Raw genomic sequence first — 958,514 nt, forward strand, 5'->3', positions numbered from 1 at the left:
AGTCACGGTGTTAATCTGTTTTGCTCTAATGAATCTTATCTTCTTATTATGGAGATGTTTTTCAGTGTGGTGATAATTGCCTAGTTGATTGATAGTGATTTATTTGTACTCATCTCTTCATTCAATAACGCTTTATCAAGTTTCAGGTATGCATCAGACACTGTGCCAGAGGAAATGAGTTTCAAATGTGTCCCATAACCTAGAATGTAAGCTGCATAGGAGCCCATGACTCAGAGCCTGGTGCCTAGCAGACATTCAGTATTAGATCATACTATCAGAAATCCATACATATGGATGTGGAGTGTATTTCTGTATTAATTTAACAATGGTAGCTTCTGGCAAGCTATGCTTGGCCTTCAAATATTTCCTGTGACTCAGATATGAATTAAAGGCTTGAGCCTCTGTACTTCTTTTCCTTATTACAGTTACTCCTCATAAGCCCAGGTTTAATGACACATTTTTAGAAGTTCACAATAAAATCATTAATATGCTTAGTATCAGTACAATTTTGAATAGTGGTCCTGGAATGGCACCCTGATTCCACAGTAGGCAATGATTTTGGCCCCTATTAGTTTACTAGCTTTAGTGGGTTGAATGGTGGCTTCTTCCCAAAATATCTCCACATCCTAAACTCTAGAATCTGTGAATGTGACCTTATTTGGAAAAGGGGTCTTTGCAGATTTAATTAGTAAGGATTTCGAGCTGAGATCACCCTGGATTACCTGGATGGTTTCCAATTCCAATGACAAATGTCTTTAAAGGAGACAGAAGAGAAGAAGACACAGACACAGAGAGGAAGGCCATGTGAAGATGGAGGCAGAGGTTGGAGAGATTTAGCCATAAGCCGATGGAGTCCTGGAGCCGCCAGAAGCTGAATGAGGCAAGGAAGGATTGTCTCCTAGGCCTTGGGGAAGTCTATGGACCTGACGACATCTCGCCTTTGGACTTCTGGCCTCCAGAATAGTGAACAAATATATTTCTCTTGTATTAATTGTTGAGCCTGTGGTCATTTGTTAAGGCAACCCTAGAAAACTCATACGCTAGTTCATAGCAACTATCTAATTAAGGATTCTCTTGGGTTGTTTTATTTCACAATAATTTGAGGAAGTCAGTATTTCTACTCCAATTCTTATTTTCATCCAGTGAAGACATTTGTCTCCATTAAAGTGACACTGACCCTGGGACAATATTCCTCTGGGGGAAAAGTTCCGTTTACAAAGCTCCACAGGTTGGCCAAGTGTCTGGGTCAGGGAGCAGGGAGACATTGCTTCTGGCTCTACCCATCTCTGGGCTAAGTTCTTTCTGTGTCTCTGATGCTTCTTCCTATGAGGATGCTAGGCGAGTTCCGTTGAAAATTAACCATCCACCCAATCCAGAGTACTCTACTCCCCTTTATTCTTTCTTCCTCACTCTGTTGGTTTCTTTCATATCATCCATCACAACTGGTAATTATATGAATACTTGCTTGTCATAACTCCAAGTTCAAGGCACATAATAATTGCAACCTAGCCTATTGTGTGGCACTCAGTAGGGCCTCAACAAAAATGTATTAATGAATAAATCAGTGAGTGAACATTTTGAGTGGAGAGCAAGAAAATGATTATTACTTTGGGGTCAGAATCAGACTGTTCAAGGACGGATTTTTTTTTTTTTTAACTTACTACGTCAAACGCCATTGAATTTCAAGATTGAGAAGAATCATGACTTCCTGACAAATACGACCAAAATGCTTGGCTGAAACATTCTCGGTGACAGGAAACTCACTACCTCACTACTTCTGGTCTTTTCCATTTCGCTTTCCTTTCCCACTCCTCCCGCTTTTTACAATCTTTATTGCAGCATTTTGCACACCTGATGCACAGAGGCCTGTTAGTCTGTAAGTGGGAGGGACAGAGGGAACCCCAGGGCCCAGTCCAGGGCCTGAGACCCCCGGGCTCAGAGTGGGCGCGCGGTAGCTGACAGTTGGGTAAGGTAGCGGCGCCACCTTTCTGCCGAGTTCGCCTCGAGTCTCGGCTTCCCTGCGGGCAGAGGGTCCTTCTCTCCGGACTCCTCGCTTTTCCTCCCCCAGGCCCGGCGCCACGCGCAGCCGCATCCCCGCCGCCGCCCCCGTCACCTGCGCGCCAGCCCTGACGGCTCGGGGGCCACTCCTGCCGCCCCGGGAGCGGTGGCGGAGGGCGCGGGGCGCGCGGGCGGCGACCCGACCTTTCCTCCCTTCTCTCCCCCAACTCCCGCCTCTCCCTCCGCTCCCCCTCAGCTCCTCCTTCCACACTCCGCTGCCTCCTCTCTCTTGACAGCTGCCCGGCACCTTCGGCAGGGAGTTTGGAGCCGCCCCACCGCAGAGCCTACAGCCGGCCGAGCCCCCGCGCCGCCGCCATCTCTGCCTCCGCCTGGGTGGGACCTGGGCCTCGAGGTGGGACCCAACTCTCTCTCTCTCCTCTACCCGCTTCTGCCACCTCTTCCGTCTCCCGGCCACGCGAGGAGCCGGGCGCCGGGGCGCGCGTGGCTGGCCGGAGCCCGCTGGCCAAGTGGGGACCGGGAGGCCGGGGCGGGTCAGCCGGCGCCACCGGAGGGGCCCGCGCCATGGGGGAGGGGCGGCGGGGGCTCTCGTTCCCCCGGGGCAAGGCGCATCGGGGCGCGCGCCCGAGGGCAGCCAGCCCAGCCTGGGCGCGCACCTGCCGGGCGCCTCAGAAAGGACGTGCCACCTGGCCAACTTCTTTTCCAGGTCTCCTTCCTACTTTGGAAACTGAAGGGACTGCGACGGAAACCAGTAAGCCCTGGGGCCCGGAGGAAGGATTTGTTGGTTTGGATGACAAAAGGAAAAAAAATGTGCTCTAGGAATGGTTTAGCCCGGAGCTTCTGTTTCCACCATCTCCGGCTTTCCCCAAGCAAATTAATAAAACAAAACAAAAACAACAAAACCCAATCCCAACCAAAGCACTTATTTAAAGGGACTTGTAGGGATGTGAAAAAGAGACCCAACCGAGGAATCATTTTGGAAACCCCAGGTAGGATGAGGCCATTTGAGAAAGTGGGAATTTGGGGGTGTTATTTCTAGGACTTGGGTTTGCAAGCAGAAGAGGAGACTGGCTCTTGTAAGCCTGAGGGAGTTCCTTATATTGAGGGACTGCCTGGAGTGTCCTCTGTTAACTTTCATTTCCTTAAGTATTAAAGTATGTTGAAACAAATAGCTCTTTCAGAGCTCTGGACTTGGAGTCAGAACATCTGGCTTTTGGTATGATTTGCCATTTATGGTGACAGCTGTGGTTAGTTTAATTTCTTTGGGCCTCAGTTTCCTCATCTGTCAAGTTCTGAGGGCCTTTTAATAATATCTAAGATGTTTCCCAACTTAAAAATTTATAATTCTTTAACTTTTTAACATGTTACAAACATTGCTAGATTCATAATTTCATGAAATTTTAAAAATCTATACTGATCTTGGGATTTTTGTTCATATGCATTTAAGACTTATGATTTTAGGGTTTTCCAACCAAAACTTAAAGAGAAAAACACTTATAAAAGAGCTCAGAAATATGTAGTTTATATGTAAATATTTAGATCATCTCTGAGTCTAGCTTGAAGAATCATGTTCAACTTGAAGTTAATATTTGCAACACTGCAACAAAAACATGTGGCTTTAGTATAAGTACTTATGCACTTTCAGTATTGTATGTTTGGAGGAAATAAAAATTGTTTTGGAGGAAAACAAAAATTGCACCTTTCCTATCAATTTCTGCTCTTGAACAGTGTTACTTTTTAGCATGAAGTTGTGTGCAGGATATTAAAAAAATGGTTTCAGACCACTTTAGAGCCTCTCTGAAATTAAGTTCAGTAGCAGAGGTGCCAATTTTAGTAATGCATTTTAGTTGTCTTGGGATGAATCCTAGAAAAATAGCAGAGTTAACTAAACAGATAAACCAGAAATTAGGAATTGACACACAGACACACACAAAGTTGTACAAGAAGTGTGTACTGTAAAGTGTCAGCGAGATTTTTATTTCCTTTTGATAAAAAACAACAAACAACTGTTGACTTGTTTTAGCAGACAGAATGTTAGAATAGCTTTTGTTGTTCCTTGTAATTCAAAATTATTTGAGACTTAGTCATCAGTAGGTTGGGATAGGTTTAGAAGTGTCTCTGGCTCTTTTTGGTGGCTTTGATCTGAAATAAAACAATGTGTTCCCACCTAGCATGTGCTTTGTATTCCATCTGGAAGAGTGATATAGATTTGAAGTACTCTTTTATGAACACATTTAAATTTATTTTCATTGCCTTTTCACCTTTGGACTGGAAGTGTCATCAGTTATTCAGGCATTTGTCTTCCATGATAGCCTCTGGTGACGTAGATGATCATCTCCTTTGAAAGAGATGCCCAGAATGTTAAAGAAATTGGTTGTTGAATGAACAGAGAGTAGTAGAACTCAAATATCCCGGCTTCTAGTCGCTTGTTGGAAAACAACTGAAAACAGTGGATGGATCTGCGCATGGTCCAACTCATTCATGGCTTGGGAGAGCCATCATGGTTGGCAGAAGCTCTGTTCCTCTTTTGTAATGAACTTACCGAGAAAAAAACAGTGTGTCTTCGCAGTTAGATCACTATTATATAACGAAAAGGTTTGTGTTTGTGAAGTGCAGTATCCCAAGGGGGTCTTAGAAATAAAACTTAAAAAATATCCAGAAAAAGAAAAGAATTGCCTTGGCAGATATTGCACTGCATTTTTCCTGCTGAGAGCCAAACACATACTAAAAAACATGTCCTGTGGAGCTAAAAATGAAGAAAAGGGCTTACAGTCTGCCCTAATTCTTTTGAGATTTTTATGTGATTTACAAATTCCACTTTTAATTAAATCAGAAAGGCACAAGTGTTCGCCTCCTGGCCAGACCTAGTACATATAAACTTTTGGAGTTTCAGTTCAAATTTGGTCTGCTTATAATTTGAAATATTCCTCCTCAAATATTTTTTAAAACTTCTGTTAACTCCGTAGTGATATTACCTGTTGTCTTTTCATACACATCATCTTATTAATCTTTAAATTTTTTGAACTATGACATATACAGGGAGAAGAGTACATAAAACAAATGTACTGGTTGACAAATAATATAGCAAATCATTATAACAGATAATTACAAGGCAAATACCCATTATTTACCATACAAGTAAGAGAACATGCCAATACCCAGAAACCTCTTGCTTGTTCCTTCCTAATCACAATTTTCCTTTTACTTAAAAAAATTATACGAATATAGGAGGCACTCTTTCATAGATTCTTTTGCTTAACATTATGCTTATGAGACTAAGCCATATCCTCTCCATTTGAAAGCATAAACTTTTAAAAAGAGATGTCTATATTCCCTATCATTGATTCATTTCTTCACATTCTCTCTTAAACCTATTTCTATCACTCTTCTGTTTTCAGTACTCTGCCAAAACTATTCCTGTCACTGTCACTGGTGACATCACCTCTCCCAAATCCAGTAGTCAGTTGTCACCTTTGATCTTACTTCACCTGTTGGTAGCATTGTCACAGTTATCACTCTCTGCTCCTTGTAATATTTCTTTGTTGACCTCCAGGACACCATGTACTCTTTTTGATTTTTCCTTCTTCTTCACTAGCCATTGCTTTCTGTCCCCTTTGCTGATCTCTCTTCTGCTCTCAGAGGTTTTAACCTTAGAATATCTTAAGCTGTGGTCCTTGCGAGCTCATTCCTTTCTACGCTCTTTGATGATTTCACGCAATCTCTACATTTGTACACTGATGCCTCCAAAATGATAGCTCAAGCTTTGAGTTATCTCCTTGAACTTCAGACCTCTATGTCCACCTGCCTGCTCAACATTTCCATTTGAATGTCCAGTAGATATCTCCAGTTCAGCATGCTCCAAATGGAATCTTCATCTTGCCCAAGCCCACTCTATCTGCAGCCTTCCCTACCTTCATCCTTCACGTTGCTCATGCCCCAAAACTTGGAGTCATCTTTGATATCTCCCATTCCCTCATACCTTAGATGTCATGTGTCAGGAAGTCCTCTTTGCTCTATCTTCAAAATAATTCCTGAATATAATTACTTTCATCACCTGCATGGCTGCCATCCTAGTCTGAGCTGACACCATCTCCCACGTGGATTATTGCAAGAACCTCCTAACTGGTCTCCCCATTTTCATTCTTTTCCCTCCATAATCCAGTCTCAAAATTGCAATTAGAGCTCTTTTCTTGCAACATATGTCAGATCATGTCACTGTTTTCCTCCAAAATCTCCAGTGCCTTTCCAGTTCATACAGAGTAAAGTCTTAAAGGACCCAAATCCTTAGAATTACCTATAAGGTGCTACGTGTTTTTTTCTCTCCCATTTACCTATCTGATCTCATTTCTTGCTGTTTTTCTCATTCACTCAGTTCCAGCTACACTGGTCTCCTTGGTATTCTTTGAGTATATCGGGGACCATCTTTGCTCTGGCTGGAACGCTCTTCTCCCAGATACCACAGGACTTACTCTGTTACTTTCACTTCTTTTAAATCTTTGTTCAGTTGTCTCCTTTTCAATGAAGGCTACTCTGATTATCACATTTAAAATTGTACATCTTACCTTGCAAAACACTTTCCCCTTTCCTTTGCTTTTCCGCATGTACTTACTACCTTTAAAAATACTGTATGACTTAATCATTTTTCCTGTCTCATTTCTATTAGAATGCAAACTCCATGAGGGTGGATTTTTTTTTCCTGTTTTGCTCCAAAATAGGGCCTAGTACCTGAAATAGAGCCAAGCGTATAAGGGGAGCTCAGTAATTTTTTTTGATGATTGAATGCTGTTGCTGACAGTGGATGTTGTTTGTTTGTTTTCATTACTGGATATATTTTATTATATGAATATAATACCTTTATTTTTTACTCATTCTGTTTCAGGATATTTGGGTCATTTCTGTCCTTCTCTCCTTCCCTCCCTCCCTTTTTCCTTTCTTCCTTCTTCTTCCCTCCCTCCCTTCCTTCCTCCCTCCCTCCTTCTGTCCCTTTCTTTCTTTCACTACCATAAATAAACCACCTATGATTCTTCTTCTACAAATGCCTTGGTGCTTAGATGCAGGAGTTTCTTTAGAGTATAAAACTGCTAGTCAAATTACTAGAACACAGGGCTTGCAGATATCAGCTTTATTAGATAATGCCACACTTTTCCAGCATGGTTCCACCAATTTATATTCCTACTTTCATTCCTCTACATCCCTGCCAAAATTTAGTATTATCATGACCTTTAATTTTTGCCCATCTGGTAGGTATGTATTATATCATTACTGTTTGTTTCCTCAATTACTAGTGAGATCGAGCCTAGTATCTGTAAAAATAGGCTAGGTTATGCTGCGGTAACAGATTATCCCCAAATCTCATTGACTTAATGCAATAAAGGTTTATTTTTCATTCAAGAAAAGTTTCCTCTGGATTAAGGCAACTTTCCAGGGCAACTATTGTCAGGTCTAAATTCAGGGAACCTCCGTCATTCTGTAGCTGTACAATCTGGAACACAGGACTTTCCCAGTTGGTATAGTATGGGAAAAGAAAGTGGGGGTAATCATGAACTAGCTTTAAATGCCTCCATCTGGAAGTGACATGAATGATTTACACTCATACTTTAGACGCAAAAGAAGTCATATGGTATGCCTAACTTCAAGGAGGTGGGGAAGGTTAACCTCTGTTCTAAAAGAAAAAATAAATCTGAGAATACTGGTGAGCAGCAATGTATTAGTTACCCATTTCTGTGTAACAAGTTACCCCCAAATTTAGTGGCTTAAAACAACAAATACTTACTGTTTTCAAATATCAAGAGTTGATAATATGTTGGGTCTGTTTTTGGGCTCTGTATTTGTTCCTTTGACCTCTTTCTGTAATTACTACAGGTTTAAATTGTCTTGCTATCTGGTAGGTAGGGGAGTAAATCCTCCCACTTGGTGCAATTTTTTCAGGAGTGCTATAGCATTCCTTGGCCCTTTACCTTTCCATATACATTTTTTCAATCAGTTTGTCAAGTTCTAAAAAATTGGTTAGGAATTTAATGGAGATTCTATTGAGATTGTTTTGAGTCTATAAACAATTAAAAGGAAATTGATACCTTGTAAATATTCAGTTCTAGAATCCATGACTGTCTCTCAATATATTTAGGTCTTCTCTAATATGATAAATGTAAACATAGTCTCATTTTTCCCTTAGGAGTCCTTGAACATCTTCTTGTTTGATTTATTCACAGAAACTGCATATTTTTGAAGTTATTTTAAATGAATCTTTTCAAAAAATTCATTGTGTTTCTGTTACTGCCATAGAGAGATAAACTTGACCTTTAAAAGTATTTTAAAAATAATAGCTTTATTGGACTATAATTCACATATCATAAAATTCATCCTTTTATAGTGTACAAATCACTGGTTTTCAGTACGTTAACAGAGTTATATAACCATCACCACTATCTAATTTTAGAGCATTTTTGTCACTCCCAAAAGAAACCCCATACCCCTTAGCATTCACTCCCCATGCCCCCTCTTCTGATCCCTGGAAACCACTGATGTACTTTCTGTGTCTAAGGATTTGCCTATTCTGGACATTCTGGACGAATAAAATCATGGGGACTTTAGTGAACAGATTCTTTCACTTAGCATGTTTTTAAGGTTTATCCATGCTGTATCATGGATCAGTACTTCATTCTTTTTATGGCCAAATAATATTCCATTATATGGATATATCACATTTTGTTCATTCATTCGTTAGTTGATGGACATTTGGGTAGTTTTCACTTTTTGGCTATTATGAATAGTGCTGCTACTAACATTTGCATACAAGTTTTTGTGTGAATGTATGTTTTCATCTCTTTTGGGTATATACCTGGGAGTAGAATTGTTCAGTCATATGTAACATTATGTTTAACATTTGAAAATCTGCCAAACTATTTTCCAAAGCAGTTTTCATCATTTTACATTCCCACCAGCAAGGTACAAGGGTTCCAATTTCTCCACCTCCTTGTCAACATTTGTTACAGTTCAGAACCTTGATTAAGCTATCATAGTGGATGTGAAGTGATACTCATTATGGTTTTGATTTGCATTTTCTGATGACTGATGATATTGAGCACCTTTTCATGTGCTTATTGACCATTTATATATCTTTTTTTTGAGAAATGTTCTTTGCTTATTTTTAATTGGATTGTTTGTCTTTTTATTGTTGTGTTGTGAGAGTTCTTCATATAGTGTACAATCGCTTTTAAGATACAGGATTTCAAATATTTTCTCCCATTCTGTGAGTTTTCTCACTGTTTTGATGGTATCCTTTGAAGCCCAAGGGTTTTAACTTTGTCTAGTTTATCTATTTTTATACTTAATTTCAGTCTAAGAAGCCATTACCTAATTCAGGGTTGCAGAGCTTCATTTCTGTGTTTTACTTATAAGAATATTAGAGTTTTAGCTTTTATGTTTAGGTTTTTGATTACTTTGAATATATGGAATGAAGGAAAGGACCAATTTCATTCTTTCACATTTGGGTATCTACTTGTCCCACCACCATTTGTTGAAAAGACCATTCTTTCCCCATATCTAAGTGTCTTGTCAAAAATCATTTTGCCAAAAATGTAAAGGTTTACTTCTGGAATCTCAACTCTGTTCCAATGACCTATACTTCTATCTTTATACCAGGTACCACACTGTCTTGATTACTGTAGCTTTGAAGCAAGTTTTGAAATCAGAAGTGAATCCTCCAAATTTGTTCTTCTTTTTCAGTATTGTTTTAGCTATTCCCTTGCATATATCAATACATATGAATTTTAGAATCAGCTTGTCAATATATATACAAAATGTAGCTATAAACTTGAAGGGATTGCATTGAATCAATTTGGGAAATATTACAATCTTAATAAAATTGTTTTTCAGTCTATGAACGTGGGATGTTTTTCCATTTATTTAGGTATTCTTTAATTTCTTTCAGTGATGTTTTATAGCATTCAGTGTACAAATAATTGCATTTCTTTTGTTGAAAATATTCCTGAGTATTTTATTATTTCTGATGCTATAGGAAATGGAATTATGTTTTAATTGTATTTCAGATTGTTCATTGCTCATGCACAGAAATAGAAGTGATTTGTGTACATTGATCTTGTATTCTGCAACCTTGCAGAACTTACTTATTAGGTGCAATATAGTTTTTGTGAATTCCTTATTATTTTCTACATACAAGATCATGTAGTCTGAGAATAGAGATAGTTTTACTTCTTTGTTTCTAATCTGGATGCCTTCTATTTCTTTTTCTTGCTCAATTGCCCTGGCTAAAACCTCTAGTTGAATAGAAAGTGCAGGTGAATAACTTTGTCTTGTTCCTGATCTTAGCAGGGAAGCAGCCAGTCTTTCACCATTAAGTATGATGTTAGCTATGGGTTATTCATATGCTATTCCTAGTTGAATGTTTTTGTCGTGAAATGGCATTGGAATTTGTCAAACCCTTTTTCTATGGACATGTCATGTCTTTTATTCTATTATTATGATTGATTGATTTTCACATTTTAAATCAAACTTGCATTCCTGAGGTAAATCATATTTGGTCATAGTGTATAATCCTTTTTATACATTGCTGGATTTGGTTTGCTAGTATTTTTGCATCTATATTCATAAAGGATTTTGGTCAGTAGTTTTCTTTTATTGTGATGTCTTTGTCTGGTTTTGGTATCAGAGTAATACTGGCTTCATATAATAAGTTGGGAAGGGTTTAAAATGCTTGGTTTTAGGTAGTTCTATTTTCCACCAGCAATCTTGCTAAGTTTTGTAATTAAGTTAAACAGCTTACATATAGATACTTCGGGATTTTCCACTTTTCTTGTCATTCATGAATAATGACAGTTTTGTTTCTTCCTTTATATTCCTTAAACCTTTTCCACTTCTCTTTCTGCCTTGCCTAGGACCTCAGGTATAATGTTGATTTGAAGTGCTCACAGGTGAAGTCATGTCACATTAAGAATGATGTTTCTTTCTTTGAATTTCCTCTCAGTACTGCTTTATCTGCATGAAATAATTTAAGTTTTGAGATGCTTTTTTCACTATCATCAGTTTAAAATATATTATATCTTTTTTGCCCAGTGGCTTACTTTTTTTCTTAATGTCCTAGTATATGGCATTTGTGTAGTTATATTTTTGCTATTTTTTCTGTTTTAAAAACACCGTGGACAGAGAACGTGGTCTGTATGATTTTAGTCCTTTGGATTTGTTTGTAACTTACCTTATGGCTTTGTACGTGGTCAGTTTTTGTAAATGCCCCATTGGTGATTAAAAATAATATGCAGTCTACAGTTTGGGGGAGCAGAGTTCAATCTATGTCAAATTTGTTAATGTTTTTGTTCCAGTATCATTTGTTAGTATTATTTCAATCTCATATATCCTCATGTATTTGTGTCTGCTGTGCTATTCATTCTTTAGGAGAGTGTATTAAAATTTTCTACCATATATGTGGATATCTGTCTTTTTCCTTGTGGTACGCTGAATTTTCACCATATACATTTCAAGGCTACATTATAATAAATATATGTTATTTTGAGGTTATACTACATGTACACATTTAAAATTATTATGTATTCCTGCTGAATGGATGCTTTCATTAATTTGGAGTGATTCTCGAGTTATATTTCTGTTTTTGTAGGGTTTATTAAAGGGATACTACTTTAAAATATGTATTTATATGTTTAACAACCTTTTTCAGTAGCTCTGACTTATGATTATCCTCATGCTTCCTGTTGGCTTTAAAATGAAAACCAGAAATATCCACTCTTGTAACCCTTCAATCCACATTGCTGATGTGCCAAGCTTCAAGATGTGATTAATGCCATTGTAATATTTTTAAGTGAGATTCAGTAGATGTTTATAAGAAATATCAGACACAGAAATACTGGTTATGTAGTAAAACATCCCTGTCAAATTTAAGTGCCATCAACTTGGAAGTTTAAAATCTTTTTTTTAAAAAAAATATTTATTTATTTATTTGGCTGCATCAGGTCTTTGTTGCGGCATGCGGGATCTTCACTGCAGCATGCGGGATCTTTCGTTGCGGTGCGTGGGCTTCTCTAGTTGCGGTGCGTGGGCTTCTCTCTAGTTGTGGTGCCCAGGCTCCAGAGCACTTGGGCTCAGTAGTTGCAGCACACAGGCTTAGTTGCCCCGTGGCATGTGGGATCCTAGTTCCCCGACCAGGGATTGAACCTGCGTCCCCTGCACTGGAAGGCAGATCCTTAACCACTGGGCCACAAGGGAAGTCCCTAAAATCTTTTCCAGAATGTGAACACTGAATATGTCTAAGGTAGGCTGTGTGAAATTTTTGTGGATATTGATTCTCACTGAATGAAAGTCAGCAAGTCTCTTATTCTTCCATAGAATTGATAGGCTAGATTCTTCCCACTTATACAATTTTATCGTACCAATAAAGTGTCCTCCAAAGTGAATACAGCCCACTTTCAATTTTGCCTGGCATCAGCATCTTTAAGTGGTCCAGTCGGCTGGGTTAAAGCTGTGGCTTTGCTGAGCGTAGATGGAGACTCGCTGAGGAGAGAACAGAGCTGTGGGAACCATTGTCTGTGGATGGTCTTAAAGGAGAGAGTCACGCATATGAGAACTATTTTAATGAAATTTTCTGGTACCCTGTGGACCTACTTAAATCAGACTAGAGTACTATGGACTAGCAAATAAAAATGACCCAAATGGAGACACCCTAAAGGGGCATTGTGATGTTGATATTAATTTTTAAGTCTTTGCCAATTAGAGAGAAAATTCAGAAACAGTACAGACTTACAAATCTGTATATATATATGTGTGTATAACAGTGAATGAGAAAGATAAAGAGAGAAGGAGGAAGGGAGGGAATGGGGGGAAGAGAGAGAGACAGACAGATTGACGGACTGACTGACCGACTCTACTCTTGGGCTAATAATTTCTATAATGTTTATGGAAATGTATAAATGTTTTATCTAGTTGTACTAGATAATAGCTAAAGATGTGAGCCAAGTAAGGATTCTCAGCGGCGTCTATAATGGTATTATAATAGGCTTTAAAATGTATTATAATGGTATTATATAATGGTATTATATAATGGTATTATATAATGGTATTATATAATGGTATTATATAATGGTATTATATATTATATATAATGGTATTATATATTATATAATATAATGGTATTATAATAGGCTTTAAAATGTGAAAATGTTAAGAACAGCTGTTACCAAATAGCTGTTTGGTGAAGGCATAGGACAACTTAGTTTTTCTCAGAATTATATTTTCTCATTTTACTTTAACTAGCACGTGTTATTTGGGTGTCTAAACCTATGAGATAATCAAATAATTAGACTTCTGTATGCACCAACAAAGTTTCTGAACCAAACTGGTCAGTGTGTAGGAGATGAAAGAGAAAATAAATTATACACACACATATATGTGTGTGTGTATATGTGTTTATGCATAAACAGAGAGAAAACATACTGGCACATATATAATAAGCACCTGATAATTGTAGTTGCTGTTATATTATGAAGATGTTATCTGTTAGGATCATGACCTACCCAGGAGGTAGCTGAGTATTTCTCTAGTGACCTGGGTGTCTTGCAGTAACACTGCTGGTTACAGGTCTGATCTGAGAGAACAAAAAGTTCTATAAGAAAACCTTTTAAAATAATACTTACGATATGCTTCACATTCCTCCCCATTCTTCAAGAGGCAGTTAAATCCTCACTCCTCTCTGAAATCTGTTATGATTTATCCAAATTAAAAATAATCTCTGATTCCTCCTAGTTACCGCTCTTTCTAGTTAGTTGTAATTCTTTAAGACATTGTGGATTTTTAAGATACACGACTGCTTTTGCACTGCTAAGAAAGAAAAAGCTCTGCCTGTTTATTGTACAATGCTTTCTCATTGTTTAGAATTTTTGTTTTATGTCTACTGAAAGGGCTCTTTTAGAATTACTTAGGTAAAGATTTTTGTTTAAATCATATCACTCTCATGAGGAAAGTAAAAGTCAAAGAAATCCATTAAGGAATTCGTTTTCTTATTCAGAATCCGGTTTTTCTGAATCATTTTTCAACTCAGTGTTGTTGATGTCAGTATTTTCCCAAATGGTATCATACTCTGGGTTATCAAGACTATTTGTTATATAGCACTTCAAAAAAGAATGCTTCACTATGGTTTCTGAGATTTTCTTTTTTTTTTCTTTTCTATCTGTTCCCTTGGGAGAGGGGGACTGTGGCCCAGGGGAATGCTGTTTGTGGGCTCTTATTTTTTTTTTTGAATTTTGTTTTATTTATTTTTTTATACAGCAGGTTCTTATTAGTCATCCATTTTATACACATCAGTCTATACATGTCAATCCAAATCTCCCAATTCATCCCACCCCCACCCCCACCCCCCACCGCTTTCCCCCCTTGGTGTCCATACATTTGTGCTGTACATCTGTGTCTCAATTTCTGCCCTATAAACCGGTTCGTCTGTACCATTTTTCTAGGTTCCATATATATGCATTAATATATGATATTTGTTTTTCTCTTTCTGACTTACTTCACTCTGTATGACAGTCTCTAGATCCATCCACGTCTCTACAAATGACCCAATTACGTTCCTTTTTATGGCTGAGTAATATTCCAGTGTATGTATGTACCACATCTTCTTTATCCATTCATCTGTTGACAGACACTTAGGTTGCTTCCATGTCCTGGAGATTGTAAATAGTGCTGCATTGAACACTGTGATATATGACTCTTTTTGAATTATGGTTTTCTCAGGATATATGCCCAGTAGTGGGATTGCTGGGTCATATGGTAGTTCTATTTTTAGTTTTTTAAGGAACCTCCATACTGTTCTCCATAGTGGCTGTATCAATTTATATTCCCACCTACAGTGCAAGAGGGTTCCCTTTTCTCCACACCCTCTCCAGCATTTCTTGTTTGTAGATTTTTTGATGATGGCCACTCTGACTGGTGTGAGGTGATACCTCATTGTAGTTTTGATTTGCATTTCTCTCATGATTAGTGATGCTGAGCATTCTTTCATGTGTTTTTTGGCTATCTGTATATCTTCTTTGGAAATGACTATTTAGGTGTTCTGTCCATTTTTGGATTGGGTTGTTTGTTTTTTTGATATTGAGTTGCATGAGCTGCTTGTAAATTTTGGAGGTGAATCCTTTGTCCGTTGATTCATTTGCAAATATTTTCTCCCATTCTGAGGGTTGTCTTTTCATCTTGTTTATGGTTTCCTTTGCTGTGCAAAAGCTTTTAAGTTTCATTAGGTCCCATTTGTTTATTTTTGGTTTTTTTTCCATTACTGTAGGAGGTGGGACAAAAAAGATCTTGCTGTGATTTATGTCAAAGCTTGTTCTTCCTGTTTTCCATTAAAAGTTTTATAGTGTCTGGTCTTACATTTAGGTCTCTAATCCATTTTGAATTTATTTTTGTGTATGGTGTTAGGAGTGTTCTAATTTCATTTTTTTTTGTGTGGTACGCGGGCCTCTCACTGCTGTGGTCTCTCCCGTTGCAGAGCACAGGCTCCAGATGCGCAGGCCCAGCGGCCATGGCTCACGGGCCCAGCTGCTCTATGGCACGTGGGATCCTCCCAGACTGGGGCACGAACCTGCGTCCCCTGCATCAGCAGGCAGACTCCCAACCACTGTGCCACCAGGGAAGCCCTCATTCTTTTACATGTAGCTGTCCAGTTTTCCCAACAGCACTTATTGAAGAGACTGTCTTTTCTCCATTGTGTATCCTTGCCTCCTTTGTCATCGACTAGTTGACTGCAGGTGTGTGGATTTATCTCTGGGCTTTCTATCTTGTTCCATTGATCTATATTTTGTGCCAGTACCATATTGTCTTGGTGATTGTAACTTTGTAGTATAGTCTGAAGTCAGGGAGTCTGATTGCTCCAGCTCTGTTTTTTTCCCTCAAGACTGCTTTGGCTATTCGGGGTCTTTTAGGTCTCCATACAAATTTTAAGATTTTTTTGTTCTAGTTCTGTAAAAAATGCCATTGGTAATTTGATAGGGATTGCATTGAATCTGTAGATTGCTTTGGGTACTATAGTCATTTTCACAATGTTGATTCTTCCAGTCCAAGAACTTGGTATATCTCTCCCTCTGTTGGTATCATCTTTAATTTCTTTCATCAGTGTCTTGTAGTTTTCTGCATATAGGTCTTTTGTCTCCCTAGGTAGGTTTATTCCTAGGTATTTTATTCTTTTTGTTGCAGCAGTAAATGGGAGTGTTTCCTTAATTTCTCTTTCAGATTTTTCCTCATTAGTATATAGGAATGCAAGATATTTCTGTGCATTAATTTTGTATCCTGAAACTTTACCAAATTCATTGATTAGCTTTAGTAGTTTTCTGGTGGCATCTTTAGGATTCTCTATGTATAGTATCATGTCAAATGCCAACAGTGACAGTTTTACCTCTTCTTTTCCAATTTGTATTCCTTTTATTTCTTTTTCTTCTCTGATTGCCGTGGCTAGGACTTCCAAAACTATGTTGAATAATAGTGGTGAGAGTGGACATCCTTGTCTTGTTCCTGAACTTAGAGGAATTGCTTACAGTTTTTTACTATTGAGAATGATGTTTGCTGTGGGTTTGTCATATATGCCCTTTGTTATGTTGAGGTAGGTTCCCTCTATGCCTACTTTCTGGAGAGTTTTTATCACAAGTGGGTGTTGAATTTTGTCAAAAGCTTTTTTGCATCTATTGAGAGGATCATATGGTTTTTCATCTTCAATTTGTTAATATGGTGTATCACATTGGTTGATTTGTGTATATTGAAGAATACTTGCATCCCTGGGTTAAGTCCCACTTGATCATGATGTATGATCCTTTTAATATGTTGTTGGATTCTGTTTGCTAGTATTTTGTTGAGGATTTTTGCATGTATATTCATCAGTGATATTGGTCTGTAATTTTCTTTTTTTGTAGTATCTTTGTTTGTTTTTGGTATCAGGGTGATGGTGGCCTCATACAATGAGTTTGGGAGTGTTCCTTCCTCTGCAATTTTTGGAAGAGTTTGAGAAGGATGGGTGTTAGCTCTTCTCTAAATGTTTGATAGCATTCACTTGTGAAGCCCTCTGTTCCTGGACTTTTGTTTGTTGGAATATTTTTAATCACAGTTTCAATTTCATTACTTGTGATTGGTCTGTTCATATTTTCTACTTCTTCCTGGTTCAGTCTTGGAAGGTTATACCTTTCTAAGAATTTGTCCAGTTCTTCCAGGTTGTCCAGTTTATTGGCATAGAGTTGCTTGTAGTAGTCTCTTGAGATGCTTTGTATTTCTGTGGTGTCCGTTGTAACGTCTCCTTTTTTTTTCACTTTATTTTTTTTTTGTGGTACGCAGGCCTCTCACTGTTGTGGCCTCTCCCGTTGCGGAGCACAGGCTCTGGACGTGCAGGCTCAAGCGGCCATGGCTCACGGGCCCAGCCACTCCGCGGCACGTGGGATCTTCCCGGACCGGGGCACGAACCCATGTCCCCTGCATCGGTAGGCGGACTCTCAACCACTGCGCCACCAGGGAAGCCCTGTAACTTCTCCTTTTTTATTTCTAATTTTATTGATTTGAGTCCTCTCCCTATTTTTCTTGATGAGTCTTGCTAATGGTTTTTCAATTTTGTTTATCTTCTCAAAGAACCAGTTTTTAGTTTTATTCATCTTTGCTATTGTTTTCTTTGTTTCTATTTCATTTATTTCTGCTCTGATCTTTATGATTTCTTTCCTTCTGCTAACTTAGGGTTTTGTTTGTTCTTTCTCTAGTTCCTTTAGATGTAAGGTTAGATTGTTTATTTGAGAGATTTTTCTTGTTTCTTGAGGTAGGCTTGTATAGCTATAAACTTCGCTCTTAGAACTTCTTTTGTTGCATTCCATAGGTTTTGGATCATCGTGTTTTCCTTGTCATTTGTCTCTAGGTATTTTTTGATATCCTTTTTGATTTCTTCAGTGATCTCTTGGTTATTTAGTAATGTGTTGTTTAGCCTCCATGTGTTTGTGTTTTTTACGTTTTTTTCCCTGTAATTCATTTCTAATCTCATAGCATTGTGGTCAGAAAAGATGCTTGATATAATTTCAATTTTCTTAAATTTACTGAGGCTTCTTTGTGACCCAAGATGTGATCTATCCTGGAGAATGTTCCGTGCGCACTTGAGAAGAAAGTGTAATCTGCTGTTTTTGGATGGAATGTCCTATAAATATCAATTATATCTCTCTGGTCTATTGTGTCATTTAAGGCTTGTGTTTCCTTATTAATTTTCTGTTTGGATGATCTGTCCGTTGGTGTAAGTGAGATGTTAAATTCCCCCACTATTATTGTGTTAGTGTCGATTTCCTCTTTTATAGCTGTTAGCAGTTGCTTTATGTATTGATGTGCTCCTATGTTGGGTGCATATATATTTATAATTGTTATATCTTCTTCTTGGATTGATCCCTTGATCATTATGTAGCGTCCTTCCTTGTCTCTGTTAATAGTCTTTGTTTTAAAGTCTATTTTGTGTGATATGAGAATTGCTACTCCAGCTTTATTTTGATTTCCATTTGCATGGAATATCTTTTTTATCCCTTCACTTTCAGTCTGTATGTTTCCCTAGGTCTGAAGTGGGTCTCTTGTAGAGCGTAGCATATATATGAGTCTTGTTTTTGTATCCATTCAGCCAGCCTGTGCCTTTTGGTTGGAGCATTTAATCCATTCACGTTTAATTATCAAAATGTATGTTCCTATGACCATTTCGTTAATTGTTTTGGGTTTGTTTTTGTAGGTCCTTTTCTTCTCTTGTGTTTCCCATTTAGAGAAGTTCCTTTAGCATTTGTTGTAGAGCTGGTTTGGTGGTGCTGAATTCTTTTAGCTTTTGCATGTCTGTAAAGCCTTTGACTTCTTCATTGAATCTGAATGAGATCCTTGCCGGGTAGAGTAACCTTGGTTGTAGGTTCTTCCCTTTCATCACTTTAAGTATATCATGCTACTCCCTTCTGGCTTGTAGAGTTTCTGCTGAGAAATCAGCTATTAACCTCATGGGAGTTCCCTTGTATGTTATTTGTCGTTTTTTCCTTGTTGCTTTCAATAATTTTTCTTTGGCTTTAATTTTTGCCAATTTGATTACTGTGTGTCTCGGCTTGCTTCTCCTTGGGCTTATCCTGTATGGGACTCTCTGCACTTCCTGGACTTGGGTGGCTATTTCCTTTTGCATGTTAGGGAAGTTTTTGACTATAATCTCTTTAAATATTTTCTCCGGTCCTTTCTCTCTCTCTTCTCCTTCTGGGACCCCTATAATGTGAATGTTGTTGCATTTAATGTTATCCCAGAGGTCTCTTAGGCTGTCTTCATTTCTTTTCATTCCTTTTTCTTTATTCTGTTCCGCAGCGGTGAATTCCACCATTCTGTCCTCCAGGTCACTTATCCATTCTTCTGCCTCAGTTTTTCTACTATTGATTCCTTCTAGTGTAGTTTTCATTTCAGTTATTGTGTTGTTCATCTCTGTTTGTTTGTTACCTTAATTCTTGTAGATCTTTGTTAAACATTTCTTGCATCTTCTTGATCTTTGCCTCCATTCTGTTTCTGAGGTCCTGGATCATCTTCACTATCATTATTCTGAATTCTTTTTCTGGAAGGTTGCCTGTCTCCACTTCATTTAGTTGTTTTTCTGGGGTTTTATCTTGTTCCTCCATCTGTTACATAGCCCTCTGCCTTTTCATCTTGTCTATCTTTCTGTGAATGTGGTTTTTGTTCCACAGGCTGCATGATTGTAGTTCTTCTTGCTTCTGCTGTCTGCCCTCTGGCGGATGAGGCTATATACGGGGCTTGTGCAAGTTTCCTGATGGGAGGGAGTGGTGCTGGCTACAGCTAGCTGTTGCTCTGGTGAGCAGAGCTCAGTAAAACTTTAATCCACTTGACTGCTGATGGGTGGGGCTGGGTTCCCTCCCTGTTGGTTGTTTGGCCTGAGGAGACCCAACACTGTAGCCTACCCAGGCTCTTTGGTGGGGCTAATTGCTGCCTCTGAGAGGGCTCCCGCCAAGGAGGACTTCCCAGAACTTCTGCTGCCAGTGTCCTTGTCCTCACGATGAGACAGAGCCACCCCCTGCCTCTGCAGGAGACCCTCCAACACTAGCAGGTAGGTCTGTTTTGGTCTCCTATGGGGTCACTGATCCTTCCCCTGGGTCCTGATGTGCACACTACTTTGTGTGTGCCCTCCAAGAGTGGAGTCTCTGTTTCCCCCAGTCCTGTTGAAGTCCTGCAATCAAATCCCACTAGCCTTCAAAGTCTGATTCTCTTGGAATTCCCCCTCCGTTGCCGGACCCCCAGGTTCGGAGGCCTGACGTGAGGCTCAGATCCTTCACTCCAGTGGGTGGACTTCTGTGGTATAAGTGTTCTCCAGTTTGTGAATCACCCACCCAGCAGTTATGAGATTTGATTTTATTGTGATTGTGCCCCTCCTACTGTCTCATTATGGCTTCTCCTTTGTCTTTGGATGTGGGGTATCTTTTTTGGTGAGTTCCAGTGTCTTCCTGTTGATGATTTTCAGCAGTTAGTTGTGATTCTGGTGTTCTCGCAGGAGGGAGTGAGAGCACACCCTTCTACTCCGCCATCTTGAACCAATCTCCGAAATTTTCTTTTAAGTTGGTTCATTTTGCAAATTTTATGCTGGCTCTATATTGATCTTAGCAAAAGATGTCCACAGAAGGTTTTCAGATAGCACACAGGGCTCATATTCCTTCCTTCCTCAAATGGTCTTTCAATAGTTTGTTAACTGAAATATTGATGGATTAAAATTGTCCTGTCTGTCATTAGAAAAGCACCCCAGGTTTCTGTGTATGCAATCAATGACAACGAGATCACAGCTGCTACCAGGCCATCAGTGGTTGTAAGATGACATCGGTTTTAACAAGGATCCTGGTGTCAGAGGTGTTAAAATATTGTGAATCTTAGAATAGAGGAAATACAATACTACTCTCTCCCTTTGTATTGTATTTCTTGGAGTTCAACTAATATGTCATTTCTGTGAACTTTTAATTAGCTCCTAGGACTTTGTTAGTAGCTACTTTCTTTGAAATCCATTAGCACTTAATTTAATTAAAAGGACAAAATAATAATTCTGCATGAAAAGAATCCATGCACATGGTTACAAAAACCTACTGTAATAAAACACAGTGGTTCCGTTGCCCCACTCCCTTCACTTTTTTATTCCTGACTTTGAGAACAACTAACTTTAATCATTTCTGGGTTTGTTTCCTCCATTGGCTACCTCTGTAGGGCTAAATAATATGCTTATATTGACTTTTTTTCCTTTTATTTTCATTTATCAACTTTAAACAGGTACCATAGTAGGAAAGAATTTAGCTTACTAATTTCACCTTCTTTCTCTGACCCTCTTCTACATATAACTATATTAATTTTCTGACCTCTTTTATTGGTTCCGTTTATAATTCCATGACCATTTCTTGTTCCATTCAGTACAGATGGTTTCTCTTGACTCCCTACTTTATGAGGTTGGGATATTTCACCCTTTGCCTTCTCACCATCTCTCCTTTTATAATTATACTACTCCAATTTTGACAGCTGTACAGTGAAAATATTGATAATATTTTATGCTAAATATTTGCAATTAAATTTTTCATTTTTGTCTATTGGTTAGGCCAAAAAGTTGAAAAATAAATAAATAGCAACATTAATGTTATTGTGACTTTTTAAGTATTACTCATTGCAGAACTAGGAAGAGTTCTAGGATTATTTCATTCAATGTGACTTCTCAGCCACCCAAAGGAGAATGTTCCTAGAATCAAGGTTAAGGGGATTCTTTCTTCTTTCAAATGGATTTTTTAATTTCAGCATTTGCTCAAAATTGTGCCATATTTTATTTCAATTCGTATTTAGATCAGGACTTTTTAATAAGGCTTTTTCCATTAAGCTGAATTTTTTCTTATTGTGAGAAGATATGTGAGCCTTGTTCATTATGTCTTTAATTTTAAGTTTTTTCCTCATTCCCTTTATTTTTTGGAATCCATTTCATTCTTCTTTTTGAAACTTATTGAATGCATATTCTTATTTGGACTAGTGGCTTCAATTTTGAACTAAGGCTTCCTTTTTTCCCTCATGTTATTCTGGTTTTTTGTTTGTTTTATTTTCAAATTTTTGCAGCTTCAGAATCATATTATGCATTAAGTTGCCTTCTGTCCTCACCTTTTTCTGGGCCATTTCCTTTCAGTGGTCATCTGTACCCCATCTACTATCTGGACAGTTCATTCTCAAGCCTGCAGAGTCATCAACTGAGTCGTAGTCAAGCTTTCCTGTATCCTGAGTCCCTGAATCCCTCTTTGTTGGTTTATTCCTCATTTTGCTGGAATACGTCATAAAATTACCTCTGAGAAAGAGATTCACGGGATATAAATTTTCTAAATCATTGCATTATTGAAAATGTATTTGTTTTGCTCTGATACTTGCTTGATTGGCTAATAGAATTTTAAACTATAATTTTCCATCAGCCATTACTGGATTGTTTTCTAGAATTCAGTGTTTTGAGATGAAACATTTGTTTTAATTCTGTTTACCGTTCCTTTAGTGATTTTTTTCTCTCTGGAAACTCTTCCTATCTTCTCTTCTTCTTTGCTCTTCTGCAATTTCTTAATGATATGCTTAGGAATGTATTTTTTTTTCCATTCCTCTTTCTTGGAAGTTGGTAGAATTTTTTTTTTTTTTTTTTTTTTTTTTTAGTTTGAAGACTTATGTCTCTTATCAGCCCTGGGAAATTTTCTTATATTATTTCGCCGATCATTTTCTCTTTATTCTTTTTTTCTGTAAATGCTATTGGTTGGATATGAATCACTTGACTTTATTCCCCTCCCCCCACCTTGGGGAGGAATTAATTATGCAAATATGTTTTCTAATCTTTCCATTGGAAAAACTTTTTCGCAACTCTTCCCTTTTTTTTTCCCAAAGCTCTTTCTTCCTCTGATATTCCTTTGTCAGAACAATCTTTGAGTTTATGGGTGCAAAGTCTTTTGACACGTCCTCTTTAGCATTTGTTAAAGCTACTTTTTTTCCTCTGATTTATCTCTGTGTCCCCTGTGGTAGGTTTTCTTTTTTCTGTCTTTCTTTATTCAAAATTTTTCCATTATACTGAAGACTTTCTTCATGTCTTAGCTCATGTCTCCATTCAGGGTGGCTTTACGTGAAGAAATAAGAATGTGAATTCTGTGTGTATGGGCATTGTTTGCCATCTGACAGGCTTCATTTTAGGCCCTTGAGTAAGGAGCTGCCATTTATGCTGAAGGCTTATCCCCTTAAGTATCAGGATGTGTAAGGTCTTTATCATGTTGGTGCCAAGCCTATACTAGAAGCCCAAGTTCTCCTCAGATAACTTGTATTTCCCCCCCTTTATCATATAGGAGTATAAAGGACAATTATTTATTTTCTTTGGCCATTTGACACCTTTGAATATTTTGCTTGTCTTTGGGAATTCCCCACATTATAGATCCATATTTTACCAAGTTTTCTGGCTGTCTGAAGGTAGATTGTGAATTAGGTTTTACCACTTAGAAGCATTCATGCCAGATTTTAGTTGAGAAGTGTGGGACATGAAGGGGCACATGAGCTCAGAAGAACTCAGAGGTAGTAGGCACTATGGTTTCAGTCATAACATACAGTGTCCTGTTGTGGTGTCAGGGCTGTCTTTTCTAGAGCAATTCTACATTAGATGTTGGGTATGGTTCTTGACTGTGTGCTGTACTGGCTGGGTTCTCTGGTCCTCGCTGAGGTTCTGTGAGGTACCCAGTAATCTTTAGTAAGTTCCTTTTCTACTGTTGACTAAAAAAAATGCACAATGTGAGAGTTGTAAGTTAAGTTTTATTTGGGGCAAAATGAGGACTATAGCCCGGGAGAGAGCCTCTCAGACAGCTCTAAGAAACTGCTCTGAAGAGGTGTGGGGGGCAGTATATATGTGATTTTGGTGAAGGGGGTACATGCAATCAAGCACACATTTTGGCAGAGGGTAGCTGCTAGTCACGAGGATCAGATGTCTCTGTTAGTGACTGTGCTTTTCTAGATGTGAGAAGATGCAAGAAATTGGGCTCATAAAGTCTTCTGAAAATATCTAACTATCTGAAGGCCTGTTCTGCCAGGTTTTCCCAGAGCACAGAGTGCCTCATTCCTGATCTCCACCCTGAACTCGCTTCAGGGTGTGTTGAAGGTCAGCGACTACAGTGGCTAATGACTTCATTCCAGATGGCAAGTGACAATTTTCAGTTGGCACTACTTAAACTAGGCAGAGTTGATTTTGGTTATTTGTAAACCACTCCACTGACAGTTACAGAGAGCTAGATTTTGCTGTTTATGAGGGGATAAAAAAGTCAAACATTACATATAGAGACCAAACGATCCAACATCCAGGGTTCTCCCAAGCAAGTTTGTTTCCTCATTGATGACAGAGCCTTCCCCAAATGTCCTAGGTAGTTCCTTCCTTCATTCTACTTTGTTAGTCTTTGTTTCATCTTCCAGAAGTTTGTTTAAATCTCTTTTTTGCTGCTGGTCCCGTCATTCTCTCGTTCTAAGTGGATTGACTTTACTATAATTCTAAAAGCATCTCAGGAGGAAAAGAAGATCAATTTGTTTAGTTTGCCATCTTGAATCTGAAGTCCCATGGCACTTTATTCATACTGGAATTATAGTACTTTGACATGTAAAATAATAAAATAATGTCAGTATAAAATAAAAATTAAAAAATAATATTATTTCTTAAAGTAAATGATGATTTCTTCTTAATTTCTGTATATGTAGTACCCCATGTAATAACTTAAATTTTACCAAGTATTCAACTAGTATTTAAATGAGTTGATTTATGTACAGATTTTAAGTTACTTCGTATATTGGTAAGGTGCCTATTTTGACTCAGCTGTGTTGACTTTGGTACCTAGGTTAATAAATCATAGCTTATTAGTCTAATTTCAAGGAATCAATTTGCAACAAGAACACACAGTTAGAGTCATATCAGGAATTAAACTCGAAATTATGTTTTCAAAGGGACAAATGCTTATACCAGGATGAAGGAAGAAATTTATTGTTTAATAAAAAAACTAATTTAAGTCTATAACAGCTACTTAATGGGAATAACATGACCAATTTCCTTCCTACGTGAAGAAATAAAAGTAAACATACTTAAAATAATGAGGTTAATAGAAATAGACCAGAGTATATTTGCTAAATTTTGACACTCTAAGAGTGTTTTTCATTTATATTTAAATAAAATGCTTAAATGTTGTTATTTAGGTGAAAGATACATGGCTGCTTCTCTAGCAGAAAGTAAAAGCAAAAATTAGTGGCAGATGGAGCTCATTGAGTTTGTTCATCAAAACAACAGTATTGCCAGAATTGCTTTTCTTACTTGTAAAATTTTCTACAAATCTAGAGACTTTTTGAGATCATTGGAGAAAGTTGTAGTTAATTTCTTTTCTGCCCAGAGATTCATTCAAACACTAATTGAGACTATTCTGTTTATATATAAGTAGAATTTGATACATAAAAATAACACAAAAATTCTCTACAATAGATATTAAAGTCTGATAAAATAATTTATGTAGAGTACAGATTTTAATTTTTCCTTTTGTTTTAAGTTTAGTAATAACTGAAGAGTTAGTGATATGTTTAATATGCTTTACTATGTTTGGTATATTATGCAAATTGAATTAGTGCCTGTACATCCAGATATAATGGATGTGTCATTTAGATCAGACTATGGGTGAATCTTTGTATAGTTTACTAAAGATTTCTTCAGATATTTCAGATAAGACACATTACTCCTTTTAACTATCAACGTAGAATGATTACATTCCAGGAGAAATGCTAGGCCGTATCATCTCAAGCTCCTCATAACTTGATGTCTATCAATGACTCAATTCATGGAGCTATAATTATAGAGGGATGTGCACTTCATTTACCTACATTAGGAATTCTTAATCTGGGAGCTTTGGATAAATTTCAGAGAGTTTATTAACCCCTTGAAATTATAGCCCTAATTTTAGGTATATGTGCCTCCTCCTGCCAGTTGGTACATTGCTCTCACCAAATTCTCAACAAGGTCAATGATCCAGAAGTAGTTAGGAATCACCATTCTGAAATTCTCTCTTATATTACGACAGTTTCTCAAAGAGCTGTATCTGGATGATTTAGAATGCCTCTTTTAAAGATTGCTTTTATTCAATTTTGTCTTGGTGTGATACCACCAGCCTGTTTCGAAGGCTATTTCAAGAAAGAGTCTTATCTTGACACTCATTTATTTATTTCTTCACTCATTCATTCAGTTACTACATATGGAGCACCTTCTGTATGAGAGGCAGGCTTCTGTGTGGGAAGGATATCATGAAAAGGACACAGTCAAAAAATCCCTTGGTCTAGAGGAGTTTACATTCTAGCAGGAAGAGTTAGAAAATAAGCAAGAAAAATAATGAACCATATTCATGTTAGATAGTGTTAAGTAATAAGGAGAAAAAAAGTAAACAGAACAGCAGATATGACATGATGGGGTGGGGAAGGTGTTGGAATTTTAGGTAGGCTGTTCAGGGAAGGCTCCTCGGAGAAGGTGACTCGAGCAAAGGGGAGAGCAGCAGTTGATGAGATCAGAGGGGCACTAGAGATCCAGGACCTTGTAGTGTTGCACAGGACTGGGACTTTTACTCTGAGTGAAAAGGTGAGCACTGCAGTGTTTTGTAAAAGAGACATGGGCTGACCCATATGTTACCAAGACCATTCTGGCTGCTGCATTGGAAACAGACTTAATTGGGGAGCAAGGGCTGCAGCCAGCAGACCAGTTAGGAGGCCCTTCTCAAGAGACAATCGTGGCCTGGAGCAGGGTTTTGGCAGTGGAGGGAGTGAGAAATGATTGAATTTTGAACTTCCCGTGAAACTAGGTGCTGTTAGGATACCTATGAGGATGTTACTTGTTATCTTATGAAGTTACTCAGGCAAAATTTCTTTCTGTTCTTAGTGTTAGACTATTTTCCTAGATTATTCGTACTTTCCCCCTAAACTGTTGGTTTCACTTTTTCTCTGAATTTAAAAAAAACTTAAAACAAATTAAAAGCTCATCTGTAGGAAGTGAATTTCAATTAATGGCGTTTTGTATATTATACTCATTTTGGTCACCTTACCATTAATTTTTCCCTTTGCTTGATTTTTTTCCTCACAGTTTTGAGATATGTCATTTTTTCCCTATTATTTACGTTTTTATAAACCTCCTCGTATATTCCTTTCTGGTACAATTTAGGGTGGATATAAATATTTCTTTCTTTGTGTCTATGTAAATATCACCTTTCACAGTCTCTTCAATGTTACGGCTATGCCCTCTTGACGCTTGTGATTGTTACTCTGTTATAGAAGAGTGAAACCTGATTGCAGGAATTCAAACCTAAGAGTAGTTTGTGTTTCGCCTGGAACGTTAAATAAAAGAATGATTGCAGGAATTCAAACCTAAGAGTAGTTTGTGTTTCGCCTGGAACGTTAAATAAAAGAATGGTTGTCTTATGTAAGGAAGAACAATATGATGTATTGTTGATCCACTTGACTCAGTAGAACAGTTGAGTTAACAGTGAGTCAAATCAGTTGTTGGACTGAATTACTTAGTCATTAGTCACTTCAGTCGAAACACTTAGTCTAGTGATATGTTGCATTTATGACACATCCTGATTATGCAATTGACCTTGGGTTTGTTTATGAGACAATGTTGTATCAGAAACAGATAGCATAAAAAACCTGGGAGAACTTTGCACACATTTAATACCATTAGATAATTAAGATTGCACACTGAACTGATTTCTAGAAACCGTAAAGATACATTCTGATGTCAAGTGTGTAAAGAACCAAAATCCTGGTGAAAAACTCAGTCTGACAAACAAATTTACGAGACTACAAAATGGTCGTACTCATCCATCTTTTTCCTAAGAGTCATGTAAGTTGTGAACTAAACAAACACGTTTTTCTGTTTGCTCATCACATGCTACCAGTTCTCAAATATGACTTATGAGACATGTTTCTCACTCAATACTTTATAATATTCTTTGTGCTCAAGCTGTGATTACTGTTTTAAACCAAAGTCTCCCCAGAATCATAGGCAGCTCTGAAAGGGATTGTAGAGATCGTCCTTCAGTCTGATTTGTAGATGAGGAACCTGAGGTCTAGAGTGGTGACGTCCCAAGTCCTATAGCTGACTAGTCAAAGAGCCTTGATTGACACCCAACATTCCTGACGCTTAATTCAGGGTGTTTTACCTCAGATTAATTTTCATATAGTGAACTGAATTCCAAATATGAGATAATGAAAAAGACTCGGACATCAAAAGCCTTTAGTGTTTCCTTACAAATCTAAGTCCAATATGTTAACATAGTAGTACAAATAATCTTATTCATAATATATTCAAATTGAATAGAACTCATGGGAAAGTTTGTCTCTGAAGTCATCCCTATCATCTGCATATATGAAGCCATCAGACTTTCCTTCAACTACTGATAACTCGCCAATGTGAATGAATATTACCTCATTTACAAATGAACGGGGGTTTCTAAAAGCATATGGGAAAATGTCCTCATCTTTATTGGAAATAAATGTGCAGTGCATTACCTATGCTATAATCATTTGGCTTTGTAGTATCATAGTGAAGATAAAGGCTTTAGGAAATAAGAGAAATTTAAGAACTGAGCACACACAGAAAATGAAGAGTGTGATACTTATAATGTTAGATCAGCTGTACATATTTAATTAACATTGTGAGCACTTTTCTTTAGTTAAAAATTCAATCTCATCTGTGATACCTGTCCTGGTTTGTCATGTCATAAAGGAACATTGCCATTTTTTTTATTAAGCCATGTGTGAATGTATCGCTTATATTTTAACTAGGTAAAATAGCATGTGCGTAGGAATGAATCTATAACTTACAGTTTTACGTTAATGTTAAACACTGATACTGATCCAGAGTATTGTAGAGGATTACAATTTAAAGAATTCTTAATTATAATCCTTTTCCTTTTATATTTTTCCACAGACGGCTTGTGTATATGTCAGTTTTTTTATGTGCGTGTGTATTTGTTTTAGATTTACTGTTTTTCAGGCGCACTTCTCTGGAGTAAGATGAGTTGTCAAAAATTCTGTGTGGCTTTTTTACATTGGGGTAAGTTATTTGCTTTTTAAATATCCATATATGAGGTAGAGATTTTGCCCTTAGAGATGCTGTTTCCTTTAATGGCTAATCAAATTTCCCGTTTCCAGTTAGGAATTCTCTTGCTCATGGTTAAAAATGCAAACCAAACAAACGTATAAGTGTGAAAATGAGAACTCTTCCCAACCTCCTGGAAACAATGTGATGTGTATCCTCCCAGGAACATAACACACACACACACACACACACACACACACACACACACACACATTCATATCTCTAGTTGCAAAAATAGAACTGGTCTATACATTCTGCATTTTTCTTTCTTCCACTTAACAGCTTTTCAATTTATCATGACAACTATTTTGCCAGTGTTTACTGATTTACTTATTTGTTTAATGGTTGCATGACAATGAACTGTATGAATGTACCTTAAATTATAAATTTATTTGAACAACTCCCATTGATAGACAATTCTTTTTCCATAACAGATAATGCTACATTGAAATTCGTATACATATATCTTTGTGTATTTAGAAGAGTATTTCTATAGATTAATTCCTAACGAGGAATTTCTGTGTTGAGTAGTAAGCACATGTTTGAATTTGATAGATACTGTGAAATCTTCTCCACAAAGCTCTGTGCCTTTTGCAGTCCCAACATGAGTATATGAGTGGTATTCCATTGTATTCCTGCCAAAGATGCATGTTATCATTCTTTTACCTTTTTGCCCTGTCAAAGCAAAATACAACATCTCACTTTAATTTTATTTATTTGGTTATTTGTGAGATTGAGTACTGTTTAGTGACCATTTCTATTTTTTTATGTGATTTTCTAATTCACATACTTTGACTATTTTGTTGTTGGATTTTATTTGTCTCAATTGATTTTTAGAAATTTCTAAAATGCAGATATTTAGCTCTGTATTAGTCAAGGTTCTCCAGAGAAGCAGGACTAATAGGATTTATATATATCTAGGATGAGGTTTATTATAAGGAATTGGCTCGCATGATTATGGAGGCTGAGAAGTCCCAAGATTTGCAGTTGGCAAACTGGAGACCCAGGAGAGCTGATGGTGTAAGTTCCTGTCCAAACAATGGCAGGTTTGGGACCCAGGAAGAGTAAAGCTTCAGTTTGAGTCCAAAGGAAGGAAAAGACTGACGTCCCAGTTCACCTGTCAAACAGGAGGAGTTCCCTCTTACCCAGTCATTTTTGTTCTATTTAGGTCTTCAATTGATTGGATGAGGCCCACCCACATCAGGGATGGCATCTGCTTTACTCAGTCTACTGGTTCATCCAGGAACAGCCTCACAGACACACTCAGATTAACGTTTGACCAAATGTCTGAGCACCCCATGGGCCTAGTGAAGTTGACACATAGCATTAAACATCACAAGCCCTAAGAATTTATTATGTTTTGCAAATTTTTTTTCCTTGCCCATCATTTATTTTCTAACTTGGTTTTCTTTTACAGTTCAGAATATTTATACATACACATTAACAGCCTTATACATACTTGGAAACAAGATATCATGCCATTTAAATATTTTAATTTTATTTAGCAAATGCAGCATTATTAAATTATGAATACATATATCAGATGATAGTCAAAACTTTAATTGTCTGTATCCAGGAGCAGTTTACTTGGTGATAATATTTAAAATAAATGGCTACCATACAGAATAACAGATTTGTTCTAAAATGGAAAGGAAATGTCATTTTAAATGGTATTCCCCATTATGACTAGTAAACAATGACAAGATAATGTTATAAGGGGATATTATCAAGGGATGGTGTATACCTTGGGAATTCCCACCTTGACTATCACCAGAAGAATGCTTTCAAAAATTAAATGTATACTAGTCTTCCTCCTACCTATTCCTATCTCTCGAATATCCTCGAGAGAAAGCTTAATAGACATTTTTTTAGAATCTTGTGTTTTAAATTTCTGTGAAGCATAGCAGGCTTCTGTTGGAAAGTAGTCACACAATGCCAGTGACTTTTGAGTATATAGTTGACCCTCGAAGAGCATGGGTTTTCGCAGGTCCACTTATACTCAGATTTTTTTCAATAGTAAATACTGCAGTACTGCACGATCCAAGGTTAGTTGAATCTGCAGATGCAGAAGAACTGTGTATACAGAGGAACCGTGTATAGGGAGGGCCAACTATAAGTTATATGCAAATTTTCCACTGCTCAGAGGGTCAGTGCCCTTAACCTCCGCATTGTACTATTCTCAGTTGTTTCTTACAGCATTCTAGAGATATTTTGATTTTTTTTAACTCAACTCATTTATTTAGACTGTGTTCCAAGTTTTTGAAATTAAAGTCAAGCCATCTTTAACAAAACCTGTTTTCTCTGGCAACGATTACCTGTGTGTCAGCTAGTTCTGGGCATCTTTTTGGCTACTCTAATCTTTTTTTTTTTAATTTTTATTTTATATTGGAGTATAGTTTATTAACAATGATGTGTTAGTTTCAGGTGTACAGCAAAGAGATTCAGTTATACATATACATGTATCTATTCTTTTTCAAATTCTTTTTCCATTTAGATTATTTCAGAGTATTGAGCAGAGTTCCCTGTGCTGTACAGTAGGTCCTTGTTGGTTATCTGTTTTAAATATAGCAGTGTGTACATGTCAATCCCAAACTTCCAATCTTTAAAAGTGCTCTTGGAGCTTTCCTTGTTATATATACTGTTCTTTGTCATTTTAGCCGTATATATATTTACTGAAAATATCCAGGATAATTCCACTGTTACAAATTTCAGAAAAACTAGACCACAGGGGGCTATCAAAGAGTGGTAACATTCTCTCTTACATTCTCTATCTAATTTTTATTAGGCTCCATGCTAATGTTTCACATTGGCTTTCCAAAAGGTTTGTGGTTTTGTCAAGCTTTGTGAATTGGAAGAGGTCTGGGGCCTTGTATAACACATGATAGGATGATAACAGGTGTCATATGATAACATGATAACATAAGCCTCCAGGTGAATATATATTTCCCTCTTTGGAGGGAAAGAAATATCATTTGCAAAGGAAGCATGTAAACAAAATAGAATCATCTTTTAATTAAACTGATTCAGTAGTTACTATGTCTAAGACATTCATTATTACATTTTAAGTTTTAAATAGTTCTTTGAGGATTTTAGGCTAATTTCAATTCAGCCAACCAAATCTTCCATGTGCAGCTATAAAATATAATGCTTTTAATTAGTACCAATACATATTCTTGGTTTTGTAAAATGGAAGAAATACCCAGTTCTCTTTTTAGTGAGTTCTAATTTCAGAAATAAATGTTAGAAGGATTGAAGTCCAAAGGAACATAGTTGCAGTGAGGATTCACTTTTGGTGATGTTATAATACCTAATTGTTATCAGTGTGGGAAAAATAATGCTAGTCGTGTTAATCATTTTTGCCTTAAATTTTGCATCTGATACATGTTTATATTAATTAACATTAATAGAAAGTTCTAGAAGCCAAATTGTTAACAGTCATTGTGTATTTGAATATTTTTACATGTATTACTTTTGTAATTTAGAACAATACTTTTGTGAATTTTAAAAAAAATTTCTATTTTCTTACATTTTTATGTTTACCATAATCCTTCAAAAGTCTCATTCTATACAAAACCATGAAAAATTCTTAGAATTTTCATTCTTCATTACTTTGTATATGAGGAAACACAGCTGTTGGATCGTTAGGGTAACTTATAAAAGAAAGAATTATGGAGAATTCATTATTTTATTATCAAACAACTACTCATTAAAATACAAGTATCACTTCTGAGGATTTTTGCGGGGGGTACAGGATTATAAAATTGTTCTTAATTTTATGTGTCTAAAAAGTGATAAATTGTCTTTAATCAGCAGTGGACGTTTCCTGTAAGAAGTCTGTCATTGTGCATCAATTATTGGAGAATGCATTAAGGACATGTCTTATATGATGTCATATATCTGGAGAACCATGGGCAGATTCAGGAAATCATCCAGCTGTCCTGATGTTGAAGACAAACCCTTTCTAAAAGCACTCAGTGAAAGTAGTGTTAACATTTTGGTGTTATTCTCATTAAGAAATATTAAAACAGCACGTTAATGTTTGCTTATATAATTGCACATCCAGATACTTACCATTTATGCTGGAAGTTCATTAGAATAATTTATTTTTTACAAAAGGAAATTGGAATATTTAGCTATAATTTCCTATCATTAAAATATAATTATGAGATGTTAGATTAATGAGGAAAATGAATTGTGAATTTCCAAAAAAGGGGTGCTAAGGAGTGAAGTTACCTCTATAAATAAATGCACCCTCTTAAGTGTAACACTTTGTTCAGTGGAAGCACAGAGCTATGCATTAGGCACTGATTGAGCACTTAGAAAGTTAAGTAATTACTGTTGAGCACTACGTGGCTTAATCTTAGATACTTCCTATTTATGTCTAGTCAAAATGATTAATTGCTTTTCTGTGTGTCTTTTAAATGTCCTAACAGAATTTATTTATGTGATAACTGCATTTAACTTGGCATATCCAATTACTCCCTGGAAATTTAAGTTGTCTTGCATGCCACGAAATACAACATATGACTTCCTCTTGCCTGCTGGAATCTCAAAGAACACTTCAAATTTGAGTGGACATTATGAGGCACTTGTTGAAACTAAACTTAATTCAAGTGGTACCTACTTATCTAACTTATCATCCAGAACAACTTTCCACTGTTGCTTTTGGAGCGAGGAAGATAAAAACTGCTCTGTACATGCAGACAACATTGAAGGGAAGGCATTTGTTTCAACAGTAAATTCTTTAGTTTTTCAACAAACAGGTAAGTATTTTAATGTTCCAAACATTACCTCTTACTTAACTGTATTGAACAAAATGGTTCTGTTCTCTGAAACCTGTGTGAAATAGATGTATTATGGATGTGATTCTGAGCACACATTATTATTTTATATTAGTAATAAAATTAGGACCAAACTAATAAGTCCCCAATTATTTTCTATCCCCTAAAAATAAAATAAAAATGTAATGAGGGAACTTTTTAACCTTAACATACATTTCTTGTAGTCTTCTAAATTGGCTTTAAAATAGAAAAAGTACAACTTATTTTTGTTAAGTAGATAAAATATCAAATGGCAGATAATACTGTTGAGCTAGTTAAAGCAAGCAAGGAATCTCTCCGTAACCAAGGAGAGATCAAAAAAACCAAATCAAGGTTTTTTTTGTTGTTTAAGTATAATGCATACTAAGTATAGCTCATGTTGTTAATAATTCTGCGTGTGGAAATCTAAACAACAAAATTATCTCCAAGCCTCTGGAAAAGCTAAATAGAGCAGAGACAATTGACTTAACATTGTAGAGACCTACAGTATGAAAATAAAGACGTACGTAATATAACACTCCTATGTAGGGTTAGTCAGAATTTCTCAACCTCAAAATTATTGACGTTGTGGGCCAGATAATTCTTGGTTATGGGGGACTGTTCTGTGCATCGTGGGATGTTCGAAGCATCCCCGCCTTCTGCCCACTTAATGTCTGTTAACACTCACTCCCCAGTTGTGACAATCAAAACATATCTCTAGACTTTGCCAGATGTCCCTTGGAGGGCCAAAGCACCACTGATTAGATGGAAGAAACACTCAGTTTGTTGAAATCAGGTTAGGAGTAAGGATAAAGCATAATTGTGCAATAAAATCAGAGGTTTTTTTTGTTTGTTTTGTTTTTTGCGGTACGCGGGCCTCTCACTGTTGTGGCCCCTCTTGCTGCGGAGCACAGGCTCCGGATGCGCAGGCCCAGCGGCCATGGCTCATGGGCCCAGCCGCTCCGCGGCATGTGGGATCCTCCCGGATCGGGACACGAACACGTGTCCCCTGCATCGGTAGGTGGACTGTCAACCACTGCGCCACCAGGGAAGCCCTTAAAATCAGAGTTTTAAAACAAGTTAGAAATAATAACTCCCAGTGTCTCCAACTGACTCTATAAGCATTTAAGTTAATTTTAAATGACACAGTTCTTTAATTTGTAAGGGAACTTAACTTAGCCATTCCAATGATTATTAAATATATTAAGAATGAACTTAAAATGTTAGGGTCCCTGTGATGAGCTGTAAAATGATCAAAAAATGTTAGCACTTTTTTCGATTATCAAGTGAAATGATTTTGATGCAGATTTTAATTTTACGTATATATATAAAGGCTAATAATTCATTATTTTTAAATGAGTTTAAGTTTTTGTAACTAAAATTACTAGGTTAAGTGGTGGTTATTCAGGATTTCCATTTAATATTCTGCCATATGGGCTGTTTGCGTAGGGCTCAACCTATGCAAAGTCCCTACTAGCTAGAAATCCTTCAAATGGGGAAATATGTTAGTGGTGCTTAAAGATAAGTATTAGTGTTGTCTTAAGTTAGTCATGATTTTCAACTATTGCTATTCTTGCTCTCTAAATTACAAATCACTAATAGTTTATCATTGTCAGGTGAGTTTTTCAGTGTACAGTGAAATATACTCATATAAGTTGTATGTGGGGTCTATAATATTACAATAACAAGAATTTGAGGGCTTCCCTGGTGGCGCAGTGGTTGAGAGTCCGCCTGCCGATGCAGGGGACACGGGTTCGTGCCCCGGTCCGGGAAGATCCCACATGCCGTGGAGCGGCTGGGCCCGTGAGCCATGGCTGCTGAGCCTGCGCGTCTGGAGCCTGTGCTCCGCAACGGGAGAGGCCACAACAGTGAGAGGCCCGGGTACCGAAAAAAAAAAAAAAAATTTAAGATGTGCATCTTAGTTCCAATGTGAATCACCATGCTTTATTGCTAAAGCAGACACTTAAATACTGCCCCAAATGTGCTTGTACCTTGATATTTCATGTTCTCTCGTCTCTTGGAAAGTGAGGATGAACTGAGCTAGGTGAGTTTTGGGGTCTTCTGTCCTACTTAAGTGGTTCAGGATTTTAAAAATGTTTGAGAAACAATAATTGAATTTAATTATCTTACTTTCTGAAAAAGGAAACTGAAGGCCAAAGGGACTAAATGGGCAAACACACACGATCAGTTAGAGCCTGTTCTTTTTCTTTCAGAATGGGCAGTGAAAGTTGTATTGGAACACTGGTAAATTTAATTTAGCTCTTCTCTTTCACTGAGTTGTTCAGAATGTTTTTCTCGGGTTTCATTTAGTTTATTTTTAATTCAGGTGCAAACTGGAACATACAGTGCTGGATGAAAGAGGACTTGAAATTATTCATCTGTTATATGGAGTCATTATTTAAGAGTCCTTTCAAGAATTATGACCTTAAGGTCCATCTTTTATATCTTCTGTAAGTACCAAATAAATAAATTTGGACATTTCCATGACACAAGTTTTTTTGAAATGCAAGAGTTTCCATATACAGAAGTAGATTATGAAAGCTCTTCTATCTCTGCATTTCCTTTTATATCAATGTACATTTCTGTACTTTTTATACAACCTTCTTCTCCATTAGGTTTCCTCTTTTCTCCTCATGTTGGTTCAGGTAGCAAAGCATTGCAGATGTGGATGGGCATATATTCTCAAAGAAGCGTGAACTCAATTCAGTAGTGTTCGATATTTGAGTGGAGAAGGGGAAATAGTTTATATTTATTTTTCTGGTGGATTTTTCTCTCATATTTGATCTTTTTATTATCTTAAAATGTTAGTGCTTTTTATTTATTTGTGCTCGGTAGAGAGCCATGATGGTGGTTTCAAACAGCCATACACTTATGATTCTAACAGCTAATATGTCATTCAAGTTTTCTAATAATTCCAGTGATAATACATACCATTTCTATTTGAATTTTAACTCTTTAAAATTCATTCTCATTTGTTCTTTTATCTGATGCTTGAGAAGAATGTCACTCACCTCCCTCAGTTCTGCAGTTATTGAGGTCATATAATTAAGGGGCAGTGTGCTAGAAACTGTCCATATAAAGATGAATAGAGACAGAAAGTAGAATGATGGCTACCAGGGACTAGGGGAGGGGTAATGAAGAGTTCTTGTTTAAATGGGTTCAGAGTTTCAGTTTGGGGAGATGAAAAAAGTTCTGAAGTTGAATGGTAGGGATTGTTACCCAACAATGTGAATGTACTTAATATCATGAACTGTACACTTAAAATGGTAAATGTTATGTTATGTATATTTTACCACAGTAAAAAAATTTTAAAGAAACAAAGATGTCAAGAAAAAGATGTATTCATAGACTTTACTAAATGTGTATTTTTTTAATCAATTTATTTATTTATTTTTGGCTGTGTTGGGTCTTCGTTTCTGTGCGAGGACTTTCTCTAGTTGTGGCGAGCAGGGGCCACTCTTCATCGCGGTGCACGGACCTCTCACTGTCGCTGCCTCTCTTGTTGCGGAGCATAGGCTCCAGACGCGCAGGCTCAGTAATTGTGGCTCACAGGCCCAGTTGCTCCGCAGTATGTGGGATCCTCCCAGACCAGGGCTCGAACCCGTGTCTCCTGCATTGGCAGGCAGATTCTCAACCACTGCGCCACCAGGGAAGCCCCACTAGATGTGTATTTTACATCAACTTTTTAAAATAACTGCAATGATTGATTTATGTATTTATTCTCACTGTTTTGCTGTATGTTGTTCTATGTATTTTTAGACTATATTGTTGGGTGGATCTATGTTCTTAGTTGTTACATCTTCTTGATGTATTTTCCCATTAACCTTTATACAACATTCTTCTTTGTTTTGTATCTTGCCTTTAGTTTTAAAAATATATTTTGTCTTATATATATTTTTAAAATTATTTTTGTTTATTTATTTATTTATTTTTTGGTACGCGGGCCTCTCACTGTTGTGGCCTCTCCCATTGCAGAGCAACAGGCTCCGGACGCACAGGCTCAGCGGCCATGGCCCACGGGCCCAGCCGCTCTGTGGCATGTGGGATCTTCCCGGACCGGGGCACGAACTCGTGTCCCCTGCATCGGCAGGTGGACTCTCAACTGCTGCGCCACCAGGGAAGCCCATCTTATATTTTTTTAAAAAAAGAATAGTTATGATCTCTGCTCTTGAGCCACTCACAGCCTAGTGGTTGGGACAGATATGTACAAATATGTATCAAAATAGGGCTTCAGTTTTAGTGGTTACTGATGTGCACTTGGTAGGCACATGAAGGTGTGGGAGCACAAGACTGGTGTGAGAGCCTTATGTGGGGATGTCTAGAGCACTGGTGGCAAGAGGAGTGAAGGTTTCCCAAGGAAGGAGATAGCTAAGTTGAAACTTCAGGAATGAATAAGAGCTAATAACAAAAATATGTGGGCAGGCAGCATTGAGAAAGAAGCATATCAACATCACCTGGAAATATTTTAGAAATTTAAATTTGATAACTCTGTCCCAGAACTAGAATCAGAAATTTTGGGGGTGAGGCCCATCAATCTGTATTTTATCAAACCCTTTAGATGAATCTGATAGAACTAAAATTTGAAAATTTCTGGTGTAAAGGTAAATAAGACAAATTTTAGAAGAAAATTTGCATAGCTGCTACCATCCTCATTATGTACTGATTATCAGACTGTAGTTAATATTTATAACTTACGTTAGACTGCTGGACTAATTTTTTTTTTGGCCTCGCTGCAAGGCTTGTGGAATCTTAGTTCCCCACCAAGGTATTGAACCCGGGCCTCCAGCAGTGAAAGTGCTGAGTCCTAACCATTGGACCTCCAGGAAATTCCCTGGACTAATTCTTAAAGTCACCCTACAGGAGTAGCCCAGATAGGGTGCCCCTGCTGTCACATCTGGTCATTGAGTGTCTCTGTGATGATTTCCACCTCTAATGCTGGTCACTAGATGAATCTAGAAGCCCCTGCTAGCTCCTGCTGCTTTAATGAGTGCAGTTCTCATTAGGGCCAGTGTCTTGAATGGGAGTATCCAATTGGTGAGAATGTGCCGTAGCTGCTAGTGTTTCAGCCTAACAGAAGAGTAGATTTCCCAGGCAGATGCTGGGCAGCCAGGTGGATAAATGTTCACAACAGAATGACTGGGCTATAAATCTCTAGAGGCCCAAGAAGCCTGCTGAAGTAGTAAAGTGAGAAGGTAGAGGAGTAATGGGCAAATGCACAGCCAAAGGTGAACATGTAAAGGATGGGAAAGAATGAGCTCGTTTCTAGTCTATAGAAAGTGACCCAGCAGGGAGAGAAAAATTGAAGATGTGGTAGAAGGGGACCCATTGAAGATACATGACAGAGAGTGAATGGTTCAATAGGCAAGTTCCAGAAAAAGAGCACAGATGAAGGGTTGGTCTTAAAACGTATTGAGAGAAGAAAGGAAGCACTGTGGTGGATGAGGATATATTTGACGTCTGGGCAGAAAGTTTCCTGCTTTATTAACCAAGACAGATTTTAGCTCAGAGAAAAGAATTCCTTTGCGATGTAGTACATTTTTGTGATGACCTGAATACTTTGGGTGATGATTAAAATCTCACTAGGTGCCTATTCAAGAGAATTTCAAATATTATCAGTGGGCTAGGGTAATGTGCTCAGTTTTAAAGCTCTGTGACTATGTGTAAGGATTTATATTTTATAATTTTTATAATGTATAGGCCATAGTTATGTCTGAGGTCTGCATTTTCTGAAAAAGATATTATATATGAATATGTCAGAACATTACAAAATTGCCTAGTAAGTTAGCTACAGCTGCGAATTTGAACTTCAGTCAGCTAAGTAGCCATTGGTCTGTTCATCTAAATGGTAAGACCCAGAAAAATGAGAAAATTATGATAAACTAAATAGATTTTTCAACTTGCTCATATGATGAATTTAGTAGATTCTTTTAACCTGCTTTTATTTGAACTGAGGTTTCTGAAAAATATTAATACAGGAAAACCTAATTGCATGCAATTTGAGAAGCATTTTCTTTTCTTTTCTTTTTTTCTTGCCACTTTAATTGTTCTCTCCATTGTATGATTTGGTTAGTTTTACCAATTGTCACATACTATTTCCACCTTGAATTCTATTTGTGTGTGCATCTTTGGGCAATATATCTCCAAAAATTTAAATAAGACTCTTCAGATCAGGAGGAAGAGCTGGCCCATATAACAAATGAAACCTCTGTGGAAGAGGAAATCCATAAGGATGGTTACTATAGAAAAGTTTTCATCAAAATCACCTCCCCAAGACATTAGAGAATTCATGAGAGAAGTCTTTCAAATGCTTCCATGTGTAAATAAGTATGTATTTAAAAGGAACTAAAACCTAATGTTTATAAGGGACTTAAAGCCCTATAAATATGTCCCTTAAGGGAAAGCATTGTTTAAGGTCAGATATTAATGTTTGTCCGAGAAACTGAAGGAGAGATACCATACAAATGTGTTATTTTTGAATTTTCTCTTAGACCTAGGAAGGAAATCCTCTTCTTCCTTTGTGAGGTGCCTATGTGTACATCAGACACTGAGCTGAGTGTAGGGAACAGTGTTAAACAGCTCAGACTCAACCCTTGCCTTCTTGGAGCTGACAGTAAAGACAAAGAACATAATAAAGTTTGAAAATGCTGTGATGTAATAAATATGGGGACTTTGAGAAACATATGCTAGAAGTATCTGCCTAGGGGGGATATAAGGGGGCAGAGAAGAATGAGCTAGAGAGAGTGAAGAGCATTTGCAAAGGAACACAGTCACATATAGACATTTGAGGACTTGAAAAGTTCTGTGGTTGGGAAGCTGGGGAATGATGAGAAATCAAGGTGGATGAATAAGCAAGGGTTGTCCAGGGAGTTTGGACTTTTGTAACTGCTAATACCTAGTTTACTTTGTCTCTTCACTGTAACTCTTGTCAGCATTCTTGGTGATTTCAGCATCAATCTGGATGATCTTCAATTTCTTGAAAGCTTTACTTTTACTCTTCTCTTCTTCATCCAACCTAGCTTACCCATTCTCATGGATCTTGTCATTAGCTGATAAGCTTGCTCTTTCTCTAATCTCAGTTTCAAGGATCCCACTCTTTGATCATCTCTCCCCCTACCCATCATGTCAGGCCTAGTCCCTCTGTCACCTCAGCCTCAGGAGTAAATCTCCATGCCCCTTGGCTCTGCTCTCTGGGCCCTTGGTTCTGCCCTCTGATTCGCCTTCCATTTTTTTAATGAAAAGTTACACATCTCTGCAGCTGAGTAGTTTTCTCAGCATGCTTCCGGTTGGCACAATTTTGGGAATCCAGTGGCTTTGTTTCATTTTGTACTCCTTCAGTCTAAGCTAGCAGTGTTTCTGCTACTGTAATTCTCTCACAAGATCGCACAGCCTCCTGGGAATCTTACTGGGGTTCACTCCATTAGATAAAAGCCCGCAGGTCTCTTAGAAATAAGCTCTTCTCTTTGCTTAGAAGCCATTTCAAACATCCTTAGCCATCTGGAGAGGCTGGGAATTTTACAACTTTCAAGTCCTACTTCCTTTGTTTAACAGCCCTTTTGTCAATGAATATCTCTCCTCTTGAAACAGTAAGGAACCAAGAGGCATTTTCAGCACTTGTTTGGAAGTCTCCTGAAATAGATCACCAGATCAGTAGGCACATTCTACACTGTCCACAGAACTGCCGATGTGTTACTTAGCTTTCGACCACTATGTAAGAAAGATTCTCTTTCCTCCAGTTTCCAATATCATGTTCCTCACTTCTTTTTGTGTCCTCGCTGGCAGTGTCCTCAAACTGTAGACTTCTACTGACAGTCTGTTCAAGGTGTTTTAGGCTTTCTCCATCATGCCTCTTCAAATACTTCCAGCCTGTGTCCATCACCTAGCTCCAAAGCCACACCCACATTTTTAGGTATTTGTTATGGCAGCATCCCACTTCCAGGTACCAATATCTTTCTTCCTTGGCTATCTATGCCATATGATAAATTACCCAAAATTTAGTGGCTTAAAACAACAGTTATTCATCATTTCACAGTTTCTGTGGGTCAGGAATCTAGGTGCAGCTTAGCTGGGACATCTGCCTTAAGGTCTTTCACGAGGTTGCATTGCAGATGTCAGGTAGGAGTGCAGTTATTTCAAGGTTCAACTTCAGGAGGATCTGTTTCCAAGCTCACTCCCTAGGCTTCCAAATTCCTCATGGGCCACTAGACAGAAAGCCTTAGTTCCTCCCAGGCTGTGACTGGAGACCTTCTTCAGTTCTTTGTCCTGTGTATTCTCCATAGAGCATCTTACAACATGGCAGCTGGCTTCCCTTAGAGAGAGCCAGAGAGACCTGCTGATGACCTTGTTTTTGATTTTCACTGGGAAAGCAGGAGGTGGAGGGGGCGGGTTCAAGTTTTTGCTTTTCTCACCAAAATCTACCAGCCTGCTCATGTCAGTGCCTATGCAGTTTCCTTGTTTTCTTTAGTTGCTGATGAATTCTCTGGGTTCCAATAGAAAATGAACCCTTTCTTCTGTGTTTTGAGTCCCATCCCCTGTTGTCACTCAAGGACTTTGTTCTGGCAATTATCCCCTCTCTCTCCTGCATCATCAAGTTTTCCTCTCAGCCGATACACATGCTGCAGTAACTCCCACTTAAAACATAGATTTCCTTGATCACACATTTCCATCAAGTCATCACCCCATTTCACTACTCCCTTTAAAGAAAACCAAGTTTTGAACTATGTGAATACATATCTTCAGAAGTTAATATAAAAAGTCAGCAAAAGTGACTTCTGGCCATGAGGGAATAATAAGTTCTAGGATTACTCTTCTGTCATAAACAACTAGAAAAGTCGATAAAAGTAGAAAACATCTATTTTCAGATATTGGACAAAGGCAGAAAAGAACGTGATTCCTGAGAGGAGGAAACAAAGTAAGTTCTATTTTACTCAGGTTTTCCGGGCTGGAGGCAATTTCCAGGACATGGCACAAGGCTGGGGAACTCAAGCAGAGCCCAGCAATATTGCTGAATTGAGGAGACAGAGAGAAGAGTTCAGAGGGTAAAAGGGGGCTTGATTCATAGGGCAGGGTACCTGAAGCAGGGAGGTACACAGGAGTTAGCACTGGGGTCCCCTTGATTCTTTGGCTGAATACCCGTCTGTCTATGATCTTGGGCAAGAAAACTTCTAGGAAGAGAACAACTACCAGGAGCTGTAATCTAAGCAATTCCCAGAGGTCACACAGGGCCAGGAATAATGAAAGTTTCCAACAGGGAGACTTGGAGAGACCTTGTTGAATATCACTGACATTCAGTAGAAACCCCATAATAGCCACACTTTAAAAGTGGGGCCAGATTAGCCCTACAGTCAAGGCTATTCTATACACCCCCCAAAAAAGCTTAAAAGAAGCTTAAAAGGTTCACACTTAAGTCACCCAAGTAACTTAGCTGATTGCCAGAACAAAATCCAACATTCTTTAAGGCAAAACAACATAATCCAACACTCAATTGTAATATTCACAATGTCTGGCATCCAGTAAAAAATGGTACATATATGAAGGAAGAGGAAAATATAACCCCAAAAGAAAAAATAGACAATAGAAGCAGACCCAGAAATGGCAGAGATAATAGAATTAGCAGACAGTTAGTTTTAGCATGCTCCACATGCTCAAGGATATAAAGGAAAACATGAACATAATGAGGAGAGAAATTGACAATATAAAAAAGAACAACTAAAATTTTTAGAGAAGAAAGATGCATTATTTATAAACAAATGTGCTCAATGTTAATTGGGACATTTTAGGCATAGTGTTATTTAATTAAGAAACAGTGTGTGCAGGCCACAGTGCTAGTCTCTGTGAGAAGTACACTTTCCATTCTTTCTCTCTTACCTTTTTTCTTTCCTTCCCCCTCCTTTTTTCCTCCTCCCTCGCTCCCTCCCTTCCTTCCTTCCTTTCTTCCTTCCTATCAAGATGGACTCATGGATTATTATTTTATTTTGTGAGCTATATTTAGTTACTATCATTATTCATTTTATTGCTCACACTGTCCCATATTTGGCAGTGGGTGCTTATGTAAACTGGCCTCTGTGTCCTTTTGATGTGTTAGATCTTTTTTTTTTTTTTTAAATAGGACTCCTTACTTTCTAGCACTACAAGATGTTTCAGGTTGATTTTATACTTTTCCTGCTCTGACACTGGTATCAGCCATTTTTCCAAGGAGCCCTGATTCCTTTCTGTTGGAGAATGATGTTTACAAAGTGGTATCGGGGGGCTAGATGCTCACTGTTACTTGGGTGGTATTGTTTCTAGGCCCACTCAGCTACATAGTTATATGTATACATACACACAGTACACACATAATGTGTATATATAATACTCACAAGTCTATATTTTTATATCTCTCTGTATATACACATATTAAAAGCATATTAAAACCCAAAGAATGTTGGATTTTGTTCTGGCAATACTAATGTCTCTTGTTCTAGTTCAAAACCACAGGATCTATCCTAGCCTTTCTTTTCTTTCTTTCTTTTTTTGTAACTCCTTTTTCTAGCAGTGAGAAATCTTGCTTCCCTTTCCAACAATATATTACCTAGTTGCTCAGTCCTAGAATACACACAAAGTAGTTTTGGAATAGCTAAGCCATACCACCATAGAAAACAAATAGGGTAACTAGAGTGCAATGTTTGTTTAGACTCATTTTGCCTTTGCTAAAATTCTGTGTTCTGAAGTTAATTAGGATATCCCCTCCCCTTCTGCCTCAGGTGGTTGTATTGTTAACTTGATGTACATTTAGGTCTATTTGTTTTCGTTTGCATTCCTTTTTTATTTTCTTTCTTTTTTCTTCCTCCCTCTCATCCTTGTTGATTTTCCATTTGTTTGGTGATGTTGTACATCTGATGAGTACTTTGTGTTTTACAGAATGCTTCTTAAATTTGTCTCCTTGATGAAATACATCTAAGTCAACTTCTTACCTGGGCCTAATTCATGAGGGCTGGACAGGATTTGCATTTCTATCAATTTCCAGATGATGCTGATGTTACTGGCTTGGGGACCATACTTTGAGAACCGCTGGTCTATGACACTTATTAAAAACAGATTCCTTGGCCCCAGACCTACTGAATTCTCCATGGAGGGTCCAGGAATCTATTATGATGAGACTAGTCTGGGACACTAACCTGTTCTTTGAAATTACTTGGGATTGGTAAACTAGATTTTGGGGAGTAACATTTGTATAGGTTACCAGTCTGAGATTTAAAATGTGACTTGATTAAATTATACACAAAGCTAATGCTAAATTTTCCAATTCATGTTTATTGGTTTGCCCACTATGTTTTGCTCTCAGTTTATGTCACAATCAAGAACACTCATTTGGTGTTATTCCTATAATAATTTAGTATAGATCTTTGCTTAGAGAAACATTAATATATTCATAGAAAAATTTGAGGGGAACAAGTAATTTGATCAAAGGTCAGATGATAGAATGTGCTTTCTATAAACCATTTGTGGCTAAAAGATGAAATTTCAGTACTAATTATATATCTAATTTTTGAGTAGAAATATTGCCAAAATTGTGAAATTTGCAAAGAAGCCAAATTTAAAATTTATTTGACCATTTTTTTCACTATTTTCACTTGCAAGTAAAGTTTACTCACATATAGAGAAATTAAATAAATAGTGACACTGAATTTGTGTGTGTGTGTGTTGGCAATGCATAAAATATTTTGCTGCATAAACATTTTTCAAGAATTTCAGAAATTCTTAAGTTTTGGTTATTTTAAGCCAGTGTATCTCTTTCTTATTTTAAAAATTTGATCACCATTTTAACTTATACTACTTTAAAATTTTGATGGTTTAAAAATAGCATTATCAAAATTTTAAAGTATCATTTGATGTTCATGAATACTTAAAACTTTTTTTTTTTTTGCGGTACATGGGCCTCTCACTGTTGTGGCCTCTCCCGTTGCGGAGCACAGGCTCTGGATGCGCAGGCTCAGCGGCCATGGCTCACGGGGCCCAGCCGCTCCACGGCATGTGGGATCTTACCGGACCGGGGCATGAACCCGTGTCCCCTGCATTGGCAGGTGGACTCTCAACCACTGCACCACCAGGGAAGCCCCTGATGTTCATAAATACTTAAAACTTTAAAAAATCTTTTGGAAGGTAATAGAAGTTCTTATGCTGACTTTGGCAAGTAACAAGGCTGGTGTATTACAGGTTTCACACAAACTTGGAAAAACTTCTGCTGTCATGAGAAATATCTAATGTTTTCCTCAAGGAAAAAATAATTTGAAATAATTCTGTAATTCTCTAATATTCTGATTTATAGAAATATTAACATAATTCAGATTATAATTATTCTTTAGTTGTGGCCATTAAAGTTTTTATCAATCCCCTAAATAAAATGACAATGGTAAAAGTGAAAGTTATCTTGTAATGATAAGACAGCTTGTAATGATAAGACAGCTTGGGTGTGATGAAACAAGCACTGAACGTGGAAGTATGAGACTTAAGATGAATTCCAGGTCTACGTTCTCTTTGAGCTCAGTTTTTTACTTGTAAAGTAGGTGTTATTAGTTCCCTCATAAGGGAACTAATAAGGTGGCTTGAAAAATTGAATTAGTGATCCTCAAGGTGTTTCGTGTACATTGCAAATATGTTATATAATGAAATTTGATGATATATTTAATGTGGTTTCCTTATTTTTGTGTCTTTTGCCCATCAAATACCCACCTGTAGGGAGTACAAAATGTTTTTGGCCTATAGCTGGGATTAAAAATTTTTTTCTTAAAAGTCTAGAGAGTAAATATTTTAGACTTTGCCCACCATACTGTCTCTATCACAACCTTGTAGTCACAATTAATATGTAAATGAATGAGCACGGCTGTGTTTATGGACGCTGAAATTTGAATTTCATATAATTTACGTGAATCATGGTATATTCTTCCTCTTTTCTTTGTATTGTTTTAAACCATTGGTTAATGTAAGAAGTCCTTCTAAAAATGGGTGTTATTTGGGCTGCAGGTTTCTCACCCCTGTTTAGAGCATTTGAAAACTAGGTTTAGGTTCATTCTTAGACTTTCATGATGGGGTTATCTGTTGGAGTGGTTTGGGAAATTACTGAATGGAGTTTGTTTTTTTTTAAAAAAACACAAATTATGAAATACTACAATATATGTTGTATATATACATACTATATAATATATAATCATTGTATATAGTCATTATTATGAATATATATATTTGCATATATTTAAATTGTAAAGAAAATGAAAATAGATTGATTAAATAGAACACAACAGTGAAGTGGTAGAGAAACCACAGAGTTAATTTCATTGGTAATCAGCCGTATTCTACAAATGTCCACTGTATTTAGAAAAAGATGGCATTGGTGAGACCGTGTAAAGTAAGACAGTGTGATTCTAACTTTTCTTTTTGTTTTAAAAAAGAAAAATATCACCAGAATTTCCTATCCTTTAAAAAATATTACTGAAGTGTATGTGTCTTGTTTTCTGTTCAGTTCTATTTGTGGCTTAAAATTTGGGAGTTCTTCAGTCAAAGCATAATACAAGCTGCAAGCATATTTCTGACATAAATAACCACAATTCATTTAATTTGTTCCATACTCTTCTGATAAAAGCTTTTATTTTAATATTTGAAAAACACATAAAAGCCATGGTGTGATATTTTTAAAAATAACATTTCATTGGATTTGTTTAAAGATTTAGATAAAGTTGAAAGTGCTAAGTCATTCCACCTCCAATTCAAAATGGAATTTCATGGGTGTATAGCCCTTTAAAGTTTTTAAAAATACTTTTATGGGGCTTCCCTGGTGGTGCAGTGGTTTAGAGTCCGCCTGCCGATGCGGGGGAAGCAGGTTCATGCCCGGGTCTGGGAGGATCCCACGTGCCGCCGAGAGGCTGGGCCCGTGGGCCATGGCCGCTGAGCCTGCGCGTCCGGAGCCTGTGCTCCGCAAAGGGAGAGGCCACAACAGTGAGAGGCCCGCGTACTGCAAAAAAAAAAAAAAAACTTTTATGTAATTGTCTTTTATATTCACAAAAACTTAATAAAGACAGATGGTTCAGGCATTTTCTCTGTTTTACTGTTTAAGGAGACCAAGGCTCACAAAGATGAACTTACTTGTCTATGGTCTTATGGTTCATAAGCAAACAGAAAAACCTGATTTAGGTCTCAATGTTAATTTAGTGTGCTTCTTACAATAACAGTATCCCTTCCACAGTGCCCAGGATATTGCTTTGCACATTAAAATGTCTTGTAAATGTTGTTTCCTGATTGATGTTTTTTCTTTAGGACTAAAGGAATACTAAAGTCTAGCTCAGGAAACTTGAAAACATCTATCATAATTCAAAACACTTAATAATTCGTGGGGTGTGTTTGGAAAGGTTAGGATCCGTTTCTCTCATGTGTTTATATCTGAATCCTCATGTATAGGCTAGTTAGCACAGTTTCTAAAGCAACACTTTCTCCACGTTGAATTTTTAGTTAGTATATTTATCTCTTACAGCTTTTTCCTCCAAAAGAACTGAGGTCTTTTCTGAAGGCAGTGATCATGCCTAAATATTAATACTCTCTCCCTGTCCCCAGGTTCTTTAAAAAGCGTGCAGTGGCTTGGATACGAGGCAGCAGGTGTTTATGGACAGAATGGGGGTAGCTCAAGCAAGACAGGGAATATGAGGCATGGATACTCCCCGCCCCTGCCATGAACTTCCACCCTAAAGACTTCTCGTTTATACCAAGGCTTAGACTCTCCATGGGATGAGGCAGATTAAAAAAACAAACATGAAAAAATCAGAAATAACAACTGTCTGTGTCTTGGTTGCAGGCTGTTATTCTCTATGCCTTGAGTTGGGTAACACTATAAGATAATTACAGTTATTTTTTAAAGTTAACCCATTCATTTGTAGGTTTACAGTGATAGGCAAAGTATTGCTTAAAAACTTTTCCCTAGATTTCCTTTTTTTTGTAAACAGCTTTTTTGCCATATAAGAATATAAAATAAACTGTACATATTTAGTGTAGACTTATAAGTTTTGATATATGAAACCACTCATAAAGTCTTCACCATAATAAAGAAAATGAATCTATTGTCAATCACAAAATTTCTTCTTGCCCCTTTGTAATCCCACCCTCTACTCCTACCTGTGGTACCCTACCACCAGCCCCACCTCCCATCCTCCACTGTCCCCAGACAATGACTGATCTGACCCTTTCTGTAACCAAAGGTTTCTTTGCATTTTCTAGAATTTTATATAAATGCATTCCTACAGAACTTTTGTCTTGCTTTCACATGGCATGATTATTTTGAGATTCATTAATGCTGTGTGAATCTACTGGCAGTCCATTCCTTTTCAGTGCTGAGTAGCATTCCATTATATGAATATACCACAGTTTGTTTGTCTACTCACCTATTGATTGATAAATGAGTTGTTTACAGGTTTTGGCTCTTACAAAGAAAGCTGCTACAATTCTCTGTACTTGTTTGTGTACATATCTCTGTAAGGATATATGCTTTTACTTCTCCTGGATGAATACCTGGGAATGGAATATGTAAATTATATAGTAGGTGTATGTTTAACAACTTAAGAAATTGCAAAACTGTTTTCCAAAGTTGTATCATTTTACATTCCTACCAGCAGTGTATTAGAGTTCCAGTTCCTGCATACCTCTTCAATATGTGATATGATGAATCTTTTCAATTTTGACCATTCTAATATGTGGATAGTAGTATTGGGGTTTTAATTTGCATTTCCTGAATAACTAGTGATTTGGGGCTTCTTTTCACATGTTTCTTTTCATTCTATGTATTCTGTGGAGAAGTGACTATTGACATTTTGGCCTATTTTTAATTGGATTTTTTAATATTATTATTGAGTTATGAAAGTTCTTTATATCTTCTGGATTCAAGTCCTTTATTAGAGAGATGACTGGCAAATGTATTCTCTCAGTCTGTGACTTGTCTTTTGTTATTTTTTATCTTTCACAGTGTCTTTTGAAGAACAGAAGTTTTCAATCTTGATAGAAGTCCAATTATCAATTTGTTCTTTTTCTTTTTTAACATCTTTATTGGAGTATAATTGCTTTACAGTGGTGTGTTAGTTTCTACTTTGTAACAATATCAATTTGTTCTTTATGGATCATGCTTTTGTGTTTCATCTAAGAAATTCTTATCCAAACCAAGGCCACAAAAATTTTTTCCCTTATTTTCTTCTAAAAGATTCATAGCTTTAGACTTGACATTTGGATTGATGATCCATTTTGAATTAATTTTTAGGTCTGGTGGGGGGTATGGATTAAAGTTGCTTTTTGGGGTGGGGAGCATGTAGATATCCCACTGTTCCAGCACAATTTATTGAAAAGATTACTTTTTCTCCACAGAACTGCTTGTACCTTTGTAGAAAATTGATTGTACATATAGGTGCTGGTGCCTCTTCTGTTCCATTAATCTATTTTCCTATCTTTACACTCATACTCCAATGGCTGATTATCGTAGCTTATTAGCTGTAACTTCTTGTTTTATGACTTTAGTGGTGGCTTTAGGATTTAGAATATAGGTCTTTGACTTATTATAGTCGAACTGATATTATACCTCTAGCTGCTATGACACCACTTTGTGTATAGTAGAAGAACATTACAACTGTGTACTTACAGATCTCCCCCTTCCCCAAGTTTGGTACTAATGTCATACAGTTTACTTCTACCTATGTTATAAACCCAACACTACACGGTTATTATTTTTGCTTTAATCAGTCAATAAAGATCTACCCTTTTAGTTAAATTTCATTTCTTTGTGTGGAACCAGACTTCTATCTACTATCATTTTCTTTTTGCCTGAAGGACTTCCTTTAGCATTTTTTATAATGCAGGTCTGATGATAATGAGTTATTTCCATTTTGGCGTGTCTGAAAAAGCCTTTATTGCATGTTTATTTTGAAAGATATTTTTACTGCATATAGGGTTTAGGATCACAATTTTTCTTTCCTTTCAGTACTTCACTGTCTTCTTGTTTATATTATTTTTTCTTTTTTTTTCTTTTTTTTTTTTTTTTTTTTTGCGGTACGTGGGCCTCTCAACTGTTGTGGCCTCTCCCGCTGCGGAGCACAGGCTTCGGACGCGCAGGCCCAGAGGCCATGGCTCACGGGCCCAGCCGCTCTGCGGGATGTGGGATCCTCCCAGACCGGGGCACAAACCCGTGTCCCCTGCATCGGCAGGCGGACTCTCAACCACTGCGCCGCCAGGGAAGCCCATTGTTTATATTATTTCTGATAGCTAACCTGCTTTAACCCTTGTCTTTGTATCCTTGTTATAATGTATCTTTTTTCCCCAGATGCTCTTTAAGCTGAGTGTGCAGAATAGCTGCCCTCAATTTGGATATTGTGTCCTACATTTTAAATATATCCAGTGCTTTCACATCTGTGTTAATATTTAGCTCTTCTTTTTCCATATAGGCTTGAAGTATTAGAAGAGTCACCTCTGCTCCCTCAGAAAAGCAGTTTTCAGATTGTTCAGTGCAACTGCAGTGTTCATGAATGTTGTGAATGTCATGTGCCTGTGCCAACAGTCAAAATCAATTACACCCTTCTTATGTATTTGAAAATCACATCTGGTGGAGTAATTTTTCACTCACCTCCAATGTCAGTTCAGCCCATTAATGTTGGTAAGTTGTGCATAAAAAAGATAATAGATATCAACATCAGTCATACAAACAGGTTGAAGATTGCTTACAAAATTTTTCACTAGCTTATCTTGCTTTGACCAACACTCTAAAGATGGTAAGTGTAGTTCTAGGGAGTATTAAAAGCAGCTTCTGGAATGATTTAACAGCAGTATAGATATCTCTGCAATTGTAACTTAAATTCTTTTTGAAAACAGTTTGATTTCTTTAAATCCTGGATCCATCTAATGGATATTTATTGCTTGGTTATTACTTTTTCACATCTTGGATAACTATTTCTGAAAATAATTGAAAGCTTGTTATTATCTGAATTTATGCCTTCAGTAAGCATTTCTTAGAGGCTCATGCGTGTCAGCCACTGACCTAGGAGCTGGGGAAACAATGGTGAATGCCTCACAGAACAGGGGCAGACGGCAGAGAGAAACAGTAAAAACATAAATAATTTGCTGTACAAATCTGACCTTAAGAAAAACTCAAATAATAGGCAAAGGCCCATATTTTCAGTGCAAAGATTCTCTAAATTTATTTGATCAACTGGAATGTATAATTACATATATTCAGTGTATTCAGTTATTCAGTGTGAATAATATAGGCAAACGTTAACAAACTATTTAATTTATTAACTCAGTTTTGTATGTGTATGTTAAATTATATATTACATATGATACATAATTTAATGGTGTTACTATTTTACATTTACATTTCCTGAAACGATTGTATACAAACTCTTTTTTTTTTTTTGCGTTACACGGGCCTCTCACTGTTGTGGCCTCTCCCGTTGCGGAGCACAGGCTCCAGACACGCTGGCTCAGCGGCCATGGCTCACGGGCCCAGCCGCTCCGCGGCACATGGGATCCTCCCGGACCAGGGCACGAACCCGTGTCCCCTGCATCGGCAGGCGGACTCTCAACCACTGCGCCACCAGGGAAGCCCTTAAATTCTTGTTATTGTAATATTATAGACCTGTATACAAACTCTTTATATGCATCTCTGCATCATTGATTTTGACATCACTAGAGCCACTTTTCCAAGTATCTGACACACTTTCCCACACAGCTTTACCTTCACTTCTAAGTTACTGAGGAAATAGCACTTTTTGAATCTGCATATGACATCATATTTAACATTAGGACTTTAAAATAACTTGTCCTCTAGGGATATATTTGTGATCTCCACAATGTAATTACAATTATATCCAAGGAATTCACTCAAGACGTTATACCACAGGGAAAAATACAAAATCTATAAAGTATCATCATTTTCTCTTTTTAAAACCAGTTCTATCAGGTGATTTTTAGAAATATTTAGAGCCAGCATTGAATTAAATTGTTTTTAAAAGTAAAGTAGTTAAGAGAAGTTGCTGCGATAGACTTTATAAGAACCTTAAAAATGATTTTGTCTTATTTCGATAATTTTGGGGAAAATATCTTTCCTTGTATTGGGATATAAGTGATAATATTTTTTAAAGTGCTATGAAAGAAATAAGAGAAGTTGTGTGATGGAGAATGTCAGGTGTAGGGGCTATTATCTCAGTTATAGATGTCCTCTTTTAGAAGATAGCATTTAAGCTGAAAGAAAAGAGATAGCCATGCGAAAACAAAAGGTGCTCCAAGCAGGAAGAATAGCACTCATAAAATTCCTGGGATGGAATGAGCTTGGAAGTTGGAAGAACCAAATACAAGACTCTTTTGCATGGAATGAATGAAGTAGGAGAATATTTAGAGATGTGGTTAGAGAGTCATCTGGGTCCAGGTCATACCATAAACCAGGGTTACAACTTTTGGATTTTATTCTAATTGCAGTGGAGGCATTTGAACCAGGAGAGTGATATGATCAAGGGTGTGTGTGAGTGTGTGTGTGCATGTGTGCGTGTGTAAGCATGCATATGTTTAAAATTTATGCTGCATGTGAAGAAGGAAATTGATGAGGAAGGAAGGAAGGATAGTTGCAAGAGTAGAAGCAGAGGAATCAGATAGGAAGCTGTTGGAATTGTCGCATTGGCTTAGGGTTGTTGCAGTGGAGAAGTAAAGAAATGATCAGGCTTGGGATCTATTTAGGAGATGGTGCTGCCTGAACGTTCTAGTGGATTGGGTATGGAGTGTGAAGGACAGAGAGGAATCAAGGATAATAGTTAGGCTTGGACCTGGGTGGTACCAGAATAGTGGTACCAGATGCTGAGATGGGGATATTAGAGAGGATTAGGTGTGTGACATATTATGGTTGAGATGCTTATTAGAAACCGAAGAGATATTGAGTATGTAGTTGGATATATGAGCCTGGAGTTCAGGGGAGATATATATTTGGGAGTCTGTAGCATACAGATGTTTATGGGATTGTATGAGATCACATATTTAGAGTTCAGTGAGAGAAAGACTGAGGGATGATCAGAGAGAAAAGAGGAGTAAAGGAGGGTGGTGGCCTGGAAGCCAAGTGAAAAAAGTATTTCAGCTACTCACGGAACAAGCAGTAGGAATACTGCTGAGAGATGGAGTAAAATGAATCAGACAGTTGACATTGGATTTGGCAAAGTGTAGTGACCTTGGTAAGAGTAGTTTCAGTGGACTAGTGAGAAGAAAGACCTGATCAGAATAGGTTGCTCAGGAAAATGGGATGCAAAGTGGAGAAAGTGAGTATGCCAGCTCTTTGGAGGAATTTTCCTCTGAAAGAAGCAGGTAGATGAGGTCTGGGACTGAGTACATAGGGGGTCCAGGGAAAGATTTATTTTTAGATTTCTAATATGAAGACATATATGTATGCAAATAGGAAGTGTAAAATAGTTTATAATTTTGTGATTTCATGTCTGTTTGGTGTCTTTGTTTTCTGTCTTATTGGTCACGAGAACTCAGTGAATTTCACCTGTTGTTTCTGGACTTTACGGTTTAGATATACCTGCTTTAAAGTAACTAAAATTTGTAATATGTCACAGAAAGTAAAAACTTCATTAATTTTGACTCAAGGAAAGAAAAAAAACTATGACTAAATTCATGAAAATATGGAATGTGTAAAGAATGTGGCATTTTTTTTCTTGAAAATAAAAGTCAGTAAATATTCCAATGTAATGGTGATTTCTGTGTTCATGAATAATTCCTGTTAATCACAAAAATCTTGAAAGCATAGAGATGCACAAAGAAGAAAAATTATTTTATTCATTTATTATCTACTATTTTGGCATTTATTTCTATTTTACAAATATCCTTTAATTTGTAAATTTTAATAAATCAGGAATCCAACTATAGATGTTGTTTAATAAACTTTTAAAACTAACAGTATTAAACATTTTCAATATTATTCTCTAATATGATTTTTAAAGGCTGTATAGATTTCCCTTAAAGGGATGAATCATTATTTATTCAATCAATCCTTTATTGTAAGATGTTTGCTTTGTTTCTACAAATGATTTAAAGGTTATATTCTATGTTTAAAGCCACACACACACAAATCTCCATGTATTAATATACACAAATGCATAGGTGTACATAAAAACACATATACACATGAACTCAGAAATTATAAACTGAGTTAAATACCCCATTAGGATAAGAAACTCCATCCCCATTTCTGGTGACAAGCCAGGGCCTGCTAATGCTGTGTTTACTGCGTGTAAACTGTGCATGGTTTGGGCTATTTGAATGGGTATATCTGGATTTGTTGTATTTTAAAAGTAATAAATATACTGAATTTGCATGCATATTTACATGAATTTGCATGAATATGTGCATTGATTTTTGCATGCAAAATTTATATGCATTTTCCAAATAGTGCTCTGTAATATACTTTTCCACTTGTCATTTGCTAAAACAGTGGGTTTTGTCAGGGGAGGATTCAAATAAGCATAGCAAAAGCTAGGTTAAATAAAGTAAGGCAGGCTTTTTTGCAGCAGGAATTCACATTTATCAAATAACATCATTTACTGATTTATAGTTTTTACCATGTAGGAAAAAGGAAATGAAGATACATGGATTGCTATAGTAAGGTACAGGAGTAGAACCAATATTTTGGTTCTGTAAGTAGCCTTTGAATAAAGACACTTTAGTTGAAAGAATAGGATATGCTAAAAACTCATTTTGACTTCACTTTATGATTATCATGAAAATGACATGACTTAAAAGTGTTCTTTTTTTTTTCTTAAGTGAAGCCTGATCCACCATTAGGTTTGTGTATGAAAATCACAGATACTGGTAATTTAAAGATTTCTTGGTCCAGCCCAACCTTGGTACCGTTTCAACTTCAATATCAAGTGAAATATTCAGAGAATTCTACAAAAAATATGAGAAAAGTAAGTATATTTTAGTAAATAAAATGAAAAGTTGAGAAGCAATTAAGGAAAGATGAGATCCCCTTCAAATCCCATACAGAACACCTCTGCATACCAAATGTGCATACTGCTTCTGGAGCAGAATCAGTCATAATTTAATGTCATACCATTGGCTTTCATTCAGGAGCAGCGTAAGAAATGAGCATATATACAGCATTTCTGCATCTTCCATAAAATGATTTTAGAAAAATTGTTTGATGTTACTCAATATGTCTTACATGTAGATCCATGTTATATTTTGAGGAGCATGACAAATTCCTCCCAGAATTTACTGCGAGGAAAAGTTTCTTTTCCAAAAGTTTATGTATATTAGATTAATTCTCTGTCTCTCTCTCTTTCTCTTCTTCACACCCTTCCTCTCACTCTCCTTCTCCCTCTCCCTCTCATTAACACCACACACACACACCACACACACACACACACACACACACACACACGCACAACTAATGGCTACAAGAAGTCCAGATACAGAATTATTGAATTCATAACTATAATATTTTCACCTAAAGACCTTCTCTGGTTTCTGATTTTATATGTCATCCTTATTTTTTCTTATTGCTCAATATATTTGTTTACATGCAGTACAAACATGTATAGTGTGTCAAATCCTTTTTTCGTTCTTTCAGTAAGTATTGAGCGCCTACTACGTGCCAAGAACTCAGGATCCATTGTGTAGTAGAACAGGATGAGGGGAGCTTGGGAATGCTAGCGGGAGAGGGTGGGTTGAAATATTAAATGGAGGTAGGGGAAGCTCTCCTTGAGAAGGTGATATTTGAGCAGGGATTTGAAGGAAGTGGTGATGTAGATATCTGGGAGAATTGGAGTCTAAATAGGGAAAATAGCAATTCAGAGGCCCTAAGCTGGATGAGAAGCTGGAGGCCAGGGTGGTGAGTGAGGGCAATAGTATTAGTGGATGGTCAAAGAGGGGGAGCGGAGGAGGAGGTCATAAAGAGCCTTGTGGGCCATGCAAAGACTTCGGCACTATAATTTGTGAAACTAATTGTTATCTAATTTAGAGGTAAAGACCTGTCTTTTTAGATCTGGGCTAATTTTTTAAGACTTTACATTCATAAAGAACAGAATGAGAATCCAGTGTCATGTATGGAAAAAGCAGTTGAGGCTTCTCTGGGCTTTAGCTTTCTCATCTGTAAAATGGAGATAATAGGATTTTAACTACAGGTGATCTGAAATTGTTTAATGCATTTCTGATGCTTTTCGCCATTTTTAGTCTGCGGTGCTCCACAGTCTTAATGAGCCAGGGAGTTCAATATCTCTGGAGTACATCATTGGTTGTTTCATGCAGTTAGGTCTCTTCGATATTTTGATTCACTATAGCTGATCATCAGCCTTGGGTCCTTAAAATTATTCATGCCCTCCTTCTGGGACACTTTGCTCTAGGAATGCTTATAGTTCTCTGTTCACCCCTGTGCGTCATCTTCTACCATGTGTGTTACAGATGTCAGCAGAGGCTTGAAGCTTCCCACTGACTTTAGCTGTATCTCTCAAATTCTGAGAGGTCAGCATTCGTTATCATTCAGTTAAATGCTGATTATCATTGTGATTTTTTTCCTTGGACTTGCAGGCTATTTAAAATTTTATTGACTATTGTCAGTCAAACATTTGTTATTGGGTTATTGATCTCTTTTAAATTCCACTGTGGCCAGCTAACTACTCTGTAAGATTTTAATTCTGTGAGATTAGTTGAGACCTGCTTGTGATCAATTTTGGTGAAGGTTTCACACCGACCTGATGCTCTGATGTTTTCAAATAATATTTAACAGGCTGATGAGATTGTCTCAGCTACATCTCTGCTAGTAGACAGTGTGCTTCCTGGGTCTTCATATGAGGTTCAGGTGAGGAGCAAGAGACTGGATGGCCCAGGAATCTGGAGTGACTGGAGCACCCCCCTTACCTTTACCACACAAGGTAGGTTTTATAAGAGTCACTTCTACTGACAGGGGAATATGGTTCTTGAATTTGCCTTTGGCATATTATATGCATCTTAAATTTTGTGGCAGTAAACCTAAAGGAGGAACACCATATTAACTTTTAATTTAAATTTTGAACAATTTAAATTTTTAACCTGTTAATGAAAACTTGTGTGAGAGCTCCCACATTTATGTGCACCCATAGCAGTATCTTGCTGAATTACTCTTTCTTACCCAAAAGATAGAGTTAATATAATAGTTCCAAATTTACAAATTCAGAACACTACTTGTATTGACAGCTCCTGAATTTACACTTGAAAATCAGGTATATTTATTTGGCAGAGATTTTTAAGTATTAAAATTTTATTTGAGTATTATATATATAATTAAGCAATTCTTTTCACTCCAGATGCTTGCTTTTCAGAGTTTTTACTTTCAATTTTCTTCTCTTTTTTTTTTTTGTGGTACGCGGGCCTGTCACTGTTGTGGCCTCTCCCGTTGCGGAGCACAGGCTCCGGACGCACAGGCTCAGCGGCCATGGCTCACGGGCCCAGCCGCTCCGCGGCATGTGGGATCTTCCCGGACCGGGGCATAAACCCGTGTCCCCTGCATCGGCAGGCGGACTCTCACCACTGCGCCACCAAGAAAGTCCCAGTTTTCATATTTTTAAAGGTATCTTTAACATCAGAAAAACTGCAATTTATTCACAGCTCCCTCGTGGAGTTGAGGTGCAATATTTTACATAGAGGTCCAGGAGTCTAATGGTGCTAGCCCTGGCACAAACCAGGTTGTGACTATAGGAAGGCAGTTCATGGTCCTTTGACTAGTTGTCTGATGTGTCAAATGTGCAAAAATTGTTCCTACTCAAACTCACTCAGGTTGATTATGGATATATGGAGATAGCAAGTACCATGTAAAACACTCAGCAGATATTCAACACGTTTAACTTGTGCAATATCCAACAATATTACCATTAACAGCTAGCCTTTTACTTATTCAACACAGGTGTGTCCCTCTAGTGACTGTAGACATCCCAAACAGAAAAACCGGAAAATAAGTGAGAAATAAATCCAGACAGTGAGCAAACGGCTGCTCCAAAGGGCAGAATTTGTTGATTTAGCAGTGAGCGTAAAGTTAAGCTTACTAATTTAACAAACTTGGATAGCTCCTATGCCACTAAGTGGTACCATGCGATTATTAAGGGAAAGACAGAAACTTGCCAAATAGAAAGTAGACTAGGACACCAAGAGTGGGGAGAAAATCTTATACATTTTAGTATCTCCCAAGCACATTTCTCTATCACAGTATTGTCTACTGTAATGATGTAATGCGTATTGAATCACAAATAAAAGGTAGAAGTAGATTGATAATTCCTTATTGATTAATAATAATAGTATTGACAATTATAGGGTGCCTCCTGTGTTTAGGCACTGTTCTAAGTGCTTTGCACGTACTATCATTTTATCCTTTCAACAACCCTGTGAGATAGGTACTGTTATTCCTGTTTCATAGACAAAGAAATTGAGAGTTAGATAGGGTTAAATAACTTGTAAAAGTTAATGCAGTTAGAAAGTAGCCTAATTCCAAAGTTCACGTTTGTAACCACTAGTAAAACAGTTAAGTGCATAAATGTATAATTATGCAAGATTTCTGGTGGCACTAAAAATTGATTCTTAGGGCTTCCCTGGTGGCGCAGTGGTTGAGAGTCCGCCTGCCGATGCAGGGGACACGGGTTCGTGCCCCAGTCCGGGAGGATCCCACATGCCACGGAGCTGCTGGGCCCGTGAGCCATGGCCGCTGAGCTTGCACGTCCGGAGCCTGTGCTCCGCAACGGGAGAGGCCACAACAGTGAGAGGCCCGCGTACCGCAAAAAAATAAATAAATAAAAAATAAAATTGATTCTTAAAGCTAGTAAGCAGTAAGCTTAATTACATAGAGCATTTTAGTGGAACACCTCATTTCCTTCATGATTCCTGGTAAATGAGGTTTTAGTGCTGCTTAGGTTTTTTAGGTTTAGGTTTGCTGAGTTACGTTGGCTGCAATGTCTGCACTTCACAGTGCTGACCACACTTGAGGTTTATTCCCTGAAAGGTGTGCAACAGCAAAGTATGTCTCCAAACTCGGGGACTTCCTGTTCTTGTGTAAAGGAATTTGAATCCTTGTCCTTTAAGTCTAGTTACCTAATATTATTAGATTCACCTCCATTGTTCACTAATAGGTGCTGTAACGGCATCCACCAAACAGAAACATTCTGTAAGATTGAGGTGTTAATTTGTTTAGAATGAATTAGCACACCCACCTTATCATTTTCAAACAGTTTGGGTTTGTTTTTTTTAAAAAAAACAGAGGTTACTTGATGTATTACTGCAGACAGAATGCTAATTCTCAGTACCTTTGTAACTACTACTTTTTATTCATTAATATATTAAAAGTGAACCTACCAAGTTCACAGTTAATGAAGCATTGACTATTCCTAGTCAAGGAATTATTATGGATTCTTTTATTTATTTTTAAATGGGGTATGAATCCCTTTATTTCTAATTTTGTAGGTCTTATGTCTTTTTTAAAAAAAATTAGTTTGTGTTTTTGGTCACCCGCCATGTGGGACCTTAGTTCCCCAACCAGGGATGGAACCCGCGCCCCCAGCATTGGAAATGTGGAATCTTAACCACTGGACCGCCAGGGAAGTTGCATCTTATGGATTCTTTTAAAATGAATTGGATAGGTTCTTTCTCTATAGCTGTTGGGAGATCTTGGGCTTTTAGAGGAAAACTCAGGACCTTCCCAGAACTTATAAAGTACAAGAATATTGCAATTTACATACTAAAAACAACTTTAGAATTGCTGAATTCTTGTAGTACCTTTATTAACTGCATTCTTGTTGCTGTGAAAGAAGAGGAGAAACAGATATTAGATAATTTCTACACTTCCTGTGCAGCTCTTATACCAGGTTAAAGAAAATATTTTGTCCTTAAAGAAAGATAGGTAATCTTCTCCAAGAATTAAAAAAAAAGCTATTTTCTGGAGCTATGATAACACATTTTAAAATAACTTATCTAAAATGTTTTGATCCATGATTTATGTTCTTTTGAGTAATTCACTAATATTTATCAATAGAATTTCCTTTTTTAATAAAATTTATTAATGTAGATCCTGTAAAGGTATTGATACTTGGTCATGAGAAGAAAATCATTATTGTTTCCTTATTTTACAATAAAGAAATAAATTTTTTCCTGTTTATGCTTGACTGTAGACATACAAGATGCCAATATCTTATATGGATTATAAATATAAAGGCATTGGAGTTTAGCATGCTATTACTGAAAAGAGAAAAATAATAAAAACTAGTCAAGGCTTTTTTGGACTTGTTTTGAGGGTAATCCAAATATGTATGAAAACAGATATTCATATTATATCAGCAGAAAATAGCTTACCTTAAATTGTACAACTGAAATACCCTGTCTTTGTAATACACTATGGCAGAAATAATTCCGTCCTATGTAAACATTCATTTATTTTTATTGTTTCTAATAAAACATAGAGACAAACTATGTTTCCAACAATAGGAGACTGAAAGAGTAGTATGGAATAGTGTATAGGCATTAAAAATGATATTTTAGAAAAATACGGATTCCCCTTGTCCTCAACCACAGGGTACTGGCACTAAATAACTTAAAATGATACGACAGAACAGTATTTACAGTTTTGCCTGCTTTGTTTACTGGTGCATCATTGATTTTACATTTCCTAACAAGTTTTCTTATTTAAAGCTTACTTCTCTACCTGCTTACTTGAAATTTTCATGTATCCAAACGAGACAGTGGCTATCACCATTTATTCTTCAGGATTTTGTTTTGTAGGGATTTGACTTAAGAACTTGCGCTAAGGTTCACTGATTCTGAAAGCAGAGTCTGATGGAAGACATACCATTGTGGAATTAGACTACATTTCATTTTCATTAATTTCCTGCCTATCAGTTAGCAAGTGACAATTACTGTCTAAAACATATTTTATAATGCATAAGTCTCTGTGTTTAGAAAATACTGAGGACATTTATGGAGGCTCAAGTCACTTGGGAATGGGAGTACTTGGGACACTTACTAACTGTACACGAACAGGCAGCTACAGTTCTGCAGTCTCTCAGCGCACTCATTTTATTTTGGGCAGTATAATCCTGAATGCCTTGTGAATCTTTTTTACATGGTATCAATTGCTTACGTGATGTTTTCTGTCTTCATCTAACATCCTACCTTTGTTTTCCCCATTACAGATGTCATATACTTTCCACCTAAAATTCTGACAACCGTTGGGTCTAACGTTTCTTTTCACTGTATCTATAAAAATGAAAACAAGATAATTTCCTCAAAAAAGATTGTTTGGTGGATGAATTTAGCTGAGAAAATTCCCCAAAGCCAGTATGATGTTGTGGGTGACCATGTTAGCAAAGTTACTTTTCCTAATTTGAATGCAACCAAACCCCGAGGAAAGTTCACCTATGACGCAGTGTACTGCTGCAATGAGCATGAGTGCCACCATCGCTATGCTGAGTTATATGTGATTGGTAAGAATCCCGGGATTTTCTTCATTTTATTCCATGAGATACATTTTTATTATGGGCTCTATCTTAGAGTCCCATTGAAGATGTTAAGGAAATTTTATTTTCATTAAAAATGTTTTGGTGCTTTTGCTTTATAGTAATATTTTAATGTGTTTTAAATAGATGTCAATATCAATATATCATGTGAAACTGATGGGTACTTAACTAAAATGACTTGCAGATGGTCACCCAGTGCAATCCAATCACTTGTGGGAAGCACTTTGCAGTTGAGGTATCAGAGGTATGTATATTTTTGCTGTTTTATTTTTCTGTGGATATGGTGAGATAAACATCTCCTGTAGAATATCACCATAGCAGTAGTCTTGTAGATTTATTCCCAAAAGAGGAAGGTAGAATATTCTTAATTAGGAAATTTTTAGAGGGTTAAATAAATTGGTGATTCTTGAAAAAATTCACACACAAAAAGATTGTAATTTGTTTTTGCTTCAGATTATTTTTTTCTGATGATCAGTTAATTCTCCACAGTTGCATTTTAGTTAGTAAATGAAATCCAAAAAATTAATGTCTATACATTTTAATTTGACTTGGAGAATTGGCTAGAGGAGAATATCAAGGATTATAGAAGCCTTGTATCATTTGCTGAAGATTAATGTTTTAGAAAAAGGTTGGAGGTAGTGGTACAGATATTGTAAGAGATAATATGAATGGTCTTTAGAAATAGGTAAGATTATTATTATTTTTTAATTGAAATATAGTTGATTTACAATGTTCAGGTGTACAGCAAAGTGATTCAGTTATATATATATATGTATATATATATGTATCTATTCTTTTTCAAATTCTTTTCATTATAGGTTATTATAAGATACTGAATATAATTCTCTGTGCTATATAGTAAATCCTTGTTGTTTATCTATTATATATATAATACTGGGTATCTGTTAATCCCAAACTCCTAAATTATCCCTCCCTCCCCGCCCTTTCCCCTTTGGTAACTATAACTTTGTTTACTTAATAAGGATTAAACAATTCTAGTAAAGAGTAATTTGCGTGGCTTTTTTTTTTTTTTACCATTCTCTGATTTGAAAAGAATTAAAGTCATCGTCTTCCTATAGTATTCTTCTCTCTACAGAGACCTTTATCTAAAATAATAACACTCTTGATTAGGACAATTTTTATAACATTCTTTAGTAGTTTTCAAGTGTGTGTACTACTCTTAAACACCCTGTCTCAGTTTGTACTGGGACTTTCAATTTGTATAGCTTGTGCTCATTTATTCTTAAAATCTAAAATTTCTGCTTGAAAAACAAATCCATTTCCTCAAATACTGTGTTCTGATTCCTATTGCTAATGCTCCCAGTCTATTCTTAAGTAATATTAGAAAAAAATGAGGCAATTTCTTTGTTTCTCACGTGGGAATCATAGCTGTCTTCATCTTACCTGATATGAGAACTTTAAAATCAATAGAATATTCATGGCATACCATTTTACTTTTGTAATCTGTCTTTACTTTCTTTCCATGGCATTTTCACATTAAAAATGGTGTTTGTGGACAACTATTCCATAAGCATTTGGACTCATTTATCTTCCTAATATTTATAGAAGAACCATGAAACTAGCTGAATATATGTGTTCAAGTTTTTTTAATCTCTCTAAGGCCTCAATTTCCTTGTCTGTAAAATGGAATGAATAATAGGACTTGCAGAGTTTCTGTGAGAATTAATGACATTTTATTTAATTATAGTTAAGTGATATGATTTCTGCTGGTAAACATTCAATAAATGGTTATATCTGTCGTGACGATAATGATGCTAACCTTTGGATTCCAAGTGGACTATTAGTGTGTTTCTGTACAAGGTCATGGTTCTTATTTTTTATGCACAGATGACTCTTCATCCCTCTTTCTCATTTAACCCCACCCACCACACTGATTCTCACACACACACACACACACACATACACACAAACACTTGTAATTTTGAGGAAATAGGAAGAAAAAGGAGTCACAAAAAATGGAAAATGAAAGACAGAAAAATATAGATTTTTCATTTTCTTGTAACCTCCTTACTCCCATTCTTATGGAAACAGTAACTGCTACTTTAGCCACTTAAATACCATATTTAAAGCAAATAATGGCAGAAGGGCTATTGCAAAGAAGAGGAGAAATGCTTTGTATTCTCTGAGGTGGAGTGTTGATTGGGATGTAGTGATAAAAAAATATTTTCTTAATTTTCTTCTCTGAGAAAATAAGTGATATACCTGACTATATGATCCGTATAGAAGTCAATAATTAATATTATTTTAATTATATTGCTTTGAGCTAGAAAAGATTAGGACAATGTCAAGTAAGCTACAATCTACTATCATTATGTTTTCAATTTGTTTTGTGGAATTTAAAGTGCAAGGAATTTATCTTCCTTTCCATATCAGGAATTCCCCATTACCACTTGTGATCTTTATTTTAAAAATTCGATCACTTCGGTATATTAGCGTAGCTTCCAAAGTGTTGTAAGTTCTATCTCCAATTGGATCCCTACCTCCCCGTTAGAACATTGCCATTTATTTCATTTGCGTACCCACTTACTGTCTAGTGATATATTTAAGAAGGGTTATTTTCTCTTTTCATGGAAAGATTGTGATATAGCTGAGAATTCAAAAATGCCTTTCTAATAAGAACAACTACTTTTAGATGGAGCAAAAACTGTCTATTTTAAACAACAAAGCAGAATTCTCAAATATTGCTTTCATCAGTGTTGTATATTTATTGATTGTTTTTGTATCTTTTAAGGAGCAGCCTTTACTGTTCTGATGTTCCATCTATCCATCCCATATCTGAACCCAAAGATTGCCACTTGCAGAGAGATGGTTTTTATGAATGCCTATTTCAGCCAATCTTTCTATTATCCGGCTATACAATGTGGATTAGAATTAATCACTCCTTGGGTTCACTGGACTCTCCACCAACATGTGTCATTCCTGACTCCGTGGGTATGTCAAAAACTATATGTATGTCTTCATTTTTATTAGCATATTTGGATTCAGGTTGGTTCAGGGTAACTGTTGAATTTTCTGATCACACTAGATTAAAAAATTTTTTTTCCTACTTACAGTGGAATTGAAAAGACAGTTAGCCTTAGAAAGTTTTATACTTTTGGCTTTATTTTAAATCAATAATAGGAAGATTTTCAGCATATAATTTGATGAATTATATTGATCACTGGGTATAAATTTAGTAGTAATATTATTCTAAATAATGCACTATTTTATGTTTTTTTCCCAATGTACTTATGAAAATATTTGATGCTTTTAATCTAAAAGTTTAATTTGGATATTCTGACGGCTTTTGTAATCTGAGTAGTCATAGCTCAAGGCTTTAATTTGTAAGGCTGGGTAGGAAGCAGAAGGATTCACAATAACTCAAGTGAAATAAAGAGAAAATAGACAAGGATGATGACATCCATTATAACATTTTAAACATTCTTTTAAAAGGATATTTTGATTTCAAAGGAATAAGAGACCCCTTGGAGATTTTGATATGCTACTCTAAGTATCACTGTGAAATCCTTTTTTTTTTTTCGGTACGCGGGCCTCTCACTGTTGTGGCCTCTCCCGTTGCGGAGCACAGGCTCCGGATGCGCAGGCTCAGCGGCCATGGCTCACTGGGCTCAGCTGCTCTGCAGCATGTGGGATCTTCCCGGACCGGGGCACGAACCCGTGTCCCCTGCATCGGCAGGCGGACTCTCAACCACTGCGCCACCAGGGAAGCCCCACTGTGAAATCTTTGGGAAATGATCCATTTATGATTTTGCAGCAAATGTAGAAGAGTATCTTTTGATGCTATATAATATTTTGTTGGCGAATTGTACCAGAAATTAACATTTGATCCATTGTATTTTCAAATAATTAGTACACATCTGAATTCAAATCTACATTTTGTTAAATATAGCATAAAGTTGTCATAATTAAAAAAAGTTTTTCAATATGAAGTCCCAGTTAATTGATCTGCCCTCTCACTGCCCCTTCCTGTTTAGTTTCGTTCCATTTTAAATGAGTTTACTGTAAGCAATACTTCTCTGGTACTAAATATCCTAAGATAGCAAGGAACTGTCCTACTTCCCTACCCTACAGACATGCACAGATATACCCTCACATGTATTATACGACAACTGCAACATGGATTCAGTTCGATATCTGAACAATTTTTGATGTTATTCTTTTCAGTACTAACATAAGGCATTTAAATTGCACTTATATTGCCTACCGAGTACTAGAAAACAATGTGAAAATTCAACTTTGGAATCCAAATGCCAGCTCCACTTATTACTAGCTTTGTAAACGTGGGCTGGTCACTTAAGTGCTCCGTGACTATTTTGTCACCTATAGAATGTGGAAAGCTCCTTTTACCTCCCTAATGTGGGTATTGTGGGGATCACATAAACCATTGTACTTCAAAGCATTCTTTCTATAAACTAGATATTCATGGAATATATACATGTGATAGCCATATGATTCCGTCAAGTGCAATCACAGCTTTAATGTGTTTGGGTCTCTTGAATGCTCATACTTCCTTTCCTGAAGAGGAATTATCTTTTCAAGAGATGAAATATATGTCATCTTACTGGTTGGTGAAGAACGTCTTCTTGGCACATGAGGAATTGAATAAGCATGAGATACTGTATAGTAATTAAAAAGTTTAGGTGTTTTGGCCATCAGTAGTCTAAGGAAGTATTGTTGATGAAGTCTGTAGCTTCAGAGGTTCACACTGTTGTGCTTGAGCTGTGAGATGTTAGTTCCCAAATACGTTGAGTTTGTATGTTGCCTTTTATTATTTTTTAAAGCCCTTGCTGTTCTGTTCATCTTTGCCTCTATTTCTACCCTTTAAAAAGCTTATTTTCCTCAGATTGTAGAGAACCAAGGCTTTACTCTGGAAGACTTCCTCTGACCTTGACCTAGAAATACCTAACAACAGACAGTAGAAGATTTTGAAAATCACACATGTGGAAATGAATGTGGTGTATAGTTTTTTGCTTTTAATGAAAGCTCTATATAGAACAGAGTTTGCTACTGATATTCCTCATATGATCAGTATGGTATCTTTTGCATGCAGAGCCAATGGTTCCATTTCTAATCGGGTCTTACAGTTAACGTGCAGAGTGACGTGGACGATGCATTGATCTTTTTTCAATCAACCTCTCTATTTTCAAAATAGAGATAATCCCTTTCTTATGTATCACATAAAGTTGTAGGGGATCAAATGAGATAATGAAGGAGAAGGTTTTGAGAAAGAGATGTTACTTTACAAATAGAAGATATGGAATATTATAACATCATAATAACATTTTAAAAGTATTGTTACTGTTTAAATTACTGTTATATAATACTTTAAAAAAATTTTCTAGTGAAACCACTGCCTCCATCTAGTGTGAAAGCAGAAATTACTGTAAAAATTGGATTATTGAAAATATCTTGGGAGAAGCCAGTCTTTCCAGAGAATAATCTTCAGTTCCAGATTCGCTATGGTTTAAGTGGAAAAAAAGTACAATGGAAGGTACCTTTTACCTGGAAATTTCTTCAGCTTGCCTCACTAAATATTATTTCTTATAACTGTTTAAGAATTTTATTGCATAAGGTTTATTTTATTGGCATAAAAGTACATCCTCCTGTATTCCATAGCTCTTTTTATTAAATAGATTGATCTAATTCTAACCCTTTTAAGAAATGAACTTTCCTGCTATTTATCATTTCCCAAAATGTGTTTTATAGTACATTGGTCCCATACAATGTTTCTTGAAGAAAGATCACATGGCTTAATAAAGTTTAAGAAACCCTGAATCACCATATGTCCCTAGTGTAGAATCATGGTATATTACATATTAAAGGTTTAGAGAAGTCCTGAATTTAAGAAACATTTGTAACTTTATTTCATCCTATGTTTCTCAAACTCATTTTACCAAGGAATCTTTTTCCCTTTAACAATGTTCTTTAGTACACGCATGTTCAGTGGGACACATTTTGGAAGAAGCTGCTTTTATCAAACAACCAGAATCACACCCATAGTGGCAAGTGTGCATATGATGCCTTCCTGTGTCAGTTTTCTGATGGCAGCCTGCAAAGACCTAGACATAGCAGGAACCCTAGAATAGAATTAGATCACAATGAGTTCAGCTGTAATAAATGTGACAGTTTACTTGCTTATTGAGGAGACTGGATATCAAAGATTCTCTGCAGCAGGCCCTTTCTAACCACTAGGTTAAAATTCTTAAAAGTCTTTGTGTATAGAGGATTAGTGGACAGAGATTAGTAATAGGGTAAAAGAGTGATTGGGAAGTGAGGTTGCAAGTGGGCCAGTCCAGATCTTGTCACGAGATGGAAATAACAAGATGACTGAGGCAATCCTTAACTTGAAGGAGCTCATGATTCAAGCCTAATAAGAGTATTTATAAAGCCAGAAAACACAGTCAGTTCTCTCTTAATTTTGGAATAGTGTTAGGGTTTAAAATAAAATGCACTTCAGGGCCCTTTAGCTACATATGTGTTAGTAATGATCAATCTAATAGTTTGACTTATTTTATAGGTATTTGAGGTGTATGATGCAAAATTAAAATCTGCCAGTTTCCCGGTGCCAGACCTGTGTGCAGTCTATGCTGTCCAGGTGCGCTGTAAGAGGCTAGATGGACTGGGATATTGGAGTAATTGGAGTACTCCAGCCTACACAATTGTCACGGATATAAAAGGTTTGCAAAGATTTTGTGAACGTGTCTTAAAAATGCACAAGTATGTGCTTCCAATGTGACTGAAAAGTAATCCTTCCAAGAACACATATACAACTTGGGCTCCTTGTTATTTTGCAGTTCCTATCAGAGGACCTGAATTTTGGAGAATAATTAATGAAGACAACACTAAGAAAGAGAGAAATGTCACTTTGCTTTGGAAGGTATTCCTGATTTTTATGTTATTCTTAAATTTTACTTCTATACTCTTGAAAGATTTGTTTCATTGTAAAAAAGACTTCATTGTAAAAAAGACTTACTTAATAATTCTATCATTTTTGGTCTCTGCAATCCCAAGTTTATTTCAATTTGGAGAAGTGAGCCAAGGTGTAGAATGGAGGGAGCACTGGCCTGGAGTTTGGAGACTTTAATTCTATTCTTGGCTTGACATAGTATAATTAATCAGTGCTATTTTGACAAGGTCACTTAGACCCTTCAACCTCAGTTTCCTCATCTGTGTCAACATAAGATTGGACTGGATGATATCTAGTGTTCCTTCAAGTCCAAAAATTCCATTTGTATTTAATTCTAAACAGAGTAAACGTGGCCTTCCCTACATATCTCAAGGGCATTTAGATTATTCTTTTTTTTTTTTTTTTTTTTTGCTACACGGGCCTCTCACTGTTGTGGACTCTCCCGTTGCGGAGCATAGGCTCCAGACGCGCAGGCTCAGTGGCCACGGCTCACAGGCCCAGCTGCTCCGCGGCATGTGGGATCCTCCCGGACCGGGGCACGAACCCGTGTCCCCTGCATCAGCAGGCAGACTCTCAACCACTGCACCACCAGGGAAGCCCGATTATTCTTTTTGTATGATGGCAAATACACAATGGATATTTCCAAGAACAATGAGTATACAGCTTAGAAATTTTCAAAGTGTTCTCTCCCCCAAATGAATTGATTTCTATCCCAAGTGAATGTATTTTTTTTTTGGTCCGAATTTTAGGGAGACACAAACATTCAATCCATAGCAAACATCATTTGTCATTAGGGAAATACATATGAGAACAACAATGAGATACCACTACACACTTATTAGAATGGTTAAAATCCAAAAAAACTGACAAATTGCTGGCTAGCATGCAAAGCAACAGGAACTTTTATTCTCTGCTGGTGGGAATGGAAAATGGTATAGCCACTTTTGAATATAGTTTGGTAGCTTCTTACAAAAAACTTTGGTACTTTCATACAATGGAATATTATTCAGCGATAAAAAGAAACTGCTCTAAAGCCACAAAAAGATATGGATGACTCTTAAATGAATGTTGTTAAGAGCTAGAAGGCTGCCTAAAGGGCTACATTATGATTCCATTTACAGGACATTCAAGAAAAGGCATAACTGTAGAGATGGCAAAAAGATCAGTGGTTTCCAGGGGTTTGGTTGATGGGGAAAGGTTTGAATGGGTGAAGAACAGGGGATTTTTTATGATGGTGAATCTATTCTGTATAATATTGTCCTGGTGAGTACATAGCATTATGCATTTGCCAAAACTCATAAAACCTTATACCACAAAGAAAACACCTTAGTGTATACAAATTAAAGATAAATCGTTAAGAGGTTGGAGAATCCCAGGATGGAATCCAGACTGCAGTAAGAGAAACTAACTGTATTACAAGTGTATGGAACAGTCTTACTGAAGGAGTTGGGAGAAAAAGGTTCAGGCCTAGGTAACCTTGTTAATGAGTAGATTCTTAAGACTAAAGGCAAAAGAAACTGTACCTAACCACCGTGTCCTAGCTGATAAAGTCATTTCTCTCACAAGGTATGGGTTAACTGTTCTTGTATCATTAGATATGCAAACTGGAATTGAACAATTAAGCATAGGATGATGGATGGTAGGAAGGACCCAGGTTTCTCACTGTTGAATTGGTTACAGACAAGCAAGGAGAAGATCGGAATGATCCGTGTGGTAATGGATTAGGGTTGGAGACATCAGTATGAACTCATGTTTAGCTTAATATGGATACAGATGGATTCATTTAGAAATTTTCATAGATATGTGTGTATACAGATGTAGTATACACAGACGTATTTCCTTGATCTGTAAGCTGAGAAATCCATATTCTGGTAGTAAGGAGTATTCCCAGATTTGTTTCTAATACTATTCTCCAATGAAAGGAACTAGGGCTCTGTGAAAAAATGCTGGGTTATAGGGCTGGGGCAGGAAATAACACAAGATGAGCCTAGAGCAGCTTGTAGGACTAGAAAGTAAGGACTTTATCATCAATTTTACTTGATGGTTACGAAAGTAAATATTTGTATATGAAAACTGACATAGATTTTTTAAAAAAACAAAATGTAAAATTTGCATGAGTTTTCGGACATTTATTTGTTGCAGAGGCTGCTAAAATCTTACCACCTACCCAGGTTCTTCCACGCCCTGCAGGGACATATTTATGTTTCTCAATTTCTGACTTAGAAGAATCTCAATGACAAAAATTGGGAAGCACTGTTCTAGTCTATTGTATAGAGTTAAGCTTTCTAAGGGTTTACAAGGGATTGGTAGCACTTAAATCTTACCTGAAACAGGTGAAGGTGATGGGGGAAGTGGGACATATTGTTATATTCTGTAGAACAGATGAATACAATTGGACTAATTATATATTTTACACTGAATCATCAGTGACCTGGTATGATATTTTTTTAACTAAAGACACAAATTCTGGGGTTCCATGTACACTGTCCTGATAGCCTCTGTTACTGGAAGGGGCAGCATATCAAGGGAAGAAAAAAAATGAGTGACCAGTCTCACCAGGATTAATAGAAGTGATGATTAATATCTTTTCAACTCTCTCTAGTTATTGCTTTATGAAAACAGAGGGTTATTCCTTTTTTGCTTTTTAGATGAAGAAACTCTCAACTCTCTTTCAGTCTTTCTTTTCTCTAGAATTAGAGTGAAACTTTCAGGTGGAAAAGTGTCCTATTTGTATCCATACTTCATTATCTTCAATTGATTTAGTCTTTGAGTCTTAAAAAAAAAAAACCAAAAGGGGGGAGATAAGTTTCCCATGCTCCATAGCCACCCAGACGGCTTCAGGGAGACTGTGGTCAGAGCCCCATACCTCAGCCTTGAATTCAGCAGTGCTTGCTCTGGCCCGGCCCCTGCTTACCAATGGGAAATGTTTAATAGGAGTTCCGTGAGCTCAGTCAGTATAAAAAGCACTGTAGCCCTTGAGCTAATCAATTTTTATGTTTACCGCAGCCCCTGATGAAAAATGACTCATTGTGCAGTGTGAGAAGATATGTGGTGAAACATCATACTTCCCGCAATGGAACATGGTCAGAAGATGTAGGAAATCACACTAAATTCACTTTCCTTTGGACAGAGCAAGCACACTCTGTTACCGTTCTGGCCGTCAATTCAATTGGTGCTTCTTCTGCAAATTTTAATCTAACATTCTCATGGCCTATGAGCAAAGGTAAGAAAAGGTACACCTCACTTTGCATTCACAGAGCCCAATAGATGAGACAAACATTAATCAAATAATCATGCAAGTTAATGCCTATTTACAAACTGAGAAGAGTGTTCCCAGGAAAAGAGTATAATTTTATAAAAGAAAAGAAAAGAAGAGCCTAACCTGGTATTGAGTGTCAGAGAAGCTTTCTTGAGGATACAGTAGAGGAATTAAACTTCCCCAGAAGGTCGGGGGAAGTGCTCCCGCGAGAGGAAAAATCTGACCAAAAGTCCTGTAGTCCAGGAGAGGATATGAAGGAAGACCTGGTTGGCGCTGGTGCAAAAAAAGTCCAGAAAGGCCGACAGAGGCTCTGAGGCATGGCCCTCAGGGAATTGTAGGCATGATAGGAATTTTGTTCTCACGTGCGGAAGTCTGGAGGCTTTTAAGTGGGACTCTGAGGAGAGTGTGTTAAAATGATCAGATTTGTGCTTTGAAAGCACTGACTCCATCAGCGGGAGAGAAGATTTGGAGGGAATTAGAATGATTCATAGGCTTGTACAGTATTACAGAGAGAACACCTTTTTACCATATCCAAAAATCTCTTTTTTGGATTTTAGGTAGAATCTTATTTCTCCTCATAGCGTATATTCCCACATCTCTCTGCTTATATGACTCTTGTGATACAAAAATAATTGCCATGTATAAATGTCTGCTTTCTCTTCCTTCTCCCCTTTTCAGTAGGTTATATGTTCCTAAAGGCAATTAGGAGATCTTCATTGATTTTGAATTTAAAAATAAATTTCCTTGTTTTCCCCACAGTAAATATCGTGCAGTCACTCAGTGCATATCCTTTAAACAGCAGTTGTGTAATTCTTTCCTGGATGCTATCACCCAGTGATTACAATCTGATGTATTTTATTCTTGAGTGGAAAATTCTTCATGAAGACAATGAAATTAAATGGCTTAGAATCCCTTCCTCTGTTAAGAAGTATTATGTCCACGGTAAGCTTACTGTACTTTAATTAAGTTTCTCCTATGGATTAGTATGACGCTACAGATTATTAATTCAAATAAGATAGTTGATGAAAACTTCAAAAATATAGATGATATATCTTGCTGCCTAAATTGTCATCCTATTACAAACATTTAATTCTATTTCATTTGATCCTTTTCCATTTAAATATTTTATGTAGTTGTAATCATATCATCTACCACTTTTCTTATAGTTTGTTCCTTTGATATATCACAAGCATGTTTCTATTTTGTTCACAATCCTTATAACTATTTTTTAAATGATTGTATAGCATTTTATTCCAGAATCTACATAAACCATTTATTTATTTGAGAATATTTATGTTGCTTCCAGCTTAACGTTTTTTTAAAACCATTTTAATGGCTTTTAATAGCTACTGACAAATTGTTTTCGCAAATTGTGTACCAACTTATGATGCCACTAGCAATGAGTGAGAGGGCCAGGCTGAAGGTCTGAGGATCATAAGCCAGCATAATATTCCCAAAGAAGACCAGTTACCCCACAAGGTGATTAAAATACAAAATATTAGTGCACAATACAGAGTCTCCAAGTGTGAGTAAGGTTTAAGCAGGGAAGCTAAGGATTGACATGTTCTTATTTACAACATCATCCCAAAGGCACATACTTCTATTTCATTGCAAAGACCCTAGAATTTAGCATCAAGGTAGATAGAAACAAATTATTGATAGAGAACTAAATCCAGTTCATTACTATACTGTTGTCTAGGTGGTTGCTCTCTGTGCTTCAAAGAGATTTATCTCTTGTGGAATAATATTTATATCTTATTAGCATTTGTAAAAATGATAGATCACTGATAGATCCATTTTGAACTTTGCTATGAAGGTGATCATCCTTCGTAGATCTAGATGCCTGGATATATAAGGTAATTCCTGGTCCCCACTCCCATCTTCTCTGCATGGGATTTCATGAGACTTTAGTCTCCCAGCTGCCTTGAATGGGGAGGCTAAGTAAACTAAATTCTTATGAAAAGGGAATATTGCTGGCTTTGGTCTTAGGAGGTAGAGTGTATTGTCCTGGAAAGGGAAATAAAACAACTCCTACACCCTGAACTTGAACAAACTGGCTATCACTGGAACATGCCTTTGAAAAATTGCAATCTTCTATCTTTGGGTAAGATTTTAAAACATTATTTGTGAAATTATTGTCATTACGGTAGAATTGGTAGTGCTTAGATTGTCTTTGAAACTCCCTAATTATCAGTTTCAATCCATAGGTAACAATCATCAGTTTTTTTAATCCATCAGTTTCAACCTGTAAGTCATCAGTTTTACATCCATGGAAATATGAGAGAGTCACTTAACATTTTTTTTACATAGATTTCACTCATTTATATTAATTCAGTGGGAATGACTCTTTAAAATATTTTTTCTCCTCAGATCATTTTATCCCCATTGAGAAGTATCAGTTCAGTCTTTACCCAATATTTATGGAGGGAGTGGGGAAACCGAAGATAATTGATAGTTTCACCCAAGGTAAAAATGTTTACTTTTAGTTTCTTTTTACACAGATTTGTGGTTTCCTCCTTAGCTAGCAGTAATGCTGCCATCTGATTATTTTCTTTCTGATGGAATCATGGAATAGCCCAGAGTCTTATGTAGATGCCTCATGGGTGACTGCAGTAAGGGTACATGGTTCCATGGTGGTGGTAAGAAGAATAATCAGGCGTGGTATTGTATTCTTGTATTGGTAAGTAAAAATTTCAGTCTAAAAGTTGATGGAAACAAAATAAAGGGAAGTATCCAGCTATACAATAAAATACATCATCATAAAGATTAATTGGAAAAATATTAATTTTCTGTATAATTAATATGAATACACCTACCCCAAACAATATGTTTTGACTCATATTTATGGCTCTTTAAATTTTAATCATCTTCTAAAGGAAATCTTTTTCTAAAAATAAAACTGTAGCAATATTATAGAAAAAAGTTCACAGGGTGTCTTATATTTCTGATTCACCTTGCTGTACTTGAAGTGGGAACATTTTGATTTTGCTATTACTTTTCAGATTGTCTTCAAGTCCAAGCAACCCAATAATGAAGTTTCAAGAGAGAAACATTTCACCTGGTTTTAGAATTAAAATAATTATAAAGCTTCATCCATGTATTGTTCAACAAATATACACTGAACACTGTTCTAAGCACTGGGGATTGAACAGTGAACATAAGTCTGTGCCCTAAATGGAGCTTAAACTCCAGTACTCTAATAAGAATGACAGACAATAAACAAATCATGTATAATATAATGTCAGATAGAAATAAGTGCATGAAGCAAAATAAAATGAAGGGATGGAGTTAAAATGTGGTGCTTTAGTAAGGATGGCCCCAAACGGTCTTTTTCTCTGTGAAGGTGATATTTGGGTAAAGCCCTGCAAGAACAAAGGGGAAGAGCATTTCAGCAAGGGGATAGCAAGTGCAAAGGCCCTGAAGAGTGAGCGTGCTTTGTGGTTCAAGAAACAGTAAGGAGGTCAATGTGTCTGGAGTGAGCAAGATAGAGGTTGGTGGGTGTTGTAGGTTGCCTTCTCTAAAAGCAGATGCTGAAACAAAGAGTCATCATAACAACTTTTATTGACACTTGGACTCATATAATCTAAAAGTGACCAGATGGAGAGAGCTGGCAAATAAATAATTTTGAAAAAATGTTTTGCTAAATTACAAGAAGCATAATTCTGACCAAAATAATAATTTTATTAATGTGATCAAAGCTATACTTTTATCTTCCTCTTTCTGATTTTTATATCTTTAAAGGTCATTCAGATTTATGTTGAAATCAGAAAAAAAGTCTATTATAATTTCTGATTCAGAAAGATGTTATTTCCTCAAACTTCAGAGTTGTGTGAATTTTTTCTTTTTCAGATGATGAAAAACACCAGCATGATGCAGGTCTATATGTAATTGTGCCAATAATTATTTCCTCTTCCATCTTATTGCTTGGAACACTGTTAATATCACACCAAAGGTATTGTACTTGGTGTCAAAATCTTGAACATATTTAAACCTAGATTTTAGATCCAAATCAGAAACACTGAAGTGTTCTAAATATTTTTATATGTATTTGATGGCAATGAGATGGCGTAAAAAGAAAAAACCTGATTTCAGGAAACCACACTCGGTTTTGCTAGTACACATAAGCCTCAGGAAAGAAATTAGTTTTTTTGTTTTTTGTTTTTTTTTTACTGTATATACATTCATGAAATAACAAGCTTATAATAGGAAATCCTAGGCGGTATGTTCTTAGAGGTGAGAAGAATGGCTTTCAAAGTTGTACAATCTAGGTTGAGAACCTTTATTGGTGAAGATTTATCTGAAGCCATCAGTTCACTTATGGTCAGTAGGCATTCTGCTTTTTAAACGTCAGCGCTGAATGGCTCCATTCTGTTTGGTTTGGCAAATGGCCTTGAATTTCTTGGATGGTTCTTTGGGTGCCCCATTACTCTGTGCTGAGAGGTCCGGACCATTGAGGTTATTTCACACATGCCAAATCTCTACAGAAAATTTTGTCTTCTAGCAGTGAAGAGGGAAAAGTGATTTTACAATCTGAATTTACCTTTCAGTCAAGTGAGCTGATCGGGCCATATCCAGTAGAATTGTTTCTGACACTCAATTGATGGCCATATTTAATATTTAATTTTCTCTGAGAAAAACCTGTGCAAAGCATTTAGCACAGTGCCTGGTAAACAGTTTTTAATAAGAGTTGGCTATGTTTATTATAGTGATCATTAACTTTGGTCTAGACAGAAAGTTGGTGGAGATCTTCATGGTAGAGCATGTGAAAGTGAATCTGATCCTACTGAGGCATAACCAGTCTGGTAGATAAATTTCTAGTTTGTACATTTATTAACTGTTAACATTTTCAATGTGAATGTTTTTCGTTACTTCTAATGCCTTGTTTATCTTTTGTAGGATGAAAAAGCTGTTTTGGGAAGATGTTCCAAACCCCAAGAATTGTTCCTGGGCACAAGGACTTAATTTTCAGAAGGTCCCTTTTTCAGTTTTTAAACCCCAGAATATATAAGATCACATTTTAGATGCTATATGCCTTCTAGAGCTTCAAACATTTTTAAGGTTTAAAACATTTTAAGGATAAGGTTTAAATCTTATTTTATTCAATTCATCTTAATATGAGTCTATTTAATCTGTTATTTGTTTTCAAGAATAGCAAGATGCAGGAATTTGAAACCAGGACAAAAAAAATTCAATAGGTAGTTTATCATCTGAGTTAACAAATACATATCTTTCTTCTGTGTCACAGTATATAATAAAATAAATATTAGAATATTAGAGTCAAATCTGGTGGAGAACAAATATTTGTATATACTTTTTTGGTATAAATTGATTGTCCTTAGGAAAAGGCTGGAATCAATATTTTTTAACCCTTGTAATTATCTCCATAATTACTTAAATCAGTTAAAAACTATATAAATAATCCTTTCCTCAAATACTGCAATCTGAAAAATGCAATTATCATAATAAAACTTACATTTATGAAGATAGTTCCTTTCAAGCTACTTTATGAAACAATTAGTCAACTCTAATAAAATAATTTGCACTTTATAATAGAATTTCTCAGAAAACTCTAGAGTTTAACAAATGTATCATTAATTCCCATAATTTCCCTTGAAGCAAGGTTGGTTTTCCACCCATAAAATTGGGAAAATAGAATTCAATTTTCATGGCAAAGTATCTTCACGCTGTTTTGAACAATAATCATATGGAGGTTATGATGCAGTCTCAGTAATTGTGTCATCATTAGTCACTGTTACAAGTCTTCAGTGGTTTTCTTTTAGTTACAAGATCAAGTACTCAATGACTTCTCTCTACAATCTGTTATCAACCTACAGATTCATTTTTTCTGTCCGTGGGCCTTAGTCATGCCTATGCTATTCTCCTCATCTCTACAGACCCTTCCACGTCAATGAAGACCTTGCTCTAAGCTCTTCTTTCCCCAAGGCTTTTGTGAACAAATGTAGTTCAGAAGAATTTCTGCCCCCTTTAAGTTCCTGGAGCATTTTATTTTTTATTGTGAAGAGTGTTCCGAGTTCAAGGGCTGTGTTTTACCAATCACAACTATTGTTGAGCTTCTCCTGCTAAAGGCAAAGTACTAGGGTCAGGATTTATTAATGACTTGCTGCTATCTTATAATAATGTCCATTTATTTATGTGCAAATGACTGAGATATATATTCTTACACTCATTAAGATTTTTACTTCAATTCTCAGTATCTCTGTTTCCTCTCCTGTAAAATGAGGTTTAATAGAACTTACCTCATTGGGTTGTTTGGGGGACTAAAGAAGATAGTACTTCTAACATAGTATTGTCTCAACAAATATTAGTTATCATTATTTTACATATTTACATGTTTTATGTTATTCTTTCAGTTACCCTGTGGGATAAGTATTATAATCTCCATTTTATAGAAGAAAAAACCTAAAGCTTATAATGGTTAGGTAACTTGTTTTAGAGTCTGGCTTAGTTTTCTAATTTGTCTGACTTTGGAGCCTGTTCTATTAGTAAGTGTTCTCTCTGGCTTTCGATTTTTTTTTTTTTTTTTGACCATGATCCACAGTGAGAAAAATGCTTTACCTTGCAACCTAGTAAATGAGTAGATGTAGATAATATGCAAAACTGAAACAAAAGATGCTCAAAACAGTTTTACTATTTGCAACACCCTCTGTTTTCAAAATTCTGTTTCATTTCAAAAATACTGGTTACAACCCTCTACATTCATTCACATACTAACAGATATGATTTGCGGTTAGAAAACACTGCTCTACAGTTTACCGATGAATGAATTAGTGAACAGATATGTAATAATGTGGGCAAAATAATGCAGACATTTAAATTGTAATCTTTCAGTGGAAGAGACAGTGCCATATCTTCAGACATGGTAGCAGCGTAGTTTTACATATGGTCATTCTCGTTATAGAAACTTCACTTAGCCTGAACCTAACCAGCCCCACACCCATACACTTCTCAGCTATGCCCTTACTCACTGTAAGACACGGAGTCTCCTTTCATTAAAGCAGAGCTGATGGTTTTTTCAATTAGTAAAGTATTTATTCCTCTTCTTTCTCTTCCGTTATGAATTCTTACAGTGACGTTTATTGTAGTGATAGTGATATTTCAGCCATATGTATTTGTTTGTCATTCATTCAGCAAGCACAAAATGAGAATAAGTATTTACATGTAAGTCTAGGATGTTGCTAGGCTCTGGGAAAACAATTTGTAAGAGATTTTCCTTACCATCTAGGCAGTAAGACAGTGAGGTCATAGAGGAGTGACTTGGTTAAAAGCAGAATAGGAAGAACTTTTCTTTTCTCTCTCTAAAATGTTTTATTTTAAAATTCATTACTTCATTCCATCCATTCATTCAAGGGGTATTTATTGAATAGTTATCCTATGCCAGTCACTATGCTAGGCCTTAGGGTTAAAATGGTCAGAAAACAGGAACTCTTGGAGTGTGCAGTCTATGGGGAAGATAAGCATTAATCAATTTATAACTGAAATAACAAATAATATACATTATATATGTTATATGTAATATATATTATGATAATATTACAGACACTAATAATGATAAACTACGTGTTGTGAAAGAAAGGGCCCAGTGTGCTGAGTGTCGTGTGTGGGATGGGGGTGAGCTGAGATCTGGAAAATGAGCAGTCATTAACTAAGATTTGTGGTGGAGGGTAGAGCCCAGCAAGTCCGCTGGTGAATACAAAGCCCTGCGGTAGGAAGTACCTTAGCACATTTGCAAGCTGAAAGCAGGGAGATTAAAAGACAAAGAGTAAGGAGATTATTTTTCTTAAATATTGGGGTTTTTTCATCTTTTAATGTGAGAGGGGTTTTGTCTAAAAAATCTAAATACCTATCTAAATAAAGAATTAAAAGCTTCACCATGTCAGTACATATAAATGTAGGGAATAACCATCTTACTGTCTCTTTCAGAGAAGCTCAAACACTCTGTCTTCAATATGTTAAGCTCTGAAATCTCCTCTATGAACCACCGGGAAAATGGTTTCTAAGTGTTTACCAGGGCAGGGAAATGATTAGGCCCACCTAAGCAAAATGCAGTTTGAACCTGCACCAAATGGCTTTTCCCTTTTCCAGAAAATGCCCGACACAAAGGAACCACTTGGTGGATGTAGGTTCAGTCAGTGACTGTTTTTAGCCTATGCGCTACCCCGCTGAGCTCCCTGAGGAGGAGTGTAATGCCACAGCAGATCATCTGGCAGACATATACAATAGACGGAAATATCATCACATTTCCCCAGGTTCTGGTAAACTGAGGAAGTGTGAAGAATTTTTTAAGTACAGTAGGTGTGAATGTCCTTATTTGTAAGACTGATTTTTTTTTTTTTTTTTACTTTTGCCAGTGTTAGACTTCATAATCTTGTTAAGATATTCTTTAAGCATAACTAGCCCTCAAGATGCTTAGTTTATTACTAGGGTTTAACAGGTACACAATTAGGAATAAATCAGTTTTGGGGATATTTGAAGAGTAAAGAAGAATATAATTTCAAAGGTTTTACTAATGATAAAAATCTAATCTTCTAAAATTAAATAACTTCTTAAAATTTCATCTTCTACTTTAATCTCCTAAATAACTAAAATATATTTTTTTAGGGAAAAATAATATAATATAATTCACATTATATTTCTAAAGAGGACAAGACAAATTTACTATCTGCTCCGTACTTTCATATTCATATTATTTTATTTAATTATCTCATAGACCTAATAGCCTTATATTTTCTGATGACAAAACTGAGGCACAGAGTGGTTCTGTAGCTTGTCTTGATCATCCAGGCTGTAGGTGTGAAAATCTTGGTTAACCTCAGGTCCATTGGACTCACATTGATACCCTAGCCATCGATTCCATATTAACAATGTATTGCTTAATGTACTAATGCCCCTAAATTGTACACTTAAAAATAGTTGAAATGGTAAATTTTATGTTACGCATATCAACACGCAAAAAAATTGGCAAAGGAGCTGAATAGACATTTCTGCAAAGAAGATGTACCAATAGCCATAAGCACAAATGAATATATATGTGCTCAACATCATTAGCGATTAGGGGAATGCAAACCAAAAACACAAGGTAGCACTTTACACTAGCTAGGATGGCTATAATTAAAATGACAGATAATAAGTGTTGGTGAGAATGTGGAGAAATTGTAACTCTCCTACACTGCTGATGGGAATGTGAAAATGGTGCAGCGCTTTTGGAAAATAGTCTGACAGTTCTCCAACAGTTAAACATAGAATTACCATATGACCCAACAATCCACTGCTAGGTATATATCCAATGGAAATGAAGTCATATATCTACACAGAAGCTTGTATATGAATGTTCATAGCAACAGTGTTCATAATGGTCAAAACATGGAAACAACCCAAATAGCCATCAAATGATGAAATGGATAAGCAAAATTTGAGATTTCCAATTCTAAAACAAAAGGAAACACAAAAAACCTACAACGCATTGCAAAGCAAACAGACTATGGGAGCCCATTGTTTTTAAAAACAATTCAAATACAGTATTGTTTAAAAGGAGGTAATAATTTTTGTATAAACTATTTCCCTTAATTTGTTCTTCAAATTCGGATCTTTTTGAACATTGATTTTTATCTATACCTGTAATTTCTAGACAATAAACCCTGATTTCTAAAATGTCCCCTAAAATTAATTAATTAATTTCTTCCACTTTTTAAGCTATCATTCTCCTTCCCTTTATAGTAAATCAAAATCCATACTAAACCTGTAAGTATTCAAATCAAAGATGAAAAAAACCAGTATTCTGAGGTATTTCCCAAAAAACCCACATTTGTTTAAAACAACGTCAGTATAGGATGATACCATATGTGATGAAAATTCTCTCACATAATTTCCCCTTGATTTTCTTTCTTTTGTATGTTCCGTTTCCTTTTACCCTTTAAAATTATTTTAAGACAATATAAGTACATAAAATGGAGTAATATAAAAACGTCTGTGTACTAACACAATATCTTAAAATTTTCTCATATTTGCCTCATATATTTTTATTAATAAAAATTATAGATGAAGTTTGTCCTGCTTGTTGCCCTTACTAGTTTTAGTCTCTCCTTCCCTTCCTAGGGCACCCACTTTCAAGAATATAGTATGTATTTGTCTAGTTCATGCTTTTATACAACACCTTTTTTCTTACATCTGCATGTATGTATCCATGACCAATGAACAATAATACATTTGGTTATTGTTAATATTAATCTCCCATATCATTCAAAAATTATTATTTTCTCAGCATTCTTTTTTTTTCAGCATTCTTTTTGAGATATCTTCATGTTGATATATTTCATTTCGTTTAATAATTTGATCCATAATATTTCATCCTATGAATATATACCACAATTCATATATCCATTCCCCTGCTGATGGATAGAAAACTATTTTCTATTTATTATAAACAATGCTACAGGACACATGGTTGTATATGCCTCTTTGTTCTCTGGGAGTATACGCCTTGATATGTCCCATTATTTTAAAAAATCATTTTGCATTACGGTATGCCTAGTGTGCATGGTTTAATAGTGAAATAGTATGGAAAAACATTTATTGGACAGTATAGTCTCTTCTGCACCCTTCTCTACCTTTAGTCTTGCTTCCCAAGTGCCATTACTTTAAACTGGTTTGCTTTTAATTTTTCTGGCAGGTCACCTTTATATTTCTAAAAATAATATGCTTATGGCATTATGAAATGTAGACATTATTTACTGATCTCTGGCTATAATGAGGATTTACTTATACATATACTTTTTCTCCCCTTCTTTCCCCATGCTCCTACCATATATAGTTTGTCACTTTTTTCAGTTCCTTCAGTAATCACTCTGCAACCTCAGAAGAATCTTCTTAAACTCCATTTCTTGTTCAACGAAATAGAGGCTGTTTCTTGGAGCTCCCCTTCCCCCATTTTTTCTTTTTAATAAAATAAAGACATTAGCACTCTTACCCTTCCCTCCATTTCTCCCTCCACTTCCCAATCTCTGTCAACTGTAACTTTACACTTTTACTTAAGTCAGGGTTGATATGTTCTGTGCTATAATTTGTCTATGGGTTCATTTTAAAAAATAAAAAACCCAGTAAACTGCATTTGCATTTTTATGAGTATGTAAGTATTGTTCCTTGCAGAAGCAAGTAATATGTGATTATATTACCACACTTTTTGGTGGTTCCAGTGTCACAGGAGAATGTTTTTCAAAAAAATTTTAGAAACATTCCGCCCTGTTGATTTAAATTGTGCCAAATTTTACTTGGCTTCATTTTTAGTTTTTATGTTTTGTTTTGTGTTTGTTTTGCTTTTTCTGGAGTTTCTAATTGCTTCTTTTAAAAAAAAATTTTTTTAACCTTCTGTGTGCTGCTATTATATAAGCTTCTTCACTGAGACCTGTTCCCAGGGCACCCTGTCTAGGAAACCCTTTATCCTCCTGCTGCAATCTGGATTAGGCCTTTTCTAAAATTGCTGCAAACCATCACTCTGAATTTTCCCTTAACTGGTTTCTAACGGATACTGTTTTCTAGATATTTTTCCCTTCCTCCTTATTGATTAACTAATTCCTTATATGACCTGCCAGGAAATATTGTGTAAGTCGGAATCTGTGCATGCCTGAAATTCTTTTTATTGTGCATTCCTCGCTTGATCGTTTGGTGGAATATCAATTTCCAGGTCGACGAGCCTTTCCAATAAAACTTTGAGACAATTCCTGCCTTATCATTTAGCATCAGTATCACTTCTGAGAAGTCAGATGCCATTCTGATTTTTACTCCTCACTGGTTACTTGCAGATTTCTGACTTTTAAAATATCCTCCCCATTATTGATGTTCTAAAATTTTAGAGATAGGTCTAAATCTATTTAGGGGGGTTCTTTTTCATGTAACTTTGTCCTCATTTGAAGACACTTTTGATTCCATGTCTCCTGTCAACTCTAAGCAATTATATTATTTCTTTGATAACTTCCTCTCCTCTTATTTTTTTGGATCTCTTTCTAGAATCCGTATTAGATGGATGTTGAACCCTCTGCATAGATCTTCTATATTTCTTATCACTTCACTAATATGTTTGTTTTACGTTTGAGACCTTGCCGTACCCTGTTTTTTCAGTGCTTCTATTAAACATTTATTTGCTATTTATATTTGTAAATTTCCAAATATTCATTTTCATTGTATTCTGTTCTGGTTTTATGCATGCAATATTTTCTTAAGTCTTACTAGAAATACAAATTTAGAGGATCATTGTTTGTTTTAGAAATTCTCTTTTCTTTTATTCCCTGAATTCTCTGTTTCTGCTAGGATCATGTTCTCCTCCTATTTATCTTGGCTTTATTTTTTTTTAATCTCACAATTTCCCCATATATCTAGAAACCCTTTGTTTTTCTTTCATGTTTAAGAATAAAATAATAGACAAGCTGACTGGGAAAGCATGATGCACATAAGCAGGGATTGTTGGCCTAAATGGGTGGACAGGGCTCTGGCTAGATGAGGAGAGATATGGTCATAGATACCAGTTCCTCACAGCTGCTAGATTCCTCCCCAGATAATGTCCTTTTTTTTTTTTGTATTTATTTATTTAACATCTTTATTGGAGTATAATTGTTTTAAAATGGTGTTCTAGTTTCTGCCTTACAGCAAAGTGAATCAGCTATACATACACACACATCCCCACATCTCCCCCTTCATGTGTCTCCCCCCAACGCTCCCTATCCCACCCCTCCAGGCAGTCACAAAGCACCAAGGTGATCTCGCTGTGCCATGCGGCCGCCTCCCACTCGCTGTCTATTTTACATTTCGTAGTGTATATATGTCCATGCCAATCTCTGACTTTGTCCCAGCTTATCCTTCCCCCTCCCTGTGTCCTCAAGTCCATTCTCTACATCTGGGTCATTATGCTTGTCCTGCCCCTAGGTTCTTCAGAACCTTATTTATTTTTTATTTAATTCCATATATATTGTTAGCATACGGTATTTGTTTATCTCTTTCTGACTTACTTCACTGTATATGACAGACTATAGGTCCGTCCACTTCACTACAAATAAATCAATTTTGTTTCTTTTTATGGCTGAGTAATATTCCATTGTATATATGTGCCACATCTTCTTTATCCATTCATCTGTAAATGGACACTTAGGTTGCTTCCATGTCCTGGCTATTGTGAATAGAGCTGCAATGAACATTGTGGTACATGACTCTTTTTGAATTATGGTTTTCGCAGGTTATATGCCCAGTAGTGGGATTGCTGGGTCATATGGTAGTTCTATTTGTAGTTTTTTAAGGAACCTCCATACTATTCTCCATAGTGGCTGTACCAATTCACATTCCCACCAGCAGTGCAGGAGTGTTCCATTTTCTCCACACCCTCTCCAGTATTTATTGTTTGCAGATTTTTTGATGATGGCCATTCTGACTGGTGTGAGATGATATCTCATTGTAGTTTTGATTTGCATTTCCCTAATGATTAGTGATGTTGAGCATTCTTTCATGTGTTTGTTGGCAGTCTGTATATCTTCTTTGCAGAAATGTCTATTTAGGTCTTCTGCCCAGCTTTGGATTGGGTTGTTTGTTTTTTTGATATTGAGCTGCATGAGCTGCTTGTAAATTTTGGAAATTAATCCTTTGTCAGTTGCTTCATTTGCAAATATTTTCTCCCATTCTGAGGGTTGTCTTTTGGTCTTATTTATGGTTTCCTTTGCTGTGCAAAAGCTTTGAAGTTTCATTAGGTCCCATTGGTTTTTGTTTTTATTTCCATTTCTCTAGGAGGTTGGTCAAAAAGGATCTTGCTGTGATTTGTCATAGAGTGTTCTGCCTATGTTTTCTTCTAAGAGTTTGATCGTTTCTGGCCTTACATTTAGGTCTTTAATCCATTTTCAGCTTATTTTTGTGTACAGTGTTAGGGAGTGATCTAATCTCATACTTTTACATGTACCTGTCCAGTTTTCCAGGCACCAGTTATTAAAGAGGCTGTCCTTTCTCCACTGTACATTCCTGCCTCCTTTATCAAAGATAAGGTGACCATATGTGCATGGGTTTATCTCTGGAATTTCTATCCTGTTCCATTGATCTATCTTTCTGTTTTTGTGCCAGTACCATATTGTCTTGATTACTGTAGCTTTGTAGTATAGTCTGAAGTCAGGGAGCCTGATTCCTCCAGCTCCGTTTTTCTTTCTCAAGATTGCTTTGGCTATTCGGGGTCTTTTGTGTTTCCATACAAATTGTGAAATTTTTTTGTTCTAGTTCATTGAAAAATACCAGTGGTAGTTTGATAGGGATTGCATTGAATCTGTAGATTGCTTTGGGTAGTAGAGTCATTTTCACAATGTTGATTCTTCCAATCCAAGAACATGGTATATCTCTCCATCTATTTGTATCAGCTTTAATTTCTTTCATCAGTGTCTTATAATTTTCTGCATACAAGTCTTTTGTCTCCTTAGGTAGGTTTATTCCTAGATATTTTATTCTTTTTGTTGCAGTGGTAAATGGGAGTCTTTTCTTGTTTTCACTTTCAGATTTTTCATCATTAGTATATAGGAATGCAAGAGATTTCTGAGCATTAATTTTGTATCCTGCAACTTTACCAGATTCATTGATTAGATCTAGTAATTTACTGGTAACATCTTTAGGATTCTCTATGTATAGTATCATGTTATCTGCAAACAGTGACAGCTTTACTTCTTCTTTTCCAATTTGGATTCCTTTTATTTCCTTTTCTTCTCTGATTGCTGTGGCTAAAACTTCCAAAACTATATTGAATAAGAGTGGTGAGAGTGGGCAACCTTGTCTTGTTACTGATCTTAGTGGAAATGCTTTCAGTTTTTCACCATTGAGGATGATGTTGGCTGTGGGTTTGTCATATATGGCCTTTATTATGTTGAGGAAAGTTCCCTCTATGCCTACTTTCTGGAGGGTTTTTATCATAAATGCGTGTTGAATTTTGTCAAAAGCTTTCTCTGCATCTATTGGTTTTTCTCCTTCAATTTGTTAATATGGTTTATCACATTGATTGATTTGTGTATATTGAAGAATCCTTGCATTGCTGGCATAAACCCCACTTGGTCATGGTGTATGATCCTTTTAATGTGCTGTTGGATTCTGTTTGCTAATATTTTGTTGAGGATTTTTGCATCTATGTTCATCAGTGATATTGGCCTGTAGTTTTCTTTCTTTGTGACATTCTTGTCTGGTTTTGGTATCAAGGTGATGATGGCCTCGTAGAATGAATTTGGGAGTGTTATTCCCTCTGCTATATTTTGGAAGAGTTTGAGAAGGATAGGTGTTAGCTCTTCTCTAAATGTTTGATAGAATTTGCTTGTGAAGCCATCTAGTCCTGGGTTTTTGTTTGTTGGAATATTTTTAATCACAGTTTCAATTTCAGTGCTTGTGATTGGTCTGTTCATATTTTTTATTTCTTCCTGATTCAGTCTTGGCAGGTTGTGCATTTCTAAGAATTTGTCCATATCTTCCCAGTTGTCCATTTTATTGGCATAGAGTTGCTTGTAGTAATCTCTTATGATCTTTTGTATTTCTGCAGTGTCAGTTGTTACTTCTCCTTTTCCATTTCTAATTGTATTGATTTGAGTCTTCTCCCTTTTTTTCTTGATGAGTCTGGCTAATGGTTTATCTATTTTGTTTATCTTCTCAAAGAACCAGCTTTTAGTTTTATTGATCTTTGCTATTGTTTCCTTCATTTCTTTTTCATTTATTTCTGATCTGATTTTTATGATTTCTTTCCTTCTGCTAACTTTGGGGGTTTTTTGTTCTTTCTCTAATTGCTTTAGGTGCAAGGTTAGGTTGTTTATTCGAGATGTTTCCTGTTTCTTAAGGTGGGCTTGTATTGCTATAAACTTCCCTCTTAGAACTGCTTTTGCTGCATCCCATAGGTTTTGGGTCGTTGTGTCTCCATTGTCATTTGTTTCTAGGTATTTTTTTATTTCCTCTTTGATTTCTGCAGTGATCACTTCGTTATTAAGTAGTGTATTGTTTAGCCTCCATGTGTTTGTATTTTTTACACATCTTTTCCTGTAATTGATATCTAGTCTTATGGTGTTGTGGTCAGAAAAGATACTTGATACAATTTAAGTTTTCTTATTTTTGCCAAGGCTTGATTTGTGACCCAAGATATCATCTATCCTGGAGAATGTTCCATGAGCACTTGAGAAGAAAGTGTATTCTGTTGTTTTGGGATGGAATGTCCTATAAATATCAATTAAGTCCATCTTGTTTAATGTATCATTTAAAGCTCATGTTTCCTTATTTATTTTCATTTTGGATGATCTGTCCATGGGTGAAAGTGGGGTGTTAAAGTCTCCTACTATGAATGTGTTACTGTTGATTTCCCCTTTTATGGCTGTTAGTATTTGCCTTATGTATTGAGGTGCTCCTATGTTGGGTGCATAAATATTTACAATTGTTATATCTTCTTCTTGGATCGATCCCTTGATCATTATGTAGTGTCCTTCTTTGTCTCTTCTAATAGTCTTTATTTTAAAGTATGTTTTGTCAGATATGAGAATTGCTACTCCAGCTTTCTTTTGGTTTCCATTTGCATGGAATATCTTTTTCCATCCCCTTACTTTCAGTCTGTATGTGTCCTTAGTTCTGAAGTGGGTCTCTTGTAGACAGCATATATATGGGTCTTGTTTTTGTATCCATTCAGCCAATCTGTGTCTTTTGGTGGGAGCATTTAGTCCATTTACATTTAAGGTAATTATCGATATGTATGTTCCTATTCCCATTTTCTAAATTGTTTTGAGTTTGTTACTGTAGGTCTTTTCCTTCTCTTGTGTTTCTTGCCTAGAGTAGTTCCTTTAGCATTTGTTGTAAAGCTGGTTTGGTGGTGCTGAACTCTCTCAGCTTTTGCTTGTCTGTAAAGTTTTTAATTTCTCTATCAAATCTGAGATGAGATGAGATCCTTGCTGGGTAGAGTAATCTTGGTTGCAGGTTTTTCTCCTTCATCACTTTCAGTATGTCCCGCCACTCCCTTCTGGCTTGCAGAGTTTCTGCTGAGAGATCAGCTGTTAACCTTATGGGGATTCCCTTGTGTGTTATTTGTTGTTTTCCCTTGCTGCTTTTAATATGCTTTCTTTGTATTTAATTTTTGACAGTTTGATTAGTATGTGTCTTGGTGCATTTCTCCTTGGATTTATCCTGTATGGGATTCTCTGTGCTTCCTGGACTTGATTAACTATTTCCTTTCCCAGATTAGGGAAGTTTTCAACTATAATCTCTTCAAATATTTTCTCAGTTCCTTTCTTTTTCTCTTCTTCTTCTGGAACCCCTATAATTTGAATGTTCGTGCGTTTAATGTTGTCCCAGAGGTCTCTGAGACTGTCCTCAGTTCTTTTCATTCTTTTTTCTTTATTCTGCTCTGCAGTAGTTATTTCCACTATTTTATCTTCCAGGTCACTTATCCGTTCTTGTGCCTCAGTTATTCTGCTATTGATCCCATCTAGAGTATTTTTCATTTCATTTATTCTGTTGTTCATCATTGTTTGTTTGCTCTTTAGTTCTTCTAGGTCCTTGTTAAATGTTTCTTGCATTTTGTCTATTCTATTTCCAAGATTTTGGATCATCTTAGTATCATTATTCTGAATTCTTTTTCAGGTAGACTGCCTATTTCCTCTTCATGTGTTAGGTCTGGTGGGTTTTTATCTTGCTCCTTCATCTGCTGTGTGTTTTTCTGTCTTCTCATTTTGCTTATCTTACTGTTTTTGGGGTCTCCTTTTTGCAGGCTGCAGGTTCGTAGTTCCCGTTGTTTTTGGTGTCTGCCCCCAGTGGCTAAGGTTGGTTCAGTGGGTTGTGTAGGCTTCCTGGTGGAGGGGACTAGTGCCTGTGTTCTGGTGGATGAGTCTGGATCTTGTCTCTCTGGTGGGCAGGTCCATGTCTGGTGGTGTGTTTTGGGGTGTCTGTGGACTTATTATGATTTTAGGCAGCCTCTCTGCTAATGGGTGGGGTTGTGTTCCTGTTTTGCTGGTTGTTTGGCATATGGTGTCCAGCACTGTAGCTTGCTGGTCATTGAGTGAAGCTGGGTGCTGGTGTTGAGATAGAGATCTCTGGGAGATTTTCGCCTTTTGATATTATGTGGAGCTGGGAGGTCTCTTTTTCACCAGTGTCCTGAAGTTGGCTCTCCCGCCTCAGAGGCACAGCACTGACTCCTGGCTGCAGCACCAAGAGCCTTTCATCCACACAGCTCAGAATAAAAGGGAGAAAAAGTAGAGAGAAAGAATTAGTAGAAGTAGGAAGAAAGAAAGAGAGGAGGGAAGGAAGGAGGGAAGGAAAGAAGGAGGGAAAAAAGAAAGGAAGAAAGAAAAAAGGAAAGAAAGAAAAAGGAGGGAGAGAAGGATGGTGGGAGAAAGGAAGGAAGGAGGGAAGGAAGGAGGGAAGGAAGGAAAAAAGAGAGAAATAAGATAAAGTAAAATAAAATAAAGTAAAATATAATAAAGTTATTAAATTAAAAAATAATTAGTAAAAAAAATAAAAATAAAAAAAACGGACAGATAGAACCTTAGGACAAATGGTGGAATCAAAGCTATACAGACAAAATCTCACAGAGAAGCATATACATACACACTCACAAAAAGAAAAAGGGGAAAAAAATCATAAATCTTGCTCTCAAAGTCCACCTCCTGGAGGGAAGGGAGGAAAGAGAGAGACAGAGAAAGAAAGAAGATAAGGTAAAATTAAAGTTATTAAAATTAATTATTAAGAAAAAATAAATTAAGAAAAAACAAACAAAAAAAACAGATGGATATAACCCTAGGACAAATGGTGGAAGCAAAGCTATACAGACAAAATCTCACACAGAAGCATACACATACACACTCATAATAAGAGGAAAAGGGGAAAATATCATAGATCTTGCTCTCGAAGCCCACCTCCTCAATTTGGAATGACTCGTTGTCTATTCATGTATTCCACAGATGCAGGGTACATCAAGTTGATTGTGGAGCTTTAATCCGCTGCTTCTGAGGCTGCTGGGAGATATTTCCCTTTCTCTTCTTTGTTCTCACAGCTCCCAGGGGCTCAGCTTTGGATTTGGCCCCGCCTCTGTGTGTAGGTCGCTGGAGGGCATCTGTTTTTTGTTCAGACAGGACGGGGTTAAAGGAGCCACTGATTCGGGGCTCTGGCTCACTCAGGCCAGGGGGAAGGGAGGGGCACGGAGTGATGGGCGAGCCTGTGGCGGCAGAGGCCGGCATGACGTTGCACCAGCCTGAGTCCCGCCATGCGTTCTCCCGGGGAAGTTGTCCTTGGATCCCGGGAACCTGGCAGTGGCGGGCTGCACTGGCTCCCCTGAAGAGGGGTGTGGATAGTGACCTGTGCTTGCACACAGGCCCCTTGGTGGCGGCAGCAGCAGCCTTAGCGTCTCCCACCCGTCTCTGGGGTCCGTGGTTTTAGCCGCGGCTCGTGCCCGTCTCTGTAGCTCCTTTTCTCCCATTCTGAGGGTTGTCTTTTGGTCTTGTTTATGGTGTGCTTTGCTGTGTGAAAGCTTTTAAGTTTCATTAGGTCCCATTTGGGTTTTTTTGTTTCTATTTCCATTACACTAGGAGGTGGGTCAAAAAGGATCTTGCTATGATTTATGTCATAGAGTGTTCTGCCTGTGTTTTCCTCTAAGAGTTTGATAGTGTCTGGCCTTACATTTAGGTCTTTAATCCATTTTGCGTTGATTTTGTGTACGGTGTTAGAGAGTGTTCTAATTTCATTCTTTTACATGTAGCTGTCCAGTTTTCCCAGCACCACTTATTGAAGAGGCTGTCCTTTCTCCACTGTACATTCCTGCCTCCTTTATCAAAGATAAGGTGACCATATGTGCGTGGGTTTATCTATGGGCTTTCTATCCTGTTCCATTGATCTATCTTTATGTTTTTGTGTCAGTACCATACGGTCTTGATTACTGTAGCTTTGTAGTACAGTCTGAAGTCAGGGAGCCTGATTCCTCCAGCTCCGTTTTTCTTTCTCAAGATTGCTTTGGCTATTCGGGGTCTTTTGTGTTTCCAAACAAATTGTGAAATTTTTTGTTCTAGTTCATTGAAAAATGCCATTGGTAGTTTGATAAGGAATGCATTGAATCTGTAGATTGCTTTGGTTAGTAGAGTCATTTTCACAATGTTGATTCTTCCAATCCAAGAACATGGTATATCTCTCCATCTGTTTGTATCATCTTTAATTTCTTTCATCAGTGTCTTAGAGTTTTCTACATACTGGTCTTTTGTCTCCTTAGGTAAGTTTATTCCTAGGTATTTTGTTCTTTTTGTAGCAATGGTAAATGTGAGTGTTTGCTTAATTTCTGTTTCAGATTTTTCATAATTAGTGTATAGGAATGCCAGAGATTTCTGTGCATTAATTTTGTATCCTGCTACTTTACCAAATTCACTGATTAGCTTTAGTAGTTTTCTGATAGCATCTTTAGGATTCTCTATGTATAGTATCATGTTATCTGCAAACAGTGACTGTTTTACTTCTTCTTTTCCGATTTGGATTCCTTTATTTCTTTTTCTTGTCTGATTACTGTAGCTAAAACTTCCAAAACTATGTTGAATAATAGTGGTGACAGTGGACAGCCTTGTCTTGTTCCTAATCTTAGAGGAAATGGTTTCAGTTTTTCACCATTGAGAACGATGTTGGCTGTGGGTTTGTCATATATGGCCTTTATTATGTTGAGGTAAGTTCCCTGCATGCCTACTTTCTGGAGAGTTTTTATTATAAATGGGTGTTGAATTTTGTCGAAAGCTTTCTCTGCATCTATTGAGATGATCATATGGTTTTTCTCCTTCAATTTGTTAATATGGTTTATCGCATTGATTGATTTGCATATATTGAAGAATCCTTGCATTCCTTGGATAAACCCCACTTGATCATGGTGTATGATCCTTTTAATGTGCTGTTGGATTCTCTTTACTAGTATTTTGTTGAGGATTTTGCATCTATGTTCAACAGTGATATTGGCCTGTAGTTTTCTTTCTTTGTGACATCTTTGTCTGGTTTTGGTGTCAGGGTGATGGTGGCCTTGTCGAATGAGTTTTGGATTGTTCCTCCCTCTGCTCTATTTCGGAAGAGTTTGAGAAGGATTAGTGTTGGCTCTTCTCCAAATGTTTGATAGAATTCACCTGTGAAGCCATCTGGTCCTGGGCTTTTGTTTGTTGGAAGATTTTTAATCACAATCTCAATTTCAGTGCTTGTGATTGGTCTGTTTATGTTTTCGATTTCTTCCTTCCTGATTCAGTCTCGGAAGGTTGTGCTTTTCTAAGAATTTGTCCATTTCTTCCAGGTTGTCCATTTTATTGGCATATAGTTGCTTGTAGTAATCTCTCATAATCCTTTGTGTTTCTGCAGTGTTGGTTGTTATTTCTCCTTTTTCATTTCTAATTCTGTTGACTTGAGTCTTCTCCGTTTTTTTCTCGATGCATCTGGCTAATGGTTTATCAATTTTGTTTATCTTCTCAAAGAACCAGCTTTTAGTTTCATTGATCTTTGCTGTCGTTTCCTTCATTTCTTTATCATTTATTTCAGATCTGATCTTTATGATGATTTCTTTCCTTCTGCTAACTTTGGGGGTGTTTTTTTCTTCTTTCTCTTAGGTGTAGGGTTAGGTTGTTTATTTGAGATGTTTGTTGTTTCTTGAGGTAGGGTTGTATTGCTACAAACTTCCCTGTTAGAACTGTTTTTGCTGCATCACATAGGTTTTGGGTCATCCTGTTTTCATTGTCATCTGTTTCTAGGTATTTTTTGATTTTCTCTTTGATTTCTTCAGTGATCTCTTGGTTATTTAGTAGTGTATTGTTTAGCCTCCATGTTTTTGTATTTTGTATGGATTTTTTTCCTGTAATTGATATCTAGTCTCATAGCATTGTGGTTGGAAAAGATACTTGATATGATTTCAATTTTCTTAAATTTACCAAGGCTTGATTTATGACCCAAATATCATCTATCCTGGAGAATGTTCCATGAGCGCTTGAGAAGAAAGTGTATTCTGTTGTTTTGGGATGGAATGTCCTATAAATATCAATTAAGTCCATCTTGTTTAATGTATCATTTAAAGCTCATATTTCCTTATTTATTTTCATTTTGGATGATGTGTCCATGGGTGAAAGTGGGGTGTTAAAGTCCCCTACTATGAATGTGTTACTGTCGATTTCCCCTTTTATGGCTGTTAGTATTTGCCTTATGTATTGAGGTGCTCCTATTTGGGTGCATAAATATTTACAATTGTTATATCTTCTTCTTGGATCAATCCCTTGATCGTTATGTGGTGTCCTTCTTTGTCTCTTGTAATAGTCTTTCTTTTAAAGTCTATGTTTTTGATATGCGAATTGCTACTCCAGCTTTCTTTTGATTTCCATTTGCATGGAATATCTTTTTCCATCCCCTCACTTTCAGTCTGTATGTGTCCTTAGGCCTGCAGTGGGTCTCTTTTAGACAGCATATATATGGGTCCTGTTTCTGTATCTATTCAGCCAGTCTGTGTCTTTTGGTGGGAGCATTTAATCCATTTACATTTAAGGTAACTATCAATATGTATGTTCCTATTACCATTTTATTAATTGTTTGGGGTTTGTTTTTGTAGATCTTTTCCTTCTCTTGTGTTTCCTGCCCAGAGAAGTTCCTTTAGCATTTGTTGTAAAGCTGGTTTGGTGGTGCTGAATTCTCTTAGCTTTTGCTTGTCTGTAAAGGTTTTAATTTCTCTGCTGTATCTGAATGAGATCCTTGCTGGGTAGAGTAATCTTGGTTGTAGGTTTTTCCCTTTCATCATTTTAAATATGTCCTACCACTCCCTTCTGGCTTGCAGAGTTTCTGCTGAAATTTCAGTTGTTAGCCTTATGGGGATTCCCTTGTATGTTATTTGTTGTTTTTCCCTTGCTGCTTTTAATATTTTTCTTTGTATTTAATTTTTGAAGTTTGATTAATAAGTGTCTTGGTGTTTTTCTCCTTGCATTTATCCTGTATGGGACTCGCTGTGCTTCCTGTACAGGATTAACTATTTCCTTTCCCATATTAGGGAAGTTTTCAACTATAATCTCTTCAAATATTTTCTCAGTCCCTTTCTTTTTCTCTTCTTCTTCTGGCACCCCTATAATTTGAATATTGGTGCATTTAATGTTGTCCCAGAGGTCTCTAAGACTGTCCTCAATTCTTTTCATTCTGTTTTCTTTATTCTGCTCTGCAGTAGCTATTTCCACTATTTTATCTTCCAGGTCACTTATCCGTTCTTTTGCCTCAGTTATTCTGCTATTGATTCCTTCTAGAGAATTTTATTTTCATTTTTTGTGTTGTTCATCATTGTTTGTTTGCTCTTTAGTTCTTCTAGGTCCTTGTTAAATGTTTCTTGTATTTTCTCTATTCTATTTCCAAGATTTTGGTTCATCTTTACTATCATTACTCTGAATTATTTTTCAGGTAGACTGCCTATTTCCTCTTCATTTGTTAGGTCTGGTGGGTTTTTACCTTGCTCCTTCATCTGCTGTGTATTTCTCTGTCTTCTCATTTTGCTTTACTTACTGTGTTTGGCATCTCCTTTTCACAGGCTGCAGGTTTGTAGTTCCCGTTGTTTTTGGTGTCTGCCCCCAGTGGCTAAGGCTGGTTCAGTGGGTTGTGTAGGCTTCCTGGTGGAGGGGAGTAGTGCCTGTGTTCTGGTGGATGAGGCTGTATCTTGTCTTTCTGGTGGGCAGTTCCGTGTCTAGTGGTGTGTTTTGGGGTGTCTGTGACCTTATTATTATTTTAGGCAGCCTCTCTGATAATGGGTGGGATTGTGTTCCTGTCTTGCTAGTTGTTTGGCATATGGTGTCCAGCACTGTAGCTTGCTGGTCGTTGAGTGGGGCTGGGTCTTAACGTTTAGATAGAGATCTCTGGGAGAGCTTTCGCCATTTGATATTACGTGGAGCCAGGAGGTCTCTGGTGGACCCATGTCCTGAGCTCGTCTCTCCCACCTCAGAGGCACAGGCCTGTCCCCCGGCCAGAGCACCAAGACCCTGTCAGCCTCATGGCTCAGAAGAAAAGGAAGAAAAAAAGAAAGAAAATAAAGTTATTAAAATAAAAAATAATTATTAAAATAAAAAAATTAAAAAGTAATTTAAAAAAGAGAAAAAAAAAAAAGAGAAGAGAGCAACCAAACCAAAAAACCAATCCACCAATTATAACAAGTGCTAAAATCTATACTTAAAAAAAAAAAAAAACCAAAAACGGGCCGAACACTAGGACAAATGGTAAAAGCAAAGATATACAGACAAAATCACACAAAGAAGCATACACATACACAGTCACAAACAGAGAAAAAGGAAAAAATATATATAAACTATATTTAAAAAAAAGGAGGGAGAGAGCAACCAAATCAATAAAGAAATCTACCAATGATAATAAATTCGAAATACTACACCAAGTTAAATATAAAACCAGAAACACATTAGATGCAGAAAGCAAACCCCAAATCTACAGTTGCTCCCAAAGTCCACTGCCTCAATTTTGGAGTGATTCATTGTCTATTCAGGTATTCCACAGATGCAGGGTACATCAAGTTGATTGTGGAGATTGAATCCACTACTCCTGAGGCTGGGGAGAGATTTCCCTTTCTGTTTTTTGTTCGCACAGCACCCATGGGCTCAGCTTTAGATTTGGCCTCGCCTCTGCATGTAGGTCGCCTGAGGGCGTGTGTTCTTCGCTCAGACAGGACGGGGTTGAAGGAGCAGCTGATTCGAGGGCTCTGGCTCACTCAGGATTAGGGGAGGGAGAGGTACGGAATGCGGGGCAAGCCTGCGGCCGCAGAGACTGACATAACATTGCCCTAGCCTGAGGCGTGCCGTGTGTTCTGCCGGGGAAGTTGTGACTGGATCACGGGACCCTGGCAGTAGCGGGCTGCACAGGCTCCCCGGAGGGGAGGTGTGGATAGTGACCTGTGCTTGCACACAGGCTTCTTGGTGGCTGCAGCAGCAGCCTTATCATCTCATGCCCGTCTCTGGGGTCTGCGCTGATAGCCGCAGCTCGAGCCCGTCTCTGGAGCTCGTTTAGGCGGTCCTCTGAATCCCCTCTCCTCGTGCACCCTGAAACTATTGTCTCTTGCCTCTTCGGCAGGTCCAGACTTTTTCCTGTACTTCCTCCCAGCTAGCTGTGGCGCACTAGCCCCCTTCAGGCTGTGTTCACGCCGCCAACCCCAGTCCTTTCCCTGGGATCCGACCTCCGAAGCCAGAGCCTAACCTTCCAGCCCCCATCCGCCCTGGCGGGTGAGCAGACAAGCCTCTCGGGCTGGTGAGTGCTGGTCGGCACCGATCCTCTGTGCGGGAATCTCTCCGCTTTGCCCTCTGCATCCCTGTTGCTGCGCTCTCCTCCATGGCTCTGAAGCTTCCCCCCGCCCCCCTCCCCCCCCCCCCCCCGCCCCCGTCTCCGCCAGTGAAGGGGCTTCTAGTGTGTGGAAAACTTTCCCCCTTCACAGCTCCCTCCCACTGGTGCAGGTCCCATCCCTATCCTTTTGTCTGCTTTTTTCTTTTTTGTTTTGCCCTATCCCGGTACGTGGGGAGTTTCTTGCCTTTTGGGAAGTCTGAGGTCTTCTGCCAGCGTTCAATAGGTGTTCTGTAGGAGTTGTTCCACATGTAGATGTATTTCTGATGTATTTGTGGGGAGGAAGGTGATCTCCACATCTTACTCTTCTGCTATCTTGAAGGTCTCCTCCCCAGATAATTTCTTAATTACTTTTGAGAATAAAACCTCAATTTGGGTGTGGCTCTTCCCTGTGCAGTAGAGTTAGAAGAGCCCCATTCATATGCAGAGTTTCCAGTTTTCAGCCAAAGGTCTCATTTCTTCCTGTGTTTTTACCTTCCATTTTTTCACCCCCCCCCCCCCCCACTGCCCTCCCTCCCATCTCCACTGTATTCAACAGGGCAAACTGTCTTTTTCAGCTATAGCCCACTCTGGAGATATTCTGCTCTGCAGCTTCCTTTGTTCATCTCCTTCGGTTTTCCATCTTTTAGAAATTCAAAATCTCATAACCTCTTAACCTTCTCAGACTATCTTCTTTGTTGTGGGTATATATTTGATTTATTCATGTACTTTCATCCTAACAGAGTCTCTACAGAGATAAGAGAGAAATATATATGCTCAAACTGCCAGCTTGAGCCAGAATACTTCTCTACACCATTTCTCATGATACTTTAGAAATCAGAATCTTTAAGAACATTGTAAATCAATTATACTTCAATAAAATAAATGAAAAAATCAGAATCTCTTAAAAAGTTTTTAAAGAGGATAAAAATAAAAATTTTAAACAAAGGTTGAATTCTTGTGGTAGGAAAATGTATTGCAGTGAGTCAATAACCTTGCTTTTCTTCTAATTCATATTTCACAGTGTTTAAAAGACTGTAGCCAATTTGTTTTTGTTTTACCTTTTTCTTTAGCATTTTTGCCTAAAATATTACTTTCTTCCTCTAAATCCAAGCCATCTATATTTGAGGTGGGGGGAGTCTATCCCTGCTCCTTTGTTGTCTACATTTATGACTATTTCCATAAGAGTGTACTCCACTTAACACCCTACTTTAGAGTGTTAAATCTAAAAACAAATGGATATTTTTTTTGTGGTTCAAAGACCATCCTAGATTCCTCAGCCTGTTCTAGCTCTCCAAATAAGAAGCTCAGCAACCCACAAGCTCCCAGAACACCATTCTCATGGATCTGAGGCAGAGCATCCCTGAAATTGCTAGAATGGCTTTACAGAAGTGTAGAAGAGCTGGTGCAGCTTTGAGTAAGAAGTTCTTTCTAGAAGGGCACATGACTGGGCTTAGAAGTATATATTTCACTTCCCTAAAATATGACTTCAGTTTTCTCTATTTTCTTGTTCTTCTTAATATCTATATATATGCCCTTGGGTTATAAGGAACCAGAAGAGAGGATGAATTTAATCAGCTCAAATCTATGACAACAAATAGAAAAAGCAAAACAACATGTTCTCCTCCCTACTTGTGTTTGGAATATCTTTTCATCTTCCATTGTATTATAGAAAGCTTGTTGGAGTAGAAAAAAAGTCAGGGGCCTCACTCTGCTATAATTAGCTGTGCAACTTTAAGCCTTGATTGCTTTGTCTATAAAAAGGGAGAAATGTGGACCAGATGATTTCTTAGAACATTTCTCTAGATTTAAAAAATCATGATAATGATTCTGTCATTCTATTCTTCTTCACTATTTCAACTCTTCTTTCTTTTAATGTTTAAATATTTGTTTTCAGAGATACACTCTTTTACTCTTTCTTCTTCCAAACTCTTTAATAGTGCTGTTCCTCTACTTCCTTTTTATTTTTCCAGCTCTTTGTTTTTCCTCATTCTACTTATTCTGTTATTCCTCTATAGTTTTTCCTTTTCTGGGATCATTAAGGCTGTCCTTAGAGTGTGATATTAGGGCATGCATTAAGAAAACGCAAGAGGCCACCTTAATTCAGAATTTTATCTTTTCCTAAAAACATGCATTACTGTAGTATAACACAAGAATTTATAATCCAGAACTCATGCTTGACAGAACATCTTTTTGAAATCTTTTATCTTTTGCTTTCTGAGTGATTTTTTTATTTTTCTTTCTTATTTTGTTTTATTTTATCTGAACAGAGAATGGACATTCTTTGAAGTCTAATCATGATCACTACAGATGAACCCAATCTACCAACTTCCCAACATTCTATAGAGTATTAGAAGATTTTTACATTTTGAAGAAGGGGAGACAATCTAAAAAATTTTGGTGGAACTATTGAGAACTAAAATATGGTGGATTATGTTGATTTAGAACTTAAAATAGATGGGTAAATTTGGGGTCAAGGTATACGTCTGAGTCTAATTCAGTTTGGATGTATGATTACTTTTCAAGTCATCTAAAGTTTAACAAGTAATATTTATGATATCTAGCTTTTGATTTGTCATTTGGTCATAAAACATTAAAGAATTATGACTGTTGCTCTTACCACAGATTTATTAGACATCATCAAATATATAGTAGACTATGCTGTGACTAGGTGAAAACTGCAACTTCTGACACATAGCTTTGCAAATACAATGGCTCTAAATATAGAATGCAGTCAAAATATTTAGTTCATATTTTATGTCCAAAATTTTCCATTTTATATTCTTTTAGACACTTCAGCCTATAAACTGACCCATTTGGGTATTCTTTTGAATGTCTTATATTGATAGCTTTTATGTATATCTAACTTTGATCAATATGGGAATTTTCATTTTCAATAGCCTTAAAAATGGCTTAAGTGCTAACTTCCATTTCAGTTCAAAGAAAGACAGTTTGTTCTGGTCAAAGGCCAGTAGAAGTTACAGTTTGTACCAGGATGACCTGACATATCCAGGTCAGACTGACCAGATCAGAAAACACATCAGCCTCCAATTCAACCTCCTCATGAAATTCTTTACTAAATTTAATTTATTTGCACTGAACCACCCAAAGCTTCTGGCAGTCAGGTAAGTGGGCAGTGATGCAAAAAAAGAGACTCTCTGGAGTTTTTAGAACTAGTCCAAGGCAAACATAGGACTTTTCTACCTGAAAAAAAGACCACCTGCTATTTCTATGAATTTAACTTGTGTGGTATATTGCTCACATTCAGAATAAACCAAAGCCTCTGTTTGATGAACCCAAATAACTCAGATTTAGGCTACATATATATTACTTACATTTAGATTTCATTCATAGTTTGATTTGAATCTAAAAAAAAAACCCCAAAAATCAGGAAGAATGTGTCCTTTCCCCCTTCACTGACTTTTAATAGACATCATTGTAATGTAAAATTGAAGTGTGAAAATATGAAAGGATATTCTTTAATTCTTACCAGCTGAATACATATTCAATATGCTTCCAGACTGTTCTAAAATCTTGAAAAGTTAGATGCATATGGTGATTGAAATGATTTTTTAATAAGCATACTTTTAATAAATGTTTGTGACCCATTTATAAAATATACTTTAATAATATATGGATATGTGATTTCTTAATTATTAGTGAAATCTTTCATCAAATGCATTTGAAGACATGTAAATTATTTGACATAATAATTAGTTACCAATTATGAAGTTTTAGAGGGCATGAAATATGCCAAACACGTCATTTGAAGAACAGCTGTGAGTTTGACTGTATGCTATGTGCTATTTGTATTTTTTGTTTTCATGTTGATAGCATGACATTCCTTTATTTGGAGATCTTAATTTCTAGGTTACTTTAAATTTTAAGAAATTCTCTACATATGTAGTCATAACCTTAAGAAACACAAAATAAGCAAGAAAATATTTGAAGGAAATTATAAATCTAATAGATTTCTGTCAGAAAGAAAATAGGCACAGGAGCAGTTTTCTCTTCACATACTATGTTCATAGAATAAGAGAAAAGGTTGTGTTAATATAGTATTTGTTATTATGCAGTATTTTAATATCTGTATAAGTCTATTCCATTATATTTGGTGTTTCATATATTTATTCCTTTATGGCTATAATCACCAATATATTTCATTTAAGAGTTCAAAACTATGTTAAATGAGTTGTGTTTTTATATGGAATATATTTGCCATTATGAAGAATAGTTGGTTATATTATTTCAAGCAATAAATCTGAATTCATTCTATTAGTTTAAAAATTGTAAAATTCAAAAGTTTAATTATATGTGTAACAAAACTTGAGCACATTTTCTATAGCACTTCATTTAGTTGTGTTAATTTTTTAATGTGATGTGTCTACAGTATTTTTTAGTTTGCATTTATTTTTTCAACGTGTTTACATTGTATGAGTTGAGCTTTTTTTATGCACAGATTCTCGCTTGTAGCTGCTTGGCAGAATTTTTTGTTGTGATGTAACCACTGTTCTTATAAAAAATATGATGTGCATTTGTTTTGCATCTTTGTCTTCATTCCACATGTCCTATAGTTTGTATTTTTATATGAAGTTATTTATAAGGAATGGTAATTTAAAAGGCTATGATCATCTCTTTCACCTTCATTGTTTTCACAAACAGATATTCTTAGTTCTTACTTTCTGATAGTCATAAACAGATTTTTAGTATGATGTAAGGCAGATAAGGCCACATATAGTTTACCTTCATATCATATCTTATGTCATGGAGTACTTATTTTAGCTATCTTTAGACAAGTTGTTTTGCTCATTCAATTTTATATCAATTTACTTTTTAAACTTGGGTTAAATTTTCTAGTTCATGGAAGTGTAATTTGCTATAAAATATTAGGAATTCTTCTGAAGATAGCACTTTCTAATTACAGTAACCAATCTTTATTGAGAGCTAAGCACTTTCAGACACTATCTAATTTATTCCTTGCACAACACCATGAAGTAAATATTGAACACAATTTTACAGATGAGGAAACTGAAAGGCAGAGAGGTTGATGTACTTGTCCGTGGTCATAGAAACAGAATGACTCACGTCTGTCTCATCCCACTTTTAAACACTATCTTATACTGCCTCTCCCTTATGATTTTTGATCTGTTTATTTCAGACCAAAACCAGTTAATTTGTGCTTGACTTATATCCTTTAGTATTAACCTTTCACACTTCTATTTCTTCCATGATATCACAGTGAAGCAAAAAGAAAAAAAATGAACACAATTGAGTATTAAAATATGTCTTTTCTTTTAGCCAGAAACATTTGAGCATCTTTTTATCAAGCATACAGAATCAGTGACATTTGGTCCTCTTCTTTTGGAGCCTGAAACCATTTCAGAAGATATCAGTGTTGATACATCATGGAAAAATAAAGATGAGATGGTACCACCAACTACAGTCTCTCTACTTTTGATGACTCGGGATCTTGAAAAGGGTTCTATTTGTATTAGTGACCAATGCAACAGTGCTCACTTCTCTGAGGTTGAGAGCACAGAGATAACCTGTGAGGAGGAAAGTAGGAGACAACCCTCTGTTAAATATGCCACCCTGCTCAGCAACTCTAAATCAGGTGAAACTGAGGAAGAGCAAAGGCTTGTAAATAGCGCAGTCAGCAAATGCTTCTCTAGCAACAATTCTCTACCTAAGGATTCTTTCTCTAATAACTCATGGGAGATAGAAACCCAGGCATTTTTTATATTATCAGATCAGCATCCCAATATAATTTCACCACACCTTCCATTCTCAGGAGGATTGGATGAACTTTTGAAACTCGAGGGAAATTTCCCTGAAGAAAATCATGACGAAAGGTCTGTCTATTATTTAGGAGTCACTTCAATCAAAAAGAGAGAGAGTGATGTGCTTTTGACTGATGAGTCAAGAGTGTTGTCCCCATTTCCATCCCACTGTTTATTCACCGACATCAGAATCCTCCAGGACAGTTGCTCACACCTTGTAGAAAATAACTTCAATTTAGGAACTTCTGATCAGAAGACTTTTGTATCTTACATACCTCAATTTCAGACTTGTTCTACTCGGACTCAGAAAATAGTAGAAAACAAGATGTGTGACCTAACTGTCTAATTTCATTCCAGACACATCTCAGATTTATGATGTAATGAGTCATATGAAGGGTAATATATTCCACTATAGTGTTGGTTAGGGGAGAGAAAAGAAAACTGTCAGAGGCAAATTTGAAAATGATTGTTTCAAAACTAATGGTATCTGTTTGTCCTCACTCAGTAATATAGACAAAAAATGTGAGAAAGCCTTCAAGAGCCTAGCAGTGTAGACCGACTCTTATAATGATTAATCAGCACCTTGGGAAAGTCTCCAGTGGCTTGTGTCTAGCTAGCCGTAAACCCAACAGTACTATTTTCTTTGAACATTGAACCCATGTGGAAACAGCTAGTCATCTGAATTACACTCACATCTGAAAGAACACTTCACACTAACACTTGTGAAATGTAACTGTATTTTCAAGGGTGTGGTTATTTTACCTTGAGTTGTCTTTTCTGTGCACTAATTTACACATACACACAATTATACCTAATAGGCATCCTTGTGCATTTTAAAAGTGTGCAATGTATTTGTATTTTGTGCTACTAGACTGTGTGATTTGAAGATGTTTCGATTTCACATATTTTCCCTGAGTACTTACTCTGTGGTAGGCACTCAACTGAATGTTGCAGATAGATGATTTAGCCCTGGTCTAGGGGATATACTTGTGAAGATATACAAGAAACAAATGTTTATGTATCAAATCTAAGATCTGTACCATAGAATGAAACTACCTGTTAGAATGGTGATACCCACAACAAGTATTTTGATGAGAACACAAGCCCTTGTGAAAACATGATGTCTGCTTCACCTCTTCTCTATAAAAGATGTTGAAATGCTCACTTTCTGCTACAGTTAGACTGCTAAATGTTACTGTGTATCACTCTGGAATCATCTTCCCCATTCCCACTTGCATGTACATTGTTTTTTTCCTCACTGAGCATTCTTCCTGTATATAAATCAACCACTGTGCTAATATTTTCCATACTTTAGCTCAATTAATTATTGAAATAATTGTATGAGACATGTACTACTATTACATTCCTTTTAAAGATTAGAAGATTAAGTAATTTGCCCAAGGTCACAGAGTTAGCGGAATCCATATATAAACCCGGATCTTTTGAATGCTAGTGATTATGTTTTTAACCCATACCTTACATTATCATCCATTAAAAAAAACTGACTTGTAATCAAATAAAATTTATTAAGTAGAAATATAACACTGGATGAAAATTAAGTGAGAATTACACAGATGTTGTCTTTGCCTTTAGAGACTTTATTGTTTATTTCAGTTCTTGGTACGGCAAGAAAACCCAGACAGCATATTGAACAACAAACTAAATTAAGAAACCTGCAGAGATAGTTGCTCAATGGCAATAAGAATTGCAAGATTATCGGTATCGTCAAAATAAATACTTCAGTCCTCAAAAATATTCCTATGAGTTGTTAAACATCACTAGTTTCATACTTAGACTGAGAGAGGATTCCACTGATTTACTATTACCATAAACAAAATCCTCCCCCTTTCTCTATTCCAGTTGTGACCATATGAAATGAGCTGTTCAGACCCCAACTGATAGATATTTTTTCACACCTTTCATGATCATTTGCCAACTAGAAATCAATAAAGCTGTTTCATGACACAAGTATTGTTGAGGTATCTCAGGATCTCACACACTCAACCAGTGACTCTCTTACAAGAGAAAGGTAGAGGACCCATATCAACTCACTGAATAATTCTATACAAAGAGAAAAAATTTTTTTCAATGATTTTTCAGTGATTTATAGTTTCAGAAACAGAATTATTACATGTATTGAAATTTTAGTAAAATTGACCATTATTTTTAATACTGCTCACAGAATATACATAGATAGAAAATTACATTTTGCCCCATTCTGCATATAATTAGAGATTAAACACTCAGCAAGTCCTCTGAGATATGACATCCTCCCATTCTCCTGTGGTGTGGGACCCAGAACAACAGGGAAGAGAAACTGATAAATGTTCCAGTCAGCCCAAGGTTTTGCCATGCTCTGTGTACTCTGTAGTGAATTCAGACATCCCAGGACCACCGTAGTGCTGCAGGTCTGAGTTAAAGGAATTTTGTGACAGCACCTTAAACCTGAGATCACTGATACCATTCTGGTGCAGCTTCAGTTACCAAAACAAACAAAAACATTTCAGAAACTGAAATTCCAAGGGACTTTCTTTTCATAGAGCAGGTTGAAGTGGTGCAGTCTGGCCTATTGGTATATATAAATTTAGATCATATTTACTGTCAGTGTGCTAGGGCTCTGATTTTCACTTTCAAAAGTTCATTTCACTGTATGTATTACTGTATATTATTGGGTCTTTATGAAAATTACCATTTAGATGAAAATTTAGAATATTTTGTACTTCAGTTTGGTTAGATATTCTCCATTTCTTTGCAGAGATTCTGTAAAAAAAAAATTTTAAGGGAGAGAGGAGCTGAAATATAGGTTTGGACTTTTAAACTTAGGATAAATCTGGAATTTTGAGTATTTCATTTAAAGGCCTAAAATTGCAACACAAGCTGTGAATCAGTCTCTCTAAATCTGAGCTTCATGAAAATCAACTCAGAAATTAATAATTTGAGCTATGGCTTCAAGTTTAAACAGATTGTTTGAAGATAAATCATTTGTCAGGGTTAATGAGATTATAGATGTCCTAGGTTAAAGCCCCCAAGAACAAAGAAGAAGAAAGAAGACGAGATACACATCAGTATGAATAGGGGCCTCCTATTGGAGCCCTGTGTTCCCATTTAGAGATGAGCTACATAGTGACAAGAGGAATAGGAACAGATAGTCTTTTATTTTTAAACCTAGTCTCGAGTAGTAAAAAGACCTGGATGAAAGTCCCAAACCAGTGGGTGATCCTGGACCTATAATAAGGTTTTATGACCCTAAGCATGACATTCTTCTACCTCCTCTCATCCATTTCCAATGAAACCAACTCCCTCTTTCCATATATCAAACATATGGTCATATTCTCTTAGGAATATCCATTTTAACTACTCATAAGTTGACAGAAGATAAACTTCCTCCACAAATTGATACCAGATTCCAAAGCTACTTTCGTTGGCACAATATAAAGATTAGGCTGTAAGAGTTGTGCCCACGGGTCTCCCGTGGGCTTGGACGACGTGCTAAATGAATCAAGACATACTGCAACCATATGTCACGTAGACTTGCCTGAAAAAAAACCTCTCTCTAAATTATTTCCTGTAGTTTTTAAAAGAAATGTGTTCTACTTTTCATCTTCCAAGGGTCATCTTGATAGTTACAGACTCTTCTAAAGTGTTTACTATTGAGAAAACACATTCTCAAATTTTAAAACACAAAATTAAAATTGTCCACTCTATTATGATTAAAAGAAGCCACATTTGAGAAAAAAATTTAAACATAGTTACCAAAAATGTGAAGAACTGTTTATAAAAAGAAACTGGGTAAGTGAGTAGTTTTACTCCTTCTTGAACAATTGTTTAAAGCTGGAAAGTGTTCCTGTACCTCATCATGATGTTGGGAGAGCAGCTTAGAATACAACAGACTGCTTTAGAACTGAAATATTGTTACTTGCATTTGTATGAACATTAAGAAATTGTTTTCATGGGTTTTTATATTGAATGAAATATTTTTATACAAAGTTTATCAATCAATATTTATTGTGGAAAGTTGCTGTCTATTTTTCAAAATTAATTATACGTAAAATGTATGGCATCAACTTCAATTTTGTAAGGATCTTTGACAGGATATTTTAAATAACATGTCCACTCAAAAAGTCTGAACTGAGAATAAAATTGGAAGATATTTAATTTTGTAGTGAAATACTTATATTGTAGATATTGTACTTTTTAAACTTGTCATTAAGTATTTAGCATGCAGATAACACTTTCTCTTTAGTCACAATTGGTATGTTAATAAACGTTATAAACATAAGTGCTGAGACATGCATCACTAATTGTTTTATAAAGTTTAATTAGCCTAATTCTCCTTTTTTGTCCCTAAAGTCATAAAGAAAGATGTGTAAATTATGACTATGAAATTTTTATCATTATAAATCATAAGCAATGTTGGAATTGATATGAGATCAAATATGAGAAATGGAAAGTCCAAGTAAAATTTTTATGAGTTTAAGTTATTTTAGGATTATTTTATGTTTGTATGATTACTACTTTCAGCAAAGATTTGGAAAATATGAAGTAATCCTTGTATTTTATGTGAATAGTTACTATATTATTTTTACCCATTGTTAGCATTTGTGTTTTTAAAATTGTTACAAACATGCCTTGCCTTTGGAAGGGATTTGTAAACATTTTAGATGCAGCTGTCTCTCTTTACTGTTATTCTCTCTGAATTCTCAATATATCACCCACACCAAATACTTGCTGGCATTACAGCCACTTGCAATGAAAAATTACTCATTTTAAACATCAAGAGCTCTGTAGTTTGATTCTTTACTTCCTTTAGAAATCTTGATTTACAGTCATTTGTGAACATTTGTTTCATCACTTAATTTTCTAGCAATTTGAGTTTGGGGGCTAGTATTTGGGCTAGGATTCAGATATGTTCTCCTTGCTTAGTTTTAAAATGTAAGTGAAATGAACATAAAAAATTTCAAATAGTACATGGAAATATAAAATAAAAATTGTTGTCTCCCTCCATTCTCAATCTTTAGTTCCTGTTCCCTAAAAATAACCTGTTATTATTATACCACATACATTTTAAGTTTTTATATAGTTGGGATCATATTCTGCTTGATGTTATAAAATTACCCTTTTCCCTTAATATATCTTAGTGATATTTCCATAGAAACTCAAATATACCTACTTTATTATTTTAATGGTTACATAGTTATTCCACTATATCAAAGTACAATGATTTATGTAAATGATTCAAACTTGGTGAACATTTAGGTTGTTTCTAATCTTTTATTTTTATGGACAATACTGAAGTGAGCATTCTCATACATAATTATGTCTTGGCATACTTTTACAAATCTACTTGTCAGGACTCTTGTGTAAGAAAGTGTAAGAAACTTACAAGTGTAAGAAACCAACTGAAATTGTCTAAAGTATCTTTTTGCTATTTTAATTTTAACTTGATGAATGAAGTTGAGCATATTTTCATGTTTATAAGCCATTTGTTTTTCTCTACCTTCCTATTCTTTGCCTAATTTTCTACTGGGCTATTATAATTTTATTGCTTTCTTATCATTATTTTTCATATATGTGATCTAAGTTTTCTTAATTAAGATATGACTTATGGGGCTTCCCTGGTGGCGCTGTGGTTGAGAGTCTGCCTACCGATGCAGGGGACGTGGGTTCGTGCCCCGGTCCGGGAGGATCCCACATGCCGCGGAGCGACTGGGCCAGTGAGCCGTGGCCGCTGAGCCTGCGCGTCCGGAGCCTGTGCTCCGCAGCGGGAGAGGCCACAGCGGTGAGAGGCCCGCGTACCGCAAAAAAAAAAAAAAAAAAAAAAAAAAAAAGATATGACTTATGTACTGTAATGTACACAAGTCTTCAGTGTAAGCTTAATGAATTTTTACATACTTCATATCTGAGTAAAATCACTGAATCACAGGATAGGTTTTAGTTTAGCTTTAATAGATACATACTGCCAAATACATATGTAAATACATACTAATTTACACTGCTGTCAGTAAGGTAGAAGAGTTCTGTTGCTTTATATACCAATTCCTAATCAACATTGATACTGTCAGCCTTTTGAATTTTAGTCAGTCTGATGGTGTGTAAGGGTTTCTTAGAGTTTATTTTGCACTTCTCTAATATGTAATAATTTTGAGAGACACTTAACGAATCCCTCTCCTATTTCTGTGTATTTCATAAACATCTAAAATATTGTTACATTGCTGCTTTAGGCAGTACCGAGTCTTTCAAATTTCCCTTTTGTACTGTTTGTTTATTACTTCTTGCATCTTTGTGCTTCCATCTGGGATAATTTCCCTTCATCCAAAAGAACTTTCTTGTACTGTGGATCAGCTGTGACAAATTCTTTCAGGCTTTGTTTGGGAACATCTATATTTTATCTTCAATTTTGATAGATATTTTTGCTCAATATTGAATTCTAAGTTTGCAGTTATTTTCCATCTTTGTAAGTTGTCTTTTTATTGTCTTCCAGTGTCTGGTATCCATTGTTACTGTTGAGAAGTTAGCCATCATTTTAATTGTTGTTTCCTTAAGGTAATTTCTCCTTGTTTATTTGTTTTTAAGATTTTTCTCTTTATCTTTTGTTTTTAGTTGTTTGACTATTATAAGTCTAGGTGTGCTTTCTTTTTTACTTGTCCAGATTGGTATTCATTGAGCTTCTTTTATTTGACCACCAATAGGTTTTATTAGACTTGAAAATTCTCAGCCATTATTTCTTCACATGTCAATGTCGTCCCATTTTATTTATCCTTCCCTTGTGAAACTTGTTTTTTAACATCTTTATTGGAGTATAATTGCTTTATAATGTTGTGTTAGTTTCTGTATAACAAAATGAATCAGCTATATGCATATGTATATCCCCATATCCCCTCCCTCTTGTGTCTCCCTCCAACACCCCTAATCCCACCCCTCTAGGTGGTCGCAAAGCTCCGAGCTGATCTCCCTGTGCTATGCAGCTGCTACCCACTAGCTATCTATTTTACATTTCGTAGTGTATATATGTCAATGTTACTCTCTCACTTTGTCCCAGTTTACCCTTCCAACTCCCTGCATCCTCAAGTCCATTCTCTATGTCTGCGGCTTTATTCCTGTCGTGGCCCTAGGTTCATCAGAACAATTTTGTTTTTAGATTCCATATATATGTGTTAACATATAGTATTTGTTTTTCTCTTTCTGACTTACTTTACTCTGTAAGACAGCCTCTAAATCCATCCACCTCACTACAAATAACTCAATTTCGTTTCTTTTTATGGCTGAGTAATATTCCATTGTATATATGTGCCACATCTTCCTTATCCATTCATCTATTGACGGACACTTAGGTTGCTTCCATGTCCTGGCAATTGTAAATAGTGCTGCAGTGAACACTGTGGTACATGACTCTTTTTGAATTATGGTTTTCTCAGGGTATATGCCCAGTAGTGGGATTGCTGGATCGTATGGTAGTTCTATTTTTAGTTTTTAAGGAACCTCCATACTGTTCTTCATAGTGGCTGTATCAATTTATATTCCCACCAACAGTGCAAGAGGGTTCCCTTTTCTCTACACCCTCTCCAGCATTTATTGTTTGTAGATTATTTGATGATGGCCATTCTGAAAGGTGTGAGGTGATACCTCATTGTAGTTTTGATTTGCATTTCTCTCATGATTAGTGATGTTGAGCAACTTTTCACGTGTTTGTTGGCAGTCTGTATAGCTTCTTAGGAGAAATGTCTGTTTAGGTCTTCTGCCCAGTTTTGGATTGGGTTATTTGTTTTTTTGACACTGAGCTTCATGAGCTGCTTGTATATGTTGGTGATTAATCCTTTGTCAGTGTCTTCATTTGCAAACATTTTCTCCCATTCTGAGGGTTGTCTTTTCATCTTGCTTATGGTTTCCTTTGCTGTGCAAAAGCTTTTAAGTTTCACTAGGTCCCATTTGTTTATTTTTGTTTTTATTTCCATTTATTTCCATTTCTCTAGGAGGTGGGTCAAAAAGGATCTTGCTGTTATTTATGTCATAGAGAGTTCTGCCTATGTTTTCCTCTAAGAGTTTCATACTGTCTGGCCTTACATTTAGGTCTTTAATCCATTTTGAGTTTATTTCTGTGTATGGTGTTAGGAAGTGTTCTGATTTCATTCTTTTACGTATAGCTGTCCAGTTTTCCCAGCACCACTTATTGAAGAGGGTGTCTTTTCTCCATTGTATACTTTTTGCCTCCTTTATCAAAAAATAAGGTGACCGTATGTGCATGGGTTTATCTCTGGACTTTCTATCCTGTTCCATTGATCTATATTTCTTGTTTTGTGCCAGTACCATACTGTCCTGATTACTGTAGTATTGTAGTATAGTCTGAAGCCAGGGAGCCTGATTCGTCCAGCTCCATTTTTACTTCGCAAGATTGTTTTGGCTGTTTGGGGTCTTTGGGGTTTCCATACAAATTGTGCAATTTTTTGTTCTAGTTCTGTGAAAAATGCCATTGGTAGTTTGATAGGGATTGTATTGAATCTGTAGATTGCTTTAGGTAGTATAGTCATTTGTACAATATTGATTTTTCCAATCCAAGAACATGGTATATCTCCCCATCTGTTCGTATCATCTTTAATTTCTTTCATTGGTGTCCTATAGTTTTCTGCATACAGGTCTTTTTTCTCCATAGGTAGGTTTATTCCTAGGTATTTTATTCTTTTGTTGCAATGGCAAATGTGAGTGTTTCCTTAATTTCTCTTTCAGATTTTTCATCATTAGTGTATAGGAATGCAAGAGATTTCTGTGCATTAATTTTATATCCTGCTAGTCTACCAAATTCACTGATTAGCTCTAGTAGTTTTCTGGTAGCATCATTAGGGTTCTCTATGTATAGTATCTTGTCATCTGCAAACAGTGACAGCTTTACTTCTTCTTTTCTGATTTGGATTCCTTTGATTTCTTTTACTTGTCTGATTGCTATGGCCAAAACTTCCAAAACTATGTTGAATGATAGTGGTGAGAGTGGGTAACCTTTTCTTGTTCCTGATCTTAGAGGAAATGGTTTCAGTTTTTCACCTTTAAGGATGATGTTGGCTGTGGGTTTGTCATATATGGCCTTTATTATGCTGAGGTAGGTTCCCTCTCTGCCTGCTTTCTGGAAAGTTTTTATCATAAATGGGTGTTGAATTTTGTCAAAAGCTTTTTCTGCATCTATTGAGATGATCATATGGTTTTTCTCCTTCAGTTTGTTAATATGGTGTATCACATTGATTCCTTTGCATATATTGAAGAATCCTTGCATTCCTGGGATAAACCCCACTTGATCATGGTGTATGATCCTGTTAATGTGCTGTTGGATTCTGTTTGCTAGTATTTTCTTGAGGATTTTTGCATCTATGTTCATCAGAGATATTGGCCTATAGTTTTCTTTTTTTGTGACATCTTTGTTTGGTTTTAGATGGTGGCCTCGCAGAATGACTTTGGGAGTGTTCCTCCCTCTGCTATATTTTGGAAGAGTATGAGAAGTTAGCCCTTCTCTAAATGCTTGATCGACTTTGCCTGTGAAGCCATCTGGTCCTGGGCTTTTGTTTTTTGGAAGATTTTTAATCACAGGTTCAATTTCAGTGCCTGTGATTGGTTTGTTTATATTTTCTATTTCTTCCTGGTTCAGTCTTGGAAGCTTGTCCTTTTCTAAGAATTTGTCCATTTCTTCTAGGATGTCCATTTTATTGGCATATAGTTGCTTGTAGTAATCTCTCATGATCCTTTGTATTTCTGCAGTCAATTGTTACTCCTTTTTCATTTTTAGTTCTGTTGATTTGAGTCTTCTCCCTTTTTTTCTTGATGAGTCTGGCTAGTGGTTTATCAATTTTGTTTATCTTCTCAAAGGAGCAGCTTTTAGTTTTATTGATCTTTGATGTTGTTTCCGTCATTTCTTTTTCATTTATTTCTGATCAGAACTTTATGATTTCTTTCCTTCTGCTATCTTTGGGGTTTTTTTGTTCTTTTTATAATTGCTTTAGGTGTAAGGTTAGGTTGTTTGAGATTTTTCTTTTTTCTTGAGGTAGGATTATAATGCTATAAACTTCTGTCTTAAAACTGCTTTTGCTGCATCCCATAGGTTTTGAGTCGTCATGTTTTCATTGTCATTTTTTTCAGGTATTTTTTTATTTCCTCTTTGATTTCTTCCATGATCTTGGTTATTTAGTAACGTATTGTTTAGCTGCCACGTGTTTGTATTTTTTACAGTTCTTTTCCTGTAATTGATATCTAGTCTCGTAGCATTGTGGTCAGAAAAGATATTTGATATGATTTCAATTTTCTTAAATTTACCAAAGCTTGATTTCTGACCCAGGTGTGGTCTATCCTGGAGAATGTTACATGAGCACTTGAGCAGAAAGTGTATTCTGTTGTTTTTGGATGAAATGTCCTATAAATATCATTCAAATCCATCTTGTTTAATGTATCATTTAAAGCTTGTGTTTCCTTATTTATTTTCATCTTGGGTGATCTGTCCATTGGTGAAAGTTGGGTGTTAAAGTCCCTTAGTATTATTGTGTTACTGTTGATTTCCCCTTTTGTGGCTGTCAGCATTTGCCTTATGTATTGAGGTGCTCCTATGTGGGGTGCATAAATATTTACAATTGTTATATCTTCTTCTTGGATTGATCCCTTGATTGTTATGTAGTGTCCTTCTCTGTCTCTTGTAATACTCTTTGTTTTGAAGTCTATTTTGTCTGATATGAGAATTGCTACTCCAGCTTTCTTTTGATTTCCATTTGCATGGAATATCTTTTTCCATCCCCTCACTTTCAGTCTGTATGTGTCCCTAAGTCTGAAGTGGGTCTCTTGTAGATAACATATATATGGGTCTTGTTTTTGTATCCATTCAGCCAGTCTACATGTCTTTTGGTTGGAGCATTTAATCCATTTACATTTAAGGTAATTATCAATATGTATGTTCCTATTACCATTTTCTTAATTGTTTGGGGTTTGTTTTTGTAGGTCTTTTCCTTCTCTTGTGTTTCCTGCCCAGAGAAGTTCCTTTAGCATTTGTTGTAAAGCTGGTTTGGTGGTGCTGAATTCTCTTAACTTTTGCTTGTCTGTAAAGGTTTTAATTTCTCCATCGAATCTGTATGAGATCCTTGCTGGGTAGAGTAGTCTTGGTTGTAGATTTTTCCCTTTCATCACTTTAAATATATCCTGCTACTCCCCTCTGGCTTGCAGAGTTTCTACTGAAAGATCAGCTGCTAACCTTAAGGGGATTCCTTGTATGTTATTTGTTGCTTTTCCTTGCTGCTTTTAATATTTTTTCTTTGTATTTAATTTTTGATAGTTTGATTAATATGTGTCTTGGCCTGTTTCTCTTTGGGTTTTTCCTGAATGGTACTCTCTGTGCTTCCTGGACTTGATCGACTATATCCTTTCCCGTGTTAGGGAAGTTTTTGACTATAATCTATTCAAATATTTTCTCACACCCTTTCTTTTTCTCTTCTTCTTCTGGGACCCCTATAATTCAAATATTGGTGCATTTAATGTTGTCCCAGAGGTCTCTAAGACTGTCCTCAATTCTTTTCATTCTGTTTTCTTCATTCTGCTCTGCAGTAGTTATTTCCACCATTTTATCTTCCAACTCACTTATCCATTCTTCTGCCTCAGTTATTCTGCTATTGATTCCTTCTAGAGTATTTTTAATTTCAGTAATTGTGTTGTTCATCTGTTTGTTTGCTCTTTAGTTCTTCTAGATACTTGTTAAATGTTGCTTGTATTTCCTCCGTTCTGTTTCTGAGATTTTGGATCATCTTTACTGTCATTACTCTGAATTCTTTTTCAGGTAGGTTGCCTATTTTGTCTTCATTTATTTGGTCTTGTAGGTTTTTATGTTGCTCCTTCATCTGTAACATATTTTTTGCCATTTATTTATTTATTTATTTATTTTGATGGGTGGTGCTATATTCTTATCTTAGTGGTTGTTTGGGCTGAGACGTCCAGCACTGGAGTTTGAATGCAGTTGCATACAGCCAGGTGAGGACCTCCAGGAGGCCTCACTTCAATTAATATTCCCTGGGGTCTGAGGTTCTCTGTTAGTCAGGTGGTTTGGATTTGGAGCTCCCACCACAGGAGCTCGGGCCCAACCTCCAGCCTGGGAACCAATATCCCACAAGCTTTGTGGCACGGTAAAAAAGAAAGAAAGAAAAAAAGGAGCAGTACAATATCAAAGAATAAAAAACAAAATAAAATTAGAAAGATTAAAAAAAATTAGGTAAAATAAAACTATAAATTGAAACAACTGCAACAAGGTCAAATAAAACCACAACAGAAAAAAGAAAAAAGGAAAAAAATAAAAGGAGGGGGGGTAACAAGCCAAAAGGAGAGAACAATAACAAAGTATTAAGAATAAAATAAAATTAGAAAAATAAAGATTTATTAGGAAAAATAACCATATAAAAGAATCAACAACAATGAATCAACAAGGTAAAACAGAACCCCAATCTAAAAGAGGAAGAAAGAAAGAAAAAAAAGCCTTGTCTATGGTGGCAGAGTTTAGGCAGGTGTGGGACTTAGGTGGGGCAGGGTTTAGGGTGGGAAGGGGCCTAGGTGGGTGGAAGGGTGACGTTTGAGCTTGAGGCGGGGCCTAGGCAGGGTGATGTTCAAGTGTGGGGTGGGGCCTCTACTTAGGACCTGCACGGAAGGGGAGATGCAGCATGTAGAAAGGAGGGCCTCCGGAGTGTGAAGTTCCTGAGTTTGGAGGTAGGGCCCTGAGTGAGGGTGTGTGGTTGGGATTTAGGCCCAGCACACTGAAGGGGGTCTCCGAGTGTAGAGATAGGGCTCTGGGTGGGGGTGTAGGGGTGGGGCTTGGGTTCTGCACAGCAGGAGGGAGACTCCGAGGGCAGAGGATTAGGCCCAGGAGCCCAACAGCCTCCCCAGTGCTTAAGTGGACAGGGAAAGCACTGGCCGCGTTCCCTTCGCACCACTCCCCCACCGTCTCCCCGAGGGTCTCCCCCATCGCTGCTGGACCCCAAACTGTGGGTGCATCCCACTGGGTGTAGGAACTCCTCCCCGCCCCCAGCCACCCCTCAGGGGTGTCAGTCCCAGAGGTCCGGCCTTTACTTTTGCTCCCCCTTCCCTCCCTCCCACTCCCTCAGGATGCACGTGGCTGGAGCAGGTCTTGGTGGGCAGAGGATCAGGCCTGGCATCTCAGCAGGTTTCTGGGGGCCCAAGTGGGCAGGGGAGACTTGGCCACACTCCCTTTTGATCCTCTACCCTCCCAATGGTTCCCCAATTTCCCCCTTCAGGTGTGGGATCCCTTCCCCTCCCCCAGCCGCCCCTCAGGGGCACCAGCCCCATCCCCCCTCCACTTCTCTGCTCCCTTCACTCCTCCCATGCCCCACGTCCTACCTGGTCACTGGGGGTTCCTCCCGTCCCATTAGGTGTCTGTGGTCCCCCCACTGGTGCCTGGTAGGTGCCTTAGTTGTGCCCCCTTCTGAAACTCTTGAGTCACATGTTAGTTATTCTGGTCTAGGTCCACATGTCTATTTCTTTCCCAATCTTTTTTTGTCCTTATTCTTAGTTTTGTTTATTTTTTCTTGATCTGTCTTTGAGGTCACTAGTTAATGTCATTTCTATGAACACTGTGTAGTTAAAACTATCCAATGTGTTCTAGTTCTTTTAATTCTTTTTTATAGCTTTTAATAGTCTCTTGAAATGTTACGCTTTTCCTCTACTTTGTCCAGATTTTCTTCTATTTCCTTTTTGTTAATTATAATTATTTTAACATGTTTCTCTAACTTCAATGTGTGAATTTCTGAGCCTGCTTCCATTAATTGGTTTATCTCCTGATTTCCTGTTTTTTTTCACATATGTAGTAATTTTTGCTTGTATGCTGGATATTATGAATAATATGCTGTAGGGGCTCTGGATTGTGTTATCTTTTCCCTCCAAATGTTGAGTTTCATTCTTTTTAGCAGTTAAAGAATTTATGGATCACTTGGATCTTATTTACATTTGTTTTAGGCTACTTGAGGAGGGTCTATTTCAGTTTTGTCCCATCCTAGGTTTTAGTCTTTACTATTATTCCTAGGTATGACCTTTCTAGAGTTACAACTAAATCTCCTGGGTGTTGTTCAGTGTCTTTTCATTATGGCTGGGATGAAATTCTAAACTTTCCCCAATATTGTGCTATTATTACTAATCAGCTCTTAATTCACAGGCAGCTCTTTTCTACTAGGGATATTAGAGTTTCACCCCGTAAATATACAGCTTAGAATTTGGCCAAGGACCCAAGGAACTGCACCTCATGTGGAGTTTTGAAGATTCTTAACAACTTGTTCCTATTGAGTATCTTGCCCTCTAAATACCAACTGCCTTACCACTCAAACTTTGACACTCCCAGAAACACTGATGCTCTCTTCTGGGCTTAATTTTCTTGTGCTTAGAGAACAAGGGAGAAAGCTATGTTAAATATGGGGTTTCTCCACGTGCTTCCTTCCCTCATCTCCTTGTGATAGCTTCTGTCTAATGCCAGAAAGCAGTTGTGTTAAGTTTTATAGTTGTTTATGGGAGAGTAAATCTGATAAGACTCTGCCATGGCTACTACTAGAAGTATGCAATAATTCTTTTATTAAAAAGCTGTTCCTTTTCTTGAAACATTTGTTACAGTTTTTCACTTGTATTTTGACTTTGTAGTATTATTCCATTCATACATTTTGCATCCTTACATTTTTCAACTTTTCCTTCATTCCTTCTGGGTTTTGCATTATACTTAGAAAAATATACCAAATTCTAACACTTCATTGATAATTAATTTGTCTTATATTTATGCTGCTATTTGGGGGTTAATATTTTTCATTTATTTGGAATTAATTTTGACATAAGGAGTGGAATAATAAGGAGTGGAATAATGATTTAGCTTTTATGTTTTCCAAGTGGCTAATCAGTTGTCCCAACACAATTTGTTTCTGGGAAAAAAAACTTTTTTTCACTCACATAAAATGCCACATTTATCACCTACTAATCCTCAAGTATATTTTTATTTCCGGGCTCTCTATTCTTTTTTTTTTTTTTTTTTTTTTGCGGTACGCGGGCCTCTCACTGTTGTGGCCTCTCCCATTGCGCAGCACAGGCTCCGGACGCGCAGGCTCAGCGGCCATGGCTCACGGGCCCAGCCGCTCCGCGGCATGTGAGATCTTCCCGGACCGGGGCACGAACCCATGTCCCCTGCATCGGCAGGCGGACTCTCAACCACTGCGCCACCAGGGAAGCCCTCTATTCTTTTTTATTGATTGTTCAATCTATTTTCCTCTACTACTAAATTTATTAATTATCACCAGCTACTCAATATTTTAATATCTGGATGGTTGGATCCCTCAGCTCTGCTCATTATACCTCACTGATATCTTTCTAGACCAACTGTAGTTTAATTAAATTTTTGTAAAAAAAAATTCTTTTGGTATTTCATTCAGAGTTAAGATAAAAATACTGAAAAATGTCATCACTGCAGTATTTAGTTGCCCAAGATTATCTGTCAATTTTTAAATGTTGAGAGCAAAATATTACTTTTATCTTCCTAAATAATAAAGACAAATAATTCATATCTATAATATTAAACTCTTCCCAAAATTCACCTTTGATACTAGAGAATAGAAATGTGATAGGTGCTCTAAACTTTGTGCTTTAGATGTGGAGTTATAAATAAGGTGATTATCCATCTCACTGTGTCTGGCCTACTCTCCCTTTATGTATATATGAGATGCCTTTCAAGCTTATGAGTGTTTCAGTTTCGACAACAGAGTATATGTTCATACTGTAAAGAACTAGCCTTGTTGACAATAATTGTTACCATTGCTTTTTTTCTCTTCTATCTCAGTTTTTATCAAATTTTTTCAGGTGTAGAACATTCGGAAATCATGGAACACTTTAAAGAACATCAAGATATTGCTTTAATTTTCTTGTTTTATCACCTGGAAACAACTGTCTATTAGCAAATTACTATTATTTGTATACATGTATCTCCTTCTCAAAAATAACATAAAAGCTCTCTTTATTCATCAATACAGTAAACTAGATGTTCAGAGAAATCTCTCCCAATATATAGCATAGCTAAGAAAAAATGCTAGATTAAAACATCATTTTAGGGCTTCCCTGGTGGTGCAGTGGTTGAGAGTCTGCCTGCCCATGCAGGGAACACGGGTTCGTGCCCCGGTCCGGGAAAATTCCACGTGCTGCGGAGCGGCTGGGCCCGTGAGCCATGGCCGCTGAGCCTGCGCGTCCGGAGCCTGTGCTCCGCAACGGGAGAGGCCACAACAGTGAGAGGCCCGCGTATCGCAACAAAGCAAAACAAAACAAAACAAACAAACAAAACAAACAAACAAAAAACCCCGTCATTTTAATGTATGGTTACACTGAAGAGAAAGTAAGAAAACCCCAGAGGAGTATGCTAACTTTGGAGTCAACTGATTTCCATGACCTTTAACCTAGTTTTGAGAGGGCGACATCTAGGGAGAGAAAGAGTGGGGAGACCTTCCCATGAGTTGAGGACCTCAGAGGTGAACAGGATAAAATCGTGCTCAGCAGAGAAAAATGGTGGGGTTTACGTTTTTATCTCAGCCATTGCTCAGGACTGAGTCGAAAAAAGAAAAGGAAAAAGAAAAGCTGCTCTGAGTATTCCTACCTCAGGTTTCCGTCCCCCTCAGATTTCTGTCCTCAGATTTCCCATCACATGGATTTGGGGTCAAAATTCATACTACTTGTGTGGCCCAGCAAAACATAAGCAGAATATTTAGTCTTAAGTGTCTCAGATTGGTTGAGAATTGCTTGCAATTTCACACAGACTATTTTGGCAACACATTGGGGTACATGACAGAGAGAAATATGTGTGTGTGTGTGTGTGTGTGTGTGTGTGTATAAATAGAGGTAGTTTTGTATGTATATATTTTAAAGCAAAATGATATACTTATAAAACAAGACACCAGAGTACATTAAATGAATATTGATGGCCTATCTTTATGAAAATCTCTTTACTAAATATTTTGTCTACAGCCTCAAAGTCTGATATTTCAAGACACTGTGAATTCATGGGAAGGCTATCAGGGAATATTTTTGAATCTGTAATGGTTTTCAAGTCCCTCTACCACCATTCTAATCCAGGCTTCCATGATATCTCATTACATGATGGCAATTGTCTGTTTATTTCAGGTATCTGGGTGAATGTGTAATAGTATGGTAGACCAATGTTTTGCATTTCTCTGATGAGAAATGAGATTAAGCATCGTTTCTTATATGTTTTGGTCATTCAGATAATCTTCTTTTTAAAAGTATTTGACTAAGTCTTCTGCCTATTCTACTTGGTCATTTGCTTTTGTTTTCAATTGATTTGTAAAATTTTTAAAATATATTCTGGATGTGAATCTTTTGTCACATATGTGAATTTGCAAACATAATCGTAATATAGTATAGTTTATTATTTTTCTCAATAGTTAGCATTTTTGGAGTTCTGTTTAAGAACTTTTAACCTATCCTAGGGTCATCAATATATTCTTCTACTTATTTCCACAATCCATCTAGAGTTAGTTTTTTTGTGTTTGTTTGTTTTTCTTGTTTGTTTTTTTTTTGTATGGTATCAGTTAAGATTCTCTGTATTAGTTTTTTATTTCTGTGTACAAATCACCATAAATATAGTAGCTTAAAACAACACATATTTTATTATCTCATAGTTTCCATGAGTCAGCAGTTCTTGAAATTGCTTAGCTGGGTCTTCCACTCAGAAAGCTACAATCAAGGTGTAAACTGGGCTAGGGGCTCATCTGAGGTTCGACGTCCTCTTCCAAGCTAATACGACAGCAGCATTAATTTTCTTGCAGCTTTGAATCATGGCAGCTTGTTTCTTCAAAGTCAGCTAAGGAGAGGGGGATATTTGGCTTGTTTGGGTTGTTCACCCCTAGATCCTATTGTAAAGGGCTCTCTTGGTTAGGTGAGGCCCACTCAGGATTATCTGCCCTTTGGTTAATTTAAAGTCCACTGATTAGAGAACTTAATAACCTCAAAAAAAAATCCCTTAACCTTTGCCATATTCTATTGATTAAAAGCAAGTTACAGGTCCTGCCAACAGTCAAGGGGAAGGGAATTTACAAAGGCATGGATACCAGGGGGTAGAAATCATGGGAGACCATTCTTAGTACTCTGCTTACCACAACTCTCTATTTTTTTCCCATGGTATAATAGACTCAGGTCCATTTATTGAAGAAACTATCATCTCCCTCACTGAATTATAGTATCACTTTGTCTTAAACATACTATGTGTGGGCTTGTATCTGGACACCATTCTGTTCCATTATTTTCTGTCTGCCCTTGTGCCAGTATCCATATTGTTTCATGACTGTAGCTTTACCATAAATCTTGATATCTGATAATATAAGTCCCTCAGCTTTGTTCTTTCTCAGATTGCATTGACTGATCTTGGTCCTTTATATTTCCATACAAATCCTATACAGTAGGTCCCCTACCTACGAATCTTCAAGTTGTGAACTTTCAAAGATGTGAACATGCGTCCCATCAACATCAGGCATGAGTGAACTTGAAGTTTGCCCTCCATCTCCTATTGCTGATGATCCTTCAGCTCCACCATCTCCCACCTCCTCTTCCTCCTCCAGTCAGTAACTCTTCTTGCCTGTTCACTCGATGCCAGCCCCTGTATGCCGGCTGTTGTACTGTACTACTGTGCTTTTCAAGGTGCTGTACTGTAAGATTAAAAATGTTTTATTTTTTGTGTTTGTTTGTTTTTTATGTATTATTTGTGTGGAAAGTATTATAAACCTATTACAGTACAGTACAATATAGTTGACTGTGTTAGTTGGGTACCTAGGTTAACTTTGTTGGACTAATGAACAAATTGGACTTACAAATGTACTCTTGGAATGGAACTGGTTCATATGTAGGGGACTTACTGTAATCAACTGGTTAATTTCCCAAATCAGTGTGTCAAAAATTTTGAGGGGAATTTCCTTGACTTTATATTTCAAAAGTATTAGATATTCAGGGCTTCCCTGGTGGCGCAGTGGTTGAGAGTCTGCCTGCCGATGCAAGGGACACGGGTTCATGCCCCGGTCTGGGAAGATCCCACATGCCGCGGAGCAGCTAGGCCCGTGAGCCATGGCCGCTGAGCCTGCGCGTCCGGAGCCTGTGCTCCGCAATGGGAGAGGCCACAACAGTGAGAGGCCCGCGTACTGCAAAAAAAAAAAAAAGTATCAGATATTCCAATGCATGAACATGGTATAGCTCTTCATTCATTTAGATTTCCTGTAATTTGACTCAATAATTTATTTTTTCAGTGTGGAGGTTCATATATAATTTTCTTAGATTTATTACTAGATATTTGATGGTTTTTTGATGCTATTTATTGTAAGTGATATAATTTAAAAATATTTATTTCCTATTAGTATTGTCAGTATATAGGAATACATTTGGCTTTGTATACAAACCTTATAGTGTTTATAAATATATTGATTAATTCTAATTAATAAAAGATCTGTAGATCCTTTTGGATTTTCTACATCCACAATGACTTAATTTGTGAATAGTGACAGTTTTATTTGTTCTCATACATTCTTTTTTTAAATTTTATTTATTTATTTTTGGCTGTGTTGGGTCTTCATTGCTGCATGTGGGCTTTCCCTATTTGCAGTGAGTGGGGGCTACTCTTTGTTGTGGTGCAGAGGCTTCTCATTGCAGTGGCTTCTCTTGTTGTGGAGCGTGGGCTCTAGGTGTGTTGGCTTCAGTAGATGTGGCACGTAGGCTCTGCAGTTGTGGTTTGTGGGCTCTAGAGTGCAGGCTCAGTAGTTGTGGAGCACGGGCTTAGTTGCTCTGCAGCATGTGGGATCTTCCTGGACCAGGGCTCGAACCTATGTCTCCTGCATTGGCAGGTGGATTCTTAACCACTGCACCACCAGGGAAACCCTGTTCTCATACATTCTTAATCCATTTATTTCTTTTTCTTGTTTTATCTCACTGGCTAGCTCCTCCATTACAATGTTGAATAGAAGTGGTGAGAAGAAGCATCTTTATCTCATTACCAATACCGGGGGGATCTTTCAACAATTTACTGTTAAATATAATATTTTCAGTAGGTTTCTTCTGGCAGTTTCTTTTATCAAGATGAAATATGTAAGAGCTACACCTGATCATAGCAACCTATTTTAAACATAAAGACACAAATAAGCTAAAAGTAAAATGATGAAACAAGTTATATGACGCTAACACTAATTAAAAGAAAGCTGAAGTGCCTAAAATAATATCAGACACAGTAGATTTTAAGGCAAAAAAGTAATAAAGACCTAAGCAGAAAACAATGATTATAAACATTCTTTTCTCAGTAAAATCAGTACCTAGATGACATGGAAAAATTCCTTGAATGACCCAAACTACCAAAGATCCCTCAAGTAGAAGTAGATAATTTAAACATCGTAATAACTATTAAAGAAATTAAATTTGTAGTTAAAAATCTTCACACAAAGAGAATTCCTGGCCCACTTAACTTCACCAGTGAATCCTACTAAATATTTAAGGAATAAATAGTACTAATTCTACAGAAATTCCTCAGGAAAAATGAAAGTAGAGGGACTTTTTCCCTACTCACACAAGAAATAAAACCAGTTTTTCCTGATGCCAAAATCAAGAAAAAGACCTTACGACTAAATAAAACTACAGAATAACATCCTCCTGAATGTAAATTCAAAAATTTCTAATAAAATTTTACCTAGTTATTTCAACAATATATAAAGGAATTATATATCATATCCAAGTGAGATTTATTCCAAACCTGCAAGGTTGCTTTAACATTCTTAAAATGTTATATACACCTCACAAATGATCCAGCCATTTCACCCAGAGAAATAAAAGCACATGTTCATACAAAGATTTGTGCACCAACGTTTTTAGTATATACCAACGTCTGTAATATATACAGTAACATGGATATATCTTTTTTTATTGAAGTATAGTTGATTTACAATATTGTGTTAATTTCTGCTGTACAGCAAAGTGATTCAGTTATATATATATATATATATATATATATATATATACACATTTTTAAAATATTCTTTTCCATTATGATTTGTCATAGGATACTGAATATAGTTCCCTGTGCTATACAGTAGGACCTTGCTGTTTATCCATTCCATACATAACAGCTTATATCTGCTAACCCCAACATCCCATTCCATCCCTCCCCCAACTCCCTCCCCCTTTGCAACCACAAGTCTGTTCTCTATATCTGTGATTCTATTTCTGTTTTGTAGATAGGTTCTTTTGTGTCATGTTTTAGGTTCCACATATAAGTGTATCATATGGTATTTGTCTTTCTCTTTCTGACTTACTTCACTTCGTATGATGATCTCTATTCGCATCCTAACATGGATGAATCTTAACATAATTTTATTGAGTGAAAAAAACCAGACCCCACCACCACCACCACCACCACCAAAACAAAAAAGGGTATATATCATATAATTTTATTTATTTAAAATTCTGGAAAATTCAAAGTAATTTATGGTTACAGAAAGTAGGACAACGTATGCCTGGGGTCAGTGGGTTGGGGAGGGGTGAGAGGAGGAATTACCAAGGAGCACACTTAGGTCTAAGTTCTTGTCAATAAAACATGAACAGAATAGAAGTATACCACTTCCAGGATGGAAATGTAAGGCCTATTCATAACTCCTCCATTCTCTCTTCTCCCTTCTAGCTATCTGGAACCCATGACAACTCACTACCCCATCTATAGATGAAAACAGGGACCTGGAGGATAGTGTATCCCTGAATGGCCAAATGAAATAGAGGCTCAACGTTTACCTTGAACACTCCCTCAGACTATTATGTGGGAGGAAAGTAAACTTTAGTCTCCTTTATGGCACTGAATTATTGTTGGATCTTTTTGTTAGAGTAGCCTAGCCTTATTGTATCAAATATTTATTGAATTTTAAATTTCAATGACATTAGTTTTTAACTTGAGGAATCCTTTTTCAAATCTTCTAGGCATTTTTATTGTATCTTGTTTTATGCTTATTTTAAAAATCTCAATATCTATTTTTAACATAGCTTATTAGTAATTACCTTATATTAGGTAGCTGATGATGTCAATATTTGGAGTCCTAGGTCATCTAAATCTATTGTTATTTCTGTTAACTCTAACTCATAGTGGCTTGTTTACTGTTGCATGTTTTTTAAAATTGTGGAATCTTTTTTCTTTTTCTTTTTTTTTTTTTTTGCGGTACGCGGGCCTCTCACCACTGTGGCCTCTCCCATTGCAGAGTACAGGCTCCGGACGCGCAAGCCCAGCAGCCATGGCTCACGGGCCCAGCCGCTCCGTGGCACGTGGGATCCTCCCGGACCGGGGCACGAACCCGTGTCCCCTGCATCGGCAGGCGGACTCTCAACAACTACGCCACCAGGAAAGCCCTGTGGAATCATTTTTGATTGAACTTCATTTTTGGAAACGATAAGAGATCTGAGTTAAACATGCTTTCCCTCAGAGTGAATTTGCATCGTCTTCTGAGTCAGGGGCTCTACCAAGCTTTTAGAACTTTAATTTCACCCACCAAACTGTAAATACAAATTGAATTCCAGTCCATGTTCTCATGGGGAGACTTACTAGGGTTATGTTTTTTTTTTTTTTCTAATCAGAGATATAGGAGAGACAGACATATTTCCCTATTGGTTCCCTTGGACAGAAAGAGAGTCCTAGCTTTGTGTGAAGCTCCCAGGTTTAGCCCCCACTGTTTGCAAATACAAAGCCTAAGCCCAGTAACATATAAGCAGTAACCATTTGGTCCTGGGACAGTGTTGTCAGACAAAATACAGGTCACTCGGTTATATACGAATTTAGGATGAACAATGGGTAATTTTTTAGTACAAGCATGTCCCATAAAATAATTTTTTTTCACCTAAAATTCAAATTTAACTGGATGTTCTATATTTTTATTTGCTAAATTTAATACCTGAAGTTTGATTTTCTTATCTTTCTTGTTTCAGCTCCCTCGTCAAGTTTTTAGACCTTGAGGATTTCATTAACTTTTTGTCCAGCATTAAGTGTTTTGCAGTGGGATGTCTATTTGTTTGAGAATCTCTAGTCTACACTCCTCTTTAAAGCAGAATCCCCACTTCTGCTTTATGTAATACTTTATTTAGTCTTGGACCTTACCTAATTACTTTAAGGTGTTATATATCTCTGAGTGAGATAAGCTCTTTGATTTCAAAGAATAGTTAGGAGAATTTAAGGAAATAAGTGTTTATTTTTAGGAAATAACCTTAGCCAGATAGATCTTCTATGGTATGTTTCCCAATTATTCTGGGAATAATGGAGCTACAAAAGAATCACTTTATCAACCTTACTATTTCAGACCTAATGTAAATCTCCCAAACTCAAGAAGTTTTTATATGCAAGAATCTTTCCTACTTACTACTTTAGTTGGCTCCAACTGTATGTAAAATCTTTCATCTTTGCAGAACTGATATTATTTGAATGAATGGAGATACTTTAGATTTAATTTTGAAAAATTACATTCTTAGTGACCTTAGTACTGAGCCCCTGGGCTCTTAGTCTGCCCCTTTTGATTTCCCTGTGATGATCCATGACCACCCACCTATCCGGCCAACTACTTCAGATTAAGATTGGAGCTGGCACTGGAACCAGAACTGGAAGCTTGTCAGCGACTGAGGCAGCTCCAGGAGATGCTAATTTCATGATCTCTGTCCCAACTCCAGGGCAGGTTGTCTTTCAGGCATCTCTTTTTCTGAATATGTGTAGATTCAAGGTCTTCTCTGTATTCTACTCTCTGAATAACAGAGGGAGATAGTTTGATTGGTTTCACTAATTTCCAGCACTCCTATTAGGCAGTTCTATCTGCTTGGATGCATGTCGCCTTTAGTCATGCACCCACCACTGATACAGTCGTTGGGTATCACTGTGGAAAGAATTACCTGTTGTTTCTTCCCTGGGGTAGGGTTGGGAGGAAGCTTAAAAGTAGAAGGTCACTTTGAGTGCTGTGTGCTCTAAGGCCCTCTGTGCCACATAGAATTATCACATTTTTATGCTTCCTAATATCATCAAAACATCAGAGGAAAGGCTGATTGTATCTAACAAATGAGGTCATTTAAATAGGAAAATGCCGAAAGGAAATGAAAGCCTGGTGAAGTGGATGAGAGGTGCACAGGAGGCAGCTATACTTTCTCAGCTCTGAGGTACTGGATCTGCAGTAGAGGGCACTTGAAGTGAGAAGTGTTCATCATTTTCTCCAGGGCAACTGACCCATTAGAGTCCTTGTAGCAAATTGCCTGCCTCAAATTCCCCTTTCAGTAACTTCAGCAATATGTTCTCAGCATTTTCTGGTACAAGCCTATATGCCCTGCGTGCTCTGGTCATGAAGACTGAGCACAGAAACTGCTCCCAGCTGAGATTTGCAGATAGATTCAATAGCTCCACCAGATGTGTAGGCCAAGCCTGCTGGCGAGTAAGGGGATTAACAGGTGTTTTGGCCATGGAGAGTATAGCATAGCACAAGAGAGAGAATATTTAGAGAGAAAAACCAGACTGGGAAGGAGGAGATTCATGCTGTGTAGTACCTGAAAGTATAGAAATGCAGGTCAGCCATATCAGGCTTAACTTCATCAGAAATACGCACACTTACAGCTAAAAATAAAAATTCCTTACAGACATGTAATGTTAATCCTATATTAAATAGCTAACATATTATGATCATTACTTTTGAAATCTTACCCAGTTAAAGACTAGCATCTCAAGCACTGGGAGGCATATGCCAGGGAATTTAAAAATTGAAAAATGAAGCCATTGGCTTTATAGTCATGGCAAAATGTTAACTGGAGCTGAACTGTAGCTCTGAATGGCTTGATGTGAATCAGGCCAAGATGGTGTTTTTGTATATTTGTGTTGTCTGCTTTATTACAGCTAGGGTATACATCAGCTTTCTAGACCAACTCACTTATACCACCTGTGGCTACCTTAGGAGCTGGCTAGCTAGGTGCACATTCATGAATCATGGCTGGGAAACAAAGAGAGGCAGACTCAGGGCTCACGCCCTCAGTCCTAAGGTGACTATCACAGGTAGTTTTTGAAAGCCTAAATCGAAAGTATAACTATTCATTTTCTGTAATAATATCAATTCTGCAAGGATTAAAAAGTTCATGTGCAGTTGGAACCAACTAACATTCTAAATAGGAAACATTATAGCATATAAAAATTTGTTGAGTTTGGGAGATTTATATTAGATCTGAAAAACTGAGGTTGATCAAGTGACTCTTGCAGCTCCAATATCCTCACATACTGGAAAATGAAGAATATTTATTTAGATTATATCCTTCTTTTCAAGGGCTTTTTGTACAAATAATGAAATAACCATCCCCTTCTTCCAAAGCTTTGTCATACTAAAAACATCCAATATCAACCAAGAGTGTTCTCTTTATCTAAAACTGCTAAGCTTGTGGGGAAATCTATAATACACACTTGGACATTTACAAATGGACTGGAAATTAGATGGTATCTGGGAGTTATTGTTCAACGTTCTTAGGTTATGTAGGAAAATGTCTTTATTCTTAGGTGAGGTACAAAATGTCTACAACTTACTTTCAAATGATTGTATATAAGTATACATACAAATACATACATATATAATCTCTTTATGCATACATATCATTTAAAATGTAGAAAAATGTAAACAATTATTGAATCCAGGTGGTAGATTTGTAGGTGTGCATTATATCATTCTTTTAACTTTCTATTTGAAATTTTTATAATAAAATGTTGAAAGAAAGAGAACCATATTTAAAAAAGAAGATACTGGAAAAGATAAGCCTTATTAGCCAGTATATTGTGAACTATTACCTGACATACTTTTTCTTCCCAGTAATCTCCTGACTTCCTTATTCCACAGCCATGTTCCTATTAACACTAAGTCATGGGCTAAAGTTCATTAGTCCAGGGAGTGGGGAAGATATATACAGCTCAAAGAGGTCACTTTTCAGCTTTGACTTTACAAATAAAATTTTTAAGACTGTGGCCAAAATAATAGTCTTTTAAGACTATGGACAAAACAAGAGTCTGGAAAGCCAGAACTTCATTTAAAAGAGCCATGCTTTGCTGGTGGTGATAAAGTGTCGTGTACAAAGAGCCATAGCTTAGAGGGTTAATATTAGAATTATATTCTAAATAATGCAGAAGGAGGTCTCTTCACCCAGCATTAGAGTAGGTTAAATAAGTTAAACATTCTTCTTATTAAAAAAACTAGAAATACTCATTAATTATGATAAATATCTTTTTAAATGCTTAGATAATCCCACAGAAATGAAGATATATTTTTGTGGGCTTAAAACAAATAGGAACTGAAAACCAGAACCGTAAGCACCTGAACTTCTGCTGCTGATTCTCTGCACTGTTTGCTGGTCTAACACAGGAGTTTGATGTTTTAGTAGCATCTTAGGGGCAAATGAGATGTCAAGTCTTTGGGAGACATAGATTTAGAACTAAGATCAGGTTCCTTGAAGAACTCCACCACCAGTGAAAATATTAGATAAAATTTTGCTATTAGCAAGGGGGAATAACAGTAACCTTGTCTATTTTGTCCTGGGATATGAGTAGGAAAAAAATCTTCCCAGAGAATTTATAACCAGAGTTCTGTCCTGGCACAAGTTTGGGAAATAAATTTACACCCTTTGCAAGGTCTATAACCAACAAGTCAAGATGTTAATATACATGTGGTCCTGTGTAATATCCTTACAGCTTTTGCCAAAAGCAAATTCAAAACTACTCTAGAGGGATATATCTTCAATCCAGACTCCACAGGATTACATAGATTCAAACCAGCCAAACATGAACTCACAGTCCAAGATTATGAAACACATGAGGACACAACCATCCATGAATAAGAGAGAGAAGAAAAACATCACAATTAGACCCTTCAAGAATTTAAGAAATTGGAATTATCAGACTCTAAGATGAATGAGAGTAACTTAATTGAAGTAACAAAGGAATAAAATATATGAGATAAGAAAGAGATATTAACAAAGATCAGGCAGATCTGAAGAACACACAAGTACAACTTACAGAAATAAAATATATAGTTATTGAAATTAAAAAGTAGTGACTGCCACTGGTAAATCTAAGGTACACAGCAGGAGCAATTGCCTTCAACTGAGCTACACCTGATTCCCACAGATAACTTTCACTAAAGAGAAGCTCACAATCAAAAGAATAAACCATGCACTATGGGAATAAGTTATCATACCCAATGAAAACCAGGTGAGATACATAAGAACTTTAAAATTAGCGTGCTGATGATAACTAAAGATATAAAATAAAAAATGGAAAGTGACACAGAAAATCATTATTACTAATCAAACACGTGGATTCTAAAAAGAACCAAATTAACTTCCAGAAAGTAAAACAATAGTCATTACAATTTTAAAAGTAATGGAAAATTCAACAACAGAATAAACACAATCAAAGAGAGATTTAGTGAGCTAGGAGAGAAAGCTCATGCATTTACCCAGAACGCTGCCCCTAAAAACAAAGAAAAAGAATATATGAAAGAGGAGTTAAAAGATATGGAGGTGAAGAGAAAAGGTGTGTAATAGGAATTCTAGGAAGAGATAATGAAGAGAATAAAAGAACAGTACTATTCAAAGAGTTGTCTGACAGACAATGGCTCAGAATTAGAGAAAAACATGAATCTTAAAACCCAGGAATCACAAGGCCAAATTGTAAATAAAACTATATCCATACCCAGACATATGATGAAACTTCCAAACCATGAACACAAAGAAAAGATACGAAAAGAAACTGGAGAAAAAATGACAATCTATGAAGGAAGAACAATTAAACTTTAAATAGACTTCTCAAAAGCAACAGTGGGAACCAAAATAGAATAATATCTGTGAAGTCATGAGAGAAAAGAACAGAGCACCTAGAGTTTACCACTGACAGATCTTTGCTAAAAGAGCCACCCAGTAACATTGATAAGAAAGAAATGGGGCTACCCTGGTGGCGCAGTGGTTGGGAGTCTGCCTGCCAACGCAGGGGACGTGGGTTCGAGCCCTGGTCGGGGAAGATCCCACATGCCGTGGAGCAACTAAGCCCGTGTGCCACAACTGCTGAGCCTGCTGTCTAGAGCTCGCAAGCCACAACTACTGAACCCGCAAGCCACAATTACTGAAGCCCGTGTGACTAGAGCCTGTGCTCCTCAACAGGGGAAGCCACCGCAATGAGAAGCCCGTGCACCGCAACGAAGAGCACCCCCCGCTCACGGCAACTGGAGAAAGCCTGTGCGCACCAACGAACACCCAACGCAGCTAAAAATAAATAAATAAATAAATAAATGTATATGAAAAAAAAAAAGAAAGAAATGGAATCCAGAAGGACAGAGTGAGATACAAGATGTATTCTTCAGCAAACAAATTGGTAAGCATATGGGTAAACTGACTGAATTAAACAATAATACAAATGCTGACTAACTCCCAAGGAGAAATTTCTGCATATAATATTAGAGCATTACCTTGCAAATTTTTTATATCCATAGGCACTGCAATGTAAACCTTAAACCTTACCACAAATTCCCAAGCTCTTCCTTGAAATCAACAAACTCAAATGGTGGGTATCCCTAACAAACCTCAGATATTTCTCATGTTCAAAACCATGACTGGGTTTACCTTCAGACTTTTAACCAAAGAACATTCTTTCCTCTTCTGTGATGTCAGACCTACTAATTTGATAGGGAAAGCAGAATTGCAGGATTGTTTTAACCACGAGGATCTGTGGTGATGGCTGATAACAGTCGCTAGAAATGAAATGGATGGGCAGCCTAGTAAGCTGTTGCTTGACATATATAGGATGAAACTTTGGGGGTTTGCTGAGAAGACATGGGGACCCATAGTGGAGATTCACGACTTCTTACCAGAATTAAGCCAGTTTATAGAACCAAAGACCATTGACAAAGAGAAGCTGCAGCCATGTACTAAGTTAACGGTGCACTGCAGACAGGTAAATACCCAGATCTTCCAAATGTTATTAGATACTCTCTGTAAATTTCCACTGATTCCCAGAGATCAGAAACATCACCGTGTTCCATGATTAGAGTTTATGGAGATCAGTGATGGGGGAGTCTTGGCCTGAGCCTCAGATTCACGTTATTTCTTTTCCCGGTCCCAGATTATGGAGTGGGCATAGACTTTCTTTGTAACTGTCAGAATCACCATGTTTGTTCTCCGACCCAAGGAGTGAGAGCTATTATGGTGGGAAAGGCCAAGTGGAAGGCCTTGGAGCTGCTCCACCCAGGAGGACAATTGTAGAGCTAACTGCCACCATGACAGCTGCAACTGTGGTGCTTCCTACCAGACCTCAAGCTGGGGATTCTTGGGAATCTTCTGGAAACCTATGGTCTCCTTTAAGATGACAGGTCTCACCCTAGACCCTCAAACCTTCAAACATGCAGATGACTGCATGAAATATATAAATCTTTTTCTCCAGATTCAATGAACAAGACATAGATTGTCATGCTTAAATCTTCATTCTTTTGTTCTTTATTTTCCTAGCTATCTTCTTTCTTCATTTTCTAGTTTAGGGCTACTGTTAAATACTCGGATTAACTCTCTGTCCGGTGGCTTACAGTAGCATTTGTGCCACTTTATTGTTTTTCTTTTTTTTTTTTTGCGGTACGCGGGCCTCTCACTGTTGTGGCCTCTCCCATTGCAGAGCACAGGCTCCGGACACGCAGGCTCAGTGGCCATGGCTCACGGGCCCAGCCGCTTCGCGGCATGTGGGATCTTCCCAGACCGGGGCACGAACCTGTCTCCCTTGCATCGGGCAGGTGGACTCTCAACCACTGAGCCACCAGGGAAGCCTTGCTTTTCTTAAGTGCCATCTCCTGGCCTCTACCACACCCATATCTATTTTTCCCATTGAAGCCAGGAACCCAATTCCACAGCATCATACGGCATGGTCATTTCCAGTCCCAGAGGAGTCACCACCGAGCTCTTCAAGGATGCAGGTGCCTCTTCACAAGGACTTGGTTAGTGAAGGGAGGGTCCTCAAGTCCTCTGAGGAGGGTGTGATAAGAGATCCTGAGCAGGTTGCCCATCATATTATCAATTCCAACCCACCTATTTCTCTAAGACTTTGGTCTCCTTTTTCAAAAGGATGCCATGAAAATAACAAAACTGTTACTGTCCTGCGTCCCAAGAGATGAGGGCATGGAGCTCCCACCCCAGAACATGAGAGAGAGGGACAGAGAGAGAAAGAACCAGCCACATTGAGAGGAGCAGTGGGGTTGGCTGAGGGACACAGAAAACTGGAGGCCTTGCAGCTCCCCTCAGTGAGAGATCCAGGGAATAACCACGTCAACACCGCTCTCCTCACCTCCCTCCAGTTTCCTCTCAGAGCTTCAACCAGCCAAATCCAACCTGAGAAAGAGGGCTTGGAGCCCTGTTGCTGCAGTTCATCAGGTCAGCCTTCTGGGGCAAAGAGAAGTGTGGAAAAGAGGGGCACAAGGCAAAAGAAAGGCAGAGAAATGTTTGTATCCTCTCAGAAGAAAAGAAATGGAAATTCATAAGTTAGTGTCTTTGTAGAAAGAAAAACGTTACATTTCTTCCAACATGGCAGTAATGTATGTTAAAATGGGCTGCATGCGTATTTTTCTGCTCTTCCTAAAGAAAGCTAAAGAAAAACACAAATAAGGAGGACCCACAAAGGTCCTTGTCAAGAGGTCAGATAAATTAACCTGGATAAGGACATATTGAGAGTCAGACTGTCAGAACACTGACACCCTGGTTCTCACTTAGGACCTGTGAACCCGAAATGCTCCAATCTGTTTGTGGGTCACTGCCTCAATTCAGGCAGATCTCTGCTCAAGTTGATTGCCTCACTTCAGAGAGACCATCCAAAACCAAACTAGCTAAGGTGTGCCTTTTCAAGTCATTCTTCTTCTTTTTTTAAAAAATAAAACCATTCTTTAAAGTTATATTAACTTATTTTTTATAGCCTGTATATTTCATTAAAATGTAATCTTATAAGTTTCAAAGGGCATGGGATTGTTTTTTCAATTTTATATCCTTAATGCCTAGAACAGTGCCTGAAATAAAGTACACCCATCATTTTTTTCCCCCCAAATAAATACATATTGAGCTGCCAGAAGCCCAACCATAATCTCAGCGTCACGGGGCTCCTCACCACATTTCAAGCCAGGCGCTTTTCAAAGTCAGTCTTTTTCTAGGTGTTATTTTCTGCCCATTGTGCTCTCTGTTTAATAGCTCAGAGTGACACAACTCAATAAAAATTTAGAGAGTACAACAACTTACATAAACTTTACCAATTCCTTGAAAAACACAAACTACTAAAGCTTAGTCGAAAAGGAATAGTTAACCTGATCAGTTCTATATCTATTAAAGACATTGAATTTGTTGTTAAAAATTTTCCCACAGGGCTTCCCTGGTGGCGCAGTGGTTGAGAGTCCGCCTGCCAATGCAGGGGACACGGGTTGGTGCCCCGGTCCGGGAGGATCCCACATGCCGCGGAGCGGCTGGGCCCGTGAGCCATGGCCACTGAACCTGCACGTCCGGAGCCTGTGCTCCGCAACGGGAGAGGCCACAACAGTGAGAGGCCCGCGTACCGAAAAAAAAAAAAAAAAAAAAGTTATACATGAGGTGAAAAGAGCATCCATCAATTAAAAAAAAAAAAAAAAAATCATGATGGTTTCAACTTCTCTTTCCCAGATCTTGCCCACAGCCCTCCTGATTTGAGTTGTGCTCTGCTACCACCTGCTGGTCATCTATGGGAAGCATGTGAAGCTGTCATTACCAGTCCAGCCCTACAGAGTGACTACAGCGTCACCTGCAGTTGTTCTTAAGGGGCTGGTTTTGAAATCCTTGGCTTGTCTCTATTTTTCAGGTGTTTCTGAAAAATTCAGAGTGAAGGACTTCTCCCCAGAGTCTGACGTTCCGGCCGGCCTTCAAAAGCAGGATGCCGACGGAGGCCTCTCCACTGCGTCCCCCGAACCTTTGATATAAATAATGGTTCACTCAGCAGTGCCTGACTGGCGCATAGTGGGCGTTTTCCAAATGAGAGTTCTTCATTCTTCTCTCCGTCCTCCCCAACTATCCCCCGCTCCAAAGGAAATGCTTGGCCCTTGTCGTCCTCCCATTTGGAGCACGCTTAAAGCCTGAAATAGTCCCAAGAATTTGGAGACTTCTTGCTGGCATTTAGGATTCCCTAGCTGAAAAAATCTGTCATGGACTTATGCAAGAGAGACCCTCCTCATTTGGGGTGTGTGCACCACTGCAGAGTTTGCAGGCAGCTGACCTGGTTATGCCAGGGCTTTAGCTAGGTGGGCTTTTGAGGTCAGCAGGGGACTCAGACTCCAGATTGTGCGGTAGGACTGAAAAACATCCATTAGTGACTTCAGAAGACTGACCATTATTTTTTTCCACCTAAAATCTGGGAGAAACATTAAGAAATAATGTGTGAATGCATATATTCACATATATACAAATAATATAAATTTCTGATAAAAGACAAAATATCAACAGTACTTATCTGAGAAGACAGGTGATGAGATTATTATTTTCCCTTCCTGCATTTTCTAGGTGTTTTTTTTTTCTTTCCCCCTAAAGTGAACATTTATTACTGGTGAAACATTTTTTAACCTAAAAAAAAACCCAATATTTCTTAATCAGAGACCTGGCACTTGGGAATTTTTGCTGTGGGTAGGATGGATACAGGTCTCCCAGGCTGGAGATGGGAAAGCAGAAAAGGGAATTCTGGGGAGTTCCCTGGTGGCCTAGTGGTTAGGATTCCAGGCTTACACTGCTGTGGCCTGGGTTCAATTCCTGGTCCAGGAACGGAGATGCCACAAGCTGCACGGAGGCCAAAAGAAAAAAAGAAAAGAAAAGAAAAGGCAATTCTATTTCATGATTGCAGCTCACTCACATCAGCAATTTGAAGATGGTAGACAGTTATGCAGCCTCTTTTATGCCACCACTAGCTTGTCTTGGATGGCATGCTGCTGGCCCTGGAGTCCAGAGACCTGGCACTGCCTTGTGTCCCCACCTGTTTTCATTCCTGCTTCACCCATGATCTCCTGCCACTTCCTCTGTCCCTAACCCTCCCTGCTAATGGTAATCGTCCCGTCCTCACTATGACATCTCTTTCCATCGCCTGGGGAAATGTTCACAAACAAGTGGCTAGAGACAGACATTGATCATTCAGTATTAAGTCAAGGGAGAGAGGGAGGGAACCACAAGGACTTTTTTTACCATTGGAGATGTTTGTAAATATCAAAGTCTAAGACTTATGAACCTATACAATTTAGCATGAGCTGAGAGAGGCTAAAATCGAGGGTCTCCCCATTAGCAACTGAAATACCATGAGTGAAATTGGACCCAGCTTCTCCTCACTCCCAATGAACTCGTTTTTTCTCCTCTTCGCCTTTCTGAAAATGGGGCCATCACCCTTCAAGAAACCTACGCATAAAGTCTGGGAGTTAGTTTTGCCTCTTCTCCCCAACTAAACAAGTATTCAGCGTTGAAGATTCTGTCTCCAGGATATTTGTATCTTCTCTCCTTCCCACTGTGCTTTCCTTCCTCCATTCCATTGCCTCTGCTCACCCCATACCACTGGTTTCCTAAGAGGTTTCATGCTCCCAGTCTGCCTTGGTCCAGTCCGTCTAACTACGAGGAGGGTCAGTTTTCACCATGCTGTCAAAAACATTCGCAAGTTACCCAGTGTGGACTAAGAATGTCGCCTGCCATATCAGTAAAGAAAAGGATGTTGCGGCCATCAAGCCATCAGCCATGGCAGCTGCCCCAGACTGTGCACTCTGAGGGGATTCAGGATGAAGGAAAGCAGGATACTGGCCCAGCAGTTAAGGTGCAGATCAAAGGAATGATTTCAGTGAGCCCAGGCTTTTGCATCCTCCCATACATAGAAAAGCGCTAAATTCATTAACTTGAGATGTTTTATTTAATTATCGGTAGTCTTTTTTTTTTTGAATCTTATTATTATTTTTTTATACAGCATGTTCTCATTAGTTATCTAGTTTATACATATTAGTGTATACATGTCAATCCCAGTCTCCCAGTTCATCCCACCACCACCACCACACCCCCATCAGTAGTCTTTTACGTTCCTTTTTTTTTTTTTTTTTTGCAGAAGCTCCTATATATCCTGGCTCCTCTCTTACCTCTTTAGGGCAGTCCCTTAGAACTATCTGAGAAGCTTCCAGGCTTAAGTCCTCAGCAAGTCCGCCAAAGAAAATATAATTCTCAACTTTTAGGTTGTGTATTTTTTTTCAGTCGCCACCCAGTACTGACCAAATAAAATCTGAATTCCACAGCTGGACATATAAGTCCTTCCACAATCCAGTCTCAGGCTTATCATCTCTACTCCCCTCCTTGTAACTTCTTAGTCAACAGCCAGATTTGACGATTATGTTCCGGGCATGCTAATGGCCCCTGGGGCTGTGGACACAGGTGAGACACAGTGCATGCCCACCAGCAGCCCCAAGTTCTGTTAGAGAAGCAGCCACAGTGTAATAAGGGATGCCCAAGGCTCTTCAGGAGTCCAAGCTGGAGAGTGTCAGGCTGGGGACAGGTAAGGAATGGGAATTAGCTCACCGACTTGGAGTAGATAAAGGGGCTGGGGAATCGGTGGACATTTCAGGCAGAGGCAACAGACGCACAGATGCGTGGAATTGGAAGAGTACATGGCGAGTACATGGCAGGTTTAGCATGGCTAAAGCAGTTTAGGATGCCAGCTGCTTCTCTATTCGGTTTTGCCAATAGGAGGCACTAGAAAGCGCTGGAGAACGAAAGAAGGAGAAAGTTGACTTCTCCTGTTGTCCATGTTTCTCGAGAGTCATGGACAGTTGGCTCCAGCCTTTCCAAGGCCCCTTGGGTGCCAGCAGCTGCTGGGTTGTAACCCCTTTGACAATCAGTGAGCCAGCCCCGCTGGTCCTTCACCAGATAAGCCTTAAAATTCCTTGATAATTAATCGAAGCCTCTGCTGGATTCTCCTTCCTCGGTGGTCTGAGTACCAGCTTTGCAGAGCTTCCTCCAAGAAGTCTAAATTCCAGGCTCTCAGAACTCCTCCTTTAAGTTCTCTGGTTCTGGAAACATCATCTTTCCCTTTAGGTTCCCCGTTCTGAGGAGGAGCTCTTGCTTCCTGCAGTTCTCACTCTCCAGGTTATCGTCCTGTTCCCCTTTACACTCTCAGCCTGCCAGCACTTGAGTGACCAACTCCTGATCCTAAGTGCCTCTGTTTAAAAAACTTCATGTGTCCTGAGCAGATCCCAATTATTACATCATGTTCATGACTATTTCTCTGTAGGGAAAAGTGAATTTTTGAAGACATTTAGGCAGAAAAGTGACTCCTCGCCGCAGACCTTATTTTATTTCATCTTTTGGCAGCATTTGACTCTGTGGGTAACTTTTCCTTCCTTTAAATATTACATCATCTTGGCTTCTATAATGTCATACTCTCATAGTTCCTCAATAGCTTGACTAGATGGATCAGGAGGCAATGCATGGAACTAGGTTTGACTTTGTTACTTCCAGTGACTCAGGTAGGGTACGGTGCTTTCTGTCCTCACAACCTTCAGTTCTGCTATGTGAGAGGTCCTGATTCCCAGGGGAGTGGGAGAGGCCCCCCCCCCCCCTTTCAGGACAGGCCTCTGCACAGTTTCCTGAACTGGAAGCAGTGACAGCCACCTGGCCACATTGGGCGCCTCATGCATGTAAGCCGTCCAGTAAGTAAAGGAATTACTATATTGATTGTCACAGTGGACCCTGATTACCATGAGGGGCTAGTATTGCTGCTACACAATGGGGAGGGTTAGGAAGGAGTATGTTTGAAACTCAGAGAATTCATTGAATTTATTCAAGCCTCTAGATTAGCAATTGGCAAACGTTTTCTTGAAGGGCCAGAGAGTAAATATTTTCAGCGTTTCAGGCAATACAATCTCTGTCATAACTATTTAACTCTACTGATGTAGTAGTCATAGACAAGACGTAAACAAACGAGCATGGCCGTGTTCCAAAAACAGTTATTTACAAAAACAGGTAGCTGGCCTATAGTTTTGGCCTATGGTTTGCTGACTTCTCCTCTAGATTTAACCTCAAGTAACCAAGAATTACAGAGCATAGAGGAAGATGTCAAATGATACCATGAAGTTGCCATCAGCCAAATCCAGAATGTGAGAAATTCCACAAAACAAATGACTTGTTTTCTTCAACAGATACGTGATATGAAAACAAAGGAGGAAGAGCTTCTATCTATTGAAATATACCTAAGAAACATATTAATAAAATTCAATATGTGGACCTTCAATTATAAAAAAATATCTTTATATTATCAGGAAAAATCAAACACAGGTTGGGAATTACATGATTTTGAAGAATTGAAAAAAATTTTATTAGATGTTATATTGATATTGTGGTTATGTTCATGTCATATATAGCATATATGCAAATATATATACAGAGAAAGAATGCAATATCTGGGATTTGTTTTAATATAGTCCAGCCAAAGGAAAAAAAATTGTGTTTGTGTGTGTGTGGGTAGGTATCAGTGAAATAATAATAATGGCAAAATATTGATATTAGTTGAAACTGGTTGATGGACACTTCATTATACTATTCTCTCTGCTTTTGTGAATGTGTGAAAAATTCCATAATAAAGACTTTAAAGAACAGCGAAAATGATTTAAATTGAAGGAAAATGTTGAAGATGTTGCCATGCCAAATTTCCGATCACTTTGCTCATTTATTATTTAGGTACACACCGACCGAAAAAAATGTTGGATGCTCAATTCTTTAGGTGCACATCTTTCTCAGTTTTTCCTGTTGTAGTTGGGTTTCTGATCTAAACCTTTGGGTAAATAACTTATTCTACTAAATTGTAATTTCCACAAGGAATTCTTTAATCTTTTTATGAAGCTAAAGTATGTCTGCTGAATATGTACAAAAGGACATGAGAGATAACATCCTCTCCCTTCCTTGAGTCTCTCAGTGAAAAATTTAGGGAAAGAAAATGTTCATTCACTTGCTTTTTTCCATTTGAACCTTGGGCACATACACTCCCTGTGCTACACACTCCACATGTCCAGTTATTTTATAACTGGCCGTTTCCAACATTAACCTTACCATCCTGGCCCCTAAAGACATTTGAGCTTGGACCCCTCTGTGCTACCACCTTTGATACCTAGAAGGTATCTGTCCCTGCCAGGCTGGCATGTGCTCTAACGTTCAATCTCTTTTATAATGCCATTTTTAGATTAGGGAGACTCTTCATCTTTAGCTTCCCTCCCCCATCTTTTTAGTGATTTGTATTGACTCAAGCTTTCAACACCCATGATGAAGGTAATGAACCCCCAAGCCCAAGGATCTTTCAAGTACATATCTTGGGAAAAGTTCAGCCTTAGAGGTTTCAACCTTCATCTTTATTGAAAGCCAGAAAAGATAGAGAATAAAGGCTATTAATTAGAAAGTGAGTGGTGGGCTAAGGAATTTAGCCCCCCTGAATATGATTTGGAGGGACTGCCTGATGAAGGGCAGGGGGAATCCAGGAGAGAAGCCCAGACCTCTCAACCTTGAGCCTTTAAACTCACCCCACACAGAACCTCAGACCCAACCTCAGTCCTCCATGGCTTAGGAAGGCAGCTTCTTAGCTCTGACGCCCCTCCGCCTACCTTCCATCACATGCTGAATCCTAACTGGAAGTACAAAGGCCTTGAATTTAACCCAAGAAGGGTGAGCATTTTTAAAAATTCAATTGCCTAGAGGGAGGCACCTTTGTTCAATTTTGTAGGACAGCCCTAAAGCCAAAATCTCTAGGTCCAACTTGCCGAGAGCTTATGAAAATATTCAAGGCCTGAAGAACAAAACACATTGGCCTCAAAACACACACACACAAAACTGCAAAATTGAAATGAATAAATGAGTAATTACATGTCTTTCCCGGAAAAGTTTGCCACTCAACTGAAACATATTGCACTTGCATTAAATGTAATATGGGATGTGGGTGCTTGTAATATGCTTGGTATTTGAAGGGTGGGCTCTTCAAAAGTAAGAGAGCTCAGGCCTCTAAAGACTAGAAAACAACCCCACAGGACACAACAACACTGGGGTCCCACTTCTTCTCTGGAGTCAACATAGATTCCATTATAGCCCTTCAGGAATCAGAACACTGAGTGTCTCACGCCAGGCTCAAAGTGAGAATTTTACTCTGCCCTGGAGTTTTGTCATCTTCCACTCTCAGTGTGGCCCTGGCTTCGTGTATTCCCCTTTCTGAGTTTCCATTTCCTTCAAGGAAGTAGACTAGGTTCAGAAGGAAGCCTGGGTGTGGGTTCAGGAAGAAGAATTGTTTTTTGTTTTGTTTTGTTTTTTAACATCTTTATTGGAGTATAATTGCTTTACAATGGTGTGTTAGTTTCTGCTTTATAACAAAGTGGATCAGTTAAACATATACACATGTTCCCATATCTCTTCCCTCTTGCGTCTCCCTCCCTCCCACACTCCCTATCCCACCCCTCTAGGTGGTCACAAATCACCGAGCTGATCTCCTTGTGCTACACTGCTGCTTCCCACTAGCTATCTATTTTATGTTTGGTAGTGTATATGTGCCCATGCCGCTCTCTCACTTTGTCACAGCTTACCCTTCCCCCTCGCCGTGTCCTCAAGTCCATGCTCTAGTAGGTCTGTGTCTTTATTCCCATCTTACCCCTAGGTTCTTCATGACCTTTTTTTTTTTCTTAGATTCCATACATATGTGTTAGCATATGGTATTTGTTTTACTCTTTCTGACTTACTTCGCTCTGTATGACAGACTCTAGGTCCATCCACCTCACTACAAATAACTCAATTTCGTTTCTTTTTATGGCTAAGTAATATTCCATTGTATATATGTGCCACATCTTCTTTATCCATTCATTTGTCAATGGACACTTAGGTTGCTTCCATGTCCTGGCTATTGTAAATAGAGCTGCAGTGAACATTTTGGTACATGACCCTTTTTGAATTATGGTTTTCTCAAGAATAGTTTGAAGGTCAGAGCTGAACGCAGCTCTCCAGCCAGTAGAGGTAATCTGGAGCAGAAGGCTCCTCCCACTCCCACAAGGAGTGTCAAGAAGCGAATCTCCTTCTCACACCTCCTAATCTTAACATCCACTTCACCTCCACCACACACACTCCAAGAAGTCTGTTCAACTCTGGGTTTCTAGTGCAAATGAAGTGTCTTGGCTGAAATTGATCTGAAGTTTTGCACAGGACTCTAGCCAGGAGCCTTGAAACCAAGACCTGAACCCCAATCCCAAAGTGATATTCTGATTTCATTTGTCATCTCAGTGAGTGGCTACCTGGTGGTATCTTGGCAAAAGAAAAGAATAAAGTGGCATCTGAAAACAGCCTGTACTTTTAAATGTCTCATTTAACAAACAAATAGTAGCCAAACACCTACTCTGTGCCAGGTTCTTGGCTGCCCATGTCCCCTGTCTTTCCCAAGGCACCAAACCACTCCTTCCTCAGCCCTTTATTTACTTATTTATTTTAATTAATTAATTAATTTTTGGCTGCGTTGCATCTTCGTTGGCTATGCGCAGGCTTTCTCTAGTTGCGGCAAGTAGGGGTTACTCTTCGGTGTGGTGCCCGGGTTTCTCATTGCAGTGGCTTCTCTCATTGCAGAGCACGGGGTCTAGGCATGCAGGCTCAGTAGTTGTGGCACGCAGGCTCAGTAGTTGTGGCATGTGGGCTTCAGTAGTTGTGGCATGCGGGCTCAGCCGTTGTGGCACGCAGGCTCTAGAGTGCAGGCTCAGTACTTGTGGCGCATGGGCTTCGTTGCTCCCCGGCATGTGAGATCTTCCCAGACCAGGGCTAGAATCCGTGTCCCCTGCATTGGCAGGTGGATTCCCAACCACTGTGCCACCAGGGAAGCCCCAGCCCTTTATATTTTAATTTAAGTGTTTAGCACATCAATCCAGATGGTACCCAAAGGAGCAAAGGAAAAAGACTGGAGAGCCTGATAGAATATGCCTGTGTGGAGTTCGCATTTGTGGGCGCCTCCATTTCAAGGAGGTGGTGGGAGCAGGAGGGAGCTTGGAATTCAGCAGGTTGTGGGTGGAGCCCCTGCTTTGCAAGTTATCTGCAGCAGGGTCACATAGGTCACTTAATCTTCTTGAGTTCCAATTACATCCTTTAAAAATAGCAATGACTATAATAACTATCTAGACAGTAATTGAGGGATTAAATTATATATGTAGGCAAATTGCTGGGCCGTAGTAGATGCTTAACAAATATTAGATCCTTCCCACCCTTCCAACCTCCAGCATGGTCTCACTGAATATTTACCGTGCACCACAAAAGTGCTTTTTATTGAAAAGTTTAAACTGACCCTTCCGATGTCACCGAACTCAGGTTCGGCAGCTTGCTGCTTGAAAGCCAATTCTTGAGAGCCAAGTGTTAGTTGGAAAGGAAAGTTTGCTTTGTTCCGCAGCCCAGCAACCTGGGGAGAAGGTGGACTCATGTCCAGGAACCAACTCCCAAGATTCTGCTCGACCATGAAAGTTTTTAAAGGGAGAATCATTTGGGGAGTGGGGTCAGAGTCTTCGTTATCTTCCATCATGTGCAAACTTTCTTCTGATTGGTTGGTGGTGAGGTAACAGGGTGGTGGTCCAGGACTCTTGTGTTCAGCCTGAAGTCACCATCCTCCACCTGGTTGGGCCTTAGTTCCTGCAGAAAGACTCAAAGACAGTGTCCTGCTTGGTTTCACCAAGAGCTACCTAACAGCAAAGGTGGAAATTCACTTTCATACACACACTCCCAGTGAAGTGACAAGTGAACAGGACTAGGCAGAAAGTATTGTAGTCACTAATGGGAATGGACTAGAGGTGATACAAATTAATTGACCAAATACAAGGAATGTCATTTTATGAAAGAAATACATGACCAGAAATGCCACTGAACATTTGTGTCATTTTCCTCACCTCTTGGCTTTTATCTTTTCTTCTAGACATGGGATAAATTTTGCTGTGTCCCCAGTTAGGTATGCATTCAGGTTTCACCCACAAATTGTCCTTACTCTTGGACAGATGCGTAACCTCCAGCAAGTGCCTGCATTATTGTGATGAAAAATGACACCCAGTGAGTTCTCTATTTATAATACAAACTTTCTGAAGAGTATCTTTGAAACCAAGCAGGACCCTCGCAGGGGTCCTCCTGGGTACAAATCCTTTCTGGGTCTCCCACTTCCTGTTTGCCGGAAAAAAGCTTCCGCCTCCTAGACCTTCCCTGAGTTCCAAAGGGCCGATTCAAATAGTGGCTAATCAGAAAGGTGAGGGAATGCAGAAACAAAGGAGGAACAATCAAGAAACAATAATGCAGTGATAAAGCAGGGTCCTGGTTTCTCCTCAAGGGATACACATAACAATACCTTTGAGTTCTTCTGCAGGAACTAAGTCCCCCACAGAGGTAGAGGAGCCCAAGAGTCCTGGAGCACCGCACTCTTACCTCACCGCCAGCCAAACAGAAGAAAGTCTACACAGGGTGGGAAGACAACGAAGACTCTGACCCCCTCCCCAAACGATTAACTGTGATCAACTTCCCCTTTCTCCCTTTAAAAACTTTCATGGTCAAGTAGACTCTTTGGAGTTAGTTCCTGGACATGAGTCCATTTTCTCCCCAGGTTTCTGGCCTCCTGAACGACAAAGAAACCTTTCCTTTCCAACCAACACTTGTTACACGAATTCGGTTACACCTTGACTGTACATATACATCGAAAGCCTTAAAATGGATATACTCCTTAACTTGGCAATTCTAATTCTAGGAAATCATTCAAAGGAAATAATAAAAATGTGCTAAAAATGTATAAACAGCATGCTATTTATAAATTAACATGGGATGTTATGTAGCTGTTAAAAATGTGCTGTGGAAGAATAATGACATGGGGAAATATTCATAATGAACTTCTATTCTGAAAAGCAATTAGGCCTTATGAAGTCTAGAAAGAAATAGGCAAATTATTTAGTGATTATTTCTGGATAATAAAAATGTCAGGGAGAAAAATTTTCCTCTGTCCTCCTAGGTTCTGGCTTGTCTAAGAATTAAATTGATGTGAGACAAACAGGAGAAAAACAAAAGTTTAGTAACATTTATACATGGGAGAGTAGGGGAGTAGAGTTTGCCACCCTAAAATATGTGTCTTTGGCATACTCATTGTTTTAGTGTGGTTATTTTTTGAGAAACAGCAGACATGGGAAGGGCTCTGAAAACCAACTAGAAGTTGCCCTTTTTTAAGAAACACATCTGTAAAGGAAACCTCCACTTAAGTGTGTCTCCCTCTCTGTACCTGGAAGAGGATGATGACCAAATCTCTAGAAACTCTTATCACAAAGAAGGCTACAACTTAAATCTGCATCACAATCACCCTTGTTTACTGTGCTTCTCCTAGAAACCTCCCATAACTGACTCTCTCCACCCTCAACATTCTCTTCTGTCTTTAAGTACAGAATGAATATTTATTATGATAGAGAAGAAGTAGAAGGAAGGGGAGAAGAAGGAGAAAGAGGAAAGAGAAGGGGAAGAAACAAAGAGGCAGAACAGGAAAAATAGGATTGCAGAGAGAATAAAAAGTATGTGAAGCTTTGGGATCACACAACTGACAACCCACTCACCTCTGCTTTGCAGAAATCCTCATTCAGTGATTTAAAACAATTTTTTTAAAGCTTCAGACTTTTTTTTTTTCATCAAGTGACATGTTGTACTGAACACTAACATATAAAATGGATGAGACTGGGATGGAACTTGCTGTACTCATCCAGGTAATTCCTAGCCTGCCCTGGCCCTCCTCCAGCTCTGAGACACCTCTGAAGAATTGTTAGGATCTGAGAAAAATTGGAAAGCCACTGACTTAATTCATTTCTAGGTGATGGTCACAGGAGTGCCTTTGTGAGTAGAACCCTTATCTCCTATAGGATCAATGTTAAAATTTGTGATCTGTTTCTGAGACCCCATTTCAAACCATACTAAATCTAAGATCAGTCATTAAAATAAGGGTAAAGAAAAATGAAAGTTATGAACATGGAATTCACATTAAAAATGTTCCCTTTGGAAGACTTTTTCCTACATGAGTTTTATTGGCTGAAGAATTTATTTAACTTGAACCTGATAAACATTTCTACACCAAGTATAGGTCGTCTCATTGCTCCAAGGATTTTCAAACTGTTTTCAATATTAGTATTATTTATCCAGAAATTTTTTATGGTTAATTGATATGCATGAATGCCTCAGAAAACATTTGAATGAAATAAGAGAAGGTGAGGGAGATTTTCCAAGGTCACTTTACCTTCTTCATTGATTCCTTGCTCAAAACATAGAGTGTATCTGACTTCAACCAGGTAATCTATTTATTGCCAAGCAGGATCCATGATAGAATTGCCCAAAGTCATTAGCATTTATACATAAAAGTGCTGATCATTACAATGGGGTTTTATTTATGGTAAGGAAGATTACGGAAGCAAGATTTTTTGGGTCGAATTAATATACTGGCTTTATCCTGTACATTAGTCTATAGCTACTGAGTGAAGCAGATGTAATTTTATTTCAGCCATAACACGCATGGGGAGGTCTTGAGAATGGTATTTATAGATGATGTGGAGGAGATATTTATGTAACATAGGTTATGTTGCAAATGTCTTCTATACCAGTTTACACATCTGGGACATAATGTGTGAAGTATAATATAGCTTCCTTGATAGTAGGCTAGCTTGTGGTAAATTCACATCATTAACTAGAAAGGACTCTCCAAATATCTACCTTATAATCATGTATCCTTTAAATAAGCACTGCATTTGCAAATTAACTTTGATGTATCTTTGATATTTCAATTGTTTTATGAATCAGGAAAATAGCTGCCATTTATTACTTTCTAAATGCAATCATCGTATCATTAATTTGACATGCGTCATCTGATTTTTATCCTCAAGACAACTCTATGAGTAGGTACCATTAATGTCCATTTATAAAAATGGCTCATAGTCTTTGACTTGCCCAAGGTGACACAGGTGGTAAGAAGGGTAGGGGTGGAAAAATTTTCCCTTCTTCCCTTCTGGGTTCTTTGGCTGGTCTGATAATTAAATTGACATAAGACAGAGTAACAGAAGAAAAACAGATTTAATTTTGTATATACTGGAGTCCCAAAGATATGAGACCCAAGGGCAAGTTGAGACTTATATGCCATCCTGGGATAGGGGCCTGGGGCTTCAAAGGGGAGGAGAAAACTTCACAGAACAATAAAAAGAGCAGATGTTTGGTAATTAGATGTTTACCCTGCCATTTCAGATAAGAAAGTTATCTCTGGTATTAGCTCTCTTTCCGGGTCAGGCCCACTATATAAATTCTTTTCTTTTTTTTTTTTTTTTTTTTTGCGGTACGCGGGCCTCTCACCTCAGCAGCCATGGCTCACGGGCCTAGCCGCTCCGCGGCATGTGGTATCTTCCCGGACTGGGGCACAAACCCGTGTCCCCTGCATCAGCAGGAGGACTCTAAACCACTGCACCACCAGGGAAGCCCAAGTCTGCTGAATCTTGATTGCCTTTGGTTCAAAACAATCCACATGCCAAAGTGACATATTTTGGGGTCACATATTCTGCTCCCCATTAGAAGCATGGTTAGAAATCAAACCAGTCCATCTGACTCTTATACCCACCCTCTTGACTGCTCTGCAAAATGGATGCTTGCAATGTTTTCCAGTTAGAACTGTATCTTTATTCATTGTACTTATTCTTCCACAGTCTAGCACATATGCATTTAAGAAATATTTGTTTAGTGAATTAATGAATAAAAATGATGATTTGAATTGTGAATAACCAAAATAATATACCAATTACTTCTTAAATACATCTAGGCTCTATTTACTTTTTTCCATTTGTATTGTCAACATTAGCCCAAGCCCCCATCCGTTTTGCCTAGACTTCTTCAAACTTGGCTTCCTCCAATCTATTCTCACTGTAGCAACCAGAAAGTACATTCCAAAATGCAAAACCTTTCCCTCTTTGATGCAGAAAAGAGAGTGGGGTGCGACAGGATGGTCCCAGGTCACGTCCTAGTCCTTGGGATGGCCGCCAAGTGTGGGTTCTTGGCTTTGCACAGGAAAGAATTCAAGAATGAGCCATAGTAAAATGAAAGAAGGTTTATTCATGGAGATGCACACTCCATAGACAGAGTGTGGGCCATCTCGGAAGGTGAGAGTGACACCAGGGTATGGGGGTTGTCAGTTTTTATGGGGGTGGGTAATTTCATAGGCTAATGAGTGGATGGAGTATTCCAGCCGTTTTGAGGAAGGGGGGTGGACTTCCAGGAATTGGGCCACCACCTATTTTTGACCTTTATGGGCAGCCTTGGAACTGTCATGGCCCCTGTGGGTATGTCACTTAGCATGCTGATGTGTTACAAAGAGCATATACTGGGGCTCAAGGTCTAGGGGAAGTCAACCCATCTTGGACCTTCTTGGTTCCAATCAGTTTATGTCATGTCCTTGGGCTATGTCATTCTTTTAAAGGTTGTGCCCTGCCCCCTTCCTGTCTCACCTTCACCCTCAGAAAAAATCTTAAATGGTTTTCCCTTGCCTCTAGGATCAAGTCCCAAATCCTTAACACAGGATACAAATGCCTTTCAGCCTCATCTCATACTGTGTCCCCCATGGCTCTCATAATCCCCCTGTTTGGGCCTTCAGTCCTCACGGTGCTGTTTCTGACCTCAGGAATTTGCCCATGCTCTTCCATGTGTTGGAAATATACTTTCCTCTTCCTTCCATCCTCCACCTCTAATAATTCTTCTTCATCTTTTAGATCTCAGGTCAATTGTCCTTGCTCAGAAAAGACCTCCTAGACCCCTTAGTCTAGATCAAATTCTTCTAAAATTCCCCCTTTTGGCACCTTGAACTTCTCCTTGTTAGCACTGATCACTATTACAAATTCACACTCATTTGACTTATTTTCCCCCATTTAAATGCAACTTCCAAGGGGCAGGGCTATGACCATTTTTATTCACTTTTATGAAGACCATCAGTGTCTGTCCCATAGTAATCACTCAATAGCTACTTAACATTCAAAGATTTGTTTGTTTGTTTGTTTTCTGCTGCACGCGGGCCTCTCACTGCTGTGGCCTCTCCCGTTGTGGAGCACAGGCTCTGGACGTGCAGGCTCAGGGGCCATGGCTCACGGGCCCAGCCGCTCCGCAGCATGTGGGATCTTCCCAGACCGGGGCACGAACCCGTGTCCCCTGCATCGGCAGGCGGACTCTCAACCACTGCGCCACCAGGGAAGCCCCAAAGATTTGTTTGAATGTAAGAATACAATCAAGATATTGTGAGCTTAGGTTTTCTCATGTTCCCATCCTCCACCCTTATGATCATGATCGAACACTTCTGGAGCAACTATTTTGCTCAGGGCACAGCGATGTTTAGAGCGGATTTTAAAACTATCAGCACATCTGCTGCCAGGGCTCAATGCTAGGGAAGCTCACAGAGTTAGGAATAGAAAAAGCAAAGCACTTGTGTGATAGGCAGGTCATAAAGGGAGGCAACGGTCCCAGCATGGCTGGGTCACTGACCACCTGTGAGCTGCCTTCACTTTCTTCTCATTACCACCCTCTATTTTCCTTCAAGTGGGAGGAAAGGCAAGTACAGAATGCACGCTGCCTGCTGGCCTGGGTGCTGCTGAGAGCCACTGATTAAAGCGGGGGAGGAAACTCTTTTTCTCAGTTTCATCTTCTTGATCCTCATACCAGCTGTGTTTCAAGCTGAGCTACCACACACCTGCTGGAAGCCGTTTGCTACCTGATGTTCTGAAAAGGATGACATTTAGTCCTTCAAGTGAGAGAGATGATCAGCTCATTAGGAGGCCAGAGGAAGAAAAAAATTTTAAATTTGGTGTGCGTCTTTCACCCTGTGACCAGTTGAAGGGTTAAGAACAAAAGCACAAGTGTGTGTGTGCGTGTGCGTGTGTGTGTGTGAGAAGCAGTGTTGATGTGAGGTTCTCTATTTCCAAAGCATCTATCACTGTGGGCAAATTTAATTTCATGAAATTGAAATGGTGGGTATCGTGCTGGCTCTTGAAAGCGCCGCTGGCCTGAAGCTCTGGAGTCCTTCCTATGCTTTGTCTCTGACACCTCTGGCTCCACTTGTAGAACTAGAATCTAAAGAGGCAGAGTGTTCGCACCCTCCTTGACTACATTATCAAAAAGCATGATTACTTACCAAAAAGGAACAGAGAGAAGCCAAAGAGAAGAACAAAGCTTTTCTCTACTGGGCACAGCATGTTTTCTAAGACCTTTTAGAACTCACCCTAGAGAAAAGAAAGAATTCAATATGCAGTTATCTTTCTAAGGGAAAAAATGAACTGTGCTAAGATGGATATTTCTATTCAAATTTGCACATCATATCTGCCCTGAATGATTAGCGCTCTCAAGGAGTATGAATTTTCTTATTTTTACTTTTTTTGTTTTTGTTTTTGCAGTATGTGGGCCTCTCACTGTTGTGGCCTCTCCCGTTGCAGAGCACAGGCTCCGGACGCGCAGGCTCAGCGGCCATGGCTCACGGGCCCAGCCGCTCCGTGGCATGTGGGATCTTCCCGGACCGGGGCATGAACCTGTGTCCCCTGCATCGGCAGGCGGACTCTCAACCACTGCGCCACCAGGGAAGCCCTTATTTTTACTTTTTTAAAAAAGCTTCTTTTAAGATTTGAATTTAGAAGTGTTAGATTAGGTGCTGCCTAGGGTTGAGAGCTTTGGGGTCAGATCGTGAAATTTATAACCTAAATATTTCCCACCCTGATTTCTAGGATACCAGCCAAACAAATTTGTGGAAGTTAGCAGCTCCCTTTCAAAGTAAAGAGCATTTACCTTTCTACATGGTCACTACAAGTTTTTAAGGGTGGTAAATTTGGAATATTGCGTAGTTTTCATCTGGACCTGCTAGACCATGTCTGTCTTGGTCTCTATTGCATTCCCATTGTAAAGCATAGTGCTTAGGTCACACGAAACCCTCAAGAAAATGTTCTGATGGGATGAATAATTAAATGATTATTTCATCATCGTGATCATCATCAACACTATCCTCTTGAGCACCCAAATTTTGTAGGGAACCCAGGAAGGTCCTTGTTCCTTCCGCTCTGCTTAGCTATAGACATCAATGATCATCATCCCATAGATCAGTACCCTACTCCATCCCTGAGTTTGTGTTAGGAGACTTTGCCATATATCACTTCCTTACCAGGGGGTGGATTCTGGAGTAAATCTCGTTGCCGTAAGCCCAGCATCTGTTGTATCTGGATGAAACCTCAGAGTGAGATGCCTGGAGGTGCTTGACCTCCCAGTCTCGTTTCTGTGCTTGGGAGTATGTCCCTCTTTTACTGTCTAGCAGGGGTTTTGCTGCAACAATGGCTAACTAATAAACAGCCTTAGAAAATCTGACTGCAAGTTCCACCTCTGCCTGGTGCCTCCTACCAGGCTACGTGCACAGACTTGGCCTTGTAACTCAGAGAAATTAACAAACATAACCAATACTTACCGAGCATTTATATACTTGGTATAATTCTAAATGTGCTGTCTATTCTAGCATATTTAATCTTCTCAACAACACTGTGAAGAAAACACTATTTTTATACACCCTTTAAAGATAAGGAGATTGAGTACAAAGAAAATTTTTCTATGGTTAAACAGCCACATGATTCAATGCAGTTTATTTAATTGAAGAGCTCATATTCCTATATTTATGCCATAACTAGTATCCCCTTAGGCAGAGAGAATATTCAGCCATTACATGCAGCCATTATAGCTGGTGTCCATTCTGATTGTTTGGGAGTCCATTCTGCTTCAGTATTTTGAGTATCAGCTCTTCTCCTTGTGAGGGAGATTCTTGGCCATCTTTCAGAACCTGCTGTGTAGCTAAGCTCCATGATGCCACTCCAGCCGGGTATTGATTTCATTCCTTCTCAACTCATTCCACACTGAGAGTATGTGGCTATAGGACAAATGGAGAGGAATGAGGCAAGGTCCTTGATCTCAGTGCTGTTAAGACAGGTCTTGAATATCAAATAATAGATAATGCTTGGTTAGGGGTAGCTACAAGTCACAAGACACCAGCTCAGAGGTATAGACAAGGCCACACAGAATTTCAGAGAGGGAGTTATCACTGAGACTTCTCACAAAGGAGGTGGACTTGAGCTGAGTGTTGGGGGAAAATTTGGGCCAATAGTATAGAGACTTGTATCTTTGGCATCAGCTATTTCTTAAGTAACTTTAATTCAAAATAATATGTTCCTGAGGTATATTTTGAGACTGCCTGCCCTGGGCTCCAACACTATCATTAAGTCTGCCATTGGGGCTTCCCTGCTGGCACAGTGGTTAAGAATCCGTCTGCCAATGCAGGAGACACGGGTTTGAGCCCTGGCCCGGGAAGATCCCACATGCCGCGGAGCAACTAAGCCTGTGAGTCACAACTACTGAGTTCCCGCATCACAACTACTAAAGCCCGCGCACCTAGAGCCAGTGCTCCGCAGCAAGAGAAGCCACTGCAATAAGCCCACACACCGCGACGAAGAGTAGTCTCCGCTCGCCACAACTAGAGAAAGCCTGCGCACAGCAACAAAGACCCAACGCAGCCAAAAATAAATAAATAGCGTTATATATTAAAAAAATAGTCCACCATTTTTCTCGTAAATATTTTTATTTTTTGGAGAGGAAATAGTGCCCTTTTCTTGGATAAAACTTTATTTCTGTCAGGTCCCAAGAGACAATTCTCATTAATTTTCAAATCAGTCTGGATCATAAGTTTAAAATATCCAGTCCAAAATATTGATTTTCCCTTATAGGTTAACTGAAAAGTTGGACTTCTTCTAGTTGGTGAGCCACCAGCTTCCAGGGCTTCTGCTCTCTGTTCACTTCCTGCTATTTCTGACCTTGGCCACATAGTTTCACAATCTTCAAGTGGACTCACTTTTTGGGGGGCTTTTGTGGCCTCAGTGCAGCTCCCTGATGCAGGCAATGCTTTGCCTTTCACTCTCCACCCAATGCCACCATGCCATGCCAGTTCCTAGTTTTCCAGCCCTCTCTCCAGCAGATTCTCCTTATTGGAGTTCTTCACCCTTCTAGATATTCCTCTAGAAGGGGCTTAGCATAGCTCCAGGCTGGCCTTCTCTCTTGTCTGGTTCATATCAGACCCACAAGGGACAGGCACTCATGGCTCACCCCGACAGTCTGGGAGTGTTGGGTCATAAGAAGGCAGCGACTTTTATCCTTTACCTGCAGGTCATGTTAATCTTTCTCATATGAGGGTTAAGGCAACATTCCTTAGTGTTCTTCAGCTTTAGAGAACAATTTAAAGTTCTTGCAGGACTTGCAAGTAGCTAAAGGGGACAGAGATGAACCCTTTTTTCATTTTGGGTGGAGTAGGTTGGGGTATCACAGAAAAGCCAAGCTCTTTCCAAAGAAAACTCTCTACAAGTCCTGTCTCTATATCCACACCTCACCCCCTTTATAGGCTGAACTTGTAGTCTGATACCTGCTATGTACCACATTAGTCAAAACTGAGATAAAGGGCTTCCCTGGAGGTCCAGTGGTTAAGACTCCGCGCTTCCACTGCAGGAAGCACAGGTTTGATCCCTGGTCAGGGAACTAAGATCCCACATGCCACATGGAGCAGCCAAAAAAACAAAAAACAAAACAAAACCCCCAAAAACCCCTGAGATAAAAAGATCTCATTTTAACGTTCTGTCATTATTATTTTTTTTAATCACAACTGAGAACAGGAAAACCTACAGAATTATATTTCTCCCTTCTGCCATATCAAGGACCTGGAGATTCAGCTGAAGAAAAATATCTGGTAATCTTTCCAGTTTGAAGAATACTGGTGAAGAATCACCTATATAGAAGCAGTTAGAAGTTAAAAAAAAAAAAAAAAACAACGCTGGGTCAAATCTCAGTCAGAAGATGGTAGAAGTCCCAAGACTTAAACTGGCAGCTCAATTTAAGCTTCTTTTCTATGTTGCTTATTTCCTTAAACCACTGGGAAAGGATGCCAATATTCAGCCTTACAGACTTGGTTAAAAGCTTTTTAGATTGATAATTGCAGGATCTTGAAATGAATAGTATTCTCAGGTTTAATAGTGGCTTTGCTGTAAACAAACAATTCTTAATACATTTCATTTAACTACAGGAATAATTAAGAATATGGATTTATATTACTATGAGTTAGAGATTGAGAGGGGGCTCCATGATGGTTCAGTAAATGGGGAACAACCAACAGACCTTTTGTAATTTTCAAAAATGATATGATCTTTCTTTCTTTGTTCTTTTAACCCATAGCAACCACTTTGATAATAAAAATATGCCCTTTAGGAGTGAATTAGCATAAGTATGTAAATACTTGGTATTGACGAAGTGTAGGTATATAGGAACTTTTACATAATACACGTGGAAGTGTAATTGTTACAACCTTTTGAAAGAATAATTTGACAAAATGCATCAACAGCCTTAAAAATTTCCTACTCTTAAACCCAGTAATTCTCTTCTAGAAATCTATCCTACAGAAAGAAAAAACATGCAGAGGTATTTTTTAAATGACATTTTTGTAAGTGAAGCAATCTTAGTGCTCAACAATAAAGGTTTTACTAAATTATCACATATATATATCATGAAATTTTATGGAATCCTATGAGTCTATATTTATCAATACAAAAAATGTTCAAATGAAAGCAGGTACAGAAGAATATGTAGAATCAAATATCATGTTTGTTTTACATATTGTATATTAATTCATGATACACAGGTCAGGAAGAACCAACATTTAAACAGGGGTTATCTCTGAGTAGTAGAATTTTGAATGGTTCACCTTTTCTGTCTACTGGTATTTTATAATTTTTCCATAACAGATATGAATTAAGAACACTTAAAAAGAAGAAAGTAATTAGAAGAGGTTTTATGTGGTCCAGAAGCAAGAAAAACAATCAAAAGATGAAAAAATACATCTACCTAACATTAAATAAGAGAAAAATATAGCTTAGTGCTCTGGAAAAAGCAAAACTGGCATCTTCTTCTCAATGAATGTTATTGATCACCTGTTAACTATATGGTTCTGTGCAGCAGAGAATCCCTGAGATACCTAAGGCAAAAAGGTGAGGTAAAAGGAGCTTTTATTTTTCTTAATAAGGACACATTTTATATTTGAATGAAGAGTTCAATTAAATTTCCTAGATTCTGTCCCCAATAATTCATCTACTAATGTCAATAGATTTTGAATTCTTACTTTTTTTTTAACTGAATTAGGAACATTGGTCTTTTATTTTTGCATGTTTCCCTTCTACAATAGAAGATATCAGTTATGTATAATTAACATAGGGTGCATGGTAGTTTCATTCCATCTGAGTTCAGCTAAAGCCTCCAGAATGACCCTTATACCAAACTCCCATCTACAATGCAAGTGTATTCTTCTGCAAGGCAAATATTTCTAAGGAAACTTTATGGAAATGGAAAAGCTCCAAACATACCATCTTATATCCAAAGGAGAAAATGACACACTCATTAATAACAAATGTGATTGTCTCAGGCTCAGTGAAGTAAGAATTTGTTGTTGCTGTTCAGCATGGAAACCAGTAATAAAAAGGGATTCCCTAGCTCTGTTTCTTATGCCAACGAGAGAAATGTGCTCCCATTAAATCTTATCTATAAATCATGAAAAGGAGAAAGTGTTTGTGGGAATAAATGGAAACCATTAGCAGGTTTCTGTTAAGAGGGCAAGGGAGCTAATGCATTAAGGCCAAACTGGCTTCTCAAAATATGTTTATCAGCTCTATCACCCTCTTCCATCAACCTTCTCACTCTCTTCGCTTTCTCTTTTCAGTTGATCTGAAGCCTCGGCCTGTAAGAGAAAGATGTTATTAATACCTAAATTCTATTGGTAAAATAGGTGAACCAACCCAGAATAGCCAATATGATATTGCAAGAGAAGAACAAAGTTGGAGAACTGACACTACCTAACATTAAGACTTATTATAAAGCCACAGTAATCAAGAAAAGTACAGTATAGGAATAGACCAAAAAAAAAAAAAAAAAGAATAGACTAAAATATCAATGGAACAGAGTAGAAAGCCCAGAAATAGACCTTCATAGATATAGCCAACTGATCCTTGACAAAGGAGCAAAGGCAATGCAATGAAGCAAAGACAATCTCTTCAACAAATGGTGCTAGTACAACTGGACATCCACATGCAAAAAAAAAAGAATCTAGACACAGACCTTACACTCTTCACAAAATTTAACTCAAAATGAATCATAGACCTAAATGCAAAGCACAAAAATATAAAACTCCTTTAAGATAACATAGAAAAAAACCTAGTTGACCTTGGTTATGGTGATGCCTTTTTATATACAACACCAAAGATATGATCCATAAAAGAAATCATTCAAAAGCTGGATTTTGTTAAAATTGAAAATGTCTGTTCTGCAAAATACAATGCCAAGGGAATGAGAAGACAAGCCATAGACTGGGAGAAAATATTTTCAAAGGCCATATCTGATAAAGGACTGTTATCCAAAGTATACAAAGAACTCTTAAAAGTTAACAGTAAGAAAATAACTTGATTAAAAAATAGGTCATGGACCTTAACAGATGCCTCCCCAAGGAAGATACATAAGTGGCAAATAAGCAAGTGAAAAGATGTCCCATCTCATATTTCATCAGGAAAATTAGGACAATGAGATACCACATCTATTAGAATGGCTAAAATATGGAACACTGACAACATTGAATGCTGGTGAGGATGTGGAGAAACAGGAAATCTCATACATTTTGGTAAAAATGTAAAATGATATAGCTACTTTGGAAGACAGTTTGGTAGTTTCTTACAAACTAAACATACTCTTATCATAAGATCTAGCAATTTCATTTCTTGGTATTTACCCAAAGAGGTTGAAAACTTATGTCTACACAAAAATCTGCATGAGGATGTTTATGGCTACTTTATTCATAATTGCCAAAACTTGGAAGCAACTGAGATGTCCTCCAGTAGGTAAATGGACAAATAAACTCTGGAACACCCAAACAATGGAATATTATTTAGTACTAAAAAGAAATAGTTATCAAGTCATGAAAAGACATGGAGGAACCTGAATTGCATATTGCTAAGTGAAAGAAGCCAATTTGAAAAGGCTATGGATGCATTGATTTCAACTATTTGATCTCTGGAAAAGGTAAAAATATAGATGGTGAAAAGATCAGTGGTTGCTAGGGCAGAAGGGATGAATTGGCAGAGCACAGAGGATTTTTAGGGCAGTGAAATACGCTATATGATATTATAATGATGGATACATGTTATTATATATTTGCCCAAACCCATAGAATGTACATCACCAAGAATGAACTCTAAGGTAAAATATGGACTTTGGGTGATTATGATGTATAAGATAGGTTCAACCTTGGTAACAAATGTACCACTCTTGAGTGGTGTTGATAATGGGGGAGGCTATGCTTGTGTAGGAGCAGGGAGTGTACATCTCTGTATCTTCTTTTCATTTTTGTTTTGAACCTAAAACTGCTCAAAAAAATTAAATTAAAAAAAAGAAAAAAGCTGAACCACACAGTCAGTTATCTACACACCTGTAACTAAAGTAGGAAGAGAAAAGAACCCTCTCCTGGTACTTACCTGGCAGTCCAGTGGTTAAGACTCTGCGTTCCCAATGCAGGGGACACTGGTTGATCCCTGGTCTGGGAACTAAGATCCCGCATGCCACAAGGTGCAGCCAAAAAAAAAAAAAAAACCCCTCTCCTTAGAATGGGCTTTATACAAAGTGATGTATTCTGAGATTAAAGGACGGAGAGACTGATCCGTGGTATGTGCACTATACAGGCGGTAACTGACAGATAATTTGGTCAGTTTTTAAGATAGATGACATTTAGTTATGGGACATAAAAGAATTTAAATCCATTTAGTGATGTATCTTGCTCCAAGATGGGAAGTTGCATTATTGTAAAAATGTTAACCATCCCCAGATCAATTTGACCCTTGATGGAATTCCAATGAAATTCCCCCACAGCAAAATGATTCTAATATATATTTAGAACAAGGGTCTGCAAGCTGAGGCCCAGGGATCAAACTTGGCCAGATATTACTTTTGTAAAAAAGTTTTATTGGAACACATTTATTTGTTTACGTATGCTCTATGGTGCCTGTTGCTCTACAAATGCAGAATTCAGTAGTGTGACAGAAACCATTAGGCCTGCAAAACCTAAAATATTCACTATTCATAGAAAATTACTACAGCTCACTGATCTACAAGGAAAAACAGGTAAAATAGATAAGAATACATTGAAATAAAAATGAGAGGGTGCATGTACTTCCACATTTTAATTCACAATAAACAGCTTTAAGATCCAAAGTTTCTTGTTTCCCATAAACACATATTTTCTCACCATTTTAATGTCCTGAAACTAATGTGAATGTTACAATAGATATCAAAATAAACTTGTCATTCACCAGATAGAATAAGTGCCACAGTTGTTACTGCCTATACTTGTATAAATTTGACATTCTGTAGAAAATCTTTCATCTTCTCCACCTTATAGAAGTTACGCATGTGGTTAACAGTAATACACTGTTCAGTTGTAAAAAATTTGAGATCACTTCTTTACATTAAAAACATAAACATTCTATAAATATGTCCTAAAGAAAAAATGACACAGGCATAAAGATGAATTTGTAAGGTTGATAATGAGGGAGCCTATGCATTTGTGAAGACAAGGGTACACGGGAAATACCTCCAATTTCCCCTCAGTTTTGCTGTGATCCAAAAATTGCTCTAAAAAGGTAAAGTATTAATTTTTAAAAAGTGAAAAAAAAGATGAATTTGTAAGGATAGTAGTGCAAATGTTGCAGACTACAAAACAGCAAATGTGATCCAGCTTTTATAAAATGATATATGTGTACCTGTTTGTACATACACATTTCTATATATCCATCTATCAAGGTTGGATGGATATACAACAAAATCATATCAGTTGTTGTCTCCAAACTGGGAAATTACTTGAGATATCTCACTCTTTTCTTATACTTTTAGTTATTTTCTGATTTAAAAAATGGTACATATATTTTAAAAGGAATAAAAGCTAAATATTTTCATTAAAAAGTAAAAGGCAAATGGAAAATTGAAATTTTTCGTAATGGATATAGCAAATTATTATCCTACTTTATCATGTGTTACAAATCAACATCAAAAGATGACTCTCCAAATAAACATAGTTAAAAGTCAGGAGGAGAAAATTCACAAAATAATAAAAAGTTCATCCTTCTAGTAACCAAAGTAATGCATTAAAATGACCCCCTTTTCTAAGTGTTCTCATCACAAGGAAAAAATGCATATATATATATTTTCTATTTCACTAATTTTGTATCTATATGAGATAATAGATATTCACTAAACCTACTGTCATCATCATTTCATGATGTATATAAGTCAAATCATTATGTTGAACACCTTAAACTTAGGCAGTGCCACATGTCAATTATATCTCAATAAAACTAGGAAAAGAGGAAATCGACAATAACACAATAATAGTGGGGGACTTTAACACCTCACTTACACCCATGGACAGATCATCCAGACAGAAAATTAGTAAGGAAACACAAGTTTTAAGTGACACAGTAGACCAGATTTAATTGATATCTATAAGACATTCCATCTGAAAACAGCAGATTACACTTTCTTCTCAAGTGCACATGGAACATTCTCTAGGATAGATCACATCTTGGGTCACAAATCAAGCCTCAGTAAATTTCAGAAAACTGAAATCATATCAAGCATCTTTTCGGACCACAACATTATGAGATTATAAATCAATTACAGGGAAAAAAATGTGAAAAACACAAACACATGGAGGCTAAACAATACGTTTCTAAATAACAAAGAGATCACTGAAGAAATCAAAGAGGAAATCAAAAAATACATAGTGACAAATGACAATGAAAACACGATGACCCAAAACCTATGGGGTGCAGCAAAAGCAGTTCTAAGAGGGAAATTTATAGCAATACAAACCTACCTCAAGGAACAAGAAAAATCTCAAATAAACAATCTAACCTCGCACCCAAAGGAATTAGAGAAAGAAGAACAAACAAAACCCAAGGTCAGTAGAATGAAAGAAATCATAAAGATCAGAGCAGAAATAAATGAAATAGAAACAAAGAAAACAACAGCAATAATACTAAAAGCTGGTCCTTTGAGAAGATAAACAAAATTAATAAACCTTTAGCTAGACTCACCAAGAAAGAGATGGAGAGAACTCAAATCAATAAAATTAGAAATGAAAATGGAGAAGTTACAATGGACAGCACAGGAATACAAAGTATCATAAGAGAATACTACAAGCAACTCTATGCCAATAAAATGGACAACCTGGAAGAAATGGACAAATTCTTAGAAAGGTATAAACTTCCAAAACTGAACCAGGAAGAAGTAGAAAATATGAACAGACCAATCACAAGTAATGAAATTGAGAGTGTGATTAAAAATCTTCCAACAAACAAAAGTCCAGGACTAGATGGCTTTACAGGTAAATTCTATCAAACATTTAGAGAAGAGATAACACCCATCCTTCTCAAACTCTTCCAAAAAATTGCAGAGAAGGAACACTCCCAAACTCATTCTATGAGGCCACCATCACCCTGATACTAAAACCAGACAGAGATACTACAAAAAAAGAAAAGACCAATATCACTGAAGAACAGAGATGCAAAAATCCTCTACAAAATACTAGCAAACAGAATCCAACAACACATTAAAAGGATCATACACCATGATCAAGTGGGATTTATTCCAGGGATGCACGGATTCTTCAACACATGCAAATCAATCAATGTGATACACCATATTAACAAACTCAAAGAATAAAAACCATATGATCATCTCAATAGATGCAGAAAAAGTTTTTGATAAAATTCAACACCTATTTATGATAAAAACTCTCCAGAAAGTGGGCACAGAGGGAATCTACCTCAACATAATAAAGGCCATGTATGACAAACCCACAGCAAACATCATTCTCAATGGTGAAAAATTGAAAGCATTTCCTCGAAGATCAGGAACAAGACAAGGATGTCCACTCTCACCACTATTATTCAACATAGTTTTGGAAGTCCTAACCATGGCAATCAGAGAAGAAAAAGAAATAAAAGGAATACAAATTAGAAAAGAAGCAGTAAAACTGTCACTGTTTGCAGATGACTGGATACTATACATAGAAAATCCTAAAGGTGCCACCCAAAAGCTACTAGAGCTAATCAATGAGTTTGGTAAATTTGCAGGATACAAAATAAATGCATAGAAATCTCTTGTATTCCTACTCACTAACAACGAAAGATCAGAAAGAGAAATTAAGGAAGCAATCCCATTCACCACTGCAACAAAAAGAATAAAATACCTAGGAATAAACCTACCTAAGGAAGTAAAAGACCTGTACTCAGAAAACTATAAGACACTGATGAAAGACATCAAAGGTGACACAAACAGATGTAGAGATATACCACGTTCTTGGATTGGAAGAATCAACATTGTGCAAATGACTATACTACCCAAAGCAATCTACAGATTCAATGCAATCCCTATCAAATTACCGCATTTTTTACAGAACTAGAGCAAAAAATCTTAAAATTTATATGGAGACACAAAAGACCCCAAATAGCCAAAGCAATCTTGAGGGGAAAGAACGGAGCTGGAGGAATCAGACTCCCTGACTTCAGACTATGCTACAGTAATCAAGACAATATGGTACTGGGACAAAAACAGAAATATAGGTCAATGGAACAGAATAGAAAGCCCAGAGATAAACCCATGTACCTATGGTCAATTAATGTATGACAAAGGAGGCAAGGATATACAATGGAGAAAAGACAGTCTCTTCAATAAGTGGTGCTGGAAAAACTGGACAGCTACATGTAAAAGGATGAAATTAGAATGCTCCTTAACACCATACACAAAAATAAACTCAGAATGAATTAAAGACCTAAATGTAAGGCCAGACACTGTAAAACTCTTAGAGGAAAACATAGGCAGAACACTCTATGACATAAATCACAGCAAGATCTTTTTTGACCCACCTCCTAGAGTAATGGAAATAAAAACAAAAATAAACAAATGGGACCTAATGAAACTTGAAAGCTTTTGCACAACAAAGGAAACTATAAACAGACAAAAAGAATGGGAGAAAAAATTTGCAAACGAATCAATGGACAAAAGGATTAATCTCCAAAATATATAAACAGCTCATGCAGCTCAATATTAAAAAAACAAACAACCCAATCCAAAAATGGGCAGAAGACCTAAATAGAGATTTCTCCAAAGAAGACATACAGATGGCCAAGAGGCACATGAAAAGGTACTCAACATCACTAATTAGTAGAGAAATGCAAATCAAAACTACAGTGAGGTCTCACCTCACACTAGTTAGAATGGGCATCATCAGAAAATCTACAAAAAACAAATGATGGAGAAGGTGTGGAGAAAAGGGAATCCTCTTGCACTGTTGGTGGGAATGTCAATTGATACAGCCACTATGGAGAACAGTATGGAGGTTCCTTAAAAAACTAACAATAGAATTACCATATGACCCAGCAACCCCACTACTGGGCATATACCCAGAGAAAACCATAATTCAAAAAGACACATGCACCCCAATGTTCATTGCAGCACTATTTACAATAGCCAGGTCATAGAAGCAACCTAAATGCCCATCGACAGACAAATGGATAAAGAAGATGTGGTACATATGTACAATGGAATATTACTCAGCCATAGAAAGGAACACGTCTTTGTAGAGACATGGGTGGACATAGAGTATGTCATACAGAGTGAAGTAAGTCAGAAAAAGAAAAACAAATATCGTATAGTAACACATATATGTGGAATCTAGAGAAATGGTATAGATGAACCAGTTTGCAAGTCAGAAATAGAGACACATCTATAGAGAACAAATGTATGGACATGAAGAGGGGAAAGCAGGGGATGGAATTGTGGTGGTGGTGGGATGAATTGGGAGATTGGGATTGACATATATACACTAATATACATAAAATAGTTAACTAATAATATGTATAAAATAGTTAACTAATAAGAAAAATAAAATAAAATTAATCCATACTATGGAAAGAAAACCAAAAAATAAGAAAGGAAGTAGAGGAATGGACAAAATATGTGTATACAAATGTTTAGCATAGTCTTATTTATGATAGCAAAAATTGTTACCAAGCAAAGGGCTCACTGTCGACACCCACAGAAGTCAATAGCATGGCACTGGCTTTTGAGAAAAGAAAGAGCTTTATTGCGAGGTCGACCAGCAAGGAGACAGGAGAAAGGACTTAAATCTCTCTCCCCATCTGGGGTTCAATGAAATTTTTATAAGTTAGGGGAGGATAGTTGATATATGAAGCGCTGGTGGACAGATTTTGGTTGAATGGTTTGGAACTTGGCAATTTATGGTAAGGTATGGTTAAGAGACTTCAGCACCTGATCTTCCAGATCTGCCTTTAGGTTCTGGTCATATCCTAGTCCTTTGGTTACGTGGTGGGGGTGGGAGGTGGGGAGAAAACTTTGATTCCCGTCATTATTCGAGGTCAAAATTTTCCTCTCTGCACATGCTTTTGCTGCATGACTTGTGGTTTTGTTCTGTTGTCTCTGAAAAACAACTCAGTATCTTGTTAGAAACAGGAAAGGACCAGTTTGGTCTGGTTCTGCTGTTACAAAATTGGAAAAAACAAATGACCAACTATGTAGGATAATTAAGAAAAATATATTTGTATATCATAAAAGGGTATTAAAAATCATGTTGTGGAAGAGTATTTTTGGTGGGGGAAACTGTTCACTATATATTGCTTTATTTTAAAAATGAGTTACAGAATGGTGCATGCAATATGATACCAACTTTGCAATGCATTTATAAATCTTATAAGCTTGAATTAAAAAATACTGGTGGGCTTCCCTGGTGGCGCAGTGGTTGAGAGTCTGCCTGCCGATGCAGGGGACATGGGTTCATGCCCCGTTCCGGGAAGATCCCACATGCTGCGGAGCGGCTGGGCCCGTGAGTCATGGCCAGTGAGCCTGCGCGTCTGGAGCCCGTGCTCCACAATGGGAGAGGCCACAACAGTGAGAGGCCTGTGTACCGCAAAAAAAACCAAAACCAAAAAAACCCAAAAAATACTGGTAGAACACATATGAAAATATTGATAGTAGTTACTTTTAGATTATAAGAGATAATTATTTCTCTTTTGATTTTCCAAGTTTTATAATGTATTAATAAGGTAATTAGAAAAATATTGCTCAAATATAATTGAATGTAGATATAGCAGATTAATAACCTTAATTTATTATTATATTTATAAAAGCTTTCTTTCCATAGAATACCAGTTAGTAATTATGTTCATGTTTAAAAGAATTTTTATATATAAGGAAGAAAAAATTCTAATTAAAATGACTGAATGTACCACAGATCAAAAAGAAGTGGGTTAATGTCCTGGCTTTGTTATTTGTATGAATTTATATCTTCTAAAGCTCAGGGGATTATAATACATACTTGCAGAACTGTGGAGGATGAAAGATCATTCATAAATCAGTGAGCCTGAGATGAAATATGATCTCAACAAATGGTTAACATATTATTATTAAAGCACAATGAAGGCATTTAGAAGAAAGGGGTGGCTTTCACCTGGGGTCTTTTTAAGAAAATGGAAATTCTTTTCCCATAAGTCTTCCGGCCAACTTCCTCTCATGTCTCATTTGCCAGAACAGATTTCCTTTTCTAAGCCTATGCTTAGAAAAAGGAATGAGGACTTCCCTGGCAGCACAGTGGTTAAGAATCCACCTGGCAATGCAGGGGACATGGGTTTGAGCCCTCTTCCGGGAAGATCCCACATGCTGAGGAGCAACTAAGCCCGTAGCGCCACAACTACTGAGCCTGTGCTCTAGAGCCCGTGAGCCACAACTACCGAGACTGCGTGCCACAACTACTGAAGCCCGTGTGCCTAGAGCCCATGCTCTGCAACAAGAGAAGCCACTGCAATGAAGAGTAGCCACCGCTTGCCTCAACTAGAGAAAGACCCCACGCAACAACGAAGACCCAACGCAGCCAAAAATAAATTAATTAATTAATTTAAAAAGAAAAAAGAAAAAGGAATGAGATGATTTTAGGTAGCTTACAGTACTTAGGAGTCACCCAAGGGGAGCTCATTTCTTCTGAAGCACATGGCTTTGTGGAGTAATGGTGGTTACTTGAACCAGATCAGAGTTGTTCTAGAAATAAAGAAAGTGAGAGTAATGGAGGTTGGGTAAGCAAGGAACTGTGTCTACGTCAGCTTCTATAGAGCTAAACACTAAGCTCTATAGGAACGAGGGAATACCCAGATGCTAGGGAAAAAGAGGAGAAGTTAGGAAAGAATGAGAGAAAAGGTGGAGTATTCCCAAAGAGAGAACACAGAAGGGAACTCACGGTACAAGAATGGTGTACCAAAAGTGTTTGCACAGAAGGTGTGAGCCCTGGTAAAAGTGGTTCTGAGAAGGCCCTCTGAAGAGGCAGCAGGATGCAGAGAACTCAAGATTTAGAGAGATACAGGGCACAGTTGGAAGAGTGTCTGAAGAGAGATAAGGAATAAAGTGACAGGTAAGAGAAAGGAAATAAAGGGATGAGAAGCCCTGCTGGCCTGTAATTAGTCAGGGGAAGGTGCTGTTGCTGGGATACCTGTTCAAGGGCTGCTGGGAATTACAGTTTCTGCCAGCTGGGTTCTGAAAAGAAGGAGTGGCTCTTAAATGGCTGGCATCCTTTGTGCCTCTGGTCATTAAAAACACCATTTAATAATGAGGAATTCAGCAGAGGTGTGATTCTGAGGCTATTACCTTGTGCTTACTGTCTGGTAAGAGAAGTTTCCCATTCTTCTGTTTTGCTCCTGGCTGAATTTAAAGCTGGAGCATTTGAGTGTGTGGGAGCTCAACACTGCAGTGAGTAGCATCTTAGTTTCTCCCCGAATTTTCCCAGAATGTCTATGTTACTAAACCATAAACCACCACTGTGTTCCTCTGGAACGCTTTCTGGGACTATCACTGTACAGATGGTTCCAAGGAACCTTCCAATCCTCAGACCTCTATCTCCTGTGATTTGTTATGTTGTATTTTAAGTTTAGGTCTATAGTACCTGACAGCATTAAGATCAGATATACAATGATCTGTGAATGCATATGTCAGCTTCATAGGTATCTTACGATCTAGGTATGATATCAAGTGTATAACAAGTGGCTATCTGGTGTTTGCATTTAAATGCAGCTGACTTGTCTAAGCATAAGGCTGCAAAAAGATGGAAAAAGCTAGCCTTAGAAAACAGCCCTTTTTCTGGTACCTGCTTAACCTATCATTGTTTGGCTCTTTGAGTCTCACATGTATATTCCAACTGCTATCTCCTGGCTGTGGTTTCATTTTCTGTAACCTGTTTAGATTCTGTAGATAGTCTTAATCTCTCAGTCCCATTCTCAACTTTCCATTCAAAATTTTCCTCTACTTCAAGCTCCCATGGGTTTCTATAAAAGAAATTTCCTGTAACAGCCCCGGCTATGACGGCCTTAGCTCCAGACCTTATAGAAGAAGGGTCAGATAGCTGGTATAAATGTTCCTGTTGGAAACATCTCTTTGCCTTTCAAGAGCCAAGCACTGAATGTATCCAGCAGATGTGTTAGGCTGATTGTTTTTAGGATGTATTTAAATTAGGATTGAACCACATGTACCACCTGTGATCTTGGGCGCAAAGCAGGGGAGAGACTAGTTTTTCTTTGGAAAGTCAAGATTCATTACCAGGAGAAGAAAACACAGATGCTGGGCGTCAAGATAATAGGTAACTACCGTAATCACCCACATAGAAGTTTCAGTAATTTAGTGGGTTATCAGCCCTAAGTGTTTACATTTCAAACCTGCAACTGGATTTTTGAATTTTGAAATAAAGTTCAGATCATGGGGTCTGAGAAACCCTAGATCCTTTATAACCAGTGGTCTCCAACCTTTTTTGGCACCAGGGACCAGTTTCATGGAAGACAATTTTAAAGCGGAGGCTGGGGACCCCTGCTTTATAAAATACATCTTGGAAACCTCACCTTTACTCTTGGTTTTATAAATTATGTATACAAAAAAGGCATTATATTTGACTGACTTACATTTTAAAAATAAAAAATCATGTTACATTCTTTGAGAGACGAATACGATTTTTTTCTTAGATTACGGAGTCAAGGAGAGCTTCTGCTACACCTCATTATGTTGTACAAATACATCGATTTCCACACTTGCTAAGTTGGAATAATTCCACAAAATATACGATACCATCAAAAGTGACAAAGCAAGTAGTTTAATATATATATTTAAACTTTACTGTACACGTATAAAGCAATCTGGAGTTTAATTTACATGTATAATGCAATCTTCTCAAGAGAAATGTGGAGCTCATTGCAACCTGTGATTTAGTTTCACTGTATAACAGAGTATAACAGACTACATTTATTGCAAAGAAATACCTTAACTAATAGTGGGGTGTTATTATGCAGAAATTTGTATTTCTGATTAGAGAACAAATACCAAGTGTTTACCTGCTCTACCGAGACATTCTAGTTTTTCATACTGGGCACATACCCGGCTACATGCATGGCAGCACTCAATCTGGAAAGCACTATGCTACTTGATAACATCCCCATATCTGCTCCATAACAACTGAAGAGATTGCCAATCACACTCAGTCTTGACAACGCTCTTTGCACAAGCAAGAATAAGAACTAATGGTCATATCATCTTTTCTTTGCGAAATACTCAGGGTAAACTAGGCTTTAGGGCATAACGAGGTCTGTAATCTCAACAGCTCCTCTTTCCTATCTCTGGATGTTTGCAGAGGCCAAAGGGACTCCTCTGAAAGCTGAAGAACCTGGAGATAAATAAAATTCAGAGATAACTACTTAGTTAATAAAGTAGAATTTCTTTGTTTTCTTGTTTTTGTAGAATCCACACATGGATGTCAATCTATATCAATTACTTTTTTTTTTTTTGGAAAGAAGATGTCAGGGGTAGGAGTTTATTAATTAATTAATTAATTTTTGCTGTGTTGGGTCTTCGTTTCTGTGCGAGGGCTTTCTCTAGTTGCGGCGAGCGGGGGCCACTCTTCATCGCGGTGCGCGGGCCTCTCACTGTCGCGGCTTCTCCTGTTGCGGAGCACAGGCTCCAAACACGCAGGCTCAGTAGTTGTGACTCACGGGCCTAGTTGCTCCAGGCATGTGGGATCCTCCCAGACTAGGGCTCGAACCCGCGTCCCCTGCATTAGCAGGCAGACTCTCAACCACTGCGCCACGAGGGAAGCCCGACAGTGTTTTTGAAGTAGAGAGTCCAACAGAGAGGCAGAAAAGATCTTCAAAAATGTTTTTGAAATGAAAGAACCAAATATGAAGATTGATAAGTAGGAAAATCTATGTATAATGAATGACACGGACTTTTTAAAATCCCTTGAATATTAAGAAAAAAAAAAAAGAAGTGAGAAGTTGAAACCAGAAACCCTTAGAAAGAGTCTCCATGTTTCTATAGGATATAGGAGTACTTCTCATGGATTGTTTTCAGCTTTGGGTCTTTGACTGAAATGTTGACAGACAAAAGCAAAAGTTCTGTTCTTTAATCTGTCCCCACACTTATGTACAAGAGGTATTGGCTATTACATTGTTCTCAATGGGTAGAGGAATGTGACTCAGATATTTTAAAAAATTCCATGTATTATTTATAATGAGCCTGTAAAATGTGTTACAAAATTAATTTGTCATTATTCTTAAAAAATGTCTACAGAATATATAAACAATTTTCCTAAAATTGTTTATGTACTTATATATAGAACAGTAGCTATTATTTACAATATCCTTCAAGGAGTCCTAGGAAAGACAAAAGAACTGAGCTCCAGTGTCTGCCTCTGCCAGCCTTCTGATAGTACCTTGGGCCAAGTCACTCACTCTTCCTGTTCTTCATTTTCTTTACCCGTCAAATGGGTAGGTATTACTATCCTCACTTTATAGAAGAGCAAACATGCTTAGAGAGACTGAATGACTTGTCCAAATGCAGACTAAACTTTCTGATTCAAGACATTGTGACTTATCCATTGTACTACGTGTACTACATTGTACTACGTGTTGAAATTAATGGTTTGAAAAGTGATTCTCAAAGGAAAACAATGTATGCAACGTTTATAGTATCAATTTTGTGGTGGCATTATAGTCAATGGAACTTAGAAGTAACGTCATGGTTTTTACCTTTTTATTTTATTATTATTATTTTTATAAATTTATTTTATTTTATTTATTTTTGGCTGCATTGGGTCTTTGTTGCTGCCCGCGGGCTTTCTCTAGTTGTGGCAAGCGGGAGCTACTCTTCTTTGTGGTGCGCAGGCTGCTCATTGCGGTGGCTTCTCTTGTTGTGGAGCACGGGCTCTAGGTGCATGGGCTTCAGTAGTCGTGGCACGCGGGCTCAGTAGTTGTGGCTCGCAGGCTTAGTTGCTCCATGGCATGTGGGATCTTCCTGGACCAGGGCTCGAACCTGTGTCCCATGCTTTGACAGGCAGATTCTTAACCACTGCATCACCAGGGAAGTCCCTATTTTATTATTTTTTTAAATATTAAAGTAAAGCCAAGTGCATGTTTCTATACCAATGTAAAAGAGAATATTTTCCTATTCATTTTATAGTGTTTTATGTTCTAAAAGAATTTTGGGAGCTGGACACTAGTAAGAAATACAGGTAAAAGATGATTTCCTTCTTATTTAAAACTGGTAAATAAAGAAGCATTGTATTTCTGTGAGGCTCATTTCTATTGGCTCCACTTACTCCCTAGACCCCAGCTTTAACCATGTAACAGAGGACACACTGTTATTTGTCCTCCTCTCCCTTTGTTTGTATGGAGCGATCTTCATTTATAATGATATCTGATCACAGAGAGCAGCAAAAATACATTCTCAGGCACGGGGGAAATGATGGCTCTTCCTGTTTCTTCTTTCCACTCCCAAACTGTAGCTACTTCACCCAATAGGAAGAAGGGAGATGGAGTTTACTAACACATCAATACATGGAATGGAAAAAAAATAAAAAAAAACCCACCAGGAAGAAGGCTTCCAGAAGCAACATTATGATAGCAACATTATGTACTTTTATTAAATAAAAGTACATTGAAACATATCTCATCCCTAAAAATCCAATTAAAACATACAGCCTTGATGAACTTGGTATTTCCGAACCAATTCTTGTCTTACTTTCTTGAAGCTATCCAGACAACACCAGTTTAGGATCATTGCAGTGTTGTAAACAAAACAAAACAAAACATCACTACTAACAAAATCCTGTGTTTTCTGTATACTGTTTAAAAAATGTTGTTCTTGAATCATTCATTCAATTAATTCATTAATTCATATTCAATTCAATTCATGAATCAATCATTAAGTTCCTACTGTGTGTCAGATACTAAATTAAATAAGAAAATGTTCATCGGCAGCAACATGGATGGACCTAGAGATTGTCATACTGAGTGAAGTAAGTCAGACAAAGACAAATATCATATGATATCACTTATATGTGGAATCTAATAAAAGGGTACAAATGAACTTATTTACAAAACAGAAATGGAGTCATAGGTGTAGAAAACAATCTTATGATTACCAAGGGGAAAAGAAGAGAGAGGGATAAATTGGGAGTTTGGGATTGACATATACACACTACTGTATATAAAATTGAAAACTAATTAGGACCTAATGTATAGCACAGGGAATTCCACACAGTACTGTGTAATGACCTATATGGGAAAAGAATCTAAAAAAGAGTGGATATATGTATCAATATATGTATAACTGATCCACTTTGCTGTACAGCAGAAACTAACACAACATTGTAAATCAGCTATACTCCAATAAAAATTTAAAACACACACACACATAAGAAAATGTTAATATATTCAACAAGGCACTCTGCCTGTTGCTAATGGGTGAGACTGATTAGTCTCATAGGGCTGATCAGTAGGGACTCTCTTGGCTCACCTACACCACAGAAGAGCCAAGCTGGCAGGAACTGTGTCCTGGCCTCAGGGGAGGCTGCATACAGGGACTTGACTGTTGTATTCCCTGTCTTTTTCCTCTCGCTTCCGTGCTCTCCCTCCTGTACTCCCTTTCTCCCTTTCCATCTAAAGATCTCCTATTTCTCTCTAGATGTTAACTTTGTTCTCCCAGGCTACCTAGTCCCATAAGCATACAACTACAGCCACAGGGAGTTCTGGATTTATATCTTTACAGGTTTGTTTCTGGAGAAGAAATTATACTTTTCCCAACCAGCTTTAGTTAAATAGAAGGTTCCTACATGACCTAAGGATGTGCCCAGCTTTTGACCGGTTGGTTGGGTACATTATTAGCCCACTCATTGTCATATGCTCACCTCCCTGGGGCCAGGAAGGTAGGGTCTGTTACCAGGCTATAAGGGTGGGGAGAGGAGGAAAAGGGTACAATGTTATGGAACAAATAGCCATCACAAAGACAACATTTCACTAGTGTTCTGTTCTAAGACATGCCATGAGAAAAACCATCTAAAATTATACATTGTCTGTTTAAAAGCAGATGCAAGTTTCAATTAAAAGTGTACAGAACACATGATCATGAAGTCTATAAATGAAGAAATAAAATTTCCAAAAACAATCTTAAAAATGTCTCACCAACTAACACTAATCACCAAGACTCAACTTAACACTTTAAGTATTCACTCCACACCCAAGACTGGATAGGTCTTCCTTGTTATCCTGGTACTCCCTTGCACTACCAGTACTTTTCTTCCCTCACTGTTGACACAATAGTAATTAATTAGTTATTTGTGTAAAGTCTTTCTCTGGTGAGATTATAACCTCCATAAAAGCAGGGACAAATCCAGAGTCTAACCTAATGCTGAACAGTAAGCACTCAATAGATGATAATTTAATGAATGAAATGAGATGAAAGCAACAGTTTGATATAATTCTTGCGTTCAAAATTTGCAAGGAGTTTTAAACTGATAATTTTCAGTGTTAGTGAAGTCATTAAAAAGGACATTCTTATACACTGCTGGTGAATTTGTAAATCGATGCCTCATCTCTAGAGGGTAATTTGACAATTGGATCTAGAGCTCAAAAACGTTCACAGCCTTTGAATTTTATTCAGAAATATAACTTAAGGAAATAATCAGAGTTACACAGAAGGCCATTCTTGCAAATGCAGTAACTTTCTCGCTGGTATCTTCTTAACCACCCCCATCCCCAGCTTTAAACATATTTAAGTAGAATATACCACCTGCTACCATTTCTTGTGCAATTTTTTAAAGATTGTGAATTATTCCCTCTCACTCAAAGATTTGATCTCCTGACTCACTACCAATATCTCAAGCACTGCTCCTGCATCAAATCTTAGTGACTTCAATATCTGTATCGACAATCCTTTCAAAACCCTGACCTCTTAGTTACTAAACCTCTCCTCTTCCAATGGTTTTTATCTCCATCCCACCTGAGATTTCCATTGCCATTGTTACCTCCTAGACTTTGTCATGCTGCCCAAGAGCATAGTCTCAGTTCTGAACATCCTAATTCTTTGAACACCACTTGTGTCTTTACAATTAATTCCCTCTAAGATAACTTTAGAAAGACTGTTAGCGTTAAGATAACCCAGTTCTAACAATTCATAAGCCCCTCCAACACCTACGACCTACCTTGTCCTTTTCATGTCCTAATTTCTTCCTCTCTCCGTTCAGTTCAATGTTCCTTCATTAGAGGCATTCTCCTGACTTTTTCTCCCTCTGCTGTACTCATGTGGCTCAAAGAGAATTCTGGTTGAAGCAACTTCTCCAGGTATTCCATCTTTGTATTCGAGCTGCTGAATTGGCTGGAGAAAAATGAGAAGTTTTGTGACTGCTCGCAGTTTAATTTTATGACCTGTAACCACAAGGGGGCTCATATTGCCTGGCAATTCTATTATTGTACACTCAGCTTTTTACTTTCCCATCAGCTTGCTAAATCTCTATCATCCTCTCCTTCCTCCTCTCTCACATTTGCAGCTCTTGCTTCCCATATCTGCTCTTGATTTCTCTCCAGGGAGCGTTCCTTTCCACCACTCCAGAGAAATAGCTTTTATAAAACCCATCAGTGACCACCTTGTTTCTAGAGCTAGAGATCAATTCTTAGTCTTCAGCTTATTTGACCCAGCAGTAAGCATTTGACATAGTTAATCATTCCTTTTTGAACCACTTTTTTTCACCTTAGCTTCAGGAATATTACTCTTTTGGTTTTCTTCCTTCTTCAATGGTCATGCATGTCTCTTTTTTTTTTTTTTAAGAAGATGTTGGGGGGTAGAAGTTTATTAATTAACTAATTTATTTTTGCTGTGTTAGGTCTTCGTTTCTGTGCGAGGGCTTTCTCTAGTTGTTGCAAGCGGGGACCACTCTTCATCGCGGTGCACGGGCCTCTCACTATCGTGGCCTCTCGTTGCGGAGCACAGGCTCCAGACGAGCAGGCTCAGTAGTTGTGGCTCACGGGCCTAGTTGCTCCACAGCATGTGGGATTCTCCCAGACAAGGGCTTGAACCCGTGTCCCCTGCATTAGCAGGCAGATTCTCAACCACTGTGCCGCCAGGGAAGCCCCTGCATTTCTCTTTTTCCTGGTTTCTCCTCATGTCCTGACTTCTAAATATTGGAATACCCTAGGACTCAGTCCTAACATATTTTCTCTCTGTGCTTCCTTCCAAGGTTATTTTATCCATCCTCATGGTTTTAAATATCATGTTAATGCTGATGACTTCTGAATTATTTCTTTATGCCAGACCAGTCCCTTGAACTCCAGGCTCAAATATCCATCTTCCTACTTGACCTCTCCACTTGGGGGATTAATTTGCATATCAATTTTATCTGAAGAAAACCTGCCCATATGATTGTCCCATCTTGCTCCTCCCAATCTCATTAAATGACAACTCGATTCTTCCAGCAGTCAAGGTCTAGACCTTAAATTTATCACTAACTTCTCTTTCTGTCAATATCCAGAATCTGACTCCTTCTCACTAGTTTCCCCACTATCTCTCTAGCTCCAACTATTTTCATCTCTTATCTAGACTACTGCACTCTTATCCCATTTTAGTTCACTCAGTACAGCATCCAGAGTGATCTTTTAAAAATGTAAGTCTGATCATATCTCTCCTCTGTGTTAAACTTTCTAAGTCTCCCCATCTCCCTCAGGTTGAAAGTCTTAGTTTTCACCAGTGCTCCCTATTATCTGGCCACTAACTCTCTGACCACTACACTTACCATTTACTTCTTGGTCCATTTATCATTTACTCTAGCCACACTGATCTCCTTGTTCTTTGAACACATAAGTAAAAGCCTATCTCAGGACATTTGCACTGGCACTGCTTGAAATGCTTTCCATCAGACATACATATAGCTCGCTCCTTAACTCTTAAAGTTCTCTGTTCAAACAGCACATCAGATGACACCTTACATTACCAGGCTATTTAAATTGTAACCCATTTTTCTAGAAATTCTTGTTCCTATTCCCTATCTTCCATCTTCTGTAATTCTTATATAACATATATTTTGCTTGTTTGTTATATATTTTACTAGAAATGTAAACTCCATGAGGCAGGAATTTTGTCTCTATCATCTACAATACTGCCTGTTGCATATTGGCACTCGATATATTTTTGTCAAATAAATGAATGAATACAACATCTTTAGAGAAGTTGAAGAGTTAGAGATATTTATTTATTCAATAATATGATAAGGACTAAATGAATCATGGCATAGCTAAATGATTAAACAAATACATTCATCAAAATTAACATTAAAAGAATATTTGGTGGGCTTCCCTGGTGGGGCAGTGGTTGAGAGTCCGCCTGCTGATGCAGGGGACACGGGTTCATGCCCCGGTCTGGGAGTATCCCACATGCCGCAGAGCGGCTGGGCCCGTTAGCCATGGCCGATGGGCCTGCGTGTCCGGAACCTGTGCTCCGCAACGGGAGAGGCCACAACAGTGAGAGGTCTGCGCACTGAAAGAAAAAAAAAAAAAAAAAAAAAAAAAAATATATATATATATATATATATATATATATATTTGGTGAAAGGGACATGCACTATCTGTAAACTGAAGGAAAATAAAATTCAAAAATTTCTGTAGAATAAAATTCTGTTAAAATGTGCAGACAAAATACTTTGTAAAATAATTTATAATATATAAATTTTATTATCTTTGCAAATACATAAGAACAAAAAGGTTGAAAAGAAGTACAGCGAAATAATAATAGTGACTACTAATTCTATTGTTTAATATTTCTGCAAAAGGATTAGTTAATGCAATTAGACAAGATAATTATATTAGCAATATAAATGAAGAAAAAGAGGAAGCAAAATTATCTTTATTTGCAAATGATATGATTATATGAAATAGAAAAACTAAGTATATCTGAAAAGCCATTAGAGGCAAACGGAATCAGTAAGGTGATGGACTGAAAACTTATTAAACAAAAATAAATAACTTCCCAGTATACGCCCCCCAAAAAAGCCCCTGTCAATAAGAAAATAGAATCAAAGAATAAATACCAAGCAGAAGAATGGATATCTAAAAGTAAATCTTATAAGGAATGTATAGGACTTGTATAAAGAAAATGTTTAAGCTCTCTGAGGGAGGTAAAAGAACACTTAAGTAAATGAAGAACAAAGACCATGCAATATAAATTCTAATACAACAACAACAAACCTGGAGAATGAAGAAAATAATACTAAAATTCATCTGGAAAAATAAACGTCCAAGAATATCCTGAAAAACCCTGGGGGGAGGGGGAAAGATTAATGAGGATGGCATTGACTTATTACTTAACAAAATATCAAAACAAATTAGGACACTACAAAAACAAAACCATTTCAGAATAAGAAATAGAAGTTTAATGGAATAGGGTCCAGATATAGACTCAGATATATATCAGAATTTAATTTATTTTAAATAAGTAATTTCAAATAAAGTGGAATAAATGGGTTTATTCAATTAATGGTGCAGGAGCAATTGATTAATAGTACTTTTTTTTTTTTTTTTTTTTTTTTTTGCGGTATGCGTTTCCTCTCACTGTTGTGGCCTCTCCTGTTGCGGAGCACAGGCTCCGGACACGCAGGCTCAGCGGCCATGGCTCAGGGGTCTAGCCGCTCCGTGGCATGTGGGATCTTCCCGGACCGGGGCACAAACTCATGTCTCCTGCATCGGCAGGCGGACTCTCAACCACTGCACCACCAGAGAAGCCCCAATAGTACATTTTTAAAAAGATCTATTTACATCCAAAACCCAAAGAAAATATCCACATCAAAAACATTTCAGATGAACTGTAATTTTTATGTGTACAAAATGATAAAGGTTTTTGGATAAATCATGGATAAATTTATTTTAATCTTGAAGTTGGGAAGGCTTTTCTAAAAGGCTATATAATAAAGAAACCATAAAAGATAGGACTGACACAGAAGGTTGACAAAGGGTTGACTCTTGGATTCACACATAGCACATCTAAATCAATAAGAAAAAATAAGAAATAGTTAACAGAAAATGTTAAGGGGGATAGCATGAAGAGAATGCTTATAGAAAAAATTAATGTCCAATGCACATACTGAAAAATGCTCATTCTCACTCATAATAAATCCAAGTCACAATAAATGTGACAATGAGATCATTTTTATTCACCTTTCTTAGTGGGATAAGTTACAGACTTTGATGAGACCCAGTGCTTGTGGTGACATGAAGAGTGCTGTCATAATTTTGGTGAGAATGGACATTATTGTAACTTATTTAAATTTAATAGTTCAAACTATTAAATTTATAGTTCAAACAAAATTTTATGTTGTTTTATAGTTCAAACAAAATTTTATTTAAATATGTCTTCTGAATCTGACTGCCAAGAATTTACTCAATGGATATATGCACAAAATTCAGTAAGATGCATAACAATATTTGTTAAAATATTATTAGTATTGATAAAATAAAATATAATTATAAATGTTCATCAGTGGGAAATTAGTTAAATAAAATGAACTTTCAAGTAATGGAATATAATGCTGCCAGGAAAAAAAGTAAGATGGCTCCTTCCATGTATTAGCATAAAAGGATCAGCAAAAAAGAAACATACAAGATATGTTTTTATTATTTTATAAATTTATGTGTATATATGACTATTTTGTACAAATAATGAAAAATATATATGGAAATATATATCCTGGTGTATACATAAAATTTTTCTGAAAATAAACAAAGAAGTATTCCAAAGCTTTTCTTGGGAGGAGCAGCTGTTGGGAAGTGTATGGGAGAACTTAAAATTTTCATTTTCCACCCTCTGGATTGTTTGAATATTAAAATAACTTTCATGTTTTATTTTAATTTTCTTAACAGTGTCATCATGTGTTTCCTACATGATGGAATAATGGTCTTCTTTTACTTTTGTTTCTTTATATATGTAAGAATTTTTAAAATAATGAATTCTACTCAGTTTTTTTATTTTTCTTTTAAATCCCAGTAGTATGGAGTCTGGATAATCCTACATCTTGTATACCCTTCAAGATAACTCTATAAGATGTGTATCTATGTTAATGAGTAGGGAAGTCTGTTCTAAAGAACTTTAGAAGACAAATACAAAAAGATTAATCTTTAGTTTGAGAATCGTTCATCTGTAGCTGTTGTCTCTGCAATAATCAGGTAATAGGAATAGCTGATGTAAAAGTCACTCCTAGATGATGGTATAAAATCATTTTCTCTGTGATAAAGTGATATGAATCTTATTGTCCTTTATAGTAAAAGAACATGCAATCATGTTATCCTAATAGACTCAAGTTCACTTAAGAACACTTAAAAGGTATAGAATTCCACATTAGAATGTTTTCACTGCCAATTTTTAACCTCTTTTATTGAAAATGGGCACTAAAGAAAAAAGTCTTCACTGATCTCATGTTCAAAAGCTAAAGAAAGCATATTTACCCAGTGTATTATTGTGGTTTCAAAAATAATATAGAAATAAAGATCTTTAGCATACACTAATTCATTTAGATTTTCAGAACAACCCTTTGAAATTGGTATTATTATTTTATTATCACATCCCTTTTATGGATGGCAACCTGGGGCTTGAAGGAAGTAAGCCTTAGGGGAAGGTTTCAGCACCAAGGACAGTACCTGGAAACCACAGCCAGCAGTAATATATTTAGTGAATGAATAACTTCCTATTATCATAGTGACAGTAAACCAAGGGCAGAGATAGGAAACATATAATGATCACTGATTATGCATTATTAACATACTAAGCCTTTTACATGTGATAAATCATTTAATCCTCACAACAACCCCATGAAGTAAACACCATCATTACCTGATTTGACAAACAGGGAAATAGAATCTGAGCAAGGTTAAGTAAGTTGTTCATGTTCTCACAGCATATATGGGCAGTAGTGGCATAGCCAGAAGCCTCAGGCAGACCAGTTCCTTACCTATTCTCCTCAACCCCATGTGCACATACACGGTGGGCCCCATGGAGCAGGCCATCCAGCAAACCAGCCACCTGACTTTTGTCTTGTGCAGCAGCCTAGACCCACTACAGCCCAAGCAATACACAGAAGTTCACTAGGCTTATGAAGGAGGTCTTTCCAGTTCCCAGTTCTAGAAGCACCCACAGTGGCACCTTACTCCCTCCGCATGCTTATTCATCAGCCTTGGATTTACTGCACCACTGGAAATTTGCTTTCCATGCCCTTCTGATGCAGACATCGTGTGCTTCAGGGCACACATGGACAGTAGTTCTTGTTTCCTTCTGAACTCACTCTGTCTGTGTATCTGCCTCCAATCTCAGCTTGCCTGCATCCCACTAGGTCATTTGTCCTTTCCTAGAGATTAGGGGCAGTGAAACTCAGGGAACCTCTCCACTATCCATTACTTTCTTCAGTAAGGTATGAATTGCCCTTCCAAGTTTGTTCTTCTTTGAGTATTCTCCCTCAGTCCTAAAGTATCCTTGAGAGTTCTCTTTCCAACCTTATACTTAATCTCATATGGTGGCTCAACAATTCTTTATATTAAAATGTCCCTGTTTAAATTACTCTAGTTTTTGTCTTCTGACTGAAATGTACCTATAGAGAGGGCTTGAAAGGACAGTAAAATCCTCATTGTTATGCTACAACACCCCAACCATTTTTCTAGACTCAAGCATTCATACCTGACTCATTGGTTATTGATCTTTAATATCTCTTTATTCCAACCAACTAAGGTAGAAACATATTGATAATTACAATTTACTTACTCCTTGCAAGATAATATACATGAAAATGATTGGGCAATAAATAAACCAGGCCTTTTAATCTTATTGCATACAAATTATGATTGTATTTCTTTAACAAACTTCAGGGCTATTTTGTGTTTATATTTAAGTCTCAGACATAATAATTAGATATGTTGGGCTTCCCTGATGACGCAGTGGTTGAGAATCTGCCTGCTAATGCAGGGGACACGGGTTCGAGCCCTGGTCTGGGAGGATTCCACATGCCACCGAGCAACTAGGCCTGTGAGCCACAACTACTGAGCCTGCACGTCTGGATCCTGTGCTCCGCAACAAGAGAGGCCGCGATAGTGAGAGGCCCACACAACGCAATGAAGAGTGGCTCCTGCTTGCCACAACTAGAGAAAGCCCTCACACAGAAACGAAGACCCAACACACCAAAAATAAATAAATTAATTAATAAACTCCTACCCCCAACATCTAAAAAAATAAAAAATAACTAGATATGTTTCTCAATAGTAAGTTCCTTTCCATGTAAATAGTGAGACAAGAGTTTGCAAATGGTATCCTAGTTGATCATTTCATTTTATTTCTGTTTTGACAGAATTAATGACATTTCTCGTTAGCCAAGGTTGCTGAACTGCAAGGCTGCTGAACTGCAGCTATGCTTAAGGGATCCCTAACAGTTTAATGTGGCTTGACTCTGATTAATCTAGCATAAAGTACAAGAGAGCTAAACAGCTTGATGTATTGTCAAAGAACACCTTTAGTATATTTAGGGTAGGATGTTTTGTTTACTATAGTTACACTCTGTAACTCCCCTTTATGTCAACATTTTTTGTTGACCTGTGCTGTCATCCACCAAAAGAAACCTCAAGACATTGGGAAAGACATACAAATAAGCAAGGCAACGTATATCCTCCATCTGTTGGAAAGTCCAGGCAATGAAGATCACTGAAAACACAGGATAGTCTAATACTATGTTAACATCTATGGGGCATGTGCTCTGTGCCAAGCACTGTGTTAGCTCTTACAGGAAATATATCTCATGGATTCCTGCAAAGCTCATTTATTGTACAAATATTTCTGAATTTCCATTACGTATAAGACACTACTGTTCTAGGTTCAGAAGATATAGCAGTGAATTAAATAGAGTTCTTGATGCTATGTTTGTGCCAAAGTCAACTAGTCTACTAAAGACTAAGACCCCCTTCAAGAAGGTAGCAATATTACTGAATGTTGAGAAGTGGTTATTGAGACAGGGAATATGTCTTCCAATTCTCCCTCCCCCTCCAACCAGGAGGGTTCATGTGACTCAGTCTTGCCAATAGAATGTGGATAGAAATATTGCATGTCCCTTCCAGGGCTAAGCCATAAAAACCTTCCATATATTCTCCAAGTGCGCTCTCTTTCCCAAGAGACTGGCTAGATATTGCAGCCTAGAGCAACCATTAAAGACTACGAAGGCTTCAATGACTGGGTTCTTTTTTTTTAACATCTTTATTGTAGTATAATTGCTTTACAATGGTGTCTTAGTTTCTGCTTTATAACAAAGTGAATCAGTTATACATATACATATGTTCCCATATCTCTTCCCTCTTCCATCTCCCTCCCTCTCACCCTCCCTATCCCACCCATATAGGTGGTCACAAAGCACCGAGCTGATCTCCCTGTGCTATGCAGCTGCTTCCCACTAGCTATCTATTTGACGTTTGGTAGTGTATATATGTCCATGCCACTCTCTCGCTTTGTCACAGCTTACCCTTCCCCCTCCCCATATCCTCAAGTCCATTCTCTAGTAGGTCTGTGTCTTTATTCCTGTCTTACCCCTAGGTTCTTCATGACATTTTTTTTTCTTAGATTCCATATATATGTGTTAGCATACAGTAACTGTCTTTCTCTTTCTGACTTACTTCACTCTGTATGACAGACTCTAGGTCCATCCACCTCACTACAAATAACTCAATTTCGTTTCTTTTTATGGCTGAGTAATATTCCATTGTATATATGTGCCACATCTTCTTTATCCATTCATCTGATGATGGACACTTAGGTTGTTTCCATCTCCTGGCTATTGGAAATAGAGCTGCAATGAACATTTTGGTACATGACTCTTTTTGAATTATGGTTTTCTCAGGGTATATGCCCAGTAGTGGGATTGCTGGGTCATATGGTAGTTCTATTTGTAGTTTTTAAGGAACCTCCATACTGTTCTCCATAGTGGCTGTACCAATTCACATTCCCACCAGCAGTGCAGGAGTGTTCCCTTTTCTCCACACCCTCTCCAGCATTTATTGTTTCTAGATTTTTTGATGATGGCTATTCTGACCGGTGTAAGATGATATCTCATTGTAGTTTTGATTTGCATTTCTCTAATGATCAGTGATGTTGAGCATCGTTTCATGTGTTTGTTGGCAATCTGTATATCTTCTTTGGAGAAATGTCTATTTAGGTCTGCCCACTTATGGATTGGGCTGTTTGTTTTTTTGTTATTGAGCTGCATGAGCTGCTTGTAAATTTTGGAGATCAATCCTTTGTCAGTTGATTCATTTGAAAATATATTCTCCCATTGTGAGGGTTGTCTATTGGTCTTGTTTATGGGTTCCTTTGCTGTGCAAAGGCTTTGAAGTTTCATTAGGTCCCAATTGTTTATTTTTATTTCCATTTCTCTAGGAGGTGGGTCAAAAAGGGTCTTGCTGTGATTTATGTCATAGAGTGTTCTGCCTATGTTTTCCTCTAAGAGTTTGATAGTTTCTGGCCTTACATGTAGGTCTTTAATCCATTTTGAGCTTATTTTTGTGTATGGTGTTAGGGAGTGTTCTAATCTCATACTTTTACATGTAGCTGTCCACGTTTCCCAGTACAACTTATTGAAGAGTCTGTCCTTTCTCCACTGTACATTCCTGCCTCCTTTATCAAAGATAAAGTGACCATATGTGCGTGGGTTTTTCTCTGGGCTTTCTATCCTGTTCCATTGATCTATATTCCTGTTTTTGTGCCAGTACCATACTGTCTTGATTACTGTAGCTTTGTAGTATAGTCTGAAGTCAGGGAGCCTGATTCCTCCAGCTCTGTTTTTCATTCTCAAGATTGCTTTGGCTATTCGGGGTCTTTTGTGCTTCCATACAAATTGTGAAATTTTTTGTTCTAGTTCTGTGAAAAATGCCAGTGGTAGTTTGATAGGGATTGCATTGAATCTGTAGATTGCTTTGGGTAATAAAGTCATTTTCACAATGTTGATTCTTCCAATCCAAGAACATGGTATATCTCTCCATCTATTTGTATCATCTTTAATTTCTTTCATCAGTGTCTTATAATTTTCAGCATACAGGTCTTTTGTCTCCTTAGGTAGGTTTATTCCTAGATATTTTATTCTTTTTGTTGCAATGGTAAATGGGAGTGTTTTCTTGATTTCACTTTTAGATTTTTCATCATTAGTGTATAGGAATGCCAGAGATTTCTGTGCATTAATTTTGTATCCTGCTACTTTACCAAATTCATTGTTTAGCTCTAGTAGTTTTCTGGTAGCATCTTTAGGTTCCTCTATGTATAGTATCATGTCATCTGCAAACAGTGACAGCTTTACTTCTTCTTTTCCGATTTGGATTCCTTTTATTTCCTTTTCTTCTCTGATTGCTGTGGCTAAAACTTCCAAAACTATATTGAATAAAAGTGGTGAGAGTGGGCAACCTTGTCTTGTTCCTGATCTTACTGGAAATGCTTTCAGTTTTTCACCATTGAGGACGATGTTGGCTGTGGGTTTGTCATATGTGGCCTTTATTATGTTGAGGAAAGTTCCCTCTATGCCTACTTCCTGGAGGGTTTTTATCAGAAATAGGTGTTGAATTTTATCAAAAGCTTTCTCTGTATCTATTGAGATGACCATATGGTTTTTCTCCTTCAGTTTGTTAATATGGTGTATCACATTGATTGATTTGCGTATATTGAAGAATCCTTGCATTCCTGGAATAAACCCCACTTGATCATGGTGTATGATCCTTTTAATGTGCTGTTGGATTCTGTTTGCTAGTATTTTGTTGAGGATTTTTGCAACTATGTTCATCAGTGATATTGGCCTGTAGTTTTCTTTCTTTGTGACATCCTTGTCTGGTTTTGGTATCAGGGTGATGGTGGACTCATAGAAGGAGTTTCAGAGTGTTCCTCCCTCTGCTATATTTTGGAGGAGTTTGAGAAGGATAGGTGTTATCTCTTCTCTAAATTTTTGATAGAATTCGCCTGTGAAGCCATCTGGTCCTGGGCTTTTGTTTGTTGGAAGATTTTTTTTTTTTTTAAGAAGATGTTGGGGGTAGGAGTTTATTAATTAATTAATTAATTAATTTTTGCTGTGTTGGGTCTTCGTTTCTGTGTGAGGGCTTTCTCTAGTTGTGGCAAGTGGGGGCCACTCTTCATCACAGTGTGCGGACTTCTCACTATCATGGCCCCTCTTGTTGCGGAGCACAGGCTCCAGACGCGCAGGCTCAGCAGTTGTGGCTCACGGGCCTAGTTGCTCCGCAGCATGTGGGTTCCTGCCAGACCAGGGCTTGAACCCGTGTCCCCTGCATTAGCAGGCAGATTCTCAACCACTGCGCCACCAGGGAAGGCCTGTTGGAAGATTTTTAATCACAGTTTCAATTTCAGTGCTTGTGATTGGTCTGTTCGTATTTTCTATTTCTTCCTGATTCAGTCTTGGCAGTTTGTGCATTTCTAAGAATTTGTCCATTTCTTCCAGGTTGTCCATTTTATTGGCCTAGAGTTGCTTGTAGTAATCTCTCATGATATTTTGTATTTCTGCAGTGTCAGTTGTTACTTCTCCTTTTTCATTTCCAAATCTATTGATTTGAGTCTTCTCCCTTTTTTTCTTTTTTTTCTGTATGCGGGCCTCTCGCTGTTGTGGCCTCTCCTGTTGTGGAGCACAGGCTCCGGACACACAGGTTCAGCGGCCATGGCTCACGGTCCCAGCCGCTCCACGGCATGTGGGATCTTCCCGGACTGGGGCACCAACCTGTGTCCCCTGCATCGGCAGGCAGACTCTCAACCACTGCGCCACCAGGGAAGCCCTTCCTTTTTTTTCTTGATGAGTCTGGCTAATGGTTTATCAATTTTGTTTATCTTCTCAAAGAACCATCCTTTAGTTTTATTGATCTTTGCTATCATTTCTTTCATTTCTTTTTTATTTATTTCTTATCTGATCTTTATGATTTCTTTCCTTCTGCTAACTTTGGGGTTTTTTTGTTCTTCTTTCTCTAATTGCTTTAGGTGCAAGGTTAGGTTGTTTATTCGAGATGTTTCCTGTTTCTTAAGATAGTATTGTATTGCTATAAACTTCCCTCTTAGAACTGCTTTTGCCGCATCCCATAGGTTTTGAGTCGTCGTGTTTCCATTGTCATTTGTTTCTAGGTATTTTTTTATTTTCTCTTTGATTTCTTCAGTGATCACTTCGTTATTAAGTAGTGTATTGTTTAGCCTCCATGTGTTTGTATTTTTTACAGATCTTTTCCTGTAATTGATATCTAGTCTCATAGCATTGTGGTTGGAAAAGATACTTGATACAATTTCAATTTTCTAAAATTTACCAAGGCTTGATTTGTGACCCAGGATATGTTCTATCCTGGAGAATGTTCCATGAGCACTTGAGAAAAATGTGTATTCTGTTGTTTTTGGATGGAATGTCCTATAAATATCAATTAAGTCCATCTTGTTTAATGTATCATTTAAAGCTTGTGTTTCCTTATTTATTTTCATTTTGGATGATCTGTCCATGGGTGAAAGTGGGGTGTTAAAGTCCCCTACTATGAATGTGTTATTGTCAATTTCCCCTTTTATGTCTGTTAGTATTTGCCTCATGTATTGAGGTGCTCCTATGTTGGGTGCATAAATATTTACAATTGTTATATCTTCTTCTTGCATCGATCCATTGATCATTATGTAATGTCCTTTGTCTCTTGTAATAGTCTTTATTTTTAAATCTATTTTGTCAGATATGAGAATTGCTACTCCAGCTTTCTTTTGGTTTCCATTTGCATGGAATATCTTTTTCCATCCCCTCACTTTCAGTTTGTATGTGTCTCTAGGTCTGAAGTGGGTCTCTTGTAGATAGCAAATATATGGGTCTTGTTTTGTATCCATTCAGCCAGTCCGTGTCTTTTGGTGGGAGCATTTAATCCATTTACATTTAAGGTAATTATCGATATGTATGTTCCTATTCCCATTTTCTTAAGTGTTTTGGGTTTGTTATTGTAGGTCTTTTCCTTCTCTTGTGTTTCTTGCCTAGAGAAGTTCCTTTAGCATTTGTTGTAAAGCTGGTTTGGTGGTGCTGAACTCTCTCAGCTTTTGCTTGTCTGTAAAGTTTTTAATTTCTCCATCAAATCTGAATGAGATCCTTACTGGGTAGAGTAATCCTGGTTGTAGTTTTTTCTCCCTCATCACTTTAAATATGTCCTGCCAGTCCCTTCTGGCTTGCAGAGTTTCTGCTGAAAGATCAGTTGTTTACCTCATGGGATTCCCTTGTGTGTTATTTTTGCCTTGCGCTTTTAATATGTTTTCTTTGTATTTAATTTTTGACAGTTTAATTAATATGTGTCTTGGCATGTTTCTCCTTGGATTTATTCTGTATGTGACTCTTTGTGCTTCCTGGACTTGATTAACTATTTCCTTTCCCATATTAGGGAAGTTTTCAACTATAATCTCTTCAAATATTTTCTCAGTCCCGTTCTTTTTCTCTTCTTCTTCTGGAACCCCTATAATTTGAATGTTTGTGCATTTAATGTTGTCCCAGTGGTCTCTGAGACTGTCCTCAGTTCTGTTCATTCTTTTTTCTTTATTCTGCTCTGCAGTAGTTATTTCCACTATTTTATCTTCCAGGTCACTTATCCATTCTTCTGCCTCAGTTATTCTGCTATTGATCCCTTCTAGAGTATTTTTAATTTCATTTATTGTGTTGTTCATCATTGCTTGTTTCATCTTTAGTTCTTCTAGGTCCTTGTTAAATGTACCTTGCATTTTGTCTATTCTGTTTCCAAGATTTTGGATCATCTTTACTATCATTATTCTGAAATCTTTTTCAGGTAGACTGCCTATTTCCTCTTCATTTGTTAGGTCTGGTGGGTTTTTATCTTGCTCCATCATCTGCTGTGTGTTTTTCTGTCTTCTCATTTTGTTTATCTTACTGTGTTTGGGGTCTCCTTTTTGCAGGCTGCAGGTTCGTAGTTCCTGTTGTTTTTGGTGTCTGTCCCCAGTGGCTAAAGTTGGTTCAGTGGGTTGTGTAGGTTTCCTGGTGGAGGGGAGTAGTGTCTGTGTACTGGTGGATGAGGCTGGATCTTGTCTCTCTGGTGGGCAGGTCCACGTCTGGTGGTGTGTTTTGGGGTGTCTGTGGACTTATTATGATTTTAGGCAGCCTCTCTGCTAATGGGTGGGGTTGTGTTCCTGTCTTGCTTGTTGTTTGGCACAGGGTGTCCAGCACTGTAGCTTCCTGGTCGTTGAGTGAAGCTGGATCCTGACATGGAGATGGAGCTCTCTGGGAGATTTTCACTGTTTGATATTACATGAAGCTGGGAGATCTCTTGTGGACCAGTGTCCTGAAGTTGGCTCTCCCACCTCAGAGGCACAGCACTGACTCCTGGCTGGAGCACCAAGATCCTTTCTTCCACACGGCTCAGAATAAAAGGGAGAAAAAGTAGAAAGAAAGAAAGAAAGAAAGAAGGAAGGAAAGAAAGAAAGAAAGAAAGAAAGAAAGAAAGAAAGAAAGAAAGGATAAAAGAAAATAAAATAAAGTAAGATAAAATAAAGTTATTAAAATAAAAATTAATTATTACGAAAAAAAATTTTTTTAAGTAAAAAAAACAAAAACGAACAGATAGAACCCTAGGACAAATGGTAAAAGCAAAGCTATACAGACAAAATCTCACACAGAAGCATAAACATACACACTCACAAAACAAGGAAAAGGGGAAAAAATAATAAATCTTGCTCTCAAAGTCCACCTCCTCTATTTTGGATGATTCGTTGTCTATTCAGGTATTCCACAGATGCAGGGTACATCAAGTTGACTGTGGAGATTTAATCCGCTGCTCCTGAGGCTGCTGGGAGAAATTTCCCTTTCTCTTCTTTTTTTGCACAGCTCCCATGGGCTCAGCTTTAATTTTGGCCCCACCTCTGCATGTAGGTCGCTGGAGGGCGTCTGTTCTTCGCCCAGACAGGACAGGGTTAAAGGAGCCGCTGATTAGTGGGCTGTGGCTCCCTCAGGCCGGGGGGAGGGAGGGAACGGAGTGCGCGGAGAGCCTGCGGCTGCAGAGACTGAGGCGCGCCGTGTGTTCCCCCCGGTGATGTTGTCCCTGGATCCCAGGACCCTGGCAGTGGCGGGCTGCACAGGCTCCCCTGAAGGGAGGTGTGGATAGTGACCTGTGCTCGCACACAGGCTTCTTGGTGGCGGCAGCAGCAGCCTTAGCGTCTCATGCCCGTCTCTGCGGTCTGTGCTCTTAGCCGCAGCTCACGCCCGTCTCTGGAGCTCCTTAAGCGGCGCTCTTAATCCCCTCTCCTTGCGCACCAGGAAGCAAAGAGGGAAGAAAATGTCTCTTGCCTCTTCGGCAGGTTCAGACTTTTCCCCGGACTCCCTCCCGGCTAGCCGTGGTGCACTAACCCCTTCAGGCTGTGTTCATGCAGCCAGTCCGCTGCCTGCGAAGCCTGAGCCTCACCTCGCAGCCCCGCCCTCCCCGGCGGGTGAGCAGACAAGCCTCTCGGGCTGGTGAGTGCTGGGTGGCACTGATCCTCTGTGTGGGAATCTCTCCGCTTTGCCCTCCGCACCCATGTTGCTGTGCTCTCCTCCGCGGCACCAAAGCTTCCCCCCTCCGCCCCCCGCAGTCTCCACCTGCGAAGGGGCTTCCTAGTGTGTGGAAACCTTTTCTCCTTCACAACTCCCTCCCACTGGTGCAGGTCCCGTCCCTATTCTTTTGTCTCTGTTTATTCTTTTTTCTTTTGTCCTACCCAGGTACGTGGGGACTTTCTTGCCTTTTGGGAGGTCTGAGGTCTTCTGCCAGCTTTCAGTGGGTGTTCTGTAGAAGCAGTTCCACGTGTAGATGTATTTCTGTTGCATCTGTGAGGAGGAAGGTGATCTCCGCGTCTTACTCTTCCGCCATCTTCAAAAGTCGGTTATGACTGGGTTCTTAAATAAATAATTGGCAGAAAGCCTTTATCTGTTGCAGTGTTATCTGACATATTTTATAATGTTTATCTGAGACTTCTACGGAGAAAAGAATTAAAGAGGTGAGGCTGAAAGCAGGGAGACCATGTAGAAGGCTATTGCAATAAAGTGACAAATGATGGTGGCTTGGTGCAGGAGGTAGTGGCAGAAGTGGTGGTAGTAGTGATGTCTTTTACTCTTAAGCCTGACCTATTAAACCCTTACATGAACTCTGCTTGCTATCTCCCTTCAGTCAGGTCTTTTGAAGGTAGACTTGACAGCTACCATCATTTTATAGACAAAGGTATATATACATGGTTACACAGTTGAGGAAGATGGGACTTGAACATAGGTCAGACTGTAGAGCCTGTGTATAATGAGTCACCTGAGTAAATCACTGTGGACATTTTAAAAGTAGCAGTTAAGTCTTGGCAAGAAAATGCTTATTTTGCTTCATTGTCAAATTGGGAACACTGCAGCAAGTGTAATTAATATACTCAGAGCATGACCTTGTTGCTCTTCAGCTTCTGGATCTGTCCATGTAGGCTGGCCAGAGAAACAATTGACTCTGACGTGATTCAACCCCTTAAAGCAGAGACTGTCATGAAGAAAGCAACACAAATCTTTAGTTGAGCATAGTTTCCAAATAGGCAACCAAGAGATGCACTTACTAATGTACTAGATGGACTACTGTTAATCTATGAAGCAAATAGGCTACGTTTCCAAAGGTTTTGAAGCAATTCAGGAAAGATAACACTGAAAAGTTATAATTGGGCTCTTTGAGAGATGTGTTTTGATCAAGGAATCTTTTGGTGCCCTCATACTTGTGATTTCTTACATTTACGTAGCAAATTAAAACTTGGTTCTTTATAGTTTACTTGTGTTACCACATGGGTTTTCTCTCTTGAGCTGTGAAAAAATGATGTGAAGTAGGCGGGAAGGTATTCCTCCATAGAAGAGGAAATTAAGTTTAAGATGAGTTACATATTTGGTCCAAAGAGACCAAATGGAAACAGTACTCATGTCTGTACATTTCTACCCATGAATTCTCTCCACTACACCACACTGTCTCTCAAATACTACCACCTGGGCATCAGCCTGGCTTTCTTTTTCTCTTATGTAGGAAACCAACCCTGATTGCCAGTATCAAGTCATCCCACAGAGAAGGATTTATTATTGCAGAGGGCAACATATGCTATAAAACTCAGAAAATGTGAAGAAAGCCCTGTGGATTAAAGAAGTGTTTCACCTTTTTATTGGTTTATTATTCATACTCAGAGGCTATGATCTGCTGGTGTGCTATACACGGTGTGAGCCACATTCCATGTGGCTATCTATCTTATTAATTTTGTACTCAGTCACTTTTTCTCTCTTTCACTGCATACAATAACATTCAGTACTGCACACTCAAAATTATTCTGCCACCATGCTGTGAAAGCTCACCCCTTTAAAAACATGTGGACATTAATATATTATTGTTTAAAAACTCTGAAGAAGTTTGGATAGTATATATATAAATCATCTAGGCATTCAACAGGAATTAATTGTTTTCAAATTCCAAGAATGCTCAATAAACAGCTGATGAAAGATAAAAGGGTATCTTAGCAGAGGTAAATTATCAGGAAAGTGGGATCTTACTGTGTGATTGGTCTGTTATGAAAGCATTAGTGAGCTGTTTAACTCTTTATAAGATCTGACTCCAAGGGAATAAGAAACATTAACCTTTTATTTTTTGAAAATAAGAATTCTTATAAAATAGATCCTGAAAGGAATAATTTAATCATCTTGCTTTTTTCACTGAGAAATCTGATACAGCATAAAGAATAAACACCAAACTTACCAATGTCTTTTCTTTAGAGCAGAGGTAAGACTACAAGCCTTGATTTCTAAACCTACCAGTCATCATTTTAACTTTCTTTTATTGGTCTATTGGTTACCTAAATTTCCAGAGTTGTTTTTTTTAATTAGTTTTTAAAGATCTACTCCTTAAGTATCACACCTAATTTATCTGTTCCATAGCCATCATTTCAAACACGTGGGTGTTCTCAACAGGAAACCATATAAGAACATCAGAATCACCTACGAAGCATTTCAAAACACACCTCTCTTTTCTTTTTCTCTTCTCTACCATGCTCTTACCCTACCCCTGAAGACCATTTCTGAAGTCACTTCTTATAAATGTCCTTGGAATAAATTAATGGAAACACCAGTTAGATCTTTCCCTACTAAGCCTTTTTGACTGCATAATCACCAAGAGAGCAAAAATTTTTACCGACTAGGAACAAAAGTCACACATCACCCAAGCATAGTGAAACACAGACTATAAACTAAGATAATAAAATATGAGAAGCAAATTATATTTTAATATTCTTTTCATGTTAATAATCTCTAAACTGTTACTGAAAATAGTTACAAAGAATTTTAAAATGTATTACCTCTGTACATTCATGCTCCAAACAGTTTACTATAATATTTTAATTTTGCAGAGTTTTTCTAATACATTCCTCCAAGATATCAATACTTTGCAGAATAACTAAGAGATAGTAAGTGCCTATTCCACATACTCTATGGTGTTCATCATTAAGCTCCGAATACCTAGACCTGGAGAGCTGAGCTCACTCACTATACTTAAAAATTAACTGGGTGGAAGAAAAAGTAAGTGTAAGTACCTTAGAGACAGCTTGGTGTTTCCCAGAAGAAAGGCCTTGAATTGGGTGTGGGCCAGGAAAAGTTAAGGAGGCAGGTTCAGGATATATGAGAAGAGTGAAAAGGAAGCAGAAAGAACTAGTGTCTGATGTTAGATACCCCTGACTTTGCTTATGGAGTGTCCTTTTTCTAAGTTGGAAATATCTGAAAAGTCCTGCCCTCTCTGAGGTCTTCTTCCCACAGGTGACTGATTCTCTTCTTGATGTATTATTACTACATATATTGAACACTGTACCTGCCCTACTCTATCTCCTTACTTAAGGAACACTCTCCACTCACTGCCATTGCTGTCCCCCTGCCTATAGCTAATTAGACCAGAAGAAGAAAACGGATCTAAAAGATTTCATCCGTAGCCTGGCCAAACCCCCTGACTTCGAGTGAAAGTATGGGCCAGGGATTTTGGGATGGAAATCAAGTTCCTGGAAAGAGAGAGCCAAGATGGAAAATCATGAAAACTCAAAGGCTGAGTCGAAATCAATAAAAGAAAAGACTGTATACTTACTAATTTTATGCAAGGTAAAAAGTGGTATTACAACAGAAAATAGGGAATCAGAAAAATTATCTAAAACATAGAAATGTTTTAGGAAAAAGAGATTTTTGGGCATTCCTTCAGGGTGCTACTGGCTGGGTTTTTATTGACTCGGGTGTTTTATAACTCAGTGGGAGCAGAAGTTAAGTTGTAGATTTTTGTATGGTATAGAGGCAAATAATTTCCATCCAATGGAACAGATACAGCAAAGCTTACAATTTGTTGCCCTGGAAGACTTTAACCACTCTTGTATCATATCCAGCTATCTTATCCTAACATTTTGGATTAAATTCCCTATGTATATATATTGTTATTAAAGTGTTCTTTGGGCCAGTTTTAATATCTTTAATAACCTTCTCATTAATTAATGAATTAAATAAAAAATATGACATGTGTTTGTCTTGTATTTGTATGAAATCATGATTTTTAATCTCTCAAGAATTAGACCTTGGGCTTCCCCGATGGCACAGTGGTTGGTTGAGAGTCCGCCTGCCAATGCAGGGGACACGGGTTCGTGCCCCGGTCCGGGAGGATCCCACGTGCCATGGAGCGGCTGGGCCCATGAGCCATGGCCACTGAGCCTGCGCGTCCGGAGCCTGTGCTCCGCAACAGGAGAGGCCACAACAGTGAGAGGCCCGCATAGCGCAAAAAAAAAAAAAAAAAAAATAGACCTTTAACAATTTTGGAGTTCATCCACCAAGGTGACCAATAAAACTCACCTGGCATAAACAAGTGAATTGTGTTGACAGAGATGTACACTTCATGGGCTACTAAGCCCACACACATCTTTTCTTGGCTCCTAGGGTGAATTTCAGTGACTTTGCCGAATCTCTCGGTGTTTTCCTCTCCAGTTTCATCCCCCACCTCCTCCCCTCACAGCCCCGCTTTGTCCTTTCCTGGCTGGTAAGTTATTCTTTGTGTGTAGCAGTTAAAATTGTGTATTTGGCTTTATGATCTGATCACTTGGAAAGTTGATGCAGATCTATTCTCTGCTGGGTGAGAGAAAACAGAATCCAGTTGGGTTGTGTTTTTTGTCTATTAGTGAGCTCAAATCAATTAAAAATTTCATGCACACTAGGAAGAAAAACAGTTGTTTGAGATCTAGACCAGTGAGGTTTTGTATTTTTACGTTGACATCTGACCTGTGACTGAGTTGTAAAACAAGCTAAAAACTCTCTGTTTCTGTGTGCCTGTGATCAGAAAAGTAGTTTCCTAACTGCAGAACGTGTTAATAGATTAGATAATTGTCTCTTAAAATATACGAACTTTGTTTGGATTCATTTGATGAGATAAATAAGTGCTTTATGAAATAAAATATTTACCAAATTCACAAATAAAAAGAAGCTCAATTTCTAATGACTGTAAATGTGCTAGACCGTTAAGGGAAAAAAAATTCTTCTTACATAAGCTGCTGGCTTAGGACAATGTTTGTAGAACTTAAGAACTTAAGTTTACTGGGACTTCCCTGGTGGTCCAGTGGGTAAGCCTCCATGCTTCCAATGCAGGGGCCCCGGGTTCGATCCCTGGTCGGGGAACTAGATCCCGCATGCCACAACTAAAAAAGATCCCGTATGCCGCAACTAAAGCATGCCACAACGAAGATCCTACATGCCACAGCTAAGACCTGTTGCAGCCTAAATAAATAAATATTTTTTAAATAAAAGAACTTAAGTTTACATAATTTTGATGAACATTTGAACAAATTAGACTGGTTTGGTGATTTTGGTTTTAAAAAACAATAATAGCTTTTTGCCTTTTCTTTAAATGAATCATTATGGAGTATGAAGTAAGCATACGTTAAAAAAAATAAGGTTTGGATTTGTTTTTCTCATGAAAAGACTAGTTAAGCTAAATATTTTAAACTTCATATATTGGTTTCTTGATCAAATAAGTTAACATTACTCCTACATACAGTTTAAGGTTATGAATAGGGCAAATTTGTGTTCAACTGAATTGAATAATAATTCCAACAAACATTTTAATAGCAATAACCATGTTTTGTAGTGTGCCAACTGAAAATTAAGTTCCAAGATCCTTAGATAACTTAAATATCTGTATTAATGTCAAGTTAAGTTATTTTTGAATAATCTTTGAATAGCTGGATAATTTGGAATACTGAAACATTGATTACTAAGCATAATTGTAAGTTTATAAACTTTTGCTTCTTATTTTTACATACTCTACAGAGTGGATATATATTTTAGGATTATATTAATGAAAATGTTTATTTTTGTTTCTTTAAGAGAACATCAAATGGATGAAAAAAAAGAGGCATTAAATTTATTGAATTATGTGTATTCATGAGATTTGCTGGTTGGCTAAAAGACTTGTGAATGATGGACTGTTACGAATTACCTACCTTTTGGTTTCTCTGTAAAATAAGAGTAGTTACTTTAATTAAAAGTTATAATCAATATGGGTGGTTGAGACTATCTTTGGAGACATACAACTGGGTATATGATTTTGTTTTTCAAGGAAAAGGAGAGTCCTTTTCTCCTAAAGTAAAAGCACATCCTGTTCCAGAACAAGAAAAAGCCTAGTAGAGGAGAAAACCTGGGGGAGTAGGTGAACATAGGTTTAAAAGTGATGAATCTATTTGCTTTGATTTATAATAGTACATAAATCTGTAAAGGACCTATGAAATGTGTTAAATTTGGCAAATTTTATATAATTTTGATGGGCATATTCACAAAGTTAAGGAAGAAAGAGAGCTGATGAAACCTTTATTACTAAATATATGCATATATATATGTATTCTACTGTCTCTGTGCCTTCTCTTAGCTCCCAGGCCAACAGTGGCCAAATCCTTAGTGATAGACAGTGATGTCTGCCCACATCCCAGCCTGGTACCTGGACCTTCACCAGGTGAAAAGATGTGTTCTTAGAGTTGTCCCAGGAGGCCTGGAGCCTTGACAGTCAGTCTTCTCCGTGCCTTGCCTCCTGATGTTTTCTTAGAGCAAAGTCACTTCTCCATCACAACCAGATTTGAGGTTGGCACTCAGTGGCTGGGCCCTTGGGCTCAGCCAGTCCTCCTCTCAGCCTCTGACTGTAGAAGGGACCATTGGCGGAACAGGCCCTGCTCCCTGCTGTTCCTGGTGGCTAGGCCTAGCAGGGGAACTTGCTCTTGAAGTTCAGGACTGGCCATTGACCAAGTGGGTCTATGCTCACTCCCACATGCTCCCATCCACTCAAGGCCACGGTTGCCCAAGGGATGCTCTTTTCCAGGACAGATGGGCCCCATGCCTTAGGGAGATAGCGGGGGCAGCTTTTAGAGGCAGCTCACTCCCACCTTCCCCAGTCATGCACTGGGATAAGATTTGGAGGGATGGGGAGGGTTTTAAGGATTAGGTATGTATCTTTTCTAAATGTTATTACTTGTAAATAAAGTCTATTTTTCTCCCTTGGGGGGAAAATGTTACTAAATACAAAACTAGAATTTGGCTATCTCTGTAAGATAATAAATTGGTGTTAGAGCTTTACTGTTCAGGTAATGCCCCCAAATAGCAGGAACTCTATATCTCACCAGAATAAGCTCTGCCTTGTCTTTGGTCGATTGTATCATATCCTTGTTTTGTTGCTGTTGCTATCTTTTATGGTTTCCTTTGCTGTGCCAAAGCTTTTAAGTTTCATTAGGTCCCATTTGCTATTGTTTTTAAGGAACAAAATTTCCTCACTTGTAAAAGAGCTGTTTCCACATTGTGCTTCTATATCTATTTGAAAATATTTTATTGTCAATTTGACTACCTAGGTAGCCAAGTGTTATTTCTCAGGGATCCAGGATGCAGTCTTTTTAAAACTGGGATATAATTGATGTAAAACCTTATATTAGTTTCAGGAGTACAATATAATGACTCAGTATTCACATATATTGTGAAATGCTCACCACAATAAGCCTAGTTAATGTCCATCACTGTATATAGTTACAAATATTTTTCTTGTGATGAGAACTTTTAAGACTTACTCTCTTAGCAGCTTTCAAATATGCAATACAGTATTAGTAATTATAGTCACCATGCAGTCCATGATATCCCCATGACTTAGTTTATAACTAGGAGTTTATATCTTTTCACCACCTTCACCATTTCATCCACCTCTGATTTGTCTTAATCAAACAACCACATTTTCTCATACTTTTGTTTTTCCTTTTTCATTCTCAAGACTAGATTCTAAATTTAAAAAAAAGAAAAAACAGAAAAAAATTTTCAGGATATTTTTCAAACCTGAAATTATTTTTGAGTTTTCTTAAAGCCCCTGGAATTTGCAAAAGTTAGTTATTGTGCTTTATAAAAATAGGAATGCTAAAAATAGGTTTGTTTGATTTGCTCCATATTTCTTAATTAGGTTAACACTATTGTAACTGCTTACTGGGAAGAATCCTCAAATTAGAAAAGATGCTCAATCTTTCCCACGTTAAGTTTATATAGAAAGCGTGCTATTCATAGAGACATTTCACAAAATTTACACTTCGTGGCAAGGCCCTGGAGATTTTTCGGTTTTCATAATCTATAATATGCTCTTACCCTTAAGGGGAATTTTGATTAACCTCCTGGAAAATAGTAATGTACTATCAATAGAAAATTTTACTTTCCTCCATTCTGAGATTACTGGTCACTGGATTAAAATAATCACAACCACTCAGTCTCATTCTCCAACAGGTTTTTGTGTCCCTCTCATACTGGCTTAAAGATCCTGCTATGTAAGCTTTAGTATAAAATTTATATCTTCAACATATATAGACACACATGGAACCTTGAAGAAAGTACTGTTCCAGGTTCTCTGAACAATTGATGCTTTGAAAAATAAAATCTTGGGTAAAGCCCTCTCAGCTGACATCACTTAGACAATTTTCAGACTGTATCAGTGTACTGAGTCAGCATTTTCAGGATTTTTTCCAGTCTAGAAGTAGATGTACTTCCCAAAAGCTGACTGCTTACACAAGATCTAGATCATAACAGGACTGAAGAGGGAAATTTAATTGGAGTTTGCTTGGATTATTGTTGTTGATATTACCTTTAATATCACTTACATTACCTATCATTCTCACCATAGCCTACATAGAAAGTATTTTCCCTGTTTTACTGGTAAGAAAATTGAGTCTCGGGGAAAATTGAGTCTCCAAGTTGTACAGCTTGTAAATGGCAAAACAGTTTTAATCCAAGTTTGTTTGATTAGAGAGCTAGTCTCTTCCTCTCTAATGATCGGTCTACTATGCTACTCACCCTCCATTATTCCAGTTCCTATTTTCAAGGTGCTCATCAAACTAAAAGGAAGAATTTTTTTTTTTTTCTTTTCGGTACGTGGGCCTCTCACTGTTGTGGCCTCTCCCGTTGCGGAGCACAGGTTCCGGATGCGCAGGCTCAGCAGCCATGGCTCAGGGGCCCAGCCGCTCCTTGGCATGTGGGATCTTCCCGGACCGGGGCACGGACTCGTGTCCCCTGCATCGGCAGGTGGACTCTCAACCACTGAGCCACCAGGGAAGCCCAAGAATTTTTTATGTGTGCAAAAATGTCTGCAATATCTACTTCTGGAATGATGGAATAAAGACCTCCAAATATCTATTCCTCCATAAAAGCAACAAGAACACTGGCAAAATCTGTCAAAATCAACCTTTTCAAACTCAGAAAATTAAAGATTTGTAACAATCCAAAGAGCGTTTATTCAAGAAAAATGGCTACATCTCAATAAAACTGAGCCTTTTAACTTGCACTAACCCCATATCCCTTTCCCCAGCTCCATGGTAGCCTTGAAAATAATCAACTCTGTGTGAAGAGAAAACAGCTATTTTGAGTTGCTACCTAGGCACTTTACAGTATGACAACCCTGCTCACACCAAGCATGGACATCTAGATAAGGACCTGAGTTTAGGATTCCTGCCACAAGTTCCTGCCTTGCTTTCCCCAGCGCATCTTTTAAAATAACTGGAGGTGAGCCCATGAAAAGTTAGTGACTGTCACCCCAACCACCTTGTAAGTAATAGGTGCTTGCTACTCTGCTCTCTTATCTCCAGCCCACTGGTGACCTGGGACAGAGGACTGCCCTTCCCCCTGCTCGTTGCACTCTCCCAACCCTACCCTCCCATGTCTAGAATTTGTAAGTAATAAATCTTGTGACTTTACTTCCTTTGTGTGGGTATAAAGAAACTTCACTTTCAATCAAAAAGGCCCTGAAGTTTCCATTTCCCTGAAGTGGGAGCTTGGGCGTTGAGGGACCTACCTGCTGACCCCACGTGGGTGGCTTGTACCTCCTCATTTTACAGGTCATAATCTGCGTAAGTTTAATTTAATGCACCAGCTACAAGCCCAACAACACACTCTGCAAATATAGTCTCTGTGAAACTAGCAACCTAGTAGCCAATGAAAGGTTCAGAACAGGTTTTGAGCTCTCTAAAAGTCCCATCTAAAGAGGATTGTTACTATTGACCTGTCTGGAAGTTCATTGAAAAACTCTGTTCTCCAGGTCTTTTACTTGGCCTGATTCAGAGCTCTGCTCTGTGCAAACAGCCTTCCCCACAGGCCATTTGTTGAATAGAATTAGCAGCAGTTATTTAGCATAACGACTGCCTGCAGTGGCATTACCAGTTGGGGCTAATAAGAAACTGACCAAAAATCTTTAAAGAAAACCTGGGGAAAAATAAGTCTATAAGAGTTTTGAAAAGCTCCAAATATTCCTGAGAATCTAGAAAATCACACTCATATACAGGGCTATGGACATGCAGCAGAAAAACTTGAGAAGGCCCTACACTCTCACATATAGTTGTCCTTGAGGCTTTGTGCAAGCAGGAAGTGAAGCTAAGGCAGAACATTAAACTGACTCTGGGGTGTTGAAGGCATGCCCCCATGCACATACAGAGTCCTTCAACAAAGGCTGGGAGACCGAATGAGTCAAGACATTAAAGAAATCCCTGTCCAGTAGTTACCTGACCACACTAAGATGACTGAGCAGAACGCAAAGTGGTTGTACATGATAAAGAATACAGATTTCATACCATTGGTCCAGGAAAGTCACGAAACTAACAAACAGAAAAGACAAAAACAACAAGCAGCAATAACAACAAACACTGAGGGGTGGGGGATCTGATTTCTCAGAATTAATACAATATATTATTTTAAACATCCAGTTTTCAACAAAAATTTATGATACATGCAAAGAAATGGGAATGTATGGGTCATATACAGGAAAATAAAAACATCAAATAGAAAGTATGCTGAGGAAGCCCCAATGTTGGACCTATCACACAAAGACTTTAAATGAGCTATTAATATCTCCAAAGAACTAAAGGAAATCATGTCTAGAGAATAAGAGGATAGTATGAAAAAAAGTACACGAATGATGTCTCACCAAATAGAGAAGATAAAGAGAACTATATAGGAGGACTTGGAGGCTTCAGGAGAGTGGCTTTCTCAGAGACAGCAAAGAAGCTCTGTGCCATTTCCCCAGACCTTGCCCTATGCATTGCTTCCATTTGGCTGTTCCTCTTTGTAACAAAAATAAGATTTCCAACTTGGGGAAAAAACCTGTTATCTTTCTGTGAAAATGGTTTAAAAAAACCAAATTTTGGAGAGATTGGCTCAAGATAGCAGAGTAGAAGGACGTGCGATCACTCCGTCTTGTGAGAGCACTGGAATCACAACTAACTGCTGAACAGTCATTGACAGGAAGACACTGGAACTCACAGAAAAAGATACCCCACATCCAAAGACAAAGGAGAAACCACAATGAGACGGTAAGAGGGGCACAATCACAGTAAAATCAAATCCCATAACTGCTGGGTGGATGACTCACAAACTGGAGAACACTTATACCACAGAAATCCACCCACTGGAGTGAAGGTTCTGAGCCCCACGTCAGGCTTCACAACCTGGGGGTCCCGCAATGGGAGGAGGAATTCCCAGAGAATCAGACTCTGAAGGCTAGTGAGATTTGATTGCAAGACTTTGACAAAACTGGGGTAAACAGAGACTCCAATCTTGGAGGGCACACACAAAGTGGTGTGCGCATCGGGACCCAGGGGAAGCAGTGACCCCATAGGAGACTGAACGAGACCTACCTGCTACTGTTGGAGGGTCACCTGCAGAGGTGGAGGGTGACCGTGGCTCACTATGAGGACAAGAACACTGGCAGCAGAAGTTCTGGGGAGTACTCCTTGGCATGAGCCTTCCTAGAGTCTGCCTTTAGCCCCACCAAAGAGCCAGGTAGGCTCCGGTGTTGGGTCGCCTCAGGCCAAACAACCAACAGGGAGGGAACCCAACCTCACTTATCAGAAGACAAGCGGATTAAAGTCTTACTGAGCTCTGCGCAACAGAGCAACAGCCAGCTCTACTCACCACCAGTTCCTCCCATCAGGAAGCTTGCACAAGCCTCTTAGATAGCCTCATCCAGCAGAGGGCAGACAGCAGAAGCAAGAAGAACTACAATCCTGCAGCCTGTGGAACAAACACCACATTCACAGAAAGATAGACAAGATGAAAAGGTAGAGGGCTATGTACCAGATGAAGGAACAAGATAAAACCCCAGAAAAACAACTAAACAAAGTGGAGATAGGAAACATTCCAGAAAAAGAATTCCGAATAATGATAGTGAAGATGATCCAGGACCTCGGAAAAGATGGAGGCAAAGATCGAGAAGATGCAAGAAATGTTTAACAAAGACCTAGAAGAATTAAAGAACAAACACAGGGAGGAATTAAAGAACAAACAAACAGAGACGAACAATACAATAACTGAAATGAAAACTACACTAGAAGTAATCCATAGCAGAATAACTGAGGCAGAAGAACGGATAAGTGACCTGGAAGACATAATGGTGGAATTCACTGCCACAGAACAGAATAAAGAAAAAAAATGAAAAGAAATTAAGACAGCCTAAGAGACCTCTGGGACAACATTAAACACAACAACATTCACAGTATAGGGGTCCCAGAGGGAGAAGAGAGAGAGAAAGGACCCGAGAAAATATTTGAAGAGATTATAGTTGAAAAATTCCCTAACATGAGAAAGGAAATAGCCACCCAAGTCCAGGAAGCGCAGAGAGTCCCAGGCAGAATAAACACAAGGAGAAACAAGCCAAGACACATAGTAATCAAACTGACAAAATAACATACAAGGGAACTCCCATAAGGTTAACAGCTGATTTCTCAGCAGAAACTCTACAAGTCAGAAGGGAGTGGCATGATATATTTAAAGTGATGAAAGGGAAGAACCTACAACCAAGATTACTCTAACTGGCAAGGATCTCATTCAGATTTGACGGAGAAATCAAAAGCTTTACAGACAAGCAAATGCTAAGAGAATTCAGCACCACCAAACCAGCTCTACAATAAATGTTAAAGGAACTTCTCTAAGTGGGAAACACAAGAGAAAAAAAGGACCTACAAAAACAAACCCATAACAATTAACAAAATGTTCATAGGAACATACATATCAATAATTACCTGAAATGTGAATGGATTAAATGCTCCAACCAAAAGACACAGGCTCGCTGAATGGATACAAAAACAAGACCCATATATATGCTGTCTACAAGAGACCCACTTCAGACCTAGGGAAACACACAGAGTGAAAGTGAGGGGATGGAAAAAGATATTCCATGCAAATGGAAATCAAAAGAAAGCTGGAGTAGCAATACTCCTATCAGATAAAACAGACTTTAAAATAAAGAATGTTACAAGAGACAAGGAAGGACAATACATAATTACCAAGGGATCAATCCAAGAAGAAGGTATAACAATTATAAATATATATGCACCAACATAGGAGCACCTCAATACATAAGGCAACTGCTAACAGCTATAAAAGAGGAAATCAACAGTAACAGAATAATAGTGGGGGACTTTAAAACTTCACTTACACCAATGGATGGATCATCCAAACAGAAAATTAATAAGGAAACACAAGCTTTAAATGACACAATAGACCAGATAGTTGTAATTGATATTTATAGGACATTCCATCCAAAAACAGCAGATTATACTTTCTTCTTAAGTGCACATGGAACATTCTCCAGGATAGGTCACATCTTGGGTCACAAATCAAGCCTCAGCAAATTTAAGAAAATTGAAATCATATCAAGCATCTTTTCTGACCACCATGATATGAGATTAGAAATCAATTACAGGGAAAAAAAACGTATAAAACACAAACATATATAGGCTAAGCAATATGTTACTAAATAACCAAGAGATCACTGAAGAAATCAAAGAGGAAATCAAAAAGTACCTAGAGACAAATGACAATGAAAACACGATGATCCAAAACCTATGGAATGCAGCAAAAGCAGTTTTAAGAGGGGAGTTTATAGCAATACAAGCCTACCTCAAGAAACAAGACACATCTCAAATAAACAATCTAACCTTACACCTAAAGGAACTAGAGAAAGAAGAACAAACAAAACCCAAAGTTAGTACAAGGAAAGAAATCATAACGATCAGAGCAGAAATAAATGAAATAGAAACAAAGAAAAAAATAGCAAAGATCAATAAAACTAAAACCTGGTTCTTTTTTTTTTTAAACATCTTTTTTTGGAGTATAATTGCTTTACAATGGTGTGATAGTTTCTGCTTTATAACAAAGTGAATCAGTTATACATATACATATGTCCCCATATCTCTTCCCTCTTGCGTCTCCCTCCCTCCCACCCTCCCTATCCCACCCCTCTAGGTGGTCACAAAGTACGGAGCTGATCTCCCTGTGCTATGCGGCTGCTTCCCACTAGCTATCTATTGGATGTTTGGTAGTGTATATATGTCCATGCCACTCTCACAAAAGCTGGTCCTTTGAGAAGATAAACAAAATTGATAAACCATTAGCCAGACTCATCAAGAAAAAAAGAGGGAGAGGACTCAAATCAATAAAATTAGAAATGAAAAAGGAGAATTTACACCAGACACTGCAGAAATACAAAGCACCCTAAGAGACTACTACAAACAGCTCTATGCCAATAAAATGGACAACCTGGAAGAAATGGACAAATTCTTAGAAAGATATAACCTTCAAAGACTGAACCAGGAAGAAATAGAAAATATGAACAGACCAATCACAAGTAATGAAATTGAAACTGTGATTAAAAATCTTCCAACAAACAGAAGTCCAGGAACAGAGGGATTCACAGGTGAATTCTATCAAACATTTAGAGAAGAGTTAACGCCATCCTTCTCAAACTCTTCCAAAATATAGCAGAGGGAGGAACACTCACAAACTCATTTTACAAGACCACCATTACCCTGACAACAAAACCAGACAGAGATACTACAAAAAAAGAAAATTACAGACCAGTATCACTAATGAATATAGATGCAAAAATCCCCAACAAAATACTAGCAATCAAAATCCAACAACACATTAAAAGGATCATACACCATGATCAAGTGGGATTTATTCCAGGGATGCAAGGATTCTTCAATATACACAAATCAATCAATGTGACACACCATAATAACAAATTGAAGAATAAAAACCATATGATCATCTCAATAGATGCAGAAGAAGGTTTTGACAAAATTTAACACCCATTTATGATAGAAACTCTCCAGAAATTGGGCATAGAGGGAACCTACCTTAACATAATAAAGGCCATATATGACAAACCCACAGGAAACATCATTCTCAACAGTGAAAAACTGAAAGCATTTCCTCTAAGATCAGGAACAAGACAAGGATGTCCATTCTCGCCACTATTATTAAACATAATTTTGGAAGTTTTAGCCACGGCAATCAGAGAAAAAAAAGAAATAAAAGGAATCCAAATCGGAAAAGAGGAAGTAAAACTGTCACTCTTTGCAGATGACATGATAATATACATAGAGAATCCTAAAGATGCCACCAGAAAACTACTAGAGCTAATCAATGAATTTGGTAAAATTGCAGGATACAAAATTAATGCACAGAAATCTCTTGCATTCCTATACACTAATGATGAAAATCTGAAACAGAAATTCAGGAAACACTCATATTTACCATTGCAACAAAAAGAATAAAATACCTAGGAATAAACCTACCTAGGGAGAAAAAGACCTGTATGCAGAAAACTATAAGACACTGATGAAAGAAATTAAAGATGATACAAACAGATGGAGAGATATACCATGTTCTTGGATTGTAAGAATCAATATTGTGAAAATGACTATATTACCCAAAGCAATCTACAGATTCAATGCAATCCCTATCCAACTACCAATGGCATTATATACAGAACTAGAACAAAAATCTTAAAATTTGTATGGAGACAAAAAGGCCCCAAATAGCCAAAGCAGTCTTGAGGGAAAAAAACAGAGCTGGAGGAATCAGACTCCCTGACTTCAGACTGTACTACAAAGCTACAGTAATCAAGATAAATGGTACTGGCACAAAAACAGAAATACGGATCAGTGGAACAGGATAGAAAGCCCAGAGGTAATGCCATCCACCTATGGTCAACTAATCTATGACAAAGGAGGCAAGGATATACAATGGAGAAAAGATAGTCTCTTCAATAATTGGTGCTGGGAAAACTGGACAGTGACATGTAAAAGAACGAAATTAGAACATTCCCAGACACTATACACAAAAATAAACTCAAAATTGATTAGAGACCTAAATGTAAGACTGGATACTATAAAACTCTTAGAGAAAACATAGGAAGAACATTCTTTGACATAAATCACAGCAAGATCTTTTTCGATCCACCTCCTAGAGTAATGGAAATAAAAACAAAAATAAAGGAGCTTCAAGATGGCAAAAGAGTAAGACGTGGAGATCACCTTCCTCCCCACAAATACATCAGAAATACATCTACATGCGGAGCAACTCCTACAGAACACCTACTGAACGCTGGCAGAAGGCCTCAGACCTCCCGAAAGGCAAGAAACTCCCCATGTACCTGGGTAGGGCAAAAGAAAAAAGAAAAAACAGAGACAAAAGAATAGGGATGGGATCTGCACCAGTGGGAAGGAGCTGTGAAGGAGGAAAGATTTCCACACACTAGGAAGCCCCTTCACGGGCAGATACTGCGGGTGGCGGAGGGGGGAAGCTTTGGAGCCACGGAGGAGAACGCAGCAACAGTGGTGCAGAGGGCAAAGCAGAGAGATTCCCACACAGAGGATCGGTGTCACCCAGCACTCACCAGCCCGAGAGGCTTGTCTGCTCACCCGCCGGGACGGGCGGGGGCTGGGAGCAGAGGCTCTGGCTTCTGTCGAATTCCAGGGAGAGGACTGGGGTTGGCTGTGTGAGCACAGTCTGAAGGGGGCTAGTGGGCCACAGCTAGACGGGAGGGAGTCCGGAAAAAGGTCTGGAACTGCCGAAGGGGCAAGAGACTTTTTCTTGTCTCTTTGTTTTCTGTTGGGCGAGGAGAGGGGATTCAGAGCGCCGCTTAAAGGAGCTCCAGAGACTGGCGCGAGCTGTGGTTAACAGCGTGGACCTCAGAGATGGGCATGAGATGCTAAGGCTGCTGCTGCCACCACCAAGAAGCCTGTGTGCGAGCACAGGTCACTCTCCACACCTCCCTTCCGGGAGCCTGTGCAGCCCACCACTGCCAGGGTCCCGTGATCCGGGGACAACTTCCTTGGGAAAACGCACGGCGCACCTCATGCTGGTGCAACATCACGCTGGCCTCTACCACTATAGGATCGCCCCCCACTCCATACCCCTGCCTCCTCCCCCCCCCCCCCCCCCCGGCCTGAGTGCGCCAGAGTCCCCTAATCAGCTGCTCCTTTAACCCCGTCCTATCTGGCCTCGAACAGATGCCTTCAGGCGACCTACAGGCAGAGGCAGACCCAAATCCAAAGCTGAATCCCAGGAGCTGTGCAAACAAAGAAGAGAGAGTGAAATCTCTCCCAGCAGCCTCAGGAGCAGCGGATTAAATCTCCACAGTGAACTTGATGTACCCTACATCTGTGGAATACCTGAATAGACAACCAATCATCCCAAAATTGAGGAGGTAGACTTTGGGAGCAATGATATATATATACTTTTCCTTTTTCTCTTTCTGTGAGTGTGTATGTGTATGCTTCTGTGTGTGATTTTGTCTGTATAGCTTTGCTTTTACCATTTGTCCTAGGGTTCTGTCTGTCCTTTTTTTTTTTTTTAGTATAGTTTTCAGCACTTCCTATCATTGGTGGAGTTTTTTTGGTTTGGTTGTTCTTTCTTTTTTTAAAAATTACTTAAAAAATTTTTTTAGTAATTATCTTTTGTTTTTTATTTTAATAACTTTTTATTTTATCTTATTTTATTTTATTTTATTTTATCTTTTTCTTTCTTTCTTTCTCGCTTTTATTCTGAGCCGTGTGGATGAAAGGCTCTTGGTTTTCCAGCCAGGCGTCAGGGCTGTGCCTCTGAGGTGAGAGAGCCAAGTTCAGAACATTGGTCCACCAGAGACCTCCCAGCTCCATGTAATATTAAACAGGGAAAATCTCCCAGAGATCTCCATCTCAACGCCAAGACCCAGCTCCACTCAACGACCAGCAAGCTACAGTGCTGGAAAGCCTATGTCAAACAACTAGCAAGACAGGAACACACCCCAACCATTAGCAGAGAGGATGCCTAAAATCATAATAAGGTCACAGACACCCCAAAACACACCACTGAGCGTGGTCTTGCCTACCAGAAAGACAAGATCCAGCCTCAACCACCAGAACAGAGGCACTAGTCCCCTCCAGCGGGAAGCCTACACAACCCACTGAACCAACATTAGTCACTGGGGGCAGACACCAAAAACAACGGGAACTATGAACCTGCAACCTGTGAAAAGGAGACCCCAAACACAGTAAGTTAAGCAAAATGAGAAGACAGAGAAACACACAGCAGATGAAGGAGCAAGGTAAAAACCAACCAGACCTAACAAATGAAGAGGAAAGAGGCAGTCTACCTGGAAATGAATTCAGAATAATGATAGTAGAGATGATCCAAAATCTTGGAAATAGAATAGAGAAAATACAAGAAACATTTAACAAGGACCTAGGAGAACTAAAGAGCAAACAAACAATCATGAACAACACAATAAATGAAAGTAAAAATTCTCTAGAAGGAATCAATAGCAGCATAACTGAGGCAGAAGAACGGATAACTGACCTGGAAGATAAAATAGTGGAAATAACTACTGCAGAGCAGAATAAAGAAAAAAGAATGAAAAGAAGTGAAGACAGTCTCAGAGACCTCTGGGAGAATAATAAATGCACCAACATTCGAATTGTAGGGGTCCCAGAAGAAGAAGAGAAAAAGAAAGGGACTGAGAAAATATTTGAAGAGATTATAGTTGAAAACTTCCCTAATATGGTTAAGGAAATAGTCAAATCCAGGAAACGCAGAGCGTCCCATACAGGATAAATTGAAGGAAAAACATGCCAAGACACATATTAATCAAACTATCAAAAATTAAATACAAAGAAAAAATACTAAAAGCAACAAGGGAAAAACAACAAATAACATAGAAGGGAATCCCTATAAGGTTAACAGCTGATCTTTCAGCAGAAACTCTGCAAGCCAGAAGGGACTGGCAGGACATATTTAAAGTGATAAAAGGGAAAAACCTACAACCAAGATTACTCTATCCAGCAAGGATCTCATTCAGATTTGAAAGAGAAATTAAAACCTTTACAGACAAGGAAAAGCTAAGAGACTTCAGCACCACCAAACCAGCTTTACAACAAATGCTAAAGGAACTTCTCTAGGCAAGAAACAAAAGAGAAGGAAAAGACCTACAATAACAAACCCAAAACACTTAAGAAAATGGTAATAGGAACATACACATTGATAATTACCTTAAATGTAAATGGATTAAGTTTAACTTTATTAAACTTAATAGCTTTTGCACAGCAAAGTAAACCATAAACTAGACAAAAAGACCACCCTCAGAGTGGGAGAAAATATTTTCAAATGAAACAACAGACAAAGGATTAATCTCCAAAATTTACAAGCAGCTCATGCAGTTCAATACCAAAACAACAGACAACCCAGTCCAAAAATGGGCAGAAGACCTAAATAGACATTTCTCCAAAGCTGATATACAGATTGCCAACAAACACATGAAAGAATGCTCAACATCATTAATCATTAGAGAAATGCAAATCAAAAGAAATGCAAATCATTAGAGAAATTCAAATCATCTCTCACTGGGCAGAATGGCCATCATCAAAAAATCTTCAAACAATAAATGCTGGAGAGGGTGTGGAGAAAAGGGAAGCCTCATACACTGTTGGTGGGAATGTCAATTGATACAGCCACTGTGGAGAACAGGATGGAGGTTCCTTAAAAAACTAAAAATAGAACTACCATACGACCAAGCAATCCCACTACTGGTCATATACCCTGAGAAAACCATAACTCAAAAACAGTCATGTACCACAATGTTCATTGCAGCTCTATTTACAATATCCAGGACATGGAAGCAACCTAAGTGTCCATCGACAGATGAATGGATAAAAAAGATGTGGCACATATATGCACTGGAATATTACTCAGCCATAAAAAGGAACAGAACTGAGTTATTTGTAGTGAGGTGGATGGACCTAGAGTCTGTCATACAGAATGAAGTAAGTCAGAAAGAGAAAAACAAATACCATATGCTAACACATGTATATGGAATCTTAAAAAAAAAAAAAAGTGTTCTGAAGAACCTAGGGGCAGGCCACGAATAAAAATGAAGACATAGAGAATGGACTTGAGGACTCGGGCAGGGGAAGGGTAAGCTCGGACGAGGTGAGAGAGTGGTATTGACAATATACACTACCAAATGTAAAATCGATAGCTAGTGGGAAGCAGCTGCATAGCACAGGGAGATCAGCTTGGTGCTTTATGACCACCTGGAGGGATGGGATGGGGAGGGTGTGAGGGAGACACAAGAAGAGGGGGATACGGTGATATATGTATACATATAGCTGATTCACTTTGTTATAAAGCAGAAACTAACACACCATTGTAAAGCAATTATACTCCAATAAAGATGTTAAAAGAAATTTTAAAAAAACCTGTGGAATGCCTTTTTATGTGTTCATACTTCTTCTGTGTCCTTCAGTAGTCTACCAAATTTTTCTATGTATAGATCTTATACATTTCCTGTTTATTGTATTCTTGGATATTTCAGCTTTTTTGTTGCTAATATAAATTAGATATTATATTCATTATATTGTCTAATTGTTATTTATATATGTAAAAATATTTTTATATTGATATACTGCTTATTATTTGTAATAGTTTTCAATTTAGTTGCTTTGGTTTTCCAGATATACTCTCATATTTTCTACAAATTGTGATGGTTTTGCACCCTTAATTGATTAAAATATATTAATATGGCCATATATTAAGCCATAAAAAAACTTCAATAAAATCTAAAAATAAGGAATTATGGACCCAATCTATGCTGAAAATGGAATAAAACTAGAAATCCATGGAAAATCAGAAAATCAAAAATCTTTCCACCTGGAAATTATTAAGAAATTCTCTTACATACTCATGAACAAAAATTGAAGGATTTTTAGAAAATAATGATAAAAGAAAACACTACCTAGCAGGATTCTGTGACACAGCATTAGCTAAATTAATTAAATAAGCATCAACTCAAAAACGTAGAAAAACACTACTAAGTAAAAAGAAGGAAAACAGAAACAAAGAACTAAGTCATTTAGAAGAAGAAAAGAAAGTGATTAGAATTAATACATAATTCTAAAAGCTGGGTTTTTATCATTATAAAAATATAACATCTAAAATACTGTTAAATTAATCAAGAAAAGAGATACAAACTACTATGTATAAAATAGATAAGCAACAAGGATCTATGGATCTATTGTACAGTACAGGGAAATATAGTCATTACTTTGCAGTAACTTTAAATAGAGTATAATCTATAAATGTACTGAATCACTATGTTGTACATCTGAAATCAATACAATATTGTAAATCAACTATACTTCAATTAAAAAAATAAAAAAGATATAAATACTAAGAATTAGAAATGATAAAGGGTTAAAGCACAGAAAGAGAATGCTAATATAATCCTAAGGATTACTCTAATCTACTATAATCTAATTGAATATAATGTGTCCCCATAATTTTTTTTCATTTTTGTCCCCCCAAGAGAAAATTTTAACTTAATTTCTCCCTAGCAAGAGAAATTAAATTGTAAGGAATAATATGCCTTGAGTTAACTATCATAAACCAACTTTCTTTAGTGCATGTTGTTTACTTTCAACATTTAGATTCAGGACTTTTTTTTTAATTTCAGGAAAATTCTTTCATAATTCTGTTTGAAAGTATTTGCTCTGTCCCACTGCTAAGGTTTTCTCCTTCAGAGACTCTGATTTTAGGTATGCTGGCTCTTCATTATATTTCTTCTATTGCTGTCATTTTCATGTAATACTTTAAAAATATATTTCTCATTATTTTCATTTAATGTTGGCCATTCTTCTTATACCTGTCTTCACTGTTACTTACTTATCCACAGTGCTTATTCCTCTCTGTTTCTTCCAATTTGTGTTGTCTTCATTTTTGTGATGGTTTTGTTCTTTTTCTTCTTCATACCTGATTTATATCAGCTCATTTCAACCTCGTCTCTTTTCTTTGTTTCTTCATTTATGCTGTTATCTTTCATAATAGACCATATTGCTTCGTTAACATAATGGTAAATATATTTCATTTAGGGAGGCAATATAGCTTAACAAATAAGTTTTACAGACACTGGAGAAAGAATGAGTGGGTTTCAATACTGGCTCCTCCTCTGACTAGCTGTGTGATCTTGAACAAGTTATTTAACTTTTAAGTACCTTAGTTCTTTTCATATACATAATAGGAAAAACAATCATGCCTAATTTACAGAGTTGTATTGAGAATCTATTGTGTTCATATCTGCAAAGTGGTTAGAATATTGCCTGGCAACAATAAATCCTATTCATGTTTTATCTATTGGATTCTTTTTCTTTGCAAAATACATAGTCACAATTTTCATTGGCTCTGTGGCAACTCTTTTTTCCTCATCTCTTCGTAAATTTTGATGCTTCTTTTTAAATGGTGTCTTTGTATCCTTTTATAGTATCTTTGTATCCTTTTTGTGCCAGTTTCTTCTTTATCACTCCTCACTACTGAATGAATTATATTTTTCTGGTCAGTCCTTATAGAAGGTTCCTGACATGGAGGCTTCAAGGTAGCTTTCCTGTTTTCTCAGTCAAAAAGCTCTTACTTTCTGTGGTAGATTGTTGTATTAAAGACCTGCAACAATGACACCGTTCCATATCCATGCCCTCCCACAATGACTCTATTCTTAGCTGTATGACTTGCTTTAGCCAATGACACATTAGCAAACATGACACATGCAGAATTCTGAAAGGGTGTGAACATTGGGACCTCCCTCTCTCTTGCTACTGGGAACTCTTTCACCTCCATGTGAAAAAGCCTGAACTAGCTTTCTGGAAAGAGTCTCCAGGTGTCCAAGCCTTTCCTCCTGAGGCCCAAATACATGAGACCTGCTGACTCCACATGGAGCAGAGACCAGCCATCCCAGTTGAGCCCACCCTGATTTGTCACCTCACTGAATTGTAGGCCAATAACTGGTAGCTTCTTAAACCATTGTTTTGGGTGGTTTGTCATGCAGCAGTACATTACAGATTCACTTTTATTGCTGCCTCAAAAACAGACTGCTTCCAGTAATGATGACTTCTCTGTAAACGTACTCCCTTTGAGTTCCTGAAGTAAATTTGGTTCAGGAGACCTTTTGCTAACAGCTCCGTGCTCCCCAGTTCTTGCAAACAAGGAATAGGGCTCCTACATCTCATAGCAACTACCTCATCTTCAAGGATTATAGTTTTGTTGACCCTGAGACCTGCTACTGGGTTCCCTGGAAACCCTCTGTGCCTCTTATCCCCTCCATGTGTGCCTCTTCTGCCTTATAGTTTAATCGATGACATCATCTTCATACTGGAGTCCATTTAATTCTTTTTTTGCAACAAGAACACTTTGGACATATTTTTCAGAAGACAATATAATAACCTAGAGTGCTTTAGTAATCGTTAATACTTTTCAAAGTTCTAATATTCAGAGAGGGGGAGCGTGCCACTCAGACTGGTTCTTTTTTTCTGAGAATGAATCACAGTTTAGGTTCCCATCCCACGCTCTGTTCGGGCAACGGTCTCTTTATATTTAATGAGTCTGACTAATTAATCATCACTGGATTTCAGGAAAAAGAGATTATATTGTCATCATTTTACAAAGACTGTGTCAGAACCATGACCGCGTTGCAGGATTTATTGGCTTCTCTCCAGATGCTCATTGCTTCCATATTATTAATTTTTGGCTTTGGGCTCAATTTCAAGCTAATAGGTAAGGTAGATGGTATAGGATGTAAAGCAACAGGTCCAAGAAGGCAGCATCTCAGCTGGGGAGGACCAGGTGTTCTATACTCCAAGGGCTAGTGTTTGGTAATGTTTCCTCCGAAACTGTAACTGGGAAACAGTGCAGGGCAGGAGTTCATTACTTATCTACATTAATAAGCTCTCAGGTGTGACTTTGAATGAGTGGGTATGTAAAGCTGGTTTGGATTAATTGCTGAATAATAGAAGGTTATTGCCACTTCTTTGGGACACTGCTATTTGCCCCTTAATGCACAGTTCAAAAGGAATCTAATTCCATGACCCATTCCCCTTCCAGCTAGAGAAAATTCCTCCCACTAATGTAATTGGTATGTGTTTCTGTAGTGTAATAGTTGTATCGTCAGTTCTGGGCTTTCATAGTTGCTTCTCCCACTAGGCTGTGAGCTCCTTGGGTTTAGGAACTGTGTCCTAATCATCTCTGTACCCCAGCATCTGGCACAGTATGTTGTGCTCACTGCAAATGGGTGTGCCCTAATATTTATTAGCATAAACTGAGAAATAAGCCAATTTTATCCATTAAGGTCTTTCTGGTCTCGAGCTTGTTGGAGCAGCTCAGTAGGCAGAGTTAACTGCATTCCTATCTTTCTCTTTTCCTTGCCAGCTTTCTTCTCTCTTTCCATGACTGCAAGGGTTGGACAACTGGGGAAAAGGAAGGCTGTGTTTCTCACATCGCCCCCCGCCCCCCAAGACCCCCATAGCTGGCAGGCCTCCACGCAGCTGCGTTCTTTCAAGGTGGGGCAGTCAGGCTCCCGGGTGCCTGTTGCTGGGTCACACAAATTCCCAAGTTTTGGGACCCACTCCCAGGGTATCTTGGTGGGGCACCTCCGCGGTTGTGATCTGACCGGTTGGCTCAGTAGCACTGCGCTGATCCACTCTTGGACCTCCTTTGTGCAACCAGAGAGCAGCGGGCTCTCACCCTCCCTCGGGCTCCTTCCAGGTAATTGCCCCACTCACTCCCTCGCCTCCCCGCACCCGAGCTCTGAGTGCCCTCCCTCCCCATCCCTCTTTGTGTCACCCTTGGCTGCGGAGCCTCGAGCACCGTATTCACGGCGAGTGACTGACACGTTCCAGGGACTGCCAATCGCGGCGAGCGCGGCCAGCGGGGGGAGGGTGCGTAGTGGCAGACGGCCGCTGGGATTATGAATGGGAGCGGGGGGGCCGGCGAGTGTGGGGTTCAAACCAGGCTTTTCGGCATCCGGCTTTGGCTAGGCATGCAGGACTGCGCGTAATCCTCCAGCCGGGGAGGGAAGGGAGATGCCGCGAGCTTCCAGCTGAGAGTGAGGGTTATTTTGCAAAACTCCCTTGGTCTAGTGCTGGTGGAGTACTGCGGGCGGTCGGCGAGGTAGGTGGGGGAGGAAAATAAGCGGGGTGGGGAATCGGGGAGAGGCCAGACGACTGGGGACCGTGTGCCTTGCTCCTTAGGATTGACAGGTGGCCGCCGCAGCAGTTACAACCTACTACACAGCATCTAGTCCGTGCAATAAGATCCAATTGTTATTCCCCGCGCCGGGCTGAAGAGCGCAGCGCGGCAGACCAAGTGCCGCCGGCGAGCTGTCTCTCCGGCGGAGCGGGGCAGTACAGAGCGGGAGTTTGGGGGGCCAGCTGAGGAGACAGGAGCTCGGGGCCGCGTCGCGGCCGTCCGTGTCGCCCCTGCGGGGTCCTCCACGCCGGCGGGTCCGCGCGCGCTCCGCAGCCGCCCCTGGTTTGTGCGCGCCTTTCCGGGGCTGCCGGCCCCGCTTCCGCGGTGGCTGCGGGCTGTGGATCGCCGGCCGAGCTGCACGCGAGCGGCGCACCAGCGTCTCGCCAGCGTCTCCCCGCTGCCTCTTGTGCCCCGCGCAGGGAAGCGCGGAGGGCTCGCTCGCCTCGCACGGACTAGCTGCGCCGGGCGGAGCCGCCGCCGGAGCCCGCACGTCCAGAGCGCGGCGGCCGCGGCAGTGCAGCGGCGGCGCGTCGAACAGGACGAGGGCGGCTTCCGCGAGGGTAGCCTGAGGTAAGGGCTGTCCCGTGGGCTGCGGGTTTGTTTCCCCCCGTCTCTTACTCGGTCACACAGCGAATCCGAAATGGAGAGTGTGGGTGCTGCGGCGCTGGTAGGGAGCGCGGGGGGAATATGGGGCCGCGCCAGGATGGTCGCCTTGACCGCAACGTTCCTACCCCTTGTGGTAAATCCGCCAGCCGGCCCTTACTCTTCGCTCGCTCCTCCTCAGCCTCTGCCTTCGGCCCTGAACTCTTTGGAAAGTCCCTGGGAAGGAGAGAGCCAAGGGGGGATGGGGAAAAGCAGAAGAATTCGCCCGGGAGTGGGCGAAGGGTTGGCGCGCTGTGCCGGGTGATTGACAGCGGGCACGTGAGGGAGCCTGAAGTACCCGAGAGTTTGCAGGGCTGCGGCCCCAGGATGGTCCTGCCTGCCCGGGGTTTGGGGCACAAGTGGGTGCACCCAGGCCACGGCTTAACGAAGGCTCCGCTAGGAACTTTTGGGAAGCGTTGTCTCATGTTTGGGGAGGGGTGCTGGGGTGTGTTTAGGGCCTGGCCCTTTCTAAGCTACGAGTGTGTGTGAGTGTGTGTGAGTGTGTGTGTGTGTGTGTGTGTAGTGTTTTTTCCCGCTTCCTTCCTGCCTTCCCTCCTCTTCCATCTTCCTCTTTTGCTTCCTTCCTTCCCTTTTTCACAGGCCACCCCCCTTCCAAGTGCTGTATTTCAAAATATTCTGAACCTACTGTAGTCAATGGCTTTTAAAGCAAGTATGAAGAAGAGAGCACAGAGGAATAGCTCTTAAATAGTGTGGTTCATTTTAAAGACAAATATATGTGTATACACATGCCTGGGATAAATTTAAAGAAATATTTTGAGGCTCCTGCCTAAAATTACATTACATTTACATTATGTTTACATCACATGTATATGATATTACTAAACAGAAATGATAAATGTGTGCATTTTGTCTCTTCGATCTGTATGAGATACAACTGTTATTTGAATCACATCCATCTTTTAAATTCAGAGGTTTCTGGCTACTTGAAAGCCCTGGGCTACAGTGTAAGAATAAAAGGCACATTAAATTTAAAAAAAGTACAGATGCTGGTTTCTTTTTAGTGGACCACCCACGTTCCCCATCTTCCTTTTACTAAAAGCTGGTTGTTATGCCAGTAATTTTCATAAAAGCAAGAATAATCTGGGGACTTTTACCTAGTGTTTTTACCTAAGCCTGAGGTGTAGGGAGGGGTCTGGAAGTTATCTGTGCATGAATTCCACATGAAGGTGGATAAGGTAAATGATTTCACTTCAGGTGAAAGGAAATTCAGCTGCACTTCCCTCTGAGGGTACCTCATTTACATTACAATGTGCCAAGAGAAATCCCCTTAATGTCAACATGTGTCTTCAGCATAACAATGGTCTATTCAACTCTTCAAACCTGTACTTGTAGGACGTGGCTAGTAACATATTTGCTGGCTGTTTGTGTTCTTTTTCAACAACAGAATCCCAATTACAAAAAATGAGTAAAGTTGAGTAGACTGGAATGGTTGAGAGGGCATGATTGTTACATTGAGGCCATCTGTCTGTATATCTATCGTCTCTCTGTATTTCTTATAACAGTTGTGAGGTAATCAATTTTGCAATACGTCTACTTGTATTTTTTTTCTCAGTCGATCTGCTTTTTAGTTTATTTCTGACTTGACATATTTTGCAAAGATAAATTATATTGAATTTCTCTAGAGGGTACCCACTTAAGCATGCTTGTTTCTTTTGGATAGAACTGGTTTTGATATGAGGAATGAGATATCAATCATATATGGTTTTCTGATCTTGGAGTCTTTTGCCTGTCTAGAGACAGGTATTTAATAATAGTACTGTGCCCGAGTAAGGATTTGTGTTTGATAAAAATATTAGACACAGAAATGGTATTTTCATGTTGTTTACAAACTGAAGCTTTAAAATTGTGAAGGAATAAAGAGTCCCAGGTTGCTCTTAATCTCTTATTTGGCTTACTTTGCTTAGGGAGCAAGAGGTACATGATGTAGTCTTGAGTTAGAAGGATTTGGGGGTTAGCAATTTGGAATTATCTTTTATTATTATGGCATAAAACGTCATTGCTCTTTCCAAGATAATTTGAGCAGCAGGCTTCAGAGAAAGTGTTGGGGATGTTGATCATGGGACAAATGGGTTCCTTTGAGTGCTGTTGTTTTGCAGTCACCTTGTGGTAATATGGCAGATGCTGTGATGTGCCAAACCCCCCTTCAAGGAGAGCTTGTTGCCCCAGCTTGTGGGAGTGCTATCAGCAGACGGTCTTTGAGGGCCAGTCCCTTTGAGGATTGCCTGAACTGTAGAAAGCCCCTTTGTCCAAGGTCACACCAGTTTCCAGGGCAGCTCACATCCAATGGCTGATCCATGTTAGAGTATAAAGGCTTGGCCATCTCAGTCCAGCTCCAGGTAACTCTGAAGGACCATTCTGGCTCTGGAAACCCCCATGGGGCTTGTGTTGCAGCACCAAGTCTCCCTTTGCCCATTTCTGCTTCCTTCCCCATTCTCAGATGTTGATAGCAAGGCAGTGCTTAATAAAATTGCATGCTCAACTTCATCTTGGAGTCGGCTGCCCTGGGGAAGCCTTCCTATAGCAACACCTCCTTCATGCACATTAGTTTTGCCTGTTTTAAAATATAGTGTCACTTCTCACTGGAGGACATTTCTATGTCCTTGATCCTCTTCTGTCCCTCCTTGTTATACCATTCTTTCCTTTTAGTGGACTTATACTTCTTTTACTCTCTTTTCGGTCTATTGATTTAAATATTGTATATATTTCTAATATTTTAGAAATATTTCTAATATATTTCTAATAGATATTTTTATGTTTTCAACATTCATGTTTTGTCTTAACAGATGATATTAATCAAAATAGCTACTCTCCTCTCGAATACTAAAAGGCTCTACAATGTTATAATTCTGATCATACTTCATGTTTCATAATATTGTATAGTGATATAGTTCTACTACATTTTTTACAGCCATTATGTCATTTTTAATATATTTAGTTTTTCCTTTTTTTTTGATTGTTTTCATAGTCAATGCTCATTTAAATTTACCCATGTTTTCTATGTTCGCTATTGCTTCTTGCATCCCTCTCTTTCCTTCTAGATTAAAATTCCTCTTTATTAGAAGTATGTAGCTATTTGGTAAGCATATACAGATAAAACTCTGAATCTTTTTACTGTTGTTGTTTGTTTGAAACTGTATTTCATCCTAACACTTGAATAACCGACTATCTGAGAGCAGGATTCTAACTTGACAATTATTTATCTCATCATTTTGAAGATATTGTCTCTCTTGTTGATGATGACTAGTTCCTTCATTGCTTTTAAGATTACTCTATAAATTAGAAGTTTGGGATTAACAGAGACACACTACTATATAGAAAACAGGTAAACAAGGCCCTACTGTATAGCACAGGGAACTATATTTAATATCTTGTAATAACCTATAATGGGAAAGAATCTGAAAAACTATACGTGTGTGTGTGTGTGTATATATATATATATATATATATATATATATGTATAACTGAACCACTTTGCTGTGCACCTGAGACTAACACAGCATTGTAAATCAACTATACTCCAATTTACAAAAAAGAGATTACTCTGTCTTTGGTGTTCTGCAGTTTTACTGAGGTATGCCCAGGTGTGGGTTTATTTTTACGTTTTCTTCATGGGATTTCTTATGCTTCTTTAATCAGATGACTCTTCTGTTTCTTGAATTATTAAAAATTCATAGCATATCTCATCATACATTATGTTGCCTTCATTGTCTCTTTTTATTTTTTGCGGTACACGGGGCTATCACTGTTGTGGACTCTCCCGTTGCGGAGCACAGGCTCCGGACGCGCAGGCTCAGCAGCCAGGCTCACGGGCCCAGCTGCTCCGTGGCATGTGGGATCTTCCCAGACCGGGGCACGAACCCGTGTCCCCTGCATCGGCAGGCAGACTCTCAACCACTGCGCCACCAGGGAAGCCCCATTGTCTCTATTTTTCCCACTGGAATTCTTAGATATATGTTGGACCTTCCTGTTTTATGTCTCGTGTCTGTTACCTCTGTATTATTTTCTATTAAGAAATATTTCAAAAAGGCATTTGGTTAATTATTCAGGACTATTTTCCAGCTAACTAATTCTTCATTGATATCTATTGCTTAAATTTCCATTGAGCTATGAATTATTTTTTTATTTCTAGGAGTGCTATTTGATGCCTTTTCATATCTTCCTGTTTTTTCCCTGAGTTTTTCTATCCTTTTATTTTGGATTCTATTCATATTTTCTCTTTAATAATTATACATGTACTTATTTTATAATAAGTATCAGATTGCTTTCTTACTGGAATTCTTCTGGGAGTTACTCGTCCCAGTGGTTGGGTCTACTGGTTCTTCCAGAACTATATATCCGCTTAAAGGAGGATCCTTTCCTCATGTGGTTTATTATTGGGATTATGGATTCATCTTCAGCTGGGTTTCTGCTTTTGGTTTTTCCCTGTGATAGCCATATTCTTCCTAGTTTTTGGAAGTTTCCCTGTAGAGTGATATTGTGTTTGCTTCTGTAGATTAACCTAGGGATTTTGCTGGTCTAGGATCTGTCAGATTTAAAAAATTATTAAGGTATAATTGACATGTAATATAATTGACATTTTATTAGTTTCAGGTGTACAGCATAACGATTTGCTATTTGTATGTATTGTGAAATGATCACCACGTTAAGTCTAGATCATCCGTAGAATTGGCTTTTTCATTAATTTCTTGGCTTGAGATTCCTATACCATGCAGGTGATGTAAATTCAAACTGTGTGGGGGGAGGTTGTTTAGGGATTTAATTCAAAGAATCCTTTTTCTTTTTCTTCTATCCAGAGCCCCAGGAAGAGACAAACCTTCTTGCTGCTTCCAGGCCAAACTTCTAATCCTTCTTAAACTAAATGGTCAATTCTTTCAGGGTTCTTAGGCAGAGGTCTCAGCTCCTTCTTTTCATGGGTCCCAAACTAAGTTTCCTGTCCCTAAACACATGTGAAATGTCCAGCCTCTTGGCATTTGTGCCTGAATTTAAGTTGTGTATAATTTTGGGTTGCTGTATTACCAATTTCTGTGCCTGCTATTACCATATCTGTTTCCTTTCTGTTCTGACAGCTACAGATTACCTTTCTTTTTTTTTTCTTCAGGCTTAACACTTTAACCTATTTCAATTTTTCCGGTCTGTTAAAAATCTAAGTATATATGTGTTTGTAGCGGAAGGGAATTTGGTTCACATGAGCTCAGTCTGCCTTGCTGGTGGCATAAGACGTCTTTCTGTGACTATATAACACTCTGAGAATCAACTCTTTTCAGTTATTGTCTTTTTTTTATGCTATCCTCACATTATTTTTAAAAGCTTAATTTATGCTAGTCCCCTTGTCTATTTTTTCTTTTTGTGACATTAATATTTATGTTGAGTCCAGGTCAGTTGACTTACAGAGTGTCTCTAAGTATGGATTCGTCTAATGGCTTACTCACTTGGTTAGGTTCAGGTTAAATATTTTCAGCAAGAATACTCCTAAATTGGTGATATGTACTTCCTATTGTATCACAACAGGAGAGTCTGTTTGTCCCATTACTGGTGACTAAGTCAGAGCACTTGAAAGACCGCTACCAAAAAGTCGCTACCAAATTGATCCTTTTATTTTCCTTTGAGGTTAATATAGACTCTGTACAGTGATACTTTGAGACTATGTGAAAGACCAGCTTCCCCACAACTTTCACCCAGTATTCTTTCTAATTAAATTTTTTATTTTGAGACAATTGTAGATTTACATGCAGTTGTGAGAAATAGTACAGACAGATCCAGTGTACCCCTCATTCAGTGTTCCCGAAGAGTAACATCTTGGAAAAGTATAACACAGTATCACAACCAGGAGACTGACACGATATAGTCTGCAGCTCTTATTCGGATTTACCAGTTTTACACTTATTTGTGTAAGTGTTTAGTTCTATGCAATTTTATCTCATATGTAGGTTCCTGTATTCACCACCACAGTCAAGATAACAGAATAGCTCCATCACCACAAGGAGCCCTGGTGCTGCCCTTTTTATGACTACACCCACCTCCCTCGCACTCCCTGTCCCATTCCTAACCTCTGACAACCACTAATCTGCTCTTTATCACTATAAATTTTTCATTTCCAAAGTGTTATATAAATGGAATCATAGGTTATATAATCTTTGAGGTTGTTTTTGTCCTCCACTCACCATAATTCCCCAGAGAATCATCCAAGATGTCATATGTGTCAATGGTTTGTTCATTTTTATTGCTGAGTACGGTCCCATTGTATGGGTGTACCCCAGCTTGTTTAGGCATTGAAGGACATTTGGGTTGTTTCCAGTTTTTGGCTATTATGATTAAAGCTGGTATGCACACGTGTGTACAGGTGTTTGTGTGGATATAAGTTTTCACTTCTCTGGGATAAATGCCCATGGGTGTGATTGTTGGGTCCTATGATAATTGCATGTTTAGTTTTATAAGAAACTGCCAAACCATTTTCCAGGGGGGCTGTATCTTTACATTCCGACCAGCAATGTATGAGCGATCCGATTTCTCTGCATTATGTTAGCGTTTAAGTCTGCCATTTTATTATGTTTTCTCTTTGTTTCCTCTGTTTCTTGTTCCTTTATTTCTCTTTTCTTCTCTTCCTGTGAGTTATTTGAACATTTTATAGGATTCCATTTTGATTTATTTCTAGTGTTTTTGAGTGTATCTCTTTGTACAGTTTTCTCAGTGGTTGCTCTGGCTATTACTATATGTATTTAGGTCTCTTCTCTTGGTTCTATTTAAATGCTGTTGTTCTGAGTGTAAGACAGTGTTATGTTTTTCATTTCACTCATTGAATATTATTTAAACAACTCATATTGGGAAAGAATTTGTGGTTGACAGTTCTTTTCTCTCAGCACTTGAAAAATGTGCCACTTCCTTTAGGCCCCTGTGGTTTCTGACGAGAAAATTGTTGTCATTTGAATTGATGCAATGCTAAAGGCAATGTGCCATTTCTCTCGGGCTAGTTTAAGATACTTTCATTGTCTTTAGTTTTTTAGAAGCTTAGTGATGTTGTGTATTGGTATAGATTTCTTTGGGTTTATTCTGTTTGAGATTTGATCAGCTTCTTAAATCTATAGGTTTGTGTCTTGCACCAAATTTTTCCTAGCATTATTTCATTATTTCTTCAAATACTCTTCAGCTCTACTGCCTTTCTCATGTCATTCTGGGAAGTGATGATATGAATACTGGATCTTTTGTTACTGTCCCACAGGACCCTGAGGCTCTGTTCTTCTTCTCCTTTTCCTTCTCCTCCTCCTTTTTTTTTTTGTCTAGTTTCTCTCTGTTGTTCAGATTGGATAAACTCTATTGATCTATTCTGAAGTTCACTGATTCTATCCTCTGTCATCTCCACTATTGAACCCATCCAGTGAGTGTTTTATTTTGGTTATCGTATTTTTTAGTTCTGTAATTGCCATTTGGCAATTAGAACTTATTAGAACGTATGCATCTTCGTGGAAATTTTCCATTCTTTTTTTTTTCTTCAGAGAATTTGAATTTGCTTGTTGAAGCACTTTTATAATGGCTGCTCTAAAATTCTTACTAAATAATTCCAAATTCTAACATCTGATTCACTTCAGTGTTGGTTTTAGTTGATTGTCTTTTCTCATTCCAGTTGTGATCATGTCTTGGGTATTTTGGCTACCATGTTAAAAGGGTCTGGGTCCTATTGAAATCTTATACTTTAGCAGACAGTCACCCTGTGTAGGTTTAGTACACATGTCCAGGATTACTTTGTGGGCTGTGGTTCCAATGACAATTTATTTTGCAGAAGCTTTATGGTGCTGCTTCGGTCTGCCTGGCTTGACTGGTGCTTCTGGAGCTCCCACTGAACCCTGCTGATGCCCCTGAAGGGGGCAGAAGGGGCCTGCCAAGGCCAGTCCCCCTGATGCCTGTAGGTGAGGGAAGGGATTTTTCAGCCTGCAGGAATAAGGAGCACTCCCGGGCCTGGAGCTTGTTATGGCAGGAATCCCCCTGCCAGTGCTGAGAGGCCATCTGGTGTTGTTGGCTGGATCGCAGTTAGACACAAGGGAGGAATGTAAGCTCACCTGTATCACCTACTGCTAGATTCGGGGGGTTGGGAGACCCTGGACCTGCATAACCTGCTATTGGGTAGGGGGTCATAAGGTACCTTCTGCTCTGTTGTTCCTCTAGTCCAAGGCCAGTAACCAGTCCACCTCCTTTTCACTGTTCTGAGTCCTCCTTTGGTTGTCTCTTTCCTTATTTTCAAGGTTTAGCGTTATATTAAGTGGGGAGGAGGAAAGTATATGCTGTCTTGTCTGCACTGGAAGTATATGCTTTTTAAAAAAACTCTTAACTCCTCAGCCACGTTATCTGTTAATATAGTAGAAAACACTAGTTTGACTTGTGTTCTCCTGTAATTTGCATTTGTTTTAGAGACACAGTATAACCTCAGTTTAAAAAATCAGTACATATCTTATTTACTTTAATAAATATTACTATAATTGAATAATTTAATGTTAAGTCACATCTTGCCAGTGGAATATAAGACAAAAAAATCTATGTATACTGTATTTTCTGTATTGAATATTTTTCTCTAAGTTGCCTTAAAGCATTTGAAAAATATTAATATATTTTATCTGTTGCCATCTCTGGGAATTGCTAAAAGAAGTCCTATATCAGATGGACTTTAAACAGTAGAGAAAATAAATGACATTATTTGCGCAAGCAACATACTGATATTTCGTGTAGATTAAGGAAAAGATAACAGGATTCTGTTTTTGGCTATCCTGGTTTATACCACAGTGCTGACTCATAGAATTACAGCCTTTCTAAACTGAAAGCGAACTTAGAGATCGCCTATTTCAATCCTATTGTTTTATAGTTAAGAACATTGATACCTTGAAAGGCCATAGGGAGCTTAATTTCCTTTCATTCAATAATGGCAGGGCTTGTTTATTATAAGTTCTTAGCATTTCTTAATTTTATGTTTTCTTTAAGAAATCAGAATCACTTTCTTTTGAGAAGACTTAAAATTTTATATTGAGGCATGGGTTTTCAGTACCCTTTTCTAAAGAGAAAATAATACTTTAATAAGTTGGGATGGCATGATGGTACTCTTTAAAAAATAAGTATGTTTGAAAATCTGATGAACATATGGACCAATTATCCTGCAAAATTAACATAAACTCAAAAGTTTGCATATAATCTTGGAGATTTATGAACTCCTGAGGAAGAGTCCTAGATTCTGTTTTTGTATTGTTTGTACCATGTGATGATATCTGTGGATGGTCTTTGCTGGGAAAGTGACTTAAATGTCTCATTTTATAGACAGACTTACCTTTAAAGGCTTGTGGGTTGTGGCACCATGCACTGGTGTGCTGAGGAATTTGTTTTCCTGCAGGTTCTAGAGAGCCAGTAGGTGAGAAGGATATAGCAAGACCAGCAGATGTTAAAACAGACTGTGGGAAATAAAAACAGGCAGCTCAGCCTACAATACTTGCTCCCGCCTCCTCCATACACACACATACACAGATCTCTAGATTCCTTGGAAAGATTCTTCCTCTGCTCCTGTCTCCTTTCACTCTCTCACTATAGAGAGAAACATTGCCCTTGGAGGCTATTCTCCCTTCCTCTAGTAAGGCTGCTCTGGTGGTCATTTTAACCTAATTTCACCCATATCAAATGTTATAGGTTGAAAGAAGAAAGCATAGAGTGGCATTTGATGTATTGACTGACTGGGGACTTTTTGAGAGTAAGAAGAAAATGACATCCATGGTTTTTCTGTATTATGGAGCATAATAATTTAAGAACACAGAATGATACATGTCTCTAAATTCAGAGATCAGGAAGTATTTGTTAGAGTAGTTGAAATTACTTTTAGGAAGCTACCTATATATCCTTAAAGGAAGCTACTCTGTACTTCTCTGTAACTAAGACCCTGGAATGACTTGCAGTGCCATGATGTATACTATGGTGAAAAACTCAATGCAGAAAAATGAGGCGGTTGTAGGGAAACAAATAATAGAATGACAGGTTTTTCTTCCTAGTGATTTTACATCTTTTAAAAGAGTGAAAGGGGGTTTGTTTTTAGGGTTGCTCTTTAATAACTGCATAAATGAGGACTTGGAATAAGAAGCCCTGAGTTTCTGTTCTGCTTTGCAACTAAGTGGGTAAATGACATCCCCTGGGTAAGGCTCAGGGTATAATTAAGACTTTGAATTACGATAATTTCTAAGATTCTTTCTAGCATTACGATTTGGTGAAACTTTAGATTAAAAGGTATTATTTGACACAAAATTAGTGGAATTTTTGGATAAGCCTCTGTAATTAAGCATAGTCAATATCCGTAGTTTCCCACACCCACCGTTGAATGAGGGCTGACCTACTACGTGGATGTGGAGTCTGTGGATACTGAAGTGCCACTGTACTATGCCATTATATATAAAGGACATGATCATTCACATATTTTGGTATCTGTGGGGGTCCTGAAGCCAATTTCCCCACCCTCTTCCATCCCCACAAACTGAGGGACCACTGTATTATTCATAAGAAAGCACTCCAGGGAATCAGATTTTTAGTTTGAAGTTATTATAATATAATACCTTGATTTGGTCCGAAATTTACAATAATTAGAGAGGTCATGGTTGGATGAGGACTACCCAACTGTATGGATACAACACAACACAATTTGGGGAACAACACTTTAATGCTGATGGTGATAATTACAATAGTGAGGATGCTGATGAGGATGGCTCTAGATTTAATTGGTCTGGGGGTGTAGCGATATTGTGGATCGCTCCTTTAGCATCCGTTCACCCTCTTTCTCTTTCATCTTGCTCTGCTATACAAGATGGAAAGGAAATTATTCAACTTCCCAGTCTCCCTCGAATCTCGGATTGGCCCACATTACAAAGATTAGATGGAGATTTCTGGGGACCACGTACATTTTTTTTTTTTTTTTTTTTTTTGCGGTACGCGGGCCTCTCACTGTTGTGACCTCTCCCGTTGCGGAGCACAGGCTCCAGACACACAGGCTCAGCGGCCATGGCTCATGGGCCCAGCCGCTCCGCGGCATGTGGGATCTTCCCGGACCGGGGCACGAACCCGTGTCCCCTGCATCGGCAGGCGGACTCCCAACCACTGCGCCACCAGGGAAGCCCCCACGTACATTTTTGAAAAGGCAAAATTTCTCAAGGAGAAGGCCCTTGCCCTTGACCCTTATCACATTTTTGCTTTGAGGTGAGCAGCTATCTTGCAAGCATGAGGAATAAAACCACAAACTGAGGATGATAAAACTCAGATTTTTGATGACATCTTAAAGTGGATATATCAGCTCTGCACTGCTTACCTCCAGTCTATTATTCCAAGAGAAAAAAATTAAAACTCCTGACTATTTCTTCCACTATTTATTAGGTTCTCTGTTACTCCCAGCCAAATACATTCCCAACTGAATACGTGAAGTGATTGTTATGACTTTGCATTTTACATTTTTGAAGGATAAAATTAGTGTTTACAGATCTTTGTAATTAACGATCTTGGACTGTGAAATTTAGGCTAGCTGGTATAAATATTATCATTATGAGGAATCTTGGGTGTGAAAATTTTGGATAATTTGTAAAATTTTTATTTTATTGTTCATAGCATGAAGAATAGCATAAGACTCCAAAAGTGTCTATTTTGTATTGCTCAGAGAATATTGCAGATTTTATTCAATGGGTGAAATTTATGTGAGGAAAACTATTTCTGTGAGTCACACCTCCTACTTATCTATAATCTTCAGTAAGATGGAGATACAGCTGGAGAATACCAATGAGTCTTGGAAAAAAATGTTTTCCTCATTTGGTTTATAGGCAAAAATGTATAGCAGAGTTGGTTACGCTCTTTGCTGTTTAGTCTAGGTTTGTTTCCTTCTGACTTCACACTTTCACATGAATGAGAAATACTTTAAAGCCGGACTTTAAAGGTTAAAGAAGGATGGCCATTCACAGTAAGTGAATATAAAAGATGGAAAATAATTTATTGTGTGACAGAGTATCTGCCCACTTTTCATTTGGATTTGCCTTTCCTAAGTGTAGGGGATTAATTTTTGCATTAAGCCATTTGATGAGAGGAAAGAAGAATTCAATTGGGATATATTTGTTATTTTATCAGGATTGTATTCATTTGAGAGTAAAATTTGACATGTAATAGTAACAAGGAAGGAGTTTATTTATTTTCAAAATTTTTAATTTTTAAATTTTATATTGGCATATAGTTGATTCACAATGTTGTGTTAGTTTCAGGTGTACAGCAAAGTGATTTAGTTATACATATTCATATATCTATTCTTTTTCTGATTCTTTTCCCGTACAGGTTATTACAGAGTATTGAGTATAGTTCCCTGTGCTATACAGTAGGTCCTTGTTGATTATCTATTTTACATATACTAGTGTGCATGTGCCAGTCCCAGCCTCCCAATTCATCCCTCCCCTTCATCTTTTCCCCTTGGCAATCACAAGTAAGGAGTTTATTATTGTTTTACATGCCATGAGATATCTGGAGGGAGAGAGTACAAGGCAGGAGCAACTGCACCATCCTTGAGGTAATCAAGAATTCAGGCTCCTTCTTGCTTTTGGCCCTACCACCGTTAGTGTATGGCTTTCCCTCTCTTGGTGGAAAGACAGTTAGTGAGCCTCCAAGCATGGCTTCTGTACTACAGGCAGGAAGAAGCGGCTGGACAAAAGGCGAGGCACACATCAGCTGATAGTCCTTTTAATAAGGAAAATGATAGCTCCCAGGAAGATGCATCTGGTAGACTTCCACTAATATCTTATTGACCAGAGCTATGCCAGTGCCCATCCTTAATGGCAGGGAGGTCTGAGAAATAGAAGGTTTAAAAAAAATTTTTTTTTTAATCTGGGGAAATCAGTACTTCCCCAACTGCCAGGATTCCATTATTATTAAGAAAGAAGGGGAGATTGGATATTGGGTAAGCAACCATCATTGTCATTGCATATGAAGAATATTTTTCAGCTTTAAAAACATTTGTTGTGTTGTATCAGTAATGTATAATCTGGAGATTTCTTAAAATATGACAGTTTTAAAATAGTTATTATTACTTGTCTTAAAGTCCTAGACGTTATAGTCCTTTAAAGTTTTGTATAAGTTGTCACTTTGTGTCAAGATAGCTGGCTGACGTATAAAACTCAAAGTATATATTAATAGAAATTAGTATTAAGCTAATGGTGGGTGGAAAAGGTCATAATTTCCTTCTGCAAAGACATCTGTAAGCGTGAAATTCTGACAAATCAGACAATGACAATATTATATACTATTCATTCGTGAACTACTGTGCTTTATTTTTTGTGTAAATTTGCATTTAGTTATTTTGGGCTATTTTGTTGTTCTAAAAATTTTAATGACATATATGAATAATATCCAAGAACAGATATTTATCTTAAAAAGAATAAAATTGGCTGAATTCCAGTATTTCTACTTTGCTACTCTCATTCAGGGTATTGACAGAAATATTCTGTAACTGAGGGTTTATTCTCTAATTGATGTAGGCACTCTACTTAGAAGCTGTTTATCCACATCAAGGATAATAGATCTTTTCTGGTTAAGTTTTTTTCCATTAAAACAGGGTGAGGCAACTGCTCTCACTACACTTCAGAGGGAGAGTACAAAGATAAATGAGATAATGGATGTGAAGTGCATTTTTCTTCCTCTGAAAGAAGGTGTTATATAAATTCTATTAATAGTATCAGTACTGTGTAAATAAGATAATGGGTGAGCACTTCCGAAAGTGAGTATCATAACCAGGAATTTTGAGTGCCGTCTTTAGTGTCTGTTTTTTTCAATGAAGAGCAATATAGCAACACACTCTTACATTCTTGCATTGAAATATCAAAGGTAAACATCATTGTGAGGGGAAGAGAATATATAGAAAGAGTTTCAAAGAGAGGGGTTTATTGAATAATGCAATATAGTAATAAGTTTTGTCCAGATATAAAAGGTCTTTGGTTCTCTTAAATGGTTGAAGAAATGGGGAAACTGTGATTAAAATGTGAATGTTGGTTACAACCTAGAATGCAACTTTCAATGGCTCTCTCTTGAAAACAATGAGGCTCTGCCTGACTCATAAAAATCTTCAAAAAAGGTTTTTGTAATATCTTCAGTAAAGGTTTTGTCATCTCCTTGGCCACAAGATTTTTTCCTTGAAAGAAAATTTGAGAAAGGCAGTTTTTTCCTTATTTCCAGCTTAACTGCCATGCTTTTTATGTGCTGATCCACAGTAAAGATGAATTGAATTGTATGGTGATAAGAACCCTTGACTTTGAGCCAGGGAGTAAGGTTCCTGTCTCAGGTTTGCTACTGATTTATCTTTGTAACTGGGAAAGATTTTCAATTGCTCTTTGTGAAGAAACACCTTCAGGCCATATCCTTCTCCTCTTCCGCCATTCTAGACTTAAGTTGCTAAAGTTGACCAATTGAGGTCACAGGAGAAAGTCATATTTCTGTGGGAAGAATGCTGGGCCTCTTTCATGTCAGTCTTTTGGGATGTGTGTTCAGTCGTGAAACTGGCCTGTGAAAGCTGGTCTGGAAATGGGTATGAGGAAGGAAGCTTTGCTTTTTTCTGTGTCTTATTCATTTGGGTGATTTGTGGAAGGTAAGTGTTTCATTTTGGGCTCATTGGTGGTATATACTAAACAGACAGTAGCTAAAATGGAACAAAGTTTGCAGGTTAAGGAAAGCATGTCCTACTTTGTAAAGATTATCCAGATTATTTTTTATCTATCTATCATCTATCTATCTATCTATCTATCTATCTTCCAAATCTGTAGAAAGTCTTGTTTAATTGTCTTATCTGTTTTATGAAAATTAAGAGGAATATCCAATCCGGCAATAGCTATAGGTGGGAAGAGTGCCCCCAGCCCAAACCAGTGTGGTAATAGCAGAGGAGATTATGGTGGAAATTGAGGAGATGTGGCTGCCAAACACTCGAGGTCTAGCTCCATTTTTCAAATGAAGGCTCTTCTTCCACTGCACTTTAAAAGCTTTACTTTTGTGGAAGACGGTAGCAGATTCCCAGAAGAGTTGCAGTTTTCTTATCTAGAAGATGAAAGGATCAGGCCTGGTTAGTTTCACAGCCATTTTTATTTCCCCCCTCTGACTCCCTTGTTTTGAAATATTTTATGTATCAAATTATTTCCATAATTATATCTTTTAAAAGTAATCAGCAGCATATAAAGCTGCCAATTAGAGCTTCCAATTAACATGAGAAAAGTAGTGTTACCTTTTGGAGAAGTTATAATTCAGCCTAAGGCAAACAAATTTGGTATTTTTGTTCAATCAAGAATGTAATACATGTTGGCACATTTATCAAATTGCAGGTTTACAGTTTGATATGTCATCGAAAGCAGTGGTTCCCATTGCCCTGTTGTACCCTTTTGCATCTCTGATTCTTACTTCCTAGAGGGATTATCTTCAAATAGTTTACTGTTTTTTCATGTTTGCCTCCATTTTGTGAAAACAAGATGCTTATGATGCTATTTCTTGGTTTTTTTAGTTTTCTTCTCTATGTAGTTATTTCCTGCTATGGAAGATGACACACATACGTTCACCTACTTTGCTTCCTCAATTTAATTTTTAAATTGCTCTGACTGTAACTATCACTCACAGCTGAATCCTTTGGCGTATTATGATATGATTACATTTCCTTTCTTATAAAAGTTTTTATTGGGTTAGCCGAAAGGTTCGTTCGGGTTTTTCTGTAACATCTTTCAGAAAAACCCAAACGAACCTTTCGGCCAACCCAATATTTTCCCCATATTTTATGACTGTTTTAATTATTTTATTTTGCTCAGTTTTGGAAGTCTCACTATTTTACCGTCAAAATTTCCATCTAAATTGTAAATCTCTTCTTAATATATTTAGTTTAATCAGACAACCTATACATTCGTCTTTTTCTTGGCCACATGCATCCTCAAGCTGTTCATACATTTGCTCATTGTTGTCATTTTGGAATCTTCCTTTTACATCTAAATTAGTTACGGTAATCTTAGGCTGAGGGAACAAGTAGTCCACAAATGGATAATGGTTCAAACACAACAGAAGTACACTTCGCACTCATGTAAAACTACTGAGCTCTTCTAGGTGAATAGGGTGGGGTGCTGCTTTGTTTCCTGCGGTCACTCAGGGACCCTGGTTAGAGGTACTACTATTTTCAGTACATGGATTCCACAGTTTTCATGGTCAACTCCGTTCAGTCAGGCATGGACATAGTCCTGGGAGTGGCTCACACTCCTCTCACTTGGATATCATTGTCTAGAACTCAGTCTTGTGGCCAAGTCTAATTTCAAGGGTGGCTGAGATAATGTCTAACTGTGTGTCCAGAGAAGAGGGAATGGGTTTTGGTGGAGAGCTAATAGTATCTGCAGTGCAATCATTCTGCAGATTTCTTTACCTCTTTTTTATGTTGGATCCCTTGTTTCCTGATTTCCATATCTTTTGCTTTTCCTTAATTTAGTCTCTTGTTTCGATGAATGAAGCGCATCCTCCAGTATCTTCCTAAGAAAGGATATGTTGAGGTGAAGTTTTTGAGACGTTTTATATCTGAGAATATTTTTATTCTGTTTTACACCTGATGGATAGTTTTTCTGGTTGTAGGATTCTTGTTGGAGGTCATTTTCCCTCAGCATTTTGATGGAGTATTTCATTGTCTTCTTGCTGCCATTTTTAGCTATAGAGAAGTCTGATGCTATTCTGAATCTTGAACATTTTTTTCCCCCAATTTGAAGCTTTTAGCATCATCTTATTATCTTTGGAATTTTGAAATTTCAAGATGATGTGCCTGGGTGTATGTCATTTTTAATTGATTGTGTGGGGGAAGGAATGGATCTTTTCCTTTTGGACGTATGCCTTTCAGTTCCGATATTTTTCTTGCATTACTGATTTGATCAGTTGTAAAGTCAACTTCCCCCTGCAATTTAACATCTCAAATCAGGATGCATATTAAATTGATGGTGTCTTATAATAGCCATCAGCCAGGTGGCAGTCATGACATGGCTGTGTAAAAAAACATTCTGTTGACACTTTCTTGTATGATAAGAAAAGGGCCAGCATCAAAGAATCTTAGGTTCCATGAAATAATGTAAATTCTTTCATTTGGTTTTCTTGGTTCCCTCTTTCTAGAACTTGTATTCCTATATTTCAATTAATCTACTATGCTTTCTGTTGTAAGATACACCATTATTTTATGTATCACTAAGAAAAACATACTTTCAATTAAACTATAGAAATGTTTTGTTATCGCTTAGAATGTTAATTTTATTCTGATTCAAAGCATATGTTTAAACTTAATTAAATATAAAATGTATCATATATTTCTCCTGTGGGTGCATAAAAAAGAACATGCACTAAAATAAATTGGATAAGTTATTCTAAAAACTTATTCATATTCAGAATTCATCTCTTCTGAATCCCTTTTGAATTCCTAGTCATGCATTTCTGTGCCCATTCATGCACTATCACTTTGTGTGCCAGGAATAGCGCTGGTCCTGAAAAGATGCTTAGCAATCATGTAGAGTGAGCTTGCTTTGTGATTCCTTCTACAAGAATGTTGTTAAAAATGCTTGATTCTCCACTCTTCCTTTTGCTTCCTCACAAGCATATGGTTTCTAGATGTTAAAACAGTGTTCCATTATTGTCTCTTGGGTTTTCTTGCAACCAAACTGACACTCATTCTGCAGGTTTTCATAAATGTGCAGGCCATGACAACTAGCTCATTACTGCTGCCTCTCTGAGAACAATTGTAAGATACTACCGATTGTGAGATGTATCTGATTTGAGGGCTATAATAATGTGGAAAATGTGCATGATATTTAGATGTTGAACCAGATGGGCGAATCCTCTAGAAATGTCTTATCTTTTAAAATTCAGTTTTCACATCTTACGTGTTGTTATAAATGACATTTTAGTATAGATAGACAGACACTCTCCTACTGTGTGCCTTAATTGTAAGGAAGAAGAACTTGAATTTTCTCAAGATGAAATGGTAAAGATCCTGGGGGTCCTTGACCTCTAAAAGCAGCACATGTGCCAGAAGACGCACCTGAACTTGGAGGTGATCAATACAAAAGAAGTACCACATTTATGGTTCAGGCATCCTTTTACAGGTGCATCAGGGAACCATGCCTAAAAGCAGTGGAAAACATTTTTCCAGCTGTCGCTCTGTATAGATTCACAATCATAGTGTATATGCTATAGTATAACTGGATCTATTCACCCAAAATTGAATGAAAAATATAGATTTCCTGCATCTTTATGAATGGCTGCGTAGTATTTTGTTGAATAAATGCATGGTGCTTTATTTAATCCTTTCTTTATTGTTGATCACTAAATTGCTTCCATTGTAATTTTTGCAATTAAACAATGCTTTGATAAACATCCTAATACAAATGTTTGTAGCTTGCTGAGTTAAAGGCTATACACATTTTAAAGGCTTTTTGCCACCAAATTGCCTTTCAGACTAGGTTACACCAATTTACATTTTCACAACTGTCCATCAACATGATCATTTCCCCAGATCCCAATAATGCTGAGTTTTGTCAGTCTTCTGTTAATGTGAGGAGAAAAAAATGATCTCCTTGCTGTTTTCAGTTTGTTTTCTTTGATTACTAGGGAGCCTGAAGAACGTTCTTATGTGCCATGGTGTCCTGTGAAAGAGTAGGAGGCTGCTTAAGCAGGTGGTTGGAGCAGGGCAGCTGGAGTGGCTTTTGGGTTGTTGTCAGTAGAAGGTATCTGGCAGGGAATGGGTAATTACTGCTTCGGAGACTTGGAAGGTCTGGGGAACTCTGTGGTTTAAACCCTGCAACCTTCACAGGGATCCTTTTCATTGACTTCCCTAAGTGCTGGATGCCTTCCAGATACCATAGGTTTTGTTACTTTGCCTGTGGTGTCTTTGAGGACGTAACTGCAACCTCCAGACTGTATTATCCTCACTGATCCCACAGACTGAGTGGCCTTGGGGCAATAAGTAGGGGAGGTGTAAGTGGGGCTTTGAGTCAATAGAGAGTAAAGGGAGGGTCTACCAAGTAGGTGAAGAGCACAAGCGTTTGAAAGCAGACAATATAACGCAGAGTGAGGGAAGTTTAACTCTAGACAATTGTCCACATAGGAAAGGAAGGGAGGATGTGTTTGAAAGGTGAAATGAGGTCACATTGTAAACTTGAGTGTGCCTTGAATGTGAGTCTATGGAGTATGTTATTTATCTTAAGGGCAGAGGGGGACTTATAAGATTTTTGGAGTCCTAGTATGGTAAGACCTGACAAATGTCATGATTTTGGAAAGTTAATAGCATTAGATCGCATTGGAAATGGATGCAGGCAATACAAAAGGTTGTATTCCTGGTTTCTACATGTATCTTACAGTTGATAAAGGCTAGAACCTTTCCTTTTGTTTTCTTTTCTTTAATTTTATTTTTTGGCCATGATGCATGGCATATGGGATCTTAGTTCCCCGACCAGCGATTGAACCTGTCCCCTGTACAGTGGAAGTGGGGAATCTTTTTTTTTTTTGCGCTACGTGGGCCTCTCACTGTTGTGGCCTCTCCCGTTGCGGAGCACAGGCTCTGGACGCGCAGGCTCAGCGGCCATGGCTCACAGGCCCAGCCGCTCCGCGGCATATGGGATCCTCCCGGACCGGGGCACGAACCGTGTCCCCTGCATCGGCAGGCGGACTCTCAACCACTGCGCCACCAGAGAAGCCCCGGAAGCGGGGAATCTTAACCACTGGACCTAGAACCTTTTCCATGTGGCTGATTTATGTTCAGAATGACATAGAATCACGTGAATGCGTCCAGTGCAGGGTTGTTATTCTCTATTTCCCAGAAAGGAAAGTAGGAAGTAGTTCATTTTTGACAGACAGGTGAGGCATTTAGAATATGTATAGGTTGTAACAGAAAGTAAAATTGGTTTTGAACGTGTCATGTGGTAGGTGGGTAGATATTGGGTGTATGAAAAGGCAAAATGAATTCAGAAACTGCGTCAGAGAATCATATAGACTTACCATAAGATCATCAACTTTGCCAAATGGCAGCTAATGTGTAATTTCAAATGGAAAATGCACTCATTAAGCCATTTAGACTGGCAAAGTTATATGTGTTATATTTTTTATTTCATTTGTATATGGACACATCTTTCATACTTGAAATACTAGAGTAAATGAGATCTAAACATTGTCTTCATTTGATTGGGAAATTATCTTAAGCACAATGGTACAGGATATTTAAAAAGGCCTTAACGTTAATAGCTTAGAATTGGATGGTTTATGATTATTTTCTTATTTTCATTGAAATTTAAACTGTGTTTTCTGAAATAGCATTTATTATACTCTTAGATATAGTCTGCCTTGGCAGTCAGTAACTGAATAGGTAATTTCATCTCTGGTATTACTGCCTGACAAACTGATTTTCAGAGATGGTCGTAAGCCTCATTAATGATTATTTTTTAGAGGAAGAATGGCAGATGTCTTCTAATCAATCGTGCGTTGTGCTTAGCTCATTTATGAAGAGTTATTGCTGTGGATCTTCTTGGTTCTCATAAAATGCAGTTACATTTGTAGTTGAAGAATTCAATTTCTGTTCTTCCAGTAAGTGCAGCCAAGGGCTGTGCTCTCTTTGGGCCTAGGTAAGTCACAGTGGCATTCCTAGGCCAGAAGAAGGATGCTTGTTGAAAGCTGAAGAGTGGTGTGAAGGAGATACGGTGTATGTGTAACTTCCCTTTCAAATGCAGAGGGCTTCTCCAAGGTGGACTGTTTGTAAATTATGGAGTATTCCCTGTCCTTCTCAGGCCAGACTTTCTGCTCTAGCAAAGGCAATTTTTATTATTTGTTTCAACCTTGGTACCTTTATAAAAACTTCTTTTTAACTCTTTGGGGAGAAGGTAACTAATATCTATCGAATACTGCCCCCCCCCATATGCCAGGCACCTTACTCAGTGCTTTAAAATGCTGATTCATTTAATTCTTAGTGTAACTTTGCAATAGAGGTATTTTATACACATTTTGAAGATACAAACCATAAGTCTCTACTAGATTAAGTACCTTGCTTAAGTTTATATAGAAATAAATGATTTATTTTTCCTTTCACTAATCCAAAGTACTTTTTCTAGGCCCTGCATAAGACTCAATATATTAAAAATACTTATTGAGAGTTTATTATGTTCCAGGTACATAAATTATCTCATTTAATCATCACCAAAACAAAGAGAAGTAGATACATTTATTTTCATTAGAAAGATGAAGAAACCAAGAGGTTCAAAGTCGGAGTAATTTGTTCAGCATCACACAGAGCTGGTATTCAAGGGTAGGTCCATCTGATTCCAAAGCCTATGCTCTTACCTACTACATTGCTGTGTGAAGTCTTTGTCTTTAAAAGTTATGTTTTAAAATGATTATTCCTTTTTCACCATTATTTTAAAATTATTAGTATTATTTTTCTGCTCAAGTACATACAGTGCCATCTTTTTATGTAAATGCAATAAGAGCTAGTATGAAGGTACTACATACCATTAGCACTCTGCTATGTGCTTTTTCTGCATTAGGGTTTCTTAACCTCCCCACTATTGACATTTAGGGCCAGCTGATTCCTTGTTGTTGGGGAGGAGTGGCCTGTCCTGTGCATTGTAAGGTGTTTAGCAGCATCCCTGGCCTCTTGCAATAGGACTCCTACCTTTCTTTCCAGTTGTGACAACTAAAAATGCCTCCAGACATTGCCAAATATCCTTTGATGGGGAGAAACCAGCTGAGGTTGAGAACCACTGGTCCGTATTTTCCCATCTTATCCTCAGAGGCGCCTGTGAAGCTCACACCCTTATGATCTCAGTTTCACACAGAAGGAATAACTTGCTCAGGGTCACATTGCTGGGCAGGGGCATCTCTAGGACTCAAACTCAAGGCTTACATGTCACATTGGTCTAATTTTCACCTTATTTCATGGATTCTGCCTTCAAACTTAACTTCAGAGTTCTAGAAGGCTTGGGCTGTATCGGATTTTTCTTTTTCTTTTGCCCCAGGGGTGCCTGGAAAAGTACTTAATATTGCAGTGCTTTGACAGCTGTTCATTAAACAAATGGCCCGTTTTATGTGGGTCATATTTAAACAAGAATCTTTTAAACAAAATTTAGCTTAGTGCGGTAATGAAGAACACAGGGTTTGGAATCAGACACGTCACAAATTTAAATCTCATTCCTGCCATCTATTAGTTCTAGGATCCAGGGAAAAGTTTTTGACCTCTTTTAGCTTTGGTTTCCTTGTCTGTTTTGGGACTAATAATTCCTCCTGTAGATATTGTGAGGAATAAATGTCACCTAGCACAGTACATGACATGAGGTTACAAAAAATTTAGTAAATGGTAGCTGCTAGTAATACAAATAATCATAATATTAATGATAAAAAATGTTTTGGATTTTCCCTTTATAATATGAGATCATTACATATACTTAATTTCAATCAAGTTAAAAAATATTTTCTTTTGTTTATGTGGAACAACTTGAAAGTTGCTTTTGCATTAACATTAAATAAAAATTACATAAAATAGAAAAGCATTCAGAAGAGAAATGAGGAAAGTAGGGGAGAAACATAGTAAAACCCAAAAACATAGCATCATTACACAGACTAAAATAATGTACTGAATTATTTAGGTTTTGACAAAGAATTAAGTTTAGTTCATTTCATTTCAGTAAAGAATGATTAACCCTCTTGGTGGCTCAAAGGAGAGCCCTCTTTTGACCTCAAGAACAGCTGACTTGACTCATCCCTGATCTCAGCCCACAGCCTTCTGCTGATTTGGCATCTCTTGCTTCCTTCCCCAAGGTCTGACCTTTTACATTTCCTCTGACTCATTTTTGGGTTCTGCTCCTGGCTTTCAGCTTCTGCTCTGAGGATTCCTTTTCTAGATTCCCAGGTCCTCCAGTTAGTTCCTGACTGGATTTAGTTTCTCCACTGGACTCCTTCCTTTGGTGAGGACACTCCAAGCCCCGCCATGCCTGAGCTGCACCGACTGCTCAGAGCTACCATTTCTCACCTTCTGCTGCTCCCCCCGCCGTAAACCAACTTTAACAAGTCCCTTCCGAGTGTAATTGGCCATAACCATTTAGGTTTTAGCTATAGGTTGGTGACATTGAATTCCCCAGACAGTAAAATGCCATGATGCAAATTCATTGTTTTTAGACTCTTGAGGGTTTTTTTGTGCTTGCAATGCCTCTCAATTTTTTTCATCTTTTGGCACACTTTGGAAATATTTTTTAAAATTAACTATTTTTTTTAAAACATTAAAAGAAATTTATTTATTTATTTATGGCTGCGTTGGGTCTTCGTTGCTGCACGCGGGCTTTCTCTAGTTGTGGCGAGTGGGGGCTACTCTTCTTTGTGGTGCGAGGGCTTCTCATTGTGGTGGCTTCTCTTGTTGGGGAGCATGGTCTGTAGGTGCACGGGCTTCAGTAGTTGTGGCATGTGGGCTCAGTAGTTGTGGCTCGTGGGCTTAGTTGCTCCGAGGCATGTGGGATCTTCCCAGACTGGGCTCGAATCCGTGTCCCCTGCATTGGCAGGTGGATTCTTAACCACTGCACCACCAGGGAAGTCCCCGCTTTGGGAATATTAATGTTTGTTGGGAATGCTGAGATACATAGATAAAGCTGTTTTTAGTTCCAGGACCTGCGTAGCTATCATGGGGGCATGACTATTTTAGCCTCCTGTATGAAACTATATGTGTCATACTAGAAAGCTTATTATTGTGAAGTTCCCCAGGAAAATGTAAATAATAGCACCGGATGTGGGGTGGGAGAGTGTAAACAGTGATTCTCTAGCCTCTTTATTTTCTATTTAATTATCAGATGCTTCCTAAAAGGTCCAGGCAACCCTGGATAAGTTGCCCTAAGGATAGAAAGACTTAAGAATGAGGATAAGGACACCAGTTTCTGTAGGGGGCCGGTGAGGGAAAAGCTAAATCCATGTTCATACATGGTGGGAGATGTTAGAACTGGAAAAGGTTGAGAACAGGGGGAGTGAGGAGGCTCCTGACGCAATCCCAGGGTGAGGTCTTGAGTATTGGCTACCAGACTGGAAAAGAATGAGTCACTTGCTTTATTCATACAGAAAAGACTCGAGTGTATATGATGGGCCATTTACCACCTTGGCGAATGAAGCTGTATTTACACCCTTGACCAATTTTGTCAGACTACCATCATTACTATTTAGATGTGAGGGGTGTGGGGAGAAAGGAGTTAACAATACTATTCAAGTTACTATTTTAAATAATAGGGAGGACGGTGTTGTGACTCACTTAAAAAAAAGGAGCAAGAAAAAGGTGCAATTTTGGGTGGGGAGATGGCACATTGAGTTTTGAACCTCCTGAGTTTGAGACATTTGTGCAGCGTAAAATAACAGCTGTCTGGAAAGTAGTTAGAAAGTGGTTCTGGAACTCTCAAGAAAGAGCCACATCACAGAATCCAGATTTTAGAAGTGAACAATATCGAGATCCATACATTTTTGGTTAGGGGTTGGGAGTGGGGAGTGGTCCATGAAAATGAAAAACTATATGAAAATGTTGTGTACCAGTGTGGTTTTTTGGAGGAGAGGGTCCACCATAGTTTCAAGGAATCACTGCCACAGACAGTAAATTAAGACCAGAAGACGAAAGTTGGCAGAAATTAGTATTTTAAAAGTAAAAGAGGTGAATGAATCAAAGATAACTTCAGCGTATTTTTTTTCTTTGGCAGTAATGCAAGATTATGAAAAGGAACTGGTTTGAGAAGATATATGATTAGAATATTTGAGTTGGAATGGAACTTTGGAAATTAGTGTGTCCAACAGGCCACAGGGGTTGAGGCAAAGGAAAGCCAGTGAGAGATCTGGAGTACAGATTTATTAGTCTTCAGCGTCACAGTGATGTTGGGAGCCGTAAGTGTATTCGAGCTCTAAGCAAAGGTTTCGAATAAAGACAGAACAGTGCAGAAGGCCAAGTTTTGAGCTCTGGGTAATACCCAGAGTAGAGAGCCAGGTGAACAGAAGGACTGGGGCACTCCGCACACTTGACAGAAAATTCAGTCCTGAATTGACTAAAGCACATTGCTTGCAAAGCCTTGCTTGAGACAGCTGCTGGTTGATAGAAACAGCTCAAGAGACATATCATCATTCTTTTCCTCCAGTTTTCTGGATTGGTAGTCTTTAAATCTTTTTGCTCCTTTATCCTTATAACAAAATCATGTAAAGCACACTATCCCAAACTCCTAATTTAGCTAAATAAAGAGTTTAGGATTAACAGGTACACACTACTGTATATAAAATGGATACGCAACAAGGACCTACTGTATTATCACAGGGAACCATATTCAGTATCTTGTAATAATCTATAATGGAAAAGAGTCTGAAAAAGAAGCAGTATGCTGTACACCTGAAACTAACACATTGTAAATCAGCTATACTTCAATAAAAAGAAAGTCATTTAAAAATTAAGAAGAGTTCATTTTTAAAAAAGCATACTATCATATATGTGTGTGTAATGTAGAGAAAACATGAAAACAAATTTATAATGGTGAAATAAATCGATAAAGAATGAGTTGTAAGGTATATCGCTATAACGAACAGATTATTTTGTGCACCTTATGCAATGTTTTGAAAGCAACTTTACTGAGGTATTTCTTATGTACAGTAAATTACACTCAGTTGAAGTCTACGATTTGGTGATGTTTTGGTATTAAATGCATTCATTCATGAAACCACCACAGCAACCACAGCCATCGAGATATTTCTATCAGCATCAAAAGTTTTCCTCCTTCTGCAGTCAGTTGTCCCTCTGCCTCAGCCCATGGCAATCACTGATCTCCTTTCTTTCACTGTAGCTTACTTTGTAGTTTTAGAATTTTATATAAGTAGATTACAGTATGTACTCTTTTTGTCTCTTTTTTCCTCAGTCAATGCCTTTCCTTTTATTTGCTGTATGGATATACCAAAATTTGTTTATCCATTAACCTACTGATTGGGATTTAGGTTGTTTCCAGCAATGGGCTATTACAAATACGCCAGCTACAAACTTTTTAAAAATTAAGTCTTTGTGTGCATATATGTTTTCATTTGTCATGGGTAAATACCTAGTTATGGAATAGCTTGGTTGTTCTAGGTTATCAAAAAGTATATGGCTATACTAAAATTATCACATTTTGCAGAAAAAATATTCATTCATTCTGCATTCAACACACAGTTTTGAGCAAACGCATTTTGTGCTTTGAGAGCCAAAGTTAAATATTGCATCTCTGCTTTTGTAGGAATTTAATTTAAGAAATACAAATTTGGAAGTTATTTATAAGATTAAGTTGGTGTTTGTAGTCACTGGAGAACACAGTAATTACTTGTCAAATGATTGGTCAATTTGAGAGAAGAAATTTAACATTCTTGGCTCTGTAAATTAAATAAAAAAGAAGTAAAACCAAAATTAAAAATCAAACTGAGATTAAATGCAATATGGTACCCTGGATTGGATCCTGGAACAGTAAAAGGACATTAGTGGGAAAATGGGTAGACTGTATATAGGAACTCTGTGAAATCTTTGCAAATTTTCTGTAAATTTAAACTTATTTAAATTTACAGAAACTTAAAAAAAAGTTTCATTGAGATACCAAATGCATAATTAAGAGTTTCTGCTCAATAAAATTATAAGCCAAGAAATAAAGTGAGAAAAACAGTTGATGTATATATGACAAAGATGCATCCTTATTTTTTTAAAAAAATCATTTATTTTATTTATTTTTGGCTGCGTTGGGTCTCGGTTGCTGCGCGTGGGCTTTCTCTAGCTGCGGCGAGCGGGGGCTACTCTTGGTTGCGGTGCGCGGGCTTCTCATTGCGGTGGCTTCTCTTGTTGCAGAGCACGGGCTCTAGGTGTGCGGGTCTCAGTAGTTGTGGCACACGGGTTTAGTTGCTCCACAGCATGTGGGATCTTCCCGGACCAGGGCTCGAACCTGTGTCCCCTGCATTGGCCACTGCACCACCAGGGAAGTCCCAAGATGAATCCTTATTAAATAAAATGCAGTTATAAGTCAATAATAAAAATACTAATCCCCTCTAAGAAAAATGGGCCAAGAACATAAAGGCAGTCAATAAAATAATTTGTACATATGGCTTATGTAAGGAATGGATCCTATTTCCTTGCCTCATGTTTCCACAGGAAGCCATCAGCCTTAGCCCATTTCCCCATTTCTCACTCTGTCTTACGTGAGGAGAATTTACTTATCTGGTTTTAAGGATTTAGGAGAAAAGAATCGCACATGCATGGCTCAGCTCTTTCTCTATTTTCTCTTTTCTTTGGATGCACCTCTGCTGCTCATATTTCAATGTTAGAAGAATCTTGGGACTCCCAATTGTTATCTAAAGTTACGTTTTCTTTTTTGATCAGACTAAACATTAAGAAGGTTATTTTTAGGTTAGTGTGATTCCTGCTTCAGTTTTTAGTGATTATTAATTTACTCTGTGTGTGTGTGTGTGTGTGTGTGTGTGTGTGTAGAGTGTTATTAATTATCCAAAACTCTGACAGCTAATAAACACTTGAAAATATTAATTCTCCATGGTAATCAAAGCAATGCAATTTAAAACAAGAGGGTACCATTTTTTTCTGCTACCAAACTGATAATTTACAAAAGCTTTCAGAAGGAAAGATAGCTAGTATTGAAGAAATTGTTATGAAAGGATCTTTTAAACTGTAGGTAGAAATAAAAATTGGTGTAGTTTTTCAAAAGACAAATAAGTCATCAGTTTGTATCAATAACCGTAAAAGGTTGATACTCATTTGCATTTTTAGGTAAAATCTAAGGTAGTAATCAAAGATATATAAACAAGAGTGTGAATCACAGCATTGTTTGTAATGGGCAAAAATGGGAAGCAACTTGTCTGTAATAAGAAAATATTGTACTACTTATGATTAAAGCCATAAAAAGCATTTTTTGAGGAGTATTTAAAGAACTGAGAAAATGCATACGATCAAGTACAAATTAAATAAAGTATGATGTAATACCATGTGTGTGATCCTACTTTTGTAAGCAGCCTTTCTCTATGAAATAAGTTCTGTAAAAAGCATTTTTCTAAAATTATAATTTGAAAAAGAATTTTGTAACAAAACAAAACTATTCATAAACATAGTCATGGAATAGAATATTAGGTGAGATTATTCTTGTTTTCTGGACTTGCAGCTGAGTTCCAAAGCTGAGAACAAAAGTTAATTACAATATACCCTGGAGAGATGGTTGTCTTTGGGGGGAGTACAGTGTTTGGGAAGAGAGGTCCAATGCAAGGGACATTATCAAGATGCCTGCTGCATGGAAGCCAGTGTGTCATTATTAATCAGAGAAGCAATAACCAGGAAAATAATGGGAGAATATGCTAGTCTCTCCCAGTAAAACTAGGAGAGATTTGCCCCTTTTACCCTCCCCTCCTTTGGAGGAGTTAGCCTTTAAGAGGAAGGAGGTGGGGTGTCAGGATGCCTCACTTCACTTTCACAGCTTTTAAGAGTCAACTCAAATCCAGCTTTCACTGGTGGCAGGGGAATAGAAGAGCTTTGAATTCAGTTTAAGGTTGAAATTTTAAAACAAAAGGACTGAGCCTTAAATATTAAAGCGAGACTGTTCTAATAATTGAAGGTTTATGTGTGTGTGTCAGTGGGCGTGTGGTTTATTGAGGAGTCTTAACTCATTGCAGTATACACAGGAATTGATTTTATTTCCTTCCAATCCCAATTGGAAAACTCTAGCCTTCCTTTTTTGTTATTGCAACTTATTATGTTGGCCAGATTCTACATAAAAAATTTACTTTAAGAAAAAAATAGAATTGTGTTTGTGTTTTGTATCTATATGAATGAGCAAAAAGGGCTAGAAGAATACACACTAAAATTAAAGATAGCTATCTGTTGGTAGTGGGATTATTTAGGCATTATATTCATATATTTAATCTTCCCTATCTTTTCAACAAACAATAAGTATAATTTATAATCTTACCATTATATATATTACAAGAATATGTCTTTTGAAAAATTGTAATTAAACATAATGTTCATTGTGTTACTTGGTTTGCATTTTAGAAGGATCCATATACTAGTGTCATTCTTCAAACATTAACACCTCAGGAAAATGTTTCTCCAGATAAACTTGTAAGTTTTCTTCTGTCAGACAAAAATATGGGGCCTCTTCTGCTGTATTTACCAGAACACAAAGCTAAAATTCATTGCTTAGCTGTCACTGACACTGATTTTGCTCTCACCACATCTCATCTAGAATGCCTTGGCTGCCTTCTAACTAGCCTCTGCTCCAGCCTCTTCTACCCTCAACACTGCCTTCTGAGGGATGTTTCTGGAATGCAAATCTGGCTGTGGTTATTTTCCTGTTGAAAGCCAAATCTGGGCCTGGCACACGGTGCCCTTCCCCCTTAGACTCCCCTTAAATGCCATCCCGGGCGTCTTGCTTCTTTCCATATTTGCATCCTATTCTTTAACTTTATTAAATTACTTGTAATTTTCCTAGAGTGCTGTGATCTTTTTTCATGCTTTTTCTTAGTTTCTCATGCTTTTTTTCTCTTCCCTCCTTTATTCTTGCTACTGTCTCTTTCTTTGGAGAAAACTTCTAATTTTCCTTTAATGAGCTTAGTTTTACCTGGCAGAATAATCTATTCCTACCTTGTGTTCCCAGCACCACGTATACAAAACTGCAGTTTTTTTTCCTTATTTGTGTGTCTTGCGTATAAATATGGGAAGTACTCAAAGTATTCAAACCATGTTTTCCTCAACTAGCTGAGGGCTTGTTTATGTGATGGATGTTTAATACTTACATGTATAAAAGTTAGGAACTTTATGTACATTGTCTTTTTTAATTCCCTGCAACACACCTAGGAGGTGGAAGCTTAGAGACACATTTATTGTGTTATTTGCTGACAGAACAGCCTTCATCTGGAGTGTTGCCAGTTGCAAGGAAGCAGAAGGAAAAGGGACATGGAACCACATGGTGGGTTTTGAATATTTGCCCGTTTTATTGACCAAAGCAAGTCACATGACCACTCCTAAGTACTGTACAACAGGATGGGTATATATAGTCCTTCTATGAGGATGGCACCCAAGAGAGGAAAAATGAAATATTTGGCAAACATTAGTATAATCTACCACAGGGAACTACTTTGTTTACCACTGCCTATTCAGCACTTATTACTATGCCTGTACGTTGAAGATCTCAGTATTTGGTGGCTGAATGACGGAATGTCACAAAGCTAGTAGGTGCGCCAGAGCTGTGATTTGGTTAGTCTAACAACAGAGCCCATTCTGAATGAGTTTGCTGTTTGTATTACTTAGTCTCAGATACTTACTAATATCTCTTTCTCTAATATCTCTCTGCTCATTCTCTCTTGTGTTTGCTTTTATTCTGTAAAGCGCAGGGAAATATCTGCAGTGATGATTAAAGAAGAGAAAGAATGACCTCAGAGGTAGAAAGAGGCCAGAAATGTATCATTTCAGAGAAATCAGGTTAAGGAAAAAAAATTCTGAAGGAAAAGAACAAGAGCAGTATCAAACATAGAAAGAGATTGATTAGGAAAAAAGACTGTAAGATTTGGTTAGAAAAGGTCTTTGCTGTCAGATACTTCCATGAGGCCAAGGGGGCAAATAAGTATTTTCAGATTTGATCAGACTTTAAAAGGCAGAAGTGATAGTGACAATATTTATCTTTCAGAGCATTTGGAGACTGAGATCAGGGGTGGGAGTGCTGTCAAGATTGTGTATCGGAGAGATACAGGTTTTTCTCTCTGCAGTATATTCAGGTGGTCTAAGTTCTTTATTTTCTCGGATACACAGAGGAAGTATCTTTAAAAATGCAGAATGGATTCTATCCCTGAATAACCACATTAATCTCCTTGAATGACTGCAGTTAGTCTCAGTAATTCTCTACAGAAAAAAAGTGGACCTTCAAATATTTAAGTTAGATAGGCACTTTTTGAAATTCTAGTAATCTTATTTTATGGGTAAGGTAAAGTATGAAATCATAAAGATTAATCGAATCATTGCTTTCTCACTTTTGAGATTAGACTGTGTGTGGTCAGAAATGTGTATTAATACAAGAGATTCAGTGGGGGCAATTAGAATTACTTGAAGAGGAGATCTAGAAGCAGAGGAACAGCACACGTTTTCAGTAAGATGGATCAAAAAATTTTTTTAACTTCTTGGATTTAGATTTTTAATTCAACCTGTACTCCTTGATAGCAGAGACTCTGGGAAAATTAATCTCTTTGATTCCTACTTTTTTCATCTACAAAGTAGGGATAGTAATGTTTATCTTGATGTTTTATTATAATAAATAATAATGTATGTGGAATATTGACAATCAGTGGTAGCTCCGACGATGTACTAATTGAAATAATTACAGTGATAATGACTCAGTCATCCACTTTTAGTTCTTAGGAACTTGCAGGATAAGAGAGGTTAGAAATAATTTGATCAGCACTGATTTACTTTTGGACACTTCCTGTATCCCTGTAAGATAAATCAGGGTTAATGGTGATGCATGGAGGTCCCCAGCAAGGGAAATTTCTTTCCCCAGAGCCTCAGAATCCATTTAACTACTTGAAAACTTAATTAAAAAATTTCCGGTACCCTGACCATAACTTGCAAACCCTACAGCTTGTGTGAATCCATTGAGGAGAGATGCGTGCAGAGCAGGAGACAGGGCACTCTGTCTCTAGTGATGACTCCAACTTGAACACAGCTTGGTCAGGCACAGGGAGCATAGCTCATGCTGCCCTTGGAAAGAATAAAGTGGTGTGTCATTTATAAACAGCAGCCTTTTTATTCTTAAGTTTGCAGGAGAGTAATTACCATAGCAACAGCTATCCCCTCCAATGCAGATAAGCACAAGAATATCCCTTATTAGAGAGACTGGCAATTTGGGAGGTTCTAATCCTGTTATGATTTATTTTAAAAACCCTTTAATTTTAAAGCAATTTAACAAGTCCTTTTGTCGTATTTTCCTGGGAAGTTGCATAAATTCCATATAATAGTTCTTGGGGCTGGAAGCTACCTCCTAAAGAAGTCTACTTTCTCCAGTCCTGGCCTTCAGACAGATAAAGTTTCTCCATTTAATGAAAATTAACTGAAAAATTAATTGCTTTAACCGGTTACCTTCAACAAATGGTCCTGGCCCTATTCGTACCTTAAATTTATCTTGATCATAGTTTTTCCTAATCCAGTTCTTCTTCTGAATTCCCTGTTTTGGTTAATGGTACCTGTTTCTCTCTCTAGAAATAAAAGTTCACAACTGAGTGTCATTTGATACTCCTATACTACAGCCTAAAATTGTTGACCTCCTGCCAAATTTGCTGTCCTAATACAGTGATTCCTAGCCTGTGTGAGAGTCACCTGTGGAGCCTTTTAAAAATACTGCTCCTAAAACCCATCCCTGGATATGTTGGGGTATAAGTATCTGTATTTTGAGTCATGAAGGTTTCATAGATATTGAAGAATAAATGCAATATAAAATACAAAAATAAAGTGTGGATATAATAAAATGATTTTTTAAAGCTACCATGCAGTTCAAAAAGATGGAACATTACCAGTAGAACTGAAGTCTCTTAAGTACTACTGGTCTACCATTTCTTTCTCCCTCTCTTCAAGGGAAATTTCTATTCTGAATGTTAACATTATTTTCCCCTTAGGTTTCATTGTAGTTTTCTTACAGATATGTGTCTTCCTAACCAACATATGGTCACATTTTGTTTGTTGAACCTTATGTCTATACTCTGTGACTTGCCTTTTTTATTCTCCATTATCATTTTGAGATTCGTCTGTGCTGGTGCCTACAGCTGTGGCTCATTTATTTAATATAGTACCCCACTTACCACTACAACCCAATTGATTCATCCACTGTCCCATGGATGGATATTTAGATTGTTTTTCTTTTTTTCCCCAGAGGCACATATTATACAACTTTTTTAGGGCGTACACCTAGGAGCAGAATTACTGGACTGCATCTTCACATTTACATTTTCAGCTTTCCAAAATAATGCCACTTTTTCCCCCCCATAGTGGTTATATCCATGTACTCCCAGCCGTACATGAGAATTTGTGTTGTTCCATATTTCTGTCTTCACTTGTCAATGCCCAACTTTTTGGTTTTGTTTTCATACTGGAGGATGTAAAGTAGAATCTCACAGTGATTTTAATTTGCCTTTTCTTGATAACTAATGAGGCTGAGCATCTTTTCTTTTGTGTCTTTACCATTCTTGTTTCCTCTTCTGCAGAATTCGTGTTCTCTTTTGCCATGCATCTGAAGTTTTAAAATTCCACAGGTAATTCTGAAAGCAGCCAGGAGTGAGAGGAACTGCCTCTGTGTCTGTCCCTTCCTCATTGTTCTTACTGTGTCTGCACATGTTCAGGCCCTCATCACCTCGGAACATCTCATCTATTTACAGTACTCCTCTCACTGGTCTCTGAGCATCTGGTCTCCCACCATTAATTCATCTAACCAGGTTCTTCTTCCTGGAACTTGGTTCTGACTGATTATCCAACTTCCTTGTAGAAAATGTTGCTGACTTCATATTGCCTGCAAATAAAGTCTGAACTTCTTGTACCTTTTTGATTAATACCTACCTACGTATTGGGTACCTCTAGTTTCATCATATACCTTTCACTTCTGTCGATCCTAATATCTTGTTAATAGCAACATGAGCACCACGATTTCTTCTTTCATGCCTGGTCACCCATGAGTTCCACTGCTGTAACATTTTGTAATTGTATATAGTTCCTTTATTCTACTTACCACTTTCTACCTGGTGTTATTGTTGCCTTTGCCAGGCAGTGAATCCATGAAGGTACAGTCCTTCATTTTCCCCACCCCCATCTCAGTGCCTTTTATATACTAGGTGATAGTAGTTTTTTGTGGATGAATGAAATTGTGGAGTGGAAATAGAACCCAACTTTTAGAATTTAGTCTTCTTTTTTTCTTTTTCCATTAAACCGATCAACTCCTCAGGGCCAAGAACTGAGTCTTATGAGTTGTGTCTATGATTTTTCCTAACTAGAGTATCTTTCACATGCTTGGTGTGAAGATGAAAGAAGGTCATGGGCTTTATTGTTGATTTGTTTTGACAAATGTTTTGAAAATTACACAAACTCTACCTTTAAGATGAAAGATACTTTGAAAAAAATTCTTAGTGATGAGAAATAGTAAATATTTTAATGTGAGTCTGCTTAAAGAAATCAGTTTAAATTTATTAGAAATTAAATCTGGTGATTAAGCTTTTTAAGTAACTGGGCAGTTTTACTTATAAAAAATATTGACAGGGCTCTGTATGCAAAAAATATTAAAGGATTAATTATGAAGAAATAGAAAGGAATAAGACTCAATTCCTTGTGTGACTTATAAATTGACCCTAAAGTCATTTCTACATGAATGTTCCAAAAAATATTTTTAGAGATGACATCATTGAAATATATATATAGTCTCCACCAAAATATTCCATATATATCCAATTTATTCACCAATAGATTCTCTTGTTTAAAACCTTTCTTGTCATTTTACAATCTCATCTTACAATAAAGTTTTCTTGGTAGATTTTTGTGCTGTTGATTCTGAATGCAACTTTGTTGCTGCTTCCTCAGGTCTCTGAGTTGGGCTGGTGTGCAAGCAATAAGGAGGACCAGGTTCAGAAGCCCAGATGAATCAGGCTCCTTAGTGATACCCCATATCATGAGAATGGTTACTTTGGATGATACCAAAGGTCCAGTAGACCTAGCCTATCTCTCAGAGTGAAAGTAGAAGAATGTGGATATTTCTTTAATGAAATTTCCCTATATCATTTAGATCAGTAGCAGACCTGCTTGGCTGGTAACTCCAAAGTATTTCTTACCCCTTTCTTCTTTTATGTCTTGTCCCCTTACACTAGAAGTTGAAAATCCAGATACTTGGATGTGACTCAAAGATACTTGGTGAAAGGCTATTGAGAACCTTTGAGAATGATAATTTTCTTCCCAATGAAAAGGATAGGCATATGAAGAGAGGTCATTGACATCATTCCTTCCCTTCTTTCTTGGGATGTTGTTGAGGTGATGACTATATATGAAACTGTAAAAGTCATTCTGTGACTACGAGGGCAAAAAGCCAGTGCACTGAGCTGAGGTATGGAACACAAGAATGGAAAGAGGCTGGTTCATGATGATCCTATTAAGCAACAGAATGAACCCTGGAAAAGCCACCTCCACACTTGGTAGAAGTGAAAAATAATTGTCTTATTGTTTACTGTTCATTGGGTTTTCTGTTATTTGAAGCTGAATACATCCTAAGTGATAGAATCACCCATCTGTAATTCTCTCTATAATCTTCTTGAAAATATCTATCTATCTATCTATAATTTTAACAACCTCTTGGTGAGTTTTTCTGCTATCTGTCCTGAAATGAGCTTCACAAGACTCTCCTTTAATTTCTTTTCCCAAGATTTTATAACAACTTCTTACTCATTCTTTTTATATACTACATCTTTCTGGCACTGGGTGTGAATACTCTTATGATGATGATATTATCATCATTATGGAAATCTGACTCATATTAAAATTTCATCATATTTTACATCTGTACTGCCCTAAAATGTCTGTGCTCATCTACATGTAGGAATGCTTGGTTTACAGAAGAATTGCTGATTTTGCCCCTTTACTGCATTTTAACAAACTCTTCACCTACAGGACAACTTTCCTTCCCAAAGTCCACATTTCCGAGAAATTCATGAGACTTCTTATTTTGGAAAAATTGCCTTATTGGAGCTAGGTTTACCCAGAAATCCTTGTAATGCTTCCTTGCAAAATAACTTTAGTAGATAAGTTGTTATTTATCTTTTTGTCCATGCTTCCTAACTTCCTGATGGAATTTAATGGAATCATTGAACTTCAACCATAGATTTCCAGCGAATATGGGGCTTTTTGTTCTAGAGTGGGTGTAGGCAGATTTTTCCTGAAACGGTCCAGAAAGTAAATGATTTAGGCTTTGCAGGCCATGCAGAAGGTCACTTTTGTTTTTATAACCCTTTCAAAATGCAAAAGCAATTTTTTTTTTTTTTGCGGTATGCGGGCCTCTCACTGTTGTGGCCTCTCCCTTTGCGGAGCACAGGCTCCGGACACGCAGGCTCAGCGGCCATGGCTCACGGGCCCAGCCGCTCCGCGGCATGTGGGATCTTCCCGGACCGGGGCATGAACCCGTGTCCCCTGCATCGGCAGGCGGACTCTCAACCACTGTGCCACCAGGGAAGCCCGCAAAAGCAATTCTTAATGGTTCATACAAAAACAAGGCATAGGTTGGATTCTGTCCATGGATTGTAGTTTACCAACCCTTTGTCTAGAGGGTTATTTTGCAATGTAAGCGTAAGAAGCTTCCACAACCCCCAAAATAGCTGAGAGTACTTAACAAAAGTCAAGAAAGGGAGAAGAGAAAGAAAAGAAAGTATTCTAGCATTTAGCATTTGTTGAATGTAATAAGCGAGAGTCCCTGAGTAGACTCAGGTACATATCTTTTGGAGTGGGTTATTTCTACTGAGAACTAATTTTGCCATTTGTGGTTTGTTTCTGAAGGTTTTGTTCTCAGATGGCAACATTAAGTTCCCTCATTGTAGTCACAGACAACCTCTTTGAAAGTGTTAAAAGTCAAAATCACAAGTGGTGGAACGATATGTTTTCTTCTTCTATCAGTGGTTTTCAATAGGGAATAAATAATAGGTTAAAGTAATGGTAAATGTCAGAATTTCACGTGTCACTTTTAAAGATCAAATTTTGTATAGTCCTGGTTAAAGTTATTAGGGGTATAAGTAGTATATAGTCCAGTGAGTGGAAGGGTGTACTAGGCATTAGTGCAGTTCAATACTGTTTTCAGTTCTGCTCCTCTGAGCATAGGAAGTATGCCCTTATCTGCTTCTTCCTTGAACATGTAACCTTGTCACTTTCTATGATGAGTGAAAGTGAGCAAAAGTAAGCAATGTCACATGGACTTGGAGAACATTTCATGAATGAGAAATAAACTTCTGTCATATTAAAGCACTTAGGGTCTTCCCTGGTGGCGCAGTGGTTAAGAATCTGCCTGCCAATGCAGGGGACACGGGTTCAATCCCTGGTCTGGGAAGATCCCACATGCCGTGGAGCAACTAAGCCCATGCGCCACAACTACTGAGCCTGCGCTCTAGAGCCTGCGAGCCACAACTACTGAGCCCACGTGCCACAGCTATTGAAGCCCGTGCGCCTAGAGCCTGTGCTCCGCAACAAGAGAAGCCACCGCAATGAGAAAACTGCGCACCGCAATGAAGAGTAGCCCCCACTCTCTGCGGCTAGAGAAAGCCCTCGCACAGCAATAAAGACCCAACACTGCCAAAAATAAAAATAAAAAAATAAATTAAAGCACTTAGACTTTGGGGATCATTTTGCTACTCTTGCATAATCTAGCCTGTCCTTACTGAGACAAAGATATATATCGTTGTGGAAATTTATAAATTGGTGGAAGTATATAATATACAAGTGTATATAATAAGTAATATATAAGTAATAAGTATATATAATTATAGAAGTTTTATTTTAAAAATAAAACTATTTTCTCAAATACAAGTTTAAGGAGATTTCTATTATATAAAGGTATAAATTGTGCAACTACTTAGAGCAGAAGCTGGAATGGCTCCTTCTAGCCAGCCTTCCCATCCCTCTCCTCACCAGACTTTGAGATCTCTGAGATCCTTGGGTCCCATTTATAGAACTCCTAAGTCTTAAACAAGCTCAATTTATAAACCACAACTACAAGAAGATAGATTTTAGTTCAATAAAGGGAAATACTTTCCCTCAGTCAGAAATATCCAAAGATGGAGTGGGGCACTAAAGTGGGAGCTGCTATCACAAGAAATGTTAAAGCACTGATTGATTATGCTGGGTATGTGGTAGAAGACATTCTCTCATTGGCTGGCCATTTCTAGACTCAGGGTTTCTGATTCTTAGATCTCTTTCAATGGATAACCTCCTCTATTATTCTTTATCTCTCCCCCACTTTTTTTTGGTCTAATCTATCACTTCCTTTTTCATTTTATTAAAAATCCATTTATCTATCAATCTATCTGTATCCAGTAGTGTGCTTGTACAAAGCCAAGATAACCAAATTTTAAATTTTCAGTAGTTTTTAGAGCTAGTTGTTAAGAACACAGACATTATTAAAAGTTCCATTATGTAAACTTACAATGAAATAATTTATGTTAAAAAACTAGGTAATAACACTAAAAACTCATCACTTCCTAATTACTTTGCTACATATTACTATTATTTATGCTCTTGTGATTATTTTCATCGATCACATCTGTATGGTGGAAACATACAATGGCATGCTACTGATGTCTCTCCCAACTTTGCCTTCAGTGATGTACATTGATAGCTTGAAATCAGCTATGGTGGGAGTATTTATAACAAATCATCAAACACTACAAGTCAGAGTCTTCTCCCTGGAGAACTGCTTGCTAAACATTTACCAGCACTCACCGCGTCCATCTATATCTCTCCCTGCCTCTAGAATTTAAGCTCCATGAGGATAGAGTCTATGTCCACTGTTGTTAGTGCTCAGTAAGTGTTTGTTTATTGAATAGATTAATGACAGGGCCAGCAGAGAGTTTAAAAGAAGCAAGATGAGAGAAACCAGGGAACATGGAGTGGGAAGGTTTTGATGAGGTTGAAATTGCTTTGTGTTCTTTTGGCTGTGCCTGCCTGGGCTGTATTACACAGACAGTGCATAGGAAATGGCACCTAACATCATTCAGTTTGCAGACAGGGATTATGCCTCCCAGTTCTCCAAGGAGATCTTTCCAAAGCAATCTCTGCATCATTCATAATTTCCTGAAGAAAATTTGACATCTTTTCTTTGCTTGTGGTGTCTAATGCAATTGCATTTGTAGGCAAGGCTGCTGATTTGGGGGGCAAAGAGATAAAATCTTGACTCAGAAAAACCTTAACCCCCAAAACTCACTCTCAGCAAAACCAAAGAAGATAAGGCTGTGAAGTGGATTGTCTGTCAGTCTAGAGAAGCCAGTACAATTAGGTGGCCATCAAGGAAAACTGAGAAGGGAAAATGAAGGCAAATTACACCAACCATCTTCAAGAGGTTTCACTGAAAAGTTCCCTAGCCTGAAATCTATTGGTTATCTTAATGAAGTAACTAGAGACACCAACTTTTGACCAGTTGATCACGTATAAAAAGGTTTTCAGGGCTTCCCTGGTGGCGCAGTGGTTGAGAGTCCGCCTGCCGATGCAGGGGACACGGTTTCGTGCCCCGGTCCGGGAAGATCCCACATGCCGCGGAGCGCCTGGGCCCGTGAGCCATGGCCGCTGAGCCTGTGCGTCCGGAGCCTGCGCTCCGCAATGGGAGAGCCCACAACAGTGAGAGGCCTGCGTACCGCAAAAAAAAAAAAAAAAAAAAAAAAGGTTTTGAGAGGGCATTTGAGCCGCTGTACACCAAGGTTCATGAGCTAGCAATCTGTAGGCAGTGTCTGGGCTACAGATATGTTAGGTCTATGTGGGAGTTAAGAAACTTGAATTAGTTTCTCACAATTAAATATCAGGGGATTTCCACTAAATATCTGGATTTCTGACTTCTCTTGAAAATTCAGTATATCCAGTAACAACAGACCTGTATTCCCACAAGGCGAAAATCCACTTGAGTCAAGTAGTTTTACCCTCTTTAGATGGGTCATAAACTCTACAGCTCATCACCTTCCCCACCATGTCCCAAGGTCCTGATGTCCATACCTGGTCTGCCCTGTTCCGTTAGGTTATTTGCCCGGTCCTTGTATTCTTTTGATATTGTTGGATAGCCATTTTCCTATGTAATATTGATAACATCTGACATTTGGGTGGCTAACAGGGGCTACATTCTGTTGTTTAGGAGCCAGTCATCCTTCCACTAGACAGTTAACCTCCCTGAGTCTCATTTTCTTAGGTGTAAGTGAAATGGTTACCCCACATGATCACTAAGGCTTCTTGCTACTCTGGTATTCTATGCTCGCACTGAATAACCTAAACACTTATACTGTTTTCTTACAGTTTTTGTTTCTAGCTCATATTTCTCTCTCTATGCTCTCTTTCTCCATCTCTATCACTATCATTACGCAAAATATTATTTTTCTCTTACTGTGTATTTTAGACCATGATGCCTAAAGGTTATCTGTGGTAAAGAGAAAGAGTGTGGGACTTGATGGAAGTAGAGAAGTGTGCCTAACTATCCAGTCTCTATTCTTTCTTCTTATAAGAGAGAACATTTGCTTTGTTTAGAGTCTCTATAGGGCTTGAAGCAGAAAGAAAATGGTGATTCTAAAAGAGGATTCTACAACTCAGGGAAAATACTTCTTTTTTTTTTTTTTTTAATTTCCACTGTATTTTCTGAGTATAATTTGCTTGAAATATCAAAGAGGTCAATTGCTGAAAATGTTCATTGTATACTTTTCTAAGCAGAATATAACAGCTGGCCAGGTCTTTGGCATTAAGCTACCATGGTGATAGATATCCTAGACTTACATATATAAAGGACAAAACAATTTATATTTTTCTTTGTAGTCTACATAAAATACCTATTTACATAAAGGATAAAGTGTTTACCACATCTAAATGTACAGCTTTTGGAACAGTATTTCTCAAACTTGGTTCACAGCCATAAAGATACTCTCTCTAGTATGCTAGCTTCTGTGGTAGCTTGAGGACCCGATATAAGGTAAAAGCTGATGGGCAGCCTTGTTGGGATATGGTTTTGTTTCAGGCACATCTAATGGATGGTACTTTCATGATGCTTTTTTTTTCTGTTTGGATATAAAACATCATTATAAAAATGAAATACTGTTTTTTTTTTTTTTTTTTTTTTTAGTTTCATCCCTGGATGAGATATGCATCGTTACTTGTGTGAAGAGTTTTTTTCTCTCAATTTTTCTGTTCAAATTAAGAATGTATCTCTAGCCAGTGAAGCCTCTGTATGTAATTTGTATTTAAAGGGCCTAAGAATTGACACTGTCTTTCTTAAGAGGAAAGGTATTTCACTGATACTTTTTGCTATTTTGTGTTCTAGATTATTAAATAAATGTGCAGAATGACAAGAAATTTAATTGGCTCCTGAGTGCAGAGGATAATATTAGAGTTTATGTGGAAATAAAGATGTTAAAAAAAAACCCCTATAGCAGAAACACATACTTTTAAGATTTAATAAGGTGTCTAATTTAGAAAATTTTGTTTGTACAATTTACAGTTTGGTCCCACTGATTCTTTCTTCTTCCTCTAGATCATTGCATTTTTTTTTTCTCTTCCATTTCTTTATTGCAGGAGCATATAGTGCTAGTGACTGATCTAGCCCTGGGAGATGACTTGAAAATACCATGGTACTCTAATTGCATTCATTCCTTTACTTTCTTTTTCTTTTAATAAAAAAGGCAGAAAAAAATTTCCTGTTTCTCCTTGGAGTTTTTTGGAAAAGCTCTTCTAATGTTAATCATTCCTACTGATTTATAAGTTCTTAGGTTTCTGTGGCTTAAAAATGACAAGTGCAAGTGAAGGTTTTTGTGCAACCAATAAAGACCTTGAAGCTAATAAATGCTTTGTATGATTTCACTGTGTTGAATGATGAGCTTAAAAAGATTGTACGAGGAAAAATAATTTATTTCTAAAACCAGTTGTAACTAGTGGCTTGTGCAGTAGGCATATGTAAGATATGAAATTTTGCTCTATCCTTTAGGATTTGGAAATAACTATAACAGCTGAAGTTAAAATCCCATACTTTTTACCTTCAGCTTTCCAAGATTAGGTCTGAGTTCTTTTGTTAGATGCATATTTTTCTGTGATTTTAAATATAGGAAAAAAAGAAATAAGCAAAATGAAGGTAGTGTATGTGTATGCTTCAAAACATGAAACAAAAAAAGGTGTTCATCAAAGTTAATAGAAAGCTAAACTGGGGAATTCCCTGGCGGTTCAGTAGTTAGGACTCGGCACTTTCACTGTCGTGGCCTGGGTTTGATCCCTGGTGGGATTGGGGAACTAAGATCCCACAAGCAGAGCTGCCAAAAAAAAGAAAGGAAGAAAGAAAGAAAGAAAGCTAAACTGTGAAATCTAACCATGTCCTTAAATTCAGTTAATAAATAGTCTAACAATCAGGAAAGAAGAAATAGAAGGCATCAGAATTGGAAAGAAAGAAATAAAATTGTCTCTATTTGCTGATGACGTGATTTTGTATATAGAAAATCTTAACAACTCTAACAAAAAACTGTTAGATCTAATCAATGAATTTAGTAAAGCTGCAGGGTACAAAATTAACATACAAAAATCAGCAGTGTGTCTATACACTAACAGCAAAATTATCTGAAAAAGAAAGAAAATGATCTCATTTACGAGAAAAAAGTAGTTCTATTAGTTATTATTCATCAACAAATGTGGTAAGGATTGTGGCTTAAATATATATAGTTACATTTATATATATATATATATATAAATGTATATACAAAACTATGGAAAGCATGAAGTTGTAATGGAAGTAAATGAATGTAAATTCCTCAAAATAAATGTAGATTAAACCAAGAAGCTATATTCAGTGTAGCATACTTTAAAATAATTTATTTAAAAGAATAAAAGTTTAAAAAGAGAAACATATAGTTATGCTTCTTAAACTTGATGCCAAAAATAATGACTAATTGAATTTTAATAGAATGATTTTCTTAGGACATTAAAAACATTATCCTGAATTTTTAAATGAATAGGTGTATTTTTATTATAACCTCTTAAAAGTTTAGTTGGTCTGTCTTTAGAATTTTTCGGTATTATGATTAGCACTAATGATACTAAAAATTTTTAAATGCAACACCTTGATGATTCAGTCTGGGAAAATAGAAATAACAATGAAAAAATTTTCAAGAAAATATGAGCTGTTTAAGGCCATGTACCACCTCTTATATTATTTTAAACAAAAAACTTAGGAGTGCTCATTAGTTACCAGGCCCTGTGCTGGGCACCGGATTAATTAGACATACTTCCTGTCTCCAAGAACAGATGAAGTGGCTAGATTTGTTCCTTGTATGTGTATTATTCATCTCTGTGCTTTCAGCATCTAGTGCAAAGCTCAACACATAAAAAGCAGTCAATATCTGCTAGATGCGTTGAATTAAATATTTGTTGCCAGAGTGAAAAACTAAGATTTTGCACTCACTAAGTTGAGTCATGTTTGGGCTTCTCAGAAAGTTTGTAAATGGAAGAAAACAGAGGTGTGGGACCTCTTGAACTTGCTAGGATGCAAATTATTTAACAGTATTCAAATAACAGCATTGCATTTAAGCATTTATAGTGTTAAACATTTCTATTTGTTGTAACACTTAGTATAGTGGAAAGAGCAGGAGTCTGGGGGTAAGATACCTGTGTGATTGTGGGCAAGTGCCTACTGTCTTTGAACTTGAGATTTTTCATCTTTAACACGAGGGCCAAAGAAAGTTTCTTAATCTGAAGTCACAAATGACCTTAATGGAGGCCTTGAATGACTTTATATGGTATTCAAAATGATGTGTGGATGTTTGAGAGTATATATTTTTACCTGGAGAAAAACTTCAATAGATTCTCAGGAGTCTACACTCAAATTTTCTTTCTGCCACCCAAGTTTAATTTCTGGTCTAAACTGTCTCTAAAGTTTATTTTACTTTAAAAAATAGTCTTTGGCATAACATGCAAAAATTTTGTTCGTAATTAAAGTTAGGAAATAAAACTTTCAGCTTGTTATTATATAAGAGAAATCCCATTTTGGGTCATTCTCTGTTTCCTACCTTAATCAGATAATTAACCTATCAATCAGCTAATGAACATCTATTGATAACTGTTATATATTTTGAACTGTCGTAACAAAGGGGAATAGTGAAGTGTATACCAATGTCTTCCTTCAAAGAACCCAGACTAAAACCCAAAGACTAAATCAAGCTAATCTTTCATTTCAGTGTAGTTGTAGAGATGAATCTTACACCATGGAAAATTAGAGGGAAGCTATATTTAAGACTATACTGGCTGTAAGTGAAACATATTATTCATTCTAACTGATGTATTTAGGAGATATTTCCAAAGTTTTGTGTTAATCCATGCAAGAGAAATTTATTGAGCACTGACTGTATGCCAGGCACAAAAATACACTAAAAAATAATACATGGTCTTTCAACATTAGGGACTGTCATAGTGTGGGAAATAGACACAAAAACAAATCATTATAGTGTTGTGATCCAGTATTATATTCAGATATGCAAAAAGTGCATGAGAAAACAGAAGAGTCACTCTAAGCTGACCCACAAAATGGCTCTCAGTGGTCTCAAGTCTAATTGAGTGGTACAATAAATAAACAACTAAAACACAGGACAAAATATATTGTAGCAAAATTTGCTATGAAGTTCCATGCTGCTTCTGAGGATGGAGAGTTCTCTATCATCTATGGGGAAGGGAGTTTGAGGGAACAATCTAAAAAATGCTTTGAGGGCTTCCCTGGTGGGGCAGTGGTTGAGGATCCTCCTGCCAATGCAGGGGACACGGGTTTGATCCCTGGTCCGGGAAGATCCCACATGCCGTGGAGCAACTAAGCCCGTGCACCACAACTACTGAGCCTGTGCTCGAGAGCCCGCGAGCCACAACTACTGAGCCTGTGTGCCACGACTACTGAAGCCCGTGCGCCTAGAGCCCATGCTCTGCAGCAAGAGTAGCCACTACAATGAGAAGCCCGCGCACCACACGAAGTGTAGCTCCCCGCTCTCTGCAACTAGAGAAAGCCTGCGTGCAGCAAGGAAGACTCAACACAGCCAAAAATAAATAAATAAATAAATTTATAAAAAATAAATATATTAAAAAAAAAGAGAAGGTTTCTCACCTTTGAGAAAGTTGTGGAACCATGATTGGGATTTTTTTTTTTTTTTTGCAGTATGCGGGCCTGTCACTGTTGCTCAGTGGCCATGGCTCATGGGCCCAGCCGCTCCGCGGCATGCGGGATCCTCCCGGACCAGGGCACGAACCCCTGTCCCCTGCATCGGCAGGCGGACTCCCAACCACTGCGCCACCAGGGATGCCCCATGATTGGGATTTAATAATAGTTCAGATGAGCAGAGAGGGAGCAGCAGAGCAAAAACATTGGCTATTGGCATATTCATGACACACATGTGTTTACCTGAAGTAAACCTCTAACGTTAGAAAAGTAAAGCGGGGTCGAGGGAGGAATCTGAACCTTATCTGTGAGGTAGTGAGGAAGTATTATTATGGATTTATGAGCAAAGGTAAAAATAAATAGAACTATAATAGAACTCTGAAGCTTACCCTGGAGTGAATTGAAATGGGGAGCGGGACAAAGAAAGAGAGCTGCTGTAGCAATAGACTGGAGAGAAGTCATGAGGGGCTGGATGGTAGTAAATGCACTGGGAACTAAAGGAAGAGAACAGGTTGCCGTGGCATTGCAGGGGTGGATGCGGAAGGATGCAACAGCTGCTGAGCGAAGGAAGAGGCAAAGATGAGTCAGGGATTTTGCACTGGGTCACAGGGAGGAGGCTGCTGTCGGCAGAAGTAAGAAAGTCAGAAGGGTGAATTGCATGAGGAAGGAAAGATGATGGTAGTGAGTTTAATTCTTATGGAGGTCAGGTCAGCATAGATGAGATTGGTTATGTAAAGCTTGGGAGCATGGAATATGAGCTGTATTTCGAAGGACAAACTGAATTTGGGTAAACGTGGAGGGAGGAGGGCGTTGGATATTCCAGGCACAAGGACCAGCATGCATGGCTGCTCATGAGTGGGAATATTTAAGCAAACCATAAGGAATATGATTTAATTCAGCAGATATTTATTGAAATTTACTGAAATGTAAGTTCCATAAAGTCAGAGGTCAAGTTCATCTGACTTGTCATTCTGAGATAGTGTGGTGCCTAGTACTTGGCATGTGATGAGTAAATGCTGAATAAATAAATGAAGACCCACTCCATGCCAAGCACTGTGCCAAATCCTGAGAATAGAGGCAGAGAAGAATAAATCTGTGCCTTCAAAGAGCTCGCAGTCAAAAGGTGTGTGTGTGTGTGTGTGCTCAGAAACATACTCATTACGTTAGGACAGTCCCAGGAAGATCCTTAAAGGAAGATACTTTAAAACATTAATATCCTGGCTTCTCCTCCATTATTTGACTTCAGTCTTTGGAGCTAGATACTCTAATTCCTACATGGGAACTTTTACCCATGTAGGAATTAGAGTTGTATGTAAAGTACCTGAGGTACGTTCAAGAAGGCTCCACACGGGCATCCTCAGAAAATGGGTGGCATCTAGCGGGATGCATGGGAGCTGTGCCAGACATCTAAGGAAGTAGAGGAAGGAGCTGCAGACAGGGGGTGGTGCATGTGCACAGGCATGGAGGTCTGAAAGTGTATGATTGTTGGGGAAATTACTAAATTCCTAAGATCCATACGGATAAGGGAGAGGGAGAAGATGAGACTGGAGATTTAGATGGAGGCCATTTCTTAAAGAAGCATACCTATCATGCTGAGGAACTGTGGATTTATTCTGAAGGCCCTGGGGGTACACTGAGGGATCATGAAGAGAACAGGTGATGTCAGAGTTACATTCTTAGGCACAGTTGCCAGAAAGAGTGAGGCTGAGAAGGCCTAACTTCCTAAACACTGGAAACGTAGTCAGACCCCTTAGGAAGGTCCCAGGAAAAATCCTAAGGAAGATACTTAAAAAGATTCCTTTGCTGGCTTCTCCTCCATTTGGCTTCACTCTAATTCCTGTATGGGAAACTTTGCCCTTTCATTCCCAAGGTACAGCTATTTAGAGAGCCCATGAAAATTTCCTACTACTAAAGCCATGCGTGGCCATGAGAGGCACCACATGTTAACAGTTAAAAATATGAAATATATTTTGGACTTTCAGCTTTTCCACTTCCTAGCTATCTGACTTGGCGTAAGTTTGGTCGTATATCTAAACTCGACTTTCTTCACCTGAAAAAATAAGGCTAAGATTTCATAAGAAAATACATTTAATCACTTTGTTAGATTATTTTTAAATCAGTACATGTTGAAAGATAGAATATATTTTTTCCAAGCAGCTTTTTTTGTTACATTTGCAAATAAGAAGTTTTGTACCTAAACATATCATTCTTCCAAATTTTTTAGGGATAAAGATAAATTTTTTAAAAGCTGTAATCTAAAATTTCCTTTCAGTTAAATATAATTATTCTAAAAATGGCATATCTCTACATATGCTTGCATGGTGAAGTTGAATATTACTTGCCTGTTTCTAGAGTGTGACGTAAGTGGGAATAAGACAATTATAGACAATTCTGGTAACGAAGTTGCCATATAAGGCTTATCTGAGTGGATGGCTTAGTTAGATTTGTTTGTCTGTTTCAGGTAGTTGAGTTTATTTTTTCCTGGTTTTTACTTTCTGTTTGATCTTGAGGGAAACAAACTACCATCTAACTGCATGTACCTCAAACATTTCTTATCCACGTCTTCAATATATAATCATAATGCTTGGTACATCTGAAGTGCCTGAGGTCTGACATTCACAAATTGCTTTATAAATGTGGATTTAGGCCTGTAGGCAAGATGGGAAAAGCAGCCAATAGCATAAGCGCATTTATTGGACGCTAATGATTGTACTGGTGCTGTAGGAGTGCTGTGGGAGCTAACAAAATTGAGAAAGAAAATTTTTTCTATGCTTTCGGGTAGCCTAATTTAGCCAGGCAGTCCAAACACAAATACTTTTTTGAAGAGGAATAATAGTAGTACACATGGGAGTGTTCAGGATTGCCTTGATGATGGGTCTAACGTTACTGAAGAAATGTGTTCTCAGAGCTGGAAACTTAGAGACCATTGTATTCTCTTAGACAAATGGAAGCTTTCCAGTTAAACTGGTTTACTCATTACTATTAACTTGGCAGCTGAAAATGGTTTATGAACTCATTTTGTGTTGGATTTGAAATTCAAAAAAATTGAAACAAAACAAAACAAAAACTAATTTGGGTTTCTTATAATCTCTTTTGTCACAGGAGTTTTGTTCCAAGACCGTTTAGTGACCAAAACCAAAAGGCTGCTTTCTTTAACATGTAGTTTATTTTCCACCTGACCATATTACTTGAAAGAACAGCAACTAAAAAGGGAGATAAAAAAGAAGCAGGGGGAAGACACAGGACATTCTATTTTGCTGCTTCTTGGCTCAAAAGTCAGAAAGAAGTTGTGGTATATATATATATATACAATGGAATATTACTCAGCCATAAAAAAGAATGAAATAATGCCATTTGCAGCAACATGGATGGACCTAGAGATTATCATACTAAGTCAAATAAGTCAGATAGAGAAAGACAAGTATCATATATCACTTATATGTGAAATCTAAAATATGATACAAATGAACTTGTTTACAAAACAAGAATAGAAAGCAAACTTATGGTTACCAAAGGGTAAAAGGGAGGGAGGGATAAATTGGGAATTTGGGTTTACAGATGCACACTACTATATATAAAATAGATAAACACCAAGGACCTACTCTGTAGTGCAGGGAACTATATTCAATATCTTTTCATAGCCTATCATGGAAAACAATCTGAAAAAGAATATATATATATATATTCTCTCTCTCTCTCTATATATATATCTATATCTATCTATCTCTATCTCTTTCTCTCTCTCTCTCTATATGTGACTGAATCACTTTGCTGTACACCTGAAACATTGTAAATCAACTATACTTCAGTAAAAAAATACTTTAGGGCTTCCCTGGTGGCGCAGTGGTTGAGAGTCCGCCTGCTGATGCAGGGGACGTGGGTTCGTGCCCCGGTCCGGGAAGATCCCACATGCCGCGGAGTGGCTGGGCCCGTGAGCCATGGCCGCTGAGCCTGCGCGTCCGGAGCCTGTGCTCTGCAACAGGAGAGGCCACAGCAGTGAGAGGCCCGCGTACTGCAAAAAAAAAAAAAATATATATATATATATATATATTTTATAAAAGATGGTGTGACCAGTTGGACAGCTTTCCAGAATCATAAGCAGAAGAATGGACCAGTTGTTTTCGTTATAGAATTGTTAAGGAATTATGAGGTGAAAGTGATTTGTAAAGCAACTCTGTTTTGGAGTAGTTGTTCTTAAGTTTGTATCACTTCAATGGACTGTAGTTTGACATCCGCAGTGATAACCATAGGCCCAGACAGTTCTAGCTGTTGAATTTGTAATTGCCATGGAGAATTCTGCTCACCCCCCCATCTGGCTAAGGCGCCCCTCCACCTATCATTTCTGTGTTCTGGGTTTCTATGACATGACAGACTCTTTAATTAGTATTGCAAACAATTTATCCTTCTCTGGATAATAAATATCTCAGCATCCAACAGAACCTCCAACATAGCATCTTTGGCAGTTTTCAGAGGTGAGTTTATATGACGTACTTCTTTCCACAGTTGTCAACACTTGTAAATGATTTGTTGAGGTATATACATTCATTACACTATAAATATGAAATACCTTTATTTTTTCAAGTCTAAATATTTAACTATGCTGTGTGAAACCCCTGTTAGCATCCCTTAACAATAACCTGGATAGATTCTATAACTTTTTAGTCATTTTCAGCTACTAAAACTTAGTTTAGTCTTGTTTAAGACTTCATTCTCATATCTGAATCAAGGCCCCCTCCTTCTATACTGTGGGCTAGAGCTGTAACCCTGACTTTATTGTAGGGGTGAGGCACATCTGCCTCAGAGATACCTTCACCACTTTATTCATCAAGGTTAAGCTCTTTTGGTTTGGGGAAAGGTGGGCAGAATGGAGGAAGACAGAGCTCTTGTAGTATAGCTGGTTTTATGTTGGTGATGCTGGAAAGTGCCTTTGCTGTCACTGTAGTCCATCTTGGATATGGCTGATCCTAGTGGCCTGTTAGTGTGCAGGGATGTCCACACAGATGCTGTGCCTATGGTCTTTTTTAGGTAATGGTTAGCTTTATGCCTGCTCCCTTTGTCCCCAGGGACCCCTTAGACTGGGGAAGTCAAATCTTTCTTGAGCTCTGCATCTCCCTTCTCTGGATGGGTGTGCCATTGGAAGAATTCACGAGAACCCTCAAGGTTCTCTTCTGTGCCTTCTGGTGGGCTTAGAATGTAAAGAAGAGAGTTCTCTTCTTGTTCTTCAAAATGCACTGTACTATAGTGTCTTTAAACCTTGCTGGCCTGGCTACTTCAGTGGGCTTTCTGGCTTCAGAAATCTCTTTTCCAGAAAAGGGCCTCAGGCTCTGTGGTCACCTATCCCTATAAATTTGGGGTCTTTGTTCTGCATTGTCTTGGCAACTCCATGATGGCACTCAAGCTGGCCTGCACGTTCTCTATCCAGCCAGGGTGGATGTTAGGACTTCTTAATCTGTATGAACAAGTCTCTGGGAGCCTCTCTTACTTAGTTCCAGAAAGAAAAAAGCACAAGATGAGGAGAGACTGGCCTCTTTCCATGAGCTCTGCACTCTTCAAAGCTTGTCAGGACTGACAACAGCATCAGGAGACTTGGTTGAATATTTAAAGATTTGATAAATTATATTTCAACAAATGGATATAGGGAAAGATCGTGAGATTTTAGAGAATGAACCTTGAGGTGAGGAACCATAGGACATGCTTGGACACAAAGAAATAGTCCAGTTTGGTTGTGGCATAGAGAGGTAAGCTGTAGAAAGGAGAAATATTTGGGATGCGCCGTGGAGGGCCCTGAATGCTGGGATGAAGAGCTTCAATTTAATTTAATTTAGGGAGAGTTATGAAGTCGTTAAGTGTTTTTAACCAGGAGAGGAATAAAATTATGATTTTGTTTAAAACTATTGTTTTGTCAACCATGGGTCTTTTCTTAGCCTTCCTCCTTACTGGATGTCTCTCAATCACTGTCTGACTGGAGCAGATTGGACGTCTCTAAAGTGTGGGGCCTTGGTGAGGTACCATGCTTTTCTACAGTCTCAGTAGCCTGTATGTGAGTGACACAGCTGCATTCACTGTCCCTGCTTTATTGTCATTCCCACCTTAAGGTAATCGGAGCACAGAGAGAACTCAGAAAGAGAGAGTATCAAGGGAAAGTCTAGCAAATGGAACTTCTTTAGTATAAAATCATCATGCAGTACCAAGTCCTTAGTTTTGAATATCTGGAAACTCAGTTTTGTCAGTATATTAAGAGTTGAGTAAGCTCAGGGGGACAACGTCACCAAAATTGAATGAACAGGGACTAATGTATTATTAATCAATTTGTGAACTCATTAATTTTTAAATCAACTATGAGGTATAATTTTTAAACAGTAAAATTGACTAGTTTTTAAGGTGCAGTGTGATGAATTTTACAAATGTATAGAACTGTGAAAAATCAACCACCGTTAACGTGTAGAACTTTCCATTATTCCTGAGTCCCTCATGCCAAGTTCCAGTCACTTCCCATGCCCTACTCTTAGCGTCAGGCAACCACTGACAGGCTTTCTCTCACCGTAGATTAAATTTTCTTTCTTAAGTTTCATATCAATGGGATCATGTAATATATACTCTTTTGTGGGTGGTTCTCTTGTTCAACAAAATATTTCTGAGATTCATTCATGTCATTTCACATATCATTAGTTCGTTCATTTTTATTGCTGACAGTATTTTATTGTATCGATATACTATAAATCGTTTAACCACTTCCCTGATGATGAATATTCGAGTTGTTTCCAACTCTTAGCTATCATAAATGAAGCTACTCTGAATATTTATGTACAAGTCTTTTTGTGGATGTAAGTTTTCGTTTGTCTTGGTATACTAGTCAGGGTTCAATCAAGAGATAGAAACCACACAGTAATTTGAACATGGAGAAATATTGTTAAAATCATAAAAATAGCAGGTAATTATTACTAGGAGATTTTATTAGAGGATTGGGGTAATGGGAACTTGGCTATTAAGAGGTAAAGAAAATTCTAAGGAATACAGGATTAGCATAATAGGGAGCAGCCATTGCCCCTAGGATTGAGACAGAGCACCCACGGAGGAGACCATTCCCCTTCCTGAGCTGAGATCCAGGGCTCATTTGAGAGGGCATGTTCGTGGCTCAACGGAAGGTGGAGACTATCCATGAGGTGCCTGATATCTGCCTTCAGGAGTGCTGGAGAGGGAGGGCAGTGTCCACAGGGAGATGCTGTACTCTGGAACTCCCTGCAAAGATACCCAAGGGGGGCTAGGAAGCTGTTCAAGGGCAGGTGCCTAGATGGCCACACTCAATGGGAAATCACTGTCTGGGGTATCAAGGGAAGAAGATGTTCACCAAGAGGGGCATGCAGTGGCACTCAACAGGGAAGCATCCTAAGGGGGTGCTGAGGGAAGCTGGTCAAGTGGAGTCGCCTTGCCAGTGATACTTTGTCTGCTGCCAGGGAAAGCTGTTCAAGGGAAGGTGCTTAGCAGGTGGCACTGCTAGGGAAGCAACTATATGGGTCCTGGGGGAATCTGTTCACAGTGAGGTGCCTTGACAGTGGCATTCTACTACAAAGTGCTACATGAAGCTGCTCACAAGAAGGTGCCATATGCTTTTGACCCCTGGGCACCTCAGGGAAGCATTGTGTGTACTTCAGGAGCCTGACGTGAGGAGTACACCAGCACCAGAAAGAGAAACCTCTTCTTTCTCCACTGTTTTTCCAGAACCCTGTACTACAAAGCCTTATGTTGTGCCCTCTGGCAGAGGAGAAATATTTACAGGGTTAAGCTCCATTATCACAGAGCAGACAATGAAATGTGAATATGGAGCTGGGAGTCGATAAACTGATAACTGGCACACTTGATAAATCCATAGAAGTGGAGTTGCTGAGTCCTATGTTACTACTGTATGTTTAACTATATAGGAAACCTCCGAACTGTTTTCCAAAGTGGTTTTAACATTTACATTCCCACCAACCAGTGGCATATGAGGGTTTCAGTTGCCCCACATCGTTACTAACACTTGGCATTATCAGTCTTTCTACTTTTAACTATTGCAGTGAATTTGGTATGGTATATCTTTTTGGTTTTAGTTAACATTTCCCTGATGGTGAAAGATAAGCTTTTGGTTTGCTTACTGGCCATTTGTGTATCTTTTTTTGATGTGTTGTTCAAGTATTTTGTTCATTTAAAAATGTAGGTTTTTGGGAATTCCCTGGTGGTCCAGTGGTTAGGACTTGGCGCTTTCACTGCCGACGGCCCTGGTTCAATCCCTGGTTAGGGAACTAAGATCCCACAAGCCGTGCAGCATGGCCAAAAAACCAAAACCAAACAAACAAACACCAAAGTAAAAAAGTAGGCTTTTTTTGTCTTCTTATAACTGAGTTGTAAGAGTGTGTGTAGGTATGTATGTCTGTACGTACATACATGTGGTATATATATATGTATGTGTATGTACATATATGTATATATATATATATTTGTTTTGTTTTGCTTTTTTTGGAAAAAGATCCATTGTCATATACATGTATTATAATGCTTTCTCCTAGTCTGTGTCTTGCCTTGGCATTTTGTTAATTATGTGTTTCAAAGAGAAGTACTTTTAAAATTTGGTGAAGTCCAATTTAACAGTTTTTCTTAAACAGTGATTTTCTGTTCAATCTAATAAATTTTTGCCCAGATAACAGATATTTTCTCCCATATTTTATTCTATAAGTTTTAGAGAGTTAGCTTTTACATTTGGGTCTGTGATCCATTTCAGGTTAATTTTTCTGTATAGGGTGAGATAAAGATTGAGGTTTATCTAGATATGAATATGAATCCACCCCTCCCCTCACATGTGGACACTGAATTGTTCTAGCACTACTAGTTGAAAAGACTTTCTTTGTTCCATTGAGTTACCTTGGGCATTTTGTTGAACATCAATAGACTATGTATGCCTTGTCTATTTAAGGAGTCTCTGATCTGTTCCATTAATCTATGTTTTATCCTTATGCCAGTACCACACTGTATTGACTACAGTAGTTCTATGGTAAAATTTGCAGTCCAACAGTATAATTCCTTCATATGTTTTTTTTTTCAAATTTATTTATTTTTTCCATTTTCATACATAGTCTAGCTTTTTTTTTTTGCATTTTCACACATATTTTAGAATCATATTGTCAAAGTCTGCAAAAGAGTTTGCTGAGATTTAAATTGTGATTGAGTTGAATCTGTAGGTCAATTTGGGAAGAACTTACATCTGAACAATTTTGGCCTTGTATTCCATTAACATAGTATGTTTTTGCACTTATTTAGGTCTTTTTAAATTTCTTCCCCCCAGTGCTTTGTAGCTTTCATTGTACAAGTCTACATATAAATTGTTCAATTTATCAATGAATAATTCATGGTTTTAGAGACTATTTTATTATTATTTTTCTTTTTTCCTTTTCTTTCTTCATATTTTAAAAAGCATTTCCAATTGTTTGTTGCTAGTATATAAAAATAAACTTGATGTTTAAATATTGGCTTTAAATCTTGAGATCTTATTAAACTTATTTGTTCTATAAGCATTTTTTTCTAACTTATTTAGGAATTTAATTATTTCTTTCTAGTCTGTATATCTTTTATTTCCTTTTCTCACCTGCTGCAATGGCTAGGATTACTATTATACTGTTGAATAGAAGTGGTGAGATTGGAATCCTTACTTACTTTACTGAATATTAAGGGGAAATTATTCACTCTTTCATTATTAGAAGGAGTTTTGATAAGTATGTCTTCTGTTGCTAGTTTTCTGATTGTTTTAAAACATTTTAAAATCAGGTATCCTTTTTACAGTGTCTATTGAGATGATAATATATATCTTATTTTATTAATGTGGTGAATTACATTGATTGATTTTTGAATGTGAAACTAACCTTGCATTTCTGGGATAAAACCTTTTTGGTTATGGTGTAGTACCCCTTTTTGTATATTGCTGGATTCTATTTCCAAAAATATCTTGAGTTTTTTGTATCTATATTCATGAAGGATATTGATCTGTAGTTTTCTTGTTTCTTTCTTTGTCTGGCTAAGGTATCCGAGTTATGCTGGACTCATAAAATGTGTTGGAAGTAGTCCCTCATCTTCACATATCTAAAAGAGTTTATGTCGCATTAGTATTATATTTTACATAAATATTTGATAGAAATCTTCAGTGAAGCCATCTGGGTTTGAAATTTTTGTAGTTACTAAGATTTTAATAATAAATTTATTTTGTTTAATTTATATAGGATAAACACAAGAAAAACACACACACACATCAAAATTAAATTGCCAAAGTCTAGCGATAAACATAAATACTTAAAAGCAGTCAGAGAATATGAGACATATTATATAGAGAGAAATGAATATGAGAATGATTTCAGACTTCTCAAGCGAGGGTGTAGATGGAACACCCTCTTGTAAAGTGATAGAAGATAAACTTTATTATGACTAAAATACTCACATTTGTTATCCTGGGTACTGTCTCCCTAATACCATCGGGTGGATTGCATTAACGATTGAAAGCTTTCCTGGTGAGCGTGGAATCAACACACAGGCAGATGGAGATTTTTAAGTGTTTGTTTGCCTCAGCCACAGAACAGTCTTGTGAACTCTTGTCAGTCTCACAAATATATTCTTTCCAAGTTGCCCCACCTCAGATAACTGCAGCCCTGCCTTGTCAGTGGATCATGCTAAATATCTTGGAGGCATCCTTGACGTCTCACTTTCTTTTGCATATCACCCAATCTCTCAGGAAATTCTGTCAGTTCGACCATCAAAATCATCCAACGTCTTGTCATCATTTCCACTGCCACCAGGCTTGTCACCATTAACGGTGCTTGTCATTATTATTTTGTGCCTGGAATATTGTAGCTCCCTATCTGTTTTCTCTGCTTTGTTCCTTACAACCTGCACACACTCCTCCCCCCAGTTTAATGTTGACGGAGTACCCATTGTAATGCTGTCAAAATGCAAGTCAGATCATATTAACCCTCTGCAGTGATTTTCCATTTGACCCTGAGTAAGAGCCAAACTCCTGAGGATAGTCTATAAGGGCCTACATAGACTAGCCTCAGTTGCTTCTTTTTTCCTGATGCAAGCATTCCAGACATAGTGGTGTCCTTGCTATTTCTCAAACACCCCAGGCATGCTTTTACCCCAATGCCTTAGCATTTCTGTTTTCTTCATTCTTTGTTTCTTGCAACTGGTATCCACATTGCTCCTCTTACCATCAGCAGGTTTAATTTTAAGTCACCTTCTCTGTTAGACCTATTTAGAATTCCCTAATCAACCTATTTAGAATTATACCCCTCTACCTCTTCGTTATTCTCCTTCTTTTCTCTATTTTTTCCCCAATAGGATTGCTCATCATCAAACATAGCCAAATATTTTCTTTTTTTTTGTTTTGTTTATTTTATTTCTATTCCACCTAGAACGTAATTGTTATCCCGTTTAATCACTAAACTGTCCCTGTTGCCTAAAACACCATTGAGAACATCATACACACTCAAGAGATATTTTTGGAGTAAATGAATATTTGAAGTCAGTTATTTTAGTGACCAGATATTTGTGCCTTGCAAACTGAGTATTTCTTTGCCATTGGTGGTGTTTTACAAAAACTTGCAGGGACCTGACCTATGACTACCCCTTTTTTTGAGACTTCACACAGACCGCATTCTCTTCCTGCAGGCAGTTTCATAATACCCGTATCTAGGGTAGAACTTTCTTTTGTTTTCAGACATATTTTCCTGGCTTTGTACATTAGTTATTTTGCTTAGACTTGAAAGTGTCCAAGTAGACTCAGGTATATACCTCTTGGAGTGTGTTATTTTTACTGAGAATTAATTTCGTTATTTCTGGTTTCTTTCTGAAGTTTCATTCTCAGATGGCAACTTTAAGTTTTAGGGCAACTCATTGGAATCACCGATAACCTCTTTGAATGTGTTAAAAATGAGTTCAGTCCAGCTGTGAACATTCAAATTCATATAATCTGTTTATCCCTTGCCACCTCCTTGTTATAAATGGTGGTTAGGTCCACAGAAGTCTCTTTTATCCACATGAAGTTGAACGGTAATTCTAATAATATCATTGTACCTACATGATTTATCAGCTTTTTTTATATGAGAAATTATATCTGAGTTCTAAGCAGCTGTGAGGGTTATCTGGCTACAAGTTCCAAGTAACTGATTTACAAACACTTTTGAAATATAGCTTGATGACATGTTGGGGATTACATTTACTTGGAAACATTTCATTATCTTGGATAAAATGTGACAATGTTGATTAAATGTAGTATAGAGGAATAAGAAGTTTAGAAGCATTGTTATAACATTTAGGCTTAATTTTGTAGTTTTTTTCATCCTTCTCTCATACAAACATGTGGCCCTTCTTACCAGCCTGTATACAGAGTTCTCTTCTTTTGGCCTATATCATCTGGTTAGCAAATCAGACTTCAGGACTGGCCATTTTAACATTTAAAAGACTAGCAATTTTGTTAACAGAAGGTCAGAGATTTTACCACAGAATGGCAATGGACCATTCCTGTGGCCCTGATTTTGTTTGCCAAACAACCTGTTAACAGAGGAAATGAGAGATAGGTGATGCAGTTAAGCTCTGGATTCTGGTCTGGAACATTTGTGAAGATAATCTATGTTCCTGCCATCATGATGCTGTAACTGTGGTCCCTTAGAATCACATAGTGACCTACAGACAAAAAGAGAGCAGTTCATCCTCGAGAAGACTGAACAAACTTCTCATCTCATGTTGAGATTAGACTGTGCAATGTCTCTGGGCTGATTCAGTAACTCTACAGTAGATTTTGTATATGTCCTTATCTTTGTTCTCTTCAGCCTCCCTTCCATTACTTAACAATTCCTATTCCGTAGTAGACCATTTTTGAACGGGATGGGAAGAGAGAGCCTTTTGCTCCCATTTTAGAGATGTTTGCCTTTGGTAGTATGTGAATTCTTAGTTTTCTTTGGATATGTTTGAATTTTATCACTTGCTGTATTACCGCATTTTGTCATCCATGTATTCAACCTCAGATATTTGTGTATTCCCCTTCTCTGCCCAGTACTTCTGAAACTGGCATCTACAGATACCTGGAACCTTGACAACTTAGTTTTCATTATCCATGAATATAAGGAGAATGTTTAGATTTTCTATTTGATGATGTAAAGTAATTGACATAAAATATTCTAGATTATCTGGATGCTGATTTTCTGTTGACTTTACATTTACATTGGAACAAAGTGATAGTCAACTGACATCACCATAATTAATGCAAAAGTTTTGCCCTAGTTTGAATTGAGAAGAGTTGCGAGAATTGAATCATCACAGGACACTGCTATAGGGATGTCAAATACAAAAGAATATGTACCATAGGATGTTTATCTTGCATATGAATGTGCTGGGAGATTGTGTGGATTCTATCTTTGTACTAATTGCAACATTTCTTTCTTTATGCTTTGCAGTTCAGTGAAGATATTTTCGTAAGCAATATTTAAGAAACATTGGTATTGCATTTTGGTATACTAATATGTTCTCTGTCACAGAAAGTGACCAATTGGTTGTCCAAAGGAGTTTGTCATTAAAAAGGGAAAATAATGAAAATTAATCAATGATCAAGATATGCTCAAAGCAATAATAATCAAGCCAGTAGCAACTGACATAAAACATATAAATACTGTAGACAAATACAGCTTTCTACTAGTTCACTCAGTTTTAGAAAAATATTATATATCACATTAACTTAATGTAGTTAAATTGATTGGTAATTGTTTTGTAATTTCAGTGAGAGGAAATTTCTCCCCCTCCCTATTTCTGTGTGGATATATGCCCATTAAAGAAACACTCCTGACATCTTGTTCCAACCCTCATTCTTGTCCACAGAAGTGGAGTGAATTACCTTGTTGAGGGATAATAAGCACTGATTCATTATAGGTTGTGGCTGCGCAGTAGACCCAAACTTTGTACAAGTATGTTGTCCCGAGGTTTGGACTTGGAAGGGCGAGGGCAAGGAATGCTTATCCTAACACTGAGCCGTGTTCTTTAGCTGCCTTATCAGTATGAAAGATGATGTTTTGATTTCCATCTGTCTGTCTCTTTCTCTTGATTGGTTTCCACTTTGGGAGGGAGAGAAATTAATCATTACTGAGCATTTTAAACCCTGACAATTTTCTTTTAATTTATTTTGTAAATTTGTTTTATTTTTAAGATTCTATGAGAGCGAAATTCAAAGGATTTCATTCCTGTTTAGTGTTACATAAATATAAGAAAAATTATGATGAAAATAGTTTGTCAACACCAAGAATCCCCGAGCATGCTTTTCCTTTAATATGCATCCATATGTCATGTAAGTTAGAGGAAATCTAAGATAAGAGAACTGTCATTAACATACTCAAACTCAAAATAAATACTAAAGCAATATCTCTTGAAACTTTAAAAAATAAAGTCAATTTTAAGAAATATTTTTAGAATGTGGTAATGATGATAGCTAGTTTAAAAATTTTCCTGAATTCACCATAAAAAACCAAAAAAGCAGCTAGGATAGCAAGACCCCAAACCTATAGAAAATACCTGTAACAAAACTAGCTGATGAAGTATGAATTCCAAAATATGACCAGGTTAGGTAAAACTACCAACAGCAATAACATGTACATCATAATGAGCTCTAGATGTGACTACTCATTTCCTGGAAATACAGCCTAGGAACATGTTGAATCCGGCTATAGGAATACAATCAGCATATTCTGGGTTATGGGGAGAAACCCTGCTAGAGAAAAGGTACCTTTAACAAAGAACTGAAAGAATAAAAAAAAAATAGACTAAAGAGACTTCAGAGACACATTAGTATACTAACCAGTTGCGATGTCTGGATTATGTTAGGATCTTGCTGCAAATTACAAAAATTATGAAAAATTTAGAAAATATGAATAGAACTGTCTGATGATATTAAGGAATTATCATAAATGATATTTTAAAAGATGTGATAATAGTATGTGGTCATTTTAAAAAGAATACCTAACTTTTAGAGAGGTATAATGCAGATAATACGATGTCTGAAAGGGAGGAAATAAAATGGTGGAGTAAGATTGGTCACGAGTTAATAATTTTTGAAGCTGGTGATTGAGGTTCATTATAGTAGTCTGTCTCTGTTGTGGAATATGTTTGAAATTTTCTGTAATGAAAAATTTTAAAACATCTACCAAGAGAACAAAGAATGGTACTGATGAACCTAGGGGCAGGGCAGGAATAAAGACGTAGACATAGAGGATGGACCTGAGGACACGGGGTGGGAGGGGGAAGCTGGGGCAAAGTGAGAGTAGCATCGACCTATATACATTACCGAATGTAAAATAGGTAATTAGTGGGAAGCAGCAGCATAGCACAGGGAGATCAGCTCGGTGCTTTGAGATGACCTAGAGGGGTGGGATAGGGAGGGTGGGAGGGAGGCTCTAGAGGAAGGGGATATGAGGACATATGTATGCATATGGCTGATTCACTTTGGTGTACAACAGAAACTAACACAGTCTTGTGAAGCAATTATACTCCAATAAAGATCTATTAAAGATCTATTAAATAGATCTATAAAGATCTATTAAAAAAAGAAGAGAGAACAAAGATGTTTAAATGAGACTCTAAGAACCAAAGTATGGGCCAGTAAGACTTTAGAGAACGTGGTTTTCAGAGTATAAAGTGAAGGAAGGCCAAAGAAGATTTAATAATCCTGGATAAAATCAATCCAGTTCTGTTCAAATATTGTGGTTCCCTGGCAGTCTATGATAGCAGTCCCCAACCTTTTTGGCACCAGGGACCCGTTTCATGGAAGACAGTTTTTCCACGGATGCGGGGGTGGGGTGGGGGGATGGTTCAGGCGGTAATGCGAACAATGGGGAGCGATGGGGAGCGGCAGATGAAGCTTTGCCATTCACCCGCTGCTCACCTCCTGCTCTGTGCTACCAGTCCGTGGCCCGGGCATTGGGGACCCCTGATCTACAATAACAGGTAAATGCAAAGTTCTTTTTTTTTTTTTTTTAACTTTGTAATATATTTGTGTCTTACACTTAAAAAGGCCTTTCTGACAGATTGGCCAGTTCCCCCAACTTTTTACCAAACCGGTGTTTCCCAGCTTGCATGATGAGCATGGATTACAGATTTGCTTTATCCATTGGGGTGCCTGGGATATATAATCTCCTGGGCTACGACTTTCAGTGTCCAGCTGTAAGTAACATTGTCTTTGGCCTTAATATATGATATAGAGATTATAATTTCTTATTTGTGTCATACTCTGAAAATGCTTGGGAAACACTAGACTAAATTATAAATCTGACTTGTTATCCCCTTTACTTAGGAACTGTTCTCTATGGCCTACATCATTGTTCAGAGTGGTCAGTGTCTTTTTTCAAACAGAGATGCACACTTCAGAGAGGAGCAGATGTAAATCTGTCAACCAACCCCTATTTATTGATTTTCTAGGCATAGTGGGTGAGGGAGAATACATACTTTGCCTCACCATTCTGTTCTTCATCAAAATCCATTTATTTATCCACTGACTCTGATATTGCAAATTCCACTGACACTGTTATTACAGAAGTCACCGGTGCACTCACTTGATGGTCATTTAATAAACATTTAATGAATGGCTAACAAATGCTGACTCAGGGCTGGGTCCTGGAGATAAGAGGTGAACATATGAGGCCCGGTTCTTGCTCCCGTTCTTTCTTTTCTTAGTGCTCAGTCTCTTTCTCTTCAGTGCTATATTTGACATTGATGTCCTCTGCTTTATAAAAACTTTCTAATTCTTAAGGTCCCAGATGGCTCCCTAGACTCCCTCTGGTCTAAGCTTATTCCATCTCTTGGACAATTTGCCAATTGCTGCTGCCTCTGATGAAATATAGGCATTTCTCTCATCGTTCCCCATTCATTTAACAGTAGTTGAGCATCCTACTACGTTCCAGGCCCTGGGAACACTGCTCTCTAGTGAGAGACAGAGATGGTTAAACACTCTGATGGTATAAAATGTACAAGGAACAGAGAAAATTCTGCATGACACTGCTTGGTGGCTAAGGAAGGGCTTCGCAGAGTGTGAAAATTAGTTTGGGTTTCAAAGGATGACATACACAATTGGGTTAACATTTTCTTTCCACTGCCCCTCTCTCCTCCATGTAGCTGGGGTTAGCCATAGAGCACTAATTTATTTATTGACTCACTGAACAAATATTTATCAAGTACCTACTATACGGCAGGGACTCTGCTAGGCACTGATTGAGCAGGTGAAAAGGGCACCAATCCAGAGACAATATGGGGAATACTGATAATCTGGGTCACGGATGGGCAGTGGAATAGGATCAGATGTTCACAGATCGAGTCCAGGTATGGGGAATGCCACACTCAGTCTGATTCTTGGCAGATGCTCTTGGATAGGCTCATAATCAGACAGCTTTGGAAGTGCAAGTAGATAAGGCAGGTAAATCATTTTCTATTTCAGGTATAATCAGTGTCATTTATGTGGATGCAAATTCCAAATGTGTTATCTTGTGCAAAGCTATTCATTCTGTGCCCTTGTTTCCATATTTGTAAAATGAAAATAATTATAGCCACCGTACAGATTCTTGGGAGTATTAAACATAACTTATGTAACTCAAGAATATTTGTCACTTGGAAGGTGTCCAATAAATATAATTGTTTAAAGTCTGGGGATTTTGAACCAGTGTTAGTTGCAACATTTCCAAAAGGATGAAACAGCAGGGGTCTGGGTTTGTGTGTGTGTGTGTGTGTGTGTGTGTGTGTGTGTGTGTATGTTGTAGGTACACAGAGTGCAGGAGCTTACAGAATGTTAAAGAATTAGTTTGTGAACCAGTGATAGTAACCAATCATTATCATGGAGTTAACCATCAGTGGTCAGTTTCCAATGTACAAATTACATCAAAGTGTGTTGGAGTTCCACCTTATTTTTCTGAGAAGGAGGCTACATGGTTCATGCACATTTTTCAATAGCTGAAATCTATTTAAATCCACTCTTTTAAATTTCTGAGGTGATATTAGTATTAGTTTATTTAACTTTTGGTAACCGAGTGCTTGAATAGAGCTGCACCTATTACCTGCCTTTATCACATTTTTTTAAAAAGTGGATTTTTGTGTCTTTTATATGAAAGACAAAATTCCAGTTTAAGGTATAACTCCTGATTTTTTTCATCATCTCATGAAAATGCTCCCATAAAGGCAATTAGAGTCTTTCATCGTTATCTCCAGAACTTTGACTGCTTTCATTAGAGATGAGAAAATGTGAGTATGATTGTGGGAAGGATTTGAGAACTGAGATAGCTCACATATGTCATAAGATTAATTTTAGACTAGGTATTTTTTCCATTCAGTGCTTGCTTACTTTCTCCATTTCTATAGTATCATGCTAAGATTTAAAATACCCAGGAAATTTTTGACCGGAGAGACAGAGAGAATTGTTTCCCAAGAGGATTGTTTTATTTTGCATTTATATCCTTCTCCAAGCTGAATAAATTTCAGAGCTAGGCCAAGAAATGTGTAAAAGGTTTGCATATTCTAACCATGTCTCTAGAACCATCATATTCATGCTCTTATGTGTTACTTTGTCTTCAGGTCATGCCCTGGAATGCTCACAATAGCGCATTCAGTTGCTTATTGAGCACAAAGTTATTTCATCAAAGGATATCATTTCTCAGTAGTCTTCCACCAACCCCTTTACCTCCCTTGCCACTAGCCAAAAACAATAACAACAAAAACAAACCAAAACAAAACTAAAAATGTAAAGAGTAGAGGGTTAAAAAATCCCTTTCTACTTAGAACACATTAAAATCATCCAGATCATATTTGGGTTTTAATTAAAAAATAAATTCTCATCTGAGTGCCTAGATGGCACTCCTTGGTAAATGTCTTTCAGACTAACAAGAAAATTAGCAAAATAGTTTCAATGCAGTAATTTATCTTTTAAACCACCAATAACTAAAGTTTATAGTGAGAGGAGAGGGACTGCATTTTCATTTTCCCCACATAGATCAGACCATTTAAATAAATTACCAACACTAAAACCAGTATCTTATTGTCACTAATGGGTGTGGCTAAGCCTGTCCTTGTTTAATTGAGAGCCATGAAAGATGATCAGAGAGCACAGTGATAGATAGCAATATACTGTGACCTAGGTAGGTCAAAGTATAAATAACTTTAATGGTCTAAAAGCCAAGTAGGTAAGAAAAAAGAGTATCCGGGTCAAGAGAGTTGGACCTATTAAATTAGAGATGGCACAATTAGAGGAAGGACCATGCCTTAAGCCTGATATCCAAGGGCAGCACTGCAGCCCTGGAATGTGATCAACATTGAGATCCTGGGCAGAATATTTTGACCAGCAACAAGGGGGCATAACAGGGACTTAGTTATCAGAACTGGGGTTCAAGGTAGAGATTTACTGCCAAGCACAAGATAGAAGCTTGGCTGTTAGGGTAAGACGTACAGTCAGGACCCTTCAAATGGCAGGGTAAATTGAGCTCTTTTGAGTATACTTTACATCTCCCCAAATTAAAGTCAGACTTGGTCCTGGACCTGGAGTGCTGAACCAGGGCTTGCAGATGAGAATTAAGATCTAAAATATTCACATTCATGATTCATCCCCTGGTGAAACACAGTTCCGCTTTGCTCTAATCTAAACCGATCTGTTAGTTTAACTGCTAACTAATGTATAGGATGATAGTTAAACACAGAAGTTCTGGTTTTAGACATACCTCTTCACTAGCTTTGGGACCCAGGACAAGTTATTTAACTTCTCAAAGCTTCTGTTTCTTTATCTATAATATGAGAATAAGTAAAATACTTCACAGCCTGATTGTTAGCATTGATGTAAAACCAGTTGGTATAATGCCAGACACAGAGGTCATTAGAATTTGCACTTTATTTTTATTTCTAACTAGTTTGGTTGAAGGGTTGATACTCAGACACACAACCTTCCGTCATCTGACCAGACATTCAGTGGGCTTCCCACTTCTACCTCTTCCCTTGTGCCTGTCAGCCTGGCTGAATCGTGTGGCAGTTCCATAATAAGTATCAATAAAAATACTGTAATATTTAATATATTAATCAATTTTAATATATTAATAGGTTTATATTAATTATAAATTAATATAAATTAATTAATATAATTAATTATATTAGTTTTATATTAATAAATTAATAGTTTTAATATATTAATACTGTAATATTTAATATATTAATCAATTTTGCCTAAGCTCTGAGTATGACTTTTCTCTTCTGAATACAGTATAATATGGAGAGTTTGTGTGTGTGTGTGTGTGTGTGTGTGTGTGTGTATGATTCTTTTGTGAAAATGTTGAGTATTGTACTAAGAATAAGATGCAAATATGCTTTTAAAAAAAGAGTAGATGAAATTAATAATTGTTTTCTTAATGGTTACCATTTTGGTTTCATGATAAATTTTATGGGAAAACCCTACATATGTACTGTGTAAGTTATCCAGTTTCTTCCTTTTCGCTTATCAGACTTATGTTTTTTTTTCAAATTTATAAGTGCCAGATTTAACCATATTTTAGAAAATGTAAATTTTTAAAATAATTACCACCTACACACCAAATTATTAAAAAAAATGGTTTCTGAAATCATTTTTAGAAAAATAGTTATGTTTATGAGTAATGACATAATGAAGGGTTATGTTTATGAGTAATGAAATAACGTGCAATTTATTGAATAATTGTTAGTAATTAATGACGAATAATGAAACACAGTCAAGGGATAGATTCTAGTCTTGAATAATGTACAGTCCTTAAAATGCAATCATGAGAGATACTTTTCAGTAAGGTTGGTGTTTCAGCTGACACTGGGTTCACTGTGAGAATGGGAAGTAAAGAAAGAACAGTGTACAGTTAAACCACTGTACTTTACTTAGTACTTAGATCAAAGAGTTACTAACAATTCAGAACCATAGCAGCCTTGTAATCCTTAGCCCTCAATGAATAGATTGCTGAAGTAAAGGTCAGGTTGCTTAATGTCTAGAGAAGAGAAAAAGGCAGCTATTCAGCCATCACAGTTTTCAAAGGGGGACAGAATGGCAGTGATAATGGACATGGATTTTTTCTCCGTCTTCAATCATTCAGCATGCTTCATTGAATACTTATTGCATGCAAAGCACTATGTGCAAAGTACTGTATATTAAGCATTGTGGAGGAATATAAAAAAGTATAATAAAAGCATTTGTGTAACACATTTCAAGTAAAGAAATTTCTTTCACATATATGACCTCATGGAATCTTGACAACATCCCTGTAAGGAAGAAATACAGATGTTATTATTTTTCCCACTTTAGAGGTAAGACAGTTTAAGGCCTTTTGAAATCAAATGATTTGTCCAATCCTCTGCAGAATTGGCATCTGGATCCACATCTTCATATACAAATATTCATTCATTTGAAAATATTTATTGTGGTCCTACTATGTGCCAAGCACCATACCAAGTACTGGTGCAATGATAGAAAGCCTTTGCTCTTCCAGAGCTCACAGTCCAGAAGGGGAGAGGGGAAAATAACAATCCTAAGTAGAAAATGCTAGGCTCTGGGTGGGTGGTACAGAGGCCAAGTGAAATCAACTGACAGTTTAGAGAGGGAAGTCCTTTTCACTCAGGCAAAAAAGGCAGGGCTTTGAAGTTGTGTGTGTGGGCGAGTGGGTGGGAGAGGGGGTCAGGAGCAACAAAATAGAACCCAGGAAGTGTGAGATAAGGAGTTTTTAAGCATTAGAATGATCTACAGAAAAATAATGAAGATAAATATGGTAGAGTGTGATGTGTGGATTATAAAGGGTGAGATAAGGTGCAAGAAACTAGTTTTTTTAATGATCAGTTTAAAGCATTTATCTTCTAAACCTGACTATGTTGTATGAAGCAATTAGTATAATAGTCATCATAAAACTTTCCTAAATTGTTCTTTTAAAAGACATTTTAAAATATTTTGGGAATTAATTAGGAATTTGATATAAAAGAACTCTTTTATTTATTTATTATTATTTCTTTTTCGGTACGCGGGCCTCTCACTGTTGTGGCCTCTCCCGTTGCAGAGCACAGGCTCCGGAGGCGCAGGCTCAGCAGCCATGGCTCACGGGCCCAGCCGCTTCGCGGCATGTGGGATCTTCCCCGACCAGGGCACGAACCGTGTCCCCTGCATCGGCAGGCGGACTCTCAACCACTGCGCCACCAGGGAAGCCCCCTAAAAGAACTCTTTTAATTGAATATATGAAAATGAACAATTATCTTTTGTTATCAAGATATTCTTTTTATCAGATCAGTGTTTTAAGACTTATTTTTGTAGAAGCATTGAGTTCTACATATACATACTGGGGCTTGACATGGTACTTCACAAATGGAGCTAGAGATTTTTGCCAAATTCTGATTTTCTTCTCCACAGTTTATTCAAGGGTATTCTCTGTAATTCTTTCTCATTTTTTCTTTTATTATATTCTGATCTTCATCCTATTGCAGCTCATTAATTTTCATGTACAAAGTAGTTCAAAAATTGATATAAGGGGGAGGGGCAGGATGAATTTCTCTGGATTTAAAGGCCAATATAGATAAAAAGTTTTATTACATATCTAAACCTCCAACTTTAACCTGAATCACTTATTGTTTTATTGTAGTTTTAACTTTAGATTTCCCCTTTATTAATCAGTAATACACAGTATTTTTTTATCAAAAACATTTTTTTATATAATTTAATGCTGTCCATCCTTACAAAAATTCAGTTAACTAAAGGATGCTCTCTAAAAGGTATTTGTTTAGGACCATAAAGCTTCTTATGAATATCATAGAACACAATGAAAAATACTTAGCATTTTGTCAAATGAGCAAAACAAATATAAACAGTTACATATATATTATATATATGTACATATATACATATATAATATGTGTGTAAAATTTTATTGTTGAGTTGAGATTGATTAAATTAGAAAAATAAAATGGATGTATATTTTATTTACTATTAAATCTTTCTTTATTAGTGTCAGTGCACAGGCCAAATTCTTTAGGGTCCTCTTCAGTAACTTATTTAAATTATTGGTGGTCGGTTCCCAAAATATATGATCTTAAAACTGTCGATTAATACATTTTTTATAATTTATCACACACTGTAGATATATAGACTTATTAATCACTGTTGTCTCTATTCATACAATTGGAAATATTTTCATGGTTGGGAATGATAGCCTGGAAGTATGTTTCTGTATAACATTTTCAAATTAATGCAATTAGCAGAGAAGTTTTCAAAGATTATAAAGTCATTATGAAAAATTTTAGAAAGTACTTAAATAATGAGAAAAACTAATTTGCTGAGGCATTATTATATGCCAGGTATTATTATATTACTTGAACTCTTTACACATTTATCTTTAAGTATACTCTATGAGATAACTATTATTCTCATTTGAGAAATGAAGAAATTGAGATGCAGAAAACGGATACCCTGGATTCTTTCTTCCTCTTGCCTTCCAATCTTCTATCAGTGTTTTTTTTTTTTTTTTTTCTTTTTAGGCAAGTCTTTATTGGGGCCCCTGCTGCAGCAGGGAGGAGCGAGAACAAACAGGTTCCGCTGCTTGCTTGCTCGCTAAGGGGGGGTGAGCTTGTTCCTTATATGGGGTGAGGGTAGGGGTGTGTCCAGGGGTCGGTCCAGAGGTGTAGCTTAGGTGGTTTGCCCACCCCTTAGGTGGTGGTGTGTGCAGGGGGCATGCTCAGTACCCTGCTTTTGCTCCCGACACCCTGTTTTTGCTGCCAGCTCTTCAGAAGTGGCAGTTGAGTTTTTTGTTTTCCGTGTCTTTAGTCCATAATTTTGTCCCAACTGCGCGTTATTTTTAGTCCCGTACAGTTTCTTTGCATTTTGTTGCTTAAGGAGAGGTGTGTCCAAGTGCAAGCATTGCAGCACTGCAGCAAAGGGTCCCAGGTCCCAGGCCTGTCTCATTCCCCCCTCAGAGACTCTACACCCTTATTCTTAAGGGGTAAGGGGCCGAAGCTGTCTTTTTCTGAAACTTCTTCCTGCTGGACAGGTGCCGCAGACCCTAGCCTACCCTAGAGGTGTAAAAGTCCCTCTCTGACTTTTCCAAGGACCTGTAGGGACCTGAGCCATTTTCCACTGGAATGGGCTAAATTCCTTGAGCCATTGTGAGCCTTACTTCAAACTGTTGAAGCCTAAAAGACACAAACTTAACCAAAAGGTTAAACAAACAAAGGCTAAAACGGAGAACAACAATAGCCATTAAGAGGCCCAAAAAGGGAAGGAACCTGGTTAACTCTGGGAGGGCTTCCTTAACTGTTGACCAGGCAGGGGAGGTGATGTCGTCCCTGCCAAGAAGCCTTTCTGCTTGGGTGTACATTTTTGTTAATCTCTGTACATTTTTGTTAATCTCTGGGTTAAAGTTTAACATGTTTCAACATTTTTAGAATGGAAGGTCTAGATCTGTTGGTCCCAGGGTCTCCTTCTTGGGCCGAAAAGTCTTAGTCACAAGTTTACAACAGTAGGGAAGACAACAGAGTAAGAGACGAAATATGACATAAATCAGTATGACTGAAAAGAGAAGGGTTATAAGAAAATGAAAACCTCCTGACAGAAATTGTTTTATACCTTGTGGAGAACCAGTTTTCAATTTCCCCGCCCATATTGAATAGCGAGGATTGGTGGTTAATTGTCTGCTGAAGCCCAGTGGCTTGTTGTTGATTTTTCTCAATATTGGTTTCTACCTGGTATGGGCATCAGGGCAGCTTTCTTTGCCTCCCAATCTGCCCTGTTGTTCCCTTGGGTAAATTGAGAATTTTCCTTTTAGTGCCCATGGCAGTGAATGACTGCTACTAGTTTTGGTTTTTGAGCCGCTTCTATGAGATGTAATATCTCAGCCCCATATTTTACAGGGGAATTTTTGCATTTAAAACTCCTTTTTTTTTTTTTTTTCCAGATAGCTGCATGGGCATGTAAAACAAGGAAGGCATATTTTGAGTTTGTATATATATTTATAATTTTTCCCTCCCCTAAGGTTAAAGCTTGAGTTAGGGCTATATTAGTTCAGCCCTTTAGGCTGAAGTGCTAGGTGACAAAGGTTTTGCTTTTATAACACTGTAAGTGCTCACAGTGGCATACCCTGCCCTCCTGACTCCATCTTTAATGAAACTACTGCCATCATTAAACCATTCTTCCTCCCAGTTTTCTGTGGCCTGGTCTGTTAGATCAGGCCTACAGGCGTAAAGCTGGTCAAGGTTTCAAGGCAGGAATGTGTTAGTTTTGGGCTTTCAATGGGCATGAGTACAGCCTGATTAAGGGTATGGCAAGTTTTGAGGGTTAGCTCTGGGGAGTCAAGGAGTAAAGCCTGGTATTTAGTAAGGTGGCCTCCAGTTAGCCAGTGGTGGCCTTTAATCTCCAGAATCCCTTGTACTTGATGGGGGTCTGGACTTCCAGTGGCTGTCCAGAGGTAAGCTTGTTAGCTTCTTCCACTAATAAAACAGTGGCAGCTACTACCTGGAGGCAGCCCGGCCAACCTTGGGCCATGGAATCTAGTTGTTTGGAAAAATAGCCTATAGGCTGAGGAACTTCTCCTAGCTTTTGTACAAGGACCCCCAGAGCTGTCCCCTGTTTTTCAGCTACGTACAAGATAAATGTTGTTTTTTTTTTTAAACTGGGGAGACCCGGAGCAGGAGCTCTGGTGAGGGCCTGTTTGATATTATTAAAAGCCTTTTCTTGTTCCCCAGTTCACAGTAATGGTTCTGTATCTGGGCCTTCATATAGAGGCTTAGCCATGAGTCCAAATCCTGGAATCCAAATGCTGCAAAATCGTGCCATGCCTAAGAAAGTACAAAGATTTTTTTTTTTTTTCCTTTGGGGTGCTTAGGCCTAATATAGCTTGTTTTCTATCTGGAGATAATGGTCTGCTTCCAAGGTTTATAATGTATGCCAGATATTTAACTTGTTGCTTTGAGATTTGTGCTTTTTCTTCTGGGAGATCCTGTACCCCTGGGCCCCAAGGAAATTAAAGACTTCAATGGTGTTCTGATCTGAGGCCTCCGTGGTGGGTCTACATATTAATATGTCTTTTACATACTGTAGAATGGCCCCTTCTTTTAGGTGTATTTCCCTTAGTTCTTTTTCTAGGGCCTAGGCAAACAAGTATGGACTGTCCCGAAAGCCCTGAGGCAATACTGTGCAGGTATATTGCTGCATTTTTGGCCCGAGTGAGGGTTAGTTCACTCGAAGACAAACAGATACTGAGATGAGGGATGAACTGGGATGCAAAAGAAGGCATCCTGAGGTCAAGCACAGTAAACCATTTGGCATCTCCAGGAATTTGGACTAATATCTTGTAAGGATTGTCCACAAGGGGTTGTATAGGGACCCCTGCATCGTTTACTGCTCTAAGGTCTTGTACCATTCGATATTCCCCATTTGACTTAACAACTGGTAGAATAGGGGTATTGCACGGAGACTGACAGTGCACTAAGAGGCCATGTTTTAAGAATTTATCTATGAGGGGGTGCAAACCTTTTCTGCTTTCAACGTTATGGGGTGCTGTCTCTTGTTACATTAAGCGACTTCTGGCTTAAGGCTAATTTTTACAGGTCGGGCATTTATAGCCTTCCCAGGGATTTCTTTGCCGGAAACTGCAGGGTTTACTGTGTGTAGAATATGGCTAGGAATAGGACCTTGCTCTTCCCACTGATTTGTCTTAGAGTCAAGAAAAGGGGCTGCTCAGGGCCTCCTAATTGTAATATGTCTCTGAGGGAGCCCAGAAAGTCTCTCCCCAGAAGTGGGGTAGGACACTCAGGCAAAACTAAAAAGCCATGTGAGGTCAAACACTGTTCAAATTGACAAGTAAGAGGCCCAGTGAAGAAACAGGTGTGAGACTTTCCATTAACACTAGTCACAGTACAGTTTTTGGAGGAAAGAGGCCCAGCATGAGAGATCAGGACAGAGTAAGTGGGTCCTGTATCAATTTAAAAACAGCCCACACGGGGCTTCTGGATGAAGATAGCCATCTCGCTGGGGGGAGCCGCCAGAATCCCCGGGGGCCACCTCAGTCATCCAGCATGGCCATCTTGGGAGAGGGAGCCCCCTTCCCCTTTGGGACTGAGGACAGTCCCACTTCCAATGACCTATTTGTTTGCACACTGGGCATAGACCAGGGGGTTCTTTTTGGCACTTTTGGGCCCAGTGGCTGGTTGACTTACATTTGAAGCATTCCCCCTTGCTGCATTTACCTCCAGGTGGATGATTAAACTTCCTTGGCTCCCTTGGGTTGTCCTGAGGTTGCAAGGCATGGCTGACAGCTATGGCCATCAGTTTAGCTTGAGCCCTGGCTTGCCTGTTTTCATGTCCAGTTCTCTCTTCCTCCTCAGCTTGATCTCGATTATTAAATACCCCAAAGGCCACCTCTAGGAGTTGGGGCATCGGGGTTTGTGGGCCTAATTGTAACTTTTGGAGTTTCTGCCTAATATCGGGGCAGACTGGCTGATACAATGTTGTCCCAGCAGGGGTTTACCCTCGGGAGTGGATGGATCAATGTTAGTAAGTTTTCTAAAAGCCTTCACAAGCCATCCCTGAAAGAGGGCTAGATTTTTTTCTTCTTGGGTCATTCCTTTAACCTTTTCATAGTTAACTTTTTGATATACTTTCTCATCCCTTCTAATACACATGGGATCATGTGCTTCCTAGCTTCTGTTCCCTCCTGGGAATTATAATAACAACAGGGCTTCTGGTTTGGGACAGTGTCTCCTCCATAACAAAACTTTCAGGTTGGTCCCTGCCTGGCAAGCTGGTCACCATGCCCCTGGGCTGCTGCCCAAATTCTCTGTTTTTCCTCAGGGGTACAGCAAGTAGATAGAACTATTTCGACATCCTTCCAAGTTAAATCAAAGGCCAGAGTTAGGGCCTGAAACCTTTCAACAAACTTACTAGGGTCTTCAGAAAATTGGCCCAGTCTCTGTTTGCATTGGGCTAGATCGGTTAAAAGGAAGGGCACATGTACTCTGATGGTCCCTTCACCATTTGCTACTTCCCTAAGAGGGCAATAGCTTCTGGAGGGATTAGTTTCTCCCTTCTGGGGTATCGGAGGGTATAAAGGGACATAGGGAGGCGGAGTTTGGGATTGGTCAGAGGGATCTGGGGAAGTAGGTGGCTCTGGAGAAGCAGGGGAAACTTGGTTTCCCCCCTGAGAATTGGGAAATGTTAAGAGATCATCTAAAATGTCGGGAGTGCTTTCTGATTCCCCAGGCTTTTGATTACAGGAGCCACATAGAGCGGGATTTTGGTAAAGGACCATAAAGGCTTGGACATATGGAATCTTAGTCCATTTCCCCATCTTGTGACAGTAAAGATCCAATTGCAAGATGGTATTGTAATTTAGAGACCCATTTTTCAGGCCATTTTTCTCCATCTCCCCAACTTATATAAAGGCCAGGCAGTGTTACAATAGAGGTTAAGTTTTTCCCTTTTCAGCCCATGTATTTTTAAAAATTTCCAATATTTAAGGATACATTCCAGAAGTGTTTCTTCTGGCTTAGAAGAGGAGCCTCCATGTTGAGTGACATGCAACCAAGAGCGCTCCTAGAAATGAAGTCTGGCATCCCGGAGACATTTACCAGCGGGCTTTTGTCGGAAGGGGGTCAGAGTGTCCTCCAGATTCCCTTCTTACCTAATGGGATTTTGAGTGTCCTCTATTCTCCCATCGATTCTTAACCAGACGTCTCTGGTCCCAGTCCCTCAGGCGAGGGGTCCCCGATAGGGGACCTTTGAACCAGTGCCAGTGCATTGCCAGGGCTCTCCTTGAGGGAGAGTCTGTTGTCTATAAAGCTTATGTCCTATAGTAAGTTTCCCTATGTTGGGGTGTATTCCTCGAGATCAAGCATCTGTAAAGCCTAGGATGTGGGCTGCTTGGAAGTGGCCAACCCAATAGGTAGTCTGTAACAGTGCATGGGATGCCAAGGCCTGGAGTGAAGGGGGTCCTAGAGGTGCAAAAAGGAACTCCTGGAGGAATTGGAGTTGGGCGCAATGCAAAATGCCATGGGGGTCAGGATCTGAGGGCCTAGAAGTGGGAGTATTCCCACAGAGGATTTTTTTTTTGGATATAAATTAAGGTGAGAGACTAGACAGGAGAAGAACCCCAAACCCTTTCCTCTATCTGTTTGGCGGCTACAATAAAATTGGGGAGAGCCTGATGATTCCATCTGACACAGGCAATAGCGAGTTTGGACAATGTTTCCCATGTAAATTAACATACCAAATGAACCCAATTAGTTTAGGATCTCTCTTTGGGAATGCTCCAAGGGCCCTTTGAAGGACCCCAAAGTTACTTGGAGGTCAAAAGAACTTTAGTTAGAATTTGATATTTGGGAAGTCTGTCAAAAATATTAAAAAATTTAAAAACGCCTGGTCAGATAGACCCATGAGTCACTGTGAAACAATTATTCCTTGAGCTAAGGTGAAAAAAGATTTCAAAAATAAATACAGATCACTTAAAGGCACAGAAACTCACACAATCTGATTTCAAAAGCAAGCATTCCAGGAAAACTTTGTTCTCTTATGAGAGAGAGAATCCAAGTCCAGCCTTACATCAGCCTACTCTTAATAAAATCCATTTACCTAATACAATTTAATTCAACCTTAGAAAATCCTGACCACATACAAAATTCTTTTCTCAATATTCCTCTTCTGCAAATATTCTGCTACTTTCTGTAGCCATACTTTGTCCCTTTTCTTTCCATTTAGAAATAACCAGCTTTAGAACAAAAATAAATCTTTTTCCTTTAACAAAATTCATTTCCATTCCTCATACCTTGTTTTCTGAAAACACACATCCTACTTTCCTCAAACAACCATGAACTGTCTTTTACATCATCGTTCTATAGATTGGTAGAGAACATCTCAAGGTGGCACCAAACATCTTTAGTTTCTCTCTCACAAGAAGACAAAAATAGGTAAATTTAGACCTGTTTATCAATTAACAATTAATTAGCAATTAATGTTTAGCAATTAATGTTCCCAATATTTTATCTTATTTGAAATGGCCTGGATACTCAATGAACTCCTATCATTTAACTTACTTTAAAGTTACCAAAATTTGGAGGGACTGTTTTAGATGGATGTTTCCAAAACATAATTATTCCTATAGAGTTTACCAAAAAGTTCTTATCCCAGTTACATTTACTTAAAAAAATTAATCACATCAGGTTATTTTCCCTGTTGACAAGTTTCATGACAAAAACAATATGCACATACTGACTTTCAGTAACCCTAGCTACAATGAAAGTATTATACTTAATGTTGATGATTCTAAAGATAGGTCTGTATTAATTAAACCCACAAGGTTAAGCTAGTTTTAATACCAGGTAATAATTTAATATTGAATATTTCCCAGATCACGTGAACCCAAAATGTATTCTGGTGAGCCTCGTTTATATTTCTGAGAATGTATATAAGTGCTCAGTTTCCTTTAAGCTAATTAAATACAGCTCATTTACAACTGAATTTTTACATAAAGACAGAACCAGAGATCTCATAGTTTTCCTGCTTGAATTTAAAATGGCCCCCCTTTTTTCCCTCAGTCTGGGGAACTACAGATGAATCAGGTAGTTCCTGAGAGCCCAGGCAGAATAGTTAGATTGCAAAGGCAGAGGAGAGAGATGCAAGCTCCTTGAGCTCAGGCAGAAAGAATAGTTACATTGCAAAAGCAGAGGAAGGAAAAATGCAAGCTCTTTTCTTTTCTTTTTGTCCTTTAAAATCCCACCAAGTAACCCAAGGCTGGAGTCTCAGGCAATGTAGGCTGCATTTGTATTTCAAGATTTAAACGCTCCACCGTGCCCATAATTTTGGTAGAGACGTGCAGGAGCAGTTGGACAGACAAAACTACATAAAACAAAGATACCAATGACAAAAACTTAAAGACACAAACAAGAAGTTTTCAGGATAAAAGGGACAGGAGTGCAGGTATAAGGATCAAGGGAGAGATAAAGGGAGGAGGGACAGAAAAGACTGAAATAGAGAAAGAGATAGCAGGAAAATAAAGGTGAGAATACTGGGAAGATAGGACTTCCAGCCGCTACATGGAATGAGGTTTAAACCTCTCTCACTCTCATAAATCTCCCATCAGGGAGAGCCTGATGGACCAGGGTCTGCATGGTGTGAGGCGAGCCTGTCACCCGTCAAGGTGAGCCATTGCCGGCCCAAGGGAGCATGGCCTCACAAGCTGAGAGGAGTGATGCTGTAGCTGCCTGACGTTCACTCTCTCGGAAGCATAGGACAGAAGTAAGAGAGGACAGAGAGAGGAGAACTAGAGAGATATCAGGAGAGAGAAAAGGGGAAGAGGAAAAGCATTGCCTGAATGAGGGTACTGAGGCCTCCAGGGGCCAAGAAAGCAGACTTAACAAATGTGGTAACACTGAAACAAGAGGTTCAGGTGGCCACTTGTCACCTACGGAGAAGCTGCGTTCAGTGGTCCCGGAGGTGCCCAGATCCTCTCCCTAGAAGAGGACAACTGCCCCACGTTGGGCATGATAAATCTGATACTGACCAGGGTTCTTGGGCTTCCCCAGTCAATAGAAATTGACTAGAGGCAAGACAAGAAATTCAGGCAAGGCTTTATTGGGGCCCCTGCTGCAGCAGTGGGGAGCGAGAACAAACAACATATTCCCTTGCGTTCTCGCTCCCTATGAGTCTTTCTAGTGTCTGAACCCAGCCATAAGCCATCCGTCAGGGCTTCCTGGGGAAATACAGTAGTCAAAGTTCAATACTCCTGAAATACACGCCAAACTGGGGAAGGGTGAAGAGTGGATCCCAGGACAAACAGGCCCAGAACTAACACATGCCTACTGTGTAGCAGGCACAGGTGTATGCTGTTTTTTGTCCCTGTTATTTCCAAGGTTTCACATGAAATATTACTTGGTCATTCATTTGTTTAACAGATGTTAAGTACCTGCTAGTGAATATGATGAAAAGGTATATAAAATAAACAGCTTAGTAGGGGAAGAGTCAAGCTCCCAAATAAACATAGGTAAAACATAAATAATATAAAGTAAATATGTATAAAAAGTGTTATGAAAGAACAGGTGAGAAAAGATTTAATTCAGACCAGAGGAAGCAAAAGTGTGAAAGGCTACAGAGAAAGAATGTGATTGGAGCGGGTTTTAAAAGAAGTAGGAGATTGGCTGGAACCCGGTTAGGTAGGCATTCAGGCACAGAAAAAGCATGAATAAAAGCATTGAAAGACTTAAAGGGTTTATCAAGTACAGTGACGAGGCCTTTATAGCTGGAGTACAAGGGATATGAAAGAAACTTGGAAAGAGAATGGTCAATTGCACTTTAACTCAAGGTCACTTATGCATTTGAAGAGTACTGATTCCTGACCAGACTTCAGGACTGTTTATTACCCTAGATTATTGAAGATTAGTTGCATCCGTCTTCTTTATCTTCTCATTGTTTGCATAGACAAGCATAGGTCTAATACTATTCTTGGTCTGAGTATCTTCCTTGCCTTATATAAGGACGCTGAAAAAGAATGACAAAAGGAGGAAGTGCAGCTGGCTTGCCTTTCCCACAACGTTAGTATTATGCTGCTTCCCCAAATATTCAATCATGATCAGTACAAGACAGCAGAAGGTGCCACAATGGCTAGATTTGAGATCTGACCAGAAAAGAAATAATCTGGACAATAGCTCCAGCTATGCTGCTTCAATTTCCCTTTAATACCTGGACAGAAGGAGTCTCCAATGATATCAGCCACTGAGAACACCTCTGCTGACTTTTGACTAGCAAGGACTCAGAATTTAAAGAAAAGTGAATCAGGTCAGGACTGAGTAGGTGGCCATCAACACAATGTAAATCTTCTGAGTAGCAAAATATTTCCCTGCCTAGGCTGGTCATTCTCTGTTTGTTCCTCCAAATCCATCCTCTGCTCTTCTCTCTTCTAGGAGACTGATCTCTAGTTCTACATTAATGGTATTCCTGTCCTTTGGAATCCTCTAGATTTTGGCCTCTGGGAAGCAGTAGAGGAAGAAGAAAGGGAAGATGAAGAGAGCTGAGGTGTTCGTTACTCCCAGACCATAGTGTTGGCAGCGGCTGTGTTCCTGTAGCTACTGTCAGATAGCCCCTCATTCCTGACTCCAGCCCTTATCAGGTTTCAGTGACACTGTACCCTTCCCTATCCCTTCAGATCGAGGGATGATAACAACTACCCACTGTTGCTAGTCTTTGGCTGCTTCACCATCTTTTGTCAGTGTCCTTAACCCTGCGTATACCTCTGTAAAATGTCCCTTAAATTAATGGATGCTGTGCTACACCAAGCAGACCCTCCATCAGGACTGATGAATGGTTCTCAGTTCTCTCAGGAATTACCCTCAGTCAGTTGCCCTCACCAAGGTTCTGTCCCCTTCCTGGAGCAGCCTGCATCCAAGGACTGATCAACGTCAAGTATAAAGGGTCCTTTGGACCCAGTGTAGGATTTTTCGAGACCTTTGTTGGGGATGCACTGAAGCTTGGCTTCTGCCCCTGCCAGACCTGCTTCCTTGTCCTCATTTTCACAAACCTGAATCCTGAGAGTGCTCCCTAATAATTACCTGGAATGTTGAGCTCAGACTCTGCATCTCCCTCGCAGGGAGCCCAATTTATAACACTCCCTCTTAAAAAGCATGTGAGCTGGCTAATTCCTCTAAAGAGTAATTGTCTTCTCTTGCCTGTAGTTACCAATAGGACCCACAATGGGCATAATTTTGTTTCTGTACCTTCCCAGTTCACTTCCCTAGGATCCTTTATGGTCTTCTCATACTCTTATGTCAATCTGTGCCCTTGAAAAATTCTCTAAAACTAGCATTAAAACTACCTTAAACTACCAATTTATGCCTACTAAGTCAGCAAATATTTAAAAATATAATAGCATCCAGTATTGTTGAAGTTGTTAGGGCACAGACGTATTTATACACTGCTGACAACATTGATAATCAAAATAACTCTGAGAAAAATGCATGACATTATATGTCATTGTGCTATTTTGCCTAATAGTCACTTTCCTGAGAATTTATTCTTAAACAATTAAAAGGAAGAACAAATCTGTATGCATAAATTATCATCTTTGTTGAGAGACGAGACCATCACTAAATATCTGAAACAAAATACTGAATTTCTTACTATTATAAGCATGGGAGAGCCTTGCATGTTAGGCATGGCCCTTTGTGAGCAAAGCATGAATCTGATTTTGTGAAATTTGGGGGAAGCATAGAGTTTAGGTATTTGGGGGCCTAAAACAACACAGAACTGCTTAGTGATTCGTTGACCGTTCGTTGTAGAAGCATAGTTACCAGTGTACGTCTGTTGTTGATTTTCTGACTTTGAAAAGTGTGATCACTGCCTTTCATAATCCTGAGGTGTCATTGATTGGCTGATTTTCAGAAACTTGGTTCTTGAGGTGAGTTGTCACTGACCAGTTAAATAAGTTTGAACCCCCACTGGGTAACTACATATTACCGTGGTAACTGAATAATCAGTCTTTTCCTAGAAGTATAGGCATTTGAAGATCAAAATGCCTTTAAGATACACATGAACTAATTTCAATTTAGGCCATAAGAGTAGAAAGAACACTGAACTTGGAACTGAGGTCTTAATTTGAATCCTTAATTTGTATCATATTACTAATTATGTGACTTTGGGCAAACCATTTGTCCTTTTTGAGCCTCATTTGCTCATCCGTAAAATGGGACTAGTAATTATATGTGTACCTTATGGGGTTAAGAGAATTAGACGAGACTCCTACGTGAAAGGGCTTTGTAAAAATGTACAATGTTATGCAAACTCTATTATTAATATCCTGCTTTTCACACCTTAATATTTACACTATGGGTAGCTCATAGCTAATAGCTAAAAATATAAAATAAAACTAAATCATACATTTTTTTTTTGACAAATAAAAGGCTCCATAAGGTCAAGTATGTTTAGAATTGAAGCCAAGGAAGGCACATGTTGCTGCTGAAAATATTTGTCCTTTTAATGAGGTGCCAGATAACTCAGCATCTGACTGAGAGGTGGCCAGGGAAAAGACAGGGACATCTTGCTAGTACTCTCTGGCAGGCCTCACACTGTGTGGTTGCTGCTCTAGTGGGGGCCCTAGAACAGGCACGTTGCATTAACATTATGGCTCCAGTGTTCCTCTGCTCAGAAGTTACCTTCAATTTGGGGTATTGTGTTCAGTAGACATCCTCGTAGAAAAGCTAAAATTCTATGTTATTATGTACTGAATACTACAGAGTACATAGTAACTATAGCTATGAACAATAAATGTAGCACATATTTCTTCCTGTTTTAGAGCCTTCACTGGATTCATAATCCTGCCAAAGGTTAAACATTCCCCAACTGAATCACGCCAAGTTTGAATAGCTGTTAATTTGGCTAACTCAATAGTTTTAAAGTTTAACTATCTTCAAATTAAATAGCTAATCCATAAATTTAAAAAAGTCTCATGGCTATCATCAAAAAGACCATAAATAATAAATGTTGGCAAGGATGTGGAGATATTGCTTATACACTGTTGGTGGTGATGTAAATTGGTGCAGCCACTATGGAAAACAATATGGAGGTTTCTGAAAAAAACTAAAAATAGAACTAGCATATGACCCAGCAATTTCACTCCTGGGTATTTTTCTGAAAAAAAATGAAAACACTAATTTGAAAAGATACGTGCACCCTGATATGCATAGCAACATTATTTACAATAGCCAAGATATGGAAGCAAACTAAGTATCCAACAAAAGGTGAATGGATAAAGAAGATGTGGTACACACACACACGCACACACACACACACACAGACAAACACACACACACAATGCAATAGTATACAGCCATAAAAAAGATTGAAGTTTTGCCATTTGCAACAACATGGTTGGACTTGGAAGGTATTATACTATGTGAAATAAGCCAGACATAGAAAGACAAATATTGTATGATATCACTTATATGTGGAATCTAAAAAATAATACAAACTAGTGAATATAGCAAAAAAGAAACAGTCTCATAGATATAGAGAGCAAACTAATGGCTACCAGTAGGGAGAGAGAAGGGGGGAGAGGCAGTATAGGGGTAGGGGATTAAGAGGTACAAACTACCATGTATACTTAAATAAACTACAAGGAAATATAGTACAACACAGGGAATATAGCCAATATTTAGAATAACTATAAATGGAGTATAACCTTAAAATTGCAAATCACTGTGTTGTAAAATTACAAATCACTTGAAATTTATACAATATTGTACATCAACTATACCTCAATTAAAAAAATTCTTAAAATCTTATTTGTACCATTGAGAATACAAGTGATTTCCACTTAAGATGATTTGACTTAACAAGTTTTCAACTTTACAATGTTGTGAAAGAGATATATGTTCAGTCAAAAGCTTAAGTTGAATATTTAATTTTGATCTTTTCCCAGGCTAGCTATATGCAGTAGGATACTCTCATATTGCTGGGTGGTGGCAGTGAGCTGCAGCTCTCACTCAGTCATGTGATCGTGAAGATAAACAACTGATACACTTACAACTATTCTATACCTAGACAACTATTTTCTTTTTCACTTTCAGTACAGTAGTCAATAAATTACATGAGTGGGACTTCTCTGGTGGCACAGTGGTCAAGAATCTGCCTGCCAATGCAGGGGACATGGGTTCAATCCCTGGCCTGGAAAGATCCCACATGCCACGGAGCAGCTAAGCCCATGCGCCACAACTACTGAAGCCTGTGCGCCTAGAGCCCATGCTCTGCAACAAGAGAAGCCACTGCAATGAGAAGCCCCTGCAATTCAATGAAGAGTAGCCCCCACTTGCCGCAAGTAGAGAAAGCCCGCACACAGCAACGAAGACCCAAAACAGCCAAAAAAAAAAAAAAAAAAAAAAATTACTTGAGTAATAAATTACACTTTATTTTAAAATAGGCTTTGTGTTAGATGATTTTGCCCAATGTAGGCTAATGTAAGTGTTCTGAGAAAGTTTAAGTTAGGCTAGGCTAAGTTATGATGTTTAGTAGGTTAGGTGTATTTTTTTTTAAAAAATTAATTAATTAATTAATTTTTTTTGGCTGTATTGGGTCTTCGTTTCTGTGTGAGGGCTTTCTCTGGTTGCGGCGAGCGGGGGCCACTCTTCATCGCGGTGCGCGGGCTTCTCACTGTCGCGACCTCTCTTGTTGTGGAGCACAAGCTCCAGACGCGCAGGCTCCGTAGTTGTGGCTCACGGGCCGCTCCGTGGCATGTGGGATCTTCCCAGACCAGGGCTCGAACCCGTGTCCCCTGCATGGGCAGGCAGATTCTCAACCACTGTGCCACCAGGGAAGCCCAGGTTAGGTGTATTAAATGCATTTTGACTTAAGATATTTTCAACTTACAATTGGTTTATCGGCACATAACCCCACTGTAAGTCGAAGAAGATCTGTATGAATGATTTAGAATTGCTGGAACTGTAAATCTTATAATGACTTGGGGAATTTCTGTAATTTAAAGCTTGATGAATTTGTTTTTCTCCTCTGTGGCAAAATCCAATATGATCTTTGCTTATTTTTCAAATTTGATTTCAATTCTTCTACTTAAATGAAACCAAAAGAATTATTTGCCTTATGTTGATTTGCATTTTCATGGAAAGGCTGTTTCTATGTCCAATCATATGTGGTTGTATGTGTGAATACATGAGTTTGAGTACATCAAGTTGTATGTTTATTTTAATACAGTTAAAATCTAAACATTATTTACCCTGGAAGCTAGAGAGTTCTGAAATTTATTATTTTTTTAAATTAATTTTTATTGGAGAGTAGCTGCTTTACAGTGTTGTATTAGTTTCTACTGTACAGCAAAGTGAATTGGCTATACGTATACATATATTCCCTCTTGTTTGGATTTCCTTGCCATCTAGGTCACCACAGAGAACTGAGTAGAGCTCCCTGTGCTATACGGTAGGTTCTCATTAGTTCTCTATTCTATACATAGTATCAATAGTGTATATATGTCAATCCCAATCTCCCAATTCATCCCAACCCCCCCTTCCCCCCTTGGTATCCATATACCATATGTTTGTTCTCTATGACTGTGTCTCTATTTCTGCTTTGCAAATAAGATCATCTATACCATTTTTCTAGATTCCACATATATGTGTTAATATACAATATTTGTTTTTCTCTTTCTGACTTACTTCACTATGATAGTTTCTAGGTTCATCCACATATCTACAAATGACCCCATTTCGTTTCTTTTTTATAGCTGAGTAATGTTCCATTGTATATATGTACCACATCTTCTTTATCCATTCCTCTGTTGATGGACATTTAGGTTGCTTCCATGTCCTGGCTATTGTAAATAGTGCTGCAATGAACATTGGGGTGCATGTGTCTTTTTGAATTATGGTTTTCTCTGAGTATATGCCCAGTAGTATGCTTGCTGGGTCATATGGTAGTTCTGTTTTTAGTTTTTTAAGGACCCTCCATACTGTTCTCCATAGTGGCTGTATCCCACCAACAATGCAAGAGGGTTCTCTTTTCACCACATCCTCTCCAGCATTTATTGTTTGTAGATTTTTTAATGATGCCCATTCTGATGGGTATGAGATGATACCTCATTGTACTGTTGACTTGCATTTCTCTAATAATTAGTGATCTTGAGCATCTTTTCATGTGTTTGTTGGCCATCTGTATGTCTTCTTTGGAGAAATGTCTATTTAGGTCTTCCACCCATTTTTTGATTAGGTTGTTTGCTTTTTTGATATTGAGCTGCAGGAGCTGTTTGTATATTTTGGAGATTAATCCTTTGTCTGTTGCTTTGTATGCAAATATTTTCTCCTGTTCTGAAGGTTATCTTTTTGCCTTGTTTATGGTTTTCTTTGCTGTGCAAAAGCTTTTAAGTTTCATTAGGTCCATTTGTTTATTTTTGTTTTTATTCTCATTACTCTAGGAGGTGGGTCAAAAAAGATCATGCTGCAATTTATGTCAAAGAGTGTTCTGCCTATGTTTTCCTCTAAGAGTTTTATAGTGTCTGGCCTTACATTTAGGTCTTTATGTAAGCTCCATTTGGAGCTTATTTTTGTGTATGGTGTTAGGGAGGGTTCTAATTTCATTCTTTTACATGTAGCTGTCCAGTTTTCCCAGGACAACTTATTGAAGAGGCTGTCTTTTCTCCATTGTATATTTTTGCCTTCTTTGTCATAGGTTAGGTGACCATAGTGGGTGGGTTTATCTCTGGGCTTTCTATCCTGTTCATTGGTCTGTATTTCTGTTTTTATGACAGTACCATACTGTCTTGATGACTGTAGCTTTGTAGTATAGTCTGAAGTTAGGGAGCCTGATTCCTCCAGCTCTGTTTTTATTTCTCAAGGTTGCTTTGGCTATTCAGGATCTTTTGTGTTTCCATACAAATTGTAAAATTTTCTGTTCTAGTTCTGTGAAAAATGCCATTGGTAATTTGATAGGGATTGCATTGAATCTATAGATTGCTTTAGGTAGTATAGTCATCTTCACATCATTATTGATTCTTCCAATGCAAGAATATGGTATACTCTCCATCTGTTTATGTCATCTTTGATTTCTTTAATCAGCATCTTATAGTTTTCTGCGTACAGGTCTTTTGCTTCCTTAGGTAGGTTTATTCCTAGGTAATTTATTCTTTTTGTTGCAATGGTAAAAGGGATTGTTTCCTTAATTTCTCTTTCTGATCTTTCGTTGTTAGTGTATAGGAATGCAAGATTAATTTTGTATCCTGTGACTTTACTAAAGTCATTGATTAGGTCTAGTAGTTTTCTGGTGGCATCTTTAGGATTTTCTATGTATAGTATCATGTCATCTGCAAACAGTGACAGTTTTACTTCTTTTCCAATTTGTATTCCTTTTATTTCTTTTTCTTCTCTGATTGCTGTGGCTAGGACTTCCAAGACTATGTTGAATAATAGTGGCAAGCGTGGACACCCTGATCTTCTTCCTGATCTTAGAGGAAATGCTTTCAGTTTTTCACCATTGAGAATAATGTTTGCTGTGGTTTGTCATATATGGACTTTATTATGTTGTGGTGGGTTCCCTCTATGCCCACTTTCTGGAGAGTTTTTATCATAAATGGGTGTTGAATTTTGTTGAAAGCTTTTTCTGCATCTATTGAGATGATCATATCGTTTTTATTCTTCAGTTTGTTAGTATGGTATATCACATTAATTGATTTGCATATATTGAAGAGTCTTTGCATCCCTTGGATAAATCCCACTTGATCATGGTGTATGATTCTTGTAATGTGTGAGTTCTGAAATTTAAATCATTGGATACATTAGACACCATAGCAAATGCAAATATTCATAGTCTCAGTATTGTTTTGTTTTTTTTTTTCCTGTGGTAACTCAAGTATCGAAACCAACTTAATCAATTAAAAAGCTAGATATTGTGACAGAGTGAAAAATATATGTTTTCATTATCAATGTGCCTACACTCTAGTTTGGAGTAATATTGAACAATTAAAGAATAATTGAAGTCTGCTGTAATCAGAGTTGAGAGGGGCATAGAGTCCCATGAGAGGCATGAGATTTAAGCTGATTTTAAAGAATTTGAATACATGGAGAAGAATGGAGAAGCAAAAGAAAGAAGTGTATGCAAACATCTTGAAGGGATTTCCATCCACCAATGGATGCCACTTAGATTATTTTTATAGCATATTGTACATAATGCTACAATGAATATGGGAGTGCATATATCTTTTGCAATTAGTGTTTTCATTTTCTGCAGATATTATAAACCATACCATTTGTATTACTATAGCTTTGTAGTATAGTTTGAAATCAGGGAGCATGAGTCCTCCAGCTCTGTTCTTCTTTCTCAAGATTACTTTGGCTATTCAGTGTCTTTTGTGGTTTCATACAAATTTTAAGATTGTTTGTTCTATTTCTATGAAGAATGCCATTAGAATTTTGGTAGGAATTGTATTGAATATGTAGATTGCTTTGGGTAGCATGGACGTTTTAACAATATTAATTCTTTTAATCCATGAACACAGAATACCTTCACATTTGTTTGTGTCTTCAATTTCTTTCATTGGTGTCTTATGGTTTTCAGTGTATAGTTCTTCCACCTCTTTGGTTAAATGTATTCCTATGTATTTTATTCTTTTTGATGTAATTGTAAATGGGATTTTTTTTGTTTAATTTTTTTTCTGATAGCTTGTTATTAGTGTATAAAACCCAACAGATTTTTGTATATTGATTTTGTATCCTGCAATTATACTGAATTTTTAAATTAGTTCTAACAGTTTTTTGATAGTCTTTAGGGTTTTCTATATATAATATCATGTCATCTGCAAATAGTGACAGTTTTCCTTTTTCCTTTACAATTTGGATGACTTTATTTATTTTTATTGCCTAACTGATCTGGCTAGGACTTCCAATAATATGTTGAGTAAACAATGGTGAGAATTGGCATTCTTGTCTTGTTCCTGATCTTAGAAGAAAAGCTTTCAGTTTTTCACTGTTGAGTATGATATTAGCTGCGGGCTTGTCATATATGACCTTTATTATATTGAGTTATGCTTCCTCTATACTGACTTCATTGAGAGTTTTTAGAATCATAAATGGATATTGAATTTTGTCAAATGCTTTTTCTCAATCTAGTGAGATGATCATATGATTTTTATTCTTCATTGTGTTAATGTGGTGTATCACCTTGATTGATTTGCTGATGTTGAACCATCCCTGCATCTTGGAATAAGTCTCACTTGATCAAGGTATATGATCCTTTTAATGTATTGTTGAATTCAGCTTGCTAACATTTTGTTGAGGATTTTTGCATCTATGTTCTTCTGATATTGGCCTGAAATTGTTTTTTTCTTGGGGTATCCTTGTCTGGTTTTGGTATTAGGGTAATCTTGACCTCGTAAAATGAGTTTTGAAGAGTTTCTTCTTCTTCTATTTTTTGGAAGAGTTTGAGAAGAATTGGTATTAATTCTTCTTTGAATGTTTGGTAGAATTCACCACTGAAGCTGTCTGATTATGGACTTTTGGTCATGGGGAAGTTTGTGATTACTGATTCAACCTCCTTACTAGTAATCAGTCTTCAGATTTTCTAATTTTTCATGATTCAATCTTGGAAGATCATATGTTTCTAGGCATTTATCCATATCTTCTAGATTGTCCAATTTGTTGGTGTATAGTTGTTCGTGGTAGTCTCTTATAATCTTTTGTATTTCTGTGCTATCAGTTGTGATGTCTCCTTTTTCATTTTCAACTTTATTTGAGCCCTCTCTCCTTTTTTCTTGGTTAGTTTAGCTGAAGGTTGGTCAACTTTGTTGGTCTTTTCAAAGAACCGCTTTAGTTTCATTGATCTTTCTATTGTCTTTGCAGTCTTTGTTTCATTTATTTCCACTCTGATCTTTGTTACTTCCTTTCTTCTACTAACTTTGGGCTTCTTTTTCTAGTTCTTTGAGGTGCAAAGTTAGGCTGTTTATTTGAAATGTCTTGTTTCTTGAGGTAAGCATGTATTGTTATGAACTTCTCACTTATATGCTTTTGCTGCATCCCATAAATTTTGGTATGTTGTATTTCCATTTTAACTAGTCTCAAGGTGTTATTTGACTTGTCTTTTGATTTCTTTGTTGACTTATTTGTTGTTTAGCAGCATTTGGTTTAATATCACATATTTGTGAATTTTCCAGTTTTCTTCTTTTAATTGATTTCTGTTTTCCTATCATTGTGGAAAAGATGCTTGATATGATTTCAGTATTGCTCAATTCATTGAGACCTATTTTGTGGCCTAACAGATCTATCCTGGAGAATGTTACCTCTGCACTTGAGAAGAATATGTAATCTGATACTTTTGTATCTGCTGCTTTTGAATGTTCTGTATATATCTGTTAAGATGATCTGACCTATGATGTTATTTAAGGCCAGTGTTTCCTTGTTGATTTTCTGACTGGATGATCTATCCATTGATGTAAACGGATATTAAAGTCCCCTAATATTATTGTGTTGCTGTCCATTTCTTCCTTTAGATATGTTAATATTCACTTTATATGTTTATGTGCTCCTATGTTGGGTGCATAAATATTTTCAAATGTTATATCCTTTGGTTGTATTGACCCCTTTATCATTATATAGTGCCCTTCTTTGATTGTTATTACAGTCTTTGCTTTAAAGTCTATTTTGTCTGATGTAATTATATAATTATAGCTAGTCAAGCTTTCTTTTGGTTTCCGTTTGTGTGGGACATCTTTTTCCATTCCTTCACTTTCAGTCTATGCATGTCCTTACATCTGAACTGAGTCTCATGTAAGCAGAATTAGATGTTCTGTTTTTTAAATTAATTCAGCCACTCTATGCTTTTTGTGTGTGTGTGTGGTACACGGGCTTCTCACTGTTGTGGCCTCTCCCATTGCGGAGCACAGGCTCCGGATACGCAGGCTCAGTGGCCATGGCTCATGGGCCCAGCCGCTCCGTGGCATCTGGGATCTTCCCGGACCGGGGCATGAACCTGTGTCCCCTGCATCAGCAGGCGGACTCTCAACCACTGTGCCACCAGGGAAGCCCCACTCTATGCTTTTTGATTGGAGAATTTAGTTCATTTACATTTAAGGTAATTATCGATAGATATGAACTTACTGCCATTTTGTTAATTGTTTTCTGGTAGTTCCTCTCTGTTTTTAAATTTTTCTCTTCCCCTCTTTCATTGTGGTTTGATGACTTTCTTTAGTGTTATTCTTAGAATGCTTTCTCATTATCTTTTGTGTATCTACTATAGGATTTTGCTTTGTGATTACTATGAGCCTTATATGAAACTATCTATATTTTATAACAGTCTATTTAAAGTTGGTAGCAACTTAAGTTTGAATGCATTCTACAGCTCTAAATTTTTACTCTCACCCCACACACAAATTTTATGTTTTTCATGTCCCATTTTATATCTTTATATCTTGTGTATCCCTTAAATAATTATTGCAATTATAATTATTTTTTTACCACTTTTGTCATTTAATCTTCATACTAGCTCTTTAAGTGATTAATCCACTATCTTTACCAGTGATAGGTATACTTTCATATGTTTTCTTGTTGCTAATTAGCACCATTTCTTTTCAGCTTAAAGTAGTCCTTTTAACATTTCTTGTAAGGCTGGATTAGTGGTAATGAACTTCTTTAGATTTTGCTTGTCTGGAAAATGCTATTGCTTCTTTAATTCTGAATGATAACTTTGCTGGAAAAAGTATTCTTGGTTGGTAGCTTTTTTCTTTCAGCACTTTGACTATATCATGTCACTCTCTTCTTGCCTGCAAAGTTGCTGCTGAAAGATCTGCTGATACCCTATGAGGGTTCCCTTGCATGTAACAAGTTGTTTTTCTCTTGCTGCTCTTAGGATTCTCTCTTTGTCTCTAACTTTTGACATTTTAATTATAATGTGTCTTGATGTGGGTATCTTTGAGTTCATCTCATTTGGAATTCCCTGAGCTTCCTGGCTCAGAATGTCTGTTTCCTTCCCCAAGTTAGGGAAGTTTTCAGCCATTATTTGTTCAAATAAGTTTTCTGCCACCTTCTCGCTTTTCTTTCTGGGACCCCTATAATGCGAATGTTAGTTTGCTTGATGTTGTCCCATACGTCCCTTAAGCTATCTTCACTTTTTTTTGATTCTTTATTCTTTTTGCTGCTCTGATTGGGTGAGTTCCACTCTACTGTTTGAGTTCACTGGTCCTTTCCTCTGGTTCATCTAGTCTGCTGTTGAACCCCTCTAGTATATGTTTTAGTTTTATTTTTGTATTCTTCAGCTCTGTGACCTCTATTTGGTACTTTCTTCTATTTTCTCTTTGTTGAAGTTCTCACTGTGTTCATCCATTCTTCTCCCAAGTTCAGTGAGCATCTTTGTGACCATTACTTTGAACTCTTTATCAGGTAAATTACTTATTTCCATTTCATTAAGTTTTTTACTGAGTTTTTATCTTGTTCTCTTGTTTGGAACATATTTCTCTGTTTTAGATGAAGAAACCACCTCTCCTAGTCTTGAAGGAGTGGCCTTGTGTAGGAGAAGAAACTTATCATTCAGCTGTGCCCTAGCCCTTGGTTGTCTCCCAAACCTTTGTGATTGTCTGAAAGCTTATTTTATTTTTAGTAGCTCCCAGTTTTTGAGGTTGTGCCTAGACTTTCCAGTGTGCCACAGTGGGGTATCTTGGTCAGCATCTAGATTTAGGCTGATTGGAAGCCAGACACTCAGTCAGCAGCTGTTAAAGTATGCGAAAGTATACTGTCCTGTGGGACCATAAGCATAAGCCCTGATGGCCAACCAGGCAGGTCATCTGGAGTTGTCCCCTGGACAAGAGTCATAAAAGTTGGGGCTCCAGATGAATGTATAAGTTTATTTCTGGGAGATACCGGGGCACTGTAGTGAGGCAGAGGGAGAGCACAAGGATGACATCCCCAGACTATTTTCCTGAGAGCCCCTTCGCAGACCTCTAGATGTGTGCCAAACCTGAATCCTGTCCCTCAGGCTGAAGCTCCAGAACAAGCAGATAGGCCTCTTTCACAAAAAGACTGGAGGTGTGTTTCAGTCTGCTGTCGGTCTTGTGCCTGGGGGTGATAGCCTGCCAAGGACTGTCTTTTCTATTGTTACAGTCCCATGGGACCCAGGAATCCCTGGACACAAGAGCCAGGCGTTCAAGGGGCATCCCATGGGCAGCAGCTGCAAAAACTGGGGCACCAGCTATAAATACTGAGGCACAAGATGTGAAAGAGCTTCCCTCCAAGAGATGCTGGCACTTTGGAGTGCAGCAGAGGGAGAGTACAAAGGTAGCGCCCACCTTCTGAGGTCTCTGGAAAGGTTTACAGTCAGCCTTTATATGTGTATTTAATTAGAGGCTTGCCCCTCGGGCTGCAGCTATGGTGATTAGCTAATAGGCCTCCTTCACAGAAAAACTGAGCTCCTGTGACTGTTGCTTCTTGCTGAGCCCTGATGATGGTAGCTATTTAAGAACTCTTTCTCTGTTGGTTACAGTCTTATGGGACCTGTGACTGTAAGCCCTGCTGGGCACCAGAGCAAAGCGATATAGAGGTGACCTCTGGAAGCAGCTACAAAAATCAGGATGTCAGACGAAGGTATAAATTTCTTTGGGAGATACGAGGGAGCTGGAGTGAGGTAGAGAAAGAGTGCAAAGATTGAATCCACCAGCCTTTGTTCCTTGAGAACAGGTCTGGAAGCCTCTGGAAGTGTGCCAGACCAGGGAGGCCTGCCCCTCAGGCAAAGCTGCTGGACAAGCAAATAGGCCTATTTCTCAGAAAGACTGGGGGTGTGTTTTAGTCTGCTGTCTGTTCAGTGCCTTGGGGCTGTAGTCTGCTAAGAACTCTCTCTCCCATTGTTACAGTCCCACAGGACCCATGAATGCAAGCCCACCTGGCCTCCAGAGTCATTCTTTGGGAGGAATATTCTTTCTGTGCCATTTTATCACCAATATTTGGATCTTTTAGGGGTTCATGGCTATCTTCCACTCTAACTTCACTTAGAAATAAAGCTATAGTAAGATTTTAAAATATTACTTAAATTTATATTGAAATATAAAGGTCTTTCGATAGCTAAACAATTTTGAAAAAGGAAAATAGAGTAAGAGGAGTTATACTAACTGATTTGAAGACAGTGTGATGTAGGGATAGACACTAAAGACCAGTGGAACATAGTGGAATCCATGCATATATGATTAAGTAATTTTTAGAGTACAGCACCTAAATAATTCAATGAGGGAAATGATAGTATTTTCAACTATTAGTGCTGGATGTTTTAACATGCATATGGGGAAAAATAAGCTGGATCATAACTCATGCCATATATTTAAAAAACTCAAATTGGAATTTAGACTTACACTGGAAGTTAAATATATATACAATTCCTAGTAGAAAATGTATGATAATCTATGTGACCATGGGTTAAACAAAGATTTCTTATAACACACAAAAAAAGCACACAATATAAAATAAATAAATAAATGGGAAAACATAAAACTTAAAAAAAATGCTTTATAAAAGACACTATCCAGAAAATAGAGCTACATGCCTTAGCTTTGGAGGAAATATTTACAAAATATATGTCTGGTATAAAATTTGTTTTTAGAATATATGAATAACTCCTACAAATCAGTAAAGAGAAGAACAACCAGATAAAATTATAGACAAAAGATTTGAGCACATAATTCGCAAAAGAAGATATATGAATGAATAGTAAACACATGAAAAGATGCTCAACGTTATTAGTAACTAGGGAAATGTAAATCCAAACATGTTAAGATACCATTACACTCCTCTTAGGATAGCTAAAATAAGAAAACAAAAAAATGCTGATAATAGCAAGTTTTGACAAGTATGCAGAACTTTTGGAAGTGTGATACACTGCTAAGGAGAATGCAAAATAGTTTAGACACTGGTAAACAGCTTGGTGGTTTTTTAACCAAGTTAAATACACACTTACCAAATGACTCAACTATCCTAGTCCTAGGTATTTACCCAAAATAAATGAAAACATACATTTTTTTTTTTTTTTTTTTTTTGCGGTACTCGGGCCTCTCACTGTTGTGGCCTCTCCCGTTGCGGAGCACAGGCTCCGGACGCGCAGGCTCAGCGGCCATGGCTCACGGGCCCAGCCGCTTTGCGGCATGTGGGATCTTCCCAGACCAGGGCACGAACCCGTGCCCCCTGCATCGGCAGGCGGACTCTCAACCACTGCGCCACCAGGGGAGCCCCATACATATTTTTTAACAAATGTTTTATTATATTTGAATGTTTACTGCAGCTTTTTTCGTGGTAACCCAAACCCCAAAACAACTCAAATGTGTATCAACTGGTTAATGGATAAACAAATTGTGGTATATCCATATCATGGACAATTATTCAGCAGTAACAATAAAACTATTGATACACATGACAACGTGGATTAATCTCAAAAGCATTATGCTGAGTGAAAGAAGCTACACATGAAAGATTACATGCTGTATTATTTTATTCATATTAAATTCTAGAAAAGGCAAACTTACAGAGACAAAAAATATATTGGTGGGTGCCAGGAGCTAGTTGTAGGAGAAGGGATTTATTGCAAATGGGCAAGAGAGAACTCTTTGGGATGAGGGAAATATTCTATATCTTGATTGTGTTGATGTTATAGAACTTTGTACATTAGTTAAATTAAAGTTAGTGAATTTTAACAGGTTATTTTTACTTCAGGTATGTTGATTCTTAAAACGGCACTTTAACAATTGGATAAATATTGGAACAACATGACCATTGGTCCTGTCTCCTACCTCAAACAGACATTAATTTCATATGGGCCATAGTATTTAACATAAAGAGTAAGATTATAAAACTTCTAGAAGAACAAATAGAAAAAGCTCTTTGTGCCTTTGGATAGCAAAGATCTTAGGAATATAAAATACACTAAATGTAAAAGAAAACAATGTATAATTTGAGTTCACTAATATTAAAAACTTCTCACTAATAAAACACTTTTATTACTGAATAGGCAAGCCACAAACTGAAGGAGATATATCTAGTAAAGGACTTGTATCAATATATAAGGAACGCCTATGAAAATTAATAATGAAAACACAAATAACTCAGTTAAAATAGTCAATGTATTTGATCAGACTCTTCATAAAAGATGATTTGCCAAAGGACAATAGCACATGACAAAGTTCTCAGCATTACTAATTATCAGGGAAATGCAAGTTAAAACCACAATTTGATACCACTTCAAACCTTGTAAAATGTCTAAAGTACAAAAACAAAAAACCAAAAAACCCCCAAAACTGATACTTCCAAATGCTGGTGAGAATTTGCAGCTACTGGAATTCTCATATATTGCTGGTTGTCATGTGAAATATTAAAATCATGGTGGAAAACTGCTTAGTAGTTTCTTTTTAAATTTAAGCATACTCTATGATTATATTCAGAAATTTCACACTTAGGTAATTCCTGAGAGAAATAAATATATGTGGACAAACAAAAACCTGTGCAAAACATTTTTAGCAGTTATATTCATAATATACTCCCGTTATATTCATAATACTCCCATAATACTCCCCAATACTCCTGTCAGTAGGAGTGTTATATTCATAATACTCCTACTGATAGACAACTCAATTGTCTATCAGAAGGAGAAAAGATAAACAAATTTTGATATATTTATAAAGTGGAGTACTTCTCAGCAATATACATTAAAAGAAAGAATGAACTGCTGGTAGATGTGACAAAACAGATGGAACTCAGTGACATTAAGTTGAACAGAAGAAACTGGACACAAGAGAACAGCCTGTATGATTGCTTATATGATACAGTGATAAAAATGTTTATTTTTAGAAATTTTATTAGTGGCTTAATTATTTTACTAGAATCTACATTTTTTTACTCAATTCTTTTTTCATTTTTGAATCTATTAACTTTACTAAGATATGATTGTTATTGGTCACTTTTTCCTGGACCATACTGTATATCTATTCATTCTTCTTCAATGTTCTTTTATTTCTAAAAAATTGTCTTAAATTATACCTTTAGATATTGTCTCATATTAATGCTTCCTTTTTTGGGGGTTCCTTTTTCAGAGATGCTAATTATGTGTTTCTTCTTTCCTTTATTTGTCATTATTTCTCTAATTCCTTTAAACTTTTTGCTTATTTCCAATTTACTTAGCCTACTTTGAGTCTGTTACCTAATATGTTTCTAACATCGCCAGTTCGGCTTTTTGCTGCTTCCAATCTGGCCTTTATTTTTATGTTGATTTTATTATGTACTTCACTTCTTCATTAAACTTTGCCAATTCATGTATTCATGTTTATCTTCTTTTGTTGTTTTACAGGTCATTCACTTGACAGATATTTATGGAATGTCTTCTACCATGTATTAGACACTTCTCTCAATTGTTGCATCTCTTCTATGTGATCTTATTTTATAGAAGTGATCTCTCTCTCTCTTGCTCTCTTTCAAGCACATGCTCTTTCTTTACACGCACATACACACAGACACAATTTAATAGCAATGTGCTTAATTAAAATTTTTATTTAGTCTCATGATAGTATTTTTCTAGTGGTATTCTTTCATTTACTTACCTCTTTATTCTTTTATTCATTCATTGGTTTGCTCCTTCATTCATTCATTTGCCTGCATAGATCTGTGTTCTTTCCTTTTTGATTCTCATTTATCTTTGAGTAAAATGAGTTCTTCTTGGCCAGTCATTTGTTGGAGGTTTGTATGAGGGTGGAGTCAGTACTTCGTTCTAGGAATAAAGAAATCCTCCTTTTGTCGTAGGGTTGAGTGTATGCCTGATTTATTTTAGACTTTTTTCTTCTCAGCTAACAGAAATTGGCTCTTCAGTGTTGTTTTTATTTTGAATCCCACATGCAGAGACACTCTAATCTTTTCAGTGCTCTGGGCTTCCAAAGATGTTAATCTCATCCTTTAGACACTCAAATCAAGCTTCTATCCCTCTCACTTTTTGAAGCCTCTTCTTTTCAAAGCTGGTTAATGACCAACTACTTTCTCTGTTTAGTAATTACTTCTCAGTTCTTATCTTGCTTGACCTTTCTGTGTCATAAGACCATGTCCATTGTGCCTCCTCCTTAAAGCTCCTTGGTTTCTGTCACTATTGACCCCTTGTTATCAGTCTTCTTACTATTCTTCTTTCAAAATTCTTCTCTTCAGCTTACTTTCTTCTTGCCATAAGAATACATTTTCTAGAGTGCAGAGCTGAACATTTCAATCCCCTATTTACATTCTTTCAAAACATTTCCCACCTCCATTTAAAGTCTTACCATTTAGCACTACTTTAAAGATTAACATGTTTTGTCTCTTCCACATTTCTTAAGTTGTGTTTTCTATTGCTTTTCATCCTTCAGATCCTATTCTTCAGAGCCATATAAACTGGATATACTTCACCAAACATACCATAATGTTGAACATCTCCGTGATGTGTCTTCCAGTTGGATTATTCTTCCAGCTCTTTTGCTCTGAGGAAATCCATTCATCCTTCAAAACCATGATCCTATAAATCTATAATACTCTTATTTACATTAATCAATCCTTTTCATGTGTTTCTTCTCTACATAATGAATAATAATGCTCATTATCGCCATTCAGCACTGCAGTGTCCTAGACTGTGAACTCTTTGACAGGCAAACTGGGGATCTTCTGCTGGTAGCAGTGCCTGTCAAATAGTAGACCTATGCTATTTATTTTCTTTAAGTAAATGAATAAAGATCTCATAAGATTTAGGCTTGAGACCATTGCCTCATTTCCTGTCTGGCACTTAAAAACATGGCTACTTGATAATGAAACAGGAGAACTCACAGACAGAAATTGTAGACTTTGAAGGTAATTTTCTCTCTATTCAGTATTACTTAATATAGTCCTAGATTTAACATGATTAATGAATGATAATGGTAGTTGTTTTATTATCATCTTGGCAAAGATAAAAAAGAAAATAACAATACTATCACAAATTATCTATAATTCCCTAAGAAGGAAGACCTGTGTAACCTTTGCATTCTGTCATTCTGTGTTAGAAGTTCATATTTTTACAAAAATTTGATCTGTATTTTCATTATACACACACACACACACACACACACACACACACACACACAGATACACACAAAACCTGTAAAACAGAGGGAAGGCCAAGAGACTTTTTGTGACCCAGATGATGTTGTTTAGCTTTATGATAGAAGAGAGAAATAGGTACTGCTTCTTATTCATTAAATACTGAGGAATAGTGTTCTATATTACATTCATGGTTGTATAATAATTTTTCAGTATTGTTATTTCCCACAATCATCTATGAATGGACTGTAGTTTAAAGGACTTGGGATTAATGCCATTTCAGACACTATATTATTTCCTCATCTTATGATTTGCCCTTTTGTAATGTTTGTAGTATTTACCTTGTCAGATTCATCTTGACTCTCTGCTCAGATCCCTGGAGACTGTCTTTCCCCTGTGAAGCAGTTGTTATATTCTCTTGATAATAAAATTCAGGCATAAATAGCTCTAAAGCACAGTTATATAAGGTCGTGTTATTTCAGTTGTGTTTTTTAAAAGGAAAGAAGTTGAAAGAGGGCATCTTTGTGGTGAGGTGTTAAGAGATAAGACTTAACTGAAATGTTTTGATGGGATTGTGATTCAGCAAGCCACTTAATGAGGACCTATTACATGCAAGACCCTGCTAGGCATTGCTTACTATTTCATTTAATCCTCACAATAACCCTGTGAGATAGGAGGCATTGTGCCTGTTTTTACAAGGAAGAACACAGTCTCAGAGAGGTCACTCAAATTGCTAATATCCCACAGTTAGCATCGAGTTGGAATCTCAACCTAGAATTGTCTGAATCCAGTTTCAGAGCGCTTTCCTTTATACAACTGCTGGCTTGCATTGAATGTCGTTTATATTGGAGAATCTACAAATGCCTATCACTAAAACCAGAAATCTTACTGCTTCTGTCATTCTAAAGCATGCAACATTTTAATCACATTTAATATTTGTTATATGATTGCAGCCATATCAAAAATAGACACAGCAAATTGTTTTTCACCAATAGAAGTACAGGATTAGAAAGATCAAATGACTTAATAAAGATTCCATAGTCACTAATTGGGCTCTTACTGGTAGCTAAAGATCAGTGAGAGGAAGTCTCGTTTTGTTTTGAATGAACTGCTGTCCTTCACCTTCCTGATAAAAGTTTACTTATCCTACAAGAGCATGGTTCAGATGTATCTTTGTGATTCCTTTCCTGGTCCTCTTAGGCAGTCTTATATAACCTTCCTGTATGCTGTTGCCACCCCTATAGTTACATCAATTGTCCATTTCCACTCTGCTACTCTACTTAGACTGTACAATCCTTGAAGACAGGGCTCATGCCTTTTCATCTATGTATTTTCAGGGCCTATACAGTACATGGCCCTCAGTAGTACTCAGTGAATGATTTTCAGATAAATGAATGAATAAAAGAGTACCTGAGTACATGCATATATGAATTCATAAATGAATTGCTTTGTGCTGAAGTCTCTTGTGTGTGTGCTTTAGCATGCTCTTTAATGTATAAAGTTTTTAAAACAAAAACAAACAAAAACAGACACAACCCTTTAATTTAGAGGTAGCAAGTGTAAGCACTGAAGTAGAACCAAATCCAGGTTACTGGAAGTTTTGTCCTCCTTGTGCCGTCATTAGGTGAATGACAAATCAGCTTTTATAGGGTCTATATTTCATCTGTAAAATGAGGGAATCCTATATGGCAAATGTTACAGAGATGGCACTCGAATAAATAAACTTTGAAAAACACTGCTCTAAGGGACTAATGGGGGAGGGGTGTTATAGGCAGTTCTGGTTTTCAAACTTTTCTAACTGGCAGAACTTCTTGTCAAATAAAATCTTCCATAGAGCCCCAGAATATAAAATAGGTAAAAATGGAGATTTTGTGGCTGCCAAGCATCTTTGTCTTCTAATACCTGCTCAGTCTGTTCACTCATCACTTCTATATCAGATGTATTAGGTACTTGTCAAATTCATGAGTGAGTCCATTCTTAGGGTGAGGTCTAATTTTGCATCTTTAAAAATAAACAAAGAAATTATAGTTTCTGAATATGAAGCTATTTAAAGACCAATAAAAGTATTTCCATATATTCCTTTATGCTCTATCAAAATAATGTTGCACAACATTCTGGTATTGCCGTATTAGTTTCAGCCTTCTGTTTTTGAGAGACTTCCTCTTTTTTTCATATGTTCACCTCAATCTGGACCCCCAAACTTTTAGTAGGGCTGGGATAGACTGTTTGGCCCAAAACTGGGTGTCTGCTTCTAAATAGGTGGTAGTCATTGCCAGAATTAATATCCCATTAATTCAGTTAAGCCAGTAAATGGCACACCATCAATTCATTTGAGGTCCTCAGAAGATTCCTCACATTTTTTGCATCTTTCTCATAGGAAGTCTGTAATGATGTAGTATTTATATTTCTGAGAAAGGAGCACACAGAAATTGTGTGTGCTTGCTTGCTTAAAATAATAATGAAGTTTGCTATTTCAGTCTTCTTCCCAAGAAAAGAAGACTTTTACACTGATGATGAGCATTTGGGGTTTTTGAGCCTAAGAAGACTTTGACCAAAATCTTATCTATCTCCCACATGTTTCATGAAACATGTTTGAAAAGCATTATACTGTTGGAAAATTTTAAAAAGCCTAAAGACATAGCACTTGTGAATGAACATTAAGAGTCTTCTGCATGAACTTAACATTATTTTAGGTATTGAAGCAGAGACCTAATTTAGAAGAAGAAAATACTTGTGAATTCTTGCTCAAGCATAGGAGAAAGCAGAGGCAAATTATTATGCCATTTTAGCTGTTTTAGATCTACAGTTGTTTCACAGTCCAGGTTTTTCAATTTGATGTAAATTTGTATGAGATTACATAATGGAGTAGCTTTTCATAGGCTCCATATGTTCTGCAAACTACAATGCAAAATTACGCATTCTTACAAATAAATATATAATTATGATGAATAGTATGAATAAGAAAAAAGTAATGATGTGATAAGGCCCCGTGACACGTAGGGGAAGTCAGTAAAGTATTTTTTGAAGAAATGACCCGTAAGCTGAAGGCTGAGGAATGAGTTCACCAGGCAATATGGAGAGATTCACCAGGCAAAATGGAGAGATTATTACAGCGCAGGAACAGTCCTGCGGCAAGGAAGCCATGTTGGGTAAACCCTAAATGCAGTTTGGTTAAAGATAAATGAGTTAAAGGGGACAGTGATGTGGAGTAAGGTGGGGAAGCGAGTAGGAGCCAACACAGGAAGTTGAGGCTGAAAAGGCAAGCTGGGACCGAATCTGTAGGGACTGGTATGTCACATGAAGGGTTTTGGCTTATCCTAAATGTAACAGGAAGCCATGAGGGATGTACAGAAGGGAAGTATATAAGGAACTTTGCATTTTCAAAAGATCATTCTGGAGAATAGATAGAGGGGGAGCAGAGGGCTTCTTTCTTTGTCCCTTAGTTACAGTACCTGTAAAAGGACTGGAACCTCTTCTGTGAAGCTTTCCTTGATGATTTTTACCCATAGAGGTGGCCTTCACTAATTTGTTCACCTAATGAACCCATTGTTGTTCCTGTCACAGTACTTATTACTCTGCTCTGTGAGCCTGATGTGTGCCAAGGAGGCATAAGTATTGCAGAATGAAAAACTGTTGATTCATCTCTCTGAAGACTAGACAGTGGACATTTTAAGGTTGAGGATTATGTCATATTCATCTTGTATTACTCACAGCATCTAGCAAGTCTCTGTCACACACTGGGTTCTCAATGGATTTTGTTGCTGCTCTTGGGAAACTGAAGAAAAAGAAGTGTCATTATTTATTTTGGGTGGAAATGGGAATTTTGGATCATAGATGCAATTTAATTTGTTATACTATCATTGAAATTTGGTAACATTAATTGGGGTCTTAGAGCAGCTGTAATAGGTTTGTGAAAGTTACTAAGTAGCTATGAAGGTAGAATTAAAATATTTCAATTTGAGCCTGAGCACATACCCCACAAATACTTAAGGGAACTGAAGATCCTTCATCCATACTGGCCCTTTACATTTGTTTGTAGACCTTCTATGGTTCACTTCAGGAGGTAGTAAAAATTCCTCATGCTTCCTAAATCTTCCTGATCACATCATCACTTTGGTACAATGATAACTCTGAGATGGAAACCCTCAGATGTTGAGAGAGCTTACAATATCAAATTGTTCATTGATCTGAATATACGGCTTGAATATGTCATTTGAACATAGGGCTTCTTTGTTCTTTCCCTCTTAGTTAAGAGGCTGAAAAAACAAAGCAGTTTATATAATGTCTTACGGCACTTTAAACTATAAAAAATTAATCAGTGTACCAGTTACTTTTTTTAGAGTAGGAAAAATAATTCAACACTTAAAAAAATTTCCATTTAGACTGTTTTTATTGGAGAGAAACTCATTAATAAACCCATTGAGGCATTACAGTATTTATACAAGTAGAAACATGGGAATAGTTTGTCACTTTCTCTCTGTTCTGTTGTTGTCAGGAATTGACATTCATCCAAACAAATTGTACAGTAAGAATTATTTCTTTCTTGTCAACATGTGTATTGATTTCAAGTTTGTGTTCTATTAGTAAGTTATAAGGAACACATTTTATAGTAGAAATTGGTTTTAAGTGGTTGTTTAGGAGACATGTTTTACTCAGAGCAGAATTTAGCCTAGCTACTTTGCAGTCTGACAACTATTAAAAGAATGCCATTATTTCTTTGTTACTTATAATTCTCTCAGGCTAAGCTAATGGTTTAAGTTCATATTAATTTTTAATACTTCTCAGTTCTTATCTCAAAAGCCCTTGATGCTTATTGCCTAATTAAACAAACATTTTTCTCTCCCAGAAATGCCATATCTAAATATTGGGTGCTTATAGTCTTAAGAAATTTTACATAAAACATGTCTTTTTGTATTACATACACTTTTTTTTTTTATCACTTGTTTTTTTGCTCTTCATTATTTGCATCCCATTACAAGAGTTTTTGGGAGGAAGCACATTTGTCTCTCCTTTTTATCTCTGCAACAGTCAAATCCAAAATCAGCTCTAACTGGGCACAGTAGCCCTGAGTTTCTGAAAGTGTGATGAGAGCAGTAGATATAAACTCCAGGGAGGACTTTATATTTTCTGTATTGACTTCTGGACATGTTTATCCATTTGCTGAGTCTAGAGAGTTGGTTTTATGGTTTGTGTTTACTTATGCTAGTTTCCTGGAATTTCATTAGATTCATAAAGTTTGTGGATAATTATACCACAACCCTTTTACAAGACCCAGAGCGAGGTTGATAGCTCTGCTAGGCAGCTGTGGGGCTGTGAATGCGGATAGCACGTCACACTCCTCTTTGGCCAGCATTTCTTCCTTCCAGTCATACTACATTAGATCCTAGCCCCAAACAGAAAACCCTTATCTTCTTCAACTAGACTTTATGCTATTTATTTTAAAAGGTTAATATCCACTGGTCTAGTAAAGAGGTTCTTAGACATTTGTACTTTCTGAATCAGTGAAATTTCCAGAGAACTAGAGGAATGACATAAAAATTGCCGATGTCTAATTTTCTCAATTGAGGCCATTAAGAAACGGAAGAAAGAACTGCTCATGCTGCATTACATTATCATCATCATCTCAAAAATGGACATTTTCACATCTGAAAGAATGATGAGTAGGACTTTTCCTGTTTAAAAAAATGGGGACTGTAACCCTAAACAGAGGACCAAGAGCCATCCAAATATCCCACATTCTCCAAGGAGAGCTGTATATAAAATGCTGGGGCAGCTCCCTCTGAGAGGGAGCCAGGTGGGTTCTGACACCAGTCATCACCCCAGCCACCTTCCAGTCCTCATATAAACTGACTCTGGGTGGGGGTAGGATGGTATGTGAAGAGGTGTTGGGGAGGTGAATTGTTGGCCTACTGAAGATGAAGAACCACTTCTAGAGATTGGGGGTGCCGCCAATAAAAAGAAGGTTAGATCCTATGTACTTTAGGGAAACAAAAGGGATGTAATATAATAAATTGATTACATAAATATGAATAATGAAAGTGAAAACAGGCCAGCCAGGTAACACAGAGATTAGTGAAGCAGCTACCACTCCTAGTGCTGAGGGAGAAAGGGAAGGTAGTACTATGAGAGTCTAGCAGTGGAAAGGAGGGGTCACCACCTTAGGAGCTGGAACCACCAAGGGGTGGCTCTGAAGCTAGTGAGCAGACATCTGATGGGGTATTTTATGGCTGCTTCTGGGTCTGCCTGGAGGGAGGGCCAGTGTTGTTTATGCTCCTGATAAAAGGAAGAGTCCCTTCTCTCCAACTCTCTTCTTCCACTTTCCTCCTCACGATTCCTGTTGTCAGCACCTAAAGGAAGCCAGCTGGGAAGAGAATTTGTGAAATACGGTTTGCAGTGTCTCAACCCCAGCGTCACAGAGCAGAGTAACTGAATGGTTGGCTTTGGTCTCAAAGACAATGATAAAACAACTGACACAGTGTCTCATTTCTCCATTGATCATTTATGCAGAAGAATTTCTGATTGGTTCTTTATGTCCCCTTGAGCAAGGGAAAGGGGAAATGGAGAGAGAGAGCAGGGCAGAGAGAAGAGATGGCAGCAAAGAAGCTTAACCTTTGCCACTTGGGGTAACAAGGATGCTTGAGCTTATTCCGGATAAGTACATTGTGGATTGAGCCATCTTGTCATTACTTTAATCAGAAGAACAGACTTGCTCAAGGGAACCTCACCAACAAGTTTCAGTGTGTACCAGTGGGGATGGGAGCTGAGGAGATGAGAAAAGTTATTTTTTTTTCCCCAGTGAAAGCTCCTACTTACCCCTAAGAAGAGAGCCAGCATTTGGACACCTGCCTTAGAGAGGGCATCAATATACAGTCTCTTTTTGTCAGAGAAGCAATGACACTTAACAGAGGACTGCAATTAAATGCCCAGTGACATAAGAAGACTTTCCTTTTCATTAATTCTTCCACTCTGCTGCAGTGTGGAAACAGCTAGAACCTAAATAAAAGAGGAGGGAGGCGGAATAAAAGAGTAGACTATTCCTTCTGGCCATTCCAAGTCCTACACACCGGCCACCAAGTGGCCCCACAGATCCTGGCCACTGAGCAGAGAAAAGGGAAGGAGATGGGATTTAAAGCAGTTATAAGTTATGGACTCAATTTGAGCTGCTGTTAAGGAAGAGGAAAGAGATTTAACATTGCAGATGGAAAACAGTTATTAGAGAAAACTTAAAACATGTGCAGAATGTTCAATAAATCAGTTATACAAAAAACAAAATGAAACTTTTTTGAACATCATCTCAGAATAAAGGGCAATCTTTAAACTGGAAAAAACAACTTTCTTAAAAACTCAGAGTATTACCCTTATTTTTTTTTATCTCTTCAGGGTTTGGTCATTTCATCATGGTTTATATCCATAATGTAGGATTTTAGAATGATTATCATTATTCATTGAACTTTCTGTCAATCAGGGATTACTAGTACTGATAACTGAAACCTGCCGAAGGAGAAATTTACTCTATAGCTATAGCAGTCAGTCAGGGTCTTTTTCCTCATTTTAGCTTTTATATCTCTGTGGAGAAAGAGGGAAATACATAATTATACGAAGAATACTGTAGTCTTAGAAAATAACAGAATGTTGTGAAAGATTAATATAAGTTTAGAAGCATCTTTTAAGTGGTGAAACATAAAACCACAGGAAAACTATTCATATATGCCAGAAATGGAATTTATAGTCATCATACTTACTCATAACTTTGAAATTCTTAGAAACACTTTGTTTTAATGAACCAAATGGCATTCTACATATTGAGAAGCAAATTTTGCTAATGGAAGAATAATCTCAAATTAAGAGAGCCTGACTTCTTCTCTTGTTCATATTTGCCTTAAATTTGAGGCGCTTAAAAACGTCAGTATCTTTTAAAAATTACTGCTTTTTGTCCTTACATGATTAGGGAGCATGATTCCAGAAAACGGATCAACTTAACTTGTGTTCCAGTATCAGAAAAATAAATAAAAATCACTTCGTTCACTTCTACCTTGAAAAGATGTGAATAAGACCCAATCAGCTGCATAGTGATTGGTTAAGAGACTTGGCCTTAGAAATAAAGTTCTAGTCTGAGCCAGCAGAGTGTGTGACTTTGTGCGTATTTTATTACTGTTCCGAGACTTGATTCCCTCACCTGTTGTGATAATTGTGCCCACTTTATTTGGTTGGCTGCTCTAATGAAACATAATTGAACTCTTATATGTATATTACAAACTGGTACAAGATAATTTTTCCATCCATGTTAGCCTAAATGAAAGGCAACTGACACTAGCAATCAGCAATAACATGGCATAGATAATCTCTATTCTTCTATTTCATAATATTATAACACAATATATTATAATGTTAAATTATATTGTATACTATTATATAACAATAGTATAATACAATAATATAACAATGTAATATTAAACATGTTATAACATTTCTCTGAACTCCCAAACAGAATCACCATTGCCACCCACGAGTGATGACATAAAACTATTTCTGCCTCACAAAAGCAATTTGAGATAATGCCTGCTGACCTTCTTTTCTAAAAGCCATAAAACCATTCTAGAACTCCAACTAGATTTTACTTATTCATTCTCTAACAGTTATTTATTGAGACCCTGCTTTGTGTCAGTCACTGTACGAGGCACTGAGGGAGGATATTTTAAAATTGCCCTCTGGCTTTGTAAAGTTTTTGGAGCAAATCTGTTATCAGTCAGGGTCCCAGCAGGAAACAGATTGCACTCCCACAGGGAGTGAAAGAGAATTTAATGTAGGTACTATTTACAAAAGGTGTGGACAGGGTTGAGGATAACCACAAAGGCATCATGCAGCACCATGAGGCTAGCAACAGTGGAAAGTTGCTACCAGCCTTATGTCTGAAGGGTCAAGTGGAGACAGTAGTTAATGGAACCCAGGGAAACCTATCTCCTTAGAGAGGGGTGACTGCAGGAGCTGTGATCTAGAGTAGAGGGCTTTTGCCACTATTACACTCTAGCCAGCAGAGAGGAACCTTTCTTTCCTCCTGTCTTCCTGCTGCACTTCCCAGGAGCCAGAGGGCTAGAGAGCCTATGGACTCAGTCTGTGAGGACCAGCCTCCTAGGGCACAGCCAGGATGGAGAAGGTGTTGGAGTGGATCTTGAGGGGCAAACGTAAACTATCTAGAAAACAATCTCTCCTCTCTTTTATTTGGTTTTATCGGTTTGGCCAAAAAGTTCGTTCGGGTTTTTCATACCATCTTACGGAAAATCCGAATGCACTTTTTTGCCAACCCAATATATAATGGATGCTGGGTTTTATTTCTGAATGTAAAAATAATATATTTTATTTTCTTTGGCGGTACGTGGGCCTGTCACTGTTGTGGCCTCTCCCATTGCGGAGCACAGGCTCCGGACGCGCAGGCTCAGCGGCCATGGCTCACGGGCCTAGCCGCTCAGCGGCATGTGGAATCTTCCCGGACCGGGGCACGAACCCGTGTCCTCTGCATCGGCAGGCGGACTCTCAACCACTGCGCCACCAGGGAAGCCCAAAGTAATATATTTTAAATGTAGAACATTTGGAAAACTTCCTTGTAACTTGAGATCTTGCTTTTTCCTAGCCAGGACGTGCTCCCAGTTGGAGGCACATGAATTTATCCAGTCATCTCTCACACTCAAAGTGTTTTAAAATATAAGTTTATTTTCATGGCTAAGACCTCACAAAAATACTGTTGCATGCCCCAAATCTACTGATGTTACCCTGGAACATGTCTTTCTGCCTGCCATAAATTTCCTTAGCATGGCATCTTCCTGCATGTGTCACACCCTTAGCACATTAAATTCTTTCCCATATTTTTGCACACCATATACTTTTCTATTATCTCCACTAAACAAATTCTACTTATTATTTAAGGCTAAAAAGAAACGTCATTTCCTTCCCAAAGTCTTCCCTGAAACCTAAGCATTTTAACATTTAATTATATTCTTTGATTCACTCATTTTACAAACATATTTGAGAACCTACTCTGTACCAAGTGCACATTTAATATATGTAAGTCTTCCCTGCCAGACTAGACCTAAAATTCTTGAGGGCTGGGTTTGCACTGAGCTTCATCTGGATCCTAGAATGCCTTGTTCACGTCTAAGAAGCTATAGCTAAGGTCTTACTCTTCATTTCTGCTGGGGAAACTTGATCCTTGTTTCTCCCTGCTGAAGACAGCCTAGAGATTTCTACTCCAGTTGTGTTGTTTTATCCTATTTTTAAGTGCATTTCCTGCCAAGCAAAATGGATCATTTTCTTGGCTCAGAAAAGAATACACCACAAAAATTTGGAAAATATGAAAAAGAAAGAAAAACCTCCAATAACTCTTATATAATGTTCACTGTTTTAATTTTACACAGCTTCTTTAGTAATTTTCTATGCTCATATTTTTACAGAATTATACTGATTGGGGATATCTAATCCTATATCCTGCATTTGAAACTTACATCTTTTAATCTTGCTTTTTCTTTGCTTAGGAGTATAAACATTTTTTTTCAGGTTTGGCCTTAGAGAGGCACTTAAGACTGAACATAACAGATAAAATGCCTGTTATTTGTTGACTTTTGTTAAGTTTCAAGCAGCCTTTGAGTAAAAAGCTCTAAAATTCTGCCTATTCCTCTTTGGTCAGTGTTAGAGGAGTTCAGTAATTGTAATCATTCCTTGGTGTATGCTGAGGAAATTCTTTTCCTTGGCATATTGAATTGAACACCTGAAAGGCCTGTGGGGTTCTCTCCCTAGAAGACTTATAAAGGCAAAGTTTCTCCCTCCCCCCACTCTCTTATCCACTCTGTCAGTTTCACTGCCAACTCCTGCATAATGTCATCAAATTATGTGTTAGAAATTCAACCCTGGTTTCCTGGGTGATGGGACAATGCCACTACTTAGTATTCCTAGTCACATAGCTACAATTCCATCACGCTCTTAATCTATATATATCTTCGTGTTCGAGAAGCAGACTTTTCAAATCAGGCCTGTATTAAGAATTTTAAATGTACAGAGTGAGAAAACATAGGAGCTTCTTGAGCTCAGCATCGATGCAGGCCATTTTTGATGTTAAGATCTTGAGAATCCGCCATGTGGACCAACGCTTCTTGGATTCAATGGTTTCTATACTGTACCTTTTCCAGTTCAATTCTGCAAACTCAGAATTCTTCATATTCTCTTTTAGACTACTGCATGTCTGAACTTTAAACTTGGGCCTGTTTCAATAGCCTGAGTTTTCATAAACCAGTGACTCTTTTTCCTCTGGAGCTGGCACAAGTGGGGTGCATCCTTAAATTTTGGTAACGTTTTTGAGGTTCTTTGTTGCTGTAGTGGCTTCCAGTGATCTACACGAAACAAATGTCATGAACTGCAGTGTCTCTGCTTCAGAATGGCCAAGTTTGTGTGATTTAAACCAGGGAATCCTAGCTCTTTCTAACTATTGGTTGCTAAAATTCTCTGTGATGAATACTTGCCTATACACTTATACGTGTAAGAGGTTTAAACTGATGGTACCATTGAAATTAAGATTTTTTTTTGGTCATGCATATTTTTGTATTGGTTTTCTTTCTTCTCCTGTTTTCCTTGACAATAGTATCAATGTATCATATTCATTAAATTCTAAACCTGCCATGTTTTAGCTCTGTTACCTTGGCCCAATTATTTTTCTGATCCTCTGTTCTCTCATTAGAAAAAATAGATGAAAATAATCTCACAGATTGTTATGGGGATCAAATGAAATATTATATGGGAAAGTACTTTGTAAGTTTGAAGCCTTTCACTAATACATATTATTTCTGTATTCTTAAGGATCATTGATTATTTGGGAGCCTAACTGTTATCCTCTATTCTTTTTCTCTCCTCTCAAATACCTTTGCACTGATGTCTTGGATTTTTGCATTTTGTGAACCTCTTTCCTCACGTGTTAGATTTAATTGGCTTGGTAAATTGTGGTATTTACTTATACACGTGCACTGTGCACATTCAAATATTAGTGTGGAGAATACAACTAAGCTACTTATTTGTATTTAAGGATACCGAACTGTTCTTTTTTGTGTGTGTCTTGTTTTCCCCTGCAGGTCTTAAAAATTGTCAGCAAAGCTGCACTGAATAACAGATGCCCTAAAAGGGGCTGCTGTTCCCCTTTATAATGAAGAAAAGCAGGAGTGTGATGACAGTGACGGCCGACGATGTAAGTTCCAAACATCAGAGTTGCCGATTCCACCCACTCTTTGCTCAATAAAGAAGTCACTCCATGATTCTGTTCCAAGGGCAGGCAAGGTTGTCTAATAGTACCACTCTGCCTCTAGGTGCTTCTGTGACCTGGACATTGCCAGCCCTTGGACCCAACACTCTGCATGCTAGGCAGCAGGCACACTGCCCTCTCTGCAGCTTGGAGATGGGCTCAGTTTGAGCTTTGTGATTTTCATTTACAAAACCACCAATCTGTGGAAATTTTTCTTTTCACCCTGTTTTCATTTCTTTTTTTTTTTTTTTTTTTTTCCTGCTACGCAGGCCTCTCACTGTTGTGGCCTCTCCCGTTGCGGAGCACAGGCTCCGGACGCGCAGGCTCAGTGGCCATGGCTCATGGGCCCAGCCGCTCCATGGCATGTGGGATCTTCCCGGACTGGGGCACGAACCCGTGTCCCCTGCATCGGCAGGCGGACTCTCAACCACTGCGCCACCAGGGAAGCCCCTGTTTGCATTTCTTGATGACTTTCTTGCACACTTTTATCCAAGTTCAGCTGATCCTTGAGTCATCTCCTATGGTGGGGTCTTTGACAGCTGTTTGAAACCCATCCTCTAGGACTTGGCTCAAGTGTGGGCCTCAGACCAGCAGCACTAGCGTCACCTGTGTATTTATTAGAAATGCAGAATTTCAGAACCATCCCTCAGACCTAAAGTTCAGAATTTATTCCCAGGGTGATTACATATGTACATTAGGTACATAGGTAAATTTCCATTATCTTCACTAAACGAATTCTACTTATTATTTAAGGCTAAAAAGAAACCGCATTTCCTTCCCAAGCTTTCCTTGAAAGCTAAGGATTTTAACATTTAATTATATTCTTTGATTTACTCATTTTACAAATATTTTTGAGGACCTACTATGTACCAAGTACATTTGTAATATACGTAAGTCCCAGGCTGACTACATATGTACATTATATTTGAGAAGCTCTGCTCTGGGTCATTTGAAGAAGTCTGTAGACTCATAATTTTTAATAGCTTTGCCTCTTGGTCAGCTGATATTATCTTTTTTGCTTTCAATTGACCAGTCCCCCATTAGTGTGTTTTTAATTGTCCAGTGTTTACTCAGCTTCTGTTTGTAATTGAGCCAAAAATTATATGCCACTAATCAGATGTGCAGAAGGAAGGAAGGGAGGGAGGAAGGAAAAAGAAGTCATTTTCCTTGCTGTCTGTAATAGCTCATCTTGTTAAACTTCTATTTCACAGATGGGGGAGGGGCTGGGAGGAACTTGAACTTGGTAATTAATAATGTAAACTGGTATCTTTTGAGTAAATGCCCAGTTTATGAGTATTTCTCCAAGTTCTTACTCCTTCCCTTCCATGTAGGCGTGGGAAAACAACATTAATTGACATTATAGTCACAGGTGTGTGGTATTGTCCTTGTCTTGTATTTCCACTGGTTCTTACTGTTGTCCTATTGAGGAATAGCTCATTTCCCCAGATATTTGGTTGTCAGTCTCTGCCCTTGATCCAGTGTGCTTAGGCACATGGTAGGTATAACAGGTGATGAGTTCTCTCAGCCTGAGCAGGGGACCTTCTCAGCTCGCTGTAAATTTGACATTCTCCCCTGCTGCCTGGGCTCTTCACCTAACCTTTCAGTGGAGCTCTGATTGTTTAAAAGACTCAGCTTTGCTTTCTGTGCAGCCCTTACCTTTGGGCTGCTCACCCCATGAACCCCTGGTCCCTTTACCTTATGCTGCAGAAAACCCCTTGAAGAGCAAGCTGAGGCTAATTCTCAGTTTCCTTCTCTCTGTCCCTATCTGGGTTTGTAAGAACTTCTAGGACCCGCAAATGCAGAGTGAGACTTAGTTGTGTCATGAGGCTCTTGCCCACCAAAGCACACTCCTTTGCCATTGCCTTTTCTACTCTTTTGTGTTGAGACACTTGGTTAGTGATCTAGTGCCATATTTCCTTTTCTTCTTTCCCCCTTCCCTGCTCCTTGACCACAAGGGAACTGCTCTTAAGTCATATTCTAAGTCCTCAGTACCAGTGGTAAAAAGCTGTGTTCAGACCTTCATGCTCTGGTTAGGATATCTAAGGGGAAACTTCTGGAATTTGGAAATTCTGTTTCTCTTAAAAAAAAAAAAAGCTTGGGGTTGTCCCATAATACTATTTGTATACTGTGTGCTCCAGATTCTATTTCTTTGGAAGAATAAAACTAAGCAATGCATCCTGTCTATAAAGGATGATCAATGATTTTTTTCCTTTTCATTCTGTCATTGCAGTAATAATCCTAATCCTCTCTAAGGTAATGGTTACCACAATCAAAAGACAGGGAAGGTTGCATAGAAGAATGTACAAAAAAGAAAAGCACATTTGAAGAATACTAACCCCACCTAGACTGGTGGGGTTAGTATTATTACCTAGATTTGCACTGTCCGACATGGTAGCCACTAGCCACACGTGACTATTAAGCACTAGTACGAATGGGGAGGTGCTGTAAATGTGAAATACATCTTGGATTTTGATTACATAATAGTAGAAATAAAAAAGAATATAAAATATGTTATTAATAATTTTTGATATAGATTACATGTTGAAATGACAATATTTTGGATATACTAAGCTAAGTAAAATATACTATTAAAAGTAATTTCACCTGTTTCCTTTTTTTTTACTTTTTTAATGTGACTACTAGAATATTTAAAATTATACATTTGGCTCCCATTTGTGGCTTATACTTTATTTCTTGTGGACAGTCATAACCTAAAACTTTTCACCATGCACCTCAACCTTTCCAGTATACTACAGAAGATCATATCAAATGTTACACACAGTATCTCTTCCCTTACAACAAAAGCAAATTGGCAGATATTATATTTTTTTATACCACACTCTGAAGAAAGGTTCACCCTTAAGTCAAGGATATTTTATTATATTCTCATTATTTCAGCTCAACAAACAGTTACTCAGTGATTTAAATATTCACCTAATATTAATTTAGCACCTATTATACACTCCACACTGGTTAGGTTCTAGGGATTAGAGTCCTTGTCCCTTTGTAGCTTATATTCTAGAGGGGAGGGTGTACATCAATCAATAAATTATAAAATAATCCCAGCTATGATAAGAGCTGTGGAGAAAAATGAAGTTGGTCAGGGGGCAAAAAATGGTTGGACGGTGACAATAGGTGTTCATAGAAGGATAACATGAAGAGAGGAAATATGGACAGTGAGGACATATAAGCATTGAGGGAGTGAGTCCTGTGAAGACCTGGGGGAAGAGAGTTTCTGGCAAAGGGAACAGTGTGATTTCCAAAAGTAACATTCAAATTAATGTTTTTTCCCCCAAATCTTTGATCTGATGTGTGGTGTAGTTGGCCAGTATCATGCTGATTAAAATAGGAAAATAAGTCCAAGATCACCAATTCAGTAGTTTAGAATTGACTGAATTAGATTTTGCCTTTGAGGATGTTAGCAAATTTGGGGCAGTAATTATGAGTATGAATTAGAAAGTTTGAGGTAATTATGAATAACTCAACTTAGGTTAATGTGTTTGCATAACAATGTTACTGTTTTTAGTATTTAACTTAATTTCTAAAAAGCTATTCCATTAAGCTCTTTTGTGGCAATGCATTTGCACATTAACTGAGGTCTTTTGAAACAAATTCTTCAAAGAATGTCTACAAATCTGTAAATTCAAGCTTGTTCACAAGTCAGTATGGGATATATTTTGTGATAGGTGTGACTTTGTTACTTTTCAAATAACAAGTACCAAATAAATACCCATTTAGTTTATTCACTGCAATTAAACCTGGTTGGTAATATTTTCATTTCTAAAAGAGGAAAAATATCCAATAACTTTATTATAAGACTATTGTGGTTGGTGGTTTAACTAAGTGACATCCTCATTTCTGTTCTTTGGTACAGTGTTTCTTGTATGGGTGGTAAAGTATATGCTTTACCACCCATACAAGAAACACTGCTTTGCTTTCCAGATAATCAGTGCTTTCTTTACATGCATATTTGGAACGAACTGAGTTATAAAAGTTCTGACTTTTAGTTTGTTCTTGAATCTCTTTAGGAAGACTTTGTCTCTCCTAAGACTTCCTGTCTCCTCAACTAGTCTCTAAGTCTTTTGAGAAAGAAACTTACATATACTATGCTTTCTCCTCAGCCTATTTCTAACACATACACATGCACGCGCGCGCACACACACACACACACACACACACACACACACACATAAGTGCTAGGCCTACAGTAGATTTAATATAACCAGTTAGTAAACAGTAAAACACTGGCCACATTCCAGAATATTTCAAACTCTGGAAAATTGTAAATTGTTTTGTCTCCTTCCTGTTACTGAATTGTGGTTCTACTGAATTTTAAATAAGTGGTATTCCAAAACCATAAGTCAAGCATAAAAAATATGATATCCCATTTCCAGGTGGAGAGAGTGGGGCCCCTGAAAATTGTCAGGCCTATTCATGCCCAGATTTTCATCATGAAAATGTGGTTTTGCATGGATGAGATAAGCATAATCACTAGAATACAGGTTCTGTCTCTTTTTGCTGTTGTATCCTTTCTTAAGTAGCACAGAGCAAGACTTTAATAGGTGTGCAGAAAATATTTGTTGAATGAACCCAGCTAGACCCTTAAACTTGAGTTAATTATCCTTGTATGAACTAGTATAGGGATGGGTGGAGGAGTGGTGGGCAGAGAACTTTAGTTTGTTTAAACCTAAGGCAGTCTAGTCCCAGGCTCTCCTAAGTCTATTCTGAAGGGCTAGTAGGAAGTACCTGTCTTTTTAGGGCTACAGAATGACTTCCAGGTGAGAGACCTTGGCCTGGTGTTAGGACTTCCATTATTGCTTAAGATATGAGTGGAGAGTGACAGTTACAACTTTTAAACTCCAAGTTGCTATCAGTGGCTACTTGCATTGCTGTAACATTTCTTGTCTTCAAGCCGGTATGAATGGTGATGCAGGCAGAGGTTCTTTTGGGGCTTCCACTCCCCACAGTACCAGGAACCAGAGTCACCAAGAGATATAGGAAGAATGAATAACTCTTATCATTGGTTATAATACAATGCCTCTATCTTCTCACAAGTATTTCATTCATGTCAGCATTAGGGCATATATTGAACACATGGCAGTTCAATTCGGGACCAGATAAAGTATATTCTTCTTTTTCTGAGCTCTTATATGTTTGACCAGAAAAAAAAACCCACCCCCAAATCCCCTCAACTCTGAGGAGACCTTTTATAAGAATAGGAAAAGTCAGTTACCCGGTTACCCACAATTATGAGTATCTTGCTGGCCTGAGATAGAAAATATATTTACTTTAAAACATTGAACAAGAAATGTTATAATTTAGCTAGTATAGCTTGTTCCCGTGTTGCAGAATGATGACCCTGATGTCCAAAATATATTTTCTATGAAAAGCTTTCGTTTTAGCAAGTGAAAAAAGAGAAAGAAAAAAAGAATAATTTAAAAAAAGAGAAAGAAGATAAAAAGCCCTGCAATCCACATGCTTCTAACGGGAAAATATTATCAACAGTCCTGAAGATCACCAAGACTATGCAACTAATGTGTCTAAAATTTGAGAATTAGCCCCTTGTGCCTACGTGTTTTCTCTTAAGCTTTTGACGTCAGTGTTCGATTCTGATTGTGAGATAATGAATCAGGACTTTATGAGTGACAGCTTGATCATTTAGCTTCTTATTTTACTCCATCGTGCATCATTTTAAACATTTGAATTTCATTTTCTTTTTCTCTTTTTTCTTTCCCTGTGGTTCCTCTAGAATGTTAAAGATTATTTTGAATGCAACTTGAGTAAATCCTACAGTTCTTCTAGTAACACACTTGGGATCGACCTCTGGAGAGGGAGAAGGTGTTGCTCAGGAAACTTGCAGTTGCCACCACTGTCCCAAAGACAGAGCGGAAGGGCAAGGACTCCTGAGGGAGATGGCATTTCCAGACCGACCACGCTTCCTTTGGTGACACTTCCAAGCATTGCTATTACAACTGTGAGCCAGGAGTGGTGAGTAGCCCCCAACTTAAATGTCAGTTCTAAGTTTTATTTTCCAGTTACTCCCGGTACAATTTCTTGTTATTAAAATGTTAGTTATCTGTGGAGTAACTAAGGCTTTTGACATTTTGAGAATTTGTTTCCCTTTGGGTAGCAAAATGAGGAGTGGAGGTATCTCCTACCTCTTAAGATTGGAAGGGGCCTATTGAGGAAGGAATGAGATGCATTTTTATTAATGACAAGGAAAGCAAAATTACTGCCTATGATCTTTTTTTTAAAAAAAAACTATTAGTGTATGTCAATATGATGTTTTAATTTAGAAAAGCAAAATTATATGAGTGCCTAAAGGAAGTAAAACATATATATTATATAGATGAATGACAGGAGATATTCTTATTACTGTACTCAAAATATAATTATTCTTAGCTTCTTTTTATTATAATCCCACTTTACTAATTTCAGTTTGTGGTTATCTAGAAAATAAAACACTTCATTATAAATCAAAAAAGGAATGAAGATTGTACTATGAGAGATGCTTGGACTGTTTTGCAGAGTCTATGTTTGTGAAACAGGCTATTTTAATCTAGTGTTGAAACGTTAATTGAATACGTATAATTTATAACTGTGGTTAAAATTGTGCCATGATATTTCTTCAAATACGTGTTTTTAATCACATATTTAGTTTTTAGCACTTTCTCTGGTTTTTCTTTTTGCTCTACATAATTTCCAAATATTTTCCAAGAATAGTCTGCTTACGTAACAGGGAGGCTTATTAAAAAGAAAAATATCTTCTCTATTTTTTATGTAATTTTAAATTATAATAATATGGTGCTTTAAAAATCACTTTTCATTTAACTCATTTGTTAAGGAGAAAAACTAAATATATTAAATCATTGTGCAATATTATCACAGTAAATCCTTAAAATATGAAGTTTTTCTGGTGTGCTGTATATCCTTGCCACATGCTGAGCTGTACAGTGCTGATGAGTAGTCCATTATGTGCTCATTGAATGATGCAGGAAATCTTTTAGTTGGTGGTTATCAAATACACTAAGAATTAGATCAGTGAGACTTCAGCTATCACAGTTATTAGCCTGAAATGGTTCATCATTCTGTATGTGATAGAGAAGCATGTGAACATGTTGTAGGGGGAATGGGTTAAAAATTTGAAAAGCACTGACTAACATCTGCTCCTCAGCTGAATTAACATTAGAATAGTCATAACCAATCATTGAGCACTAAAATGGGCATATTGCTTCTGCATTGCTTACTCAGTCACATAACTTATGTGTTTAGTCTTGGTTTGCTTCTGCATGATGGCAGATTTGGAGTTCAGAAGATTTCCACAGAGTTATTTTTCAGCAGGTTGGCACTGGTGCAGTATTACCAGTTGTTACAATATTGAAATGCTTCCATACCAGTTGGTAAATACGTGCTTTCTTGAGCTCTCTGATTGCCCTTATTACTATTCCAGACGCTTCCCCAGAAGCAAATTCCTTACAAACCAACAGCTAAAGAGGTGATGACTGGCACAGCAGGAGTCCAGTTTTGTTGGTCGTTGGTGTTTTATGTGTTAGAATAACACTCCAGATAAAATGTACCTTGCAATGTTAGAGTACCTTGCGATGCTGGAGTTCATTTTACTCAAAGACCTTTGGGAGTTGCAGAATTGTTCCTTCCTTAGAAGTATCGAATCTAGACTCTGACATGTGGGGCACACTTGTCTACCTTTCTAAATTGAATATATTCATCTGTACAAAGAGAGTAATTGTACTCACCTCATAGGCTATTGTAAGGATTAAATATGGTAATATCTCCAAAATACCTAGTTTAGTAAAAAGCACAAGGTAGGCAATCAACAAACATTAGTTTCTCTTCTCTTGATCATTATCCATTAAAGCCTTTTGGAAATTAGAAACCATGTTTCAAGTATCACTAGCCTCATGCTGAGTGAAATGGAAGATTTAGCCATTATCCAGTTTGTCATGAAGTCAGCCAACACCACATATTAGTAATTCATTCATAATATGTCCGTTGTTTTTCAGTTACCTGGATAGTTTTTAAAGTGTGAGAGTATTCAGTCATTGACTCCACATTTATTTTTAAGTATAAGCAGCTAAAAGCATATCAATGCATCCCTTAAAAATACTTCCTTTGCAATATTGATGAATACTGGTGGAATTGCTGGCAGAGGAATCTAATTGAAAAATCATTTGATTAGAAGTGAGGAAGTAGGGTTCCAGATACCATCATTGCCATCAACTTGATGAAAGGTCCTAGAGGTAAAGGGTGCAGCCTACAATCATGTGTGAGAAAGAATTATACTCACTACTTAGAACACGGAGAATGTGGAATCAGTCTCCAGGTCTAGACAAGGGGTCAATAAGCTTTTTCTGCCAGTTAGTAAATATTTTTGGCTTTGTGGGCTTTATAGTCTCTGTTGCCACTATTCAACACTGCCATTGTAGTGTGAACATGGCCGTAGACTGTACATAAATGAATGTGTAGCTCAGCTCCCATGAAACTTTACTTACATAAACAGGCAGCAAGCTAGATTTTGCCTGCCAGTCAGTTTGATGACTCCTATTCTAGACTAGTAAAAATCTCTAGGATATGACTCCTGCTCTGATAATTGCTTTGACAATTTTTTTGTAACTGGGTGAAACTAACCTTGAGTTCCTGGTTGGTGTTCTAAATATGTCAACAGTCTGGGAATATGTGCTACAGATCAAGTATTTAAAGCCAGTGAAGGAATTTGAGCAAGAACAAATGAAAGTTACTGCCCAAGGTATATAAAGTTAAATAGAAAAATATTGATATAAATTTAGCCCTTGTTTGGGGAGAGTATATTGGTGAAAGGAGGTGGCCATCACTGCAGGCAAAAGGCCTGGAATGGAAGGACAATGATTTGATTTACTATGGAGAAAGAAAGAGTGAGGACCTGAGTCCAGTTGGGTGGACTTCCATCTTGCTACCTTTGGATGAGTTTCTTTATCCTACAAAAACTCAAATGAATAAACAGTGGAGATGTTACAGCTTTTCAGAGTTGTGTGAGAAAGAAAATGTAATATATGTAGCACTTAGTGGTTATTTTGATGTTATTGTTATTATTGTTTTTTTATTGTTATACCTGGACTGAATAGCCAGAATTATGCATTTTCTATTATTGGGGGTTCTGGAGGAACTTCACCACTTGAGTTATTGGAACCATCTTGGAAATATGATGAAAGAAGAAGTCAGATATGAAAACAAGATGTTATTCTCATTACTGATAATGTTAATATTGGAATATGTACTCTGTGTCTGTGGGCAAGTAGGCTGCTAACGCTGTACACCGTAATCATACAGACTTACCACCCAGTAATAGGAGGTGCTGGGCCTGTGCAGGGAGCCCTCGTCCTCAGAGGGAGAATCTACCTCTATGAAATTTGAAAATGGTGGAGTTGTAGAATCATGCCCCGGTGAGACAGTACGAAGGAAGGACTGAGTTGTGCATGTCTACTTTCTCCTTCTGGAAAGACCAGTGCAGATTCAATTACTCCTTCTTTCCAGGGAAGACTGAGTAAAAAGGCAGAAGGAGGTTATGAATCTTAAGCTGGTGGCATCCCTGACACTTGGAAGACACATCAAAAAGTGGGAAAAATACATTCTTCCTGACATTCCCCAACTTTTTCCCCCCTCTTTTCACCTTTAGTCTGGGGTCATACTTGGGATGTGGCCAATGCCAAGCCTCTGGTGGTCTTCACTTTTTGAATAATTAAAGCAGTTTATTGATCTACCAAATTTATCAAAGCAATGTCACCACAACCAAATTAGGAAAATAAGCCAATACTCAGCCTTGAATGTCTACAGTTAATCTATAATTTTAACTTTCCTCCATGAGGATCTTTTAGCTCTTTAACCCCTTCTAACCCTTCCCTGTTTACAGTTTTTAATTATCTATATATTTTAACCCCCAAATACACTAGCTCTCTGTCTGGGATCACTTGCCTTTTTGCTTGAAGTAAGTCCTTTAGAATTTATTCTTATTTTTTGGTTTGTTTCTCTGAAAATGTCCTTATTTTGCTCTCATTCTTGAAAGTGTTTTCTTTTTCATTATGTAGCAGTTTCTTTATTTCAATACTTTACCCCTTACCTTTTGGCTTCCATTACTGTTGTTGGGAAAATGGCTGTAAGTCTAATTGTTTTTCTGTGTAAATAATCTGCATTTTTTTGGCGGGGTGGGCTCTTGATTTCTGAATTCCATCTTTGATGTAACTAGGGGTGGATTTCCTTTTATTTATCCTATATGAGATTTACTGGACTTCTCAAATATGTCAGTTGGTATCTTTCTCATCAGATCTGGAATATTCTTTGTTATTATCTCTTCAGATATTTTCTCTGCCAGTCTTTTGCTCCTCTGCTATTGGATTTATGATTAAATGTATTTTGAATCTACTTCTTTATCTTCCATTTCTTTTCATGTCTTTCATATATATGTAATTAGAAATTTTGTCTTTCTGGGCTGTATTCTGGTAATTGCTTTTGGTCTGCCTTCTGGTGTGCTAATTCTCTTTTCAACTACGTTAAATTTGCTGTTAAATCTATTATATTGAGTATTTCAATTTTGATGATTGTATTTTCTGTTTTTAAAGTTTGTATTTATTTAGTTTTTAAACATGTGAGGTAATTTTATGTAGTTTTCTTTTCCCTACATGTGTTAGTTATCTATTGCTGTATAATGAATAATCCCCAAATTTAATGGCTTAAAGTAACAAACATTTGTTATCTTATATTTTCTGTGGGTCAGGAATCTAGTTGTGGCCTAGCTGGGTGCCTCTGACTGGGTCCCTCACAAGGCCAAAGTCAAGTTATTAGCCAGTGTTACAATCATTTCAATGGTTGACTGGGTGGGAGGGATCTGCTTCCAAGCTCACTCACACAGTTTTTGACAGGTTCACCTCCTTACTGACTGATGACTGGAAACATCAGTTTTTTGCTATATGGGCCTCTCCATTGTGCTACTCATAACATGACAGTTTGCTTTTTATGGAGCAAGAGTTTTTGATAGAGAAAGACGGACCAGTAGAAGGTGAGCAAGAGAGAAGTCAAAATCTTTTTAGTGACATCCCATCACTTTTACAAATTCCGTTCATTAGATCTAGCCTACACCCAAGGGGAGGAACTGTGCAAGGGCCTGAATATGAGGAGGTGTACATCATTGGGGACAAATTTAGAGGTTGCCTGCCACATTGCAGATGTTTTCAAGCTTTTAAAATTTTCTTTAAATATAGCAAGAGTAAGGAGAAATAGACAAATCCACTATTATACTTGTAGACTTCAACACTGCAGAAAATTGATAGACCAAACAGGGAGAAATCATTACAGATATATTTGATGTGAACAGCACTATCAATCAACTTGATTTAATTGAAGTTTTTTAGAATACTTCATCCAACAACAACAGAGTATACATTCTTCTCAAGCTTGCATTGAATGTTCACCAAGATACATCTATCACACACACCTTAACAAATTTAAGAGTAAAAATCATATAAAGTATGTTCTCAGACCACAGTGGAATTAAATAAGAGTAACAGAAAGATAACTGGAAAGTCCCAACTATTCAGAGATTAAAAACCCAACTGTAAATAACAGACCAAATGGGCCAAAGAGAAATCTTAAGAGAAAATTAAAAATATTTTGAACTAAGTGAAAATAAAATTAAAATTTACTATTATTTATGGGATGCAGCAAAAGCAGTGCTTAGAGGGAAATATATATCTATACCTATATATATGTCTATATATCGATTTCTGTCTATCTCTATATAGAGATATATTTGACAAGAACAAAAAACTAAATCAGTACTTCTTCTATCTTAGAAAACCATAAAGAAAAGGAGTAATTTAAGACTCGAGCAAGCAGAAGAAAATCAATAATTAAATTAGAGCAAAAATCAGTGCAATTGAAAACAGGAAAACAGTAGAGAAAGTCAGTGGAACCAAAAGATGGTTCTTTGAAAAGATCAATACACTGATAAACCTCTGGCCAGGCTCACCAAGAAAAAGAAGAAAAGACATAAGTTACCACTTTAAGAAATGAGAGAACATCACTATTGATTCCCTCGAGATGAAAAGAATAATAAAGGACTACCCACATATTTGAAAATTTAGATGAAATGGACTAATTCCTTGAAAGACTCAAAAGGACCAAAACTCACAGAGGGGAAATAGATAACATGAAAGGTCTGTATCTATTAAAGACATTGAATAGAAAATTATTAACCTACCAAGAAAAAGAAAGCTCTAGGCCTAGATGGTTTTCTTACAAATTTTACCAAACACTTAAAACAGGAATGATACAATTTCTCCACAATCTGTTCCAGAAAACTGAAGTAGATGGAACACTTCCCAACTCATTCTATGAGGCCAGTGTTGCCCTAACACCCAAACCAGACAAAGACATTATAAGAAGGGAAAACTGCAATATCTCTCATGAGCATAATAGATACAAAAGTCCTCAAAAAATTTAGCAAATAAACTTCAACAATATATAAAAAAAATTATACCCTATGGCCAAGTGGGGTTTATTCCAGGTTCAACATTTTAAGGTCAGTCAATGCAATCTACCACACCAATAGATGAAGAACAATCATATAATCTTATCAGTTGATGCAGAGAAAGAATTTGGCAATATTCAGCACCCATTCATGGTAAAAACTCTCAGCAAACTAAAAATAAAGGAGAATTGCCTCAACTTGAAGACCTCTACAAAAAAAACCTATAGCTAACATACTTAATGGTCAGAAGCTAGATGCTTTCGTTTAAGATTGGGACCAAAGTAAGGGTGTTCTGTCTGACCAATCCTATTCAGCATTACACTGGCAGTCCTAGCTAGTGCAATAAGCAAAGGAAAGGAAATAAAAGACATACAATTTGGAAAGGAAGAAATAAAACAGTTTCTGTTTGCAGATGACATGAATGTCTATGCAGAAAATCCCAAAGAATTGGCAAATAAAACTTCTGAAACTAATAAATGAGTAGAGCAAGGTTGCAGATTACAAGGTTAATATATAAAATTCATTACTTCCCTATACATTGGAAATGAACAATTAGAATTTGAAATAAATATTATAATAATATTATTTATAACTGCATGAAAACAAAAAGAGGAGCATTTAGATATAAATTAAAAATATGTACAGGATATGTATTCAGAAAACTATGAAATTCTGATAAAAAACCAAAGGAATTCTAAATAAATAGATATATGATGGTCATGGATTAAAAGATTCAAAATTGTTAGGGTGTAATTCTTCCTAACTTGATCTATAGATTCAATGCAATTCCAGTCAAAATTCCAGCAAGCTATTTTGTAGATATTGAAAAACTGATCCTAAACTTTGTATAAAAGACAAAAGATCTGGAATAGCCAATACAATAAATACTGAAGAAGAAAAAAGATGGAAGAGTCACACTACCTGATTTTGACTTAATATAAAGCTACAGTAATCAAGATAGCTTTATATTGGCAAAAGAACAGTGGCATAGATGAATGGAACAAAATAGAGAGTTCAGAAGTAGACCAATAAAATACAGTCAACCGATCTCTGATAAAGGAGTAAAGGCATTTCAGTTGAGAAGACATAATCTTTCAACAAATTGTGTTGAAAAAATAGCCATTCATATCAAAAAATTAATAATAATCTAGACAGAAGCCTTACATATTTCACCAAAATTAACTCAAAATGATCATAGACCTGAATGTAAAATGCAAAACTGCACAACTCCTAGAAGATACCATAGAGAAAACCTAGGTGACCTTGGATTTGGCCATGAGTTTTTGATAAAACACCAAAAAAAAACCACCCCATGGTCTATGAAAGAAAAAATAATGATATGTTGGACTTCATTAAAATTAAAAATTTCTGCTCTGTGAAAGGCACTGTTAAAAGAATGAAAAGACAAGCCACAGATTGGGAGAAAAGATTTGCAAAACACATATCTGATAATAAACTTGTATCCAAAATATACAAGAAACATAAAAAATTCAACAATAAGAATACAAATAACCCCATTAGAAAATGGGCATATGATCTGAAGAGACAACAAATCAAAGAAAATCTACATATGGCAAACAAGCATTTGAAAAGATGTACCACATCATTTGCCATTAGAGAATTGTCAATTAAAACAATGAGATGCCATGACACAGTTATTAGAATGGCCAAAATCCAAAAAAAAAAAACCAGAAAACAATTGCTGGCAAGAATGTAGAGCAAGAGCTCTCATTCATTGCTGGTGGAAGTGCAAAATGGCACAGGCACTTTGGAATACAGTTGGGCAGTTTCTTACAAAGCTAAACATAGTGTTATCATATGATCTGGCAGTCATGCTCCTAGATATTTACTTAACTGATTTAAAAACTTACATTGTCACAGAAACCCGCACGAACATATTTATAACAACTTTATTAAAAATCACCAAAAGCTGGAAGCAATAAAGATACGCTTTAATAGGTGAATTGATAAATTGTGGTACATACATACAGTGCAACATTAATGATGAAAAGAAATAAGCTGTCAAACCACAAAAAGACATGGTTGGATCTTAAATGCATGTTGCTAAGTGAAAGAATCAAGTATGAAAAGGCAACATACTGTATGATTCCACTTATATGGCATTCTAGAAAAAAGCAAAACTAGAGAGATGGTACAAGATCAATGGTTGCCAGGGGCTCAGGAGAGAGTGTTGAAAAAAATGAATGAATCTTTAAAACCCACAGATGTAGTGAGAAATGTAGATGTAGACAAATTAATATAATACAGTATATTTAGTTCTAGAATAAGAATACAGGTGAGGAGCAATGAATTCTTCCTTGGAGGGGAGAAGCAACAGTGAAAGCTGTTATTTGTCCTTGACTTGAAGCTGAGCAAGCATATATCTGCTGGACAGAAGTAGAAGTAACATTTCAGATGCAGGAAATAGCATGGACAAGACCATGACTCCTTGAGACAAAGTGACATATTCAAGGAATGCAAGTATTCATAGGGCATGTAGGGTATGTGAGATGGTGTGGGTGGTGATATGGCTTAAGTAAAAGGTGGGAAATCTGAGTTTGAAAAGGTGGGTAGAGGTCAGAATGTGAAGGGTCTTACACTTTTGCCTTTATCCAAATTAATAAATTGAAGCCATTGGATTTTTTAAATAAATTGAATATAGATCTGTAAGGTAATAAGATAATGAGAGACAATGTAGAGGCTGTTTGGAAAGAGAAAGGTTGAAGGTTGAAAATCTAGAGAGGAAGATTTCAGAGCGAGGTGGGTGATGGATGCTGAGGGATTTGAACAGGCAGTAGGTGTGGGAATGAGAAGGAGGAGGAGAACTGAACAACACTGGGGTTGAATGGATGGGAAGTGGTGCGCAGTTGAATGTGGATTAGGAGCAAGGAGGAGAAGCCATGAACATGCGGCAGTTTCTTGTTCAGCTGGATGCATGGAAATGCCATGAACAAGGACAAAAAATGAGGGATTAAGGTATAAAGGGAAAGATGGTGGGTTTAGTTTTGAATAGTGTGAGTTTAAAGTACTACTTTAAACATGTTACTAAGTGGATATTGTCTGGGAGCTGTTAAATGTGTGTGTGTGTGTAAATATCATAGTTTGGGGATCATAGATGTACAGGTGGTAATGAGGTAATGGAATGAATGAGATTACCCAGACCAAGTATGCAGAGATTAGTCAATATCAATTTTGTCTTGAACTAAGGATATAGCCCTAAGGAATAATAATAACATGGGGTCAAATAAGGGGGAAAGAGGAGCAGGGAGAAGGCAGAACATGAACAGAGAAATAGGAGGAGAATTAGAATAGAGAATTATTATAAAAGGACAGAAGTTAGGCCATAGGGAAGGTTTGGTCAGCAAAAACAGAAGTTGCACAGAGTACAGGTAAGATGTGGATGGAGAAAAGGCCTTCGGATAATTCAATTTAGTGGACATTGGTAACACTAGTGGAAGTCTTAGTAGAATCATGGAATCAGAATGCATGGGATTAAGAGTGAACCAGGGAGGCAGAGGGATGCAGAGAAATGCACAGCAATGCATAGGTCCTGTGCTAGTTCTGTTGGGCAGGTACATATGTTCTTTTGTATATCGGATACTATATTAAAAGTGATACTGGAGGACAAAATGCAACTTTAAAGAAGCAAAAATTACAGCTGAGGATGAAAGGATAGCAATAAAATATTACTTGTTGAAGTCTTTTGTTAGTGAAAAGAGTAAGAATGGAAGCTGATTGGGGTAGACAAGATTACGGAAAAGTGTTATAATGTGGAGACATTTTTATCTATGCTGAACAGAAGGAACTGGTAGATGGGGAGAGATTGAAGCTAAGAGAGATGGGCAGTAATTAATATAGAATATAGTAGGAGTAGCACAAGGAAAGATAAACTTTAGACAAGATTAGAAATATCTTCTTTTGAGACATGTAAATCCAATGCAGAAAAGAATGAATATATTGGAAATGACAAGGAGAGAAATAGGAGAACCTTATTTCCAAAGGTAGAGATCAGTGGTCGTCAAATATTAGAGTGGTTCAGAATCACTTGGACAATTTATTGAAAAAGTTGGTTCAACTTATCGCTGAACCCCAACCCTAGAGGTGGGAGTCTGAGATAGGGCTGGGGATCTGTAGTTCTAATAAGTTCCTAGGTAAAACTTGTGGAACTGACCTGGGGACCACATTTTGAGGACTCTGGCCTAGACTTTCTCAGAAGTAGGAGGTTAAGTCATCTGCTGAGAATAAGGGGGTGCGGACCCTCCACTGTCCTTTCAACAAAAGGCATACATTGTTCCTGGTCACCAAGCATGCGTTTCTGTCTGGGGGCATTTCTTTTTTCTGTGCCATGCCAGCTGACCTGTGGTGGGACTGAACTCTCAGGTGTGAGATAACAGTACTGCTCTAAGAATGCTCACATCTTAACGATGCAATAGAACTATTGTCAGCTGCATTTTCAGTTGAATAGGAAGAGCTCATAGATAAAGTAGGCAGGGAATCTTGTTTCAGGGTTTTCCTAATAGTGCACTTTTTCATAAGAAACAGTTCTGGCTTCTCCTTTGTTATTCCCTCAAAGAAGATTATAAATGTCAGTTTGCTTGTCTCCCACCTCTTTCTGCCTGAGGGCTGCGCTTTGCTTCTCTAAATGTTTCAGTTGTGAACATGATGATTCTATTTGGGCATCTATTAACTTAGGTGTGATGTCCTTAAAGTTCGCTGTCCCAACTTTCACCTACACTGGGGAGAGTGGTGTCAGTTGCCCTGTTGCTGTCTGGAAGGCTGGGAGCAATTTCAACTGTTCTCATTATCACGGAAGGGAAATGCGGTCAGTCCGCTGAGGTGGTGGTTCAGAAACATGGGCTATGCTTTATTGCTCCCACAATCTGTAACAAGTTTACAGTCTGATGAAGTTTTCAATAAAAATATTTTATGCTTTGGGGTTGCCTCTCAACTACAGAGCCTAAGGCCCTGTTTTAAAGATCAAAATACCCACAAATGCTGTGCACAAATGCCATAGATTCAACCAAAGCTGGTGTGAAGATGGGAAATTGACGGCACATCTGTTTAGCTCCCACCAGGCTTTACCACCCACTGAAATCTTTTGGCTACAGAAACTGCATTTGTGACTTCTGCATCAGGCATTGCAATCTACAAGTCAGCAATTCACAAAGTTCCCCCTGGATTCCCCCTGTCAGGTATGTGAGATAATAGACAGTGGATATTTAAAACCATGCATCATCCACTCCATACCTTGTTGCTTATATATTCTCGATAAGGTCAAAATTGTATTAGAATTTTAGGATATATATTAGGATATATACTATATAGAAGGTACTTAGGATAGGATCTGGTCTATATGATTATAATAATTGGTATAATACTTTAATATTGGTATTAAATATAATACCAATAATATAATATTATACAATAATATAATAATATAATAGTGTAATGTTGGTGTAATATAGATAATATTCTCACTATAATACATTATAGTATATAAGGCCCTTTCCAACTCCTATTTTATTTAAATTTAACTCCCACAACAACCTTGCAAGGTGGGTACTTTTTCCTTAAGGTAAAACAAAAATAAAAATGACTTCAACCTAAGTATGATCATGGGCATGAAAGGTTTCATAATAGAGAAAGACTTCATTTTTGATGATTGGTGGCTGACAGCTTTCAACTCTCCGCCTCTCCCCTTTCCTCTTTGCCCCACATCTAGGAAGGATAAGTAAATCTGCACACTCCCTCCCTTGGTGCCTGTGAGAATTTCAAAAGATGCAAAACTCTGCTCTCTCTGGGAATCCTCATCCCGGCCCTACCCCCCACCCCTTAATCATAATAAAACCCTAAGCCACCTTCCACCTCCCTCTCAACTTTGTTTCACCTTAGGCGGAACCTGAGCCCTTCTCCTTGGGGAATCCTTTTGCTGTTTATCATATGAGTAGTAAACTAATTTCATATCTATTAGTCCTGTGTGTCGTTCATCCTGACATCCGTAAATTCCTGGGCAGGGGCTGCCCAGAATCCTGCAGGGGATGTTAGGTGCCCGGATAAAACAGGTTTCTTAGTTTTAAATAAGCTAATAGTGCTTTATTCCTTCAGATATGTGGTCATTTCAGACAACAAAAATAGTGAAAAAATATTGTGGTTAACTCAGGGCTAAGAACTGAAAGATGAACAGGACATGGTCTCTGTCCTTCTCGTCAGTAGTTGTAGTCTCATAGAAGAGGCAGACATGTAAATTAAAAAACTACAAAATTATGTCATATGTAGTATGTACAAGGTACTATGGGAATGCAGGAGAGTGAATGGCTGTGAATCTTCCTGGATTGAACAACACGTGTGTAAAGTCATAAAAGCATGAAAGAGGATGGAATGTTGAAGGAACTGTATTCATATTTATTTGGCTGTAGAACAGGGTGAGTGTGGTGAGATGCAGTTGGCAAGGGCCTTGAAGGCTCTGCTCGCATATTGAATCTTATCTTAAGGACATTGCTGAGCTACTGGAGGGCTTTAAGAAATGGAATCAAAGAAGAATGTTTTTATTTTAAATAGTTCACTTTGATGGTAGTGTGGAAGATAGATTGGTATTGAGACACAAAGATAATTTAGACTTGCTTTAGTCCAAGTGAGCAGTGATAATCGCTGCTGAGTCAGGACAAAGGCAAGGAAAATGGTCAGAGGAGGACATATTTGTGCCAGACACTGTTCTAGGAGCTGAGATACAATGGGATGTAATGGAGAAATCTGTTTTTTTGAAGTTTATGTTCTAAAGGGGTACATAGGAGAGAACCCCTAATGTCCACCCTTTCCTTCTCTCTAACAGTTAAAAAACTTTAGAATTGTAACTGAGTACAAGGCTCCCCAGAAAATAGATGGTTCTTTTTGGCCTTTCTTGCAGCTTCGTTTTAAGTCTAGCTAGAACCTAATTACACTAGATTCTGGCCAGGTCATGCCCTTGAAATCAAAGGGCATCCTTTTCCTTCCATTCTCCCCCTTTCTATGGGCAGGAATGAGTATGCAGCGGTGAGGCTGCTTGCACTTTGTGGCCAAGGTTAACACCACGGGCCTGATGGAGCAGCAAAACTGAAGGGCCCTGAGTATGTGACAACTTCATAGAGAGCCACCACACCACACTGGGTTTTAATGTGAAGTAAATACCGTTCTATTGTTGTTTTGTGCTTCTCTCTGACACGGCATCTGAACCTGTATCATAAATAATACTGGGAGAGACATACGATTGTAGTGGAGGTTTACATAAAGGGGATGCCCAGATCATGAATCTTACAAAGGCAGTCATCTAAAAGTATAACTAAGTTATATAAATATGTTGTATACAGTTGGATCTGTTATGCTTAATATATTATTCAAAATAACTACTAGCTGTAATTTGCATGCAAGGAAGAGGTTTACAGAATGCCCAAGCCAGTTAGTTGGTTGTTCTTCAGACAAGAAAGACCCACTTATACAAAGTACTTACATCTGAGTATGCCAGCCAATGTGATGAGAGCTGAATATCCCTTCATTATGTCTTCTTATTATCTGATGTACTTACTAATCCAATCTTAAGTAAAATGGTTAGTTAGTTGATAAAGGCATGAGTCTGTTCATTGAGGTGCAAGCTGATTACAATAGTGATTACAATAATTAATAGAAAACTATAGACTGAAATAATGTGATGAAGGAAATAACCAGGGTGATGTGATGGAGTAACTATGAGCTGAGCAAAGGAATGGTACTTAGATAAGGTAGCTATGAAAGACCTCTGAGAGGAGATGATATTTGATTGATACCTAAATGATAGAAAGCAGTTAATCTATTCAAAAAGTGGTGGTGAGGGGGCGCAGGCTCTTAATAGGCAGAGGGAATAGAAATATAAAAGCCCTGGGATGGGAAAGAGCCTAGTATATTTGAATAGGAGACCGGAGACCAGTGTGGCTGGAGCACAGAAAGCAAGGGGGAGGAAGGAAGTTGGGATTTGAGAGGCAGGGAGCAGTTAGATCACCTAGTTACTTGTAGGCTATAGTAAGGAGTTTTGTTTTGTTCTATAAGCAATGAGAAGCCATTACAATGTTTTAAAAACATGACAGGATCTGACTTTAAAAGAATAGTGTTTTGGGTACAGGTACAATGAATTGCAGGGTCAAAGTGGAAGCAGAGACTATTGCAGAAAAGTGATTTGAAACAGGATGATTCCAGAGGAGCTGGAGAGAAGTGAAAGGATTTTAATTGCTGTTTAGAAGTATATTGATAGGGCTTGCTAAAGGGAATGCATGTAGAAACCAATCCTATGCTTTTTGCTTGAGCAGCTGAGTTGATAGTGGTGCCATTTGTTGAAATTAGAAACACCTGGGGAAAGATTTTGGTGGCTATAAACCAAAAGACCCATTTTGGACAAGTCAAGTATGAAGGTGGCCATGGTTTGTGATGGCCATGGGCAGTTGGAGGTATATGGGTCTGGAGGAGAGTTAGAAATTTGATAAGTCATCAGAATAAATATAGCATTAATACTTTAAAAGTTCATTTGGTTTATAAGTACCTCAAATAAACTAAAAGTACAGAAAATAATTCAACAAATACTCACCATCTATTGCTATACCTGCTATCCAGATTTAACAAATGTTGACACTTTGCCTTTTGTTGCTTCAGTCCTTTTAAAAACATGATGTTGCAGATAAAGGAGTGAGAGCATTCTTAAAGATGGTGGGAAGACAGTGGCTTAAATGCATTTCAGTTCTCATTCACTCTGAGCTCTTCCTCTTCTGCCAGTAGACAGGTCCTGGAGGATAAGAAAGAAACCTCAGATTCTTTCACAACCTTGCCAAAGATAGGACAGGAATTTCTCCCTTCTGGCAAGGGGAGAGCCTGGAAATTGGCAGTGAAGAGTCCCAGAATGAGGATGAGCATGCCCGTATCCTGCGACAGCTTAGCCCTCAGAAACTCGTGATCTCACGCAAATTTACATGCATAGGAATATATCTAATACTCTACTTCTGGATTCCTAAACGCTGAGAAGTAACCTAACCAGTTGCTGGATCCTTTCTACCTTTTAGGTTGGGAGAGCATGAAGAGGCCAAAGCAAGAATATGAGAGAGGTTTCCTCCTGATGCCTCGACATGATACCAGTGAGGTACCAACCCCCACACTACTGAATTATAAGAACGGAGGTTGGCAAGACTGCTACTGCTTAATGAACCCCATCACCTTAAGCCCCCAGGAGAAGACCAGGCAAAATATCAATGCAACTAAGGGCATTAAGTTACCGGAGAAATGAAGAGCAAGGAGAAAACACAGAGGAAGTTCCTGTGAAGTGAAGACACTTGGGGAAGACAAAGACTTAAGGCAAAAACAAAGTACTTGACATTCAAGTATTGAACAAAGAAAGACTTTTTGAAACCAAAATCATTTAAAACATTCAGCAGATGAATCGAAACAGCATAAAATCTTTGAGATTAAAAATAGCACACACAGGGCTTCCCTGGTGGCTCAGTGGTTGAGAGTCCGCCTGCCGATTCAGGGGACACAGGTTCGTGCCCCGGTTTGGGAAGATACCACATGCCACGGAGCGGCTAGGCCCATGAGCCATGGCCGCTGAGCCTGCACGTCCAGAGCCTGTGCTCTGCAACAGGAGAGGCCCGTGTACCGCAAAAAAAAAAAAAAAAAAAATAACACACACACACAGACACATACAAACACACAACTTGCGTACACATACATAAACTAATGTTCTGAAAGATCAAGTGGTAGAAGTATCTCAAATGTCAGAGAAAAATACAAGGATGTAAAAAAATCTTTAAAGAAAAAAAATACTCGAAATTTGGTTCAATAAGCCCTAACGTGTAAATAATAAGCGTTCTGGAAGAAGAAAAAGACATAGATGAAAGATAAGCAATAGTTAAATAAATATCAGACAAGTATTTCCTAGAGTTTAAGAAAGACCTGAGTCTGAAAATTGAATGCGCTTACAATTCCAGGCAAGACTGATGACAACAGACTCACATCTAGATATACTCTAGCAAAGTGCTGGGATTTCAGGTACATATAAGAAAAATGTCTTTAGGCTTTCAGAAAGAAAGAACAATTCAGTTACAAGAAAAAAATGTAAAATGAAATTTAACTATTAATCTTCAACATGAGAAACTAAACTAAATAGAAGGGTACAACCTACAGACTACTAAGAAAAAAGGACTGCAACCCAAGAATCCTCTATTCAACCAAGATACCAAGATGTAATTCACAACTGTGTTAAGGAAAATGATGGGTTTGATTAATATGAAGGATCTTGAGATGGAAAGATTATCCTGAATTATCCTGGTGGACTCAATCTAATCACATATGTCCTTAAACGTAGAGAACATTTCCTAGTTGGAGAGAACCAGAGAAATGGTAGTGTGAGAAGGACTTGACCTGCTGTTGCTGGCTTTAGTGATGGAGGAAGGGGCCATGGACCACGGAATGTGGGTGGCCTCTAGAAGCTGAACAAGGCAAGGAAACAGATTTTCCTCTAGAGCCTCCAGAAAGGAACCCAGCCCTGATGACACCTTAATTTTAGCCTGGTGAGACCCATATCAGACCTCTGACCTACAGCACTGTAATGTCTTAGTCAGTTTGGGCTGCTATAACAAAGTACCTTACACTGGGTCACTTATAAACAACAGACATTTACTTCTGACAATTCTGGAGGCTGGAAGTCTGAGATAAAGGTGCCAGCATGGTCAGTTCTCGTAAGAGTCCTCTTCTGGGTGGCAGCCTGTGAACTTCTTGTATCCTCACAAGGCAGAAAGAGACCTAACTAGCTCTCTGGCCTCTTCTTATGAGGATACTAATTGCATTCATGAAGGCTTCACCCTCATGATCTAATTACCTTCCAAAGATCCAACCTCCAAAACACTGGGATTAGAGTTTCAACATATGAGTTTTGAGGGGACACAAACATTTAGTCCATTGAATATAAAATAATAAGTTTGTGTTGTTTTAAGCCACTACATTTGTGGTCATTTATTATGGAAAGAATAGAAAATGAATATAATCTCTCTTGGGAAAGAAAGGGTATTTGTAGAGATAGAATGGTTTAGAGCGTATATCATCTACATACCCAATCTGAGGAAAATACTTGATAAAGAACTTTAACAAGTAGCAGATTAAAACAGAAAACTCCACATAGTTGAAGACAAAGAGTAGAAACAATGATTAGAAATGAATCTTGCAATATGTAAAGTTAAAACTAAGTGAACAATTATGGACTATAAGGGAATATGTAGTACAGGGGATAAATAAGAATTACGGATGGGCAGCCACTATGAAAAACAGTATGGAAATTTCTCAAAAAACTAAAAATAGAACTACCGTATAACCCAGAAATTCTATTCCTAGGTACATATCCAGAAAAATGAAGACACTAATAAGAAAATATACATGCATGCCAATGATCATAGCAGCACTATTTACAAATAGCAAAGTTATGGAAGCAACCCAAGTGTCCATCAACAGATAAATAGATAAAGAAGATGTGGCATATATATATACAGTGGAATACTACTCAGCCATAAAAAGAATGAAATTCTGCCATATGAAACAACATGGATGGACCTGGAGGGTATTATGCTAAGTGAAATAAGTCAGACAAAGACAAATACTGTATGATATCACTTATATGTAGAATTTAAAAAATAATACAAATGGATGTATGTAGCAAAAGAGAAACAAACTCACAGATATAGAAAACAAACTAGTGGTTACCAGTGGGGAGATGGAAGAGAAGTGTATGGGATTAAGAGACATAAACTGCTATGTATAGAATAAATAAGCAGCAAGGATATATTGTGTATAGCACAGGGAATTATAGCCATTATCTTTTTTTTGAGTAACATTTTTTTAAAAAATATATCTTTATTGGAGTATAATCACTCACAATACTGTGTTATTTTCTGTTGTACACCAAAGTGAATCACCCATATGCATACATATGTCCCCACATCCCCTCTCTCTTGAGCCTCTCTCCCACCCTCCCTATCCCACCCCTCTAGGTCATCGCAAAGCACCGAGCTGATCTCCCTGTGCTATGCTGCTGCTTCCCACTAGCTAACTATTTTACATTTGGTAGTGTATATATGTCGATGCTACTCTCACTTCACCCCAACTTCCCCCTCCCACCCCGTGTCCTCACATCCATTCTATGTCTACGTCTTTATTCCTGCCCTGCAACTAGGTTCATCAGTACCATTTTTTTTTTATTTCATATATATGCGTTAGCATATGGTATTTGTTTTTCTCTTCCTGACTTACTTCACTCTGTATGACAGACTCTAGGTCCATCCACCTCACTACAAATAACTCAATTTCGTTTCTTTTTCTGGCTGAGTAATATTCCATTGTATATATGTACCACAACTTCTTTATCCATTCATCTGTCAGTGGACATTTAGGTTGGTTCCATGTCCTGGTTATTGTAAATAGAGCTGCAGTGAGCATTGTGGTACATAACACTTTTTGAATTATCGTTTTCTCAGGGTATGTGCCCAGTAGTGGGATTGCTGGGTTGTATGGTAGTTCAATTTTTAGTTTTTTAAGGAACCTCCATACTGTTTTCCATAGTGGTTGTATCAATTTACATTGCCACCAACAGTGCAGGAGTGTTCCCTTTTCACCACACCTTTTCCAGCATTTATTGTTTCTAGACTTTTTGATAATAGCCATTCTGACTCGTGTGAGGTGAAACCTCATTGTAGTTTTGATTTGCATTTCTCTAATAATTAGTGATGTTGAGCATCTCTTGGCCATCTGTATGTGCCTCTTGGCCATCTGTATGTCTTCTTTGGTGAAATGTCTATTTATGTCTTCTGGCCATTTTTAAATTGGATTGTTTGATTTTTTTGATATTGAGCTCCATGGTTTTTCTCTTTCATCACTTTAAGTATATCCTGCCACTCCCTTCTGGCCTGCAGAGTTTCTGCTGAAAAATCAGCTCATGACCTTATAGGGATTCCTTTGTATGTTATTTTTCATTTTTCCCTTGCTGCTTTTACTAATTTTTCATTGAGTTTAATTTTGTTAGTTTGATTAATATGTGTCTCGGTGTGTTTTTCCTAGGGTTTATACTGTATATTTTGGAGATTAATCCTTTGTCAGTTGCTTCGTTTACGAATATTTTCTCCCATTCTGAGGGTTGTCTTTTCGTCTTGTTTTCGGTTTCCTTTTCTGTGCAAAAGCTATTAAGTTTAATAAAGTCCCATTTGTTTATTTTTGTTTCTATCTCCATTACTTTAGGAGGTGGGTCAAAAAAGATCATGCTGTGGTTTATATCAAAGAGTGTTTTTCCTATGTTTTCCTCTAAGAGTTTCATACTGTCTGGTCTTACATTTAGGTCTTTAATCCATTTTGAGTTTATTTTTGTGTATGGTGTTAGGGAGCGTTCTAATTTCATTCTTTTACATGTAGCTGTCCAGTTTACCCAGCACCACTTATTGAAGAGGCTGTCTTTTCTCCATTGTGTGTTCTTGCCTCCTTTGTCGTAAATTAGGTGACCATATGTGTGTGGCTTTATCTCTGGGCCTTCTATCCTGTACCATTGATCTATATTTCTGTTTTTGTGCCAGTACCATACTCTTGATTACTGCAGCTTTGTGGTATAGTTTGAAGTCGGGGAGCCTGATTCCTCCAACTTCGTTTTTCTTTCTCAAGATTGCTTTAGCTATTCAGGGTCTTTTGTGTTTCCATACAAATTGTAAAGCTTTCTGTTCTAATTCTGTGAAGAATGCCATTGGTAGTTTGATAGGGATTGCACTGAATCTGTAGATTGCTTTGGGTAGTATAGTCATTTCACAATATTAAGTCTTCCAATCCAAGAACATGGTATATTTCTTCATCTGTTTATATCATCTTTGATTTCTTTCATCAGTGTTTTATAGTTTTCTGAGTACAAGACTTTCACTTCCTTAGGCAGGTTTATTCCTACGTATTTTATTCTTTTTGTTGCAGTGGTAAATGGGAGTGTTTCCTTAATTTCTCTTTCTGATTTTTCATTGTTAGTGTATAGGAATGCCAGAGACTTCTGTTCATTAATTTTGTATCCTGCAACCTTACCAAATTCATTAATTAGTTCTGGTAATTTTCTGGTGGCATCTTTAGGATTTTCTGTGTATAGTATCACGTCATCTGCAAACAATGACAGTTTTACTTCTTCTTTTCTAACTTGTGTTCCTTTTATTTCTTTTTCTTCCCTGATTGCTGTGGCTAGGACTTCCAAAAATATGTTGAATAAGAGTGGCGAGAGTGGACATCCTTGTCTTGTTCCTGATCATAGTGGAAATGCTTTCATTTTTTCACCATTGAGTATGGTGCTTGCTGTGGATTTGTCATATATGGCCATTATTATGTTGAGGGAGGTTCCCTCTATGCCCATTTACTGGAGAGTTCTTATCATAAATCAGTGTTGAATTTTGTCAAAAGCTTTTTCTGCATCTATTGAGATGATCATATGGTTTTTATTCCTTAATTTGTTTATGTGGTGCATCACATTGGTTGATTTGCGTATACTGAAGAATCTTTGCATCCCTGGGGTAAATCACACTTGATCATGGTGTATAATCCTTTTAATGTGTTGTTGGATTCTTTTTGCTAATATTTTGTTCAGGATTTTTGCATCTATGTTCATCAGTGATATTGATCTATAATCTTCTTTTTTTCTGATATCTTTTTCTGCTTTTGGTATCAGGGTGGTGGTGGCTTCATAGAATGAATTTGGGAGTGTTTCTCCCTCTGCAATTTTTTTGGAAGAGTTTGAGAAGGATCAGTGTTAGCTATTCTCTAAATGTTTGATAGAATTTGCCTGAGAAGCCATCTGGTCCTGGACTTTTGTTTGTTGGAAGATTTTTAATTATGCTTTCAATATCATTACTTGTGATAGGTCTGTTTATATTTTCTAATTCTTCCTGGTTCAGTCTTAGAAAATTGTACCTTTCCAAGAATTTGTCCCTTTCTTCATGGTTGTCCATTTTACTGGCATATAGTTGTTTGTAGTAGTCTCTTATAATCCTTTGTATTTCTGCGGTGTCAGTTGTGATTTCCCTTTTTTCATTTCTAATTTTATTGATTTGCGTCCTATCCCTTTTTTTCTTGATAAGTCTGGCTAAGGGTTTATCAATTTTGTTTATTTTCTCAAAGAACCAGCTTTTAGTTTTATTGATCTTTGCTATTGTTTTCTTCATTTCTATTTCATTTATTTCTGCTCTGATCTTTATGATTTCTTTCCTTCTATTGACTTCGGGTGTTCTTTTTTTCTTCTTTCTCTAGTTGTTTTAAGTGTAGGGTTAGATTGTTTATTTGAAAATTTTCTTGTTTCTTGAGGTGAGATTGAATTGCCATAAACTTCTCTCTTAGAACTGGTTTTGCTTCATCCCATAGGTTTTGGGTCATCGTGTTATTTGTTTCTATGTATTTTCTAATTTCTTCTTTGATTTCTTCAGTTATCTCTTGGTTATTTAGTAGTGCACTGTTTAGCCTCCATGTATTTGTGTTTTTGTTTTTTTTTTTTTGGTGGTACACGGGCCTCTTACTGTTGTGGCCTCTCCCGTTGTGGAGCACAGGCTCTGGATGCGCAGGCTCAGCGGCCATGTCTCATGGGCCCAGCAGCTCTGCGGCATGTGGGATCTTCCCGGACTGGGGCATGAACCCGTATCCCCTGCATCAGCAGGTGGACTCTCAACCACTGCGCCACCAGCGAAGCCCTGTATTTGTGTTTTTTAACAGTTTTTTTTTTTTTCCTGTAATAGATTTCCAATCTCATAGCATTGTGGTCAGAAAAGATGCTTGGTATGATTTCAATTTTCTTAAATTTTCTGAGTCTTGATTTGTGACCCAAGATGTGATCTATCCTGGAGAATGTTCTGTGTGCACTTGAGAAGAAAAGGTATTCTGCCACTTTTGGGTGAAATGTTCTATAGATATCAATTAAGTCTATCTGGTCTATTGTGTCATTTAAAGCTTGTGTTTCCTTATTTATTTTCTGTTTGGATGATCTGTCCATTGATGTAAGTGGGGTGTTAAAGTCCCCTACTATTACTGTGTTACTGTCGATTTCTCCTTTCATGGTTGTTAGTATTTGCCTTATGTATTGAGGTGCTCCTCTGTTGGGTGCATAAACAGTTATAATTGCTATATCTTCTTCTTGGATTGATCCTTTGATTGTTATGTAGTGTCCCTCCTTATCTCTTGTAACAGTCTTTATTTTATTTATTTATTTTTATTATTTATTTATTTATTTGTTTATTTTGCGGTACGTGGGCCTCTCACTGCTCTGGCCTCTCCCGTTGCGGAGCACAGGCTCCAGACGCGCAGGCTCAGCGGCCATGGCTCACGGGCCTAGCCACTCCACGGCATGTGGGGTCTTCCCGGACCGGGGCACGAACCCGCGTCCCCTGTATCGGCAGGCGGACTCTCAACCACTGCACCACCAGGGAAGCCCAACAGTCTTTATTTTAAAGTCTATTTCATCTGATATGAGTATTGCTACTCCAGCTTTCTTTTGATTTCCATTTCCATGGAATATCTTTTTCCATCCCTGCACTTTCAGTCTGTTTGTGTCCCTAGGTCTGAAGTGGGTCTCTTTTAGATAGCATATATATGGGTCTTGTTTTTGTATCCATGCAGCCAGTCTGTGTCTTTTGGTTGGGGCATTTAATCCATTTACATTCAAGGTTATTATTGGTATGTATGTTCCTATTACCGTTTTCTTAATTGTTTTGGGGTTTCTGTTGTGGGTCTTTTTCTTCTCTTGGGTTTCCTGCTTAGAGACGTTTCTTTAGCATTTATTATAAAGTTGGTTTTGTGGTGCTGAATTGTCTTAGCTTTTGCTTGTCTGAAAAGCTTTTGATTTCTCCGTCAAATCTGAATGAGATCCTTGCTGGGTAATCTTGGTTGTAGCTTTTTCTCTTTCATCACTTTAAGTATATCCTGCCACTCCCTTCTGGCCTGCAAAGTTTCCGCTGAAAAATCAGCTCATGACCTTATAGGGATTCCTTTGTATGTTATTTTTCATTTTTCCCTTGCTGCTTTTACTAATTTTTCGTTGAATTTAATTTTTGTTAGTTTGATTAATATGTGTCTTGGTGTGTTTTTCCTAGGGTTTATACTGTATGGGACTCTCTGTGTCTCCTGGACTTGGGTGACAATTTCCTTTCCCATGTTAAGGAAGTTTTCGACTATAACCTCCTCAAATATTTTCTCAGACCCTTTCTTTTTTGCTTCTTCTTCTGGGACCCCTATAATTCGAATGTTGTTGCGTTTAGTGTTGTCCCAGAAGTCTCTGAGATTGTCTTCAATTGTTTTCATTCTTTTTTCTTTATTCTGCTCTTCTGCAGTTATTTCCACCATTTTGCCTTCCAGCTCACTTATTTGTTCTTCTGCCTCAGTTATTCTGTTATTGATTCCTTCTAGTGTATTTTTCATTTCAGTTATTGTGCTGTTCATCTCTGTTTGTTTTTTCTTTAGTTCTTCTAGATCTTTGTTGAATATTTCTTGTATTTTCTCAGTCCATGCCTCCATTCTATTTCCAAGATTCTGGATCATCTTTACTATCATTACTCTGAATTATTTTTCAGGTAGATTGCCTATTTCCTCTTCATTTATTTGGTCCTGTGGGTTTTTACCTTGCTCCTTCATGTGTGACATATTTTTTTGCTGTCTCTCTCTCTCTGTTTTTCTTTTTTAATGAGTGGGATTGTGTTCCTATCTTACTGGTTATTTGGCCTGAGGCTTCCAACACTGGAGTTTGTAGGCTATTGGGGAGAGCTGGGTCTTGGTGCTGAGATGAAGACCTCCATGAGACCTCACTGCAATAATTATTCCTTGGTATCTGAGGTTCTGTATTAGTCCAGTGGTTTGGACTTGGAGCTTCTACTGCAGGAGCTTTGGCCAGACCCCAGCTCGTGAACCAAGATCCTTCAAGCTGTGTGGGGGTGGCAAAAAAAATAAAAAAGAGAGAATGGTAACAAAGTAAAAAATAAAATTCGACTAGGAAACTAACACATATGTTAGAAAGAATATAAAAATAAAAATATACATGAATCAACAACTGGAAGGTACAACGGTACCACAATAGTGAAAAAGAGGAGGAGGGAAAAGAAAAAAAAAAGAAAAACGGGGGAAAAGGCCTTGGCTGTGGAGGGCAGGGCCTAAGCAGGGGTGAGGTTTGGGCAGTGGGCGGGGCCTATGCTCAGGACCCACAGGGCTGGAAAATGCCCTGGAGGCTGTGGCGGGGTGGGGCTTAGGCTCAACGGAACAGAAGGGGCCCAGGTGTTCCCCTCATTCCTGGTCTCAGAGGGCAGGGGACCTCACATGGGAGCCCAGCAGGCTTCCTGGGCTTGAGTGTGTGGGGCAACCGCCCTCCTCTCCTCTCCTGCTCTGGTCCCGGAGGGCCACTCCCACCTACCTCTCCTGTTCTCCCCTCAGCCTCCTTCCTATGCCCTCAGGACCAATGTGGCCAAGGGGAGGGGGGGCCTTAGAGAGTGGGGGACCTCACCTGGGAGCTCAGCAGATTCCTGGGGCCCAAGTGGGCGGGGCAGTCGCCCTCCACTCCTTTTGTAGGGCCCCTCCTGCCTGTTTCTCCTTATCTCCCCCGCCTCGGGAGCTGATCCTGTCTGGCCTCCACTTCTTCTTCCCACTCAGTCCCACCACGTCCTATCGGTTCACTTGGGGGTTCCTCCTGTCTACTTGGGCATCAGAGTCCCCCACCAGTGGCTGGCAGGCACCCTAGTTGTGGGGAGACGCTAACTAGGCGTCCTCCCACACCGCCATCTTGACTCCGCCCCCTTGAGTCTATAGCCTTTGTCTTGCAGTAACTTTTAATGGAGTATAAACTGTAAAAATACTGAATCTCTAAATTGTATGCCTGAAACTAATATAATTACTGTAAATCAACTATACCTAAATAAAAATAAATCAACCAAGCAACCAACCAACCTGGCCTTAGAGCAAAGGCAAAAAAAAAAAAAAAATCTGGAATAAAAATGACATGATGAAAGGAAAACCTATAATAATCCAGAAATAAATATAATAACCATTTTAGCATAGCCTGGGACTTGGGGGTTTCAATGAAAGCCCTGCAAAATTTGCTTCTGAGTAGTTGAGGGGTAGGGAAAATATTATAAAAGACCAACTGTATTTGGGAGAAATGAGGGAAGAGCATATAATGGTAAAGGACATAACATATCTTGTGGTCACATAACAGTAGAGAAGCTGTTTTGATTATAAGCACTGGGAAAGGGAAAACAGCTATTAATGGAATACAAAAGTATAGTAGTCTTTTCAAATTAAAATGGGGCAAAAAAGAAATAAAAATCAATGTAATCAAACCAGAAAAAAGAAAAATACAAAGAGGGTACAACAAAGTGAAAAAAATGTCCTCTTGCTATTTAGCTTTATAAGGTTGGTAACTATAAGGAGAATTGGAAGTAAAATATACATGGTATAACACTAAATGTGAATAGACTGAATGATCTCACTGAAAGACAGAGCCTGTCAGATTGGATCATATGACCCCTGAGCCTCATGCTGTTTTTAAGAAACACAGTTAAAATAAAAGATTAAACAATCTTTGAAAATACATATATAGGGAGTTTTGATAAAATGTAAGTTCTGCTTGAAAAACACAGCAGTTGCAGATTACAGAAATTCTCTAGACCTGAAATGAAACAGAAAAACAAAACAGGGGAAGGTTGAAGCCATTGACTGGCTGGGCCCAAGGAGTGGAAACAGAAACTGAAGAAAACTGTTGAAGATGTTCATCCAGGGCCTTAGGTTTTCAGCCTAGTTCCAGAAATGGTGGAACCAGAAAGACTGGAGGACAAAAACAGTCTTACCTTTATAAGGTACACATACCATTTGGGAAGTGGTGAAAGTTATTACTAACTATGGTGTTAAACTTAAATCAAGAATGCCTTTGTAATTTCAGCAAAGATTATACAGTTTGGATAATCGAAATAACTCATAAGATTTCCTCATCCCATATTCATGGAAGCCTCTTAATAATGACAAAGTATAAGTGATTGCAGGAGAAAAAGTGCAGAAGACTTCCAAGAGGAGTCCCCAAGGTCCTTTCTTAGTTGTACAGAATGCACTTCATCTCTGGATCATGAGCCACCAAGATGCAAGTGAGGAATTTTTTTTTCAGGAGAGCTCTGGCAGAAGTTTCCAGGCAGATCTCTCTCCCATAGTCAAGTCAGTCTCTTTAATTGGTTACAGTAGTTGTAAACCATCAACAATCAAGCTGGCCCTGAGTGCCATCAGTGGTGTTAAACTTTAAACAGCACATTATACATTGTTAGTCTATTCATTGTTATCTTGACCAAAAATCAGCTCCTGATGTCCGGTTGTCCCTGGAGATAACCAAAAACTCTTCCAGTCCAGCTGCAATGTAACTGTATTTTGCAGTCCACCCACCTGACTTTTGGTCAAGCCTCTTAATTATAACTTGCTTGTTATTGTTCTTTTTTCATGCATCTTTTGCACCATTTATAGAACCCCCCCCAAAATAAGCAGAAATGCAAATAACAAAATACTAATTACTTGTTTCATCTAATAGAGTATAGGTATTGTTTTAAAGAAATATTTTGGTTTTCCAAATATCCAGCACAGGTTTATTTGTAATCTTGCACATGTTTGTCAACCCCTTTACCTCCTTTTATCACCAAAATATGACTTTTATGTAAGGCATTAATAGATTGATTTAATGTAAAGATTAATTGATTGCCAAGTAAATCTAGTTCCTCCTCTAGCCAATTAGCTTCCATTGGGAGAAAATTCTATAGGGATTTTAATTCAATTTCCTAATACATTTGATCATTGATATTAGTATTATGATAGGATTTTTAAAAAAATAAATCAAGTTATCCTTACCAATTTCCTCATTATTATGTAGTTACATTATGTATTAGACTACAATCATTACAAAATGTCAGTTAGAATTAACTTCCTAACAAGAGCAGCTCTTGTCCATATAATAGATGTTGTAATGGACTGGAGTATAAATTAAGTGCCAAATCTCAGTAAGTTCTGATTTTGGGTCTCTTATGGGTATAGCCATATACCCTGTTTCATACTACACGATCTCACTGATACAGATCCCCAGTGGACTTTAAGTGATACCCATCTTGCCGCATCTGTAAAATTATAGTCAATTGCAGTAGGTTTCCAATTCTGACACTCCTATTAGTATATGTTTAGTTTTTGTTATGTGTAGAGACTTGACAATTACAGAGCATTCTTCTCTATGAACTTCCATAGGCTAGGGCGCCATAAGTGTCCCCAAACTTTATTCCTTGTACTTTTACTACCAAGACCTCAGGCTAGGGCAGGGAATGTGAATTGAGTTTGACAATTTGGAGACCATTTATGACTTCACAGTCCCCCACTTTAGGCTCTGTGAGTCTAGTGGTGCTGGTTCCCAAGAGGGGCACTCGAAGCATGTTAAGAGTACTTAACATGTACAGTGCCCCATGCCATAAGGGTGTCTCCTTCAAGCTAGCACCTCGATAATGACTTTAAGTCCACTACATTCCATTCTAATGCTGGCAACTTCTAGATGGTATGGTGGTAGTAGGATTAGTGTACCCCTTGGCGTTTCCTCTCCACCATACCTCCTTTGCTGTAAAGTGATCCTTTGGCCCAAGTTGATAATATGTGGGATTCCAATTTGGTCATTATACAATTTGAGTCCTTGGCTAGTGGGCTGGCTGAGACACTGTTGGCAAGAAAGGCAAACTCAGACCAAGAATACATGTAAGTCCTAGCTTGATTAAACATAGATCAAACATTCACCCATTTTACTGCGTGAAAAGTATCTTATGTAATCAAATTGCTGCCAGGTGGCAGGTTGATCTCCTTGAGGGATGGTCTCTGCATTGCTCTCTGTTGCTGGCAGGCCCAACCTTAAGCAGCAGCAGTTACTAGATAAGCTTTGAAGAGGCGGAGCCCATGATATTAGGTCCATTCATATTCTCCATTGCTACCACTCTGGCTACTCTGTTCAGAAGACCATTGACCAGGCTTCAGGGTAGCCACGTGCAGAATCTGGCTGATACCTACTCTCTGATTCATCCTTGGTGTTCTTTTCTCTTCTTCTGCAATGGATTCTCTCTGGTAGGCATGAACATGTGCTCTAACAATCCCCATACTTTGTGCCCACCTTCATAGGTTCATCCATATGCCTCTTATCCTGACCTTCCTATACCCATCTTCCAAAGTTGCATATTCCAGGGTCCGGACCAGCCAGTCAGCTAAGTCCTTAGTTCATATATCCCAGTCTCAGTCCACTTCTCTTTTTCTTCCCTTAACTGCAATTTTCCAGGGCTGCTCTGTAGCACAATAGCAATTCATTTTTAGCTTACACCCACATACTGAGTTGACCTAGCCATGTACCCATCTTGGGCTTTTTCCTCCTCACCTCCTCACAGGAAGCCTTCCATGAGTTCATAGGTGTGAAATGAGGGAAAAGCATTGCTGTCACAGTGACAGATGACATGGGGGTTTGGGACATATATTTGTGCAGCTCCCTGCACAAATATATTTCTAGGCCTGCTCACATTTGATCCCAGATGTATCACATTCATGTTATGGTGGATTGCTGCTGGGGACGCACATGAACTGTCTCTAGCGTACCACTGCATACAGCGAGTGGTGGGCAATTCTGGCTATATGGTCCGCTTGATGTCACTTGAGATCCCATTGTTTGATGCTCGGTTTCTAATGGGGCCCCAAGACATTCCAGGTGTTGTTTATTAATAGTTCAGAGTTCTCTGCTATAGATGTCATAGCTTTTCTCTAGAAACCTAGGAGTTTGTACTGTACATCATGTATTTTGCTGCCACAAATATCAATAATTCCAGTACCATGGGTGATGTAGTCCAAGCAACCTTCCTAGACCTTATACAGAACCTTTCCTTGCCCTGAGCTCAACTCAATGGCTTTCTATATCATCTGAAAAATGGGTCATAGCAGTATTCTCAAGTGTATTATATGCTGCTTCTCAAAAGCAAAGATGCCCATCAAACATTATGATTCTTTTTTACTGCTAAGAGATGTAAAGTAATAACTTATCCTTTACTTTCAAGGGAATATCCCAGGATGCCTATAACACTGGACCCCTAGGGACTTTACCTGTGTGCAAACTTCTAAATCTTTCTGGGTTTTGTCTCCCTCTGGAGCACGTGTGTCTTTCTAAGGCATCCTTCTAAGGCATATGATTAACATGGCATCGTCAATATAGTGGACCAGTGTGATGATCTGCAGAACGTCCACAAGGCTCTTCTGGCAATATTATGACAAGAGGAAGGAGAATTAAAACAGCCCTGAGGCAAGACTGTGGATGTGCACTGTCGTCTGTCCATGTGAATGGGAACTTACTATTCTTCTTCCTGATAAGAATTAAAAAGAAAACATTTGTCAAGACTGTATTAATCTGCTTTGGGAGAGGCATGGACATATATACACTACCAAACGTAAGGTAGATAGCTAGTGGGAAGCAGCCGCATAGCACAGGGAGATCAGCTCGGTGCTTTGTGACCGCCTGGAGGGGTGGGATAGGAAGGGTGGGAGGGAGGGAGATGCAAGAGGGAAGAGATATGGGAACATATGTATATGTATAACTGATTCACTTTGTTATAAAGCAGAAACTAACACACCATTGTAAAGCAATTATACTCCAATAAAGATGTAAAAAAAAAAAATCTGCTTTGGTAAATATACCACATGTGGTACAGCAGCTGCAATTCAAGTGACTGCTTGATTAACTTGTGGTAGTCCATAAGCTTCTATGGTCTACCTAACTTTTGCAGGGGCCAGACTGGCGTATTAAATAGTGTTATGCTGGGGACTACCACTCCTATGTTCTTTAAGATTTTGAGGGTGGCACTGATTTCTGTCACCCCTTTTAGATGCTGTTATAGGTTGAAATGTATCCCCCCAAAGATATATTGAAGTCCTACCCTCTTGTACCTGTGAATATGACCTTATTTGGAAGTAGGGTCATCGTAGATGTAATTAGTTAAGATGTACCCATACTGGAGTAGGGTGGGCCCTTAATCTAGTGAGACAGGTGTCCTTATAAGAAGAGGGAAATTTAGACACAGATACAGATACAGAGGGAAGACGGCTAGAGAGAAGACAGAAGGAGGCAGATTGAAGTTGTACTACCACAAATCAAGGGATACCTGGGGGCTACCAAAGGCTGGAGAGGCAGGAAAGATCCTCCCTTAGAGGCTTTGGAAGGAGCATGGCCCTGCTAACACCTTGCTTTCAGACTTCCAGCCTTCAGAACTATGAGAGAATAAATTTCGGTTGTATAAAGCCATCCAGTTTATGGTACTTTGTTGTAATAGCCCTAAGAAATTTATATGGATGCAATATAAATATTAAAAAAATTATTATTCTCATGGAATGGTTGTAGGGGCACTTTTAGGATCTTCTCTTGGCTTTCCTACAAAACATCTCTAATTTTACAATTCAAGGAACAAAGTTAGGGTTCTGCCAATTGCTAAATATACTCGTTCCAATTATGCATTTGGAAACCAGGGAAATGACCACTGTGAGACAAACATGGTTAGGATACCATTTATCAGCTGACTTCCACACACGTCTGCTCTTAAAGGGAAGGCCATGATGGTATTTGGGATCTCTGGTTATCAGCATCAATCTGTGTTCAATAGCTTTGAAAGGTCTGCATAATCCACAGGGCTAGCTGTGGTGTTGCAGGGACTTCCCTTTAGATGATGTGTTCTGGGTCAGAGAACTGGGCATGTGAACATAACTTTTCATTGAGGGTGGCTGACCTCAAACTTTTTCTCATCAGTTCTTGATCTCTATTTTATATGTATGTGTCTATACCCTTTTTGGCTGCCCATCTATCTTGTTCCTAGGAATCCTGTGTTCTATGGGCCATTTCCATAAATTTTGTGGGTTAGGCCTTGCTGACTCATTCTGAACTTGCTACTGTTTATAGTAATTCTGTCCAACTCTCTTCTAATGGTTATGTGCTGCCACCTGGCATCTGCTATTCCCAGTCTATCATCCGTACCACTATTGGGGAACACAGTACTATCACAATATCTCCTGATGTTATTCCCAGCCTATTGAACCATGCAGTTGTCTCTCTAACATCATTGCCTTTATAAAGGGAGTGTCTTCTGGGCCTTCCTAAGGATAGCTTCAGGGTTTTCTGTCTAATAGAGGGCCTATACATGCTTCTGTCTGATTTTTAAACCCTTCTTCTACACTTTGCTACAGCAATTCTGGCATCTCTATTTTGTCTAATATAGGCCGTTGGTTTTTTCAAGCTTTTAAGAGCCTCTGCAGCACTCTGTTACAACTGCCACCAGGGTCCCTACTAGGACATTAAATCCTGTATCAGTGGAAAGTACTATCATATTGCAAAACTCTCCCCAATCCACCTTTATATTCTGTGCCCTCTTGATCTAGCCCATCAGGGACTGCTCCTAGTTCCTGATGGTAATGTGTTATCCAAGTCCTGAAGCTTTCTAGGCATATACTTTCTCTTCTGCCTTAGCTGGCCCAGCACTTCCTGAGTTAGGTTATGCTAACATTTGATTCATTTGATAACATTTGATTATGAGCCAACAGAGGAGGTAGGGCAAATCTTGAGAAGGATAAGGAATATCGGGACTTCCCTGGTGGCACAATGGTTAAGAATCTGCCTGCCGATGCAGGGGACACGGGTTCGATTCCTGGTCCGGGAAAATCGCACATGCTGCAGAGCAACTAAGCCTGTGCACCACAACTACTGAGCCTCAGCTCTAGAGCCTGTGAGCCACAACTACTGAGCCCGTGCGCCACAACTACTGAAGTCTGCACGCCTAGAACCCGTGCTCCGCAATAAGAGAAGCCACCACAATGAGAAGCATGCACACCGCAACGAAGAGTAGCTCCACTCACCACAGCTAGAGAAAGCCCACACGCAGCAATGAAGACCCAACGCAGCCAAAAATAAATAAATAAAATGAATATATTTTTTAAAAAAAGAAATATCGTCTGAGGCACTTGCCTCATTTGAGGCCTTTGTATAACTTCAGGTGTGTGTGTGTGTGTGTGTGTGTGTGTGTCTAGCTCTATCTTCTGATAAGGGGGAATTGGCTATTTCTTCAGGCCCATAGGGTTCAGAATAACCTCAGGATTTGAAGTTCTTAACTGTATCTTCACAGATATCTCCTTCCAAGTGTCAGGATGCCTCTCCTTCTCTGCAGGACCGAGTTTGTGTAAGAGACTTGCCTAGGCTGAGATTCAACCTTTTCTGAAGCTCTGCTAGCAATTAAGTTCTGTCCTTGTTTTACTATGACTGCCGTCCAGTTATACATATATGTATAACTGAAATTAACTTTGCTGTATAGCAGAAATTAACACAATATTGTAAATCAACTATACTTCAATTAAAAAAAAAGAATGTGGTCTCAGTAAAGACTGGCTTCAGTCTGATCCCACAAGATACTCTAGAGCATAAATGGCATGACAGAGCTAGTCTCACATTCAGGCAAGGGGGCTGACCTTCTCTATTTCACGCCAGCAGGTCACTGACGGAGTCAACCCTGGTGGAGAGTGGGGAGAGGTATAGCCTCCCAGGCAAGGTGCTTCCATTTGGTCCAGGGCAATTCTCTATATTGTTATCTCCAACAATTACAGCAAACAGGTTAGGGGTGCACCAGCCTGAGGAGGGGATCTGGGTGGACATAAACAGCATTCAGTACAACAGGGTAGAGCTATTCTGAACTCTACACTCTTTATGATCAGTAAACTCTTTCTATTCTGTATCCAAGGTAAGAAATATATTTCTTTGAACTATTTGGAAATCTTCTTTATGCTTGGGTAGGAAAGTTTTGTTTATCTTTCCTTCCTTTTAGCAAAATTACACTCAATCCCATTGACCATAAGTCCCAAATGCCTAATTCACCGTCTTTGAACTAGGGACCCTCATGAAAATGAGGTGTTCCCTCCTGGTCTGCTATCAACTCAGCATCCTCAAATTGAGAATGTTATTCCCCACTGTGACCCTTGGTTAATTTCATCGTTTCCCCCTCCTTCTTATCCTTACTTTTACTCTATAGTAGTTGGAGTGAGAGATTATGAGGACATTGTCCCATTTGGAATGGCATGATTGTACTGTGAACAATGCTTTACCCTTTTGCTTTCCATGTACAAGTGAAAATGTCTCTATACCAGTACACTATTTATGAAAAGGGGACAGAAAGTAAAAAAGGAAAGAGAATATAGAAGATCCAAAGGTAGTGTACAAATGGATGAGAGTGAGATTTTGATTTTCTGTTATTTCAGTTTGAGTTTGGGAATTTCTACTTTTTTGCCAGCAAAACAATGTATAACCTCGCTCAGGACTTCAGTCTTCTTGAAGGGTCTGGAAATAAGTCATTGTCTCCCAAGTTGACAAAAAGCAGTTTATGGTTAGGACCATCCTGTTCTTCACTCTACAAGCTTAGAGTACACTGCGGAATGAGTAGTCCCTGTGCCATAAACACTTGAAAAATGGTGATGCATGCTAACGTGCTTTGAAAACTGGAAAATCTACATTAAAAAAATAGGGTATTATGGTTTCTTTAAGCGAACCTCTCCAAAGTCTGCACTAAAGTTGTCTTTCAGCTTATATTCCATTTCCCCCATACATAAATCCCTTGTTCTAGCTTGTGATTTTTTCCTTCTACTTGCTGCAGAATCCCCTTTTCATCTTCTCCTTCCTAGCTGTCAAAATTCCACTTATAATTCTAAGCTTGGTTTGAATCTCTGCTCTGAGGAAACAAATCCTGATACTCCAAGATTTGGCAACAGAAGGTGAATCTCCCTGTGGGAAACCATGGCAGAAACCTGTGGTTCACTCTTATCTACTGAGATTCTCTTTCCTTAAGGGAACCCCTTTCCTTAAGATGATGTTCTCAAAGTGTGGTCTCCAAGCTAGAGTATTAGCACTGGAGAATTTGTTAAAATGAAAATTACTGGCTCCACCCCAGACCTATGAAACTAGAAACTCTAAGTGTACGGTCCACAATCTGTGTTTTAATAAACCTTCCAGGTGATTCTGAGGTCTGCTAAAGTTTGAGAATCACTGTCTGAGGGAGTCTTTTACTGATCACCTTTGATAACATCCTTCTGACCTCAGGGAGTACTTTCCCATGTGCCACTGAAGCCAAATAAACCCTTAATTGCCATGACACAATTGTAACATTTAAACAACTTTCCTAATGGCTTGTCCATAATGAAAAGAAAATGAACTTCCCCAGTAATATATAATTACATACAATGATTCATCAAATATAGAAATGCATTATAGTGGCTAAAAGCACCAGTTTTATAGTTAGACAAACTAGACTTTGAATCCAACTTGTCACTTAATCATGTTGATATTAAGGCTCTGCACCCGTAATAATAATACCTACCTTTTAAAGCTATTGTGAAAATTAGGTGAGATGATGAGAGTTAAGCAATTAGCAGAGCACCTGACTCATAGAGGGTGTTCACTAAAGGGTAATAAACTGAATTTTGCTTAGTCATCATCAGTGCATAGCCCCCTGTTGGCAGTGGATCTCAGCAACTAGCTCTCAGGCCACCTCCATGGGGCTTGGAACATTTTTCACCCTTGGAATTCCAAAGCACCCTCAACAATATTTAGGGTACTTGAAGTCTAGGCCAAAAGAAGTACAGGAATTCTCTCTTCAGCCCCAATACTAATTTATCAACTCAGTGCCTTCCTATTATATAGGCTGTCATTTTGGGGGAACATCAGGCCCACCCCCAACATTTACAGGGTTTGGAACAAGAGTATAAATTGGAGTCCCACACAACATACACTTACATTTATAATTTAACAGGGCAAGATTTAAACGAAGCTTTATCCTCTGTGTGGGCAGAATAACAGCCCCACAATCCCTGGAACCTGTGGATACATTACCTTATGTGATAAAGGGACTTTGTGGGTGTGATTAAAGACCTTGAGGTGGGGAGATTATCGGGAATAATCAGTCATGTAAGCACAAGGGTCCTTATAAGAGGGAGGCAGGTGAGTCAGAGAAGGACATGTGACAACAAGCAACAGTCATGGTTTGGTGCCCATGAGTGAGGAATGCAGGCAGCCTCTAGAAGATAGAAAAAGAGAGGAAATAGATTCTCCCCTAGAACCATCAGAGAGAACACAGCCCTGCTGACCAAGTTTGGATTTACGAACTTCAGAATTATTCAGTAACACATTTGTGTTATTTTAAGCGAATAAGTCTGTGATAATTTTTATAGCAGCATTAAGAAACTAATAGCTCTCCTACCTTCATAAGTATGAAATTAAAAGAAAATATATGTATATGTGCTTTTACAAGAGTACACATTAGCAAAATATCAATGGTGATTAAACTTAATGATTATTTTGCATAGTGAATGGTCTGTGAATGATCCAGTGATATTTGAATGAATAATACAATTAATGTATGTCATTAATTATTTTTATTCCATTCTATTTATTTTTCTTACCTTTATTTCAGCATAATTATCTGTTATATTGTTCAGAGAACTTGCTTTTAATAGAAAGTATTGCCAAATTAGATCACCTTTTTTGAGTTATTGTAGTTCTTAGATAATATTTTTTATTAATTACAACATTTGGCTCTGCGGAGGCAGTGGCAACTGAATTGTCATTAAAACTCTTAATGAATACTTAGATTAAAAAATAAACTATTAGTTTATATATCATGTTCACACATTTTAAGGGAATTACATACCATAAATTATCATGATCTTGGAAAAAAACCCCAAATATTTAACTTAAGGAAATAGTTTGCTGTCATATATAGCTGTGATTTTTCACATCTGTAAAGCAATATCTAGATGCATAGAACTTTTCTTAAATTCTTTTTTTTCTTATTTTTTAAAATACTGGGATATTAAGAGAAAATTTAAAAAAATAGAAATATAATGCTTAATTTGTTCAAGCCTCTCACCTCAGCTGAAACTACAGCAAGACCTAGAATGGCCAGAATGAGTCTCAAGTTTATTTGTATACACATCTTATCCTTCATGCAAGTTTTTCATTTTCTTTTTCCAGTTTCTTTATATTTTATTGGAATGTCACTTTGTTGCATATTTTACATGCAGTTTTTTTCAAGTTAGAAGTTTTTTTTCAAAAAATTTAAACATCCTTTTTATTCTTTTTAAAGTAAAGTAGCCAAACTCATGTCTGTTTGTGTTTTTGTTGAAAATACTGTACAATTTGTGAGTACCTCAAGAACCATGAGCAGGAACACAGATGTAAGATAATGCATGTTTGGCCCGCTGGAAAATGATATGTTATGAGAGAATCTATTGCATTCATTCTATAGGAGAAGATATATTTAAGTGATTTATGTTGTCTTTTCCTTAAATCCTTCCCCATACTCTGAAGCCATATCCGTCTCAATGTCAGTTATGGCACAGCCCGTAAACCTGGTATTAAGACACAGTGACTTTCTATTTTGAGGACTGGGACAAGAAATGTAGACAAGTGCTTCTCCAGGCCATGGACAGTTTATGAAATACCCTCTAAAGTCAAGCATGATATTGGGGGAACATCTACCCGTTTAGGGGATATTCTATTCTCTACCCACAGAAATGTGTCTTCCCCCATTGCCTAAAAAAAAAACGATGACAACAACAAAGGCATAATCCATTACTACAGTATAAGTGGCACATGTGTGCAAGCTAACACACACATACACATACACAAGTGAAGCATTTAAGTAAGTTGCTCAAGCTTGTATTAATAACAGTGAGACTTGTGATTCAAGCCCAGGTCTGCTTCACACAAAGCTCATTCTGGTACTCTAGGCTGTTTCCTGAAGAGTAGGGATTTATGCCTCTTTCTCTCAGTTCATTGTCTAGTATCTTAACCATAACCTTTGTCACTCAAATCCAGCTCACATTTTGCTTCTTTGGGGAATTCCTCCTGATCCCCTTTTGAATTTTGTAAACATAGTTCTGATGTTACAGGTAACACATCTGTTAATCACCTACTTCAAGACCGACTGTTACTGGCATAAGGATAGACATACAGATCAATGGAACAGAAGTGAGTCCAGAAATTCACCCGTGGTCGATTGATTTTGGGCAAGGGTGCCAAGACCATTCAGTTGAGAAAGAACACTGTTTTCAATAAATGGTGCGGGAACAACTGGATAGCCACATGCAAAAGAATGAAGTCGAAACCTTACTTTACACCATATACAAAAATCAACTCAAATGGATGAGAGCCCTAAGTGTAAACACTAAAACTATAAAACTCTTAGAAGAAAACACAGAGGTCAATTTCTGTGACCTTGGGTTTGGCAGTGGATTCTTAGATATGACATCAAAAGCACAAGCAATAGCAACGACAACAGCAGGATAAATTGGACTTTGTATAAATTTAAAACTTTTGTGCTTCAAAGAACACTATCAAGAAATTGAAAAGGGCTTCCCTGGTGGCGCAGTGGTTGAGAGTCCACCTGCCGATGCAGGGGACACGGGTTCGTGCCCCGTTCTGGGAAGATTCCCACATGCCGCGGAGCGGCTGGGCCCGTGAGCCATGGCCGCTGAGCCTGTGCGTCCGGAGCCTGTGCTCCGCAATAGGAGAGGCCACAACAGTGAGAGGCCCGCGTACCGCAAAAAAAAAAAAAAAAAAAGAAATTGAAAAGACAGCCATAGAATGGAAGAAAATATTTGCAGATCATATATCTGATAAGGGACTTATAGCAAGAGTATAAAGAACTCTTACAACTCAATAGTAAAAAGAAAAATAACCCAATTTTAAAATGGGCAAAGGGGAAGGGAATGATGGGAGGAAAGAAATAGGTGAGAGAGATTAAGAGGTATAAACTTCCAGTTGCAAAATAAATGAGTCATGGTTATGAAATGTACAGTGTGGGAGTATAGTCAATAAATATATAATATGTTTATATGGTAACATACAGTAACTAGACTCATGGTGATCATTTTGAAATATATAGAAGTATCAAATCACTATGTTGTATGATAGGAACTAACATAGTGTTGTAGGTCAATTATACTTCAAAAAAAAAAAACAGAAAAAGAGAACAGACTTGTGGTTACCAGAGGTGTGGGCGGGGGTGGGGGGAGAGGCAACTGGATGAAGGTGGTCAAATGGTACAAACTTCCAGTTATAAGGTAAATAAGTGCTAGGGATGTGATGTACAACATGAAAAATATAATTACCACGGCTGTATGTTATATATGAAAGCTGTTAAGAGAGTAAATCCTGAGAGTTCTCATCACATACAAAAATTTTCTATTTCTTTAATTTTGTATCTATATAAGATGATGGATGTTCACTAAACTTATTGTGATAATCATTTCATGATGTATGTAAGCCAAATTATTATGCTGTACACCTGAAACTTACACAGTGCTGTATGTCAACTGTATCTCAATAAAACTGGAAGAAAAACAATCACCTACTGTATTGCATGCTAGTCTATTGATCTCTGAGTTTCTTGAGGACAGGGTGTGTCTTATTCATTTCTGTATTTCTGAGACCTCACAGCATGCCTGGAATATATTAGGAACTGAACAAATATGTTTTAACTAAATTAAATGGAATAATAAGCAAGTTATTGATCTAGAAAAAGAAATCCATCTCATAATTCAGCAAATACAGAACCATAAGTATGTCATGGCATACAGAAGTCACTCAAATGTCTTTAGGTTCCAGACTGATTAGGTGGCCTCTCCCATTGCGGAGCACAGGCTCCGGACGCGCAGGCTCAGTGGCCATGGCTCACGGGCCCAGCCGCTCTGCGGCATGTGGGATCCTCCTGGACCAGGGCACGAACCTGTGTCCCCTGCATTGGCAGGCGGACTCTCAACCACTGCGCCACCAGGGAATCCGTAGCTCCTGGGATATTTTAAGAGGGATCCAGAGAAGATTCCACAGTTTTCTTCAAGGCTATTTCATGCTGTCAGCAAATTCTTCTTGATATTTAACCTGAAGCAGTGCTTTCTAAATGATGTGCTGAAACTCAGAGAGCTGCTATAATTGCCAAAGTTTCATTCTTACCACTGGGGCATATTTAAGATTTGAGAACGTCATAACTCAGCACATTTTAAAGAGCAGTATTTTTAGTTTCTTGGTTGAATGGTCCTGTTTTAATTCAGGAAACGAAAGGTGTTGGTTTTAGTAACAGTGATAGCATCTCATTGTTTCCTCTCTGAGGCCTTTCCATCAATTATTCTCCTTTCCAAGCATAATAGTTCACTCCTTCCTCCATGTTCTCAAAGCCACTTTATTTAAAACACACATACACACCTGCTGGCACATACATATGCACACAGAGTATTACATCGTGCATAGATGCTATTTTAGATGTAGATATACAAAGCGATATAGATATAGATTGTAGTTCCTTGATTTTCTGAGGGTTTTCTCCTTGTGCGGTTCTCCGGTGACTTTCCAGTGACTTTCAGTAAATGTTTGTGAAATACCTGAAATAATGAGTGAGATAAAGTAAGGTGGAGCTTGAAATAAACTTGTTACCTTTGTTTCTATTGTTGTGAATGTTATGTATACTTGTCTCCCTGGTACATTTGTGCAAGATTTTCTCTAAGAAATATGCACTGGTGACACTGCTGGCATAGAGGGTGTACACCCTGAACTTTACCAGGAAACACTGTTATTTTTCAAAGAGGTCGAAAATGTACATTCCTACCAGCAGTGTGTAAAAGTTCCTATTTATCTATTCACTATCTTACCCTTGATATTTTCAGACATCTTGTTTTTTGCCAATCTAGTCAGTATGTAACGATATCTCATTGTGGCTTTAATTTGTGTTACATAATTACTAATGAATTTCAGCAAATTTTCAAGGTTTATTTGCCATTTTTTGACTTTATTTTTTAGAGCAGTTTTAGGATTACAAGAAAGTTGAGAGGAAAGTACAGAGATTTCCCATACATCCTCTGCTCCCCGCCTCCACATGCAGTCTCCCTCATTATCAACCTCACTCTTCAGAATGGTACTTTTTCTTTTTTTTGCCAAGGATGAACCTACATTGACACATCATAATCACCCAAAGTCCACAGTTTCCTTTAGGGTTCACCTTTGGTGCTGTACGTTCTATGAATATATATTCATCTCTATAATATAATACGAAGTTTTTGTCCTAAAAATTCTCTGTGTTCCACCTATTCATCCCCCCCCCCAAAACCATTGATCTTTTTATTGTCTCTATAGTTCTGCATTTTCTAGAAGTCATATATTGGAATCATATGTACGTATCCTTTCAGATTGGCTTCTTTCACTTAGTTATATGCATTTAAAGTTCCATCATATCTTTTCATGGCTTGAAAGCACCTTTCATTTTAGTGTTGAATAATATTCCATTGTTTGTATGTCCATATTTATTTATCTGTTTATTTACTGGAGAGAATCTTGGTGCCTCCAAGTTTTGGCAATTATAAATAAACCTACTATAAACATCCCTGTGCAGGTTTTGAGTGGACATAAGTTTGCAGATCCTTTGGGTAGATATCAAGGAACATAATTGCTGGATTGTGTGGTAAGAGTATGTTTCATTTTGTCAGAAACTGCCAAACCATCTTTCGAAGTGGCTGTGCCAGTTTGCACTCCCACCAGCAATGCATGAGAGTTCCTGCTGCTCCACATCCTCACAAGCACTTGGTTTTGTCGGTGTTCTGGATTTTGGCCATTCTAATAGGTGTGTAATGGTATCTTGTTGTTTTAATTTGCATTTTCCCAGATGACATATGATCTTTTTTTTTTTTTTTTTTTTGTGGTATGCGGGCCTCTCACTGTTGTGGCCTCTCCCGTTACGGAGCACAGGCTCCGGACGCGCAGGCTCAGCGGCCATGGCTCACGGGCCCAGCCGCTCCACGGTATGTGGGCTCCTCCTGGACCGGGGCACGAACCTGCGTCCCCTGCATCGGCAGGCGGACTCTCAGCCACTGCGCCACCAGGGAAGCTCCATATGATCTTTTTATATGCTTATTTGCCATTGGTATATCTTCTTTGGTGCAGTGTCTGTTAAAGTATTTGGCCCATTTTAAAATTGGGTTTATTTTCTTATTGTTGAGTATTAAGAGTTCTTTGTATATCTTGGATAACAGTCCTTTATCAGATGTCTGTTGCAAATATTTTCTCCCAGTCTTTGGCCCATCTTCTAATTTTCTTGACATTATCTTCTGCAGAGCAGAAAATTTTAATTTTAATGATGTACAGCTTATCAGTTATTTCTTTCATGAACTGTGTTTTTGGTGTTGTATCAAAAAGCCATCATGCTCAAGTTCACCTAGATTTTCTCATATGTTATCTTTTAGGAGTTTTTTAGTTTTACATATTACACCTATGTCTTTGATCCATTTTGAGTTAATTTTTGTGAAGGGTATAGTCTGTGCCCAGATATTTTTTTTTTTTTTTTTTTGCATATCGATGTTCAGTTGTTCTAGTGTCATTTACTAAAGAGACTTTGCTCCATGTATTACCTTTGTTTCTCTGTCAAAGATGACTTGACTATGTTTATGGAGATCTATTTCTGGGCTCTATCTTCTATTCCATTGATCTAGTTGTCCCTTCTTTCATCAGTACCACACTGTCTTGAATACTGTAGCTTTGTAGTATGTCCTGAGATCAAGTAGTGTCAGTCCTCCAACTTTGTTCTTCTCGTTCAATAGTGCATGGCTATTGTCCATCTAAATTTTAGAACCAGTCTCTTGATATCCATAAAGTAGCTTGCTGGAAGTTTGATTGGGATTGTATTGAATCTGTAGATCATGTTGAGAAGAACTGACATCCTGACAATATTGAGTTTTCCTATCCATAAACATGGAATATCTTTCCATTTATTTAGTTCCTCTTTGGTTTCATTCATCAGAGTTTTGTAGTTTTCCCCCTATATATAGTGTACATATTTAATTAGATTTATACCTAAGCATTTTATTTTGGAGGAATGCTATTGTAAATGGTACTGCATTTTTAATTTCAAATTCTACTTGTTCAATGTTACTATATAGGAAAGCAATTGACTTTATATTAATCTTGTATCCTTCAACCTTGCCATATTTGCTCATTTGTTCCAGAAGGTTTTTGTTGTTGTTGTTGATTCTTTTGGATTTTCTACATAAATGATCATGTCATCTGTGAACAAAGACAGTTTTATGTCTTCTTTCCCAATCTATATACCTTTTATTTTCTTTTTTTGCCTTGTTGAATTAGCAAAGACTTCCAGTTCATTGTTGAAAAGGAGTGATGAGAGGGGACATCCTTACATTATACCTGATTCTTAGTGAGAAAGTTTCAAGTTTCTTATGCTTAAATATGATGTTAGCTGTAGGTTTTTATAGTTTATCAAGTTGAGAAAGTCTCCTCTATTTCTAGTTTACTGGGAGTTTTTATTATGAATAAGTGTTGGATTTTGTCAAATGCTTTTCTGCATCTATTGATATTATCATCTGATTTTGCTTTGGTCTGTTGATGTGATGGATCATTCTAATTGATTTTCGAATGTTGAACCAGCCTTGCGTACCATTTAATTCCATTTGGTTGTCATGTATAATTCTTTTTATACCTTTTGGATTCAATTTGCTAAAATTTTGTTGAGTATTTATGCATATATGCTTATGAGAGATATTGCTCTGTAGTTTTCTTTTCTTGGTATGTATTTGTCTGTTTTTGGTATGAGGGTAACACTGGCCTCATAGAATAAGTTAGGAAGTATTCCCTCTGCTTCTGTCCTCTAACAGAGATTGTGGAGAATTGGTATACTTTCTTCCTTCATGTTCAGTAGAATTCACCAGTGAACCCAGCTAGGCCTGGTGCTTTCTGTTTTGGAAGGTTATTAATTATTGATTTAATTTCTTTAATAGATATAGGCCTATTCAGATCATTTGTGTCTTCTTGTGTGAGTTTTGGCAGATTGTGTCGTTGAAGGAATTGGTCCATTTTATGTACATCAGTTTTGTGGGCATAGAGTTGCTTATTACCATTTTGTTTTTATTTCTGTGACATGCTTGTGTGTTTTATCCATTTTCTGTATTTTCTTCTCTATTAGTGATTTTCAGGCATTCTTTACATATTTTGAATACTTATGTTTTGTCAGTTATATGTGCTGCAAATACCTTTAGTATAATTTTATGTATTCTTGATGTAATAAACTTTCCATCTCCATATAGTGACTCACTTTAGTGCTAATAATGATAGATTTTAACTCTATTTTGTCTGATATTTTGTTTTTGTTTTTTTGTCCATCATGTATTTGTCTAGGGTGCCTTTTTACATGCATTTGTTTTCAAAATTTCCATGTCTTTTTGAGCTAGGAGTGTTTCTCATAAATAGTGTATATCTGGAATGGTTTTGTTTTGTTTTTCTTTCTGGTCTTATAATCTCTGTTTTTTAAAGGACAAATTTAAGCCTTTCATAGTCATTATGATTATTGGTACCACTGGGCTTGTTTCTATCATATTATTTTTGTTCTCTCTGCATTTTTCTCCTTTTTTTTTTTTTTTGGCCGTGCTGTGCAGATTGTGGGGTCTTAGTTCCCCAGCCAGGGATTGAACCTGGGCCCTTGGCAATGAAAGCGTGAAGTCCCAACCACTGGACTGTGAAGGAGTTCCCTCTAGGCATTTTTCTTCTTTTGATTTTTTTTGATTGATTGAAGTAGTTTTTTCACAATTTTATTCTTTTTTTCTACTATTCTTAGTGGTTACTCTTAAGCCACAACCCTCAAAAAAAAAGCCTCAAAATCTTCAAATATTTTCCTTATTTATCATGCTAATTTAGTTCTGCCCTATTTTTAAACAACTGCCACATATCTGATGTTCTTATCATATTTGTTTATTTGGATTAAGTAACACATCTTCCATTTTGTTTGCTCACCATTTGCTCTTTCCTCTTAGATCTGTTGCCCTGGGATCATTACTTCTTGAATTACATCCTTCAGAAGTTCCTTTAGTGAAGGTTTGGTGATGGTCTGAGTTTGCCTTTACTTTCTCTCTTTCTTAAAAGATTGCTTTGTTTGATTGAAAATACTAGTCTGATGGTCATTTTCTCTCAATGTTTCCACCTACTCGTTTCTGATTTTCATGTTGGTCAGAAGACTGCTGTCCTGTCTGACCAGCTGCCCTTTGTAGGTGATCTGTCTTTTTGCTGCAACTGATTTTTTTTTTCCTAATTAACCTTTCTATTTTGAGATAATTGTAGATTCATATGTAGCTGAGTACCCTTAACCTGGAATACTGTTTATCTAATTTCCCTTAACATCTTGCAAAACTACAGTGTAGTATCACTCTTCTTTGTAATTTTATTCTGCACTTATTTAAACATTTCAAACCTAGTAATTCTACATTCTGTACTGGACAATTCCAACATCTATAGTCCTTGAAGACCTCTGACTTTCACTCATTGCAGCTGACCCTAATGTGCTTTGGGACATTTTAATGTGAGCTCATTACTTAATCATATTATATGGGAATCCTGCGAGCCTAAGCTGGGGTGGCTTCTTCCAGAGATATTTGTGTCTGTTTTGGTGGTCTGTTTTTGATGCCACCGACCCAGGACTATTTTGAGACCCTTAGAGGCCTGGCTTGGTGAAGGAATAAGAGGCTTATTTCCTCCCATTCCGCATCCTTTGGCAGTCCTGTTGTGGTCCTTTGCCCTTGAGGCAACTCTGCCTCTCCTCGACTCTCACTGCTTACTGCATTCAGTGGCTGCCCTGCTTAAAGTTTATTTGTTTTTTAGTGGGGCTTGTGAGCACAGCAGTATATCACAAATTAGGTCCTATTGAAGATCCAGCTGCTTTGTTGCAGAAGATCAATAAAACTCTTAGCCTACCGTATTGCTGGAAGCAGAAGTTCTGGAGAAAAGGTGACAGTGGTTATTGACCTTTGGAATGAGTACTCAATAAAATTGTATTGTCTTTGTAGTGTTCGTCTTGGATTGTTGCCAGTATCCCCTCTTGACCCCACCACCCCGCCCTTACAGGACTGAAGCACTCATTTCCCTAGCTGCTGGGCACCACTATCCTCTCTGACTTGCCCTTGTCTGAAGAGGACTGTCATGCCCAAGGGTCAATCTGCATCCAGTGACTATTGATGTATCTGTGTATGCCCAGTTCAGGACACCTCTCAGGGACCATCCTAGCTGAGAGATCCCTGTGGAGATGGTTGAGACCTTTATCATGACTGTATCATGTTCTCTGCAAATCTTGCTTTTGTCACTTCCCCACAGGTATCGATGATCTTATGGGCACTGCCCCCCCAATAAACTTCTTGCATGCAAATCGGCCTCAGAGTCTGCTTTTCTGGAGGACATTGAGCTAAAACAGTCTCATTTTCAAAAATTTTTAAAACTTACATGGCCCTGTAGAGTACATACTTAAAATATCTATACTGTGTCATGAATTTTAGTCCTGGGAGACATTTAGAAATAATCTAGTTTTACATCATTCTAAAATAAAAAAATTGAGACCCAGAGTTGAAATTTCATAAAAGGTCATTAACTCACTTTGTGGTCTCCCGTTGTCTCCAAACAAAGGGGACTGAACTCTGATCTTTACTCTTTAAGTTCTATTATTCAAGTGATCTATGGTCTGAGCTTTGAGACCAAGACACTTACCAACCTTTAGTGTTGTGTTCCTTCTTTGCCTCTTTGTGTATTTTTTTGTTCTTTCCTTGGATACTCCTAGCAAATTTCTTCAAATAGCCTTGAACGTGGTCATAAAATAGAGTATAGAAAAGGTAGCCAAAGGTGTTATAACAAAGAAATTTGATCTATTTTGCTTGCTTGTATCCTGCAACACCCTCATAACTATTGGGCATGGATGTAGGTGCAGGGCCAGCTTCATGGGCATGTGACTGGTCCCAAATTCAGAGGGTCCCAGCTATTGATTTCATGCTTAGTGGATGCCTTGAAATTCATAATCATTTTTTAACCAGGAGTGCCACATTTTAATTTTTCAATGGGCCTCACAAATAATATAGCTGGTCCTGGGTAGACAATTTGGTATAGAAAGAGGAACATGGCCTTTAGATGTCTGAAAGGTATGGGATTGAATCATGCCTCTGTCCTCTATATTTTATGGCCTTGGGCAAAATTCTTAAACCCTCTGGACCTTTTTCCTCATTGAGAAAATATTGATGACAGGGCCTATAAGTATTTGAAATTTGCTAGTTAAAAAACTAATTAACAAACACTACTACAGTAGCTGTCATGTGAAAAAGTTAGAATTAGTGAAGTTAAGTCAGTGGGTTCTGGAGTCAGATTTCCTGGGTTCATATCTGAGTTTTGTGATTTACCAATGTTGATACCTTGGGTAAGTTCCCTAAACATTCTTTGTGTCCCATCTGAAAATCATAGGATATGTGTGAATGTTACATGAGTTAATTGTAACTTCTCCATGGCATGATACCTGGTATATGGTATTCATTCAAACGTTAACTGTTCTTGGTTTTAGAAAAGATACCCAAACGCTTCTAAAACATACATGCTATGAGAGAAAAATAATCAAAAGGGTCCTTTGTAGGGAAAAGTTTGGGAACACATGTTAACAACACTGTGAAGGACATGACAACTACAAACCACAGAGTAAAACGTTTGTCCTGGTCAGCACAGCAACTTCACTTAACATTCACCTCTGGATGGGTCAATGTGCCCTTGAGGAGAAGAGGTAATCTCTTGTCAATATGTTCTAAATAGTTAATTCTGGTGTACAGGTTTACACAATTTCACCTCTGAAACAGAAAACCTGGAGGCACAGAGTCCCCATGATGGTCGTATGCCCCTTGTCTTCAATTTTATATATAGTGCCTGTTTGGAGTACAGACTCCTTCTCTCATGATTTACCTCATTAGTCATCTCAAAGTGATGAACTCTGAGAGGGAAGTCCAAATTCTTACAAAATATCTCAGGATGTTCCCAAAGTATAGTGCAGTGAATATCTAAACTAAAGCAAATAAGGCTTCTCCCTCCCAAAAAAAAACAGGCATGGGCTTCCTCTAGATTACTCTATGCTTGCTGTGGACTGAACTGTGTACCCCAAATCCCTATGTTGAAACTGTAACCCCTATTGTGGTGGCATTTGGAGAAGGGGCCTTTGGGAGGTAATTAGGGTTAGACTAGGTTATGAGGATGGGGCCCTCATGATGGGATTAGTGGCTTTCTACAACAAGGAAGAGAGATATTTCTCTCTCCACACGCTGACACCAGGGAAAGACCATGTGAGGACACACAGAGAAGGCAGCCTTCTGCAAGCCAGAAAGAGAGTGCTCCCAAGAACATGACCATGCTGGCATTCTGATCGCAAACTCCCAGCCTCTAGAACTGTGAGAAAATAAATTTTTATTGTTTAAGCCACACAGCCTATGATATTTTGTTATGGCAGCCTGAGCTAAGATAATCCTTTTTGACAGTTTTCTTCTGTCATGTGTTCTTTCTCTTATCCTCCTTTGGATTGATGCTCTTTGATCACTAATAGATTAAGTTACCAGAAATATTTAGGTAAAAATTAATAAATTCTTCCCCATAAGAACATTGAGAGAATATTTAACTTGCTGTTGTGGGTTGAATTGTGACCCCCAAAAGGTATATTGCAGTCCTAACTCCCAGTATCCATGAATGTGATTTTATTTGAAAATAAGGTCTTTGCAGGTGTGATCAAGGTGAGGTCATACTGGAATAGGGTGGGACCCCTAATCCAATATAACTAGTTTCTTCATAAGAAGAGGAAAATGCCATGTGAAGACACAGACACACAGGAAGAAGGCCTTGTGATGATAGAGGCGGGTATTGGAGTGGATGCAGCTGAAGGTTATGGAATGCCAAGGACCTATGGCTACTATCAGAAGCCAGGAAGAGACAAGGAAGTATTCTACCCAGAATCTCAGAGGGAGCCTGGCTGTGCTGCCATCGTGATTTCAGACTTCTGGCCTCCTGAACTGTGGGAGAATATATTTTTAAATCACTCAGTTTGTGGTATGTTGTTATGGCAGCCCTAGGAAATGAATACACTTGCCTTCTTTCATTCAAGCAGTATTTATTCTTGCTTTTAGTCTCTTCTCTCAGTGATTGTCATCAGTACAATTGCCTTCAAAGCGGATGAACAAGATACACAGGTGTGAGGACCTTTTACATTCTAGTCATCTAGCTTTGTGGAATAAAAGATCTGAAAAAGAATAGATACATGTATATGTATAACTGAATCACTTTGCTGTACACCTGGAACTAACACAACATTGGTAATCAACTATACTCCAATATAAAATTAAAATTAAAAAAAATTTTACTTAAAAAATAAAAGAGTTGCAAGGGGGTATGGAATCCATGGCACAATACCACCCAATCCCCCAGGGCCCACACATTCTTTAGCCTGTTAAGTAAACCCAACCAGCCACTAATGAACAAAGTGTACATGCATATTCGATGGTGGATGGGAGGTAATTTCAGTCTAGTTCTTGCCAAGTTTGTGATGGATGAAAGGCCACAGCATGTTTGTCTCAGGTGTAGAGAGAGCTATATAAAATAGAAAGGGCAATAGATCTATGTAGTGAGTTGTATTACAGATGCCTTTTATTTATGGAATCTCACTTCCAATTGTGAACATGCTCTTTTAAAAATTCTTCTTGAAATATTTAAGTTTATAACTATGTATCATTCAGCCCCTCCCAGATAAGCAGAAATAACATATTTTCATTTGTTTTATTTTCCAACACAAGGGGGCAGCATTGTAGCACTGTTCATTTCCTGTAGGCCTAACATTGCTATACTTTGTGCAGGTTTAAATATAGTGCACCTTTTCCAAATGAATAATCATTTGAGAATTGCACAAAGGATGACCCAGACTATTTGGCCCTCACATGATATTCATTTTAATTCAAGCTTTGAAACAGTACCCTCTGATGAGCATTCATACAAATTGTATACATTTCATATTTGCTTCATTGTTTCTGATTCTATTATATAATAATCACCCAATTCTGAGAAGAAGACAAGGTACTGTTGTGTTTTGTAGTGTTTATGTTGGGTAATCTTCTAAAAATCTGAATTCATTTAAACGGGATTTTCAGTCACATTATTGGGAAGTACATAGGGTACCAGGAGATAGGCCTGTTTGACATAAAGGATGAGTAACCCTCCGAGCAGGTGAGCTTCCTGGCAGATGTGATGCAACAAGTCTGTGAGAGAGAGAAACCGGTGCCAGGGTTTCTGGCAGGTCCATACAAATGAATGGACTTGCAGATGGGGGTGGAGTGCAATAACAATAGTAATAATGATGATGGGAAGAAGAAGTACCATTCTTGGCTGCTCATTTTATCTTAGATCCTTATTATTTGCTTAACTATATTATTCTTAATATAATACTCTTGAAAAGTTACTCTCATTTTTTATAGGTGAGGAAGTAGAAGCTTGGTTAAGTGATTCAACCCTCAGTTCATGAAGCTCATAGGTGGCAGCACTGACTGCCAAACCCACGCTTCTCCCACCACTTCACACTGCTTCTCCATCCACAGTAAAAGAGATTGAATTCAGTGATTCACTGTAAAAATTTATTGGATTTGATATTCAAACTTCTTTATCCTTACCCCATCCAATTCATATATTTGATTTAGTCTAGGCTACTGTGATGGTTAATTTCATGTGTCACCTTGACTGGGCTAAGGGATGCCCAGATAGCTGGTAAAACATTATTGCTGGGTGTGTCTGTCAGGGTGTTTCTGGAAGAGATTAACATTTGAATCAGTAAAGAAGATGATCTTCACCAATGTAGATGGGCATCATCCAATCCCTTGAGGGCCTGAATAGGACAAAAAGGCAGAACAAGGGTGAATTTGCTCTTTGTTTAAGCTGGGACACCCATTTTCTCTGGCCCAGGGGCATCAGCATTCCTGGTTCTTGGGCCTTTGGACTCAGACCAAGACTTGGCTGCATTACACTACTGGCTTTCCTGGTTCTCCAGGTTGTAGACAGCAGATGTGGTATTTTTTGGCCTTCATAATAATGCGAGCCAATTTCTATAATAAATTTCCATTATGTATGTGTGTGTGTGTGTGTGTGTGTGTGTGTGTGTGTGTGTGTGTATTGCATTTATTATTTGTAGGTCTTTACATCTGAGAATTCATTGAATGCCTTATGTCTGAGAATCTTGATCTCAACAGAACTGTGGAGGAGATCCCAGAAGCATCCAGTCCCTTTAGAGTTGTGTTTCACTGTACTAGTGAATCAGTGACTAAGGAAGGGGTATTTGCTTTTGTATGGTAGCACAGTGGATTCACATCACACATTTTCCTTTGAGAAACCCAAGGCACAACAAAGGTGGTGGGTTACTACCTCCATTACCTACCAGTGGCAGATATGGAAGACAGCATCTCAACCTTTGAAAAAGAGAAACTGAGGCAAGAACAGATTGCTGAAGTAGATTGCCCGTGATTGCTAATTGAAATCTTTGAACCACCAGTCTTTGTTCCTGAACCAGGACTGCATCTTTTGAGTTTAACGTCACTTTAGGAGTCAGGCTTGAATTTTTGTCCCAGGTTTGCCTTTTGCTGGCTCTTGGCTTTGGGCAAGCTCCCTGAGCCTCAGATTCCTCATTTGTGAAAGAAAGATAAGAATAATATCAATTTCTTGGGATTATGAAATAAATATTTGTGTGTGTATATGTATATGTGTGTGTATGTATATATGTGTGTATATAAATATATACATTTTTTGGTATACACATACCCATTCAGTAAATAATGGCCAACCTTTTTAAAAAATTTCATTTTAATCTACTCTGCTCTGTGACAAGGGCACCAATCTCTGTAACTCAGAGCCACCTGCAGTTTCAAGCAGTGCCCATTGAGGCCACTGGGTGTCTATAGAAAGCTTGAATTTGAAGAGTAAGAAAAAAGATGCTTGTGAACATTTTTTATAAACTGTAAAGCTTTGTAAAAAAATAAGATCATAATGTTTCCTTCTCTGAACTCAATTTCTACTTGATACGTGCCTATATTTTTGCATTTATCTAGTTAGTTCAAATCAATAAACATTTATAGAGCACCTAATATATAGTAGGGAAATATTCATCCATTTTACAACATGCACTGTTCTAGGCACTGTATATTCAGCAATGAACAAAATGGGCTAATCTTCTTCCCCTGGAGCTTATATTTGTAAGGGTGACAGTAAGCAAACACATACACACATGTAGGACGGTAGAATGTTTGGTAATAATATGAAGAAAAATGAAGCCTGGTAAAGTGGAGAATGATGGTAGGTGCCATTTTAGGTAGTATGTCTTAGAAGCCTTCTCTGAGAGGGTTAAAACTGAGCAAAAACCTGAATTAAATAAAGGAATGAGCCACATATATATCCAGGAAAAGTGAGCTCTCATCAGAGAGAACAAAAAAGTAAAAGGCCTTGAAAGCAAGTTGTGTGATCGTTATGTTTGAGAAACAGCAAGGAGACCAGGGCAAACCGTGCAAGTTGATGGGTTTCCTGTGTAATTCATTGTCTCTTTGGGAGACAATATCTATTATGATATTATAACTTTATAGCTCCTCTATTATAAGTGTATTCACCTATAATATTATAATAAAAATAATGATAATAATTAGTACTTATTGAGTACTCACTGTATACTAGGTTAGTCCTTACAACCTGACCCTATTATTCAGAGAATCTAAAGAACCTTCTTAAGGTAACATATCCAGGAAGTGGGTGAGGCAACACTTTGTCTTGTTTGAAAGTGCAGGCTGCAGAGTAATTCAATGAGAAGACAGATAAGAGAAAAACAATAATGTGACAGGAGTTATGGAAAGCTACCAAGAGCAGGTGACATGTGACTTGTGCCTGAAGGATGAGCTTGGGTTCTTAAGGGAGGAGAAGTTGGGGATGGGAGTGGAGAGAGAATCTCCTGGCAGAAACAAAGCATTGGAGGCTTGGAAGAGCACCATTTATGCAGGAAATAGCACACAGTTAAGTGTAGCTGGAGAATCTGTAACACTAAACGTAATAGATACGTTCTTGTGCGTACAGGTGCCAGGATGAAGGTCTGCTACTGTGATATAGGACACCTCCCAGCTATGGCTGGGTGGAGATAGAGCCCTGACCCAAATGCAGCAGAGTCTATTGTCTTATTAGGGACATATGATCTGTGTCGCTTGGCTTTAACATACGAGTTGGCTGAATCAGATTCTCTCTTTCAAAATTTTGAAGCAAAGATACCAAGACTATTGCTAGTCTGTGGAGGGCCCTAAAATAGGGAGGTTATCCGATTTTGGGGGCTCAGGAAGTTATTTGAGGTCATGTGAAAACTGATTAGGAAACTGACTCTAGAAAGAGAAAAACACAGCAAGTGCAGAGATGAGCAAAGACGGAGCATCATGAGGTCTCTGAGGAAAAGAAATGGGGGCATCAGCTCTTTAGTTTCTGCTGCATTCACAGTTCCCAGTTGTTTAGGGCTCATGAAGCAGGTCTAGTTCCTGTCTTGGCTCCCAGAGATCTCTGTATCCTAAAATTAGGGGGATCATATAACTGTTATCGAAACTGACATACTTTTGAGAGTGAAAGTGGGTGCAGTTAATAATTACAAGCATAAAATGGACAAGGACAGATAAAAACTGGGATGTAGGTAATGGTGGGTGGAAGAACCACTTGCTCTCCAGAAAATAACAGTGATGATGATGAAAACAACAGAGCAAAATTTAATTTGTAGTGTTTGCCGATTTCTGTGGTATAAATACTCCCACCATGGCTGATTCTAAACTCCCAATGCAATATCAACTGGTGGCAAAATTCCTGAAAATTTAATAATCAACCTTCTCAAGCTATGACAAGTCAGCTCCAACATCCCACTGGATGTATATTGCCCTACCTAAAATACTCTCTCCTCGGGTCCACTCTCCCTCATTTTCACTTAGGTTTTTTAAGTGCATGTGATTCTTGAAACTCCAAAATCACTGATGAGAACAGTGCTGCCTTTGGGTCTGAAACTACAGGCAGTGGGAAGTCTGCCTCCCAGCCTCCCTTCCAGCTCCTTGAAGGGAGAGACTGCCTGCAGCCTCCTTTCCACTCCCAGGGTGCCCAGCACAGTGAGGAATATGCAGGAACTGTCAGTAAATAACTGCTGATTAGTGCTTCAGGGGTCACTCACTGGCTCCCCTAGAGTAAGGTTACTCAGCTGTGGTCTGCAATTTGCCTGTCAGCAGTGGGAGAGCACCTTTGTGACAGATTAGCAAACAGCAGCTTCTCAGGGCATTCTGAGACCTGGGCTCTGACATTCTCACCCAGATCTGATTGCTGTCAGCTCACCATCCCCTGTCAAACAGCAGCCTTCCGTGCGCAGAAGATGTAGTTTGTTCATTCAGTGGTAGGATGGTCTTCCCCTAGAGCCACGTGGGTACTAAGTGCCCGATCAGGGCTCCTCCTTGTCTTGTTCACATTGGCCTGAGGCAAGCGCTGACACACTCATTCCTTGGTCTTCATTCTTCAAATAACACAGTCTTTGCCTTCCAAAAAGCAGAATCTTCCAAACTGCTCTCGAAATAAACTGGTTACCTGAGGTTATTAGCTGAGCCTGGCTTTGTGCAGATACGTTCTTAATTGGCCTCTAGATTTTTCTTTTCTTTTCCCCCCTTTTTGTTCTTATTTCTACTTGCACGTAAAGATCTTTATCCCTTTCTGAAGATTAGTGAAATATTGGAAGAATTCAGTTTCTAACAGACTTCTTACAAGCAATTTTCCTTGTTTCCAAGAAGTGATAAGACTGGGAGACATTGCCTCTGGAAATCCTAAATATATTACTGTTCAATGGTTGATACTGTACTTTTGCTGGGACAGAATTTATTCCAAGTCAGACACGTGTGCTCATACACACACATGCTAACACACAGACACAGACACACACTTTCTGTTCCAGCAGTTCTCAGCTGAAAAGAAATCAAGTGAAATGACAGTTCTGTACTTGTACTACCACTGTGCTTTTTAAGTGAATTGCTTAAAGAGTTGTTTACTTAAAAAGTCTTCTCAGCTTATGTGCCAACCAATAAAATGATCATTTTCCAAGGTGAATTATTCCGAAGTACTATAAAAAATAAGGTACAAAATCACACCTGTAAACAAAGACTCTTAAGTCTCAGCTTTTAGTAGACATGCACCAGAATCAAGAAGGTCAGGATTCACTGTTCCTGGTACTTCTGGTCATAGCAAGAGTAGTTAACTTTCATAAACCATAGTGTGACAGTCAATTCACCACAAAATTCTATGTGCTTCCACTGTGTCCATTAATGTCTTTGATAATGTGAAATAATGATATAAATCTAAGTAACAGATATTCATAAAGTGGCATATATATGTGTGTGTATATATTAAAGCTGTTTGCTAAAGCATTGTTTAAAATTCTGTAGAAGGGTAAAAATTCTACAGTCTAATAAGTAAGCATGATTTAATTTGCAGCCACTTAATGGATTGCTATCAGATCATTTAAAACGATGTTGCAGAAGAATATTTGCTGCTGTGGAAAGATGTTCAGAATATATTACCAAGTGGTGAAAACAATCTACAAAACTTTATGACAACATTTTTACACATATGGGTGTGGTGTGTGTTGTGTGTGTGTGTTTCATAAGACTAGGAAAAATGTATACCATGTATAACATGATCTATTAACAGTGGTTATACCTGGATGGAATGATTAAAGTTAAATTGCTGTATTTCCTATTTACCTTGCTCACTGTGCTCTGTTTTTACTGCCCTGAGCATGCTCGACTATTTTGTTTAAAGGAAAAGTTATTCTCAATGAACTTACTGAATTTTGAAGGGAGTAGAGTCATACACAATTGACTATAAAGTGAGGCATATATATGTGCTAAACTTATGGAATGGGAACATGTGAGTAATTCATTAAACTCCTGTCCTTCTATTCAGGGATAAGCTTTAGAAAGGTGAGCAGGGTGACCTAGAGGAATGGGAACACCTTGGGCGACATGAATTGATGCCTGCTTAAAGAGTTAAGGCATCTATCTCATCCCCCCACAGAGCAAAGAGAACAAAGCTGTTACTGTACTATTAATTAGAATTCAGCTTTGCATAGTCTGTGGTTACAAACTTCAGTGAAATTGGTGCAGGATCCTATTCTCAAAGGGTTACAAAGCACATATTGTTGTCAAAGTAATTCTAGTACAGAAAGATGGCATCCTTGGAATAAAGATTAAATACATTTTATATGGAGCAAACCACATTAGACAATGTCATAGTTTTAAATGTTAAAGAGCAATGAACATTTCCAGGAATTTTGTTAGCTTTTTTACCTAAAAATAAATGCCTTTATTTCCCATAAATGCAAAACAACATATTTTAACAGTTTATCTGGTGGGAAAAAATTGAACTGAAATATAACATTGTTAACTGTGATGGTTCCCCATTAATGGGTAGGTAACCATGAATACATGTCTATAAACCAAACATCATATCTTATCACCTTCTCCCCAGGTGCTTGGCACAGTGCCTGACACATAATAGGCACTCACCAAAAGTATGCATACTTGATAGAGCTGGAAAATGTGCTTACCTGGACATCTCCAGTCTGTGCTTGCTGTTGAGTGGAATGGCATGATGGAAAGAATAATGGACGGAGAAACAAGTGACTTGAGTTCTAATCCCAGCTCTTCTATTAACTCAGTGTATGACTTCTCTTTGTGGCTCCATTTACCCATTTGCTAAAAAGGGGATTGGACTAGATTAACTCCAATGGGAGTTTGTTTCATATTTAAGTACCTAAGATTCTAAGGGGTCCCTCAGGGGTTTTTTCCTTTCTCTCCCTATTGCCCGAGCTCATGTATTTATTAATGTATTCCACAGATGCTTACTGAATGTCTTCTGTGTGTTAGGCATTGTGCTGTGTCATACAGAATAGGCCTGCAAACAAGGCACACACAGTCATTGGCCTTGGGGTCCCTTCCTCCAGTGAGAGAGTTGTGTGCCCTTCTACTCAACAGATTACATTTTGAAAATTTTTATTCATTTTTGAAAGTATGATCTTATAATAATGGGATGTTATTGGGGGGGTCGTTTGTCATCATAGAGCTCTCTTTGATAAGATAAATTAATTCAGAAAGCTTAAACTCATAATTTATATTTCCTTTTTAATTGTTTGGACCAGAACAGTGACAGATTTAGTATTTTCTAGCTTTTTGGTGACATAGTGAGTATACTTCACATTACAATGTAGATGTGTGTTTAAAATGCAGTTTATAAATTATATTTTATAAACTGTCATATTTTCATTGTACCAGAGCAAACTGATGATTAGAAGTAATATTTCAGTGACATAATGAGGGCATATTGTTGTGTAATTATGACCCAACCTACATATACTTTTCTATTACTTTAAGATTTTTCTTAATGCAAAGCATCTCTATACTTTAATAAAATGAATTATACTAAAATAATCATAGGCATAGTTTGGCACAGCATAGATCTTTTTATTACTTTGACCTATTAGATGATGTACTAAAATATTCCATCTAGTTTTACTTCAGAAACATCCTGCTTTCTCAGGGTAAGTCAGAATAAGCTGGTCATGCTGCTGTAACAAAAAAACCCCAAAACTCCCAGAGGCTTGAAACCGTATAGGTTTTCTTCTTGCTCATACTGCATATTCACCTTGGATATGGATGAGCTAGACTGATCATAATCCTTCTGAGATCCAGGGTGACAGTAGCCACCTCAAATATTTTCATAAGACGTGCAAGGGGACAAAGAGAGCTCTGGAGGGTCTCACGCTGGCAATAAATTATTTGGCTACATCCAGTTGCATATCATTGGTCAGAATTAGTCACATGCTCCATCATCTCCCAAGGGGGCCAGGAAGTGTTATCCTACCATCTGCCTGAAAGGAAGACAGCTGGGATATTTGATGAGTAACAGCAATTACTACCATACATGGTGTAAAAGACTTGTTTTCAGGCATTAGCTCTCTTAATTGGCTTGGGAATCAATTAACTGTTGGTTATCCTAGACACTTGTTTAGTTGAGAAACCATTTTTTAAAAATATCAAAGTACCATCTTTCTTGAAAATATCTACTGCATTATATATATTGCTGAAATTTCATCAGCATCTTCAAATTTTAGATTTATGACATTTGCTATGGTGTATATTTCTAAATCTTGCCCATGGACATTAATCAGCTTATTACTATGATTCTCAAAAGCATTAAAAAAGAAAAACTTTAGGTTATGGTGGAGGTTTTATTTCTTTAATGCTTCTTTTACCTTTTGTGTTTTCATTAGACCCTTTCCGTGTTTTGCTTTGCATTGCTATTTCAGTATTATCCTTTGACAGCACTCTACTAATGCTTGCTCATTTTCCATTGTAATGCAGTTCTGAGCCACAGTACATAGGAATTTGTCAGAAAACCATTTTATTTATTTGTTTTATTTATTTTTGGCTGTGTGGGGTCCTCGTTGCTGCGCGCAGCCTCCCTCAGTAGCAGCGAGTGGGGGCTGCTCTTCGCTGCGGTGCGCGGGCCTCTCACCGCGGTGGCCTCTCCCGTTGTGGAGCACGGGCTCTAGGCGCACGGGCTTCAATAGTTGTGGCACATGGGCTTAGCCGCTCCGCGGCATGTGGGATCTTCCCGGACCAGGGCTTGAACCCGTGTCCTCTGCGTTGGCAGGCAGGCTCCCAACCACTGCGCCACCAGGGAAGCCCAGAAAACCATTTTAGACTCACAATGCTTCTGAATATCAATCCGGAAGGTTCATTTTACTATTCAGCTTTCTTAGGTAAAATAGTAAACAGTGTATTAATGGCTTTTACTTTACATCCTCAAACTAATGCATTTTTATATGCATTACCAATTTTATTCATTTTTTTCATTTATTTACTTATTCAACAAATTTTTATTGCACTCCTAGTGTAGCAGGCACTCAAACTGATTTAATTATATGACTATTACTAAGAATTTCTGAGGAATCACAGGTAATTTTCTAAGTTAGTTACACTTTAAGAGTTGTAAAGATTCTATTCTTTTATATGAAACTGGCAATAGAAGCTTAACAATGGAACATGCACTCTGAAACACATGTCCAGAGGCAGGGGTAGATTACATTCTTTCCTGTGATCCTTTGCAGAAGAGTGATATACGCATTTGGAAGATTATTGACTGGAGGTACTGGTATGATATGTTGCCATTAAATATTCTGGAATACATACTTTATTCACTTAATTAGCCAAAAGTAACTATAGGTCTACAGTATGCCTTATTTACTCTTTGGTAGAAACTTAGAATATAAAGATCATTACAACGTAAACCATATTCTCATGTAGTTCACAGAAAACTGGGGGAAATAGATATGTTAATGTATAATTAACAGGTGTATAATGTAATAAGTTTTATGATAAATGTACCTACCAGATACAGTGGAAGTGCCAAGAGCTTGTGGAAAAGCAACCTGGAGGTGTTGGTGAGATCTAACAAGAGTGACGTAATCAGGTGACATAATGGGGTCTTGAGTGTAATTCACTGAGCAGGAGAGGAGGGAGAAGAACACTGCAACCATAGCAAGTGACATGAGTTATTAAATGCATGGACGTGTGAAAACATGCACAGCCCAAGGGCTGTGTACGTGGGTTTGGGGAGTGTTGGCAGGAGATGAGGCTGAAAGAAAGCCCTGAGCCAGACAGAACAGGGTCTTGGCTTGGGTTTGCCTCAGAAGAATATATTACTTTTTCAGGATAAAAAAAGAGAGGCATTAACTAAAGGGATTGTTGAAACTTACAAAGCAAGAGGATGACACAGTCAGGTTGATATATTTAGGAAGATAAGTAATCGTAGTGGGGGATGGAGAGGGAGAAGAAACTAGAAATAGACTGGGAGGCACACAAAACTTAAGTCTTGTTTTCATCAGCTTAATTCTCCAGCGACTAGCTTCTAGGCAATTGAGATAGGTGACTAATTCTTGTACTGTAACTTATAATATTATGACTGTGTGCTTTGAAAATGGCAGCTGGTCCTTTAATAACTTGACTGCTTTTTCTACATAAGACATCTCTATTAAATTTTCTTTCAAGTACCAATACACTTGTTAGAAAGCAGCATACGTGTTAACAGCAGTCATTGCCTTCCTCAGCTATGTAAATCTGCCTTGTACTAAGTACTGATTTAGACATTTCTATTAATAGATAGTAATAGGTATACTGGGGAGATTTCTCAGCGAATTATTTCATGAAGAGCCTCATGTGACTTAAATGCAAGAACCCATCAGTGAATAAAGGAAAGATGTCACATATGTAACCATCAGTAGTTTGAAGAATGATACATAGTCGAAGTGAAATGAAAGTGCTGAGAATGATATTTATTTCAACTATTTCAAAAGTAGAATATGATAGTCCCTTACAGTGTTTAGAGAGGTTGCTGTTATCAGCAGTATTAGCTATTTTTGACAAATCAAGAATAAAGACGAGGGAGAATGATTAGTGCCAAAACTGACTAATTCTAAATAATTATCTCTAGAATGCCTAAGTAGGTGTTTTGCTATAATCTTATATAACAATATATAATTTGAGAGATTTCAGAAATGAACATCATTATTAATGAAACAAAGTAGGTCATGATCTATTCTTCCTTTGGACTTTCAAATGCCATGTCTTGTATCTTATGAATATAAAAGCCATTATCTGTGTTACCAAGAAATATCCACTATTGTTGTGTCTCCCTGTTATGATATCATACTGTTCTTTCCAGCCAGAATGGGTAGAGACTATGGTATAAAAAAACTTTGTTAAAATGTTATTACTGTATATTTGTTGGATTTTCTTTTTCTTTTAAACTGATATATTTGATTTTTAAGTTTCTAAGCATTTAGATCCTTTGCACTTTCACATACAGGTGTGTTTTGATGCTTACATTTTGTGGTCAGATGGCCAATTGTTTTACAAATCAGCTTGCCATTTAGATGGTCAGTCTCCCAAAAAGCTAAGAGGTTATTCCTTCAAGTGGTCTGCTGGGTGTGTTTGTATAGTTCCCTAGAGGACCATATTATGCTATGTTACACAGAAGATTCTTTTGTCATTTGGATTATGTGTTTACAGATCTTGATATCTCAGGAAATCCATGAGATCAAAGTCCTTTTGAGTCTTAGGGTTTTTTTTTCTTCTTCCTAGAATACTTTCTAGGTCTCGATTGTTTGGGAAGAGGTGTGATAAAGCTGAATATTTTTCTGAAGAAGGGATAGTTTGTAATCTCCTAGATCAATCTTTCTGGGATCAAAGTAACTTAGGCCAAAGAATGATGATACTTTTCAATTGGTGAGTGTGGAATTGGATGAGACAGAGTCAACCTGAAGGTCTGTGAAATTTACCAAAAAGTAGTGGGAGTGGAAGATCAGATATAAGGGATTACATCCTATTTGATATACTCCAACTTGCTGTTTCTGCCTATTTCTGGACAGTATTTTCATTTTTCCCCTTATTTAGATGCAGTTATACTATAACTAATTAGTCTTACCTTTGCAGTGAAGAGAGGAGAAGATAACCCACTCTATTGTTTTTAGCTTCTCTAGGACCAAACGTTTACTGAATGCCTATTTTGTGGCATAAAGTTGATTGTGACAAACGGTTGCCCTAGAGAATTTCTAGTCTAGTGAATATTTTGTCTTGTACATTCTTTTGATTGCATTTAGGTAAAATTCTAGGAGCAAAGTGTTCTTTTGGCTGAAAATCTATCCCTTCTGTTTTTATCAGGAAACCCCAGGGCTAGCCAGCTTTGAGCATTAGCTAATTGACAATATTGGAAAAAATATCAGCTCCAGAACCAAGTCCCTTTTCTCATTGCTTGGAAACCACACAGAATTATTCCTTAATATAGTTCCATTTCCACAGAACTAAACTGAAGGTGAATGGATGACAAAGAAATGCTTTAATTCATAGATAATTATGAATGAATGTAGGTTTACTTATATAGGTATTCAAACTCAGTGACTATTTTATGTTTATCTGTAATAGATATTATAAAATAATAAATATATACTATATTTTATAGAGTAATTGATTATTAGAGAAGACACTCTAGTTGGAGAAAGAACTTTGGAGTGAGACAGCCAAGTTTGAATCAAGCCTTCAGGAATTACCAGGTTTCAGCTTCGAACCTTACCTTTCAGAACGTTTCTTTACGTGTACAATGGGAGATAAAAATATGTATCGTGCAAAGTTGTTTTAGTATCTGCAAAGCTACTAGAACACAGTGGACACTTCACAATTGGTAGCTATTTACCTTTTGTTGTTAACTTATTTTTAAATGAATATTGAAATGCTATTATGGGCAAAAGATTGCAGGAAGATATGGGAGGAACGCAAAGAGAAACAAAATAAGATCTGTGTCTTTGAAGGAGATTTCTACAGTTTGGATGGGGAGATAGACACATTCGTACATCAAATAATTCTGAAACAATCCAAATATAATACATGCAGAACAATGCAAAACCTCTATAGGGCAGAAATGTAGTTCTGAAATAATTTTTATGTCACAAGGGTGGAAATTCTATATTGTCATTGGCCTCTCTCCCAATCTGTATTTAGAAATCTCCTCCCTGGATGAAGCTGTAATAGAATACTTTGTTTTTTGAAGGAAGACTTTATTTTTTAGAGTAGTTTCAGGTTTACAAAAAAATCGAGAGGGAGGTACAAAGATTTCTCATACATCCACTGCCCCACACATAAATAGCCTCCCTCAGCATCAGTATCATTCACCAGAATGGTACATTTTTTTACCAAGGATGAACCTGCATTGACATTCATCATCACTCCCCAAAAGTCTATGGTTTACCTTAGGATTCACTCTTGGGGTTGTACATTCTGTGGGTTTGGACCTCTGTATAATGACATATATCCATACATATATACAGAAAATACTCTGTATAGTACCATACAGAGTATTTATACTGCCCTAAAAATCTGTGCTCTGCTTAATAATCTCTCCCACCCACTCCACCTCTGGCAACCACTGATCTTTTTATTATCTTGATAGTTTTGCCATTTCCAGAATGTTATATAGTTGGAATCACACAGTATATAGCCTTTTCAGGTTGGCTTCTTTCACTTAGTAATATATATTTGAGGTTCCAATAAAATACTTTTAATGAAGTCAAAGATGTTCTTGAGAATCATTATCAATAACTAGTGTTATCAATAACTGGTCCAACTGCAATAATAGGGCTGTGCTTGTTATTATCATGAATTGCTTCAACTCAACTCTGTATTATCTCCAGTAGGCCCCCAATCTCTGAAACTATATCTTTAAGCTGGCTCCTTATGTAGGAAGTCCTCAGATGTAGATGTAGTATGCCTACTCAGATGTAGGCATAATTAGAGGTACTCAGAGTTGATCACTGCGCTGCTTGGGTGCTTCAGTGTAGTGGGTGCCTTATCCCTGACCCATGGCAGACCTTACTGATTTTTTTTTTTTAATTTTTGGCCTCACTGCGGGGCATGTGGGATCTTAGTTCCCTGACTAGGGATCAAACCTGCACTCCCTGCATTGGAAGGTGGAGTCTTAACCCCTGGATCGCCGGGGAAGTCTTCAGACCTTACTAATTGATCACGGCATTCTTTCCCATTGAATGCAGCCTCACAACCTGGCCTCCACATTTCAGGCAGTCACAACAAACTGATTTGATTTGACACCTGTGATAACACCTGTGTGTCATCCTGACCTAAGCATTTCTTAGGAGTTTGAGAATGTCCCTGCTCACTCTCTTAAATGAAGGCAAATTTCTCTAGCCCAGTAAATCTGTAAATCTGTATTTAGGAAACTTGACCTATTATTTATTTCTGCATTTTTCCCCTTTTGATCTCATTATATGCTTGAATTCCATGAGATCAACTCCGAAAACATCATGGAATATCATGGTTCACAAACATTGGTGTGCATCATAATCTTCTGAAGACTGGTTACAGCACGTTGCAGGTCTCACCATCAGGGTTTCCGATTCGGTGTAGCAATCTTTAACAACAGGTCCAAAACACTCTTTAGGAAATACAACCACAAGAGGAAATATAACCTGGTGATGCAGGTTTACGCAACCACACTTGGAGAACCACTGGTGTAGTGAAAAGAACACAGAATTACAGACAGAAAAGCCCTGGGGCATCATTACTAGTGCTCTGACTTTGAATGTTTCCTAACCTATCTAGGCCTCAAATGTTTATCTATGAAATTTTCTATGTAATAAAACCTGTATCATGGAATTATGTTAAGCATTACATGAAATGATATTTCAAGCACTTAGTGGAAATAATCCCTCAACAAATGTTTATTCTCTTTGTGTACTTTTTTTGTACTTTGTAATCGAAAAAAAATCAGGTTGAGCATGTTTTTGGATACTGTAGAGAAACAGAGACAGAAACAGTCATGTATTGTTCTTGCTGTTTCTCTAAGAAATATTACAGATTCTAATCTTCACAAACTCATTCTATGGTATTTTAAAGATAGCTTCTCTTTGCTTTGAAAATCTTGCCTTAGGCCCTGAGGAGAAAGTTTTACTTTATTTAAATTTAGGAAAGTGGACAAATGGTAACTTAGTAGGGAACTGTGTATAAAAAAACAAGGAGCCACACTGAGGCTGGAATTTCCCTATTTACAGGGAATACTTAAAAATGAATGTGATTATGTCTGTTACACTTTTTAGATCCTCCAAGGGAGTGTACTATCTAAATATATGTACCAGATTGCATTGCAAGTGCAATGCCATTTACATTTTAAATTATAATTTGTTAATTTACATGAATTACCCTGCAAAATACTTGGTATGAACATTTACATCTTACAGGCGAGGAACTGAGAAACAGAAAGTTTGAAGGAATTGCCCAGTGATGATGAGGAAACTGGCTTATTTTAGATCTCAAAGCACAGACTCCTGATAAATAATTCATTCACTTAGGTCATTCTCCTAGTTGATTGCTCTTCAGTTTACCAGGGGTTTAATTTGTTTCCAATAAGTATTTTCACATACAGACTTTGTAAACATAGATTGCTATATTTTTGTGCTTAGTAATCTTAATAAAAAACATCAAGATTACTCTTTAGGAAATATAATGCTATCTATGGCAAAATAGTTCTTAATTTTCATGCAGTGCTTCTGGACGGTATAAATGATAGCCTAGAATGGAAAGGAGGATTACTATGCTTACCATAAATCTCCTTGACAACAAGCTCAATGCTTTGAATACTGAATCATTTAGAACTTTATGCAGATTTAAGGGTCTTTCACGTTAGCATCTCAATTTTTTATATATATCTGGGTTTTTCATAGGTAATTTTCAAAATCACATTAAGCATTATCCGTATATGTTTTTGTCACTAACTCAGTTATATTTGCACTGTTTCCCTAATTTTTATCATCATCATCATCACCACATTTCTCCAATATTTATTGAGCTGTGAAAAACTGAAAATCAAGTTCAAGAAACATTTTGATTAGTTTACCATAGTGAAGCTCCTTATTGGAACTCCACTCCAGAACAAAGGAGCGATTCACACATCTTGGGTCTTCCCACCTAAGGGACACGTATTTCTGCTTGCGTAGTTATCATCCCCCCAAATGCTTGTTTCTCATTTTGAAATGAAAAGAAAGCCCTCTCAGCATATAGTGTTCTGTACAGATTGCCTTCTTGCCTTTGGCGGAGCTCCTGTTTCTCCTGTGAATCATGCCTCCACACACACAGTGTTACCATTGTGCTATCTGAATCCTGCTGGGTGGTGGTGGCAGAGCTACTTCACTGGGAAGGTCACAAGTTCATGTCTGCTTTTCCTTCTGTCTAGCAAGAAGTGCTCCAGCTAAGCAATAGATAATTGCAGTATTCCTCTGCATATTGAAGGTTAGACTTTCAGTGGTGTCCTAGTAGTGGTGGCTAAAAGGCCATTAGAAGTGGTGAATTCAAGACAAGTCTTAATCCTCGCCTTTGCTCTGTTGTTCTGAAAATGTCTTTCAGCATCCTTTGTAGTGGCCTTATGAATGAATTTGCTTAAGGAACCTGATTGAGGTGACTGAGAAGGAGACAGATGGCGCTTAATTGGAGCACAGAGTAAATGCTCTTGCTGTTTAACTAAGTGACCTTTGTTTATTAAGTAGACAAGTATTAAACGCTTATTATATGTCAGGCACTATTTTGAGTGCCGGCATCAGTGTGGAAAGTAAAACTAAAGGAATCTGTCCTCATGGGACTTTTATTATAGTGGGAATGACAGACAATAACAAAGTCAAGAGAGCGATAGTTGCTGTTTAGCGAAGAAACTGAGTAAGGTGAGAGGAAGGATGGGGTTCTTTATAGAGGATAACTAGGGAAGACCGCTCTCAGGAGAGGATGTGTGAACAGGTCCCTGAAGGAAATAGAGACGGAACCATAGAAAGCTCTAGAGAAAGAGCTTTCCAAGCAGAGGTAAAAGCAAATAGCCTCTCAGGCGAGTGTGTGTAGGCATGTGACGAGCCACGTGTAAACAGCGTTTATTTGAAATAGGGATGTTTTGTTAATAAAGAGCATACACATATGTATAAAAGACATTAAAAAATATTACATCAAGAAAAAGAGCCATTGCCATTTTAAGGATGTGGTATAAGGAAGGCATAAAATAACGTTTTCTGTTATAGATCTTTTTCCCAGTGGGGCCATCACAGGGTTAAAATGGTATATTTCACACATAATGTACTGTAACTGCTTTTTTAACAACTGAAAATGTACAGAAAATGCTGTTTTGACTGTCTATCTTTAGTCTTCAGCTGTTGCTGTCACGATTCAGAAATTTGGATCCCTGCTTTAAAAGGCACACTTCCTTAGCTGTAAAAAATAATCTGATGGAATCTACAGCCGTAATCATAGGCTGTGATTTTAGAATACAAATCACCTGCTATAAAGGGGGTAGGGCATTTCTTTCCTTTTCATTTATGTTCTCAATATGCCTTACTTTGAGTTTGTTTATATTCTCATGATGTTGAAATTTTCTTTGGCTTCTGTGCTTGACAAGTGGTGCCCATTAATTTTAGTGGATACTGTACCAACTGAGTCCCAAAATGTGTCTGGAAATCCAGAAAACTGAACCAAGAAATGGTGATAGGCGCAGACTGGAAGGAGGAATTAAAGAATTCCTAGATTTTATTTTGGCAGCTGGTGTGAAGCGACACCTTCGAGGATCTTCTAAAAGTGGACCTGCTTTCCAAAAAAAGAGAAAAATTAGAAGAGATTAAACAAAAGCAGTATCATTAAGAATTTGGTCTCCCACTTCTAAAATTTCTAAATTACCAAAAATAAGATGAAAATATTGGTTATGGCTAATGTAGCACAAATGAAATGGTTTAAAATCTGCGTGTAGAATTTGCAAAACCAGTATAGATTTCATACCAAAACGCTGTTTGAAGTCATCTCAGCCAAGAGAATGAAGTTTCTAACCTGGGAGTCCCCAGAATGTAACTCTTGGGAGTGTCTTAGAAGCTAAAACAGGCTAGAAATAGAATCATAGGAGGATAGTTCTAGCTTTAATATTTAAGATCATAAAGAAAGGGAGGAATATAAGACAAAATTTTCTAGTTTTTAACTACACAGGAAGGTCAAACAAATTCTCATTTTGACTTGCAATGAATGAACACGCTAAGGTATGTTAAGCCAATATCTTCTCTTTCAAAACTGACTTAAAACTGATAAAGCTTCATTCAGACAAAATTATTTTAAAAAATAACTCATTAGTGAAATTTATGGCTGCCTGGGTGAAACTAATCGTTTTTGTTGCATATTCAAATTATTTTGTATTATATTGAAATATGACATTTATAGAGAAGCAGATCTAGTTTCAGGATATAACATAATTGGAGCTAACAGGTTTTTATACAGTTGATGATCTTTAGGGCATATCCTTATGCTTCTTTCTCATTTTTCCTTTGCAATGCTGTATAGTGGATTAAAGCATGAGTTTTGAGTTTGGTGACTTTGGGTACGAATCCTTACTGACTGGGTGATCTTGGGTAATTCATCCTATGTTTCTTTAATTCAGTTTCTTTATCTGTAAGGGGTATATTATATATTTCAAAGGGGTTTTGTGAGGTTTAAATGTGAAAATAATGTGTGCAAAAGTGCCTAATACATAATCCGCCCTCAATAAATGCTAGTGATGTCTTATTCTTCACCTTGCTCTCTCTTTCCCCTTCTACCTCCCACTTGAGAGAGGCCTGGAAAAGATCTTTTTCTCACAGCCCTCAGAAGGAACCAACTCTGCCAACACCTTGATTTTGGACTTCTAGCCTCTAAAACTTTGAGACAATAAATTTATGTTGTTTAACCATTCAGCCTGCGATACTTTCCTACAGCAGCCCTGACAAACTAATAGAGATTTTGGTACCAGAGAATGGGATGCTGCGGTAACAAGTACTTAAAATATGGAAGTGGCTTTGGAATTGAGTTGTGGATAGAGACTGGAAGAGACACTCGATGGAGGGAGGGAGACGCAAGAGGGAGGAGATATGGGTATATATGTATATGTATAGCTGATTCACTTTGTTATACATCAGAAACTAACACACCATTGTAAAGCAATTATACTCCAATAAAGTTGTTAAAAAAAAAAAAAGAAAAAGCCTAGATTGCCTTGAGGAGACTTGGTAGAAATTTGAATGTTAAAAGTACTTCTGTTGAGCAGATGGCAATGAGGAACATGTTCTTGGACACTGGAGGAAGGCGATCCTTGCTATAAAGCGGCAAAGAACTTGGCTGAAATGTGTTCTCATTTTTTTTGGATGGGAAGTAGAAATTATGAGTGATGAACTTGGGTTTGTAGCTGAGGAGGTTTCTAAGCAAAGTTTTGAAGGCACGACTTGGTTTCTTTTTTTTTTTTTGCTAATACTAAAACGCAAGAGTAGAGAGATAAATTGAAAAAGGAATTGTTAAACAAAAAGTAACCAGGACTTGAAGACTTGGAAAATTCTCAGCCTATTCCTATTGCAAAAAAATGAGAAAATATGTTCTAGAGAGAACATCAAGGGTGTAACTGGACTACTGTTTGCCAAGAAAATTAGGCATGTGACTCATGGATCCAATCAACTATCTTAGCAAAAGTCAGGAATAGAGATGTGGTTATGCAGGAAAGATCTGTTGGGGACTCCTGTCTGATAGTTTGGACTCCCATGAATTGCTCAGGAGGCCAACAAGATTTTTGAGAAATTTATATCAAAGGAAACATTGCCAGCTTTGACTGAAGGATAGACAGGATAAAATGAAGGAAGGCTCTCAGACTTCTGGGATACCATGGGCAGGAAACAGGCTGATATCTATCCAGCTGCAAACATGTGTCATCCTTCAAGGAAAGTGAAGACTGACCTTGAAGGCAATTCAGAGGCCAGCAGCTGTCCCCGACACCACAGGCCCACAGGACACAAGCCCCTGAATGTTGGGCAGCCTCCTCCTCAGTTTCAGAAGGTGGGGCCACCTTCTTAGTTTCCGAGAATGGAGCTACCTCCTTGGTTTCAGAGGGCAGAGCCCTCACTGCTCAGGGCTAAGTGGGTGGGACCACCACCCTGGTGAGCCCAGAGGATAGAGCATTGAGCCAAAGAGGATTATTATCAAGCCTCAAATTCTAATGGAATTTGTCCTAGTAGGTTTCAGACTTGATTGGGACCCTTTTCTTCCTTAAAATTTATCCCTTTTGGAGTGGGAATATCTATCCTATGTCTGTCCCATCATTGTTGTGGTCTGATTTTATAGGTTCACAGATAGAGAGGAACTTTGCTCCATGATGAATCTTCCCTTAAGTTTTACACATAACTGATTTGGATGGTTTAAATGATTTTGGACTTAGAGTTGATGACAGAATAAAGACTTTTGGAGACATTAAAATGGGTGAGTGTATTTTGCGTGTGAGGACATGAATTTTGAAGAGTCAGAGGGTGGAATGTTATGGGTTGAAATGTATCCCCCGAATTCCTATGTTGAAGTCCTAAATCCCATTACCTTAGAATGTGACCTTATTTGGAGATAGGATTGAAGAGAGGTAGATGTCCATGCAGTAACATACACAAATACAAACAAATACAAACAAACAAAAAAGTCTCATTTTAAGGTAACTTGATCACCTTTACAGAGGTAATCAAGTTAAAATGAGGTCATTAAGGTGGACTGTAATCCAGTAGTACTGGTGTTCCTATAAAAAGGGAAAATCTGGACACCAAGACATACATAAAGTGGAGATGATGTGAGGAGATATAGGGAGAAAATGGCTATCTACAAGCCAAGGAGAGTGGCCTAGAAGAGATCTTTCCTTCACAGCCCTCAGAAGACACTGACCCTGCCGACATCTTGACTTTGGGCTTCTGGCCTTCAGAACTGTAAGATAATAAATTTCTGTTGTTTAAACCACCCAGTCTGTGGTACTTCGTTATGGCAGCCCTAGCAAACTCATTAATATACCTCTCACAAAGTTTCAGTCTAAGTGTTATAAAAAAAAATCTAATATGTATTTCATAAGAAAAAGTTGAAGGAGTTGTAGTTATTTAGGAGGGAAAATAAATGTGTTAGAGGATACATCTTTGAAGGGTATTCAGTTGATTTATTCATTGTAATTCGAGGTGACAGAACTAAAATCAATAGGAGGACATTATTGAGAGTCAGACTTTGGTTCAATAGAAAGAAAAACTACTTGCCAGTTATTATTAAAATGGGACAGAAATCGCCTGTGTCCCAGTTGGAATTCACGGAGAGTTGAAACAAGAGGGTTTTTGTTTGTTTGTATTTGTTGGTGTGTATCACTGCATGGACATCTACCTCTCTTCAATATTAAAAAAAGCATAGGCTGAGTTAGGAGCAAGGAATAGGCACTGACAGGGTAAACTAAGGGGAAAAAACTTTCTGAAACTCTGTACAAAGAATGCGTCCATATTTCGTCTTGTAGGACAGTCAGGATAAGAATAATCCACTGTGAGACAAGGAGGACTCCAAGTACAGAGCGAAACAGAAGAGAACCTGGTTTTGACCTCCTTTAAAAGGAGATCAGGTGAATGAGGAGGCAAATTAGTTTTGAATATTGATTAGAATTAGGCTGTGATAGTTGTGCCATTAGACTTTAAGTACCATGAGGGCAGGCATACGTCTAGCTTATTCATTGAACTTTTCCTCAGACTAGCACAGTGCTTGACTCATAGCTGACATTTAACTAACACCAGTAAATGAATAGATAACTGTTGATTCATATTCCTGGGTTTTTAAACATTTGTTTAGCATGCACAAAACACTTTCTACACTACCAAATGTAAAATAGACAGCTAGTGGGAAGCAGCCGCATAGCACAGGGAGATCAGCTAGGTGCTTTGTGACCACCTAGAGGGGTGGGATAGGGAGGGTGGGAGGGAGGGAGACACAGGAGGGAAGAGATATGGGGATAGATGTATATGTATAGCTGATTCACTTTGTTATACAGCAGAAACAAACACACAATTGTAAAGCAATTATAGTCCAATAAAGATGTTTAAAAAAAAGGTAAATTTTAATTTAAAAAAAGTAACAGTAAAAAAAAACAAAACACTTTCTAGTTGTGTGCAAGAGGTTTAGATAAAGAAGCTAACACATAAAAAAATATATTCAGAGAAAACTCTAATTCAAAAAGGTACATGCACTCCAGTGTTCATAGCAGCACTGTTTACAATAGCCAAGACATGGAAGCAACCTAAATGTCCAGTGACAGATGAATAAAGATAATGTGGTACACACACACACACACACACACACACACACACTCACATACACACACACACTGGAATACTACTCAGCCATAAAAAAAAATGAAATAGTGCCGTTTGCAGCAACATGGATAGACCTAGAGATTATCATACTAAGTGAAGTAAGTCAGACAGAAAAAGACAAATATCATATGATATCACTTATTTGTGGAATCTAAAAAATATGATAAAAATGAACTTGCTTACAAAACAGAAACTGACTCAGACATATAAAACAAACTTATGGTTACCAAAGGGGATTGGAGGGGGAGATAAATTAGGAGTTTGGGATTAAAATATACACACTACTATGTTTAAAATAGATAAACAACAAGGGCCTACTGTATAGCACAGGGCTATACTCAATATCTTGTAATAACCTATACTGAAATGAACAAAAACAAACAAACAAAAAATAAATTATGGCCTTTACTCTCTAAGAGCATAAAATATTTTGTGTGGCACATACATACAAGAAAGGAATTGTAAGTCTGATGCTGAAGCTTTCTCAGAAAGTGTACTATCATGCCAGTGATGACTTACTATTATATGTATAGAAAAAAAGATTCTTCAAATGCAAAATAAATTTAAAAAGTTAATTAAAATAATTTAAAAACTGATTAAGGCAGATAAAATTAAAATTGCATGGAGTTTTTTAGAATTGTGATTATGTTAGATTATGTTAGTAACAAGTGTGCAAATTTCAAGCAATAACCCAGGCTTACCAAGGAAAATAGGCAATCATATTCTTAGCACATAGTACCTACTCAGTAAGTGTATCTTTGAAGAGTGTATGAATTAGTAGAAATAATAGAGAGAAGTAAAGAGAAGGAGCGAAAAGATCAGGTTTCTTTAAGAGGTATTCATGGTGCCACAGCTGGCAGTGGGAAAAGAAGATATAGATTGAGAGGCTAGGAGATGCAGAATGGGAGTCACCTAGAGTCCATTTCTAGAAGGGGTTCTTTCAATAGCCACAAAAAGCATGAAACCTTCTGCTGTGCCTTGATGATAGTTACTGCCCCCCGCCCCCCCCCCCACCGCCTTGCCCCAGTGGTGGCATGGAGGACTAATCACTGCAAGAGTGAGCTTTGAAGATGGGCCAAGCTGCAAGCCCCAAGAAGCAAAGAAACAGCAAAGTCAAGAATGTAAACATTGGGGGCTTTGGAAAGAGCACTGATTAATTAAAAGGGTTATAAACTATAAAATCAATTTGAAAATTTCAGATTTTGTAACTAATGTTACTGCTTGTACTACTGCTGATTTGTGGGTTCCACATCAACAGATGTAATCAACCACAGGTTGAAAATATTTGGAAAAAAATCAGAAAGTTACAGAAAGCAAAACTTGAATTTGCTGCATGCTACCAACGATTTACACTATTTACGCAGCATCTACATTGTATTTAAAACTATTTACGTAGTATTTACATTGTACTAGGTATCATAAGTAATCTAGAGATGATTTAAAGTATACAGGAGGATGTACATAGGTTATATGCAAATACTACAGCATTTTATATAAGGGACTTGAACATCTGCAGATTTTGGTATTGTGTGGGGTCCTGGAACCAATCCCCTGTGCATACTGAGGGACGACTGTGTTCTATTAAAGGTTCTGGTTCCAGGCGAGTTGGGAGTAATCACATTCCATTTTGTTTCAACCACTGAATACAGCTTTAAATCCTGGATAAAATGCGTGGATTGCTATTTGAGAACTCTGAAAAGTAAATACTAGTGAGCAGATTGGGGAAGAATACGCAATTGTTAAAAAAGAAACAACCTAACTAAAAAATGGGCAAGAATCTTGAACAGATACATTACCAAAAAGGATATATTGATGGCAGATAAGCACACAAAAAGATAATCACATTAACCATTAGGGAGATATAAAGTAAAATCAGCATGAGATACCACTACACATCTGTTAGAATGGCTAAAATAAAAAATAATGAAAAGAGGTGCTGGTGAGTCTGTGGAGCAACTGAGAACGCTCATAGAGTGCTGATGGAAATGCAAAATGAAGCAACCATTCTGGAAAACAGATTGACATTTTGTTGTAAAGATGAATGCACACTTTCGCATGAGCCTGCAATCCTACTCCTGGGTATTTACAATAGGGGAAGGACAGCATATATTTATAGAAAGACCTATACATGGACGTTTATAACAGGTCTATTCGTAATTGTCCCAAACTGGAAACAGCTCAGTGTTCTTCTATGGATGAACAAACTGTGGTACATCCATACAGCAGAATACTATTTGGCAGTAAAAAGGAATAAGCTATTAATAAATGTAACAAAATTATAGTGATGGAGAGTAGATTAGGGCTTGCCATCTTTTAGGAGTGGAGGAGAATATGACTATAAAGGTACAGCACAAGAGAGATTTTGGGGGGTGACAGAACTGTTCTGTATCTTGATTGTAGTAGTGGTTACATGAAGCTATACATGTGTTAAATTTCATAGAACAGTGCACCAAAAATGTTAATCATATTGTATGATACATTTTAAAATAAAGCAAAGGAAATAAAAGAGTAGCCAAGGGAACTTTACAAAATATATATATATATATATATATATATATATATATATATATTTGTGTGTGTGTGTGTGTGTGTGTGTGTCACGCGGGCCTCTCACTGTTGTGGCCCCTCCCATTGCGGAGTACAGGCTCTGGATGCGCAGGCTCAGCGGCCATGGCTCACGGGCCCAGCCGCTCCACAACATGTGGGATCCTCCCGGACCGGGGCACAAACCCGTGTCCCCTGCATTGGCAGGCGGACTCGCAACCACTGTGCCACCAGGGAAGCCCCCAAAATATATATTTTATTTAAAAGTGTTTGCTACAAAGCTCAGCATGCTTATATAAATATGTCTCCAGTCTTGAATTTTACATATGCTAATATTACAGTGTTAATGATATGAAATATTTATATGAAATTAAATTTGAGTTAATTCTTAACACTAGTCACTCTTGGTAGATAAAATTCTGTTTTCTTAATTTTGAGTCAAAAAGCCATCATTATTAATGTTACTGAATTTAAAAAATTTAATATGAATAGATTTAAAATTAACAAAATGTGTAATAAGTAAACAAATCTTGAAATTAAGTGAGCCAATCTTGATCTAACCCACTATTCTGGAAATATTTTCCATATTGATATGTATTCTGTACCCTTTTTAGACTCATGCAATTAAAATATTAATTTAGGAAAATTTTGTTTAGCTTGCAAATGTATACTTAAACAGAAAATGGATCCCTGAAAATTATTCTCTTTTTAAGAGCAGTGGAATGAATTTGACTTAATTTTCATGTGTGCTGTACTCTTTCTATGATCTCTGTAGTATCATAATTAATTGGTCTTACAGAGATAATTATTTACATTTAAAATTTTAAACTGTAGATTAATACTATACCATTTTTTCTTACATGTTTCATAGAAGACTGCTGACAGGGTGGAAAGTAACAAAAAGATGAAAGCTCATTTTAGAGAAAGAGGTTTTCCCAAATGTGCCTTTGTACTTAACATATATGTCCCTAATATCGTATTCATTTGAAATCACCCTTTAAGGTAATTTGCTGACAGGCTAGTATTATCTTTGGGAACTGGAGTACCCTCTTTTGATGCAGATTTTAAAACACCAAGGGAAGAGTTTCTCTCCTTGCATATAGGTATCTGACTCATCCTTGCTAATATATCTTGATGTTAACAATGACCTGAGAAACAAAGAGAGGAGCTCCCTTAGTTTTTTTTTGTCTCTGCAGTCTCCCTTCATAGAATGTGCCTTGTGAAAGACGCACCTAATTACTCTGCCAAAACCAGAAAGCAGTATGAAGAGAGGGCATAGCAAGTCTGTCCTGCCTGTATACCACCAAATGAACAGAGATTGCAATGCATAGGTATTCTGCTTTTGCATTGCAGTGAGGATATTAATAATAATATAATAATGATGATAATGATAATAATAATTTTTTAAAGAACAAAGAAATGCTAGTTAAAATGGCAAAACATAGCCAAATGGCTATGATTTAGGAAGTTCATTTTGAAATCCTGTGTAAGATCAAGTATAAGAAGTTAGGATATTGACTGGACTAGCTTTCAGGACAGAAAGAAAAATCTGAGACTAACAGGAGAACATGATTTGGGGCAGTACCTTAATTTTCTATTCATATTTCCATCAATAAATACTAATCAATCAAGATGCAATCTCAGGCTCTGGAGATACAAAGATAAGTAAAATATTGATAGCTTAGGTCCTTAGAGAGCTCATAGGTTAGTTCAGGAGACAAATGAAAATATGTACTATGGTATACTATGAAACATTCTGAGAGATGAATCCAGTGCTTGTGGAGTACATTAGGCCATTGTGTGGGCTTCTGCTTTTACTCTGAGTGTAATGTGGAGCTACTGGAGGGTTTTTGTTTCTTGAATAGGATAATCTCTGAGAACTTTATGATACCATGCTCAAGCATTTAGAGTACAGGCTTCCTACTTCCTCTCTAGGATTCAGGTGACACTGAAGGTGGTTAAGGCTAAAACTGATCTTTCTGGAACATCAGTTTACTAATGATGAGTAATTAATTGTATCATATGGATAAAAGTGAAGCTTTCATATCATCGTATAAAAATAACACGCCAGATAACTTCAGACTCAAAGCATTTAGTACTTGTGAACATATACTTCTAGTGACATGACTAGACCACCCTAGGAGCCTGCATTCCCTCTGCTGTCTCATTAGGTATCTTCTGTTATAAAAAGCTTGGTGTAGGGTCAACTCCTTAAATGCTATGCAATTTTGTGTCTTGATATTCTCATTGGAAAATGGGCAAAATAACGTGCATTCGGTCTACAAAATTTAGTGAGTATCCACTCTGTGCCAAACTCTGTTCCATGTTCTAGAAATGAACAAGACTCAATGAACAAGACTCAACCCAGCGGCCATGGCTCACGGGCCCAGCCGCTCTGCGGCATGTGGGATCTTCCTGGACCTGGGCACGAACCCGTGTCCCCTGCATCAGCAGGCAGACTCTCAACCACTGCTCCACCAGGGAAGCCCAGTCTGGTTATCTTTTAAGTTTTGTATTTCAATTAGCTGTCTTTGGTATTCCTAAATGTTATTTAGAGTAGGTAGAATTAACCGCCTTTACATATTTTTGAGAATTCTAATTCTTAGGATGATTCTTAAAATTTCTTTAACTGGGACATTGGCTGTCATAGTAGGCAAAGGGAGAATAATGTGAAGTGTCACATAATGTCACGTAAGTTGACAGTAAGAATTAGAAAGTAATTATAATAGTACCGCTATGCTGCTTTAGGTAAGTTTATGTCAACATTTCCTTATCTGAATCCCAGTTCACATACTAAATCTGGGTGGTGAAATTTGCCATAATTTTGAGAGCCATTATTTTTAAAAAGCCCTAAAATGCTTATTGTGTTTTGGCAGCCTTAAAAAGTGAATAAGACTTCAAATTGCTATTTCATTTTTTTGCAAATAAGTCACTCTGAATATTGGCAGGTTCACATATTCTCACATTCCAGTTTTATATCCCATTATTGTTGGAAGAAAGTCCTAGCTTTGTTTTCATAATGCAGTAAATAATAGATAGCTTTAACTATATTTTCTCTCATGACATTACTAACAATTTATTCTCAAATAGAGCAGTTAAAATATCTTCAAATATATAAAGTGCGTGTGCTAGGGCTTTGCTGGACAAAATGACTATGTTGACCTCTCTTATCGTATAACGTAAGAACATTCAACTGGGAATCAGAAGGCCTTGGTTTTAGCTTTTGCTCTAATGTCAACTACAAACAGGACTTTGGACAAGTCACTGAAGTTCTCTATGTCTGTTTCCTTGTCTTTAAAATCAGGAGCCAAACAAGGTGATTACTGGGATTCACTCAAACTTTAAAATTCCATGACTTTGCCTTTGTTCATAATATATTTTAGGGTACTGTTGCAATACTTATATCCTTCCAAGGCAGTACCTGTAAACTTGGAGTTTAAATCCTTCCTATTAAGTTTAAACCATTTCCCCCAAGGGCTAGAGTGGGGTTTATTTTTTCCTATACACAGGTCATTGTCTGCTCTTATTCAGCCCTTTAGATATTCAGCCAGAGTATATGACATATGTAAATGATTTTATAAAGGTGGAAGTTCTCACGCCTTAGAGGAAAAAATGAATTTCTTGCTTTTTCACTGAAGTCTTACTGTGAATCATTCCTGAACTGTCACTCACATTGACTAGCCCCAGTTCTGTTTTGCCAAATTTGTGTGAGATCAGGCTGGCCCTAGTAGTAGACATTGCAGGTACAGAATTTCACAGCATCTGTACACTTCGAGCACTAAAATATTCTTTTTACTTCTTTTAAAGTGTAGAAGCTGCATGCCAGTATATTTCTAAATGATATTTCAGGTTACAATGATCTGATTTGGAACTTGAGACATTTTTTTGGACTCCCCTGCCCATATGTCTCACTGGCATGCCCTTGTGAACCAAGTACACACGCACTAGCAAGTAAAGATACCCACACACAGACACTGTTGTGTACATCTACCTGCACGTGCATGCGTGCACACACGCATGAATGATGCTTGACTTTGGACCCTGCAGGTGTGACGGGGAGCATTCATCTCTCCTGGTTGTTACCTCCATTTCCATTCTAGGGAACTTTGACTTTCAGAAGTGACTTTACATCTAACAGAGAGTGGCTGCTGTGGGCACCTCAGGGACAATGAAGTTAAGCAGAAGAATGAGGGCAATTTTTATTGGATTAAAGATTAGTCTTTAAATTCCTTAGGGGAATGAACCAAATCTAATGTTTTCCAGTTAGCTGACACTTTCTATAGGGATGTGGTTTTGGATCTTTTGGAGGGGAGAGGGAAAAAAAAAAAAACTTCAGCGAATCAGCTCTTTCATTCAGGAATGGAATTTGGGGGGGCTGTTTTAGCTAGACTTTTTGACAATCCCTGATTTAATGTTTTCACTGATGATGAGCGTGGCTTCACAAATGTGAAAATCTGGGCAATGGAGGGTGTTGTTGAGGGGGAAACAGAGTGCAGTTGTTTAAATAGTCCTGGGCCAATAAGCATTTGGTAGGTGGAGTTACTGTCGTGTGCATTACAGAGAAAGATAATTCTGAATGAAGACTTTAAACATCGCACGTGCTGGATGGGCTCTGGTTCTGCTCTTTGTGCAAACAAAAATAGGTGACTGGGCTTTGCTTACTATCCATTAGTGGATGCAGCATGTTTGAAAAGATTTTTTTAAAAAATACATGCAAAGGATTTATCAGAAGCCCTCATGAATATTTCATGAGTTGATATATTCAGCTGAATGAATTCAGCGAGTGTCAGTGTGTAGCTTGCAGACAGACCTCATCCACAAGGAGGCTACTGACATAGGAAGCACTTTGGCGCATTTTCAGAGGCAAAGCCAGGCTGATAAAGCTCCTTGTGACAGGCTGACTTGCCATTCTTCGATTATGCAGTTCTTGCTCTAAGCAGCTCCTACACTGGAGCCACAGCTTCCTAAATTAAACTGAGAACAGTTTGCAGACTTACCAGCCTCCTAACCTGCAGCTGTGTCTCTGCTATGTTTGAGGTTTTTGTTTTGGATGGTGAAAGCCAGCACTCCATATAAGACATGACAGCAAAAGATTCTTCAAAAGAACTTACTGCTTTTGAATCTGAGGTTTACATAAAGACTTTCAAGGAGCAAATGCACTTAGAACTTGAGCTTCCGAGACTACCGGGAAACAGACCTACATCTCCTAAAATTTCTCCACGCAGTTCGCCAAGGAACTCACCATGCTTTTTCAGAAAGTTGCTGGTGAATAAAAGCATTCGGCAGCGTCGTCGCTTCACTGTGGCTCATACGTGGTAAGATGGGACTTGGAGGTGTCTGGAGTGCTTTTCATTAGCAACAGTGATTTAGAAATGTAGCAAATAGGACATTTGAATTTTGTTCATAATACAGAACACATGTGTGAGATGAATGGCGAGCAGGTCAGCTGAAGAATACATAGTCCTCTGTGCGTTAATATCACTGTGCCACTAGCTGTTTCCAGATAAAATGAGCCTCTCACTGTAGAGAGTCTTTAAAATTACTGCTTTAAAAAAAAACACCTAGCTAATTCTAGGGCAACCGAGTATTGAAGGAGTTATAAAAATTCAGTTTTTTTGTTTAATATCTGTTGAGGTGATTGCTGACTTTTTTGTGTGTATCTTGCGGTTGTTGTTGATGATGTTTTTTAATAGTATATTTTTGGTACAGGGATAAGTGATTCAATCTTAGTTTGGATTCATTTCTTGAGACAATGTATAAAGTCAAACTTAATTTACAGCATTGCCATTTTTTGTAGTATGTAAACTAGTGGTTTTGATTTATCGCCTCTATCTTTACAGTACTTAAGGCAAGGGAAAACTAAGTTCCCACTTCTGAAATTACATGGTTAATTAATTTTATTTATGATTCAAATTGCTATTATCTTTAAGAAATTCTTGTTGTAAAGAAGTGACATAAAATTTATAGATAATAATAAATAAATTCCCAATTTACTTGGGAATGCCCAAGTAAATTCCAGAACCCTCTGTAAAAACTGTATTGAGGCTGCCACCTTTAATATATATGTTATGTACAAGAGAGTAGCTTCCTTAAACCAGTATAATAACCGAATACAGGGAAAAGCACAAAAGAAATTTTAAAACTTTGGTAGGCCTTTTCAGATTTCTTTGAAGGTTATATTTTCTTTCAGATTAATATACCTTTCAAAATTGGGTACCTATAATTTTTATTTACCAGGGACCATAGCAGTGCAGGGAGCTATTACCTCTTAAAGACATTTCTAGCACAGGGATTTTGACTGCATACTAGATTGCCAACCAACATTATAAACTGAGGATATCTGGTTTTCAGAAATTAATATTTACTTGAATTCTGTGTTTTTATTCGTCTGAAATGTTTGTCTGCCTAATCTACTGCACAGTATATTGGCAAATTCAAGTTACCCCTGGAAATATGTAGCTTGCCTTTGATGGACACCACATGTTAAAGCCGGTACACATACTTTACCTAGCTAAAAATGATATGGTTATTTTTGTTTTCTGACAATGCACTGTTGTTCACATAATTGCTTTATTGGGGAACATTTTTTGGTCATCTTTTTGATGAGTTAAATCTTATTATTTAATTGTAATCTCATATTTGTAGAGTCCACGTGGTTAGTTTTTCAACACCTACCAGTGGTAGCATTTAATAAATAGAAGGTTTATATATAAGTATGTAGTGATTTGAGGAAGTCTTCTGTCTCATGATTTACCCCACCCCTAATGTGTGTGTATTTTCACATAGTTTGCTAAGTAGTGTAACTGAATAGGAGAAGGTATATAGGTATATTGTTAATTAGTTCTCATAAAAGGAATAAAGGTGAGAAAACTTATACTTAGATAATAGACTCATATGTTTTACTAGTTGGGTTAATAATTTGACAAGAAGGATACTTAATTTTAAATAACTGATTTTCAGATAGTGGTAAATCTTCATAAAACCTTGGTAATATTTCCTTATTGTAGAGTTCCTGAATATAATAACATGACCTTTCTTTTATTTAGAATAGATTTTTGATGTGCTAGGAAGGTAGAGCTATAAATACTGAATTTTTTCTTTTCAAAAGAACCCAAATTTTAAAATGACTAAAGAGCCAATTTCACCCCTGCATTATACAAGTTTTCTTGCAGCACATTACACAAAGAACAATTAAATGGTATTTGAGGTAACTTATGCTATTAAAGTGATCTTTTTCTAGCTAAGTTAAAAAAAATTTTCTGCAAATTGCTAAAAAACAAAACACATGACTTTAGTATGATGTACCATAATATAGGTTTAAAGAATCCACTAACCACCAAACTTATAAAATAACTTTAATTATGACCATGATTCATTTTCACCCGTTTTTACCTACCAACTCACACATTCTTCTTCTTCTGTTTCTTAGAAAAGTTGTATCACAGTTTGTTTTAACTCCTAAGTCTATATTTATATTTATTTCTGTTGTTTTATCTGAGTGCATGTTTAATATTTTTCAAATTTATTTTCATGAAACATTCAATGAAAATTTCTTTTCATAAAATACACACATATGTATTTGAATGACTTTTTCACTAATCCTAAAAATTATGTGCTCCTGTTTTTAAGCATCATATGTAATTTACACGAGGAAATAAGAGCATAAGTACTTTATTTTTGCCTCTTTGTCATGATGAAATGTAACCATTCTTTCACGATCAACAATTGGTATTTTCCAAACCTTGCATTTAAGTTAGAAATTCCAAGATATGCACTTAGAAGTCTCCAAAAACATGTTATTACTTTACAGTAGATATCTTTTAAGAAGACTGGATTGTTTTGATTCCAGCATTGAAATTAAAGTAATTTTCATGATGAAGCTAAACAATGCAGAGGATGCAGTTTATATCTAAACCCACTGAACATTTTTTTTTTTTATCTTCAGTTATTTGTAGATTTCATATGTTGGTCAGATGAATGTGTAGTTCTGGTTTTGAAAACCCAAGTTATGATGAAGTGTGGATTAATGGTAGAAGATTTAAGAAACACTTGTGAAATACTGACTCTGGGATTATTTTTAAAATATCTGACAAATAGTAAATATTCAATGTGTTGTCGCTAATCAGAGTATTTACGCAATCCTAAATCTGGAAGGAATTTGGGTGATTATCTCATTGCTTCCTTTTACCCTTGGGCAGGACCACAATTGCTCCATCTTTGACATATGGGAATCTGGCCTATTTTTAAGACTCTGGAGAAAGCAGTTCTATAACCTCACTTAGTACACAGTCTTACTACTTCATAGTCCAGGTATTGAATTATATATGTATTTTATATATATATATATATATATATATATATATATATATATATATATGTAATTTTTGGGGTCTTCAATGGATATAAAGAAAAAATTTATAAGAACTTGCATGAAAATAAAGATCATTATTAACCAGTCCCAGGATTTTTTTTTCACTCATCATGTATAATTGAGCACTGCTATGAGCAAGAAAAGTAAAAAATGCTGATACGATCAGCATGAATTCCAACATCTACTATATTTTAGGTTCTTTACTAGAATATTCACATGTATTATCTCATTTAAGTTTCATTTGGGGGATAAGAATACTCTAAATTTGTGTTCTTTTCAATGTTGCTTGCTGCAGATATAAAACTGTTCTGAGTTGCTTTAGCTTCTTCCAAGTATTTCTACTCCATTAATGATTATTTTGACTCTGTACCATTATCCCAAATTTCTAATTTCTTCTTTGAATTCTGAAACCAAGAAGTGGACACCAAACTCCACGTTAGCTGAAATGAGACAATATAGATAAAAAACATATCCTACACTGCAAAGTGTCAGTGGAATGTTGAGCTTTGATGAGTGGGGAAATTAATGCCAGAGTCCTTAAGGTCGACATATTATTGATCCCTAGCCCCAAATGAGGGGTGATGACTCCTGAGACATAACCTTATCTTCCTTGTCTTATGGGGCCTGCTTGTTCTTGACTGGCACTTACCACATGGTGTTCAGCCTTGTCAACCTTCTCTCCTTTGCTCACGTTCCAACCTCAGTCATCAGTTGTCCTCCATTATCAGCAAGCAGCATGATGCTCTGTGACGGAAGCTACTGGTGATGGTCCTGAGTACATCCCAGGCCTACCACACTGCTCTTTTTTTTTTTTTTTTTTTTTTGCGGTACGCGGGCCTCTCACTGTTGTGGCCTCTCCCATTGCGGAGCACGTTGAGCCGGACGTGCAGGTTCAACGGCCATGGCTCACGAGCCTAGCCGCTCCGCGGCATGCGGGATCCTCCCGGACCGGGGCACGAACCCGTGTCCCCTGCATCGGCAGGCGGACTCTCAACCACTGCGCCACCAGGGAAGCCCCCACACTGCTCTTGAAGAGCAGATGGATTGGTGAGCACCACTCTGTCTGTCTGTCCCTGCTTGCGCATGGTATATGCTTCACAGAGGACAATATACTTTCAGAGTTAGTATTAGAAAGACGACTTAGGTTTTTCTTCCTTTTCCCCATTTAGTTCTACCTGTACCTTGGAAATATTTCCTCATTTTATCAAAGGTTCATGAAATGTGCACTTTTGTGCCTCATATTTGACCACAAAAGTATTAAAAGGCATAGTTCATACTCTAAAGGAGCTTACCCCTGACAAGACAAAGCTAGAATAACTGGAGAAGAGTAAAATGAAAGTGATGAATAGTATATGCTTAACCTTTCTCTGAACCTTTAAGCACATTTACTGTCTTACACAATTTAGTCCTAGTTTGTTAGCTAAATCTACTAAATCTGTGCATTGTGTTATTCTTAAATTTCCTTGAATTATTTCCTGGCAGTATTGGACATTTTTTTATTTTATTTTATTTTTTTGCGGTACGCGGGCCTCTCACTGTTGTGGCCTCTCCCGTTGCGGAGCACAGGCTCCAGACACGCAGGCTCAGCGGCCATGGCTCACGGGCCCAGCCGCTGTGCGGCATGTGGGATCTTCCCAGACCGGGGCACGAACCCGTGTCCCCTGCATCGGCAGGCAGACTCTCAACCACTGCGCCACCAGGGAAGCCCTGGACATTTTTTTGAGAAATATGTGTCTTTAAATATTACTGATTCAACATTTGATTGAACGAAACATTTGTTGAGGGCCTACTATGCTCTGGGCCCTACTCTGGGAGATACAAAATGAGAAAGATAGAGCACTTGCCTTCAAAGAATGCATATACCCCCGGAAGACACACTTATGCATTAATAATTAATCAATAGTGTATAAATAATGCTGTTGAAGAATAACACTCAACTTGTCATAAGAGCAGCAGAAGAAATAAATACCACTAGAAAGTGAGTCAATGTGTTGGGGAAGGTTTGGAGAGGAGATGACATTTGTAGAATGAATAGGAGTTTTTGAAGAGTGGGCAGGAGGGCATTTTTTTTTTTTTTTTTTTTTTTTGCCAAGAAACAATAATAGGAAAATTCCATCAGCAAATAACAGTAATAATAGCTCACACTTATTTTGGCGCTAAAAATGCATCTGGCATTGTTTTAAATATATTCGCTTATTTTGTGCTATAAAAGGCCCATGAGTTATATACTGTTAGTTCCATTTTATCAGAAAATGAATGAAGCACAGGGACAACAAGTAATTTGCCCAGGATTACACGGCAAATAAGGGGCTGAGTTGGGATTTGACTCAGAGTGTGGGGGAAGGTGAGCAAAGTTCATTGGAGTTACAGCCTGAAGTGCAAGGTGGGAGAGATAGGAAGTCAAACTCTGCCTATAGATTGCAGCCATACCCTAGGGCTTCCAATGTCATGAACTTGGGGCTTTATTCCATCATCAGTGGGGAGCCACTGCAAGGTTGTGAGAAGGGGATTGCCATAAATAGCTTTTACTTTGGAACGATGTTTTGCACTCCATTGTGGAGAGCGGATTGGAAGATGAGAGGATTAGAAGGAGGGGGAAAAGGGAGAATGTGCATTTGAGAGATAATGACTTCTAATTATTGTGTATATCCCAAAACATTGAAAACTGCTTATGACATTCTTTATGACTTAAATTATGGTTTATGGAAACTGGGAGGGAAGTATGTAAATTTGGTACCCCTTGCATTTATCACCTCCAGCATGATGCTGTGCATAGTTCTAGTTGATGCACTACTTCCAAATGTATCAATCTTAGCGAAGGTGCTTGGGAGGATGGGTGCATCTGGGGAAAACCTAGTAGCTCAGTCTTCATTTACTAGGCGTGCTTTGTGTTGTGTTTTGTGTATAATCCTGGTGAGTTTTTTACAAAGATTATTTTAGTCCACAGTCTGAACTCAATGCCAGTGGAAATCTATGCCTCATAGCGTGATTCTACTGCTTTAATCAGAGCAAGCATTTTCTCAGTAATGCAAGTCTATAAATGGTATTTTCCTGGCCTTTTAGTGTCCGCAAGTCTTCAATATATTGGATTTTAAAAATACTTACTGGAAAAAGGGCTTTGTAAAGTAATGATAACAACCCCCCAGGACACACACCGGAAGGTGGCCCAGCAGGCATGCCTGCTGCCCAACTGCTAAAGTCTAAGCCCTTTTGTGAAATTCCATTTGCTTTCTTTTCCCATTCTTCCTTCTTTTGTTGTCTCCTAGTTTTTCTACTTGGATGTTTATGGTGCTTCCTTCTCTACCATCACTGTCAAGACGTCAGCAACATTATACTTGAGGCATTTAAATGATTCCCAGAAAAGAACCTGAAGTGCTTGCCATGATTTACAGGGCCCTACATTATCTGGCTCCATGCTACCTGTGACCTCATCTCCTATTCTCCAGCCACGTTAGCCTCCTTTCTGTTCAACAACCTTGCATGTTTCCACTTCCGGGACCTTACACTTAGTATTGCTTCTGCCTGGAAGTCTAGCTCCCTAGATGTTGACGTGGCTCACTCTCTCACTTCTATTCGGGCTTCTACTCAAATATCACTTGCTAGAGAGGCTTCTGCTGACCCCTCTGTCTAAAAAAGCACCTTTCCCTTTTTTGTCCCTTGTTCTGCTTTATTTATCTTCTTGGGTCTTATCATTACCTGGAAATACATTACTGGAAAAGACATGCTTCTTTGTTACGTTGTTTTTCTCTTCTATTGTATACCAACCCAGCAGAATTGCATGAGGGCAGGGATTCTGTCTTGTTTACTATATCCCAGGCACCTAAAGAAAGGCTGGCGCTTGGTAAATATTTGATAAAAAATAAAAGAAAAAATGAATATTGTTCCTATGTTCTGTTCCTTATTCTTATAGCACTTTCCTTTAGCCTGTTATGAAGGAGGAGAAAAGGAAGCTTAGTTGATACTCTACAAGCATCCTTACTTCATCCATCTCTTAATAGTTGTGTTCCCTTTCTGCCAGTAGGGCTACTCTAACTTGCTTTCTATTTTGTGTTCTATGATACTGTAGATACAGGTTTAATTACAATATCTCACTAGAGGCTAAGTGTTTTACATGGTAGCCTATTTAATTAAGCCACTGTGTACAACTCATATTACCTAGCCTGTAGTGCTGTAAATATTTGTCTGTAGTACTGTACAGTTATTTATTTCAGTGTTCTTCATGTATCAAACAGCGCAGCAGGTGTTTCAGCTCAGGGAAGCTCTACATATCTCTTAACTGTCTCAGTGGAAGTGTTGTACAGAGGAATATATTTGTTATTTGGCCTTTAACATATCTGCATATTATATATTAGAATGCTTAATTATCGATATTTTCCCACTGACGCAGCATCTAAAAAATATTGACACTGAGCTTTTGATAGAATTTCCCCGGGGAACTTGGAAGTAAGAGTCCATGACTTGCAGAGTGAGGAAATTGTGAATTAATAAACCTGTATTCTAGAAGAGACATCCTCAGGAGTGAAAATTTTCACTTGGTGCTGTCTCATTTTTTTCTGAATTGAGAGGTTGGGACCTCTGTCACTCCTAGTAATTTGTTTGACAGAGATATGTTTGAATCCCACTGTGTACTTTAAGTTAACAAAATAAAAGTAATTTGTTGACCTTCTCAGATTGCTTCTTGCTAGAACTTAGACATTTTCTCTTTGAGGGAGAATACGAATGACTACTTCTCTTGACCTTTTGTGGAAAAGAACACTTGTCACTCGGCATGCACCCCTGACAGGCCCGGCTTGCCCCCCTCCTCCTCCCTATACCCCTCACAACTCCAACTTCTGCAAATTACACAGATTGGAAATAAAGGGGTAGGAGTATTGTGGCTTTAAGGAAAACTGCTTTCAAACTGTATTTTGTGAAACACTAGTGTTCTTGGACCCATTTTTGGAATTCCTTGAAAAAATAAGATAGTGACGATCTTTTTCCTGGTCCCGGGTTCCAACAAAGAAACATGAATGAATCTAGGCTTGGAGAAATTTGGAGGAGTCACACACATAGATTCTGTAATCTCCAGACGCTTGAAAACCACCAATGTAAGAGATAAATGAGTAGATAGCGAAAAAGAATTCTGGGTAGCTGTGCTTGATAGAGTCATAGAAATTTCCAGACAATTTATAACATTAAGATTATATGCATCTAAGATGTCCAGGAATGGCAGCAGAATAAATGAGGAGGATAGACCTATCTGTGGGTCAAGGAGAGGTTACTGGTAGTGAAGATTTACAATTTCAGAAGGTTGAAAGAATAGTAGTACAATGAATACCCTCTACCTAGATTTACTGATTGTTAGTGTTTTTACATATTTACTCCATCTCTGTACCTCTCTCCATATATAAACTCTTATATATGTTTTCTTTAGTTTGAAGGCAGCACACTTAGATGGAAAGTATTAGTTTGGGATCAAAAAGAGCCTCATATTTTAAAAGTACAGAATTAATTATTTCCATTTCATCAACATGTTCTCATATAAAAATTTGAGTTTAATTCTTAATAGTTGACTAATATACTGACAAGTTATGAATAAGTTTGTGGGCCATTTTAAAAAGTAAACTATTGAAGCAGTTATAGTGGAGGGTTAGAGGTATCTATAATAGTTTATGACTTTTCCGGGTGATAAATTGTTGGTTTTAGGTACTTGAAACCATTTCTAAGAGGATAGATGTCTGTAGCATTCAATTTTTTCTTCCCCCCAAAAGAGATGTTATTTTTTTTCTAAAACTATAAAACTTGTATCATTAATATGGAATATTATATAATTTCTTAATATACTACACATGGGGTTCTATCATTATATAATTTAGTTGTTATCTTGAATTTTTTTTTACTGTTGATCTTTGTTTTATGTTACATTATCTGGAGTCAAGGAAGCTAGGTTGGGTTTCAGTATTTTCTCTTGACTTGCTGTTGAAATTTTAGACCAGTTACTTATCTGTCTTGGACCTCAATTCCTTCATTTTCAAAGTGGAGAAAATAGCCTTATGTTTAAATATTTTCAAATGTTAATTTAATTTAAAAAATGTATTTACTATCTATCCCATTATCTATCTCCTAAGAAAATGTATTAAAGTACTAGTGGAATACTTCATGCATTATAAGTCACATAATAGATGCTACTGTTTAATTATCTTACCAAATCTCTAAACACACACAAACATTCACATTATTGTCAACCATGGCTGGTAAAGCAGAAATTATTTTTCATTATTTGAAAAGCATCAGTGGGTATGAAATGTGCTAATTTGAAAGAGTCAAAGTGCACTTGCATTTGTAAATAAATAATTTTATAATATTCACAGTGTGACCCTTCTACATACTGAGGAAACAAAATATCATTCACTTATTATCATGTGATAATCACATTTTAATGAACCAAGCTAAATTATATTGAAATGCATATCAGAAGACCCAATGTGAATAGCTTACATCCCCAATAAGAAACTTTATAGCCTTGTTTGGCTGCTATCACCAACATATTTGAAAAAGCCATGTGTTATCATATACTGTGCGAAAGAGACAGGAAGAAAAGCACTTTGAATTCCATCCACTTGCACCAATAAGCTTGAGAGGAATAAAAAAAAAAAAAGCATAAGAAGATGCCTTGTCTATTTCAGGATCCTACATATAAAAAGCCAATATAAGATTCAGTGAACAAATGCCTTGGAAAAATTCCAGTGTCATCAAAAACTGATTTTTCTCAAAATGTCTCCTTGCTACCCTTTATATTTCTGCACAAATTAATAAGCACAGACTGTTTGTCACAGTGCAGAGAATCGGAAAATGCTTTTGTGGCTTATTTGGGCCACAATTACCTCAGCAGTTTACACAGGAAACCTGTCTCTCACCATCAGAACGATTTAGGCCTCCTGAAGAGCAGTTTAGAAAGGCAGGACAAAGAAACTCAGGGATCCAAGTCTCTCTTGCTGGTGTCTTAAGTGCCCCAGACTTCCTTCTGAGAGGTTACCATTGAAATCCACATGCAGATGTTAACTTCCTGGGGATAACCATGGCCTTTGTCCTTACCTATCAGCCTGCTCAGCCAGGACTGAGCTCACCCAGAAAACAGGGTTGTGTCTCTAACATGCTCAAATTTACCAAAACAACATGGGACTTTAGGAAGCTGGGCAGTGCAAAGAGCACAGCATTTGAATCCTAACTCCACCTTTTACCAGATACTAGGTTTTAGGCAAGCCATTTAACCTTAGTTCCTCTTTTCTCCATCTGCAAAATTAGAAAAATACTACTTGTATCTCATTAAGCCACTGTGAAGATCGAATGAAGTAATGTGTGTACAATGCTTAGCACAATCCTTGGCCAATGAGAGGTAACCAGCAGACATCAGTTCACAAATGTATCCAGAGCTTATGATTTCATATAACAATTTGTAATATATATATGTGGTAATATAAATTAAATATTTGATATGACATGGTTTAATTAAATAAGTTGTTATTGAGCAATGTTGTACATAATTAAATTCATTCTTTTTAGGCCACTTAGATATTCCTTAGTTTCATAGGCTAGTACATTATCTTAAAGCCCAAAATAAGTGTTCTTACAACAGTAAAATAAAATTTAAAAAGAAAAAGAAATCACTCTGCGTTATGGGGTTTAATCACTCTCATTTTTCACAGAGACAACTGCAAATGACTTTGGCCATAAAATGCTCTTTATTCTTTAAAATTCCAGTTACCTTCCTGAATTTGATACTTGTCTCCATTAGTGAAACTAGATGCTGATGAAACACTTTTTCTCTAAGTGAATTTAAATAAATTACTACTAAATTGAAAAAAATAATGTTCTTTTCGAAGTACCAGAATGTCCCTGTGTTGTTTTCCCTAGTCAGTAGAATCTAACCTCCTAGTGATTTGTTTATGTAAGAAAGTTTATTCAAGAGAGGCAATGGGAAAATAGCTTAGGACCTAGAGTCATAGACTCTAGACATGCATCCTGGCGCCACCACTTACAAACTGTTTTGCTTTGTTTTGTTTTGTTTTTTGAGCAGCGTAGGGATAGTCATTTAACCTTTTGGAATCTCAACTTCCTCATCAGTAAAGTATAGATAAAACAATTATTTCCCTATTCATATATGATATTTATAAAATTAAATAGAATTGTTGAAAAGCACAAAGAATTGGAACCTGTTTTCTGAAAGAAGAGGGAAGATAAGTTTATAGGACAGAAAGTAATGATAAACTATTGCTAATGAGTACAAAATGCTGCAGGTGTATTTGGGTTGTATGTAAAGAACATCATTTTAATAAACATGATTAAATACCATGAACACTGCCTCACAAACATTTTATTTTTCAGAAAGGGAGGAGTTTCTGCTCTATGGAACCACTTAAGGGAGAGACACTGTGTAGAAAGGGGCTAGACTAAATGGTACCTTTGGGTCTTACTACCCTCATGGGTCTTTACATCACTTTCATGCTTCCTGCAGAAGGATAACAGAAAGCTCAGATAACCAATGTTCAGTCCAGTGCAAGTTGTATTTCACCTTTATCCAGATGACTTTACAGCATTTAAGTCAAATTGCTCTGTATTTCTTGGTTGTTTCCAAGAGTATTTAAGGATGAAAACAGAAATAAAGGTTATGGCTTCTCTTTTGACAAAGACTTCCTTCTCACATTATCATTGATCAGGTTGATTCTGTCTCTGAGCAATTGAAAGGCAGTAAAAGGTTATATCTTTAAGACCAGGAGCTCTGTTCAAGTGAATTTGTACATCATTGAAAAATGGCTATCCATATAAACTCAAACCTTTGCGACAGTGCAATAAAGTAAAGTACTTTTGGGCTTCAAAAGAATTATGCCAAGTTTCTGATTCTGTCTATATTAATAAAAATAAGATTTTTAGGAACCTATCTGGTAACTGTAGATTAAATCAAGCAAATGCTTCATCTGAATAAAGCTTTGCAGAGTCTAATATTACGAAAGTGCTATCTTATTATGAAAGAGCTATCTTTATAAACACAGTACTTGCTCGGGATTCAAGGGATTTGGGTTTTAATGCCAGCTGCATCCAAAATGCCCAGTAAGCACATATGCATACATTTGTGGCCGGTAGCTTTTTTGTCAAAAGGGATTAATAATTACCTGCTCTACCATCCTTACTTTATGCATTATGGTATGAATATTGAATGCCAGTGTTTATAGAGTGCTTTGGTTTTCTGCAAAGTAACTTGGCAAAAACGTTCAGATGGAAAAAAAAGGCTTCTAAGAAGTTTTATACGTATCAGATTTTCAAAAATGTGACTCGGCTTTAAAATGTATTAATGAATTTTATATTTTACGTGAACCCTAAAAATGCTTTTGCCAAGTATTTAGTACTCTGGAAGTTTAGATGTTTATGTTTAGAGTTTCTTAAAGCATTACTATATTTGTGTATGTTAGTCCTTTTTCAGTGGCTGAAAACCAGATAGACATTGCTTAATGAATTAATTCTGATACGTGGCTTGCATTTTTACTTTTTATTGATTCCAGTCAACAAATGTGTATTGTGGAATGATGCAAACATGATATGCTTTGCCATTAAGGATCTTTTGTCTAACCAAGGAGTGTATATAATAATTTGGCATGTGAAATCATTTTATTTGATAGATTCTAGTGTTAAAAGTATACAAGTATAAAATATAGTGCTCTCTCATGACTACCAAGTGGTGTCAATCTGATTATGAAACTAAAGGTCTACAGAGCAACCGTGGTGCTCCCCTTTCCAAATGTCTGTGAGTCTTGAATCAGCATATGTTATGATGACTTATTTTCTTGAGCAGTTAATCAGTATTAAGTATAGTGAACTGTACTTGGGAATCTGATGTACCAGCAAGAGGTCGGGTATAAGTAGACTGCTGGTGTGAGCAAGCAGAAAATATGCTCCAGGAGAGGAAGGAACAAGACAGCAGTATTTTAATTTTTTAAATGAAAAATTGGGCAATAATAGAAAAGTGCTACCACATACACCTTATATCATTTAATCCTCACCTCTACTTACAGATGAGGAAACTGAGACTCAGGAAGGTCAACTGACTGATGCTGGGTAACCAAGCTACAAAGTGGTAAACCAAGAATTAGCCCATGTGTTCTGATTTAGAGTTACACATTGTACATATTGGCAAGGTCCACAGATTCAGCGGTGCTCCTTCACACAATCCACCCCACCCCCCTTCTTAACCCCCAACTCCCAACTCCTATGGGGAAACATCCAGAGTTATCATACTCTCATGTTCCCTTACTAAAAGCCTTCTCACAGTGAGGGCCTGACAAATTCATTCGCACTTAAGCATAATTGACTCACGGGATTTAATGTGTTATTCCATTTTAGCGAAATAAACATTAAACCAGACAAATTAATCTCTGAATTTGACACAATAGAAAGCAGAGGCAAAGGGAAGTATTTTGGAGGATGAAAGGGCATTTTCCAGTCCCCTCAAGGTCTGGGACACAGATGATGGGCTGAATGTCCCAGGCGTGTAGTTGTGTTTGCAAACCTCTCACTCATTCACTGAATTTACCACCTACCTGTTCCATGCCCATGTTTCCTGCCCTCCTTCCTATTTCTCTGTGTACCTGGTTAAGGCCAGCCTCTCCCCTCTCCCCCTCAATAGGCTTTGCTCTTGCACTTGTCCCTGCTGTCTTCTGCATCATCAGTTTTCCTTCCTATTTGATTATGTCTATCAGTCTATAGCTCTGTTCTTTCAAAGGGCCTCTTTGACCCCATGAACCCCTCCATCTATTACCCTATATCTGTTCCCCTTTATAGCAGAACTCTCCAGAATAATAGTCTATATGTCTCTCTACATTTACTCTCCTCCAGGCCTTCTTTGAAAACTTCTAATCAAGTTTTCCCCTCACAACTCCACTAAGAGTGTTCTTACTGAGGTTATGGCATCCATGTGCCAAATCTAAAGATCAATTAGCAATCCTCATCTTACTTAGCCCATCAGCAGCATATCATATAGTTGATTACTTCTTCTTTCTTGAAACGTTGCCTTCACTTGGCTTCCTGGATACTATAATCTCTCTCCTTCCTCAGAGGCTGTTCTTTCTCCATCTCCTCAGCTGGTTCTTCTCCCCAAATTCTAAACATTGGAATGTCCCCAGAGGAATGTGCCCTCTCTCTCTCTTTCTTTCTCTGTTTTGTCTACACCACTCCCTAGGCCAAGTATCTCAGACTCGTGACTTTAAATAATATCTGTACACTGATGTTTCCAATTTGTATCTTTAGCCAGAACTTCTGTGAACTCCAGACCTATGTATCTATCCAACAGCCTTCTTGACAGCTAAACCTGAGAATGTCCAAAACTGACGTCATAATTTTCATCCCCGACACCCCACCCTTGTTGCAATCTGTTTCCCAGTCTTCTCCATCTTGGTAAAATGCAATTCCATTTTTCTAATTGTTCACGCCAGAAATCTTGGAGTCTTCCATGGCACCTGCTTTTTTCTGGTATTTCACATTCCAAATGCATCAACAAATTCTGTCAGCTCTGCCTTCATAATGTCTCCAGAATCTGACCACTTCTCATCACCACCACTGCCGCCATTCTGATCCAGGTCGCCATTATCTCATACCTGGATTATTAAATTAACCTCTTACCTGACACTCCTGCTTTTCACCCTTTCCTCCTTACAATGTATTCCCCACGCAGCTGCCACAGTGATTCTTTATAACATGTGAGCGATTGTGCCACTCCTGTATTCAGAATCCTTCAAGAGCAGCCCATGTCACTCAGAGTGTGGATTGACTTGTATGTGCCATACCTGCAAGGCCCTATTGGTTTCAGCTGATTAACTTCTCAAACTCCTTTCTCTCCCCACACCATTCCAGACACACTGATCTACTTGCTGGTCCTCAAACAAACAGTCTAGGCAGCATCCCTTATCAAAGCCTCCGCCTTTTTCTGTTGTCAGAAAACAACATCCCCCAGATATCTGTATGGCCTTCTTCCTTTTTTCAGATCATTGCTTGAATTCATCTCATTGGAGAGGATCTTCCTGACCACCGAGATAAAAGCAATAGCCTTCCTCCTATCCTTAACTCTGTTTTGATTTCTTTACAGTACTTTTCCATACCTGATGTATAGCTCTACATCTTTGTCTGTATGTATATATCTACATGCACAACTATATTCATGTCCATATTTACATCATCTCTCTCTGCCTATCATCTATCTTACTGTCTGCCTTTTCCCACTAGAATATAAACTCCATAATGACAGAGACTTTGTCTATTTTGTTCACTGCTAAATCTCCTAAACCCATAACACAAGCTAGCACATAGTAGACAGTTAATACATATTTGTTGAATGAATGAATGAACGAATAAAAAATGAATTGGGCAGACTGTTTGCATACCTTCCAGGTTTAAGCACTGAGCCCCCAAGTTGATAGGAGAGAGAAATGTGAACAGATAATTTAAAGTACAATGAGAAATAATTACTAAATAATTATAGTGATAAATAAAATAGTAAAAGTAACTGCCCCTCAAAGAAGTAATTTTATGTGCAAATATACATTTTTAAAATTAAAAAAATATTAAAATTTCACAGTAGATAAGTATGAGAGAGAGGAGAGAGAGATGCACAGGCATAAGGAAAATATATCGAACTTACAATGAAAAAACTTTAATTCCTATTCTGATTATATTGTTTACTAGTTGTATGATCTTAGGCAAATAAATAATCTAGTCTGTTCCTCCCATTATACCCACTATGCCATCAACTTTATTTTTGTGAAGGTTGAGTCAAATAATATGATGCATAATAGGCACTGATTAGATATTATTTTTCTTTTTTCCTATATGCAGGACTTCAATTTACACTCAGAAATTAGCCCTCTACAATCTGTCTTACTCCTCCGCCACGTTTCAGTGACTTTCTAAATTTCTGCCCCATTGACTTTCTTCTGTTTTCTTCCTACAAGACTTCTTGGCATCATGTGATATTATAATCAACCTCACCAACCTGTCAAAGATTAATCAAACTTCTCTCCTTGCTTTAACATATATATATAAACTGGTGAGTCCTTTAGCTGTATTTCTAAGGGCAGAAAGTTGGATCAGTCTTCAGCATTATAGGACAGTAATACATGTATATTTCTTTAATTGGAAGTATATTTCTTTGACTCACACTAGAACAGTGGTTGTTCCCATGTCACTAATATGTCATGAATCAGCAAGAGTGAAAAGAGTATTCATAGAGTAAGTGCAGTGTGAATTGAACATAAGTTTAAATTACATGACCAGTTTTTCCCCCATGCTACAACCAGGCTATTAAAGCAACAACAGCAACATGAGTATTTTTAGGACAGAGTATCAGAATTATAAATGTCATTTGTAAGACACTATGTTGAAGAAAAAATATTAGAGGTCATTGTACTAGACTAAATTTTTAAAAATTTTTTATTTTATTTTGGAGTATAGTTGATTAACAATGTTGTGTTATTTCAGGTGTACGGCAGAGTCATTCAGTTATACATATATATGTATCTATTCTTTTTCAGATTTTGTTTTTTCCATTTAGGTTGTTACATAATATTGAGTAGAGTTCCCTGTGCTCTACGGTAGGTCCTTGTTTGTTGTCCATTTTAGGTATAGTAGTGTGTACATGTCAATCCTAAACTCCCTGACTATCCCTCCTCACCGACCCTTCCTCTCTGGTAACCATAAGTTGTTTAAGACTAATTTCTTCGAGGCCAGGTGCTATTTCTTTTTATTTTTTATTGGCAAAGGATTTTATTTTATTTTGTTTTCATTTCTAGTTTTATGGGTGTATAATTGACATAAAGCATTTATACAATGGTACAACATATGTACACATATTAAAGTGTACAACATGTTGATTCTATATATGTATATGTTTCAAAACGACCACCACAATAATTTAGTGTTATTTACCTTGCATGGTCTCTGGCAAGTAACTTTTGAACTGAATTTCTTAATTTTTTTTCTAAGATGTCTGTATTTCTCTTTTTTTTTTTTTTTTTTTTTTTTTTTTTTTGCGGTACAGGGCCTCTCACTGTTATGGCCTCTCCTGCCGCGTAGCACAGGCTCCGGACGCGCAGGCCCAGTGGCCACGGCCCACGGGCCCAGCCGTTCCGCGACAGGTGAGATCCTCTTGGACCGGGGCACGAACCCGCGTCCCCTGCATCGGCAGGTGGACTCCCAACCACTGTGCCACCAGGGAAGCCCCTGGGTGTCTGTATTTCTGTTGCATATGAGACACACTTAGTTTGGTCACTGTTCTACCACTGAGATATTGGCAAGGCAGAGGGTGATATAATAATGTAACATCCACAATTATAGGGTGTGAGGAAACCTGCACAGACACTATTTGTCGAACAATTAGAATATTTCTAAAACATGAATGGATGTATAAAATGAAAGAACCCATTTTTTGTTTTTGATATAAACACAGAGAATTTATATATGGTTTTCTAGGTTATGGTAGTTAAAACTTCTTCCTTCTAGGTACTCAAGAAACTTGTTAATTGAGACCTAGAATTTATAATTGTTTTCCTTTTTCTATTGTAATAATGACAAATATCAAGAGTTATGTCTTATCACTTTTTGCCCAGGTCCAAGTGCTGTTTCTTGAACTTCTATGCAAGATTTTTTATCCAAGTTTTTAGCAGTTGGGAGCTCTTAAGAGTTGTTTAATTTTCAACGAAAGACAACCTTTTAGGAGTTTATGTTCTAAATATTTTCTGGTTCTGCAGTAGCATACATCAGACATAGTTATTGTGTTTGGATTGGGATTTTCATTTTTAACATGTTCTCAATTCTCTAGGCATTTATTGTTTCCATCTGGTTCTCATAAAAGATTTCACATTTGTAATGCAGCTCAGGCGCTCGGAGAGCATCATTGTAATTCTATCCATGACTCTACTTTGATAGAGTAGATACGTTTTTAACTTTGCATTTTTTTGTTTTTCCTTTTATTTTCTTAAACAACATTTGATTTTAATGGTGCATTTCTCTTTGAAAACAATCATAGTTTGCACACCATGGCAATGTGCTTGCTCTCTACTTCCTTCTGTGCAGATCAAAGCTGTGAGGACAGGAGAAGTAACTACACTGTGAGTCCGGTACGAGGAAACTTAGCAGTCGTCACACCTCCTCTTCATTAAACAATCTGTTCTCAGTCATCACAGATGGAGGGGATATTTTCAAGGACTTGAACATTTTCTTGAAATAGCCCAACATCTAGGAATCCCCTTTCACTATGTTAAGTAGTAGGTTCTAGGGCACAGTTCAAGCAAATGTTCAAACTTCTAGCAGGGTCTTTTTTATTTAATTAGGTGCTCAGCACATGTTTGTGAATTTGTTTAATGAGTACTTATGTAGCCCTTATTACATGTCCGGTAATGTTCTAACAGCTTCAAAAATATTAAACCATTTAATCCTCATAGCAACTTTATGAATAAGGTATTATTAGTAAACCCAATTTAAGGATGAGGAAACAGGCAAAAAAGCAAAATGACCACTGCTAGCAAGTGGCAGAGCCAGAGTTCAAACCTAGGTGGTCAGGCCCGAGTCTGTGTTCTTAACTACTAAACTATGCTATGATTGTGTTCAGCTGCAGATTTCTAAAAATCAAATATTGCTTCCCCAGAATTGAATTACACACTCTTTCTCCCTCAGTGCTATGCTTGACTTATAATCAGCACTGGATGAATTTTATTTCATTAAGTGTTTAATTAAGAATGAGTGAAATAATGACTGAGTTTGACATACTTTGAAATACGCAGAACAAAAGGCAAATCACAATGGTACCCAGTGGAGAGGCTGCTCTTTTTTCAGAGATGCCGGTGGGTCCTAGTATCTAATAATAACCCATATTTAAGGCCCTGATACTCCTAGGATGATGCTTTGCATCTTGGATTTCCAAATCTGAGAGAATTTGTCTTTGTTACACTCATCGCTACTTACTGATACAATTTTTAAAAATTAATTGTGGTATGGGCTTCCCTGGTGGCGCAGTGGTTGAGAGTCCACCTGCCGAAGCAGGGGACACGGGTTCGTGCCCCGGTCTGGGAAGATCCCACATGCCACGGAGCGGCTGGGCCTGTGAGCCATGGCCGCTGAGCCTCCGCGTCCGGAGCCTGTGCTCCGCAACGGGAGAGGCCACAACAGTGAGAGGCCCGCGTACTGCAAAAAAAAAAAAAAAAAAAAATTAATTGTGGTAAAATACACATAACATAAAATTTACTGTCTAAAGTATTTCTAAGTATATAGTTCAGTAGTGTTAAGAACATTCATATTATTTTGCAACCAATTTCCAGAACACATTCATTTTGCAAAATTGAAACCTTATACCTATTAAACAACAACTCCCCATTCTCCCTTCTAGCCTTTGGAAACCACCGTATTTTATCTATTCATTCACCTATGAACCTTTTGGTCTCATACTTCCACTGATTGGCTATTGCGAATAATGCTGCTATGAACATGGGTATACAAATATCTCTTTGAGACCCTGCTTTCAATTCTTTGAGGTATATGCCCGGAAGTAGAATTGCTGGATCATATGCTAATTCCATTTTTAATTCTTTGAAGAAACATCATAGTGGTTGTTTTCCCTAATGGCTGCACCATTTTACATTCCCACCAACAATGTACAAGTGTTCCAGTTTTTCCACATCCTTGCCAACACTTGTTGTTTTCTGGGTTTTTTTTGACAGTAGTTGCCCTACTGAGTATAAGATGTATCTAATATCTCATTGTAGTTTTGATTTGCATTTACATAATAGTGACATTGAGCATCTTTTCATGTGTTTGTTGGCCATTTTTATATCTTCTTGGAGAAATGTATATTCAAGTCTTTTACCCATTTTTTTTTTAAATAGGGGCTAATTTTTAAAATTTTTATTTATTTATTTTTTGGATAAGTAAATAAATATTATTGGGTCTTCGTTGCTGCTTGCAGGCTTTCTCTAGTTGTGGCAAGTGGGGGGCTACTCTTTGTTGCAATGTGCGGGCTTCTCATTGCGGTGGCTTCTCTTGCTGCAGAGCAGGGCCTCTAGGTGCATGGGCTTCAGTAGTTGTGGTGCACAGGCTCAGTAGTCGTGGTGCACAGGCTCAGGAATTGTGGCACACGGGCTTAGATGCTCTGTGGCATGTCGGATCTTCCTGGACCAGGGCTTGAACCTGTGTCCCCAGCTTTGGCAGGTGGATTCTTAACCACTGTACCACCAGGGAGGTCCCTTTTACCCATTTTTTAATTGAGTTGTTTTTTTGTTGTTGTTGAACTCTTTCTATATTCTGGATATTAACTCCTTCTCTGATATAGGATTTGCAAATATTTTCTCCCATTTTATAGGTTGCCTTTTCACTCTGTTGGGTGTATCTTTTGATGCACAGAAGTTTTATTTTTTTAGGTAGTCTAATTTTACTTTTGTTGCCTGTGCTTTTGGTGTCATAGCTAAGAAATTATTGCCAAATCTAAAGTCATAAAGCTTTTCTCCTATGTTTCCTTCTAGGAGTTTTATAGTCATAGCACTTATGCTTAGGTCTTTGATTCACTTTGAGTTAACTTTTGTGTAGGGTGTAAGGTAAAGGTCCAACTTCATTCTTTTACATGTGAATGTTTAGTTTTCCCAGCATTGTTTGTCGAAAAGACTGTTACAAGTTTAAGTGAAATGCAAGCCACATAGTTGTAAACCTGTAGTTCTTCTCATACTTTGGTCCAAACTACAGTGGATTTAGAAGGAATTATTTCTAGAGTTCTCAACTGAGGCAATTTTATCCCCCTGGGGACATTTAGCAATGTCTGGAGATTTTTTTGGTCATCATATCTTGGTGTGGGAATGGGGGGTGGTTGCTAATTATATCTAGTGAGTGGCAGTCAGAGAAGCTGCTAAACATACTACAGTGCACAGAACACACTTCTACAACAAGGAATTATCGGGCCTCAAATGTCATTAGTGCTGAGGTTGAGACACCATGGCCTAGTGGATAGTGAGAAAGGGATCCAGAAAATTGGGTAATCCTCTTTTATGTCATTTGAAGGCTTGACAATGGTGATTGCAGAGGTGACTGCCTAGGGGACCAATTTTATGGCTCGGTGGTTTATAAAAAGACCTGAATTTCATATATATCTAGTTCGATTTTAACAATGGAATACTATTTTGCATTTTATTTTTTCCTTCAAGATTGTTCTTTGTCACTTTCTGTCACCATGACTTTGCTCATTCGTACATTAATTTTCCCTTTTCGGTCAGGAAGCAAATGAATATTTGTAGGGTTAATCATTAGAATTTGGGGTGCTATTCAATTGTATAATGGCCAAAGATTACAGGCGGGCCTACAGCTTGTTTTGGCCCAGCTACTCCTCTTACTTCTGAGTTACTTTTGGGAGAAAAATGCCCAAAGGACGATATAAGTTAGAAGTAAGTTACTTTATAATAACTAGGACTTGTATCTAAAATTCCACAGTTTATCTCCATGCCAAGCTGAACTGGAGCACATGGCTTCTGCCTAAGGTAATTTTATATTTGGTCAAGGAAACTTCATTGAGCAGATCATGACTGAGCTGAGATCTGACTGGCTAAAGGTCTCTACCCATGAGAAAATTTGGCAAAAGAGCATTTCCATCAGAAAGAACAGAAAAGGCTTTCAGGTGGGAACATGCTTGGCGCGTTTAAGAACTAGAAATAAGGCCAGTGAGGCTGATGATATAAGGAAGTGAGGATGACAGCAGTGTGATATAACAGAGATCAAATTAATATTTCCTCGTCCAGAGGCAAAGAGAGGAAAAGGTTGGGCAGAGCATCCCCTGTGATAGGGAAAATGGCTGGGAGCTCCTCTCAACTTTGGAGACCTGTAGTTTGGCAAGTATGTCAGGAATTGGTTTTATATTGTATGGTTGGTTCATATTATTCATTACTCTTAAGATATCCATGCATTCATTTATCAGAAATTACCAAGCACTTGCTATATTCCAGGTGCTGTTCTATAACTAGGCATTGGAGAAACTGAGATAAACAATACAAAATGCTTATGTTGAGGAGTTCTTGTCTGTTTGTGGGTGGGCAGTTTGTTGACTGATTGTTGACTGCGTGACCTGGGGTAGGTTAACTTCTCTGTGTCTGAGTATCTTTATCTATAAAATGAGGAGCTTATTGTAGCTACCCTGTGGAGCTGCTGTAAGGATGAAGTAAGTTAATACCTTGAAGGCATTTTAAATGATGTCTGACACAAAACAATCCCTCGGTACCTATTAACTACTATTATTGTTGTGATTATTTTACAGAACAGCAGAAAGGGATGAATTAATTCAGTTCCAAAGGTTAGGAAAGTTTAAAAGAAAAAGTGAAGTTTTATACTTTTATATTTATTTATCACTTTTATATTTATTTAATAAATATGTATTGAATACCTACTGTCCCCCAGACACTATTTTTCTGTTTTTCCACATACTCCTATTTTATTGCCTGTATTATCTTTGCCATCATTGTTCGACTGTCATACTTTAACATCTGCATCATCCTCTTCAATGTACCCTCCTTCAGTGGAGGGAAGAATATAGATATTAGAGACATAAATTACACAAATAATTTTTAGGTAAAATTGTGAACTGTGATATCAAGTGTAATGCAGTCAGTGAGAGGAAAAATGCCAAGAGAAACTAAAAGGAATAAAAGATGAAATGTCTTAGCTAAGTGACACAATACAAGAGAGATAAGAAATACAAGATAACATAAGAAGAAATGGAATAATCAAGCATATTCCACTATTTATTTATCCAGCCAATATCAATTGAGAGCCCACTGTGTGCTGAGGCAGAATACAAATATGTATGATAATAATGAAAATGTGATATAGATTGTGATCTAAGGATAAAATGGTATAAGATGTAACAGTTATATAATTTCATATTTGATAATGATGAAACTACCTATAAAATTGAAAACGCCATTTTTTTGTTGCTTTTGGGAGTAATTATATTCTTAAATTAATGGTAGGAGTTCTTACTTTCACATTCAGATGCATCCAGATGTGATGACATATAGTGTTGATGACCTGGTTAAAACTGGCAAAAACTTTCAGTGTCATTGATGGGGGCTAGTAGTTGCTGCACATTTTATTTTGATATTATTGAAGTGACAACTAAATGTATTAGTGCTTTTCCTAGCCTAGAAATCATTAATTAAGGAACTGAAGCCTAATTTATTTAAAAAGCAATTTTTAGAATAAGTTTATGGTTCACATAGAGTTATTTAAATGTCCCATGCAAATTTATGGGATGCTCCAGCAGCATACTTTAGAAATTATCCAGCAGCATTTTATTGCTCCAGCAATATTTTAGAAAATTATTTTCAATATATTGCATCCTTTGTGCAATCTTTTGCAAATCAGTAATGCATAGGAGTTTCTTTGCATCCAGAAACACAGTTAGATATTTACACATGTAACCATACTCTTTTGTTCTTTTATTCTACTATATAGCACTAACCTAAATCTAAGCTGGAAGTCTGTCCAGATCTGGTTTGGAGGGCTAGTTAGACAATACACTCAGAAAGTTGCAGAAGCTAAGTGTACTTCTCTGGTTCACTTGTAGGCATCACTCAAGCCCTGGGTTTGGCTTCTTAAGTTTAGGTCAGCCAAACAAGAATTCACTGTGTGGTCACTCATGACAGAGGCCTGTGCTAGACTGTATACATAGAAGTCAAAGAAAAATTAAGTATTCATTATCAACAAGAGCTATTGATACACAGAGGCACAATTTCTCTTTTAAGAGTTTTCATTAATGTTGGGAGACTAGATACATACATTTTTTAAATGTCCATTGGAAATTTGGTCAGGAAATTTTGCTGCTGGTCAACAGTGTAGATAGTCAGGCCAGTTGCAAAAACATGTCATAATTAAGTTAGGATAATAGGCGCATTATAGCATTTTGCTAGGTACAGTAGGATTCAGATTAAGGCAGGTGTCTGGCATTATAATAGTGGGAGTCACATAAATAAGTATATAAGTAAACAAGTAAGTAAGTAAATAAACAGTGTCACCTAAAGAACACAGAGAAGCAGAACTCTTACCATTGGGTGGGTAGACTGAGTAGCTCTAGTCCTTTGGTACCTTGGAGAGCTCTCGATAACCTGTAACTGATTTTGCTTAAGGTCCTACTGAGGCTTTTTGTCCTCCTAGGCTTTGGCCTACCTAAGGTTTATCATTGTGGTGGCACTGAAAGATAGTTACTACAGCTGTACTCCAGTTAGTTGCGATTAAACTGCATGGTGCCAGGATATCATCTTCAACCTGTTAAACCTTTTGGCCCTCTCACTAGACCTTGGGCAGTATTTTGGGGTTCCTCAAGGTTCCTATGTACTGAGGAGGACAAATAAGCTTATCATGGGTTCACAACGTTGGCATGCTTTCTCTCCAGGGGAAGGATCCTGTTTTTGGCTCAGACAGCAGAAGTGTTGCCAAGGACAAGGTGGCATATGCTCAGTTCCAATTAGCGGTGGAGACAATAAACACTCTACATAAGAGTTCAGAAAAGGAAGTTGTTACTAAGAGCTATAGAACCTTTGAAAGACTCCACACAATAACTGGCCCTGTAGTAATGAAAGAGTTCAGACATCTGGGAAAAGGGAGAGGGACTTCCAGGTGGAGAAAATGGTTAACATTAACATTCCATTGATTTCTGGGGAAGATAATTACAAGACAAAGTCTTTATCTTTAAATAGCCCACAATCCACCTGAGGAAGAAGAGAAACACGCAGGCCTGAACCAACATTAGAATAATTACCAGTTATGTAGTAAAAGAATAAAGAGGTAGAGTATAAACCTAATAATGATGCTTAAGAGATAAAGTCTTAAGAATAAAGGATCAGTGTGGAGAGGGCTAATTAGGTCAGTGTTATAGAGATTGGTCTTCTGAACTGAGGTACTATTTTCTGTTTCTTATATTAGTACTTCATAAAGTTATGTTTTGTTTATTTACCTGGAGAATTGACCTCAGGAAGAAATGCTTGTAAACTAAAGGAAAAAACTCTTGTATTCAGGAAGATCTCAGTTATATGTATTTGATCATTACTTCTGTGGGTTATTTAGGCCTGAGTTCGTTTTCTAGCTCTTGTACTGCTTCTCCACTAGTGCTTGTGCTTCTGTCTGCCTCTTGGCTCTTTAATTCTCCACTCTGAGAGACTCTCCGTGCAAGTCTCTTCCATTAACTTGGAGTAGAGCTGCTTGTCCTTACGAAGCATTCTAGAGACTAGAGAAATAATCATTAATAGGTACAAACAATAGAAAAACATTACTTTCAATAGTATTCTATTAGATCTTTTACCAAGGCATTTTCAGCATGTCTCTAGAAATTATAAGTCTAGCATCAATATACCTTGGAGTTGCAAGTACTTCAGAGGTTGCCTCATTTACTCCTTACCCAATCAAGTAGCCACTCAACCTGCATCACATCTCTGGCAGCTGGTCACCAGGCTCTGTGTGAATGTTTTCAAAGATGGGAGGCTCACTACCTAAGGAAGCCATTCCACTGTTGACTAACTTTAACACTTGGAAAGACCTTGCATTAAGCTAGCATCTGTATCGAAGACTTTAAGTCTATTTTTCCAATTCCTTTCTAGGGAAGCTACACCAAACTAGGTCAGTTCATACATTTATTCATCAAAATTTATCAGGCACATAATGTGTGCAAGGAATTCTCTAGACCCACAAATGTTAAAATTATGAATAAGGATATAATGTTTTTCCTGGTAAGAAGACAGATTTTTAATAAATGTTTCTTATATCAGTAGATGGATGGATAGATAAATAAATTATAATGATTTTTCTTTTTCACTATGAAATGATAAACTCTGTATGTAAAGTTGACCTATTTCTTGATAAATGAAGAATGTGAAATGGAGCATATTAATATCCTCTAGAAGGATATTATTATTTATGTATTTTTATTGCATAGTATAAAAAATTCAGGCAAATTCAATATATATGTATTTATTTTAATACATATAAAAATTATAAATATGAAATACCAGACTAAATTATTATGTATGTATACTAAATAGACATATTTTAAAATATTTTATACAAATATATATATATATATATATATATAAACAGTTTATTCCCATAGCTCAGTAAAATGACTTCCATGTTCCACTTTGAAGACCATGTGTGTGACAGAGAGTTAAGATTAATAGCCTTATTGGCTCTTCAAATTTGTAGCCTCTCAACCAGCATTTCAGTTGTCCATTACATCTTTATTCTTTTTAATAGGAGTCCAGTGATTGAAATATGGCAGCATTTAAGATTTGGTTCAAGGACATATTAGAACTTACTAAGTTTTAAAAAATTGGCTTTGAGAGAATATTAATAGAGTTAGGGTATTTTAAGGAAGGCTATGATAGAAGTAATGTCTGAAAAACAAACAATTTATAAGAAAGCTGCATACTTTTAATATAGAAGTAATACAGAAAAAACCCTACTATAGCAGTGCATAAAAAGGAGTAAAAGTTTGAAACAATGCCTGAGAAGCTAATATCTTGATTTCCTCAGGGGCCTAATAAACCATTTGGAGTACCACATATAGTAGAAATCTAGGATTTTATTAAAGATAGATATTTTCAAAGAACACAATTGTACCAAGATGAAATGTAAGTACAACGAAAGGGGAAAAAAAAGAGAAGAATACCTTTCTACCCTTCATCCCTACTATCTGCTATTCCAGCTTAACCTACCACACTACAAATTTAACAGGCTTGAAATAATTTGAACTAATTTCTTCCCAGACTGATGCTTTCATGAGTTTCCTAATTTGGTTTATGGTATCACACCCTCTAAATCTCCCAGGCTGCAAATTTTAAACTCAACCTCCTCTCCCCCATTTCACAACTAATTAGTTACCAAACTCTGGTTCTCTGTTTGCAAATCCAGCAAGCAAATTATTTTATCTCCTTAGGTACGGTAAACACTTAGATCTTTACCAACCATAGAAGTTTTATGCTTTTATTTTCGTTGTGAGTGCTGGAAAATTTCACAGTATTAAATGTCAAGCTTAGGATGGCAAATAGATTTAGACTAGCAATTTTATTCTTAGTTTCAGTTTTGAAGAATCTAGTTGAATATATGTTTCAGAATATAAACACTAATGATATACTTTTTTTTCTGGCTGATGAACTGTTTTATTGTTTTCACTGTCCTTTTTAGTTAGTTAGGGTTACAACCCTTAAAAAGAATTTTAAATATCAATAGCATTTGGTCATTATTGCTTTATAAGATAAGATGTGAATACAAGTTTAGTTTTTTACTTATACAAACCTAGAAAATGCCCTTGAAGTATCAGTGATAGGTTTTTTTTCTCAAGAGTTTAACCTGTACAGTAGAAAGGGCCATAGATATGATCAGAACTCATGGCTATACTTTCTGCTTTGCCCTAACTGGCTTTGGACCTTGGGTAAATAATTAGTCTCAGTCAGAATAGAGCTTGGGCTTGATGATGTCGATGATTCCTTTCTAGATCTAGATAACACTGTGTCTCATGTCCTCTATTATCCCCATGTCACCCTAATTAGTAGAGGTCTATAGGATGGCAGCATGGCTTCAAGATTAAGCTCTCAGGCTTTGGAGTCAGGAAGTTTGGGTATACATCCCAGTTCTGTTAGCTCTGATACCGGGGAAAAGGTACTTAATTTCTCTATGTCTTTGTTTCCTGCTCTGGAAAATGGGGTTAATAATAGCACTTAATTCATATGACTGTTGTGAGACTATCACAAGTGAATATATATTAAAAGTGCTTAGGACCCTGATTAGCAAATAAAAACTACTATTTGTTTGCTATTATTCCTATTTTTATAAGGCACTCAGCGTAGTTTTTGGCATGTAGTGGGTACTCAGTAAAGTGCTGGCTGTTATTCTTATTGCCAGAAACTCCATTCCAATTTCTGTAAGCAGTATGTCAGACTTTGGCCACACAGAAAAACAGATGAGAATATATCCTCTTAACACAAATATGCGTTCTTTACTTCAAAGAAACAAAATAAGCTGGGCAAATGGCCTTGTGAGGGAGGATGTACACCTCACCTTGTAATGCCATGACATATGCCTGGAAAGGACTACTATACAGTACATGACTGAGTAAACTTGCTCTTTCTCTTTCCCACTTGCAAACCAAGATTTGCTTTGAGTAATACTATCAGTTTGTTGCCCAGTGTTACTGTGAAAATGCATATCTATATTTGTGACCCTTATTTTACCTGTTATCTTTATGCACTTTTTTAAAGTATTGTAATCCAGTAAAATTTGAAACTGTATGACTATACAGGAAGATTGCTCTAAGCTGGTAGAATGTAATTTTATACTAGAGAGTTTGAGTAGAAACATTTTGAGATAAATATGATTTATATTACAAATATTTTAGAGCAAATATTTTTCCAATTTACCATTGTTAAAAATGTTTTAGATTAGAAGATAAAGAGTCTGTTGACTCTTCTTTCTTAAGCAGTGACAATCCCAATATCTATTTATATATGATATTTATGAATCATACTTTTACTTTTTAGGATAATTACAAGTCATGCTACTGTAATAGAACTGTGGACAAAATTTCTTCTTAATTGTAATCATCATAACATAATGAAATCATTTCCTTACATCTAGACATAAAATCATGAAATATTTTGACTCTTAAGTTTATGATATTTTTGTTTTATAATCTTAACTTTGAAATGACCAGTATTTAATTTTTCATCCAGCGTACATATGATAAATTATATTTGCTTGATGTACAAAAGTATTTTCAACTGGTATCCTGTTTTTTCTTTTTGCTCACCAGAAATTATTAATCCTAATTTCAGAAAATTCAGAGAAACTAAGTGACATAGTCAAATGTAGTGACAAAATTAGTATTTAAATCTGGGCTTCTGATAGCAAATACTGCATTTTGGGGTATTTAAATAAGTCAACTAAAATGGTTGATTAGAGAATCATAGATGAGGCTATAAACTCTTTTGCCATGGATTAATGCAATAGGAATTAATAACACTTCTTCTTTTATCTGGCATTCCTTTACAGAGAAGGACAATGGAAATGGGGATGGGGCAAGGAGACATGGTTAAAGAGGGAAATGGTTTCATGATCAATAAGTGTGGTTTAGCCAGGAGGAAAGCCATCCCCCACTGGTGAAAATTTGGTGCAGTACACCCAAAACAAAAAACAAATTCATATTTTTTTAAATGACAAAATTTTGGAATCGATAATGTAGAAGAAAAATAAAATATTTCAGTGACTCATATATTTACTTTTATGTGTGTGTCTGTGTCTGTGTGTGTGTTTGTGTGTTTGCCTATTATTCCAGAATTGGGCGCAGCCTGCAAGTAAATTAGAGAGCACTTGTTTTCATTTTTAATTATTGATCAGCTGCCTGTAAGATTCATTTTCTATTAATGCGGAGGTGGAATTGTGTTTTTCCTTTCTCTTTAGTTCTTGATGAACCCCATATGGTTCTGGCACTCACTGCTCTTCAATAATTCATGCTTATCATGGAAAAAAGTCAAGTTTAAAAAATCTAGATCAATGGTTCTCAAAGTTTTTCTTTGTTTCCTATTAGCAGTAAAAATAGTTCTTCAAGTTAAATTATAATGTGGACTCAAGCTTTTAAAACTTATTTAAGCAGAGTTGCTTGGTTTGCATTTGAGAAGGACTATTATTCTGTGGTCCCCTCAACTTTCTATCCGTCTGTGGTGGCCCCAGAGGTGGCTTCTTTAAAGCCTGGGGCTTCCCTTGAACAGAATTCGAAATTTATTGAAGTAGATGATAAAATGATTAGTTAGATAGAACGTAGCTCTGGCCCACGGCTGAGACAGACCAGATCTAAATGTAAACCATGACCATACCCCCAACTGGCCTTATTACTTGGGCAAGTAGTACAATTTTTCTAAATGTTGTTACCTCCTCAATAAAAATGGGAATAAAATGGTGACCACCTCATAAAACTGTTCTGAGAATTGAAGTAATACATATAAGATGCTTGGCACTTACTATTACTGATGTCAATATTTAATAATCTCTTCTAAGACATTCTGTACAGTGTTACAGTGTTGGCAGTATAATGAAGTGGTAGAGATAATACTGCTCACAGTAATTATGGCTTTCTTGACGAGAGACCTGAATCTTTCAATTACAATACTGAGACACTACAGTTTATGCTTTTTTTTTTCAACTCTAAGATTTGTGTAAAGACATATGTAAAATGCACCCACTTTGAATGATCAACTGTAAAGTATCCTTTAACATACTGAACTGGTGAAAATCCTTAGGATATGGTCTAATTTTCTTTGATGGTATGTACAAACAGTTAAAATAATTTCATAAGGGCAAGGTGGCATACCTCATCTTTCCATGTGCAAATAGACTCTCAGTTCCATTCAGGGTAGGGTCTCTAAAATAGAGGTTGATATGCTGTGGTATCATTATTCAGTTCTTAATAAGCAATCCATTTTGCTTTCTGCCGTCCCTCCCTCCCTTTCTTCTCCCCTTCCCTTACTTCTATTCTGTGCACACACTGTGTTTTAATTATGAAATAAAAAATAAAATGGGTGTCAGAACCTAAGAGGGTGGTGGCTGTCCAAAAATAAATGAGCCTTCTATTCCTAGATGTCACTATAATCTCAACACTATGCAACTGAAATTTTCAGCAAAAGCATCGGGTGAGAACTCTCTAGGAGAAGGCATCCTACAAGGCAATATAGGCAGAGTGGAGCAGTGAACACTTTGCACCCACTAGACCATCTTGCTTCCCATGGTTTCTACCACCCAGTACCTGACCCACGCTCTCCTTGCTCATCCTTCCTCACTGCTCACTGGCTTCTTTGAGAGGGGCACTTAGCTTCAAGAGAGTAGTGCCTATTCACCACGGAATACGAGGACTAATGCATACTATTCTCCAATTTACTGAATGCATTAAGAGGTCTCTTCTTTTAAAATATACAGTATACTACTCTGAGAAGTAGTATACAGGCATACCTTGGAGATATTGCAGGCTGGGTTCCAGACTACCACAACAAAGCAAATATGGCAATAAAGCTGGTCACAGGAACTTTCTGGTTTCTCAGTGCATATAAAAGTGATGTTTATATTTACTGTAGTCTATTAAGTGTGCAATAGCATTGCGTCTGAAGAACAATGTTTGTACCTTACTTAAAAATACTTTGTAGCTGAAAACTGCTAACCATCTTCTAAGCCTTCAGCGAGTCATGATCTTTTTGCCAGTGGAGGGTCTTGCCTCGATGTCGATGGCTGCTGACTGATCAGGGTGGTGGTTGCTGAAGATTGGGGTGGCCGTGACAATTTCTTAAGATAAGACACTGAAGTTTCCCACGTTGAGCGACTCTTCCTTTCAAGAAGTGATTTCTCAGTAGCATGCAATGCTTTTTGATAGCACTTTACCCACAGTAGAAATTTTTTCAAAATTGGGATCAACCCTCTCAGGCCCTGTGGTTGCTTAATCAATTAAGTGTATATAATATTCTGAATCATTTTTTTCCTCCAAATTCTCAGTACTTCTTCTACTGAAGTCCTGAACCTTTCAAAATCATACATGAGGGTTGGAATCAGCTTCTTCCAAACTCCTGTTAATGTTGATGTTTGACCTCTTTCCATGAATCATGAATGTTCCTAATGGCATCTAGAATGGTGAATTCTTTCCAGAAGCTTTTCAATTTACTTTGTCCTGATCCATCAGAGGAATCACTATCTTATGTAACTATGGCTTTACAAAATGTATTTCTTAAATAATAAGACTTGAAAATCAAAATTATTCCTTGATACATGGGCTACGGAACAGCACTTGCTGCTTCACCTTGAGCTTTTATATTATAGAGACAGTTCCTTTCCTTAAAACTCATGGACTAACCTCTGCTAGCTTCAAACTTTTCTTCTGTGGTTTCCTCACCTCTCTCAGCTTTCATAGAATTGAAGAGAGTTAGGGCCTTGCTTGGGTTAGGCTTTGACTTAAAAGGGAATGTTGTAGCTGGCTTGAACCAAACCACTGAAACTTCCTTCGTATCAGTAATAAGGCTGCTTAGCTTTCTTGTCATTTGTGTGTTCACTGGCTTAGCACTTTTAATCTCCATCAAGAACTTTTCCTTTGCACTCACAGCTTGGCTAACTGGTACAAGAGACCTAGATTTCAGCCTGTCAGCTTTGAACATGCCTTCCACACTCAGTTTGATCATTTCTAGTTTTTGATTTAAAGTAGGAGATGTTTGACTCTTTCTTTCACTTGAACACTTAGAGGTCATTGTAGGGTTATTAGTTGGCCTAATTACAATATTATTGTGTCTCTGGGAATAGGGAGGAGAGGGAGAGAGATGGGGGAACAGCCGGTCTTTGGAGTAGTCAGACGGAACACACATGTTTATCTATTATGTTCGCTGTCTTGTATGGGACTGGATCGTGGCTCCGCAAAACAATTATGATAGTAACATCAAGGATCACTGATCACAGATCACCATAATAAATAAAATAATAATGAACAAGTTTGAAATACTGCGAGAATAACCAAAATGTGACACAGAGACACGAATGGAGCAAATGCTGTTGAGAAATGGCACTGATAGACTTGCTCAAGGCAGGGTTGCCACAAACCTTCCACTTGTAAAAAGCACAATATCTGTGAAGCTCAATAAAAAGAAGTGCAATAAAACTAGGTGTACCTGTACTTGAGGGTACACTTTGATTTTTAGTTAGAACTTTAGGTGGAATATGTTAGCAGCCAGCTGAAAGCAAGACAAACCCAGGAAAGACGCCAGAAAGCCAGTAGATGTGCCAAACAGGAGAAGACAAAAGCACCAAACCTGAAAAAATGGGAGGGGCAGAAAAGGAGGCCGAAAGTAAATTTCCTTTTTTTTTTTTTTTTTTTGTAATTTTGCCTTAAGCTTTCCATTCAAATCATCTTGTGCTTCTTGGACTAGCTATTAATATTAGACTTTCAATTAGCATTTCAAAGAGATAGACAATGGATGATGATTCTGTGAATCACCGGCTTTGATGAATGACAGCTTGACTAACCCAGTGACACAGGTTCCAGCCCACCCCTACGCTGCACTTCTCAGAATTCTCTCCCCTAACCTTGATCTTTCTGTGCTTCTCTGTCATTGTATTTTATCGGACTTTTTGCCTCTTCTACTGAATCCTCTGTTTTCCTAATCTTTCTATCTCTTTGTTTCTATAGTTCTTCCCCACCATCTTTGTGAATTAGCTTTTTCTCTCCTCTTCCTTTTTTTCCCTTTAAGTGGTTTCCATACCCTTAACTCTTATGTGTATGTGGATGTTGAATTGTATGGTGAACATATTAACTGTAGTCACTTCGTAATGATTTACAACCTCGAGTTTTCTCCCTAAATAATGAGTTGAAAGCTTTAAATTTCATGTTTTAAAAGAGAGAAAAAGAGTTTTTTTGCTATGTAATCAACTCCTCCTTTGGACTCTAGGTCGGAATGTTTCAGTAGAAAAAGAGTCATCAGCCCTAATTTAAGCTATTATTTTAATGTTATTAGACAATAAATTTAATTTATACATGGTATCATGGAATATTGCTGGGTTGCCTGGTCGTCTAGTTATATCCCACATAGTTTTATGAATTGGCTTAACTACTGGAAATATTCTCTGAAATATATACCAAACATTAAAAAGCTATAAAAGGGGAGAAAGCATTCAGACACTGAACAGTTCTGTACAAACCTCTGCCTGTAAATCTGTTGAACTCACTCACCACCTTTGTTCTTTTTCCTTCTATGTTTTGAGAGACCCTTACTTTTCTGTTTAAACCCTTAGCGTTTCTAGGAACTCCTGCTGCATGTGCTGAATCTTAGAAGTAACCATATTTCCTTTTTATTTCTACCTCTATTCAGTTCCATCTGCTCTAGCTTTCCCCCTCTGGTCCTAAAGTTTTGATATTACTGTCCACTTTGTCGCAGAAGCCCCTCAACTGGACTGGCATTGTTATTTCTGTTTGCTAAAGCATTCACTCCCTCTACTTGATAGAATTGAGGTGGGGGATTACTTAAACCTTTTCACTTTCAGGTCACCATCCTACTTCTTCTCTGGTATCTTCTCTCTGCTGGAGAGGAGCTTCTCAATCTATCTGAGTCCTTTAGGGCCCTCTTTTCAGCTTAGTCTTCTAATACTTCCTTGTATTATACTGTTATTCTATGTAGTTTGGATCATTTCCTGGTGTCAATTGCAAAAATGGGCTAAACTATAATTCAAATTTTAGTTTGATTAAAGACTGTCATCATTTTCAACAATAAAAATATTTTTTTAAATTTTGGGTTACAGTAAAAATTATTTATGGAGGGTAATTTTATCATTGGGTGAAAGATTATGAATCAGAAAAATGTTACTGGAAAGAGAATAAGACATGTTGATGCTGCCTTATTCAACTTATGTCTAAGTTGTATGATAAATCAGAAACAGAAGAGATCAATAAAATCGAAGGCTTTATTAAGCTTTTTCTAGAAATTTGAAGGATTTACACAATTTGAATAGAGAAAAATTAGGGAGGATCTTTCAGGAGCTCAGAACCGCAAGAGTAACAGGGCTTTAGGTGGTGGAATAAAATTGGTACATATTGGTATGGTACACACCTAGAGCGAGCTGTGTACAGTGGGCAGGATTCATTGATTCAGTCAGTCACACATTTAAAATATTATCTAGTTGCTCTTACCTCGTGCCCCATCATTATACTAGGTTTTGGAGTTTCAGTGGTAATTAAAAACAGGTAACATAAAATATACTCCTATATAGGCATTAATTGAATAATTGCATAAGAATTTAATGGTAAACCATGTAGTATATGTTTTGCAGGGAAAGAACTTGAAGTCATAAAAGTATACAGCTGAGGGTCTTGATATCTAGAGTATGGGATCAGGGAATTCCATGATGAAGGGACATTGACTTAAGATTTAAAGTGGGGTGAAGAGAAAATTCTTTTTGTTTTGCTTTAAGATTGGCAACCCACTCTAGGGAGTGGTTGAAAATATGGAGGAAAGGAAGATGTCTGTGAAGTATCCAAAATGGTAAAAGTAGGATATGAAGTTGCAGGATTTTAGATGACATTTCACAATTTGGTGGTATTTTTAAAATGGGAAAAATAGTTGAGATTGTTTAGCAAATAGGCTCTTGAGCAGGGAGTGAACTGGTGAAGGCATTGCTTTAAGAATCTGGTGGCAGTAGATTGTTGAATGATTGGAGTAGGAAAAGGTCAGATGGAAGATTGCTGCATATGAGCAGGTACGGAGTAATAAGGTCATGAACCAAGAGAGCTAAATGTCCATGTGAAAAATATCCTGTATGTGTTTTCAGTTTTTGTGACATCTTTTCACTCCTATTTTTTAAAAAATGGAGTTGAGCATGTGTATCTCAAAAGTCATATATTTAGTAAAATCTCTCCCTATTCCCCCAGGAAGAGTTATAGCTACTCCCCAGAATCCCACAGAATTCTATTTCTACCTCTGTTAGCACACATTTTATGAAATAATTAATTATTTATGTTCTTGTTCTCTGAATAAAACTGTTAACTTCCCATGGGCCGAGAGAGTTGTTCTTTATTTTACATAGGGCACCTAAGGCAGAGTTTGGAAAGTAGTGAACACGCTGTGGCTATAGTTATTGATTGACTGAGCAACTAAATGAGTAGAATGAACATTTGCATTGTACTGCATTTGCATTATATTTTCCACATGTAGCCTGTCTTGTTGCCTAGCTTCTTAGTGTATCTTCAAGTAAAGGACTTTGTAATTTGGAAAGAGTACCTTTCTTGTTGAAATCAGTTGCATGCCCAAAGCAGAAAGATTCATTACTTTGCAAGACACAAAGAGTGAGTGGTAAATGATTTCTCTGAAAGTTTATTTAGGTTTCAGTATGCTACATACCAAAACATTTTTTTCCATTCTTGACCGATATCAGAGGTCACCAAAGACAGTATTCGCTCTCTCTCTCTTTCTCTCTCTCTGTCTGATCTATCTCTTTCTCTCTGTCTGTTTATCTATCTATCTACCTACCTATTGTCACATGTATACGTACTCTGAAGGCAGAAAAACATGGGTTTTAATCTTGGCTTCAGTCAGCTGTAACCCAGAAAAGCCATGTAGTCACGAGCTTCAGTTTCTGAATCTGAAAAAAGGTGAATAATTTCTTCTGTCTTGTGGAGTTTATGGCAGGATTAGAAAAAAATATCTATGAAGGATTTTATAATTGGTATGCAATACAGAGTGGATATTATTTTGTCATATTTTATGGTATTATTGTTTTGCAGTTGAAAATAGGCATACATGGCTATTGCTTTCCATAACTGACTTAATCAATGTTTTCTAATCAATTTTGGTGAGTATTTGAGAGGAAAGTCTGAGTTCAGCAGCTTCTTCTTCTTTTTTTTTTTTTTTTTTTGCTGTACGCGGGCCTCTCACTGCTGTGGCCTCTCCCGTTGCGGAGCACAGGCTCCAGACGCGCAGGCTCAGCGGCCATGGCTCACGGGCCCAGCCGCTCCGCGGCATGTGGGATCTTCCCGGACTGGGACATGAACCCGTGTCCCCTGCATCGGCAGGCAGACTCTCAACTACTGCGCCACCAGGGAAGCCCCAGCAGCTTCTTCTTTAAGAATGGAAGGTTGGGAAGATGCAGCTAGGGTTTGGCATTCCCCTCCCTCCATCAGCATCCAAACTGGAGCCTTCAGGATGGAGGATGAGAAGGGTCCTCCTGTCAGGGAAGGTAGTTGAACCATCTGAACACTGGCTGTCTCTAGGACTCTATGTTCATCTTTCAGCCTCTCAACTAGGAAGACTCTTATATTGGCAGGAAGAGGGATTCCTGATATTAGTTTTGTCTATGCCTAACTCCTAGCAAGTAAACCTTTTAGCAGGGGGCACCCAGGACACTCAGGTCCTCATTGTCATTGAATGGAGAAACAAGAATTCTCTTCTCTTTAGAGGAATCTTAGTCTGTTAAAGGGATACTTAATTCTTTTTTTTTTTTTTTTTTTTTTTGAGGTACGCGGGCCCCTCACCGCGTTGTGGCCTCTCCCGTTGCGGAGCACAGGCTCCAGACGAGCAGGCTCAGCGGCCATGGCTCACGGGCCCAGCCGCTCCACAGCATGTGGGATCTTCCTGGACTGGGGCACGAACCCGCGTCCCTTGCATCGGCAGGCGGACTCTCAACCACTGCGCCACCAGGGAAGCCCGGGATACTTAATTCTTTCCCCTTCCTTTGCCAGCAGGAAGAAGGGGGCTGGAGGCACAAATACATATTTCTTCTCATCCCCAAAGAGAAAGGCTACGGAGAGGGAGTAGGTTGGATGTTTGTTTAATTATTTAATTAATTATTTATTTTTAACATCTTTATTGGAGTATAATTGCTTTACAATGGTGTGTTAGTTTCTGCTTTATAACAAAGTGAATCAGTTATACATATACATATACATATGTCCCCATATCTCTTCCCTCTTGCGTCTCCCTCCCTCCCACCCTCCCTATCCCACCCCTCTAGGTGGTCACAAAGCACTGAGCTGATCTCCCTGTGCTATGTGGCTGCTTCCCACTAGCTATCTACCTTACGTTTGGTAGTGTATATATGTCCATGCCACTCTCTCACTTTGTCCCAGCTTACCCTTCCCCCTCCCCATATCCTCAAATCCATTCTCTAGTAGGTCTGTGTCTTTATTCCCATCTTACCCCTAGGTTCTTCATGACCTTTTTTTTTTTTTCTTAGATTCCATATATATGTGTTAGCATACGGTATTTGTTTTTCTCTTTCTGACTTACTTCACTCTGTATGACAGACTCTAGGTCCACCCACCTCACTACAAATAGTTCAATTTCATTTCTTTTTATGGCTGAGTAATATTCCACTGTGTATATGTGCCACATCTTCTGTTAACGTTCTTCGCTGCATTAGGAGATTAAAATGACAGGTGACACTTCTCTTGATAAGCCTGACACCTAGGGAGAAAAGTTGTTTGTTTGGGGTTGCCTGTTTAATAAGAAGAATATACTCAGGCACGGGATGTTAGAAAATAAAGAATAGGTAAAGGGTTTGATGAAATGACTGGGAATAAAAGCAAGTCCATTTCTCATGTGGCACACACAAAAAATGTAATCCTGAAATGTCTGAGACATTTTTGGACGCAGTTTTAAAGAAGTAACTTTACTCAGGAAATGAAATTTTTGATGAGAAAGAGCAAAGGTAAAGATGGGATTAACAGTTTGAGCCCATTTTAAGAAAAACCTCAGGTGCTGTCATGTAAGAGCCATTTGGGAGTTAGCCCTGAGTTCAGGGTATTGGGAAAGGGGAGGGAGAGGAAGGCTTATCAAAGGAAGTAGTAAAGACAAAACCACACCTCATTCACTTGATAATTTTGCTTAAAATGTGATGTGCCTGATCTTGGCTCCAACTTCTTTGAAATCTTTCAGCCCATCTTTTCTGGAATTGGTAAGATTGGAAGTGGGTGAGAGCTGGGAGAATCCTCAAATGATTTATTGTTGAATAGAATAATTCCTTCACTAAAACTGACCCATATTAACATTGTGTTGTAAACAGAAGTATTAAGGTCTTAGTAACTGCTTCTTGGGTAAACGTGCTAAGCAAAGTAGCTTAGAGAGCATGATGGCTCAAAGAAAAACTGCTGGCTTTTCTTTAGTGAAATATTGTTTAAAATGACTCACTTTTAGTAATTGGCTTCTCAGTTTTTTGGCCACTCAGTACTCACATATGTGCAAAAAGCTTCCAGCATTTTCCCAGTAGTCAAATGGGCACTATCTTTGTATTGACAATGCCCCTTTATATTGGTTTGTTTTGCATTTATGGTCCAAAGTCAGAAGTTGTTAATGTGACCTCAGATGCTTTTTGTCACTAGACCTTACCAACTTCTCTATTTTCCTTTTGTCTTTTTCTTCAAACTTAAGACCCAGATTCTATATAACTATTTGCAGATTCTACAACATGCTGTCTTTGACTATGCGATACCCAGTTTTGGGAACACTTTCACTTCCTTCTCCACTTGTCTCATTCTACTGAATCCTCAAAACAGGGCTCAATGTCCTATAGAAGCCTGACTGGTTGCAGAGGAAGTCAGAGTTAGCTGTCTCTCTTATGTGCTCCAGTTAAGTTTACTGTGCTTTATAATAACATTTAACACAACATAGAACATGTTGTTTTCCTGCCTCTCTCTTCCTGGGTCATGAGTAACTTGAGGAGAGAGATCGTGTTCTTGCTTATATAAATAGAGCGCCTAATGTATGGTTCGCTGTATGATTCTGACTTAGTAGGTAACCAGTAGATGGAAAGAATAAATGAATATATGAATTTCAAGTGCTTTACTTAATGGATATATATGATATGTTAATATTAAATAAATATTTTTAAAGGAGTTACTTTTCTTGGAGAAAACAAACCCCTCAATTTTATTTTTAATATAAAAGTTTAGAAAGATATATAGGGTTTGATTACCCATTTTCAAAGGAAATGTCATACATGGAGGTCACTAATCATGCAGTAGTTCCTTTTTAACCAACTTCTGTTTATTTTTTTTCCACATAGCTTCAAGTAAGTATTAAAATTACTTGTGTAGAAGTTGGAGTGATTCCTATAACTATTACATTTAAATAGCTTTTAAAATGATGTTTTAATATTTATATTCTCAAACCAAAAAATAGCATAAAGTATATTTTCTTCATGTGTTTTCCGGAAGAAGGAATTTATACTACTGCTACTTAATTCATGATGTATTTTTAATATTAATAGATGAAAAAAATAATAATGCATTTGTTTATTTATCTGAAGAAAGTATATGTTAGGGTATATATCTTAATATACTGGTTTATTACTAAATACATAATGGCAGTGATTCTTCTCATGTGTCTGAAGTACATTTGTGAATGAGAGATTTACTTACTGAATTTGAGGAAGAGAATAAATTAAAATGAAGTAGAAGTCATGGCCAGAGTTGGGAAAACAAAATTGTAGAGAACAACACAGTTCAAATTCGGAGTCCCTCACTTAATAGCCCTGAGAACTTAGTAAGTTACTTAATCTTCCTGAGCCCCCATTTCCTCATGTGGAACAGGTTGATAATGTTACCTAATTCACATTGTTAAGAAGTTTGAAAGAGATAATGCAGGGAAAGCAATCAGCCCTGTTCCCAGCACACAGCAGGTGCTCAATAAAGCAGCATTTCTCTTTTCTTTATATCTTCACTGTTCTTGAGGAAGTGTATCGCGGTGGTTTTTTTTGTCAGACAGTCCGTATTTAAGAAGGGACTTCACTGGCATTGAAAAGTTTTTGATCTGTTAAAGGAAGAAAATTTTTATTGAAAAGACTGATTATTTTGTATTATCAAAAGTAGATATAATTGTTAATATACAATAGATTGGATGGTGATTATAGTTAATGATATTTCTTATGTACTTGAAAGTTTCTAAGAGAGTAAATCTTAAATGTTGTCACCATAAAAAGAATTGGTAACTATGTGACATGATGGAGGTATTAGCTAACGCTATGGTGGTAGTCATTTTGCAGTATATAAGTGTGTCAAATTGACACGTTGTATACCTTAAATGTACACGTGCTATTCGTCAATTATGTCTGAATAAAGCTGGAAAAAATTAATTGAATGCATTACTTAAAAATCTTTGACTATGTAACGCCTATGAAATTTCTAAACAACATCAATAGTTTGAGCCCAGTAACTAGTGAATCAAATTGGAACTGTACTCTAGCAATGGTGTAATTCTTTACAATGTAATCTTCAATAGTAACTATTTTCTTACTGTGTGAAATTCATGTGTTCTTTCCATAAATGTGCAGTTGTAAAAAGTCTGATGTAATTCTGAGTTTAGGGCTATGGGTTGAGCTTTAAGAGGCCTCATAAAAGAAAAAGGGGACAGATGGATCAGAGTGCCTACTGTGTGTTCTACTGAGTAGCTACATTTCTTAGTGCTTTTGGAATAAAAATAAGCCTGAGCCCCTGCCTTTAACAATAGCTCTTTAGAGCTTTTAGAAGAAGGAAAGGAAATAAAAGAGAATTCCTTTGAATTTTGACCATAGAATGCAGTTATAAAATAAAGTGAAATGGAGAAGTCAACTAATTGGATTCATTCCATTATTTCAGTTAATCTGTATCGAATCTTTGAGTAAAACTGGTCGAGCGGCTTTACATGACAGCCCTCCATGTAAATGGAAAATTTCCCAAGCTCATGCTGGTTGGGAAACAGAAGACCTCTTTTAAAGCAGTGCAAAACTCAGCAGTTTGGGTTTCATGGAACTGGTTTAGTGGTTTCAACTTATATAACTTCCATATGGAAACTCAAGGGGAGCATAGAAACTAAACCCTCCTAATGTACCACCTGAGAGCAGCTGCTAGTTCAGGGGTCTCTGTTCAAGTGCCCCAGGACCCTGAAAATTTTTTTTTTCCTGAAAAACTGGATTTCTTTCCCAAAGATGAACAGAACCAATCAAACTTATGTAAACAGATTTCTAATGGCAGTGAAAAGAGGAAATCCATTTTAATCTCCTTTAAAAAGTTCTGGAGCACTTGGAACTGGTTCACCTAAAAATCAGCAGAGGGTCCAAATAGAACCAAATAGGCATCAAAATTGTGTTCTGTAGTGAAACTTGGATGGTTGCAATATTTTTGTTTTTCTTTTACAGTAGTCTAGAGGCAAATGAGAAAATTAGGTTGAGCATTGTAAATTATAGTCAGCTAGGGACAATGATTGACAAGGACTAAAGGTATAGTCTTGAAATTAAAACAAAAATCTCTTTCTCACTTGGTTATAGGAGGGCACTGAGAGTCACACTGAAGGTTGACCAAACTTTATGCTAAGCTTCTTACATGCATTTTCTCCTGTAATTTTCTCACCAACAATATGGGGTAGGAATTATTTTAGCCTCATTTTTAGCTTCTGAAGAAACTGACTGAGAGATGTAGTGTCTTCTGAGGGTCAAATAGCTGAGGAGGGGTGGATTCAGGATTGAATCTCAGGTGTGTCTCAAGCCCTTTTCAACACACTGCAGTCTATTTTGAGGAGTGTATAATTTATCTCTTATTTGTATGGATTGAAAAATTGTTAGAGTAGGTTGATTCATCCTCAAAGTATTGACAGATTAAAAAAATTATTTTAAAAGCCTTTGCATGCAAAAAAAAAAAAAAAAAAAAAGCCTTTGCATGCCTAAAAATTTTGACTACTGCTTTGAGTAAGTTCTTACATAGGTGGATATCTGCTGTGAAATGAGAAGACTTATGTTTTAAAAGAAAAAATAATGGACTATTTGATGACTCAGCAGTGTTTCTATATGCTGCTTGTTTCAATTGCCTTAGCAGGGCGAACTATAAGCTCAATATTTTTTAGGTAGATGTTTGAAAGATTGGCTATATCTTTCATTAGATAAAACTTTCTGGACTTACAGAGGTCAAAGGAACTTGAGAAAATTGGTATTTTATGCCAATTATATTTGACTATAATAGTTTATAGTATTATATTAAAGTCAAAACTCACATGTTCAGCAAAGTTGCACTACATTTCTTTTATGCTTTGCAAGGTGTAAATGAGATATTCCACATCGCTAAAACTGAATTTTAACTCTAAGAGGGAAAGGTATTATTTTTAGAATTTTGAATAAAGATTTCTATAAAAAATTCCATACTCCTCTCTTCTGTTATTATGTCCTAAGTAAAATTTTACCTTTCCTTGAATCTTGGTCATTATTATATACATCAGCTATTGAATTCTTCTGTTTACTGCCACTGATGCCACTTTCATGAAACATAAATTTGAATAACTACTGGTCCTAGCTTAAAAAAACCCAAAAACCTAAGATACCCATTTCCTTGTAATAATGATGTATTTTTAAGTCCCCTGCAACTGGAATAACCAACCAATATGTATATTTGACCCACCTGCATTCTAATTCCAACTGCATGGTATAGGTGAAGCTCCTGCTAGGTGTATGATGTATGTTTAGAGATAGAGCTTTAACTCAGAATTTATGACTCTTTCCCAACTGATCTTTAATCTCCTTTAAATCTTTTCCTTCATTTTAGAGTTTCAAAATAGTGCTTGGTGCCACATTTCTGTTTCTTCTGTTTTGAAGTCTAATCTAACTCTTCTGGCTTCCCAGAGACAATGTTGATTCCCAAAGAGTAGGCATCCTTAACTCAAATTTAGAGGTATGATCAAATCCCTACAATTCCTCAAGTAACTCCTTCCAGCATGTTTCACTAAAATGATTCATATCACAAAATTCTCTTACCAAAATATTTTCCTAATATGTGCCTCATAATTTTGTTCATGTATGTAGCTGGAAGTTCATTAAGCATTGATAAATTACCTACGATATGGGAGGCACTCTCTAAGATGCTGCACACACAAAGAAGTCTAAGACATATACTGAATGCCCAAGATGCATTAAGGTAGGGGACAGAGACATAAAGATGTATATGTGTGGATTATTGTAAAAAGATATAAGATTCAATCAAAGAAGAGTTGTTCATGCAAAATGAGTCTTAAAGAGTGAGTGAGAGTCTGACTAAGAAATTGGGAGTGGACATGACAGGACATGGAAATAAATGCTGTGCTCAGGGAACTGTATGCAGTAATATGCTGAGCAGAGAAGTGAGAAAGATGGCGAGTAGAGGGAGAGCAGGCCGTGGAGTGAGAACCAGATCAAGACTGGGGCTGTTGGGGAAACAGACTTGATTTTGTACATGGTGGGGGCACTACTTGGGTGTTTTTAGTTTAGCTAAATTGTTTTCTAACAGCAGTGTGCAGAGACACTTGAAATGGGCAAAACTGGAGGCAGGGAAACCAGTTAGGAAGCGAGTACAAATGACCTAAGCTGCATATAGTGAAGACTTGGACTAAGTCCGTGGTGATAGAGGTGGGGGAGGAGACAATTTAGAGAAATAGTCAATAAAGTCTTAAATGACATAGAGATTTCTAAATGTTTACACGGAGCAGAACAAATCCAGGTTTTGTGGGGCGTGAAACTTAACACAGTTGATGAAAAAGAATGCAAAATTTTGACTTCAAAATGAAGTACAAAAGTAAACATTTACTTAAAATTAGAAAAGAGACCACAAAGTTACACATTTTAAGAACATGACAGAAACCATAAACCTCACAAAATTAAGACAGAGAAATATATTTCATTAAGCACAAACTAAACGTATCACCACCTCAACTTTCCTTTAGCCCTAGCCCAGAACTGTCTGTACCCATTTTAAATATCTCCCAGCACAAAGAAATACGACAGAGGTAAAAGCAGAGTGGAAAGACAGTCAGGCGAGAGTAGGACACCCAAAACGTTGTGTTCTTGGTGGCAAATTGAGTAATCATGTCTGGCGAGTCGTCAACATGGATATATACTATTCTTATTCTTTCTTATCTGCACAAAATCTTGTCAACTTTTTATGTATAAGATTCTGAATTATCAGGAAGTACACGTTTTTGGCCTTAAGAATAGAATAATGGTTATAACTGTTAACAGTGAGGAGTGAGGAAGACTATACAATGGGGGAAAAAATTGTATCATTGCTTCACAAAGGAATACTATCCTTCTTCAGTATTTATTCTTTTTGTATCTTACTGAATAAAAGAGACCTGCAGTGTTCACATACATTGGACTCTGGTATGAACCACTCTTAGAGTATACTTTTTACGAACCAAAAATCCTGGAACCTCTAATGAGTCAATGCAAATAAACCCCTCTGAACTTTAGATTTTTTTAATCCAGTATGAGATCTCTAAGTGGAAGCAAGATAGCAAAACTAAGAGTGAGAGGATTTTGTAAATTGCTTTATTTAGAGAATAGAAAATGTTAGCCTTACAGTATTAATTCCTATGATTTTGTTTGTAATTGTTAGACAACTGGTCATTCCATGGGAAATGAGGCAAGATTTGGTGAAATACAAAATTTATGAACTTTTCTATCTCTACTTTGAGAGACAGAACAGCACTGAGATTACGGGTAAGGACCCTGGAGCCTGACTGATTGAGTTGTGCTCTCCGCTTCACTGCCCACTGGTCATATTTAACCTCTTTGTGCCTCAGTTCCATCAGCTGTTAAATGGGTATAATACTACCTACCTTTCTGGGTTGTTGAGTGGATGATAGGTATCAATGGATGCAAAGATCTTAGAAGCAATGCCTGGCATATAATAATAAGCATTATATTAGTGTTTGCTCCTTTTGTTTTCCAAAGAAAAGGAACCATAGTTTTCCTTAGAATGGCCTATATTCCCTGTATAATGAGGGGTCAGATTTCCAAACTTTATCGCTAGCCACTGTGCCAGGTATCCTGAGCTCCAGCCCAGTGTTTCCTAAACTCTTCCACGTGGGTGTTCTGAGATAATTTATGGTGCCCCACAAAGGTTGAGCTGAATTAAATTAAATGTTTTAGAGGTAGCAGAAATTTCCAAGTAGTTTTTCATGCCCTAGACCCATAACTCCAAATGGTACAGACATGGGCTCTGAAGATGATTGAACAATAACTTTTCTGTTTGAGGATATTGTGGAAATACTGTTGCTACCATGGGCTTTCACTGATTACGATCTGCTATGCTAAGACTTTGGCCTTACCTACTTCGGGTGGTGCAAGTTCAGGCCATTTGAAGAGGCAGATTGGAAGTGCCAGTCAAATAAATCACACCCCAGCATCAGCTGTCCTGCCCTGTCCAGGGAAGTGTCGCTTGTTTATTTAGCATTGGTGACCTTGTCAGTACTGGCAATGGCTACCTGTTGGCGTTAATAGGGCTAACGGGCTAAGTGACAGATGAGTCATTTCCACCGGGTGTGCACATCAGTTCTGTTCTTCGGATCGTGACTAGAGTTGTCCTTGGCAGACCATTGCCATTTTCAGATTTGCTTCCAGTATCCTCTCTTACTCATCGCACGCCAGCAACTTGTCCCTTAACTCAGGCAGAGAGCTCACAGTTTCCTCATTTCTGTTCCTCTTGCACCATTCTCTGAACATGAGGTTTAGGTGACTGCCATCATCACTTCCCTTAGCTTTTGATCACTAAAATTCCATTACCCAGGCATCACTTGTATTTATGAGTAAACTTTTCCTTTTGAGCCACCCCCATACTCGAAGGCTTCTAGATGAGCCGTTTCCTGACAGCTAAGGAGCAATCGACTCCACCATCCTCCTACATAACAATGAGTAATCTTTTCTTCAGTCAATATTACAGGCTCCCACGAGTGTACCCTCTTATGACTTGGGGATGATGGAAAAGAAACTTGACCAGATATTATCTGCTTTGAGATAATAGAACAATATGAATATGGTATTCAATATGCTTTTTAATAATTCTGTGGAATGTGTAGCTATATAAGAAAATAGTCAAGGAGAAATAAATCATGGAATTCATGGGTGTTTAGTGATAAAAGGAACATGATGGTTGTCTAGTCTGGCTCCTTTATTCAATAGTTGTGGCAGGTAAGGAGTTAACTTGATCAAGAGCACACATATAGTCAAGGAGCTGCGGTGATACGGGAATAGCTTTCTGATTCACAGCCCAGTGTTCTTCATCCTCAAACGAACATTTTATATCTGATAACATGGTTGAAAATGTCTAAACGTTTCTGGCTGGGAGACTACTTGAGATAGCTTCCTTTTCACTTGATATGTCAGAGAACACACAAGGAGTCTACTTTTAACCTGTCAGTTAGTCAGTGATGGAGTACATATAGACTTCTTCATATTTAAGTTATATTGTTGGGGGAGGGGAGAAAACTTCCCAATTAATTAGTTCTTGGTTCATCTTGAACCTGTCTGCTACAGTTGCTGCAGTAATTGTTTGACCCCCTGAACTGTGGAGCTTTTAATAGATTCTCTATCTTTTATATTTGAATTAATTTTTAAAAAATTAGTTACTTGTGATTTGGGCAGACGAAAGAGTATAAACTTAGGATGAATAATTTAAGTTCTACTACAAGTTCCACTTTGAACCTGAAGCCTGATCGTGAACAAGTCACTTTACCAGTTTTGGCCTCAGTTTATCCTCTCAGTTATGAATGGGAAAAGCTTCTGGTCCTTGAATGTTACACCTGTCCTGTCAGTTAGCCTCATGCATTTCATACATTTCCAATGCCTGCTTGTTGGAAGAGGGACTAGGGTGGGAGTTTGGCATCTGTGTTTGTACTGTCAGCTGATGGGCTTTAAAATAGGAGTCCTATGGTTTGAGTAACAAAAAGACCATCTCAGGGTTTCTCACTCAATAATAAGAGGATACTGAAGAGATTTTCTGAGTAAGAGCACTGAGATATTTTTGGAGGTTTTTCAACTAGGCCTCTATTTCATATTTTAAAAAAAACTCATGTAATTAAAATGTAGCCGATTTGTGTTAAAAATAGTATGTTAGCATATGTTCTAAAACTGGATCACACAAGCATGGATTTGCTAAATCTTTCAAGGGAATAGAGCAGGAATTTGGGTTATAGGGCCTGACTCATGCTCATTTGCAGTGTGGTCTGGGTCTTCTTGAAAGTATAAACATGGAAGGCATTGGGGTGGGTCTTGATACCAGTGATGCCAAGAACTTGCTTTTAGCATCTCTTGGCCCTTGGTATTCCACTGCTATGTACCTCATCAAAATGCCTTTTGCTTTTCTTTTGCAAAAATACAAATTGAACCCTGAGTTACTCTCTGCCTTAGGGAGGGAATAATATATTTAAGATTTCCCATACTGATGCTGAAAATTAAAGAAAAGCAGTGTGAAAAACCCACATAAAGAAATAAAAATATATTTTAAAGTACTCCTAGAAGTATAACTTGAAATGGAGACAATTCTGGGGACTAGACAACAACAAAAAATTTCTTTTGACTAGGTTTCTCTCATTCAGTGCTTTGTCATCCAGCCTTACTGAGACAGATGTGGACTCAATGAATTAAAGAATACAGGTTGTTGGACTTCGCTGGTGGCACAGTGGTTAAGAATCTGCCTGCTATTGCAGGGGACATGGGTTCGAGCCCTGGTCCGGGAAGATTCCACATGCCGCGGAGCCACTAAGCCCGTGTGCTACAACTAGTGAGCCTGTGCTCTAGAGCCCGCGAGACACAACCCCTGCCCACGTGACACAACTACTGAAGCCCGCGCGCCTAGAGCCCGTGCTCCGCAGCAAGAGAAGCCACCACAACGAGAAGCCCGTGCACCGCAACAAAGAGTAGCCCCTGCTCGCCGCAACTAGAGAAAGCCCGCGTGCAGCAAGGAAGACCTAACACAGCCAAAAATAAATAAATAAATCTTTAAAAAATTTTAAAAAATACATAATGTCATACATCCAAAAAATTTAAAAATTAAAAAAATGAACAGTACAGGATGTTCATTGTCACTTAATGAAACACTGAGCAACTTTTAAAATTTGTTTCTGTAAATCATAAGTGAGAATATACATTTAATTCAAGATCAGTAGAAAATCTATTGTTTGTTACTAATGACTCAGCTGTTCAAATGATCTATTGTATTAGTGGCCAGTGGCAGGAATGAGGCTTTGTGCAGTATTGTAACCATGACATTAGTGACATCATTTAGTGGAAATAGAATTTGGAACATTTGGGAAACAAAGCAGTGGCTTCTTTGTTTGGCTCTGTGAGAACCTAATGAATACTTAGTATAATGGGCAATGTTGATTTCTCTGCACATATTTAGCAATTTTATATACGTGCACACACATATATACATAAAATGTTTACTTAAATTTTCATACTAATGCATGAGATTCACAATGCTCTATAGAATCTGCAAATAATGTTGTTCTTGTATTGCAAAGCCATGCCCTACTTTAAAAGCAATACCTTTGATTATACAGCATATAGATTCAACAGGGCCCAGAAAACACACAACATTGGTTCCAATCTGAGGTATGCCTTCGTGAAAAAAGATCCCGTCAGCTTTTCCTTTCTGGACCTCACTAACTAAAAATAATGAAAGGGAAGTTATCCTGCAAGGCTGTGTTAGTCAGTAGTGTTGGGAGATCTGTGAGGGGAGCATCATTGTTACCATAGAAATGAATGCTGCTCCTGTTGGGGCACACAAAGGACAGACTGAACATTGAGGAGTGGAAAAGCAATGGGAAGAAAGGCTGCCATCCAATGAGAATGGGAGAAACTACACTGAATTACTTTATTGACAAAAGAACAGCATGAAGCAGGGTGGGGGACCTAGATCTTGAAAATTCCCAAAGGAAATGTGAAAAACAATATCACAACTTGGGTGGAGAGTGCAAAGAAATGGTGACTTTTCTACTTTTAAAAATTAAACTTTCGGAGTTCCCTGGTGGTCTAGTGGTTAGGATTCCAGGCTTTCACTGCGGGGGCCTGGGTTCACTCCCTGGTCGGAGAACTGAGATCCCGCAAGCTGCAGGGCACAGCCAAATAAAAAACAAAATTAAATTTTCTTCTAAATTAGACATATTGTATCTTTTTGTCTTTAGAGCTACTTCTTGAATCCTGTAGTCTTTCTTAAAAATTAAATTTGGAAGAAAACAAAATGAGGAAAATAGTAACATTTGTTTTAGAATATGTATTTTAATCCTGTGTTCTTTTCTTCCTAGTCTTGGAATTTGGGGCAAGTCACTTGATCATACCTTAAAACAGGGTATTAAATAATACCAACCTCACAGTTAATGGGTTAATATATGAGAGAATCAAATTCAAACCCCAGTCCATGGAGTGAACATTTTTAATTGGGGGAAAAGATTAGGGAATGAAATCTGAGATATAAATCATTAATTTGAGTTTTTGAGAATGAAGAGAAAAAGAAGGGTAAGAAGGGTTTTTTCCCCCTTGTCCCTCTCCCTAAAAAAAGAGAATGACCTGTTCATGTTTGATAACCATGGGTAGAGGTAGAAAACATTATACATATGTGAATATATAAGTGGATGATAATTTGCAAAGGGAATTAATAAAACGCTATTAAAATGTTACTTTTGACCTTCAAAAAGATCTTAATGGACTTAATACTTTCATTTATTTGCTAATTTGGGTAGATTATCAAAGTAAAATTTTATTTTAATCATCTATTCGTGCCATGAATAGAATGCAAAGGTGATATTTTTATAAAATTTGATGTATCTCCTGGAAAATGTTTATCTATAGATTAATATTATTCGTGTGCTATGGTGAACATGCTGATATGCCATCCAGATACTCCAAAGAAAAATTTATTTCAGCTCTGGCCTCCTCATTCAAGATCATGCCATTCCCAGAGCAGCCCACTTTCATGGCTGATGGAGGCTGCGGGTATAAGGGTCCAGCCATTTTGCTTCAATATGGAACAACTCTGATGTCCAGTGGGGTTAACCAAAGCAGCGGGAGGACCTGCATTGCAGCTCAGATTCTCCCTCTGCCAATCCTGCTTCCCTCCCCTCCCTTCCACAGGTGTTCAGCCCCAAAGCACTCCTTACAAACATCCTGCATCCTGAACTCCATCTCAGAATCTGAATTCTGGAGGACTTAATTGGTTTCATAAACTTCTTTCTATTGTGTGCAAATTCTCGTATGGATAAATATATGTACCTAAAATTAAAAAGTCAATTTTCAAATGTATACATGCCATCAAATCATCTATTTTCTATTCTTCAGTAATTCACAAGGAAAAGAAGTAATGCTTGCAAAATTTCAGTTTGCTCATGTTTTACATGCAGACCTTTAGCTACTAAAGAGTTCTAAGGAAATACCTAATTACATTTACAGGGTTTAAGGACACCCTACAGAGCCCGCTAAATGCGCTCATACAGATGAGAAAGCTGGAGCCCAGAGGGGTAAAAGGACTCACTCAAGGTCCTACTGTCATACTAGAGGTTAGAACACAAGGTGGGTTTACTGCTCCTTAGCTTCCTGTGTTCAGAGACATTTTTTCATCTTTCTTCTCTCCTTCTTTCCTCTTCTGTTCTTTGAATCCAGTTTCTTTCCTCATCATCCTAAGCCACAGCTGTTTACCACAAATGTAAAATCCTTTTAGAGAAATGATTGGGAGTGTGGTGTGTATAGGAAGGTATACAAAGGGCACGTAAAGCTCTTGTCATTCTGTCAGCTTATAACTGTGCTTAAAATTGATCAAATTGGAGGGTGCTTTCTGAACCCCATGACACCAAGCTGTTCTCCACAGTGCAATGAATATTAGCCCTCTTCCTCTGAGAATGCGGGAGGTGGGCTGAAGGACAGTTTCTTCATTTCACATTCAGGACCTTCTTCCCATGATCACAAGAATTGTATTCAGTATTTCTTGGGAATTAGAGCCTACAAAGTAGAGATATTTCAGTCTAGAAAAATGTATTTTTTCAGAGACCATGTTAGCCTTTGCCGTGTGGAAAAGATGGTATATTTATTGCTAAATGTGTTCCAGAGGGGTGGTCTGGGTGTATTCTGTATTTATCTCATTCCTATTGATCTCTATCTGTAAGTAGTTGAGATCCATTTATCCTTCCTCTAATACCTTAATAGTAGTTTTATAATTGTTTAGCATTGTACAAAATGCTTTCACTTATATACATTAAATGTTTATCAAATAAATAATACCATACATGTGATTAAATTCAGATACTAGAGAAGGGAGTTATATATAATTTCACTTAATATTTACTCACAGTAAACATGTGAAGTAGATACGATCATCTTCATTTTCGGATAAGAAATCTAAGCTTCATCAAGTTTAAGTTACGATAACTCCTTTCACTTGCCATTTATTATGTACCAGATATTCTCTAAGAGCTTTATGTATATTAATTATTTATTGCTCTGAATGGCTCCATTAAAGTAGGCCCCATTATCGTCACTGGCATTTTGTAGATGAGAAAACAGACACACAGAGATGAGGTAACCTGGCCAAGGTCTCACAGTGGGTTAACGATGGGAATGGGATTCAGCGCAGGTAGGGTGACCAGCCATCCTGGTTTGCCCAGGACTGAGGGGTTTCCCAGGACACAGAACTTTCATTGTTAAAACTGCAATAGTCCCAGGCAAACTGGAATGATTTGTCACACTAGAACCAGGTTGTCTGTGCAATTACTCGCACTCTTAGGCACTTAGCTCTTCTGTCTCTCAGTTAGAAGGTGGTGCATTCAAGGTTTGAACCCTCCTCTATGTAATTCTGAAGGCTGCCTTTTCTATTTCCATCCTGTGGCCATGGTTTGTGTTTTGGTACAAATAGGTCCCAAAAGAGATCATGATTTGCTAACTTGTAATGTGTTTGGGCAGGTAGTCATAGGCCTCATGTTTGTTATCATTCTTTTACTTTAAAAGCTCTATGGAGGTGTAATTGATATATAAAAACCGCACATATTTAATGTATACATTTTTCTGAGCTTGGACATATGCATACACCTGTGAAAAAATCATCACTACAATTAAGGTAATAAACATACCCAATACTTCCAGAAATTCCTTGTGTCCTTTTTTTTTATAAGTTGTAGAGATCCGTCATACAACATAGTGTCTATAGTTAACAGTACTGTATTGTGTGATTTTTAAAAAGTTGTTAAGCGGGTAGAGCTCATGTTATGATTCTTAATTGGCTTTGTCTCATTTGATGGAAGGACATTTATTTTTCTTACACTTTGGTTTGGTTTCTCCCAGGCCTATTCCCTGCTTCCCCTAAGTCACTAGGACTCGTAGTATGGATTGATGCCTTATTTTCCCCTCTCCCATGGGTCACTCCTGAATGACACCCTTCTCTTGTGTACCCTACTTCTACTTCACTTTCCCCCATGGCTCTGGAACACAGGATGCATGCATTCAGTATCCGCAAGTGCCTCTCAGCATCCTCTTATGTCATGCTTCCCCCTTAGGCTCCTCCTTCTCTAAGTGTCATTGTTCTCCCTATCGCCCCTACCCCTACTACGTCCTTAGTTTCATGGTATCCCCCTATAATAGAGTTCCAATAAAACTGTCTGAGGATTTAAAAGAAGAGAGAAATCAATCTAGATTATGTTTTCATGGCCAGCTTCGTAGAGAAGATATTAATTAAGCCAGGTTTTGAGAGTGCAGACAATTTAGATGAGCATCACTAAAATCAAAGGCTTGATTTTATTGATGTTGATTTTGATTTTGAGGGAGAATTGCAGTCTAGGAACTAGGGAATATTAAATTAGTTTTTTTTTATTACATGATCTTAACCATAAGTAACTTAACCACTGACTATCTTGATTAACCAGTTTTTATAGTCTGTATTTGAAGGTAGTGTTTTGTAAATGCCTGGTGGTTGACAGTGCTTAATTGTATTGGAGGTTCGCTTAGCACTGTAAAGAGCATATGTGTAACACTTACCCGGTGAGTAACTTTTGGTTGGCACCCACTTACCTTCTCTGAGCCTCAGTTATCTTCTGGCTAGCAATATCTATTGCATAGAGTTGTTGTGAGGAAAATAATAGAGAAACTATTTATTCATAATATAGCTAGGGCTTCCCTGCTGGCTCAGTGGTTGAGAGTCCGCCTGCCGATGCAGGGTACACGGGTTCGTGCCCCAGTCCGGGAAGATCCCACATGCCGCAGAGCGGCTGGGCCCGTGAGCCATGGCCGCTGGGCCTGCGGGTCCGGAGCCTGTGCTCCGCAACGGGAGAGGCCATGACAGTGAGAGGCCCGCGAACCGCAAAAAAAAAAAAAAAAAAAAAAGCACATTAAAAACAACTGATTTTTATGCTTCTTTCAATACTCTGATAACAAGTAGATGGGAATGGGTGACTGGTTAGTAGTCTAGGTCAGTAACAAGACACTATTTTTAAACACATCCCATTCGTTCCCTCTATAGCTACGCCTTTTCTGTCTGGATTGTGATTTATGTAGGTGTTCTCCCCCTGTGCCTCAATACTAAATGTTTAAGAGGCCAGATATTTTTACTTTTTAAAGCATACTTTTTCACCTAAAATGATGTGTCAGAAACCTGAATATAGATAGGAGATGAAATGTTGTGATATAAAATAAATTGTTGCAGTAAAAACCCTGAAAAAAAATCTTGCATTTAAATATGTTAATATGTTAGGTTGTTGACAGCGAGGTTGGCAGGGAGTTTCTGATCGAATATTTTGTCCACAAAAAGGTAAATATCAGAAATGGTTCATTGCTCAACAGTTTGAATACGTATTTCAGCAGAGCAGCTGCTTTTTAAAATATAAATATGTGAATCTTCTGGCTACACTTCCCGTAGGATGAAATGATGAGGGCCAAAGTGATTTTAACTATATTTTGCCCATGATGGATGCAACTTTATTATTCGGATATATTTTATAATCAGGTGTGTAGGTGATACTTCATCTCTGCTATCGAATATTTTTTCTCATTCTTCTGTAATGTAGGGAGTATCAGGCTGATGAAACTTCTGAAGGCAATAAGCAACAGATAGCCAGGGGGAGTTAAATAGAATTTTCACTTTTAATTTAAATTGCTATCTGCATGCTATCTCTATTTTTTTTCAGACACTTGGCCTATTACAGAAAGAGGCAAAGAGAGACAAAGAGAGAATTAGAGAGAGACAAAAAAAGAGAGAGAGGGAGAAAGAGAGATGTAACCTTTCAGAGAAGTTAATATAGCCTTTCTAGCTTTCCTTCCGTGATCGGAAGGGTATGTGACTGTAGAAGAATGGTCAGAGAGATGTAATGTCAGTGGCTTCGGAGATGGAGGAAAGTGGCCATGAGTCAAGACATGCAGGCAGGCAGCATTTAGAAGCTGGAAAAGATAAGGAAAAGGATTCTCCCCTAGAGCCTTCAGAAAGGAGCACAGCCCTGCCAGCACCTTGATTTTAACCCAATGAGATTTATGTCAGATGTCTGACTTCCAGAACTGTAAGATAATAAATTTGCATTGTTTTAACCACTAAATTTTGTGGTAATTTGTTAGAGCAGCAATAAAAAATTAATACAAGCATGTACACATTTCATATCACATTGAGGGAAGTACATTTATTTTTATCGTTTTTCACTTATATTTATTCTACATGATCTGTTATGTTACATGTGTAATATATGTTTAAATTACCATCCCCTACCGAAGACAAATTTGTTTACGGAAGCCCTCAGTTTGCTGTATCATGAACATTCATTGGTATATACCAGGAACTTTGCTAAGTGCCAGAGATGCTGTAAAGAATAATAGCCATTCAGGTCTTCCGCCCATGTGTGGCTTTTTGAAACTGATTTGTATGAGCTCTTTATATATTTTGGATATTAACCCCTTATAAGACATATCATTTGTAGATACTTCTCCCATTTGGTAGGTTGTCTTTTCATGTTGTTGATGTTTCCTTTGCTGTGCAAAAGCTTTTAAGTTTGGTTAGGTTCCATTTGTTTATTTTTGCTTTTCCTTTCCTTGCCAAAAAAAATATTGCTAAGACATGTCAGAGAGTACACTGCCTATGTTTTCTTCCAGAAGTTTTATGGTTTCTGATCCTACATTTAGGTCTTTAATCCATTTTCAGTTTATTTTTGTATATGGTGTGAGAAGATGTCCAAAGAAGGCATACAGATGGCCAACAGACACATGAAAAACTACTCAATACCACTAATCATCAGGGAAATGCAAATCGAGACTATAATGAGAAATTACCTCACACCAGTCAGAATAGCTGTCATCAAAAAGACAACAAATAATTAATGTTGGCAAAGATGTGGAGAAAAAGCAACCCTAGTACCCTGTTGGTGGGAATGTAAATTGGTACAACCACTATGGAAGATAGTATGGAGGTTCCTCAAAAATTAATAATATCCATGGGCTTCCCTGGTGGTGCAGTGGTTGACAGTCCGCCTGCCGATGCGGGGGACACAGGTTCGTGCCCCGGTCCGGGAAGATCCCACATGCCGCGGAGTGGCTAGGCCCATGAGCCATGGCCACTGAGCCTGTGCATCTAGAGCCTGTGCTCCGCAACAGGAGAGGCCACAACAGTGAGAGGCCCGCGTACCGAAAAAAAAAAAAAAAAAAATTAATAATATCCAGTAATTCCACTCCTAGTTATATATCCAAAAGAATTAAAACACTAATTCGAAAAGATATATGCACCCAATGTTCATAGCAGCATTATTTACAATAGCCAAGGTATGGAAGCAGCCTAAGCGACCATCAACAGATGAATGTATAAAGAAGATGTGGTATACACACACACACACACACACACACACACACACACACACACACACACACACACACTGAAATACTACTCAGCCATTAAAAAAGAATAAATTTTGCCGTTTGCAACAAGATGAATGGGCTTGGAGGGTATTATGCTTCAGACAGAGAAAGACAGATGCTATATGTTTTCACTTATATGTGGAATCTGCAAAATAGAACAGAGTAATGAATATAACGAAACAGACACAGACTCACAGATACAGAGAACAAACTAGTGGTTACCAGTGTGGAGAGTGGTAGAGGGAGGGGCAAGACAGAGGAAGAGGATTAAGTGGTACAAACTACTAGGTATAAAATAAATAAGATACAAAATTGCAACATACAGCACAGAAAATATAGGCAATATTTTATAATAACTATTGATGGAGTATAATGTATAAAAATATTGACTCACTATGTTGTACACCTGAAACTAATATAATATTGTGTATCAACTATATTTCAGTTTAAAAAGAATAGCCATTTTCTTACTATATTATCACATTAGTCATGACTAGTTCTGCCAGACTTTTCCCCCTTTTATTTTTTTGTTAAATATTTGTTTACTTATTGAAGTATATTTGATTTGCAATATTATATTCAGTTCAGGGGTACAGCCTTTTAGATTGCACATTTCTTGAGGATAAGGACACTTTCTTCCTTTGTTTGTACTCAGCATTGTTCTAGCGTTATGACATAAGCCATTTTTAAAGGATGGGAGTCTTTTGGAAGCTAACACATATATACTCATGTCTTTTAAGATTTCCCTATATAATGTGGAATCAGGAGACAGCTCATTTTCTTTGGTTGTATTACATTGTTTTTAAGGTACCTCTTACAGTGGAATCCTGGAGAATTTAAAACAATTTTTGGCCAAACAGCAGTGAGCAAGGTAAAAGCCCAAATAGAATTCCAGGAGCAGACACACCATAGTAATCCAACCCTGACTTCAGAAACAGTTTATAAGTAAGTTGTTCTGTGAAAATTAAATCATAAATGACAGTTCTGCCAAGATTAATTCTTAAACTACTATGGCATAATATATTTCATGAATGCCAACAGCTCTTATTTGATTCAGAAGGGACTACAACCAATAAATTATGTCTTGTGGTTCCCAATCTGGCTTTATTTTTATCACTGTGTTCTGAAGCTTCAGGACTAAATTTTGTACGACTAGTGGATATAAGACCTTTCTCAAATGTCCTTGACTGCTACTTGTAACTCTAGGTATTATGCAAAAACTAGGAAGAAAAATATATAGGACCTATTAAATTCTAAGAGTTTTAACATGTTATAAAATTTGTTCTTTCATTTAAAATATATAATACAATAACTTTTTTTTTCCCTGAAAGAACAGAGAGATGTAGCACTCTCCCTGTGCTATCTAATATGGTAGCCACTAGCCACATATGTGACTATGAGCGCTTGGAATGTAGTTAGTCCAAACTGAGATGTGATATAAGTGTAAAATACACACCAGCTTTTGAAAACTTCATACAAAAGAAAAAATAATGTTAAATACCTCATAGAGGGACTTCCCTGGTGGCGCAGTGGTTAGGAATCTGCCTGCCAATGCAGGGGACACGGGTTCGAACCCTGGTCTAGGAAGATCCCACATGCTGCGGAGTAACTAAGCCCACGTGCCACAACTACTGAAGCCCGCGTGCCACAACTACTGAAGCCCGCGCACCTAGAGCCCGTGCTCTGCAACAAGAGAAGCCACCGCAATGAGAAGTCCTCGTACAGCAACAAAGCCCCAATGCAGCCAAAAACAAATAAATTTAAAAAAAAACAAAAACCTCATAGTAAGTTTTGTATTGATTATATGTTGAAATGATAATATTTTGGATATATTTGGCTAAGTATAATATTAAAATTAATTTTACTTGTTTCTTTTTACTTCTTTTAATGTGGCTACTAGAAAATTTACAATGACATATGTTATTTGCTTTTGTGTCTCACACTATATTCTTCTAGACAGTGCTGCTTTAGATGATTTAATCGGTCATTTCAGCTGTAGGAGAATATAGGCAACCATGTTCAGATTCTTAAATATTAAGTGGGAGGTCAGTGTCTCTTGCTTGTGAGGCCACCCCTGCTTGGTCCTTTCCCTCTTTCTGAGCCTGGAAGAGGGGTACCCTTCTTGATAAGAGACAGATTAATAGGTAAAATAGACATAAGAGAAAGTTTAGAGCAACATTGATATGCCATCAGAAGAGTGGAGATAGAAGTGGGCAGCATATTCGATCAGCTGCAACTAGGTTGTTTGTCCTTTTTCAAGAAAGCTCTAGAACCCACCCCTTGAAAATGACAAAGAGCCTCTTTATTCACCAGATAGAGATTAGGTCTTGTCTACAGCCAGAAATGTGAACCCAGGAGAATGTGAGAATGACAAATTTTAACCTATTTGAGTGGAGAGGAAAGAACTGGGTGGGATGGATTAAATATCGTGATTTTATACTGTCTTCAGATTTGATAGTGATGGAAATTGATTTGCAATATAGCATTTATCATTTTATTGCACTAGTGTTCTTACAGCTTGGGGAAGTGGTTATTCAAGTGGCCATGCTTTCTAAAGAAGGAGCCAAACATCTGATGTCTCTTGGACATGAGTTCAGACTGTCCTCCCACTAAAAGTAAAGACTTCTCAGTTTCATGAAGAAGAGGATGGAGAGGAGGTTGAACTATAAAGTGTCTAAGCTTTTGTCCAATTTTAAGATTTTTTTCTTGTTTTTTTTTTTTCAAGGCTTTGTTGCAGTGCTGTGAGTTACAGTCATTGTTTGGAATTAGTGAAAGATAATATTATGGCCATGTAATCTGTTGAATCTTATTATTTTACTTAAGCTAATACACTAGAGGAAACCTTGAGTTTTGTGCTAGCAAAAAGGGAGAGATTTTCAATATCCTCTTACTGCTTATGAACATCTGTTTTAGAAGTTCTTAATTACCTCCAGGGAGAGAGGGACATAATAGTGATGTTCATGCAGAAGCAATTTAAAAGTGATCACACTTGGTTCCCCAAATGGGTCTTTGCTTGTCTTAAGAGCAGGAGCAGAAGTGGAGGGGTTGCTTATTCATCTAGTTTGCAAAATGTTGAATACTTTAGTCATTTTAGCATTTGAAAATTGCTAATATTCTATTTCCTGAGCCATGAAAAAATGGATAATTTTGTCTAGGCAAGCAAACCAAACACTATAATATCTTGGTTAAAATAAAAAGCAGGAGATACTCTGGGTTTCTTTACAAAATGCATTTTTCTACTTGACAGATAAACTGTTGGCTGCTAATCACGGGAACTGTAGTAGTTATAGCACCTAAATAAAAATGGCATTCCATACATCAGCATCATGGAGCATTTACAGAAGAGGCTTTGAAGGGTACACTGGGGAGACAGCTTAGAGATGCTGTACAGGTCTCTTCCAAGAATTTAGAATGCTTTCAGACAGTATAGGAAATTAGACTTGTTCTATGTGGCTTCAGGTGAATTAGGAAGAGGAGATGATGTGAAAGATGAGGGAAATTTATTTTAAGTTTACCAAAGAGCATCCTAATAGAGATAACAGCGAAATTGGTGACGCTTGAAAGTCGGGCTGACCCACGAGAGGATGTGTTTAAGCAGAGGTCTGTAAAGTATGCTAGAATGGAATTTCAACCTTGGGTTGAAATTTGGTAGGATATTAGACAAGCTAACTTTCAAAAACCCTTCAATGTTAAGATTATATGAAAAGCAATGACGTGTGTTAACAGGTTTCTAAAAAGAAAACTTTCGGTATCTGGATTGCATTATCAATTGCAAATCCAATGAAATGCACTTACGTATTTAAAACTGTTGACTATTTGTATTATAATTCACATCCCCAGTTGAGTGCAGTGAAACACATGTTTATTAGCAAGGATCTCTATGTTCTAGGCATGAGCCCTTTTGATGAAAGGTGACTAAAGAGTGTAGGTGTTTATGCAGCCCTCCCACATGTGGCAGAGCCTGGTAGTTGGTTGTTCTGTTGGTACAGCTAGTCTGTACACTGACCTTATTAAAACATCGATCAGCTAAGACCTTGCGAAGCTTATTTGCACCCAGCTGCCTCGTAATAGATAGCATTCATTTTGTGCCCTAGGATTTGAAATAGACCAAACTTAAAACCCTCACAAAACTGTGAAGATGGGAATGTGTCTCTTGTCTAGTTTCTTACTAAGTCGTATGATAAGATACTAGAGCAAGAGAAGGTGAAAATTATTTGTTTCATTGGTTCTCAACCCTGAATATCACTTGGAATTTTTAATTTAAAAATTAAATCCAGGTCTGGATCCTGTACTCAGGGTTTTTTTTTTACTTGAGCTAAAAGTGGTTCCTGGCCTCTGGTTTAGGGTTTGTTTATTTCTTTCTTTTGTTTTGACAGCTCCAGAGGTAATTCTAATGTGTAGTCAAGGTTGGGAAACACTAGTCTTTCCTAACTTCTTCATTTTTTAATGGGGATATTAGGACTTAGAGGAATAGTTCTCAAAAACTTTGATGTTTGTAACATACTCGTGAAAGCTGTAAGTTTGGGCAATACACTTGAGGGAATCAGAAGACTGAAAAACACTCTAAACCACAAAGTGATGGTTACAATGTGACACATTCACTGCTGCAGTATGATGATGACTCACAGTGTCTACAAAAGCATCCCTGGTTATTGTGTTGGTGTCTTGGTCCACTTTGTCAACAATTCTTTACTGTCCTGACCGTGCTCTGTCACAGTCAAAATTCTGGCAGCTTCTCCAAATGTATGATCTTTCTTTGTTGCCAGCTTCTTATTAACGCCTAATTGCAACAAGCTTTACTGTCCTTGTAACTCATTTCCATGACCTGCCTTGCTCAACATTCCACCTAACAGACATTTCATTCCTCCATTCATTCATTGCTGGAGATGTGGTGGCGAGAAAAAACAAACACAGCTACTGTGTTTTTAACAATTGCTACTCAGTTGTAACAGAATATAATTGTATATATTGATCAAAATTTAGCTGAATACCTCAGAATGGTTCCAGTGTTAAAGCATTTCAGTTAGGAATGTAACAAATATAATGAATTGAAGTGATGCTTTGCAAAGCTTGGAAATGATTAGGTCAGTGAAATTGGTTATTGATATTGTTAAACTATTGAATTTGCACAAGTGGTAAGGGATATAATGTTTTTATAAATAGTCTTGGAATCAGGGATGATATCAAAATTTTCATGCTTAGCAGCATTTATATCAATGGATCCCAGCATTTTTGATAGGGAGTCTTCACAAAAAGAATAGTCAACCTGACCTGACATTGAGTTGTAAAATGAGGTGCTTAAGATGATTTTTAAAATACATTGTGCTTTTTTTAACCCAGATCAAGCCCCTTGCATGTTCTATTATTCCCTTCTAATTTTCTGAATAGAATAAATCAGTTTCTCCAATGTGCTTAGAGTTATTTATAAGAATGTAAACCTGCTAAAGTGTCCCTGGACAATAGGCCCAAGTCCTCCATAAACTTAAGGAAGGGCAGAGAAAATAGATGGATCAGCAATTCTCCAGCCTTTCTATTGAGACCACGTGATGGATGATATAGTTCTTTGAATACACATTCTCGATCCAATAGTTAAATGTCCACTTCTGTTTCTTCCAGTCATGAAAGAATGTGAGTGCATATAAATGAGAAGAGTATTGTAGAGCTATTTTTGATGCTTGAATTAAAATAGACACCTACGTTTCAAACTTCTATACCTTCTTATATTTGATCCGTCTCATAATTAATCATAGCTCCATATTTATCCATTTCAACCCTCTGTTTTAAGAATTAAGGGATTTTAAAAAATTAAATTCAAACATCTTATAAACAATGAAAAAATAATCTTTATTCTAACAGTTAGGCCATTGAGCTGGTATTCATTTCTACAGAGAAATCTCCAGCTAGGTCTTTTGAGGAGCTTCAGTGAGACAGTCTTCCCTAGAAAGTGCTGCCACCCCTCTCTCTGAATTAACATGACTCTCTCAGAGGTGATGGGTGTTGCCTTGAAGTAGGGGTTAGGGACCGAAGATACAAGGAAAAAATATTATTTTCTGCCTTTAAGCCTTTGCACCTGCTGTGGCAACATATTGACAAGCTCTTCTCCCACTTTATACCAGAGAATGCCTATTCATTCTTTATTTTTAAAATTAAGTATAGTTGATTTACAGTGTTGTGTTAGTTTCAGGGGTACAGCAAAGTGACTCAGAATATATATATATATATATATATATATTATATATGAATATATATATATTTCAGATTCTTTTCCCTTATAGGTTATTACAATATTGAGTATAGTTCCCTGTGCTATACAGTAGGTCCTGATTGGTTATCTATTTTACACACAGTGGTGTGTATGTATTAATCCCAAACTCCTAATTTATCCCTTCCCCGTCCTTTCCCCTTTGGTAACCATAAGTTTGCTTTCTATGTCTGTGAGTCTATTTCTGTTTTGTAAATAAGTTCATTTGTATTTTTTTTTAGATTGCACATATAAGTGGCATCATATGATATTTGTCTTTCTCTGTGTGGCTTACTTCACTTAGTATGATAATCTCTAGTTGCATCCATGTTGCTGCAAATGGCATTATTTCATTCTTATTTATGGTTGAGTAATATTCTATTGTATACACACCACATCTTCTTTATCCATTCATCTGTCGCTGGAGATTTAGGTTGCTTCCATGTCCTGGCTGTTGTAAATAGTGCTGCTATGAACATTGGGGTGCATGTATCTTTTCGACTTATAGTTTTCTGTGGTTATATGCCCAGGAGTGGGGTTGCAGGATCATATGGTAACTCTATTTTTAGTTTTTTAAGGAACCTACATACTGTTCTCCATAGAGGCTGCACCAATTTACATTCTCACCAACGTATTCATTCTTTAAATCCAACTCCAGTATCACTCTTCCTGAAGGCTTCCTTCATGTCTTCCAGGAAGTATTAGCTACTCCCATCATCTGTGTACTCAGTCCATAGCTGTCCTCCGTGTCATATTCTTGGTTTTACAATTTATTTACCTTCACACAAAACTTGAACTCCTCAAAGCTAGACACTTGACAAAGGTATAATCTATTGATGTATCTCGTAGGATAGTTTTTGGCGTGTATTACACACCTGAGAAAGGCTTACTGAAATAAAATAAACAATGGGGTAGGTGCATGAATGAGTGAGTGTGAGTGAAGATGAAAAGACTCTTGTTCTCACAGGGAAGCTGCAACACAGTAAACAAGCGTTAAGGACGTGGGTTTCTGCCTTGAACCATGCAAATGCTAAGTATACAAAGAATGTCACAAGAGTCTTGTTTTGATGTGGAATAAAAATATCTAAAATCTTAAGCCCTGGTAACAAAAGGCCATAAAAAAGCAAGGTGGAGGACCCTCAGACACTGGTGATGTTGCCTGCTTTTTAGCAATTTTGTAAAGGATGGCATTTTGATGACTGTGAGAACAAGGCTTTATTTTTCAAAGTGTCTCAAGTGATGTAAGTTGAGTTACAGAAATCTGGGAGCCAGGAGCATCTGACTTACAACCTTCTGGCTGGTTTCCTAGGTATGTGAGTCTAGGAGTATCTGGAGCCTGTTTCCCATACACTGGCTATGACCTTGCACTTCCTGACAAGCAGGCTGTTCTCATGCTACTTATTATTCTGGTTGCCTTGCCAATTTGGAAAGCCTTGAGTCCTGAGAAAAATTATATACGTCCCTGGCTAATAAGCCACTTAGCTACTAAGCCTACAACATAAAGAGGATAAGGGGTTATCGTCCAGGTGCTCTTTAGCGTGTCTGGTCACCTGTCAGGCAGTTCTTATGCGACATCTGTCATTTCTTTCCTGCTCCAGCCCCCTTTCCCTAGGTACCACCAATCTACCATATATGCTGCCCCTGAGGTCTCAGAAGCCCTCCAGGCACCATTGTACCTATCTAAAATACTATTATATTATGGATAAATGATTTAATTAATATTCTTTCAAGTCCTAGAAAAGCTTAGCTTATACCCCAAATAGAGCAATTATTATTTTAAAAAATAACATTGAGTAAAGGAGTGTTTATTTTTTCCTTTTGGTATGTTCATTTTCTAAATTTCAAAGTAGAAAATTTCTAAATGTTTTAAAATAAATAAACTACCAAATCAGAAGCTGACTGTTTTATAGACGATGCTCTTGCAGAAAGTAATCCATAAAGAACATCCAGCATGTTTACTACTGAAATGAGTTAGAACTGTCAATGCTGAACATCCTAATGAGGTTTCAGAAAGGTCAGGATTAACAATAGTCACTGATACTTGAGTCAGTGCTTTTCTCCTGAGAGTAATGAGGTAAGTTGTGAAAAAAATGTTGAGGTATAATTAAACAGAATTAGATTTTCATACTCCTCAAGATTATTCATACTGGAGGTTTCACCTGGGTTTCTCCTAGCCTTTGTTAGTCAGACAGCAAAAACAGAATTCAAATCAGATGGTTGTAATAAGGAGATGTTAGTGATGGAACTTCTTACAGAGGTGTGGTCAAAGTAGGGGACAAAGCGAGGGTCTATGAGACACCAAGAGCCTAACAGCAGTGAGAAACCTAGGCCTGAAGTGGCAAGAAGTAAAAGAGTGTTAATGGGCTATGAGCTGAAGCTAAAGACCCGCCCAAAGGAGATGTGGAAATGGAAGGTCATGACTACTTAAAGAAAAGAAAAAAAGCAAAGAAAAGAGAGCAGTCCAGAGCTAGAAGGATATGCAGAAGAAATATCCATAGCATGGGTCTCTTTTGCCCTATGGCTACCTGCTGGTGTTTACCATTGGTCAAATCCAAATGGAAGCCAGGTGGAGCTCTCTCCTCAGACCACTTACCAGAAGTTTTCTCACTGGTACTTGTCCTCATGGTCTATTGTTTTCTGGGACTCTGAAGTCTATTTTTTCCTGCTACCTATATGGAACTCTAAAGTTGCAGTATGCCTTACTGATTTCTTGCATTTTGCATTCTGATCCCCAGTCTTTATTAGAATGTTATACCATATATTTCAACTTGAGTGCCAACTCCTATTAGTAGCATTTGTTTAAAATATATTCTATAAGATTTATGTCTTTGGTATTTCTTACAGAATCAGAGGACTAAAAAAAAACACCTTCTAATATTTTATTAGTTTCAGGAGTACAATATAGTGATTCAGTATTTTTATAGATTATACTCCATTTAAAGTTATTATAAAATATTGGCTATATATATAAAACAGACACACACACACGCACACACAAAACTTTCCAAAACAATTTGCAGTGTTTTCACCTAAATTATTTTTGCTTTTCCCATATTACAACTCTGAAACGTGAATTTGGGAATAAGATAAACATTTTGGTTGCTTTTAAATGTAATAAGTATATAATTTGCTGATATGTTTTATTAATATTTAAAACACTTTTATGTACTTCCTTAGGTTTCTGTGTAGAACTTTTTCTTTAAATACTTAAAATCAAAGTCCAGCATTTGCACACAGATAGTTTTCAAGAATAATATATTAAATTTATTCTTTTAAATATGAAAGAAATTCCTTATGGTTTCATTAATAGAAATGAAATTAGAGACTAAAATCAACTTGTTCTTAGTTCACATCAATCTTTTATTATTTCATTCATTCATTCATGGAACAAAATATTTACTGATGACTATTACCATATGCCATTGAATATGTCATCAATTTAAGTAACATCCTGATTTCAGAAATATTAAAATGTGAAAAAATGTGCATTTTAGAATTGTTGAAACGATATATGTGGTGGCTGTATTTCAATTTAGAATAACTTGAGTTGGGAAATAGCTTATGATCTAGAATTTATAACCAAAGGAAAGCAAAATAAAATGAAAAAAAATCAATATCTGGGTCCAGGGTGTCATTTTTGTATGTTGTTCTTCTTTTTTCAGTAAGTGTAATTTATACTTTGAATGTCAGAGCTGTGTTATACTTCTTTGACAGTCTCTGTAGTGTGATCACACAATATTATCATAGAATGTCAGTGATGAAAGAGGCTTTAGAAATCATTGAGTGATTTGGTCCAAACTCCTTCTATACAGAAGAGGGAATCAAAGTAGTGGATCAGACTTGTCCTAGTTACTCAACTAGTCTAAGTGCAGTGGAGACTAAAGTCCAGTTCTCAAATTCCTGGTCTAGTGTTTTATTCATTATCCAGTACGTTTTTAAGAGGTAGATATTCAGTGAATAATAGCACATGTGCTTACTATGTGCTTACCGTTTCATAATTAATTAGTTATTGGGGTTAAATTTAAATATTAATACCCCACGTAGGTGTTAGAATTTTACTGTCATTTAACCTTAGTACCAAAAGGTTTAGGATACCTTTGTGTCACCTTTGGTGCATTTGTGTGTTAATAGTTTTTAGTTTAGAAAAGCTTCATCCAATTTTTGTTATACTGAATGGCTTATCCAGTCTTCTTTTGGGTGCCCTTATTCTTCCTTCCAGGAACAATAATTAGAATGAAAGAAATAAACATGTATAAGTAATTTGTATGTTTAAAAAATAGAATATGTATAAGTAATTTGATCATTTATTTATTCATCCAATCCTTATTAAGCACTTAATTATTCATTTTCAGTGATGAGTGTTCTCATTTCCTTAATTAATTTTGTTGTGCTTAGTAATAAGGTTACTGCTCCCCCATTTCCTAAGCTAACTATTTATTTTGGAGTCATGTAGATATAGTGGAAATGAGAAAGAAATATGTCTTGGACCCACTGAATTAACTTATTTTGTCATAAGAACTATTCTGCTCTAATGTGCTTTTAATCTACTGTTTACAAGTATATAATCTTCTACATTTACTTTTATATCATTGATTACATAAAAAAAAAGCTTACCCTGAAGCCTTGCAAATTGTTGAGTAGTATTTTTTATACAAATTCTTAAGTATTCAAAGACAAATTATTTCCAGCATAAGTAGGAAATGATTGGTAGTATTTCTGTTGAGTAAACAAAACTGATTTTGCCTTTGAATATAACTACTTTGGCACTAAGCTTTGTTGAAATGTTAATGTAGATGTGATGTGTAAACATTCAGAAAAATGTAAATCAAATTGGAAAATTCCAGGTGGAGACATATATTCCTTAAAAGCTGCAGAATATAATTATGCACATAAATACCAGTTGGCTTTCTTCATTCTGACCACAAAGTTAAAGCTTCATGTCCATTTCTGCTTTTCAGTCCTTCATACCTTACATCTCTTGTTCACCCTCCTCAGCTAATCTTCTGAAGGCACAGCACCTGAAGCCCAGTATTTAAGAATGTTAGTTTTGCCATAATTCAAAAAGACACAGGCACCCCAATGTTCATTGAAGCACTATTTGCAATAGCCAGGACATGGAAGCAACCTAAATGCCCATCGACAGACGAATGGATAAAGAAGATGTAGTACATATATACAGTGGAATATTACTCAGCCATAAAAAGGAACAAAATTGAATCATTTGTAGAGACGTGGATGGACCTGGAGATTGTCATACAGCGTGAAGTAAGTCAGAAAGAGAAAAACAAATATCGTATATTAACGCATATATGTGGAATCGAGAAAAATGGTACAGATGAACCGGTTTGCAGGGCAGAAATAGAGACACAGATGTAGAGAACAAACGTATGGACACCAAAGGGGGAAAGTGGGGATGGGGTGGTAGTGTGATGAATTGAGAGATTGGGATTGACATGTATACACTGGTGTGTATAAAATAGATAACTAATAAGAACCTGCCGTATAAAAAATTTAATAAATAAAATTTAATTTAAAAAAAAGAAAAAAAGTATTGGTTTTGGAGTTACAATGGCTTAAATATGAATCTTGGCTCAGACTCCTAACTAGATATATGATTTTAGACATGCTGCTTGATCTGAGACTCAGTTCTCTTATATGTAAAATATAAAATGTAATAGAACTTCACAAGATTACTCTGACAATTTAGTAGGAAAATGAATGGAATTTGTTGTTGTTTTTCAGTGCATAGCATTTGATATATTTTAACTGCTGTTTCTATTTTGCACTACTTACACAGAAAAAATTAAATTCCTAAAGCTAGGGAACACATAAGCTAGAGCAACCAAAGTCAGTGCCTTGAGGATATGATGGTCCTGTCTCACTAAAAAGCCAGGAGTACAGCACAGCTTAGAGAACTCTCACTGAAAGAATAACACAGAGCAGAAATACAGCTCAAAACCAGTGAAGCTATTCCCAGGAAAGCAGGGTAAGAGTCAGCAAGTGTTTTGCCAAGTAAGCACTTAAGAAGAGGAGCCCTCCATGGAGATTTGTGCAGCAGCTATCAGAAATAACCAATAGCTGGAACTATAGAAACAGAGTTGGGGAAGAGTTGATAGGATTTTTGAGATAATAACTTACCGTATTTTTAAAAACCAAAGCACACTCAACCCTTCCTCCCCCTTTCAAAATCTGTAGTTTAAAATTTCTGAATTTGGAATTGACCTTACAGTTGAGCTTAATGTCTTATCTCCTGCCTGGGCATGGAGGGGGATATTAAATTAATTATTTGTCTTACAATAACTCATATCTCTGGGTTGAGGAAATAGGATATGTTTTGATGTATTAATTAATAACTTTGAATAATTGCAGATGGAAATATGGAAAAATTCTTCTTATTTAAACATAATCCTTAATACAGACCATACTTTTATATAAAATCATAGACTGACATGGAATGTCAAATATAATGGGACACTCAAGAAGACCAATCCAGGATCACAGAGATGGAAAATCCAAAATGGGATCAAGACATAGATATTTCCCATTGTTTGGTCAATTCCTTAATACCAGAACCACAAGTATATTTATTATGGTTTATAGACAGTAGGTTTATGTCCAGTTCACTGTTTGGTTAACTGTACATAGGTTTCACCTCACAGAGTGGCTAAATCCCTTTGAATTAAATTTTATGTTGTCTTCATAAAGTCCTGAATTAGAAGAATTCAATTCTTTTATAAGACAGGTAGTGAATAAAGCTTTTAATTGTACAGATAGGTGCCAGGACCAGATGGATATCTATCTGATAAATGCAGTAAGAATTGTATAACAAAGATTAGGTGAGACATGCAGGAAGCTTTCTAAGAACGGTTTCCAGATAAGGCCTGTTTCTGTTTGGTGACTGTGTTAACCCCCTGCTCTGTCCTTACATGGTTCCCTATTGTCTATTTAATTTTGGGTATTGAAGTCCATCAGCAGTCAAGCTCTGACCATAGTTCAATCCACTTTTCCAACCTCATTCCCTCAGCTATGTCTTTGACATCCAGTCAAAGCATATCTTTCTCTAAGCATGCTGTTTCTATCCTGCTTCCATGATGTCACTCATCATGTCCCACCATCCTGCCTTATCTCTGTAAGATGAAATCCTAAAGAAACTTCAAAGGATAACTCAAATTGTTACCATCCACTAAGACAATTTTCTTGATTATCATAGGATTAATTCCTACTCTCAGATCTTCTTTAGCACATTTTTGTATTTCTGCTTTTAGTATTTGCTATGATTACCTTTGCATTATACTAATTCTTACACATTATATCTCTGATTATTTATGATTCTGTCTTTCTAGTAAAGATTGCACATTTATTTTATATACATACTGCCGCACATGTATTTTATGTATATTTTAAACACGTACTGTGTTTGGACACTATAGCATTATGGAGATGAAATGACCATACTCCCTGCTCTCCCAGATTGAAAATCTAGTAAGGGCAGAGAAAAGAAAATCTCTAAAATTGAGTTTGATAAATACCATTGTAGGTTTATAAAAAAGTGTCCCAGGGTATAAATGAGTGACGCCTAAGTTAATCTTCATTTTAGGGGATACTGAGGGTCTGGATCAGAAAAAAATTCCAGGAGGAATCTAAGTATTAACTTTGTAAATACTTACTTACTTACTTACTTTGTAAATACTTACTTTCCTTATATTCTCTCATTTAAACCATTTTGGGTGTATTTCTGTCCATATAATTATTAAAAATCAGATTTACTGTCTTTTAATTCTTTGCTCAAATCTCTGTTCTAATATTTATTCCATGCTTCTTCATGCTTGTATTTGTGTGTGTGGGTGGGTGGGTGTGGGTGGGTGTGTGTGTGAGGTATTTGTGTGTTTATCCAGCAGGACTGTGAAACCTTGATTAGGATAAATAGTGTGTCTGTACACTTTGTACTCTGAAAGTATTTGTTTCATGTCCTTACACCTTTACAAGGCTGTGAACTCTTGGAGCAAATGCCACCATTTACTCTTAATCATATTGACAGGTACTCAGCTCAATACCTGTAACATACAGGGCAAGTACTCAATAAATATGTTAAACTAGATTGATTAACGTCTATGTACATTTTTTTCAGGAGGAAAAGGTCTGCTGCAATTTTTAGTTGGAATATATAAGTGTTCTTGTTACTATATATAGTCTGTAACTTCATGGAGGAAAGTCTTTGAGGGTGGAAGAGACAGATTTGCAAGCTGGAGAAAAAAAATGTGTCAATACACAGGAGAATGGCAGAGGGAGAAATAGATGGAGTGGGAAGCTGGGGGCAGTGAAGGTGGTAAAGTGAAACACAAAATGACAATAAACCATTTAAAAATAATTTGTCCCGGCTAATCTAAATTAATCTTTGCTGAAAATTATATCTTTTTGGTTCACTTTTTGGGAAGGTAGCAATTTAGGCTAGGGAAAAAGTAGGTAAGTTCAAATTTCCATGGAAACAATTATCATAAAATATTGATTGATGAGGATATTAGGAAGCAGGAAAGGAAAGAGATAGTTGCCATGGAAACATGGACATTCAGAGAAATGCACTTGAAGAGATTCCTACTTATTTCTTTCAGCTAAATATCTGATTAATCTAAAATTGCTACACCTTAGTTTCTAATTTATTTTTAATATTCCTTAAGATTTGTTTAAGAACTTTATTCTATCTTAGTAAGTTATATTCACAGAAACTCAAGGAATATTTTTTGATTTCAGTTCTATAAGACATCACTCTTTTATGATTATAAAATCTTTTTTAAATGATATATTTATTTGAGAAGCTATAAAAGCATTATTTTATAAACATGAATCATTTAGATTTCTTTAAAGCATACTCTTTTCTTTAAAGTAATGCTAATAATGACAGTTTTTTAATGAAATTTCCATTACTGCTTTTAATTTACACTGAATAGCAGCATAAAATATAAATATTAAGAGATCATTTCTAGTATGATGGTACCATAAAAACAGGCTCACTTTTTCTCTAAACAAGTTTTTTAAAAAAATTTTATTGAAATATAGTTGATTTACAGTGTTGTGTTAGTTTCAGATGTAGAGCAAAGTGATTCAGTTATACACATATGTATAATTATATATCAATTCCTTTTTCACATTCCCTTCCATTATAGGTTATTACAAGATATTGAGTGTAGTTCCCTGTGCTATACAGTACGTCCTTTTTGGTTATCTATGTTATATATAGTAGACTGTATATTTTAAGCTTTTATAACTTGGATTTTGAGATCCTTTTTAGGTTTAGAATTTTATTTGGGTTATTTTGACTGTCAACTTACTACGGAAACAAGGAAGTTTCTATTATGGACAGTATATTTGTAGTTGAGGAATATGTAGAAATTAGATGATTGAAAAACATTCATGTTTATAAAAATGCAACATGCAGAAATTTGAATTGATAAAGCAGGATATTAAACTTTAGTGTTACCTGTACATTGTAGGATTCAAGCTTTAAAGTTCCCTTTGATGAGTACTTTAGATAATATATCCTGAAGTGATTCTTTACTTTTTTAGTCCTGTAAAACCGAAATGTAAAGAGGTTACAGAGAATACATGATTTCCTGCCAGGTACTGATACACCTTAAGTGTCACACTTAGATTGAATTACCTTTCTGAGAATTGCTTTCTCTTCCTGCTGTCACCTCTTGTCATCTTTGGCATTCAGAATTCAGTGTTTGAAAAGGAAGGCATGTAGACCTTTTGTGGATAGCCCACATGTTATTACTGATCTTTTGTATCTCAAACAATATGTTACAAGAAAAGCCTCATTAGATGCTATAAGACTAGGTATTATCCACAATCTTAGGAAAATACAACATGTTGATTTTTCATACACTGCAGGCAACAGAAAGCCCTCTTATTTTCTTAAGGTCATACAACTTGATAGGTAGGAAGGACTTAGAGGTGAACTTGTCCAACTCTTTCATTTCATTTCATTTCAAAGGGAAAAACACTGAGGAAGAAAGAGGTTAGATGATGAATTTAAGGCTGTGTGTCCTGTTTGTCCCTGTAGTGTTCTCTCCATGGCACCAGTAGGTCTCTAAGGCATGGCTCGGGTATACTTTAGCCTATACCCTCATCTCTATTAACTTACCCCTAAGCCACCACAAATAAATGTACACCAATAGACTGCTCACTATGTAAATGAAACTTCAAAACAAATCCTGTTCACTGGGTGCTTCTTCTATACTAGAGATTGATGAATACCATGGAAAATGCTTGAGAAATAATGACCAAGCAGTAAAGAGTGGTGTGTGTGTGCCTAAAAAGGATTAACCTTCCTCCAAAAGGATAAGTATCCAAATCACTACAAGTGAAGGAGGCAGACCTGACTTCTTCTATAATTACTTTAGTAAGACTTTCCTTACCTCTTCTCAGTACTTCAGTATATGGACATTTTCTTGCAATATCTTTAAGAAAAATTCTACTATTGGGATGAGGTCCCAGGATGGCGAGGTAGAAAGAACCTGAGCTAACCTCCTTTCATGGGCAGACCAAAATTACAACTATTTACAGAACAACTATTGATGAAAAAGACCAGAAACTATCAGAAAAGATCTTCTACAAGTAAAGATATAAAGAAGGAACCATGAGATGGGTAGGAGGGTAGGGTTGTTGTATAGTCAAGACCCATACCTCCAGGTGGGTGATCCACAAATGGGAGAATAATTACAATTGCAGAGGTTCTCCCCAAGGAGCAATGGGTCTGAGCCCCACATTGGGCTCCCTAGCCTCAGGGTCCTGTGCTGGGAAGACAAGCTCCCAAAACACTTGGCTTTGAAGGTCTGTGGGGCTTACTTTCAGGAGCTCCAGAGGGCTGGGAGAAATAGAGACTCCACTCTTAAAGGGCACACACAAAATCTCACATGCTCTGGGACCCAGGGCAGAAGTGCTAATTTGAAAGGATCTTGGGTCAGACAGACTTGCTGATCTTGGAGAGTCTCCCAGAGAGGCAGAAGACAACTGGAGCTCACCCTGGGAACACAGACACTAGCAGCAGCCATTTTGGGATACTTATATTACCACGTGGACACTGGTGCTGGCAAGTGCCATTTTTCAATCCTCCTTCTAGCTCACTGGCCTGAGGACCCAGCGCTACACCCTCCCACCAGCCTGTAGGCGCAACTGCTGAGATACCTGGGACCAAACAACTAACTGGGCAGGGACACAGCCCCACCCACCAGCAGACAGGCTGCCTGCAACTTCCCCTGAACATGGCCCTGCCCACCATAGTGCCCAAGTCCTGGCCCCACACACACGGGTACAGGACTAGAACTAGGACCCCCCTAGGGCCCTGCATCCAGAGACCCCAGGACACAGCTCTGTCCACCAATGGGCAGGCACCCCCAGAATTCCCTGCCAAACCCACCAGTGAGCCTGCTCTAGCTTTAGGACCAGCCTCACACATCAACAGGCAGACACCAGCCCAGAACCACTGCAGCCCCGAAACCTAATGTCACAGTACTGAGCCCACCCACCAGCAGGGCACCACCAGCCTTATGACCAGCTGGGCCCTGATCCAACCCACCAGCAGGCCAACACTTCGGGACACCCAGGACACTGCAGTCAGCTGTCTCAGGATCTGGCCCCAACCACTAGCAGTTCCACATGAGCTCTGGAACCCCTGGGCCCTGAAGCCAGACCTCAGGGCCTGGCTCTGCCTGTCAGTGAGCTAGCACTAGCCCTGGGGACCTGCAGCCACTGCTTTATAACCTGGTCCTGCCAACCAGGGGCCATCAGTCTCCACACAAGGAACGGCCTGGAAACGAACCAGACCAGGGGCCAGTCACACCTATCAGACCACCCACATTAGTCAGCCTACCACAACAGAAGGACCCATGCAGCCCACATGGGGACACCCCTAGAGCATATAGCTCTGTTGATCAGAGGCGTGTGCACTGCTGGGGGGCATAAGACATCTCCTACAAAAGGTCACTTCTCCAAGGTCAGGAAACATAACTAACCTACCGGAGACATCAAAAATAAAAACAGCAAGCTAGGCAAAATGAGGTGGCAGAGGAACACATTCCAAATGAAGGAACAACATAAAACCCCAGAAGAAGAACTAAGTGACATGGAGATAGGCAATCTACCTGAGAAAGTGTTCAAAGTAATGATTGTAAAGATGATCAAAAAACTCGGGAGAAGAATAGATGAACAGAGTGAGAAGTTAGAAGTTTTTAACAAAGAGTTAGAAGATATAAAGAACAACCAAACAGAGATGAAGAATACAATAACTGAAATGAAAACTTCTACAGAAGGAATCAGCAGACTAAATGATACAGAGAAACAGATCAGTGAGCTGGAAGAGAGAGTAGTGGAAAACACTGAAGCTGAACACAACAAAGAAAAGAAGAGGACAGCTTAAGAGACATCTGAGACAACATCAGGCATACTAACATTCACATTATAGGAGTCCCAGAAGGAAAAGAGAGAGAGAAAGGGGCAGAGAACATATTTGGAGACATAAAGGCTGAAAACTTCCAGGAAGCACAGAGATTCCCAAAGAGGTGATGAATTTAAGGCTGTGGAGGACTACACCAAGATACATTGTAATTAAAATGGCAGAAATTAAAGATAAAAATATTAAAAGCAGCAAGGAAAAAGCAACAAGTTACATATAAGGGAACTCCCATTAGGCTATCAGCTGCTTTTCAGCAGAAACCCTACAGGCCAGAAGGGAGTGGCACCATATATGATGAAAGGGGAAAATCTATAACCAAGAATAGTCTACCTGGCAAGGCTCTCATTCAGATTCGATGAAGAGATCAAAAGTTGTACAGACAAGCAAAAGCTAAAAAAGTTCAACACCACCAAACCAGCTTTACAAGAAATGTTAAAGGGACTTTAAGCAAAAAAGAAAACGCCATGGCTAGAAACATGAAAATTACGAAAGGAAAAAGCTCATTGGTAAATGCAAATATACAGTAAAGGTAGTAAATCAACCACATACAAAGCTAGTAGAAAGGTTAAAAGACAAAAGTAGTAAAATCATCTATATCTGCAATAAGCAGTTATGGGGTACACAAAACAAATAGATATAAAATAAGATGTCAAAAACAGTAATTGTGAAGGGATGAGAGTAAAAATGCAGTGTTGTTTAAATGAGTTTGAAATCAAGAGATAAGCAACTTAAAATAACCAGGTATATTTATAGATTACTATATATATAAACCTTACGGTAACCATGAACCAAAAATCTATAATAGATATACAAAAAGAGAAAGGAATGCAAACATAACACTAAAGACAGTCATCAAATTATAATAGAAGAGAACAAAAGAAGACTTACAAAAGGAACAAAAAAGACCCACAAAAACAACCCCAGAATAATTAACGAAATGGTAATAAGAATATACATATACTGTTTTTTAGATTCTCTTCCCATATAGGCTATCACAGAGTATTGAGTAGAGTTCCCTGTGCTATACAGTAGGTCTTTATTAGTTACCTATTTTATATATAGTAGTGTGTATATGTCAATCCCAATCTTCCAATTTCCCCACCCCCCCCTTACCCCTGGGTAACCACAAGGTTCTTTCCTACACCTGTAACTCTATTTCTTTTTTGAAGATAAGTTCATTTGTACTCTTTTTTTAGATTCCACATATAAGTGATACCATATGATATTTGTCTTTCTGTCTGACTTCACTCACTATCACAATAGGTCCATCCATGTTGCTGCAAATGGCATTATTTTGTTCTTTTTTATGGCTGAGTAATATTTCATTGTCCATTGTCTATATCCATTCCTCTGTTGATGGACATTTAGGTTGATTCCATTTCCTGGCTGTTGTAAATAGTACTGCAGTGAACATTGGGGTCCATGTATCTTTTTGAATTATGGTTTTCTCTGGATGTATGCCCAGGAGTGGGATTGCTGAATCATATGGTAGCTCTGTGTTTACTTTTTAAGGAACCTCTGTGCTGTTCTCCATAGTGGTTGTACCAATTTACGTTCTCACCAACAGTGCAAGAGGATTCCCTTTTCTCCACACCCTCTCTGGCATTTACTGTTTGTAGATTTTTTGATGATGGCCATTCTAACCAGTGTGAGGTGATACCTCATTGTAGTTTTGATCTGCATTTCTCTAATAATTAGTGATGTTGAGCATCTTTTCATGTGCCTCTTGGCCATCTGTATGTCTTCTTTGGAGAAATGTCTATTTAGATCTTTCATCCAGTTTTGGATTGGATTGTTTGTTTTTTTGATACTGAGCTGCATGAGCTGTTTTTATATTTTGGAGATTAATCCTTTGTCAGTTGCTTCATTTGCAAATATTTCTCCCATTCTGTGGGTTTTCTTTTCATTTTGTTTATAGTTTCCTTTGCTGTGCAAAAGCTTTGAAATTTCATTAGGTCCCATTTGTTTATTTTTGTTTTTATTTTCCTTATTCTAGGAGGTGGACCACAAAACATCTTGCTGTGATTTATGTCAAGGAGCGTTCTGCCTATGTTTTCCTCTAAGAGTTTTATAGTATCCAGCCTTATATTTAGGTCTTTAATCCATTTTGAGTTTATTTTTGTGTATGGTATTAGGGAGTGTTTTAATTTCATTCATTTACATATAGCTGTACAGTTTTCCCAGCACCACTTATTGAAGAGGATATCTCTTCTCCACTGTATATTCTTGCCTCCTTTGTCATATATTAGGTGACCATAGGTGTGTGGTTTACTCTCTCGACTTTCTATCCTTTTCTACTGATCCGTATTTCTGTTTTTGTGCCAGTACCATACTATTTTGATGACTGTAGCTTTGTAATATACTCTGAAGTCAGGGAGCCTGATTCTCCAGCTCTGTTTTTCTTTCTCAAGATTGCTTTGGCTACTCGTGGTCTTTGTATTTCCATACAAATTGTAAAATTTTTTGTTCTAATTCTGTGAAAACTGCCATCAATAATTTGATAGGGATTATATTGAATTTGTAGATTGCTTGGGGTACTATAGTCATTTTCACAATATTGATTCTTCCAATCCAAGAACATGATATATCTCTCCATCTATTTGTGTCATCTTTTATTTCTTTCATCAGTATCTTATAGTTTTCTGAGTATAGGTCTGTTACAAGACACAAAGAGGGACATTATATAATGATAAAGGGTTTAATCCAAGAGGAAGATATAACAGTTGCAAATAAATGTGCACCCAACATAGGACCACCTAAATACATAAAGCAAGTATGAACAAACCTAAAGGGAGATACTGACAGTAACAAAATAATAGTAGGAAGACTTTAACACCCTAATTACATCTATGGACAGGTCATCCAGACAGAAAATCAGTAAGGAAGCACTGGCCTCAAGTGACACATTAGACCAGATAGTCTTACTAGATATATAGAGATACAGATAGATATAGATATATAGATATAAAACATTCCATCCAAAAGCAGCAGAATATACATTCTTTTCAAGTGCACATGAAACATTCTCCAGGACAGATCACATGCTAGGCCACTAAACAAGCCTTGGTAAATTTAAGAAAATTGAAATCATATTAAGTATCGTTTCCAACCACATCACTATGAGACTAGAAATCATGAACAAGAAAAAAACTGCCAAAACACAAACATGTGGAGGCTAAATAATATGCTACTAAACAACCAATGGATCACTGAAGAAATCAAAGAAGAAATCAAATACACTTGGAGACAAACGAAAACAAAAACACAATGATCCAAAATCTAGGGATGGAACAAAAACAGTTCCAGAGGGAAGTTTATAGCAAAACAAGCTTTCCTCAGGAAACAAGAAAAATCTCAAATAAACAATCTAACCTTACACCTTAAAGGAACTAGAAAAAGAAGAACAAACAAAACTCAAAGTTAGTAGAAGGAAAGAAATCGTAAAAATCAGAACAGAAATAAATGAAACAGACACTAAAAAATATAAAAAGATAACAAAATTAAGAGTTGGTTCTTTGAAAAGATAAACCAAACTAATAAACCTTTAGCCAGACTCATCAAAAAATATATATAGAGAGAGAGAGAGAGAGGGCCCTAATCAATAAAATCAGAAATGAAAAAGAAGTTACAACTGAAACCACAGAAATACAAAAGATCATAAGAGACTACTACCAATAATTATATGCAAATAGAATGGACAACCTAGAAGAAGAGGACAAATTCCTAGAAATGTACAATTTTCCATTACTGAACCAAGAAGAAATAGAAAATATGAACAGACCAATTGCCAGTAATGAAATTGAATCAGTAATTTTAAAAACTACCCCCCCTAAATAAGTCCAGGACCAGATGGCTTCACAGGTGAATTCTACCAAATGTTTAGATAAGAGTTGACACCTATCCTTCTCAAACTATTCCAGAAAATTGCAGAGGAAGGAGCACTTCCAAATTCTATGAGGCCAACATCACCCTGATACCAAAACCAGGCAAGAACATCACACAAAAAAGAAAATTACAGGCCAGTATCACTGATGAAGATAGATGTAAAAATCCTCAACAAAATATTAGCAAACTGAATCTAACAATACATTAAAAGGATCATACACCATGATCAAGTGGGATTTATCCCATAGATGCAAGAATTATTCAATGTCTGCAAATCAATCAATGTGATAATACCACACTAAAAACTTGGAGAATAAAAATCATATGATCATCTCAATAGATGCAGAAAAAGCTTTTGACAAAATTCAACATCCATTTATGATTAAAAAAAAACCTCTTTAGCAAGTTGGCCTGGGGGAACATTACTTCAACATAATAAAGACCATATATGACAAGCCTACAGGTAACATCATACTCAATGGTGAAAAGCTGAAACATTTCCTCTAAGGTCAGGAAAAAGACAATGAGGCCCATTCTCACCACTTTTATTCAACATAGTATTGGAAGTCCTAGCCACATCAATCAGAGAAGAAAAAGACATGAAAGGAATCCAAATTGGAAAGGAAGAAGTAAAACTCACTGTTGGCAGATGACATGAAACTATACATAGAAAATCTTAAAGATGCCACAAAATAACTACTAGTGCTGTTAATGAATTTGGTAAAGTTGTAGGTTACAAAATTAATATACAGAAATCTGTTACATTTCTATACACTAACAACGAACTATCAAAAAGAGAAATTGAGGAAACAATCCCATTTACAATTGCATCAAAAAGAATAAAATACCTAGGCAAAAACCTACCTATGGAGGTAAAAGACCTATACTTGGAAAGATATAAGACACTGATGAAAGAAATCGAAGATGACACAAACAGATGGAAAGATAAATCATGTTAGTGAATTGGAAGAGTTAATATTGTTAAAATGACCATACTACCCAAGGCAATCTACAGGTTCAATTCAATCCTATCAAAACATCAATGGAATTTTCCACAGAACTAGAACAAATAATTTTAAAATTTGTATGAAAACACAAAAGACCTTGAATAGCCAAAACCATCTTGAGAAAGAAGAACAGAGCAGGAGGTATCATACTCCCTGAATTCAGACTGTACTACAAATCTACAGTAATCAAAAGAGTATGGTACCAGCACAAAAACAGACACATAGATCTGTGGAACAGAATAGAGTGCCCAGAAATAAACCCACACACTTATGGCCAATTAATCTATGGCAGAGGAGGCAGGAATTTACAATGCAGAAAAGACAGTCTCCTCAATAAGTGGTGCTGGAAAAACTGGACAGGTACATGTAAAAGAATGAAAGTACAATGTTTTCTCACACCACCATATACACAAGTAAGCTCAAAATGGATTAAAGGCCTAAATGTAAGACTAGAAACCATAAAACTCCTAGAAGAAAATGTAGGCAGAACACTGTTTGACATAAATTGTAGCTATAATTTTTTGGATCTGTCTCCTAAGGCAAAGGAAACAAAAGAAAAAATAAACAAATGTGACCTAATTAAACTTAAAAGCTTTTGTACAGCAAAGGAAACCATCGACAAAATGAAAAGACAACCTGCTGAATGGGAGAAAATATTCACAAATAATATAACCAATAAGGAGTTAATATCCAAATTATATAAACAGCTCATACAGCTCAATATCCAAAAAAAGAAACAACCCAATTAAAAAATGGGTAGAAGACCTGAATAGACATTTTTCCAATAAAGTCATACAGATGGCCAACAGGCACGTGAAAAGATGCTCACCATTGCTTAATCATCAGAGAAATGCAGATCAAAACCATGATGAGATATCACCTCACACCTGTCAGAATGGCTGTCATCAAAAAGATTACAAATAATAAATATTGGTGAGGATGTGGAGAAAAGGGAACCCTTGTTTACTGTTGGTGGAAATGTAAATTGGTTCAGCCACTGTGGAAAATGGTATGGAGTTTCCTCAAAAACTTAAAATAGAACTACCATATGATCCAGCAGTTCCACTCCTGAGTATATATATATTCAAATAAAACAAAAACATTAATTTGAAATGATACATCAACCTTAATGTTCATAGCAGCATTATTTACAGTAGGCAAGATATGGAAGCAACCTAAGTGTACATCAGTAGACGAACAGATAAAGAAGATGTGTATATGTGTGTGTGTGTGTGTGTGTGTGTATACACACACACAATGGAATACTACTCAGCAATAAAAAAGAAGGAAAATTTGACATTTGCAACAACATGGGTGGACCTGAAGAGTATTATGCTTAGTGAAATAAGTCAGAGAAAGATAAATACTTATATCACTTTTATATTATTTATATCACTTTTTTTTCCAGCCTCTCCAGACCCACTTTCCCTATTCTTACCCCCTGTCCCTTCTTTGAGATATAATGGTATGACTATGTCTCCCCCTTAACCTTTTTGAAAAAAAAATCATTTACAGCTACCTTCAAGTTTTTGTTGGCAACAAGCTCAATAGGAGACCAAATAACATGGTGTTCCCTAAATCACATATTAATTTAAACTGCAACAATGCAAGTGTGGATTCCAGAACTCTGGAAATCCTTCTCTGGCACCTTTGTGGACTCCATTTGGAACTCTGAGCCTAGTTTTTGATGCTGTCCTTGAGGACATTAACAAAGAGAAATCATCCCAGGAAGGGTGTGCAGGTTGTTTAATGCTATGGAAACCACAGTATAGAAGGAAAGAGTTGAAAGACGTAGGGATATTTCATATAAAAAAGAGTAGACACAGGATATAGAAGAGCCATCTTTAAATAAAGAGAGTGCGTTAATGCAGAGTGGAGTGGTCCTTAGGAAAGCCAAGCCCAGAGCCCTTCAGACATTGCTTTTATTTGGTAGCGCTATAAGTAGAGCATAAACAAATAACACCTGCTTTTTTGGCAGACATCTCTGCCCATTTGAGACTCACTGCCTGTGTCAGAAAAGGTTCTGGAGATGTGATTGCTCATTGTTATGTCCATAGGAGGGGGGTTAGAAGTACTCTGGGTTAATGAATTAGTTTGTACACTTATAATGGCAAACATATCCAAATGTTTCTTGGTCACAAAATATTGTTAGTTAAAATGACACACTCCTTGGTAAGGAGTAATCAGGTCATGCTTTCTTTCGCTCATTAATTATTTGATATTCATTCACATAGCACTTATTAAACCATCCATTCATGTAAGAGAAGCTTACTGAGCAAAGATACTTGGACAAAAGAGAACAAATACGGGGGACTTAAAGAACCTAAGTCCTGTGAATAATGCCTTTTTAAAAAATTGTGCTAGGGCTTCCCTGGTGGCGCAGTGGTTGAGAGTCCGCCTAACGATGCAGGGGACACGGGTTCGTGCCCCAGTCCGGGAAGATCCCACATGCCGCGGAGCAGCTGGGCCCGTGAGCCATGGCCGCTGAGCCTGCGCGTGCGGAGCTGTGCTCCACAACGGGATAGCCCACAGCAGTAAGAGGCCCGCGTACAGCAAAAAAAAAAAAAAAAAAAATTGTGCTAAAATACACATAATATTTACCATTTTAACCTCTTTAATGTATAAAATCTTTAGTACATTCATAGTGTTTTGTAACTATCACCACTCTAGCTCCAGAATATTTTCATCATCCCAGAAGGAAAGAAACCCTGTATCCGTTAACACAATTACTCATTTCCCCCTCCCCCAGCCCCTGGCTACTACTAACTTGCTTCCTGTTTGTCTCTATGAATTTGCCTATTCTGGGTATTTTATATAAATGGAATCACATAATATGTGGCCTTTTATGTCTGGCTTCTTTCATGCAGCATAATGTTTTCAAGGTTCATTTATGTTGCAGCATGTAACCATGCTTCATTTCTTTTTATGGCTGAATCATAGTCCACTGTACTGTATAGATATACCACATTTCATCCATCCATCAGTTGATGGACAATTGGGTTGTATCCACATTTTGATTATTGTGAATAGTTGTACTGTGAACACTTTTGTGCAAGTTCTTGTTTAGACAGCTGTTTTATGTTGTTTATGTATATACCTAGGAATGGAATTGTGGGATCATATGATAATTCTTTAACTTACTAAGGAACTTCATTTTCTTTTCTTTTTTTTTTTTTTTTGCGGTACGCGGGCCTCTCACTGCTTGGCCTCTCCCATTGCGGGCTCAGCGGCCATGGCTCACGGGCCTAGCCGCTCCACGGCATGCGGGATCCTCCCGGACCAGGACACGAACCCGTGTCCCCTGTATCGGCAGGCGGACTCTCAACCACTGCGCCACCAGGGAAGCCCTTCTTTTTCTTTTTTAAGTGAGACTTCAGGCTTCGTATTCTCTGGTTTGCCTACAATTTGCAGTATTAGGAAAGGTTGTCAGTACCTTTATTCCCACCTCTTTAGAGATTTAGCAATATCCACTTAGACATAGGAAAAAAATTCTATTCATGATCGTGACCAAAATCCTATAAATAAATTTTTAGGAAATGTATAAATCTATAGGGGAATTTCTGCATGTCCTCAGGCCAGTATTCCATATCATTCCTTGTCCACTAGGTGTTGTGCAAGTGGGACCCTGAGCCTGCTGCTTCCAAGTTGGTCTCTACACCATACATTGGGATGAGGACATCCAGGCCTTCTGAGCTGGTTAAATCCTGGCTCTTGCTAGTGTTTGCCAGGCAGAAATGTGCTTTCATATTTTTATTTTTTTCAAGAGATACTGGAAATCTAGATTTTATGTAATATTCTAATTTTTAAATGTTGGCAATGTATTCACATAAATAAATAAATAACCAACCAACCAACCAACCACTGTGTGAGCCAAGCAAAACAAAACTGGAAATTTAATTTGGCTAACAGACCATCAATTTACTAATTTTGCTCTCTTTTTCTTCACAAGTATACCACCATTCAGAGCATTATAATAACAATAAAGTCAGTGATAGCTAGTGCATTTCTTCTGACTACTACATTCGAGGTACTAGTCTAAGCATTTGACACATGTCAGCTTAATTTAATTCTCATGACAATTCAATGAGGTAGGTGTAATTTCTTTATCTTCATTTCTGTAGAGCACTTCTTAGAGTATTTCAGTTACTTATTTTGAATTTGACTTCCTTTATATACTGTAGGCAATTTGTGGGCAGGGACAATGCTTTATTTATATTCATGACCCCAGGACTGAGTGCAGTGCCAAGTATATGTAGATACCCTCTAAATTTCAGTTAAGTGAATGAATGAATTGTATCCGTCTCTAAGAATTGTATAATTTTTGTCTACTCTAAAATAGTAGAAACAGTCACTAATATTTAAGGCTTTCTATGTGCTTGGGATATTGTCAGGCACATATCAGTGCTATTAGGTTCTTAATAAAGCACACACCTTGAAGAAGCTGGTTTCTGGGACTCTAGAAAAACTTTCTGATTCTAATCTTGTCTCTGTTAGTTATAATTTGTGTGATCGTGATCAAGTCACACACCTCTATGTACCTTATTTTTATTATCTTCAAAATGATGATAATGATGTAACGAGAATCCTGTCCTCATGTTTACCATGTGCTCTGTGCTGTTCTAAGCAATTTATGGGAATGATCTCTCTTAATTCTATCTAGCTCCTGGACTTTGTGAGGATTAAATGAGTTAATTCATGTAAAGCATTTCTAGTTTGCTGGCACACAGTGAGCATTCAATACAGTTGGCTATTATTATTATGCCCATTTTACTAAGAGGAAATTTAGTAGTAGACTGAGTAAATTGTCTAGGGTTACATGACTAGCAAACTGCAGAATTTGGATTCAGACCACTGCCTACCTGGCTTAAAGCTTCTTTCCTTAACCACCATGGCGTACTGCCCATCTCCCTGAATATTCCTTTCCTTTCCCTATTTCTCTGCAGCATCTGCTTAATCCCTAGAATCTGGTCAACATTTTTTCTCTCTCCTCCCTTCTCTGACCTTCTTTGTTATTTATTGGGCAATTCATTTTGTACAAAGCTGTGACATTTACCCCTATTATTATATTAATCTGTACTTTAAATCTTGTCATAGATTTTAGCTCTTATCTTTCTTTTCTGCGCCACAGCCCGGCACAGGACCTCATATGAAAATCACACAGTACATGAGGATTCTATCAGGTGGGTAGAAGTACTTTATAACTTTGATCAGAGAATATTCCTGTTCTCTTGAAGTGTGTGTCACAGCTTTGGGGAGGGGAGTGGGCAGTAGGGGCAGGAAAGTGACATCACCCATGAATTCATTTATTCATGCAAGAAGTGTTTTTGGTTTTAGAGCCTCTACTACGTACTATAATAGACTCATTCCCTGTCTCTGAGGAGCTTGACCTCAGGCACATTCAGATCAGGTGGGTCTGGTGATCAAAAGAGCGATGAATTTTGCAACCAGGTAGCCTACACATCTTTCTCATTTAGTGCATATTGATTCACTTCAAACAGAATTAAAAATTAAACTGTGTGCTCAGAGCATTCTCTTTCACTTTCTAAGTTGTCTATATCTCTCTGCCTCTATCTTCTTTTTGTCTTGGTCTCTCTCAATTCTATTTAAAGATTTCTTAGTGGGCTCTGGGGTGTGGACAGGTATTTCTGGTTAAAATATAACTTTTTATTTTTTTGTTAAAAACTCCTGCTGATTGAGTCATGGTTGCACAGGTGCCCTTGTTGGCGACTTAAGGGAACTTGAGGACTCTGACCTTTTATCTCAGTTGTTTTATATACCTGGTAGCCCTCAGGTTACCTGTGAAATATGTCATATAAACCTGCTGGGGCTCTAAATTCCCCATAGATATTCTTCAGGGTAGTTAATTAAGTGTACTGTACATAGTTTTTATACTACACCTGTAAAGCCACATGTAATGCAGTGCAACAAATGCCAGTGAATTAAAGAAACTTCAGAGAATGCACAAACTGATTAAGAGAATGGAGAGAGTTATTTAGAGAAAAGATTAAAGGAGCTAATTACACACAGCTTGACTGAGCAGAAACTAAAGGGAGAGTTAATGACTCTTTGGTATTGTTTGAAGATGCTGAATGTTGAGGAGGAAAAAATATTTTATGTAATACAATGAAACTCTATTAAGAGCAATGAGGCAGAATTGAGAATGAGAATATTTAAATGAAGTACATGTGAACTCTATTAAAGATAAAATTTATTAAATTATGAAGTAGTCTTTCCAATTATCATGTAGAAGCCTCTCCTTGAAGAAATAAAAATAAGCATTTAAAATGGGCAAACAAGTTTAAAAAAATAATTTTAATATTTGTCGGGCAGTTTAAATGACCTGCTGTTTTTTCACATTTATTAGTCTTCAATTTGATCAATCTTTTTGTTCCAACAAAAACTCATCTGTCCCAGATGTTTCTACAATGTCTGTCCTGTAAAATCCTAGATCTCTAACTGTATGAGAGAGGTCCAGTGTAGCAATATTAAAATAATTGCTTTTTAAGATTTTGTTTCATTGGCACCGTTCTGAGAGTAATGGGAGCTGTCCGCCAGGCTATGACATTTCCATGTTTCTATGCCATTGTGTTTTCCTTTCCTGAGTGAGAAAGCTATTCCAGTTCACATAGAAAAATTGTGACAAAGTATTACTATCCAAGCCCCCAAAGCCATCGTGAAAGAACGAATAGAACATATCTGTATTGTAAGTTGTTGAAAACTGAATAAATAAAATGAACTTAAGGAATTACTTTGACAAAATGAACCAGTTAAAGAATATAGTCATCATTTTAGTGAGTGAGTGGATACTTGTTTATAACAAGGATTACAGTATTGAGGAAAAAAGGAAAAAAAGGAGGCTTGATTGCATGAGTAAAATTCAAAACATAATCATTGAAAACATTGGCAAAGGTTTTGGTGTTTGGATATTATTGCTGAGATAGCCTGAACTCAGGAAAAATAGTCTAACTTTGATGGAAAATACGGAAAACAAAGTTGGGCCGGGGGATGTCTTCACCAAAGTGCCTTCAAGTGCTAACAGAGGGGCCTCATTTTAGAGGCAACATGGAGGCGGCCACTGTGTGTATTACAGGCGGATTCTCTCCAGCTTTCTCATCCCTTATGAGAATATTGTAGATGTTTAATGAGAAAGAGGTCTCTCACAGTACATTCAGTTCTTAGCATAGACCTTCTGAATCTTCCTCTGCTTTTCCATCATGGTCTTCCTGACTCATTGCTATTGGATATCCCACAGAGTTTTCTGCATGGCTTTTCCCCCATGTGAGGAAATTCTATTTTAATCTCTTATTTCTTGTTTTTCTTCATAACAGTTGTTGTTTAGCCTTCAAGAGGTAAAGCTTCTAACATTGGCATAGGTTGAGATTAGTTTGATCCAGTGTATATCTTTTCTATTATCAACATTCTCAATCTCATTCAAAAAACATCAGTGCTGGATGCCCTTCACTTGGATGCTGACTTCCCCCAGCCTTTGTCTGAGATTCTTACAGAGCTGATATTCTATGTCCCAGCTATTTTGTGGACTACACTTTCTTCATAAAATTTCAACAAAGTTAAATTTAGAGAATATTAAAGTCATTTTTTTAAAAAAAAACCTGATTGAAATATATATTCTAATCATCATTTGTGTGTACTAATCTCTAAAGTAGAATAAAGGATATATAATAGATACTTCAGGAATAAAGAAAATTCTGCCTATGGAATTAGCAGTTCTATGATGTCAGTGACTCTAAAGGAAGCTACATATTTTTTGGTAGAGAACTTGGTAGCAATGTGGACTAAGTGGGAAATGTTCAGCCTATGGTGGTAGCATTGGAGAGATTTGTCGCGTTTCTACTGTCTTGTTGCTTCACCTTGAATTAGTCACCTCTCTGAGCCTCAGTTTCCTCACTGGTAAAAGAGGTCAATAAAACCTTTCTTTCTGTAGGGTATTAGAAGTGTAATTCTGCCACTTAACCATCTAAGCATCCTCTAGTGAATTACTTATCATCAGTGCCTTAGTCTTCTAATCTGAAAACAAGAGATAACATTATACCTACCTCATTGAGTTGTGAGGATTTAATGAGCCAAGATATGTAAGTACTTAGAATAATGTCTGACACAAGCTAAATAATATAGAAGTATTTATTATTATTATTGCAGCATCATATAAGGATTAGAAATTATCTTTATAAAATTTACAGGATAGATTATACTATAGTGGCCAAGGAACTAGAATCTGGAGTCCAAAAACTGTGGCTGTCACTAATAAACTTCATGTATCACTTTTAAGCTCTACCTTAGGAGAGTTATTTAACCTTGTAAAGCTCAACTTTTTTTTTTTTTAACATCTTTACTGGAGTATAATTGCTTTACAATGTTGTGTTAGTTTCCACTGTATAACAAAGTGAATCAGCTATACATATACATCTATCCCCGTATCCCCTCTCTCTTGCACCTCCCTCCCACCCTCCCTATGCCACCCCTCTACGTGGTCACAAAGCACTGAGCTGGTCTCCCTGTGCTATGCAGCTGCTTCCCACTAGCTATCTATTTTACATTTGGTAGTATATATATGTCCATGCTACTCTCTCACTTCATCCCAGCTTACCATTCCCCTCTCCGTGTCCTCAAGTCCATTCTCTACGTCTGCATCTGTATTGCTGTCCTGCCCCTAGGTTCATCAGAACTTTTTTTTTTTTTTTTAGATTCCATATATATGTGTTAGCATACAGTATTTGTTTGTTTCTTTTTGCCTTACTTCACTCTGTATGACAGACTCTAGGTCCATCCACCTCACTACAAATAACTCAATTTCGTTTCTTTTTATGGCTGAGTAATATTCCATTGTATATATGTGCCACATCTTCTTTATCCATTCACCTGTTGATGGACACTTAGGTTGCTCTCATGTCCTGGCTATTGTAAATAGAGCTATAATGAACATTGTGGTACATGACTCTTTTTGAATTATGGTTTTCTCAGGGTATATGCCCAGTAGTGGGATTGCTGGGTCGTATGGTAGTTCTATTTTTAGTTTTTTAAGGAACCTCCATACTGTTCTCCATAGTGGCTGTATCAATTTACATTCCCACCAACAGTGCAAGAGGGTTACCTTTCCTCCACACCCTCTCCAGCATTTATTGTTTGTGGATTTTTTGATGATGGCCATTCTGACTGGTGTGAGATGATACCTCATTGTGGTTTTGATTTTCATTTCTCTAATGATTAGTGATGTTGAGCATCCTTTCATGTATTTGTTGGCAATCTGTATATATTCTTTGGAGAAATGTCTGTTTAGGTCTTCCACCCATTTTTGGATTGGGTTGTTTATTTTTTTGATATTGAGCTGCATGAACTGCTTGTATATTTTGGAGAGTAATCCTTTGTCCGTTGCTTCATTTGCAAATATTTTCTCCGATCCTGAGGGTTGTCTTTTTGTCTTGTTTATGGTTTCCTTTGCTGTACAAAAGCTTCTAAGTTTCATTAGGTTCCATTTGTTTATTTGTTTTTATTTCCATTTCTCTAGGAGGTGGGTCAAAAAGGATCTTGCTGTGACTTATGTCATAGAGTGTTCTGCCTATGTTTTCCTCTAAGAGCTTTATAGTGTCTGGCCTTACATTTAGATCTTTAATCCATTTTGAGTTAATTTTGTGGATGGTGTTGGGAAGTGTTCTAATTTCATTCTTTTACATGTAGCAGTCCAGTTTTCCCAGCAGTACATTAAAAGAATCATACACCATGATAGAGTGGGGTTTATCGCAGCAATGCAAGGATTCTTCAATATACATAAATCAATCAATGTGATACACCATATTAACAAATTGAAGGAGAAAAAACATATGATAATGTCAATAGATGCAGAAAAAGCTTTTGACAAAATTCAACACCCATGTATGATAAAAGCTCTCCAGAAAGTGGGCATAGAGGGAACCTACCTCAACTTAATAAAGGCCATGTATGACAAACCCACAGCCAACATCATTTTCAATGGTGAAAAACTGAAACCATTTCCTCTAAGATCAGGAACAAGTCAAGGTTGTCCACTCTCACCACCGTTATCCAACATAGTTTTGGAATTTTTAGCCACAGCAATCAGAGAAGAAAAGAAATAAAAGGAATTCAAATCAGAAAAGAAGTAAAACTGTCACTGTTTGCAGATGACACGATACTATACAGAGAGAATCCTAAAGATGCTACCAGAAAACTACTAGAGTTAATCAATGAATTTGGTAAAGTAGCAGGATACAAAATTAATGCACAGAAATCTCTTGCATTTTCCTGTACACTAATGACAAAAAATCTGAATGAGAAATTAAGGAAACACTCCCATTTACCACTGCAATAAAAAGAATAAAATACCTAGGAATAAACCTACCTATGCAGTTTTCCTGTATGCAGAAAACTATAAGACACTGATGAAAGAAAATAAAGATGATACAAACAGATGGAGAGATATACCCTGTTCTTGGATTGGAAGAATCAACATTGTGAAAATGACTATACTACCCAAAGCAATCTACAGATTCAGTGCAATCCCTATCAAACCACCAATGGCAGTTTTCACAGAACTAGAACAAAAAATTTCACAATTTGTATGGAAACCCCAAAGACCCCAAATAGCCAAAGCAATCTTGAGAAAGAAAAACCGAGCTAGAGGAATCAGGATCCCTGACTTCAGACTATACTACAAAGCTACATTAATCACGACAGTATGGTACTGACACAAAAACAGAAATATAGATCAATGGAACAGGATAGGAAGCCCAGAGATAAACCCATGCACTTATGGTCACCTTATCTTTGATAATGGAGGCAAGAATATGCAATGGAGTAAGGCTCAACTTTTATCACCTGCAAAATGGTGATAACTATTATAGCTAGTACCTATCAAATGCTTATTCAGAATTTCTGGAAGTTAATATCATTATCTCATTTAGTTTTCCCTACAATTGTTTAAGCTAAGTATTATTAATAAACCTATTTTACATGTGAGAAGACTGAAGTATAAAATAGTTAAAAAGCTACCTACAGTAGATTAGGCTAATAAGTGATAATGATGGGATTTTAATCCAGGTACTTGAAAGTCTGGAGCCCTTGACCCATGGTATTGATCACCATGTCATTATACTGCCACCAAAGATGATAATACTCTAGTACCCACCTCATAGTATTATTGTGAGAACTAAATAAACAAATGCATGTAAAGGGTTTAGTCCAAAGCCTGACACATGAAAAATGCTCAATAAATGTTAATTCTCATTAATGAATATGATTATTATTATGTGCTTTGAAAATCTTAAGGCTGTATTACATGGAAGGCAATGTTGGTCAGTAGTTAGAAGCATAGATGTGCTAACAGATTTGAGTCAATCTCCTCTTCTTGCTAACTGTAACCTTGGTCAAATTACTTAGTTTTTTTTCTTATCCTTCTATAAAACAGGGAAAATGATAACACCTACAAATGCCAATTATTCACCTATTGACTCTCATCTCCAAACTCCGCCCTCTCCTTTTTTGTTTTACCATTCTGTGATGCTGAAGATGGAACTCAGTGGACCACATTTCTCAAGCTCACTTATTAGCTTGCTTCCAGTCAGGTTCCAACAATGGGAGATACTGGTGGGAACCCAAAAGATGGGAGGTGAGAAGAAAAGACCACCTTCCTGATTTCAGATCCTATTAGCATCTTTTCCACAGCATAAGAGAGGGAAGGCTCCAGATTTCAATTTCTGTTCTTACTTCTAGTAGCAGTCATGTCCCTTCAGCCTTCTGTGCACCACTGTGTGGGGCCTCTTCCTCTGAGTCTGTAAGTTCTGTTAACCCCACATCTTCCCTTTTTTTCCAGCCCGAGGATTTTTAGCTACTTCTTGCAGTTACTGATACCCAGTTTACCTCCACTTCATTACTTCTCTTTCAATACCTGTGTAACAAATTCCCTGTAAGAAAATCCCCTTGGTTTGGCTTATCTAGCCTAGTCTTGTTCAGGACCCTGAACAAAATACCCGCTCCTAGGGTTCTTGTGAGCTCCAAGTAGGATAATGTTAGGAAAAGCACTTACTCCAGTGCCTGGCATAAAGCAGACATTCAAGAAGTGATCGTCGGGGCTTCCCTGGTGGCGCAGTGGTTGAGAGTCCGCCTGCCGAGGCAGGGGACACGGGTTCGTGCCGCGGTCCGGGAGGATCCCATGTGCCACGGAGCAGCTTGGCCCATGGGCCATGGCCGCTGGGCCTGCACGTCTGGAGTCTGTGCTCCACAACGGGAGAGGCCACAGCAGTGAGATGCCCATGTACCGCAAAAAAAAAAAAAAAAAAAAAAAAAAGTCAAGAAGTGATCGTCTCTGGCATTATCTGGAGACAAATTTGTGGAACTTTTCTATTTCTAGATTGGTTCAGGCCCTGTAAGCAGTGTGAGCCATACTCTTCCATACTTTAATGTTGAGGAGCCAGTTCCTGAGTAACCAGAATGAACATAGAGGTTGTGGATGGGAGACCTGAGGGTTGGATGTACTGCTGTTGGCCAGCTGGTGTTGCAAAGGTTTGCCCTGGGTGACTGGTGATATGTTGGCATAATTGGTTAGCCAAAACATTCTTCGGGTTTTTCCATAACATCTTGCGGAAAAACCCGAATGAACTTTTTGGCCAACCCAATGACAAGCCTGTCCTTTTCAGCAGAAACCAAGTGCTGTGTATGGAGAAGTATACACTGCATAAAGGTACCTGACACATAGTGAGGACCTATTCACTCACAGAGAACAAGATTTGGGGCAAATTAAATCATCAGCCTAGGGTCCCATCAATTCTTCCCCATCAGTTTCTATAGCTATGGGTAGTGAATGCAGAAATAACAGATATTCATAAATATGTCTCTGAGTCATAGGCTAAAGTAATGGTTCTCAATCTGGTTTTACATTATTATCATCTGAGGCATTTAAAAAAGAAAGCCTGATGTTCTTGGCCTAACCTTCAGGGATTCTAATTTAATTCATGAGGGGTGGGGCCTAGGAAATGGATATTTTTTAAAGTTCTCCAGTTGATTCTAAGGTACAACCAAATCTGTGATTTAAAGATGAATTATATATTTTGCATACGATCATTAAGGTGGCAGAAGACCATATAGTATGTATTTTAAAATATTTCCATTGTAAAATGTCTTTATTTGAGGAATTGGGGGCTTTCTCTTAGCTTTCTGGGAAACTGGGTAATGTTCACTGCCTTAGATTCACCTCCATAACTGTTTCCTCTGTGTACATTTGGTCTGCGGTGGCTCTTCTTATAGCATAGAGATATCTAAAGTACTTCACAGAACTAGTTCTAGTGTTGTAACTCAATAATTCTTTAAAAAATGTTTTTAAATTGAGGTATAGCTGACTTACAGCATTATATTAGTTTCAGGTATACAACATAGTGATTCAAAGTTTCTATAGGCTATACTCCATTTAAAGTTATTATAAAATATTGGTTATATTCCCTTTCCATATGTTCTTGTAGCTTATTTTATACATAGCAGTTTGTACCTCTTACTCCCCTACCCCTATTGTGCCCCTCCGCACTTCCTGCTCCCCACTGGTAACCACTAGTTTGTTCTCTGTACTTGTGAGTCTGTTTCTGTTTTGTTATATTTACTAGTTTATTTTATTTCTTAGTTTCCACATATAAGTGATAACATACAGTATTTGTCTTTTTCAATCTGACTTATTTCACTAGGCATAATACCCTCCAGGTCCATCCACATTGTTGCAAATGTCAAAATTTCCTTATTTTTTATGGCTGAGTAGTATTCCATTGTGTATCCATATACCACCTCTCCTTTACCCATTCTGTTGATGGACATTTAGGTTCTATATCTGTGATATTGTAAATAATGCTGCTATGAACATTGGTGTGCATATATCTTTTCAAATTATCATTTTAATTCTCCTAGGATATATATACCCAGGAGTGGAATTGTGGTTCATAGGGTAGTTCTATTTTTAGTTTTTTGAGGAAACTCCATACTGTTTTCCACAGTGGCTGGACCAATTTACCTTCCCACCAATGATGTACAAGGATTCCCTTTCTCCACATCCTTGCCAACATTTGCTATTTGTAGTCTTTTTGATAACAGCCACTCTGACAGATGTGAGGTGATATCTCACTGTGGTTTTGGTTTGCATTTCTCTGGTAATTAGCGATATTGAGCATCTTTTCATATTCCTGTTGGCCATCTGTATGTCTTCTTTGGGGAAATGTCTATTCAGGTGTTCTGCCCATTTTCTATTTGGGTTGTTTGGCTTTTTTGATATTGAGTTGTATGAGATATTTATATATTTTGGAGACTAACCCCTTATCAGTCATATCATTTGTAAATATTTTTCTCCCATTCAGCAAATTGTCTTTTCATTTTGTCAGTGGTTTCCTTTGCTGCAACTCGGTAATTCTGAATTCAATTGAAATTCTTTACTACAGAAAACTTCTATATGGGAATGAAAAGGGCAATGTGTGTGTAGCTACAAATACTCTAGCTTTGCCTGCTAAAATGGCATGTGTTCACTTCACAAGTTATCTATTCTAAAGTATCATCAGATGCCTGGAAAGAGAGCTTTTTTTTTTTTTTAAAGGGGGATTTTTGTAAAATGCTCTTGAAATGGGCAATTGCAATTTATACAATCTTATAACAGAGAAATACAACGGGAATTGTATTTGCAGAAAGAAGTAATCAGAGGGCCATTGGAACAAAGAAACATGGTAGCATTCACTCTCACTTCCCAAATCCTAATCTTTATTAACCTGCATCTTCCTTGCACACTTAATCAAGTGCGTTTTGTTTGTTTGTTTTTTATTTTTGGCTGCGTTGGGTTTTCATTGCTGCGTGCGGGCTTTCTCTAGTTGCTGTGAGCGGGGGCTACTCTTCGTTGCGGTGCTCAGGCTTCTCATTGCGGTGGCTTCTCTTGTTGCGGAGCACGGGCTCTAGGCGCGCGGCTTCAGTAGTTGTGGCTCACGGGCTCTAGAGCACAGGCTCAGTAATTGTGGCGCACGGGCTTAGTTGCTCTGCGGCATGTGGGATCTTCCCGGACCAGGGCTCAAACCCGTGTCCCCTGCACTGGCAGGTGGATTCTTAACCACTGCACCAGCAGGGAAGCCCGTCAAGTGGGGTTTTGCAGTTTATCTTTTACTGTTGTCTTTTGGCTGATTTTTCTTGTCACATCTACTCTCTTCTACTTGTTTTTCCTGTCCTTGAGAACAAGGAAGCTCCTTTTTTTTGTTTCTAGGGACCCTGCTTATCCACAGGAGATCACTGTAATTGAATATCTACCTGTGGAATTGATATGAAGAGTAAATATTTATAAAGTGAAAAGTGTATAAAAGGTAACTGGCTTCCATTACTTCTGCTTTTCTTTTGACAGGACTTTCTTTTTCCAAGGCCCACTCCCACTTTGCTGAGTAAGTGCACAGGCTTTGGCAGCAGAAGACATAGGTTTGAGTCCTGGCTCTGTCATTTTCTAGTTAAGCAACCTTGGGTAAATAGCCTGAATTTGCTGTGCTTCATTTTAAATGCAGATAAAGCAGTATCTGGTCTGGGCTTCCCTGGTGGCGCAGTGGTTGAGAGTCCACCTGCCAATGCAGGGGACACGGGTTTGTGCCCCGGTCCGGGAAGATCCCACATGCCGCGGAGCGGCTGGGCTCGTGAGCCATGGCCGCTGAGCCTGCGCGTCCGGAGCCTGTGCTCCGCAACGGGCGAGGCCACAACAGTGAGAGGCCCGCGTACTGCAAAAAAACCCAGTATCTGGTCTATAGGAATTTTGTTAGGATTGAAGTAAGATATTTAATGTAAATGAAGTCTTACAAAATGCTCAATAGAAAGTGCTCAATGCATGTTCACTACTTTTGTTTGTGGTAGTCATTAATGTTATTTATTTTTTCATTCAGTTTATTTTCCATGAATAAAATTAGTTCATGAATTCATTATTCATTAATGAAATGCATTTTAAAGTATCATGATTGTCATCTATGCTTGAAATACCATGCTAGGCACTGGTGAGCAAGGTAGAAACGTTGTTTTCCCTTACGGAATTCAGAATCTAGTGGGAGATAAAGACAAACAGCTGGCAATTTTTAGGACAATTACTATGATAAGACTTGACCCTTTGACTCATTCATCTCCCCTGTATAGTCAGTCACAAAATCCTTTCTAAAGAAAGTAAAGAAATATTTTCTTTAAAGTGTTTCCAAGCCTCGGCTTTGCAGTCCCCTGCCACCTCCCTCATCCTGTACTTTGTCACTTTATGCCTATCACCACAACAGCCTTTGAGTTAGTGCCCATACCTGTAGTATTGTCTCCTTCATTTTCTTCCTCCATGACCATGTTAATCTTCTTTAAGCACTGCTTTCATCGTGTCACTACCCTGCTTAGTAACTCTAAATAGCTCGTTTGTTCCTCCTCTCTCAAGTCCAAAGTTACCTGCTAACTTACCAGACCACCCACCATTTGTCCCCAGCTCTATGTAATTATGCTTTCCACTTCTCAGGGTATAACAGCTGCTGTAGAAGGAAGGAATCTGCAGGCCAGAGGCACTAAGTATCACCTCCAGACTTCTCACCATTGTCATAGAGTTGGCTCATTTTGAGTGCTTAACCTGCGCTAGGTATTGTATAGCTGTTTTACAATTTATCTGTAATTCTTATCAAAGTGAGACTCTTAGTAGACATCCTTATCCTGATTTACAAATTAGGAGAAGGATGCTGAGAGGTTAAGGAATCTACCTGTGTCAAGCCAGGATCCAAACTCATGTCTCTTTACCTCAACTTTCTTTTCTGTTCATTGTGCCTCTATTCCATGCTGTACTGTATATTATACTCCATACTTCATTTGGTCTAGAATGTCCTTCTTCCCATTCTATTAATCTAAAACCTTAAATTCTCTCCATGACCTAAGTGCAAGTTCAAGTCCTATCTTTTTTGGAAAATGTCTAATTCTACCTGCCTTCAGTGATTTCCTTCATCTTTGAACTCCGGCGTATTAAACATCAATACCACCTTGTCCCTAGCATTTCCCCTTGCACTGTGTTCTCTTGTGCCAGTCTATATGTGCCAATCTTCTTTCCCCAGCTGCATTGTAGGTACCTTAAGGGCAAGCACTTTGTCTTACTTCAAAATCCCTCAGATGAGTTGCAGTTTTTCTGAGCATCAGGTCGGTACGTAATAGCTGCTTGTTGATAGGACCACTGGTCATCCTTAGCCTTTGAGTTATCTTGTTATCTTAGACCCAGATGGGCAGGACAGAAAGGAGTCAAGAGTAAACCTTCATTCAGTTCAAAAAAATTAAGACACCCCATAAGAGATATGAGAAATACAATAAGAGAGTATTGGGATGAAAGAAAATAGAAAAACAAAACTGGGGACAGTGTTGCTGGGAATGTGACTTAAAACATACAACATAACACTAGAGGTAGGCTCTGCTTTCTAGCAGTCAAAGTCAAAAACGGAAGCCTTCTCTCTTACAAAATTCAGTGTCCATGAGATAAAAAAAACAAATCAATTGTTCATGGGCAGTAAATCTATTTTTGGTATCAAGACCAGACAGGAATTTCTCCCTAACGAGAAATTAAGAGGAAATTGAGTAAATTAGTGAACAACATCCCTGCCAACATCATTACAGTAGTTACAATAAAGGGTTTCGTAGGAATCTTTCTTATAATGACCCTGAGTGTAGCCAATGACATCATAGCAACAAAGTAAAATACAGCTAAGAAAAATTTCTCACGTGGCGAGCAGGGCAAACACTGTGGTTTTACCCCCAAAACTCTCATCCAGTAAAAGGGTTAAGGGTCTAACTGTTAGAGAATGTACTGGTCCTGATAAATACTCTAGACATCTGGAGGCTCAGATGTAGAAGTTGGGGGATGGCATGCGTCCAGTGGGATCAGATATGGTAGACCTCACCTATAATTCCAGCCTTTTTTCGGATATGTGGTGGTGCCTTCATTCTCCTGGCAACTCTTTCTGGTTTTTGGTAGAAATTCAGACTGTCATTGGGACAGGGCTCTCCCTGATGGAAACTAGGTGGGGTGTTAGTGCCCCAGCAAATTGGGCTGAGATTCTAGGCACAGTTCTCCTTCTGGCTGGAAACAAAGTACTAATCAAAAATTGTAGCCTAGCACTGCCATGCACACTAAGTTAGGGCAGAAATGTTGGAGGATGTGGTTTAGCCTGATGGCTTTCAAATCAGGGTGCACCAAATGTTAGGATTAGTGAGGATGGGGCTGAAAACATATCTATGCTGGGGCTTAGTTCTCATTGGCTTATGGGTGGGTCTCAGTGTATGGAATAGAATCACTTAGAGGTGCTTATCAGCATTCATGCTCCTGTGCCCCATCCAGGTCCACCCAGGACCTAGTGAGTCAGTAGTTTTGGCATAGGTCTTAGGGAGCTGCATGTTTTACAAACTCCCAAGTGATTGTCATGTAGACTAAAATTTGAGAACCAGTGGTTTAGGGACCAAGTGGGACAGAACCTACAGGCTTTAGGTACAAGTATCTGCTCTTAGACTGGCTTGGAGCTGACATTAGATACAAAGGAATTTTAGTGGGACTTAGAGGATTAGATGCCATTAAATTTTTTATGAAACATAGAATGATGAAGTGGTTTGGAACAAGTCATTGAATTTAAAAAAAGGATTTTTTTATGAGGAAAGTACAGACAGGGAAATTTAGAAGTTCTCTTAATCATGGGAGAAGGTACAGATTTAATGAATGGGGAAGTTTTAATATGAGCTAGCAGCATTTCCTGCCATTTACCTTCCTATGAAGCAGCTCTAAGAGCATCTGAGTTTTATTTTGGGAGAAGGGAAATCTAGAGTGGTTCTACATGCAGCTAGGGAAATAATAACTTGGCAGCTGATGAAAACAGAACCATAGGTTGCCATAATAAGCAGAATGGCTGGGCACTCTGATTCCAGAAACTTCTCCTGGATTCTGGATACATTTGACCAGCATGAGCACAAAGATCTGGGACATGCAGTGCACATCGCCCTTGATCTTGACAGGTTAGGGGGAATCGTGACAGGCTTTGTTTGCGTTAGCCTCAAAAATAGGTGTTTTGACTGCAAGTTTGTGCAGCTGTCATTCGTGATGAGGGGCTCAGCCCACGCTGCTGCTTGTGGTGTTATTGTTTCATTTGTTTGTTGTAGTGATTTTCAGTAGAGAAAGAAAGGAATTGGGGAGAAGATTAGAACCAAAGCAATCAGGCAACTTCAATAATGAAATGCTACCCAGGCTTTTGCGATCTGAAATCTATGCAATCCCACTGCTAACGCTACTCTTGCTATAGGGATTCATCGAGCCTATTCTGGCAGCTCAGCGGGGTTCAGAGCCTCTCTTCTCTGAAGGGAAAAAAGCCGAATTATCACCAGGGTAATGAAACACACCCCTCCCACATTTATGGAGTGTTTTATTAAAAGCATGTTGCTTTGGTCTCACATACCAGTTGCAATAAGTGAGTATAAAATGCCAGAATAGCTCTCAAGGGAAACACTTTCCTTTGTGCTAATTTAAAATTCCTCAAAGAGCATGCAGTCAGGTGTGTTGTTAATATTTGGGCTCTTTGCTACCTGAGATTTTTTATAAAGGGGTTGGTCGGTACAGTATCATAAAGGATCCGCAGAGTTTGGGAGCTACGTGACTGGGGCCAGCAGTTCACTATGACCTTCTTTCAAGACCATTCTGCACCTCCTGATATCCCAGACCCTCAAGTTCATTTTCTTATGTCATTAATCATTAGGGAATTCTAATTAGTGAATAGGCCAATAACATTTTACTTATTAATACTGATAATAATCACCTTTTATTTTTTCTATCTTGATATTTCATTTTGCCAGTGATATGTTCACAATTTACTTAGTTCCTAAAAATTTTAACCCAACAGTACTGTTTGCAAACCGCACCATTAGTTCCATCCAATTAGCATTTTATTCTCCAGCTCATCTCCATCCTAATTCTTCCAAAACTTTAGGGCCCATGTTAAGTTCTAGGACAATTAATTCCTACCACAGCATGTAGTCTAGCAGAGGAGATAGACTTGTAAAGAAATAATTCCAATACAGTGTGATAAGGATAATAATAGAGGTGTTTGAAGAGAGAAGTGTAATCGAGAAAAGTGATACTTGAGTTGGATCTTTACAAATTGAATGGAAATTCACCAGACTGTGAAGAGACAGGTACTCAGGCGAGGGAGAGACCTGCACGTACAAGGGCACAGAGTCATAACAGCAGAGTGTCCAGTATGTTCAGAGAACAGCTGGTAGCTTCACGCCAGTGAAGTATGGGTTGAAAGGCAAAAGATGAAACCAGAAATACAGGATCCAAATTGTGAAGGGCCTATGTTTCACACAGTTGGGCTTGAACTTTTTTCTATGGTTATGAGAAGGCCAGTCAATGGCTTTTAAATAGGGAGACCATATTTTAAGTATCTTAGAAAGATTACTCTGGAAGAAGTATGCAAAATGATTTGGGGTGGACCAAACTGGAGACACGGAGATCAGTTAAGAGGGTATAGCGATAGTTCTAAAAATAGCTGAGAGGAACTACAATTTAGGCAAAGGAGAGGCGTTGCTGAGCAAAGATCAAATGAACTTCGTGGTCAGCTGTCTGAAGCAGAGAAGAGGAGAGGGAAGAGAAGGAAAGGAGTCTGAGGTTTCTAACTTGGGGCACTGGCTTGGGGCCATGTCAGTTCAGATAAGGCAAATGCGAGGATGTTCCTGAGTTACATTTTAAGGACAAGAAATTAATTAAGTTCAGTTTTGGAATGATGAGTTCCAAGTACCCTGGATATCCAATTGGAGACGTCTAGAATTTAGTTAGATGAAGAGGCCTGGAGCTCATGAAGAAAATTTTGACAGGAGACCTGGATTGAAAGTGTGGGGATTTTTTATTGGTCTTTCTGAATCATGACTTTATAATGCTATTAGTAAACCTATTCATGATGGTTCACTGCAAGGTTCTACTCTCATAAATCTTAAGTATTTTTATACCTCCTGCTGCTGTGTCAGATCTACTCTAGGCTGTACTTGTATTTCTGTATTTGTTCACCCTAAATGAAATGGAGACCTGTCCATTTGTCTTTGTTTTCAATGTCTTTTTTTTTCTTTTAATTTTTATTGGAGTATAGTTGATTTACAATGTTGTGTTAGTTTCAGGTATACAGCAAAGTGAATCAGTTATACATATACATATATCCACTCTGTTTTAGATTTTTTTTCCATTACGGAGTATTGAGTAGAGTTGCCTGTGCTATACAGTAGGTCCTTATTAGTTATCTGTCTTATATATAGTAGTGTGACACAGCACTCTTTTTTTTTTTTTTAACATCTTCACTGGAGTACAGTTGTTCCACAATGGTGTGCTAGCTTCTGCTTCACAACAAAGCGAACCAGCCATACATATACATGTGTTCCCACATCTCCTCCCTCCTGCGTCTCCCTCCCCGCCACCCTCCCCATCCCACCCCTCCAGGTGGTCACAAAGCACCGAGCTGATGTCCCTGCGCCATGCGGCTGCCTCCCACCAGCCATCCACTCCACGCTCGGTAGTGTATATGTGTCCATGCCACTCCCCCATTCCGCCACAGCCCACCCCTCCCCCTCCCCACATCCCCAAGTCCACTCTCCGGTAGGTCTGCATCCCCATTCCCGTCCTATCCCTAGGTTCTTCATGAACCCCCCTCTTTTTTTTCCCCTAGATTCCACACACATGCGCTAGCATACGGTATTTGTTTTTCTCTTTCTGACTTAACTTCACTCAATGTCATCCTATTGAATATTCAACAAGGTGAAGTGGAGAGAACTTGAACTTAGGGGCCTGGTAATCACTAGGGCTTTTCACAAATGTTTCAGTTCTTTTCTTACTCCTGGAGCAGCAGGATTATATTCTTCGCCCCCTGTAAGTTAGATTTAGCTCTGTGACCAGCTTTTAGCTCCTGGAATGTGAGTACACGGAGCGTGGCATTTGGCATTTCTAGGCAGAAGCTCTAAGAGTTAGTTTGCGAATCACCACACTCCTTTTTTCTGCCTCTGCAGCCTTAGAGAGAGGAGCCCTCATCCGCCAGGGTTCCTAAGTGACTACAATAAGCAGAGTCCCCCATATGACCCACTTAGACAGGTAGTATGAGTAATAAAATTTCCTGCATTAAGCCACTGAGCTTGTTATTCTCAAAGTATAAACCAACCAGTCAGACTGGTAAAGAGCTAACTAGGCATGGATACAATACCTGGCTCTGTTACTAATTAACTAACTCTTACGCAACTTCTCTGAGCAGCAATTTCTTCATTTTTGGAATAAGAATAATGATACTGAGGTTGCCAGAGCTCAGCAAGGCCTAGAGACAAGGTATATAAAGTACCCTATAAATAGAAGCTATTCATTACACTGCAGCTATTATTATCTTTATAGATAGTGGCTCATTTTTAGCATACTGATTTTGTAATACCTTATGGTCATTTCCCTCTGAGATTTGTATTGTACTCAGGTTCCCTGAACATGTTAGCTATATGTTGATCTGAGCTGTTGCTACAAAAGAGGAGAAAGATAGAGCCAAGGACAGGACGAGATTGGCTATGCCAACGTAGATCTTCTTACAAATATGCCATTTATTAATGGACTATCTTTAGACTGCATTGTACTAACAATGCACTTGCAAAAAATTAAGTTTTGCATCTTGTCCATGAAGATGTAGAGATTTTTTTTCCCCTTGTACTGTATAAAAGGCATTGCACTAAGCCAGTCATTTTCCTGAGATTGCATATGAGATAATGCCATAGGCTTCTTGAATATTTGTAAACTATTTGTTTAGTGATATTCCAGCTTTTTTCCCTCCCAAAGACAAGCTTGTTGTTGTGAGTGTTCTGAAATACACAGGTAGTTTCTTAACTATTCTGTTTACTTCCAGTGTAGTCTTACACCAAAACTTGTCATTCGGCCATCAAAGTTATCTATCATGATCTGATTATTTGCTTATATCATCCCGCTTATTTAAAACTCTCCAGTGGTCCCACAGGATCACTGCCCACAGGATAAAGTTTATGGAAGATTTTTATCCATTTGACTATCAAATGAAAATCTATATTTACATTTAGAGAGGCATACAATAGACCCTTGAATTACGTGGCTGACAAGTTAACTCTTAGAAAACAGAAGAAGGGATGATCAGAATTGCATCCCATAACTTCATAAATTGGTAATATGGAGGAGGTGGCAACTTTGGGACAAAGTGACCTTGGAAAACACAGAGGTAGAAGAACCGGAGAAAGAAAAGAGTGTGAATAAGGTAAATGTAGTTCTAGAATAGTAGAAAGAAGAATTACCTTGAAAGTTAGGTTTGAGGCATATAAAAGGAAGTATCACTTCCTGTCATGGTGTGGACAGGCTATAAATCCTAATTTTTCCAGGTGTGGTATGAGCTGGAAATATATTTGGAGTCTAACCAAGTTTAGATAGATTTATAAATACATCACTAATAATTCCATGGAGGGAAGGACAGGTGACAGGACAATATGTATGATATTTGAAGAAAACTTTTGGATCACCCTGTTTTCTAAAAGGGAACTTATATTGGACCATTCAGAAGCTTGGCCAAGGTTAGCCATTGCTTTGTTCTTATATTGTGTCATCACAGTTCAATTTAAATTTTTAAGAAGGAGGCGTGGAATTCTATTCTGCATAAAGCATACTAGAGAATGTTGGAAGTCATAGGTCTGAAAATATTCAATTACAAGTGTGCTTGATTTTTTAAAATAATCTATCCCTCAGTGGGGGTGACAGTAGCTGTCACTACATCCCTTCCCTAGGTAGCTGAATTAATTGGGAAAAGGAAGAATGTGTGCATCGGAGCCTAGGCTCACACACTGTACAGTGCCCGTTTCCTGCAGCCCCAGCAGCACCCTGTCGTGGCTCCCCGTTCTACCTGTGTGATGGCCTTTCAGAAGTGACAAGCAGTTCCTCTTAGGTGAAAAGATTTAACTGGCAATTAAAGAGGCATCCTAGGTTGAAATAAAAAGTAACTGTAACTTCATAATTTTATTTTCCTAGCATCTGTTCTATTCAAACCAAGACTACTGTGGTGATCTTCATGGAGATAATTCAGTGGTTTCCTAGCAACCAAGTTTCCTGTGGTTTCCTTGGTTATAAGCAATGACATAACTCTTGTGGGCAACTTCAAAAGCTCAGAAGAAAACCCTCCTTCTAAAGAATGAGGTTCCATAAAATTCAGGTTACTGCTCTCTGATTGTCTCTGTTTATAAGAAGAACTCTTTCCCCATGGGTATTAATAACTCTAATAAATGATTATGTGGAGATTGCAAAGTAAAATTACATGCTAGATTATACATTCTTTTTCATTGTTTTTGTAATATGCCGATCCTATTTTTTTTTCTAAATTAAGATACTTTTCCTATCTCTTCTAATTGACTACTATCCATAGACATACCCAGCAGATGAAATTTAGACACTTTTTAATAATTACACGAGGGGCCATTTATAAAGAGAGCAGAGTTGAAGTTGCTCAAGAGTGGGACCCAGTAACACTGCCTTGTTTTCACTGGTGAAGTGTACTTTAGAGGCTTAGATGGATGGCAATGTGAAGGATTGCTAGTGGAGTTCATTAAATAACTGTTAACTTATACTGACCAGTAAATTTCCAGCGCCAGCATGATCAGCATTAACCACTTTTATGTATTTTTTCCTTCTATATTCACTTCTAAAGAAGAACTATATTGGGTAGCTGTATTCACTGGTGATGTATCTAAAATCCATAATATGGCAACAGAAGAAGGAAATAGAAGCTTACACAATTAGAAGTAGGATTTGTGCTGCATACACTATTCATCTTTGCATCTTCAGTGCCTGTCATAGAACATGAGTTGTGATAAACATGAAAGACTGAATTAATGAATGACCAAGGGTCAACAGCTCTTTTACTTTTTCCGGTGGAAATTAAGATTTTTAGATGAAGATCGCCATGCTAAAGTAATGAACATTTGGAAAAAGAGAACACTATAATGAATTCTGTACATAAGAATTTTAAATTTTGAGTCAGTCTTTTTCTTTGCATGTTATCCATTTATTCATTCATATATTTATCATGGACCTACCATGTGCCAGGCTGTGTCCTAAGTTCTCAGAGTACAATGATACATAAAATTAAACGTAATTCCTGCCTCAAGGAACTTGAAAAATGAAGTTATTGGGAATTATAAATTAATTAAATGATAGTACAAACAAAAGTAAAAACACAACTTTGATCAATACTGTAAAGAGAAGCTACATGATGGTGTGAGTTTAGCAAGGAAGCCCATTCGGATTTGGGGCTGGGGTGGTCAGGGGAAATCTCTCAGAAGAAGTAACATTTAAGCTGAGAGATGAAGGTTTGAGTTGGCATAGCAAAAGAAAAGATGGTGGAAAATACTAGAGACAGAGAGGAGGGCATGTGCAAAGGACCTGTGAGAATTGAGAGGAACCCAAAAAAGTCCAGTGAGACTGGAGTTCAGAAAGAGGAAGTGAGCACAGAACAGGATGAGACTTCAGTCAAGAAAGATCCCTGAACTAGCCTTCTCCGCCACATTCAGCACTTAGGAGAAACAATCCAGAAAAAGTTTGGAAACATTGCCCATAGTTGTGCTTTAATATTTAGAGTAGTAAGTGTGTTTTAGAAATCACTTAAGACCTTGATCTGAAGGTGAAAATGTAATTCTGAGGTTACGGAGATAGTTGAGTTGCTGTAGGATAGGGCTGGTAGTGTGACTGTAACATTTGGATAGACTGTGCTAGTGGACTACGGGCCCAATTTAGGGAAGACTGAAGGCCAGTCATTGCTTCAGTAATCCAAGCAGAAGGCTAGAGGCCAAACAGTCAGAGCCAGGCAAAGAGCGTAGCAATAGAGAGTGTGTAGAAAACAGCATTTATTGAAGATGATTTTAGAGTACATGCTCTAGATACATAACTTAATTCTAACAACTGCAAAGCAAGGTGGGTATTGTTTTACCTCTTTTTTTCATAATATTAAGAGATTGAGGAATAGGGACAGTAAATAATATACCCTGGATGATGTAATAGCAGTGAGGCTGAGGTTAGGATCTAGGACACTCTTAGGTTCTAAAAGCTGTGCTCTTTTTCAGTATGATACATCATATTTCCACTCTTCTAGGCTGTAGTTTGGGTCAAAGTGTCTTGTTATCAAGATGCCCTTTCTATAATGGCTGACAGCAGCGAGGGAGGCAAAGACTTACCCTAGTCTTGCTTAACTGAGGCTTCCAGGAAACGGGCAACACTAAATCGAATTTAGCTGAAGTCAATTTCTTCTTTAACTTTTTTCATACAAGCATTTATTTACGTACTTATTTTTTCAAACAACTTTACTGAATCATCCTTAAAATTGCTTGTTTTGCAATCATTTTCAAATGGACATATTTGTAATTTGACGCTTTAGTTCTGTACCAAGAGGAAGAATATGCCCCTTAAATTTTATGCCCCTTAAATTTTAGAGTCAAACATTTAGAACCAGCACAGACCAAGAGGTCATTTGGACCTCTGAGGCTCATTCATACATTCAATTATTTTTAAAATTGAACTTCTGCTCTGTGCTAGGTACCGTTCTAGGCACTGTGAACACTCCATCAAAGTCTTTGAAATCAGAGGAAACACACATACACACACACACACAAAACACAAAACAATTCATTGTCATTCATAGTTAGGGGGTGAGAAATGGTATGAAGTAACACAAATGGATGAGAGCAGTAAAAGGTGGTTAGGGAAGGACTTTCTGAGGAAGTGGTAGCTGATCAGAGACCTGCGGGAAGCTAAGAAATGCTATATGGGGCAAGAGAATTCAAGACAGAGGGAATAGAAAACACAGACTCTGAAAGAGGTAGTAGCTTGATAGGTTAGAAGAAGGGCTGCACTTTAGATTTTATGAAAACTTAATGATTAACAACTTTTCAAACTAATAAACGGAGTTTATAGTCCTTGTGTAACAGAACACCCGTTCAAAGATCTCTCACTTACCTAGTGACCTAATGAGTCCCTGCAGCAGAAGACATATACATCCAAATCTAGCTTCTTTTACTTTGGACAATTGTATTAAAAGCAGTTTCCTTTTAGCATTAGGGTTTAATCGACTAAAAACTAAAAATCACCGTTAGCTTATAAACTTTGAAAATCACTTTAGAATTATTTAAGGCAAAGACACAAACAAATTCAGAGTGAAAATTGTTCACTATCCATGCACAATAATTTATAAATTGTAGAATCATAGACTTGTAGAATTTAAAGTGATCGCCAAAGTCATCTAGAAGCACAATGTTAATAACTAACAACATTTATGGGGCCAACCACAATCCTAAATGCCTAAATTATATTAACTTTTTGTCCTCACAACCTTTGTGGAAGTTATTATCCCCGCTTTTTTAAGATGGGGGCAATTGAGGAGCACAGGGGTTAAGTAATTTCCCCAAGATCACAGAACAAATCCTTGGAAAGCAGAGGTAGAATTTTAGCCTTATCCTAATGACCCTAGAATTTGAGTTCTTGATCATTACTTTGTGCTACAGAGTACCATCAATCCCGGGAGAACATCCAGTCTTAACTCCACCTTGGGAGTGAATGCTGTCTAATAGAACGTACATGGACTTTTTGAACTAGAAGAACCTTTATTTAAATCCAATTCTGTACTTACTAGCTTGCAATTTGAGTAAGTTACTTAACTTCTCTAAGTCTTAGTTTGCTTATCTATAAAAGTCACATAATTGTACTTTCTAAATTATGTTGAGGAGAGAAAGGAATGACGTCAAACGCCTGACACAGCACTGAGTATATATGAGGTAATTTAAAAGAGTATATATGAGGCAATTAAAAATGGAGCCATTATTATTATTCAGGAGAGGAAACTAAGGTCAGAGAAATTATATCACATAGCTAGCTAGTAGTGGAATATCCAGGATACAAATCAGGTTTCTTGATTACGGTATTTCTTGCAGTGAACTAAAGGACTTAGTAGTGACAAGGTTCATACAAAAATAACCCACCAATTTCTCTATATGTCTCTTGCTATTCCAGTTCAGAATCAGTGATATTACTTCGTAGAACTAATTTACTGAACTTGAAGTTGGAACTAAGCTATTTCTGTATTATGTATGTCATGGATTGTGGTGTAAAATAATATGTATTACTTTTGCTTTCCCAATTCAATTATAAAATTCTCACATAGGAATGTTTCTTGTTTGTTTGTTTTTATATTTCTTCTGTGTCCTAGAGCTTTGCCTTCCAGGGTGGGAGGAAAGGTCTTTTATGTGAGCAAACCCACAAATCAACTACTTTACCTGTTTTTTTTTAAAAAAATCAGCTTTATATCTTTTACATACGATAAACTATAGTAACTTTGAGTGTATGATTCAATGAGTTTTGACAAAAGTATACAGTTGTGTAACCAGCACAACAATCATGATATAGAACTACTCTGTCCAAAATGGTAGCCACTAGCCACTTGTGGTATTGATCACTCAAAATGTGGCTAGTCCTAATTAAGTTGTACTTTAAGTGTGAAATATACACTGGATTTCAAAGGCTTAGTATGAAAAAAATTTAAATATCTCATTAATAATTTATATCAATTATACATTGAAAAATATTTAGATATCTCAAATAAATCATATTATTAAAATTAATTTAACCTAGTTCCTTTTACTTTTTAAATGTGGCTAGTAGAATATTTAAATTACATGTATAGCTGGCACTACATTTCTATTGGACAATGCTTATATACAACCTTGCCATAACCCCTAAAAACTTCCCTCTTGCCACTTTGCAGTCAATCTCCTTTTCCCCCCTCAGCCCTTGGCAATCATTGAGATTCTTTGTCACTACAGTTTTGCCTTTTCTAGAACATCAAATAAATGAAATCATACAGAGTATAGTCTTTTGTATCTGGTTTCCTTCACTTAACATAATGCTTTTTAGATTTATCCGTGTTGTTATGAATCAGAGGTTTGCTCCCTTATTGTTGAGTGGTATTTATGGAAGGAAATTCCACAATTTGTTTTTCTACTTAGCTGATGGACATTTGGGTTGTTTCCAGTTTTTGACTATTGTAATAAAGCCACTATGGATATGTGAGTGCAAGTCTTTATATGTACACATGTTTTCATGTCTATTGGGTAAATATAGCAGGATGAGATTACTGGATGATGTATAGTAAGTATCAATATATATGCAATTTTACAAGAAACATCTAAGCTGTTTTCCAAAGTGATTGTAACACTTTACATTTCCACTAGCAGTGTATGAAAGTTCCAGGGGTCCACATTTTCATCAGCTTGATATTATCACTCTTTAAATTTTAGCCATTCTAGTGAATGTCTATGGTGTCTTGTTGTTGTTTTATTTATATTTTCCTATAACTAATGATGTTGAGGATATTTCCATGGGCTTATTGATCATTTACATTTCTTCTTTAGTGAAATGTATCGTTAAAATATTTTTCCCTTTTTAAAAATGTTATTTGTCTTCTAATTGAGTTGAAAAAGTAAAGGGTTCTTTATATATACTGGATTTGGTAGTTTCTATTTTTATGTTATCAAGTTCAGTTATAATTTTCTTCTGCAGTATTTAATCTGCTGACAATATAATGCATTATATTTTTTTCATTTAAGATATTGCAGTTTTCATCTTTAAATTTCCGGTTGGCTCCTTGTTATAGCTTACATTTTTTTTCTTCCTTATATTTATATTTTCGTCTATATCCTGAAACAAATGGAGCATATTTATTGTAGCTTTTTAAAAAGATCTTTCTCTGCACATGTCATTATGTCTGTTATTTCTGGGTCTTTTACTGACTTTTCCCCTATTTATTGATCTTTTTCCCCCCTTTTTATTGATGCTGGACATTTAGGGGTTTACGTTGTTTGCTACTGGATTTTGTTGTCTTCGTTTAAATAGTGATAGACATTTTTTCTGGCATGGTTAAGCTACTTGGAATCAGTTTGATTCTTTTGAAGCTTGCTTTTAAACTAGTTAAAGCAGGTTCGCAGTAGCCTTTAGTCTAAGATTGATTATCCTTCACTGTTATGGTGATAACTAAATGATGATTCATATTGATACTCCATGTAATCACACTGGATGATGGAAACATGAATTGTGATTAGCTCTGCATAAACTCTGATAATTGTTCAGACTGGGATTCATTCTTCAGCCTTGGGTAGTTTCCTCTCACACAATTGCATATCAGTATTCAGCCTGACTCAATGGGCAACCCTCAACAGATCCCTGGAGTTCTATCTCTGTACAGCTCCCTCATCTCTAGTGTTCTATCATGCGGTTTCCAACCCTCTTACCCTCCCTAAACTCTGATCTTCTCAACTCAGTGAGAATGCTGGGCTCTGTCTGGGTTCTTCTCCTTGAACTGCAGCCAGGCAGATAACTGTGGGCTGTACCCTGGGCTTTCATTGGACTCACCTGGCTTATTTTACCTTCTCTAAGGAATCACAGTCCATTATTTTATATATTTTATATTTATTTATAAATAAAATAGATTTATATATTTCCTTGTTGTTTGAGGTGGGAGAGTTAATTCCTGTTCCATCATGGTCAGAAGCAGAAGTCTAAACACTTTAACTTTGAAATCAAACATCATCTTTTAAACCTATACATATTGCATGCGCACCGTGAGTTTTTCCTTTCCATCGCCAGATTAGTTGAATCGTTGCTCCCTAGGATCCAAGAAAAATACACTGAAGAATATTAATACATTAACATTCAAGAAAGGTGGTCTAAACCTCTTCAATAAGTGGTGCTGGGAAAACTGGACAGCTACATGTAAAAGAATGAAATTAGAACACTCCCTAACACCATACACAAAAATAAACTCAAAATGGATTAAAGACCTAAATGTAAGGCCAGACACTATTAAACTCTTAGAGGAAAACATAAGCAGAACACTCTATGACATAAATCACAGCAAGATCCTTTTTGACCCACCGCCTAGAGAAATGGAAATAAAAACAAAAATAAACAAATGGGGCTAATGAAACTTAAAAGTTTTTGCACAGCAAAGGAAGCCATAAACAAGATGAAAAGACAGTTCTCAGAATGGGAGAAAATATTTGCAAATGAAGCAACTGACAAAGGATTAATCTCCAAAATATACAAGCAGCTCATGCAGCTCAATATCAAAAAAACAAACAACTCAATCCAAAAATGGGCAGAAGACCTAAATAGACATTTTTCCGAAGAAGATATACAGATAACCAACAAACACATGAAGAATGCCCAACATCATTAATCATTAGAGAAATGCAAATCAAAACTACAACGAGATATCATCTCACACCGGTCAGAATGGCCATCATCAAAAACTCTACAAACAATAAATGCTGGAGAGGGTGTGGAGAGAAGGGAACCCTCTTGCACTGTTGGTGGGAATGTAAATTGATACAGTCACTATGGAGAACAGTATGGAGGTTCCTTAAAAAACTAAAAATAGAACTACCATACGACCCAGCAATCCCACTACTGGGCATATACCCTGAGAAAACCATAATTCAAAAGGAGTCATGTACCAAAATGTTCACTGCAGCTCTATTTACAATAGCCAGGAGATGAGCAACCTAAGTGTCCATCAACAGATGAGTGGATAAAGAAGATGTGGCACATGTATACAAGGGAATATTACTCAGCCATAAAAAGGAACAAAATTGAGTTATTTGTAGTGAGGTGGATGGACCTAGAGTCTGTCATACAGAATGAAGTAGGTCAGAAAGAGGAAAACAAGTACACAAATACCATATGCTAACACATATATATGGAATCTAAAAAAAAAAAAAAAAAAAAGATCATGAAGAACCTAGGGGCAAGACGGGAATAAAGACACAGACCTACTAGAGAATGGACTTGAGGATGTGGGGAGGAGGAAGGGTAAGCTGGGACAAAGTGAGAGAGTGGCATGGACCTATATACACTACCAAATGTAAAATAGCTAGTGGGAAGCAGCCGCATAGCACAGGGAGATCAGCTCTGTTCTTTGTGACCACCCAGAGGGGTGGGATAGGGAGGGTGGGAGGGAGGGAGACACAAGAGGGAAGAGATATGGGGACATATGTATATGTGTAACTGATTCACTTTGTAATAAAGCAGAAACTAACACACCATTGTAAAGCAATTATACTACAATAAAGATGTTAAATAAAATAAAATAAAGGTGGTCTACAGATTATAATGAATATGCTTGTTTTTAAATTTTTAGGTTTCATTTCTATATCAAGTTAGAGCACTAAAAAGCATTTTACCTGGAGTATTTTCCTTTAACCCTTCCATAAACGGCTTCACTCAGCTATGTAAACCTTATTGCTTTCATGAAGGCTTTATAGAAACATATTACACCTTCTGTTTAAAAACACACACAACATTGTAAAGCAATTATACTCCAATAAAAAACACACACACACACACAATGAAAATTTTATTACCATAATATACCTGCCATTACTTTTTTGCCCCCCTGGTTGCCAAGAAGCTCTGAACTAAATCTAATTCTTAGACCTTTTGCTTTTGACTTGGTGAAAATCTTGAGCAATTTGAAAGAATAAAGTAATACATGCTATTTAGCATATTTTTATAGCTTCGACTCATTTCAACTTTGTTTTTAATGCCTTTTTATGTTATGATTTTAATAGCAGAATATACATTTTTAAATAATAAAAGAATAAAATGTTATTTACAATGCTGAACACATAGTTGGCAATGCTGACATAGCTGGCATTCAGTAAAACCTGATGAAATGGAAGTCCATTGCTGATAGAATAAAGCTAGTGAACATATCCTTTCTTCCTTTCTTGAATCCTTAAGTGAGGAGGCATTGAATTATTTAGTCAATTTATCTCAGTGCCAAGCACATGTCAGCTCCTACAATGTGCAAAATGCTGTGGTGGGTGCTGGGAAATACATTGAGGGATGTGGTCTCTGTCCTCATGGAATAATTACTCCATAATTTCGTTCTTTATTGATGTTATCAGAACTGGGTGCTTTCCTTGCTTGGAATGTTTCTTTTCCCTATGACACAACTCACCTAGATAATATCCAGTCTTGTTCCTTGCTTCATTGAAATCCATCCTTGATTAAATGTCACTCTATTGAAGATGTCTTCACTGATTCTTTACTCTGTTCTCTTACTCTGCTTTATGTTTCTTCATAGCTTTTGTCACCACCTGAATATTATGTATGCATATGTTTATTTCCTTCTCCCCTGACTTCAAAGTAAGCTTTGTGAGAGGAGGCACTTTGACTGGTGTCTTTATCATGGTATCCATAGGTCCTAAAATAGTGCCTAGTAAAATAAATTCTTAATAAGTATTTGCTTCATAAACCAATGATGAATAAATGAATTCTTTATTCAGATGATTGCAGACATTTTAAGTTTAGCCTAAACTATTGGTAGCTTGCTAGAATTTCCCATTGCTGGCCAGCCATACTAGAACTCATCGAGAATACAGTTTCCAAACTCACTGTTGTTTGTATGGAGGGTATTCTAGGTGTAGAGTTTAATTGCACATCCCCAAAAAGCATTACTGCTGAATCAAGATGCCTAAAGCCTTTGCTGTTACCTATCTATGGCTAAACTAAACTCTAAGCTTTTGAGTTTTTATACTTTGATTCTAGTAGCTAATTCAAAGAGACCCTAGTAGTTTTAAATACTAAGGAGATCTTTTAGGGTTTTTTGTTTGTTTGTTTTTAAGAAAAAATTTCTGCATTGTACCATTATTCTGCTTTGAATTTATAGCATTATACTTTCAGGGATTTTCCCTGAATAGGTGTGTCTACCTGAGTGTTCTTTATTTCGAATGTTATGAAAATGTAACTAGTCCCAGATAGACTAAATCCTGTAAATCAGAAATTATCATTCTAGCAGCACATGGGAAGTGATGGGATTAATTTTGCTGTGAGTATAGCTGGTAAAATGAGCAGTATTGTTATTCTTAGAATCTTTGATGTTTTAGAAGGTTACCTTTAAGATCTTTTAATCATACATTTTCAACTTATTAGAAAATATCTGGGCTTATTCTAACATCTTTTTGCTAAAATGCCTGTAAAATAGATCTCTTTTCTATATTTTGATTTGACTTGCATGTTTTTTTAATATGGTTCATTAAAATGAAGCAAACCAATATCTTTTATTCTTAGATATGGAAGGGATCTGCAAAATCACTTAGATCAACTTCTTCAGTTTACAAATGAAAAAATAAAATCGAGCCCAACTTTCCTGTGTCAGAACATGACTTCCTCCAAGACACAAAGTTAATGGTGGCGAGGACTAGAAATTAGAAACCTCATGTCCAGCTTACTAACATGCCAAGTTTCTTTGGCTCCAAATTCTTTAGATATTGTGCCTTAAGTATTGTTTCAATAGTAACATTTTCTTCTTAGAGGTAGATATTCCAGAGAATAAATCACAGTCTACTTTTTAGGAAATTAATTATATAAAAGAAAATTTCTTTATGATTCTCTATGAAAATAATATTTTCTAAAACAGATAAATGAAGGTTTGTCATTAGCAATAGAGTAAAATCACATTGCCTCCCCTGGATTACTTAGTTTAGTTGTAGAAGTGCATTGGAAATGTATTTGTAAATTGTTGATTTTGTTAAAAATTGGCATCTGCTTCTGGACAATCACTATGACTCTTCATGGAAAGGTTAAAATGAGTTGATTTTGTTGAGTAAGAGAAATCCTGCCTTACATGTGCTTCTTCAAGTTGCTTCCTCCTTCTCTAGATCTTGAGGAAGCTCAAGGACCCGCGACAAGGCTTATGTTGAACATATTTCTCCAAAAAGCTTGAACTTTATTTATTTAGTCTCCCTCCCTCCCTCCCTCCTTCCTTCCCTCCTTCCCCCCTCCCTCCTGTCCTTCCTTCCTCCCTCCCTCCCACCCTCCCTCCCTTCCTTCCTTCCTTCCTTCCTTCCTCCCTCCCTCCCTCCCTTCCTTCTTTCCTCCCTCCCTCCCTCCCTCCCTTCCTTCCTTCCTTCCTCCCTTCCTTCCTTCCTTCCCTCCCTCCCTCCTTCCCTTCCTTCCTTCTTTCCTTCCTTTGCCATGCCTCACAGCATGTGAGATCTTCCTTGACCAGAGATCGGACCCATGCCCCCTGCAGTGGAAACGCAGAGTCCTAACCACTGGACCACCAAGGAATTCCCCAAAAGTGGGAACTTTAAAAGATTTTGAACTTTTGCGTTCATCAAACTTCCTGGTCTTGCCCTGCTTCTTATTCTGTATCTTAAACTTATGAAATGGGGCCAGCATGTCTGCCACTGAAAAATGGCCTTAGAGTTCCTCTTTTAGTGAAGTTGAATATTTGTCTGTACATGTCCATAGCAATAGAATTTAGACATTGATTTAGCGTGATAAATCTCTAGAAGGAGACTTGGCTTTTCTAGTGAAGATCATGGCAACCTTTTTTACTCTATATTTGTAGTTTCCAGTATGGTATTAAAACCACAGAGGAAAACAAGCCAATAAGTACACATAAATAAACAATATAATTCCATAACATTGAGTTGGAATGATAGCCATTAAACCCAATGAATCATCTATACAGATATATTTCGCCCTGTGCAATCTATCAGAACATTTTAGGCTTCCAAGTAGTCTCTGAATGAAATTCACTTTTCATTACAAAATCTGTTTATACTAAAGCATATGCTCCTTTACTTTGCAGGAAATGGGAAGTCATAGCCTACTGTGAATGCGTAAAGACATACCAACACAGTACATACAAATTAAATTAAGATGGATAGCCATCATCCATTATTTTCAGTGCACCTGAAATGAGAAAAGCACAGTAATGAACTTGAGTTGTTAATGCCAACACATTTACCTCTATTTATTCAAGATTATGGTGTACAGTGAATTTTAAAACTATTTTTGTCTTTGTACTTTAAAAAAAAGTTTTAAGCTGTACAAATCATTCAGAAAACAGCAAAAAGTACTTGCCTTCCCATGAGAATTCATGATAAGTCCAGTGTGGCAACCAAAAAGACTATTTGTTGAGTCCTTGCCTCAGGAGATGGTATGCTCTCATGCAGATGCATTCATTTCCAGGCAGAACACCACGTTATTTGCTGGTGTTTTTCCCTTTAGGAGCTTTCCTGATTTTAAATGTTTTATGAGATGGGTGAAGCAAGTCTTTCTGAAGACAAATTTGATACTGTCGAATACAAAACTATTCTAAGCTACCAGGTGAATATGATCAATCTTAGTTGTATAAGCATCAACCCAAGGCAGTAAAAGCTATTTTGCAGCTCGTTGCTATGAATTAAATGTCAATATAAAACAACAATAGCAACAACAAACCTTGACACTGATAGTGACATGTTCGGAGGTTTCATTTGGATTTTTTAAGAAAGAATGCACATTCATTTTAATATCTTTTATGAATGATAGTATGGTGTTAATATATATTTATGAGTAGTTATTGAGCATAGTATCTAAATATTCAATTTCTACTTACAGAGCTAGTTTAAATTATTTTGATGCAACTGAAAAATCTAGTCAAATGATTTCTTATCATTTTTAATGAAACTAGCTTGCCTAATTTCTAGTTTTTGAGTGATTTTAAGTCAAACCATTGGTCATATAGAAAATCTCTGTTCTCACAGCATTACCTTTGTCCCATTAGTCTCCTCATCAACCATTTTTCTGCCCAGTGTCTTGATTGTAGTGCTCATGGTACACGGAGAAATGAAATCTGTACAGACCCAAATAACCAAGTTGTTTTATTTTTTAATATTCTTTGCTAATCATTGCACCTGATAATTAAAGGGGAAGGTAATTAATCTATTGTAATTAGGGTATAGAGTTAGTAAAACTCTATTTTAGACAATCCTGGTGAAGATTTATCTAAAATACACCAACAGATGTCTCAGGAAACGTCTTAAAATTATTTTTGTTTTTTAGAGTTTCCTTGCCAAGTATATTGGAGAATACACATGTAATTGGTGATGATGGTATAATTCTTTTAGTGAGCATAGCCATAGTTTTATTTATTTATTTATTTTTTTGCGGTACGCGGGCCTCTCACTGTCGTGGCCTCTCCCATTGTGGAGCACAGGCTCCGGATGCGCAGGCTCGGCGGCCATGGCTCACGGGCCCAGCCACTCCGCGGCATGTGGGATCTTCCCGGATCAGGTCACGAACCCGTGTCCCCTGCATTGGCAGGCGGACTCTCAACCACTGCACCACCAGGGAAGCCCCCATAGCCATAGTTTTGTAAGTGAAGTTATAAGGCTATATTAACAGTGCTAGGAATATTGCAGTAGATATTTTTGTTAGGATATCAGGTTTCAAATCTGTGGGACTCTTTCTAAAATGATACATGGATGACTCAGTTAATTTCTGTGGAGCACTCCTAGATAAGAGATTTTCTGATTCGTCTGGTTACAGATTGATCAAGTCATTCACTGTCAACACTTTTCAATTGAAAAGTTAACCTTACTGTAAATTTCCAGCACGTCTGCCAAGACTAGATACCCTATAAACCAAATTGTTCTAGCAAAATGTTTGAAAGTGTTCATAAATGCAGATCAATACTGGTGAAGAGGGTTCTGATTTTTAAATCATTCCTTAAACCTAGTTTTTCAATAAAGAACAGAAATTGATGAGAGTTTGAGATAACACTGCCAATGGACATAGTCAAAATAGTAATTTCTGTCACGTTTCTAAGTAGGGAAGTGTGAATGGGGGTGTTTGGAGGAGCTTGGAGCTCCTCACTGCCTCCAACTTAAGCAGCTTTAACTAGATGGGGAGAGTTCCAACGTGTAAGTATTGAGGTATATAGAAGAGCGCAATGGATGGACTGACTCCATAAGTCGTGTCTCCAACTCTTCAGTATGATTTTCTGAGATAATGTATGAAAAAGCACATAGCATGCTTCCTGGCACACAGTAAGTGCCAAATACATGGTAGATATTACTAAGGATGGTAGTAATGCTTAATGGCTAAGAAGCATAGATTCTGAAGTCAAACTATCTGTATTTTCATCTTCCACAATAACCAGCTGGGTAAAATGGGAATACTATTTACTCTGTGAAGCTTACAAGATAATAATAGTAGCTACCTCACATAGTTGTCAGAAAAATAAATGAATGAATACATATAAAGTAAATAAAACAATGTCTAGTATGTAGTAAGCCCTCAAGTTAAATATCAGCTATTTCTACCGCAACTACAACTGTGATGATGACAACAACTATTACTGCTACTACCACTGATACTGCAACTACTGTTATCCTTCCCGTCTTGTTAGGAATTGGCTGGGAACTTTTGAGGTTTTGGATAAGCAGCATTAGTTACGTCACAAGCTGATTAATATGACCAATTTGGACAGGGCAGAATCTTACTTTGTAGCACTTATGAATCATGAGAATTAACCTATGTGGTAAAGCAAAGCACTTTTATCAACGTTAGCAAATTATTTATAAGTAAATGATGAAATGTAGCTCTTTTGAACAAAGATTTAAGGCGTGCCAAATTCTTACCAACAGGAAAAGACCTGAGCACCAGGATTCATTAAGAAAAGCCTTATGTGATATGAATTTTGAAACAGTTTTCTAGCAGTTATTTCCGGTGTTTTAAAAGAATTGACACTTGTTTCTTTTTTTACTGTGGTAAATTATGCATAACATAAAAGTTACCATTTTAGCCATTTTTAAGCATATAGTTCAGTGGCATTAAGTACATTCACATTGTTGTGCAACCATCACCACCATCCATCTCCAGAGCATTTTCATACTCCCAAACTGAAACTCTACCCATTAAACAGCAACTCCCCATCCTTCTCCCCTGAAGTCTCTAGCAACCACCATTCTACTTTCTGTCTCTATGAATTTGACTACTCTAGGCACTCATGTAAATGGAATCATACAATATTTGTCCTTTTGTGTCTAGCTTATCTCACTTAGCATAATGTCTTCAGGGTTCATCCACATTGTAGTATGTGTCAGATTTTCATTCTTCTTTAAGTCTTAATAATATTATATTGTATGTATATACCACATTTTGTTTACCTATCCATCTGTGGGACATTTGAGTTGCTTCCTTCTTTTCATCTTTTGGCTGTTATTAAATAATGCTGCTATGAACATTGATGTACCTGTTTCTGTTTTAAGACTATTATTTAACTTAGGCTTCCTATTAAAATGAACTTTCTCCTGAATTAGTGAGCTTTTTCTTATCTCATATGGTTTGATATTAGAATGGTACCTTAAAATAATAGTTAGCAAACTTTAGCATGCATCAGAATCACCTACCTAGAGGACTTGAAAGATACAGATTGCTGGTCCTGACTCCAGAATTTCTGATTCAGTAGGTCTACAGAAGGACCTGAGAATTTGCCCTCCTAACACATTGCCTGGTGATGCTGTTGCTGCTGGTCTGGGGACCACACTTTAAGAACCATTACCTTATAGCATTGTCTTAGTTGATAAAAATACCCTCTGGTTTTGGTTTTCCACTAGCTTTGCCACTCTGAGCAAGCAAATTTCTCTCTCTTCATCTAAAAACTGAAGTGGTACTCTAATATGTGTGAACTTTCCTCTAATCTAAAATTTTACATATGTATGTGTTAGCCAAGATCCTAATAGGAAACAGATTGTGCTCCCAAATTAGGATAATTGGAGGAGATTTATAAAGAGATTTATGTTCAAGGGTGCATAAAGGAAGCCAGCAAGGATAGTTCAGTCACCCAGATTAGAAACAGTGGTGTCCTTACTTCCCTAAGATTCAAGAGGAGAGAAGAGGGAGCCGTTCCATGCAAGTTTTAGTGGAGATAGCCGTCTAAGGAGATGAGCCCTTCAGCAGTTCTCTTGACCCCTCAGGATGTAAGCCTGGAGTATGAATGCCTCTTCAGTCCTGCTACCACTCCCCACTGGCTGAACACAAAGAGAAGTTAGGGCAAGAGAGGCAGGCGATATAAGTCACAGTGGGCATCCTTTTGTAGCCTAAAGCAGAGTGGGGAAGGGTGGAGTGGGCATGTGGAGGGAGCAAGCAGAATACCCAACACAACAGAACTGTAAATAGAAGAAGCAGCCGCTGGAAATCTATCATAGTAAGTTGCTTTTTAAAAACAAAAAAACATCACAGCTAATTTTTTTTCTGTTGCCACTAAAGTGTCTCAAAACATGATCTTAAATCATGTTTCTTGGCCTTTTCAGCTCCAAGTAAGCATAACTGTCAGTGTCTAACAGATGTTGATTAGTCATACTCATTATAGTCTAGGGCTTTGTTTATGTCACTGAGACATTTGCAGGTGTGATTACATGTAGGCTTGGATGAGAAGGGCACTGCCTCCACTTGATTTCAGCTTTCTCACTGGCAGTACATCAACAAGTGATATGTTCATTACAATCCATATGGCTTGGTCTGATTTGTAGTTGATTAGAAGGGCTCATACTTCTTTTGATCAGGTATTTTTGTATCATCTGCTTATGGTTCTCTATCAAAAGAGAGCGATTCAGAGTTTACAGCAATCACTATTTCCTACATAATGAAGTGACTGAATGGTCCCAGCATCTTTGGCAGGTCTAATCTTTTATACTGGAAACTCACAATTTATGTGTTTACCCAAGGATGTATACAAGACAAGTAAAATGACAGAAGAAAGAGTATGAGACAAGTTGATCACTTTATATACATTGAGTAAGTATTATAGGCAAAAAATTGAGTGAGTTTCTGGGAGAAATACAAAGAGCTATAACTACTGACTCATACTTAGGAAGTTAAGTGTATTTGTAGAGAAAAGGGAGACACGTTTGAAAAATCAAAGTACTCGTAAAGAGGTCGAAGTCATCCCTAACTCTTCTAAATTGAATGTTCTTGTGTTGCTTCCTTTTAGTACCTTCCCTTCAGAGCATTCATTACAATTTATAATTATGTACTTGAGGAAATTATTTATTGAATGTCTGTCTCACCCCAAACCTTAATGAGAATAGAATTATATAATAATTTTTCCCTCCAGTGAAGCATTGCTAAATGTCTGTTGAATGAGTTAATTAAATAACCATATAAGCATAGCAAAAATAAGTCATAGGTTAGTACTTGAAAGTGAATAAACAAAGTCTTACTGGCTGTCTACTGTGAGCCAGATACTTTGCATAGGTTCTCGTTTCATTGACCTTGTCAGGATGACGATCATAAACAAGGAGGTGAGGATGCACCTAACTGCATGATACCGCTGCCACTCCTACTGCCTGATTATTATACAGATCCAGTCTCCCTCTGTCTCTGCTGTCATGTGCATTTCCTCACATGCCTCTGGCATTGACGTATCCATACCTTATCATTTTGAAACATTTTGAAGTGTTTTTCAGTTTACAGAGGACTTCATTACCATGAACCCGACAAATCTCCATAGCACCTCTAGGGAGGATGTGACGTCCTCCCCACTTTACAAAGGAGGAAACAGAGACTCAGAGAAATGTGGTGACTTTCCCAAGATAACACAGCAAGTAAATAGCAGAACAGAACTTAAACTGGGTCTTCCGTTTCCAAATCTAGTGTTGACCCAAGCAATAAGATGGCACTCCGGCTTGTTTCTAGTGATTGTGACAGCATCTGAAGTGGCCAAGTTTCCTTTTTGTTCCTCCTCTCCCTTGATGCTAAGTTTTAAGACAAAATTGGGATTCACATTTAGAATTCTCAAGCATCGAAAGGTGCTTTCCCCCATGGATGTGAATCAGATGTGCGAATAGCATGCAAAAAGGTTAAACTGTTTACCGAACTAGAACATTTTGCAGTGCAGAAAAAAAATCACAGAGTTGCATTGCTGTGTTGCTCCAGATGTCTTATGCTTTGAGCTGCTTTATTTGCATTTGGTATTTCAAAGCTTTTGATCAACTTACAATTATAATTGCCATCAAAAATTTTCTTTAACTAGCATTTTGTGAGGGAAAACATCAATTTACATTATTTTGCAGAGTTGGAAAATATCTAATGATTTATAAAACAAAAATGGGTTTCATCAAGACAAGTGAGCACAGAATTGCTGTTGCTGCTCTGTGTTGTAATCATTTCCTAATACAAGATCCTGTTATTTTCATACATGTGTTGTACATTAACTGTGCTAGTCCATAATAAGATAATTCTAATCACTGAATTACACAGCTGCTCTAAGAGAATGAAGAGCCCAAATGTGAAGAAGAAAATGAAACATCTGATTACGAAATGTGCATCGAATGTCTGTCTAAGCAACACTTATAACTCGATTAACTACAAGCCTAATTCCATTTGTTAGGTGTTTCTTACTTCTTATCCCTTTTTAAAAACACAAAAATGTGTTCACTACAAACACTGTCAATAGAGTTCTTGTCAGTGAGTTAGAGAAATTCTAATAAAAATCTCATTTTCTTTAAACTCTAATAATAGCAGGAAGAAAAGAGGTATAAATTATGCATTGAATATATTGTTTTGAGAGTTGATAGACAATAACAAACATTTATTAAGTACTTTGTGTTAGACACTGTGCTAAGAACATTGTATGCATAATTCATTCAATGCTTGCAAGAATCTTTTGAGGGTAAGCACTTCTACTCTTATGAACCCTTTCTCAAAAATGAGGAAACTAAAGTTTAGAGGGTTTAAGTTGCCTTAAACTTAAAACCTTAAATTTAAGGTTTTATAGTCAGTAAGAGGTAGATAAAGCATCAAATAATAAAGTAGATTTTTAAATAAAAGTGAAATCCAGGAAAAGGCAGAAAGTACTAATGCCTGGTTCTGAATTTTATTATTAGTCAGATAAAAATAAAATAATTGATGTGCAAATTATACAAGCTTAGAATGAGAAGGAAACTTAGATTGAAACCTCTCTGAAAACAGAGTCTTGTGTTTAACTCATTTTTGGATCTCCTTGCATACAGTAGTCCACAGAAAATATTGAATTGAATTGTGTCCAACTCAAAGCCTTCCAAGGTTAGGGAGTTTGTGATCCAATCTGTTCTTAAGAAGTTCCAGGCATTAAAAATTATTTTATCTGTTAGGTAACAATCTTTCTCCCCATAATTTCCCCTTGTTAAAATTGTCTGATCGTGGAGCAAAAATGAATATGATAAATATTGATAAGATAATATTGATATCAAAAATGGATGATAAGATTCATACTGGGCTGTCAGCAGCCCAGTATTAGTTTAAACTCCTGACCCACAATAACTACCTCAGAGCAATGGTTCTCTTCTCTCGCTTACTTTTGGATCACTTGGGAAGCACTTATGACTTATTAATGCCCAGGTCCCAGCTAAGATCAAATAAACTGAATATCTGGAGATGGTCCAGACATCAGAATTTTCTTTAACAGCTCCCCAGATAATCCTAATTAGCCAAAATTGAGAATCACTGTTTTAGAAAAATGCACCAAATATAAAGGATTATTGCCAGGCAAGGAGTAACCTAGCCATTCAGTCAAGACATTCCAGAATGGCATTAGTTTTGTGAATTCATCAAGAGTTGAGGTACAAAATTTGATTCTAAACTTGCATAGGAGTTAATCAGACCCTAGGAATTTGGTAACATGTTAATCAAATACCAAATTGTCTGCTATAGAATACAGAATGCTGAGACTGTGAGGACTTTCTATTGGGCACATCCATTGTCTGAAAACCCGTTTCTCCTTTTTGATTAGCTGGGCAGATGTACTTATTAAATTATTGCTCTGGAAGGCTGGAATCTGAGCAGAAAGGATTGAGTGTTGGCATATTTTGCTTACAGTGTAGGGAATCCTGATAATAGATTCAGGATCGTATATTTATCACTTTTTTGAAACTGTCCCCTGGATATTCTAAATTTACATTGCCAAATCTACTTTGACTCCAAAGAAATATTTAACATTGGCAACATTCTATTTCTACTGTATTTCCTTGATTGTTTTAGTCAAGGGTTCTAGGGCTCTTGGAGCATAGCTATAGAATGTTCATCAAATGTACAGAAGATAGGAAATTTGGAGGGATAGATCAAACATTGGAAGAGCAGTTATTTCTTAACCTGCTTTTCTGCTGAGACACTCATCAAGGTGGATGTTCACTTGCATGAGCATACCTAATTTTGAAAACTTTGTCAAATTATCTCTATTTCCTGTTTCTTTATCTGGGGCTCTCTCGTGTTTTAGGCTTTCCTCAAATGTGTGATGATTTTTGATTGTCCATTCATATTTAGGAATGAGTCAATAAAAGTGCTGGTTTGGAATTCCATGTGCAAAAGCAGGTCTAGCTTTAGGGGAATCAGGCAGAGTGAGTGGATAGGACATTGAACTGGGTACTTCGTGCTGGGCTCCCCTTCCACCCCCAGCACCACACACATATCCTGGAACTTTCACCATACAGGTTAGTCTAATTCTTTAGAGGAGCTCTTCTGAATTTTGCCTGAGGATTTGGCATGGGGGTGTAAATATCTTGAGGTCTATCTATAAAAAATCTTTTAACAGCTTTTCCAGTTTTCAGCCTAGAGCTCATTGTGACTTCCTTTTCAACTGCAGCCCCCAGGACGTCACTAGGCTGTGTTATCTCTTGCCCTGCCTCATCATTTATCACTCCTCAGTCTAGCTTTCATCTTCCAAATGCTGATGACAGACTCCTGCCCCCCTTCACTTTATCATTGTGTATTCATCAGATTTTTTAAAATTCCGTTTTTACTTTTAAAATATCTAAGGAAGAAAAGAAGACAAACACCTGTGTGCAAAGTAAAACAGACATTCAGGAAAATTGTTGAGTGTGGGCTGCAGCCTAGATAAGTAGATGTAGATTATGCACAACTCCAGCTGCTCTAGTTGCATTCTTTCTCTTTGGTCTGCTCAAGAAGCTCTTACTAATTGCCAAAAAAAAAAAGATTGTTGATAGTATAGAGGTTTTTTTTTTTAACTTCTTGAATCAAATTCATGAACCCAGGTAGAGTGTTAATGAGAAATTCCTTCTGACCCTCTTCACAACTGTTTACGAATAGCCACCCCATTATAACACTAAAACAGTTTTATTAGAAAACTTGAGAGCCCAGAGAATCTTCCCAAGCTGTAATTATGGAAATTATCTGGCAAGGTAACATTTAATACTGTTAGATATAAGTCTGTACTTGATTGCAGAAAAATTAGCAAATCCAGTATACAGGTTGGAAGCGATGTGGTAGTAAGACACAGAATTTACCTCAATGTTTGCTCAGTTTCCAAGGCTACAGCTATTTCTAAATTATTTTATATCCCCACCCTCCCTTAGCATTCAGCTCAGAGCTTTATCCATAGTGAGTACTCAGTTTTCTATTGATCAACTGAATTAGTTTCTGGGACTGGACACTTTACTTACTCGTAAAATATTAGAGCTGGAAGGAATTTATCAGATCACTTAGTTTTTTCTTGATTGCAGGACATTTTTCTTTTTCATATATCATCTTTGCTGAAAATAGGGTGTGCATGAAAATTGAGATGCACAGGTAATGTATTATTGCTTCTCTTTCTAAAAAAAGATACAACAAAACTGTTATTACTTCTCTTACATTGATGAACTGTCTCAGAGTTGGTGGCATTTAAGAATTAAGTAGATAAATTCCTTGCTTGTTTTTTTCTTTCCTCTATGCTCTTGCACATACTTTTATTTATTTATTTATTTATTTTGCGGTACGCGGGCCTCTCACTGTTGTGGCCTCTCCCGTTGCGGAGCACAGGCTCCGGACGCGCAGGCTCAGCGGCCATGGCTCCGCGGCATGTAGGATCTTCCCGGACCGGGGCAGGAACTCGTGTACCCTGTATCGGCAGGCAGACTCTCAACCACTACGCCACCAGGGAAGCCCCTTTTATCTTTTTTTAATGTACAAAAATAAATTGTATTTTTATATACTAGAATGAACAATCTGAAAATAAAAATAAGAAAACAATTTCATTCACAATAGTATTTAAAAGAGTAAAATGCTTATGAATAAATTTAGCAAAAGAAGTGCAAGTCTTAAACACTGAAAATTTCAAAACATTGCTGAGGAAAGTTAAATATGATCTAAATAAAAGGAGAGACATTTCACATTCACAGTTAGGAAGACCCAACATTGTTAAGATGGCAGTTCTTCCCAAACTGATCTATAGATTCGACTCAATCTCCACCAAAATTCCAGCAGGCTATTTTGCAGAAGTTGACAACCTGTACCTGAAATGTATATGGAAATCCTAAAGACACAGAATAGCCAAAATTTTTTGAAAAAGAACAAAGTTGGATAACTTTCATTTCCTAATCTTAAAACTTAATATAAGCTGCAGTAATCAAAACAGTCTGGCACTGACACAAGGGTAAACATATAGATCAATGAGACAGATTTGAGAGTCCAGAAATAAACCTTTATATTTATGGCCAATTAATTTTTTTAACATCTTTATTGGAGTATAATTGGTTTACAATGTTGTGTTAGTTTCTGCTGTATAACAAAGTGAATCAGCTATACATATACGTATATCCCCATATCTCCTCCCTCTTGAGTCTCCCTCCCACCCTCCCTATCCCCCATCCAAGTGGTCACAAAGCATTGAGCTGATCTCCCTGTGCTATGCGGCTGCTTCCCACTAGCCATCTATTTTACATTTGGTAGTGTATATATGTCAGTGCCACTCTCTCACTTCGTCCCAGCTTACCCTTCCCCCTCCCGGTGTCCTCAAGTCCATTGTCTACGTCTGAGTCTTTATTCCTGTCCTGCCCCTAGGTTCATCAGAACCATTTTTTTTTCCTTAGATTCCATATATATGTGTTATATGCTTTTATCTTTGCCTGGAATGCTCATTCCCTCTTTGAGTCTTGGTGAATTCCTTACTACTTTTTTCAAAACCAGTTCAAATGTTACCTCTTTGGTAAAGCCTTCTGGAATTCTCACAGAAACATCTAATGCTATTCCCCTCTATGTGTATCACTTTCTTCATCTTTATTTATAACCTTCTTCAACTTCTTCATCTTACAAATAGCAAAATTTGTCCAGAGAAATGAATTGGGTTTTCAAGGCTTCATATCATAAAGGCCTCAGAGAAACAGAGGAGTCTCATTTAAGACCCATGTAATCTCCATATGTATTAACTGGGTGGCCCAGCTGGATTCTGGATAATCTCTGTTTTGGTTGAATTCTAATGATATTTAAGAAGGAAATAGAGGAGTAGAAAGGTCAGGGGTTCACTGTAGGAGGGGCTTTCCGAAGATCTCTTCACCATGCAGTTCCTGTATGTGCAGAAACGCAGCAGTGTGTTTTTCACTGTGACTTTGCCCAGTGAGCCGTTCTGTACAGAGGCAGTTGGTACATTAAGTCCTGTAGAATCAGGTAGGACCTGACCCTTTAAGGCCATTAATCTGAAGCAGGACACACAGAACAGTTGCTAGTGCACTTGGCCACATGTACAGATAGCTGAGCGTATCCTCATATTACAGGGAGGAAGGAAAGATATTTACTTGTTTCTCAGGAGAAATAATATTGTCTTCAGCATTCTACATCACCAGAGTAAAAAAGCATTTTTGTGTCCCAGGACCCTGCCCTTTAATTGATGTTACTGCCACCGTTCCCAGTTCTTTCTTCATGGCACAAACTTCTGCTGGGATTTTCAAGGAGAAGAGGGAGCTCTGCAAGAAGCGCTGGATTGTGGATGGTATCACTGTTAATGGAGTGAATTGTGTTCTCCCAAAAGATGTTGAAGTTCTAGCACCCAGGACCAGTAAATGCACCTTGCTTGTAAATAGGATCTTTGCAGATGATAAGTTAGGATGAGATCATTAGGGTAGGTCCCAGCCAGTTTGACTGTGTGCTTATAAAAAGGGGGAAATTTGGACAGAGACAGATGCACAGAGAGAAGATGACATAAAGACACAGTGTGAATGCCATCTATAAGCCAAGGAGCACGCGAGGCTACCAGAAGCTAGGGGAGAGGCATGGAACAGATTCTCCCACCCAGGCTTCAGAAGAACCCACCCTGCTGACACCTTGATTTTGGACTTCCAGCCCCTGGGACGGTGGGACAATAAATTTCTGTGTTTAAGCCATGCAGATATTGCGGCTAGGGGCATCTTACCCTCATCCAGTCTCCTGGAGAAATTTATTGTAAGCGCTCCTTTCCCCTACCCCAGTAGTGATGGCAAGAATTAGAGAAAAGACTCCCTGTGTCTCATATAAACGTCGCAGATCTCTGACCTTCTATCTTTCCATCACACCTGCCTGAAAATTTCAGGTCTGATATCAGTAAACTGGTGATCACAGCCTAGATTCAGCACACAAATGGGTTTTATTTGCCTGCACAGAGTTTTATTAAAGTAAAAACCCCAAAAACAATCATAATGATTAGTTGCAAAGATATAAAAATTACAGGATTGCACATCAAGATCTGAATTTCTGGCATAATAGGCTGGCATTCCTATGCAGTACCAGTGAACTATTTCCAGCTCGTTTACAATGAGCAGCAATTACTTTTGAAGGGTTCACTTTCCACTTCCACTGTCTCCAGCCCTCCCTCTTCTTCCTGCACCAGGCCCAGTGCTGGCTTCTCTCATGAATGCTACCTTCACGGGCCCTGCAGGCATTTGAGTTTGGGACCTCTGTAGACATCATTATGAGGACTCTCTGTTTTCTTACTATTTCCTCTGGGAGTCTAGAACTTAGTTTAAGTCATTTTAGTTGCCCCATGTGTACATTTTATATCTACAAAGGGTATGTGCCCTGTAATGATTATGTATATGCCCCCAATAGTGTAATGTATACGGTGGAAATTAAACAAATATTTATTTAAAGTCTGTTTTGTCCACTATCTCAAAATCAATCTTTTAAGTACCATGAGGTCTCTAAAGATAGACCAAATAGTGGTGCTGCCTCAGAGGATTACAGTCTGCCCTGAGGAAGTAAGATAATGAATCATCCATGTAAGAGATTCAAGAAGAAAGTGAAAAGTATAAAGACAAATGCAGACAAAGTTAAACAAGAATTCAGAGGAAGGAAAGAGCACTTCTGGCTAGGGCCATCAGGTAGAACCATCAGGGAAATTTTGTAGTGGCAGTGAGGGGTGTTTTAGCTGGGACTTGGAAAAATGTAGGATTTGATCAAGCATGAAGAAAACTGAGCGTGTGAGTGGGAAAGTATGGGGTAATTTGAGAAATAATAAATAGTTCAATTTGCCTGAGCTGAGGGAAGTTATGGAGAACAATCTAGAGAGGATTATTTGGAGCTGTCCAATCACAACACGAATGTCAGATCTAAGGTTAGGCGATGGTGAGTTATGAGTCTCTTAAAGGGGCTCTGTTTATTCTTTGGCTAAGAATAGGCAAGAGTAACTAAGAATTAGCCAAGAACTCTGTGCCTTAACCTCTGTTGCTCAAGAAGAAAACTGGCCATTTAACATTTGCATCTAGTAGATGCATGGTGGAAAATTTCCCTTTATTTGTTTATTTTTCATTCTCTTAGTAGCAGTTTTCAGGGAATGGGTCTAACACAGTTCTTGGTAAGTAGTCCTAAGGAAGTAGTACAGCATTCCTATTTCTGCCACAACTTCCCCTCTCCCAACTTTCTCACATGAGCGTGCTAGCAATGCTTCACTTCCACAAAAGTATTCTCAGTGACTTACTAGCTGAGTTTCACAACTGTTCACTGAGAAAGCTCATCTGTCCTTTTGAAACCTGAGTTAAATTATTCCCTTTGACATTCTTTTTCTGTCTCCCTTCTACCCTCCCAATGTTCCTCCTCTCTCCTTCCCAGCTCTTTCTGTCTTCCTCCCTCCCTGCCTTTCTTCATTCTCCGTTCTTTCCTCCCTTCCTCCTCCCATCCTCTCTTCCTTCCTGCTTCCTTTGTACCTTTGTAACATCATGTAGAGGTTAAGAACAATAACTTTGCAGTCATATGGCCTGCATTATAATCCTAGAGCTACTACTGACTAGGTATGCAACACTGAGATAGTTGTTTAGCTTCTTCGATCCTCAGTTTTCTTATCTGCAAAATGGAATAATATTAACACTCACCTCGTAGGGTCACCTCGTAGAGAATATTCATGTATTAATATATGCAAAACACTTAGAACAGTGCCTAGTACCTGTTAAGTACACAGTAAGTGTTAGCTAGTATTGCTACTGTTCTTGTCCTCGTTGAAGATGGACTCTTTAAAATATGGAGAGAAATTATACTATTTCTCACTTAATTTTAGACCTAAAAGATTTATTTTGATATTGAAAAAATTGTTATGAAATAACGTGTAGAATCTACAACCTAGGTTCAGAAAATGAAAATCATGAATTATTAGAGGCTGACTGATAAATAGGTTAATTTTACAAATATAAGCAACTCTTAGATCACTTATAGGAGAATATAGCTGTATTGTAGATGCCTTCTTCTATGCTCTTGAGAAAGAGAAGCTTGTCTGTGATATAACATACTTTATACATAAGGCCTGAGGAGTCTCGGGTTTCACTGGGATTTTTCAAGAGCTGGGTGTTTTGACCATTTATCTATTTCTCTTTTCTTTTTCCTTTACGGGAATATCCAGCCTATCGTACCTTGACATTTGAAAAGGTCAGTATTTTTCCACATGCTAGTAAGCATGTTCTACTTGAAATATGTGGGACAATGAGACTTTTTCGTTAGGACAGTGATTTTAACAAAAGAAAATAGCACGACTTAAGCCTGTTCTAGTTCGTGTGAATTCAACAGGTATGATAACTGAAATCCTAATAGATTTGACAAGAAAGTATTCAAATGTAACGTTCTTGACACCACTTTGAAGGCTGTCCCTCCAGAGTACCTTTGTATATCTGTGTACCTTGCTTCCTGAAATATTTATGTTCATCAGCATTTTCAGATATTTGATCTTTTCAAGTGAAGGAGTAGGATATGAGTGGGAGTGGGCCTGCCTTCCTTCCTCTCTCCCTCCCTTCCTCCCATTCCTTCTTTCCCTCCCTTATTGATTTCTTTTGCTTTTTTCTGAAAGCTGCAGTATCATTCTATTCTTTTAAACTCATAAATGTTGCCATTAAATAATCATCACAGACACTTTAGCCTTCTGCTCATCATCAGTTCATCAAATAAAAACGTATTAGTTGTATTTATAGACCAGCTATTAGATGTGAGTTCCTTTAGGCCAAGGACAAAATACCCTTCACAATACCTGGAAGTCACAGGCCGTGATCATGAGTGGTCCCTTGGCCAGGCTGTGGCTTTGTTACTTAGCTTGTACACTTGGATAATGATTCTTGCTCTCCCTGTCTACCTCACAAGGTTGTCATATCACCGTAATGAGAACAACAATATATGACTTCTGTTCAGCTCCTAAATATTTTTAACGTGTTTCCTTATACAAGGTGATGAATGCAAAAGCCCTTTGAAATATAAAACGCAAAGCAAATGCAAGATATTATTTTCATTAGTAAGTTTAAGGCAAACTGTTCTACACAGAAAGAAGTCTGTATGACGCCATTAAGCATTTAATTATATTTATCAAATTATGGATTTGTCCCATGAGAGGCAATGTGCTTACAACATCAGCATGTGTGAAGCAGGATTAGCATAATTGGTAAATGTTGTTCCAGGGGAGTCGGGAAGGCACCAAAAATGCTTACTTTTGCCATAACTTGAGATAGAAAATGATCATGCTCCTTGGTTAGTTCTGAAGAGCTAACAGATTGACAGTCATATGAAAAAGGATCTAATTTTATACAATGATGCAATTTAGATAAAATATATAAATGTTCTGGTGTTAGAAAGAACATGTATACTTGCTTTAAATTTTATTCAATTGGACATTTTGAGTACATATTAGTACTGTATTCATATTTCAGCGATATCCAAATAGACGTTAGAATGATGGAATGTATTATTATTGAAAATAACTTTAGGAATCATCTAATCCGTTTTTTTGATGGGGAAACTGAAACCCAGAAAGGTAAATGAATTTTCTATGTCCACATGACTTTTAATGGCTAAGCCAGACTCTTTTTATATATTGTCCCCCCTTATTTTGCCTGTAATAATTCAAATTATAACTAGATTAAGCTTCCTGAGGCCAGGTATTTTGGCCCATCCATCCATCCATCTGTCGAGAATTTATTAAACATTAATTTGAAGACCTGTATGTATTAACCCTGGGTTAAGTGTTGGAAATACAAGGGTAAATCAGATGAGGTGGCTGATCCCAAGAAGCTTGCAGTCTTAGAGGAAAGAGAGAGGGAGAGGGGTCGAGCGCATGGGAGAACGTCCACAACTGAAATACAATTTTAAAAATTTGAGACTTCCCTGGCAGTCCAGTGGTTAAGACTTCGCCTTCCAATGCAGTGGGTGTGGGTTCGATCCCTGGTTGGGGAGCTAAGATCCCACATGCCTCGTGGCCAAAAAAACAAAACATAAAGCAGAAGCAATATTGTAACAAATTCAATAAAGATTTTTAAATGGTCCACATCAAAAAAAATCTTTAAAAAAAAAGCAGCAAATATCAGAGGCACACACTAATAGACAATAAAAAAGGGGTAAATAATTACTCTGCAGAGTAAGTCAGAGATGGATTTTGAGAAGAGATATTTTAGTTGGGTCATGAAAAATGGTCAGTTCCTCACCTAGCAAAACGTCTTCAATCCATTGAATACATAATTGAATAATCAAGACTTGGTAACTTTCTAATATGCCTCTTTTGTTACTAACATCAAATACAAATAAATTGTTTCAGAGATTGAAGCTTTCCTTACAGCATTTGCTTTATGGACTCTCTTTTTTTTTTTTTTTTAAGCTTTAACTTTCTTGGCCCACGGTAACATTTCTTCATACCAACCCCGCCTTATTAAGATAACAACTTTGATCTTCTAAAACTTAAAATTGTTTCAGAGGACCTAGGACAAAGCAGTAAAATGATTATTTTCAAACCAACCAAAAATAAAAACAAAAAAATGTCCTTATAGCCCCTTTTTACAGTAGAATTTGAATTAATAAATGTAGAAAGAATGAGAGAAACAGAAAGTCACCATTAAAACATAGCAGTAATAGCTGTAGGCAAGATCCACCAGTAGATGCTAAAACTATTGGGTTTAGAAAGAACATAGTCTCAAAGTATCTGTCCCAAGATACTTATTAACTACAGAGACAAAATAGTAATTTTTTTTTAAGTGAAGAAATCCAGCAGAGTCATTCTCAACCAATGATCAAGTTTAACCAATGATCAATAGTAATAAGATAGATTGAAATCAGGTACCCTTTCATAGGATAAACTTAAAAGGTGCATCACTTCTCAGGAACAGTTTACAAAATAACAGACTTGTACTCTTCAGAAGTATCAAGGTCATGAAAGACAAAGAATGAGGGAGAACCATCACGGGTTAGAGATGAATAAAGAAATTTTAAAACTAAATGTAATGTGAGATACTGAATTGGATCATGGAACAGAAAAAAAGGACATTAATAGAAAAACTGGTAAATTATGAATAAAGACTACAGTTTAGTTAATAGTATTGTAGCATGTTAATTTCTTAATTTTGAGAATTATACTATAGTTATGCAAGATGTTAACTTTTGGGAAACTAGGTGAAGGATGAAGGGTACCCCACAACTCTCTACTGTTTTTGCCACTTTTCTGTAAGGTTAAATTTATTTCAAAGTTAAAAATTTTAAATATAATTCTGTCTACACATTAGGGACACTTCTAAGTGATATGAACTTTAAAGACAGGGTAAAATATTCAAAACTTATCCAAATCATTTTATTAAAGAAAATTTTGTAACATAAAAAAAGGAGAAAAATTTTCTGTAACATTTTTCTTCTAGAGTTTAAATAAAATATAGAAGCTAAATAAAGTGTAGAATTAAAGTATATGATTACTTTTATCGAAGTAATCATTTGAGCCTGAGAAATGTCAGAATTAGTCTTAACTGGTCTAGTGCCCTCTCCCAATATTTTTATCTTTACACTGCAAATAGTATATAATACAAAAAAAGAAAGCATGTGATATCTCAAGTATATCCAGGAGGCTGATTCTGGTTGATTCTGTAAAAAAGAAAAGAGCTAGAGATAGAAAAATATCATATGATATCACTTATATGTGGGATATAAAATAATGATACAAATAACATTTACAAAACAGAAATAGACTCACAGACATAGAAAACAAACTTATGGTTACCAAAGGGGAAACGGGGAGGAGGAATAAATTTGGAATTTGGGATTAACAGATACACATCACTGTACATAAAATAGATAAATAACAAGGACCTACTGTATAGCACAGGGAACTGTATTCAATATCTTGCAATAACCTGTAATGGAAAAGAATCTGAAAAAGACTACATATATATGTCCACATATATATGTATAACTGAATCACTTTGCTGTACATCTGAAGCATTGTAAATCAAGTGTATATCAATAAAAAATTTTCTAAAAATAAGTGCTCAGGGGGAAAAATACCCAAAGGGCTGTAAGACACCTCCCCCACACACTTCAGCAAAGAAAACAGACTTCTTGTTTCCCTGTAGAAAACATTCTCTATACCCAAAACTGTTATTTGCTTGAGACTACTGGCCAATAGTCACAGTACTGCCTTTCTCATGATGAAACTTTCTAATAACTAATATTTGTTTACTCAATTTGTGCCTTTCTTAGCTCGCTCTTTAGGACAGATTATTTTAGTCATCTGATGATTTGAACTGAAGGATTTTCTAACCCATTCAAGTATGAGTCCTTAGGTAATTCTATTTCAGTGTTTAGAATGCCAGATGTCTATACTTCTAAGATATGTAAAGGTTATTTGTTTGACTTCAACTGAGCTAACTGGATTTTATTGCACATTACTTCTAATAATATCATGCGTTTGAAAATTCCACTAGTTTAAAATAGGTAGATTCTAGGCCTAATTACTAAATTTTCATTGCTTAAAATTCTGTGCAATGAAGGTGAAAGGGTTTGTTTCCAAGGAAACAAATGCACTCCATTTTCATCACATAAAATGTTTTCTGCAAGAAAATTCTATAACCAGTCTCCAGGGAGATACCATGTCATAAGATAGCTCTCATTGGAGATTTCTCCAAAGAAGCAATTTATTTTATTTTTGTTCCCTTGAAAATTAGCCTGTATTAGTGTAATTGTGAATGTATTGGATTTCAAAAAATTAACAGAGCCATTGTTCATCTTATTAGAGTCATAAATGTACAATTCCAGGAGAATGTGATTTTCCTCTAGCCATTAGGTTTCATTTATATTGGAGTCTAAGTAGCATGTATTCAGGATGTTCACTTGAGAAGAAACAGCCTGTTCTAAGGTTATTTGTCACCCTGAGGGTTAAAAGTGAGGTTAAAAGTGACTGCTTCTTCTTAAGAAATTTGAAAACCATATAAGTAGCCTGACTTAATGATTGAATAACAAGTAAGACACTGAAGGAAGTAGATTCATCTCACAAAGGTCTAAGGCTTTGTTCTGACACATCTCTTGTTGCAGTAGTTGGTCTTACCTATGTGAGTACTTGCATTTATGGACACTGTTACTCATCTTGCAGTCTGGACTTGGTATATATTAAGTGGTACAAAGATATTTCATAATGGAATTAAAGAATTAACTAATTATACAGTGAGAAAACAAATTTTTGATAGAGAAAACAAAATCACTGTGGTATTATTGGAGGTGGACATGGCACAATAGTCAAAATTACAAGCTATAGCTCTGTCCCTTACAAATTCTGGAACTCAGCAAGTCACTTAAATCTCTCCATAAATGGGGAAATATGTATTTATCTCAAAAGGTTGTTAATTAATATGTGTAAAAGTGTATTTATTGGAAGAATTTCTTTAAAATAGGAGATCTATTCCATAAAGAGGAAAATGAATTCTTATTTTGTAAAAGAAATAACTATATAACATGACTTTCTCTTGATTCAGATGTATAACATTTGCCTTGTTTCTACTGCAAATCTCATGTATGGGCCAGCTGAAATGAAATAATTAGAAAATATTACCTTGCCAGGCTAGCCTTAAAGCCTAAAAAATAGAAGTGGTTTTAAAAAAATTCTATAAAAGATTAGATTCCAGTCAGCCTAACTCTGATGCTAAAAATCCCCCAAATTCTGTCTTCAAAGGTCCAACATGTAGCTGTCGAACATGACCCACTTAGTACAGTACTTCCTATAACTTAAAAGTGTAGCTGATCATTCAAAGCAAATGGGAAAATGAATCAATCTGTGAAGTGGAGACAGGCCCCTCATGGTAGACCCAGTAGAGCCTCTCTGAAAAGTTAAATCTTTATAATCACATACTTTATGAAAGAGAGACGCAGGTGACAAACACGGGCAGCACACGGGAACTAGCAAATACAACAAAACATGGCATCAATAAAACATTTACTCATTTTTCTTTTGTTCATTCATATGGCACATTTTTATTGTCATCTAAGTGCTTGCGACTAGGCTAGATGCTTTCAACACACATGATCTTGTTTGATATCACATGAAATCTGGCAAAGAAATATGACCAACCCCACATAGTGGATGCTGTGGGGCACCACCCAGACATCCTTAAGGACCAAGCTACTCACTCCCCCAGCTTCCCCCAAGTATTGGCAGTTGAAGGCTCTTGCCTGACTCCCTATCAGGAATTGCTGTCAACCAAAGACAGCAATTGTCCAGGGTCACACTTCCTCCTGCAGGCAGCCTGTATCCAGTGACTGATTGATGTAGATTATCAAGATTCAGTACCTAGTCTCAACATTACTGAAAGGCCATCCCAGCTCCAAAGCATCAGTAGTAGGTTCAGCTGAGGCCTCTGTTGCAGCATCACAGTTCATCAGCTCTGCCCAGTCCTTTCTCTTCACCCCTTAAAAGTGTGTTGTTCCCAAAAGCATTGGCCAACAAACCACACAAATCATAAAGACTAGAAGCCTATTTCCTGGACATCCATTTTACAGTTGAGGAATCTGAAGTTAGGGGAGTTTTTTGGGGTTTTTTTTGATTATTATTTCACCCAAGCCCACACAGTCAATATGTTGTAGAGTCAGGATGCTTTCTCCTAATGTCATGGATATTGTAAAAACCCGGCAATTAGAAATGGGGTTCAAGGTTGCAAATAAGCCCCTTCCAGGTCAGTTTAATTTCTCAGTCCCAGACTTGCAGTCTGATGCTCTCACAATTGGTTTAAAGGGCTCTGCAGAGCTAATTCCAAGGGCAAGATGGATATGTCGAAATGTCACCATTAACAGGAAGAAAGAGGGCAGGAGCTAGTGGACAGATGAAACGTGGTGTAAGTATTGCCATCCGGAAGAGGAATTTACTTCATTTGTTTTACTGGGACCTTGTTAATAAGTCAGTCCCACTTAGCAGATACTTATTTTATTGTTTTCAATGTGTCACCAAATATTGAATGATCAAAATAAGGAGCTATAAACAACATAAAATATTTATGGGAAATCATGTTTTTTAAAAAACAAAAAGCTGCTAGGAACATAGAAAACAGATTCTGAATTTAGAATAGCTGTGGATATGAGAAAAAAAAATCAGCGTTATATTAAACAATAGTTATATGTTGCCTATGAAAATGGCAAAATCAAACTTTATGCCAATATTAACCTTCAATATTTTGTGAATGCCAAATATATATTCATAACCATGGAAAGGATTATGATTTAACATTTAAAATTTTTCTAGTAATAACAAATGAATTCAGTTAATAAATATTTATTGAGTACCTACTGTGTGCCACACACTATTCTGAGCGCTGGGGATAGAACAGTGAGTGGGAGGCATGTTCCCTCTCATATCACCTTACCTTATGCCAGGGATATGCAGACAGCCAACAAGAAAATAAACACATAAGCAACGCCAGTCTGTGAGCTGACATCTCAACAGTGAGGGGTCATCCATTTCAGGGTCTGTGAGAAGAACCTTCAGGCAAAAGACCAATGTAGAGCCCTGTGAGGGAATGAGGGGAACCTTGAAAAAACAGAAAGAAGGGCAGGATGGCTGCAGCAGAGCAAGAGATGTGGAGAGTGTAGGGGAAGCGCCAGGGTTAGGCAAGGGCCAGATCACTTGCGGACCGTGAAAGATTGTTTTGATTTTATTCTAAGTGTGATCATTCATTAGCGTGTCTCAAGCCATGGAGTGACGTCGTGACCTTATTCGTATTTTTATGAGGTTGTTCTGACTTAGAGTGGCCCTGAGAAATGTGGGTCTATTCAATAGCCACTTAAGCGTTATTTAGTGTCATGGATGAAAGAGGACATGATAAGGAAGCAGTGCAGTACAGTGGGGAGATCATACCCACCTTAGTTCAAATCCCAGCTCTTCCTAACTGGAAGTTATTCTCTGAGTCCCAGTTTCCCCATTTGTAAAAGGAGGAAATGACTCACATGCAGTGCCTGACACAGGGTAGATGTTTCATATTTGTCATAGAGACGAATGTGGAGTATAGGACTGAATGAACACTGATGTAAATATGCTGGCTTTTCTCTGATCTTACTTTTGTTGTGCTAGAAAGGCCTAGAAATAAACTCTGACCTTTCTTAAAGAGAAAAACAATTGCTTTATCGGCCTTCTAGCTTCAAAGGGAGTTAGAAGTGAAAGGCTGCTGAGTCTATGAGACTGGAATGTTTCTCTTTTTCTCATTGCCTTGAAATCCTATACCTCAAGCAGACTGTTCTTGTTGTCTCCAGATCACACAGCCCTAGACAGCAGCCGGGGTGACACGAGTGACTTACACAGTGTGCACTTACATTTAATGCACTTCTTTGCTTTCTCAATGATTCAAGAGCAAAGCGCTGGAGAAGACCAAGGTCATCCAACTTTTTTAACAGGATTTTCAGGATTAGGAAAATTCAGATACAGCTCAGAGGCGGCGGCAGCAGCGTAGCATGAAAAATATTATGTTTGGAAAATCTTTTCCTCTGAGTGGCAACGGGATACAAGAGTTGATACAACCAGGGCTCCTCGCTTAGAGGAACATGAAGGGCAAGGCATGCCAGCGAGCCTTCCAATATTGCAGTTTGGTGATTTTTTTAAAAAAATTTATTTTATTGAAGTATAGTGGATTTACAATGTTGTGTTAATTTCTGCTGTACAGCAAAGTGATTCAGTTATACATACACATATATATATACACACACATTCTTTTTCATATTCTTTTGCATTATGGTTTATCATAGGTACTGAATACAGTTCCCAGTGCTATGTGGTAAGACTTTGTTGTTTATCCATTCTGTATATGATAGTTTGCATCTGCTAATCCCAAACTCCTGTGATTTTGTTTAAAGCGAATAGGAAGAACATGGGTGGGAGCAGGAGAAGACCCGGCGATAAAGACTCAGATATAGAAGTAGGGATGTTGCCTCTGTTCTTCTGCAGTGCTGTTCACATTTTCCCCACAATATAATGCCCCACAAAATTGTAGGCTTCAGGTGGTCCTGCCAAGCTCCCGTGCGATAGAGGTAGCTTTGGAAATTACTGTCAGTCAGGTATTTGAAAAAATTCCACAGTATATGGTAATGATGGTGATGATGATGACAATAACTTATCTATGAATCTCAGTTCACAAACTTGGAATCACAATAGGTATTACTGCCTTTACTTTCACCAACATGCCTTAACTTCTGTTTCTGAGTCCTATTTACACAGTGGAAAAGTTAAGCTTAGGCCTCCCTGGGGTTCAAGGGTGAGTCAGGGGTGAGTGGTTCAAGGGTGAGTCACAACTCCTGGTCTTACTGCCAAGTATGACTATAGGGCAACCTTGTCTTTGGCCATTGGACCTGCAAGCTGGCTTGACCATGAGAAGAAGCCTGTTGTTCCTATCCTCATCGTTTATTTAGGTCTGGCATTCTGCTGCTGCTTCCTTGCCATGCTTGTGGCCCTTATGGAATCTTAAGCAAGTCTTCCTCTGATCCCGTGTGCCTAGAAACCCTAAGAAGCCATCTTCCTCCTGGGGCCTTGACACCTTCCTGGTGATATTGCTGAGGAGCAGAGCCCAGGACCTCTGAACTCTCAGGAACCTGGCTTGGGGCAGTGAGGCGAGTTGGTAGCTGGGGTTGAGCCCTCTCTGTGTTGCCATTATCTGCTGTCCGGAAAGCATTCTGCCTTTCCCCATTCCTCCCTTGAGACAATGAGCTTAGAGCCTACCTCTTACTTTAGTGGGAGATAAGTGAGCAGGCAAAAGGCAGGGAGAGAAAAGCGTAGGTTGTCATCTCAAATATATAGACAAAACTGGAAAAACAGACTCCTAAGTCTGCCATGAAAGAGTGGAAATCTTTTCTAAGATGAGATAGAGATCCAGATGAATATGTTGAAACCAAAAGAACAGCTTTCTTGTTGTGCCAGAGCCATGCTGGCTTCCTACGGAAAACATACTCTGATTCAGCCTGAGAAACAATTGTGTCTCAGGAGAGTTACAGAGTTGGCACTGTCGAGTTACTTTGGATAATCCAATGTCATTACGTGGTAGTTTAAAAACTTCTCTGCTTAATAATAGGATGGTCTAAGAGGCAGGTGGTGTGTAAAGCAGCACAGCTCTCAAAGGTCCGATGGCCCTTTACCTCATCTCTTCATACCCAGACAGCTCTGGTTCTTTCTTTTACTTTGACTGGAATTTGACTCTTCTCTTTTTGGTGTTTTAGGGCTAGAGGAAACTCCTGTTAACAGTATCAGACACCTCATGCCTTATCTCACATATACATTTAGGTTCAGTGTTCAAAGGTGCCAGTGTGGTTGAGCGGGATAAACATGGATCCTGGTCCTAGAAGACATAGATACATAATCCTTGCTACACTTAATCGCCTCGGTGGTCGTCAGCAGGTTGCTTATGCTATCCAAGGCTTGGTTTCCCTTATTGTAAAATAGAAATTAAAATATCTACTCCATGATTTTGTTCTGAGGGTCAAATGAAATAATGTGATGAAAGGAGGTTTGTAAAATACTTTTATACAATTCCTTCCTTCTTTTTAAAAATGTTTGTTACATGTGTGCCATGTGCCAAACACTTTGCTTTGGAGCTTCATAGATAAAATATAATCACTTCCCTCCAGAAATATAATCTAGTAAAGTAGAATGATAAGTAGACAAAAGGGTACAGTGTGAAGCAGTATCTGCAGCTACAGAAATGTGTCATGGCATGTATAAGAGAGGTAACGACATAGTCTGTATATAGGAAGATGGTGCTAGAATGGGCTTCCTGAAGGAGCTGATACGCAAATTGAGTCTTAGAAGATGAAGAAGAGTTTGGCAGTATGAGGAGGATTGGTGAGAAAGACATTCCAAGGTATCAATAACAGAACAAGACAGTAAAGCAGCAAACACCCGCATTGGTGTCTGTTGGTGGAAACAGAGGTTCCAGACATATTAATATGGCTGGAGCGTGCAATTTGAAGCAACATGTAACTAGAGATGAAAATGAAGAAGTAGTTAAAGGCCAGAATATTCTGATAAGGGAATTCTTTGGGTGATGAGAAATCATTGAAGGGTCTTATGCCATACGATTTAAATTTTAAATAGATAACCACAATGCAGGGTTTCACTGGGTCAGCTACAGGTTTGACATATCAAGACTAGTCAGAGAAAGTCCAGTAGTCCAGGGAAACAGTGATGAAGATTTGAGTGAGCACAATGGCATTAAGAATAGAGTATAAAAGAATAGAGTGATCCTTGGAACTTGATTTTGCTCTTAGGGATATTGATATAAATATGGAAACCAAAAATGGTTGATGCCATCTGAGAAAAAATATAGAGGTAGAAACAAGTTTAGGCAAGGATGAGTTTAGTTTGGAACATGTGTAATTTAAGGCATCCAGGTGAAGATGTGTGGTTGGATGTTAGGATTATGAACACAAGGCTCAGATAAGAGTCTGGGCTAGTAATATAGATGTGCTTATTATACTTAATAAATGCAACTTGAGAAACAGTCATCATTGAGCCCTTTTGGTCACTTTTGGTTCCCTAGGTAGTCCCATTTTAGTAAGTAAAATATCTGATCTTATGTAGTAGTTGAAATTGCAAATCAGCATTTCAAGTCAAACTTCTGCCTTCCCACTGAGAGCAGGCAATAGATGGGAGGAGGGAGGAAAGTAAGGGTCAGAAAAGGTTTCTTTTGACTGGCACCAGTGTAATCTGGTATGGGGTTGCTCTGGCTGTTCCAGATGGTTCAAGGTGGTTCTTTCCCTTTTGAGCACTTCCATGGGCTCATTGAAGAGTTGTGTACTGAGCTATGGTGACTACCGCTATGCTAGCTACACATGCCAGGAGTGTGTTTCCTTTGGCTGATTACTTATGACCGCTCCCCATCTTCACCTCTGCAGTTCCACTTTGTGAAGATACATTAGTACAGCTGTAATGTAAGATGTGCTTTCCACTTCCAGTTTCTGCTCAGGTGCTATAGAATTTCATTCTGGAGCATGGGACTAGTTGACATCTGTTGTCTTGGGGCCTCAACCAAAACCCAAGTAGATTGAATCCCAGTTTCAGATCCTGTTTCAAAGATGTGTGAATTGTTTCATTAGAAGTTGTAACTGAAATGATGAGACCGCCCCGCATCTCCCCCAGCAAGAAGGCTCATGAAGGAAGACAAGTGGAATAGGGACAGATTGCTCGGGGAAACCATCATTCAGAAAGTGAGCTGAGTCAGAGAAGGAGAGTGACAGAAACAATGGTCAAGGCAGAAGAAGAACCAGGAGATAAAGGAGTCACAGAAATTGTAGAGTGGGTTACAAGAGGAGGGCGTACTCAGCATATCAGATGCATGTAATTAGATGAGGGCTAAAATACGAAAATGTTGGATTTAGCAATTAGGAGATCAATCAAGCAAATGCAGTAAAAGCAAATCCAGTAAAAGAAGGGGAAATGGTGAAGCCTTTTGAGAAGTCTAGATGAAAGAGGAGAGATCTTACATGTTAGAGGGGGTGTGGGATTAAGGATTTTGGAATGGGAGAAACTTAAGCAGGCTCACAGGCTGAGGGAAAACAGGCATTAGAGAGGGGTGATTTGAAGATACAGGAAAGGGAGAGGATAATTGCTGGCAGATGTTTAAAGCTGATTACTTCTTTTGTGAGCATTTTCATCATTTCATAGGGTGTAGAAAAGAAGGAGATCAAGGTCACAGCTAAGAAGTTAGGGCTGATCAGGAGGGAAAGCTCATTCTCTGAAAAAGGAGGGGAGTCACTTAAGCATATCTTTCGATGTATTTATTCATGGTGGCAGAAAGTTGAAGGAGATCACATGTGACGTCTTTAGTTTTCTCACTGAAGTAGGGGGTAAGGCTATTTTGCTGAATGTGATGAGTCAGGATCTTAAGTCACTTATTCTTATACACTCATTTAGAAATTTGAAAGACTCAGTTGAGGGGAGTGGTATTATTATGCCTAACAGAGAGATTTGGAAACAAATGATCAGAACACTTCAGTGACTCACCAGAGGTCACCCAGGTGGCTTAGGTCAGAGTCTGAACTGCATCAGGAGTCTCCAGATTGTTAGTCTATTGGCACTGGAGAGTTTAAGATTTTTTTTTTAAGAGGTTTTTATGTTTTATCTTTACCAGTCAATCAAAGAGCAAAGGGTAAAAATAGAAATTAAAAAAAATAGTTTTAAATGTGCATATCTCATCATCTTTTCACTCTCCTTTTTATGGCTAAACTTTAACAATTATTTACTGAGTATCTCATGTCTTCTATCATATTTTGTGACAGGTGCTACGCTGAGAAACCAAATATGTAACTGATATTTACTGAGCACGTACTATGTGCCACGAACTATTCTAAGTACTTTATACATATTAATGACTGTAATCCTCACAACAACCCATTGAGAGTGGAGAACTCCTATTATTTCCATATTACAGATAAGGAAACCAAAGTCCAGTGAGGTTAAGTCACTTACACTGGGTCACACAGATATTAAGTGACAAAGCCAGGCTAGACTAGCTCAAGCACTCACAGTTTTACCCATTATAGTAAGTATAGTTCCTGCTGTTAAGGAGCTTATCTTTTTTGGGAAAGCAGAAAGTAAAGAGAATTGCCTTTAACAAATAAGGCAATCAGTAGCAAGATAATGTAACAATACAAGGAGAGCAGTAATGCAGAGCATGATGAATTGCAAAATGACTAGTCCAGTTAGAATTGTAAGGAAGGAGATCTCAGTGTGGGCTTGATTGCCTGGCAGGTAGGGTTAGAATGGTTTGACTCACAAAGCAAGAGAGGTAAGAATAATCAGAGCTTGGCAATAGACAGCAACACTCTTTAAAGGTCTATCAAAATTTACATTTTCATGAAGAAATGACAAAGCAAGAGCTAGGTTTTAGACAAAGCAGAGGATTAATATACATCCATTTATGCAACCATCTACCCAAGAAGTATTTTTTGCATCTTTGCTCAATGATATGTTCCATGCTGGAGTTGTTAGGATTCTTGGGTAAGAGACCACACCTTATTCGCTTCTCTGTCACCAACAGTATTGTTTTTTGAATTTTATTTTATTTATTTTTTTATACAGCAGGTTCTTATTAGTTATCTATTTTATGCATATTAGGGTATATACGTCAATCCCAATCTCCCAATTCATCCCACCACCACCACCACCACCCCCTGCCACTTTCCCCCCTTGGTGTCCATACATTTGTTCTCTACATCTGTGTCTCTATTTCTGCCCTGCAAACTGGTTCATCTGTACCGTTTTTCTAGGTTCCACATATATGCGTTAATATACGATATTTGTTTTTCTCTTTCTGAGTTACTTCACTCTGTAAGACAGTCTCTAGATCCTTCCACGTCTCTACAAATGACCCAATTTCATTCCTTTTTAGGGCAGAGTAATATTCCATCGTATATATGTACCACTTCTTCTTTATCCATTCGTCTATCAATGGGCATTTAGGTTGCTTCCATGACCTGGCTATTGTAAATAGTGCTGCAATGAACACTGTGATACATGTCTCTTTTTGAATTATGGTTTCCTCTGGGTATATGCCCAGTAGTGGGATGGCTGGGTCATATGGTAGTTCTATTTTTAGATTTTGAAGGGACCTCCATAATGTTCTCTATAGTGGCTGTATCAATTTATATTCCCACCAACAGTGCAAGAGGGTTCCCTTTTCTCCACACCCTCTCCAGCATTTGTTGTTTGTAGATTTTCTGATGATGCCCATTCTAACTGGTGTGAGTGATACCTCATTGTACTTTTGATTTGCATTTCTCTAATAATTAGTGATGTTGAGCAGCTTTTCATGTGCTTCTTGGCCATCTGTATGTCTTCTTTGGAAAAATGTCTATTTGGATCTTCTGCCCATTTTTTCATTGCATTGTTTGCTTTTTTATATTGAGCTGCATGAACTGTTTATATATTTTGGAGATTAATCCTTTGTCCGTTGATTCGTTTGCAAATATTTTCTCCCATTCTAAGGGTTCTCTTTTCATCTTGTTTGTAGTTTCCTTTGCTGTGCAAAAGCTTTTAAGTTTCATTAGGTCCCATTTGTTCATTTTTGTTTTTAATTCCATTACTCTAGAAGGTAGATCAAAAAAGACCTTGCTGTGATGTTTGTCAAAGAGTTTTCTTCCTATGTTTTCCTCTAAGAGTTTTATAGTGTCCAGTCTTACATTTAGGTTTCTAATCCATTTTGAGTTTATTTTTGTGTATGGTGTTAGGGAGTGTTCTAATTTCATGCTTTTACATGTAGCTGTCCAGTTTTCCCAGCACCACTTACTGAAGAGACTGTCTTTTCTCCATTGTATATCCTTGCCTCCTTTGTCATAGATTAGTTGACCATAGGTGTGTGGGTTTATCTCTGGGCTTTCCATCCTGTTCCACTGATCTATATTTCTGTTTTTGTGCCATTACCATACTGTATTGATTGCTGTAGCTTTGAAGTATAGTCTCAAATCAGGGAGTCCGATTCCTCCAGCTCAGATTTTTTCCCTCAAAACTGCTTTGACTATTCGGGGTCTTTTGTGTCTCCATACAAATTTTAAGAATTTTTTTTCTAGTTCTTAAAAAATGCCATTGGTAATTTCATAGGGATTGCATAGAATCTGTGGATTGCTTTGGGTAGTACAGTCATTTTTCACAATATTGTTTCTTCCAGTCCAAGAACATGGTATATCTCTCCATCTGTTGGTATCATCTTTAATTTCTTTCATCAGTGTCTTATGGTTTTCTGCATACAGGTCTTTTGTCTCCCTAGGTAGGTTTATTCCCAGACATTTTATTCTTTTTGTTGCAGTGGTAAATGGGAGTGTTTCCTTAATTTCTCCTTCAGATTTTTCATCATTAGTGTATAGGAATGCAAGAGATTTCTGTGCATTAATTTGGTATCCTGCGACTTTACCAAATTCATTGATTAGCTCTAGTAGTTTTCTGGTGGCATCTTTCGGATTCTCTAGGTATAGTATCATGTCATCTGCAAACAGTGACAGTTTTACTTCTTCTTTTCCAAAATGTATTCCTTTTATTTCTTTTTCTTCTCTAATTGCCGTGGCTAGGACTTCCAAAACTATGTTGAATAATAGTGGTGAGAGTGGACACCCTTGTCTTGTTCTTCATCTTAGAGGAAACGGTTTCAGTTTTTCACCATTGAGAATGATGTTGACTGTGGGTTTGTCATATATAGCCTTATTATGTTGAGGTAGGTTCCCTCTATGCCCACCTTCTGGAGAGTTTTTACCATAAATGGGTGTTGAATTTTGTCATAAGCTTTTTCTGCCTCTATTGAGATGATCATATGGTTTTTCTTCTTCAGTTTGTTAATATGGTGTGTCACATTGATTGGTTTGCATATATTGAAGAATCCCTACATCCCTGGGATAAATCCCACTTGATCATGGTGTATGATCCTTTTAATGTGTTGTTGGATTCTGTTTGCTAGTATTTTGTTGAGGATTTTTGCATCTATATTCATCAGTGATATTGTTCTTAATTTTCTTTTTTTGTAGTATCTTGGTCTGGTTTTGGTATCAGGGTTATGGTGGCCCCATAGAATGAGTTTGGGAGTGTTCCTCCCTCTGCAATTTTTTGGAAGAGTTTGAGAAAGATGGGTGTTAGCTCTTCTCTAAATGTTTGATAGAATTCAACTGTGAAGACTTCTGGTCCTGGACTTTTGTTTGTTGGAAGATTTTTAATCACAGTTTCAATTTCATTACTTGTGATTGGTTTGTTCATATTTTCTATTTCTTCCTGGTTCAATCTTGGAAGGTTATACCTTTCTAAGAATTTGTCCATGTCTTCCAGGTTGTCCATTTTATTGGCATAGAGTTGCTTGTAGTAGTCTCTTAGGATGCTTTGTATTTCTGAGGTGTCTGTTGTAACTTCTTCTTTTTCATTGCTCATTTTATTGATTTGAGTCCTCTGCCTCTTTTTCTTGATGAGTCTAGCTAATGGTTTATCAATTTTGTTTATCTTCTCAAAGAACCAGCTGTTGGTTTTATTGATCTTTGCTCTTGTTTTCTTTCTTTCTATTTCATTTATTTCTGCTCTGATCTTTATGATTCCTTTCCTTCTGCTAACTTTGGGTTTTGTTTGTACTTTTTTCTCTAGTTCCTTTAGGTGTAAGCTTAGGTTATTTATTTGAGATTTTTCTTGTTTCTTGACGTAGGCTTGTATAGCTATAAACTTCCCTCTTAGAACTGGTTTTGCTGTATCCCATAGGTGTTGGATTATTGTGTTTTCATTGTCACTTGTCTCTAGGTATTTATTGATTTATTCAGTGATCTCTTGGTTATTCTTCAGCCTCCATCTGTTGGTGCGTTTTACATTTTTTTCCCTGTAATTGATTTCAAATCTCATAGTGTTCTGGTCAGAAAAGATGCTTGATATGATTTCAATTTTCTTAAGTTTACTGAATCTTGATTTGTGACCCAAGATGTGATCTATCCTTGAGAATGTTCCGTGTGCACTTGAGAAGAAAGTGTAATCTGCTGGTTTTGGATGGAATGTCCTATAAATATCAATTAAATCAATATGGTCTATTGTGTCATTTAAAGCTTGTGTTTCCTTATTAATTTTCTGTTTGGATATCTGTCCATTGGTGCAAGTGAGGTGTTAAAGTCCCCCACTATTATTGTGTTACTGTTGATTTCCTCTTTTATAGCTGTTAGCAGTTGCCTTATGTATTGAGGTGCTCCTATGTTGGTGCATATATATTTATAATTGCTATATCTTCTTCTTGGATTGATCCCTTGATCATTATGTAGTGTTCTTCCTTGTCTCTTGTAACATTCTTTACTTTCAAGTCTATTTTATCTGCTATGAATATTGCTACTCCAGCTTCCTTTTGATTTCCATTTGCATGGAATATCTTTTTCCATTCCCTCACTTTCAGTCTGTATGTGTCCCTAGTCTTCAGTGGGTCTCTTGTAGACAGCATATATTCGGGTCTTGTTTTTGTATCCATTCAGGGAGCCTGTGTCTTTTGGGTGAAGCATTTAATCCATTCACATTTAAGGTAAGTATCCATATGTATGTTCCTAATACCATTTTCTTCATTGTTATGGGTTTGTTTTTGTAGGTCCTTTTCTTCTCTCATGTTTCCTACTTAGAGAAGTTCCTTTAGCATTTGTTGTAGAGCTGGTTTGGTGGTGCTGAATTCTTTTAGCTTTTGCTTGTTTGTAAAGCTTTTGATTTCTCCATCGAATCTGAATGAGATCCTGGCCGTGTAGAGTAATCTTGGTTGTAGGTTCTTCCCTTTCATCACTTTAAATTTGTCATGCCACTCCCTTCTGGCTTGTTGAGTTTCTGCTGAGAAATCAGCTGTTAACCTTATGGGAGTTGCCTTGTATATTATTTGTCTTTTTCCCTTGCTGCTTTCAATAATTGTTATTTGCCTTTAATTTTTGCCAATTTGATTACTGTGTGTCTCGGCATGTTTCTCCTTGGGTTTATCTTGCCTGGGACTCTCTGCACTTCCTAGACTTGGGTGGCTATTTCCTTTCCCATGTTAGGGAAGTTTTAGACTATAATCTCTTCAAATATTTTCTCGGGTCCTTTCTGTCTCTCTCCTCCTTCTGGGACCCCTATGATAAGAATGTTGTTGCATTTAATGTTGTCCCAGAGATCTCTTAGGCTGTCTTCATTTCTTTTCATTCTTTTTTCTTTATTCTGTTCTGCAGCAGTTAATTCCACCACTCTGCCTTCCAGGTCACGTATCCATTCTTTTGCCTCAGTTATTCTGCTACTGGTTCCTTCTAGTGTATTTTTTATTTCAGTTATTATATTGTTCATCTCTGTTTGCTTGTTCTTTAATTCTTCTTGTTGTTTGTTCTTTAATTCTTCTGGGTCTTTGTTAAACATTTCTTGCATCTTCTCGATCGTTTCCTCCATTCTTTTTCTGAGATCCTGGATCATCCTCACTATCATTATTCTGAATTCTTTTTCCGAAAGGTTGCCTATCTCCACTTCATTTAGTTGTTTTTCTGGGGTTTTATCTTGTTCCTTCATCTGGTACATGGTCCTCTGCCTTTTCATCTTGTCTATCTTTCTGTGAGTGTGGTTTTTGTTCCACAGGCTGCAGGATTGTAGTTCTTCTTGCTTCTTCTGTCTGCCCTCCCGTGGATGAGGCTATCTACTAGGCTTGTGCAAGTTTCCTGATGGGAGGGACTGGTGGTGGGTAGAGCTGGCTGTTGCTTTGGTGGGCAGAGCTCAGTAAAACTTTAATCCACTTGTCTGCTGATGGGTGGGGTTGGGTTCCCTCCTTGTTGGTTGTTTGGCCTGATGTGACCTAACACTGGAGCCTATCCGGGCTCTTTGGTGGGGCTCATGGCAGACTCTGGGAGGGCTTACATCAAGGAGTCCTTCCCAGAGCTTCTACTGCCAGTGTCCTTGTCCTCTCGATGAGACACAGCCACCCCCTGCCTCTGCTGGAGACTCTCCAACACTAGCATGTAGGTCTGGTTCAGTCTCCTATGGGGTCACTGCTTCTTCCCCTGGGTCCCAATGTGCACACTACTTTGTGTGTGCCCTCCAAGGGTGGAATCTCTATTTACCCAAGTCCTGTCAAAGTCCTGCAATCAGATCCTACTAGCCTCCAAAGTCTGATTCTCTAGGAATTCCTCCTCCCATTGCCATATCCCCAGGTTGCGAAGCCTGAGGAGGTCCTCAGAACCTTCACTCCAGTGGTTGGACTTCTGTGATATAAGTGTTCTCCAATTTGTGAGTCACCCACCCAGCAGTTATGGGATTTGATTTTATTGTGATTGCACCCCTCCTACCATCTCATTGTGGCTTCTCCTTTGTCTTTGGATGTGGGGTATCATTTTAGTGAGCTGCAGTGTCTTCCTGTCAATGATTGTTCAGCAGTTAGTTGTGATTCCAGTGGTCTCGCAAGAGCTAGTGAGAGCATGTCCTTTTACTCCGCCATCTTGAACCAGTCTCTGGTACATGACTCTTTTTGAGTTATGGTTTTCTCAGGGTATATGCCCAGTAGTGGGATTGCTGCGTCATATGGTAGTTCTATTTTTAGTTTTTTAAGGAACCTCCATACTGTTCTCCAGAGTGGCTGTATCAATTTATATTCCCACCAACAGTGCAAGAGTGTTCCCTTTTCTCCACACCCACTCCAGCATTTATTGTTTGTAGATTTTTTGATGTTGACCATTCTGACCAGTGTGAGGTGGTACCTCATTGTAGTTTTGATTTGCATTTCTCTAACGATTAGTGATGTTGAGCATCCTTTCATGTGTTTGTTGGCAATCTGTATATCTTCTTTGGAGGAGCGTCTATTTAGGTCTTCTGCCCAGTTTTGGATTGGGTTGTTTTTTTGATATGGAGCTGCATGAGCTGCTTGTGTATTTTGGAGATTAATCCTTTGTTAGTTGCTTCATTTTCAAATATTTTCTCCCATTCTGAGGGTTGTCTTTTCGTCTTGTTTATGGTTTCCTTTGCTGTGCAAAAGCTTTTAAGTTCCATTAGGTCCCATTTGTTTATTTTTGTTTTTATTTCCCTTTCTTAGAAGGTGGGTCAAAAAGGATCTTGCTGTGATTTATATCATGGAGTGTTCTGCCTATGTTTTCCTCTAAGAGTTTGATAGTTTCTGGCCTTACATTTAGGTCTTTAATCCATTTTGAGTTTATTTTTGTGTATGGTGTTAGGAAGTGTTCTAATCTCATTCTTTTACCTTAAGCTGTCCAGTTTTTCCAGCACCACTTATTGAAGAGGCTGTCTTTTCTCCATTGTATATATTCTTGCCCCCTTTATCAAAGATAAGGTGACCATTTGTGTGTGGGTTTATCTCTGGGCTTTCTTATCCTGTTCCATTGATCTATATTTCTGTTTTTGTTGATGGCTGTTTTTGATGCTCATTTTAAAATGTCCTTACCCAGATGAAAATGATATGAAGGGTGGAGAGCAGTTGGTTAACATGCAATTTGCCCCAACTGATGGTCTCATTCTATGTAGTGCCAATCTCGCAAGCCAGAAAGGCCAGCCACTTAATGAAATTCCCTCAGAGAGGGCTAGAAACTGGGAAAAGGTCAGCAAGGCTTCTCAGATTTAAAAATACAGAGCCAGGAAACAAAGGATTTGATGCAACTTTTACAACTACAAATTAAATGTAAAGAATGACACATCATTACATAAGCAGCATAAAATATAATTTAAATGTCAAAAGAGTTGAAGATGCTCTAATCATGTAAGTAAAAAATGGCAAAATGTGTTGAACATCTCCATTTGTACTCTACAAAACAAGTGAAAAGTAACAATGGCATTGTTTTATAATGGAAAAATACAAAAATCAGTCTTTATACTGTTTTTACACTGTTTATAGGAATCCCTATGTTTATTTTCCCAAATTGTAAAAATATCCATCTTTTAAAAGTTCTTATGACTTTAAGGGACTGTGGTTATATTTGAATACAAGGAGGTGTCATTCAGGTTATGACAGTACTTGAATGTGATATGTGTGCCTATTAAAGTTATGGTTAAGTCTGATGTATATGAAGGGTACATTTTCATTGGGAGGAGTAGGTGTATTACAGATTGCTCTTGCTGTACTACTTGGAATATGATTTCACGTACATTCTGCTCTCTTGAAAATTAGCTTTGTAGCAGTTGGTTTCCCTACTTCTGCCACCCACTTACATTTTAGTTCTCTATTTTGAAGCTTGTGAGATATATTTAAAAACATCATATTAACGTTTTATGTCTCTGTCTGGATACAGTGGTTTCACATATGCTGTTCTTCAACAGATGCAGAATTTTACTAGATTTTGGTTGTCAGAGATATCAATCTAATCAAAGCTAAATAAATGGATACATATGTATATATATTTGTGCATATATAATATGCATTTATATGTGTGTGTGTATATATATATATATGCTATAGCTTAGGAATTTTACTCTTCGTTCATTTATTAAACATTTATTAAGCTCCTACTGTGTTCCTTGTAATGACCTGAGCACTGAGAATGCTAAGGTTATTAAGACACAGCATCCTGGGCTCAAGAGCTCTCAGAATTCTAGTTGAGAGAAACTTGGAGCAGTATATTGTGGTAAATTCTGTACTAGCAGCCAGCAGTGAACATAGAGAGCTTTGGGAATACACAGGAGAGAAACCTACTCTAAACTAGGACAGAAAGAATTGAGCAAGTATTCCTGGAGATGACTTTATTTTAGTGAACCAGTCTTTAGAAGTAATTTCTTTATTCAGGTTTCTGATATTTTCAATATCTTATTACCCAGTTCAGTGAAGGGTGAGATGTAAGGGAAAGGAGATTGAGTTAGGAAAAAAAGAGAGAGTTAAGAGCCATCTCAGAATGCCTCTGTGGTTTGCCCTGGAATATGACTTCCATTACAGATGATTGTTTCTAGGCTCTGGGTCTCTTAGGAGAAGGGAGTGGGGATCATCTCCCTGATTATGGGAGAAACCAAAACAAGAATATATAATTCTCTCTGGGTCTCTGAGAGGCAGGGCTTGAAGAATTGCCCTGCAATTCTTAGAACAATTGCCTTTAAGTCCACATTTCCACAGCCAATCTTGGGTGGTGATACAGTGACTACATGGACTTCCCTTTCAGGTTAGTCATTGCTCCAACTAGGAAAGCAACACAATGTGTCGTGCACTTGAGGTATCATGAAAACAGGCAATGAAAGGGAAACAATTCTATATAACCTCTAAAGAAGTCAGTAAATGGTAGTACTATAAAAGATTCAAAGCCACTTCTGCCAATTTACATGTTACTTCCCATGGTTCTCCCCCAGATTAGAAAAGCTACAATCCTTCGCCAAGAATTCAGTATGGAAATATTTTCTGATATAGAAAACCACAGGAAGAATTTGAATTTTGTTGCAGTGTGCCAACATACTGACAGTGTGTTTTTTTTTTTTTTTTTAATGGGAAACAACATTAGAAAGCAAGCACAATAGAGTTTATTTACAAGAACACCTGCTTTGAAAATAACCCCTGTTGGGGGAAACAATTTCTGAACTGTCTTTTTTTTTTTTTTTTTTTTTTTTTTTTTGCGTGGAAAAATCCACAGATGAATTGAAAATGTCAAGTTGCTGTTAGTTATATGTGAAAAATTTGCCTTGTGGGCCACACTTTGTATTTCATTTGAAGTACCAGGGTCGTGTTCTGATTTAATGATATTGTAATATCTGTCTTTCACTCTTTTGTTGACATCTGTCTGCCCCTGGTAATTTTCACTTATATATATCTCTCCATTCTTTGGAAGAGAAGGGCTAGAAGGAAGGAACATTTGAGGGTTTTCTTGAACACTCACATCAGCCACCAGGAAAGATCTCTAAAGAAAACCCTCCTCCCAGCATCAGGGAATGGATGGATAAGATGGAGAATAAGCTTAGGCAGAGAGAACAGTTCCCCTCACATCCATGCTTTGTATCTGTGTTATAGCAAGTATTTATAATGTAGATGCAGAGTGAGAACCTCAACACAGGAGACAGACAGTTATTTAGAATAAGAAGCACAGAAAATGCTTGAAGAATCAAGAAAAGCGTCACAGTAGTATAGAAGATACTTATTGAGGACCTACCTTTTTGCCAGACACTGAGCTACAATAAAGTATGACATAGCCCTTATCTTTAAGAGTTTGCCTTCTACTGAGGGAAACAGGTCTATCCACAACTAACTATATCCTAATATAGCCTAACTTATTAGTACACTAAAATGCTGATTAATTCTGATTAATTAAGAGGTAAGGAGGTGTCACTGAGTAGGAAACATTTGAGTGGAGCCTTGACAAACAGGGAGAATATCAATAGGCAGAGAGGGGAAAAGTGGGAATAATAGGTCAAGATCCAGCATTAGATCTGAATCCAGTACAATAATCTGATCATGATCAAAGCATCAAGAAGTGAGGTAGGGAGATGAGACTAACAGGAATGGTGAATTGAAGCAGGGCAATGTAGTCAGAAGACCCTTGACACTGTGCCAGCCAAGGTGCTTCTAGGATGGGTGGTGGTATAGGAGACACTGCTAGGTGTCCAACTTGTATCCATCCTCCCCTTTCTCCTTATGAACAGGGACCTAATTCTAATTTGGGAGCCAAAGTGCCTGCATAAATTTACTTACCTTCTCATAACTCCCTTGTAGCCACGGATGGCTATGTAACAGTTTGGGCCATTAAGATATAAGCAGAAGTTGCTCAGAGGGTATTTTTAAGATGGAACAGATACACCTGACATCTGTAGTTCATATTGCCCTTACCCTTCTTTCCACTCAACTCGCAGAGATGAACAGCCATTTCATAGCTAGGATGGCAAAAGTCTTACACTGAGGATCATAGAGCAGGAAGGAGCCTGGTTCTTGAGCAATAGCTCTAGGCTTCCTACCCTGAGTCCCTTGTTATGGGAGAAAAATTAACTAATTTGTTTAACCCACTGTGGCCAGGTACCTACTAATGCAGTTAAATTCAGTCCTGATTGATAGAGATAGCTTGTGGGGGAAAGCAAAAATAGTTGACCAAAAATGTAAGAGCAATTCTAACTGGAAGTTAAAAGCCCCAAGCATTGTGAAGATGGAAGCAGGCCAGCACCAGTGCTGAGCACCCCCAACACTGTCCACACAGACAGTTTCAGCTGGCCAGTCCCACCTACCAGTATGACCATAGCAGTCAGCCTTGCCACAATAGAAGGGTGAATAGAGCCTGCATAGAAGGCACCCCTAGAACATATAGCTCTGGTGACCATAGGGGAGTGTGCTGTTGAGCCCCATAGGACACCTCCTATACAAGGTCCCTTCTCTAACATCAGGAAATATAATCAATCTACCTAACACATAGAAATAAACACAGAGAAGTGGGCAAAATGAGGAGACAGAGGAATATGTTCCAAATTAAGAAATAAGACAATAGCTCAGAAGAACTAAACCAAGTAGAGATAAGCAATCTACTTGATAAGTAGTTAAAGGTAATGATCATAAAGATACTCACTGAGCTCAGGAGGAGAATGGATGAACACAGTGAGAATGAGAATTTCAACAGTTAGCAAACATAAAGAAGAACTAAACAGCTGAAAAATATAATAAATGAAATAAAAAAATAACTGGAAGGAATCAACAGTAGATTAGATGATACATTGGCATGGATCAGCAATCTGAAAGACAGAGTAGTAGAAATCACTTCAGCTGAACAGAAAAAAAAAAAAAAAGAAAAGAAAGAAAAAAGAAAGAATATTTTAAAAATGAGGATTGTGTAAGAGACCTCTGGAACAAAATCAAATGTACCAACATTCACACTGTAAGAGTTCCAGAAGAAGAGAGAGAGAAAGGAGCAGAACTTATTTGAAAAAATAATAGCTGAAACCTTCCTTAACCTAGGGGAGGAAACAGACCTCTGGTCCAGTAAGCGCAGAGAGTCCCAAACAAGATGAACCCAAATAGATACACATCAAGACACATTATAATTAAAATAGCAAAATGAAGGATAAATAGAGAATCTTAAAATTAGGAAGAGAAAACAACTAGTTATGTACAAGGGAACTCCCTTAAGACTGTGAGCTGACTTTTCAGCAGAAACTTTACTGGCCAGAAGGAGGTGGAACAATATATTCAAAGTGATGAAAGGAAAAATCCTACAACCAAGAACAAGCTAGCAAAGTTATCATTCAGATTTGAAGGAGAGATAAAGAATTTTACAGGGAAGTAAAAGCTAAAAGAGTTCAATGCCACTAAACTGGCCTTACAAGAAATGTTAATGGGACTTCTCTAACAGAAAAGACAAAGCCACAGCTAGAAATATGAAAATTATGAAAGGTAAAATCTCACTGGTAAAGGCAAACATACTGTAAAGGTCATAGATCAACAAATTACAAAGCTAGTAGAAAAATTAAAAGACAAAAGTAGTAAAATTATTTATATCCTCAATAAGTAAGGAATACACATTAAAAAACTGTAAAATATGACATCAAAACATTAAATGTAGTTGGGGGAGTAAAATGTAGAGTTGTTAGAATGCAATTGAACATAAGAGAACATCAAAAAAATTATATGTATATATGAACCTTATGGTAACTACAAACCAACTACATCTATCTATGATAGATACACCCACAAAAAAAAGAGAAAGGAATTCTAAACATAACACTAAACATAACACTAAAGATAGGCATCAAATCACAAGGAAAGAGAGCAAAAGAAGAAAGGAACACAAAAGAACTATGAAAACGACCGGAAAACAATGTACAAAATGGCAATAAGTACATGCCTATCAGTAATTACTTTAAATATAAATGGACTAAATGCTCCAATCAAAAGGCATAGAGTGGTTGGATAAAACAAAAACAAAAACACAAGATCCATATATATGTTGGCTACAAGAGACTCATTTCAGACCTAAAGATACATACAGACTGAAAGTGAGAGGATGGGAAAGAGTAGTCCCTGCAAATGGAAACAAAAATCTTGGGTAGCAATACTTAGATGAAATTAACTTTCAGACAAAGACTGTAATAAGAGACAAAGGGCATAACGTGATAAAAGGATCACTCCAACAACAGGATATAACAATTTAAAAAGTATATGCAGGAGCTTCTGCAGTGGTGCACTGGTTAAGACTCTGCCTGTTAATTCAGGGGACATGGGTTTGATCCCTCACCCGGGAAGATCCCACATGCCATGGAGTAACTAAGCCCGTGCACCACAACTACTGAACCTGCGCTCTAGAGCCCATGAGCCAAAACTACTGAGCCCGCATGCCACAACTACTGAAGCCCATGCACCTAGAACCCATGCTCTAAATAAGAGTGCTCTGCAATAAGAGAAGCCACGACAATGAGAAGCCCACGCACCGCAATGAAGAGTAGCCCCCACTAGCCGCAACTAGAGAAAACCTGCGCACAGCAACACAGCTAATATATATATATATATATATATATATATATATACACCCAACATAGGATCACCTAAATACATAAAGCAAACATAAAGGAAGAAATTGACAATAGCACAATAATAGTACAGCATTTTAACATTCCACTTACATCAATGGACAGATCAATTAGACAGAAAATCAATAAGGAAACACTGGTCTTAAATGATACATCAGACCAGAAGTAATCAATAGATATATACAGACCATTTCATCCAAAACATCAAAATACACATTCTTTTCAAGTGCATGTGGAATGTTCTCCAGAATAGATCTTATGCAAGGCCACAAAACATGTCCCAATAAATTTAAGATCAAAAACATATCACACATCTATTCTGACCACAAGGGTATGAGACTAGAAATCAACTACAAGACAAAAACAAACACAGATATGTGAAGGCTAAAAAGCATGCTACTAAACAACCAATGGGCCAATCAAAGAAGAAATCAAAAACACCTGGAGAGAAATGAAAATCGAAATCCACAACAATCCAAAATCTATGGACTGGAGCAAAAGCCATTTTAAGAGGGAAGTTTAAATCAATATAAGCCTACTTCAGGAAATGAGAAAAATATCAAACACTCTAAACTTACATCTAAAGGAACTAGAAAAAGAAGAACAAACAAAACCTAAAGTTAGTAGAAGGAAAGATAATATAAAGACAGAGTGGAAATAAATGACATAGTGACTAAAAATATATATATAGAAAAGATCAAAGAAACTAAGGACTGGTTCTTTGTAAAGAGAAATAAAATGGATAAAACTTTAGCTAAACTTTAGCTAAACTCATCAAGAAAAATAGAGGAGCCAAATAAATAAAACGGGACTGAAAGAGGAGTTACAAGTGACACCACAGAAATACAAAGAATCATAAGAGTGCTATGAACAATTATATGTTGATAAAATAGACAACCTAGAATAAATGGATGAATTCCTAGAAATGTACAATGTCCCAAGATTGAATCAGGAAGAAATAGAAAATATGAACAGACCAATTATCAGTACTGAAATTGAATTAATAATTTAAAAACTCCCAAAAAACAAAAGTCCACAACCATACAGCTTCACAGGTGAATTCTACCAAACATTTAGAGCACAGTTAACACCTATCCTTCTCAAACTTTTCCAAAAAAATTGAAGAGGAAGGAACAGTTCCTAACTCTTTCTATGAGACCAGCATCACATTGATACCAAAACCAGACAAAGACACCGCAGAAGAAGAGAAAATTACAGCCAGTATCACTGATGAACACAGATGCAAAAATTCTTGACAAAAATGTTAGCATACCAAATTAACAGTACATTAAGAGGATCATATACCATGATCAAGAAGGATTTGTCCCAGGGATGCAAGGATGGTTCAATACTCACAAGTCAATGTGATACAACACATTAACAAATTGAAAGATAAAAATTATATGATCATCTCAATAGGTGCAGGAAAAGCTTTTGACAAAATTCAACATCCACTTACTATAAAAACTCTCAATAAAATAGGCAAAGAGGGAACATACCTCAATATAATAAAGGCCATATGTGACAAACCCACAGCCAATGTCTTACTCAATGGTAAAAAGATGAAAGTATTTACTTTAAGATCAGGAGAAAGACAAGGATACCCACTCTTGCCACTTTTATTCAACGTAGTACTGGAGGTCCTAGCCATAGCAATCAGACAAGGAAAAAAAAAAAAGGAAATCTAGATTGGAAAGGAAGAAGTAAAACTGTCACTGTTTGCAGATGACATGATACTATAGAACATCCTAAAGATGCTACCAAAACTCGATTAGAATAAATGAATTCAGTAAAATTGCAGGATACAAAATTAATATACAGAAATCTGTTGTGTATTCTAATAATGAACTCATAGAGAGAGAAACTAAGAAAACAGTTCTGTTTACAATTGCATCAAAAAGAATAAAATACCTAGGAATAAATCTAACCAAAGAGATAAAAGACTTGTACTCTGAAAACTATAAGACACTGATGAAAGAAATTGAAGATGGCACAAATGGAAATATATACTGTGCTCATACATTGGAAGAATTAGTATTGTTAAAATAACCTACTACCCAAGGCAATCTACAGATTCAATTGCAATCCCTATCAAAATACCAATAGTATTGTTTACAGAACTAGAAAAAATAATTTAAAAATTTGTATGGAAACACAAAAGACCCCAAATAACTAAATCAATCTTGACAAAGAAGAACAAAGCTGAAAGTATCACACTCCCTGATTTCAAACTATACTACAAAGCTACAGTAATCAAAACAGTATGGTAATGGCACAAAAACAAACAGATAAATCAGTGGAACAGATTACAGATCTCAGAAGTAAACTGACACTTTACGGTCAATTAATGTTTGGCAAAGGAGGCAAGAATATACAATGGGGGGAAAAGACAGCCTCTTCGGTAAATGGTATTGGGGAAACTGGATAGCTACATGCAAAAGAATCAAACTGGACTACTTTCTCACACCATATAAAAAAATAAACTCAAAGTGGAGTAAACACTTAAATGTAAGACCTGAAACCATAAAAATCCTAGAAGAAAACATAGGCAGTATGCTCTTGGACATCAGGCTTTGCAATATATTTTTGGCTCTGTCTCCTCAAGCAAGGGAAACAAAAGCAGAAATAAACAAATGGACTACATCAAACTAAAAAACTTTTGCACAGTGAAAGAAAATGAACAAAATGAAAAGGCTGCCTACTGAATGAGAGAAGATATTTGCAAATGATATATCCAATAAGGGGTTAATATCCAAAATATGCAAATATCTCACACAACAACAAAAACAACAACAACCTTAAAACCTGATTAAAAAATGGTCAAAGGACGTGAATTTTTCCAAAGAAGACATACAGATAGCCAACAGACAAATGAAAAGATGCTCAACATCACTGATCATCAGGGAAATACAAATCAAAACCACAATAAGATATTACCTTGCACCTGTCAGAATGACTGTCATCAAAAGACAACAAATAACAAATGTTGGTGAGGATGTGGAGAAAATAGAACCCTCATGCACTGTTGGTGGGATTATAAATTAGTGCAGCCACTATGGAAAACAGCATGGAGGTTTCTCAAAAAATTAAAAACAGGATTGCCATATGATCCAGCAATTTTACTTCTGGGTATTTACCTGAAGAAAACAAAAACACTAATTGAAAAGATATGCACACCAGTGTTCATTGCACATTATTTACAAGAGCCAAGATATGGAAGCAACCTAAGTGTCCATTGTTATCTGAACAGATAAAGAAAATATGGGATATATATAAATATATACAATGGAATATTACTTAGCCTTAAAAAACAATCTTGCCATTTGTGGCAACATGGATAGCTCTAGAGGGTATTATGCTAAGTGAAATAGGTCAGATAAAGACAAATACTGTATAATCTCACTAATATGTGGAATCTAAAAGCAAAACAAATAAAAAAACAAAACAAAACAAAAATAGACTCATAGATTCAGAGAAGAAACTGGTGGTTGATAGAGGGGAGGGGTTTGGGGGGATGGGCAAAATAGGTGAAGGGAATTAAGAGATACGAACTTCGAGTTATAAAATAAATTAGCCATGGGGGATATAATATACAGCATAAGGAATATGGTCAATCGTATTGTAATACCTTTGTGTGGGACAGATGGTTACTAGACTTATCATGGTGATCATTTCATTATGTATGCAAATGTCAAGTCTGTATGCAGTTCACCTGAAACTAACATAATATTGTATGTCAACTCTATTTCAACAGAAAAAATTAGTGAGGATGGAGAAAAGTAAACTTTCCAATCTTCTTAAGTCAGTACTTAGCAAAAGGTTCCAGTTCTTCTTTTCTTTCCTACTGAACTATTATGCATTCTTAGAACATCTATCTATTCATCATTCAAATAAATATTTATTGTGCACTTGCTGTGTGTCAGGCATTGTGCTGGGTTGCAGGGATACAAAAAGGTATATGATGTGGCTCCTTAGGAAGCACATGATCCAATGAAAAAAGGGGTATCAAAGTTAATCATAAATAGTCTGGATTTGAAAAATGTGATTTAAAAAAATTTCTGAAATTCTAACATAGAATAAATTATTCTCTTTCAACTGCACCAACAATTTGGAGTTTAAATTGGTTACTGATACATTAGTACCACAGAAGAAAAGGGGCTATCATGTTTTATTACTAGTGATCTTGAATTAAGGAAATACACAGTTAGTGTCTTTCTAATGGAAAATGAATTAAGTAGCTGAAGACAGAACATCTTGGAAGACATGTAAATGCCACCACTGGACAGTTATGGATGGCTACTCTGCTTTGATAGACTTCCAGAGGCTCTAATCTCCACTTTTCAAAATCACCGCACCCCATCAAACATCTAACTTCTTAAGGCAGTAAAATGGACTGGTGTGTGTCATACAACCTCTTTATGCCCCTGTAATGCTCTGATTATCACAAAGAGCAATCCACAAGGTTGACTGCTAGCTCCTAAAATAAACATTTAAATTGAGCATTAATGCATCTCTTTCCACACGTTCAGAAAACATTATTGGTCACCTGCTATGTGCCAGACACTGTGTTATGTGATGAGAAGACAGAGTAGAGTGGCATGTTGTTTGTCCTCAAGCTCCTGGTAGCCTATGCATGCTAGAGAAAACAGGTAGGTAGTAGTTTCCAGAGCAAGCACCTAACAGAGCTGCAGAAGATGCATGGATGGTTAGTTAGTAGGAAGCCAAACACCTTTGATGGCATCAGAGGCCAAGAGAATCTTGTAGCTAGTGTAACTCAAGCAGTACTAGTGAGCCTGTTGCAACAATGGGCAAGGCTATTATTTCTCTGCCCAGATATTTGGACCTTACTACAAATAGGTGGAGAAGAACACTCAGGCATATAACTTGAGGTTCTGTTAGCTCTCATATACTGAAAAAGTCAAAACTTGGGCCTTTGATGGGAAGGGCACTTCATCATCCCTCTTTGTATGACACATGCAGTGTGTTTTGAGATCTTGAGTCTCAGGGATTTCTGAAAGTCATTTTCAAACGGTTTATTTAAGTAACAGTCTTGTGGTCTTCAGATGATGCTAAGTGATTTCCACAAAAGCTTTTATGCCTTATTATTGCTTGCCTTTTAAGAAATGTGGGATGAGATAAAATGAAGAAGGTGCCTTTCCAGCCATTTCATTGCTGCTTTGCTTCCACAGTGGGTTGTTGTGCTTTTCTGGACAGATACTGAATATTGTTTTTTCTCCTAATTATTTCCACAGAGGGATAGTAACAGCTTTTTGACATTGAGTGATGATCCCTGCTATTATTAAGATTTTGCGAGTGGGTGTTTTGAAAATTGTGGCACTGATATATGACTGCAATATTTGTTTTGTTTCACCAAAGTCAGCAAGGATAGAAAAACATTTGACAGGTCAACCAGTCCACTGCCCACCCCCCCAACTCATTTCTGAAAGTGACTTCCAAAACCTGCTGTTAGATATTCTTATCCTTTTTTGCTCACAGCATAATAAGAATATATTAAAACCACTCATCCTGAACAAGACTTAGAAGGCCATATCCTAGGCAGTATGACTTTTAGGGACTTAGTCTACCAAGACTTTTGGCTAGATGAGCAGCTGAAGAATTACCACTGTTTCATAACTCCTGGGGACACTGTTTGACTCAGAGTCTATGTGGATGGTGGCCCTGACATTGTGCAATAAACAATGCATACAGTCAAACCTCACAGCTTTGAGCTAAGATACTTGAAATCTGCCTACCTTAGTATTATACACTTTGGGAGTCTGCTTGCTCTCCCTAAAGACTCAAGGTTATATATTAAAATTTCATTTAAATTTTAACTCTATTCTAATATATGTCTAAGTTATAAATCATGTTTTAAATTGTTTACCATAGAGGCAAATTAATGCCCCAGAAAAACTTACCATGCTTAAAATCCTGTACTTCTTTATACCCACTGCACACTAAAAATGAGGGGTAAACACAAAGGATGACTTCTCTTCTGAGTTGCTGTGTGCAGCTCCAGGGCCTGGAAATTCAACCTTTTTTGATTTGTAAGTGCATGCTCTCCAGGCTACATTAATGAACCAGCCAACAGCTTTGACATAGGTGGACAGGCTGTGAAGCCTAATTGAGCCAGTTTGTGTGAGAAGGAATAACTTGTGGAAGAAAAACAAAAATAGCATCTAAGTTTGGTCAGTATATTATACTTTAGAAAGTGCTCTCACACTAGACTTGTGAGCTTCTTCAAAGACAATTTAAAATTCATCATGTCATAGTTCCAAGTAGATTCTCAATAAAGATTTGTTGAGCTAGTTAACATTTATCATTTCTGACCCTCTCTACAATATCATAAGTTGGGAAATACTGACATTTTGCAGAGGATGGATTGGAGGTTGAGTGTCAACTTGCTCAGGATAACGTTGTTAGTTCATGGCAGAACTGGGAGGGGGAACGTGAACCCATGCCCACTGGTACATCAACAATGCACCATCCGTGACCCTAGATACCTTCTACATTCCCACATTCATGCTTTCCTCTCAATAACCACACGATTTCGAGATCCACACGTATCACATTGCCTTTTCTGGTTCAAATATCAGGTTCAGAGTAAAAACTTTTTTCTATATCCGGTAATTCTTCTTGTCAGCTTGGATTCAGTCAAACTTCAGGATGGAATGAACAAATTATAGATGGCAGTAATAGAGTGCTTCCAGGTAGGTATTTCCTACCTACTTCTTACCTACTTTATTCTGCTTCTTGGCATTCCACACGGAACTGTTTTAAATCACTCAGGAAGAGAAACTAGAATGAAAAAGTCTGACTTGTAGTAGGTGCTCTGTCCCGACAGGTATCTAATGATTTTTATTACTCTATCATTTGAGGCTAGAATTATTTGCAGTGTACCAAAGTCACCCTACCAAGTTTTGCAGAAAAACAATAGAAATGAGAATAAATATGTTTTCTCCTCTTTTGGGGATGGCTATCTTATCTGTATCATTAAAAAAAAATTTACACCAGCTTCCCCATGGAATTTTCTGTGACCTGCTCCCTTATGTCCAAATCCTGTCTATTTTTCAGGGTTGCTGACATCCCCTTCTTCCCTTAAACTTTCTATGACAATTCTGTCTCCTATAGTAGCTTCCGTATCTGACTTCAGCATATGTTTGTTGTTTTTAACATCTTTATTGATATATAATTCACTTGCCATAAATGTACCCTTATAAAGCATACAGTTGAATCATTTTAGTATATTCACATAATTTGCAATTATCACCAAAATCTAAGTTTAAAATATTCCATAACCCCAAAAATACACCCTGTGTTAGCATTTATTCTCCATTAGCATTCACTCTCCAATCCCACTCTCTTCAGCTCTAGGCAACCATTAATTTACTCTCTACCTCTATGGATTGCCTACTCTGGACATTTCATGTAAATGACGTTATGTGTGGTCTTTTGTGACTGGCATCTTTCACTTAATATAGTGTTTTCAGATTCATTTATGTTGTAGCATGTATTGACACTTCGTTTCTTTTTATTACTGAATAATATTCCATTGTATGGATATACCACATTTTGTTTATCCATTCAGCAATAGATGGACATTTGGGTTGTTTGTAATTTTTGGCTCTCATGAGTAATGAGAAACATTCATATGCAAGTATATAACTAGGAGGGGGATTGTTAGGTCATACAAGAACTTTTTGAGAAATTGCCAAACATTTCCAAAGTGGCTGCGCCATTTTTATAATCCCACTGGACGTAAATGAGGGTTCCGATAGCTTCACATCCTCACCAACATTTGTTATTGCCTGTCTTTATTACTTTAGCTATCCTAGTAGGAGTAAGTAGTATCTAATTGTGTTTTGATGTGCATCTCTCTTTAATAATGATGGTATCTTTTTATGTGCTTATGGTAATTTGTATATAATTTTTTGTGAAATATCTTTTTAAATTAGTTATTCTTTAATTAATTGAGTTCTTTATTCCAAACACAGATATATCCAGTTATCAGTTATAAGATTTGAAAATAGTTTCTCCCATTCTGTTCATCTTTTCACTTTCTTGATGATATCATTTGTACCACATTAATTTTGATATAGTCAAATTTCTATTGTTCTCTATTATTGCTTATGCTTTTGGTGTCATATCTAAGAAACCATTTCTGAAACTAAGGTCATGAAGATTTACTCCTGTGTTTTATTTTGAAAATTTAAAGTTTTGGCTTTTATATTTAGGTCTATGACACATTTTGAGTTAACTTTTGAATAGGTGTTAGGTAGGGGTCCAACTTTATTATTTTAAATGTGGATAGCCAGTTTTCTCAACACCATTTGTTGAAAAGACTATTCTTTCCTGCACTGAACTGTCTTGACATCCTTGTAGAAAATCAATTAACCATAGATGCATGAGTTTATTTCTGGATTTTCAATTCTATTCCGCTGATCTATATGTCTGTCCTTATGCTAACACCACACTGTCTTGATTACAAGCTAAGTGTTTTTTTTCATGACATATAACACAATTTATTCTATACATTTGTTTTGTCAGTACACAGTACTTAAGAAGTTAGCCTTATTCCTAATCCTGTTAGACTTTAAGATTTTGTTTTGTTTTTCAGTTTTACTGAAATACAGTTGATTTACAATATTGTGTTAGTTTCAGGTGTACAGCAAAGTGATTCAGTCATATATATATGTAGGTTCCATTAAAGGTTATTACAAGATATTGAGTATGGTTCCTCGTGCTATACAGTAGGTCCTTGTTGGTTATCTATTTTATATATAGTACTGTGTGTATTTTAATCCCAAACTCCGAATTTACAACCCCCATTTGGTAACCATATATTTGTTATATGTTTCTGAATCTATTTCTGTTTTGTAAACAAGTTTATTTGTATCACTTTTTTAGATTTCACATATAAGCGATATCATACAAGTTAAGTTTTGAAATCAGGAACTGTGAATCCTCCAACTTTCTTTTTCAAGGCTGTTTTTGGCTATGTGAAATCCCTTGGAATTTTATACGAAATTCAGAATCAGCTTTTCTCTTTATGTGAAAAAAAAAAGGGCCATTGGGACTTTGATAGGGATTGCATTGAATTTGTAGGTCACTTTAGGGAGTATTGTCATCTTAACAATGTTCAGTTTTCCCATCAGTAAACTTAGGATGTCTTTCTATTTATTTAATTCTTTAATTTTTTTAAGCAACCCTTCTTAGTTTTCAGAATACAGGTCTTACACTTCCTTGGTGTCTTAGTCTGTTAAGGCTACTATAACAAAATATCACCAACTGGATGGTTTATAAACAACAGAAATTTATTGCTCACAGTTCGAGAGGCTGGGAAGTCCAAGGTGCCAGCATGGTTGTTTTCTTGTGAGGGCCCACGTCCTTGTTCATAGCCAGCATCTTCTCACTGTGTCCTCACATGGTAGAAGAAGCTAGAGGTCACTCTGGAGCCTCTTTTACATGACACTAATCCCATTCATGATAGCCCCACCCTGATGGTGTAAGCCCTAAAGGGCCCACTTAGTAATACCATCACATTTGAGGGTTAGGATGTCAACATATGAATTTTGGGAGGATGCAAACATTCAGACCATATCACTTGATCAAATTTATTCCTAAACATTTTATTCTTTTTGATGCCATTGTAAATGAAATTGTTCTCTTAATTTCATTTTCTGATTGTTTTCTGATTTATTGCTAGTGTGTAGAAATACAGTTGATTTCTGTATATTCATCTTATTATTTCTGTATATTCATCTGTATATTCATATATTTCTGTATATTCATCTTATATTCCAAAACCTTGCAGAATTCGTTTATTAGCTCTAATAGTTTTCTAGTGGATTCCTTAAGATTTTCTATTTACCAGATCATGTCATCACCAAATAGAAATGTTTCTACTTCTTTCTTTCCAATCATGGTGCCTTTTATTTCTTTTTCTTGCCTAATTGTACTGACTAAAACCTCCAGTACAGTATTGAACAGAAGTGGTAAGAGCAGACATCCTTTTATTGTTCCCAATTGTAAGGGGAAATCATTTAGTTTTTCACTGTTAAATATGAAGATAGCTGTGGGTTTTTCATAAATTGAGGAAGTTTCCTTCTATTCCTAGTTTATTAAGTGTTTGTACCATGAAAGGATGTTGGAATTTGTCATATGCTTTTACTGCCTTTTTTGAGATGATCACATAGGTTTTATCCTTCATTTTATGAATATTATATATTATATTAATTGATTTTTATATGTTAAACCAACCTTGGATTCCTGGGTTAAATTCCACTTGGTCATGATGTCTGACTCTTTTTATATGTTGCTGAATTCAATTTTCTACTATGTTGTTGAGAATTTTTGCATCTATATTCATAAGGGATATTGGTCTATAATTTTCTTTTCTGGTGATATCTTTGTGTGGTTTTGAAATTAGGGTAGTACTGGCTTCATAGAATGAGTTGGAAAGTGTTTCCTCTTCTTGTATTTTATTTTATTTTTTTAGAAGGGCTTTTTAAGGATTTGTGTTAATTTAACAGTGAAGTCATCTGGTCCTGGACTTTTCTTTGTTGGGTGTTTTGGGGTCAAAGGATTTATAGGCAAAGAGAACAAGAAGACATATTGGAATTTGACTGGTTTTTCAAAAACAGTTAGAAAGCTAAGGTAGCTGGAGCTGAAGTGATTCCCCATTGCCTGCATGTTAAAATTTAATCTCTTTAGCTTGGTTCATGACTCTTCCATGGGGAACTTGCTTAACCTCTCCAGCTTCACCCATCTCTTGCCACTATTTCTGTTGCACTGTAAGCATCATCTGTGCTGAACTAATGATAATAATAGTTATTCTCTTCTAGGCACCATGTTAGGTCTATAACACAATCTCAATTAACCGTTATATTCAGTTTCCCAGAAATTAAAGCCCTTCTCACTTCATGACTTTGTTCATGAAGTTCCCACTACCCACAATAAACTGTGCCTTTATTCATCCCTGCTCCCTCCCTGCTTCAGTCTTGTGCAGTTGCCAAACACCTACTCATGGTTTAAGACTCACATCAAGTGTCACTTTCACAATAAAGACTTTTTAAAAAACATTAAAATATTTTTTATTCTTTATTTTACATGGTAAGTGGCATTTGGAAGAAAATCATCTTGTTGAAAACTAGGTACTAGTTCTCTTTTTTTAAATTGAAGTATAGGAGATTTATAACGTTGTGTTAGTTTCAGGGGTACAGCAAAGTGATTCAGTTATATATATATATTTTCAGATTATTTTCCATTATAGGTTATTACAAGATATTGAATATAGTTCCCTGTGCTACACAGTAAATCCTTGTTGCTTATCTATTTTATGTTTAGTAGTTTGTGTCTGTTAATCCCATATTCCTAATTTATCCTTCATGCCCCATTTCTTTCCCCTTTGGTAACCATAAGTTTTTTTTCTATGTCTGTAAGTCTGTTTCTGTTTTGTATATAGAGTCATTTGTGTTATTTTTTAGATTCCACATATGAGTGATATCATATAATATTTGTCTTTCTCTGTCTGACTTACTTCACCAAGTATAATATTCTCTAGGTACATCCATGTTGCTGCAAATGACAGTATCTCATTCTTTTTTTACGGCTGAGTAATACTCCATTGTGATATATATGACATCTTCTTAAGCCAATCATCTGTTGCTGGGCATTTGGGTTTTTCTCACTTCTTGGCTATTGTGAAATAGTGCTGCTATGAACATTGGGATGCATATGTCTTCTCTAACTGGAGTTTTCATCTTTTCTGGATATATGCCCAGGACTGGAATTGCTGGATCATATGATAGCTCTATATTTAGCTTTTTAAGGGAACTCCATACTGTTTTCCACAGTGGCTGCACCAATTTACATTCCCACCAACAGTGTAGGAAGGTTCCCTTTTTCTACACCCTCTCCAGCATTTATTATTTGTAGACTTCTTGATGATAGCCGTCTGACTAGTGTGAGGTGATACCCCATTGTGGTTTTGAGTTGCATTTCTCTAATAATTAGCAATGTTGACCATCTTTTCATGTGCCTGTTGGTCATCTGTATGTCTTTTTCGATACTGAGTTGTATGAGCTATTTGTATATTAATCTCTTGTTGATCACATAATTTGCATATATTTTCTCCCATTCCATAGGTTGTCTGTTTGATTTGTTGATGGTTTCCTTTGCTGTTCAAAAACTTAAGTTTAATTAGGTCCCACTTGTTTATTTTTGCTTTTATTTCTTTTGCCTTGGGAGACTAACCTAAGAGAATATTGCTATGATTTATGTCCACAAATGTTTTGCCTATGTTCTCTTCTAGGAGTTTTATGGTATCATGTCTTATATTTCGGTCTTTAAACCATTTTGAGTTTATTTTTGTGTATGGTGAGAGGGTGTGTTCTAACTTCATTGATTTATTGATACATGAGGCTGTCCAGCTTTCCCAATACCACTTGCTGAAGAGACTGTCTTTTCTCCATTGTATATTCTTGCCTCCTTTGTCAAAGATAACCATAGGTGTGTGGGTTTACTTATAGGCTCTCTATTCTATTTCATTGATCCATATGTCTGTTTTTGTGCCAATACCATGCTGTTTTGATTACTATAGCTTTGTAGTATTGTCTGAAATCTGGGAGGGTTATGCCTCCACCTTTGTTTTTTTCCTGAGGATTACTGCAGCAATTCTGGGTCTTTCGTGGTTCCATATAAATTTTAGGATTATTTGTTCTTTATTATTTGTTCTTTATTATTGTGGGTAATTTGATAGGGATTACGTTAAATCTGTAGATTGCTTTGGGTAGTATGGCCATTTTCACAAATTAATTCTTCCAATCCAAGAGCATGGACTATCTTTCCATTTCTTTGAATCATCTTCATTTTCCTTTATCAGTATTTTATAGTTTTTAGCATATAGGCCTTTCACCATCTTGGTTAAGTTTATTCCTAAGTATTTTATTGTTTTTTTTAATTTTATTTTTGGCTGCCTTGGGTCTTCATTGCTGCATGCAGGCTTTCTCTAGTTGCAGTGAGTGGGGGCTACTCTTGTTGTGGAGCACGGGCTCTAGGTGTGCAGGCTTCAGTGGTTGTGGAATGTGAGCTCAGTAGTTGGGGCTCATGGGTTCTAGAGCACAGGCTCAGTAGTGATGCCTGGGCTTAGCTGCTCCGCATCATGTGGGATCTTCCTGGACCAGGGCTTGAACCCATGTCCCCTGCATTGGCAGGCAGATTCTTAACCACTGCACTACCAGGGAAGTTCAGTATTTTATTTTTTGATGTGATTTTAAACAGGATTTTTTCTTTTACTTTCTATTTCTGATATTTTATAGTTAGTGTAAATAAATGCAACAGATTTCTGTATATTAGTCTTATATCCTGATACCTTACTGAACTCATTTATTGCTTCTAATAGGTTTTGTGTGGAGACTTTAGGGTTCTCTATATATAGTATCATGTCATCTGCAAATAGTGACAGTATTGCCTCCTCCCTTCCAATTTGGATACCTTTTATTTCTTTTTGTTGTCTGATTGCTGTGGCTAGGACTTCCAATACTATGTTGGATAAAAGTAGTGAGAGTAGGCATTCTTGTCTTATTCCTGAATTTAGCAGAAAGGCTTTCAGCTTTTCACCATTGAGTATTATATTGGTTGTGGGTTTATTGTAAATGGTTTTTATTATGTTGAGATATGTTTCCTCTATACCCACTTTAGTGAGAGTTTTTATCATGAATGGATGTTGAATTTTGTCAAATGCTTTTTCTGTGTCTACTGAGATGATCATGTGGTTTTTTTTTATTCTTTTGTTGATGTGGAGTATCACACTGGTTGATTTGCATATGTTGAACCATCCTGTAACACTGAAATGAACCCAACTGGATCCTGGTGAATGATCCTTTTTATGTATTGTTGGATTCGGTTTGCTAGTATTTTGTTAAGGATTTTTGCATCTATTACAATAAAGACTGTTTATGTTCCTGAATAAAATATCAGTGAAGAGCATCTAACAAATCTGAGTATTTTTGTTAATCTGTTATTCTCATGTACTATAAATAATTGATGGCAGTAACCATGTTTGATTCATCTCTTTATCTCAAATCTAGTACAGTGCCTGTCATATAGTAAACATTCAATAACTATTTGTTAAACTAATATTTGTTAAACTAATAGATTCGCTATCTAGAATGAGGTTTTCCCCCAGCATTGTGGGTAGCTGAGATGTTATTGTACTTCTCTGTGCTTCTCACAGCACCTGGTACGATACTGATAAATGCTCATTGAAGTTAACTCAGCTGAATGACAAATTAATATTATAATTTCAGTAGCACATTTTGAACCCTTCAGTAAAAAGGCACTATAAAAGCCTCAAAGTAGCTGTAGAAAATAGAGATGATAAAAATCTATTTGGATGACATCTCTTTTTGAAAATACAAAAACAAATCTGTTGTGTTTTGAAACATAATTACACTTGAAGATTTTTGGTGTAACAGAGCTGTGTTTAGGGATTCTGGTGATCATCACAACACTGCTTGATACTAGGAGAGGGGAAATCCATTTTAGAAGCTTTTCAGTGACAAGTTTTATTTTCTGTACCTGGAAGCTATTCCCAGTGCTGTTTACTTAAATGCCTTGGAATATGGAAAACTCAGGATCCCTGTGGAGTTCCCAATACATTTAGTATTTCTTATATTCTCCCTCTATCACAAGACAAAGGGAGCAGATAGAGTGGTGGCACTGCCTGTAACAGCAATGACAATACATGACTGCTACCTAAGCGAGGTCTGTGCTTTTTTTTTTTTTTTTTTTTTTTTTGCGGTACGCGGGCCTCTCACTGTTATGGCCTCTCCCATTGCGGAGCACAGGCTCCGGACGCACAGGCTCAGCGGCCATGGCTCACGGGCCCAGCCGCTCCGCGGCATGTGAGATCTTCCCGGACCGGGGCACGAACCCGTGTCCCCTGCATCGGCAGGCAGACTCTCAACCACTGCGCCACCAGGGAAGCCCTAGGTCTGTGCTTTTTAACATTGACATTTGGGGTTTGTATCAGTCAGGGTTCTCCAGAGAAACAGAAGCAAGAGAAAGAGAGACTTTTTTTAAGGAATTGGCTCACATGATTATGGGGGCTGGCAAGTTCAAAACTTGTAAGGCAGGCCAGCAGGCTAGAAACCCAGGCTGGATTGATGTTAAAGTCTTAAGACTGAAATAGCAGACTGGAAAATCAGGCAGGTGTTAGTACTGCAGACTTGAGGCAGGATTTCATCTTCTGGGAAGCCTGTTTTTGCTCTTAAGGCCTTTGACTGACTGGATGAGGCCCCACCCACACTATTGAGAGTAATCTCCTTTACTTAAAGTAACTGATTGTAGGTGTTAACCACATCTACTAAACACCTTCTCAGAGACACATAGATTAGTGTTTGATTAAATATTGATTCTGTAGCCTAGCCAGGTTGATCCATAAAACGAATCATTACAAGGTCCTTTGCCACGTGGGCCTGCCTCACTCTCCTGCTTCACAATTTTCCAGGCCTTTTTATGCCCCACACCGGACTAATAATCATGCTTTAATGGAATGCCACACTTCTCTGCCTTGCTGGTCCCCCCATACCTACTCTAGAGTCTTTCTCCTTCTCTACCCCAGCTATCAAATTCCTCCTCTTATCCCTTAGACCCCATGTAAATACCCTTTGCCTTCACAAATCTTGGCTGCTTTCCTATTTAAATATCATCTCTCCCTCTACTGAACCCCCAACAGATTCCCTGGCAGTTCAGTCACCTTACTTTGCTTTGCATTATTCTAAAATGTATTCATGGCAACGACCCCCCTCTTCTGTGGCTTGAGGGCGTCAAGAATCTCATGCTTTTTTGTTTTGTTTTGTATCAAATTTTTATCTTCTCTACAGGGTGTAGAGCTTTCCTTCATGCACCAATCTTTATACTTACTCTGTGCTAGGTCCTATGCTAACTGCCAGGGTATGTAAAGATCAATTAGACAAGTTTTCAGCAATCTGAGAGTTCATAGTCTAGTGGGATAAGTAATAAGAGTAAGAATAAGTAACCTGTAGGTATCCATAAGTGTTTGTTGAACTTAATCACTTCCTGCTGTAGAAGTGTAATCATTTTCCCCTCAGCATCTCCTCACCTTAATCCTCCTACATACAGACATTAACCAGAGCAGACAGCCGGCTGGTAGTGGGCTGGAAACTCTGTCCTCATAAAACCTGTAAAGGAATAATGTGTGTGGTGTGATCTGAGGGGCATCAAAGAAGTCAACTGATCCAAAAATAGCTCTGTTGCTGAGAGGCCATAATGCTTGATATGCCACCATTGGGAATCCATTCATTTGGGTTTGGAATTATCCAATCTCCAGATGTACCTGGGAGACATTATTTAATACATGTCCTAATATCTCCTTCAAATTCCTTTCTCTTCCTTCTTTACCTCTGTATCATCTCCTCCTTTAAGGCAGCTAAATGGCCCTCCCTGAAGGTTGCCACCACCCTGAGGAGTTAGGGGCTTCTCCCCTAGGTCCCCACAGCACTCTGCCTATTACAACATCCATTTTCCATCCTCTATTGTTTACCTGTTTGTTATTTGCCCAAGCTCCCCACTAGACTGAGCTCTTAAAGGGAAAAAAAAGGGTTTTTCACCTCTATTATCCCAGCATCTAGCATAGTACCAAACACATAGTGGGATGCTCTGTAAGGGTTCCTGGTATGACTAAGTGGTTCTTTGATAGAATGAGCCCTGAGCACATCTAGGGGACAGGCTTTATGAAAGGGAATCGAAGGGCAGAGATGGAGGAAGTCTAAAAAACAGATCCTTAAAGAAACCACTTTTGTGCCTGGGGCCATCCTTGATCCTGCTTTTTGCTGTTGTCCACTTTTTGCTTTCGTTCATGGATAAAGTACCTTGTGAATTAAACATGCTCTTTCCTTTGTTCTACGAAACACAATCTGAAACACTGTCAGCTGGCAGGATTTTTTCTCAAAGCATTTGTTGAGTGTAAAATTGGCTACACATGCTTCATTTATAAAAACAAAATGCTTTCAAGATATCTTTTATTTCTGCATGAGCTGAGAACATAAACCTCTTCCCATGCTTGTCTCTCCCATCCTCCACCCTTTGCCTTTGCTCAAAGTTATCAGCTAGTAAAGACAGCCAACAAAGTATTTTTTCCAAGTCCTGTGTAGGTCTGCAAGGAACGCAGACCTACGCAAGTTTTCTCAAGTAATAGGGCTGGAGTTTTCAAGGTGCATCTAGATTGGAGCTGAAGCCAAGATACCTTTGGAGTCTTATGTTCTTTTCTGTTTCTTTCTCATTAGCTGCATGAGCTCTCTATTTTTCATGATGTCTCCTCTGTAGACTTGCTCCATTTTCCTCTTGCTCTTCCAGCCGTACATGTCTTTTCTCTTTTCTCATGTCTTCTGCTTACCTATAATTTCTCCTCTCTCACTACTTCACATGACCCATCATGGCTACCCCAGACACTCACTACCTTATGACTTTTCAGCTTCAAAAATATATGCCTCCAAATAGGTACCCTCTGGTTCATACGAATTTAAATTTTTCCACAAATGTATTTTTCAAATTAATTCTTAGCAGGTTGATCCACAGATTGGTTCATTTTCCATAATATAACCAAGAGTTGATCGTACATTGTAGTTACCTGTCTGTCGATTATTACCAGTATGCTATTTATTATATATTTATGTTCTAATACACATTATACCTTATTCTAGGTATTTATTTATTTTAAAATATATATGTAATATAGTTATTACCACTAGGGCAGAGTTACATTTTTTTCTTGGTGGTTTCCCCAGAACGTTGCACAATTCCTGGCATCCTGTAGGTACCCCAGACATTGAATGCATGGCTAAATGAGGCTCCTGACACCCTTACTTCTCACTCATCCTCTTCTAATCCACCTTCAGTCATTCCAAAACACCAATCAAACCATGATGTTCCGTGTTAAAAATTATTAATGACATTTATCAACCAAATTAGTATGAGGATATTTATTGCCTACTTCTCCAGCTTTATTTCCTGCTCCTGCTCAATTTCTTGTACTTGATGCTTTACAAAGCCAAAGTCACTCATGAAATATATTATAGGGTACCTTGCCTTTGTACATGGAAGAATCAATAGAAATGCAAAGTATGAGACAGAGTGAAGATGGGTCTTAGAGACAGGTTGATAAGATGTCTAAATGATTTAACTAATGTGTAAATCTCACAAAACTTACTATTGCCTTCTAAGTAGTAGGCATTTGGTATGTTCTTATTAGAGTGGATTAAAGAGTGGCATTTGTGTTTTCATCTGGCTTCAGATCCAGTAAGAATGAGTGAATGAAAGGACCTTTAAAGGATAAGTTCATTGGCACATGAACAGTTTCATCTTTTCTCAAACTCAATAGCTATTATTGTGACTAACAAAGCAACTCTTGTGAGTTGAACACAAACAAGAAGTATTCAGGAGAGTGTTTATGATGTCATCATAAATATTTATAAAAGGGACATGATGCAATGTTTTGTGAGATGTGGGTTTTGAAAGGTTAGACTGTAAATTTTCATTTAGATCAAATTACTAAACACCTGAAACTTGTATAGTGTTTTCTAATTTACAAAGCACACTCACATTATGTCATTTAAACTTCGATTTCTCAAGCTCCATTGGACCATTATCTTCAGAGTGTAAACATTCTATAATATCTCCATCCTTAAGAGTCCCTCTCTGGACCTCATGTTCCCCAACAGAAACAAACCTTATGTGTCTTCTCTTTTATAGCAAAGCTGTCACTGTCTCTACTTTCTCGTCTGACATTCTTTCCTCAGTCAACTCAGGTCTGGTTTTCATTCCCACAACTCCCCTGAAATTGCTTTTATCAAGGTAATTAGGAACCTACATCTTATCTATTCACTCCCTCCTCCTTGAAACATTCTTCTTCACTTGGCCTTAAACACAGTATATTGCCCTGGTTTTCCAGCTACTCACTGGCTTCTCCTCCTCCAGACTTCTAAGTGGCCCACTGCTCAGGTCTTGTCTCTCCTCTTGTCTCTGTCTGTACTCCCAAGGTGATCTCAACCAGATCCTGGTTTTTAATACTGTCTGCAAACTGGTGACTCCCACATTCATATCTTCAACCCAGTTTGCTCCCTGAGGCTCCAAACTTGTGTATCCAAGAGTCTTCTTAACTCTCTCTAGATAAGCATCTCAAGCTTACAGCTCCTAAAGCAGAACTCTGGAAAATCCTGCTCTAATGCCAATGCTCCCCTTCTTGGGAAGTGGTACTAAATTCATCCAGATCCCTAGCCAATAATCTAGATGTCATCCTTAACGCCTCTCTTCAGGCCCAGCATTTCATCAGTCAGTAAGTCTTATTGACTCTACCTTCCAAATATTACCTGCAATCCGACTACTTATTACCATCTCTACCTCTACCAAACTAGGCAAAGCCACAGTTATCACCAGACTGGACTTCCGAAATGCCCTTCTAACTGGCTCTCTGCTTCCTTTCTCTCCCCTTTTTATAGTCTGTTCTCCACTGAACAGCCATAGTCCTTTCAAATGTAAAACCATCTAGTGGGTTCCTTTCTCATTCTAATTAAAACTCACAGTCTCTTTTAGAACCTATGAGGTCTACATGATCTAGCTTCTGCCTTTCCAAGCTTATTTCTACCTTAAGGTATTTCTATTTACTAGTCCTGTTTGGAATATTCTTTTACCACATTTTCCCATGATTCACTACCTGAATTCCTTCTGATTCTACTCAAAGGTAATCCCTCCCTGACAACTCCATGTCCCTTAACCCACTTTATTTTTTCTTATTCATTTACCTGTCAGTATATTATATACTTGCTTAATTCGTTGTACTCCCTCTTTTCCTCGCTAGAACATAAGTCCAAGTGCTGTATTATTTCAAGGTGCCCAACAAATATTTGTTGAATGAGGGAATGAGACTTGAGTATGAATCTTTTGTCTAGAGTTTGAGTACTCTTTCCCTAACCCAAAGGCTTATAAAAAGTGATCATCTTTCTATTTTGTGATATCTCCAGAATATTCTGAGGAAACATTTGAGAACCTTGATTTCAGATTCTTCTAGATAAATGAAGATGCATCGTATTAGAGCAACTATGTAAATTGCAGTTTGGGTTGGTGTGGTGTGGGCTTGTGATAGGGACATCAGTAGCATTCCACTGGCTAAGAGTCACCTCACACCAATGTGCCACTGTGATGATTTAGGCACAGTGCCAAGAGTGGCAGAAAAAGCACCCTAAAAAAAAAGGAATTCTTAGATTTAAAAATTTTGACACTAAATAATACAGTGTATTATCTCTGTGTTATAGATGTGAACCTTTCTTTAAGGTACAGAGAAATTAAATTACTTGCTAACTTGTTAAGTGGCAAAATGAGATTTGAATTCAGGTCTATGGGTATCTAAGCATTGCCTCCTCCTCTGTTGTCCACCACACCTCATTGCCACAGCTGTCTACCCTCCTAACGGAGTTAGCGCTCAGCCAACAGTTTAACACAACTTAGGGATTTGTTATTGCTGTTGTTCGTCTGTTTTTTGATGGAGACAAGTATCTACTATAGTTATAGAAAATTTCTAGCTACCAAGTGGCCCTACACAAGTTTCTGTTTAAATTTCTTTATTTGCAAAATGATCAAGTTGGATTCAGTGACCTCTGAGATCTTTTTTTTTTTTTCATGGAAAGTTTTCTAAAGATCTTAGTGCCTCTGAAGATCTAATTATACTGAATTTGCCTCTAAGGTTTATTTAAATATGAAAACAAAGAGCCATCAGGAGGAGGTTCTCCCTTTAGCCTTCATGATCAGAAGCCAAGTTGGCTTCCAGCCATCCAGCAATAATTCCAGAGTGGCGCTGTCAGAACATCAATAGATTATTATTTCCAGATCAGAGTCGAATCCTAAAGGACATGTGTGCACTGTCAGGAAGGAATTTTAAAATATCCAGATGCAACCAATCTTTTGAAAGATGAAAAAGATTTCTTATTTTTTTTCTTGAAAATTATAATACATAATCCAAATCTTGGAAACACATTATTTTGGAATGGTTGCTGTAAGCACCTTTTTTTTGGCATTTAAATTGGGTGCTTGACAACTCCACAGAACATGTGGACCACTCCAGATGACCACATTGAGAGGCAAAATCAGTGTGGTAAAGCTCATGTTAGCACCGACGTGCACAAACAGGAACAGGCATGCAAACCTGAATAGAAACACACACACATGCACACAGAATAGCCTTTGTTTTCTTTGGAATGTGTTCTTAGATTGGGTGCTGGGAAATTGTCTTCCCAGCCTTTTGATAATTACCCAAGTCTAAAGTATCAGGGTAATCTTACTCCGAGTGAGTTTCTGGTTTAACACTCAATTCTTTGAATAGGAAAATCAATTCATCTTTTTAGAATCTCTTAGTCACAGAAGCTCAAATTATTTTTAAATTCATATTTATATGGTATCTTATTGTCTACCAGGGGTTTTCATTGCAAACTTTCTATTTAAGTTATCTACCAAACCTATGAAGTTGGTAGTATTATTATTTATATTTTACCTATTTGTCTTTCATCCTCACAGTAACTCTGTTATTATTTGTGTTTAAAGATGAAGATCCTGAGGCTCAATGATATCGATGACTCATCCTGGGACACACACAGCTAATAAGTGGTGGCTAATATTCTACTCAGGCTTCAGATAGCACAGACCAAGGGCTTTAAAGCCAAATATATCTGGGCTGAATTCCCAAGTTCGCCCACAAGTTTTGTGACCCCCAGCATATAACTTAATCTCGTTCATCTTTGATTCCACTATCTTTAAAATGGAGTTAATGATATCAAATTATGTAAGCTTCTTTGGAGAATTAAATGAGAAACCATGTAAAGCCCTTAACACTCATCACAACCAATGTGGGTACTTATCAATGCCAAGTAGGTATTCATCCAAGAACTTTTACTGCTGAAAAAAAAAGGGCTCGAGTCAGTGTTGGTATCGTGAGGGTCTTTGGAAGCTCCACACTTTTATAGTACAAAATGGTCAGTGCTCAGGTGCCTTGAGGCTCTAAGGATTTTCTATGGCCTCACTTTATCCTTAATTGAAAACTAATGCACAGGACAAGCTGTGCTTTCACAAGGTTCTTTAGCAGTAAGTTTCATGGACTTGCCTACTTTGCTTTCTATCATCCCGGTGACCCTTTAATCTCACACACACACACACAGAATCTAACAATCTGTGGCTTCCAGGCAAGGGAAAGTGGCTGTTCCACAGTGTGTCGATGCTGTCATCTGGGATTAGTATCTAACAGAGCCGTTATATTTTGTTAGAGCGTATATCAGATCTCGGGTAAGCCAGCTAGCTTCTCTCTGTTCAGCAACTACAGATCTCAGCTTGCTGCCTAGTCTGTACTGGCTTCCAGTCACAGTGCGTGGATGACTGGTGCTGGACCTAAGATAAACTGAGAAATGGATTAAAGGATTACCAATCATTAGGATAATGGATAGATGAATTACCTATTGTGTTTTTGTTTGTGAGAAACAGAAGACCCAATTCAACGTGACTTGAAGTCAATTAACCATACTGGGGTCATGGGTAGGTTATTGAAACTTCTCTTAGTTTCAGTTTTCAACATTTTAAACAGAGGTAATAATATAGGGATGCTATATGGATTAAATGATAATAAGTTCAAAGTGCTCACTTAACCCAATGCTTGACATATAGTAAGTATTCAATGAATGTGAACCATTTTTATTTTTATTGTCATTGTTGTTTTTCTTGTTGAGGCTCAGATGCAAAATACAACTTCCCATCTTTATAATCACCATGAAAACTTTTTGTCAAACAATTTAATTTATAAACATTCTCAGGAGTTATGGTTTCTTACTAGAAGAGCATAACTTTGGAGTCAGAAAAAACTTTGTGCTCAAATTTCTTTACTGCTTCCTACTAGCTATAGAATTGGGCAAATTTTAATTCTCCCTGAGATTCATCTGCAGAATGGAATTAACAATACCTTCCTCAAATGGTGTTGTGAGTGGTAGATAAGATTGCATGGGTGGCAATACCTAGCATACACCTGATACACTGATGTTTGTTGAGACTGAATCTGGATCTCAGTTTCCTTATCTATAAAATGAAGATAGGATACTCAACCCTAGAAGGTTGTGATGAGGATTAAATGCAACAATATATGTGAAAGCATTTTGTAAACTCCAAAGTACTATGTAAAAGGTATTATTATCATTGTTATTATCATTAATCTCATCACTATCACTTAAAATAATACTATTATTGCTAATGTAAAAATAATAATAGTAGTAACTATTTAATATTAATAAGTAATAGTAATTATTGCTTATAAGTAATAATAATCATTGCTTATTACTACTGTTAATCATTATTTTTGCTTTTACTATTTCTAGGTCAAATAGTATAGATTCTAATTTTTTATATCAAAGAAATACCCATGTTAGGAGATGGCTTGGAAATAACTTTCAAATTCCTTAGCCCATAAGATTTTGTTCAGAGCCACATTTATTGTAAGATACTGGAACTAAAAAAATCACGTTTCAGCATGTAAAATTGTTTCTGAGTAAAGTAATTTTTTTTAAACGTCATTTAAAACTAGTGAGGTTAAAACTTAGTGAAATAAGATAAGTGCTGCCCTATTTAAGTAGTTAAAGGCTGTCCAGCTGCCCATCACACTTCAGATTTTCCACGCCAGCCTGGGAAGATCTCCACCCGGCACTGGTGCGTGACTTATTACTAAAGGAAAAATGGCCTGCTCAGACAAAGTTGTTTGGTGTCTTTTGTGCTATTAGCTGTTGATGGATGGCCTACGTGTCTTTGTGCTATCAGATAACATTTTTTTCCCCTGTTGCTTTTCCTCCTTGTGAGCTTTAAGAACAAATCTTAAGATGTGTTGGTCTATAAGTATGCAAGTCTCCGCCGTCACTCTTCTTCCATTTATTTCCTGATGTTGCCCAGCCCTCTCAGCTGGAAACCGGGATCCACTCCATCAGCAAGACATGCATTAGTAGAAATCCAAAAGAAATCCATTTTGCAGACATAATCCTAGAGTAATGTATTTCATATGTATACTCTTTTTTTTTTCCCCATCGTGAGGAATTTCTACTACCAGTAGTTCAGCTTTTATGAGAAGACCAACAATATCTGTTATAGGCAGCATGACATACTGCACATGAAATACAGAGTCAGAGGATTTAGGTTTGGGCCCTGACTCTGGGTTCTTCTAGATGAGTGACCGTGAGCAAGCTGTCTCTCAGACTTAGTTTCTTTAAGTTGTGTCTGAATCCCTGTGCTACCACTCTATCTTGTTAATTATGTCCTTGGGCTTCATTGAGATCATAAACTTTTATGCTTCCAAGGATACCATTAAGAAATGAAAAGACAATCATTAGAATGGGAGATAATATTTGCAAATTATATATCTGATAAGGGAGTTATTTCCAGAATATATGAAAGATTTTTGAAACTCAACAATAAAAAGCCAAATAATCCAATTTAAAAATGGGCAAAATATTTGAATAGACATTTCTCCAAAGAAAATACACAAATGGCCAATAACCACATGAAAATATGCTCAACATCATTCGTTATTAGAGAAATGCAAATCAAAACCACAATGAGATAACACTTCACATCCATTAAAATAGCTATAACAAAGACAGACAATAACAAATGTTGGAGAGGATGTAAAGAAATTGGAATCCACAGACATTTTTAAAAAAATTGTTATTGAAATACAGTTGTTTTAGAATGTTGTGTTTGTTTCAAGTGTACAGCAAAGTGATTCAGTTATGCATATATGGACATAGATATAGAATATATCTATCTATATTCTTTTTTAGATTCTTTTCTATTATAGGTTATTACAAGATATTGAATATAGTTCCCTGTGCTATACCGTAGGTCCTTGTTGGTTATCTACTCCATATATAGTAGCGTATATATTTTAATCTCAAACCTTTAATTTAGCCCTCCCCCTACCATTCCTTTTTGGTAACCATAAATTTGTTTTCTATGTCTGTGAATTTATTTCTGTTTTGTAAATAAGTTCATTTGTATCTATAAGTGATATCACATGATATTTGTCTTTCTCTATCTGACTTCCTTCATTTAGTATGGCAATCTCTAGGTCCATCCATGTTGCTTCAAATGGCATTAATTCATCCTTTTTATGGCTGAGTAATATTCCATTGTATATATGTTCCATATCTTCTTTATCCATTCTTCTGTTGATGGACATTTAGATTGCTACCATGTCTTGGCTATTGTAAATAGTGCTGCTATGAACATTGGGGTGCATGTATCTTCAAATTATAGTCTTCTCCAGAAATATGCCCAAAAGTGGGATCTCAGATCATATGGTAGCTCTATTTTTAGTTTTTAAGGAACTTCCATACTGTTCTCCGTAGTGGCTTCACCAATTTACATTCCCACCACCAGTGTAGGAGGGGAACCCTCAGATATTGTTGATGACATTGAAAAGTGGTGTGGCCACTTTGGAAATAATTTGACTGTTTCTCAAAATGTAAAACATAGAGTTATGATATGATACAGCAATTTCACTCCTAGGTGTATATCCAGGAAAAATGCAAACATACATTGAGTGTTCATAGAAGCATTCTTCATATATAATAGCCAAAAAATGGAAACAATTAAAATGGCAATCAACATATATTCATTTATGTGATATATGCATAAGATGGAATTTTTTTTAGCAATAAAAAGGAATGAAGTACTGATATATGCTACAACATGAATGGACCTTAAAAACTTTATGGTAAGTGAAAAAAGTCACATATGATTCCATTTATAGGAAATGTTCAGAATAGGCAAATCCATAGAAACAGAAAGTAGGTTAGTTGTTGCCAGGGGCTGGGGGCAAGGTAATGGAGATGGGATTTCTTTTTCGGATGATGAAAATGTTCTAAAATTGATGGTGGTAATGGTTGCATGACCATATGCTAAAAACTATCAAATTGGACACTTGATAAAGTTGAATTTTATGGCATGTGAATTATATCTTAATAAAGCTGCTTATTAAAAAAAAAGGAACTTAAGCTTTTTGATAATCCTATGGAATTGAAAAAGAATATAAGGTGCCCTTTTTTCTATTTCCAAGAGTAAAAGCAGAGTGTCTTGCGGTAGTTGTGGTAGTGAATTAGGCATGTATCTTTAAAATTCCCCTTATCAAAGTCTTCCCAGATAGCCTTCACTAATTTTATATTGCCTTCATAATCTAAAAACAATCCTTTTTAGCATTTTCAAAAGCCATCATGCTGCCCTATTGTATTACATGGGCTACATTCCCCAATGCGTCTCTCTTCTGTTTAGTCCTTCTCAACAATTATATTGCTCCCTAAACCACAAAAGAAAATAAAACTTTTTCCTGTAGGAAAGTTATTGGAACATTCATCCTGACCCAAAATATTATTTTCATAAAAACTTCTATTTAATTATGAACTGGACCAACTACCTTCTTTTTTGTGAGCTGTAAGCCTGTGAACTAGGCACTAAAATAGGCACTGACAATAAAGCACCAGGAATCTTGTTTCTCTTGCAGCCACATTCTAGTGCAAGGATACAGATGATGCAAACAATAAATAAATTAGGTATGTGAGAAGGTGATGAATGCTGTGCACAAAAATAATAAAGCAAGGTAAAGAGAATGTCAGGTTAGGAGTGGTCAGGGGAGGTCTCAGTAATAAAGGGACATTTGAGCAATGACTTAAGGAAGTGTGGGCGTGGGCCAGAGAGGGAACTGGGGAAGAGCATCTTAGGCAGAGAGAATACCCATTGAAAACACCCTGAGGCAGAAGCATGCCTGGCATGTTCTAGACACAGCAAAGGACCAGCACAAGCTCAAGTAGAGGGAGGCAGGGAACGCCTAGTGAGCAGTGGGGTTAGGGAGATCTTGGGGATTGTACTAGGGCCTCGTACATCATTGTAAGGACTTTATCTCTCGCTTTGAATGAAAGGGGGAACAGCTAGAAGGTGTTCAGCTGATGAATGATGTGACCTGAGTTAGGTTTTTAAAGAACTACCCTGGCTATATATATATATATATATATATATATATATATATATACACATATATATATACCTTTTATATATCAATTCATGCCTGTTGCTGCCATTGTAAAAAATGAGTCCTATCTTAAGGTCAGCTTCTTTGGGACATAGTGAGGTTTGGGAAGTTGAAATGTGGAGGCAAATCTGAAGTAAAGAAACCAGGTATCCCTTTAGTATCACAGATCCAGTTAAAATACAGGATTATCAGGATCCAGAAGGATGTTAAATAAGACTAAGTCCTATAATAAGAGGCAAAGGGGAAGCAATGCAGACGTGTCTCATTTGATTGTAAACCAGTGTTTGTCACTGTGAGCTGTAGCCACGATCACATTCCACTCAGAGATCCAGAATGCTGAGACCCTTGTCTTTTCTGTTGAATGTCTTTGGGGTATAATTTGTCACTCTAGAAGATGCCTTTAGTTCTTCAGGATCTGAGGAGCTTTGAACCTGTTTACTGCTGTGCGGTGTTAATGATGATCCTAGTGGCTGTTAAGGGCTATTGTATCTGCTTAAAGGCCGGTCATCCTGGGCCAGAGGTGGGAGTTTAAATGCACACCAGCATGCTTAGAGCAGTCAGGGATGTTGATCCCAAACCTGGGCAAAGTAGAATTTGTTATTCTAGTCACGCTGTTATTTCTTTGTGTAACATAGACATTTTCTTTGCTCTGTAATCTCCTGCGATGAAAAGGACTTATAATCTCTCCAGGGTTTTCTCCTTTGTTGTGGTCTAACATATGTCATTCAGGAAATCTGACCCTGTGTGTTAGGTGTTCTTTCATCGTGCCCCGAATGGGCTAAACAATGCAGAACGAGTCAGACAGGAGTTTTGATAGCTCCAAACGCAAAGCAAAAGGTAGAAGGAGAGAGAATTGTATTTGATTAATCTGATCACTACCTCAGTTAAAAGAAAACCCGAAAACATACTAACACATCACCAGGCATGGAGGAGAAAATGCAAAATGAGAGAGAAAACAGAGGATACTGTTTAAAGGGAGATTTTTCAACAATTTTAGAAACTCAAATGCTTTCCTTTTCTGAGGTAAGTTGGAAGAAATGCTCCACGCACCATGGGAAGCTATCATTCAGATGTGACTGCAAATCGATTTTCTCATTTGATGTCTAAAGGAAACTACTGATGATGTTCCAGTTGAATGCTTACATGTTGATTGCTAAGTCATTTGTATTCATATCGAAAATGATATCTACTCTGCAATGGGAAGTGGCATGCCATCGGAAAGAAAATTAAAAGGACAAAGAGCTAAGCAATAACTATGTGGCCTCAAGAACACAGGAAAGTTAATGAAAATGAACTAAGTTCCTGCGTGCTGGGATACTGAGACAGCACCAGCCCTTCAAGATGCTGCATGTTGGAGATTTACCTCCTCCCCGGAGACATTCATGGATATGGTAGGTGTTGGTAACACTGTGAAAAACAAACTTCATCTGACAGTTCAGGAATAGAGCTGAGACATGGTTTCATATTTAAAATCACTGAATAATAAGAAATAAATATAAACAAAACAACGGGAAAATGTTATGCTTTGTAAAATTGTGTGATTTTTTTAGGAAAAATACTTTGAGTACCTTCATATATTAAAAGTTCTTTACATTATCTTTTTTTTTTTAGATTATAGGAGTAGATAGTGAATTGGGTGAAATTTTTCTGTAAGAATAAATTATCTGTTTCCTCAGGCCATGGTAAAATTTGTGAATGATATTCACTTTTCTCAACTTGCAATTTAAAGTAAGACTTTCTGAAAAGCTTTCCTTTATTAGACTCTTACAAAAAGAACTATAAGGTAATGAGCAGTTACTACAAATTGTAAAGATTTTTTTAACCGTTCTCAAATATGTGTTTTTATGTGGCTAATGAATAATTGAATATTTTTAAAAATCATGTTGTTTAGAGCTGTGGAAGAGAGGTAAACTACTTTGCATTGTTTAAATATTTCGTTGTCTATGAACTATGTCTTCATTTTGAGAATTAAGACAATAAGAAACATGGAATTCTGGGTACATGGGAGACAATGGGTTTCACAAACTAGAACCAAGCAGTGATTTGTGTGATTTTACACTGATTTAGCCTGGTAGCATCTCACAGTCCCAGATTGACATATACATCAAAACAGTGGAATGTGAGCATACATTTTAAACATAGGCATTGCTTATTTGGGGATTTCATTTTCCAACTCTCTGAATGCCAAGGCTTCCAGAGGACAGAAATTACAGCTGGCATAATTTTTTGCCCAGTGCGTAGCATAGGTTTCAGGCAGTTCATTCAACAAATACTTCTGGTGGTATTGATGAGTAAATCAGAGAAGAAAAATACTTTCGATTTTGAGCAAAATTAGTTCTCATAAATCAGACCACAATTTTTCCTGATCATATATTTTTTGCTAGGGTCAATTGAAAATAAAGGGGTCATGAAGGGAAAAGGAACTTAGAATTTCTAAACTTCCCATCAAGAATGGAATTCAAAAGAGGTTGGGGTCAAAAAGAACCCCTTTTACCCTATTTTAATATAACTTCAGTTGAAGGCAGTCATGAACTTTATGGGGTGTTATGTTAGTGGTCTGTGAAGAAATGGAAAGGAGGCAGTTTCTTAAAACTTGAAAACACTTGGTTAGATAATTACGCAGGTTGCTTAATGCTTTCAGAGCTGTGATATACAACTAATGTCATTGGAATTTCTAAAAAAGGATATATTTAAAAAGGGAAAAAGTATTTTAAACTTATCTAACCGTAAAACCTTTTTGGGGAGTGGAGCAACCTATTAATATCTTCATAGATCTCTGAAAAACAATTTGGGTGATGTGATATTGTTTCGATGAAATAAACGCTGCCTAGAGAACCAGATCAGTGTGAGTGAAGATCTCAGCTTCATTGTTTACAAACTCTATGAGCTTGGGCAGGTCAGAGCGCTAATTTTCTTGTTTGTAAATGGAGTTATAATGCTTCCCTTGAAATGCTGTGACAATTAAGTGACATGATGTGAATCACCTAACACAGTTACTGGCACATATGAAACCCTCAATAACTCTAAGTTATAATAAGAATGAAATATGAGAAATGATACAGGTATTATGTGTCTGTGGTATTTAAATGAGATGAAAAGTAGCACAGTGCCTAGTCCAAATAATTAACTCAACAAATATTAGCCTCTTTACTCTTTATCTCATCACCTTCACATATTTATAAGTTGGTTAGCATTTTGTTGAAAATCCAGGGGATTTTTTAGTCATGGTATGCTGTTCAAATTAACTTTTTAAAAATTCCACTTATCCATTGATATGATTGATTCATTCATCTTTCTAACATACATTTATTGAGCACTTACTACATACTAAGTACTGCTCTAGGCTTCTGGGATCTAAAGTTGTGTAACCATCAGGTAGAGTAAATCCACAAATAAATCACTGATTATAAATCAATGTGTTAAAACAATAATGTATGTTATAACCTGCTTTGGCTTCACCTATATCAGATGGGGGCATAAAGGAAGTGATTCATAACTAGAATTCTGATGGATAAGTAGGCCAAAACTAGACAGAGAATCAGAAGAAAGAGCTTCCAGGTGTAACATAGCTGAGCATGATTCATTTGGGGAAAAGATGTTGCTGTTCCAAATCATAAGAAGGGAAGTGGATGCCTGAGACGATGCAGAAAAGACAGACAGGGCTAGCTAAGCCCTCATAATAATTTCAACTTTATCCCCAAAACTACGAGGGACCATAAAGGGTCTTAAAGGAGGGAAGGCCATAGACCACTGTGTGGCACCAGCCTGGAAGCAGAGACTGGTTTGAGCGTTTTCTACGAAAGCAAAGGGGGCTTTCATAGAAGTAGAGTTGTATTCTATTCTCAATATTTTTGGAGGAAAAAATTCAGGCCAAAAAAAAAAAAAACAAAAAAAACCATTCAGGCAAGTGCTACTGAACCCACAAAAGTCTATTTGTGTGTATAAGAATCTTCAAGGTGACCCAATGGCTCGGTCAACTCTTTGATGTCAGTTTGCAATGATCAAAATGGAACTTCACAATTAAATTGTTCAGTTAAAATGTTTTCAAGGTTCAACAGCTAAAGGCTTGGAAAGCTGCCTAGAGTACCCTTATAGGCCCTCTATCTGATAAGATTTATCTCTTTTTATCAATTCCTTAAGAGTTAAGTGTAAAGTTACTTTTTCTAGTTGGGCTCGTTTGACTTACATAATTTTTTTAAGTTATTTTATCGACATTTTTTTTTCCAATTGAGCTATAGCTAATGGTGAATTCAGTGAGAAAATAAAATTGAGTCTACATTTTCAATGTTTAATTATACATAAACATCACTTAAATGCACTAGGAGAACTAAACTTTAAAGGAACCCTAGGGGAAATCCTTTAGCAAAAAGAAGAATTATTGTTATAGTAAAATTACTTCCAAATTTATTTGTTTTATGTAAACATATATTTTGTACTGCATGGTTCCTTGAAGCAGGGCACACCTACATTTAGTATGTTTAGTAGGTGGGATTATGGGCTTAACTTGAAACTGTGTTGGCTCCCAAGGTAACCATATTAGAAGCTAAGTTACAGATTTGTAAATGTTTCCAGAAATCAGTATATACTTGTTTATTCTTTGAAACAATAGATTGAAAATCTATAGAGCCTGACGGAGTGTATTTGTCACTGCTAAACACCACACAGAAACTAACATTCAAGAGCTGATTTTTGACCACCATTAGGTTACAGTCCTGTGTGCAATTATGTGTGAAAGTTACTTTTTTTTAGCTCAGAGAAGGCCCTTTGCTTTAATTACCCAAAAGGAAAAAATGTGCCCGAGACCAGGTCCCTGTGATTAAGTTAAAAAACAGTAAAATTTGAATACTCACAAAAATTCAAATACATTATCTTCTACTGGTAGTCACTGATAGGTACAGAGAGCAGAAAAACTCATTTCAATCAACAACTAATTTATTTAGCTGGAATATAAACACCCAAGACTTCCGAAAAATATATTCATAATTTTCTCCGTGCTATAGACATTATCCTACTCTTGAGACTTTCACCATAGCACTAGCAGTATGAGTGAATGCCTGTGAGCCTACTTTAATGAGGAAAAGTGTATATAATATTTGAAGAATTACATTACTTCTTCCTTCCTATGCTATTTAAAGGAACTGCATACAGCCTGCTCAAGCAAAAGCACACGCTTCTAAGTTAGAGTACTCTATCAATCATCACCTATTTGCTGTTATCAGCATGAAGCTAAGTGTTGGGCCTATGCAAGAGAAGTGTGAATGCATTTGCCTCAAATTTGGGGTAGAGAAATAAACCTTTCCCATGAGATTATTTCCTTGAAAAGTCAGTAGAGAAAAGATAAAGAAGGAAGACATTCTTATTTAGTATCAACAGCTATGTAGTGCTTCGTATTATACGCTGGTTAAAGGCAGATGGCTCCAGCTATCCGTTTAGTAGAAGACCTAACATTACCCTGACAGTTGATTGCAGGAAGGGATGTTAACTTGCTCCTAATACCTTCCTCTGTATCAGAAATGCAGCTTCCTCTTTGATTGCATAGCGGAATCAACGAACGCAACGTTCTCTGAGCTGAAGATAGACTGAAGAAAAGCTAATCTGATAGATAATGTCTTGAGAGGGTCCAGCCTACAGAACCACAGATCTAATAACTCAGTGGGGCGTAGACACTTTCTAAAGCCTACGAGGACTTCTGCTCTTGGAATATTCCCTGCCTTAAACTGCAGCTCCCCAAAGTAATCTCCACTGTGCCAATCACAGTAAGTTAGAGGGCTAAGACTTCCTTCTCAGAGTAACACAGTAATTTAATTTTCTTGTGATAATTAGAAGGTTGAAGAAAATAAACATCTTAACTAAACTCAACTTATCTAAATGATTATAGCACAGATAAAATTAAGCATTTTAAAAGATAATCAAGCCAGACTTCCCTGGTGGCGCAGTGGTTAAGAATCCGCCTGCCAATGCAGGGGACAAGGGTTTGATCCTTGGTCCCGGAAGATCCCACATGCCACGGAGCAACTAAGCCCGTGAGCCACAGCTACTGAGCCTGCTCTCTACAGCCCTCGAGCCACAACTACTGAGGCCGTGTGCTGCAACTACTGAAGCCCGTGTGCCTAGTGCCCGTGTGCCTAGAGCCCGTGCTTGGCAACAAGAAAGGCTACCGCAATGAGAAGCCCGCGCACCACAATGAAGAGTAGCCCCTGCTTGGCCGCAACTAGAGAAAGCCCGCGCACAGCAACGAAGACAATGCTGCCAAAAATAATAAAAATAAATAAATAAAAGTTTAAAAAAAAGCTTCAAATTAGAAAAAAAGAGAGAATCAAAAAAAAAGATAAGCAAGCCATAAAATTAGTATTTCTATCAAGGCTATTTGTATCAACTAACTAAAAGTTTGCTTTTGAATTACCATGCCTGCTGAATCAGCTGTTAGTTAAACAATGCCGTTATATTTCACATGAAATAGTTCAATTTCAAGCATAATCTTTCTTAAAGTTGTGTATTAGCCAAACTTTGGTGTGGATTGTGTGCAAGGAAACATCCTAGTCATAGCTAACCTCACAATTAATCTTTCTTTTCTTTATTATAGAATAAAACTGCATTCAGTCTTTAACTGAATATTCATTGAGGGTGCTACTTGATTATGCTCTGTACTGGGTGGCCCTGGTGATACAACACTTACTAAGAATTAGTCTTTGCTAGGTTCCTGCCTTGGAGGAACTTGTCTGCCACTGAGAGATACAGACACATGTCAATTAGAAGACAATCTGAGAAGTGCCATAGAAGAGCTATAATAAAGCCCCATGAGGCCCCAAGGAGAGCTAGCATAGTCTTCACAGAGGAGGTGATATTTGACCTTGGTCTAGCAGGATGGCAAAGGAGGCATTCCAGGTAGAAAGCAAAGAAAATGCAAAGGAATGATAATAGATATGGGCATGACTTGTCCAGGGAAAGATAAAGTCTACACTGTGGCTTATGTGTATTGTTACAGTTTCTTTCCCCATTTCTCCCATCTCACCCCATACCCCAAGCTGGGATGTGAACTCCATAAGGGCAGGGTATTTTGTCTGTTTGGTTAATGAATATATCTTACATGTGCAGAACAGTGTCTAGCACACAGTAAATGCTCAATAAATATTTGCTCAGTAATAATTTGCACAGTAATTGCACAATAATTTGCACAGTAAATGCTCAATAAATATTTGTTAAAAGACTGCATGTGTGTATGTGTGTGTGTGTATGTTTGAGTTGTAATTCTGTGACTTGGGACTTATGCACCTCCATGAGTTCAAGTGATTTTGGAGAAACAAGCCTCGGACAAGCCTTGGTCTTTGATCTTCTTACCTCCTTTTGAATACTTGACCCAAAGGAGAATTTTATTTTAAAACAAAATTCACTCTGTAGCAGCAGAGTGTTAAAGCCCTGGGAGATCTTTTTGTCATTGAGAAGTATCATAAACTGCAGACAGGAATAAGTCAAATTTTGGCTTGTGTCCATAGCATATTGAAGCCAGATAATAAATATTCAGGCTCTGTGTCATTTTAGGAAACCTGTTCAAGGATATTTAGTGTAGGCCTTTGGTGTTAATTTCTGAGTAAGCGACAGGAATGTCTTTCTTAAAGGTGGGGTGCCATGATGGTTCAGTAAACAGAGCTTTGGAAGAGTTGTCACAAGCGTCAGTAGGCATTATGTTGCTGTGAAAACCCAAAAAATTTAGTCATATAGTTAAAAATCACTTTCTGTGATACAAAGGACAAGTCTTGAAATTATAATTCAGACTTTAAAATACTATAAAGTCTCACAATGCCTACAATTAATTTTTTTAAATACAGTAAAAGAAAGAGATTATCTATGCATCTCTTATTCTCTTATATATTATTTGAAAAAACTCATTATAGTGACATATTCTGAAATTTCCATGTAACAGTTTTCCCTGTGCCCCCAAAAAAACTCAAAATGGAAAAAAAAATACAGTATATCACTTAAAAATATTAAATATTTACTCTGTGCCAGTTTAGGATACTTTATACATACTCATTTATTCTTCATAATAAACTACTGGATAAGCTATCATCCCTTTATTAAAAATTGAGACTTAGTATTAATTTTCCCATTTTCATGGAGCACATGATGAACAGAATTTGGACACAAACTCTAGTCTGTATGATTCTAAAACTCTTACTCTTTATACCACATAATAAAGACAATTTGTATAAGTATTGATTTCTTGATTGCTAATGACAGTGCTTTTAATTTTTAATTTATTATTTATAAATTTATACATATTTAAATTTTATTTAGTGAATATATTTAAATTCCTTTGTGGCCTTTATTAACAGAAAAATAGCATTTGTTTCCAAGTTTACTTAAACATATTTGGTACTTTCAACTGAAAATATTTTAATTGCTTCCAAAAGCAACAGTCCACAAATTTTTATGGTAATAATACTGTGGACAAGGAGGTACTATATGAGATATACTGTGTGCTGAAACTGATGTAAATAAGGGAAAGACCCTCAAGGACCTTATAATTAAGTTTGGAAAATGAAGCATTTATGCTCAATACTTAGTTTCTGCCTTTCAGTCACCTGTCAGAAAAAAATTCACTTTCATTCTTTACTGCTTTGATTAATTCCAAGTCAATTATTCATTAGTGTTTGCCAACCTTACCAGGGAAACTCACCAAGTACATATTTTTTAATATCAAAATACCATCCAATAGTGAATGGCCAATGCCAGACTATCTAGGTGCCTGCTCTGCCTGTTTAAAGAAATCCTTTTCTCCTTGATCTGGCAAGAGACGGTGAGACTACGCTTTGTATTAGAACACGGGTTACAGTGGAGGGTAGGAACTGCACACAGAACTAGAAATTACATGGAGAAGAAGACCCGGTAGGATGGCGTGAGGGTGAGATCTCGCCAGTGACAAAAAGGGCCCTCCGTCATGGGCTGCTTACACATCAAAATGTATTAGAAGGAAAGAAGCATACCACAGCAGATGCTCAATAAAAGGAAACTAACCTGTTTGTTCACCATTGAATTTGCAGTGTCTAGGATGACACAGTTGTCAATCAACATTTGCTAAATGAATGAGTAAATGATCCAGGATGCTCAGGTCATTTGGACAACGGTAGTTGTCAATAAATGATTAACTTCCTGCGTGGGCTGACGTGGGCTGTCACTTCTGGCATCCCTGCGGTTTCTGGATTGAAATGGTAGGCTACACATTCCTTAGAAGAACTGCGGACACTCAGAATGTGTAGATTTTAAATCTGAATCTGATTCTGGAACTTCTATTACTTGCTTGTTTATGACATTGGCAAGGTTTGGCACATTGTGGCTGATAAGACATTTCCGACAGCTGTGAAAGGGCCCTACTCTGCTTTTGTTGGTAGTGGTAGTGGTGATGAGATGGGAAGGTAAGAATGATTCTCAGGTAGCTAGCTTGGTTTACCCTGTGCATTTTGTGTTATCTTCTGTGTGTGTGTGTGTTTTGACTGCATAGCACAGTACTTGGCACTGAAGCACAATAATACACATTTTAAACAAACATCTAAAAATAATAGCTATCACATTTAGAATGCCTACAAATGTTTATTCATGTGTCATTTCATTTCATTATTATTTTACAGATTGAGTTATTCAAGGACCCGTATCTAGATGGAGCTAGGATATAAACCCACATCCACAGGCCTCAGTGCCCATGTTATTACCATTATGCTGACTGAAAGGAATGGATAAAGGAATGATGGATCTCGTGGTGGGAGAAACTTTAGGGCCGGATCAGTTAGGAAGCTTTGTAAATAATGTACAAGGTATTTCATAGTGTTAGCTATGATTTATTGTCTATTTCACAGCTAAATGGATGAAAGAGGGTGGAAAAAAGGAACTTATTATTTAAATCTAAATAATAAAGAGAACTTCTGGTACCCTACACTTGGGTAAACATGACTGATTGGCAAGATATTTGTTATTCTAGCTAAACTAAACTCATAGTGCTGACTTAACACATGTCCTCTTTTTTATTCCTCATTAAAATAGTAAGTCTCCTGCATCATGGCCTTTCCTAGTTTTGAAATCTGTTACTAAGATAGAGAAATATACATCATATATAATATTACCTAGTGTGATAACGTTGAGTGAGTTGATGATGCTTCCTGGATAAAAGACAGTTGCTGAAGAATATTGTTTTCTGTATTTCTTGTATTTGGCCAGTTTGCCTTTCTAGACTAAATGGCTTTGAATCCCATTCAGTTTGGCTACATCACCTTGAGACTGACATTGGTATTTTCTCCTTGATTTTTACCCCGAGTTTTCTCTCTAGTCCACTTGGCACTTATTTTTTTCACCAGCATTTTTTTTCCAACAAACACTCCAGAAAGCAAGGAGAGACGGGATAGCAGTCAGTTTTGTATTCTTCCTTCTGGTGAGCATGTTCTATGCCTAGCTCTTCTAGGCAACTTTGAAAAAAAAAAATCTGTTCTAAGGATGTTTATTAGTTAGATTTGCTAAGATTAGCCTTGGGTGTCCTTAGTAGTTTAAAGTTTTCTTCTTTAAAAAGAGAGAGAGACAGACAGACAGAATGAATGAAGACCTTTACTTTAAAACTATATAATTAGATTAAGTGCTGTATTTTTTCAGATTTCAATATGCTATTTTATACTCAGGCAAGGAAGACAATTCCCAAGAAGAGACGCTTGAAATGTCAGTAAATAATACGTTGTGTTTAACAAACAAAAAAGCAGTTGGCTCGGTTTTCTTCCTTTTGGTTTTATTTTGAATGTTTTTGAAAGAAATGTTAATTCGCAGAGCACTGGTTTCCTTCCTGGGTTTTTGTTGTTGTTGTTTGTTGTTTTCTAAATGATAGTAACGCTTTGCTATTTATGTACCTATATTTTTTTCCTGGACATTTGGACATTTCTTGGAAACAAGCTAAAGTTTATCATTTGGCTTTTATTAGTATTTTCAAAAGAGGTAATACTTTGTTTTGAATTTTTTATACAAAATATATGTAGAGAGTGATCTTTAATAATTTGATAATTGAACCATTAAAGGAAAGAACTCCCATATTTAAATTAAATATTTTAGTACGCATTTTCTTGTTTAATTTAGGTTTAATTGCATTATTAATTGTCGTGAACAAGATATTCCTAGGGAAAAAGCTGAGCAGATCATCTAATTGCAGCTTTTACTGCTTTGAATGATAAAGTGCCTTTGATTTGGTGCTGAGCCAGGACGGTTTGATTGATAATATCTGTCTCAGATGTCACCCTGGGAGAAAAGAATAAAACCTCAGTAGACTTGCTGCATTGCAGCTGTCTCTGCTGCTCCAATTTCTCTGCCCCATTGACGTCATTGAGAGGTTTCAAACCAGTCCAGAGTGTCTAGTAAACCCGCACAAAAATGAAATGAAGGAACAGAAAAACACTGATTCAGAACCCAGTCCTCACTCCAAAGACGTAGCTGTTATATTTTCTCAGATAATGGACAGACTTTGTCTCCTTCGCTGCACTTAAAAAAATTATTAAAATGTCAACAGCTATCCAGAAATGTGGGAAAGCCTCAGACAAGGAATGTGAGTTGGATAAACCCTTCTGAAATCAGATTATATCTCAGTGAGCCACATTCGTCCAGGTTACTCAGATATCATAACCTGCATCCGGCTTGTCTCTTACCATCGGGGATATCTGAAGCAGAAAGTGGCCTGGGAAATGTCTTTCCCTGGGGGCAGGACTGGTCTAACCACCCTGCCTAGTTACCAGCACCCTTTCCTCCTGGTTTCTACACTATACACAGTCTTTTGTGTCGAGCTCTAAATAAGCGCCCCAAAACCATGATATGAGCACAGAGTAGAGCTACAGTATTTTCCAAGGAAAATGACAGACTCTTATCGTTGTATTTTTTTTAAAATGAATTTAGCAAAAAGAAAATACACAAGAGGAAGCAGAGGAGGAAAAAGAAACCCCTTGGCAATGTTTTTTTTTAAGTTGCTTTGTCAGCTTAATACATTAAAAATATGATAAACTCTAAGCCTCAAAATAATTTATTTCTACATGCTGTAACATAGCAAGTTAGTGACCTAGCTGAGCATTAATGTTAAAAATATGTGTCCAAATACTGATTTTTTCCTCTGCTGGCCAATTGGACTGCTGGCAGAAGGAGAATGTTCTCCATTTCTGTTCTTATGCATACCCAGTCCTCCTTCTCCACCAGGAGTGGCAGGAAAGGACTCACAATTACCAGGTAGCTTCCATTTCTTTTGAGCCAACAAGTTACATGGCATACAATTGGAAAACTGCTGAATCTTTATAACATTTGAAGTTTACAAAACATCCCTTCCATTTTTCACTTTGTCTGGCAGACAACTCTGTGAGGTTGATAAAGTAATTGTCATCATTTTATAGATGAGGAGACGGCTTCCGTCTGGTTAAAAGGAAAAATAAAAAAGCTTGCCTGAGCTACTCATCTTGTAAAGGCAGGGCCAAGATTCAAACCTCAATTTTTGAAACTCTACATTCATCCTCTTCTTTCCCCACCATATGTTCAATGAGGTAGTATTTTTTGATCCTATGACCTATCTTTTGGATTCCCTTCATCTTAGCAGATATGTATTGACCATTTACTGTATGCTTTAGGATAAAAGCTATGTATCAATAAGATACAGTCGTTGGACTTAGAGAACTTAGAATACTGGGAATAAGACATGGATCCACATATAACTGTATTACTAGGCAGAATAAGATAGGTGTATAAGATGAAATGATAGTATCTGATCAGTGCATCTGGAATGAAGTAGCATTTCACATAAATACTGAAGGACTGGTGACATTTCAGCAGATAAAGATGGTGGGTGCAGCCATGTGGGCCAAGGGACCTGCATGAACGCAGTCAAATAGGCAAGATAGTCTGAGGGGTGACAGGAATGATACAGACGATCTTATTTTGAAACTGAAGGCTGGGATCTGGTCAAAGTTTGATTAGGGCTGTTAGTGACAGATTTTAAACGCCAGGGTGAGGAGTTTATAATAATAAGGAGACATTTAAATGCTTTAATCTGGGGAGTAAAACCATTAAATCTGTGCTTGAGTGTAATTGGTTAAGCAACCGTGTGTAGGGTACGTGAGAGAATAGAAAATCTGGCTCATGGCGCCAATTAGGAGTTTTCAGAGACAAGTGGGAGGAGGGGTTTGAGGAAATAGGATAATGTGGCGATATAGGAATTCATTCATTTGTTTTAAAGTATTTATTGAGCACCTACTATCTGTCAGGCACTATTCTAGGTATGAGAATATGAGAGTCACAAACTGATAAGCTGCCTGCCTGAAATGGAGAGGAGATAAATTCACCAAGAGCAAAGGGGCTAGAACTAACAGCACTTAGTAACAACTGGTCCTGAATGGAAGAAGAGTCGGTGCTGACTTGGAAATTTCTCTGCCAAGGGAACAAGTCCCATAGCTTGTTTGCTAAAAGTGCATTTTCACTATGAAGTCAGCCTCTTTGACAATATAATAATACTTCACATGGATACTCTATGGCTCAAAGCATCAAGTGCTGCATAACTATTATCAATATTATCAAGTCGTGATTGGGGTTTTTTAGTGTATTTTTATTCTAACAAAATATAGATATTTCAATATGTTTAATCAGGTAAATTGTTTCCCATTTTACTTATCATTTTAAAGCAAAGAGTCAAAATATGTTTATTCATGATGTGTTTTCAAATAATCTTAGGAAAGTTATTTCAAAGGAATGTTGCTTGGAATTTACCTTGCCATGTAATCTTTTTAGCTCATTGCTGCTGTGACCCTGCCTATATGTTAATGCAGTATACATTATGAAAAATATTATGCATTGTGTGCGGAGCTACTAAAATGAGGGTCTAGGGGGCTAGTGCCCTGTGGGGAGAGATTCAATTCGACCTTACATATTGATACGATTTGTGAGCTATGTCATCTTGAGCATTTAACCGTTTAAACATCTAATCATCTCCTCTGAGGTTATTTAGATGAGTGATAGGTGATTTTTCCTACATATCCACAGGTCTCAGAACTTATTTATAATGCTGACCTGTGGGTTATATTACAAGTAAGATGTTTTTACCAGTGCATATTTAAAAATTAGCGGACATTAAGAATCCTAGCTCACATCCAAGCAAATGTGAGCCATATAATTAGGTTATCGTCCGGTCAATAGAAACCCTGAGGATTTTGATAATGACCCCCTTTATTTAAAGTGTCTGACTTTTGTCAAGTTAAGAATAAGAATCCACATGGAAGCTGAAGTGAGGAGTTGAGAACATTACCTGCATAATTATCTTTGAGGAGTTGTGTTAGTAAACATAAGATGATAATAAAATGACCTGCTTATATTGATAATTACCTCCAGCAAATTGCAGATTCACTGAAAAAGATTTACCCAGCAAACAGTTACTGATGTGCCAGGCGTGGTGCTGAAATAGCTCTCTCTCACTCAGATGCTAATATTTTGTAATCCTTTCTGTCAAACTGACTTAAGATGAAACAGATAAGGGACAGATTTGATCAGTGACCTCTTTTAGTTTAGCCTACAAAATTTTAGTTTTAAAAAAACTATTCAGGGATCATGAACCTCCATTGCCTTGTTGCTTAAAATTTAGACTCAGCTGAAGTGATGGAAATTTCTGACAAGCCTTTCCAAATTCCACCCAACACCCTTCCCCATTCTCCCCCACCCTCTCATCCTGCATGTACTGCCCTTTCTGCTCTCTTTGACCTGTCGTATTGTATTTATCTGTCTATTTGTTTCTTTCAACTCTGGACCATGAAACCCTTGAGGAGCATGACTGTTTCCCTCATTTTTATGTCCACAGCACTCAGTAGAGCCTCTGACATATACTGGCTCCTCAGGAAATGCAGAAAATGTCAGTTAAACTGAACTTTTGCCACTGAAGACATGGATTTCATGGCTTTGGGGGATGGGGGATTGTTTTCCTAAGAAAGAGCTCTTTTATATCTGTATGCCTAATGGAAAGGCTGTATTTCTCATCATGTCTCAGGGTAACTTTCTGAGTGTTGAAGTATATGGGAATAATAATAATAGTAACAATAATAATAACAGCAGCACCTATAGTTTACTGAGCACTTAGTGTTTGCCAGGCCTGTGCTAAGCACTTAACATAATAATATCTTGGTCAATCTAGGTAATTCTTCATTTTGCAGAAGGGGAAGCAAACAGGTTAAGTTACTTGCCCAAGGCCACAGAAATATTAGCAGTTGGAAAAGTCAAGATTAACCTGTTTTTCTGCCTCTAAAGCCTACTCTTTACAGTTAGGGGAAATTGGCAAGTGAGCATCTATCAAATCCATTAGAAAAGACATGGATTTTATGTGGATTTTATGGAATATGGTAGTCACATATGAATGGAATAACTGTTACACATGTCTGTCCATGCAGGAAGATACCTGATTTTAAAAAATTTTTATTTTATATTGGAGTATAGTTGATTAAGAATGTTGTATTAGTTTCAGGTGTACAGCAAAGTGATTCAGTTATACACATACGTGTATCTATTCTTTTTCAAATTCTTTTCCCATTTAGGTTATTACAGAATATTAAGCAGAGTTCCCTGTGCTATACAGTAGGTCTTTGTTGGTTATCTATTTTAAATATAGCAGTGTGTACATGTCAATCCCAAACTCCCAATCTATCCCTCCCTCCTGATTTCATTATCATAGCATGGAGAGAAAAGGCAGATGTTTCCACAAGAAAGGAATTTCAAGTTGTTTGTCTAGTCTTTTAGCATCTAGATATATTTGGAAACATGATTATTTTTAAATTCATTTTTGCTTTGGTTCTTTTAATATGAAAAATATGATTTATAAAACAGTCACTGTATAAGGAGTCAAAAGACTTGAATTCTAATCTCAGCTTTGTGTTTTGCTAACCTGTATGATGCTGCACTAATTCTTTAACAATCCTGAGCCTATTTCTTTGTTGTTAAATAAATATATGAACTGAATGGAGTGATGTCTTAGGTTCACCATATCCCATACCTTCCAATCCCTCTGCTGTGCTTGGTTTGCTTCTGAGCAACCTCTGAAGTCCAGTATCAACTTGATTTGGTGAGAAAAAGCTTATGGGGATACTCGTAGGGGGACATTATCATCTCAGAGCTTTATAATGATAATCTCTACTGGGTTCTCCATGGTTTGGAAGTAAAATGAAACAATGAGTGAGGGGGATAACAGTTTACAAAATATTAGCACTTTCCTACATTTGGCCTTTTAACCTTTAGAAACATTGATCAAGACACCTCTAAATTGATTCTAGCTGACATTTGGAGGAAAACCATAAATTGAAGCTATTGTCTATATGGAATGTTTATATGGAACTATTAGCAAAGTAAAAGGGAAACTTCAGGTATTATAACTTCAGCATCAAATGGGCTTTTGCCATGGTAGGATGTTTTTTGTGGCTGAAATCATTATAGTTATAGAGTCATTAGGATGAAAGGAACCTTGAGGTTCTGTCTATCTGGTCCACCTTTCTGCCTGGGGCCATGTCACATTTGAGCTATAAAAAGAGATTACACAGGAATAAAGACACAGACCTACTAGAGAATGGACTTGAGGATATGGGGAGGGGGAAGGGTAAACTGGGACAAAGTGAGAGAGTGGCATGGACATGTATACACTACCAAACGTAAAATAGATAGCTAGTGGGAAGCAGCCGCATAGCACAGGGAGATCAGCTTGGTGCTTTGTGACTACGTAGAGGGGTGGGATAGGGAAGGTGGGAGGGAGGGAGACGCAAGAGGGAAGAGATATAGGAACATATGTATATGTATAACTGATTCACTTTGTTATAAAGCAGAAACTAACACACCATTGTAAAGCAATTATACTACAATAAAGATGTAAAAAAAAAATAATAATAAAATACAAAAGGTAAGAAAAAAAAAGAGATTAGAAATCTTTTTATGTTTTTTAAGGGAGATTCCACAACTTCCCCTGGTATCCTTTTCCAGTAAGACAATCTCACCTATCAGCAAATAGCTTTTCAGAGCTAACCTAAATCCCTAGGGCTGCAGTTTGAGTTCATTTTCTTCCATCCCTAGAGGTAAAACACAGCTGGTATAATAACTCCTCATGTACATGAAGATTGTTATCAAGATGTTATTCAGCTCTCATCCTAAAGCCAAATTCCTTGAACCTTTCTTCATAATTTCTCTTTGTCTAACCCTTTAATCACCTTCCTTTTGCACACATAAACTCTCCCCAAATCTTCGTCTCAGTTGTGAGTCCCAGGATAATATATAATTGCATGTTTAGCAATTATACCTTGTGAATTGCTCAGTTGAATATTACACATGAACATGATAACTTGGATTCTGTTTCTGTTTAAGCAAACATATGCTGAAAACTTTTCCTTTTAACCTTGGAAATGCAAAGCATTGTGTAATAGCAAGAGAGATTACAAGGGTGCACATTGCCTTTAAAAATCCCAGATTTATAGAAGTCATAAACTAAGAACTAATATATTAAGGGAGACTGTTTTTTAAAAAATCCACAGCCACTTTCCTCACATTTCAACTCCGAAGCTAAGCAGAAGTTTGATGTAGTAAGACAAGAATAAATTTTGGTTTCAAACAACTCCAGTCTCAGTCTGGATATAACTGGACTCAATGGGCAAGTATATTCTAACTTATAAGCTTTGCTTACATACTATGTTACATAAGATGATAATAATAAAAATGGTGAATTCCTTGAAGGCCAGGGCTATTTCTTATTTATTTTTGTATCTCCAGGGCCTAGCGCAATTCACAGGATAGATTAACGGTCACTTAATATTTGAATTTTACTGAATGGTTGCATGTGAGAATTAAATGAGATTTATGTATGTGAAAACATTTGGTCAGCTCTTGAACTCTACATAACTGTGAGTCATTACTATTAATTTTTAAAGAGTCATTATTAGTAGTGAATTTAAAAAAAAATTAAACTAGATTTTGATTTGCACTGATCTTTCCAGGAACATTTCTGCTATCCATTTGTTGCATATCTTATAAAAATTTGATAAAGGTGTGTTTCCTAAAATGAATACTCAATAGCACACAGCTTACTATTTGGAGTTTAATGCTTAGTCTCTTCTGATGAGCAATCCGAGAATGACAAATGAACTTAAAATGTGACTAAGGTGACCTCCTGGGGCCAATCAAAAATAACCCTGGCACCAGAAGAATAGAGCTACTCTGAAAAATTTATATTTTTCCAGGGTTCCCATGACCTTGTGTACATTTCCCTATGTAGGAGAGAAAATCAGTGATATCTTTGACTAACAAAAGCACCCAAAGGTTTAAATAACATTGCTTTATGTATTAACAACATAACTGAAAGGAGTCTTTTAGGTTCTTGACCTTCGTCCACGGGGAACATTGCCAGAGGACCAGAGGAGTAATATAGGGAACATTTTTTTGTCAGAGACTTAAAAAGGAGTTTTTGTAAATCGTAGTTCGATCTTTTTAAAGAACACCCTCCCCCTGTCTTTGTACTTGACTTACAAATATTTGACTCAAGGAGCTTGAGCTTGTAAACAAATATTTGACTCAAGGAGCTTGAGCTTGTAATCAAAGTGGTTCAGGTTGAGATCTTAGCTCTGCCATGCAAGTAGATCCTTGGGAATATCACTCAGTCTCTCTAATCTGTAAAATGGGAAATATGTCACCAAGTTCCTAAGACTCCTGGCCCTATTGGATTTGGGGGAACTTCATTACCTTCTTTACCTTCTGTTATCCTTCTCTTTTGCATATCTTGTTAGTAAGAATTAGCGAGTTAATATGCCTTACAAAACTAGTATGTTCAATGGATTTTAAGAGACCCCTGCAAGAAGAGGCTGAAACTTCGATAAAGCATTTTATTGAATTTCTTTTCAAGAGTGATATTGATCGCTTGATAATGACACAAAGCCACAAAGCTCTGAGAATGTGTTCTTTTTTTGAGGAACTAAGTTAAAAAAAATTGTATCTTTAAAAGTGAAAATTGATTACAGCCTGCCAAGGCCAAACAGTATGGGAAAAAAATTCTGGACTAGGAACAGGAGGCCTGCTTTGGAGCCAGCTCTGCCACAAATTAGATAAGCCTGGGTAAGTCACTTTTCTTTACTGGGTCTTAACTGCTTCATCTTTGAAATGAGAGAATTATATCCAAGGCCTTCCTGTATCAACAGTCTAGGTACTGAGATTAATAAATTGTTATTCTCTCAAAGAGACACTGCCTGGAGCGCTGAAGTGTTGAGGGTTGTTTTGCCATCAAAACTTCAGACATGGAGAACTTCTGCAAAATGACATGGCCCTTAGGCCAGCACATCTCTGTAGGGAAAATATCAGGTGACCAGGTGTGAGCACAAGAAGATTCTGCAGGCACTCTGCCCCCTCATATTTCTTTTTTACATGAAGATCATACTGCCTTGATTGCTAAGAAAGTTTGTCACTAATCAGAAATGTAAAAAGAACAATAACAACAAAATGAACACTAAGCTGGTGTTCAGGATTTAAAAAATGACAAAAAAGAGATTAAAAACCATATAAATCTGAAATCAGACAAATAATTTACTCTGCTAAATCCAATTTCAGAGATTGAAGTCTGAATCAGTTTTTGTTGCCGTGGTCTCTGTTGAATTTACCAAATACAAATATCACTCAGTAATTTAATTTTCATGGAGCTGGCAGGGTATAGATATTTGTGACTCTCCCACTTATGGCCTAAATTAGATCTCTTTATTTGGAATAAAAAATATATTTGCAAAGCTTGTATTTTTATTCCTTCTCCATGTTCTTTGCACTTGAAAATGGACTGTGTCTAATTGTATACTTGGCCTAGAACTGTATTCTTGGCCATAACAGATGATAAATCAACTCACTTCACCCAACCAAAAAAGCAAAATAATTTATAGATGTTAATATCTTATAGCTAGCAGCAGTCTTTCCTACTGTTAAAGAGCGTAAAATAATCAGCCAGACACACATCATGTTTATTGCTTTTATAAGCAGAATATTCAGGAATGGTGTTTCTCACAGTAAAAACTGAATTGAAATAAGTCCACATATACGCCACCTAAACTACAGTGAAAAACCATCTTTGCTCTTTTCCCGTTACTGATGAGGGAAAATACAAAACCTGAAGAGCACTGGTTTCTTCAGAATCTCCTGTCTGGGACTTGTAATCCATATTTTGTATAAATTTATTTTTTTTCTCTCTAAAGCTCTGAATAAAAAATCAACTGAAACCTAAGGTTAAGGCAAACAAGAAATACATAGACAAAATTTAGAATCCCTAACAACTTAAGATTCATCCTGAAAGCGTTTAAAATGCACTAGCATTCAATTTGAGAAAGAAAAGGAAGACCCTACTGCTGTATATTTCTGTTCAAAATGTTCTGCTGTTTCACTGGAATAGGAAGGAACAGGTTTCTGTTGAGTTGGCAAGTTAGTGTGCTTGAATGGAAGAGAAGTAGGCCAAGGAAATCACACTGCTTTTAGTACTTTCTTTGCAAAGAGCTTTTTTGGACCAAGTCCATGACTGCTACAAGTAAGTACTCAGCTGCAAGAAGAATGCAACTGGAGATCAAGTAGGCTTTGGCTTTGTATTAATACACTATTAAGCTACTAATGTTCATTTGAATCTAGAGACTTAGGAGCAAACCAAGTGGCTAATATCCTGCAAGGAGCCTCAGGTCCCTTTCATAGTGAATCTTGGATGTAGAGGTCATTAATTAAACCTGATACAAAAACCCACTCTTCTGAGTGATTGCAAAATAGTTAGTGTTAGAGTTCTACATCTTAATGTTACACTCACTCATCATGGTGTTATTATTAATTTCTCTATTTTACATATGAAAAAAGGAAACAGAAAAGTCATACAACTAGTAAATGGCCCTTTCCAGTCAAAGTTTCAAGTCCTACTCCCTTGTGTCCATGCCCTGTTGCCTTCCCTGGTATTTTTCTGCATTCAGAGAGGCTGACTAACTCCACTGTTCTTCAAGATGCAGTAATATCTGTCCTCCTGCTGGGACCTTTCTGGACACAAAGTAATTTGTCCACAAAGGAAGAAGGGAGCTGAAGCAATATACCAGGAATCAGGAATCAGGAGTTCCTAAACTATCATCTTCCAAGGACACTGGTCACTGGTGGCAGTAGCATGGCTTCCAAATGGTCGGGCCCAGTCACTTTTTCCCCAGAACCTCTGCCATTCCTCACCATGGCCTGCACTGCTTTCCACCCTCACACCTGAGTACTTTCTCTCCAGGGTCTCTTTTAATTTCTCTTTCCAATCCAGTTTCCTTCAGGGAAACTTGTAATATACCCCATAGGAGTGAAATCCAGTTCTGGGGTAGGTTCAGATGATCTCCCAGAAGGCTCCTGTTTCAGGGTCCCTGAAGGTTCAGCAACAGGAGGTTGTTTGGCCTGGAGCACAGATAGACCCTCTGCGAGCCATGCAGCCCAGCTCCATATGCCAGCATCCCATCCCACATATAGCCCAGTGACCAAAGAATAGATGTGTCTAGTAACCCTGAAACGGAAGGTGGAGGAAGCAGCAAGAACATAGAAGTCTTGGGCATGGTAGGTGTATAATCATTTTCTAGATTTAAAAACAAAAAATCTTTTCAGTGGGATAATAATAAACAATGCTGTGGGATGTGGATCATTTATTGTAAAGACCTTCATTCATTTTGCCAGCAGGTGGCTTGGTTCAGCAGTATGCTTGCTAGGAATCTGTCGCAGGTAAAGAGATTGGTTAGTGCCACAGCTGAGATCTGACCCAGGTAGTCCAAGCGTGTCTAGAGTGGGGAACCTATAGGGCAGAGAGTGTGGAACTCATATAATCATGTGTGGAATTTCAGAAACTGTATGATCTTCCAGCTCAGGGCCCGATTTTCATTTGTCTTTGAATTTCTAGTATATGAGTCTAAAACATGTAAATTAAACTGAAGATGGGTTATTAAAAGGCTAAATATGAGCAAGATTCTGAATTACTGCATGTTGTAAGGTGGACTAATTGTATCACCGCTTACCCCTCCTGCCCCTTAGTGTTTTTTAATTCTTTCTTAGGCAAAACATCCAAGGCTGAGCCCACTCTTTGGTGAAAGATTACCAAGGTTTATACTGAAAGGAAATCTTACTTTTTTTTTTTTCTTTAGCCACAAGCTTTGCTGAAAATAATAATGGAACTGAGTAAATAAGCACAACTTATAGGGCAAAAATTTACAATTCTCAATTCTCTTTGAGATAAATGGAAGGTTAAAAGATTAAGGGTTTTCTCCCCCCAGTTTTATTGAGAAATAATTGACATACATCATTGTAAGTTGAAGGTGTGCCATTTGATTTACATATATTGTGAAATAATTACAAGTTCAGCTAACATCTAAAAAGTTCGTTTTTAGTTTTGTTTTTAGAATAACTTGTTTATAGTCATGTTATTTCTTATTACCTGATAAATTTTTAGTCTTGAGTGCCATAATTTATTCTTAATAATATGTAGGTTTATAATGAGGTTGTTATAATATTTACTGATTAAAATTCAGTAGCAGGATTAGAGTAAATGAAATGTTTCTTAATGTATGGTGTTAGTCTCAACATCATGTGATATAGGATGTTAGTCTCAAGAATTTAGAAACTATGCCCCAATTATTTACACAGATGGCATTTTGCTATCATAAATATTTATGAAACCACAGGTCACTGAAGATATAAATTAATTTCCTGCCAGTGAAGACCAACAATTTAAGGCAAATGAAAAACATTTTCAAAAGAGAAATTTCTTATATTTTTAATAATAGCTTAACCCTATTGCTGATCTTGTTACTGGCAAGAGTCTCAGAAACTGAATCAGGTTTGGGGTTTCTAAATTTTTTAAAAATTACTGCGAATAGCCTGCTTGTTGTAATGGTGAGTCATTCCCTGCAGCGCTCATAATGATAGAGGAATCTATTCCTGTTCTCTGAGCCTCGCACAATGAAGCCATGCAGAAATTATATAATTATTCCTCCTGGATAGATTTTCTTATTGGTTTGTAATTACAAAACACTCTTTGAGTACTTTTGTATCCTGAAATTAAGTCTTTAGAATTGCATGAAGAACCATAAAGTTTGATCTCAGCTTGTTAATCCTCTTCGCATTTGATTTTACCAATTAATAGGGTAGCTTTCTAGGTGTTAAAATGTGACTTCTTTATCTTTTGTGTAGCTCAACTACTTAGACTAATTTTGAATCAAACCTAAGGGGAACCTCTTATTTTCACAATCACACCGTATATTTTTCCACTAATTATAACTGTTTCCTGTATAAATTAAATAGCCTATGTTGTTAATGTTCTATGCTGTCTAGATGTGCCTCTTCAATATTTTTTGTCATTTTGGGCCATTGATCATAAATGGTTGCTAATCATTCCCATCATTTTCTCTGAAAGGAGCATTGAGGATGAGCACAGGTTCTTTTATACAAGTTATTATTGGTACTGCTTGCTTTTACTCTCCCTCTCCCCGACCCCAGCTAACAACTGTTAAGGGTGTACTACGTTCCAAGTGATGAGGGTAGAAAGATGAATGCGTCCTCAAAGAATTCATGGTCTAGGTGGCGTCTACTTCCAGCGAGCTGTTCTAGCTAGCACCTGTCAGTTCCCGCTATAGATGCCCAAGCAAATTATTAATAAGTGCTTAACTCCCTGAAGATTCTTCTGGGATGACTCCTAACGTAATTGTCAAGGGAAGTGCTAATATTCTTTCTCTTCAAAAGATTCTCATTCTTCTGAAGAGATGGAGATATGGAGAGCCTAAAATATGCTTTATCATAGTTAGCTTCTTGTTATAACCAGAGCCATACAATAAAAGTATTAATTTCCTACACTACACTTTCTTGCTCCTCCAAAGTCACTCAAATTTTACAAAACAGGACTTATTCTGTATGTTGTTTAAAATAAAGCTATCACAAATAACACATAGACTACAATGGATGGGTCAATTAAATAAATGCAGAAAAGGCATCAATTTAGTAATTACAAAATAATACTCTGCTAAATGCTGTCCCTGTATTATCTCACTTAATTCTCACAGCAACCATTTGAAGTGGGTGTTGTATATACTCCCATTTACAGATGAAAATCTGAAGCTTAGGGAGGGAACTTGCATGCCTGAAGTTCTTAACTGGCAAATAGCAGCAGGCCAGGATTGTCTTGACTCCAGAGAACATGCTCCAACCTTGTACAGCTTCAGATTCTTTCATCAGAATTCTGTTATGCTCAATGGTGTATGCCAGATATGAACCCTTAGTCGCATGTCAGACCACCTCATAAGCTTTAGGCCTTTTTCGTGTGTGTTCCATAGATAGTGGTAATTCAGTGTAATGATTTCTTGTCCCACAGGGATCTTCATGCAAGGAATTGCCTATTCTGCTTTCCTCAGAAGTAAGCTGGTGTGTAGTATTACTCAGAGCACCATGAATTCAATTCAGTTGTATATGGAAACTATTTCTTGAGTTTCTACTATGTGCTAGGTAGTTTCACGTTCTTTCCTTTAATCCTCATTGTAAAATAGGTGAGGATTCCAATATTCTAAAATCTGGAATAATTTATTCAAGATTACATAGCTGCAAAATGAAGGGAATGTCTTAGATTCAGACTCAGCTGTTTGATTCCAAAATCTACACAAAATACCCTGTTAAGTCAGAGCTTATGTTTACCATAAATTTGTGTTTGGCTAGCTTGTGAGTTTTCTAATCAACTTTGTTGAGATATAATTTACGTACAATGGAAAGCGTACTTTTAAGTGTGTTGCATTTGATGAGATTTGAAAATTTTATGTATCTTTGGAACCACCACGCCTCTCAAGCGATCCAGCATGTCCACCACTCAGTAAATTGCTTTGTGCCCTTTACAGTTCACCCCATTCCCTTGCCTCAGGCTACCATTGATGTGATTGCTATCAGTACAGATTAGTTTTGCCAGTTCTAGAACTTTGTGTAAAAGGAATTGTACAGTATATACTCTTTTGCATCTGCTTTTTTCACTCAGCATAATATTGTGTGAGATTCACACATATGGTAGCATATATCAGTAGTTCATTTTTTATTACTAAATAATAGGCCATTTTATTGTTACATGATATTTGTTTTTCCATTTGCCTGATGATGGATATATGGTTGTTTCTAGTTAGGGACTATTACAAATCAAGCTGCTATGAACGTTCACATTCCAGTTTTATGGGCTCATGGGCATATTATCCTAAAACATTTCTTGAACTCTGCATTCGTCTTGAAGGATGCTCTGATTGCCCTTCATACAAGCCCAATCTCACGGAGGATAACATGGACTCCAGCCAATTTCTGAAACTCATGATTAGTGTTGGCATTTTTCTCTCAGGTATCTGGTTATGCATTTACACTGACTTCCATTTGCACTGCAATGTGTCCTTCTGATTGATTACATTGCTTTTAGGGTCAGTGATCTTTTTACTTCCAGGTGAGTGATATTTATCCCTCTATCTATCAGTCAGGCTTCTTAGTTCCAAGATTCTGAAAACAATCTGGGCTCCCTTATAAAGTAGATGAATTTATGCAAAGGATATATGGTAGTTCGTGCAATCACCAAGAACCTTCAGGACAAGGTTTGTCGAACAGGCAGGAGAGAGTAAAGCTAGGCAGCTGCCAGGACCACAGCCAAGGTCACATCGCAAAAAGCAGGCTGTTGATGACCCTGCTGTCACAGCCGTTGACACTAGACTCTATTTCTGCTCCTGATCATAAGACCATAATTAGTTATTCCATTTTTTTCCCTTTGCCTTTAGAAGTCTGCTCCTAAGAAATTTCCAATAGGGCCATTGATATGGGCTGAGGGGGAGGAGTAGAGTGGCAGGTGCAGGCACACTAGAGGTGTGTGTTGAAAGCCTTGCCTTCTAGTTGAGACATCAAGACCTGCTTGAGCACTTTCTCCTCTGAAAGATCATGGCAGGGCAGGGCATGCCTGATATTAAGGCTAGAAAGATTAGATATGCCATTCATGATGGACAGCCTGGGCCACATCGTCACCTCAATCCCATGTGGTGTGAACGTGATAGTACATGGTTATGAGTCTCTACTAAGACTCAGACACTAGCCAGATACAACTTCTTACTTGTGTAAAAGGCATGGCCTTTCTCCAGGCAATCAGGCTATACATTCCAGGTCCATTCACCCTCCTAAAATTCTAGGTGAATATTTCATACCTCCCCTGCTGCTCAAACCTCAAGACCTCCTCTCTTATCCCTACTCTCAGTTGATGATCCTTTTTTCTAATTCACTGAGTAAAGTGAAGCAATAGAAGATTTCCACAGACTCCCAGTTACTAGTGTCTGCTCTCAAATACTCTACCTTCCTGCCTATAGATGAATTATCTATGCTTCTGTCTAAGACCAGTTAAATAATAATGCTATATACTGGAGTAAATGATAATGGTTTATTAATAATAAAATAACCCTCTACTAAATATGGTGCATGCATCATCTCATTTAATCATCTCAGCAACATTTTCAAGTAGATACTTTAATTAGCCTTGAGTTATAAAGAAAGAAACTGCAGCTTAGGAGGAACTAAGTAAGGGGTGGGGGAGCTTTGTGCCCAAAGTTCTACAACTAGTACATGGCAGCAAACCAGGTTTGCTTAACTTCGAAAGACAGCTTCAGAAGATGTCGTCGTAACTTGGGGACATTCCTTAAGCATATAGCAGACTGTAGCACTGTTGTTTAGCAAGTCTCTCATACAGAGTTACCAGAAAAGCCTTTAGCCTGTACCTCAGATAGCTGATATTCTTACCCAATGAGGGGAACCCAAGCCTTTATTCTTGATGGATCAAGCAGTCTTGAAAGCACAGTACTGACAGAGACTTTTCTTGCCTTCTACCACCAGACATGGGGCATCAGAGAGTACTCTAGAGAATTCCTTGGATTCCCTCAGAATTTTTTCCTGCCCTCTTTGTGAGCAACTACTGTCTGCAGCCCATCGATAAATTTGGATTCTTACCTTAGTCTTATCTACCAAGAAAAATGACAGCAAAATGTATCACATGAGGTTCAGCCACTGGGGAAATTGCTTCTCCCTGCTGTCCTGGTCGCTGCTAGGCAACCTGTCCTATTTCATGTGACAGGACCTGCTTACAGTTGATTCCAAACTTTGTGTAGAGCCACTGTCGAATCCTCTTTCTCTCAGAACCTAAGTAAAGGGCCTAGTTAATCTGCCCCTTCATTTCTTCTCTAAATTCTACTTCTCTGATTTCTACTTTTCTTCTCACTCTTTTCTCTCAGCCACATGGGATTTTGTGCTGTTCCTCAGTCAGAGCATATGTGCACACCCCTGCCTTATAACCTCTGTTCCGGCAGTTTCCTCTGTCCGAAATGCTCCGCATCCCCGTGTCCACAAAACTAACTCCCTCACCACCTTCAGACCTTTGCTCCAATCTCACATTCTCCAAAAGACCTAACTTCCCTAACCCCAATTCCCGATCTTCATTACCTTGCTCTGTTTTATTTACTCTTTTCAGTAGCATGTATCACTCTTTAATATACTATGAAAGACACTTTATCATTTTATTTTTAATTGTCTTCTCTCTCCACTAGAATGTAATTCCTTCATGTCATTTCTTTCATGTTGACTGACCTATCATAAGCACCTAGAACAGTTCCTGGCCCATTAGGTTTTCATTAAATATTTGTGGAATTGACACGAATCCTGGAGACTGCCATCATGACACACTTTCTGAGACATGCTGTAAACTCCATACACCTGCCTAATCTACACCGACACTGACAGCATCATTGGATAAGCTCAGTACTAAGGAGCAAGTGGTAGGGCTGCATGCACTGGAGCTCAACACAGCGCAGCATGGCAGGAGGGCTTGCTCTCGCTCTGGACCTTTCTCAGAGCTAGAAGCCTTCAAGTCATTGGTCAGTGAGTTTAGGCAGAGCATCATAATATGGTATATATTGCCTCCAAAATCTATGGAGGCCCCTGAAGTTTCGTTCCTCTTTCTCGGTGGTGGCTCATTCAAGCCTTGTTTTACAGACATGGGTGTTTATTGTTGTTCTTGTTTACAGTTGAATCAATAAGGGCCTTAATTGGCCCTATGCATGTATTTAAGCTCGAGACCCTATAGTTAATTAGCCTGTATTCCTATGGACACTATTTCATTGTGCATCATTGAAACTCTTTGAAGAAAATCTCCTTCCTGAGGAAGCTGTGTAAAGCTCCTAGAGTGGCTTCCCTGGTGGCGCAGTGGTTGAGAGTCCACCTGCCGATGCACGGGACACGGGTTCGTGCCCTGATCCGGGAAGATCCCACATGCCGCGGAGCGGCTGGGCCCGTGAGCCATGGCCGCTGAGCCACGCGCGTCTGGAGCCTGTGCTCCGCACGGGAGAGGCCACAACAGTGAGAGGCCCACGTACCACACACAAAAAAAACCTCCTAGAGACTGAACTAGATGTACTTCAGTGGCACAACCTTGTCCACCAAGCATAAATAACTGTCCTAAGAAAGGACCATGGTACCTTGGCTTTTTTCTTATTCAGAGAGATTTTATAGTGCCCTCACCAGGAGCTCCTTTCCAGCTATTGCCTTCCAGCTTAAAATCATTAGTCCTAAAATCTCTTTTCATGTGTACCCTTAGATGCCTATGAAGTCTGCAAATAGGACTCTTGGTGCCCAGACATGGTATCCAGGTGTTCCATGGGCTGTCTTAATCCCTAGATCCTTGCTATATACCTGTGGCATTTCTGATTTTATTTTTTCTTTCAGTTTTATATATATAAATAAGTGAGATATAATTTACAGATGGTGCTGTTTAAGGTCTATAGCATAACGACTTGACTTAGATATATTGCAACATGATTACCGTGTAAGTTTAGTTAACATCCATCACCTCATATAGTTTAAAAAAGGAGAAAAAAAATGTTTTTTTTCCATGTGATAAGAACTTTTAGGATCTACTCTGTCAACAATTTTCAAATATATTGTACAGCAGTGTTAACTACAGTCATCATGTTGTTACATCCCCAGTACTTATTTATCTTATAACTGGAACTACAATCATCATGTTGTTACATCCCCAGTACTTATTTATCTTATAACTGGAACTTTGTACCTTTTGACTACCTTCACCCAACACTTCTGTTTTATAGCAACTTCACCTAAGCACTATAAACATTATTACTGCAGAATAATAGGTTTCAAACTGACCTAACATAGTTTGTGCTTTTCATTGTTTTAGGCTCTCCTCTCTGAAAACTAAATTTGAAAGCAATAAACAACTGTATATAGTAAAGTCAATTTTTTTTCTTCTTCCTGCTTAATGGGGACCACACGTGTGGCTGGACTTCCCTGTTTTAATTTGCTTTTGGTCCATTGCTCCTCCACCATGCATTTACTGTGGCTTAGAATTTAAGAACCTTGGTGGCTTTGGGCTCCAGTGTAGTTAGAGCACCTCTGCTTTCATTCATTCAGTTCTTCATCACAGTGCCCTGGTTGATTTCCTTGGAAATGCAAATATGATGATCCACAGTAAAATTCTTTTTTTTTTTTAAGGAAGATGTCAGGGGTAGAAGTTTATTAATTAATTTATTTATTTTTGCTGTGTTGGGTCTTCGTTTCTGTGCGAGGGCTTTCTCTAGTTGCGGCGAGCGGGGGCCACTCTTCATCGCGGTGCGCGGGCCTCTCACCATCGCGGCCTCTCTTGTTGCGGAGCACAGGCTCCAGACGCGCAGGCTCAGTAGTTGTGGCTCACGGGCCCAGTTGCTCCACGGCATGTGGGATCCTCCCAGACCAGGGCTCGAACCCGTGTCCCCTGCATTAGCAGGCAGATTCTCAACCACTGCGCCACCAGGGAAGCCCCACAGTAACATTCTTATTCACATAAAATCTTTCCATGCTCTCCCATCACATTCAGGAGAACAATTTGTACTAATTATCATGACCAAAAGTTTCTCCATAGTCTTGTCCTGCTTAACTTTACAGCCCTTTCTGCTTGTCGTATGGATGACTACTGTACAAAAATAACATGTCTGCATTAAAAAATTGAAATGTCCCCCTAAACATACCTGTGGCAAGAGATATACTATGATCTTGGGGATAATACAATGAAAGCTAAGCAACATCTCCTTTTTCTTAGTGAAAAACTATTTTATTCCTGGTCCATGAAACGTTCCCTAACTCCTAAAGTAGAACAACCATTTTTTCCAGGAAACTGTACTTCTGGGATCAGCACTATGTTTAGACTTTAAGTGAAAAAAAAAAAAAAAAAGGCTCCATTTAGGCAAAAAGAAAAAATCAAAAGAATCCTCAGATCTTTTATTCATTCCCTACTTTTCCCTTCTGGTGTTTTTTCATAACTTTCATGGATTTTTGAAGAGGAAGAAGACAGTGGAGTAAAGGGAGATCACAGAGACAAGGAAGGGGAAATGAGTTCCGATCTACTGGGCACTTACTCTTGGTTAGGTATTGGCCTGAAGGGTTGTACACATGTTCTCACATCAATTCTAACACACATATTTCTCTTAAATATCAACAGCCCATAAATGTGTCTTAAAATCAATAGTGTCTTATATCTAATGAAATATGCCTTGCTTAATCTGTTATCTTCATTAAGTTTTATAGATCAAGACCCTGTAACCAAAGAGATTATTCCTCCCAAGTCACAAGTAGCAGAGCCAGGATTAAAGCTTAGGTCTGAGTAATTCCAAAACCCATTAACAAATCAAGTCGTTACTTTAAATTTGGGGTAAATACCTACAATTCATTACGACCAATTCAGAATACAAAATAATCATAACTGGCTAGGGCAGCTCAGTGCAAACTGAATGAAATTGAAAGTGCAAACTGAATGAAATTAAAAGTGATCCTCTCTCATAATACGGCCAGGCTGGCAGGGGAGAATAACAGTAGGAGGATAGGAGCAAGCATAAGGCACACCTCCTGGAATAGAACAGTTACTGGGGTGGAGTAGTGGTTAGAAACTGAACAGCTGTGGGTAAGGATGAAAGCAGAAAGTCTAGACTTTTTAGTAACAGGCAGTAGAAACCTGCTGTGACAGGTGAGGGAAGTTTAGTAAGAGGTAATGGGGTGTTCTGACAAGTAGACAGAGCCCAGGAGGTGGAAAGCTCAGCACAGGCAATGTATAAAGATGCAGACAAAAGGTCTCAGAGATCTCTTCAGCAAGATTGCAGGTCATAGGAAACATGTCCATGGAAAGATTATAGTTTGAGCTAGTATCTGCAAATATGTTCACTCTAGAGGCAAAGAGTTTTGACAGTCAGTGAAGAACATGATTTTTCTAGCATGATACATGAGACTAGATCCTGGGGCTGGGAGATGCCAGGAAGGAGATGAGAGAGCCAGTGGTATCACAGTGCAGAGAACCCTGGGCTGGGTTTCTAAAATAGATAACCAACAAGGACCTACTGTATAGCACAGGGAACTATACTCAATATTTTGTAATAACCTTTAAGGGAAAAGAATTTGATAAAAAATAGATATATATGTATGTAGAACTGAATCACTTTGCTGTACACCTGGAACTAACACAACATTGTAAATCAACTCTACTTCAACAAGAAACTCTGTGCCCCGTCTCACGAGGTGCTGGACTGGGAGGTGGAGTGAAGGAGTAAAGGCCAAATGCCTTGCCTGCAGTGAGGAGGGGGAAAACATGAAATTGGAGATTTAAAGGAGCATGCATTATACTCCTTAAACTGCTTGCAGAGCTACGGTGTCTGCCCAGGATGTTATTCAAGTGTCACAGCAAAGGAAATTTTCAAAAGTATATTTGAAGAGAGGAATTAGAAAAAAAAAATCATTCTTATTTTATCCCCAACAGAGTTGATATTTTGCTGTAAACTGGCTACACTAGTGTTATCCAGTGGTACCACAGTATTTAACTATGAATATTCGACTAAATATCTGAATTTCCTGAATTACTTTCATGGATTCAGTTCCAGTTCATCTAACAAGTTAGTCTTTAAATGCATATGTTACTTTTAACAAAAGCATATACTTTACTATTAGACAAGGCAATGCAATTTGGCCCTGAGCCTGCTTTCTTAAGACATCCCTGAAAATGTCTTAAAGCATAGTCAGCTGTTAGCTGGGGACACAATTTGACATGTTCATTTCCCAACTAGTCAGTGCATGGTATGCAAGAGAAGAAAGGAAAAGGGATACTGAAACAACTCATTTAGCCACAGGAAAGAGAAGGCTATTTGGAGAAGAAGTCTATCTTAGAGGTAGTACACTCATTAATTTGCCCAATTCTTTTTGGATTTGACTGTGACTCTCTGGACCACATGTTCCCAACATCAGTCTCAGTCCCTATGCACAGCAAAATGAGTTGAGGATAAGTCATGGCCCTAAGTCCAGCCCCAGGTACAAATTCCATTGCTTTTGAGATTGAATAAAGCCTTGAACTTAAATTACTCTCTTCTTATGCCATCCTACCTGCTTCATTTGCTCCAAGTCTATTCTTTCAATGTGAAAAGTAAGGTGGGTCATTAACTATAAGAGAAGGAAAACAGTGGTTTGTAGAGGTCTTAGCTTATCCCCTCTAGGCCCCTGCCCATGTGGGTCATTGGCGCCCACATTTAATCTACTGGATCATGTTTAATCTACCTTATTCTTTTTTTTTTTTTTTTTTTTTTTTTTTTGCAGTACGCGGGCCTCTCACTGTTGTGGCCTCTCCCGTTGCGGAGCACAGGCTCCAGACGCGCAGGCTCAGCGGCCATGGCTCACAGGCCCAGCTGCTCCACGGCATGTGGGATCTTCCCGGACCGGGGCACGAACCCGTGTCCCCTGCATCGGCAGGTGGACTCTCAACCACTGCACCACCAGGGAAGCCCTACCTTATTCATTTTTGAAGGCCATATGAGGCTGTTACATTTCATCATCAACAGTTAACCCCAACGATGTAGCAGTCATAGTCTTGGCAAGAAATATAAAGCACATCCATCTGGGATTATGAAGTCATTTGATAAAGGTTTATCTGCAAAAGTATAGGCAGTTAAAGGAACCAGTAAGGGATATTGGGGTGCCTAAGGTCTGACCAGAGTGGGGAGTAGTTCGTAGTGCTAGTCTGGAAGAAGCAGGAGGAGGAAACAGGGCTAGGACAGTGTAGCATGCAACCACTGTCAGAACTGCAGTGCCAAGCTGGAGAGAGCAAGAGAAGAAACGCTGTGGCATCTTTCTTCTCCTGCCTGCCTGTGTCTGTTTAGTGCATTCTATTGGCTTAACTCAACCAAAAGTCAGATGGCAAGGGAATCTAGGAGTCAACCCCACAGATCACAGAGAAGGATGGAGAATGGATTGGAGTGTAGGTAGGGGTAGAGAGAAGCAAATAGATAATAACCAATCTAGCTATTTGGAATATTTATATGGTTTGGCTTATTATTTTTATTAGTCTTACATTTCTTATTAAAATACTTTATAGTGAAAATGTTTCTTTCTCTAACAAGGACTGGGTTTTTTCATGCAATTATTATTTATTATCTCCTAACATTCCTGGCACTAGAATTGCACCTGAGCTCTTCTAAACAATATATCATTTACTCCTTATTGTAACCATGAGGGGAATATATTACTAAGCCCATTTTGTAGATGAAAAAACTGCAGCTGGTAGAGGATAAACCTTCCCAAATTCTCATAACAGTAAATGGCGGAGCTGAAATTGGCATCCAAGACTTCTGATGCCCAATCCATTTTCCTTTTCGTGCACCATGAAATGAATGCACTTCAGCATGGGTTAAAGTGGATCAAACCCTAACACACATGCATTTATACATTCACTCAATCACTTATCCACCCATCCATGCATCCACCCACCCATCCACCCATCCATCCATCCATTCATCCATCCCTTAATTCCTTCTCTAGACTCCTTCGGGAATGTTCTGAAATGAAGAAATGTACATTAAGGTATTGAGTACTGCTCTGTCACAGCCTTTGTGTGACCGTGAGCAAGTCCCATTAACTATCTGAGCCTCAGGTTTTTCACTGGAAAATAAAAGAAATGGCCTAGATTAGTGGTTTTAAACCACAGGAAACTTTTTAAAAAGTAAGATCCTACTCAGAAATTTAAATAAAATTAATGAAATTGCAGTTCTCTGGATGTGAAGCCTGGAGAGTAGATTCCTGGAATCCTGCTAGTATTTGCCTGAATCCTAACCCCACCTGGGTTTACCCTCAAAGATCTCCATAGCATACAAGTAGACAACCACTGGGTCACTCCTGATTTCTAAGACCCAATCCAAATCTCTAAAATTGTGTGGATATGTAACCGATCTCCCTACAGTGTGTAAACACAAGAGCAGGGAGAAGGGTTCTGGCCATGTTTCCACTAGCAATTAATGGCAACATACTAGGTAAAATTTCTAGAAGATAAGGAAAAAGCGAATGTTTGTAACTTCTCAAGTTAGCAGGTTTCAGCTAATTTGTGAAATCACTGGATTTTTCCAGACCTAAAGTTATGACAGGCTATCCTCTATGATTCTGTTTTCTTTCTCTTCTGTTTCTAAATCATACCCTCATCCTTAAACTGTAATGGTACATTTTTTTTTTCCTTTAAAATGAAACCAGTGATGAGGCTGTAAAATTGAAGAGTGTAAGTGTTTCTAACTCTAGACAGAAAATGGTGTATATTTCTTCTACTGTGATCCATATAAGAAAAAAATAATAATAAGAGGGAAATTGCCTTTAAACTTCCAAAAAATAGTTTTGTGTGTGTCTGGAATCTAGTAGGAACAGCAGTCATGTTTTCTCAATAAATTTATGTTGTTACTTTTTATATTCCCCTCTCCTATTAAACAATAGATTTCTTAACTGTAACTATTTAAATCCTAAGTGTCATGAATAGTACTGTGCACATAGTAGCTGTTTATTAAATATCTCTTGAATTAATTCATAGGCTATTAAACATATAATTTATAGCGTCTATTGGAGATATCGTGAGAAAACTTTCTGGAGGCAGCATTTGAAGAGAGCCTTGGTTGATGGCTGGGATTTCAAGAGTGGGAGAGAAAAAGTGCTTTCCAAGCAACCGAATAACAGGCAAAATCCATAGGCAGGAAACTGAATTATACACATGCAACTGGAGAAATTCTGTGTAGTTGCTGGTTAAGATTTAAGAAAAAAAGACCAAAAAAAAAGGTACAGCTGGAAAAGTAGTTTGAGGCCAGATCACTGAGAACTTTCATTAGCTAGATAGGCAATGGGAAGTCACTGAAGAATGTTCAGGATATGGGAGCAGCTTAGTTAGAAATGGATTACAGAAAGATTAAGCTGACAGCATTATATCAGATGGATTGATGGGGGAGAAATTAAAGGCAGGAAGAACACTCGGGGAAGCAGCAGTAGCCTGGTAATAGCCCACCGAACACCTTGTAAGGCTGTTGGGTGCAAACAGATAGTGGTGATACTGCTATTCAGTGCATGGGAAATGCAGGATGATTCAGCCCCCATCCAAAACAGTAACTCCTAACTATTAGACAGAGGACTAGACAGAAGCTAGGATACTCCCACTCAGGGTCTGCTGAGCTCTCAAATGCAAAGAGAGAGAGAATATCCTACAAAGTTCAAGGGCAGAGTCATTAGGATAGGAATTTACTGGCCTCTCTCTTTATCTGTCTCTTTCTCAGCTGTCCGGAAAGTGCAGAGGAGGGAAGTAGAGAGATGACCCACTAGCTGCACTTCTGTGTCTTGTCCTTAATGGTCTCATTTCCATTTGCTAAAAAGTTATGCTCCTCCTAGGCAATCAGTCCTTTTCAATATCAGTGTTTATCGCCCTACCTCCAGCCCAACAAATTTTAATCTTTCTATGACCCCCGTGGGACCTCTTTCCTATCCTTCAGGAATGCTGTGATCTTGGACGTAATCTTCTTTCAGATCCTTGTGCGTATATTATTCTACCAGTAGACAGTGATGTTCTTGCAAGCAGAAATACTATTTCCTCATCTCAGTGCTCTTAGCATCTAGCATAGGACCTTGTATTTGATAGAATTAAAACAATTTTTGGTTGATTGGGTACATACAGTTATAAGAATAGCATAGCAATAACCATCTTTTAAAAAACTGTTTCATTGGGTTTTAACTGTGGGGTTCAATTAGTTTTTATAGAAAAATCATGCTTTCATTGCAATTACTAATGTGCACCATTTCTGGTAGCAGCATTTGATAGCATCAGTAGTCTGTCTTCTCAGATTGAGTAAATAAAGTCAAATTACCTCTCGCTTAGGGGCTGCTAATATGTAGAAGTCCCATTCTCACAAGTAGAGAACTTTGTTATATATAGGCTCAGGAAAGATAAGTCCGTAGAAGATTGTTTTTCTAATATGGTTTCCCCTGGAATATGGTCCAGTGGCAAGAGCAGCGTAATGGCAGGGGTTGGTCGCAGGTACCAGTGGGCATGTAATATATCATAATGTAAGTGGCATGATTCTTATCTAATTCTATTGGCTGCTACTAAGGATCAATTGCTTTTACTTGCTGCCATAGAAGTTTCTCAGGTTGAAACTGATTAGTAAACCATCAAAGAGAGAGCTTTTATAGTTGACTCAAATCATTTCACATGTAAAGCATTTTCCTAAGTTGTGGTTTCAGTTGTGGTTACAAAGTGTGCTGTCTCTATTCTGCCTATGAAAACCAAGTCATGGGGAAAATTGAAATTCAGAGACTGTCACAAAGCACAGTATTAGCCCTTCCTTTGTCCCTGGCTTACGTTTGGATTCTACACCCCATTTTTATGCTGAAAACAGTTTTAATGATCTGGGTTGGGCCATGAAATTTGAAGAGATGTTACTTCATCTGACATTGCAATACAGAGATCAAATTATCCAAATAAAATTCTCCTAATGGTCTCATTTCCATTTGCCAAAAATTATGCTTTCAAAAATTATGGTTGGAATCTTCAGGTCAAGCACTGGCAAGAAGACTCTTGTTGAGGAAGGATTCTGCATGACATTGTGGAGAGGCAGGATCAGAAAAAGGCTAGGGATGGAGATGGGCCTCATCCTCAATAGCAAAATCAGAGAGCAAGAGTGCAAAAGGACTCCCAGTCACCAGGATGTAGAAATGAAAGACCAGAGACTATATACTTTGTACAATTCTGGAAACCTTTGTCATTTCTCTATTTTATTATTTTTGTGATTCCTTGATAGTTTTTCTATCATGATTAGCATCAAAACCCTTAAAACTAGAAAGACCTGACTACTTGTCTTCCAAGGCGACATGGAATTTGGGGCTGAGGAAGCTACATAATCCAAGCCAGTTTGGGCAGAGAAATCCACAATGGCTAGCAGAAGCTACGTAATGACAGGACAAAATAAAGTAAAAGGAAGGAAGCAGGGAGGACAGGAACATCTGGAGCCTTGGAGGTGGTCTGAGACAAGGCGAAGCAGCCAAAAAGCTCACAAGATTGGATGTTTTACTTACCACAGAAAGAGAAGAGCAGAGTACCGGATAACAAGAATGCTCTTTGATCCCCTTCTATTTCAAAGCATTATAGCTTAGATTAATATTCAGTATTTCTTTGTTCAGGTACTTTTCTCTTAGCCTCACCTCCTATACATTAGAGAGAGAAAACATGTTACAGTTTCCAAATTGTCTCTCCTTAAATTTCAAGGGATAAAATGGGAGACATTCAGGAGCCTGGCACATCAGCATCCTCTTAATGGGGTATGAAGTTGAGGGGCTTTTAATATGGATATTAGTTATCCAAACTGATTATTGAAATTGCAAAGAAGCTTTGTATGCTGCTTGCAGGCTAAGATGGATGATGACAGTGGAGACTTTTGCATTATAAATTAGAACGGATGCTCTCTTGTTTGAGTCATTGCTTTTTCAGGTTGCTAATTTATCTTTTTATCTGTGATTTATCCTTCCCCACTCACATTCTTAAACTGCCTTTCCCTCTGCTACTGTTTCATAATGGCATAGACTTGGATTTACTGGGACTGGTTTGGCAAATTTATAGCTTTAGAAAGGTGTCTTAAAATTGTTGCTGAGAGCCTTGTTGGAAATGGGTAATGACATCAATTGGGATTGATAGTCCTTTGAAGGAGAATAAGTTGAAAATATTGCCAGGGCTCCAGGGAAGAATATGAACTTGATCTCTTCATTTATTTTTCCAATTGAGCCTTGGCTATTTCTGTCTAAAGTGGTAAACAGACACATTGTTTTTTACTGCTATTAGTAGTAGCAGTTGCAATAACAATATTTATATAATATGTATTAATATATCAGTTAGGTTTCTTTGGTTTCTTAAAACAGATATTGATTTTGACTTAAACAAATGGGAATTTATTGAAAAGCTACTGGGAGCTCCTACAATTGTTGGAAGCCTGAAAAGGCAGCCCTGGAGGAAAGAAGCAGGACCCCCCAGAGAACCTCCCAAACAGGACCATCTGATAAAGACCACCCCACCAGGATGAAAAGGAACTGCAGCCATTTTTAGTTCTCTTGTCCCCCTAGCTGAGATTTAAATTCCAAGGATGGGACATCTTGTTTAGCCGGGTTATGTAGGACCTCTGATTGTTTGTTATGTCAACTGACTTCCTCTAATGGGGAAGACAAAACTGCTTAAGGGTAAATTAAGATATTGTTAAAAATGAAATGCAAGCTTGGCAACCAGAAAATAAATCCAGTGTACTTTATTTTTCATTAAAAAAGTAAAATGTATTAATCAACAATTAATCTTTATAGCAACACTATGAGGTATGCAGTATTAAAACTCTTTTATAGATTATGTAATTTAGAATTAAATATATAAATTCTCCCAAGTCACATAGCAATTAAATGACAGAATCATATCGAGACCAAGACTCCTGTTTATGTACGTTATGTTCTTTCCTCTCTGTCTCTCCTATTCTGTGGTTATTTGATATTCAGACAGGTAAGATCCTTGAGGAACTTCAGTTCCAAAATCTTTTCTCCTTTCCTCCCTCTGACTGTCTCACCCTCCATCACCATTCCTCTCCTATTTCTTAGTTCCTGACTTCCTCTGTTACCATTAAAAGTCCAAGCCTTCCATAATCACCCTGACATTTAGCCCTGTATGGCCTGACACATCCCCCAATATAAACTAATCTCTCCTAACCTTTCCACCATATCACTAGAACTCCTGGTCTGGGAATCATCAAGCTTTCCTGCATTCTCAGTCTCTTAGCCCGTTGTTCCCTTTCCTTGCTCTGACACTGCCTCTCTCTTGGCCACTGAGCTACCCTTGCAGTGCCCTCAAGAGATAGCTCCCTTTGTTCCTCCCATACTCTGTGCACTATAAGGCCTAGAGGTAGAGGAGGCATCCTCCTTGCTGCTTAGGGGCCACTTTGTTAGCCTTCTCTCTTGAAAACCTGGCTCCTTTGAAGTGTATGCCATCAGACTATATCACCCACTACTCCTCCTGAGTGCAGTCATCCACCTCTGGGTCACTCCTAATTCACTGAATATTGCAACATCTGACTCACTCTTTCTCTCTTTTATAAACTTTGTCATCATTTGCAATCACTTCCACACCCACGTATACGATCCATTCAGTGTTCTGGTCTCATGGTTACTTGCTATCACTTTGAATAATCTTTTCCTCCACACCAACTAAGCCATTTTCTCTCCCATGTTTATCCTATCCCTTTTAGTTACCAATAACTGAACCATCTCCAGAATTTTGATGTTGAGTATCCCACTGTCAGACTCCCACTTTCCATCTTTCCAGCTCATCTCTCTATTCCCCTCTGCTTAGGCTTGTACCCCATGATGACTTCCAACTCACTGACCCTACCACCTTCCCACTGTCCCTCACTCCCCTCAACTCCTCACACATACATCCCTTATTTCTTCCTGTACCCAGCTTAGACTTCAGGGTTTATCATTAAAATCACCCCATTATAAACATCCCTAGCTGCCCACCATACTTAGGGTCAACATTTCAGAACTTGTTAGACCAGCTCTTCACCTCCTCAGCATACACACAAGAAACAGTAGCTGAACATGGCTGGAGAATAACACTCAACCATGCTTCATGGGCTCATTCGAAATTAATGACCACAAATCTCAAACGAGCTGTCAGCAATACTCAGCAGTTTTACTTCATGTTTCAGGTCAGTGCACTCTCTCAGTCTCTAAAACAACGATTTCACACAATCTCATTGCTCCTGAAACCTACAGAATCATGCTCATCTATCTCACTCTTACTGAGAAAATAGAAGAAATCACAGGAGAGCTAATTCACCTAACTGTCCCCAAATCTAGCAATGCCCTCTGCCCTTTCTTTGGACATAATCCATGAACCCAGTCCAGCCTCTCCACTGTAGACTAGACCCTATGCCCTCTTGCCTTCTCCAGGACTTCCCACCTGCAACACTTCTCCTGCACCTTGATCATCATTCTCTCCTCTCAAGCACTCAAGCATGGCATTAACGAAGCCAGATGGACTTCAGAGCCCCCTCCAGTGTCTGTCCCATAGCTGCCCTCTCCTTCACAGCAGAACTCTTTAAAAAGTTGTCTTTATCTCCTTCCCTCTCATTCTCCCCTCAACCCACTTCAATCTGGCTTTTGTGTACTACCATCAGTATTTTTTCCTGTTTCCAAAACCTATAGCGCATGATCTATCCTCATCTCACTCTACTCAGTACACAGTATTTCTAAGAACTACTGCAATCTTAATGTTAGCTCAAATATTTTCTACCCACACCACAGCATCTTATTTTATTTACTTCATTACTTCTGGGACAACATTAAACGCAACAACATTCACATCATAGGGGTCCCAGAAGGAGAAGAGAGAGAAAGGATGTGAGAAAATATTTGAAGAGATTATAGTCTAAAACTTCCCTAACATGGGAAAGGAAATACCCACCCAAGTCCAGGAAGTGCAGAGAGTCCCATACAGGATAAACCCAAGGAGAAACATGCCGAGACACATGGTAATCAAATGGGCAAAAATTAAACACAAATAAAAATTACTGAAAGCAGCAAGGGAAAAATGACAAATAACATACAAGGGATCCCATACATCCCATAAGGTTAACAGCTGATTTCTCAGCAGAAACTCTACAAGCCAGAAGGGAGTGGCATGATATACTCAAAGTGATGAAAGGGAAGAACCTACAACCCAGATTACTCTACCCGGCAAGGATCTCATTCAGATTCAAAGGAGAAGTCAAAAGCTTTACAGACAAGCAAAAGCTAAGAGAATTCAGCACCACCAAAGCAGCTCTACAACAAATGCTAAAGGAACTTCTCTAAGTGGGAAACACAAGAGAAGAAAAGGACCTACAAAAACAAACCCAAAACAATTAAGAATATGGTCATAGGAACATATATATCGATAATTACCTTAAATGTGAATGGATTAAATGCTCTACCTAAAAGACACAGGCTTGCTGAATGAATACAAAAACAAGACCCATATATATGCTGTCTACAAGAGACCCACTTCAGACCTAGGGACACATACAGACTGAAAGTGAGGGGATGGAAAAAGATATTCAATGCAAATGGACGTCAAAAGAAACTGGAGTAGCAATACTCATATTAAATAAAATAGACTTTAAAATAAAGAATGTTACAAGAGACAAGGAAGAACACTACATAATGACCAAGGGATCAATCCAAGAAGAAGATATAACAATTATAAATATATATGCACCCAACAAAGGAGCACCTCATTACATAAGGCAACGCTAAAAGCTCTAAAACAGGAAATCAACAGTAACACAATAGTGGGGGACTTTAAAACCTCACTCACACCAGTGGACAGATCATCCAAAATGAAAATAAATAAGGAAAAAGAAGCTTTAAATGACACAATAGACCAGATAGATTTAATTGATATTTATAGGACATTCCATCCAAAAACAGAGATTACACTTTCTTCTCAAGTGTGCACGGAACATTCTCCAGGATAGATCACATCTTGGGTCACAAATCAGGCCTCAGTAAATTTAAGAAAATTGAAATCATATCCAGCATCTTTTCTGACCACAGCGCTATGAGATTAGAAATGAATTACAGGGGAAAAAAACCGTAAAAAACACAAACACATGGAGGCTAAACAATATGTTACTACATAAATAAGAGATCACTGAGGAAATCAAAGGGGAAATCAAAAAATACCTAGAGACAAATGACAATGAAAACATGACGATCCAAAACCTATGGGATGCAGCAAAAGCAGTTCTAAGAGAGATGTTTATAGCTATACAAGCCTACCTCAAGAAACAAGAAAACTCTCAAATAAACAGTCTAACCTTACACCTAAAGGAACTGTTGAAAGAAGAACAAACAAAACCCGAAGTTAGCAGAAGGAGAGAAATCATAAAGATCAGAGCAGAAATAAATGAAATAGAAACAAAGAAAACAATAGCAAAGATCAATAAAACTAAAAGCTGGTTCTTTGGGAAGATAAACAAAATTGATAAACCATTAGCTAGACTCATCAAGAAAAAGAGGCAGGGTTTCCCTGGTGGCGCAGTGGTTGAGAGTCCGGCTGCTGATGCAGGGGACGCAGGTTCGTGCCCTGGTCCGGGAGGATCCCACATGCTGCGGAGCAGCTGAGCCCGTGAGCCATGGCCGCTGGGCCTGCGCATCCATTGCTCTGCAATGGGAAAGGCCGCAACAGTGAGAAGCCTGCGTACCGCAAAAAAAACAAGAAAAAGAAAAAGAGGCAAAGGACTCAAATCAACAAAATTAGAAATGAAAAAGGAGAAGTTACAACAGACACCGCAGAAATACAAAGCATCCTAAGAGGCTACTACAAGCAAATCTATGCCAATAAAATGGACAACCTGGAAGACATGGACAAATTCTTAGAAAGGTATAACCTTCCAAGACTGGACCAGGAAGAAATAGAAAATATGAACAGACCAATCACCAGTAATGAAATTGAAACTGTGATTAAAAATCTTCCAACAAACAAAAATCCAGGACCAGAAGGCTTCACAGGTGAATTCTATCAAACATTTAGAGAAGAGCTAACACCCATCCTTCTCAAACTCTTCCAAAAAATTGCAGAGGAAGGAACACTCCCAAACTCATTCTATGAGGCCACCATCACCCTGATACCAAAACCAGACACAGATACTACAAAAAACAGACCAATAACACTGAGGAATATAGATGCAAAAATCCTCAACAAAATACTAACAAACAGAATCCCACAACACATTAAAAGGATCATACACACTATCAAGTGAGATTTATCCCAGGTATGCAAGCATTCTTCAATATATGCAAATCAATCAATGTCATGAACCATATTAACAAATTGAAGAATAAAAACTATATGATCATCTCAATAGATGCAGAAGAAGCTTTTAACAAAATTCAACACCCATTTATGAAAAAAACTCTCCAGAAAGTAGGCACCTCAACATAATAAAGGCCATATACGACAAACTCACAGCAAACATCATTCTAAATGGTGAAAAACTGAAAGCATTTCCTCTAAGTCAGGAACAAGACAAGGATGTCCACTCTCACCACTATTATTCAACATAGTTTTGGAAGTCCTAACCATGGCAATCAGAGAAGAAAAAGAAATAAAAGGAATACAAATTGGAAAAGAAGAAGTAAAACTGTCACTCTTTGCAGATGACATAGTGTGATACATAGAGAGTCCTAAAAATGCCACCAGAAAACTACTAGAGCTAATCAATGAATTTGGTAAAGTTGCAGGGTACAAAATTAATGCACAGAAATCTCTTGCATTCCTATACACTAATGATGAAAAATCTGAAGGAGAAATTAAGGAAACACTCCCATTTACTATTGCAACAAAAACAATAAAATACCTAGGAATAAAGCTACCAAGGGAGACAAAAGACCTGTATGCGAAAACTATAAGATACTGATGAAAGAAATTAAAGATGATACCAACAGATGGAGAGATATACCATGTTCTTGGATTAGAAGAATCAATATTGTGAAAATGACTATACTACCCAAAGCAATGTACAGATTCAATGCAATCCCTATCAAATCACCAATGGCATTTTTTACAGAACTAGAACAAAAAATTCTTAAAATTTATATGGAGAAACAAAAGACCCCGAATATCCAAAGCAGTCTTGAGGGAAAAAACAGAGTGGGAGGAATCAGACTCCCTGACTTCAGACTATACTCCAAAGCTACAGTAATCAAGCCAACATGGTATTGGCACAAAAACAGCAACATAGATCAACGGAACAAGATAGAAACCCAGAGATAAACCCATGCACCTATGGTCAACTAATCTATGACAAAGGAGGCAAGGAGATACAATGGAGAAAAGACAGTCTCTTCAGTAAGTGGTGCTGGGAAAACTGGACAGCTACATGTAAAAGAATGAAATTAGAACACTCCCTAACACCATACACAAAAATAAACTCAAAATGGATTACAGACCTAAATGTAAGACCAGACACTATAAAGCTCTTAGAGGAAAAGATAGGAAGAACACTCTTTGCCATAAACCACAGCAAGATCTTTTTTGATCCACCTCCTAGAGTAATGGAAATAAAAACAAAAATATACAAATGGGAGGGACCTAATGAAACTTCGAAGTTTTGCACAGCAAAGGAAACCATAAACAAGACAAAAAGACAACCCTCAAAATAGGAGAAAATATTTGCAAACGAATCAACGGACAAAGGATTAATCTCCAAAATATATAAACAGCTCATGCAGCTCAATATTAAAGAAACAATCAACCCAATCCAAAAATGGGCAGAAGACCTAAATAGACATTTCTCCAAAGAAGATATACAGATGGCCAAGAAGCACATGAAAAGCTGCTCAACATCACTAACTATTAGAGAAATGCAAATCAAAAGTACAATGAGGTATCACCTCACACCAGTTAGAATGGGCATCATCAGAAAATCTACAAACAACAAATGCTGGAGAGGGTGTGGAGAAAAGGGAACCCTCTTGCACTGTTGGTGAGAATGTAAATTGATACAGCCACTATGGTGAACAGTGTGGAGCTTCCTTAAAAAAGTAAAAGTAGAATTACCATATGATCCAGCAATCCCACTACTGGGATATACCCAGAGAAAACCATAATTCAAAAAGAGACATGTACCACAGTGTTCATTGCAGCACTATTTACAATATCCAGGTCATGGAAGCAACCTAAATGCCCATTGACAGACAAATGGATAAAGAAGATGTGGTATATATATATACAATGGAATATTACTCAGCCATAAAAAGGAATGAAATTGGGTCATTTGTGGACACATGCATGGATCCAGAGAGTGTCATACAGAGTGTAGTAAGTCAGAAAGAGAAAAACAAATATCATATATTAACGCATATATGTGGAGCCTAGAAAAATGGTACAGATGAACTGGTTTCCAGGGCAGAAATTGAGACACAGATGTAGAGAACAAACGTATGGACACCAAGGGGGGAAAGCAGCAGTGGGTGGTGGTGGTGGTGGTGTGATGAATTGGGAGATTGGGATTGACATGTATACACTGATGTGTATAAAATGGATGACTGGGCTTCCCTGGTGGCGCAGTGATTGAGAGTCTGCCTGCCGATGCAGTAGACGCGGGTTTGTGCCCCGGTCCAGGAAGATTCCACATGCCGCGGAGCGGCTGAGCCCGTGAGCCATGGCCACTGAGCCTGCGCGTCCGGAGCCTGTGCTCTGCAACGGGAGAGGCCACAACAGTGAGAGGTCCGTGTACTGCAAAAAAAAAAAAAGGATGACTAATAAGAACCTGCTGTATAAAAAAATAAAATAAAGTTCAAAAATTCAAAAACAAAATACAAGGGTGTTCTTGCCTTAGGGTCTTTTGACTTCCTGTTTCTTCGGCCAATTATTTCCTCAGATATCTGCTTTCCTAACCTGACCACTCTGTTTAAAACTGCAGCTCTCGTAGAACTATTGTTCTAGGAGAAGGAGCAATATGTTCCTTCTCCTTCTCCTCCTGTCTTTTTCTCTTCCTTTCTCTTCCTTTCTTTTCCAGAAGAGGAATCATACCATGTTGCCTGAAGAGGCAGCAGAAGGTTGGTTTCTACTTCAAATGTTTTGATCATCCTGAGAGGTACTTTACCCCCTGAAGCCAGTTTCTCCAGGGTCAGTTCTTTTGCCCAGTTAAAGTCCACTGGTTCTCTGCCTTCTGACTCAGCACCATGACATCAACTAGGGGTGTTTCCAGATGCAAACAAGACTCCATACTACAGTGGTTAAACAGTGAGGGCTGTATTTGTCTCATGCAACAGGAATGTCAGAGGTAGCTAGCTGGTCCAGGACCTTACGTTACTCAGTGGTGTCTGGAGATTCAGTATCCTTTTATCTTCTTTTTCTACCATCCTGGTGCTTATCCTCAAAGCCATAATAAGATTGCTACTGATTGTGCATTGAGTTCTCTGTTCCAGGGAAGAAAAAAAAAAAAAAGGAGAAAGAGTAAAAAAGGATAAAGAGCTCTCCTAGGTAGAAAGGTTTGTCTTTTATAAGTTGAATGTCTGAAATTGCTGACTTTCAGCTACTTTTTAACCTACAAAAATGGCAGTTTTGTATGTCTGACCTAAGATTTAGGAAGGAATCCCTTTCCCGGAGACATCCAGCTACATCTCATTGGCTGAAACTATGTCACTTGAGCACTCTTAGCCTCAAAGCAGAGTAGGAGACAAAGATTGTGTGAGCCTCTGGGGCAGCCAGTCCCATGCCTGCCATACAGTTTGGCTCTTCCTGAGTTGCTTATCTTCCAAGACTCTATTCAGTCTCCTGGCTTTGGGCCATCCCCCCCAGAACCTCTGTTACCAGGTGGCCACCACGCCTTCACAGATCTAGGGGTTCTCAACTCTTTACTGAATTCCTACTCCACACTTCAGCAGCTTCTAAGGCCACGTGAAAACTTTTAGGTCTGCTATGTGATGTCTACAGATCGTGGGGAATTACATTTCAGGAGTCAGGGCAGGTAATGATAAAATCTCAAATCCTCTGTCTACATAAGCTATACTTCCATTTCTGTTCTGCATTTGTTCTTTGCTGGCATTGCTACTGAACTGTAGAACTGAACATCTATAGTTTTACACATATTCAATTTTATGCTCATAGCAAGCCTTTAGTTTTCTCTTCTATTATGATTTTACATACAAGGAAACTAAGGCTCAGAAAGTTTAAATCCAAGCCCTTTTAGTTAGCAAATGGCAGGGCTTCTGTTCAGACCCAGGTCTGTTTCATTTCAAAGCCTCTGCATGATCCATTACATTAAACTGCTTCCAAGTAGAGCTTTCCCAGGGCACTCATTTCCCACTATATATAGGACCCCTTGAGTCACTTTTAGTATTTCTTAATGGAGCTGACAGCATAGAGAAGCCTAACAGTCTCTGCACAGTCACTCCCAGAATTAGAGCTGCAGAATTCTCCCTAATTCTTGGGCTTTCCATCCCCCACCTAGTCCCTTGCTCACACATGGATCTGGATTTTTGAAAATGTCAGAAAGCATATTCTAGATGGAAGGATAGTCTAGGAAGTAGGAAGAGCATAAGCAAAAGCGAGTAAATATATCTCTGGGAGAGTGTGTAATTCAACTTGGTTAGAGCATAGATAAGTGATCCTAGCTTAGAAGGTCAGGTTCAGACTATACCATAAGGACCTTGACTACCCAACAGATCAGTTTGAACTTTCTTCTGTCTACAATGGTGATGTATTAGAGGATTTGACACAGGAAAGTTCAATTACACTTTGTATTTTGTGCTGCAATTAAAAAAAAAAAAAAAGAAGTTCTTTGAAAAGTGCCTTGAGTACCCAGCAGACATGATAATCCCACTGCAGGAATTATTAAGGGATGTTTCCTGCCCTTTTCTGTCATATTTTTTCCCAAGCTAACAATGAGATTTATAGCTTGTGCATCAGAAGAACTGTTAGCCTAAAAACAGAAAGAAAAAACAAATCAACTATTCCCAAACTAAATTTTCCTCATAAGAATAAAAGTTGCTTCTATTTTCATTAAATAATAAATGACCTTAAGCAACTCTCAGTTCTATATTAAAATAGTTCCTAAGTTGTAAAACCTGCATGGAGAAATAGAAAGAGTATCATGACTTCTTTGTCTGGAGTAGAATGGTCATACTCCAGAATAGAGTTTTACAAATTGTTGAAGAATATTCAAGAAGTGACTCATTTATAAAATTGAGAAGGAAACATGCAAGAAACTTATCTAGACTGCATAAGTGTAGTGGCTTTTATTTGTCCAAGTAATGCTACGTTATTGAGGTGGCACAGAACACAGTACATCCATCTGTGAATCAGAAATATGTGAGTCATAAACACTACGTGAAGAGCCCTCTGTCCTTTTGATTACTGAAACTGATGTTTTGGTTTGACTGGGTAATTTACCAGTAAGTTAAGATAATTGAGTCTTAAAGAGGAAATCCATGTTGAGAGAATTGGTTGTGAAAAGATAAAACGAGGAAATGGGATTATTGACAGAAATGAGAAAAAGTATTCAGGGGATGTCTTTATCAAATAAATCAGCCCTTCAAATGACTTGTTTAATTCTTTGTGAGTGGGTCAGTCAAAGCACTGGGATGTAGGAGAAGCAATTGAAAGGAAGAGAATGCTTTGGCAATGTGTTTCCTCAGTACTGAAATTTGGAGGCAATGATTGTCGCTGTTATTGAAAAGCTGGATTTGTAAAGTAACAATGCCCTTTCCAAAATAAGGAGTCATGGGCTTCCCTGGTGGCGCAGTGGTTGAGAGTCCGCCTGCCGATGCAGGGGACACGGGCTTGTGCCCCGGTCCAGGAAGAACCCACATGCCGCGGAGCGGCTGGGCCTGTGAGCCATGGCTGCTGAGCCTGTGCTTCCAGAGCCTGTGCTCCGCAACGGAAGAGGCCACAGCAGTGAGAGGCCCGTGTACCGCAAAAATAAATAAATAAGGAATCATGAATGGGAATTGATATCTGAAGAGGAATATGAATTCACATTCATTTAAAAAATTAAATCTTCTCTATCTACTTCAAAACACTGAACCTGTAACTCTCTTTTGAAAAGATTGCTCTGGGAAGAAAAGCTGAAGCCTGTCCTAGTGATTTAGGGCTCTCATTCTCCATGTGAGTGTCAGGTGTGAGGTAAAAGGATCCTCAGTTCCCCAAGGAGGTTGGACTTGTAAGGCCACCTCCCAAGCCTTACTGATCCCGCCTTAACCTTGGCTTTGGGGAAGGAAGAGAGGGACTGCCTGCCTATCCTGATGAGGGCAAGCTGTGACCTGCTCAGAGGCATTTGGTTTAAATTACAGGAAGATTTAATTTCCCAAAATAATGGCAAAGAACAGCAAAGCCTGGAGACTTTGCTTAAGCTCTAATAGAATCATGATACCATTTATTTTTGGAATGTTGACGTTTCTGAAACTCTTCAGATGCAAAATCAATGCTAAGTAGTTTTATATAAATTGGATGCATTTTATATAAAATTACCACCAGAGCTCAGGACAGTGATTCACAAATGCAGTGCAGACAGTGTCTCGAATACACTGGAAAGCACAGTCTGGGCCCCTCTCTGGAAGCACCTGGCGTCCATACCACATTTTCAAATGTTTGTCCTTTAAATAGTCTTTGCTCCTCTTGCGGTTTCCAGCTTTGTCCAGTTAGTGAGCTTCTCGGCCATTCATTGTACTATTCCTATAATCATCATTGTTTTAAACACATTAGTGAGTCATTACTGAACAGGTAATATTTTATACCATGATAAGAGCAATGATCAAATCACATAGGAAATGAATGTAGATAAAGAAAACAGATTTGTGAGCTGAGCCCAGGGACTCTCCCAACATGTAGGGTTTGGGAAGAGATTAAAGACTTAGGGAAGTCAATGAAATAGGATGAAAACCAGGAGAAGATGATATCTTGAAAGTCAAAATAAGAGAAAGATTATGTCAAATGCTCCTGACCCTTTGAGAAAGATGATGTCTGAGAATTGATCATTGGTTTGGGCACTGATAATCTTGACAGAAGGAATTTTGTACAAAGTGCTTTGGATCAAATCTTGATCATGATGTGTTAAGAATTACACAGATGTCGAAGAAATGGAGACAGCCAATAAAGGCAACTTTTTGAAGAGTTTTGCTTTAAAAACAGTGCAAAAAAATGAGAAAATAAGTGGAGGGTCACAAGTGGTAATCACAAATTTTTTTTTAGTTCATTCCTTTTTATTGCTAAGTGGTATTCCATTATATAAATATTTTATAATTTGTTTATTCATGAACCTTTACATTTAGGGTGTTTCCAGTTTTTATTATAACAAAGCTGCAATGAATATTCAACATAGACTATCATATCATCTATGAGTATAAACAATTTTACTTCTTCCTTTCTAATATAGATACTTTCATAACTTTGTCTTGCCTATTGCACTGAATAGAACCTCTAGTAAAATGCTGAATAGAAGAGATAAGAACAGACATTTCTTTTCTGCTAGTTTTAGTGGGAAATAATTCAGTCTTTCACTCTTAATGGTTTGTATTTCTGTGGTGTCTGTTGTAACTTCTCCTTTTTCATTTCTAATTTTACTGATTTGAGTCCTCTCCCTCTTCATCTTGATGAGTCTGGCTGATGGCTTATCAATTTTGTTTATCTTCTCAAAGAACCAGATTTTACTTTTATTGATCTTTGCTATTGTTTTCTTTGTTTATTTCATTTATTTCTGCTCTGATCTTTATGATTTCTTTCCTTCTGCTAACTTTGGGTTTTGTTTATTCTTCTTCCTCTAGTTCCTTTAGGTATAAGGTTAGATTGTTTATTTGAGAATTTTCTTGTTTCTTGAGGTAGGCTTGTATAGCTATAAACTTCCTTCTTAGAACTGCTTTTGCTGCATCCCATAGGTTTTGGATTGTCATGTTTTCATTGTCATTTGTCTCCAGGTATTTTTTGATTTCCTCTTTGATTTCTTCAGTGATCTCTTGGTTATTTAGTAACGTATTGTCTAGCCTCCATGTGTTTGGGTTTTTTACATTTTTATCCCTGTAATTGTTTTCTAATCTTATAGCATTGTGGTCAGAAAAGATGCTTGATATGATTTCAATTTTCTTAAATTTACTGAGGCTTCATTTTTGACCCAAGATGTGATCTATCCTGGAGAATGTTCCATGTGCACTTGAGAAGAAAGTGTAATCTGCTGTTTTTGGATGGAATGTCCTATAAATAACAATTACATCTATGTGATCTATTGTGTCATTTAAAGCTTGTGTTTCCTTATTTATTTTCATTTTGGATGATCTGTCCATTGGTGTAAGTGAGGTGTTAAAGTCCCCCACTATTATTGTGTTACTGTCAGTTTCCTCTTTTATAGCTGTTAGCAGCTGCCTTATGTAATGAGGTGCTCCTATGTTGGGTGCATATATATTTATAATTGTTATATCTTCTTCTTGGATTGATCCCTTGGTCATTATGTAGTGTTCTTCCTTGTCTCTTGTAACATTCTTTATTTTAAAGTCTATTTTATCTGATATGAGTATTGCTACTCCAGCTTTCTTTTGATTTCCATTTGCATGGTGTATCTATTTCCATCACCTCACTTTCAGTCTGTACGTGTCCCTTGGTCTGAAGTGGGTCTCTTGTAGACAGCATATATATGGGTCTTGTTTTTGTATCCATTCAGCAAGCTGGTGTCTTTTGGTTGGAACATTTAGTCCATTCACGTTTAAGGTAATTATTGATATGTATGTTCCTATGACCATTTTCTTAATTGTTTTGGGTTTGATTTTATAGGTCCTTTTCTTTTGTTGTGTTTCCCACTTAGAGAAGTTCCTTTAGCTTGTTGTAGAGCTGCTTTGGTGGGACTGAATTCTCTTAGCTTTTTCTTTTTTTGCGGTACGCGGGCCTCTCACTGCTGTGGCCTCTCCCATTGTGGAGCACAGGCTCCGGACGTGCAGGCTCAGCAGCCATGGCTCACGGGCCCAGCCGCTCCACAGCATGTGGGGTCCTCCCGGACCGGGGCACGAACCCTTGTCCCCTGCATCGGCAGGTGGACTCTCAACCACTGCGCCACCAGGGAAGCCCTGAATTCTCTTAGCTTTTGGTTGTCTATAAAGCTTTTGATTTCTCCATCGAATCTGAATGAGATCCTTGCTAGGTACAGTAATCCTGGTTGTAGGTTCTTCCCTTTCATCACTTTAAATATGTCATGCCACTCCCTTCTGGCTTGTAGAGTTTCTGCTGAGAAATCAGCTGTTAACCTTATGGGAGTTCCCTTGTATGTTATTTGTCGTTTTTCCCTTGTTGCTTTCAATAATTTTTCTTTGTCTTTAATTTTTGCCCGTTTGATTACTATGTGTCCAGCGTGTTTCTCCTTGGCTTTATCTTGTATGGGCCTTTCTGCACTACCTGGACTTGGGTGGCTATTTCCTTTCCCATGTTAGGGAAGTTTTCGACTATAATCTCTTCAAATATTTTCTTGCATCCTTTCTCTCTTCTTCTCCTTCTGGGATGTTGTTGCGTTTAATGTTGTCCCAGAGATCTCTTAGGCTGTCTTCATTTCTTTTCATTCTTTTTTCTTTATTCTGTTCTGCAGCAGTGAATTCTACCATTCTGCCTTCCAGGTCACTTATCTGTTCTTCTGCCTCAGTTATTCTGCTATTGATTCCTTCTAGTGTAGTTTTCATTTCAGTTATTGTATTGTTCATCTGTTTGTTTGTTCTTTAATTCTTCTAGGTCTTTGTTAAACATTTCTTGCATCTTCTTGATCTTTGCCTCCATTCTTTTTCTGAGGTCCTGGATCACCTTCACTATAATTATTCTGAATTCTTTTTCTGGTAGGTTGCCAATCTCCACTTCATTTAGTTGTTTTTCTGGGGTTTTATGTTGTTCCTTCACATGGCACATAGCCCTCTGCCTTTTCATGTTGTCTATCTTTCTGTGAATGTGGTTTTTGTTCCACAGGCTGCAGCATTGTAGTTCTTCTTTCTTCTGCTGTCTGCCCTCTGGTCTATTTTATTATTATCTAATAAAAATTTAGTGCTATAGATTTCCCTTTAAGTACTGCTTTAGCTGCATCCCACAGATTTTCATATGTCTTGTTTTTTGTTGTTGTTCTTAATAAATTTATAATTTTATTAGGAAGATACTGTGGCTATTTTGAGTCAGGCAGATCTGGTTTCAAATTCTAATTTCAAAAAGGTCTACATACTGTTTCCCTTGGACAAGCTCCTTATCCTTTCTTCTTTTTTTTTTTTTCTTTTAGCGTCTTTTTAGACTATAATTACTTTATAGTGATGTGTTAGTTTCTGCTTTATAACCAAGTGAATCAGCTATACATATACATATACCCCATATCTCCTCCCTCTTGCATCTCCCTCCCACCCTCCCTATCCCACCCCTCTAGGTGGTCACAAAGGACTGTGCAGATCTCCCTGTGCTATGTGGCTGCTTCCCACTAGCTATCTATTTTACATTGGTAGTGTATATATGTCCATACCACTCTCTCACTTCATCCCAGCTTACCCTTCCCTCTCCCAATGTCCTCAAATCCATGCTCTATGTCTCCATCTTTATTCCTGTCCTGCCTCTAGGTTCTTCAGAACCATTTTTTGTTTGTTAGATTCCATATATATGTGTTAGCATATTTTTTTTTCTCTTTCTGACTTACTTCAACGCTATATGATAGACTCTAGGTCATCCATCTCACTACAAATAACTCAATTCTGTTTCTTTTTGTGGCTGAATTTCATTGTATATATGTGCCACATCTTCTATATCCATTCATCTATTGATGGACACTTAGGTTGCTTCCATGTCCTGGCTATTGTAAATAGTGCCGCAGTGAACATTGTGGTACATGATTCTTTTTGAATTACAGTTTTCTCAGGGTATATGCCCAGTAGTGTGATTGCTGGGTCATATGGTAATTCTATTTTTAGTTTTTTAAGGAACCTCCATGCTGTTCTCCATAGTGGCTGTATCAATTTACATTCCCACCAACAGTGCAAGAGGGTTCCCTTTTCTCCACACCCTCTCCAGCATTTATCGTTTGTAGATTTTTTGATGATAGCCCTTCTGACTGGTGTGGGGTGATACCTCATTGTAGTTTTGATTTGCATTTCTCTAATGATTAGTGATGTTGAGCATTCCTTCATGTGTTTGTTGACAATCTGTATATCTTCTTTGGAGAAATGTCTATTTAGGTCTTCTGCCCATTTTTGGATTGGGTTGTTTGTTTTTTTGATATTGAGCTTCATGAGCTGCTTGTATATTTTGGAGATTAATCCTTTGTCAGTTGCTTCATTTGCAAATATTTTCTCCTATTCTGAGAGATGTCTTTCATCTTGTTTATGGTTTCCTTTGCTGTGCAAAAGCTTGTAATTTTCATTATGTCCCATTTGTTTATTTTTGTTTTTATTTCCATTGCTGTAGGAGGTGGCTCAAAAAGGATCTTGCTGTGATTTATGTCATACAGCGTTCTGCCTGTGTTTTCCTCTAAAAATTTTATAGTGTCTGGCCTTTCATTTAGGTCTTTACTCCATTTTAAGTTTATTTTTGTGTATGGTGTTAGGGAGTGTTCTAATTTCATTCTTTTACATGTAGCTGTACAGTTTTCTCAGCACCACTTATTGAAGAGGATGTCTTTTCTCCATTGTATATTATTGCCTCCTTTATTAAAAATTAGGTGACCATATATGTGTGGTTTATCTCTGGGCTTTCTATCCTGAACCATTGATCTCTTTTTCTGTTTTTGTGCCACTACCATACTGTCTTGATTACTGTAGCCTTGTAGTATAGTCTGAAGAGTGAAAGCCTGATTCCTCCAGCTCCGCTTTTCTTTCTCAAGATTGCTTTGTCTATTGAGGGTGTTTTGTGCTTTCATAAAAACTGTGAATTGTTTTGTTCCAGTTCTATGAGAAATGCCATTGGTAGTTTCATAGAGATTGCATTGAATGTGTACATTGCTTTGGGTAGTATAGTCATTTTCACAATGTTGATTCTATCAATTCAAGAACATGGTATATCTCTCCATCTGTTTGTATCATCTTTAATTTCTTTCATCAATGTCTCATAGTTTTCTGCATACAGGTCTTTTCTCTCCTTAGGTAGGTTTATTCCTAGGTATTTTATTCTTTTTGTTGCAATGGTAAATGGGAGTACTTTCTTGATTTCACTTTTAGATTTTTCATCATTAGTGTATAGGAATGCCAGAGATTTCTGTGCATTAGTTTTGTATCCTGCTACTTTATGAAATTCATTGATTAGTAGATATCTGGTAGTGTCTTTAGGATTCTCCATGTATAGTATCACATCATCTGCAAACAGTGACAGATTTACTTCTTCTTTTCTGATTTGGATTCCTTTTATTTCTTTTTCTTCTCTGATTGCTGTCACTAAAACTTCCAAAACTATGATGAATAATAGTGGTGAGAGTGGGCAACCTTGTCTTTTTCCTGTTCTTAAGGGAAATGGTTTCAGTTTTTCACCATTAAGAATGATGGTGGCTGTGGGTTTGTGTCATATGGCCTTTATTTAGTTGATGTATGTCCCCTCTATGCCTACTTTCTGGAGGGTTTTTATCATAAATTCGTGTTGAATTTTGTCAAAAGCTTTATCTGCATGTTTTGAGATGATCATATGGTTTTTATCCTTCAGTTTGTTAATATGGTGTATCACATTGATTGATTTGCATATATTGGTGAATCCTTGCATTCCTGGGATAAACCCCACTTGATCATGGTGTATGATCCTTTTAATGTGCTGTTGGATTCTCTTTGCTAGTATTTTGTTGAGGATTTTTGCATCTATGTTCATCAGTGATATTGGCCTATAGTTTTCTTTCTTTGTGATATCTTTGTCTGGTTTTGCTATCAGGGTGATGGTGGCCTCGTAGAATGAGTTTGGGAGTATTCCTCCCTCTGCTGTATTTTGGAAGAGTTTGAGTAAGACAGGTGTTAGCTCATCTCTAAATGTTTGATAGAATTCGCCTCTGAAGCCATAAGGTCCTGGGCTTTCATTTGTTGGAAGATTTTTAATCACAGTCTCAATTTCAGTGCTTGTGATTGATCTGTTTATATTTTCTATTTCTTCCTGGTTCAGTCTCTGAAGGTTGTGCATTTCTATGAATTTGTCTATTTCTTCCAGGTTGTCCCTTTTATTGGCATTTAGTTGCTTGTAGTAATCTCTCATGATCCTTTGCATTTCTGCAGTGTCAGCTGTTACTTTTTCATTTCTAATTCTATTGATTTTTGTCTTCTCCCTTTTTTTCTTGACTAGTCTGGCTAATGGTTTATCAATTTGTTTATCTTCTCAAAGAACCAGCTTTTAGTTTTATTGATCTTTGCTATTCTTTAATTCATTTCTTTTTCATTTATTTCTGATCTGATCTTTATGATTTCTTTCCTTCTGCTAACTTTGAAGATTTCTTGTTCTTCTTTCTCTAGTTGCTTTAGGTGTAAGTTTAGGTTGTTTATTTGTGATGTTTCTTGTTTCTTGAGGTATGTTTGTATTGCTATAAACTTCCCTCTTAGAACTGCTTTTGCTGCATCCCATTGGTTTTGGGCCATCATGTTTTCATTGTCATTTATTTCTAGGTATTTTTTGATTTCCTGTTTGATTTCTTCAGTACTCTCTTGATTTTTTAAGTAGTGTATTGTTTAGATTCCATGTATTTGCATTTTTTACAGATTTTTCCTTGTAATTGATATCTAGTCTCAAAGTGTTGTGGTCGGAAAAGATACTTGATATAATTTCAATTTTCTTAAATTTACCAAGGCTTGGTTTGTGACCCAAGATATGATCTATCCTGGAGAATGTTCCAGGAGCACTTGAGTAGGAAGTGTATTCTGTTGTTTTTGAATGGAATGTCCTATAAATATCAATTAAGTTCATCTTCTTTAAAGTCTCATTTAAAGCTTGTGTTTCCTTATTTATTTTCATTTTGGATGATCTCTCCTTTGGTGAAAGTGGGGTGTTAAAGTCCCTTAGTATGATTGTGTTACTGTCGATTTCTCCTTTTATGGCTGTTAGCATTTGCATTTTGTATTGACGTGCTCCTATGTTGCGTGCATAACTATTTCAATTATTTTATCTTCTTCTTGGATTAATCCCTTGATCATTATGTAGTGTCCTTCTTTGTCTCCTGTAATAGTCTTTATTTTAAAATCTATTTTGTCTGATATGAGAATTGCTACTCCTGCTTTCTTTTGATTTCCATTTGCATGGAATATCTTTTTCCATCCCCTCACTTTCAGGCTGTATGTGTTCCTAGGTCTGAAGTGGGTCTCTTGTAGGCAGCATATATACGGGTCCTGTTTTTGTATCCATTCAGCCAGTCTGTGTCTTTTGACTGGAGCATTTAATCCATTTACATTTAAGGTAATTATTGACATGTATGTTCCTATTACCATTTTCTTAATTGTTTTGGGTTTTTTATTGTAGGTCTTTTCCTTCTCTTGTGTTTCCTGCCTAGAGAAGTTCCTTTAACATTTGTTGTAAAGCTGGTTTGGTGGTGCTGAATTCTCTTAGCTTTTGCTTTTCTGTAAAGGTTTTAATTTCTCTGTCGAATCTGAATGAGATCCTTGCTGGGTAAAGTAATCGTCATTGTGTTTTTTCCCTTTCATCCCTTTAAATATGTCCTGCCACTTCTTCTGGCTTGCAGAGTTTCTGCTGAAAGGTCAGCTGTTAACCTTAGGGGGATTCTGTTGTATGTTATTTGTTGTTTTTCCCTTGCTGCTTTTAATATTTTTTCTTTGTATTTAATTTTTGATAGTTTGATTAATATGTGTCTTCATGTGTTTCTCCTTGGATTTATCCTGTATGGGGCTCTTGCACTTCCTGGACTTGATTAACTATTTCCTTTCCCATATTTGGGAAGTGTTCAACTATAATCTCTTCAAATATTTTCTCAGTCCCTTGCTTTTTTTCTTCTTCTTATGGGACTCCTCTAATTCGAGTGTTGGTGCATTTAATGTTGTCCCAGAATTCTCTGAGACTGTCCTCAATTCTTTTCATTCTTTTTTCTTTATTCTGCTCTGCAGTAATTATTTCCACTATTTTATCTTCCAGGTCACTTATCCGTTTTTCTGCCTTAGTTATTCTGCTATTGATTCCTTCTAGAGAATTTTAAATTACATTTGTTGTGTTGTTCATCATTGTTTGCTCTTTAGTTCTTCTAGGTCCTTGTTAAACGTTTCTTGTATTTTCTCCATTCTATTTCCAAGATTTTGGATCATCTTTACTATCATTACTCTGAATTCTTTTTCAGGTAGACTGCCTATTTCCTCTTCATTTGTTTGGTCTGGTGAGTTTTTACCTTGCTCCTTCATCTGCTCTGTGTTTCTCTGTCTTCTCATTTTGTTTAACTTACTGTGTTTGGAGTCTCCTTTTTGCAGGCTGTAGGTTCATAGTACCTGTTGTTTTGGTGTCTGCCCCAGTGGGTAAGGTTGTTTCAGTGGGTTGTGTATGCTTCCTGGTGGAGGAGACTAGTGCCTGTGTTCTGGTGGATGAGTCTGGATCTTGTCTTTCTGGTGGGCAGGTCCGCATCCGGTGGTGTGTTTTGGTGTATCTGTGACCTTATTATCATTTCAGGCAGCCTCTTTGCTAATGGGTGTGGTTGTGTTCCTGTGTTGCTAGTTGTTTGGCACAGGGTGTATAGCACTGTAGCTTGCTGGTCGTTGAATGGAGCTGTATCTTTGCCTTGAGAGGGGGATCTCTGGGAGAGCTTTCACCCTTTGATGTTACGTGGAGCTGGGAGGTCTCTGGTGGACCAATGTCCTGAACTCAGATATCTCACCTCAGAGCCCAGGCCTGACACCCAGCCAGAGCACCAAGACCCTGTCAGCCACAAGGCTCAGAAGAATAGGGAGAAAGAAAAACAAAGAAAGAAAAGAAGGAAGGAAAGAAAGAAAGAAGGAAGGAAAGAAAGAATAAAATAAAGTTATTAAAATAGAAAATAAATAATTATTAAAAATAAAAAAATTAAAAAGTAATAAAAAAGGAAAAAAAAGAAATAAAAAGAATGAAGGAAGGGAGCAACCAAACGAGAAAACAGATCCACCAATGATAACAAGCACTATAAACCATAGTTAAAAAAAAAATGGACAGACAGAATCCTAGATCAAATGGTAAAAGCAAAGCTATACAGACAAAATCACACAAAGAAGCATACACATATACACTTACAAAAAGAGAAAAAGGAAAAAAATATACATATATTATTGCTACCAATGTCCACTGCCTCATTTTTGGGATGATTTGTTGTCTATTCACATATTCCACAGATGCAGGGTACATCAAGTTGATTGTGGAGATTTAATCCACGGCTCCTGAGGCTGCTGGGAGAGATTTCCCTTTCTCTTCTTTGTTCGCACAGCTCCTGGAGTTCAGCTTTGGATTTGGCCCCACCTCTGCGTGTAGGTCACCTGAGGGTGTCTTTTCATCGCTCGAACAGGACAGGGTTAAAGTAGCATCTGATTAGGGGGCTCTGGCTCACTTAGTCCAGTGGGGGATGGGTACAGAATGTGGGGTGAGCCTGGAGGGGCAGAGGCCAGCGTGATGTTGCAACAGGCTGAGGCATGCCGTGTGTTCTCCCGGGGAAGTTGTCCTTGAATCATGGGACCTTGGCCATGGTGGGCTGCACAGGCTCCCAAGAGGGGAGGTGTGGATAGTGACCTGTGCTTGCACACAGGCTTCTTGATGGCTGCAGCTGCATCCTTAGCATTTCTTGCCTGTCTCTGGGGTCCACACTGATAGCCGTGGCTCGCTCCCCTCTCTGGAGCTCGTTTAGGTGGTACTCTGAACCCCTTCTGCTCGTGCACCCCAAAACAATGGTCTGTTGCCTCTTAGGCAGTTCCAGACTTTTTCCCAGACTCCCTCACAGCTAGCTGTGGTGCACTAGCCCCCTTCAGGCTGTGTTCACACAGCCAACCCCAGTCCTCTCCCTGGGATCTGACCTCCGAAGCCAGAGCCTCAGCTCCCAGCCCCCACCCGCCCTGGTGGGTGAGCAGACAAGCCTCTCAGGCTGGTGAGCTCTGGTTGGCACCAATCCTCTGTGCGGGAATCTCTCCACTTTGCCCTCTGCACCCCTGTTGCTGTGCTCTCTCTCCTCCGTGCTCTGAAGCTTCCCCCCTGCCACCCACTGTCTCTGCCAGTGAAGAGGCTTCCTAGTGTGTGGAAACTTTTCCTCCTTTATAGCTCCCTCCCAGTGGTGCAGGTCCCGTCCCTATTCTTTTTTTTTTTTTTTTTTTTTTGCGGTACGTGGGCCTCTCACTGTTGTGGCCTCTCCCGCTGCGGAGCACAGGCTCCGGACGCGCAGGCTCAGCGGCCATGGCTCACGAGCCCAGCCGCTCCGCGGCATGTGGGATCTTCCCGGACCGGGGCACGAACCCGTGTCCCCTGCATCGGCAGGCAGACTCTCAACCACTGCACCACCAGGGAAGCCCCCGTCCCTATTCTTTTGTCTCTGTTTTGTTTTTTTTTTCTTTTGCCCTACCCAGGTACGTGGGGAATTTCTTGCCTTTTGGGAAGTCTGAGGTCTTCTGCCAGTGTTCAGTAGGTGTTCTGTAGGAGTTGTTCCACATGTAGATGTATTTCTGATGTATTTGTGGGGAGGAAGGTGATCTCCACGTCTTACTCTTCAGCCATCTTGAAAGTCTCCTTGCTCCTTATCCTGATATGTCATGTTTTTATATTTATTCAGTTAAAAATACTTTCTATTTCTCTTTTGATTTTATCTTTAACTCATGAGTTATTTAGAATGTTTAGTTTCAAATATATGAAACTTTACTAGAGATCTTTCTGTTATGATTTCTAATTTAATTTCACTCTGAGCAGAAAATATACTTTGTATGACTCGGATTTTTAAAAACCTATTGAGACTTGTTTTATGGCCTAGAATATTATCTATCTTGGCAGCATATAGTTGGGTCATGCTCTTTTATCCATCTTGAAAATGTCTGCCTTTTAATTGTAGTATTAAGACCATTTACATTTAAGGAGACTGTTAAGGTGGTCAGGTTTAAAGCTGCTATGTTGCTATTTGTTTTCTATTTTTCCTATCTCTTCATTATGTGCTTTTTTCTCTTTTTCTGCTCTGTTTTGGGTAATTAAGTGTTTTGTGCTTCCATTTTATTTCCTTAGGTATAGCTCTACATTTTTTTTTTAATTTAATGGTTACCTTAGGGATTCTAGTGTAAGTTTTAGCTTACCACGATCTACCTTCAAGCAGTACATATAGTATAATATCTTTTCCACAATATATTTCCATTTCTCCCTTCTTTGCCTTTGTGCATTTATTGTTATATGTCTTACTTCTACATGTGTTATAAATATCACAATACATTGTTATTATTTTTGCTTTTCAGTCAGTTATATTTTTCAGATATTTTAATAAGAAGCAAAAAATCTTTCATTTCATTGTGTAGATTCAGATTTCCATCTGGTATTATGTTTCTTCTGCCTAAAGGATTTCCTTGCTGATGTACAAAATGGAAAATGATGATGCATGAGCAAGTAAAGTAACATAGTCTATGAATAGGGGGAAAGGGTAGGGTTCAGAACAGAAGACTTGACGTCAGATATAATCATGGAGATTTATTGATAATAACAAGAGGAGAGACTGAGCAGATATTTACTGATGTGAGTGAGTTGGTTGAATTTGTTAATGGTTCCAATCCAACTGGGTTTAAATCCAAGGTCCACCATCCAAGAGCTGAGTGATCTTCAGCAAAATTTTTACACCCTTTGAACTTCAGTTTTCACATCCATAGAATCAAGTTAACATCTTCCCCACAGAGTGATATAGCAATGAAATGAGTTAATGTTCACCAAGCACATAACATGTGGCCCAGCTCACAGTGAGTGCTCTATACCTATGAGGAAAAAAAATGTGTCACTTTTCTTAGCTTTACTGCCTAAGTCAAGGAGAAAAGATTCTGTGACCTCATTTTTCTACCTCTACTTTCTCTTACCTTCCTCCTCTCACCCCCCCCCCACCTTCCTTTCTAAAAGAACATATTTAAAACTCAAATACCAGGCTGTCTGCAGGTGCAGTGTTCAAGACTGATAACATTTGGAGGCCAGATGTTAACTGATGTAAACACTATTAAGTGCTCTGTAGACCAGAGGCTGAGGCAATGATTTCCAATTTTACGATTATTATTTAAGTTAATAGCAAACCATACTGCCACTCCTTCCACCCCCTGACTCCACCAAAAGGGAGGTATATAGCCTATTCATTCTCAAGAGAATATAATTTTTTGAAATACAAAGTTCTTGAAACATTAAGTAATGCCATTTCACAAACTTAGGACTGGAAATGCAGCCTCAGTGCAGACCTCATCACCTACATGAAGCTCTCTCTGAAAGGTCAACAACTTGTGAAATTTGATCTCGAAACTAGTCTCATTTTCTGAAATAAGCCCAGAGTAATAATCACAAAAAATGCTTCAAACCTCTAACAAGTTTTTATGCCAACTGATGTTTTAAATTTGAGCTTCCTAAGGATTAGTGTGGGTGGTATGCCAATGACAGGAAATCAATAAATGAGTCCTTCTCCTAATGAAGAAGAGTTGCTTTTAAAATAGCAATTAAGTTGGATCTTCTATGAATCAGTAAGTTGATTGTTGGTGTTTAATATACTCACACACTCATTCATTTATTCACTAATCCATTGAATAGACATTGGTCCAGGACTAGCAATATGTGCCAAGCACATTGCCAGGCACTAGTTAATACATTGGTAAACACAACAAATGATCCTCATGGAGCTTGGCGTTTTATGCAAGAGGAAGACAGTTACAAAAATAATGAACATAAAAATAGATGTAGCAAAAAGCTGTAATAGTACTGTGATGCAAAAGGGCCCTACTTAAACAATGGGTTGGGGAAGGAATTTTTATGAGGTGACTTAATCCGAGGCTTAAAGAATGAGAAGAAGGCAGCCATACAAAGAGTAGAGGAGATAATAAGCAGAGAGCAGCATTTATTCATTCATTCAACAAATATTTATTCAGCACTTTCTATAAGCCAGGAACTGTTCAAAGCAAAGAAAATATACCAGTGGAAAAAAAACACACATGCAAAATTGCTGAGGTGGGAAGGGATTTGGCATGCTTCTGAAACAAAAAGGAAGCCCTTGAAGATGAATCATACTGAGCAAAGGGGAGTGTGGCACAAGATGAGGTTGCAGGGGTGGCAGGGGCAATACTATGTAGGGACTTTATGCTAAATGCAATGACATGATTTGCTGTGTGTGTTAAGAGATTGCTCTTGCTGTTATGTGGAGAAGGGTTTGGAGGATGGAGCAGGGGTGGAAGCAAGGAGGTTCATAGGGTGGCTGTGCTAGTTCAAGTGAGATTTTAATGCCCTGAAACAGTGATGGCAGCAGAGATAGAGTGTACAGTTTTGATGTAGGAGGGAAAGGACTTTCTGGCCAACTGAAAAAGAAGAAGGAGGGTTGAGGAAGGATGTAAAATCATGGATGATTCAACTGAATAGATGGTGGCTTAATTTACCACAGTGAGGGAGACTGGGTAAGTGGATGGAGGTTGGTGGGGGTTACTAGAGGAGGTTTGGGCTAACGATTAAAATAAATTCAAGTTTCCTGGCCCAAGTTTAAAACAATTAAATCAATACAAAAGTGAAATTCAGTGTCTCATGGGATTAACATGTCCCCCATCACTGGAGTATATACAAACATGCTAAATGACCATTTATCTACAATATTTTAACTATAGATTTCAAGCAGAATTCTGAAACAGATTTCCAGATGGTATGTGAGAACTTATAAAAGAAAGAAACAATTTCTTGAAACCATCATTCGTTGAGTAAGAAATGGTTTTCCTAGATTGATCTCATTTCTCTCAAAGGTAGTTTCACTTGCCTCTCAGCCACTGGAAGCTGGTACCATATATTTTAATAAATATTTTATTTAATTATTAGAGTTTATTATTGGCAGGGCTACCAAACTTATAAATGAGAGTATTTTTATTTTGTTAAGAAGCCATTTGAATATATTTTATGGTAACCTTTTAGGGAAATTGGAGAGAGTAGGCTGAAAAGTATTGAGCTAGTAGGATAATTTGTACATCCAAAGTGCAATTTTGTCATTGGGTTCCTTCCAATCTCTATTTCCATACCCTTTTAAGCCAAAGAATTGTGTCAAATGATATTTGGGTTTGAATGTGGTGCCTTCTATTAAGCTAGTGATTTAATTTTCCTCTTCCCTGCCCGCCCCCCCCCCTTTCTGAGTTGAGTTAGGTGCTCCATTGTCTCATACAGCTATCTCTGCACTGATATCTATCTATTGATATGAATCACTGTCCTATAGGAAGTGACCTTTACTGTTAAGAGTTGTCCTAGCTCTTAGAAGGTTTTAGTGGATGAAAGTGTGAGAGTGGGTATATGAAATTTCAGCCATAATTATAAAACATAGAGAAACACACACTTTATAACATTCCTATTTCTGAAAATTATTTTTTACCTGGAAATAGATGGGCAGAACACTTTGTAGGTTAGAAATAATAATGTTCTTAAAATCATGAGGTAGAATTGTTTACATTTGGTCCTGTTTTCCTTGTGCATCAAATTACGTAACATAGGAAAAACACAGTGTGAAGTAATTAAAGGATCATTAAAATATGCTCCTAAGCATTTGAAACAATGATTTTTTTAATGACCCTCATTTTATAATCCCAGTAGAAAAATTAGGTATTGATATTACTTATTTGTTTATGCATTTCCTTAGTGAAATGTTAACACCCTGAGAAAAGATCTCAAACAACAAATAAAAGAACTTTCAACATTAGAGTCCTCAGCTAAAGGAACATCAAGAGGAATATTCATGGCATTTCCATCCACCATCAACATCAAGAGATGAGGATGATCATTGCCAGATAGAATCATTTGCCTTCTTCTTGGGCTTGATGCCCTATGGAAGGTATTCCAGCCATTCTTTGCAGGTGGTATTTGGTACTTGGTAGCAACCCCCTGGTTCTTCTTTATGGAGCTGGCTTTTAGGGGTGATCACAGTAGTGGGCAGGAGATGACTCCATGTCTCCACACCACTTACACTCCATTTTGTTGGAGAAGTCTGTGCTGTCTGTGGTGGGCATCAAAGAGGAGCTAGAATAAGTTTCCTGGTCTCGAACCATTTATTCCTTCATTTTTTTTTTATTCATCAGACATTTGCTAAGTACCTCTGATAGGCAGGACCCTTAGCAATGGGATAAATAATATGAAAAAGAGGTTCTGTGTCTTTGAGGAACACAGCCCTTTGGGGGCAAACTAGAACACTTACTTACAATTATTCTGGACAAGTGTTATGGTAGAGATATATCAATAGATATCAGTACAGAGATAGCTGTATGAGACAATGGAGCACCTAACTCAACTCAGAAAGGGGGGCGAGCAGGGAAGAGGAAAATTAAATCACTAGCTTAATAGAAGGCACCACATTCAAACCCAAATATCATTTGACACAATTCTTTGGCTTAAAAGTGTATGGAAATAGAGATTGGAAGAAACCCAATGACAAAATTTACTACTACCTCTATCAGGTCTCAACTCAAATGACAGCATCTGAGGAAGATGGGTGGTGCACCCGGTGTAAAGCAATAGACAGTCTACGAGGCTGTGTAGAGTGGGCCTGCTGACCACCCAACCTAGAAACATTCTTCTCCGAACCTGTTTCTACCGTACCATTATGCTTTATCTTCCCCATAGCATTTATCACTTTCTGAAATCATCTCATTTGATTTATTTATTGTCCATCTCTCCCCACAAGGACCTTGTCTGTCTTATACATTGCTGAATTCTCAGGCCTAGAACAGTGCCTTGTTTCATAATGGATGCTAATAAATATTTGTTCAGTGAATGAGTTACCGTTAACAATGTAAAACCACATTGAACCACACTTGAGAACTGATCTTCTATTTCTAAAATCTCGTAACATGTTTAATCTCAGAGGCATCTCAAAGATCATCTAGTGATTCATTTCTTCATTCATTTCAGTGGGGAAAGACTAAGGCTTGGGGGTCAGAATATGGGGAGTGCCTGTTTCACGGCAGTTATTTCTTCACAGAGCGGGAGCTGGAAGCCAGGGCTCCAGAATCTCAGGGCTCTTCGGGATTACTCTGCTCCCTCTGGTTAAACTTCTCTGTGGGGAAAGCATCTTTGGATTATTGCAGTGGATGTAATTTTCAAAGCCCCTAGGAAAAAAGGAAAGCAGTGGGAAGATGCTTCTGGAATTCAGATGAGCTGAACATCATAGCTCTCCTTCCTATTCTACGGGAGGGAAGTCAACACTTTGGAACTGGATTCTTAGGGCAAAACTGCGATATTCTGCCATAACTGTGGCCAGAGGAGGTCTGCCTGCTTTCAGCTGGGACATGGGCTCTACATCATGCTGACTATGATTTTGCACAGTTAAGTCCTTCATTAGAAATTAGGACTGGCTGCAGCCTGCAGCCATTTATTATACAAAGGTGGGTCACTGTCATTGTGGGTAAAAATGAATGCCCCTGTGCAGCTGCCTCATCTATAGGGACCAGGTTGCACATTGAGGTGATGGCCAATGTAAGTATATAAGTGAATGGTTATTTTTATCCAAGTGGTAAGAAAGCATTTGATGATGTTAGTTTCTGAGTATATATAATTTCTGAGTATATATAATTTCTGAGTATATATAATATACTATATATAATAATAAACTATATATAATAAACTATATATAGTTTCTGAGTATATATAATTCTGTTTCCAACAGAATTTTAAAGAAACAGCATTTTTTCACAAATATACCACCGCCCAAAAACACACACATACACACACACTGCACACCCATACACCTTATGATAGACAAAAAAGTTCTCCAAAACTCGTGGGATGGAGTTCCTGGCATACTGAAGGGAGGATGGAGAAAGAGGACCCTATTGACTCCATTTGGGGACTCCTCTGAGATCTGCCAGAGGTTTTAATCCAAATAAAAATGGCTTTTTGTCAGATAAGAGATATAAACTGGTGAGATTCTCACATTCATTCAATAAATATTTGTTGGATGCCTTCTGGTGTGAAACTCAGTTCTGGGCCCTGGGAATACAAAATGAATAAGGCTTAGTCCCTGCTTCAAGGTCACAGTCTACTGGAGTGAGAGAGATAATGTAAACAGAGACATACAATCCAGCTGGTAGGTTCTGGGATCAAAAAGAGTCTGTGAGGCCATGGAGAAGAGGACCCTGGGCACAGATTGCAGGATGAAATTAAAAGAGGTCACACTTGAGAATTTTTCAAATGAAGTTTCACACTTGGGAGGCTTCTGTTTCCTCCTTTTGAAATGGGGGGAAGAGAATCAGCCCAGAGTTGTGAGAATTCAACAACATATTACCTAGAGAAAGAATGAGTTGTCAAAGAAAAGTCTCCTCTGATTCAGAAATGAGTGATTCCTAGGCTGTTGCTTCATAACTCTTTGTTACATAAATTGAGGTATGTGCAGGTAATTGGGGATCAGGAAACAACCACTCTGGGGACAATTGCAGGCAATTCTGCAGCCACCTGGCTTAGTTTGAGTTCTTGGAAATAGAGCTTCTCTTCGTTTAATAAAAGGTTTCATGTACACCTTGTGATTCTGTTCTTTATCCCTGACTTTTCCTGCCAGGCTTATGAATAAGGCTTCAGTCCTATTTCTCCCTCGGAGACTGGCAAGCGGCCCTACCTGCTCCAGCTGGAGGCTGGGCAGTGGAGGCTGGGGAAGCTGTAGATGTCTTCTGCCGCCTGCTGGCTCCCTCTTAGCACCAGTGCAGGGCTGGCTTTGCATGGATTCCTAGGCAATGGAGTCCACCAGGAGAGAAAGTGGGGCAGAGAATGTTCCTGCTTCTATTAAAAAGAAAGAGACGAGAAGATGGCAGACAGAAGCTGGTATAGGAGGGCTTTTCCCATCATGGGGGTTTGTGTAAAGACATCACCATCTCAAACATCTAAGCCAGTGATTTTTGTATATAAGTTTGTTTTGTTCAGGGAGAACACAGCTGTGCTTTTTATTTATTTATTTGTTTGTTTGTCTATTTATTTATTTTGCGGTACGCGGGCCTCTCACTGTTGTGGCCTCTCCCGTTGCGGAGCGCAGGCTCCGGACGCGCAGGCTCAGCGGCCATGGCTCACGGGCCCAGCCGCTCCGCGGCATGTGGGATCTTCCCGGACCGGGGCATGAACCCGCATCCCCTGCATCGGCAGGCAGACTCTCAACCACTGCGCCACCAGGGAAGCCTTATTTTTATTTTTAGATCATTGTCTCACAAAGCTTATCAAATAAGTTAATGCCACATCTGTATAGATTCATTTGAAGGAAACAGAAGAAACCCCTGCCAGTGGGAATTGAGATGAGGGTAAGGAGGCAGGAAGAGGGAAGGGACAGGAGAAACATTTCATAGTAAACTGACTTTCATTGGTTCAGCTGACATTTTTTGATAGACCTACTATTTACAAGGCTCCAATCCAGTTGCCTGGGATACAAAAGTGAGTAATATTGGGTCCCTTCTCTTTAGGAGATAAGAATCTATCGGGGAGCAGCTAAATAAGTGGATAATTAAGTAAATGGAAAATTAAATAGCGATTACAAGTACTGTGATCAGGTACTGCTGTAAAGTCTAGGAGAACACAGAAGAGGAGTACATATCTAAATCGAACTGGTAGCTGCAATGTTAGAAAATATTTACTGGAGAAGGTGGCACGAGCTGAATTTGAAGTAGTGATCGATTAGAGACAGTGGGGAGAAGGGCGTTCCAGCTACGGGGAGCACCACCTCTCACACACAGCATCACCCACTACCACCGCTGCCTCAAGAAGCTGAGACTTCTAGAATCAAAGCGGGAGAAAGTTGTTAAAATATTAGGTCTTAGACAACAAGCAATTGACTCAGTCCAGGGCGATCTGCTGAGGCAGGCAGAATCACAGGGGACAGCAGCATACAGAATCCTGGACGTCAGAGAGCAGGACTTGGGGGTGGGGGGAGTGTCTCTGATCCTAGAAAAAAGGCCACTTTCAATACTGTTTCAGTCCCTATGCTGGCTGTGGGCAGGTCCCATCAACTATTCAGAAACTTGTGCATGACATCCTCTCAGTCTATCTGAAACTTCTCAGTGACGTCATCCGAATGTTGAAGTAACTGTAAGCTCAAAGGTATCACTTAAAATGTTATTTAAAATTAGAAATTCAGTGACCCACAATAGGGAAAATGCCTGAGGAAGTTCGGCACAAATTCTGGATGAACCATTAAGTTCCATGGGCATGGAAAATGATAATTCTGAAAACTGCACACTATGAGAAAAAAAATCACGATTCAAGCCTGCAGGAAAAATATTAACACTCAGAAGGAAAATACTAACCTGCTAATATTTTTTCTCTATTGTTTATATTTTATATAACATTTTTATTTACTTTTATAATAGTATTTTTTAATATAAAGAAGCCTAAAAGTGAAAAATGAGTCCTGATTAAGGCAGGGCCAAAAATTACTCTAAATAAATAATGACCCCATTTGTATGTTTGCTTCCGATATTTCAGATTCTGTTTTTTCCCTAATTGTATTTCAGTTTATGCGGCATGTTCGTTTTGCTTGTTAAGCCTGTCCTCCGTCTTCCCCTTGCCCACTCCCCTCTTCCCACCCTGGATCTGTGGGACGTATTGTGATGTCTGCCCACTAATTTTGCTGTGACTGGAGCTGGTGTCTGGTTGGTGATTCATGTTTGTTCCTAAGTTGTACATCTGTGTTGGTTGCTTTGAAACAGTGCCCCAGGGAATATGAAAGGCCATTTGTCTCCCTGAAACTGCTTCTTTGCCCCAGAGAATTCTTCCTTGGCTTTTTCTGAATTCCCGCAAGCTCTTCTATGAGTTTAGGCAGGGTAAAGAAGAAAGAAAAAAGAAAAAGAAGAAAACAAAGGAAAGCAGCATGGAGGGAGTTTTAGTGTCCGGGCCTAGTCCCTGCTTACCTGGCAGGACTAAACCTCCTGGTACTCCTGCTAACACTGGGGGCAGATGCTTTGTGACATCTACATAAAGGGTAATACTTGTGGACTTAACTTTCTGCCCACTAGGAATGCCTGCAGCAGGAAAGAGGGCAGAGTGAGCCTTGGTGGAAACCCTCAATGGAAAATGTTCTGAGAGCTTGGTAGGCATACCCACTTGGCACCTCTTCTAAGATTTTAGCACAGATATACACAGCAGTGGCATTCATAATATGTAATGACTGGTACCACATGGGCACAGACCACCATGCTGAAGCTTGAGGCCCCCTGCTGTTCCAGTCATCAGCAGATCCTGGACGGTCTGGGGCAGTGACTGGCTGCCAACTGTTACAAAAGCATTTCAGGGACTCTCCTGGCTGTCCAGTGGTTAAGACTTTTCCTTCCAGTGCAGGGGGTGCAGGTTCAATCCCTGGTTGGAAAGCTGAGATCCCACATGCCTCGGGGTTAAAAAACCAAAACATAGGGCTTCCCTGGTGGCGCAGTGGTTGAGAGTCCGCCTGCCGATGCAGGGGACACGGGTTCGTGCCCCGGTCCGGGAGGATCCCACATGCCGCGGAGCGGCTGGGCCTGTGAGCCATGGCCGCTGGGCCTGCGCGTCCGGAGCCTGTGCTCCGCGATGGGAGAGGCCACGGCAGTGAGAAGCCCACGTACCGCAAAAAAATAAATAAATAAAACAGAAGCAATAGTGTAACAAATTCAATAAAGACTTTAAAAATGGTCCACATCAAAAAAAAAAAAGTATTTCAATGTTTTAATAGCCATAAAGGCTGTACAGATAGATACCAAATGAATTACAACATGATTACTCATGAAATTTCAAAGCTTATTTATGCCCCCTCTTTTTTTTTTTTTTTTTTTTTTTTTTTTTTTTTTTTTTTTTTGCGGTTCGCGGGCCTCTCTCTGTTCTGGCTTCTCCCATTGCGGAGACGCGCAGGCTCAGCGGGCATGGCTCATGGGCCCAGCCGCTCTGCGGCATGTGGGATCTTCCTGGACCGGGGCACGAACCCCTGTCCCCCACATCGGCAGGCGGACTCTCAACCACTGCGCCACCAGGGAAGCCCTATGCCCACTCTTAAGCTTTATGTAGTCCCATCTTTACCTTTTAAGAGCCTTCCCTCTTTGTCCTTAAAAAGAGTTCAGAGCCAGCATCAAGTCCTAGTTCTACAAGCTCGGGGTGGCACAAAGGAGTCCTTATCCACAAAGGAGCTCTTTTATTTTGCTCAGCAACTAGTACAGATCTCACCCAAGGAAACTGTGCAAGTCAGCTTACGTTATATTTTCACTTGCTGCAATGTATTTGCCTTACAACATAGCTCTACCTCCAGGCAGGCTGGCAAACAGGCTGAAATGTGTGAGTGATTGCCCACCTGCCTGCTTGCCTGCAGTCTCTGAAAGACAGTCCCATCCCAGACCGTGAGCCTGCTGTGAAAATCCATCTGCAGTACCGTGAAAGCCCAAATACATACATTGGGTTGTTATGGCTCTTCCTTGTTCTCTTAACTGGAGGTTCTCACTTGCTGCTTCTTATCAGACACCTGGAGTTTGTGGGTTGGCTAAAAGCACCTTCTCGGAATGGTCTCCAGGGAAGGATTATGACCCTGAATTCTTTCATTTCTTCTTTCCCTGTTTCAGTGAAACCTACAGCCTCTGGGTAATTTACTGCCTCCCCTGTCTTCATCCAAGGTAACAGCCAAGGTTGCTCATAATCCGATTGACTCTCTACATACCAAACACACGTTTCGCTTCAATATAGAGACTGAGGGGAAACTGCACTCAGTGATCCAGTGAGCCGTTCTGGAGTTCTGTGATTACTGAAGTCTGAGGTTGTCGAAGCCTGAATTGGAAGACTTGGGTCTTGCAATTCTTACTGTACAGTTACTAGCCTGTGATTTTGAGCTGGTGTTTAAAATCTCTCTAAGCCTCATTTTCCTCAAATGTAGACTGAGATCACAGGGTCGTGATAAGGGTTGTAAATGGAATGATAGATCAGAAAGCAATTTATAAACTAAAAAAATATACGCAAAATCCACCCCAAGAGAGAAGGCTATAAGAACTAGTGAACGAAAAGAACCACAAATGTAGAAATAAATTATGGCAGCTGGATGAGTATAAAGGAAGCCCACTGCTGTGGTCCAGCTTGGAAAAGAGAGCATCCTTAGCCCCGTACCTTCTCCAACACCTTTCTGCAGAGCTTTAGTCAGAGAGCAGTGAGTGGTCTAGAGAAATACTAGGCAAGAGGGTTACTGTCAATCTGAGGCTAAGGGAGGTTGTGCATGCAGGAAAAATGCATAGGGGATGGTGGAGAGCATGGGAAGGACACAGTGCCTAAAGTAACACCAGGACCAGGAGAGAGAAAACAACAGCCAAAATGTCTACTGCTCCCACCTGTGTGTTCATTGATCAGAGCTTGTTCAAATAATTCTGGACTTGAGGGTACCTTTCCAGAGTGAGGTAGACTGACCAGAAATCTCAATGGCACTCCTCTGCCAGAGTCAGTAGCTGTATCCTCCTCCAGAGAGAAAGCGCTGCAACCCTGGAGGGCTATTCGGCATTACTAGATTAATTAAGTCATTGTGTGTGCTTAAACTTGGATATGAATATTAAGTGTCAGACTGGGCCTCCGGTTTAATCAGCTAGTGCATGTTTTCAGGATAGCACTTTGTTCCTGAAACATTCAGAAATGTGCACATTGTATCGTTAATGAGACTGTGATATTTATTTATGGCAGGAAGAAGCCTCCCAGCTAAGAAGACTCATTCAAGTGATAGTTGAGTGTCTGGCACTTAGAGCTGTGTTAGATGCTATATCTGGAGTCGCTTATTATCAACAGTTTATTTTATGAATTTGTCAATGTTGCTCATGCCGCTGAAAGGCCATGGGACTTTGCTCCCAGGGTCAAATCCTGGCTCCAGTCTCTGCGGATGACTGAACTTCTGTGGGACTTTTCCGTTTGTATAAAATGAGAATGACTGCAACTCAGAGCTATTTGGAGCCTTAAAACTTTCCATGAAGTGTGAAGTGCTATGTAACGTGCCTGGCACGCATGGGTTCTCCATGTATGTGTGTCAGATGCCCTTCTCTATGTTTCTCATGTGACCACTTTTCTTCTTTCTCTTTAAGCTTTGATGTGGAAAATGGCCCTTCCCCAGGTCGGAGCCCGCTGGATCCCCAGGCCAGCTCTTCCTCTGGGCTGGTACTTCATGCCACCTTTCCCGGGCACAGCCAGCGCAGAGAGTCCTTTCTCTACAGATCAGACAGTGACTATGACTTGTCACCAAAGGCGATGTCGAGAAACTCTTCACTTCCAAGCGAGCAGTAAGTACGAGCTGTCTGGCTCCCAGTTTCACACTTACCTCAACTTTAACCCCATCACATCAGAGCAGCAGCACTGTTCCCCTTTAACCCACAGGGAAGAGGGAGGAGAAAAATGAACAGAGCAGAGGTGACAACAATGACCACCTTAAGGATATTAATGCTCTCTTGCATGAGAAATATGTAGCCGGGGTTCCCAAGAGTGTTTAAAACCTCAGGCAACAGTGTTTGATTTACTTCGGTTATTGACACTTAAAAAATATTATTATTATTTGTCTTCATTTCCTGAACTGCTGAATTGTTTATGGCATGAGAACCTTAACACTGTTTGCAAACCACACTCAAACTTTCCAAGGCATGCGCAGTTTGCATGAGGCTACAGCAGAGAAGGAAAATGGTGGTTGGTGACACACATCCTGTCTGAATGGCCTTTGCTGGGCGACATTTAATAAGCTGTCATCTAGTCACGTGTCTGTGTCCCTTCTCTGGAACCTTAACACAATGCCCACTTGTTGCCTGGCTCCTGGGTGAGACAGAACATACTCCACCACCCTATTAAGCATGGCTGATGTTTCTGTTTTGCTGCTATTAATTGGAGATCTCTAATTTTTATTTAAAGAACAACGAGCGGATTGTGTTACTTGTTTATTAAGTTTCTGAAACCAAATAAAATTGGATGCTGGAATTCATGCCTTAAAAGGTCTCTAGGCACATGTACAATTGTATTTAACATCATATGTTATAAAAATATCAGTAGCTCTCTAAAGTCTCCAGGCTGGAAAATTCCACTGGGCTCTCTTCTGCTGTTGGAAAGGCAGCTAAAAAGAGTCACCCTCTTGTGAAAGGGGCAGGGGGCATTTTAAAGCTACCAATAAAAAGTATTCCCCAGGGGGCTTCCCTTCCCTGGTGGCGCAGTGGTTGAGAGTCCGCCTGCCGATGCAGGGGACACGGGTTCGTGCCCCGGTCCGGGAAGATCCCACATGCCGCGGAGCGGCTGGGCCCGTGAGCCATGGCCGCTGAGCCTGCGCGTCCGGAGCCTGTGCTCCGCAACGGGAGAGGCCACAACAGTGAGAGGCCCGCGTAACCGCAAAAAAAAAAAAAAAAAAAAAAAAAAAGTATTCCCCAGGGCATTTCCGCCAGCTAATTTTAACAGAGGCACCCATACCCTAAAATATTTCAATCATTGGGTGGACCAAAATTCATTTATTCACTCATTTGGCAAAAATTTACTGAAGTTCTCCTATGTGCCATGCAGTGTGCCAGGCTTTGGGCATAAAAGGTGAGCAGAACAGTGGGAAAAAATCACAGATGCTTTAAAAACAGACGTTATTCTCTAAAAGTTTGCATGCTCTCAGGGAGGTTACAGTTAAATAAGAAAGATAAGAGGAACACTGCTACTGTGTGGAAGGAAACATTTAGTGAGTGCTTACTATAGGGCCCTGTTCATTTACATACGTTATCTCTTTTAATCTTTACAAAAGTCTCGTCAGGTAGGCACCATTATTATCTCCACTCTATAGATGATGAACCGAAGACTGAGAAATGAGAAACCTTCCCCTCCCCCATGATTCTATGCCATGCTATATACCTTGATGTAGCTAAGAAAGACCATAGGCAAAACTTTGGGACTTTATTTACCTATGTTCTTCAAACTGCAAAGTAGAACCTCTCCTATCAGGTAGAAAACATGAGTGGAGTAGAGGTAACCTCTTTGCTGTAGATCATGTAGAACCAAGGAAGTTTCTGACCAAGGTTTGGATGGGGCCTTTGACAGTGAACATCCCTGGAATTCTCTCTTCCACCAAAACTAACAGCCTTCTAGACTCCCCTGAGGGAGAGCATAGGAGATGTGTTGAGCTGAAGTAATTAGAGCTTCATTCACATAGTGCTTCACTGGTGAAAGACTAGCTTTGGAAGGCAGCTAATGCCTCCTCCCACCCCCCAGACTCCTGACAAACAGCCTGATGCATCTCAGCGTCACTCAGAGGCTTCCCAGCAGGTTCTAACCAAATTTCAGGATAAACTCCAGTGATTCCTTACTTAGGACAAAAAGGTTATAGAAATTTTGAACATGAAGAGACTTTCAAGACCACAGTCCAACTCAGTCTATAGCTGTAGAAACAGACATCTAGTTCTGAACGGCTCTGCGTTCAGGTCCCTAATACTAATGGTTACCCTCTTTTCAATTTTACCAACCAGGAAAAATTCTCCCCTAACTTTAGAACCTACATAGAGTTGCCAACTTTAGATTTAGGCAAGTAAGGATTATATATGTAAGTTAACTAGTATCATTCTCCCTTAAAAAAAAAAAGAGCGAATACCTTCAAGATGGTGGAGGAGTAGGAAGTGGAGATCACCTTCCTCCCCACAAATACATCAAAAATACATCTACATGTGGAACAACTCCTACAGAACACCTACTGAAGGCTGGCAGAAGACCTCACACTTCCCAAAAGGGTCTGGGTTCTCTGGGACATTGGACCAGAGACCTGGACATTGGACCACCAGAGACCTCCAGGCCCCACATAACATCAATTGGCGAAAGCTCTCGTAGGGTCCGCCGTCTCAATGCTAAGATGCATCACAACTCATAAAACAGCAAGCTCCAGTGCTGGACACCCCATACCAAACAACTAGCAAGACAGGAACACAACCCCACCCATTATCAGAGAGGCTACCTAAAATCATAAAAGGGGCACAAACACACCAAAACACACCACCAGACGTGGTCCTGCACAGCAGAAAGATAAGATCCAGCCTCATCCTCTGATCACAGGCACTAGTCTCCTCCACCAGGAAGCCTACACAACCCACTGAAACAACCTTAACCACTGGGGGCAGACACCAAAAACAAGGGGAACTACGAACTTGCAGCCTGTGAAAAGGAGACCCCAGACACAGTAAGTTAAGCAAAATGAGAAGACACAGAAATACACAGCAGATGAAGGAGCAAGGTAAAAACCCACCAGACCAAACAAATGAAGAGGAAATAGGCAGTTAACCTGAAAAAGAATTCAGAGTAATGATAGTAAAGATGATCCAAAATCTTGGAAATGGAATGGAGAAAATACAAGAAACGTTTAACAAGGACCTAGAAGAACTAAAGAGCAAACAAACAATGATGAGCAACACAATAAATGAAATTAAAAATTCTCTAGAAGGAATCAATATCAGAAAAACTGAGGCAGAAAAACGGATAAGTGACCTGGAAGATAAAATAGTGGAAATAACTACCGCAGAGCAGAATAAAGAAAAAAGAATGAAAAGAATGAGGACAGTCTCAGAGACCTCTGGGACAACTTTAAATGTGCCAACATTCGAATTATAGGAGTCCCATAAGAAGAAGAGAAAAAGAAAGGGACTGAGAAAATATTGGAAGAGATTATTGTTGAAAACTTCCCTAATATGGGAAAGGAAATAGTCAATCAAGTGCAGGAAGCACAGAGAGTCCCATACAGGATAAATCCAAGGAGAAACATGCCAAGACACATATTAATCAAACTATCAAAAATTAAATACAAGGAAAAGAATATTAAAAGCAGCAAGGGAAAAATGACAAATAACATACAAGGGAACTCCCATAAGGTTAACAGCTGGTCTTTCAGCAGAAACTCTGCAAGCCAGAAGGAAGTGGCAGGACATATATAAATTGATGAAAGGGAAAAACCTACAACCAAGATTACTCTACCCAGCAAGGATCTCATTCAGATTCAACAGAGAAATTAAAACCTTTACAGACAAGCAAAAGCTAAGAGAATTCAGCACCACAAAAAGAGCTTTACAACAAATGCTAAAGGAACTTCTCTAGGCAGGAAACAAAAGAGAAGGAAAAGACCTACAATGACAAACCTAAAATAATTAAGAAAATGGTAATAGAAACATACATATTGATAATTACCTTAAATGTAAATGGATTAAATGCTCCAACCAAAAGACATAGACTGGCTGAATGGATACAGAAACAAGATCCATAAATATGCTGTCTACAAGACTCCCACTTCAGACCTAGGGACACATACAGAGTGAAAGTGAGGGGATGGAAAAAGATATTCCATGCAAATGGGAATCAAAAGAAAGCTGAAGTAGTAACTCTCATATCAGACAAAATAGACTTTAAAATAAAGAATGTTATAAGAGACAAAGAAGGACACTACATAATGATCAAAGGATCAATCCAAGAAGAAAATATAACAATTGTAAATATTTTTTCACCCAACATAGGAGCACCCCATTACATTAGGCAAATGCTAACAGCCATAAAACGGGAAATCGACAGTAACACAATAATAGTAAGGGACTTTAACACCCCACTTTCACCAATGGACAGATCATCCAAAATGAAAATAAATAAGGAAACACAAGCTTTAAATGAGACATTAAACAAGATGGACTTAATTGATATTTACAGGACATTCCATCCAAAAACAACAGAATACACTTTCTTCTCAACTGTGCATGAAATATTCTCCAGGATAGACCATATCTTGGGTCACAAATCAAGCCTTGGTAAATTTAAGAAAATTGAAATTGTATCAAGTATCTTTTCTGACAACAATGCTATAAGACTAGATATCAATTACAGGGAAAAAAACTGTAAAAAATACAAACACATGGAGGCTAAACAATATGCTACTAAATAACCAAGAGATCACTGAAGAAATCAAAGAGGAAATCAAAAAATCCCTAGAAACAAATGACAATGAAAACATGATGGCCCAAAACCTATGGGATGCAGCAAAAGCAGTTCTAAGAGGGAAGTTTATGGCAATACAATCCTACCTTAAGAAACAAGAAACAACTCAAATAAACAACCTAACCTTACACCTAAAGCAATTAGAAAGGAGATTTGTTCAAGATGGCAGAGTAGAAGCACATGCTCTCACTCCCTCTTGCAGGAACACCAGAATCACAACTAACTGCTGAACAATCATCAACAGAAAGACACTGGAACTCACCAGAAAAGATACCCCACATCCAAATAGAAAGGAGAAGCCACATGAGATGGTAAGAGGGGTGCAATCGCAATAAAATCAAATCCCGTAACTGCTGGGTGAGTGACTCACAAACTGGAGAACACATACGACAGAAGTCCACCCACTAGAGTGAAGGTTCTGAGCCCCATGTCAGTCTTCCCAATCTGGGGGTCCAGCAACGGGAGGAGGAATTCCTAGAGAATCAGACTTTGAAGGCTAGCGGGATTTGATTGCAGGACTTTGACAGGACTGGGGGAAACAGAGACTCCACTCTTGGAGGGCACACACAAAGTAGTGTGCACACCAGGACCCAGGGGAAGAAGCAGTGACCCCATAGGAGACTGAACCAGACCTACATGCTAGTGTTGGAGAGTCTCCTGCAGAGGCAGGGGGTGGCTGTGTCTCACCGTGAGGACAAGGACACTGGCAACAGAAGTTCTGGGAAGTACTACTTGGTGTAAGCCCTCCCAGAGTCTGCCTTGAGCCCCACCAAAGAGCCTGGATAGGCTCCAGTGTTGGGTCACATCAGGCCAAACAACCAACAAGGAGGGAACCCAACCCCACCCATCAGCAGACAGGCGGATTAAAGTTTTACTGAGCTCTGCCCACCAAAGCAACAGCCAGCTCTACCCACCACCAGTCCCTCCCATCAGGAAACTTGCACAAGCCTCTTAGATAGCCTCATCCACGGGAGGGCAGACAGAAGAAGCAAGAAGAACTACAATGCTGCAGCCTGTGGAACAAAAACCACATTCACAGAAAGATAGACAAGATGAAAAGGCAGAGGGCTATGTACCAGATGAGGCAACAAGATAAAACCCCAGAAAAACAACTAATGAAGTGAAGACAGGGAACCTTCCAGAAAAAGAATTCAGAATAAAGATGGTGAAGATGATCCAGGACCTCGGAAAATGAATGGAGGCAAAGATCAAGAAGATGCAAGAAATGTTTAACAAACATCTAGAAGAATTAAATAACAAACAAACAGAGATAAACACTACAATAATTGAAATGAAAAATACACTAGAAGGAATCAAGAGCAGAATAACTGAGGCAGAAGAACGGATACGTGACCTGCAAGACAGAATGGTGGAATTCATGGCTGCAGAACAGAATAAAGAAAACAGAATGAAAAGAAATGAAGACAGCCTAAGAGGCCTCTGGGACAACATTAAATGCAACAACATTCACATTATAGGGGTCCCAGAAGGAGAAGAGAGTGAGAAAGGACCTGAGGAAATATTTGAGAGATTATAGTCGAAAATTTCCCTAACATGGGAAAGGAAATAGCCACCCATGTACAGGAAGTGCAGAAAATCCCATAAGAATAAACCCAGGAAGAAACATGCCGAGACACATAGTAATCAAGTTGGCAAAAATTAAAGACGAAGAAAAATGATTGAAAGCAGCAAGGGAAAAATGACAAATAATATACAAGGGAACTCCCATAAGGTTAACAGCTGATTTCTCAGCAGAAACTCTACAAGCCAGAAGGGAGTGGCATGACATATTTAAAGTAATGAAAGGGAAGAACCTACAACCAAGATTACTCTACCCGGCAAGGATCTCATTCAGATTCGCTAGAGAAATCAAAAGATTGACAAACAAGCAAAAGCTAAGAGAATTCAGCACCACCAAACCAGCTCTACAACAAATGCTAAAGGAACTTCTCTAAGTGGGAAACACAAGAGAGGAAAAGGACCTACAAAACCAAACCCAAAACAATTACAAAAATGGTCATAGGAACATACATATAAATAATTACCTTAAACATGAATGGATTAAATGCTCCAACCAAAAGACACCAGCTTGCTGAATGGATACAAAAACAAGACCCATATATATGCTGTCTACAAGAGAACCACTTTAGACCGAGCAACACATACAGACTGAAAGTGAGGGGATGGAAAAAGATATTCAATGCAAATGGAAATCAAAAGAAAGCTGGAGTAACAATACTCATCTTAGATAAAATAGACTTTAAAATAAAGAATGTTACAAGAGACAATGAAGGAGACTACATAATGATCAAGGGATCAACCCAAGAAGAAGATATAACAATTATAAATATATATGCACCCAACATAGGAGCACCTCAATACATAAGGCAAACTGCTAACAGCTGTAAAGGAGGAAACCGACAGTAACACAATAATAGTGGGGGACTTTAACACCTCAGTTACACAATGGACGGATCATGCAAACAGAAAATTAATAAGGAAACAGAAGCTTTAAATGACACAGTAGACCAGATAGATTTAATTGATATTTATAGGACATTCCATCCAAAAACAGCAGATTACACTTTCTCTCAAGTGCGCACGGAACACTCTCCAGGATAGATCATATCTTGGGTGACAAATCAAGCCTCAGTAAATTTAAGAAAATTGAAATCATATCAAGCATCTTTTCTGACCACAATGCTATGAGATTAGAAATGAATTACAGAGGAAAAAACATAAGAAACACAAGCATATGGAGGTTAAACAATACATTACTAAATAACCAAGAGATCACTGAAAAAATCAAAGGGGAAATCAAAATATACCTAGAGACAAATGATAATGAAAACATGATGATCCAAAACCTGTGGGATGCAGCAAACGCAGTTATAAGAGGGAAGTTTATAGCTATGCAGGCCTACCTCAAGAAACAAGAAAAATTTCAAATAAACAATCTATCCTTACACCTAAAGGATCTGGAGAAAGAAGAACAAACAAAACCCAAAGTTAGTAGAAGGAAAGAAATCATAAAGATCAGAGAATAAATAAATGAAGCAGAAACAAGGGGAAAATAGCAAAGATTCTATAAAACCAAAAGCTGGTTCTTTGAGAAGAGAAACAAAATTGATAGACCATTACCCAGACTCATCAAGAAAAAGAGGGAGAGGACTCAAATCAATAAAATTAGTCATGAAAAAGGAGATGTTACAACAGACACTGCAGAAATACAAAGCATCCGAAGAGATTACTACGAGCAACTCTATGCCAATAAAACGGACAACCTGGAAGCAATGGACAAATTCTTGGAGAGGTATAACCTTCCAAGAGTGAAGCAGGAAGAAATAGAAAATATGAACAGACCTATCACAAGTAAGTAAATTGAAACTGTGATTAAAAATCTTCCAATAAACAAAGTCCAGGACCAGATGGCTTTACAGGTGAATTCTATCAAAAATTTAGAGAAGAGCTAACACCCATCCTTCTCAAACTCTTCCAAAAAATTGCAGAGGAAGGAACACTCCCAAACTCATTCTATAAGGCCACCATCACCCTCATACCAAAAACAGACAAAGATACTACAAAGAAAGAAAATTACACACCAATATCACCGATGAATATAGATGCAAAAATCCTCAGCATAAGACTAGCAAACAGAATCCCACAACACATTAAAAGGATCATACACCATGATGAAGTGGGTTTATCCCAGGCATGCAGGGATTCTTCAATATACACAAATCAATCAATATGATACACTATATTAACAAATTGAAGAATAAAAACCATATGATCATCTCAATAGATGCAGAAAAAGCTTTTGACAAAATTCAACACCCATTTATCATAAAAGCTCTCGAGAAAGTGGGCATAGAGAGAACCTACGTCAACATAATAAAGGCCATATATGACAAACCCACAGCAAACATCATTCTCCATGGTGAAAAACTGAAAACATTTCCTCTAAGATCAGGAACAAGGCAAGGATGTCCACTCTCGTCACTATTATTCAACATACTTTTGGAAGTCCTAGCCACGGCAATCACAGAAGAAGAAGAAATAAAAGGAATACAAATTGGAAAAGAAAATGTAAAACTGTCACTGTTTGGAGCTGACATGATACTATACATAGAGAATCCTAAAGATGCCACCAGAAAACTACTAGAGCTAATCAATGAATTTGGTATACTAGCAGGATACAAAATTAATGAACAGAAACCTCTTGCATTCCTATACACTAATGATGAAAAATCTGAAAGAGAAATTAAGGAAGTACTCCCATTTACCATTGCAACAAAAAGAAAAAAAAATACCTAGGAATAAACCTACCTAGAGAGACAAAAGAGCTTTATGCAGAAAACTATAAGACACTGTTGAAAGAAATTAAAGATGATACCAACAGATGGAGAGATATACCATGTTCTTGGATTGGAAGAATCAATACTGTGAAAAAGACTATACTACCCAAAGCAATCTACAGATTCAATGCAATCCCTATTAAACTACCAGTGGCATTTTTTACAGAACTAGAACAAAAAATCTTAAAATTTGTATGGAGACAAAGAAGACCCCAAATAGCCAAAGCAGTCTTGAGGGAAAAAAACAGAGCTGGAGGAATCAGCCTCCCTGACTTCAGACTATACTACAAAACTACAGTAATGAAGACAATATGGTACTGACACAAAAACAGAAACACAGATCAATGGAACAAGATAGAAAGCCCAGAGATAAACCCCCATGCATCTATGGTCAACTAATCTATGACAAAGGAGGCAAGGATATACAATGGAGAAAAGACAGTCTCTTCAATAAGTGGTGCTGGGAAAACTGGAGAGCTACATGGAAATGAATGAAATTAGAACACTCCCTAACACCATACACAAAAATAAACTCAAAGTGTATTAGAGACCTAAATGTAAGACCAGAAACTATAAAACTCTTAGAGGAAAACATAGGAAGAACACTCCTTGACATAAACCACAGCAAGATCTTTTTTGATCCACCTCCTAGAGTAATGGAAATAAAAACAAAAATAAACAAATGGGACCTAGTAAAACTTAAAAGCTTTTGCAAAGCAAAGGAAACAAAACAAAAAGACAACCCTCAGAATGTGAAAAATATTTGCAGATGAATCAACGGACAAAGGATTAATCTCTGAAATATATAAACAGCTCATGCAGCTCAATATCAAAACAACAAACAACCCAATCAAAAAACGGGCAGAATACCTAAATAGACATTTCTCCAAAGAGGACATACAGATCCCAGGAAGCACATGAAAAGCTGCTCAACATCACTAGCTATTACAGAAATGCAAATCAATACTATAATGACGTATCACCTCACACCAGTTAGAATGGGCATCATCAGAAAATCTACAAATAACAAATGCTGGAGAGGGTGTGGAGAAAAGGGAACCCTCTTGCATTGTTGGTGGGAATGTAAACTGATACAGCCACTATGGAGAACAGTATGGAGGTTCCTTCAAAAACTATAAATAGAATTGCCATATTACCCAACAATCCCACGACTGGGCATATATCCAGAGAAAACCATAAATCAAAAAGACACATGCACCCCAATGTTCATTGCAGCACTATTTACAATAGCCAGGTCATGGAAGCAACCTAAATGCCCATTGACAGATGAATGGATAAGGAAGATGTGGTACATATATACAATGGAATATTAATCAGCCAAAAAGGAACAAAATTGGGTCATTTGTAGAGATGTGGATGAATCTAGAGACTGTCATACAGAGTGAAGTAAGTCTCAAAGAGAAAAACAAATATCACATATTAAAGCATATATGTGGAATCTAGAAAAATGGTACAGATGATCTGGTTTTCGGGGCAGAAATTGAGACACAGATGTAGAGAACAAACGTATGGACAAGGGGGGAGAGCAGCGGCGGGTGGGGGTGGTGATGGTGGGATGAATTGGGAAATTGGGATTGACATGCTTACACTGATGTGTATAAAGTGGATGACTAATAAGAACATGTTGTATAAAAAAATAAATAAAATAAAATTCAAAAGAAAAAAAAAGCAATTAGAGAAAAAAGAACAAACCCCCCCCCAAAGTTAGCAGAAGGAAAGAAATCATAAAGATCAGATCAGAAATAAATGAAAAAGAAATGAAGGAAACAATAGCAAAGATCAATAAAACTAAAAGCTGCTTCTTTGAGAAGATAAACAAAATTGATAAACCATTATCCAGACTCATCAGGAAAAAAAGGGAGAAGACTCAAATCAACAGAATTAGGAATGCAAAAGAAGTAACAACTGACACTGCAGAAATATGAAAGATCGTGAGTGATTACTACAAGCAACTATATGCCAATAAAATGTACATCCTGGAAGAAATGGACCAATTCTTAGAAAAACACAACCTTCTGAGACTGAATCAGGAAGAAATAGAAAATATAAACAGACCTATCACAAGCACTGAAATTGAAACTGTGATTAAAAATCTTCCAACAAACAAAAGCCCAGGAATATGTGGTTTCACAGGTGAATTCTATCAAACATTAAGAGAAGAGCTAACACCTATCCTTCTCAAACTCTTCCAAAATATAGCAGAGGGAGAAACACTCCCAAACTCATTCTACAAGGCCACCATCACCCTTATACCAAAACCAGAAAAACATGTCACACACGCACAAAATAAATTACAGGCCAATATCACTAATGAACATAGATGCAAAAACCCTCAACAAGATACTAGCAAACAGAATCCAACAGCACATTAAAAGGATCATACACCATGATCAAATGGGTTTTATCCGAGGAATGCAAGGATTCTTCAATATATGCAAATCAATCAATGTGATATACCACATTAACAAACTGAAGAATAAAAACCATATGATCATCTCAGTAGATGCAGAAAAAGCTTTTGACAAAATTCAACACCCATTTATGATAAAAAACCCTCTGGAAAGTAGGCATAGGGGGAACTTACCTCAACATAATAAAGGCCATATATGACAAACCCACAGCCAACACAATTCTCAATGGTGAAAACTGAAACCATTTTCTCTAAGATCAGGAACAAGACAAGGTTGTCCACTCTCACCACTATTATTCAACATAGTTTTGGAAGTTTTAGCCACAGCCATCAGAGAAGAAAAAGAAATAAAAGGAATCCAAATTGGAAAAGAAGAAGTAAAACTGTCACTGTTTGCAGATGACATGACACTACACATAGATAATCCTAAAGATGCCACCAGAAAACTACTAGAGCTAATTAATGAATTTGTTAAAGTAGCAGGGTGCAAAATTAGTGCACAGAAATCTCTTGCATTCCTATACACTAATGATGAGAAATCTGAAAGAGAAATTAAAGAAATTAAAGAGAAATTAAGAGAAATTAAATCTGAAAGAGAAATCTGAAAGAGAAATTAATAAAATACCTAGGAATAAACCTACCTAAGGAGACAAAAGACCTGTATGCAGAAAACTCTAAGACACTGATGAAAGAAATTAAAGATGATACAAACAGATGGAGAGATATACCCTGTTCTTGGATTGGAGAAATCAACATTGTGAAAATGACTATACTACACAAAGCAATCTACAGATTCAATGCAATCCCTATCAAACTACCACTGACAATTTTCACAGAACTAGAACAAAAAATTTCACAATTTGTATGTAAACACAAAAGACCCCAAATAGCCAAAGCAATCTTGGGAAAGAAAAACGGAGCTGGAGGAATCAGGCTCCCTGACTTCAGACTATACTACAAAGCTACAGTAATCAAGATAGTGTGGTACTGGCACAAAAACAGAAATACAGATCAATGGAACAGGATAGAAAGCCCAGAGATAAACCCATGCACATATGGTCACCTTATTTTTGATAAAGGAGGCAAGAATATACAATGAAGAATAGACAGTCTCTTCAATAAGTGGTGCTGGGAAAACTGGACAGCTACATGTAAAAGAATGAAATTAGAACACTCCCTAACACCACACACAAAAATAAACTCAAAATGGATTAAAGACCAGACTAAGGCCAGACAGTATGAAACTCTTAGAGGAAAACATGGGAAGAACACTCTATGACAAAAATTACAGCAAGATCCTTTTTGTCCCTCCTCCTAGAGAAATGGAAATAAAAACAAAAATAAAAAAATGGGACCTAATGAAACTTTAAAGCTTTTGCACAGCAAAGGAAACCATAAACAAGACTAAAAGACAACCCTCAGAATGGGAGAAAGCATTTGCAAACAAAGCAGCGGACCAAGAATTAATCTCCAAAGTTTACAAGCAGCTTATGCAGCTCAATATTAAAAAAACAAACAACCCAATCCAAAAATAGGCAGGACACCTAAATAGACATTTTTCCAAAGAAGATATACAGATTGCCAATACACACATGAAAGGATGCTCAACATCACTAATCATTAGAGAAATGCAAATCAAAACTACAATGAGGTATCACCTCACACCAGTCAGAATGGCCATCATCAAAAAATCCACAAACAATAATTGCTGGAGAGGGTGTGGAGAAAAGGGAACCCTGTTGCTCTTATGGTGGGAATGTAAATTGGTACAGCCACTGTGGAGAACAGTATGGAGGTTCCTTAAAAAACTAAAAATAGAACTACCATATGACCCAGCAATCCCACTACTGGGCATATACTCTGAAAAATATATAATTCAAAAAGAGTCATGTATCACAATGTTCATTGCATCACTATTTCCAATCGCCAGGACATGGAAGCAACCTAACTGTCCATCGACCCATGAATAGGTAAAGAAGATGTGGCACATATATATAATGGAATATTATTCAGCCATAAAAAGAAGCAAAATTGAGTTATTTGTAGTGAGGTGCATGGACCTAGAGTCTGTCATACAGAGTGAAGTAAGTCAGAAAGAGAAAAAAAAGTACTGTATGCTAACACATATATATGGAATCCAAAAAATAAATAAATAAATATATATATATATATATATATATATATATATATATATATATATATATATATATATAGTTCTGAAGAACCTAGGGCAGGACAGGAATAAAGATGCAGATGTAGAGAATGGACTTGAGGACACGGGGAGGGGGAAGGGTAAGCTGGGACGAAGTGAGAGAGTGGCATGGACTTATATATACTACCAAATGTAAAATAGATAGCTACTGCGAAGCAGCCGCATAGCACAGGAAGATCAGCTCAGTGCTTTATGACCACCTAGAGGGGTGGGATAGGGAGGGTGGGAGGGAGATGCAAGAGGGAGGGGATATGGGGATGTATGTATATGTATAGCTGATTCACTATGTTATACAGCAGAAACCAACACAGTACTGTAAAGCAATTATACTCTGATAAAGATATTAAAAAGAAACCAAACCAGAACTTAAAAATATAATAAGGGCACACTTTCGTAATAAAGAATGGTCCTTCCCAAGAAAACACAGTTGTAAACATGATCTCATCCTATCAAAGATACTAATAACAAGATATATTAAAAGCTTTGAGTGAATAAAAATAGCCCAGAATTTTGTTTTGCAAATATTTCAGCATGCCAGTAAAACTTTCATGTGTTTGTCAGTTTAGGAATTTATATTTCTCAACACAACAAGAAGTAGAACTTGAATATCCAGATTCTTCTGAAATTTCGTTTTTTCAGGACCATGTTGGAAAATCCAGTTTTACACAGGTATTTTGAGCTAACCTGAAGTAATGCTCTCAAAGCTATTTCACCCGATTATTACTCTTCAGTGATTTGAAATAGAGGAGCAGCAGCCCCTGAACCTCTTACTGCTTCTCCTGCCTTCTACCCATAAAGCCAAGAAAAAGAAGGACAATTATAGATTTCGAGTCTTGACGTGAAGGCTGCTAGATGGGGGCTGCAGCATGTTCCCCGCTCAGGAGCCCCTCTCTCCAGAACAGAACAGTCACGAATTTACACACGAGGTAGAAAACTTTGCATAATTCCTCAGCATTAAATCTTAACAGTAGAGACAAAACTAGCTTTTTAAAACTTCTCATCTCAGCTCTTTCAGGAGGAAACATATAGGCAGGGAGAATGAGTGAAAAAGATACTGAGTTAAAAAGTAAATGGAACATTAAAAGTGGCTTTAGCATACAGCAACAAAAGAGAGACTGAAATAATGCTTTCTAGTAAAGAAAACAAGATCACCATTGGGGCTTCCCTGGTGGCACAGTGGTTGAGAGTCCGCCTGCCGATGCAGGGGACACGGGTTCGTGCCCCGTTCTGGGAAGATCCCATATGCCGCAGAGCGGCTGGGCCCGTGAGCCATGGCCGCTGAGCCTGCGCGTCCGGAGCCTGTGCTCTGCAATGGGAGAGGCCACAACAGTAAGAGGCCCACATACCGCAAAAAAAAAAAAAAAAAAAATCACCATTGGATCCCAAAAGGAAATTTCACATGCTCTCCTAGATGTGGCAATAATTTATTGGTTTCTGTTTCGTTCTAGTAAAGAATGCTTTCTAGTAAAGAAAACAAGATCACCATTGGATCCCAAAAGGAAATTTCACATGCTTTCCTAGATGTGGCAATAATTTATTGGTTTCTTCCTGTGTCGTAGTCATCTTTAGCGTAATGTCTTTGTATACCAAGGTATAGATTTCCCAATAGGAACATAAAGTACCAGAAACTGGTGAGGCCAGTTAGATTACCCCAAGCTGTGGCGGGAACCACCCTGGACAGAACCAAGTTTTAATTACCTACCAGTAAAGCCACAGGGAAGCAAGAGCCATGTTTCCTTCATTTGGTCATCCCATTTGTAGTCTTACACAGACAAGGAACTTTTTAAAGCCATCATTTGTATGCGATGTAAGTAGTCTCTAGAGAGAGCAGTCAAGGGAAATGAGATCTGAGAACCAAGAGGAAAAGCAGAAATAAGAGCGCACTTAAATTTAAGACCTGTTTATTGATGGACTACCAAAAAAGTACAATGTGGTGTCTAAGACTTGAGTTACAGCCATCGTACTTACTAGCACCATGGCTTTAAGACATTGAGTATTTTTTGTAGTGTCTAAATTACCTGTAAATAAAAGCACACGTTTATTAAGCATTTCCTATATACTATTTAAAGTCCTTTACATATTTTAACTCATTTAATCCCTATAACCCCAAGGTAGTTGGTACTGTAATTTTCTTGTCTTAAAGATGAGGACACTGAAGTACAGAGAGGTTAAATAATCTGCCCAGTAAATGGGGAATCACGGCTTAAATCCAGGGAGTCTAGATGATTAAACCATATGGTTATCCAGTACATAAACAGACTCTAAATAATGATGAAAAATAAAAAGAATGATACGAATCTCTGCTCTGCCTGCCTTTCCAGCTGTTATGAAGATTATATACATCCTTTCTTTTAACAAAAATTTACTTACCTTTAGGCACTTTGCAAACAAATGAGACACTTTCTTTATCTTCAGGGGAGCTAAAAGATTAGTAAGTCAATAGGCAGTTGTAATACCTTCAGAAAAGGGCAATGTCTATGGAAAGGGTTGCCCTGGACTTTGAGAGATCTGGCCAGGCAAGGCGAGCAGCCTGCTTCGAGGGGTTACAGCTAAGCTAAAGGAGTTAGCCAGGCAGAAAGGTGTGCAGGAGGAAGGGCTATGCGCTCACTAACTCTCTTGTTGTCAAGAACATCTGGGGGGACCACAGCTCAATATGGCTCAGGCAGAGAACATGAGAGCATGAGGAAGTGGTGAGAGACGAAGCCAGAGAAGTAAGCAGTTCCCTCATCACAAAGGGCCTATGTGAGGAGTTGGCATTTATGCTGCAGACAAGCAGTGGGGGGCTACGAAAGGCTTTAAAACAGGAAAATACATATTCAGATGAATGTTTTTGAAAGATAACTCTGATTACAGTCTAAAGAACAGTTTGGGGGCTTCCCTGGTGGTGCAGTGGTTGAGAGTCCGCCTGCCGATGCAGGGGACACGGGTTCGTGCCCCGGTCCGGGAAGATCCCACGTGCTGCGGAGCGGCTGGGCCCGTGAGCCATGGCTGCCGGGCCTGCGCGTCCGGAGCCTGTGCTCCGCAACGGGAGAGGCCACAGCAGTGAGAGGCCCGCGTACCGGAAAAAAAAAACAAAAACAAAACACTTTAGAGGGTGGACAAGCCTAAAGATGTTTCCAAGAGCCAAATGGGAAGCTGCTTCGGTAATCTGCATCTTAAAGGATGGGGATCTACATTAGAACAGATCCAGTGGGCGATTAATAAATATTTGCAAGTTAGGATCAGCATATGTTGGTGGTTGACTGTGGGATGAGGGAAAAGAAGGTTTCAGGCTTGACCAACAAGATAGGTGCTTGCACCATTCCCCAGGGTCAAGAACATACTCTTACCACATGAAATAAGGGACATGAAAATGCTTTGTAAACTGTAAGGTACAATATAAATATTAGTTCTCTTGATTGTAATGGGGGCAGAAATGACTACCCTAAAGAAGTTCTCACCAGCTGGGAAGATAGACATGAAACCTACTATAATGAAATAATGATACCTACTACTAATACGAATAACTATAACTAATGAAAGTGCCTTTATGTGCCTAGCACTGTTGTAAGAGTTGTACATATATAATAACTTATTTAATTCTCACAACACCCTATTTTACAGGTGAAGAAAGTGAGCCATAGAGAGGTTGCCTAATGTCTCATAGTTAGTAATAGTGCAACTGAGAAACAAACCAACACTGGCTCCAAAAGCTGTGCTCTTAACTACAATAGCATATGTCTCTCTCTAAGGCAGACGAAAATTAGTATTACAAGAAAAGTACGTGTAGTCATGAAACAGAGGAAGTTAATATTAATAAAACCCAGAGCGTAGCAGTAGGAAGCAGCATTTTTGCTTCCTAGAAAAGCATTCATTGTTGAGAGCAGACCTACACTCAATTCTAAGACCCACAGAGTTCTATCTCCAATTATCCTACAAACTTGTAATGTGCTAGTTTTGTCACTAGATGGTGCTCGTGCCACGGTTCTGATATCTGGCCTCGTTCCTGAGAGGTATTGTCCGCTCTAGTGGTTTGGACAACTAAGAAGTACATCAGTTTTCATAACCAATCAAGTGTTTTGTTACATTCATGCATTTTATTATTAATGTACCAAATTATGATTTTAAAAATTGAGAACGGTTTTATAAATAATCTGGCTATACTCAAATAGAAGCTTTTTTCTTTTGTTTCTTCAACTTGCTATGAGTTATCTATGAATTACCTGATCATTTCTCTAGCAACTACTGTCTGATATACAGCGTTAGCTTTTACAGCTCCAATTCTTTAAGGGACCCAGTGCTGGGGATCTGAAAATTCGTCTCTTGCCTCTGAGTGTTCTGCTCTCCTAAACTTCAAAATTTCATGATAATAGTCATTTTGACACCGAGCCCTCTCTTAATGTGTTTTTTCTTTTAACCTGTGTTTAATCATTAGTTTGTACTAATGATTAGTAGCTTTTTAGTTTTAGTAGCTCCCCACTCATGCAACAATACATCAGCTTTAGGTGCTACATATGTATGAGATTTGCTTGTATTATCTAACTTTTGTTGGACATGTAGACTCCAGAAATCCAGGAGCCATAGATGACCTACTTAAGTCTAGCACTGTCATTTTATACCTAGCTCACCCTGATGTCTTCTGAACAATGTGAACTTCACAGCAGAAATCTGAACAAATAGAAAGATATTTCACCCATCTCCAAAACATAGCTTGGGAAGGGGCAGTTCTTGTAATAGCCCGCCACCCTGCATTTATCACAACTACTCCTCTCTTAACAAGAGCCCTGAGGTTCTCCCTTTGACTCTCTCTCTCTATACACCCCTGCCATTGCTTTAAGGGGCCCCACTGTTGTAGGTACCTCCTAAATCTCTAGCTCTAACCCCCATATTTCAGTCTTCCCACTTGCTGTTTCCACCAGGATATCAACGAATACCTTAAAACTCAACATGTGAGAAGGTGACACGTCTCTTCCAACTCCTCACTTTTTAACTTCTACTCACAACTTCACTATTTTCCCAGATACCCATTTTTAAAACTGAAAATAGTATTTCTTTATGACCCCTTATCCAATTCAATGCCAAGTCCTTGGCAAGACGTTCAGGGTCTATTCCATTTGTCTTTTCCTGTTTCTTCCTCTGCCTCACCGATGTCTTCTCATCCGAATGACGGCGATATCCCCCTAACCCATCTTCCTGGCTCTGTCCTCTCTTCCATCCATCTCTTGTATCCATAGCATTTTATTGGGTTGGCCCAAAAGTTTGTTCAGATTTTTCCGTAATATGTTATGGAAAAACCTGGGATTTCCCTGGTGGCTCAGTGGTTAAGAATCCACCTGCCAATGCAGGGGACACGGGTTCCATCCCCGGTCCGGGAAGATCCCATGTGCCGTGGAGCAACTAAGCCCGTGCGCCACAACTGCTGAGCCTGCACTCTAGAGCCTTCGAGCCACAACTACTGAGCCCGCGAGCCACAACTACTGAGGCGGCGAGCCACAACTACTGAAGCCTGTGTGCCTAGAGCCCGTGCTCCACAACAAGAGAAGCCACACAATGAGAAGCCCGCACACTGCAACAAAGAGTAGCCCCCGCTCGCTGCAACTAGAGAAAACCCATGCAGCAGCAAAGACTCAACGCAGCCAAAAAGAAAAAAAAAAAAAAACCAGATAAACTTTTTGGTCAACCCAATACTTTCTAAAGCACTTTTCTGTTTGCCTTTCTCACTAGAAACCTTCACTGGCTCATTTCTTTTACTGAGTTGAGCACCAGCTCCACAACCATTGTCCACAATGTCCATAACTTGGGTGTGGGGGGACCTTTGAGTCTTATCCCCTACAAATGTCTGTCACTGCTCGGCTCTAAACAGCCACCAAGCATCTCCATGTTCAGGACTTTCCCATTTCAATGCCTCGGTTCTTGCATTGTTCTCATTAGTAGCACCTACCATCCGTGCCTTTTAAAGCCTGCCCTTCCAGGTTCATCTCGAATACCACTCATTCAATCAAGCCTTTTCTACTATGTCTAATCTGTAATTATCACATCTCCTTTGCACCCCATTAAGTATCAATTGTTTGTATTTTCTCATTCTGTATTTATAATATCTACTGCCGTGTTTTGGACATTTTTCTGTCTCCTCTGTTTTAATTTGTGGGGATCATGAATTCTGTATAATTCAATCAACTATGCAGGGTCGTCATAAAACAGGAAACGTAATGTTTAAAAGCATAGATTTTTGGAATCAGTCTTAGTTCTTTCATTTATTAGCTGTGTGCTAGCTAAGCAGTTGCTTACCTGCTCTGAGCGTTGATATTACCTATAAAATGGGAATAAGAGTCATTGCCCCAGTTCTTGTTACAAGAATTAAATGAGATTTCATGCAGAGGCTGACAGATGGTAATCACTCAAAGAACACTTACTCTTGTCAGTGTTCTTTTTATAGTCACTTAGTCACTGTACAAATCAGATGCACAGGAAGTTTAATGAAATTGAAGGGGGACTTCTAGCTAAAGACCAAGGTAGAAAGGAAAATATTGTATTAAATAATACCCCAAAGTAAAAGCCCATGCTGGAGAAGAGGCCCCCAAGGGTGTAGGTGTTATCCAACCCTGGATCCCTAGGCCTCACCTAATGCCTGGTACCGGGCAGGTGTTTAATAACCATTGGTTGCAGTCCCGTCGTTAGCGAATAAGGTGCCATATACGTGTGGTGATCGTGAAGACAGAGAAGATGATCAGACAGTGAAGGAAACTCACTGTCCGCCACCTTCTGTGCGACTGTTAGGATTTACACTGCAATACGAATTGGCCTGATTGTGCGTCTGCAGCTCAGGCCAGCCTGCCTTCTAACGGTTTTAATGGAGACCTTGCTGAATGCGGATTTAAGAAGAGGTATCAAAGCATGTGTCAGAGAGAGAGTGCACTTCTGAAAACACACTTTTGACTCTTCCTAAGTACAGATTTATGTAACACTAGGTTCAGCTGAATCAGATCTTTGGGACAAAGTGAGAGACCATGATATAATAGTAGGTTCAGTCCCTACACTACACTCCCTTAAAAGCTTTTCCTTCGGTACTTTAAGAAAAAAGTTGTCTTAAAAACAAAAAGTAATGGGATTCCCAGACAGAAATCTGTGTTTAAATGGCATGAAGGCTGTGGTTCAAATCAACAAAAGCGAGGAAATCCAAAGTTAACCTTTATCCAGACTGTGACGCCATTTTTTCCAACTCTGTGTGTGCCTGTGAGCAGCCCTCCTTTTGAAGTTCCTGGCTCTGGCCACCAAAATCCACAAATTGCTCTGAATTACAGTACTCTGGGTCTGCTATTTAATGGGAAAATACCCTGAAGATCTATGCTTACTTGCAAGTGTTTTTATGTATAGCCACTGTACATCCAGGAGCCATGAACCTGGTGGGTTTTTTTCTTTCAAATTCCTGAAATCCCCATCTGCACCTAAATCAGTCCTGCCTTATATCCAGGTGGAAGAATTTGTATAACATTTGTATTGCTAACACTGATGAAGTTTCATATTACAGCTTATATGACACAGTTATAATTCAAATGCATTTACAAAATGTTTCTTTTCTCTCTTTTCACCAGACATGGCGATGACTTGATTGTAACGCCTTTTGCCCAGGTATGTATCATGCTGGCCTGCCTCCTTCTCGCTCCGTCTCTGGGTGTAGTTTCTAAGTGTAGCCTCTAAACCGGCCCATTCCTCTCCTTTTGTTCCTAACCATTCCTAACAGTGGAAACATTTTACTTCTAGGTCCTTGCCAGCTTGCGAAGTGTGAGAAACAACTTCACCGTACTGACCAACCTCCACGGAACACCCAACAAGTAAGCGTGCACTTTTTGTGGCGTTATAAATCCTTTCCATAAAGGCGAAACCCTGAACAGCACTAAAAAAACCCACAACCCAACACTCATGCGTGGCATTTGCCCTCCTAGCTAGGTTAGGATACATGATAAAATTTAAAGCAGGATGGATCACCATAGTATTTTAGAACTGGTAAGATGTTAGAAATTAGTCCAGATCTTATTGTCTTTGTGCCTTTAACACTTAGTAGACAGGAGTTCAACAGATGAAAACATGAGATGGGTTTTTTTTTTGGACCTTTGTATTTACTACTTGAAAGTGTGAAGACTCATCAGTAAAGACCGTAAATTCTATTAAAATTCTTTTGGAATAAACTATTAACGAGTTCAGAGGATTCAAACTTAAAATGACACGTACCAAAAGTGCAGGTCCAGGTTACCTGTTTTTTGATAATATATAAACAGGTTCATGTAATTTGATGATAAGAGTGGGATTATCTTCTCTTCTGCCCTCAACGAGCTACATAAGCTTGGCCATTTCAACTAACAGGGCTGAACATTGGTGTCCTCATCTGTTAAATGAGAGGTTTGAACTTAATAACACTGCAGTAATTTTCTCCTCCGAAATCATTTCAATCTGTGGGTCTAAGTGCTATGCAGTTCACTATCCAGCAATTTAAAACTCATCACAGGGATCAGAAGGTCATAGAATCAATGATCCTGGGATGGTAGGGCCAGAGGAGAACTTTGAGAAATGACTCAGCCTCTTTGTTTTACAGAAGGAGAAAGCAGGCCCTCAGAAGTCCAGCAAGTTGCTAACAACCACACCATAGGCTAAAGATGCGCCAGGGCCAAATCCTAAATCTCCTGATTTTTCTCAGCTAGTGTCACCATAGGACACCCTGTCTCTCCAGTCTTTGTGAAATTATTCATTGACCCTCTACTTTGCTTTTATCCAAATTTTTATTGCGTGGAGTTGTTAAAAGCGAGAGTGAACCCTGCTTTGAATGCTAACTTTTCCGTTCACTGTTCTATCCCTTTTCCCGGAGCTTCCTGTGAGAGAGTCCTGCATAGCCCCGTGGAGTTTTCCCATCGTTGGTCTCTCCTCCTCTAAACTGTTCTCCAAACTGCCACCAGAGTCCTCTTTCTCGCTTGCTGTTTGGCCATGTCATTCCCCAGCTTGAGGCACTTCAGTGGTTCACTCTGATCATTACGATAAAGTTTAAATGCGTGTGCTTGGCCCCAAGGCACCGCGTGATCCAGCTCGAGGTACTTTGATTGATAGTTGATTGGGTTTATATCAGATGCAGTATACAGGAAAGCTAGAGGCTTGCCCAGCCTCGTTTGCAGTGGTGCTCCCTGTTTATTGTTAAATAATTCACTCAACAAGTATTTATTTAGTGTACCATTCATCCACACGTATATGTGTGTACTTAACAAATATGTATTGGGCACCACCTTGTACCAGGCACTGGTGATGTAATAGTGACCAAAACAGACAATTCTCTGCCGTTTCAGGGTTTACATTCTGATGGGAAGTGCCAGGGACTACAGAGGTGTACAATCAGACCAGGTCTCTGGCCACATTAAATCCCATTCTAACAGTTGTGGCCTGGTTGTTCCCTGCATGTTCTACTCCATCCTAATTATGGACTTACTGTTCTCGTTTCCTAGTGTCTCTCTCCACCTGCCAGTGATTGCCTCACTGAATCCTGCTTGTCTTTTATAACACTCATTTGTGTTATCTTCACCAGGATGCTTCCCCTGACCCTGCCAAGCCTGGTTGAGCGCCCCCCAGTGGCCCCAGAGCACTCTGCAAATCATGTATGGATCTCTGCCACGACCACTAGACTGTGTGTCCCCATAAGGACACTTGAAATTTACATTTACTTTTCCTTGACTTTCTAAGAATTAGCAGAATGCCTGACACATAGTGTGTGCTCCATAAGTATTCATCAAGCATATAAATCTCTGAATTACTCATTGTTAGAGAAAGACCACCAAATGTTTCGAAAATTATTTTTTCGGAAGTGATCCTTTCCATTTTTCCATCTTTTTTTCTTTACAGGATATGGCCTCTGGGGCCTTATTTATTGGCTTCATAACTCAATTCTACCAACGGAAAATTATGTGACTTGGGCAAGTTATTTCACCTCTCCAGAGCTCAGTTTCCCAATCTATAAGATAGGGTTGTTCTGAGGATGAAATGAGTTACTATTTGTAAAGCATTTATAACAGCATCTAGCTCATAGTAGTAGGTGCTCAATAAATGTGAGTTATTATGAGTGATAGTTACACTTCTCTTGCTGAATCCAGAAACAGTGTAATACTTTGGAGTTTTCACATCCCTTATCACAGTTATCATCACCGTAAATGATGTTTATGACCCACGTGTTGCCACCACACTATGAACAAGGAAGCAAAGCTCAGGGAGATTAAATGACTAGTGCAAAACAGCTCACTTCTGACGGGATGAGCAGAGCCAGTGTTGAAACATAGTATCCTGGTTCTTTTGCAGTGTTCTTTTGTAGGAAAACTCAGGTTTTTTCCTTCCTCTGTAGGGAAAAACCCAGTTCCTCCCTCCCGGGTTTGTCTTCCCAGTGAGTTTTCTTTACTAGTCACACAAAACACTTCACTTCTGACACATCTGGTCACCAAATACGTGGAGGTTTTCCCCTCGCAACAGCAAGGAAATGTCCGACACCAGCTGGGTGTCCCACAGTTTAACTCAATCCTGATGCTATCTGACATAACATCAGATCCCACAGGTTAAGGGCTCAGTCCCACAAGATTGCCCACCACCTCCCTCCCCACTCCAGACACCAGTTGTAAGCTCAAGTTATCATCTTTGCTTGTGACCCACCAGCTATAAGATTCCAACGACACCCCCCTTAATTAATTTCATTCATTTGTTCGAGCAGCCCACAGAACCCAAGGAAACATGTACTCATGTTCACCAGTTCATTAAAGGATATGATAAAGGATACAGGTGAACAGCCAGATGAAGAGGGCAGAGTCTGAGAGGGTCCTGAGTGCAGGAGTTTCTTTCCCTTGGAGTTGGGGTGCATCACCCTCCTGGTGTGGATGTGTTTACCCGCCTAGAAGCTCTCTGAACCCTGTATTATTAGGATTTGCTGGGGGCTTCTTCACAGAGGCATGAGCAATTATTAACTCCGTTCCTAGCCCCTCTCCTAGGATGAGGGGTAGGGCTGAAAATTCTAAGCTTCTAATCATGGATTGTTGCTTCTGGGGACCAGCCCCTATCCAGGAGAAATCCAGGACCCCACCCAGAGTCACCTCATTAGAACAAAAGATGCTACTAGTGCACTTATTACTTAGGAAACTACAGGGAATTTTAGGAGTTCTGTGTCAGGAAGCAAGGGTAGAGAACAATATATGTCTGTTCTACTCTCTCACATCTTTCCATTTACTATACCTATTCAGTCTTCTGGTTATGGGACGAAATCTCTGAAGGCTTTGGAACAGAGTCATTCAGGAAGAACTCATGGAATAGCTGAAGGTCAGAGAGTCTGAGGCAGAGACATGAGCTAGGAGAGCGTTTCAGGAATTAAAATATGAAGAGTGAAACCCTGGACCAAGATGATGGAGGTAGGAATTGAGGAGGAAGAGATGAATAAGGATACATTCCCAAGGCTTCTTTAACATAGCCCGGCTCAAGGCCACTACACTGCACAGCTCCAGGGAGAAGGGGCGCCAGTGGTGATGTGTCAGGGCGTTTTCAGTTACTGGTTTGTTGGCATAGGCTCGGAGGTCCTTCCTCTGTTAAAGCATTGGGGACTTAAGCCTAACCCTGCTTATTATAGGCTATCAGCTGAAGCTACCTTCCCGAGATCAGATTTTTCCATAGCCTTGGGGGTTTTGAACCACATAAACCTCCATCGTTACCATATACAGAGTGCCCTAAGACCATAGTTGCCATATAGAGAGCTCACCCAGAGCCAATTCTCACACTCTGACTGAGGACCACCCTCCAAATCATGGCTGTTTGTGTCACCTCTGGTCCAAACCACACTCAGCAAACAGAATAGACCAGCAGTAGAATAGTTGCATCTAACGATCATTCCCAAATCCATACCCATATTTGTACAGAGTTGATCCTCCTACTGAGTTCAAGTACTTCCTTAAAACCAACATGTCCACCACCAGAGCTTCACCAAAGGGAGTTGAGCTTGCCTTGGTCTAGTTCGGGCTGAGAAGTGAATGATGGAGCCGCCTGGCAGGGGCAGGTTGGAAAACTGAGGGTCCATTTAATGCACTTTATTCTATCCCCAGATAGTCAATACCCTCAAACAAATAAAAACAACTGAAGACAAGAATATCTGTCAGGAATGGATCCACCATGCTAAGAGCATTCCCCCTCCCACCCCAACCCAGATATTCACTTATCTCGACAACTGAAACTATAAGGTTCATGGAACTCAGACGTTGTTCTCTGGGATATTTGACTTGGGTTCCAAAGTTCTACTCCTTGCCTTGAATGTAACATTTAAGCAATAATTATGTCCTCGGAATGGTTTTCATGAGACATTTGGATAATGTGTTGTTTTTATATGAAAAGGAACTCCCACATAGAACTATAATTCTCATAAGGCAAGATTTCCTTTATCTTTTGGCTCTTTGCTCAGCAAAAGCAGTTCATTGTCTGTCTGAGCTTTACCACCCAAAGGGTGAAAATCTCAGAGTTCCTATTGAGGTGATTTCCTTGCACTTCCTTGAAATGTTCTATTGAGGGATGCTTGATTGGGCTTGTATTTCTTGGCTTCAGATTAAAACCTATATATCCTTTGTCCCAGGAATTTTGAAACTGTAGCTTTCATTTAGAGTTGTTAATTCAGATAAGCATTCCCTAAAGCATTTACTGACTTTAAACAGATTGATGGAGAAATCACATGTAAATAAGAGTACCTACATTCATCAGACTGATAACCAGGGAATCGAGCTGGGAGCAAAGAGCTGTCCCCATCATCCAACTCTGTCACTAACATCACACACATCACCGGTGGCTACCGGGAGATCACGTAACATCACTGTATTCACATTCTTCCGAGGTATAATTAAATGAACATGTATGAAATCTTTGAGAAAGAATTAATAACCACTCGGTTTTTTTTTCAGTCTTTCATTGCCTTGTGTTCTTTGGCATGGGATTTGAATTAGCTGAGAATAATAAAAATCTTGAGCATTCAGAGCTGGACAGAACCTAGCCAAATTTCCTCAGAGTGAGGGAGGAAATATATGTAAAACCTCTCACACAGGAGCTGGCACTCTGTAAATTAGCAGAAAATGTTAGTTGCTGCCTGTTCTCCCCAGGTGAGGAAGAAACTGAGAAGTTCAGTGAGTTGCCCAGGGCTATAGGGTTAGAAGGTGCCAGAACCAGGATTAGAATTCCTGTCTTCTTATTCATAGTCCAGCTCTTTTTCCACTGTGTTATTCAGGGCTGGAAAGTATTAACTGCTGTGGCCATATTATCCTCCCTATTAATATCACCATCTTTACAACCCAGGCGTAGAACTTATGATTCTTCTGTAAGTTAGGGACCTTTGGACTCGTAATGGGCAACCAGTGCCATTTTCTTCCGGCACTCATCCCAGTTTTCTAATTGGTGCTCTCATGCCCCACAAGCAATAATGCAGCCTCCGGATGTCATTCATTCATTTCAAATGTATCGAGCTTCTTCTTTGCACCAGCTCTTGAGAAAAAGTGATGAACCTTTATAAACGTACTCCTTGCCTTTCCAAAACTTACACACACAGATGCTCACCCGAATTAACAACTCTAAATAAAAGTTATATTTTCAAAATAACTCCTGGGACAGAGGAGTTTATGTAAATTGTGTAATTTTTTAGAAGCCATTGGGAGGATCAGGTGCTATGTGTCGCTGTGCCGTTAAGAAAGCAGAGATTTCCAATATTGAGGGTCTCTTGGTTCTATACCTCTTTTCACAGAAGTCTTGTTTGGAACTCAGGAAGATAGTTAAAATAAAAGTATTTAAAAAATATATTATCAGTCTAATCAACAGCTATTGACTACCTATATCGTACCAAATACTTTGCCAATTACAAGGTTACAAAGATGAATGAGATTCAATCTTTGTTTAAATTTCTCACAGCCTAGTTGAGACAGACAAGAGAATGGGAATTTTAATGCAGTAAGAGCAGTGCTAGGGTGGGGCATAGGAAAGTATAGGTAGCCCAGTGAGTAGTCACAGGAGGGAAGGATCCTCTGAGGTGATGCCGAGTGCAGTCCTAGAACATGTGAAGGAGTTTGCCGCTTAAAGAGGAGAAAAGTGGTCAGATGAGCAAAATATGTGCAAGGGGTCCAGCAACACAAACAAATTCTGAGTCCGAGGAACAGTGAGGAGTATGTAAAACCAAGACTATAGAGGAAAAGGAAACCAGATAAAACATTCATATGGTATTTGGCTTCTCAGATCATTTTCACATCAATGGTTCATTCAATCGACAGTTTACCAATATGTGTGGAGTTCCTACTTCACGCGAGGCAAGTTGGGAGGTCCTGCAGAGGGCACACGAAAGGGGTCAGAACTGGAGCCCACCGTCAATGGGTCATTGATGAGGGGAGGGGATAGTCCATGGCCATATGAGTTGTAACATGAGGGAATAACCCTGAAGGTACAGATGAAGCACGCTGCGCGATTAGAGAAGGAATCATTTTTTAGCTTCCTTTTCGGGAAGGAAGAAATTTTCCTCTTTCTTTCTAGGTTCTTCTGGCTGGTCTAAGAATTAAGTGGACATGAGACAGATTAGTAGGGGAAAGACAAACAGAAGTTTAATAGCATGTATACATGGGAGAGGCCCAGGAAAACTAAGTAACTGGACAAAGTGGCTGAAACCCTCACCTTATACACCATTTTCAGCTAAAGACCAAAGAGGATATTGTGGGGTAGGGGTTTGGGACTTGAAAAGGAAGGAAGGCAATTGACGTGGAAGTGGAAAAGCAAATGTTTGGTAAATAAATGTTTGCTGGACCATGCGGAGACAGACAATGGCACACAGAATGGAATTTTAGCAAACAGACTTCGCTGGGTTCCTCCCTGTCTACCATACCTAGTTCATACTATACTTATCTGTGGTCAGAGCTCCCTTCCTCTATTTACATTCTTTTAGGCTGTTAAAGGTCAAAGTTTCTTCCTCGGTCTTTCGGGCCTTTTCAGCTTGAAATAATCCGTATGCCAAGAGCATTTTGGGTAGCAAGTTCTCCTCCCTACAACAACATTCTTTGGAGAAGATGGCATTTGACCTTTGAAGGTATGATTCTGATAATGGGGTTTTTTTTTCCCCACACATCCAAGCAATTCTCTGACACCACTTGGGTGTCCTATAATTCAATTCAGTTCTGACATTAATAACTTGGAGATAGCGTCAGATCCCGCCGGCTAAGTGCTCAATCCTACAAGACTGCCCCTCCCCCGCACACCCCTCTCCCACTACACACACTGGGGACACCAGTGGGAAGCCCAGGCTCTTGCCGGGGCTTCTGACCCACTGGCTAGAGGTTGGAGCTTCCCACAAGCCCTTCCTTGGGTTCAATGAACTTGCTAGAGGGGCTCACAGAACCCAGAGAAACATTTTACTTGCTAGATCACTGGTTCACTATAAAAGGATATGACTCAGGAGCAACCAGATGGAAGAGACGCAGAGAACAAAGAGGGTGCCGGGGGAGGGAGCGCAGAGCTTTCCCGCTCTCCAAGTGCATCCCTCTCTCTGAATCTCCACGTGTTCACCAACCCAGTCTTTTTGAGTTTTTACGAAGGCTTTGTTACAAAGGCATGATTGATGAAATCATTGGCCATTGGTGACTGAACGCCATCTCCAGGCTCTCTCCCCTCCCCAGAGGTTCAGGGTGGGCCTAAGGCTCAAACTCTCTAATCACAAGGTTGCGACCCCTGGCAACCCCCTCCTTAGATTAGGTAGTTGCTGGTCCAAAAGTCACCTCATTAACATAACAAAAGACACCTTGACTGCTTTCCTCACTTAGGAAGCTCCATGGATTTTAGGAGCTCTGTGCCAAAAATGGAGCCAAAGGCCAAATATATATGGATATTTCTTACCATAACTGGCAACGTTATAGAATGGAGGTGATACTGAAACGTGCAGATTTGTGAGAGGAAAGCTTCCTTCACAGAAGCACGGCCTGAGCAGCGTCCGGAAAGGAAGAGCACATGTTCAAGAAAAAGGAAGTGATCAAGTGTGGCCTTGGCAAAGTATGACTTAGTTCTTTCTCTCATTCCTTCATTCATTCTTCCATGCAATAAGTATTTACTGAGTGGTTGACATATACAAGCATATGTTGAGGCCAGAGAGCAGACTTTGAATGCCAGGCTAAGGCGTTTGGAATTTAATCTCTTAATTATTTCTGAAAAACAGCCCTCAGCATTAGTGCAGGTGTTATCAGCAGATGGGATAGTACAAAGAAAATGCACTTTGGATGCAGAAAGACTGAGCTTTGAATCCTGACCTTGCTCTTATGAGCCATGTGTGCTTCAGCATATTTCTTAACTTCTCTGAGCTTCAGTTTCCTTTTCCTTAAAGTGAGATGATGATACTCTCAATGGAAGCTAAGAAGTACCAGCACAGTGCCTAGCAGCACAGTGCCTAGCAGAGAAAAGCACGCATTGGATGGCAACTTCCCTTTGCTTGTCACCGCAGGAGAGCAGAATGTGTGATCCCAAAATATGCCACTTTGGCACGTGGATTATTTCGAGCTGAAGGCAATCAAGACCCAGCAGATTCAAGATAAACTTTTACCTCTCCTTCAACTACCTCAAATAATTGTAGTTGGGGGCCTGGCTGAAAGAGCGACAGAGCTAATATCAGAGATAACTTTTATCTGAATGACCCAGCTGATGGCAGAGCAAACGTCTAATTACAAATCATCTGCGCTTCTCATTGTCTGGTGAACGACCCTCCGAAACTTTGAAGCCCTAGGCTCCTGTTCCATTCCTTAGCTCAGGATGACAGATAAGTCCCAACTTACCTGTTGCGACTTGCCCTTGGGTCTTATATTCTTATGGGGCTCCCTTAAGTATGTAGTTAAATTTGTTTGTCACCTGTTCATCTGTCTTATGTCAATTTAATTAATAGGCCAGCCAAAAGAACTTAGAAGGGTAGAGAAAATTTCCTCCCCTACATCATACATAAAAATTTCATGCCACAGAGAGTTTAAAAGTACCTTGCCTAGAATCACCCAGCTAGTAAATGAGCGATAAATATGAACTCTGTCCATCAGACCCTGCAACAATAAGATATGTTTACCTTGAAGCTATATTACACCTAAGGGACCAAAAATGGATTTGGAATACTTTAAATCTAGGAAAGTAATTTTGTGGCCACACCAGTAGGGAAACCCTTCCTTTTCAACCCCTTTGCAGGCCATTTAGAACTTGGCTTCCTTCCCAACCTTGCCTGTGCATCAGAATTCACAGAGCAATAGTAAAGTTACAGATTCTCATGCCTTGTCCCAGATACCCTGAAATAGACCCTCCAGGGATGGAGAAGGGAATCATATTCTCAATAGCTCCCCAAGTGATCAAATGGCGTCCATGTTTGAGACCCATTGGCCTGGAGTGTCACTCTCTTGCTCACTGCTAATATCCTGCTTGCTCTTTAGTGGGGCAGACAGCCCTCTATACCAATGGCTTTGCAATGTGGCCCCCAGGTCCACGCGGCATTAGTTAGAAATGCAAACTCTCAAGCCCACCCCAGGCAGACTGAATCAGAAATCCTGGAAGTTAAGGTTCAGCAGTGTGTCTTAATAAACTCTGCAGGTGATTCTCTGCACCCTAAATTTTGAGGGCCACTGCTCTATCCTGTTTCTGGGAGGCTCTCTAGCAATGCACCCTGAATCCTGGAGAGTCTGGCAAAGCATGAGAAGGATGGCAAGAGCAGCAAAGAAAATCAGGGTTTTAGGGGGAGGGGGGTAAAAAAGATAAAGAAGGAAGAAAGAAAAACGAGAAAGAAAAGGAGAAGGAACCCTAATATTTGTGGAGCATGAGTTTGTTTGCTTGTTTCATTTGACTTGCTTTGTGCTGTAGAATAACGCTCAGTTTGACCATGAAAAGCCTTTTCCGTAAGTTAGGCCACCTAGATTGCTGTTCCTAATGGCTGTGTGACCTTTGGCGAGTGATTCCATCTCTCTGGGTCTCAGATTTCTGAGGTGGAAAAATGGGAGGCCTGGACTGATGAATCTCCAGGGGCTCCTCTGGCTGTAGCTTTCTATAGCACCACCCAAAGGAGTTGGGATTCATGCTTGTGTTTGATGTCATTTCTGAGCAAGGGTATCATCTTTGGAGGGCCTCCTGGGGCAGGGAAACCTAAAGCAGAAGGACTGGTTAGGGACCTGGAGTAAATGACTTCCTTCCTGGAGTGCTGCAGCATCCGGGAGGCTATGCATAGGGAAATTCCAGGCCATCTGGGTGTAAGAATTGCAGTCACCCACGAGTTACAGGAGCCCGCCTTGCAGAGATAGCATTATGTCACTAGGTAGCTCATTCTGACCTGGAAAACTTCTCAGTGATCATGGGGGTGGAGGGAGGGGTATTCATACAGAAACTCAGACCTTCCTTTCTCTCCCTCTCCACAGGAGGTCTCCAGCTGCCAGTCAGCCATCTGTCTCCAGAGTCAACCTGCCAGGTAAGCCGTGTCACGAGGCTTATCTCCATGTTTCCAAATGACAAATGTGCCTCTTTTCCAGAACCTTTTGTAGAATAATAGCATCTGTTTGCACATCCCGGCCCTCCAAATAGGTAGGTCTCTTGGTGACTTTTTCCAAAGGCAGGCTGGAGCTTTACTTCACTCCATGTGAAACCAAATGAAAAGCAGTATGAAATAATTTTCCCATCCTGTGCATGCCTCAGCTTTCAGAATGTGATGGATGTGTGGTCATGCTGCTTCCCAGAACAAGAGCAGGAGTGCAACTATGACCTCAGCTTGCCGGCCCCAGTGAACTCCAGGAGAGCTAACCTCAGACGTCCCAGGTGCTCCCACGTTGGCCTGAGGGCCCCATGGTGAATGTTAGTGGTTTTCCTCTTAGTGTCAACTATACATCCCAATTGAATCTACATCCTTTCCAGGTGTGAAACCAAAGGCTCTTTCCAGGTCACAAATCATTTCTTTTGGAGGTCATCCAACTTTGTTCCTCAAAGGTGTTTTTTGTAAGAGAAACCTAACCTCTCATTTTTTTTAGTACTGTGCATACGCTTTTCATGTGGAGTTGAGAGCTGTGGAGAGGAAGGGCCACCTTGAAGGAACATCTTGGAGACGTGTTGGACATAAAATTCTTCTTGCCATAAGATGCAACCAGTTAGATGGCATTTTTGAAAGTGCAAAATGCAGTTTTTCCTCTTTAATCTGTCCCACTAGTATGGCAGTGGATTTGAGTAGAGCCACAGGACAAACAGTAAGATGAGCTCATGCTGAGATCATCTAACACCTAATGTTGCCTCATAGGTTTCTGTTTCCCTTTGCTTTATTCTTATGATCTTCCATGCTCGGATGTTGTGTTTTCTTGCTGATATGATGGCCATACATATAACAGAAATAATACAAAAGTCCAACTTTTAAAAGAAGAGAACAAAGGCAGTATGTTCCATTGGCTCACTGGCGTTTGAAGTATTAATGGTACATGCTTTAAAACATATGTTTGTGAGAAAATATTGAGAACAAGAATAAAAGTAAAAGGAAGATATTAAGCAAAGTCAAGTTTACCTCTAGAGCCCCATGATATGAAATAGAAGAAAATGGTACTCTATCCATGGACTTTAAAAATGTGGTGTGCTGATGTACTATGTCCTTTAGAAGTTTTGTAAAATGAAATGAGATAACTAGAGTGTTTGAACATGTAACTGGTGTTACATGCTAGAGATCAAAGGGGGTGGTTTCGAAACTCCTGTCATTTCATCATCTTGGCCCACTTGTGAGACACCATCACTACCATTTCTATTAGCCAAATTTACTAAGATGGTTTTGACAACAAATCGAATATTTAAGCTATGTTTTCTTTTTCATGTAATAAATACTGACAAACAGCAGGAGAATATGTGATATTTATGGTTCTATAAATTAGCTCATTAGCCAAAGATGCTGTTGGAAAGATCATGTTGTGATTATTGGCACAGTAACTACAGCTTGGCAAGTACAGAGTCTTTTGCTAAATTCTTTTAAAACAATGGAGCAAAGAAATGACAATACCACTTAGGCAATTTGTTTTTGTCTGTCTTTGTGGCAAACTACAAAAATTCTGACTTTTCATTGAGCAGAGAATGTAGCGATACCAATTATTACATAATTATAGGTTTCAAAACCTTCTTAATGCTTAACCACAGTCAAAAAAGGAAGGAGGACACACACATCCTGTGTTTTGTTTTTATTATCAGCTTAAATAAGTCAGGCAGATTTTTCCTGTTATTTTAATATTTATCAGCATATGACAAAGAGGTGTGTTTAAATAGAAACTTTAAAGGGGAATGAAAAATAAGTGGCTCACAGCACACACAAAAAATGAAAGCTGCAGTGCTGCTTTAAAAAATGATATAGCGTGATAATGAGATCAGGTTTTCATTTATTAGCACTGATGCTGAACTCATGTATTTCAATTGAAATCTAAGATAAAAGATACAAGAAACCACAATAATTTAAACAGATTTAACAACAACCCAGTTTGTTGGGAAAGGCTGGCTGACTTAGGTTACTATATTCTTGTATAAAAATCAAGTTTAAGAGAGAGATAGAGAAAAGCCAGAGGAAAGATTTTTTTTCTTTTTAAAATGCATCTAAATGAAGGAAATGCAATTCATTTTAAAAGTTAGTTGTCAAAAACCATGGTTAAATTGGTACATTTGCTCTTACAAATTGATCATTAACTGAAAAAATTCGTAGGGGAAGTCAAAGCAAATCTCTCAGTCTGCAGTACCTTTCTCCTCACGGTTTAACCAGGCTTATTGTTTTTAGCTCTCATGCTACAATACAGATTTCCCTCTTCTGCAAAGGCATCCAGATTTTTTTTAAAAAATGAATGTAACTACTCCCTTTTTTGTGCTATGGAGAGAATTCCATTCTAGGATATACTCCAATTTGTGCTTTATATGTTTCCTCCATTGGAGCTCCTTGAAGCCTGGGACTGTCTATACCTTATTCCTCTCTTTATCATTTAAGATACTTTTGCACAGTTATTTTCACATAGTAGGAAGATAGGTAAATGTTGAATGGAGCAGGAGAACTGCATAAAGTTTAAGGACTCTATCTTAAGGAAAATGCTCATAAATTAAATTTTAATAATGAGTCAATATTTTACCTCCATGGCTATGAAAAGCCATGCATGTTTTTCCTGTTAAAAATCAGTTATTGCATTGAAATTGAAAGAAGTTCAAGACACATTCTATACCTGCACTATCTAAATCTCTGTATTCGTATGGTCACATAGATTTTGAACAAAAAAAGTTAAATCGAAAAAGTTAGCATGTTATACTTTAAATAGGAAAGCCAGAGTAAAGTAATAGAGGATTTAAAACCCAGAAAATCTAGCAATGTGGAAGTCATATGCTCCCACATTAAGGAGGAAATGTAGTGAATCCTCCTGGGGGTGCTGAAAATGTCAATGCTGTGGAGTTTAATGAGCATCTCGATTTTTATCACATTTTGCCTTTTCCCAAGCATGAATTCCAGGCCTTCTCTACATGATATGTAAGGATTGGAACAGAAGGGAAAAAAAAAAGAATTGAAAAAAGAACACTCCAAACAAGGCAGGAACTTGATAATGTATCGAGGAACTTGGGTTCTGTCATCTATACACATTCAAACTGGAAAATTGAAGTAATTCTCAGGATTTCAGGCCCCCAAATTATTTTCAACAGAAGAAAAAAGATAATTGAGGAAAATCACTGGGGGTGTGTGTGTGTGTGTGTACATGATTGAGTGTGTGCATATGTATGTTGTATGTGTAGTGTGTGTGTGTGTGTGTGTGTGTGTGTGTGTGTGTGTATAGGGTAATTGTCCCACTTTTCCCACCCAAACCATCCCTTACTTTTGCATGCATTTCAGTAGTGATCATGGGTATGTCATGAAAGTAAGAATTTACTGAAAAGATAAATTATCAAGTGTTCACTGCCTTTACGAAATGATCGTTTGCTTTGCAAAGGATTAGAGAAGTATTCCTTTTAATAACCAGCACTTCTGATTACTATAAATGTGACTTGATTTTTAATAATATGTATCATATATGGAACATTTTAGCAGCCCAATCAATGTGTAAGGTGGAATATTCTACACTAATTTTCTTCTTCCAAAGTTTACTAATAAACGTATTGAGCAAGAACATCACCCATGTAACAGACAAGATGTTTTGAAGAACAACCCCCAAGGCCATGGGTCATCGGAAATGACAGCAAACCATGTCACAAAGATGACTAGAGCATTGCCTTGAGGACTTCAGGCTAGACTGCTGCAGACCCGAAGTGTCTCCCAGCCTGGGTATGCACAGCCTCAGCTCATGATGGTTTTCAACACCAGTCAATTAGCTGTATTTCAGGAAAAGCCTGTGTATGGAGAAATAGGATGAGACAATACAGGGCTTTCCAGTAAGTCTGAAATAGCTGGGCCTAAGTGAGAAACAGACTTAATTAATATTTTTTAGTGCTCATGGGAATCCATTTCTTCTAATATGTGTCCTCTAGGTCATTCTGGGGAGGAAATGGCTTTTTACCGGTTGATAAAACAGAAGAGACTTTCTCCTAAGAAGCCTGTTTCTCAGTATGAGTTCCTCCCATGTCTTTGCTTGATTATGAATATTCCCCTGGAGGTTCATATGTGTGTGTCAGACGCAGGGTCTATTTGAGAAGTAGACAAGAGGCTCAGTGAGTTACCTTGGATCTTAAGAAATTCGGAAAGTCATGACCTTGATTCAGTTTTCTTTCTTTGCCAGAGCAGCCAGAGCCTAGGCTGAGAGATGGGCTGTGTGTGCACCAGTAAAGGGCTCTCTGAGAATGACAGCAATGGCCTGAGAGCTGATCTGAGTCAGATGACTGGAAATGAAGCCCAGCTCAAGCAGAACGTTTTCTCGCTTTCCACATTAAGCAAGAACTGTCAAGCAGGGTTACAACACTTACAGCAAATACTAATAAAATCAATCTTGTTACCAAAGGCTATGGCCACTCATGAAAAAGGAGAAATTGGAGGGAATTACAAACTAAAAGGAAGGAAGGAAGGAGAAAGAAAAGAAAGAAAGAAAAGAAAGAAAGATAAAAAAGAAAGAAAGAAAGAAAAAGAAAAGAAAGGGAGAGAGAGAGAGGGAGGAAAGGAAAAAAAAAAAACAAAAATATCAGATATTCTTTTTCTTTGTTCTGAATGCTGTGTGGCCTGAATTATTGGGATAATTGCCTTAATTATTCACCTTGAGTATTTAGGCAGTCTGCATACAGGACGATAGGGCAGATGCACTAGAAAAGTCCTAGTCATTCGGAGAATAATTTCACAAATGGTTGTCTTATAAGAATTGCTTTTGTCTAAATTAGCCCTCCTGTTGGAAGTTTACCTCAGAGCATCAACATTAAGCTGTTTATATGGATTTGCAATTATTCCATATGCTTCTAAAATTAGGTAAGTGTAAGTTGCAAAAAAAAAAAACATTGACAAGTCAACTAAAGTGTGAATAGTTAAAATGTTACCCTTGAGCAAATGTCACCAAAAATAATACCCTGCTCATTAACTGCTATTCCACTATTTGGAAATTAATTTCTAAATTTAGTGTGAATGTTTCTTAGTATTAAATGGAACTGATGAGACCCTTAACATCTCAACTCTCACTTGCTGCCTAAAGACTGGAGTTCATTCCGCCTAGATTCCACTTCACGTTTTTTATACTGCTGAGAAACACCATCCACCCACCCCCCTGAAAGTTGGAATCATGCATGTTAGTAAGTATTTCAGTTATGCTATTGACGTCAATGGAGTCATTAAATAGATTGCTGGCCCTCCCAGAAGCAAATCACTGCCAGGGACCTAGATACAGACACGTTTTTTACAAAGACAACCATCAGGTTTTGCTATAGCAGTGAGCCAGAGAAAGGGAAAAGTTTATACTGTAGCAGACCTATCTCCAAACACAGTTTCTTTCTTTTTTTTGCCTCTTAGTTCCGGCCTTTCTTTCTCTTTGGTTACAGTAAGCTCAGACAAAGCTTAGATATTGTTGCCTGAGGGCTTTGTGTGCAAAAGCATCTCCTGTCATTGAGACCCTGAAGGGAGACACCCCACTTTTAAAAATGTGTCTCACCTTTAGCTCTGCACAGCCCATCCTGATGTTTATTTGGTGACATAAATTGTCTAGGCAAATCACTATTGTCTACCCGTAAGACCGTGCTTGATAGTTCCCTGAATACAGTTTCCTGCACATGCACATGCACGCACACACACACGCACAATTTTGCCCTGTCTGTTGCTTCTATGTGTCTTCTAGCCGCAGCCTGTCATCTATGACTCAACCTCTATGCAGCCAGCCGGCACTGTGCTGTGGCAGCACCGGGGCTCTAAAGCAAAGGTGGAGGACGAGGCTGGGAAAAAAAGCTTCCCTTGTCTCAGCTGCTTCATCCGCAGAGCCCCGCAGGAGGCTGCCCACGTGCCTGTGTCCTCCCAAACCCCAGCTGCTGCCAGCCTCAAGCCTGGTCGTGCAGCTCCCAGGCGTGTCAGAGAGAGCCCTTCAGGAAACATCTGTCTGTTTCTGGGTGTTCTTGACAGCTCTGTTTACCTGGACGGCCCCAGGAGTCAGAGCCAAATCCTCCCCTCACACCTGGAGTCTCCTACCTCCCTCTCCCAGGCTCAGAGTCAGGGAACCATCTTGAGCAGACAGCTTTCTTCATATCCGGTTGTCAGAATCTACCATGTTGGCTCAGCACTCATCTCCCTTCTCCACCCTGTCCCTTTCCTCCCCGCACTCCTTATCAGTAAGTGTGTACTTACTTATCAGTAAGTATGTACAGGAATGCTAGACATCCAGCCACCTTTAGTAACCCCTTTGGGTTCATCTGGAGGCCCAGACCCATCCCTCCCTCCACCTCTCCTTCTTTTCCCATATTCCTGGCTTTGAGTGGCTGTTCACTATCTTTTATCTTGCCCTTCGCCTCCCACAGACAATCCTTGTAGTCATTTCCTCTAATCGTACACCCTCCTTTTCCTCCCCATCTCCTCTCCTTCAGTTTAGCGCTTCATCGTCCCTTCCTAAGCCATTGTGGTGGCCCTCCAACTTGGTTTATTGTGCTCAGTCTTTCCCCACTTCAATCCACCTTCTATTCTGGTAATAGAATTATTCTTCTAAAACCCAATTATGTTGTCTTCTGAGTTGGTTAACCTTTACTTTTGGGATAAGATCCTTACTTCTTACCAGGTATGCAAAGTCTTTCAGAATTTGTTTCTAATTCTTTCTTTGTCCTCACCTCCCCCTTTAACCCCTGGCCCCGTGCACAGCTAATGGCTGAGATGCACTGAACTTACTGTCCCTCAAAAACACCAGGCTCTTCCTTGCCTTCCTGCCTTTGTACATGCTGTTCCTTCTGCCTGGGCTGCCCTTCCCCGAAAATGTCATTCACATATTCAGCTCAGGGATTTTCTTACGTTGTCACGGTGAATGAGTTCTTTATACCATCTGATTATTGGACTCTAGAGTCTGGATTAAACTAAATATAGAGTCTCAATCCAGTGCCTGATATATAGTATATGCTCAGTAAATACTACTTCCTTTACCCATTCCCATCTGGAAAGTGCATTTCTTATCCTTCAGATCTCAACATATACGCCATCTTCCACAACTCATCCAAAACCATTCTCAATTATTATCTCAAAATCTCAATTATTGCACTTGTTGTATTATGCTGTAATCTTTATTTTAATTTTCACCTCTTCTAAACTGAGAGGGTCCCAGATAAAGTATGAATCCTCTTTTTATATATCCGTAATTTATAGCATAAGATCTGGAACATATTAGATATGCTCAATAAATGCTTATGGAATAATCAGACAAAAGGATGAATGCTTGTTCCTGAATCAAAAAGGATTGGAAAGGAGCTGAGGCTCATAGTTGGCTTCCTTCGGCCTGGCCTAAATATCTTCTAGCTCTCAGGCATGTGCCCAGTACCAGCATCCCTGGATAATCTTGACTGCAGGTGACTTTCCTTCCCTCAAAGTGAACTCTTTATTATCCATCACTTCAGCAAGAAGCGACAGTGTTAAAAGAAATGGAAAAAAATGAAAACGGCTATATGTGACTAGTTTCTTGCACTATACTATGCTCTTCGTGTCTAGCACAGAGCCTGGCACAAAGTAGGTACTCAGCATATTGAACGGAATTGGCTTGGGATCATGGGTCGGCCCTTTAGACAAGTTACTTCTCTGAGCCTCAGTTTTCTTATCTGGAAAATGGGTATTTTAATATGCTACTCTTAAAATTGCAGGAAAGGCTAAATGAGCAAAGCTATGTATAGGGGTTAACAGTGAAGACTCTGGAGCCACACTGCCTCTCTCAAATCCTCACTCCACCACTGTGTGATCTTGGGACAGTGTCCCAGTTGCCTCCTCTACAAAACTGTGATGGAAATCGTACATATCTCCTATGTTGGTTATAAGAATTAAATACATAAACACATGTAAAACACTTAGAATAGCTCCCGGCCCTTAGAAAGTGTCAATATTGGTATCGATATTATTAGTGTTGTACAACACACTTCCCACAGCACCCAGCACAAAGCACATGGTCAGTGTGTGACAGGTGAGAGCTCAGGCCTGCTGGCATCAGTAGGGAACCAAAACAAGCCTTGTAGAGATCTTTCTAGAAGGTTCTGATCAGGTTCTCTTTCATAGTAATACAATCTAGAAGGCAGTCTTTTTTTGAAAGATCCTTTCCCCCTGAAACCACGAAAATCTGATTTTATGGAAGTAGATTTAGAGCTGAAGATAGGCGTCTCCAGGACATACAGTGGGAAGCTAAGGGAGCTGGGGGCAGAATGCAGCTGTTACCAAATGTAACAGAACACGACACAAGTGTGACTTTTTCTCTTAAAAACAGAGTGTGAAGAAGAAAGTCCAATTAGCATGCTGATAAGCTGGATCTTAGTCAAGTGAGGGTTTTCTTTTGTATAAACCTGAGAGGACTTCACTTTATAGGATAGAATAATTGCAGCTACACAACCCATTATGGTTGTATGTAAAAACCATGTTCAGGGTTGGGCACACACCTACACGGGCACAGGTGCTTCAACCCACAGAGCTCAGCAGAGAACAGCAGCATAAGCCAGTGCAGAGCTTCTTTTTGGAGAGAAGACAGAACCTACTAGCAGAGTCAGCATCTGAGAGGCCTTTGAGTCCTATTAGAAAACTTTTATGCCTCTCTCAATACCCCCGTGTCCACCCATTCCCTTCTCTCCTCTTTATTGGGAGGGAGGGAGATGAGAAGGAGCTCGGTTTGGCCTAGAAAAGGATGAATGTGGACACTGGGAGCTGAAGGAGGAAGGAAGAGGACCATCTAAATTCTCCTTTCTCCCTCCTGCATCTGCAAAACCACTTGATCCCAGGCAGGCAGGGTGAATTCATCTTGCTTGCTTCTCATCTGGCCAGCACTTCATGAAGTTGCCTCCAGAGCTGTTCTCGGAAACCAGGAGCATTTCAGGGAACAGCCCTTTCACCAGAGAGAAGAGAAACAAAGCAGGGACTGTCCCCTAGAAATAGAGAACAGGCAGCAGAACTCACTGGATCTTTGTCTTGGTTTATTGTCTTGACTTACTCCCAGCTAGAGCTATTGACATGGACCAAAAGTGACCCCTCGGAGGTTTGTGTACTCTTCCCACCCCCTCTTTGACTGTGTCCTCGGAGCGAGCTTGGACCATGGCGATTATCCAGCTCATTTGATCCGTGGAGGCAGCCAGGTCAGATAATGCAGCCTTTGCCCCTGTCCCTCAGTTACTCTTTGGGCTTCACATTCCTGGGGTCTAGTCTGGCTAGTGCTGCTTGTCTAGTACATTAGACCATTTCCAACACCCCACATGCCTGCCTCTGATTGCAGGAGAAGAACTCCTGTTCCATGCTGGGCACTGTGCTCGGCCCTCTGCAGACATTATTTTCTCACCAACTGAACTGTTTTGCCAATGTTATTGTCCTTGTTTCACAGATTTGGAAAAGGAGGCTCAGTGGGTGTATGGGGGCTTACTCAAGACACACAGTTAGTAAGTGATTAAGTCCAAACTGAAACCTAGATCTGTGTTTCTTGAAAACCCATGCTCTTCCCTCTAGTCTAGACCACACCATCCTGGCCTCCCCACACTGTAAACCTCGGATGTTATAACGAACGGAAAGGGGGTGGTTAGGATTTCACAACAGGAGAGAAACCAAAGGAACTGTGTTATCTGCAGCCTCAATAAGTACTATATAACAGAGAATTTCCCTTAATTCCTTTGTCAACTATCCCTTTCATTGTAATGTGTAAGTCTTGAGAGAAATGTTTCATATACGTCCATTATTCATTTATTCAATAAACATTTATTAGATGCCTACTGTATATGAGACACTGTACTAGGCACTGGGGATACAATGAGAGAGAATTCAGAGAAGAGAATGAATTCAGACCCTGACCTTGTGGAGCTTACTGCCCATGAAATGTCAAATGAATAAGTACATGATTATACATTTGATCATTGTAATGAAGAAAAGTACAGAATACTATAATATTGCCTCATTTTTTCACCTGTGAATGTGGGAATACTAGTTCTTCCCATAAGAATTGTTATAAAATTTAAATGTTAGTGTAAGTAAAGCATTCAGAACATTGCCTACCAACTAGTGTTATTTACTGTTTGCTCTAATTATCATTATCATTGGTTATGGTTGGGATTAATGTAGATTAGGGGACGGACGGGGAAGCCCTTTGTAAATACATGACTTGGACTTGAGACCTAAACACTGAGTAGGAGCTGGGTGGGTGGAGACAGTGACTAACACCTAAAAGGTGCTACAGCCAGAGACCTGGATTGATAGAGGGATGGCGAGGCGCAAGGCCAGAGAGGTCCAGAGAGGCCAGATGGGGCAGAGCATTTGTAAGCCATGGTTGAACGTGTAGCTTTTATTGTGAATCCAGTTGGGGAGCCATTAAAGGATTTTGAGAACGAGGTTGACATGATCTGATTTGAACTTTAAATACAGTACTTCCTGAACCACAAGTCTGGGCTTGTGCCCACACCTCCTATGTGCTCCCTAGCACCTGGGCTTTCTCTATCAAGATACTCAGCACCTGGGCTTCCCTGGTGGCGCAGTGGTTGAGAGTCCGCCTGCCGATGCAGGGGACACGGGTTTGTGCCCCGGTCCGGGAAGATCCCACATGCCGCGGAGCGGCTGGGCCCGTGAGCCATGGCCGCTGAGCCTGCGTGTCCGGAGCCTGTGTTCCGCAACGGGAGAGGCCACAATAGTGAGAGGCCCGCGTACCACAAAAAAAAAAAAAAAAAAAAAGATACTCAGCACCTGCCCCTTCTGTCCACCTGCACAGTTAAGAACGCAACCTCAGAAGGCAGACTGCCTGAGTTTAGTTCTGATTCTATTCCTTTCTTTCTGTATGATTGTAGGTAAGTAATTCAATGTCTCTGGGCCTTGGTTTCCTCATCTGTACAATGGGGAAAATAATAGGACCTTTGGCATAGGAAACTATTGTTACGAGAGCTAAGTTAATTTATGTAAAGTGTCTAGAACAATGGCTGGCACTCAGAAAGCACTAAATAAATGGTAATATTCTTAACATATTGTAACTGCCTGTTTTCGAGATTGCTTACACCATTAGCTGTATGGTCAGTGCCTGGCCCAGGGCAGGTGCTCAAAAGCCTACTGAAAAAAGAATTAACAACGAAAGAGAGGTAGTGCAATGAATTGTAAGTAAAAGGAGAGACATATGGCTGTTCTACTCATGGAAAAATGGACTTCCTTGAGTCAGGGGTGGATTCTGAAAAGGAGGAACTTACTTATGGGGGACAGAGAAACTGGATGACTCTGCAGCTGCCCGGCTGCTCCAGCTTTGGAGAACTTGAAACAGTGGGACAAAAATTTGTTTCAGAATCTAGATTGCCATCTGCACAAAAAGAAAATTGGGCTCATGAAAGAAAGCCGTTTCATTTTCCTAAGCTACGTGACGGTCTCTCTGAAGGCAAAGGCAAGGCTGACCCTCTGGAGTTCTCTGTGTGCTCGCTTTGGAAGGACAGTCCCACCAAAGAGCCAGCCATCCTACGGAGAACTTGACACCGTGATTTCCTTTTCATCCCTGCATTGCTAGTAGGACCTCAAGCTAACAGAGGCTCAGTTCTAGGAAGTCAACACACACCTTTAGTGTGGTACCTAAGCATGGAGAGAGGCTTTTCACATGTTTGTTCAGCTGGACAGTCTTAGGCACTCAGCTCCTTTACATCTACATGCAGAGTACCTGCCCGGACAAACAATGAATCCTTTGGCTCCCTAAATGTGCCAGCTCAATGCCATGTGCATGTGTGCGTGCGTGAGTGCGTGCGCATGACGGTTCGTTACTTTTTTAATCCCAGGGGAAAATAAGGGTTCTTCTCATGCCTTTTGTCAACACGATGCGACTCTGTCTTCACTGACCTGGTTTTCCATTACTTCTTCCTCTCTCATCACAGTTCTGACCAGCCTGTCTCTCTTTACCCTCAGAATGTTTCTAGTCCTCCCTCTGATTTACCACTCTCTCCACGCCCCTCACACTTCCAAACCACCTTCCCTGCAGTCCTTTTTTTTTGGGGGGGGGGGGTGAGGGGAGGCCACGCTGCGAGGCTTGTGGAATCTTAATTCTCTGACCAGGGATGGAACCCATGCCCCCTACGGTGGAAGTGTGGAGTCCTAACCCTTGGACCACCAGGAAATTCCCAGTCCTCTTAATCTGACTCAAAAGTTACCTATGGGGCTTCTCTGGTGGCGCAGTGGTTGAGAGTCCGCCTGCCGATGCAGGGGACACGGGTTCGTGCCCCGGTCCGGGAAGATCCCACATGCCGCAGAGTGGCTGGGCCCGTGAGCCACGGCCGCTGAGCCTGCACGTCTGGAGCCTGTGCTCCGCAAAGGGAGAGGCCACAACAGTGAAAGGCCCGCGTACCACAAAAAAAAAAAAAAAAAAGTTACCAATGGAAAGCCTCTTGCAATTAGTCCTGCCTAGTGTCATAACTTCCCACTCTAATTACATTATATTGGACTATGCATGTCCGTGTTGCTTTGTAAAAGCATCCTAGTTCTTTAGGCCATGGGCCTAAGTTCTTTCTACATCATTCATCCATTTGTTCAGGTTTTAGTGTATTCCTTATGCTACATTTTTTTATTACGGCCTGTCGCCAAGCCGGTGGAGAGGGGCGGTACCAATGTGAATAAGACACAGAATCTGATCTTGCTTGCGCACCATGTAGAAATAAGACTCTAGAGAAAAAGCTATATGAAGGTATGTTCCATATCAGTCAGGATTCTCCACAGAAACAGAACCCATGGGAGACTCTATTTACATGTCCATACATACATACATATGTATATGTGACTTATTTTGAGGATTTGGCTCATGTGATTGTGGGGACCAGCAGTTTGAAATCCACAGTGCACACCGGAAACTCAGGCAAGACTTAACGCTTCAGTCTCGAGGCAGAATCTGTCCTTTACTGAGCAACCTCGGTTTTTGCCCTTAAGACCTTCAACTGATTGGATGAAGCTCACCAACATCATCTGAGTCATCTCTTTTACTCGAAGTCCACTGATGGTAGATGTTAACCACATGTACAAAATGCCTACAGCAACATCTAGATCCGCATTGATTAAAGAGCTGGGTCCTAGCCAAGTTGACACATAAAACTAATCATCACAGGGACCAACCAACCAACAAAAATCTCATCTTGGGAATCAGACCAGAATTATGCCCTGCTCTGCTACAAATAAAGTATATAAGATCCAGGAAAATAAAAATCTTTACATTTCTTCTGACTAATCGAGACTATTCTTCAAAACACAGTAAAATAACCGTTCCTCTCAGCTCACAGAAATGTTTTGAAAACCATATGATAGTTTTGAAAGACCAGGAGTGCAAAGTGGTGGGATTCTGAACCTGGGATGGTGGCCAGGCCGCAGCAGCACACCGCCTCAGTGCCGGTGACCGCATCAGCATCCTTCACGTTGTTCTCTCTATTGAGTGGCTGTGAGAGAAAAGAGAAAATCTTGGGCTTCACAGGATGTACAATAATGCCAGTTAAATTGTGCCCCATGTCTAGAGACCACAACCAATGATATTAGACTTAATAGGGAGAAATATCTCAAAAAAGGTTAATTTTGGCCTGAAATATCTCAGGGTGGTGGGAGTGAGGTGGGAATCCTCTTTATGTATATTACTTATTTCCACCAAATGGGGTTTGAAACATTCATGTCCTCTTACACAATTTGGAAATTTTAATACCAACCCTATTCTCCAGGTCATTCTTGGGACTCCTTCTCAAATGTGAGTTTGAACATCTCCATTATCTCCATTTCCCTTCTGAGTCCTGTGCTCCTGTCACTGAGAAAGCATGTGTTCAGAGCTGAAGCCTCCAGCCCCCGGGCAGAGCACTTTGCACCAGGCAATTCTCCATACCCTGTTTACAGGTTTGTGTTCACCAGGGTTCCAAGTGGCTGCTCTCACCTCTGCATCTCAGTAAGATCCCCAGGTATTTTAATCCTAAGGCATGTGGCTCCTGTAACCCCTCCCAGTCTGGAATATCTCAGACCTATGATCCTGCCTTCAAGGTGCAATTTCCTCCTAAGTCTCACCGATCTTTTCATAAAGAATTGCTCTCAGCAAATTATTTAACTGTTGATACTTTCTGGAGTTTAGAGAATTAGCATCTCACCAGGTTCCTTTCCCCCAAATCTTACCTTTTCTTCAGGTCTTGAGTAACTTGTTTTACTCAACTTCTAGAAACACTTACCTCTACCTCCTCTTTTTCTATAGCATTGGAATGTGCTACTTCTCATCTCTTTCCTAATTTTGTTGGAGGAATTACTTATTACCCTCCCCCCCCCCCGACTCCTCAAGTTTCTGTGGAGGGAATTCACTCCAGTCTTTGACAGAGAACAGTCTTTCTTCACCATTCTGTGCTACCAGGGCACAATCTGCAAAGGCAGATTACAGTGGGTGGAATTTGTAAGAAAGATTTTTGTGTCCATGAGCCATTTGCCCCGTTAGAGATTTGGCAGAAAATAGAAGGGGTTTCTCTGGAAAGCGACTCATTCTGCCTTCCCCTGTTAGAAGAGCACTTGTCTAGATAGATGTAGAAAGTTTAACTTGGGACTCCATCATTCAGCAGAAGGGTGGACTTGGTCAATTCTGAGATGTTTCTGCATTAGGAGTATCTGTGAGAGAACAGTGGTTTGATCAATTAGTTTCAGCTCTACACTGCCCCCAAAGTGTGTATTTCCAAAGAGCTTTCCATAAAGCACTTGTTTCAATTACAAGGCATGGGAGAGAAGTATTAACATACTATTAGACCCCTACTAAGTAAAAACTGTATTTGCTATTAGGAACTCTGCACATGAGATCTCTTTTCTTCTTCAGCAACCCCTTATAGAATCCATATTATTGTTCCTTTTGTTAATCAATGAAATCCTGCCTCAATGAGGGTAACTAGCAGTATAATTGCACTCAATTAGTAAGTAACAAAGCTAGGATTTGAACCCTGGCTTATTTGACTCCAAAGCCTATATACTTGGCACTAGCCCTCTGTGCAATCAGGTAAGTACAAGTGCCTCTGGCGATGGCCACACAGGTACCTGCCTTAAAGGTACACACACCCTGGGTTTGGTGTTTACATCTGCTGCTTCAATCACATTCAGCTTTCTCTGGACAATACCCTTTTGTTCCTGTGCTACATTTAATCTATGCCTTACTCTGGATTCTAGGACAAGAGAAAATCTAGAGGAAAGTGTGATTCAAGCCCTTGTCTCCCCTCAAGGAAATCACTGAGCCAGTGGAGAGGTGACGGTCTTCCTCTGTTCTAGGAATAAGTCCTCTTCACTGAAGGGTATTTCTTTTGGGTATTGAGTAGGACAACCTGGCAGGAAGAGGAGGCAAGGGAGAAATTTTAGGACAGAGCAGAGTGGTGGGTCAATTATCTCTGGACCATTACTCACAGCTGGGAAGATATCCTGGCCTCTGACATCACAAGGAGCAAGAGTTCGATTTCAGATCTGTAGTGAAACTGAGGCTCGGCTCACTTGAACACAAGGAGGCAGCTGTCCAATTCTAGGCTGGCTCTGGAAAGTCCCGTTTTGAATAATTTGCTTCTTACGGTGTTTGTTCAACTTCCCTACCTCAAATGAAACTGTGTGACTTAAATGAAAGAGCACTGGGCTGGAACTCAGGAAACTGCATTTTTGTACTGGTACCAACCAGGTGTGTGACCTGAGGTAAATCTTTTAACCTCAGACTTAGTCATCTTTATTTTGAATTATTTTGAGTCTTTGAGTCTAGAATCCAATCTTACATTGCCTTCAAACTTCCAAAATGGCTCCTGGCCCAGAAATGGTGGTGTGTGGGTGTTGGGGTGGATCATTTTTTTGTCAGAGAAGAAATAGCCTCTGAGCTAGTTACTGGTGATTCTGGAGTTCAAGCCCAGGTCTCATGGGTTTGGCTCCAAAACCTCCACCCATTCCCACCCTGACTTTGGCTATATTATTGTTACATAACACAGTGCATCTTTATTATTTTCCTAATCCCTGCCAGCCGTAGTTGGCACAATTCAACAGCAAATGGTCATTGAGTCCTTATGAGTGCCAGGGAAACAAAAATGAAAGGGAGGTGGTGGTCCTTCAACCCAGCTTAAAAGCATTCTCATAGGGAGATTCTGGAGCCAGACTGCCTGCGTTTAGATCCCCGTTCTACTACTTATCAGGCTAATGACTTCTTAAACCTGCTTTGATACCTCAGAGTCTTCATTCTAGTTTCTTCATCTTTAATACCTTCCTCTTAGAGTTGTTACGAAGATTCAATGAGTTACTTCATATAAAACATTTAAAATAGTGCCAGTCATAGAGTAATGACTGAATACATAATTGTTGTTCTTGTTACTGTTATATATGTTTGTTAGCCCCCTTATGGCAGGAGTCTGGGAAGGTTGCAACCGGGTCTTGTTCATTGGCATTTAATGAAAGTTTGCTGGATGCAATTATTCAACAGCTATGTACAGTGTTTGTACTATGTGCAAAGCCCTCTGCTTTGGTAGAATCCAACAGCCTGCTTAAGAAAAAGTCACTATGTCTTAGAGGTTATATAATTATAATTTGAAAACTTTTTTTCCTTAAATATTCCTTTCTAGTGGCCCTTGTTTAGAAAGGGTTAAGGAAGGACTTAGGAGGAAAATATTCTTCATATGTACTTATTGACTTAATCAGGCAAGCCGTCTGGAAGCAGAGGGGTTAACAGTAGGCCATTGGGAAGATTAGTCTTTCTTAAAGGAAAAACCTCTTTTAGAACTCTGAAATCAGACATCCTCTCATTCACTCACCGTCTTTTTCATTCATTGTTTCATTCATTCACTCTAAAAGCACCCAGTGACGACTCACTATTACATGAATCAGGCATTGTGCTGGGTGATGGGTATACAGGAGTGAATAAGACGCAGTTTCTTCTCTTGAGGAGCTCAGTCTTGTGGGGTAGGCAAACATAAATGGTTATATAATAACATATGATGAGAATTTGCCTGAAGCATGAGTGCTCTGGACACTCAGAGGAAGGCCGGTGGTTAGGAACGGGCTTCTTACCCTCGGTACAAATAACACTCTGTACTGTGCTATACCTAGGAATTTTATAAATAAGTTGTTACTGAATTTAAAAAAATTAGTATTTCCCATAGCCAGATCATTCATTACAGAGCTAAGTTTCTTTTAGCCATTTCAGCTCAAGTCCGTGTGTTCACTGAGTACCTGTTATAACTAAGTGGATTAATTGTTTTTCATTGTTTATATAATTATTATTTTTTATGATTTTTTTATTGGAGTGTAGTCGCTTTACAGTATTGTGTTACTGTATACTGTACAATATTGTGTTACTGTATACTGTACAGCTATATGTATACACATATCCCCTCTTTTTTGGATTTCCTTCTCATTTAGGTCACCACAGAGCACTGAGTAGAGTTCCCTGTGCTATACAGTAGGTTCTCATTAATATGGGTTAATTTTGTCCTGAGCCACCAGAACGACGAAGGTATAGGAGATATGATTTGAACTCTGCCCTGAAGGATGGGTAAAACTTCACAGGGCAAAAGTTGAGAAATACTGTTCAAGAAAGTAGACCAAGGAATTCATGGAAAAGACTCTGACAAGTACAGGTTTCTGGTAACTGACTATACTTCTGAACTGAATGAATAAGCATTTTCAGAACTCTAATGGAAAACTGATGAATTCATAAAAGTGCTAAGATCAAGATGAAAAAAAATTAATTACATGGGACTGAGTGAACTGATGAGGATGATTATAATTTTTGTGACTTTCTGTTTGAATAAAAAAAAAAAAAAGAAAGTAGATCATGCTCAAACAAAGGTATAGTGGTCCAAAGAGTGTGGGCTGAGTTATTGGAACGAAAGTCATTGTGAAGGATTCGTGAAGGGAGGATAGGGGGAGTGGGAAGGAAAGATTGGTGGGAAAACAATAGGGGGCTTTGTATACCTAGCACACAAGCTGAAAATTTATTTTACGTGCAGCACAGAGCCACTGATATTTGTTCTGCAGGGGAGCACGTTGTCAGAGCTGTGCTCTTCAGGATGGTTAATGGGGTGTGTTTGCTATGGTGGCAGGAAATAGTGCCAGGCTTGGAGTCAGAAATCATGAGAGAATTTCAGTTCATCCATGGACTAGCTGTGTGATCTTCAGCAAGTTGATAACCCTTTCTGAGCTTTATTTTAGCCTCCTCACCTACATGGTAAACAAGATTAAACCTCCTTAAAAGAGCAGCAGCAAAAACAACCACAATTTTCATTGATCACTGCTCCCTGTGTAGCATTGGGCTAGGCCATTTCTATGTAATGTTTAAGCCTCAAAACAACTCTATGAGTACTTAATATAAGTTTACCATATGATCACTCTTAGGCATCTATACAAGAGAACTGAAGACATATGTATCCACAGAAAGTCTTGACACAAATGTTCTTAGCAGCATTATTTACAATAGCTAAAAAGTGGAAAGAACCCAACTGTCCATCAACTGGTGAATAGATAGAAAAAGGTGCTTACATCCATGCAATGAAATGTTATTCACCAGTAGAAAGGAATAAACTAAGGATACATGCTACATACAACATGGATGAACCTCAAAAGTATTATATTCAGTGAAAGAAGCCAGACATGAGATACTCCATATTGTATGATACCGTAAATTGTATTTTATTTGCATGAAATATCCAGAAAAAGCAAAGACAAAACCTGGGGCAGGGGTAGGAGACAGGGATTAACAGTAAAGGTTCATGTGGGATCATATTAGGGCGGTAAAAATGGTTTTAAGTTGATCTATGTTGATGGTTGCACAACTTAGTAAATCTACTAAGAATCATTGAATTGTACACTTGAAAAAGGTGAAGTATGTGTCATGCAAAATAGCCTCAATAAAATTATTCTTAAAGCCAAAACAACTCTATGAAGGAATTCCTGTTCTTATCCCTGCTCTACAGATGAGGCTACTGACTTTCTCAAAGCCACACATATATATGGAATCTAAGAAAAAAAAAAAAATGTCATGAAGAACCTAGGGGTAAGACAGGAATAAAGACACAGACCTACTAGAGAATGGACTTGAGGATATGGGGAGGAGGAAGGGTAAGCTGGGACAAAGTGAGAGAGTGACATGGACATATATACACTACCAAACCTAAGATAGATAGCTAGTGGGAAGCAGCCGCATAGCACAGGGAGATCAGCTCGGTGCTTTGTGACCACCTAGAGGGGTGGGATAGGGAGGGTGGGAGGGAGGGAGATGCAAGAGGGAAGAGATATGGGAACATATGTATATGTATAACTGATTCACTTTGTTATAAAGCAGAAACTAACACACGATTGTAAAGCAATTATACTCCAATAAAGATGTAAAAAAAAAAGGATAAAAAAAAAGTAGAGAAGTGATGGATATGTTAACTAAGCTTAATGTGGTAATCATTTCACAACATATATGTGTAGCAATCATCACACTGTACACCTTAAACTTACACAATGTTGTATGTCAACTATATCTCAATAAAACGGGAGGGGGGGAAGTAGTGGAGCTAGGATTGGAAACTCTTTCTGCCTGATCCTGAGCCCATGCCCTTGGCTACTGTTCATACTGTGCCCTTCTTATGTGACAAAGTGGTTGTGAGAATTAAATTAAGTGTAGGATACTCATTTGATCACGTTATACACAAAGCAGGCATGTGCTCAGCTCTCAGAAAATCTTAGCGGATTCTGATTTGGGCAGCTGTTGGCCAGATGGATTAGAGGGGTTTGAGAGGAGACCTGGTAAAGGGCAGTCCAGGCAGAAGGTACCAGGAGACTGCCCAGGGTTTAATCAGAAGGAAAGAACAGAAGATGTAGAAGAGGAAGGCCAGCTAGGATTAGGGTCTTATTCGTCACATATTTTAACTTCTCTAAATAAACATGTAGGATGCTTGGCTCTACTGTGAGTTAAAACAAAGAACAGAGGTCTTTCTTTCCTTCAGCAAACAGCTGACACACGTTCCCATCATAAATTTTGTAATTCAGGATGTAAAACCAAATCCAACAGCCCAACCCAGCCAGAAGGTTAAATAAATAAGTGCTAAATAAATAAATGTAGATGTTGTTCCTTTGCCCATGTGTCTCTACAGAAGATGCCATGTGCTTCTGTTCATTGAAGTCTACTAGTCCGTTTCTTTCTGTGTAAATTTGGGGAACCAGCCTGCTCAGGGTTGTGAGTTGAAACTTTAAGGAGTTGAAACTTTGGGGATTTTTTTTTTTTACATTTTCCCATGAAGAGCACCACTGTTAATAATAATTCTGAATCACAGGTGAGAGATCACACCTAACATCTCCTCTTTTGTTTTGAAATGCTGTTAAAGCTCAAAAGGCAGAAACACAGCCCACAGCCTTGGCAGACGTCAGACTCTGCAGGACTGAATGGGGTTTTTCCTGAGTTACTTTCTATGACGGATACTTTGTAACCCAGATGTGTCTGCCACATGGAGAAACTTTATAATTAATAAATCCACATTCCCCCCAAACAAACAAGACAGCATGGCAAACAGTGGTGTTTGCTCTGTTATACATTTGGGTTGGTTTTTCATCGTTTCCAAGGACCAAGGCCCTGGATGTTTCCCATTGCACTGGTGAAAAAAAATGTGAGAATTCAATTTGCCTATTTTGGCCACATAAACATGAGACAATTTGTGGTCACCAAGTCAGGACTCCTCATTCCGGAGGGCTTGGTAGCAGCGGATGGGGCTGTGAGGCTCCCTAGGGCGGACAATATTGAATCTGGAAGTGCATAGGATCTAGGCCGTGTGGTAAGGAGACTATTCAGAACACCTCCTGGTTTTATGGCATTCAGTCTTTGAGTCACAGTCCCCAAAGAGCCAGAAAAAGCTAGTGTGCGTCTGCCATGGTAATTAAGTGTTCAAGTCTGAAGAAGCTTGAAGAAATCTTACATGTAGCAAAACTACTTCTGCCAGCTTTGTTCACTGTTTCAAGAGCTCACCCAATCAGAGCTCATTCAAGATCCCTTTATTGGACACTGACTCTATGTGTAGCACTGTCCCAAACACTGTGAACAATATTAAATTAGGGTCCCAGCCCTCGAGGAGATTGCAGTGAGTGAGGATGGGAATATTTCAATGTGAAACATGTAATCATTTAAATAATGGTAAAAGTCGTAAGAGGTGGTTTCCTCCTCAGTGAAGCCTTTCAGAGCTGCCCCACCTTCACCACCTGTGTGTTGAGGGCTCATGTCTGAACTCAATTTGATGTAACTCTACTAGAATGGGATCACGGAAAGGTCATAAATTTCAGAGTCAGAAACACTCAAATCTAAATTCCCCATTGCCCGTGAATTAGCGGGATTGTAAGCTCCCAGAGGACAAGTCTGTTTAAACATGGTGTATCTTAGAACTCGGCACAGTGCCTGACGTTTACTAGACACTCTCTAAATATTTGCTGTTGAATACCTAAGTTAACCGTGGAATCCTAGCAAAGTTAACCTGTGAGTCCAGAGTCCCCCACCGGGGTGGTACAGGAGTAATCACACCTGCCTGATAGACGTTAGGAAGTTGTCCAGAATGATGTTTGAGGATGGAGACTCTGGAGTCCCTCTGTCTGCGCCTGAATTCCGACCTGTCATTTATTAGTTCTGTGGCTTTGAGCAAATAACTTGTCTTTGCCTCAGTTTCCCACACTATCAAGTAAGGATAATATTGTAATACTTCCTACCTCTTAGGTTTGTTGTGAGGATTAAATGAATGAACATCTGTATAGTCCTTAGACGAGGGCCTGGCACATAGTATGTGCTATAAAAATATTTGTTAAATAAAAATAAATAAATAAAATATAAATAGAAAATGGGTTTGCATGGGAATTAATGAGTGTTGATGTTGTAAAATGCTTAACATAACCTGGTTCAAATGATGCTGAATAAACGTTAGTTCAAAGAACTTTATATTTGATCCTCATTTCCTAAGCCAGTGCCTGGCTCATTAAAAAATGCACAAAATGGAATATAATTATTAAGAGAGTGCTATTAAGTTTTCTGAGGATCACGAGGACCTTGTGGGCTAGCAATACGGGGAGGGGTTTCATCAAGGACAGGGAATTAAAGTTGGCTCTTGGTTAGGAATTAAATAGTCAGGGTTAAGGAGTTCACGGAGGAGGCATATAATCTGCATAAACTGGAGGGAGGAAAAATCCAATCACAGTCACAAGATGCTCCATCATCAACAGGACTTGGCACCACTTTCTGGAAGAATAATTTGTTGTGGTCCAGCTTTTTAAGTGAGTTTGGCCAAAACTCTGCTTCAATTCTTCTGGCGTTTCAACTGCTCAAATTAAGACTTTGATGACTGCTTATTTATTCACTCATTTTTTGAGCAAGTATTTTGTAGATTCCACTAAGTATCAGGCATTTTATTAGGGAGTGGTGAATAAAATAGAAATGGACCTTACCTCTTTGGGACCAGGAGGGAGATACAGACTACAAACTGAAAAGTAAACAAATTCTGATAAGTTCTTTGAAGTATATTAAGAGGGCACAGAGGTAGAAAATAATGGAAAGGAAGGGGAGGTTGTTTAGATGAGAAAATATCTCTCCAAGCAGGTGACATTTCACCTAAAGCCAGAAAGCTAAGAAGAAAAAAGGGGAGACTATTTCAGGCAGGGAAATGGAATGTTCAAAGATCTTGAGCTTGGTGTATTTAAGAAAGAAGGCCAGTGTGGCTGGAGCAGAGTGACCTGGGGGAAACAGGTAGAAAATGGGGTTGGAGATGGGCAGGGGTTTAATCTTGTGGGGCCTTGTAAGGGATAGTAAGGAGTTAAGACTATATTAAATAGAACTGGAAAGGCACCAAAAAGTAGAGGGGAAAATGTTATATAACTTCTTAAAACTCACTCAGGCATCAATGTAGATAGTAAGTTGGATTGGAAAGAAGAGAGGAAGTGAGAGGAACATTGAAGCAGTCTAGGTAAAGAGGTGATGTTTGCTTAGTCCTGGATGGTAGAGAGGCAGGGATAAAAAGAAATGGACAGATTTGCCATATATTTTGGAGATGGGATAGACAAGCCTTGCTAATGGATTCGATGGGGAGAGGTAAAAATAGAAACACTAAGAGAAAGAAAAGCGTCAAGAATGAATTTCAGGCTTCTGGCTCGAGCCACTGTATGGTGTTGTTGCCATTGACTAAAATGGATAAGATTAGAGGAGGAAATTGTGGAAGGTGGGGTGGGAAAGAAGTCAAGAGTTTGGTTTTAGCTGCTAATTTTGAGTGTTGTGATGCATCCTTGAGTAGATGTCAGGTCAGCATAGGAAAGGTTAGGCTAGAGATCCATATTTGGGGTCTTCAGCATATAAATTGTGAATAAATCCATGGGCTTGAATGAGAGTGTAGAGGGAGTATACAAATCCAGGGAGAATGACGGTATTGAGATTCTGAGTAGAGAAGGAGGGGATCAGGAAGAAGACTCAGAAAGAATGATCCGAGAGGTAAGAGGAAACCACGGAGAACATGGTATCACAGAGCCTGAGTGAGGAGAGTATTTTGAGAAGGAGACAGCCATCAGCTGTGTTGAAGTAGGTTGAGAATAGAAAAGTGACCACTGGTTCTGACAACACAGAAGTCATTGGTGATCCTGACAAGAGTAGATTTATGGGACTTATAAGGTTAGAAGCCAGATTCACAGTGGGTTGAACACTTGAGGATGGTAAAGCATATTTGTATGTTGCTGAAAAAAATTCAGAGACAAGGAGAGGTTACTGATGGAAAGAGAAAGGAAATAATCAAGGGAACAATCCTAGAGCAGGTAAAGGGTAGTGAGATCCAGAAAGTAGGTTGAGGCCTTGCCTTTTGACCGGAGCAGGGACACCTCTTCAGGTGAAAAAGGAGGAGATAACTTTAGGCACAGGAAATAATCACCATCCTTATAGCTAATATTTATTGAGTTTATTATGTGCCAGGTAATGTTCTAAGTAATTTTCATTTATTAACTCATTTAATCCTCATAACAAGCTTTTGAGATACGTTCTTACACATACTCAGGTAAAACTTAGAGAGTTCTTTCTCATCTGATAGTTTAAATTGTGGAGTGGAAGGCAGATGGGAGGTTTGAGAAGGGAAAAGGTAGGACATAGTGTCACAGAAAGTAAGTACTCATTGACTTCCCCCAATGAATAAACACCCCCAATGAATTAATAAGTAAGTACTGACTTCCAGGCAGTATTGGGGTTCATTTGAGATTTGAAATCATCAATAAAAAGTGAATCTGGGACTTCCCTGGTGGTCCAGTGGTTGAGAATCCTTCAGGCAATGCAGGGGACTCCGGTTGGATCCCCGTTCGGGGAACTAAGATCCCACATGCCGTGGGGCAACTAAGCCTGCAAGCCACAACTAGAGAGCCTGCGTGCCGCAACTACAGAGCCAACGCACTCTGGAGCCCCTGCACCAGAACTAGAGAGAAGCCCACGCACCGCAATGAAGCGAAGAGCCCACGCGCCACAACGAAAGATCCTGCATGCCGCAACTAAGACCTGATGCAACTAAAAAATAAAATAAATAAATAAATAAATATATTTTTTAAAGTGAATGTAACACAAAATCCAAGTGGGTCTTTACAGCACTCAGCAGTCATACTTCAGTGGCCTGACTTAATTGATGCTTAATTTAGAAGCAGGGGTAATTTCCAATGCCAGGAGTCATAAAATATACTAGAATCCCCTACTAGCATCCTAGCCCTTAATAAATGTTCATGAAGCTGCTTTGGAAACTTGGCCACAAGGAACCCTTCCCCTACCCCACTACCACTCTTGCCCCTGCTCAGAGGGAGGAACCATGGCCTCCATGAGAGAATGATATATAGAATGAACTACCACAGCCCACCAGGATGATGACAGACAGGCACTGGCTGATTTTGACTCTTATACTTAAAAGGAGTCCAAGCTGGATGCTCTGTCCCACTGTACCTCACAGCTTGCCAGGTTTCCATCAGCAACAAGGGCACCTCCTTTACCTGAGAAATCACCATTAGCTCTCCCCATTGCCAAGCTCTCGTGAGTGCGGAAGAGGTACACAGTCTTTACTCGACACAGAAAGCTTTTGATTGACAACAAGCAGTAAGAGCTAAGATTTACTGAGCATTTACGCTATATCAGGATCGGGGCAAAGTGCTTTTTTACTATGCACTGTGTCCCTTAATCTTTAAAACAACACAGTGAGGTATGTATTGTTATAATATCTGTATTCCAGGTAAGAAAAATGAGCTTTAAAGAGATTAAGTAATTTTTTTAATATCAGGAAGCTATCAAGTGAAGAAGCCATGAGTTGATTCCAGAAAGCCTGACTCCAGGATCTAGGCTCTTTTAACAAGTACATTATAACAGCAAATCAGTGAGCAGCCTTGCCAGGTCAAACTACTGTGCATATTCATGGTATCATACACTGCCACCATTCTATAAATTTTATTCAGAAAACACATGAATTTTGTTTTCATCTATGTTGAGACCGGTTTCTACTCTCCCGTGCTCTCAAAATGAGGGATTAATTCATTGGGGGTGTTTATAGAATTGATGGCTTTTATTCAAATGTCCCTCTTTTCATAGCAACCAGCCTATTAAAGAGAAGGGTTTATGGTTGTTGGTTTTTGCAAGCCTGGTGACCTACGTTAATATAATTTTCCCTGAAGTCAAATGTGTTGATACATGTGACACAGCATAAGCTGAGCTCTGTGGGCTCTAAGGACTGGCAATGACCTGATCTTTTCCCACCACATACTTATGAATTGAGAATTGTCCTTTACAAAAAATTCCCTGATAATTGAGGTCAATTTGAAAATTTTAGTCTCAGCATCTGGGCATCTTAACTGTCCAGGTTATTTGCGGATATACTAATAATATGCTATCATTACAATAATGATAAAAGCCAACAACAGGTCAAATGCTTACTCTGTGCCAGCTAAGGGCTTTATGTGCCCTTTTCATGTATAACAAATTCTTAGAGACTATCATTAACCCTATTTTGCAGATAAAGAAAATGAAATGGAGAGGGGTTAAGTGACTAGCCCAAGGTCACATAGTTACTAAAAGGGAAAATGAGAATTGAGAATTTAGAGCTTTTGAAGGCCAAGTCATCATTTGGAGACAGAAAACCATGGAAACAAATCAAAGCTTCACTACTTAGCAGTTTGAAAGATAAAGTTTACAAAACTGACTTTGCAAGGATGGCAGAACAATCCACGTAAAGCATCAAGTACGTACCTGCCAACTAGTAGATGCTCATTGAATGGTAGCTATGGTTATTAAGTGGAATGAGCTGGAAAGTTGAATAAGTGTTCCATAATTTTGATTTAATTGGTGAACGTACGTATTTCAAATACCTGACCCATATCAAATATGCTCTTCTCTCCTTATTGTTTTAAGTGTCCAAATTACTCAGGTAATCAACCCACGCCCCCCTTCCTTCTACCTTTTTGGATGTGATCTGTGCCCAAGACTCCCTCAGACACACTAATTCTACGTAATTTGAAAAGTAACATAAATATTTCTGTTGTCCTTCTGTTCTTTCTAAGTAAATTTGAATGAATTCAAGATATTTTTCCAATGGCTTTAGGTATAGATGTTTGCAATGCACCAGAGCTCCCTGGGGGTAAGATGAAAAACAAACCCAGCTGGAGTATCCTGGTGACCCAGTAGCCCAGACCTGCCATAATAACCTATTTGGGGATGCCATGGTAATCTGGTCTGTGGCATTTGGCCGAGTGGTTCCAATTGTGACATATGATGATTCAAGTTTACTCACGTACACACCAGAACTTCACAAAATGACCTTTTTTGAGGTCTTTGAGGTTAGGGAGGGAGCAGGGAGGAGCACCGAGGCGCTCTAAACAAAGCAGCTTTGTTTTTACACCACTTGTTTGGACAAATGTCCCCTCATGTGCAGCAGCTATTTGCTGCTGGGCTCTTGGCAGAATGACTAAAATGGGCCAGAAATTAAGGACACATTCTGAAGTCCCCTGGAAAATCACCCTCTCCGGCAAATGTTACCCTTGGGATGGTAACTCAATGGATGATTTCTTGTCACTCACTTCCTTACTCACTTTTTTCCTTTACGGGCATTTTCAAGGTGGTTGAAATGGCTACTTCTTAGGCATCTGCTATGCATATCCTGTACCCGGTCCATGGAGGATGGAGCATGGGGAAAAACCATTTATCATCTTTGGGATTCATTCTCCTGGTCTGTAAAATGGAGAATTAGACTACCTTAGTGATTCCCAAGTTTTATACATATTTAATAAAGCATATTCAATTTTTCATTTAAAAAAGAGAAGAAAAATATCTTCAGAAACCACAGAAAATAAAGCTTCACAAACTCTTCTTAGCCAATACGGATATAAAAAGCACAGAATCCCAACAAAAGGGCCATCTGAATCTACATAAGGGCAAGGTATGTGGTCTTTTATGTTTTTAACCTTATAAAACCGGTAGAAAAAAAAAAAAAAAAAACTGGTTGAGAAACTCTGGACCAGATAATCTCTAAGGTTGTTTTCAAGTTCAAGAAATCTATGGTTGTACAAAATTGCCTCCCAAAAACAATTGGTGTTTTTATAGCTCAAAGAAGAGAGATGTATTCTTAGAGAAGGATAAATCGTCAGGGCTTGAGAGAGAGTCAGTCATTTCCAACACTGACTTCTGATTGTTGATTCATAAACAAATGTATGTGCTGACCCACAAAACACAAGTTCTGATTAATTCTACTGATATTGGCCAGCAATCTAATTAATTTAGGCCCGAAGTGAATTTTTGACTTGAATTATCAATCTCTAATATCTTACTAGCCTAAGTTAACCAGATAATTTAATGAAGAAGTATTTATTAAACTACTTCGGTTAACTTTCTCTTTAACTCTTTTTTTTTTGAGGGTTAAATTATAAAACTTTATTTTCATTACAGTTTAAATTCAGATCCCAAGCTTCCCATCTTTCTGTTGCACTTTTGATCTCTCCCTAATACCGTCTGTGCATATCCAATTCCTCCCATCTTCTTAAGAGCTGTTCAAATGCCAGTCCCACAAAAAGGTTTCCTCTTCTTCCACCCTCACTTCCTTGCAGGTGAAAAGAATTTCTCATGTTATCAATTTCCCCAGCACTTGATATTGTGGGATCTCTTTAACTCATGTGCTTTACAAACAAATGGGTAATACATTTAAAAGAAAGAAACAGTAACATCTTAAGTTCTTTTTTTTTAAAGCTGTATTTTATACGGATTTTCTTTGCATGTGAACTTTTTTATTAATTCAGAATGGTGAGACAAAAGAGGAGAGAAACAAGATTAGACGTCGTAAAGGAAAAATCAAAGAGCAGAGAAACTGGCAAGAAATTGAATTAGAAGAGAAAGTGAGGAATAAAATCCAAAAAAGTTTTTTAGGGAAAATCCCTGTGTAAAGGAAAAGAATCCAAAGATACAACACATGTGCTTCATGACTCAAAGGTATTGGCTTTGTACCTGGGTGATTCATTTGGTGGAAAACATAGCTGGGTCAGAGAACTTTTTGCTGGCCCCAAACTTTCTTGGAGTCATTTGAAGCTTCATTTTGTGTGTGTATTTTTTCTCACTTCTTCAAAGGAAATATTAATTGCTTTTCAGAAATAGCCCTGGTCATTGGAGTTTATCTGTTTGAGCACTTGAGATTTAGAATTAGATCATGGACTTTGGAGTATGGAAAGTATTTAAGAAACTGGGACAGATTTGTTCCAAGCGACCTCTCTTTGTCTCCTGACAGGAATAGATAGATAGTAGGTCCTGCAAGGGAGCCCCGTTGAATAGGTCCAAAGGGGACAATCTGCCCCTTGGAAAAGATAGACTGGACCAGTGGTTTAGAACTTTTTGGACCATGACTCGCAGTAAGACATAAAGTTTACATCAAGACTGAGTCCCCACATATGCACGTGTTTTATAAAACAATATCTTACTACATGTGTTATACCTGATGTTTTCTATTCTAGTCTAGTCTTTTGTTGTTTAAATAAATACTGACCAAGACCCATTAAATAGATTTCATAACTTATTATTGGATTTCTACATATGTTCCCCAGTTTCTTTCCTGTCTGCAACACCTTCCCCCAGACACACACACATTGCTCAAATACAGTACAGCCCATTTTCAGAAGCATCGCTCTCACTCCACCCCACATGTCAAAATACTTGCAGTTTCTTGAGCACCATGCTCTCTTTCACTTCCCTGCACGTGTCATTCTCTGTCTCTACTCAAAGCACTTTAGAGCTTTCTCACCCCACCTCCCTTTTCTGCACCAAGCTAACTCCATCTGGTTAAGACTCAACCCAAGGCTCAAAAGTCCTTCCCCTCAGGCTGTGTTGACCTGTTTTCTGCTCTCTCCCAAGCATCCTGGAGACATCCTTGTCTTTATCTCAGCCTCATCTTGCTATGTTACGGTGATCCATTTATATGCTTTTCTTTCCCACTAGACTCCCTGAAAGCAAAGGCTATGTCTTATATCCCCAGGAACTGGTCTACGGTTTGACACATACCTGGTTCATAAATTTTGGACGAATGAGAGCCTGCCTGTTGGTCGGCACATAGTACTGAGTTGCTGCCTCCTTGGTAAGTTGTAGTCTGTTTACCACAAACGAGAAATGAGTATTCTTTAGTGGAAAATATGCACCTGAGTTGCAGTAGATGTGCTGACCCTCAGAATCTTTTTTCTGTTGCTCATAAGATATAGTGTAGCAAAGCAGGTGGAAAACTCAGGCTTTGGAGCTGCACAGAACTGGATTTGAATTTTGGCCCATTGGTTACAAGCTCTGTGACCTTAAGCAAGTTACTCAATTTTTTAAAATCTCAGTTCCCTCATCTGCAATAATGACCTTCTATGACTGTTGTTAGGATTGTGTAGATGTTAAATCATGGGATATAAGCTCCGTGAGGGCAGGAATTTTTGTTACTTTGGTACCTTGTCATGGACTTAGAAAAATGGCTGGCACATATTTGTTGCATAGGTGAATATTTTGCTGCTCTCAATAGATTTCAATATTTTGCTGCTCTCAGTAATTCAAAGCAGCTCTTATTCCTGTGAATATCTTATCAAGTTTGCACAGGATTCCTTGGAATATGCATGATGTGCATGATAATTCCTTATAACTTCTTTGGTCAGAAGTTAGGCTCCTACCTGTGAGAGGACACTTTCATACCCTGACATTCAACGATTCAAGATGCAGGTAGAAACATTTGTCTTCCTGAAGAATGTTGTATTTCATGCTGTTAGTCTAGAATGAAGTTTAGTCATTGCAAGGTTGGTTGATTTTGTAGAGGTCCTTCAGTTCTGTTTTTGAGTTGCCATGTATGGGCGTTTGATTCTTTCTTCTTCTCTTGTCTCTTTTCCTGTTAGACATCCATGAGCCATATCGTCATTCACTACGTATTAGATAGACTCACACAGATTCTGATTCAGGGTCTTGGGAAACATGACTGAATTTCTCAGTGTTCCTAAAGTTGTTTCATTCTTTTCCTCTGCAGAGATCTTGTGTAAGATCCATAAGGATGGAAAATCCATTATTGCCTAATGTCCTTACTGTTTCCCATTTCATGAATAGAGGTTTGTATTCCTAAGTTTCATTTTGAGCCTTTCCTATTTTCAGTACTTTCCTGAGTATCTTGTGCCAAATAATGAAAGTATCGTTTTAAGCTTTTTTGAATTTCATTAGCTCACGGACATCTCTCAATACTACATTTCTACCAGAAAGACAAAACAAAGAAAGAAATTTTAAGAAGCAATTCTCAGAGTCTTCCACAAAACAGGACAAATAAAATGACGGTATTGCTTCATTTAAAAGATCCACATCAAAATGTTCTAACCTTAACTTTCTCATGCCAAAAGCCACTTCATTGTAGTATTTACTGAAGAATCTTTTAAGTAGTAGGGTTAAATGATCCAGATTATTAGTCCATTATGGTTGTTTACCTTGTATTTCACATGGTAATAACAGGGTTGTCCTACTCTTTTATATGTAAAAGTCTGCCAAAAACTATTTTACTCATTTGTTAGTGAATTTAGGTGTGAATTCCAAAGTGTGCTCCTTATCATAAATTCCTCAGATATATAATAACAGAGTGTATACAAAAAAAGAATGGTAAATCCTATGACACTATATTAATTTAATATCTTAAGTCCATCAACGGAACAATATACTAGTATACTTTTGTTCTCACACTGACTTCTGTTTTCAAACTTAAGATTACCCCTAAGTTACTATAGTCATATCAGACTAGGTGGGGCTCTTCATTACATTTTTGAAAGTAGGAGGAGGAATATATTTGGGGGAAAATAAGACATATTTTGGTAGGTGGAATTAAGAGAAGGGGAAGCTTGCCTGACTAACTAATAGGTTTCACTTAGTTGGTTCAGTGTTGGAGGACAGGTAGACCACAGAAGGGCAGAGCTTTCTGGAGAAAAGAGGAGGGTTAACATTTATGGAATGCCTACTATGTGCTAGGTGTTTCACAGTCCTTTACATCCTCACACAGAAACTCTGGAGAAGATTATTGCATTAAATTAAAGATATGCTGCCCATAACAAAAATTCAGTCATCTGTCCAAAGTCCTACAACTCCTAGGGGGCAGGGTGCAGATTTGAACCCAAGCTTTCACAACTTGTGTTCTTTCCACTAGCAGCACGGTCTTAGGATACTCCAGGTAAACTGTATGTGTCCAGTCAGGTGAATGTTGCACTTGACATCTTTTAAATTTCCACTTTACAAACAATTTCTTGACAAACTGAGGGAGAAGTTCCACACAATGGAACTGAGGTATCATCTCCGCTTTCTACCCCTGAATGGTTCCTCTGAGGGCATCACTGCAGCCTTTTACATGGATATGAAAACATTTAGTAGAGTGGAAAATATTGTGTTCATGGTAGCCAAAAGTTCCTATAGTACTTTTTTTTTTACATCAGTTCATTTTATACATGTTTAACATATTCTAATGACTGTTTCCAATGTGAAAACCAAGTTTAAAATAACTTGATCACCTTGTTTCAAACACAGCTGTTCACATACCATACTCCAGCTCCATCCATGTAAGTAAATCCTCTATAAAAGCTCCCAGGAAATTTCAGAAAAATATAATCTTCTAATTTAAAAGTTGATCAATTTGCCAAATGATGCAGGCAGGTTTGCTTCTCTAAAAGCTTCTGATAAGGTCGGATGTGCATGACAGACTCTAGCTATATCTTCACAGGATGCTCCATATTCCAGTGCAAGAGCAGCTCCATTTATCATTTCACCAGCACCTGGTCCTAGAATATGTGCTCCCAATACTCTGTCTGTTGATTTCTGCCCAAGTATCTTCACCATACCATCTGTGTCAGCGTTTGTCTTAGCTCTGCTGTTAGCAGCAAATGGGAATTTCCCAACTTTGTACTCAATACCCTCTTCTTTCAACTGCTCTTCTGCTTTGCCAACCCAAGCAACTTCAGGGTGTGTGTAAATCACCGATGGTACACAATTGTAGTCAATGCGCACAGCGCCACCAGCCATCCCTTCTACACAGATAAAGCCTTCATCCTCTGCTTTGTGAGCCAGCATTGGACCAGCAACCACATCGCCGATTGCATAGATATTTGGAATTTTAGTTTGGAATCTGGTATTTACTAGAATTCTACCTCTAGGATCCAGCTCAATTCCAAGCTCCTCTAGTCCCAAATTCTTAGTAAAGGGTCGTCAACCAATGCAAACCAGGAGTACATCACAAGTGATAACTTCAGCTTTATCACCAGAAGCAGCTTCAATAGAAACATCAATTTTTCCATCTGACTTCTTAGTAGCACCAGTAAATTTGGTATTCAATTTAAATTTAAATCCTTGTTTTTGAAGGATGCGTTGAAAGTTTAGATATCTCCATATCAATTCCAATTCCACCAACATGACCCCAAAACTCAACTGCTGTCACGTCTGCACCAAGTCTTTGCCAAACTGAGCCCAATTCTACACCTATTACTCCTGCACCAATGACAACCATCTTTTCTGGAACTTTTTTTAAAGACAAAGCACCTGTAGATGACACTACTGTATCTTCATCAATCGTAATTCCAGGAAAAGGAGTGACTTTTGAACCTGTGGCTGTAAGAATGTTCTTTGTATCAATAACTTGAGTGCTGCCATCGGCTTTCATAGCGGTGACCTGATTTTTCCCAGTTATCTTTCCATATCCATTTACATGAGCAACCTTATTCTGTTTGAATAAGTGGGCAATTCTACCCGTTAAAGCTTTTACTGCATTACTCTTCTGCTCCATCATCTTCTCTAAATTCAAGCGAACTTCAGACATTTCAATTCCTCTAAATGCAAAATCTTTTCCATGGGCCATATGGTAACAATGAGAGTTATTCAATAAAGCCTTAGAAGGAATACAACCAACGTTCAAACATGTTCCACCGAGTGTTTCATTTTTCTCAACGCAGACTACCTTGAAGCCTAACTGGGCAGCTTTAATAGCAGCAACATATCCTCCAGGACCAGAACCTATCACTGTTACATCAGCATCAATTGGTTAATCTGCATAAGTTCTCAGTGGCACTGCAGAAACTCCTTGCAGACCATGAGATATTCGATTGAAATGGCCTCTCTTATATTCCTCAGTCAGAAGTCCAAAAATCAGCTTCACGGGGCTAAAAACGTGATGTCATCAGGGAGGATTCCTTCTTAGACTCTAGTGGACACTCCAGTTCCTTGCCTTTGCCACCTTCTAGAGGCTGCCCACATTCCTTGACTCGTGGCTCTCTCCTCCCATCTTCAAGGCCGGCAATGTTGTATCATCACGGCTTCTCCTCTGACTCTCCCTATAGTACTTTTTAATAATAATAAAGTTGATTACAGAATGGAAATATTACAAGGAAAAGTAACATGCTATAATATAAACTCCTAATGATATGAATATTAAAATGCAATCAAATGCATATTGAGGACATTTGCTCTATTGCACAAACACAGGCATCCAGAGTGATGTCTTCTCTCTACTGTTCTTGCTTTTATCTTTAGCCGTGTGAGAAGACTTTCAAGGGTCCTATTTCATTTCTCAGAGTGACAGGCTCATCCTACAACAAGCAGAGTGACTGGCCAAAGCTAACGGCTTCCTTGAATAAATTCATTTTCTGGTGATTTGGGTTCCCCTCTTCACAAGACTTCCTGAGATACTGATCATGGAAGGGAATATTATCTCTTTAGTTCTGGGCACTTAGTCAGCACTCAGACCACATTCCTGGCTGCAGCCTAGAACATCACTTCTGGCTGGACTCACTTCTCCTTGCCCACCGAGATCAGCCAATTCACTGAACTTTATTGATTGTGAGCTGCTGATTTATCTAGTCTCCTCGTTTCACGTGTGAGGGACAGAGATTTGGAATGACTTCCCTCTGCTTACATAGCTGATGATAGAATGTGGGCTGGAATCCACATTTGACTCCCAGTCCAGAGCTCTTTCCACTCCCCGGTCCCTCACTTATTAATACATTCATCAAATATGTGTTAGATGCCTACATGCGTGTAAGGAACTGTGACTTAAGACACAGATCCTGCACTCAAGGCCTTTACCCTTCTCTATGTTTTTGATTTCCAGAGGGTCTGAGTTCCATTAGGAAGATGACTCTATGCCAGGGCAATCTCTCTACCCTGGATGGATTGGGCAATCACAACTTGTTAGGTACAGCTCCATTTCTAGTATCCAAATGTATTGTTCATAAACAGCCTATTCTCTAGTCTTCTTTTTATTGGGTTTTCTCACCCAAACATGACATTATTGACAGATAATGTTTAAATGGGTGGGCTCTGAAGATCAAGCTATTAATACCTCAAGTAGTCTCCATTTTCTCCCTAGTAAAAGATAGCATGGATGTGTATGCGTGTGTGTGTGTGTGCATCGGGTGTAGTGCACTGAAACACTCAGAAGAAAACCATTTGTTCATGAATGGGCCACAGTACAAGCTACAGATTTCTTCTGGGCCTCACATGGCTGCCACATACACCAGACTACCAATAGCAGATAAGCAGATTTTTGTCAACTGGTAATTTTTAATAATTTAAGCATACTTTTTCCCATTATTTTAAGGACCTGTTTTGGAGCTTCTTCATTTGAGCAGCAAGTATTTCCTGAGGGCCTGCTGTGTTCCCAGTTCTGTAAAGTTTTGGGCTATGGGAAACTGAGTCAGATATCATGATCCTCAAGTCACTTTCATGCTTCTTGTGCTGTCATTCTTGCTTCAGTTGATCCTGAAGTAAAAAGGACTCGTATGTCACAGAGGAGGTAGCTGAGGCCCCGAGAAGTTTAGTGACATGCCAAGATCCCCAATACTAGCAAGTGATAAAGCTGGGGCTAGATCTCTGATCTTTTTGCCACTGGACAGTACTCTTTTCTTTTTTAACTACACAAGATTGCCTGTCAATATTTTTCAAAAACACAGGATATATTAGAGAAAGAATTCCTTGCAGACATATAATTGTGACCTCATGACAGAATAATAACAATGAAATGAAAATGTTAAAGTTAATTTAAAATGTTACCTAAAACTAGGTCATGAATGTATCCCCTAGCCTTTCCTCCCCATGGGCATAAGTGAGTTCCTTTCCCAAATGACTGGTTTGGTTTTTTACACCCATGTGAGTTACAAAGACCTTTTTATTACAGGGATCCCTGCTGAACTTCTCCTAGGGAATGACTGTGTTGGGAGAAATACAAGTAGCGAGTTCTCTGGGCGTTTATAACTCGAGAGAAATCTCCTGCTAAAGCTTGGAGCTTACTGCTCATCCACCTGATTAACTTTGTCTGGGAGGTGGTCATTAGCCTCCCAAACCCCAGAGGTTTGGACTGTTCAGTTACACTAAGCCCAGAAGCAGGGAGGGATTAGGACACAGCTTCCCTGGGTGAAAATGGGGAAAGCTAAACTGCTTCCAGATTGCAGTTCACTGTCCTTATACTGATTTCTGGAGGACTTGAGAAGGTCCTGAAGCAGAAGGGACCCATTGGCTTTGGAGGCAAGAGATGATGGAAATGCACAGTTCATCCACAAACCAGATGCTCTTAGCATCACTCCCTAGCTGGGTGACATTCATGGGACTCTTTCCCATTGGTTTCCACATTTGTCAAATGAGCAAGAAAAACATAAAGAATTACAGATTGACAGTTTGGTAAGTTTCCCTGATGGTCACCTTACTGTTATCTACTACGTGGGCTATGGTGTTGTGTAGCCTGGGAGAATCTAAAAATCTGGATTTGGGGACTCTTGATTTATTTGATTTATTGTCAGCAGATGACATTAAAAGTAGCTTGCATTTGCTGAGCAAATCTAGATGGACAATGGTGGGTGGAAACAGGGAGTGGCCAGGATGGTGGCCGGAATTAGAGATTGCAAAGCACTTTCCCACACATTGTGTCATTGGATTCCTGCAAAGTCCTTCAAGGCAGGTATTCCTATTGACAAATGAGACAAATGAGATTTGACAAATGAGAAAATTGATGTTCTAAAAGGTTAAGCAATGTCCAGAGCTCACACACAAAAACAGTGGTGGCAGTATAAAAAGTAGAATATAAGCCAAAGCCCTTGTTTCCTTATGCGACATACCAGAGAGTGATGAGAATCTACCACAAAGCTTTGTAGCTATCCTCAGATAATCAGCAACTGTTTATAGTATATTATTGACACGGGACTCCAGTCTTCTATTCTTTCTGGACCTCTAGAACTTCTCTTGTTTTGGCTTCTCTTCCCACCTCCTCTTGATCTATGTAGCTCCTTCAGCTTACCACTTAGACACCACTTCCTCCAAGAAGTCCCCAAGACTTTGTTAGGTGACCATTCTTTAGGCTTATGTGGTATCCAGTGATTATCACCACTTTATCCTTACCACTCTAATTAAATTACCCATATTGGAATATCACTGTCTAGGCACTAAAACTAGTTATTTACAAATCATTCACCAGTGGTTATTTTTTCACCATTTAACCCCAACATATAAGATGATAAGCTCTGTCTGGATAAATATTTCTTGAGTAAATGCTGTGTAAGCTACTGTAACCAAAAGGGAATTTGCTTCCACATTACCCTTGGGGTAGGAGAAGATGGAAAGCTCTTTTAAAGCCATCTAAAACAGTAGCATTCCCAGGAGGAGGCTCTCAGGAAACCAAACTCTATAGCCATTTGCTTAAAACATTAGGTTATTCCCAGAAGTAAGACTTAGAGTTGGGAAAGGACTAAAAGTGTGATAAGGATGGAAGTTAGTGTTTGTGTAACTCTATGGGGAAAGAGGTGAGAGTAGATATTTTTGGAGTTACTGGAAAACTTAGCCATGACACCCTGCCTGCTCATGTGTCTGGTGCTATTGCTGGGAACCAAGCTTCATACCAATCCTCTGTCAGATATCAGTTCCTAAGAAGAGACTTGAACTTGCTATGTGGTTATTTATAACTGTATCTTCCTATTTGGTGCCAGATTAGAAGACCCTGCAATACCACTGATATATGTTATCAGAACCACATATCGACAGAGTATGATAATCATGGTAGATGATGAGCAGGGTGTAGGACTCACAAATCGGGTAAATACAGAACCCAGCACTTTAACCTAGAACCTGTATATCCCAAATCCTTTCAAGTATCTAAGAATTAATGAATGCGTAAATGTAATCATCACATAAAATGAATTAGTGGAGTCCTGGCTGCAAGGCCATTTCTGCAATGGCAGAATCTTAAAGGACATGGAGAGCTTGACAAGGGTTGAGTATTACAGGCATTGTGCTGAACTTTCAGCGAAAGCATCCTAGGCAGTGTGTAAACAAATGGACATGGCTGTGCTCCAGTTAAACTTTATTTACGAAAATAGGCAGTAGGCTGTGTTTGGTTCCTCAGACTTTCCTGATCCTGGTGTAAAGTATAGGTAGCAATTTACAATTTTATTTCCTTCTGAAAATCCTTCCTTTGTTCTCCTTTGCCTACAAGCTGAAGCACAAATTCCTTAACTCTATTCCAATCTGAGCAGTACTTCCATACCACCTGAGAGTTTATGCTCTTTTTCTTCTCTTTGTGCTCAGTTCACATCGTTCTGTTCTTAAGGCTTTCTGCTTAACCAAATCCTACCCATCATTTGTAGAAGATGTTCTCCAGTGGGGTAGAGGGGTTATATCAGAATCATCTGGGGAGCCTTTTGACATTAGACATAGTGCTTATCAACCACCCTAAATTCTGATAGGCCCAATGAGGAGGTGGGGCAGGGCAGGGATTTGTATAGCTTGCAAATGTTCCTAAGCTTATTCAGGTGATAGACACTCGCCCCCCAAACCAGTGCTCTATGGCATTGCTAAAGTCCCACTTCCTCCAAGAAACCTTTCCTAACCACATTAACCCATACTCAGCTTTCTTCCTTTGGACCCCATTAGTCCTCTTTGGCCAAAAAATTCATCTTTAGCACTTACTGTATTTTTTTGTTTTTTTAAGTGTTTCATGTATCTGCCATTGTTGTTCTAGGTGCTGGGGACTCAGCAGTGAACAGGATGGTAAAGACCCTTCTCTCTGAAGATTACATTCTAGTGACAGAGAGAGACAGGCAATAAGCATGTGCCCAAAGGAATGGAGGAGATAATTTCAGATAATGAAAAAAAAACAAGCTAATGGGATAAGGGGTGACCAGAGAGGGGAGCTGGAAGGATAAGAAGGTGCTGTTTTGGATAGGAGAATCAAAAGGGTTTTATGGCATCTATAACTGAGCTAAAAGTTGAGTGCAGAGATCTAGGGGAAAGGAATTATAAGCCAAGGGAACAGCACAGTTTTATCTTTCTTTTCTCTGAAAATGCTGTTGAATGTAGAATGTTGGAGTAGTCAGCCTTAGAGATGATTAACAACAGTTCCCTTATTGAGGACTGCCAAATAAAATGCAGGATACCCAGTAAATTTGAATTTCAGATAAATAACAAATAATTTTTTAGTATAAGGACAGATTATAGTATAAGAACTAAAAAAATATATTATTTATCTGAAATTGAAATTTAACTGGCTGTCTTTGTTTGTCTTCATTTTGTTTGTTTTTTGGCTAAATTGGACAACTCTGCAGTTTACTCATAAGAAAAGTAACCCAGGGCAATTTATGTTTGATACCATCCAGTTACTTGGAGCTGAGTTGGAACAAACTCTGAATCTAAAGCAGAGCCAATTCAATTTGGTGTTGATATGTTAGAATATCTTACATTGTTTTCTAACTGTTTCCTTGGGTAGTGATTTGTCTCCCCAACAACTCCTTACGGTCATATTTCCTGTGACTTTTATTTTTTTATCATACACAAAGTACAATATTAAGTACTTAATTCATTCTTTTATCCCCTTTCTATTATAAGCCTACAGTAGAAGTACTGATCTGGGTACAAAGAGGACATGGCCTCTGTCCTTCAGATAATGAAAAATGCGTATATATAAATCACTTTAAATCAGCTAAGAACATGATAAAGTGTCACTGCAGAAGAGCGTGATGGCACTGGTGTTCTGAGCAGGGACAGATGGCTTCCAGCCGTGGGATTCAAGGAAGACGTCAAGTAGAAGTTCCATCTGACTTGGGACTTGATTGATGGCAAGGATTTCAATAAAGGATTACAGAGAACATCATCTATGCAGAGAAAACAGCACAGACCAGGAGATCGTGGTGAAAATAACAGGACTTACTTGGGGAACAAATCCATCCCTGTGTTTGCAGCTGAGATTTGAGTAAAGGAGAAGAGTACGTGATGCTGGACCTGGGTTAGAAAGAACCCTGAACACCAAATAAAGGTATTTGGATGTATTAGAAAGGTCCTGGGGGTCATTAAAGATTTTTCATCTGGCACTTGATGTAATGAGTCACGTATGAAGAAAATCAATCTTTTGACGGTATAAAACATGGAGACCAGTGCGAAAGTGACTGCAAAAGCCCTGGTTGGTTAAATGAGGGCTTGACTATAATTTATAATGAGAGAAAGGGAAAGATGGGACTGGATGCAATCGATATTTTTGAGGTAGAATCCACTGAGCCTGCCAACTGGTAGGTTGTAGAAACTGAGAAAAAACAGGAAGCATGGAAGATAAAGCAGAGATTTTAAGTTTAGATAACTATGGGAATGTGGATACCATTAATAAAAAATATGGAAGTCAGGGAAAAGGGCAGATTGTAGGTAGGAAGAAGATTATGGCTTTATCTTTTTAAACATAGCATTATAGAATTTCACAGCTATTGAAGTCATTATGATTATGCCCAATCCCTTTGTTCCGTGTAGAAGAAAATCCAGCAAGAGTAAATGACTTGTCTATGATCACTCTGCAAGTTAGTGGAATAGCCAGTTGGGGAAATCAGATGCCTTGAACAATGCTTATTTCATAAAATGATCTATTTTATGATGAGTTTGAATTTGTAGAAGTAGAATAATGATGTGGTAAGATGCACTAGTCAGCTGGAAACGTAGGTGTGGCATTTCAGTAACAGATCAGGGACAATGATTTGGGAGCTATCAAAATGAAAATGACATATAAAGACATGGAAGTAAATGAAGCTGCCAAAGGAGAGATTAGAGTCACTAAGTCAAGTGTGACAGATGTCAATGGATACTAAGAAGTACCCTCTAAAAAATAAAATAAATAGGAAGTGCCCACTAAGTTTCACATTCAGGAGGCCCCTGGGTTTTGAGAGAAAGAGAGAGAGAAAGCAGTTGCCATTGAATGGAGGGAGCAGAAGCAAGACTACAGATATTGAAGGTTGATGGGCTGGTGAAGAAGTGGAACTAGAATTTAAAATTATTTCTCTGGAAGGTGGCAATAAAAGAAGAATGATGTGATAATGTTGAAGCAGGGCCTAAAGAAAAGCTTTTAGGTTGTAGGATGGGAAAAACATAAATGAGTGTATAGTAGAAACAGTGAAGGTCATGGAGAACAAGTTGTTAAAGGTGTAAATGGGTGAGGGTATAACCGAAATTATCAAGGTCTTTAAAAAAAAAAAACTAGAGTGGAGGAGAAAAAAACAAAACAAAGTGAGGAGAGACACTAAAATGGATAGGTAAAAGTGGAGACAAAGAAGCCTCCTGAGGCATGAAAGGGGTGAAGTTGGTAGAATTCAAGTTGACCTTTATCTTACCAGTGAAGTAGGAAATTGGATCTTTGGTAAAAGTGAGAGGATAGACATGGAAATGGGAATTTGTGAGCAGTGGGAATGTTTTCATATACACCTATGAGGAATCAGTAGGGAGATGATAAAACTGCACTAAGAGCCCTGCTGAGGTTAGACTTGGTCATTTGTGGTAGATGTAATTAACCTAGTATTGATGCTTTTCAACTATGGCAGCAGAAGAGAAAATATGGACAATGGGGGTTTCCCAGGAATTCCCAGGTAGTGGGGAATATTATTGTTTTATATACTAGTGTTGATGGGATTCATGTTAGATGAAGATCCAAGCAGAATGGGCAATGTGGGGAGGAGTAAAGGGCAAAAATCAGGTTTCCAAGAGCACCTTTATGCTAGGATTTCTGATGGCCTTTGCACACATTGTTTCATGTAATCCTCATGACGAGTAATCATAACCTTATGAAGCAGCCATTATGACCCCAGTTACCCAGGTAGAGACCCTCAAAGTCACATTGAACAAGCAATTGCTTAAGGACTCAAACCTGTAAATGGTAGAACCTTTTCTTCTTCAAACCACGTTGGCTCTGCCCTCCAGTAGCCATGAAAAAATTACAAAATTAGGCAGGTAAGAAGGTTGAGCTTAGTAGAGGTATTTCAGAATTAAAGGTGGAACACTTCCCACTGAGAAGCTCCAAAGGGAAACAGAAGTGACAGAAGCAACAAGATGCTAGTTACAGATGTCAAGGCCCAAGAAGCTAGAGTTAATTGATTTTTTTCCAGAAACATTTTATTGAAATATAGCGTGCAGAGAGAAAAGCACACAAATCACAAGTGTAGAAGTCAGTGAATTTTTATAAAACGAACACAACCACGTAGTCAGAACCTGAAACAAGAAATACATCATTGCCAGCCCCATGAAAGCCCCCCTCAAGTGCCCTCCCAGTCACAATCCCCCTCAAGGTAACCACTCTCTTGACCTCTAACATCATAGACTCATTTTTCCCTCTTTTGAACTTTATATAAATTGAATCATATTTTTATGTGCTTTTTAATATTTGATTTCTTTTGCTCGACATTTAAGTTTGTGAGATTCATCCCTGTCGTTTCATGTGGCAATTGCTCTGATTGATTTAACCACCACACAACCTTGCAAATAGTACCACCTTCTCTAGCGGTAAGAGAGTCTGATTATGTGAGGCAGAGAAACAAAAGATTATTTAAATTTCTTTTCTATGTGCTTTCTTTGGGTCTATAGTTGGGAAGACTTGATGGATATGTTTCTGATGTATATGAAGCTATGTTAAAATTGCATTTAGGCATAGTTTGTAGAAAATTTATAAGAAAGTTCTTCATGATCTACTTCATAGCACTACATACAGCCTTACATTCAGAAAAGAAGGTTCAAAATGTCCTGTGAAGTTTACATAGACACTGTCAAGTCAGTAAAGAGGATGGGGTTCAATGAATGTACTGGCATTTTGAAAGAAAACAAATTGTATTATTGTGAGGGTTTGGAACTTTAGCATTCACTGAACTATTCTTAGTTATTTGGGAATCACTTACACTGAGTCCTGGAAGAAGATTTAAGGAAACACCAGTTGCCATTTGGTAATATCTCTTTGGGAAGGCCCTATGTTAGCCATGCTGCAATGCAAATATAAATAACCGGATACATTTTAAGACACATGACACAATGTTCTGAAAATTAATGTCCCAGAGTGGTCAGAGATTTAGATGAGTACATGATTAGCATGGCAAGAGGGTTTAAGAAACCTCCAGGTTACTCACTTCCCTTGATACTCAGTTTCTTCTTTTATAAAATAGAAATAATGCTCCATCTCACTCTCTGGCTGACATGAGAATCAGATGATGGATTTATGAGAAAGCACTTTGCAAACTGTAAGGTAAGATTATGGTATGCTTCGTATCGGCCATTTAACCTCCTTTTCAGTTGCTCATGGCAGGTTAAACTGAAGGAAGGATACCCGGATTGGAAGCATCGCAGATTGTAGCAAAATTGAGCAGGAGAATAATAGGATTATGGTTAGGGTTAGGATTAGGATTGGGGTTAGAGTGAGAGTACTGCGTAAGAGTACAGGTTCTGCCCCAGACTGGTAGCTGTGTGGCTTCAGGCAGGTTATTTAACCTTCTCCAGCCACAGATTCATCTCTAGAGTAGAAACAGTAACACTGCTTACATTTGGCAAGAGGAGGAGGTAACTGTCAGCAAAGCGCCCCTCGTGGCACCTTGTGCATAGAATGCTCCCAGTAAATAGTGTTAATTACCGTAATTCTCTAACCACAACAATAATAATGGTATAAGAGCTTCAAGCAGCCACTTAGTGCTGTGGATGTGCAAGGCATCTGAAAAACACTGACCTCTTGGAGTACCTGTCTGTGGTTTCATTATTTAGGGCATCCCTTGCAAGTTTGAGAGTGGAAAACAGGCGGGGACCCTGGCAGCTCACACCATACGGCTGCTGGGCACCTGCAGGATTGGGGTGCCAAAGGCACCTCCTGTGGGATGGCTTCTGATGAGGTGAACTACTCTCTCCCTTTCCAGTCCTCTGTGACACGTAAGCTCTTTTCCTCTACTTCCTTAACCAAACAGAATAATAAAATATCAGAGCTAAAAGAGGCCCTAGACATTATCTGTTCCAACACTGGATTTCAAAGCTGCAGAAATGGAACTGAGAGACTGAGGTGAACTGGTGATAAAACTGGGACTGGAGTCCAGATCTCCCAGTTCCCAGTTCAGAACTTTTCCTTCTACCCCAGAGTGACCTCAGAAGATGGCTTCACCTCTACTCTCTCAGTACAAGTACAGGATTATCTCCTTAAGAGTTGGGCCTGAATCTGATTCCTCATGGAATCCCTGGGCAATGCTTTGCACCTAATAGTTACTCAGAAAAATATTTTTAAATGGCATCAGATTTGTGGGATACTCTCTTCTCATGTTCAGTTTTTAGAATCGGGGGTCAAACTTAAACATCATCTTTAAATGACCTGGTTCATTCCTCTCTCCTGCGTTATATGCACATGCCCCACCTTCTAGGGGCGGTCAACCCATCTTTTTTTCTGCTTCTCTAATTTTGCAGGACGGTCAACCCATCTTTCCCTGCTCTTTCACTGCCCCAGTGTAGAGCTCTGTGCTAGTGCTTATGGTGGCATAGCATCGTAGAGTGGCTGAGAGTGTGAGATGAGGAATCAGGAGAGAATGGGGATCCTGGCTGCAACTTACGAGATACTTAATGACTGTAAAGCTACGTTTCCTTACCTGTAAAGTGGGGAAGATGATACCTACATCATAAGATGCTGAACGTTAGTCGTACCGTGCACAGTACATAGAGGACTCAGTAAAGGTCTTAGTCTTAGGTTGGATCATAGTTTGCACATTGACATGTCTGGCTCCCCTGCCAAACTATGATCTTCCTCAGGTCCAGAACTTTCTTAGTTAACTTTATATCTGTGGGACCGTGAACAGTGTTGTCTGGTACATAATAGATACTCAGTGTTTCCAGAAGGGAGGGACGAAGAGAAGGGAGGAAAGGAGGAGAAGTTGTAAGATGCAGATGAACTCCCAATCTAAGACACCAAAGACCTGGGTTCAGGCCCAGCTCTTCCAGTTGCAAGCTGTGGAGTGTTAATCTAGTCTCTTAATGCCTATGAAACTCATTCTCCTTCTCAGCAAAATGTGTTTGCTAATACTCGCTTCCTAGCAGCCTTAAGAGGATCATTTGAGACACTGTATGTGAGGATGTTTTGTACATTGAAATGTACTTTCCAAATTTATTGTGAGAACTGTTATTGTTATGACAAGATCTGCCTTCACCGTCTCCTCGATTTTACTAATAATCAGTTAGCCACTGGGCAGTGACGCCTGGCTCTGGAGTGGAAGGCACTGAGTTAGCTGCTGTGAGGAAGTCTTTGCTTTCAGGATGTTTACAGTGTGGAAGGGAGGTTGCAACCCATGGCCTCCGCCTCTGGCCACGGATGGTAGTTTGAGAGGACTCTTGGGCAGAGGCCCTTGACCTCAACCGACCTACCTCTGTGAGTGCCCAGCGGCGGTGGCTGTCTCTGACATGACCCCTGACAGCATGTTCCTGCCAGGACTGCCCAAGCTCATCTTTGGAACGCCGCCTCCTTTGTCAAATGTCACCAGCTTCACGTTCTCGTTTCCCTCGTAACACACATGTTAGGGCAGCAAAGTGTATTCCCTGTGACGTAAACGTTACAGTGGCACAGCAGAGGGCAGAGGGTAGCCTGCTGCGGGTGGAAGAGAAAGTCAGGCGCTGATGTCTGACGGCCCACTTCCCCACTCTGAGCCTGCCTACAGGACCTGCTCTGGGACTTTCATCTGCACCCTCACGCACACAGTTCTCTAAATCCCCACGTGTATAGGTCTGGGAGCCCCCTGAGAAACACACATCATGGGAAATTTTGTTTCAGTGCCCCCTCTACTCCATCAGGGAGCTGTAAAGCCTGTTCAGTGTCAAAGCAGGTCCTTATTCTAGACACTCCCTGAAGCATGGCCTAATTTCCCCACATCCAAATCCAGATTTCTTTCACCTACCCTTTGCATTTAAATGAGGCACTTAAATGGATGTTAAACCTGAGTTCTTTCCTCTGGAGGCCGGAGAGTTCGCCGCGATGTTTAGAAGGTTTAGCTCACGTGAGCATTGTATTAATTATCTATGGCCCTTGTAAGAAATTACACAAACTTTGGGGCTTAAAACAACACAGATCAAGGTTCTGGCAAGGCTGTGTTACTTTCTGGAGTCTCTAGGGGAAAATCCATTTTCCTGCGTTTTCCAGCTTCTAGAGGCTGCCTGCCTTCCTTGGCTTCTGGCCATCTTCCACATTCAAAGGCAGCGATAGCCAGTTGAATATTTCTCACATTCCATCATTCGGACACTGACTCATCTGTCTTCCACGTCCACATTTAAGGACCCTTGTATATAGGGCCCACCTAGATAATCTAAAATAATATTTTTATTTTAAGATTAGCTCATGAGCGGCCATATTCCCATCTACTACCTTATTCCTCCTTGGCCGTGTAGCATAATATATTCACAGGTTGCAAGGATTAGGATGTAGACCTCTTTGGGAAGCCTTTGTTCTGTCTACCACAGGTATTGAGAGTGATGTCAGGATCTCAGGATGTCTCTGTAGTAGTGATTGGCAAACATGGCCCTTGGGCCACACACTTGTTTTTGAAAATAAAGGTTCATTGGAACACAGTCACTTGCATTTGTTTCTGTATTATCTGTGGCTGTTTTCATGCTTAAATGGCAGAGTTGAATATTTGCAGCTCAGACCATGGGGCTCACAAGCCTAGAATAATTACTATCTGGTCTTTTTGAAAGAGTTTACTGACTTTTGCTCTCTAACTCTCTATATATCTCTGATTATAACTATAACTCTAAGGAATATCACCTAGGGACTTTGTGGATGTCTTCCTCATGTTTTTCACTCCCCCACCCCCAACACACATACTTTTAAAATTCCTAACAGTGCTCTGTCTGCCTCTCCTGCTGTTTCTTCTCTACCCTCAATTGCCATGAAACTACTAAACCCTTAATAGTAACACCAAGCATTATACTGTATCATCTCTTTACTTTGATACACGTTGTTCCATTTGCTTATAAAATACTTTTACCTTCTTTTCCTATTTCTTGCTGAGAAAACTCCTATTCATCCTTTAAAACCCTGCTAAGGCATAACTTCCTCCAGGAAGCCTTCCCTATCACTCCTACCCAAGGAAAAGCAATTACTCCTATTCTCAAACAGTCTTTTCTGGACTGTGAGTGCCTCAACGGCAGTGATTGCTCTATTTACCCTTCTGGTATCCTCTGTGTCTATCATGGAGACCGACATCTATTATGTGTCCACAAATACCAGTTTAATTGAATGGTACTTTAAATGTTGCCAGTCAGAGTTGAGGCACAGTGAAGTGGCAACAACAGGTTCTGTAAAAATTCAAAACTGGTCCCTGCTGTTTCATGGAGGGAATGGCTGTATGATCTTGGAGATATCCATTCCTTTCTCCTGGCCTCAGTCTTATCACCTATGAACCAAGGAGTTGGTTTAAATATGATTGGTCTCTTGGGCCGCTTCCAGCTTTAGGGGTCCTTTCCACAGAGGATTCGGCCTTGTACCTTGCAGATGCTGAGAAGAGAGAAATCTCTTGCATTGGGCTTGTGCCCTGCAGAGCTGGAAATCACTCAAGTTGGTGAGATAATGTGTGGGCGGGCTGTGGGTGGGATCTTATATTTGTTATTGACTTTCTCCAGGAACCAATCAGAAGATAGACACATGCCCTGGAGAGTCATGGCCAGGCAGTGTGTTCTCACGATCCCCAGCTCATAATCCTCACCAGCAATCCATGCCTGGAGCTCAGTCCACTTACTAGAGACCCACCCCAAGTCCTTGTAACCATATGGGAATCACACCAAACTCTAGGGAGTCCAAATTACCGTTTCCCCCTCCTCTCCCAGCTCCTTCATATCTGTCAATGGCTCTGCTCTGTCCACTCCAAGGCTAGAAACCGTGGTGACAGTTTTGCACACCTTCCTCTTCCTGGTCATCTCTTACGGAGAATGGTATATTGTTTGCCCTGTCATGAATTGGTATATATTTGTTTCCTTCCAGACCTTATTTAGAACTTCTCTCTTTTATCCTATTGTCACCACCCGTTCTAGCCTGCATTGTTTTTTTTTTGTTTGTTTGTTTGGTTTTTTTTTGCGGTACCCGGGCCTCTCACTGTTGTGGCCTCTCCCGTTGCGGAGCACAGGCTCCGGACGTGCAAGCTCAGCGGCCATGGCTCACGGGCCCAGCCGCTCCGCGGCACGTGGGATCCTCCCGGACCGGGGCATGAACCCGCGTCCCCTGCGTCGGCAGGCGGACTCTCAACCACTGCGCCACCAGGGAAGCCCTAGCCTGCATTGTTTTCAGCTTAGATCCCCACAGTTGGGTCTTCCTGGGACCCCTAACTCTAGCTGCTTCCCATTGAGAGGCATCTTACACACTCCTGTTGGCTGCGTTGTCCTAAATTCCCTCTTTCCTCATGCCTCACCCCTCGACCAGAACCTCCAGTAGCTCCTTGCTGCTCGGACGTCCATCGAGTCCAGACTCCTGCACTTCACAATCTGGCCCCGCTCTCTCTAACCAGTTTTCTTCAACAGTCTCTGTTCAGTAAGACTTATCTCCCTGCTGCTTTGCATTTCGTTTTGGATTCCATGTTTTTCCACCTAGGTTACCGTTATTTGGTTCCTAATTCAGTTAAGTTCAGTGCACTTCCACAAGCATGTATTAATAAGCCCCTGCTCTGTTCAAAGCCCAAGCGTGCCTTTGCTGCCCCCGGTCCTCAGACGATCCAGCCCGCAGCCCACAGTGCGCCCTTGCTGTTTGCCTTTTGTGCCTGAGCATTCCCGCTCCCCTCTCCTCTCGGATCACACATTCCTAGAGGACAGCAACGACTTGTCTTTTGCTTCTTTTGTACCCCGGACCGGGGCCTGCTATTGAGCCCAGACACCCAGGCCACCTTTCCAGCCTCATTCACCATTTTCTTTCCCACCTGTTCTGTCATCTATGCGTTAATGATAACGCAATCTACCTCACAAGGTTATCTCGAAGATTAGAGAGATTTTGTTCAGGCAGACTCTCAATTAATGGTTGCTCTGACTACCATTATCCTTATCCATCCTTCCCATGGTCCTTCAGTTTTTGATTCGTAAGCACTTGAGCATTTGGAGTCAGAGAAAGTAACCAAAGGGATTTTATCATGACGACTAGACATAGAAATTGTTCTTGCTCCTAAATCTTGATCAGAACATTCCACACTGAACCCATAGGTTATAGTAGGTTATTGGATTTCATTTTACTTGTTTATAAGGTAAGCATTTATTAAGTGCTTGCTGTTTACCAGGCACTGCTCAGGGTTTGCCATTAGCAATCTCAGTGGCCTCTTTTGCAGATGAGTCATTCCCTCTCCCTCGTCTCAGACCCAGCCCTCTGTACTAAGAGGAAGTGTGGTATAGGAACTGCAGTTTAAAGTTTTTACTGAGGGGTCGGTCCTGAGCTTTGGCCACGTGAAACTCACTCAGTCTCCACCCTCTCCAGTCTTCCTCCTGAGGCTGTGGCTGCCAGGTGCCAGCTGGGGCCTTCTGTCTGCTGGCTGCCCGGGCTTATTCAGTTTCAGAGAAATAATTTCGAATCCAAACTACAACTATTTGAAATTCATTCAGAGTGTAGCAGTATTTCATTCATTCAATAAATTCAATCAGTGAATAAATTCAATTCAGTAAATGTTTGCTAAATTAAAGCAATCACTCAAACAAGACTGACTTAATCTCAAAATGTCTGTTGATGTTTCTGCAAATAAGTTTTGTAGTATAATCTGCTTTGGAAAAGATCACTATTCCCTTGTTTACTATTTCAGATAATATTAACTCTCATAATCCAAGGCAACCTCTAAACAAATTACGTGACGGCGTGTGATAAATGCTAGAAGAACCACCAGAGCAGAAACAAAACAAGCAACAAAAAACCTCAGCTAATAAGAAAACGACCTTAAAAATGACTATTGGGGTCTATTATCTAGATTATTCCAGTTTTAAGACTTCAGAATCTGTGTTAAATGGATACATGTGTGAAACTGGCAAAAAAGAGGCCAGAAATGTCAGAAGTGACATGCAAAACATTTACAGTTCTTGTTTGTATGTGTGTGTCCGGGGGAGATGGAGCCAATATTTTCTACCTCGGCTGCACATTTATGTTGGCGGGATTTCCCTGGTAAATATTGGTTTTTACCAAACACTGAAATCTTTAATCACATTTAACAGACACTGCATTATACTGCGTTAGACACTCCATTAGAAAAGGAGAAACAGGGAAACACAACTGATAGCTACAATCTTTCAAGGGTGAAAAGGAAAAATCAGAATCAAGTAAAATTCTTTAGAGGCAGAAATGCCAAGAAAACCATTGCTGAAATACAAAATTTTGTTTTTCTAAAGTCTGGAGCTGAGTTCAGTTAAGTGACGTAGTTTACAAACCAGGGGAAATTAGGGCAGGAACGGAAGTCCTGCTAAATTAGGAGAAATTGGTCAAAGGAAGGCAAGCTAGCTGTGACATACACAATGTTGGCTTCTTTCTCACATTCTCAAACAATTCTTGTTTGCTACTGTGTTGAGTTGGGTTGCCATGAAACCTAGGACCTAATTTTATATTTGTGTGCTAGTCAGAAGTTCTGAATCTGCCACATAAAGCAATTGCTTGTCTATGTGCAAACAAGGCTGCCAAAAACATAACCTTCCTACCACATGTGCACGTGAGTGCACGCTCGTGCACGTGGGGACACACACACACAACCCCACCCCCAAGAGTCACTTGGTTTTATTCATTCTGTGCTTTCATTCACATCCAGTGGTTCTTAGTGAATCATCCAGGACCCCATAAATCACCTTGAGTGTCTGTGGGTCTGCCGCTACGTTCCTTCCTCCCATCCCGCCTCTACACTCCCTAAATCCCTGCCTCCCTCATCTCAGACACAGCCCTGGACTGCTTAGATGTTTCTAAGGATGTCTTCAGGAGGACTGGCTGTTTTATCTCTGCTTAATTAAATCATTTCAGCCCACATTTTAGGGCAGATGGTGACAAGATTTGAAAGAAGCAGGGACACTGCTGAGATGAAGGGTCAGCCCCACTGAAGCTGCCTAAGGGAAATACTGTTTTTGTTTGTTTCTTTCCTTTTCCTTTTTTTTTCAATTTTTCATCAGCTCCCGGGAGAGACTGAAGAGGTGGGACTCCCAGGAAAATGAAAGACTCAGAGAGGGTGGTTATCACCAAACTTCTGGCTGAGGATGAGGGCCACCCAAAGCCATTCTAAGAAGAACAAATTCCCAGAGCCCACCCCAGAGAGACTGCTTCAGTACCTTGGGGTTTGCCTGAGAAGCACCCCCAGGAGATTCAGGTGTAGCTCTTTCACAGACCAGCATAGTGATGGAGTATCAACTTCAGATTCAGGCCGGATTATAAACTGAGTTCCACCATGTACCTCGTGTGACTTTGGGCAGGTTGTGCAATCACTCCAAGCCTCAGTTTACTCACCTATAAAATGGGAATAATAACTACTTAATGGAGTTGTTGCAAAGATTAAATGAGATAATATCTAAAGTCTCTCACATGCTGCCTGAGTTATAGTAGGTCAACAATAAAGTGAAATCCATCCGAATGTCTCCTTGGGACTTACCCAACAGAGGCAGCCACTAAAGCCTTCCTAATGGCACTGGAGGCAGACTGGCTAAGTCTGAATTCTGACGCCACTAAATCTGTGGCTCTCAGAGAGCTCCTGAGTTTCTCTGTTTCTCATCTGCAAAATAAAATGATCTACTATATATAAAATAATACTCAGGTCATGAAATTTTGATGAAGATTAAATTAGTTCATGCATGTAAAGTGCTTAGAAACTTTGGTAATGGATAAATAATAACTCCAATTATTTTCCTTATTACCACCTCTTCTAAAGTGAGTGTGTGGGCAGAATGAATGTTGGCTTTGGAGTATTCACGTCAATAGCAATAGCTTTATGGTCTAGAACAGTGATGTCCAATTGTCATGTAATGCAAAACCCATAGGAAATTTAAAATTTTCTAGTAAACACATAAAAAGAAACAGGTGCAATTTGTTTTAATAATGCATTTTACTCAGTTCACTATATCCAAAATATTATAATTTCAACATGTCAAATGTAAAACTTTTCAGAGATATTTTACATCATTTTTCTATATAAAGTCTGTGAAGTCCAGTGTGTATGTTACACCTGCAGCACATCTCCAACCACATTTTAACTGCTCAGTAGCCACACATGATTAATAACTATCATACTGTCCAATGCAGAAATTCCAGATTCTAAAGAAAGTCCCCTTACCTTGACGAGCCTCAATGATCTCATTTATAAAAATGGAGAGAACATTCATGGCTTTGTTTGTAGAAGAAAATGAGCACACTTGAAAATGCTTTGTCAACTGGAAAAGACTGTATGTAGTACGTTTGGCTCTTGGCAAACTCTTGACTGTCAAATGCGATGACGTTCTCACATGGTGAAGCACCCCAAGTCCTGTGTGATCGGAGACATTACCCAGGAGAGCACTAGGTGGAGACGCTTTCCTATAGGTAAGGGAAAGAGATTTCAGCCCATAACGTTTTGAGTGACAGGAAATTTCTACCCCTCTTCTCCCCACTTACCATGCTCATTCCCAATGGCAAACACCTTTTCTTCTGCTCTCCATTGATTCTTGAAATTCCTTTGACAACTTTCACTCTACAAGTAAAGAGAAATTTAAGGTATATATAACCCTTCAATTCCCCCTGATCCCACTCAGTTTGGGACCTCATTACTTCTTAGCGGCTAACTTTTTCTGCAAATAATAATCCCTGATAATAATAATTTACCAGGTGCTTATTTTCTACTCCATCCTATTATCCTTACAACTTACATCTATCAGATCAATTATTCATCTTATAGGCTTCACTGTAATAGCAAGAGCACGGAACTTGAGGCAGAAAGCCCAGGCTCAGGTCTCCGGGTTCTGCATTTATCAGTTATGGGATTTGGAGTGAAATGCTTAAACTCCCTAAACTTCAGTCTCTTCCTGTATAAAATAGAGACAGTAAAACATTTCTCACAAGGCACGATGATGATTTAAAAAGATTATACATATGGAAGAGATCTATAACTGCAAAACATTAAACAACTGTATAACAATATTAAGATATTTATAAACCACTGTGTGTGTCATCCTTCCGTTGAACAGTTTTCAATGGCTCCCCACTGTCTGCCAGATAAAGTCAGATTCCTTGGTCTAACTTAAAACACTCTCCAGTATCGGGCCCTGACCATGCTACTTTTGCAAATGTATTCCAATCTGCACCCTTGCTGACACCCAGTGTTCTAATCAAATAGGACTATTATGCTTATTCTTCCAAACAGGACTGAATGGTGTGGCATGTTTCTAATTTCATACCTTTATTCATGCTACTCATTGCCTTACCTCAGTTTTTCCATCTCTCAAAATTCCACCTATTCTTCTTTACTTGGCCTCCAAGTCTCTCCTGATCGCTCTTTCCCCCATGTCTTTAAGATCTGTCTGTGCTGCCTCTGAACTTTACTTGTATCTTTTGTATGACAACTGTCAGAATCAATTTGGAATTCTAGTATTGCTTAGTGCACAGACACCTGCAGCTATTCTGTGAGAGTTAAATGACAAATTCTGCGTGTGATTTTGCAAAAGTCCCCTTGGGAGACAGAATATCCCCTCTGTTAAAATGAGCCAGCTAGAAATCGAATCAAGACATGAATGCAAAAGAAATAGAGAGCTTATTAATTGTGGTAACATTGAATAAATCAGCAAAAAGAAGGTGGTTTATTTGGAGACTAGTGAAAAAAGAACCAAGAACAGGAATTCCTGATATTGCTTCTCCAATACTGTTCAGTAGCCAAGACGCCATTCCTTTGGGTAGTGGATCTCCCATCTACTGATACGTTGGGCAAGTCAGCAGTTGAAACAATATTTTTTTGAGCTTCTACTAGGTAAGTAGATACTGTGCTACATTAAAGACCAGCCAAAAAGATATGTTCCTTGCTCTCAAGAAGTCATGGGTAAAATAAACGAAGAGAAAGAATTCCAGTGACATGGTCAGTTGGAAATAAGAGGCCTGAACACAGTTGTTGTGGGAGCTGAGAGGAAGGGAGCTTAATCCAACCTCAGAATATTTGGAAGGCTTTGTAGAGGAGATAACTCTAGGCTGAATCCTAAAAGATAAGAGTTAGCCAGGTGGACAAAGTTGGGAAGGGCACTTCAGGCCAATGGAAACACTTGAGCTAAGTGTATCAGGCTTGAGTAAAGCAGATTAAAACCATCCACCTAAGTCCCCTGCTCTGATTTGATGCTTGCCAAGCAATCTTATGATAAGAATTTGGTCTCCCATGTTGAGGAACGTGTAATGACTAGATGACATGAAAAGCTTACCATAAATTATTGCTCTCTGTAAATTAATTCATTGGTCTCTGATTTCTCATTGCACTCTTATGAGTTGGACTAGTACTGGAAGTGGAATAAAGTTAAAGCACACTGACAGAAATCACATTCTGACCTGAAAAGCTGAGATGACTGAGAGTTTTGGTCACCAACCAAATACCACTGTCCTAGGGACGATACGGTTTCAACTCGTAAATATCTCAAATGCATTTACCTCTTTCCATCTACATTGCTACAACGTAATTCTAGGCATCACTACTTCCTGCATAGGTTAAAGCAATAAAATAAGTAATAATGCTGCTAGCAACTGGCATGAATACTGACTAGGTGCTGGGTACTGGGCTAAGTACTTTTATGTGGATTACTTTACTTAATTCTCATAACAACCCCACCGGAAAGATATACATCCCCTAATTTTAGAAATGAGGAAATTAAGACTTAGAGAAAATTAAGCAACTTGCCCAAGTTTGCACTGCTAATAAAATAAATGACAGAGCCAGAAATCAAACTTATCTGTCTTCCTCCATATCCTGAGCTTTTAAATACTATTTAGCTAGCCTCCTTGCGGCCATTCCCACCTTCAAGTTCATTCTCTAGATTGCATGGAGAGTGATCTTTTTTTTTGCAAGATTTTTATTTATATTTATTTATCTATTTATTTATTTGGCTGCCCTGGGTCTTAGTTGCAGCACGTGTGATCTTCGTTGCAGCACGCAGGATTTTTAGTTGCGGCATGCGGGGTCTTTAGTTGGCATGTGGGATCTATTTCCCTGACCAGGGATAGAACCCAGGTCCCCTGCATTGGGAGCTCGGAGTCTTAGCCACTGGACCACCAGGGAGCATGATCTTTTTTAAATGCAGATTTGGCTAGGCCACTCCAAGCTCCTCTCCATGGCCTTCCATGGCTGTGTAGGGCCTGATCTGAACTTCTTACACCAGTCTTTTTCTCTCGGTGTGTTCCCGACACATGGACAGATCTTAGTCCGTGGAATGCACCCTGATGTTCTTCCTGTCTGGTATGCTTTTCTCCCTCTTTGCACCTAATTCTTATTCCATCAACTCTCATAACTTTCCAAGTTAGGCCTTCCCTGAACTTTTTAATACATCCTAATTCTTAGACTTTTGAGTCCTCTGTGATCTCTGTGATAAATTCTTAGGGCACTCTAAAATTAGCAGCAGCTCCTTTTCCAATTGTAATTAAATAAGTTTTTGTATAATTATTTGTCTCTTCCTGCTAGAATATAGGCTTCAAGTAAGCAAAAACTATGTCCATAGAATTTACCATTATACCCTTGGAGTTTCATGCTGAGCCTACAATATAAGAGGCACTCAAAAACAAATCCACTCATTAAATAGATATTTGTTGTCTCATATTCAACAAACAATAGCCAACATTTATCTGGCACTTATATTATACCATGGACTGTCTTAAACATTTTACATTTATTCATTAAGACTACAACCCATTATATAGATACCATTATTATTCTCATTACATGGGTGAGGAAACTGAGGCAGAGAGAAGTTAAGTAACTTCTCTAAGATTAGGCGATGGAATATGAACCCAGACAGTGTAGTTCCAGAGACCAAGCTTTTAACCACTACTCTATATTCTTCTTAAATATTTCTTGTATATATTTAATGTATTAGAAAAATAACTGGGCACCGACTGACCTCCATGTCTGATTGCTTTCTTGTGGCATTGCCCTGTAACACCAACACAGGGGGACAATTAAGTTCCTTGGGCACCCTTTCACATTTGTGGTACATGTTATTAACTGAATGAGTACAGACTCTCATTAGTAAGTAATGCCAAAGTCAGAGTCCTTCTGGAGAGCAGAGTTTGGCAAGGGTAAGGACACTGAAAGGGAATAGGGCTATGAGGCTGGTACATCAAAGACAGTTTCACCTTGTCCAATCTTGCCTGGGTGAAAGAAAGAGAAAGTTGGACCGTTTGCTTATAACAGGCCCCATGGCTTAGCAAAAAAGATCATGGAATTCAGAATCAGAGAACTTTGGTTCTTCTTCCTCCTCCCTCTCTTCCCCTTCCCCCTCTCTCCCTCCCTCCTCTTCATCTCTCATCTCTCTCTCTCTCTTTGTCTGTCTCTCATCAGATGACTGAGCAAATCATTAAACATCTCTAGGCCTCGCATTTCTAACATGCATAATGGAAAATGTATGTCATAATAATAATAATTTCTATCTCATGGGGTTTATTTTTCAAGGAAAAAATGAGATCCACAAGTGAAAGTGCTTGGTAAACTGTCAAGTTGTATATACCAAAGCTAGCTGTGATTGGAGTTTTTTTTTTTTAACTTGTAGTCTTACAGGAGTTTGCTAAGGAGATCAGCATCAAAATGACCTACTTTCACTGTTATTTCCCTTGAGGGCAGTGAACCTCTTCTTCCGTGAATCCACCCAGAGTGAAATCCCTGTCATGTGCAATTGCAAAGTTCCTCATATTTATAAAGACACATTAACAAAGTCCTGCCTGAAGAAAGGCCATTTGGGGCTTACAGATGGCCTTTGGAAGAACTGTGTTACAGAGTGTATGAGTGTTCTCCAGTTCCTGGGATTTGTTCTAAGAATGTTTTACTCAAGGTTAAAACAACAGCCTTCTGGAAAAGTTGCACTCTAACACAGGTGCATTTCATTTACCAAAGAGTGATCAAAAGAAAATATATACCTTTGGACTTAATAACTTACAATGAAAAGAAAAGCTATTGCTAACTGTCAGGGAAAAAACATCATATAACCAAGATCACTAAATAAATACGCTCACAGCCCCAACCTAACTCCTTTAAATAAAGAGAGGCTGATTTCCATATGTATGAAACAATTTTACATTTTAACAAATACTTATTGCACTTTGAGAAGGAACCAAGGAGAGGAATAAGCCTGCTAACCTCAAGGCTCACTGAATCTCGGGAGGACACCTACAGGGCTAGAAGCTTGTGGAAAAAGCTAGTTATTAGCTGGATGTAGAGTCCAATTCATATACACTTCTTACTTCCAAGAATCAGAAGAGTTGTTTTTTAATTTTCTCCATCAAGATCTGCTTTAATAGTTTCCCCAAGGGAGCCCTTGCTTTAGAAATTGTGTCTACAAAAACAAAAACTGCATTTAAAGATAACAATTAGTCTACCAAATTAAATTTTTTTGTTATTTTATGGAGGTTTATTTAATGTTATTTCAGTTATTTGATGATATTCACAAATTAAGAGCTAGGAAAGGTCTTGGGATGCTTTCCTTTCAACATCAACAGTTTACTTTATTTTGAGGCTAAAAGTGCAGGTTTTGCTGTGACCACGCGAAGCTTCAGGCTAGGTTGCCCCGTCTGTGCCATGTGCCACTGGGCCATTGCAAAAGGTCATTGTGTAGTTTGGGTACTGATCAAAGGTGCTTAGCTAGGTGGTGAGGGGAACTGAAATTCAACCCTTGCGTCACTTCCCAAGCTTTCTGCCCAAGGGCTATGTCTGCCGAGAGAGAGCACATTTTTCTAATTTTCACAAAGTTACCGTATAAGCTTGGGATGGGGAGCAAAGGCAGAGGAGGAAGATGAGAAGGCACCCATCTTCACAGACTGACCATTTTGAAGATGGGAAAGGGGTTTCCCATGTAATCATTCAGTTCAGTGGACCGACTCTTCTTCGTTGCTGTGGTCCCAGCACCTGGCATCAGCAGGCTTGGCACGTAGTAGACACTCAACGTATATCTTGTGGAATAAATGAATGAACAAATGGCTTTCTTATACAATTCTCCATGTCTAAAGGTCCACTGATCTGGTGCGTCAATATGCCTTGGGTAAAAGCAGAATGATACATCAGGCAAGTTCTATATTTTAGAAGTGAAACCCAACAAACTCTAACCTAACCAAGAGCCAGTTCCCTATCTGAGGTCATGCAGCCAGAGGCACACTGTAGGATTTCGTGGCCACTTTATATGTGACCCCCCCCCCCCACCTCCAATGCCCAGGGCCAGAGCACAACTCTACCAACTCAGCCACCAAACATATGGCTATCTACCCTCAGGAAAGTGGCCAGGACCAGGGAGAGGCTTGTATGGGGTGGGGTGCAGGAAGAAGTTCCTGACAGGTACTAAGCTGTGTATCAAAGCCTCGGCATGCCTTGTTTCACTTAATTCTCATAGCTAGTTTGTGCTCTCTTCCTGTTTTACAGGTAAAGACACAGAGACACAATCAGGCTCCTTACCCTGTCTAAGGTCACAGTGCTAATAAACAAATGGCAGAGTCAGGGTCTGTAAACAGCTGGGCCAGACACCAATATGTTCCACTGAATTTTGAGTTAGTAGGAGCATCCTGGTCTATGAAATGTCAAAACCAATATCCTTTTTCAGCTGTGTGTGATTTACTCAACTCTATTTGTTTGTTTGTCTTTTTTGTATGTTAATCTCAACCTGCTAATTTCTGCCTGCTCCCATCTTTCCCCTTGATAACCGTAAGTTTCTTATTTTGTTTTATTTTGCTTTTATTTATTTTTATTTTTGGCTGCGTTAGGTCTTCATTGATGCATGCGGGGGCTACTCTTCGTTGTGGTGCGTGGGTTCAGTTGCTCCGCGGCATGTGGGATCTTCCCGGACCAGGGATGGAACCCGTGTCCCCTGCTTTGGCAGGCGGATTCTTAACCACTAGGCCACCAGGGAAGCCCTCAAGCTCTTTTGAAACCCATTGCTACAGTTCAATGAAAGGAAAGGAAACATGTTTTTAGAAACCCTGTTTCTTTTCTTCCTTTCTTTTTTTTTTTTTTTTAAACTGGGGTTTCGGGACTTCCCTGGTAGCACAGTGGTTAAGAATCTGCCTGCCATTGACATATATACACTACCAAATGTAAAATAGATAGCTAGTGGGAAGCAGCCACATAGCACAGGGAGATCAGCGTGGTGCTTTGTGACCACCTAGAGGGGTGAGATAAGGAGGGTGGGAGCGAGATGCAAGAGGGTGGAAGATATGGGGATATATGTATATGTATAGCTGATTCACTTTGTTATACAGCAGAAACTAACACACCATTGTAAAGCAATTATACTCCAATAAAGATGTTAAAAAAAGAGAGAGAAGCTGATGTGATCAACAACAATTTTATCATATTATACATTATATTATGATGTACAAATCAATAACTTAATTAAAGAGTGATATAATTAGAATTTTTTTTAAAAAAAGAATCTGCCTGCCAATTCAGGGGACACAGGTTCAATCCCTGGCCCGGGAAGATCCCACATGCCGCGGAGCAACTAAGCCCGGGTGCCACAACTACTGAGCCTGCAAGCCACAGCTACTGAAGCCTGAGCGCCTAGAGCCTGTGCTCCGCAACAAGAGAAGCCACCCGATGAGAAGCCCGTGCTCCGCAACAAGAGAAGCCACCCGATGAGAAGCCCCCGCACCGCAACAAAGAGTAGCCCCCGCTCGCCGCAAATAGAGAAAGCCCGTGCACAGCAACCCAGACCCAACACAGCCAAAAATAAAATAAATAAAATAAATAATAAAAAAATAACAAAAACTAGGCTTTCCCTAGGTGGGTCTCTCTGTTGAAAGCATGCACAGAAAATCAGGAAGACAGAGAAAAGTGCACAAATCACAAGTGTAGAAGTCAGTGAATTTTCATAAAATAAACAGACCCATGTAACCTGTACCCAGACCAAGAAGTACATCATTGTCGGCCCCATGGAAGTCCCCCTCCAGTTCTCGCCCAGTTGCTAACACTCCAAGTTAACCACTATCTTGACTTCTAACATCATAGGGTTTTTTTTGCCTCTTTTGAACTTTATATAAATAACATCATATTTTTATGTGCTTTTTAATCTCTGGTTTCGTTTATGAGATTCATCCCTGTTGTTGCCTGTGGCAATTGTTCTGATTGATTTAACCACCATACAATCTTGCAAATAGTACCACCTTCTCTAATGAAAAGAGTCTGATTATGTGAGGCAGATAGACAAAAGAATAAATAATAAATAACAAAAGGTTATTTACATTTCCTTTCTATGCACTGTATTGGGGTAGAAAGTCTTGGAATCTTGACAAACACAACTCTGATATATACAGAGCTGTATTAAAATTGCATTTAGAATGATCCATTATATTAGGAACCTAAAATACTCAAACTCCTAGAAGCTGAGAGTGGAATGGTAGTTACCAGGGGTTGGGTGAAGGGGGATTGGGTAGGTGTTGATCAAAAGGTACATAGTTTCTGATCCCCAAGGTGACTAAGTCCTAGAGACCTGCTGTACAGCATGGTACCTATGGCTAACCATACTGTGTAATATATGTAAAAATTTAAGGTAGATTTTATTTAAACGTTCTTATCACACACACACACACACACACACACACACACACACACAGAGGGAGGGAGGAAACTTTTAGAGGCAATGGCTAAGTTTATGAGATTATTTAGGATGACAGTTTCACAGGTGTATACTTATCTTCAAACTCATCAAGGTGTACACATGAAACATGCCCAGCTTTTTTGTATGTCAATCATATCTCAATAAAAAATTGCATTTAGTTATAGTTCTTAGAAAATTTATATTTGGGGTATATTGTGATGCTTTCACTTGCTAATAATAGGAATTTAGGACCTGTCTGAGCCCCAGTTTTTCTCATCTGTACTGAGAAACCCTCATAGTGAGGGCTTCAAAGTCAAATGATATAAGTACACGAAGGGGCTCCATCCTGATTTTTCCCAGAGATCAGTAATAAGATCATGCTTTCCTGCACAGAGCTTGGGCCCAACTTTTAGGGCACCTGAGGTCTCTTACCAGCTGGGCCACTGGCTTCATCACTGCTAAAATCTGTTTCCATGCTTTCCAGCTCTGAGCAGCTCGCTATTCGTGGCAAGGCTGAGGTTTCCCATTGCCCTTTCCTGATGCCCTGCCCTTCTCAGCATCTCTCCTGCCCAACACCTGCTAAAACACACACACACACTCACACACACACACACACACACACACACACACTGCTGAATTTGCATGAAAAAAATGGGAATATTGAAATGTGAGCTAAATATTAGCTGAGCCTGAAAATTATTAAAGCAGAAGAGGGGAGATCATTGACTGAAAAAAAAAGAATGTTACTCAACAGTTTGTACAGTGTTGTCTATTCTTTTCTCTTTTTTTTTGGCCGCGCGGGGCGTCTTGTGGGATATTAGTTCCCCGACCAGGGATCAAACCCAGACCCTCGTTAGTGAAAACATGGAGTCCTAACCACTGGACCACCAGGGAATTACGAGTGTTATATACATGCATACATGAAAGGATATGCACAAGGGGGATAGCGATGGTGATTTCTGCTTGGTAAAATGTGACGTTTTTATCATTTCAAATTTTTTGCTTCTCTGTAATTTTCTTGTTGTCTACAATGTCTACAATGCATCTATATCCTGTCTGTAATAATAAATGTGATATTTGCAAAATGTGCATTATACTTAAAGGTTTAGAGTCTGGTTTTGTGTGTATTCTCCTATTCTACCTTCCTTGTGAGAACAGAGTAAGTATTTTTCGTATGTTCATTTTTCAGATAAAGAAATGTAGCCTCAGCAAAGTTAAGTAACTTGCCTGAGGTTACTCTCAGAAACAAGAGGCGGGACCAGAACCAAGCCAGGTCTTCTGGGTAAATACTGCACAGTAAATATTGGGCTAATGGCTGTGTTAGGTGGATCAGAAAAGGGAAGAGGAGACTCAAGAAATGACAACATTTAGGAAAGCAGTTACACAATTTTAAATAGAAAAGACCCAAGGGTAAGATGCCACTTTAAACACAGCAATTTCAGGAATGCATGCATTTTCAGCCCTGAGGTGAATCCTCTATTTTATTGACCAAGATAGGGTCTTGCCCGGAATCTTGCTCTGTTTAACCTCTGATTTAGCTTGTGCCTTAAGGTGAATTAGAGATAATCATATCTCTTCTGTGTTTATGGCACAGAGATGTTGCAAGGATTAATGGGTAGTGTGCTTGGCGCTCCTTTGAGAAAAGAGCTATAAGAATGTCACGTATTATTACCAGACTGATGCGAATTATAATTGAATAATTATAATTATTCAATGCAATACTTACCAGACCTACAGAAGGAAGTAAATCTTCCTTTGTTGCTCTTGTTGAAGTGAAAGAACAAAAGAAGGGGAGAATAGAAGGGAGGTTCTCCCTGCTCCTTCTTCTCTGGAAATTCTTGACAAGTAGGGTCATCCCATGGCCACAGATGGCCCCAATACCTTCCCTTATCCCCTTGAGACTTGCTTCTGGGGTGCCAAGCATCGTTCCTTCTCAGAGTCATTTTTGTAAGACAAGGAACGAAACCAGATTCATGGGCACGTAACCTGTGCAGCTGCACAGGGGCCCTCACTCCAGGGCCGCAGAGTTAGTCTTGAAACTCATCATATTATTATCTTTGTGTTTTGTAAGTAAAGTCGGATGGGAAAATGGGGCATATACTCCGTGGCTTGAAGCCTTGGCTCACGTACTGTCCCATCTCCTGCCACCTACCTGCTTCCCCTGGACGTGTTCTCAGCCACCTGTTTCCCTTATCCTTGGCACCCCGGGGCTCATCCAGTCTCCATGTCTCTACCCCAACCCCATGACCACTGCTGCTGTCCACTCGCAGCGGGGGCCTGGGTGCAGGTGCAGAGAGGATCTGAGCTGGACATGGGTGCCCTGCAAAGTCTCAGGTGGGGAATGCCCTGGGCCGGCATGGCTGTACCATGGTAGACAGAGGCCATGTCTTGGTGGGGGTGATCCTCCTGTCCACCCTGATCCAGGTATCTAGCACATCCTGGTGCAGAAGTTATAGCACCTTTAGGGGTCACCTGTCTGCTGTGGGTTGGGGCATTGGTACCATGGTGAAGGGAAATGTCTGCCTTTCTCAGAGCCTGCCCTGGGCCAGGGCATAGCACGCAGTCTGGAAGTTGGCAGGTTCGGGCACCCCAGCAACTGGTAAGCTGTGCATGTGCCCTAAGTCAGAGGCTGCAGGGCCTCTGGGGTCCTATAAGGGTCTGCACCCTCCTCCTGGTATCCCTCTGCCTGAAGTAACACAATTTTAAAGAGTAAATAAAACACACCATGCCATTCATTAATTGTGACAAATGTGCCGTTTTAAGATGTTAGCTATCGGGAAACTTGGATGTGGGGTATATGGAAACTCTTTGTGTTAGCTCTGCAACTTTTCTGTAAATCTAGAACTATTTTTTAAAAGTTTATTTAAAAAATACAATACCGGGCTTCCTTGGTGGCGCAATGGTTGAGAGTCCGCCTGCGGATGCAGGGGACACTGGTTCGTGCCCCGGTCCGGGAGGATCCCACATGCCTCGGAGAGGCTGGGCCTGTGAGCCATGGCCGCTGAGCCTGCGCGTCCGGAGCCTGTGCTCCGCAACGGGAGAGGCCACAGCAGTGAGAGGCCCGCGTACCGCAAAAAAAAAAAAAAAAAATACAATACCACCATGACAGGTCGAGGGAGAGCAACTTCAGAAGAAAGGAAAAAGCTTCATATTTTAAGACCTTTCACAGCACTTTTTCCTGCTTTTTGAAAAGGGACTATGCATTTCATTTTGCACTGGGCCCTGCACATCATGGAACTGATCCTGACTGTAAAACCCCTTGTTGAATATTCAGTTCTTCTATCTCCCTTCCTATTCCTCCCCCCACACATACCAGGTTTGGGGGTTACTTTTACTGCCGTTAATAATTATACTCCTGTGTGCTGATCACCTACTGAGAACTGGTTACCATACTTTCTATACTTGGTTTCATTTAACCCCTTTATAACTTTATGAGATGAATATTCTTCTCCTTATTTTAAGATGTGGGAAATGGAGGTCCAGGATCACACAGTAAGTGGTAAGAGAGAAAGTCAAAATGCCCGAGCCTCAGTCCAAAGCTGGTGCTCTTTTCGCAGTGCTACAGACGTATCCTCAGCCTCTAGATACCCAAGTATCAATATTTTCAGGCTGCTTGGGCAGGCACTGTGGTTTCCATCCCTCTGAGTGTTTACTGAGTATCTACTGGGTACCAAGCACCGGATCCTGTGCTAGAGCTACAAAGTTCTAGTGTGGAGGCCAGTCTGAGCTGCACTGGTCCTTTCCTTTGGCAGTACCAGTAAGTAGCTGGGGTTTGATGCTCCCATCCTTAGCCCACTCTGACATCTGTACCTCCTGCCTCAGTTACTGTGATAAGAAGGCTCTAAAACGGCACATAAAGAAAGCCTTGGCCATGGATTAAGAATCTGGGAAGGGACAAGTTTTCATTAACTTCAAATTTTAACTTTTTACCTAAAGAAATATTGTGGCTGACCAGAATCAGAGAGGGCAGTGAAATAAGTTCCTGCCATATCCACTGGCCAGTCCCTGGCAGCTCACTATTGTCCCAACTCTAGGAGCATGCGTGTGTTCATTCTGTGTAATAGACAAGGAATGAGTTGTGGCGATGGTACTTAACTGGAAGATCATTGACGAGTTCTCCTCCTTCTTCAGTGCTTCACTGCTATAATTACCATATTTTCTTTGTGGGTGGAGATCGGATCCCTTTTTTCCTCTTCCGGGAGGAGAAGTGTAATATATCATCCCGCAGTCAGTTCAAAATGCTCCAAGCAAGTTACTTACTCCCCACCACCAGGGTGAATGTCTGATCTTGAGGACCACAGGTTGTGACATGGAAGACACCAGGGTCGTGAAGCATGAGTACCTGGGAAGTGGTTGGACTTTTCTTTTATGAGAGGCCAGGAGGGAGAAGGGGAGGATTCTGTCACTTCAGGAAAAGCTTCCTTGGATGAAGCGCTCTTCTGGAAGGGCATAGAGGCAAGGGGGTGTTTCAGGCACACAAAAGAGTCAGTGAGGAGATTCTTTGTGTTGAAGCAGCATGGCAAAACTGAGGAAGAAAGGAGGGAAGGTATGTGCAAGTCTGGATCGAAATGAGTTTCACTAAAAACACTTCAATTCTTGTCTGCACATTTTTGAGGCGTGTGAAAAGAAAAATGGAGGAAGTCACCTTCAGTGGTTTTGTGGCTTTTTAAGTATGACATCCAGGATGTTGAATTTTAACCCCTGTTTATCCTGAAGGGTAGGCATATGTGGGGGATGAACAAGACACCTATTCTTTGAAATGTGCGTCGGTGCCAAGTGGCTCTTTGTCACTTGGAATCTCTCTCCTGTTTATTCCCTTTTCTGCTTCAAGTGTGAGTGCCACACACATAAAAGTATTCAAATAATAATAAAAAAGCTATGTGATCTCCCTAGGATTTCTGCATGGGCATATGAAAAATGTATTCTAAATATGACAGGAATGTGTGAGTCTTTTCCTTATAATAGAATTTCATGTGAGATTTTTAATTTTATTCGTGCCTATTGTGTGCTTGCATTCCAGAAAGCTCGGTAGAGTTAAAGGATGGTGTTCCCTTCAAAAATCAGTCATGTATGCAGGAGAGTCTGACTGGTTTTTATAACTCTCTGTAGCATCATTGGTTCATCTAGCATTTATAAAATTAATTTCAGTGTTTATTAACATAGGGTTCTTAAGTCAATAACCTTAAGTATTAGCTTAGACTCACGAACTTTTGGGTATGAAATGACGTATTGTGAACACTTAAAAAGAGTTTCATTACCCAGCAAAAATATGATCTTAAAAGCAATAATTTTTGAATGGGCCACTGAGACATATTTACAGAAAGTCTGGATTCCTACAGTGACAAATCCGAGGCCCCGGCTTTAATCAGAAAATCTGCGCGTTCACATCTGGCTCCACCTGAAAGTCTGGTTCAGAATTTCCCTGTGATCCTGGCAGTTGCAGAAGAGAAGTTTTAGCTTTGTTTAGTATAACAAGAACTGCCTGACTCCCCAGCCAATAAATGTGTTCATGTAAAACTCCAGACAGTTTCTCTGAGACTGCACTCTTATCAGGGAGACCTCATTTTGCCTCTACTTAAAAGGGAGACTCGCAAGAGAGGAAGACTTGTGCTGGTCAGTGTTTGCTGAATTGAAAGTTATTCCAACATTTGCACATTCCCCAGAATGAATGACTGCTTAGCCTTCCAACAACGTAACTGTCAGTTTCCCCCCTCCAGTTTTCGATTGTACGTTTCATTTAGAAGAAAAGCCAAATGAGAAAATGCTTTCCTCATTTCTCCTCTAGACTGCAAACACTCAGAAATGACATCACGCACCCTAAAGAACCCCAAGATGACGAAGGCAGAGAGAGCCTGAGAAAACTGACTGCTTCTGCCATGAGTTTTAGGACTCATGTATGCAGATGAGCTTTTAAGAGCCGGTTCCCCGCCTTCTTCCTCAAAGGAAGTTTCTTGGTAGATCGCAGACACCTCATCCAGCCTGGGGGCGGGGGGGGGGGTGAAAACTTGGCACGAGCCATTCCGGGCAGAGCACCGGATTTGTTCTCCTGGTGGAGAGAGCTGGAAGGAAGGAGTCGGCGTGCAAATAATGAAGGAGCACGGGGCCACCTTCAGTAGCGCCGGGATCAGCGGCGGCAGCGGTGACTCGGCTATGGACAGCCTGCAGCAGCTCCAGCCTAACTACATGTCTGTGTGTTTGTTTGCAGAAGAATCTTATCAAAAATTAGCAATGGAAACGCTGGAGGAACTGGACTGGTGCTTAGACCAGCTAGAGACCATACAGACCTACCGCTCTGTCAGCGAGATGGCGTCTAACAAGGTAAGAGATGACCGTTTTATTCATTAAAGTGTGACCGCGCGGGGAGCTCCGGGCTGCCCTGGCCTCCGCCAGCAGCAGAGGTGCACCGGGACGCCACTGTCAGCTTTGTTGATCTGCCTCCGATGATTCTTTTCCAAAGTGCTCCACTTTGCTTGCGTCGTGATGCTACAGCAAAAGTTTAAAATCCTCAGCAGGCTTTAATTCCTAAACTTCTTTCTTAGTGATGCTGTGCGGAATGTGTTTAAGGTGAGGGGTGTTTATGAAGTGTACCAATCACCATACAAGTGAAAATGCTTTTTTTATTTTTTTGTAAACAGTTAGCAGGAAGATAAAATCTGAATGAATCCATAGGGTAAAATGTTGCGTTGCAGTCAGGTGTTATACATGTGTGTCTGAACAAGAAAATAATGTGATTTCTGTATATCGATGGTGAGAATGGTTTGCCCTGAAGTTTCATAAATTCTGAAATTCTCCTCAGAAGGATGTTCTGATATTCTCCAACATTTCTTTTGTGATGCTGATATGACCTAAGATTAAAAAAAGAAACAATATACTTTGTCTCCAAAAAAGAAAGTTATTTTTTAAAAGTTTGCTGCTTTACAAAGTGGAATCATATGAAATGAAGTTCCACCCGTACTGCAAAGAAATGGTTTTATGTACCATGCCCAGGCAAAACTTAGTGTTGAAGAGCTTTAATTATCTACCATTATATCATTTGTTTAAGTAACACCTGGATTTAGAGTGCTAATTTATGTAGTGAGAGTTGTTGCTTTTTGTTTGTATTTTTCTCTTGGAGACTGTTGATTTTATATCTATCTATCTATCATCTATCTATCTATATGCACATATATATGTGTCTGTGTATGTATTATTTTAATTGAAAGCCTTAACACTGCACCCTCATAAATACACATTTCAAAATCCCCAATCATCCTAGCCTGAGGTATTATCTTATTGTCTTAAGGTTCTGGGGCTGGGAAGAGATTTTGCTCCACACCTGCCAACATGCCCTTTCCAGCCTCGCATGTGTGTCCCTCCTCCCTTTTTCCTGGGGTTAAAAGTATCACCTTCCCTTCGAGACTTGCTGGCTCCTGCTCAGAGGATCTGAGTAGAGGAAGCATCATGTCCTGAAGGTTGGCGGGGTAAGAGGGGGTGGTATAGAGAGTGGACTTTTCTTACTCTTGTTTATAGGTTAATGAAAGGGCAAAAAAAATAAGCCTCTCTCAAATTTTAGTTCAGATTCAACTTGGGAAAAAAAAAGGTTTGAGTTTTAACTATTTACTGACTTTTCTCTGAAGTTCTCAATTGAAGCTAAATTCTGGGTTTTTCCAGGCTGTTGTAAATCTCAACCAGCTGCTTCCCCATGAGGAGGGTGTAACTGCATAACTTCTCCAAACCACACTGGAGTTCATGTAGGAGGATTTTCACACAGGCTTTAGCCTCCTGTGAAACATTCACGGATACTCTGTTCTTTGCATTTTGTGATCATTGATACACATGCAAGATGGAGATCTGGTATTTAGGGGTAGTTTTTTAGCAGGTTTCACCATAAAGGACACCCTGAACTTTCTTCTGGAGTCACTAAGATACAGTGGGCAACTTTCTCCCCCTGGAGAAAAAGATTACTCATTGAGAAACTGCAAATTGCCATTAGTTTTCGTTTCGACTGTTGATGCCTTGTAGATTCTAACCAGGTTTGTGTCTGGAGTGCTGAAATTAGACATTGTCTATCTTGCAAATTTATTACAAATGATCTCATATTCAGTGTATAGTTACTGAGGCTCTGACACCAGGGACTGTGTAGGACCTAGTGAGAATTCAGGCTTCCGCTCCTCCTTTATGGTGTCCTGTGCAGGAAGCAATGAAAGTTGAATAGGGCTAACCCTAAAGAAAGGGCTAAACCTTAATGCTGACACAGTTAGCTTAAGTAGAAGGCATGCAGCTTCACCTATTTCTAGAGCTACAGTGGAGAGGTTGTAGGGCAAAGCAATTACCCAGTGGATGAATAATGTCCAGATGACAGCTGAAGTCAGTTTCAATTTTTAAAAAGATCTGTCTCTCTTTACTTAGCTCTCTTTTTACCTACCCCCAATCTCAAAGTCTTGATTATACTGATAATCATCTCAGGGTTAATCCATGGCACATATAATATAATATAATGTGAATATTATTGTCGCCACCAAAAAGAAATTGATCTATACCAGTTTAGGGGGAACTGAATTATCTGTGGTAAAACTAAAATTCACATTTAATTTTAAATATTCTCAAAGTTATTTGAGTGTTCCATCTGAGCTACTGTTTAAAAATATCATCATCGTCATCATCATCATTACTGTGTAGTCTTTTTCGATCATCTTCTGCTTACTCTCACTGAACACAGGAGCTGTGGCAAATCTCTGAGTTACAGACTTGGAAGTAAGTGTGAAGATGTTCTATACAGGAAGTTTGTGAAAAGCATGGGCTTTGGAGTCCAAAGATCATGGTTTAGATCCTGTTTCTATCATTTACTAGCTACTTGACCTTGGCCAACTTACTTAACTGCTCTAAGACTCAACTTTCTCATATGTAAAACAGGGATGAACGTGGTCCCTACCTTACTGGGGTTGCTGTGAAGATTGAGATAATACGTCTAAAGCACTCAGCAAGGCCCCTGATGTGAAGCAAAAGTTCAATAAGTGATAACTTATTAATAGCATCTGCTACATCTTTGCATAAAACCATCTGTCTCTAGTTCTGATCAGCTAAGTGACTGCTGAGTTTTGTTTGCAGCCTCTGAACTTGCATGAGAGTGGTGATGGGAGTGCCTGTGTTTTGCTTAGGGGTTTGGAGATTACATGTATGCCAGTCTACATGCAAATGGTAGAACGTCAACTGCGTCTAGTAGAGGAAAACAAGTAGTCTTTATATTCACTTCATCTGGGTAGGGATGGATTTGTTTGTTGCTTTTTCTTAACCCTTTTGAAGAAAACCGTGACTCAAAGATTGCAACCATCCCAAGTGTGCTTCAGAGCCCAGAGAGTAGGATGAGGAACTGTTTCTGTGACTTACAGAAACATAGTTTTTCCCTTGGCTCAAATTTCCCTCATTCCTTAATGCTGGCCACAGGCCAAATGGAATTCCAGAATTACAGGGAAAGATGCAGCCAGGTGGGTCAGTATTGTAGATTATTTTCCCCCAAGAATTACAACAAGATGGAATAAATTAAGTAGGAGTTTTACAGGGCAATGACACTGTCTTTCAAGATGAAAAGGATATCTAGTGAACCTTCTGCCAGCAGCTAGACGCGTGAGAGCTGTTTTCTTTAACCACAGATTGCCTTCTTAGATTTGTTCATTAATTTTTTGTTTCAACTTTTATCACCTCCTGAATTAGAAGAATTGTCTTACGCTTCAGCGAAATGCATCAGAGCATGAGTTCCTCAGTGGCAAAACAGTCAGATGTTTTGAAAACAGGATGCTTTGGCTGCGCATTATAAAAAGAGGAACGGAAAGAGAAACAGTATAGAAAGGAAGAAAGCAAATAGCCTCAGCAGGGTCCCCAGCCCAACAGCGGCATAAACACTGACCTATCTTCCTGACCTTCACTGTAGCTCAGTTCCTGACCTCGTGTCACCAAAGCCAACCGACGTCATTGGAGGAGGAGAGGAGGAATGGCGCAGCTGCTGTGAGGGTGACTAGAATTTCCTGTCTCCTTCCTGACAGACGCAGGCTGAAAAGTACAGAGTTGCAACAACAGTGGCTGAGGAAGGACCGACACAGAACAATCCCAGTGAGGTGGCGTTGTGACTGAGGGGAAAGAGGGAGCTTTGACTGAGAAACAGTGTCTCTGACGTAAAATTTTCAGGTGAAAAATGTCAAAGGGGTTATTCGTACCCGGCATGTTGAATGTCTTTCAAAAGATGTAATACCCAGGGGCTTCCTTGGCGGCGAAGTGGTTGAGAGTCCGCCTGCCGATGCAGGGGACACGGGTTCCTGCCCCGGTCCGGGAGGATCCCACATGCCGCGGAGCGGCTGGGCCCGTGAGCCATGGCCGCTGAGCCTGCGCGTCCGGAGCCTGCGCTCCGCAACGGGAGAGGCCACAGCAGTGAGAGGCCCGTGTACCGCAAAAAAAAAAAAAAAAAAAAAAAAAAAAAAAGATGTAATACCCAGTAAGGAGCTATCTTCAAGCAGCTGGTCACTGACCTAACTTTCCCCCACAAGTCCCCCACTACACTTTTCTTTCTCAACTAGCTTTGCCCTGGGGCTATTTTATGTGTAGTACAAAGGTTTGGGCCTTATCAATGAAAATGGATGTTCTGTTGTTGAAAAGAGCAGTCCTGAATAATATCAGTACTCTCTTGAGAATGGAGCACCAGGACCCAGCATTGCAGTAAATGTTTGCTAAGGAAGTCTATAAGATGGGAACGGGAGGCAGACGGACCTTTTCCTCTCAAGGGCATCAGAAAGTCCGCTACAGATACCATGACAGGGGAAATGAGTCCTCTCAGCTCTACAGGTTTATTTTTCCGATTCTTCAGGTGTAGCCGTACTAGAGTACCAAACGTGAAGCCAACTACTTGCCTGTGCTCGTGGGTGGGAGGGAATTAAGTCATCGAATTCTACCAGCCTGGAGCCACCTGGGACCCAAGCTGCATGTCACTGGAATGTGACCATGATAGGTTGATTCCCTTACAGTTGGTGAGTCATTCTCTATCCAGTCGTATAATTTGTAAGGATGGGAAATGTTGGATCCAGCAGAACTGAAAGGAAATAGATCTTATTGATCAATGGATTCATCTTAGAACTCTGTTGGGAAGATGATAGACAGGTAACCAATTATTGAAAGGGATTAATTCCACTTTGGCGCAAAATTGAATGACATGATTAGAGCAGTGCCCCCCATGGGGCAGGAGGACCCCTCTTCCTGGGCACTGTGCTTATAGAGAGCCTAGCTTAGTCTGTACCCAGCTGTACTCTGCTCCAGGACCTGGGGAGGCTGCTGGGTCGAGGGAGCACCTGTGCTCCCCCTTCCATACTGCATCTACCCTCACATTGTCTGCTCAAATGGCTTTGAACTCACTTCCAGGGCCTATGCAGGCCTCTTACCTGGGTGTGCTACAGGAAAGCATACCTTTAAGCCCAAGGAGTAGCCAAGAGGCAGCAATCTGGCTTGAGACAGTAGTGTGGGAGAAGCTTGGACATGCAGGCTGTCTAAGCAGAGGGTGTACTTATGGGACCCACATACAAGGTCCCTGGTGGTGCTAGGACATGGGGAAAGAATGGGGCAGGGCGTGGTCCATGAACTAGATCCCCCTGCACTACCATATCCAAGGTGTTCAAGTTTTCTAAATTCAATCTGGCCTTCCGTAGGAAGGGATGTCTGTCAAAGTAGGAGTATTGGACGCAGCTCAATTTATATCCTTATACAATTAGACTTATGATATGTGGCTCCACAAATGTTGGAGGAGACCTCGGATTAGAGGGCAGAATAGAATAAAAATCAGTTCTGATGGCCAAGAGGGGGACTCAGACAGTGTTTTGGTCCAATTTTTCTTTCTCTACTGCTCAGATATGTATGGTACTAGAGACAGCAAAGTGGAAAGAGCCTGGGAATAAGCCATGAGTTTGAGTTCTAGCTCTGCCTTTATTGAGGTGTTTTATCTTAAACAATTAAATCATTTTGAATCTTTGCATTTTCTTAACTACAAAAAAAAAATTGTTGGAGAGGACTGTCTCCATGGTCTACTTCAGCTCTTGTATTTATCAATAGAATAATAATAGTGAACAACCAATCTATTTTTGCAGGTGTATACTTTGTGTGCAGATATTGTGCTAAGCTCCTGATCTACATTCTGTCATTAATACTCACAGCAACTCTTTGGATAGGTACTGTTATTATCCCCATTTTACAGATGAGTAGAGTGTGGCTTAGAGGGTTGAAATAAATTGCCTAAGGTAAAGATGAGAGCCAGGATTCATACCCAGGGCCATCTGACTCACCACCAATGACCCCAATGGGACAGATAAATATAGAAATAAAGAGATAGTTAATCATTCTTATAAGGGAATTTTGTTGTGGTTTCTGGGAGGTCTTATTCTTCTAACTCTGGCTATCACTGATGGGTAGGTCTGGTTCAGAATCCTAATCTGCAATTACCATATTCTGGGCCTCTAAATTGGCCATTAATAACCTCCAGCTCTGTCTTTGTGGCTGGGAAGCAGTGTCCATTAACATAGAAGAGGGGGAAGAATAACCATAGTTATAGAAAATGGTTCTAAAGCATCCATAAAACTGTAAATAATGATATTAAACTAATCCACTGTATCAGTTTGCTAAATTCAAGGTCTATTTTTTTCCCCAAAGTCTTCTCTAACATGACCTAAGATAAGAGAGTAAGTTTTGTTTAAAGGACTTTAGCCTACCCTCTAATTTCCCTTTTACCTACCCCCCCTCCCCCAACCCCCGAAATAAAAAGAAAACAGAGGCTATTCCTGTAATTTTTTTCATTTTATTACGATTAAAATAATTGGGGCAATTTCATCATATACTATGTCCTTTCCAATGCATGCAATATGACCATAAAACAGAAGAGCGATGTTTCTGTAGCAGTAATCAATATAGGGAAATTTCCTAGAAGTAACATGGAGACTGTCTCCCTTAGATTTGTCTTCATGCAGAGATGAAATAGAAAATTAAGTTGTTTATTCTTTATCCAGCATTATTTCAGTTACTCTTTCTGACAAAATAGAGTTGTATTATTGAGTGTAAGTCAGTATTCCACGTTCTATTCTTATCAAAACCTAAATCGAAGATTTTGAAATTTGTTTAGTGCTTTGTAGTAAATTTGATCTGTAATCTGTTTTACTTAATTGAAATACTTTTGCATTGGTATTTACAGAACCATTTTCTCCACTGAATTCTAATCCATTCAGCCCACTTAACTCACTTGAAAGTACCCAAGTGAACAAATCTCTAAAAAACAAGAAGGAATGAAGTGAAGGAACATTACCATTGATTGGTGCACCTCTGGCTAGCTGATAAGAGCTGATATTCTCAAAATAGAATAAATAAGTCATTTTAATGGGAGCCTTTCTCTCCACATTAAAAAAATCAGGTAATTATGTTTAGAGTACAAGTATAAATCTAGAACACTAGTTTTGAAAAATAGAATTACACCATGTCAATGGAATAAAGGTTTGTTTTACATCTTTTTATACTTCTTTCTCATCGTTTTTTTTCTTTTAGAGTATGCCCCGGTCTAGAAGCCTCCCCAGATTCATGCCATTGTTATCTATGAAAGAAAAGGCCAAGGGTGGAGCTTGTTCTTGTGCTATTCTTCCAGCACATCTTACTGCTAAGTAAACGTGTGTTCAGCAAGTAGAGATAGCTCAGCTCTGGAAGCCAGGACTTACCAAATCAGAAGATACCAGGGCAAACTTGTGCCACGGTCAATAGATTTCACACTCTAGAAGGCTCTGTGCCAGTTGTCACCGTGCATCTCTGCACATCCCTCCACTTTAGCATTTTTCAGGGATCTGCCAACCCCTCTCTGTCTTGCCCAGTTGTACGTGATGTTTCCCTCAACTGGTGCCAAACTGTTTAGTCTCTTGGATATTTTACTGTAACTTCCTTTGTTTGATTTACTTTAAAGTAGCCAAGTGTTTCCACAAAGAAAGGACTGTTAAGTTATTTAGAAATGAAGAAGACAGTAAAACTCCTGTTTCTTTTGTTTCTGTTGTGGGAAGTCACTGATAATCTTTTTCTCTTTAAAAAGTGCCTGATACTTTTTTCTCTTTATGGAGTAGAGTTTAAAAGCTATAAATCATGCAATTCTGCTCATGAGTCACATGTTTCTTCAGCTAATTACTTGCCATTTAAAAACCTTCAGAGATTGAAGTTTAGTGAACTTATTGAAAAGAAAATTCATCTGCATGGCTCAATTTCATCTCTTTTTTCCTTTTTTTAGCTATTCAGAATATGGTCATCTTAAAGACAGTCATTTTAAAACTCTAAATGGCCCAGTTCCCTTTATTCTTTGATAACAGCATAGTGCGTAATGTTATAACCCGCAGCAAATTATAAAAATGAAATTTGAGTACAGATACCAGAAGGTAAAAGTGACTTATCCAGTTTAAAAAATTTGCATTTAAGGGCTTCCCTGGTGGCGCAGTGGTTGGGAGTCTGCCTGCCGATGCAGGGGACGCGGGTTCGTGCCCCGGTCCGGGAAGATCCCACATGCCGCGGAGCGGCTGGGCCCGTGAGCCATGGCCGCTGAGCCTGCGTGTCCAGAGCCTGTGCTCTACAACGGGAGAGGCCACAGCAGTGAGACGCCCGTGTACTGCAAAAAAAAAAAAAAAAAAAAAAAAAAAAATTGCATTTAAGACAAGAGGTCTTGGCATTTTATATCTGAAAATTTAAAATGGTTATTTTGGAAAGAAAACAGTAAGAAGAGGTGTTATCATTAAATAAAAATATCTGTCCAGCTCAACCACATAGGCTGTGTGCTAAAGCTAATCAAATGGGGCAAAGTGGAGTGATAATCTGGCAACTATATAATGTCTTTGGTCAGTATGGATGGTAAAAATTGATAAGCCTAACCAAAAGAGACCTGAATGTATTCTTTCTAGCTATAGTCTTATGCGGTTGCATTAGACAAAATTCCCGAACTTTGAGCCCATAATGGAGCCATAGGTATTACCTATTTTAAGACTTCATTTTATAGATGAGGATTATAAAAACTGAGGGTTAAATATCTAATATGCTCCACAGATCTTTGTAAAATATAAAAAAGAAATCTAAATGAAAAGTAATTTTATTATGACATGACTTCTCCAGAGTCATCAGGTTAATTAGTGGAAGATTAAGGTACTAAAATCCAGCTTGCTCTTCATCTTCAGCAAAAAGCTGATTAAGCTTAAGAAAGACGTGGGACATTCCCTCTTTAGCTTGCAATGAGTTTTAACCTTCTCATTACTCTTCATGAATAAAAGCTCTACATGTCTTAATCATTTCAAGTAAAGAGAACTAATTTAGTATTCCTGAAAATTGTGTGATCAAAATCTAGCAGGAAATAGTTGGAGCAAGTTACTTTAAATGTCCCTGGCATTGGTTGTTTTGTTTTTCTTCTCTTTGCTTTTTCAATTTCTGAATAACTATACATATTAATATATCTGAATTAATACATATTAATATAATAGACATATATATGCATACATATATCATCAGATAAAAACCTCATTAAGGCAACCAGGATTAACATTTGCATCCTCACATAATTGAAATGCTACCCTACAGATAATTTATTTCCAACCTTTTCAGTTAACATAATAGCCTATTTCTTCATTCTTTTCTTAGGTTAGATTCCCATAAATGGAATTAATGGATTAAAAGGCAACATTTTTAAGGCTTTGATACTTATTTGCTTTCCCACTGATCCCAATGCCAAAGTTTAAGTAGTAAAAACCCTGTGATTAGTAAAACTCCTTCAGTTTCTTTCTATTTCTTCCTTTCCTCTCTCTGAAACTGAAGGTGATAAATTGGAGAGTTTTACCAACTGGTGGAAAAATAGTCAACGTTCCAATTCTCTCTGCTACTTAGCAGAGCTGTTGGCTTAGGAAGTGGAAACGAAGACAGTGATCTCAGGTTGACCCTATCCCTGTACCCCAGAATGTTTCTGCCCAGTGGCCCAAATTATGCAAAGCTCTCCCAACTCAAATAAGATTTCTGGATTCTTGAGTTGTGTCATCAACATCTTGGTGGAGTTGGGTTCAACAGTGTTGGCAGCCACACATTTAGAAACAATATTGATGTAATTAATGCCTTGTCAACGTTTTAAATCAAATAAACCTCATTTACAGTAGCTAGAGATACATTTTGATGTGTTTAGGTAGCTCAAGATGAGTTTTGATGTTTAACTCAGATGTCTGAGTTAAGCACATGTTGCGAATATCTTGCCATAAAACATTGACAAACTCTGAACTATTAACCTAACTACTTAAAATGAGCAGATGCAGGAAAAAATAAAGGGAAAATGACTTGGGAAGAACTGATTATCTCGTTTATAGTAGTCCCTCCCCCTTATCTGTGGTTTTGCTTTCCACCATTTCAGTAACCCGTGGTCAACTGCAGTCCAAAAATATTTAATGGAAAATTCCAGAAGTAAACAATTTCTAAGTTTTAAATTGCGCGCTGTTCTGATTAGTGTGATGAAATCACACACCGTCCCACTTCACCCACCCGGAGGCACGTGATTCACCCCTTTGTCCAGCATATCCTGCCCAATAGTCACTTAGTAGCCAGCGGGGGTTATCAGATCAACTGTCCTGGTATCTCAGTGCTTGTGTTCAAGTGACCCTTACTTTACATTTTACATAATAATGGCCCCAAAGCACTAGAGTAGTGCTGCTGGCCATTCAGATATGCCAGAGAGAAGTTATAAAGTGCTTCCTTTAAGTGAAAAGGTAAAAGTTCTCAATAAGGAAAGAAATAAATCACATGCTGAGGTTGCTAAGATCTATGGTAAGAATAAATCTTCTATTGGTGAAATTGTGAAAAAGAAAAAATAAATTTGTGCCAGTTTTGCTCCTCAAGCTGCAAAAGTCATGGCCACACTCTGTGATAAGTACTTAATTGAGACGGAAAAAGCATTAAATTTGTACAATAAGATATTCGAGAGAGAGGCCACATTCCCATAACTTTTATTACAGTATATTGTTATAATTGTTTTATTTTAGTATTTATTGTTGTTAATCTCTTACTGTGCCTAATTTGTAAATTAAACTTTATCATAGGTATGAATGTATAGGAAAAAACATTGTATATATATAGAGTGCAGTACTATCTTCAGTTTCATGCATCCACTGGGGGTGGAACATATCCTCCACCAATAAAAAGAGACTAGTGGATAATGTTTATTAAGGGAAATCATTCCATGCCAAAATATCCTTGATAGTCTAACTTTAGCTCTTTTGATATTTACCCGTTGCTAATCATTACTTATTTTATCAAGTAGGACAAAGTTAGAAATTTTCTTAGCATATAATGTAGGAAATGAAAAGAAAATTTTCAACTCCTGGATGGATAAGAAAACTTAGTTTTTTAACCGTTATAAGATACAGAAGACTTGAATTTAAAAGTTAAAATATGTAAAAGGAGATTTCACTGCTGGGGGTGAAAGGGGGGAGAGGAGATTATTTAATAACCAGGATAATCAGCTGAGTATAGGAAAAGAACTGACAGAGTTGAAAAAAATAGACTAAAATTTTAGTAGCTCTGGTTGTTCCCAACAGTGGACTTCCAACTTCCTCTCTACCCTCGATATCAGAAGGTGTATTGAAAACAAGGAAGAGTTTTATTATAACCTGAGAATGAAGAAATGTTGGCTCTACCCCTCTCTTGGTATCCTGTTGCCTAGAAAACCTCCCTTTGGCTCCAATACATCATCAGGCCCTGTACTATGAACCTACTCCTGGTCTGCTAGACTTCTTGGCTTTCTTTTTTTGAAACCCTGCCTTAGCTACCCTGACTTGGATCAAATTTTCATAGACCATCCTCTTAGCTATCTTATTGGTTAATAGCATAGCTGACATTTTCATTATCTGGGGTTTTATTTATGTCTGCTCCAGTTTGCAAGCTCTTGAGTCCTGAAATTCTGCTTTGCATTTTTGAGGCTCCACATTTGCTTATAGTGGTAGTCGGGCTAAAAATTATCAAGGAGGCATAGCTCTACTTCTCTCTGTCAGAAGGGAAGTGAAAAGAAGATGAAGGCTTTTGTCAGTTGGTGGTAATTGATTTTGGTTTTGTTTTATTTGGAAAAGCTCTCTGCAGTTCTACTTGTTTTGGTCATTTAGGACATTTGTTGGCATTGGGAGTTTTGATAGCTTATCCTGGTTTTGACCAATGCTAGGACGGGTAATGACCTCACTGGTGGGCACAGCACTGTTTAAAGATGGAAACATTTTTTTGCATTTTCAAAAACTTTAAATTCATGGAACATGCTTAGACTATCCAGGGGTAATGTGCATTTCCAGTATCCTTTTGCACACCCATTTGCCTGTGAGAAGACTAGAGACTTTCTGACGGGTCACTAATGAGATGGACTCCAACTCCTGCTGTAGATAGCCCAGAAGGGTCAGTTTCACTGACCAAATGCTACCCATCCACCAAGATGAAAGGGCACAGTGCCCTCCCTGCCTCAGTCCCTGTCCATTGCAATCACTGCTCCTGGCTCCATTCTGTAATTGAGTCAGAATGATTTAGCTAGATCTGCGTTTATTGATGCAATGGGTATGTTTTTCTTGGCCAGGGCTAGTACATTACTTGTGTTCTTGACAGGATGAGCTGCCACTGAATTTTTCCCTGCTGTATTTTAACACATTTAAGATCTAGTTGCACCACATTGATTTGCATCTGTCTTACCAATTGCGTGGGAGCGTCCCTGATAATATCTCAAGATTTATCAGTATTATTTTTTAAACACTTTAAAATCAGTATAATTTAATTTCAGTACGTTCATTTTATTTTGCTTGTTCATTTTGCTTTATTTTGCTAATTAAAAATACTCCTTTACTAATAATCTTTTTTTGTATGTTTGAAGCATTAAGGTAAGGTCATTGTTGAATGCTGCATAGTAAAATAGTAAAATTTCTAACTTTGAAAGGTCATAGATTGCTTTTCAAAAAAAGGCTTTTCAGGGCCCTTGATAAATCCTAAAATAGGAGAACTTTGCCAAAATAAACAAACAAAAACATGAACCCCTGGGCAAGACTGGATTCTCTTTTTTTTTAAGTAAAATAAATGTATTGAGTTAAAATGAGTAAAAAATGAGCTTTTTGGTAAAGGTAATGAAGAAGGAGGAGATACTGGTAAGAAATAATTCAGGAGAGATTTTTCTTCTTTGAACGCTTTTCAAATCTAACTACATGAGCCAGGACTGCACTTTCCCAAGGACTCTGGTTTTGCCCGAGGGAACATTAATTATGGGGCAGTGTAGAAATTTTTAAGGCCCATTTCTTCACTTACAGCTTATTTGCTCTCAAAGCTTCCTGCAGTACCAAGATAGAGCATTACGTAAAGGGCCACTGTCTTTAAGTGTATAGCTGTTTGTTATTTTTGTGTTGCCAGATCCAAGATAGCATGGTAAGGAAACCTATCTGAAGAGCCCTTTGCTCCATACACAGCACTCCCACCTATGTTATCTCATCTGATGCTCACCAAGAGGAACGTATTAGTATATCTCCATATTCAATGTGAAACCAAGCTACAAGCTGTGTTCAAGACTCTCAGCCACTAAATCATGATGCTTAGAATCAAATCTGTTCTCTTTACTTCAAAGTCAAATGACTTAAAAATAGTAATTAAAAGGAAAACCAAAAGATTAGTATGATGTATGTTTACATTTTTATAAAAGAACAACAGCAGGAAAAACTAATATTTTTTATCAGGATGTTACCTTTGAAATGTGGTGGTTAATGATTGGAAGAGAGCAAAATGGACTTTTTTGCTGGTAATATTCTCGTTTCCTACCTGAGTGCTTGTTAAACAAGTATGGTCATTTTGTACACTATTTTGTGTATATTTTGCACACCAATAAAAGTTTTAAAAATAATAATAATTAAGAGGAAATCCACAGGGTAATTTATTATATTCTTCTATGCCTTGCCAACAAAACATATACTCATAGAATTTTAAAGCTAGAGCTCGACCTTCTTATTTTTCAGACCTCAGCTTAGATGTTTTCTCTTTGGAGAGGTCTTCTCTAATTATCCTAAGTCAGTAGCTTATTTGTTTTACAATTTGCTGTCACAATTTATGATTTTTGATGTTTTTTGTTGTTTTTGTTGTAGAACTTGGTTTTTACTAATCTCCTCCCTTTGACTGTAAGGTTATTGGTGACATGAATTGTGTCTACCTTGTTCATTATTGTAGTTCTGGCATTTAGAATAGCTCTAGGCATTCAAATAAATATTTGTTGGATCACGTGCATGATGGCTCGGAAACTTAATTTGTTGAGGACCAACTATATTGTTAGTGGCAAATCTATTAGAACCCAAGAATCCTGTTTCCTGTTGCACTGTACTGTGCTACACATAGGTGCTGCCCATGACCAATTCTAGTTTTTCTAATTGTTAGCTTTGATGAGAAATTCCCATCTGGTTCACAGTGGCTCTTCAAAGTACCCTCAGAAGCAGCAAAAGCTTGCACCAGAGCCTTCCCCAAATGCAATCAGATAACACAGAACAAAGTCTTGGGGACAAATGTTCTTTCCTCGTGAGCAGAAATATGAAGCACATTTTTGGTTGGTTGTTTGGTTCAACATCGGGGTATTCAGCTTACCTTTCTCTTGAAAAGTCTGCATCCTGTGGACAAGAATCTAAGCTCTACAGAGACTGACAATAGCCACTGCACACTCAGCTGGGAATGCTCTGTGAATACATGTTGTGTCTAAAGCTCAGCCATTTGCCGTATCTGTTGTGTCTGGGGCATAGGAGCTTAGTCATTATGCCATTGTTTGGTTGTATTTTTCATTCCTGACATATTGCTGGTACTCCTCTCATCCCCACCTTGGCCACATATTCAATTAATTCAGAGATGCTGCTGGATTGACCTGAACTGTGGAAATCTGAGTAAAATGCATGCTTGGTACAGTTGTCCTTATGTCAGGCAATCTGTGGCCATTCATGGCTTCTGGTTAATTCATAAAGAGTTCTGAAGTCTCTAAATTTGAGGAAATTGGCTAAGTCATGAAATCGTGAAAGGCTAGATTTGAAACAGCTCGACATCTCCAAAATAAACTTTTTAAAGGTATGGCTTTAACACAAGGCCATTTTGAGTTATGGCTTTATCTGACAGGTTTCATCTATCTTTCTGGCAATTCTGGTTTACACTCCTTAGACTGATGAATAGTCTAAATGTCAACCAGCGAGCCAGAACTTCTATGAGTAACTCATGTGTCACGTAATCTATATGACATAGCACTGCATCACACCTGCAGCAGCATATCAGGGAAATTCTGTAGTTAATTTCTTGTCAACAATGAAAAGAAAAGAGTTTAGGTGCTAAAGAGCCAACCAAAACCTCCACCCAGATGCAAACCAAGTGAAAAAGGTGCCAAGAGCTCAGATTGTTTGAAAATTCAGAGAAAAACTCAGTTTTAAGTACAAATTCTACAACAGTCTCAGACACCTTACCAACAACTGTATATATATTGTTTCTAACCTTCCGATTTTAAAGATAGAAAAACTTAGTCTCCAAGAAACTCAACGACGTGCCAAGTTTCTCAGTCTAAGTTACAAGATAGGATTTTATTTTCAGACCCAGTTGTATACTCAGCTGATCCTATGTCATGTTATTATGATGTTGGGTCTGCTGTTAGAGTCTTATTTATGCTGTTAGACCCCACTGGTAAGGCCATCCTGTAGTCAGAACCCCTTCTACTTCATGTATAACCTATGCATCTAACTGAAACTACTTTTATAAGTAGTTTCATGCACCCAACAAACCTGTACATCTGGGGGTATGCTGTTCTGCAAAGCATCCATCCATCTCTTCTAAACTTTGGTAGCTAATAATAGGAAAAACAAAATGCAAAACAAGTATAACTGTCTTTTTTGAGGCTAAAATTACTTAAGACTACTGCATTCATCCTTTATGATTTAAAAATATGTTCAAATCTCTAACCTATGGTAGATTCTTCTCAATTTGCAAGGACGTATTCTAGCGTAGGGATTACCAAAATACCAACAGATAACATATATTTATCCAGGGAAGAAAAGGATATTTCTATGTAACCCAGGGATTTTCTTTATTTATTTGATGGTCCCTAGAGTTGATCTTGAACATTTCCAGACTAAGCGGCTGTCCCAACCCTGGGAAACTGCTAATCCAGAAGCAGCGGTTCCCAGGGGACGTTTTGAAGCATCCCGTTGTCTTTTATCTCAAAGGGTATGTGAAAGTTGCTAGCTGAAATCAATATAATTAATATTAAACACAAGGTATGCTGCATATTGTGTTTAAAAGGGGTATAGTAGTAATCTCAAAAATCAGCTATGGTAGATTTTTATGGCTGCAAAAATAGTGGAAATTTTAATAAGGCAATATTTAATGCAAGATTTTAAGCAACCCAGGAGATGTTATAGGATAAAATTGCAAATCAGTTCTTAAAGAAAATCATGACCAATTTTTATGGGGTTATGAAAAGAACGTAGAATGTTTGGGGGATGATTTTCCTGTTCTGTGGCATTGCTTTCAAGTTAAATATGAAGGCCTTGAAGCGTAGGTCGTGTTTTCCGCTGGTCGGGAGTGGACACTAAACTGAAAGGACCGTGGGTCTGATCCATGGTAAGATTTCTAATTTTAAAAATGTAACAAGTTGTAGAACCTCTGGCTATGTAATCATTCAAAAGAAACCTTAGTCTTCTGCTTTGGAATCGCATTAACGTCCCATGGCCCTGGAACTGGCTTTAGAAGCTTGAGGTTAAATATTAGCCATCGTGCACAGAAGAAGCTGTAGAAGGCTTAAATGGAAAAACAAAAGAGTAACTAAATAGCTTACCTTGATTCCTTGATTTTTCTCATTGCTACTGTGATTTTTGTCATCTGTAGAAAAATAAAGCCTCTGCTGTGTGTAATTATCAGGCCAGCATCCTCAGTCTGTCATAGTACCTTTTTGGGGGTCTGTCACTATTAACAACCATATTAAAAGGGAAAAGTCAGGTACATAAAATGAAACTGTTAAGCTTCAGTAACAGTTGCAGGTGTTTTTCATCAGAAGGAAAGACTTCTGTCAAAAAGAACAAGTTTGAATATTTTAAATTATCTAAAAATATACAGTACCTCTAAACCTTACACATTATGAGTGTATGACTTTGAAATCCAGTCTCTTTAAGGGATATTTAGGACATGTGATATCTGGGACATGTTTATACTAAAAAGAAACATTTGTTGTTTATCTGAAATTTAAATTTAACTGGGTATCCTGAATTTTTATTTACTAAATCTAGAAACCCTACGTATGTGAAAACATATATATACTCACACACTATATTTATAAATCATAACTTATACATATATATACATATATATGTATATATAGTTAAAATGCATAATGAAAATATAAGTCTTTGGGTATAAATATAGTGTCTTTTGTCTATTAAACTGTGTCATTGCAGCAACTCTCAGTGTTAGGGGAATGTTAGTTCATGAGAAATTTCTCTAAATATTTTTATGGGGATTACTTTGGGTCTAGGAAAAGTCCGTGTTTTTTAGCATCCCAATAATGTGTGCCATATCTCCTCTTGAAAAGTTTCCAGAAATTCTGAGAAAAAGAGACAGCAGCAAAGAGCATAGCTAGACGGTTGGGTAAAAAGAAACAACTATGGTAATAATTTTGAGAACTGTTCAAGACCTAGTATCAAGTTGTAGAGCAGTTATATTCAAAGTTATATTTAAATTCTTTTGATTTTTTTTTCAGTTCTCTGTATGAAAGCACTAATGGTTTGTCCCTACCTTGACTTTTAAAATGTCTCTTGAACAGATACTAGTCCTCTAACCAGCAAATGGAATTTACTCTCTTTTAGCTTCATCATAAATGCCAATGTTTTGTTACAGAATTATGGTAGAGATGTCCATGATTGTTTTTCATTGCATATCTATTGTGGATTATTATATCACTGGACAGTTAAGAAGAGAATCACTCAATTCTACTACGTTTAGATGCATTTCTTTCTGATCTGGCGCATGGACAGTTAGAACGAGCACCTTGGAGCACCAGGGGTTTGCTCCAGTAATAGAGCAGAACTTTTCTGCTAGAATGCCCCATCATGGAACTATATAGTGTCCAGTTAAGTGGATATTAATGGACAATGGCAAGTTATTCCTTTCTTAACCCCATTACCAACTCAGTTCAATTTCATTTGCCTCTCAAATAAGACAAATATGTCATTAAAGAAATTGGACATCAAGTTTCAAATAGATGGTAGAGTTCATAGGGAAAGACAAAAAGGAGACAAGAGATGAGATGCATTGTCGGATAACCTGAAATGTTAAGAATTGTGGGACTTGTGAGTGTGACAAAGGGGTTTAGAAAAAGTACAGTATATTCCCATTGTTGTTGTTTAAATCAGATTTTGCAAAGGAAAGTGTAGGTGTTTAGGAATTCGAGTCCTTCTCTTCTTTGGGTCTTCGTTCCTTCATATGTAAACTTAGGTATACGGAAGAAGCAATGTTTTTCAAAATGAGAAAGAACCTGATAAATTTGCCATTTTACAACTACAGAAACTGGGCCCCAAGAAGTTAATTCATTTTACCCAAGGTCACACATCAGGTGAGTGCCAGAACTAAGAGACGAGCTTGCTTACTTCCATTTCTCACTAAACTGGGCCGGCCACTGCAGTTTCAACCTCCTTCTACCACTACTAGCATTCTGTGATTCCAGGCAGAATTTTCAGCCCCTTCACTTTTTCTCATGCCCGGGAATTCTTATTAAGTTATGACTAACCAAGTGTAAAATATGAGTCAAAATGTAGTCCCTAATAAAGTCATTGTGACTTTAATGACTTTGGCGGTTGTTTCGTTCTGCAAAAACAGGAAGATCTCACACAATAAGGCGCCTGTCTCACAGATGGGCTTCTGCGCAGACGGCCACCCACAAGGGTGACTCCTGAGGTTGTCTTCCTCTCAGGGGCACCTTTTTTTTCATCTGCAGGTTTCATCTACTTACTTTATCTTAAGGTTATCAATGAGAGGAAAGTGCCTGCTTTTTCTAGCCTTTGATAGGCTGAAGAGTATTTTTGATCACTGAAGATTCACTCTTACGTGATTTCCAGGTCAGCCCCTAACAAGTCCAGATTAGTCTTAAAAGTAGGTCTGTTATGTGCTCGATACTAGTCCCTTGTATTATTACTCTTCTAGATGGTTTTATTCTTAGAAAGACAGAATCACCAAGTTTTAGAACCAGGATGAATTTCCGAGATCATTCTAGTCCAGCCTTCCTGTGTGATTGATTTAACAAGAACTTTTCAGGGGAGTTTCTAGCTTTACTGTGGATCTTTGCCCAAAGCCCAAACTAGTCCTCTGATGAGAAATATAGAAAAATGATGAAGTGTTCCATCCCTTCAGGAGAAATTGGCTCGGAAGAAAATATTCTCTGTACGTAGTAACATTGAAGCCAAAGAAAAATTGAAGCCATAAAACAAAATGTTTGTATTCAATTTCAGCTTTTGCTATTCTATATATTTTAAGTAACTTCCCACTATTAAAGGTAGCCTATTCAAAAAAATTCGCATATGCTTTTATACAGAAGATATATGCTAGGCAAACAATATCGAATTATTTAAGTAGAGAATGATATCTTTTTCCCTTTTCAGAAAATAACTAACTTCTGGCCGTGTTCATGAATCTAGTGTTGGGCGTAAGTTTAAGGAAGCACTGGAGGAATTTGTATTACTAAGGGTTCATTCACAAACTTTGCTTGTCTGTGTTGAAAAGGGGCTTTGGCCATTTCCTCTGGGGACATTATTTCTAGGTAAGCTCTAACAGGGTTTTCTTGTGAAGGCAGCTTCTTAACAGAAAAATAGGATATGTGTACCTTAGGTTGTAGAGACACATTTGTCTTTGAAATAGTGTGCTCCTGTTTGTGGATTTCTCTACTGCATTTGAGAAAGTAAATAATGTCTATTCCCTTTCAATCCCGTAACTCCTGGGGCCACAGTTAACCTCAGGAGCTGTTTAATTTTCTTATCTCGACTGAATACCCAACTCGATAAGAAGACAGGGAGACTCCAAGGGTCTTAGAATATAAAACTCTGGAGGGATGATAGCCACTTCTCTTCCTTTGTTGGTGACCTATTCTTTTGGACTGAAGCATTTCCGATTTGGGTTGTTTTTCTCTGTAGTGTTAAGAGAGTTTTGTTTTCTGGGAAATTTTGCTTGCCGGTAAATAATATGTCCAGATGGTAGGAGGCTGCCACAAAATTTATCATAGAATCTTGACAGGTTTGGGCTGAGATCCTAAAATCATGCACCACTCTCATTTTGTATATGAGAGCTAAGGTGACTTCACCAGACTGTTACCTGTTATCGAGAGCTGAGAATGAAAGTCTAGATTCGTCTACTACATTGTAACTACCTCTGGCTCAACAGAAACAACTCCCATATGGGAATCAGACGCTGAAAACCCCACTAAGCCAAGCTTCCCCACTGTCTCCGTAGCCTTAACCTCAAACACAAGCTATTCCGTTCCTTGACGTGTCTCATCACACAGGCCAGCACTAATCATACTAATTGGACTCTGCATTACTAGAATGTAAAAGATACACCCTGTCTGCTCCTCCAAGGCCATGTCTGCCTTGCTTAGTTTGTACAGAGCCCAATATAAGTGGGCCCTTCATAAATGCTTTATGATGAGAGCAGTGATTGCCTTAGTCAATGTGGTTGGACCCTCCCTTATGGAGGAGGAAAAACCAAAGGCTGTTGCTAAGCAACATTTAAAGGACTGGGTCAGTTTCTGACACTGAGTGACCTCCATCTGCTTACTTCATCATGTTGTGTGTTTTATGGTTGCCTTAAAATGACTTTGGGTTTTGGTGGCATTGTCATGCCGTTAGCAAAAGGCTCATAGGAGAACTAATTTAGGCATGAGAAGGAGAGAGGTAGTTTTCAGCTGTTAACTACTTACATGAGTTCACTAACCCATCTGTGAGCTCTGCAGGAAAGGTGAGGAGTTTGGTTTATTCTCAGCCCTGTGGCTTAGAGCCACCTCCCTGTGCCCACGTTGGGACTGATTGACAATGTATACCAACAGGATCCTGTGGCAATGGGAGGTGATAGAAAAAAAGTAAGAAGGAAAGTCTTTCCTAGTCTTTTATGATTGAATTTCTAGCTGCTCCTATATTCTGAGCTGAAAGGTCAATACAGCTAATAAAGAGTTAGCCCCAGCCTCAGCAGACAGTAACTGTTGTGGTTAACGAACATGACCTAATATATCTGACTATTTCTATTAGCATGAAAGCTTATTAAAAGCATGAAAAGTGTTTTTGTTTGTTTGGGGGAGTTTTTTGTTTTCTTTTTTTTTTTACTGCTATATCCTTAATGCATTGCTTGGCACATTTTGGGGTTCAGTAAATATTTACCAAATACATGAGATGAAATGGCATTATTCAACTAGTACGAACCTGATTGACTCCAAAATCTTCCTAAGTATTTCCAAGAGACCAAAGGAACCAAAATGAGGATGATTGCTTGAATGTTACATTTGGCTAAGTCTAGTGCAGAGACATAATTTAAAAAACCATCTGTCTCTATGCTTTCTACAAGACATTTTTTTGCGATGCTCCGAGTAAAGTTTGCTTCTTTGCCAAAATTCAGCTGATCCATCAGAGCACAGAAACCTGTCTTTTTCAGCTTCTGAGTCTTTAGTGTAAGTGCCTGTCTTTTGAGAACTGAAAATGAGAGGCTATTATGACAGCAGTTTTGTCTTAAAAAAATAAACAACTTAGAACTTACATGATTCACCTGGAGTTCAAATTGCAGAGCAGCTCGATAAGTAAAACACACTAGCTGAATGATTAATTCAGAGATTTCTGGTGACTGTTACTAACATATTATATCATGGGAAGACCCACACGTACACCAGCAGGGTTCGCCAGAAAGAGGGTGACTGTGCATGCCTCTTTGAGGACAATGCATAGAGCAGTGAGCTAAAGGACGGCAATACTGACTTGCATTGGCTTCACCTCAAAAGGCCTAGTCTCCTGGGCACAGGCAGTGGCATGAGGGAGCCTGGATGCTTGAAGTGAAGCCATTGTCTGTGCAGGATGCTGATTTGAAAGGGGAGTGCCTCACAGGAAAGAGAGCCAATTGCGTGCGGAGACTGTTGCCATGGTGCTTCGCTATTTCTTTAACGTGCTGTACTTGAACTCCTGGGAGTCCAGGGGTGGGGTAACGGAGGAGGGAGAAGGAGGGGAGTGGGATGGGCCTGGGTAGGGAATCCCACTGCAGGGCTCTAGTCTCAGACTTTCTTCTTGCTTGTGATCTTTCTAAAGCTGACAAGGTGAAAGAGAGAAAGAGAGAGAGAGAGAGAGACTATAGGAAAGACTTCCTCAGCATGCTCCAGATTGTAAAAACAAAATAAAAATTAATTTAATTCTTAAATATTTCTAGCATGAATTAGAAGATGTAACACTGAAATACCAAAACAGCACAGTCTTTCATAACCCCGAATAATTCTCCATTCATGCAGCAAACGATAGCTTGTATTTCCTAACTCACTCCAGATCCTAGATGGAAAGGTTAAATGTGTTTAATTCATTTGTCGAATGCAGTCTCATGTGCATATTAATGAGCTGATGGAGGGCAGAAAATTATATTCTGCATACGAAGTACTTTTAAAACAAAATCCATTAATTCTATTCCCATTCGTTTCATTGTGAAAGAAGTCTAAATGCACTGGCACGCCGTTGGTGTGCAGAAAATCTCCCCAAAAGCTAGCTTAAAAAGTATTCTTGTATACTGAAAGCCTAGTTTGAAAAGAGCCACAGTTCTCGCTTTTTCAATGTTTTTTTTTTTTAATGTTCGGAAAGTAAATTAATCAAACACACCATCACTTCGGAACCCTTAGAGCGGCTGAGCTCTGTACGGAGGCTGCGTCTGCAGTGTCCTGGTCTCCGCAGTGGAGAGAGGGTGAAGAACACCTAGATGAAATGTGGGAGGGTACCGACTTCGGATTGCTTTAAATATTCATGGGGCTTCCTCCATTTTAATCTTCTCCTTTTAAAAAGATGGCTGTGTTTCCTAGTCTGGCATCCCCTCGGGAAAGAAGAATTGCTCCTTCCTTGCAGAGTTCAGCTGAGCAGGACTAATCTAGAGTGGAAACCCCTTCGGCCACCAGGACTATTCATAATTCATAAGTGCTGCAAACCAGCCAGCTGAATGCATTTGGACAGGCTTTTGCACCTTCGTGCACGTCCTGATTTCATTACTCTCTCTGCCAGGGAAGAAGCAGGGAACATAGGCTTCTTGCAAGAATGGAGTGCGAAGATGGGCTTTGTTTGGATTAGAAAATGCCCTAAATTTCGGAGGCTTTGTCTATCATAAGTTCTGATTATTTTACCACTGAATCTGCAAGGCTTTCCCGATCCTTTGGGGACTGCTCTCTCAGAACTGTGAATTCTTTCAAAGGGATTTTTGTGGATTGTGGCAAGGAGTGCATTCCAAAATGCCTGAGGCAAACTATTTGTTATCTGTATCTTGGGGTTACATCAAGGTGGGTTAATTTGATTCCATTATGTGTCTTTGATAGAATGTGAAACATTTACATGTGTATGTTTTCTGTGAAGTAGAAAACCTCTGTAATGATTTAATTGTGTTATCACTTAGCCCACTGAGGCTGCTTATGGTGAAATAGGGGCATGTTATATTACATTGTATTTAAATAGACTGTGTTGTATTTTAACCCTATTCTTTTTACACGTGTCTATTTTTAAAGGATGCTTATCTTTTCTTTTGTTTTCCCTTAAACTTTTCACATTTAATCACCTCTCACTGTATAGGTTATTAACTCAAATTATATTTTAGCGTTAATTTCCAATAAACGTATTTTAAAATGTGGTTACATTTTTAAGTGAAATGATCTTGACCTCTGTTAAAATTCCTTTTCCTATGTTTGCATCTTCAAAAGAAATCAGATGTTAATTCTAAGAAATCTTAAGAAAACCTTTTTTCCCTAAAGTGACGTTGGAATAATTTCACATTATTGTATTTTGTAGAAACGGTATCATTTATCTAATGATGTCTGCTCACTCGGTCTCTTGGTTCTTAATAAAGTTGGAAACATCTAAAATGATAATTTGCTATTTTTTAGGTGGTTAATACGTTTTTGTTCTTTATAAACAGTTCAAAAGAATGCTGAACCGGGAGCTGACACACCTTTCAGAAATGAGCCGATCGGGGAACCAGGTGTCTGAATACATTTCAAATACTTTCTTAGGTAAGATATTCACTGGAAAACTTATTCCATAACTGAGATTTTTTTTTAATATTAATTTCTGCAACCTGTCAGGAACATCACTATATGAGTTTGGAATGGGGTTAAGTGACAGAAAAACAAATCCATTTAAAATAAGAACTAAAGACAATCCTTAACATAAAAAAAGAAATAAGCTGTAAGGTGTTGTGAAAAAAATGAATGAAAATACCCATCAAAGAGACAAGTTTATTATGGGCTAATTAAATTTATATAGACCTCAGGTCACTCCTTATCTACCCACCCACTTCCATCTCTGTCAAGACCTCTGAAAGGGGGGGGTGGGTGATGGGGGGTTCAATCATCCAGTCCTTAGGGACAACTCCAATTGGCTCCTGTGACATGGTATTCTTTAAATTCTTCCAGTAACTGGGCTTTGAGCAAAAGGTTTCCTTTTAGATGCTTTGCGAGAGATGGCTGGAGAACTGTATGGTGATTTGACCCATGATAATAAGCTTTGGAAATAATTTGACTGTTGCTTTGCTAAGGTATTTCTTAACGATACATGGGGGGAGGGCAGAAAGAATCTCCACCTCTCTGAAGGAGTTAGCCTTCTGCAAGCAGCATCATTATCTTCCTAATCCGATACTTACCTATCAGTCTCTGCTTTCACATTGATAGTCTTTTAACACATGTCACTGACAGGAAAGGTTTGCATCAGTGCCTCTCAACTACTGTCATGCATCCTGTTTGATTACGAGGAATTTCTGATCTCATGTTTAAAGCCATTCTGCTGTGTATTTTTCTTGAATAAGGCCTGCAGAACCTGCAAATCTGTACTTCAGAGTGAATTGGGTAGCCTTTAGACTCTGATTCTGTTGACTTTCAATTACCACTGAATTATGCTCATTTAGCAGAACTCCACTTTCCAGGGAAATGACCTATTCTTACAGCTGAATATTACACCTCCCTTCTTTTTGGCATTGCTGCATATCCTTAAATCAATGAGCATTTGCCTTGATGTCTTATGGAAACACATACCTCTTCTAGTTTTATTTTAAAAAATCAATTCTGTTTCTCTAATACCGAAGCAGTTCCTGCTATCAGCAGATCAATCTTTGATCAGCCTAGTGGAAAGCTCATGGCGCTACTCTGTGGCCAGTGGGCATTGGCGTGATTGACAAGTGCCTTTCCGACTGTTTTCAGTATGTGGGTGTCTGCAGCACCTGGTTTTCTCCAGCGGCAGTTGTGGCAACCTTTGTCAGAGAACAAAGAGAAGATTTTTTTCATATATCCTAGCTCCAAGAGGAGCTAGAATCTAATTGAACAGAAAGTGTTGTGTACTGATCCTTTTCTTCTCCATTATCCCCCTTTATTCTGTTGAAGGCAGGCATCTTCTCCTGTCCATCTGTATGACACCCAATTATTTTTCATAAGCTAGGGACTGTTTTAGGGACAGTCTCCAGGTTAATGACTGTGGGAAAGAAGAATAAAATCAATAAGTGCAAGGACTCATTTTTGTTTTCATAAACATTGCATGTTAAAATATCAGGGCTTGTCTGTCGTCTCAGAAGAGACTCTGACCACTGGAGTAAAGCTGCAGGAAGTCTCTGAGCCCTTCATCATCCAAGGTTGTACCTAAGCAATCCTCTTGGCTTGTAGCCTCTCACTATCTGCTTGCCAAGGACCATGAGAATAGTTTAGTATACCAATTATTCTTATTTTAGCATCAAAGGCTATCAAGTGAGGAGGCTGAGAAGATAATAAAAATGAGTTCTCAGTTTCAACACTTTGCATCTCAAGAACGGGTAACTGTCAACTCTGTTGAATATTCCAGTTGCTATGGAGGCATAGCTCTTGAGGAAAACCATCATTTGGCTTCTCATTATTCCCCCCAAAATTAAATTATCAACAACAAGTGGTTTGAGGTAGGTTGTTAGAACCTCAGTCCTTACACACTCAACATTAGGAGGGTGGTGCACCTGTGTGTGTGCGTTTGCATGCACACGCATGTGCACACACAAGGTAGACCCAACCAAACAGACTAGACAGACAGATTATATTCTTGAGAAAATTTAGGGAGAAAAAAATCCATCATATAAACAAAAGATTCATCAGCTACTTCAACTGTAAAATGGGAACACCGGAGTAGATGACACCCTCTGTCTATTCCAGCTCTAACTTTCTATATGGATGGAGTTTATCAGTCTTGCTAAGACATACCTGGCAACCTGGATTCTCTGGAATAGCCTGTAGGCTTACAATTTGATAATCTTAAAAAGCAAACAAACAAAGCTTGTCTCCAAACTGCAAATGCAGGACATGGAACTCTACGTCCTGTCTTGTGAGCATGGCGAGTATTCCTGGAGGACCATGAAGCCTTCTTCACAAAATGTCAGATCTGAAAGGGACCTTAATGGCCTCATCCAGTTCCCTCATTTTCCAAGAAAGAAAACTGAGGCCCAGAAGGCTATGTAACTTGACCAAGATTACTTGGCTAAAATGTTCCTGAGCCAGAACTATGACTTCACTCTCTTGACTCCTAGATCAAAATACCTGTCACTTCTTTAACTAGGAAAGGTTATTAGGCTGTCAGAAGAAAATCGCCTTTCAGTAATAGATGTAATCTATGGAGAAAAGTCTTTAGAATCAGGATTGTTGGACCTAAAAATGTGTTAACAGCTTCCAGTAATATAAGAGCCTCTTGTCAGAGCACAGCAACCATCTCCAAGAGCACAAAATGGGAAGACCTTATTGATTTCAGTTAAACTTGAAGAGCAGTATCTCAGTAAGAGTCATTGAAAGTTAAAATGTGTCATCCAGAAAGGAGGGAAATCCCTCACTGCGGGGAATGTATGAAACTTGTATTGTTTCCATTTAAAAGGATGGCGTCCAGATGGACAGGCTGACATGCAGGCAAGAGACCATCAGTGCAGGCACTCTGTGATGCTCATACAGGTTAATGGGCTCGGGTTGCTGGTACAGGAGGAAGTAAAGGACCCAGGGGGAAGGAGCACAGATTAAAGCAAGATATTTAGATGTGACATTACAAGTTCGTTGATATTTTTTCAGAGAAGAATCACCCCTTTAAATCCCCGACTTACTGTCTCCAAAGCTGGAACATAGAATTCTCAAGACACAGGGAAGAGAACTCAGGAATTTTGCATGATTAAATGCTGTAAGCTAGCAAGAAAAGCACCTCCAATGCCGCCATTATCAGAGTTTTGATGAGACGTTTTTTGCATCTGTTTATTTATTTATTTATTTGGTACTGTTCCACTCTTTCCCCACTGTAGTCTGACCATTCTGTAAATGTGAACTCACAAAGCATGTAGTATGATTCTTTGAGTGTGTGTTTCAGGTTATTTCTGCATGGGACTGGCTAAGCATTGAGCAGAGGAAATTCAGAATAGGGAAACCCATCAGTTGTTCCAATGCCTGCATAGGGAAACACCCATTAATGTCAAAATGGCACTCTCTGTGGATAATGGCTTTCTTCTTTATCGTAATGTTCCAGACACAGTAGTGATTCGGCTCAATTTCTCGCTGTTGCAGGGAATCTTTAATTAAACAAAGGGAAAAAGCTGCTAGTCCCACTAGAGGTTTTATATTTGCATTGGCACAGAAGAATCTAACAGCTTCGTTAACCAGGCATGAAGAATGGTGAAGAATGATGGTTAGGAAACGCAGGGGCTATTGTGGCCTTTTATTTTAGCAAAAGTAGTCATTATTAGGAGTGAAGTGACAGGGAGAAAAGTAATTTCAAAAGTAATGTCATATATAGTTTTTATGCCAAAGGTTGAGAGACCAGAAAGAGATTTTAACGGGAACCTGAAGGCCTGGGTTCTAAGCTATTAAATCACTGCGTCTGGAACAAAATGATTGTGAAATAAATATCTGTTGAATGAATTGCCCTTTGAGCTTGGGAAAGTTGCTGACTTCATCTGAAAAATGAACATGTGGGATTATTATTTGTTCCCAAACCTGACTCTGATCATCAAAGTCACTTGGGAAGATTTTTAAAAAACACTGATTCAGTAGGACTCGGTGGGGCTCATAAATCTGTATTTTTCAAAAGTTCCCTGGGTGCTTCTGATGCTGAACTAGGTTGGAAACCCCTGAACTAACTGGGATGACCACTAAAATTCCTCCCTAAGGCAGAGTCATAGGCTGATGAATCTAGGAACTTGGGGGCACCCAGAGACAGCACTGAGATGCTAGGGATAGAGAAATCTCTTGCTCCAGCCCTACAGCCAGGTGCCAAGGGTCCAGGACAGCTGCTTCCACCTCACTGTGCTCACTTTGCTTTGATGAGTTGTCCACAGGGCTCTGTGAGCAGGCGGAGGTCTCCAGGGAGAACGTGTGACTATGCCATCAACTGCAAGAGTTGAAAGCAAATCATCTAGATCCCAGCAGGCCATCTGGAAATGTGTCATTTTCAAATAGAGAAGTTGTCTTTGGACTCATTTTCGCTGAAACAAGTAGAGATAAATGTAGGAACTTTTGAAAGCTGCATTAACTCTTTCAGCCACAGGGTGTCATTTAGTTCAATGAAGTAGCTGTAGAGCACCTCAATAACTGATTGCCTCAGTGCATTCACAGGCATCCCTGTGGCCTGAGAGAGTTAATGCATTTTTCAGAAGGACTCGGGATCCATCCATCTCCCTGAGAAGTGAAATAGAATATTTGATTGCTGATATTTTTAATAGCATGATATAGAAGAAGGAGCTTCTATGAGCAGGTAGATATGTTTTTCTCACTAACCCTAGCCCTCCTTTTATCTTGTAGCAGAATTTTTTTAAAAATTAAATGAGATGATTATAGATATTTAATAAGCACAATTACATTAATCAATGTAATGCCTGTTACCAATGAGAGGCATTGTTATTATTTACTAGCAGAATTTATAGACACAAGGCATGAGATAAAACTGAAATTACAGTCTTCCTCTTAACCTCAAATCGTCATAAGCCAGGGCTTTAGAGGAATCATTTGAAGATTAGAAGCCATTTATTTCTCTAACATATATACTACTCATTTAAACTGAACCCAGCTACTGTTACATGGATCTTTTAAATTAAACAATAATTACAAACATAATAAAGTGAGCAAAACATAAAGCCTGTTTTTATTAACCTGGGCTTGGCTACATGAACCTTCTCTGTTTTTACAAACATACAAGTTATTCACTTTAATAAGAAATTTACATATAAATATTGATGCCTCACCTTGAAAGTGTATGAGTGTAATTGTCCCAAATCAAGCAGAAGACATGGGATTGAGTTCTACCTCTGCCACTTCTTGAACAACTTATTTAGCTCCTCTGGACGTCAGTTTGCTGCTTTAGCAATAAAATCATGTATCACCGGATTGTCCTGGAGATCAAGTGAGATAATGCTATGACAGACCTTCCTAAGATGAGCCAGCCATTATAGACCGTTACAAGTTGTTTTTGAATATTGCAGTGGGTTCTCATTGGCACACAGGGACTGGAAAACCTATTTTTGTGTTGTTGCAGACAAGCAGAATGACGTGGAGATTCCATCTCCCACCCAGAAAGACAGGGAGAAAAAGAAAAAGCAACAGCTCATGACACAGATAAGCGGAGTGAAAAAACTGATGCACAGTTCAAGCTTAAATAATACAAGTATCTCACGCTTTGGAGTCAACACGGAAAATGAAGATCATCTAGCCAAGGTGTGTATGAGCTGGGTGTGTGCTCGTGTAGCTCTGCTTTATAGCAGGCAGATGTCTAAAACCTCCTAGTAGAAAACAGTGATCGCTTTTGCTTTATTATTAAATAGTATGATGAGGCTGATGTAGCCCATTGTCCATTGTTGAACACCTAGTTAAAGGCCCTTTTTCTGCACCAAAGGACCATATTTTGTCCTGAGTTGGGTCCATTAACCTATGAATGGAGAATCCTGTTGAACACATATTGGGAGAATCCAAGGTGAGGGCAATAGACAGGACTGAATTACCCCAGAGGATATTTCAGAGACTGTATGCCAAGGACCGATGAGAATATCTGAACTGATTGGCAGAGCTGAAGAAGAAATGAGAGAAATTGACAGCCTTGACCCTTGAGCCCAAACCCTATTAGTGGAGGAAGGCTCAGAAAGAATTCATACCTCCTCTCGGAGGCCGTGCAAGGTGACTGCTGAGGTTCTCTCGGCCTTGTGAGAATATGAAATGAGAACAAATGAACATTCAGTGAGGGAGTGTCTGAAAGATGTCATTAGAAGAAGGTTGATTACACATTGGGCCAAGCCTCTGGGGAGAGCCTGGATCCCTTACTCTGGGCAGTAATTAATAATGGAATAAATTGCTCCTTTAATCAGATAATCTGGGAATAATCCCACAACACAGGATGGAATGATGTTTCTTTCAAGTCTTTCTGTGGCGCAGGAGCTCTAGGATGTAATGGATGACTAGCATCTTCATGACCTTTTATACTAAATCAGAGTTGACTTACACACATTCTAGCAGCTAAGTCTCCTTGACATGGCTCTCAGTGATAATAACCAAAGGGCAGCGGAGTTTCCCTGAGATTGCTTTCTAGCTGTTACTCATGGACCAGTGAGCAGAGAAGGGGAGAGACAGGGAAATGGGGCTAGAATGATCTCTAATCACTTGCACCTACTTCCGAAAGAAACATTGACTGAGGACTGACATACGGCAAAAAATTAGAGGTCAGAAACAAAATTTATCAATAAACACACATTCTCCCTTTTCTGAAAAATATGTACAGAACCTTCTAAACAGCATGAAGATACTCAACTTCCCAGATCATTCCATTTTCAAACGTTCATGCAACCAGAACACTCTAAATAGATACTCTAAAGACTTAGCCAACCCCGGTCCCCAGAATAAATAAAAATAATGAGGCATGTGAACAAAACTGTCCTTATTTCTAAATTTCTCTAATTTTGATATAGGAGCTGGAAGACCTGAACAAATGGGGCCTTAACATCTTCAATGTGGCTGGATATTCACACAATAGGCCCCTAACATGCATCATGTATGCCATATTCCAGGTGAGTAAACAGGAGTGAATGTTGGTTATCCAATTAGATGCTCTTTATGATTTTTTTCCATCCCAGTTTACTTTTCTGATTTGGTTTTTCTTCATTTATGGACATCCACTTAGTTGTTTTCTAATCCTTTTTGCTGCGTAGGAAAGAGACCTCCTAAAGACATTCAAAATTTCATCTGACACCTTTGTTACCTACATGATGACTTTAGAAGACCATTACCATGCTGATGTGGCATATCATAACAGCCTACACGCTGCTGATGTAGCCCAGTCAACCCATGTTCTTCTTTCTACGCCAGCCTTAGATGTGAGTAGTTATGATCTGTTTTGCATACCCTGCCCATCCTCCTTAAAAAGTGCCATACAACATGTGATATATTTATAGAAATAATGTAATTAGATGTTTGTGCATACTGGAACTGGCTCTTTATTATGTAGAGCATGTATCAATTGGGTTATTAATATAAATGGATGACATTTCTACTTGCTTTCTCATATCAGAGTAACCTTTCCTTTACCTCTGTTACAATGGAAAAATTATTTAATTATCAAGCAGTTAATAGGATGCTCCATTTGTCATTGTATCTCTAGTACCTAATAAGTGTCTAGTTCAGCATTTAGTATATAGTATATCCTCAGTATGCACGTGCTGATCTGAGCTGCCTACACCATCCCAGGTCCTCTGAGGGATAGCACAGAAATATAATATAAAATGTTCTATATAGTTCCTGTTAAGAATAAGCATCCATAAGCTTATTCGCCTAAGAATTCATAAAACTGGTTCTATGGATTGAAGGAAAAGTAACTGAAAAATCTAGAACTGAGGAATGAACAATGCTGAAGCAAAGAGGGACAGCTTTCCAACTTGTTAGACATCTCTCTAGAAGGTGGCTGGGACTACTTCTCTCACAGATTAATGCATTTGTATATATCACTATAAGCAGCCCAGTGGGTACAGCAGTCCATGCTCTTCCTTGACAGATGGCAGTGGTGGTCAGGTATTTCCAAAATGTGTAGGCTCACTGTGGGAAGGGACTGGCCACGCCCTAGCCAAGCCCACCTCTGCAGATTCAGCTTGGAAGGTGAAGAAAGATTAAACTGACCCCAACTCTATTGCTTGGGTTCCATATATTCTGAGAAATGAAATCCAAGAAGCTAAGACTGTTTTATAGCCCTGAAGGAAAAAAAAAACAGTATTATTTTTATGTTCTGTGTCAGTATCTCACGGTGGGCCAACACTGTTTATCAACTGTCTGCTGCTGTTACCTACTGTGTGGCTGGAAACTGAGCATGAGAACCACAGATGTTTAGAGAAGGGAGAGTTCAATGTGTCCTTGCATAATTAGATTGAATGGAAGGATCAGAAGATTTAAGTAACCACAGAGAATGATGAAAGACATTTCAGCCAGAAGCAATTTATACCTAAATAAATACTAGGTTTAAATCATTGCATACAGGTAGGGGCAGAGGAGGGAGGCTTCACAGGATGGCATGAAGGAGTTGAGCAGTTGGCATTAGGTCTCAATTCTCAGAAATGTCCTCAAATCTTGTCCATAGTAATCACTGAGTGGATAGGTATTGACTGAATGGATGAATGAATAAATGTGTGAAAGCTCTGACCATGCTACAAATTTAGCTTTAAGAAATAACTTATTGGCAGGCTTATAAATCTGGAATTTGGCCTTAGTTATGCAGCCTGAAAGCATATGAAGCTTTTTATATCAGAGCAGAGCCAGTCTGAGGTGCTTGTGTTGCATAAGCACCATCCTGTTATACCACTTATCCAAGAAACAGATATCAGGTACCACCTGATCTCTTACCATGAGCGCTGTGCTAACGCCTTCCCCGAGCCTCAGCCTGCAGGCTCGATGTGGGCATGGGCTCTGACCACCAATCCTCTCACATAAGAGACCTTATGATGATGGACAGAATCTACATTTAATTAAAATAGTATATTGAGACATTGTATAAATCAACAAACCATCTTTCTCCCAACAAGAATGAAATGGGGTACCTTAGTATGAAACTAATTAAGCAGGATAGGCAAATGGAACGTGGAGTTCAGTGCACTCATTTTGCCCTGCAGGCCGTCTTCACAGATTTGGAAATCCTGGCCGCCATTTTTGCAGCTGCTATTCATGACGTTGATCATCCTGGAGTCTCCAATCAGTTTCTCATCAACACAAGTGAGTTCGCCACTAGAACAGTCACTTGAGATAATTGTATGAGTCACTGCTTCATTTTTTTCCTCCTGATGTTTTCATTATGGATAATAATAAGGGTAATAATGAGGTAATCCTTCCATTCCACTCAAACTGGTCAGACCTTTCCTGGATACTGTGTCCAGTCTAGCAACATCACTTTGAGCTGCATGGAGAACTTGGAAAGGGTCAGAGGGGAGCCATAAAAAGTACTCAGTGTTTGGAAAATGCAATATGTGAGGAAAGAGTAACACATGTGGAATTATCCAGTAAGGATACGGAAAGGCTTGGGAATAATGTGGTAATGATTTTTTAGGATTATGCAGGGCTCTCACACACAGCATGGTGACCCACTAGTGTCCCTCTCTACTGAGGGAGCAGGTTCAAACGTTGTATCTGAGCACGGGAGCCTCCATATAGAAATAAGACTCCAAGAAAAAGCTTCCACAATTCAGGATGGAGGGTCGGGTCAGTAAAAGTCTCACACACTGTCTTCCAGCTTCATAGGTTTGATTATGCACTGGTCTGTAGTATGGATTGGTCTGACTTCAGCGACCTTCAAGGGCTGGCCCATCCTTAAGATCCCAAGCCCTACTCAAAGCTTTTGTCATGCTCAAAATATTTAGTATCCATGCTAATGAAAATCCATGATTTTTCCCAGTTAATGTACCACTTCTAAATGCTGAAAATCTAAGTACTTTTTTCTTCTGAGAATACTGGTTATCTTGTGGTCAAGATTAACATCAAGTGCTGACAGTTTTAAGAAATATTGGAGCTACTTGCTGTGAAAGAGCCCTTATCATACTTTATCATCAGGATATTTGAATGACTAAGTGTGAGGTACCTTGCTTTTTACCTTGTTTTTCTACCGAAAGAACGTAAACTTTGGGCAGCTGCTTGTCTGTGTGGGTTATATCAGCTGGTCTACTGTGATGTCATGAACCATTCCATATATAGGCCAGTTAGCTTCACACAGAAAAATGGTCTTTCTGCCAAAGCCACGTACCATGAAAAGCCAGCTTGCAGAGCTATGCCCTTGATCACAGGATGAACAAGGCAAGAGTGCTGAAACGACATCACATATCCCACCACCTTTTCTGAAGATGTAACTCAAAGCACACTGTAAAAGCAATGGTTTATGAGTAACAACACCTACAATTAGTAACATATTATCATCACTTGGTTATCATTTTGGTTAAGAGAAAATGTGGCTTCATGAGTTTGATGACCATGTTCTCAATTGCAGACCATGGTGCTGCCTAACAAAGGTTGTCTGTGATTCTTCTGTGTGAAAGGCAGGCTAGAAGCTGTAGTTTAGGTAACTAGATAATGCAGTTTCTGTTGTATAGGGCCACAGGGCAGAAACTGGGATATCAAGATTGTTGTAAAAAATTATTGTTTTGTTACCATATTTACAGAAAGCTCCAAAGAGCTACATTATTTGGATAAAGTGAAATTTTACACTCACACCATTATCTTCTTTGAAAATCCAAAACTCACAATTGATGGAGCTGGGAAACATATCAAAAAGTGAGATAATGTGAAAAATTTTAATACCTTGGGTGAGGTTTAGTGGCATTTTCAGTCTGTTCTTTTTCCAAAGCACACATTCGTGAAGACATAAGGGAAGTTACAAACTGAGATAAAAATAGGATTAATTGCTTGGGAATGCCCTTACCTAAAATGTCAAATTCTTCATCTGAAGTGAAAAGGAAAAAAAGCATTTTAAAAATACTGTGACTTTTAATCAAAGAGAAAGTTTATGAGCTAATATCTACTGGAAACTTTTTTTTTTTTTTTAACTTAGGAACTGACTATTTCTCTTTGTAGAGGGAGACTCTGCTCTAATAGAAAATGACATATGGGGTCTTAGTTCTTAAGATCATATGGAGAGAACTAGATCTGATTTCACACTGAGGTAATTCCACAGTTTGAATTGTATCCCTTTTTATTAAATCATCATTTTCCCTTGTTTATTAGATTCAGAACTTGCTTTGATGTATAATGATGAATCTGTGTTGGAAAACCATCACCTTGCCGTGGGTTTCAAACTGCTCCAAGAAGAACACTGTGACATCTTCCAGAATCTCACCAAGAAGCAGCGTCAGACACTCAGGAAGATGGTTATTGACATGGTAAGACTTTGGTCTCCCTGTGTTCCTCACTTTTGCTGGAAGAGAAAATCCATTTCCTTGATAAACTGAGTTTATTGAGAGTTTCCTTTTTTTTTTTTTTTAACCTCAGGTCTTAGCAACTGATATGTCCAAACACATGAGCCTGCTGGCAGACCTGAAGACAATGGTAGAAACAAAGAAAGTTACAAGTTCCGGCGTTCTTCTCCTGGACAACTATACTGATCGTATACAGGTATTTGACAGAAGCCTTTGATTTAACACAAAGCCACACCAAATTCATGACGCAGCAGTTAGAAAAAGAAAAACAAGTTTACTTAGTTGCATGTCCTAGGTTACCACTAAGGCTTTGGGCTTATTTTAAGAACGAGCAAAGGAAAATGGACATTCAAGTTGATTCTCTAATTTACGAAGAAAAACAGAACCCTATTTATTGAGTTGCTTAATTCTAAAAATAAACAGCAAAATCTCTTTATAATAGGGTATACGTGACTGCTGATCCCAAAGGCTCATGTTTGGACATAAATCCCACTGACTTGAACTTTGTTAGGTCTGTTTTGGTTATACAAATTGCCCTCAGTTGGTCTCCTCTTTCCACAAGTGGAAAATATGAAGACATCTACTTTGAGTAATTCTTTGCATTTTTTCCAAACTGAGGAGAAGAAACCATGGCAGCATCTGACCTCTAATGTCCCTTCCAGTTTTTTAATTCAATGACTGTCAATCAAAGAAGACATATTTTTCCTTTGGGGACTCTTATAATGGTAAATAACCAACTCTGGCCAGCACCATTGTAATCCTGCTTTTTTTGGTGCAAGCACCATAATTATAATGCAACTAAAATGTTCTTGGGTCTGGTACCAAGTGTACTAGTACGAGAGGGATGAGATGTTCTGGTAGTATTTATACTTCATTTTATGGGATTTCCAAAATTTGATGATTTCAGGTCCTTCGCAACATGGTACACTGTGCAGACCTGAGTAACCCCACCAAGTCCCTGGAATTGTATCGGCAATGGACAGACCGCATCATGGAGGAATTTTTCCAGCAGGGAGACAAAGAGCGGGAGAGGGGAATGGAGATTAGCCCCATGTGTGATAAGCACACAGCTTCCGTGGAAAAATCCCAGGTATCTAATATAAGGTTTCAAAGTTTCTGTGAGCTCTGCTGATGGTTGAACTGGAGGGCTCTTTCTAGCTGTTTTCTTTTAAATGTGTGTGTGTGTGTGTGTGTGTGTGTGTGTGTGTGTGTGTGAAATTATAAGGAAGCAACTACTTTATTTAGTTCCATTATGCTCATGACTCATTCGCCTTCTGCATTACACTCAATTTCACAACGAGGAGATAAAGCAGTCTTCAGAAATCCATCAAAGTTTGGACTGTGTATCCTCAGTTTAGATCATTGTCTATGACCTTAACAAATCCTGCTGATTTAACTGAATGCTGCTGTCTCCTTCATCTCATCCCTCTAGGTTTCCCCCAGCTCTGTCTTTATCCAGGACCTCTGCTTTTCACCCTTGTTTCCTGTTTTCGTTGTCTCTCCATAATCATGCACACTGCTACCATCACCAGAGGTGATGAATCTCATTCCCACACATCTCTCTGCCTCATAGTTGAAGCACTGTCCTGTGTCCCCTTCCAAGGTCACGTCTACACTTCTGAGAGCATGCTGACATCTTTTGGTTGTGTCCAAAGCTACAAACTCTCTGTGTGCTAAGGACTGGGGGGACATTACACTGTAGGCAGGGAGATGCAGAAATGCCCCAGATGCCGCTAGCTGCAAAATATGTAGCACTAGATAGTATCGATATTCTTACAAAGGCTTCAGGGCCGGCTGAGATGCTATTTTTTTCAGGACAACAAACTACCTGAGCCAGGCAGTCATGATTAAGACTGTGTCTCTAGGCTGCCCAAGGCCTTTATCACAAAAGCATTCAGAGTACTTTTTGTTAGTGTTTATCCTCTTTCCCCACTACCTTCTACTCCCAAATTTACATGTAGTTATAATATCAATGTATAGTTCCTTTGCAATTATTATTGTGTTGCTTTTTAAAGAAACCCAATCAAATGAGTTTAAAATCTGTAAGTGCTCTGAAGGTCTAATATGCCATAAAAACACATGATAACATAAAGTTAGGGCCAATTCAAATACCCTAATGCCTTAATTAGAACAAGATATTCATGAATTAGTTAATTAAATAGCATATTGCCCTTTTGTTAGCAACAGTGGTGTTTTGTATGTATATGATGTTCTGTGTGGTTTTCCACACATTTCCCATACATTATCCCATTTGAACCTCCAAACAGCCTTGTGACATAGACAGAGCAGGTATTTCCCCAGTGTGTCAGGTGAAGAAGCTGTCCTCTTGGTCCAGTTCACCCAGCTACCCTCCACCCAAAACTATTCACTGTCCATCACTGAGAACAGGTCTCACTGTTTCCATGATGTTGTGGTCCACCCTGGTATTTCCCACAGATGGGCTCTGGTGAGCATTGTCTGAGTCGTCTGGCAATGAAGCCCTTGATTTGTAGAGTTCTCTCGTCCCAGGGCCTAGGAAATAAGCAACTAGAGGCTACCTTTCAAAAAAGTGCTGAACATTTAGCAGAAGCAGAACAAATGAAGAAAGCAAATGACTGCAGTGTGTTCAGCTGATGGAATTTTCTCCATTGCCTTGAGCTTGTTTTTTTCAGGTCCCTGGAAAACACCTTGAAAATAGTCTCTAAAAACCACTAAACATACATAAGGAAGTAAAAGGGAGGAAAGAGGAGTGGGTGGAAGCAAGAGAAATATCTGAATCATCCACAGTCGAAGTTCTTGTAATCAGTGCAGATCAGAGATGCCCTGACTGTGGTATGAATTCTGTTTGTTTAGGCTAGGGAAACACCAGAGAAAAGATAGATAGATAGATAAACAGATAGATAAAAGTCACATACGACTCAGGTTCTTTGATACGGTACAACTTTGATGTGTTAAATAACTGGCCCAAATCCAGAATGTTAATAAAGGGAAGTTGCCAGCAGTGTGGAAAGACAGCTATGTAATGCCCGTGGGTGCACCGAAGTTGCCTTTGCTCATCTACCCCTGAATCCCGACCCAGCATCTCTCCAGCTCCCCAGACCATGACAGGGGAATTCCATTCCCTCATTCAACTAGTGCCTATTCTTTCTCTCAGCCTGTTCCCACCCCCAATGTTTCCTGTTTGTCCCACAGTGGAAAGGTCAGGATAAGGCCACAGAGCCAGCTCATGCAGGATGCATAGCCCCTGTGTAAACCATAACAGAGCCATAAGCTTCATATTTCTTCACAGGAACACTAGCAAAGGAACTGCTTAATTGTCTTTATTTTTCCTTCTTTCTCCTGATGGAAATGACGGTATGCCCTCTGGATCTAAAACAATTGCAGACGTGTCTGCAGAGGGGATATTTGTTTGTTTAGGGGCTTGAAGTGTTTTCAAGTGTTTCACCTACGTCGTCTACAAACCAAAAACATTCCACAGAACTTGAGACATCTCAGAGTCATACGAGGCCGGCTCCCTTTCATTTTAAAACCGCGGCATATTTTAAAGTTATCAGGGAAAGAATGTTGAGTCAGAGCTCAGTAGACCTGGAGCTTCCTTCTTCAGAGAATGACTCACAGAATCCAAGGAGTGACAAAGTCATTCCCAGCCAGGGTTACAGCCAGACTTCTTACCTGGCAGACGTCAGAGGAAAAGTAATCAGTTCTAGTGAGACCAACACAGGCTTTGGGATCAGACAAAGTTGGGACTGAGTCCCATCTCCACCACTTACTGGCTCTGTGATCTCTGACAAATTATTTCATCTCAACGAGTCACAGTTTCCTCCTTTGTGAATGGTGAATAACCATACTTACTCTGCATGATTAAGAGTGATAATGTATATATTGCATTCAGTGCGGGATGCACCATATAGTAGGTACTCAAATAACAGATTCCAGTATTATTGACCTCTCTTGGGTTGTTGTGGCTCTTTCTTTGCATGCAAACCAGGACGGCTTGTTTGGTGTTCCAGGGCCCATCACAATAACAGATGTGTAACCTTATTTTTCTCCAGGTGGGCTTCATCGACTACATTGTCCATCCGCTGTGGGAGACCTGGGCGGACCTGGTACAGCCTGATGCCCAGGACATTCTGGATACTTTAGAAGATAACAGGAACTGGTATCAGAGCATGATACCCCAGAGTCCCTCCCCACCACTGGACGAGCAGAACAGAGACTGCCAGGGTCTGATGGAGAAGTTTCAATTTGAACTGACCCTCGAAGAGGAGGATTCTGAAGGCCCCGAAAAAGAAGGAGAGGGCCACAACTATTTCAGCAACACAAAGACACTCTGTGTGATCGATCCGGAAAATAGGGATTCACTGGGAGAGACTGATGTAGACATCACAACAGAAGACAAGTCCCCGATTGACACATAATCTCCCTCTTCCTATGGAGATGAACATTCCACCCTTGACAAGCATGCCAGCTGTATGGTAGGGCCAGCCCACCATGGGGGCCGAGGCCTGCACGGGACAAGGGCCTCCCGGCCTTTCCAGTTACTTGAGTTTGGAGCCAGAATGCAAGACCGGGAAGCACATAGCAGCTCAGGAAATTCCACAGTTGACTTGCCTTGCTTGCAAGCTTAGTGGAGAGCTGAAGGTTTCTGTGGTTCTGGAGGCCAAGTTCGCATCACAACCGAATGGCTTGAAAATGGAAGACACAAAACTGAGAGATTTTTCTGCACTAAGTTTTGGGAATCTGTCCCCTCTAGTGACTGAACTGACTGACTAATAATGTCATTTCTATATCTGCTCACCTGTCCCCTTGTCTGCCAACCTGTGTGCCTTTTTTGTAAAACATTTTCACGTCTTTAAAATGCCTGTTGAATACCTAGAGTTTAGTATTAACTTCTACACAGATAAACGTTCAAAGTTGACATAAACTTTTCTGACTCTTTCTGGGGGAAAAAAAAAGGAAAGAAAATGGTCTTCCTCCTTTCTTGGGCAATATCTTTCACTTGACTATAGTTACTTTTGCAAATAGAAAGGCTACGCTTCTAACCACATTCAACTTCCTTCTCCTATGGTCCCAAACAACTCCTCAGTTGCCCTTATAAAGTATCTCTGTTTGCCTGCTTCCAACAGTATTTTTTCTCCTCTAGAGTTGCACTTTGTTGCTGTAAACAGAATAAAGTTGAACAAACTAAGGGGTAGTCATGTTGTTCACAGTAATAATCTGTGTAGAATTCAGCTTCATGAGCAGTTACCCTGTCGGGTCCCGAACCCCTGTGCCACTGGGGTCGCACAGTCCCCATCCTGTTCTCTTGCACCCCTCTTCATGCTAACACCAGTTACACCATTTCCAGTTTAATGCTGCCGTCTTTCTCTTGCACTGCCTTCCGCGCTATCACCTCCGTTTCTGTTTATAACCGTGTATTTATTACTTAATGTATATAATGTAATGTTTTGTAAGTTATTAATTTATATATCTAACATTGCCTGCCAACGGTGGTGTTCAATTTGTGTAGAAGACTCTGCCTAAGAGTTACGACTTTTCCTGTAACGTTTTGTATTGTGTATTATTATAGAACCTGAACATCGCTGAAGAGAGACATACGGGCCCCTCACCAGTTGGGTCTGCCCTTTTCCCGGTCTGAGTTGCTAATACTGCTCAACCCCTTCATGAACTGTTTTGGAAACGGGATTCTCACATTAGATACTAATGGTTTCTATTGAGCTTTTACTTTTGTATAGTTTGATAGGGGTAGGGGGCAGTGGGATGCGGTTTTTACCCCTGTTTTATCCAAATCTGTACACATGAGTTGAGTTTTAACTGGGTTCTACTATAATTGTGGCTTCGGTTTAACAAGAAACACTACATTCAGTTTAACAAGCAACTCACAGATGGTTCTCCGGAGAGTCCCCAAACTACTGACTTTGAAGAGGAAGCCCCCTGCCTGCTGTTAAGCAGGAATGTCATGTTCCAATTAATTACAAAAGAAAACAATAAAACAATGTGAATTTTATAATAAAATGTGAACTGACTTAGTAAATTATGCAAATGTGAAGCTTCTGATAACACTTGTTAGGCCTCTGAGTGGCTTCAGTCTCTGTTTGTAAAATCTATTTCATGCTTTCAGTTCAGCATTGTGACTCAGTAGTTCAAGAAATGGCACAAATGTGCATGACCAATGGGTTTGTATGTCTATGAACACTGCTTATTTCAGGTGGACATTGTATTGTTTTCCAAAGTTTCTCACAATGTATGTTATAGTATTATTATATATTGTGCTCAGATGCATTCTTAAGAGACTTTTATATGAGGTGAATAAACAAAAGCATGATTAGATTAGACTGTAGGCCCAATTATTTTGTGGTTAGTTCTGACGCATTGAAAGCAGATCTTTTTTTCCTCTTCTCTCCTACCGTACCCCACAGAGAAAACTACCCACTTTGCTTGGCCAGCATCACAACTAAAGTTTCATAATCTGTGTCCAAAAAGTCCCCTAGCTTGAAACATTTATTTTTTTAACAACCGTTCAACTAGCTCAGTGGTATGAGAAGGGAGATGGTGAATTAAAAGAAACAAAGGCACTTTAAGAATCTGAAGAGTTTAATCTACTGGATGAATAAAGGGAATCTCCAACTTGGCTGGGTCCTCTAGAAAAATGAATCATAGCACATTAACTTAATGTAGTCAGATGGTCCAACATTAGCTTAGTGTAGTCAGATTGTCCCATTGATTCATCTGACACATGAAGAATCTGAGGTCCAAAGAGTCACCTTAAAGCACAATGCAAGGAGTGCTGGCTGACACTCATGGTCATCTCAGTGATCCATGGAGTCTCCTGTTGATCATATGGTTATGCTTTTCTTTCTGGAAAGAACTGTGTAAATATCATAAACAAAATAATGCTTCATTGAAAAAGTCAACTTAAAAAAAATTTATCCTGAGAAAGGTGGGTGTGTGTGTGTGTGTGTGTGTGTGTGTGTGTGTGCGCGTGTGCGTGTGCATGTGCGTGTGTGTGTGTGTGTGTGTGTGTGTGTGTGTGTTGAGAAAGCCTTCAAATAAGAATCAGTGGATGGCCCATGATATTTTAACCACAGGAGGAAGTGGTTCGTGAAACAGGAAGGGGTCTGCTCTAGAAAAACTCCATTCAACAAACTGAAATTACTGTATTTCTTTTTAAAGACAATTGAAGGTGAGCCACTGTTGCAGAACCAGCTTGCCTGCTGGTTCCAGAGCTAGTATTTATAGCTCTTTGCCACCATCCCTGATTTCTGATTGCACCCCACTGTCTCTGAGCTTTTACAGATTGAGTGACAAAAGTGAATTGGTTAGAATAGCCACAGGTGTGACTTTAAAATATCTAGAGCTATAAATATTTATAACTATTTGCAGGTCTCTTCCTACAGAGTAGTTCTTACCTTTGGTGCAAAATTAGAATCATCTGGGGAATAAATATTTTTTAAAATACTGATGTTTGAGTTCCATCCTCACTCCCAGATTTCTGTTTGAATTGGTCTTGGGTAGAGCCCTGGGCATCAGATTTTTAAAGTCTCCCCAGGTAATTCTAATGTGTAATCTGAGTGGAGAACCACTGCTCCAGAAGAGAGAAGCACACTTGTAGCTAAGGCTTTTGTCTTAGTCCATTCAGGCTGCTATAACAAAATTCCAGACTGTACAGCTTAAAAGCAGCAGAAATTTATTTCTCAAAGTTCTGGAGGCTGGGAATTCAAAGATTAAGATACTAGCATGATCACATTCTGGTGAGTGCCCACTTCCTGCTTCATAGCTGGTGCCTTCTCACTTGTATCCTCACCTGGTAGAAAGGGTTGGAGATCTCTCTGGACCCTCTTTAACAAGGGCACTAATCCCATTCATAAGGGCTCCACACTCATGACCAAAGTACATTGCAAAGGTGACACCTCCTAATACATCATCTTTGGGGTTTTGGATTTCAGCATACAAATTTTAGGGAAACATAAACATTCAGACCATAACAGCTTTCTTTCACCCCAGCTATCTTCAGACATTGTACACCCATCATGGCCAGGCGCTGGTTCAAGTACAGAGACAAGTAGGGATCAGAAATGAGTAAGATGGAGCTCTGCACTCCAGGAGCTTACAATGTGCTGTTGTTGCTCACTACTTGCCTTCCAGATTGTAAAATCATAATCATGCTCTCAGGAAAACCACAGTTAAGATCAATCTAAAAGAAAGTTCATCTTCTGACTCCAAAACATAGGCCATAAGAGTAGTCATCCTCCCACATGATGGTAGGGAGCTACTGCAGAAGCAGAAGTTACTGTAGCATCTTTGCCAAGGCTGAGGGTGATAATTTGTGATTAACAAAATGCATAGGAGCTAAAGGCTGATTTATAGACTCAGGAACTGTCAGAGTTGGAAAGAAACACACACATACACACACACATACACACACACACACACACATGCTGGATGACATTTCTCTGACATATTCCCACAGGCTTATTTTGATATAAATAAGTTGGGGGTCATGGTAATTCTAAGTCCACTGAAGGAAGCCTAATGGAGTCCAAGTGAAGGGAGGTGGTTTATTGTACTGATTCTGGAGCCAAATGGCCCGGGTTCAAATCCTAACTCCTTCATTTACTACCTGTACCACTTTAAATAAGTCACTTACTCACTGGTCTGCAGTATAATGGGGATTATAAATCTGTCAGATGGGCATAATAACCCCAGGGCTTTTTCTACAATTTCATTGCTGCCTCTCTGAGCCTCATATCTTTTGAGAGTGATGAAATCAACAATTGTATGAGCCTTAAAACCTGTGAACCAAAATGGACTAAGATGTCTGGTAAATGCCATTTATCAACCCACAATTTGTGTAGCCTGTGCCCCTTACCAAGAATTCTCCAACCTGGTCATCTCTTACATCCCTCAAGACTCAGATCAGGTGACCTCCTATAAGACGCTTCCCTGATCCCCAAGGTTGGGATAAGGACTCTTTTCTGGAAATCCGAGAACATCTCATGCTTTGACACTAATTAACTGTGTAACCTTGGGCAAGTCCCTTAACTCCCCTGTTCCTCACCTTTATCATCTGTAAAATGGGGATAATTATAATGATACCTAGCTTATAGCAGGTTATGTGAGAATTACATGAACTGATATACATAAAGTTCTAAGAAATGTTATGACTATTAATACCTACCACTATGTATTTAAGTTAGGTTTTTGTCTTTCCCAAAAGACTATAAATCATTGAAGTCAGAAGATGGATCTTATTCGCTATTGAACTTCCAGTACAAAATCCAATTTCTGAAATAAATATACATTTGTCAAACTGAATAGAAACAAGTAGTTTTGTGAAAGAGTGAAATACAACCCCATGTCTCAGGCTTTCCAAACCAAAAAGGTGTTTGTCTCAGAGCCCTGGAATGATAAGCCATACAATTCCAGAAACAAAATTTCCTCAGAGATCTTCCAGTCTCTGCCTTTTGTTTTTTTTTTTTGCTATGTGGGCCTCTCACTGCCGTGGTCTGTCCTGTTGTGGAGCACAGGCTCCGGACGCACAGGCTCAGTGGCCATGGCTCACGGGCGCAGCTGCTCCACGGCATGTGGGATCCTCCCAGACCGGGGCACGAACCCGTGTCCCCTGCATCGGCAGGCGGACTCTCAACCACTGCGCCACCAGGGAAACCCTGTCTTTTGTTTTATAATTAAAGAAACTGAGGCCCAGAGGTGGCCAGTGACCTGCCTGAGATGATAGAGTATATTAGTGTCATAGGGCTGCCATAACCAAGTACCACAAACTGGGTAGTTTAAACAACCGAAATTTATTCTCACAGTCCTGGAGGCTAGAAGTCCAAGGTCATGGTGTCGGAGTGAATTCCTGCTGAGGGCTGTGAGGGAGAATCTGTTCTTCCCTCTCCTCTAGCTTTTGGTGATTTGCTGGCAATCTCTGGCATTCTTGGCTTGTATATGCAGCACCCCAATCTCTGCCTTCATGTTCACGTGATGTTCTCTCAGTGTGCATATCTGTGTCCGAATTTCCCCTTTCTATAAGAACACCAGTCATGGGTTAAGGGCCCACCGTACTCCAGTAGCGCTTTAATTAGTTGCATCTGCAACAATTCTATTTCCAAATAAAGTCACATTCTGAAGTACTGGGGGTTAGGACTTCAACATATAAATATGAGGGGGATATAACTCAAACCATAACACACAGTTACTCACTAGAAGATTTCCTGATTCCTTACACAGGGATTTTTCTGCAGCATCTTGGAATCTGGGAGCCTTAGACATCCATTCAACTTCTCTGCACCTTAATCTCAGCTATAAAATCAGAGGAATGGACTATATGTTTGAACAGGTACTATTCAGTTATAAAAAGTGTAATGCTTTATACCAAGGTGTTTTTGTTTTCTTAAGGTTTTTCTGAGCTCTTCAAACAAATTAACTATTTCCTTGGTATAGCTAGGTTCCACATGGATCAGGGAGAAGAGGAAGCAGGACCTTGGGGTAGGAGGACAAACGTAGCCCAGGAGTTAAGAGCTTAGGCTCTGAAGGTAAACTGATCCCAGTTCAAATCCCTGCTCATCTACTTCTTAGCTGTGTACTGTGGGCAAATACTTAACCTCTTCAAGCCACATTTCCATCCTCATTAAAGTGAGGATTTTGTAAAGACTAGTGAATATTGTATCTAATGGGAATGTGTTAGCCATTGTATCACAGATGTCAGCTAAGGCTCATTCCTTCCACAAATATTTATAGAGTGGCCAGTTGTGTGCCAGGCACTGTGTGATGAACAAAATAGACAAAGGCCCTGGCCTTATGAAGTTTATATTTTAGAGAGGGAGACAAAAAAACCTAATAAATGAAAAGATAAGTAGTACAGTATCAGGTAGTATGACCTGTGCTGTGGGGTTGGTGAGTGACAGTGGTTAAGAGCAATGGCTCTGGAGTTCAGCTACCTGGCTTGGAATCCCAGCTTCACCCATTATTAATGGTCCAGACTGGGGTACAGCAAATACAAAGACCCTGAAAATACAGTGTGCCTGTCCACTGCGAAGAGTAGCAGCAAGACCAGGGAAGGCAGAGGAGTAGGAAAGAAAGTTGGTAGCCAGGTCACAGAGAGTCCTCAGGCTATTGTAAGGCTATGGGGAAGTTGTTGGAGAGTTTCAAGCAGGGGACTGACATGATCAGACCTACATTTCTAAAAGATCACTCTGTGAGGAGAATAACAATATTGAGGCACATGCAGAATCAGGGAGACCAGCCAGGAGGCTCCTGCAAGGGTCTTCTGAAGTGACCAGAACTTGACAAGATTAGTGGTGGCCGAGGTGTTAAGACTTGGAAGATTTGGGGTAGATTTTTATTTTTAAAAAATTTTTAATGATCCTCAGCCTGGTTTTATTATTTTTTTTATTTTTTAATTTTCTTGGTCCCACTGCATGGCATGAGGGATCTTAGCTCTCCAACCAGGGATTGAACCCGTGCTCCCCACAGTGGAAGGGCAGAGTCATAACCCCTGGACCACCAGGGAATTCCCTGGGGTAGGCTCTTAAAGCAGAGCCAACAGTACTTGCTGATGGACTTGAAAATGAAACCACAGGAAAGGGTGTGAAAAAGATCCTGAAGAGGTAGACTGAGCAGCCCACTGAATGGTGGGAATATTTCCTGTGATGGGGAGCCTTTGGAGAGGAACAGATTTTGGTGAGGGACTCTTGACATTTGAGGTGCTTTTTGTTCATCCAAGTGGAGATGCTGAGGAGGCAGTCAGATGTATGTGTCCGGAATTCAAGGCAGGGTTCCTGAGAGTCCCCAAGCTATCAGTGACGAGATTCCCTATCCACTTGGCCCTGTGTCCACGTGGGCTAACTCTGTTTTACCCCAAATCATCCTTCACCCACACTGGGACCCCTTCAGTAGCTTCCTCAAGAAAGCTGTCCACACCCAGCATTTTGTAATTTTGTAGAATTTTCTAGAAACTACAGGGTGTCTGGGAGGTCAGTTGCAATAGCATGCCACTTTCCACCACAGAGCTGCCTCATTTCCTCTTTCTCCTTTTCACTCTTTCCTCCAACTCACTGAACCTCCCTCTCAGGAGGAGAACAAGTTATTTTCCCTGGCTTTTGCACCAGAGTCAGCATTCATCTTTTATGGGTGGAGCTTGATTTGGGGGCATCTTACCTTCAAAACCAAAGAGCTTCTCAATAGGTATTTTGTAAACATATACACATTGCTCTCCCAAGGGAAGTTCAGGTATAAGAACCTTTCTGCCTCTTGTTATATCTTCCCTCAGTAAAAATGGGAAGGCTCAGTCACAAACCTTCTGAGAGATGCGTGAGCAGAAGACAAAACACAAGAGTCTCCCAAGTCTCCCCACCTCAAGGCCCAGCCCTGCCCACACCCTTGACCAGGTTTGCACGGATGCTTGAGAATTGCCCTCTGCTTGGTAGTTGGGACTTGGAGGCTTGGGTAGTGATTTTTACCAGATCCTTCTGTGTTTTGTTTTTTTTTCCCCCTCAAATTTCACCCCATCCCAACAAGGGCACAGATTCTTCTCCATATCTTTGATAGAACAATTCTACTAGGCCCTTTCATTGCTTGCAAATATTCTTTGGGTCTCCTGCTTTTCCCCAAGCATCTCTCACAGCTCTCTGTAGTTTAGAGCCCTGAGTGCAGGCCCTCAGTGAGAGTAAGTGGAGACACAAAAATACTACTCCCTCACTCTGTCTCAGTTCCTGCATTGTGCTTTCTGACTGTGATATTTAATATTCCAAGATATGATTTTATCGTACAGCATGAGCCCTCAAAGCAAGCCTGCTGTCTGGTGCTTAGGTAAAAATAAAAACAAAGTAAAAAATGGTCTGTTATAACACCAGGGGGTTTAAAAAAAACCCCACAAAAACCTGGCTGTTCTGGATGATTAGAGTTATAGTATGTCATGTCCGATACAGCAATTTTCGACAGTAATTACGTTTATATTTATTTTTGTCTTTCTCGCTGACTTCTAACCTAACATCCAAGTAAGATGCGACTCCACAGTTTCTCTGTTTTCCTATATGGAAACTCCAAGAAGAGCCAGGCCAGAACACGTGAGATCAAGCAACTGGAACCTCTGTGAGGGCAGAAACCACGTTTGGTGCTTTGCCCCCAGTTCCACAATGCTTTGCATCATGCCTGGCACAGAGTGGATGCTCAAATATTTTTGAATAAATCTGATGTTGAGGACAGTAAACCCCCAGTTAATAGGAAGATGCACGGCAGGCAAGTTGGCTCTCAGCTTTTCTCACTAGTTTGCAATGCCCTGTTTTCAGACTTGCCTCTCTACTCAGTACTGAGCCCCTCGAGATAGGACAGTGTTTTTTGTTTGCTTGCTTAATCTTTGTATCCCTCCCCAACAATCATTATGCTGGCCCTTAGTGAAAGGAGTGCCCTGTGAGGTTCGTTGAGCAAATGACCCAAGAAACAAGGTAGAAAACTTTTTTGTTGAAATTACTTGGGAAATATATCTAACCATCTATCTGATTTTCTTAGGGAAGGAGTAGAGTACGCTGGGGAAAGCAAGGTTTGAGAACCCTGTGTTCCAGCCCTTGTTATGCTTTTCCTAGTTGTGGGAATTTGGGCAAATCACTTAAATTTTCCAAGCTTAAATTTTCTCACAATTAACAGGAACGAACAATATAGGCAGTTAAAACTGGAATCCGATGTAACTTTACATATAGTAGGGGATCAACAAATCTTTACCATCTGGATGTGTGTTCTTATGGATGGAAGGATTAAAAATCAACTTCTCCTTTGAAAACAATGCAACAATACGTTTTGATCAATTTAAGGTTCTGCAAATTAAGTTCCAGTTAATCTAGATTTTTCCAAACACACCTTAAGACTCCAGGAGGATAAATGCTCTCACTTCAACCCACCAATATGGGATTATGCTGACACTGATAGACTCATTTTGAAATGGAAAGAAACTTGTAATCATGTTAGTGCACGCTCTTCCAGTGCTGTAGAATCGCTCAAAAATATGCCTGATTGAAAGCTTCCAGTGATAGAGAACTCAGCAAGATTCTTCTGAGATGAGGTAAATTGTTAAGTTTTTGAGATGGAATCAAATTGTACTCTTCTAGAGCACCCACGCTGCTTGTTTTTCTTCTGTAGCCAATTAGTTCCTCTTCTAATTTCTTGTTCCAATCAAAAATAGGAGCCAACCTTTCAGAGTTTGTGACTATGTGACCTTGGGAAAGGTTAGATAACCTCTCTGTGCCTCAGTTTCCTTATCTATAAAATAGAAGCAATAATAACAGAACCTATGTCAAAGATTATTGTGAGACTTAAATGAATTAAGGCTGTAAAATATTCAGGATAGTGTCTGTCCTACAGTATACATTAACACATGCTAACTGTATATAGCTAGAGGTAGAATGGTTTCTATATCGTAGTTCCTTCAAGCACTTTCTATATGACTTAAATTCATCATTCTGGTCTAATTATCCTGGGTTTGCTCACATTGACAGTGTTTTCTTAGGATGAGTGTCCAAAAGCACCGTGTTTCAGTCACAGTGGAGCACAGTGTGGCTCTTGCCCTTCTTTGTTCTGGGCACTGGTCCACAGCCCAGATCATATTCATTTGGTGAGAAGTCAGTGACTCATCCTGGTGATTCACAAGGTACTTACAGGCAAAGAAGCCCTTTACACCTTTTCACATGAACCACTGTGAAACCGTGTCTCCACCTTTCTGTGCTTTTAGAATCGAGTTCCTGCAACTCAGTGCATCATTTACACTTTATTGATATGTTTTACCTGAAAAACCAGTGGAGTATAGAAAAGAGGGTTTTTTGTTTGGGTGTCAGACTGACCTGTGTGTCAATCCCAGCTCTAGCACTACCTTTAAGACATTAGAGAAGGCATTTAACTTGTTTGATTTTCAGTTTCCTTTTCTGTAAAATGGAGGCATGATATCCATATCAAAGCATGATTTAGAAAGACTAAGTGACATAACTAATGCAAAGAGTCTGGCACATTCAGACATGTCATAAATGAGAATTATTAATAATATTAACACCCTACAATGATGGTTAAATGAGGCAGCATATGTGTGTGGGGAAAAATCTTCATGTTGTTGGTTTTAATCCTAAAACCAAATTACTTTTAGCCTAAAAATAATTTTGAATTCTGATTCTGATAATCTGTTACCTATGCACCCACCCCACCCTGACATTTGTAATCTACATCTTTAATAAAAATGTATTCTATATTTTCATTTACAATTTTAGTAAAAATGTTAACCAAAAATGGAGGTGTGTTAAACCACCACCAGTCTTCCACATCAGCATCGATCCATTTGTCAGTGTTTCATAGGTGGTCAGTCAGTTATAAATTCAACTTTGTATGCCATTCAGCTATGTGCAAAAACATATCAGAAAAAATGTGATCAAAGACTTTTCTGAAATTTAGACATATTGTGTCTAAAGCACTTCCCTCCTTAATACAATCTACTAAACCCTAACAAGTGAGAGAAGTGACTATTATAGAATAACTTTTCTAAGGGAACTCATGCTAGTTACTTTTCTCTCAATGACCCACACACCATACGTTAATCTAGTCTAGAATTCTTGATGATCTATTCTAGAATTTTTCATACAACTGATGTCATGCTCAACATGTACTGATGGACTCTATCTTTTTTTCTAAAGATTGGGATAATATTTGTCTATCACATTCCCCCAAATGTATGACATATTACGTGTTCTTTCTGATTCCTCAAAGATCACCAATTATGGGTCAAAAAACACATTGGTTAAGTCCTTTTAACATCCTGGTAAATCATGTACCTAGAGACATGAAAGCACTTAAAGAACAGAGATGCTCTTCTAACACCTCTGTGCTTTATTTGGCAAGTCTAGCAGAAGAGCATGGGGAAGAAGGGCAGGAAGAGCTGTATGCCAGGAGGAAGGAAGAGCACAGGAAAAGAGTAGGGATATGAAAGGGTATCATTGAGGCTCATCCATATACTCATTCATCCCACAAAAATTTATTGAGTGCATACTGTTGGGCCAGAAGCTATACTAGACACTGGAGATACAGAGATACTTAAACAAATAAAAGACCTACTCACATTAAATAATGTTATAGTTAGAGAGACAGATAGTAATCAAATTTTTTAAATGTAAGTGTATTATTAGGAATTGATATCGGTTCTCCAAAGGATGGAAATACAGCTACATGAGAGTATTAAAAGAAATCACCTGGACCTATTTCTAAGGAAAGGGAGAGGGAAGATTTTCATGATTGTAAAAACAATTTGTGCCATAGCTCAGTAGCAGGAGGGAGCAGAGTGCCCACGAGGACCTGAAACAAGGCTGGTTCGACTGGTTCGATGGTGGCTGGCGAAGCAGGCATAGGCTATAACTCACAGGGCATTTTAAGGATTTTGCTCTTCCTTAAACATGATGAGAACCTACTGAAAATTTGAGGCAGGGAGGCGATATGATCAAACTTGAACTTTGGAAAGATCATTCTGACTACAGAGTGGAGGGCAGATCCTGAGAGGATAATAAAAAATGTGGGAGAGGGCTTCCCTGGTGGCGCAGTGGTTGAGAGTCCGCCTGCCAATGCAGGGGACACGGGTTCGTGCCCCGGTCCGGGAAGATTCCACATGCCGCGGAGCGGCTGGGCCCGTGAGCCATGGCCGCTGGGTCTGTGCGTCCGGAGCCTGTGCTCCGCAAAGGGAGAGGCCACAGCAGTAAGAGGCCCACGTACCAAAAAAAAAAAAAAAAAAAAAAAATGTGGGAGAAAACTTAGCAGGTGATTTCATGAATGTGGAGCAATTTAGGCCTTGCATTTACAGATCTTGGTGTTGGATGATATTAGAGAAGAAAGAGGGAGACAAGACTAAAGAATAAATCCCAAGTCTCTAGCTTATAAAACTGGAAAGGTAGTGAAGTTGTTTTCTGAAAAAAGGAACACTAAGGAAGAACTGCTGTGGGGAGGCATGATTCCAGTTTGGGGTGTGTTGACTTTTGGTTTGGTTGTCTTTGTGACACCCAAGTGGATGTGAAATAGTTTGAATATGACAGTTTGGCACTCAAAGAAGCCTGGGCTACGAGATACCCACAGATTATACATATGGTAACTGAAGCCGTGGGATGTCCTGTGGAGACACTATATAGTGAGAAAAGAGGGTTGGGGGGTAGGACTAATCTTTGAGGAACTCTGTTATTCAATGACAGAATATAAAAAGGATAGGTCTGTAAAGAAGAATGAGAAAGAGAAGTCAAAGAAGTGGGGACTGTACCAAGAGAACCTGGTGTCTAAGAAGGATAAAGAAAAAGATTGCTTTAATAAGGAGTTGGTCTACAATACTGAATTCTGCTGAGAGATGAAATAAGTAAGAAGGAAAAAATATTCATTTTATTTAGAATTATGGATATTACTGGTGAACTTAGATCATTTTCAGTGAAGCGATGGCTCAGTGGCCAGTTTTCACTGAATAAAGAGAAAGGGGGAAGTGAAAAAATGGAGGCAGTGAGACCAGACAAGAAGCTCATTTATGAAGAGGAAAACTGAGAGGGACTGAGGGAAGGAAGATGGAGGGATCATTGATAATGTCTGCTTGGGAAAGCAGAGTGGTGTGGTCCAAAGCACTGGTGGAAGGATTAGTCTTAGAAGAAAAGCTACTTTCTCCAATATACCAGAAAAGGATGGGTATATGTATAAGTGGACTTGTGAGTTCAGTGAAGGAAATTTGAAAGAATTTCTTTCTCCTGGTATCTTTGATATTCTTTCAACAAAAGAACATTGGTCCTTTCACACTAGCCATTTCTTTTAACCAAGAGGAACATTTGGTTAAAATCAAGTAAAAACACTTTTGGAGGATACTAAAGGAACTCAAGCATCCAACTGTTGGAGGAAAACTGAGTGTTCAGCCTGAAGAAATGATAAATCCACTTGGAGAAGGGAAATAGAAGAAATGTTTAAAGTTTAAGTAATTCTTAGGTAAAAAGAAAATTAGTTTGTGCTTAATTACAGTAAGGATGCTATCCAGGCCAAAGGAAGATATGGGAAGTCTTGTTCTGGCCCACAGTTATGACAAACTGGATTTTCTAATTGTTCTTATTGCCCAAAGATGGAATAATATGATCAAAGATGTGGTGAATTGAAGATATTAGAAGTGGTTGTTCGAGGAGACTTTTACGTTGGGGCTGATGCTAAAGGGAAAATTCAAGCATGAGATGGGAGGCTGGATGTTCGGAGTTTCTCTTTCTTTGACTGTTTTTCTCCCCTTTACACATGAAGACAATTTGTTCTCTCCTTCAGCATGAAGTTCATTCTCCCTGAGAAGATAGAAAGAGGGAAAGATAGGAAAGAAAGAGCCTATAGGATGTGAGGATTATTAGGCTAGAGTTTTCCTGTGAATTATATAACTTCTACACTATCTGCCAAGCTATAAGACTCCCTGTCAGAGCTTTGAATACTCCCTCTATTGTCCTCAGCAATTTTCCACCTAGCTTATTCTCATTGTTTTCTTGCTAAGCATGTATTCATGTTCATCAAGTGGCTGTCTTGACTCTTATGGTCTCAAACTTTTGTATTCATTCTGGGAAAGTTGTTCCTCTCCCTATCATTTTTTATACCTATTATATTACAAACTGAGCTCTTTAGAGAGCATCTTTGTGCAGTCATATGAGTTTTTCTTATTTCCTTTCTAAAATCCAGGAATAATGATCATTTGCATAGCACTTAATAAACATTATAGTATCCATTCATAGGCATCACTGCATTTGATTATTACAAAGCCTCCTTGAGATACAAGTTATGTGTCACCCAGCTACAACAGCATCGCCACTACCATGATTACCATCATAATCATCTCCACCAACTCAGTTTTATAGAGGCCCAGAGAAGACTAAGAAAGTGCCTTAAGTCATTTCACTGGACTGATGAAAAGCAGAGACTCAAGGGGAGATCTGCATGATGTGAAACTCTAGGCTCTTTCTATATGTAAAGCTGCTGCCCCAAGACTTGTGTCCTCAGCTATTGTAAATTTGGAGTCGGCATGGTCACTTTCTCCAAAACTGCCTGCTATTTCCTCTGTAACACACTCTTCCTCTTTGTTTGAAATTACATGGAATTGCAGTTACTTCTCTCAGTTACAAAGAATGTGTACTGAATTACTGAATAAACTTTCTGGGACACCCTCCTTTATGAAATTCTCTTGAACATTAATATTTCTTAGGTAGTCTGAGCCATCTTCTCTGAGTCAAATTATTCTGTCCCTTTGAGCTCTCTGTGTCTAAATTGTCCCTCTTAAAGACATAAAAACACCCACCTTGATAGTGTCTCTAATCTTTCAGTCTGTTGGTCATTCAGTCAATCAAAAACTATTTACTGAGTGCCTGACACATGCGGAGCACTGTCTGGGCTCTTAGGATAGATTGGTGAAAAACAAAAGAAATACATAAACCATATAGAGAAACATTAACCAAATAATTGCAAAACTATGTGTTAGTCAAGTGAGTATTTATTTGTCCTTTTTGTCCTTTGTTAGTTCTTTTATTCTTTCCTTTGTTAGGACTTTTGCAGTTAATATGAAAAACCTACCCTAGAAAATTATGTCTTTAACATACTTTTTAACATACAACTTTCCCACAATGTCCCTTGCTCTCTTAGAAACCATCTTACCCATTTCACAGGCAAAAAGAACTTTAGTTAGAAGGAAACTTTGAAATTAGCCAGTCTGGTACTTCTCAAACTTGAATGTGCATACAAATCAACTGGGAATCTTATTAAATGCAGATTCTGAACCAGTAGATCTTGGGTGAGGCATGAGATTCTGTATGTTTTAGCAAGATCCCAGATGATGCTGATGCTGCTGGTACATGGACAGTACTTTGAATATCAAAGATCTAGTCCTCTGGTGTACAACAAGGAATATCCATCAGAATATCTTGTTTGGCAAAATACAAATTATGAATCAGACTTTTGCAGGAGCCAGGACATATGAAATTTTAAAATGCAGTCTCAGACTCCACTTCCATTTAATATAAATTAACTGGGTTTACCATCCTGACTGAAACAACCAAAATAAAAAAACTTGACAAATTATGATTCAGTGGTTTTCAAAACCCTAGACATTAGTCAATGAAGGGGAGTGATTTCTGAGAAACAGAAAACAAGTGAGGTGAGCCCAATAATCTCCCGTGAAAGAATTTCCAAGCCATGTAACCCAAGCAGAGCCCAGCTGACTCCCTGAGTTGAAGATAGAGCTGAGAGTCAGAGGAGAACAAGGGGGCTGTAGTTCTCAGGATGGAGTATCAGGAAAGAGGGAGCTTAACAGAACCTCAGAGGTCTGCTGAAAGCCCTTCTCAAGTATATGGCAGAGTACTGATCATCACATACCTATGAGAAAACAACCCAAGTCAAAGGTAAGAATTATTAGAATGGATAAGAGATAACAGTCACCTGTGCTCACATAGAGCTGGAAAGAGTGCCTGTACCTTCCAGCCAGACTGGAAAATCTCATGATTCATGAGGCATTAGTTAGAATATCAAGGATGAACTGCCTTGAGTAAGGAATAATTAATCTCAAATAAAGTACTGCTATAGTCTCCTTTAATAAATCTTAAAAAAAACATAGGATCACAGTGTTTTCAAGTAACTTAACTGCATCACAGAATAAAGGTCAAGAATATTATAGAAATACAAATTATCCAGCACCAAACAAGGTAAAATTCAAAATTTATGGCATCTAATGAAAACTTGCCAGGCACATAAAGAAGAAAATACCACCCATAATGAGGATAAAAATCAATCAAACAAAAGTAACACTTACCTAGTAGAAATGTTAGAATTAGGAGATAGAAATAAAGTTGAAGCTGTATTCCTTATGTTCAAATTGTTAAGGAGAGATAAGAAAGATATAAAAATACATTAAGTAGGATTAGTAGCAGATTAGACATTACAAAAGAAAAGATTAGTGAACTTAAAGACATAGTGCCAGAAACTGTTCAAACTGAAACAAAAAGAAAAGAGAATTAAAAAAAAAAAAAGAAATGGACCAATCATCACTGTGCTTCAGGACAGCTGCAAGGGGGCTAATAAGGAGTAGATGGAGTCCCTGAGGACGGGGGAGGCGTTCATTAAAATCTTTTAAAAAATAAATTCTGAAAAATTTCCAAATTTGATGAAAACTATAAGCCCACAAATATAAGAAGCTCAGTGAAACCCCAGAACAAGAAACTTGAAGAAAATGACATCAAAGCACATCATTATCAAATTTCTTAAAGCCAGTGATAAAAGAAATGTTAAAAGTAGCCAAGGCAGGTGAAGCAGGGAATTAGGTTATGTATAGAGGAGAAAAGATAAACATATCAACAGATATCTTGTCAGAAATAATGGAAACAAGGAGACAATGGAACAACATCTTTAAAGTACTGAAAGAAAAACTGTTAACCAAGAATTCTATAGCAAGTGAAAACACCTCTCAAAAATGAAGGAGAAACAAAGGTTTTTTCCAGACATACAAAAGGTGAAAGAGCATGTAGCCAATAGACTCACACTATAAGAAATGTTAATGGAAATCCTCAAGCAAATGGAAAAGGAAACGAGATGGAAACTTGGATCCACCAAGAAACGAAGAGCCCCAGAAATGACAACTATACCACTAAATATATAATTTTTTCTTAATTTTAAAAATCTTTTAAAAAGATAACTGACCCTTTAAGCAAAAATGAAAACAATGTAGCATAAAGTTTATAAGATAGTCTGCATAAGGATGCTACATTGCTAAAAGCTTTAAATTCAATGGGTAATATTAATTAAAATGCATTGAAGTTTTACATATAATAACTCATCTAAACCCTACCATTGCCCAACGAGACAGATACCTATATGAGTCCGATTTTATAGATGAGAGAACTAGGAGACAAGCCGATAAAAAGTAGAGACAGGACATAAACCCAGGAGTTCAGACCTGGAATTTGTAAGCTTGACCACTGCACATACTGCCCTTTCTTTTTGTTTGTTCATTTTTGTTTATTAGGGATTCTGCTTTTTAAAAATCTTCTAAGTTAACATTTGTTGGCCTCACTTAGCACATCTAACATTGGGGGGCCTTGATTGTTTCTCTCAAAATGTTATCTGGGGTTTGGGCTTAACTTATTCTTTCCATATATATATATATATATATATATATATATACACACATACACACACACACGTGTATATATACGTGTGTGTGTATAGTGCTGGGGAAATAGAGATTTAAAAGATAATCTTTGACTTCACTGAGCCCACAGTTAGTGCAGGTAAGAGGCAGGTAAGAGAAGGTTTCCTTACTACACAGTGGGGAAAGTACATCGTTAGTAGAAAAGAGAGGGTGTTATGAAATCACAGAGGGAAGCTTTTGCTAGGTCTCCTTAGGAGGCTGGAAGAACTGTGGCAAGTATTCTGGGAAGAGCTGATTAGAATTCTATTGTAGCTTCACAATTTAGTCTGTCTTTTAATGTTGTTTTAAATCATGCATGTCTGTGCCCGGTGAGCATGTGCACGTGTGTGTGAGGGCCACATACTGCCTCACACAAGGGGCTGGCAAAGAGAAAGTACTCAAATATTTGATGAGTCAACTGAAATTTACACATACACACATGCCCATTTAACCCACCAGAAGCTGTCTTTAACTTTTTATTTTGCACCTCTTTTTCTCTCTACACACTTTGCAACACCGGCAGCTGCCCTGCCTTGGACCCGATGGTTGAGGTTTCTCCTCAGTATGACTTATAAACTTCTTCCCAACACACCTGCCTTTGGGGCTGTAATCATGTCCAAGGGCTACCATAACAAATGACCAGGAGGTTGGTGGCTTGCACCAACAGAAATTTATTCTTTCATAGTCTTGATGCCAAGATTCTAAAATCAAGTCGTTGGCAGGGCTGTGCTCTCTCCAAAGGCTCTCAGGAAGAATCCCCCTTGTGTCTTCCAGTTTCTGCCCTTGGTTTGTGGGTTCATAACTCCAGTCTCTGCCTCTGTCTTTACATGGCCTCCTCTTCTGTGTCGCCTTCTCTTCTCTCTTATCAGGACACCTGTCATTGGATTTAGGGCCCACCCTGATAATGAGATCATCTTCAGATCCCTAATTATATCTGCAAAGTCCCTTTTTCCAGATAAGGTCACATTCACAGATGCTAGAGGCTAAATATGGGCATGGCTTTGGGGGGATACCCACAATTCCATTCGTTCCAGAGGCATTTCCAGCAGGGTCAGGACTGGAACGAGGAGAGTGAGGCACTCAACTCAGCTGCAGAACTGAAAGGGACACCAAAAAAAGCTCAGCAGTATAAATAAATTAATAATAGAAATAAATATTTTAATAAAATATTTCCCCAAATCAAAATGAGTGCCAAAAATCAACAATTAAAGAAATATTGAAAAAGTAAATAAAGATGGAATCAGTGATTTTTTTTTCCTTTCGAGTTTCTAATAGGCTTAGCTTGCCACTCACTTCCAGAAACAGCCAAGCTTCTCATCCATAGTGAGCTGAGCCAGATCCACCATTTCCTCTGTCACAATTTGATCACCCTTCCCAGAAACAAGGCTCCCAGAAGTTTTACTCAGGAGACCAGGCCACTATGCACCAGGCTTCTCACTTCTAAAGAAGGCTTATTTGTCTCATGAATTGTGCAAACACCTCCTGAGAAGCTAATTAAAATGGAAGCCCATGCTGCCAAATCCGGGAAGCCTCCAAATAAGCATCGTAAGGCAGCCAGAAAGTGTTATTAATACACACACCCAACCTCTCACTGTGACTTAAAGGGGCAGAGGACTTGGAAGGGCAAACTCAGAGAGGTGACTTTAAGGTGGAAGGTGTTGAGCCCCACTGCCAAGCACAGCATGGGACAAACGGAGGACACTCAGTATGTGCGGGAAATGAATACTTGACTCTTGGTGGGTGGGGAGAGTTTAGGAACAGGAATAAAAGCAAATCCCCTGCTTCCTAGCACCAGTAAGAAAGAAGAAATGCTATTTCCGTGCGATTTGTATGCTATCACCTAAAGCTAAACGATTACTATTGATTATGTAATGCTAAATGAAAACAGTCATGTTTAATGCTAAATAATCAGCATGAAATAATAACCACAAAATGTCATAAAAAATATGATCACAGTTACAAGAGTATAGCAAAAATATTTTAAAATAGGTAGGAACAAACTTAAGAGGAAATAGGCAGGGGCTATAGAAAGAAATTGGAACTTAAGGGCATAAAGGAAGACTTTTCTAAGTGGCAATAGATACTATATCCCTGAGTGGTAAACTCAGCGTCATAATAATCTAAATTCACCTCAGGTTCGCATATGAACTTAATGTAATTTCAAAAAAGAATCAATGGTAGTTTTTTGGAGAAATTTAACAAACTGATTTTAAAATTCATCTGAAATATCAAAGCAGTGAGAATAGCTGAAGAACTGTTGAAAGAAAAATTTATGGACAATATGAACTTCCAGGTAATTAAAATTATTATAAAACTATAATAATTAAGACAAGGGACAGTGTTACAGGGTAAGAAAATGGACATATACAATGGAAGAGAAAGTCTAGAAACTGAACTGTTTATATATGACTTCAAAATGTGATAGAGACTTCATATCAAATCATTTTTCAAAGGAAGTTGATTAATATAGTTCAAACCTGTAGCTATTTATTAATCATCAGAGAAAAATAGACTCAAATTTCATATTATATATGAGCTAAATTTAAATTAGTTATAGAATTAAAGGTAGAAATGAATTATTAGAAATTATAGGACACTCTTTTATCTCAAGGTGGAGATAGGTTTTCCAAGCATAAAAACAAGGAAAGAAACTATAAAGGAAAAGATTGATCAATTCTTCTCCATAAAATTTAAAATATATGTGCTAAAATTTACTATAAACAAAAGTAAAGGAAACAATAAATATAGAAAATATATGTCACATATATGAAAGGCAAAGGATATAATTTTTTATATAATAGCCTTCCCAAAGATCAATAAGGGATGATTTTTATACTCAAAATCAATAAACAGTTCTCAAAAATCAATAAAAAAGAAAAGATGAATACTCAAAAAGTGAGTAAAGCCCATAAATAGAGAATTCATTTTAAAAAGAAATCAAAATGGCCTGTCATTATGTGAAAAATATTATCCTTAAAAGTAACAAAACAAATGCAAGCTACAGTAACAATGAGATACCATTTCTCAAATTGACAAAGTTATTTTAAAAAATCGAATCCAATACTGAGACTCCAGTAAAATTAGTACTCACATTCTCACATACTCAGTTTGGGTAGAGGTATCAATCAATACAAGTCTTCTGAAAGGGATTTGGGTACTAAAATTAATTCTAATCCTTTAACTTAGTAATTCTATTTTTAAGTGGAACTGACTAAGGAAATGATTTAAGTATACACATAGATTTATCGATATTTGCTCTATAATATCATATGTAACATATTCACTATAATATTATTAAATTAGAAAAAAAGCTTAAAACAGCCTCAACGTCCAACACCATGAAAATAAATAAATGATGGGATTCTATGATGCCATCAAACTAATATTTTTGAATAATATTTAATTATATATTTAGGTTAAATTTATTAAAAACTGTATAATAAATATATAAAACAAAAACCACATTAAACACACAAATGTATACTACAAGAAAAAGAATAATTAACACCAATACATTAATATTAAGTTTCTCTGAGGGATAAGGTTTCGACTGGCTTCTGTTTTACACTTTTTTATGTTATTCAGATTTTCTACAATTAGAATGCACTATTCTATAATCAGAAAAAAAAGAAGAAAAGGATTAAAAATATGTTTAAAATCTTAATCACCAGCTCATAGGATGTCAGCACTTGAAGGAGCATTAGCAAGAACCTGACTCAATTCCCTCGTTTTTCAGACAAAGAAACCAGAAAACTGATGATTGGAGAAGCCAAGTATTCTTTGCAGGTGTAGAAGGTGTATCCCTCCAAAGCTCAGACTATTTTGGAGGGTCCCTGTGCAGTCATGGTGCTCTTGGGGACATGGAAGGCCAATGGCAATTTTCCCATTCATCTCAAGCTCTGGCCATTCCTGCTTGATACCTTAAGACCAGAAAGTGGAGGGTATAACCACAACCCAGGGACTGTGGGAAGTCAAAAGCAGGGGTGGGCAAGTGGGAAGGAGTAGGAAACGGACAAAGCAAGGTCCAAGCCCTGACAGAGGATGAGCCACCACTGACCAAGGGGGGGTAAGCTGACCCATGAAGAGAATTAGAAGCACATCCTGGGGGACCACAGCCAGAGTCAACAAATGCCTCCAGCCTCAGACCCAGGCCAGTTTGGACAGTCTCAGGAGGAGGGTCTGGATTGCCAAGACCATAATCCTGCCCTGGCTGTGCATTTTCTCCTTGTATGGCTGAGCGTGGACAGCTGACAGATCTATGGTTTCAAAAGAAAAAGGTGAAGCTGAGACTAAACCAAGAGAAGAAGTGGCAGAACCTTGCTGAGAGGAATTCTCAGCTATCAGGAAACTCTGCCAGAAAGGCTGCAAGGAGGCCTGGTCCACAGCTGCTTGGCTGAGAGCTGCCAGCTCAGTTCGTGGGTATCAGAAAGGCTTGGGTGGTGGATAAGCTTGGGGCTGGAGGCCCGTGTTCATGTCCCAACTCCACCACTTCCTATAGTGATGATGAGCAAGTTACCTATCCTCTCCAAGCCTCCGTTTTCTCATACATAAAATGAGGATAATAATAATCCTTATCTTGTAGGGTTATGGAGAAGATAAAAGGATATATTGCATGGAGCATGAATAACACTGAATTATTATTATCTTTTCTTTCTCTTTTCATCTTCCTGGGAGCCAGATCCATTATTTGCATTTATATTAGAAGAGAAGAGGAACGGAATAATAATTAAACAGCTACTTATTGAGTCTCTGCCCCATGCTTTACACTAACTGCCCTCTTAATCTTTCCCAGGGCCCACGAGGAGGGCAGTAAGATCTTTCACTTGCAGAGAAGTTGTAACTCAGAGAAGCTAAGTCACTTGTGTAAGATCTAACTTGAAGCAGACAAGGAATTCTGTATTCTTCCAAAATTCCTGCCTGATCCGGCAGTCAGGCTTCCCCCAGCCCATGCTGCCTTCCCAGGCCCAAATGCCCACAAACTCAGTGTCATGGCCCTTACACACCTGCTGCCATGGAAATTCCGCTCCTCGCCCCTCAGTCACGCAGATCTGGAACACTGCCCTGGTTTTACTAGCCTGAGCTCAGGACTGCTGCGGGTCACAGGCACCCTATTGACAGAGAGACGCCACATGCAGAGTCCACGGCCTAGCAAAACATGGGAATTCAGAGGAAAGCACTGATCAGAAAACTCTGTGTGTGTGTGCTTCTATGGCACAGGGACTTTCTGGAGCTGAAGGAAGCCTGTGAGGGTAGAGAGAACCCAGAGGGATGAGGGGCTGGGAAGGATGTTAGTGAAGCGGGATGCTGGGGGTGGAATCTGTGGTGTGGTGGAGAGTTGGGGGAGACTCTTTCATACTACATGTCCTATAAGATTCCCTAACATGGCTTAGCCCTTTCACTCCACGAAGTAGGATACTGAGGCTCAGACATGCCAGAGAGAGGCTGCTTCGCAGGACAGAAAGAGCTGGGCTTGTGATTCTCTGAGATCTTTGCTCCAATTCTAGTTTCTTTACTTACTTTGCTGTGTGATCTAAGACAAGTGTAATAACACAACAACTACAGCTCACATTCACGGAGTGCTTAGTAAGGGCAAAGCCCTGTCCTAAGCTTTGAACATTTATTACCCCACTGCATCCTCAGAGTAACTCTAGGAGATAGGATCCATTCTGTTCTCACTTTTACGGCTGTGACTGAGGCACTGAGAAGACTCCCACCTCTTCTTGGAACTCAGAGTGCTCAGCATATGTCCTAAGGCCACCTTGGGTATATGCTTGTCCTTTATAGTCCAGGGAAACTCTGGCAATCAAAGGGCCAATGTCAGAATTTTTTTTTCTATTAAGAACACTTATCTGGGTAAAGCTGTGTGAAGGAGGTTCCTAGAGTGACGTTCATGAAGTTTGTGAAGGGCAGGGGCAGTGTGGCTGGAGCCCTGTCTGCTAAATCTGATCAAGACTCCCTCCTATTCAAAGGAGTAGTGCTCCCCTCCCCCATGCTGGGCTCTGTATTTCCAGAACCTTGGGCTTTGCTCTCTAAGAGCCTCAGTTGTGTTGAAACTCTGTAGAATTCAGGGGAAATCTGTGCTGGGTCACAGCCTGTGTAGTTATCCCTGTGGGAGTTTCCAGCTTTGTGTGGGCTCGATGTCAACAATTTGTATCCGAGCAATTCTAGAGCAGGTCAAGGGCCAAAGTTCTCTTTACCCTTCCCAGGTTATTGGCAAGAAAACTCAAAGTTCACATTTTTATGAAAGAAACAGATTTGATTGTCATTAGAGGAAAGAGCCAATGTTTGTCTGATGCTGGGTGTGTGCAGGGCTTTTACGTTCATCCTCTCACATGGCTCTCACGCTAGAGGGTGGGCTGGGGAACACCATCCCCATTTTATGTTATTTTATTATTTTATTTTTATTTTTTGGCATGGCATGTGCTATCTTAGGTCCCCAACCAGGGATCGAACCTGCACCCCCTGCATTGGAAGCATGGAGTCTTAACCACTGGACCACCAGGGAAGTCCCACAATCCCCATGTTAGAGAATGGAGAACTGAGCTGGCCAGGTCACCCGGTGAATAGTAAAACTGGGAGATTTTTCTCTTTCCAAAGCTAATGATCTTTTCACTGCCTAGGATTCCTTGCTAAATTTCCAGCCAAGAGATAGTATCATGTAGTGGTCTAAGAGTATAAACCGGGAGGCAGCTTCAAGATGGCAGAGGAGTGAGACATGGAGATCACCTTCCTCCCCACAAATACATCAGAAATACATCTACATGTGGAACAACTCCTACAGAACACCTACTGAACGCTGGCAGAAGACCTCAGACTTCCCAAAAGGCAAGAAACTCCCCACATACCTGGGTAGGGCAAAAGAAAAAAAGAAAAAACAGAGACAAAAGAATAGGGATGGGACCTGCACCAGTGGGAGGGAGCTGTGAAGGAGGAAAGGTTTCCACACACTAGGAAGCCCCTTCACTGGTGGAGTCTGCGGGTGGCGGAGGGGGAGAAGCTTCAGAGCCACGGAGGAGAGTGCAGCAACAGGGGTGCGGAGGGCAAAGCAGAGAGATACCCGCACAGAGGATCGGTGCAGACCAGCACTCACCAGCCCGAGAGGCTTGTCTGCCCACACGCCGGGGCGGGCGGGGGCTGGGAGCTGAGGCTCGGGCTTCGGAGGTCAGATCCCAGGGAAAGGAATGAGGTTGGCGGCATGAGCACAGCCTGAAGGGGGCTAGTGTGCCACAGCTAGCCAGGAGGGGGTCCAGGAAAAAGTCTGGAGCTGCTGAAGAGTCAAGAGACCATTGTTTTGGGGTGCGTGAGGAGAGGGGATTCAAAGAACCGCCTAAACGGATCCAGAGACTGGCGCGAGCCACGGCTATCAGCGCGGACCCCAGAGACGGACATGAGATGCTAAGGCTGCCGCTGCTGCCACCAAGAAGCCTGTGTGCAAGCACACCTCCCCTCCTGGGAGCCTGCGCAGCCCGCCACCGCCAGGGTCCCGTGATCCAGGGACAACTTCTCCGGGAGAACGCACGGCGCACCTCAGGCTGTTGCAACGTCACACTGGCCTCTGCTGCCACAGGCTTGCCCCGCACTCCATGCCCCTCGCTCCCCCCGGCCTGAGTGAGCCAGAGCCCCCAAATCAGCTGCTCCTTTAACTCCATCCTGTCTGAGCGAAGAACAGATGCCCTCAGGCAACCTACACGCAAAGGCGGGTCCAATCCAAAGCTGAACCCCGGGAGCTGTGCGAACAAAGAACAGAAAGGGAAATCTTTCCCAGCAGCCTCAGGAGCAGCGGATTAAATCTCCACAATCAACTTGATGTACCCTGCATCTGTGGAATACCGGAATAGGCAACCGAATTATCCCAAAATTGATGCAGTGGACTTTGGGAGCAATGATATATATATTTTTTTCCTTTTTCTCTTTTTGTGAGCGTGTATGTGTACGATTCTGTGTGTGATTTTCTCTGTATGGCTTTGCTTTTACAATTTCTCCTAGGGTTCTGTCTGTCTGTTTTGTTTCTTTTTTTTATTATAGTTTTTAGTGCTTGTATCATTGGAGGATTTGTTTTTGGTTTGGTTCCTCTCTTCTATCTTTCTTTTTTTTTTCCTTTTTTAAATTACTTTTAAATTTTTTTTATTTTTAATTATTATTTTTTATTCTAATTATTTTATTTTATTCTTTCTTTCTTTTCTTCTCCCTTTTCTTCTGAGCCATGTGGCTGACAGGGTTTTGGTACTCTGACTGGGTATCAGGCATGTGCCTCTGAGGTGGGAGAGCCAAGTTCAGGACATAAGTCCACCAGAGACTTCCCGGATACACATAATATCAAATGGCGAAAGCTCTCCCAGAGATCTCCATCTAAACGATAAGACCCAGCTCCACTCAATGATCAGCAAGGTACAGTGCTGGACACCCTATGTCAAACAACGAGTAAGACAGGAACATAACCCACCCATTAGCAGAGAGGCTGACTAAAATCATAATAAGGTCACAGACACTCCAAAACATGCCACCGGATGTGGTCCTGCCCAACAGAAAGACAAGATCCAGCCTCATCCTCCAGAACACAGGCGCTAGTCCCCTCCACCAGGAAGCCTACAAAACCCACTGACCCAAACTTAGCCACTGGGGGCAGACACCAAAAACAATGGGAACTACACACCTGCAGCCTGTGAAAAGGAGACCCTAAACACAGTAAGTTAAGCAAAATGAGAAGACAGAGAAATACACAGCAGATGAAGCAGCAAGGTAAAAACCCACCAGACCAAACAAATGAAGAAGAAATAGGAAGTCTACCTGAAAAAGAATTCAGAGTAATGAGAGTAAAGATGATCCAAAATCTTGAAAATAGTTTGGAGGAAATACAAGAAACTTTTAACAAGGACCTAGAAGAACTAAAGAGCAAACAAACAATCATGAATAACACAATAAATGAAATTAAAAATTCTCTAGAATGAATCAATATCAGAATAACTGAGGCAGAAGAATGCATAAGTGACCTGGAAGATAAAATAGTGGAAATAACTACTGCAGAGCAGAATAAAGAAAAAAGAATGAAAAGAATTGACAACAGTCTCAGAGACCTCTGGGACAACATTAAACGCACCAACATTCAAATTATAGGGGTCCCAGAAAAAGAGAAAAAGAAAGGGACTGAGAAAATATTGGAAGAGATTATTGTTGAAAACTTCCCTAATATGTGAAAGGAAATAGTTAATCAAGTCCAGGAAGTGCAAAGAGTCCCATTCAGGATAAATCCAAGGAGAAACATGACAGGAAAAATATTAATCAAACTATCAAAAATTAAATACAAAGAAAAAATATTAAAAGCAGCAAGGGAAAAACAATAAATAAGGGAATCCCCATAAGGTTAACAGCTGATCTATCAGCAGAAACTCTGCAAGCCAGAAGGGAGTGGCAGGACATATTTAAAGTGATAAAAGGCAAAAACCTACAACCAAGATTACTCTACCCAGCAAGGATCTCATTCAGATTTGACGGAGAAATTAAAACCTTTACAGACAAGCAAAAGCTGAGAGAATTCAGCACCACCAAACCAGCACTAGAACAAATGCTAAAGGAACTTAATTAGGCAGGAAACACAAGAGAAGGAAAAGACCTACAATAAAAAACCTAAAACAATTATGAAAATGGTAATAGGAACACACATATCAATAATTACCTTAAATGTAAATGGATTAAATGCTCCAATAAAAACACATAGACTGGCTGGATGGATACAAAAACAAGACCTGTAAATATGCTGTCTACAAGAGACCCTACTTCAGACCTAGGGACACATACAGACTGAAAATGAGGGGATGGAAATATATATTCCATGCAAATGGAAATCAAAAGAAAGCTGGAGTAGTAATTCTCATATCAGACAAAATAGACTTTAAAATAAAGACTATTACAAGAGACAAAAAGGACACTACATAATGATCAAGGGATCAATCCAAGAGGAACATATAACAATTGTAAATATTTATACACCCAACATAGGAGCACCTCAATACATAAGGCAAATACTAACAGCCATAAAAGGGGAAATCAACAGTAACACAATCATAGTAGGGGACTTTAACACCCCACTTTCACCAATGGACAGATCATCCAAAAGGAAAATAAACAAGGAAACACAAGCTTTAAATGATATATTAAACAAGATGGACTTAATTGATATTTATAGGACATTCCATCCAAAAGCAACAGAATACACTTTCTTCACAAGTGCTCATGCAACATTCTACAGGATAGATCATATCTTGGGTCACAAATCAAGCCTTGGTAAAATTAAGAAAATTGAAATCGTATCAAGTAACTTTTCTCACCACAACGCTATGAGACTGAATATCAATTACAGGGAAAAACCTGTAAAAGATACAAACACGTGGAGGCTAAACAATACACTACTTAATAATCAAGAGATCACTGAAGAAATCAAAGAGGAAATCAAAAAATATCTAGAGACAAATGACAATGAAAACATGATGACCCAAAACTATGGGATGCAGCAAAAGCAGTCCTAAGTGGGAAGTCTATAGCAATACAATCATACTTCAAGAAACAAGAAACTTCTCAAATAAATAACCTAACCTTACACCTAAAGCAATTAGAGAATGAAGAACAAAAATACACCAAAGTTAGTGGAAGGAAAGAAATTATAATGATCAGATTAGAAATAAATGAAAAAGAAATGAAGGAAATAGCAAAGATCAATAAAACTACAAGCTGGTTCTTTGAGAAGATAAACCAAATTGATAAACCATTAGCCAGACTCATCAAGAAAAAAAGGGAGAAGACTCAAATCAATAGAATTAGAAATGAAAAAAGAGAAGTGACAACTGACACAGAAGAAATACAAATGATCATGAGAGATTACTACAAGCAACTATATGCAAATAAAATGGACAACGTGGAGAAATGGACAAATTCTTAGAAAAGCGTAACACCTGGAGAATGAACCAGGAAGAGATAGAAAATATAAACAGACCAATCACAAGCACTGAAATTGAGACTGTGATTAAAAATCTTCCAACAAACAAAAGCCCAGGACCAGATGGCTTCACAGGTGAATTCTATCAAACATTTAGAGAAGAGTTAACACCTATCCTTCTCAAATTCTACCAAAATATAGCAGAGGGAGGAATGCTCCGAAATTTATTCAGAGGCCACAATCACCCAGATACCAAAACCAGGCAAAATGTCACAAAGAAAGAAAACCACAGACAAATATCACTGATGAGCATAGATGAAAAAATCCTCAGCAAAATACTGGCAAACGGAATGCAACAGCACATTAAAAGGATCATACACCATGATCATGTGGGGTTTATCCCAGGAATGCAAGGATTCTTCAATATACACAAATCAATCAATGCGATACACCATATTAACAAACTGAAGGAGAAAAACCATATGATCATCTCAATAGATGCAGGAAAAGTTTAACAAAATTCAACACCCATTTATGATAAAAACGCTCCAGAAAGTAGGCATAGAGGGAACTTACCTCAACATAATAAAGACCATATATGACAAGCTCACAGTGAACAGCATTCTCAATGGTGACAAACTGCAACCATTTCCACTAAGATCAGGAACAAGACAAGGTTGCCCACTCACACTATTATTATTCAATATAGTTTTGGAAGTTTTAGCCACAGCACTCAGAGAAGAAAAAGAAATAAAAGGAATCCAGCTTGGAAAAGAAGAAATAAAGCTGTCACTGTTCGCAGATCACATGATACTACATATAGAGAATCCTAAAGATGCTACCAGAAAACTACTAGAGCTAATCAATGAACTTCGTAAACTAGCAGGATACAAAATTAATGCACAGAAATCTCTTGCATTCCTATACACTAATGATGAAAAATCTGAAAGAGAAATTAGGGAAACACTTCCATTTACCATTGTGACAAAAAGAATAAAATACCTAGGAATAAACCTACCTAAGGAGACAAAAGACCTGTATGTAGAAAACTATAAGACACTGATGAAAGAAATTAAAGATGATGCAAACAGATGGAGAGATATACCATGTTCTTGGATTGGTAGAGTCAACATTGTGAAAATGACTATACTACCCAAAGCAATCTGCAGATTCAATGTAATCCCTATCAAACTACCAATGACATTTTTCAAAGAACTAGAACAAAAAATTTCACAATTTGTATGGAAACACAAAAGACCCCGAATAGCCAAAGCAATTTCAGAAAGAAAAACGGAGATGGAGGAATCAGACTACCTGACTTCAGACTATATTACGAAGTTACAGTAATCAAGACAGTATGGTACTGGCACAAAAACAGAAATGTAGATCAATGGAACAGGATAGAAAACCCAGAGATAAACCCACGCATGTATGGTCACCTTATTTTTGATAAAGGAGGCAAGAATATACAATGGAGAGAAGACAGCCTGTTCAATAAGTGGTGCTGGGAAAACTGGACAGCTACATGTAAAAGAATGAAAGTAAAACACTTCCTAACACCATATAAAAAATAATCTCAAAATGGATTAAAGACTTAAATGTAAGGCCAGACACTATCAAACTCTTAGAGGAAAACATAGGCAGAACACTCTATGACATAAATCACAGCAAGATCCTTTTTGACCCACATCCTAGAGAAATGGAAATAAAAACAAAAATAAACAAATGGGACCTAATGAAACTTCAAAGCTTTTGCACAGCAAAGGAAAGCATAAACAAGACGAAAAGACAACCCTCAGAATGGGAGAAAATATTTGCAAATGAAGCAACTGATGAAGGATTAATCTCCAAAACTTACAAGCAGCTCATGCAGCTCAATATCAGAAAAAGAAACAACCCAATCCAAAAATGGGGAGGAGACCTAAGTAGACAATTCTCCAAAGAAGATATACAGATAGCCAAAAAACACATGAAAGAATGCTCAACATCACTAATCATTAGAGAAATACAAATCAAAACTACAATGAGGTATCACCTCACACCAGTCAGAATGGCCATCATCAAAATATCTACAAACAGTAAATGCTGGAGAGTGTGTATAGAAAAGGGAACCCTCTTGCACTGTTGGTGGGAATGTAACTTGATACAGCCACTATGGAGAACAGTATGGGGGTTCCTTAAAAAACTACAAATAGAACTACCATATGACCCAGCAATCCCACTACTGGGCATATACCCTGAGAAAACCATAATTCAAAAATAGTCTTGTACCACAATATTCATTGCAGCTCTATTACAATAGCCAGGACATGGAAGCAACCTAAGTGTCCATTGACAGATGAATGGACAAGGAAGATGTGGCACATATATGCAATGGAATATTACTCAGCCCTAAAAAGTAACAAAATTGAGTTATTTGTAGTGAGGTGGTTGGACCTAGAGTCTGTCGTACAGAGTGAAGGAAGTCAGAAGGAGAAAAACAAATACTGTATGCTAACACATATATGGAATCTGAAAAAAAAAATGGTTCTGAAAAAGGTAGGGGCAGGACAGGAATAAAGACTCAGACATAGAGAGTGGACTTGAGGACACAGGGAGGGGGAAGAGTAAGCTGTGACAAAGTGAGAGAGTGGCATGGACATATATACACTACCAAACGTAAAATAAGTAGCTAGTGGGAAGCAGCTGCATAGCACAGGGAGATCAGCTCGGTGCTCTGTGACCACCTAGAGGGGTGGGATAGGGAGTGTGGGAGGGAGACACAAGAGGGAGGAGATATGGGGATATATGTATATGTATAGCTGGTTCATTTTGTTATAAAGCAGAAACTAACACACCTCTGTGGGGCAATTATACTCCAATAAAGGTGTTAAAAAAAAAAAGAGTATAAACTGACTAGGTTTAAATCCTGGCCCAATCATGATTAGCTCTGTGACTTTGGGTAAGTTACTTAATCTCTCTTAACCTAGTTTCCTCATATGTAAAATGCAGCTGTTAATACTAGTGCTTGCTTCATAGGGCTCTTGTGAGTTATTTATTTATTTAATGCCTATTATAAAACTAACACACTTGCTATAGAAAGTCAGTCATAAGTTTGACTCTGAGCTTTTCAGTAGTCAATTCTACAATGAAAGGGAAACATTGTGATCAGTTACACAATTCCCAGTGTCTGTATATAGAAACTGTCCAATTGTTTATGATCCCCACAATGATTCAGGAGGGTGAAGTCAGAGAGGAATATTTCCTGGGACTTCTTGTAATGGTAACTGTGCTGTGTAACGATCCGTATCTTCAACAGCATGCTTACAACAAAAGAAATAGCAAGATTTGTAAAAACTGTTTATCTTGTCCCTCAGCTAGTGTGGGGTAACTAAACAAGAACATTTTAGTTTTAAAAAAAATAGTTTACAGGTTGTGCTGAGTGGTATTAAAAGAAATAAATAGCAATAGTCCTTAAATGTTCAGAAATTCTTACTAAAGACAATATGATGCTGCATTGCCCCAGTGCCTCTTGGTCTCCAGAGGGTTCTCTATGACCTTCCAGAAACAGCTCATAGACCTCCACTGGGCACAAGTGGTTTTGAAACAGTAAAAAGAGATGTTAAATGGATTCAGGAAAGAAAATGTGATATTTGGATGATGAACTAATGACTTGATTAAACTTCCAGTTTCTTTGGACCCAGCTTTTTTTTTAATTTAATTTAATTTTTTTATAGAGTAGGCTCTTATTAGTCATCAGTTTTATACACATCAGTGTATACATGTCAATCCCAATCCCCCAATTCATCACACCACTACCACCCCCACCCGCCGCTGCTTTCCCCCCTTGGTGCCCATAAGTTTGTTCTCTACATCTGTGTCTCAATTTCTGCCCTGAAAACCGGTTCATCTGTACCATTTTTCTAGGTTCCACATATATGTGTTAATATATGATATTTGTTTTTCTCTTTCTGACTTACTTCACTCTGTATAACAGTCTCTAGATCCATCCACGTCTCAACAAATGACCCAATTTTGTTCCTTTTTATGGCTGAGTAATATTCCATTGTATATATGTACCACACCTTCTTTACCCATTCGTGTGTCAATGGGCAATTAGGTTGCTTCCATGACTCGGCTATTGTAAATAGTGCTGCAATGAACATTGGGGTGCATGTGTCTTTTTGAATTATGGTTTTCTCAGGGTATGTGCCCAGTAGTGGGATTGCTGGATCATATGGTAATTTTATTTTTAGTTTTTTAAGGAACCTCCATACTGTTCTCCATAGTGGCTGTATCAATTTACATTCCCACCAACAGTGCAAGAGGGTTGCCTTTTCTCCACACCCTCTCCAGCATTTCTTGTTTGTAGATTTTCTGACGATGCCCATTCTAACTGGTGTGAGGTGGTACCTCACTGTACTTTTGATTTGCATTTCTCTAATAGTTAGTGATGTTGAGCAGCTTTTCATGTGATTCTTGGCCATCTGTATGTCTTCTTTGGAGAAATGTCTATTTAGGTCTTCTGCCCATTTTTGGATTGGGTTGTTTGTTTTTTGAATATTGAGGTGCATGAGCTGTTTATATATTTTTGGAGACTAATCCTTTGTCTGTTGATTCATTTGCAAGTGTTTTCTCCCACTCTGAGGGTTGTCTTTTCGTCCTGTTTATGGTTTCTTTTGCTGTGCAAAATCTTTGAAGTTTAATTAAGTCCCATTTGTTTATTTTTGTTTTTATTACCATTATGCTAGGAGGTGAGTCAAAAAAGATCTTGCTGTGATTTATGTCAAAGAGTGTTCTGCCTATGTTTTCCTCTAAGAGTTTTGTAGTGTCCAGTCTTACATTTAGGTCTCTAATCCATTTTGAATTTATTTTTGTGTAAGGTGTTAGGGAGTGTTCTAATTTCATTCTTTTACATGTAGCTGTCCAGTTTTCCCAGCACCACTTATTGAAGAGACTGTCTTTTCTCCATTGTATATCTTTGCCTCCTTTGTCATAGATTAGTTGACCCTAGGTGCGTGGGTTTATCTCTGGGCTTTCTATCTTGTTCCATTGATCTGTGTTTCTGTTTTTGTGTCAGTACCATATTGTCTTCATTACTGTAGTTTTATAGTATAGTCTGAAGTCAGGGAGTCTGATTCCTCCAGCTCTGTTCTTTTCCCTCAAAACTGCTTTGGTTATTTGGGGTCTTCTTTGTCTCCATACAAATTTTAAGATTTTTTGTTCTAGTTCTGTAAAAAGTGCCATTGGTAATTTGATAGGGATTGCATTGAATCTGTAGATTGCTTTGGATAGTATAGTCATTTTCACAATATTGATTCTTTCAGTCCAAGAACATGGTACATTTCTCGATCTGTTGCTATCATCTTTAATTTCTTTCATCAGTGTCTTATCGTTTTCTGCATACAGGTCTTTTGTCTCCCTGGGTAAATATATTCCTAGGTATTTTATTCTTTTTGTTGCAATGGTAAATGGTAGTGTTTCTCTTTCAGATTTTTCATCATTAATGTATAGGAATGCAAGAATTTCTGTGCATTAATTTTGTATCCTGCAACTTTACCAAATTCATTGATTAGCTCTAGTAGTTTTCTGGTGTCATCTTTAGGATTCTCTAGGTATAGTATCCTGTCATCTGCAAACAGTGACAGTTTTACTTCTTCTTTTCCAATTTGTATTCCTTTTATTTCTTTTTCTTCTCTGATTGCCATGTATAGGACTTCCAAAACTATGGTGAATTATAGTGGTGAGAGTGGACACCCTTGTCTTGTTCCTGATCTTAGAGGAAATGTTTTCAGTTTTTCACCATTGAGAATGATGTTTCCTGTGGGTTTGTCGTATATTGCCTTTATGATGTTGAGGTAGGTTCCCTCTATGTCTACTTTCTGGAGAGTTTTTATCATAAATTGGTGTTGAATTTTGTCAAAAGCTTTTTCTGCATCTATGGAGATGATCATATGTTTTTTTTCTTCAATTTGTTGGTATGGTGTATCACATTGATTGGTTTGCGTACATTGAAGAATCCTTGCCCCCTGGGATAAATCCCACTTGATCATGGCGTATGATCCTTTTAATGTGTTTTTGGATTCTGCTTGCTAGTATTTTGTTGAGGATTTTTGCATCTATATTCATGAGTGATATTGTTCTGTAATTTTCTATGTTTTTCAGTATCTTTGTCTGGTTTTGGTGTCAGGGTGATGGTCGCCTTATAGAAGGAGTTTGGGAGTGTTCCCTCCTCTGCAATTTTTTGGAAAAGTTTGAGAAAGATGGGTGTTAGCTCTTCCCTAAACGTTTGATAGAATTCAGCTGTGAAGCCATCTGGTTCTGGAGTTTTGTTTGTTGGACAATTTTTAATCACAGTTTCAACTTCATTAATTGTGATTGGTTTGTTCATATTTTCTATATCTTCCTGGTTCAGTTTGGAAGGTTATTCCTTTCTAAGAATTTGTCCATTTCTTCCAGGTTGTCCATTTTATTGACATAGAGTTGCTTGTAGTAGTCTGTTAGGATTCTTTGTATTCCTGTGGTGTCTGTTGTAACTTCTCCTTTTACTTTTCTTATTTTATTGATTTGAGTCTTCTCCCTCTTTTTCTTGATGAGTCAGGCTAGTGGTTTATCAATTTTCTTTATCTTCTCAAGGAACCAGCTTTTAGTTTTGTTGATTTTTGTTATTGTTTTCTTTGTTTCTATTACATTTATTTCTGCTCTGATCTTTATGATTTCTTTCTTTCTGCTAACTTTGGGTTTTGTTTGTTCTTCTTTCTCTATTTCCTTTACATGTAATGTTAGATTTTTTACTTGAGATTTTTCTTGTTTCTTGAGGTAGGCTTGTATAGCTTAAAACTACCCTCTTACAATTGCTTTTCCTGCATCCCATAGGTTTTGAATATTCGTGTTTTCATTGTCATTTGTTCTAGGTATTTTTCGATTTCCTCTTTGATATTTTCAGTGATCTCTTGGTTATTTAGTAACGTATTGTTTAGCATCCATGTGTTTGTGCTTTTTACATTTTTTTCCCTGTAATTCATTTCTAATCACATAGCATTGTGGTCAGAAAAGATGTTTGATATGATTTCAATTTTCTTAAATTTACTGAGGCTTGATTTGTGCCCAAGATGTGATCTATCCTGGCGAATGTTCCATGCTCACTTGAGAAGAAAGTGTAATCTGCTGTTTCTGGATAGAATGTCCTATATACATCAATTAAATCAATATGGTCTATTGTGTCATTTAAAGCTTGTGTTTCCTTATTAATTTTTTGTTTGGATGATCTGTCCATTGGTGTAAATGAGGTGTTAAAATCCCCCACTATTATTGTGTTATTGTTGATTTCCTCTTTTAGAGCTATTAGCAGTTGCCTTATGTATTGATGTGCTCCTACATTGGATGCATATATATTTATAATTGTTATATCTTTTTCTTGGATTGGTCCCTTGATCATTATGTAGTGTCCTTCCTTTTCTCTTGTAACATTCTTTATTTTAAAGTCTATTTTATCTGATATGAGCATTGTTACTCCAGCTTTCTTTTGATTTCCATTTGCATGGAATATCTGTTTCCATCCCCTCACTTTCAGTCTGTATGTGTCCCTCGGTCTGAAGTGGGTCTCTTGTAGACAGCATATATATGGGTCTTGTTTTTGTATACATTCAGCAAGTCTGTGTCTTTTGGTTGGAACATTTAATCCATTCACATTTAAGGTAATTATTGATATGTATATTCCTATGACCATTTTCTTAATTGTTTTGGGTTTGTTTTTGTAGGTCCTTTCCTTCTCTTGTGTTTCCCACTTAGAGAAGTTCCTTTAGCATTTGTTGTAGAGCCGGTTTTGTGGTGCTGAATTCTCTTAGCTTTTGCTTGTCTGTAAAGCTTTTGATTTCTCCATCAAATCTGAATGAGATCCTTGCTGGGTAGAGTAACCTTGGTTGTAGGTTCTTCCCTTTCATCACTTAAAGTATATCATGCCACTGCCTTCTGGCTTGTAGAGTTTCTGCTGAGCAATCAGCTGTTATCCTTATGGGAGTTCCCTTGTATGTTATTTTTTGTTTTTCCCTTGCTGATTTCAATAATTGTTATTTGCCTTTAATTTTTGCCAATTTGATTACTATGTGTCTCGGTGTGTTTCTCCTTGGGTTTATTCTGTATGGGACTCTCTGCACTTCTTGGACTTGGGTGACTATTTCCTTTCCCATGTTAGGGAAGTTTTCGACTCTAATCTCTTCAAATATTTTCTCGGGTCCTTTCTCTCTCTCTTCTCCTTCTGGGACCCCTATAATGTGAATGTTATTGCATTTAATGTTGTCCCAGAGGTCTCTTAGGCTGTCTTCATTTCTTTTCCTTCTTTTTTCTTTATTCTGTTCTGCAGCAGTGAATTCCACCATTCTGTCTTCCAGGTCACTTATCTGTTCTTCTGCCTCAGTTATTCCACTATTGATTCCTTCTAGTTTAGTTTTCATTTCAGTTGTTGTATTGTTCAACTCTGTTTGTTTGTTCTTTAATTCTTCTCAGTCTTTTTAAACATTTCTTGCTTCTTCTCGATCTTTGCCTCTGTTCTTTTTCCGAGGTCCTGGATCATCTTCACTATCATTATTCTGAATTCTTTATCTGGAAGGTTGGCTACCTCCACTTCATTTATTTGTTTTTCTGGTGTTTTATGTTGTTCCTTCATCTGGTACATAACCCTCTGCCTTTTCATGTTGTCTATCTTTCTGTGAATGTGGTTTTTGTTCCACAGGCTGCAGGATTGTAGGTCTTCTTGCTTCTGCTGTCTGCCCTCTGGTGGATGAGGGTATTTAAGTGGCTTGGGCAAGTTTACTGGTGAGAGGGACTGGTGGTGGGTACAGCTGACTGTTGCTTTGGTGGGCAGAGCTCAGTACAACTTTAATCTGCTTGACTGCTTATGGGTGGGGTTGGGTTTCTTCCTTGTTGGTTGTTTTGCCCGAGGCAACCCAATACTGGAGTGGAGTCTCTGTTACCCCCTTTCCTTTTGAAGCTCTGCAAACAAATCCCACTAGCCTTCACAGTCTGATTCTCTAGGAATTCCTCCTCCCATTGCTGGACCCCCAGGTTGGGAATCTGTACGTGGGGCTCAGAACCTTCACTGCAGTGGGTGGACCTCTGTGGTATAAGTGTTCTCCAGTCTGTGAGTCACCCACCCAGCAGTTATGGGATTTGATTTTACTGTGATTGCACCCCTCCTACCATTTCATTGTGGCTTCTCCTTTGTCTTTGGATGTGGGGTATCTTTTTTGGTGAGTCCAGTGTCCTCCTATCGATGATTGTTCAGCAATTAGTTTTGATTCTGGTGTTCTTGCAAGAGGAGTGAGAGCACGTCCTTCTACTCCACCATCTTGGTTCAGGTCCTGTGAGTTTAAAATAGATTAATACATGAGGAATGTTTAGACCATGGACCATAACATAATGTCAACTATTTTAATCATATAACTTGTTTGAAGAAACTCATTGCTGTTTTCCCAGGTATGCTGTGTACCCTGGGGGAAGGTAGTATTATACAACAAGCCAGTCTCTGTGCTGGGAGCATGCTTCAGATTCATTAGCCCATTGTGTTTCCCCAGGAATCTTATGAATGAGGGATTTTACAAATGAGGAAATTGAGGACTAGGGAAATTAGCCACATGACAAATTTTGCACATCTACAGAGTATTAGAGCTGGAACTCAAATCCCAGCTTGGCCCCAGCACTTCCATTTTCTCTTTTATCACTCTACCCACTGCCTATGGATGGAAATGTAATAGCCCAGCAAGAGAGCATGTTTCCGTTCATGTGACTAGGGGCCAGCTAGGGAAAGGGGAGTTGCCATCTGACTGGTGTGGCTCCATTTCATAAAAGCATTATTTCCTGACAGGTTCTCTGCATATTTATTATGGTTAATACTTGAAATATTCAAAGGAGAAATGGAACTGGCACTTCAGGAGACTCTTATAATGATTTGAAACTTGAAGACATTGGTCTGTAATTGTTTATTGTCTGCCTACTATGTGCCAGACACTGAGGCTTTGAAAGTAAATGGAGAAGTGATAGAATTGATTAAATAACAACACAATGAGTGCATATTCACAAACCATGGTAAGTTGCATGAAAAAAAGTTCTAGAGTGTTAAAAACGATAGATGGATGGTCTGATCTGATCTAGCTGGGATGTAATAGACAGCATGTGGAGGTCTAAAGGAAGATGAGAAGTTTACCAGATAAAGAAGAAAATAAATATTACAGAGAGAAAGGGCAGCACGTGCCAAGGCCCTGAGGATAAGGGAACATAGATTATTTGAGGGAATGAAAGATTCCCACTGTGTCTAGAGGATAGAAATAGAGGGGAGAAGAGATTCAAGATGAGGCTGGAAAGCTAGGAAGAAACTAGAGTGTGCAGAACATTAGTGAGTACCCAGAATTAGTCTTTGCTCTAAGAGAATGGAAAGGGATTTAGTTCAAAAGAATTAGGATTTTTGATAGACTGTAAAAATTCAAGTCATCTGTTTAGGATATGGTTTATACAACAGTACCCAGCATATTGTGAAGAAATGACGAAGTCTTCCGCTTGCCTGCCAACTCTGAAAGGTAATGAGTGGCCATGGGAATAATGTGTTGGGGACTCTGTGGGTATATCTGGATCCAGTGGGAATAAGTATCATCCACTGATGATGTATGCCTGGGATAGGCTGGAGCTGGCTGCTCTAACAGTGTCTGCATAACGTACAGTGGCTCAGACTGACCCACGTTTGACTCACAGCTCTGCCACTTGCTGTCTGTCAGAATATAGGCAGTTTACTTAATAACTCAGAATGTCTGCTTCCCAAGCTGTAAAATAGACAAAGTAGCACTCACCTGCAGGAGATTTTGTGAGGATTATAAGAATTAAAATGTTAAACAATCCCCCATGATGGACTCCATAATAGTAAGCTCCCTTAGTATGGAAAGGAAATTGGGGAATATAATCAGGGAATAATAAAAGTTGAAATTCCTTAGAGTAAGAAGGAAGGAAAAAAATAGAAAGGCCAATTTATTTCATCTATTCACAACAGATTTTTGACCTGTTTTCTGTATACTGTGAAAACTCTTAGCACAGGGGACTGACAGCCAACACGTAGGCTATGTTGAATCAGGCTTCCAGGACACGGAGGAAGGTTTTGGAGAATACAAGCTGGCTTCAAATATGAATGCTGTGCAATAGACTTTTACAGAAACAGCCAAGTGGGCAGTTTTGCATTTTGCATTCATTTACTAGGTGTGATAACTGGGATGTAAACGAAAGTACCGAGATAGCCTAGATCTTAGACACTGAAGCAAATTTTGAGGCTGTCCACCCAGAAGGCCTGCAAACAGGAAGTAGTCAGGAGCCTGTTGGATAACTCAAACACACTGAGAGGGTAAGAGGTTTGGGATGCTGAAGATTAAGAGGGGATTTGTGAAGAGGATTTCTTCAGAAGAGCTGTTAGTGCGCTGTCAGTGCCAGCCACCCCCAGCCTTTCTGAATATGTAGAACCTGAAATAAGCAAGGAATAGGAAAGGAGTACAAAGTTTCTTTAACTTTTCGCCTGTAAATACATAGGTGTTATAACCCATAGGGTTGAGAAAGCTTACAGGTCTGATGAGAGAGCCATTTTTCTATGATCTTTGACAAGTGTGGAGTAAGGTTCCAGAAGACTGGAAATAAGCAGTTTCTAATTTTCCAAAAGTTGAATTTCAGAAATGATAAGCCTAGCCATTGATTTGGGCAAAACCCTAGAGGATATTTCTAAACATTTAGGCATGAAAATGGTTATCACTAGGAGCCAGCACTTGTCTGAGAGGATTACTGTAGTGGCCTGGTCAGGAACATGCTAAAAAGAATGGATTCTGATTTTAGAGGGAGATTTGACAATTAGGTTAATTGCAGAAATGTGAGTGCAGTGATAAGCCAGAGTCATATTTGATAATCACTTTACCCACATCCCTTCACAGCTTATTAGTCTAGGCGAGTATCCTTAAACTCATGACATAGGGCTGTGGTTCTCAGTGCTGGCCGATGGTTAGAATAAACAGGGGAAGTTTAAAAACACGTCAATACCTGGCCCTACCCTCAGAGACTCAGATTTCGTTTGTCTGGCATTGCCATCAGCTATTTGTATATTTCAACAACTCTAGCGTTCTAATGTACAAAGGTTTAGCACTACTTGCTTAGTGCTGTCTTCTTGGCCATAGGCTTTACAATATATTTTTAAAGAACATATTGAATGAAGACAGAGAAGCCACTTGGGTTATAGTTCAGAATTTTAATTTGCTTATTTTAAACTTAATTCCATCACTTCCTATGTTTGAATAATAAGCAATAAGCAAATAAAATAAGAAAATAAGCAAATAAGCAAAAAAAAAATAAGAAAATACGCAAATAAAAACTCTCAACAAGCTAGAAAAATAAGCAGAGACCCTAACAAAATGAAACGTTACAGAGATATCATGCAAATTAAATGAGTCAACACATGTAAAGAGCTTAGAGCAGAATCAGGCACATAATAAGTGTACCGCTCAGTACCGCTACCGCATCCAACCCTCTTATCATATGAGGTCAATTCTATCTCCTTGCTAGAAAAACTGAGGCCCCAAAAATGTATGCCTTCCTACTCCAAGGTCATGAAGTAAGTGGCAAAGTAGGTAGGAGTTAAACCCAGTCCTGACCAACTCCAATGCCCAAGCTCTTATTTACTATCTTGGATATTAGCATTAAATTTGATTTTAGGGCTGAAAGAGGTATTAGAAATCACTTTATACATTTTAGAGACTCAGAGAGTTTAACTTGCCCAAGGGCAGATAGACAGTGGTAAAGCCAGGACTTGGAAGTGAGTTTGATTAAAACACACACACACACACACACACACACACACACACACACACACACACACGGAGAAAAAAAATAAATAAATAAAGGAGAGAGGGAAAAAGGAAAGGCAGGCACGCAGGCTGGCTGCTGTGTTTAGGGGCCTCTCCAGAACAAAAGAAATCTGGGAAGGTTCTGGCTTATCCCCCAGAAACGGAAGGCATTAGTAGAGAGTTCTGGCTCTGATTAGGGAAACCCCCAAGGAAGCTTCTGAGAAATGCTCACAAAGAGGTCCTTCTGTGTTCTCACAGACAATACTAGATTCTTCTGAACTGAAAGATTCAATTAAAAAGTTGAGCTCCCATGTGAAGGAGAATGTGAAGGGGTAGGAGATGAAGTTTGTTTTCTTTGGCAAAGCAAAATCCAGGCCTGGAGATATGGAGAAGGATATTGCAGGTGTTTTATAGTAAAACACAAAACCTTTGACAAGGAGCTAGTTCAGAAGGACTCTGTAACATGAGCTGTGGCTAGCTCTTGTCTCCACTTGTTAATGAAGAACTTTTAGGTCCCAGAGAGTACGCCCCAGTAGTAGGAGTCCCCAGGAGGGGTCCCACATGTACTCATGAATGAGATTTTTTGGCTACCATGTTGCTTCTACTCCATTTTTCTTCTTCTCTTCCAGCATTTGCTTTCCTTGAGACTTTCATTCCATGTGATGGAGTTACCTCACTCACTAGTGAGCATGGGGATTAAATGAGGTGACACATAGTTAGGCACTGAACAAATCCAAGTTAGTTGTAATAACAGCATCAATAATGGAGAAAAGCAACTCTGCTGGGTCCTTGCGCTGATTTAAACTAGATGGCCATAGAAATTAAGAGGGACCTGTAGAAGCTAGTTTGGAATATTGGAAGGGAAAGACCATCTTTTTCTATGGATGATGGTGATTCAGACTTTAAATACAGGAGGACAACCCCGTCAGGGTGCAATGACAATTGCAGGCATGAGTCTCTATGTGTAACAGGGTCTCTTAAACTGACTCTTGGTGGACACTTGACCTAGAAGCCAGATTCCTCCAGTCTGCACCTCTCAGCTCCAGCTACCTTGGAGAATGAGGTTAAAGACAGCAATGCTTTAGAGGGTGTGTGCTGAGGGTTAGGGCCTGAGCTAAGTGCTCTAGACACATATGTGACCTCACTTAGGCCTCACAGCAACCTATGAAGCCAGGACTCTTACTATCATCCCTGTTAGACAGAACGGGAAATAAACAGTCTATGGAATTAAAGAACTTGCCCAAGGAAGAATCAGTTTTCTGATTCCAAGACATGTCCTTAAGTCCTTTGGATGCCTGAGGAATCTCTGGAGGATATCCTGTACCAGTCCTGCAGGAGGGCCTCCTGCTTCTCCCCTCATTTGCTCAGACCCTAAGACCACCCCCCCATCTTGGCCTCCTCCAGCTCTAGACAAGGTGCTTTCCTCTGTGGGAATCTTTGTGAAGGATGAATTTAGCTTCTTGCCTCTGCATCTTTGCTTCTGAACCAGACGGAAGACTCATATGACTCTGAGTATCGGGTCCCCAGGGAGAGTGTGTGCAAACACCAGCTGCCACTGCGGCTCCTTTTGCACATGCAGTGCTTGGAGGGGACCAGACCCATTCTCTGAGGGGCTGAGCACACTGTCCCCTTTCGAGTACAGAAGGGACACCTAGGGGTCATCCTGCCTTGCTTAAGATGCCTAATTCTCTGCAAGAAAAGGCGGGCTTTCCTCACCATTCCTAGCACAAACAGGCCTGATGCTGGGGATAAAACTGTCAGCAAGAGGCAGTGCTGCCGGACAGTACTGGCTCTCCCATCCCAGCTGATTTTCCTAATTTCCTCTCTCTGGAATGGAGGCGGCATCCACCGAATTCTGTTCCTCCTGCTGGCAAGAAGGTATGGTCTCAGCAGAACCTGCAGTTGCATTTTGGGGAAGAAACCTTGGTCATTTCCCGAGGTTTGAGGCAGGATTTCCCTGCCAGGTTTCTATGCAGGCCTTTGAAAGGCTTATCTAATTGAGCTGCCCTGTGTGTGTCTCAAACTCCCAAATCCTGCATCAGCTGCACAAGAGGAGGCCTGCCACTTCCTTGAATCCTCATGGCCTTCCAGAAAATATTTGCCTTTATCCCATGTTATTTTAAAATTCTCATAGAGAATTCTCTAGAGTCTATATTAAGGATTTCGGAGGAAGATAACTTTGATCTTCCTCTGTAACACACACTAACTCCTTGTCAGCTAAGTGCAATACAGCAAGGCAAACAATTCTGAGCTCAGAGAGACTAAGCTGAAATCACCCAAATTGCCATTGGTCATATTTCCTGGAAATATATTCTGAAAGGGAAACTTATACCCTCAAATTCTTGGTAAGTGCTCTCAGGAACATCTATAAGGGGATGAGGGAAAGGAGACTGGGCAGAGGAGAAGTTGAATTACAATGAAACAGAGAATTCAGCTGATCCCATGGGAGAGCTCTGAAGCTGGGATGGCCCTTCAGAGATGTCCTAAATTAGCTTCTCTGTACTTTGAACCTCTGCATAGACACACCCCTAGGGAGAGGTGTGTGGAACCTGGGATGAGATAGTTATCTTTGAGAGCAATTCTTCCAGGAACTCAGCCATGGGCCATCAGCAACCAACAAACACTCCCTGCTGCTGGGGGTACTGAATACCTCTGTTCTGAAGGTAGTTTGGGGTGGCACTCCACAGCATCCACTATACAAGTTAACCCTCTCACATTACAGGAAGCAGAGTCCTAGAGCAGGAAGTTGGATGGCCCAGGGTCACATGGTAAGGTGATGAATAAAGAATAGCATTAAGCAGTCACCCACAGCAATAGAAATAAAAGCAAAAATAAACAAATAAGACCTAATCAAACTTACAAGCTTTTGCCCAACAAAGGAAACCGTAAACAAAATGAAAAGACAACCTACAGAATGGGAGAAAATATTTGCAAACAATGTGGCCAAAAAGAGCTTAATTTCCAAAGTATACAAACAGCTCATACAACTCAAAGCAAAAAACAAACAACCCAGTCAAAAAGTGGGCAGAAGACCTAAGTAGACATTTCTCCAAAGAAGACATACAGATGGCCAATAAGCACATGAAAAGATGCTCAACATTGCTAATTATTGGGGAAATACAAATCAAAACTACAATGAGGTATCACCTCACACCAGTCAGAATGGCCATCATCAAAATGTCTACAAATAATAAATGCCAGAGAAAGCATGGAAAAAAGGGAACCTGCCTGCACTGTTGGTGGGAATGTAAATTGGTACAACCACTATGGAGAATAGTATGGAGGTTCCCTAAAAAACTAAAAATTGAGTTACCATATGATCCAGCAATCCCACTCCTGGGCATATATCTGGAGAAAACTCTAATTTGAAAGGATGCACCCCAATGTTCATAGCAGAGCCATTTACAGTGGCCAAGACATGGAAGCAACCTAAATGTCCATCAGTAGATGAATGGATAAAGATGTGGTACATATATACAATGGAATATTACTCAGCCATAAAAAAGAATGAAATAATGCCATTTGCAGCAACATGAATGGACCTAGAGATTATCATACTAAGTGAAGTAAGTCAGACAAAGACAGACAAATATATGATATCACTTATATGTGGAATCTAAGAAATAGTGCAAATGAAGTTATTTACAAAACAGAAACAGACTCACACATAGAAAACAAACTTACGGTTACCAAAGGGGAAAGGAGGGTAGAGGGTTACGTTAAGAATTTGGGATTAACAGATACACACTACTAAATATATAAAATAGATAACCAACAAGGACCTACTGTACAGCACAGGGAACTATATTCAATATCTTATAATAAATTATAATGGAAAAAAGAATATATATATGTATATATATATATAAAATCTGAATCACTTTGCTGTATACCAGAAACTAACACAACATTGTAAAGTAACTATACTTCAATTAAAAAAAAAACTAAACTAAAAAAAAAAGAACAGCACTCAGGACTGTGAACTTCAAAGCAGTGCTTTCCCTCTCGTACCAATAACTATATCATTTGCTAAGCATCTCCTATGTCCTCACCAACATGTTAAGCATATTATATGGATTTGCATATTAACTAATCAGACCAAACCCCAAACAGTGGGCATCATGATCTTCATTTTCTAATGGAGGAAGCTGAAGTCTCAAATGGATTTCTTAGCCTAGCCAAGTGCCTAGCACACATTACACATCTCCAAATCCTGTACTCATAACCCCAACTCTATCCCCCTAAAATTCACCCAGCTGCTCCCCCCTAGTGCTACACATCATGCTGTTACCCTGATGGTTAACAATGAAACGGAGGCACAAGTTATCCTTCCCTGCCCAGCAATCCCTCACCCCCACGAGAACCACTGTTTTGGTTGTCATTTGTGATTCTTTTCTGACACTTTGCAATTCCCATGCTCGCTTCATGAAATAAGTTCTACTTTATCCAAAAAAGGAGGCCCAGGGATCACAACTCTGTGACTGAACATGGTTTCAGCCATTCAACAAATATTTATTGGGTGCTCAGTCTGGGCAACACCACGTGAAATGTTTTGCATTCCTTCTCTCAGACTGTGCTATGAGGTCAGTACTAATTCATAAATGAGGAAAGCAGAGGCTTAGAAAGTTCAATCATCTACCCAAGCTCACACAGCCTGGATTTAAATGCAGACCTGCTTCGACAGAACTGTCTTCACTTACCATCTGTTATTAAGAAAATATTTATTAAATGCCTGTGCACTGCCCAGCCCTGTGCAGACATGTGCTGGAGACAGAGGCACACTCGGGGGACATGCTCACATTCCTTGTCATCACTGATACTGCATTCTAGGGCAAGAGTCACAAAACAAATGCCTACAGGGGCTTTAAGTGAAGTGGTTGGGTAGGGAATACGGGGTAGTGGAGAGTAAATCCCTTGCTTCTGGGACAGAGGCTGCTCAATTCCAGCCAAGTGTTGCCATGTGAGAATGTGGGCCCAGAGTGGTCAGATTTCCCATTCTTCAGAGGAGCCAGAAATCTGCATTCTATGTAAAATACCTTGATATTTTAAAGTTGGGAACTGATCCAATAGTTCTGTAATCACTAATGTGGGCTAAAAGGTATATAGAAGCCAGATTGAACCCTGGAGTCCATAAATGCCATCTTACACTGAGGCTGCGAGAGAGCTGGCCCTCCTGAATCCAGATCAATTTCACACCAAAGATCAGAGGCACCCTACACTCTCCCCGAGTCTGGAGACTTTGCCCGTGTTACAGGAAGCTTTGGATAGTGTCTCTTAAGGTTTCTTGGTAGAGGAATCCTACTGTCTCTGCAGATCATCTCTCTAATGCCTTGAAGCTCCATTTTTCCTGAACCCAGGCTATTAGCTGACCCACTTCTGTCAGGAAATAGCTTGATTGTGGGCATCTGCAAACAGTAAGACAAGGCTACGTGACCACTGCTCAGAGCCTTCTTCCCCTTTCTCGTTCCTGCTGCCACCAGATGGTTCTGAGATAATGCCACGTCTTTCCGGCAAGAAATAACATTCCTGAGCCATTCTGCTGATCCCCTGTGATCCTCCTGGGAATGCAATTTCCCAGCTTCTCCCCTCTTGTCATCGCTTCCCCTGTCTTATCTTCAGAGGGCTGGGGGACCTGAGCTGGTCACTTTCCAAGGAGAGTCAATCATCCCATGCGGGGCGCTCAGGGCCTCACGTAGATTGTGTAAACGTGCAGTCTTAGAGTTCCGGCTCACCCACGGATGCTTACAATGTGTTTGTGACCACCTATCATTCTCAGAATTATTTATGATACCAATCTCACTCATTCTATCTTAAGATTCATGTTCTTTAATCAAACAAGTGCAGTTTTTGCCTCTCACAATTCCCCTGGGAGACAAAAAACAAGATGATGTTAGTTCATAAACCTGGCATCCAGACAAGCTTTGATCTCTGACCCCAGTCCTTCCCTTGGTTCTCAACATGACTCCAGCCAGGTACACAACATCTCTTTCTAGTTCTGCTGATGACAGAGAGGCAAGGAGTGGAGATCGAATCGATAGTTACTGCCTGCTCCTGGATATGAGGGAGAATTAGACCTCGGAGATGAGATCATTGTTAGCTGGAGGAAAAAGCTGGCAAGAAAAGATGGCACTATTATTCTGGATCATTCATCTTTTTAAGTGTGAAACTGATGGTTAACATGCAAAGATCTGAGGGTTTCAAACCCAGAGAATATGGAAGATACTTTGAATACATTGCTTGACATAGGCGAATCTGGGCACTTGACGCTTTCAAATTTGAGGTTTCAGCTATTTTCATGCTACCCTCCAAAGGCCATGCTGTGTCACCATTTAAAATTTTTGCTGAGACACAAATGTGGATCACACTATGAAAAGCAAATCATTGCAAATGAGTGAGCTTAGCTGACTGCCCAGCATCAGATTCTCTATGGTGTTTTATCTCTACTTAACACATGATTTCACTAAATTCTCACAAAGAGCCCTGTTGGGCGGATATTATTACCCTCCTTTTACAGATTAATGTATAGGAGATCATGGTCTATGGCAATAGTCGTGAAGATGAGGATTTGAGAAAGTCTCAAAAAGTATCTCATTTGGATGTCAAGAATCTACTGGACTAATTTTCCTCTTCTCTACTTGAAACAATCCAGCTAAAAGAAAAAACATAAGTGCAATAACTTGGAGAACTCTTGTAACTGTAAGTCAAGCATCAACTGAGGCCTTTGTAGGCTATAAAATCTCATTAGATATACTACAACCTTCCATTCTACCAACCACAAGCTTCCTCATAGAGTCATCTGCCAGCCCTCTGCCCATTATGCTCATATGGTCAGCTTCCCCGAATACAAGCACTACCTCTGTTCCTTTGGGAATACCCCCAGGCCAACCCTGTCAAAGGTTTCTATAAAAATCCAACAAATGTTTTAGGGTTTTGTAGACTTTGCATAAGTTTTTTTTATTTTTTGTTTTTGTTTTTTGTTTTGTTTTGGGGAGTAGTAGTTAAAGAGGAGAGACACGAAGAAGTGCTCATCATGCCACCGTTTTACTCACCCTCCCTCCTTTCCTCCTTTTTTATACTCTCATTCTCCAAGCCCTCTGAGAGCTACAATTCATCCTCTCTTACACAGTCCTGGTTTTAAAGTGGCACCAGCCAACTCTCAGACCTCAAGAGGCTTAGATTGGTCTCAAGTGAGGCTATCAAAGTGTTTTCCTGTGAAAATGTTCTTGTATCTGCTGCTGAAAGAATAAAAATCTCTCCCTTTGGCGATTTAACAATGAGAACTGTCTTAAAATGGAACAATCTGCCCCAGGAAATAGGGAGATTGCTTTCTCTAAGCCAAACACATAGAAAAGCATTTAGGGAGACATTGGAGAAGGATTTCGATGGACAGTTATGCCAAGGTATCTTTAAGATCCTTCCAACCCAGAGATCCTTTACTGCAAAAGCTCTGAGCACTCCCAGACTTTGACAGCAGACAGACCAGGATTAGAGTCCATGCTCCATCTCTCACTGGCTGCAGGGGTGTGGGCACGTAATTTTATCCCCTCCACGACTCATTTCCCACATCTGTAAAATGAGGTGATAATTAATAAGTGACAAAGTGTTTCTCAGCTCTTTAGCACAATACCTGCTACACAGCGTAGCATGATGAAAGAGGGCTGCTAGTATTATCTGTATTTCATTGTCACTGGTTTGTTGGTCAGTTGTCCAAGTCAAGGAGGCAGTAGAATTTAATGAAAACTCAATTAGGAGTCAAAAGAAATAAACTCTAGTACCACTTTTGCTACATAACCTGAGTGGTGTTAAACAGACCATTTGACTGATCTGGGCCTCAGTTTCTTCACTTGAAACTGTGGGGTGATGATCATGTTCCTGCTTTGAGAATTTTAATTACCTTAAATATTGGTCAAAATGACAGAGTTTGCCACATCTGCCTTAGATGTCCATCCCACAGTTTCTGAGTCCTCTTTTCCCTGGTGCTTTTGAGATGCTCCCAGCTTGTCTGGGACCCACCTAGGCACACCGGTTTGTTCATGGTCCTCAAGAAATAACCCCAAATCTACCCTCAATCCCTCCTCCCTCCCTTGAAAATCTTGCTGTTCAGTGGTCCCTACTCTGCTGGTTCAAGAACTTATTAATGACTTTGTAAGCTACCATTCTCTGAGAACATAATTGTATTTTCAATTGGAGTCTTCTAGAGACATGATCCCATAAACCAACAGGAAGATAAAGATGGTGGAATTATTTTAGAGAAGATAGATCTACTGGCACCCATGCAAAAAACAGCCTATTTCATCTAGAGGTAGGCCAATTCCACTCTGTTTTGTGTCCTATTGGCGCTTCTATCCAAAGCCCCCACTGATCAGCCATGAGATCCATGGACAGTCATATCCTTGCAAGAGCTTTCATTTTATACCAACCTACCTCTTCTTTACGGACAGAGGCAGAGTCATGGATCAGATGACCTTGAGACTTCCCTTCCAGTTCCTGGAATTGAATATCAGAATGACTATAAGCAAAGCGACTACAACCCTTTCTCATTTCTTCAACAACAAACATTTACTAAACTCCTACAGTAAACCAGGCACTGTGCCAGAATCTGAGGATGCGAAGCTGAATAAATGCAAACATAGCCCTCACCAGGGTGCCAACCTCTTTCCATGAAGCTAAGTAAAATTACCACTAAGTTCTAATATTTGAAAGAAAACAAAAACAAAAACTTTTTACACACAGCTTCTCATTTGTTGTTCAAATAACTCTGTGATCTAATAACTGATCTGTCCATTTAACATAAGGGGCATCTGAGGCTCCGAGGGCTTGAGGGATTTGCCTAATGGCAAAGAACCATTAAGCAGTAGAGCTGGAATTTGAGAGGGCAGGTACATTAAGAGAAGGGTGAACCACTCATCCTTAGTCTCTGCCATTTGTCTCTGGGATTCTGGGCTTGTTTAAATCACTAGTGTGAACCAAACAGAAGTACATATTATGTGATCAACTCACCCTAGTCCATCTCATATATCAGATGCCTTCTGTTCTTAGCCCCTTGCTCTCTCTGCAGTGTAAGCTAGGATAACGCAAATGCAAAGACAAGGGTGGATTTGCACGCTCAAAAAAGACAACACAGACCTTGGGGAGTGTGTCAACTGCTTGAGTCGTTATCGTCCTCTTCATCAGAAGAGCCCTGATTTCACAGTTCATTTCAGAACTAAAATGGGGGAGTAGTGCATAAAATCAGAAGTCTAGTATTGACTTGAACAGTCTTGAAGCTCCTGGGCTTCTTAGCTAGAGACAATAACTTGGTCAGAGGGGTTTTAGCTCCTCATTCAGGTCCAGAGAGGACTGCAGCTATCTGCAGTTTCCATGACAACCACCTTTTGTTCTATAAGTAGATCTGCCCCAAGCACAGTAGAAGCTTGTAATCAGTTCTTAATAAATGTTCACAAACAAATGATCGATTACTGGAAACACATCTCCCTTCTCCAGTGTACAGCTTTCTCATTCCCAACAGTGAGTGAGTTCTTAAAGGCTTCTTCTGCATTAGAGGGAAATTTACCCCAGTGTTCATGGACGCTAAAGTAAGCAGATTTAAATAAACATTGTCTATGCTGTTATTATCAAACTCTTTTGCAAAATAGTCTTTAACTAGAATTTCTCTAGGCCAAACCAATAACTCCATATCAAAACAGTATATCTCTGGTTCTTCCCCCACCTGCTATTGCAGTACTTCCAGTTTCCTCAAACTCCTCCCTGTTTGTTCTGGGAGTCCCTAGGAAGTTGCTCATCTCATGTAGTGCTCTTGGCTACCATTTTCCTGTTCAGGCTTGTAGCACTGATGTCTTCGGTCATGACCAATGCCAAAGACTCCATGATATAACCTTGTTTCTGGAGAGTGGTGACCTCTCCATTCCAGATGTGAGCTGACTTTGGCTCAGATTGTAGTCCTTCACAGGGACACAACCTTGGAGGCCCAAACCACCAGTCTGCCATATATGCTTGGAACTGTATCCTAGGACAATTACAACTTAAACTGTCAAGCTGCAACCCCTGCTACTGCATTGGTTGTAGCAGTAGCTACACTAGTCTGGATTTGACCAAAGAGGTGATGCTAAGTGATGCTGGTAACATTTGGGCCTCTTTTACTCCTGATATAAATAGTTAAGATAATCCTACTTTTCATTCGTAGAGTGACTGGAGGAAGGAGAACTGAGCTCAGTTACTCCCTCTCCTGGGGAAAGAAAGACAGAGCAGAAATGTGGGGGACAGTCCCTGGGTGGACCTGAGGGACATATTTCTCTACCAGAAGTTGAGACACACGTCTGACAAGTGTGTTTATAGGGGCAATGGAACAGATGATTTGAAAAGAAGGTTCTTTCAGTTGTCACATGTGTTTGTTATTCCCTGCCTTGCTCCATAGAGCAGTTGATGTAACTGTTAAGGATATTTAAAAAGAGCAAAGAAATTTAAACAAGAAGCACATATACATAAAAAAAAGACAAACATGATTGGGGCCTAAAACGGAGTTGAAATTAGGCTGATGCAAAAATGTCACTTAAGAGGCTTTGATACACAAAAAGAAAACCTGATTAGTGGGACTTCCCTGGTTGTCCAGTGGTTAGGACTCCACGCTTCCACTACTGGGGGCATGGTTCAATCCCCTGGTTGGGGAACAAAGATCCTGCAAGGTGCGTGGCATGACCAAAAAAAAAAGAAAATCTGATTAGTTATGGGATCCCTAGATTTCTCAGAATTTGCTTTAAATTTCTCAAGAAAAGATAGCTATTCCTGATACCAAATAGAAATAAATTGCTCCCAAGAGGTCTTATAAAGTTAGCGCCATGAATAATTTTAGAAGATGTAGTCAACAAAACCAAGAAAAGCACTCAATGGGCAGAGGGTGACTGTAAGTACACAAATCACGAAAGATTAAAGGAGTCCCAGCCACAAACCGTAGGCTCTTGCCCTCTTCTTCCCCATCCCCTGCTGGCCTCTCCCTTTCACGTTTTTCCCCTTTATCTGGCACTCCTCTATCTACCCCTTTTTTCCCTCAGTGTCTCTATCCCTCTACCAATCTCTCTCTCCCTCAGTAAAATTGTTTCCTCTTCCTGTCCTGAAGTTCAGAAAGGATGTTGCAAGTTATGTGCCTTAAGGCTTTGAGTCAGACCTATGTTTCAACACAATCTCTATCCCTAAATATTTAGCAAGTTTATTGAACTCTAGCTAAGGTGATCATCTAGTCTTAAGACTTGAAACTTCAGCTATATACTCGTCTCCCATGTTTGTACATCTGGTCCTGACCTCTCGCCTCAAATCCCGACTCTTACATCCATCCATCCAATGCCTCTGAACATCTCCACTCAAATCCTGGAAGCCCCTCAAGGTGTCCACATCCAAGTACCATGAAACATCTGAGTTTTTTTTCCAAAGCTTCTCCCGCCCAAGTCTTCTGCACCTCATGAAATGGTATCTCCATTTACCCAGTTACTCAAGTCAGTTTTCTTTCCACCCCCAATCGAATACACTTGGAAACCCCTTTGTTTCACCTTCAAAATAGACCCCCCAATTCAGCCATTTCTTTTCTTTTTTTTTTCTTTTCTTTTCTTTTTTTTTTTTTTTTTTGCGGTACGCGGGCCTCTCACTGTTGTGGCCTCTCCCATTGCGGAGCGCAGGCTCCGGACGCGCAGGCTCAGCGGCCATGGCTCACGGCCCCAGACGCTCCGCGGCATGTGGGATCTTCCCGGACCGGGGCACGAACCCATGTCCCCTGCATCGGCAGGCGGACTCTCAACCACTGCGCCACCAGGGAAGACCCAGCCATTTCTTTTCATCCCCAATACCCCAGTTCAAGTTCTCTCTCTCCTGTTCTACTGCTAAAATACCTATACAACCCCCCTATTTCAAATCTTGCCCCACTCCCAGTCTAATTTCCACACAGCCTCTGCCATAATCTAGTTAAAACTAAAGCATTATCATGGCACTCCCTTGCGTGAAACCCTCCAATACTGCCCTTGTATTGAGTAAAATTTAAATTCCATATCAGGCAGTGGCTTCAAGGCTGTATATAACCTGGCCTATCTCTCTGAACTCATCTCCAACCACTTTCCCCTTTATTTATTATGCTTTAGCCATACTGGAGGCCAAGTTCTTTCTCACCTCAGGGCCTTTGCACTTGCTATTCCCACCACCTAGATCATGGTTCCCCAGGTTTTCAAAGGAGTCATTCTCTCCTTCATTCTGTTATATTGAACACCATCCCAGCAGAGCCTCTCCTCATCACCCCACCCCATTACTCTCTATCCCCTCCTTTGCTTTAGTTTCCCTCATAGCACATATTACTTCCAGTTATTTTATACACTTGTTTATTTGTTGATTGTCTGTCTCCCTCAGGCAGGGACCTTGCCTATCTTGTTCCAACAGCACCCTCAGCACCTAGTGACAGTGCCTGGCATGTTAGATGAAGTCAGTGTATCATTGTTGAGTCACCATTTGAATGTGCCAGACCCACGATGGAAGCTGAGTGTCTGTTAATGAATAAATATCACAGGTGCTGGGGATATAACAGGAAACAGGCCTCCTGTATGCTCATGGCACTTAGCCGAAAAGACAGCTGTTAAGTACATAATAACAACAAGATAAGAAGACTGTTATGATAGGGGAAGTTCAGGGAAGTAGAAGGACCTGTAATTTAATCTGGTATAGAATTTAACACCTCAGTCGTATGGCCTTAAACTAACCTCTCCCAGCCCTAGTATCCACCTGTGTGAAATGGGGATACAAATATTATCAGTTGTGTGGTCTTGCAAGGAAGAAAGGGAAATGTATGTAAAATGGTTAGCACATAGTATATGCTCAGGAAGTTTCAGCTATTCTTGTTGTTATACGATATTAACATCTGGTATCCCTCATAGAACCCCTCAGCATCTTTTGAACTACATTCCTACATTTGGGAGAGTGGCTTGCATTCTGAATTCTGCTGTGCCAAGTAAGAAGGCAGAGTCTTTTTCCCAGCCTATCTTGAAGCTCGAATGTCAGTACATAAATCTGGGCTTCCCCCAGCAACCTCACACTCTCTGATTAGGAAGAGACCAGTGTGATGATGCAGATACCCCATGGACTCCATCTTCTAATAAAAAGGGTGGCTGGAGCGTCCAGCTTTGGGGTACAGCATTGGCTGAGATTCGGGCATTCTCAATCTAACATCACCCCTGTAGGTTGAGGTATTTGTCCCCAGTCGTGGAGTGGTGTAAACACCTCGTCCACAGAGGGTTTGAGTGTTCTTTCTGGTTGAATAGCTCCTCACACTGATTCTCTGGTCCTCCTGGAGATTTTGTGAGCTCCCTAAGATCCTCAGTAAATTCCTTTTTGCTTAAGTTAGTTAGGGTGGGTTCCTGTGGTTATAGCTAAGAACCCAAGTGACACACAGATCATCTGAGTGATTAAGTGGTTGAGGACCCTGTGCTGTGCATACCATGATGTTTACTGATCAGTTTGTACAGGACAAGGGTATTGAGGAAGGGACCCTCAGGTAAAGGGGCATTGCTATCTCAGACGCAACCTCCTCCACGCAACCTTTCTTGATGGCAGCTGAAGGGACTCCCTCCCTCTTCTGCCTCTCAACGTTGTTGATGCCACTTATTAGCACTTGTCATAACCACCTGGCCTGGAACATGTTATAATCTGTCACATTCTTATCTTCCCTTTCAGTCTGTGTTTATTCGGGTTTCATTGAGCACCTATTATGTGCCAGGCTTTAAAGACACAGCTGGCTTCCAACAATTTTACAGTTTCCCCAGATAACTAGCCTGCAAGCAACAACTGAAAGGCCCTGTGATATTAGGTCCGCAAGATGTTAGTTTAGCAAGATAATGTAATGACCAAATGCCTAAGCTTTGGGATCAGACTGACCTGGGCACAAATTCTGGCTCTGACACCAACTGGTGACTTTTGTTAAACTGTTTAATCTCTTAAGTCTCAATTTCATTATCTATAAAAGAAAGTTAATAATGATTCATACATAGGGTGGTTGTGAAAATTACATAAAATAATGTATATGATTCTTCGTAATGTTCAATAAATGTTATTATCATTAACAGCAACAAGTATGGCTGAGGATGCCAGGAAATCCTTCACAGACGGGAAAAAGCTTGTGTTATTACTTAGAGGAAGCATTCTTAATCCAAGCAGGCAGATACACCTGTTCATTTTGTTTCTTGGTCAACAATTATTCATTTTGAAAAAATGGTTTCTTGTAACATCCTGGGATGAGGAGTATCCTGTTTTGGTTCTTGTATTTCGCAAACAGAGAAAAATGTCAGAAGTTAATTTAGCTCACTCAGGTTCATACTAGTTTTGTTGTTGAAACAGTGAAGGCCTTCTGTGAGAAAAGACTGTGCAGTACATCTGAATTGAATACCTGCTCTGTGCACAGCCTTGTGGAGGATACAGAAATGCGTAACTACTTAGAGCCACCACTGTGCTCTAGGCAAGTGAGGAGATGGAGATACACAATGTAGGTAGAAACGTTAGAATGATCGTTTCGTGGTGCTGGGCTAGTTAAAGGAATAAAGAGCTCACGGTCAAGAGGAGTGGTCAGAAAATACATCCTAAAGGAGGTGAACTTTAAAGCTGTTCTTCAAAATATGAATAGAATTTAGACAGTGGGTACAGAGGAGTCAAGGGGAAAGTTTCAGGAGGAAGACAAAATATGAGCAAAGGGCTTGGTGGTGAGGACACACAGGCTCGTTCAGGAGACTTCAGCAGTCAGATTCTCTTTGTGCAGAGCATTCCTATGGAGGACCCATGGAAGACAAGGATTTGGAGACAATTGCTAGATTAAGAAGTTTGGATTTCATCCTACAGACAACCAACACCCATTGCATGGTTTTGACGAGAAGATGTTAAGAATATACACAGACTGTGATAAGAGGATGTGAGGACAAAATGATGGAAGCAGGAATTCAAATCAAAGGTCACTGCTGTCATACCGACATAAAATTGTCTTTGCTGTGGGATACAAAGGAAGGGGTGGATGAGGCAGATAATTTGCCTGAATGTTCACCAGCACTTGATGACTGGTAAACTACAGAGAGAGCTGAATAATCCACACAGCATGAGCTGGAGGGGCCCTCAGCCTTGCAGTATTGTCTACAGACCACTTCTAGCAGAATTACTTGGGTGCTTGTTAAAAAATCAGATTCCTGTGCCTTATTTCAACCTACTGAATCAGAATCATAGGGACCAAGACCCTCACAAGCACCCTCGTTTTAACCCCAAGTGATTTTTTTGGATGAAATTCAAAAAGAGTTTAATCACACATGTACACTGAGGAATAACATTTTGCTAAAACTGTCTGTTTGGAAACTAGAAAGAAATTAAATGTATAAATTGATCAGTTCCTCTATTTATTATATCCAATATAAATATTCTATAATATGTAAGATGTGTTCATTCTTATTTGTGTTTAATATGATGAACCTGTATGATACTAAACCCATTTTTATACCCAAATCTTCCAAGTCATTCTTAATGTCTGTTAAAAGCTTGAGAATCACCTGTCTTAGAGTTTATTTGACCAACTGAATTTGTTTCAAAGATGTGGAAATCAGAGTTCAAAGAGGTTAAGTGACACTCCCAAGGTCACACAGCTCTCTGTAACTAGGATGAGATCTTCTAACTCACAGGCTTGACTTGTTCTGCCATGCCATGCAAGACTGCAAGATATCTCATGGTTGGGTGTTGCATGGAAGGTACTATTTCCTCACTTGCAAAGTGGGGAGGCAGAAAAACTAAGGCCTAATGGATGCAGGTGTGCCTGCCTGAAAGCTGTTGTCTCCCTGCTCTGGCAGAGGGAACCATCCCATGGGAGGCTGCTGCTGCTCTCCCGGTCCTCTCACCACAGCCTGACTCTTGGACACTGAGCATGTGGGTTCATGGGAATACCCATGAGTAGGGCCAGATGATCTCCTCAGGGTAGCCCGAACACATGACCACACGGAGGAGGTCGGTCCACACAGACTTTTCTGGCTCTGAGATGGAGAGCTGCACAGGGACTTTTCTTGTCTTCATTACGCTGGGTACAGCAAGATTTGCGGGACTCCAGTTAACTGCTCTGAGTGCCATCCTCACTGATAAGCCATTTGTGTAGAAGAACGTACACTGAATTTGGAAGGAGAAGATATGAGTTAAAGTTCTTTTCTAGCTGTGTGATTTGGGTTAATTATGATATATTGTTACCATGGGATTAAGCTATGCTAATCCCCCGACTTTGTAGGTTAAAAAACAACAACAGAAGCCAGAAGAGTAAGAATAACTTGTTCAAAGTTACACAACATGTTAACTCTCTAAATCTCCATTTCCTCAAAATGAGAAAAATAATACTAAGTCTACCTTCCTCACAAAGCTTCTGTATGGCTCAAATGAGAAAATATACATGAAAATACATCATGGTATTTGATGTGTACATCAGGGGCTTTTAATCTTCTCTTTACACATGAGTAAGATGGTAGTAATCATTCTCTCTCTCACACACACACATAACACATGTATAACAATATAATATGATGTACACGTACACACGTAAGGTTTATTTAGAAGGACTTTGAGAAGAAAATTATTAACTCAGGGTAAAAATGTGTTTATGAACCCATTTCTGGGCCTACATTATGGACTCTGTCTTGTGGTTTCCTGGGGCAATTCCTCTACCATAACTGGCCAGTGGTGCTCTGAGATTTCCCACATCCTACATTCTGATAGGCTGTCACTAGCACACCACCTCTATCCTATTCTCTCACTGTCTGCCTCATCTTTCCTAGGGACAGGGAGTGGGGGGGTCTAACACAAGTGTTGCCTAAAACAAGGGGAGCCTTAACAGGTATTTGAACTTGGGGTGCACAGCAAAGGGTCAAAGGCTCAGAAGACCAGGGAAACTTGCAGCTTGGCTATTCCACTTGGAATGGGGTTTTTATATAAATGGATTGCATTCGTTTATTCGTTTAAAATACCCAAAGTCCCTTTTTCCCAGCTTCAAAATAGATGAAAGTAGAGGAGGAAAGCAGAGAGGGAAAGGAGACGAATTTTTTTATCTGTAAGAAATAATTTACAACATGAATATCCTGAATATGAGTTACCTTAGAGAAACTAGAATTTTTTTTTTTTTTTTTTTTTTTGTGTGTGGTACTCAGGCCTCTCACTGCTGTGGCCTCTCCCGCTGCGGAGCACAGGTTCCGGACGCGCAGGCCCAGTGGACATGGCTCACGGGCCCAGCCGCTCCGCGGCATGTGGGATCTTCCTGGACCGGGGCACGAACCCGTGTCCCCTGCATCGGCAGGCGGACTCTCAACCACTGCGCCACCAGGGAAGCCCAAGAAACTAGAATTTTTTTAATTACAAAAATCATTTTCCTCTCACCTTTTGCAATGTCCCCATTATATAATGCAATCAAGCTCTAAGGTCTTACTGCTGTTTCAGCATTTCTCAATCAGATAATCCCAGAGTGCTTGTTAAAATGCAGTTCTGTCAGCTTCAGTCCAAACCAACTGATTTAGAATTACTTGCCGAGATAAGTTAAACAAGCTTCCAATGAGATTCTCGTGCACACTGGAGTTTGGAAACCACTGCCATGTCTCTCCAAGCACTTGAAATTATTTCCATTTTTTTCTCAGACAAAATGATCTGTTATTTTGACCTCTTGCATATTTGTAGCCTTTGGGTCACCGTGTCTCTTTACAGGTCACCAAGATCTAGTAGTGTTCAGCGTAAGATGCAGCCAAAGATATTAGATGGAGTAAAATGAAAATATTGTCTAATGTTCTCTACTGTAAATCTTCACTCTTCTCTCTTCCTGCGGCAAGTTTCTTCACAGAGACACAATAAAATATACCCATTTTTAAACTTCCTTTCTTATGCACACCAAAGCTTGAGAAACACTGCCCTCCCTGTGGTAGGTGCTGTACAAGCCAATGTCTTTGACTAGTAGGCTAGTTACATGAGAAATTTATGGTGAAATGAGTCAGTGGGAGGAAGGAAGACGCAGAGGGGAAAAAAAATGACAAGAAGAGAAGGATCTACATGGTTGTGGTATGTCAAGCCAGAAGAATTAGGTTCCGGTCCCAGCTCTGTCATTAACTTAGCACGTGACCTGGGGTGACTCACACCCTTCTCTGGGCCATGGGGTACTCACCTAAAGCCAGGAAGAATTCTCTAAGGCAGAGCTTCCGAAGCTGTGTGCCATGTTACAATTGTGTGCTGCAGATGGATTCCAAGTGTGCTGTGAATTACTGAGTCTCTCAACACTCAGAGTGACCTATGGGACTTGGTAACTGAGACTCTGCAGCCAGGTGCCTCTAACCGAGAGGAGTCTCATCACTGCTCCTTGGGGAGTGGTCTTAGCAGTTCTGGAGTCCAAGGACCAGCCTCACAGTCCCCAGAGAAGACAACTAGCACACTGTGCCATATTTACCATGTGTTGCTTCACCATGATGCCCCGAGTGCGGCCAAGAAGGTGCTCTACTGCCTGGGTATCTCAGCAGCTGGCTTCAGAGCACACCAATAACCATCCTGGATACAGTCTAAGGACCAGAAGGGAGTTTGTTGCCAGGTGCCCAGAGCTTGAAGCTTAGGCCAAGATGCAGCCAGTTGGGGATAGATGGGTGCAGACATAGGGTGAGGCTTTCTGGTCTGCCCAGTGACAAATGGTAGCCCAGGATTTCTGTCTTCACATGTATCAGATTCTCTTGTCCATCTGCAGCTGATGGACAAGAAGCCTATTTAGTGGTTTCCACACTGGCTGCAGGACAGCCACTCGTACCGTACACATGCAACGTAGAAATTCAACCTTCATTATTATTTTGAAACACAAGATAGATAAAAGTTCAAATTTGAAATACTTTCACTTTATCATAAGAAATTTAAACACTGATTTATCTGTATAAGAAAAGGATAAGCTATTAGGTTCTTTAATATCAAAAGTTAGAAGTCTTCAATTGACTATAAACAATGATTTAAATTTTTTTTTTTTTTTTTTGCGATACGCGGGCCTCTCACTGTTGTGGCCTCTCCCGCTGCGGAGCACAGGATCCAGACGCGCAGGCTCAGAGGCCATGGCTCACGGGCCCAGCCGCTCCGCGGATGTGGGATCTTCTTGGACCGGGGCACAAACCCATGTCTCCTGCATTGGCAGGTGGACTCTCAACCACTGCGCCACAAGGGAAGCCCCAATGATTTAAATTTTTTAAATCATCTGCTTGTATGACTGAAATTCCTTGTTGATAGAGACCCCTAAGAATTTGAAGCGATCATTATTAAAATATCTTGATCAACAGTGCATAAAATCATTTCAAGCATAATATCTGTCGGTAAAGAGATATGTCAGTGGAAGTAAGTTCAAATTTCTCATTTAAAATTTTGAAATGATTTTATTTAGAATTTCTGTATAAATTTAAATATTTAATATTCTGTATTTTATTTTTCCTGTAAGTGTATAAAGTGTAATGAATTTTTTCACTGAGGCTTACATAGCTATTCTCAGAGTCCCTCCAGTTTACTCCTTGTCCTATACAAATATTTACATTTTTTATGTGTACAAGTTGTAAGAGGGGTTGGGTACAGTGTTCTAGGACAGTGGTTTTCAACAGAGGGTGATTTCACCCCCACCCCCGGGGGACATTTGACAACATCTGGAGACATTTTTGGTTGTCACCACTGGGGAGCTGTTTACTGGCATCTAGTGTGTAGAGGCCAGGGATGCTGCTAACCACCCTACAATGCACAGAACAGCCTCTCATAAAAAGAATTATTGCACCTTTAATGTCAGTAGTGTCAAGGATAGAAACCCTCTTCAGGGTGTCCCTCTAACTCTAAATTTCTATGATTCTGACCTATAATTGTTCTTGTTGTTCAGAGGAGATTATGATGAGCAATAATGGGTGTGGCTAGGAATGGCCAGTTTTAATCTCCTAACTGCATTTATAATTGCAGACCCAACAGGCAAATAAAACATGGGGCAGAGCTTCCTGTCTATTCACCGGAAATCCAGCCATGGATATCTGTTTGAGACAGTATACATTTCAAAGCAGCAGATGTGTAACTTCCATGAATATAACCTAGAACCCCCAGGTAAACATCTTCTTTCCTTTTACTTGTTTCCATATTCTGGAAATAGCTTTTTTGTTCCATTGGATTAGGACCCATCTTACTTTTCAACAACTTCCCCCTTCCTCAGTCCAGGTCTCACCAGGATTGGCTTGGCTGGGATGTGTCTCCCAACAGGGAGAGACTTCCATGAAAGTTTTTCATCTCATTCCCCCACTCCCAACTCCCCAGCAACACTGCTCCCACCAACAATTTCTTTGGATTTGAAGCCATCCTGTGTTTTGGCCTTAATGCCCTACCTTCAGGGCTAAACAGACCTTCCACATCCTCCCTCTTTGATATATCCTGCCTGTTGACTTTTTAGGACTTCAGGATAATTCAAAGTGATGGGGGATTAAACCAATCTGGGTGGCCAAACTCCATTATCACTATGGCTCCTACCATCCCTTCAGTTAATTTTTACAACAGATTCACCTCTACCACGTGGTACCAAGAGCAGGTTTAATGGAGCATTAGATACTTATATTTATCCTAGCATTTAATTGAGGATGGGTAATTCTACTCATACTTGCTCTTGGATAGAAGAAAGATCAATAGTCCCAGGGTCTGTGCTATGTAAATATAAGCAAGTCATTCATTTATTCAGGGTTTCACTTTGCTCCTATGTGAAAGAGCAGTAACAGCTGGGAGGCTGTTGAAATTCATTCCAACTTAAAAAAAAAAAAAAAGCACTGAGAAATTTTGAAAAATATATCCATATTGGGAAATGCATGTTTTATGGTATTGACTTGTTGCTAATGGTGTGATTTCTACTGAAATGAGGAAGTTGGTTTTTACAGTTGGAGTCAGGAAATAGTTTACATCCTCTGTAGGGTTTAGAGTTCCTGGAAGATAATGGTCACTGATGTGACCTGTGATAGCACTTAAGTGTTGAAGAAACCAATCTATTAATTCACTTAAGGAATAGATATTAGGCCCCTATTATGCTCTTTGAGAACAATAATATTTGTCTCTATTTTGCAGATGAGAACATTAAGGCACCAGATGGTTAAAGGGACTATTCGAGGCAACCTCACAGTTTTGACCAAGGAGGAAGGGGAAGGGCAGCAGGGCCCAAAGAGCTGTGTCCAGAACAATTAAAAACTTTGCAATTCTCGGTTCCATGATTTGAATCCTGAATGTGTGCTTCTCTGGCTAAAAATGCAACTGTTGAAGTCGAATACTCATTATTAACTAACTGCCTTGTTAATTCATAGTGTTAAGTTATTGATCAGACATAAGAACTTAATGATATTTTTTAAATACTTGATTTATTGGTTTGCTTGTTTGAAAATACTTATAGCGTTTTCCTCATACTTCTAGGTAATCCTCACCAGGACAACATCCACAATGCATTCAATATTTCTCCCCCTTTAATTTCCCTTCCATTCTTAGCAGATGAGTTGCAATATCAAACTTCCATTCATGGTGGGGATTTGAACTGTGAAGACTGACAGTCCAGGTAAGAAAATGTGTCCTGCTGATGTATATACCAGTTTAGAGACATCCCTGCCTACCTTCTTTCAGGAGGATCCCTCAGATGTGGTTCAGTTAGTAACCCTCTGAAGCCTACTCTGTGTTATGTGCCCACTAAACCTCAAAACTCCCGGATCTGTCAGGGTCCCTCACTGTTCAATGTTCCTAACTTGGGAGGCAAATGACCATATTCTCAGGTCTGATTTTACTGCATTTACCTCACATTTTGGTTCCCTAGCTAGATATCCCCTTGCAGCATTGGCAAAGCAAAGCAACTGGCAATGTGTTCGGCAAACTTCTTCCGCGTTCCATATGAGTTAAAGCTCTATATCCTTGCCAACATTTGCCATGGTCCATTGTTTCTATTTTTAGCCACTATAATAGGTTTGTAATAGGGTTGCACTCTAACCTTAATCTACATCTCCCTAATGCTTAATTATGTTGAGCATCTTTTCAAGTTCTTATTTTCCATATCTACATCTATATCTACTTCTATGTCTATATCTACCTCTATGTCTATATCTTCGTCTATATCTACGTCTATATCTATATCTTCTTTGGTGAAGTGACTTGATTATATATATGATCAAGTCCTTTATCAGACATATGATTTGCAAATATCTTTTGTTGGCTGTAGGCTGTCTTTCCATTCTCTTAACAGGATTTTTCAAAGAGCACATGTCTTAAAATTTGATGAAATCCAAATTACCAATTTTTTATTTTTGCATATTATGCTTTTGATGTCATATCTAAGAAGACTTTGCCTAACCCAAGGTCACAAAAGTCTCCAATCCATTTGGAGTTATTTTTTCTATATTGTACGTGATATATCAAACTTCATTTTTTGCATATGGATATTTACTTGTTCCAGAACTATTTGTTGAAGATTATCCTTTCTCCACTCATTTCCTTTGTGCTTCATTAAAAATCAGTTGTCACATACATGTGATCTACTTCTGGACCCTCTGTTCTGATCCAATGATCTATTTGCCTACCTTGATGCCAATTATGGCACTGTTTTCATTACTGTAACTTTATCATAAGTTTTGAAATCAGGTGGTACTACTTCTCCAACCTTGCTCTTCTGTTTCAAAGTTACTTGGGCTATTTTGAGTCATTTGCATTTCCATTTGAATTTTACAGTCAAATGATCACTTCTACAAAAAGCTGCCCAGGGACCCCATCCTGCTTCTCTGTGCTCCTCTGCCCTGTCACAGCTGAACTGAGGGAGATAAGCAGGGCAAGGGGAGGGCATACCTCATCTGTTCCTCGTATCTGGGATATCATTGTCCTTCATTGTCTGATATCCACTGTATTAAAAAAAACATCATTTCACGTATTTTGTCTTTTTCTTTGGTTATTTCAGGCAGGAGTGTGAATCCAGTCCCTTAACTCCATCTTAGCTGTCAGCAGACTTGTGGTTACATTTATTTGTTATCTTTTAGATTAAGGCATTGACCTATGTACAGAAAAGACATGATGTCTGAAATTTGCTTCAACATACTCCTGACATCAGAAAATGTGTGAGGTATAAATGAAACACCATTGGCTCCTAGTTGATAACTGTTCATACTGGGTGATGAGTATACTGAAACTAATTATACAGTATGGAGGTTCCTTAAAAAACTAAAAAGAGAGCTACCATATGACACAGCAACCCCGCTCCTAGGCATATATCTGGAGAAAACCATAGTTTGAAAGGGTGCATGCACCCTGATGTTCATTGCAGCACTATTTACAATAGCCAGGACATGGAAGCAACCTAAACGTCCAACAGCAGAGGAACGGATAAAGAAGATGTGGCACATATATACAACAGAATATTACTCAGCCATAAAACGGATAAAAAATAGTGCCATTTGCAGAGATGTGGATGGATATAGAGATTGTCATACGGAGTGAAGTAAGTCAGAAAGAGAAAAACAAATATCGTATAATATCACTTATATGTGGAACCTGGGAAAATGGTAGAGATGAACTTATTTGCAAAGCAGAAATAGAGTCAGAGATGTAGAGAACAAACTTATGGTTACCAAGGGGGGAAGGGACGAACTGTGAGATTGGGACTGACACATATACACTACTATGTATAAAATAGATAACTAATAAGAACCTATTGTATAGCACAGGGAACTCTACTCAGTGCTCTGTGGTGACCTAAATGGGAAGGAAATCTAAAAAATAGTGGATATATGTATATGTATGACTGATTCACTTTGCTATACAGGAAGAAACTAACACAAAATTGTAAAGCAACTATACTCCAATAAAAATTAATTAAAAAAATAATCATACTTAAAAAAAGGTTTTTGTATGGGCTTGATGTTTTCCATAAAAAGTTTCCAACGTAAGGGTCTTAATACCTTCCTCTACCATGAGATTGTTGTGAGGATTAAATGTGGAATTATATGTAGAGTGCTTAGCACTATGCTTAGAACTTAATGAAGAGTAGCTATTAATACTACCTATGGGATGAAAGCAACCATCAAAGATATACAGAAGTCTGAGTTTAAAAACTTTCATACAGAAACTAACACAACATTGTAAATCAACTATACTCCAATAAAAATTAATTTAAAACAACTTTCATAAAAAACTGATAAAAGCCTTTTCATTAAGTATGATTGCAGCAGTGGTCTCTGGGTCAATAGAGATTCAGTTTAGGTGTCTGTCCCTCCAGGATGTCTCCCAAAGCCACCAACTAGATTCAGTGCCTTCTCTCTCAATTGCCCTAACAACCTATTCCATTCACTCCCAAAGCACTTACATATGGCCTGATGGCTCTCCATTTATGTGTCTGTCTCCCATCTCTTTATATCTCCTTACATTCTTCTCTGTATCCTTAGAGTGCAGCATACAGAAGACACTCAAAACATGCTTGTTGAACTGGTTGACATCGTCTTCTCACCTGCCCATCTCTGGGACCCTCTTCTCTGTGTACACTTGGCTCCTGCCTCTATGCACAGTCGGCCCTGGGTTGATGCTTTCCTGTTACAGGGCCTTGGCCTTCAGTTTCTGCCTATGTACTTTCCCCAGGCCACTATAAGAAGTGGGTATCTTTTCAATTAATTGTACTACCACAGTGCTCTGTGTCTCTCCAATCTTTCTCCAAAGACCTCCTCCTAAGTCGTGGCTTGTTTGAGCCAGGCAGCCAGCACTCATGGTCACAGGAAGGAGACGACACTAAGGAAAGGACACTGAGGGTGAGCACAGACCTGCCTGCTGCTTTCAGGCTAATCCAGAGCCTCTCATCCTCTTAGCCTGCATGCAGGTCGACCAAGGTGAAACATTCAACCAAGAAATGAAAGAACTTTGAACCATAGGCTGTTAGGACTGGAAGGGCCTTTGAGATCCTTGAGCCTGGTAGTTTGTTCAAATTTTCTTCTGAAAGAGGGTAACATTCTTAAAAACAATGACAACAAAAAGATTTTGTTTCCTATCCCCATCCCTGACATGGAGCTATTCTGGTTGAAAGGGTTGGAAGGATCAGTCCTGCTCTCATTCCCCCTCTGCACACACTCACACACACACACACACACAGACACACACACACACACACACACACCCCTTGGTAGCCAAAAGTATCTCTGAAGAATCCTTAGGTCACTGAGGAACAAGAGCACAATTTGAAAATCATTGGTCAAGTTAAACATTTTCACTTTGAGGAAAGTCATAAGCGGATGTTGGGTCTGGGACCCAAAGCCTAGAATTCCTGGTTTCCTTTCTTTCTATTAATTAATCTACAACTGCCACCCCTGACAAAAACAACAAAATGCTCCATAGATGTGTCTATCATCCGAATGTCAGAGCTGTAGAAATCTTCCCAGCATGGATCCAATTTTAGCAGAAGTGTTGTTGGAACAATCCCTGCCTTCAGGAATGAATCAGAGAGAAGGATAAAAAGGCAGAACGAGAGGATTTTTAGGATAGTGAAAAATACTCTGTACGATAATATCAGGATGGATACATGTCATTCTACATTTGAAACCCACAGAACGAACAACACTGAGAATGAATCCTAATGTAAACTGAAGACTTTGGGTGATTATGATGGGTCAATGTAAGTTCATCAATTGTAACAAGTGTACCACCCTGGCGGGGGATGTTGATAATGCAGAGGGGTTATGCAAGGGTCGGGTAGGGGATGTATAAGAAATCTCTGTATCTTCTTAATTTTGCTGTCAACCTAAACTGTTCTACAAAAATAAAGTCGTTTAAATAAAGAATGAATTGGAAATGCTTTCAGCTTTTCTCAGAAAGAAAAGTGCATGATATCCAGATTAAGGTCATTTGAAAAGCTGAGACAGAGAAATATCTCATGCTTGGGAGGCCAGAAAGCATCAGAAGCTGTATTGTGTGTATTTGTGAGTGGTTTTATAGCACCATCCAGTGGCACAAAGCAATTCTGTCACTAAAGCTCAGAAACAGGGTTCAATAATTTTTACTTCATAACAAATTCAATCAACAAGTATTTATTTGAAAGCCTTTGATATGTGTGGCTTTACGCTAGCCACTGGGGGTATAACAAGTGTTATTTACAAAAACTTATACACTGATTTCAGAAAGATCTGTCTATGTTAGTTTATAGGCATCCCTAATCTGCTGTCTTCATAACAAAAAGGTGAGCCAGGCTTCTGACAAGTTGCTAAGACAGATTTCCCTCCTCACTCCTTCATCTGTGATCTAAAGTGATCTCAGGCTTTCTCAGAGCCCACAAAATTGAGACCTTTTAAACCCCAAGCTCCTGATGTGGACACTTCTGGTCAAGCAAGACTTTTGCAAAATTTCCCTTGGAATATGACAAGCCAGTTGTTATCAGTCTGGTCAAGCAAGACTTTTGCAAAATTTCCCTTGGAATATGACAAGCCAGTTGTTATCAGTCTAAGAATGCAAATGTATATGCTTTCTTGAGTCTTGCAGAGTAAAGCATCTAGATCTGGGTCATTCCCATGGAATCCTAGAATGAGGTAACTTATTATGTGTCCAGGACACAACAAGTTATCTGATCAATTGTTAAATTTTCTTTCCTTCCAATTTATCACCCCAGCTTGTGAGTGCTGATCAGATTCAAGTTGGAAAGAACTGTGGTTTGAACCCCAAACGAGTGGAGAAGGTGTCTCTGCTGAATATCCTGGATTGCTCAGACAGGCCAAGCAGTCTGCTGCTAGGAGAGCTCTTATTTTGCCACTTTCTCTCAATTTTTTTCTGAGTCTAATTCACAGACCATTGGGTAAACCTGAAAAGTTTCTTTGTTCCTAGTGATCAGTTCTAATTCTTTTATTAAATTTGTTTTTCAATTGCAGAAATAACTTGGACAAGTCATTTCTCCCCTCTAACCTTCATTTCTTTCATTAGAAAATCAAAGAGTCTGGAATGATTGCACGTAGATAACCAGAAGTTGTGTTATATTCCTGGAGAATGCATGCAAAAATTTTTTAGAGTTTCAGACAACCCACACTCAGCCTGCCTAGAAAATTTTACCTTATGAAAGAAAGATGTGGTTATCAATTTCTGGCAATATGGTCAACTAGTTACTTTAAAGGGCCTTCCAGATAAAATATAATTAGATGATGAATTACACAAACACAGTAAACTAATGTTAATGCATTGTAGCACTTATTAGAGTGAAGGGAAATTTATGAGGGTCTAAGAATTAAATAAACAGTAATAGTAACAGTAAGCAAGAAGTAAGCGAGCAGAAGAGGGAGCTATAAGATGAGATGGCCTGGAAGAAAATGTTCACATCCTTGCAATCAACATGTCCAACATAGGCTCTTGGGATTCTCATAGATTTCATTCAATAAACTATAATCCACAATTTTTTTAAAAACCCACAAAACATACAAGGAATAACTGAGAGGCAGCAGACACAATAAAGACTTAGACCTTCCAAAGACTGCAGATATTGTAATGATATGATGAAAATGTGAAATAACCATGTGCAAAAGTTTCAAAGAAATCAGAGAGAAAATAAAAAATAAGGAACAAGACCCAGAATACTAAAAAAGATAAGGCAGGTTTTAGAACTAAATAAGATTTGTAGATTTCAAATACACACACAGATCTCAGTGGTTGAGTGAAACAGAAAGTTAAACAGACTTGAAGAGACAATGAGCTGGAAAATATAATTTGAAGGAATTACCTATAATGCAGCCCAGAGAGATAAAGAGGTGGTATATATGAATAAAAGACCAAGAGACACAGATCATGAAAAGCAAATTCTAACATAACTAACCAGAGTCTCACAAGTAAAAATTGGTGTGCAAGTGGGAGGGGGACTTGAAGAATAGCCATTGAGAGGGTGGGCCCTGGAGCCACAAGGCCAGAACTCACAAGTTGGCGCTACCATTTCTCAGCTACGTGATTAGAGGCAAGTAAAATAAGCTCATTGTGACTATTAAATAGGGATAATAAGAGTCTCTATGGTGTTGTAAGCATTAAATTAGTTATTACATGTAAAACACATAGAATATTGCTTTACACAAAAATGTTTTAAAAAAATCTTGCCCAGTACTTCAGTATTTTTTTCCAGCCAAAGACATGAAGATGTTGTATCTCTGTTTGTTCCTCTGAATCTCATTATAAGTTTTGCTTTATAACAATTGGTTATAACCACCTGAGGGCTCCCTTTTGAATTGACGACCAAGATCAAGCTAATTCATTTCTAGCTGAATGTATAACAAATAAAAGAAAATAAAAAAAATTTAAACAGAGCAAACAGGTATTTAGTAATGGAAGCTATAGCACTTTAGCAGTGCACTAGAAAAGTGGCAATGTCTGTTATAAAGACTGACAGAACAACTTAAGAAATGAAGTATGTCCCTGCAAGTAGGAGCTCACAGTCTTTTACTAGTATCAAAAGAAAAGTGTACAATGTCCTGTGTTTTTACCTGGAAAGCAAATTATATAGGTAGGAACAAGCTTACCCTTTGGGGAGAAATGTTTAGTCAAATACCACAGTTTTTATCCAAGAAGTTCTTTTGCTTCAATCTGTAGCAAGTAGAGTCTTCCCTCAAAGACTGTGTATAGTTTCTAGGGCTGTTGTAACAAATACCACAGGTTGAGTGGCTTAAACAAGAGAAATTTATTTTCTCACCATCCTGGAAGCTAGAGTTATAGAGCAAGTTGTCAGCAGGTTTGGTTTCTTCAAGACCTCCCTCCACGGCCTCAGATGGCCTACAGATGGCTGTCTTCTCCACGTCTTTACAAGGTCGTCCTTCTGTGTAGTATGTGTCTAAATCTCCTCTTAGAAGGATACCAGTCATATTGGATTAGGACCTACCCTAATGAGCTCATTTTAACTTAATTAGCTCTTCAAAGACTCTATCTCCAAATGCAGTCACATTGAAATACTGGAAGTTATAAATTCAACCCATGAATTTTGGTTGGACACAATTGCCCATACCAGTTGGTGCCATACATCTAAATAAATAACTTGACTGTGAGCAAAACTGGTTACATCCAACTAAAAGGTGAAGCTTATTTGAACATCCACCTTGCTCTCATCAGGAAACTGAACACAATGGACTACTCAAAAAAGAATAACCAGTCCTTAGATTTAGGAGACGATCAGCCACGAGGGAGAATTTGCTCACAAATTCTTTACCCTGACTCTTGGAATCTCCTGGATTCCTTGCTTCAAAGCCAGGTCTTATGTTTTCAGTGGAAACAGTTCCCAGAGGACCCTGGAAACACCATGAAATAATGCTTCCCTACAGTTTCTTATCAAGGGAGGGTGGCTAGAAAGTCAACAGATTGAGGTGCTTCGCTTGATATCTTAACATCCAATTCTTTAACAAAGCCTCATATAGTGCATTTGTGTGTGTGTATGTGTGTGTTCTTCCTTTTTCTTATTGGCACAAAATATACATAACATAAAATTTACCATTCTGATCATTTTAAGTGTACGTACAATTGAGTGGTATTAAGTATGTTAACAGTTTTGTGCACCATCACCACCAGCTATCTCTAGAAATTTGTGAATTAAGCTCTATTTGGGGCGAAATGAGGACTATAGCCTGGAAATAGCCTCTCAGATAGCTTTGAGGAACTTCTCTGAAGGTGTGGGTGCAGTCAGTATATATGTGATTTTGGTGAAAGGGGATACATGCAAGCAAGCACACTTTTTTTTTTTTTTTTTTCTGTACACAGGTTTCTCACTGTTGTGGCCTCTCCCGTTGCGGAGCAGAGGCTCCGGACGCACAGGCTCAGCAGCCATGGCTCACGGGCCCAGCCGCTCCGCGGCATGTGGGATCCTCCCGGACCGGGGCACGAACCCATGTCCCCTGCATCGGCAGGCGGACTCTCAACCACTGCGCCACCAGGGAGGCCCCAAGCACACATTTTTTGCAGGAGGTTATATTGCTCGTCACGAGGAGCAGATGTCTCAGTGCTTTTCTAGATGTGAGAAGATGCAAGAATTTGGGCTCATAAAATCTTCTCTGGAAAATATGTAACTATCTGAAGGCCTGTTCTGCCAGAGCACAGAGTGCCTCATTCCTGATTTCCACCCCAAACTCACTTCGGGGTGAGTTGAAGGTCAACGACTACAGTAGCTAGTGACCTAATCCTTGTAGAGGCAGATGACAAGTGCCAATTTTTCGTTGGCATCATCATCCCAAAATGAAACTTTATTCTCATTAAACAATAGTTTTCCACTCTTCCCTCCCTGCTCTCAGCCCCTGATAACCACTATTCTACTTTCTGTCTCTGTAAATTTAGTCAAATTCTGGGTACCTCTTACAAGTGGAATTATATCACATTTGCTCTTTTGTGCTTATTTAACTTAAAGTTTTTAAGGTTCATGAATGTTGTAGCATATATTAGAATTATATTGCTTTGTAAGGCTGAATAATATTCCATGGTATGTGTATACCACATTTTACTTATCCATTCATCCATCAATGGACATTTGGGCTTGTGGCCTAGTAAGAAATACATTTAGTCTTTGTCCCTGGCTCCTGGCACAAAGCTCCTGAAGCTCTTGGAATGTCCTGAGTGGCAGGAGTGTTTTTTGTCATTCACTTTTGAGCACATCTAAATTTATGCTAATGAAATGACTTAGGGTGGGGCCCCTAGATAGCCTCTGGTTGGGGCTGGTCACCAAACAGAAAAAGTGAGTAGAGGTTTGGAACTTTCAACCTCACCCACTGCCCACTGGTAAAGGGGGAAGGAGGTTAAAACTCGATAAAACCTCTTAACCAACTTGGAAGAGGGCCCTCACCAGAACTTGAGCATACTGCTCCCCTGATCTTGGACTTCCAGCCGCCTCCAGAACTGTGAGAAATAAATTTTTGTTGTTTATGAGCCACCCAGTCTATGGTAATTTGTTATAACCTCTCGAACAGACGAAGACAGGTTCCTTATCTGTAGAATGGAGATATAATTGTAGTTGCCTCAGAGGGGTGTGAAGATTAGATGGTTTACCTGTATATCATCAATTCTAAGAGCACTTTCTTTTTCTTGTTTTAACATCTTAAAATCAGGATGTGCTGACAATGAGTGGGGCTTCCACCCGCTGATGTCCACACTGTGGTCCTGATGAAATTGTAATCGGCTGCTCCTGGGCTAAGACTGCTGTTGAGGTGGGGAGACAGGACCCTTGCAATCGCTCCAGGTGTCAGGCCACAAGCCATCTCAGGATGATTTTAGGAGCAACGTGCCTCTTGATTGTTGGAAAATGCTCTTCTAGTAAGGTGCCGGAAGCTCCAGTGTCAAAACTGGAAAATGGGTGTCAGGGGCTGGAAGAAAATCCTGGAACAGGAATTCTGAAGTGGGGACCCTCAAAAGTTACTAAGAGACAGTCTCCAAAGATAAATGAGTTTTAGAAAGACATTAAATACTTTATTTCACTTGTATTTTCCTGTTTAATGTGTGAACGATTGTGATCTCTGATTAAAAAAGTCCATTAAGTGCCATCTTTGATTAGTATAAAATAAAATTCAGAATGCAAGAAAGCATTGCTCGTATTCAATTAGTAGCGTATTTTCCCCTAGTGGCGCATAAAACAGTAATGTATCTTACAAATGATGCATCCTAGCATCAATGAAGTATAGTGGAATCTTTTAGAAGAGTGTCTATTTCTAAGTAAAAGAAGTCAGTCTGTAAAGCTATATACTGTATGATTCCAAATTTATGACATTCCGAAAGAGGCAGAACTCTGGAGACAGTAAAAACATCAGTAGCTGCCAGGGCTTAGGCGGAGGGAGGGATAAATAGGTGAAGCACAGGGGACTTTTAGAGCAGTGAAACTACTCTGTATGGTACCATAATCCCGGTTATGTGTAATTATACATTTGACCCAAACCATAGAAAGTACACCACCAAGAGCGAACTCTAATGTGAAGTATGAACTTTGGTTCAATTTAGTTGAACATTTACAGACAATGTAGCTTCATCAGTTATAATAAATGGACCCTCTGGTGGGGTATGTTGAGAATAGGGAAGGCATACCCATGTTGTAAGGGGTAGTCTCTGTACCTTTTGCTTGATTTTGCTGTGAACCTAAAACTGTTCTAAAAAATAAAATCTATTAAAAAAAAAAAAAAGCTGAGGTCTTGGAATACACTGTAGATTTCTAAGAACATTTTTCTAGTTATTTTTTTCCACTCCATTGTCTCATTCATCCCCCATGACACACGCAAAAATATAAGTAAGCACAAACACTGAGGAGGTGTTAAAATACCTCCGAGTTGAGAAGAGAGAGTTCTAAGAAATTCAGAAGAGAACCTGGTGAGGGGCTTTGAAATGTGGCACTGATCTCTGTCCTTCCTTCAACGTCAAAGTGGTGGATGTAAGGGATGATAATGCACTCAGAGAAATGTGAGGGTGTTAGACTAGTGAAGGCCTATGCTCGGCTTCCCACCTGTACTGGGAGGGGGGAGAAGCTGGGGAGTTTTCCACATCATCATGGTTATGGGAGTAGAGTGGAGATGCAGTGTGAGGATCCCAGGCCAATGAGCCAGAGGTGGACTCTGAGCTCCTTCACTCAGTGAGAGCAGCAAAATATTTCTGGTGTAGCCAAGAGGATGTGGATGTGACACTGAAAGATGGAGGAGCTGGGGGTACCCGGGAGCTAGTACAATTCCTCCATCATGTAATTGTCAGGAGGCTCTGAGGGCCACCAGAAACCTAGGTGCCATATCAGAGGAAAAACGGTTGAGGAAAAAGTGTGCAGGGACAATACTTTCCTTAAATCATCTAAAAAAGCCTAAGATGTCAAAGTTTACTCTGAATTGGCCACATGTGTCCCATTACTGATGGAGCAGTTCCTTTCTTAAGGAAGAAACTGGGTCTAGTTCTCAGGGGAAAAAATTTTTATTTCCTATACATATCTAAGCATATGGCTTGAAAATTCTTACCAGTTATATGTATATATCCTTAGAAAAGTCATTAATTTGGAGGAATGGTGGCTGGGGAGCAGTGTAATCTAAACCTATAATGTAAAGGAAAATTTCTTCAACTATCAAGAAGTTTCCCTGATCTTGCAGTCATTTTCTTAGAGAAATCTAGACAAAAGTTTTATCATAAAAGAATAACATTAGCTCCCTTTTGGATGTTTGCTTCCAAAGAGATTCAAGATTAAATTATTTTAATTTGGTGATGCACCCATTTTTACTGTGTTCGTTAAGGGATGGGGGACACCAGCCAGTTCTTTCTGCCGTGGATGCATTAACATACTGAGGAAATACTCAGGGAAGCTTGTTTCCCTTAAAAAAAAAAAAAGTCTGAACTCCTTCCAATTATATAGAAATTCTGGCAGAAGACTGAGGGGCACCAAGGACATGCAGATAAATAGATTTGAGAAAGTTTTACGGGATAATCTCTAAAAAGAAACGGCTCAAATGCTGTATGTGAAGGAAGAGGTAAATGCCAGATTGTGTGGTGAACACATGAGGGTTGCAAAAGAAGTGTGGGAGTTGATCCTTGAAATTCATGAGCAGCTCTAGACCTGCCCAGGAAGTGATGGATGGCTATGTCAACAAGAAAATGTTACCTGCCCAGGAAGTGATGGGTGCCTATGTCAACAAGAAAATGTTTCATTCTACAATAAAGAGTTGTCATATGCAAAACGTAAAGGTGCAATGTTATAAGTTATGGATTTCTTGATTTCAGATTCTTTGCCATTGGCGCACACAAAGCTTCATTAAGAGGTCTGTGACAAGGGTGAGATGAGGCTTAGATCTCTCACTTATCTTTGCCTGGACTAGTTCTAAGCTTTCCTTTCTGTTAAATAGTAATATCACATATCCCAGAATAGAGAGTCAAGAGAGACCAGGGTAGCCACAAACATTCAGGAGCAGCACATCTTTCCTGTCTTATGTCCTTTGCTTCAGTACACAAGTCAACTCGGGAGGTGGCCAGTGGTGGGTGATGCTGGGACTTCCTTCAGTTGCACCAGCACAAAGACGTGGTGTATTTTTTCTTCTTTAATTTTAAATCTTGTTCTCATTTGAATTACATACATTACTAGTTTAAGCAATATATTTAAATTAAAAATCATGTTTCAGACTCTATTTTTCTATCTTGTAGTCTTCACCAGTTTTCCCAATAATGTCCTTCTCTGTTCTAGGATTCAGTTCAAGATCCAATCATGCATTGCATATAGTTATCCTGTCTGAATAATCTCCTCCAATCTTCATGAAAAGAATTTTTAATAACTAAAATTTTTGATATCTAAGCTTTTTAATCTACATAAGTTAAAAACAAGAGGTTAAAAAAGCCCAGAAGTTAAGGATAGCTATTACATATGTCAAGGATGATTGAGAAACAATGACGATTGAGATCCTTAATCTAAAGAAACTCATGAATTTACATTAAATAGAATTTTTTTATAATGCACAGTCCTGTGAATTTTAACAAACACATATAGTCGTGCAACCACCACAATCAAAATATAGAACAGTTTCATCATCCACAAAAATTTCTTTGTTCTCTACTATGTGGTCACTCAGTCCCTTAAAACACCCAGCCAAGCTTTTCCTGAAAACACTCAGCCCATGGCAGCTACTTTATTGGAATAAAGTTGCTCATATATTCCTTTAGAATCTTTTAATATCTGTAGAATATGTAGAGGTGTCACTATTCTCATTTGTGACTTTCCCCTTTCTGATCAGACTGGCTAGAGATTAATTGACTTTTACTGATTTCAAAGAACCAGCTTTGATTTCTCTCATTATTTTGCTTTATATTTTGTTGATTTTTGTAGGGATCTGTAGTATTTCCTTCTATTGTTTGTTTTGGATTTAAAATATTCTTCCATTTTCTTAAAGTGGAAGTTTATCTTACTGATTAGAGACCTTTCTTCTTGTCTAATATAAACATCTTAGGGCAGCAATTTCCTTTCAAATACTGCTTTAGCTATATTACACAAATTTTAGTATATTGTGTTTTAATTTTCATCTATTTAAAAATATTTTCTGATTTCCATCGTGTTTTGCTCTTTGAACCATGGGATACTTAGAACTGTGTTGTTTCATTTCCAAGTTTTTCAGGGTCTTCTAGGTAGTTTTCTGTTGACGATCAGTCCTATTTCTATATGATAACATGTTTTATACAATTTCAATTCTTTTAAATTAATTGAAGTTTTTTTTATGGAAACATTTTGCAGAAAAATAGTCTATCGTGTACTTCTACCTGCACTTGAAAATAATGTGTACTCTGCTGTTGTTCGAAGGAGTATTCTGCTAATGTTAATTAGATCAGGTTTGTTGATAGTGTTGTTCATATCTTCTCTATACTTACTGATATTAAAAGTCCATTTGTTTATCAGTTACTGAGAGAGAAGGATTGAAGTTTCCACCTATAATGTGGATTTGTCAATTTTTTCTTTATTTTACTAGTTTTTGCTTCAGATAATTTGAAGCCCCATTGTTAAGTTCATACACATTTAGGATCGTTACGTCTTCCTGATAAATTGACCCCTTTAGCATTATGCAATGTCCCTCATTTTTCCTGGTAATATTTCTTGTTCTAAAGTCTACTTGGTCTGATACTTACCCTTTTTAGCTTTCTTTCGATCAGTGTTTTATGGCAAATCTTTTTTCCATTCTTTTGCTTTTAACCCGTATTTAAAAAGAGTTTCTTATAGAGAGCATATAGTTGAGTTGCTTGTTTATCAAATCTGATCATTTCTTTTAGTTGTTGTTTAAACAATTTATGTTTGATGTAACAATTAATATATTTTTTATTAAAACTTATCATTTAAAAACATTTTATTTTAAGTGGTTGTTCCAAGGTTCACAATGTTCACCATTAATGAAGCATGGTTTTCCTAAACTAGTATTATACTACTTCAAGTGTTATGTAATAACCTCATAGTACATGCTCCCTAGTCCTCCCACTTATACTTGGTTCTGTCACTGTCATACATTTTACTTTTACATGTGCCATAATACATCATTATTAATTTTACTTTAGATAGTCAATTATCTTTCAGAGTGATTAAAAAGAAAATATTTACATTTATTTTCACCATTCCCAGAGATCTTCATTCTTTGTGTACATCAACTTTTCTCTCTGGTAGCACATTCCTTTCCTTGAAGAGCTGTTTTAAACATTCCTTGCAGTGCAGTTCTGCTAAGAAGAATTTTCTTGGCTTTTATTTTTCTGAAAAAGTCTTTTTTTCTCCTTCAGTTTCTAAATGTCTTTTCACTGCGTATAGGATTATAGGTTTACAGATTTTGTTTTAGCACTCCGATAATACCACTCTGTGGTTCCCAGCTTGCATAGTTTTTGATGAGGAGTCTGTTGTAATTTGGTTGGTTGGTTGGTTTCTCTATATATGTCTTATTTTCCCTGAATACCTTTACAATTTACTCTTAAACTTTCATTTCCAGTAGTTTGAATATAATGTCTCTTGGTGGGGGGAAGGTGTGCATGTGTTTGGTATTTTTGTACTTAGCGTTTTCTGAGATTCTTGGATTTGTGATTTGATATATTTCATTATTTGGGAAAATTATTGGATGTCATCTCTTCAAATACTTTTTTCCGTGTCATTCTCTCTTCTCCTTCTGGAGTTCCAATTATACATATATGAGATGACTGATTTTATTCCATAGTTTCTGAATTCTCTGTTTTGTTTCCTTTTTTTACTTTGTGTTTTAGTTTGGGTAATTTCTTCAGTTTATTGATTCTTTCCTCAGGTGTATTGATTCCCCTGATGTATCCATTAGGTTGTTCTTTTTCTGCTACCTGTATCCTTTATTTCAAGCATTTCTGTTTGGCATACTACTTCAGTATTCAGTTCTCTGGGTTGATAGTCCCCATATGTTCATGCACATTGTGCATCTTTTCTCCCAGTGTATTTAATATATTAATCATTGTTGACTTAAATTCCTGGCTGATAGTCCCAATACTTGGGTAATTACTGGGTATGATCCTGTTGATTGTTTTGACAGTGGTTATTTTTATCTTGACAGTGGTTGACACTGTTGACAGGGGTTATTTTTATCTTTTTATTGCATGCTGGATATAGTACCTAGAACAGTAGAGAGTGTAATAAATATCCATATTATTTATGCTTGCAAATAGGAATAACGTCTTCTGTTGGGGTTTGAGTCAACGTGATCAGAAATTCAGCTGGTTTCAACATTGTTGTTGCTTTAGTGTCTCACCAGTTTCATTCCCCTAGTATTACATTGTGCTTAAGTTGGGGGCTGGTTTGCCAGATGGTTTTTCAATGTTCCTGCTCTACTCTCAGCTTTACACCTTCCCTGTTCACCTGCATATTAGAGAATTTGTCTCTCCTATACTCTTGCCTTTCACCCAGCAGTAGACTACTATTACTTGATACTTGGTGGTTGCTAGCACAGTAGTGGTAGTGGGATGTGGGAGGTATTCTCTGTTGCCCTGCTTCTGCCTCATTCTTAGGCAGGCTCTATATCCAAGGATCTCAGAGTTTAAACTTGGTGGTCTTGCCTTCCCCCAGAATAGGAGACCTCAAATTGTCTGAGCCAGGTCCAGTTCCCTGCCCATTCTCTAGTCATAGAGGTTTTTTTCTTTTTTTCTTCCCTCAGCCGAAATGAGTCTTCACCTGTACTCTGGGGACAAAGTATTTGCTGCCCTTCCACTGACAACCTAAGTATTTGTTCCTTAGGGGAGAAGTGTCTGGGCAGGATTTTTTGCTTTTCTCATAACAGTGGTTTCTCCCCCTGTCCAGGTTTTCCTAAGAAAACTTAGAATTTTGTTGGATTTTCTGGAACCTTCTGTTGTTAGAAGCAACATTTTTTTTCAGCTTTCTATATACTAGATGGAGACTAGAAGCCTCCAGATGTATTATTTTCAGTTGTTCTTTTGTTCATTTGTTTATTTGTTTACAAATTTGATGCATGATCACTATAAAAAGTTTAAGCCATGGTGAAAGTTACTTTAAAAAACTTAAGTTACCTGGAAATCATTTCACACAAATACAATGCCTGCAAGATTTATTTTTCCTGTTTCAATTATAAGCTTTGGAGGAAATGGCTACGAATTCAAACAAAGATAAAATAACTCTGGACCTCACGGTGAGGTGCTAATGCAACACTGGTTAAGGATCTGGACATGGAAAAGTAACACCTAATTGTGGACAGGTTTTAACCTAATGGTATAGAATGAGTGTTCAACAGTGAACTATGTAGAAATGATCAAAGCATCAGTGCTAGAGCACATAGATTTCCTAGTTCTCTCTATCTAAAAGTATCTGAGAGCAGAACTCTTCCACTGTTGTATCTCCAGCATCTGCAACAGTGCCTAGCACATAATGGTCATGCCATAATTATTTTTGTCTACGAATAAATTAATGAATGAGAAAGCCCCATATTTCTTACAGTTAGTGCTGAAACCTGAGGAAGGAGATGCTGGGCTTTCTGTTGCTTATTAGGGTTATGAAAGTTTCAGTCACTAACTGAAAAGATGAAAGAGGTATACCAAATTACATCTTAGGCTGGTAAACAGATATTGTAAGTTATGCTTCTTTACTGAGATTCATGCTGTTTTGTAAACTGCATTTTCAATCCATTATTAGTTTTGGACAAATCTCTACTAAAGAGAAGCAAGTAAGAAAAATAAATTTAGAAAATTGGTGGTGGAATATAAAGTAAAATAAGAAAACACAAGGAAAGAGCAATTCACCAACAAGTCTAATTAAATACATTCTATTTGTCTAGTTCTATCATAGGCACTGTGGAATATAAGTACAAAAAAATATTGAATGAGTCTCATCAGTTAGCTTCAAGAGAGCTGGGCAGAAGTTGATAGAGAAAAAAAATTCAAGAGAAAAAAAAAAAGCCAGATCTGCACAGACCTGTGTCATATTGATAAGAAATTCAAAAAATCAAAAAGACTTAGACAAAGAAGTAAAACAAAACAACTGAGACCCATCATAGAAGGCTCCAACCCATAATAATTTATTGATCATTTTAACCCACTGAAGAATGTCTAAAAAATATTGAATTAAAAAATTAATTACCTTATCACTGGCTAACCTATCTCCGGGTATCTAAAATATTCTCCAACAATAAGTTTTGTTTTAGTCTAAATTGCTTTTCATAGTGAAAAAAATATATTGAAAAAAAGAAAGTCAGTTTCTACGCTGCCCACCTTATTCTACTGTCATGGTCAGACTATGTTGCCTTGGCAACTTCAGAAGATAAAACGTGCTGCTGTATCTACCTGTGATGTCATAGAAGATGGCATTGTCTTGGCAGCAGAATAAAATTGTTGCTCTTTAGTTAGCTATTTTCTGTTTGGACTGGCTCAGCGTCATTACTCATAAGAAGGATTCCACACTGTTCTGAATGTGGTACTCTCTCAAGTACAAGCTCCAGAGTCCTTCATCTTTCTTCTTTCTTGTCAGCCAATCAACATAGGACTGGAATATATGGGGTCCCTGGGTTCCTATAGTTGATACTGTTTGTTGTTTATACACTATCCATTTCCTCCTTCCTAATTTTGTTTAGATAACCATCCTTCACCACTCCTTGACAGTCATATGTATCTCAGGAATAGCTGAACTTATCTGCACTCCAAAAAATGTATCCTAACAACTAAGCCAATTAGAGTAATACCATCCGCTAGCTAGTGATTTATTCAGGGACCCAGATTTAAGCTAATAAGTGCACAGGCATCCCCCAGGGGCTGTATTGGTGCAGGATTGAGCACATGTCCAATTTGGCTCAATCAGATTACAAAGAAGGACTTCCACTGTATGGTTGGAGGGAAGAATCTCTTTCACTGGTTAGATAAGAACAAGGAATAATTTTTGCTACAATTACAGTGAGCAGGCATGTTGAAAGCATGAGGGATGAGAGCCTGACCCAAAGCTGACACCTGGTAGAAGGGCAGAGCAAAGAGCAAAGTGATACAGTCAGAGCTCTTGATTGTGCCTTGTAGAATGTCCCACTTCTGGACTTCGTGTTACATGATACAATGCATTCTGTTATTGTTTAAACCAGTTTAGAGTTATAGTTTCTTACAACCAAGAGCAACCTAACTGATATGGTTCCAGTATCCAATAATAAATATGTAATCTTAGACAGACCACTTCATGTCTTTGGACCTCAGCTCTTCCATTGAACAATTAAGGGATTGGATAGTAATCCTCTAAATTGTCCTGATTTCCTAAACTTCCAAGTCTAAAAGGCAAAGCACAGTTATAGGCACCACAAAGTTTCCAAAACAGTATAAGACGTCAGGTGGGCAATTAAGGCCCAAAGTTTAGGGCAAAAGACTCTGCAAATTATGTCATATTTTAAGAACAAAGGGTCTCCAGAAGCTTGCCTGAAGGGCTTTGTGGGAGGCAGCAAAACTGCCCAAACTCTAGTTGTTATAAGAAGAACCTTACACTACCAAACATAAGGTAGATAGCTAGTGGGAAGCAGCTGCATAGCACAGGGAGATCAGCTCAGTGCTTTGTGACTGCCTGGAGGGGTGGGATAGGGAGGGTGGGAGGGAGGGAGACGCAAGAGGGAAGAGATATGGGAACATATGTATATGTATAACTGATTCACTTTGTCATAAAGCAGAAAGTAACACACCATTGTAAAGCAATTATACTCCAATAAAGATGTAAAAAAAATAAATTAATTAATTAAAAAAAAAAGAAGAACCAGGAAGGTAAAAGGTAGTGAACCCTTTAGAAAGTGCAGAGCTCACAAAGAGGGGCTGTTTCCTTCCTCACTATCACCTGTGAAGGAACGGTGGCTGGTGGCTTCACTTCTTCCTTAGGGGGCTCTGGGAGAATAGCTCATACAGATTCGGGGTGCCTGCAAGAGGAGACCTGAATATATTCCCTAGTCAGAAACGTGCTTGACTAGTGGCTTATTAATCTGACCCTTTATCACTCTGAACAGGGGAAGAGAGAACTAGAAAACAGCAGAGCTGAAAAAGGAGCATAGTGAAGCAGCATGTCCTGAGTTTACCTGAGATTCCTGAGGATGGCACCAAGAATGATATTAGCCTGGGCTGCCTGCTGAATCAGATCACCCAAGCAGGATGGAGCACATTTTAGGGGGTTTGGGGGTCTGAGTAAATTGGACATAGACTGAGGTTCCCAAACCATGGAATTGTGCAGACAAAGGATGCCTTGCAGCCTCGAGTGAGGATTTGAATATCTGGTGTATCTCATGCAAGGTCTGCCCTCCCTATTACAGGGGCATGGTCAACGCTTTTGGAAGGCAGGTAGGAAAGAAAGAAATCAGTTGGTTAGTTCTTTTTGTGCAGTACTTATCAAGTCCCCTGCGTAACTACACACGCCTAAATTTTTTTTGAGAAGAGAATAATAAACACTCATTTTCAAGTTCTGACCCCATTCCTTCTCCCACTTCATGTTTTGCTGCCTTTTTATATACACCTGGAACTCTTGACATACTGGTCCCACTTGCTACTCCTGAAATATAGCATGTCCTTTCTTACACACTTGGATATGAGCCCCAAATGTCTTCTCTCTTGGTCCATCTGGCAAACCCTTCCTCCTCTATCAAGAAGGGACCTTGAAGGTTTTCTTGACCTATTCATACATGATTTGGGTCTTCCAGGACATCCTGTGCATCTCTTTTCATTATTCTTTATTTACTTCCTGACTCATGTATATTTGAAGTCTCTTATGTAATCCAAATTTGGTATTTTTCTAACCTTGAATTAGTACAATTTACTTTTCTCTTTATTATTTTCCAGTGAACAATTTTCCACTTTTTCTTCCTAGTTCTCTGCCATCATAAATTTTTTTTGGAATTCAAATTGCATTTTCCAAGGTGCTAATCTTTCTAGAAAAATATTGACAGAGTTGACCATATAGTAAAATCCTGTTATTTTTATAGATGGGAAGGTTTTAAAGATTATCTAATCCACATTTTTGTTTCCGTGATAAGGAATATGAGGTCATCAGAGTTGAAATGACTTCTCCAATAGAGCTACTTTATAGGAAATCCAAAACACAAATCCTGAAATCCCAAGAGGCAGTAAAGTGTCATGGGATTTTTTTCCCCCAATACTGAAGGCAAAGTCAAACAGAATATCTTAACTTGAGCTCACTCATGATTCCATAATGGAAATACTAAACATATCAAACATCTCCTGAGTAACCGTACATTGATTTCAGAACCTCTGATCACAGATTTTAATGTAAGGTACTCCCAGTCAATAAGTGACATGTTTAGGCAGGACCATAATATGTACAAGAAAAGATAGAAAAGTACAGAAAAAGTTACCTAGCAAAAAATATTATATACTCCCTGCACCATTCTCAGAATTTAGAATTCTTAAAACTGAAAGGAGCCCTACAAGTGATTCAGGGGTGCTTTCTATGTGTTAAGCATTTCAATACACCATTGACATACAATGTCTTATTCATTCATTACAAAACAAACATGTGGAGGAAAGTGTTACCTCTATTTTTAAAATGACAGAACTCAGGTTCAGATAAAGTAAATTCCTTACTTATATTTATAGCCAAGAAGTTATGGACGTGATATACACACTCAGGTGTGCCCAACTCCAAGACCTTAACCTTTTGTACCTAAATCAGATTTACTTCCCCCAATCACAGATTACAGAGAGTGGAGTCCCCAGCTTCACCTGGAATATCACAGCCTGGGGTGGATTCTGTTTTAAGAGACAGTTGTTTCTATATTTGAATACCTCTGGGGTTTTTCCCCTGATTTTATACCCCCAAATTTGTCTACCAGAAACTTGCGTGAGTCTTTATGCATCCTTTTGGAGTAAACCTAAACAAGCCAATTCTTTGTAACTCGATTTTTCCCAAGCTCCTGCCATCTTCACCAACACCAAGTCTTCATATCTTCAGGGAAAACATCCAGTATGATCTCAACTATTATTTGTAAAACTTTCTTCCTAGGCTCCTTCCTGAGTGACACTTCTTGTACCTTACATTTTATAACTGTCAATGTCACTGTTGAAGTCCAGCACCCAGAACAGAACACAACACTCCCTTTGTAGTCTGGTCTCAACTTCATATTAAATTTCAATGAATGCAGTCTAAGTTTGTTAGCTTTTTCAGCAAGATTCCAGCACACTAAAGACATATTTTTCTGAGCACCATTCTACAAGGCTTAAGAACACTCAAGAAACTCTCAAAAACTAAGCCAACAACATTTAAGATTCATCCCATTAGAACACTATTAACATGCAGTGAAATGCAGCTGAATTGGATCTCAAAGTCCCAACATTAAAGACTTTTCAGGAAACTGCAAGCTTCTCAGCCCTGGGTTACTTTTGTTCAATCAGTTATAGAGCCGAGTTCTATTTGGTCGGACTTTTGCCAGCATCTGTGCTGAGATGTGCACAGGTCTTCTTCTGATACCATTTCTATGAACACTCCAGTTAGTGAAACCAGGCCATGAGAGTAATAGAACCACAGATTCCAGACTGGGTCATATGCTAAGAAATTTAGTTTATTCCTTTGACTTCACTTTTCACAAATGTGCTTTTATTTTAATGGGTTTCCAGAGCACCTGTTGGGCCCTCCTATCCCACACAAGGGAGAATCAGTAACTAGGTAGAGAATCATGTTTCTCTGTGTTCTTCTCAATAGTCAAGAGTGCTGGAAAATTTTCAGCCAACACTGAATAACACAGATCTCTTACATTGTTAGTGCAGAAACAATGTGTTATAAGAAGAAAAATACATCTTTTGGATATCACAGCTAATAAACATGGACTGTTTATATGTTTGTGATAGATAAAAGAGTCAGCTAGATTGTAAACAACATCAGAATACTTCTGTCTTTACCATCATCTTGCATGCATGGTAGATAATGCTGTACACATTTTCATGAGTAACTAAATGAACCAACAGGATCAAACATACAAATGGTTGACATCGGCTTGAATCATGAGGTTTGGGTGTTTTCTGGTGGGGTCTCTAGATCCTCTCTCAATGAGATGGTCTTTAGATTTTTGCTGCCATTGCTTATTAGCAACTCCCATAACAAAAGCCCTAGATAAAGCCAGATTCTTCAGTTTATCTTCCTTCATAATTTAGTTGGATGAATTGGGTGAACAGAGCTCTTCCACATATACAATTTTAATCTTCTATCTTGGGAGAGATAATATGATCAAAAAGAGTATTTTAGGTCAGGTCCATCTGGTCTGGACACAGATTTTCCAAGCTAATATAGTGGGGTTTATAATATAAGTAAGTTTAGGAGGAGGTCAGATGTTTCTTAACAGTATCCTTCCAGGATTATTATTTTGTAAGAAACAAGGTCAAAAGTTATGTTAATAGGACAAATGCATTAGCCTCATAACTCATAAGAGATGTAAGTTATCTTAGAAGAAAATAATATTTACTTAGGTGAAGAGTGCTTGCTTGTAGGTGATTTGTGATGTAATCAGATCTTGTTGATATAGAGAGTAATCTGAAAGCAGAGAATCCACAGTCTTCCTCACTCACAGAATAAGAAATGCATCCCTTTCCATTTGTGAGATATCAAATCCTGGGCTACGGAAATCCTTTTGTAACTAGGCAAAGATGTTAGCTAAGATAAAGGACTGGGACCTTGTTCTCATGCACAGATCTTCACATGCACACACACACACACACACACTCACTTGCTACCATGTAGTAGAGTAAAGAGCATCAGAGGGGAGCAAACGGTGTGGACAGGGGGAATCTGTTACACCAGAGCCATGATAGCACTTACCACATGGTGTAATTGTATTATTGGGCTAATGCTTGTCTCTACACACTGGGCTCCTCTGCTCTCCTCTCTCTGTGTCTCCGGTTCCTAGCCTGTTGCCTGGCATGTAGTAATTACTCTATTAAAATGAATGAAAGTTAAATACATAAGTGAAAAGCTTCCTTTCTTCGTAAATATTAAACCCGTAGCTTTCTAGCTTGCAACCAAAAGAAGAATCTTTCAGTGGTGATGGGTGGCTGGTGAATCAAATCTGTCCCAGAGATTCATCTTTTCCTTTGGGGTCAGTCACTGATTGTCCCTGACATCTCCATCCTGACCCACACCCCTTTCACACTCCTATCCAAGCAGGGACACTGGGCCTGTCTCTTCATATCTCTTATCCCAGATGATGCAGGACTAGAACACTCAAATGAAATTTTATTATAGACTTCGGGATAATAAAGGGGAAATAGAGTACAAGGAGCCTCAATTGTCTAATTTAAAGAAATATTTTTTGAAATTTTGAATGTGTAGAAATAAATTATGTGGTAGATTACAATGAAATTTTAAAAAATCTTAAGTTAACATCTGTTCCTTAGTAAAACATTAAACAGGTTTGTAATATGCTATAATCATGGGATGTTTCAGAACCTAGGACATCATGTAGTCCAAGTTTTTGTATTTTCAGAGAATCCAAAAATATGGAAAGAATTGTCCAATATAACAGAGGACTAGTGGAAGAGATAGAACTGAAATTCAGTCCTCTTGACACCCAGTCCAGTACCTTGGCTGCCCAGCATAATGCTTATTACCAACTGCCTGACTCTTAAGGTCCCCATAGGTCCTAATTATAGAAATCTAAAACTCTTTATGAATCAAATTAAATCTACTCGTTGTATTTTATTAAAATACAGTTTATCGGTTTAATTTTGTATTATTTTGCAACTGGAGACGTAACCAATGCATTAGAGAAACCTTGATAGTTGCTGTTAACTGATAATGTGTTTGTAACATAGAAAGACAGGAGGAGAAAGAATAGTTGTTTGGTTAGAAAAAAGGTAGAGTTGGGAGATAATTGCAACCTCCCTTCCAATTTTTCAGATGGAGTTTTATGGATAATCATACATTTAGAAGATGGTCACATAATAAATGGATGAAATGAATTGTTCTGGGCCAAGGGCTTGATGAAGAAGTCTTCATGGCAAGATTAAGATGATGACACGAAAAGAATATTGAGTAAATTTGCCTGGGAGAAGCAAGTGGATTGGGCAGAAAGATGGAGATAAGGAAAGGGAGGAAGTTAATTTACCTAGAATGTCAGCTTAGAAGATTTTCAATTATTTCAGGTAGCCAACTGTCCCTATTAGTTTATCCACCTGGAATAAGAATGCACCATTTGACAAGGCTGAATCTCCAGGTGCACTGCAATCAGCAATAGCTGTTTTGCTAAGTTCTTGGATAAACAATTGCTACTGACCAAGTTTAATCATTACACTAGAAGAAAGAAATGAAAATAATGATGTGGGCAGAAAGCCTCTGCCAAAGAAGTCTTTGGGCTAATCTATGGAAAATGGATTAGACCTCAAGACATGATGGAACCTTAACAAAAAAGATGGCAGGCATGGTCTTCAGGATGGGATGAGGGAAAGTTAAGTTGTCTACAGAGCCTGGAGAAGGCACTAATGGGCATTTTTAAGGACTGAGCAAGCTCAGATGTCATTCTGACTGGCATGAGAATGAAAGGGTTTTCATCAGTGGGGTGGAGTATGTCCCTGGGAGTTGCCTTAGGAAAGGGAAACATGCCAAATCTGAGTTACATATTGGGCCTAGCCAGTAGCTGTTACTGGAAATAACTACAGGGCTAGGCAGAGAAACCAAGGCAAAGCTGTAGGCCTATGGACTGGGATAGCCACAAGAGTGTTGGAAGGAAAAAACATGGAAGATACCAGGGCACACAGGGTTTATTCATCACACTGAGGCTGAGTTTATGGCACCAAAGGCCACCTACCTTTGGTGCGCTGGATAAGAGCAGTGACTTGAGGGTTAAAAGCATTTGCTTCTAAATCCTGGCTTTGCTGCTTACCAGCTACGGGACTTCATGGCATAAATTAATAAACCTCTTTGAACCTCAGTCTCCCCATTTGTAAAATGACATAATGCCTAACTCATGGGCTTTATCAAGAAGGTTAATGGAAATACTATTTTAGTTCATAGTTCAGTGTGTGGCATGTAGTAAATATTCAGGAAATGGTCAATATTATTATTTAAATTATTTTTTTACAGACAGGAGCAAAGATTGCTAATATGCCTCTGGCCCTAGTCAGGACTGACTTAGGAACTAGATGAGTTTGCCTGACAATCATGTCATAAGTTCTAGATGAACAAGTAAAGGAAATTGAGGAATTTAGAGGTGCAACCTGTGTCTCAGCCATCAAGGGGACCATCTTTTCATGCATCTCTTTTGTTAATTCCTTCTTAAATTTTGTTGCCAAAAATGGAATACAGAAATTTCATGTCCCAGCCTCTGCAAAGTTGTACTGTTTTAAGGGTCAAACAAGATCCAAAGTTAGCATTTCAATTCAAGGTTCTATTGGATCTGCTTTACTCAGTAGAGATGAACCATTTAAACCATTGGAACATGGATATGCTGGTATTGCTGAATACTCTAAAAAAAACTTGTATGAGCATTTATTTTGTTAAGTAGTTCATCAGTTTCCCTGCAATCTTGTTCAGACCATCAATTGACACAGCAAAACCTTACTTCAAATAATAGAGAAAATATACTTCAGACCAATTTGTAATGCACATACCATTACAAATTTATGGGTGCTAAATAAATGAGACGTTAATGTGTTTGAGAATATCAGGGCTTTTCAATGTAAATCAAAGTTAACTTCACAGTTACTAAGGATTTCTATCTCCCCGATAGTTGTGAACATAGATGCACAGTGTAAACTTAATAATCGTGATAGGAAAAGTCATTTTTAGCTTAATTTGGCAAAGAAGGAAAAAACCCCATAGGCCAGGGGTATGTTCCAAACCCTTTCTGAAATGCATAAAGTTGTAGAGCTTTAGCTCTGCCAAAGACAAGTACAAGATCTGGAATTCATTTATCCATCCATCAACAAAATGTTGAATTGAGTGTCTATGGCACTGGGGAAACGAGTGAATATAAGAGACAAAGTGCCTGCCCTCACAGAGCTTACATTCTAGTGCACGGAGACCGACAGTAAACAAATAAAAAATGCAAATATATAATATAATTCAGGTAGAGATAAAAAAGTTAAGACAAATGCAGCAGAGTAGGGTTGGAAGACTAATGGGAGAAGATGTTTTGATAGATAGCATGTCAGGGGCAGGCTCTCTATGGAGGTGACAGGTGAACAGCGACCAGAAAAAAGTGAGAAAGTGAACCTAGCAGAAGCCAGGCTGGGCAGGGTCCTCTAAGCAATTCCATTGATCTCTGTCCTGCCAGTCCCAGAGGTTTCATCCTTGCCAGCAATGCCACTTGGAGGTGCAGGCACATGAATCATGTTTTCTCTGAAGATGTGCAGCAAGAGAAACACTCCTATTCTGCCATGTACTCTGCCACCTTTGTTACCACCCAATTTTCACCTCTTTCTACTGCCATCAGTATTATAGTACTAGTGGCCTGTCCCTAAGGGTTTAGCAGCTCAACTTTTTAAGTACCATAGATGGGTAAGTGTCTGGGAAAAGAAATTATACATACATACATACATATATATATATATATATATATATATATATATGGACACTCCCTTTTACTTGTTCCTAGAATCTTCTATATCAGAGGATTTTAAAGTTGTTTTGGTAGCAGAAGCCCTTTTCCTGGACAACATCTTATGTAAAACAGATGATATACTATACAACACAGAAAAAAGAACAGCTCTGGATGAGACGAGGCAGAGGTCTCAGAGATGTGATTGCCTGATGAATGCTTGGGCCTTCATCAAAGCCCTCAGAGCAAAGGGGAAGATGATTAAGTTCACAGAGGGTGGTTGTTTGTACTTTTTTTTTTTTTTTTTTTTTTTTTTTTTTTGCGGTACGCGGTCCTCTCACTGCTGTGGCCTCCCCGTTGCAGCTCCGGACGCGCAGGCTCAGCGGCCATGGCTCACAGGCCCAGCTGCTCCGCGGCATGTGGGATCTTCCCAGACTGGGGCACGAACCCGTGTCCTCTGCATCGGCAGGCGGACTCTCAATCACTGCGCTACCAGGGAAGCCCTGTTTGTGCTTTTTTAAAAGATATTCAACATTTAATCTTTGAGTTTCTGGTCAGTGCAAGGCACTGCCCTGTAAATTGAGGGCAAGATTAAAGAGTGGAGAAGGGATAAAAAGAAATCATGTATTGATCACAGTTTTGAAGAGATAAGCAGTGAGATATAATGGTTCAAAGCATGAGGTTTGAGCCATATCGTTTCAGAGCTTAGATCTTTCACTTTTTAATAGTGTGGTCTTTGGTAAGTTTATCAACCTTACTGTGCCTCAGTGTTCTCAGATGTGAAAAAAGAACAAGTGAGGGACTTGGCCCTTCATCGAATTATTACTGGTCCCTGCTAGGCAATTATCTCCAAATATTATGTATAAATCACACCCCTTATCAAAAAAGCTTTACTAGATTGAACAATAAGAATACAACACAGTGAGGATGCTGTATTAGAATCAGGAATCAAAACAGAATGTTCTGGCGCCCAGTGAATGATTCTATATTGGACTTGTTCTGCAGTTATTCCTGGACCGTGGTTACCTCCTATCTATAGGAAGGTATCCAGATAAAAGATTTGGACGTTTAACATGTTAGATGAGATCAAGGCCCTCTGTCCCTGGCCTTGGAAATTCAAAAGTTCCTTTGCAAGGCTTCGTTTTTAAAACAAGTTTCTGGAAAGCAAAGATAGTCTATTCAAAGCCAGGGCCCCTTGTTCCAGGTCTGCCTTCCACAGTTACCAGGCTGGTGGAGGGACCCGTAGAGAGTATTCACATGGTTGGTCTGGTATTTTTGACAATATCACTCACATATCAGATGCACTTCATTCAGTCATGCAGAAACCCTTTTTCCTTTGGTATTAGAAATAAGCCAGTTGCTTGATAACAGGTATGAAGTCTGCCCATATAACTGCTGATAGAGAAAGGGAAAGGGTTTATGTGTCTCTGGGTACCTGTGGGAACACAGTGTGTGAGCCTGTGTGTGTGTGTTTGTGTGTGTGTGTACAGAGCCGGGTAAAGATAACAGATGAGTGCTGAAGGGGGCCTCTTTGGTTAGTATGCTTATCTCATAACAATGAGAGTATTAAATAAAAGTATTCATATGAAGTAGTTACACAGTGCTTTGCATATAGTAAACATTAAGGACAGAGTGGCTGCTACTCTAAACAGTAATCATAAAGCATGCTTGTGTTGGTCAGGAAGGATATGATAGCAAGTGACAGAACCTCAGTTTGAACACCTTAAAAAAAAGGGGAGTTTTTTTTGTTTTATTTTGTTTTGTTTTTACACCTTTATTGGAGTATAATTGCTTTACAATGTTGTGTTACTTTCTGCTGTACAACAAAGTGAATCAGCTATATGTATACATATATCTCCATATCCCCTCCCTCTTGGGCCTCCCTCCCACCCTCCCTATCCCACCCCTCTAGGTGGTCACAAAGCATCGAGCTGATCTCCCTGTGCTATGCAGCTGCTTCCCACTAGCTATCTATTTTACATTTGGTAATGTATATATTTCAATGCTACTCTCTCACTTCGTCCTAGTTTTCCCTATCCCCACTATGTCCTCAAGTCTGTTCTCTACGTCTGTGTGTTTATTCCCATCCGGCCCCTAGGTTCATCAGTACCATATTTTTAGATTCCATATATATTCATTAGCATACAGTGTTTGATTTTCTCTTTCTGACTTACATCACTCGGTATGACAGTCTCTAGGTCCATCCACCTCACTACAAATAACTCAATTTCGTTCCTTTTTAGGGCTGAGTAATATTCCATTGTATATATGTGTCACATCTTTATCCATTCATCTGTTGATGGACATTTGGGTTGCTTCCATGTCCTGGCTATTGTAAATGCTGCAATGAACTTTGAGGTACATGTATCTTTTTGAATTATGTTTTCTCAGGGTATATGCCCAGTAATGGGATTGCTGGGCCATATGGTAGCTCTACTTTTAGTTTTTTTAAGTAAGCTCCATACTGTTCTCCACAGTGGCTCTATCAATTTACCTTCCCACCAACAGTGTAGGAGGGTTCTCTTTTCTCCACAACCTCTCCCACATTTATTGTTTGTAGATTTTTTGATGATGGCCATTCTGACTGGTGTGAGGTGGTAGCTCACGGTTGTTTTGATCTGCTTTTCTCTAATGATTAGTGATGTTGAGCATCCTTTCATGTGTCTCTTGGCCATCTGTATGTCTTCTTTGGAGAAATGTCTATTTAGGTCTGTCACCCATTTTTGGATTGGGTTGTTCTTTTTTTTTTTTGATATTGAGCTGCATAAGCTGCTTGTATATTTTGGAGATTAATCCTTTGCCAGTTGATTTGTTTGCAAATATTTTCTCCCATTCTGACGGTTGCCTTTTCATCTTGTGTATGGTTTCCTTTGCTGTGCAAAAGCTTTGAAGTTTCATTAGGTCCCATTTGTTTATTTTTGTTTTTATTTCCCTTACTCTAGGAGGTGAGTCAAAAAGGATCTTGCTGTGATTTATGTCATAGAATGTTCTGCCTATGTTTTCCTCTAAGAGTTTTATAGTGTCTGGCCTTACATTTAGGTCTTTAATCCATTTTGAGTTTATTTTTGTGTATGGTGTTAGGGAGTGTTCTAATTTCATTCTTTTACATGTAGCTGTCCAGTTTTCCCAGCACCACTCATTGAAGAGGCTGTCTTTTCTCTATTGTATAGTTTTGGTTCCTTTATCAAAGATAAGGTGACCATATGTGCATGGGTTTATCTCTAGGCATTCTATCCTGTTCCGTTGATCTATATTTCTGTTTTTGTGCCAATACCATACTGTCTTGCTTACTGTAGCTTTGTAGTATAGTCTGAAGTCAGGGAGCCTGATTCCTCCAGCTCCATTTTTCTTTCTCAAGATTGCTTTGGCTATTTGATACTATACATAGAAAATACTAAAGATGCCACCAGAAAACTACTAGAGCTAATTAATGAATTTGGTAAAGTAGCAGGATGCAAAGTTAATCACAGAAATCTCTTGCATTCCTATACACTAACAATGAAAAATCAGAAACAGAAATTAAGGAAACACTCCCATTTACAATTGCAATAAAAAGAATAGAATACCTAGGAATAAACCTACCTAAGGAGGCAAAAGACCTGTATTCAGAAAACTATGACACTGATGCAAGTAATCAAAGATGATACCAACAGATGGAGAGATATACCATGTTCTTGGATTGGAAGAATCAACACTGTGAAAATGACTGTACTATCCAAAGCAATCTACAGATTCAGTGAAATCCCTATCAAATTACCAATGGCATTTTTCACAGAAGTAGAACAAAAAATTTTACAATTTGTATGGAAACACAAAAGTCCCCAAATAGCCAAAGGGGAGTTTTTTTTTAATGGATGTGTCAGAAAGACAGAAATCACAATTAGCTATCTGAGGGAATAATATATAGGAAATAGTTTCACAGATGTTGGAAAGCTGAAAGGGCAAAAATGGAACAGAGATGGTAACTGCAAGAAGAAGCTACCTCCTCCAGAACAGGGGGCCAAAACAGAAGGGGTGCATTTCTAGAACCCTGGATCTCAGAGCAATGAATGTTGAGTTGATGCTCAGACTTTGAAGAAGGGGCCATTCCCACTCCAGCTCTCTGAGGGGGTGCAATAAATCAGCTACTGGGAGTGTCAAAGAAGCTGGAAGCTGTAGCAAACTGTCACTGCTGGGAAGACACTGATAATAACAACCAGAAAACAGAAAAGAAGACCCTGCTCTTCTGGGGCCTTCTTATCCTTCTCTAGTGCCTTCTGCAAGCTATCAAAGAGCCTGTTGGTGTAGGGGTCTAGGAAATGCAGTATATAGACTAAAGAAATGTAGGTTGGAGCTAAGAGACAACAGGTAACAAACTGGCAAATTGGCTCATGGTCTGCAAGGAAGGTTCAACTCAGAAACCACGGGAAGCAGGACTTGGATGTTGCCAGCATTTTATTTCTCTTCTCCAACTCCTTATTTTTCATTGCTCAGCAGCTTAGGCAGTACTGTTCTCTGTGAAAGCACATGGCAGGCTACCTACATTTCCCAAATCTGACTCCCAACAACTTTGGCCACCAGAAAGAACCTGACTATTATTTTCCTCAATTCTGGTTTAAAAAATCTTAAGACTGATTAATAAACTTCTGACTGTAGATGGGAGCCCCATCTAGACCAGTCAAATGTGGCCGGAAGAAACCATAAGAATAAAGGAACTGCCATTGAAAAAATCATAGCAAATGTTGAAGGAAGAAAAATTGGTGTAGCCAGGTCTCAGGATACTCAAAACAAAGATATCCCCTACAATGGTAGAAAGGGATGTAAAAGAGGAAAAAAATACTATGGAGTGGGAGAAACAGAGATTGGGGAAAGCTTCTTAAATGGCTAATCATGGAGGTGAGTCTTGAAGCAAAGGGCCTGTGGAAACTGGAGATGGATGGAAGGGCTTCAAGGAGGAAGGAACATTGTTTGGAAAGCCATGGAGACCTAAAAATGCACAGGACGTGCACAGCTCAGAAAGTGTTTGGTGAAAGCTGAAAAGCTAGATTAGGGGCAAACATGAAATACCATGCTAAACTACATGCTATTTACTCTTCAGAGAGATAGGAAGGATGGAAGTAGAGGGAAGGAAGAGGAAGTAGAGAGATAGGGAAGAAGAAGTAGAACAACTAGAAGGCTATTGCCACACAGCAGTCTATAGCCTTGGGCATTTGCCCAGATGAATCAGAACTTAACTAAATTATGCCTGCTTTCATTATAGTCTTGCTTTAGTATGACCTTGACCCAAATTTGCAGTCTTTTTGAATTTCAGATTTTTTTCCTCTTCAAGGCGGAATGAATAAAACTGTGCTAGATGACTAAGGTAATGTTTGTGAAATACTTGACTCTGGGGAAGTAAAGATGAGTGCCTCTCAAACTTAGAAGTCACACGGAGTACTTCTATTCTATTTTGTTATATTTTGGTGATGGGTCATTAATATTTTAGGAGACCACAAAATCCCCACAAGCATCAGACTCACAGTCTAAGATTTCAGACATTTCAGATGGTTCTGCTCCCAGGAGGGTGTAGTTAACTCTTAGGTACAAAGTCCCATTCTGACACCTTCCTTTCCTCCCACTTCCTTTTGGCCTAAATCCCCTTAACAACTGCACCAGAGTGAGAAGAGGAAGAGAGAGATAAAATCAGGGAGATATAATTCAAACTATATTATGTTTGTTCTTCAGGATTTTCAAGAATTTGGGAGCAGGAACAGGAGCAAAACAAGTTAACAGAACCTTAGGTTGCCACATATTAGCTCATGACCAGGAGCTGGTCTGAACCTGTTTTTTCATCTTTATAGAGAGAATAATAATAACAATTATATTTCACAGATAATACAAGGACCAAATAAGGTAGTATTTACAGCTGGAAAAATATCATTTCTCAAGACCCTTCTGACTTCCATAGGCACCTCAATGACCAGCATGAATGGAGCTGAGGGCAAGATCCCCACGTTTAACCACTTTGGTTCAGCTGACCGTTGCTGACCTTGCTGCTCAGCTCCTCTAACCTGTTCCACTGCCAGGTTTAGAGGTTAGCAGACTCAGAAGGGGTCAAGGTCAAAGGCAAGGATGTTCAAATCTCTAAGGAGACCAAGTCTGAGAAGGACTCAGAACTCAGAAGGGTTAGGGCTACTTTGGTGGCAACTTTAGCTATCATATGGATGAATCAACTTGAGTGAAACTGCCAGGATTGATAACTACATGTACAAATTGATTAACTGGAAGAGAATAAAACGTGTGAATAAAGATATAATAATCATAACTCTTTCTTAACAAAATGTGTCAATGGCAGCCAAGCTGTGTCTCGACTTTGGACATTTGTCATTAAGAAAATAGAATTCTATGCAAAGGTATATGCCTAAATATATTCATGTCCATATCAAAATACATACCAAAACTAAGGGATTCATTATTTAAAAGTTAGCTCTTCAATAAGAAAAATTTCTATATGTACAATATGATTTTGATTTTTAAATGCATTGTACATAATTTTCATCCAAAGTATCACAGACACAAAGCTTTTTTGTGTAATGGAATTTTACTGAAATCTTAATAGAAAATTGGGTTGGAGAAGAATCAATAGATAAAATATAGGACAGGAAGCAATTTCCAGTTCAAAGGCAGATATTGCCAGACCTAGAAATCTGGCAACCATCAGTCTTGCATTTCTTTTCAGTTTCTGACTGGCTCTGTTGCTTTGTGTACCCACAGCCTCCCACCGTGTTGCTAGACCTCCCTGAAATCTGAGCTACTGAATTTCCTTCTACTTTTCCTCATCCTTTGTCCTGAACATACAGCTCCTCCTTTGCCCTGCACTTGCCCATCTAAATTGTGTTCTGTGTTAAGTGTGTTGGTGGTATATGGTAACAACATTATCTATTGTCACCAAAAAGATCCATCAGCAGCTTTTCCTCTTCCTTCTCTGCAAATAAACCAGAATAATAATCTATCAACTGGATAAGAATTTTGCCATTAATCTAGAAGGCAGGAGCAATTGCAGTCAGTTTTTAATTTTTAATAGCATTTCTTCTACCTGCTGAATAAATACATGTATATATTTGTACCAGAGATTTAGCAATACTTATTTCTGGAAAGGATTAATGAAAAAAATTATTTTTCCTTTCACATTATTTTTTTTATTTGCCAAAATTCCTACATGAAAGATGTAATTGGAAAATAAACCAAAAGACTTTTCTAATGTTTTTCAATTATTTTTATTGAAAATGCTTGTAAATCATGTTAAAATACTATCCTGCATTTGTACTATTGAATCTGAAATATTAAATCTGAAATGAACATGATGGGTAGTGCTTTGAACTAATAATTGCTATCAATTTATGCTATTATCATTCATTTCTCTCTCCTGAAAGACTACACATGCAGAAAAAGACTCTTTCCTTGAGAGACCTACCTCATTAGATAAGGATATGTGTGCATGTGTTTGTGTGTGTGTGTATGTGTGTTTATAAAGCAGTGGCTCTGATCCTTAAACTGTGTGTATTGTGTAACTGATCTTGTATGTATATTACACAATGCTCTTTGAGTCTAATTTTCAATTAATTGTTCTGTTAAATCTTCCCAGACTTCCATTCCATCAATACCTATTTCCTCCTATTGCAAGCCTATCCTCAATCATATTAAGCCACATTTCATTTCCTCTATTCTTTTCATCTTTTCTCATCTACCCAGTGATGCTATTTGACTAGTATTATTACTATTTATTCACTTTTAAACAGCTAGAGTATTCTACTCTAAACCCCATATCTAAATCCAGAAGAGAAAAAAACAAGGCAATTTTCCTGTTTTCTAATCTACTTGAAATCCGATTTTTCTCATTTTCTTGAATTATATCCTTGACTAACATTTGGGCAAGTTATGAAAAGGGAGGGAATAGAGAGAAAGAAGGTTTAGGACCAACTTCAGGAAGTATGTGTCTGGCAGTGTGATCTAGTAAAACAGTGCAGGCTTTTTTGTCAAAGAAAGCTGAGCATCTCCTCTGGCTCCACCAATTTCTTGCTATGCAACCATGAATAACTCACTAAAACTGAGCCTCAGTTTCCTCACTGTAAAATGGGGATGGTATACCTACCTGCCAGGGTTATTACAAAGATTAGATGTAATGTATGAAAAGGAAAATTATTATCATTACACCCACGTCATGTCTCCAGTATCAAATATGTCCCCTAATTTAAACTCCAATGTTAAATACTCAATATAACTTTGGACAGGCAATTTGATTTCTCTGTGCTTCAGCTTTCTCATCTGTGATATAGGAATACTAACATTCCTCACTTGCCTCCAATTCTCCTTTCTCTATTAAAAGAGAATGCAAGGGAGAAACTGTGTTTATTCTAGATGTAAAAAAGTAATAATGTTTATTTTATTTCCCATGACTCATTTAATTAACTGATTGTTTACGTATTTACCACCCAGGATTGCTGTGAGAATTAAATAACTGATACATGTAAAAAACAGTGCCCCCCAATGCAGGGGACACGGGTTCGTGCCCCAGTCCGGGAAGATCCCACATGCTGCGGAGCGGCTGGGCCCGTGAGCAATGGCTGCTGAGCCTGCGTGTCCGGAGCCTGTGCTCTGCAATGGGAGAGGCCACAACAGTGAGAGGCCTGCGTACCGAAAAAAAAAAAAAAAAGGACAGTGGCCTCAAAGTATTAGTTGTCACCATTATCATCATCATTATCTATGTTGAATACCTTTATCTTCCTTATGCTGTCAGAGCCAGTTGCTGATTTTTGGTCTAAAAAATATTTCTAAGTGTAGGCATAATATACCCGTTTGGTCTCAGTCAAGATCCAGGAAGGCTACTTTGAGCCATCTGGACTTAACTGTCAACCAATTGCAGGAACAGCATAGACACACCGGGTTCAAGGCTCCTATAACATTTGTTCTCTGTGTTCAGAATGAGTCAGAGCTGCTTGAATCATTTCATTGCTAAAAACTCTCTGCTCACCATAGACATACCAAGGCTCTTTAGCATACTTGGCCAAAGCCATGAAAACCCAGTCTATGGAAACATATGAACTTGGAAAGAACAGTGGTCCATCACCAGTGGCAGAGATATGGCACTGAGTACAGTTTGGGTAAACCCCAGGCTGGCTCTTCTTATAACTAACTTGGCATCTCCAAATTAGGCATGTTAATCTATAGACTTTCCCTGTGACTTAGAGGCAGGAGGAGGCAACAAATCAGATTTTCTGTTGTCTAATTATATTGCAAAAATTGACTTTTCTTCCATGGCTAGTTTTTGAGTCATTTTAAGGATAGAAATAAAATAGATCAGAGAAACATCATATGTAAAATGATAGCTGCAGATTTTAGGGGAAAAACAAATAAACCAAAAAGTTATCGAAAGGTAAATTGGAACTTGGGGAGTAATAAAACAAAGGAGAGCTATAATGAGTTATCCAATTAGAATTCTGGGGGAATAAAAAGTAATACCCCATCAAGTTATCCATCAAAAAAGGCATTCATTTAAGGCCTGCAATTGTGAATAATTGTTCCAGTCAAAGATTTCCACGAGGTCACAATAGGTAGTATGTAAACAATCAGTTAATGAAATGAGCCATAAAGAATGGGATAAATAGTCCTAATGTCAGCTGCTTCTCCCTTGCTCTTCCTTTTTATAGAGCAATGAGAAATGGAGGCCAGGTGATGGATAAAGCTAAAACTGAGGTGTGTGTACAGTAAAGCAGCATCCCTCAACTGGAGGTCATGTCGCAGATCACCTGAACTCTTCACTCTAGGGTTTCACCATCTGGACATAATGTTGATGACAAAATCCATAGTCAGAGCTGTATTCTTATGTCATACCTCACAGGTTTAACTTAAAATCTATTTATTTTAAATTTTTAAAGTAACCTTAATAGTTATTAGATTTTTTTAGATTATGAAAAGAAAATCTGTTTTTCTTTTTTAGTTTAAATAAAATATAGTACAGGAAAGTTTAAAGAAAAATGTTAAACATTAACAGTAATCCCAGAATACAGAAATTACCACTTTTGCTATCTTGTGTACAGTAAGTCCCCTACCTATGAATGAGTTCTGTTCCGAGAGTGTGTTCATAAGTCCAATTTGTTCGTTAAGTCCAACAAAGTAAGCCTAGGTACCCAAATAACACAATCGGCTATATAGTACTGTACTGTAATAGATTTACAATACTTTTCACACAAATAATACATAAAAAAACACACAAAAAACACTTTTAATCTTACAGTACAGTACCTTGAGAAGTACAGTAGTACAGTACAACAGCCGGCATACAGGGGCTGGCATCGAGTGAACAGGCAAGAAGAGTTACTGACTGGAGGAGGGAGAGGAGGTGGGAGATGGTAGAGCTGAAGGGTCATCAGCAATAGGAAATGGAGCGCAACCCGCACTTTCACTCATGCCTGACGTTGATGGCACAGGTCCTGGTTCCTTGCTGGGTTCAATTCTACCTACCCCCTTGAAAAAACAATCCAGTGATGTCTGGGCAGTAGCTCTTTTTTTCTCATCATAGATGACACAGTAGCACTGGACTGCGTTCTGAACAGCTGCTGCAACCTTCATGTACCATTCTACATTCGGGTCCTGTGCCTCAAAACTAACAGTGCCTCCTCAAATAAAGAAAATCCCCTTGCCATTTCCTGTGTCATGAATCTCTTCGGTTCTTCAGTTACTTCTTCTTCCTCTTGTCTCTCTTCATCCTTTCTCTGGGCCTCCAATTCCATCAGGTCTTCATTAGTAAGCTCCTCGTGTTGCACAGCAAGGAGTTCAATGAAGTCGTCCTCTTGCAGATCTAGCTCCAGCTTCTCGCTGAGGGTCACTAAACTACTGAAGACCTTTTTGGACTCCTCATCCACCTTCTCAAATCCACGAAAATCGTGAACAAACTGTGGGCAAAGGTTCTTCCAAACCCCATTCATGGTGACAGCTGTAAACTCACGCCAAGCAAAGTCAAATTTTTTATGGCCTTGTAAATGTTATAGTCTTCCAAAATTGTTGCAAGTTTGTTCTTGATTCGTCACTTGCCTTTACTGTCTGATGAGAAGTGTGTCGTAAATAGTATTTCTTGGAAGTCACTACAACTCCCTGGTTCATAGATTGGATGAGTGACATAGTATTCGGTGGCAGATGCACTACTTTGACGTTGGGATGAAAGTCGTCCATGAATGGGAGGTAGCCCAGAGCACTGTTGAGCAGAAAAAGAATGTTGAATGGAATGTCCTTCTCTAAGCAATATTTCTCTACCTCTGGGATAAAGTGGTGGAAAAACCAGTCCTGGAAAATGGCCTGTGTAACCCAGGGTTTGGGGTTACTCTTTCACACAACAGAAAGAGAGCCATTGGCTATGTTTTTAAGGGCTCCTGGGTTCTCTGAATGATAAACTAAGACAGGCTTCAGATTCATATCACCAGAAGCATTGCCACCTAACAACAGAGTTAGCCTGTCTTTTGCTGCTTTATAGCTTGGAATCAACTTTTCCTCCTTACTGATATAACTTCAGTCTGTCATCCTCTTCCAGTACATTCCTGTCTCATCCACATTAAAAACCTGCTCAGGTAAATATGCGCCTTCATCAATAATTTCTTGAAGCATTTCAGGAGATTCCCAGACAACTATGGTATCTGACTCGTTGCCTCGCCACTTACTTTTACATTGTGAAGTTTGGCTCTAGCCTTGAACCAACGAAACCAGCCATGGCTGGCATTAAAAATGCACCCTCTGATTCTTTGCCGTGTTTCTTCTTCAAGTCTTCATAAAGGCTTTTAGCTTTCTCTTGAATCAGCATTAAGCTGAGTGGGACTCGACTCTGATGCTGATCCTGCATCCTCACACTGAGAAGTTTCTCCATCTCCTCCATCATTTTTCTTCTTCCATATTACTGTCTTCTTCTTATTCACTTTTTCAGTATTATTGTCGACTTCATCAGCACAGCAGACTTCACATGTTCCATGATCTTGTCCTTGTTTCTTAGAATTGGGCCAATGGGTGAACGATTCATGTCATAAGAATGAACGACGTCTACCATCTTTTCGCCTTGCTCCACTCTCTCAATTGTTTTCACTTTTGTTTCCATCGTTATCGCTTGGTGCTTAGCAGTACCAGCTACATCACCGCTGTTTTTACGCTTTCTTCTGGACTTCCTGGGCTTGAAATAAAGATACTCTACTACTGTACTCTGTACACTACTGTACAGTAAAGTACACAAAAGCACAACCACTTGCAGAGGATGCATGCACGTGACAATGTATGCCAGACACGTTAACTAACTTACATGATTGGACATGCGAACACATGTTTGCATCTTTGAAAGTTCACAACTTGAAGGTTCATATGTAGGGGACTTACTGTATTTCATTCTAATCTTTTTTCTTTTGTGTGCATATGCATGTAAATAAATTGCAAAATGAGAATCATTCTCTCTATATAAAAATTCATAAACTGCCCTTTGCATACTGATTGTTATTTCAAGGCCAGAGTTAACAAGTTTGGTTGTCTAAAATATTCAGAGCAGTTTAGAAGCAGCAAATTAGAAGAGAAATTTGGGGACCATTAAAAGGAGCCATGCTCTCAATTGTTAAATGAAAGTCTGCGAGTACAGTAAGTTCGAAAAATATTTGAGTGAATAAAATAATAAAAATCTCAGGATTAGAGGGAAACTCAGAACATGTAATTCAACCCTTGTGCAAATGTTTAATTCCTTCTAAGTCACCCTTGCTGAAGGGATACCTTGGTCACAAAAAGAATTTCCCAATGGAGCCCATTACGTTCACAGTTATTAAGTTAGTTACGGCAGTGCTAGTATCTGTAACAAATAATCTAGTCAAATAAAGTTAGTAAAGTTCAAAGTAGATTACCTGATCGGTAACAGGCTCCCTTCTGAGCACTGATTCAGGGCCCAGACTTTTTCCATCTTTGACATCTAGCTTTCAGACTTTCAGAATCACAAGCATCAAGCTGGTGGAGGGAGAAAGAGCATGGAAGATTGTGCGAGAAGTGTATTTATGGACCAGGCCTGAAACAACAAATATCACATTCCATTGGTCAGAACTCGATCACATGGACACACATAACTGCAAGGGAGGCTGGGAAATGTTGTCTAACTACATGTCCAGGATGAGGAGAAACAGGTTTGGTAAATGGCCAGCCAGTTGATGCCACAGTTTTATTCATCAGAAAGTTCATTCTCATGTTGAGCCAAAATTCCACATGGATTGGTTCTGATTCTGCCCACAGGTCAACATAAAATAATTCTAATCTCTCTTGTACAGATAACCCTTCAAATGTTTAAAGAATGGTTTTATATCTCTCATATGTCTTCTTTTTTTTTTTTACATCTTTATAGGAGTATAATTGCTTTACAATGGTGTGTTAGTTTCTGCTTTATAACAAAATGAATCAGTTACACATATACATATGTTCCCATATCTCTTCCTTCTTGCGTCTCCCTCCTTCCCACCCTCCCTATCCCACCCCTCCAGGCGGTCACAAAGCACCGAGCTGATCTCCCTGTGCTATGCGGCTGCTTCCCACTAGCTATCTACCTTACGTTTGGTAGTGTATTTATGCCCATGCCTCTCTCTCGCTTTGTCACAGCTTACCTTTCCCCCTCCCCATATCCTCAAGTCCATTCTCTAGTAGGTCTGTGTCTTTATTCCTGTCTTACCCCTAGGTTCTTCAGGACATTTTTTTTTTCTTAGATTCCACATATATGTGTTAGCATACGGTATTTGTCTTTCTCTTTCTGACTTACTTCACTCTGTATGACAGACTCTAGGTCCATCCACCTCACTACAAATAACTCAATTTCGTTTCTTTTTATGGCTGAGTAACATTCCATTGTATATATGTGCCACATCTTCTTTATCCATTCATCTGTTGATGGACACTTAGGTTGCTCATCTCCTGGCTATTGTAAATAGAGCTGCAATGAACATTTTGGTACATGACTCTTTTTGAATTATGGTTTTCTCAGGGTATATGCCCAGTAGTGGGATTCCTGGGTCATATGGTAGTTCAATTTGTAGTTTTTTAAGGAACCACCATACTGTTCTCCACAGTAGCTGTATCAATTTACATTCCCACCAACAGTACAAGAGGGTTCCCTTTTCTCCACACCCTCTCCAGCATGTATTGTTTGTAGATTTTTTGATGATGGCCATTCTGACTGGTGTGAGATGATATCTCATTGTAGTTTTGATTTGCATTTCTCTAATGATTAGTGATGTTGAGCATTCTTTCATGTGTTTGTTGGCAGTCTGTATATCTTCTTTGGAGAAATGTCTATTTAGATCTTCTGCCCATTTTTGGATTGAATTGTTTGTTTTTTTGTTATTGAGCTGCATGAGCTGCTTACAAATTTTGGAGATTACTCCTTTGTCAGTTGCTTCATTTGCAACTATTTTCTCCCATTCTGAGGGTGTCTTTTGGTCTTGTTTATGGTTTCCTTTGCTGTGCAAAAGCTTTCAAGTTTCATTAGGTCCCATTTGTTTATTTTTGCTTTTATTTCCATTTTTCTAGGAGGTGGGTCAAAAAGGATCTTGCTGTGATTTATGTCATAGAGTGTTCTGCCTATGTCTTCCTCCAAGAGTTTGATAGTTTCTGGCCTTACATTTAGGTCTTTAATCCATTTTGAGCTTATTTTTGTGTATGGTGTTAGGGAGTGATCTAATCTCATACTTTTACATGTACCTGTCCAGTTTACCCAGCACCACTTATTGAAGAGGCTGTCTTTTCTCCACTGTACATTCCTGCCTCCTTTATCAAAGATAAGGTGACCATATGTGCGTGGGTTTATCTCTGGGCTTTCTATCCTGTTCCATTGATCTATCTTTCTGTTTTTATGCCAGTACCATACTGTCTTGATTACTGTAGCTTTGTAGTGTAATCTGAAGTCAGGGAGCCTGATTCCCCCAGCTCCGTTTTTCGTTCTCAAGATTACTTTGGCTATTCGGGGTCTTTTGTGTTTCCATACAAATTGTGAAATTTTTTGTTCTAGTTCTGTGGAAAATGCCAGTGGTACTTTGATAGGGATTGCATTGAATCTGCAGATTGCTTTGGGTAGTAGAGTCATTTTCACAATGTTGATTCTTCCAATCCAAGAACATGGTATATCTCTCCATCTATTTGTATCATCTTTAATTTCTTTCATCAGTGTCTTATAATTTTCTGCATACAGGTCTTTTGTCTCCTTGGTAGGTTTTTTCCTAGGTATTTTATTCTCTTTGTTGCAATGGTAAATGGGAGTGTTTTCTTAATTTCACATTCAAATTTTTCATCATTATTGTATAGCAATGCAAAAGATTTCTTTGCATTAATTTTGTACCCTGCTACTTTACCGAATTCATTGATTAGCTCTAGTAGTTTTCTGGTAGCATCTTTAGGATTCTCTATGTAGAGTATCATGTCATCTGCAAACAGTGACAGCTTTACTTCTTCTTTTCTGATTTGGATTCCTTTTATTTCCTTTTCTTCTCTGATTGCTGTGGCTAAAACTTCCAAAACTATATTGAATAAGAGTGGTGAGAGTGGGCAACCTTGTCTTATTCCTGATCTTAGTGGAAATGCTTTCAGTTTTTCACCATTGAGGACGATGTTGGCTGTGGGTTTGTCATATATGGCCTTTATTATGTTGAGGAAAGTTCCCTCTATGCCTACGTTCTGCAGGGTTTTTATCATAAATGGCGTTGAATTTTTTCAAAAGCTTTCTCTGCATCTATTGAGAAGATCATATGGTTTTTCTCCTTCAGTTTGTTAATATGGTGTATCAGATTGATTGATTTGTGTATATTGAAGAATCCTTGCATTCCTGGATAAACCCCACTTGATCATGGTGTATGATCCTTTTAATGTGCTGTTGGATTCTGTTTGCTAGTATTTTGTTGAGGATTTTTGCAACTATGTTCATCAGTGATATTGGCCTGTAGGTTTCTTTCTTTGTGACACCCTTGTCTAGTTTTGGTGTCAGGGTGATGGTGGCCTCATAGAATGAGTTTGCGAGTGTTCCTCCCTCTGGTATATTTTGGAAGAGTTTGAGAAGGATAGGTATTAGCTCTTCTCTAAATGTTTGATAGAATTCGCCTGTGAAGCCATCTGGTCCTGGGCTTTTGTTTGTTGGAAGATTTTTAATCACAGTCTCAATTTCAGTGCTTGTGATTGGTCTGTTTATATTTTCTACTTCTTCCTGGTTCAGTATCTGAAGGTTGTGTTTTTCTAAGAATTTGTCCATTTCTTCCAGGTTGTCCATTTTATTGGCATAGAGTTGCTTGTAGTAATCTCTCATGATCTTTTGTATTTCTGCAGTGTCAGTTGTTACTCCTCCTTTTTCATTTCTAATTCTATTGATTTGAGTCTTCTCCCTTTTTTTCTTGATGAGTCTGGCTAATGGTTTATCAATTTTGTTTATCTCAAAGAACCAGCATTTAGTTTTATTGATCTTTGCTTTCGTTTCCTTCATTTCTTTTTCATTTATTTCTGATCTGATTTTTATGATTTCTTTCCTTCTGCTAACTTTGGGGTTTTTTTGTTCTTCTTTCTCTAATTGCTTTAGGTGCATGGTTAGGTTGTTTACTCGAGATGTTTCCTGTTTCTTAAGATAGGATTGTATTGCTATAAACTTCCCTCTTAGAACTGCTTTTGCTGCATCCCACAGATTTTGGGTCGTCGTGTCTCCATTGTCATTTGTTTCTAGGTATGTTTTTATTTCCTCTTTGATTTCTTCAGTGATCACTTCGTTATTAAGTTGTGTATTGTTTAGCCTCCACGTGTTTGTATTTTTTACAGATCTTTTCCTGTCATTGATATCTAGTCTCATAGCATTGTGGTCAGAAAAGATACTTGATACAATTTCAATTTTCTTAAATTTACCAAGGCTTGATTTGTGACCCTAGATATGATCTATCCTGGAGAATGTTCCATGAGCACTTGAGAAACATGTGTATTCTGTTGTTTTTGGATGGAATGTCCTATACATATCAATTAAGTCCATCTTGTTTAATGTATCATTTAAAGCTTGTGTTTCCTTATTTATTTTCATTTTGGATGATCTGTCCATTGGTGAAAGGGGGGATGTTAAAATTCCCTACTATGAATGTGTTACTGTTGATTTTCCCTTGTATGGCTGTTAGTATTTCCCTTATGTATTGAGGTGCTCCTATGTTGGGTGCATAAATATTTACAATTGTTATATCTTCTTCTTGGATTGATCCCTTTATCATTATGTAGTGTCCTTCTTTGTCTCTTCTAATAGTCTTTATTTTAACGTCTATTTTGTCTGATATGAGAATTGCTACTCCAGCTTTCTTTTGGTTTCCATTTGCATGAAATATTTTTTTCCATCCCCTTACTGTCAGTCTGTATGTGTCTCTAGGTGTGAAGTGGGTCTCTTGTAGACAGCAAATATATGGGTCTTGTTTTTGTATCCATTCAGCCAATCTGTGTCTTTTGGTGGGAGCATTTAGTCCATTTACATTTAAGGTAATTATCGGTATGTATGTTCTTATTCCCATTTTCTTAATTGTTTTGGGTTTGTTATTGTAGGTCTTTTCCTTCTCTTGTGTTTCTTGCCTAGAGAAGTTCCTTTAGCAGTTGTTGTAAAGCTGGTTTGGTGGTGCTGAATTCTCTCAGCTTTTGCTTGTCTGTAAAGGTTTTAATTTCTCCATCAAATCTGAATGAGATCCTTGCTGGGTAGAGTAATCTTGGTTGCAGGGTTTTCTCCTTCATCACTTTAAATATGTCCTGCCAGTCCCTTCTGGCTTGCAGAGTTTCTGCTGAAAGGTCAGCTGTTGACCTTATGGGGATTCCCTTGTGTGTTATTTGTTGTTTTTCCCTTGCTTCTTTTAATATGCTTTCTTTGTATTTAATTTTTGACAGTTTGGTTAATATGTGTCTTGGCATGTTTCTCCTTGGATTTATCCTGTATGGGACTCTCTGTGCTTCCTGGACTTGATTAACTATTTCCTTTCCCATATTAGGGAAGTTTTCAACTATAATCTCTTCAAATATTTTCTTAGTCCCTTTGTTTTTCTCTTCTTCTTCTGGAACCCCTATAATTTGAATGTTGGTGCGTTTAATGTTGTCCCAGAGGTCTCTGAGACTGTCCTCAGTTCTTTTCATTCTGTTTTCTTTATTCTGCTCTGCAGTAGTTATTTCCACTATTTTATATTCCAGGTCACTTATCCGTTCTTCTGCCTCAGTTATTCTGCTATTGATCCCATCTAGAGTATTTTTAATTTCATTGATTGTGTTGTTCATTGTCGTTTGTTTCATCTTTAGTTCTCCTAGGTCCTTGTTAAATGTTTCTTGTATTTTGTCTATTCTATTTCCAAGATTTTGGATCATCTTTACTATCATTATTCTGAATTCTTTCTCAGGTAGACTGCCTACTTCCTCTTCATTTGTTAGGTCTGGTGGGTTTTTATCTTGCTCCTTCATCTGCTGTGTATTTTTCTGTCTTCTCATTTTTCTTATCTTACTGTGCTTGGGGTCTCCTTTTTGCAGGCTGCAGGTTTGTAGTTCCCGTTGTTTTTGGTGTCTGTCCCCAGTGGCTAAGGTTGGTTCAGTGGGTTGTGTAGGTTTCCTGGTGGAGGGGACTAGTGCCTGTGTTCTGGTGGATGAGGCTGGATCTTGTCTTTCTGGTGGGCAGGTCCACGTCTGGTGGTGTGTTATGGACACAAGTCTGTGGACTTGTTATGACACAAGTCTGTGGACTTGTTATGATTTTAGGCAGCCTCTCTGCTAATGGGTGGGGTTGTGTTCCTGTCTTGCTAGTTGTTTGTCATAGGATGTCCAGCACTGTAGCTTGCTGGTCGTTGAGTGAAGATGGGTGCTGGTTTTGAGACAGAGATCTCTGGGAGACTTTCACCATTTGATATTTTGTGGAGCTGGGAGGTCTCTTGTGGACCAGTGTCCTGAAGTTGGCTCTCCCACCTCAGAGGCCCAGCACTGACTCCTGGCTGTAGCACCAAGAGCCTTTCATCCACATGGCTCAGAATAAATGGGAGAAAAAGTAGAAAGAAAGAATTAGTAGAAGTAGAAAGAAAGAAAGAAAAGAGGGAGGGAGGGAGGGAGGGCGGGAGGGAGGAAGGAAGGAAGAAGGGAACGAAGGAAAAAAAGAAAGAAAGAAGATAAAGTAAAATAAAATAAAGTTATTAAAATAAAAAATAATTATTAAGAAAAAAACAAAACAAAACGGACAGATAGAATCCTAGGACAAATGGTGGAAGCAAAGCTATACAGACAAAATCTCACACAGAAGCATACACATACACACTCACAAAAAGAGGAAAAGGGGAAAAAATCATAAATCTTGCTCTCAAAGTCCACCTCCTCAATTTGGGATGATTCATTGTCTATTCATGTATTCCACAGATGCAGGGTACATCAAGTTGATTGTGAACATTTAATCCGCTGCTTCTGAGGCTGCTGGGAGGGATTTCCCTTTCTCTTCTTTGTTCTCACAGCTCCCAGGGGCTCAGCTTTGAATTTGGCCCCGCCTCTGCATGTAGGTTGCCGGAGGGCGTCTGTTCTTCACTCAGACAGGATGGGGTTAAAGGAGCTGCTGATTTAGGGGCTCTGGCTCGCTCCGGCCGGGGGGAAGGAAGGGCATGGAGTGCAGGGAGAGCCTGCGGCGGCAGAGGCCGGCGTGACATTGCACCAGCCTGAGGCGCGCCATGCGTTCTCCCCGGGAAGTTGTCCCTGGATTCTGGGACCCTGGCAGTGGCGGGCTGCACAGGCTCCCCGGAAGTGGGGTGTGGATAGTGACCTGTGCTCGCACACAGGCTTCTTGGTGGCGGCAACAGCAGCCTTAGCGTCTCATGCCCCTCTCTGGGGTCCGCGCTTTTAGCCGTGGCTCGCGCCCGTCTCTGGAGCTCCTTTAAGCAGCGCTCTTAATCCCCTTTCCTCGCGCCCCAGGAAACAAAGAGGGAAGAAAAAGTCTCTTGCCTCTTCGTCAGGTCCAGACTTTTCCCCGGACTCCCTCTCGGCTAGCCATGGCACACTAACCTCCTGCAGGCTGTGTTCACGCCGCCAATCCCAGTCCTCTCCCGGTGCTCCGACCGAAGCCCGAGTCTCAACTCCCAGCCCCGCCCGCCCCGGCGGGTGAGCAGACAAGCCTCTCGGACTGGTGAGTGCTGGTCGGCCCTGATCCTCTGTGCGGGAATCTCTCCACTTTGCCCTCCGCACCCCTGTTGCTTTGCTCTGCTCCGCGGCTCCGAAGCTTCCCGCCTCCGCTACCCGCAGTCTCTGCCCGCGAAGGGGCTTCCTAGTGTGTGGAAACCTTTCCTCCTTCACAGCTCCCTCCCACTGGTGCGGGTCCGTCCCTATTCTTTTGTCTCTGTTGTTTCTTTCTTCTTTTGCCCTACCCAGGTACGTGGGAGGTTTCTTGCCTTTTGGGAGGTCTGAGGTCTTCTGCCTGCGTTCAGTAGGTGTTCTGTAGGAGTTGTTCCACATGTAGCTGTATTTCTGGTGTATCTGTGGGGAGGAAGGTGATCTCCGCGTCTTACTCTAACGCCATCTTCCCGGAAGCCTCTCATATGTCTTCTTTTTCTTCCATACATATACCCCAAATTTCTTCATGTGACGTAACTATTAAAGCATAGTCATTTGGGGCCATTTGATATAGAAATAAGCAAATTCACACATGTCAGTACTCCTGAAAGGTATGAATTTTTAGGCATGATAACTAACATGCATAATAAAAATTTTTAGTTATCTATAAATAATTTAAGCACACACTTAAAATATGTGTCACTGAAAAATTATTAAAATAGAAAGAATCCACTGCTTTAAAAAGGTAAGCTTCAGGTAACAAGATGTTGCCATGGGGCTTGTTTGCTCTATCTTAGTATGAATTAAAGCACTTGTACTGTACATATCAGAATGGCAAAATGAGCCTGAGATAGAATTTTCCCTCCGTATGTTACCATGTGCAGATTTAGAAACTAGTCCAGGTCTCTTTAAACCCTCAGTCAAATCAAAGATAAATGTGGGGTCAGACAGAAAAAATGGGAAAGGAGATACCTTTGAGGAGTGCATTTGCCTTGCTGTGAGTCTCTACCTGGCCTCCTATGAAGTAGAAGTACAGTTACAATCTTCTTACCTCAATCCTAGTGAGGAAATCTTCCAGGGCACCACTTGGAGATATTTTATGTGTCCTTTGCAGTCAGAAGATGTCATGGAGAAAACCCGTGTCTAAGAAAGCAAAAGAGGACTGTGGGCTAAGTAGAAGGTAGGAAAGAGGTTGACTGATTAGTGTAGGGACCCAGAATCAGGAGAGCACTGCTACGTTGGGACCAGCTTTTATTCCAGTGTTTATCAGGGCAAACAATGCAGGAATGTTTTCCATAGATGGTGGGGGCCACATAGGACAGTATCAGTATGGCGTCTTCTTGGGCGCTACTCAATAGAGTGACCTGGAGGAGTAAAAAGATACCTGGAAACTGAGAAATTAATCATAAGTCTTACCATCTAGAATAAGGATGAATCTTCCTAGGTCAAACAGAATGGAAGAGGGTGCTATCAGCACAGCACCTTCATAGAGCCCACAAAAGCACTCCAAGAGAAAGTTAACCTAAATTAGCTGTCAGGCCCAATTTAACCATGTTCCAGGGCCATAGGACAAAAAGATACACAGCCAAATAAAAACTTTCCAAACCCCTTATCTCACCTCCCCTCCATACTGGTTCCATTCGGGTATTTGGAAAATTCACTAATGTGGAGCACTTGCCTCCCAAATGATTCCAGATAGAAGGGATTTCGTGTAGCTCCAGGATGTGTGACATGAAATGAATGAGTAGGAACACCCTTGTATTAAAACACTATTGGCTTTTTTTTTTTCCCCTGTGGTACGCGGGCCTCTCACTGCCGTGGCCTCTCCCATTGCGGAGCACAGGCTCCGGACGTGCAGGCTCAGCGGCCATGGTTCACGGGCCCAGCCGCTCTGCTGCATGTGGGATCTTCCCAGACCGGGACACGAACCTGTGTCCCCTGCATCAGCAGGCAGACTCCCAACCACTGTGCCACCAGGGAAGCCCCAGGATTGGCTATTTTTAGGTAACAAGTAACCCCAGAAACCTTAGTGGTCTTACACATAAAAGTTTATTTCTCACTCACGTCTCCTTTAGGTCAGATAGCTTTTCAAGGCTGTTCCCTTCCAAGCGGGGATCCAGGCCCTTTCCAATTTGTGGCTACACCATCCGGAAAAAATAGCTTCCAAAGATGCAAAAGGGAGAATTGCAGAGATGACACCCACTCTCAAATACTGCTGTGTCACAGACTACACAGACTACTGTCCAGAATTAGTCATATGGTTCCACTTAACTGTAAGTGCCTGGGACATGTTCCTTTGTGCCCAGGAAAGAAAGGAAAACTGGATATGGTGAGCACTAATTATCTCCATCATAAACTTCCTGCATGGCTACTGCAGTGTGGGTAAGAAGGACATTTAATGTTACATCACTGGAAGGGTCATAATGTCCATGATCCTTCCTGGCTGGAGATAAGTTTTAGCTCAGGTCTCTCTTGGGAAGTGACTCTTCTCACCAAAGGGACAGACGTGCAATAATACACTATAGTGAAGATATACAACTTGAAGAGTGAACACACATATAGAGAGGTGAGAACAGTCGGGTTACCAAGAATGCTGCAGCTTTAAGTATTATAGACATTCATTATTATTTGGGTTAACAAATATTAGTGACTGGTAAGTTGCACTGTATGTTTGAAGGAAGATTCTCTGAGGAAATCCATGAGGAAAATTAATATTTGATGCACATATTAAGGATAGGCATTAAACAGAGATGTATGCAAATGATGATGAGTGTCTTAAAAGATCAAAAATAAATCTAGTCATTATAATAATACTGGTTACTTGATGCCCAACAGTGGGCAATATATTTTATAAACATTTTATCCAAAGAATGTTTTATTATCCCCATTTTATGGATGAAGAAAGAAGAGATGAAGAAAGACCATATGAATTGGGATTCTCACAGTTGCAAGCAACAGAAACTCTTTTACTTAAACAATATGGAAATGCAATATCTCAATTAGCAGCAAATCCAGAGGTCCAGAGATAGGGCAAACTCCAGGGATTAAGTTTTTATTGTGTTACCAGGACCCCAAGTTTTCTTCCATCGTTTCATTTTGCCACTACAGCATCAGCCAATTCCCCTTTTGGTCATAAGATGTCCGCCACCAGGAAATGCTTCCTAATTAACATCCAGAAGAAGAAAGAAACTTGTTTTCCCTTTCTCAGAAGCCACCTGTTTCCCATTAGACTAGTGGTTCTCAACTGGCAATAATTATTCCTCCCAAAGGAAATTTGGCAGTGTCTGGAGACATTCTTGGTTGTTATGACAGGAAGCAGAGGCATTACTAGCATCTAGTGGGTAGGGAGGCTACTGCTACAGGATAGGCACAGGGTAACCTCCCACAACAAAGCATTATTCAATACAAAATATCAATAGTGCTGAGGTTGAGAAACTTGTGTTAGACTAAAGCTTCATCAGGCCAAGAAGCACATCTGTGTTCACCAGTGTATCCCCAGCATGTAGCAGAGTGCCTGACACATAGAAAGTACGTGATAAATATTTGCTTAAAGAATTGATGAAATAAATTTGATCTTCATGATGGTTCTTTGGTACGCAGGGTATCATTACTCTCTTTTTTTTTTTTTTTTTTTTTTGCAAAAAAAGGATATTTAAGTTCAGAGAGCTTAAGTGTCTAACTCAAAATCAAAAAGACACAGAATCAAGATTCAAATTCAACTTTTCCAAAAATGTCCAATAGTATTCTTTCCTCTTCTAGTAATACCATTTGCTAGTAGTATCCTTTCTTTCCTCTTTTCCATGCTTCTCTAAGACTACCCTCAGCTAGATTCCAAGAAGCCAAGACGCAGGTTGCTACATACAGATCATTTGGTTCCCAAAGCCAAGTTGCCTCAGCCTTATACAACCTTTCTCTAGATACAGCCCCACACTCAGCTTGAAAACCATTATTAGAGTCTATCTACATTGAAAGCCACTGGCCTTGGCCCCAGAGACTGTGAAGCTACTATAGTCTTCTTCTTTAAAGCTGGCCTGAGGTCTCAACTACACCTACAACTTTAGCCAAAGTTTTTGGAGCTGCTATTCTTGCTAACTTTCCTTCTCTCTGCTACTAGAAAGAATTTGATAGTTTGAATGATCTTTGGGAAACTGGGGCAAGATGTTCACTCCCTTGATCTTATACTGGGGCTTCCCATAAAAAACTCCTTATAAAAGCTTAGGTGAGTGCCCAGGGTCTGGGTTAATTGAAGATATCAAATATTGGAATATTCCTGAGGATTAGAAAGAGCCGTCAAGACAGGATTGCTGAGAGCAGAGGCTTTTAATTCTCCTGTGTTTTGTCATCCCAGCCTTTCCCAAGAGACTGCTGGTGTGATAGGACAGGGTGCATAAATTTTCCATTGCAGAGTAGGCATTAAATAGGTGTTCCCTTCCTGTATCTCTTTTCATCCTTGGACTTATAAGTCCCAGTGTAGTTTTAGAACCAAATAATAAAGTTTGGGGTGGTGCAGAAACCCTGTTTTTAATGGTGTTAAATAGAGGTGCCTATAAAATGAGCCTTATAATGAAGTGACCTGACAACTTTCTCTTCATGTTTACTTGATTAGTCCATGGTTTTATGGAAACATAGAAACTAATGTTTAAAAGAGAACTTGGAGAAAGAGCATAGCCTCTTTAAATGGTCATAAAGATAGGGATGCTGCCCAAGAGATATAATTGAATCAGTTAATAAGCATTTATGGGATCCATTTTGTGTGACACTGTGTTGGATACTCTGGATGCCTCAGAAAAGACTTAGAGTTTGGTCCCATCTTCAGAAGCCTACAATACTTGTAACTTAAAATCTCATAGAGGTAAAAGACCTGTACTCAGAAAACTATAAGACACTGAAGAAAGAAATCAAAGATGACACAAACAGATGGGAGATATACCATGTTCTTGGATTGGAAGAATCAATATTGTGAAAATGACTATACTACCCAAAGCAATCTACAGATTCAATGCATTCCCTATCAAATTACCAATGGCATTTTTCAGAATTAGAACAAAAAATTTTACAATTTGTATGGAAACACAAAAGACCCAGAATAGCCAAAGAAATCTTGAGAAAGAAAAACGGAGCTGGAGGAATCAGGCTCCCTGACCTCAAACTATACTACAAAGCTACAGTAATCAAGACAGTATGGTACTGGTACAAAAAAAGAAAGATAGATCAATGGAACAGGATAGAAAGCCCAGAGATAAACCCATGCACATATGGTCACCTAATCTATAATAAAGGAGGCAAGAATATACAATGGAGAAAAGACAGTCTCTTCAATAAGTGTTGCTGGGAAAACTGGACAGCTACATGTAAAAGAATGAAATTAGAACACTTTCTAACACCATACACAAAAATAAACTCAAAATTGATTAAAGACCTAAATGTAAGACTGGACACTATAAAACACTTAGAGGAAAACATAGGAAGAACACTCTTTGACATAAACCACGGCAACATCTTTTTTGACCCACCTCCTAGAGTAATGAAAATAAAAACAAAAATAAACAAGTGGGACTTAATTAAACTTAAAACTTTTGCACAGCAAAGAAAACCATAAATGAGATAAGACAACCCTCAGAATGCGAGAAAATATTTGCAAAGGAAGCAACTGACAAAGGATTAATCTCCAAAATATATAAGCAGCTTATGCAGCTCAATATCAAAAAAAAAAAAAAAAAAAAGAACAACACAATCCAAAAATGGGCGGAAGACCTAAATAGACATTTCTCCAACGAAGACATACAGATGGCCAAGAGGCACATGAAAAGATGCTCAACATCACTAATTATTAGAGAAATGCAGACCCAAACTACAATGAGGTATCACCTCACACTGGTCAGAATGGCCATCATCAAAACTCTACAAACAATAAATGCTGGAGAGGGTGTGGAGAAAAGAGATCCTGCCCTCTTGGTGGGAATGTAAATTGATGCAGCCACTGTGGAGAACGGTATGGAGCTTCCTTAAAAAACTAAAAATAGAATTACCATATGACACAGAAATCCCACTACTGGGCATATACCCTGAGAGAATCATAATTCAAAAAGACACTGCATCCCAATGTTCATTGCAGCACTATTTACAATAGCCAGGACATGGAAGCAACCTAAATGTCTGTCCACTGACTGATGAATGGATAAAGAAGGTGTAGTGCATATATATAATGGAATATTACTCAGCCATAAAGAGGAATGAAAATTGTGTCATTTGTAGAGACATGGATAGACCTAGAGTCTATCATACAGAGTGAAGTAAGTAAGTCAGAAAGAGAAAAACAAATATTGTATATTAACACATATATGTGGAATCTGGAAAAATGGTACAGATGAACCTATTTGCAAGGCAGGAATAGAGATTTGGACATAGAGAACAGACATGTGGACAGGTGGCGGGAAGCAGAGTGGGATGAATTGGGAGATTGGGATTGACACATATACACTACCATGTGTAAAACAGATAGCTAGTGGGAACCTGCTGTATAGCACAGGGAGCTCAGCTCAGTGCTCTGTGGTGACCTAGATGGGTAGGATCGGGAGTGGGGTGGGAGGGAGGTCCAAGAGGAAAGCGATATGTGTATACATATAGCTGATTCACTTTGTTGTACAGCAGAAACTAACACAACATTGTAAAGCACCTATACCCCAACTAAAAAAAATATATCATAGGTTGTACAAGATACAAACATCTGTAAGACTAAATACTAAGTGTCCATAATTTATAACAGTCTATTACAACCCCCAAAGAGAAGTCTCAAGACAATATAGATGAAATGGAAAAATACAGGGTAGTAGAAATTAACTTGTAAACAAATTAGTACAAAGTGGAGATTGCTGTAAATTGGTTTCGTTTGAGGTTTCAGAACTTAGATCAGATATGAGATAATCCTTAAAGAATGCATAGGATTTAGGTAGAATAGTTTACAGCATATTACTTAGGCCAGTTTACCCCAAGTAAAGAATTTGTTAATGGGAATAGAAGTTGATTTATTTTACTAGCTTCCAAAACATACAGAAATCTAGGAAATTATTCAATTTGTGATATTTTCTTTTTGAATTGAGATTACTGAAAACTCAATAACCAGGACATGGAAGCAACCTAAATGTCCATCAACAAGTGAATGGATAAAGAAGATGTGGCACATATATACAATGGAATATTACTCAGCCATAAAAATAAACGAAATTGAGTTACTTTTAGTGAGGTGGATGGACCTAGAGTCTGTCATACAGAGTGAAGTAAGTCAGAAAGAGAAAAACAAATACTGTATGCTAATGCATATATATGGAATCTAACAACAACAACAAAATGGTACTAATGAACCTAGTGGCAGGGTAGGAATAAAGATGTAGACATAGAGAATGGACTTGAGGACACAGGGAGGGGGAAGGGTAAGCTAGGACAAAGTGAGAGAGTGGCATGGACATATATACACTACCAAGTGTAAAATAGATAGCTGGTGGGAAGCAGCCGCATAGCACAGGGAGATCAGCTCAGTGCTTTGTGACAACCTAGAGGGGTGGGTTAGGGATGGTGGGAGGGAGGCTCAAGATGGAGGGGATATGGGGATATATGTATGCAATATGGCTGATTCACTTTTCTGTACAAGAGAAACTAACACAGTTTTGTGAAGCAAATCTACTCCAATAAAGGCGTATTAAAAAAAAAAGAACTCTCAAGGTAATATATATATATATCTCCTATTCCATTGTTCCCTAGGATTCATTCTACATAATGCCTATGATCTAGATGGATATAAAATCTCAAGGAGATCATGAGTTAATAGTGCCAGTCTGTAGTTCTGAGCCACTAGTAGCCAAATTTTAGCACTTCCCTAACTCCAAGTTCTTTCTGTGGCTCACAATGTCTAAATGTCACATTGCAACAATGTCACAATGTCTTGGTTTTACTCCTTTAGCCACTGGTACCTGTCCCTTCATTTCACCCCCAACCTGTTGATCTCTCTCCTCTGCAGCCACAGTGATCTTTCTAACGCTCAAACCTGAACATATCACTACCTTGATTAATGTTATTAATGGTTTCCCATAGCTTGTGGCAAGATATGTATATTCCTATGGATAATTGAAACATTCCAAGTGTAGTTCTGAAGAATTGATTTCCAGATATCTAACTTCCATTCATACTCTTTCCTGAAATATGAAAAGGCACCCATGGCTAGAATCCCTTTCAACACTTTCCTTCTTTCTACTTTCCCTAAAATAGCCAAACATCATGCTTATTCTAAATTGCTATGGGAAATTCCCTAGGTTATAAACACCTTCAGGGTACCACACAAAAAGAACAATTTGAAATATTAGTGTGGATATGGAGAAAGTGAGTATATTTAATGAATGGATAAAAAATTCTATTCCAATTTTGGTGGGTTCCATGTTCCTTGTTTGCAAACATAGATGAAGAAATTAAGAGAACTCAAATTGGAAACTGACTATAAAACAAAGCCTGATAAAGAATCATTATATAATTTTTAGCACATAACTCATAAAGAATTACAAGAACTGAGTGACATTTCTATAATAAAACTCTTTCCATTTCCATCTACTTACTTACAGGAAAGATTCCTCAAGCATCTATATCTTTAAAAATGAAAAAAAATTGCAATAGAATTGATGCTTGTTCTTGACTCATTCTAGCAAAAATTAGTATTTTCCACAAATTTTTAAACTAACTTTTTAAAAAGGCACTATCCTTTATGTTAAGAGATTCAGTGCCAATGGAATTTTAATGTTTATGCTTAGTATTTATCAAAATGTGTAATATATTTATGTCATTTGACAAGCAGTTGAACAGATATTAATTTTGGACAGGTTTACAAATCACATATGTTTGTTGCTAATTTGGAAAAATGTTTTCATTTTAAAATTTGTTTTTGAATTTCAGGATTTGGGGTCAGAGATTAAGAAATGTTCTTATGCTAACACTTATAAGAATAGCTCAATTAAGAAAAATAATTCTATAAAGATTTATTGTTCCGGATATTTTTTAAAATGTTAAAATATTTTTCTTTTAGGAAAATATGATGGAGAGCGTGATCTATGAAATGTTTCATGAATGAAAGTAACTAAAGATAAAATTCTGAACAGGACCACACTTCTGTATAAGAGTTTCACACAAATGGAATAATTGTCCCCATGTTCAATCATCTTAAAAGAAGTCTATTCTAGGGCAAGCAGGAAGGGTTCAAATGGTGGCCTTCTGAATTGTTTGGAGAGCATCTTTCTCTTGCTGATAGAGATCTTGCCTTTGGAGAGCATCTTTATGTTGCTGATAGAGATCTTACCTGCTTGCCACGTAACTAAGCGTACTCTGAGACATGTACATGTTGAGGATAATTAGAGTAGTCCCAGTAGTGATGGAGGTGGCAGAGAAAAGTTCCTCCTTCCAAAAGGAAGCAGACCTGGAGCTGGGTAAGGATGCAACCTGAAAAGAAAGCCTGAATTTGGGTCTGTGACTATGAGCTGTATGAGTAGTTACTTTTAGTAGCAAAGAAACGTTGCTCTCTGTGTCTCTTCACTGTCAGTATTAATAAGCCCTCTCTTCTTTTAGAATGTATAACTCTTTAAGATCCTAGATTAATTTAAAATAAGCAAAAGGCCAATTTGGCTGGGATCACCAAAGATCTAACAAAAGACTGGCAATGTAGCAGCCCAAGCTTGTTTCAGAAGAATATTACTTGAATCAGGTTTTACAGAACACCCTATTCACAGCACAGAATAACATAATCCTCCAAATTTCAGTACCTCCTGATATAAAACCACACACATTATACAATGGATTAAAGTGAGAGTAGAGGAAATATTACCAGGCATTTGGGGACAAGTTAATTTATCAATGCAACCTTCATTTTTTTCACTGATATATATATATAATTTGTGGACCTCAGTTTCTTCATTGGCAAAAGGGGGATAATGGCAATCATACCACTTTCATAGGGCTGATAGTGGGAATTAAAAGAGACAATGTATGCGAAATACTTAAAATGGCATCTAGAATGTATTAAACATTCATTAAAGCTATTGGCAAAAATAGCACCTTAACACTCACAGATTATTCACGATTTAAATCATTTGTGAGCTGCCTCAAAGGCCTCTAACATGGAGAAACAAGGAATTTTCCTGGAGCACTTGTTTGAATGATGACCTGGGAAAGATTTACTAAGCTTAGAAAGCCATTGATCCAGTGAGACTAATTGATCCCTCTTACTCTGATGTTTTGCTCTAGAGATATTTTTGAAATACCAAAAGAAAATGATTTATTCAAAGGATGAATGATTAGATTAAGTAAGATCTATCTATTAGAGAGGTTAAAACAAACAAACAAAAGCCTCCCATTCATGGTCTCTGGAGGCAGACAGGACAAGGCTCAAATTCTAATTCTTCCTCTCACTAACTATCTGCCATTGGGAAGGTAATTAAACTCTCTGGTCCTCAGTTTTGTTACCTGTAAAATGGAGATAATAACATCTATCTCATAAGGTGTTGTACAGAAAAAAGAAATACTGCATTTACTCTGCTTAGCATAGCACCTGGCACAAGGTAAGAGCTCAGCAAATGACTGTAATTCTTACCTACCTGTATTTCCATGTCCATTTCCCTTTTGAAGTAACTTGGCCTTTAAAACCCTACTAAAACATTCCCTCTTTTATATACAGCTGTGCATGGGAAACTAGGCAAGAAGTCTGCATCTAAGATTAGAACTGAGTATTAAAGGTAGAACAGCACCCTCCTGAGGAAAAAGCAAATTTGGCAGCCACTGTCAGCTCAGGAGTCACTAGAAGACAGCTACATCTTAGGAAGACAGAGTTGGGGATGGAAGGTTCAGTTTGGCTCTCACTTGCCCCGAGACCAGAACCAGCTACATAATAAGAAGGGCCTAGTGCAGCATGAAAATGTGGCGCCCCTTGTTCAAAAATTATCCAGAATTTCAAGACAGCAATAACAGAGCATTAAACCAAGTGTGGGACCCTTTGAGCTGTAGGGCTCTGTGTGACAGCACAGGTTGCATGCCCATGAACCTGGCCTTGCCTAGAAGCATCTCTCCTCACTTTTACTCTTGGAGAAACAGGATTTAGTTCTTATTATTGAAATCAATGAGCCTCATGTATTGTCTTGAGTCAGTAATACTTAGTTTCAATTTGGGACTTCGCTTGGAGGCATATTTGGAATGGCTCCATTTCCCTTTGTAGGGTGATTTTAGTCTGTAAATAAACTCTATATGCATTCTCCTTTTAGCACTGTACATTCACACATCTTAGTAGGAATAAAAATCTCCATAAATATAATTACTTTTAGAATTTATTTCCTTTTAAATGCCTTCCTAAAGGAAAGATAACAAATTTGCCATAATGGCTGCCTCTGAGGAGGAAGGGAAGCGAAGAGACTTGGGGTGAACATGTGGGAAGGGCTTCAACTCTATCTAAAATATTTCTTTCCCAAATCTAAAGATATTTGAAATTTTAATAAAGCTGGGTGATAAGTACACATATATAAATGTATTAAATTCTGTAAGCTTTTGCAATAATTTTTGCAATATTTTACAACAAAGGTATTTCGAAAAGATCCTAAACCAGATAAATGATTATTTTTAAATTTAATTTGGAGGAGTTAAGACAAGAATTTAAATCCAGTTATGCCATGCAGCATGGTTCATGACCTTGAACATCTTACCTTAACTCCCTACGCTTCCTTCCATTCTCTTCTTATAAGTTAAGAAGGTTGAGCATAAGGTATGTTTAAGAGCCTTAATAAAGGCTCTTAATCTTTATCTCTATGACACAAAGAATATATTTGGAATATAATTTGAAATGCATTGTAATTTAGGAATGTTGATTCAATGAGGATAATTGCTTGTGAAGTGGTGGGGCAAGGTGGTAAAACTTCAGTAAATTTAAATTCCAACTGAAAAGAGCTCTCCAACACGTAAATACTTTTCCTTCTATGAGATTCACTTTTAAGCATAGCTTTAGCAATCTTTTACAGTCATTTGGCCAAAATATTGTCTATTGATTTGACACAGGATTAAAAACTCAAATGCCTATAGGTAAACTGATAAGTAACTTGGTAAAAGAGGCCAAGTGAGACACGAAGGAGTGGAGGGGACTGTGGTAAACTGGAGCGAGTGTGTCCTGTTTGATGGGGCAGTCAGCACTCAACTTCACTGTATTATTCCTGTATGTCAGTTTGAGTCCAATATTGACAAAACTTTCCATTTTTCAAGAGAAGGTGGAAACTGGACTTTTATGCGATTCCTTCCATTTTTATCTGACAACTAATCCAAACTTTTACAAAGTGTATTGTCCCTCAGATAAAAATTTGTCAATGGGCTTGATTTATTCATGGTTCTAGTGCTTTACTGGCCTAGACCTATGGGCTAAAATGTGAGTATTGGTCTTTATGCTCAGTTCTGAGGTTTTTAGTAATATTACTATTGTATCTAGTGGAATCCTGGCTGTTATCTACTGACTCCCATGTTATCACCCCATCTCCTCATTTTTTTTGGCAACTGCAGTCCCTGGCTCACTCTCGTGCTCTCCATACTACTTATATCTTAACTCTTGGTGATCTCAATATATGTATATGTGACGCTTTCACAGTATGGCTGCTCACAGCCTTAATGTCTTTTCTCCTCATGATCTTGCTGTCCACCCTACCTCAGCCTCCTTACTCCCCAAGTCAAACTGTAGACCTTGTCAAGATTGTTACCTGCAACCCAGCCATCATACCATTCCACTCTGATCATCATCTTTCATCTTTTCAGCTCATTTTCTCTACCCTCACAACTGGTTCCAATGATCTTTGACTCTTCATCTCCAATCAATTGATCATTCTATCTTATCACTATTTCTCATGGTTCAATATATTCTCTTTCTTCCTATCCAGCTTAAAACTCCAAGGTCAATGTTTGTAGTCACTTGCACAAATCTCTTGTCCATCTCTCTCATCGTCTTACCTGCAGGCAAAACTACAACGCTGGCTAAATCCAATTCTCCTCTATTCCATACCCACATCTCAGCTGGAGGTGCCTAGGGGAAAACATTCAACCGTGCTGACAGAAATCACCTTAAAATATTGACCAAGAACCTCAAGTAGGTCCTTCATGCTTCCAGATAATTGTCCTATATCTCCCTAGTTACCATGAGCAATGTGTGGTAAATGCTAGTAGTAAGAAGTGTATATGTACAATGTATAAAAAACAAGATGAATATTTAAAATTAGAAAGTAGTGAAAAGATTATGAATATTGCAAATGGATGAATTTGCAGTATAATGAGAAGGAAAGCTTCTGAAAGGACAGAGATTAGATCATGCCATTGACAACAAATACAGTGCTTCAGCAAGATATGAAGAAGGTTATGAGCAAAATGGATAACCTTCTACATGTGTGGCTAGAGAGTCAGCATCCATGCTGGAAGCCCACTAGTCTAACATTCATTCAGGAGAAGATTCAAAGTTTGTTACAAGAGTAAAGACTAAACAAGGTGAAAAGGCTCTTGATGGAAAGTTCTAGTGCAGCTCTTGAATGTGCAATGGTTCAACACCTACTGGACTCTAAATATCAAAGGAGTGATGAGGAAGCAAACAAACACTGGGGCATTTTGTGGTTGCCTTGGAGATAATCAGGGTGTGGCGTCTGTGTGTGTGTGTGTGTGTGTGGGTGTGTGGGTGTGTAGGGGGGGTTGTGGGTGTATGAGGGAGGTTTGGTGATCAACAGGCTTTGCTAATTTTTAATGTAGATGAAACTGATCTATTCTGGGAAAAGTTCCCTGAGACAACATCCAATTTGAACGTGGCTTTAAAACTGTGAAGGGACAAATCATACCTCACTTTAGTTAAAACTGCATCAAGGAAATACATGTAAAAACCTCTTCCAACATTCTAAAGTTATAAACAAGTGGGTTCAGAAATAGCCTTTGGAAACTAACCTGATTTATATTTTAAAAACGTAAAGCTTCTTTTTTTTAATATTTATTTCTAAAATTTTATTTTTTTAGTTTTTTTTTAATTAAAAAAAATTTTTTTTATACAGCAGGTTCTTATTACTCATCAATTTTATACACATCAGTGTATACATGTCAATCCCAATCGCCCAATTCATCACACCCCAACCCCCACCCCCCCGGCCGCTTTCCCCCCTTGGTGTCCATACATTTGTTCTCTACATCTGTGTCTCAATTTCTGCCCTGCAAACCAGTTCATATGTACCATTTTTATAGCTTCCACATATATGCGTTAATGTACAATATTTGTTTTTCCCTTTCTGACTTACTTCATTCTGTATGACAGTCTCTAGACTCATCCACGTCTCAACAAATGACCCAATTTCGTTCCTCTTTATGGCTGAGTAATATTCCATTGTATATATGTACCACACCTTCTTTACCCATTCATCGGTCAATGGGCATTTAGGTTGCTTCCATGACGTGGCTATGGTAAAGAGTGCTGAAATGAACATTGGGGTGCATGTGTCTTTTTGAATTATGGTTTTCTCTGGGTATATGCCCAGAGAAAAAGTAGTGGGATTGCTGGATCATATGGTAATTTTATTTTTAGTTTTTTAAGGAACCTCCATACTGTTCTCCATAGTGGCTATATCAGTTTACATTCCCACCAACAGTGCAAGAGGGTTTCCTTTTCTCCACACCCTCTCCAGCATTTGTTGATTGTAGATTTTCTGAGGATGCCCATTCTAACTGGCGTGAGGTGATACCTCATTGTAGTTTTGATTTGCATTTCTCTAATAATTAGTGATGTTGAGCAGCTTTTCATGTGCTTCTTGGCCATCTGTATGTCTTCTTTGGAGAAATGTCTATTTAGGTCTTCTGCCCATTTTTGGATTGGGTTGTTTGTTTTTTTTAATATTGAGCTGCATGAGCTGTTTATATATTTTGGAGATTAATACTTTGTCTGTTTATTTGTTTGCAAATATTTTCTCCAATTCTGAGGGTTGTCTTTTCATCTTGTTTATGGTTTCCTTTGCTGTGCAAAAGCTTCATTATGTCCCATTTGTTTATTTTCATTTTTATTTCCATTACTCTAGGAGGTGGATCAAAAAAGTTCTTGCTGTGATTTATGTCAAAGAGTGTTCTTCCTATGTTTTCCTCTAAGAGTTTTAGAGTGTCCGGTCTAACATTTAGGTCTCTAATCGATTTTGAGTTTATTTTTGTGTATGGTGTTAGGGAGTGTTCTAATTTCATTCTTTTATATGTAGCTGTCCAGTTTTCCCAGCACCACTTATTGAAGAGACTATCTTTTCTCCATTGTATATCTTTGCCTCCTTTGTCATAGATTAGTTGACCATAGGTGCGTGGGTTTATCTCTGGGCTTTCTACCTTGTTCCATTGATCTATGTTTCTGTTTTTGTGCCAGTACCATATTGTCTTGATTACTGTAGCTTTGTAGTCTAGTCTGATTCTTCCAGCTCTGTTTTTTTCCCTCAAGACTGCTTTGGCTATTCGGGGTCTTTTGTGTCTCCATACAAATTTTAAGATGATTTGTTCTAGTTCTGTAAAAAATGCCATTGGTAATTTGATAGGGATTTCATTGAATCTGTAGATTGCTTTGGGTAGTAGAGTCATTTTCACATTATTGATTCTTCCAATCCAAGAACATGTATATCTCTCCATCTGTTGGTATCATCTTTAATTCCTTTCATCAGTGTCTTATAGTTTTCTGCATACAGGTCTTTTGTCTCCCTAGGAAGGTTTGTTCCTAAGTATTTTATTCTTTTTGTTGCAATGGTAAATGGGAGTGTTTCCTTTATTTCTCTCTCAGATTTTTCATCATTAGTATATAGGAATGCAAGAGATTTCTGTGCATTAATTTTGTATCCTGCTACTTTACCAAATTCATTGATTAGCTCTAGTAGTTTTCTGGTGGCATCTTTAGGATTCTATATGTATCGTATCATGTCATCTGCAAACACTGACAGTTTAACTTCTTCTCCAATTTGTATTCCTTTTATTTCTTTTTCTTCTCTGATTGCCATGGCTAGGACTTCTGAAACTATGTTGAATAATAGTGCTGAGAGTGGACATCCTTGTCTTGTTCCTGATCTTAGAGGAAATCCTTTCAGTTTTTCACCATTGAGAATATATTTGCTGTGGGTTTGTCATATATGGACTTTATGATGTTGAGGTAGGTTCCCTCTATGCCTACTTTCTGGAGAGTTTTTATTATAAATCGGTGTTGAATTTTGTCACAAGTGTTTCTGCATCTATTGAGATGATCATATGATTTTTAATCTTCAATTTGTTAATATGGTGTATCACATTGATTGATTTGTGTATATTGAAGAATTCTTGCATCCCTGGGATAAATCCCACTTGATCGTGGTGTATGTACCTTTTAATGTGTTGTTGGATTCTGTTTGCCAGTATTTTGTTGAGGACTTTTACATCTATATTCATCAGTGATATTGGTCTGTAATTTTCTTTTTTTGTAGTATTTTTGCTTGGTTTTGATATCAGGGTGATGGTGGCCTCATAGAATGAGTTTGGGAGTGTTCCTTCCTCTGCAATTTTTTGGAAGAGTTTGAGAAGGATGGGTGTGAGCTCTTCTCTAAATGTTTGATAGAATTCACCTGTGAAGCCATCTGGTCCTGGACTTTTGCTTGTTGGAAGATTCTTGATCATGGTTTCAATTTCATTCCTTGTGATTGGTCTGTTCATATTTTCTGTTTCTTCTTGGCTCTGTCTTGGAAGGCTTTACCATTCTAAGAATTTGTCCATTTCTTCAGGTTGTCCATTTTATTGGCATAGAGTTGCTTGTAGTAGTCTGTTAGGATGTTTTGTATTTCTGCAGTGTCTGTTGTAACTTTTCCTGTTTCATTTCTAATTTTATTGATTTGAGTCCTCTCTTTTTCTTGATGAGTCTGGCTAATGGTTTATCAATTTTGTTTATCTTCTCAAAGAACCAGCTTTTAGTTTTATTGCTCTTTGCTATTGTTTTCTTTGTTTCTATTACATTTATTTCTGCTCTGACCTTTGTGATATTTTTCCTTCTGCTAACTTTGGGTTTTGTTTGTTCTTCTTTCTCTAGTTCCTTTAGGTGTAATGTTAGATTGTTTACTTGAGATTTTTCTTGTTTCTTGAGGTAGGCTTCTATAGCTATAAACTTCCCTCTTAGAACTGCTTTTGCTGCATCCCATAGGTTTTGGATTGTCATGTTTTCATTGTCATTTGTCTCTCGGTATTTTTTGGTTTCCTCTTGGATTTCTTCAGTGATCTCTTGGTTGCTTAGTAATGTATTGTTTAGACTCCATGTGTTTGTGATTTTTACATTTTTTTCCTTGTAATTCATTTCTAACCTCATAGCGTTGTGGTCAGAAAAGATGCTTGATATGATTTCAATTTTCTTAAATTTGCTAAGGCTTGATTTGTCACCCAAGATGTGATCTATTCTGGATAATGTTCATGCTCACTTGAGAAGAAAGTGTAATCTGCTGTTTTTGGATGGAATGTCCTAAAAATATCAATTATATATATCCGGTCTATTCTGTCATTTAAAGCTTCTGTTTCCTTATTTGTTTTCATTTTGACTGATCTGTCCATTGTTGTAAGTGAAGTGTTAAAGTCCCCCACTACTATTGTGTTACTGTTGATTTCCTCTTTTAGAGCTGTTAGCAGTTGTCTTATGTATTGAGGTGCTCCTATGTTGGGTGCATATATATTTATAATTGTTATATCTTCTTCTTGGATTGGTCCCTTGATCATTATGTAGTGTCCTTCCTTGTCTCTTGTAACATTCTTTATTTTAAAGTCTACTTTATCTGATATGAGTATTGCTACTCCAGCTTTATTTATTTATTTATTTTTTGGCGCGGGCCTCTCACTGTTGTGGCCTCTCCCATTGCGGAGCACAGGCTCTGGATGTGCAGGCTCAGCAGCCATGGCTCACGGGCCCAGCAGCTCTGCAGCATGTGGATCCTCCTGGACCGGGACACGAACCTGTGTCCCCTGCATTGGCAGGCGGACTCTCAACCACTGCGCCACCAAGGAAGCCCTCCAGCTTTCTTTTGATTTCCATTTGCATGGAATATCTGTTTCCATACCCTCAATTTCAGTCTGTGTGTGTCCCTAGGTCTGAAGTGGGTGTCTTGTAGACAGCATATATATGGGTCTTGTTTTTGTATCCATTCGGCAAGCCTGTGTCTTTTGGTTGGAACATTTAATCCATTCACGTTTAAGGTAATTATCAATATCTATATTCCTATGACCATTTTCCTAATTGTTTTGGGTTTGTTTTTATAGGTCCTTTTCTTCTCTTGTGTTTCCCACTTAGAGAAATTCCTTTAGCATTTGTTGTAGAGCTGGTTGGGTGGTGCTGAATTCTCTTAGCTTTTGCTTGTAAAGCTTTTGATTTCTCCATAGAATCTGAATGAGATCCTTGCCGGGTAGAGCAATCTTAGTTATAGGTTCTTCCCTTTCATCACTTTAAGTATATCATGCCACTCCCTTCTGGCTTGTAGAGTTTCTGCTGAGAAATCAGCTGTTAACCTTATGGGAGTTTCCTTGTATGCTATTTGTCATTTTTCCCTTGCTGCTTTCAATAATTTTTCTTTGTCTTTGATTTTTTCCAATTTGATTACTATGTGTCTCAGTGTGTTTCTCCTTGGGTTTATTCTGTATGGGACTCTCTGCGCTTCCTGGACTTGGATGGCTATTTCCTTTCCCATGTTAGGGAAGTTTTCGACTCTAATCTCTTCAAATATTTTCTCGGGTCTTTTCTCTCTCTCTTCTCCTTCTGGGACCCCTATAATGTGAATGTTTTTGCATTTAATGTCCCAGAGGTCTCTTAGGCAGTCCTCATTTCTTTTCATTCTTTTTTCTTTATTCTGTTCTGCAGCAGTGAATTCCACCATTCTGTATTCCAGGTCACTTATCTGTTCTTCTGCCTTAGTTATTCTGCTATTGATTCCTTTGAGTGTAGTTTTCATTTCAGTTATTGTATTGTTCAACTCTGTTTGTTCTTTAATTCTTCTCAGTCTTTGTTAAACATTTCTTGCATCTTCTCGATCTTTGCCTCAATTATTTTTCCAAGGTCTTGGATCATCTTCACTATCATTATTCTGAATTTTTTTTCTGGAAGGTTGCCTATCTCCACTTCATCTAGTTGTTTTTCTGGGGTTTTATCTTGTTCCTTCATCTGGCACATAATCCTCTGCCTTTTCATCTTGTCTGTCTTTCTGTGAATGTGGTTTTTGTTCCACAGGCTGTGGGATTGTAGTTCTTCTTGCTTCTGCTGTCTGCCCTCTCTCAGCACTCTTTACTCACTTTTCCTGAAGTCCTCTTCTTCCCTTTATCTTCTTTCTTATCTTCAGTTCCACTGGAGATGACAAAATTCTCTCTATCTTTGAGGGTGATCGATGGATATGGTGACGTCTGGCTCACCAGGGCCAGGCTTAGTCCGCGCCCAATGGACATTCATGGTGAACTGGGCCACCCTTCTCATTTTGCCCAGGGTCCCTCGCCTCTCCTGTGTGCCTGTCAGTGGTGTCCAAAAGCTTCTATAATTAAATAACAACAACGATAACTAAAACAATCACTTTTATGTTTAGTAATTTCTTACTTTTACTATTCATAGCATTACACTATAAGAATCTTGAGTAAAGAAATTATACCTATTGTCTTTGTATTCCTAGCATCTAGCAAGTTCTGTTAGACACTATGAAAATATAATAGATTAAATGAATCATTGATAATCAATGATAACACACCTCTCAATAGATCCTTAGACATCAACAACGAAATAATTCCCAAGAATGTACATATTTTATAGACTATAGCTTGAAACTTTTAAAAGATTATTCTTGAAAGGTTTTCAAGTTTAAAGTAGAAAAAAGTGCTTGTTGGACTTCTTTCTCAGTTAACCAAAATCCTGCTCTTCTCTGAGCATTTTGGTTAATTAAAAATAGTATTTTGATTTACCCTTTTGAAAGTCTTATAATGTAAAAATGCTGTTCATTGTGCTCAATGCAGTTCCAAGATAAACATTAAAGGAGATTAAAGAAATAAAAAACAAAGTGCTTAATGTTCTTTTAGATACTGAGAACTGTTTATGCCATGTATGTGCCTACTAGTTTTATTCACATGGCTTCCTTTCTGAACTATCATTTTTCATCCTTTATTATCTTCCTTTTCCACAGGATTGCCAGGCAGACCTGAGATCCAGGAAGGTTTGAGAAACAGGTGCTCCAGTCACATGAGCTTAGGCAACATACACACACATGAAATTGTTGCCTGAATTTACTTATTTGTAAACTCAATTAAGTTTTTGAGTGCCACTTTTATTCCATCAACTGGGCTTAGATACTCACAGTTATGATCTATTTCATTTTCATAATAATTCTATAGTGTAGTCATTCTCATTTTATTTTATTTTATTTTTGAATAATTTAGGATACATAAATTTTATTTATCTTTTGGTTACGTCAGGTCTTCGTTGTGGCGCGCAGGCTTCTCTCCAGTTACAGCATGCAGGCTTCTCTCTAGTTGCAGCACACAGGCTCTCTTATTGAGGTGCATGAGCTCAGTAGTTGTGGTGCATGGGCTTAGTTGCCCTGCAGCATGTGGGATCTTAGTTCCCTGACCAGGGATTGAACCCACATCCCCTGCATTAGAAGGTGGATTCTTTACTGCTGGACCATCAGGGAAGTCCCTTATTCTCATTTTAAAGAAAAGAAACCTGTGGTTCACGGAGATGAAGTTACTTCATATGATCAGATGACCAGCAAGTGAGGAATCAGGATCAAAAACTAAATCTATATGATTCCCAGCCCATGCATTTGCCTCTAAAGCACACTGCTACCTTTCAGGAAAAATGGTAGTGTGAGTGCAGTCCAATAAAACTGACCCAAATTAATAAAAATAAGGAAGATATTGTTAATCTTGAATCCAAAGAAAGATCTATGACTCATGCTACAAACTTTGATTGCTTTCATTGATATATTAAAAAAAACAGTCATCTAAGCTAAAAATTGGGGGGTCATCTCAGAATGCCCCATCTCCCATACCCCCCATATTCAATGCGAGTATGTGATAGTATATCCTATTTTAAGAAAATTCTATGTACAAGATTCAGTCATACAAAAAAGTCATAGGCTCAGAACTGAAATGGACCTCCCTTCAGTTCAACTGCTTCATTTCCCAATGAGTAAACTGAAACTCAGGAAGTTTAAGTCACCTGCCCAAGCTCATCTAACAAGGTAGCAAGTGAGGTGGAACTAGAACCGAGCTCTCCGGATGGTCTATAAGCACTCCTTTCTTTATATCATGCTGTCACTTTTGCAAGGGATGGCATGAGGCTATCAGATGACACATCATCAAATATTTACTGAGCGCCTATTATGTGTCAGGCACTGTGACGTAACGGTAAGCAAAACAGTCATAGTCTCTGTCCTCCTGTGACTTATAGTTCAGTGGGAGTTAGAGCTCTTTATCAAATAATGACACAAGTATAAAGTACACACTATGATAAGTGCTGTAAGGCACTACAAAGTACTGCTGTGAGAATGTAATCCATCTGATTCGACAGGGTAGATTAGATCTATGGGAAGTCAGGCTAAACTTCTCCAAGGATGTGATGTTTGAACTAAAATCGGGGTGGCGGGATCACAGAGCAAAGGAAACGCAGAAAGACTTCTATCTGCAGCTACCATGAAGACTTGGTTTTCAAGAGCCCAAAGGATTAACAAAGCAAAATCAAGTTCAAACACATAAACCACCTAGTTCAATCCAGAAACGTGGTTCTCCATGCCAGGGTAGTGTTCCAAAAAGCAGAGTTAAAACAAATCTTCAGATCAAACGCTGAACAGTCACTTTTAGAATCTGATTCATTAATGCTAGGAAGGATATTCAAAAGCAGATTGTGGTCAAACAAGCAAGAATTGAAATACCAGGGTTGTTACAGGTGGCAAAGTTTAACAACAGAGATTCAAGAGTATTTGTAAAATGGGTGAATGTGCTGCATTTGTTGTCAACTTTGCACCGTCACCACCAGTCCCTTTAAATCCAAGAATGACATTACCCAGGATTCCTTTATCTGTAAGTCTCTGGGTTAGAATTTGCCAATGAAGGTACTTGCATGAGATCCGGGAAAGCAGAAGTGAAGCAGAAGCTATTATATTTGGAGTGGTCTAGCAGACATACGTGGCAGGCTTTCAAACACCTTTTGAAGTTTTTACTTTTAAGTTACAGGGTTTCCAGACTTCTCAAGTGGCAGCTTTCTTTCTCTGTTCCAGGGCTTTCATTGATGTCACAGTAAAAGTTTCTCCAATTCTTCTGCTTTGGCATGCCAGATATCCCAGATCCCCTAGGTCCTTCCATTTTGTAAGCTCTAATTCCTGTATTAAAGTACTTATTTTCATAAAACTTCTTATAGCTCTGTTTTCTCAACCAAACCCAAACTAATGCAACTTTTGCTATTTAAAGTAGTCTTAAGGGCACAGAAATTTGTGGATGGGAGTCTTGCATTGGTTCTCTGACCTGATTAGATTTAAAGGTATTAATAACCTTCATTTTCAGTAGTAATGAATCATTAGTAGTTTATTGCTGGTGGTAGCAAAACAGTTACTTAAATGAGCACTGTAGTCACCTGGAGCCAAGTACCTATAGGAGTCAAGGCTGTAAGTTGCTGCAATAGAACACTGTAATGGAAATAATGTACTGTCAGATGGATTGGTTGCTTCTAAATGTAATAGAGAACATAGGGAGGGTGAGGAGCTGCACTTAGGGCTCTAATATTCCAGCTCAAAGGTAGATAAATAATCAGAAGACTTCCATGACTGTCCAAAAGGAAATCCTATTTCCTATAGCCTCAGAGTTGAAATTTATGACAACCAAATCCAAAGTTTTATTCTCTCATGTTAAATTTAGGCCACTGATTGGGAAAGAGTTGGACCTTTAAAGTTGGAATGAGAAGATCTGGCTATATTTTAATTAAACTGAGGACCTGGAACTTCCAGATTCCCCTGAGCCTCCCTTGCCAGTCGAATCACCTTTCCTTCCCTATGTAAGAGAGTTACATTCTTCTTGCCTGCAGAATCTGTAATGACTGTTTCAGAGATATCTTTCTTGTAGGTGAATGCTGATCCTTAAGACCACCCCCCACCAAACAGTATGAAGTTCCTCAGAAAACTAAAAACAGAATTACTGTAGGATCCAGCAATCCCACTCCTGAGCATATATCCAGACAAAACTATAATTCAGGCAGCCCTATGTTCATAGCAGCACTATTCACAATAGCCAAGACATGGAAGCAACCCAAATGTCCATCAACAGATGAATGGATAAAGAAGATGTGGTACATATATACAATGGAATACTACTCAGCCATAAAAAGAACAAAATAATGCCATTTGCAGCAACATGGATGCAACTCAAGATGATCATACTAAGTGAAGTAAGTCAGAAAGAGAAAGACAAATACCATATGACATCACTTATATGTGGAATCTAAAATATGGCACATGTGAAACTATCTACAAAACAGAAACAGACTCACAGACATAGAGATCAGACTTGTGGTTGCCAAGGGGTTGGGGGAAGGGAGAGGGATGGAGTTTGGGATGGAGTTTGGGGTTGGTAAATGCAAACTACAACACTTAGAATGAATAAACAACAAAGTCCTAATGTATAGCACAGGGAACTATATCCAGTCTCCTGAGATAAACCGTAATAGAAGAGAATATTTTAAAAAGAATGTATATATATATATATATATACACACATACATATATATACACATACATATATATATACATACATATAGATATACATATAGATATACACATACATATATATATATAACTGAGTCACTTTGCTGTACAGCAGAGTTGGCACAACATTGTAAATCAACTTTATTCAATAAAAAACAAAGACCAACTCCCACCACCTCTATTGATTTTAGGCCTGTACTACAGCTCAGCACTGAGTATAACCCAGATGCACAGGCACAGAATATAAGGTTTATCAATTCATATCAGTAGAAATTTGGGGAGTATGGATAAGAAGAGATCTTAAGGAAGGCAACAAAAGCAAAAATAAACAGGTGGGACTACCTCAAAAGCTTCTGCACAGCAAAGGAAACCATCAATGAAATGAAAAGGCAACCTACGGAATAAGAGAAAATACTTGAAAATCATATCTGATAAGGAGTTAATCTCAAGATATATAAAGAACTCTTACAGCTCAATAGCAAAACCAATCCAGTTAAAAAATGGACTAAGGAACTGAAAAGATGTTTTTCCAAAGAAGATATACAAATGGCCAACAGGTACATAAAAAGGTGCTCAACATCACTAATCATCAAGGAGATGCAAATCAAAACCACAATGAGATATCATTTCACTCCTGTTAGAATAGCTATTATCAAAAGGCAAGAAATAACAAGTGTTGGTGAGGATGTGGAGAAAAGAGAACACTTATACACTGTTGGCGAGAACGTAAATTGTTGCAGCCACTGCGGAAAACAATATGAGGGTTCCTCAAAAAAGTAAAAATAGAACTACTATAAAATCCAGCAATCTTACTTCTGGGTATATATCCAAAGGAAATGAAAACAGGATATTGAAGAGATATCTGAATTCCCTTGCTTATTGCAGCATTATTCACAATAGCCAAGGCATAGAAACAACCTAAGTGTTCATCAAGGGATGGATAGATAAGGAAAGTGAAGTGTATATTTATAAAAGAATAGTATTCAGACATGAAAAAGGAGAAATACTGCAATTTGCTACAAATAGATGGACATTGAGGGCATTATACTCAGTGAAATAAGCCAGACAGAGAAAGAAAAGTACCACATGATATCACTTATACGTGGAATCTAATTTTCTTTTAAGTTAAACTTTAAAACAGAGAATAGAAAAGTGGTTTCCAGGGACTGGAATATGGGGGAAATAGGGAGAGGTTGGTAAAATGGTACAAATAAAATTAAAAAAAGAGATCTTAAGTATGTTAGACCAGGGTGAGAGGAATATAACATTTGATTAGACTGAATTTCTAAATATGGATGCATCAACTAGAGATTCTGAATACAATGCATTAGCTCAAGAAGATGGGAATGACTTAGTTTCTAGATTTGTTGACAAAAATCTGGGCTCAATAGTGGTCTATAATCAATGAAGCTAAGATATCAGAATTCCTGTGGTACACTGTAGGGCAGTGTTTTTTCAGTCTTACCACTATTGATATTTTGGAGCCAGATAATTCTTTGTTAGAGGTTGAGGGAGACTGGATTGTAGAATGTTTAGATGTATCCCTAGCCACTACCTACTGGATGCCATTAGCACCTCCCCCAGTTTATGACAAGAAAAAATGTCTCTAGACATTGTCAAATGTCCATAGGGGGAAGCAAAATTGGCTCCACTTGAGAACAATTGCTATAGAAGAAGGTATCTGGAGGCTTATGGAGATATGAAACCTGGAGTAGATTTATTATGAATGGCCTACTGGTTATATCACCTAGGAGAGTCCAGAGTACATACCCTTCATCAAGGCTTTGAGAAATAAGTTGGTGAAGGCAGTGTCAGCATCCTAGAAAGGCTCTGTAGTGGCAGTTGTCCGCAAAGAAAGCAAAAGATGCTGCCATGGAATTAGGTACTCTGAATTCAATGGGTGGTAAAATCCCTGAGTGACAAGATACAAGAAGTAATTAGAATGATTTTGTCTGTAGAGGCCTTTAGTGGTGGCTAATTTATGATGGGGTCCCTAGGACCGTGGTGAGCCACCTACTTCGTTTGTATAAGCAAGACAAACAAAAACCAAAACTTGATGTGATCACAGAGGTTTGACATGAGCTGATATAATAGATGGTCATATTTCCTTAACAAATTCCCATACTTGAGCCAAATCACAGACCTAGAGTCCTTTTTAAAAGGGAGAGAACAGGTGTGGAGGGAGAATAATGGCTTCCGAAAGATGTCCATGTCCTAACTCCCAGAATCCGTGAATGTGTCTTGTTACATGGCAAAGGGGAAACCAGATTGCAGAATTAAGATTTCTACTTACTTGACTTAAAATAAAGAGATTATCCTGGATTATCTGAGTGAGCCCAATGTAATCAAAGATCCTTAAAAGATGGAAGAGGGAAACCACAAAGTCAGAACCAAAGAGATGTCATTGTGAGAATGATTCTAATGGTCCCTGCTGGGTTTTGATTTTTTTTCATTCTAACTATAAATTTTAATACTATATTTTAAAATAAGTCCCAGTTCATGAAGCAACTGTAAAACAACACCATAGCATATCTAGAAAATAAAGATAATGAATATGAAAACACTATATTGAAGAATTTATGAGATTTCTCTAAGGCAGTGCTTGGTGGAAAATAAATAGCTTTCAATACCTAGAGAAATATGCAAACAGAAAATGGCAAACTATTTAATACTGACTCATATTTTAAAATTTTTAAATAAAGAACAAAACAAAAATTTTAAAGGCTATTAAAATTATTAAAACAGAATTTAATGAATATGACAACAGAAAAACTAAAGCAGGTAATTTGAGGCCTAGAAGCAGTAGGCTGAGGAACAGAACAGAAAGAAATGTTAGAGGAACAGAAAGAAAAGCCATGAGGCTGAAGCAGTGAGAATAAGAAGGAGATCAGAAAAGATGAGTCCAAAGAATAGGAGGTACCCATCACATAGGGTCTTGCAGGTAATACAGCAGACTTTGGCTGCTGCATTGAGAGTGGGCTTCAGGGAAATAGAGAGGAAAACCAGCTCAAATATTAATGCAATAATCCAGGGGAAAGAAGATGGTGGCAAAACAGAGATGGTGAGCCACAGTTGACTTCTGGATGTATTTTGAAGTAGGGCCAATAGGATTTATTGTTGGAACTGTTGTGAGAGAAATAGGGGGAAATGAAAGGGTGACATCACTTGCCTGAACAGGTAGAATGGAAACGTTAGTGACTTGAGATGAAGAAAACTAGAAATACAGCTAGTGTGGAGAGAGGTCTCGAGTTCAATTTTAGACAAGTACATTTTCAGATGGCTATTATATATCCAAGTGCAGTTGCCAATTAGGTGGTTAGACATGTAGGTTTAGAAACAGGGGGAGAGGTCTGGCCTATAAACCTGGGAGTTATCAGTCTAGATGTTAAATGCAATGAGTAAGGGAAAGATTGCTGTGTATATTATGCTGCCTGTTGTGTAAAAACAAAGGGGGCGATATATAATCATACTAACTTGCATATGAATAAAAATCTTTGGAATTACACATAATAAATATGCATAAAGATCTACATATGGAAATCTACTTAGCAGCCTGTCACTTGTTGATGGAGAGGAACTGGGCAGCGTTTGGAGGGAGATAATGATTGCATATTTTCTACATCTAAAAAAATAACCTAGACATGTTATTAAAGATACCATTAATTTAAAATAAATAAAATAATATAAAACAAAGTCTAAATTAATGAAAAATTAAAGTACAAAGTTTTACAAACAAAAATGATTAAACAAAATAGAACAATTGTTAAATGTATATTTCTGCTATAACTATTTTGAGGATTATACTTACTTAAAATTACTTCTTATACAATAAATCAAGAATCATTTACTACAAATTCATATTATTTAAAGCTAATTCAAAAGACTCTTGAATGATTTATAATACCTTTAATCAAATCAACCTAATCAGATGGTATTTTGGTTTTCTTGTTTTTTTTTTAATTTTTGAATTTTATTTATTTATTTATACAGCAGGTTCTTATTACTCATCAATTTTATACACATCAGTGTATACATGTCAATCCCAATCGCCCAATTCATCACACCACCACGCCCACCCCCTGGCTGCTTTCCCCCCTTGGTGTCCATACATTTGTTCTCTACATCTGTGTCTCAGTTTCTGCCCTGCAAACCGGTTCACCTGTACCATTTTCTAAGTTCCACATATGTGAGTTAATGTACAATATTTGTTTTTCTCTTTCTGACTTACTTCACTCTGTATGACAGTCTCTAGATCCATCTACGTCTCAACAAATGACCCAATTTCGTTCCTTTTTATGGCTGAGTAATATTCCATTGTATATATGTACCACACCTTCTTTACCCATTTGTCTGTCGATGGGCATTTAGGTTGCTTCCATGACGTGGCTATGGTAAAGAGTGCTGAAATGAACATTGGGGTGCATGTGTCTTTTTGAATTATGGTTTTCTCTGGGTATATGCCCAGTAGTGGGATTGCTGGATCATATGGTAATTTTATTTTTAGTTTTTTAAGGAACCTCTATACTGCTCTCCGTAGTGGCTGTATCAATTTACAATTCCCATCAACAGTGCAAGAGGGTTTCCTTTTCTCCACACCCTCTCCAGCATTTGTTGATTGTAGATTTTCTGAGGATACCCATCCTAACTGGTGTGAGGTGATACCTCATTGTAGTTTTGATTTGCATTTCTCTAATAATTAGTGATGTTGAGCAGCTTTTCATGTGCTTCTTGGCCATCTGTATGTCTTCTTTGGAGAAATGTCTATTTAGGTCTTCTGCCCATTTTTGGATTGGGTTGTTTGTTTTTTTAATATTGAGCTGCATGAGCTGTTTATATATTTTGGAGATTAATACTTTGTCTTTTGATTCATTTGCAAATACTTTCTCCAATTCTGAGGGTTGTCTTTTCATCTTGTTTATGGTTTCCTTTGCTGTGCAAAAGCTTCATTATGTCCCATTTGTTTATTTTTGTTTTTATTTCCATTACTCTAGGAGGTGGATCAAAAAAGATCTTGCTGTGATTTATGTCAAAGAGTGTTCTTCCTATGTTTTCCTCTAAGAGTTTTAGAGTGTCCGGTCTAACATTTAGGTCTCAAATCCATTTTGAGTTTATTTTTGTGTATGGTGTTAGGGAGTGTTCTAATTTCATTCTTTTACATGTAGCTGTCCACTTTTCCCAGCACCACTTATTGAAGAGACTGTCTTTTCTCCATTGTATATCTTTGCCTCCTTTGTCATAGATTAGTTGACCATAGGTGCGTGGGTTTATCTCTGGGCTTTCTATCTTGTTCCATTGATCTATGTTTCTGTTTTTGTGCCAGTACCATATTGTCTTGATTACTGTAGCTTTGTAGTCTAGTCTGAAGTCAGGGAGTCTGATTCCTCCAGCTCCGTTTTTTTTCTCTCAAGACTGCTTTGGCTATTCAGGGTCTTTTGTGTCTCCATACAAATTTTAAGATTTTTTGTTCTAGTTCTGTAAACAATGCCATTGGTAATTTGATAGGGATTTCATTGAATCTGTAGATTGCTTTGGGTAGTAGAGTCATTTTCACATTATTGATTCTTTCAATCCAAGAACATGGTATATCTCTCCATCTGTTGGTATCACCTTTAATTTCTTTCATCAGTGTCTTATAGTTTTCTGCATACAGGTGTTTTGTCTCCCTGGGTAAGTTTATTCCTAGGTATTTTATTCTTTTTGTTGCAATGGTAAATGGGAATGTTGCCTTAATTTCTCTTTCAGATTTTTCATCATTAGTATATAGGAATGCAAGAGAGTTCTGTGTATTAATTTTGTATCCTGCTACTTTACCAGATTCATTGATTAGCTCTAGTAGTTTTCTGGTGGCATCTTTAGGATTCTCTAGGTATAGTATCATGTCATCTGCAAACAGTGACAGTTTTACTTCTTCTTTTCCAATTTGTATTCCTTTTATTTATTTTTCTTCTCTGATTGCCGTGGCTAGGACTTCCAAAGCTATGTTGAATAATAGTGGTGAGAGTGGACATCCTTGCTTGTTCCTGATCTTAGAGAAAATGCTTTCACTTTTTCACCATTAAGAATGATGTTTGCTGTGGGTTTGTTGTATATGGCCTTAATTATGTTGAGGTAGGTTCCCTCTATGCCCACTTTCTGGAGAGTTTTTATCTTAAATGGTGTTGAATTTTGTCAAAAGCTTTTTCTGCATCTATTGATATGATCATACGGTTTTTAATCTTCAATTTGTTAATATGGTGTATCACATTGATTGATTTGTGTGTATTGAAGAATCCTTGCATCCCTGGGATAAATCCCACTTGATCATGGTGTATGATCCTTTTAATGTGTTGTTGGATTCTGTTGCTAGTATTTTGTTGAGGATTTTGCATGTATGTTCATCAGTGATATTGGTCTGTAATTTTCTTTTTTTGTAGTATCTTTGTCTGGTTTTAGTATCAGGGTGATGGTGGCCTCATAGAATGAGTTTGGGAATGCTCCTTCCTCCGCAATTTTTTGGAAGAGTTTGAGAAAGATGAGCCTTAGCTCTTCTCTAAATGTTTGATAGAATTCACCTGTGAATCCATCTGGTACTGGAGTTTTGTTTGTTGGAAAATTTTTAATCACAGTTTCAATTTCAATACTTGTGATTGGTCTGTTCATATTTTCTATTTCTTCCAGGTTCAGTCTTGGAAGGTTATACCTTTCTAAGAATTTGTCCATTTTTTCCAGGTCTTCCATTTAATTGGCATAGAGTTGCTTGTAGTAGTCTCTTAGGATGCTTTGTATTTCTGTGGTGTCTGTTGTAACTTCTTTTTCATTTCTAATTGTATTGATTTGAATCCTCTCCCTCTTTTTCTCGTTGAGTGTGGCTAGTGGTTTATCAATTTTGTTTATCTTCTCAAAGAACCAGCTTTTAGCTTTATTGACCTTTGCTATTGTTTTCTTTGTTTCTATTTCATTTATTTCTGCTCTGATCTTTCTGATTTCTTTCCTTCTGCTAACTTTGGGTTTTGTTTGTTCTTCTTTCTCTAGTTCCTTAGGTGTAAGGTTAGATTGTTTATTTGAGATTTTTCTTGTTTCTTGAGGTAGGCTTGTATAACTATAAACTTCCCTCTTAGAACTGCTTTTGTGGCATCCCATAGGTTTGGGGTCCTCGCACTTTCATTGTCATTTGTCTCTAGGTATTTTTTGATTTCCTCTTTGATTTCTTCAGTGATCTCTTGGTTATTTAGTAACGTATTGTTTAGACTCCATGTGTTTGTGTTTTTTACGTTTTTTTCACTGTAATTCATTTCTAATCTCATAGCTCTATGGTCAGAAACGATGCTGGATATGATTTCGATTTTCTTAAATTTGCTGAGGCTTGATTTGTCACCCAAGATGTGATCTATTCTGGATGATGTTCATGCTCACTTGAGAAGAAAGTGTAATCTGCTGTTTTTGGATGGAATGTCCTAAAAATATCAATTAAATATATCCGGTCTATTGTGTCATTTAAAGCTTCTGTTTCCTTATTTGTTTTCATTTTGACTGATCTGTCCATTGTTGTAAGTGAAGTGTTAAAGTCCCCCACTACTATTGTGTTACTGTCGATTTCCTCTTTTAGAGCTGTTAGCAGTTGCCTTATGTATTGAGGTGCTCCTATGTTGGGTGCATATATATTTATAATTGTTATATATTCTTCTTGGATTGATCCCTTGATCATTATGTAGTGTCCTTCCTTGTCTCTTGTAACATTCTTTATTTTAAAGTCAATTTTATCTGATATGAGTATTGCTACTCCAGCTTTTTTTTTTTTTTTTTTTTTTTTTTTTTTTTTTTTTTGCTTTACGCGGGCCTCTCACTGTTGAGGCCTCTCCCGTTGCGGAGCACAGGCTTTGGACACGCAGGCTCAGCAGCCATGGCTCACGGGCCCAGCCGCTCCACGGCATGTGGGATCTTCCCAGACCGGGGCACGAACCCGTGTCCCCTGCATCGGCAGGCGGACTCTCAACCACTGCGTTACTGGGGAAACCCCCAGCTTTCTTTTGATTTCCATTTGCATGGAATATCTTTTTCCATCCCCTCAATTTAAGTCTGTGTGTGTCCCTAGGTCTGAAGTGGGTGTCTTGTAGGCAGCATATATATGGGTCTTGTTTTTGTATCCTTTCGGCAACCCTGTGTCTTTTGGTTGGAACATTTAATCTATTCACGTTTAAGGTAATTATCGATATCTATGTTCCTGTGACCATTTTCTTAATTGTTTTGGGTTTGTTTTTGTAGGTCCTTTTCTTCTCTTGTGTCTCCCACTTAGAGAAGTTCCTTTAGCATTTGTTGTAAAGCTGGTTTTGTGGTGCTGAATTCTCTTAGCTTTTGCTTGTCTGTAAAGCTTTTGATTTCTCCATCAAATCTGAATGAGATCCTTGCTGGGTAGCGTAACCTTGGTTATAGGTTCTTCCCTTGTATCACTTTAAGTATATCATGCCACTCCCTTCTGGCTTGTAGAGTTTCTGCTGAGAGATCAGCTGTTAACCTTATGGGAGTTCCCTTGTATATTATTTGTCATTTTTCCCTTGCTGCTTTCAATAATTTTTCTTTGTCTTTGATTTTTTCCAATTTGATTACTATGTGTCTCAGTGTGTTTCTCCTTGGGTTTATGCTTATGGGACTCTCTGTGCTTCCTGGACTTGGGTGACTATTTCCTTTCCCATGTTAAGGAAGTTTCCGACTATAATCTCTTCAAATATTTTCTTGGGTCCTTTCTCTGTCTCTTCTCCTTCTGGGACCCCTGTAATGTGAATGTTGTTGCATTTAATGTTGTCCCAGAGGTCTCTTAGGCAGTCCTCATTTCTTTTCATTGTTTTTTCTTTATTCTGTTCTGCAGCAGTGAATTCCACCATTCTGTATTCCAGGTCACTTATCTGTTCTTCTGCCTTAGTTATTCTGCTATTGATTCCTTCTAGCGTAGTTTTCATTTCAGTTATTGTATTGTTCATCTCTGTTTGTTTGTTCTTTAATTCTTCTCAGTCTTTGTTAAACATTTCTTGCATCTTCTCGATCTTTGCCTCAATTATTTTTCCAAGGTCCTGGATCATCTTCACTATCATTATTCTGAATTCTTTTTCTGGAAGGTTGCCTATCTCCACTTCATTTAGTTGTTTTCCTGGGGTTTCATCTTGTTCCTTCATCTGGTACTTAGCCCTCTGCCTTTTCATCTTGTCTATCTTTCTGTGAATGTGGTTTTTGTTCCACAGGCTGCAGGATTGTAGTTCTTCTTGCTTCTGCTCAATCAGATGTTTAACAACAGGATTTCTTCAGTCTTATAGCTGTAAATTATAAAAACTCCAAACTTTCTTTGAAAAGTAAAAGAAAAATTTTCAATTCAGTTAAATGATTTCAGGCACTACCGAGTCCTGCTGCTCCAAAAGTCATCAGAGACTCGTCCTCCTGGCTCTGTTTTTTCTTGTTTCAGGTAAGCGCTTTCCTTTTTCCATGCACTGGTGGAGATGGTTTGTGGTCTGTCCAGGTTTCCACCATTCTTAATATCTGGAAGTGCTGTGGTGACATTGTCTGCACAGTTTGTTTCAACTTGAGTTCTCACTTCTTTTCTTGCTGAGTGCTAAGTTGTTTTTTAGTCTATCTGGAAATCTGTTATTTTTTTCCTTCAACCCACAGGGTTCAGTGGTTGTCCCTGAAGAGTTGTCAGCAGTGGAAACCTCCTCAGGAACAAGTGCTGGGGTAGAAAAACTTGAGCTGTAATCAATCACTTGCTGGAGACTCAGTCTGGACAACTCTGAGATTTAAAAACTCCAGGGGCATCCAAGCATAAGGGCCCCCACAATTTTGTGAGATTTACCTATAGGAACTCTCAGTAAATATTGGAGAAGGATCCCCTCAGGCTTCCCAGAAGCAGAAGGGAAATGAGCCATTTTAAAATACCTGGTCCCTACTGGTTTTGAAGATATAAGGGGGTGATGAGCCAGTACAAGTAGCCTCTAGAATCTGGAAAAGGCAAGAAAATAAGTTGTCCCCTAAAGCCTCTAGAAAGGAACATAACTCTACAAACATCTTCATTTTAGGCCATTTTGGACTTTTGACCTCCAAAACTGTAAGTTAGTAAACTTGTATTTGTGTTGCTTTAAGACACTACATTTGTGGTAATTTATTACAGCAGCCATAGGAAACTAATATGCTATATTAAAGGTCACTTTAAGTAAAGGATCTGCTATACTTACAAAAATTGCACTGTAAGTCTGCCTCCCAACTTTCCCAAAGGGACTTGTTTCCATTTACCGGGGTGAATGCACACTGAGGAAAGGAAGGTAGCCAAATCTTCCAGGGATTAATAGAAACTGACTCTGAATTGATGCTCATCCCTGGAGACACAAATGCCACTGTGGTCCACTAGCCAAAAGTAGGAACTTATGGAGAACAGGTGGTTAATGGAGTTTTGGCTCATGCCTGCTTATAAGTCCAAGCTTCTGGCTGTTTCTTAGTTCTGAATACATAGGTAGGATAGGCATATGCAGACATGTCATATTAACACCTTGATCCGTGGAGTGGGAGGTATTATGGTGGGAAATGCTCTTCAGTACTCTTCCTACTGAAATTGAAAACCAAAAGTAATACTGATCAAAGACTTGAAATATGGAGAGATATTGGTCTCTACCACTTTACCCATTCAACCTACCTACTACCTACATACTTGGCCAGGACAGAGAAAATATAAATCTTGGAAATGACAGTGAATTATCATAAACTTAATTAGATAGTGACTTCAGTCACTTCAGAAGCTATTGACCAGATGTGGATTTTTACTGAACAAATCAACACAGCTCCGGATATCTTGTAAGTAGCTGTTGATCTAGCTGGTGGTTTTTTTTTCCCTACACTTGTTAGTAAGCACAATCAGAACAAGTGTTCTTTGATATAGGGGAAGTTACAATATACCTTCACCAGGTGGTCTTACCTCAGACCCCTTCAATACTCCAGTGCTCAAGGACCTTGATTATCTAGTGATTCCATGGGACATTATTCTGGCCTACTGCATTGATGGTATCAGGCTGATTGAAATTAGTGAGCAGGAAGTAGCTAATATCCTTGTACACCTTAATAAAACTCATGCATGCCAGGGGGTAAGACCACAAAATTCAGGGCTTGAAAACTCAGTGAAATTTCTAGGAATTCTAGGAATTTCTGGGATACATTGAGATAATCACTACAAAGTGAAGGACAAGTGGCTTCAACCAGTAAGGAAAATGTATAACACCTAGGGTACCTCTTTGGGTATTGAAGCAATCTATTCTTCATTTAGGAACATGGATTTGATCCATTTACTGAGTAATCTGTTAAGACTGCCAGTTTTGAGTGGAAACAGGACAAGGAAAAGCTATGCAACAGGTCCAGGTTTCTTGCTCTTCAAGCTGTTTTGCCACTTGAGCCGTATAAGCCTGCATACCAATGGTGGTGAAGTATCTATGACAGATATGAATGCTATATGGAGTCTTTGGCAAGTCCTATAGATAAATAACAGTGAAGACCTTTTGAATTTTGGAGTAAAGTTATATTGTCTTTTGCAGATAACTATTGCCCTTTTGAGAAACAGCTTTCAGCTTGCTCCTGGGTCCTAAAAGAGACTGAATGTGTGATAATGGGCCATCGAGTTTCCATGTGACCTAAGCTTTTCATGACAAAATGACAAGCTTTTCTCATAGCATGTGTGCTGTCTGGCTCATGAAGTTATAAATTTGGATGTGTACAACAGCACTTCATCATCAAGTATGGGGCCCAAGCAGCTCTTGGAGGCACAAGCAATTTGCCCAGACGAATTACTCAAGACTCCTGAGGTCCCTACTCCTGTTACCAGACTTCTTTTCCTCGATCAGCACCTCTAGCTTCATGGTAAGTCCTCTATGATCAGCTCATGGACAAACACAGAGCTTGTTTACAAGATGATTCTCTATTATATCCCAGTAACAATTTAAAGTGGGCAGCTTCAACACTGTAGCACCACACAGGGGTGTTCCTAAAGAATGGTAGTAAAGAGAAATCCTCCCAGTACAAAGAAATTTGAGCAATGCCCTTTGTTATTCATTTCTCTTGGAAGGAAATGTAGACAGAGGTATGGATCTATACGGTTTTGTGGGCAGTTGCTAACAGTTTAGCTAGATGATCATGGAGTGAGAAGACACAAAATTGGAAAACTGTAGACAAGGAGGTCTGGAGAAGAGATAAGTAGATGTAATTCTCCAAATTGGCATAGAATATTAGGAATTTTTTGTGTCATATAAATGTTCATGAAAGGGCTACCACAACAGAGGAGACTTTCAATGATCAGAGGGACAATATAACCCTCTATAGGTTGTAGATGAAGGGCTTTAGGTGCTTGACAAACTTTGCAAGGCTGGGAAAATGTCCTCAGTATATTGTACATGCTTTGAATCAGCAATCAGTATATGATGTTATTTCACCCATAGCCAGGATATATGGATTTAAGAACTACAGGGTGGAAATGGAACTGGATTCTCTCATTATTACCCCTAAAAATCCACTAGCAAATTTTCTATTCCCAATATTATAACTTGGACTTGCTGCTTTAAGATCTTAATTCCTAGAATCAGGGGACACAACAATTATTATGAAGTAGAAACTACCAGTGCCATCTGGCCACTATGGGTACCTCATGCCACTGAACCAATAGCAAAGGAGGGTGTTACTCTAATAGGTGGGGTAATTCATTCTGATTATAAAGGGGAAATTATGTTGCTACTACAAAATGGGAGTAAAGAGGACATGACTATAACCCAGAATATTCTGTGGGTGTGTTTCGTAGTACTCTTATGTCCTCTAGCAAAAGATAATGAGAAACTACAGAAACCCAATACGACAAGACTGCTGATGACAGATCCTTCAGGAGGATTTGAGTAATTCCATTGAGCAAAGAACCACAACCGACTGAACCACTTATTGAAAACAAAGAGGCTAAGGAAATTTTAGTGGAATAAGAAAGATATAAATACCAATTATGGCCAAATCATCACTTGTAGAAATAATAACTGTAATGATTACACTCGTCTTCCTTATTGCTTTGATTTGTTTATATTTACATACGTTAATGAATTATTTTTATCTGTTCTGTCTCTTAATGTTGTATTATCTAACATTAGATTTTTTTTTTTTTGGTGGTACGCGGGCCTCTCACTGCTGTGGCCTCTCCCGTTGCAGAGCACAGGCTCCGGACACACAGGCTCAGCGGCCATGGCTCACGGGCGTAGCCGCTCTGCGGCATGTGGGATCTTCCCGGACCGGGGCACGAACCCGTGTCCCCTGTGTCGGCAGGCAGACTCTCAACCACTGCATCACCAGGGAAGCCCTAACATTAGATATTTTAATACAGCATTAGCATTTGCATTACAGGATTTCAATGGGGCAAGTATAACTTAGCTAAAGAGGGTTAAGCATCATTTAAAGATAGTTAAAATGATATACGAGACTTGAGTCTACTCTTTGGGAAGAGAGTTTTTTGGTCTTTGGTTGTCAAAGGATGGTTGCATTGTGCTAATTAAAAGCATGATGTCCTTATATTACATATTGAGTTAAATGCAGTTAAATGGAATGGGGCATATTTGTCAAATTTCCAAAGGGGTTGACTCTGTTAGATTGTTTGTTGTCAATTTAGCAGTATCTTCAAAATCCCCTTTTAGGCCTGGAAAGTATGTTTCCTAAAATCTCCTTCCATACATGGTTCTGGATTAGAGTTTTCCAATGAGAACAACTTTCTTGAGATTTGGAAGGTAAAGTAAAGCAAATGAATTTTTGGAAAGTTATTATAATCCCATGTGGTAGGCTTCAAGACTTCTTCAAGAGCTTTCACCTAGCAGTCATACTGGTTTGAAAACTCCCCCCATAAGAGGTATGCTTCTTTCTTTATTCCTTTCCCTCAGTCTGATATTTGTGACTCTTTCTTGATTCTCTAGCTTCAGCCATCCAGATTGATAATCCTGCAGCTCTTTCCATATTTGTGTAAGCCCTGTCTTCATTATTAAACATCAGTTACACCCATCAATACTTGCAATGTCTCAATGTTTTTGAACAAACTCAGACTGAGACAATGAGTGATCCTCTATTGCCAGTTTATATTCAGTACTCTTGGCCTCTGTGGCAGTTATGTCCAGTGATGTAAAACTGCAAGTGGAAGATGGATACCATAGAAATTGTTTGGTAAAACCAGAAAAGGTGCCAGAGCCCCTGATAAGCAGGTCCTCTGAAGAAGCTGGGAGGAAAACTAAAGGGAGATAAGGGATATGGACCAGAATAAAATGATGGAGGGCACTCAAGCATCCAGAGTTGACCCTCAGTACACTGATACCACACTGCAAACACAAATGCTTCTTGGCTTCACCTGCTGGGAGGAATGAATGCAATTACTAACATTCTTTCCAGCTTTTGTCAGAAGAGGTTCATAAGAAGTGCAGTTGAGGCTACAGATAAAAGGTATCAACAGTGTTAGTTCAAAGGGACTGAAAAAGGCACAGCCTGAAAATGGGGTACAAATATACATCCAGGTTTATTACAGATCATAACTAGAACTAGGGCAAAGCTTATCACCCATAATATTAAATTAACACACTGAATTATAATCAGCTAATGCTTTAATGAATTTAGCAACCACTATATTACTTTGGTTCACAAAACGAATATATTTCTCATCTCAAATTCATTTCTCAAGTCCACCATGTGTATCCAATTTAGAGTGTAGAGTTTCTCACTTAATAGAATTTATATCCCTATCACTATTTACCAAGCAATGCTGAAACTGAAATGATTTATTTAGCAAGGACCTTCTCTTGTTCCGTTTTATGGGTGTAATAATTTGGTTTAATTGTCAACTGTAAAAGTGATAGGATTTAGAGAACTTAGTAATCTGTCCTTTTTATGGTAGAAACACTTCACCATGGCCTATTTCCAATGATGTGACTAAGTGGAGGCACAATGATTTTCTTAAAGAGAAAAAAAAAGCAATTGTATAAGCATCTCTTTTTTGTGTGTAAATCCTAAGCCATGCCCTAATTTTAAAGACTTCAGCAAAAAGAAGTTGAAAGATTAATATTATACCTTGGGTGCACATTTATCCATTTAAATTAGCAGCCCTCAACAATTTTTGATCATACTACTTGACTGTATTGGTGGCAGATTCTGCAACGAGTTGGATTGGATCCGGCTCTTATTCTGGGCAATGATCACAAAACCCACAGGAAGCAATTGGAGATTCAACAATTTTTATTGGACTATGCACTATGTGAAAACACTGCCCAGTTTCAACTGATAAACACGCTTGTATGTGTGCATGTACATGTCCAAACCACACATATTGTGTACACATACAGGCACATCACAAAACAGAAAGTGAGTCAAAGGAATGTAATTTACTTCCAGCTGAAAAACCAAAGCAGTTTTCAATTCATGTCACAGGCCAGATTGTAGCAAAAGCTCCCAAGGCTCCTCCCACTTCTGTCAGCTCCCAGCTGTGCTACCCTCGAATGGGATCTGTTGACAAGGCACCTTCTGGACACTTGCTGACAAGGACAAGAAGCTTATGGGTTTTGAATGGAAAGGATTTGCTAAAAAAAGCTTCAATCCAAGCCTTCACCCCTTTCTCCCAGAGGTCAGGGCACTAAAGTCCGTGGTAGCTTGGAAAACCACTCGGTGAACCAATGAATTATTTACATTTTAGAGCTTGCTCCTTGACACTGATCTCCAGGTAAACCCAGTAAGGAAATTAAGCTCATGCACCTACATTTTTGAAATGAAAATGCAGACTGAGAAAGCTTATTTTTTCAGCCATATTAGTGTGGCTGTCTGGTCCATTGTCAAAGACTGATTCTCACCTACTCTAAACCTCAACACATCATCCTGGTGAAATTAAGTCTACCAAGAGCCAAGCCTCTTTTTCTTCTATGAGTAAATTCTGTATAACTTTAGTTCTTAGCCAATATGACATATTACTTATTCAAATGTCTTTGATTTCCTTTTAATTCCTTCCTTGGGTCTAACATATGATTTATTTAGTTTGTAATTGTCATTAAAAAGAAGGTAGTGAATACCAGTAAAAAACGCTCTTTTAAGATGGAGATAGCTTTATTTGGGCTTAATTCTTAAAAGGAATAATTTTATCTTATGAAATTCTGATTATTGCTCTTACTCCATCCATGTCTTTGAACTAAGCTGACCTGCTGACTCTTATTTTGGCTAGTGACCTTTAAAAAGAAAATAGTTTCAGGTCTCACAGAGCTCTTCCAGGATAGATGATCTTAGGTGGCTTTAATTCCATTGTCTCTCACCCCTAATCCACTCTCCGTGCTGTCTGATTTGCAACCTCTTGGCTTTGTCTCTTGCTTCCAATATTTCATTTACTTCTTCATTATGCTAATAAGTCTTACTTTTACTGATTTTTGACCTTCAGCAGTTCCTGGGTTGGGCTGAATCATTTAGGACTCCTTTACAAGTGACAGAAAGCACTTGCTTGGGCAAAATGGGGAAGTTATTGGTTCCACTCACCATGGGAAGGTCAGAAGCAGCAAGGGAGAAAAGGTGAGTGGGGACGTTTCACAAGCAGTAGGGCTGGCTCTCTCTCCCTCTCTCTCCATGTCAGTTTTATTCTCTCCTGCACACAGTCTTCTTCCAGGAGGTGAAGGACATGCCATGGCTTCAGGTTTACATTCGTATAGTTTGAGTACCTAACAGGAAACACTCCTCACTCACAGGTTTAGTTTCCTGAATTTGGGGGAAGAATTCTAATTGGGGCAGCTTGGGTTCTGATCTGGGAAATCAGGTATTGTTGGCTCAGCTTGGGCAGATATCTCTCCCTTGACTAAACATTATGGGTAGGGAGGTATTATCATGTTGAGAGATGACAGTAACCATTTCTTCTTCATGATGGAGCATGGTGGAAAGAAGAAGGGAATTTCTCCCCAAAGAAGGGAGTTGTATTACCAGAGGAAATAAGGAATATTAGACCTCCTCCCAAACCAATTAATATTCACAAAACAAAATTATACTCATTGAATTTTAAGGGTAAGTCATAGGCTTTAGAGTCAGACAGATGTGAGTTCAAACCCCAACTCTGATACTTGCTGTTCTCTTGGACAAGTCATTTACTACTTCTGAGTCTTTATTTCCTCATCTGTAAAATGGGAATAGAATACCTAACTCATAGGTTTGGAGGAATTGTATGAAATAATAATCAGAAAGCATTTAGTAGACTGCCTATAGAATACTTAATAAAATATAGAATGCTATGAGATGCTTCATAAACTCTGGCTGTTATCATGGTGCTCTGTGGTTTCTGCTTCTGATTGCTCTAATAACAACCCCACATAACCAGGTATGGCTTCTGGATCCAATCTGGGAAGTAGTTGCCAGGCTTATATTACCACTGGGATTTTCAGTGGGACCTCTCTGAGGAGATTACACAAGAAAGTTTTATTTTCTCCTCAATTTTTTCACGGCCAAAGAAATTATGAGAATAAGCAGAATGTTTTGTTACTGGATTTACATAGCAAAATTAAAAATGATATATTTGTTTATCAAATAATTATCTAAGCAACAAATATACATCCAGCATTGTGTTCTTTGGGTAGGAAATGCCAAAGAAATAGAATGTATGGTCCTTTTCTTATAGATTTCTGTTGGGGCAATGACTAATAGATAAGAAATAATCTGGAGATGACTTAAGCTATATAATCAAAAGTTGACTTGGTTCATGTAGTAGGAGTTAAAGAAGAAAAGATCCATGTGCTTTGTTTCCTGGAGGGAATTTGAGTTTGACCTAGAAGAAAGGATGACATTTATCAAGATAAAAGTAGGCATTACAGGTGAGTGCCAGTGGAAAATGACTAGAGCAGATATTATTGAGTTTTGAGGGAGGGATGGCTTTCTAGAAACCCTCCTCTTACCTTACCACAGATTTTACCCCCAAGACTATGAGAAGTGAATAAGGAAGCATCACAGCCCTAAGGATCACAATAAGAAACAAAAGCAGATTCAGGGGGTGTTAAGGCATACGTATGGTATGTGGAGGGTGGGGAAGGGTAGATACATAGTTTAGGGGTTAGGGAAATATACAGTGTGAAAGAATAAAAATAAACAAAGATGAGGTCCAAAATATGGCTATGCTTTTAGTGACTAAGATACAATGGAAATTAAGGTCATCGGACTTGAGAAAGTCAAGGAACTGTGAAATAGGTACGCTGGATGATGGAAGGGATGCTGAAGTCATGAATAATAAGGACAGGTAGTGAGATAAAGAGGAGGACTGTGACACAGTTGCTGAAGACATAGAGGAAAGTTTGACCTGGAGTTGATCTGGGGTTGACAAAAAGAAAAACAACTAAAGTGGGGGCAGGCAGGCAGGATGGACCTAGAAGCTATTTTTGGCAATGGCAGCAAATGATTGACATGAAGCCGAAATGGGGAACTAAGAAAATGCCAACCCCTCTTCACCTAGTGAGTTGGGGATGAAGGGTAGGGCATGGGAGAGGGAGATGGTCTCCAGTAGAGTGGACATGGAGGAAAGAGAAAATATGTCACTAAAGGAAAACTAGGGTTGAGTTTAAGCAAGTTGATGCTGAAGTTTGCCTATGGGCATTTTTGTCAACCATTGAACAGAACATCTAGACAGAACACTGAAAGGGCTATCAGAGGAGAAATTGAAGTTGGAGAGAAAGGATGGGATAGGGCTGGATAAGGGTGGGTCTGTAAGAGTATCTTACTTGCCCTTGAAAGACAGCTCAAGCGGTAACTCTTCTTGAGAGCTTTCTCTGCCTCTCCTCTACCCCAGGTGTCCCTCCTCATGTCGCCTTAGCGCTGAAAATTCATAAATGGATATATTGTAATTCTTGGTTTGCTCATCTGTCTCCTCCCCTGTGCTAGAGGTTTCTTGAAAGGTTTATGCCTCTTTCATCTTTGTGTCCCCAAACTTGACACAGTGCCTGGGCATAGATAATTTTTAACATTTCTTTGTTGGATGAAGAAATGAAGAAATGTGAATGTGGTAGTGACATACACCCTTAACACATAACCTCTTAAATTAACCCATCTCCTGCTTATGCCAATGTTTGTTAGCCTGACTTTCTGTCAGTCTCTAGAAGAGCCCTGTCCAATAGAAGTATAACGTGAGCCACAAAACGGAAGCACAGGTATAATTTAAAATTTTCAAGTTCACACACTATGGAGAAACAAGTGAAATTAATTTACTCATATTTTATTTAACCAAATGTATAAAAATATCATTTCAACATATAATTACTATAAAAATTATTAATGAGATATTTTAGTTTCTCTTTGTTTTGTACTCTCTTTAAAATCTGGTGTGCATTTTACACTTACATCACATCTCAATTCACACGAGGCACATTTATTTTTAATTTTTATTGAAATATAGTTGATTTACAATGTTGTATTAGTTTCAGGTGTACAGCAAGGTGATTCAGTGTTTTATATATATATGTACATTGTTTTATATATATGAACATAAAATATATATATTCTCTCTATATATTTACATATATATTCCTTTTTAGATTCTT

General features: G+C 38.5%; 2 protein-coding genes and 1 pseudogene across 7 annotated transcripts; 2 read left to right on the plus strand and 1 right to left on the minus strand.

Moving 5' to 3' along the window:
- Positions 1-1,612: 1,612 nt before the first annotated feature.
- LEPR (leptin receptor) lies at positions 1,613-104,125 on the plus strand (the record flags this gene model as incomplete). Of its 3 annotated transcripts, XM_079941786.1 has the most annotated exons (21): positions 1,613-1,966; positions 2,295-2,410; positions 2,723-2,767; positions 29,081-29,140; positions 33,619-33,948; positions 36,311-36,434; positions 51,426-51,634; positions 55,783-55,928; positions 57,749-57,893; positions 62,166-62,456; positions 62,616-62,733; positions 65,242-65,441; positions 67,853-68,001; positions 69,028-69,187; positions 69,305-69,387; positions 72,424-72,640; positions 73,436-73,618; positions 75,047-75,142; positions 76,526-76,628; positions 77,573-77,648; positions 100,270-102,533. In XM_079941786.1, exons 4-21 carry the CDS (start codon positions 29,101-29,103, stop codon positions 100,285-100,287), a joined length of 2,688 nt encoding a protein of 895 aa, XP_079797912.1. In that variant the 5' UTR covers positions 1,613-1,966; positions 2,295-2,410; positions 2,723-2,767; positions 29,081-29,100. The 3 variants fall into 3 exon arrangements, with proteins under 3 accessions (XP_079797912.1, XP_079797910.1, XP_079797911.1); XM_079941784.1 differs by lacking the exon at positions 100,270-102,533 and adding an exon at positions 103,298-104,125 and having other exon boundaries at positions 2,295-2,767; XM_079941785.1 differs by having other exon boundaries at positions 2,295-2,767.
- Positions 104,126-214,835: 110,710 nt separating this feature from the next.
- Positions 214,836-807,099, plus strand: PDE4B (phosphodiesterase 4B; the record flags this gene model as incomplete). Of its 3 annotated transcripts, XM_079919229.1 has the most annotated exons (17): positions 214,836-214,852; positions 323,562-323,674; positions 329,478-329,716; positions 666,142-666,336; positions 687,599-687,635; positions 687,768-687,838; positions 698,441-698,490; positions 765,294-765,406; positions 789,275-789,368; positions 794,863-795,041; positions 796,283-796,381; positions 796,523-796,687; positions 798,467-798,566; positions 800,562-800,716; positions 800,826-800,948; positions 801,660-801,842; positions 804,784-807,099. In XM_079919229.1, 16 exons carry the CDS (start codon positions 323,633-323,635, stop codon positions 805,147-805,149), a joined length of 2,211 nt encoding a protein of 736 aa, XP_079775355.1. In that variant the 3' UTR covers positions 805,150-807,099. The 3 variants fall into 3 exon arrangements, with proteins under 3 accessions (XP_079775355.1, XP_079775356.1, XP_079775357.1); XM_079919230.1 differs by lacking the exons at positions 214,836-214,852; positions 323,562-323,674; positions 329,478-329,716 and adding an exon at positions 408,644-408,879; XM_079919231.1 differs by lacking the exons at positions 214,836-214,852; positions 323,562-323,674; positions 329,478-329,716; ... (3 more) ...; positions 698,441-698,490; positions 765,294-765,406 and adding an exon at positions 788,565-788,645.
- Positions 730,690-732,146, minus strand: LOC307185268 (dihydrolipoyl dehydrogenase, mitochondrial-like; annotated as a pseudogene). Its single transcript has one exon. The product of its transcript is annotated as a dihydrolipoyl dehydrogenase, mitochondrial-like (transcript).
- Positions 807,100-958,514: the final 151,415 nt, after the last annotated feature.

Source organism: Stenella coeruleoalba (genome assembly GCF_951394435.1).
Source record: "Stenella coeruleoalba genome assembly, chromosome: 1".
Taxonomy (NCBI): domain Eukaryota; kingdom Metazoa; phylum Chordata; class Mammalia; order Artiodactyla; family Delphinidae; genus Stenella; species Stenella coeruleoalba.